Raw genomic sequence first — 1,153,433 nt, forward strand, 5'->3', positions numbered from 1 at the left:
GACTCAGCAGGCAGCAGGCAAAATATGTATTTGTCGTATAAGACGCACCAACTTTCCCCCCCCAGTTTTGGGGAAGAAAAAGTGCGTCTTATACGGCAAAAAATACGGTAAGTACCGTTTTCCTAATCAATATACAGCTATCACATGACTCAGCTCTTTCTCAGCCTGAAGGTAGTGAAACAGTGTCAGGAAGAGCTTCTAGCCCTCTATTGTTGGTCACATGTTCAAAAAACAGCCTTTGGAATACAGAGTAAAAATAAATAATTATTATCAATAAACTGTTTAAAATCATCATACAAATATATACAGTATATATTCTAAATCAAATCTTTATTAATTTTTGGCAACAACGGATTTCTGCCAGTCACAAGCTGTGTTACACCCCTCCAGCCTGTGTCTTAAAATAAGAGGGAGGTGAAGCTACCATTAATCTACTGTAAATGTAATATCCCACCCCCATTGTATTTATCTGATTAGTGGGCATGGAGGAGGAGGAAGGGAGTGGGCTGTCATTTACCACTCTGTATACGCCCACATATGTGACTCTATAGTCATATGGACTGCTCAGATATGATAGGGAGGAAATGCTCACCATAGAAACTCACCGAAATTTTAACATGCACAGTAGCTGCCAACACTGCTCTGCAAAATCCCTAGCTGAATTGGGGACTTAGGCAGAAGGGGGAGATAGAGAGCAGCGGGATCAACCAGGTTTTTTTCAGAATACAGATAACGCCTCAGCTCATCCCTGGAATGGGCTGTCCTGCAGGTGAGTGGGGAGGTGATAAATATTTGAAGGGACCTTGCTAGAGTGTTCTTGCTCTGCTAAGAGGGCTCCAGTTCACTTTGGGCTGCTGCCCCAGGAGGCAGCTAGAGTGTACTGAACAGTTGCAGTTTGGGTCTCAGCAGGTGCTGAGCTGTGGGTCTGGAGAAGATTGTTAAATTACTTTTTGCTGGAGGGTATTGTCCTGAATCTTGGTCTGGAAAAGGATCTTTTGTCTCCCGTACTAAGAAACTACTTGTGCAATCTGGGTGGCAGGCAGTTTAAGGGACATTGTGAGTAAGGCCTGGGTTTGGGACTTTTCATGCGTGCCTGATGTAATAAGGAATTGTTTTAGGAAATCTGTCCTCCTATTGGTTCTCATATAGTTTGGAGTATCCTAAATCTTTCCCTGAGCCCTTCTCCTATTTCAAGAATACACTACAGTCACCATAGCCCTATGTAAAGAATATAATTCATTAATTCCTTTTGCTGCCACCTGACAGTGGGGGTTTTACACGCCACAGATTAAAGGAAAGAAAATTGCTCCTGCAGCGCTATTGTGTTCTGCCAGTGGGGAGCACGGGGAGCCTTCCCCAGTGGCAGACTACAACGATCACTGCTGGTGGCTCTAGCCGCCGGCAGTGATTGGATGAAAAAAATCAAGCTGGTTGTACTAAAGTCAATTGATGGATCGACTTCAGCACAACCAGCCTGCACATAGATGGATCAAAATTTGGTTGGTTCCTGCTCAACCAGCTGAATTTCAATCCATCTATGACCAGCTTAAAAACTCCTGGGACCTGTAGAAAAAAAATTGTGGGGGTTTCATTTCACTTAAGTGTGGTTTTTAAGCATTTTTCAGGCATTCCTATTTTTTTTTTTTTTTTTTATGTAATCAATTTTTATTACATTTTACAAAAGGTACAGATTGTAAACAGTGCAATAACAATCCACAGATACATATCCACAACAAGTAAACAGGAAAGTGACACTTCAGTATCAGTTCCATTACATTCCATGTATGCATTAGGCATTAGCATACCAGGTACAAATTGTAAACTAAAGTTGTCCAAGTTCTCCACCTGTCCCCGCACCATCGTCAACACGGGTGCAAGTGGAAAGAAAGAGAACGTCAAAGCAATATATATAACCAACCGTATAGGTGTACCTGGATACGGCTGAAGAGTACAGTATGCAAACAATATTCAGATGCATCACAAACAGAGAATCCCCAACGTGGGAAGGAAAGGGATAGTAAGGGTAGAAGGAAATCACAGGGGGGAGAAGGCAAGTGGGGAACTGGTACCAACTTCATTTACCTAACACAGGGTATGACTGGGTGGGGGGTATCGTCTAGCAATAACCTCATATCTTAGGCATGGAACGAGGGGCATTTTAACTTGTGAAAATCTCTGAAAAGTAGTAGATCCACCCTGACCATAAATCTTAGAATTCATCTTGTTTGTCTTTGGTGGTATGTATCCACCACTCGGCTTCCTTTCTTGCATCCACCTCTTTTTTCCAATCTAATAATGAGGGGCACAACGTCTGTTTCCAGAATCTAGGGTTCAAGAAATTAGCTGCGTTTATAAGGAGCGGGGTAACGCCAGGGCTTTTTTTCTCAGAGAATAGGTGCAGGAACTCCCCCTTCTAGGTTACTTTGTGTCTCCGCCCTCTACCAACCTCCGAGCACTAACCCTTGGTTCCACCCCTTCCAACCTCCGAACACTGACCCTTGGTTCCACCCCTTCCAACCTCCGAGCACTGACCCTTGGTTTCACCCCTTCCAACCTCCGAGCACTAACACTTGGTTCCACCCCTTCCAACCTCCGAGCACTGACCCTTGGTTTCACCCCTTCCAACCTCTGAGCACTAACCCTTGGTTTCACCCCTTCCAACCTCTGAGCACTAACCTTTGGTTCCACCCCTTCCAACCTCCGAGCACTAACCCTTGGTTCCACTCCTTCCAACCTCCGAGCACTGACCCTTGGTTCCACCCTTCCAACCTCCGAGCAATGACCTATGGTTCCACCCCTTCCAACCTTCGAGCACTGACCCTTGGTTCCACCCCTTCCAACCTTCGAGCACTGACCCTTGGTTCCACCCCCTACCCAGCTTCCAGTACAGCCCCTTTTAGAGAATATAGAGCCAAGTATAATTTTGTATTGGAATGTATAGGATTAGGTTATGATAACAAGAAAAGCAATAAAATGGATCCCCCACAGCCAGCTGTAATAGACCCCTCCCACAGCAGCAATAAACCCCCAGCAGCAGCAAAAGATATCCCAGCAGCCAACATCAATAGACTCTCTAGCAGCCAGCAACAGTGGACCTCTCCCTAAACAGTAGATCCCTTCTAGCAACAATTAACCCTCAGTATCAAAAGATCCTCCACTAGCAACAATAGATTGCCATGCAAAAATAGATCCCTTCCAGCAACAATAGATCTCCCAGCAGCCAGCATCAGTAGACCCTCCAGCACCCATTAGAGGTGCCGGAACTGCGTTCCCCCGTGTTCCCGTTGAAAAAAAGCCCTGGGTAACACATTTTTTATACAATTTAAGAGGGTCCCATGAAAGAGAAAGTGCATTGGGGAGAACTCAATGAGCCAAATGATGTTTTTTTTTTTAATCCACAGAGTGATGTCCCCCCAAAAAGCCTTGATTTTGGGACAGGACCACCACAAGTGAAGAAATATATCTTGTTCGCTGTTAGGCATTCCTATTAAAGTCTATTGGATCGAAACAAACAGTTCTGCTCCACAAAAGCTTGTGTATTTTTTCAAGCTTGACTCGACAGGTGACATCAGACACAGAGCTCAGGTGGGAATAATTGAATTTTTCACCTCCAGTGTTTCAGGAACAAAATACTCAAGTGTGAAGGGTGAGTAAATCCAGATTAGGAGATTAGTGCCTTCACCCTTCACCTCTGATCAAGTGACGCGCCGTATCGCAGTTTTAATCCAGGTGTGACATTCGTATGCTCACTGATCTCCTGGATACCTGAGACCTCCCCAGTGACTGCTATGAGGAGATTGTGCTGCAATACGCAGCTGCCAGAAGTGCTTTGGGAGTTCAAAGCTGCAGAATGTAGGACTGAAGTTATAGAAGTACAGAAGGTATCATTTACATACTACACTAAGCTGATCACTCTTCCTGGAGTGTTTTATACATAAATCCTAATGTATATAACGCCAATGTTTACTTCCACAACCTGGGCTTGTTGCTAGAGACAGTGATCTCCATCCATTGAGGTATAACAATAGCGTCCTTTATCTGTTACCATGACATTATCCATTTCAGTATCATGTTACAGGATCCATGTCTCGGGCTGTCAGACACAAACCAACACTTGATCTGTGAAGTTTGAACTGACAGCTCTCTACTTGTACAAAGAAACTTGATTGCAAAGTTATTTTTTGCTGCTTTTTTTTTTTTTTTTTTATAGTGGAATTTCAAATCAAACCGTAAGGTGTGAGCGAGCGACTGACAAACTACAGTCACCAACTATATTTAGGAAGAACAGCCCTTTGCTATGAAAGGAATTCCTTTTGCACTTAAGCTACCAAATTGGGTTTATCTGGCAGCCCTGAGGCAGCACTGAGTACAACATAGAGACAAAGCTCATCACAACATATGTATCAGCAGCACTGAAAAGATCCCTGGCAGGATAAACACTGAAGGAGAGGACGAAGAAAGGGGCTAATCCTTGTGGAACCTGTCTATAATTATTCTGTGCTGGCATCTCTGGGGGAAAAAATAGTCTAAGGTAAGCAAGGGCTATTATGAGGATAGCAAGAAACTTCTACATAGAAACTTTGTATGAATGTACTAATATATATATATATATATATATATATATATATATATATATATATATATATACTGTATATAATTATCTAAGCACATGTCAATGTTAACTATGTTTTTGCTGTATAAAGTAATATAAGATGGTTGTAATACAAAAAAACTAGATAGGCAAAACTTTTGACATTAAAGCATTGCATGGTTGCACAATGCATCATATGCCCACCATAGTGATGGCACTAAGCTGACCACCATGCCTAACTATTTTATATTTACTATGAACAGTTTATACAATATAATAGGTTATCATTTCTTAATTTCCCCACTCTACTAAAAACTTGACATTTCTTACACATAGATTATTGAAAGCATTGTAAGCATGTTCACTAAAGCCTAACACATGTTACAATCCAATTGTACAATCTCCTTTAGGATGGCCACACATTTAGGTTTAATAGTCATTCAATCAAGCTGAATTCAATCAAAATAATCAAATCTACAAACGATAAAATTGCCCTATGATTCCTCTTGTATTGAATTGTATTGTAACTGTACTGTCTGCCCTCATGTTGTAAAGCACTGCTCAAAATTTTAGCGCTATATTATTGTTATTATTATTTTTATTACTATTATACAGGATTTATATAATGTCAACAGTTTGCGCAGCGCTTTAAAACGTGAGGGCAGACAGAAAAATTACAATACAATTTGATACAAGAGGAATCATATATATGTATATAAATATATATATATATATCCTGTTCAAATAATAATAATAGCAATAATGGTGGCCATACGCACCTCAAATATATATATAATGGTGGCCATACGTGCCTCATATATATATATATATATATATATAAAACTATACAAATATATCCTGTATAATAATAATAGCCAATATATATATCCTGTATAATAATAATAGCAATAATGGTGGCCATACGTGCCTCAATAATATATATATATATATATAAATATATATATAACTATACAAATATATCCTGTATAATAATAATAGCCATAATGGTGGCCTTATGCGCCTCAATAAACAATCAATTTATTTTTCGATCAATCTTTTCCGATAGGAATAATCAATTTATAGTCAACAGCCAAGAGACTGATATGACCCAGGAGAGGAAGTGGGTTTCAAACTAGATATGATATGATTGAATCTGATGGTGGGCATACACAGTTTGATAAATGATTCATTTTTTTTTTCTGGATAAATCCTTACCGATAGAAATAATCAATCTATAGTTGACAACTTATTCAATTGATATGACACACACAGGGGAAAATGGGTTACGATCAAAAGTTAAAATACAAACGGAACTAAAGTTGGCTACATACTATGCTTTTATACAATTTTCTTGTACAACTTTCTTTTAGATTTGCCAAAACCATATAATAATATGAGGTCAGTCCTAAACGCTTTTAAGTTGTATGCTGTCAGGCATGCCCTTGCACTATATAGTTGAAGGTAAATCTAAAGGAAATTGAACAACAAAAGTTGCATAATGTGTATCCAGCTTTATGGTGGCCATACACAGTTCCATAAATGATGAAATTATTTTCCAATTAATATCTACCAATAGGAATAATCAATCTAAAGTGAACAGCTCATTAGATCGATATGACACACACTGGGGGGAATGTGGATTTCGATCAATAGTTAAAATACAATTGTAATTTATTATGGCCTTACACAAGTCAATAATCTATCATTTTCTTTTCTGATCAATCTATACCAATAGGAATAATTGATCTATAGTCTACTTATTTGATTGATCTGACACACAGAGGGAAGAAGATTTTGATAGATAGTTGGAAGATACAATTGTAAGTTAATGATTGAATCCCTGTTCCACCATGCAATCTTATAAATTGAATAATCACAATATGATCTAATTGATGACCAAAGCATTTCAATGCAGGTAATCGATGCAAAATGATTGATCATTTTCCACCCTGGCTGACCGACTCAGAGCAGTCTGATCAACACCAAATCGAAGTCAATCGAAAGGGAAGTTGTGGCTATAAGATTGGTGGATTTGATAGTTTCAATTAAGTGGATTAAAGAATTGAAGTGCATTTGGCCACCATATTGTCCCTTCTGAACTGTTAAGATTGAATTTAGATTTGATCAGGCAGGGCAGAAGTGTATTGATCAATTTACATCGATCGGCAGCACAGAGATACTTGTTTATGAATAGGATTGTGTTTTGATCAATCAGATTATGAGATTACATGGTGAAAACAGAGATGTGATCAATGAAAAAAAGTTACAATTGTATCTCAGCCATTATTTAAAACCCACTTCTCCATGTGTGGCATATTGTTCAATTGGGTCATCGATTATAGATCAATTAATGGAAGAGAGAAATCGGAAAAGAAATCTATAATTTATGGAAGTGTATATGGCCACCAATAGACCTACCAAAAACTTTGTAGTGCAAGGACCTGCTGATTGGATAAAATTGATTGGTTAGATTAGGTTGGTGCTCATATTACATAGTTTTGGTAAATCCAAAGTTGATTGTGCAAAGATTGTATGGTCAAATTGTAACATTTATGCTGAGTGTAAACGTCTAGCAATCTGCAGAGGTGATTGTATGTAGTACCCTGTAATAAAGCATATGCATGGAGCATGTTTGGGGTACTTACAGTATGTGCAGCATTATTTCATGCTGCTCAGGTAGACCTTTCCAGTTGTGTATGTGTACGAGTTTGAAAGGTCAGTAATACAATAGATAAAGAGGTCTCTGTTTACAATGCAGTCTTTGCAGACTGAAGGATTTCAGGCACTGAGCAGGATAACTAGGTCAGTTCTTACTTAGTTTGCATGCTCCAAAGTAGTTCAGCTTCGGAAAAATGAAATTAGGTTAACTGTTTCCTGCACACTTTAAATTAAATGCAACCAAGGTCATTTCAATTCTTAAAGTATATGTTAAGGTAAAATTAAAAAATTGCAGTACACTGCTGCAACACGTACACACTTTTCTGGGTTTTATCCTCTTAAAGTGGTTCTTCAGTCATTTCTTGAAAAATTAAAAGTCAGCAGCTACAAAAACTGTAGCTGCTGACTTTTAGTAAACATTCATCTGTCCAAGGATCTAACCCTGTCCTCACCCGGGCTGGTTCTTCATTGGTCTTCCGTCCCCAGCTCCGGCATGTTGACAGTGGGCAGTTGGCTGTGACTCCTTGCGGCTTCATAGCTGTCTGTTCATTATGGATGTGCGAGTCACGCTGCGCTTTGTGAATGGCCCCGCAGCCTTCTGGGACTAGTGACATTTCCTAGTTAAAACTGGGTACCTGCTCCCCCCCCCCAAAGAAAGAATTAAATACCAAAAATGGCAGATGAGGTGGGAGGAGGAAGAAGAGAACTTCTTTTGAGTGAAAAGATTTCTGTTGATCTGCCACAGAGGCAGGTCTTTTATTAGGCAAATTAGGTGGCCGCCTAAGGCCTTGCACTCACAGGGGACTCGTAGCTGCCTAATTTGTCTGTGATTGGGGGCGTGGTCTCAGCATGGCGGCGTGAGGATGCTTAGTCTCAAGAATTCTAGCCAGTGGCTCCCCTGCGGCCTACCTACTTTAGCTTATCACACATTGGTGGTACAAGCGGCGGCATCTACTCCGGTGATTTCCAAGATGGCCTCGGCCAGCCAAGCAGCTGTGACCTTCTTTTTGGAGGATAGAACAATTCACCATGTGTATATTGTATTGACCCATGGACCAAGGGATATAGAGCTGGGTCATCCAAGTACATTTACCACCTCACGTAGCTCTCAATTAGACATCTAATTGGCTTTGGCCAGCCTTAATGGATAATTGCACATTTACTCTGTGTATCCTTCTCTACCCCCTTTCCCTGCCTTCTGCATTTTTATCATATACTATATATAGATATATATATATATATATATATATATCTATATATACACACACATACTTTCCTACTACCTCAATGCCCCCAGGATCTTTATTTTGCAGACTGCCCACCACCGCACAGCAGTCACTATTTGGGTATTTAAGCAAACACAGGTCCTGCTGAAAGTATTTGACTACAATAGCCATCAGCGCGGATTCCTCCATCCATGTTGTTAAGGCCTGTGGCCTGAACATGAGAAATCTCGCCATACAGGCCGAGCTTTACCTTTCTATCACCAATCTGCCACTTTGCTGGACCACTTGAAATGAACCTGTGACCTACAAGACACTAGAGTCGTAGCTTCCCTGGGATTTTGAACTCCCTGTGTGACAGCGCTAATTGGTTCAGCACTGTCACATGCTCCTCCATATTTAGAGGTTTTCCCTTTGGCTCCCAATACAAAATGGATTTGCTGGGGGGGCGGGGTGTTGAAGGAAAGCTGAGTTTATGCTGGGGTGGGGTTGGAGATTAAACCCTATACTTGCATAAAAAAAGCACAGGTTTTCTTTAAGAAGGCCATAGACCCAAGCGGATAGTTGTAGACAAAGGCACAACCCACTCAGTACTGTTTTTTTTTTCCAGTAGCTTTAGACTTAAACTATAACTGAAAGCAAAACTTTTTTTTTTTTTTTTTCGTTTTGCATAGAGTGCAGAGGGATTAGAACACCTGTCAGTTAGTTTTTATTGCTGTCCGTGCCCCTGTTAAAGATATTGTAAAGCCTCATTTTTCTGTCTATTAAAATAATCAACATGTAATACTTACCTGCCCTGTGCAGTGGTTTTAAACAGAGCAGCCCAGATGCTCCTCCTCATCTGGGGTCCCTAGCCCCTACCTCCTGGCGCCTCCCTCCTGTTGAGTGCCTCCACAGCAAGCAGCTTGCTATGGGGGCACCCGAGCTGCAGCCCCATGTATCTATTTAGACACAGAGCTGTTGTTAGGCTCCACCCCCTCTCTCCTCATCAACTAACTGAGTTTAATTGACAGCAGGAAGAGCCAATGGCGCCGCTGCTGTGTCTCAGCCAATCTGGAGGGAGAGTTCCGGACAGCAGAGGCACTTGTGGATATCACTGGATAGAGATGGACTCAGGTAAGTATTAGGGGGGCTGCTGCATACTGCAAAACCTTCTGCCTTTACAACCACTTTAAGGAGATTCACCCTCTCTATTTGTCCTGTTTATCATTGAAATTGAAAGTTAAAAAAATCTCACATTTTGGGTTGTCCCTAGAAAAGTAATTGTGAGGAAATTATCAAATGGGTACACTAGTTCTGGTGACCTGGGGTTCCCAAGGGATTGCTGCAATTTGCAGGGATTTCTACTTCCTGTTTAGCTATGGGACAGGAAATAAAGGAAAATCTGCAAAATGGGACACAGATGGCAAAAACAAATCTCACAGGGTTCCTAACTCTCCCTTGCTCTATCTAAAGTGGAAAAAAGTTTTGCCTATAGTTTACTTTAAGGTTAAAGTGGGAGTAAAATGCAAAAAAAAAAAAAATCTCACTGCAAATTAATGTCATAATCTGCTAGTACATTATGAAGGACTTACCTAAAAATGAAGCCCTCCAGCAGCGCACTGTCACCGCTCACAGGGCTTCCATCTCCACCTGGTCTCCCTTTGGGTTCGCGGGCAGCTGTCATTTGACTGGCTGAACCCTGGATGATGTCACTCCCACACATACGCAGCACTGGTCTCTCTATGGATGGCATATTGAGAGCACAGTACGCATGTGCCGATGACATCACCAGTGCTGCTAAAGTGCATATATTCTAAATGGTACAGGTTAAAGAGATATTTACTGTACCTACAGGTCAGTCTTATTATAGGCTTACCTGTAGGTATAAATTAAAAGAAAAAAAAAGCGTCTTTACAAACACTTTAAAGGTTCCGTCCACCTAAAACTACTATTTCAGTTTTTGTTAGAAGCTGGCAAGTGAAACCATCTGCCTCTACAATTAACCACTTCAATACAGGACACTTTCACCCCCTGTACCCATATGACATGTTTCATCTTTTTCCCCACAAATAGAGCTTTCTTTTGGTGGTATTCTATCATTCATGGCTTGTTTATTTTTTGTGCTATAAATAAAAAAAAACAATATAAAAAAAAAAATGTCTTTGTTTCTATTATAACATTTTGTAAATAAGTAAGTTTTCTCCTTCACTGATGGGCACTGATGAGGCAGCACTGATGGGCACTTATGAGAAGGCACTAATGGGCACTGATGAGGAGGCACTAATATGCAGCACTGATAGGCGGCACTGATTTTCAGCACTGATGGGCACTGATAGGTGGCACTGATATGCAGCACTGATGGATGGAACTGATGGGCGGCACTAATAGATGGCAATGATAGGCAGCACTGATAAGGAGGCACTGACAGGAATTTCTGATGGGCATTGACTGGCATTACTAATGGGCACTGATTTGCATCCTTTATGGGCACTGATTGGCATAAAATGTGGGTACAGGTGGGCACTGATTGGCATCACATGTGATTACAGGTGGACATCACTGGTGGGGCATTAATGGACATCAGTGGCGGGCATTGGTGGGCATTGCTGATGGGTCTGCACTGATAATCAATGCTCTGATTATCAGTGCAGACCCCCCTGTTAGGAGAGCGACCGATTGGTTCTCCTCTGCACGCTCCTTGTCAGCGCGAATGGAGGAAAGCTGATAAACGGCACTTCCTGGTTACCATGCCATCAGCTATTCACATGATAAAGAGCCTACATCATGGGCTCTTTACCTAGATCATAGATGCGATGTGTCGGATCGCCACGCTGCGTGCCCCCAGGGGCGCGCACGTGCTGCTTATCCTGCTGGATGTCATATGACACACAGTGGAGATAACAGAACCACTCTTCAGCCATCATTCTGCTTACAGCGGGCGGGAAGTGGTTAAGCTCCAAAAAGGGTGAAACACGTCTGAATCTACAGGTGGAGAACAGGAGCTGATGCCATCTTTTGCCTATCTCATTCATATTTATGCAACAGGGAGTTGGTGTTTGTGTACAAACAGTCACTATTGTCTTGACATCTGACAGTATTTTTTTTTATTTGTCTGAAATCTATTGTGTGGAACTCTTCACGAGTTCCTGGATGTGCACAACTACTGTGGCCATAATGAGGAGGATTTGCTCTCTTTTTCAGAACTTCTATTTATTATATATTATGGAGAATTTATAGGTGATGAAACATACTAAGTTGAGTATGAACATCCAAAAGTCTTAAGGTAGACAGGAGTGAGAGTTACGGTAGGAAGATCATGAGTTTAAGGTATCCAAGACATATATGAAGCAAAGGGCTTACTCAGCCAGTCAGGCGTCATCTAGGACCAAAGCAGGCCACAGATGATTTGATTTTCTTTCCCTTCCACCATGACTGGAAGGGAAAGAACATTGCTCAATTACCCCATCAACACAATCAGTGTTAATGGGCATTTGAATGCCTCCCGCAGCGCTATTGCGTTCTGCCAGCACGCTTCTGATGGCAGAGTGGCAGAACACAATGATTACTGCTAGGGGCTATACTCGCCGGCAGTAATCACATGTAAAAAATCTGACAGGCTGATTGTGCCCAAGTTTTCCCATAGGTGGATTGAATTTCAGCTGGTCCCTGCTGAACCCGCCAAATTTCAATCCATGCATGGCCGGATTACCATATCCCTTTTTGGTGGACTGACGTTTTCAAGTTACCTGACTATTCATGTTCATGTCTATTCCCTGAAAAAGTTGTCTTGAACTTTAATCTAATTATAGTCTACTGGTAAACCACGTATATATGAATTCAACATTGTTTTTAGTACATCAACCATGACAGCTACATTATGATTCTATTGCAAGTAGACCTGTATTAGACATTATACATTACAGATTACCCTTAAGTGGTTTTGTTGTTTATTGTTTTCTATTCACCTGCAAGAGTATAATTCTATTAGTCTCTCCCTTCTTATCAGAAGTGGACAAAATTTTCAATTTACTTTCAACCTCAGCCAATATGTTCTTAGCCCATCCCTTAAATAGAATCTGTCAGAAAGTAAAATGATGGTTGCTAATGAGATGCTTTCATCTATAGTAAGAAACAGTGCAGTAATAGCTGCTCAGAAGCTCTGCCCTTTGTGTACACTTATTTAATACCTTTCAGCATTTGTTTCTGCCTACAAAAAGCCAAAGATATATCAAGCATATCCACCTCCACAAATCATTGGATCAGATGAGTTCTCACCCAATGTGCAAATACATGCATGCTGATTCTAGGCAAGCATATAGTCCATCTTCTCATAAAATATATTCTGTGTATGCAAAGAAGAATTCCAGGCATGGTATATTATTACACAGTTATATTGGTCCAGCTTGGACCAATGTAACTATGTACAGTATATACTTTACTTGGCCAAGGCCCCTAGAAACTGGCAATCACTGAAGTAGACACCACTATTGAAGTGACCTTCACTTGCTTCTGCCCTACTGAAGTAGTGGTGTCTATATAAAGCTGTAGTAAACCACAGCAGAGTTTAAAAACAAAAAAAAAAAAAACACCTGTAAGACAATTGCACAACGGGCTGGTATGCACCTAATGTGCTATACCCTAGAATTAAGCCCTCCAGTGGCCAGCTGTCACTGCTGAGAGGGCTGACATCTTCCTCTGGTCTTTCTTCTGGGTTTGCGGGCTCCGGCACTGTGAGTGGTCAGAGCCGCGGCAACGTCACTCCCACGCATGCACATGGGAGCCCTCTGTTCTGGCATGGAACTCTGAAGGCCTGGCACTGTAGGCCAGGCCTTCAAAGCCCATGCGCCTGTGATGTCACCGTCTGCAACCAGGGTAAATATCACGTATACCTTATTATAGGCTTACCTGTAGGTAAAGATCACAAAGTGGGTTTTACTATTGCTTTATATGATTTCCAGCTTACAGAGGTTGTGTATATACCAGGGTCTCCAAACTTTTTAAACAAATGGCCAGTTTATTGTCCTCCAGATTTTAGGGGGGCCGAACTGTGGCCAGTGATTGTGGGAGTTTTCCTGGCATTAGTGGGAATAACATCATCACATTTGGGAATTGGGGGAGGAATAGTGCCCCATCATTGGTAACATTGGGATTAATAGTGCCCCATCATTGGTAACATTTGGAGGAATAGAGCCTCATTGTTGGTAACATTGGGAGGAATAGTGCCCCATCTTTGGTAATTTTGGGAGGAATAGTGCCCCATCATTGGTAACATTAGGAGAAATAGTGCCCCATCGTTGGTAACATTTGGAGGAATAGAGCCTCATTGTTGGTAACATTGGGAGGAATAGTGCCCCATCTTTGGTAATTTTGGGAGGAATAGTGCCCCATCTTTGGTAATTTTGGGAGGAATAGTGCCCCATCATTGGTAACATTAGGAGAAATAGTGCCCCATCGTTGGTAACATTTGGAAGAATAGTGCCACATTGTTGGTGTCAGTGAAAGGAATGATGCCCCAAGGACCAGATAAAGACCGCATCCGGCCTCCAAGGCCGCAGTTTGGAGACCACTGGTATATACAGTACAAAGTTTGATTAGTCCAAGATGGACCAATCTAACCATGTAAAAATATATCATGAATGAATCTTTTACCTTTTCTAAAAGAAACTTTGTTGATGCCTTTCTAAAGATGCCAGTTGCCCAGCTGCTGTGTTGACTCTCTGGCTTCAGGACTTTCTCAATCATTGTTCCAGAGCAAATACTCATATCAGAAAAATCAGAGTAAATACAGATGATGTGATCTACGTAGTTTTTAGGCTAGGTGACTCAATGTATTAAAGCTAGAGGGTCAGTATAAGATCAAGGCAAAGGACATCAACAATAGCAGCTGCTATGTTTCCATTAGAAGTGTTTCCTTTGTATATCATTGCAAGTGTGGCCCACTTTTCACTTGGATAGCTTGGTCACGGCATAACCATCTAGTAAGTTACTTACCTGAAACAAATGTTCATCCACTGAAGTCTGAAAATCTGGGTTTCTTTTTATTCCAAATCAGGTAGTGAAGTTAGGATCTAGAGGATGGCCCTGAAGCCTCTAGGATAACAATACTTTTGTATATTATCCTAAAGATTTATACTCACCTGTCCGCAATCTTGTTAGGTAGCCCACAGTGAAGCATACAGACAGCGATTCTAGCGCTGCACTGTTTGTTATTTTATATGTATAGTTTATGTGGTGTGAATCACATTGGTGTTAGCTGCTGGAAGAAGGTACGCTCAGTTGTTTATTGAGTTATTTATATATTTACCACTTTAAATAGTCCAGCTGATTACCGGATTCGAGTGCACATGTGCAGAAAAATTGCATTCTTTCCATACGTAGAAGCAGTCTTCCCTTGGGATTCATAATAGACAGCCTCCCTTCGGAATGAGTAGGGTTTTCCCACGCATGCACAGAAGAAACGAGGGTCTAGCGCATTGATGGCGAACCTTGGCACCCCAGATGTTTTTGAACTACATTTCCTATGAAGCTCAAGTACACTGCAGAGTGCATGAGCATCATGGGAAAAGTATTTCCAAAACATCTGGGGGTGCCAAGGTTCACCATCACTGGTCTAGCGGGACCGGTTTCAGTTCCCGGTGGGCTGCATGAGAGTATAAATCTATAGGGGGATGCAGGGGAGAAAAAGACAATGTAATTTTAGGTGATAAAATATATAATATTATGGTTTCATTGTGTTAATTTGATTACTTTTTTTTTCTTAACTAAAACAGGAATATATTTGATATCTAGTAACGCCCCTCAATATATTTGAACGCAGTGCATTTTTGTATATGTTTATTTGACATGTCTTTTCTTTAGAAACAAATTGTCCTGTCAGCATTGTTGGCATAAGTAAACTGAGGTGTGTAGGTTTTCCATAATGATAAGGTCTAAATTAAGTGGGACAGGTGACAGCCATGTTTACTGTCTTAATCAAACAAAAAGCATAAAAAGAACATATAAAAACAAACTGGTAATGGTAATTAGTCATGGCTGCTAAGCAGTGCTTTGTCTCACATTACATTCCTTTCTGCTCGCCTTTAATGACCTTCACAAAAAACAATTTTTAAATTTAGTCAAGACTGGTTTGTTAATACAATTGTGATGGTGTAGAACAGATCGGAGGTTAAAATAAATACAGCAGTAAAAAAAAAAAGAACACTTTGCATGGGCATAGGCAAACATCTCTCTACAGCTGACACTTGAATACGTTTCAAGTTTGTTCAAATGGAACAAACTGTTGCCAACAAATTTCTAAATGTATCAAGTGATGAATACAGTGTACATTATTTGCTGGATCCAGTTTCCTACACGTGGGGCTGCAGGGGCATTTTGTTAAGTCACTGCTATTAAAAGACTGAGGATTAACAGGGATTCTTCAGAGTTCAGACTATCTGCGTAGCTTTATAAACTGGACTGTCCAAGTGAGAGTTTAGAGTTTTGGAATAACACCGAGCTAATAAACACTGGAGTTTTAGGAACACTGTTTAAAGTAGATCTAAACACAAAGCTAAAGCAAAGTGCATCATAAAATACTTTCATCTTGTCCGTGGGGCTTACTGTGCCCATGTGGGGACCCGAAGAGAGCGCACACTAGTGCCCCTCAAATGCAGAAGGAGACTGCTGTTTAACGCAAGACTGGCATTAACGGAGTACTCCAACTTAAAAATGATGCCACTCCATAAGAACACAATGAACTCCTTGTAATCTGTGGCTCAACTTCTGTAGCACCTCACATTGTTCCCTATGGACATCAGTTTCTCATTACACTTCATACCTCATCTCTCGCAACATTTCTGAGCCACTAGCGGACTCCACCAGCCCAGTAACTCGTCACCCCATTCCAAGGGGCATTAAATCATATATTACACTTGAATACTAAGAAACTTGACTCGTGTCCAACACCGTGCTTATTCTTCTCCTGAGGCCTGCAGTATGCAAAAAGTCAGACCCATTATTGGGGTTCTGATCGCATGGGGAAGGCGCATAAGCATACAAGCTTCTTTACTATCAGGGCCTTCTATCACCTTATAAAGTCACACCACTTCCCGACTAGCTGGCTGCTTATGCACTCGACACTAGTACTGTAGTCATTAGCGATGGCAATATAGCCTCCTCAATTTAGCTTCACTACACGTTACTCATTTGTACTGCATCTTCTCTGAGGTGTACGTTTAGTAAACTGAGAAGTTTTCTCTCAGTTCACTTCTCGGCAGTTCTCAGAGAAAAAATATCTCCTCTGGCACCCAGTTTAGAAGGTGGAGAACTTTACTTCAACTTCAGGATGATCAGAGGAGAATTTTTTTCTCTGAGAACTGCCGAGCTCTGTGTATAACTGGGTGGACTGCCTGTAATCTCATGAGATATTGTGAGATTACAGCCGCCCCGAAGTTTAAAAAGTGAAACTAAAGTTTAAAAGAACTCGTAATGACATGTTCTGACACATGAAAACATATCTATACATACACACATGCACAGTATATATACATATATACATACAGTATATATATATATATATATACACACACACATATATATATATATATATATATATATATACATACATACCAGTACATACAGTATATATATATATATATATATATATATATATATATATATATATATATATATATATATATATATATACACCAGTACATACAGTATATATATATATATATACACACACCAGTACATACAGTATATATATATACACACACACACCAGTACATACAGTATATATATATATATATATACACACCAGTACATACAGTATATATATATATATATATATATATATATATATATATACACCAGTACATACAGTATATATATATATATACACACACCAGTACATACAGTATATATATATACACACACCAGTACATACAGTATATATATATATATATATATATATATATATACACACCAGTACATACAGTATATATATATATATATATACACCAGTACATACAGTATATATATATATACACACATACATACACCAGTACATACAGTATATATGTATATATATATATACCAGTGCACACTATATATATATATATATATATATATATATATACACACACACACATACACCTGTATATATAGATATATATATATATACACACACACATACATACATACACCCACAAACACACATACATACATACAATATATACATTCATTTTGAACACACTGGTGCTGATATATAGGAAGAAAGAAGTCTTCTTCCTCTAATCACACAGCTTCTCCCCCTGATACTCCACCTCTGAGCTGGAGAAGCAGGAAGAGGAGATCTTCAAAGAGATCCCAGATCTCGGCTTATCTCAGTTTACTAAACGTACACCTAACTGAACAAGCCCCAACAAGCCCTGTTCCTGTGTTATGCTATGAATGCATGCACCCCGTTAAGGTTGTGCTCAAGTAACTTCCGACCAGGCCAAGTAACAGTAAATGTTCTATTACTGAAGTTGCTTAAAGATAACCGATTAACAGTTCAACATGTCAGTATGAACATGTCAACATGAACAGTTCAACAATGTCTTCAACACATATTCCTGTATATAATCTTCTAAGTGCCTCATAATCAGGCCACTGGTGCCCCTGATTGCTCCTTGAGGTAGTCAATCATACCTTAAACAGTTGAGAACGTCCTTAGAGTCATTTGGTCAAGCATTAGTCCATACCCCTGGAACCCCAACTGGGCTCCCATAAGGGGTTGTTAAGTGTAAAGTAGTGGATCGCATCATTAGCAGCATGCCCTTGGCTTGGGAGACCTAGAACTGAACCTCTGGCTGTCTTACTAACTGCGGCCCCATCAAGAGGTGGTTCCCTCCCTTTTTATGTGTTTTCCCTAGTGGAGGGCAATACTTCCCCAAAAAGCCCAGGAAAACCTGGCCAGCAGAATTAACCCTTACCTCCCGGGGAGTTCCACCTCAGGAAGGCAAACATAACAGTGCAACATTGTTACTCTAATGCTAATTGCATACATCAACTACAAAACAGTTAAAAAATATTAGTGTAGCACCACCCCCGCAGGAGCTGCTGATTATATTATTGGGTCTACACCCTGCCTAACAACCCAATCAAATTGGCTCGATCCCTCCTCAGGCACAACTGACCCAGAATAGGACTGGACTATCAAATAGATACACAGGTTGGAATACAATACTTCACTATGCAACAATACCTTGTTACCTTCTTGAATAGTAGTCCTTCTGGGTGACACAATGGAACAACGCACAAGATTGTAATTAACCAAACTTAGTTTACTATATATCAAATTGAATAGGGGAGATACAATACAATACAATACAATACAAGTCCATAAAAGGTTATTTAAAACAGCTTTAAAAAGGTAAAAGAATACCCCCACACTCCTCCTGCATTAAGGCTAGACACAGTACCAGGTAGGTGGGCCTATCTGAGTCCCTCCCCCAGAGTTCTCTTCTTTCTTGTTGATCTTCGCTAGCAAGGTTATTGAATAGAGCTCATTTGTAATCCAGATTAGGAATAAAGATCAAGAGAGAGAAAACAACGAGCTGTTAGTTGTCACCGCAGGGTGTCTGCGTAACTGAGCAATAACTTCTGCGAGAGAGATAAGCCTCTGGCGACTCCTTTACAGACCTTATTGTTTGTCTATGAGTCTCCTGAGAGAGTATGGTGATAAACCCCGGGGTTTTATCACCTCCTGCTGCGCTACCGCTATCTGTAGATAAAACTGTCTCTTCAGCAGATAAAGTCAGTTATTGGGCATGTGCCCTCTCACCAACAGAAGTTTCTCCTTCGCGCGCTTCCACTGCGGTCTCAGTCCTTTGGCTATATGCCAGCCGCGCGGGGTCCTTCTGGCGGATGACTTCCGGTCTCGGCAAACAGCAGTATGACCTCCAGGAATGTGCCTCGTGCTTGAGATGGGACGGTTCCACGTCGTCCCTCCAGGCTAAAAGGCTCTGGCCCAATATCCAGTGTCAGTCCTTCACTCTCGCTCGCTGGTTCCTCAGAGTCCAGCGCAGAAAGGCCCCCCCCCCCTCGCGCGCTTCTCTCTTCCTTTAAATAACCTCCCCCATAGTGCCGTGCGGTGCAGCCGTGCACCCTGGATCTTGCAAAGCAGCCTGGGAGATGTAGTTTCTTCATCTTGTGAAAAGGAAGTCACAGCCCGGGAAATTCCATGCAGCTACCACTAGAGGGAGCCTAGTTCCTGGATCTTGCAAAGCAGCCTGGGAGATGTAGTTTCTTCATCTTGTGAAAAGGAAGTCACAGCCCGGGAAATTCCATGCAGCTACCACTAGAGGGAGCCTAGTTCCTTCCCACATATCAAACAGTGTCTTTAGGCATGTTTAACCCCGCTACACACTCCCCCCACTTGAGAAACTTTGGTCCCCAAAGAGGTCAACAGTATGTACCCTAGTGCATAGGTTGGCATTATACAACAAAAACATTAACATTTTGCTGAAATAAGTCAATCTGAATACATCCAATTTTGTATTCTAATAGCAGTGCAACAGTAAAACGATAAAGTGCAATTAATAAACAAATAAGTGATTTCTACAGTGTTAATATAGTGCTGATTTCTAGTGCTTTTATATAGTGCTCCTTTAAAAAGCACATGTGCCTTTGCAATTTCTTAAACACTTACATCTTAAAGTTTGTGTTGAAAAAAAAACATCAAAAGGTGAGAAAGAGAAAAAACATATAGTGAGGTCAGAGCAACAAAATGTGCGCAAACATTAACTCACAAAGTAAACCAAATTGTGAACATCAAAAACTGTGCTTATTATAATGGCCAAACCCAATATCCTTATGTACAAACTTAAATGCAAACGTTTTCTACTTCAATACTTTGTTCTCATGATCTCTCACAGACCCCCCAAAACTTGGGTGGCTTGTACAGTTGTGCCTGGGGGTGAGCTAGGGTTGTCCCCCACCAAATCTACAGTGGAGGAACTAGGCTGGTCAGGAGATCTTTTGGAGGTAAAAACAGCTTCTTCCGAACATTCACCCAATTGATCATAGGTCAGTCTCTTAGGTGGGTGAATGACTCTCCTTTCCCTCTGTTCCCGTGGAGGCATGCTCTCAGAGGTGCTAGGATCAGGCACTTCTGAGGATTCTTCAATGTCCCCCTCCTCATGTTCCAACACAGAGGAACCTGATGGTTCAAGAGAGGTCAGTTCTTCTTCAGAGAAGGGTGCAACCTCCTCCTCAGGATCTTCATCCTCAGCTGCTTCTTCTGGAAGCATATGAAAGGGTATGAATTCAGGGGCTTCTGCCCGAAGGGCTCCTCTATCAGCCAAGTCAGATGAAGACAGGGAGGCAGGTGTGGGTTCTGGCAACTGAGATGACCACAACCAGTCGGGTACCTCCTCTTCATCTTCCAAATCTTCAGATGGAGAACTTCCCTCTCCCTCATCTGGGAGCGTCGTCTGAGATCTGGTAACTGGTCTGGACCGGCGAGAAGTCGAAGGGGCCTCTGACAAGTCTTCCACAGGGGGCATACGAACCGCTTCAGAGAGAGGCAGCAAATGGTTCCGATGCCAAGCCTTCAATGGACCCACACTTCCTTCAGGCCGAATTTGGTACACAGGAAGGTTTGGCAGTTGCTTGCAGATAACATAAGGTTGGGACTTCCAGCGGTCTGCCAACTTGTGTTTTCCCGGGACACCCAAGTTTCTCAACAAAACCCTGTCCCCTGGTTGCAGGTCATGGATCCGAACTTTTAGGTCGAAATTTTTTTTATTCCGCAGTCCACGTTGATCAGATGTGGCCTGAGCCTTGTCATAGGCCGCTTTCAGACTCTTCCGCAGTCGGTCCACATATCCTCTATGCGATGCTGAAGAGGTATGATCAGGCGAAATGCCAAAGGCCAAATCCACTGGCAACCGAGCCTCCCTTCCAAACATCAGCCGATAAGGGGAATATCCAGTAGCATCACTGACAGTGCTGTTGTAGGCATGCACAATGGCAGCTACGTGCTTGCCCCAATGCTGTTTCTTCTCTGAGCTCAAAGTCCCCAACATATCCAAAAGAGTCCTGTTAAATCGTTCAGGCTGGGCATCCCCCTGTGGATGGTAGGGAGTGGTTCTAGTCTTTTGAATGCCTAACATATCTAACAGTCTCTTGATCAGTCTGCTTTCAAAGTCCCTTCCCTGATCAGAATGGAGGCGTTGTGGTAACCCATAATGTACAAAGAACTTCTCTACAAGAACTTTGGCTACCGTTGAGGCCTTCTGATCCCTTGTTGGGAATGCTTGAGCATATCTGGTAAAATGGTCTGTTACCACAAGGACATTCCCCTGGCCACTCAGATCAGGCTCTAAGCAAAGGAAATCAATGCACACCAGCTCCATGGGTCCCTGACTTTGTAGATGGCCCATTGGGGCTGCTTGACGTGGCAGAGTCTTCCTCTGTATACACCGGACACAAGAATGACAGTATCCTTCAACTTCGGCCCTCATACAAGGCCAGTAGAACCTGTCCCTGACAAGCTGAAAGGTTCTTTCGGGCCCCAGATGGCCATGATTATCATGAAGAGCGGCCAGAACTCCCTCTCTGTATTTAGCTGGTAAGAACAGTTGCCACTTCTCCTCCAGATCTTCAGATGGACCTCTCCGGTAGGCCACTCCTTCTCTGATCTGTAACCGGGTCCACTCTCTATGCAACAGACGGGCCCCCTGAGGGGAGTCAGTTAGAAGCAACTCAGGGCTCTGGATCTCCAGGGCTTCCAAGAGAAGTTTTCCCAAAGGGTCTTCCAACTGCTCCTTCCGCAAGTCCCTTTTGGACAGCCGGGGCAAACCCTCCCCTTCAACTTGGGTCACCTGGCAGTAGCATTTGGGTACTCCAATAGCCGAAACCCCAATCTCTTCTGCTCTTGACCCTCCTCGGGATCGAAATTCAGTTCCCTGATATAGGGCACGCACCCCTTCTGGAGCCAAATGAGTCCATTCTTCCGCAGGTTCCTGTGGAACATGCAACCTTCTGGATAGGGCATCTGCATCCCTATTTCCGATTCCTGGCCGATACTTCAGGCTAAAATTGAAGCTAGAGAGGGCAGCCAACCATCGATGTCCTGTTGCATCCAGCTTGGCCGTAGTCAACAGATAGGTGAGGGGATTATTATCTGTCTTGACAATGAATTCAGCTCCGTACAGGTAGTCTTTCAATTTGTCAACCACTGCCCACTTCAAGGCCAAGAATTCAAGTTTGTGAGTAGGATAATTCCTTTCAGCAGGCAGTAGGCTTCTGCTCACATAGGCAACAGGTCGCAGATGACCCTCATGCTCCTGATAAAGTACCCCCCCCAGCCCATCTCGGCTGGCATCAACATGCAGTTCATATGGTTTTGTGGGGTCCGCATAGGCCAACACAGGGGCAGTGGTTAGGGTTTCCTTCAGCTGGACAAAGGCCCCTTCGCATTCCGGGGTCCACTGATCCTGGATGGATTCCTTAGCCTTCCGGGGGCCTATGGTGGACTTCGCCGGCTTTACCAACTCAGGGACATCATCTTCTTCATTCTTCAGGAGCTCATTTAGGGGTCGGGCAATCTGGGCGAACCCCTCCACAAACCTCCTGTAATAGGAGCAAAAGCCCAAGAATGACCGGAGTTCGGTCACATTTGTGGGTCTCGGCCAGGAAGCAACAGCATCCAGCTTGTCCGGGTCAGTGGCCACCCCTTCTTCAGACACGATATGGCCCAGGTAATGGACCGAGGACTGATAGAATTGGCACTTCTCAGGAGAAAGTTTCAGACCTTCTTCATGTAGCCTCTTCAAGACCTTTTCCAACCTCTCCTCATGTTCTTCTAAAGTTCTGCCAAACACGATAACATCATCCAAGTATACCAGTACCTCTATCAAATTCATATCTCCAACGGTCCTCTCCATCAGCCTTTGGAAGGTAGCAGGGGCCCCGGACAACCCCTGAGGCATGCGATTGAACTCAAAGAACCCCACAGGGGTGATGAAGGCTGTTTTCTCCCGATCTTCAGGGTGCATGGGGATCTGATAATACCCACTCTTTAAGTCCATCACACTGAACCACTTCGCCCCTGACAGACTCTGTAGGGCATCTTCGATTCGAGGAGTGGTATACTGGTCTGGGATGGTTCTTCTGTTCAGCGTTCGGTAGTCGATACAAAGCCTCAAAGATCCATTTTTCTTCCGGACTACCACTATCGGGGAAGCATACGGGCTCCTGGATTCTCGGATAATCCCGATCTTTTTGAGCTCTGCCAGCTGTTGACGTAGATCTTCTAAGTCACCTAAGGGGACTCGCCGGACTCTCTCCCTGAAAGGCTTGTCCTCACTCAGGCGGATCTTATGAGTGGCGCTCCTGGCACATCCCACGTCAAACTCGTCCTTAGAGAATATTTCCCTACATCGAGCAAGTTGTGCCTTGGCCCTCTTCACCCATTCCGGCGGGAGGGCAGCGTTTCCAGAGCAAAGCTCCTCTATAACCGCTTCACCCTGTTCCTTTTCTTTGAAATCAATGGGGGCAACTGGGGTAGCCGGGTTGACTTGGCCCAGGAGCACTCTAGCCGGTACCTTCACTGGTGTAATAGAGGTGTTTCTGACACTCACTAAAACCCTTCCACGGTTTTCCTGTAACACCTTCAAAGGGATCACCTCAGGGATCACTTCTATCCCTCTCTGTCTCTCCTTTTGACCTGATTCAAAGATAATGAAGGGACCCGGCTGTTGCCATGTGAGTTTAACAGAAGCCTTAAAACAGGCCACCTCTCCTGGCTGTAAGACCTTTTCTGCTCTATCCAGCTTCCAGAGTCGTCCAACTCCTTCTGCGGGGGTCTCTTGCTCCAACACTAATCGTTGGTAGGCCTGCCGTAGCATGGGATGGATCCTTGGCGCCTGAGCATCTTGTCCCTGGACCAGTTGTATCAGAAGGCGCCTTACCAGGTCAGTGTTTGTTCCTACGATGAGAGAGCTTTTGTTGGCCCCTGGTGGACGAGGACAGACCACCGCTAAGGTGTCGAAGGTTTCCGCTTCACCAGCCACTGATGGATCAAAGGTCAACTTGATTGGCAGATACCCGTCATAGGGAAAACTTTGGGTCCCAATACCCCATATCTCCAGATCTTCCAACTTCTGCAAAGGTAGATGGGTAAGATATTTATCATAGAAGTCTCTATACAAAAGAGTCACCTGGGCCCCTGTGTCAAGGAGGGCTCTTGTGTAAATTCCTTCCACCTGAACCGAGACCACTGGGGAGGGCCCGACCAAGTTAGTTGGGAATTCTCTTGATGTAGCCTGGTTGTCTGATTCAGTTCTCTGTACCCTGGCCCTCTTCTCCTTTTTCTTCCTTGATCTGGGCCCCCGCTGAACCCGGTGTGCATTGACTTTCCTTCCCTCAGTAACCCGGAGTCTAGAACTGGGGGTATTATATTTGGGTCTGACCCCCTGACTCAGTTTCCCTGATCCTGCACCACTTCTGGAGTCCCTTAAGACTGGCGGACACCCGGTTGACTCCTTCACCGGTGTCCTCTGAAGTTTCCCGCTGGCTCGCGAGGTTTCGCGGCAGCATTTCCTGAGCTGGGACATACCCTTCTAACATGCCCAACTCCCCCGCAGTTGAAACAAGTTAACAATCTTGCAGGCCGTGGCTCTGGATCTGTGCTGAGACTAACAGGTTCATCTGGCCTCTCCGATATACTCCCCTTGGGTAGAGTGGATACCTGACCAGTCAGGATGGACACCATTTCTATCAACTGAGACACTTGGGTCTTTAGGAGTTCAACTTGAGAGTCACCCTCTTCCACACTTATCACTCCAACCCGGGCAGTTGAGTCAAACTGCCGACTTTTCTTCTTGTTGTCCAACATAACCTCTTCCTCTCTGACCGTTCGAATCAGATCGGGGTATTCTAGAATGCCGCCATCTCGACGAGTTCGTAACAGTATGGCAATGGGATCTAAAGGTTGAGCCCCTTTCAGAACCTGTCGTGCACGAGTCTCATCTATTTTCCGGTGGTCTATTCCTTTCTTTAACAGAATCTGGTGGATAATCCTATCCAGACGTTTAATGAATTCGGACAACTTCTCCCCCTCTTCTTGATAACAGTGGTCCAACTGGTAGAGAAGTTCAGCCGCGTTCTCCGTCCGACCAAACACATCTTGCAGAATGTCCAAATAATCCTGTGCAGTGCAGTTCTTCTTGCTAAGCTTTAGATTACGTACAGCCTCTAATGCAGGTCCCCTTAAACTCTCTGTGATTCTCTGCTTCTTGTGCTGTTCTGGTACCTCCCATTCCTCCAAAGCCTGAGTGGCGGTATCTAACCACTCTTCGAACCCATCTTCTGCTGAAGGCACAGGCTGTTTCCCAGAGAATGTCCGGAGCTTCCTATATCCAGTCATCAAATAGCTCGAGGAGTCCCTACTACATTTTGCCACAATCTCCCCAAGAACAGCACACAGTTCTGAGCTAAAAGTCGACAAAGGTGATGACTCAGGATGCCCTTCTTGGACACCTTTTTCTTGGCTGGATACCCCAGGGGTGGTGGATGAGGGACCCGCAATAGGAACTCCTGGATGTATCAGGAAAAGTTCTGTTTGGTCAATAGTTTTTACACTGTTTCCGTTGAAATAATCAGGGACCCCCTTCCTCCACTCACACAGTGCATACGTGTGTGGGACAGTGGTGTCAGTTTTCATGTCAATCACCCAAAATTTCCTGTCTGTGGATAGTGCCCTCAAAACAGGGAGGAGCTTTTCTTCAGTCCAGGCTTCTCCCTTGATTTCAACCACCAGGCCATTTTCCACTATGACATTCTCTTCCTTGCACCACTCAGCAGCAGCGACAGGATCCATTTCTGCGTGGGAGGGGATTCTATGGCTGAGAGGGTTGTATTGCAGGACTGTAGAAATCCCGGACGAGGCCCCACGTGTAGCACCACCCCCGCAGGAGCTGCTGATTATATTATTGGGTCTACACCCTGCCTAACAACCCAATCAAATTGGCTCGATCCCTCCTCAGGCACAACTGACCCAGAATAGGACTGGACTATCAAATAGATACACAGGTTGGAATACAATACTTCACTATGCAACAATACCTTGTTACCTTCTTGAATAGTAGTCCTTCTGGGTGACACAATGGAACAACGCACAAGATTGTAATTAACCAAACTTAGTTTACTATATATCAAATTGAATAGGGGAGATACAATACAATACAATACAATACAAGTCCATAAAAGGTTATTTAAAACAGCTTTAAAAAGGTAAAAGAATACCCCCACACTCCTCCTGCATTAAGGCTAGACACAGTACCAGGTAGGTGGGCCTATCTGAGTCCCTCCCCCAGAGTTCTCTTCTTTCTTGTTGATCTTCGCTAGCAAGGTTATTGAATAGAGCTCATTTGTAATCCAGATTAGGAATAAAGATCAAGAGAGAGAAAACAACGAGCTGTTAGTTGTCACCGCAGGGTGTCTGCGTAACTGAGCAATAACTTCTGCGAGAGAGATAAGCCTCTGGCGACTCCTTTACAGACCTTATTGTTTGTCTATGAGTCTCCTGAGAGAGTATGGTGATAAACCCCGGGGTTTTATCACCTCCTGCTGCGCTACCGCTATCTGTAGATAAAACTGTCTCTTCAGCAGATAAAGTCAGTTATTGGGCATGTGCCCTCTCACCAACAGAAGTTTCTCCTTCGCGCGCTTCCACTGCGGTCTCAGTCCTTTGGCTATATGCCAGCCGCGCGGGGTCCTTCTGGCGGATGACTTCCGGTCTCGGCAAACAGCAGTATGACCTCCAGGAATGTGCCTCGTGCTTGAGATGGGACGGTTCCACGTCGTCCCTCCAGGCTAAAAGGCTCTGGCCCAATATCCAGTGTCAGTCCTTCACTCTCGCTCGCTGGTTCCTCAGAGTCCAGCGCAGAAAGGCCCCCCCCCCCTCGCGCGCTTCTCTCTTCCTTTAAATAACCTCCCCCATAGTGCCGTGCGGTGCAGCCGTGCACCCTGGATCTTGCAAAGCAGCCTGGGAGATGTAGTTTCTTCATCTTGTGAAAAGGAAGTCACAGCCCGGGAAATTCCATGCAGCTACCACTAGAGGGAGCCTAGTTCCTGGATCTTGCAAAGCAGCCTGGGAGATGTAGTTTCTTCATCTTGTGAAAAGGAAGTCACAGCCCGGGAAATTCCATGCAGCTACCACTAGAGGGAGCCTAGTTCCTTCCCACATATCAAACAGTGTCTTTAGGCATGTTTAACCCCGCTACATTAGTAAAATAAAACATTTAACATGCACCTGCTTACATCATTTGTTATTCTTTTTTTTTTTTTTTTTTTTTTGCATCTCAAGGATGTTTCTTTCTCCATTTCTGCCCTTTCCTTTCTACATGATCTCATTCTAGCATGATTACTGCCCTGATCCGGCATTCTGTTTGGAACAATGGTGGACCATACTTGCACAGTGTATGTTACTGTGGCCTATTGTAGTCTCCACCAAGGGGCCATGTTGCAGGGAGACATTACAGAGGCACAGTAAAGGAGTCAATTGTCACCCTGTAACAAGAAGTGTCTAAACAAGGACCATCATGGCACAATTGATTTCTGTGATTCAGCTTCTATTGACTTCATTAGGTTTGCAATCGGCATCTGAGCTTCAGTAAAGTTTGGTAAATCTGTCCCACACCAAACTGAGCTACATTTGGATCATCAGTAACTAACATATTAAAGCTGATATAAGATAAATTGGGTTCAGACTTTAAAGTGTAACCTTTGTTTTAGTTTTGGAAAGTGTGGGTGAGGATTAGAACCATTATCTAGTTTTTACTGTTATTTGGGGACTTTCCCCTCATTTACTGTCCTAATGTAAATCATTTCACCAGACATTACCTTTTTCCCCATTTATTTTCTCTACAAACCACATGCTTCCTGTCCCTTCATGCTACACTCATTTATCCACTACATCTATGGAGGAAAACCATGGTTGTCACACAGGCTGGTTTCCAGACATGTCTGCCTTTGTTTATCTCCGTTTCATGGTAGACTGATGGACTGGTAGTTTACACAATAGAGAAGAGGATGTTTCTGCTTTCTTGTTTAGTTCACAAGAGGTGGCAAAAACACTGTATTTCTGGTAAGATCAACAGGTATTTTTGGTGTTAATACCGCTTTAAAGGGAGAATGCTGCAATATATTACATTTTATTTTTGAGTTTAGACACACATTAAGTCCCGGTTCACACTAGGGCGACCTGTGAGGCGACCTGGTCGCCTCACAGGTCGCCGCAGGTCGCCTCCCATAGGGAAGCTGCGGACCCGTTCTAATAGGAGCGACACAAGTCGCTCCGACTTAGAAAAAGGGTCCGGAGCTTCTTTGGGGCGACCAGGAGGCGACCGCCATAGACTTCAATGTTATGAAGTCCGTGGCGGCCCCTCCGAGGTCGCGCCGCGCTGCTCGCACCGCGACCTCGGAGGTCACGGTGCGAAGTAGCGTCGCCCGTATGTGAACGGGGCCTTAGGCTCCATGAACACTAACGTTTTTCATAAGCTCAAGAAAAGTGTTACAGAGAGAGAGATAAAAATGGCTTTGCTGGTAAAGTATGGGAAGGCTTAAACCCCTGTCTGATTTTTATTCGCTGTGTGTCCTTGTTGCAGATTTCCTTTAGGCCCCTTTCACACACAGAGTCTGTTCAGATCCGCCTGTCAGTTTTTTTGGCGGATCTGAACGGACGCCCCATGCATCTCTATGAGACATGTCCGCTGACATCCGCTCTGTCAAATCCGGACGAATGGAAACCCTATTTTTCATCCGTCTGGCGGATCAGATGAGAACGGACAGACGGTCCGTTCCCATCCGATTCCCCAGTAGAGAAGAATGGGGACCTGACAGCTCTGTCTCTGCACACAGCGCAGAGACACAGCTGTCATCCGCTTGCTCAGCGGGGGATCGGCGGATCGATCCCCCGCTGGGAAAAACAAAGTCTGCCTGACAGACTCCGTGTGTGAAAAGGGCCTTAGGCTTCATGCGCACTAGCATTTTTCTAAGCTCCTAGAAGCTGTTATTAGCATTTTTTTCTGCTCCTGGAAAGCTAAATCATGTTATCCTATGTACACACTACTTTAGGCTATTAGCATTTTTTGAGCTTCAGGAGCAGAAAAAATGCTGATAATACAATTTTTGTGCCAGCCTCTAGTAGCATTTTAGTAGCTTTTAGGAGCATTAGCATTTTATTAGCGTTTTTGCAGTACATGAAAAACAAAAAAAAAAGCTTAAAAAAAGCTGTTAATAGCGTTTTAGTAGCATTTAGAAGCAGTTAGGAGCATTTAGAATCAGTTAGAAGCATTCAGCTTTTTTCTGCTGGAGAAACACTCCAAGACAAATGCTAATAGCCTAAAGTAATGTGCATGGACACATAGGATAACACTATTTAGCTTCTAGGAGCAGAAAAAAATGCTAATACCAGCTTCTAGGAGGTTAAAAAATGCTAGTGTACATGGAGCCTAAAGGAAATCTGAATCAAGGGCACACAGTGAAAGAAAAACTGACAGGGGTTCAAACCTTCCCCTACTTTACCAGCAAAGCCATTTTTATCTCTGTCTGTACCACCACCATTGAAGATGTTCCCCACTTCTTGTCTGGCGAATCCATTGTCACCATGACAGAAAGTGAGGGGAAACTTCTCCAATAGAGCCCCAGATAGCCGTAAAATCTCAATAGGAGTTCTAACCCTTCCCTACTCTTCCCTACTCTTTCCAACTTTTTTTTAAATAAAGTTTTGTCTGAACTTACCAGCTATTTCTTACAGGGCTGACAAAATTGATAGTTAACCATAAATTTTACACAATTATCAGATATGTGGTCTCAATCCAAAATTTTATTTTATTTTCTTAACACAAGAATACCAATAACATGCAGAATGTCACCTTAGTGGTTATAATAAATCTTATCTAAACTCAAAAACAAAAATGTAAAGTATTGCAGCTTACCAGTCCTTAGTTATGGTGTTTTCATTTTTAGTTTTCTGTTTTCAGGCTAAGATGGTTTTCAGAAAGTACAAAAAGCAAACATTTATTATATTGTAGCTTAACAATTCTTAGATATGGTGGCTGTATTCATTTTTATTTTTTAGGCTTTCTTTCTTCTATTTTCATCTGGTGATCTGGCAAGCAAGTCTGTTGTTTTTTAAAAGAACAAACCATCTTACAGATTGTATCCAAAGTTTAGGTTTATTGCTATCACAAGGAGGCTAACAAGCCCACTATGTGATAACACAAGCAGGTGACAGGCCCTCTTTATGGAGATATCAGCAGTCTATTAGGCCCCAGTATCTCCACTGTCATCCACTGCAGCTAATTAAGTGACAGCTCTGAACCCGGAAATTATGTAATGCATGTCACTTCCTGGTTATATAGTTACATAGTTAGTCAGGTTACAAAAAAGTCCATCTAGTTCAACCAATAAAAGGGAAAAAAAGAAGAAAAATCCCATGTACACAATCCTATACCCACAGTTGCTCCAGGTGAAGGCAAAAAAACCCCCAGCAAAGCACGATCTCCTCTTCTCAAGAGAGAATAAATTCAGTTCCTCTAATCTTTTCTCATAGCTGAGCTCCTCCATGCCTCTTATCTGTTTGGTTGCCCTTCTCTGCACTTTCACCAGTTCCCCCGATATCCTTTTTGTGAACTGGTCCCCAAAACTGAACTGCATATTGCAGATGAGATCTTACTAATGATTTGTATAAGGGCAAAATGATATCTCTCTCTCTGGAGTCCATGCCTCTCTTAATACAAGAAAGGACTTTGCTCGCTTTGGAAACTGCTGCATGGCATTGCATGCTATTAATAAAGGGAAACCCCAGTCAAAAATGACATTTTTTCCTATTTCATTTTTGTTAAATATCTTTATCTTTGATATTATTCATTTTCTGGCTAGCTGCTTGTGTAGCTTAGAAAATCTTATCTACTGTAAACTAGACAAACCACTTCTTCCTGTTATTCACCGACAACGCTATCTCCCTTTATCTGAATTTGCTCAGCTCTCTTTCACTTCCTAAAAAGGTTGTCGTCTTTCTTAGACAGGCATGCCTAGACCTTCCCAGCCCCACCTCCATCCCTCCTATCCTTCACCATGATCTCCTCCTGTCTGCATAGCCTTGTTGAGGCTAGCAGCTTCTCCTGAAAGAGGGGGGGGTCACATGACCGGTGCAATATGTGAAAGGAATAAGGTACAACAGAACATTTTTGAAAGTTTAGAAGGCTACAGATCCATTTCTATTGCTCATTACATGTGAGTAATGAGTTTTAGGCTCCGTTTCCACTAGTGTGACTTCTCATGCAACTTTGGACAAACAGAGTCACATGACAAGTCACAGCCCATTGATTTTAATGGCACCCATTCCTATCTATGCCACTTTGAAAATCAGCGACTTTGAAAAGGTGCCTGCACTGCTTTGATGCGACTTTGATCCAGATAGTGAAAAGTTGGATCAAAGCTGCACTTAAAGTCACACTCTAAATCGCACAACTTAAGAGTCACGCTAGTGGAAATGTAGCCACTAGGCTAGAGTGCGACGTTGAGTGCAGCTTTGATCCAATTTTACAGTCTGGATCAAAGTCGCATCAAAAGTTGCATCAAAGTAGTGCAGGTACCTTTTCAAAGTCGCAAAGATGGGAACGGGAACCATTGAAATCAACGTGTGTCCAAAGTCACATGACAAGTCACACTAGTGGTAACTGAGCTTTAGTCTACATTTCCACTATTGCGATTTAGAGTGTGACTTTGATTCAACTTTACACTCCCTGGATCAAAGCTGTATCAAAGTAGATTTATCATGGTTGCCTGTACTATGATCATTGTAGACTGTGAGCTGAGATCTCAGAGCACTTCCAGCTACACCCACCCCCCCGTGTCCTGTGTCATTTTTTAATGAATTAAGATGTACAATGGATCCTTACTAATTAGAGAACACTGGGTGGGAACCTATGATCAGCTCCTCCCATTCTGTATATGCCCACTGGCTACACAGGAACAGTGCCCCTCCCTGGAAGTGATGTCACTAGCTTTCAGTAACCACACCCACTTGCTGCTCTCGGACTCAGCAGGAAGAGGAATTGAAGTCATGGGACAGCACTGAAAACTGCAAAATAAAGGGAGAAAATATTGGATTTTTTTTCATTTTGACACATAAGGCTGAACGCAGCTCAGGATAATAATTGCAGCGGAGAATTTAAGGTTTTAGGCTGTACTTCGGCTTTAGGCTTATGATTTACCAAAACAGATCCTTCTCCACCAATGATTTCTCCAGTTCTACTCCCCCTATTACCTATGATGCATGCATATTCTTAGCCCCCAAGTGCATAACTTAACATTTATCAACATTAAACCTCATCTGCCACATAGTTGCCCAATTAAACAGTACATTGAGGTCAGCTTGTAAATTGGAGATATCCTGTATGGACTTTATTCCACTGCATAGCTTGGTGTCATCTGCAAAGACTGAAATATTACCTTTAATCTCAGACCCTATATCATTTATAAATATAATAATAAAAAAAAGGGTCCCATCACTGAACCTTGTAGTACACCACTGATAACTATAGACCATTCAGAGTAAGAATCATCAACCATGATTCATTAACCATGGTTCATTAGTTGTAGAGTAGATTGAGGATTGATGTTCCCCGAGCTCCTCCTGTTCTTCACTCTGTAGCATGTTACCATGATCTACCATCTTTATAATTTCCAGGGAATGTCCATCTCTATTTGCCACAGACTCACCGGTGATATGGTGCTTATTCTGGGCTGAATGATGCCCCACTTGGTTCAATTAATTTCCTGTGAGCCCAGACATCAAGTGTCTGTCCCCCACCATAGACTTATGTCATCATGTCATTACAAGGCACCGCTCTCTTCAGGATTTGGGCTCTTGCCATTGCCAGAGGTGGCGGTGAAGAAGGTAAAGAGGACCTGTGACGTCTTTGGACTGGACCAAACATCACTTAAAAAAAAAGGACTTTTTTTATATAACGGATTGGCTTCAAGAGGGGTAGGAAGCAAACTGTGAAAGGGTGACCCAAGTTCTGAGTTGGTCTTTACCATGATCATCCTTAGCTAGTACAGGTACATATGTACATATATATATATATATATATATATATATATATATATATATATATATATATATATATATATGTATATATATATATGTATATATAGTGCAGACCAAAAGTTTGGACACACCTTCTCATTCAAAGAGTTTTCTTTATTTTCATGAGTCACACTTCAAAAGGTAGTCCCCTGAAATGGTCTTCCAACAGTCTTGAAGGAGTTCCCAGAGATGCTTAGCACTTGTTGGCCCTTTTGCCTTCACTCTGCGGTCCAGCTCACCCCAAACCATCTCGATTGGGTTCAGGTCCGGTGACTGTGGAGGCCAGGTCATCTGGCGCAGCACCCCATCACTCTCCTTCTTGGTCAAATAGCCCTTACACAGCCTGGAGGTGTGTTTGGGGTCATTGTCCTGTTGAAAAATAAATGATGGTCCAACTAAACGCAAACCGGATGGAATAGCATGCCGCTACAAGATGCTGTGGTAGCCATGCTGGTTCAGTATGCCTTCAATTTTGAATAAATCCCCAACAGTGTCACCAGCAAAGCACCCCCACACCATCACACCTCCTCCTCCATGCTTCACGGTGGGAACCAGGCATGTAGAGTCCATCCGTTCACCTTTTCTGCGTCGCACAAAGACACGGTGGTTGGAACCAAAGATCTCAAATTTGGACTCATCAGACCAAAGCACAGATTTCCACTGGTCTAATGTCCATTCCTTGTGTTCCTTAGCCCAAACAAGTCTCTTCTGCTTGTTGCCTTTCTTTAGCAGTGGTTTCCTAGCAGATATTCTACCATGAAGGCCTGATTTACACATTCTCCTCTTTACAGTTGTTCTAGAGATGTGTCTGCTGCTAGAACTCCGTGCGCCATTGACCTGGTCTCTAATCTGAGCTGCTGTTAACCTGCGATTTCTGAGGCTGGTGACTCGGATGAACTTATCCTCCGCAGCAGAGACGACTCGTGGTCTTCCTTTCCTGGGGCAGTCCGTATGTGAGCCAGTTTCTTTGTAGCGCTTGATGGTTTTTGTGACTGCACTTGGGGACACTTTCAAAGTTTTCCCAATTTTTCGGACTGACTGACCTTCATTTCTTAAAGTAATGATGGCCACTCATTTTCCTGTACTTAGCTGCTTTTTTCTTGCCATAATACAAATTCTAACAGTCTATTCAGTAGGACTATCAGCTGTGTATCCACCTGACTTCTGCGCAACACAACTGATGGTCCCAACCCCATTTATAAGGCAAGAAATCACACTTATTAACCGGTTGCCGACCGCTGCAAGTACATATACTGCGGCGGTCAGCCCCAGCCAGGCAAAGTGACGTATGGGTACGTCACTAGCCTGTCATTAGCTTGTGAGCCAATAGCGGACGAGCACGCGCCCGCGGAGGCGCGCGCCCGCCCCGGCTCGTTCCCTAACAAGTCAGTGCGTGTGACCGGCGGACCCGATGTCCGCTGGTCACTCGCAATCGTTCGCCATGAAGGGAGAAAGGCAGGCGGCTAATGTAAATAAAGCCATCTGTCATTCTCCCCTGTGTAAAAATGGAGATCACACGGTTCTACTATAAAGGACCGTTGATCTCTGTTCTTACACCAGTAGCCATGTCCAATCACAGTTAGAAACACGCCCCTAGGGACATACTTAACCCCTCCTTCCCCAATAAAGTTAACCCCTTCCCTGCCAGTGTCATTTTTACAGTAACAGTGCTCGCCGCCATTACTCGTTAAAAAAAAAAACAACAAAAATGACAAAAATCTTTCCCTTAGTTAGTAAACGCAATAACTTTTGCGCAAACCAATCAAAATACGCTTATTGTGATTTTTTTTACCAAGCATATGTAGCAGAAAACAAATTGGCCAAAAATGTTAAAAAATTTTGATTTTTACATTTTTTTGGGGGAATTTCATATACAAAAATGTGAAAAATATTGTTATTTTTGCAAAATAGATTTTTTTGATTATAGTGCATGATCAAAAAATCGCACAGGTGATCGAATACCACCAAAAGAAAGCTCTATTTGTGGGAAAGGAAGGACGTCAAATTCGTTTAGGTACAGCGCCGCACGACCGCGCAATTGTCCGTTAAAATCACGCAGTGCCGAATTGCAAAAAAAACCCTGGTCAGGAAGGGGGTAAAATCTTCCGGGGCTTAAGTGGTTAAACCTGACAGGGCACACCTGTGAAGTGAAAACCATTTCAGGTGATTACCTCTTGAAGTGTGACTACAATTTTCATAGTCATGAAAATAAAGAAAACTCTTTGAATGAGAAGGTGTGTCCAAACTTTTGGTCTGTATTGTATATATATATATATATATATATATATATATATATATATGAGAGAGAGAAAGGGAGAGAGATTTACTGTAATACTAATCTATGAATGAATGGTTAAAATATACAGTAATCGATAGTAATATCAATGTCCCAAGCTATCCAGGTGTGTTATTGAAACACATGTATTGTGAAGTGTTGTGTTCTTATTCTAGTGGGGAGAAAATGCCAATCTTTTTACTGATCCTTTTAGAAGACAGTCGTGTGCTGAAGGAATTCTCCAAACTGGAGCATCTTTTCATCTGAGCTAAACAGGAAACTAGATCACACGGCTTCACATCCTGCTGAACACAACAAAGACATCATTTTTAGACTGTATGACCCTTTCATAACTTTATTTAAAGATGAAGCAAACATTTAGAGAAAAATTTTCAGCAAGTTATTGCAAACTTCATATCATGTCAGAAATGCAGCTAACCTGAAGTTGATAATTTCTTTAATTAAGGGGTCATATACATCAGCCTGCACATGTTTTGCTCCGTATAATGTGACCCCACTGGCATACATTGTGAAGGGCAATTGGGTCCCACACCGCCATATTTTTGTGTGACATCATAGGGAGGCTGCCGTTGTTTTCATTCATCTGATGATGTGCCGCTATTCACGCCCTCTCATCCTTTTCTGAAGACTTTGCCTCCTGGGATATGTGACAGGCATATCCCAGGAGGCACAAGGAGCACAGTGCACATCATTTGTCTAGGTGAGTGATGTGTGTCCTGTTTACTATTATCATTCAAAGTGAAGTAAAAGGGTTGTCCTGAAACAGGAATAGAGAAGACATCTTCCAATGGGAACACTAGTTCTGGTGACCCTGGGACAATCCTTCACTTTAAAAGGATTTCTTCTCACTTCCTGTTTTGCTTATGGGACAGGAAGTTAAAGTGATTGTAAATGCTTTAGTTTTGTTTTTAATAACAAACATGGAAATGCACAGAGACACCTTGAACCTCCTCTTCTTGTGTCTCCCACTGACGCTCCTAGCTTCTCCCCTTCGCTGAATGCCCCCATGGCAAGCCGCTCTCTATGGGGGGGGGGGGGGGCACTCATGTGAACTCGCTCCTGAGCTGCCCTGTCTGTATTTATTGACACAGACAGCGGGACTCATCACTGACTTTGATTGACAGCAGCAGGAGCCAATGGCACCCCCTGCCTCAGCAAAGCCTGTAAAACCAGGATGTGAGGAGAGAAAAGAGCTGCAGGCATACACAGCACTGGATCAAATGATGGCTCAGATAAGTAAAAAGGGGGGGGGGGACACTGATGTCTAAATTTTTTTACCTTGAGGCTGGGTTCACACTAGCTGTGGCCGTGGCTCACAGCAGCAGGTCCGCTGCGTGTCTGTTCACCGTTTAACATGAAACATTTGCAGGGGAGCTTGTTCTGTTGAAAAACAGACTTCATTTTTATTAGCAGATGAAAATGAAGGAAAGAAAGCCTAAAAAAGAAAACTAATGCAGCCATCACGTCTACAAATTGGTAAGCTGCACTATAATATACTGTTTGTTTTCTTTTGGGTTTAATACCATTTTAGGCCCGCGTTGATCAAAGCAGATTGACACAGCTTAACACAGCTGGTGTGAACATCCCCTAAAAGGAGAAGTTAATTGCTCATAGAGTTATGTTTTAACCCTAAAAACCTATGGAATCCCATTGAATAAAGGTTTGGTGTACCGTCTAGCAGCTTATAATGCTTTCTATATATAGTATGCTATAGGAAGACAATAATATAGAATAGAAACGTCCTGTGTATAGCACCTGTAACCAGTAACTAATGAAGTGCAGAATAAAATGTCAATAGCCACTACACACTACTAACCACTGAGCAATGCAGGTAATGGAGGCTCTATAACATATTGTCATAGCTGAACTTCAGGAATTATTAGTATTGCAAACTTTCCTTGGTTTAACCTGGAACTGCTTAAAAAAGGATATCAGGGAACTGGAGAAAGTGCAGAGAAGAGCAACCAAAGTGATAAGAGGCATGGAAGAGCTCAGCTATGAGGAAAGATTAGAGGAACTGGATTTATTCTCTTGAGAAGAGGAGATTAAGGGGGATATGATCAACATGTATAAATACATAAGGGGTCCATATAGTGAACTTGGTGTTAAGTTATTCAATTTAAGGTCAACACAGAGGACAAAGGGGTCACTCTTTATGTTTAGAGGAAAACAGATTTCGTCTCCAAAGACGGAAAGGTTTCTTCACCGTAAGAGCTGTGAAAATGTGGAATAGGCTCCCTTCAGAGGTGGTTCTGGCCAGCTCAATAGATTGCTTTAAAAAAAAGCCTGGATTCTTTCCTGGGTGTACATAATATAACTGGGTACTAATATTTATAGGTAAAGTACATCCAGGGTATATCCGATTGCCTCTCAGGGAATAAGGAAGGAATTTTTTTCCCCTGCTGTAGCAAATTGGATTATGCTATGCTGGGGGTTTTGGCCTTCCTCTGGATCAACTGCGAGTATAGGATTGTATGGTTGGGTTTTCTTTACTTTTTTTATTTTTTATTGGTTGAGCCAGATGGACTTGTGTCTTTTTTCAACCTGACTAATTATGTAGCTTGAAAAAATGTAAGTAGGCATTACTCATATCTGATGGACTGCTGGGGAAGCTAGAAATCCCAGTATTAGTTGGCACTACTACAGTGATAACCATGACCATTCAGGTCCTGCCCAAGTTCTATGTGAGCAGCTGTCCCATTGCACATTGACCCCAAGGGGTCACTTTCTCAGCACTGCCGCCATTCATAGAATGCGTTGCATTTCCTAAAAAATATAAGGCTGTCTCTGATTGGTTGATATTCAGTTTTTGGTGTCACCACCCCCTCCTCTCCACCTTGTCCAATCAAAGAAAACCATGTATTCATTGAAAAAATTTAAAAGCATTCTATGAATGAAAGAGGCCATTCAACCAGGACCTGGAAGATTGTGGCTTTCACTGTAGTAGCACTGACGACTACAGTGATTTCCAGAATTCCCAACAGTCCATCTGTTTTGAGTAATGCCTACTTACATTTTGCCAAGCTAGACCAATGTAATTATGCAATGCAAATAATTCCTGGAGTTTAGCTATAATAAGGGAATAGAATGCCAATAGTCTGGTTGGAATTGCTATCATTATTGAAGCACTAGACATAAAATATAATTGCCACTTAACCCCCCCCCCCCTCTGCTTTTTATGCTTCTATCTACAGCATAGTTCATTGGTTCTCAAATGTTTTCGCTCATTTTCCATAGTCATAACAGTGTGCAGCCATCACCTGTTCTAATAAATGTTACCACTCACATTCTGTGCATTACAAAAAAGCGCAACAAAATCCCAATTGTGATGCATTTGCGATCCGTTTTGCAATCATTTCAAAAGGATTGGGGGGGGGGGGGTGTTTTTGGCGAGCTTTTTAAAGGAGTTGTAAAGTCAGAATGTTTTTTATCTTAATGCATTCTTTGCATTAGGATGAAAAAGCTTCTGGGTGTAGCAGCCCCCCCAGCACCCCTAATACTTACCTGAGCCTAATCCCTGTTCAGGAGTCCCTCGGCTGTCCGGGACTCCCCCTCCTGATTGGCTGAGACACAGCCGCGGGGCCATTGGCTCCCGCAGCTGTCAATCAAAGTCAGTTAGCCAATCAAGAGGGAGAGGGGACGAGTGGCAGCTCCGTGTCTGAATGGACACAAAGAGCTGCAGCTCAGCTCTGGTGGCCCCATAGCAAGCTGCTTGCCGTGGGGGCACTCGGCAGGAGGGAGGGGCCCGGAGCAGCAACGAGGGACCCGAGAAGAGGAGGATCCTGGCTGCCCTGTGCAAAACCATTTCATACAGCAGGTAAGTATAATATGTTTGTTATTTAAAAAAAAAAACAAGACTTTACTATCACTTTACTTCCCTACCGGACCAATTCTGACATTTTTCTCTTCTACATGATTTTTTTGCTAGAAAATTACTTAGGACCTTGAAACAGAAAATTGTATACTTACCTGACAATAATTTTCCTTTCCTGATGCATAGCCATGACAGAATATACGTATGGGTAGAGGCTCCACCCCTCGCCCAATCCGGACTGGTTATACTATATAAATGAGTCACCTTCCTCAAGGCAGCATTCTCGTAACTAGACTCAAATGCGAAGCCCCCCAAGAGAAGGACCTGTATGCTGTCTAGCCTATGCATCAGGAAAGGAAAATTACCATCAGGTAAGTATAACATTTTCAGTTTTCCTGACAGCATACACGTATGGGATGGAGCACGCCCCAAAAAAAAACCCACAAGGGAGGGTATTCTAAAGTTTTTTTTTCATTGTTAACTCTGGCCAGTACAGAACGACCATACTCTACAGTAGTTAAGGCTGCCGGATCTAATTTATAGTGAGTCAAAAATGTGCTATATGTAGACCATTTTGCGGCTCTACATATTATTTCTGGGGATACAACCTTTAATTCTGCTCATGATGCCACTAGGCTTCTCGTCGAGTGGACTCTCACATTGATTGGAGGTTCTAAACTTCTTGCCTCATAGCACCTTTTGATGGTCTTGGCCAGCCACGACACCAGTGTTCTGGTAGATGCTGCTAGCCCTTTTCTTGTCCTACCTGGGATGATGGACAGGTTTTCTGTTCTTCTGAAAGAGGCTGTTCTCTGTATGTATACTTCCAAGATAGACCCGACATCTAACTCGTGCATCTGATTAGATGTGTCTCTCTGCGTTGTTGGAAAAACAATGTCTTTTTTTCCGATGGAATGGTTTGTTTACCTTCGGCAGATGTTGTGGCAGAGTTTTTTATTACTCTATCCAGTAAGTGGCAACAATAAGGAGGTTTGTATCCTAAGGCCGGAATATCCGATGTTCTTCCTCCTGATGTAATGGCAGTGAGGAAAACTGCTTTCATCGTTATATTCCACAACGAAGTTGCTTGGTCACCTGAAAAAGGAGGTTGGGACAACATCTTTAATAGCACCTGTAAGTCCCAAGGTGGAAAAAACTACCTTCTTTGAGGTTGAACTCTACTGCAAGCTTTCAGGAATTGGCGTACTAACTGCTGGATAGCCCATCTTACCCCTGACAGGCCCGAAAGGACTGAGACTTAGACTCTAAGTGTGTTTGCCTGTAGGCCTATTTCAAGGCCTGTTTAAAGGGATTCTAGCACCTGTGATCCCAATGGTACTACTGGGTCAAATCCTCTGGACTCGGCAAAGGTGGCAAACTTTTCCTTTATCCTCGAGTAGGTACTGTTGGTCATTGCCGCTCTTGCTTTCTGAAAGGTTTCGATAACTTAGGCCGAGCAACCTGCCACCCCTAGCCTTCTCCTCTCAATCTCTATGCCTCAAGATAAAGCCTGGTAGGATTTGCGAGACACAACTGACCTTGCTGGAGGAGATCTGGTATCCCCGGTAGTAGGATTAGGGCTTCCAAATGCCAAAGCCTGTAGCAGTGGGAACAACTGCAGGGCCAACAAGAAATGATTGCTATCACCACCCCTGGGTGTATTCTGTAGAGTAACTTGGGAATTACAGATATTGGTGGGAATACGTATGTTAGGATACAGATCCTGTCAAGGTCTGGATGACCCCACTGACTGCAAATCCACTGGAAGACTGACTGGTTCAGTGCCCATTCATTGTTGTCCAACATTTTTCGTCTCAGTGCATCCGCCAAGTAATTCTGTTGAGCTGGGATGTAAGTGGCTGATAGACTTGACGCATTCTGTTGAGCTCAGTTCATAATGGGCGCGACCTATGCTAGGAGTGCTTGACTCCTCTTTCCTCCTTGGCGGCTTACATAGGCGATTGCCTATTGACTGTTGTCCATCTGGAGTATTACACTCTGACTTGGTTTTGAAATGCCTTTAGAGCTTGGAAGGCAGCCTTCAGTCCTAATACATTGGAGACTTCCTTCCGTCTGCTTCTCCATCGACCCTGGGCTAGATGCCCGTTGCAATGTGCTCCCCAGCCTACCGCTGATGCATCCAATGTGATCACTACTGGTGGCAGTGGGTTGAGTTGGTAGCAATTTTACAAATTGTTTGGTTTCTGCCACCAATCAAGGGAACACTTCATCGCTGGTGACAGTCTGATCCGTTGACACGTGGAGTGGCTCTTCAATTGTTTCAGGAATTCCACCTGGAAGGTCCTCATTCGCCAGTGGGCCCACTTTGCCATGGGTATCATAGCCGCTAGCGATCCTAACAGCCTGAGACATTGGGAGGCCGTGAGCTATGAGAGTGTCGATATCTTTTCTAGTTGAGAGATAAGCGCCCTTGCTACTTGTTCTACTGTGTTCCTGCAGGTATCTAGGATTTCCCCCAGAAACATCATTATCTGCGTGGGCACTGGTTGACTCTTTTGCCAGTTGATTATTTATCCTAGGCTCAGTAGGGTTTGGACCAGAATCTACGGATGTTCTGTCAGGATTTGCAGGTTTCAGGCTACAAGGAGGTCATTGTCCAAATAGTGAAACACTTGTAGACCTCCTCTGCACAACATGGCTATGACCGGGATTAGCACCTTGGAGAATATCCTTGGTGACGTTGACAGGCCAAATGGTAGGCAGATAAATTGAAAATGGTATTCCATTATCGCAAAGAGTAAATATTTGTGACATTGTTGATGAACTGGGACATGTAAGTAGGCATCTGTCAAATCTAAATATAACATCCACCCCCCCTGTCTGATGGTTTGTATGACTGACTGCAGCGACTCCTTTTGAAAGCTTTGCACTTGGATGTACTTGTTCAACTTCCAAAGGACTAATACTGGTCTTAGATCACCTGTTTTTTTCTTTATTAAGAAAAGAGGAGAATAGAATCCTTGATGTCTTTCTCGCTAAGGGACTGGTTCTATGTCTCTTTTTTGTAGGAGCGATTGGTCATATTAGAAGATTATCTGTATCTTCTGTTGACACTGAGGAAGCTTTGTGCGGGTAAAGTGGGGAACCTCCAGGGGAGCCACAAACTCCCAGTGATGACCTTTCCAGATTATCTTTATGGCTCCAGGGTCCTTGATTTGCCCAGACCAGCACAAATTGGCATAGCTGTGTACCAACTGGACCAGTCTGGACGGAGGGACCTTCAAAAGGATTTCTGCATAATGCTCTGTCTTGATTTGTTCAACTGAGCCACCAATGTCTGGGGGTTCTGGGGGTTTCACCCTCTTTTTGTATCTTTGTGTGTTCTAAAGGATCTTGTGTCCCTTATATTTCTCATAAATTGTCTCCTTTCTGGCTGGCGCTGGCATCTGGGTCTCAAATTTTGGGGAATCAACCCTTGCTGCCAAACAAGGCTGCTCCATCAAAGGGGATACGGCACCAGTTGGATTTTGACAATCCGTCTGCCGTCCATGGCTTGAGCCATAGTTCTCTTCTCGTCATCACTGATGATAGCATTACCCTGGCTGAACACCACAGTGAGTCCATCGCAACTTCACCTACACATATAAAGTTGATTGTTTGTTTGCAGTGACTTGCACTCTTCCCACTGTATAGCTGAGTAGAAAAATATAAAACCAGTGTACTACTGAGTTTAGCTTGAGGACCCATTCACACTTAAGCATTGTGGCAACCTGCATATATTTAATCCGTTGTAATATGCTGGCACCACATTCATAATAAAAAGGGCTGCCTTAATGCAATGCACATCAGTAGTTGCTATAACCTGCAATAATGCACCCCATTAAAGTGCTGAAGTGTAAATGGGCCCTGATAAAATCAGGTCAAGAAAAATACACTACTATTTTTAAAATAATGATGGACAACATCCGGGTTGCCCAACTCCTAAAGAATCTAGCAATGCAAAATGAGTACAGAATGTTTGCCGTCTTTGATATAAAATGTAAACCTAATAAGTCCCATGTTTCTCAAAAGGAAAACAATGCACTTTACTTTATGAATTAATGTTTTATTGTGACATTGCAGTGCTGAATATTTATTCTAAATCTGCCTGTCTGTGCTAGTTTGGAGTTCAAACCTTTTGCCCAGTTGAAAAATGTAGAGCACTTGTTTCTGAACAAGGCAGATTAAACTTCTAAACACAACTGTCTACTCCTAGTTAAGGGTAACCTCTGCTGTTTGTGGTCAATAAGGGCTTGTGTAGAATTTTAGGTACAAACCTTTTTCACACTTGTTAAAAGGACAAAATAACCTTCAGGCTTGACATTAAAGGTTGTAGGTGAAACCATAGCTGTTAATTTTTAAACATAGTAGGTGCTTATTGTAGCGATTTTCAGGCTTTTGTTTGTGTTTATTTCTTTCCAACAAGTTTTGTTCTCCGATATCGCGTCATGTTCTTCAAAATCCTACGCATCACACCTGGTTTAGTGAAGCCACGGTTTACTAGGCAGTGACAAGTGAATAGGACAATATCTTATTTCACTCCATTCCGTTGATGAAGACTAGTTTCTGTACATGACCTGAAACCCTTCCAATGCCAGAAGGAAGACTGAAAAAAAAGCAGTGTGAAAGGCCTTTTTGGTACTGTCCTCATTTGTGACAAATCTGTTAACAGCAGATTCTTGTAACTAGGGAATTTTTGGAACTGAAGTAAATACGCAGAGTAGAATAAAGGCAGTTTGGGACTTTAAATGAGGCACAAGCCGGGTAACAAACGGTCCTTAGTAAATATACTCACCGACCAGTCTGCTTACAAACCGAATTGGCCTGTCTAACAATGTACGTTAAAAACAGGGGTTTAGTTAACACACATTTGCAAACGCATGTGTGAGCTGCAAGGCCCCTTCACGGCACCCTGTATTGCTTGCAGTCCTAACACTACTAATTTATAAGTGTCTCCACATTGGGAGCACATGCAAGCTAATGGATAGATGAGGGACAGGTGGCCTGGAGGTAGCCCAAACCTCCCCTTAGTGGCCCTTGCCCCAATCTATAACTGGCCTTCAATGTATATTGCAACATCACCTGTAATTACAATCTAATAGCTATGTAATAGTCAAAACTAAAATGACCGGTTGAGGAGCACGCACCTCCATCCCTAATTATATGTAGAATAAAGGCAGTTTGGGACTTTAAATTAGGCACAAGCAAGGTAAGGCTCAGTGTCTCCATCCCTATATATGAAAAATTAGGAAAAAGTTTTAGGACTTTAAATGAGGTGCGTGAGAACAACCGGCCCTTAGTAAATATACTCATCGACCTGTCCCTCATCTATCCATTAGCTTGCATGTGCTCCCACTGTGGAGACACTTATAAATCAGTAGTGTTAGGACTGCAAGCAATACAGGGTGCCGTAAAGGGACCTTGCAGCTTACACATGCATTTGCAAATGTGTGTAAACTAAACCCCTGTTTTTAATGTACATTGTTAGACCGGTCAATTCGGCTTGTAAGCAGACTGGTTGGTGAGTATATTTACTAAGGGCTGCTTGTTCTCATGTACCTCATTTAAAGTCCCAAACCTTCTTCCTAATTTTCCAAATATGCTGAGTAGATATACCAAATGTCCCCAGTGAATCTTTAGGGCAAAAACAACATGCAGATACAACTTCTTTTTTTTTATATCAGTTTTGCTACCCACATTTTCATGTATATGTATCTTTTACAAAAAGAGTACTTTTTAATAGCTAGGTGTAATTTAGGGTTAGCATATGTATGTGGCGAAACATAAAAATATATATATATATATTGGCTCCTACGGTAGTTAGAAAGCACAACCAGGTGGCTGACTGTACATATAGCAGCCTAGAACTCCCAACATTTGGGATGCTATATGCTGCGGGTAAATGGGCAATCTTCCTGATTGGTGGTGCTAGCCTTATGCCTTCCTGACTAATAAGCTTTGGGCTCTTTCACACCAGCATAGTGTGATAATGCACTGTACGCAGTTTTGAGGTGTTGCAGTGCCATTCATTTTTAATAGCATCCCAACACACCTCCAGCTCATCTGCAGTGCACCACAGTACATTACAATGCAAAATGTGTTGCACACAAGGTGTCTACAGTTGTACTATTAGCACTTTTACTGACCAAACGTAAGGCAGTATCTGGAGGAAAGGATCGGGCTTTAATCCCAGGTTAGGAGGCTTGGCCAGTTGCTTGTTGTACAGTATACCCTGACTTTTGGATAGAGTGGATATAATGCAGCACGTAAGTGTTAACTGGTAATAACTGCCATATTATATAATGTTTTTTTTTTTGTTTTCTTCCCCCACAAGTCCAGTAGAATCATATTTTCATCATATTTCCATATACACCTATTCTCTGATGTAACCTGATATAATGAGGATGTTTTTTTTTTTCCCTACAAAGCATTTAAATGACTGCTCAGTAAAACTGCATATGTAGTTTTAACCCTAAAGTTCCCCCGATGTAGCATATGTACAGTATGGGAAATGCTATGTGTTAACCTCAGAGATGGGCAATGTGTACTTTGAGAAATGACAATGGTGAATAGCATACTACCCATCAGTAGATAAGCTGCTCGGTGATAGGTCTGCACATTTTGGAGGGCTAAAATAATGCAGCAACATAAACAGAAAGTGCCTCTGCTAATTAAGCAATGTACCATTCAGTAAATGTATTCAAAATAAAATAAAAAAGAAAATTGGGGGGGGGGGAGGGGGAGAGGGGGGCCTCCCCCCTCCAGGTGTCCCCCAATTGCTGCCTGAGGGTCTCCCAGAGCTTCCCGGCCGCCAACGGCAGCATTTCCGCCGGTAGTCACTGGACGCCATCTTTGAAATGGGCAGCCGCCCTGCTGGTCGTTTCTCTGCTGTCTGCCTGGTATTTCACCCCCACACAGCACATCCACAGTGCATCCATGACCCCAGCAGCCCGGAAGAAGGAGAGAGAAACCCATGTCCCTGGAGGAGTTACTTTCCTGTCCCAGAGACCAGTATCCTACCCCCAGTGCCTGGACCTTGGGGAGGCTTCCCTCGTATAGGCGGTTTACACCTGAACAGAGGGAACTTTGACATAGGAGAGGCTGAACCTGTGCGGCTGGCCAGATGAACCTGGCAAGGTGAGGGCAAAAAAAAAAAAAAATTCTTTCCATAGTAATAACCGGTTGAGCATTTGAGGAACAACAAGAGAAAGCCGCTTTAGGGGAGGTGACTTATTTATATAGTATAACCAGTCCTGATTTGGCGAGGGGCAGAGACTATACCCATACCTGTATGCTGTCATGCTTGTGTCAGCAAAACATTATTTTTGATGTCACATGGTATTAATGCAGTGGTCTTTCAAAAGCAACATTTTGGAAGAAATACAATTTAATGAATTTTACCCAGTAACCCAAAGATAATACCAATTTTTGGTAAAATATAAAATATTATTTTACGCTGAGTAAATAGATACCTAACATGTGTACACCTGGAGAATGATGCCAAACTACGGTACCTAAAAATCTCCATACATGCCGATTAAAAAACTTTACAGGATACCAGTTGATAGTTACATGGGAGGTCTGGTGTTAGGATTATTGCTCTCGCTATAACATTCACGGCAATAGCAAACATGTGTGCAAACACCGTTTACATATGCCTGCACCACACACATATGTGTTCGCTTTGCTCGTGAGCACAGAGGGACAGGAACACTTAAAAAAATTATTATTTATTTTATTAAAGTTTTTTTGATCACTTTTATTGTTATCACAAGGAATGCAAGCATCCCTTGTGATAGCAATATTGCGCAGGGACAGGTAACTGAGAGATCTCCTTCTCTTCTTCCCTTAAAAGCATCTGATCACACCAAGATCAGTGAAATCAGATTCTTTCCCAAGCCATAAATGTCTTTGTTTAGATCTGGTGAAACCGGAAGTGACAAAATACATGTCGCTATCGGTTTCTTATAGCATAGAGATGATGGGGAATGGCCTGGTACCTGTTCAGCTCTGTGGTAAGCCAGCGAAAGCACTGGAAAGCAGCAGAAGGGGGGGGCACCCCTCCTGCCACTTGTAAAAGCAATCCAATGGCTATTTAGCCGCTAGGATTGCTTTTATATTACAGAGCATCACCAGCAGAAAAAAAGATACAAGGATGACGCCTGTAGCTGCAGTGATTATCTTGGTATCTCCACCAAAAATACAGCATGCAGAACTTTTAAAAATGCCCCGCTCCCTCTGGGCATTGGTTTGAAGAGTTTCATTTGATTTAACCTATTCGCCAGAGCCATTTTTGTGTTTTTTTTGCACACGTTTAAAAAAAATTTTTAGCCATAAAGATAATGTAAAAGCCCCAAACATTATACATTTTCTTAAAACAGATACCCTAGAGAATAAAATATTGGTAGTTCAAATTTTTTATGTTACACGATATTACCGCAAAGGTCTAGGAAACACAAAATTTAAAAAAAAAAAAAAAAACACACTAAAGTGAATTTTAGGGCAAACAAAATCAATAAATTACCAATATTTTTGGTAAAATATAAAAGACAAGATTGCACTGAGTAAATACTGTAGATATCCAACATGTCAAACCTTAATATTTGCACGTGAAATGACGAAAAACTTCAGTACCCTATATTTCCTATAGGCGACGATTCAAAAAGCCCCTATAGGTATCAGTTTAGTGTTACGGAGGAGGTCTGGTGTTAGAATTATTGCTCTCACCCACATCCCCCTGAGGAAGACATGTAGTCCCTGTGTTGTCTCGCGCAGGGGAGGGGCCAAGTCCACGTCGGTGAAACGGGCTATGCGGCAGTGAGAGGAATGCTGAGACAGACAGTGAGCAGCTGACCGGGATCATCTGTCATTGTATCGATTATATGACACCTCGCCTGGATAGTCTGGCGCGCTGCAAGCACCTAACATGTGTGAGTGAAACTGATTTTAATAAATTCTTGCTTTTATTTAAACAATACTTGTACTATGGACGTATGTTTTCTTCCTATTTATGAGAGCTGTTGAGCCTAATACAGACACGCTGGGAGCCAGCATATTGGAGGAGAGAACCCATCCACCATCTACAGGGATCTCTTGAGGCTTTATTTGACCAAGCTTAGTTGCGAGGTCACACTCCTTAACCACTTACTACCCGCCCACCGTCAAATGACGGCGGAGCGGTGTAGGTATTATCCTGGGACGCCGTCATTTGACGGCACACCAGAACAGCCTGCCTCTCTCGCGGCGATCGTGACCTCTTGACATGACATGACTCTTTACCCATGTGATCGGCTGTGTCCAATCACAGCCGGTCACATGTAAATGAGGAAGTGCCATTATTTGGCTCTCTTCGCCTCACACTGTCAGTGTGTGAGGCGAGGAGAGCCGATCAGCGGCTCTTCCTCACAGGGGAGACAAATACAAGCAATCAGGGCACTGATCATCAGTGCCCTGATTACACAAAATGTAAATAAAGTGTCAATTACTGCCCAGCATCAGTGCCCACAGTGCCCACCATCAGTTCCCACAATCAGTGCCCATAGTGCTGCCAGTCAGTGCCCATCAGTGCCTGCTCATCTAGGCACTGATGGGCACTGACTGGCAGCACTATGGGCACTGATTGTGGGCACTGATGGTAGTGTCCATCAGTGCCGCCCATCAGTGCTCATCAGTGCCACCCGTTAGTGCCCACCAGTGCCACCCATCAGTGTCCATCTGTGCCGCCTGTCAGTGCCCATTAGTGCCGCCTCTAATTGCCCATTAGTGCCACCTCTCAGTGCCCATCAGTGCCACCTATCAGTGCTCATCAGTGCCACCTATCAGTGCTCATCAGTGCCGCCTATCAGTGCCCATCAGTGCACCATATTAGTACCTCCTCATCAGTGCTACCTCGACATGCCCATAAATGCCACCTCATCAGTGCCCATAAGTGCCACCTCATCAGTGCCCATCAGTGCAGCCTACCAGTGCCCATCAGTGCCACCTCATCAGCGCACATCAGTGAAGGAGAAAAATGTATTTATTTTCAAAATGTACTCACAGAAAATAAGAAAAACTTTTTTTTTTTCATAATTTTCTGTCTTTTTTCTTTTTTTTTTGTAAGAAATAAAAAACCCAGAGGTGCTTAAATACCACCAAAAGAAAGCTCTATTTGTGTGAAAAAAAATTATAAAAATTTCATATGTGTACAGTGTAGCATGACCACGCAATTGTCATTCAAAATGTGAGAGCGCTGAAAGCTGAAAATTGGCCTGGGCAGGAAGGGGGTGAAAGTGCACTGTAGGCAAGTGGTTAAGGTGAGAACCCACCCAGTGGGGGTCACAAGAGTGGAGGTGATAATATGAGCACTGGTTATTGGGATTTACTTTTTAATATATGATCACAAATATTTAATTCAATATGGGGGCATGCCCGTGGCAGGGCACTGGTACTGGGGGGAGGGGGTGTGAGCAATCGGGTGGGTGAGCCACAAGAATGCTTTCACGTGAGAGGCAGGAGGCTGCCTGTCAGTTTCATGCAGACACCGGATTGTGTGTGATGGCCCCAGCTGTCAGGTCCGTACGACCTACAGACCTGGCAGCGAAAGGGTTCAAGGGATACATTTTTCATGCTTTTGTGTTCTTTTTTTTTTTTAAACAGCAAATGCACATGAAAAACTGATCAGTGTGGAAGGGCCCTGAATGTTGAATACCATGTAAAGCAAAGTTTGGTGCTCAGAGTTCTAAGTATATTTAGACTTGGACTCTAGGCTCACTATACTGAGATGGATACGGAGCTGTTAATTCTGCGTGGGCACAGTTAGCGTGCAGTACCTGGCTTTCTCTTGTACATATCCTCTTTCAAACAGTCATGCCTGTGTTTTATTCCTGATCATGTTAAACTTGTTGACCACTATACTTTCTTAGAAATATTCTGCTAATGAGTAGATCTTGTAGTTACTATAAATTATTATAGGGCTTGTTTAAAAAAGGGGTAACATTTTGCAGTTCATCTGATCATTCTATTGATTCTGTCCCTATTGATTTCTTTATAAAGTCACAGATGTTTGATTTCTTGGGTGTTTGCACTGACTTTAATACCAAAAAACAAAAAAATAATTCAGAATCCTTTTTTTTTATTTTTATTTCAACTCATTTATAACTAGAAAAAAAAGATCCTTCGTCTCCTGTGGCTACAACGCTTTAAATGAGCTGAACTTTCAGTTTAAAGCGGAGTTCCACCCAAAAGTGGAACTTCCGCTTTAGGGAGTCCTGACCCCCCGACATGCCACATTTGGCATGTCATTTTTTGGGGGGGGGGGGAGCGGGTACCTAGTTTTGACAGGTACCCGCTCCCACTTCCGCTCGGAGCGCCGCGGCGCCCTGAGCGGAAGTTCTCCTCTCCCCCTCCCTCCCTGCAATCTTCTGGGACACGTCAGAGGTCCCAGAAGATTGCCGGCCAATCACGGCGCGCAGCGCGACTCGCGCATGCGCAGTGGGCACCCGGCTGTGAAGCCGCAAACTGTAACAGCCGGGTGCCCACAGCAGTGATGCCGGCGCCGTGGGAGAGGATCGAGGCTTCCGGCGGCCGCATCGCTGGACCGTTGGACAGGTGAGTAAATGGCTGGAACTCCGCTTTAAGTGGCAGTTCACACATATGCAATGACAGACATCGCATGTGATTCGCAGCACACTGCTCTACAAATCACATGCAATTTCTGTGCGTTGCAAATTCAGCCACACAGATTGTATCTCTGAATTCCCATCGCATTCTTACCAAACTCGCATAGGACCCTTTTTTTGGTCCGCACCAGAATCGGATTGCATGGGTGTTCACACCTATGCGATCCGATTCATGTCCAAACTGACAGTTCGCACTACGATATGCGAACTGATCTAGGGTAGTCGTTAACTTTGTATTGACACCCCCAGCGATTTGCATATGGCAGTGTGAAATTGCCTGCAAGTTGAGTGCGATGCAGGAACCCGCAGTGGATTCACAGGGTTCCCGCATCACATATGTGTAAACCGGGACTAAATCAGCTAAATATGTTCCAGGTGCACTAAAATAGTTAGAGTTTACTTTATTTATAAAGCACACAACTTGAGTAGAAAAACCTGTCCACTACCAACATTCTGCAGAGAAGGACCCTTGCTCTCTGTGTGGAAGCACTCGTCTCTCTGCAGATGTCCAACATGTGTACTGTTGCTCTGCAGTCAGTAAAGCTCATTCTCCCTGCTGGTTGGAGAGCTCTGGCTTAGCAGGTGGAGTGCAGACAGTACATGTGGTGTGAAACATGGGAATGCTATAGCAGAAGGTGAGAAGGAACTGGAGAAAGAGGAATAAGCAGCGGGGGATCAGCAGAGCTGGAGAACTGGAGCAGGAGAAACTAGCAGATGTCACATGTGGTGCGCAGCATGGGAACAATATAGTGGGAGGTAAACGTGGGGGGGACCAGAGAGAAAGGAGGATCATTAAACTAGAGGACCAGCAGAGCTGGAGGTTACTACTGAGGGGGGATCAGCAGAGCTGTGGGTTCCTACTGAATGGGGGATCAGCAGAGCTAGGGCTACTACTGAGCAGGGGATCTGCTGAAAATGGCGCTAATAAGCTAGGGATCTGCTGAATGAGGGTACTTACAAGCTGGGGATCTGCTGAACAAAGGTACTAATAAGCTGGGGATCAGCTGAACGAAGGTACTAATGAGCTGGGATCTTCTGAATGGGGGTGCAATTGAGCTGGAGGCTCTACTGGACCCCTTTAAAACAAATAGAAAACAAACACACAGGGCATTTGCCAAGCTTCTTTAAAGCTTCAAAAAAAAAGTATCAACAAAGCATCAAAAAAACATCAAAAAAGGATGTTGAAACGGTAGGTGCTTTAGTTTGGATTCACACTTACCTTCAAAGCTTCACCGTGGCTTTATCATCGTGGTAGAGGGCAGAATGCAGAGCAGGGCTTCTTTTTTTGAATCCCTGACATGGACGGGCCAGCTACAGGCACCATAGCAAAGAATGGCACAGTGCATCCTGGTCCGCACCCCCACCCCATGGAAACAAATGATGGGGTGCAACAGATATGGGCAAGGCCCTATGCATCCATGCCAAATTGACATCGCCAGGACTGTAAACTTCCCCCCAGCCCCTTCACTTCCTGATACCACTGATGTCACTGGCCCTGGTGGGGGGGGGGGTCACTCCTGAAATCTTACCTCAGTACCACTAGAGATCCAGCCTTGATGCCCTCCCTGCTCATATTTGCTAACCATTGTATCAGTTAAGCTGCCCATACATTAGTCAGTATTATTTGTTCAAGCAGCGAGCTGAACAAAAAAAGTGACCCAATTCCACCTTCCACGCATTCCAGGTGGATGGGGGAATCCTACCCACTATGTCTTTTTTATTCTGACGCTGGCAAGGCTTCCCCTGCCATCAGGATACACAGATTAATACTACTGTCTACCTGCAGCCCTGATCGAGTTGCTAAAATCTGACAGGGAGGTTGAAAATAAGCCAATTTGTAGATCAAATTCTGTTCAACCACAGTGGCCATATATGGATGAACTGGCTAAAATGCAATCCATGTATGGCCAGCCTAAATATCTGAATAGGGGAATTAAGTCAATTTTTTCCCTTTTAACCCTCTGACTGAAAAAAAAAACCAAAAAACTGACTAATGTATGGGCATTTTAAAGTGGTAGTAAACCACCAATGAAACAAAAAATATCTGGGCTCCCTGCAGGGTTAAGTCATAATGTACTTGTATGCACCACATACTAGCAGATTATGACAGACGATTATGACAGACTTACCTGTAAAGCGGATCCCTCCCGCGCATCGCTGTCACGGATCTCCGTCGCTGCCATCTTCACCCGACCTTCCTTCTGGATTTGCGGGCTCCATTTGTATGAATGGCTGGAGTCATGGTGATATCACTTCATGCGGGTGGGAGCCCACGGCTTGGCACAGACCTCTAAAGGTACTGCACGGGTATGCCGTCCCCTCAGAGCACATGCGCCAGTGACGTATCTCCTAAACTTTGCTTATGTAGCGCGGTCCCCGTAGGGCTTCCTGTCTGATGACTTGTTGGGCCTCCTCTGATTACCTGCAGACAGTCACTTGGGGTATAGTTCACACATTCATCCTTACACCCAATGGCTCATTACTCAATAAACAGTCCAGGGGTTTTGGTTTTTGGTATTTATTGTGAACTTGAATGGGAGAAGGGAATAGTGGGATACTGGAATTGGAACTATTTATAGTTGATAAGCACAACTCTCACTTGGCCTCACCAGGTTACTTGTGGAAGCAGACACACACTGCTTTAAACATGCTGCCACGTGTATGGAAAGGTTTACGTCTCCTTGCTCTCTCTCCAGCAACAGACTTGATGAACTACATTATCTTTAGGATACTCTCTAGCATCCCCTTTACTGACACTCGTCCACTGACTCTTCTAGCTGAATGGATGGCCCCCTCAGGTTAGGCCCCTTGCCACAGATCCATACTCACTGTATGCAGAATCAGATCCTTCCAGTATCTCCCTTCCAGTCAACTGTGCAGTTCTTCTCTAGCTCTTTGGGTCCCCAGGTCGACCACCTGAGGCCGCATGGCAACTACTACAGAGGAGGAGGCAGCCGCCCCCTTTTCCGGGACTTCGCTCTCCAGCTGAAAGACCATGACTGTTCTTGACATTTATACAGTATCCCAGTGTGCACCAAGGCACTTTGCTCTGCCAATCACCAGGAATGTACTAAACGCCTGTGCACTCACTTGTCAGGTTTCCTCCCACTGTCAAATATGCCTCCCTATTTGACCAGTATAAAACACTTCAGACAAACTAAGCTGCACCTGAGCACAATGAGCAGACCTCACTAGCAGATCCTGCTCTAGAGAACAATATAGATTTACCTGGCAAACTTTCTGGTAAGCAGAAAGGATCCAAAACAATACTCTCTCTCTAGCACCTACCTAGGAGGGTGCTACACCTATTATAGGCTTACCTGTAGGTACAAGTTCAAAAGTGGAGTTTACCTTCACTTTAAGTCCATATAGGCTGCATCTGTGTTAAAAGATTACCATTGTCAAGACAAAAACTATACTAACTGAGTAAATGAACACACTAAATACAATGGGGTTGATTTACTAAAACTGGAGAGTGCAAAATCTGGTGCAGATGTGCATGGTAGCCAATCAGCTACTAACTTCAGCTTGTTCAATTAGGCTTTGACAATAAAATCTGGAAGTTGATTGGCTTCTATGCAGAGCTCCACCAGTATTTACACTCTCCAATTGTAATAAATCAGCCCCAATGTATGTTATAGTTTGAAATGCAGGCTTGGCTTACTGGAACATGTAGATATTGGATGTACTTGTTGGCTGTCTAAGCTGAAAGACTATCATGTGTTGGTAAAAGAGCCTGTAGTGGCGTGAACTGTTATGATAGGGAGCAAGGCTTTTTTTCTTGTCTATGTTTTGTCACTTTGTTGGGCAAGTTTGCCCTGCACATTCTAATACATTTGATTTTTTAGTAATGTAGCCTATGATTTACGCAATTATGAATAAAAATCAGAATACTAATCTACATCCATTTCTGGTTACTTATAATGCAGGGATATCCATTCTGAAGCCAGTAGTAGAAGAAATGAAGCTAAAAAGTTGGGGTTTATTATCCCCCTTTTTAATGAACCCTAAGTCAAAAACAGATTTATTAAAAGGAAAATTAGTGCAATATTGATGCCCATAACAATTAATCAGAATATTTATTTTATGTTTTTATTAATTAAAGTCTGATTAGTCGTTACTGGCAACAACTCAAATTTTGTTCTAATTTTTGTTTTCATTATCGTAATTCAATCCCAAATTGGTGAACAATATGAAAATAGAATGAATGTTGCTTTTTTAATATGGAATCTTAGCTAGCACTTATGCTTGACTGAGCCACATAATTTCATGGGTTGGTCTGAGTTACACCCTCCTTACCCTCTAATAGTAAAGCCCAGAATACTAGTAGTAACAATAAGCATGAAGAATTTCTGCTTTCGTGAACATGTAAATGTAAGTGGTATAATTTCTCACTGTTAATTATTGAACACCAGGGCTCAGGTGTTCCTACGCCACTATATAATTGGTGGGAGTATCCAAGCAACTGTGAAAGTGAGACGGCTTATGTATCGTTGGCCATGAAGCGAATGAGCATTAAATGGATATATATAATTTGATTGTTTTAACTTTGTTTGCAGGAAGGAGAGCTCAGCTTTTAAAATGTCTAAACAGCCGGCATCAAATGTCAGATCTCTACAGGTACGTTTTCATTAAATGGAATGAAACAATATAACATACGATTTTCACTGCAATGCTTCAGCACTGTTCACATACTGTATTTATATACTGTATGTACAGTATATATACTGTGTTTATAATATATATATATTGCTGTGCATAAATGAGTACACCCCAACAGATTTGTCAGAAAACCTTTACTTTCCTTTCAGAATAAACGTTTTCTATGTGACACTATACTACAAAATACTCCCACAAATGTGGGCCATTGATTGCAACAAAGATTTATTATATTGCACTCACAAACAAGTATTTTTCCTAACAAACTCATTCAAGACCATGTTTCAAAAATGAATACACTCAATGAAAGTTTTAGGAGCCAAGCTAAATTCTAGGCAACAAAATCTAAATAACAAAAATTTAACTACAGGTGAGTCTCATTATTCAGTAAACAGACGTCCAGCAGACAGTTGATTATAAAAGGGCATTACTTAACAAAGAAAAACCCTTCCCATTTCATGCGGTCAGCAATGGCACTACATGGAAGAGAAATGTCACAAGACCTGAGAAAGAAAATCATGTCTTTACACAAGAAAGGTGAAGGCTATAGGAAGATCAACAATGCTTTACATATCATTCAGAATACTGTGGCAACAGTGATACAAAAATTTAACAAAGATGGAACTGCAACCATCTCACAGAGATGTCTAGGCAGTCCACAGAAGTTAACAACTCGACAGAAGCATCTTCTGATGAGAAGGGTTGAAGAAAATCACCATTCAAGTTCACTGCAGTTAGCTAAAGAAGCAGAAAGCCAAAGTTGGCTGCTTGTTTCCCGTGTGACACAATATGGTGTACACTGCAGAGGAATGGCATGCATGGGTGTTGTTAATGAAGGAAGCCTCTCCTAAAGCTCATGTACAAAAAAGCCCACCTAGAATTTGCCAGGGCCCATGCTGAAAAAGATGACTACTGGGACTCTGTACTCTGGAGGAGTGATGAGACCAAGATAAATGTTTTTAGAACTCATGACTTCAAAACTGTATGGCGTCACAAAGGTGAGGAGTACAAAGAAAAATGGGTGCCTACAGTAAAACATGGTAGTGGCAGTGTCCTCTTGTGGGGCTGCTTGAGTACTGCTGGTTGCGGGGAGCTGCATTTCATTGATGGTTGTAATGATATCCCATACTGGACACACAAAAGTTATCTAAGCTCAGAGACATCAGAAACCAGCGCTTAGGCCTGTGCAGAGCTGTAAACAGTAAATTGAGTCCAGGCAGGATGTCTGTTTCTGCTGTCCGGGCCTATTGTAAAACTATGACCATGCCCTAAAGGATACCCAGAACTAATGTGGATCGTAAAAGGCAATCACAGAGCTCTGCCCAATTCAAAAAGTAACAAATCAACACATGATTCATAAACTCAGACAGGAATGTGACACATAATAAGAAGTATATATTTGAATGAGAAATGTTGTACTGAACAAAATAAGGTCATACATGACCACACTAGCACATATAGAAGGAAAGATAGTTGTCAGATATTCCCTGGGTAACAAGTTTATCTGAGCTACCCTGTGTTTAGTATCCCTGGACGTGAAATTCAATGCTGAACAATAATCTATCAGTTTCAAGAATGCAACCGGTACATATTGGAAGATATGAATAGTGGTATAAATCTGTCTGTAGAGGAGGGACCTGATATTGTCGTAAACTCAGGACAGCCCATGGATACTCTGTTTTATTAGTCAGGGGCATCTGCCAACACCCCTTTGATCCCAGAGAAAAAGGAAGATGCCTAACCAGTAGGGAGTACTCTTTTTACCATCAAAACAGGAACATCTGTAAAGCTTGAGAACCGATAACACCTGGCTCATCGACTGAACTCTGATAACACCCCGGACATTGATTGCAAGTTTCGCTTCCTCCTAAATTCTACCTTATTTCTCTATTGCTGAATTATGTCTCTATTTCTTCGAATCACCTTTTTTCTGTAAATATCTTATTTGCACCAACTTTGACCTTTTTATTATTAAAACCTTAGTTTGAAAAGTGTTAACCTTGTCCCTAAGCCCTTAATGAAAGCTAACAAAGAACCTGTCTCTTGAAGAGTGCTACTATATAGGATAAATTCTATGAACCTACCTGTCTGTGGAGACAGTGTCTACAGACAGTGGTTACAGACAATTATTCTAAAATCATAATTAGTTTTATTAGAATTACGAGCTTCCTTGTGCTTGGGCCAAACAGGGGTGGTGGTATTTAAAAGGTTAATTGCTTAATTAACCCAGTGATAATCACTCTCTCCCTGCTGGCACCTAGATTGTGGTCCCGTGGGCTGGAAAATATTTGTGCAGGGTGCAGCTGAGAGTGGCATAGTTAGGAAAGTGATAGCTGATTGTTAGATTGGTCGTTCCTTTGTCACGAGTTAGTGAGAAGGGCAGGGTTCTGATACCTGTGTCTGTCACAGTGGTATCATGAATTCACAGATGTACTGCTCTACATTGAAAGAGCAGATGCTACCATCACTCTGTGCCCTTGGTTGTCGTGCACTTTTCCAACATGACAATGATCCAAAACACACATCTAAGGGCCACTGTTTGCATTTCTGAAGAACAGGGCGACAGTGAAAGTGATTCAGTGGCTAAGTATGTCTCCTGATCTGAACCCAATCAAACACCTATGGGGAATTCTGAAGAGACAAGTTGAGCATCACTCTTCACCCAGACTCTAAAAGAGGTCGTTCTTGAAGAATGGAAAAAGATAGATGTTGCACTATGTCCCCAAATTGTTCATTTCATGCCTAGAAGACTTGGTGGTGACCTTAGAAATCACGAAGGTCATACAAAATACTAGATGGAGTAGTTTTGGTTGAGTGGTGTATTCATTTTTGCATCAACTAATTTGAGTAAAACTGAAGATTTTGTAATCTAAGTTATATTATCAACCTTACTTTCATGTAATTGAGCTAAACAAATGTTCTATAAAACTCAGTTTTGTCAAGATTTTTGGAGATTGTTATTGTGTTCATTAGGATATTGATTAAAGTCCTACGTTTTAAAGGAGGTGTACTTTATGCTGAGCACTGTATATACAGTATGTATATAGTATGTATTTCTTTTGAAAAAAATATTGTGAATGTTTATGTGCAAGTAAGATCTATATCACAGACTGCACGTGGGCAGGTAAAATTAGCCATCAATAAAAACAATCACAGTATGTGCTTTGCTGTGTTTTATATATTTTAGACCTTTGCATGTGATTAGAGTGTAGCACTGCCCCCGTAGGGGTCGCTGAGTATAGATTTCCCTGGGTCTCCCTCTGATTATCCTGCAGCCAGTTGCTTGGGTACTTTCACTCGTCAAGATACACACTCATCCATTGTTATCCATTGACCAGTCTAGGGGATGTGTTTTTTTTTTTTTATTTATTGGTTGAACTTTGACAGGAGAAGTGATTAGTGGGATACTTCAACTTTAACTATGCACAGAGGAGGACAACTCTCACTTGGCCTCACTTGATTGAACTGAGTAGCACACCCTGAGCACAATTAGTGAACACTGATTCTTCAGGACACTAACCAGTATCCTCTTTAGCTGGCACCGTCCACTGACTTCACTAGCTTGAAGGGATGGCCCTCACAGAACAGACCCCTAGACATAGATCTGTACTCACAGTAACCAGGAACAGGTCCTTCCAGGTATATCCTCTCCTCAGTCAGCTCTGCAGGACATCTGGGTTGCAGCTTCTGTAAATCTTGTCCTCAGGTCGACCACCTGAGGCCGCATGGCAGCCTGCACAGAGGAGGGGCAGCGACCCCCTTCCTCTGGGATCCAGCTCTCCAGCCGAAGACCTCGTGCACACAGGTCTCGTGGTACAAATACAATCACCCAGCATGCCTTGAGGCACTTTCCTCTACCAATGGCCAGGGCTGTATCTGCACCCATGCTCCCATTTGTCAGGTTTCCTCCCACTGTCCAATATACCCCGTCCTATTGGACCAGTGTGAAACAGGCAGACAACATGAGCAGCAACTGAACACACTGAACAGACCCCATCAGTGGATCACTGCTCCCTGTTAGGCAGAGAGTAATTCAATTTGCCTGACAGTTCCCCGGTTAAGAATGGAAACCCAAAAACGATGCACTCTCTAGCACCTACCTAGGAGGGTGTTGCATCTTAACACATTAGAATTAAATAATATTAGAAGTACTTTTATGCCTAAACAGTTTTTTTTTGTTTTTTTTTTATATTTTTTTGAATAACTGATTTTCTTTTAATGGTGACCTTTGTTAAAAGAGCTTCAGTAAGTCAAAAAAAGAAGTCATGTGGAGGAATCTTTAGCAACTCATCAGATAACATCTGTCACTAAGCTTAAATTGATTCTGATTGGCCGCTATAAGTTGCTGCACTCTGATCATTGTGGTTTGCTCTTTTTGAAAGTGTATGTCCACCCAGAATTTTTTTAAAAATTTTAGATGAGAAAAGATTAGAACCTCTATCTGTTTTTACTGCTGTATATAGGGATCTGCTAGATGATTTTTCCATTAATACCCCCTGTGCTACCGGCAATGTTTTACCAGACAGGGAGCAAAAGGGAATTCTACGACAGCAACAGAAATACATTTTTTGTTTTTTAGTAGAAAATATAACTCTAGAACCCCTGTCAGGTATTAATATTTGTCAGTGCTCCTGTCTTGTTAAACTGTTGTCTCCATGTTAGGAATCTCTCTATGGATCCCCAGGTAGCAGTAGGAACCAGGTTCTAATCCTTCCCCAATCCAAGGCCTCATTCACATGGGGGTACATAAGTGTATGCTCATGCAAGGGCCATGTTTGCACACACGGGGATGCACAGGTATTCCAAACATCCCCATGCAGGCAGTTCCGTTCATGTCAGTTGGGCGAGCAGCTGCCGAGTCCTCAAATATAAATGACGTTTATTGTAACTAGAGCCTGTCCCTATTATTACAACTCTTTACCTGAGCCTAAAATCTCAATATAAATTTAAATATGATTCAGATGCATTTTTAATATGCAGCTGGATTGTCATAGTAGAGCCCAACTGTTTTTTTTTTTTTTTTTTTACATTGCAGCTAAAAAGAAAACTAATCTATCTGTTACGGTAATAAATAAGCATTCAACTTATCCCTGTCCTTGGAAGCTTCCTAGATAATAAGCTAAGAAGTGATAACATATCCTAAAATAGCCCCCTTTCCTAATAGTTTTCCATATTTGCTGCTTCTATTTTGTATTTGAATTGGGACCCACAGCGCTCATAACAGAAAGATTATTCTTGCTAATTGAAGCACAGTTGCCAGTCATTTTTATTTCCCTCAGGAAAACAGCGGACAAGATGAAAATAATAAAAAAAAAAAAAAAGTTATCTTAAGCCAGTCTTAATTTTCTCTATTTCTGTGTGGCATTTTATAATAGATTTAAAGTGCATCTGCCTGCTATAGATAAAGAGGGCCTCAGACTCACAATTTTTCCTATAATATTTAAGTAACCCTTCCAAACCCAGATCTGCAGGGGGTAAAACTAGAAAGCAAAGAGTCAAATAGTAAAATATTGATGGGGTTCAAAGCAAAAGTAAAAAGTACAACAGTCTATGTACCCGCTCCTGGATACTACTTTTAGATTTAGCAGGTTAAGAGTGAATTCTGTAGGATAAGGCAGGACATGGCATGTTAAGATATCCAAATGGCAGAGCATAAGATTGGACGATCTCCCCTGGCACCACCTAATCAAGCCAATATTGCAGCGGCAGGGCACTGCCAGATACCCTACTGGTCCCAGACATAACAGGCAGATACTACAGGGGCAAAGGATGGAATTAAAGGATATAAAAGATAGCATAGGGTATGTTTGGAAGCTTTCAAGTGCATCTGACCTATCTGGCAGTAACCTAATCATGAATGGCAGATCCCTCAGTAGTAGAGGGCAGCAGTGGTCCACGATAAAACTACACGGCCCCGTGGACACTTGTTGGACCCGAAGATTTTGGTAGAGCTGCACTGATTCACTCTCTTCAATGCTGTTTGCACATCTGTCCGTTAAAGGTAGAAAAAGTACATACACTGATAGGTATTATAAGCACCAAATCCCCAAAAGATAAATAAATAAAAAAAAATAAAAAATTAGTAAAGTATGGCACTATTAAATTGCTAATGTTTTCAGAAATGAGCAACTACAACATTAAAATTTAATCACTTTTATTAAGTCAAAAATGTTAAAAACACATTAAAAGTCTATGTATAGTATGTCAAATGTTTCTCCAGACACCTTTTACCATCCTCCTATATACTAATATACATACTAAGTAACAGTACAAAATATCAGAGGAAGCTGTATCTCGTGAATTGTGATTCATCAGGATATCCTTTGGTGAACTACAGTAGTATGTATGAGACAGTTGACACTGCTAGACCATGGAGGAATGGACAAGGGGAGGGCAAGCACACCACCACCCCAGGTACACAGCACCTCCCTGGGATGGATACACCTAATGGGAGCTGGGTCTGATTGGGCAAACATCAAATGTCTGTCACAGAAACAAAAAATTATTGCATTAAAGTTATGTTTCATACAGGAGCAGATGGACTCAGTTGTGGTGCTGTCCTCACTGTGTCGGCATACATTGCACCCCCTGACCACAGTATCATGTGCATATCATGTGCTGCACATTTAAAATTCCTGGTAAACAGCTGCAATACATTTGTATTAACTACTTTGCCTAAAAAAGGATTTCCAAATTTTGTTCCTCCAGTCTCAATTACTATTATTCTTGACCAACATTTTTAACCCTTTTCTTTTGCTTATTTTTATTTTTTTAATACATTTTCAGATATTCCCTTGTGATTGGTATTTTCTGGTGATAAGTTGGGTTTTTGTAGTCAAAACTAGGTTTTTAACTCTTTTTTGATACATTTGTAAAACAATACCACACTGACCTCTGCATATGGAGACACTGTTGAGCAATTTATTCTCAATATTTACAGTAGTAAACATTCAAGTGTTTCTTCTAGCTGCTCAGATTTCTCTGCTTCTTCCTCCTCCCAGAGCCCCTAGTCTGTATAGAGATTAGAAAGGCTTCCAACTCAGTGTTGGAAAAGGGAGCATGGTGAGCTGGGCTGCTCAAATACAAACTTGAATCACATCAGTGCTTCTAATGTGAAATTTGAGAATAAATCATTCCATAGCAACTGTAGTCACACATGTCACTGACAATACTTATTGCTTGTTAGGAATATATATTACTTCAATGTCCATATCTTGGCATAAATTCACTTTAAGGTTGTCCCAATGCCATACAAATCATTTGAGGGCCAGTAGATGTCCCACTTCATATTTTTTCAGTAGATGTCCCACTTCCTAATTTTTCAGGGCGTGTCTATCTTTGACTGCCCTACCAAGAATAAGGTCTGGAAACACAATTCTTAATAGAAATTTGACTCTTTGCTGGCCTTCTTCATCCCTTAACAAGGAAGATCAGAAGACACAGCACTTCTGGCATGGGAACAATTTGCTATTGTAACAAGGGCACACGTTTTCCCTGTGAGAACCATTATTAGCCACTTAGGGAATACAAAGGACAATTCCTGATCTTCCCCTTTCAACCTGAGGCTGTAAACTGCAACCAGGTCCTGGATAATCTATGAGAATAACATTTAAAAAAGAAGCAAACAGTTCTTTTGTTCATATTTATTCTAGAGTAGAACTGAATATGTAGCTCCTAAACTGTTTTGGAAGCACTGACAGATCACTTTGTTCATCAGGCTAATCTAAATATCCCTATGGGAGCATTCCGACCTGGTGCTGGACAGCCCCCTAAAAGAAGAGAATTTACACCAGAAGCAGAACAGGTAAGACTGTGAAGCAGCTAAACATGTTTGCTGGCTTGAAACTGTATCTCTACTTTTGTTAAAATGTGATGCTACTTTATTCATTGTCATACAAGTTATTCTAAATTTTATTGCTAGATTTTGTAGATTGCTTTGTTTTGTAGATGTCAAAAATATCATTTTCTCTTTGACCCAAAGACCTGTAAACCATTTCATTTCCAATCTCACAGAACTTGTAGCTTGCTGTATGAAATCTTGCATCTCTTTGAGTTGAGGCATTTTAAAGTAGAACTATAGGCAAAACTTTTATTTATTTTTTTTTTTCATTTTGTATAGCGCAAGAGAGGATTATAACCCCCATCAGTTTTTTTTTTTTTTTTGCCATGTGTGTCTCATTTCGGGGATTTCCCTTCACTTCCTGTCCTATAGCCATACAGGGAGTGAGAGAAAAACCTGAAAATTAAGGGAATCTCTTGGGGACCCCCAGGCCATCAGAACTAGTGTCTTCATTGGAAGATTTCCCCTCTATTACTTTTCTGGGGACAACTCAAAATGTAGGGTTTTCTTTACTTTCATTTTTGATGATAATGGTAAACAGGACAAATAGAGAGGGCAAAACTCATTTCATGGGGGTCCAGAGAGCAATACAATTGCCAAGGGTTTTAATCCCTCTCCACTCTATCCAAAACAAAAAAAAGTTTTGCCTTTAGTTATACTTTAAAGTACACAAGTAAGGGTATGTATAGCCAATTAGCCTTTTTTTTTAAATAGAATAGGGTCGAATTTTAGTGTTACTGAAGCCAGGAGCCTGCAGTGTCCAGCCAAGCAATGATTAAAGCTTGTACCAGTTTTTCTGACTGGCCTATGAGACTGCAAGACCCCTGACCCTCTGTCTGGACAGTGCTGATTGGCCCTGTGCTGATCACATGCATCCTCCCAAGAAAAAAAATAAAACCTCTCTAGCAATACACAACAAACTGAGCATGTGCAGAGTGACTCCAAAGGCTCTGTCTTATCAGAAGATTATTAGGAGTCAATGAAAGAAGGGGAGGATCAGAGAAGCTAGGATCAAGCAGCCTTTTTACACAATGCACAGGATTAACCCCTTAGGTTCCACAGTGAGCAGAACAAGCATGCTTTACTGCATATACACACTGATTTTACTGTTGTGGGTTCTGTAACACTTTAAATCCATCAGTGTATTTTTTGCTGCCTGTAGCGAGATTTCCCTTCACTTACTGTCCTGGGAAACAACAGGAAGTGAGAGGAAATTTCAGAAAAAGTGAGGGGGATTCCTATCTTTCTAAAATGGGGGTACTGTGGCGATCCCCACCACCTCCCTTGTGCCCTTGGACTCGTCCAGTTCATCTGTGTTAGCAGATATACCTGGGACTTCACTGAGAGGGACACTATTTAAAAAGATAAACGCGAGTTACACGAGTAACTGTGTTCTGAACTGTTCTACTGAAGTATTCATTCTCAGCTAGACTCTTTTGATATAGAGTCTTTTAGAGACCGTGCTATGCAGCCACAGATTACCCTGATTGAGTCACAGAGACACTGTTGTAAAGAATCCATGTTTGTGCAGCTTTATTATCTGTTTTGTATTATTCTGCAGTATATGCATTGTTCTTGCCATTCTGGCCCTGTTTTGCATTATTGATTCTAACTTTGCACCTGTTTAGTAAACTGAATATTACAGTTACTCTCTGTCTGATCATTCAGACAATTACGCATTGTTTTACAAGATCACTGACACAATTTACTTTCCATTAACAGAGTGGCAGCAGGTGCCACTGATAAACGGTTCAGCTTTTTTGGATTTATTGATTGGAAAGCCAAGTTTTGCTTCACTCTGGTGTTCATGAAACCACATTTGAATTGGTTTAGCAATATGTTTGGGCCAGTGATTTTCAAACTGTGTGAGAGAGATTTGCAGGTGTGCTGTGGGCAGGGGCGGACTAACCATTAGGGCACAGGAGAGAGCCACATGAGGGTTCCTCAGTTCCAGGGAATCTGTGCTTATCCCGGAGCCCAGAGCCAGAACAAGTTCCAGCACTGAGCTCCGGCAACTGGCCTGACAGGGGCGTGCTAGTGTTGGGCACTCAGGACGTCTTCCTCGCATCTCCTGCGGGGTGCTCGGGCTCCCTCAGCGATCGCCCTCTGTGGCAATCAACACTGGCATTTCTCCCCCCCATGAGCCTGCACACTATACAGAGCTCACTGAGGATCCTCCACCTCGGTTCTGATGTACACAGACAGTAGGAGGAGGAGCGGGTAGGAGGGACATTAACTGCAAGAGCTGCGCTGATTATCTGAGGTCTATGCATAGTTTATCGATAGAGGAGGGGGACACAGTAATCGAGAAAGGGGGGCAGGTAACAAGGATACATACATGGAGAAGTGATGGGAGAGGGAAGGCAAGAGGATATGTGCTGGGGGGGGGGGTGCTTTTGGAAGGGAGAGGACATGTGCTGGTGTGGGGGGGTTAGTGTGGGGGGGATTTCAAATCTGCCCCCCCTACTAGCACAAGCCCTCTTCCCTCCAAAAGCTCCCCCCCAGCACATATCCTCTTGCCCCCTCCTCCCCTACATCAAAGAGATGTCACCTGCCACTCTCTGTGCTCATTTCAGGCCCCCCTCTCTGCGTTCATCCCAAGCTCCCCTCTCTTCTCTCTTCTCTCATCCCAAACCCCCTCTCTGCTCTCATCCCTAGCCCCCCTCTCTGCTCTCATCCCAGGGCCCCTCTTTGCTTTCATCCCAGGGCCCCCTCTCTGCTTTCATCCTAGGGCCCCCTCTCTGCTCTCATCCCAGGGCCGCCTCTCTGCTCTCATCCCAGGGCCCCTCTCTGATTTCATCCCAGGGCCCCCTCTCTGCTTTCATCCCAGGGCCCCCTCTCTGCTCTCACCCCAGGGCCGCCTCTCTGCTCTCATCCCAGGGCCCGCTTTCTGCTCTCATTGCTCTCTCCCAGGGCCCCCTCTCTGCTCTCATACCAGGGCCCCCTCTCTGCTCTCATCCCAAGCCCCCCTCTTTGCTCTCATCCCAAGCGCTCCTCTCTGCTCTCATCCCAGGGCCCCGTCTCTGCTCTGATCCCAAGCCTCCCACTTTGCACTCATCCTAAGCCCCCCTCTCTGCTCTCATCCCAAGCCCCCCTCTCTGCTCTCATCCCAGGGCCTCCTCTCTGCTCTCATCCCAGAGAGAGATTTCCTAAAATCGACGATGAAATGCGCTTTTCAGGTGTGCCGTGAAAAGTTTTAGATCTTTTTGGTGCGCCACAATACAACAAAGTTTGAGAAACACAGGTTTGGGGTCATTATCTGAAATACAGTAATATCATGAGAGAACAGTAATTGCGTCATGCTCTGCACCTTTTCCTATAAAATCACTTTATATTTATTGGTTATAATTTTATGAACATGCAGAGCATTTATCAAGCCTAATGACTCCTACATAGTAGCGGCCTATAGCTTTATGGATCACTCACCATGTTTAAAGCTGATTTTCAAGGCAGCCATAGCAGCCCAAGCAGTTGCTTTATGACCCAGAGTATACCTTGGGATCCTTACCCATGTCTGAATGAATTTTGCAAAAACTGTTCAACGTTGCACTGTACTCACAGCGGGGGTGGTAAGCAGTCTACAAGCACAAATACATAGCATAGGAGAAGAGCAATGCTTGGGCAAAGTTGCTCAATATGTGTTGGTGTGGGATCAAACATTCAGGGAAAATCAGGCCATCACAGAGGTATATAGATATAGAGGTGACATGGGACAAATATTTATTGAACTTTATACCATATTCAGCAGATCTGTGAAATGGCCAAATGGTAATGACAGGTAAACCTTTGAAAAAAATAAATAAAAGACCCTGCACATAGTACTTAAATCAAAAATGACTGCATCACCAGATCTTTGACATTGTACACTTTACATTTTGGAAGGTAAGTTTCAGACAGAAAATAGAAACATTTTATTATTGCATGATAGGTGTGGTTATATAGCTCACTTTTGACAGGTCCATCAAACCTTCACATATCAATAGATATGGACGGCTGCTGTGATTAACCTTGAGTGCTGGAAGCTGTGTTTTGGATAAGACCTGCTTTTTTACTGCAAACATCAATTCATTCGTACATTTGGCAGGCTTTCCATAAGCTAAGGGCAGGAGTTCTCCAATTATCGCCTGCAATGTGGATATAAGTTACTCAGCTGGACAGCTGGATTCTAGATCACACATTAAAAATAAATTGATAATGGAAAGTGTTTATAAGGATCATTACTGCGAATTATAACTCCATAGTGATCAGCACTTCATAAAGTGTCAGGGAAATTACTTTTATTGAATATCCTCTCTTTGATGTTTTACTGTCTCATGGTTATGCTTTATATCCTAACTATTCTGAATGAGTTTTGTGGATTTTTAAAATGATAATTATGTAGCACCCTCCTAGATAGGTGGTAGAATGCACAGCCGTGGCCAAAAATGTTGAGAATGACACAAATAATCATTTTCACAAAGTTTGCTGCTTCTGTGTTTTTAGATCTTTCAGTTAGATGTTACAATATATATTAACTAATTATACTGCAGTATAATTACAAGCATTTCATAAGTATCAATTTATTGACAATTACATTAGGTTTATGCAAAGAGTCAATATTTGCACTGTTGACCCTTCTTTTTCAAGACCTCTGCAATTCCCCCTGGCATGCTGTCAATCACCTTCTGCGCCACATCCTGTCTGATGGCAGCCCATTCTTACGCAATCAATGCTTGGAGTTAGTCAGAATTTATGGGGGTTTTTTTTTTTTTGTTCATCCGTCTCTTGAGGATTGACCACACGTGCCCAATGGGATTAAGGTCTGGAGTGTTTCCTGGTCATGGAACCAAAATTTTAATATTTTGTTCCCCAAGCCAATTAGTTATAACCTTTGCCTTATGGTAAGGTGCTCCATCATGCTTTAAAAGGCATTGTTTGTTACCAAACTGTTCTTGGATGGTTGGGAGAAGCTGCTCTCGGAGGATGTTTTTGTACCATTCTTTATTCATGGCGGTGTTCTTAGGTAAAATTGTGAGTGAGCCCACTCTCTTGGCTGAGAAGCAATCTCACACATGAATGGTCTCAGGATGCTTTACTGGTGGCATGACACAGGACTGATAGTAAAGCTCACCTTTTCTTCTCCGGACAAGGTTTTTTCCGGATGCCCCAAACAATCAGAAAGGGGATTCATCAGAGAAAATGACATTACCCCAGTCCTCGGCAGTCCAATCCCTGTACCTTTTGCAGAATATCAGTCTGTCCCTGATGTTTTTCCTGGAGTGGCTTTTTTGCTGCCCTTCTTGACACCAGGCCGTCCTCTGAAAGTCTTCACCTCACTGTACGTGCAGATGCACTCACACCTCCCTGCTTTAATTTCTAAGTAAGCTCTGCACTGGTGGTGCCCTGATCCCGCAGCTGAATCAGCTGTAGGAGACGGTCCTGGTGCTTGCTGGACTTTCTTGGATGCCCCTGAAGCCTTCTTCACAAATGCAGTGGAAATTTTTTTATGGGATTAAAGTAATTGTAAAGTCTTGTTTTTTTTTCCTATAAAAATAACAAACATGTTATACTTACCTGCTCTGTTGCAGTGGTTTTGCACAGAGCAGCCTGGATTCACCTTATCTTGGGTTCCTCTTCTATTATCTTGACCCTTCCCTCCTGTTAAGTGCCCCCACAGCAAGCAGCTTGTTATGGGGGCACCTGAGCCTCGTCACAGCTCCCTGGGTCCATTCAGACGCAGAGCCCCGGCCTGGCCCCGCCCCCTCTCTCCCCTTATTGTCTAGCTGACTTTGATTGACAGCATCCACAGCCAATGGTGCCGCAGCTGTGTCACAGCCAATCAGGAGGGAGAATCTTGGATGACTGAGACACTTGTGGACATCGCTGGACAGGGAGGGACCTCAGGTAAGTGTTTGGGGGGCTGAAGGGGGCTTTTTATCTTAATGTATAGAATACATTAAGATAAAAAAAAAAAACCTTCTGCCTTTACAACTCCTTTATGTGAATTTTCATGGCAAAGAAGGACTTTGCAATTATTTGCAATTCATCTGAGCACCCTTCATAACATTCTGCAGTATATGCAAATTGCCATCATAAAAACTAAGGCAGCAGACTTTGTGAAAATTGATATTGTGTCATTCTCAAAACTTTTGGCCACGGCTGTAGATAGTTCAGTATAGTGTGGTCTCCTGCTTAACAGGAGGCTGGCAGGAAAAACATATTAGCTTGCCTGCTTAATAGAAAGCTTCAATTGCTTAGTGAAGGCATCCTGTGTGACTCCCAGTGCTGCGATTGGCACCTCTGTATGCAGGCAACCTTGGAAGGCTCTGATTAAACAGGAGTGACTCATGCCAATCAGCAGCATAATCATGAATGCCCTCTTAGCCAATTACAGTGAGTATTTATATTTAGTGAGTGCATGGTATCTGGGTCTTTTTCCAGAGAAGAGGTCCAGGGGGAGAGGAGGCTGTTGCCTCTCCCCAACCCAGGCTGCCATGCTGCCTCGGGTGGGCGACCTGAGGGCCTGAACACTAATTGCTGAAACCAAGGGTTTTCCTGAGAGCTGACTGAGGGAGGATGTCCATGGATTCTGTGTGGTATCATGAAGGAAGGTGAACTGTGTCCAGGGCCTTGTGAGTACAGACCCCCTTAAGGGATCCTAGAGACTGGTGTTGCTGAGTCCCCTTTGGGTGCTAGAAGTCAGCTTCTTGGTGTAGGCTAAACAGGACACCGACTTGTGTCTTGAAGAAGCAGGGTCCACTCAACTCCCTCTAGTTAAAGGGAACTCTGCTCCATTCTGTACAGTCTGCTACACGGTTCTATTAAAGAAACTGTCCTCAAGTTGTGTGTATACATGTATAGACCAGCCCTGGTTATTGTAAAGCATTAAGGTTGTAAATCCTTTTTTTTTTAGTTTAAATCGGTTGTACCCCCCCCCCCCCAAATAAAAATGATGCGCTTGTTCCTTTAATGTGCAAGCTGTAGCATAGTGTTTTTCTTTTTTAAATTACCCCTTTGTATCTCCTACAATACCTGTTTGATCCTGCCTGGTCCTGACTTCCCCATTTATTCATTAAAACATAAAAAAAAAATTACTGCCACCCCCTCTCTTGTATTCAGCTATAACACACAGTGTAAGTGTATGTGGGAAACAAATCTTCTAAATGCCATTTTTGCAGATATCTTTAGGCTGGTCACATGACTCCCAGCTGCTCTCCACCCCCATCTAAGGGCTACAGTGGGAGGAGCCAAGCGGCCAGCACAGTGGTCATGTGACCTCCTGGCTGACGTCAGCAGGAGATCTCACCTCCACCTGCTGTAGCCCTGGACTTACACAGTGTGTTATAGCTGAATACAACAGAGGGTCTGGCAGCATATCGCAATCCAAGGTTATAAATACTTTAAAATAATAAACATGTTTTACTCACCTGCTCTGTGCAATTGTAATGCACAGAGCAACCCCAACCCCACTCTACTGGAGTCTCCCACTGGTGATCTTGTGTCCTCTACTATTCCGTGTGCGTAGTCACTCCCAAGCAATGTGTGTCTATGGAGCCGTGCTCCATAGACACGCACAACAGGGCTTGCCCTTCTTCCCTGCTAAATATGTATGCCTGATGCTGTGTGCCCCGACTTCCCTCTCCTGCAAACGTCACGTCGCAGGGGGGTGGAACCGGTGTAAAATTCAAATAGTAAAACACACAAGCACACTGATATATTGTAATCCTATTGGATTACATTACTAAATAATAAAATTGACATTAGTTTGCCCCCCCAGTACCCTTTCCTGCAGTTTTACTGTACTTTATATATATATATATATATATATATATATATATATATATATATATACACAAATGTGTATATATATATATATACACAAATGTGTATATATATATATATATATATATATATAAAATATAAGTATATATATATATATATATATACTTTAACTTATTTATAGTTATTTATTATATTATAATTTATGATTTTGTGTTTCAAACCTTATCATACCCGAGATGGTATAAAGAAGAACGCACAGTAAAAAAAAAAATCATATGTAAATAGTTGTTTTGGGCTGCTCGTCCTTAAGAATTACATGCAAAATAATGGTACCGCTTTCAGCACCTAAAATCGGAAACAATCATACCGCCAGGGAGGTTAAAGTAGTGGTGGCTGGTGCATGATAATTTAAGGGGGGTGGGGGCGGCAAAACCCACACCCCCCATGGGATGGCCGGCTGGCAGGCAAATACACCCCCAACCCCCCCCCCCCACGGGATGGACGGACGGATGGACAGCCAGCATTCTTAACTCCTCCTTCCCGAGTTGCTGTGATTCTCCCCTGGCTGCGCGTCTCCCCCCTCTTCCTGGCCAACGGCCAGTAAAATCGCTTTTCTTTTCTTCAGCCAATCGGGAAAGGGGTCTCACAAACCACTACCTGATTGGCTGGGAGTAGAATCAGTGTGATAGTAGCAAATATTTATTCGCTATCTTCATACACCTGAGTGGGCTCAGGGAGCAGTGCTCTGTGCCCCGAGTCCACCCTTTTTTGAAGCCTATTAGAGCCTCTGGCTCTAATCACGTGCTTCAAAAAAAAAAAGTCCCATTGGAATCCATGCATCCGGCGCCCTGCATGTAGATTAGGGGGCCAGATGCATGGATGGGGGGGGGGCAGCACCCCTGCGCCCCCCAATGGACGGGCCGCCACTGCATTAAAGTAAAAAATGTTTTGCCTTTAGAGCCACTTTAAAGCTGAATTCCAGGCAGAAAGCTAAAGACACAGATGAAATACATACATGGAAGCTGTTTTAGCTGCCAGAAGATTTGCATTTCTGTCCATCAAGTCCTAAGGTTTACACAGATTTGGTACACAAGACAGCCCTGTTTAAGAGGTCACAAGACCCAATTTTTCTCTATAGTAAAAATGAGGGGGGTGCAAATGACATAGATCAACCACATCCACTGGTAAGTAAGCTAATAGTGGCTTCAGCTACAGTCCCTGCATCATGGCCACACTCCTCTGACACATTTCAGAGCATGGTGAAAATGTGGGGACTGTAGCTGAAGCCCCCTGTAACAGAACCGCGACCCACACTGCGTTTGTGTGCTACCATCAGAATACCGCTTCCTCCAGTCTGAACATAGGTATCAGATTGTAAGGTTCTGGCACTCTCAGTGCCTCCTATCACATCATTTCCGGGTGCTTTCCATCTACCTAGATAGATGAAGCACATATAGGTGTGTTTCCCTTTAAGAGTGCTGACATCATCATGAGGCGCCGGATTGAACAGCTATTTAAATCACCAGCTTTCACTCACATGTGTTCGTTCAACCTGCTGTGTGCCTAGATGTGCCTTGATGCTAACCTGTCTTGAAGCTCTCATGCTTGCAAGCATACCTCGCTGTCGGAACCACGCTGCGCTGATCCCTGTATCCCGCTACCGGATCATCCGCTCTTGTCGAACCTCTTCTCTGCTACATTGCTACTAGTGATAAGTACCCCACAGGGGAAACCTCAATAACCTTCATACTAAAGCTTGCACTGTCTAGCTCTGCATACTAAGGACTGTTACTACATCTGCACTATCTAGATTGCTAGCTCTTGAGCCTACTATCATCTGCTCTTGCACTGGGTTAGTCTCTCCTGTATGTCATCTGCTATCCTATCATCTACTACCATACATGATTGCTAACCTATCTGCATCCCACCTGTTACTATCTCATTCTCAAGAACATTCCTCTCAAGTGTCTGTCACCTATCGTCTCTACTCAACCTGTCTCTTCAGCCTATCACCTCTATACTACTATATACATAGATCACTCCAGGAACTTCTTATTGAGTGTGTATATTTGTATGCTGAATTGAGATCATCCACACATGATGAGTCTTGGGAGTTGGGATTGGTGTCTCAGCGTTTCTCTACATGACTACTGAAGTGGAATATTTCTGCAGCTGTAAATCCACATCATACATAAAACGCAGGAGCGTTACACAGATATTACCTTACCCCCATCCAAAACTAGCCTGAACTTAGCTTGTATAGATCTGGAATCAACAACCTTTATTGAACAAGAAACAGACTTTTTATATACTTGAGAAGTATGTCAGTCACTACATGAACAATGACCCAAATATTTACCCAAAACATCACACAATGGTTAGATAATAAGGTACAGCGGACTCGTGGCTAATCCCATCTAGACAATTTTTCATAACATGCTAATTAACTTAGCCCACTTAAACCAGCCTGGATGACCAGACTGCCAGCAACAGTCCAGTAAAACAAAATACAATACACATTATTATAAGTGTAAACCAGAACCCTCAGTAAACAATAGGTGAATAAATCAGCATAATTAACAATGTGTGGAAGACAGGTGGTTGAGCTGATGATATTTGATGAGTCCCAAAGTCTTTATATATTCCTTGAGATATATTGTTGGCAAATACTACTTCCCATTTGAGTAATCCAAACCATATTCTCAGTGTCCATTAAGTCCATCATTTTCTTGGCCACCCTGTGCCCCTAATAGACACAGGGTGACTTACACATAAGAGGGGCCTAGGGAGTTGAGAGAGGGATTTCTCAACCTCTCGAAGGTAAGCTGGGTTCCATGGGCCCCTCAACCAAAGTGACTTCCGTCACACCTCTGTTAGCTTACCAGTGGATGTGGTTGATATTTGTGGTATGAGCCTCTAATTTTGCTATTGTGATTGTTCCATTGAGTGCAATGTGCTCTTAGATGGGCTGGCACCCACTATGGAAGGAGAATGAATGGAAGGACGAACAAAAGGATTTGAGCAGTGCTATTTTTTACATGTGGTCACCAAATTTTTCACTGTTGCAATCTAGTAACACTTTCAGGTCTTGTACCTCCCCAGCCTGTGACTGAACAGCGAAAGGAGAAGCAGCGCACTGATGAGCTCATCTCTCTGTCATTCTGCTCTCTCCCCCTTATCCACATACTCCTTGCACTGCAACTGATTGGCCCCTTTGTGCTTCTTTTTCCTACCCAAGTTTGAATGCTGGTGTACAGGGACTGCAATAAGCTGATATAAGGTTGAATTCTGGTGTTTACACTGCTTTCATTTAAAAAATAAAATACATATAATGATGTGTTAATGATTACAGTGCTGCAGTAGTTGGTCTATTTTATGCCTATCTACTGTATACAAACTTAAAACCCAGCTTCATCAAAGATATCTAGAGTTCATCTTTGAGGCTGGATTTTAGGTTTGTATAGATCTTGTGATACAATTTTCATCAATGTGATTTTGGGTCACCTAATCTAAAGCAGGCTCTTATTATTTTTTGTGGGAAGGTGTATAATAAAAATATTAGTGGTCATCTTGTGGATGTTTAAATAATTGAATTACAATACAGATTTAAAGCGGAGTTCCACCCTGGAATACTTTTTTTTAATAAAAATACCCCCGGGACAGTCAGGGCTAGTACATTCCACAATGGTTAGCCTCTGATCTGTCCCGGGTTGCACTTACCTTTTAAGACAAATACTTACCTTGAAAAAGTATTGTCCAGCATTGCCATCTCAGGTGTGGGCAGCTTGAAGCCAGTGCGATCCTCTTCTGCGTCCTCTTCCGTCTTCTTCGGTCCCACGATGCACTGCACCGGCCCCAACATCACTTCCGGTGCGCGCGCGTCATCCCTCCACAGCTTCTGGGCATGCCCAGAAGCTCCTGGGAACTGACGTCGGGGCCGGTGCAGGCGCAATGATTCCTGGGAGCGATGACGTTCAGCTCCCAGGAATCATTGCAAAGCCAGGTAGTGACGGCGGGAGGAAGGAGGAAGTAAGGTAAGTATATTTTCTTCTCTACGAGGTAAGTAAAAAAAAAAAAAATGCGATTATCCATTTGTTTTTCAGGTGACCCGGAGCGAGAAGATGGAGGTAAGTATCATTTTAGGGTGGAACTCCACTTTAAATATATGGCAAACCACAGTCATAGTCATAGTCTACAACTAAGTCCATAAGTGGGTGAAATGTGTTAGAGATGTGTGGCTAGGGATGGGAAAGATCAAGTCAATTGGATACTATATAGACCGGTTGTTTGCCGGCGTACCTTCTGCCTCTTTTGGATTTTTTAAAATCTTTTTAGCTTAAGATGGACCATTTTTATTTTGAAGTAAATACAACAGAAGTTACAAGAAATGGGCAATTTGGGACTTTATATGAGAACTGGCGAGCACTGCACAGTGTCTCCATCCCTGTCAATTGAAAAACAAGATGGGATAAATGAGGGTGTGTGAAAAACAGCCGATCCCTACAGTGGCGTACCTAGAGCATTTGGCACCCGGGGCGGATCCTATATCTGGCACCCCCCCCCCCCAACTTTAAAATGTAAAAACACCCACAGAAATTTGTAATGTTTTCAAGAATATTTATTGCACAAATTTCACGGCCCCCCATCACAGTGCCCCTTGCCGTCTGACCCCCCCCCCCGTCTCTCTAATCACAGTTCCTCCTTTTGCACTCTCTGCCTCCCCTGCACAGTCCTACCTTCAGCATAAATAGATAGAGACTGCAGACATGGTACAGGAGATGGTCAGAGACTACAGACTTGATACAGGAGATGGTCAGAGACTACAGTTGATACAGGAGATGCTCAGAGACTACAGACATGATACAGGAGATGGTCAGAGACTGCAGACATGATACAGTAGATGGTCAGAGACTGAGGACATGATACAGGAGATGGCCAGAGACTGAGGACATGATACAGGAGATGGTCAGAGACTACAGACATGATACAAGAGATGGTCAGAGATTGCAGACATGATACAGGAGATGGTCAGAGACTGCAGTCATGATACAGGAAATGGTCAGAGACTGCAGTCATGATACAGGAGATGGCCAGAGACTGCAGACATGATACAGGAGATGGTCAGAGACTACAGTTGATACAGGAGATGCTCAGAGACTACAGTTGATACAGGAGATGCTCAGAGACTACAGACATGATACAGTAGATGGTCAGAGACTGAGGACATGATACAGGAGATGGCCAGAGACTGAGGACATGATACAGGAGATGGTCAGAGACTACAGACATGATACAAGAGATGGTCAGAGATTGCAGACATGATACAGGAGATGGTCAGAGACTGCAGTCATGATACAGGAAATGGTCAGAGACTGCAGTCATGATACAGGAGATGGTCAGAGACTGCAGACATGATACAGGAGATGGTCAGAGACTGAGGACATGATACAGGAGATGGTCAGAGACTGAGGACATTATACAGGAGATGGTCAGAGACTGCAGACATGATACAGGAGTTGGTCAGAGACTGCAGACATGATACAGGAGTTGGTCAGAGACTGAGGATATGATAGAAGATAGAAGAGCACTAGGGGGGCCAGAGAGCACAGGCGAAGCAGAGAGCACTGGAGGAGCTGAAGGGCACGGTGGGGGGGGGCTGGAGAGAATTAAGAGGGGGTTTGGAAAGCATTGCAGGGTTGGTTGGAAGGCGCAGGGGGTGGAGAGCACGGGGGGGGGGACAGGGAGCACTTGGGGGCGGGCAGGGAAAACCAGGGAGGTGGAGAGCACTGGGGGGACAGGGAGCACTTGGGTGGTGGGCAGGGAAGACCAGGGGGGTGGAGAGCACTGGGGGGGGAAGGTAGCACTTGAGGGGTGGGCAGGGAAAACCAGGCAGGTGGAGAGCACTGGGGGGACAGGGAGCACTTGGGGGATGGGCAGGGAAGACCAGGGGGGTGGAGAGCACTGGGGGGGACAGGTAGCACTTGGGGGGCGGGCAGGGAAAACCAGGGGGGTGGAGAGCACTGGGGGGGGACAGGTAGCACTTGGGAGGTGGGCAGGGAAAACCAGGGGGTGGAGAGCACTGGGGGGGACAGGTAGCACTTGGGGAGCGGGCAGGGAAAACCAGGGGGGTGGAGAGCACTGGGGGGGGGACAGGTAGCACTTGGGGGGTGGGCAGGGAAAACCAGGGGGTGGAGAGCACTGGGGGGGGGACAGGTAGCACTGGGGGGTGGGCAGGGAAAACCAGGCAGGTGGAGAGCACTGGGGGGGGGGACAGGTGGCACTTGAGGGGTGGGCAGGGAAAACCAGGCAGGTGGAGAGCACTTGGGGGGGGGGGACAGGTAGCACTGGGGGGTGGGCAGGGAAAACCAGGCAGGTGGAGAGCACTGGGGGGGGGCAGGTGGCACTTGAGGGGTGGGCAGGGAAAACCAGGCAGGTGAAGAGCACTGGGGGGGGGGACAGGTAGCACTTGGGGGGTGGGCAGGGAAAACCAGGCAGGTGGAGAGCATTGGGGGGGGGGACAGGGAGCACTTGAGGGGTGGGCAGGGAAAACCAGCCAGGTGGAGAGCACTGGGGGGGGGACAGGGAGCACTTGAGGGGTGGGCAGGGAAAACCAGGCAGGTGGAGAGCACTGGAGGGGGGACAGGTGGCACTTGGGGGGTGGGAAGGGAAAACCAGGGGGGTGGAGAGCACTGGGGGGGGGGACAGGTAGTACTTGGGGGGTGGGCAGGGAAAACCAGGCAGGTGGAGAGCACTTGGGGGGGGACAGGGAGCACTTGAGGGGTGGGCAGGGAAAACCAGGCAGGTGGAGAGCACTGGGGGGGGGACAGGGAGCACTTGAGGGGTGGGCAGGGAAAACCAGGCAGGTGGAGAGCACTGGGGGGGGACAGGTAGCACTTGGGGGGTGGGCAGGGAAAACCAGGCAGGTGGAGAGCACTGGGGGGGGGGGACAGGGAGCACTTGAGGGGTGGGCAGGGAAAACCAGGCAGGTGGAGAGCACTGGGGGGGGGGACAGGTGGCACTTGGGGGGTGGGAAGGGAAAACCAGGGGGGTGGAGAGCACTGGGGGGGGACAGGTAGCACTTGGGGGGTGGGCAGGGAAAACCAGGCAGGTGGAGAGCACTGGGGGGGGGGACAGGGAGCACTTGAGGGGTGGACAGGGAAAACCAGGCAGGTGGAGAGCACTGGGGGGGGACAGGTAGCACTTGGGGGGTGGGCAGGGAAAACCAGGCAGGTGGAGAGCACTGGGGGGGGGGACAGGGAGCACTTGAGGGGTGGACAGGGAAAACCAGGCAGGTGGAGAGCACTGGGGGGGGACAGGTAGCACTTGGGGGGTGGGCAGGGAAAACCAGGCAGGTGGAGAGCACTGGGGGGGGGGGACAGGGAGCACTTGAGGGGTGGGCAGGGAAAACCAGGCAGGTGGAGAGCATTGGGGGGGGACAGGGAGCACTTGAGGGGTGGGCAGGGAAAACCAGCCAGGTGGAGAGCACGGGGGGGGGGGGACAGGGAGCACTTGAGGGGTGGGCAGGGAAAACCAGGCAGGTGGAGAGCACTGGGGGGGGGACAGGTGGCACTTGGGGGGTGGGAAGGGAAAACCAGGGGGGTGGAGAGCACTGGGGGGGGGACAGGTAGTACTTGGGGGGTGGGCAGGGAAAACCAGGCAGGTGGAGAGCACTTGGGGGGGGACAGGGAGCACTTGAGGGGTGGGCAGGGAAAACCAGGCAGGTGGAGAGCACTGGGGGGGGGGGACAGGTGGCACTTGGGGGGTGGGAAGGGAAAACCAGGGGGGTGGAGAGCACTGGGGGGGGGCAGGTAGTACTTGGGGGGTGGGCAGGGAAAACCAGGCAGGTGGAGAGCACTTGGGGGGGGACAGGGAGCACTTGAGGGGTGGGCAGGGAAAACCAGGCAGGTGGAGAGCACTGGGGGGGGGGACAGGGAGCACTTGAGGGGTGGGCAGGGAAAACCAGGCAGGTGGAGAGCACTGGGGGGGGACAGGTAGCACTTGGGGGGTGGGCAGGGAAAACCAGGCAGGTGGAGAGCACTGGGGGGGGGGACAGGGAGCACTTGAGGGGTGGGCAGGGAAAACCAGGCAGGTGGAGAGCACTGGGGGGGGGGACAGGTGGCACTTGGGGGGTGGGCAGGGAAAACCAGGGGGGTGGAGAGCACTGGGGGGGGGACAGGGAGCACTTGAGGGGTGGACAGGGAAAACCAGGCAGGTGGAGAGCACTGGGGGGGGACAGGTAGCACTTGGGGGGTGGGCAGGGAAAACCAGGCAGGTGGAGAGCACTGGGGGGGGGACAGGGAGCACTTGAGGGGTGGACAGGGAAAACCAGGCAGGTGGAGAGCACTGGGGGGGGACAGGTAGCACTTGGGGGGTGGGCAGGGAAAACCAGGCAGGTGGAGAGCACTGGGGGGGGGGGGGACAGGGAGCACTTGAGGGGTGGGCAGGGAAAACCAGGCAGGTGGAGAGCATTGGGGGGGGGGACAGGGAGCACTTGAGGGGTGGGCAGGGAAAACCAGCCAGGTGGAGAGCACTGGGGGGGGGGGGGACAGGGAGCACTTGAGGGGTGGGCAGGGAAAACCAGGCAGGTGGAGAGCACTGGGGGGGGGGGGGACAGGTGGCACTTGGGGGGTGGGAAGGGAAAACCAGGGGGGTGGAGAGCACTGGGGGGGGGACAGGTAGTACTTGGGGGGTGGGCAGGGAAAACCAGGCAGGTGGAGAGCACTTGGGGGGGGACAGGGAGCACTTGAGGGGTGGGCAGGGAAAACCAGGCAGGTGGAGAGCACTGGGGGGGGGACAGGTAGCACTTGGGGGGTGGGCAGGGAAAACCAGGCAGGTGGAGAGCACTGGGGGGGGGGGGACAGGGAGCACTTGAGGGGTGGGCAGGGAAAACCAGGCAGGTGGAGAGCACTGGGGGGGGGGACAGGTGGCACTTGGGGGGTGGGAAGGGAAAACCAGGGGGGTGGAGAGCACTGGGGGGGGACAGGTAGCACTTGGGGGGTGGGCAGGGAAAACCAGGCAGGTGGAGAGCACTGGGGGGGGGACAGGGAGCACTTGAGGGGTGGACAGGGAAAACCAGGCAGGTGGAGAGCACTGGGGGGGGGACAGGTAGCACTTGGGGGGTGGGCAGGGAAAACCAGGCAGGTGGAGAGCACTGGGGGGGGGACAGGGAGCACTTGAGGGGTGGACAGGGAAAACCAGGCAGGTGGAGAGCACTGGGGGGGGACAGGTAGCACTTGGGGGGTGGGCAGGGAAAACCAGGCAGGTGGAGAGCACTGGGGGGGGGACAGGGAGCACTTGAGGGGTGGGCAGGGAAAACCAGGCAGGTGGAGAGCACTGGGGGGGGGACAGGTGGCACTTGGGGGGTGGGAAGGGAAAACCAGGGGGGTGGAGAGCACTGAAGGGGACAGGGAGCTAGGGAAAGATGAATTCCTCATATGCAGCTGCCCCATCCCCCTCCTATCGAGCACACACACTTCGGAACTCACCTTCTTCCTGCCGAGGCTGAGGCTCCGCCCCTTCTTCCCGCCGAGGCCCCGCCCCATTCTCCCGCCGCGGCTCCGCCCCTTATTCCCGCCGCCGTTCCGCCCCCCCCGCAGCGCTGACTGAAGGAGCTGCCTTCACAGCGATACGGAACACGCCGGGCAGGGCACAACACCGGCTGACACCCCCCAGTGCGTGGCACCCGGGGCGGGCCGCCCCCCCGCCCCCCCTCTTGGTACGCCACTGGATCCCTAGTTTGAAATACTTACCCACCAGTCTGCTAACAAACCAAAATAAACCTGTCTAACAAGTAAGTTAAAAGCAGGAGTTTAGTTAACACATATTTGCAAATGCATGCGGAAGCTGCAAGGCCAGCGACAAGGCATCCTGCGTTCTTGCAGAACCTAACACTAAATAACACTGCTCAACCTGAGTGTATAAGTGTCTTCACAAAGGGAAGTACATGCTTGCTAATAGGTGGATTGGAAACAGATGGTATTGGAGAACGCCCAATCCTCCCCCACCTGCTCCAATCCATGACTGGCAACGAAAAACGCATGGCTGCACAAAAAAGCCATGGGGTGCAAACTAAATGTGATCAGCTGGGAGACACACACCCCCATCCCTTTAGTAAAGATGCCACAGGCAAATGGGGACTTTGAGTGAGACACCCGCCTGTAAAGCAAGCGTCTCCATCCCTAGTAAGATACAAGAAATGGGCAATTTGGGACTTTATATGAGAACTGGCGAGCACTGCACAGTGTCTCCATCCCTGTCAATTGAAAAACAAGATGGGATAAATGAGGGTGTGTGAAAAACAGCCGATCCCTAGTTTGAAATACTTACCCACCAGTCTGCTAACAAACCAAAATAAACCTGTCTAACAAGTAAGTTAAAAGCAGGAGTTTAGTTAACACAAGTATTTCAAACTAGGGATCGGCTGTTTTTCACACACCCTCATTTATCCCATCTTGTTTTTCAATACAACAGAAGTATCATTCTCCATTTTTATATGTTTTATATTAGTGCCTAAAGTTGGGTACACACTAGTAGAAAATCTGCCGAAAATTCCTGTCCGAGGTAAAATCGTACGATTTTTGGCTAGTGTGTACACAACTTTCAGCAGTCGATGCCGACATTTTCAACGAAAAAAACGAAGGGACAAACACCAAAATTTTTTTCATCCGTCCCCAGACGACCAATTTTCGTTTAATGTATATGCAGTACGTCCGCGAAAAATCGGATACGAAAGACCGTGCATGATCTGAAGTTGCTGACGACCAGGAAATCTAGGAACAAATGTCCCAAAAAAAAAAGATCGGATGAGAAATTTCATGAACATTATGCACTGTCAACTAAAAACGGTTATGAACGCTGAGTAAGAGAGAGAAAATTCGGAGGATATTTTGTCCGATTTCCGTGTACGGGCCTTAAGGCATTTCAAAGTCCTTGAAGCTTTGATATGTGATAATCTTAAAATCTTGACACTTCCATCCACCATATAACCTGCAGTTAGCATTCCTTTGTTAACCCAAATGTAGCCTCATTATCATGTTGTCCTATATATGACTTTGCCTTCTATTCTAGTCACGTCATCACATTTTCCTTCTGAAGTTGACATGTCCTCTTGTCTGGAATTCCATTCCATATGTAATTTGGCCCTCTCCAACTAAGTAAACCTTCAAGTTGCATTCCAATTGCCATTTGGCACTCTTCAACTAATTTACTATATACTTCAAAACTTTAATTGTTACTAATAAAAACCCACCTCTAATTCCTGATTTGCCACTTTTTTTTCTTTTTTACTATTTGATTGACTGTACTCATCATGTCTTGTATTTTTATCTATTTGAACTGCTTTTCTGAGTCTTTATATTAATGGTTACTTTCTACTACACCATGAAAGATGATAATGCTTTTCAAATTGTTACAGCTGCTGCTGCTACTACTACTACCACTAATACTCATACCATTAGATACTGTATTAGCTCTAAGATAATTCCTTGAGTTACTTATCTGCCACTGTATTTTCCACCCACTATTTGATAAGGCCTATGCTGTTATATATAACTTACTTCTTGCCTTATCGCCTTCTTCTGCTCCCATATCCCTGTAGATAGTAAACTAACAAGAGCAGGATTTAAACTCCCGCTGTATCTTGTTCTTGCAGTTTATATGTTGCTATGCAATTATCTGTTCTTGCCATTCCAAATGTTTTATGCATTTGTTTGCTGATCCTTTTTTGGAACATTTATTTTCTAAAAACACTATGGAAAAAGATGGTGCTTTTCGAATCATTACTACTGCTTCTAGTACTACAAAAATAATTGGGGCTCATTCACATCTGCGATTAGAGCAGGACAGTAGACTCCTGCAGCAAGAATCATTAGATTTGTGCTGCTGGATTCACAGGTAATGCTGCAGTAATAATAATAATAATAATAATAATATTAATAAGAATGACATTTAAAGTGACCTTGCCGCTGTATTAAACCTTTGGGTATGTCAATCTCCTTGGTTCTCCGAAGCTCTGTTGTCAGAATACCCGAATGCTGCTAGCATATGATTGGATGCAGCGGCTGTGTGGCTGACAATTTTCCACCTAGCTCGTTCAAATTTTCAAACAACGTAAATGAAGGATGTCAGGCAGGAGATGGCCTGGCAGGGCCACCCATGGCCTAAAGGCTGGCTATAGATGGTGTGACGGAACAGGACACCCCGACTGGGTATCTCCGCCAAGAAGACTGCTTCCTTAGAAATCTGGAACCCGGGATCCGTGAATCTGGCTATAGTTACCCCAAGAACTAGACAGTACAAGTTTTGGGGTCAAACCAGAATGAACTGTTTAATCAAACACAAAGCACATGGAGATGAACACTTCAGGGACAACCCCTCCCCCTTAGTCAATCCACTCAACATACCCATCCCATAATAACAATATAACAATGGAATGCAGGTATTCAACAACAACAAACCCCCACCGCCACTAGCAAGAGTCTGATTAGTGCAGAGCTGGCCTGACTGGGGTTTTTGGTCACCCTGTGCCCCTTATAGAAACAGGGTGATTTACACATAAGAGGGACTGGGGATGCTGGACAAGGGGTCTCCCAACCTCCCTAAAGCTATTGGGGTTCCACAAGCCCCCCCAACCAAAGTGTCTCACGTCACAGATGGATCTTCTTTTTTTTTTTTTTTAATAAGTCAGCAAGCTGATCTGATCAAAAAATAGAACAGAGTCCCCCATCCACACAAGCAAGTTGGATGGAGGAAACCTCCCTGCTGTACTACTTTATTTTGACAGCAGGACTCCTCTGCTGTCACAATACACTGATCAGTGCTGCAGCTGATTGGCTGCATGTGCTAATCAAATAAAACATTTCCATCATTCCCGATTTAGGGAGGTCACATATTAGAGTGACTTCTCCCAAGCTGGGATGGCAATAGAAGGATCAACATTTTTCTGGTTGTTGCTGAACCAACTTTTTGATCCAACTGTGGACAACTAAATTGCAGCCTGTTCATTAAGAACTGACCAAAATTTGCATAGTGTATGACCAGCTTACTGCTGATCATCATGTCAATACTGTATCCTATAGTGAGATGAAGGTCAGTGGGAGGAACCAGTGAGAACTGTAGAAGAAGACTAAGGAGATCGACATTTTGGAAGAGCTATTTTCCCTGCACACGTCCATGGATGTTTTTTAGGAACACAGCGGTTTTAGGTGGAGCAGCAGCAGGAGAGGTAAAAATATACTGTCTTCTTTTAGAGGTATATTTTGCATTATGGGGTTGATTTGCTAAAACTGAAGAATGAAACATCTGATGCAGCTCTGCATAGAAACCAATTAGCTTCTAGGTTTTATTGTCAAAGCTTTTGTTGAACAAGCAGAAGTTAGAAGCTGATTGGCTACCGTGTACCATGCACCATGCACTAGATTTTGCACTCACCAGTTTTAGTATTGTGACTCCAACTGTTGTAATAGTGACTTATCCCTTGCTGAGACCTCTATGCCTGGCCTGTATGAGCAGATATAATCACAGCGGACAGGTGCTATCAGATAGCTGAACTCACCAAAACACTTTTTCCATCCACAAGATATTTATTGACTACAGCAGGTACAGCAGACAACAAGATGTGGTAGATGATTGAAAGACAGTATTTTGCAGGTCAAAACATGGTAATGTGGTCCTGGGTGCGAGCAGATTGCAGATTGCATAAGGCCTAGACAGAAGCAGCCATCTTCACCCCCACAAGCATATTGTGAAAAAGGAAGAGGAAGTACATCACAGGTGGGAGGAAACACAGACACAGGGAAGGGAAAGACAAAAAGGGCAGGTGCAACAACCAAAACAACCACAAGATGGCAGTATAATTAAACAGTATTATAAACATTACCAAGACTATACATAGCATTACAAGTGTAAAAGAACATTTAGTAAATCAACCCCTAAGTATAACAATGAGGTTAGATATAGCAAAAAATAGACCACGCTGTTTACCACTGTGGCCTATTTATGATAGCTACAGTTGCTATCTATCATATATTGAATGTCCTTGTACTAGCTGTTTAATGCTAACACTGTGGGGGAGATTTACTAACACTGGTGCACTCAGAATCTGATGCAGCTAAGCATGGTAGCCAATCAGCTTATAACTTCAGCTTGTTCAATTAAGTTTTGGCAATAACAACTAAAAGCTGATTGGTTTCTATGCACAGCTACACCAGATTTTGCACACTTGAGTTTTAGTAAATAACCCCCCTCAGATTGATGATGGTTCCATTTCTGATTCACTTAAACATCATTTTAATATTAGTCACTTTCAGTCATAGAGCGTATATATGGCCACAGAGTGTCAGTAGTGTTCCACAGAGAGCAGACACCTCATCATTAAACACTATACACTGTAACATCACAGCTTTCTTTTCTTAGAAACTAGAGTTGGATCAGGTTTCCTTGACAACCACAATAAATGTTACTCCGTTTTATGGTTAGCATATCCTGATGATATGGGAGCCATGAGTCTGCTGTCAGTTTGTACAAATCATTGATTTCTATTTGATATGTTACATAGCTATTTTATCTATCTATCTATCTATCTATCTATCTATCTATCTATCTATCTATCTATCTATCTATCTATCTATCTATCTATCTATCTATCTATCTATCTATCTATCTATCTATCTATCTATCTATCTATCTATCTATCTATCTATCTATCTATCTATCTATCTATCTATCTATTTATCTATCCATCCATCCATCCATCTATCCATCCATCCATTCTATCTATCTATCTATCTATCTATCTATCTATCTATCTATCTATCTATCTATCTATCTATCTATCTATCTATCTATCTATCTATCTATCTATCTATCTATCTATCTATCTATCTATCTATGCATTTTTACTACAAAAACATAATTTTTAATTGTAGATGATGTGTTACATTCCTTAAAAAGAATGATCCACTTAAAAGTAGACCCCCTTCTAGAATACCCCTCTATGTAGAAACCCAAAGGATAGAAAATGAGCTTTTTGTGGATGAGATTAGGGCAGAATTGCCTATTTTATAACAAATCTCTAAACTTGTTGCCAGACCAAACTCTTATATAAATCCCTTCCTAAAACTACAGTTAGTAAAACTGGTTTCCATGATAGTTTGGGTCAGTTTAAGGCATTGTTCTCAGAGAGAAAACTGGGGTATGAGCCCTCAAAAAGTAAACATTTTAGGCTATACCCCGTTTTTACCAATTTGCATCCACAATTTTTTTTTTCAAGTCAATGTACAGTGAGCTATAGAATAATATTTTTTACCAGAGGTTCCTGAGACATGAAAAATATTGCAAGGGCTCCTCCAGGGTAAAAGCATTGAGAAAAGGTTGCTCTTGGCTTTTGGCAAATCGTGTCTGCTAAATGGAATGATCAGCTAATCTGAACTCTAATCTTCCCCAGACATTTGGTTATTTGAACAGTACAAGAGCTAGCCTAAAGCAGCAGGTCCTCCTCTAAAGCTAAGCATATCTGCTCTTCTGGTACTCTTTATCCCTTGAAATAAGATTAACCACTTTCCGACTGCCTCACGTAGGAAATGGCGGCAGAGTGGCTCTCCTGCGCTGGATCACGTAACTAGTACATGATCCAGCACTTCCAGGTAGGGGGCGCATTCGCACACGGCTGTGCTGTGATTAGTTACAGCATAAGCCGATCAGTGGGTGCTGGCCCATGATTGACCATTGACACCTGCTGATCAATGAAGAGGATGACATAACAGAGCTCTGTGAATGTAAACAATACAGAGCTCTGTTCTGTCCGTGGGGATGTGCCAGTTTTTGTGCTGTGCATCCAGAAAGCCATTCTAGGTGGAGAGGGTACTTTACTTTAATTAGGGGTGGGGTGTAAAATCGGTATGGTTCACACATTGCTGATGCAACTTTATGTAATTAAAAAAAAAAAAAGCTCTAATATGGGCATAAACGTCCAAAAGTTTGTAATTTACCCCATGCTGCAAACAGAAACACAAATGGATTAAAAACAAATGGCAGATCTTGTTTTTTCAGCATCAAAGACAATGAGATTTAGATTTTTTGGAAAGGTGGCCATGCAAGATACAGTCTGAGTCTACAATAACCATTAGATTTGCCAACTGTTATGTAGTAGGAATGAACACAAATATATTGGTTCTATTTCTTAGGTATACTGTATATATTTGGGTAGAGCTGCTACCTATTTTTGGTAGATCTAAATAAGGTTTTATAGAAATGGTTGGCTCAGATTGTGACATGTAACATTTCAGAATATGTTTGTTGGTGCATCATAAATAGCCCTGTGTGCTTGAAGATTTCTGCTGTCAATGTTGCACGTTTATGACTTTAAAAAACCTTGTGTTCACTAATTTGGCATCCAAGCATCACTCACATCTTCAACTGTATCAGGGCAGTAGATAATATTTTTTCCTGGGGGGGTTCAGTCTTGCGTACCCACGAAATAATAATTGCACAACGCTCCTGCCACATTGTGACGCATTGTGGGTCAACAGTGGGAGGGGCTTTAAACTTGACTCTACTCATTGGGGTTGATTTAAAGGGGTTGAAAAGTCAGAACGTTTTTTTTTTTTTTTTTATCTTATTGCATTCTATGCATTAATATAAAAAGCCTTCAGTGTGCAGGACCCGCCTTCAGCCCCCCTAATACTTATCTGTGGTTCCTTTCTGTCAAGCAAAGCCCACAAGTGTCTCAGCCGTCCGAGATTCTACCTCCTGGTTGACTGAGACACAGCAGCGCCTCCATTGGCTACCCCTGCTGTCAATCAAAGTCAGCTAGCCACTGAGGAGAGAGAGGGAATAGGTCCAGGTTCGGGCTCTGTGTCTGAATGGACACAGGGAGCTGTGACTCAGTTCAGGTGCCCCCATAGCAAGCTGCTTGCTGTAGGGGGCACTCAACAGGAAGGAGGGGCCAGGATCACAGAAGAGAGACCCGAAAAGAGGAGGATCTTGGCTGCTCTGTGCAAAACCAACTGCAGAGAGGAAGTAATATAACATGTTTGTTATATTTTTAGGAAAAAAAATAAGACTTTACAATCACTTCAACCACTTGAGCTCCGGAAGGTTTTACCCACTTAATGACCAGGCCATTTTTTGAGATACAATACTGCGGTGCTTTAACTGACAGTTGCGCGGTCGTGCGATGCTGTACCCAAATACAATTGATGTATTTTTTCCCCCCCACAAATAGAGCTTTCTTTTGGTGGTATTTGATCACCTCTGTGGTTTTTATTTTTTGCGCTATAAACAAAACCGGTTGAACTGGATGGTCTTTTTTCAGCCTGACTAACCATGTAAAACAAGACTAAGGGCTCTTTCACACGGTCCGTAGGCGGATCCGTAGGCGTGTTGCTCAGCGGGGATCGATCCGCGATCCCCGCTGAACCGGCGGGTGACAGCTCCGTCTCCGCTTGCAGAGCGGAGAGGGAGGTGTCTCAGCTCCCGCTGCCCTCTATGGGGGATCGGATGAGAGCGGACCGCTTGTCCGCTCTAATCAGATCCGATCCGCTCCGATTACTGAACGGATGGAAAAATAGGGTTTCCATCCGTCCAGATTTCAAGCACAGGATCGGATGCGGATGGCAGCGGGTGTCAGCGGAGGTGTCTCCGCTGACACCCGCTGCCCCATAGAGCTGCATGGAGGATCCGATCAGATCCGCCTAAAAAACTGACAGGCGGATCTGATCGGATCGCCCGTGTGAAAGAGCCCTAACAATTAAAAAAAAAGAACAATATTTTTTTTACTTTCTGCTATAAAACATTCCCAATACTATGCTACATGCATAGTGTGGTGGATACCACTGTTCATTCTCTTGGACTCTTTCCCAGTTCATTACACACACAGTGCCCATCTATTGCCTCACTGCTCTCCTGCTCCGGCATGTGTGGCTGGAAGTGCTGAGGGCAATTGAAAGATCACACCTCAAACTCACAGCCATGTTCTCCATGGGCATCCGCAGGTAGGGGCAAGGGGGGGGGCAAATGCCCCCCCCCCCTGAAATCTCAACTTTCCCCTTTCAAGTGATTGTTAAGCAACTTTATACTATCCTGTCTGGTCTGTTTAATAATCCTGTGTGCCTGTGTGTCTGTATATGTGTTTAAAAAAAAAAAGCCTTTCTTTACCAGTTCCAGAGGGCTCACGTGACCCGTCGGCTCTCTCCTCTCCCCATCTGACAGCTGCCTGCAGCAGGCGGGGCCGAGGATTCCACACTGATGTCAGTCGGGAGGGGAGGAGGAGGGGAGGGGGAGAGGAGGAAAGAGGCAGCAGGTTACGTGAGCGGGGATTGGCGCCCTGTAAACTTGTAAAGAATGGATTATTTTTATAAAACACAGACACAAGAGCACACAGGATTATTAAACAGAGAGTAGACAGGATAGGAAACTTTAAAACTACAGCAGCAGGAGGGGAGGGGTTGGCACTTAAACAGGAGAAGACATACAGGGAGGGAGGGGGGAGAGAGGACAGAGGAGGACAGGAGGGCTGCAGATGATGGAGGCACTTAAACTGACCACAGTGTCAGGACTCAGCCGCCATGGTATACCGTGGTCAGTTTACAGAGGGGAGGACATAGCAAGGCAGGATCAGCCAGGTATTTTAGGTGATAGAAGGGGCCAAATTTTACAGCAAAGCACTGTGTTGTATAACATGCTTTAAGGGAACAAGATAATTTTTTTTATTTTTTAGGTTAACAAATGCTTAAAAATAAATGCCGCTGTTTGCTCTTTAAAAATAAATACTCAAAATAAGAATAATGACTAAGCCCCTCCCCTTCGTGACATTGCTGAAAAGGGCGTGGAGCATGGTTGACCTTAAAATGTTGCCCCCTCCTGAAAAAAGTTCTGCGGACACCCATGATGTTCTCCCTCCCAGCCTATGATGGTAGGAGAGGGGTTTAACTCTTGGCAAGCTGTTGTGCTCTGGGAGCCACATGCACACACAGACTGTGCACAGCGAGCTTTATGCTGTGATCTAAGGCAATGCTGGGACAAGATCATCCAGTGCCCAGGGCAAAGATACCAAATTGCACCCCCCCACACACCCCCTCCCAACTCTCTTCTCCTCTTCTTGCTGGATCCAGCGCTGGCCTGACAGAAGTAGTGATGCCGCGGTCACTACTCCTTTTAGCCTTATAGCAGAAGGAACTTGCGGCGCCTCCACCCCTACAATACAAATTGCGCCCAGGGCAGCCATCTCTTCTGCCCACCCCTTGTCTTGGCCCCGATCTAAGGGCACAGCTCAGGCTACAACCGTCATGGGAAACTGACCAAAAAGTGGGGCTTGCCAAAATTTGGTAAGTATGCATTGCACAACACTAAATCACATAAGAAAAATATGTAGTCAGTGATAATGTAGTGTGGTGCACTGGCTAGCAGGATTGTGGAGAGTGCATATGTGTCACCAAGGGTTCTTACCTACACATGGGGAAGGGCCACCTACACATGGGGAAGGGCCACAGGGTTTGTGTCTGCTACAGAGGAAACTAATATCTTTTTTCTCAGAGTTCTGGACTGGGTCCTGGAGCCCTGATGCCCTGTAGAGCTTTGAGTGGGATAAAGCCTCTAGTTCTAGGACTATGTTTTACCTGTTAGCAAGCCCTCACTAATTAATTTCAGCTGAGCACAGGCTGTTTTTTTATATCTGAGAAGACCCCCCCCCCCCCACTGCCTTCTGGGAGACACACAGGTCCCAGAAGGCAGTGGGACCATTTATAAAGCGCAGCACAACTTGCGCATGCGTAGTAGGAAACAGGCTGTGAAGCTGCAAGGTTTTACTTCCTGTTTCCCTTAGTGAAGATGCCGGTGCCTGCACCCAGAGCCGATGGATGGATGGGTGTCGACACTGCAAGATCTCTGAACTGGTAAATGTCCATATATTCAAAGTCCGCAGCTACAGTATTTGTAGCTGCTGACATTTTTTTTTTTTTTTTTTTTTTACAGGCTGGAACTCTTTCTAACCGACTGACTTTCAGGAGTTGCTCTTTAATATTTCTTAAATTCAATCTTCTTTATAAAGAACATATGTATCCCCTCTTAAGATCATAAAGATGCAGTTTTTAAATGTTCTCTGATGTACTTCTAGGACAACTTCAGTACGCATCTGACAGCTACATCTTACTTGCTGTCAGTTATACCCTCTAGGAGCACAAACCCTTTAGATGGAATATAACTCTGTCAAATATATCTTTAAGGTTGTCAAATTTATCTTCAGCTGGGAATGCACTGTAACTTAACAAACACTCGGTGCATGTCTTGAAAGGAGGTGATATTTAGCAAGAACAGAGACACAATTCTAAGACAACTTTACTTATCTTGTTTATTCATACGGTGTCAACACAATTCAGCAACACTCTGTAAAGTAAGTACATCATTCGCATTAAATGATGTGTAAACTGATGTACAAGAACACTATCCGCAAAGGCTGGGCACATTCTCTAAGGGCAAGTTCACACCACAAAACGTCCTCCAGATCCATTCCAGGTGAGTTTCTGCATGCAGGTTTTTAATGCATTACAGTGCATTTTTGATGCGTTTCTGGATGCATTCCAGATGCTTTTATTCTTTTTTTCCTGTTTTTTTTTTTTTTAATGTACTGGGGTCCAGTGCGTTTTTTATGCATTTTATCGCATTCCAGTACAGTTCTGTGCAGGAAAAATGCAGCATGTTCTGCTTATTTTTTTCTGGAACTGGAACACCCTGGAACCACAAGCACTGGTGTAAACTATGGCATAGAAAACCATGAAACCTATTTTCTATGCATTTTGGATACAGGAAAAAAGTCTGCAGCTACAGTACACTTCTGTGCAGGAAAAATGCAGCATGTTCTCCTTTTTTTTTTTTCTTGGAACTGGAACGCCCTGGAACTGCAAGCACTGGTGTAAACTATGCTATAGAAAACCATGAAACCTTTTTTTCTATGCATTTTGGATGCAGGAAAAAAAGCACTGGAACAAATGTAGTGTGAACTAAAACGAATGCTCCATTCACACCAATGCATTTTTTAATGCTTTTTGCAGAAATGCAGGACATTTTCTTTTTACATGGGTTTCTATGGAACATGTTCACATCAATGCATTTTTGTGCCTCTGCATTTTTGGAAAGGGTCAGGGACTTTTTTTAAACGCAAAACTGTGCTTTTTTTGTGCAATAAACTTCAGTGGAGAAGCAGCGGAAAATCATGTAGTGCATTGTTATTGTGATTTTGCAGCGATTTGCATTTTTAAATCTTATTATTAAAGGGAAAAGGGAGGAAAACATGGGGGGGAAAAAGGGAAGGGAAGAAGGGAAGGGGGGAGGGAAGGGACAAATGAAGGACAAAGGAAAGGTATAAGAGGATTGGTGGGACTTTAAATGAGACTCCTGCCTTGGGTCTCCATCCCTATGTCTACTTTTACATGTAGAGCACATAGTGCTCAAAAAATGTTTGGGACTTTGTATGAGATGTGGCCACTGGGCACATGGTGTTATATATGATATTGCATATACCTGGGCTGGTGAGCACAAAACAAGTATAGAATCAATTAACATCATGTGTTTTTAATATTGTATAAATGGCAGTTGACAATGATATATAAATACAGTACAATGAGGGTAAAAGGGGTATGTATATATAAGGTTTGGTAAAAAACTGTAACAACATAAATAAACATTCAAGGAGGTACTACAAGACATTCATGTATGCCAGGTGAAACTTGTGGGTATATTGTTTGCCTCATAGGCTCGACGCGTTTCATGAATTACATTTTTCACTTCCTCAGGAGCAGGCATGGTAATGGCATCTAAAAATATATACACATATAAATGTGATATTACATTAAATAGAGGAATGTTTTGTAAAATTAGCGCAAGAAACTGAAGCTTACACATGAGTATGGAATGTCAGTCAGGTCATGGAATCGCCCGGAATTGAGTCCCCAATGGGAACTGAGAAAGCGGCCTCCACAAACACAGCCAAGGCGCAAGATCTATGGTGTGGTAAAGAAATCAGGAAGAGGTATTGAAGGGCTCGATTTGGTAATAGCATGACACTGTACAAAGAGATATAAATATGCATATATGCATAAATCAAGCCAGTGATCCATACATAAAATTCATAAGCATAGAATGGTAAAGAAAGATGAGCCCAAACCATATGAAAAAAGAAGAATCCAAGTCAGAATGCCAAAGTGTTGAGGTAGAAGTATGTGACTGTATGGACATACCAAAGCAGAGAGAGAAAAAGGGTGAGACATGCATGAAAAGTGTTTGAACTATAAAGACCAGTGACATCCCTAAAACATCAAAGAAAACAGTGCTAAAAAATGAAAAGTAGAGTGAGAATCACAATTGTTAGGGAAGGAGAGTCCCAAGGGTGAAAATGCTAAAAAATGTGCCTACGCTGGGACCGGGCGGGAGGCAGCTCTCAGCGTCACAAAGCAGTTCAGTACGGAGGGAGTCCATCGGGCAAGCCGGTGTTGCCCAAGACGGTCTCCCTCAAATGAACGCTGATGGAGTCACGTGCAGGGACGCCAACAAGCGTGTGACGTAATGCCCTGCACGGAGAGATGTGACGCCGATGCGTCGCGGCCACGGCCGAAGATCCCGCCCCCACCACGGCATCTGGCCGGAGGGGGGGAGAGAAGGACGGACGCGGACGGGGCGCATCGCAGTTCCCAAAAGGGACCACACGGGAGACACACAACCCAATGACATGGGTGAAAAAAGTAAAACAATGAGAACCAGTATTAAACATACAAAATCAATATACAATACCCAATGCATATGTAATTCGTATATATGGTGCCAATTTGGGATAATACATAATTATATTACAATGATAAAACCACTGGTTTCACATCTCCATCCCTGGATCAATATTATTAAAGGGAAAAGGGAGGAAAACATGGGGGGGAAAAAGGGAAGGGAAGAAGGGAAGGGGGGAGGGAAGGGACAAATGAAGGACAAAGGAAAGGTATAAGCATTTTTAAATCTGTTCCCATCAACAAATCCCCCCCACCCAAAAAAAGCAAAAAAAATGCAATAGCAAATCGCGGTAAAAAAAAAAAACAGTGGAAAACACAGCAAAAAGCACTACAAAAAAACTCAAAAGTAACATGCATAGGTGTGAATCGACCCTGAGGCTGACCATACATGTTCAATTACCTTGTACAATTTTCCTTTAGATTTACCAAAAACAATATAATAGGCAAAAACGAAAAAACTTTCAACTGTATCCAATTAAGCAGGCCCTTGCATTTCAAATTTTAAGGTAAATCTAAAAGAAAATTGTACAAGAAAATTAAACATATATGGCCAGCCTTAGGGAGGAATTTAAAATTGTGACTGGTCCCGTCAACACCTGCGCACACACTATATCCAGTAATGTTTAAACCTTTCATATCACTTAGAAATTTTGATTATAAGATATTAAACAAACAAATAAAGAAACTAGTAAAGCAGCGTGTCATAAAGCAAAAGCTTATTGGTATAAAAGGGAATGAAAAGGCGGCGCTCTAATATGAACTCAAACCAAAAAAATATATAAATGAAACACTGTGCTCAAAAAAGTCCCAATATTAGTGAAAATGAACCAGAAGAGTGTTCAAACTCCCCTACGACCATGCACAAGCTGCTCACCAGAAATATTTGACCATGGCAAAGTTCCATGAACCTCTGGTTACGTCCCGTTTTCTTAATCCAGATCCTCAGGATGTATTATGAGTAGAGAAGAGAGGTAGGCTTTTCATAGTGTAGCAAATCAGACTATTTATTAAAAATGTTTAAAATATACTTACAAAAGACGAATGTTTGCGAGCAAATAGAAGAAACCAGGGAACACCATTCAGAATTCCACCTGCGTTCCAGGAAGCGGAAGTGGCGTGTCATGTCTTAGAATGCAGGTGGGACGCGGAACGGCGTCCCCTGGTTTCCTCTATTTGCTTGGAAACATTCGTCTTTTGTAAGTATATTTTAAAAGTTTTTAATAAATAAATTCCTTTTCGGGAGGAATTTCACTACGTTTTTGAAACCTATGGCGGAACATTTCATGCTCTCACTGTTGCCCGAGGAAGAGTTCCAAAGTGACCTCAAAACATCACTTTCTTTTGGTGGCAATAAAAGTGTCCTGTTGTTTGTTTGAACATGGCTTGCTGGTAATATCTTGGGTTAGTGTATATTTAGTAGCCTACACACAGTGACACTAAACAATATTCTTATACTCAAAAAATAATCCATACACATCCACTACTTAAAAGCCCTAAAATCTATGATCCATTAACCCCTAGCTGCCTAGGGCAATTTTGAAATTTTTCACATGCATGTTAAAATCAGCATTTTGTTGCTAGAAAATGACTTAAAACCCCAAACATTATAGAATTTCTGAAAGTGGGGGCCCTAGAGAATAAAATGGTTGCATTAAATTTACGCAGCCATTTATCAATCAAATATACTCTCAAATGAATTTTAGTGGACACAAACACAGTATAACATTCATTTTGTGATAACTTATCAAAGATAATGTTGTACCAAGTAAATAGATACCGAAGAACATGTCAAGATTTAAAATTGCGTACTTATTCTGTTATTCTACACCCAAAAGGCGATCACTGTGTGCTGGAAGCAGACCTCGCCTCCCACGATACCCTTATGGATGCGTTTGGTAAACTCTAACCCGCCCATGTATCACGCTACCAATAGGGGGTGTCCTCGTAAATTCCGGAAAATTTAGTCATACTGGTAAGACGATAACTCTACTGCTGTAACAGTGACAGATCATACAGTGTAGAGGTATAGCTAAATTGTTGTCTATGTTATTTATTGGTTAAAATGGTCCCATATCTGCTCTCAAATATCAAACCTTGCATTCCAAAAGCATCTCCCCCCCTCCCTCTTGGGATTTTGGTTGGTAGTGTATTAGTTTTCTTTTTGTTTTTATTTTCCTAATGTGGACCACTAGGTCCTACCCCTGCATAGATAACAATTGCACTGGATTTGTGATTTTCACGAAAAATAAAAAATAAAAACAGATTTAAAAAAATAAAATAAAATTGTGCACGTCTGTGAAATGGTGACAAACCATGATACCTTAAATTGTCCATAGGTGGCACTTTAACCACTTGCCGACCGCCGCACGACTATCTACGTCGGCGGTCAGCCCCTCACAGGCAAAGTGACGTAGGGCTACGTCACTAGCTTGTGAGGGTCTAGGGAGCGAGCGCGCGCCCCCGGAGGCGCGCTCCCGCTCCCGAGTGGTCACGGACCCCCCCGCGCGTGTGACCGGCGGACCCGATGTCCGCCGGCCACTCTGCGATCGGCGGGGGAGAGGGAGAAAGTCAGGCAGCTTGTGTAAACAAGCTGCCTGTCATTCTCCTCGCTGTATGAGAGCTGATCACATGGATCTACTATGTAGATCCGTTGATCACTCTGCATACAGCTGAAGCCCCAGCCAATCACAGTTAGAATCACGCCCCTAGGGACACACACAGCCCCTCCCTCTCAAATAAAGTTAACCCCTTCACTACCAGTGTATTTTTACAGTAACAGTGCATATGTATAGCACTGATTACTGTAGAAATGTCACTGGTAACCCCAAAAGTGTCAAAAATGTCAGTCAAGGGTCCGATCTGTCCGCCGCAATGTCGCAGTACCGCAAAAAAAATCGCAGATCGCCGCCATTACGCGTTAAAAAAAAAAACAACAAAAATGACAAAAATCTTTCCCTTAGTTAGTAAACGCAATAACTTTTGCGCAAACCAATCAAAATACGCTTTTTGCGATTTTTTTTACCAAACATAGGTAGCATAAAACAAATTGGCCGAAAATTTTAAAAAATTTTGATTTTTACATTTTTTTTGGGGGAATTTCATATAAAAAAAAGGGAAAAATATTGCTATTTTTGCAAAATGGACGCTCTTTTTTTGTTTATAGCGCGTGATCAAAAAATCGCACAGGTGATCAAATACCGCCAAAAGAAAGCTCTGTTTGTGGGAAAAAAAGGACGCCAAATTCGTTTAGGTACAGCGTCGCACGACCGCGCAATTCTCCGTTAAAGTCACGCAGTGCCGAATCGCAAAATACCCCCTGGTCGGAATGGGGGTAAAATCTTCCGGGGCTTAAGTGGTTAAAAGCCTTTGCAGCAGGGCGGGCCCAAGACATTGTGCTTCCTGGGTCCAATAATAAAATGCTGCCCCCCCCCCAAAAAAAACAACCCCAACAAAAGGCCTTGCACATCCATTATTTTACATAAATATAACATTTTGATAATATTATATATACTGTTATCTTCTTCCATAACTCACCACTGGACCGGTCCACCAAACACCCACTGTCTGTCCTCAGTCCTTCTATCACTACTGTGTCTGCCACCACCCTAGAAGATCCAGCCTGCCCTGCGTGAGACTGAGTGTGCTGAAGTCTGATGTCATTGTACACACCACGAGCACGTGAGGGATGTTCCCCAGAGGAGACGCTCAGCCTCCTCATACTCATCAGGTTGCACTACGGGTGGCAGCAAGAGATGGGGAAATGCCGCCCGTAACGCAAACTGATGACACACAAAACTGCTGGAAAACAAATCTTGGGAGCCAATTTGCTGCCCCTCTCCAAGTTCTGCCTGAGTCCAATGGACCTAGCGGGACCAATTATAGGGCCGGCCCTGCTTTGCAGGTTATCAGTGTAGATTTAATATGCCCCTAGAATTAGGCCTATGCACACTGGACGTTATAAAAATGCCAGTATCATTAGCTTTAGAATGGCGCATTAAAAACTTGAGTTTTGCAGCATTTTTGCATTAGTGTTTTGCAGCATTTGTGTTTTTTAGCAAAACTGTACTACCACAGAAGCTTGAGACTCAAAAACACTCCAACACCAGATAGCCGTGTTTTACAGCACTTTTAAGCATAAGAGCATTTTTTAGCTGAAAAACTCTTCTTCAAACGCCGTAGATCTGTTTTTTTTTCCAGCCTGAAAATGCCCCTGTGCATGAGACCTTAGTGCTCTTGCTTTGGCGTTTACGGCTATACCTCACATAAGTGGTGCAATAACTGTTTGCTGGACCTATGCGTGCATTTGCATGTTGTGACAGGTACTCTTTATAGAGACAACAGGGTCTAATAAACTCCTAATGCCTCCCCTGCCCTTCAAAGCTGTTGTTTAAACACAGATTATGGTTGATCAGCTGCATTGTTGGCTGTAACATCCAAGAAATGATAGCTCTGAGACTGGAAGGGACAAAATCCTTGTCGCTTCTATGATTATTCATCACAGAGGAGATAGGGGAATGGATGTTTCTCCATCTCCTCTGTGGGTCCAGAAATGACTGTGGGGAGGGGGGTTCTTCCTCTTCCCAGCAGTATAAAAGGTATTGTTTGGATGTACATACATACAAACAAATCCTGGCGCTGTAGGACAGATGTTCAGGGGTCCCAAAGTGAAATGGGGTGGACGGATTGTAGCCAAAATGCCAAGAGTCATGTCAGGGTTGCAGCCTACCCAAAGCCCAGATCCTGACTGAGAAGCAAACCATACAACAAATAGATGGGTATACTGGCGCTCCCAAAAACGATGACAATGGGCACTTGGAAATCACTTGTCTTGAGTGATCATAATGTCAAGTTTATTAAAATCACTAAAAATCACTTGAAAAACTTTAAAATGATGAAATCCACTGTGGATAGCAGAAAGTCTCCAACAATGAGGCAATACCTTGAGGGAGGACCCGGAGATTGGGTGAAGAAGCCTGTCCAGGTGAAGAGCCTTGAAGATGGAAACACTCAGGGGCAGGAAGAGAGGAGGAGGAGAGGAAGGGGGGGGGGGGAGGGGAGAGAACCTCAACTCCCGCAATACAATCCAGTAGCGAGGATGTTCGGCAGCACCACGGTGTCCACTCCTACCATCAAGCGGCTGAGGCGGCGCTGGAGAATGACGTCACAGGTCGCCAGCAGCTGACTCATGGGGATACATTCAACGGACCGTGCTTGGCCTCGTTCCCGTGGGGACTGATGCAAAAGGCAGCCTCACTGAACCGGGCGCAGCACACAACAGTGTGAGCTGCCTGACAGTGGGGGGAACGTTAGTAGCCACAAAAAAAGGAGGATGACATGTTTCGGGCCATGTCCTTCTTCAGATCCATTGTTTGGATGTACAGCTGCCTGGTTCACTTTTACCTGACATCTAATCACTGGCTGAAAAAAGCAACACCAGGATCATGGTTGCAGCTGCATCCTGTTTTATCCACTTGCTGTCCAGGATGTTTATAAATGTACACTGGCCTGCAAGAGGTTAAATAGTTTCTTACTGTGATTTTCTGCCTCCTTGTATGTAAAAGATTATATAGTGTCACCCAATCATACAAAGGGGTTTATTGAATCTAAAAAGTTCCACTTTGCAATAAGGAAAGACAGAAGACAAAAAGGGGGATTGGTATTGCGTGATAACAAACAGTCATTTTGACCTGGTGGAACATGGGGTTTTAGTGTTTAGATCCACTCACTTTCTAGTCCCTACAACCCTTATTGTGATCATCACCTCCTCCTCTACTTATATAATTTAGATCTAGAACCTAAAAGAATAGTTGTCCAATATGACCTCAGTATTAAAAAAAAAAATGTCAGGATATTGATGAACATAAGCTATATCAGAGGCATCAGAGATCCTAGTCCTAAAGGGACTTTGTTTTAACCAACATAATGGCCATCACAGCCACAGAAGAGCAAATAAATAACTCCCTTTGTGTTGCAATTGTGTGGAATTGTGTGGAAATAAGTTCCTCATTATTATATAAGTGGACCATAATGCCCACTTTGATATATCTGCACAGAACTTCACCAAATGTATTAAACAAGCACCTGCTGATTTACCCATTGACCTTCACATATTGATTTCTGGAAGGTAACTAGGTCTACAAAAGTTAGGTTCTTTTTGTCCCCCCATCATTGCAAAGTGAAAATGATCCTCCTGGTAGGAAGATTTTGTTAAGCGAATGTCATCTATGTACCTGTACCATGACAAACTGTGGCAAAGATACATTGACAAGTCATCTGTACTGAAAATATCCTGCTTCTAGCCCCCTGAACTACTACTACTACTAATATTACAGTAGTTCAGAAACATCTTAGCATGTTAATTGACTCAACTAAGAAGAATATTTATCTATAATTTCATATCCAGAGACAGAAGCCATATCATCTTCAACATATAGAACATATAGATCTTGTAACATTTGAAGCAATTGGGGTGTATCGCGAACATATGAGAGTAGAGTAATCTGTTGTTTGGTGAAATAATCCACATATTGACTGACCTTTTAGTTAGTGTTCCACGTCCCAAAATAATTGAAGTGATCAGTAAGGGTCCTATGCACCTTAGGCAAGGCATAGAATGTCGGTAGAGCCAGAGTAGTAACTCAAAAATAAGAAGCTATCTTACATTATGCAGTTTCTAATGTACACTATGAGAAGCAATTTCAGTACAGAATAGGAGAGCCTGTACAACTGTCCAAGACTGAAGGTAAGGCTGGAATTCAACGTTAAGTTTATATGTATGGGGAACATTGGGGCACTGAATTGTGCAGGATAGAAAATCAATAAAAGTTTGCAGAAAGAGAAAGCTATTTGATGAACAGATTTTAGCCTCTGTATGTTACTTTAGGAGTCTGCAACCATGTCAAATACCCATCCATCACAAAATACTGTTTACTGTAAGCATACTCACATTACATTTAAACAAAAAAAAAATATTTCAAAGAGTTAACAAATAACAAAAATTACAGAAACTATATTTATACTTACCTGAGCCCAATGACAATCCAGCGCTGTGCATGAGCCTGGCTTTGTCTCTCCTCCCTGGGCAGATTGATAGCAGAGGAAGCCATTGGCTCCCTCTCCTGTCAATCAACTCCAGTGACAAGGAAGCAGGCAGCAGGGCTGAGTCCTGCTGTCTGTGTCAATGGAAGCAGTAGTGGGTCTCAGGAGAGGGCCCCTGCGAGTGCCCCCATGGGAATAGGCTTCCTATTTGGAGGCACCAACAAGAGGGGAGCAGCCAGGAGCACTGGCGGTGGACCGGAGAAGAGGAGGACCGGGGTCTACAGGTAAGTATAGACATATTGGTTATTTTTTTTTAAAGAAAAATTCCTTTACAGCTACTTTAAAGAGAATCAATCACTACTGGACTTTGCATTAATTTTAAGAGGCACTTTTAATTCATCATAGTTGTGCAGGCTTTCTTTTTTTATGAATTTTAGGATAATGAGCTCCCCAGAAACATGGTTTTATTACCCATTGATCTTGCCAGTGGATCCCATTTGGGTTAAACATTGTTTCCTTTGATTTCTTTTTATTTGCCTCTAACTTAAAGTTTATGTTAATCCAAATATTTTTTGTTTTTCAATTTTGGATAGAGTGAGGAAGGATTAAAACTGGTCAGGTTTTTTTGCTATCCAAAGCACCATTAGGGATATTTCTCTTCACTTCCTGTCCTGTTGGACGTTTCATCAACCAAGGAGTAAGAGAAGATCTGCAACACAGACACAGACAGAATTATAAATCTGTTAGGGGTTGTTAACATTATACTATGCCACTAAAGAAAAGCATTTTTATTTCTATCTGTGTTGCTGCTGCAGATTTACCCTAATTTCCTGTCTAGCAAAACATTATCAGCAGGAGAAGAAGTGAGTGTAAATCTCTGAAAACCTGAAAGGGGATCTAGCCCTTCCCCACCAAAACTAAGAAAATGCATTTTGGTTGGACACACACTAAAGTCCACTGAAATCTACATGTCTATCTAAGAATACTCTGTCCAGAAGAAGACTGCTGTGCAATTTCATTGTGGAACGAAGCAGATTGTCACCCTGTTAAGCAAAGTAATAAAGTGATTAATCTAGTGTTATTGGGGATTCATTCTGTGTCTTTGAGCTCCAGAGTGTGAATACCTCTATCAAATAATAGAACCCTGTATTTAGGAAAAAGTTAACAGGGCGTTTTTTTAACTCACTAGCTGAGATAGTGTGTTTTATCATCATGGGATAGAGCAGTTCACAGGGCAGCAAATGTCAGACCTCAAAGAGCCTCTTAGCTCACACAAAAATGTAAATGACATTTTTTAGATTAAAATAAGAAACTAGCTAGAATAAATATTAAAAGACATAAAAATCTAGCAGTTACTTGAGTCCAATGAGTTTTAGGAAAGATATAGCTAGCTTGAAGAAACAAATACAACACAGCCTTGACAACAGACTGGTGAGAAGTAAAATTTACATATCAGACAGAAAAAAAATTGAGCTAAATAATGCATAAAATATTTGTGTAATGTAGTGCTGCTCAGTAAACGCTCATTTGAGAGACACAGCTAACAAGAAATGATTCAATTTTAATAGCCCTTGAACTTGCATTTTAAACTAATTCACTTCTGTTTTTTTAGCTGTAAAATATTTACTCAAGCCTAAAGACCAGCAATATACATATTAGTGGAAAAAGGATTGTTACTGTGATGGCTCTGGAGGTGTATTATGAATGGGCCTGGTGCAAGTAACAAGCCCTGTACTCCTCCACACCCTTAAAGCAGAGTTCCGGCCTCAAAATCAAAAAAATAGATTTTGGGCCATCCGCTTGCTGAGGGCAACCTGAAAGAGAAATGGATAGTGCCGATTTTTTTTTGGGTCACTTACCTTATTATAAAAGAAAATATACTCACCTTTCTTCCACTTCCTCCCTCTGCGGCCGCGGCCTGCGCCGTCACTTCCAGTTTGCGATGATTCCCGGGAGCTGAACGTCATCGCTCCCAGGAATCAATGCGCCTGCACCGGCCCTGCTTGTTACTTTCGGTGCAGGCGCGGCATTCACTGCTAAACAGCTTCTGGGCATGCCCAGAAGCTGTTCAGGGATGCCGCACAGACGTGACTCAGACGTCACGGAAGAGGACACGAAGAGGGATCCAGCAGTCCCCTAGGGGGCAGTTCTACACATGTTTAACAGTAAACCCCCCTATTGCTGCAGGAGAAAATCTACAGCCATTGACTGCCCACTATAATGCAGCAAGGGGGAGACATAATCCTATAGCCAGGTGGAATGGCAGGTAGCAGCAAAATTTTAGTTGCCCTCCCATCCTCAAATAAGAAGCATAAAAAAAAAAGAAAAAAAATGACAGGCAAGCCCTAAAAGAGGTGTAGAGGTGTTGCTGCATGAAGGGAATAGGTGGCAAGCATTAGTGATGTGACCTCCTCCTCCTATCCCTCTTCCACCTTCAACTCCACCTCCTCTTCCCCCTAATTCTAATACTCCTCTTGGTCCTGCTTCTATGAGTTTATGGTAATAAGGTAACAAAGGGCTGTTTTTATTTTCACCCCACCCGTAGCCTATCATCCAGGAGGCCTGCTGTTTTATTTTTTACCCCTTTGCAGAGGTGACCAAAAAGGTGAGCTGAAATGAGGCAGAGATTAAAGTAGAAGTTCAGCCTAAAACTGAATTCTGTATATCTGCTTGCATCCACCATCTAAGACTAACCTAGCAAGCCCTGTAAAGATAAAATCGCTACACATACCTTTTCTGAAAATGTTCCAGTCCGGGCCTACGCTGAGCTGTCAGTGGTGGCTTCTGTGTAGGTGGGTGCAGAGGGCATAGCCGACAACTAAAGTCCCATAGTAACTCTATGGTTGACATCACTCCCCAATAATTCCACAGCTGTTGTCGGCTGTATCCTTCACAGAGCTTCTGCCGCTGGAGACCGGATCAGCTTCAGAAAAGGTATATATAGCGATTTCTTCATTACAAGGCTAGAAAGCTTAGCCTTATATTGTGGATACCAGTACATTTACAGATTTTAGTTTTAGGGTGAACTCCTACTTTAATGATACAATTCATTAATGATAACATTCACTACAACTCCTCTCATATTTAGCACAAAGTACCTGGCCTGGGGATTCCAACATTAACATATTCCCACCCCATCTTGTTTTACATTATTAACACATTTATAAAAGTTTTTTTTTTTTTAATTTTAGTTTTATGTTTTTCCATGTGTTGTCACTCTGCCTTAAGCAAGAGTGCCTATTAAATTTAGTGCTGCCTGACATTACCCAGCTAGCGCATATTTGATACAGTAGATGGCACTGTTGTCCTTGGTTTACCTTATTCCAGCCTGATGGCCTACTCCTGCCTACTTGCAGTGCATACTAGAACATTTTGGCATAAAGCTGTGGGGCTCCATATAAGAAAGAAAAACATTAACACAATTAAAACCCTTTTAAGACTAAAGGGAATATATTTATCAAGCCTACACTTTCCATAAAGAAACAATGTCCGTATTAGCGGTGCTCTTATAGAAGCAATATACCTCCTGTGCCTTTAAGAGTCCTTTGCAACTCCTTATGGGTGTCAGTGATGATAAACATTTAAAAAGTCCAAAATAAAATCCACTGGACCCGTCACCACACCAAGACCTCTCCCTTAGGTAATGAACACTCACCAGAGCTAAGATATACCAAGCCTTTGATTAATCATCCATAGGATTGTGAAGACACCTCTCCGCCAACACGCCTCTCCTTACTACATTGGTTCCCATATGAAAATAAATGGACTTATAGCTTGATCCAGTAACCATTTATTAGCAAAAAAACCCAAAGCCCCCCCAGGTTAAATTCACTTACATAAACTATTAAAAGATATGGCATGTCATAAAAGGATAACAGATAGCAGCAGTGAGATCGACGTGCACTAGCAGCACACTGCTCACGGTGATCCCAGGTGACACAAACGATCGGTTATCAAGGTAGCCACGTGATCACGGAACATAGTTACATAATTCAAAGATCTTGTCTTAATTCCATTTGCTTCATCTCTTCTTTATGTGAAAATTATGTGAAAATTGATCAAAAGGTAATACATAGTGTAGTACGCTCCAATACTTATACCACAAACTGACTTAAAGGATAATTTCCCCCTTAGTAACATGCTACACCCATATTTAGGGTGTAATATGTTCCTAAACTAGCAGCTCCTGCAACCGCCTGATCCCCCGTTGTGGAAAATGTAGCCATGCTGGGCTCTGCTCACAGGTCATTCATTCACAGAGTTCTGTGAATGGGAGAACTACAACTACCGTCAGCCATTGTGGCTGACAGTTTGTAGTTCTCAATGAACTAACAGGGTGCTGATGAGAGCTCTAGGTAGTTCATTGGATCTTCCTGTCATTCAGTAATGCCTGCCCATACTAGGTACTGGCAGGCAGCTACACTGACAGTTTGCAGGAGCCTGAGATTGCACCTGTGATCTGATCATGAGTGCAATGCTTTTTAGGCTTCTGATAAATTAAGATTTTTTTTTTACCTACAAAAAGATGTGCATTTATTATTATTATTTTTTTTTTTAAAAGGTGAACCTATCCTTTAAACTGTGCTCACATTTAAGTGAATAACATGTGCCACATACCCAGTGCTCCTCTTTGCAAACCACTTTCCTCTTGTTCATCTACTCTTACCCCAAAAAGATTTAAATCTTGCTCAAAACAAATCTCTCCAAATTCTTCAGAACAATGTACTCATTCATTCATGAGTCATGACCAAACTGAAAAAAATTATAAAATCATTATAATAGTGTGATATCTTTTTAAACAATATTCACATTCCAAAAAAATATGCTTACATTTGAACATATGTTATAATGCCGAGCAAAATCACCCAAAGTGATATGCATGTATCCACCATGTGTGTACCATAACACCCCCTTAAGACAATGCACCTTACCATACTGTCAAGTTCACCAAACTAAGTGCCGGTTCACACTTATGCGCTTGTACTGCGAATGCGATGCGTTCTAAATAGTCTCCAATCGCATGCATTTACAAAATACATTGAATTCGTGACGGTCGTTCACATCTATGCGTTGCGATCCAGATGCAAATGTGATGCGATGATAAAAAGGGTCTTGTGCGAGTTTACAGCGTTGCGTTGCGAATTTAGTCTCCATAGACATCAATGTAAATCGGTCTGGACTCGCATTATCAGTTCAGATATGTGCGAATTCTTTTGTGCGAATTCTTATTTTTTGTTTGATTTTCCCCTCAGCTCCACCCCTCCTGAGCTTAATTAACATAATCAATGCAATCAAATTTTCATTACAATCGCGCTGGTACTATTGAAAAACATAAGGTAAACTCGCACTGCAAATTCGCATTGCAAGCGCAAGCGCATAAGTGTGAACCGGCACTAAAGGGCTCTATACAGTATATACGCATTCAGTTCAATCCAATTACCACTTTCTGTTCCCCCTTCAATGTCATCTACAAATTAGTAAGGCAGAAACCTTGTAAAATAGTTAAAGGAGGGCCATAGTGTGGTCATTTCAAGCATTAAATCATTTATTACTCCTCTATATGCTTACAACCAGATATAGCATGTAAGCTATATGCATGTACTCTATATGCATGTATGCATATAGATGAGCTAATAAATGGAATTAATGCTTGGAATTACTACACTACGTCCCTTCTTTAAAGCGGAGTTCCACCATCAAAATGAACTTTTCCCCGTCCGCTTGCTCTAAATTACCTGAAAAACAATTGGATAATTAAAATTTGTTTTTTAATTCACTTACCTTGTTTTTTAAAGAAAATATACTTACCCTCCTTCCTCTTCCTCCCTCTGCGGACATGGCCGCTGATGTCACTTCCTCCTTGAATTGACTCCTGGGAGATGAACGTCATCGATCCCAGGAATCAATGCGCCTGCGTCGGCCCTGATCGTCACTTCTGGTTCAGGCGCATCATTCCCTGCTGAACAGCAGGAGGGGGAGTCTCCACAGTTAGGACACGTACGTGTCTAACCCTTCTGTACTCTATTCAAAACGAACAGAAAAAAAAAATGTAAATATTCTTTCAGCATTCTTTCTGCAGCAGACAGCATTTCATTATACCCAAACTGTCCATTGAGAGTTGATTTGTGAATCAGAAATAAATATATCCTAATAAATAATTGCAAGTTGATTTTTTTTTCTAACATCTAGTTAAAAAGTCAGGACAAAATAAAATGCTTAATTGCTCAGAATTGTATTAACAAAATACAAAAGTAATGTCCTTTATATAATAATATTAACTTTATTACATATTTTTCTTTGTCTAGAGCAATCCACAAGATTTACCACATGAAGAGAAAAAGCAGCTACCGGGGGCCGTGAAACTTCCCGGACCTGCAGTCAATCTATCAGAAATTCAGAACGTTAGAAGTGAACTTAAATTTGTACCAAGAGCAGAGGAGCAGTAGTGTTCAATGCAAAGGTGAGATTAATAGTATATTTAAAATTCATGTATTTATGGAGTATAAAAAGGACATTTGAGGTTTGGAGGGGGTTCAGAGGCAAGCAACTAAATAATAAAAAGGATGACAAATTTTACTTACAGTGAGAGATTAGAAACTTTGGATATCTACATTTCATAAAAATACAAGAGATTTTGGAGCCAACTTAAAGTTAAACTCTACTCTTGTAGTGGGACTCCTCCTGCGACTGATGAAGCTCCAAAGAGAAGCTGCTTTGGAGGACCAGGTGCACAGAGTGGAGGGAGGTAAAACTGCATGTTGCCACTTATGGACTGGAAGGTTTTACCCCCTTAATGACCAAGCCATTTTTTTTGCGATATGGCACTGTGTTATTTTAACTGACAATTGCGCAGTGAGGTGACGCTGTACCCTAATAAAATTGATGCCTTTTTCCCCCAAATAGAGCTTTCTTTTGGTGGTATTTGATCACCTCTGCGGGTTTTATTTTTTGCGCTATAAACAAAAAAGGGTGACAATTTTGAAAAAATAAAAAACAATATTTTTTTGTACTTTCTGCTATTGACCATTTAAGCCCCAGAGGATTTTCCTGGTCAAAGACCAGGGCCTATTTTGCGATTCGGCACTGATTTTAATGGACAATTGCGGCGGAGGACGGACACCGCACAGTATTGAGGAAGTGAGTGTTCCTGGAAGCAGGGGAGGAGGAGCAGCGGCGACTGGTGAGTATCTCTGCAGCTGTGTGACGGTGCTTTGGGACCTGTGACTGACTGACTGACTGACAGACCTGTGACTGACTGACCACATAGGGATCTGTGACTGACTGACCACATAGGGATCTGTGACTGACTGACCACATAGGGATCTGTGACTGACTGACCACATAAGGATCTGTGACTGACTGACCTTGCTTGCGACCGTCAGCGACTGACAGACTGCTCTGCGACTGACAGACTGCTCTGCGACTGACCGACGGTGCTTTGCGACTGACCGATGGTGCTCTGTGACTGACCGACCGTGAGTATTTTAGAGACTGGGGAGTATCTTAGCGTCTGGGAGTATCTTAGCGACTGGTGAGCATCTTGCGACTGGTTAGCATCTTGCGAGGGTTAGCATCTTGAGACTGGTGAGTATATTTGCAACTGGTGATTATCTGGTGAGTATCTGCGACTGGTGAGTATCTGCGACTGGTGAGTATCTTGCGACTGGTGAGTATCTTGCGACTGGTGAGTATCTTGCGATCTTGCGACTGGTGAGTATCTTGCGACTGGAGAGATTTTTGCGATTGGTGAGTATCTTGCGACTGGGGAGATTCTTTGCGACTGGTAAGTATCTTGCGACTGGTGATCTTTGCGACTGGTGAGTATCTTTGCGACTGGTGAGTATCTTGCAACTGGTGAGTATCTTGCGACTGGTGAGTATCTTGCGACTGGTGAGTATCTTTGCGTCTGTTGCTATCTTTGCGACTGGTAAGTATCTTAGTGACTGGTTAGTATATTACCGACTGGTGAGTACCCCAGGTTTAGTACCAGGGGAGATAGAGGTAGTGTAGGTAAGGAAGAGCAGGTCGTTAACATTATCCCCATAGAGTAGTGGGTAATAATGTCTGACAGGATTGGGGATGCCACTCAGTGCACTTCTTGCGCCATGTATGAGTTTCTTGATGAACCAATCGAGGACGAATACTGCTGTGCAAGATGTGAGCAACTTGTTGCTCTGGAAGCCCACATCGTGGATCTAGAGAACACAGTGGCAAGACTGCGTCGCATCTACAACCTGGAAAGGAGCTTGGACATTACCCATCAGGCGCTGGCAGGGGCCAGCATAGAGGAGGGAGGAATAGAGGAGACGCAAGCAGCAGAGGTACGCAGCTGGGTGACTGTTAGGAATGTTAGTGGGAGGAGTGTCAGGGAGGCCAGTCCTGAGTTGGTACACCCTAACATATTTGCCGAGTTGCAGGTTGAGGGGGATATCAACTCAGGGGTGGCAGTGCTGGAGCATGCACCCTCCCCCAGCTGCCAGGGGAGGGACAGCTCCAGGAAGAAGGGGGGCCGTAAATCAGGTATGGTTAGAAAGGTTGTGGTAGTTGGGGACTCAATTATCAAGAGGACAGAGAGGGCAATCTGTAAAAAAGATCTCGTTAACCGAACAGTTTGTTGTTTACCGGGCGCCCGCGTTCGGCATATCGCAGATCTGGCAGACAGATTGTTGTGCGGGGCTGGGGATAACTTTGACAAAGTTAAAGGTAAGTGGAGGATCCTAAAGAACGATTTCAGGGACTTAGGTAATAGATTGAGGAAAAGGACCTCCAAGGTGGTTTTCTCTGAAATACTGCCTGTACCTCGAGCCACACAGGAGAGGCAGAAGGAGATTAGGGAACTTAACAAGTGGCTGAGGAATTGGTGTAGGAAGGAGGGGTTTGGGTTCCTGGAGAACTGGGCTGACTTCTCAGTCGGCTACCGGCTCTTTAGTAAGGATGGGCTGCACCTTAATGGGGGCGGTACAGCTCTTTTGGGGAGAAAGATGGCCACCAAGTTGGAGGAGCTTTTAAGCTAGGAGACGGGGGGGGAGGGCTCAGAAGTAGAGTCAGTTAGGAGGGAACAAAGGACTGAAGACAGTTGTGGGGTCAGCAGCGACAGTAGGTCCACAACGTCAATCGGTAGGTCTGTGTGGGAGAACCGCAGACCAAACAGGAATAAACATAACCACCAATCACGTTTAACTTCCGTAAAAGTAAGAGGGGTATATGCTAATGCCAGGAGCCTAGCTAATAAAATGGATGAGTTGGAAATGTTAGAACATGAGGAGGACATAGACCTAGTGGGAATAACAGAGACTTGGTTCGACCCCTCACATGACTGGCTGGCAAATATCCAAGGGTATTCAGTGTACCGGAAGGACAGGGTAGGAAAAAGAGGGGGAGGGGTATGTCTCTACGTCAAGAATAATGTAAAGGTGATTGAGAGGAGTGACATTACGGAAGGGATGAGTATGGAGTTAGAATCCGTATGGGTAGAATTCCATAGGGAAGGAGAAAAGGGAAAAGTAATTGTGGGGGTTTGCTATAGGCCACCTAAACAAGGGGAGGAGGTAGAGCAGGAATTTTTAGCACTTTTGGGTAAAGTGGCAAAGCTAGGATCAGTCATCATATTGGGGGACTTCAATTATCCCGACATTGACTGGGGAGAGGGGACTACACACTCACATAAGGGCCGTCTATTCACGGAAACCTTACAGGATAATTACATGTCACAGTTGGTGGATTCTCCTACTAGAGAAAACGCAATCCTGGATCTATTGATCACTAATAACCCAGACCTAATCTCGGAGGTAGGGGTCCAGGACAACCCGGGCTCTAGCGATCACAGGATGATCACATTTAGCGTAAATAACAATATAGCAAGGCAAGTGGGGAACATAAGAACCCTTAACGTCAGAAGGGCAGACTTTCCAAAATTGTACTTGTTGATGGAATGGGTAAACTGGGACCGAACCCTGGGATCCCTGACCACAGAGGAAAAATGGGAATGCTTTAGGAACATATTAAGCAAAGGCATCTTGCAGTGCATTCCTATGGGAAATAAATTTAGAAGAGACAAAGCCAAACCTGGCTGGCTAAACCGTAGCGTTAAAAAACGTATTAGGGGAAAAAAATTGGCCTTCAGGAAATATAATTCAGAAGGCACAGTATTGGCTTTCGACCAATACAAGGAGGCAAATAGGAAGTGTAAACACGAAATCAAGATGGCTAAAATAGACTTTGAGAGACAAATAGCGGAGGATAGTAAAAAAAACCCAAAGAAATTCTTTAAGTATATCAACAGCAAAAAAACTAGGGCAGAGCATATTGCACACATAATTAACGATGATGGGAGGATGGTTACAGAGGACACTGAAAAAGCAACCGTGCTGAATGCTTTTTTCTCGTCAGTCTTTACACAGGAAGCGGAGGGGTACACTGACCATGACTGTATGGTTAGTAGTAATACACAGGACTTGCCACTATGGCTAACAGAGGGTGAAATCAGGGAAAGGCTGGATACACTTAACACAAACAAATCACCAGGCCCGAATGGCGTACATCCGAGAGTACTCAAGGAACTCAGTAAGGTTATATCCAGACCACTGTTCCTGAGCTTTGCGGACAGTATTAGGACAGGAGATGTACCAGGGGAGTGGAGGAAAGCAAACGTGATTCCGATATTCAAAAAGGGTCAGAGGCATATACCGGGAAATTATAGGCCTGTCAGTCTGACATCAGTAGTATGTAAACTTCTGGAGGAGATGATAAGGGACTATATCGTAGAGTTTGCTAAGGACAACAGCATCATCAGTAGTAACCAGCACGGGTTTACAAATGGGCGTTCTTGTCAAACCAATCTCTTAACATTCTACGAGGAGGTGAGCTGTGAGCTAGATAGGGGCAGACCAGTGGATGTGGTGTACCTAGATTTTGCTAAGGCGTTTGATACAGTTCCCCATAAGCGCTTAATTTATAAAATAAGGTCTGCAGGTATCGACAGCAGGGTTTGCTCTTGGATACAGAACTGGCTAAAAGGGCGTGTCCAAAGGGTGGTAATAAACAGCGCATACTCAGACTGGTCTGAGGTAGTAAGCGGGGTCCCCCAAGGCTCAGTCCTAGGACCAACCTTGTTCAATTTATTCATAAACAGCATTGAGGACGGGATCAGTAGTTCAATATCAGTTTTTGCAGATGACACAAAATTAGGCAGGGCAATAACAGCACAGCATGAAGCAGATATCCTACAGAATGACCTGGACAAAATAACGGAGTGGGCAACGACTTGGCAAATGAGGTTTAACGTGGAGAAGTGTAAGGTCTTGCACTTGGGGACTAGAAACATAAAAGCACAATACACGTTATGAGGGGAACCCCTGGGAGAATCAAAAATGGAGAAGGATCTGGGAGTCTTGGTTGATGATAGACTAGGCAACAGCATGCAATGTCAAGCGGCAGCTGCCAAGGCTAGCAGAATATTAGCATGCATAAAGAAAGGGATGTATTCCAGAGATAAGACTATAATCCTTCCACTTTATAAAACTCTGGTCCGACCGCATCTGGAGTATTCTGTCCAGTTCTGGTCACCAGTCCTCAGAAGGGATGTGTTGGAGCTGGAGAGGGTCCAGAGAGGGGCAACTAAACTAATTAGGGGATTGGAGGACCTTGATTATGAGGAGCGTCTGCAATCGCTTGATTTATTCTCCCTGGAGAAGAGACGCCTGAGGGGGGACATGATAGCAATTTTTAAATATCTCAATGGGGATCTAGGCTTAGAAAAAAAGCTGTTCAGTCGAAGGGATTTCATGAGGACTCGGGGGCATACAATGCGATTAGAGGAGAAGCGTTTTAACCTCAGGCAACGTGGGGGGTTCTTTACTGTTAGGGCTACAAGATTGTGGAATTCTCTACCACAAGAGGTGGTTTCTGCAGGTAGTATGGTGGCTTTCAAAAGACTACTAGATGTACATCTCAAGGATCAGAACATTCAGGGGTATGCGAGATGATTACAGCCACACACACCTACACAGGTTGAACTGGATGGACTATTGTCTTTATTCAACCTCACCTACTATGTAACTATGTAATTGCGCAGTCGTGTGATGCTGTACCTAAACGAAATTGACGTCCTTTTTTTCCCACAAACAGAGCTTTCTTTTGGTGGTATTAGATCACCTGTGTGATTTTTATTTTTACAAACAAAAAAATAGCGACAATTTTGAAAAAATAACAATATTTTTCAAATTTTTTTATATGAAATTCTTAACAAAAAAAAAGGTAAAAATCAAATTTTTTTAATATTTTAGGCCAATTTGTTTTCTGCTAAATATTTTTGGTAAAATAAATCGCAATAAGCATATTTTGATTGGTTTGCTCAAAAGTTATTGCGTTTAATAACTACGGGAAACATTTATGTAATTTTTATTGTTTTTTTTTTTACGAGTAATGGCGGCGATCTGCAATTTTTTTTGCGGGACTGCGACATTGTGGCGGACAGATCGGACCCCTGACTGACATTTTTGACACTTTTGGGAGTACCAGTGACATTACTACAGTAATCAGTGCTATACATATGCACTGTTACTGTAAAAATGACACTGGCAGGGAAGGGGTTAACTTTATTAGGGATCCAGGGGTTAAGTGTGTCCCTAGGAGCGTGCTTCTAACTGTCAAGGGGCGTGGCTTTTGATGTAACCACAGAGACATACGATCCTACATAGCAGGATCGTATGATCTCTGCTGTTACACCAGGGAGAATGACAGGCGGCTTTGTTTACATTAGCCGCCTACCTTTCTCCCTCTCCAGTGGGAGATCGCGAGTGGCCGGCGGACAACGGAGCAGCTGGTCACACGCGCGGGGATGCCTGTAAACGAGCGGGGGTGGGAGCACGCCTCCAGCGGGGCGCGCTTGCCCCCTGCAGGCTCCTGGGTGAGCGACGTAGTACTACGTCACTTTGCCCAGGAGGGGCTGACTGCCGCAGTAAATTTACCTGCGGTGGTCGGCAAGTGGTTAAACATACCCAATAAAAAAAATTAAAAAAACTAATTTTTTTCATCAATTTGAAGCGGTTGTATCCCCTGTGTAAAAAAATTAAAATAAACCCTGCAGGACAATGGCATAATGTGCTAGTATGCATTGCATGCAATACTTACCTTAGAACAAAGCCCCAATACGGTCGCCCGGACACCACTGAGGGAGCTGTCATGTTCCCTCGGTGTCTCTTCCAGGTTCGGCGGCTCCGGCACTGTCAGTGGCCGGAGCCGCGATGATGTCACCCCTGCGCATGCACCCGGGAGTTCACTTTCCGGCAAGGAGCCGGCAAGGAGCTCTGAAGGTCCAGCAAGATACGCCGGACCTTCAGAGCGCATGCGCCTCTGGTGTCAGCAGCTAGGTTTAGGAGAAATTAATTTTACCTATAGGGAAGCCTTATTATAGGCTTACCTGTAGGTAAAAATTAAAAAACGGAGTATACTACCGCTTTAAACGAATATGTATTGTGCTACATATTTTTGGTAAAAAAATCCCAATAAGCGTATATTGATTGGTTTGTGCAAAAGTTGTAATGTCTCAAAAAAAGATGCAATATTTTTAAGTAAATTTTATTTATTTATTTTTTATTGTATTGGCGGCGATCAGCGATTTTTAGCGGGACTGCGACATTGTGGCAGACAAATTGGACATCTGACACTTTTGACACTTTTTAGGGACCAGTTACACTAATGCAATGATCAGTGCTAAAAAAATGCACTGTCACTTCACTAATGACACTGGCAGTGAAGAGGCGATCATAGTGTTAAGTAGGTCCCTAGAGCACACTTTTGGGACCACATTCCAGATGTTTTGGAACTACATTTCCCATGATGCTGATGCACACTGCAGTGTAATTGAGCAACAAGGGAAATGTAGTTCTAAAACATATGGGGTGCCAAGGTTCGCCATCACTGCCCTGAGGGGTGCTTACTAACTGTAGGGGGGTTGCACTGATTGGTGGAAGATAGAGATCTTGTGTTCCTGCTATGCAATTTTCCATTTTTTTTTTTTTTTGTCAAGGCTTAAATAAACAAGCTAAAGTTAGAAGCTGATTGGCTACCACGTACAGCTCCACCAGACTTTGCACTCTTCAGTTTTAGTAAATCAACCTCAGTATGTGTTGAGTACTATTTTAGTCAACTTTCTCGCTTGTCTGGTCAGCTCATTCTGTAAATATGGGGAAATCTCTCTAACAGAGCCCAGGATAACAGTACAATCAAACAGTGGTTCCAACCTTTCCCTATTTTATCATAAATTAAAAAAAAAAAAGGAAAAAAAAATGTTTTGGGCATAGATACACTTCCTTCATTACTTACTATTCAAGCTACACGTGTGCGGTTCGTTTCATTCCGAATTGAAATTCGAACAAATTTTTCATTATTGGAAAAGTCGAATGTATCCGAATTCCTGAATTACAATAGTAACCAATTTGAACAAATCTGAAATAACAAAACAACATTTCGGATGAAATTTGGATTCTAATAGTTGTCAAATTGAATTTGAATCATTTTTAATTAAATTTGAATTTTCAGAAAGGAATAAACTAGAATAGAAAATAAAGGAATAGAAAATAAAAGAATAGCATATAACAGAGTCAAACAGAACAGAATAGAAAATAAAAGAATAGAAAAAAAAATAGAATAGGAAGAAATAGAATAGAAAAAAATGGGATAGAATAGAAAATAAAAGAATAGAGTAAATCATAACAAAATAGAATAGAACATAAAAGAACAAAATAAAATATAATAGAAAATAAAGGAATAGAATAGAATAACAAATAGAACAGAGTTAAATAAAATAGCTAGCATATAACCATCTTCTGAAATTTGAATTTCAAATTGAATCAATTTAAATTTGAATAGAAAATAATAAAATAGAAAGAAAATAATAAAATAGAATTAAAAAAAAAAACAATAGAATAGAATAGAAAGAATATAACCATTTCCCAAAATTCAAATAGAATAAATTTGAATTTGAATATACAGTAATAGAAAAGAATAGATTAGAATAGAATAGAAAATAAAATAATAGAATTAACTAGAATAGAGAAGAAAAGAATAGAATAGAAAAAAAAAACAATAGAATTTAATAGAAGTTATATAACCATCTTCCAAATTCAAATTTTAAATAGAATAAATTCAGTTTTCAATGGAATTCAAATCGATTCGAATTTTCCAAATTTGAATTTAGAAAGTTCTGATCGATTCAAATTTGAATAAACAAAACAAATTTCCGAAAATGAATTAAATGAATTTAACTAAACTCATTTATGTAAATAATGAATCAAAACAATTTGTTGTTCTGCACATCTGTCTAATTCAAGCTCTCACACCTGTAATTGGCTGGTAGCAGGGGATTGGAGCAGACTGCTAGGCAGTGGGTATAGGAATAGCTGAGTCAGAGACTGGTAATCGGATCAGGAACAAGTACATAGACAAGAGCATAGTCAGGATGCAGGCTGAAGTCGGTATTGGATCAGCAGTACAATGGCAACAGGAGCAGGCAGAAGCAAAGGCCAGGACTCAGGAAGCAAGCCAAAATCAGTGCAGGCAGAGTTAAAAGAATGTGGCAAGGGAAGACAAGCTGGGTCGGTAACTGGTATGAGATGCAGGTAATGGGTCACAGATTACACAGAACATGCTGTAGACGGGACAGCACTGAACCTGAGCAAGCATAGCCTGCTTGGCACCATCATTAGTGACAGATGTGCGTGTACTAGCAAGCAACTGAACGCGCTGATGAGCGTGAGCACGCAAGTGCATGTGTGCATGAGCATGTGTAAGATTGTACGATGGCCTGTGACTGCACACAGAAGTCCAGCTAGAGGAGCCATTGTGCCTGCTGCCATTTCCTTTCTGACCTATATTTTAAATGAATGCCACAGGGATAACCTGGAATACTTTGAGGAGACCATCTGTCCTTCTTTCTCGTCTACTTGTGCCACTTTCTACAAAGTCATGTGTATTAGCTTGTTTGTGTGCATTCCAGCATAGAAAGCTGTTAATCCATTTTTGAGAAATAATCCAATAATTACATTTTTAAGGACATAAACAGGTGTACACCTAGCATGATGGTGACAATAAGACAGCCCTGTTATCTAAGTGATAGTACTCAACTGGCAGACACTCCTCTCTTCAGTGCCAGACATGAAGCTTGATAACTGGTGCCAGGTGGCCGACAGAGACTCACCACATGTCGACACCGCATCTGTGATATGATCCCTGCCTTCTTGCAGAGAGTTTAATTCTTACATCACTCTAGAGCCACCGAAGATTCCAACAAATGAAACAAAACATTAAGATGTTATTGTACATGGCAAAAACATGTTGTTTATACTGTGTATATCCAAAAAACAAATTGGTAGAATAGAAGGTATACAGTGTACATCTAAAATCAGAATAAACATCAGTTTGGTGTCTGAAAAGAACCTTTTTTTTTTGTTCTGCCCTCCATGACAACAGATCTTTATGTTACATTTTACAGTGGGTACGGAAAGTATTCAGACCCCCTTCAATTTTTCACTCTTTGTTATATTGCAGCCATTTGCTAAAATCATTTAGGTTCATTCTTCTTCCTCGTGAATGTACACATAGCACCCCATACTGACAGAAAAACACAGAATTGTTGACATTGTTGCAGATTTATTTATTGAAAAAGAAAAACTGAAATATCACATGGTCCTAAGTATTCAGACCCTTTGCTCAGTATTTAGTAGAAGCCCCCTTTTGATCTAATACAGCCAGGAGTCTTTTTGGGAAAGATGCAACAAGTCTTTCACACCTGGATTTGGGGATCCTCTGCCATTTCTCCTTGCAGATCCTCTCCAGTTCTGTCAGGTTGGATGGTAAACGTTGGTGGACAGCCATTTTTAGGTCTCTCCAGAGATGCTCAATTGGGTTTAAGTCAGGGCTCTGGCTGGGCCATTCAAGAACAGTCACTGAGTTGTTGTGAAGCCACTCCTTCGTTATTTTAGCTGTGTGCTTAGGGTCATTGTCTTGTTGGAAGGTAAACCTTCGGCCCAGTCTGAGGTCCAGAGCACTCTGGAGAAGGTTTTTGTCCAGGATATCCCTGTACTTGGCCGCATTCATCTTTCCCTCGATTGCAACCAGTCGTCCTGTCCCTGCAGCTGAAAAACACCCCCACAGCATGATGCTGCCACCACCATGCTTCACTGTTGGGACTGTATTGGACAGGTGATGAGCAGTGCCTGGTTTTCTCCCCACATACCGCTTAGAATTAAGGCCAAAAAGTTCTATTTTGGTCTCATCAGACCAGAGAATCTTATTTCTCACCATCTTGGAGTCCTTCAGGTGTTTTTTAGCAAACTCCATGCAGGCTTTCATGTGTCTTACACTGAGGAGAGGCTTCTGTCGGGCCACTCTGCCATAAAGCCCCAACTGGTGGAGGGCTGCAGTGATGGTTGACTTTCTACAACTTTCTCCCATCTCCTGACTGCATCTCTGGAGCTCAGCCACAGTGATCTTTGGGTTCTTCTTTACCTCTCTCACCAAGGCTCTTCTCCCCCGATAGCTCAGTTTGGCCGGACGGCCAGCTCTAGGAAGGGTTCTGGTTGTCCCAAACGTCTTCCATTTGAGGATTATGGAGGCCACTGTGCTCTTAGGAACCTTAAGTGCAGCAGAAATCTTTTTGTAACCTTGGCCAGATCTGTGCCTTGCCACAATTCTGTCTCTGAGCTCTTCAGGCAGTTCCTTTGACCTCATGATTCTCATTTGCTCTGACATGCATTGTGATCTGGAAGGTCTTATATAGACAGGTGTGTGGCTTTCCTAATCAAGTCCAATCAGAATAATCAAACACAGCTGGACTCAAATGAAGGTGTAGAACCATCTCAAGGATGATCAGAAGAAATGGAAAGCACCTGAGTTAAATATGAGTGTCACAGCAAAGGGTCTGAATACTTAGGACCATGTGATATTTCAGTTTTTCTTTTTTAATAAATCTGCAACAATGTCAACAATTCTGTGTTTTTCTGTCAGTATGGGGTGCTATGTGTACATTCATGAGGAAGAAGAAGGAACTTAAATGATTTTAGCAAATGGCTGCAATATAACAAATAGTGAAAAATTTAAGGGGGTCTGAATACTTTCCGTACCCACTGTATATACCTGACAGACTCCATGGCAGCATACGTATGGGTTCACCCCGCCCCCATTCCTCCCCTGTTGGACCCCACTCTCATAAATCTTTGCTCTGAGTTTCCTTTTTTGTCCTCCTCCTAAGGACAAGAATGGTTGAAGTCTTACCCTGGATAAAGTGTTCACTATCGAGGCCTGATTGTTCCGCAAGCTGTGCTCTGGAAGACGTGTGGAGTCTCCAGCAGACCCCAGCTATTAGCAGGGTGGAGAAGGGCGATGGATTTGGTGCCTTGTGGAGTCTCTAACAATCCCCAGCTATTAGGGGGTGGAGAAGGGTGATGGATTCGGTGCCATATGGAGTCTCCAGCAATCCCCAGCTATTGGCGGGGTGGAGAAGGGCAATGGATTTGGTGCCATGAAGAGCTTAAGCTTGGCCATTGGCAGGCAAAACGGCAGTATGGCCTAAGAGCCTAGCTATTATCAGGTGGTCATAAACACCCTGGGCCCATGCAGCAGCATCTTCTGAATACAGGCATGGTCATAGGTGATGCCGTGTGCAGTGATTTATACTTTTATATTGTATATTCCATGGCAGCAGTTGTGTGTGTTTGGTTGTTTTCTTCCCTTGCATACCTTCCTTGGTGTCTTCCAGCCTATGGCGGCTGGAGCGCATTTGCATTCCAGGCCGCCGCTCTTTCCTGGCCTGGGGTCCTTGGGTTACTCATGCCCAGGGACTCAGTGCATATGAGCGGTGGGCGGTGGTTGAATCCCTGATGAGGTGCCTGGTGCAAATATCCCTTAAAGAGTTGATACAAGCCACATGCAAAGTCCAACAGCTGTTACAGCATGTTCTCCCACTAAGGATGGCCGGTTTTGAAACGATGCGAGCACCACACCAGCTTGTACAAACTTTTAAAAGTTTTTTATTTTGGAACAGCCAACACGTTTCGGGGGCTCAGCACTCCCCCCTTCATCAGGACTAAAAACTAGACAATAAAGAATATACAAAGAATCCTTAAAATGTGTTAAAAGCCATGCAAATATACAAGTATAAAAGTACAAATGTCTTAATGCAGTAATTATCAGAGCCAAAAGGACATACATTACTCGACTGAGAAGTAAAAAAAAAACAAGAACGAAAAAAAAGAAAACATTAGGGTTACAGAGCTGAGGGCAACACAAAGATAAAAGCAAAGTAAAGTAAGGAAGAAAGACTGAATGTGTTTTCATTCTTGTTAAAGCAACAGTAAGAAAATGTATGCACAGATTAATTATAAACATACACACACACACACACACACACACACATGCATATACACGCATACACTGCTCAAAAATTTTAATGAACACTTTTTAATCAGAGTATAGCATCAAGTCAGTTAAACTCCTGGGATATTGATCTAGTCAGTTAAGTAGCAGAGAGGGTTGTTAATCAGTTTCAGCGGCTTTGGTGTTAATGAAAATAGCAACAGGTGCGTTAGATGGGCAACAATGAGACGACCTCCAAAACAGGAATGGTTTTATAGGTGAAGGCAACTGACATTTTTTTCCCTACTCATCTTTTTGACTGTTTTTCACTAGTTTTGCATTTGGATAGGCTCAGTGTCACTACTGGTAGCATGAGGTGATACCTGGACCCTATAGAGGTTGCACAGGCAGTCCAACTCCTCCAGGATGGCACATCATTACGTGCCATTGCCAGAAGGTCTCAAGAACATGGAGGAGATTTGAGGAGACAGGCAGTTACTCTAGGAGAGCTGGACAGGGCTGTAGAAGGTCCTTAACCCATTAGCAGGACCGGTATCTGCTCCTATGTGCAAGGAGGAACAGGATGAGCACTGCCAGAGCCCTACAAAATGACCTTCAGCAGGCCAGTGGTGTGAATGTCTCTGACCAAACAATCAGAAATAGACTTTATGAGAGTGGCCTCTAGTGGGACCTGTGCTCACTGCCCAGCATTGTGGAGCACGATTGGCATTTGCCATTGAACATCAGAATTGGCAGGTCAACCCACTGGCACCCTGTGCTTTTCACAGATGAGAGCAGGTTCATCCTAAACATGTGACAAATGTGAAAGGGTCTGGAGAAACCATGGAGAATGGTATGCTGCCTGTAACATCATTCAGCATGACCGATTTGGTGGTGGGTCAGTGATGGTCTGGGAAGGCATATCCATTGGGGGACACACAGACCTCTACAGGCTAGACAATGGCACCCTTAATGCCATTAGGTATCGGGATGAAATCCTTGGACCCATTATCAAACCCTATGCTGGTGCAGTGGGTCCTGGGTTCCTCCTGGTGCACGACAATGCCCGGCCTCAAGTGGCAAGAATATGCAGCCAGTTCCTGGAGGATGAAGGAATTGATACCATTAAATGATCCCCACGCTCCCCTGCCTAAATCCAATAGAACATGTCTGGGACATTATGTTTTGGTTCATCTGCCGCCGCCAGGTGACACCTCAGTCTGTTCGGGAGCTCAGATCTGGGAGGAAATACCCAAGGACACCCTTCGACATCTCATCAGGAGCATGCCCGGATGTTGTCAGGCATGCATACAAGCACGTGAGGGCCATACAATGAAATTTCAGCAAAATTGACTAGCCTGCTGCATCATTTTTTCACATTAATTTTTGGGGTGTCTTTAAATTTAGCCCTCTGTAAGTTGATAGTTTCCATTTCCATCAAACAATGTGGCATCTTTTCCTGTCCAACAATTCTTCAAGGGAGAACCTAGGCTCAGATCTTTGAATAAGCGGAGGTTTTCCAAATGTAGTCTCCCTCTTATTCCTAACTCCCTCTCAGGAATTGGAGCAGAGCGTTCTAGGGCTGTCTCCATTACAGGCCTCTCTGTCATGTTCACCTTTTTCCTGGCTATCGTGTCAGCATAAAAAGCCTCAGAGATTGATTGACCAGTCATGGAGAACTTTTCTTAACCTTCTTCCAGTTTGAGCGGTGCTGTTACCTACGCTTGACTCAATTGCCAAGGGTACATCAGTCTTTCATGGGAACCAAGATATTGTTCTGCCAACCTTTGGAGTACTAACTTGCGTCCTTTAAACATGGAAGAGGTCTCACTGTGGCTTAGTTGGTTAAAGCGCATGTCTACTAAATGGGGAATCATGAGTTTGACTCTCAGCAGTGCCTTCCTTTGTTTCTAGGAATCTCTCAAAAGTTGTGAAGTTGTATCTACAAGCTACAGCTTCCTTCAGGCTCCAGAACGCATGTTCATTCTTTTTGGCAGAAAGGACAAAGGGAAATGTGCCTTATCTAGGACGATTGTAGCATTGATTGTCTGGGCCATCCGACAGGCTCACAAAGCCGAGGGCTTGGCTCCTTTGCGGATGGTGACTGCTCACTCGACCATAAGTGTGTCTATATCCTGGGTGGCTTTGCAGCATGGGGTTCCCAATGTAATTGGTAGAGCGGCCTTGTGGTCCCTGATCAATACATTTATGGCTCAATATTGTTTAGAGCCAGCTTCTTTATTTTCAGTTAATTTTGGTTTACAAATCCTGTCGGTTGACGGTGTCAATGAAACCCTTTTCTTTTGTTCTGCAATTGCCCACCCAGGTGTGTCTGGCTAGTTATTTCCCATACGTATGCTGCCAAGGAGTCTGTCAGGAAAACAGAAAATTTCCTATCAAATACTTACCAAAATTTTCTTTTCCTGATGGACTCCATGGCAGCAGGAGTTCCCTCCCAGAGTCATAATTAGGCTAGTTATGGAACGCGGCCTCTGGCTCAGAGCAAAGATTTATGGGAGTGGGGTCCTATAGCGGAGGAGTGGAGGCAGGGTTAACCCATACGTATGCTGCCATGGCGTCCATCAGGAAAGGAAAATTACGATAAGTATTTGATAGGAATTCCAATATTAATTTCTCCGAAATATAATGAAAGTATGTAAAAAAAAAAAAAAAAAGAAACAGTTGGGGTGGGAATATTCTGCCACCCCAGGTTTCAGTTTATCTTGCCTTTCAATAAATTTTATCTGAGCAGACACAAATGAGAGCATGTAAAAGGGATGAAAGGTTAATGCTCTGGACTCCTGCCCAACCATAATTTTACCAGGGCAAGTTAGGAAATGAACACCTAAATCTAAATATCTGTTACTACCAAAATCCCCACATTCCTTTTTTCCAGTTTTTCAGATCATCATCAATGAGCTAGCCATTTGTGAAACCCTAGATCTTCTAGTGCCAACAGAGGTTCTGGATTTGACAGTTGGCTTCGCACTAGGCATTTCAAGCCTTAATCTGAACTTGGGCAGAAGTGCACCCTGCACTGAGGATCTTAGGGGCGCCAAACAGATCAGATTGTAAATGAACACAAGCTCTTGGTACCTATTCTTTAGTTATGGTGATACCTTCGAAACATCTACACATTCAAGGTTTAAAACTATGGAATCATTTTCTTGTACAATTTGATCTGTATTCTTCAATGTTTAATCTTAATAATGTTGTAATTGTACAATTTGATTTGTATTTTTTAATGTTTTATTTCTGCCTAACCCTTCCCCTGTAACATTTGTTCAGGCACTTTTTTAACCTGTCAGCTTTATTATTGTTCCACTTCGCCTTACCCTAACTCTTCCTAACTCAGTTTAACTACTTCTCCAGTCATCCCATAATCCTCTATCACAGCAGATCTTCGTACATTTAGGTGAAAAATGTCTATCTTATATGTTGTAACCCTATTTAAAAGTCAATCCAGTTCTGTCTAGAAACATAAATCTTTGTATCCAACATTCAAATTTAAGACATTCTTAAATGCCTACTGTAATTTTCTGTTCTGCCCATGCCACTGGCAGTATTTCAAAGAATATATTTTAGAGGTTTAGAAAAAGACTGAACACAAGAGAGTTATATGAGAAGAGAAGAGGTGTTGGAAAGAAATTACATGTATAAAAAACCAAGATTTTACTCATGTACTGTTTTGCATTAGTGTTGTTGGGGATACTTACATTTTCATTTACCTGGTATGATGCTAAACAGAAAAGTATCTCAAGGTTACAAATACTGTCGAAAGGTCTAGGTAGGTCTCCATGCTCCTGAAAATAACCATTCGTTTTCCTGCCTAAAGGTAATACATTTCAAGATAATTGTGATTCAACAAATAACAAATGACAGATGGTTGGTATGTTTCTTATTATATAAGCTACATTGAAACTATAACTGCATATTTCTCATACATAAAAAAAAAAAAAAACAACAAGCCTATAATTGGCATCTTACTTTGTTATTCAAATGGTGTTGCTTGTCTATTTTCTTTTTATTATGAAAGTGAGGAATTCGGATTTTCGTCTCATTTATTAACTAAGAAAATATAGTTCATTTGTATGGGCTAACTGGCTGTTTTTTTTAACTCCTTGCTGCTGTCTGTACATATACTGTATATGCACCCTCATGGGAGGGGGGGGGGGCATAGGCGTGCGCACAGGGTGTGCACACCCTAATCACCCCATGCACATTAGCATTATTGCTCTGTGTGCCAATAGGAAGATGGGAAAGATCTCCCGCTTATCAACTTTGCCGTAAGTGAAGTGTTTACATACTTCTCTTTCACTGTGTAGGCATGGAGATCTATGTGCCGAGGTCATATATATATGTAGACACACACTCACGTGTGTTTGAGCTTTAGGGTGAACACCCTAATGCAATAGGCTGCGCACACCTATGGGGGGGGGGGTAGGTTTATCTGTGTGGCCACAACTTATGTGTAGCTGTGTTTGTTCTGGGAGTGTGCTGTACACTGGGACCCCAGAAATGAGTTCAGGCCCTCACCAAGAGCCCCGGGACTCGTTCTAATGATCGGGAACCTGGAGTCCCAGGAACCGATGACCTAATTGCTGTCATAGCTTCTGATTGGCTGTCCTTTTTTTCCTCTTAAATGCAAAATCTGGTGCAGCTCTGCATAGAAACCAATCAGCTTCCATGTTTTATTGTCAATGCCTAAAGTGGAAGTAAATTTCCATTGATTGTTTGTACCTATAGGTAAGCCTATAATAGGTCTTACCTATAGGTACTGTAAATATCTCCCTAACGTGTACCGTTTAGGAGATATTTACTGCATATGCTGCCAATGACATCATCGGCACATGCGGTCTGAAGGAACGGCCACCCGTGCCGTTTCTTCAGAGCCCCGTGCCGTGACCGGCGGCTCCCACACGTCACGCAGCTCTGGCCAGTCACACAGCCGGAGTCTGCGGACCCGAAAGGAAACGGGCGAAGATCTATGTCCAGCGATGACAACAAGGGCGACACATACTAGCACAATATGCCTTTACTTTGCAGGTCAGGGAAAAAAAAACAAAAAAAGCCAGCACTTTATTTCCTCTTTAATTAAAAAATGCTAAAGTTAGAAAATGACTGGCCACCATGCACAGCTGCACCAGATTCAGAGTGCTCCAGGTTTAGTAAATATCCCACACTGTATCTTTTTCTCCTGCTAGAGGGGAAAATGTACACAAAAACAAATTTGTGTTAAAAAAAAATAATAATAATAATAATAAAAAAATAAAGATAAAACAGGTAGATCAGGGTTTAATCTAGGTCAGTGTTATGGTCAAGATTAGGGTCACTGTCAAGGTCAAAGGTTTGGATTAAAATTCAGGGTCAGTGTCAGTAAATATCAGTGTGTTTTAGGTAAAATAAAAAAAAGCAAATAGCTTATTATTGTACAAAGTTTCAAAACGGTGTTCAGGCATTAGGATTTTTTTTACCCTCCCTAATGAAGGGGTTAACATCTGTTAAAATGTTGCATTGCTTCAGCCTCATTAGTGATCTGATTCTAAGACTGAAGGACACCTGTAATGTATTACTTATCAATGGAAAACCTGAACCTGAAATAATGCACATAGCCATCTCTGATCTAGGGTAACCTGGAGGATAACCTCATGCTTGCAACACCTTGAGGGAACCCAAAGGCTTGCAGCACCCTGGTTCAGAAACACTGCCCTAAACAACTTAACCACTTAAGGACTGACCACCGCAGTAGGCAGGCTGGCCCTCCTGCGCGAACCGACGTAGGTATACCTCCGTCACGCGCCTGTAGCTAGGGGGCGAGCGAGCGCCGACGGTGGTGCGCTCCAGCCCCCACTTGGCAGCCGGGACTTGGATGCATGGGGCAGGCAGCTCTGATTGCCGCCTGACACCTGCGATCGTTCCCCGCTGAGAGAGAAGGACTGGCAGTTGTTGTAAACACAGCCAACTGTTCTTCTCTCTGAAATGATCACAGAGCACTTGTAATCCTTCTATATAGGAACACAGGTCTCTGTGATCATTTCACAAGCCACACCCCCCACAGTTAGAATCACACCCCTAGGCTCACATTTAACCCCTTAATCACCCACAGTATTAACCTGCCAGTGTAATTATTACAGTAACAGTGCATATTTTTAGCCCTGATTACTGTAGTAATGTCACTGGTCCCCCCAAAAGTGTCAAAAATGTCAGTTAGGGGTCCGATCTGTCCGTTGCAAAGTTGCAGTCCTGCTAAAAATCGCAGATTGCCGCCATTACTAGTAAAAAAAACAAACAAACAATGAAAATGACATAAATCTTTCTCGTGGTTATTAGACGCGATAACTTTTGTGAAAACCAATCAAAATACGCTTATTGCAATTTTTTTTTTACCAAAAATATGTAGCAGAAAACAAATTGGCCTAAAATGTTAAAAAATTTAGATTTAAATTTTTTTTTTTGGGAATGTTATATAGCAGAAAAAGAAAAATATTGTTTTTCTTTTCAGAATTGTCACTCTTTTTTTGTTTATAGCACAAAAAATAAAAATCACACAGGTGATCAAATACCACCAAAGGAAGCCCTATATATGGGAAAAAAGGACATCAATTTTATTTGGGTACAGCGTCGCACGACTGCGCAATTGTCCGTTAAAGTAACGCAGTGCTGAATCGCAAAAAATGGCCTGATCGTTAAGGGGGCAAATCCTCCCGGTCCAGAAGTGGTTAATTGAAGCTCATAGTGAGCCCTACTCTTCTTTCCCCCTGTAGCATCCCTTGTAACATTTCCTGACAATCTCCAGCTGTCAAAAATATAGCTGGGAGATGCTGTGTATATACAGCATCTACTCCTCTTGAGAAAGTGACCTTCTGACACAGTGTTTGTAAACACCATTCAGGTATGAGATAGAGAGATGCTAACATTTTATTTTGTATTTACTCTGTTTCATTCATCTACAGATCAAAGGATTAAGCTTCAATCTTCATATACCTTGGTTTGCAAGTAACCTGGTTTACAAGCGTTTTGAAAGAGGAGCAACATTTTTTTTTTTAAATCTGTCTTGATATGCAAGCGCCGTCTTGATATACGAGCAGTTTAGTACAGTATAAGCATGCCATCCGCTCTGTTACATAACATTATGTATCTCTGTGCCTGTACTGCATATAAAGATGCTGACTTCTACTGTTCCAGAGCGTCTCCCGGGGCTTATGTGACTCCTCGTCTCTCTGCTCTCTCTGGCGGGTGGGGGCCGGTCACTCCCACTGATGTCCTCTGGGGAGGAGAGAAGCAGAGAGCAACGGGAGACGCTCTTATACAGTAGAAATCAGCATCTTTATATACAGTACAGACACAGGGACACATAATGATATTTAATAGAGGGGATGGCATGCTTATACTGTACAGTAATGTACTTTATAAATTATAGCACCATATATTTATTTATACCAATAAATGGTTGTGGAATGAATCATCTGAGTTTCCATTATTTCTTATGGGAAAATTTGCTTTGATATACCAGTGCTTTAGATTACAAGCATGCTGCTGGAACAAATTATGCTTGCAAACCAAGGTATTACTGTAATGTCAGTTAAGGCAAATTGAAAAATGTATTCCCAAATTAACCCTTTGTTTACTCCTAATCATTGCTAAATAACCTCCTTTTCCCTTCTCCCCTTAGCTATTTTTTTCCTGCTGATTTGTTTGCCAATTTCTATTTTTGTAACCATTATTATTTACACTTTTTTGTATTTATTTATTTATTATTATTATTAGTAAAATAGTTTCTTTTTTGTTTTTTCAACACCGGAATACAAAAAGCACAACATTTGTAAAAAAAAGTATTTATTTATTTTTTTAAATTTGTAAATACCATTAAATGCTTTGTACTAGAATCGGAATTTTTTGTCATCCTAATAAGGACAAATTATAGAATGCATTTGTCCTTTTTCAAAATGAGAGAATAAGGAAAGAGCTTCCATATATAATGTCAGTTAAAGCAATCTGACAAGTTTTTAATAAAACTGGTTCCTATTTAACCGCCTGCTGTCCGCCCACTGCAGATCTACTGCGGCAGGCTGGCTCAGCGGCGTGAACCGATGTATAGGTACGTCGGTTCCCAGGAGCGCTCCTGGGGGCGCGCGTACACCCCCATTAGGCAGTGGGGAAGCCGATCCACGGGGCCAGTGGCCGCGATTGCCGCCGTAAACACAGCAGACCATTGTTCTCTCTGGAATGAACACAGAGCGCCTGTGATCCTCTTATTTAGGAACACAGGTGTCTGTGTTGATTCCACAAGATCATCCCCCTCACAGTTAGAAAACACCCCCTAGGCTCACACTTAACCCTTTGATCCCCCCTGGCTTAACCCCTTCCCTGCCAGTGTCATTATTACAGTAACAGTGCATATTTTTAGCACTGATTACTGTAGTAATGTCTTTAGTCCCCCCAAAAGTATCAAAAATGTCAGTTAGGGGTCTGATCTGTCTGCTGCAATGTCGCAGTCCCGCCTACTAGTAAAAAAAATAAAAAACATAAAAATGACATAAATCTTTCCCCTAGTTTGTAGACATGATAACTTTTGCACAAATCAATCAAAATACACTTATTGGGATTTTTTTTTTTATCAAAAATATGTAGCAGAATACAAATTGGCCTAAAAATTATGAAAAAAATAGATTTTTTTTACATTTTTTTATTGGGAATATTATATATCAGATTGTGAAATATATTGTTTTTTTTTTCAGAATTGTCGCTTTTTTTTTGCGTATAGCACAGAAAATCAAAAACACACAGGTGATCAAATACCCCCAAAGAAAACTCTATTTGTGAGGAAAAAAAGGACATACATTGTATTTGCGTACAGCACGACCGTGCAATTGTCCATTAAAGTAACGCAGTCCCAATTTGCAAAAAATGGCCTGGTTATTAAGGGGGTGTCACGTTAAAAATAGGCAAAAATCTAAAAACAAAGCCTTTACCTCATGTGTAACTTTAAAATTTTAAACAGGACAAACTAAAGAATGAAACATACTTTTTATCTGCAGCAACACTATTTTTTTTAAAACAAACACATTACGATTTAAAAAAAAGTCCTACTTTTTTTTTTTTACTTTTGTTACTTTTTTGTCTATAGATTGCATTAAAATAAAATATTTTTTGCAAGACAATATCACCAAAAGTAAATGCTGAAAAAACAGGCCTATAGCAGATATGTAAAACTTGCTCTGGTCAATACAGTGTGTACAGGTGTAAGTGCCAAAGAGGTTGAAGAGATCCTGTTGCCAGACCATTTCAATGAGATTACTTGTGCATTACCGCCCATTAGGCATATTGTTTATTTGTCAAAGCTTCCCTTGTATAGACATCCAAAAGCCTTGAAATGTCTGCTGAGCATGACCATCTTGGATATAATATCAGCAGCCCCAGCAGACTCAGAACTGTCACTCAAGTTATTAATACGTTATAAGTTACTTTGTATCAGGGGTCAGCAATCTAAGGTACATGTACCATGGTGGGTATGCAAAATCATTTCAGTGTCACATCGATGGTCGCATGTCTTCAACATTATTTGATATTGCTCATTAAAACATAATTGTAGCAAATTTGTTAAACTAAAAAGGCAAACCAAAATCTAACTAAGCTTAAATTGACTCCCACTGCCATTCTAAGCCTATTCTATCTACACTTTAAACAGAAAGATGCTTATACAGGCATATCCCACTTTTAAGTACACAATGGGATCAGAGCATGTATGTAAAACGAAAATATACTTAAAGTGAAGCAATACCTTTTTTCACTTCTCAATGCAGGTAAATACACTAGTTCTATGGGAAATCTTGGTCAAATTGACATGGCACTGCTCCCGAACCATAAGTGATAGGAACACCAAACTTGGGGAGCATGTTAAGGGGACCCAGGACTAAAAACCTTGTGGCATCGACCACAAGGTTTGCTTTTGGATACAAAACTGGTTAAAGGGGCATGTCCAAAGGGTGGTAATAAATAAAGCATACTCAGCATGGTCTGGGGTGGTAAGTGAGGTCCCCCAAGGCTCAGTCCTGGGACCAATTGTGTTCAATTTATTCATAAATAGCATTGAGGATGGGATCAGTAGCTCGATATCAGTTTTTGCAGATGACACAAAATTAAGTAGGGCAATAACTTCAAATAGTGAGGTAGAAATCTTACAGAATGACCTGAACAAAATAACAGAGTGGGCAACGACATGGCAAATGAGGTTTAATGTGGAGAGATGTAAGGTATTAAACTTGGGGACTAAAAACAGAAATGCCCAATACACTTTGGGGGGGGACCCCTGGGGGAATCAAAAATGGAGAAAGATCTGGGAGTCTTAGTGGAAGATAGACTAAGTAATAGCATGCAATTTCAAGTTGCAGCTGCCAAAGCTGTCAGAATGTTAGCTTGCATAAGGAAGGGGATGTATTCAAGAGATAAATCTATAATCCTACCACTTTATAAATCACTGGTCCGACCACATCTGGAGTATTCTGTCCAGTTCTGGTCGCCGGTACTCAGAAGAGATGTGTTGGAGCTGGAGAGAGTCCAGAGGAGAGCAACTAAACTGATTAGGGGATTGGAGGATCTTAATTATGAAGAGCGCTTACAAGCGCTTGATCTATTCTCCCTGGAAAGGAGACGCCTGAGAGGGGACATGATAGAGATATATACAAGTACCTCAACGGTGATCTCATTTTCGAAAAAAAAAAAAATGTTCAATCACAATGAATGCATGAGCACACATGGCCATACAATGCGATTAGAGGAGAAGAGATTTAACCTTAGGCTGCACAGGGGTTTTTTTACAGTAAGGGCTAAAAGATTGTGGAATTCTCTACCACAAGTGGTAGTAACTGCAGGGAGTATGGCTATTTTTGAAAGATTTTTGGACGTACATCTCAAGGATCATAACTAGGGTTGAGCGGACACCTAGATGTCCGTGTTCGACGGGTTCGGCCGAACTTTAAAAAAAAGTCCGGGTCCGTGTCCCGGACTTTTACCGAACTTTTCCCGGACACCGAACCCCATTGAAGTCAATGGGGACCCGAACTTTAAGGCACTAAAATGGCTCTAAAACACCAAAGGAAAGGGCTAGAGTGCTGCAAATGGCAGCAAAACGTAATTAAGAGCATGGCAAGTGCTCTGCAAACAAATGTGGATAGGGAAATAACTTAAAACAACAAAAAAAAACAGAAAAATAAAACAATGTTCTTCTTCATCTCTGAAGGACGAGGCCCATATGGAGTAGGAGGGAGGTTGAGGTGGTGGTGGATGTGGCGGTGACATAGGCGTGCGCACAGGGTGTGCTGGGTGTGCCTGGGCACACCCTAATCACCTAGGGCACATAGCATTGCCAGTGAGGAGATGGGAAAGATCTCCCTGGGACCTGCTCTGCTCTATTTCTCCTTGCCTACAGGTACATGGCCCCGATACATTACTCTCCCTGCTGGCAAACACATGCATGTGTATTTCAACTTTGGGGTGCACACCTTAATGCAATAGGCTGCGCACACCTATGGGCGGTGTAGGTGGAAGCGGCGGTGGAGGAGGACCAGGGCCGGATTAACAGCATCATGGGCTTGGTGCTGAGGATTTTGAAGGGCCTTAGGGCCGTGCCTTGCCATGCACCCAGAGGAGGAAGGGTGCAGCCATGCATGCCTAATTCAACATGGGATGCTGTCTCTGAAGCCCATAAACACATCCATGCATCGCCAACTGTCCCTCCTTGTCCGGCCTTCACGCTGTGTGGGGAGGTTCTGAGGGTGCTGCCTGGGGAAGCGAGCATAGAAGCCAGACTTCTGTGTTTACAAGTGACAGAAGAGCGGTAACAGTGAATATGGCCAACCCGGGGCCTATATAAAAGGTAGGGGCCTGGAGCTGCAGCTCCAATAGCCCCTACATTAATCTGGCCCTGAGGAGGAGGACGAGGTAGCCAACACTGCTTCTTTTCACAAATTTTAAATGAGGGTACACCCCAAAAGAGTGAGAAAGAGCAAAAATGGAACAATGGGTGGGTAAGGTCGGTATCCATTGCTATTCTGCACAAGGTACGGAAAAGTCCCGTGGGATCCATGCCTGGTTCATTTTAATGAACGTGAGCTTGTCCACATTGTCTCTGGACAGGCGGCTGCGCTTGTCTGTTATAACGCCCCCAGCCGTGCTAAATACCCGTTCAGATAATACACTGGCTGCAGGGCACGCCAGCACCTCCAAGGCGTAAAGGGCAAGCTCAGGCCATGTGCCCAATTTGGAGACCCAGAAGTTGAAGGGGGCAGACCCGTCATTCACTACATGTAGGCGTGTGCACACATACTGCTCCACCATGTTGGTAAAATGCTGCCTCCTGCTAAGACGTTCCATCTGAGCTGCTGGTGCTGCTGTTTGTTGTGGCGTGCTGACAAAGCTTTTCCACATTTCGGCCATGCTAACCCTGCCTTCTGAGGTGCTGGCGGTGCCCTGGTTGCGTTGGCGACCTCCTCCTCCTCCTCCTCTGCCTTGTGCTTCCACTGTGGCCCCGCTGTCAGATGGGAATGCCAGCAGCATGGCGTCTACCAGCGTGCGCTTGTACTCGCGCATCTTGCGATCGCGCTCCAGTGAGTGAATTAAGGACGGTACGTTGTCCTTGTAACGGGGATCCAGCAGCGTGGCCACCCAGTAATCAGCACAAGTTAGAATGTGGGCAACTCGGCGGTCGTTGTGGAGACACTGCAGCATGTAATCGCTCATGTGTGCCAGGCTGCCCAGAGGCAACGAAAGGCTGTCCTCTGTGGGAGGTGTATGGTCCGTGTCCTCTGTATCCCCCCAGCCACGCACCAGTGATGGCCATGAGCTGGCCTGGGTGCCACCCTGCTGTGAACATGGTTCCATCTCCTCCTCCAGCTCCTCCTCCTCCTCCTCATCCTCCTCATCCTCCAGAACTGTGCCCCTGCTGGACAATTGCGTCCCTGGCGTTTGCGTGTGCAGGAACCCACCCTCGGAGCCCCTTGCGAATGACTGCCCTGAAAGCCTTGGAAATGTTACCTCTTCATCCTCCTCCTCCTCCTCATCCTGTGCCACATCCTCTTCCATCATCGCCCGAATTGTTTTTTCAAGGAGGCATAGAAGTGGGATAGTTAAGCTGAGAACGGCGTCATTGCCACTGGCCATGTTGGTGGAGTACTCAAAACAGCGCAACAAGGCACACAGGTCTCGCATGGAGGCCCAGTTATTGGTGGTGAAGTGGTGCTGTTCCGCAGAGCGACTCACGCGTGCGTGCTGCAGCTGAAACTCCACTATGGCCTGCTGCTGCTCGCACAGTCTTTCCAGCATGTGCAAGGTGGAGTTCCACCTTGTGGGCACGTCACATATGAGGCGGTGAGCGGGAAGGCCGAAGTTACGCTGCAGCGCTGCCAGGCGAGCAGCAGCAGGGTGAGAACGCCGAAAGTGCGCACAAACGGCCCGCACTTTCTGCAGCAGCTCTGACATATCGGGGTAGTTTTTAAGGAACCTCTGCACCACCAAATTCAGCACATGCGCCAGGCAAGGGATGTGCGTCAAACCGGCTAGGCCCAGAGCTGCTATGAGATTTCGCCCGTTATCGCACACCACCAGGCCGGGCTTGAGGCTCGCTGGCAGCAACCACTCATTTGTCTGCTGTTCCATGCTCCTCCACAACTCCTGCGCGGTGTGTGGTTTGTCCCCCAAACAGGCAAGTTGTAAAACTGCCTGCTGTCGTTTACCCCTGGCCGTGCTGAAGTTGGTGGTGAAGGTGTTACGCTGTCCGGATGAGGAGGCGGTAGAGGATGAGGAAGCGGAGTAGGAGGAGTTAGGAACAGGAGGCAAACTGAAGCGCCCTGCAATCCTCGGTGGTGGAAGGACATGCGCCAAATTGCTATCCGCCTCAGGCCCATCCGCCACTGCATTTACCCAGTGTGCCGTTAGGGAGATATAACGCCCCTGACCGTGCTTACTGGTCCACGTATCCGTAGTTAGGTGGACCTTGGCACAGATGGCGTTGCGCAGTGCACACCTGATTTTTTCCCCCACTTGGTTGTGCAGGGAAGGGATGGCTTGCCTGGAAAAGTAGTGGCGGCTGGGCACGACGTACTGTGGGACAGCCACCGACATAAGGTTTTTAAAACTGTGCGTCTCCACCAGACGGAATGACAGCATTTCAAAGGCCAATAATTTTGAAATGCTGGCATTCAGGGCCAGGGATCGCGGGTGGGTAGGGGGGTACTTCCTCTTCCTCTCAAGTGTTTGGGAGATGGAAAGCTGAACGCTTCCACGGGACATTGTGGAGATGGTTGTTGGTGACCCAGGTGGTGGTGTTGCTGACAGATCGTCTGTTTGCGGGGTGGCAGGTGCCGGTATCACTACAGATGTGGCTGGAGCGGCCGAGACTGCAGCAGAAGAGGAAGCAGGATGAGCCAGAGACGTTTCTTGGTTTTGAAGGTGTGTACTCCACTGCAGCTCGTGCTTTGCACTTAGATGCCTGATCATGCAGGTTGTGCTCAGGTTGAGAAGGTTCATGCCTCGCTTCAAGCTCTGATTGCACAGGGTGCAAACCACTCGTGTCCTGTCATCAGCACATTTTCTAAAGAACTTCCACGCTAGAGAACTCCTTTGAGCTGACTTTGGTGCGCTCGTTCCCTTGCTGCGTTGGGCAGTAGCGGGCGTAGTGTCTAGGGCACGGCCGCTCCGCTTCTGCACCCTGCTCCCTCTTCTGCTGTGCTGGTGGCTCTGTGCGACCACCGCCTCTTCCTCCAAACTACTCAGTTCACCTGCATGACGTTCATTCCATGTGGGGTCGAGGACCTCATCGTCCTCCACATCATCTTCCACCCAGTCTTCACCCCTGCCCTCCTTGTCGGTCTCCACAATGCTGAACGCCGCAGCAGTTGGCACCTGCGTTTCGTCATCATCGGAGACGTGCTGCGATGATCCTTGCATGTACTCATCTTGAGAAATAAGTGGTTGGGCATCGCTGCACTCAATCTCTTCCACTTCTGGGGCAGGGCTAGGTGGATGGCCCTGGGAAACCCTGCTGACAGAGTCCTCAAAAAGAATAAGAGACTGCTGTATGGCTTGGGGCTCAGACTGCTGGCCTGATTTGCAAGGGGGTGAGGTGAAAGACGGTTGGACATTGGCTGCAGGTGCCAACTCTGACCTTTCTGCAGTAGACTGGGTGGGAGACAATGTGAAGGAACTGGAGGCACTGTCAGCAGCAAACCAATCTACTATCGCCTCAACTTGTTCTGGCCTCATCACTTCTAGGGGCGTTTGATGCCCTACCAAATACTGATGCAGGTTCTGTCGCCTACTCACACTTGAGGAAGGTGTTTCACTTGTGCGTGTAGCTGGCACAGATCGACCATGTCCTCTCCTTGCAACAGGAGCTCTACCAGCAGCACCACGACCCAGGCCACGGCCCTTATTTGACGGTCTCCTCATATTTCTGTAATTTAAGATCTTGCCCTAGAAAGGTTTTTATTGAATAGCGGAATAGAAAATATGATCCAAAAAAAGTGTATGTATATCACACGTACACAACCACACTAGGCCCCAATTACTATTGTTTGTACCCCTAAAAGGCTAGATGAGGAGTAGGGGGAGTATGGAACAGGCAGCACCCTCAAACCTTCAGAAGTATGAGATGAACCCCAACAACTTGGAAAGGTGGATCTCTCTCACACGTACCGACACAGACTATCCCGCAATTCAATTGATCCTCAAAGGTTTTTATTGAATAGCGGAATAGGAAATATGATCAAAAAAAGTGTATGTATCTCGCACGTACACAACCACACTAGGCCCCAATTACTATTGTTTGTACCCCTAAAAGGCTAGATGAGGAGTAGGGGGGGTATGGAACAGGCAGCACCCTCAAACCTTCAGAAGTATGAGATGAACCCCAACAACTTGGAAAGGTGGATCTCTCTCACACGTACCGACACAGACTATCCCGCAATTCAATTGATCCTCAAAGGTTTTTATTGAATAGCGGAATAGGAAATATGATCAAAAAAAGTGTATGTATCTCGCACGTACACAACCACACTAGGCCCCAATTACTATTGTTTGTACCCCTAAAAGGCTAGATGAGGAGTAGGGGGGGTATGGAACAGGCAGCACCCTCAAACCTTCAGAAGTATGAGATGAACCCCAACAACTTGGAAAGGTGGATCTCTCTCACACGTACCGACACAGACTATCCCGCAATTCAATTGATCCTCAAAGGTTTTTATTGAATAGCGGAATAGGAAATATGATCAAAAAAAGTGTATGTATCTCGCACGTACACAACCACACTAGGCCCCAATTACTATTGTTTGTACCCCTAAAAGGCTAGATGAGGAGTAGGGGGGGTATGGAACAGGCAGCACCCTCAAACCTTCAGAAGTATGAGATGAACCCCAACAACTTGGAAAGGTGGATCTCTCTCACACGTACCGACACAGACTATCCCGCAATTCAATTGATCCTCAAAGGTTTTTATTGAATAGCGGAATAGGAAATATGATCAAAAAAAGTGTATGTATCTCGCACGTACACAACCACACTAGGCCCCAATTACTATTGTTTGTACCCCTAAAAGGCTAGATGAGGAGTAGGGGGGGTATGGAACAGGCAGCACCCTCAAACCTTCAGAAGTATGAGATGAACCCCAACAACTTGGAAAGGTGGATCTCTCTCACACGTACCGACACAGACTATCCCGCAATTCAATTGATCCTCAAAGGTTTTTATTGAATAGCGGAATAGGAAATATGATCAAAAAAAGTGTATGTATCTCGCACGTACACAACCACACTAGGCCCCAATTACTATTGTTTGTACCCCTAAAAGGCTAGATGAGGAGTAGGGGGGGTATGGAACAGGCAGCACCCTCAAACCTTCAGAAGTATGAGATGAACCCCAACAACTTGGAAAGGTGGATCTCTCTCACACGTACCAACACAGACTATCCCCCAATTTAACTGATCCCCAAAGGTTTTTGATTAAATAGCGGAATAGAAAATATGATCCCAAAAAAGTGTATGTATATCACACGTACACAACCACACTAGGCCCCAATTACTATTGTTTGTACCCCTAAAAGGCTAGGAGTAGGGGGAGTATGGAACAGGCAGCACCCTCAAACCTTCAGAAGTATGAGATGAACCCCAACAACTTGGAAAGGTGGATCTCTCTCACACGTACCAACACAGACTATCCCCCAATTTAACTGATCCCCAAAGGTTTTTGATTAAATAGCGGAATAGAAAATATGATCCCAAAAAAGTGTATGTATATCACACGTACACAACCACACTAGGCCCCAATTACTATTGTTTGTACCCCTAAAAGGCTAGGAGTAGGGGGAGTATGGAACAGGCAGCACCCTCAAACCTTCAGAAGTATGAGATGAACCCCAACAACTTGGAAAGGTGGATCTCTCTCACACGTACCAACACAGACTATCCCCCAATTTAACTGATCCCCAAAGGTTTTTGATTAAATAGCGGAATAGAAAATATGATCCCAAAAAAGTGTATGTATATCACACGTACACAACCACATTAGGCCCCAATTACTATTGTTTGTACCCCTAAAAGGCTAGGAGTAGGGGGAGTATGGAACAGGCAGCACCCTCAAACCTTCAGAAGTATGAGATGAACCCCAACAACTTGGAAAGGTGGATCTCTCTCACACGTACCAACACAGACTATCCCCCAATTTAACTGATCCCCAAAGGTTTTTGATTAAATAGCGGAATAGAAAATATGATCCCAAAAAAGTGTATGTATATCACACGTACACAACCACACTAGGCCCCAATTACTATTGTTTGTACCCCTAAAAGGCTAGGAGTAGGGGGAGTATGGAACAGGCAGCACCCTCAAACCTTCAGAAGTATGAGATGAACCCCAACAACTTGGAAAGGTGGATCTCTCTCACACGTACCAACACAGACTATCCCCCAATTTAACTGATCCCCAAAGGTTTTTGATTAAATAGCGGAATAGAAAATATGATCCCAAAAAAGTGTATGTATATCACACGTACACAACCACACTAGGCCCCAATTACTATTGTTTGTACCCCTAAAAGGCTAGGAGTAGGGGGAGTATGGAACAGGCAGCACCCTCAAACCTTCAGAAGTATGAGATGAACCCCAACAACTTGGAAAGGTGGATCTCTCTCACACGTACCAACACAGACTATCCCCCAATTTAACTGATCCCCAAAGGTTTTTGATTAAATAGCGGAATAGAAAATATGATCCCAAAAAAGTGTATGTATATCACACGTACACAACCACACTAGGCCCCAATTACTATTGTTTGTACCCCTAAAAGGCTAGGAGTAGGGGGAGTATGGAACAGGCAGCACCCTCAAACCTTCAGAAGTATGAGATGAACCCCAACAACTTGGAAAGGTGGATCTCTCTCACACGTACCAACACAGACTATCCCCCAATTTAACTGATCCCCAAAGGTTTTTGATTAAATAGCGGAATAGAAAATATGATCCCAAAAAAGTGTATGTATATCACACGTACACAACCACACTAGGCCCCAATTACTATTGTTTGTACCCCTAAAAGGCTAGGAGTAGGGGGAGTATGGAACAGGCAGCACCCTCAAACCTTCAGAAGTATGAGATGAACCCCAACAACTTGGAAAGGTGGATCTCTCTCACACGTACCAACACAGACTATCCCCCAATTTAACTGATCCCCAAAGGTTTTTGATTAAATAGCGGAATAGAAAATATGATCCCAAAAAAGTGTATGTATATCACACGTACACAACCACACTAGGCCCCAATTACTATTGTTTGTACCCCTAAAAGGCTAGGAGTAGGGGGAGTATGGAACAGGCAGCACCCTCAAACCTTCAGAAGTATGAGATGAACCCCAACAACTTGGAAAGGTGGATCTCTCTCACACGTACCAACACAGACTATCCCCCAATTTAACTGATCCCCAAAGGTTTTTGATTAAATAGCGGAATAGAAAATATGATCCCAAAAAAGTGTATGTATATCACACGTACACAACCACACTAGGCCCCAATTACTATTGTTTGTACCCCTAAAAGGCTAGGAGTAGGGGGAGTATGGAACAGGCAGCACCCTCAAACCTTCAGAAGTATGAGATGAACCCCAACAACTTGGAAAGGTGGATCTCTCTCACACGTACCAACACAGACTATCCCCCAATTTAACTGATCCCCAAAGGTTTTTGATTAAATAGCGGAATAGAAAATATGATCCCAAAAAAGTGTATGTATATCACACGTACACAACCACACTAGGCCCCAATTACTATTGTTTGTACCCCTAAAAGGCTAGGAGTAGGGGGAGTATGGAACAGGCAGCACCCTCAAACCTTCAGAAGTATGAGATGAACCCCAACAACTTGGAAAGGTGGATCTCTCTCACACGTACCAACACAGACTATCCCCCAATTTAACTGATCCCCAAAGGTTTTTGATTAAATAGCGGAATAGAAAATATGATCCCAAAAAAGTGTATGTATATCACACGTACACAACCACACTAGGCCCCAATTACTATTGTTTGTACCCCTAAAAGGCTAGGAGTAGGGGGAGTATGGAACAGGCAGCACCCTCAAACCTTCAGAAGTATGAGATGAACCCCAACAACTTGGAAAGGTGGATCTCTCTCACACGTACCAACACAGACTATCCCCCAATTTAACTGATCCCCAAAGGTTTTTGATTAAATAGCGGAATAGAAAATATGATCCCAAAAAAGTGTATGTATATCACACGTACACAACCACACTAGGCCCCAATTACTATTGTTTGTACCCCTAAAAGGCTAGGAGTAGGGGGAGTATGGAACAGGCAGCACCCTCAAACCTTCAGAAGTATGAGATGAACCCCAACAACTTGGAAAGGTGGATCTCTCTCACACGTACCAACACAGACTATCCCCCAATTTAACTGATCCCCAAAGGTTTTTGATTAAATAGCGGAATAGAAAATATGATCCCAAAAAAGTGTATGTATATCACACGTACACAACCACACTAGGCCCCAATTACTATTGTTTGTACCCCTAAAAGGCTAGATGAGGAGTAGGGGGAGTATGGAACAGGCAGCACCCTCAAACCTTCAGTATGAGATTGTGTTCACTGTACCCCACAAAGATTGAGTTCACTGCACCCCACAATGATTGTGTTCACTGCACCCCACAAAGATTGTGTTCACTGCACCTCACAAAGATTGTGTTCACTGTACCCCCCAAAGATTGTGTTCACTGCACCCCACAAAGATTCTGTTCACTGTACCCCACAAAGATTGTGTTCACTGCACCCCAAAAAGATTGTGTTCACTGCACCCCAAAAGGATGTTGTTCACTGCACCCCAAAAAGGATGTTGTTCACTCCACCCCAAAAAGATTGTGTTCACTGCACCCCACAAAGATTGTGTTCACTGCACCCCAAAAAGATTGTGTTCACTGCACCCCAAAAATGATTTTGTTCACTGCACCCCAAAAAGGATTTTGTTCACTGCACCCCAAAAAGGATGTTGTTCACTCCACCCCAAAAAGATTGTGTTCACTGCACCCCAAAAAGATTGTGTTCACTGCACCCCACAAAGGATTTTGTTCACTGCACCCCAAAAAGATTGTGTTCACTGCACCCCAAAAAGGATGTTGTTCACTGCACCCCAAAAAGGATTTTGTTCACTGCACCCCAAAAAGATTGTGTTCACTGCACCCCACAAAGGATTTTGTTCACTGCACCCCACAAAGATTGTGTTCACTGCACACCAAAAAGGATTATGTTCACTGCACCCCAAAAAGATTTTGTTCACTGCACCCCAAAAAGATTGTGTTCACTGCAGCCCAAAAAGATTGTGTTCACTGCAGCCCAAAAAGATTGTGTTCACTGCAGCCCAAAAAGATTGTGTTCACTGCAGCTCACACACAGAAAAATGGATGTGGATCACTGACACCTGCCTATCTCCAATCCCACACCACACAGCAATATCGATTGTAGTTTGTAGAACACAGTTTCCCTAAAATTCAGCAGACTCTGTCCCTAACAGGATTGAGAAGAGATCGTAGATCAGGATTGAGTGCAGACCCCACCCCCCACACAGCAATATCGATTGTAGTTTGTAGAAGACACTGACCCTATATAATTCAGCAGACTCTATCCCTAAAATGCCTACAACTCGCCCTGCCTAAACACTCCGACCTGTCCCTCAATTCTATCCGGACACAAATGGTTTTTTCCTGCCTATCTTTCCCTAATCAGCAGCCAGCACGTTGATGTGTGCTCTGTCCCTGAATCTAAGCAGCATAATGACGCCGCTGCGGCTGCCTCGAACTTATAAAGACTTGGTCACATGCTTCAGACGGCCAATCACAGCTACTGAGACATTTGCAGGCATGGCTGGGATGGCTTAAGGCACACCAGTTAAACGATTGTTGATTGGCTGTTGAAAGCCCGCCATGAAAAGAGCGCCAAAGCATGCAAAACCCGGAAATAAAACGACCGAACACGGATTTTTACCCGAACATACAGTAAAGTGTCCGTGTCCGTGTTCGGGTACAAAAAATCCAATTATTCGGTACGAACACGAATAATACAGTCCGTGTTCGCTCAACACTAATCATAACATTCAGGGGTATGTGAGATTATTGCGTCCACACACACCTACACAGGTTGAACTGGATGGACTATAGTCTTTATTCAACCTCAACTACTATGTAATTATGTAACTATGTAACATGGTGGATTACCTAGGCAAGCTGACTGACCCCAAAATCAGATATTTTGTAGTCCAGGGTCCCCCCTCGGTGCTCCCCAAGTTTGGTGTCCCTGTCACTTATGGTTCAGGAGCAGTGCCATGTCAAGCTGACCAAGATTTCCCATAGACGCCAATGTTAAAAACTGGGAGCAGTGCCATGTCAAGCTGACCAAGATTTCCTATAGACACCAATGTGTCTGTACTTGCGAGTGTACATAAAGTGGGATATGCTTATACATACCTATTCTGAAGTCGCTCCGGTCCAGTCTCGTGATCTGATCCTATCGCCAGTTTCTGTGTAGAAGAGGGACAGATGACAACAGCTGTCCCATAGTAAGCCTATGGGTGATGTCTTCACACAGGCCCTGCAACCATTGTCGGTGATCTCTCGTCTACACTGAAGCCAGAGCTGGAGAGATCAAGTGAAGGTATACAGATTTTTTCTTTTACAGGGTAGATAAAATAGGCAAAGAATGGGGGTGGGAGTAGATTTAGGCATTTTAGGTTTTGACTTGCCTTCCACTTTAAATATTATGTAATATATAATATAGTGAGTTTTCCAGACAAATAATGTTTGAAAAATAGTTTTCTCTGTATTTGGGTCCACATATTGTATAATTGTAATATTCTTTTTTTCTTTACACATGATGGCAGTGTTATGTCCATGTTTTGCAACAGATAATTCAGAAGTATGTGCAGCTGAAACAGACGTTCTACAGACTAGATATAGCACAAATAAGCGGAGAGAGGAATAGGGATCCCATTTACTGTTCAGTACATGTCAATAGTAATTATAAACATGTTTATAGGTAAACCAGTTAATATAATTATAATTAATGAGTTTACCTTGCCAATAGACACAGGAAAGCTGACATCTTATTTTTAAATGATGACAAATTTTGTCAAGCTTTAGAAAAATACCTCTTAGGCCAAGTTTTAAAGGAGTCACAAAGGGAGCAAAATATTTTAGAAGTCAGCAAACGTAGTATGAAGTGTAATGCCAAGAAAACCACTTAACGATTTTATAATTAGGTATCTAGAAGCAAGTTGCTGGTGGCAAACACCTTTCAGCAGTCTGATCATTTCCAACCGCTGCATCTTAGTCCCAGAGCCTTTCCCTCCTTACTTTCCATAACAGCAAAACTTTTTCTCATTTTCTCAGTTTTGCACTTTATGACTGTTTGCCGGCATAGTCTATTCCAATTAGTTTTTTGAACAGAAGGGGCTTTAGTTTGATACCATATTTGGATACATGTACTTTAATATAAAGGTTTTAATTAGGAGGGAAGAGAAACATTTTTGAGAAAAAACAATGTGTACTAATTTTCTCCAACTCCAGTTAAAAGTTTTGCAGGATGCACACAAGTAAACAGGAACTTGGCATAAATCTATATAACTAAAGGAAGGATAAGATAAGGTTGAGTGGAGTTTGTGCAGAAAGGAAAAAGATGGCATCTTTACAGGTTTTTGATTGCAAAGATTCTGAATTACAATGCACAAGCTTACATCAGTGTTTGGCCCGACTCTATAACTAAAAGTGTTATCCAGAGAGACCCACATGCTCATTGGAACTGGGGAGTTTATAGGGCATATTTTTGAAAATGGAGCAAGCCTACACACATCCTGCAATAATAATAAAATATTGACTTTTTATTTTTCATTTAAAAACGAAATATATGTTACTAATTTTCATACAGTTAACTTAGAATCTATATATTCCAGATGTTAATAAGCTTTCTGCCTACAAAACACCTTTTTTTTAATATAATGACCTTGGTTAATCAGGTCAATAAATTGTACTTGTATTCTCCTTACTTTTTTACATTTCTGATATGGGTCTATTTAAGCAAAAATGTACTATATCAATACTCAAAAGTATCTAAATCCCCAACTCTTTTTCATATTACATAGTGTTTTTGGCCATCTGTGTTCTATTGGAAAGATTTCCCTTCACTTTCTGTCTTGTAGGCACAACAGGAAGTAATAGAATCCAAAACGTGGCAAGCTGCCACTATAGCATGTACCCTCGTTGGAAGATTTTCCCTTTATTCTCTTTTTGGTGACAACTCAATTTCCTCCCTTCCAATACTAGTAACAGTTGTCACCAGGACAAATATAGAGAGCAAATCTCCATAAGGAGACACAAACAGCAGTAAGAACTTGACGGGATTTCTATCATTTGGGATAGGCTGTTATCCCAAAATACACCAAAATAATTAAACATAAAAGTAATAGTTCACCAGTTCATGTGCTGATCAGATGCACACTCCAAGGCTTGCTGGTGGTCTTTTTTGAATGCACACTTTTCCAATGTGAGGTCGTCGCAGCTCTCCTTGTTTTCACTGCGTGGTAGGCAATGAGACTGTGTAAGAATTACAAAAGGAGACAAGAGGGCACAGCCGCCCTCGCATAATAAAGTTTTAATTGGACATTGGACAACATTTCTAACAAATACACTCACATGTCTCAAGAAAATAACAGGCACATACAATGATAGGTTCCCTTTCTTCCTCTCTCCCCTGCGGCCAATTCTTTTTCTTCCAACCACTTGTGTCTTATGTTGGTGGCAGCGGGGCTTTTATACACATTTCTGCAGCTGCGGGGAGAGTGTGTAAGTCTGACAAGCCAACTGTTGCTTTCACACAACCAGGTAATGGCTGACCCTGCCCCTGCGAGCTCCCCCATCATGTTTCCGAGGCTCTGTGTACCCATCAGATTTTAGGCTTTTAGAGACGCTATTAAAGCATGGCCTATGGAAAATATAGGGTACCAAAGTTTGTCACTGTTTCACGGGTGCGCTCAGTTTTAAGGCTTAACATGTTGGGTATCAATTTACTCGGTGCAACCTCATCTTTTTTTTTCTTTTTTTTCAAAATCATTGGATTATATATATATATATATATATATATATATATATATATATATATATATATATATATATATATATATATATATATATAATTTATGTGTCAGATCCTGACCACCTTCATCAACTTGTGACAAGTAGCTAGGCAAACTCACACCATGCTGTCACTGGTACGCGACAATGATACTCACAGCTTCCCCCTGCCCAAAGATTTTCCAGCTCGCATGACCACAATTAATTGCCAGCAGACTGAGAGCTATCATTATTGGGTTTGGTTAACTAAGCAACTAACCCTTTATATCCCAAATCAGCCACTGCCATGAGATACTATTATAGTAAACTATCAACCACTCACACTAACAATTAGGACTTATATTAAATGTCTGTAATACCCACTGTCACTGCAGACAGGAATGTCCTGTGATTTACCATATAATAGTGCTCTTCAAAGCCACAGGGTTACTTTAAGTTCTTTAGGTTTAAGTTAGTGCATTAAAGACAATATTAACACTTTTCAAAATGTTGTTTAATAATAGTAAGGTAACACGGTGCAAGTAAAATACTTTCATAAAAAGAGAATTACAAAGGAAAAAGAGACAATAAGGCAACAGAAAAACAAAATGCTTTAGGAGTGAAAATACTTAACAAAGTCTGGTTTGGTGAATTTAGTCCAGTCAATAAGCAATACTGATCAATGTTCCATGTTTGATAGTAAAAAAGCTCTAGGCTACTGATCAGTCTCCCTTTTCTGATTCCTGAGGAGGGTTTTGACAGAAATCATTTGACTAATAAGAAAGTCTGAGGAGTGGCCAAGGGATGTTACAGCCTTTATGATCATTCAGCTGCCATGCCCTTAGGTACAATGTTTTGATTAAACCCCATGTCATGATCTGGTAATCTTCAGATTATTGTCCCACAGGCACTTTCCATGGTACATGGTATCCCTCAGATAAGGAAGTCACCCATGAAGATGTCCATTCTGCTTCCTGTGTATGGTAGCCTAGTCATGTGTGATTGTGATCCATTCTATATTTCTTCCACATTCAAATATATAATCAATAGTAATGTAGCTTTATCGTGTCAGATTTTATGAGTTACGTGTAGATTTTGAAAATCTGATTTGGAGAAGGGGTTTTTACTGGTCAAATGGGATAGCCAGCAGAGATCAGGACCATATGTCTTTTATGATATCAATTAGTCCTGGATAAGACATTTTATTGCACGCCATGTACTCCATTCTGCAGACCATAGTGAAAGTTTAAACTAAAATATTTTACAGTTTTACAATGGGCTATTTTTAATTTCCTCAGTGGGAAGTGCTGATAACCTCTGTCGATGCTTACTGTTAACAGTCATTAAGATTATATGCAAACTCTGACATACTGCAGTATTTTGTCCAGATCTCCTGCTAAAGCAGTCAAGTTTTTTATAACTTTAGAAAATCCCTGTTTATTATTTATCTGCTAAGAAATGGTATAGCAGAAGGGTTAATAGCTATTCCTGAGTTGAGATAGCAGGTCCCTTGAAATTCCAGACCCTTGTGGAAATATGACTTAAGTTAAAAGGTTATGGAGATGCACTCCTAGGATTATGGAAATTGAATCACTGCTGTTATGTGTCCCTGTTCTACAAAAATGTAATGACTGACTTAGGAATTCTGATCAACATGACTACCCTGGCCCTCTCACACATCTTTGTGGGGTGCTCAGTCTGCATTATTATCACAAATCTCTCTAACCAAGTCCCAGATAGCAGTAAAATTGGGACAAGGGTTCCATCCCTTTCCTGCGGTATCCTAAACAGTTTGGGCTGGGCATACATTTAAATAGAAACACATTTTATTTGATTTATTTTACTGCTAACACCATGTGCAATCAATCTTCATTATTATTAAGGGGTCTTACAGGAGTTACAAACTGAGGGACCTATGAGTGTGTTGGAAAGAGAAACTACCCTTGGTGCCCCATGGCAACAAGTCACCCTCTCTTTTACATGCTCTAAATTTTACTACTGTAAATATTGCAACTCATTTTTTCCAAACACATTGATAAACAAAGCCATGAAAATGGCATTAATACTGATTGACATGCCCTCTACTTGCAGCTGCTGACTTATACAGCAGGAATGTTATTCATGAAGCTAATCAGTATTCCAAGAGCCATGTGTTTCTTTGTTATTGGTGACTGTTACTAAAGACCTATTCCCTTGCTTATTTAAATGCCATTGCATTGCTATTATTGGAATTAACAAAGTCAAATGCTACAAAAACACTGCATTGAGTTTTTAAAACATTATAAAGTGGTCATTTCGTTTGATGTAGTCCAATTCCTTGCAGCTTATGTTAAAGAAAAGAAATAGAAAAAATATTTTACTCTCAGGGACCCGGTCATGATTTTTACAGGTACTAAGAATATATACAATCAATTGCAAGTTGCAAAATCAAAATGAGAAAGAAAGGTTCTGTTCTTTTAGTTAAATTGGATCTCCATTAAAATGAAAATATTTGCTCAATGAAATCCTACTGGTTCAGAAGAGATTACATGGCCAAAAAGCCTGGATCAGTAAATATTCCCTTACAGTGGAAATCACATGATTACATTCATAGGCCTTTGGTTATGTATAAGAACTGGAGGGTACAAGAAAATGCATTTTCTCCAAGAAAGCTACATATTTCAGTGCTTCTAATACTCTTTATTCCAACGTCTCTATAAATTCAACTCTACGTTGACACTGGTGTATAGGACTGCTTTAAGTATCTTACAGTGTTTATTACATTGCATTAAGTATTAAAGTAAGCATATGAGAAAACTTAAAGTGGAACTTTACTCATAACAGTTTGATAAAAATAAATGTTCTTTAGGAAAAGCACATACATTCCACATTAATAATAATTCTTTCAATATTAGCGTATGCTGTAAATTGCCTCCAACATTGCTACTGTTTCTTCTTGCTAGAGGCTGCCATTTTGTTGAAGCCCAGAGCAGTCACTTTTTTATTAAAATCTCCTTTCCTCTCCTTAAGCAGCCCAAAGATTACTTACAAAGTATGTAGAAAGCCTAGAGGTAGTGGGTTACCATAATCCCAAACTAGTTTTGTAAAGAAACCCCCTTAGCTTGGTGGGACTTTAGAGGTAACAATAAAGTATTTTGAAGAAAATATATATCTAAAAATGATTTGATTTATTTTGATTCAAATATAAGAATTCTTGACACATGATAATGTCGACAAGTATTTCATAAAGTGTTTGAGCATATAACTACAGGTGAAAGGAAGGAAAGGAAGGAAAATCACAGGTGAAAGGAAGGAAAATCACTTTACCAGGTCAGTGAATATAGGGCAATGCTATTGTGGTCTGCTGGTGGTGGGGGGTGCAGGAAGCCTTCCCCGCAAGTGGAACAGAATGATTACTGCTAGCAGTTTTAGCCGTTGGCAGTAAACACATGAAGAAGAAAGCCAACCGGATGGTTATCTGCCCATATATGGATTGAATCTCGATCCGTGTATGGCCAGCTTTAGTCTCAAAAACTATGTGCCACTTTCTGTATTTAAAATATGTACATTTCCAGCCTTGATTATATGTCTTGACTAGAGAGGAAGGCTGACAGAAGCTTTACAGTGCTGAAGTTCACAAGCTGCCAATGATGTAGAAAGGAAAGAATATCATATTTATTATATAAATAATATCTCTTATCATAAGATAAGAGACTATTCTTGTAAGTTTAACTCTTTTGTGTCTCCTTGGCAGCAGAGTTTGTCCTGTCACCTCTCTTGCTTTTCTTTTCTTCCCCCCTAATCTGTGTACCCTCGGCACAGTCTGCGTTATTCCTGTTGCCCTTTTCCCTCTTCAGCAACAGTAAATCTTAAAGTTGTCAGCTGATTGGTCTCTAGTGGCTCTCATTTTAGGCACAATGCTGAGAATAGAGAGGAACTGAGCATGCAAACAAGAGAGGGAGACAGATCTTTAATGGATTTTCAACAGTGTATTTTTAATTTTTTATGTTTTTATTTTTTTTAACATTTTTAAACTATGTTTTACATAGCTATACCTGAAAAAGGGAACAGCCTAAAGTGATTTATCAGAACTTAACTTTCTGACTAACATTCTGCTTTAACATAATATCTTTTTATATTTACAGATACATGATTGATCTCTGGCGAAGGAACATGCATAGAGAAAAGTGAACCAATGGATTTTTTTGTATTTGTACAAAGACTGAAAAATTCCTATATGCCGTGTTCTTCAATATTGCAGCAAATAACTTATTTGTACTTTTGTTTTAATTATTCTTAATTAAAAAAATATTGACAATATATTTAAAATTTGGGATGTATCCAGTTTTTAAAAATGACTGTAAAGAACTATAAGCTTAAATTAAAATATATAATTTAAAAAAATGTTTAAGGAGTTCTAATGAAAATAAATCCACTTTGTTACATTGTTGACTTCTTAAGGAGACACAATATTCATTATTATTCATGAATAACATTTTTTGTATAATATTTCTATAAATGCATTTGTACCTATGCAAAAAAAAAAAAAAAAGGCAGTCAATGCCCCAATTTTTGGTGTATTTTAGAGAATCCCATTTTGAAAAAAAAAATTTTTTACAATACCTTTTTTCTTTTTTTTTTTTGCATTTTCACTTTATTTTTATATTAGTTGTTATCCATGAAACTTAACTCTGGTCAGCATATAACAAAAAAACATCCTAATTTAATGACTTCAATACCAGAAACTTTCACGCTTTCAATTGACAATTACCATTCAATGACAAATACTCAGTCATCCAACACTGTACCCAAATTAAAATTTTATCATTATTTTCACAGAAATAGAGTTTTCCTTTGGTGGTATTTTAATCACCACTGTTTTTTTTTTTGTTTGCTAAATAACCCGAAAAAGTATGAACATTTTGATTAAAAAAAGCGTTTTTTCTTCGTTTCTGTTAAACAATTTTGGAAATAAATAAATTTTCTTTAAAAATGTAGGCAAAATGTATCATGCTACATTTCTTTTAAAAAACTCAAATTTTATATTATTTAGTTTTGTGTGAAAGTTATACAGACAAGGTCTACAAACTATGGTATAAATATTTGAAAATCAATCAGTCCTGATGTAATGACTGCATATCTAATTTCTTTAGCTCCAAAAATGCCAAGATAGTACAAATCCTCCCTAAATGACTCCTTTTTGAAAAATAGTCCAAGGTATTTATCTAAAAGGGATGGTGAGTTTTTGAAGCTGTAATTTCTTGTCATAGTTTTTTGGAAAACTTAATAATTAAACTTTTTTTACATGCCATTATTAGTACAGTGCCGTGTCATCATATAACTCGTGTGGCGGTCAGGGACACTGAGTAGAGACAATTTTTTAAACATTTTGTTTTTATTTTTTTAATAACAATTTTTTTCTTTTTAAATTTTTTACATACTCTGACCAGAGCAATAGAGTGTTACCACTCTTTACACACTTGTTTATAACAGTAAATATCACTGTTATAAGCAACCATTTTTTTTTTTTTAATGACACCCAATTATCCAGTGTGTACTATTGTAAAGCTGTGATTGTCCACAGATATTATATAGAACATATGCACTGTGACTGTCTGTACCATGTGATCAATGTGACCAATCACAGAGATCAACACAGTGGTACACAATGAATAGCCATTCATTGTGTACAATTGCCATATGATCTGCTGTAATTGGTCACAGCAATTACATGGTACTCGCAGCAGCCCGGTACACTGATTTGTCATTACTTGTGTCCAGTGGGCAGTAGGGCACATGCTAGGTGCGATCCTAGGAGGATGTCATTTGACATGCAACTAGGATAGAAGCGCTCCGGCTCGGCTGTTATATTACTATAGGCTGGGCGGCAAGTGGTTAAGGCTTCTCCCATAGAGCAGGACTGTAGTGCTTGCTTGTCTAGGGGAATTAACAGAGAAGATCACTCTCCTCCAACCCTGCTTCAGTTCTGGAATATGAACAGGCCCTCACATGTTTTACACACAATGCAGGACAACTTTTGACTTTGAATAGGGGAGTGGACTATTAACTGGAAAAGAGGAAAAGCTTCATGGAACGGTCATAAGGTAAATAAATCTGCCCCCCCCCCCCCTCAAGCTAAATGTGCACTAATACAAAACTATATAAGCATAATAATTTTTCTTTGATCGTCAAAAGTAAATTTAGTACAACAGAGCAGTTAGCTGATCCCAAACAGACAATTTAAAATCAGAGCAGTAGATCAGGCAAGCTTCATATAATCCCACTTGACAGATCATAATAGGAAAAGATCCCTTACAGTAAATGGAGTTATTGAATAGGTTGCTGGAATGCTTATCTGCCAATATCTATAAATGTGACAAAGTCAATTCCAAAAAATATAATGATAAGAAACTGCATTCTAATTGTCATAGGTTATCTATATAACAACAAGGCTCAAAAGAGACCACAGATAACTAGAGGGCCTAAAATAACTCCATCTTAAAAGGCAAGTCTATATGCAGTAGTAGTGGACCCACTGACATACCTGAAAATAGATTTCTATTTCAGTCATTTTCAACACTTTTATAACAATGAGTTTTGTTTGGCTCCACCAAATGCTGAATCTATAAAGATACTGTTTACAGTCCATGAAAACATGCACTAGTAGGTTTGTAAGAGTCCTCAGTCCTCTGCATTTCAATATTGTCACTGTAATCATAAAGGTGGTCTCTCAAGCCAAATAGTGGTAGTATACTACAGCAATAAGCCAAGATGAAAAATGGACTTGCTCAAATATAATAGCTTTCCCTGTGTCAGAAGTTCCCACAGCTTCGCCCCCAATCAAACTTCACATTGTTCACAGTCCAGGCCAATCGAAACAATGCAGTCCCACATGCATAATGCAATATGCCAGACCTAAGCAATGCGTTTCAATAAATAGAGTCCAAAAAGACTGACAGAATGGCTGCATGCCACAGGAATTGAATTGAATTTTGCTGCTCCAATCGCTCTCAGTTAAACATAATTGTGGTCCCTCCGTAAATCTGCCCTTTCCAAGAATTCGCTAGATTTTCAAATAGAGGGTGAAACTTTATAGCAGGGACAAAGACAGCATAATGAAGTTTGAGTTGCAGTTCAGTGAGTAAAATAAGTATTTGATCCTCAAGCAAAACATGACTTAGTACTTGATGGAGAAACCCTTGTTGGCAAGCACAGAGGTAAGACGTTTCTTGTAGTTAGTGTTGTTAGGGTCATATTCAGCATTTTTCTTCCTCAAAACACAGGGAGTCCCCCTCCTCAAGAAGGCACATGTACAGTCACGCCAATGAACACCTAAATGTTTCAGAGAAGGATTGGGAGAAAGTGCTGTGGTCAGATGAGACCAAAATTGAGCTCTTTTGCATTAACTCGACTCACTATGTTTGAAGGAAGAAAAATGCTGACGAGGACCCTCAGAACACCATCCCTACAATCAAGCACAGATGCGAAAACATAATGCTTTGGGGCTGTTCCTCTGCTAAAGGTACAGGCCGACTTGAGGGGCCAATGGACGGGGGCCATGTATTTTAAAATCTTTGGATGAGAACCTTCTTCCCTCAGTCGGAACACTGAAGATGGGTCGTGGATGGGTCTTCCAGCATGACAATTACCCAAAACATTCCGCCAAGGCAAAAAATGTGTGGATCAAGAAGAAGCACATTAAGGTCATTGAGTGGTCTAGCCAGTCTTCAGACCTTAATCCTTTATTTATGGAGGGCGCAGAAACTTAGAGTTGCCAAGAAACAGGCAAGAATCCTTAAGGATTTGGAGAAGATCTGTAAAGAAGAGTGGACCAAAATCCTTCCTGAGATGTGTGAAAACTTGGTCACCAACAACAAGAAACGTCTTACTTCTGTGCTTGCCAACAAGGGTTTCTCCACAAAGTACTAAGTGATGTTTTGTTTGGGGATCAAATACTTATTTTATTCACTGAATGTCAACTTAATTTATAGCATTTATTTTATGTGTTTTTTCTGGATTTGTGGTTGATTTTCTGTCTCTATCATTTAAAATACACCTTTAATACCCATTAATTTATTTGTAAGTGGGCCAACTTACTAGTTATTGTGACCTGGGGGTCCTCAAGGAATTATCTTAATTTACAGGGATTTCCTCTCACTTCCTGTTTAGCTTGTGGGATAGGAATTGAAGGGAAATCTTAACAATGGGACACAGATGGTGAAAAAAACCTCACAGGGGTTAAAACCCTCCCTTGCTCTATCCAAAATGTAAAAAAAAAAAAGTTTTGCCTATAGTGCTCCTTTAAGTGTGCCAGTTACCTTGACTATATATATATATATATATATATATATATATATATATATATATATATATATGACTAATTTGCCTACCTAAATCACTTTTATATATTTTTAAGGACAGTTTAGGTATTTATTAGAAAGTCTTTGTGCAGGGAACTTTAATCAAAAGATTGAGGACATTTTCCTTTATTATTGATGCATACTTTAAAAAGAAATAATGCACAGAGAAATGTTAGAAATAAAGGACTTCCCTTCACACATGATTGGAATCATGAAAGAGCTGTATTGAGCTATAGCAAGTCATCTCTTTTGAAAAAAGGGTGACACTTTCATTTTCTCTCTATATCAATATTTTCCTCTGCCTATTGTATACAAATGTTATCACCAGTGAATATTTTCTTTCACATTTAGTGATGATTTGACAGTTATGTTAGAGACCTATAATTAAAACCATTATTGACTCAATAATTTACAGTATCCGACAGCTGAAAAGTCAAAGGTTATCACAACATTCTTTTATGTCTGCAAAGAGAAAAATATCAGTTATAATAAACAAAGCAGAGTATAATAAAAAAAGGTGAAAATTGCATATTTCCAATTAAAGTGGAACTCCAACCAGAACCTTGTTTGCAAAACCACAGCTTCACCACACTCCCTCCAGAACCTACCTATTTTTCCAGCAATGGCATCTATCACATTAATAAAGGACTGAGGCTGCTTGGGAATCATGGGTATGTTTGGAGGAGGCCATCATTTTCACATGCAGTTTTCACTAATGGTGAGCTGAGAATTTTTTAAACTTTTTTTTAATAAATACTCTCAGTTTAAAAAGTTTGTGGCAGATTTATTTTAGACAGTTCTGCAATGTTAAGATTCCAGTGTAAATAAATTAAGATTATTTTACTGCAATGAGAAAATAAGCTTGCTTATGTAACTTTCTGTGATATACAATATATTTTCAAGAATTTTCTTCAAGTTGACAACAATTTCTCTTGTGAAGAGAAAATAATCAATTATAACACTTTAGAAAATAAGACTTTCCTTGAACTCAGAGAACTTTTGTAGACTGTTGAAATGCAGCTAATTAACTGTCATATTAATGCAGGTTAAAGATCATTTTCTTGTTATTGACCATACAAGCACCATAGAGGTTACTAGCATCAGCAAGGTATAGGAGAAAGACCACAATCATACAGATGTTAAAGGATAGGTTCAACTTCCATAACATGTTACATGTTACACCCATGTTCAGCGTGTAACATGTAACATGTTATGAAAGCACTGGTCTCCGCTCCCCCCACTCTGACAGATAGCGGTTGATCTTATCATCTATACTAGCTGTCAAAGTAAAAAAAAAAACATGCCTGGACGCATCACTCATTTACAGTGTTCTGCGAATTAAAAACTATAAGTCTCGACAGCCTTAGCGACTGCCAGCTTGTAGTTCTCAATGAACTGCGGCAATGTGGAGCGCCATGGTAATTTATGGTAATTTATTCATACTTCCTGTCAGAATGTATCAGTTTCCTCGTAGGAGGTGCGAGGAAGCAGATAAACTGCTAGGTCTGCAGGAGACCTGCATGGCACCAGCGATCAGCAAAGTTTTTACCTTAAAAAAAATGTGCATTTATTATTTTTGGGCAAAAGATGAACTTTAAGTTAACCCTATATGGTTAGGTGAGCTTAGTCTACTTATTATTAAACCTATTTTTAGTCTCAGTCTGTTGGGACTGGATGCAAATAAACTTTTAGGGGCTGATTTATCATGAGTGGATTGGCTTAACTATACAACACAATGAGGTTGATTTACTAAAACTGTAGAGCGCAAAATCTGGTGCAACTGTGCAAAGAAACCAATCAACTTCCAGTTTTTTTTTTTTTTTTAGGCAAAGCTTATTTCAACAAGCTGAAGTTGGAAGCTGATTGTCTACCATGCTCAGATGCACCAGATTTTGTACTCTCCAGGTTTAGTAAATCAACCCCAGTGTTACTCGACACCTTGACCTGCAACGATCCATTCATAAAATACAGACTATGGTTTAGAACCTGTGGTATGCCATGGAGTTTTCTCTGCTAAACACTGACACTTTTGCATAGTTACAGTGGTTCAGCTTGGACCTATGTATGTTTGTACAGTATATGCCATACCTGTGGGGCTGTTGTGAAAGCAAAGAATCACTGTACTAGTACTGCTGTCTTTCAGGCCTCATGCTGAGCAGGTGCCCTGCTGCATAGTGACCACAGAGGTTGCTCACTTGGAACACTTTGTATTTTTCTAAGTGAATGCATATCGGTCTCTTATTACAAGAGATGGAGATCATGATTTCACCATCCCGTCTCAGCACCTCATCTAATCAGATGAGACATTGCATTTATTGAGAAAAATTCAAGGGTTTCTATGAATAATGTCTTTGCCAAGTGAGCAACCCCCTATAGTTAATATGCAGCAGGTCAGTGGCTTGACATGGGATCCAGAAGACAGCAGCAATCAATGGAGTAGCAGTGACTACCACAGTGATTATCTGCTTCCACAGCGGTCCTACAAGTTTGTCATACACATGTGACAAATGTAACTGTGGGGTTTATTTACTAAAGGCAAACCCACTGTGCACTACAAGTGCACTGCAAATGCAGTCACTGTAGATCTGAGGGGGACATGCAAGAAAAATAAAAAACAGCATTTTTGCTTGCATATGATTGGATGATAGGAATCAACAGAGCTTCTCCTAATTTCACATCTTATCCTCAGATCTACAGAGGCTGCACTTCCAAGTGCACTTGTAGTGCACAGTGATTTGACCGTAGTAAATCAAACCCCTATGCATTAAAATCCATTGTAGCACCCTCATAGGTAGGTGCTAGAAGAGTGAGCATAGTTTTTGGGTCTTTCTGCTTACCAGAGAGATAGCCAGGTAAATGTATATTGCTCTCTGCCTACCAGAGAGCAGGATCTATTTGTGAGATCTGCTCATGGTGCTCAGGTGCAGCTCAGTTTGTTTGAAGTGTTTCACACTGGTCCAATAGGGAGGCATATTGGAAAGTGGGAGGAAACCTGACAAATGAGTGCATTGGCATTTAGTACAGCCCTAGTGATTAGCAGAGGAAAGTGCTTCAGTAAATACTGGGAGACTGTATAAATACCAAGGGCACATGTGCTTGGGGTCTTTAAGATGGAGGGCGGAGTCCCGAAGGGAGGGGGTGGCTGCCCCTCCTCTGTAGAAGCTGCCATGCTGCCTCAGGTGGTCGACCTGAGGGCGTGAGTCAGATAGAAGCTGAACCCAGAGGTCTTGCAGAGCTGGCTGGAAGGGAGACACCAGAACAGATCTCATTCTGTCTACAGTGAGTACAGATCTGTGTCGTGGGGCCTCTCTGGTGAGGGCCACCGCTTCAGTGGAAGAGTCAGTAGACGGGTGTCAGTAAAGGGGATGCTAGAGAGTGCGACCAAGTGAGAGTTGCCCCTATCTACTGTGAATAGTTTAAGTTGGAGTATCCCACTATTCTCTTCTCCCATCCAAGTTCCACAATAAATATAAAACCAAATCCACTGGACTGTTTATTGAGTAACGAGCAACTGGGAGTAAGGGGGGTGAGTAAACTGTCCCATAGTGACTGTCTGTAGGTAATCAGAGGAGGCCCAAGAAGTCATCACACAGCAAGCCCTATGGGAACAGTGCTACACCATAACAGGAGATTATCCTTAACAGTTGTTTTAAGAGCACTCTGCTAAAAGCAAGTGAAGCCCCATGTAGCCTTGTAAAACAAATCACTGTGCTATATAAATAGGATTTCATTTTTTTAAGCAAGGGTATAGGCATAGTAAGACCATAAAACTGCTTTATAGATAGAGCAGTGTCTAATAGGATCTACCATTATGCTTGAGCTGATTGTAGCCAGTGACAGAGAGTGTGTGCCCAGTGAGAAGGAGTTTCACTTTAAACACCTGTGATTTTCCTCAATACAATGGGAATGAGGAATGCACTTGGATAGGTCCAACAAAACCATGACTTTCTAAGGTGGACAGTTTTCCCCCAAACTTCCCCAAATGTCCAAATAAGCCAGGAAGTGATCCAAGTCCCCAATGTTGTCTAAAACCAAATGACCAAGCTTCTAAAGAAGTGCTGGAGGCTTTAAAGGAGAAATCCTGGATATCCTTATACTTCAATGATCCGTGTCTGAGCAACATGCTGATTCAGATGTTTATGCTGCTGTAGTGGAAGCCACTCATTTTGGTGAGTTTGCATTTCGTATATGGGTGATGGAAAATCACTGAAACACTTTTGAGAAGATTTGTGTCACCAACATTGCTGTTATTATTTTGCACTTACTCTCATTTTGGACTATTTATTGGAATTTAATCTTGTTACTTTGGACTTTAATGCATTTTTTATACATGTGGTTTTTGCATTATACGTTTTTGAGGCGCTGCACTTTTACTTTGCACATTTTCACTGAAGCACTGATATACTGATTTTTAGTGCCAGCAGCCTGCACAGTTACTATTTCTTCACAGCGCGGATTTTACCTTTCTTTATTAGCCATGTTATTGCACTTGCAATATAACATGTACTGTCCGTGATCATTTTTTTTTATTTGCAATAAATTTTCAGTACAAGCCTATATTGAAGCAGTACTGATATACACAGTTTTCAAAATTTTTAGTAGGGCAATCTGACAAAAAAACAAAATAACGCACACAGACACGCACAACCCCATATACACATATATACACACATGATAATTAAACTGGGATAGTGGTTAAGAGAAGGAAAGGAGTGGACTATGGAATGGAGGTCACAAAAATTGTTGCCTAGTCATTCACATAGGTCCACATTTAGTCTATTATCTCTTGTGTCCAATAGAATGGAGTTCAAAAGTTTTCTATGCCAGAATATTTTTAAGTTCTATTTAAAAACCTAAACATTCATGTCTTCCATAGAATGGTCTGCTTGTGAGAAACAATGTTTCACAGGTGTACAGTAATCATCTTCCATATGTTCTTTAACCACCTCAATATTGGGCACTTAAACCCCCTTCCTTCCCAGACCAATTTTCAGCTTTTAGCGCTGTTGCAATTTGAATGACAATTGCGCGGTCATGCAATACTGTACCTAAACCAAATTCGTGTCATTTTTCCCCACAAATAGAGCTTTCTTTTGGTGGTATTTGATCACCGTCAGGTTTTTTCTTTTTTGGTGCACAAATAAAAAAAGACTGAAAAATTTGAAAAAAAAAAAAAAAAAAAACAAGTTTCTTGTTTAGGTTATAAAATTTTGTAAATAGATATGTTTTTTCCTGCACTGATGAGCACTGATGATGCCGCACTGACAGGCACTGATGAGGAGACACTGATGGGGTGGCACTGATGGGGTGGCACTGATGGGGTGGCACTGATATGCAGCACTGATGGGCACTGATAGGTAGCACTGATATGCAGCACTGATGGGCACTGATATGTGGCACTGATAGATAGCACTGATATGCAGCATTGGTGGGCACTGATAGGCAGCGCTGATGGGCACTGATAGGCAGCACTGATGGGCACTGATTGGCGGCACTGATGGGCACTGATGGGCACTGATAGTGGCACTGTTGGGCGGCAATGATCGGCACTGATCGGCACTGATGGGTGGCACTGATCGGCACTGATGGGGGGCACTGATGGGCACTGATAGGCAGCACTGGTGGGCAATAATGGGCACTGGTGGGCGGCACTGATAGATGGCAATAATGGCACTGGTGGGCAGCACTGATAGATGCCATTGATGGGCAACACTGATAGGGAGGGCACTGGGGGGCTCTCTGAGCCCTGCTTGCCATCCCTGGTGGCCATAGTGGGCATCCCTGGTGGTCATGGGTGGGCATCCCTGGTGGCTTAGTGGCACCCCTCCCCCCCCAGGGCTGCACTGGTAATGAATGTTATGATTACCAGCACAGACCCCCCTGTGATCAGTGAGTAATTAGAAATACTCACTGATCACCCCCGCAGCAGCACCGATCCTCTGATCTTCTCCTCACTGACAGGATCTGTCAGGAGGAGAAGAGATCGAAGCCGTTACAACGGCTCTATTTACATTACATGACAGCTGTGATTGGACACAGCCGTCATGTGATCAGGAGGGCCAATCACAGGGCCCTCCTGCTGAATGTTGTTGCCGTGTGTCCGAGGGACACAGGCACATCGAGATCGCGCCGCTGCGCGTGCCCGCGGCGGCGCGATCTCTCTCCTTCTGAAGGACGTTCCGGAACGTCCATTCAGAAGGACGAGACTCCCGCCCGGCCGTATATGTACTATGGCCCGGGTGGGAGGTAGTTAAAGGAATGTCTGTACAAGTCCATTCTTTGAGAATTTGTAATGCTGGGATACTGATACGCAACACCCCAACAATAATACATAATACAGCACTCTACTTTCCAGCCAAATCTTTGCTCTTTCATTGGCATATAAACTAATCAGCTAGTATCTACCTATAAAATGAGTGGACAAAACATCTCAGTACTTGCTTTTGTTGTTCTTGCTGTTTGTTCACCCTTTGGTAGGTTCTTAGAGTCACTGATTACTGAATATTTCTCTGTGTTTTGGATTTCCCCATTGCAGGTTTTTAATATTTAGAATATAAAAATAGATAAAAGACCAATTTCTGTTTCTGTCATTGTACACTTACCGGCCACTTTATTAGGTACAACTGTTCAATTGCTTGGTAACACAAATTGCTAATCAGCCAATCACATGGCAGCAACTCAATGCATTTAGGCATCTAGACATGGTGAAGATGGCTTGCTGAAGTTCAAACATTAGAATGGGGAAGAAATGGGATTTAAAGCGATAAAAAAGGAATTTTGTTTTTTTTTTTTTGGTTTAAAAATAACAAACATGTCTCAGCCAATGAGGAGGGAGAATCCCCAGACAGCCAAGGCTCTCGTGCAACATTGCTGATATGAGATGGGGGCTCAGGAAAGTATTAGGGGTTGGAGGATGGCTGCAGCAGACATACGTTTTTTATCCTAAAGTGTTACTAAACCCAGGACCCTGCATTCACTATATCTGGTCTCTCACAGTATACAGAACATGGAAATGAAAATATTTTAGTAAATATAAACTGCTAAATACCTTTTCTCTTCAGCAGTATATAGCAGTCTAATGACTTCTATCAGTTCCTGATTAAGCTTGCAGGAAGAGTTTCATACTGCACTGAGCTGTCCTATCAGGATTCAGGACCCCTGACCCTCTGTCTGGACAGCACTGATTTGCTCTGTGCTGATCACATGCACTCTCCCAAGAAAAAAAAACCTCTCTAGCAATACACACATAACTGAGCTTGTGCAGCCTGACTCCAAAGGCTCTGTGTTATATTGACATGTGTTCATGGAAGAAGAGGATGCATAGAAGAGGAAGCAGCCTTTTTACACAATGCAGGGGAATGAACCCTTAAGTTCCACAGTGAGTATAACAACCATGCTTTACTGCACAGACTTATTTTGCTATTGTGGGTTTAGTAACACTTTAATGAATAAAATGCATTCAAATCAAAAACCTTCTGCCTTTAGAACCACTTTAAGTGTCTTTGAACGTGGCATGGTTCTTGGTGCCAGGTGGGATAGAAGTATTTCAAAAACTGCTGATCTACTGGGATCACTCACAACCATCTCTAGGGGGTGTACAGACAATGGTCCGAAAAAGAGTAAATATCCAGTGAGCGGCAGTTGTGTGGATGAAAATGCCTTGTTGATGTCAGAGGTCAGATATGAATGGGCAGACTGGTTCAAGATGATAGAAAGGCGACAGTAACTCAATTAATCACTCATTACAACCAAGGTATGCAGAATAGCATCTCTGAATGCACAACACATGGAACCTTGAAGCAGATGGGTTAGAGCAGCAGAAGACCACACCGAGTGCCACTCCTCTCAGCTAAGAACAGGAAACTGAGGCTACAATTCACACAGACTCACCAAAATTGGACAATAGAAGATTGGAAAAATGTTGCCTGATCTGATGAGTCTCGATTTTGGTTCTGCAACATTCAGATGGTAGGGTCAGAATGTCGTGTAAACAACATGAAAGCATGGATCTCTCCTGCCTTATATTAACAATTCAGGCTGGTGGTGGTGTAATGGTGTGGGGGATATTTTCATGGCACACTTTGAACCCCTTAGTACCATTTGAGCATTGTTTAAGTGCCATGGCCTACCTAAGTATTGTTGCTGACATGTCCATTCCTTTATGACTACAGTGTACCCATCTTCTGATGACTACTTCTAGCAGGATAATGCACCATGTCACAAAGCTCAAATCATCTCAAACTGGTTTCTTGAACATGACAATGAGTTCACTGTACTCCAATGGCCTCCACAGTCACCAGATCTAAATTCAATAGAGGACCTTTGTGATGTGATGGAACAGGAGATTGACATCATGGATGTGCAGCTGACATATCTAGCAACTGTGTGATGCTATCATGTCAATATGGACCAAAATCCCTTGGGAACGTTTCCAACACCTTGTTGAATATATGCCACCAAGAGTTAAAGGAGAAGTACAGCCAAAGCTTGTTTGGCTGTACTTCTCCTATGGATCACAGGAGTGCAGTTTGTTTTGCACCCCTGTGACCCATTTTTAGCAGAGAGCAGGGTGAAGTCTGCTCTCTGCTGATGTCACAGAAGTCAGTCCAGGCTCCATGTCATCATTGACCACAGAGTTGGAATCTGCCAGGTGCCTGGACCAACACCCGGCTCAGCGTCTGAGCAGGCTGCTCCTCCCCCTCCACAGCCTTGCGCTCCAGTGAGTGAGGAGGGGGCAAAGCAGAGAGCTGCTGAATGACATTCAGCAGCTCTCTGCTCACGGAGCCCTGAGAACTGAGCGATCGGCGGTGTTCGATCACTTGGCTCTCAGTATAGAGGCGCCGGGGGACAGATGCAGCATTGGACCGATGCTGCATACACCTAGGTAAGTATAAATCAACAAAAAAGCAGAAACCCCATACGTCTCTTTTAAGACAGTTGCGAAAAGCAAAAGGGGGTCTAACCAAATACTAGCAAGGTCTACCAAATAAAGTGGCCGGTGAGTGTATGTACTCCAGTTTCCACCAAGTCTCAACATTTAGGGCAGAATTACACTTTTACACTGTTTTGCAATAACACACACCTTACCACAATGAACATTTATAGCACAAGTAAGCATTGTTTTGCCAGTGCACTAAGACAATGTAGTTCTGATACACATGCATACCATAAGGCATTGTAACGCAAAAAAAAATGCTGCATGTCTATTATTGGTCCATTCTTGTGTGTTGGCAACCCATTGAAAATAATTTCAAGCAACACACAAGAACAGTAAAGAGCATATGGTCCTTACCATAAATTTTTCAATATTAATTTCCTTATTTTGACCACATCTGAATTTTTGTAGCCAAATTCACCAAGACAATTTAGGGGGTGTTTAGAGAAGTTAGAAGACTCTTTATAGTCCAAGAAATATGAAACCATCTGTTGGTCTGTACAGACTTCTTCTTATAACAATGAATTATAGCTTTCACGTTTACTGAATAATTACAAGGGTGTGCAGAAAGGCGATATTATTTGGGGGCAGTATGGTTTCTAAATATGGCCTGCCATCAGCAAACACATGCAAACAAAAAAACAAATATTTATATATCTTATTTTACATGGAAATCATTTTGAAAGATGCAAAGGTTGAATTGATTCATGTACAGCAGCACCATATATTTGTTAAACCTTTTCAGGAATGTTCCATGTGACATTTTGCTTTAAATCAATCAACAATGTAAATATATATAGCTCACAATGCATGCTTTATCTAAGCAGCGTATACATATAACACAATAGAGTGTAAGGTTTCAGCAGACAGCATGCAAGACAATGTAGATAATAAAACCTACTGTAAATGACTGGCAATATCGATGCACACATTTTCGATGAATATGAAACTGTACAGTACATTATATTGAATTGTAAAAATGATAACTATTTTTCAATCAAAAAAAGTCTAAAATCACAGATTGTAAGATAATACAGACTATTACATCAACTTTTCTCTATGTACATTTGTAGGCATTCGGTTTCTTGTCTGTCTACAAAGCTAACAATGTATAAATACAATTTTCAAGGGCACTTTATTCTTGTACAAAGGCATGTTCATGTAGAACAGAAAACATATGCAAAGAGTATAAGAAAAGTATAAAAACTAAGAAAATGCATTTCTCTGAATAATGAAGCTGTGTTCCAGGGTGGAAAAAACATATTTTTGCTTGTTGTCAATCAATAACTTAAAGTATAACTAAAAGCACATTTTTTGTTTATAGTGAAGATGGATTAGAACACCTGCCAGTTTTTATTGCAGTCTGTACCCTCAATGGAGAGATTCACCCTCTGTATTTGTCCAGTTAATCATTATAATTGAAAGTGAAAGTAAAAGAAAATCCCAAATATTGGGTTGTCCCCAGAAAAGTAATAGAGTGGAAATATTCCAATGGGGACTCAAGTTCTTGAGGCCTGGGGGTCCTCAAGGGATTCCCTCAACCACTTAAGGACCGGAGGATTTGGCTCCTCAATGACCAGGCCCTATTTTGCGATTCGGCACTGCGTTACTTTAATGGACAATTGCGAGGTCATGCAACGCTGTACCCAAACGAAATTGACGTCTTTTTTCCCACAAATAGAGCTTTCTTTTGGGGGTATTCGATTACCTGTGTGATTTTTTTTTTTTTTTGCCCTATAAACAAAAAAAGAGCCACAATTTTGAAAAAATGACAATATTTTTCACATTCTTTTATATGAAATTCTCCAAAAAAAAAATGTAAAAATCAAAATTTTTTAACATTTGAGGCCAATTTGTTTTCTTTAATTTGATTGGTTTGCGCAAAAGTTATTGCATTTACTAACTACGGGAAAGATTTATGTAATTTTTATTGTTTTTTTTTTTTTTTTACTAGTAATTGCGGTGAGCTGCATTTTTTTCGGGACTGCGACATTGCGGCGGACAGATCGGACCCCTAACTGACATTTTTGACACTTTTGTGGGTACCAGTGACATTACTACAGTAATCAGTGCTATAAATATGCACTGTTGCTGTAAAAATGACACTGGCAGGGAAGGGGTTAACATTACTGGTGATCAGTGGGTTAAATGTGTACCTAGGGGCGTGATTCTTACTGTCAGGGGGTGTGGCTTGTGAAGTAATCACAGAGACATGCGATCCTATATAGCAGGATCACATAGCCTCTGTGATCACTTCAGGGAGAATGACAGATGGCTGTGTTTACATCAGCTGTCTGTCCTTCTCTCTCTGCTGCGGGAGATCGCGAGTGGCCGGCGGCCATCGGAGCCGCCGGTCACATGCACTGGCTCCCCAGCTAACGCCCCCTAGAGCCTCCTGAGCGAGCGACGTAACATAACGTCGCTTTGCCTAGGAGGGTCTGCCTGCCGCAGTAAAACTTCGGCGGGCGGTCGTTATGTGATTAAGTTGCAGGGATTTCCTCTAACTTTCTGTTAGGCCAAGGGATAGGAAGTGACTGGAAATCTCTGCAATGGGACACATATAGCGAGAAAACATTAGACAGGGGTTATAACACTCCCTTACTCTAAAATGAAAAAAAAATGTTTTGCCTATACTGTAGTTCTACTTTAAGTAAGACTTTTAGATATGAGTTTAAATGCTTAACCCAAGAGGTCATTGATGCCTTAATGTCTGTACCAAACTTAGCAGCACCATTGTACATTGGTTACTTTGAAGATAATTATTTTTTGGTAAGCAAAAAAATGACTACCCCTCCCCCCCTTTTCTTTTTCACCAATATTTATTAATATGTATGTATTAATTGGTTACCTGCTGTACTATTTTCACCACAGATGGTAGTAAATAATTCCTTCTGAAGAAGCGGTTGTTACTGCAAAACATGTAGAAGAATTGCTGTACATCAAGAATTAATGACATCCTATGTCCTTAGGATTCATATGAGGATACCTTATTACCAGCAATACCATTGCAACAACACAAATGTTATTGCAAGCATAGTTTATTATATATCTTTGGATATGTGTCCTCTTTTAATCAATTTTTGTATAATTAAAATGAAAAAACTTATTTGTTACATAAATTGTGCTACTTCTTGGATGCCAAGATAGTCCATTTTCCTGATGCTGGGGGTTTGGTGGGGGTAACTCCTGGCCATATCAAATTTGACAATAATTCCATGACAAATCTAAATATGTTTTAAGCGTTTTTTTTAAGGACCCATAAAGCTTTTATTTTGTACAGTGTTTTCATAAATCCCACATTCAGATTTATTACTATGGGCTGACAAAAGCATGAGAAAATGTGATTTTCTTTTAACTTATATTTCTGCATATATTTAGCATATATCTGTTCTGTCTTCTTAAAAAAAAAAATAATTATGTCGGGGGTCGGCAACCCATCGATTGTGGACTACCTGTCGATGACAGGTAGCCCCTTGATCTGACATGCCTGCCAGCTCTCGACGTAGCTGCCAGCTGCTGACAGCTTCTGGCTAGTGTTGAGCGAACACGGACTGTATTATTCGTGTTCGTACCGAATAATTGGATTTTTTGTACCCGAACACGGACACGGACACTTTACTGTATGTTCGGGTAAAAATCCGTGTTCGGTCGTTTTATTTCCGGGTTTTGCATGCTTTGGCGCTCTTTTTATGGCGGGCTTTCAACAGCCAATCAACAATCGTTTAACTGGTGTGCCTTAAGCCATCCCAGCCATGCCTGCAAATGTCTCAGTAGCTGTGATTGGCCGTCTGAAGCATGTGACCAAGTCTTTATAAGTTCGAGGCAGCCGCAGCGGCGTCATTATGCTGCTTAGATTCAGGGACAGAGCACACATCAACGTGCTGGCTGCTGATTAGGGAAAGATAGGCAGGAAAAAACCATTTGTGTCCGGATAGAATTGAGGGACAGGTCGGAGTGTTTAGGCAGGGCGAGTTGTAGGCATTTTAGGGATAGAGTCTGCTGAATTATATAGGGTCAGTGTCTTCTACAAACTACAATCGATATTGCTGTGTGGGGGGTGGGGTCTGCACTCAATCCTGATCTACGATCTCTTCTCAATCCTGTTAGGGACAGAGTCTGCTGAATTTTAGGGAAACTGTGTTCTACAAACTACAATCGATATTGCTGTGTGGTGTGGGATTGGAGATAGGCAGGTGTCAGTGATCCACATCCATTTTTCTGTGTGTGAGCTGCAGTGAACACAATCTTTTTGGGCTGCAGTGAACACAATCTTTTTGGGCTGCAGTGAACACAATCTTTTTGGGCTGCAGTGAACACAATCTTTTTGGGCTGCAGTGAACACAATCTTTTTGGGCTGCAGTGAACACAATCTTTTTGGGGTGCAGTGAACAAAATCTTTTTGGGGTGCAGTGAACACAATCCTTTTTGGTGTGCAGTGAACACAATCTTTGTGGGGTGCAGTGAACAAAATCCTTTGTGGGGTGCAGTGAACACAATCTTTTTGGGGTGCAGTGAACAAAATCCTTTTTGGGGTGCAGTGAACAACATCCTTTTTGGGGTGCAGTGAACACAATCTTTTTGGGGTGCAGTGAACAAAATCCTTTGTGGGGTGCAGTGAACACAATCTTTTTGGGGTGCAGTGAACACAATCTTTTTGGGGTGGAGTGAACAACATCCTTTTTGGGGTGCAGTGAACAAAATCCTTTTTGGGGTGCAGTGAACAAAATCATTTTTGGGGTGCAGTGAACACAATCTTTTTGGGGTGCAGTGAACACAATCTTTGTGGGGTGCAGTGAACACAATCTTTTTGGGGTGGAGTGAACAACATCCTTTTTGGGGTGCAGTGAACAACATCCTTTTTGGGGTGCAGTGAACACAATCTTTTTGGGGTGCAGTGAACACAATCTTTGTGGGGTACAGTGAACAGAATCTTTGTGGGGTGCAGTGAACACAATCTTTGGGGGGTACAGTGAACACAATCTTTGTGAGGTGCAGTGAACACAATCTTTGTGGGGTGCAGTGAACACAATCATTGTGGGGTGCAGTGAACTCAATCTTTGTGGGGTACAGTGAACACAATCTCATACTGAAGGTTTGAGGGTGCTGCCTGTTCCATACTCCCCCTACTCCTCATCTAGCCTTTTAGGGGTACAAACAATAGTAATTGGGGCCTAGTGTGGTTGTGTACGTGTGATATACATACACTTTTTTGGGATCATATTTTCTATTCCGCTATTTAATCAAAAACCTTTGGGGATCAGTTAAATTGGGGGATAGTCTGTGTTGGTACGTGTGAGAGAGATCCACCTTTCCAAGTTGTTGGGGTTCATCTCATACTTCTGAAGGTTTGAGGGTGCTGCCTGTTCCATACTCCCCCTACTCCTAGCCTTTTAGGGGTACAAACAATAGTAATTGGGGCCTAGTGTGGTTGTGTACGTGTGATATACATACACTTTTTTGGGATCATATTTTCTATTCCGCTATTTAATCAAAAACCTTTGGGGATCAGTTAAATTGGGGGATAGTCTGTGTTGGTACGTGTGAGAGAGATCCACCTTTCCAAGTTGTTGGGGTTCATCTCATACTTCTGAAGGTTTGAGGGTGCTGCCTGTTCCATACTCCCCCTACTCCTAGCCTTTTAGGGGTACAAACAATAGTAATTGGGGCCTAGTGTGGTTGTGTACGTGTGATATACATACACTTTTTTGGGATCATATTTTCTATTCCGCTATTTAATCAAAAACCTTTGGGGATCAGTTAAATTGGGGGATAGTCTGTGTTGGTACGTGTGAGAGAGATCCACCTTTCCAAGTTGTTGGGGTTCATCTCATACTTCTGAAGGTTTGAGGGTGCTGCCTGTTCCATACTCCCCCTACTCCTAGCCTTTTAGGGGTACAAACAATAGTAATTGGGGCCTAGTGTGGTTGTGTACGTGTGATATACATACACTTTTTTGGGATCATATTTTCTATTCCGCTATTTAATCAAAAACCTTTGGGGATCAGTTAAATTGGGGGATAGTCTGTGTTGGTACGTGTGAGAGAGATCCACCTTTCCAAGTTGTTGGGGTTCATCTCATACTTCTGAAGGTTTGAGGGTGCTGCCTGTTCCATACTCCCCCTACTCCTAGCCTTTTAGGGGTACAAACAATAGTAATTGGGGCCTAGTGTGGTTGTGTACGTGTGATATACATACACTTTTTTGGGATCATATTTTCTATTCCGCTATTTAATCAAAAACCTTTGGGGATCAGTTAAATTGGGGGATAGTCTGTGTTGGTACGTGTGAGAGAGATCCACCTTTCCAAGTTGTTGGGGTTCATCTCATACTTCTGAAGGTTTGAGGGTGCTGCCTGTTCCATACTCCCCCTACTCCTAGCCTTTTAGGGGTACAAACAATAGTAATTGGGGCCTAGTGTGGTTGTGTACGTGTGATATACATACACTTTTTTGGGATCATATTTTCTATTCCGCTATTTAATCAAAAACCTTTGGGGATCAGTTAAATTGGGGGATAGTCTGTGTTGGTACGTGTGAGAGAGATCCACCTTTCCAAGTTGTTGGGGTTCATCTCATACTTCTGAAGGTTTGAGGGTGCTGCCTGTTCCATACTCCCCCTACTCCTAGCCTTTTAGGGGTACAAACAATAGTAATTGGGGCCTAGTGTGGTTGTGTACGTGTGATATACATACACTTTTTTGGGATCATATTTTCTATTCCGCTATTTAATCAAAAACCTTTGGGGATCAGTTAAATTGGGGGATAGTCTGTGTTGGTACGTGTGAGAGAGATCCACCTTTCCAAGTTGTTGGGGTTCATCTCATACTTCTGAAGGTTTGAGGGTGCTGCCTGTTCCATACTCCCCCTACTCCTAGCCTTTTAGGGGTACAAACAATAGTAATTGGGGCCTAGTGTGGTTGTGTACGTGTGATATACATACACTTTTTTGGGATCATATTTTCTATTCCGCTATTTAATCAAAAACCTTTGGGGATCAGTTAAATTGGGGGATAGTCTGTGTTGGTACGTGTGAGAGAGATCCACCTTTCCAAGTTGTTGGGGTTCATCTCATACTTCTGAAGGTTTGAGGGTGCTGCCTGTTCCATACTCCCCCTACTCCTAGCCTTTTAGGGGTACAAACAATAGTAATTGGGGCCTAGTGTGGTTGTGTACGTGTGATATACATACACTTTTTTGGGATCATATTTTCTATTCCGCTATTTAATCAAAAACCTTTGGGGATCAGTTAAATTGGGGGATAGTCTGTGTTGGTACGTGTGAGAGAGATCCACCTTTCCAAGTTGTTGGGGTTCATCTCATACTTCTGAAGGTTTGAGGGTGCTGCCTGTTCCATACCCCCCCTACTCCTCATCTAGCCTTTTAGGGGTACAAACAATAGTAATTGGGGCCTAGTGTGGTTGTGTACGTGCGAGATACATACACTTTTTTTGATCATATTTCCTATTCCGCTATTCAATAAAAACCTTTGAGGATCAATTGAATTGCGGGATAGTCTGTGTCGGTACGTGTGAGAGAGATCCACCTTTCCAAGTTGTTGGGGTTCATCTCATACTTCTGAAGGTTTGAGGGTGCTGCCTGTTCCATACCCCCCCTACTCCTCATCTAGCCTTTTAGGGGTACAAACAATAGTAATTGGGGCCTAGTGTGGTTGTGTACGTGCGAGATACATACACTTTTTTTGATCATATTTCCTATTCCGCTATTCAATAAAAACCTTTGAGGATCAATTGAATTGCGGGATAGTCTGTGTCGGTACGTGTGAGAGAGATCCACCTTTCCAAGTTGTTGGGGTTCATCTCATACTTCTGAAGGTTTGAGGGTGCTGCCTGTTCCATACCCCCCCTACTCCTCATCTAGCCTTTTAGGGGTACAAACAATAGTAATTGGGGCCTAGTGTGGTTGTGTACGTGCGAGATACATACACTTTTTTTGATCATATTTCCTATTCCGCTATTCAATAAAAACCTTTGAGGATCAATTGAATTGCGGGATAGTCTGTGTCGGTACGTGTGAGAGAGATCCACCTTTCCAAGTTGTTGGGGTTCATCTCATACTTCTGAAGGTTTGAGGGTGCTGCCTGTTCCATACCCCCCCTACTCCTCATCTAGCCTTTTAGGGGTACAAACAATAGTAATTGGGGCCTAGTGTGGTTGTGTACGTGCGAGATACATACACTTTTTTTGATCATATTTCCTATTCCGCTATTCAATAAAAACCTTTGAGGATCAATTGAATTGCGGGATAGTCTGTGTCGGTACGTGTGAGAGAGATCCACCTTTCCAAGTTGTTGGGGTTCATCTCATACTTCTGAAGGTTTGAGGGTGCTGCCTGTTCCATACCCCCCCTACTCCTCATCTAGCCTTTTAGGGGTACAAACAATAGTAATTGGGGCCTAGTGTGGTTGTGTACGTGCGAGATACATACACTTTTTTTGATCATATTTCCTATTCCGCTATTCAATAAAAACCTTTGAGGATCAATTGAATTGCGGGATAGTCTGTGTCGGTACGTGTGAGAGAGATCCACCTTTCCAAGTTGTTGGGGTTCATCTCATACTTCTGAAGGTTTGAGGGTGCTGCCTGTTCCATACCCCCCCTACTCCTCATCTAGCCTTTTAGGGGTACAAACAATAGTAATTGGGGCCTAGTGTGGTTGTGTACGTGCGAGATACATACACTTTTTTTGATCATATTTCCTATTCCGCTATTCAATAAAAACCTTTGAGGATCAATTGAATTGCGGGATAGTCTGTGTCGGTACGTGTGAGAGAGATCCACCTTTCCAAGTTGTTGGGGTTCATCTCATACTTCTGAAGGTTTGAGGGTGCTGCCTGTTCCATACCCCCCCTACTCCTCATCTAGCCTTTTAGGGGTACAAACAATAGTAATTGGGGCCTAGTGTGGTTGTGTACGTGCGAGATACATACACTTTTTTTGATCATATTTCCTATTCCGCTATTCAATAAAAACCTTTGAGGATCAATTGAATTGCGGGATAGTCTGTGTCGGTACGTGTGAGAGAGATCCACCTTTCCAAGTTGTTGGGGTTCATCTCATACTTCTGAAGGTTTGAGGGTGCTGCCTGTTCCATACTCCCCCTACTCCTCATCTAGCCTTTTAGGGGTACAAACAATAGTAATTGGGGCCTAGTGTGGTTGTGTACGTGTGATATACATACACTTTTTTTGGATCATATTTTCTATTCCGCTATTCAATAAAAACCTTTCTAGGGCAAGATCTTAAATTACAGAAATATGAGGAGACCGTCAAATAAGGGCCGTGGCCTGGGTCGTGGTGCTGCTGGTAGAGCTCCTGTTGCAAGGAGAGGACATGGTCGATCTGTGCCAGCTACACGCACAAGTGAAACACCTTCCTCAAGTGTGAGTAGGCGACAGAACCTGCATCAGTATTTGGTAGGGCATCAAACGCCCCTAGAAGTGATGAGGCCAGAACAAGTTGAGGCGATAGTAGATTGGTTTGCTGCTGACAGTGCCTCCAGTTCCTTCACATTGTCTCCCACCCAGTCTACTGCAGAAAGGTCAGAGTTGGCACCTGCAGCCAATGTCCAACCGTCTTTCACCTCACCCCCTTGCAAATCAGGCCAGCAGTCTGAGCCCCAAGCCATACAGCAGTCTCTTATTCTTTTTGAGGACTCTGTCAGCAGGGTTTCCCAGGGCCATCCACCTAGCCCTGCCCCAGAAGTGGAAGAGATTGAGTGCAGCGATGCCCAACCACTTATTTCTCAAGATGAGTACATGCAAGGATCATCGCAGCACGTCTCCGATGATGACGAAACGCAGGTGCCAACTGCTGCGGCGTTTAGCATTGTGGAGACCAACAAGGAGGGCAGGGGTGAAGACTGGGTGGAAGATGATGTGGAGGACGATGAGGTCCTCGACCCCACATGGAATGAACGTCATGCAGGTGAACTGAGTAGTTTGGAGGAAGAGGCGGTGGTCGCACAGAGCCACCAGCACAGCAGAAGAGGGAGCAGGGTGCAGAAGCGGAGCGGCCGTGCCCTAGACACTACGCCCGCTACTGCCCAACGCAGCAAGGGAACGAGCGCACCAAAGTCAGCTCAAAGGAGTTCTCTAGCGTGGAAGTTCTTTAGAAAATGTGCTGATGACAGGACACGAGTGGTTTGCACCCTGTGCAATCAGAGCTTGAAGCGAGGCATGAACCTTCTCAACCTGAGCACAACCTGCATGATCAGGCATCTAAGTGCAAAGCACGAGCTGCAGTGGAGTACACACCTTCAAAACCAAGAAACGTCTCTGGCTCATCCTGCTTCCTCTTCTGCTGCAGTCTCGGCCGCTCCAGCCACATCTGTAGTGATACCGGCACCTGCCACCCCGCAAACAGACGATCTGTCAGCAACACCACCACCTGGGTCACCAACAACCATCTCCACAATGTCCCGTGGAAGCGTTCAGCTTTCCATCTCCCAAACACTTGAGAGGAAGAGGAAGTACCCCCCTACCCACCCGCGATCCCTGGCCCTGAATGCCAGCATTTCAAAATTATTGGCCTTTGAAATGCTGTCATTCCGTCTGGTGGAGACGCACAGTTTTAAAAACCTTATGTCGGTGGCTGTCCCACAGTACGTCGTGCCCAGCCGCCACTACTTTTCCAGGCAAGCCATCCCTTCCCTGCACAACCAAGTGGGGGAAAAAATCAGGTGTGCACTGCGCAACGCCATCTGTGCCAAGGTCCACCTAACTACGGATACGTGGACCAGTAAGCACGGTCAGGGGCGTTATATCTCCCTAACGGCACACTGGGTAAATGCAGTGGCGGATGGGCCTGAGGCGGATAGCAATTTGGCGCATGTCCTTCCACCACCGAGGATTGCAGGGCGCTTCAGTTTGCCTCCTGTTCCTAACTCCTCCTACTCCGCTTCCTCATCCTCTACCGCCTCCTCATCCGGACAGCGTAACACCTTCACCACCAACTTCAGCACGGCCAGGGGTAAACGACAGCAGGCAGTTTTACAACTTGCCTGTTTGGGGGACAAACCACACACCGCGCAGGAGTTGTGGAGGAGCATGGAACAGCAGACAAATGAGTGGTTGCTGCCAGCGAGCCTCAAGCCCGGCCTGGTGGTGTGCGATAACGGGCGAAATCTCATAGCAGCTCTGGGCCTAGCCGGTTTGACGCACATCCCTTGCCTGGCGCATGTGCTGAATTTGGTGGTGCAGAGGTTCCTTAAAAACTACCCCGATATGTCAGAGCTGCTGCAGAAAGTGCGGGCCGTTTGTGCGCACTTTCGGCGTTCTCACCCTGCTGCTGCTCGCCTGGCAGCGCTGCAGCGTAACTTCGGCCTTCCCGCTCACCGCCTCATATGTGACGTGCCCACAAGGTGGAACTCCACCTTGCACATGCTGGAAAGACTGTGCGAGCAGCAGCAGGCCATAGTGGAGTTTCAGCTGCAGCACGCACGCGTGAGTCGCTCTGCGGAACAGCACCACTTCACCACCAATAACTGGGCCTCCATGCGAGACCTGTGTGCCTTGTTGCGCTGTTTTGAGTACTCCACCAACATGGCCAGTGGCAATGACGCCGTTCTCAGCTTAACTATCCCACTTCTATGCCTCCTTGAAAAAACAATTCGGGCGATGATGGAAGAGGATGTGGCACAGGATGAGGAGGAGGAGGAGGATGAAGAGGTAACATTTCCAAGGCTTTCAGGGCAGTCATTCGCAAGGGGCTCCGAGGGTGGGTTCCTGCACACGCAAACGCCAGGGACGCAATTGTCCAGCAGGGGCACAGTTCTGGAGGATGAGGAGGATGAGGAGGAGGAGGAGCTGGAGGAGGAGATGGAACCATGTTCACAGCAGGGTGGCACCCAGGCCAGCTCATGGCCATCACTGGTGCGTGGCTGGGGGGATACAGAGGACACGGACCATACACCTCCCACAGAGGACAGCCTTTCGTTGCCTCTGGGCAGCCTGGCACACATGAGCGATTACATGCTGCAGTGTCTCCACAACGACCGCCGAGTTGCCCACATTCTAACTTGTGCTGATTACTGGGTGGCCACGCTGCTGGATCCCCGTTACAAGGACAACGTACCGTCCTTAATTCACTCACTGGAGCGCGATCGCAAGATGCGCGAGTACAAGCGCACGCTGGTAGACGCCATGCTGCTGGCATTCCCATCTGACAGCGGGGCCACAGTGGAAGCACAAGGCAGAGGAGGAGGAGGAGGAGGTCGCCAACGCAACCAGGGCACCGCCAGCACCTCAGAAGGCAGGGTTAGCATGGCCGAAATGTGGAAAAGCTTTGTCAGCACGCCACAACAAACAGCAGCACCAGCAGCTCAGATGGAACGTCTTAGCAGGAGGCAGCATTTTACCAACATGGTGGAGCAGTATGTGTGCACACGCCTACATGTAGTGAATGACGGGTCTGCCCCCTTCAACTTCTGGGTCTCCAAATTGGGCACATGGCCTGAGCTTGCCCTTTACGCCTTGGAGGTGCTGGCGTGCCCTGCAGCCAGTGTATTATCTGAACGGGTATTTAGCACGGCTGGGGGCGTTATAACAGACAAGCGCAGCCGCCTGTCCAGAGACAATGTGGACAAGCTCACGTTCATTAAAATGAACCAGGCATGGATCCCACGGGACTTTTCCGTACCTTGTGCAGAATAGCAATGGATACCGACCTTACCCACCCATTGTTCCATTTTTGCTCTTTCTCACTCTTTTGGGGTGTACCCTCATTTAAAATTTGTGAAAAGAAGCAGTGTTGGCTACCTCGTCCTCCTCCTCAGGGCCAGATTAATGTAGGGGCTATTGGAGCTGCAGCTCCAGGCCCCTACCTTTTATATAGGCCCCGGGTTGGCCATATTCACTGTTACCGCTCTTCTGTCACTTGTAAACACAGAAGTCTGGCTTCTATGCTCGCTTCCCCAGGCAGCACCCTCAGAACCTCCCCACACAGCGTGAAGGCCGGACAAGGAGGGACAGTTGGCGATGCATGGATGTGTTTATGGGCTTCAGAGACAGCATCCCATGTTGAATTAGGCATGCATGGCTGCACCCTTCCTCCTCTGGGTGCATGGCAAGGCACGGCCCTAAGGCCCTTCAAAATCCTCAGCACCAAGCCCATGATGCTGTTAATCCGGCCCTGGTCCTCCTCCACCGCCGCTTCCACCTACACCGCCCATAGGTGTGCGCAGCCTATTGCATTAAGGTGTGCACCCCAAAGTTGAAATACACATGCATGTGTTTGCCAGCAGGGAGAGTAATGTATCGGGGCCATGTACCTGTAGGCAAGGAGAAATAGAGCAGAGCAGGTCCCAGGGAGATCTTTCCCATCTCCTCACTGGCAATGCTATGTGCCCTAGGTGATTAGGGTGTGCCCAGGCACACCCAGCACACCCTGTGCGCACGCCTATGTCACCGCCACATCCACCACCACCTCAACCTCCCTCCTACTCCATATGGGCCTCGTCCTTCAGAGATGAAGAAGAACATTGTTTTATTTTTCTGTTTTTTTTTGTTGTTTTAAGTTATTTCCCTATCCACATTTGTTTGCAGAGCACTTGCCATGCTCTTAATTACGTTTTGCTGCCATTTGCAGCACTCTAGCCCTTTCCTTTGGTGTTTTAGAGCCATTTTAGTGCCTTAAAGTTCGGGTCCCCATTGACTTCAATGGGGTTCGGTGTCCGGGAAAAGTTCGGTAAAAGTCCGGGACACGGACCCGGACTTTTTTTTAAAGTTCGGCCGAACCCGTCGAACACGGACATCTAGGTGTCCGCTCAACCCTACTCCTGGCCCCTGTGCGATGTTCATGTGAAGCTAAGCCACATTTGAAGCAGAGCTGCAGTGAGTGCGCTCCTGCACCCGGAACCAGTCTAGAAAGCATACATACCCAGAAGATTTCTAGTCCTGGCCTCTACCATTCTGTTATTCAGAGGCCAAGAAGCAGGAGAGGAACAGAGAGTGGTGCCGGCACCACAAGGGCGCATGAAATGAATGCAAGTAATGACAAAGACAGCAGGCACTGGCTTGCAGATTTACTTTTGACATTGTAATGTTGTGTTACAGTGGCAGTGGAGGGTGGTTGTGAAGGGAGGGTGGTTGTGAAGGGGGGGGGGGGCATTGAAGGGAGTTTATTAAAAATTATATTATTATGTGCAGCATGAAGGTGTTGATGTGCTGCCACTGGTCACTGATGCATTAGTGACCAGTGGCAGTTAAATAACCTTTTTGTGCTGCACTAGTGGCATCAGTGGCATTGTTAATTGACCCTTTTTGCTGCAGCATGAAAGGGTTAATTAAAGAGGAGCTATATGCGACTTTATAAAAAAATAAAAGTCAGCAGCTACAAATAATGTAGCTGCTGACTTTTAATATAGAGACATTTACTATCCAGGGATCCAGAGATGTTCTCACCTGAACTGACTCTTCAATCGGCTTCTGCCGCCGCCAGCATCTCTAGTAAGGGAAACAGGAAGTGAAGCCTTGCTGCTTCACAGCCTGTTTCCTACTGGGCATGCACGCACTGTGTCTTATAAAGGGTCCCCTAGTCTTATGGGACCTGTGATGTGTCCCAGAAGACTGCAGGGGATGAAGGGGGGGGGGCTGCAGCGATCTTACCTAGAAGTGGGAGTGTGAACATGTCAAAACCATGTATCCTCTCAAACAAGCGGAGCTTCCCCTTTTGGGTGGAGCTCTGCTTTAACACTGCCACACGCTACCAATAGAGGGGGTAGTTTGAAAGTAGAATTTCAGCTTGCACTAGTCTTAAAAACTGCCTACTGCCCCTCTACTCCTAACACCTATGCGGATTACCTATTTTTAGGCTGCTCCAACTTGGTCACGTTACCTCACCTGTGTGATCCAGCAGGGTATGCAGTGGAGAGGAGGGAGCGCCAACAACGGTTATGACATGGGAACCTATGGGTGGTATTACCACTTCAGGCTTTATCAGCCATCGCCAAGTGCTTTCTCCCCTGCAGCTGCTGTTGGCTAACACAGGTAAGATCACATGACAGGCTGAAAATAGGTAAGTATATACACCTTTCTTACAGTGACATTTGCTTTACTATATTTGTATGAGTTTTATTTATTTTTTTGGGGGCCTTGCTAATTCATTAAAAAAAATAAAAATAAAAAAGTCTGATCATCGATCTTTTCCATGTTGCTCAGGTTGCTCCACCTCTCAAAGGTTGCCTACCCCGGAATTATGTGCACAGCAAAGAGAAATACACTAGATGCCGACACTGTCAGCTGTTTGCAAAGAAACAAGCTGACATTTTGATCACATTTTTGGGAATTACACTGGTTAGTAGGGACCGAAGTCTACAATAACAGCCCAGTCTGACAACTAGCAATTGCTCACAGCATTGACTGCTAAGGGTAAATGTATCATTTTGTGCATTTTTGGAGCGCTGTGCCATACAGGAAATACTGCATCATGTGTTTTCAGTCTAAAGAATTTTATTATAAAAGTACCTGAAGAAAGTCCATATTACAGATTTTTGTGCATTTTTCAGGCACTCTATTTTGAAGTGTATGGGACCAAAAATGTCCAAATTTCCCTGAAAAGAAGCTCTTGTAATATTTTGAACAATAGGTGTCTAGTGACAGGTGCATGAATACTCAAGTGTGAATAGGCACCATTTAAAATATGGGAATGGGATTTTTGTAGCTTCGAGCTACTAAAGGCTTCGTTGGTAATGAGGTCTTAATGCATAGCTCAATGAGTAGAGTGCTGCTGGTCAAAATTTTTCCCAAAGAGCTGAACAGGGTTGCTACTGGGGGCCAACATAAAATACAGTGATGCTTCCACGTGCATCCCTTGGGTTTGGCCATGTGGTCTGTGATGCCATTTAGTCAACGGTAGGGTATTCCTAGGGAATTGAACTCTGTGTAGCCCTCAGTGCCTTCCCTGCATAGATCAGCAGTTAACACTATGATCACTGCTTCTCCGTGTTCGTCCACAGCATTTGATCATTAAGCAGGTATGAATCAGGTGAGAAAAAAAAGCCTGGCACCACCTAACTGTACTTCATTTGTCAGTTCATGGTGGGGGAGGGGGGGGACAGATGCAGTATGGTTCCATTTTAATTTGTTGAAACAAGTAAATTGAGAAAACATTTACAAAATCTATTTTTTTATTGTGGAACTAACAGAATAAACGCACAAAACAGTTTATTTTAATAACCAGAATAAGAGCTGAGTTTACCCCTAGGCACAATTGGTTCATGTCATTCTGAATCAGTTCATCCTGACTCTGTGAAAGTGGGGTGGTTAACCTAATGTCTGAAGCGCTCTCTGTTGTGCCAAGACAGTTTTGCTCATTTAAAGGGTTTTTTTGACAGTTTGATCTCTGAAATATAATAGACATTGCACACTTTTTTGTAATTATTATTCATTTAAGGCTTCCCTTTCTAAATAAAGCATTGTAACATAATACTACATCCACTCTTATTGTATAGAAAATAGGGAAATATTCAGACAGGTACAGAATATGTATTAATCCGAATTTACTGGAACGAAAGAGGCTTAGCCCAGGACTTTGAAATGGTTAGATCTTGCAATATATGAATACAGGGTCAAGCAGCTTTTAGAACCTTTCGGCTTTGGTGTACTCTGCAATGCTCACCCTGCTATGGACTGAATAATTGCCATATTAGTCTTAAGAGCCCAGGATGGCCTATATTTTGTGTGGAGCACTTTGGAGGCATGCATGAAGCTTAGTGTTCATACCTCTAGCCTGTAGATGTCACTATTTATAGTAGTTACACATATTTTACTTTCAATTCCCTGTACAACTTAGTTTCAGTTCCTGTTCCTGGTATATTATACTCATGGGTGCCTGAACTCCCAGAATACGGGATACAACAGGATTGGTGGTAAGGATGCTATCAAAACAGCAGCCTGTACCTTTTCTTTCACACCATAGTGAGCCTGCAATGCTTTTTACTGCTTGGATTTGTATATTTTAGAACTACATACTTGCTGCTAATCAGGAGGACTTACGTAATTTAAAGCATGTTTTTTTTTTTCACTACCTGAGAGCTGAGGACAGTGTATGTTGTTTACTTTCAGAGCAATAGATGACATTTATAATATGGCACTAACTACATTTAGGAATGAATTTGTGCTTAAGGTAAACCTAGTTGCAGAACAACACTTACAGACCTACAGTATAAAAATACAGTGAGCTAGGAGCAAGTGCAGTGCCCATTGCAACCAATTGGAATCCATTTCTTTGTCTTCAGTAAATTTATTTCTAAATGGTGGCTATGAGTCACTGCTTTTTGCACCAGGCTCTGTTAAAGTGATTGTAGTCCTACACCTTGTAAAACAAAACATTCAGTTTAAAATAGAAATGAAAGGCAAAACATCTGTGTATAAATTTAAAAAAATGTATAAATACCTTTTATAAGTGATCAAAATCTCTCTTCTCAGCTGCATAAGCGCTGGGGGGAAGAAAAACAGCAGCACACTGAGCTTTCCACTGAATGGTTGTGCAGATGGGGGGGCATGTCAGGACAAGTCTTATCATTGGGAAGAGCCGGCTGTGTTCCAGGCACAGCTAGAAAACCGACCACGCTGTGTCCCCCTGTTGTTCCTCTGGTAAGTTTTTAATAGAAAAGCAGAGGGACAAGAAGGAATACCAGATATTTTACAAAGAAAGCAATACAAAGATAACAGGATACTTTTTCATACAGGTATATGGTACAGCAGGCACATATCAGGAATAAGAAATGTTGGGTTTACCTATTCTTTAAGTAAATGAGAATGTTAGAGTCATTGTTAATGGGTTTTTTCTCACATTAGAACTTAGAATTGGCCTTGCTGTAAAAAAAATTACATTTGTTGCCCCTATCAAACAGTTGCGGAAAAATTGGTCTTTGGGTGTTGTTGGTGCCCTCATCCCATAACCTTCTAGAGGTAGTCTTGATGAAAGCAAGAATTGGCCTTGCTGCAAAAAAATTTAATTTGATGCTCCTGTCAAACAGTTGTGGAAAAATTGGTCTTTGGGTGTTGTTGGTGCCCTCACCCCATAAATGTCTAGAGGTAGTCTTGATGAAAGCAAGAATTGGCCTTGCTGTAAAAAAATTAAATTTGATGCCCCTGTCAACCGTTATGGAAAAATTGGTCTTTGTGTGTTGTTAGTGATATCACCCTGCAACCTTCTCGAGGTAGTCTTGATGAAAGCAAGAATTGGCCTTGCCGTAGAAAATTAAAATTTGATGCACCTGTCAAACTGTTGTGGAAAAATTGGTCTTTGTGTGTTGTAAGTGCCATCACCCTGTAATCTTCTCGAGGTAGTCTTGATGTAAGCAAGAATTGGCCTTGCTGTAGAAAATTTAAATTTGATGCACCTGTCAAACAGGTGCGGAAAAAATGGTCCTTGGGTGTTAATTGTGCCCATGAAACCTATACTACAAAATGACTTCAAGATAAAATTAACACCCACAAAGCTAAGCAACCTAGCCAGTCTTCCAGAGATTACAGATCCCAATAACACTTAATCAGCTACATTGTTATCAGGGGCTTGATAGCTGCTGCTAATCCAGGACTGATACAGTTTTATAAATGTCAGCCGGTCAATGGAGTCTGTGGACAGATGTGCTCTTTTAACTGTCACAAAACTTCCGGCAGCACTGAATGCCTGTTCAGAAAGCACTCTGGATGCTGGGTAGCCCAGCAGCACAGTTGCATACTGGGCAGGTTCTGGCCAGTGGTCTATTCTCGTGACCCAGAAACCCAGGGGATCATTTACTGGAAAGCTCTCCATGTCTGTTTTTGCCCCTTAATATTCTTCCACCATTTGATACAGACACTGCCGATGGGATGTGGAAGCTGACAGCCCTGGGTGCTAGGACTAAAAAGATTCTGAAATGCATCTAGTCTGGAAAAGCATTACATAAACTCCTCTTTAAGGTGCCCTTAAGATATTTCATCCTCTGCTCCCTCTTTGGGGACAGGATGAGTTCAGATACTTTCCCCTTGTAACGGTGGTCAAGAAGGGTTGCCAAAAAATAATGATCCTTATCCTTGATGCCATTAATTCTCGGGTCCTTTTGCAGGCTTTGAAGAATAAGGAAGCCCACGCACCGTAAATTTGTTGAGGCATGAGAAGCAGAACCTACGGGGTCACTGAGGATTACAGTATCTGGAATGGACTCCTCCCAGCTATGTACTACTCCCAAGGTTTCTGGGGACTGAAAACCATCTCTTAAGGTTTGATGTCTGTCTTCCTCTGCTTCAATGCCTCCAAAACTGCCAAAATCCTCCTCCTCCTCCCTCTCCTCTTATGTGTTCTGTGGCATCACAAGAATGGTGTATGCATGAAGCCGGCTTTGAGAGGAAAGGAAGTCCTCTTCCTCCAGCTGCTCTGCCTTGAGTGCCCTGTCCATAATACCACGCAGAGTCTGCTCCAGCAGGAACACAACAAGGATTGTATCACTAACGCATGCATTGTCACGGCTCACAATCCTTGTTGCCTCCTTTAAATAGTGACAGTACAGTGCATGCATCCTTTATCAGCAGAAATTAGCATGGGAAAAAAAAGCTGAGCCGGCCTGAGCCTGTTGTTGTGCTATACTCACACAGGTACTCGTTGATGGCCTTCTGCTGCATGTGCATTGCCAAAGTTAAGTTCCAGCTGGTGGGCATGTCTCAAATTAGGCGGTTTACGGGCAGGTGGAATTCCCACTGAATTTCAGCCAACCGAATGCTGGCGGTGCATGACTGCCTAAAATGGCTACAGACTCTTCTGGTCTGCTTTAGAAGATCTTGCAAACCTGGGTACCTGTTTATGAAATGCTGCAACATAAATTTCAGGACATGTGCCAGGCATGACACATGTGTCAACTTTCCCTGTTGAAAGGCAGACAGAATGTTAGTATTATTATCGCATGCTGCCATTCCTGGCTCAAGCTTCCGTGGCATGAACCACCTCTGGGCCTGCCCCTGCAGAGCTGCAAGAATCTCTGCTCTGTTGTGTTTCCTGTCCCCTAGAAAGACTAGCTGAAGCACTGCATGGCATCTTTTAGCCTGACTCATTGAAGGGCCCCTTGAATGCTTAAGGGTACTGGTGGTTCATAGGACAATCCAGCAGAGGAGGGCCTGGAGGAGGAGGGGTGGAGCTGACATATCTTGCATCATCACCACCAGCTGTATGGAGACATGGTGGTAAAACAAGCTCCAGCACTAAGCCCTGTTCTGCATCCTTCTTATTGCAAGCAGATTTACCCAGTGTGCTGTGAACTAAATATATAATCTTGACCATGCTTGCTAGACTATGAGTCAGTAGTAAGGTTGACTGCCATGCCCAACGATGCCACAACATTGCCTTCCATGTGATGGTACAGAGCTGGAACGGCCTTATGTAAAAATAAATAGCTGCTGGAAACTTGCAAGTGTGATACAGCGCATTCTGCAAATTCACAGAAGGGGCAGAATCCACCAGACAGAAAGGCAGGAGTTGTAAAACCAGCAATTTGGGCAAGTTGGAGTTTAGATCCTGGGCATGTGGGCGGCAGGGAGTGTATTTTTTTTCACTTCAGCAGCTGGGGCAGAGATATTTGCCTGAAACTGGTGGTGTGCTGCAGGCAGACGTGTTGCAAGGACCTGTGACACCCTTTGCTATTCCATCATCCTTGTCATCCTCCCTGTCAGTGGAGGCTGCTGAGGTGTCATGAGTAATAGCGGGGTTAGACATGAGAGGTGAGGAGTGAGAAGGAGAAGAATTGTGTCCCTTGTGTGTAGTTTTTAAGTGCTCCTGCCAACAGTCTGAGAGATGGGTGTTAAATACCTTGTCAAGCATGTAGTACCTAAATGGCTGTTTTTTTTGCCATGCTTGATCTGCTTGTTGCAGAGAATGCAAATTGCAACAATGCGATCGGCTGCACATATACTAAAAAAAGCCAGGAAGTAACAGCACCACAATCGGATGCCATAGGCTGGCTGCTCTCTACTCTTCCATGATGCCTGCGTCTGGAGGACATCCTGCCTTATTGTTGTGGTTTCTCCCCCTCACTTTCCTCCTTTGCTCTATCCAGCACCCAAGGCACATAAGTGACCTTATCATCAGAACCCCCTCCATCCTCATCATCACTGGAGACAACTTGGCAATACGCTGCGGCTGGGGGAACGTGACTGTCAATTTGTTGTTTATTAGTGTTCTCCCCTCTCTCTTGGCTCATGTTAGTCCCTTCCTCAACCTCATAACCAACATCAGAATCAAGTAATGCATGTGCATCCTCAAGAAGCAAGTGTCTGATGCTGTGTTCAAATAATTCAGCTGACTCCTCCATGCGTGATGCTGGGGATACTGTAGAAGTAGCTGTGGACAAGAAGGCAGAATAAGCCACTCTGGCAGCTGCAAAGGACTAGGCACTAGTGCCAGCTTGGGTCATGCCAGCTTGGGTCATAAAGGATGAGCAAGGATGAGGATAGCTTAGTAGGCCAGTCCACCACCTCCTCTACATGCTGTGGCTGGACAGAGGAAAAGGTGCCCTGTCTGAGGATGGACCATGTCCACCTTTGCCTGTGGACACAGACACTACTGGCCCCCTCATAGTGGCATGGGAACATCTGCCTCTTCTCGTTGGCCTCCCAGACATGATGGGGGGGGGGGCTTATTACCTAAATTTTATAGATACTGGGAAATGTGTAATTTGATGCACTTTATTCAATGAAAAGTGGTGTTTGGTGCACTTTAAATTGTGGACTGATGATGACAGAAATGAAAAACTAAAAAAAATGGAGGGGGGGCACACCACATCACAGTCAGAAAAATTGTGGCTGATGTGACAGTTAAAAAAAAAAAAAAGGGGGCAGGCAGGGAACAAAAAACAAAAAAACAAAAAGACACAACCCCCCCACCCCCAAAAAAAGGACTAAATGTTATGAAATGCTATGTTAAGCACAGCAATACACTAACACACTATATATTCTCACACACTATACTAACACTAAACTAACACACTCTACACCCTAAAGTCACAATAAGTGAACACACTAACTGCTAGTACCAAAACGAGCCCTGCTCTATCTATCTCCACTCAAACACTGAGCTGGCTATGGAAAATTAGCTTTTATAGTGTGGGGTGGGACTATGAGTACTGAGCCCTGATTGGAGAAAGTAATGTCACTTTGTCCAATCAGGGCTCTGACAGTGCTAATTGGCAAAGCGGTCAGGTGCAATGCTTCATCCAATTAGGCCCCTAGCATGCTCTGTCAAGCATGCAGTGTATGGTGGGACGCTTGGCGAGCCGGCCAAGCTACCCGCAAATTCGGATGTTCGCCAAATGGTGGAACAGGCAAAGTTCAGGCTGAACTTATGCTTGGCTCAAACTGTTCACCCATCTCTACTTTTTATTCATTCTTAAAATACAAAACTCCCTGCATTCAGCTCAAATTGACCTTGTTCTGCCAGCTGAGACTACATACGGTTATACAACGCTCACAGCCTTCAATCTGTTAGCGAAGTAAATAATTCATTTAGACCAGCTTGGTCCAAACTAATTATTTAAAGTTTGCTAAAACCTGGAGATCAGCTGATGACATAAGCACACTGTGGAGAAAAAGCTGCACACCGATGATGTATTATTATCAAAGCTTTTTCCAGGACAGACCATAGGTATGTTCCCTGGCTAAGGGCTAAGATCCTCAGGTGGGGACTAAGGCTATGGTTTAATCTGCAACAAAGCCTTAGGAACTGATAAGTCATTGGTGTGTGGCTACTTTGCTTTTTCTTCGGGGTGTGCTTGAAGCGAGGATGGCTCCCTTCCAGCCAGCAACGAGCTCCGAGAGACAACACGAGTTTGTGCCTGTAAGCGGAGGATGTTCGCTTGCCACTTCAAACTGTGATCTCAAAAGCACACAGTGTTTGGCCATCAAAGTCTATTGACACAGACCCTACAAGCATTAATGTTCACCTCCACAGGCTAATCTGTTGATCTTGCAATGAAAACAAGCAAATAGAACAGAAGCATCCGGGACTAAAGTAGACATTATGCATGACTTTTGTACATTACACAAAAATGTTCATAAGGGGTAGAAGTAAGGACACCATCTAGCTCTCCAATCTCATTCTTCATTTTATTTTTTGTATTACTAGTTAAAGTATGCATTGATTTTATAATTTACCTGTACAATTTTAATCTTCACTCTTGAAGGTTAGGAAACCTCTACTTCCTTTTCCAAAAGCTCAGGAGCAGAAACTCATTACAATAACTCAGCGGCGAAATTAGACATTCTTTCACCTCAGTTGGCAACCCCCCCCCCCCCCCGAGAGAGTTATTTATTTGTATTATTTAATTTTTAATTATGTTTTACAATTGTAGTATTTTTTTTTACAATATTATTATATTGCATCAGTGCCCCCCTTACATCAATGCCCTCCTTACATCAGTGTCCCTCTTACATCAATCCCCCTCTTACATCAATGTCCCCCCTTACATTAGTGTCTTCCTTGCGTCAAAGTCCCTCATTACTTTAGAAACCCCCCCTAACATTAGGGTTACTCCGGTCATCAGAATCCCCTTTTACATCAGAGTCACATCTTATATCATTGCCCCCCCCACTTCAAAATCCCCCCTTACATCATTGTCCCCTCTTACATCAGCATGCCCCTTTTCATCAGAGTCTTCCTTACATCAGTGTCCCCTCTTACATCAGCGTACCCCTTTTCACCAGAGTCTTCCTTACATCAGTGTGACTCCTTATATCCGAATCCATCCTCACGGTACATCAATTAACCCCTTTATATAAATGTCCCCTCTTACATCAATGCCGCCTTACAATAGTGCCTTCCATGCATCAGAGTCCCTCCTTTTATCAGTGTCCCCTCTTACATAAGAGTACAGCTTACATCAGTATCCCACCCAACTTCAGAGCCCCCCTTACATCGCTTTCCCCCTTCACATCAGAGCCCTTCCTTAATTCAGCCTGACCCCTTACTTCAGTGTCCCCTCTTACTTCAAATGCCCCCTTACATAAGTATCTCTTCTTACAGCAGTGTCCCTCCTTACATCAGTTTCCCCTGTTACATCAGAGTCTCTCCCTACATCAGTGTCCCACCTTACATCAGAGTCCCCCATTACTTTAGAATCCTCCCTAACATCAGGGTCACTCTTATCATCAGAATGCCCTTTTACATCAGAGTCCCATCTTACATCAGTGCCCCCCTCCCCACTTCAAAGTCCCCTCTTACATCAGCGTGCCCCTTTTCATCAGAGTCTTCCTTGCATCATTGTCCCCTCTTACATCAGCGTACCCCTTTTCATCAGAGTCTTCCTTGCATCAGTGTCCCCTCTTACATCAGCATGCCCCTTTTCATCAGAGTCTTCCTTACATCAGTGTGACCACTTACATAAGAGTCCATCCTTATGGTACATCAATGTCTTTATATAAATGTCCCCTCTTACATCAATGCCTCCTTACAATAGTGCTTTCCATGCATCAGAGTCCCTCCTTACATCAGTGTCCCCTCTTACATCAGAGTCCTACCTTACATCAGTATCCCACCCAACTTCAGAGCCCCCCTTAACATCAATTTCCCCCTTTACATCAGAGCCCTTTGTTAAATCAGCCCTCTCTTTTCATCGGAGTCCCTCCTTATATCAGTGTCCCCTCTTACATTGACCTGCCCCTTTTCATCAGAGTCAGCCCTTACATCAGTGTCCCCTCTTACATCAGAGGCTCTCCCTATATCAGTGTCCCTCCTTACATTAGTGTCCCACCTTACTATAGAGCCCTCCTTATATCAGTGTCCCCTCTTACATTGACCTGCCCCTTTTCATCAGAGTCTTCCTTACACCAGGAGCTGTTGATGGGCGCACATATGTTTTCCTGCTTATTCAGTACATGCCTCACTCTCCTACCGCTCCACTCCCTCTCTGAGCACCTGATGACATGCAGGGTTCCTGCACCCTCTCCTGTCTCTCTCCTCCTCCCTCCTAGTGCTGATCTGACAGGAGTAGTGATGTTGCGATCAATACTCCTGTCAGCCGTGGTGCCTTTCTCAATGTGGCGCTCGGGGCACATGCAAAAACTAACTATACTCTTATCTCATACAAGTGTTTTTATAGCTAGCGATTTACCAAAGAAGTACTTTTCACAACCAAATGAACCTGTTTTCACTTTGAACACTCAATCATGCGCAGAGGAAAAAAAATAATAGTAACTTCCTTTGCAAATTACTTAATCCTTGAAATGAATACAGCTTTTATGAACTAACTGACAATTTACTAAATTAGTAAATCATCTGCAGACACTCATTCTGAGGGATAGTGGCTACAGATAATAATTGGTGGGTCACAGGTATGTAGTTCTTCTAATAGCATCTTACAGTTTTTCTCAACAAAACATACAAAACAAATTTGTAATCTAAGTATTCCTGCGTTCCACTAAAATAGCATTATGTTAGGTTGGAAATTCCCATTAAGGCTGGATCATATGTTTATGTAGCAAAGAGGGCAGAAGAAGACCACAAATATTCTAACAACTGCCAACAAACAACATTTTCATAACATGTTCCATCAGGTTTATTCAACAAATTGCGCAAAGGTCTAAGCGTGAAGTCAAGTAACCCAAAGCAGCCATGAGTTCTGATTGGTTGCTATGGGAACTGTAGTTTGCCCTTAGTGCTTTTCTGTTTGCACTGTTTTAACCAATTAGGACTTTGTGTTAAAATAAGTCATTTTGGAGGTAAAAAAAATACAATTTCAACTTAAGTAAGAAATAATGTTACCTATTTAGAAACAAAATGAGCAACTATATTAGGAAACAGAACATTGACCTTTTACAGTAAAAGAAGTACAAATAATAATCATGCTTCAAAATAATGACCAGTTGAAGTGTTGCTGCTTCCAGGAATAAAAATATCTTTAAAAAACTGAGTAATGAAAATGTTAACATAGATGACTTTGAAATTCAGATTTAAGCTGATGGTTCGAATCTTGAGCAGGGACCAGCCAAGATTCGAACCATGTATGGCCAGGCTGATTGTGCCCAAGTGGATCCCTCACTCAGATTTTTATGCGATTATTGCCAGTGGCTATAGCCGCTAGCAATAATCACTGTGTTCTGCCAGCAGGGACTGCTCCCAGCACTCCCCTGCTTGGAGAATACAATAGCTCCTTAGGAGGGATTTCTCCTTTAAAGCTGACTGTGTTGATAAGGGAATTCAGCAATTTTCTTTCCTCCAACCGCAACGTATTATCTTTGGCTGGGTTTATACCACAACTAGTCATAATAATATTCAGCTTGAACTCCAAAAAAGTTGTGAAAAAACACAGAGATGAAATATACGTATATAGGTAAACTGCTTTACACTGCCAAGGATTTTCAATATTGTTTAATCAGTTGTACAATCCTGGCACCTCTGAAAGACGAGATGCCTGACCTTCAGTGCAGATTAACAGAACAGCTTTTACAAAGACATACACAACCTATGGGTGAAGGAATGGTGGCACACTGATGAGGTCATCCTTGTTCTATCCCACTCTTTTCTAGTAGTGCTACCCATATATGAAAGTTAGGAAAGTCCACAGATACAGAGTCCATGTATGTGTCCCATTTAAGGAGTAGGCTGTAAAAAGAACGATTTACAGTACATAGTACATAGGTCCACACAATACTGCTCCCACACTGGGCTGCATCATGAGGTCAGCTTCTCTTGTAGAGATGAGCCAAACACCCCCCAGTTTGGTTTGCGTCAGAACTTTTGAACATTGCGAAAGTTCGGAACCGAATAACAAACCCCGTTTAAGTCTATGGGACCCAAACTGGAAAAATCAAAAGTGTCCATTTTGAAGGCTTATATGCAAGAAATTGGGCATACAATGGTTATGGGGGTTCAGGTACTTCCCTGAGGGACATGTATCAATGAAAAAAAAGTTTGTAAAAAACATCATTTTTAAATGAGCAGTGATTTACTGATGCTTACAGTGAAACAATAAAAATGAAAAATTCCTTTAAATATAGTGCCTTAGTTTGCCTGTAAAGTGGCACATCTGTACCAGGTATAGAACCTGCTGCAGCAAAAATAACATTTATAAAAGCAAAAAAATTACATTCTCCCTGCAAGCTTTCTTTATTTTATAAACAATGGCTTGACAAGCCAGTCTGTATGATGAGGCCACAATTTAATGAACTCAGATTGAACTAGAGATTTTTTGGATACATTCTGGTGTCTCTTTCGCAGACTTTGGATAGAAGTAATAGGTGCAGAAAAATTGGGCTTTGGGTGTTGTTGGTGCCTTCACACCGTAACCCTACAGAGGTACTCTTGACGAAAGCAAGAATTGGCCTTGCTGTCAAAAATGTAAATGATATGCCCTGGCCAAACAGTGGTAGAAAAATTATTCTTTGTGTGTTGGGGATTCGGAAGCCTTCACACTATAAACCCGTGGAGGTACTCTTGATGAAAGCAAGAACTAGCTTTGCTGTCAAAAATTGAAATGATATGCACCTGTCAGACAGGTGCGGAAAAATTGGTCCTTGGGTGTTAATTGTGCCCATAAAACGTACACTAAAACATTTCTTCCAGATGAAATCAACACCCCCAAAGCTAGGCAGCCTGAACAGTCTTTCAGAGATTCCAGATCCAGAAAACACTTAAATCAGTAGTGATGAGCCGAACAAACCCCCCCCCCCCCCCCGGTTTGATTCACACCAGAACACAGCAAAAAGAGGAAAAGTACCCCATTGAAGTCTATGGGACTCGAACCTCGAAAATCAAACGGCCTCATTTTGAAGGCTTAAATGCAAATTATTGCCCCAAAAATGTATTGGGGCCCGGGTACTGACTTGGGGAACATGTAGCAATAAAAAAAGTTTTTTTTTATGTTTTTAAAGGAGCACTGATTTACTGATTTTAATGAGGCTTAAAGTAAAACTATAAAAATGAAAAATTCCTTAAAATATCGTGCCTGGGGGGTCCCCTGAATGTGTCTGTAAAGTAGTGCATCTCTACGATGTATGTAGCCTGCTGCAGCAATACTGACATTTCTAAAGCAAAAAATGTCATATGCAAATATCCATACAAATTTCAAATCACATGTACTTGTTATACGGGTGCAGAAAGATTGGGCCTTGTTTGTTGGTGGTGCCTGAACACTGTAACCCCTCGCGGTTACTCTTGCTGGGTGCAGGAACGGGCCTTTCTGCTAAAAAATCCATACAAATTTGAAATTGCATGTACTTGCCATACAGGTGCCAAAAATTGGGCCTTTGCTGTTGGTGGTGCCTGAACACCATAACCAAGGCCTTGCAGTTACTCTTGCTGGGTGCAGGAACAGGACCTGCTGGTAAGAATTCCATAAAAATTTGAAATTGCATGTGCTATACAGGTGCCAAACGTTGGGCCTTTGCTGTTGGTGGTGCCTGAACACCGTAACCAAGCCCTCGCAGTTACTCTTGCTGGGAGCAGGAACAGGACCTGCTGGTAAGAATCCCATACAAATTTGAAATTGCATGTGCTATACAAGTGCCAAAAATTGGGCCTTTGCTGTTGGTGGTGCCTGAACACCGTAACCAAGGCCTTGCAGTTACTCTTGCTGGGTGCAGGAATGGGACCTGCTGGTAAGAATTAAATGCAAATTTGAAATTGCATGTACTACACTGGTGTTAAAAATTGGGCCTTTGGTGTCGGTGGTGCTTGAGCACTGTAACCCCTCACAGTTAGCAGGGCACAGGGACAGGGTCTGCTGTTAAAAATTACATACAACATTTCAATTTTATGCACCTGTCATACAAGTGCATAAAAATTAGGCCTTGGGGGATGGTAGTGACCTAAACCAAAAACATTGTTGGGAGCTAGTAGAACAAAGGTAGAGGAATAGGATAGGCAGCATATGCAGTCTTCAAGGGATGGCAGACCCCTAGCAAATTCAATCAGTTACATCAGCATCAGGGGCCTGATAGCTCTTGTTGATCCAGGACTGGTTCATATTGATAAAAGTCAGCTGGTCAACAGAATCTGTGGACAGACGCACACTTTTGTCTGTCACAAAACCTCCAGCAGCACTGAACGTCCGTTTGGAAAGCACGCTGGAAGCAGGACAGGCCAGTAGCTCCATTGCATATTGAGCAAGTTCTGGCCAGTGATCCATCCTCAAGACCCAGTAAGCCAGTGGATGCTCAGCTGGAAAGGTCTCCAAGTCTGCTCTTGCGCCTAGATAATCATGCACCATATGATGGAGATGCTGCTGATAGTTGCTTAACCCTAACAGCCCTGGCTTCTGCTGAGGACAAAATAACTGTTCGGTCAGCCGGCCGCCTTCTCCACCACTCCTCCTTTGGCTGAACCATGCCTCAGAAACACATCCGGAGAATGTTGACCTCCCAGTGTCTGGAAAGGCGGTACACACACTTTTTTTCAAGGCCTCTTCAAGATGTTTCATCCTCTGCTCCCTCTGTGAAGGCAGGATGAGCCCTGCAACTTTACCCTTGTAACGTTGATCAAGAAGGGTTGCCAACCAGTAATTATCCCTCTCCTTGATAGCACGAACCCTTGGTTCCTTTTGCAGGCTTTGCAGAATCAGGGAGCCCATGCAACGTAAGTTTTAGGAGGCATGAGCTTCTGAGACCTCTGGGTCACGAAGGATGACATTGTCAGCAGGAGCAACCTCTCCCCAACCACGTACAACTCCTGTTGTTTCTGGGGAATCAAAACCATCCCTTGAAGACTGCTGTATGCTACCCTCTTACTCTACATCCATGCTGCAGAAATCCTCATCCTCCTCCTCCTCCTCTTCCTATTCCTCCTGTGAGTTTTGTGGCCGTGCAGGAATGATATCTGCATAAAGGGGGCCTTGTGAGGAAAAGAAGTCCTCCTCTTCCTTCCGCTGTTCTGCCTCAAGTGCCCTGTCCATGATTCCATGTAGCGTGTGCTCCAGCAGGTAGACTAATGGGATAGTGTCACTGATGCATGCATTGTCCCGGCTCACCATCCTTGTGGCCTCCTCAAATGGTGACAGGATGATTCATGCATCCTTAATCAAAAGCCACTGGCGTGGCGAAAAAAAGCCAAGGTCCCCTGACCCTGTCTTTGTGCCATACTCACACAGGTACTGATTGATAGCCCTCTGCTGCATGTGCAGCCACTGCAGCATTGCCAACATTGAGTTCTACCTTGTGGGCATGTCACAAATAAGGCGGTTGGTGGGCAGGATGAATTCCCGTTGAATGTCAGATAAGTGAGCACTGGCATTGAACGAACGGTGGAAATGGCCACAGACTTTCCTGGCCCGCCTCAGGAGATCTTGGAAGCCCAGGTATCTGCTCAAGAAACGCTGCACCACCAGATTCAGAATATGTGCCCAAGCATGGAACATGTGTCAAGTGTCCCTGTCGGACATGTGTCAAGTGTCCCTATGCTTGATCTCCTGTGTATAACCCTGGTTCGGCTACGATTATGATTTTGCATTCCCTACTTGCTATATATACTACGTTTAGGCAGTTGTTCATTGTGTGTCACTATTTGTTTGGATACATGCTTTCCTTTACACAGTTTGGAGGTGCATTTACATCTATGTTATTCACTTGTCTTTTAAATAAATAATATTTTTTTACACTGTATTTGTGCCTGGAATTCTCTGGGGCAGTCCACACATTTCTAGTCACACCTGATCCTGACACAGACACTGCCGATGGGATGTGAAAGCTGGCAGCCCTGTGTGCTGAGGACTAAAGAAATTTTGAGATGCGTCACTTAGGTGGCCCCCTTCTCCACCGCTCCTGTCTTGATCAACAAAAGCCTCAAAATTTGGTTTTGCACGAGACTGTAACCTACCAGAGTCTGGAATGGCATTACATAAACTGCTCTTTAAGGTGTCCTCATAATATTTTATCCTCTACTCCCTCTGTGGGGAAGAGTTGATTTCCAAAACTTTCCCCTTGTAACAGTGGTCAAGGAGGATTTCCAGCCAATAATGATCCTTCTCCTTAATGCCAGGTCTTTTTACTGTCCTTTCAAAGGTTTGAAGAATGAGGGAGCCCATGCACCGCAAGTTTGCGGAGGCATGAGAAGCGGGCTCCTTTGGGTCACTGAGGGTTACAGTATCTGGAACTGCCTCCTCCCAGCCACGTACTACTTTCAATGTTTCTATGGACTGAAAACAATCTCTTAAGGGTTGACTTATGTCTTCCTCTGCCTCAATGCCTCCAAAACTTCCAGAATTCTCCTCCCTCTCCTCTTGTGTGTTCTGTGGCATCGCACGAATGTTGTCTGCAAAAAGCGAGCTCTGAGAGGAAAGAAAGTCCTCCTCATGCTGCTCTGGCAAGTGCCCTGTCCGTAATGCCACACAGAGTCTTCACCAGCAGGAACACAACAGGTATTGTGTCACTGATACATACATTGGCACGTCTCACCATCCTTGTTGCCTCCTCAAATTGTGACAGTACAGTGCATGCATCCTTTATCAGCAGCCATTGGGAAAAAAAGCCGAGCCGGCCTGAGCCTGTCGTTGTGCCATACTGACACAGGTACTTAATGACAGCCCTCTTCTGCGTGTGCAGCCGCTGCAGCATTGCCAAAGTCAAATTCCAACTAGTGAGCATTTCACAAATCAGGCGGTTTACAGGCAGGAGGAATGCCCGCTGAATTTCAGCCAACCGAGCACTGGCTGTGTATGATCACCTGAAATAGCTACAGACTCTACTGGCCTGCTTTAACAGATCTTCCAACCCTGGTACCTATTTAAGAAACAATGCACCACCAAATTGAGGACATGTGCCTGGCAGCCTCGGTGAACTGACTACTAGTCTCTGCTTGGGTGATGGAGGATGACGAGGATGGTTTAGTAAGCCAGTCCACACCCTCCTCTGCATGCAGGGGCAGGATAGCACAGAAACATTACAAAACAGAGGAAATGATGCCCTGCCTGAGGACAGACCGCGTCTACCTTTGCCTTTGCTGCTAGCCCCTTTACAGTTCCATGGGAATGTCTGCCTCTCCTTTTTGGCCTCCCAGACATGATGGGGTGTTTATTAACAAAATATAGGAAGATGGGGAAATGTGTATGTGGATGCACCGTAATCAATGGAAAGTGGTGTTTGGTGCACTTTAACTTTAACAGTACTCACTACACAGACACACTCAAATGACATGCTACAATATATTGCAGTAAAACTGCACTAACACACTTCAATATCCTGCAGTAAAGGTGCCCTGATGCACTTCAATATACTGCAGTAAACTTGCACTAATGCACTGCAATATACTGAGGTAAATGTGCACTAACGCACTACAATATACTGCGGGAAATGTACACTAATGCACTTCAAAATACTGCCATAAATGTGCGCTAAAGCACTGCAATATAATGTGATAATAGTGCACTAATGCACTAAAATATACTGCAGTAAATATGTACTAACACATTGCAGTAAACGCGCACTTACACACTGCAATATACTGGGGTAAACGTGCACTAATGCACTGCAATATACCGCCGTAAAAGTTGCACTAATGCACTGCAATATCCCGCAGTAAACATGCACCAACACACTGCAATATACCGCCGTAAACCTGCACCAACACACTGCAATATACCGTCATAAATGTGCACCAGCACAATGTACCACAATAAATGTGCACTAATGCACTGCAATATAATGCTGTAAATGGGCACTTACGCACTGCAATATACTGCAGTAAACGTGCACATATGCACTGCAATATACTGCAGTAAACGTGCACTAACGCACTGCGATATACCGCCATAAAAGTTGCACTGACACACTGCAATATACCACAGTAAATGTGCACTAAAGCACTGAAATATACCATCATAAACGGGCACTAACGCACTGCAATGTACCACAATAAACGTACACTAATGCACTGCAATATACCGCTGTAAACGTGCACTAATGAAATGCAATGTACCGCAGTAAACATGCACTGACACACTGCAATATACTGCGGTAAATGTGCACTAATGCACTTCACTTTACAGCAGTAATTGTGCACCAACGCACTGCAATTTACTGCAGTATACCTGCACTAACACACTGCAATATACCGTTGTAGACATGCACTAACGCACTTAACTATAATATAGTAAATGTGCACTAACACACTGCAATTTACTGCAGTAAAAGAACCCTGACTCACTACAATATAATGCAGTATCACTGCTCCGACACTCTATACTGACCCACTTCAATATACTGCAATAAACCTGCCCAGACAAAATAAACTGACACGGTAACTGAAACTGGTACAAAATGAATGGTCGCATTACACACACACTGCTCTTTCACTATATTCACACTAAACTGACTGTCACATACCTGATCCAAGGCCAAGGTACTGAGAGGGCTCCTCTTGCAGCTTAGTGTGGTACACCCCTGAAGGTGGTACAGGAGGTGTAGCGCCCAAAGAAGCACAGGCTGCCAACAGGGTACTGAAGAGCTGGGCCAATGATGTGGATACTGGTGATGACAGGATACACAGCAAGACAGATGTCTCTCAGTAAACTCCAGATGTACTTGGAAAACTTGTGCACACAGCAAACAGTAATAGAAACCAGGCTGAGGATCAAACAGGGGTAATCAGTCCAGGGACAAAGGCAGGTAGCAGAAACAGGAACTTGGCCGAGGTCACAGCAGGAAGGCAGGCAGGTAGTAATAGCAAAGTCTGTAAAGCAAGCCGGGGTCATACACAGGTGATCAAACAGTAGCAAGGTTGGTAGAACAAGTCAGAAGGTCAACGCCAGGAGAAGAAATCAAACAGGTCAGGAACAAGCCGGGTCACAATGGGAAATCTAAGGAAAGTACACAAAGGCTCAGGAAGACTGACAACAATCCAGAAATTTGGTGGAATCTGTAGCAGTCTTTTATAAGCCAGCAAGTGGCCACATCTGTCACGTTATGCGCGCACCATTGCGTACGCACGTTTGCCGATCGTGAACACACCTGCATACGCTAATTCGCCATTCTTCTGCTCATGCAGTATTGCCAGTTTTTTTACGGCCATTTCCCTGACATTTTCCTGACACTGACACTAAAGGAAAAATAAATGGCCACACTACACTCACGCTGCATTGTCACTGTATTCACACTAAACTGACACTAAAGTAAAAATGAATGGTCCCACTACACTCATGCTGCACTATCACTATATTCACACTAAACTGATACTTTACACTCACCATAGAGTCACAATAGCACACTATAACACACTAACTCGCTAGTAGCAATGAACAGAGCTCTGTTCTATCTCTCTCCATGCTGTGGCCATTGCACAGCAATCTTTCTGGGCCCTTGTTGAGCTAACTGAAGACACTGAACATCTATCTACTTCCCAATGACTCCTTCACTCTTCTCCCTCCACTTATAGAACTCTGTGCACAACACCTGCACACTTTAAGGGCAACTCCACTCAGAGATTAAGGCTGGCCATGCACTATACAATTTTCTTATTCAATTTCCTTTAGATTTACCTTTAACTATGTAGTGCAAGGGCCTGCCTGATTGCATACAAATTGAAAGTGTTTAGGTTTGACCCTATATTACATGGTTTTGGTAAATCTAAAGGAAAGTTGAACAAGAAAATTGTATAGTGTATGGCCAGCCTAAGTATTCAATTTCTTGTAACTTCTTGTTTTATAATTGTACCACAAAGTTTGTTGGGCCTGTGACATCAGGATTTGAGTGGAGCAGTCTGACATAAAAGGCAATTCTCTTCTCTTTTATACCTAGGGTCATAGGTTCTTTTAGGAATTACTGACTACTACTATTAGACTTATTGTGATTTTCTTTGCATTGCATACCCTTTACTGGAATCAAGCTACAGTATTTTATTTCTTTCAGCCAGTGGTTTAAGAGTTCATTCACACTAGTAGTTGAGCTATGCTTTTATCACCCCCTAATGGCTAACCGCTTTAGAGGCAGCGACTTGGGGGTGTACACATGTCATGGCTGCAGTGCTTTTACCTCCTGTCACTTTTGGTGAGCATAGTGCCTGCTGAGCTCGACCCATTCAAATGAACAGGGCAGTTCTGAATGCACTTGACAACCATGTGCAATGTGGCATGCTAGAGCGAGGTTCAAGGGGTTAAAGCAGGCAGTGAGAAGGTAAAACAATGCCTCCTCACCACTTGTCAAGTGCTCTATGAAGAACGATCCGAGTTTGGATTAAGGCATGTGTATAGGAGCCCTAAAGTTATGACATACTCTCTTGAGTTAGACACCTCCATGTTAAACACTATGTTGTAGTGTAACTTTGTAGTATTTTTTTTTCTTCATCTTAGTTATAGTATATTGGAATATTTTTTTTTTTCTCATCAAACTTGTGGAAGATGTGTGAAAGATAGAAACATTTCATATCCATGTGTAAAATGTCAATAGGCTTGATTTACAGCTTTGATGTTTGTGGAAAAACAAGAAGGTAACTTAGTAATGATCCACTAACACAGACTTTAGCGGGTGACTCACTGCTGTATAATTTTGGACCACTGACCGTCTGCAGTATGTCGAGGTCAAATGAATATTGAGATACATTTGGTATTCAGAAGACATGGCCAAGTAACTGCACAGGTCAGAGCAGTTTTTTTTATTTTATTTATTTCAAGAACAAACCTTACAAACTTTTTTACAAGAACCGTTTTAGTCTGTAAGACCGAACTTGTGCAAGTCAGATAGTCATACATCATTGTCATACAATCATTTTATCATGACATGATCTTATGCAATAGGTTAACATTGCCTCTTTCATTACATTGTCTAGAAAGAGTGCATTATGAGTAATGGTTAAACAACATTTTCCTAAACACTTGTTGAGGACAATAGTTAATGTAAATACAAACTGTTTGGGATTAAAGGGAAACTTTGCTTTTGTTATAATTAACATAATGGGAAATAGTGAAACAATAATTAAATATAATTTGATCTGCAGCCAGCTAAAGTTTTCTAAAAAAGTAAAACATGATCATATATCCTCCTTGTAACCATTGTACCAGATTGCTGGAGATTTTCTGCATGAAGTCTGTAATGAGAAATATCAGATACTGATCATGTGATTGGTTCAAATATTCAGATAAAATATCAAGTGTCTGTACTTTCCTGCAGTGCACTTCATTATTATTATTATAATACAGGATTTATATAGCACCACCAGGTTACAGGGCAGGGGGGAATATTATCAGCTTGGTTTTAGAGAGATTTAATTTAAAGAAGTGGTGCGACATCCATGCTGATATGTCAGTTAGTAAGTTAGTAATGCTTGAGGAGACAGAAGGTGTGAGGTGAGGAGTGAAGGAGGGAGGTGAGGAGTAGAGATAGATTTCAAAGTCATCAGCATAGAGATTGGTATTGGAAGCCACAGGAGGTTATAAAATCACCAATGGAGGAGGTGTAGATAGAGAGGAGAAAGAGTCCAAGAACAGGGTCCTTCATCAATATTTTTTTTTTTGTGTAATATATTTTTATTTCAAAAAGAAACAGTACACATACAAAGACAGTATCATAATAGACATCATTGTGAACATATAAAGATGCAAAAGACAACATATTAATCAGAATGTGATTACTGAGTACCGAACACAGTTGGTAATATTGAAACACAAATATCAAATAACAAAATGCAAGGTCCCAGTAAGTCACCCAGTAACACACTTAAATAATAAAAGTGCAATGTTGACATATAGGAAAGTGATAAGATATAGAAGGACAAATTAAGAAAAAGGATAAAAGAAAAAAAAAAAGAAGAAGAAAGTTGCTGGCAGTAGGTAGTATAATGGTCTATAAATGGCCAATGTAACAAGGTATACAAAATAACACAAATGATGGACAAAGTGGTAAGGGTATCGTTCCAATTGGAGCCCCTCATATAACACAATTTGGTTAAGCTATCAAGATAGCCTTATAAGTAGAATGAGTTTAAAAATGAAACCAGCCAGCCCAAAAGACAGACTGTTTAGTAGTTTCTCCTCTAGATATGTAAGTGAGGTCTTCCAAGTGTCAAATGTCATCCACTCGTTGTAACCACTGTTTCATTGTTGAAATGTCAGGTCTACTCCACATAACTGGAATCAAAGCTTTTGCAGCATTCATAAGATGTGGGGTAACAGACTTCTTATAGGTATAGGATGATTCAGTGGTACAATGAAATAAAACTATCCAGGGCTCCTGCTGAATAGAAGGATTATTTATCTGATTTATACAGTTAATAACCTGAGACCAAAATGGTTGGATCAGAGGGCACTCCCACCAAATATGAGCATGGGAGGCATTGTTCCCACAGTTCCCCCAACATAACGGGACCTGGAAGGGAACATCTTATGCAACTTAATAGGGGAGTAGTGCCCTCTGATCATGAGATTATAATTAACTTCAGACATTTTTGATACAAGTGAAGAGGTACATGATAATGATAGAATCTTATCTTTCTGAGCATCCGTCACTGGGAGGTGGAGGTCCAATTGCCATTTGTCTAGAAAATCCGGATACGATGGAAAACAAAGGTTTATAAGAGCTTTGTAAAACTGAGATACACAATGAGTTGGAGGGGATTTGTGTTGCAGTATCACTTAAATCGGGTTTAGGTCCATCAAATCCCTCAATGGTTGAGGTAGAGCTCGGAAAAATCTAAGAAGTTGATTATATCTCCATATATCCAAACAGGTAGGTGTCTGGGTTCCCAGGAGCATCACGAAAGGCTTAAGAGTACGTGCGTTAAGCACATGATGAAGTAACAGAGGTCCCTCCGGGGACCAGCAAAGAAATCTTTTGTCTAAGAGACCAGGAAGGAAAAAATTATGATTAAGTAAAGGCATCAGTGGCGAGTTATACGACCAGCAGAATCTTTTATGTAACATGTCCTAAATGGCTAACATGGAACTAGTTAAAGGTGAAGAAGAGGGGGCTAGGCTTCTAGAAGCTCTAGGTAGCCAAGGGATAACCGAGAGATAAGCTTTACACATACAAGACTCTATGTGTACCTATAATTTTGTATTCTGTGCATATTTACAATCTGCTATCCGGCTCAAGACAATAGCGTGATAATAAATTTTAATGTTGGGAAGAGAGGGACCCCCAGAATGGCTTGGTCGGGATAGAGTTGACCTCGAAATTCTTGGGTGTCTCTCTCCCCAAACATAACAGGAGATTATGGTCTCTAACTTTGAAAAAAAGCCATTAGGTACCCCTGAAGGGATCATTTGAAGAAAAAACAAAAAACGTGGTAGTATATTCATTTTTATTACATAAATTTTTCCCAACCATGAGTGAAAGAGGGAAGATTTTAATAACATTTAATAAGGGAAGAAAGTTATGTTGGAAAAGAGATGAAAGACAGGGAGTTAAATAAATATCTAAATACTTAAGCTTGGTGGATTGCCATGCAAAGGGGAACAGGGGCTTCAAAGAATTATCTTCCGCAGTTGGAACATTAATATTCAAAATTTCAGATTTCGTTAAGTTTATTTAAAAAGACAAACTTTGAAACAACCAAAAGGTCTCCAGTAAGTTAGGTAAATATATGCGTGGGCATTGAATAAATAACAAAATGTCATCTGCGTATGCAGCATATTTATGGGTAACCGCACCTATCGTTGCCCCCTTTATGTCACAATTATTCCTCACTGTAGCCAAAAATGGTTCTAAGGCCATTGCAAACAATAAGGGGGATAATGGACAGCCCTGCCTTGTTCCATTATGCAGAGAAAAGGAATCACTCAAAATGCCGTTAATTCGCATTTTAGCTGTGGGCTGAAAATAGAGATATGATATTCGATTGTGCATTTTTGGGACCCACTCCAAATTGACAGAGTGTAGTCAGAAGGTAGTCCCAGAAGGTAGCTTTTTCAGCATCAGTTGACAAAAAAAGGGTGGGCTGGGAGAACCTTCGAACAAAATGCACAATAGAAAGAGAGCGTAGAGAATTATCTCTGGCTTCCCTACCGGAGATAAAACCAGTTTGATCCGCTGAGACCAACTTCGCAAGGAGACCTAATAGCCTAGTAGCTAAAACATTTGAATATAATTTAACATCGAGATTTAATCAATATTTTTATGGTGTTTTAAGGTTTTTCCTTTATTACATCATTGAAACTAATGATGGGATTATACAGTGCCTTGCGTAAGTATTCGGCCCCCTTGAACTTTGTGAACTTTTGCCACATTTCAGGCTTCAAACATAAAGATATAAAACTGTAATTTTTTTGTGAAGAATCCACAACAAGTGGGACACAATCATGAAGTGGAACAAAATTTATTGGATATTTCAAACTTTTTTAACAAATAAAAAACTGAAAAATTGGGGCGTGCAAAATTATTCAGCCCCCTTAAGTTAATACTTTGTAGCGCCACCTTTTGCTGCGATTACAGCTGTAAGTCACTTGGGGTATGTCTCTATCAGTTTTGCACATTCCTCCTTGCAAAACAGCTCGAGCTCAGTGAGGTTGGATGGAGAGCGTTTGTGAACAGCAGTTTTCAGTTCTTTCCACAGATTCTCGATTGGATTCAGGTCTGGACTTTGACTTGGCCATTCTAACACCTGGATATGTTTATTTGTGAACCATTCCATTGTAGATTTTGCTTTATGTTTTGGATCATTGTCTTGTTGGAAGACAAATCTCCGTCCCAGTCTCAGGTCTTTTGCAGACTCCATCAGGTTTTCTTCCAGAATGGTCCTGTATTTGGCTCCATCCATCTTCCCATTAATTTTAACCATCTTCCCTGTCCCTGCTGAAGAAAAGCAGGCCCAAACCATGATGCTGCCACCACCATGTTTGACAGTGGGGATTGTGTGTTCAGGGTGATGAGCTGTGTTGCTTTTACGCCAAACATAACGTTTTGCATTGTTACCAAAAAGTTCAATTTTGGTTTCATCTGACCAGAGCACCTTCTTCCACATGTTTGGTGTGTCTCCCAGGTGGCTTGTGGCAAACTTTAAACAACACTTTTTATGGATATCTTTAAGAAATGGCTTTCTTCTTGCCACTCTTCCATAAAGGCCAGATTTGTGCAGGATACGACTGATTGTTGTCCTATGGACAGAGTCTCCCACCTCAGCTGTAGATCTCTGCAGTTCATCCAGAGTGATCATGGGCCTCTTGGCTGCATCTCTGATCAGTCTTCTCCTTGTATGAGCTGAAAGTTTAGAGGGACGGCCAGGTCTTCGTAGATTTGCAGTGGTCTGATAATCCTTCCATTTCAATATTATCGCTTGCACAGTGCTCTTTGGGATGTTTAAAGCTTGGGAAATCTTTTTGTATCCAAATCCGGCTTTAAACTTCTTCACAACAGTATCTCGGACCTGCCTGGTGTGTTCCTTGTTCTTCATGATGCTCTCTGCGCTTTAAACGGATCTCTGAGACTATCACAGTGCAGGTGCATTTATACGGAGACTTGATTACACACATGTGTATTCTATTTATCATCATTTGATCATTTAGGTCAACATTGGATCATTCAGAGATCCTCACTGAACTTCTGGAGAGAGTTTGCTGCACTGAAAGTAAAGAGGCTGAATAATTTTGCACGCCCAATTTTTCTGTTTTTTTATTTGTTAACAAAGTTTGAAATATCCAATAAATTTCGTTCCACTTCATGATTGTGTCCCACTTGTTGTTGATTCTTCACAAAAAATTACAGTTTTATATCTTTATGTTTAAAGGCTGAAATATGGCAAAAGGTCACAAAGTTCAAGGGGCCGAATACTTTCGCAAGGCACTGTAGCTGGCAGATCCTCATGCTTAGCAGGTAGTCTTTTTACTGGAGTGGCTTGTCTCAGTACTTGCAGAACAGGAGCACATGCAGTTTCCGCTATTGACAGCCCATGCAGAGCAGCAGGGGGATGTGTGTGACCATTGTGTGCTGCAGCCCCTATAAGTTAGAACAGTGCAGTCACCGACGCAACACCCTTTTTATCCACAGTGGCATTACATTTACAGAACATATATTCAGAGTCACTATGAAGAATGGCCTGTATGTTCTCCTGAAGCCTTGCCCTAGACCAGTGCTTACATTACCCCACAGTCTGACAGAAGCCATCTTTTGAACAGAACTGAAGATGATAAACTATTAGGTTTTAACATGAGGTTGACATTATAAAAAAAACAAAAACACTAGTCTAGTCTTATGATATCCTAAAGTGATTGTAAACCTCAGACATGAAAAATGACTAAAGCACATCCCACTATAGTGTGTACTAACCTGAATCCAATGACCTCTCTTCTTTCTGCTATCTGCATGACTCTCTCCTAAAAGATTAAGCCAGCACCTTAGCCTCCCAGGAGACAGTACGACCCCCGCCCCCCCCCCCAGCACAAAACAGATGACTCATACCCTCAGCTCTGTGTTTCTCTGAGCCTATGAAAAGGAGGTGTGTCACATTCCATCAATCAACTATCAGATTAAACTCAGTTCTGTGCTTTAGCTCTGCAGCATGTGTGACGTCAGATCCCCACTCCCTGTTTTCTGTTTCAGAGAAAAACCTTTTTAATCTGCGTATTGAAAAAGGCTGTACAGGGCAGATGGCTGCAAATAAACAGGTACAACTTATATAGGAGGATTTATTTCATCCCTTTGTATCATCTGAGGCTAGTCACTTCACTGGGTATATGTATGGGTTTACAGCTGCTTTGAAGCTACAGTGTAGTATAAAAACTTAAGTATGCTATTTCAGCACTAATATTATTTTAAATACTAAATATATTTTTAAATTATAGTAAATCCCGTAAACCTGAACATCTATAAATTCTCTTTTTGTTACATATGTTGATGTTTTTAATTTAGACAAACTAGCAAAAGTGTGCCCATTTTTTGAATAGGATGAATTTGGAAGTGCACATTGGTGCAGTGACAGCAAGGGCAGGGCCTCTGTATAGTAGGGGTGAGTGTAGGATTGCATGTCAGTGCAATGATAGAGAGTCCAGAACTGCACCATGGTGCAGTGGCAGATAATAGGGTCTCAATTGAAGAGTGTAGGGTGTGTGTTGGTGCAGTGGTGGTGAAAATGAAAGAAAATCACAAATTTTAAGCAGCCACCAAAACAGGAATAGAAGGGAAATCTACCAATTGGGATACAAGCTCTGGTGACCCAGGTGACTACCAGATATTGTCCTTTACTTCCTGTTGTGGCCAAGGGACTGGAAAATGGAAATCTCTCCAATGGGTCATAGCTTGTGAAAAACACACAGGTTTTTATCCCTCTTTTAGATTGTAAGCTCAACAAGCAGGGCCCCCCTGTCCCTTCTGTATTAAACTGTATTGTGATTGTACTGCCCTCCTCTACATTGTAAATCACTGCGCAAACTATTGGCGCTATATAAATCCTGCATTTTAATAATAAAATAATAATATCCAAAATAAAAAAAAATAGGGTTTGCCCCCAGTTCTACTTTAACTGCAGGAGATTAAAATAAGGTCTTCTGTCCTGCCAGACTTGGCTGTGCTGTGTGGCAGAACTGTATAAATCCTAGGACTCGATGGATGAAAATACAATTCCTTTGGCAGGTAAAACAGCCCCTGTATTTGTATTTCATCTGTGTGCTTAGCTGTTTGCCTGGAGCTTGGCTTCAATGATTTTAGTGCTGCATTTTGACATGGTAAAGTTAGCTAGATAACTAGGAACACTTTTAATGACATTAATCTGTTAAATAAACCGTAACTTCAATTTTGCAGTCATATTTATTAGGTAATTGAAAATCCTCAAGCAGGTAGTTGCAGTGTATACTTTCTCGATACAACCTCATGGTATGCATTTTGAAGTGTCACCTTGCTATTAACTACGGTGTAAATTACCAGTCTGCCATCTGCTTGCTTAGTTTCCTTAATAGTTCATACAAGCATATTTAGATCTTTTGGCAGTTAATTATGATCCCATTAAGAGTACTGTTACAGTGGTGTATGGGGTTCTGGGGCATAACTCTTGTCAGTGGTAAGAAGCAGCCATTTGCACAATTTATGGTTCTGTCCCTGTGCATGTCAAGGTCACATATTCAGAGCAATCCCACTTAATCTCATTTAATCCAAATGGCCAGAGGATAGGAGTACAGAATGATGTCGGCAAACACTGTCTGCATTGATCAGTCATGTGTGGCATTTTGAACCCAGACTAACCCTTATTTCCTTTGCCAGTGTCTGCTAATAAAGAGCGTGCAGACATTTGTCTATTGATGGATCTACAGTTATCCTAAGCAGATTACTCAGAGTATCTCTGACAATTTTCTCTGGAAGTACTCATTAAGTTCAAATCCTGGATGCTAATTAGATTAAAATAAAATGGCAAATGCTGCATTACAGGTGCGTGTGTGTGTGTGTATATATATATATATACAGTGGGTACGGAAAGTATTCAGACCCCCTTATTCAGAATTGTTGACATTGTTGCAGATTTATTAAAAAAGAAAAACTGAAATATCACATGGTTCTAAGTATTCAGACCCTTTGCTCAATATTTAGTAGAAGCCCCCTTTTGATCTAATACAGCCAGGAGTCTTTTTGGGAAAGATGCAACAAGTCTTTCACACCTGGATTTGGGGATCCTCTGCCATTCCTCCTTGCAGATCCTCTCCAGTTCTGTCAGGTTGGATGGTAAACATTGGTGGACAGCCATTTTTAGGTCTCTCCAGAGATGCTCAATTGGGTTTAAGTCAGGGCTCTGGCTGGGCCATTCAAGAACAGTCACGGAGTTGTTGTGAAGCCACTCCTTCGTTATTTTAGCTGTGTGCTTAGGGTCATTGTCTTGTTTGAAGGTAAACCTTCGGCCCAGTCTGAGGTACAGAGCACTCTGGAGAAGGTTTTTGTCCAGGATATCCCTGTACTTGGCCGCATTCATCTTTCCCTCGATTGCAACCAGTCGTCCTGTCCCTGCAGCTGAAAAACACCCCCACAGCATGATGCTGCCACCACCATGCTTCACTGTTGGGACTGTATTGGACAGGTGATGAGCAGTGCCTGGTTTTCTCCACACATACCGCTTAGAATTAAGGCCAAAAAGTTCTATTTTGCTCTCATCAGACCAGAGAATCTTATGTCTCACCATCTTGGAGTCCTTCAGGTGTTTTTTTAGCAAACTCCATGCGGGCTTTCATGTGTCTCACACTGAGGAGAGGCTTCCGTCAGGCCACTCTGTCATAAAGCCCCGACTGGTGGAGAGCTGCAGTGATGGTTGACTTTCTACAACTTTCTCCCATCTCCTGACTGCATCTCTGGAGCTCAGCCACAGTGATCTTTGGGTTCTTCTTTACCTCTCTCACCAAGGCTCTTCTCCCCCGATAGCTCAGTTTGGCCGGACGGCCAGCTCTAGGAAGGGTTCTAGTCATCCCAAACGTCTTCCATTTGAGGATTATGGAGGCCACTGTGCTCTTAGGAACCTTAAGTGCAGCAGAAATCTTTTTGTAACCTTGGCCAGATCTGTGCCTTGCCACAATTCTGTCTCTGAGCTCTTCAGGCAGTTCCTTTGACCTCATGATTCTCATTTGCTTTGATATGCATTGTGATCTGGAAGGTCTTATATAGACAGGTGTGTGGCTTTCCTAATCAAGTCCAATCAGTATAATCAAACACAGCTGGACTCAAATGAAGGTGTAGAACCATCTCAAGGATGATCAGAAGAAATGGAAAGCACCTGAGTTAAATATATGAGTGTCACAGCAAAGGGTCTAAATACTTAGGACCATGTGATATTTTAGTTTTTCTTTTTTAATAAATCTGCAACAATGTCAAAAATTCTGTGTTTTTCTGTCAGTATGGGGTGCTATGTGTACATTCATGAGGAAGAAGAATGAACCTAAATGATTTTAGCAAATGGCTGCAATATAACAAAGAGTGAAAAATTTAAGGGGGTCTGAATACTTTCCGTACCCACTGTATATATATATATATATATATATATATATATATATATATATATATATATATATATATATATATATACACATATTGTGAGGGGTTAGCTCGGTAGCGAGAGAGGGTGACCCCTTGGGGGGGGTTCGTTACACAGAGAGATAGCCGAGGAGTAGTTGAAAACAACAGTCTATGGTTTATTCTTGCAATTTTCTTCACACAAGTGCAAGCATCAAAAACAGCATAATTCAAAACAAACATAAAATAAAATAAACCCTGGCCACTGTGGGCGTCTACCTTCACACACAGGAACCTACCTAGGGAGTCTGTCCCAACCTACTGCTGGGCAGACATTGCTGGTCATACAGCAGATAATCAATAGTCCATTTGTTTTCCTTTCACACAGAAAAAGTCCATGACTTCACCTTGAGAAGTCTTCAGCTGACTGCTCTCCTCAGCGCACATCGCTTCAGGAGGCAGCAATCAGTAATCATCCTCTGGATAACTTATAGAGGCCTTAATTGCCTCATCCTGAACAGCTGAAGCCTTTTCAACGTCCTTACACCTTTCTGGCTACCTCTGCAGCTGACACCCTATAGCAGTGATGGCGAACCTCGGCACCCCAGATGTTTTGGAACTAAATTTCCCATGATGCTCATGCACTCTGCAGTGTAGCTGAGCATCATGGGGAATGTAGTTCCAAAACATCTGGAGTGCCAAGGTTTGCCATCACTGCCCTATAGTAATTGGTGAATTTTCTAAACCAGGTGGAAATGTATCTCCTGTCTGTGACAACACCCACATATTTACCTGACTTCCTGTCACAATATATATATATATATATATATATATATATATATATATAAATTACATTGTCAAAAGTATTGGGACACCTGCCTTTACACACACATGATCTTTAATGGCATTCCAGTCTTAGTCCGTAGGGTTCAATATTAAGTTGGCCCACCCTTTGCAACTATAACAGCTTCAACTCTTAGATCCACAAGGTTTAGGAGTGTGTCTATGGGAATGTTTGTCCATTCTTCCAGAAGCGCATTTGTGAGGTCAGTCACAGATGTTGGACAAGAGGGCCTGGCTCGCAGTCCCCACTCTAATTCATCCCAACAGGGTGTTCTATTGGGTTGAGGTCAAGACTCTAAGGGCAAGTCAAGTTCCTCCACCCCAAGCTTCCTCATCCATGTCTTTATGGACCTAGCTTTGTGCACTGGTCTAAATCATTTGGTGGAGGGGGAAAAAACTTTGTTCCAGTGAAGGGAACTCTTGAGGTGTTATCATACCAAGACATTTTGGACAATTTCATGCTTCCAAATTTGTGGGAACAGTTTGGGAATGGTCCCTTTCTGTTCCAACATGACTGCGCACCAGTGCAAAAAGCAAGGTCCATAAAGACATGGATGGGCGAGTTTGGGATAGAGGAACTTGACTGGCTTGCACAGTGAATCTTGACCTCAACCCAATAGAACAACTTTAGGATGAATTAGAGTGGAGACTGCGAGCCAGGCCTTCTCATTCACATCAGTGCCGGACCTCACAAATTTGCTTCTGGAAGAATGGTGAAACATTCCCATAGACACACTCCTAGATTTAATAAGTAGACAGCCTTCCCAGAAGAGTTTAAGCTGTTATAGCTACAAAGGGTGGGCCAACTCAATATTAAGCTCCATGGACTTAGACTGGGATACCATTAAATGTATATATATATATATATATATATATATATATATATATAAAATATCACATATGCATTATGTACAGTATATAAAGGGGTTTTCCATTGGCACATGGAGTAGACCTTAGTTCCCCTTTATCTGGCAGCAGGAAATAATCTAATTTCTCATTTTCTCCTCACCCACAATATTGATTTTCACTTGTGTCTAACAAATGCATGGCGGGATTTTGTTCTGAACAGGAGCCAATGAACCTGTCTTTTGCAGTTATAAATAAATCAATACAGACATGCATTTAATAAAAATATTTAAATATGTTTTTATTGCACCAACTGTAAGTACCCAAAAGTGTTTTGATTTTAGCTTTCTTTTGAGTGGTATTAACCACTTGACCTCCGGAAGATATACCCCTCCTCATGATCAGACCATTTTTTGCGATACAGTCCTGCGTTACTTTAATTGACAATTGCGCGGTCATGCGACACTGTACCCAAATAAAAATGTATGTAATTTTTCCCATAAATAGAGCTTTCTTTTGGTGGTATTTGATCACTTCTGTGTTTTTTATTTTGTGCACTATAAACAAAAAAAGACCAACAATTTTGAAAAAAAAAAAAACAATATTTTTTACATTCTGCTATAAAACACATCTAATACAAATGTAAAAAATCTAATTTCTTCATACATTTAGGCCAATATGTATTCTGCTACATGTTTTTGGTAAAAATAAAATCCCAATAAGCATATATTGATCGGTTTACACAAGTGTTATAGTGTCTACAGACTATGGGAAATATTTATGGACTTTTTATTTATATTAGTAATGGCGGCAATCAGCGACTTATAGCGGGACTGCGATATTGCGATGGACAATTGGACACTAACTAACACTTTGGACACTTTGTGGGAACCAGTGACACTAATACAGTGATCAGTGCTAAAAAATATGCACTGTCACTGTACTAAATACACTGGCTGGAAAGGGGTTAAACATTTAGGCCATTCAAAGGGTTAACCGTTTGCCTAGCCAGTGTTTTTGTGTACTGTGTTAGGTGCTTTTACTAGCGGAAGTGATAGTTTTTTGTCCCTGTTTTGCAGGAACGCAAAACCCATCCATTCCCGTCTGTCAGAACAGAGATTTGCCTTGTTTATATAGGCAGATTTCAATTCTGTGTGTTTTACCAACCATCAGCGGGTGCCAGAGGACATCCAGTGTCCGCCACCAGCAGATCGGCTTCTGGTGTGATTAATTACAGCAGAAGCAGTCTGCTGGCGGTGCGTGCAGGCCCCCTGCATGTGGAAGTGCACAATGACATATATATATATATATATATGTGTATATATATATATATATATATATATATATATATATATATATATATATATATATATATATATGTGTGTATATATATATATATATATATATATATATACACATGTATATATATATATATATATATACACATGTATATATATATATATATGTGATCCTGCACAGGAGAGCCACCCTGTAGCAGTAAATCTGCTATGGGGTAGATGACAAGTGGTTGAACTCAAATCCAAAAATATGTAAAGCGCTGCGTAAATTGACAGCGCTATATAAGAACCTGAAATAAATAAATATTATACTGCAGCTTAACAGTCATTAGATTTGATGGCTACATTGGTTTTCTTTTCTTTGCTCCCACCCCCCCCCCCCCCCTGTTTTTACCTGGAGATTTGGCCTGTAACACACCTCCTGTATTAGTGACACACAATTTGGAAGGAATGAGCACAGGAGGCATAGCGGGCAGCAGCATTGTCAATCTGGGGGCAGCGGGGGTAATGTTAAATGTATTAGCAGATTTAGATACCCTAACATCTTTTAATCTTGGGATAAAAGGTTTTACATGAATAAATAAAAGCTGATCATTCTAATCATCCTTGTCAGTGTTAAGTAGTTTGTCTCATCCAACTTATACATTCTGCTGAGGAGCTTGAGCTTTTGAAAACAACAGACTTGCTGGCTGGATCACCAGTTAAAAATAAAAGAAAGAAAGAATAAAAAAGAAAACAAATGCATCCATAACATTTAAGAAACAGTAAGCTGCAATATATAAATATTTTTTTGGGGTTTAATACTGCCGTAGTCCTCAGTACAGGCTAGGGGAGGAAGAGGCAGCACTTGGAGCAAACCAATCTCTTGCAGTGTAAATGTGTGGACAGGAAGAAATAGCGATGACCTGTGCTGCTGCTCCTTCATTGTACAATCATCAGGCTGGAGGCTTGTTCTGGATCGATTGAGCTGTTACTGCTTGTGATGTGTGACATGGGTGTCTGGAGCACAGGATTTGCTGAGCTGAATAAAAAATATTTAACCTTTTCACAATTTTCTATATTATTTAATATATTTGCCACTAAAAGTTTTCAGGTATTCAATCAAAATCTAATCTTATCTAATAGAAGGCACCTAAGTCAACAACATTTTAAAATGTGTCAATTTATGAATTATTTATGTTAAATAACATCTAATGTCACTGTAGTAATTCTCCCCAGTTACGTCAATCAAATGTAATTTGTGTTAATATTTGTCAGTATGGAGCTACAAAGCTATTGCTAATCTCTTGGGACATTTTACCACAATAAAATGTTAATTTTCGACTGGAAAATATTTGGAGCAGCGGGAAATCTAAACAGTGGCTGGCCTTGTATAGTTTCTCCAGGATCACAGCTTAGAGTTATTCATGATGTCACAAAGAACCCCACCAGTGCACCTTTCCAATCATACCAACATGGTGGAAGTAATGTGATGGCATCAGGAGTGTTTACTGCCTCAATGCACAGAAACACAGTTCACCGTAATCGAAGAGTAATATACCTTGCAGCCTATGTCTCCTTTCTGGTTTGTGAATGGTTCCAGGAGCATTGGATGCCCGTGTCTCCTGAACCTTGTGTCAATAAAGTCAGGGGTGGAGAGTTAGTAAAGTTTGGAGGATGCAGAAAGGAGGAGTACTGACCTGATTGGTGAAGTTGACAAGATGGGTGGGGTCCGAAGGGGGTTGTAGGCAGGACGGTCCCAGGAAAGTTTTAGTAGGAAGACAGCAGACATCTTTGAACCTGAGGTCCTGGAAGTTAGGCAGTAGTAAAGGTCAATAGGTTGGGATCCGTCTTCGGTACGACTTCCATTAATTTACAATAGTACCTTAATGGCAGTAATTGAGTACCTGACTCTATCTCCGAGTTGGTCGAGTTTGGCTAGAGGACTACTTTATGGGTCATAGGTATAACTTGTTGCCTACAAGGGGCTTGAGACTCCACTATACATTCAGTTTGTTGCTGGTTATTGGTTATGTATATTTGCTATTATATTGGTTATTTAGAAGTATAATTGTTTTAAATAATGTAACTACTGTGGCTATTAAATTCAAGTTGGTGTCAGAGTGTCTTATTTGGTGGCAGGGTTGGGTAGTGGAGTGGTCAATCATCTTGGGAATGCCTGAACTTCATCTTTTATACCCTAGTCATGTGTCTTGTAGTAACACAGAGGACTTAGTATTGAAGAGACACAATCCCCAAACCTCATAGCAGAGCTGCATTTACTATAATGGCACATGTGGGCCAATACCTGGGCCAAGTCTCACCATTTACACATTTTGATATTTTTTATTTTTGGATTTGCTTCTTCAGGCCATGTTTGGACATTTGAGGCAAAATCAATGAGAAACCATGGGGGGGGGGGGGGGTTGGGGGGTATAAAGGGGATGTTATGAGAAATTGGAAGGCACTTTACAGTTTAGGAAACATAAATCCATTTCTCCTTCCCCTTTTACTTGTATTGTAGTCCATACAACTGAATGATAGCTCTTTATGAAAATGGAGCTAGAGATGGCATTTATTTGTAATGGTAATATATTTTCAAGCAGTTCTAATTGGTGCTGTAAAATTTTGTTCATTCATAGGGGAAAAAAAAATGTTTTATTCAAGTGCCATTCAGTTAATACCTAATAATAGTAACCTGGAGAAGCAGAAAAATATTATATCTCTTTTAAACGAAACTGATCTCAAAAATACAACAGAGATTTCAGTTTGGGTTCAAACCAATTATATTACACAACATGTGCAGCAGTAACAATGAAACAGTGACCAATTAATCAGTCTGTAAGATAAATGTCTGTGTCTACACTGTTTTATCCTCTGTGGTAAGATCTAATTAAATGTTTCACTCTAAAGAAAGAGAGCTGTGCTATATAAGGCTAAAACACTCCAGCCGAGGCCACCCAGGATCACAAATATTTTTTCTTTAGTTAATTTAGGTTAGAAACTTTTGGCCTGGAAGAACTTTTTCTTTGCTCCTGAAATGGTTTACTCTAAAGTTATAAAACTACGCTAAAATTTTATTTTTACTCCAAATATTCCACAAAAAGTTATCATACTGCCAATTATATCATTATAAGTTGTAGTACCCTCAAAGACAGCATACAGCAGAACTTGTTATGTAATTTTGTTATGTACAATTTTGTTTTATCATCTATTTTCTGATATACTTAACTGCTATTTTCTTTACGGAAGTTAAAGAACAAGTTGTCTATCTTTAACCCTGATATTTTTATGGCCAGGGTGCAATAGGAAAATGCTGCACTCAATCCCTTGTATACAAGAAAATACACATAATATTTAAGATAAAAACAGGGCGCAAACTCCTATATTACTATTAAGGATGGGCTTTATGTTCGAGTCAAACGTACGTTCGACTCGAACATCGGGTAATCGTGTGTTCGCTGAACACACGAACACCCGGGACACTTGGCGGGAAGTTTGCCCGCCGACCAGCGCCCCATAATGCATAATGATCGCTGTGCATTAAGGGCTTGTGATTGGCCAAAGCATGCACTTGACCTGTATGCTTTTGCCAAACACAACACATTGTCTTGTCAGAGCTATGATTGGCCAAAGGCAGGGTGTCTTTAGCCAATCATGACTCAGGGGCTAAGTCTATGCCCCTATGCCCCTTAAATAGTGTTTCTTTAAGGTTTCTGCTTACACGGCAGCCCTGTATAGTGTGTGATAATAGAGATTAGGCAGGTAGTTAGAGCATACTGAGTTCAGTCATTTTAGTACAGTCAGTGTAGTGTACAGGCATACTCCACTTTTAAAGTGTATAGATATGTTGTAGTACTGAGTCCCCTCTCGGTGCTACCCAAGTTTGGTGTCCCTGTCACCTTTGGTTCGTGAGCAGTCCCATGTTAAGCTGACCAATATTTCCCATAGATGCCAATGTTAAAGACAGGGAGCAGTGTCTTGCCAAGCTGAGCAATATTTCCCATAGAAGCCAATGAGCACTGAAAGCTGAAAATGGGTCTAAACAGGAAGGAGGTGAAAGTGCCCTGTATTTAAATGGTTAAGGGGGAACCCTATGACAGAATTAGAAAAAAAAACAGCGTGGGCCCCCCCCCCCCCCCAAAACCATACCAGGCCCTCTGGTTCTGGAACAGATTTTAAGGGGAACTTCACACCAAGATTTAAAAAAAATGGCGTGGGGTCCCCCCCAAAATCTATACCAGACCCTTATCTGAGCATGCAGGAAGGGGGGGAGGAGAGCGAGTACCCTTCCCCTGAACCATACCCTGCCACTTGCCCTCAACATGGGAAAGGTGCTTTGGGGCTCCTTCCCAACATCCCTGGGCTGTGGTTGCTGGGGACTGTGAGTGGGGGGCTTATCGGAATCTTGAAGCCCCCTTTAACAAGGGGGCCCCCAGATCCTGGCCCCCTCTCTATGTGAATGGGTACATCGTATCCATACCCATTCACCAAAAAAGTGTAAAAAATAAAAATCACAGAACACAGTTTTTGACAAGTCCTTTATTTATTAAAAAGAAAAAATATAGTGTCCCTCGATGTAAATCTATCGTCACTCACGATACCTGCCAAACCCGAAGAATAGGAAAAACCCGCTGTAACGACACCCCGGGTATGAAAGGGGTTACAGTTGTTTAGGACATTTCATTCCAGAACACAAAGGCAGCTACCGGACACTCCACTCAGCTGAATAAGAAACCCATACGAATAATCCCCCCCCCCCCCCCGTACGAGACAAGGCTCTGTATTGAGGGTCAAGCAGGAATCAGGCTGTTTATTGAAAAGGAATACACGCTTTATATACACGTTAGAAGTAATGCAGTGACTGACTACATGAACAATGACCCAGATCCAGCCCCCAACATCACACAATGGTTACATAACGAGCCCCCAATACACATTACTCTGAGTGTCAATACATCCCTTAGCAGACAACAGGTGAGTTCATTAGCACACTTAACAATAGGTGAACGGAAAGCCACCTCAGACAAGAATTTTACAATTTACTTATTCAGACAAAAGCAACGTCGTTAGACAGTCGGTCTCCACATTAAACTTCCTGGAATGCCCATATTAGGAGTTGTACTTCCTGGTCAGAGACCTCACAATGTACAGGGAATAAAATCTTCACATTTCAAGAGAGACATCATTCCTGAATATCACTGTCCCATTTGGAGCAATCCAAACCATATCCCCAGTGCCCCCCAGTTTCTTGGTCACCCTGCGCCCAAAGTGACTCCCTTCACACCTGCTGAATGCCCGATCTTCGGCTTTGACAGTTCTTTTATAAGCAAGGGGTGGGACCACCCTGTTAAGTCACCTGGTGGCACCACCCCATTCTGATGCCACTGCAATACATTACAGCCACGAGCAATGACATTTTTTCCTTTAGAAATGTCAGTATTGCTGCAGCAGGCTCCATACATAGTACAGATGCGCCACTTTAACTCTCCATAGGGCCAGATGGGTAAAGAATATAACAGGATTATTGTTAGAGGTCCTTCCTTTTATGTGGAAAATGGGTCATGATTATGGAAATACTATGGAAATACTTTTATCAGTACTTCTTATGTCAAATTATATATGTAATGGGGCAGTCATATTTATCATTACATAGTCAGGCTCTTCCCCCTGTTATGATACACAAATAATTTTGCTTTACTGCCACTCCTCAGAATGCAAGTCTTTAAGTTCCCGTTCACACCAGACTGCAGTGTGGTAAACCCGCATTCAATGCACATTTCCCGCACTGCATTCTAAAGTGTTTAACTGTGCACTAGTTTGTTACCCTCCTTTCACTTTAACACAGACATTCTGCATCCTCCAAAACCCCGAACCCTACGCATTTCATCGCTGATCACACGACTTCATCAGGGCGATCCCAAATCATAGATGAAAGCACACAAGAAAACACACAAGGCATATTTATTTAAGAGACATTTATTGCTGGAAAGCACTAAATCGGTAGGACGTTTCACAATTGTTTTGTTGTATATTTTAGAGCTGCGCCACATATTTGATATAAAGCAATGCTAATGTAATGCTACCCCCCGCAGGAGCCACTTGAATAATTGTTCCTGGGTCTCCCACTGATTAATCCACAGCCAGTCACAGGGTATTTTCACTCAACCAGGTGCACACACTCTTCCGCTTGTTGTCTCCAATGACCAATCTAGGGGATGTGTTTTTTTGTATTTTATTTGGAGAACTTGTCAAGGAGAGGGATTTAGTAGGATACTCCAAATTGTGTATCAGAAATAAGTGCGCAGTCAAAAAAATGAAGAGAAAGTCTTCACCTGTGAGAACAAAAACCAAGTGGCTACATAACCCAAAACATTCAAAAACAAGTAACATAAGATAATGTGCCAATATATTCTCTTCAGGTAGATATATATATATATATATATATATATATATATATATATATATATATATATATATATATATATATATAAAATGAACTCCTCAAGCAATGATTGAAAGTTGAAAAAACAAAATGACACCTATTAAAAAAACAATGTATATGGTTATGTTCTCTAATGTTGTAGGGGTAATAAAGATGTTCATAAAAAAATAATCTGAAAACTAATGGTGAATGAAAAATAATAAAAATTGTCCCTCAAGTTGGTAAATAACCCAAAGTCTGATTGTGAATCCAAGGGAAAAAATTTCCTCCTTTCCAAACAAATCCAACTTATAAGTAACACCCGCTATAGCAAATCACTGAGGAGCTTCATGACAATCCCATCCAGCAAGAAGAATGTAAATTAGCCACTTACCAGATAGTAACAGTGGGATAGCTTGTAACAATCCACGCTGGTCTCACACGATCTTCCAACTAAAGACAGCTCAACACCTGATGATTGCTCCTTTGTGTCTCCTTCCTCCATGATACCAGACAGGATCCGTGGACATTCTCCCTCAGTCAGCTTGCAAGAGAGCCATGGGTTTGCAGCTTTAGTGTTTCAGGCCCTCAGGTCTCCCACCTGAGGCTGCATGGCAGCCTGTGCTGGGGAGAGGCAGCAACCCCCTCCCCACCTGGATCTCTCTCCAGAGGAAGACTGGCCCGGAGCCCATGTACTCTTCAGATATATATATAGTCCCCTAGCATGCCTTGGGGCACATCCCCTTCTAATTGGCCAGGGCTCTATAAACATCCCATAGTCTCATCTATCAGGTTTCTACCCACTATCCAGTATACTCCATTGCTACTGGATCAGTGTAAAACACCAAGACAGCATGAGCAGCACCAGAGCACACTGAGCAGCCTCTGCTAAACAATCACAGCTCCCTGTTAAGCAGACAGCATATACATTTGACTAGCTGTCTCCCTGTTAGGCAGAGAAACCAAAAACTATATACACTCACTCTAGCACCTACCTAGGAGGGTGCTTCACTAACAACACCCCCAAAGTAGGTCACAAAGGCAAGTGTTTGCCTGCACTGGATCACATGGTACAGCCCATTTATTTATGTCAGCCTATTATGTCAACCCTCTGTCTTCAGTAATTTCTGAGGAACTACCTGGGAAAAAATACATAAATCAGACAAGTCAGATAAAACTTAAGTCATTGTCTGGATATTTCTTCTGGAGCATGTGAACTGGTGTAACAACAAGGCATCCAGCCTTTCCTTAGTGAGAGGTCAGCAATGGCAGCTTCAATGTTTGTCTCAGAAAAGTTTCCCACAAACTGCATTGAAGTCAAACCTTTGGGGCATGGTATATAGGTCCAAATCCTGTAAAGCTTCCAATGAGGGCAATAATTCAGGACATCCTAAAATGCACAAAATACAATCTATTAATAAAAGTATTACAAAGAGGTAGTCAGTTTTTCAACTGTTTGCAAGATTTTATGCAATTGGACCCAGTGTGGACACAGTGGGGATATTACTGAGCCAAGAAGGGAGTCAGAGGTCTCCAAAAGTCTGACAGATGTCCTATCAACTAACTGCTTCTTCTCCCATCTTTTGACTATTCATCGTGTGAGGTCAAAATCACTAAATGGGAGCAATTATCAGACTCCAGGTGACTTCTAGCCCTCTGACAATCCTTTTAAATCTCCTAATCAGAAGATGGTGCTATCAATAAAATCTACATGCGCTTTGTGGTATTGTGCAAAAATCATGCTATTTGTTCACTAAATTCAAGTCAGTTCTGTATATTTTTTGTAAATGTTTCTGGAAGCCTCCACTGATCACAGCTAAGTCTCAATATATAGTGAGGAAGATGGGATCTTGGTGACCAGTTGAAGTATATTACTGGAATCAGCATCTCAGGAACACATGGAGAAAATGGATGCTTCCAGGGCATCAGCATATGACTTGAATGCTGAAAGGATAATTTACCAATCCAAGAATTGTGTTACCATGTTTGAAAAAGCCAACATTTACATTTTGTCCAGTTTCAGAAAATTGACTTTAAGGAACCAATATTGTTTGACCAGAGGGAATCCTTATATACCTTGTTTTTTATTATCTCACAGTCAATAATCTGATAAAACCTGCATGAGACAAATGAAAAGTGGCAAATGACAGATAGAGAATGAATGCAACAACCCAAATGGTGCTGATTTATCAACTCAAAATAATTTTCCCTCAACATGATAAACGATGACAGAGAATTAGTGGATCTGATTTAATTGTTATGGTGGCCATAACGATTAAATTGAATATGCACCTCTTATTTTTCATTGCTGAAGTCCAGAGTGCTCACAAAGTCTTAAAGCATTTGTAACCCTTAAAAAAAAAAAAAAAAAGATTCTGTTCCTTTAAAGCATGTTAAACAGCACAGTGCTCGTGCTGTGTATTTGTCCCATTGTATTATGTAAAATACCTGGTTGATCCTGTCTGTTCCTGTGTCCCCCTGTGGGTACTGACCATGGTAATTATGGCTGCTGATTTATGATGCCGTGGTCAGTTTACATGCCTCCGTCAATCCACTGTCTGCTCTCTGCTCTGAGACCCCCACTCCATCTCTCCCTCTCCCTCCCTGCCTTTCAGATCATGCCGCTCTTCCCCATGTCTTGAAAAATCCGTTTATAAATAACTGCATTCCTCTATGTTTTATCAAGATATAAAGTACTGTGTGTTCATTTTTTTTACAGTTCTAATCCTAAATACCTTCTCTAACATCACCGTCATGTGACCTTCCTCTGCTGGTCGGCTGACGTTAGAGGGTTATCTCAGCACATCCCTCCGTATTCCTTAGATTGGGGAAGAAGAGCAGAGAAAGGTCACGTGGCCTCACACCGGTTTTGTGAGAAAAGGTATTTAGGATTAGAATTGTAAAAAAAAAGGCACATACAGTACTTTAGATCTTGATAAAGCAGAGGGGATGCAAGTTATTATTCTGACTTTACAATCACTTTAATGTTGGTTGGTGCTGTGGGGATACCCCTTAGGGGCTATATTCACAACACCTTGCACTGACAGTATGTCCTCAGTCTTCTGGGTAAAGGACAATGTGCATCATTCAAAATGGAAGACCAAGGACATCTTGTGGCAGAGAACAGGTACTGCAGGGGAAAGAGCTGAAAGAGATGTGAGTATTGCTGCTTTTTTGTTTTTTTTTTAGGTTCTGGGGGACTTTCTTTTCAATAAAAATAGCCCAGAGTTGGGCGTTAAAGTTTTTAGGTGTTAAACATCTAAATGTTAAATGTTTGTTAAAGGGTTAGCTCACATTTACCTAAAAACTGCTAATGCAGATAAGGCATGTCTTTAGATAAAAACAAACTGTGCAGCTCTGATTAAGTTGTATAATACCCTTGCAATAGATCATAGGAGGTCACTAAATGGTGGACCGCGGTCTGGATCCGGACCAAGTGACAGTCCTGTCCAGACCACAGCCATGCTACTGCCACAGCTGGGTGTCCTCTGCCGCCTGACCACCGATGTCATCCTCACAGCGAGCGGGGACTCCTTCCACTCCTGCCTGCAGTGGGGATTACATTGGTGGCCAGGATGGCGGCTCAGTAGAGGACACCCCAGGATGATTAGTGGCTCTTTCCTGCTAAAGTCACCATAGGACTGTGCATGGGAGGCTTGCATTAAAAGGAACACTGTATTGTGCTAAGAGGCACTGTAATGTGTAATAAAGGGGCACAGTGATGTAAAGGTGAACTGAGAACACTGGGGGACTGTGATGTTAAAGCGCATTGCGATGTAAAGGGCACTGCAATGTAAAGGGGGGCAGTGATGTGAAGGGGGACTGAGGACACTGTGGGACTGTTTTAAAGAGGGGGCTGTGATGTAAAGGGGACTACAATGTAAAAGGAACACTGAGGGTGATGATATACTGGGGGATCATGATATGTTATAGCACTAATGAGATTAGGACCTCTGCCGGAAGGAAATGTTGCTTACCGGACCTCCATAAATTTTAATTCAAGACACTGGCTATAGATGGAGGTGCAAGAGAAGTAGTGGAACCGCACTCAGGTAAATCAAAGCAATGAAATCTCTTTATTCTTCAAATCATAGGCAGACAGACAGTGCAGGGAACAGGTAATCCAAGGTTAACGCGTTTCACGGCACACACGGCCGCTTACTCATAACCAATAGTGATGGATAACGGAAATCGGTTGGTATTAATAGACAAACGAACCCAGGTTGATTGATGTGATTGCTCGCAGGTTCGTTTCATTAGTTTCATTTTCCTCAATGATGAGCCGATTAGTCCGTGATCTAACACCTGGGACTTTTAGAAGTACATGTGAAGCTGCTTCATATGCACAAAGCACAATACAAAAACACAACAATATAGACTTAAGTGACAGTACACTGATAGAAATACAAAGTAAAAATGAATATTGAATGTTAAAATCATGTTGGCGCAAGAAGAATCCAAATCGGCAAAATGCAAAAGAGGACAATACATAAAATTGGAACAATATGTGTATATATATGTATTAATCCTTTGTGTTCCCCTGCATATATATTGAGCTTCAGAGTATATTGAATATAAAGTAAAGACCTTCATCATTCCCCAAAAAAAACCATGAAGAAAAAAAATATATATATAAGAGAAAAAAATGTATATGTGTATGTATATGGGAGGCAGGAAAACACATGTATATACATACATATGCATAAATTATTCTGAAACCACAGAAAACGTGCATATGTTATATAATAGGAAATATGCATGTTGCTGAAAGACTGTATTGTTTATCCTAGCCTGAATATGCAGTTATAATATATATATAATGGTGAAAATACATGTGTAAAAAAACAAATGCAACAAATGTGAAAAAAATAAGCGAAAAATTGTGAATGAATAATGACAAGTGATCCTTTATGATCACTTGTCATTATTCATTCACAATTTTTCGCTTATTTTTTACTTTTACTTTTAGAAGCAGCTTCACATGTACTTCTAAAAGTCACAGGTGTTAGATCACGGACTAATCGGCTCCTCATTGAGGAAAATGAAACTAATGAAACGAACCTGCGAGCAATCGCATCAATCAACCTGGGTTCGTTTGTCTATTAATACCAACCGATTTCCGTTATCCATCACTATTGGTTATGAGTAAGCGGCCGTGTGTGCCGTGAAACGCGTTAACCTTGGATTACCTGTTCCCTGCACTGTCTGTCTGCCTATGATTTAAAGAATAAAGAGATTTCATTGCTTTGATTTACCTGAGTGCGGTTCCACTACTTCTCTTGCATCAATCCGGATGACGGGTCTTACCAGCACCAGGTTGGACTGACACACCTGAGCGGCTTTTCTTTTCTCAAATTATCTATAGATGGAGGTGAACACTAACAACTAGGCCTCACTTAGTAATATCGTAGCAATGTCCTGGGAGTATTCCACTCAGGCTTTGGGAAGTATGTAAATGGACTACACCAGCTGCATGGTTTGTTGTTATCTACAAACACCCCTTATCTGCATAGGTAGTTTTTGTCTTTGTAAAGGTGAACTAACCCTCAAAAGAGACTTCAGAATATAATTCAGAATGAATGTTGTTATTTGGTTGGCATGATAGAATAGCAGGCTCTAATATTAATGAACTAATATTTATGAACAATGTCAATAGCAGGTTGTCTTGGCCTCCTACTTGAAAACATTTGTGTTTTGCTATGATCTAATATTCACACTCAGCATCTCATTGCGGAAGACTCACCCCTGTTGTCCATCTCTGGAAAAAACTAAAGGATACAACTGTGACATAACATATGTCTTCACTGCAAGGTTTATGCATGAGATTCCCCTCTGTGGAATTTTTGGAAATGCAATTTCAAAGAAATATTTTCTTCTTTGATTCATTTGTAATGAGATAAAAGTAGTTCAGGATGTTTATAAAATTGAAGGGTAAAATGTTGTTTGAAAATTAAAAGGGTCAATATCCATGACAATACAAAAGCTGCATCATAGAAAATCTATGTCTGTATGTACAGAGAATGAAAGAGATAAAAAGCTTTCCTTTTTTTTGTAACTTATTACTAGATGAATTAATGGCATAAAGAAATATGCTTTCAGCATTGCTATATGACTAATTAGTAAATGGCATATGGGAGAACAAAATAATAACCTGCTCAAAGCCAGAGGACAGATAGTAAAAAAGCCAGCTTACCTAACCAAAGGATCCAGCAACATTCAAAGTTCATGATTTGTGTTCTCTAACCACATTCTCAGAAGTTGATGAAGATTTCAGCACTTTGTATTCTATTTAAAGATCAGTGCCCCCTTTGCAGGCTCCGGGCAGTATGACTCATATTTGGAGTACTTGTTCAAAAATTATCCCATTTTGGGATAAAATCTTATGCTTATATGATAAACTGGTGGGAGATAAATTGCCGAATGAACCCCAGCATAGGTGTGCACAGCCTATTGCATTAGGGTGTACACCCCAAAGCTCAAACACACGCATGTGTGTGTGTCTACATATATATGACCCCGGCACATTGATCTCCCTGCCAGCGCAGTAAAAGAGAAGTGTGTAACAGTATGAGCCCCGGTTCACACTAGTGCGTGTGCGGGGTTCGCATGTAATGTCGGAGCGCACTGCTCCGACATTACATGCGATCGGCTGTGCGGTGCGAGCATCAGGATCGGATCGCACAGCAGTTCACACTTGTGCGATCCGATCCTGTGCGAACTGCACGATCGCACTGCGATATGCGATCAAACTGGGGGTGTCGTTAAGATTACATTGACACCCCCAGCGGATCGCATATGGCAGTGTGAACTGCCGGGGGTGCGTGTGCGATGCGGGAACAGGCTGCGAGTTCGCAGCCTTCCCGCATCGCATCAGTGTGAACCGGACCTTAGGGTTCTAAAGAGGCATTGAATACCAGGAGTGCATGAAGTACATAGTACAGAGGAGTTTGGGGGGGTTGTTTACAAACAGAGTGCAGCGTTCAGGGGTGCGTTAAGTACATGGTGCAGTGTTTGGGGAGGGGGTGTTTACAAACAGAGTGCAGAGTTCAGAGGTGTGTTACGTACATAGTGTAGAGTTCTGGGGGTGTTTTCAAACAGAGTGCAGAGTTCAGGGATGTGCTGCATACAGAGTGCAGTGTTCAGGGATGCGCTGCATACAGGGTGAGGGGTCCGGGAAGCACTGCATACAGAGTGCAAAGTTTAGCCTTCTTCCACAGCTGCTTACTTGTGCATCCCCCATCCACATCTCACCTTCACCCCCCTTCAGCTCTGACCTCTGCATGCAACCCCACTCCACTGCCCCCGTCTTCTCCCCACCTCCTTAAAAGCTCCACCATCTTCCACATGTCTTACTTTTGTTGCTGTATCAAGCACAAGCACCTAGCTTGCTCTAGTACCTCCCCGCTCACTGTAGTTAACTCCGGCTCTCTTACTTGTGGGGAGATCATCCAGTGGGGGTGTCGGCATCTGCACTGCATCCTGGGGCTCCTGCATCTCCCTTGTTACCATACTGTACTCAGTAGGAGCCACTCAGGAGATCAGATCGGTGGGAGCCACTGGGAGACAAACTGTCACTTGTAAGCACAGAAGCAAGACTTCTGTGTTTACAAGTGATAGTGGTGAGCAGGAAGCAGAGGGCCTGAGCCAGAGGTAGTGGAACTGAGTTCCACCAAGTTCCAGCTTAAAAAAAGCCCTGATGCCAGGTACCTATAAACAGAATAAAAAGAGCCTAATCAGGCATTTTCTTACAGTGGCCAGCTCTGTAATCGCTACACATTGGCAGTGGGCTGAGTCACCCTATTTGGCCAGGGCTTGTAAAATGTTTGGATTGACAGTGTGGAACGTATGATTGCATGCGATGATGATAAGTCTAAATCATATACTCGAATGTGGACGATATGCTCGCATTTTGGGTTTGACGCTTTTGTTGCTGGTAAGGTCTGAGATTTCAGATGTTTCTGGGAGCCTCCTTTGGGTAATACTTGGCCTTTCTGCCCCCAAATCTTTTTTTTTTTTTCTTTCTCCTCACTTTCTTGTTCCCAATACCCTTTCCTATTCATTGTCTGTGAAAGTTGTTTGCATTACCTACCCAATCCGATAATACCGCCAACATTTCCTGAAATGCCTTAGAGGTGTTTACTGAGGTAATCTGTCTACCGTGTACACAGAGTTTTCCAATGGTTGCTTTCTTGTACTTGATTGGCTGATATCACACATTTTACTGATTTATGTGATAATCTTGACAGCTATGTCGTTTAGATGGAGATTATTTTTACCTATGATTACATTTATACTCGTGTTGTGCCTATGTGCCCTTTTTGATTTGATATATTATCAGAACTAGAGACATTTATTTTTTTTTTCTACCTGATCTGTACGGTTTGAAAATTCTTAACCTCCCTGACGGTATGATTATGTCAGGAATTATGTACCAAAAGCGGTACAATTTTTTGCATTGAAATTTGGTGTTATGTATTGTAGGCCTACAATTCTTAGTAAATACTTACTTAAATCTGACCAAAACAAGACTCTAGTAGACATCCCAGATGTGATAAATTTGAAACACAAACCCATGAATTATAATCGAATCAATAGTAAAATTTTATTCAATAATGCAATGAAAAATAATGAAATTTGGCAAACAAAGAAATTCAATACACATCCTGAGTGTGAAACAGTTTGAAGCATGGAACTAGACAAAGCCCGACGTTGCAATCAGGACAATAGTACCTTGTTTCTTTTCTGACTTTTTTCCATTGCCATCTCTCTTGGAACAGCAAATGACGCACATCCTGGTAGGCGCTAACTTTCTTGCGGTTGGCAGTACGAAGTCTACAAAATGACGGCCTGTCAGGCGTTCTGGATTGCCAACGTCAGCAGCACGTCGTCCAGGTCTGTTAGCAGATAGCATCAGGTGGTTGACAAAAATCTGCTCAGCCTCCTTCCAGATAAAGTCAGAATGAACAAGAGGTATGTTAGTGTTTGCTTTATAAAGGATATAGGCGTTCCAAAGGCATTGTTCAAGGAGATGCCTGAAAATCTTTTTGTAATACTTGTTCTGTTGCTTCCCCATCGCCGGGTAAAATGTCATTGCCTGATCGGCTCTGTCGACACCTCCTATTGTGTGATTATAGTCGATCAAGACTTGCGGCTTCAGCACATCTGTTCCGTGTTTTGTGCGGACCATGGCAGTGGAGGTGCTGTGCACGGTGCTCATGAGACACAAGTCCTTTTTGTCTCACCATTGCATTGCCATCATTTTACCCTTTTGAAAGGCAACCATCTCTCCTTTTTTAATTTTTTTCCTGCCAAACATTGATGGCATGTCACGCCGGTTTGGCCTAACGGTACCATACCCGTCAGTTTTGTTTAGGAGCAAAACCTCATAAAGTTCCGGAGATGTGTAAAAATTGTCCGTTGTCACGCAATATCCCTGATTCAGCAATGGTTCCAGCAGTGAAAGAACAGATGATGTGGCCATCCCATAGCCGCTGTACCTAGGATTGTACTTGGTACCTTTACCGGTGTAAATGACCGCATTCCAGATATATCCAGAGGATGATTCACAAAGCATATAAAATTTGATGCCAAACCGCGCTCTTTTGGATGCAATAAACTGTATCCAGCTCAGGCGTCCCTTGTAGGCCATCAGACTTTCGTCCACACTGACATCCCTTTCTGGCACGTAGGTCCGCTGGAAGTTGGTGACAATCATTTGGCACACCTCTCAGATTTTTTTGAGTTTGGGCGCAGGATGCGTGACCTCATCAAACTCTTCGTTGTTGGCGAACTGTAAATTCTTCATGATGAGTGAAAAACGGTATTCGGACATCACGGTGCCAAAAAATGGAGTGGCCAGCATCTTATTGGTGGTCCAATACCATTTCTGGAGCGGATTCCCCACCACCCCCTGAAGGATGATGAGTCCCAGAAACTGCCAGATGTCCTCTTTAGTGACCGGTTCCCATTTTCTGGATCTGGAAAATCTGTCACGCAGCTGTTAGCGGTTGGTTTCTGTGACGATTTTTAAAATTACCTTCTCAGTAAGAAATAATTTCAGGTACGCCAGAGGGTTGTCACTCTCCACATCAACCTTCATCCCAGGAGATACAGTGAATCGGAATCTCGGGGGCGCTGCCTGGTCCGCATCGCTGTTTAGAGGGCTCCAAGTGCGCACATCGCTTAGGTCAGGTGCGAGATCATCGGCGTTGTCACTTTCTGGATCAGTGTCGGTGTCAGAGTCAGATGACAAATCTCCCCACGACTCACTGTCGCTCTGTTCTGCGAGCACCTCCGTGTCGCTGTCGCTGTCGCAGTCGCTCAGCTAATCCAAAAGCGCATTTGTAGGACAGCGCTTTTTTAATGCCATTTTCAAAGGGTTTTATTTGTCACAAATAACAATGGCAAGGGGCACTGAAAGGGCACTGTGTCTGATACTAAGGTGATACAGTGTAATCCTCTCAGATTACACTGTATCACCTCCTTTTTATGTGTTTGTGTTTTGTGCAACATTTGAACTTCCCTCCCAGTTCCGCTCCCATGCACCATTGCTGCTGCAGGGAACGGAACCAGGAAGTCATCAGAGCGACGGACGGCGTGGCGGGGATCTCGGCGGCGATCACAGCAATGGGAAATTATCGCTGGATCGCCAGGAGAAGGTAAGGAACCCCGCTGCAGGCTCTGCACATCTACCCCGAGCGTGACTCGGGGATACCGATCCTAGCATGAAAAAACCACCCGAGTCACGCTCGGGGGTTACCACTAAGGGGGTTAATAAAGAATGATTCCACTGTAGCACCCTCCTAGGTAGGTGCTAGGAAAAGTATAGTTTGCTCTGCCGGCTTCACAGGGGAGCCTGATCAGTAGTTAGGCCTGTTGCATGTGTCCATGTGTGATTCATCTGGTCTGAAGGAGTGTCCCCACTGTATCCAATAGGGGAGCCTGTTGGAGAGTGGAGGAAACACAGCCAGTGACACACAGGCTTTTATGACTATCCCAGTGGTTAGGCACAACAGTGTTGCAACCTGGGATATGTTATAAAAGCCACGGGCACATGTGAAAAGGGGTCTTTGGGCAAGAAGCCAGGTCACAGGAGGAGGGTGACGGCTGTCTCTCCTCCTGCTGCTCAAGACGGGTGGTTGGCCTTGTGGACCAGAAGTGTGGTGCTGAGCCAGGAGGTCCAGTGGATACTGACAGTGGAGCAAGTGGGAGAGCAACCTGAGGGAAAACAGTGTCTGTGAGTACCAGAGAGCTTGCTAGGGGTCTGTCCAGGAAGGGGACCACTCCACTGAGAGTCAGTGGATAGGAAGCTAGTGAGAAAATGGGGTGCCAAGTTAGGACCCTGAAGGTTTAACACAACAGGATCACATTTACTATCTTCACTTCAGTGGCAGAGTGAAGCAGCGGCCTTGCCGCATTCTTCAGATAGATGCCCTACATTGTGCGTAGTTCTAAGTTGGAGTATGCCACTCATCCCTTCTCCCATCCAAGTTCCAATAAAAACACAAAAAAACAAATCCCCTGGACTGTTCATTGTCCGAGCCAAGTGTTAAAGTGACAAGTTTCTACTGTTGCTACAAGTAACCCAGGGGAATCTAATCTCAGCAGCCCTCTAGGAGGTAGTGCTACACAACATAAAAAAAGGGCCAGAACCTGGAAATGGGATTTAAAACCTCTTGATTTGTATTATTGATGTCACCAGCAACACATTTCAACCTGCAAAACTGTGTAATCTCTCCCACCATGTGATTGTAGCCTGCTCTGATCCCTAGGACTGGTAGCTAGAGGTATCATAGTATTCCATCCACTGAAAGCTACACAGCTAGGCCCTACTCGGTTTGTCAGTCAATTCCACTATTTATTTAACTGTGTTCAGGCATCATCCATTGCTTGAGATATAGGTTAGATTCCTATACCAGGGGTATTGAATTAAAATTCCCAGAGGTTCAACCACTGAATTTTCTTCCAGCAGAGGTCGAAATCGCATGTTTGATTCTTAATGGCACCTTGAAGCATTGGCAAATGCCGCATGTTTTTGTGAGCCCCAAACCAACTTGGTGCAGTGGCGTTTAAAAAAATGGTCAGGGACTTATTTTTCTGTTTCTGCATGTAAGACAGTCCATTGAAATGAATAGGTTGCCTACACGCAGAACACAGGTAGCAATAATATAAACCTAGCCTCAGGTTCTTCACATCATAATCCCATCATTACAACAGTGTTCTCAGCCCCTTCTGCACATCACGATCCCCCTACATCACAGCCCCTCTACACATCACAGTCCCCTCCTTTACAGCTGTGTGTTCGACCCCCTTGATATCACTCCCCCCTTTTAATATCACCTCCCAACCACATTCCTGTTCTCTGCCCCCTTTATATTAGCCCCCTCCTCCTTCACATTACTGTCCTCAGCCCCCCTTCATATCACCCCCCCCCCCACATTCCTGTCATCATCCCTCCTTTTGTATCGCCCCTCCTCCTCCTTCACATTCCTGTCCTCACCCCCCTTTAGTGCCGGTTCACACTATATCGTGTGCGGTGATCGCATGTAATATCGGAGCGCACTGCTCCTTCATTACATGCGATCAGATGTGCAGTGCGAATTTAGCCATACACTTTGTATGGCTAAATTCACACTGCACCCGCACAAAAGTCGCACATGACCCTTTTTTTCAGCCGCATCAGGATCGGATCGCACAGTGGTTCACACTTGTACGATCCGATCTTGTGCGAACTGTCAGATCACACTGCGATATGCGATCAAACTGGGGGTGTCGTTAACATTTAATTGACGCCCCCTGCGTATCGCATATGGCAGTGCGAACTGCCAGATGTGCGTTTGCGATGCAGGAACAGGCTGCGAATTTGCAGCCTTCCCGCATCGCACAAGTGTGACCCGGCACTTACATTCCTGTCCTTACTCCCCACCCCTTTACATTCATGTCCTCAGCCCCCTTCATACTCCTGTCCTCACACCCCACCCCTTTGCATTCCTGTTCTCACCTCCCTCCTCTCACATTCCTGTCTCTCCAACACATTCCTGTCTTCCCCCCCCCCCACCCCTTTACATTCCTGTTCTCACCTCCCTCCTCTCACATTCCTGTCTCTCCATCACATTCCTGTCCTCACCCACCCCACCCCTTTACATTGCTGTCCTCACCCCACCCCCCCTTATATTCCTGTCCTTAGCCTCTCCCCCCCCTTTTATATCACCTCTCTCCTCCTGATTCCTGCCTTAGCCCCCCTTCACATCATCCTTGGCTTCCCCCACATTCTTCAGTCCAGCAGTGACATAGCTCTCTCTAATATCCTACCTTCACAAGGCAGAAGGCAGGAGGTACATCACTCTATAGCTGACATTGGGGGCAGGACAGCTCCACATGGACTGGACGGTGGGAGGCTGACATCGGCAGCAGGATAGCTCCGCATGGACGGGGAGAGGCAGGAGGCTGACATCGGCCACAGCACATCATGGGTGGCAGGAGGCGGGAGGATGACATTGGAGGCAGGACAGCTTCGGAAGGAGGGTGGGAGGGAGCTGCACAACTTTTCCTGGTAACCAGTTTGTCATTGGTTTATAGCTACCTATCCCCTGCTAGTTAACATGAAAATTTAACGTGGCAGCCCCCACCCTCCATCCAGAGATGTACTGCCTCTGATGTCAGCTGTAGATTGATGCGCCTCCCATCCTCCATATGGAGCTGACCTACTGTTGGCTCAATGAGGATGACAGCAGTAAGGGCAGCTGACTGGGCTCCTACAGTGGGGAAAATAATTATGTGATCCCCTGCAGATTTATTTATTTTTTTCAATTTTTTTCAATTTATCTCTTGTCAATCCATATTTATTTTGCCTCTGCCTTCTTGGGGGCTAATCTCTTGAATGAGGATTTTATTGTCTTGAAGTGTTCAGATTATCTTAGCTCTGAGGAAGGGGGTGCGCCCCCAAATCGCACCAGCTGTATACCCTGCGATGTGAATGCGGCACATGTGTGTCAACACTGTTAAGGCATGTGTGTGTTTTTATGCCCTGCTATTAGTTGCCATTCTGTGAGTACTCATTTTTTTATTGACCCTACTATTCATGAAATGTCTTTTTGGTAATGTACTAGGTGCGAGCACCTTCCATTCTATTTTGTTTTTGTAGCAACCAATAAGCTGCTGGTTAACTTAAAAATTAAATTTGGCAGCTCCCACCCTCCATTCAGATCTGTACTGCCTCCTATGTCAGCTCTAGATTGATGTGCCTCCCGCCATCCATATGGAGCTGTCCTACTGTTGGCTCGATAAGGATGACAGCAGTGAGGACAGCAGTGAGGACAGCTGACCGGACTCCTACAGTGGGGAAAATAATTATTTGATCCCCTGCAGATTTTGTAATTTTGCCTACTTACAAAGAAATGAAGAGTCTATCATTTTTATCATAGGTGTATTTTAAATGATAGAGACAGAATATCAACCAAAATCCAGAAAAAAAACACATTAAAAAAATGCTATAAATTAAGTTGCAGTTCAGTGAGTAAAATAGGTATTTAATCCCCAAGCAAAACACGACTTAGTACTTGGTGGAGAAACCCTTGTTGGCAAGCACAAAGGTAAGATGTTTCTTGTAGATGGTTACCAGGTTTGAACACATCTCAGGCAGTGTTAATTTTGGCAGCAAATTTTGATTTAGTTTTAGTCATAGTCTTTTGGCTAAAATACCATTTTAGTTTAAGTCATATTTTAGTCTTTGACTAAAATGCTATTTTAGTTTTAGTTGTATTTTAGTCATCTGATTTGTTTAAGTTTTAGTCACATTTTAGTGGACTAAAATCTCCAGTACATTTTAGTCAACTACAAATCGAATGGGTTTAGGTTTGTTGCTGTTTTAGTCGACCAAAGAAGTTGAGTACATGTGCTCAGCATCATATCCAGAGGTTGTCTTTGGGAACTAGACTTATAAGTTCTGCAAGCATTGCTGCAGTAGTTGAAGGGGTGGGGTAGGGGGGTAGCCTGTCAGTGCTCAGACCATACAACGCACACTGCATCAAATTAGTCTGCATGCCTGTCATCCCAGAAGGAATCCTCTTCTAAAGATGCTGCACAAGAAAGCCTGCAAACAGTTTGCTGAGGATAAGCAGCAAACTTTATGAGACCAAGATAAACTTATTTGGTTCAGATGGTGTCAAAATTGTGTGGTGGCAACCAGGTGAGGAGTACTAAGACAAGTGTGTCTTGCCTACAGACAAGCATGGTGGTGGGAGTGTCATGGTCTGGGGCTGCATGAGTGCTGCCAGCACTGGGGGACCTACAGTTCATTGAGAGAACCATGAATTCCAACATGTACTGTGACATACTGAAGCAGAGCATGATCCCCTCCCCTTGGAGACTGGGCCGCAGGGCAGTTTCCAACATGATAATGACCCCAAACACACCTCCAAGACGATCACTGTCTTGCTTAAGAAGCTGAGGATAAAGGTGATGGACTGGCCAAGCAAGTCTCCAGACCTAAACTCTATTGAGCATCTGTAAGGGCATCCTCAATTGGATGGTGGAGGAGCGCAAGGTTTCTAACATCCACCAGCTCAGTGATGTCGTCATGGAGGAGTGGAAGAGGACTCCTGTGAAGCTCTGGTGAACTCCATGCCCAAGAAGGTTAAGGTAGTGCTGGAAAATGATGGTGGGCACACAAAATATTGATACTTTGGGCCCAATTTGGACATTTTCACTTAGGGGTGTACTCATTTTTGTTGCCAGCGGTTTAGACATTAATGGCTGCGTGTTGAGTTATTTTGAGGGAACAGCAAATTTACACTGTTATACAAGCTGTAAACTCACTACTTTACATTGTAGCAAAGTGTAATTTCTTCAGTGTTGTCACATGGGAAGATATAATAAAATATTTACATAAATGTGAGGGTTGTACTAACTTTTGTGAGATACTGTAAGTATCTGAATTTGAATTGGTCTCAACCTCTTGCAATCACTGTACAGCAGAGCTCACATTGGGAGAGGTAGAAGCAGCAGATAGTCATAGAGATAAACCCATTGATTTCCTGCTTCTTCTTGCATTGTCCATCCACAGGCATGGGGAGGGACAAGACCTGTAAATGTTACTTAGCTGCATCAGAGAAAAAACAGTCATTTTTTAAAACAATTACATCTTTCTTGTATGGCTCGCATAAGAATAGTCTGCTCCAAAAAATCCAAACAAATTTAAGGAGTGAATTGAAATCAAAAGCAAACCAAAAATACCTGAGTTACTAGTCCTAAATTTAGGTTAGTGTTATGCCAGAGGCGTAGCTTGAAGCTTGTGGGCCAGATGCTAAAGTTGACCTTGGGCCCCCCCTACCTTTCACCCTGTATGGTGGCTGTCTCTTCTCTCTCTCCTACTGCTGGCTGCACATGCACACAATGTGGGAGCAGGCAGGCCACACTCTGAGCTGCCAGGTGAAAGTGGCGGGCTTGTATGTAAAAGAGGAAACTCAGCGGGCCCTCTGTCTTCCAGAATCACATACAAGCCCACCGCATTCACCTGGCAGCTCAGAGTGTGGCCTGTCTCCCCCCCCCCATGTGTGCATGTGCAGGGCTGTGCAGCGGCGGGAGGGGGTACTGTACTGGGCTGGGCAGGGGGCTGATGAGAGAGTGTGTCACTGGGGATAACACTTTTTTCTTTCTTTTATACAATATGAAACTGCATCCAGTTACCTTCTATTACCAGGCTGCAGGGATTTGGAGGTGCAAGATATTGGGGAAAGGTGACATCCCTCCTTTTTAGTAATGACATATGCCCCTCTGTCTCCACTTGGTAGACGGCCCCTTCCTTCAGGAGCCTCCTACTTCAGATAATCACAGATGGCCCACTCCTCTTGTAAAGACACATGCCCCCCACCAGGTATTGACAAATGACCCCCCACCAGGTAATGGCAGATGATCCCCCCCCACCAGGTAATGACAGATGACCCCCCCACCAGGTAATGACAGATGACCCCCCCAGCTGTAACAAATCAAATACCTCCCCCCACCAAGGTAATAACAGAGGTTCCCCCTCCTAGTAAAGTCACATGTCCTCCCCCCTCCAGGTAATGATAGGTGCCCTCTTCGTAATGACACATCCCCCATCCTGGTAATGACACACCCCCATGCTAATAATGAGAGATGCCGCCCCCCCCCCCGGAACCCGCAGCCCCTCGGGGGCCCCTCAGGAGGTGTTAGGGGATTTTTTTGGAGTATTTGTTTTAGAGTGTCAGCAGGTGGTGGGAAGCGGTGTTTGTCTGTGTGTGTCTGTTCTATGCAAGGATACCACCAGTGATTTACCTCAGCACAGTGGTCCAGACTCCAGTATAGTGCTCTCCTCCTCCTGCCCCTTGCTCAGCCCTATGACAGCTCAGTGTAGGTCCTCGCCTAGTTGTCAGCACTGACAATTTTCTGCCCAGGGCTGGCCTCACCCCATCCTCCCTCCACTACTCTCTGGTTCTCCGCTCCACTCAGGGCTTGAAAATGCCACCATCAACTTCTTTTTCAAATTATTTGTGGAGGATCTCCTGGCTGCTGACATCGCACTCGGACCCAGATTTTGCTTGCCCCATCACAGTGACAGGGCAACCGCACAGGCCCCCTGGAGCATGGCCGAGATTATACAATCGACCTCTATGACCTCTGATGCTATGCCTATGTGTTATTCTATATACACTGTGAATCACCTGCCCGTGGTATACCAATGGCATATACAGGTTTAATCTGCTGCAATGAAATGCATTGAAAGTGTTTTCAAATGTGCTGCTACCAACATCTGTACCGAGGAAGAAAACTGGAATGTGTAGGTAGCAAGATGTTGATATATTTACTTGCAATGGAAGAACATTGATATTATAATGAGAATATTATACTGTGGTAATATATGAATATTGATTGTGGCATGTAGGAGTTATTCCTCTAATAGCTTTTCCCTACATTTCTTTTCTTCTATTTTAAGTTTTCTTCTTTTGGCAAAGCAATGCATTAAATGACAGCACACTGACACAAGTTGGAAGTATAAAGGATTACTGCAGAGGAAATGCATAAAGCATAGGTTGCGAATCTCCAAGTACTGAGATTCACGTTCTAACTAAAGAAGTACGCCAAATGATTAACTATTTTTTTTTTTTTTTTCAGATGAAGCTACCTAGTATTAGTGACTGTAAGTCTTTAAGTCTTCTGCTAATTCTTTAGTTTTCATAATGACAGTATATTGGTGGGTTAGGCTCAAATCAGAACAACATCAAAAATGAAAAAAAGAAAAAAATAACAAAAATGTGGAACGATGATTTAGAGGTTTCATTTGAATTCAGATAAATACATTTCAAGTGCTTCAAAGAAAAAAATGTACAAAGTCCTACAATTCCTTGTGTCAGTCTGGGAAGAAAAGCATGTCCCCTGCCAGCATGCTGCAGAGAAGAACCCTTTTCAGGAAGCAGTGGTCTCTCTAAAGAAGTCCAAAAGCTAAAGCCCTCCAATCAGCAGGGGGTAAGGGTTTTACTGATTGCAGTGCTATGAGCCTGATTCTGTAGGGGGTAAGACAGACCTCTGTAGAGAGACCACTGCTTTCACATGGATAGCCAACTTAATTAAAGTTGAATTAGGCTTTAAATTAACAATAATATATAGCACAGTATTGTTTTTACAAAGCACTACGCTAGCATGTTAAAACAATCAATTCATTTATTTTGATCATGGAATTGTATAGTTTTTTTAGGCAGGCATGCACTGTTACTAAAAATCAATAAAGAATTCATCATTCAAATTAGCTGCTGGCTTCATTGCAGAAACAAGTCTGTCGCCTTTCAGCTCCAGCTCTGATCTTGGAAAACTATGTAACACGGTCTTGTGTTTGTATTCTATTTCTGTATCTGTGAGCTATGATGATATCATTCACACAAGACCTGAGATACGCTTGTCATACTATAGCAGCGACTAAACAGGATATTTACTATAGTCTTCCAAATTTGGTAAGTCGAGCTCTAATCCGCGGCTGTTGATTTGATCTTTAAACAAATGCTTTCAATGGAAGTGACAAAGGGTCGCCTGCAAAGGTTTTTACAAACAGAAGCTGCTTTGATTTCATACGATGGTGCAAACGTGAAGTCGTTGTCAGACCATGATGCCTGTGTTACAAGACCTCTGCCTTAAGGGAGAAAAGGAAAGTTGCTTTATGGATAATGAAGGGCTGTACACTGCAGGTGGAGCCCAGAGGATATCTGAAAAAGGAGACTTTATAGCAGATCAAGAATAAAAAATACTTGATATACTTCACTGGAAAAATGACAGAAGTTGAGAAACTTTTTAAACTGCCTTGGGACTTTCCAGTACTGTCTACGTACAGTAAGTAACTGTTGCTCATATTTTTAGTTTATCTGTAATCATTATGCATCATGAGTTATTTCTTGGCTTTTTGCAAGTCTCATCGGGGCTTGGTGTTTACTCAGTATCAGGTGCTCAGAGCTCACGGACACTTGTGCGATGTTTCACTAGTGGTAGATGGCAATGTGTTCCCTGCACATAAGTCATTGCTGGCTTGCTCTAGTGACTACTTCAGAGCAATGTTTAAAGATTACACAAAAGAGTCCAAAGCCTCTGTTATTCACCTAAAAGTTATCACAGCAGAAGGTCTACAAAGCATTCTGGATTTTATATACACATCGTTTCTGTCTCTTTCCTTGAGCACTTTGGAAGATACTTTGGAAGCTGCAAATTACTTGCAAGTGGTGGATGCAATACCGTTGTGTAGTAAGTTCCTAATCAATAGCTGTGACTTGGAAAACTGTTGCTTTGTTGCCAATATTGCTTTGAAATATTACCTTGTAGATGCCTTAGAAGAAGCAGAAAAGTTTATCAAAAATAATTTATGGAAACTGTTACAAGAAGATATAGAAGGGACAGAGCTGGTGGAATTAAATGTAAAGTCAATGATAAATTTAATTAAATCGGATAATATCCCTAAAGTCAATGAACAATGTTTGTTAAGTTTAGTTCTTAAGTGGTTACAATATGACAGACCCAGACTTTTACATGCTAAAGTGTTTTTTGAAAATGTCAGATTTGGTCTGTTGTCAATGGATACCCTCAGGAAACTTTACAAACAGTCAGAGGTTCCTTTAACACCCTCTATCAGAAATCAAATCATAAAAGCAATAAACTATCATTCCTTTCCCTCAAAGCAACCTCTTTTACAGGATAAATACAGCACTCTGCGGAACCAAAAAGGATGGATACTTCTTGTTGGAGGAACAGCCAATGGGGAATTAGTTGAGAATGTTCTAGGATTTGATGTCTACTCTCATCAGTGGAGAATGGTAACAAATCTAAAAGTGAAAGTTCAGCATCATTGCACTTGTGTGATTGGTAACTTCCTCTATGTGATTGGAGGAGAAACTACTGAGAGTACAAAGAGCAGCTCAAGCAGCACTTGTTTGTTGGCTACAAATACCGTCTACCGCTTTGACCCAAGGTTCAATCAGTGGATCCAAGTCAGCTCCATGTTGGAACAAAGAGCACAGTTTTCCTGTTGTGTTGTAGACAATCAGATTTTTGTTATTGGTGGCAGGGGCAATCAACAAGTCGCATATTCATCAGTAGAAGTCTATGACATAAACAGAGATGCTTGGACAAGATCTAAAGACTTGCCTTGCAAAATACATGGTCAAGCCAATGCAGTGCATAATAATATAATTTATATCTCAGGAGGCAAACTTGATGGCCGAGTCAACAGCTCTAAGGATGTGTATTCTTTTAATAAAATGGAAGGACAGTGGAAAAAACAAGCACCTATGACAATTGCAAGGTTTGGTCACCAGATGGCCACTGTAAAGGATGCAATATTCACATTCTTGGGAATTTATGAGCCATTTTCTGATATAGAAAGATATGATCCAATGTACAATCAATGGACTCGTTTGAGACCAATGACCTTCGACCGGTTTTGCTATGGTTTAGTGGTGGTGGAGCAAACTGTGCTTTTTCTAGGTGGCAAAAAATGGCAGGACTCCCGGGAGGTTGCAACACATAACGTTGTTGGGTATGATGCAGAAAATGATTGCTGGGAAGAGATTTGCAGTCTGGCATTTCCATTTTGTGGTCTAAAATGCGAAATTCTTCAGATGTCAGATGTAAATGAAGCCAATGACATAAATGCCAAAGTGCAGCCACAGATGAAGTGAGGGGAAAATGATTTTACTTTTGCAGGTTCAGAGTAGCATACAGACAATGACTCATAAATGGTAATGTATGTGCACTTAAAAAGACATTTCCAAATATGGTGGTGGAAAAATTATATTTAGTAGCTGATATACTGTATATTTATTTATTAAACATGGTGGTCCAATTGCCGATTGACCATTTGCACCAGAAAAGCACAACTTCAGTCTGTACAAGAGGTTTATTATTATTCACTGTTATAATTTCTCTAATCAGCAGACAGCCGTGAATTTAGCAAGATGTAACTGACTAAGCAACACCATTGTGTTGCAACATCCCTTGAGGACTGGAATTGTGCACCCTGGTATTCTTAGTTCAAGAGATGTAAACTTAACTGGTTTAGATATAGCCCCTGTAAAAAATTAAGAGTAAGTTTACATATCATTGTATATACAGTGCCTTGCGAAAGTATTTTTTAACAAAGTTTGAAATATCCAATAAATTTTGTTCCACTTCATGATTGTTTCCCACTTGTTGTTGATTATTCACAAAAAAATACAGTTTTATATCTTTATGTTTGAAGCCTGAAATGTGGCAAAAGGTCGCAAAGTTCAAGGGGGCCGAATACTTTCGCAAGGCACTGTATGCTATATCTAATACTTTTCTGGCACATTTAGCATTAAGGGACATAACCTTTATGATTCCATAGTGACATTCTTTTGTTTCACATTATTGTTATATTAAAGATTTAGATAATTATGGTTACTGATATCAATAACAAATGCATATACTCTATAGCAAAAAGTTGGTGGACACCTGATCATCTCACCTACAGCATATGAGCTTGTTGGACATCCTATTACATGGGTATTAACTGTTTCAGAAAGGCTTTGCAGACGATTTTGGAATGCGTCTTGTGGGAATAGACATTGCAAGATAAGTCCTAGCTCACAATCTACAGAGAAGTTTTATTGTGTCACACTCCTTAGAGTCTTGCCCACAGTTCATGTAGAGTGCTGTAGTGAATTAGTGGATGGTACCACCACACAATCATCGTAAAATAGGAATCTTCACCAGCACACTTTGGTATAGTGCTAATCTTATCCTTTATGCACATAAAGTAACAGCTATCACGGGCTGACGTTTCAGGTCCTTGCAGTATCCCCTTTTCAAAGAAGAGTCATCTTACTCACAATCTGCCTTCCAACCTATCCCAAAAGTGTTAATATCACTAAATACAAAATTTAAACCCGCGCTTGGAACAAAAATATGTGAAAATGAATTGAATATATATTTGCAGCTGCTGCTCACTAAGTGAAAACTCAGAAAATAGATGTACGTAAAGACAATGCTTGCAAAAATGTGAATTCCATAAAATAAAAATATTAATAATATATGCAATAATGACCATAAAGTGCTATGGTGCTACATACAAACTATAATAGTTGATCATATAGGTGCATAAAGTGCAATCATGCTACATCCAAACCATAATATTTGGTCTCAAAAGTGCAATAATAGTAATCAATAAGAACAGTGTAATCAATGTAAAGTGCAATAGTGCTAAGTGCAACAATGATAAAAGCAAAAAATAAATGTCCACTGATATGACAATCCAATAGGTTGCCCAAATGATATATGATATAATATGTCCAATATCAGGTGCAAAGTGCTAAAAAGTGCTCCTGCAAAAGATGCAATAGGTGCTCCACACTGTGCAAAGGTGCCATGAATCCCTTTAGGGAATCCACTCACCACAGCTGATGGACCTTAAAAAGGTCAAAAGAGCCTTATGAAAAGGTGGACCGTAAACCTCCAAGTAGAAACACAGTAGATCCCCTTCTTCAGTGTCACCCAAAAAAAGGGATGGATCAACATAGTGAAGCCTGCATATATAACTTTATTTATTGTAAGGTAAGAAATACTCACAAGGATAAAACAGATAATCCCATATAAAAGATACAGATGTCCGCATGCAAAGAACGATCACATAATCCTTCCGGTAACGCAGCCTGCGTGCGTTCCACGGACTCCAGGAAGTGACGTTGTGTGGTTTGCCGTTTACCGGAAGTGCGTCAATGCGTTTCGCCCGCCAACAAGGGGCGTTTTTCAAAGGTCTTTTTGAATTGAGCCTTTTGTATGCTATTGCATTATTAGTACCCTTTACTAAAAATGCCTAATCTCAATGTGTAGATGTGTCCACACAAACTTTTGGCCATATAGGTAAGTGTTATGGCCAGGTGTCCTCTGTGAGTTAAAGGGTAACTCCACTTTCATGAGGAAAAAAATAGCAAACAAAGAAAAAATAATATATAAAAATGTCCTTTCCTTTTCAATCTGCAGCTGTTGTAATTTTCTGAAAATGCAATTCAATATAGCTACCTGGAGTTGTTCTGTACACAAAATGTGTACTGAACACACACCAGAAACATAATTTCATGCTTGTGTGATTGGCTTACCGATTTTTCCAGAAGTCTGCCTAAGATACAAGTCAGATTTCTGGCATCCGCTGCAACAAAAATTTCATTTTTGGTAAGATATGCCCAATAGGAACACGTCTAAAGGAATGCAGGCCCAACAGATTCCCCCATTAGTGCTCTGCAGCTGCACAGCTGATTGATAATTATGAAACCACTCCCTTTAGACCACACTCACCACAGAAGCACAGAGGAACAAACAATGATTTCTTCAGAATAACAAAAGGTAGGAATCTGCAACAAAGTTTGTTTTATCCCTTGCAATGTACAGAGATCACCCAGAGGGGGATGTTTTTTTCTCAACAAAAGCGGGGTCACCTTTATTCAAGCTGGGGTTATTGTATTCGCCTGTAGAATGGTTGTGATGAGACATCATTGATGTCTACCCTTGTTACAGCATTGTTTGCAGTGCATTAACAGAAAACCTTGCAATAATTCATTGATTATTTAAGATGTGTTTGGCATGCAGAACCCTAGTCAATGTATGCAGCCAGCTAAAATAATCTGAATATCATGGAGGTCCCATTAAAAAGCAGCCTGTGGATGACATGTATGTAGTGCAGCCCAATTAACCACCAGAGTCAAATGTGCTTAATGTGCTCATGTGTATATGGGGTCTAACTATATTTTGGCGTGTTTACTGCTGTGATAAGTATAGATAGTATCTTGTAATGCTCACTAAGTATACTAATAGACTTACAGTCAATGGAGTATGTAGAGTCAAGCTGAGACAGAAATGTCATCCATTTGTACAGATAATGTGATACTATTTCACTCATGCCTGCTTATGAAACTAGACGGCCGGACTCAGTCTGTAGTATGCAAATTATTTTTGTAACAACAACTAACCCCCTCCCCCTTCCCCTAACAAGCACACTCTTACACTAATGTATATAAAAAGTAAGAATTTACTTAAAGCGGAAGTAAATCCATCCACTTAACAGTTTCAAAAAATAGTAGCATTTCCGGCACGTGCCTGGAATGTAACTGTCTCATTGGTTGTGCTCTCACCCAAACTGTCAAATCATCCAATGGCTGGTGTCATAAGTGATCACATGTGCAGCATCATGGCAGTTGAAGATGAAACAGAGGCCAAGATGGCGGCTTCCTTGGCTGAAAACGATAGGAGGGTTTACTGCCACTTGAAAGCACCAGTCCACCCAGAAGTGATTTTTCAATTATAGGTAGAAAATTGAGAGCTGACTCTCTAATTGGCTTCTTAATCCTTGTACACACGATCAGATAATCGGACGATCTTTTGTCCGTTTTCTGTTGCATGCTAGTCTCATATGGAAAGTGAAGAGGTTACTTTCATACAAAAATTCTCGTACGACAGAATTCAACTCCAGAAGTAGTCATGTGTTAAATTGTTTTTTAGTGTTCTTTCGTTTCTGAGCATGCCTAGTCTTGCTCTTTTGATTTTTTTCGGATGAAAACTGTACTAATTAAATGAAAATCGGACGTTGTGTTCAAGTACGATAAAAATTTTATAGCCTGCACATCCAGTTCTTGTTGTCCGAAAATTCGTAACCGGCTGTCGAAAAAGCACAATACTAACAATAAAATAATTCATTTTGGAGTCTCACCTCTACTACAACAGGGATGTTTCTATAAAGACCCATTCCTTCAGTAGCATCCTTCATATTATAAAATAAAAATCAAGGGACTTAAAGTAAACTAGAGGAAATGAGACCAATTTTAATTCTTGTGGAAAATGTTCAGATCTAAGAACGAATAAAACTCAAGTATCCATGATTTACTTCCGCTGCCTTCACCAAATGAAATATCAATTATGAGCGGACTAGTCTTTTAGGTGTACAGTAATCCCCCGCTCCATCGTGGTTCAGTTTTTGCGGTCCCGGTATATTGCGTTTTTTTTTTGTAATGTGATTTTACTATATAAATCATTAAAAATGAAATATTTTTGTGTTTTCCATAGCTCTTGCTATGTCTCTCAGTATCTTTTATGTGTTTAAATGAGTTTCTATTGTTTTAAAAGTGTGTTTAAAGACCTTAAAATGCTTTTACACGTACAGTGACAGTAAAAAAACATGCCTACAATGCATTTTAATAGGGTTTTTCTATTTCGCGGATTTTCAATTTTCGCGGCTGGGTCCAGAACGAAACCCCCGCAATGGAGGGGGGTTTACTGTATTGTACAATGTACATCAGGTTTGTTTATTTAGGGAAAGAAGTATGCAATATGTACTGGTAACTCTTAGCAACCATTAGTATTTATCTTTCACTGGTATCACTATTGTCAATATAATTGAAATGCTATTCACTGATGCACAGAATAATTACTGTTTGTGATGCCAAGATTTGCTTTAATGTTCAAAACCAGATTATATTAATGACAACTTTGCACAATTTAGAAGATAACATTGTATACTATTGCATTTATTATCAAAGTCTGCATCAAGTAATGTACTTATTTGACACAACTAGTATGTGCTGCAATTGTATCAGAATATAGATAGTACCTACGTCCCAATCGATTATTTAAAGAATAGGCTAAATTAGCAGTGGAGGCAAAGGGGGACTTTCACGGTACTGCATGTCGGGTATATTGGTACACATCACCAGGTACATCATATGGTGATTCCATTGAACTGTTTGAGGAGTAGCCTGTCACCAGCGCTTTTTTATGTATTCAAACGTGTAATCTGATATATATATATAAGAACTGCTATCTATGACAACCCTAACTATGGTTCTTATGTTTTTTTGTTGTTTTATGTAGCCTACATTCGCTCATGTGTACTAGGGAGTTTTGCATTTTTAATATGTAATCAATAAAACTTATTTGGTTTTATATATATTTCCTATGAGCCTTTTATACTTCTTTGTTCAGTTCTTACATTTCCTACCCTGCTACCATCTTGGCCAGTTGTAGCTTCCATTTTCCCTACTGGGCAATGTCCATTTTATTTTTCTCATTCCTAATAAATAGTCTCCCATTGGTCGAGTACTGCACAGGTGGGTCTAATGCAGGAGTTGGTCTCCCACAGGTACAGAGGAACTCCAGGTATCATGCAGGTACAGAGAAACTCCAGGTATCATGCAGGTACAGAGAAATTCCAGGTATCATGCAGGTACAGAGGAACTCCAGGTATCATGCAGGTACAGAGAAACTCCAGGTATCATGCAGGTACAGAGGAACTCCAGGTATCATGCTGGTATAGAGGAACTCCAGGTATCATGTAAAGAGTATGAAAAGGCCTGCATCCTATCTACTGAAATTGCACAAAAAGATACGTATACCACTCAAGGTGGGTAACTCATCTTGGGCTCGGGGTGCTGGTTGGACCCGTTGCACTCCAGCAAATCAGTCAGATAAGGATATGAATCAATGCAATCTGAGCTGCAACAGCTGTTTTCATTTGTTGAATAGTAGCAGGGGTCACCTCTGAAATATTTTGTGCTGCAAAAGTGATTTTTCAACATGTCAGAGGTCACCCCCTGATACTATTCAATTAATAAGAACAGTTCCTGCAGCCTGGAGTACAGTGATTCATTTCCTTTAGAGCCGGTTCACACTGCCACGACTTGTCAGGCGACTTGGTCAAGTAGCGTTCCATTCTGTGCAATGGAACTGTTCTAATCAGAGCGACTCAAGTCGCTCCGACTTAGAAAAAGGTTCCTGCACTAGTTGGGGGCAACTTCAAAGCGGCTTGCATTGACTTCTATTAGAGAAGTCGTTTGAAAGCCGCAATGAAGTCGTGCTGCACGGGGCGGCTTCAAAGTCGGGGCGACTTTGAGTCGCCCCAGTGTGAACCGGCTCTTTCTGACAGATGTGATTGTACTTTCTCTTCTAGCTGCCCTCCTGGGGAAGGCAGTGCACAGTTAGTGTGCACACACGACACCATAAATTAGGGGCAGAAAGTAAAAATAAAAATGAAAAAAAAAAAAGACTAAGGACTTAATCACACTCGTATTTTGCTTCATGAAAATGCATTTCAAGTAAAAAATAAATCCTATTCTTTCCTATGTGGCTAGTTGTAACGCTCCTGCGTTTTATGTATGATGTGGATTTACAGCTGCAGAAATATTCCACTTCAGTAGTCATGTAGAGAAACGCTGAGACACCAATCCCAACTCCCCAGACTCATCATGTGTGGATGATCTCAATTCAGCATACAAATATACACACTCAATAAGAAGTTCCTGGAGTGATCTATGTATATAGTAGTATAGAGGTGATAGGCTGAAGAGACAGGTTGAGTAGAAACGATAGGTGACAGACACTTGAGAGGAATGTTCTTGAGAATGAGATAGTAACAGGTGGGATGCAGATAGGTTAGCAATCATGTATGGTAGCAGATGATAGGATAGCAGATGACATACAGGAGAGACTAACCCAGTGCAAGAGCAGATGATAGTAGGCTCAAGAGCTAGCAATCTAGATAGTGCAGATGTAGTAACAATCCTTAGTATGCAGAGCTAGACAATGTAAGCTTTAGTATGAAGGTTATTGAGGTTTCCCCTGTGGGGTACTTATCACTAGTAGCAATGTAGCAGAGGAGAGGTTCGACAAGAGCGGATGATCCGGTAGCGGGATACAGGGATCAGCGCAGCGTGGTTCCGACAGCGAGGTATGCTTGCAAGCATGAGAGCTTCAAGACAGGTTAGCATCAAGGCACAAAGCAGGTTGAACGAACACATGTGAGTGAAAGCTGCTGATTTAAATAGCTGTTCAGTCCGGCGCCTCATGATGATGTCAGCACTCTTAAAGGGAAACACACCTATATGTGCTTCATCTATCTAGGTAGATGGAAAGCACCCGGAAATGATGTGATAGGAGGCACTGAGAGTGCCAGAACCTTACAGTACCCCCCCGTAAGGCCGGCTCCGGAAGGCCTCTAAGGCTGGCTGTTGATATAAGAATCGGAAAAAGCTGGTTGCCGATGTGAGAATCGGAAAAGACTGGTTGCCGATATGAGAATCGGATAACACTGGTTGCCGATACGAGAATCGGATAATACTGGTTGCCGATACGAGAATCGGATAAGACTGGTTGCCGATACGAGAATCGGATAAGACTGGTTGCCGATACGAGAATCGGATAATACTGGTTGCCGATACGAGAATCGGATAAGACTGGTTGCCGATACGAGAATCGGATAATACTGGTTGCCGATGCGAGAATCGGATGAGACTGGTTGCCGATACGAGAATCGGATAATACTGGTTGCCGATGTGAAAATCAGAAAAAAAAAAAAATGGTTGCCGATATGAGAATCGGATCAGGTTGGTAACCGATCTGAGAATCGGATCAGGTTGGTAACCGATGTGAGAATTGGATCACTTGTTGCCGATATGAGAATCGGATCAGGTTGGTAACCGATCTGAGAATCGGATCACTTGTTGCCGATATGAAAATCGGATCAGGTTGGTAACCGATGTGAGAATCGGATCACTTGTTGCCGATATGAAAATCGGATCAGGTTGGTAACCGATGTGAGAATCGGATCACTTGTTGCCGATATGAGAATCGGATCAGGTTGGTAACCGATGTGAGAATCGGATCACTTGTTGCCGATATGAGAATCGGATCAGGTTGGTAACCGATCTGAGAATCGGATCACTTGTTGCCGATATGAAAATCGGATCAGGTTGGTAACCGATGTGAGAATCGGATCAGGTTGGTAACCGATGTGAGAATCGGATCAGGTTGGTAACCGATGCGAGAATCGGATCACTTGTTGCCGATACGAGAATCGGATCAGGTTGGTAACCGATGTGAGAATCGGATCACTTGTTGCCGATATGAGAATCAGATCAGGTTGGTAACCGATGTGAGAATCGGATCACTTGTTGCCGATATGAGAATCGGATCAGGTTGGTAACCGATCTGAGAATCGGATCACTTGTTGCCGATATGAGAATCGGATCAGGTTGGTAACCGATCTGAGAATCGGATCACTTGTTGCCGATATGAGAATCGGATCAGGTTGGTAACCGATGTGAGAATCGGATAACTTGTTGTTAGGGTATCTGCTACATGAACCTCTCACTAAAATCGGACGCATAAACATCCGAAGTAGTCATAGCAACCAATGCTTCTTCAAACATCCTCAGATCCCCCCTACGTACTACTGTGCCATTAGAAGCGCGTACGCAGTCAGGTGCAAGAATCTCAATGTTTTCATTGGGAGCTATAAGTGTGCTTGCCAAAATAGGAGTATCATCAGGAGGTGGTACAGGAGGTTTTTTAGAACGTGGTATCGAGTTCACTGGAGTTGAAGGAATATCTATTCCAATATTTGTCAATTTCTGGGTGTCCTTTTCTGATATAGAACGGGGACAGGGCTGGCAACAGCCTTGGTAATTTCCAGGCTGTTTTTCAGGGAAGACAGTTCGGATTCGCCTGGCCTCCATTGGGAGAGCCTTAGGCCTATGGGGTCTGGTTGGGCAGGATGTAATGAAATGTCCCCCTTCTCCACAATAAAAACAAAGGCCACAGATTCTCCTGTGATCTTTTTTTTTTTTGTAAGGACTAGGGTTGAGCGGACACCTAGATGTCCGTGTTCGACGGGTTCGGCCGAACTTTAAAAAAAAGTCCGGGTCCGTGTCCCGGACTTTTACCGAACTTTTCCCGGACACCGAACCCCATTGAAGTCAATGGGGACCCGAACTTTAAGGCACTAAAATGGCTCTAAAACACCAAAGGAAAGGGCTAGAGTGCTGCAAATGGCAGCAAAACGTAATTAAGAGCATGGCAAGTGCTCTGCAAACAAATGTGGATAGGGAAATAACTTAAAACAACAAAAAAAAACAGAAAAATAAAACAATGTTCTTCTTCATCTCTGAAGGACGAGGCCCATATGGAGTAGGAGGGAGGTTGAGGTGGTGGTGGATGTGGCGGTGACATAGGCGTGCGCACAGGGTGTGCTGGGTGTGCCTGGGCACACCCTAATCACCTAGGGCACATAGCATTGCCAGTGAGGAGATGGGAAAGATCTCCCTGGGACCTGCTCTGCTCTATTTCTCCTTGCCTACAGGTACATGGCCCCGATACATTACTCTCCCTGCTGGCAAACACATGCATGTGTATTTCAACTTTGGGGTGCACACCTTAATGCAATAGGCTGCGCACACCTATGGGCGGTGTAGGTGGAAGCGGCGGTGGAGGAGGACCAGGGCCGGATTAACAGCATCATGGGCTTGGTGCTGAGGATTTTGAAGGGCCTTAAGGGCCGTGCCTTGCCATGCACCCAGAGGAGGAAGGGTGCAGCCATGCATGCCTAATTCAACATGGGATGCTGTCTCTGAAGCCCATAAACACATCCATGCATCGCCAACTGTCCCTCCTTGTCCGGCCTTCACGCTGTGTGGGGAGGTTCTGAGGGTGCTGCCTGGGGAAGCGAGCATAGAAGCCAGACTTCTGTGTTTACAAGTGACAGAAGAGCGGTAACAGTGAATATGGCCAACCCGGGGCCTATATAAAAGGTAGGGGCCTGGAGCTGCAGCTCCAATAGCCCCTACATTAATCTGGCCCTGAGGAGGAGGACGAGGTAGCCAACACTGCTTCTTTTCAAAAATTTTAAATGAGGGTACACCCCAAAAGAGTGAGAAAGAGCAAAAATGGAACAATGGGTGGGTAAGGTCGGTATCCATTGCTATTCTGCATAAGGTACGGAAAAGTCCCGTGGGATCCATGCCTGGTTCATTTTAATGAACGTGAGCTTGTCCACATTGTCTCTGGACAGGCGGCTGCGCTTGTCTGTTATAACGCCCCCAGCCGTGCTAAATACCCGTTCAGATAATACACTGGCTGCAGGGCACGCCAGCACCTCCAAGGCGTAAAGGGCAAGCTCAGGCCATGTGCCCAATTTGGAGACCCAGAAGTTGAAGGGGGCAGACCCGTCATTCACTACATGTAGGCGTGTGCACACATACTGCTCCACCATGTTGGTAAAATGCTGCCTCCTGCTAAGACGTTCCATCTGAGCTGCTGGTGCTGCTGTTTGTTGTGGCGTGCTGACAAAGCTTTTCCACATTTCGGCCATGCTAACCCTGCCTTCTGAGGTGCTGGCGGTGCCCTGGTTGCGTTGGCGACCTCCTCCTCCTCCTCCTCTGCCTTGTGCTTCCACTGTGGCCCCGCTGTCAGATGGGAATGCCAGCAGCATGGCGTCTACCAGCGTGCGCTTGTACTCGCGCATCTTGCGATCGCGCTCCAGTGAGTGAATTAAGGACGGTACGTTGTCCTTGTAACGGGGATCCAGCAGCGTGGCCACCCAGTAATCAGCACAAGTTAGAATGTGGGCAACTCGGCGGTCGTTGTGGAGACACTGCAGCATGTAATCGCTCATGTGTGCCAGGCTGCCCAGAGGCAACGAAAGGCTGTCCTCTGTGGGAGGTGTATCGTCCGTGTCCTCTGTATCCCCCCAGCCACGCACCAGTGATGGCCATGAGCTGGCCTGGGTGCCACCCTGCTGTGAACATGGTTCCATCTCCTCCTCCTCATCATCCTCCTCATCCTCCAGAACTGTGCCCCTGCTGGACAATTGCGTCCCTGGCGTTTGCGTGTGCAGGAACCCACCCTCGGAGCCCCTTGCGAATGACTGCCCTGAAAGCCTTGGAAATGTTACCTCTTCATCCTCCTCCTCCTCCTCATCCTGTGCCACATCCTCTTCCATCATCGCCCGAATTGTTTTTTCAAGGAGGCATAGAAGTGGGATAGTTAAGCTGAGAACGGCGTCATTGCCACTGGCCATGTTGGTGGAGTACTCAAAACAGCGCAACAAGGCACACAGGTCTCGCATGGAGGCCCAGTTATTGGTGGTGAAGTGGTGCTGTTCCGCAGAGCGACTCACGCGTGCGTGCTGCAGCTGAAACTCCACTATGGCCTGCTGCTGCTCGCACAGTCTTTCCAGCATGTGCAAGGTGGAGTTCCACCTTGTGGGCACGTCACATATGAGGCGGTGAGCGGGAAGGCCGAAGTTACGCTGCAGCGCTGCCAGGCGAGCAGCAGCAGGGTGAGAACGCCGAAAGTGCGCACAAACGGCCCGCACTTTCTGCAGCAGCTCTGACATATCGGGGTAGTTTTTAAGGAACCTCTGCACCACCAAATTCAGCACATGCGCCAGGCAAGGGATGTGCGTCAAACCGGCTAGGCCCAGAGCTGCTATGAGATTTCGCCCGTTATCGCACACCACCAGGCCGGGCTTGAGGCTCGCTGGCAGCAACCACTCATTTGTCTGCTGTTCCATGCTCCTCCACAACTCCTGCGCGGTGTGTGGTTTGTCCCCCAAACAGGCAAGTTGTAAAACTGCCTGCTGTCGTTTACCCCTGGCCGTGCTGAAGTTGGTGGTGAAGGTGTTACGCTGTCCGGATGAGGAGGCGGTAGAGGATGAGGAAGCGGAGTAGGAGGAGTTAGGAACAGGAGGCAAACTGAAGCGCCCTGCAATCCTCGGTGGTGGAAGGACATGCGCCAAATTGCTATCCGCCTCAGGCCCATCCGCCACTGCATTTACCCAGTGTGCCGTTAGGGAGATATAACGCCCCTGACCGTGCTTACTGGTCCACGTATCCGTAGTTAGGTGGACCTTGGCACAGATGGCGTTGCGCAGTGCACACCTGATATTTTCCCCCACTTGGTTGTGCAGGGAAGGGATGGCTTGCCTGGAAAAGTAGTGGCGGCTGGGCACGACGTACTGTGGGACAGCCACCGACATAAGGTTTTTAAAACTGTGCGTCTCCACCAGACGGAATGACAGCATTTCAAAGGCCAATAATTTTGAAATGCTGGCATTCAGGGCCAGGGATCGCGGGTGGGTAGGGGGGTACTTCCTCTTCCTCTCAAGTGTTTGGGAGATGGAAAGCTGAACGCTTCCACGGGACATTGTGGAGATGGTTGTTGGTGACCCAGGTGGTGGTGTTGCTGACAGATCGTCTGTTTGCGGGGTGGCAGGTGCCGGTATCACTACAGATGTGGCTGGAGCGGCCGAGACTGCAGCAGAAGAGGAAGCAGGATGAGCCAGAGACGTTTCTTGGTTTTGAAGGTGTGTACTCCACTGCAGCTCGTGCTTTGCACTTAGATGCCTGATCATGCAGGTTGTGCTCAGGTTGAGAAGGTTTATGCCTCGCTTCAAGCTCTGATTGCACAGGGTGCAAACCACTCGTGTCCTGTCATCAGCACATTTTCTAAAGAACTTCCACGCTAGAGAACTCCTTTGAGCTGACTTTGGTGCGCTCGTTCCCTTGCTGCGTTGGGCAGTAGCGGGCGTAGTGTCTAGGGCACGGCCGCTCCGCTTCTGCACCCTGCTCCCTCTTCTGCTGTGCTGGTGGCTCTGTGCGACCACCGCCTCTTCCTCCAAACTACTCAGGTCACCTGCATGACGTTCATTCCATGTGGGGTCGAGGACCTCATCGTCCTCCACATCATCTTCCACCCAGTCTTCACCCCTGCCCTTCTTGTCGGTCTCCACAATGCTGAACGCCGCAGCAGTTGGCACCTGCGTTTCGTCATCATCGGAGACGTGCTGCGATGATCCTTGCATGTACTCATCTTGAGAAATAAGTGGTTGGGCATCGCTGCATTCAATCTCTTCCACTTCTGGGGCAGGGCTAGGTGGATGGCCCTGGGAAACCCTGCTGACAGAGTCCTCAAAAAGAATAAGAGACTGCTGTATGGCTTGGGGCTCAGACTGCTGGCCTGATTTGCAAGGGGGTGAGGTGAAAGACGGTTGGACATTGGCTGCAGGTGCCAACTCTGACCTTTCTGCAGTAGACTGGGTGGGAGACAATGTGAAGGAACTGGAGGCACTGTCAGCAGCAAACCAATCTACTATCGCCTCAACTTGTTCTGGCCTCATCACTTCTAGGGGCGTTTGATGCCCTACCAAATACTGATGCAGGTTCTGTCGCCTACTCACACTTGAGGAAGGTGTTTCACTTGTGCGTGTAGCTGGCACAGATCGACCACGTCCTCTCCTTGCAACAGGAGCTCTACCAGCAGCACCACGACCCAGGCCACGGCCCTTATTTGACGGTCTCCTCATATTTCTGTAATTTAAGATCTTGCCCTAGAAAGGTTTTTATTGAATAGCGGAATAGGAAATATGATCCAAAAAAGTGTATGTATCTCGCACGTACAAAACCACACTAGGCCCCAATTACTATTGTTTCTACCCCTAAAAGGATGGATGAGGAGTAGGAGGAGTATGGAACAGACAGCACCCTCAAATCTTCAGAAGTATGAGATGAACCCCAAAAACTTGGAAAGGTGGATCTCACACGTACCGACACAGACTATCCCGCAATTCAATTGATCCTCAAAGGTTTTTATTGAATAGCGGAATAGGAAATATGATCAAAAAAAGTGTATGTATCTCGCACGTACACAACCACACTAGGCCCCAATTACTATTGTTTGTACCCCTAAAAGGATGGATGAGGAGTAGGAGGAGGAGTATGGAACAGGCAGCACCCTCAAATCTTCAGAAGTATGAGATGAACCCCAAAAACTTGGAAAGGTGGATCTCACACGTACCGACACAGACTATCCCGCAATTCAATTGATCCTCAAAGGTTTTTATTGAATAGCGGAATAGGAAATATGATTAAAAAAAGTGTATGTATCTCGCACGTACACAACCACACTAGGCCCCAATTACTATTGTTTGTACCCCTAAAAGGATGGTTGAGCAGTAGGAGCAGGAGTATGGAACAGGCAGCACCCTCAAATCTTCAGAAGTATGAGATGAACCCCAACAACTTGGAAAGGTGGATCTCACACGTACCGACACAGACTATCTCGCAATTGAATTGATCCCCAAAGGTTTTAATTGAATAGCGGAATAGAAAATATGATCAAAAAGAAAGTGTATGTATCTCGCACGTACACCACCACACTAGGCCCCAACTACTATTGTTTGTACCCCTAAAAGGATGGTTGAGCAGTAGGAGGAGGAGTATGGAACAGGCAGCACCCTCAAATCTTCAGAAGTATGAGATGAACCCCAAAAACTTGGAAAGGTGGATCTCTCTCACACGTACCAACACAGACTATCCCCCAATTTAACTGATCCCCAAAGGTTTTTGATTAAATAGCGGAATAGAAAATATGATCCAAAAAAAGTGTATGTATATCACACGTACACAACCACACTAGGCCCCAATTACTATTGTTTGTACCCCTAAAAGGCTAGATGAGGAGTAGGGGGAGTATGGAACAGGCAGCACCCTCAAACCTTCAGAAGTATGAGATGAACCCCAACAACTTGGAAAGGTGGATCTCTCTCACACGTACCAACACAGACTATCCCCCAATTTAACTGATCCCCAAAGGTTTTTGATTAAATAGCGGAATAGAAAATATGATCCAAAAAAAGTGTATGTATATCACACGTACACAACCACACTGGGCCCCAATTACTATTGTTTGTACCCCTAAAAGGCTAGATGAGGAGTAGGGGGAGTATGGAACAGGCAGCACCCTCAAACCTTCAGAAGTATGAGATGAACCCCAACAACTTGGAAAGGTGGATCTCTCTCACACGTACCAACACAGACTATCCCCCAATTTAACTGATCCCCAAAGGTTTTTGATTAAATAGCGGAATAGAAAATATGATCCAAAAAAAGTGTATGTATATCACACGTACACAACCACACTAGGCCCCAATTACTATTGTTTGTACCCCTAAAAGGCTAGATGAGGAGTAGGGGGGGTATGGAACAGGCAGCACCCTCAAACCTTCAGAAGTATGAGATGAACCCCAACAACTTGGAAAGGTGGATCTCTCTCACACGTACCAACACAGACTATCCCCCAATTTAACTGATCCCCAAAGGTTTTTGATTAAATAGCGGAATAGAAAATATGATCCAAAAAAAGTGTATGTATATCACACGTACACAACCACACTAGGCCCCAATTACTATTGTTTGTACCCCTAAAAGGCTAGGAGTAGGGGGAGTATGGAACAGGCAGCACCCTCAAACCTTCAGAAGTATGAGATGAACCCCAACAACTTGGAAAGGTGGATCTCTCTCACACGTACCAACACAGACTATCCCCCAATTTAACTGATCCCCAAAGGTTTTTGATTAAATAGCGGAATAGAAAATATGATCCAAAAAAAGTGTATGTATATCACACGTACACAACCACACTAGGCCCCAATTACTATTGTTTGTACCCCTAAAAGGCTAGATGAGGAGTAGGGGGAGTATGGAACAGGCAGCACCCTCAAACCTTCAGAAGTATGAGATGAACCCCAACAACTTGGAAAGGTGGATCTCTCTCACACGTACCAACACAGACTATCCCCCAATTTAACTGATCCCCAAAGGTTTTTGATTAAATAGCGGAATAGAAAATATGATCCAAAAAAAGTGTATGTATATCACACGTACACAACCACACTAGGCCCCAATTACTATTGTTTGTACCCCTAAAAGGCTAGATGAGGAGTAGGGGGGGTATGGAACAGGCAGCACCCTCAAACCTTCAGAAGTATGAGATGAACCCCAAAAACTTGGAAAGGTGGATCTCTCTCACACGTACCAACACAGACTATCCCCCAATTTAACTGATCCCCAAAGGTTTTTGATTAAATAGCGGAATAGAAAATATGATCCAAAAAAAGTGTATGTATATCACACGTACACAACCACACTAGGCCCCAATTACTATTGTTTGTACCCCTAAAAGGCTAGGAGTAGGGGGAGTATGGAACAGGCAGCACCCTCAAACCTTCAGAAGTATGAGATGAACCCCAACAACTTGGAAAGGTGGATCTCTCTCACACGTACCAACACAGACTATCCCCCAATTTAACTGATCCCCAAAGGTTTTTGATTAAATAGCGGAATAGAAAATATGATCCAAAAAAAGTGTATGTATATCACACGTACACAACCACACTGGGCCCCAATTACTATTGTTTGTACCCCTAAAAGGCTAGATGAGGAGTAGGGGGAGTATGGAACAGGCAGCACCCTCAAACCTTCAGAAGTATGAGATGAACCCCAACAACTTGGAAAGGTGGATCTCTCTCACACGTACCAACACAGACTATCCCCCAATTTAACTGATCCCCAAAGGTTTTTGATTAAATAGCGGAATAGAAAATATGATCCAAAAAAAGTGTATGTATATCACACGTACACAACCACACTAGGCCCCAATTACTATTGTTTGTACCCCTAAAAGGCTAGATGAGGAGTAGGGGGGGTATGGAACAGGCAGCACCCTCAAACCTTCAGAAGTATGAGATGAACCCCAACAACTTGGAAAGGTGGATCTCTCTCACACGTACCAACACAGACTATCCCCCAATTTAACTGATCCCCAAAGGTTTTTGATTAAATAGCGGAATAGAAAATATGATCCAAAAAAAGTGTATGTATATCACACGTACACAACCACACTAGGCCCCAATTACTATTGTTTGTACCCCTAAAAGGCTAGGAGTAGGGGGAGTATGGAACAGGCAGCACCCTCAAACCTTCAGAAGTATGAGATGAACCCCAACAACTTGGAAAGGTGGATCTCTCTCACACGTACCAACACAGACTATCCCCCAATTTAACTGATCCCCAAAGGTTTTTGATTAAATAGCGGAATAGAAAATATGATCCAAAAAAAGTGTATGTATATCACACGTACACAACCACACTAGGCCCCAATTACTATTGTTTGTACCCCTAAAAGGCTAGATGAGGAGTAGGGGGAGTATGGAACAGGCAGCACCCTCAAACCTTCAGAAGTATGAGATGAACCCCAACAACTTGGAAAGGTGGATCTCTCTCACACGTACCAACACAGACTATCCCCCAATTTAACTGATCCCCAAAGGTTTTTGATTAAATAGCGGAATAGAAAATATGATCCAAAAAAAGTGTATGTATATCACACGTACACAACCACACTAGGCCCCAATTACTATTGTTTGTACCCCTAAAAGGCTAGATGAGGAGTAGGGGGGGGTATGGAACAGGCAGCACCCTCAAACCTTCAGAAGTATGAGATGAACCCCAACAACTTGGAAAGGTGGATCTCTCTCACACGTACCAACACAGACTATCCCCCAATTTAACTGATCCCCAAAGGTTTTTGATTAAATAGCGGAATAGAAAATATGATCCAAAAAAAGTGTATGTATATCACACGTACACAACCACACTAGGCCCCAATTACTATTGTTTGTACCCCTAAAAGGCTAGATGAGGAGTAGGGGGGGTATGGAACAGGCAGCACCCTCAAATCTTCAGAAGTATGAGGTGAACCCCAAAAACTTGGAAAGGTGGATCTCTCTCACACGTACCAACACAGACTATCCCCCAATTTAACTGATCCCCAAAGGTTTTTGATTAAATAGCGGAATAGAAAATATGATCCAAAAAAAGTGTATGTATATCACACGTACACAACCACACTAGGCCCCAATTACTATTGTTTGTACCCCTAAAAGGCTAGATGAGGAGTAGGGGGGGTATGGAACAGGCAGCACCCTCAAACCTTCAGAAGTATGAGATGAACCCCAACAACTTGGAAAGGTGGATCTCTCTCACACATACCAACACAGACTATCCCCCAATTTAACTGATCCCCAAAGGTTTTTGATTAAATAGCGGAATAGAAAATATGATCCAAAAAAAGTGTATGTATATCACACGTACACAACCACACTAGGCCCCAATTACTATTGTTTGTACCCCTAAAAGGCTAGATGAGGAGTAGGGGGGGTATGGAACAGGCAGCACCCTCAAACCTTCAGAAGTATGAGATGAACCCCAACAACTTGGAAAGGTGGATCTCTCTCACACGTACCAACACAGACTATCCCCCAATTTAACTGATCCCCAAAGGTTTTTGATTAAATAGCGGAATAGAAAATATGATCCAAAAAAAGTGTATGTATATCACACGTACACAACCACACTGGGCCCCAATTACTATTGTTTGTACCCCTAAAAGGCTAGATGAGGAGTAGGGGGAGTATGGAACAGGCAGCACCCTCAAACCTTCAGAAGTATGAGATGAACCCCAACAACTTGGAAAGGTGGATCTCTCTCACACGTACCAACACAGACTATCCCCCAATTTAACTGATCCCCAAAGGTTTTTGATTAAATAGCGGAATAGAAAATATGATCCAAAAAAAGTGTATGTATATCACACGTACACAACCACACTGGGCCCCAATTACTATTGTTTGTACCCCTAAAAGGCTAGATGAGGAGTAGGGGGAGTATGGAACAGGCAGCACCCTCAAACCTTCAGAAGTATGAGATGAACCCCAACAACTTGGAAAGGTGGATCTCTCTCACACGTACCAACACAGACTATCCCCCAATTTAACTGATCCCCAAAGGTTTTTGATTAAATAGCGGAATAGAAAATATGATCCAAAAAAAGTGTATGTATATCACACGTACACAACCACACTAGGCCCCAATTACTATTGTTTGTACCCCTAAAAGGCTAGATGAGGAGTAGGGGGGGTATGGAACAGGCAGCACCCTCAAACCTTCAGAAGTATGAGATGAACCCCAACAACTTGGAAAGGTGGATCTCTCTCACACGTACCAACACAGACTATCCCCCAATTTAACTGATCCCCAAAGGTTTTTGATTAAATAGCGGAATAGAAAATATGATCCAAAAAAAGTGTATGTATATCACACGTACACAACCACACTAGGCCCCAATTACTATTGTTTGTACCCCTAAAAGGCTAGGAGTAGGGGGAGTATGGAACAGGCAGCACCCTCAAACCTTCAGAAGTATGAGATGAACCCCAACAACTTGGAAAGGTGGATCTCTCTCACACGTACCAACACAGACTATCCCCCAATTTAACTGATCCCCAAAAATTTTGATTAAATAGCGGAATAGAAAATATGATCCAAAAAAAGTGTATGTATATCACACGTACACAACCACACTAGGCCCCAATTACTATTGTTTGTACCCCTAAAAGGCTAGATGAGGAGTAGGGGGAGTATGGAACAGGCAGCACCCTCAAATCTTCAGAAGTATGAGATTGTGTTCACTGTACCCCACAAAGATTGAGTTCACTGCACCCCACAATGATTGTGTTCACTGCACCCCACAAAGATTGTGTTCACTGCACCTCACAAAGATTGTGTTCACTGTACCCCCCAAAGATTGTGTTCACTGCACCCCACAAAGATTCTGTTCACTGTACCCCACAAAGATTGTGTTCACTGCACCCTAAAAGGATGTTGTTCACTGCACCCCACAAAGATTGTGTTCACTGCACCCTAAAAGGATGTTGTTCACTGCACCCCAAAAAGATTGTGTTCACTGTACCCCCCCAAAGATTGTGTTCACTGCACCCCACAAAGATTGTGTTCACTGCACCCCAAAAAGATTGTGTTCACTGTACCCCCCAAAGATTGTGTTCACTGCACCCCAAAAAGATTGTGTTCACTGTACCCCCCAAAGATTGTGTTCACTGCACCCCACAAAGATTCTGTTCACTGTACCACACAAAGATTGTGTTCACTGCACCCCAAAAAGATTGTGTTCACTGTACCCCCCCAAAGATTGTGTTCACTGCACCCCACAAAGATTCTGTTCACTGCACCCCACAAAGGATTTTGTTCACTGCACCCCAAAAAGATTGTGTTCACTGCACCCCAAAAAGGATTTTGATCACTGCACCCCAAAAAGGATGTTGTTCACTGCACCCCAAAAATGATTTTGTTCACTCCACCCCAAAAAGATTGTGTTCACTGCACCCCACAAAGATTGTGTTCACTGCACCCCAAAAAGATTGTGTTCACTGTACCCCCCAAAGATTGTGTTCACTGCACCCCACAAAGATTCTGTTCACTGTACCCCACAAAGATTGTGTTCACTGCACCCCAAAAAGATTGTGTTCACTGCACCCCAAAAAGGATGTTGTTCACTGCACCCCAAAAAGGATGTTGTTCACTCCACCCCAAAAAGATTGTGTTCACTGCACCCCACAAAGATTGTGTTCACTGCACCCCAAAAAGATTGTGTTCACTGCACCCCAAAAATGATTTTGTTCACTGCACCCCAAAAAGGATTTTGTTCACTGCACCCCAAAAAGGATGTTGTTCACTCCACCCCAAAAAGATTGTGTTCACTGCACCCCAAAAAGATTGTGTTCACTGCACCCCACAAAGGATTTTGTTCACTGCACCCCAAAAAGATTGTGTTCACTGCACCCCAAAAAGGATGTTGTTCACTGCACCCCAAAAAGGATTTTGTTCACTGCACCCCAAAAAGATTGTGTTCACTGCACCCCACAAAGGATTTTGTTCACTGCACCCCACAAAGATTGTGTTCACTGCACACCAAAAAGGATTGTGTTCACTGCACCCCAAAAAGATTTTGTTCACTGCACCCCAAAAAGATTGTGTTCACTGCAGCCCAAAAAGATTGTGTTCACTGCAGCCCAAAAAGATTGTGTTCACTGCAGCCCAAAAAGATTGTGTTCACTGCAGCCCAAAAAGATTGTGTTCACTGCAGCTCACACACAGAAAAATGGATGTGGATCACTGACACCTGCCTATCTCCAATCCCACACCACACAGCAATATCGATTGTAGTTTGTAGAACACAGTTTCCCTAAAATTCAGCAGACTCTGTCCCTAACAGGATTGAGAAGAGATCGTAGATCAGGATTGAGTGCAGATTCACCCCACCCCCCACACAGCAATATCGATTGTAGTTTGTAGAAGACACTGACCCTATAATTCAGCAGACTCTATCCCTAAAATGCCTACAACTCGCCCTGCCTAAACACTCCGACCTGTCCCTCAATTCTATCCGGACACAAATGGTTTTTTCCTGCCTATCTTTCCCTAATCAGCAGCCAGCACATTGACATTGATGTGTGCTCTGTCCCTTAGCTAAGCAGCAGAATGACGCTGCTGCGGCGGCTGCCTCGAACTTATAAAGACTTGGTCACATGCTTCAGACGGCCAATCACAGCTACTAAGACATTTGCAGGCATGGCTGGGATGGCTTAAGGCACACCAGTTAAACGATTGTTGATTGGCTGTTGAAAGCCCGCCATGAAAAGAGCGCCAAAGCATGCAAAACCCGGAAATAAAACGACCGAACACGGATTTTTACCCGAACATACAGTAAAGTGTCCGTGTCCGTGTTCGGGTAAAAAAAATCCAATTATTCGGTACGAACACGAATAATACAGTCCGTGTTCGCTCAACACTAGTAAGGACAACTTAGCATGTACGGCACCAATCTCCATAGGCTCCTCATCCATCCCTGTAGGATCAGGGTTCAAATGAGATGTGTCAGAGTGACAAGGCTGACTGTTTAAGGCAGGCTTGGACCATGACCAGGCAGGATCACCATATTCATTTGGTTTCCTTTTTTCCCTAGGTAGCCGGGGTCTGCGGTTACCTGGAGCAGGTTTAGGAGTAGATTTTTGGGAGGGGAGACACTGGGAGTGCATCGCAATTGCAAATGATTCCCAATTGTCTAGGATCGGACTTTTTCCTTGCAGTTTCTCGTATGCCCACGTTTTCATTTTGCCAGAAAGCAAATTAATGGCAGCATGCACTTTAATAAAGTCATTATGATAGGTCCTAGGCTTAAGGATAAATAGGAGCTCACAATCCATACGAAAAAAAAAGAAAAGAGGAACGGGAACCATCAAACCTGTCTGGTAGAAGGACAAGAGGTTCTGGGGGTTGAGCAGCAGTAGGCTGTGTCAGTCTGGCCACCTGCTGCGTCAGAGCCTGATTGTCTTCTTTTAATACAGTAAGTGCGTGTATTAACGCAGTTACTTGTTGTGTTAACTGTGTCACCTGAGTGGTCATTTCTGCTGAATCCATTTTATCTGGTTCGTTCAATCTGTAACGCTCCTGCGTTTTATGTATGATGTGGATTTACAGCTGCAGAAATATTCCACTTCAGTAGTCATGTAGAGAAACGCTGAGACACCAATCCCAACTCCCCAGACTCATCATGTGTGGATGATCTCAATTCAGCATACAAATATACACACTCAATAAGAAGTTCCTGGAGTGATCTATGTATATAGTAGTATAGAGGTGATAGGCTGAAGAGAAAGGTTGAGTAGAAACGATAGGTGACAGACACTTGAGAGGAATGTTCTTGAGAATAAGATAGTAACAGGTGGGATGCAGATAGGTTAGCAATCATGTATGGTAGCAGATGATAGGATAGCAGATGACATACAGGAGAGACTAACCCAGTGCAAGAGCAGATGATAGTAGGCTCAAGAGCTAGCAATCTAGATAGTGCAGATGTAGTAACAGTCCTTAGTATGCAGAGCTAGACAGTGTAAGCTTTAGTATGAAGGTTATTGAGGTTTCCCCTGTGGGGTACTTATCACTAGTAGCAATGTAGCAGAGGAGAGGTTCGACAAGAGCGGATGATCCGGTAGCGGGATACAGGGATCAGCGCAGCGTGGTTCCGACAGCGAGGTATGCTTGCAAGCATGAGAGCTTCAAGACAGGTTAGCATCAAGGCACAAAGCAGGTTGAACGAACACATGTGAGTGAAAGCTGCTGATTTAAATAGCTGTTCAGTCCGGCGCCTCATGATGATGTCAGCACTCTTAAAGGGAAACACACCTATATGTGCTTCATCTATCTAGGTAGATGGAAAGCACCCGGAAATGATGTGATAGGAGGCACTGAGAGTGCCAGAACCTTACACTGGTTCACATCTATGCATTGCAGTATAGTGTGAAATGTAAAGGGAAATTATATGGGCCCATTTTCATCTATGCATTTGTATTACAACACACATGGTGCAGTATCAATCCAGACAGCCATTACAGAACAGAAACTGCAGAAACGCAAAGGGTTTAACAGAGCTATTTGTCCTGTGAAATTACATGTGCGCTTGTTCTGTGCGAATAAGTGCAAAAAAGAATGTTATTAGGGTATTTTCTCTCCAGGTCAAATTTTTTCCTTCATAAAGAGTAGCGTGAATCAGGAGATACTACATTATGACCACTTGATGGAGCTGAAGATCATAGGAAATAAATGCTTATTTGCTATGATCATTAGTTCTATCTAGTTGCCATAATGTAGTATTTTCCCGATTCCCTTTATTTTGTATATACAAAAAAGCATTCAAATTACTCAGAAAATAGCTTAATATTAGTTTTTGCCCCCATTCACACAGAATGAAAGGGAGGGCATAAACATTTGAGCCTGACAGCATGGGCATGCGATTGCCCTCCCTCTAAAAAAAAAAAAAAAATACAATTTTTCGTCAGAAAATGAAGGTACTATACCTTTAAATATTTTAAACAGGGCCTAGGCGGGAAACACAAGGTTTAGGCGGATAGGAAAAGTATCACGTGACCTTGGAATATTCGGGAAGGTCATGTGATACTAAGGAAAGTTCTGCAAAAGTGGGAGCTCACTATGAGGTAGCTGCCAGTGGGTCTGTGACGGTACGGCGAGCTCCCCACGCCCCCCCCCTTCCCTTGTCGCAAGGCATGATATGTGGTTTGTCACCCTTTTTATTCAAAGGGGGGACTGGTGGTTATGATTCATGATATTGCTGCTCGAGTCCTTTATGACTGAGCACATTTGGATTTGCAGTTATTAAAAGTTTTGGGTCTAATTATTCAATAAATTATCATCAGTATGATGTTAGAATTTATTAATATTCATTTACACCAAAAATTTTGCCATCAGTTGTGTCTGTATTTTATTTATTTAGGCCCTTTTTACACAGGAGATCCGATCCGCCTGTCAGTTTTTCAGTGCTCCATGCATATCTATGGGGCAGCGGGTGTCAGCGGAGACATCTCCGCTGACACCCGCTGCTAATCGATCCGATCCTGTCTGTGAGATCCGGACGGAGGAGGAGGATCGGTTTGGATGGGATCGGATGAGAATAGACAGGCGGTCCGTTCTCATCCGATCTCCCCATAGAGGACAGCGGGGATCTGACAGCTCTGTCTCTGCACACAGAGCGGAGACGGAGATGTCATCCGCCTGCTCAGCGGAGATCGGCGGATCGATCCCCCCGCTGAGCAGAACAGACTCCGTCGGGCGATGCGCCCATGTGAAAGGGACCGTAGGAGTTAAGCTAGTATTCGGGAGAGGGAATAGGTGTGGCCTGCATTACCATGAATATACATGCAGTTTCACAGAATGTAAAGCTCTACAAATGTTTAATAAATACACACCAAAGAGTTAATGCTACTGCTTTAGTGTCAGTCCAGCATGAGCTGAAGAGCTTAGTATTTTGGAGAATAATTTAAATTTGAAAAGATCAGTGGGTGCTTTTCATATTCAGACTTCTAGTTAAAATAAATATACTATTATTCCCAATGCTGTTCTTAAAATGGACTCTAAAAATTTACTATTGAAGAACACACCTAGCAGTTGTTACTCTTGGTTTGGCTATACAATAAATGTGGCAGTATTTCATTAGGTAAATAAAACTGGTCACCGTACTTAGGATGCTAATTCTGAACAGCAGTGGTAGCACGCCATACTATAAATGCCACAGTAAACATCTACATCTGCAAATATAAGCAGACATCTCTTAGACTACTATGTCCCCTCTATGAACATAACTATAATGTCTGCCACTTCACAGAATATGCAAACGTTCGATAAGCAGAACTAATGATAAAAATATAAAAGCAATAGAAAAAAGAGTACGTAATAGAAAGGGGCAGGTCAGAAGATTCCCCACCGTATAGTCGTGTCAGACACATAGAACAATCTGATTACATAATATTACTATCCAAAGTAGCAGACATCATTGCAACTTCTTATCTCCAGTTTGCAGTCATATCCAGGCTTCTTTGTTTTTCCATAAGGCAAGAATATTTTAGTATTATCCTTGTGGAACCGTCTGAAAAAATTAGCACATGTGCAAGTTGCAAATGTATATATTCAGTCGAATATATTCCTCGCGCCTAGGAGTGCCTGATCAGATAGGCAATGTGGCTACTATATAAAATAAAATAAATGTATTGGATGAGCAGCTGCTATAAAGTGCAAAGTGAATGTATAGGAAATCCCAAACTAGATGAGATAATATAGCGCTTGCTGGTGTGTGCAGTTTGCTGTAGGAGTGGGTATGCAATATAATATATTCTAAAAAAACTCTAAAACTCTAAAAAGGGCTGTACCCCTAAAACATAGATATCATAAAAGTAAATAAGATCAAATAATTAATGTGCCAAAATCAAGTCCAACAATTCACAGTAAAAGTAAAGTGCTGAGTGAAATACAAAATTGCTCATAGGTGACTCAGTGATGGGTATTCCAAAAAAGTGCCAAAAAGGAAAAAAGTGCAGGTGCTTGGTGCTGGATCCTCCAATGGGCCAGGATATCCAATCATGCAGGTGTTAAAGGGTAAGATGTAAACTCACCAGATAAGGTGGGTCTCAACTGCCTTACGGCAAAGAGACCAGTGATGCTTTAGTGACCCTCCAGGTCAGAATGATGGGAACTGCTGGGCTCCTATCCCTCTCGGCCAGAATCCCCCAGGTGGGGTAAGCGGGTTCCTCACGGTTTCTCCAGATGCAATTCTGTGTGCTCCTCATCTATACCTGTACATCAATGTTTCTCAACTCCGTAAGGCAGTTGAGACCCACCTTATCTGGTGAGTTTACATCTTACCCTTTAACACCTGCATGATTGGATATCCTGGTCCATTGGAGGATCCAGCACCAAGCACCTGCACTTTTTTCCTTTTTGGCACTTTTTTGGAATACCCATCACTGAGTCACCTATGAACTATTTTGTATTTCACTCAGCACTTTACTTTTACTGTGAATTGTTGGACTTGATTTTGGCACATTAATTATTTGATCTTATTTACTTTTATGATATCTATGTTTTAGGGGTACAGCCCTTTTTAGAGTTTTAGAATATATTATATTGCATACCCACTCCTACAGCTCCCTGCACACACCAGCAAGCGCTATATTATCTCATCTAGTTTGGGATTTCCTATACATGTGCAAGTTATATGGCTGGGAAAACAGGACCTCATACTTCCAGATTAAATACCTCACTGCTGGGATGCTGGCTTCATTTTCCTCCAACAATACAGTCTAACATTAGAATTTATACTGTATATTCTTTTTGCAATTATTCCTAAGGCTGCTCTGACTAGGCACCCAGATTGAAAAACACACTGGCACCTAAAAACAGACTGGGATGCCAATTGCTTTCCACGCTACTGTCTGTGTGTGTGTGTGGAGCAGATACAGATACAATGCATGGAGTGCTCTAGTTTACTCCTAAAACTCAAAAATATACTGGTAGGTTATGCATGACTAAGTTCCGGGTGGTAGAGCGAGATGCGTTGGGGGCGTGGCCTGGTGGGAACCCAGGCTGAGGTTGTCTCATTCACACCATCGTAGGATTTCGCGGATGTGCGGCACCGGGGATCTTTCCTCTCTTCCATACTGGTAGGTTAGTTGGCTTCAACTCTGACTGACCCTAATGTATGTGACTTGTAGGAACATTAAAGGCTAAGTTTATATTTAGGACCATGTTAGCACGCTTAGTATACTTAGGTATACTTATACTTAGGTTGAGACATGTAACAGGGCGCAAAGCACCCCTTCCTGTCCCAAAACAGTAGTTTTGGAGGTGAGCTTGGCCTGCACAGCCACATCATTTATTCATAGAGATGTCCACCTTGCCAGAAGGACTTGTGGTTTTCATTAGAACACAGCCCAATTTTTTTGTATATTGTGAAAGATGATGTCAGGCCATGTAAATAGATACCTAACATGTTCCGGTTTAAAATTGTGCACACTCATGGAATGGCGACAAACTACGGTACTTAGAAATCTACATAGGCGACACTTTCAAAATTTTTAATGGTTACCAGTTTAGAGTTACAGAGGAGGTCTTTTGCTAGAATTACTGCTATTGCTCCAAAGATCGTGGCGATACCTCACATGCGTGATTTGAACACTGTTTACATTTGCGTGCGCGACTTACGTATGCGTTTTCAGGGGGTGCTTTAAAATATTTTATTTTTTTCCGATTTATTTCTTTTTTTATCTTTTTCACTGTTCCTTTAAAAAAATAAATAAATCTGATCACTTTTATTGCTGTCACAAGGAATGTAAACATCCCGTGCGACAGTAATAATAGGTAAGTAATAGTAAGTAACAGGTACTCTTTATGGAGGGATATGGGGTCTAAAAGACCCCAAACCCCTCCACTGCACTTAAAAGTATTCAAAATGCCAAAACCTGCATTTTTTAATGCTGTCAATTTCTTAACCTCCCTGGCGGTATGATTCTGTCAGGAATTCTGTACCAAAAGCGGTACAATTTTTTTCATGGAAATTTGGCGTTATGTATTATAGGCCTACAATTCTTAGTAATTACTGACTTAAACCTGACCAAAACAAGACTCTAGTAGACATCCCAGATGTGATAAATTTGAAACACAAACGCTGGAATTATAATCAAATCTATAATATAATTTTATTATATAATATATAATATATATAATAAAATTATATTATTGATTAGATTATAATTCATGCGTTATATATTATATATATATGTGTGTGTGTGTATATATATAACGCATGAATTATAATCGTATATATATATATATATATACACATATATACATATATATATATATATATATATATATATATATATATGCATATATATATATATTATAAAATGTGTTATGTGTTTTGTGCAACGTTTTTTTTTTTTTTTTTTTTTAATTTCCCTCCCTAGTTCCGCTCCCATGCAGCATTGCTGCTGCAGGGAACGGAACTAGGAAGTCCTCCTACCGACAGACGAGAGGCGGAGATCTCGGCTGGCGGTCACAGCAATGAGAGCTCATCGCTGGATCGCCAGGATAAGGTAAGACACTCCGCTGCGCTGTCTGCATAGCTCTGCCCATTTACCCCGAGCGTGACTCGGGGATACCGATAATAGCAGGAAATTCCTACCCCGAGTCACGCTCGGGTTTACCGCTAGCTTGGTTAAAATCGGGGCCATTGGCAGCCGAGCAAACTGGAAGTGACGTGACATCGCTTCCGGGTAACTTCATCAGAGACCCGATAGAAGCTGAATCCGGCTTTGTTCAGGGACTCTGATCAGCTGGTGGATGTGCCAGCTGGTCGCTTGGTTCTCCCAGTGGGATGGGAGACTCGGGCAGAGCGGTGGAAGGAGGCAGAAAGGGGGGGGGGATGTCCCCTCCAGCTCCCTGTGATAATGGCTGAGCAGCTGCTGAGCCGCATCGGTTGTTATCATTAGAATGCCGACTGCCGGCTCTAAAAAAACGGTACTGGGGTGATGCCTCTAGCTGTAGGCATCAACCCGTTACAACCACTTCTTCAAGCCGATGTACAGGTGCATGGGTTTTGTGGGAAGTGGTTAACTATAATCCCAATCTATGCCACATTCTAAGACTAATCTATCTAGCCATGTAGAGCACCTTGTGAAGTACCATGTCTTGTGAATCACTTTTCACTTTCAAGAGCACTTCTTATTGAACATTTTTTGGCTTTTTTTCACTTTATTTGTTTTTATCACATTTATGACTCTTTTTTTATATAGAACTATATGAGCTTATGGTAGATTTGATTATATTTTGAATATGTTTTGCGATTTATATATTTTGTGTCATATAATTCTTAGGTTGGGCACTTATCAAATTTTAATATATGCTATAAGCTGAGTATTTGGGCTTTATTAGCGGCAGTACCTTCAATTATATATAATTTTTGTTTTTTAGGGTAGGTGCAAATTATATTTTTTATATATTTTTCATATAGTCTAAGGCTGGCCATACACTATACAATTTTCTTGTTCAACTTTCCTTTAGATTTACCAAAACCATATAATATAGGGTCAAACCTAAACACTTTCAATTTGTATGCAATCAGGCAGGCCCTTGCACTACATAGTTTAAGGTAAATCTAAAGGAAATTGAATAAGAAAATTGTATAGTGTATGGCCAGCCTTAGAATGTGGCAGAACCTGAAAATATTTTTGCAGCTTTTATCTTTTTTTTTCTTCTTTTTTTTTTTTTGTCCTGTTATTATAATTTACAAATAACTGCTGTTACAGTATATCCCTTGTTATCGAGACTCAAGACCCTGAACAAGATCTTCTATTAAACAATTTGTTCCTTCATACCTTGTTAATAGAAGATGATTTGCAACTCCATAAATGCTCATACATGCTCCTAAATCTTTTCAAACTTATTGATACTCCATAAAAGACAGGTAGGTACAACAGAAAAAAGCAAAAAAAATCTTGTGGGCATAGTAAAGTCAAAAAATAATGTTTGAAAATGACTTCGGCCTCTTGCACATGATACTCTTGTTTGAGCATCTACTTTTTTGGAAATTTTTTTGTATGCATTTGTGCGTATTTTTGCACATATGCATTCACACAATTTTGCGTGCACGCGTGCATTTTTGCGCTAATGCCCGGAAACTTTTTCTCACGCTCTTGTTCTGCACAATATGTAAATTGGCATTTATGCACATTTGTGTGCAATCACGTGTATTTGCATGCATGACGCATAAATTACTGACAATTACTGAAGAATGTGAGGAAAAGGGGATATAGGTTTCAAGGCCCCCCTTTTTCTTATGGGATCACTGCAACTAAGGGGTTTCAAGTCTCCCCCTCAGGTGAGGGCATGGTCACTGGGGGAGCCTTGTACCTGATAGGTAGGGAACCTTAGAAAGGGCTAGAAGTTTTTGGAAATCCCTGGGGTGCTTATAAAAGGGGGTTCTGACAGGATTTGGTGTCAGACGTCGTGGGAAAAGACACGCTGCGGAGCTCACCCAACCCCCCATCCCCTTGTCGTGGCCTTGTTAATGTGGTGGGTCACCTTTTCCTTTGCAAAGGGGGACAGTGTAATGAATATTGAGATGTGGTAATTCAGCTCGAGCTGTAATAGCGGAGTTGAAAAATGGTATTGAAGTTAAATTTATAATTGATATCGTTGTTCGTATGAAGTTGAAGTTTTTAATGAAAGTGTACATTGAAATCAATTAATAAAGTTTTGCCAATAAAAGGTTCCGATGTGGTGTTTTTTTGCATGTCTGGAGATTGTTAGAGGGCGAATGCTGTGTGTGATCCCATGAACGCCCCTTGTTTATGCACCTGTGTGCATAGGCACATTACAATTAATGGGCTGTATTTTAGCTCAGTTAAAAAAAAAAAAAAATGTACTGAGCTTTTTTAAGCTGCACTGTGCAAGAGGCCTTAACCGCTTGCCAACCGCCGCAAGTACATATTGTGCGGCGGTCAGCTCCGTGCAGGCAAAGTGACGAATGGGTACGTCACTCGCCTGCGAGCCAATAGGGGGCGAGCGCGCGCCACCAGAGGCGCGCTCCCGCCCCTGCTCGTTCACTGTTATCCCCGCGCGTGTGACCGGCGGACCCGATGTCTGTTGGTCAGACGTGATCGTCCGTTACAGAGGGAGAAAGGCAGGCGGCTAATGTAAACAAAGCCGCCTGTCATTCTCCCTTGTGTAAGTGCAGAGATCATACGGTCCTGCTATGTAGGATCATATGTCTCTGAAGTTACACAACAAGCCACATCCCTTTACAGTTAGAAGCACGCCCCTAGGGACACACTTAACCCCTCCTTCTCCAATAAAGTTAACCCCTTCCCTGCCAGTGTCATTTTTACAGTAACAGTGCATATGTATAGCACTGATTACTGTAGTAATGTCACTGGTACCCCCAAAAGTGTCAAAAATGTCAGTCAAGGGTCCGATCTGTCCGCCGCAATGTCGCAGTCCCGCAAAAAAAATTGCCGCCATTACTCGTTAAAAAAAAAACAATAAAAATAACAAAAATCTTTCCCTTAGTTAGTAAACGCAATAACTTTTGCGCAAACCAATCAAAATACGCTTATTGCGATTTTCTTTACCAAACATATGTAGCAGAAAACAAATTGGTCTAAAATGTTAAACAATTTTGATTTTTACATTTTTTTAGGAATTTCATGTAAAAAATATTGTTATTTGTGCAAAATTGTCGCTCTTTTTTTGTTTAAAGCGCATGATCAAAAAATCACACAGGTGATAAAATACCACCAAAAGAAAGCTCTGTTTGTGGGAAAAAAAGGACATCAAATTTGTTTAGGTACAGCGTTGCACGACCGCGCAATTGTCCGTTAAAGTCACGCAGTGCTGAATCACAAAATAGGGCCTGGTCAGGAAGGAGGTAAAATCTTCTGGGGCTTAAGTGGTTAATGTGCAGTTTTGTTATTTAATGAGTGCTCATTCAATTCATTACTAAGAGATCATTTAGTGGGAGGAACCATTAAATATAAACCAACTACAAATGTTTCTCCAGTAAACATTCCAACTTTCTAGGAAAGAGGGGCATGATTTGGTACCAATTTTTTTAGGTCCTTGTCACCATCAGTTGTACTGTCATTTAAGATAAAAAAAAAAAAAAAAGATGATTTTACAACACCAAACACAACAGCCAACATCAACAAATCTAAGGTGTTTTGATGCTCCTAGGCTTCATTTAGACATGTGATTGGGGGATAGCAAAAATGTGTGGTTGAGCCACATTTTCTTCACCCATCAACCACCCCTTTTAAGCTGTAATAGGCAGTGCAAAGAGGTGTTTACATGTCGTGGCTGTTATGCTTCACTTCATGCCAAAGTTTACCCGACATGTAGTGAATCCTACACACTCAAGCAAAGGGTGAAGTGCGGAGCACGCCCCCCAACCACATGCAATGTGTTTTTTTTTTTGCAAAAACAAGCGGTGAAGAGGTGTCACATGACTTCCTCACCGCCCGTCAGTAGTCTCTGTAGCACAATCCAAAAACTGATCGGGCTTTGGAGAAAAGGAAGATTTAGACACACATCTAAATCTCTCCTCAACAATTAAATTGTTGGTTCTATATTTTGTAGTTAAGGTGCTTCTATCACTAGAATAACCTTAAAAAAATGCCTCCCTGTAGAAAAAAAAGGCTTGATACCAACCTATCTCACTGTTCATAATGTTGATATTTGCCCTTTTGCAGAGGTACAATGTTGTGTTGGATGTCCTCTACTGAGTGCTGTGGCTCTAACTACTGACCCCTACATCACTAATCTGTTCTGCTGGTGTTTAGTTGAACCACAAAGTGCAGTGGGGTCCAGGCATCCAACACTTCTGAAAACATTTGATCCTGCAGATTTTTTTTTTTCATAGAGCAAAGATCAGTGGTGCAGGCAGCTGGACAGGAGCGCATCAATTCTCGGACTTCCTAATTTTATGCTTGTTGAACTTTACATCAATGTAAGTGCAATACTACCTATCTTTGAATACATCTTGCTTTATTGAGTTACGCTATGTAGCTTGTTTTTAATATTTCTGCATATGTATAGGACTCCTGGGGCAGTGGAAATAAAGAAAAGGAGTGGGTCCTGGATATCCATATACAGCCAGGTGGTGCTGGAAATGCTGGTTACCCCCACGAGTGGAGAGATTTCTGGTGAGTGGAGCAAAAAGAGGGGGTCCCTATTGGCGCTCCTGGACCCTCCCTCTTGTCGAGTGCCCCCACAGCAAGTGGCTTGCTATGGTAGCACCCATGCTAAGCCACAGCTACCTGTGTACGTGGCCTGGCCCTGATCCCTCTCTCTCCTGATTGGCTAATTGACTTTGACTGACAGCAGCGGGAGCCAATGGCGCCGGTGCTGTGTCTCAGCCAATCAGGCGAGAGAGTCCTGGACGGCCGAGGTAGTCATGCTCATCACTGGATAGAGATGGAGCTCTGGAAAGTAAAAGGGGGCTGAGAGGGGCTAGTGCATAGAATGCATTTAGATACATTACAATAAATTTAAGGCATGGTTTGTCTACTATACTAGCTGCAAGCATTGCATCTATATACCTGATAACCTCTTTTGCATTGGTTTAAAAACACTTTATATTATTTTTTTGCAAAATCACTTATGACGAATACATTGTCATAGGCAACACTACACCCACATTATAACACTCTATCCAGGTGGACAGGTGAGTATTAAAGTGTATTTTCACCTTAGCAGTCAAATCGAAGAATGTTGTCCAAAATGTCTTGGTATGCGGATGCCCCAAGAGTTCCCTTCACTGGAACTAATGGGCCAAGCCCAACCCCTAAAAAAACATTCCCACACCATAATCCCCCCTTCATCAAATGATTTAGACCAGTGCACAAAGCAAGGTCCATAAAGACATGGATGGGCGAGTTTGGGGTGGAGGAACTTGTTTGGCCTGCAGAGAGTCCTGACCTCAACCTGATAGAACACCTTTGGGATGAATTATAGTGGAGACTGCAAGCCAGGCCTTCTTGTCCAACATCAGTGCCTGACCTCACAAATGCGCTTATGGAAGAATGGTCAAACATTCCCATAGATACACTCCTAAGCCTTGTGGACAGCCTTCTCAGAACAGATGAAGCTGTTATAGCTGCAAAGGGTGGGCCAACTAAATATTTAACCCTACGAACTAAGACTGGGAAGCCATTCATGTGCGTGTAAAGGCAGGTGTCCCAATACTTTTGAAAATATAGTCTATGGGGTTGATTCACTAAAGGCAAATCCACTCTGCACTACAAGTGCACTTGGAAGTGCAGTCGCTGTGTATCTAAGGGGAAGATTTGAAATGAAGGGAAGCTCTGCTGATTTCTATAATCATGTGCAAGCTAAAATGCTGTTTTTATTTTCCTTGCATGTCCCCCTCAGATCTACAGCGACTGAACTTCCAAGTGGTAGTAGTAGTGGATTTGCATCTAGTAAATAAACCTCTATGTCTTATCTTTTTAGTTGTTTCTTTAGAGCAGGAGATATAGGACAGACTGGAAAGGCAAGGGATTATGCTGTTAATATCTTGAGAACTTTATCCCTTTGTTGGGACAAAAAGTTCTGTAGGTTTAGTTAGGCTGGCCATAGATGCATCAAATTTCTTTCCTGCAACCACAGGTTCCCCCATCAACACAGACAGTGTTGACAGGGGAATTCCTCCCGCCATGCGATTATGTTCTCCTGGCAGGGGAAGCTGTCCCCGCCGGAAGAAGACAGTTAAACATTACTAATGGCTATAACAGCTGCTTGCAATAATCACATGTAAAATCCAGCATATTGGTTGTACCCAAGGTCCAACCAGCTTGGGTACATTCAGCCTGCCCATACATGGTTCAAATCTCAGTCAGTTCCTGGCTTTAAAAACTGATTGCTAAATCTTTCAGCTCAGTACATATAGGGTTAATTATGGCAAGCACAGCTCCCCTGCCCCTTCATAAAGATTACATAGCAGGGGAGAACTACAGCTGGCCATAGATGGATCCAATCTCGGACGGTTAAGCAGGAACTGGCAGAGATATGATTAATCTATGGGCAGGCTGGTTGTACCCACGTCTATCAACTGATTTACTTGGGTGCAACCAGACGTTCAGATTTTTTTTTAATGTGATTATTGTCAGTGGCTTTAGCGGCTAGCAGTAATCGATGTGCTCTGGTGGTTGGTAAGGACACAATAGTGCTGTGGGAGAGATTCCACCAATAACACTGTGTTGAAAAATTGTTTGATTTCCCTTTCTTTTCTTTTAATTCATCTATGGCTTGCCTAAGTAGGATTGTTTTAATCCTGGAGTTTTCAGAACAAAAGCAGCAAGGTAAGCAGTCAATTTTAAAGATTTTGGGGGGCTTATTCTATGTGAATGAGAGCAAGTAACACATTGAAATTAGGTGTTATCCCCAAAAAAATTGCAAAAGAGGAAATATATTTGAAATCTTTTCATTATAGGAAGGTATTAAAAAAAAAAAAAAAGCAACAGAATACCTTTTACATTATATATATATATATATATATATATATATATATATATATATATATATATATAAGAGAGAGACAGAGACAGAGAGAGAGAGAGAGACACAGAGACAGAGACAGAGACAGAGAGACAGAGACAGAGACAGAGACAGAGACAGAGAGACAGACAGAGACAGACAGACAGAGAGAGAGAGAGAGAGAGAGAAAGCAGCAGATTCATTGTAGTCCCATGCTGACTTTTTATTTGCTTCTATACCAAAAGCAGGAGAATCCAACTGGGAAAAGGCGAGTATGTGTTGCTGGGGAGGGCAGCATTTCCCTGCATGGACAAGGGACAGGATTGCTTTCAGAAAATAAATAATCCACAAGAGCAATTTCTTTCAACAGCATAATTTAGTGTGTTTACATTTTTAGTGATCAGAAGGTTAACCTGAAAGTAAATTTTGATATTGCTAATATTTTAACTTTGTGTTGTTTATCATTTTCAAGACTTTCTCCCCCTCTCCTTGTAAAGAAAAGCAGCGTTCAACAGGTACACAGCTAGTTCTGGGATTTTGGGATTTCTTTTTTTAGCATGAACTGCAATCACTAAAGCACCCTGTAATGTTTATTGGTAATGTAAGAACTTTATAAAAATATAAATCATGACTTACAATATTATTGTATAAACTTGTGAACTTAAAACAAATTGAATAAAATTGCTCTCAACCCATAATAATTGCCCTTTATTAAACATCCAAATTGCAGTAAAAAGGATAATCCATGAGCTCCCTAGGGACAATTAGCTTTGAGTAAAAGCAGGCACACACACACACACACAGTAGGGTGCAAAAGTTTTATGTGGGGATATAATTAAGCATTTTTCCAATAACTTCTTAAAATGTGTGTAGCACAATTCCCAGCCGTTTTGCTGGATATGGTCCCCCTGGGTTACCACTTGCAACAACAGCACATTTAACCATGTTCTCCAAGTGTGAGCACTGAGAATGACCAGTCCAGTATCTTTGGGTTTTTTGAATTTATTTGGTAACTTGGATGGGAGAAGGGATGAGTGGGATACTCCTGGAACTAAACTAGGCACATTTGGCGGAGACACTTGAATATCTGTTTGGCGCTGACTTGACGCTGGCTGAATGCCTATTAACGCTAACTTGACGCTGGTTAACGCTGGCCAGATGCCTGTTAACGCTGAACTGACTTGGGACTGCTTTCTGACTAAAGAAGTCCTCTTCTAGCTCCCCTAAGCACTCCTGCTGAGGTAGCCACTTGAATACACTGCTGAACACTTAAGGGCCCACACCGGCACCCCCTTTTCTCTCTCTAATCTTCAGGGCTTAGATACTGGCACCCCCTTTTCTAAGCCACCACTACTGGTTAGCTGGCTCAGGAATCCCTCTGACCTTCTGGAGTGGTCCCCTCTCTCAGGCAGACCCCTGGGCAGTTTTGAGTGCTCACAACACTCTTTTTCCAGGAAACTTCTGCCCAGCAGCTCCACTCGGTCCACAGCACTCTGGATCCTTCCTGCAGCCCAGCTCAGCCTCAGGTCCTCTAGGCCGACTGCCCAGGAGTTGGACACTCTCACTTGCTCTGACAGGCAGAGAGACAGCCATCAGCCTCCTCCTGGGACTCTGCTTCCCACCAAGGACCCTCTGTCACATGCTCCCTTCAGGCCTATATCTGATCTCAGGGTGCATTGCGGCAAACTCCGCCCACTGAGACAGCTATAAGCCCTGGTGCGCTATTGGCCAGGTTTCCTCCACTGCCCAATAAGAGCCCTCATTGGATTAAGTGGGAAGACTCCCCAGACTCAACAGACCACACCTGGAAACACATGACAGCCTCACTAACTGAATCAGGCCCCCCTGATAAGCAGACAGGGCCACTTTATACTTTCCCTAGCACCTACCTAGGAGGGCGCTACATGCGCATATACAGAAAAAAAAAATCAAACCAGTGCTTGGTGTCTCCACCCTTTGCTATAAAAAAAAGCATATTTTTCTGGATAGGGGGAATTCAATAAAGCTGCTGAGCCTTTTTTCTGGCGTTAATCAAGGTTGTTAATGTATTGCGTCAAATTCATAAAGCATATGCGCCAAGTTCATGAAGCATTTGCACCATTTTTGGTTCTGACAGCAACTCTTGTGCCAGATTCAGGTAGTTCAACAATGCGCCACTTTTACATCGTGGCACAATGAATGAGCCAAATTCAAAACAAAGTACTTCTAGTTTATATCTTACAAAAGTGGAGCTAATTAAGACCAACTCTTTTTTGGCATACGGAGAGAAAAACTGGTGCAGACAAATTTAGAAAAATTGTCTCGCAAGCATTTTAAAAGTGACACAGCATGCACTAAATTGGAGTACAAATTTGAGACAGGTACAGTAATTTGGCATATGCTGCACCACTTTTAGAACATGAGACACTTTCGAAAAATCTGTCTGCATCAGTCTTTTTCAATTTCAGGGCCAGTTATTTAAAGGACTCAGCAGGTAGGTTGTTCCACAAATCTAAATATAACTAGTTAACTTAGCCTCAGTTGCCTCTGTCTCTTCATGTAATCTCAGACAGCCTCAATTGGGTTGATTCTCTAAAGGCAGACTGTTCACCTTCCAAGGGAATATGACTCAGATTTACTGAATGAGGTAAATCTCTGTCTCTGCTTACTTTCATGATCTAATAATGTGCAAGAAAGTGCCTTTTTTTAAAAAAAATTCCTTGCAGGTGACTGGGTATTCTTTGAAAAGTGAAATTTCAGCACATGCAAAGAGAAAAATATCATCCGGTGAACTCTTTTTTTTTTTTAGGTACCAAATTTCCCAATTAAAAGGTTGTCACAAATCTATTTGTCTATAGTGTATCAAAAGCATAAAAATAATTCCTTTAAAACATTGTATACAATACAAATGCTGTTCCAATACAGTATTTTCCGTAGATCTATACATCATATATCCTCTTGTATTTAATTCCCAAACATCAACAGAAGAATCTTTATAAATTGTAGTCCTACCCTATAATACAATAGGATTTTTTTTATTAGTTTTATGGCTTTTTACCCACAAGTCTTTCATGAAGACCACTTCTGACTAGACTTTAGTGAGCTGTAGCGGAGTGCAACAGGGTCCCATTGGTTTTTGCCAAGTCCACGCTGATGGTGCAACTGGACATCCTCCGACTGTAAGCTTGAAGGTTTCTTGGTTGTCCATGGTATTTTTGGTCATAGTTAATCAGGTTGAAAAAAGACACATCTGGCTCAACCAATAAAATAACAGTAAAGAAAACCAAACCATATAATCCCATATACACAATCCTATACCCGCAGTTTATCCAGAGGAAGGCGAAAAAACCCCAGCAAAACATTATCCAATTTGCTACTAGGGATGATCGAACGGTTCGGGTCCACCATCGGTTCGGCCCGAACATTGGGTGTTCGAGGTTCGGCCGAATTTAGAACTTTTTGACCAAAAAGTTCGGAATTCGGCAACCAGAACTGAACAAAATGCAATGCTTCAGGAAATGGGCTTTAAAAGCCCGTGATTGTACCAGAACCATTAGCAAAAGCCAATTGAGGGGGCAGGAGAATGCTAGGAATGTGATTGGAGTGACTAGGGGGTCCCTAGACCAATCATTAGTGAATACGCCCCCCAGTATATAAGATCGCCCCCGCCATATTCCTAGCATTGTTATACTGGACATGGAAGAGAGTGGAAGCAGTTCTGTTAATTTTACTTTAAAAGTGTCATTTAGCTATTTTTAGTGTGAGGTAAGGGATATCTAGTGTAGTTAGAGTGCTCCTTTACACTTAAGTTAGCTTCAAAAATGTAGTTTCTGTAGGGAAAGTGTTAAGTGTAAAGGGACCGTAGTGTAGTGTAGGGTTAACTGACAGTGACTGCTATGGAAGGGTGACAAAACCCTTCCATAGCAGGGTGACCGCTATAGAGAAATTATCATTTCTCTGAATTGCTTCGGGACAGGCATATGGCTTCTCACCAGCCAAGCATTTTTCATGCTGCAGGGGTTGCCACTGCCAGTGCTTTTTTGAGGACATGTTTGATGTCAGACATGACATCTGAACATGTGTATAGGGGGTATATATACACATATATGTCTGTATATATTCCCCTAGACATATATAGGTGTGATAGTAGCAGAAATATATTCTTGCGCTAATGAAATTATTTACAGTAATATATTTCTGCTACTATCACACCTATATATGGCTAGGTGTCTATATATATATATATATAATTATGTGTGTATATTTACCACTATACACAAGTTCAGATGTTTTGCCTGCCTCAAAAGAACCCAAAAAAAAAAATGCCCAGGTGTGTTTTTGCTGGCATTTTATGGGGGGTTTTGGAGGCAGGCAAAACATCTGAACTTGTGTATAGTGGTGTATATACACACATACATATATTTATATACACACCTAGACATATATAGGTGTGATAGTAGCAGAAATATATGCTTGCGCTAATGAAATCATTTACAGTAATATATTTCCGCTACTATCACACCTATATATGGCTAGGTGTCTATATACATATAATTATGTGTGTATATATACCACTATACACAAGTTCAGATGTTTTGCCTGCCTCAAAAGAACCCAAAAAAACGCTAGCGTAAAAAAAAAAAAATGCCCAGGTGTGTTTTTGCTGGCATTTTTTGGGGGGTTTTGGAGGCAGGCAAAACATCTGAACTTGTGTATAGTGGTGTATATACACACATACATATATTTATATACACACCTAGACATATATAGGTGTGATAGTAGCAGAAATATATGCTTGCGCTAATGAAATCATTTACAGTAATATATTTCTGCTACTATCACACCTATATATGGCTAGGGGTCTATATACATATAATTATGTGTGTATATATACCACTATACACAAGTTCAGATGTTTTGCCTGCCTCAAAAGAACCCCAAAAAATGCCAAAAAAACGCTAGCGTCAAAAAAAAAAAAAAATGCCCAGGTGTGTTTTTGCTGGCATTTTTTGGGAGTTTTTGGAGGCAGGCAAAACATCAGAACTTGTGCACAGTACCACTATACACAAGTTCAGATGTTTTTCCTGACTGCAAAGAACCCAAAAAAATGCCTGCTTTGAAACCGGCAAGGTGTGAAAACCGAGGAGAGAAGCTAACCCCCTGAGCTGAAAGTTTTCTAATACAAACAATCCTTTTTTTTATGGTTCTGGACATGCTACAGAGCTGAAACTTCCCAGGTACACCTTTTAGACCCCCCAGACACAAAATCACACAAAAAAAGTTCTTAAAAATTGTCATTTTTGATAAAAAAAGCCAATTATTGAAAAAATTAAAAAAAAAAAAGATTTTTTGATTTTTACTTTGGATTTCAGATCTGGGGGTCTAAAAAGTGTACATGTGAAGTTTCAGCTCTGTAGCATGTCCAGAACCATTAAAAAAAGGATCGTTTGTATTAGAAAACTTTCAGCACAGGAGTATGGCTTCGCTGCTGTAACACCTTGCCGGTTTAATAGAAGGCATTTTTTTGGGTTCTTTGCAGTCAGGAAAAACATCTGAACTTGTGTATAGTGGTACTGTGCACAAGTTCTGATGTTTTGCCTGCCTCCAAAAAAACCCAAAAAATGCCAGCAAAAACACACCTGGGCATTTTTTTTTGACGCTAGCATTTTTTTTGGCATTTTTTGGGGTTCTTTTGAGGCAGGCAAAACATCTGAACTTGTGTATAGTGGTGTATATACACACATACATATATTTATATACACACCTAGACATATATAGGTGTGATAGTAGCAGAAATATATTACTGTAAATGATTTCATTAGCGCAAGCATATATTTCTTCTACTATCACACCTATATATGTCTAGGTGTGTATATAAATATATGTATGTGTGTATATACACCACTATACACAAGTTCAGATGTTTTGCCTGCCTCAAAAGAACCCCAAAAACACCCATATTCTTAGCCCCCAAGTGCATAACTTCACATGTATTAACATTAAATCTAATTTGGCACATAGTTGCCCAATAAAACAGTGCATTGAAGTCAGCTTGTAAGTTGGAGACATCCTGTAAGGAAGTTATTCCACTGCAAAGCTGTGTCATCTGCAAAGACTGAAATGGTACTTTTAATCCCAGACCCTATATCATTTATAAAGGTATTAAAAAGTAAGGGTCCCAACACTGAACCTTGGGGTACACCACTGATAACCTTAGACCATTTAGAGTAAGAATCCATAACCACTACTCCCTGAATTCTATCTTTTAGCTTTAATTTCTATCCCTTTACAAACTGATCTTTCCAAGCCTGCAGTCTTCACCTTACACATTAGCCGTGTGTGGGGAACTGTGTCAAACGCTTTTGCAAAATCCAAGTATACTGCGTCCACAGCCACCCCTCTTTCCAAGGTTTTACTTACCTCCTCATAAAAAGAAATCAGGTTTGTTTAACAACTTCGATCTTTCATGAATCCATGCTGTGTTTTTCTTAAAATATTTTTTTCCAGCAAGAACTCATCTATGTGCTCTTTTATTAAACTCTCCAGTATCTTCCCGACTATAGAAGTTAAACTAACAGGTCTATAGTTACTTGGCAAAGACTGTGATCCCATTTTAAATATAGGCACCACATTGGCCCTATCCCAATCCAGTGGTACTATTCCAATCATTAATGAGTCCCTAAAATTAGAAACAAAGGCTTTGAAATGACAGCACTCAATTCTTTTAGGTTGTGTGGGTGGATGCCATCTGGTCAAGAGGCCTTATCCATCCTTATTCTGTCTAAATATTTCTGGACCATATCACTTTTGAGCCATTGTGGATCATTTGGGGCTGTGTCAATACCATCCTCATTATGGTCATTAGCTCCCCCATGCTCCTTTGTATACATAGAGCTGAAGAAAGTTATTGCCCATGGGAATATACTTTGCAGTGAGTTTGCATACAGTATGTTTGAAAAATTCCCATTTCTGTTCTGTGCTCATCAATGCCAATATTCCCTCCAAGTCTAAATCCTGGAGAGCAGCCCTCATCCTTGGAACATTTTCTCTCTTAAAGATAAGTGTTTTTATATTTCCTGTATGCATTTTTTTGCTTACAGCGAACATTAAATGAAATCATATTATGGTCATCTACATTGCCAGTTTCTTTGCGCTTCTGCTGAAGGGCTTGAACGACATATCTGGAAAAACTGGTCTTTCTTGACATTTCTGCCTGTGATAGATCGTGTTGATGCAATAAGTGTACCCTGTGTCTTGTTGTTGTGCTTGATCTTTCCATTGTGAAAGGTTTTTTTTACATTAAACTATCTTCAGCAACCTTGTTAGCAGAACGTGGCTTTTCCTCAACCAATTTCATGCCACCTACACAGCCAATTCCCTTGGATTTAATGACTGTATTTTTACCTATATGTTATTTTGCTGATCACTAGCAGCGGTTTGGTATAATTATATATTAAAGAATGCACTAGACCATATGCTTGCAAAATCGTTAAAGGATAAGTTCACCTTCTGTAACATGTCACATGTTACACCCATATTCAGAGTGTAACATGTTACAAATGTACCAGCTTCCCCTCCCATTGTTTTTGACAGGGTGAGCAGGATTTTCTCGGTTACAATTTAAAAAAAAGTGTTCTGTGAATGGGAAAACTACAAGTACTGACAACCTTTGTGGCCATCGGCTTGAAGTTCTCAAAGAACTACAAGGGCACTGTTGATTGCTCCAGGTAGTTCACTGAGCTTCCTGTCAGAGAGTAACTGCTTGCCTGTATCAGAGGTACAGGCAGATAGCTACTCAGACTCAGTCTTCAGAACTGTGGCATTACACACACGATCTGCTCATCATGAGTGCAATGCTTTACAGGTTCCTAACCAAAAAAAGAAAAATAAATACATGGATTTTTTTACGTAAAATAAATGTGCATTAATTATTTTTTTGTAAAGGTGAACTTAAATGCGTGCAAGTGTACCTATGATAAGGGGCACTGTTTTTTTTTTTTTTTTTTTTTTTTAAGCAAAGGGTGGACACACCATACATCTTTAATCATTTGTTTGCGTTTTTTTGCTTATGCACTTTTTACATGGGTAATTGATAAAAAAAAAAGGATTAATTATATTTTAAGGCATCCTCACTTTACAGCATTTATTTTTACAAATGCCGAAAAAGTTATGCCCAGTACTATATATATTACACACCCAAACACACACATACACACTCGATAGCAAGCGGTTTTAGGGAATTTCAAAAGAAGGAAGTATTGTTTTAAAAATTAAGAATCAAGAGACAGACAAATATAGCCATACAATAAAACATTTGCACATAATTATGTTTTGCTTATCAGCTTATTTTATATTGTTTTGTTTTTATCCAATAAAACAATAGATGTTAATGCATTTTACATGAGCACAAACAATTTCAATAAACTTTTTTTTTTTTTCCTGGGTAAATACAAAACAGATACTAGTATATTTTTCAAGTCTGTATTCATGCAGAAAGGAAATGCCTGTTTTATACAAACTGTTCTTTAAATTTACAAACAGTACCCTGGAACATGTTTCCCATGGAAATTGCACATCTAGGATTCATTTTGTGTAGACACTTCAGAAAGGCCACTTGTTTCCTGTGCAAGTATGCAATGTTTATAAAACATCAATAATCATGAATCATTAACATAAAATTAACAGTAAATAATCATTGCATTTCCTAAAATTCTACAACGCATAATTAGTGATAAATTCTGAGATTAAGTACATTCAGTAAGCTGCACAGGCAAGTGTATAAAGATGATTAACACCTTTATTAAACTATAGATGAAATATAATGTTTAATTATATAGACAGTGAGTTACATGGCTCTAGTCTAGAGATTATGGAGTTTCCTTGTGCAAAGAACTAAGACTGTACATTAGGAAAAGCATATACAAGCAGAAAACCTCACACTAAAGGCTTTGCCTACCCAAGGCTTAAACGGCAACTCTAAGCAACAGGTAAAATTGCTAATGCAATCCAGAAAACACTGCAGCTGTGTTTAAGTCTGGAAGGCCACTCTATAAAAGAATCTTGAAAACCACCACTAGGCAAAAAATAGAATTAATCAGTAAACTGCCAATGTTAGGTTTTGTAACTAAGATAAAATCAGAAGGTCCCTAATCCTAACTTGAGCTTTATTTACTCCAGTGCAGCTAGAATATAGGAAGAAATCACATGTTTCTATGTGGATCTGTTGCTTTGGGTCATAGGATTGTGCTTGTAACTTCCTTTCTATCTGGGTCTATGGAGCTTTCTGTGGTCTGGATAGAAAATATCTGGTCTGCAAATTAATCTTGTTCAACAACTGATGTTCCCAGAATACCAGAGGATCCAGAAGATGTTTAAAAAATAAATAATAATATCAGCTTGGGCTGCAATATTCACCTTCAACCTTATGCTATCCACCACGGTACCATTCTTTTACGGCCACACAATGTCAGTCTTTTAGGTGGAATGACACTGAGCACCAGAATATTCACAGTATGTTGATGCAGAAAGCAGCACTGATGGCACCACTTTCTGCATCATTTAGGACCACCCACTGCTGGGAAGGAAGAGGACCCAGCCATGGCCGGGACAAGGGGTGGGCCGAAGGAGCAGCTGCCATGGGCACAATGATATATTGAAGGGATGGGGGTGCCCTGACCCTAATCCTAAGGGACTGGGGAGGGTGAAATTTGCCATTTTTGCCCTGGGCGCTGGATGACCCAGCACATCAGCTGACTGGCCAGATTTCATCAGAAAAATGTAAGTAAAAATAATAAAATGTATAGAGAAAAAAAACACTGGGGAGTACATAAAGGTGCCCTTTAGAGAGGGGGAGCCTGGAGTTGGGCTTCAAGCAGTAAGTGCTTGGTTTACCAAAGCTCTACCTACATGAAAAGCAGAATTGCTGGTCATTTTAGGATGTGTGCTACATATCCATGTTTTCACTAGAGTATACCTTGAAATAGAATTTTGGTAATCATTTGACATTGCTTCTTGAGATTTCTCAACATTTGGTGCTGAGCAAAGCTGCTGCTTTTGCAGCATGATTTAGAGCAGGGGTCTTCAAACTGTGGCCCTCCAGTTGTTCGGGAACTTCAAACCCCATCATGCCTAGTCATGTCTGTGAATGTCAGTTTTACAATGCCTCATGGGATGTGTGGTTCCGCAACAGCTGGAGGGCCATAGTTCGAGGATCCCTGATTTAGAGCATTGCCCATTTCCTGTGTGTCTCTGTGTGTCTCCGAGTGGAAGGTATCAAGGAGCTTACAATGGGTAATTTTAAAATACGTAGACTGTATATTTAGAGAGGTCATCAATATGTGTTCCCAGAATGCCAGATTACTAGCTTGCAATGAGGTTTTACATGGTGGCCTTGTGTATTATTATTATTAGTGAAACGATGTTAGAATGAAAAGAAAAGTGTAGAAGTTTAAAGAGGTAGCCTTTATCTTCAGCATGCATTGTATGAAATCGCTTCTCGGCCTTTTGGCTAAGATCAAGTGTAGTATCTGTTCTTATCAGTTGGTATGGACCCTGAGGGTTAGTATCGGCAGGGGCTGAAATGAACCGGGGCGCTCCAGACGTCACTGGGGGACCGGGAAGTAGGCACTGTCAGAGAAAGCCGGATGGGTCCGTTGCCTTCTGATTTGAATGGGTCCGCCCCTACCAGTTTGAAGGGAGCGAGAAAACTGGATCTGCGGCCAGTTAGTACTGCTCCTGGATGTGATTGGTAAGGAACGGCGGTGGCGGTGGGGGAGCCTTTCCTCCTGGGTTGAATCTGGCCTTGCAAAAGGCTTGTCCCCAGTCGAAGGCAGGTTCTCCCTAAGCTGTCCAAAGTTCTGATGCCTCCTGGTAGGATAGGGCTACGCTTGGTCTGGCCTTTGGGCCGAGGTAGAAAAAGCCCGTAGTGTATGTGCCCCTGGGGTGGCAGCCCAGGGGTGCCTTAATTCTCACTGGTGAGGGGCAGCTCGCCTTGAGTTTTTCGGCACCATGGTCACTGCACCTACGCACACTTTTTTAAGCACCTGCCTCTTGGGCAAGGCCTTTTGGCTTCGACCAGAGGAATTTTTATTCCGGCCGGAAGGCCTGCCTTTGTATTTTCACAAGGGCACTAATTCACCTCTCCACTTCCCCTCCCCCACCTTTTTGTTTGTGTGTGCCTTTTCTTTGTGGTTTGTCACCTTTCTATCACCTTTTTTCACTTTGCACGACTTGTAGGGTGTGGGTCCTCGGGCCCTACCTTGAGTCTTGGGAGGGGGTGGATATGGCCTTTTGGCTTGGTCCGCCCTCTCTCATGGGGTCTCCCTTCGGGGGAGCCCCACTTAGTACTCGGTGGGGGCTGTTTCGGCAGTCCCCCTGAAGAACGGGGTCAGTCTGGTTCCGGCCAGACAGACCATGAGTACCTCAAATCCCCGTCAGGAGTCTTGCGCCCCGGGGGATCGAGGTTCGGGTCCTACCTCTTCGGAGGGAAGACCACTTTGTTCGCACACCCTGTGCACTTTTTGTGTTCCTCACGTTTGTGTGTGTGCACTTTTTTATGCACCGGGTGAAGTCTTTTGAGTGTGTTTCACACGCTACGGGCTTTAAAAAAAAAAAAAAAAAAAAAAAAAAAAATGCATTGTATGAATTTATCTTCAATTTTAATTACATTGCCCCTCAAACTGTTATTAGTAGGTCATTTAAAGGACCTTTCTTACCTAGTCTAGATTTCTGCCTCTGTCTACTGTATTTGCTGTAGCCATTCTAAAGGGTCAGACTCCTCAAGCTTGTTTCCCTTATTTCCTTGTTTTCAGTTTTTTTACATTGCATGGAATGCTCGAAGAAGAATTGGAGCTTCTTGCTTAGCCTATGGCCAGCACGGGAACCCCAAAAAATGAAACCAAACCATGGAATTCTTAATAGAAATACTAATCATATTGGTTATTTAACCTACCAGCTTCCAACAAACACTGACATGTACAGTAAGCCATTGGCCTTCTTTCTCCAAGTAAATAAAATTGTCTATCATGTACTCTCACATAATTTACCAGAGGTTCTTTAGAATATAAAGTAATGGTTTGCAAATAAACTGCTTAATATAAGTAAGTTCATCTGAATCCAAATGTTTAGTCAGAATTTGAAGTAGTAGTTCACCTTCCCAGCTACTCCCAGATTTGTGCAGTCTGGGTAGATTATTTTACCACAGGGATGACAAATCAACCTTTGCTTACCCTGATGTTTAGTATTGATTCTTTCAGACAAACATTTATGTGTGGCTAAATAATACTCCTTTCTGTGCATTTATATTGCAATTTTTTACAATGCCATGTTAGAGTCTGGCTGGTTGGCAACCATGAACGCTATTTAATTTCCATTATACAGCATGCATAGTTGTACATAAACCATTATAAAAACTCTTATACAAGCAATATGGTAGGTGGGCAGTGCTGATTTTTGGACAATTTATCCGGAAAAAAGTAGAGCAGATTTACATATTCAAGCCTTGTTAAAGCAACCGAATAACTGGAGAAAAAAACCAAGGCTAGCAATGTCATAAAAGGGTTAAATGGCACTAAACACTTGACATTCAAGAGTTGTGGCTCATATCTATAAGCTAAGATTAAGAGTGTCTGGGGTGAATTTAATCATTTGACCACTTATAGGGTCTCCATTTTGATTGAGATTTATGATTTTAGAATATACCTAAATTAATTTTACCTTAAACAGAACCTGTGCCCAGATCATGCACACTAAAGTAATTACATTTTCCAAACACTAAAAGAACTTTAAAACAAGCCGTCATTCATCTTTGTATCTATAAGCATTGTATAGTAATTGATTTCCAAATTTTCACAACACATTCTTTTTTAGGAGAACATAATCTTGGAAGCTTGCCAGACCTCTACTCTAAACAACCAGTAGGTGTTTGTAAACTTTTTTTTATAACTTATGGAACCCTGACTGGTTGTTAAGCCTTTGTTGTAATTTTGGAGAATCTTACAGAAAAAAAAAACATTACATTAAAAGCAAAAAGGAATAGCTTATTTTAAAGTGCTTTGCTGCTTGTTAAGAATATGTAGTTTAAAGTCTATTGTCTGGGCACAGATGCACTGTAGAACATTGTTCAACTTTTCCAAAACAGTATTTGGGCAATCCCACAAGTATATACCTTGAGTGGAATCAACAAAGGAAAATACATCAGTTTCATGGTATATATAGAATTGTGCATTTTCCATGCAGCAAATTAACAATGGTTCAAGACAATTTCTGCATTGTGTTGCACAAGCTGCACCCAATCACATTAAAAGAGCTATGAGTTTATATAAATGTCCGATCACTTACACAAAAATAATGAAACATTACACCATTACCAGAGAGGTGCAAATACTGTTGCAAACAGAACTTCAGTTTTGCACCAAAACCTTGGTGCACACAGTAAGCATGCTCAAATGTCATAGTGGCCACTACCATGCAACAAATTAATGAATTGGCTTGTGCTACTTTTATTCATTTGTCGCAGGTAGTGCAAGTTAAGCAGGCATATAGAAAGTGTCTCGTTTTACAGCATGTGCCAGTCATTGTTAATCGCCACCATTGTACTCTAGCTTCCTTTACATTTTACATACCACAATGTATGAATATTACTAATTAGAATTACTAATACTGAAATGAGCAAATATTAGAAATAAACTGACCATTGTGTTTTACTTTAAAGCTTGTTAACAATGTGTCATTTCGTAATTAGTCTATATAGATTTAAAGGGTCAGCTTACCGTAAATAAATTATTACTTAACCACTTAAGCCCCGGAAGATTTTACCCCCTTCCTGTCCAGGGGGTATTTTGCGATTCGGCACTGCGTGACTTTAACGGACCATTGCACGGTCGTGCGACGCTGTACCTAAACGAATTTGACGTCCTTTTTTTCCCACAAACAGAGCTTTCTTTTGGTGGTATTTGATCACCTGTGCAATTTTTTGATCATGCGCTATAAACAAAAAAAGAGCGACAATTTTGCAAAAATAACAATATTTTTCACATTTTTTTTATACGAAATTCCCCCCCAAAAAAATGTAAAAATCAATATTTTTTTAAAATTGTCTGCCAATTTGTTTTATGCTACATATGTTTGGTAAAAAAAAAAAAAAAATCGCAAAAAGCGTATTTTGATTGGTTTGCGCAAAAGTTATCGCATTTACTAACAAAGGGAAAGATTTCTGTCATTTTTGTTGTTTTTTTTTTTTAACGCGTAATGGCGGCGATCTGCGATTTTTTTTTTGCGGTACTGTGACATTGCGGCGGACGGATCGGACCCTTGACTGACATTTTTGACACTTTTGGGGTTACCAGTGACATTTCTACAGTAATCAGTGCTATACATATGCACTGTTACTGTAAAAATACACTGGTAGTGAAGGGGTTAACTTTATTTGAGAGGGAGGGGTTGTGTGTGTCCCTAGGGGCGTGGTTCTAACTGTGATTGGCTGTGGCTTGAGGTGTAGGAACATGGGCCATGCTTTATTTTTGATTTGTATGTCAACCTAAAATATTTAATGAACACATTTTTTAGTAGGGCTTTGTACTCATGAGCTTCAGTATATAAAAGAGAAATATATAAAGCAATCTTCTACGAAGCGTTACTAAAGCGTTCAGCAAGCTTCAATCAGTGGGTTAGTGGTCCTGTATTTCTGGAGCGGACAGATCGGACCCTTGACTGACATTTTTGACACTTTTGGGGTTACCAGTGACATTTCTACAGTAATCAGTGCTATACATATGCACTGTTACTGTAAAAATACACTGGTAGTGAAGGGGTTAACTTTATTTGAGAGGGAGGGGTTGTGTGTGTCCCTAGGGGCGTGATTCTAACTGTGATTGGCTGTGGCTTGAGGTGTAGGAACAATGATCAACGGTCCTACATAGTAGAACCGTGTGATCATTGTTTCTACATCGGGGAGAATGACAGGCGGCTTGTTTACACTAGCAGCCTGACTTTCTCCCTCTCCCCCGACGATCGCTGAGTGACCGGCGGACATCGGTTCCGCCGGTCACACGCGCGGGGGTGGTCCGTGACCGAGCGGGAGCGCGCCTCCGGTGGCGCGCGCTCGCTCCCCAGAGCCTCACAGGCTAGCGACGTAAACCTACGTCGCTCTGCCTGTGAGGGGCTGACTGCCGCAGTAAATATACTGTGAGCAGTCGGCAAGTGGTTAATAGCCTGCTAATACAGGCTAGATAGATCATGTAAAATTGCTCACATGCTAGAAGTGGAAAAAGAAAAACATAGTATAAAACAGTTTCCCATAGCGTGACATTTAGGTAATGTGCTAAAATATATCTCTCTTTCTAGGATAAAATATTCTCTGCTTAACATTTATTTGGTCCAAATGGGCTATGCTTTATTTTTGATTTGTATGCCAACCTAAAATATTTAATGAACACATTTTTTAGTAGGGCTTTGTACTCATGAGCTTCAGTATATAAAAGAGAAATATATAAAGCAATCTTCTACGAAGCGTTACTAAAGCGTTCAGCAAGCTTCAATCAGTGGGTTGGTGGTCCTGTATTTCTGGAGCGCCATTTAAAATTGGCACCCTCTTTGCAACTTTGGCATGTGAATCAGCTCATGAAACAAGAAGCATATGTAGCCAACATTCACACAGGAGTTTGTATGCAGCCAATGGTAAGAATAAGGAGATTCTTGCTGGCGGTTGTGAATGCTGTGGCACACATGGCGTGTGAACAGCTGCAGGTGTCACCATTGACTAAAATTTTTATTCTGTGCAAATCAATGGCAGGCACCACTGCTGTTTGTATGTAATTGCTCATCCAAGCAGTTACAGTAAATGCGAAAACCAACACTGGACACAGCCAGTGTGCATCCATGGTCAGGGGTTCTGTTGTGTTTTGACCACACAAAAATTGGCCGCAGTTAATCAGCCAGCTTGTATGTGGTCATAGAAGAGACTGTTGCTGCATCCAGAGGTTGCGTTAAGCAAAGTATCTGCACACAAACTCCCATTTGAATGTTGCCTTTTGGGAAGAGAAAGCAGAGTGAGCCCTCGTTCACAATCAACACCGCTTTGAAATCATGCGACTGCACCTAAACTTATGCAATTTCAAATTCACATTTCAGTCAGACTTCAGGGGCGATTTGAGAGACATCTTTGCAGGTTCTTTTGAAGTTGCCCCCAAACTCTTTTGAAGTTGCCTCTTGAAGTCTTTTGAAGTCTCCAAAATCGCCAAAAGTAGTGCAGGAACTTTTTTGGGGAAATCGGTGCAGCGTCGCAAAGTCGGCATCGCACCGATTGGGATGCTCCCGTTGCCAGCAATAGGCTGTGATTTGACATGGGATTTTACCTGTCAAATCCCACCGATGTGAACAGAGTCTGAGAGATAGATGAACTCATCAATGTGCTATTTCTCCTTTCACTGTCCAGTCATATGCTGGGTTGAGTCTAGTATGACTTGGGCTAAGATGAAATGTGGTTACTCTCGTTCACATGGCAGGGCCCTCTGTTTTTCTAATATGTCTTATACGGATACTGTATTGTCATTTTATTAATGTATGCACTTCAGCAACTACTGTCATCCATTTCTGTCTCAAATAAAACATATAAAACATCTTGACTGAAGCTGCTTGATGCTTGCTGAAATCTCGGCATATATTCTGTAAAAAATTTCTTTGCACACAGTTTTTATAAAAGCTGAGGCCCATAAGTACAAGGCCTTGAGGTCTTTTAATAATATGAAGAATTTAGGGAAGTTTTTTTGAAAGACAATACATACACGTTCAACCTGTACCTAGAATCCCCTTCAAGTCACAAAAGGTGACCTCCAAAAAATACTATCAAATAACACTAAATGGCACAGGCACTTTCCAAAAAAAAAAAAAAAATGTGTCTTACACAAATTTTCAAATGGTGACATATAAGGCAGCTTCCACACTGGAGACACAAGACTTTGACATGACAAGGGTTACAAAAGGCACTGACCTCCTAGTTTTATAGGAATTTATGGCAATCATTATAGCTCTGTTTATTTATAGCAGGCTGGTTAATTGATCATTGCAATTGGCATGCACGGAGCTTGGTAAGGCTGCAAATTCAAAACTTAACAGTGGTTGCACAATAAGTCTTTCTTTGTAGGTGATGCAGCTAATGTATGTAGTGCTTCGTTTAGTACCTTCCTTTCAATTTCATAAAGCACCCAGTAGTTCTAAAATATCTATTGTAAACCAATTAGAGTTACAGGTTGATAGCCTGGGTGAAAAAATGCTACATATTTTTCTTTTCTATGAGTACAGAAAAACAGTGCATGAGTACCTTGATATGACATCATAGTATATGGTACCATATCACTTCAATGAAACAAAGTAGCAAAATATGTGTCTTGGATTTAGCATGTTCAACCACAGTAAGAAAATTCCAATAGGGTACATTGGAATGTAATGTTTCATAGAAACAGACTGCCCATTTGTAAAATCTTTGAACATTTGTTTTTAGAAATCCTTTAAAAAATTAAACTGGTATAATAGTTAATAGAATACACAAGTAATCTTTGCTGCAAATAATAATTCATATTTCATTTAATATAACTCCATCACTTAATAATAGCTTTTTATAAAGTTGGGATATCGATAGGGAGGTAGATTTCTGGCCATTTAAAAATTCTGGCACTGTCATAGTATATATGTATGTATACGTGATATGGCTAATAATATATTAACAGGTCCATTTCCCAGAGTACATTCACATTAAAAGATCTCTTTATTAAACAGTAAGTAATTGGATTATTAAAAGTCTCATTAATTTTATTTCCTAATTTACAGTTAATACGCATGTCGTTTTTGAAAACCTCCAAAACACATCTGCAGCATTTAATACATCTTAGAGGCATGAGCACAATAGAACTATGATTATAAAAATGTTGCTCTGTTTTTTTTTTGCCAAATAGTATATGGTTACCCAGAGATAATTTCTGTATAAATAGAAAATAAATCTATTTCAAATATAAATCCCTAACCTTGACCGACATATTAAATACATATTTTATTCATTTTTGTAACCACAAATATAACACAAAGCAGAACACTAATAGCATAAAAATAGGCAGATTGCAAAAATAAGACAAAGGCATTGTAGCCATACAATGCTTACTCCACATAGATCAGCAACATTAAAATAGATTTTACCAGACTTTCCATTGATTCATAATATTTTCTTTTAAAAAATTCTTCAGGGCATAGGTCTGACAGTACAACAATTATACATGCGTTTCAATATAAGAATGTGTATGAGATAGAGACTGAATGAGGGCATCTACTTCAGAAGAAGCACTTTCACAGTCCTTTGTTTCACTTTTCTGACAGATGTCCAAAAAAAGATCAAGGTATAACTGCTTCCATTCTTGAAAGTCTCTAGATGTCAAACTGGGATTTTCCAGAAGTTTATCAATAATAGCTACTTCTCCTTCTTTGGCCTGGAAATAAATAAAATCAATGTCTTAGAATTTAAGCATACGAGAATACTAAAAACAGCAAATAAAAAAAAAAATGTTTTAAACGTGTTTTCTATTGCTTCATATTTTTTTCAACAAAACATCGCTTCATATAGAAAAAGATCTCAGAGGTGTAGCTTTTTGCATGGATTAGTTATTTAACCACCACAAGTCTATTTCACATCAATAACCTTTTTTTTAATCTGATGCATAGGGATGAGAAAAATTACAATTTCATTTCCCTAAACCGTTAGGAAAAAAAAAAATCAGGAGATTTGGTGAAAAGCACTTGAGGCAATAGGAAAGACCAATTTAAGGTGTTTTTTGGTGTTTTTTTTCCCCAGAGGAAAAAAAAAAAAACAACCAAAAAAAAGTATGGATTAAAAAAACCATCAAACTGTGCAAAAATAATAATTAAATACAGACTAAATAAAAGAAAACTCAAATACTTTTTTTTTCAGGCAAATTCCATTTATGCAGCTCAATAAGTGAAACTTTCTACTTCAGCGAGTTTTCAGAAATCAATTTCTCCAAAATCCTTCCATTCATCCCTAGGCGTAAATCATTTATCACCACCTGGAGTGGCTCCTATTTGTGATCTTTAAACAGGCACTTCAAAAACCTCACAGCTAATGCTAACTATAAGGTGGTAAGGAAGTCTAGGTGTTAAACTTTCTACAGCATGATTTCATAATGATGATATGCATACATATAATAATAATTTTTTTTTTTTTTTTTACAGCATGTATACCCAAGACCTCTGAGGGCTGTCTTTCTTATCTAGAGAGCACATTTTCAATTTAAAGGGTTTTGTAATAACTTTTTTTTTTTTAAATACATTTTAAACTAAAATATACATTATATTTCTTTTTTAGTCAGGTAAATACATATCAAATTCAAAACTTGTAGCAAGCAGATGTTCCAAATTGACAAAGGCATTCTAATTGAGAGCAATGAGACTGCCTGCCCAGGCATACAAGGAACACCTGTGCATCCCTGTGTGGGTACACATGACCCTCCATGGGGGTGCACTCATGTACGGCCCGTGTAAACGAGGCCTTATGGCTATGCTGTTTTTAGTCCATATAGCCTATGTTGTGAAGAGGTCAGATTACTAAAAAACATGCATAGAGAATTAGAAGGAGACCACACCTCTTTCTCTGATTTTCTAGGATGAATGACATATCGGATACAAACCTAGATTGTTTTTCTATTAGACACAAGTAGGCAAAAAAGGAAAATGAGCACACAGTATTGGACTTTCTTATAAATCCTAGCTTATTTTGCTAAGGTAATTGTATTTTGTTTTTTCTTTGTAAAATAAAAAGATTAACAAATATTGAACAAATATATGAGATCAGTTTAGAAACTTGCTGACACAACCAGTAGTGTTGGATACAAGCATTACTCATAGCCCTGCAAGAATAACTTGCTAGACAGATAAGTATTCTTCTTTTAAAAGGCAGACTCTTGTTCAGTTTTATTTAAAGCAGGAATTGAGTCATTTTAAACATATTTAAATATTTGCAACAATTTCCAATGATTTAAGTTGTTTAAGGGTTTGAGAATATATTTTTCTTAAGTGAAATATTCCTTTAGTAAATCAACAACCTTGCAATCTAATACCCCCATCACAGACATGCAAACACACAAGGTTAATTTTAGGCTGAAACGCGTTAACCTCCCAATATGTTTTTAGATTGTGAGTCAAACTCAGGACACCCCCTTAAAGGAATTACATCCAGATCTCCAAGGCCAACAAGCAGACCACTAACCTGGTCAATACAGGGTCAAGCAAAAGCCACATAATGACCAAGGGCTATTTCTTCGTACATATTTTACATTCATTCTTACTGCTGTTTAGGAGAGCTAAGAATAGCATGTCCCCTTATTGAAACAGAGCGCTCATACAAGTTCACTTTTTGTAAAATTTAAAAAACAGAGCAAGTTGCAAGAATAAGAAAATCTCAAATGTTGAAATAGTTTTTATTTTCGGTAGTGCAGATTATGTTTTGCAATGTTCACATAATGATCTAGTACCTGAAAAACTGAGCAAACAAGACCCTGAAACACTACAAGATCCAGACCGGATACAGAACCACTTACTAATTTATAAACAACAGCTGATGGTTCATTTAGAATTAGAATTTTATTTAGCAGGATTGTAAACCTATAGAATGTATTGTTTTCTACAGAAGAAAAAAATAAAAAATATAGAGCAACAACAAAATTAAGTGGGCCATTGTTACCCAACCCTGCTACCTTAAAGTGTACTGGTGGCAACGGAAAATATATTTAAAAAAATGCTACATACAGTGGATGTATAGAAACCCCCCTTAAAAATAATTACATTTTGTTGATTTGCAGGCTCAAATGACACAGTTTTTGTTTTATCTAGCTATATTTACTCAGTGCAACTTATAACATCCAAGTAAAAGACAGAACACATAACATGTCAGAAAGGTTTTTTTTTCCAAAAGGTGTTAAACCACCTTTTGTTTTAATTACAGCCTTTAGTCTGTTGGCATACGTCTCTAACTTTGCACATCTAGACTTTGCAATATTTGCCCACTTATTTTTGCACAACTGTGCAAGTTCAGGTAAATTTTATGGTAACTGTTTGTGGACTGCAGTCTTCAAGTCATTCCACAGATTTTCAATGGAGTTTAAGTCTGGGCTCTTACTAGGCCATGCAAGGACATTCACCTTTTTCTCCTTCAACCAACGTGTGGTAATTTTTGCTGTGTGCTTTGGGTCACTGTCATGTTAGAAAGTAAACCTTCTTCCCATTGACAACTTTCTGGCAGGGCAGCAGATTTTCCTCAAGAATTTGACAGTATTTTGCCCCATTAATTTTTCCTTCTATCCTGACAAGTGTTCCAGTCCCTGCTGCAGAGAAACACCCACATAACAGGAATACCACCACCTCCTTCACCACCTCCACTATCTCCTACCTTGTCTACTTTTAGATGATCCCTGAAAACTCATCTCTTCAGAGAAGCCTATCTGGCCCCCACCTAACAACTGTACATTTATTTCTCCATCATCACATCCCCCACAGTTTTTACCTCTTGTATCTCGACCCTCCCTCTTAGATTGTAAGCTCTAATGAGCAGAGCCCTCTGATTCCTACTGTAATAAAGTGTATTGTATTTTTACTGTAAATTTAACTCAAATTGTAAAGTGATGCGTAAACAGCCCGGGCTATATAAATCCTGTATAATAATAATAATAATAAAAATCCATGCTATACTGTAGGAAAGGTGGTATTTGGATGGTGAGCTGTATTATATTTCTGCCAGACATATCGTTTGGTGTTGAGGCCAAATAATTACATTTTAGTCCCATCTACCAGAACACCCTTTTCCACGTGGTCTCAGAATCTTCAAGGTGTGTTTTGGCAAAGCTCAGTCGTGACTGAATGTGGCCTTTAAGGAGTGGCTTTTTTTTTTTTTTGCAACTCTCACAAACAAGCCATATTTGTGTTAGAATTTGTGATACTGTTGTCACATGCACACAATGAATACTTTTTGTCATAAATGCCTGCAACTGCTTCAAAGTTGCTATAGGCCTCTTGGTAGCCTCTCTGACCCGGGTCTTTCATCCAGTTTGGAGCGATGTCCTAAACCAGGGAGGGTCTGTGTTGTACCAAATAACTTCCACTTCTTAAAAATAAACTTCAATGTGTTATTAGGCATTGATAAAGCCTTTGACATTTTTTTTATCCATTTTTTGACTTGTGCCCATCCACAATTTTATCTTGGAGATCTTATGATGGTGCCTTGCCAACCATAGTTGATTGTTTAGTCCACTATCAGGGACTGAAATGCTCCAGGAAAGCTCGTTTCAAGCTAAGATAATCAAAATGACCACAGCTGATCACAGATGAAAGTGAAATGGCTTTGTGTTCCATTACGAAGGTGATAAGCTACTACACCTGATTAAGTTTACAAGTCATTTTTACGAGGGGAGTGATCCTTTTTCCAACTCAGTGATTCGGTTTTTGAATTTTTATTTCCAGACATGTTATTTGTTATATCTTTCACTTGGATGTAATACGTTGCAGTAAGTAAATACGGCTGGATAAAAATCAATAACTGTATTGGTCTTCATTTCAGGCTGCAAAGCAACAAAATGTGATTATTTTAAAGGGGGAGGGGGCTTTTATATACCCACTGTATGTTATTAGTGCAGGTACATTCAGCGGAGTGTGGAGCTCTGAAAACCAAGAGAATCTAGTTAAGAATTGATACCTACATCTCCAGCCCCTGATTCTCACTATTAGCCAATCACTTGGATGAGAAGCCTCATTAGCCAATAGTAAAGTACTGAAGGTGGGAGGGGTGGTTAGACCCTAAACTAGGAAGTATCTCAGAGCATCCTGATTTTCAGGTTCCTGACCAGACCGACAAGCACTATGCCTGCTCTACAAGGTTAATAGCAATTTCTTTATGTTTTCTATTGCTTTATCACTTAGCAGGCATAAACCAGCCTAAATTCATGAAAATATCCATCAAAATCCTTTGACTTAACATTTCTAAAAAGAATACATGGGATTATAAGACAAAAGAAAATGAGAAAGTAGTTAAACTTCTGGTTAATAGCAACCAATCAGGTCACAGTAATTCCTTAGTCTTACTCCATCATAAAAAAAAAAACTTCCCAGGAAAGAAAGGAACAAAACAAAACAAAAAAAAACTGATAATCCCTTACTTGATAGGGTCACCTTATGTTCATTATGTTTAGCCACTCACATTAACAGAGTTTTGGTTCAGATCAAGTCATTTCTAATTTTTATTTGTAAATGAAACCCCAGAACCAGTGTTCCTTCCAAATGAAGGATTCTTAAACAAGCAGTGAATTTCTATTTTTTTTCTGGAATTTTTTTTTAAAACAACTTTTTTGCTAAAAAAATCATATTTTAAAGCAAGTCATACCTGTAAATAAAGTCTGTTTACCTTTCTTACTAAGATAGGAAACAGTGTGTTGGGGAAGGTTTAAAGTGCAGCAAATACCTACCAGTTTTGGGCAGGAAGAGGCTTTTATTTCTGTGGGTCTTTTTGTGGAATATGCCATCACTTTCTGTTCTGGTGACCAATGACCCCAAGGCAGTAAGACAAGAGAAATTAAAATATTATATAAGGGGGGGGGGGGATATCTTAATATCTTAATGGGACATATGCTCCAGTAAAAGCAGTTAGAAATAGGCTTTTTTTCTCATTTGGGAAGATTTTCTTTAACTCGCTGTTGAGTCTCTGGGACAGGAGGGGAGGGGAAAATCTCAAAAATAGGGGCACAGATTTCAATAAAAAAAAAAAAAGAGAATGTTTGGGCTGCAGTTCTGCTTTAAATACACTGACTATATGTCTGTGTCTGTAGTTAAACATGCATTACACATCTTTATTATCATAACATTTTACTATAGTTTGCCACTGACTGGTAAGTAAAGGTTCGAAAGTAAAGAAAGCCATGACACAAGGTTTTTGATATGTGCTGTAATGCCCTTGTTCCTGAAGTAAAGTAGATCTAGAAATTTTCTTTTCAATTTTGTATAGAGGGAAAGGTTATGACCCTTGACTATTTTTTTTTTTTTTTTTTTGCCATTTGTACCCCTTTGGGGAGTTTCCCTTCACTTTGTAGCAGGATGTGAGCAGGATGTGAGCAGGATGTGAGCAGAAATTCATGCATAAGTGAGGGAAAACTTGGTTACAACTAGGGTCACCAGAACTGGTGTGCCTTTTGTAAGATTTTTTGCCTCTATTCCTCTTCTGGCAAGAACCCAAAATTTGGGATTTCCCTTCATTTTCACTCTCAGCGATAACAGTAAATAGAACCAACATAAGATGATGAAATTCCCCAATGGAGACAAAGACAGCAATTAACCTTTATTCCCGAGTGTGACTCGGGGTAAGATTTTAGAGCCAAAAGCGGTAACCCTGAGTCACACTCGGGGTAGCGCTAGGAAGATCGCTGGATGCTGGAAGAGGTTTTACTTACCTTTTCTCCGGGATCCAGCGAAGAATGCAGGCGGTGTGCGGCGGCAGAGCTTCCTCCCGATCGTCTGCGAGCCCCGGCTTCCGTCTCCGGCGACGTGACGTCCACCGGGGGGTGGAACCGGTGGCAAATTCGAATGTAAAACACACCAAACACACTGATACCGTTCAAAATAAAAAAAAACCACATTACATTGCCCCCCAGTGCCCTTACCTGCAGTTTTGCTGTACTTTTTATGTAAATATATATATATATATATATATATATATATATATATATATAAACACACACACATATATATATATATATATATATATATATATATATATATATATATACACATAATTCTTGTGAATGAGCAGCCCAAACCAACTGTATACATATTATATATATATATATATACACATAATATATGTATACATACATACATACATATACATATATATATATATATATATATATATATATATATATATATATATATATATATATATATATATTATATGTATATAATAAATGTATACAGTTGGTTTGGGCTGCTCATTCACAAGAATTACATACAAAATAATGGTACCGCTTTCAGCACCTAAAATCCAAAAGAATCATACCGCCAGGGAGGTTAAAACCCAACAGGTGCTCTAATCCCTCTCCACTCTGTCCAAAATAGAAAAAAAAGAAATTTTGCCTTTAGTTATATCACAATGCCCATTTGTATAGTTTGAAAATTCATTGAAGTTAAACCAAAAACCATAACTCATTTAATTATACTGCTCATTAGCCATAAAGAACATAACGCCAAATTGTGCACCAAATGCTTTTGCAGACTCAAACATTACTTTGTACAATTAGTGGTCACTGGTCACATCACTACTGTGCTTTACATACTTTAGCCAGTGCAAGAATAAAAACTGAAGGTGGGACTCGGCAGGTCCTTCCACTACAAGCTGCCTGCAGAAAGGATTGGGGTTGACACAAGTCCAATCACCATGCACAAGGACAATAGACAAAAAAACTCTAGCACAGAAGCAATGTACAGATGTGGTTCTATGTTTAGATCTGGAATAAACACGCCAAGGACACCAGGATTCAAGGAATACTATACATGGCCCTTGTATTAAATAATAGCTGCTCAGCACTGATTTTAGCTTTAAACACAAATATGGCAGTGCACCAGTTCTTGGGTATTGGTCATCAAATCTCATAGCTGTATCAGTTTGAGCAATGCTTATAATTCCTTTTATCACATTAACTTAAAGAAAAATAGAGAGTGATATAAGCATCTCTAATAAGTCAAGATGAAGTATTGTAAGAAATAAATAATGGGATCGGCACACTAAATTGTGTCTATTTCTTACAGTTGATCCAGTTAATAATTAACCCTTATTAAAATGCATATAGAGTTCAGCTACCTTCAACGTAATCATTTTGTGGAGTGAGACAACAATCTTGCCTCAAAGGAGAACTTCAATCAAGACAAAATTCTTCTATGAATTTACATATTCTTAGATTAAATCCACCTGGTATTTGATTTAAATGTAAACTCCAGGCGTTTTTTTAGAGTTTTAAAATCTCAGCACCGCCTGTACTATACCAACTGTCATGGGCAAAAAATGTGTGGCTTTTTTTTTTTGGCTGAGATTACACATTCTGCAAAGGTTACTATGGTTCTAGATGTACTCTGAAACCTTAAAATGGATCTGTGTTTTTTCTATGCAAGGGGCCTGTCTTAACTGCCATATACAAAGTGTGATGCCCGGTACTCCCAAATCTGACAGAGTAGCCAATATCCAGGTACGGTCAGTGACATGTGGGGGCAAGGGAAGGTTCTTAGCTTTGTGTAAGCTCTAACCAGAGAAACTTTGAGCTTACACAAGTCTGTGTAAGACAGTAAATATTAAAAGGGGGGTTGACAAATACAAAGCACAGGTTCCCTGGTGACAAACAGGTCCTTGGAGAGTCAATATGGCATGTGACTCATCTAGTTTTCTTTCCAAAAAATTTGTTTTCTATCAAATACTTTAATTAAGAACAATATACACGCACATAAGCTGCTTTTTTGTGGCTTAATACTGAATTTCATGTTTTACCTGTAATTCTCCTTGGACTTATTTAAGGATTAACTTTTTGCCTTCGGAATGAAATCCACATTAACAGTATATTTTTATTGTATATAGAGGGGGATTAACCGCGCTTAAAGAAAATAATATTGAACAGCAGCAACTTCAAGTGTGACCACACCCTGTAGAATATTTGTAAATTAAGTTGCGCTAAGTGTGATAAATGGAGATGTAAAGTCCATAAAGTCCCAATAGTAAATGATGATGACAAAATCCTAGATGTAATCCTGGACCAGACTCCCTTAAGGGTATAGGCTTACCAGATTCAGGTAAGAGAAAAGCAGATGCTCAATGAATCTTGTCACCTTGATAGAAGATCCAGGCCCACGTGAGCGGTAGACTCAATGGTCATTGGATCATGAAAAAAATGTAAATACGCAATAGCGTAAAACCCAACAAATAGGTAAATATCACCAATGTGACTTGAGAATAACGTGTGTAAAAATTAGACCACCACCAAAGATTCTTATTATCAGTGGGCAAGTGTATATTAAAGAAAATGGTGTGTGTTAAATACCCCTTACCAAAATATAAATATGAAAACGTCATCTGTGACGAAACGTCGTCAGGGCACGGCGTACTGACGTCATCCGATCGCGACCAGAGAGTGCGGGCGAGCGAAGCCGTTCGGCCGGCGGCTGTATACAATTGCTCATTCCATCCTGGTTTCTGTGAGTGTTCTTGCTTTTATTTTTGGAATAAATTTTACTGTTTTACGCTATGGGAGCCTCTCTCTCTCTTTTTGAATGGTGAACATTGGGAACATCTGAGGATCAGTTGCTCGAGTCTGTTGCCGGACCCCCAACCAATTAATATCATACAAGCGTGGTTGATCTAAAGATCTGGTAAGAGGTGACCCCTACTGGTTCCTTTTCGGTACTGAATCTTGGTGTCTTATTGGAATCTGATTTTACACATTTTGATTTCGTTCACATGGTAAGAGGCTCATCTAGCTGGTGATGGTTCTACACCTATCTTTCATCATTGTTTTTTTCACTTTGGCACATCCATTATAGTCGTCTGGTAAGAGGCAACTTCAGCTGGAATTATTTATTGGTTTATATACACCTACCCTTATTTATATTTGGTAAGGGGTATTTAACACACACCATTTTCTTTAATATACACTTGCCCACTGATAATAAGAATCTTTGGTGGTGGTCTAATTTTTACACACGTTATTCTCAAGTCACATTGGTGATATTTACCTATTTGTTGGGTTTTACGCTATTGCGTATTTACATTTTTTTCATGATCCAATGACCATTGAGTCTACCGCTCACGTGGGCCTGGATCTTCTATCAAGGTGACAAGATTCATTGAGCATCTGCTTTTCTCTTACCTGAATCTGGTAAGCCTATACCCTTAAGGGAGTCTGGTCCAGGATTACATCTAGGATTTTGTCATCATCATTTACTATTGGGACTTTATGGACTTTACATCTCCATTTATCACACTTAGCGCAACTTAATTTACAAGTATATTTTTATTACAGACTTAAAATTGTAAAATCTTAGTACTTTAATGCCCCAAGGTCCAGTTAGAACTTCTTTCTAATGTCCTACCTTTAAAGTGCTTTTCAAAATGCGCAGTCTGTGTAGTTTTTCATTGACTACGGGATCACTACATCTTTTAATAAAAGACTTCTTGTACTCCATTTTGGTTGAAAGCCGCTGTTCTCCAAGTGGGGATAAACTGGCTTTTTCCAGGGCCCTGTAGAGATCTTGTAATGAGTCTGCTGGCTTCTCGTTACCAGTTTCTGTCATCATGGAAACAGAAGGAATGGAGCAACATTAACTGGACAATAACTGTAAGCCAGAATTTTTTCGTCCCTACTTTTTAGATTAAGCAGCTCCATCATTGCTTATCACATTTTAAGTTTATATAAGACACTTAGACAACCATAACATTTTGTTCTCTAAAAAGTTATCAATTTCTAGTAAGTTTCTGGTTGCAGGTAAATGAAGGGAGGGTATAGAGCTAAGTCCAGATCAACAAATAAACCTGTGATGTACTGTGAACCAATTTGGATTTTAACTCAATTAAATCTATAAGGCAACAGACATTTTTTTTAGCATTAAAAGACAACATTCTTTCAATGCTTTTGTGGAAATATTTAAAGGCTGTCCACTATGCAAGGAAAGTTGCACAGTGCAAGCAAATTTTCCACAGGACTTAGTGAATAGGGTGAAACTCTGCTACAGCCCATCTTCCAATCATGAACAAATAAATCTACTGTTTTTTTTTCTTTCACCACATTCACTAAGCTTGTACTGTGCAACTTCCTGTGCAAAGTGAGCAGTGAGGATGATGTGAATGAAGTAGTACAATTTCATTAAGGTCCTGTGGAAAATCATGGGGTCCGTTTTTCATCCATCCGTTGACAGATGAAAAACAGACATCAATGCATCTCTATTGGAAAAACGGTTCTAAATGGATAATCATCCATTTACATCAGTTTACATCCGCCATCATCCGTTTTCTTAAACTGATCAAAGCTTTATTTTTCTTCCATTAAAAGAACGGATCAGATGAAAAACAGATGTAAACTGACAAAGGGTGCGTGTTTCATCCGTTATTGAATTGGTAGTGGATGTAAAAAAAAAAAAAAATGATAAACTGATGATCCCTGATGAAAAATGGATGAAAAACTGATGATCGCCGATGGTCACTGATGACAAACGAATGAAAAACTGATGATCACTGATGAAAAACTGATGAATACTTTATCCATTTTGACGTGACTGAACTGATGAAATGAACAGTCTGCATGTGTGAAAGGGGCCTAAGGGTATGCCTATGTTATGAAAGCTTCAGGACTTTTTCTAACCTCTAGTTTATTTTACTCAAAAGTGTAATCTCAGGCATAAACAGGCTGCTCTATAAAGTTTGCATGGACAGTGGTACCTCGGAGTCCTGGAGCGGATTCTGTTACAATGACTATGTCATTGCGATATCTCTGAGAGATACCTGAAGGGATTTTACTACACATGTATATCTTAAAGACTTGCTGGCCATTCCCTATCCACCATAGCACTTTCAGAAAGGAGCCCTGAAATAGCCCCAAAGTGCAGCCTACTTATGTTTGGGAGGTCAGTACAATGATGTTGGATGGGAAGCCCTGGCTCGCAGTCTCAGCTCTAATTCACCCCAAAGGTGTTCTATCGGGTTGAGGTCAGGAATCTGTGCAGGCCAGTCAAGTTTCCCCCCCCCCCCCCCAAACTTGCTCATCTAGGTCTTTATGGACCTTGCTTGGCGCACTGGTCCAAATCTTTTGGTGAAGGAGGGATTATGTGGGTTTTTCAGGACTTGGGCTTGGTCCCTTAGTTCCAGTGAAGGGAACGCTTAAGACGTCAGCATACCAATGCATTTTGGACAATTTTATGCTCCCAACTTTGTGGGAACAGTTTGGGGATGGTCCTTCCTTTTCCAACATAACTGCACCCCAGTGCACAAAGTAAAGACCCTAAAGATATGGATGAGCAAGTCCTGACCTCAACCTGATAGAACACCTTTGGGATAAATTAGAGCAAACCCTGTGAGCCAGGCATTCTCACTCAACATCAGTGCCTGACCTCACAAATATGCTTCTAGAAGAATGGTTAAACATTTCCGTAGACACATTCCTAAACCTTGTGGACAGCCTTCTCAGAAAAGTTGAAGCTGTTATAGCTGCAAAGGGTGGGCCAACTCAATTTTGAACCCTACAGACTAAGACTGGCATGCCATTAAAGTTTATGTGCATGTAAAGGCAGGTGTCCTAATACTTTTGACAATATATTGTAGTTTGCTATCAGCAGTACACCCCTTTGATTTAAAAAAATAAATAAAAATAATTGTAACTAGTTATATCACCATCACTGTAGATGAATAATAGTCCATACTAAATGAAGAATAAAATAAATAAAACTTTTTTTGTAGCAGGGGCCCTTTAATATTTAAAGTTGCACTTTTACCATCTGGAAAAGCCTATATAATGCATCTAGACTCTCTTTCTTTAACTAATACCTATACAGAATATTCAAATATGGTTTTCAATTTCTTGACTTGGCCCATGTCAAGCTGGGTGCAGAGTAGTAATAGGCACTGGTCTGCGGGAGAGATTCTGGGACACATAATTTACCCAGTTACACGCACTATATGCCCTGCAAATGTAATTAGAAATGGGGGTGCGATGGTGGTTGCACTGGTCTCTCTCACAGGAGTGGTTGTACACAGTGGCCACAGACATTTCCATGCTGCTCTGAATAGGCTCTCAACAGTTCTAGTTCATTTTCCAATTAAATTCTCATCTTTTTTTTCCCTGTTAGATTTGTTAAACAAAGCACTAAAACAGGTCCACGTCATTTAACTGGATGGTTTCCCAGCAAATCAGTGTATCAGCTTTCTGACTCCTGCATAGGTAACTACATACTGTGAATACTGAGAAAAGCATGTTGGGATGTGCACCAGAAAAAAACCCAACTATATAAAATGCAATAGAGTTTCTTTAGAAAGAATCATAGAATATATTAATATTAAAATGGACTTCCTATTATAAAGGTAAGTGTTTATTGAAGATTCTATGGTGCAACATGTGTATGAATTAGAGGTGCAGGATTAGTGTTTTGTATGATGAGCTCCAAATTTCTAAATCTTTCAGCTAAACAGCTTCTGGAGGATGCAATCATCTCTACATTAATTGTTCGCATAGTGCAAATGAACATCTTCTTGCTGTTTTACTAAAGGATCTCTCCACTGCCAGACAACCGAGACAATCAATGGCAAAATAGCATAGAGCTTTCTTTTGCACCAAGATGGCTTTCCAAAGAGGACAAGTACTAATGAAAACATTGCTGAAAAACAAGATGCATTTTCATCCAAGTGCAGATAACCTTTACATTGTAAAAGTTTTAATTTAAGTGTGAATTAAATGTTTAATAGTAGTATTTTAAAAAAAATACATACAGCTGTGGTAAATGATCTGAGAAATAGCCCCAGTATCCATGAAAATTATATAGATTTTAGTTCTATCTTTCTTTACAGTCGGCTAAGGAACACAAAAGTGGTTAGATCTGTGAACCCCAAAGTTCATACAGGGTTCAGCATAATTCAAAGCCTAAAAAAAGTTTGAAGTTAGAGCTACTTCTTAATTACTTACCATTCCTTAAAACTAGATTATTTTAAGTCATAATGTAATGTGGCACGGATACTCTAGGATGTTTTAATGAAATGCATTCTATGTGCTGGCAGTGTTGACGAATAAGCAGGAAAAAATGCTGGGAGTCCGCCAGCAGTAGATTCTGCTGTCAACTCCTAACAGCCTGTATTTTTTCTTTTTTGTATTGTTTACTTTTTTGAACCGCTAATTAGTTTACGCTTTAAATCTTATTAGTTATAATGCATTACTTCTCCTAAACTATAAATTTGGTCTGGCATCGCTGTGCTGATCATCAAAAATGTTTACGGTTATATTTTATCTATGAAAAGTATATGACATGTCATGTTGGTTTAAAAGTAGTATCAGGAGAAGTCTTTAAGTAAAAGGAGAACATGGGGACTGCCAGTGCTGACATTTTTCGAAAATACTAATTACATGGTCTCGGTAACTCTCTGACTTCAATAACAAATCACTGACCTAGATTAAAGTGTTACTAAACCCAGGACCCTGAATTCACTATATCTGACCTTCCACAGTACATAGAAATAAAATTATTTTAGTAAATATAAATGGCTAAATATCTTTTCTCATCAGCAGTATATAGCAGTCTTGTGACTTGTATCAGTTACCAGTAAAGCTTGTAGGAGGAGTTTTCATTCTCCCCTGATCCTGTGTCTGGACATGTCTGAACAATGCCGATTTGCCCTGTGTTGATCACATGCACTCTCCCAAGAAAAACTCTCCAGCAATACACACCACACTGAGCATGTGCAGCCTGACTCCTAATGCTCTGTTTTTTCATGAGATGGGTAGGAGTCAGTTAAAAAAGAGGAGCATCAGATAGACAGGATCACACAGCCTTTATACACAATGCAGAGGATTAACCCCTTAGGTTCCACAGTGAGTATAAAAAGCATGCTTTACTGCATATACACACTGATTTTACTGTTGTGGGTTTAGTAACACTTTAAGTATATAGACATGGAAGTCACTGTCTCAATTCACTGGGTAAATGATTTAGACAGTACTGAAAAAAAGAGGCTCAGCATCACACCCTGAAAACAAGATTTTTTCCAAAGATTAGCATTGGCATCCCCCATATTTCTCTCATGACAGGTTAGTGTTAAAGTGAAATGACACATATGATGCAGTCTATCACTAGTTTTACATTTTCACTGTCATTCAAAGTTCTGAATCAAACCTGTTGACCCTGCCATTTTCCACTCCCTACAATCAGGTGACAATGATTTGCATTTGCCATTTTCCACTTCCTATAATTAGGTGAAAATGCTTTGGATTGTCACTCTGAGGACATGGAAGTCTAAGATGGACATGTTAAAAGTAGAGCAAAAAGCAAACATTTTTTTCCCATTTTGGATGGAGTAGGGTTGTGGCCCCTGTCAGATCTGTTTTTTTTTTTTTTTTTTTGCATTAATGTCTCATTGGGGACTTCCTGTCCCATAGTCAACACAGAAAGCAAGAGAGGAAGAGAAAATTCCTTCAACAAGAGGGAATTCCTGGTAGTCACTTGGACTACTAGAACTAATGTCCTCATCGGAAGATATTTACTCTTTTCTTCCTCTGATGGCTGCCTAAAGTTTGGAGTTTTCTTTCACTTTCACACTTTGTAATAATGGTAAAAAGGACAAAAAGAATGGGAATGCACCTAAAGGGGACACAGACAGCAATACAAACCAGAAAGGTGTTCCAATCCCTTTCCACTCTATTCAATACAAAAAAAAATAAGGTTGTGGTCTTTTTGTATACTTTAAATTTTCTTTACAAAGACAGACAAATTACATTCTAAATTTAGCTAACACTATAAGCAGTTACAGCAGGTTATTTTTTGTCCTTTAGAAAACCGGTTTAAGGGGCATAAATATTTTAGGCACCCCTACCCATATAGTAAGGTTTTCCCAACCTGTCTAACCTGCACTTTTGCTGGACAGCTTGCTCTGTTACAGGAAATGGAAAAAAATATATCTACCAGCAGGATCAACAGGTATTAACGGGTAAAAAAAACAAACTAGGTTATGGACTGTTTTGGTATTTTCAGTGACAGTCTGCATCATTTATGTCATTTTTGATTTGCCCATAATTACCATTTATCAGGATGCTTAGTTCAGGTACTTTAACCACTTAAGCCCCGGAAGATTTTACCCCCATTCCGACCAGGGGGTATTTTGCGATTCGGCACTGCGTGACTTTAACGGACAATTGCGCGGTCGTGCGACGCTGTACCTAAACGAATTTGGCGTCCTTTTTTTCCCACAAACAGAGCTTTCTTTTGGTGGTATTTGATCACCTGTGCGATTTTTTGATCACGCGCTATAAACAAAAAAAGAGCGTCAATTTTGCAAAAATAGCAATATTTTTCACATTTTTTTATATGAAATTCCCCAAAAAAAAACTTTAAAAATCAAAATTTTTTTACTTTTTCGGCCAATTTGTTTTATGCTACCTATGTTTGGTAAAAAAAAAATCGCAAAAAGCGTATTTTGATTGGTTTGCGCAAAAGTTATCGCGTTTACTAACAAAGGGAAAGATTTCTGTCATTTTTGTTGTTTTTTTTTTTAACGTGTAATGGCGGCGATCTGCGATTTTTTTTGCGGTACTGCGACATTGGGGCGGACAGATCGGACCCTTGACTGACATTTTTGACACTTTTGGGGTTACCAGTGACATTTCTACAGTAATCAGTGCTATATATATGCACTGTTACTGTAAAAATACACTGGTAGTGAAGGGGTTAACTTTATTTGGGAGGGAGGGGCTGTGTGTATCCCTAGGGGCGTGCTTTCTACTGTGATTGGCTGGGGCTTGAGCTGTATGGACACTGATCAACGGATCTACATACTAGATCCGAGTGATCAGTATCCTAACAGCAAGGAGAATGACAGGCAGCTTGTTTACACAAGCTGCCTGACATTCTCCCTCTCCCCCGCCGATCGCCGAGTGACCGGCGGACATCGGGTCCGCCGGTCACACGCGCGGGGGGGTCCGTGACCACGCGGGGGCGCGCGCTCGCTCCCTAGACCCTCACAAGCTAGTGACGTAGCCCTACGTCACTTTGCCTGTGAGGGGCTGACTGCCGACGTAGATCGGCCTTAGGCAGTCGGCAAGTGGTTAAGGTAAACTATGAGACATGATAAGCAGGAAGAATACAATATATACACAATGATTTATATGAAATATACACTAATGAGGGCAATACAATGGGATTATTCAGTCTAAATTGTACAGCTTTCTTCCTTTTTGACAGATCAACAGACCTACTGTGGAGGCGCTTTTATGTTATGAATCTTGGTTGAGCTTGCTATTGTACTGTGGGATCTTTTTGTAATAAATATTGCTTTGTAATAATAAATGCATCTATTATCTTAGAAAACATCCTGATGACAGATGACCAGCTCTCTACCAGTAGGACCTTCTTTTTTTTTTTTTCCCTCAGTAGGACCTTCTGTATTGGGTTTTATTTCAAAAACACAAAGGGGTTGATTTACTAAAATTAGAGGGTGAAAAATCTGGTGCAGCTCTGCATAGAAACCAATCAGGTTCCAGGTTTTATTGTCAAAGCTTAATTAAACATGCTGACATTAGACGCGGATTGGCGACCATGCACAGCTACATCAGATTTTGCACTCTCCAGTTTTAGTAAACCAACCACAAAGTGATTGCATATATAACCAGGAGGTTTGAGCAACACAAAACAAGAACCAAAATTCTTAGACAGAATATATGATATATTAAAGACAAAAAGCTATGATAACAATTTTGTACACACAAGATAAATGATGAAATTGCACAATGAAATCTTGACAGTAGCAACAACAGTTTTGCATGCCCAAGGATACCCAGCCAAACAAAATGCCACTTCTATGGCTATTCCACAGCAGAACCTGAATTGTATAGCTGGTCAAAAAAAAAAATTAAACAACGAAAAACCCCCAAAAATTAGTGCTTTTTCCAAACTGCAATGGAAACCAATTTAAGATTCCAAAGGACAGGGCCCAAAGGCTGGCTAATAAAACGCCATTAAATATATTGCCCTTAATTACATCATTTTGAGTATGATTCAAGATATATTCCATAGCTAACATTAGGATCACCTATTTTATCTGGCTACAGCCATTTAACTTGCTCTTTATAGGCAATGACAAGGAAGCAAGCTGACTGCACTTACATAGAATTAAAAAAAGAAACCATTCACCATTATATAGTGTACAAAATACAACCAGAGTGGAGTTTTGTAGTAAAGGATAAACCTAGCTCTTTTGCTTCCTGAGTCAAACAGCAAAATGTCCCTATCATCTCCTGTATTTAAAATAGTAATTGAGAGGAGAAATCCAGAACCCACATGTCAGTTGGAAGAAAAATGCTCCAGAATCAGTGGTCAATAAAATGAAAATAAATAAATAAATAAAACTTCAATGTTGGTGGTCAGTAAGAGGAAAAAAATGCCACAGCATTGGTGGTCAGAAAGGGAAAAAAAGAATCCAGGGTCAGTGGTGAAAGGAATGATGCCCTTGTTTCTGTGGTCAGTGGAAGAAAGAATACCCTGCAGGCTGGTGGCCAACTGAAGGAAGAACACTCTGGAATTAATAAATGTAGAGGAGAAAATACCTTAAATTTGGGACAAAAATATAGGGGCTATGAGGTGCATTAAGGGCTCGGGATAGGGGGTGCAGGGGGAGGAACTATGAGCTCTCTGAACAGCTGGATGACTCTGCAACAGGATAGGTGGCACTGTAGGTAGGTAGGGGTTCTGAAGAGAACTATGGAATTCTGTAGCAGGATAGGTAGCACTATTGGGGGTGGGGGGTTCTGGAGGGGCTGGTAGGCACTTTGGGGATATGAGCTCTGGAGGGGGGCTGGGAGACTGTAGCAGGAAGGGGGGCACAGTGGAAGATTAGCAGATCTTCAGAGTTTAGGGTTATTACAAGGGGCTAGTGGGCACACTAAGTGAGCTAAGGTCCTGAAGCAGGCTGGCAGTGGCACTTTCAAGGTGCTGATCGCACTAGACATTTCACCTCACCTTCTGCAACTTATTTTTCAGACTTGCTAAAATAATGAACATCTGTCCTTTTCCCAGTCATGTGATGGGTCACATAAAAGAGGAATAATGGGACTTCCCCATCAGTTGAGCACCCATACTTATTTATTGCCTCTCCATTATGCCCACAGGAGCATTGCCTGGTGTTGGTACAGGACACCTAATGCCACTCTGCAAAGTGTCCAGGATCCTGCAAGGATTCAGCCCAAACCTCATTGCACTGACAGGGTGCCAACTAGATATGCCTTGTCTGTAGTGCAGCAGCATAGAACTCATGAAGGGCTAATACTACTCCTTAGGTAATGCAGCAGAAACAACATTGTCAGCTCACTACAGAAAGTAAAGAGCTCAAACCAATTCTGGCATGATCTACAGATGGTTTTTTTTTTGTTTTTTTTTTTCTGACAAAACATGTGGAAATGTGTCCAGCCATAGATTTTGAATGTAAAAACATTACTTCTGCAACACAACAAGTGGGCTCCTGTCCATTCAATCCATTTACAATAAAGAACATCTAATATTTTATGTATGCCTTTAATAAGATATGTATGCTATGGTTTGAAAAGAAAGAAAATACGTATTACATATTAATCACCTGTCAAAAGCAAGTATGCAGATTACAAAACAAAAGTATTCTTAAAACTTTTGTTTTCATTTTTGAATAAAGTAAGGAATGGTAGAAACCATTTTTTTTTTTTATTGTATTTCATTGGGGACATTCCCCATCACGTCTAGGTTAAAAAACACAACAAGAAGTGAGACAACACTCTTACAAAGCAAGCAAAAAAACCTATCTTAGAAAGCGGTCACCTAAACAGTTCCCCTTAAAACAAAACATTTCCTCTCACCTCCCCACCTCAGGGACAACCATGAAATGTCAGATTCTCATGACTTTTTGTCACGGTGACAATGGTCACCAGAACAAAGAAAGAGGAAGATTCTCCCCAGTGAGGAGACAGCAATACAAATCTTACAGAAGTTCGGACTCCTCCCAATCTATCTAAATCTAAAAAAAGGTTTTAGTTATGGATACACTTCCTCGGCCCCGTGAGTCCTGTAGTAAGTTTGGAAAAGTGTTGAATGTTGACTTTTCAAGGTTACATCTTTGGGATGGAGGAGAGGTAAAAGATATGGGTCTGCAGAGGCAAGTATTGGGTATCTTTCTTTTGAATTTTATTAGAAATGATAGGAAAAATGGACACTTACATAGTGAAAGAGGATTAAGCGATAATAGAAAAAGATTCAAAAGGATTTTCTCTCCACAAATATTAAACATTAAGCAATGATGCAGAAATAAAGGATAACCAAGCCAAGCAACATTAAATTTTTAGGTGATCAAATAGCAGAGCCATGCCTGAAACTGAAACACACTTCATGTTAAAAAAGGGGCCCTTCAGCTAGGGACCCTAGAACTAAAAAAAACAAGATAGTTATCTATGAGACCAAAAAGAGGTACCATTCTAGCTTGTGGGCAAAAAGCCAGTTCCAAGGCAAAGAGAATCAGAAAAAAAAAAATGAAAGACAAGAGAGGAAAAAAAGAAGGGGAGAGAAAGAAGGGGGGATAAAAAAAGAAGGGAGGGGAAGGCGGCCATCCCTGTCCCTGAGGCTCGCTGTAAAAAAATAACACGCCGTAATAGGTTACAGTTCCAGGAAGCGCGTAGGTGGTTGTGTTGATGGGAAATAATCTAGCCAGGAACGCAGAAATTTATCACATGTGTTAGTTAGAATCGCTGTCAATTTCTCATTTACTAGGGTACCATGCGCCCCACCTTTCACTTTGCCGAAGTTGAGAATAAGCATCTTCCATGCTTTTGTAATCATCCGTTTAGTGGACGAGAATATATATATTACTTGAGGGCACTCTCATTTGGTAGCGCATTCAATCAGTTTGTGTAGGAGCGTCCCCCAGGGTCTTTTCATATGTTTATGTGTATCACCGAATTGACCATTGTTGTAGACCCTTATCCACAGTTTTTTTTACCTTAGGGCATGGCCACCATTTATGCTTCATATCACCTAGGTCTGAGCATCCCCTAAAGCTTGTAGAAGGGTAGCTAGGGAGACATTTATAAATTCTAGATGGGGTAAAGTACCACCAGGACAAGACTTTGAAAGAGTTTTCTAAAGTTGTTACGTTATGGGAGGAACGAAATATTGCCCCCCAGATTTAATTCCAGGTATTGGGGGTTTGTATGGCAATAAAGTCCCTTTCCCAATTGGAGCAGTAAGATGGGGTACACGAGTAAAAATGATTTAGACTAGAGGAGTATAAATAGAGAAAGAAGACCTTGGGTTGTAGGGAATGTCCAACTTCTGGTTTCTAATGCCATCGCTGTCGTTGACCAATCATGTTTTTTTGTCAGGGTTTCCAATAGGTGGCAAATTTGGAGGTAATGAAAATTCTCAGAATCTGGAATATTATATGTCTGAGTTATCGGAAGGGGACAATAGTATGTTCTATAGCAGGGAATTGCTGCATTTATACATTTAGCGACCTTACAGGGTCTTTTTAAGCTAAACTTATGTAGTTTGTTTTAGGTCTTTTAAACTGCCAAAATATGAATCAGATTTATATTAGTTATCTTTGTTTTAGCAGTACAATGCTGACCCAACGTTTCTGAAAATGTAGGCCTCATGCACACTGGATGTTTTTATAGCTTGTTTTCGGCTTCAGGTGTTTTTTTTTCTGCAGCCAGTAAACTCCCCAGCATGTTATCCTATGGGGTTGAGTTACTAAAGGCAAATCCACTGTGCACTACAAATGCACTGCAAGTGAACTTGGAAGTGCAGTCGTTGTACATCTGAGGGGAAGATGTGAAATTAGAGTGTCCAAAGGGTGGTAATAAATAGCGCATACTCAGACTGGTCTGGGGTGGTAAATGGGGTCCCCCAAGGCTCAGTCCTGGGACCAACCTTGTTCAATTTATTCATAAACCGCATTGAGGACGGGATCAGTAGCTCTATATCAGTTTTTGCAGATGACACAAAATTGGGCAGGGCAATAACTGCACAGCATGAGGCAGATATCCTACAGAATGAACAAAATAACAGAGTGGGCAAAGACATAGCAAATGAGGTTTAATGTGGAGAAGTGTAAGGTTTTGCACTTGGGGACTAAAAACAAAAAAGCACAATACACTTTAGGGGGGGGGGGGACATTTGGGGAATCAAAAATGGAGAAAGATCTGGGAGTCTTGGTAGAGGATAGACTAAGCAATAGCATGCAATGTCAAGCAGCAGCTGCCAAAGCCAGCAGAAAATTAGCATGCATAAAGAAAGGGATGTATTCCAGAGATAAAACTATAATCCTTGCACTTTATAAAACTCTGGTCCGACCGCATCTGGAGTATGCTGTCCAGTTCTGGTCGCCAGTCCTCAGGAGGGATGTGTTGGAGCTGGAGAGAGTCCAGAGAAGGGCAACTAAACTAATTAGGGGATTGGAGGATCTTAATAAGGAAGAACGTCTACAATCGCTTAATTTATTCCCCCTGGAGAAGAGACGTCAGAGGGGACATGATAGCAATTTATAAATACCTCAATGGTGATCTCAGCTTAGAAAAAAAGCTATTCAGTCGCAAGGATTGCATGAGGACTCGAGGGCATACAATGCAATTAGAGGAGAAGCGTTTTAACCTCAGGCAACGCAGGGGGTTCTTTACTGTTAGGGCTACAAGATTGTAGCATTCTCTACCACAAGAGGTAGTTTCTGCGGGAAGTATGGCTACTTTCAAAAGGACTCTTGGACGTACATCTCAAGGATCAGAACATTAAGGGGTATGAGAGATGATTACGGCCACGCGTGCCTACACGGGTTGAACTGGATGGACTATTGTCTTTATTTAACCTCAACTACTATGTAACTATGTAACTATGAGGGGAAGCTCTGCTGATTTCTATCACCCAATCATGTGCAAGCAAAAATGCTTTTTTTATTTTCCTTGCGTGTCCCCCTCAGATCTACAAATACTGCAATTCCAAGTGCATTTTTAGTGCACAGTGGATTTGTCTTTAGTAAATAAACCCCAATGTGTCCATGCACACATAGGCTTTTATCAGCATTTTTTGGCATGGGTGTTTTCTGGCTGGAAAAAAAGCCCAGAACTAGTGGGTTTGAAAAAGAGTTTTTCAGCTGGAAGAACGCACCATCTCTGAAAAACGCAAAGAAAAAATGCTGAAAAAAGTGTCTATTGGGCGTTTTTGAGCCATAAGCCTCTGTAGGAGTATGAGTATAGTTTTGCTAAAAAAAGCAAAAAAAATGCAAACGTTAAAAACTCACGTTTTTAACGCAGCATTCTACAGCTAAAGCTACTGGCGTTTTTAGAAGGTCCAGTGTGCATGTCAACATTCCATTGCTCCCTGCGTGTTTTTTTTTTTAGGCTAAAAAAATGCTGGAGAAAATGCTGGATAAAAAACACTGGTAATAGAGCTTTTTTTAGTAGCGTTTTAGGAGCATTTAGCAGCGTTTGCATTTTATTAGCATTTTTTTGCCGTTACATTAAAAAAAAAAAGTATAAAAATGCGATTAGTAGCATTTAGAAGTGTTTCTGCTGGAAAAACGTTCCAAGAAACTCTACAAAAACTATTTTTTTTCTGCTCCTAGATGCTGAAGCTCAAACAACAAGCCTGTGCATGGGCCCATGGGATAACACGGTTTAGCTTCTAGAAGCAGAAAGAAAATGCTAACAACAGCTTCTAGGACTACATTTTTTAGGCTCTCTTACTATAAAAAAACACAATAAAGCTTAACTTACCTTCCTCATCCTTCACAAAAAAAAGCAGCTTGTTTTAATTATTTTTTTTTTTTTTTTTTAGGGATCTAAATCCAGTTCTATTCTTTTCTATTGGCCCATGCACACAGTGTGTAAAGATCAGTAAACTTGCACGGGATTCTGATCTTTCATCAAAATAAAAAAATCTTAACTTTTTCAAATTTTTTAATTTACTCATATGTGCATATAAACACACGTAAACATGCATATAAACGGGTGTACATGCACGAACAAGTGTACATTTAATGGAGTGGAAATAGACTTTTATGCAGCTAAGCACTGTACAGATGTTTACGCCCTTGTAGGTGTATAAAAACAAAAACTTTTTGGACCATTTCATCCATTTTTTTAAGCAGAATCTTTTTGTCAGTCTCTGCCAGCAAAATCTCATTACAACCGTGTGCATATACCCCATTTCAGATTGCAGTCCACGGTGCTAAAGGCCCATAGAAAATTCTAATGTTTACACAATTTCATGCTCGATATTTCTGTTTGTTTTCCATTGCATAGTTTTGGCCTTTTTTTTTGTAAGCGTGCATTCGTCTTTTTACTTTTAACATGTTACATTTTGTGATCGCTACAATTACAATATTTTAATGCACGTGAATGAAAAGCACAATTAGATAAGCAACATCGTTGTAAGAAACGTTTAAGCATCTATAGCTATTAAGAACATATAATACACATTTTAGAAAAGTCACCCTACTTTTCTAGTGTTTCATTGCTTTCTTTTTTTTTTTCTTTTTACATACAGCACGTTATCTGATTGATATACCATAAGTAACCCATCAATATAAGAGACTCAATGGGCAACATGGCAGATTCTCTTGTACTGTAAGTAAAACCCCCGACCACTGATATATGCCCTTCCTAAGCTCCCTCTCTGCCTGGTTCCTCTGTCAGAGTCAAACTCTGTGTGAGCTCCATGCTGGATGGTGTTGGAGCTTACCATAGAGCTAACTTCCTCCTCATGTGACAACGTTCAATACTGGCGATTGCCCACTGAAGCCTGAGCACTGCATCCATAGAGGAAGTTTGCTGCTCCATACCTGAAGGTCAGAGTATTTACAGGGAGCTCCGAGGAATAGAGTGGTGGGGGAGCATGGTGAAGGAATCAACAGGTTGGGAGTGTTCTTACAAGAGTACCTGTCACATTTTTCCCTGAATCATCAAACTGACAGATTTTCTATAAACCTTGCTTCCAGTTATAACATGTAATATATATCTATACATGGGACAGCCATAATTGCTTACTACATATACAGTCTCTGCCTTTTGCTAAATAATGCTGTACAGTGATTGTACTCAACAGCTCCTTTTTTCAATACAGATCTCACAACAGACAAATTGGGGTTTATGTACTAAAAGCAAATAGGCAATGCACTTTACAAGGAAAGTTTTACTTTACAAGTGATTTTTTTCCAAAACTTACTGACTGTGGTGAGCATTCACTTTGGAAAGAATGCCCAATCATTAGCAAGGAAACTAAAAGGACAAAGAAATTTTACTTGCACATGATTGAATGAAGGAAGCTAGCAGAACTTTACCTTATTCACTAAGCTCTGGAGAAAATGTCCCTCTCTTGCAAAATGATGAATAGTCATTTAGCCTTTATTTATTCAGCCCCATTATAGAATTGCCCATTATCCCATCAGACATTTACCAGGAAGAATTATTACATTCTCTATACACAGATAGCTAAAAGTATTCTATATTTTCCATGTAAATACTAGTTCCATGGTGGTTACATTGCCATCAGTACTTTCACCACATTAGAACAAGTACACAGATCAGAAGTTCAGACTTTACTCTAATTTTCCTAATAAACATACTTGTAAAAGCACAGTGTTCCAGAAACACTGGGGCTATAGACAGGCAGGCAATTAGCATATTCAAAATAGCCATTGCGGCCCTCTTGTTTCTCTCAGTAGAGTCCATTTAATTTTTAGTTGAAATCAGCTAACTACATTCCAGTTGTATAAAAACAAAAATGGTGTGTAGAGTCTGATTGTTTTCTGTAGAAAGTAGCAACAGACTAAGTAGAAAAGCCTATCCCATGCTAGCAAACTGTAGAGAAAAACCCTTGCTCTTTATGTGGAAGTAATGTCCTCTCTGCAGAGGTCCCCCTGGTGCATCAGAGCAAGAGCTTTCCGATAACCAGGGAGGGTGAGCCTTGTGGATTGGAAAGCTATAGGTCTGACTCAGTAGGGGTGTCATCATAGCTCTGGAAAGAGATCACAATGTCTCTACAGTGTCCTTCTCTACAGTAGGAAGGAAGGGGACAGGCTTTTCTAATCGGACTGTGGCTGCTTTTTTAAAGAAAGCAAAAATAAAAATACTTTGCATATTTACCGTACCTAAATTCAAACAAAATGTTTACTTGGGATTTTAAGGCCCCATTCTCACCTGCACATTTGGGAAATGCACGCAAAAATGCACATTTTTGCTTGCCTTCCTGAAAATATGGCAAAACACGCATCATGCTTGCGGTGCCATTATTCCTTAACCACTTGCCGATACTAGTAAAAGTAATGAATAAATAAAAATGACATAAATCGCTCCCCTAGTTTGTAGGCGCAATAACTTTAGCGCAAACCAATTAAAATACGCTTATTGGGATTTTTTTTTACCAAAAATATGTAGCAGAATACAAATTGGCCTAAAATGATGAAAAAATTTGGTTTCTAAATTTTTTTTATTGGGAATGTTATATAGCAGAAAGTGAAAAAACTGAATTTTTGTAAAATCTTACCTGTAAAATTCCTTTCTCTGAGTCCTCCGACAGTCGCCGCCTCTTCATATTCGTCACATATGGGGGTATTAGACTTTGCTCTGAAGGAGTAGCTAGGCAACAGAATATGTTAACATTAAAGCTTTTAACATATCCCACCCTCAAGGGGTGGTCCCCTCAGTCAATACCCTCCTACTTCCTGCAACCATATCTCAGTTTCAGTGGAATAGCAGTAGAGTATACAACCAAACCCCAAAAGAGGGGCGGGGGCGGCGACTGTCGGAGGACTCAGAGAAAGGAATTTTACAGGTAAGATTTTACAAAAATTCCGTTTTCTCTTACGTCCTCCGACAGTCGCCGCCTCTTCATATTCGTCACATATGGGGACGTCCCAAAGCAGTGCAAACATGAGGGGTGGGAAACACATCCGCGCCGAAAGGCAACGCAGTCTCCGCATCAAAGAAAGGAACCTTACCAAAGGAAGGAAACCAGCTGGGCTACAGGAAAAATAATTGCTCAACAGGAGCAACAACCCAGGAAAAGACAAATAACCAGGGGATAAAAAAACTTATCCCAACAGCCGGAGGTCCCCAACAAGGGACCCTAGGGAATTGCCGCACTAAGAACCTTGCGGCCAAAGGAAGCATCCGCCGATGCCTGAACATCTACTTTGTAGAATTTCGTGAAAGTGTGCACGGTCGACCAAGTCGCCGCCTTACACACCTGGGCTACAGAAGCCCCATGACGACAGGCCCAAGACGTACTCAAAGATCTAGTAGAGTGCGCCTTCACAGGCACAGGGGGAACCTTCCCCTGCAAGGCATAGGCTTGTTCAATGGTCTGCCTGATCCATTTGGCGATGGTAGAGGCCGACGCCGCCATGCCCTTCCGAGGACCCTCTGGAAGAACAAACAAGGAGTCCGTCTTTCGAAAAGACACAGTCGATTTAAGGTAAACCCTTATCGCCCGAACAACATCCAAAGAATGTAATCTCACCTCCTTTGGATGTTTAGGCTTCGCGCACAGCGAAGGCAAGACAATATCCTCATTAAGATGGAATTCCGAAACTCGCTTCGGAAGAAAAGAAGGATTAGGTCGCAAGACCACCTTATCCAAATGAACAACCAGATACGGAGACTCACAGGACAAAGCCGCCAGCTCCGACACTCTGCGAGCCGAAGTGATCGCAACCAAAAAGGCGACCTTTTTGGACAACATAGACAACGAGATCTCCCTGATCTGTTCAAAAGGAGCACGTTGTAACACAGATAGAACGAGATTCAAGTCCCAAGGGGGCAGAGGATCCCTCCTAGGAGGAACCAGATGCCGCACTCCCTGAACAAAAGTGCCAACCAAGGAGTTGGAAGCCGCGGGACGTTGAAACAGAACGGCCAGCGCAGACACCTGACCCTTCATCGTAGCCAGCGCCAAGCGCTGATCGACACCCGTTTGAAGGAAGGACAGCACTCGGGAAACCGAGTACGTGCGGGGTGAAAACCCCCTGGACTCACACCAGGCAAAATAGGCCTTCCAAGTACGGTAATAAACCTTCCCCGAGGAAGACTTCCTCGCGTTGATCAAAGTATGAATGACCTCCGGGGAGAGACCCTTCTCCTTCAGGACCTCGATCTCAACAGCCAGGCCGTCAAAGCCAGCGACTGTAAAGCAGGATGGTATATCGGTCCTTGAGACAGGAGATCGTCTCGAAGAGGCAGACGCCACGGGGCGTCGACCGCCAGATTCACGAGGTCTGCGAGGCCAGTCCGGTGCCACAAGAATCACCGTGCTGCGTTCCGAGTGTAACCTGCGAAGGAACCTGGACAGCAACTGAATCGGTGGAAACGCGTACATCAGCTTGTACTGATGCCACGGGGCCACTAACGTGTCCGACGCGTCTGCCCGAGGGTCGCGCGTCCTTGCCACGAACCTTCTCACCTTGTTGTTGAGACGAGACGCGAACAGGTCCACATCTGGAAGACCCCACTTCGCGCACAACAACTGGAAGACAGCCGGGTGGAGAGACCATTCCCCCTGATCCAGGGTCTGGCGACTCAGATAGTCCGCCTGCCAGTTCTCCGCCCCCGGAATGTGAACCGCCGTTATCGCCGGGACATGAGTCTCGGCCCAAGACAGAATGTCGGCCACTTCTCGAGCCGCTCGGGCACTCCTGGTGCCCCCTTGGTGGTTGATGTAGGCCACCGCCGTGGCATTGTCCGTCTGCACCCGAACCGGGCAGCCCTGCAGCCGGTCCGTCCAGCGATGAAGACAGAGATTTATCGCACGCAATTCCAGAATGTTGATCGGAAGGGAAGACTCCCCCTCCGACCAAGTTCCCTGGGCGGACAGAACACCCAGAACACCACCCCAGCCCGACAGGCTGGCATCCATGGTGATCACCGTCCACGAGATAGGACGAAACGACTTGCCCCCGGACACCATCGGGGACTGGAGCCACCACAGAAGGTCTCTTCTGGTGCGATGACTCAACGAGATTTGAAGATCCAGAGATTGAGGTCGCCCGTCCCACATGGACAGGATCTCCGCTTGGAGACCCCACGTGTGAAACTGGGCGAAGGGAATCGCCTCGAAGGCCGAGACCATCAATCCCAGACATCTCATGCACGTCCGCAGAGACGAGTGCGGAACGTCCCTGAGGGACCTGACTTCCTCCTGAAGAGTTCTGAGTTTGTCTTCCGGCAGGAAGACCTTCGCCTGCACCGAGTCCAGAATCATTCCCAGGTAGGGAAGACGAACCGACGGACTCAGTGTCGACTTTGGAAAATTTATCGTCCAACCAAACTCCTGCAGAGTTTGCATCGTGACAGACAGGTCCTTCTCCAGACCCTGGCTGGTCGCAGACCGAACCAGAATGTCGTCCAGATACCCCAGGACAGAAATGCCCTGGGCCCTCAATAATGCCAGAACCGGTGCAAGCACCTTGGTGAAGACCCGCGGAGCCGAGACCAAAGGGTAACGCCACGAACTGGAAGTGATCCTCCGCAATGGCAAATCGAAGGTACCTCTGGTGACCCTCGAAAATGGGGATGTGAAGATACGCATCCTTCAAATCGATGGAGGCCATGAATTCCCCCGGAACCAGGGCAGCCACCACCGACCGCAGGGATTCCATGCGGAACTTGCGAACCCACACAGAGCGGTTCAGAGCCTTCAAATCCAGAATTGGACGAACCTTGCCCTTCTTTCTGGGCACGGTGAACAGATTGGAATAAAACCCCCGAAATCTGTCCTGATGAGGCATCGGAACTACCACTCCCTGAGCCCGCAGGTCCCGCACCGCCAGGTGCAGGTCCCGTAAACGCTCTGGAGACAGTTGAAGATTTGAGGGAAAAAATCTGCTCTCCGGCCGAGAGAGAAACTCGATCTTGTAACCAGATTGAACGATCTCCTGAACCCATCTGTCCCGCACGCGGGCCAACCAGGGTTGAAGAAAACCGAGCAAGCGTCCCCCCACCCCAAAACTGGGTGAGGGCGCCCCTTCAGGCCGCACTGTTATGGGCTGCGGATCCGGAGTGACCGGACTTCTGTTTACCAGACCAGGGCTTCTTCTGAGAGCCTTGACCTTTGAACGGTTTGCCCTTGTAGTGCGACCGAAAGGCACGAAAGGACCCCTGAGGGGGCCGAAAATTAGCATGCTTCTTCCCAGAAGCCCCCTTAGCCTTGGGGAAATGGGGTAAGAGAGTGCTCTTACCTCCGGTGATCCCCTTAATCAACACATCCAAGGACTCCCCAAAAAGGCGAGACCCATCATAAGGCAGATTGGCTAAGGTCTTACGTGAAGACTGGTCCACCGACCAACATTTCAACCAAACCAGACGGCGAGACAACACCGCCACGCTGTGCACACGTGCAGCCAACGGGACTAGGTCCAAGTCCGCATCACACAGATACATGACACCCTGGTGGATTTGATCCACCATATCCAGGGTCGCCGGCGAGGCCGAATCGGCCACTAGGACGCGCCTAAGCATCTGCGTCCAACTTGCGACCGCCTGGGCCGCCATGAGAGAGGCAAACAGAGCCTTAAGCATAGAACCCGTAACAGAATAAGTATGACGGGCAAGAGACTCCAATCTCCTATCCGTGGCATCACGGAACACAGGGGAATCCTCTGCAGGAATCGCAGTGGATTTGTTTAAAACCGCAATTGCGTGATCCACTGGGGGTGGTACACACCACCTTTCATCAGTGGAAGGCGAGAAAGGATAACGCAGCTTGAACCTACTTGGTACAGCAAAAGGTTTGCGCAGATTGCGCCATTGTTCCTTAACAGCGCGCTGAAAATCATCATTGCAGGGAAAAACCTGCGGCGTCCTGCGTTTTCTCTGCGTCCCATAAGCCGCCAAGGCAGCGGGGGGACACACTTCATCCTGCAAACGCAGCGTTTGTTTTATGGAAGCAATCAATTCATCCATGATTGCGAGCTCTTCAGGCGAGCCAGGGGGAGAATTATCAACCCCTTCAACTTCAGCCTCCACCTCGGACCCCACTAGATCCAGGGAGGAGCGGGACCCCGATAAGGAGGCCCCCGCCATAACAGCCCCATCACCTTCACCCTCAGAATCAGAGGAAAGAGAAACTCTGGGTCTTTTAGTAGATTGAGCAGCCACCAGCATCTGCACCTGAGCAGCAAGGCCAGCCACAATAGTGGCTAAATCCCCCCCTGGGGGGGAAACAGCGGTCCCCCGGCTTTCCACCAAGGTGGTAGGAAATTTGCCCTCCTGAGAATCCATTGCCCCTATTACAAATGCCGGATAATAAAGGGTTAACTGCCCCTTTAACAAGCGCGGCGAGCGCAGCCCACCGCACCACACACAAGCACAATGAGACCCCCACAGGGACAATAAAACTGACACAGGCAATGGATAGGAAGGATATAACCTGGGGAGACCCTCGCCGCTGCTGCTGCCTCGATCGGTGTTCCTGGAGAAGAGGAAGTGATGCTGCCAGGGCGCTCTATGAAAGCCTATGGGAGGCTACAAGAAAATGGCCGCCATGCATGTAGAACATGCGGCCGGAGCGAGTGTAGGCAAAATGGAGCAGTTTGGCGCCGAAACCGCCACTCCACAGTACAGTAATGCACACGTCATTATAAAAAAACATGTCAGATCGCCGCAGCGATCGCTGTATAGTGCCCAAACATGCCCAAAAACATGCCCCACAGCACACAGCTTCTCACACTGACAAGGCTGACACACACAGTGTCACACAGCTCCCCCCCCCCCCTTGCAGCCCACAGCATGCAGCCGAGTGATAGGGAGACAAACAGTGTGAACAGAGGCAGGTTACACAGTCCCAGACTGACACCCCCCCAGACAGACAGGTCCCCACATAGATACACTTACCTCACAATGGCGTGGGGGACCCGCACAGGCGAACAAGCCGCTGCACATGAGGCAGGGAGAGTCGCATACAAGACGCACAGAATGGGGGTTAAGAAACCCCACAGCGTCCAGTGAGGTAGCCACCTCACCAATCATCCCTGCACCGAACAGGGATGGGTCGTTCACTGTGCCAGGAGCGTTACCTGGCTGAACGCTCGATGGCAGGCTGGGAAGCCACTGACCCACGACCTGCGACCAGGGGGATCAGCCCGAGACCCAGCCCGCATGATCCTCTTCATCCGAAGAACTAACTAACGCTGACAAAAAGAACAGCTAAGTAAAGGTAGAGAGAAAACTCAAACAAAAAATCAAAAAAGAAGAAAGAGTCTGGGGCACAAAGCCCCAGCACAGAGAGAGCCAGCCACTCCTGACAAGCTAGACATTGAAACTGAGATATGGTTGCAGGAAGTAGGAGGGTATTGACTGAGGGGACCACCCCTTGAGGGTGGGATATGTTAAAAGCTTTAATGTTAACATATTCTGTTGCCTAGCTACTCCTTCGGAGCAAAGTCTAATACCCCCATATGTGACGAATATGAAGAGGCGGCGACTGTCGGAGGACGTAAGAGAAATATAGTTTTTTTTTTTTTAAATTGTCGCTCTTTTTTATTTGTTTATAACCGGTCCAGAAGTGGTTAATGACAGCCGAAATATGGCTAGCAGACAAGGGAAAAACGCATCAAAACGCACCAAAATATGCAGTACAAAAATACTCAAGTCTCACTGCTCAAAAAAATGTCAGGAGCTTTTTTGCTGCATTTGTAGCATGTAGGCCAGCTCATTCCAATGAAAGAGCTGCCCTATGCTGTTAAGTGACAAATGTGAAAAAACACATAAGGGCTCTTTCACACGGGCGATCCGATCAGATCCGCCTGTCAGTTTTTTAGGCGGATCTGATCGGATCCTCCATGCAGCTCTATGGGGCAGCGGATGTCAGCGGAGACATGTCCGCTGACACCCGCTGCCATCCGTATCCGATCCTGTCCGTGAAATCCGGACGGATGGAAACCCTATTTTTCCATCCATTCAGTAGTCGGATCGGATCAGATCTGATGAGAGCGGACAGGCGATCCGCTCTCATCCGATCCCCCATAGAGAGCAGCGGGGGCTGAGACACCTCCCTCTCTGCTCTGCAACCGGAGACGGAGCGGTCATCCGCCGGCTCAGCGGGGATCGGCGGATCGATCCCTGCTGAGCAGCACGGATCCGCCTAAGGAGGCCGGCCGTGTGAAAGAGCCCTAAGTGTGTTGCTCAGGTGTGAATGGTGCCTAAGGAGCTCTGGTAGAAGAAGTCTGTTTGTATTCAGTACAAGCCCATCTATTTTAGTTATCTCTTATCCTGATAGGGGAAATCTTACTCTTCCTGAATAAATTCTGTGACTTGGTATGCAGTTAGGCTGACAACTCTAGTAAAAAGACACATTTGGCTACTGGCGTAATGGATTGGTTTCGCCTAAAGCACTGGCTGAGAGCTGTAAATCTGTGAATACATTTCTGCCAGATCAAACAACAGCTTCTTACAAACTCTGTTCCTTGTTTTATTTTAAATGAAGCTACAAGCCATACCGCAAATGTTTATTGGGCTTGCACAGACACAGCTAATATATGAAAACATAATTTTAATGTAAGGTTGGCATATATATGCTGCAGGTATGTATGTGTATTACTTTTACAACAAGTGCTGCTATGGAAAACCCTTATTAAGAGGAACTAAGGATGATCACAAGTACAGGGTGAAACATATTTGCTACCGTATGCCAATCAAGTTCAACTATCAGATTTGCTTCTTTAAATGCCCCAATGTGATCAGTTGCCTGCATCTCAATCTCATGAGTTTTCCTCATAGATGTAAATTTCACCTTCGGCTCGGCTGAACAGACAAAATCAGGTTCTTTATAGTATTAGAACATATTGGCATTTTATATGTCTATGCAAGCTCTATGGCCAGCAGACCTACACCTTTCCTTTCCAAGTAGATACTTTCTACAAATAATTTTTAGTAAAAGCATTAAAGCACAGATGAATGCCAATATGATAGTGTTAAGACAGTATCATACTGTGGGACTAGGAGTTATCTCTGGTGCCTATCACCGGTAAGGGCCTGTAAACTTTGCATGGCACTGTGGAAACAATGGATGCACAAGTGTATGTTTGCTCTGGTACTACATGCTGCCTGCCTTGATATGCAAAATTTGTTTCTGCATGATCAGTCAAGCTACAGATCTGCTTTAAGAGCTGGACTCCTAGCTGAGACAAACTATAACGTAAATAAGACAACCACTTCCTCAAATATATTATATATATATATACATACATACATACATACATACATATACATACACACAGTGCATCCGGAAAGTATTCACAGCGCTTCTCAAAATTCTACAAACAATACCCCATAATGACAACGTTAAAGAAGTTTGTTCGAAATCTTTGCAAACTTATTAAAAATAAAAAAGGAAAAAAAAATCCCATGTACATAAGTATCACAGCTTTTGCCATAACACTTAAAATTTAGCTCAGGTGCATCCTGTTTCCACTGATCATCCTTGAGATCTTTCTACAACTTGATTGGAGGCCACCTGTGGTAAATACAGTTGATTGGACATGATTTAGAAAGGCACACACCTGTCTATATGAGGTCCCACAGTTAACAGTGCATGTCAGAGCACAAACCAAGCCATGAAGTCCAAACAATTGTCTGTAGACCTCCGAGACAGGATTGTATAGAGGCACAGATCTGGGGAAGGGTACAGAAAAATTCCTGCAGCATTGAAGGTCCCACCAGGAGTTTGGAACCACCTGGACTCTTCCTAGAGTGGGCCATCCAGCCAAACAGAGATGGGGGAAAGGGCCTTAGTAAGGTAGGTGACCAAGAACCCGATGGTTACTCTGACAGAACTCCAGCATTTCTCTGCAGAGAGAGGAGAACCTTCCAGAAGAACAACCATCTCTGCAGCACTCCACCAATCAGGCCTGTATGGAAGAGTGGCCAGACGGAAGCCATCCCTCAGTAAACGGCACGACAGCCCACCTGGAGTTTGCCAAAAGGCACCTGAAGGACTCTCAGACCATGAGAAACAAAATTCTCTGGTCTGATGAACCAAATATTGAACTCTTTGGCCTGAATGGCAAGTGTCATGTCTGGAGGAAACTAGGTGCCGCTCATCACCTGGCCAATACCCTCCCTACAGTAAAACATAGTGGTGGAAGGTCTGTGAAAATTTGGGGTGCCATGTCATCTGCTGGTGTTGGTCCACTGTGTTTCATCTAGTCCAAAGTCAGCGCAGCCCTCGACCAGAGAATTCTAGGCCACCTCATGCTTTCCTCTGTTGCCCAGCTTTATGAGATACTGATTTCATTTTCTAGCAGGACTTGGCACCTGCCCACACTGCCAAAAGTATCAATACCTGGTTTAATGATTATAGTATCACTGTGCTTGATTGGCCAGCAAACTCCCCTGACCTAAACCCCATCTGTGGGGTATTGTCAAGAAGAAGATGAGACACACCAGACCCATAAAACGCAGATGAGCTGAAAGTGAATAAAAAAAGTCCCTTATCCTTAATCAGTGCGTGGGATCAATGACGATAAAAGAAATCCACTAAATAAATGGCTGCAACTCTTCATCAATGAGGATATTGGATGCCTCTATAGACTGTAAAAAAAAAAAAAAAAAAAAAAAAAAAAGAAGGCGAACACAGGAGAGCTAAAGAAAAAGAAGGTAAAGAGAAAATAAGAATAAAAAAATACAGTGTTCTCAAACACTTTAGAGAAGTACACGGAAAATCCACCGAGGGTCTACAGATATGGATTGTTGTACAAATTCCCAGTACCCTTCAAATAGCAGAAAGGTATAAAAAAAACCTACTGGATTTTCTCTTTAAATACTTTAACTCCTATAGAGCTTAATGAGGTAATACAACACTATCCCTTTTCATATAATTTTTATCTTTGTTGAGTTGCTCCTAACCTTTTTTCTCTATATAATGTTCTTTAAACAATGTTTTTGATATTATTCATGAAAGAATTGTAGTCTGGAGTTCCACCTTGATTTTTACTTTACCTGTTAGTCACGTCCTATAGCCCCTCCTCTTTTATGTATATTTAAGTCACTCCCCCTTGTTTCCCACACTCCATAAATGTAAGTCTAAAACATCCTTTTAGCCCTTCTTCCGGTTTGATGAAGGAGCCGAAGTGCTCGGAAGCATGTTGCGCCCATTGTGTGACATCACTATGACCTGACGTCCTTTCATCCACAGATCCAGTGCCGGCTTGCATTCCAGCCTGGCTACGGCTTCAAGCCACGGTCTTCTTTTGCATGCCAGCCCGCCCTGACATGATTCCTTGGACTCCTACATACTCCTGCTCCTTTAAGCAGACATCCTGCTGCCTGCGGGCTTGCCAAGTTAAGTCCACATAGTGACTTTGATCCATGTCCTTGCTCATCCTAGTGGTGATATAAGACCGTTCCATCTCCTCTACCAGGACCCCCTACCAGCGGATACCAGCTGTCATAAGGATTTTTTGTTCTGCCAGTACCATTTTACCTCTGTGAGTGCAATCTTTTTATATTTTGTGTGTTTTTACTTATTAAATTGATACACTTAGGTGATCATGCCTTCTTTTTCTTTTTTATTTACAGATTAGCTGAAAGCCGCTATCAAAGCAATCTGGGCCTCCATAACACCTCAGCATTTCCACAGGATGATCGCCTCCATGCCACTCCATATTGATTCAGTAATTCATACAAAAGGAGCACAACCAAGTATTGAGTGCATACTATACTGTACATGGACATACTTTTAAGTAAGCCAACATTTCTGTATTAAAAATCCTTTTTTATTAGTCTTATGTAAAATTCTACTAGCTGTAAGCCTTAATCATCAAAATAAAAAGAAAGAAATACTTGAAATATATCACTCTGTTTGTAATGAATCTATATAATTTATGAGTTTCACTTTTTGAATTGAATTACTGAAATAAAATTAACTTTTTGATGATATTCAAATTTTAGAGTATTTTAGTAATTTTAGATATACCTGTAGACAGAAGGGATACAGACACTGCAACTTTGTGGATGACAGCACTGAGACTGCAGGAGGTGGTTAATGAAGGATTACTCATACAATCAGATAAGAATCTGCAAAAATGTTGATCTAAAATCATTGCAATGTACATAGTCGACATAGAGGTAATGCTTACCAGTTAAAATATTTAATTGTTATCTGCTCTCTGGGTCTCATGCTTGAAAAATTGGTAAACCTAAAGTACCAATGTGCTTGTTGACAAAGCTTTGAACACAACACCAACTTCTGTATACTTGTATTAATGGTTTCTTCATAAATGTTTAATGTATGCGTCAGTAGGGCTCCATAATACTTAATTGTGTTAAATATACTATTTAAGTCATTTTAAAGAGAATACAATAAAACCATATGTCACTTACAATAGATGGTGTGATGAACTCGACTGTTTGTTTTTCTATTGTTCTTTGGCCTTGTTTGAGAGTAATGTGGCAGAAAGCAGCAGATCTGACATATGATACAAAACCTAATGGATAGGAGCGGGGTGACCTTTTCATGGCTCAAGCCAGCTGGTCTGAGAACATTGGTTATTACTGCATTATATCATGGACATCGTAGCTAAGACATGCCACTGTGTTAAATGTCAAATGGTGTCTGGAGCCAAGCATAGCTGTATTACTCACCAACTCTCTTACTCCCACAGAGCACTAGTTCACTTTGTTCAGATTGTTAGGTACCCTTCTTACCCAATTGCATTGCATACTGCACACCTGTCTTTGGCATGTTACAAATAGCTTGAAGTAGCCAAAGCACATAGTGTAAACCAGTTTGAGAGATGGAAAGTCACTGGTCCTGGGTACTGAAAGCAAGCCCATACAGACAGAAATATGGAGGCTACCACTGTTCATTACAGTATGAAAATTCCCAATGTTTGGGTGTCATGCTGATCCAGTGGTTTCCATACATCAAGTAAATTATTTTGAACAAGCTACTGGTTTAAGCTCCCAATCTACATTTATATAACAGATATACTACAAACAATATATTACCAAATGTATTGGGATGCCTGCCTTTACATGCACATGAACTTTAATGGCATCCCAGCCTTAATCCGTAGGGTTCAATATGGAGTTGGCCCACCCATTGCAGCTATAACCACTTCAACTCTTCAACCCACAGGGTTTAGGAGTGTGTCTATCAGAATGTTTAACTAATTTATCCAGAAGCGAATTTGTGAGGTTAGGCACTGATGTTGGGCAAGAAGGCCTGGCTCGCTTTGTGCACTGGTGCGCAGTCATGTTGGAACAGGAAGGGGCCATCCCCAAACTGTTCCCACAAAGTTGGGAGCATGAAATTGTCGAAAATGTCTTGGTATGCTGACGTCTTAAGAGTTCACATCACTGGAACTAAGGGGCTAAGCCCATCCGCTGAAAAACAACCCCACACCACAATCTCCCCTCCGCCAAATGACTTGAACCAGCGCACAAAGCAAAGTCCATAAAGACATGGACGAGCAAGTTTGGATGGACGTACTTGACTGGCCTGCACAGAGTCCTAACCTCAACCTGCTAGAACTTATTTGGGATGAATTAGCGCAGAGACTGCGAGCCAGGCCTTCTTGTCCACATCAGTACCTGACCTCACAAATGTGCTTCTGGAAGAATGGTCAAAAATTCCCATAGACACACTCCTAAACCTTGTAGACAGCCTTCCAAGAAGAGCTAAGCTGTTATAGCTGCAAAGAGTAGGCCAACCCAGTATATTGAACCCTACGGACTAAGACTGGGATGCCATTAAAGTTCAGGTGGGTGTAAAGGCAGGCGTCCCAATACTTTTGACAATAAAATGTACTTTCAAATTGTGAAACCTAGAAGCTACCACTGGTGACCTCTTTTGAAGAATGTGATTTGCATGGCTTATTGACCCCTGGTCTCAATGCTTTTTCAGTCACTGCTTTATGCTGCTCTACATAAAAATGGCCTAGGCTATAGGAGCAATTGTATCTATCTGGAAAGTCAGAGTAAAGTCAAAGCAATGCTACCTTCATACATTTCCATGGTATATATATTTTTAGTATTTATTGTTCTGGACACACACTAAAGTTATAAGCATGACACTGTGGGCATCTAGTATTTTTTAAAGAGAAGGTTAATCTCCATTCTTCCTCAGTATAGGTTTTCTTGAAAAAAAAAAAGTTGTGCAGTACAAAGGGTAGGATGCTTAAAGCCCATCTCCAGTGAAATATTAAACATACTTCCCTATGCTCCCTATCAACCTGCCACATCCTTTAACTGATCACTGCCATTACAAAAAAAAAATCTAAATGTAATTTTTACTTACATACAGCCATTTATTGTTTCAGTCCTGAGCCTTCTCCTATTTTCTGTTTAAATGATGCAGGGTTTGTATTTGGGCATCCATGTCACTGCCTGTTGGCTATCCAGTGGGAGGCTCTGGGGGCTGTGAGGCACCAACCAGCTTGGGCACATATACAGCGGTCCTCCACACCCATCAGCAGAGAAGGACCTGGATAGTGGACTTAGTTGAGCATATATAGCTTCACAAGATAAGAAAAAAAAAAGAAGAGGGTTTTTGAGAGAAGGGGAGTGGTTGACTGGGGCTTCAAGTTTTACACCATGATGAGATTTTAACAGGCAGCAGGAAAAGATTGCTGTAGGGAGATAAAAATGACCTTGACATTTGGTAGGAGCCAACCAGAACCCTCTTAAAACTTATTTTACAAATAGGACATCTCTGTTTGCTACTCTTCTTTAAGACAATTGTCATGGAAAAAAAGTCCTGTTTTGGTGGCCAATTTTAGACTTATCCTCAGGATCATTTCTAATGATGATGATTATCCGTGCAATTAGAAAGGGTGAAACTCTCTATTAGGGACATATACAACAATATCAAATGGACAATGGTGTCAATCAAATCTCAAAAAAAAGTTTTGTACTTTATGGTACTGATTGCAGGTCTGTATGAAGGGGGAGGCGCAACTTCCGGGAGCTAAAGGCTCTCTTCCAATGTGTCACATCCCCCAAAATGCTGTCAGAGACGTAGAGGGGGGCAGTAAAGCAGCTTTCTGGTCATATAGCAGTTTTATGTCTCTAGTAATGTCATATCACAGGGAACTTAGTAACTTGAGCTGTGGTAAAATCTTGGGAAAATAACAAAATTGGCCCTAATCCAACTTTTATAACATGACAGGCAAAAATATAAATGATTTATAAGACTTGATTTCCTAACCAAAATGTCTGCTGCCTGAGACGTCCTCTCATAACCATTAAAAATTTGGTTTATGCACCAAAGAATTAAGTGGCTCGTATAAATCTGTCCATTTAACTATATATTAAGGAAACCATAGAAAATCATTATAGGCTCCCTGTCTTTTTTACCATTTTAAAGCAATCCACTATAACTACTGGGAGTTGCACCATTGTAAAAGGTAAACACTACAACATAATACATTCCCACTACCTGTACAAAGCACTAAATAGCCAAATTTTTCAGTGTTCCTGGACCCCTTTAAGGTCATGCAGCCTACTGCTTAACTGGCTATAGGTACAAGCTGGGTCAGAATTACACATTCATACATTCACAGAATTACAATATCATACAACAAGATAACTCAAGTAGCAATGAAGGTAGAGGTTTTAATTATGGGTGACTTTACCAGGCTGGACATTTACAGGCATTTTCAATCTGTGCTTACAAGCAGAAACAGAGCTATGTTGGAGGAATTGAAAGGGTTGTTCTAAAATAGTAAAACTTACAACCAGGGAAGATAATTTTTTAGACCTAGTATTGACAAATGGGGATTGACTTTCTGAAGCGAAGGTGGGAGAAGATTTGGGTCATAGTGATCACCAATGTCTTTAATAGGAAAAATATATGCAAAAACAAAAGATTTAGATTTTAACCACTTCGGACAAACGTCAATCTGGGGGGATGTACCCGTACATCCTCCAAGATATGTGCCTCGTGCACGATCATGTGACTGCTGTGTCCACCGGACACAGCATATCACCAATTTGAGTACCCAGCAGAGGACCACTACCCTGGGACCATGTGATAGCTGTGACCAATCACAGTGATTACATGTCCTGTAATAAAAATGGCTACCATTCATATACCCATTCAGAACAGAAATTGTGAACTCTGATTCGTCACAGTGATCACATGGTATAGGGCCAAGCAGTGCCTCCCTGTACCATGTGATAGCTGTAGCTAATCACAGTTTATCACAGTGTTCTCACTGGCTGCAGGAATGCAACAAAGAATTGTGAGGAATGATTGCTTTTACATACATCATGGCTGTATAAGCAATCATAGTGCAAAAAAAAAAAAATCACTTCCCTAGAGTAAATGCACTGTGATATATACACATACACACACATATTTATCACTATGGTGACATTGTACTGCTGTGGCGGTGATCATGTACAATGGCTGGCTGCTCTAATATCACTTTATTTCAGTGCCACCAGCCATTATTTCTGATCACTGCCACAGCATTACAATGTCACCAGACCAGTGCTGCCAGCCAGTGTGCTTGTATTTCAGTGTCACCAGACATTATTTCTGATCACTGCCACAGCAATACAATGTCACCAGACCAGTGCTGCCAGTCTGTGTTCCCAATCACTTCCTTCGATTGACAGTGATCACTGCCACACCAGTCATATTGTTGCTAATCACTACCAGACTAGTCATTTTGTCCTTGATCACTACCACACCAGTCCTAGTATCCCTGATCACCACCACTCCAGTCATTTTGTCTCCAATCACTGCCACAACAGGCCAGTGTTGCCGCTGTCTGCCACCTATACTAACCCTAGCCGGTTTATTGACCTAATTTTTGACGGTTGCCTGGACTGATCCTTTGCCTATTTGCTCACCTTGTCTCTGCCTGTGGCCTGAAGTAACCCATCTGCATGTCTGACTCTGTTCCTGTAAGACAGTCCCAGCCATCCCCTGCAGACAACTGCCAAACTGGAACCACAGGGATTCGCTTTTTCCTCCTTTCTTCAGCCTCCTGTACTTTCTGGTCAGTGAACATGACATTCCTGGGGGTAGCCATGTATTAGTCGGCTAGGCTTGCTTGGCTTATAGGAACTAAGATTGCTATAGGTGACACTACACCAAGCTATATTCCCTGATCACTCGTATAGAGGCGACCATAACAGTAAATTGGTTTTGATACAATTGGGAAAAGTGAAAAAGTCTCACACATGTGGTATTGTCATACTCAAAAGGAGTAGCAAAATGTGTTTTGGGGTGTAGTTCTAAGTATGCCTATGCTGTGTGAGAAATATATTATTAGATTGACAACTTTGTGAAAAAAAATGCAATTATTTTTTTTTTTTTGCATTTTCCGGAAACTTGTGGCAAAAATGAAGAAGTCTTCAAAAGACTCACAATGCGGCTTTAAAAATACCTTGGGGTAATTGCTTTCCCAAATGTGGTAATTTTGTGGGTTTTTCCACTGTTCTGGTGCCCCAGAGCATCCAAAAATGTGGTAGTCAGGAAATTAGATGTGTAATTTATCACCCTAGAATGCCTGAAGGTGCTCCTTGGATCTTGGGTCCTTCTATGTGGCTAATGTGTGAAAAAGTCTCACATGTGGTATTGTCACACACGGGAGGAGTAGCAGAATGTGTTTTCGGGTATACCTATGCTCTGTATTAGAAATAACTTATCTCCGCGGGCACTGGGTCTCTCGGCAAACTCTCTTTTCTGATAGCTCCTTTGCCACACTGTCATTTTGGCAAAAGATACAGCTGGCTCACTTCCTGCAATCCCTGCCACCGGCAACCTTGTTTACTAGACGCCTTACTCCTTTTGAGGATCTCTGTACATCGGACTCTCCGTTGCGCCACACCACATCTCTGCTCTATCGCCTTTTATCAGACTCTGATCCGTCCTTCCGACCCTTGTACCTGGCTCGGTGGGAAAGGGATCTGGGGCTTTCTCTGTCTGACCACAAGGTGGAGCGTATTTTCCTTTTCACCTATAAGACTTCCCCGTGCTCCAAGTATCAAGAGGCTGGCTATAAGTTTTTGACCAGGTGGTATTACACCCCGGCTAGACTGCATCAGATGTTCCCCTCATGTTCAAATCTCTGTTGGCGATGTGGGGAGGAGGTGGGATTCCTCCTCCACGTTTTCTGGTCTTGCAGCCGTCTACAACCCTTTTGGAATGAGGTTCTGCGGATTTCGCAGAAGTTCACAGATCATACCCTCCCTTTGAGTCCTGCCCTCTTCCTCCTCCACCACAATAGCTTTCCACGGTCTTCCTATCGAAAATCGATCTTGCCGCTCCTATTTACAGCGGCTAAAAGCTGTATCCTTCTACTCTGGAAATAGGCACACCCTCCCACGGTAGCAATGTGGCTGCGAAAAGTGGCACATATCAATGAAATGGAAGACCTCATAGCGACTGACAGGGGCACTAGGGAGCAGTTCCTCAAAAGATGGTTCTACTGGCATCAGTTCAGCTTCTCCGATGAATACAAAACTTTGATCGCCTAGCTTGCGGTCGGCGGGCCAGGTGGCCACCCCCCTCTCCGCCTTACCTTCTACCCCTCTCTTTTGCGCTTTCTGCCTCCTTTCTCCACACCCTCTCCCCTCCTCCGCACTGTACTCTCCCCTCCCTTTTCCTGTTCTAATGCTTCCTCTCTTTTGAGACTCTCCTTCCCCTAGGGCATACGTATCCTACTTACCTCTCGGAATTTACGAGCGGGACGGGCCACCGGATCGGTTCCTATCTTTCTCCTTCGACCGGCCATTTGATAGATGCCGGCAGGGGTTGGGGTGGCGGCCTTTCCGGAGGGCCAATGCCCTGAAGTCAGCTCTTTGATCTTGCCTTTCGTGTTTATCACTGTGGGATTACTTGTCCTAAGATATGTTTTTTTTATGACCTCACACGTTGTTTTCTGTTCGCCTACTGTTTTTGGACATGTACCACTGCTCTTGAATATGTTGTATGCCTATTCCTCTTTTAATAAACATTGATTTTATAAAAAAAATAAATAAATAAATAACTTATCATCAATTGACAACTTTGTGTAAATAAATACATTTTTATTTTTTTCCTGAATTTTCCAAAAGCTTTTGGCAAAAAATGGCTCACTATGCCTTTCAGAAAATACTTTGGAGTGTTTGCTTTCCAAAGTGGGGTCATTTTGTTGGTGTTTCTACTGTCCTGGTGCTCCAGGGCCTCCAAAAATGTGTTCGGTAGTCAGAAAGACGACAGGCTGATCACAAAACGCGTATAGATCAAATTAAAACAGTGCTGCCTCATTAAATAAATTGTTATATAAATATGAGTGGTAATCAACTTCTATTTAGATAAAGTGCAAAGTGTCCAAAATTATTGGGAGTTTGCTTCAGACCAGTGTTCTAGTGCCACATCCCTTTGATAGACAAAAAAATGGGGGGAACTCCCCTAGTTGGGACTTTTTAGGCACAAAAATTGTAACAATGCTGAATGTTCAAGTGAAGTTTATTAAATACAAAAAATTAATTAGAATGGTGATTAAAATCAGCAAGCCACAATAAATAACAAGAATTGTAACCATGCATGTTCTAGAACCTGAAACCCAACATGTTTCGAAGATACAATTTTCTACTTCTTCAGGGGTGGTTCTTTAACAGTGCTCTGTCAACAAAGAAACATGATCATAAAATCATGTAGACAAAACGTATCATATAAACATTCATATATTCATATGTCAATGGAAGATAATCGAGTCTTCATATACATAGTTTCACAGAGGTAACATTTGTTGAGGCACTTACAGGGTTAAATCTTGTATAGGATTTTTGATGCTTGCAATGCTCATTAAAAACAGCAGGTTGACTGTGACGAAACTGGCAGTATTTGTTTCCCTTATGAGGATCAAAGAAGATATCTCCCTTAATATACTAGATGTAGATAGGGGATAAAGCCACACAAGTGTCCTTCAAAGCAGGCAACCGAAGTCCAGAGAACAAAGAAAAAAAAAAATAATTTTATTTTTCTTTCAAAAAACCATTTTCCCCTATATAGCTTCAGGATATTTTTGCCTCCACAGTGTCCCCATTGCAGACATCCCAGCACGGGTAGACACGCCACGATCCCAGCGGCGTATCTGATTGGTTCAGTGTATCATCTTCCTGCTTCCTAAGTGGAGAGCAGGTCTGACCTATAGGGGCAGGCGGTATGTCACTTCCGGTTCCTCTTCCCGTGCCGGTGGAACGCAGACGCCGGCTCCGCTCACACCACGTCATGCCGCTCTGACATGCGCGGACGTCTCTGGGGGCGGACCCGGCACCGGCGATTCAGGAAGCCCTCCCTGAACGCCGGCTGATCGCCATCTAACAATTAAGGTATCATTATTTAAACCGACTCACGGCTGTCCACAGCAACATCTTGCTGGTTGGAAGCCGTGGGAACGTTGGTTATGTGTAGTGTGTGACAATACAAGGTAAGACTGCTCCCACAAAACGGTCCATTATATAGTGTGCTGAAATTACGGCACCTATTTATAAATGAATAATCTCTCTTTCTAATAATAGCCATGGAAGCTTTGCCCTGCATATACCCACTGTTTTCTGTTTTCTTTCCTTTTACACACTAATTAGTACCTGTGAGTCTCAGCGTCAGCCTTGGCGTCCTTCTCTGGACTTCGGTTGCCTGCTTTGAAGGACACTTGTGTGGCTTTATCCCCTATCTACATCTAGTATATTAAGGGAGATATCTTCTTTCATCCTCATAAGGGAAACAAATACTGCCAGTTTCGTCACGGTCAACCTGCTGTTTTTAATGAGCATTGCAAGCATCAAAAATCCTATACAAGATTTAACCCTGTAAGTGCCTCAACAAATGTTACCTCTGTGAAACTATGTATATGAAGACTTGATTATCTTCCATTGACATATGAATATATGAATGTTTATATGATATGTTTGGTCTACATGATTTTATGATCATGTTTCTTTGTTGACAGAGCACTGTTAAAGAACCACCCCTGAAGAAGAAGAAAATTGTATCTTCGAAACATGTTGGGTTTCAGGTTCTAGAACATGCATGGTTACAATTCTTGTTATTTATTGTCGCTTGCTGATTTTAATCACCATTCTAATTAATTTTTTGTATTTAATAAACTTCACTTGAACATTCAACATTGTTACAATTTTTGTGCCTAAAAAGTGCCAACTAGGGGAGTTCCCCCAATTTTTTATTTAGTGTCCAAAATTATGTGCAAATTTGATGCAGCTGCTGTGCATCCAAGTGAATCTTGGAGAAAATGTGTAAAATAAAGTTAAAACAGCGCTAGCATCACATGAAAGAGTGACTGGTGAATATAATAAAGTTCTAAAAGTGCAAGGTGATCAATATAAATAATATATAAAAAAATATATAAATATAGATGTGAACCAGCAATAAATCACAATAAAAATATATAAATACGGACCAGTAATGAATCACTATAGATCACAATAAATATTCCTAAAAAGTCCTTAAATCTTGGTGTAATAAAAATAAGGTGCTCAGGTGCAGAAACCGTCCGATCAAGCAGTGCTCAAGTGAGTGGCCCGTCCCTCCAGGTCCCCTACTCACCACAGATATGTATCACACACGCTTGATAGGATCATATATAAATAGACCAACAGTGCCCAGAAATGAGGTCTTTGAAAACGCCCACTTTACGGGTGAAACGCGTTGACGTAATTTCCGGCACACGGGTACGCATCGTCACATCCGGTTTTACTTCCTGGAGTCAGTGGAATGCACGCCGTCAGCGGCGCTCCTTACCTCTTGTATACATTCAATGCAAGCTTTGTTCGTTTATCTTGCAAGTATAATACATGTTTTGGGGGAATACATTTTAAAGAACGTATTACACTATTGGCCCCCTTCCTTTTTTTTTCATCTGGGAACAACGGAGACCTTTTGGAGCGATCTTAATTAAGGCATTCCTTTTTCCCTGGGAATATCCATATTGAAGCCTGGTCACCTAAGCCATATATGATCCTATCAAGCGTGTGTGATACATATCTGTGGTAGTAGGGGACCTGGAGGGACGGGTCACTCACTTGAGCATTGCTTGATCGGACGGTTTCTGCACCTGAGCACCTTATTTTTTGTTCCTTTGCCGAGCGTGGAGCAACATCTATCCTGCTATTGCATTCATTCTGCCAAGATTGGATTTGAAAAGGATTGCCTCTTTTGGGATTTCAGCTGTCCCCACCCAGACTCACACAGTTGTCTGGTAGCAAGCAACCTTGATTTAACTTCAATTCTACAAATCAAAAAATTCTTCTTCTGTATGAAGCCAACTCCATCGAATTTAACCGGCTTACCATAGACCCACGCTGGCATTGTCGATGTTCTGTTTTTAGCCTTGCAGGCAGGCACTCTTTCTTTAACCATTACAGTGAACCATACCACCCTCCCAAGGCACCCCTGAAGAAGGAGTGTTTCTCCGAAACGCGTCGGGTGTATACATGGGGGTCTTATGGTGGATGTTCAACCCTGTAATGTGATGTATAATTTTGCTTGCCTCTGCTTTTATCTTTTATATATTTTGTATAAACAATTTCAATAAAGCTACATTTTTGTATTCTTACCTATGTGTAATTTCTGAAATATCAGTGCCTTTAAAGTCCCACCCACAGGGGAACCCTTCTGTTTTTGATTCTTTACCCGGGATGTGGCACGCTAGGGACCACTCCACATGAACTACATATGTACGAGCATTGCTTGATCGGACGGTTTCTGCACCTGAGCACCTTATTTTTATTACACCAAGATTTAAGGACTTTTTAGGAATATTTATTGTGATCTATGGTGATTCATTACTGGTCCATATTTATATATTTTTATTGTGATTTATTGCTGGTTCACATCTATATTTATATATATATATATATATATTTTTATATATTATTTATATTGATCACCTTGCACTTTTAGAACATATCACAAAACGCGTCAAGCTGGCACGCATGTTGTGACGCCTCTGTCGGTAGTTGTAACGCATGCCGATACTTGGTGGTTCAGCTCATATCCCTTCCACAGCACAGTGCAGGAAACAGCACGGGAGCCTTTTTAACGGTTTTTAACTTTTTTCTTATTACTGGCCTTAATAAGGGGTTTATAATAAAGATTTGTGTACATTTTATGCTATGAGGAGCCAGTTTTCTGCTTTTTGTTTCCTCTCCCTGGGATCGGACTGGGAACTCTTCATCCTCTAGAAGGTGATCTGGAGGACCGTCTGAAGCCTGCATCTTGGTCATGGAGACCACTAAAGCTTTATTTGATTCCCTTGCCATTCGGTAAGAAAAATCAACACCGTCTGGTGAGTGGGAATTTTTTCAACATCTTTCACGGAGGGTGCCACTATCTTTATTATTAGGATACAGGCTCACAACGCATTTGGCCTTGGTGGCAGGAAGATTGTGCCGTTTCTGGTGGGAATCCACAAAGATTCTATCAATATTGGGACTTTTGGCACTGGACTGTATTCTTAGTTCTGAGTGCAGTAGGTCTTTTAGTGGTCACTTAATTATTTTCTTTTTTTTTTCTCTGCACTAGTACTTTATGTTAATTATAACTTTTCACATTTTGGATATTTTCTGTATATTGCAAACTTGTGTGTTTCCTTGGGGATACTTGTTGATTATTTTTGGAAAGATAGCACTGTTTACCACACAGAGTAATCACTCTTGCAGGTTTTTCCACTCACAGTCAGAAAATAAGATGCATCATTTATGCTCCTTAAAAGCCCAAAGGTGCTTCTTGGATTTTGGTCAACTCTATGCATCTAGGCTGTGAAAAAGTCTGTGGTATTTCTATACTCAGGAGACATAGCAGAATGTGTTTTGGGGTGTAAATAGAAGTATGCTTATGCTGTGTGAGAGAAAAAATAGCCCCGGAGGATTTGCTGCTTAATGACCAGGCCCTATTTTGTGATTCCGAACTGTGTTAATTTAACGAACAATTGCGCGGTCGTGCGACACTGTACCCAAACAAAATTGACATCCTTTTTTTCTCACAAGTAAAGCTTTCTTTTGGTGGTTTTTGATCACCTGTGCGATTTTTATTTTTTGCACTTTAAACAAAAAAAGAGCGACAATTTTGAAAAAAAAAAAAAAAAACAATATTTTTCACATTCTGCTATATAAAACATTCCCCCCCCCAAAAAAAAATGTAAAAAAAAAATTTCCAATTTGTTTTCTGCTAAATATTTTTGGTAAAAAAAAAAAATCACAATAAGCGTATTTTGATTGGTTTGCGCAAAAGTTATTGCGTCTACTAACTACGGAAAAGATTTATGTCATTTTTATTGTTTTTTTTTTTTTTTTTACTAGCAATGGCGGCTATCTGTGATTTTTTGTGGGACCGCGACATTGTGGCGGACAGATCAGACCCCTAACTGACATTTTTGACACTTTTGGGGGTACCAGTGACATAACTACAGTAATCAGTGCCAAAAATATGCACTGTTACTGTAATAATGCCATTGGCAGGGAAGGGGTTAATACTATTAGTGATCAAGGGGTTAAATGTAAGCCTAGGGGAGTGATTCTAACTGTGGGGGGGTTTGGCTTGTGAGATCATCACAGAGACATGTGGTCCTATATAGCAGGATCACATAGCCTCTGTGATCACTTCAGGGAGAATGACAGACGGCTGTGTTTACATTAGCCGTCTGTCCTTCTCTGTCAGCAGGGGGAGATCGCGAGTGGCCGGCAGCCATCGGAGCTGCCTGTCACACGCACTGGCTCCCCGGTTGACGAGCGGGGGTGGGAGCGCTCCGCTGGCAGCGTTCGCTCACCCCCTAGAGTCTCCTGAGCGAGCGATGTAGTACTACGTCGGTTTGCCCAGGAGAGGTCGCCTTTATTTTTAAATTTCTTAATTTTTCAAATAATTGTGACAAAAATTACAACTTAAAAAAACTCACCATGCCTGTTACTAGATACCTTGGACTATCTACTTTCTAAAAAGGGGTCACTTGGGGGAGCATTTGTAATGTCCTGGCATTTTAGGGTCTCACAAAATGGGATGGGCAGTCAGTACATCAGTACTGATCAATTTTCAAATACATAAACAGTATATATACAGTACCATTGTTTGTAGACTCTATAACTTTCACACAGACTAACAAACATACACTGATTTGCAGAATACATTTTGACCTAAATTTTATGAAGAAAGCTTTATTTGCAAAAAGGTATAATGGAAACTAACAAAAACATGTTTTTTTTCAGAATTTTTGTCATTTTTTTGCTTATATAGCAAAAATGTAAAAACTCAGTGGTGATTAAATACCAGCAAAAGTAAGCTCTTTCTCACAAGAAAAACAAATTACAATTTAATTTGGGGCCAATATTTCATGACTGGGTGATTGTCATTCAAAGTGTGAGAGCACTGAAAGAGGAAAATTGGCTTGGACAGGAAGGGGATGAATATGTCCAGTATTGAAGTGGTAAATGTACGAAAAAAAAAAAAAAAAGAAAAGATAAATAAAAATTGACGTAAAATGACATTAGTCAGTGGGCACTAAAAGTCTATAATCACGGAGGGCACTAAGGTATATGTTGGCAAATTAGTAAGAGTAAACAGAGGGTAAATAAGGCAGAGGTGCACATCCCTAGTCTCAACATAAACCAATTGGAAATCACTGATATAAAGGTTATACATTATATAGAAATATAGTTAGAGATCTACTTTCTGATATTCTCTACTTGTGTGCTTTTTCTGGCATAGATATTAGGTCACCTTTACAAATAAAATATGTTCTATTTATATTTGACATTGCTTTTGACACGTTCATTATTTCTGGTGTCTTTTGTTCTCAAGGGAAATAATAAAAGGATATTGCAGGAGATAAAGGTATTGCACATGCTTTAGAGATGCAGCCGCGTTCATTACATTTCTCAGTAAGGTAACATAACATTTCTTTTTTAGATGTTTACTGTAGGTTTAAATAAAATAACTGAATCTCATGGGTTTTGCATCACCTTAATAAACCTATGCCGTTCAGCACTAATTGTGAAACAATGGTCATGATTCAAAAAGCATTTTCAGAACTTTTCTGGTGGCATTTGTGCATTAGAAAGTCCAGTGCCTAATTTATGAAAGCCTTCGACAGGTTTCCAATAACAGTTCTGATACATGCAGCAGATTCAGGTAGTTCCTATTTGCGCCACTTTCACAATGGGTTTGATACATTCAAAAAGAATTACCACCAGTTCTTATAGGTAAGAAAACTGGAGATTATTACATCCAACTTGGCATGCAGAGACAGACCAGAGTGGGTACTCTGTGTAGTAAATAAACAGCAGGGCACGTTTGCCTTTCCTTACTTAAAATGTGCCAGGAGGGTTTTTTTTTTTTTTTTTTTTTTTATTTGTTGGACTGTGGTAGGGTCCAATCCTCCTTAGGTTTCTGTTACTACTGCTGCTGTTCCTGTTAGGGAGACCAACTCCCCTTCCAGGAAATGGCTGAGATACTTAGCTCAATGTACCAGATGAGATGCCTTTGTCACAACCTAAATTACTTATATTCATTCTTTTGTGGGGCATCGTCTGGAAGGTGCATGACTTTAAAGGAGTTCTAGATTTAGGAAGGTTTTTTATCGTAATGCATTCTATGCATTACATAGAACCTTCTGGGTGTAGCAGCCTCCCCAGGACCCCCTCATACCTACCTGAGGTCCCTCTCTTTCCAGCAATATCTAGGAGTCCCTCGGCCATCCCGGCATCCTCCCTCCTCCTGTGCCATTGGCTCTTGCAGCTGCCAATCAAAGTCAGTTAGCCAATCAGGAGAGAGAGGGGCGAGGGCACTCAACAGGAGGGAGGGGCCAGGAGCAGCAATGAGGGACCCAAGAAGAGGAGAATCTAGGCTGCTCTGTGCAAAACCAGTGCACAGAGAAGGTAAGTATAACATGTTTGTTATGTATTTATTTTAAAAATGAGACTTTACAATCACTTTAAATTCTGTAGCATATACACTTCTTGTGGATTCTGCTTACAACTTTACAGAGATCTCACTGCCCAGTGACAACAGCAAGGCTAAAGGTTTGACCGGTCATAGCCAAATTATGGTCCCTGACAACAGTAAACATCGATAGGATCTCATGCTGTCACTCCACCCAAAAATGCAGAAATCTTTTTTGCGTATGGTTGCTCATTAAATGTCATCTTTAACCACTTTACCCCCAGCCCTATTTCGGACACTTTTTGTTCACAAGTTAAAACCAGTATTTTTTCCTAGAAAACTACTTAGAACCCCCAAACATTATATATATTTTTTTAGCAAAGACTCTGGAGAATAAAATGTCGGTCATTGCAAAATTTTTTGTCACGCGGTATTTGCGCAGCGGTCTTTAAAACGCCATTTTTTTGGAAAAAATTTGAAAAATCACATTTCACTAATTTAAAAAAATACTAAACAGTAAAGTTAGCCCATTTTTTTTGTATATTGTGAAAGAACATGTCACGCCGAGTAAATAGATACCAAACATGTTACGGTTTAAAATTGCGCCCCCCCGTGGGATGGCGACAAACTACGGTCAATAGAGATCTCAATCTGCGACGCTTTAAATTTATTTAACGGTTACCAGTTTTGAGTTAGAGTGTAGCTCTTTTTTTTAAATTATTGCCCACGCTCTGGCGATCGCGGCGATACCTCACATGTGTGGTTTGAACAGCGATTTCATTTGCGGCTCGACTTGCGTATACGTTTTTTTTTGTGCGCGAGCTAACGGTGACGGCTACATTTTTTTTTTTTTTCCTATTTATTTTTTATTTTTTTTTAACTTTATTACAGGTTTTTAAAAAAAAAAAAAAATCTGATCACTTTTATTGCTGTCACAAGCAATGTAAACATCCCTTGTGACAGCAATATGTGTGACAGGTACACTTTATGGAGGGATCGAGGGTCTAAAAGACCCTAGACCCCTCCACTACACTTCCCTGTATGCAAAAGGCCAAAAACGGCATTTTTGCATACAGCCGTTTTTTAAATCTGCCGCCTTTTGCGGCACGGTAACCCGGAAGTGACGTCATGGACGCCGCCTCCGGGTTACGTCATCGGAGACCCGATCGATGCCGTTTCCGGCATTCATCGGGACTCCATCCAGCCGGCGGACGTGCCGGCTGGGTGCTCGGGGCTCCCGGTGGGACGGGAGCCCCGAGCAAAGCCGCGGAAGGCGGCGGGAGGGGGGGGGGGACGTCCCCTCCCGCCCCCCGGGTAACGATCGAGCGGCTCCCGAGCCGCATCGATCGTTACCGACGGAAAGCCGACCGCCGGCTTCAAACAACGGTACCGGGATGATGCCTCTAGCTAGAGACATCATCCCGGTATAACCACTCAAAGTCAGCCGACGTAGATCTACGTGGCTGGTCGTTAAGTGGTTAACTACTCCCATACCAGGCCAATTATTTCACTCAGCTCCTACATATAACAAACATTATATAGTTTTTTTTTTTTAGCAGAGATCTTAGCGACTAAAATGGTGGTCATTGCAACTTTTTATGTCACACGGTATTTGCGCAGCTATTTTTTTAAACTCATTTTTTTAAAATTCATTATTTAAAAAAAAAAAACACTAAAAGATAGCCCAATTTTTTTGTATAATGTGAAAGATGATGTTACGCTGAGTAAATAGATACCGAACATGTCACGCTTTAAAATTGTGCACACTAGTGGAATGGCGCCAAACTTCGGTACCTTGAAATCTCCATAGGCAACGTTTTAAAAATGTTTGCAGGTTACCCATTTAGAGTTACAGAGGAGGTCTTGGGATAGAATTGTTGCTCTCGCTCTAATGCTCATGGCAATACCTTACATGTGTGGATTGAATGCTGTTTACATATGTCGGCGCAACGTACGTATGTGGCGACATGGGCACTTTAATTTTTTTTTATTATTATATTATTTTAATTTTTTTACTTTTACACTTTCCCTTAACCACTTGCCTTCTGTGCACTTAAACGCCCTTCCCATCCAGGCCAATTTTCAGCTTTCAGCGCTCTCACACTTTGAATGACAATTGCGCGGTCATGCTACACTGTACCCATATGAAATTTTTATCATTTTTTTCACACAAATAGAGCTTTCTTTTGGTGGTATTTAATCATCTCTGGGTTTTTTATTTTTTACAAAAAAAAAGAAAAAAAGACAGAAAATTTTGAAAAAAAAAAAAAAGTTTATTTTCTGCGAGTAAATTTTGAAAATAAATTTTTCTCCTTCACTGATGTGCGCTGATGAGGCGGCACTGATGGGCACTGATAGGCTGCACTGATGGGCACTGATGAGGTGGCACTTATGGGCACTGATGAGGAGGTACTAATATGCCGCACTGATGAGCACTGATAGGCGGCATTGATAGGCGGCACTGATGAGCACTGATAGGCGGCACTGATGAGCACTGATAGGCGGCACTGCTGGGCACTGAGAGGTGGCACTGCTGGGCACTGAGAGGCGGCACTGAGAGGCGGCACTGACGGGCACTGATAGGCGGCACTGATGGGCACTGGCGGATGGCACTGGACACTGACGGGTGGCACTGATGAGTGGCACTGATGGGCAGCACCATCAGTGCCCACACTCAGTGCCCATAGTGCTGCCAGTCAGTGCTCATCAGTGCTTAGATGAGCAGGCACTGATGGGCACTGACTAGCAGCACTATGGGCACTGATTGTGGGCATTGATGGGGGGCACTGATGGCGGGCACTGTGGGCACTGATGGGGGGCACTGTGTGTGTGTTTTTACCTCTAGTAATCAGGGCACTGGTGATCAGTGCCCTGATTACATTCTCCTGTGTCCCCGGCGCTGTGAGGCTCCCCCTCCTTCCTCACACTGCAGGCTCCGTGTGAGGAAGGAGCGCCGGCGATGAGAGATGATCTCATATGTTTACATATGAGATCATCGCTCATTGGACGGCCCGATCACGTGGTGAATGGCCGCTGTGATTGGCCATTCACCACGATCTGTGATCGGCCGTGTCCAAGGGACACGGCCGACACAGATTTCCCCCGCAGCGCGCTCGCGGGAGCGCGCGGGGGGCGTGTCACTGGGAGGCCGTTTAAAAACGGCCTCCCGAAAATTCGAGTCCGCACTGCAGCCGTATATAGGCTGTAGCGCGGATGGGGGAAGGTTAAATTTTTTTTTTGATCACTATCTATTACAAGGAATGTAAACATCTCTTAATAGGAATAGTGCATGACAGGTCCTCTTTATAAAGAAATCTGGGGTCAATAAGACCTCAGACCTCTCTTTCAGGCTGGAAAGCCTGAGATCAAAAAGAAAAAACGATCTCGGCTATTCAGCCAAGATCACCGCAGTATTTACAACTGCCAGGCCGGGTGTGACGTCATACCATTGCGCCCGGGCCTCCGAGAGTCAGAGACTGCCAGGGACCATCTGGTCCACGGTATTCTCTATGGTGTACTACCGCTGCCGGTGGATTCCTTCTCTGGGTGAGCCAGAGGAAGCCCCGGAGGGCGGCAGGAGGGGGGACGTCAGGGGGGATGTTCCCCCGTGGCCTGTAAGAGCAATCAAGCGGCTGAACAGCCGCCATCCTTGTACTTATAGGGAAGAGAATTGTGAGCTAAATAAAATGATATCTGGATGATGCTTGCAGCTGCAGCTCCTCACTGAAAGCCCAGGACATCATACGATGTCTAGAGGTATGTAAATGGTTAACAGTAATGAGAATAAATCTGAACTCTGAGTAGCCTGTAGCCCCAAAAAACTCTGACCAGTGCTGGGTTCTGATAAAAAGACCATCTTTACAGGCAATACTGATACCTTCTTCTATTTATACTGTAGGTTTCTGATATAGTGCAGTATGCGCTTTTTTAATATATGCTGACAATAAAGAAAATCAGCTGATTTTCTGCAAAATTCAAACACATTTCCTTTCATGCTTCACTGGTGTCGCAGCTCAGTTTGCTCATTTTTCAGTAGCACATTAGAGATGACATTACTGTCCTTACGGGTTATTTGATGCCATTATTATTATTATTTCTTTTCTCTTTTTTTTTTTCCTTGCATGTGTTAGACTTCAAATACAGACTATTAATCTTGCACTTCTTTAACTAATGACATGTAAATTTGCATTATATTTTTATGTCACTCCCAGACAGTCACCATGGTAACATGCCATGTATCTTTCTAAAAGCCGACCAGCCGCAGGCTTTACATTTCATTTCAGCCGATGCATTTCACTTTTGCTCGTGTAGAATTCCTGCACTGAAGTATGTGGTGTTTTCCTTCTTCGGCAGTGATTTCCCTATCTCCTAGGAAACATGTTCCAGCTCTTCACTTCTTATCACAGACTAATATTTGAGTGCTGTACACAGTGCCTATTATAGGGAGGTGTTCTTGCTCCTGTACCAAAGGCTAAAAAAAAAAAAAGTATGCTAACAAGTGGCATTGAGCAACCTTTTTAAAGGGAACATGTCACTACAATATAAGAAGTATGCCAGCTGAAGAAAAAAAGATGTAACCAGGGAACCCACTGGCTCATAATCCTTGGTGCCCAAAGCAATACCTCTCTCCTAGGGTCAACGCTAAACATTTTCTTGTTTGACTGGTAATATCCTAGCTTTGAATAGAAACACGGAAGTGTGAAAGCAGAAAAATACCAAATGGTCCACTAAGCATCTAATTTTTTATTTTGTTTTCTGATGTTTTTAGTCCAAGTATACAGGAGGTCTAGGTTTGTCTCAAACATACAGTATCTTATAAAAGTGAGCACATCCCTCACATTTTTGTAAATATATTATATCTTTTCATTTGACAACACTGAAGAAATTACGCTATGCTACAATGTAAAGTAGTATGTGTACAGCTTGTATAAAACAGTGTACATTTGCTGTCTCCTCAAATTAACTCGACACACAGCCATTAATGTCTAAACCACTGGCAACAAAAGTAAATACACCCCTACGTGAAAATGTCCAAATAAGCCCCAATTAGCAATTTTCCCTCCCCGATGTCATGTGACTCGTTAGTGTTATAATGTCTCAGGTGTGAATGGGGAGCAGGTGTGCTAAATTTGGTGTTGTCGCTCTCGCTCTCTCATACTGGTCACTGGAAGCTCAACATGGCACCTCATGGCAAAGAACTCTCTGAGGATCTGAAAAAAATAATTTTTGCTCTACATAAAGATGGCCTAGGCTACAAGAAGATTGCCAAGACCCTGAAACTGAGCTGCAGCATGGTGGCCAATACCATACAGTGGTTTAACAGGACAGGTTCCACTCAGAACAGGCCTCCCCATGGTCGACCAAAGAAGTTGAGTGCTCGTGCTTAGCGTCATATCCAGAGGTTGTCTTTGGGAATTAGATGTATGAGTGCTGCCAGCATTGCTGCAGAGGTTGAAGGAGTGAGGTTTTAGCCTGTCAGTGCTTAGACCATACGCCACCCACTGCATCAATTTGGTCTGCATGGCTGTCGTCCCAGAAGGAAGCCTCTTCTAAAAATGATGCACAAGAAAGCCTGCAAACAGTTTGCCAAAGACAAGCAGACTAAGGGCATGGATTACTGAAACCATGTCCTGTTGTCTGATGAGACCAAGATAAAGTTATTTGGTTCAGATGGTGTCAAGCGTGTGTGGCGGCAACCAGGTGAGGAGTTCAAAGACAAGTGTGTCTTGCCTACCGTCAAGCATGGTGGTGAGAGTGTCATGGTCTGGGGCTGCATGAGTGCTGATTGCACTGGGGAGCTACAGTTCATTGAGGGAACCATGAATGCCAACATGTACTGTAACATACTGAAGCAGAGCATGTTCCCTTCCCTTCCCTTCAGAGACTGGGCTGCAGGGCAGTTTTCCAACATGACAACAACCCCAAACACCCCTTCAAGGTGGGGCATCCTCAAATGGAAGGTGGCGGAGTGCAAGGTCTCTAAGATCCACCAGCTTTGTGATGTCACCCTGGAGGAGTGGAAAAACTCCAGTGGCAACCTGTGAAGCTCTGGTGAACTGCATACCCAAGGGGGTTAAGACAGTGCTGGAAAATAATGGTGGCCACACAAAGAATTGACACTTTGGGCCCAATTTTGACATTTTCACTTAGGGGTGTACTCACTTTTTTTGAGGGGACAGCAAATTTAAACTGTTATACAAGCTGTACACTCACTCAAGATATAATAAAATATTTACAAACATGTGAGGGGTGTACTCACTTTTGTGAAATACTGTATATACCTTGTTAGCTGATCTGTATACTGCAGTCACGCGATACTCTGCAGGGTCTGCCCGAGTCCAAAGTGTTCATGTAGGAGGAGATTTCACTGCCTCTTGAAATCCACTACAGCCTGTGTCCTCAGGCTTTTATGGGAGGCGGATCATCCATTAATCAAGATGTGACATCCCACCTACTGTGCTCTTTTTTAGTTACTGGGCATGGAGGAGAAGGGAGGGACTGGGCTGTCATTTACAATCTGTATACACGTCCACATGTGTGATGTTCATACCATGTGACCTGAATAGCTCAGCTAAAACCAGGGAGCTTTCTCTCCAGCAATAGAGACCAAGCTGAGCATGTGCAGCTGAACAACACTTACTCTGCTTGAAAAAAAATTGCAAGAGTGGTACACTCTATACGATAAACATCCCCAAAATCACAACAGTAAAAAATTGGTATTCAAAGTGGAAAAGTGAAATTAAAAAATATTATATAAAGTATATATAGAATTTTGGAAATACATAAATAACACAAGTACTAGTGCAAACAGCAAAGAAAAAAGAAAGCAAGGGGAAAAAAAAGGTTTAATGACCCCCTGAAAACCCAGTGCACTCAAAACCTAAAATAGAGTCAAGTGACAACAGTCCCAATAATAATCCTTCGTGAATTCCCAAAGGAGACAACGTAATCTTCCTGCCACTATGGCCAGGTGCGTCCTGCACGCGAGTCCTGCTGACAAGAATAGTGGCACTCTCAGTGAAAAATGGTAAAAAAAATTCCCTTTCATCTCTATATTGATCCTTCTTACCATAAGGCAAGGGGATCAGATAGGGCTTTGGTGGTCTCCGTGACCAGGATGCAGGCTCCAAATTAGTCCTCCAAATCACCTTCCTCCAAATAATAAAAGGTCTCCCAGTTGGATCCAAGGGAAGGTCCAGATGAAGCTACGCAACTTTCCAGTGAAACGCGTTGACGTCACCAACGGTGGTGTCTCGTGTATCATTCCCTAAGGATGGCTAACTAAAAGAGAAATCCTGGCAACTCTTACAAACAAACTGAGACTTTTTGCGGATTGACTCTGTAGAAGGTGACTGCGAGGCTATATGAACACCGCACTGAACTAAGGAATCTACAACCTGCACTGGGAAAAAGGATATATGGGTGAAGAAACAGCATTGATGGCAATAAGGTAAAAGAGCTTTGATTTATACGCATGAATTTAATATGTCTATAATCAGGAATTGCAATTGACACTCTCATGAAGCTCTTTAAACCACAATAAGTCCCCACAGCACACCTTTTTCCTCTGATTACTACGTACAGTGACATTATATCAGCAACGGATACAATATCCCTTGCACAGGATATTTCCAATACAGAGCGGATATCGACATTATTTACAACAGCCTTACCAGTCCACATACTGAGAAACCTATCAAATCTCCTAATAATATAAAACATTTTGGCTTCAGATAAATGCAACTTACAGGAGCACCAGTATCCCATTATCTCACAGCTGCTCTCTACAACTTGAAATCTTTCTATAAAGCAACAAGTTGCAACAATAATGCAGCATTAAGTGAGATCATTCAAAATACTGTCATAGCTCAAGAAAACATCAGATGAATTCATCCCTGGGATAGGATTTCTATTTTTGTGTTACAACAATATGTTTATTGCATAAGCCAATATTGTTACATTGTCTTCAAAAGCCATCATACTCTAATAGAAGTACCAGGACTTTCAATCCTTTGAAATTCGAGCTTCCGAAGGGACACTGTCAGGGAAGTGTCTTCCCATTATAGAGTTGATTTAGCACAAGCTGAGGAATTCCTTTGCCCCTGACAAACGATCAATAAACACACTGGCCGATTCCAGTTAAAATGTTACATGTTTGTCAGTCTTGTCTTCTGTGTTTCATGTCGCTATTTTGTTAACCTTATTTAATACCTGCATGTCAGAGTAATTTTACATGTTATAACTATACTATTACTAGAACTATAACTATCAAAATTGTCTCTCTGCCTATATCGCAAACCAACCATTTACCCCTTTTTCTCCACACTCTATGTGAAACATTTTTTGTATGCCAAGTTTGGTTAGATTGGTAACTGCACAAAATATATGTGAAGGCTTAGCAGAGCATTATCTTCTACGGAAAAAAATTTCCTTATTTTCCCCTACTCTATACATTTTTTCAACGAAATCTTCCTGCCGCTACGGCCAGGTGCATCCTGCTGACAAGAATTGTGACACCCTCAGTGAAAAATGGTAAAAAATTTCCCACTCATCAGAGGATATTGATCCTTCTTACCATAAGGCAAGGGGATCAGATAGGGCTTTGGTGGGCTCCGTGACCAGGATGCAGGCTCCAAATTAGTCCTCCAAATTACCTTCCTCCAAATAATAAAAGGGCTCCCAGTTGGATCCAAGGGAAAGGAAACAAAAGCGAGGAGCAAACTCCTTATAGCAAAATTTGATAAAAAAATGATGTAAAAACCCCCTAAGTAGAGCTTATTTTGTTAAAAAAGACTCCCATGTGGTTTCCCGCACTGTACAATGGGAGGGATACAAGCTGACCCACCAGGTGTCGGCGTGCATTCCAATTACAGTCAGAGGGGTTGCAACGTGCAACGCAGCTTGACGCGTTTCGTCATCAACGTGACGTCTTCGGAAGCTCTTTTTTTTATCAAATTGATCTATGAGGAGTTTGCTCTTCACTTGTTTCCTTTACCCTGGATCCAACAGGGAGCCCTTTATTATTTGGAAGAAGGGGATTTGGAGGACTAATTTGGAACCTGCATCCTGGTCACAGAGAACGCCAAAGCCCTATCTGATCCCCTTGCCATATGGTAAGAAGGATCAATATCATCTGATGAGTGTCACTGGACTCTATTTTATGTTTTGAGTGCACTGGGTTTTCAGGGGTCACTAAAACCTTTTTTTCCCCTCGTTTTCTTTTTTCTTTGCTGTTTGCACTAGTACTTGTGTTATTTATTTACGATATTCTACATATATTTTATAAAGTATTTTTTAATTTCTCTTTTCCACTTTGGATACCAATTTATTAATTATTAATTATTCACATCACATTATAATTCAGTTTTATTTGTTTATCAGCGCAAGTGGTTTATAGTAATCACACTAACTGTGCTTATCTGGACTTGTCCAGAGAGAACGTGCAGGAGGGGGAGGATCTGTGCATACAGGATCGCAAAGCCTTTTTACACAATGCAGAGGATTAATCACTTAAAGCGGAGTTCCGGGCACAAAAACTATTTTTTTTTTGTGCCCCTCCGCTAGGTAGACCTGACCTGAAAAGGAATTGGATAGTTATTTTTATTTTTTTTGTTTACTCACCTTTTTATTGAAGATCGTAAATACTCACCTCTGACTGCTTCCTCCCTCGGAGCCGCGGCTTACCCCGTCACTTCCTGCGCTGCGATGATTCCTGGGAGCTAAACGTCATCGCTCCCAGGAATCAATGCGCCGCACCGGCCCCGCTCGTCACTTCCGGGCGACGCCGCATGCCCAGAAGCTGTTTAGGAATGCGGCGCCGCGCCGGAAGTGACGAGAGGGGCCGGTGCGGCGCATTCTGGGAGAAGAAGACATGGAAGAAGACGCAGAAGAGGACCGCGCCAGCTTCAGCTGCCCACAAGAGAGATGGAAACGCTGTGGAAGAAATTTTCTAAGTAAGTATTTCTTCTAAAAGGTAAGTGCGAACCGGGACAGATCAGAGGCTAGCCATTGTGGAATGTGCTAGCCCTGACTGTCCCGGGGGTATGTTCATCAAAAAATGACATCTGTGCCCGGAACTCCGCTTTAAGTTGCACAGTGAATATAACAGGCCTGCTATTCTGCAGCCAGACAGATTTTACTGTTGTGGTTTTAGTAACACTTTAAGTGCATTATTTTGCATATAGAAATATTGAACTGCAACTTTCACTGCTTTGTCCAATCTTCCATCAATGTCAAACTATGTTCCATGTTAAAAACATTTCCAGAAATTTCAATCTTATTGTACATCTTTGGGTTATCAGAAAAATAAATACTTTACCTACCAAAACCTTCCGTTATATCACTTTAAACATAAATAATAGAACAAAATACAGAGTCCTGTGGTATTCCACTGGTGGCTGGTATCTGTTCTGAATAAACCCCCATTTACAACCACACTTTATCCTCTAGCCAACTACGTATCTTGGAATCTTACAAGGGTCCAGTAATAGCTTGTACAACTTTTTAATGAGATCTTTATGTAAAACTGTATCAAATGTTTTGCTGAAAATTGAGAAAAGATATGTCTACAGCACCTCTCACATTCCAAAGCATTTGTTATATAGTTAAAAACATGAGATTAGTTTACCATTATCTGCCCTCAGTAAAGCCATGCTACTTTGGGTCCAGCATGTTATGTGTTTTTAAATGATCATTGATTCTTCTTGTTAGGAGTTTTCCTATTCATTTTACTACTACTGATGTTACTTTCCTGTCATTGCCAGCGTCTTCCCTACTACAATTTTTTTGTAGATCGGTACTATTTTAACTGTCCACCAGCCATAGGAATTTCTCCTGTTAGAAGTGATTGTTTAAAATTATTAGATAATGGTTCAACAATCATACCTCTCTAAGAAATCTTGGATGAATACCATCAAGACCCATTGCTTTATTAACCCTTTGGCTCCGGCTCACGCTGGCCCTTTAAGGGTTTGTGAATTCTGGGAGGCAGGGCAGGGCTTGTGACCATGTGACTGCTGTGATTGGCTGCCATGGCAGTCACATGATTGGAAAACTCTTGATCGCAAAAGCAGAGATCGGGAGCTTCTCTTGAGCCGCCAGTCACCGTCTTGGCAGCACGCAGGGTGCACCCTTTTGGCGCTAATGTAAGAAAATATGGACCAGCCACCGAGAGGCTGCATATTTGCGTACGCTCGGCGCCTAGTGGTTACGTTTTAAGTGAATCAGTTCATTTGGTACCTCTGCCTCTTGAAATCTTAAAAATGAACCTTCACCATTAGAACCAACATGGACCTCCAAAATGTGTTTGTTGGTGTATTTTACTTAGAAGAATAAATTAACTGTTTAAATGGTTTGACTCATCTAGGTCTCCCTCAACATAAAATATTGTACCTAGTTTTTAGTTTTGGGATCCCCTATCTTTTTTTTTCCTGTCACAAATCTACCTAAAATGTTTGTCCTCCTTACTTAGTAGATTCAGCTATTTCCTCCTCTTTCTGTGCTTTTGCAGCACAGATAATTTCTTTGGCCTCTGTTTCATATAATTCTCCACGCTATTATCTTCACTTTGTTTCCTTTTTTCTCTTTTACTTTCCTATTTACAGCTTTAGTAAACCATAATGAGTTTGGTTTCTTGGGATGGGGGGGGGGGGTCATCTAATCCAATGTGAAAAGTCAGCAAAACCATAACTTAGGATAGAACCCCAATAAAGTGAGAGAGATTAATCTTGTTCGTAAGTTCTGCCTATTTTGGGGCTTAACCACTGCTAAAAATAAGGCATGGAAAGCTGGGAATTGCCATGAGGGACATGTACCATTGCAAAAAACAAATCTTAAAATTATACTGTACAGTGGAGGGAAGGGGATTTCATGTACTGCAAATGTGCTGCCTTCAATTTCTTGCCCATCCAGGCTGTATGCTTAGTTAAGGGTCTGGTTGGAATGTTCCCACCTTTCTGCCTGGCCTATAGCAGAATGACAGCCAGAAGGGGGCTCCATTGTCCAGACTGGATGTCCTATGACATCCTCCAGGACCAGCCGCTGATGATCGGTGGTATGGTGTGTTGCTCCGACACACTGCATCTCCGATCTCGGTAAAGAGCCTGAAAGACCCTTAGTCTTCCTTCATCTCTGTTACTTATTAACACCTTTATATTACTATACAATACTGACCTTATATGCCGGCACTTCTCCATTCCCCACACCCAGACTAACACAGCTGTGGGACCAATGTACACACAAAGTATGATACCCCACTCAGCTTTATTTACTAATTTGGTATCTTATATTCAATATACATTACAGGATATGACCAAGACTGTCCAACCATGGCATATCACCATAGAAGGGCAAGATCACTTCAAAGGGGTGTGTTCTATGCACCTCTAAATACATTCTCCAATAAAGGACATGTACTTGCCAATATTTGTCAACTTGTTTATAGCGTGTTAATACAGAAAAACATCTTTTAGAGTAAAAGGCATATTGCAAATTTATGTTCCAGTCAACATTGTGGTTAGACTGTACAAAGCTTATAGCGACTTACTATTTCATACAGAAGCCTAATGCTAACTGCAGAATATCATCTGAAAGTTAAAGAAGTCTTCTAGACTAACTTTCAATAGAACACAAAGCAATGTAAATATTTAAGAGTGTCTTTACAAGATCCTTACAATTCTCCACTTTGATCCTCCTAATAGGATCACTAATATACGTCTAACTCATAGTTCCTATAATCATCTTTAACCCATTCTACCCATCTGGATTTCATCTTGAAAATCATACACATAACAAAATTGTAAAGTATACAAAAGAAAGAAAAGAAGTCCCATAAAAATAAGTATACCTCCTTCTTTGAGCCAGGAAAAATGGAAGCAAAAAAAACCCCAAAAAGTTCCCACTCCTCTTAACATGTATGTGGATACCTCCCTTTTTGTCACAGAGTGACAAATATAAGTAAATGTTTTCAACATGCAATATTATAATTACGTAGGCTCTTTACCACGGGATCAGCTGTATCTACTCACAGCTGATCACAGTGTACCTAGGAAGTGGCAGTTATCAGCATTTCTCTATTCACTACTGACAGGGCGTGAGTAGAGGAGAGCTGATAACTGTCTCTCTTGACGGGAGGGGGGGGGGTCTGCGCTGATAATCAGTGCATTGTTCACCAGTGCCCCAGTACAATAAACAATGCATCGTAATAACGATGCCTGCAAGTACCCCGCAGTGATGCCTACTTTTACTCACCAGTGATGCCCATCAGTGCTGCCTATCAGTGCCATTAAGGCTGCCATCAGTGCCGCCTATCAGTGCTGCATATCAGTGTCGTCTATAGTGCTCATCAGTGCTGTATATCAGTGCAGACTATCAGTATCCATCAGTGCTGCATATCAGTGCCACCTCATCAGTGCCCATCAATGCAGCCTCATCACTGCACATCAGTAAATGAGAAAAAATACCTATGTACAAAATTTTGTAACAAACCAAGAAAATCTTTTTTTTCAAAATCTTCAGGCTTTTTTCATTTGATTAGCAAAAATTAAAAAACTCTGTGGTGATGAAATGCCACCAAAAAAAATCCTCTGTCTCAAAGAAAGGATAAATATTTTGTCTGGGTACAGCATTGCATGATCGCGCGATTGTCATTCAAAGTGTGACAACGCTGTAAGCTGAAAATTGGCCTGGACAGGAAGGGGGTGAAAGTGCCCTGTATTGAAGTGAAAGAAAAGCACACACTTTTTTTATATAAATCTGTACTGCCATTTCAATTTCTACATAATTTGACTGACTCTGGGATCAACTTAATACATTTTTACATGATTATTACATCACTAGAATGGTACAGATACATATGAAAAATGTCACTGCGATGGGAACTGCTACAATTGAACGTGTTTCAAAAAACTATTTTGCATCAACACATGCTTTTTTATCAAGTGGCAATAGGTCCACTTTGACCAGCAGATTTGGCCAGTAGTTAGATGAGGCTGTTCTTGTTCTTGCTGATGCTAAATTTTCCTTCCACTAGCCATTTTCCATCAAACTTTTATTCAGAATTGAGACTCCACAGAAAACTGTCCAGCAACAGGACAGGTAGAATTAACAAAAATGTACTAGAGACAAAGAATAAAGGCAGGAGTTTTAGTACAGGAATTAAGAGACCACAGATGCAACAGCAGTGTAAAATTGACCAGCAGCAGGCCAATTTTTAATAAAGCAAGGCCCACAAAAAAAGCACAGGCCAGGGTTTTACTACAAGATTAGGATATTGCGGAGGATACAGATGCAAAAAACTGGCCTGCAGCTGGACCGTTTTATTCAGGGATAACAGGCCTAACCAGGGTAAGCCTAAATATAATTTTTACTATTGGGATTGTAAGCTTCTTCGAGTGTAGGCACTAATGTCAATGATTGAATGTTCTCTATTAAAGCAACCCTGTCACCAATCTTCAATGACAAACAATCCTGTTACGATTTCTGCTGCCAGTGATGGTCCATTGAAAAAATGCTGTCTGAAGTATGCTGGAAAACAGCCATGTGTCTTTATAGTCCTCATTATGCTTATCCATATGACACCACCATGTCCTGTAAGATGTAGAGTTTGGGGGGAGGAACCACAGAGCTTTGGATGGACACAGTAGATCAACAAAACCATGTCCATTTTCCAGCAGACTTCACACCCTGCTAAATAAACCAGAGCAGTAGCTTACCCCCACTCTGCCTGCTCTGTACATACGCCATCCATTCATGCATCTGTTCCACATAAAGTTTTCATTAGAGAGAGCCTGAAAACAAAACATTTCTGTTGTTTTCTCTTTAGAAATCAACAATGCTTTCAGTGTCATGGGTGCACCACCCTGTGTAAAATGAAGATGTTCATCTGGTAATTTTATAATTAAATCAACTTCCAAATTTAATTAAAAAAATGTAATTAGAAATCTATAAAAAAAAAAAAAAAAAAAGGCTGTGATTGGATGCTCTGGATTTTAAATCAACAGTGGCTGACAAGAATCACAAGCAGGAAAATGGGTAATTTATTGGGAAGCTTGAAAATAATAGCAGGGTGCAGAAACATTTGAATCACAAAATATTATTTATTTTTTTTATGCAGAGTTATGCAGTGGAATGAATATGATCACATCTGATAAAAACACTGGTATTTTATGATTTGCTAGTGTTAACCCTGCAAATATGGCCCTCAACTGACTTTGTGATTACAAGGCCTGCTCTACAAGACAAACTTACCAAAGAAATGTTTTTCACTGCTTCTAATGCCCCATACACACGTGCAGATTATCTGCAGACTTACCAAAACCATATAATATGAGGTCAAACCTAAACACTTTCAATTTGTATGCAATCCGGCAGGCCCTTGCACTACGTAGAAAAGGTAAGTCTGCAGACAAAAGTCTGCAGATAATCTGCACGTGTGTATGGGGCATAATGCTCACTGTGGCTTATTAAAGCCCTGTTTTACCGCAGAAAGTTTAGGATTTTCCCCAAATTAATATGAATAAAAATACAAAAATAATGCTTGTATTTCAAATGAATACCTGAAGAAGCAGATAAGGTGTCTATAACCCCAATATCACTGTAATGTCAAATGTATACAAAGATATAGATGGCTGCTATAAGCAACATTCAAAACCTATAGGCTCAAATGAACAATTATTTTAACAGAACATGTCCAAAGCACTTAACCAGCAGTGTTAAATTAAATGGGAATACAAAATATTTCCAGGAAAACACTAGTAGTACATCTTGTGACTGAGAAACAACTTCCGACGTCACAATAGGTGTCCAAAAATAAAACAATCAGAAAAGTGTTCTTTTCCTAATGTGACAGCTGACCTGCCATGTCTAATTACCTCAGTCTACTGGTGCACAGCAAGGCAATCATACATCAATGAGCTTCAACAGTTCCAACTCAGGAAAGCATGCTAGGCGAAACTAATCTTCAAACTACTGTGGCCGGGAAGACATTCAAGAAACTAATTTGGGGATGAGTGTATATGGATGAACAGTAGAAAATATTTTCTGTGCTGAATTTAGGTGCATAAACCAGTCTGAAACTTTGTAAAACATCAGCATTAGAAACACAGTAATCGTAAAGGTTTGAAAAAAAATTTGAATTTTACAAAAAATTAAGAAAAATTTAAAATAATTTCAAATAAATATATACAAGGTCATCTTGCTGTAATTATTATCATCAATGGTTAAAAATATTTGTATATGTAAACATATGTATAGTTAGTAAATACTATGCATTTGGGGTAGGCCTATTTTCTAATCACATATGCAGGCACTGCTTCCTACTGTGCAGTGTTAAAGAGTAGTGCTTTACTTCATTACTGTTGCAATACAGGTCTATGAGTCAGTGGACTCGCTGTACACAATCTTAAAATAAGATAGAAGCCACATTAGTGGTGAGCTGACTGACCTATAGCCTGGCATTTTGAGAAGAATTAATAATGCACAACTACGGTGTTGCACTATAAAGCAGAAAGTGTGAAAGAATGTAAAATGGCTTTTTCTTTTTTTTTTAATAAATGTTACATAGAAACAGAGAAGATATTTAAAATAACTAGTTCCAGCCAGTTTTTGCCTTCCTCTGGGTCAACTGAGTATTGGATTCTGTATAATTCTGATACAATTTTTTTTTTTTTTTTTTTATTGGGTGAAGTAGATAGACTTTAGACATTAATAATGATTGATTCATTGCATTTACATATTAGAATAAAAAAAAAAAAAAGACTAAACATTTCATTAATCCCGACAAAGGCATTGGAAGGACCAGCCTAATGTAATAGAATCCCTGCTTTTATTAGCAAAAAAAGATACCAACAAGAATTACCGTACTTGTACGGTTAATGGCGGATTTTAAAACGCACAGTTTGAGACTTGCACGTTTACATAAAAAAACGGAAAATTTATATCAAATACATACCGTAATGTTCCTTTCCTGATGGACTCCATGGCAGCATAGATTTGGGTAGCCCCGCCTCCACTCCTACCCCATAGGACCCCACTCCCATAAATCCTTGCTCCCTTTCAGCATCCGTGTTCTGTAACTAGCCTACTCAGGAACTGGGAGGGGACTCCTGCTGCCATGGAGTCCATCAGGAAAGGAAAATTATGGTAAGTATTTGATATAAATTTTCTGTTTTCCTGACAGACTCCATGGCAGCATACGTTTGGGAAATAACTTGCCAAAACACAATTGGGTGGGCAGATGCTGACAAAATTTAATTAACACCTGCAACTGATAACACTTGAGTACCAAAACCAAAGGAAAGAGCCGCCGGCTCAACACAATAATGTGACATAAATGTGTGAATGGACGACCAAGACGCTGCTCTGCAGATCACATCTAGAGCGATATGTCTTGAAGCTGCCCATGAAGTAGCGACACCACGAGTAGAATGTGCAGTCACCGCTTTAGGAGGAACCAAGCCCTTCTCTATATAAGCCCATTGAATGGCCTCTACTATCCAGGAGGCAATTGATCTCGAAGAGGCACGCATACCCATGTTCTTCCCAGACAACAAGACAAGGAGATAATCCATCTTCCGGAAAGGAGCTGTAGCTTCCAGATACTGTTTGAGCGTATTGCCCACATCCAGTGGATGGACTTCCGGAGGTTCGGCCGATGAGTTGAAAGTAGGGAGAACAATTTCCTGATTCTCATGAAAGACTGAAGTGACTTTAGGCCTTGATCCAATCATCGGAATAAGGACAACTCTGTCTGGGAAAAAGGTCAGGAAAGGTTCCTTACTTCCCAGACTTTGAATCTCTGACACCCTTTTTGCAGAGGTAACAGCCACTAGAAAGACTATCTCGAGGGTGAGATGTTTCACCGATATAGGTTCTTCAGGTTCTTTGTGCCAACTGAGGAAAGGAAATCAAGAACCAAAGGCATGTCCCACTTGGGGAACCTCAGTTTCTTCTGTGGATTTAGCCTTACTACCCCTTTGAAAAATTGCCCGATCAGAGGATGTGCAGCCCAGGAAACGCCTGTGAAAGCGGATATGGCTGAAACTTGCACTCGCAGGGCGCTTACTGAAAGGGGCAATTCCAATCCTGACTGAAGGAAAGACAGAATATCTTGCACGGAAAGGGATGACCAGGACTCTCCCTCAGACTCTAGGAAGGAAGTAAACCTAGACCAAATTCTTTTATAGGTTTTATTCGTACTTTGTCTCCTAGCACTCAAAAGAGTTGGTATGGCTACTTCAGGACATCCTAACGCTTCCAGCCTTCCCCTCTCAAAAACCAGACCCGAAGGTGCAGACGGGCTGGGCATGGGTGAAGAATGGAGCCCTGGGACAGCAGATCCGCTCTGAGAGGGAGAGGGATTGGGTCGCGGTAGCTCAGCTGAAAAAGCAGGGGAAACCACGGTCTGTTGGGCCAGAAAGGGATCACTGCAACCACCTTCACTGATTCCATCTTGATTCTCCGCAGGAATTGGAAGATGACTGGCACTGGGGGAAAGGCATAAGCCTTGTTAAACTTCCAGAAATCTGTCAGGGCATCTACCCCGAATGCCCTGGGATCTCTGTTCCTCGAATAGACTCCAACTTCCTGTTGTGGAAGGAGGCAAATAGATCTACCTCTGGGATGAATCCCAAGGACAGGATCCAGTTGAACACAACCTCGTGGAGAGACCACTCGTTGTTGAGTTGTGTTCTCGAGAGGAAATCCGCTTGTGTGTTCTGAGCCCCTGGTATGTATACTGCTGACAGATTGACCAGGTTTCTCTGAGCCCAGCTCAATATAGGCTCTACTTCCTGAAGCAGGGATGCACTGCGAGTTCCGCCTTGTCTCCTCACATAGGATACTGCAGTCGTGTTGTCTAGCCTCAGCATGACTGAGGTGCCCCGAATAAGGTGGCCGAAGGCTAGCAGTACTTGAAAGGCTGCCCGAAGTTCCAGGATGTTGGACACGATCTGGCGAGATCCCATCTCCCTTGTGCCATCTCTGTTCCGCAATGACCGCCCCAACCGGTGCTGCTGGCGTCTGATGTCACTATCACCCAAGATAAGGGGGCTATGGAGTGACAATTGCGCAAATTCTTCAGCTGTAACCACCAAGGAAGCCAGCTCTTCATGGCTGCGGTCATAACTATTCGCTGAGAATTGCCGATTCCCTTCCATTGCTGAAGAAAACCCCTCTGAAAAAGGTCTCATTTTCCAGAGAGCCCACTTCACCATGGGGTCTGTTGACACCATCGTGCCAATTATCCTCAGGCATTGTTTGGCCGTGAGATGGGAAGCGGACAAGGCTAGAGACACCCTGTCTCTGATTACCGGAATCTTTTCTTCTGGCAGAGAGATGGTACTGTTCTTGGTGTTGAACAGAGCGCCCAAAAAGACCAGGGACTGGGTAGGAATTAGGTGACTCTTTTCCCTGTTCAGGATCAATCCAAATTTCTCCAAAGACGAGATGACCAGAGTTAGATGTTCCAGGATGACAGACTTGTCTTGAGCCAGTAGAAGGAGGTCGTCCAGATAATGATAAAGACGGACCTCTCTCAGTCTTATCAAGGCTACCACCGCTAACAAGACCTTCAAAAAGGTATGAGGCGATGTGGAAAGCCTGAAGGGGAGACACACAAACTGCAGATGAAGCTGGCCGACCGAGAATCTTAGGTATTGCTGAAACTCTGTTGCCACTGGCACATGGAAGTATGCATCCTTCAGGTCTACTGAGACCATCCAATCTCCCGGTTGAACAGCTTGCTGAATGAAGAACAAGGTCTCCATCTTGAATTTTTCTCCTTTGATGAAGCGATTCAAGTGCGTCAGATCTATCACTGGTCTCCAGGCACCGCTCTTCTTGCGCACCATGAAAAGAGGAGAGTACACTCCGAGCCTTCTTTCGGATTCTGGCACCTTGAGTGACTAGCGAGTCGACGTAGGATAAGAGAATCTCTCTTTTGTCGCCTGACCGAGGAAGGGAGGTAGGAACAAATCTGTCTCCGGTAATACTGGTGAAGGTCCAAGAATGTCCTGCAGAGACCGTGTTGACGACCCAAGCATCCCGGATTGAGGCCGCCCAGACCTACTGAAAGTGGAAGAGATGACCCCCCACCTGACTGGCCTGAGCGGGCCCAATCTCAAAAGGACTTTGTCGTATCTCTATCCCCAGACGGATTGCTCTTGGGGCCTTTCCGGAAAGAAGACTGCCTGGACTTCCAGTTTCTTCCAAACTCCCTTCCTGGCCTATAGCTACGTGCCTCCCTGGCACGGTCAGTATTTTGCTTTCTAGGAGGTAGTCTCTTCTGACCAAGAAGACGCCTGTCCTGGGGGAGAAAGCCTGACTTACCACCAGTAGCCTTAGAGATGGCGCTTTCTAACTTATTCCCAAAGAGAGATGAACCCTCAAAGGGAATGCGGCTCCATACCTGCTTAGAAGCAGGATCAGCCAACCAAGGGCATAACCAAAGTGCACGCTTTGCTGTAACAGAAGATAGCATCCCCCCGTGCTAACAGGTGGATAATATCAATAGACGCCTCCCCCAGGAAGGCTGAGGCCAGTTTCAACTCCTGAATAGGAGATTTCTTGGCTGCATCCTCAGAAAAAACTTCTGAGGGAATCATCGACATTGTCCACCCAAACTTCCATGGCTTTGGACAGTGATGCCAGGGCTAGAGCCGGCTTGCAAGCAGCTCCTACTGATAGATAGACACGCTTCAGATCCGTGTCTATTCTTCTGTCAAGAGGCTCCTTAAAGGAAACCGTATCCTCAAGAGGCAAAGTTACGTGTTTCACTAGCCTCATAACACTAGAGGAGGAGATTCCAGGTGTTTGACTTCCTCTTCCTTGAATGGATAGAGTTTAGCCAATTTTGAAACCATGGAGTTCTTTCTCTCCACCTTGCTCCATTCTTCTGTAATGATTTCTCCTAATTCAGGAATGAATGGAAAATTCAGCCGCTCTTTGCTCAGCTGCTTAAAATATTTACTCTGCTTGGGGGTGGAGACCACTGGATCTTCCCAGTTTAAGGTTGTTCTGACAGCCTTTACTAACGGTGGAACCGGATTGAAAGAAAATCCCAAACTAGGTTCATCTTGATCTGAATCGCTCTCAGACTCGAATACGGAGGGATGGCTAGGCTCAACACGACTCCAGGACCCGTCCGCCAGTGGACTCTCTAACAGGAGAAGCAAATGGATCTGGCGTTGGAGACTGCCGCTTATTAAGATCAGCCAGGGAATCCTTGACTATGCGTTTAACCATAGACTCAATATGCTGGTCAGAACTTCCTCTTTCACCCGCTGCCCGGGAATAACAGGAGTCGCATAGCGATTTTCCGTCCAGCAATCGGATACCACAGCCCCAGCACTTTGTCCCGCTGGATTGGCATGAAGACCTAGGAGGTGACTGGTCTTTACTACGGTATCTGGACTTGGATGACGAGCCGTGTCTGGAGGAAGAGCGATGATGCTGCTTTTTAGCATGGCGATCTTCCCGCGTGCCCTGAGGTTGTGCAGACCTAGAGGAGGAGCTGCAAAGGGAGACATATAGAGGAATACAGAAATAAGACTGACCAAATGTCCTGCTCCCCCCCCATTCCAGCCCTATGCTTACCTAAGAGAGGGCTGGTCGCAGGGGAGCTGTGATGTATCCATATGTAAAGCACCAGGTACACTGGAAGAGACCGATGCAGAGATACACTAAAAACTGGCAAGGTACTGGTGATAATCACACATAGCAAGCCCCCCCCTCATGCAGACCCACATACCTGGAAACCGCAGTGAAAAGATATGGGAACGCCGCAATCTACAGTCAGTCCCACCGATTGTGGGACTGACAGCTCTTTAAATCTGGCGCTGTTCGTGACGTCACGGCCGCTTCAACTGTGCATGCGTGAATAGCGGCAATCACCGATACTGCGCATGCGCAAACCAAGCCTCGTTCTCGTCCGGCCGTCGCGCATGCGCAAAACGGCCGAGAACTCCAAAGATGGAACGCAGAGCGTTCCACAGTATCCATAGAGCCTCCCAGACCACCAGGAAGCATACCGAGAGGTAAGGAGCCGCACACTTTACCACCAGGGAAGTCAACAACCGACCACTAAGCCTCCAGGCAATAAGGGGAATAATATAAGGGAAGGCACTTACCCATCCAGGACGCTTACCACTAGACACCAGGGAAAACATCAGTCAGCAGCAAGGACACACACTCCATCGTTGGGGCAATACAATAAGGCCACCCGCAGCAGCTGGGCTAATTGGCCATGCCATACGGCCTGCTTAGTCAGGCATCTTGGGCTCCTCTTCAGCTTGCCCACCCCATACCCCGCAGCAGCAAGGGCTTATCGGGGACTCAAATCCTGCCGACTCCATTGACCCTGCGTCTTTTTCAAACGATCAATAAAATGTAGGAATTCAGCACCAAACAGGTTCAGGAGGAGGACAAAAAAAGAACACGGATGCTGAAAGGGAGCAAGGATTTATGGGAGTGGGGTCCTATGGGGTAGGAGTGGAGGCGGGGCTACCCAAACGTATGCTGCCATGGAGTCTGTCAGGAAAGGTATATTTTACTGTGTACGTAGTCTAGTATGTGAACATAGTGGTAGGGGTTGCACTGTATAGAATGTCTTTTGGGGTGCCTTTAACAATGCAGAATATGCAACATATATATCCCTATCTCTCATTTTGGACATCTTAGGTCTTTCTTCTGACCACCATATGATTTCCTTGCACCCTCCTTGGGTGGGTTATGCCTGGGTCTCCCCTATGCCTGCCCCCAGACTGGTTTTGTGAATGCCACTGATTGCTGCAGCTCTGATGGAATATGTGCAGTCTTTTTATACATTTTTGTAATAATGATGTAATATAGTTATGAATCGAATTTTTGTTTTTTTTGTTTGATGACAATAGCACTGCTTCCCTGAAATTATACAGTCTTGAAGAATCACAATTCAAACAAAGCACATTGACTGTTTAAATAACTGGACAAGATCATTTGGATTATACAGATTATTGCAATATCATCTTCTGTTTGTGGTCACTAATGTCCTGTATTATTAGTCTTTTAATATATCAGTTTTTAATATAAGTTTACAATAAAATATACCTTTTTTTATAGAAGTGTGTGCGTCTCATACTGTGCCTTTAAAATCCACCATTATCCGTACAAGTAATTCTTGTCAGCATCTTTTTTGCTATTGTTTTTTGGATGTGGCATTTTTGATGTCCAAAGGACAGTGCTAAAGCTACTTCAACATAACAGTAAATGTAGTATTCCTTGAGGTTAGATAGGTCCCCAGCTGCATGCACATGGTGCTCATCAAGGTGATCAGAAGTTACACAAAAGATGGAAAGTGTGTTGAGCTATTTAGTATGCATTTTCTCACACATCATCACGTTTGAAACATTTTAATACAGCTACTGGACCCCATTGGCCATGTGAGTACTGCAGGATATCAAAAATTCCTCTGGGTCAAAAGCAAAAATGCGACGTCCCACAACATTTTCTGATTGATATACAGTAACTTCTAGCAACAGTGCTGATTACTTTCAGTTTGCAAGGCTGAGTAGTTGTTGTACAAAAGCAGTCTCCAAGTTCGAAATTAGACAGATGTGTTACTGTGTTTTACTGCAAAGCAGATAGTCGGAACAAGCAAGAACAAAGGAAATAAGGTCGTCCTATTGTCTTCTGCCTGATCACAGTTCTGATAAAAGACCCTAACAAAGGAACCCTCATTATTACATAAAAAAAAAACTAAAATCTATGTTAATTGATAGGTTTACTCTCTTTCAGTAACACCCACTGTTTCCTTTTATCTCCCAAGAACTCCAGCAGTTAGATGTCTGCACCCAAGTTCTGAGGTCAAATCCCCTGCCATGACCAATACAAAAGTTCTTCCATTCACTGTTAAATGTCTCCGTTTTGTATGTTATGATTAATACAGAGGCTTGAATGTGCATCCTTTTGTTCAGTGTGAAGTCAGAAAACACTTCATGAAGGAGGATAAACAGAATCTGGGAAGCTGAAATCACTAATATAAAAATCATTAAAGTCAAACATAAGTATAAAATACATGGGAACTAGTTGGTAAAATAATTTTTAAGCTGTAAAATCTAACTATTGCCATACTCTTTGATTTTTTTTTTTTTTTTTAACATAAATAGAAAAATAATTTGTCAGGACATTTTTTCTTGCCATCGTTAAATAACTAGTTTTGTTCAAAAACTCTTAAAGGATAAATTCAACTATGAAACATGTTACACTTGTTTTTAGCGTGATTTTTTAAACATTTTTCCAAAAGTGACTCTGGCAGTGAAAGGGTTAAAAAAAAACCCCCACAAACCGGTTTGAATCATGTGTGCGTATTTTATATGTTCATACCAGATGTACTCAGATTGTTTGGTTATTTTGATAGGTTAAGCTCAAAGGACCTTTGTATTACTACATCAGACTACAGTGTAGAACCCCCTTGTGTACATAGTGTGAATGGGTTAGGTAAATTTAGTTAAGCTTCCCTGTAGTCAGTAGAGCCAGGATTAATTGGGGTTGTGAACAGTTCAGCTGTTACATCAAAAATATACCTAGCACCAGGAACAATGAATGATTTCCACATCAAGCCTCTGGCTATCAATTCTCTCCATAATACTGATATTTATAGACAGTTTGGTGTGGCACTGCAAATCGAATGACAACACACCTGGGCGTTTTTGTTGCAGGCGTTTTTTTGGGCATTTTATGGGCGTCTTTGGAGGCAGGCATAACATCTGAACTTCTGTATAGGGGTATATATACACACACACATATATGTATATATACACATACACACATATAGGTGTGATAGGAGCGGAGCCACATCCCTGCAATTAATTTCATTAGCGCAGGCATAGGGTTCCGCTACTTTCACACCTATATGTGTGTATGTGTGTATATACATATATGTGTGTGTGTATATATACCCCTACACAGAAGTTCAGATGTCATGCCTGCCTCCAAAGACGTCCACAAAAAAGCCCAATAAACGCCTGCAACAAAAACGGCCAGGTGTGAAACTAGCGGAGCCCTATCCCCGCTCTACTGCAATTCTAAAACAAACAATCTTTTTTTTTCTGGTTCTGGACATGCTACAGAGCTGATACTTCACAGGTACACTTTTTAGACCCCCAAGACACTAAATCCAAAGAAATCTCATTTTTTTTTTTCAATAATTTTTTCAATAATTGGCTCTCTATCAAAAACGACAATTGGCATGACCCAAAACCCTAGGCACTTTTTAGGGGCATTTATTGGGTTTTAGGGCGTTTTTTGATTACCGAAGTTCAGGTCCCATTGATTTCAATGGGGTTCTGGAATCCGGACCCGAACTTTCGGGAAGTTCGGGTGTTCTGGTTGAACCGAACTTTTCAAAGTTCGATCATCCCTATTCCTAAGCCCTGATAAAAGGGCTCTGTAAACTTCTCTGCAAAGATCGGACAAGCTCCAAGGGACCGTTAAACTCCTGAAAAGTGCTGGGTATTTAAACAAAAATAAATTTGCTCTTAGGACTACATTAGTGCTCCAGTCCTCATTTCCTTCTTCACATTCTTGTTGTTGTCTGTGACCATGTTGTACCTACTGCTTACACATCCTGTATATTTCAAATTACTTTAGTATTTACTTAACAAAACCTACAGTACCTGGCAACACAAAATCCAGAAGCCTTAATCTCTTTACTTTTTCATGGTACTCCCCCACGGAATAGACATTGCCTCACATGAGATACAGGTAAACATCTTCATTACACAAGAGAGTAAAGCATAGCACAGCTCTCCACAGCTCAACTTGTTCAAGCTTGTGCAACCAATCTGCTCTGCAGAGTCTTGAGAACCTTGATTTTAATCATTGCCCTGTTCATTCTCCAACAACCGTCTTACATATGCCTTGTTCATAGGCGCAATTAAAGTCAATACAAAATTTTTTTCAGCTCACCATTCAACTACTGCCCATCACTGTGTGCAGATACTGTAGATACCGATGAACAGTACCATGAGCTCTACAACTGGAGTTAAGTGAGCACACCAAAAAACAAAATAGTGGATGATTTTTGCACGTCTCAGTGTCATAGGTCAGTGTCAGAGGATTGAAGATGATGCTTGATTCCACTTGCATATTACAAAACATCAAACGTAAAATATTAGGACATAATGAAGAATATCTCCTTTTAGAATTCAGCTATACATAAGAAGAGGTCCCAGCCCCCAAATCACATTTTTTTAAATAAATGGGACTTTAAAATTCCAGTAAATCCTTGAGTAGTCGCACAGTCTGATAGAATGCTACGTGTCTGCCCATATCCTGGTTGATCAGAAAGACTTTCTGTCAGCAACAGTTTACTTTCACAGCCTTGTCACAGTGGCTGGTTTGGGAATTCCATCCACACCAGTTCCCAGGAGACCACTACCCTAAGGAATATTCTCTCACAAGCTACATAATGCTAGAAAAGTTTCTTCTGCAGATGAACAAAAATTCTTGTGACTCAATTACATTACATGCACATTCCTCCAGCCAACTGTGGCCTGACACATTGAAACTATATACATAAAATACAAATCAGTTCATCCTCTGAATAAACAAAAAGCAGGTAGAATCACTCATGTAATAAAATGAAATCAAATGAAATCAAACTGGAAGTTAAAAAACAGAAGAGCCCTGAAATACAGGGAGGAAGGTAATGCCGACACATGAAAAAATAAACTATACACCAATTTTAAATACATACAATGCCAGTCATCTTTCAGTCCACAGAAAATTTTACAATGTATTTTGAAGGTGTCTATTTGAAATGCATACTCTATATATAGAAATTACGCACGCAGGTTATACTCTGCATCAGATTCAATCAGATTCCAAACAAATGCTTTCATAATTACAGAAAATAGAATCAAAGAGTTCTACCTATTGCTACATCACACGCTACTGTGTTAAACATCTTCAAACAGCTGTCCATGAGGAATAGCCATCTGTACATTGTATCACATGGAATGAATACATTGATCCACAAAAAAGAACAGAACAATGTAAGCAGTTTTTAGTTGTTGCATGCACAGGTAATGCACAAAAAACATCAAACAAGAGTTAACATCTGCAGACTGTAGTGTGATGTGTTCAGACACAGCAAGTTCACACATGACAGGAAATTCATGTTTGTGTGTTGCATATGGCGGGAATAGAAAATAAATGCTATAATTGGATATAATCAATGTTACTTAACCAGATGACAAAAGAAAATTTTTAGATAACAGCATCTGAAATCCTTTTATATTTTCACATTTTCATGGAAGCCAAGCTGTGCGAAAAAAGGACAATGGCAAGTGTTTGAGACAAACTATACTATTGTCAAGGGTGCTTTTATCAGTTACTTTTTATACACATAGTTTTGAATGGAGTAAGGAATGGTTAAAGCCTAAGGCTGTCCATATTGGGGATCGACCGATTATCGGCAACACTGATATATAGGGGGCCGATATGCAGTTTCCTCAGAAATATCGAAATCGGCCCCTGAGGTTACCAATATTGCCGATATTTAGGGAAAGTGCTTATACAGGAGTGATGCCTGCAGCTAGAGGCATCACCCCGGTACCGGTGTCCATAACCGACAGTCGGTCGACTTGTAATGACAACCAATGCGGCCGAGAAGCCGCTCGGCTGTCATTACAAGGAGCGGGAGGGGACGTCCCCCCCCACCGCCTTCCGCGGCTCGCCCAGGTCTCCCGTCCCACCAGGAGACCTGGGCATCCTACCTCCACCGCCGCCGAAGAGATGACCTGGGTCTCCATGTAAAAAACACGGAAGTGATGTCATGACATCACTTCTGGGTATTCGGCGCCAAGTTAAAAAAACTGACAGCATTCAAAACAGCCAAACCTGGCGTTTTGAATGCTTTTCAGTGCCGAGGAGGGGTTTGGGGTCTTTTAGACCCCAAAATTCCTCCACAAGGAGTACCTTTAGAAAAAAAAAATGTTTTACATGTCCGAAAATATCGGCCGATACTGATATCCGATGACCAAAATATCGGTATTGGCATTAACAAAACGATATCGGTCAATCACTAGTCCATATGTTATACAATTTTCTTTTAGGTTTACCAAAACCATATAATAGGAGGTCAAACCTATTCAATATCAATTTGTATGCAACCAGGCATGCCCTTGCACTAGTTGAAGGTAAATTTTAGATTTACCTTCAACTATGAAGTGTAAGGGAATGCCTGATTGCATACAAATTGATAGTGTTTAGGTTTGACCTCATATTATATGGTTTTGGTAAATCTAAAAGAAAACTATATAATGCATGGCCTGCTTAAGTTTAGTAAAAAAAAAAAAAACAATCACAAGGGACACGACATACCACCAGTGCAAAGTGTCCCACTTGCTGTTGGCTCCTGCTTTAGTTGAAATCTGTCTACCACCCATGCCGCCGTAAAGCTTTCAGTGTTTTGGAGGTTAATAGAGCTGAAGGACCTGTCATTTGCACTCATCAAGAGTGCCGACTATGCCTGCCCTTTCTGCCCCTCCATTATTCATAGAAGCTCTAGTATAGTCTCTATGAACAAAACATGATAAATAAATGGAGGATGGGCAGATGGATGAAAAATCTGCCTCCTCCATTCATAAAAATGTTTTCATTTATAGAAATTAGTAGGTAAAATCTTTTATGAAAGTGGAAGGAAAGAGTGGGCATAGTCAGCATTTTTGGTGAGTGCATATAACAGGTCCTTCAACTCGATTAACTCTTGTTACTCCAGAAGAATACAGTGGTAGGGTTGGGGGCATCAGAGGACAGTAGATTTCAACTAAAGCAGGAGCCAGTAGCACAAGGAACACAATCACATTGACAGCAAGTAGTGGCCATTGTGCCGATTACTTTTTTTTTTTTTACTTAGCTTTGGATTTAAGACCCTTGTTTTTTTATTTATTAAACTTTGCTTGCTTTTACCACAACACAAAGATTTTGGATTTCTGCTCTCATTCAGTTCCAGTGACATTGGTCTCTAGGACAAATAGAAATCCCTATTTGGGAGGCAGACAGAAATAAAAACTGACAGAGGTTTTAAACATTCCTCAAAAAAGGTATGGTTTACATACACTTAAAAAAGATGAAAATGGCAAAGTGAAATACTTGCTTTAAATCCCACTCCCCAACTAAATAATACTCACTTTGCCAGGCAGGTGCAGGGAAGTATATGACCTCTCCCTGTCATTCAGTGCATGGGCAAAGTGACCAATCACCATACCTGAACACTGTCAGGTGAGGAGAATGCTGAATGATGTGTCACAAACCCTGTGTAAGCTCCAATACAATCTCACACTGCACTTACATAGGGTTAGGTCTGTGGATTAAAAGAGTGGTTGGGGGTGTCTTTTCCTGATTGAATAGAGTCTCTTTAGGAAAAAAAATTTCTATGATAGCTCAATGACCTCCTGACCAACTTATAGTTTGTCCTTACCCCTGCCCCTTTGGTTAGATAGCTTGGCCTATATGTAAATGTTGGTAAAATATAAAGAATATAGGTAAAAATGAGTGTATTTATGTACTATCTGTGATAATGAGAATTTAATGAAACCCTGTACTAAAATAAATATATACTGGCTGTGATTCTAAATGCCAGGCTGTCATGGTAATCCAATGGGTTCAAAGTCACTGACATGGGACAAATGTGCAGCTCACTCAGACTAACATGCTTGTTATGGATCAATTTGTTAGAAAGTATTCAATTTTGAGATGGTCAGGATTCAGGAGCAGGCCAGCCTCTGTATTTCTTTGAGTATATGTTTCCTTTATAAACAGTTTTTGTGCACTTTCTGTCCTACCGTGGGTTTTTCCATTCCTTTGTATGAATAGATCAATTAGGTTTCTTACAAAGGGGAACGATTACTCAAGTAAAACATAATGTAAATGTAAATACTGTATAGAAAGGCTACTATTATTACCTAGAGCCTGCTATATATGTGAACTAAATTAGAAATATGGATTGTATTATTCCTGAGGTATTGAATAAATGTAAGCTAGGATTTGAATAGATTAACTATTTAATATATTTTATGTTCTGTTCTCAATTTTTGATACAATAGTGAACTCTCTATATTAGGAAATTAATAACTCAAGAAGCAGTGTGAGGTCTGCGAGCAATTAGGTAGTAAATTAATAGTTGTTAGCTTTTTATATCGGGTCTCTTCATATGGGTGCATGATAGTTGTGAAAAAACATACCTGTGTGGGAAAAGTTAGAAAAAAATACTTACCTTACAGATACCTTAAGCACTACAGAAGTATAAAGTTACAATTCTTCTTATGAGATACTGAGAACACAGAGTACCTAAAACATGCTCAAGCATAATCTTCTCAGGAGAGATTTGTGATCCTCGGCATTCCCAGGATCTCACAGGAAGGACTGACATCATACTCCACTAGCTAGGTGTAAGGCAAGTCTATTTTCTAACATTTTTCCTGCAGGTGTGTGCTTTTACAACTATCAATCAGCAAGTTAAGATGAGGAAGTGATGTAATAAGCAGACTTTTTATTTAAGTGCAAAAAAGCTTCACCCAGCCCTAACAGGCACATTTTCTCTGTATGTGTGTTTTAGGATTTATAAATACATTTATCTGTAAACTACATCCATTGTATTGAGCTAAAGTGAATACTTACTTGCTTCATCTGGTTTTTCTGGGTCTTCGGAAGGGTCTTCCTTATGTACCTCTTGTTTATGTGGTGACTCTGTTGGTTCCAATATACTGACCGGTGAAAGTGGAGGACAATGGCTTAAGCCAGCATCTCTGGGAAGTGTAAAACTGCGAGGCTTTGCCCCACTGCCACTAAGTACTTGTAATCTGTTGCCTTCAACTAACGGAAATGGACCATAGCGGTCTTGTTGGTGGCATTTTGGAGCCGGAAGTGTAGACTGCCTCCTGTGATCAGGTGAGGCTACTCCTGGATCAGTGAACACAGAGTCCTCCAGAGGAAGAGTCTGAAGGTAATGAAGTCCTGAGCTGGTTAATGGTGTCTCAATTAAATCCTGCCAAGATCTCCTCTGGCTAGCAGTTTTTCGCACTGGAGAATCCGTGGTGCTTCCTGGAGCTTCCTGGCGGTAGTCCTCATGGGATGATTGGGATTGTGAGGTTTCAGTGGAAGATAACCTGTGTTTGGGCTCCACGAATGGACTGGCACATGTCATCTGCAGGAAAAAAATGTTCAAAAGTTGAAGTAAATCCCAAAATTAATGCCATCTACTAAAGCATTGTATATCAAACAAATCAGCCTTTATTTTCCAAAATAAACTCTTGTTTTGATCTTTTTTTGCATAAATTTGTTACATCATAATGCTTCCAAATATCTGCAGCCTCTATACTGCCCCTTCCTGTCTATGTGCACTCTCTCAGTGAGTTTAATGATGGTGTTAACACACAGTGGGACATGCCTTTGTAAAGTGCCTTAAACAGCAGCTTGCAGTCGCCACCAAAACCCACGTTACAAAGAAACCATGTAGAATCACAATTTGGAGACAGGGACAGATTATTGTCACCCTTTAACCGGAAGTGCCCGAGGATGGACTTTCGTGGTAGGAACACCAAATATTATTTTAAGGAAAGCTGCAAATTATATAATGTTGAACATCGCTGTGCCCGAGGATGGAATTTTATTGTAGGAACACCAGGTCTTATTTTAAAAAAAGCTGCAAATTAAATAATTTGAACATCACTGTTGAAATTACAATAAGATATTAGTTTTGATTTTAGAGATCAGGTTTACATATACTTTAAGCTAATATTTTACACAATATAGAAGGGCAATATGCAGCAGATTGAAAACAAATTACACATTTTAAGACATATGTCTTATGAACTATGAACTATCTTAGCACCACTAGAAATGAATTATCGTGTCCACTAAAGACTGTATAGAAAGTGAAATTGCTGTATACCAACTTTACAGCCCCCTAACCATCAAGCAGTGGTTACATTAATGTTTCCCTAAGATGATGAAACATAAGAGTTAACATTAATACAAAAGGTAAATGTACAAAGCATTTGCAATAAGGATTGAAACAAAGCTGATAATATCATTATATAATTTAATACAAATAATTGGTCATCTCCTCAGTATCAGACTGGAATACGTGACCCCAAAAGAGGAATAAAAAAGCAGAGTGGCCTACAGTAAGTAAGTATGGGTAAACAAGCAGAATTAACTGGCAGGTTTGGGTAATAAACATTGCAAAAAAGAAATCGATTGGGGGGTAACATTTTTTTCAATGTCAATAATTAATATTCAGTTTTTCAGTAGCAGACCTACAGTACTTACAAACAGACTGTTTTCAACAGACTATTCTAAACATTACCTTGTTCCAAGCAAAAATGTTTTCTTTAAATTCATTATAAACCTTCCTACCTAAAACCTGTGTTTTTCACCTGCATAAAATGTTCATTGATCGTGTACTTTCATAGTGTCATTTGTTGGCCTGCACGCACAGTCTATAGTGGAGTAAATCATCACATTCTTGTGTCAGCAATTTTGGTTTGTGTTCAAACATGAGGCATGCAGCATAGCGCTGCACAAGTTATTGCATGACCTCTGTCTATAGTGTGAGACCTGACACTTCCTGTAAAGAAACTACGTGTCCCAGAATTCCTGGGTCTCTCAGTCTAGTACTCCTGCAGGCAAGAGCTACATGTTTCATCTCATTAGCACTTTCACATTTAAGATGCAACCAAGAAGAACTAATGAGGCATGCACTAGAGGCTGTGTGATGCAGAACAGGAAGTTGCCTGGTCCTTCGGCAAACAGGGACAAGCAAGCTGAATCAATACATGAACAAACAGGAAACAGGAACTGGTTATCAATGACACTACAAACTGAAGCCACAACAGGTGAATGCCACATTACTAGGTAAGGCCAACAAACGACAAAGGGAATATAACTACACTAATAGTTAGTTAAAACAAGAAAAACATTTGAAAGTGTACAATGCCTTAAATGTGTCTGGCAAATGTGCAGGAAATGTAACAGTCATCCTTTTTAAATAGAGTGAATATCAGAGTAAGCACTGTTCCCCATTGCACGTTTCAAAAGGCTGTCAAAACCTGCCCAAGATGTTACAAATGACTGTTACAAACCATCCACATGTCAATGCATATCACTGTTTTTCAATTTATACAGAAAAAATGATTCGTACTCCACCCTGGTCCATTACTTATAGCTTATAAGACATTAATACAGTAATTGCTATCTATTCTTTTGTGAAAATATACACAAAGCTAATGCTACTAGGTAAAACAAACAATGTCAATGTTGCTTTCAGGTATTTTCCCTAGAGCTGGGGCACATTGTTCAGCAAAGAGCAGCCCGACCTGTATTCTCCATGCTCAGATATACTCTCCTCTGACTCATGGAGCTTACTGTTTGGGGAGGGGGTTTGACATAGACTAACAAAAAAGTGTAAAACAGGGAGTAGGGTGCGCTAGCCTTAACTTGTATGCTATACCCAGCTTTTTAAGTTTCTAAGGTTTACTAGGTGAGAATAATGCCATTGGTTAGGCATCTGGACCTATCCTTTAATATAAAGTAGCTGTCAGTTTAGAATGTTTTATTCAGCAATGCTGTATTTCTTATTTCTTGATAGGAAAGCTTAGATGGCTCACACATACAGTTTGAGAAAGCAATACTGTTTTTATGCATGATATGCCTAAGGATTGAAACACCTACTGACTTCAGAGTCAATCGGTAAGTCCCTGAAATTTTAAGAAGGGAATACTTGATATTAAAAACATATAAACACCATTTATATGAAAACACAGTCCTTTGATTGCTAGCACATGAAGGCATTTATGCGAAACAGGGCAACATTTATCCTTAAGCTAAAAAAGAAAAAAAACAGAAAAAAAAAAAAAAAACATTAAATAAAAGGAATTCATGTCTATGAAATAAATGTATGATGAAAAACCAATTGTAAGGATTCATCTTTTTTTCTTGCCATTTTCATGCTACTCATGTCACCACTGTGAAACTTCTGTAGATTGGCAAAATTAAAAACGAATCTACCTATACATTTTATGAAGACATTGTGTTATATTGAGCTGTCACTTTAAAGCAGAATAAAAGTGTTGTTTTAAAAAATTGCTGGTGGGTTGTTTTTTCCCAAAAGAGATTCTGCTTGTCTATACTAGTAATTCTCTTCTGGGTGTACACTGAACTCCACATGTGCAGCCGAGTGTACATTCTTGACATGCTTTGGGTACAGGAAGAAAGTTAATCCTGTGCGCATATGCAGGAATGAAGTCACCCTGGGCCAGCCAGCCAAAATCACTAAATCCAAATGAGGATTAAGCAAAGATGTTAGAGGCAAGAACAGAGTGAGATTGCAGATGTCACTTTGCTCTGGAGAGGGGATGCTTTGGGATATAAAGATGCCTAATGCTTTAAAGTGACCCATGGCAGCTTTCCATCATTGGTTTCTATAGGCACGCAACCTTTGCAAGTCTCAAACAACACCCCACTGCCAAAATCACCCCCTTTTTATCAAACATTTCCTTGTTTCACCTGTCCTAACCCAGCCTAAAATATTGTGGAAAGGTAAATAGACTTAGAAAAGAAGACTGGTCTATAACTTTGTACTAATGCAATTTGGAAGGAATTTGAAGCTGTGCTGGCATCTTTAGTAGCTTTTTTCTAAACCCAGATGACAGTTTGCCTCATTTACGGTAAACACAGATTTACTTTAAACTGTGAACCCACCAGTAGGTTCATGATTTATTGGCTATTGATACGCCTTGTCAATAAATTCTAACATTATTCACAAGATGAATTAAAGTTAACTGTATATTGTCAAGTGGCAGAAACGATAGTGATAATTGACTGGAAAATGGACAGAAAAACACTAGATTAAATATTTTTAGTTTCTAAATGACATGTTTGATGTAATGAAAGCAAAAATATACTTGTCCTCAATTAATGAGACTGAACAGTATAGCAGGCACCAGCATTTGACTTCACATAACCTCAAACTTCTGTATGAATTCTCTGAGAGCCCAAGTTACTTTTTGAAGCAGTTGGGATTTCCATAATAGAGCTCATTAGGTTTTAGAAATCCCAGGGCGCTCTAGTGGCAATGATACATGCAGCACTTGTCGGTATTATATTTGTTAGTTGAAGTTCAAGACAGATAAAGGTAAACAATAGAAAAAGGTAATGTATAGAGAAGCACATACTCAAGATATTTACAAACCCTGACTTGAAGACAAGTAGTATATTTCCTCTATATATAAATCATACAATAGTTTACAATGTATTCATATAATATATTTGAAATGAATCAGATTAGGTCAATAACCTTGTCCACTAAATTCTTTATAGCTCCACCTTTGCTAGGTTGAAAAATCAATGACCATTCAGCAATGAACTTCAATAGTTGTAGAACATTTTTAACACATGTAGTGACTGGGTATCAGTTTAAAACTATGTTTAGTAAATAAATATGAAATCCAGCATTGCATCAATGAAGTTTATGGAAAATCAAGGTACTTACTGGAGCTGGTCTTGGATATGTGTCATACGGCGGGGGTGGACTATCTTGTTTCGGAGTTGAAGGAGTTTCTGCCTCTTCTTGATCACTCTCACTCCAGTAGTCTACAAAAATAGTACACATTTAACCTTTATTAATCACTATGGTCTGTTTAAATTAACAAAGAAAAAATAATTTTTCTACTGGCCACACCGAGTAAAGATACCATTAGACAGATCACTGGTTATAAAAACTAATTTTTACTGTCTGAAACTTGTAGGAAAACAACATAACCAATGTTTTAAAGATGACAACATTCTTAAAAAACATCATTTGAGCCTAGTATTTTTGTAACCAAAATGAGACTATCTTTAGTTAAATATTTTAAAGGCGTACAACTGACCCTAGAGTTCCATTATAGGACCACTTATTTTTACCATTTCTACAGAACGATCTTTGTTTCATACAGTACAGATCACCCACATTCTATACCACTTTAGTAAGTAAAAACTACCATATAATGACTGGCATCAACTTTGAAAAATTGAATTAGATTTGTAACACAAGCTAGATCAATATAATTTTTAATTAAAAACTTTATGACCACCTTACGGATACACCTCCATATTGTAATTCATGTATAAATTACATCTTTATGCAGCTGCATATTCAGAAAAGCTAAACATATCTGAAACTTAAAGTTTTTCAGTCCTTTGTTTTTGCATCATAAAAAAATTGCCATCATTTGGCCCATACCACGTGTTTATGACCGTACAAATGATTTCTCTAGTAAGGGTGTAATTTTCAAGGCAAACCTTACTGAGAAAGGGTATGCTTTGATCAGCTGGCTTGTAGATAGATTCAGAAACTTATTTTTACCCTAATACAATAAGATAAAGAATTGTCTGTCAAAACTCAAAACTGATAATTGGCTATGGATGGGTGATGTTACTTTATATTTTTTGGGGATCAGCACGAAGCATCCAATTTTTAAAGCTCTGCACACTTTAATAATATGTTACACATGCAGTAACTACAGTAACTAGATAACTTGCATTAAAAAAAAAAAAAAAAAAAACCATGCTTTGAGTGATGTATCCAACCACCCTAATAAAGTCTAATGTAAAGTAAATATAGCAAGCCCACCAAAAACAAAGACAATGGATATGCAAATGTACTTGTACTAAAGGAAAAAATAACTAAATACAAGGTAGCATATAGGGAGACATAGCACAAGTTGAGCATTATTACATAGAAGCATCTTTTTTAAATGCATAGACTATATGGGAAATGTCAATCATTAGAACACAACCGTACAACAAAATGACCCGTGCATAATACGTGCCCTCATACATCCTGTTAGCTCTTATCTAGCTAGTCCAAAGGAGCCATTATGTGGAACCTTGGTGCATAACAATGAAGGGGAAATAGTACACAATGATTCAGGGGCAGATATACACCCTTTCACGAATCATTCTCTCCACATGTAAAGAAATATTGTTCAGCCAGTGTTGTTTCTACCTACATGTTTTCCTTTATGTATTTATCAAACTTCTCTATTATACAAGTACATTTGCATATTCCCTGTGCTTTTGTGTGCATACTCGATTTATTTTATAGTACCACATAGTGGTTCCCCCCACTAGTTTACAATAACTGACTTTGGGGTCTCAGAAACATGTTGTAATGCCTGTACACTGGATGGTTGAATCCTATGCATGGCTTTATATCTCTTCTATCTCTCCAAAAGGGAAATCTCTCCATTTGAATTGCCACCTCTTCCCCAATGCCATGACTTGTTCCCCTTCTGCAGTAGATCACATTTTCATTATCCTGCTTTGTTATCCATAATGTAATAAAAAACAAACTACCAAGCACAAGCAAAGACCCTTTTATAAATGATGTAGCAGGTGAGAGGATACTTTATTTAGGGTACAGAGATCTTTCTGGAGGTATCTCAGAGACATGCAAGATGTGCATCAAACCCTTACATCAAAATTGAAAAATCATTTTTAAATAAATTGTGGCCTTTTTAGCAATATAAAACAAAAATAGAGAATGAGATCTTGCAATGGCTGAAAGTGGGCTTTCCTTTAAAAAAAATTGGGTAGATTGATTCATTAAAATTTTCATAGTTATTAATTTTACCAAAAATAAAAAAGCTATTATTGCAATGTATAATTAAACATGCTTTTCATTTCAGTACAGCTAATGCACATCTGCTGCAAAGCAATACAAAAAGAAATGAATTGATGTTTTGATGTCTTTAATGGGCCCTCTAAAATATTTTTGGCTACCTTGATCTTGTTTAATCCGCTCTCTCTCTGCATAACCAGAAGCCGCTGAGTTAATTCTACTAATCCACCTGTAAAAGAATAACAAATAAAAAAGAACAAATGCAGATATAAAGCTATATAAATGTAAAAAAATTAAATAAAATAAAAATAAGACAGAATGTTCCACATTTGCAAAATGTTGGCTTAGACAATGTATTGCTCATTTTCTTTACTTCTCTTCAAAAGTTATTTTTGTGTCTGATGTTTAACCCGTAAAATATATATATATATATATATATATAAAAAACTTGGTTTGTAACATCCTGAAGTAAATCATAAAAAAGAAGACAAACATCCTGAAATACACTTGATGATCTAATATATATCATTCTGTTCTGGTACTTAAAGTGATGATCACGAAGGATAAGGAAACAACCCACTAAAAAGTATAAAGTGTAGGTACCTGGATAGCAGTCTACAGTCCCCGCCACCATGATTGGGCAAAACTCCAGCACATCATGATGGCGTTGAACCTTGCATGCTCGATCCTGCCTTTTGCACCTTATAAGCATAGCTATTGCTTAGCGAGGTAGCCTATTCATAATGGTTGGCTGAAAAAAGAAGGAAATCTTCAGCACTAACAGAAAGTGCTTCACTTTTTATCCTTGTGATGTGCGTAAGAAACAAGAGGGGCATACATGCACATACCAGCAGCATTCACCAAAACCTTGCTGTTATGGTTAAAGGTCATTCTGAGAGGCCAAGCTACCACACCTAATAATGAAACAAAAGCTGTTTTTGTACCATCATCTCTTTTGTGTGGATTAGGCATTTTATTTTATTATTTTATTTATCAGTAAGATGGGCAGCTTCACTCATGTATATAAATGTGAAGGAGGTATAAAGGGGTGGGAGATCTCTGCCACTATCAGGCAGCACTGGTCAGAATGGATCAGCATTCAGCCATGCCAGCAAGGTTTTGGTGGCTGTCATGGATTTGTACAAGCACCTTAAAATACTGGCACATTACACCTTCAGCAGCTTTGTTTAATCTCCTTTTTACCAAGTCTCTAACCAGAGGAACTGACAACATTATTATTTCTTTATTTTCATTTTTGAGGGTAATAAGAAAACTGCTACCAAAGAAAACCGAGAGCACCTAGTGACAACGATTGCAAAGGAGGGTTCCTTGTAAAGGGTTGGGGGGCATTAGTAAGTGTGTTAATGTTATAGGTTTCCTTTAAAAATACAGAGCTTAGTGCAATGTCATCATTATTAAATTTTTTTAAATGTAAGCAGTGAGTGTGTGGATTTGACCAAGTATCAACCTCTTGCAGTCCCTATACTGCAGGGCTGGAACATGAAGTAGCAGCACAAGGCTTGAACGAATTTATATGGACAAAAAAAATCATTCGGATAGCTAGAGAAAGCAGAGTAACAGAGAGATAAGCTCATCACTGTGATGCTTCTGCTTTCACTGCCCATTTATAGACTGGGGCCCAGAAAAAAGGAGTTGAACAATGCTTACCATCAAACAGAGCACCTAGTGGAAGAAAAATGTACTTCAGAAGAAATTTCTCTATTGAAGAAGAATATTGCAGCAAGATTTAGTTTTGTTATTTTATCTTTGAATTGACTATTTAATACAGCCTATGTTGGCTAGAGTTCTGCTTTAAGTAAAAAAAGAAAAAGAAAAAAAAAAACAAACATTGAGCAGGATGCATTGTTAAAGTTTTGTTAAATGTTGTCCTTTAATATCTGACCCTTTTTATGTTCAAGCGTGCATTATAGCTGTAGCACCCTCCTAGGTAGGTGCTAGAAGAGAGTATAGTTTTTTGGTCTTTCTGCTTACCAGGAATATTTCCAGGTAAAAGGATAGTGCTCTCTGCCTACCAGGGAGCAGGATCCATTGGGAAGGTCTGCTCATGGTGCTCAGGCGCAGCTCAGCTTGTCTGAATGTTTCACACTGGTCCAATAGGGAGGCATATTGGAAAGTGGGAGGAATCCTGACAAGTAAGGGCACAGGCATTGTTACAGCCCTGGTTATTGGCTGTATAAATGCCAAGGGCACATGTGTGTGGGGTCTTCAGATGGAGAGCAGGGTCCCAGAGGGAGGAGGCGGCTACCCCTCCTCTGTAGAAGCTACCATGAGGCCTCAGATAGTCGACCTGAGAGCCTGAAAGTCAGATAGGAGCTGAATTCAGATGTCCTGCAGAGCTGACTTGAAAGGAGACACTGGAAAGGATCTGATTTTGCCTACAGTAAGTATAGATCTGTGTCATGGGGTCTGTCTTGTGAGGGCCATCCCTTCAGTGGAAAAGTCAGTGGACAGGTGTCAGTCAAGGGGATGCTAGAGTGTCCTGAAGATAAAGGTTAAATAGAGCAAGAAGGCTTAATTCATCCATACTAGTGGCAGTATGGTTAAAGCAGTGTGTCTGCTTCCACAAATATTCCGGTGAGGCCAAGTGAGAGTTGTCCTTATCTACTGTGAATAGTTCAATTGGAGTATCCCACTATTCCCTTCTCCCATCCAAGTTGCAAAATAAATACAAAACCAAATACCTTGGACTATTTATTGAGTAACGAGCAAATAGGAGTGGGGGGGGGGGTATGGGTAAAAAAAAAACCCAGCAATTGTCTGCAGGTAATCAAAGGAAGGCCTAAGAAGTCAACAGACAGCAAGCCCTATGGGGACAGTGCTACATTTGGGGGCGTCGTCCATCCTCTTAGTTACGGCAGTGGTTGCCACTGCCAACAACCGGGTAGATACCCAAGAAACACTATATCTGCTTATGTAAAGTGCTTGAGTGTCAGTGAAGAAAGGATGTGTTGTACAGTGGAAGAAAGTAATGTCTGCTTTACAGTCACTAGTGCAAGTGGGCTTTCAAGTTATGGTCAAGAAATCAGTAACTTGGGATGCGGGGATTGGCGCATCAGGAGTTGCGCCAGTACATGTGCTGTAGAAGAAAATGTCTGCCGTGTAGTAGGTTATAGCCAGGAGAGTTTCCAGCAGCAGTGGGGGAGTTTGGTTGCCATGTGAATGAAAGGGTGTAACCAGAGCTCAAAAGGATGCCCAAAGGAAGTCTGGCATTGTGCAGCAGAGGGGATACGGAGCATCTTGGACTGGTATGTGGCATATATTTGAATGTATCCGTGGGGCCAGTGTGGGCATTGCAGTGACATGTTGCTGAAATTGGAGCAGAGCGATTGCCAGCCCAAAAGGCTATATGTGACCTGGGAGGTAGGGGCCACCTCTGAACTGCTAACACCAGTAGTGGCTGTTCTCTTTGAAAGAGGACAAGGAGTGTCAAAAACACTGCTGGGGTCGGGACCAGTAGTGAATACCCGCACAACCATCTGTCAAACCAGAGAGACCAACATTTCAGAGGTGCAATGCACACAAGTTGTGAGAGCTGGGCAGCGGTCACAGGGTGCATTGGTTGTGGTCACAGCAACAGGAGGTCCAGCTCTTAAAGAGACAGAGGGGCATCAATGGTTCCAGAACCTGCAGTCCCCCAGTGAGGAGGAGGCATGGATCATTGATGTGGGGTCACCCAGCTTTGAGTGCCGATACGGATTCCTAGAAGAAGGAATCGCTGAGTGGGGATCAGATGTGGAGACTGAGTGGGACTGGGGAACTGAAGGAAGAAGTAGTCCTCCAAGTTCACTTAGCGAAGGTGTGCAAGGAATCTCGGGTTCTGTGAGGCCTATGCCACAAGGGTCCCCAGACTTATCCCCACCCTGCACCTATTCTCGGGCCAAAACAGAGAATGATGCTGTACAAAGTTGATCTCTAAAGTAGAGACCCCGTATGCCCCGCCTGGGGGAGGAGATAGGAAGAAACTTCCCAGATTCTCTCGTTTCCAAAGGCCCATTCAGAGGAAGGTGGCTTTCCATTGTCTTGGAAATGAATCTACACCAAGCGCAATCAATCCCATTGTGCTAAAAAGCACAGTTCCCAGCTCTTTGATTCTACTAAGAATTCCTCACCTGGTCTTTCTCCCTCAATCACCACCTGTAACATCTGAAGCCTCTCCTTCCCACTATTCTGCTAACTATGAGCTCTTTTCAATGTGTAAGAAAGTCCCACGCTATGGAGATTAGGGGAAGGGGGAGAAAAGGCTGCAGCCTCCCAAAAATATAGCCGAAGGCTATATCAAATATGTGAATGGATGGGGTAGGGAATATAGCGCTGCCCTATGAGTGTTGGGTAACAAAGCAAATAACTTCTAGTGCATCACAAGGATAATAATTCTGAGCTTATAAGTAAATATAGCTAAATAAAAAAGTTTTATACCACAAAAATAAAATAGAAAATATACATCCAGAAGATCACTAGTAAAGCATAAATGATTTGTGCAATAGTAGCATTTGTAAAGTGCTTAGTGACATTACCTAGTATAGTAGCTCCCAGTAAGGTGATTATTGTGGCATAAGGTGCAAACAATTATAAAAGTGACCTATGTGGTTTAGGGGAGGTAAAGTAAAAAAACTGTAATTTTAAATAAGAAATACTAATATTAAATATGAAAAATCTTAAAAATTGTAGTGTAAACCAAAGAGTGGAGACACAAATGAATATATAAATCCAGTGGTAAATAATATAAAGTGATTAGTGCAATAGTGTAATATATATATATATATATATATATATATATATATATATATATATATATATATATATATATATATATATATATATATATATAAAAAATATATATAAGGTGCCAGGTGGACTGTATTACATATACAAGTGCACAACAGGGTAATAAGGTGCAAGTAAACTAATGCACAGTGGAAATTATAAAATGCTCAGTGTTTCAATCATAAATAATGGTCCATAAGTGGTGGTGCTCAATCTTTGTGTGGCGATCCCAAAACTCTTTTTAGAAAAGAGGGTGCCCAGGGTGGTTATAAAATAGATGGCACTCACCAGAGTGCCCAACCTCACACAGGGGTGTTAGGCAGGGGTATATTACAAGCTGTATACCAAAGCGTGGAGATGGCTGGTCCTGTGGGTCCTAAGTTCTGCTCCTACGTCTGTACGTCTTGGTACCAAGGAGGGTAGGTATAAATCCTTCAGCACTCAGTATGCTTCCGAATAGGTACTCCTCTCGTGATGACATGCATGGCTCCGGTAGGAGTGAGTAGGTCGGTCCCCGGTAGGTAGGTGGGTGGGTAAGGGGATCGGTAGGTCGCTCTCCAGTAGGTGGGTGGGTGAGGGGATCGGTAGGTCGCTCCCCGGTAGGTAGGTGGGTGGGTTAGGGGGATCGGTAGGTCAGTGTCTCCGCTCTCACAGAGGTCGGAGAGAGAGGAAACACCGACCTACCGATCCCCTCACCCACCCACCTACCTACCGGGGTCCGACCTACCGATCCCCTCACCCACCCACCTACCTACCTACTGGGGAGCGACCTACCGATCCCCTCACCCACCCACTTTATCTCCCCTAAACCACATAGGTCACTTTTATAATTGTTTGCACCTTATGCCACAATAATCACCTTACTGGGAGCTACTATACTAGGTAATGTCACTAAGCACTTTACAAATGCTACTATTGCACAAATCATTTATGCTTTACTAGTGATCTTCTGGATGTATATTTTCTATTTTATTTTTGTGGTATAAAACTTTTTTATTTAGCTATATTTACTTATCAGCTCAGAATTATTATCCTTGTGATACACTAGAAGTTATTTGCTTTGTTACCCAACACCCATAGGGCAGCGCCATATTCCCTACCCCTATCCATTCACATATGAGCTCTTTTCAACCAGGTATTTTTAAAACATCTTGCAAGTCAAGGGGGATTGTGACTAGAAACAAAAACGGTATGGATTGCATTAGGGCACTAAGGGATTTTTATTCTGCTGCCCCTACACAATATCCTTCTCTGGGGGATCTTGTGTCAGAAACAGCTGTGGGTGAGACTGTTCATGTTAGTTCAATCCGCGGGGGTTCGCAAGAATTTTCAGTCAGAACCAAATTTAGTTATGGCATGAGCGGAATGGATTGTGCCCAGATCCTGAGAGCCAAGATAAGAGATAAAATGGCGGATGTTATGTCTCATTGGAATATCACCACTCATGAACGAACAACATCTGGGGGGGGGGGGAGGAATTTTGTAAGGCCCTCCTGGGAAAGATTCCAGACTTGTATGGTGTAACCTCCACCACAGATGTAATGAAACTGAGCCAGAACCCTGAGGAGGAATGCGCTTGTTTCTGGCGTCGCCTGAAACAAGCTGCATTAGACGCAGACCTGGAAGTTGTGTTCCGATTTACCATCCCCGAAGGTGGGAGGCCCACTGGTATTCATCTCACGCTAAGAGCTACGTTTTTAGAAGGGATCCATATGAAAATTCGAGACTGGTTATTATTAGCCAGGCCCGAATTCAATGAAATGTCTATGCCCGCCATCCTATCCACTCTTTCCACTATAGAGAGAGAGGCGGATCAGAAGAAGCAAGCCCCTCACCCAGAGTGAATCCCAGAGCGAACGAGTTGAGGGTTTAGAGAGAACACCTAACGCAGGAAATCACAGGTTTGCTATGGATGTGGAAAGACAGGCCATACGAGACCCAATTGCCCGGACGAACGAGCTGATCCACAGGGTATTTGTGGCTATTTATACTGGATGATCCAGAAACTCAACTCCGGTTGTAGGAATGACTAGCGACGGCTATGATTCATACTAGGACGATGGTAATCCAGTGTCAGCCCATATCAACTTGTTTATCGAGGAACTAAAATATCCCCTCCCTTGCCTCATTGACACCAGGGCAGCCAAAACCATTATGAGATCTAAAGATCTTAGAGGCAAGGTTCCCTTCTCAGGAGAAATAACACCAACCGTAGGTCTCACGGGTCAGACAGTGACTTTGCAAACAATTGAACCTCTCCATTGTAGGCTAGGGCAGCACACAGAAGCCGCTAGGTCTGTACTGGTATTGGATGATGTTCCCATTAATTTGTTAGGAGCTGATATTTTATCAGAAATACAGGCGTTCGAGTACACTCCAGCAAGTATTGTGGTTAGCAATGCACTGTCGGAGGAACACTTTTGTACGATAGTAGCACTGCTGTATCTAATAGAACCTGGGTTTTTCTTGAGTTGGATGTGCTGGTGAAGGTGGATCTGAATGTCTAAGCGATTGAGAAGTATGGATGTGGGTCTTCTGCCAGTTCTGCCAACAACGATTAACATCAAGCCAGGGAGCGTTTTGGCCCAATTACCACCATACCCCTTGAGTGTGGATAGTCTCAAGATCCAAATAGACCGATATCTACAGGTAAAGGTCCTCATACTAACCAAATCGCCCTAGAACACTCTGTTTTTTCCAGTGGCTAAAAAGACAGCTAAAAACCAGGAATCAACATACTGATTGGTACATGATTTAAGGGCTCTGAATAAGATCATTATTAGTGATGCTCCTCTGGTGCCCAACCCGTACACTATGCTAGCCTCCATACCACCAAATTCATGGTTTTTCCATGTCTTTTATTGAACTAATGCATTTTTCTAGGTACCACTGGACCCCCAGTGCCAGTACCTTTTTGCTTTTTCATTCCAGGGTCAACAACTAACTTGGACACATCTTCCTCAGGGGTCAGAGACTAGTCCCTTGAAATACAGTTGCAAGCTTAAAATCGTGTTAAATCAGTGGACCCCAGTGGATCCAGGAAAATGCTCCCCAGCTTGATGTTAACGGTTGTTGGCAGAACTGGCAGAAGAGACCTTTAAAGACATCCAGAGACCACAGAACACCCGGCAATTGGGCGCTATTCTCTGAATTGTCAATTACTGCAGAGACTGGGTCCTTAACACAGTGTTTCTCAACTCCGGTCCAAGTAGAAATGTGAAGCCGCACTCAGATGATTGAAATCAAATGAAATGTCTTTATTCTTCAAAAGTATCCAGGACAAACAGACAGTGTGAGTAACAGAATATGTCCAAGGTAGACGCGTTTCACGGCTCGAATGGCCGCTTACTCATTACCACCTGAGTGCGGCTTCACATTTCTACTTTTATCTTCCTGGACGGCGGATCCAGCCAGCACCTGTTTGGACACACACCTGAGCGGCATTCCCCATTCCCTTCCCCCATACATGGATGATCTCAACTCCGGTCCTCAGGGCACACTAACAGGCCAGGTTTGCAAGAAAACTGAAATACATCACAGGTGATATCATTTGCTGCTCAGTGATTGCAGTATTCTAGTCTGCATTTTCCCAAGGTAATACATAAAATCTGGCCTGTTAGTGTGCCCTGAGGACCGGAGTTGAGAAACACTGCCTTAACATATCATCCAAACTGTGACCTCTTTATGAATTAACATCACAAACCCCTTTTCAATTGTCTGATGACAACTGGTCAATCCTACTGGATTTGACCCAGGAACTCTCCAAAGCATATTTTTTTGCCATTATAACAGGGGCCATGCAATAGGAATATTGACCCAACTACACGGGTCCAGGTACCGACCCATCATGTACCTGTCAACTGCCCTACGTCCAATCATTTGATGCTCACAGGGATATGTACGAGCTGTGGCCGCCTGCGCTGTATTGTTACAGAAAGTAGGTGACATATCGTTTTGGACTCCCCATTGACCCTCTATACTCCCCATTTAGCCCAGACAAAACACCTTTCTGCTGCCAGATTGACTAAGTACGAAGTGGCTCTCCTAACACCTACTAACCTGACTCTAAGACGATGCACCATTTTGAACCCAGCATCTCTTCTTCCTGTTATCGAGGAGGAAGAGAGGGGGGGGGAGATAATGGTGTGAAAAATTACAATTTTAAAAACTTTCAAACTAACAATACTAATCTCGACCTCTAACCAATTTTCCAACCTAGCAGGACAACACGTTGAGGAACAACATGACAGCCGCTGATTCCCATTCCTTTAAGGAAAGGCAGTCAGTCCGGTGAAGGAGACTCCAATCCCAGATCCTAAGAACCTTTTTGGTCGATGGTTCCAGGTATTAAATCCTGGATGGTAAGTCACACACAGGTTATGCAGTGACTACAACCAGTGAAGTTGTGGAGAAGGGTTCATTGAGTTCCCATATGTCTACACAAGAAGCTGATCTGTGGGCAAGGGCCTGTGAGACCCATAAAGATCAGAGGATCAACATCTATGCAGACTCGAGCTATGCTTTTGGTCCTAATTGGAAGGCAAGAGGGTTCTTGACTAGTTTGGGGAAGCCGGTGAAACATGCAGAGTTGATTGATAGACTGTTCAGGGCCTTCTGCCTGCCACACAAGATAGCCATTCTGAAAGTGAAGGCCCATACTACTGATAATACTATGGAGGCCAATGGGAACGCCTTGGCAGATAGAACTGCTAAGATAGGTGCTGTGAGCCCTGTGGTGAAGACCCTGATGCTGGCCATCCCCTCTGATGTGTCTCAAGAAGAGTTTAAGAAACTGCAGTCACAGGCGGAAATGCAGGAAAAGAGGAAATGGGAGGGCTTTGGGGGCTACTCAGGGTCCAGATGACATCTGGGGTCTTGGTGATAAATGGTGTTTACCAAGATCACTTTTTCCAATGATAGCCCATTCGGCTCATTCTCCAGGTCATCAGTCAAAAATGGATGTGTGTGCACAGGTGGAGGAACATTGAATTGCCCCTGGATTCACTACTGCAATGGCCAACTCTACCGCTACCTGCTCAGTTTGTGCACTGCACAACTCAGGTAAGACCGTGGCAGTACTGAAACGGCATTCGCCCAGACCGGAGTATCCCTTCCAGCGCATACAGATATATTAAATTACATTGCAAAAGAGTGGGCCGCAAGAGCATGCTTTAGCCTGTGTGGATATGTTTTCCGGTTGGCCGGGGGCATGGTCTGTTAGCAAAGCCAATGCCACCAACACCGCAAAAATTATCCTGTCTGAGATAGTGTGTCACTGGGGTCTACCTGAAATTATTGAGTCGGATTGCGGCTACCACTTCACTGGTCAGATCTTTGCAGAGGTATGTAAGGCTCTTCACATCAACCAGGGATTACATACCCCTTCTCATCCCCAAAGTAGCGCTAAAGTTGAACGGCTAAATTAGATCATTAAGAACAGAATCTCAAAATGATGGCTGATAATGGAAAACCATGGCCTGAATGTCTCCCCATAGCTCTCTACTCCATCAGGAATGCCCCTAGACAGCCCCATGGGTTATCACCCTATGAAGTTTTGTTTAGAAGTCAACCAAAGACTGGAATGTACTTTCCTCAGCAGCTGTCATCTTTACATTCTCAGCTGGCGTGGTATGTACAGTCCCTGCAAAAGGAGCTCCAAAAGGTCCATCATAGGGTTCAAGAGTCTCTCTCGGGCCCTGACACGATAACTGGTGTACATTCTATTCAACTAGATGACTGGGTCATTGTGAGGAAACATCAACGGACGGGGCTAGAACCAAGATACACAAGGCCATTCCAGGTTCAACTGACAACACCGACTTTCTTAAAGCTTGAGGGACGCGACAAGTGGGTGCCCGCCAGCCACTGCAAGAAGCTGCTCAATTACATCGAAGAATGAGGGGTATCAGTTTTATTTATATTCTTAGCTTAGTGTATAGTGGTGATTGAAAGTTTGGGCACCCCAGGTAAAAATTTGTATTAATGTGCATAAAGAAGCCAAGGAAAGATGAAAAAATCTCCAAAAGGCATCATATTACAGATTAGACATTATTATAATATGTCAACAAAAGTTAGATTTTATTTCCATCATTTACACTTTCAAAATAACATAAAACAAAAAAATGGGTGTCTGCAAAAGTTTGGGCACCCTGCAGAGTTAATATCTTGTACTGCCCTCTTTGGCAAGTATCACAGCTTGTAAACGCTTTTTGTAGCCAGCCAAGAGTCTTTCAATTCTTGTTTGAGGTATCTTTGCCCATTCTTCTTTTAAGGTCTATCCATAGATTTTCAATTATGTTGAGGTCAGGAGATTGTAAAGGCCATGGCAAAACCTTCAGTTTACGCCTCTTGATGTAATCCCCCATGGATTTTGAGGTGTGTTTAGGATCATTATCCATTTGTAGAAGCCATCCTCTCTTTAACGTCAGCTTTTTCACAGATGGCATCAAATTACCATCCAAAATTTGCTGAAATTTTATTGAATCCATTTTTCCTTCTACTCGGGAGATGTTTCCTGTGCCACTGGCTGCAATACAACCACAAAGCATGATTTACCCACCCCCATGCTTAACAGTTGGACAGAGGTTCTTTTCATTAAATTCTGTGCCCCTTCTTCTCCAAACGTACCTTTGCTCATTCAGGCCAAAAAGTTAAATTTTAACCTCATCGGTCCACAGAACTTGTTTCCAAAATGCATCAGGCTTGTCTATATGTTAATTTGCAAAGTTCAAATGCTGATTTTTGTGGTGAGGAGTGGACGTAGAAGAGGCTTTCTTCTGATGACTCTTCCATGAAGACCATATTTGTGCAAGTATCTCTTTATAGTGGAATAGTTTACCACAACTCCAGTGTCTGCCAGATCTTTCTGGAGGGATCGTGCAGTCAAACGTGCTGTTCTGTCTGATATTTTTCTTGGTCTTCCAGATCTTGCTTTAACTTCCACTGTTCCTGATGACTGCCATTTCTTAATTACTTTCTGAACAGAGGATATTGACATCTGAAAACGCTTTGCTATCTTCTTATAGCCTTCTCCAGCTTTGTGAGTGTCAATTATTTTCAGTTTCAGTTTTCTAGACAACTGTTTAGAAGATCCCATGGTGCTGATTGTTGGGGCAAGGTCAGATGAGTCTGGGCATTTAAAACCTTTGAGATTAACATCAACTGGTCTTCCCAGACGATGACTGAGAACAATCCATGACACTGGCAGGTCTCAGCCTTGCAAAGGGGGCAGTGCATGCTATAAATTCTGCAGGGTGCCCAAACTTTTGCAGACACCATTTTTTTGTATTCTGTAATTTTGAAAGTGTCAATGATGGAAATAAAATCTAACTTTTGTTGACATATTATAAGAATGTCTAATCTGTAATTTGATGCCTTTTGGAGATTTTTCCATCTTTCCTTGGCTTCTTTATGCACATTAATACAAATTTTTACCTGGGGTGCCCAAACTTTCAATCACCACTGTATTTTAGCGAGGGCAACGATGAAAAGCATCCAAACCTATTGTTTAAAATGCATCTCCAACTAGCTAAGATGGCAAACAGGACAAATTGCTGGGTTTGCTTTAAATCCCCACTGAGCCATTACACTCAGCAATGGCAGCAGTTCATGCTATATACAATGTTCGTATTGGTATGAAGAAATATGAGAAACTTGCAAAGACGACCAGGAGACACTTGTCTATAGAACGTAATGACACATTCCTAGAGGGTAACATCAGTTATAATTTTAATGTTAGCTCTGGCTCCTGTTCTTTGGTTTCTAATCCAGTATGGGTATCAAGACAACTAGGTAGTCCACAGATGTGCTTCAACCTTTGTTTTGGCAAAGGGAATCGATTTGTAGGATCTACCGCTTGTGAGAAAAGTATAACACTCAATCTTACCAATGAAACCCCTGGTCTCTTTAATGACACCAATTGACCAGATTATATCTTCTGGAAGGAAGGGTGTGATGTTCAGACTGAGGGAGCAATCCCCCAGTCTATTATGTTATTGCTTTGTGCCTGTGACCGTCAGAGAAATTCTTACTGTACGGTTCTGACCGGTCCTTATTATTTCTTATGTGGTTCTGCCGCTTATAAGCCAATTCCCCCTAATGTGAGAGGTTCATGTGCTTTAGTGAAGCTTGTATCGGCATCCTACATTGCAGCCGATCGTGAGGATCTGCTGGTGCGAAGGAAGGCAAGGACGTCAAGGAGAGCTAGCAGGGAACGGTTCTCCAACCACGGCTAAGCCTGTGCATGGTTCCCAGCTTGGACTGGGTAGGGAATTTAACTTATGAAGCGATTGAACAATTTCTCATCCATTGAGATGTTCAATGACGCCATTAAAGCAGTAAGGGAGATTACTCAGGAAAGACAAATGAAGACTCTTGTACTGCAGGAAAAGATGGCACATGATTGCAAGGCAGAACCAGAATTATAGCTAGTGAAGGGTGGAATCATTTTAAGGCTTTAGGAAGTTTTGGGGATTTCTTGTTCTCCATTGGATCTTGGTTGAAGGAAACAGGAGTATATATACTTATGTTGTTTTTGTTTCTATTCCGTCTATACACCATGGTGAGATTTTCCTGTTGCCTGATTGATCGAGTCACCAAAGCACGAGCAGAAAACCACACCCTTATTGCTGAGACACGACTCCCTGAAATCCAACCCATGCACCAGACGCAGAGGATTCCAAACCTCCCGAAGAATGGAACCTACGTGTCAACATTCATTTTCTTTTGAGTCTACATGTCAACACTGATTCTGTTATCTTTCTTTTTAACTTTTAATTTATTTTTTTTTTATGTATGAGAAGAGCTGTTCTGTTTATTTGTAAGATGATGATCAAGATTCATTGAGGGACACATGGGAGCATATGACAAAGAGGAGGGGCTGTTGTGGAAATTTTATTAGGACTAGTGTGGACATTTTTCAGGATGCGTTTTATTTAGATTGTCAATATGGCTCCTGTTGTCGGTTTGCTTGCAATACACTCATCAGAGCGTGTACAGGCGAACCGGCCTTAAGGAAAGACTACTGGTAGTGAAAACCTTCCCTTAGATGTGTAGACGCGTTCGCTCTACATAGACATCTCCACCGGCAAACACTCCATGCGCTATGTGCAGATTTGTTTGCCGGTATAGATCTAGGTATATTGCGGTGCAGAGTCAATATCATTTTGATAAGCATTTGCCTTCATGAAGGGATACAAGCTCATGTCTTTCTACTGTGCTTGATCACCATATTCACATGGCTCTTTCCCTGCAGATAACCTCATGGCTATGGGAACAGTAGTATAATCCTATTAGGCATTGTTCTCTGAAGCTTTGCTAAATTGGATTCAAGCGAGTAGTAGAGGCGGGAATGCATGCGCGAGTTTGATCAGAACAGAAGCCATGCACTCTGCTCATTCACAATCATGTACTCCCCCTTTCTATTGTATACAAGTGTGTCATTGGCTGATTCTATGTGAATAACTTGTGTTATGGGACTATACATTTGGAACTGATTGGCTGATGTAGTGTTGCCATCACTTCCTGCTTTTTTCCCTTTTATTGTCGTGAAAAATAAACAAAGCTCCCTGCCTTGAACAGGACATTCTTGTGAGCATTCAAGGTGATAGCAGCCTTTGTCTGTATTCCTGGTTACTGCTGAGTTCGCTCAATTACCTTATACAAAAGAGTTGAGAACTGTGCTTTTTAGCACAATGGGATTGATTGCGCTTGGCGTATATTAATATCCAAAAGTGCACTTGTTAGTGCAACAGTTATTTGTGCATCAAACATATATTAATGTACAAGACACCATGGAATATGGATATGATTATCCATATGCTCCACGGGAGATAATGGAGGAAATCAAAAGCAAGGGGAGGCTTGATGTAAAGAAGCTGTCTGGGACTTTCTATAGGTCTCCAAGCCGCATCAGAATCTGCCCAAACCTCATCTGTGGAAAATGTCCTATCTATCAAAGAAAATTAGAATCTGGGGCGATCAATATACATTGATCAAGTGGAAATCAACCATCTAGACAAGAAAGGCCAAGCTTGGGCCTTTACCATCTTGATTTCTGAAGGAAATATGGTTTGAGTACCTCATACTGATAATTACAAATAAGGTATGCCAAGTTTTAGATCTAATTAGAAGAGTTGTATGTTACAAAGGGACTGTTGAGCCTGAAGAACCACCACTGTTTCTTCGAGCTGGAGGCCCTTTTCCTAAATCCCCCCTCATTGAAACTGTCATTGCTTTATCACCTTGGAGAAAAGAAATTCTGCCACAGAGAACTTCTCCTGGTAAAGTCAGGGGCTTCTACCTGGAGTGAGTAAACCCTTAATTCACAGAGACACTTTGTGAAGATCCTTTAGGCCATGGGCCATTACCATTGCTGAGGCAATTATTCTTTAAGGACACTTGACGCTTCACTTAAAGGACACTTTGCAAAGATTCCTTTGGGCCAAAGGGCCAGTGTTTAGGGGGAAGGAAAATGTGCGAGTTGATGTCTGAGGAAAAAAAAAGGGGGAGGTAGTGGCTCATTGTCTCTTCAGAGAAAGGGGTGCCAGAGAGAAAGGGCCCATGAAGAGTTCTTACAGACACTCACAAGTTGGCCAGCTATTGCTAAGGCTCCAGCAATGAGAGCATGCCGCCAGGAGAAGATGTGTTGCCTCAGTGTTGCAGAGGGAAGGACACTGTTAACACCAGCCGGATAGACTCTGCATCTCTTCATCCTAACTTGTGGGTCTGACTAGAGTAGGAAAGAGTCAGTACAATGGTAATTGGGAGGGACTTTTCCTATTGTTAATCATATGGTTCCCAAATGGAACAAGTACAGAGTATGCTTAGTTAGTCAGAATAGTAGGTTGTTCAGTTTGTCTATTACAGGAACACAACAGGATGAAGAGTCAAGAGTTGCCCTTAGGGGGCTGGTAGCACCAGCTGTCTCTACATGATAGAGATTCTTCAGGTGAGAAGGTCGCCTCTGTGGAGAGGACAGTCTCACTATGAATAAATGGAAAGAAAATTTGCTACATGCTTGTGTCCTCTTTGCGGGTTTGCAAGGGGCTTCCCCACCTCTGGGGGAGGTTGTCCATGGCCCATTTCTAGGTATATGTGTACAAAGGTTATTTGTAGTATAGTTAGTTAGTCAGGGTATTTAATCATTTTCCTGTCAAGCAGTTTTTGTTTGGAGGGGGCCATTAATATAATGCACTTGGTGGATACTTCTGTGTAAATTTGTAAATTCTTTTTCAGCAGATGTCTATATTTTTTCACATAATTTATTGTGCTTACTGGCCACATATGGGGTATGCCCCCTGGCCCTGTACATATGTTATTTCCTCCCCCCCCCCCCCCCCCATTTTCCAAGTTTGTTGGATACTCCTTGTAGATTTTTGTACAGGTATTTTTGTAGGGGCGGAGGCCCAGGACCAATGAGGATATGGCTCAGTTGGGGGGGCGGGACTGGATGTAGCACCCTCCTAGGTAGGTGCTAGAAGAGAGTATAGTTTTTTGGTCTTTCTGCTTACCAGGAATATTTCCAGGTAAAAGGATAGTGTTCTCTGCCTACCAGGGAGCAGGATCCATTGGGAAGGTCTGCTCGTGGTGCTCGGGTGCAGCTCAGCTTGTCTGAATGTTTCGCACTGGTCCAATAGGGAGGCATTTTGGACAGTGGGAGGAAACCTGACAAGTGAGGGCACAGGCATTGTTAAGAGTCCTGGGGATCAGCAGAGGAAAGTGCCTCAGTGCATGCTGGGTGACTGTAAAAATGCCAAGGGCACATGTGCTTGGGTCTACGGCTGGAAAGCAGAGTTCCGGAGGGGGCAGCTGCCCCTCCTCTGTAGAAGCTGCCATGCGGCCTCGGATATTTGACCTGAGGGCCTGAAAGTCAGATAGGAGCTGAACCCAAATGTCCTGCAGAGCTGATTGGAAGGGAGACACTGGAAAAGATCTGAGCCATGGGGCCTGTCATGTGAGGGCCATAACTTCAATGAGGGCAGTGGGCGGGTGTCAGTCGAGGGGATGCTAGCATGTCCTAAAGATAAAGTAGCTGCATCAAGTCTGCTGCTAAAAAGAGAAAGACTTAGTTCATCCATACAAGTGGCAGTGCTTCCACAAATAATCTGGTGAGGCCAAGTGAGAGTTGTTCTCATCTACTGTGAATAGTTCAGTTGGAGTATCCCACTATTCCCTTCACCCATCCAAGTTCCACAATAAATACAAAAACAAATACCCTGGACTGTTTATTAAGTAATGAGCAAACGGGAGAAAGGGGGGTATTTATGTGAAAAAAAAAACAGCAATTGTCTGCAGGTAATCAGAGGAAAGCCTAAGAAATCAACACACAGCAAGCCCTACGGGGACTGTACTACATAGCTATTATGTAGCTGCTTGGAATTGACAAGACAATGATTTTGGAATTCTTTGGGAACCCCATGAACACGGAGATTTTTTTTTTTTTACCCCTGACAGATGTACAAATTGTGCTACGTAAGGGAGAAAAACAAAAATGGACGAGCTATGTGTTAAGTTAAGCAAAATAATGTGTAGCAGGGAAAATATGACTTCCAAAATTAGAATTGTTGGCTCAGACATGGAACAGGTTTCACTTGTATACAGCAATGTACTCAGTGGTGATCGGTTTGTTCCATGGGCTCAGCTGACAGGAATGAGCAATCTCCTATGAATTTGCAAGTCATTCTCAGACTATTTGAAGGAGCAGAGATATCAGCCGGTCAGATATTTTGGCTTGCCTAACCTCCTGTCATAAGACAACTTTGGCAGTTGCAACAAACAGCTAGCAGGATCCTATTACAGGTCACATCCAGGTGATAAACCCTATGTACAGATCTGTGCATAGGAAACAAAGCAAGGTCATCCAAAGTGCATGTCAATGCCAAGCCTGTCTGCAATACTACAGAAGAAAGGCGAGCAAGGAAACAATATAACTCACTTTAATGCAAGAATGCAGCATCCAACATTTATACGAATAAAAAAAAAAAAAAAAAAAAAAAAAAAAGAGTATTGATGAAGAGAAACTAGACCTGTTATTTGATAAAGTGTCTGTCATTTTTTTTTAGGAAGGCTGGGTTCATACTGTTGCCCTTTGATAATGTGCAATTTGTGCCTTGGTGTGCTATAGTGCCAATTATTTTTCAATGGCACTCAAAAGCACTTTGCCAACAGCATTACACTACTGTGCATTTTGGTGCAATGCCTTACCAAAAATAGTACATCTGGTGCATTAGACAGCCTTTTCCAGTGATTGGGCTGCCTTAGTACATCACGTGTTACTGTTCTGAAGATTAGTGAACTCAGTCTAAATGTGAAGGTGAATAAAGCCCCGTACACACGCACAGATCGTCGTCATACAAACGTCGGCGGACGAAAGATCTGCCGATTGTACGTGTGTTAGTATGGTGCCTCCGACAGCTGTCTGCACACAATCCGCGGACAAGAGTCTTTCTTGCAAACATGAAAATTTTTGTCTGCGGACACCAGAACGGATGATTGTTTGCCTGTCAGTACAGAAATCAGCCGACAGACCGCAGATTTGCAAGACTGGGCATGCTCAGAAAATAAAAAACACAGGGAAAGTTAACCATTACATGACATCACTTCTGCAGTCAGCTGAAGTCTGCGGACAAAATTCTTGTGCTGTCCTTGTGCTGTCTTTGCACTTTTCAACAGACACCGACATCCCGGGGAGAAAAGACGAACATTTGTATGACGACGATCTGTGCGTGTGTACGGGGCTTTAGAGAAGGGTAAGGAAAATGGTCCTGCCACTAGTATAACACATAAAAATGTATGCCTTTTTCAGTGGGTGATCTCTGAGAACTAGACCAACTCATGTGGCCAGATTTTAAGAAATTTCACTGATGCTCTCATAACATAAATGACACTTGAGCATATTCCACCCTTTCTATTTAGCAATCTTGCTACCTTTGCCAAGGAAACAATCACAATGCATTTAAGTGATTGTAAAGTCTTGTTTTTTTCCCTATAAAAATAACAAACATGTTATACTACCTGCTCTGTTGCAGTGGATTTGCATGGAGCAGCCCAGATCTCCCTCTTCTGTGATCCTGGCCCCTCCCTCCCAGTGACTGCCCCCCACAGGAAGTAGCTTGCTATGGGGGCAACTGAGCCGAGTCACAGCTTCCTGTGTCCATTCAGACATGGAGCCCAGCCCCTCTCTCTTCTGATTGGCTAGCTGACTTTGATTGACAGCAGCAGCCAATGACCCCACTGCTGTGTCTTAGCCAATCAGAAGAGAGAAACTCGGACGGCTGAGACACTAGTGGACATCCCTGGATAGGGATGGACCGCAGTTGAGTATTAGAGGGGCTGCTGCACACAGAAGGCTTTTCATCTTAATGCATAGAACGCATTAAGAAAAAAAAACTTCTGACTTTACAACCCCTTTAAGTCCGACAGAACTGAAGTAGCCTTAAGTGTATGTTACCCCCAACATTTCATATTCCTGATGTGACTGTGTTACCATTTACTTGCATTAAAAGGATCCAGTTCTCTCCTTGCCAATTCTTCTAAATCATTCATCCATTTTGCCCCTGGTCAGACCATCACACTGTCTTTCCATGCCTCCTGTGTTGGTCTGTGTTCCGGCGCCTAAATTACGCTCTCATCACAAATGTGGATATTCCTAAACAACTTTCAGAACGCCTTGTGGAATATTTTCGTACTAACGACAGATGATATTTCCCCCTCTACACTTTGAGCTGCCCACTAACCTGGTTGGAGAATCTCTCTCTCCCACATTTGTTTGATGCACAGGTTCACTCCCTGAAAAGAGATCTCGAACATAATGGCATTATTAAAAACCTCTAAAGCCCCTGGCTCAAATGGTTTTTCTGTTCTGTATTACAAAAAATTTTCAGGTCAACTAGCTGCTCATCTTTCTACCGATATATTAAATGGCCATCAATTTCTCGATAATATGCTTTTGGCTAATATGTCTCTTGCTAAAACCGAATATGGATCGTACTCTTCCTTAGAATCTACATCAATTTTGGGTAATTTATAATTAATAATGATTTGAAGCAGTTTGCATATTGTTAGTGAACCAATTAGCCAAAGTCATCAATTCTAATATTTCTCCAGATCAGAAAGGCCTCATTCCCTCTAGACAGATAACATCTGAATGGCTTGTAACATTATTTAGGATGCCAACCTTTATTCCCTTTACATCAAGATGCTGAGTCTACAGTATACACAAGGCTTTTGACAATGTAGTCTGGTCCTATATGGAACATTTTCTACATTTGGCTTTAGGGGTGATTTTGTGCTTGGCTTTCGGGTCCTATATACACACCCCAACACCAGAGTAAAGCTATTGCATTGTAATTCGGAGTACTTTGCAATTGGATGCGGAACAAGACAAGGCTGCCCCCCCCCCCTCTCCATTGTTTTTTGCCTTGGCGATTGAGCCATCAGCATGTTCTCTCACATTGAATCCTGATATTAGCGGCTACGTAAAAGGTAATCAAAATTTTAAGGGAAGCATGTATGCAGATGACGTTCTGTTATTTTTGACTATTTCTTGGTATCTTTGCCTAACTTGGTTTCCACGCTTAACAACTTTAGTTCCGGAAGGTTTTACCCCCTTAATGACCAGGCCATTTTTCGCGATTCGGCACTGCATTACTTTAACAATTGCGCGGTCGTGCGACACTGTACCCAAATACAATTGGTGTCCTTTTTTCCCACAAATAGAGCTTTCTTTTGGTGGTATTTGATCACCTCTGCGGTTTTTAGATTTTGGGCTATACAAAAAAAAAAAAAAAGAGTAACAATTTTGAAAAAAAAAAAACAACACAATATTTTTTACTTTCTTCTATAAAACATTCCCAATTAAAATAAATTTTTTAATTACATTTTTTTATCAGTTTAGGCCAAATTGTATTCCACTACATATTTCAAAAAAAAAATCACAAAAAGCGTGTATTAATTGGTTTGCGTAAAAGTTAAAGTGTTTACAAACTACGGGATAGATTTTTGGACTTTTTTTTTTGTTTGTTTGTTTGTTTTTATTAGTAATGGCGGCGATCAGCGATTTTTAGCGGGACTGCAACATTGCTGCGGACAGATCGGACCCCTAACTGCCATTTTTGACACTTTTTGTGGACCAATGACATTAATACAGTAATCAGTGCTAAATAATATGCACTGTTACTGTATAAATGACACTGGCAGGGAAGGGGTTAGTTACTGGGGTGATCAAGGGGTTTAATGTATGCCTAAAGTGGTGTCTAACTGTAGGGAGGCTCTGTGAAAGGCACACAGAGATCGGTATTTCAGCTTAGCTGAAATACACAATCTCAGATCTCAGTATGCCTGTCTGAAAGAAGAACCACCTGCTTTGTTTACATAGGCAGACGGCTCTTCTGTCAGTTACCTCGAAGATTGCGGGAGGCCAGCAGCGACCGTGCCCGCTTCTCCCGCGGTCTGGCTCCCGCTGTGTCTAATCACAGTGGGAGCACAGTTCCGGTGGCGCGCACGCGCAGCTAAGACCACGTGCATATAATCATGTAAATCTACGTGATTATGCGCAGCCGAGCCGCCCTGCCGCAGTAAATATGCATGGGGCCGTCGGCAAGTGGTTAAAACCTTTTATGATTTATTGGGTTTAGAAGTGAACCTCTCTAAATGCACTGCTATGTCTATATGCCTCCCTCGTTGACTACAAGACAATTTTCATTTTACTCGGTATGAAGGCTCGATGTCAACCCTAATTAGTTTGGCCCCTTCAGTACTCCAGATGTACCAAACAAATTAGCCTACTGTGTGTCTATGCATTAAACAGTGGTTGCGGATCTGGTCTTCCTACCATATCTCATTCCTCGGTAGAATTCAAGCAGTGAAAACGTCAATCTGTCCTAAGCTTCTTTTTTATTTTTGAGCTCTCCCACTTATATCTCCTGGAGGCAATACAACTGGAGGTTAACAGATTAACAGATTTAACTGGAAGGATAAAAGGCCTCGCCCTGGGTAAATTATTTATGTATAGAACTCAATCACAGAGGAGCTTTGGCTTACCCAACTTGTGGAAATACTATTTGACTGCTAGATTGGTCCAGTTGGCCCAGTGGCATGCACCATCCGCTCAGACACCGTGGCTTAGGTATCTCCATAGAGCCCTAGCACCTCCCGGGCCTTTTGTGGTCTAGATCTATTTCCTCAAAGATCTTACCTCATGGAATGTGGTAGTGAGGCAATAATACCATCTTTGGTCATTGTATAAAGATACATTTGGCCTGTTTTCCTCTCCTCCCCTATTGGCTACCTATCTAGGAGACCCCCCCTGCATTTACCACACAAGGTACTTTTTCTAGATGGATTGAACAAGGTGTAGTGACTCTAGAATCCTTTACATGAATCCTCCTTCAGCTAATTTTCCACCCAACAACATTATTACCTCCACCATTCAGAATTCTTTAAATATCTTCAACTTAGATACTTTTTCTAAGAACTACTGTCTGAGATCTGAGATATTGGCAACGATATTTGAGCGGATATGCAATGCTACCTCTAGGGATTGAGGCACCATCTCATTGATATACAAACAGATCAATGGATATGGTCATCTTTCAAAATCCACAGCTACCTACAATGGAAGGCAGAAACGGGTCAAGACTATTCAGCTGAGTGGTTGGATAGGTTGTCTAACATGCACAAGAGTACTAAGTCAATCGCATTGAAGGAAGCTGTAGTCAAGCTTCATACTAGATGGGACTACACCCCTGTCATTTTACATAGAATGTACCCATTAGTACCAGACACCTGCTTTAGAGGCTGCTTGAACAGGTGGACACACCGCCACGTATTGTAGAGCTGTAAGGCTCTCAAACCCTTATGACAACAAGCCTCTTCCACTGTTACCCGTAATACTGAGTCACTTATTACTCTTACAAAATCCTATGTGTCTATATTTTGCAGATTTACCCAAGGTTCCACCCCCTTTCCATCGCTTCGCTCATACTTTGTTCAGTGCAATTCATTGGGCTATTGCTCTAAATTGGAGATCCTCCTCAGTTCCTTAGTCTTAAACAATGCAACGTATGTAGGGGATCAAAATAGAATTGAAAAGATACACCATACAGTTATGGATAGCATGCATATATTCCATCGCAAATTATTGATATGGTCTGCTTATTAATGGTCTCTCAATTCATTAGTAAATGTACTAGTCAATAGAGCCCTTGATTTTGCTGCGCCTGCACCTTGGGGATTGTATAGCTGAGCTAACAAAAATTTAGATTTTTCTAAAATATAAGGCTAATGTTTTATATATATTTTATATTTTTTTTCTCTAGTCTTCTTTACAGACCTAAGAGGCATTTCATGCTGCCTGTGAGATTATTGATATTTAGCATGTACATGTACTTGTATTGACTGATTTTCACTAAACCTTAAAAAAAGCTTTTGTAATAAAAAGAGAAAAAAAAAAAAAAAAGTATCCTGTTCGTTCTTTTTGAATTGCTTCCTTTGTGTAAAATATTGGTGATCCTGCCAGTCCCCCTATTTTTCTGGTTCAAAATAAACTTGCAAGGCATGGAAGCACATCCATCCCAGCATTATCACTTTTCTAGCTGTGCTGGGAACACAGTCTACCTGTACTACATTGGTCAGATTGGCGCTGACACACCTCTTTGCACAGCTCTTCATATGGAAGATCAGTGTACTGCGGTTTCTCTGCCACCTGCTGACACACACCCCTGTATTATCCACCCCTACTTTTCTAAGCCCCATATTCAGCTCAGAACAAAGGTTGTACAATTACAAAAAGATATAGATTATATATATATATATATATATATATACATACACACACACACACATATATATATATACACACACACATTATATATATATATATATATATATATATATATATATATATATATATATATATATATATATAGCCCTGCGCAGCCTAAATATGGGTTTAACATGTAAGATGTTTAAGATGAACTTAGCCTTTAAGCAATATCACTTGTAGATGTGTTCACATGCTTTTGTAAACGGTTATTGTTATTTTACAGAAAAAGGTAATGCAGCAACTTCACAATCAGGTCTAGTAAAAAGAAAAGCAATCTACAAAACGGGAAAATCAGCAAATTGTAATTTTCTTTTTTATTCATCCAACTGTGTGCATTTAGATTTGTCCAGTCTGTAGGAAATCATACAGTTTCTGAATCAGTTGTCTGGAATACTCAGTTGGATTTTTATGTGAATATTAACCACTTCCAGCCCTTAGGACGTAACTGTACATCCTCAGGAGTAAGTGGTTATATCAGGATCCAGCTGCAGGTAAAAGCGATCTGAGTGGCTTCAGAGCTGCCGATAACTTTTATTATGTGAGGAAGTGGGGTCCCCTTCTGCCACCCACCGCTGCCACCGCAAGCAGTCAGGCCAGCTGAGGTGAAGGTAGAACATTCATTCCTCTCCCTCCTCTGTGGCAAATGAACCATGGAAAGTGACAAGAATTTTGCTACTTCTGGTTTCGGTTCTTTCTTTACTGTCTGTTTACTGTCCAGTGAATCAGCCGATCAAACTGATCTGTGTTTGACCAGCCGTCTTGGAGGGCAGAGCAGGGACCATGGGGTCTATTAGAACCCAGATCTATCAATAAAGAGAACATTTCACTTCCTAAGCTATTACAAGGGATGTTGTTCATTCCTTGTAAAAGGATTAACATTAAAAAACAAGTATAAAAAAAATAAAATAAATTAAAGCTCTCCCATCCCTCATACTCATACACAAATGCAAACGTGCACATAGATCCCACACGCATATGTAAATGTGATTGCACCACACATGTGAGGTATTGGCATGAGCAAGATCTCTTGTTTACCTTACCTTGTAAAGGCTATTAAAGTGTCGCCTATAGAGATTTTTAGGTAAGGTAGGTTGTCACTATTTAACAGGAGTGCAAAATTTCTTGACATGTTTGATAATTTATTTACTTAGCGCAATATAGTCTTTTATATTTTACCAAAAAAATTGGTATCATATTGGGTTTGTGTGCATTAAATGCATTTAATTTATTTTTTCTTTTTGCATTTGATAAACAGCTGAGCAATTATCATGAAAGTGTATGTAAACCCTAAACATAAACTTCTTCCATCTTCTATTTGGTCCCTCTTGATCTGTTAAGCATACTATTGAAAGGATTTTCTTTCATAAGTTGAAAAAAATACAGATTTTCTTGCCAGAAATATTGAGCGCTGTCAACTTCCTGTGCTGACAGTTATCAATTATTGTTATCAGCTATCTCTAGGGACTACAGACCCACACTCCTATATGTTTTTGAGAATAGGAGAGGGGCAGGGATCCAAAGTCTTATCTTGTTTCTTTTGTCTGGATACAGGAGGGTGAATGAGTGTTCTTCTAAAATGTGTGAATTGATCTCTTGGTTAGATCATCACTACATCTCATACATATCCATAAGGAATCATATAAAAATCATACCAGGTGTTGCCTATGACTAACCAAATACTGACTTTAATAAAGTTTGTATTTCTGAGGAAGGGTGGTCGTGATGATCAGTAAAAGCAGACAGAAAACTGTTATAATAGGGCTTAGAAATGTACCAATTTTAATGGACCAAGTAGTATAAAGGTATCCTATCAGGCACCCTGATGGTTTTATAATGGTGCCTATTTGAACAGTTACATTTTCTTGCCTATAGTTTAAACACAGAGTCGCTTTCCAAAAATTCATGAAAGTAACTGGAGTGTAGTGTTGTTAAAATTGGTGAAAGTAACTGGAGTGTAGTGTTGTCAGTCATTGTAGATTATGGTTTACCATCGCTTCCATTTTTATTTCCTCCTGGTATTTAAAACAAAATACAATTAGACAGAAATATGGTATTGTCAAAAGAGATTGAATGACCTCCAGGGAAAGGTTGGTGAAGATCAGTTCTTCTCCTCCACTCTTGTGGGAAAGAATATGAGGTTGACTAAAGTGCACAGAGGTCTACCGTAAGAAAAACAGAGAACAAACAAGACTGGTGTTTACTGGAGATTACCAAGAATAAAACGACTGCTTTGCCAAAAAAAAGCTTCTTATTTCAAGCTTACCCATGATGTTCTGATGTTTCATAGCATTATAGGAGTACTGTGTGCTTTTAATGGAACATATAAGGGAAATGTTTGGTAAAAAAATCTATGCACAGATATGTTTTGACTGTGAAGAATGATGAAGGGAGTAGAATGGTGGGCTGCTTTGCTGTCCCGAGGCCAGAAGAACTTGCAGTCATTAAGAGAATAAATTCAATGTCACATTAGGAAATTCCAAAGCAAGCAAGACCTTTGTCTGCTCTAAAACTCACTGGGGGTTATTTACTAAAACTGAAGAGTGCAAAATGTAGTGCAACTCTGCAGAGAAAGGAATTAGCTTCCAGGGTATAACATGTTATGAATGGACCGGACCCACACCTGCCCAATCTGACAGCTCGGGGAGGTGCTAGTGGGGAAGGGGGGATTGGGGAGATCTTCTCCCCCTGCTAGCTGTCGTAAAATAAAAAAAAAAAATGGCCAAGCTGTTGAGCGCCGTGGTTGTTCATTCTCTCTTCCTGTCAGATTTTATCTGCTTGCCCGTACACAATGTACGGGCACACAAACAAACCTGTTTTATAGGCAGCAAAAAATGTGCATTAATAATTTTTTCTAAAATGTGAACCTTTCCTTTAAATGAACAAGCAGTGCTGTATCTTGGCCTAGGCCGACAAGGCCCAGGCCTAGGGTGGCACTTTGCAGGGGGCAGCAAAAAAGCTGCAACCCGCATGAAAAAAAACGCCGACCACACCTAATACAACTGGACCGATGGCTGCCACCTACCCTCCTCCGCCCCAGGTATGGCAGGTATCATGTCAATAATATAAAATGTAGTTTCTTTAAACATCCTTGTCCTTAAACGAGCATATTGAATTGCATTGTATACAATTAAGACTTTTAATTGTATATGATGGCAATAATATTTTGGACCTGCTCACCTCCATATGTGCTATCGCAATATGTCACTGGATTAGTAAGATTATTCCTTTCTTTTAGGATATTTGGACTTGTGTTTGCTGCCACTGATTATTTCACTTATTTATATAATGACTATGGACTTCCTAGTCATTATACAAATAAGCAAAATAATCCTATGATTACAATCAGTGACAGCAAACACAAGTCCAAATTTCTTAAAAGAAAGGAGTAATCTTACTAATCCTGTGACATGAGGCTGTACTAATGGGCACTCATAAGGCTGTACTGATGGCCACTGATGAGGTGGCACTAATAAGCTGCACTGATGGGGCAGCACTGATATGCTGCACTGATGGGCACTGATATGCTGCAATGACGTGCGTTAATAGGCTACACTGATGGGCACTAATATGCTGCTCAGATGGCCACTGATGAGGCGGCAGTGGTGCGTACTGATAAACTGCACTGATGGGCACTAATGAGGCAGCACCGATATGCTGCACTGATGGGCACGAGGCATCACTGATAAGCTTCACTGATGGGGCTGCACTGATAAGCTGCCCTGATGGGCAGTGATATGTTTCACTGATGGGCACACTGATGACCACTGATGAGGCTGCGTTGATGGCCTCTGATGAGATGGCACTGATAAGGTGCACTGATAAGGCAGCACTGAAGGGCACTGATATGATGTACTGGTGGCCACTGATGGGGCTGTACTGATGGCCTCTGATGAGGCTGCACTGATGGCCTCTGATGAGGCTGCACTGATGAGGCTGCACTGATGGGCAATAATGAGGCTGCCCTAAAGGGCGCTAATGAGGCTGAACTTATGGGCACTGAGTGTGGTTGTGGTCTATGGGTCATAAACAGGAAGGGGTGTTGCCTTTACAGGAAGGGGTGGGTCATATTTAAATAAGGGGTGCCCAAGTTTAGTCAGGCCTAGGGCAGCACAAAACCTAAATACACCACTGTGAACAAGCTGGAGTTAGCAGTTGATTGGCTACCATAAACAGCTGCAACCAAAAACTGAGTGCACCAGTTTTAGCAAATTCCATTGGATCTAGAAAAAGGTCAAGGATCCAAACTACATTAGTAACTCAGCAAGATGGATTGCAACAGCAGAAGACAGGTACTGCCTCTGTAATCAAAGAACAAGAAATGAGGCTACAATGGGCACAAGATTACCAAAATTGGGGGAAAATCGATGCATGTGGAGTGACATGCAGATGGCAGAGTGAGAATTTGCTGAACACAGATTCATCTTACTTTGTATTAGACTGGTAGTGGTGTAATGGTGCAGATATTATTTTTCATGCATTTTTATTAATACCAGATAAGCATCATTTAAATGTCAAAGAGTAATAATCAAAGGGTAATTTTTGCTAACCATGCACCAGAGCATCTCATTAAAATGACTGCAACACAGATAGTTCTTCTAAAAACAAATACATCATTCTGTACCGCCATACAGAAAGGGGAGGGTCCCTGTGAGATTTATATATACTATTAGAACAGGCTTCTTTACCCTTCGTTATTTTCCATTTTGTTCAAAAACTTACAAGTTGGTTTATGAGAGCAATAAATACAGTGCGTGAAATCTGGCATTGCAAAACTCATAGGGAACATACAGTGGTATTGATTTTGATACATGAAATTTAATTAATCCCCGCTAGCGTCTCTCAGTGTTTGAACAAATGTCTGTTTTCTGACAAATGCTTTCACTTGGTTAAGTCACGTACCCAGAATCCAGTCTAGCAGATGTCATTTTATACCCATAAGCAGTTACTTTTATTTATATTGTTATACTGTTCTCTGTGTACATAAAATCTGCTACACAATATTGTTTCTTTGCATGAACAGAGATTATAAATAAAGGAAAATGAGGAAAATAGAAGATGTAGACCACCAGCAAGTAGTTTCGTATGATACATGATAGGTCTTATTTAAATAGAATGTATCTGTACGTCCCACATCCCTCAGCAATGCAAATAATTTAGAATAGTAAATATTGCCATTCCCTTTGTCCTCTGAGCCAACTGTTCATCCAGCATAGATACAGGCATTATTTCCAAACTGAATGCAGTGGTTTCAGGCTTCTTGTCAGTTATCTGTGCCCTATGTAATAACAACCATGGGCTCTATAAAGCAAGAATTTGGAAACAATTCATCAGTAAAACTAGACATGTTATCATGGAGTTGAACAATATAAAAAAAAGTTTCTGGATGTACTGTACAGTTGACCTAAGGAAAGAAAAAATATATTTCCATGGCTTCACCCAATATTTTAATATGAGCATTAAACACTTTATTTTTTTGAATTTGTGTTGGATATAATGGACTACTGGAAGAATTAAGGATGTTTATATAGATGAATATGAGTAGGTGGGACTGTGAGTCTCTTTAGCATGGTATTGGTGAATGCATGCACTGGCCTTAAATATGTTCAACCATTAGCTGCCTGATCTCCCCAAGTCAACTGCGTCATCACGGCTTTATTGGAGGCTGTTACTTTGCTATTGCTAGTGGTCATTGTTAATGCCCTCAAGTGGGTTTCTGGGGTAGTCAAATGCCTGTCCAGCCCTTATAAAATTACAAGCATTCAGGCAAGATTTCTGGGTATTGTTAAAACCCAACTTCAGAAATTATAAAATATCTATCCTTGCATTGGGCCCCCAGTGCTGCCATCTTTTCCCCAATGCTCTGGTCTGTTGGTGGTCACTCTGGGCCTAATTCATTGTACCGCTATTTGGCTAATGTCAGGATTTTTGCGAACTGAACGTATGAAATTGGTATTCAACGTACCGCCGGCGGCCAACAACGTATAGTGTTAGATTCATTAAGGTACTACAACGTCAGGGTGCGACTTAAAAACAGGTCAGCTAAAAGCTGGACTAATGTTTTGCCAAATTTTTTTGAGTACCCCCAAAAATCCCACATCACTGTGGAAGGTGTGGGAGATCATTTGGAGATGAATGGCTTTTAAACTGTGTCAAAAACTGACCTAGAAAGAGAGATTTCTGCAAAAGTGTAGAAAGTAAAAATAGCTCCTCAAGTCCCGAGCTGCAAGAGAGTTCATGTGCGCATGCGCAACGCCAACTAGGCTCAAAAAGTTACGATTTTCACAAACTTGAGCATGTGGTATGTTGAATGCTAAAATGTTGAATGAATGTTAAAATCCGCTGTATCGCCCATGTAAAATGGAATGAACTGGCGGATTTGAAAAAAATGCACATAGTTCATACTTCTAGCAAGTGATTCCTTAGTAAACACCATCACATTACAACGTTCTAGACACCTTTCCTGCTCAATCATATTTCACTAGAACAATCTTATATATAGTTTTTAGATAGAACCTCAACATTATCTAGGGTATCCCACAAAATATTTTATCAGGAAAGATGTATGGCCAAGCTTTTGCATTTTATAACACATTTTACTGCAGGTACATCCCCCTACTTGGCTAATGAACAAAATATGGTAAACAAACAAATATAGCTCTATCTCTCAATATTGCTAGATATTGACTTTATGTGGCATCTTTTTTATTTAGGTAATGTCTTTATATTAAGAGTTTGGTGATACACATGCCTATGTCAAACAATAGCAAAAGTATTGATGCTAACATTTGGAGGGTTGGAGACCTCCAATTGTTGCCCATAAAAAAGGCTCATTCTGGATTCGAACTCACAAACCTAGAGCAGGAAGGCAGACTCCCTAATCATTGTGCTATTTCTCAGTCCTTACAACTCCAAACTTATTAGGCTACGTTCAAATGTAGGCGTTTTGTGCAGTTTTGGGGGCTATAGTTCTGCTCTAGGATCAGCTCTCAAAACGCCCAACAAGACAAATCCTATTCATTTCAATGGCCCCTGTTCACATCTGAGCATTTTGACGCCATGAGCAAGACGCCCAATGCTCAAAAAAGTACATGAGCTTCTTTTTGGGCAGATTACAGGTGTTTTCCATTGGCCTCTAGTCAATCTAAAAACACCTACACAAAAAAGTGATGAGCATGATTATTGGCTTAGCTATATGTTCAACGTTCATTGAAACAACAACCTGAACTCCAAAAGAAATGCCCCCCCCCAAAATAATTTCAAAGCCCATTTTATATATATCATGTATTTGTATAGATATATGTATGTATACCTCTATATAAACATTAGAAATAGTGTTTAGTAAACCCTAAAAAACATTTGTAATTTCACACCTATACACATACATACATACATATATATATATTTTTTTTATGTCTCTCTCTCTCTATTTCTATTTCCCTTTTTTTTTTTCAACTGGGCATGCTCGAACACTTAGACGATTTAGTGTGTGTTTGGATAAACCACGCATGCTCCAAAGCTTGGCAAATCCTCCCTCTTACATCCTCCTCGAAATAGAATTTGCACTTATGTTGTTTTGCTTCCAGGACACACACAGTTAAATTTTCTCCGGGGCGTTACCATTACTGGGTGTGGGGTTTCTAGTATCTTATAAAAAACACTCAGACATGAGAGAAGATTTGGCCTGGCAACTGGTCCAATATATTGTGCGTGGGACATGCTTTATGTTAAAAATTTGGGGGCCTTTGTTATTTTTAGGTGGGAGATGGGATTTGGCCGTGTTGTCTGTTATGTCTAAAGACACATAGCCCAGGCCTGTATTTGTGGGAATGAATACTTGACTCTCTGTAAGTATTTGTTTGTTTTAACATAATTGTGTATTGGTTAGTCAATCTGCACATGTATCTGAATTTTCTGGCATCTTTGTTGATGTATATGGTGTAAATTTTGTAAGACGTTATTATAAAATATCTAAAATTTGTGTGGCTTCAGGCTTTGATACTGGGCAAAAAAAATGTCCTGTGAAATGTTTGAGCTGTGTATTCTGTTTTTAATAAACATTGATGGTGGTGGGCGGGCATGTTTCAAATGTCTTCTCAAAACATTGATTAGGTGTATAAATAAAAATGTATTTTAGTCTCCACAAATGTTTGTTATATTATTATTTGCAATGTTTGTTAGACATGCTGATTGTGTATAGGCAATGTTTACTGTTGTTTGCGAATTCGCTAACATTTTAAAATGTGCTCACATTTCCAAAATCAACCGGAAATTCCTCTCGCAGTTGTGGTGTTTATCTGCAAGGTAAGACGTGTGGTGTTGCATACCAACACCAGACTTATTTTGCAATTTATTTTTGTACAGGCATACTCTTTCACACTCCTGATGAGTGGGCATATATGACCCACGAAACACGTCGAGTCTACACTCCAGTTATGAGTTTATGCATGTCATTCATTACATTTTTAGATCGATGCTACTATGCTAGTACAGAGTTTTTACTCCAGTTATGAGCTATGTATGTAATCCAGTATGTTTTTATTTGATATTACTATGTCATTTCATGTACTGATATCTGCTGTATTATGCATGTTTTATTATGTATTATACGTTTTGTATCCATTAAACTTGCTATTGCATACTTATCCTTCATATATATTTCTGTGCATCCACCTCATTCAAAGTCCCACGGGGCGCTCTCTTTTGTTGTTTTTTGCAAAATTTGGGATGGAGGTGTTTGCATATTGACAATGTTGAGACCATCTCCTTTTATAGCCGCTCCACTGGAGGTACCCTGCTGTATAAGGTATCACTCCTTATTCCTACACCTCTGAACATAACAAGCATTTAACCTTTGCAGTGTTTTTTTTTTTCTAATTTCTGAGGTTGGGCTTTAGGGTGCTCACAGTAAACCTGTGACTGGCATAGCTTGCTAAGGGCAATAGCTATAATTGTAGTAAATTGTATATCCTTCATAAGGTTGTAGCCTTGCCTTTTGCTAACATGAGCTTACTTTTGTAACATTATCAAGCAAATTACTGTTATTATAGAGGCTTTATACATACTGTATGCTTCTTTTTTATAGCCCATCTCATCATAGTTTGTCTGGTTAAGCTGGTGATTCCATAGGGACACACAAGAAGCCTTTTTAGTGATCCAGCCACTGGTGATTTGTCGCTAGCAGCAGAATCACACGTTATCAGTCTAACACTACCGCATACTGTAAATTTCCATGGCCATTTAAGTTATAATCATAAACTAAATTAATATGGTTACTCAATATATACATGCTAAGAGGAATAAAAGTGGATCTATGGATTATAGTAACCAATTCGATTAGTCATTTCAATTTCCAAAAGAATAAAAAAGAAGGAAAAAAGAAGAAGAGACCTTTTTTTCGACTTTCTTATTTCTAGTATTTAAAAGGAAAGCCCCTGGGACTTAAAATCTACATCCTTTTTTATTTGCTCATTTCTTCTGCTCTAATGACCCCTTCAAAGCTAGCACATGCTTTAATTATTACTAAGTTTTTCTGACAGCAGTTTAATATTAAAGTTCATAGCAGCCATATATATTGTACTCTTATTAGATATTAATTTGAGCTAAAACTTTGAGGACCTTTTTTTGGGCTACTGTAATAAATGCAAAAAGACTAACTTTGGCCAAAAATGATTGTTTTTTTGTGTTTGTTAGGCGTTTACAAAATGGAACATATTTATACACAAAAAAACCCCCAAAAAACAACAGAGATATAATTGTTAGCCTTCTGGCAAATACATTACGTCAGCTAATAGCTATATATCTTTTTAGAAATCTTAGGATACACAGTGATCAGCACTTACATTTATTGTGTTAGTTACTTAATACTGCATTGTGCCTGGTAAATAAACTGTAAATATTTAAATATATAAAAATGTTCAGTCTAGAAAAAATTGTATCACTTCAATACCAAACTTTTTGATTAGGACTAAGGGTCCTTTTACACGAGCGGCGCGCCCGGTGCACTCAGTTTTTTTAAGCGGGGATTGATCCGCTGATCCCCGTTGAGCAGGTGGATGACAGCTCCGTCTCCAGGTACTTCGCAGAGACAGACCTGTCAGAGCCCTGCTGTCCTCTATGGGAGATCAGATGAAAATGGACCACTTGTCCGTTTTCATCCAGTCCTATCCGATCCTCCAGGCGGATGGAAAATAGGGTTTCCATCTGTCTGGATTTCACGGACAGGATCGGATCGGATAGCAGCGGGTGTCAGCGGACATGTCTCCGCTGACATTCGCTGCTCCATAGAGGTACATGGAGCATCCGATTTGGTCCGCCTGAAGAAACTGACAGGTAGACCTGATCAGAAAAAAGCGAGTGTGAAAGGGGCCAAAGTAGTTTTCAGACATTATTAGACATAAATACAAAAGTGCATCAGGAAAAAATAAGGAATTAAAAAAAAATAAAAAAATAGAATCTATCATTAGTCTTGGATCACAGAAGAACTCAAGTGTATTATACATTTGTATGACCATGCTATAAAAATGTTTGGAACCTGCAGTGATATGGCCATATCCTGAAAATGCAAAATTCTTCCCTCTGGCAAATCTGGCCCAATAATTGTTGATATATACTGTAACTGACCTCACTTATTTCTTATACTTATTAGGTAATTTTAGGACTCCCCAGCATCTCTGTTAAAATGTTTTTTTTCCTAGTCTTGCAGACCATGTACTTGCTAGATGTACAGCACCATTTAAAGACTTGGCGGAGAATTGGTGTATGTTATATTTATCTGGCATAACGCAAAGTAACAAATATATTACACTCCTTTTGATGTGACATTTGCTTTTGTTCCCCAAGTTGACAACAAGATTGGCATTTCAATAAGATCTGCCAACAGCTATCACATTAGCAGTAGCTTCATATCTTTACTAGAGGATCCTAGCTGTCAAGGTCACAGGTTTTGTTTTGGTTGCTGCGTAACACAGGTGGTGCACTTTTTTCTTGTGTGTATATAGAGCAAATTGACATGTTCATCCATTTAAATGTATATGACATAAATGTTATTGTTTTTACTTTTGTTGTGTGCAAGCTATATGTATCTTCAGGAGTCAATGCGCTTGTGTTATGCACACCATAGGCATCGTCAGGAGTCAATGCTCATGCGTCATGAGAAGTGTTGCAGGTAGTTTAGAAATCACTTGTTTAAATAAACACATCCACACACTTCAGAACATGTACGCGGCTACAAGCTGATATTCTATTAGAAACAATAACTCAAATATACACTATATTATCAAAAGTATTGGGACAACTGCCTTTACACACACATGAATTTAAAGGCATCCCAGTCTTGGTCCGTAGAGTTCAATATTGAGTTGGTCCACCCTTTGCAGCCATAACAGCTTCAACTCTTCTGGGAAGGCTGTCCATAAGTAGGTCTATGGGAATGTTTTATCATTCTTCCAGAAGTGCATTTGTGAGGTCATGCACTGATGTTGGATGAGAAAGCCTGGCTTGCAGTCTCTGCTCTAATTCATCCCAAAGGTGTTCTATCAGGTTGAGGTCAGGACTCTGTGCAGGTCCACCCAAAACTCGCTCACCCGTGTCTTTATGGACCTTGCTTTGTGCACTGGTACATATAATTTGGTGGAGGGGGACTTATGCAGTTGAGTTATTTTTTAGGAGTTGGGCTTGGCCCCTTTGTTCCAGTGAAGGGAACTCTTAAGGCGTCAGCATACCAAGATAATTTGGACAATTTAATGCTCCCAACTTTGTGGAAACAGTTTGGGGATGGCCCCTACCTGTTCCAACATGACTTGCCACCAGTGCACAAAAACAAGGTACATGAAGACATGGATGAGTGAGTTTGGGGTGGAGGAACTTGACTAGCCTGCACAGAGTTCTGACCTCAACCCGATAGAACACCTTTGGGATGAATTAGAGTGGAGAATGTAAACCAAGCCTTCTCGTCCCATATCAGTGCCTGACCTCACAAATGTGCTTCTGGAAGAATGGTCAAACATTCCCACAGACAAACTCCTAAACCTTGTTGACAGCCTTCTCAAAAGAGTTATAGCTGTTATAGCTGTAGAGGGTGGGCCAACTCAATATTGCACACTATGGACTAAGACTGGGATGCCATTAAAGTTCATATGTATGTAAATGTTGGCGCCCCAATACTTTTGACAATATAGTGTATGTTAGAAAGCAAGATTCTCCTTTACTCAATGGACCACGTCATTCTTCCATAAGAAGAACTACCCCAAGTATTCTACAGTGATACGAACGCAAAACACATGACGTTAATGTTCTTTTTTCAAAAGTGTAAATTAGTTATTTTCTTCATTCTATTCTTCTGTATTGCATATGACATATACATCAACCCTGCTCAGCTCTATTCACATTGATGCCATACTTAAATGTGCCTCAATTCTGTCGTTTGTAGATTTTAGGAAAACTATTCCAAACCACTGGCCAGCATTCCTGCTTCCTCAACCTAAAGGGTGCGGTAGGTAAGTTTAATATGTGCCTCATCTTGCATTCCAGAAGTCATCTAAGCTATTGGGGACATTTACAAGAATTCTTGGTGACCATTTCCTATACTGGTGCATTACATGTGGACGTTTTATTGGAAGCCATTGCTGGGTGTAAGAGGGGGAGGCATTACAGTGTTAAAGATTTGTACCACTTATCATCAGACCTTACGGGTCATATTATAGTCTCAAAGAACACAGTGGATACACACAGTGACTGCAACCTATTGGGGGGGGGGGGGGGGTGCAGAGAAGGAAACAACATTGAATAGTTTTTTTTTTAAAGTAAGTACTGACACTTTGCTTGTATTAACAGACAAACGTAGAATGATATGAGAATTGGACTCATGCTTTACCAACTTTCGTTCATCTCTACTGATGGCTTTACAAAGGGACCTCCATTTATATCTCTACCCAAGCACACTAATTTCACAGCTGGTGAAGGCCCTTAAAATTCCATATACCAATGGATGCAAAAGCTTGACCTGTTTATAGCTAAATCTAAAAGACCTACAGTAAATACTCAGTTCCAAGGTCTAACCTTGGGACTGCATGGAAGTTGCAAAAAGCAACTATGACCACATGTATGGACAGTTATGGTTATACATCTCAATTTTCCTTTTTACCCACCCAGTATTGAGTAACAAACTACCTTCCCGTTTTAGATTACCCACAGTTCAATTATAGCCTATTTTCTTATGATAAGTACTGCTAGGCATGTGCATCATAAGCCATAGTATGTTGTTGGCCAAAAAGACAAATATTTTGTCTTTTCTTACATGGTCAATTAGACTCCATAATTTAAAAGGTTAAAGTCTACCCAGTGCATTAACCAAATAACTATATTAAGAAACAGCTGGAAAATAACAATCATCTGATAAAAAAACAACTGTCAGTTCCAAGAATAGACCAGCTCCTAAAATATAACACACAGCATGTTTTCCTTACCTGTTCATATCATCCAAATTGTCAGCAGCAAAGTAGAAGCTTTTGATCTTCGGGTGGCAAGCTTTAAATGCACTACAACGAGAAAGAATAATAAAATAACACTCAGAAAGAAGCATTGCATATTACACCATGTATAGGAAAGTGTGAATACAACAGGAAACTTAACACTTTATAATAACCACCAGATGATATGACGACTCCAAATTTCAGTTTGCAATGGAACAAGGGATATCATTTCATATCATCTTTAAAAAACATATTTAGTATATCTCTTCAATACATCCACATTTCCTTGTGGTTTATTTTACCGCAGTACAGAAAAATATCTGCAGCTTTGACACAGGTGTCCAAATCCAGTGTGCTTCTAACTTCTAGTTTAACCTAATAACCCAGTGCTTTTACTGAACTGAAATCCCAAGCAGTGCTGTCAGCTCTGCTGGACTACAGATCTCAATCCATCCCTCTCTATCGCTTTCAAATGCATACAGTAATATCTTTCCATGCAAAATAATGCTGCTGCCTATATCTGAACAGACTGCTTATCAGGTTACACATGCATTGCCTGCTTGTTTGCCTTTAATCTAAGGGATGTAGTTAGTCCCATCCTTTCTTATGCTTTAGCCTTCATTTATCACATGTATTGTATCCTGCTGGAGCTAGACAATATGTGATTTTGACCTATCTGATGTTCATCTGTTATGATATGCACAAGTATTTGGAATTAAAGCTTTCTAGGACCTAAAATATGTTATTTGGATTGAGTAACTGTAAGTTAATGCCATCTTACCACATCTGGATCAGTTCTAGAGATCACACTTTCAGTGCATAGATAGAAGGCAGAACACGGTCAACAAACTGGATGTAGTAAAATGGTTGGAAAATGTAGTTCTGGGTGGGCCCAGGTCAAAACAAAATAAGCTCCCAGCAGCTGCCCGTGCTTACATCACCCAAATGTATCCCCAAACAAACCTTTTTCCCTCTAAAGCCTGTCCTAGCATTACTTTTTTTTCATCTCTTTCTTAAGCCTAGAACACACAAGTCAATTGTCGGGTGACATACGCTGGTTCAATAAAAACTGGTCGACACTCGGCCCATGTGTATGGCACTTTTTCAACCGGCTTCTGTCAGACGTGCATGCTGGAAAACAAGCGGCCAACCAGCTCCTTAACAGCGCAGTCACTGGAGCGTTCTGGTGGGGGGGCCATCCCGTGTCAGAACACAATAGGATTGTTAGTACAGGTGTGTACTAGGCTTTACACGTGCCCTTGAGATTCAAACCAGCCTTGTTTTGCTGGGAAAAAAATTGATCTATGCATGTAGAGATGGACAGAGCAGGATTGGCAGCTTTTTGAAGTCTGGTAGGAGAAAATTGCTACCAATACTACTTGGGTGTTTTTAGTGTGTCAAAGACAGATTTGATAGCAAATAACATCAACTTAAGGGCTTTCGGTTTTGTTTTTTTTTGGTAAAATCACTAGTTTTTCTGTAATTGCTGCTTTTTTTAGAGGGATAAATCATGGGAAATTGTGCATGTATTGCAGACATGTACTGCATGTTTTTTAATTTATTTTCTTACTTTTCACAGATATGTGTACTCACTATCACAATATTTAAATCACTATCATTTACATATCCTTTTATCCTTAAATTGTACTAAACTCTAAGCTAATTTCCATCTTCCCACTTCTAGATTTGCAACAATTACCTTACTGCGGGTCTCTACATTCTCTTCAGTTGGCAAGTAAAGCAAACCATTCAGGTTTAGTTTGCACAATGAACCAACCTGTTAACAGCACACGTCTACCTGCCACAATTATGCTGCAAACACAGGAGCTGAAGACAGGCCAAAAGATGCTTTGACAAGTTTACATATTCAAATATTAATAATGCAGATGGAGCTCTAGCTGCACATGACCAAACAATGTTATTCGGTCTAGAGAGCACCACTGAATTGGTGGCACTCATCCTAAACCCACACCGAACCTTATGCCCAGAAGATTACTCCCAACATCCACCCCTAGTCATATTTTGATTTTTAGCCAGTGTGCAACAACTCAGGTCTAGCTGAGCTGAACACAAAGTTTAATAACTTTTGAAGAAACTAAAAGGGTGCTTTCATATGTGCCTGGTGGAGTCTTTGAATAGCTGTTGGCCAACGTGAATCTTTTACGGTGAGAAAGCAGCTTGTCAAAAGCCCATTCTCCCTGAGTTTAATATTGCAAGTAACTGCTCTCTTAGAACTTTTATCAAACTTGATGATGACATTTACTATCCTTATACTGGGACCTTAGGTGCTAAATGTCAACAGTATGAACAAATGAATGCAGCTTACAGAGCTACACTTAACACAGTCTGGCAAAACCCAAAGCTTGGATGGCACTGCAGGAAAATATGAACTTAAAGCAGCAGCTATCCAATTTTTGTAAATGTAGCACAATATATGTCCATGTCAAGCAGCAACCCTGTTTCTATTTTTCACTATCACCTAAAGAAGAGCAATTTACTGCAAAATGTCATAAAATAAAACTATGGAACAAAAATCCAGACTACAAAGAGCGTTAAATGAAACATTAACATAAAATAAAAATAAAAACTCATCACAAAGGTGTGATTCATTTTTCATAAAGAATCACTTTAGAATATGAATACTGTCTAACTACAAATAGTGATTAGTATTGTAGGAGGAAAATTTATTTTTTAAATAAACATACAGAAAATACAAAAATAAAGCTAATGAAACTCCTCTTTCCAATGGTACACATTCAGAGGAGTTGCATTTTAGTTGCCCTTTAAACCTAAACAAATTAAACATTTCCCCCTATTCAGTGAAACTGTTTGTTCTAAAATATTTATTCTTAAGTAGTCTCACTTATTTTAAAGTCAGACTAGTCCAAAACAATTTCTGATTGACTGCTATGGGTTGCGGTACCTAAAGGTTATGTCAGGATAAAAGTTTTTTTTTTAATTATAACCGGTACATCTATGCAATACATGCACATTTCCCATTTTTAGATCTTTAAAGACCCTGCAAGTACAGAACATACTTGTTAAGCTGGCAGAGATGTCAAAAGCCCATTCTCCCTGCCAGTTAAGCTGATTTTTGACAAGATTAAGAGGTATTGTTTTGCATTTACTGAAAAGAGATAATAAAACTTTCAATTATTTATCAGAGCAAACAGAAATAAAGAGAAATGCAATGTTAGGGTTTGCATATACTTTAAAGACCATTTCCAGCCTATTTAATCCCCACCCTAGGCTCAGCCTCCCAAAACAAGTCTCTGAATGCATACCTCTTTTCCACAGGTCATTGGTCTACTCATGCAATGTCACTGGTCTTATTCCACTTTTGGCAGTGTGTGTGGTCCTTAAATAGTTACATAGTTACATAGTTAGTGAGGTTGAAAAAAGACATCAGTCCATCCAGTTCAACCTATGATGTGTGTGTGTATTTGCTGTTAACCATAAATTGTATACCCCTGTATGTTGTGGTCTTTAAGGTGCCCATCTAATAGTTTTTTGAAACTATCAATGCTCCCTGCTGATACGACTGCTTGTGGAAGAGAATTCCACATCCCCACTGCTCTGACAGTAAAGAACCCCTTACGTATTTTTAGCTTAAAACGTTTTTCCTCAAGTTTTAGTGAGTGGCCATGTGTCTTATTGTATTCCCTTTCTCTGAAAAGTTTGTTCCTTATGCTAGGGTCGCCAGTACAGTATTTGTACATCATATATATCATATCCCCCCTCAATCGTCTCTTCTCCAGAGAGAATAAGTTCAGTGCTTGTAGTCTTTCCTCATAGCTGATGTCCTCCATTCCCCTAATTATTTGTGTTGCCCTTCTCTGGACTCTCTCCAGTTCCAGCACATCCTTCCTGAGGACCGGTGCCCAGAACTGGACAGCATACTCCAGATGTGGCCGGACCAGAGTCTTGTAGAGAGGGAGAATAATCTCTTTATTTCTGGAGTGAATCCCCTTTTTTATACATCCCAGTATTCTGTTCGCTTTGCTTGCAGCGGCTTGGCATTGCATGCCACTGCCAAGCCTGTTGTCTACCAGTACCCCCAGGTCCTTTTCCATCCTAGACTCACCCAGAGGTTTCCCCCCCCCACAGAGAGTAGCTTGCTTTCGCATTACTGATGCCCAGGTGTATTATTTTACATTTTTCAACATTAAACCTCATCTGCCATGTAGTTGCCCACCCCATTATTTTGTTCAGATCCTGTTGTAAGGTTTCCACATCCTGCATAGAAGATATTGGCATGCTTAGTTTAGTATCGTTCGCAAATACTGAGATTGTGCTGGATATCCCCTCCTCTAGATCATTTATGAATAAGTTAAACAGGATTGGCCCCAGGACAGAACCTTGGGGGACCCCACTTTCCACATCCGACCAATCCGAGTACTCCCCATTTATCACCACCCTCTGAACTCCCCCCTGGAGCCAGTTCTCTATCCAGGTACTCACCTTATGGTCCATACCTACCTTCCTTAGTTTGAACAGTAAGCGTTTGTGGGGAACGGTGTCAAAGGCCTTTGCAAAGTCTAGATACACCACATCCACAGGCTTACCTTTATCTAGATGGCAACTCACTTCATCATAGAAGGTTAATAGATTGGTTTGGCAAGAACAAATTTTCATGAATCCATGCTGATTACTACTAATAATACCATTTTCATTACTAAAGTCTTGTATGTCGTCCCTTAACATCCCCTCCAAAATCCTGAATGCTGTAGTAAAATTGCTCAGCAGTGACATGAGCATAGTTCCCTACAACATTCTGCTAGGAGCCCAGGGGAGCTTTATGAAGCACCCCAAGGCATGTCATTGATGCCCTGGGCTCACAGTAAGCTGGTTGGATGACACCAAGCAGTGAGTCTCTGGGGGACAGTATTGCAATGAAAGTGTATTTCTTTATTCAAAAGCTGGACAATGTATTTTGAAATTGGGATTTAAAAATTGACACTTAAAACAGACATGCAGGCACATATAAAATATCACTGTGTTATTGTAAGCAATAGATTATATGCATTTTAAAAAGTATGTCAACTTTCTGTAGTCCCCTTTAGTGTAGGCATCAGACTATGAGAGGAGAGGAAAGAGCTGCATTGTAAGCCAATCAGGCCATACTACATTGCATAGTGCACAGCATCTTGCCAAATAGGAGGGGAGTGCAAAGCATTGGCCCCTTCAATACGTTGCAGGTTCTTCTCCATCTAGTCCAGGACTGAGGTGAACCTTAACTAAAGTAATGTTTTTTTAGTAGAGAAAAGTGGGAGCCATGCAGTGCTTTGTGACAAGAATACCTGGATTTAAAAATTGTCTGGAGAGAATTAAAAATTTTGGGCAGGTAACACAGTGATCTCTTAAAACAAATTACAGTTTACCTATAATTATTTATGAATAAACAACTAATTTTTCCTTTATAGTCGAACTTTATTAGTAGGCCAGCGTTCGAGAACCTGAACATCTCGGCTATTAAAAATTACAGGACAGTTTTAAGTCTAAAGGTTCCCTTTTTCCTGCTCATCCTTTCTCACCAATGGACACATTCGCCATTACATGAGATATTCATGTGTCTAAACGTACACAATCTATTTTCATATTTAACCAAGTAACAGTCACATTGTATAAAACTATGTTTACTTACAACTTCTTACGGCACTCACTGGCTCGATCCATTTTAAATTCTGGTAGACTAATAAATCCTTCAGCTTTTTCCTCCTAAAACGTAAAAATGTATATTATTTAGATAGTGCAAGCCAAAATAGCTAATATAGCTAGGGAAAAAAAATATAGCTGATTTTGTAGAACTATAGAAATAAATTATTACCTCATCTGGTTAAAATGTTACAGATCTCAACAAAACCTCTGGTCCTCAGATCTTGGAGACCAAACAAGTGCCCATGTTGGATTTTCTAGCGGACAGATTATTGTTCTTCAAACACTAGGCAAGTGTGAAGCTGGTAGTGTCTGATGAGTGCATAGAACTGCACACTCTTGCAATCTAAATTTGCATGTCTATAGTCTAAATATGGCAAATTAAATCCCACCGCAAATGATAAAACTGTGGATTCAGATTGGACTTCCACCCAATTTAAATGTCCAGCTTTACACTGTACCACACTTAATATCAAACTACTACCTTGTCAAAATGTTCAGGATAAAAGGCTAATTCATAGGCATGCGACTTCATTCCCATGAAATTTTATTTTAAGGCTCAGCTGCAGTCAAACCTTTTTTAGTTTTAGATTGGAGGAGGGTTAACATTCTCAAATAAGATTTTTCTTTTTGTCTGAAAGCAATTACAACAGGATAAGGTTTTAAACCTTCTTAACCTCAATAATGGACAAGCTTTTACTGTATTTATTGGTGATATCTCCCTGCATTTCCTGTCCAAGTAACACCTGACCGGTAGAACAGAAAAAGAGATAATATGGGAGTAATAGTGGCAAAATAGTGAGCAATAAAAACTTGACAAAGGCTTCAAACCTCCCCAACTCTATTCAAAACACAAAGTTTTGGCCATGCTAACGTCAACATCAAATACAAGTGTATCATTATTGATTTATTCAAAACAAGGACCTTTGAAGAAAAAGTATTATACAATGGTAAAGTGGCCTAATAGAAGCCGAGAATATTTTTTCCTTTTTCTTTTCCAAAGTACACTAAGAAAATGAAAAGGAATCTGATTAATTGCTATGGACTACCAGAGACTGTTTTTTCTTTATGCACGTAAATTAAACCCTTTTGACGCTACAGCCATCCATACTCCTTATATGAAGCTCATTTATTCATTCATGTGTAATGGTAGTAAAATAACACATTTTTAATTTTAGGTTAACATTTCGATAGAAATAAGGCTAGTTAGTGATATTTTAGTTCCTCCTAAATCATTGTCATGGTGGGCCCAAACCTGGTCTTGCCAGGTGTAGCCTGATCATACATTTAGGGTTGGCAAGCAAATTCCAGGTAGTCTTTGACTAAAGAGAGCTCCATATGTCTATGACTAAAGAAAACAGTGTGGTCTTTCTCATATTAAATGCCTAAAAATTACACCTTAGTTTCTCCTCTTTTTAAAGAAAACATTTCATGAGATAAATATCTGTGTAGCCCTTCCTGTGCTCCTTCTTGAATGGTGATTGTCTGGCTCTCATGTAAACCCTCTGGCTTCACTATCAAGAGTTGCTGATCCAAAACAAGTATGAGCCAATTTAGACTGAACACCTGACCTGCCTACTTGTCCAGTAAATAAATGAGTGGCATGATAACCAGGATTTTCAGATGTGGGTTGAAAATCGCAATACATAAAGTATACCACTAGCCAGAAGAATAGGTAGTCAAAAGTTTAACACCAGCTAGAAGAGCAGGTAGCTGGAAAGTATAATGCTAGCCAGAAGAACCGGTAGCCAGAAAATATAAATAGGTAACCAAGGTTTAGCCTCATTCTTTAAATATAATAGAGCAGAGCTGGCAAATTGAACTGTTGAAAGATATAATGGCTACAATATTGAGAGAACTAAAATTCCATGCAATGCCCGTGAGGAAAACAGGTGTCACACACTCTCTGGTAAAAAGACAGGTGCGCTTGTGCGCTCGCGACCACTACCATACGAAATGGCCTCTCATCTTAAACCAACTTGTCAAAGGCATGTAACAAACGAGCAATCATGGAACGGTCATCCCCAAGTAAATGGAACAGATCCACTTCACAGCAACAAAGACAGACAGTATCCCTGGATAGGCTCTGGACAGCAGCTCCACTCAGGACCATGCAAAAGGGGACATAAGACCGAACAAGCCCATAGTGTGATACTGACATAAACTTTAATGGTAAAGTGCATAAAAGCAAGGTTTAGCCTCATTCTTTGTCCTGGGGGCCACTTTCACTGGGAGGGTAATAGAAGGGGAATCCAACATTTTATAATTGTCTGAGACAATTGTCTGGATGGAGAGGTTCTTTAAAAAACAATGTTGGGACAGCTAGAAAAAGCAACATCAAGCTATCTACAGACATCTGAAAAAAGCTGGGAGCCAATCATACAAGCAGGAAATAAGATTAGAGCATATGTTCTGTTCATTGAAATAAATGCTTCCAGTGTTGCCATGGTTGCGAGAAGTGACATTTTAATTTTTGGCCTGCTTTGAACCATCCTAATGGGCTGCAAAATAAAATGTAATTTTTTTTACATTATAAAACAGTTTTTGCTGGAATTCTAGATCTTCTATACCATTTTAATGAAAGACAAAATGTCTTCAAATTAGGAAATGTCATAAAAATATATTGCAATAAACACATAAGGGCATTGAATTGCAAGAAAAAGAGTGGCTGCCTTCATACAGATACTGAACACCATACTGCTGCAAGTTAACAAAAGATAAATGGATAATCACCATGTATCTGTAAATATACGGTATATATTTGTGTTTTTGTTCGTGTGTGTGTGTGTGTGTTTTCAAGACAATAGTCATTCCAGCTTGAGGCTACATGGAGTAGTCTCACACTTATATACTGTAAATAATGGATTTCTACAAAGCCTTACCACTTAACCACTTAAGCCCCGGAAGATTTTACCCCCTTCCTGTCCAGGGCCTATTTTGCGATTCGGCACTGTGTGACTTTAAGGGACAATTGCGCGGTCGTGCGACGCTGTACCTAAACTAATTTGCCGTCCTTTTTTTTCCCACAAAAAGAGCTTTCTTTTGGTGGTATTTGATCACCTGTGCAATTTTTTGATCATGCGCTATAAACAAAAAAAGAGCGTAAATTTTGAAAAAATAACAATATTTTTCACATTTTTTATATGAAATTCCCCAAAAAAAAATGTAAAAATCAAAATTTTTTAACATTTTAGGCCAATTTGTTTTCTGCTACATATTTCTGTTCAATCAAAATATGCTTTTTGCGATTTTTTTTTGTTTGCGCAAAAGTTATTGCGTTTACTAACTAAGGGAAAGATTTTGTCATTTTTGTTGTTTTTTTTTAACGCTTAATGGCGGCAATCTGCGATTTTTTTGCGGGACTGTGACATTGGGGCGGACAGATCGGACCCTTGACTGACATTTTTGACACTTTTGGGGGTACCAGTGACATTACTACAGTAATCAGTGCTATACATATGCACTGTTACTGTAAAACGACACTGGTAGTGAAGGGGTTAACTTTTTTTGAGAGGGAGGGGTGGTGTGTGTCCCTAGGGGCGTGATTCTAACTGTGATTGGCTGTGGCTTGAGCTGTAAGAACAGTGATCAATGGTCCTACATAGTAGAACCGTATAATCACCATTCTTACACAAGGGAGAATGACAGGTGGCTTGTTTACATTATTAGAAGGTAAAAACTCCGCGCAAACGGCTCTATTTGGATGTGCAAAAAATGTGCAAAGGTAAGGTGACAATGTGGGAATATAAATATATAAAACGTGGATGGTAATATATTATAAATAAAAAGGTGTAAATGTAGGCTGCAGCCCCCCTGGATATTAGTCCGGAGACTAAATGTAAAATGAATAAAAAGGTAGGGTATTGGCGCTGCCTATAGTGAAAATTAGAAATCTGAATAAAATATAATATAAATTACAATATGTCAGGTGAAAAACTTGATAAAAGTGACAGGTGCAAATATTAAATATCACAACATAAATGGTGCATACTTAGAGGCGAATAACAAATAAAGTGCTTATCAGATAAAGTGCTGTTTAGATAAAGTGCTATCGTGCACGTGAAGAATTCACAACTATATCATACACTATGATATAGGTGCTATAAGGTGCTGATTATATGGAAAATCAAAATAAATTAACTCCAATATGCAGCGGATATATATATATATATATATATATATATATATATATATATATATATATATATATATATATATATATATATATATATATATATATATATATATATATATATATATGTATGTATATATATATATATATAAACACAGTCCAGATTGGCACTGGTGTACAGCAGATATATAAACAGTCCAATATGGTGAAGTCTCTTAAGTCCAGTGACTGAGTATAGTGTGAAAGATATCCAAAAACAAATGGGTGGATGATGAGGTGACAACACTCTACCAATAACTTAAAGGAGTGACCCCGTGCTGGGCGGTGAGGTGCTTGGTGATCCTTTCTGGTAAAAAAACTCACTCACCAGAAGCACCCACCCCACACAGGGGTATAAGGCGGGTGTATAAAGATCAAAGATCTCAGTGTCTCCCCTCCTCCTGGATCGATAGGTCCTAGAAGTAGTCTTGGAGGTCCTAAATGGAGGTATCCCTGGGATAGTGGCGGGTCCTAATACACTCCTATAGGCCGGGGATGGTCCGAGGTGTCCACCGGGAATAGCTCATAACCGTATACCAAGGGATGATAGATAGACAAGGCACATAGCGAAATAACGTCTCAAAAAGATGATTACGCCGAGTACATAGATACCCACTATATTACGCTTTAAAATTGCACGCACTTGTGGAATGGAGACAAACTAAGGTACTTAAAAATCTCCATAAGCGACGCTTTAAAAAACATTACCAATTTAGAGATACAGAGGAGGTCTTTTGCTAGAATTATTTCTCTCACTCTGACGATCGCAGTGATATCTCACATGTGCGATTTGAACTGTTTACATTTGTGGGCGTGACTTTCGTATGTAGTTTCTTTGGCGCGCGAGCATGCGGGTACTGGGGCGCTTTAAACATTTTTTTTTACACTGTCCCTTTAAAAAAAAAAAAATCTGATAACATCCCTTGTGATAATAATAGGCAGTGATAGGTACTAAAAGACCCCAAACCCCTCCTCTGCACTTCAAAGAATTTAAAACGCCAAATTTGGGGTCTTTTAATATTTCAAAATTTTTAAATCCACGCCGTTGGCTGCCAAGTAAACCGGAAGTGATGTTGTGACGTCGCTTCCGGGTTACTACATTTTTTTTTGGGAAGTGGTTAATAAGCAGGAAAGCATTTAAAGGAAACAATTGCATTCCAAAGGAAACTGATCCAATAAAAATTATTACAAGACAGGACTGGTGCAAGGATAGCAAAGACAAATCAAGGAATGAATGTGTTTAAGCGACAAAATATGTTTTCATAGAATAGGCATGAGAGATCCAGTTGGTCTTTTAGGAATGCGAGAGATTTATCCGAGAGGAAGAAAAAAAAAAAAAAAAACTTGACAGAGGAAATTAAAGTTACTTTTTTATTTGTGTTTTACAGTAACCATATTTTTCATCAGTTGTTTATGCATCTGTGCCTGTCTACCATATAGTATTTTATTATATTTATTTGTGTTATTCAAAGTTGTGTATCTCTATTTTGCACACAACTACCTTAAAAACCTTCGGAGCATTTTAATGTTGGTCAACATTTATATTTTTATGTCCATAATAATAAATACTAATGTTCTTGCACTGGATTTATCTTTTTTCATCTTGTTTAATTGCTGTGGACAACACAGAGGGATATAGTTATAAAATGTGCATAGCAATTTACCCAGCGAAAGTGCATGTACATTTGTTCTGTGCAAATGGGGGGTAAAACTATTAATATTAGGTTATTTTCTGTGCTGGTCAAATGCTTTTTATTGATCTAAAGTAGAACTATAGGCATTTCATTTTTGATAGAGTCAGGGAGGGTTATAACGCCTGCAAGATTTATTTTTACCATGCTTGTCCCATTGGTCATATTTCCCTTAACTTCCTGTCCCATAGCCAAACAGGAAGTGGGAGGAAATCCCAGTAATTTAGGGGAATCTCTTGGAGACCCCCAGGTCACAAGGACTAGTGTCCCCTTGGGAATATTTCCCCTCTATTACTTTTCCGAGGAGAACTCAAAATTTGGGATTCTTTTAGGTTTAATAATGATAAACAGGAGAAATAGAGGGGGTGAATCTCTCAAACAGAGACATAGACAGGGGTTCTAATTCATCTCAGCTCTGTCCAAAACTAAAAAAAAAGTTTTTCCCTTTAGATATACTTTGAGAAGGAAAATACCATATTTGGCAACTAAATGGTAAGTATCATAAGTATTTTCTATAATATTTATTGCTACCTATGGATAAATGTGGTATTTTGTTTTATATATATATAAAAAAAAAAAAACAATTTATGTAAATTTTTAAACACACCCCTGAGACCTCATCTTTCCACACTTTAAATTCTGCCTGTTTGGGCATAATTATTACATACATGCCAAAAAACTACTGTAATAATATACTCATTTTATATTGGTGTTGTTTTAAATTTTAGTCTATTCTACACATTTGAATTCTATACATTAATTGGCATTCTTTCTTTCATTACAATTTTGCTTTTCAGATACATTTTAAGTTATAATGATTTCACTGCTTATGTGTGTATATTATAATGCTCAGCCAGTCATTCTACTTTAGCTGTCATTGCACACATTCATACAGTGCAGCCAACCTGTCAAAACTGGGTAACATTATTGAAAACTGTACTGTAGTGCCGCAGTGCCTTATAGATTGCAATCAATACCAGATAATAGTAAGCATCTACAGGGAGAAGGAGGGGAACATATGAATCACAAGAAATGCGTAGGCAGAGAAGAGAGCAAGTAAAACAGATTAAGGAGGAAGGATTTGGCTAGGAGCAAAGGAAGCTGGCGTTTTACACAACGTTAGGATTATATTATTTTGGTTGTATCTGTACACAAATTCAAGGATAAAAAAAATCCAATATATAAAAAAGGATTTGTATGTCAGCACACATCACACAGAAATTCAAAAGACACATATACAAAACGATGTAGAAAAATAAATTCTTATATGAAAAAAAAAAAAAAAAAAAGAGAAAAACGCCCAGTATCCATCCTTTTTTTGTCCAGTCCAGTCGTGTGAGTTAGTTCACACTTCTGGTGGTTGTGGTTTTGTGTGCTTTGCTGTATACAGTACTGTATCTATATTTCAACATTTTTTTCCATGCATTATTTGTGTGAAATTTGCTATAAACATATTACAGTAAAATAATGGGCCAATTATGTTAGTTAGGTATCTAGGCTAACTTTGTTGGACTTAAAAACAAAGTAGACTTACGAACGTGCTCTCAAGATGGAACTCGTTCATATAAAAGGGGACTTACTGTATTGCAATTTTGGTGGTGATGTTTAATGGAGAGGTTAGCACTGTCACAAGATTGATGGGGTTTTCCACCACAAACTAGATAAAATTCAGGGATAAATGTTATGACAACACCACTACTGGCCTGTAGGTCCTATGGGTCTTCTTTGGCTAGACTAATGTTTCAATAACACATGGAGGTACTGTGCAGTAAAGCATGTGCAAGTTGAGATAATCCATTCATTTTTAGTAAGCGGTCTGTGGACTTCAATGCACAGAAAAAGAGATCCACTATTTTCCTAACACAATACACCACAGCTAACAGCTTGGTTAAAATGTACATAAAGCCGAAAATTTTTGGATAGCGTAGGGAATGGTTAAGATCCCTGTTAGGTTTTTTTTGTCAGAAAGATATTTTCTTCTCACCTGTGGGCTGAGGGCAGCCATGGTGGGTGTTTCTGAGTAGCACAATCTGTACCATATTGGCTTTAGTGTGGTGTAGTGAATCTAATAGACCACCGATGTCTCATTAAAGAGAGCCTGTCACTGTAAATATGCTCTCACATTGGGGGCTAACAATAAATACAGGGGTGACAATATAGTTAAGTCATAAAAAAATAAAAAAAATGAAAGTAGCTAATAAAAAAGGAAAGCTGCCCAGCCCCAAGAACAAATCACATGTAAAAACATGTGGCAGGTGCAGCTACAAGTAAAAAGGATTATGCTACACATTACATATTGTTGTGAATGCGTGCGAACAATAATTCTAGGACCATGATTCACAGTTATCTTTGAACGGATTACCTCTTAATGGTTTAGGGTTTTGCCTATGGACAACTTTGAGTACCAAAATGAGTCGCCATTTCATGAGCATGCACAATTTTAAAGGATAAGTTCACCTTCTAAACATATTACCCCTGTATGTAGGGTGTAACATGTTCAGCATCCTCCCTGCCCCCGCGGCAGACAACTTGTAGGGCCCTGATCAGCATCCTCATATTGCACCGACAGTTCTGGTCTGCCTGTACAGAGATACAGGCAGAGAGCACTCAGCAGTGTCTGCAGGACCCTGACATTGCACCTACAATCCACTGATCGTGGGTGCAATGCTCTGCAGGCTGTAGTGTAAAAGAATAATAAATGAACATTTTTTTTTTTTTTTTACCTGCAAAATCATGTACATTTATTATTTTTTAGAAAAGGTGAACTTTGCCTTAAAGCTTAACATGTTGGGCATCTATTTACTTGACATAACCTCATATTTTATATTTTGCAATAAAAACAATTGGTTTTGCTGCGTTTGTGTGCGCTAAAACTATAGTTTATAGTTTACTGAAAATATGCATTTGATAAACCATTCTGCTAATATTGTTTGACCTACAAATTGTAACTATCATCATTCTATTCTCTAGGTTTCCTGCTTTCAGAAAATACAGTATATCAAGCTAATCTTCTGGCCCTAAAATGTTCATTTTAAAATGGGCAAAAATGGCCAAAAGCTTTAAATCCTATGTTGATTCACAAAAGAAAAAACAAAAGATCAGCACAAGGGACATTACTTTTAAAGCCAGTAGAATGTGTCCCTTGTGCTACTGGGCTCCTGCATTAACTCAGATCTTGCTCCTCCAAAACCTCCCCCAATAGCTGTAATCTTCCTTAGCTTCCTGACTATGTCCGCTGTTTCCGTTCCTCCTCCACTCATAGAAACTGCACTACAGCTTCTCTGAATGAAAGGGCTATCAAAGATTATGGCAACAGGGGTAGAGGGGAATCAGAGACAAAATATTTCAGCTAATACAGAGCCCAGCAGCAAAAGGGACACATCGTATTGATTGTAATTATTTCCCTTGTGCAGATTTTTGTTTTCTCCTTTCTGACTAAACTTCACCAAAGCTGTGTGTGTGTATATATATATATATATATATATATATATATATTCACATTGTTCTAATACTACAAGCCCATGTGTACAAGTCCTTAGAAGAGCAATAAGCTCTCTTCAGGTCAGATCTCCTAAGCTCTGCAGCCAGCTTTAACATCCTCATCACCTGATTGCTCTAAATTTGTCAGGTTTAGATTGCAGAAATGATGGTGCCGGTAGCTGTGAATTAAAAAATACAGAAACATTCACGTTTTCAAAACTGAACATAAATGTGTTTACCTCCTCGTTGGAATACCAATAAAGGGATGCGTCCTTTAAGACAAACCAGTATTTTTTCCACTTCTGTGAGAAATAGCTCTTTGCATCTTTCTTTTTCCATAGCCACCCCTCACAATCACCACGACCCAAGTCTTTACATGATATGCGTCTTTTACTTTTTCCAGGAACAGGACCTTGAAGACAAACACATTGCATGTAGATGAACCATGACTATGCAACAATACACAAATTAAAGTGACACTAAATTATATCTGTATCCTCCAAGAATAATCCATACACATTCAATACTTAATGGCCCTGTAATCTATTGTACATTAAATTTTTGTTTTTTTTTTGGTCCCTTGTAACATCCTCCATGAGCTCCTTACCTCCCCCCTACACCACTTCCATTTGTTTGAAATAAGCAGTACACATTAGTTATGGTCATATGCACTGCTCTATGCACACTGCAGAACCCATAGCCCATAGTCAATAGTCAATAGTCCAGCTCAGGAGCGAGTAAGAGAGGTTGGCTATGTTCCTACTTACACTGGGATCAGAGAGAGAGAAATGTAGCCAGCCTCTAAAAGGAAGTTGGATCCCAGCAACATCAAAAAAAAAAAAAAAAAATTAGAGGAGGCTGAGAGCAAAAGAAAATACTTTTCTGAAGCACTTCATTTGAGTTCTTAAAAAAATGTCCCTTTAATTTTGGCCAAGCTGGCCCAAAAGTAACTATTTACAGGTATGCTTGCTGGGCACATTGTATAAACTGTATGTAGCCTTAGCTACATACAGTATACAGTGCTGTGTCCAGCAGAAAGACCAGAACTTCCTGTCCCACACCCAGACCAAAATAGAGTCAGACTGAGCTCTGCTCAGCCATTCACAGGGAGCTTTGTGTTCTTTAAATGAATACAAAGCTTCCTTTCATAAGCTGAGGCGGAAAGGTGGGAGGAGGAAGTCGCAAACTCTGTTACAGTCAGAGGAAGCTTTGTATTCATTCATAGAAAACAAAGCTCCCTGTGTAAGGCTGAGAAGCACTCAGCCCAAATATCATTTTGTTCTGGGAGTGGGGAAGGAAGTTCTTGTCCCACTGCATGAACAGTGCACTGTACATTGTATGTAGCTGAGACCACATACAGTTAAAAGCTAAGCTCACCTTTAAACAAAAAATTAAAAGCACGATTTTGCAGGTGAAAAATATGTTCATTTATTAATATTATTTTTTTATTTTACAGAAGCCTGAAATGTCAGGTTCCTACACAGTTTTCCTCTAGCTTAGTGACCGTATCCCCATACAGGCTTTCTGATACAAAACTAGAGGCAAAATGAATGATCACTACACTCACAGTCACACTCAAACTGCACGTATATCTGCCGTGGTGGCATATAGGAGTTGTAGTTCATACATTCAAAGGAATCTGTGATAAATGATGTGGCTATGTGGGCAGAGTTTTCAAAATGTGACAGCTGATGTGAGGAGAGGACCCCCCGCCCCACCCACTGTCAAGGGGGGGTGCTTAACAGTTATACCCTAAATAGTAATATGTTACCAAAGGTAAACTTATCCTTAATACAGTTCGCCAAGCAAGTATACCTGTTAAAGCAGTAAATAGTTAAATTGGGGCCTGCTTGGCTAACTAAAGGGCCAACTATTTAAAGGGACATTAAAAGTGGAGTTAGACTTTGGGCATTCAATAGTACTGCTAATGCGGTGCCTGTGAGGACAAACCTAAGTAAAACAATCTGGAAATTAAAAAAAAAAAAATTCCCTGACAAGGTACTGCCTGCACGGTAGAAGTCGTTATGCAGCAGATTGTGTACTGAGGGTATCAGGATGTGCGGATAACTACACTCCAGTACATATACTGCAAGAAACAAATTTAAACTGGCACAAACAAACAGCCTGCTGCGGAGAAAATAAACATATACACGACACTGAGATTACGGTAAATAAACCACACACTGAATGGCGCTGTATGTTTGCTTTGTAAGAACGACATTATGTATTTATGAAGAAGATGGAAGATCAAAAGCAGGCCTGCTTTTCTATCTTTAACTGCAGTTGCCGGTGACTTAGGATACTGTACAACAAAATGTCCCCAAGCTGTTTCTGTCTTAAGAGGCTGCGGTTTACTGGGTGGAATCTAGAGATCTGTAGGAAAGCTATAGTTACATAATGTGGTATCTGATATCCTATTGGTGACCTGTGCTGCTGAAGGGGATTATTTTACAATGTCCTAATTCATATAAACCTACTGGAAATATTTTTATGCCCATGCTTCCAGAGAAAAGTAGGGTGCATACTATAAACACTCTGCAAAATTTATATTTCAACTGCGAACCTTATGGTATTAGAGTAATTTACAAAACTGTGTGCTTGGAGTGACCTAACACGAGACAGCTTTTAAAGGTGTATGTCCAGCCAAAACATTTTAACTAATTTGGGATAGATTGGAGAGTAGCATGTAAATTAATCTCATATTCACTTTTGGCAGACAATTTTGGCAGAAAAAACAGAGAAGAAGGGTTATGCATGCTCTACTGGACAAAGTTACTAGACATCCAAATTACATAAAAGGAGCCATCTCGTGTGTACAGTCCAATTGGAGCTCTGTATAACACGCAGTAACGTGTAGCTTCCAAAGTGCAATTTAATGTTAATTTTCATGCTAGAATTCAGTCTGGTTCTCTATAAAAAAGAACAACACTTCTATTACATTATTGTTTTTAATATTTATTAGTAATATTTTGTGCCATTCTAATGCATCTATCTTCCTTGACCCAGTTCGGTAGCTTCCGTGTTCCACAGTGATCAGTGCTGCCATCACCGGCGCTCCTCTGTCCATTCATAGGCGCACCAGCTGTAGGAGCATCATACATCCAAGGACCTAGCACAGTGATGGCAAACCTTGGCATCCCAGATGTTCTGGAACTACATTTACCATGATGCTTAACTACACTGCAGAGTGCATGAGCATAATTGGAAATGTAGTTCCAAAACATCTGGGGTGCCAAGGTTCACCATCACTAAACTAGCAGATGACTTTGGGATAGCAAGCTACAAAGGCCACCTAATGCCTGTTTACTTCTTTTGAAGGTAAGTTGCCAATTTGCTTTTAATAAAGTACATCCATTACTTCATAATGATACACACTCTGGTGCACCCTTGTGTTCCTTTTTTTTCTGCTCATGCTCATGGAAGCGGGAAATCACTTAAGTAGACACCACTACTACCGTGATCTCAACTGGCTTCCAACTCCCATACTTCCAGGGACATTGACAATTTACAACCTGAAGATAAAAAACAACCCCATAGTCCAATCAGGGGGGATCTCTGAACAATGGTAGAGATGTCAAATTTCAAACACACTTTGAAATTCAAATTTATGACAGTAAATATAACCTTCGACATGAAATACAATATTTAAAATCATAACTCATTTGGAGTCTCTGAATCATCGTATCCAGCTGCCATTCCAAATGTCATTAGTTTCACAAGAACTTTCTCCAACACTTTAGATTCATTTATATTACCTTTATTTCTCTTCTTGGATTTATGTTGTAGAGAGGATTGCTGGAATGTCTGCAAATAAAAATACTGGCATGAGAACATGACAAATAGTTTTACTTTGTGATACACAAATATCTCCTTCTCTGTGCCGGATAAAACACAATTAAAAATCATTTAGTCTGTTGCCATGGTATTACAGATTTACAAAGAACAAAAGTTTACCCTTGTAGTGGGTCTCCCATCTTCACTGCAAGGGTTAATTGCTTGTTTTGCAAAGAGGATGATGATAAAGGTGATATACTTACCTTATCCACTTCCTGACCTCCCCATAGCACATTCACTGCTACAGGGCGGTTGTTCTGTGTAGAATCACGTATATATTTGTGATTCTGCACTTCTGGGTACGGGGCGCACTGCTTTTGCTGTGATTCGTCACAGCAGAAATCGATCAGTGGGTGACGGTAAATGGATATCTGCTGGCACCCACTGATCGTTGAGGAGAGAGGCTGGACGGACTTCTGCACATGTAAACAATGTAGAGCTCTGTTCCTGAGAGGGGGAAGAGATGGGTTTTCTTTCCTTGCAAAGCAGGGAAAAAAATCCATGACATCCCTTAGTAAAAAACACACACATAGTACACACAAACACTGGTTAGGCACACATTTAACCCTTTGATCGCTCTAGATGTTCAACCCCTTCCCAGCCAGTGTTATTAGTACAGTGACAGTGCACATTTTTAGCACTGGTTCCTGCAAAATGTCAGGTGTCAGTCAGTGTCAGGCTGTCCACTGCAATATCGCAGTCCAGCTATAAGTCGCTGATCACTGCCATTACTAATAAGAAAATAAATAAATACAAATTCAAGTATATATCCCATAATTTGTAGACGCTTTAACTTTTGTGCAAACTAATCAATGTACAGTGCCTTGCGAAAGTATTCGGCACCCTTGAAATTTGCGACCTTTTGCCACATTTCAGGCTTCAAACATAAAGATATAAAACTGTAATTTTTGTGAAGAAACAACAAGTGGGACACAATCATGAAGTGGAACGAAATTTATTGGATATTTCAAACTTTGTTAACAAATAAAAAACTGAAAAATTGGGCGTGCAAAATTATTCAGACCCTTTACTTTCAGTGCAGCAAACTCTCTCCAGAAGTTCAGTGAGGATCTCTGAATGATCCAATGTTGACCTAAATGACTAATGATGATAAATAGAATCCACCTGTGTGTAATCAAGTCTCCGTATAAATGCACCTGCACTGTGAGGTCCGTTTAAAGCGCAGAGAGCATCATGAAGAACAAGGAACACACCAGGCAGGTCTGAGATACTGTTGTGGAGAAGTTTAAAGCCGGATTTGGATACAAAAAGATTTCCCAAGCTTTAAATATCCCAAGGAGAACTGTGCAAGTGATAATATTGAAATGGAAGGAGTATCAGACCACTGCAAATCTACGAAGACCTGGCCGTCCCTCTAAACCAGGGGTAATGAATTAAAATTCAAAGAGGTCCGGTTGCTAAAATTTTCTTTGGGCCGAGGTCCGAATCTGAAGTCTTTGCTATGACTCAGAAAGATGGGCAAAACAAAACGTGTCCATCAGCGTTGCTCTTAACATAAAATATGCCCATCCGAGTGCCCCCTAACATAAAATATGCCCATCAGAGTGCCCCCTAACATAAAATGTGCCCATCAGAGTACCCCTTAACATAAAATATGCCCTTAGCATAAAATTTGCTCATCAGCGTGACCCTTAACATAAAATAAGGGGCACTCTGATGGGCATATTTTATGTTAGGGGGCACTCAGATGGACACATTTTATGTTAGGGGGCACTCAGATGGGCACATTTTATGTTAGGGGGCACTCTGATGGGCACATTTTATGTTAGGGGGCACTCTGAAGGGCACATTTTATGTTAGGGGGCACTCTGATGGGCAAAACAAAACGTGTAAATCAGCGTTGCGCTTAACATAAAATATGCCCATTAGAGTGCCCCTTAACATTAAATCTGCCCATTAGAGTGCCCCTTAACATTAAATCTGCCCATTAGAGTGCCCCTTAACATTAAATATGCCCATTAGAGTGCCCCTTAACATAAAATAAGGGGCATGCTGATTGGCACATTTTATGTTAGGGGGCACTCTGATGGGCACATTTTTTTTATGGGGCACTCTAATGAGCACTACAAAATATGCCCATCAATCTGCACACTTTAAAAACCTCCCATCCGCTTTAAGTGCAGCTATGACCACAATGCTTTCTCCCCTTGTGCTCCACATACCTGGAGCCAGGAGCCAAGCTGAGCCAGAAGCCACGAGCAGGGGGTGTGGGGCGCGCACATAATGTCATGCCCCAACTCGCTGCCTGGCTGAATGGGAGTCACAGTCAGGAGCGGGGGGGGGGGGGGGGCGGGGCGCGCGCGCGTGACGTCACGCCCCTACTCGCGGCCCGACAGGACACCGGCCGGGAGCCGCAGCGCACACACAGTACGTCACTGGTTGCTGGGACACCCGCGGGTCCCAGCAAACCATTGAATGAATACAGAAGGCGGCCTCGCGGTCCGGGTGAAAGCATCGTGCGGGCCGCCAATGGACCGCAGGCCGCCATTTAGTGATGGCCGCTCTAAACTTTCAGCTCATACAAGGAGAAGACTGATCAAAGATGCAGCCAAGAGGCCCATGATAACTCTGGATGAACTGCAGAGATCTACAGCTGAGGTGGGAGACTCTGTCCATAGGATAACAGTTGTATACTGCACAAATCTTTATGGAAGAGTGGCAAGAAGAAAGCCATTTCTTAAAGATATCCATAAAAAGTGTCGTTTAAAGTTTGCAACAAAAACCTGGGAGACACACCAAACATGTGGAAGAAGGTGCTCTGGTCAGATGAAACCAAAATCAAACTTTTTGGCAACAATGCAAAACGTTATGTTTGGCGTAAAAGCAACACAGCTCATCACCCTTGATCACACCATCCCCACTGTCAAACATGGTGGTGGCAGCATCATGGTTTGGGCCTGCTTTTCTTCAGCAGGGACAGGGAAGATGGATGGAGCCAAATACAGGACCATTATGGAAGAAAACCTGATGGAGTCTACAAAAGACCTGAGACTGGGACGGAGATTTGTCTTCCAACAAGACAATGATCCAAAACATAAAGCAAAATCTACAATGGAATGGTTCACAAATAAACATATCCAGGTGTTAGAATGGCCAACTCAAAGTCCAGACCTGAATCCAATCGAGAACCTGTGGAAAGAACTGAAAACTGCGGTTCACAAACGCTCTCCATCCAACCTCACTGAGCTCGAGCTGTTTTGCAAGGAGGAATGGGCAAAAATTTCAGTCTCTCGATGTGCAAAACGGATAGAGACATACCCAAAGCGACTTACAGCAGCAAAAGGTGGCGCTACAAAGTATTATCTTATGGGGGCTGAATAATTTTGCACGCCCAAAAAAAGTTTGAAATATTCAATAAATTTCGTTCCACTTCATGATTGTGTCCCACTTCTTGTTGATTCTTCACAAAAAAATTACAGTTTTATATCTTTATGTTTGAAGCCTGAAATGTGGCAAAAGGTCGCAAAGTTCAAGGGGGCAGAATACTTTCGCAAGGCTCTGTACACTTATTTTTATTTACCAAAAATATGCAGCAGAATACATATTGGCCTAAACTTATGAAGAAATTTGTTTTTTTACAGTGCTTTATTGGATATGTTTTATAGCAGAAAGTAAAAAATATTGTTTTTTTTTCCCCCCAACATTTTTGGTCTTTTTTCTTTATAGCCCCAAAAAAAAAAACCTAGGAGGCAAATACCACAAAAAGAAAGCCTTGAACGAGGGAAAAAAATGACAAATATAATTCGGGTACAGCGTTGCATGACCGAGTAATTGCCAGTTAAAATAATGCAGTGCTGTGTCACATAAAATGGCCTGGTCATGGGGGGGGGGGGTAAATCTTCTGGAAGGCAAGTGGTTATTCCTCACTCCCACAGGCTACTATATTACAAAGACCTGCATAATACCCGTCCCCTGAAGCTGCTCCACTTTGCTGCCCAAATGGTTACAGCTTTGATATCACCTTGTACAATACAAGACCACCAGTCCTGCATTGTAAGCGAGGTAGTTGAGGACCTGCCTACAACCCATGATGTCAGACAGCGGAGGAGTGTGCCAGTTGCCAAGGGAGAGAAGAATAATCTAAGTATACTGCTTTATGGAGAAAAATGAGCAGTTAATCCCTTGTAGTGTGGAGAGGGACTCAATGCAAGAGGAAAGTTATTTGCTCTCTGGAGTTCTGCTGTATGGTGTCCTTCACACCTGCCTGATGTTTTGAAGTGAGATACCCAGGGAATATCCAATTACCTTCAGGGGAGCAATAAGACATTTTTGTTCTGGAATAAATGGGACCATGTTTTACATTTTTTTTGCCTTCCTCTGGATCGACTGCAGATATAGGGTTCTGTATATAGAGTTTTTTTTATTTATTTCTACTGGTTGAATTAGATAGACTTGTGTCTTTTTTCAACCTATGTAAGGGCTCATGTACACTACAGCTTCTAGAGTTTAGGAACTTTGACATTATTTTTTTGCCAAAGCTCCTAAACTCAACTCCATAAAAGCCTATGTGTCCATGCACATATATGCTTTACAAGAGTTTAGAAGCTGCTGCAGTTAGGGGAGGTTCAACCTTCCCTAACCTCCCTCTCCTGAACAATGAAGAATCATGTTAAGGATAGGAATGTTTTGACCGCCGACAACAAAATGTGGCAAAATCATGTAACATTGTGGCAGGATTTTGCCACATTTTGGGTTTTCCCACGGCCAGCAGTCAACCTCGTCTGTGTGTACATGAAGCCTAACGGTATGTGCATTACCTTGAGTTATTTTGTGCATTCATTTCTGCTGCATTACGGCACTGCATAAAGGCAGCTCATTCATTTTGAATAGCTGGCACTGTACCATAAATGCAGGAGAACAAAGCTTTTTTTCCCCCAATGGTCACAGCACAAGGCAGAGATGTATTAATGTGCATTTTGAAGGGCACTTCAGTGCACATCACCGTCACATTGCAGTAACATACATTGTACCACTCATTACCACAATACAAAGATGTGAAACCAGACTAAAAGAAAAAAAAAAAACACACAAGGGTAATTTACTAAATCTGGAGAGTGCAAAATCTGGTGCAGCTCTGCATAGAAACCAATCAGCTTTCAGGTTTTATTTTTTTAGTCAAAGCTTAATTGAACAAACTGAAGTTATAAGAGGATTGGCTACCATGCACAGCTGCACCAGATTTTGCACTCTACAGTTTTAGTAAATCAACCCCACAGATACTTGAAAATCAGGGCCAACCCTTATAAGATTTAAAGCTGATGTGCATGTTTCATGTCACTTTAAATAGTTTAATAGTTTGTTTGGACCAAGCTTCACTAAGTGCTGCAGTGTCTCTAAACACTGTATGTACTTGCATGTAACTTTAGCTACCTACAGTACACAAAGCAGAGAATGGCCGTTCATAGGCAGCTTTGTATTCTATAAATGAAGACAAAGCTTCCTCTGATTGGCTGAGTAGGAGAGTGTGATGTCATCAGCCAACCCCTCCCACCCAGCCAATCAGAGGAAGCTTTGTATTCATTCACAGGATACAAAGCTGCCTATGAATGGCTGAGCACCGCTTAGCCAGACTCAGTTTTGTTTCAGGTGTGAGCCAGGAAGTTCCTATCTCACAGCCAGAGCCCAGCACTGTGTACTGTAAGTAGCTGAACTTGCTTGCAGTACATACAGTGCTTAGAGACACTGCAACACTTAGTGAATCAAATAGATTGTTTGGACCACCGTGGTCTGCGGTCTTTTTTTCCCCTCAAGATGCCCCCCTCTTCACCTCTGGTGAGAACAGAGGCGGTCCTTACTGCTGCACTGAGAGGCACTCAGACAGCGACATGAGATGGTAGTGCAGTGTAGCAATAATCTGAGCCCAGGCTGCCTGATAATGCTGCCCCAGGGGGGCAAGACCATGACAGCCTTAGAGGATGTTGACTGTCGTTTAACCTAGAAGGCTAAGGACATCTAGAAAATAAGTACTGGAGAAAATATTATGAGTTTAAGGCATTTCAGCAAAAGAGGTCTTTTTATTTTAGTATTTATTGGGCTTTTTATAGCCTATTTTTTATTTTTGAGATGGCGCTCAATTTTAAAGTATGTTAATGTGGAAAACAATAAGTTAGCATATGCGAAATATACACATTTATTGACTTGCATTGATTGGTAGCCTGTAAATGTCTTCTTTGTGTGTGTGTCATCAAGAGGTCATTTTATATTACCTAAATGTACACAATTTGCTGATAAAATTGTCTATTTTCCTCCAAACACTGAAAAAGTCAGAGTAGGATTTGCTTGAGACAGCTATTTTAAAACACTCAAGTTGTCCAATAGCACTGTTTTTTGCTTAGGTAAGACAGAGGTTTTGGATTTAATACTTCCTCTGTTCCTCATTCTATACTGTGCATTATTTATTAATGAGAATGGTGCTGTTTAAGTCCTATAACTGCAAAGCTTATTGCACATCAAACTGACTGAATATGCACAAAACTTATACTTAGATAAAATTGTATTTTAGGCAGAGCACGTTATCTGCAAAAAAATGTCTTTTCTGAAATAGGCAACAAATTATGCTAGTACTCTATCTCCATGGAAACTAACTGTACGCCATCACACATCTTGTAAAAATGAAGATGCAGAGAGCAGAGTATACTAATTACAATGAGACAAACATTGAAATAGATGTTTTAATATAAATTGTGTTGAAATAAAAGAACTTCAAAAAAGCTTCATTTTCTTTCAGAAAATGCAAGAACCATTAAAAAGAATCAAGAAAACGTCATACAGAATATAACATTTTGTTACTTTCAGAAGTCCTTAAAGCAAACCTGTCATGACACAAGTATGGAGGCTGCCACTGCTAATTATCTTTTGAACATGACAATTTTATAGCTTTTATGATCATACAGTACAATACCTGTGATCGTTATTAAACTAGGCCTACTCAACTTAACTTGCTGCGTGATTTTTCTTGGTCAGTAATGATTTAAAAAGGTATTTAATCTAGGCAAACAGGCAACCAACATCAAGAGTATCTAGTCTCTTTGTAATCACAATTCAGGATATAGAGGGAGCACTTACAATGTACAGTAAATTGAACACAAATTACAATACAAAGAAAAAGCAAGAAAATATGCAATTGTGGACATATCTCAAATAAGCAAGGGATCATTTTGATGATCTAAAATCAAAAAAAAAAACAAAAAACCCCAATTATTGCAAACTACAACAAAGGGCAGGCAGAGTGAAAATCTCTGGTCTAGTGATCATTATAAAATGCTTATCCCAATGGATTAAAAAACCCACCCTAGTGTTGCATCTAAGTAACTATCAGAAACTCATACACTGGTTGTAAGTCTACAGCTCAAAGTGACCCTGTAGCCAGGGTATGAATTTTCCACTAATGACACTTGAATGCTATATTTTAAAAAAACTTTAAAAACAAGCCCAATGCAGGCATTGTGGAGTCATTTTATGCAAAACTTCATAGCTAGAGTGACTTAGATACAGGTTACACTTTCATTTTGCTCTGATTTCCCAACCTTTCCTCCCTCCCATCTGTGACACTACAACCTTTTCATCTTGGCTTTATTTATTTTTTTACGGCTCTCTCTGATAACCTGTTTACATCATACAGGCTGTCAGCATTGATAAGCAAAGCTGCTTATTTTCAGGGTTACTAAGATGCAGCAAACAGACCTCTTCCAGAGTAATCCATAGGGTGCCGAGTTTGGGACTGTGCAATGCCTAAAGGTACTTATCTACACTCATTAACACTAGGTATGCGGTTGGTGTTTTATGATCTGGGGATGGACTCTAACCCAACCTATGTATTACTAACTGGCTCAGGAATTGTTTGCTGAATGAGCAATGGACAGTTATGGAATGTAGCCACTGGCACTTATTTTAATGTAGTAGCTAAACACTGAGCAGTATGCGCATAGGAACATAGCAACATGTAGTAAAAATCATTATCAACTCACACGCCTAAAGGTACGAGGAGTGACACAGAAAGGTGAACACATGTCCTGTTTTCATGCTTGATTTCACTCATAGGGGTTGATTTACCAAAAGCTAATAGGCTGTTTTCTTTGCAGGATCATTTTCTACAGAGCATTGAGAATGAGATGAAGCTCTGCTGGCTTCCATCATTCAATCATGCGCATGTGCAAAAATGCTGTTTATTTGGAACCGTTATTGTTTGCAGAGTAAAAATTTTACCACATTCACTAAGCGCTGTCTGGGGCATTTTTGTTTGCAAATTTAACAGCCTTGTCAGGCCTATGCCTCCTGCCAAGAATTCCAGGGTTTGACGTCACAGCTGTCATGCCAGTATATCAATGCCAGCCAGGGAGCTCTGGAAGCCACCAACTTTGCCAAGGCTGAGAGGGATAGTTTTTGTCTTACGGCAGGACCAGATCTGTCTAGTGCAGCAGGTCTGCCTGCTTGACATGCTCTATACAAGTTTTACCTATGTGAGTTGCCAATTATGTGATTAAAGGGGTTTTGCTTTTACGTACTACACTCAGATGGTGCTGCTTGTTTCTCCCTTTTTTGATCTGTCTGCAGAGTTACTTCAAGTTGACCTAACTGGCAGCCCTATATAAAGTAGTTATACTTTTCCTCATATGGACCATTAGTTAGACTTTTAATATACAGTTCTTTCAGTATCATTGTGCAAAAGTTATTACATTGTTTTTACATTGGACTTACTTTTTTCTCCTGGTCTCTCTGCACACCACTGTTTTTTGTTTGTTCCTTATGGAACAGGCCTTTTGAAAAATGGTGATCTTTTAGGTCTGCCAGCCATTCTTTTCCCTATGATGGGCAGCTTAAGGCTGCTTTTACATATGTGCGGCCACAGTTCCCATGGGGTCTGGTGCTTTCCTGTTCACCAGTTCAGGTGCAAATCAGGTCCGAAAATTTGCCTGAATTCACACCTGAATCGGACCCAAACATATAGAGGACCTTTTTGGAATGCGGACTGCAGCAGCCCTGGACATGTGAGAACTGGCTCCATTGGAAGCCGTTCTCACTCGAATGTCATGCAAAATGGATGCGGGGAAACGCTCATCCAATTTGCACATATGTGAACGTGGTCTGACACATTAACTGTGTCATCAGTTAGAAGCTGTTATGGCTGCCTTAGAAAATAAGCATTAGATAGCACCAGGGTTCACCACCATTGTTTTAAAATATATTGTTTCTTGTTTTACTTGTTCCCAAAGCTGTCTGTATAGACATGATTTCTGGATGGCCAGAAGTTTGGCCAGTGGCAAATGCTACTACAAAGGGCACAGTAAAAAAGTGTTATCAGAACTAGTTTTTAAGTATGAAGTCACAAAAACTAGAGTGTGTAACAGAGGGATTCACTTTATCGAGGGGTTCTTATAAGACATTTTGAGGTTTTATTTTACACCCCCTACTGTCCACAATGTAGTGGAAAAAGTAAAAAAAATGTAATGGAATTCTGAAAAAAAAGTAAAGTAGCTAAGGCGATCTCAGCATATATAAAAATATTGCCTAAATGTCTTCTAATATTTTAAAACATTTCAATAGCCCCTAAAGAGAATATTGGATGCTCTCCCAAAATGAAATTTTGGTTGGGAGTTTGTCACACACTTGCTTATATTTTTCTCCGCAGTTAAATGCATCCATCCACATCTCACAGAGAATCTTGCTGATCTCTAAAGGTTTTTGACAAACTTATTTATGTGTTTTCTCAAATCCCCAGATCCTTAGGCCCCTTTCACACAAGGGAGTCCATTGGCGGACTCAGTTTATCTCAGGGGGGGATCGATCCGCTGATCCCCCGCTGAGCAGATCCTGTGGCCATTCTGGCAACAGGATCTGAGTGTACAGCCAATAACTCTGTAAATATTTCCTACCAATTATTTGTCTTCATAGGCATGCGCATGGGGTGTGCTGAGTGTGTCTGGGCACACCCTTCCCCCCTGCAGCTCTGCCAGTGTCCCTCCTCTTTTCCCACAGGCTGCTGCTGTGAACACATGGGTTGATGTTTCAGGATGGAGAGCAGGGAGAGAGGTTCCTGTAAATAGGCCAATCACTATCTCCTTCCTTTTCTGAATTAACTCATTAAGTGCTCGGTACTGAGAACTTACTGTGTCCATACATAACTGAAGCAAAGTAAACTGTCTTTACTATGTTTCAGTTTGTGAATGAACAGGAAGCCTGAGAAACAGAGCACTTTCTGCCTGTTTAGACCTCTGATATGTCACCAAAGCCCCCAGTGGGGCTCCTAAAAAATTGTAAAACAATAAAAAAAATGAAAAAAATAATTTAAAAAATTGTAATTGTAAAATATAAAAAAACTACTGACATCAGTCTCTGCCTTACAGACAAACTCCACTGCTCTACTGACTGAGACCATCCACTGCTCTGCTAGCACTACCCACTGCTCTACTGACACCATCCACTGCTCTACTGATACGGTCTATGTTTTAATACATTTTAAAATGTTTCCTTAGATTTATTTTATAAGAGTGTATATATATATATATATATATATATATATATATATATATATATATATATATATATAGCACCCTCCTAGGTAGGTGCTAGAGAGTGAGTATAGTTTTGGCTCTGTCTGCCTATCAGAGGAGCAGCAGGCAAATTCTTTATTGCTTTCTGCTTAACAGGGCAGGATCTGTGAGTTAGGTCTGCTCATGATGCTCAGTGTGTGATTCATCTGGTCTTGGCAGTGTTCCGCGCTGGTCCAATGGGGAGGCACATTGGACAGTGGAGGAAACCTGACCAATGGATACACAGGCTTTGATACAGCTTCAGTGATTGCCACAGAATAGTGGTCTCGGTGCATTCTGGGGTGTGGTGTAAAAGCCAGGAGCATGTGTGCTGCGGGGTCTTTGGCTGGTGAGCAGAGTCTCGGAGGGAGGGTGACGGCTGTCTCCTCCTCTGCATTGGTGGCATGTGGTCACAGGCAGTCGGCCTGGGGGCCAGTAGGCAAGGAGCTGAACCCAGAGGTCCAGAAGAACTCACTGGAAGGGGTTGAGATACTGGAGACTCTCAAAAAACAGTGTATTGAGTAAAGGGGATCGTGTCTAAGGGCCTGACCTGAGAGGGGGCCACCCCGGTGTAGAATAGTCAAAGGATGGGTGTCAGTCTGTGGAGAGAAAGTGGATACTAGGCAGGTATTCCGAAGATAGTCTTCCTGAACAAGTGATCTTACAGAAATGTAATCCTAATTCATCTAGTGGCAAGGTGGATCTGCAGCCTAGCTGCATCTTCAGACAGGAGTCCTCATCCATTGTGAATAGTTCAATTTGGAGTATCCCACTCTTCCCTTCTCCCATCCCTAAATTAATTAAAAAAAACACAAACAACTACAACCCCTAGACTGTTTATTGACTGAGCCAAGGAGTAAAGAGTTAAATGTTGCTAATGGTAACCCAGGGGGATCCCAAGGTGAATAATCCAGCATCATTCCTCAAGGGGGCAGTGCTATATGTATATATATATATATATATATATATATATATATATATAAACACACACATACATATATAAATACACATATGCATGCACGTTTAAACTTTGGGTTGCACATCCTAATGCTATAGGCTGCGCACACGTAAGTTGTGATCACAATAAAAGATAATTTGTAATCATACAGACGCTCTCAGCCATTCGATTCTTCCCGATAGAGTTTGCCTCCTAGGCTGGAGCTAGTTCCGTCTTAACATAAGGAGGTTCCAAGTTTAAAGGTGATAGCAGGTAATCAGTCACAAAGATAAATATGGTGTTAACGCTAAATAACCCAAGTAATTGCAATACAAATTTGTGCCCTATACTCCGTTAAATATCAATCTAATTTTAGCTTGGCAGAAATGCTACTCTTCTGGGTCCCACCTTGGGCAACTTGAATATTAAGCATGCACTAAATGCAAGCAAAGACTTGGCAGTACTTGCCAGTGGTCACATGCATGCAACTTTGATTATACTAACTGCCGACACTGTAATAAAACAAGATATGTAACCTGAAAATACCTCTATTTTGTGTAACTGCATATACACATCTAATTTAGAGAGGAAAAAAAAAGATATATATTTTACAGAATGCAACACTAACATAAGTTCTTTATTAAGTTCTTTTTTAACTTGGCATAATCTGCTTCCGAACAACAGAACATGACAATATTTTAGATCTATCAATTCGTCATACAGGCAAAATCAAATACACTAAATAACTAGTGCTAAGATCTTAAGATCTAAGACACAGCTTTTGTGTGTTTTGACAGCATATGATTTTATTTAGGCAAAAATGCGGGCTATTGTTGCAGACTTGTAGCCTCAAACCAAATACTTCTCAATGCGCCATCTGAGCAAAACGGAACATTTACCAACACTGAAAGCAGAGTGATTGTTTTTCAGAGACAATTAGGATTAAAATAAAAAATATCAAAGTCTTTAAATGAGCACACAAATGTGTGTGTCCTTTGACTACCTTTTGACCTAGCAATGTAAGCTGTGATTTTGAAGCAGCTTGTCATTTCCTAGCAGTAAATGAAATGTGTGTTGCTGACAGTCAATTATTGTACTGCAAAATGCACACATTGTGGAACATCACTAAGTGATCCTGTAACATGCTACAAAAGATTTATCACCGTTTCACTGTAATGGAACTTGTTTTAACCTGAAGGATAGAGATTTAATTGGATTTACAATGTCCCTTTGGGTTAATGCAAATAATTGAGCATTGAATGAGCCACCCAATGAGATGGCAGCTGGCAAATCTACAGTATATAAGTAGGAAGAGAAAAAGTGATTTCCAGATGTCATTGCACATTGTGCAACTGAGCTCTATAACCATTTGGCCTGACAGACTGTACACGCTGAGATCTTGTCATTAAATAGACCCTTTCTTAGTCCCCCTTGCTGCAACTATGCGGCAATAGGATACTTAACCAGTATGGCTAAATGATAGACCTAGCGCATTCTCATACAGAATGCAGTCATACGATGACAGGCTTCACAGACAAAACACGATGGGGAATTACAAGTTACAGGAGAAAAGCAATCACCTGCTGCATATGAACCTCAATTACCTTGACAAATACGGAACCTTAAATAAGCCACAATTACACTGACAGATACTGAATGTCAACTGATCGGACGGGGTTCAGTCTCATTTTGTAAAGCATTAGAGTAGTCTGATTACATTTATTTAAGCTTCAAAAAAAGGAAAATGGAAAGGAAATGGTCATAAGAAAATTGGAAGTGCATTTAAAACCTTCATTGTTGTTTTGGATAGAGAAAGAAAGTTTTAACATCCTTGTAAAGCCTAGTACACATGGCCTGAATGTCGGCCGTCATCGGCTGGTTTAATAAAAACTGGCCGACATTTGGAACGTGTGTATGGCAGCTGATAACCAAATGGCTGGCTTCTGTCAAAGGCTCATGACCGGAAAAGGTCTGCAGATCGGCTTGGATTAGCATTCTCATTGGCTGAGAGCGCTGACCGGAGTGTCCTGGCATGGGGGCCATCCCCCTGTCAGAACACAATAGAACAGCAGGTAGTAGTGTGTACCAGACTTAGGTTTCTTTCTTTTTAATTTTTTTTGCCTTTGTACCCACTGGGAATATTTGCCCTTTCTATTTGTCACAATGACAACTGTCACCAGGACTGCAACTTAAGGGTAATCCCAAATTTTGCGTGGTCGCTGGAACAGTTGTAGCTGGGAAGTCTTTAAATAGTGTGAACAGGCCCATACAAAGTAAGGCTTTTTTACTTGCTATGCTGTTAGGCAAGGCTACAGCCTGCGTGAACAAGACCTAAGAGTTGAATTCTATCCACTTCCTTTTGTGTGTCGAGGACAGAAAGTAAAAGGGAAATCTCCCAAAAGAACAATGACAAAAAAAAAAATGTGGCCATATTAACATGGGAGATACAGGAAACAAAGCTAACTAACTTTTTCTACTATAGAGGATGTGGAATTTTTAAATAAATAACTTCAATGTTCAATAGGATAAAATACATTCATTCAATTCATTTAAAACATAGGAAAAATGTATTATAAAAGTGAATATTATTGCTATTAATATATTAATAATTATTTAATATATTATTTATAATTAAATGCAATTAAATTTAATGGATAAATTTGAATGGGAAAATCAGATTGTTTAACAAAACACTATGGAACTTCAGCAAGTAAAGCGAATACAATACAGTATGGCAGTACTAAACTGCCAGGGTGGTAAAATGCTCCTTACTTTTACATTAGCCTTGATAATCAGCAGTGCTGAAATTGGCCTAGACCCACCTCCATAGTAGCTTGTCTGCTATTTTCATTAAAAAAAGAAAAAAAAAAGTACTTCAGTTTCCAGGACTTCAGATGTACCCTATATTGTCAAAAGTATTGGAATACATGCCTTTACACGCACATGAACTTTAATGGCATCCCAGTCCTAGTCCGTAGGGTTAAATATTGAGTTGGCCGGCCCTTTACAGCTATAACGGCTTCAACTTTTCTGGGAAGGCTGTCCACAAGGTTTAGGAGTGTGAGTTTAGATTCACACTAACAAGAAGAATTAATGAACTACCAGAGCACTCAGTAGCCCCATGGTAGTTTATTGAATTTACAAGCCAAAGCTGTTGGGACTTGTAGTTTCCCCCTCACAGAGGAATGTGAATGAATGACGTGGTCAGGCTGGCAGAGCCCCGCATGGCCATGTTTTTTTACCAAACAGTGAGGGCAGGCACCCGGAGAAGATTGGGGGGGGGGGGAATGGTCGTAGCTGCTAAACATTTTACAAGTTCCACCCTAAATACGGGTGGAACATGTAACATGTTCCAAAAGGTGAGTAAAATGAAGCAGGACAACACGTGACGTCGGAACGTACAGCGATACAGACCCGCCCCTTGTACTAGGAGACGGAAGGAAACTTAGCCTGCACAGCAGACAGGTACGGGGAGAGCGGATTCATTCAACCGGGGAATACGTAGGAGGGGGGTCAGTGACCAGGACGTCATCCTGATTCATTCCTGTCGGCAGTGGACAACGGTGACGGCTCACAGCCTTGAGGAGGGACATTACGTCATCGGGTCCAAGATAGACATCCCACTTCAGTATCCAGGATCTGTATGGTGTGTTTGCACATGATCTCCAGCGGTATTGGTACAGACTGCTCTTTCCTGCTGCGCTAAGGAGATTACATGGGATCAGCTGAGAAGAGGTGCCAGTCTCTCGAGTGGATCTGTTACAGTGATGTGCCTACATTTTAATGAGCTCTGGTAAGCCTGGTGTGAGCCCTTTGCATGCGGCACGGAATGTGGGTTTAGACACATAGATGTGGTGAAGGATTCCTTTTCTACACCGGACACTCTCTGCTTGCCCATCCATGCTCTGTTGGGACTCTTTTGTTTGATGGACTTACTTGTTTTGATTTACATGATACATATCTGGCTCATTATTGTCTGATGAACTTTAATGATTGTTATATTGAACGAGCTAACATTGGTTCACGGTCTTACACTTACTTGACTTCTTATCAAGCCATATCAGCTAGCGCAGCTCTTTTTATATATGTTCCAAAAGGTGAACCTATACTTTAAATCCACCACCAGTACTTTCTCTTGATTAACTTTTCAACAAAATAAATGAAAAAGAACATTTTAGTGAAATGTATTACTTTAGGTAGTTCAATAGTAAATATTTAAAAAGGTCCACACATCAAACCAAGCTGAGGGACAACTGAGGAGGAAAGAGAAATTTAATTTCAAAAGAAGGACAATCCCTCTAAATGAAAGACAGTTGAGCTATGCCAAACCTATACACCGCACCTCCATCACAATGCAATATGCGTTCAGAGAAAGGATCAGTTACACCAATGGTTGCTTTTTATCCCCTTAAAGAGGAATTAAAGTCCCATGCATAGTTTGTACCTATAGGTAAGCTTATAATAAGGCTTACCTATAAGTTTTGTAAATATCTAATAAATGTGCACTGTTTAGGAGATATTTACTATATATGCAGCCGATGACGTCATCGGCACATGTGCTCTGAAGAACGGCCATCCTTGCTGTCCCTTCAGAGCCCTGTGCCGTAAGAAGTGGCTCCTGTGCGTATGCTCCAGAGTGGTATCATGGCTCTGGCCAGTCACAGAGACAGAGTCCACAAACCTGGAGGCAAGGTGGGTGAAGATGGGAGCCCCTGCATCACAGACATCACGGCGCAGGAAGAGCTTCATTTCAAGGCAAGTTTCACATAATGTGATAGTATGTGATGCATACTAGCACATTATGCCTTTACCTTGAATGTCCAGTAAAAAAAAAAACACCCAGTAGTTTACGACCGCTTTAAGTATCTGTTAGTTATATTGGTGTTTCAAATAAGAAAATATAGTATTGAATGGAATTAATGAATAGTTTAGTGCTATAAAACACTTAGAGTAGATAAATAGAGCATGTGTCTATAGTACTAGACATCAGACCAAATGGAAAGGAAGAAGGAAAACTGACACTTGGTTATAAAATAGTTGAAAACTGGGACAGTTGGGAGCTACACCTTTGTAATCCCAGAGCATCTTACATCTCCAACATGTCAGACACTGCAGCACACTCCAATCCACTTCTTACTGAATGCCTTGTGCATAAAACAGCCTGATGATATAAATTAGGAAAACAATTCTCTGATATAGCAAAAAGGCCATATGCTATATTTGCAGTCCTTGTATACTGGAATATTTAATTCATATTGCTCTTTATTAAGGTGAAAAACAAGCAGACAGCAGAAGGTAAAATGCACAATCGTCCACAAAAATTGCAGTGTTTCAATCCACTAAACAAGGAGTATCTGGTACAATTCCTCAGCGCAAACAACTTTTTGCTGGATTGCAACTTACATACACTATTACCAAAAGTATTGGGACGCCTGCCTTTACACACATTAATTATATTGGCATCCCAGTCTTAGTCCATAGGGTTCAATATTGAGTTGGCCCACTCTTTGCACCTATAACAACTTCAACTCTTCTGGAAAGGCTGTCCACAAGGTTTAGGAGTGTGTCTATCAGAATGTTTGACCATTCTTCCAGAAGCGCATTTGTGAGGTTATGCATTGATGTGGGAGATAAGTTCTGGCTCGCAGTCTGTGCTCTAATTCTTTCCAAAGGTGTTCTATCGGGTTGACGTCAGGACTCAGGCCAGTAAAGTTCCTCCACCCCAAACTCCCTCATTCATGTCTTTATGGACATTTGTTTTGGATTGAGTAGAGAAGGGTAAAACCTCTGCTTGGTTATTTTCTGCCATCTTTTTGCCCCTTGAACAGGTGTTCCCACAGGACAATATCCCCCTACATCTTGGTCTAAAATTTTTGGAATAGAGGGGTGAATCTCCTCATTGAGGACACCAATAAAAACTCAGCAGATGGCCTAAGTCATTCCCCAATATTATATAAAACAAAAAAACAGCCTACTTCATTACTACTTCCAGGTTTTGTATAATAATGGAAGTAGATCGACAGATCTATCAAAGAATATGCAAGATCTGCATCTATACTTTGCAGACATAGATAGTAGGTGCTTCTGACATTCAAAAGCTTTGTGCTTCTAACTAGTTCCTTGGTTGCACATCTTTGCTATCTTTTGCATTTAGATATAATCTACTATTCTAGATTGAGGGCAGCGCTCCTACAAAATTAAAAATTCAAATAAACCTTATGTCAGTGAATTAACCGTTTTATCCATGTGGAAAAAGTGCTCTGTGCTAATAAAAGTTTATACAAATGACAACAGTTGCACTCTCTTCTCCGTGCCTTACACTCACCAGATGTTATTGACTTCTTAGCACTCAGAAGTCAAATAACGATTTTGTGCTGGTGTCTGTGTCCTACATTTGGCGATTGGTGGTCCTCAATCCAATGATTTAGCCTCTCAGTGGTTTCCATTTAAGATCCTTGGAAATGCCTCTATCCCTTTAAAGTGATTGTAAACCCACTATAATAACTTTTACCTATAGATAAGCCTATATTAAGGCTTACCTATAGGTGCTGTAAATATCTCCTAAACTTGCACTGTTTAGGAGATATTTACAGTGCATACAGCCGATGACGTCATCGGCGCATGCGCTCTGAAGAAACAGCCGCTTGTGCCATTTCTTCAGATCCCTGTGCCATGACTGGCGGCTCCCGTGCACATGCACAGGAGTGACGTCACGCGACTCCGGCCAGTAATACAGCCGGAGTCCGCAGACCCGGAAGGAAGACGGGTGATGGATACGGCTGGCAGCAGGGACAACGCGGGCTTCATTGCAGGTAGGTGTCACATAATGCGCTAGTATGCAATGCATACTAGCACATTATGCATTTACTTTGCAGGGGGGAAAAAAAAGAAAAAAAAAAGTTAAGAGTTTACTTCCGCTTTAAAATACTTGATCATGCCCAGCATTACCAGTAGTGGAAGAGAATTGGGGAAGCCTCCATAGTGTAGGTTTTTAATTAAAAAACTTTAAAATTAGTATTGCATTTACATCAATGATTAACAATTCAGGCTAAAGAAACTGAAACTAGGAACGCGGATTTGAGGTACAGCATGAATTTCAGTTGGTGGATATGAGGTTACTGGATGCCCTGTCCAGCGCGTTTCATCTTCAACATGCAACATCATCTCTTGCATTTATTGGGTGATTTATAATCAAAGATTTCAGAAGTATGCCGCACAAAGGTGCCACTTTAATAGAGCCAGCTGTTCGACTATAGGGTACACATGAGGCACATAATAATATTAAGTGCTCATTCATAAATGCAGATAATTCACATTAACCATCTTGTTTCAACCTGACTTTAACAAAGTGAATTCTGGTTGGCTGCCATGGATTACAGTATGGCACTTAGGAAGCATATACAAACTATGGCTCCAAGTAAATGCTGGAGAGATCAGGCCTGCAAATACAATGTGTATACAAAATATGTGGCATATACCAACACAAAAATCTTTGAACCTACTAATGGGCCGATATAGTATTCCCATATCACTTCTGAAGGCCTTAGTACTGTGCGTGTGCTTTAACTGCTGTTCTCTATTGCTATATTTATTAAAGAAATCCCTATAGCCAGTCAAAAACATTATCTAAAAATGAATTCTGCTTTATGCACAGATAAAGTATTACCCATTTGAAAATCTAGTATACAAGAATTTTTTATAACACAAAACACTTGCTATTTTGCTCTAAAAAGACAGGTGTCATCACCCGGCAGTTCCTCCTCCAGTAATTGTGTTACATACTGGTAAACAAAACTAATGAGGATGGAGATGCTAAGGGCAGTGTGGGCAAGGCAGAGATCATTTCTTCTGTTTTATGTAACATTTTCAGCACAGTGCTCCATATTGTAAAATCTTCCTGATATGAAATCCACACAAACAAGCTATTAAATAAAATACAAGTTTCACACAGAATAAAACAATAAAAACCATATTAAAAACATAATAAAAACATATTTAGTGCAAAACAGTGTTAAGACTGCAATACTTCTCCACAAAGCTATGAATACAGTGAAAGGGATAACATTTCTTTCAGGTTTTTTTTTTTGCCTATGAACTAACAGGGGAGATTTTTTCCTCCTTTCCTGTCATTGTGACACAATACATGAATTGGGGGAGCAATTGTTTCCAGGGACAGGATGGTACAGATACAGGCAATAAAATATTGTCAGAAGTTCAAACATAGTCACATAGTTAGTGCTTGTTCACATATATGCAATGCAGGAACCCTTCAAATCCACTGCGGGTTCTGGCGTCGCATTCAACTCGCAGGCAGATCACACTGCCATATGCGAATCGCTGGGGGGTGTTAATACAAATTTAACGTCACCCCCAGATCAGTTTGCATATGCAGTGTGAACTGTCAGTTCGGACATGAATCGGATCGCATAGGTGTGAACTGAGTCCTGTGCGAGTTGTGTCCGAACGTGATGCAAATTCAGCCATACAATCTGTATGGCTGAATTTGCATCGCACAAACATCACATGTGATTTTCAGAGCAGTGCGCTCCGAATCACATGAGATGTCTGACATCGCACATATGTGAACCGGGACTTCTGTCTGGTTTAAAAAAAAAAAAAAAGACACAAGTCCATATAGTTTAACCAATAAAAAAGAGGAACAAAAATAAATAAAAAAATGTTTTACAATTCTATACACACAATTCCACACCCAAAATTGATCCAGAGGAAGCAAAAAAGAAAAAGAAAACCTCCCAGGAAAGTGTAGCACCCTCCTAGATAGGTGCTAGGAAAAAGCATTATTATGCTCCATCTGCTTATCAGGGGAGCCTGATCGGTTAGTCATGCCTGTTGCATGTGTCCAGGTATTAGTCACTTGGTCTGAGGGAGTGTCCCCACCGTATCCAATAGGGGAGCCTGTTGGACAGTGGAGGAAACCTGGCCAGTGGCAAACAGGCTTTTGTGGCAGTTCCAGTTGGAGGGCACTACTGCAGTGCATCCTGGGATTGACCATAAAAGCCAAGGGCACATGTGACAGGGCATCTTTGGCGGGAAGCAGATTCCCAGGAGGAGAGTGCTGGCTGTCTCTCCTTCTGCTGTCTTAGGAAGGTGGTCACAGGCAGTCGGCCTAGTGAGCCAGGTGTGGAGCTGAGCCTGAAGGTTCCTGGAAGGGGTCCGTCCTGGAAGGGGGACCACTCCAGAGAAGTCAGAGGATAGAAGATCAGCTCACACAGTATACAAGAGTAAAGGGGGTGCCAAGTAGAACCCTAAAAAGTAGGGGTAAAGGGGGTGCCAAGCGGGGGCCTGAAGAGTAATTTACTATACAGTTCGCTTATCAAATACTTCACTACAGTTGCAAGGTGAACCAGCGGCCTTGCCGCATTCAACATAGTTAGAAGTCCTGAAATGGTGCATAGTTCAATCAGTTGGAGTATCCCACTCATCCCTTCTCCTATCCAAGTTCTAAAATAAAACCAACAAAAAAAAAAAAAAAAAAAATCCCCTGGACTGTTTTCTGACTGAGCCAAACACTTTCCCTCACATTAGAAGTACTGTATATCCTCCCACCTCCTGGTAAGTCCATAGGAAAGGAAGTGAAGGGAAATCTAGCTAATAATCCAGAAATGGCAAAAAAAAAAAAAAAAACAACAGATAGCAGTTTTAACCACTTTCCGACTGCCCACCGCAGATATACTCCCTGGGGGCCCGCCCCCACTAGGCAGCGGGGATGCCGATCCACGGGGCCGGCAGCCGCGATTGCCACCGGGCACCTGCGATTGCTCCTCAATGAAAGAGAACGACGGTCTGATGTTGTAAGGACAGCTGACCGTTGTTCTCTCTGAAATGAACACCGAGCGCCTGTGATCCTTCTATATAGGATCACAGGTGTCTGTTTTCATTTCAAAAGTCCCTCCCCCATAGAGGTTAGAAAACACTCTCCTAGGCTCACACTTAACCCTTTGATCACCCCTGGGTTAAACCCTTCCCTGCCAGTATCATTTTTACAGTAACCGTGCATATTTTTAGCGCTGATTACTGTAGTAAAGTCACTGGTCCCCCCAAAAGTGTTAAAAATGTCAGGTATCCGATCTGTCCACTGCAATGTTGCAGTCCCACTAAAAATCACAGATTGCCGGCCGCCATTACTAGAAAAAAAATAAAAAATAAAAATGACAAATCTTTCCCATAGTTTGTAGACGCAATAACTTTTGTGCAAACCAATCAAAATACGCTTATTGGATTTTTTTTTTACCAAAAATATAGGCTAAAGGATGAAAAAATTAGATTTAAAAATTTGGGGGGGGGGGGGGAATATTATATAGCCGAATGTGAAAAAATATTGCTTTTTTGTCCAGAATTGTTTTTTTTTTTTTTTTTGTTTATAGCGCAATAAATGAAAAGAAAAAAAAAAAAAAAAAAAATCGCACAGGTGATCAGATACCACCAAAAGAAAGCTCTATTTGTGGGGGAAAAAAAAAGGGCATCAATTTTTTTTGGGTACATGTGATGGTACTAACCGTCACTATGAGTGAAAGACAGATAATTAATGGTTTGGATTGCTTCAAGTGGGACAGTAATATTTGTCAACCATATCTTCATATAGAAATGTGAAGATTTAATACCACCCTACACAGTGTATTCCATGTGCTTGTCTGTGAGAGAGACACACAGACTCTCATTGGCAGACTTCCCTATTGTTTGTGTATTGGGAGGGAATATTGGGAGGGAATGTGGATTGTGCCTGTCTCATTATTAAATGTTAATGACCTCACATTGTTCTGTCTGCCTTAAGATAAGCTTATTATGGGATGTATATGTGTATGTGGATTGGCTGCTAAGGGGTAGGAGGGATTGTCCCACAGTGTATATCATTGTGTACACTGTATAGGAGTGTAAAACTCTGTTTTCATTGGATTGTGAATGTCAGGGCCTGTTTTCAACAAGGTCCACCTGGGCGGTAAGCTTTTGGGGGAAAACTGTATAAAAGTATGTTTCTTGTTCAATAAAGTTGAGTTATACTTCACCCTCATTCTAGAGTCCTGTCTCTCATTGGGGGAATATGCTACAAGGGATTGGTATGTCCTTCATACTCCCTTGGATAATCACTAAGCTTGTGTAAGCTTGTTCCTGTTCCTGCTGCACTCTCTGGGGAAAGAGGTTCACCCACGGGACCTGGAGCCTTGTTGTAGGCCCAGGGCGGGTAGGAGACGGCGAGACCCTAACCAAGCTGTGGCGGTTCGTGGGGTCTGACGTGGTTATGGTGTCTGGTGGAGTGCTTGGTGCCCTTGGGAAGCACTAGCAGCATCCATCAACGGAGGTACCTGGTCGGGGTGACGGTTGATCCGTTACAGTACAGCTTTGCATGACCGCACAATTGTCCGTTAAAGTAATGCAGTGCTGAAAAATGGCCTGGTCATTGAGGGGGCAAATCCTTCTGGCCCAGAAGTGGTTAATCTTCCTAGTTCAATTGAAAAAAAAAAAAATCTGGGCTTTAGATCTACATTAACCACTTTACGTCTGCTCGCGGTAATACTACTGCGGCAGAGTGGTTCGTTATCGTCTGACGACGTAGTATTAACGTCGTCAGACACTCCCCCTTCTGGGCGGCGCTTGCGCGCCGCCGGAGGCTCGCTCCCGCTGTTTTCATTCACAGCGGGAGTCGGGCCAGGGGAGGAGCAGCGGCGATCGCCGCTGCTCTGCCCCGATCGCCGGGGATCTAGTGTGGAGATCCGCCCGCCTGTGTAAACACAAGCGGACGGATCTCCATAGTGACGGAGTGACAGATCGGACTGTTCAGCATAGCTGGACATCCGATCTGTCCATGTCTCACTCAGTCACCTCCCCTCTACACGTCAGTAAGCACCAGGCATACATTAACTCCTCCCTCTCCAATAAAATTAACCCCTTCCCTGCCAGTGTCATTTTTACAGTAACAGTGCATATGTATAGCACTGATTACTGCAGTAATGTCATTGGTACCCCCAAAAGTGTCAAAAATGTCAGTCAAGGGTCCGATCTGTCCGCCGCAATGTCGCAGTCCCACAAAAAAAAAAATCGCAGATCGCCGCCATTACGCGTTAAAAAAAAAAAAACACCAAAAATGACAGAAATCTTTCCCTTTGTTAGTAAACGCAATAACTTTTGCGCAAACCAATCAAAATACGCTTATTGCGATTTTTTTTACCAAACATAGGTAGCAGAAAACAAATTGGCCAAAAATTTTTAAAAAAATTGGTTTTTACATCTTTTTTGGGGGGAATTTCATATAAAAAAATGTTAAAAATAGTTATTTTTTCAAAATAAACGCTTTTGTTTATAGCGCAAAAAGTAAAAATCGCACAGGTGATCAAATACCACCAAAAGAAAGCTCTGTTTGTGGGAAAAAAAGGACGTAAATTTCGTTCGGGTACGGCGTCGCACGACCGCGCAATTGTCAGTTGAAGTCGCACAGCGCCGAATCGCAAAAAGTGGCCTGGACGGAAGACAGCAAAATCCTCCGGTGGTAAAGTGGTTAAAAAATATGTTTTAATGGTAGTCTATATATCAGACCATTAATGTAAGCAACCAAGGAGGAACAAGGGATTTAACTCCAAAGAAGATCCAATCACTTCAAATGAGGGACAGCTGGGAGTGGGGTCAATAAAATATAAAACCAGTAGGAATTAAAAACAGCAAAAACACTGTACTGCAATTATACATGAACCTAACATATGCACAGAAATTCATGATAACCAATCTTCCTCTTGCATCAGGTAAATGAAACCGGTTTGATTGCTATGAATCATGGGACTTTATACCTGATCACCACTTTCTGTACTAACTAAATAACACTGTGAGTGCTATAACTAGTAAACGGAAACCTAACTCGGTGTGTACTGTCAGTTTAACGTGGAAATATGGTTTAACTAGACTAACAGGTGTTAAGAGCAAATGGAAGCGTTACACCCATAATTGTAAAATGTTAATTTCCTTTATAGAACAGCTTGACTATGAAACCACAAGAGTACAATATACAAGGAAACTTAGAAGGTCACTATGTAATTAGGGTAGAGACCCTGCCCAGACAAGTTTCCAACTACGGACTTATTATTTTACCGCAGACCTCAGCATTATCCTAACCAAAAGATTTACAGCATGATACTAAAATATAGGAATACTTGTATTGTCATAACTCCAGTTACTGCCTGCAAAAAAAGCTTCTAATCAGAATGTTGCTGCCATAGTCATCAAGAACTATATAGTAGTACATTTCCCTACTATATAGCTGGGTTAATTTGGAACATAGAAACCAACCAACTCAACTGGCTCAAAAATAGAGTGAATTTATTTTAAGATCTAAAGTCTAGTGGAACTCGGCCTATATGACAATACTGCTCCTGGGACCAAATATACAAAACTTTTCAGTAACTGAAAGACACAAGGGAGCTGCTGTCACTTTGTAATCCTGAAGAGTGTTGATGGTAACAACATGCCTTTGTTTCGTCCATGAATGAAAATGGATTTTAATCTGAAACCTGAGATACCAGTATGAAGAGAACCGTTTTTACAAAAAACATGTCAAGTTGTCTCACAAATGCCAACCACTGCTGGAAAAGACTCAAGGCTATTTACATTTCCAACCAATGACATTTCCATACAAATCTGAAAGCATAAAATATTGGACTATTTAATTTGACAAATCAATGTCTTCATTCTAGTGAATGGATTTTATGCCGGTCATAACATTTCATATGTATCACACTTAAAATAATTAGTTTTACTTTTCAATCTTTTACACTGGTCCTTAGAAGTACAGTATATTGTACTGCTGTTTTTTTTTTTTAATTATTTTTATGTTTATAAGCTTTTAAACAGACGTTTTATATTTATTTTTCTATACAATTTTAAAACATTTTTATTACAATTGAATATCTTAGACCCCCGTTCACACTGGGTCGCCAGCCATAGAGTAGCACAGGACCCGTTCTAATAGGAGCGACACAAGTCGCTCCGACTTAGAAAAAAGGGTCCTGTACTATTTTGGGGCGACCTGGAGCGACCTGCATTGACGTCAATGATATGAAGCTGTGCACCGCGACTTCACAGGTTGCCCCGGGAAGTCGGGTCGCCTGTATGTGAACCGGCTCTAACACTTGGCAAACGATTTTCAGAGCACCATGGGTGAGCTAAAAACCTAGCATAGCAGAAGCTCACTGCCTTAAAGGAACTCATCCAAGAAAAGATGCTCAAATTATTTTACTCTACAAAGGAGATAGAGGAAAATGTGAAAGGGTTTCAGGCTTTATACTAGGGATAACCTAAAGCATGTTCAAATCCTAGTCTAAATCTACCCAGCAATCTATCCAGCCTAGCATAAAACGGTCATTGTACTGGGCCAATCATGTACTGTGCCAATCATCTGATGGGCATGTATATGTATGGCTGTGGGGCAAAGAATGTAGAAGGAGGAGAGATTGCCGGCACCTCCAGGAAACACTTCTTTATTTCAAATCCATAAAAGCAGTGATATGACAGACACGGTACACACTGGTCAGCAAACGCGTTTCACACCCCTGTGCTTTATCAGTATACAATGATTACCACTTCCAGACCGCCTGCCACATATATACTGTAGGAGGGCGGCCTGGCTGCAAAAAATCATGTACATGTAAGATTTTGATTTTGTGCAGGGGATGTTGGGGTGCCGGGATCCGGCAATCGTTCAGCTGAATGACAGAATGGCGGTCTGCCTATGTAAACAAGGCAGACCACAATTCTGTCACAGAGGAAGAGAGAGACCTTGTGTTTCAGCTAAGCTAAAACACAGATCTCTTTTCCTCTAGTGCATCCATTCCCCCTACAGATAGAAAGCACTCCCTAGGAGCACACCTTGATCACCCCCCTGGTGTTAACACCGTCCCTGCCAGTGTCATTTATACAGTAACAGTGCATTTTGTTTTTTAGCACTGATCACTGTATTGGGGTCACTGGTCCCTAAAAAGTGTCACTGTGTGTCAGATTTGTCTGCCGCAATGTCGCAGTCCCGCTAAAAATCACTGATCACCATTACTAGTAAAAACAGTTTAAAAAAATAAAAAGTCCATAAATCTATCCCATAATTTGTAGACTCTTTACCTTTTGTGTAAACCAATCAAAATAAACTTATTAGGATTTTTTTTTTTTTTTTAACAAAAAAAATGTAGCAAAATGCATATTTGCCTAAATTGGTGAAAAAAATTAGATTTGTTACATTTTTTTATTTAGTATGTTTTATAGCAGAAAGAAGAAAATATTATTTTTTTAAAACCTTTTTTGTTTATAGCGCAAAAAAAAAAAAAAAAAAACACAGCAGAGGTAATCAAATACCACCAAAAGAAAGCTCTATCTATTTGTGGGGAAAAAAGGACATTGAGATTATTTGGGTACAGCTTTGCACGACCGCGCAATTGTCAGTTAAAGCAACGCAGTGCCGTATTGCAAAAAATGGCCTGGTCAATAAGGGGGTAAAACCTTCCGGGGCTGAAGTGGTTAAGCACAGGAGTGTGAAACGCATTTGATGACCAGTGTGTACCATGTGTGTCATATCGCTGCTTTTTTTCATTTGAAATAAAGAAGGATTTTCTCAGTTCTCCTGGCCGTAGACCAGGCAGGTACCCGGGTCTATACAGCTGCCAGGTATCTCATCAAACGTTGCCTTGGAGTGGTACCACTCCACACTGCTTTGTGTATGGCAGAGAATGCCTTGGCAGTTTACTATTGGCCCAGTACACTGTCAGCTTCCTGAAGGGCTCACTCAGGTGAGTTAAGCCTAGGATCCAAACACATCTTAGCTCATTCCTACATTTGACTGTTACGATTTGAAGCAAACCTGTACCTTGCCTAGACTAGGCAAATTATCAGGTTCCCTTGATTTCAGGTTTCACTAGAAGGACTTTATACTTGCCTTACAGTTACTGCCCTGCTGTCCCAAACCTAGTAATTCAGGGTAAGAGGGAACACAAGCTACTCAACCTGCTTCCCACAATTGAATAGGTTGGTGACTGAATGGCACCAAACATGCCATATACATTGCCAGCCTTGTAAGCTGAAGCATATTAACATTTTTGCAGGCTGCAACAGTACATGTGGCAAGTTCAGGGAAGAGAAGTATGAAAGCACTCATCCCCAACACCTCAAAGCACTCACCCCCAACACCTCAAATTCCTGATATGTGCCTGCTGTATGATGCACTTGTATGAGAAAGTATCCTGTTCACTTTGTATTACTTCCTTTATGTGAAATCCCTGGCATTGCTGCCAGTACCTCTGATTTCCTTTTAAAAACTGCCCACACTAAGCAGGAGTGCACACTGTGGTCAGTTTTATAGCTATGCTGGGAACTCTGCGTGTTCTTCTCCAATGATGGGACTTGTCCTGACTGTGTCCAGCAATTCACTTGCGGTTATCCACCACCCACCAACTCTTATGTAGCTGAGAACAAAGGGAATGTGATTACTTACAAATGAAAGGCAAAACATTTTTGTATAGCTATAAAAAAAAATGATAAATACATTAGTGTAAATACATTTTTATATTTTAAAATGAATGGGTTGTTTTACAAGATGATCATTTACAATCACTTTTACTCCTGGTGATGGCTGCTCTTAAGAAAACCACTTGCTTTGCAGTCAAGACAAAGAAACCGAAGAGGACAGGCGCCACTCAGTAACCAAGTTTATTGCACAAAAGACATAGCACACTTACATAAAAGTTAGGTTCGGGCTTCTCCTGATAGCTTCTCTACCCCTGTATGGCATGGCGCTTCTTCCTGTCAGCCGGACCAGCAGCCGGGAGATGACTGAGGTCTGAGGAAGGAGCGCTGTACGCATGCTCCGAAACGCGTTACGTCATCACAAGCCGACGAGCGGCTCACCGATGTCTGTGGTCTGATCCTGCTCCCCCATTGAACTCTATTCTAGCAGCGTCATCTCCCGGCTGCTGGTCTGACTGACAGGAAGAAGCGCCATGCCATACAGGGGTAGAGGAGCTATCAGGAGAAGCCTGAACCTAACAATAAATTTTGTTTGTTACTGAGTGGCGCCTGTCCTCTTCTGTTTCATATGTGCCAGCGGGATTTCGGCTTTTGCCTGCCTACCGTGCTGCCCTCAGAATTAACATCGGAACTTTGCAACATTTGGAGTTTATGTACCTCTCTCCATCTTATCCACATCCCAGTACGGGTCCTACCTGTCAGCACAAGCGCCCAACACATCTCTTTCTTTGCAGTCAAGACAAGGTTCACATTTGCTTTTTCCATACAGGGCAAAGCAACAGATTCACTTAACTTTTCCTCAAACCAGTTGCACATATAGTGGATAATCATGGTCCTCCCATGTAATAATACTTTGGTGAAATATGAAAAAGGCCTAAAGTGAAAAACATTAGCTAAAAAGCTTACCTTACCCTGAGCTTCCATCTGTGGTACCTAGGTGCGGATAATGCCACTTTCCTTCTGGCAAGATTCATGAAACATTGAGTATCCAAAATCTCATGAGGAGATGCTGCTGTATTGTGCTGGTGCATCTTCTAGTAAGATTTCAGATACAATACGCCGTAATCTTGCTTAAAAGAAGGTAATGTCGCCCCCCTGTACTATGGAAGCCAGGGTAAGGCAAGGTAATTAGTAACCTTTTTCCCTGCAGGCATTCTTTTTCTTTAAATATACCACAACATTGCTGCGCTGTAATAAATAAATTATAATAATAAAATCTCAAAAAAAGGCAAAAAGCAGCCAACACAAATCCTGAAATGACGGATCAAAGGCTATATATATATATATATATATATATATATATATATATATATATATATATATCTATATATATAAATAAATGTAAATGTGGCGCTAATCTGAAGAATGTTTGCAAAAAATGTTCATATAAATCCAGGAGAGAAACAACAGTTCCTAGGTGACCGGTATAAGTATATGTGGAGATCCTTATGCGAATAGAAGTGAAGATCCACAGTGGGAGAGAGCCACCACCAGACACCCATACACACTGACTCTTACCGGATATATATGACCCTCATCACAAAGGTCATATAGCGTATGTACCAAAGGCAAATAGGATCCTCCACTCCTTATTCCCAGCACATAGCAACCGATCGTCACATCATCATCATAGAGCCCAAAAAAGAAACAGAACACCTCCTCATAGTGTAACCTGTCTTGATAGATTAGTTGGCCCAAAGACAATGTAAATGACTTACAAGATCACCGCTAGTGATCACAACGCCTACTACTAGCGGTGATCTTGTAAGTCATTTTCTTTAGGTTTCACTAAAAGTATTTTAGCATGGAGGTGGCGTGGAAAAAAAAGTGAGCCTCCCTTTGTAGTGCAAGGTCTGTTTTTAACTTTGCTTTGCTCCTCTACTGCTCCATTCAACCATCTGAAGCAAGGCAGTGAATACCTCCAGGCAGAGAGAATATTTCACTCAACTTCCCATTTTGTAATACCTCTAAAACAAAATCTACCTTAACCACTTCTGGACCGGGCCTATTTCTGACACTTGTTGTTTACAAGTTAAAATCATTTTTTTCTTTTTTTTGCTAGAAAATACCTAGAACCCCCAAACATTATTATATATATATATATATATATATATATATATATATATATATATATATATATATATATATTTTATTTTTTTTTATAGTAGAGACCCTAGAGAATAAAATGGAGATCGTTGCAATATTATTTATCAAACATTATTTGCGCAGTGGCCTTACAAACACAATTTTTTGGGAAAAAACACACTTTTTTAAAATTTAAAAATAAGAAGAAACAGTAAAGTTAGCCCAATTTTTTCTAGAATGTGAAAAATAATGTTTTGCCGAGTAAATAGATACCCAACATGTCATGCTTCAAAATTGCACACTTTTGTGGAATGGCGGCAAACATTGGTACTGTAAAATCCCCATAGGCGACATTTTAGACATTTCTACAGGTTACCAGTATAGAGTTACAGAGGTGGTTTAAGGCTCAAATTATTTCTCTCGCTCTTACCATCAAGGCAATACCTCACGTGTGGTTTTACCACCGTTTACATATCTGGGCGCGACTTGCGTATGCGTTCGCTTCTGCACACGTGCTAATGGGGATGGGGTGCTTACATTTTTTTTTCCTATTTTACCTTTTATTTTTATACTGTCCTTTAAAAAAATGACAGGACCTATTTAATGTGAGATCTGGGGTCAAAAAAGCTCATCTACACTAAAAAGCAAAAAAAAAAAAAAAAAAGTTAAAAAGGCCATTGGAGGGAAGCTCATCCAAGGCCATAGAGTCGAGTGGGGGCCTTCTTGCCCTCACTTGACTTCCTTACAATAGTCAGTTTTTATTCATGTAAAACCTTTAACCCAAAAGAAAAAATAAAACGGTTTGCTGCAACTGCTTATAAAGTATTAGCTGGAGTTCAGATTTTAAGGGGTTGTAAAGACTGAAGGTTTATTATCCTAATGCATTCTATTCATTAGGATAAAAAGCCTTCTGTGTGCAGCAGCCCCCCCCCCTCAGCCCCCCCAATGCTTACCTGAGCCTATCTCCATCCAGCAATGTTGCAGGAGTGTCTTGGCTGCCCGAGACTCCCCTCCTCATTGGCTGAAATAGAGCGGCACCATTGGATCCCACTGCTATCAAAGTTAGTCAGTCAATGAGGAGAGAAAGGGGTGGTTCGGGGGCCCCATAGCAAGTGGCTTGCTGTGGGGGCACTCAACTGGAAACCAGAGACTTTAGTATCACTTTAAAGTGGTTGTGAACGATCCCCTTGTAAAACAACCCATTTAGTTGGAAATAGAAATGAAAGGCAAAACATTTGTGTATAGATTTAAAAAAAAAAAAAAAACACATTCTAAATACCTTCCCGCCTTTTTTTTTTTTTTTTTTTTTTTTAATAGTGACCACCTTCCCTGTTTTCCCTCTGTTCTCAGCTGCATAAGAGCTGGGGGAGAAGAAGCAGCAGTACACTGAGCTTCACAGTAAATGGCTGTGCAGTGGGGGAGTGCCAGGACAGGTCTGATCATTGGAGTAGAGGCTGAGTTACCAGCATAGCTAGAGAACTAACCATTACGTGCCTTCCTGCTTAGTGTGGTCAGTTTTTAATAGGAAAGCAGAGAGATTGGCAGGAACACCAAGGATTTCACATAAAGGAAGAATACAAAGAGAACAGAAGACTTTCTTATACAAGTACATGGTACAGCAGGCACACATCAAGAATATAAAATGTTGGGGTAATAAACACTTTTGTTCATTAAATCTATTTAAATCTGCTAGTGTAACACCCCCACCAGACTGAAAATGCTGCTGTCTCCATCATTGCTCCTCCATCCAGAGTGGAGGCACCCTAAGGCTCCTTTCACACGCTGAGCTGCATGCTGAGGTCCGTTCTCTGCTCAGCGGGGATCGATACACTGATCCCCACTGAGCAGGCAGGTGACCGCACACGGAGAGCAGGCAGGTGACAGTGCGGAGAGGGAGGTATCAGAGCCCTGCTGCTCTCTATGGGGAATCGGATAAGAGTGGACCGCCTAACCGCTCTCATCCGATCCCATCGGATCCGATCCCCTGGATGGAAAATAGGGTTTCCATCCGTCTGGATTTCATGGACAGGATCGGATGCGGCTGTCAGCGGGTGTCAGCGGACATGTCTCCGCTGAGATCTGCTGCCCCATAGGGATGAATGGAGGATCCGATCAGATCTGCCTAAAAAACTGACAGGCGGATCTGATCGGATCGTTCGTGTGAAAGAGCCTAAGACAGAAAGTGTGTTACTGGTTGGATCTTTAGGTAAAAAAGAAAAGATAAAAAAATAAATAAATGAATGCATTTAACATGCTTTCGCGCATTGGTAAGCTGCAATATATTACAGGTTTCTTTTTGGATTTATTACTGCTTCACATTTAATACATGTAGCTTTATAATTTTAGAAAAATATTTTCTCTAGAAGTACGATATCACTATTCTTCAAGCAGGGCCGGCCTTTGGGGTGTGCGAGCTGTGCGGCCGCACAGGGCGCCATGGGCAACAGGGGCGCTGTGCTGACATCACAGCTCGCAGATGATCAGGCCGCACAGCGGGAGGTAAGCGGCGACCGCAGCCTGGAGGTTCAGTGTGGGGGTCTCTGATGTAAGGGGGGCTCTGTGTGTGGGGGGGTCTCTGATGTAAGGGGGGCTCTGTGTGGGGAGGTCTCTGATGTAAGGGGATGCTCTGTGGGGGTCTCTAATGTAAGGGGGGTCTTTGATGTAAGGGGGGGCTCTGTGGGGATCTCTAATGTAAAGGGGTATTTGATGTAAGGGGGGCTCTGTGAGGAGTCTCTAATGTAAGGGGGCTAAGTTATTAGTGATCATAAAAAAGAAAAGTCAAATAAAGTGCAAAAAAGTGCAAGAAAATGTGCGGGGGGGGGGGGTGTCACGCGTGCGGTGTGGGGGCGCCACAGGATTAGCTCGCACAGGGCGCCTGAACACCTAAGGCCGGCCCTGTCTTCAAGTATAAGTGCAGGTTCACATTTGTGCGATGCGAGAACACTGCGAATATGCAGCGTGATCCCGCATCGCATCCACACCCCTGGCAGTTCACACTGCAATATGCGATATGCAGGGGTGTCAATTAAAAGTTAACGACACCCCCAGTTGTGATCGCATATTGCAGTGTGATCTGAAAGTTCACACAGAATCGGATCGCACTAGTGTGAACCACCATGCGATCCGATTCTGCTGCGGATAAAAAAAAAGCCTCATGTGCGAGTTTAGTGCGGATGCGGTGCGAATGCAGCCATACAAACCGTATGGCTGAAATTTGCACCGCACATGAGATCGCATGTAATTTAGGAGCAGTGTGCTCCGAATTACATGCGATCTCCGTAAACGTACTAACGTGAACCGGGGCTTAAGGTGTACTTTTTTTTTTTTTTTTACATACAGTATATACATGTGATTTGTAAACAGTATATACTAAAATCATAGGCAAACTGACAATTAAAAATACATGTTGGGGGGACAGATTTGTAAACAGAAGCAGACTTTCAGTGGGTGACTAAACCAGTGATGTCACACGCACAAAGCGTTAGAAAAGCTGCAGATGGTGTTCCTATTATGAAACTTTAAAGACATTAAATAATTAGAGTGGGTACATGTTTGAATTTTAACAGGTAGAACAAACTGAAAATATTCATTTTGGCACAATAAAAGCCATTTTGCATACATTGCTCTGTGCTCACATCCAGGTATGCAGGAAATGTAAAAAGAACGTGGAGCTATTTATACAGCCCAGCTGATATTTTCTCCACTTCTGTCAGTAAAAACAGAATCCGGCTTTTTTTTTTTTTTTGCTGCAGAAAAAAAAAAAATACTGTGAGAACCCAGAGGGAGGCGTGGGAGGGAAGCATTCTTCAAACCAAAGGAAATAACAGTGTGGGAGGACACTACTCATAATTCTGAATCCATAAAAAAGCACATGTAGATGCTCTTCTTTTTCCAGAACATGTACTTTATATATATATATTTGCCAATTTTAGATTTATGGAACAGCAACTGGGCTCTGTTGTGGCTTAGGGATCAGACAGTCAGTTCTTAATACGCTCTGCTCTTGTGTTTTGGAAACTCAGGTGAAAGAAATAGAAATCTTCATATTTGTTTAGCATTTCAAAGATATTTTCAATTATCCTATATAATACCGAGTAAATATATTTAGTTCAAAACACAGATAAAGGGGTTGAACTCCCCCAATACACTTATCTAGACTATAAAAATATACATAAGCATAAAACTTTTTTTTTTTTAATAATGTTTTGCAGGGACAGAAGCAACCAACATTGTTTTTATTTAGAATTTACATTTTTCCAACCGGTCTGTTGCTTCCTGAATGTTCCGACAGTCCAGTGTAGAATTTGGGGTGTTTTACTGCCCCTCAATCCCTCACATAATGGCTTATGCCATTTTATTTTTAAAGGCTTACTCCAGCCAAAAGATTATATTATTATTATTATACAGGATTTATATACTTAAAGAGTAACTCCATTTTCGTGGGAAAAAAACAGCAAATAAAGAAAAGATAATATAGCGTATACAATTGCGACACAAATCATATTGTAATTGAATGTTATTAAAAATCACCTTTCCTGTTCAATCTACAGCTGTTTCCTGAAAATGCAATGCAATATGGCTAGCTAGAACTGTTCTGTACACAGAATGTATACTGACCACACCCCAGAAACATCATTTCCTGCTTGTGTGATTGGCTCACCAATTTTCCCAGAAGTCTGCCTAAGATACAAGTCAGATTTCTGGCATCCCCTGCAATAAAAATGTCATTTTTGGCGAGATACTCCTAATAGGAACACGGTGAGGATTTCCTCATTAGAGCCCTGCAGCTGCTACAGCTGATAGATAGTTATGAAACTACTCTCAGAGTGGTTTCATAACCATTAGGTTCCTCTGTGCCTCTGTCCCCACTCATCACAGAGGCACAGAGGAACAAACAGGGATTTCTTTAGAATAACGAAAGGTAGGAATCTGCAACAAAGTTTGTAAAAATCCTTGTAACGTACATAGATCAGCCAGAGGGGAATGTTTTTTTCTTAACAAAAGTGGAGTTAAGCTTTAATATTAGAGACAGCAGGGAAGGATTACAACCTCTAGACAGGAAGCAATGAGAAATCTCTCAATTTGGGATACAATAAAAACCAAAAACACCTTTTTGGCAGACTGAAGGCTTAGATCTTTTGATATTTTTACTGTTGTCTTGCCCCTTCCAGCTCCGGTGACAACAACAGGTTCTGCTAATTATTGTGCACTCATCAAAGGGACAAAGTATGATGAGAAAATACAATGATATCTCCCTACTAGTGCCACAGGCAGAAAAAAATATGAATCACTAAATAAAATAAAATATTACCTTCTGCCTACCCTAGTCTAAAATGTTTTGCTGTATTAAGGCTTCAGTGCTTTGTGGGGACAAAAACCAACAAACACTTCTCATCCAAAATGGCCTTCAACATAAAAACTGAGAAGCAGGTAAGTCCATGTTTAAGTTATACCAAATATGAGTCCACTATAAAAGATTAAGTTACGGTTTCATAAGAACAGAACAGTGACACTCGACTGCATATGAACACTACGCACACACTAAGTCTTAATTCACACTAGGTCGCTCCGACTTCGGCGCGACTTGCACGGACTTCATATAATGAATGTCTATGCAAGTTGCTCCGAGGTTGCCCCGAAGTAGTACAGGATCCTTTTTCTAAGTCGGAGCGACTTGTGTCGCTCCTATTAGAACGGGTCCTGTAGCACTGCATGGACCGCGACTTATCAGAATGACAATTCACGGTAGTGTGAATGGACACTTATTCCAACCCATCCAACTACTGAACACAAGGGGAGTTTTACTTTGGTAGTTTACTAAATGCAACTGTAAAAATCAATAAACTGTAACAATAAAAAAATCAAATAAAAAATCTAAAATGAGCAGCTCACATGTGATAAATCTAAATCATTACCTTCATTATCTGGTTTTTCATTTTAAAATTAAAATACAGGGCAATGCAAATTAAGGATGCAATTCTATATCATGACATAGTTTCATGGTGTTGCGACAGTTGGCTTTTAACCTTTTGGCAAATACTTTGGAGATGATTTTTGGTGTGGTGAGCAAAGGAGAAACAGCCTTGCTTTTGATGCCAAGTTGGATTACTAAGTGCTGTTTTCACAGATATGTCACACAGTACTGTGTACGCCTAAAGGAAGTGTCAGCATTTTTACCTCTCCGAGTACTGGAAAGCAACCTGACAGAACAAGGATGCGTATTAAGGGCCTTGTAGCAAAGCTCTAGTTGTGTTCACAATCCTTAGATGAGGTTTGACTATCCAACCAAGGATTAAAGAATAAACACTTATTAAAACAGACACATTTCTATATTTAAATCCATTTGCAAGTAAAAAATAAAAATGCAATCATAGACTGTCAATGTGACGTCTAGTTAGGAATGATTATGGTGAAGACTTCTAAAAAGACAACAAAGGGTTGGATATGTTAAAAAGTGTTGCTGTGTAAAATAGGACCATTTGAATAATGCTGTTCAATAATATTAATACCATAAAATAATTTGAAATTTAATTTAATAACCTGGTGTAAAGCTAAATTAATGTAAACAGGTTATTTTTTTTTTAACAGATATAAAATACATATGGTGGACGCAGGTATACAGTATTATAAAAGACGACTTTAATCTAGTTTTAAGAAATCATAAAAAATGTATGTAAATGCAGCTGGCTTGAATATCTGAAATGGTCTTTATATCAGTTTTCTGCAATTTCAGGCACAGTATAACTAACAGAATAAAGGTCAGCGCTGTTTTGGTGTCAGCCCAACACTGACATTTTTACCTACAGCCACTCATCAGATGATAGGGAGCCATTACCATGATTTTAGTGGCCAAAAGGGTTTTGAACTGTGTACATTAAGGACGCTTGAATCAGAGTAACATAGGGTATCCATTACATATGGGGCATTTAACTGAGATGTTCTGATTTTTGCCTTGAGCTCTGTAGTTGGTATTAACATTGTGATGGAAACATATCAGGCATTAACCATTTTAAGAACGGAAGGATTTGCCCCCTTCCTGAACAGGCCCTATTTTGCCATTCGGCACTGCGTTATTTTAACGGACAAATGCATGGTCGTGCGACGCTGTACCCAAATAAAATGTATGTCCTTTTTTTCCCCACAAATAGAGCTTTCTTTTGGTGGTATTTGATCACCTGTGTTTTTATTTTTTTGCACTATAAACAAAAAAAGAGCGACAATTTTGAAAAAAAAAATAAAAAACAATATTTTCCACATTCTGCTATAGAACATTCTCAAAAAAAAAAGTAAAAAAATCGAAATTTTTATTATTTTAGGCCAATTTGTTTTCTGCTACATATTTTTGGTATAAAAAAAAAAAAAAAAAAAAAAAAAAATCGCAATAAGAGTATTTTGATTGGTTTGCGCAAAAGTTATCGCGTCTACTAACTACGGAAAGATTTATGTCATTTTTATTGTTTTTTTTTTTTTTTACTAGTAATCGCGGCAATCAGATTTTTTTGCGGGGCTGAGACATTGCGGCGGACAGATCAGACCCCTAACTGACATTTTTTACACTTTTGGGGGGACCAGTGACATTACTACAGTAATCAGTGCTAAAAATATGCACTGTTAATGTAATAATGACATTGGCAGGGAAGGGGTTAACATTATGGGTGATCAAGGGGTTAAATGTGAGCATAGGGGAGTGATTCTAACTGTGGGGGTGGGGGCTTCTGAAATGTCCATAGAGACATGTGATCGGAGCCACCTGCCCACTGTATTGGCTTCCCTGCTGAAAAGCGGGGGCGCGCTCGCCCCCTAGCCTCCCGAGAGCGAGCGCTGTACATGTACGGCGATTTGCCTGGTAGCGGCTGCCTGCCACAGTACATCTGCGGCGGGTGGTCGTAAACTGGTTAATGAACATACCTTATTTTTTTTTTTTTTAACCCATAGTGTGGTGCGCAAAAACAAAACACCACAAGTAAACCAAAAAAGTGTATGTGTCATATTGTCCCTTACCAAAAATGAAGGACCCTTGCCTGACCCACCAGGGTGCAAGACTCCTGACAAGGAGGCAACGCATACTTCGGTCCCACCTAGCCAAAAGGCCCAGTGGACCCCACTGCTCAGGGTCAGCCGAAGCTAACCAATGAGTACTAGGTGAGGGGCTCTCCTAAAAAGAGACCCACCCAAACCACGATAAGAAGGAACATAAGGGCCCCACATTATCCCCCCTAGACTTCTGGGTAGGCCCTGAAGACCCACATCCTACAATCCAAGTAAAAAAATACATACATAAGTGGAGGTTACAGGCTGGTTTAATTCTGGGTTCGAGACTTCCGCCCTGCTTTGTATTGCTGAACACATCATGCGGTGAGCGCCCGCTGGTCCAGCTTGGCTCCCGTTTACTACGGCTTTTACACAGCTTCCACCAAGCCCTGGATTGTTTCCATCTCAGCCCACCTAAGAGATTGGATCCCCTCACCCAGTGGACCTGCAGGTAATTACCAATGCCAACCACCACCTGTACGATCGGTCTGGCACAGCACTGGTTTAATTTCCTTTAATTGACTGTGTTTTAAACATTTGCCTATCCAAATAAATGTGTTCTATATCCATGGGCTACTTTTACAGTACTTTTATAATGCCAACATCTGGATAGCGCTGCCTCCTTCTCCTTTGGCAACCTTTAGGCTGGTCACAGCTATTTACTGGTAACAGCACCGATGGTTGGTTTGGGATCTCCCACAGTTTGTTTGCCACAGTGGTAGCGCTGGAACTTTTTTTGTTACCTCCAGCCCACTGCCTTCCTTAACCACTTCTGGACCGGAAGGTGTTACCTCCTTAATGACCAGACCATTTTTTGCAATTTGGCACTGCGTGAATTTAACTGGTAATTGCGCAGACATGCAATGTACTCAAATGAAATGTATGTAATTTTTCCCCCCACAAATAGAGCTTTCTTTTGGTGGTATTTGATCACCTCTGCGTTTTTTTTTTGTTTTTTTTTGCGATATAAAATTTTGAGAAAAAAAAGCCGTTTTCTACTTTTTCTTATAAAAAATATCCAATAAACCCAATTTTTGTCATACATTTAGGCCAAATGGATTTAGCTACATGTCTTTGATAAAAAAAAATCTCAATAAGTGTATATTTATTGGTTTGCGCAAAAGTTATAGCGTCTACAAAACTATGGTGTATATACTGGAATTTACGCAGCTTTTACTTTGACTGCCCATCTCATTTCTTGAAGTGCCAAAATGGCAGAGAAGTACAAAACCCCCCAAAGTACCCCTTTTCAGAAATGTAGACACCCCAAGAAATTTCCTGAGAGGCATGTTGAATATATAATTTTTGTTACAGGTATTTGAAAAATAACATTAAAAAAAATCATCAATTAAGTGACAACTTTGTGTAAAAAAAACAAACATATTCGTAATTTTCCTAAAACTTGTGGCAAAATATAAAATATTCCATGGACTCAACATGCCCCTCAGCAAATAGCAAATAGGGTGTCTACTTTCTGAAAAGGGATCATTTGGTGGGGTTTTGTGCCATCTTTTATGGCCTCCGAAACTGTGATAGGTAATGAGGAGTGAAATCAACAATTTACGCCCTTAGAAAGCCTTAAGGCAGTGATTGGTTTTCGGGGTGCTGTACGTGGCTAGACTGTCAAAAAGTCTCACACATGGGGTATCCTTATACTCAAGCGAAACAGCAGAATTTATTTTGTGGTTTAATTCCACATATACGCATGGCATGCATGAGCAATATATCGTTTCCATAAACACTGTAAAAAAAAAAAAGAAAATTCTATTGCTCACACATGCCATGACTAGGTGTGAAATGACACCACAAAATACATTCTGCTGCCTCTCCTGAGTACGGTAACACCACATGTGAGACTTTTTGGTGGGGGGGGGTTGTGCTATCTTGGCATTTTATGGCCTCCGTAATTGTGATAGGTAGTGAGGAGTGACATCAACAATTTACGCCCTTAGAAGGCCAGAAGTGCTTGGTTTTTGCAGTCCTGTACACGGTTAGACTGCCCTACAGAACAAAATGGTGGGTATTTAAATTTTTTTTTGTCACACGGTATTTGCGCAGAAATTTTCCAAACACAATTTTTCGGGAAAAAAAAAACACTTTTTTTAAAAATGTATTGCACAAATACACTATATATATTGCCCAATTGTTTGGTAAAATATAAAAGATGATCTAATGCCGAGTACATAGATACCAAACGTGACATGCTTTAAAATTGTGCATGCCCGTGCAGTGGCAACAAACTACGTACATTTTTAAAAAGCCTTGAAAGGTTACCACTTTAGATTTACAGAGGTCTGCTGCATGAATTACTGGCCTCAATCTGAAGTTCGCAGTGATACCTTACATGCATGCTGCAACTGCTGTTTACATAAGACACCAGACCGATGCTTACGTTCGCCTTTGCATGCAAACATGGGGGGACAGGGGTGCTTGAATGTTTTTTTTTTTTTAATTATTTATTTTGTTTTATTTTGACACCTTCCCTTTCTTTTTTTTTTTTTTTTTTTTTTTTAGCATTTATAATGTTATCACAGGGAATTTAAATATCCCCTATAAATAGCAATAAGTAGTGACAGGTACTCTTTTTTAAAAAGAATTGGGGTCTATTAGACTCTAGATCTCTCCTCTGCCTTTAAAGCATCTGACCACACCAAGATTGGTGTAATAAGATGCTTTCCCAATTTCTCAATGGTACTGTTTATATCTGGCGGAACCAAAGTCACAAAATGCTCATAGCTTCTGGATTCTCAGGCCATAGAGGTGATTGGAGCCATTCTGGTCTCTAATCAACTCTATGGTCAGCTGAAGGAACCACTGGCTGCAGTTCTGGCACGCTGAAATAAAAAAGGGCTTCAGGAGAGAAGATTGCATCATTTCCTGTGCCTGTGTTTACATTACACAGGCACAGGACACTCTGCAATTGGTCAGAACCAATCACCAGGTCCAGGCCAGTAATCATTGGCCTGGACCTGATGACTGATCCGTTCTGAACCAAATCAGAACATCGCAGGGACAGTGGGCGTGTGCATGCCCCCTAGCCCCACGCATGACCAACGTACAGTTACATCGGTTTACGCAGCTGAGCCACCTTGCCGCAGTAAAACTGCAGCTAGTGGTCGGCCACTGGTTAATATACACACTACTAAACCTAAACTTTATGCAAATATAAAAAGCATTAATGGGGAGCAAAGACATCAAAGCACAACAGCTGCTCCCTTAGACATGAGCTGCTTGCATAGACTCAGTTATACCTGCTGGTTGAAATGAGTTTTGCACAGTGGGGCAAATTGGCAATCTGCAGTGGAAATCCGTTTGCATGGATATACCTGATTTTCAATAAATACATGTTTAGGTGAACCAGTTCCTGCTTAGTACTCTTCACATCTGGAGTCTGAGTTTGCTTCCTCAATTAATTTTGTGTAGGTCTCTGCAAAGAAAATTTATATCTGACAGGTACTACCCACTTGAAAAATGTTAAGTATATGGGAAACATCCAGCTGCCTACAGTGGGTTGTAGGGAAACATAATCTGCCAGTTTATGCCATCTGTGCCCCATTTGAGAGATTTCCCTTCAATTTCTGTCCTGCATGCACAACAGGACAATGGTCAGAACTTCAAAATTAAAACTTCCCTTCTTTTTGTTTTAGGGGCAACTCTAAATGTTCGATTTTCCTTCCCATTTCCCTGTTATATTGGTCACCAGGACAAAGAGAAAGAGTAAGAATCATCCTTGTGGGGTCACAAACAGCAATATAACGTTTAGTAAAAATATAATTTTCTTCCTATAGCTTCAGTCACATAACATACCTGTGATGAAGTATGTCCCACATTTGACAGGGTCCTGTGGAAATTATCAGCAGTGATGATCGGTCCTATTTTTTCTGCTAAACTTCCAGTACTAAGGAAGCTTCTTCATCTTTTAATCCTTGCTTATGTTCCTTGTACCCTTGGTTTGCTATTTCAGGGTGGTTCCTTTCTTTTGCAGCATATTATGGAGTCACCCTTTCATGCAGGGACTAGAGTTGTGTCTACCTACACTGTGTGCATCAATGGAGAAACACAACCTCGTAGCCTAGGAAGGCAAGACACGCCCCTGTTCCTGTCTCTACCTTCTCTCTCCTTTGTTAAAGTGCTACTAAACTCACAACGGTAAAAACAGTGTGTACATGCAGTAAAGCATGCTTGTTATACTCACTGTGGAGCCTAAGGGGTTAATCCTCTGCATTGTGTGAAAAGGCTGTGTAGCAGAGCGACCCAGAGGGAGCTAGAAATAGTCCTGTTTGGCTTTTATACATCTCCCAGGCTCCTCTCTTACACATTTAGGAATTTATGACCCACAATCTAGTTCAAGTCTGGGTCCTCTTCCCGAGACAAGCTTAGGCTCACCTGGTACAGACAGCCATTGCTCTCAGCCAGGGAAATCAGATACCTTCTGTCTGTGAGAGCGAAAGGTTGGTGAAAACATACTAGTTGTATATGTGGAAGCTGACAAGCTGTAGGCTTGCTCAGCCTGGTAGTTAGGACCTGTATATATTGTATAGTTTGTGCCGACACACGGCTAGGTTTTTTGTTTTGCTGTTTTTGTTTTGGTTTGTTTTTTCTGAGACACTGTACAGCACCTGTATAAAGACTTGTAAAGATCACAAATAAATACTGCACTGTTTGTCACTACCTTCTTGGATTTGATATCTGTGCTTTAGAGACTGCTTATCCCAGGCGGCTTTGAACCTGCTACCTGTTCCCCAGCTTACATATGGTGGAGGACTGCGAGCAGCTGTAGTAAGTTACTACTTAAAGGGCCAGTACCTGGAGTGACTAAACAGAGGAAATCCTCAAACAGTTGGAGTTGTCTAACGCTGCACAGCAGCAAGCAAATGTTATCGCACAGGAGCAAACAAAGGCGCTGTGCTAACAGATTGGTGCTGTACAGGAGCAAACACAGAGGCTGTTTGAACAACTAGCCACTGCTGCAAAAGTAGATAGGAAAATCCCGACTGAGGTTGTGGAGACACTGACGCAGTGGTCACCTGCTAAAATTGAAGGTGTTGGAGACAAGCCCTCAGCCATCCATGCAGGTCGCTTCCTCTCTACAATGACGACAGATAATGATCCAGTGGCCTTCCTACTGACGTTTAAAAGGACGGCTAAGAGGAAAGGTTGGCCTAAAACCCAGTGGACCGGACTGGTTGCCCCCTTACCTACTGGAGAATTCCAGAATCTATGATCTGAAGGCGGCAGAAACAAGGGAGTATGAGATGGTCAAGCAAGGAATCCTAGCACGAATCTGTGTCACCTTGGCTGTTTGAGCACAGTGTACAGCTGGTCCTTCCGAGACCCCCAAGATCTCAAATGTTTGACCTAACCCACCTGTGGCGAAAATGGCTACAGCCGGAGTCCCTGTCTGGGCCCCAAATAGTGAAGAGTGTGGTCATGGACCAATTCCTGGGGTCACTACCAATTCCCCTGCAGAAGAGGTTGAGTCAAGGGGACCCCAAGTCAGCAGACAACCTGGTGGAGCTTGTTGAAAGATACTTTGCTGCAGACAGCCTGGTCAACACACCTACACAGACTTCCCACCCAAAGTATCCCCAGGCAACTAGTAAGACTGTTCCAGGGGAAGTGGGTGATAAGCATGGCAAGGAGACGGGGGGGGGGACTGGCTTGGTCTGAAGATTGGCATTCCAAACAAGGGAAGCCAGGGCCTGTCAGCAAATCTAACTGGATAAATGTTATGTGTTTCCGTTGTCAGGAACTGGGACATATTGCAGCAAACTGTCCATTGACAGGGGAACCTATGCAATGTAATGGCAGACAGCAGTCTATGTTTGCTGCTGTTTCATGCACTGCAGCGCTAAGTCGATGTACACATGTGTCAAATGACTGTCATTATTAAGCCTATTATGGCCTTGCTGGACTCAGGAAGTTTGATTACTTTGGTTAACGCCGATATGGTTAAGCCTGTAAATTCTCATGCTAAAAAAAGTTTCTGTGATTTGTGTACATGGGGATATCTGGGAGTATTCTATAGCTACAGTAAAGTTTCAGTCTGACATAGGTATTATCACTCATCTGATCAGAGTTGTACCCCACTTAGTGCATGAGGCCATAATTGGCCTGGGATTGCCCCAGGTTTTGGGAACTGTGGGATCGTCCAGACTTGGTCACAGTAGCTGAATCAGAGGCAGAGCCAAAATCCCTGGCCAGCACAGAAATTATGGGTCCAGGTGACTCCTCTACAGAATCCTCAGGTCTTCCTTTCTCTGTTATGACAGGAGAACTGGAGGAAACTGAGGAAGCCCCCACAGCTAGTGAAAATGGACAGCCTTCTGCTGACACTGATGCTACATTAGAACTAACTGATCTTAATGTGCACCAGGAAAACATTGGTTCTGAGCAGAGAAAAAATCCTACCCTTGCCAGGGCCTGGAAAAATGTTGTAATGGTTAATGGTGTACCTGTCGAACCAGGGGACAGGCTCTGTTTTCTGTATTTCAGTAGCAATGAGAATTTACTGTAACGAGTGCATAAAAAGAATGATGAAATTGTTGAACAGTTGGTGGTCCCTAAACAGTACAGAAGGGTGGTACTAGAACTTGCCCATGGACACTTGCTGAGAGATCATTTGGGTGTTGGGAAAACAACTGAAAGAGTGTTATGCAGGTGTTACAAGCCTGGGGTTCAGAAAGACATTGAGAAGTATTGTCATTCCTCCCCTGTATGTCAAATGTCAGCACCCCTGCCTCACTTTCAAAGTCCTTTAATGTCATTGCCCATTATTGAAGTCTCCTTTGAGAGGATTGCTTGTTGGTCCACTGCCAAAGTCTGCCCGGGGGCCATCAGCACATTCTTGTGATTATGGACTATGCTACCCATTACCCTTAGGTAGTCCCTTTACACAACACATCTGCTAAAAACATTGCAAAGGGGTAGGTTTATGATGTTCGGTCATGTTGGGGTCCCTAAGGAGATTCTTACATTCAGGCACCCCATTCATGTCACGAGAAACTAAAGAGTTGTTCAAATTGTTTAAGGTGACACAGTGGAGAACCTCTGTGTACCACCCTCAAACTGATGGCTTGGTGGAACGCTTTAATAAAATGTTAACGAGTATGTTGAAAAAGGTTGTTGACAAGAAGGAAAAAAACTGGGACTTCTTGCTTCCACACTTAATGTTTGCCATCAGGGAGGTTCCCCAGTCCTCTTTAGGGTAATCTCCAATTAAGTTGCTCTATGGGAGACACCCTTGGGGACTCTTCGACATAGCAAGGAAACCTGGGAGGGGGAGCAGATACCCCACAAAAGTGTAATTGAGCATATTGCTCAGATGCAGGATAGAATTGCATGGATAGTGCCCATTGTAAAGGAACACTTATTTTAGGCCCAACAAGCCCAACAAAAAATATTCAACAGGGTGTTTCGACCCTTTGTTTTCTCACCTGGTGACAGGTTCCTGGTCTTAGTTCCCACTGTTGAAAGCAAGTTCTTGGCTAAGCGGCAGGGTCCCTTTAAAGTAGTTTAAAGAGTTGAGGAGGTGAATTACAAGGTATATCAACTGGGTAAAAGAGAGCCTGAGGACTATACCATGTGAACCTGTTAAGCCCTGGAAGGATATACTGGCATTAGCTGCAAACTTTGCGCCTGTAACTCCTGGGAGTACTGAGTCCCCTCTGGTCCCTGAAGTTACAATTCCAGACACACTGTCTCATTCTCAAAAGCAGGAAGCTACAGAGTTCCTGATAAGGAACAGAGAAACATTTTCAGAGTTAAGCCCCGTACACACGTACCGATTGTCGGCCGTAAATATGATGCTGCGGACAGCGCATTTTCGGACGAACAGAATCTGTCGTGCAGACTTTAAAATATTTGTTGGCCGTCACCAGAACGGCCGATTGTTCGCCAGTCAGTACAGAGTTCGGCCGACAGACAGCAGATTAGCAAGACTGGGCATGCTCAGAAAAGAAAAAAGACAAGGAAAGTTAACCATCACATGACATGACTTCTGCAGTCGGCTGTTGTTGGCCGACAAAATTTGTGTGCAGTCTTTTGCAGTTTTCAACAGACACGACAGCCCTGGACAAAAGACAGCCGATCGTTCGGGGCTTTACCAGACAAAATTTCAGTGTTTCAGCATGATATTGTTACTGAACCTGGAGTATGTGTCAAACTCAAGCCATACCTAATTCCTGAAGCTAGGAGAAAGGACATCAGTGACTGAAAAAGGATGCTGGAGCTAGATGTCATTGAGGAGTCCAATAGTGACTGGTCTAGTCCTATTGCGTTAGTCCCAAAACCGGATGGTATTTGGAGGTTTTGTAAATGACTTCAGGAGAAACTTAATTCAATGACAAATTTGACATGTACCCAATTCCCAGAGTAGATGAACTTATAGACTGACTTATAGACTGACTTGACTGACTATAGACTGAACTTATAGACTGGACTTGACCAAAGGAAATTGGCAAATCCTCCTGGCTGATCGCGCCAAAGAAAAGACTGCGTTTTCGTGACACCTGAGGGTTCCTTTCAGTACAAAAAAAGATGCCTTTTGGGTTGCAAAATGCCCCTGCAACATTTCAGAGGGCAATGTACAGGACCCTTTGACCTCACCACCTGTATGCCGCAGCCTATCTGAACGACATAGTGATAACAAAGCACTGATTGGGAGTCTTACTTGCCCCAGGTCCAGGTAGTCTTGGATTCCTTTTTCAAGTATGGTTTATGGCCAATCCCAAAAAGTGTGCAATCGGTTTAGAAGAAGCCAGGTATTTGGGCTACACTATTGGTCGAGGAGTCATAAAATCCCAATTAAACAAAGTCCCAATTAAACAAAGTAGAAGCCATCCAAGAGTGGTAATGTCCAGTAACCAAGAAGCAGGTCAGAGCATTTCTGGGTATCATAGGACACTATAGAAGGTTCGTCCCGAATTTTGCCACTTTAGCAGCTCCAGTGACGAATCTTACAAAAGGGAAAGACTCCGTAATGGTAAAATGGTCCCCAGAAGCAGAAGCGTCTTTCCAAATCTTGAAGAAGGCCCTTTGGGCACAACCAGTGTTGTATTCCCCCATTTTTTCCAAGGAATTTTTGGTTCAGATGGATGCGCCTGATGTTGGCATCAGGGCAGTATGGTCACAGGTGCACAATGGGGAAGAACACCCTGTGGTGTAACTGAGCAGAAAGCTTAATGAGCATAAGAGAAAGTGTGCTATTATAGAAAAGGAATGTTTAGCAATAAAAGGTGGCTCTAGTCACACTAAGGTATTATCTATTAGGGTGCAAGTTTGAGTTAATAATTGACCATGCTCCCCTTAAGTGGATGGCTCAAAAGAAGGAGACAAATAGATGGGTGAACGGGTGGTTTCTGGCCCTTCAGGACTATGCCTTTACCATAAAGCACAGGCCAGGGCTTAAGATGGTGATTATGGATGCCCCGTCCAGGGTTCACTCCTATTGGTCCACTGGTGTTCCAACCCTGGGGTTGAAAGGGGGGGGGGTATTTGTAGCAGAGCGTCCCAGAGAGAGCTGGGAAAAGTCCTGCTTAGGGTTTATACATCTCCCAGGCTCCTCTCCTACACATTTAGGGATCTCTGATCCACAATCCAGTTCAGGTCTCAGTCCTCTCCCCCAAACCAATTTAGGTTCACCTGGGACAGACAGCCAGCACTCTCTGGGAAATCAGACATCTTTTGTCTGTGAGAACAAGAGGTTGGTAAAAACTTTCAAGCTGTATATGTGGAAGCTGACAAGTTGTAGGCTTGCTCAGCCTGGTAGTTAGGACCTGTATATACTGTATAGTTAGTGCCGAGACACGGCTCGGTTTTCATTTTGCTATTTTTGTTCCCATCTGTTTTTTTCTGACACACTGTACAGCACTTGTATATAGACTTGCAAATATCACAAATAAACACTGCACTGTTTGTCACTACCTTCTTGGATTTGGTATCCGTGCCTTAGAGACTGCTCATCCCAGGGAGCTTTGTACCTGCTACCTGTTCCCTGGCTTACAGCTGTTTGATCCTGTATGCACAGATCCTCCTCTTCTTCCACTACCGGTCCAAAACCGGTTTGGATAGTACAGAGCCTTTGGAGTCACTCTGCATATGCTCAGTTTGTTGTTCATGGTAAGTTTTTTTATTTTTCTTGGGAGAGTTCATGTGATCAGAAAAGGGCCAATCAGCACTGTCCAGACGGTCAGGGTTTTTGGATCCTGATAGGACAGCTCTGTGCAGTATGAAAACTCCTCCTACAAGCTTTAAGCAGAGACTAATAGAAGTCACAAGATTGCTATATACTGCTGATGAGAAAATAGCAGTTTATATTTACTAAAACATTTGCATTTTCACATTCGGTATATTGTGGGGGACCAAATATAGTGAATGCAGGGTCCTGGGTTTAGCAACACTTTAATAGATTACCGGTAACTCCAGACTACATTGTCCACTGATTTTTCTGTGAAGGCTGGAAGTTCAGGGAAGCAGCATTGAGAGGGCAGGGGTCAGCAGTATGGAAAGTTGTAAACTGCAAGTGCTAAGGCAAGAAGTTTAAGTCTTCGTTTACTGGGAACATTTTATTTTATTGTGCACAATGTGTTTAACCACTTGCCGACCACCTGCCACAGTTTTACTAGGGGTACATCGGTTGCAGAAAGTGGTACTGAGGGGCGAGTGCGCGCCGGCAGTGGCGCGCTCCCGCCCCCACTAGGCAGCGGGGATGCTGATCCATGGGACCGGCGGCCGAAATTGCCGCCGGCACCCGCGAGTGCTCCCCGCTGAGAGAGAAAGACGGTCAGCTGTTGTAAACACAGCTGACTGTTCTCTCTGAAATTATCACAGAGTGCCTGTGATCCTTCTATATAGGATTACAGGTCTCTGTTCATTTCACAAGCCCATCCCCCATACAGTTAGAAAACACTCCCCTAGGCTCACACTTAACCCTTTGATCACCACTGTGTTAACTCCTTTCCTGCCAATGTCATTATTACAGTAACAGTGAATATTTTTAGCACTGATTACTGTAGTAATGTCACTGGTCCCCCAAAAAGTGTAAAAAATGTCAGTTAGGGGTCCGATCTGTCCGCCGTAATGTTGCAGTCCCACTAGAAATTGCAGATCGCTGCCATTACTAGTAAAAATAAATAAATAAAAAATAAAAATGTCAAATCTAGACGCGATACTTTTTGGGCAAACCATTCAAAATACGCTTATTGCGATTTTGTTTACCAAAAAAATGTAGTAGTATACAAATTGGCCTAAAAGGATGAAACATTTTGATTTTTAAATTTTTTTTATTGGGAATGTTATATAGCAGAACATGAAATATATTGTTTTTTTTCAGAATTGTCGCTCTTTTTTTATTTATAGCGCAAAAAATAAAAATCACAGAGGTGATCAAATACCACCAAAAGAAAGCACTATTTGTGGGAAAAAAAAGTACATCAATTTTATTTTGGTACAGTGTGGCACGACCACGCAATTTTTTGTTAAAGTAACGCAGTGCCGAATCGCAAAAAAATGGCCTGGTCATTAAGGGGGCAAATCCTTCCGCTCCAGAACTGATTAAACAAAACACGGAGGGTTTAATACTACTTTTTTAGCTCCAATTCTTCTATGGGTTGCAGTCAAAAGAGCTCCTGAAAGCAGCCTACCTCCACCTTCACTCTTCCGCCATTGAGAAAGCCCATAGTGGAAGGGCCACCGTCAAATCTTTTTGGCTGCAGCTCACAGAAGACTGGGCACTAATAAAGCCCTGAGCGCCTAAGTTCAGAAGCAGGAAGAACACCTTATCAATGCACAGAAGATTTCTACAGAATCCAGCTGCCTGGCAGATGTTGGCTATAGCTCATTATAGGTAAGTGATATGACTGCAACTATATGAGAAAAACACTACCACAAATGTGACTTAACTTCAGCTTTAACACGGCACAATACAATGCTACTGCAGAAAAAGAAGTAGGAAAACACTGCCCACTGTTACACAGCTGGTGTTTTACTGCCTGTTAGACTGTCATTATTTCTCCTACACTGTCTGGTAGGAAGAGACGTTCTGTAACTATGTTCTAAAAACAATTTCACATGGTTACTTTTACTCCTGAGTTCAGAGTGGGCAGAGACACCATTATCTTGCTTGCGGTCATTATACTGTTATGCTTTAATATTGCAAGGCAATTTATTTTGAATTTGACATTATCCAGTTCAGTATTTGCTAGCAATCTTGGGGCTGCTAGGATTTAACAGTATAGCATTTGGTGTTTTAGAAGGTATTGCTTTAACTAGAAAGGTATTCACAGGTCTCATTCCAACACATATCCCAAAAATAAAAGGATCATTTCTCATTTCAAGACAGTGGGCAAAGCCATGCAAATCATTGCTTTACCAATCCCTGCCCAATGCACAGAGCTGTTGGTGTATGGTGCAAATATAGCCTATTAATATACTGCATACCAGTTTTTTCCCCCTTTTTTTCCCGTGGTACAGTGGCCAAAAGCAAAAAAAAACGCACACAAACACACAAAAAAGTGCACTAGGGTGTATCTTTCATCCCCTTCCGAAGAGAAAGGACCCCCCCCCCCCCCCCCCCCAGTGTGCAAAACTTAGTTTGGTCCACCCAGTCAGTGTCAGCTGCCCAACAAGTACTGGGTGGGAGCTCTCCTATAGGAAGACCCCCCCCCCTCAAGACCAGAGAGGAGGGAGGCAAATGGGCAAAAAAGACCTTCCTCTTGACTTCAGGGTAGGCTCACACCCTACGATCTCTGTCTGTGCAGTTTCACATAGTAGAGTCCAAAAGCCATAATGCCAATCCTATGGGACGTTCGATACTGTGGACCCTCTACCTTCCCAGCCCTTAGCCAAATACACAGTTCAAAATCAGAAGACGCTGGGCCCCTCAGAATTCTCCACACTGGAGAAATACTCAAGATCCCACAATTTACCCAGTGGGTGCCTAATTCAGTTTCTTTTCCACAGGGAAGATCCCTTTAGGACACAGGTGTCAAACTAGCAGCCCTCCAGCTGTTGCCAAACTACAAGTCCCATGAGGCATTGCAAGGCTGACAGTTACAAGCATGACTCCCAAAGGCAGAAGCATGATGGGACTTTTAGTTCTCCAACAGCTGGAGGCCCGCAGTTTGACACCCCTGCTTTAGGACTATCATCCCAACAGGGATACTATACAGCCAGCCATCCCAGCCAAAGGCTAGCATGATGGTGAAGTACCCCTGCTGGACACAAATGAGAACAGATATTACACTTGATCTTAGCCAAAAGATAAGGCTATTTCTTGATCATCAGTGCAGTGTATGGAAACCATGGCTTTTATGAAGTAGGGGTTGACTCCCAATTGGACAGTATAACAATACAGATTATAGTGTAATAGTATGCTATATTTGCACTATACACCAACAGTTCTGGATGTGCATCTGGCCAACGATGTAAAGCAATATTTTGCATGACTCTACCCAATGTCCTTAAATGAGGAACAATTTTCCTTTTGACCACTTACCGACTGCCTAACATACATTTATTTAGGTAGGTTGGCTCTATTGAGTGAAATCATGTACCTGTATGTCATTTTGCGCAATAGCCACTAGGTGGCGAGCACGCTGCCGGAGGTGCAAACCTGCACTGATTGGACGGGGGGGGGGGGGGGGGGGAGTAAATCAGCAGGTCCGGTGGACCTGATGTCTGCCGGCTACCCGTGATCTTTCCCGAGAGAGGCAGAACAGCGGTCTGCCTATGTAAGCAAGGCAGATCGCTATTCAGACAGGGGAGAAGATAGAGATCTTATGTTCCTTCCCTGCCAACTACACCCATTACTACAGTAACATTGCATATTTTTAGCACAGATTACTGTAATAATGTCACTGGTCCCCAAAAAAATGTCAAAAGTATCAGGTGTCTGATTTGTCTGCCGCAATGTCGCAGTCCTGCTAAAAATCACTAAACGCCGCCATTGCTAGTAAAAAAAATAAAGTAAAAATGCCAAAAAAATATCCCGCTTGTAGACACGACAACGTTTGCGCAAACCAAATAATATATGCTTATTGGGATTTTTTTTTTTTACCAAGCAGAATTTTATGTAGCAGAATACATATTGGTCTAAATTTATGAAGAAATTACATTTTTTTTATTAAAGGTGTTTTATAGCAGAAAGTAAAAAATATTGTTTTTGTTTTTTTTCAAAACTGTCGGTCTTTATTGGTTTATAGTGCAAAAAATAAAAACCACAGAGGTGATCAAATACCACCACAAAAGAAAGTTCTAATTGTGGGAAAAAAAGAAAATATATAAATTTTATTTGGGTACAGAGTCGCATGACCGCGCAATTGTCAGTTAAAATAACACAGTGCCCTATCACAAAAAATGGCCTGGTCATTAAGGGGATAAAACACCCCCGGGGCTGAAGTGGTTCATTTTGGGATATGTTATAGATTGAGACCATCGGTTTTAAGAAGGCTTTACTGTGCTGATTAGAATTAGGGCTTTTTGATCCTTTTTGATCGCTTTATTACCTCATCATAATCTGTAAGCTTATACTGTCTTGTTGGGTCCCAAACCCTACTCCATAGAAGCCATGATTCCCATACCCTGCATTGATGATGGCCAAAAAGCCAGAAGCCTGGAATAAAAGTTTCTAATATTAATATATGTTTGCACTATACACCAGTGGTTCTGGATGTGCATCTTGCCACAAGATGTGAAGTGCAAGAATTTAAGGCAATCATTTAAAAGGCTCTGATAAGTGTCCTTGAATTGGGAAATAATCTTCTTAATTACAGGATAGGTGATGGAATGAGACATGTGAATACCTTCTGTTTGAAGGTCATACTGTGCTACACACTGATTAGAGTGAGGGTTTATTTTTATTTTTATTTTCTTATCACCATAACCTATAAGGTTATAGGTCTTCTCTACATTCATATAAATTGTAAAAATCGAGTACTGTCCGTGATGCTTTTTTTATTTGCACTAACATACAATTTTTCAGGACAAGCTTTCGGAGTATGTATCTTCATCAAGGTCCAAGCAGTACTCAATCACCTTAAGTATAAATAGTACAAAACAACAGACTGAATCAAGCACCCATCATGAATATAGCTGGGGAATCGCCATAGTTGTGGGAGTATTTGCATCCCCTGTGCCTGCTATTGCAGAAACCCAACCACAGCAGATATGCATATGATACAGCACAATGTTCTATAATGGCATGGCAATACTTGTAACCAGCAGAGGGCAGCATGTATCAGTTTGAAGTGGAACTCTGGGCAAAATGCTAAATATTGTAGGTGGGAAAAAATATATATTTTAAGTATTTGACATGCAAAAAGACAGCTAGATTGTGATGTCAAAAGCCTGCCCCTCTAGCTCAGCCAATTAGAGAAAGCGTTGCATTTATTTATACATTCCTGGCCAAATGTTTTGGGAATGACACAAATATTCATTTTCACAAAGTCTGCTGCCTCGGTTTTTATGATGGCAGTTTGCACATACTCCAGAATGGTATGAAGCATGATCAGATGAATTGTAATTAATTGCAAAGTCCCTCTTTGCCATGAAAATGAACCTAATCCCCCCAAAAAATGTCCACTGCATTTCAGCTTTGCCAAAAAAGGACCAGCTGACAAAATGTGAGCAATTCTCTCATTATCACAGGTGTCAGTGTTGATGAGGACAAGTCTGGAAATCACTCTGTTATGCTAAATGAGTTAGAATAACTGACTGGAAGCTTTAAAGGGAGGGTGGTGTTTGAAATCACTGTTCTTCCTTTGTTAACCATGGTTACCTGCAAGGAAACATGTGCAGTCATCATTGCTTTGCACAAAAAGTGATTCACAGGCAATGATATTGCTGCTACTAAGATTGCCACCTAAATCAACCATTTATCAGATTATCAAGAACTTCAAGAAGAGAGGCTCAATTGTTGTGAAGAAGGCTTCAGGGCGCCCAAGAATGTCCAGCAAGTGACAGGACCGTCTCTTACAGTTTATTCAGCTGTGGGATCGGGGCACCGCCAGTGCAGAGCTTGCTCAGAAATGGCAGCAGGCAGGTGTGAGTGCATCTGCACGCACAGTGAGGTGAAGACTTTAGGAGGATGAACTGGTGTCAAGAAGGGCAGCAAAGAAGCCACTTCTTTCCAGGAAAAACTTCAGGGACAGACCAATAATCTGCAAAAGGTACAGGGATTAGATTGCTGAGGACAGGGATAAAGTAATTTTCTCTGATGAATCCCCTTTCGCATTGTTTGGGGCATCCAGAAAAAACCTTGCCTGGAGAAAAAAAGGTGAGCGCTACCATTAGTCCTGTGTCATGCCAACAGTTAAGCATCCTGAGCCCATTCATGTGTGAGGTTGTTTCTCAGTAGTGATGAGCTTCGTGTTCGAGTCGAACTTACATTGCCTGTTCACCCGTTTGCCCAGTGGTGAACAAATGGGCTTCTTCACGGGAACTTCGAGTCCCCGCATCCATAGGTTTTATTTAATATCCATAATTAATATTAATCACCCGCTGGCCAGGGAATCAAACTCACAGCCTCTCATTTACAAGCTTGTTATTCTAGCACCTATGCCACCGAGCCAGCTGTTTAACCTAAAAATCTCTCTGCCTAACTAACTTCTATCTGAGTTTGACAGCTCTTTTATTGGGCTCGGACGTCACCAGCACCCCATAATCCACTGCTCAGGTACAGTGAATAAATTACTGATGTCACGTCAGAAGGGGCGGGGACAATTAATACGTTTTAATTAAAATTCATAATTAATATTGATCACCCACTGGCCAGGGTATTTGAACCCCCAGCCTCTCATTTGCCATCTCATTATTCTACCAACTATGCCACCGAGCCAGCCGATTAACCTAAGACTCTCTCTGCCTAACTTCAATCTGAGTTTGACAACTCTTTTATAGGGCTCTGATGTCACCAGCACCCTATAATCCATTGCTCAGGTGCAGTGAATAAATTACTGATGTCAGTAATGTATTCACTGCACCTGAGCAGGTGTTTTGGGGGTTTAGGGCAAAGCTTTGAGAATCAGATCTATTCAGTTTGGCAAACCCTGTATTTATGGAGGATTATAGACCCCACCATATGGTGACATAAGCTATCTTCGCACGTGCTCCTTGCTTACAAACGCTAACTAGCAATTCTGCCTTATTGTAATTCTCACTCAATGCAAGTTTATCAACCTGTTCATACAAACAAAAAAATAGCCTCACTTTATGCCTTATTTTTAGACTCAGGACCTGCTTAGCAAGGTTGCAAATTACATTTCTACATTGCATAAGAGGAATTTATAAAAACTTCTTTCCAGGAAAACTGTGTAATATAGTTGTGCTACAAAAAAAAGAGAACTTAAGCAAACATTTAGTATATTGCAGTTTACCAATTGTTAAATGTAGTGGCTACATTAGTGTTTCTGCTAGTAAGTTGTTTTTTTAGAACAACACACTGTCCTGCAGATAAGGGCTAAGACAAACCATTTACCACAGAAAGGGGTGCTTACAATGATCTGCTTCAATTTATGTAAAAGTTTTATCCCAAAAAGAGACAAACCATTTGTTGTACTGAATTGAAAAGTGTGGGCTGGAGATTGGCTTTAGTTTGTTAGTGTATCTAAATCTGCTAGCGCATCCATCCTCCCCCCTCCCCCCAGATTAACAATGTTCTGTCTAAAGGTGTCCCTGTTGCTCCTTCATCCAGAGTGGGGGCATTTTAATACAGGTGGTGTGTTACTGGCCAGATCACCAGGTGAAAACAGAGGGAGGAAAAACAAAAACCTAAAAAATAAAAATAATGAAGCCACCACATCTAAGAATTCAGTTGTTGGTTTTGGATTTAATATCACTTAAAAGCAAAAACATTTTTAAATATATATAGATTATTTATTTTTGCCAAAGTGGGGCTATGTTAGAACTTTTGTTCGGTTTTATTGCTAAAAAGACACAAAATTGGTTTTATTTGTAAAAATATATTCAACAACAATTCAGTGGATTCAAAGGGCGTAAAACATAAAAATAATTAGAGAGAGCTAGGAAACGTCCCCACATTTTTACATGCTTTTCTGGGGACACATCACCTATGACAATTTTCACAGTGAGAGAAAGTAATTGGGATTTCCCCAACAGAGGCACACACATAGAAATGCAACCCCTACAGAATTTGTACCTCTCCTGAGCTTTAACCTAAAAAAAAAAAAAAAAAAAAAAGGATTGCAGTTTTAACTTGACTTCTGTCACTTGAGTATACACCATTTATCTGTATTTCCAAGGCTATAAATATCCTTACATAAAATGTTAGATACAATTTATCTAAAAATAAATGTCTTCCTTTATTGAGCTGAATTTGTAGCGATTCCTGGAATACACTCTATAGTGAAATGTGTTTATTTTTCATCTGGGCAGCATCAGTATTGATCCCTGCCAAGCAAAGCCTAGCACTCAAGACAGTCCAAAAGTTAAATTTAACATGACAATAGTCAGCAAGTTAATGTATAAAAGCATGCAATGGCTTAAGAAGGTAAGGAGAACATATAATAAGCAGCATAATAGACTTTCCGACTAGCTTTCTCCATTTACAAATGTATGTAGATCATCTTTTGGCAACATAACGCACTTGACTACATGTAAAGGTAGTATTTGAGAATCAACTCTTACAACTGATGAGAATATCACAGAGGGGCATACACTTACATAAGCTATAATATTAAACATTAAAGACTAAATTACTATCAAAACATATGTGAAAACACATAAAATAAACTTCAATGTATGTACAAGCCCATTTAAAGCGGTAGTATACCGCTTTTTTTTACTTTTAACTACAGGTAAGCCTATAATAAGGCTTACCTGTAGGTACAATTAAGATCTCCTAAACCTGTATGGTTTAGGAGATATTACCACTGCATGACGAGTGCGGCGCATGCACTCTGAAGGTCCTTGCCGAGAAAATGCGCGCAGGAGTGACGTCATCGCGGCTCCGGCCACTCACAGCGCCGGAGCCGCGGAACCCGGAAGAGACACCGTGGGATCATGTCCGCTCCCACAGCGGTGTCCGGGGGTCCGTGTCGGGGGTTTGTTCTAAGGTAAGTAATTCATAATGAGCTAGTATGCGATGCATACTAGCTCATTATGCCTTTGTCTTGCAGGGGTTTTTTTTTTTTTTTCATTAGAGTATACTACCGCTTTAAAAATGACACTAAAAGTGCCTTTTAAGTTGAAGCATGGAAATTACAAAATGACAAAGAAGAGAAAAATATAATGCATTGCAGTCTTTAGATATAGTGGCGGCTGCATTAGTTTAGCTTTATTACACTTATTTCCCCTAATTTTCACATAGTAAAGCTGTCCAAGGGTTTCAATGCTCATTCACTGTGCTATATTATTATTATTACCATAGAACAGAATAGGGGGAATTTAATAAAGCTGATGCACCATTTTCTAGCTGTAATCTCTCTTGTTAATGTTTAGAACCTAACTCATGAAGTATCTGTGACACTTTTGATTCCGACAGGGACTCGTGTGCCAATTTCCACATTGTGGCACATTGAACGAGCCACTTCTACACTGTGGCACACTGAATGCACCGAATTCAAATAAAATACCAACAGTTCTGATCTTACAGTGACCCGCGTATTGGTTAGTGTGCCACTTAGACTCATGGGGGGTGATATGAAGGGTTCAGTGTCTACTGCAGGATTGCCGGGAAGGGGGTTAGAGCTTGTTCCAGCTCCTATAGTTACTGAGGGAAAGAAAGAGAAGGTCCCTTACGCCGCACATCCATGGGGTAGAGTGAGGTGAGGAGAGAGACAACTTCAGCCTGAGATCTCGCCAGGCCACGCCTCCAATGCATTTTGGTCCGTTCCCCAAGGGTTTAGTCATCAGTTTCATAAGTTCTTATCTTACGAGAGGGGAGCTAATTAAGACCAACTCTCTATTGGCATATAGAGAGAAACTGAGCAGACAGATTTTGCAAAAAATAGTGAAGCAGCATGGGTCAAATTCAAGTACAAGTTCTAGACAGGTCCATAAAGTTGCCGCATGCTGCACCACTTTTAGAACACATGAAAGACACTTTTGCACAATCTGTCTGCCCCAGTGTTCATGAATTCCAGGGGATGTGTGGTACAGAACACCTTTCCTAACACACTTCCTGGTAACATTGTTTAAAGTAAGATCTATAGTCCTATAGTCGGGAAGATATTGGAGAGTTTAATAAAAGACCACATAGATGAGTTCTTGCTGAAAAAAAATATTTTAAGCAACAGACAGCATGATTCATGAAAGACAGAAGTTGTCAAAGAAACCTGATTTCTTTTTATGAGGAGGTAAGTAAAACCTTAGACAGAGGGGTGGCTGTGGACGTAGTATACTTGGATTTTGCAAAAGCATTTGACACCGTTCTCCACACACGTCTAATGTGTAAGGTAAAGTCTACAGGCTTGGAAAGATCAGTTTGGATAGAAAATTGGCTAAAAGATCGAATTCAGAGAGTAGTGACTAATGATGCTTACGCTGAATGGTCTAAGGTTATCAGTGGTGTACCCCAAGGTTCAGTGTTGGGACCCTTACTTTTTAATATCTTTATAAATGATATAGGGTCTGGGATTAAAAGTACCATTCGGTCTTTGCAGATAACACCAAGCTTTGCAGTGGAATAACTTCCTTACAGGATGTCTCCAACTTACAAGCCAACCTCAATGCACTGTTTCATTGGGCAACTATGTGGCAAATGAGGTTTAAAATTGATAAATGTAAAGTTATGCACTTGGGTGATAAGAATATGCATGCATCATACATACTAGGGGGAGTAGAACTATGGAAATCCATAGAGGAGAAGGATCTGGGTGTCCTCAAAAAGGATATTGGGGAACTGGAAAAAGTGTAGAGAAGGGCTACCAAACTGATAAGAATCATGGAGGAGCTCAGCTATGAGGAAAGGCTAGAGGAACTGAATGTATTGTCTCTTGAGAAGAGGAGATTAAGGGGGGATATGATCAACATGTATTAATACATAAGGGGTCCATATAGTGAACTTGGTGTTGAGTTATTCAAATTAAGGTCATCACAAAGGACAAGGGGACAATCTTTACATCTAGAGGAAAAGAGATTTCACCACCAATTACGGAAATGTTTCTTCACAGTAAGAGATGTGGAATAGACTCTCTCCAGAGGCGGTTCTAGCCAGCTCACTAGATTGCTTTAAAAAAAGCCTGGATTCTTTCCTAGGTGTAAATAATATAACTGGGTATTAATATTTATAGGTAAAGTTGATCCAGGGAATATCTGATTGCCTCTCAGGGGGATCAGGAAGGAATTTTTCCCCTGCTGTAGCAAATTGGATCAGTCTTTGCTGGGGTTTTTCGCCTTCCTTTTGATCAACTGCGGGTATAGGATTGTGTATATGGGATTGTGTTTTCCATCGGTTGAGCCAAATGGACTTGTGTCTTTTTTCAACCTAACTATGGAACCTTTATGCACAGGACAGTACTAGATTTCTGGCAAGATCAAGCATCGGATGTGTACAAAAGTAAACTGTGTGAACAAAAAGCCTCCCTCGCACATCCTGATATATTGTTCCATTATGGATCATCCAAACGGTAAAAACAGGACCCTCAGGTCACACAGTTGGATAGCTATGCTTTTAAAGTAAGTAAGTGAGAGTATACTCATCCATCTGATAAGTTCATAGAAAGTTCATAGAGACATTGAAGCCATTATTCTCATGCAGGTGAATACATCTCCCAAATGTCCATAGTCCATAGGTCTATTACCAAAGAGGCAGGCAGGAGGGGTGGACGGTGTGTACGCCTGACCGGTTTCGCCAGACACAGGCCAGCTGCTTCAGAGCCTAGTGGATAACTTAATGGAACAATATACCTGGATCTGCGAGGGAGGCTTCTTGTTCACACAGTTTACTTTGAAACTACGCATCAGATGCTTTGGTCTACCCTGTGACATTGCTTTTTGGTATATCTCCTCTGGACCACATATAGCCAATTTCTTCACAACAGATGTGGTATACTTACTAACATGAGCTAACCAGGGACATATGCTCACTTTTCTATATCAGAAGTATTAATGCCAATGAGACTTTCCATCACTATTTACTGAACAGCTATATAGCTGGTCTTTCATCAACACTGAACTTCTCTCTTTTATAGTTCTATTTCCCATATATGGGTACACCATCACCAATCTAAGAATTTTTTGTTCATTCATTCCTTGACTGTTTCACATACCAATGAACATGGGCTCAAATGGATATATGGAGGAGTGTTAGGAGTGGTTGAGTGTATGTTTTAGGTGTGTGTAATGTGAGCTCTGGTACCATTTTAATGTTTGCATTTTTGAACAGACTCTTTGTTTTGTGATATTTTTGAATCATTAAAGATAGAAATTTACTGTAGCCCAGTGAATATTTTTTTATATATCCTCCATACAATATATTTGTTGTGTTGGGTGTTTGAGTATAAATTATTTTTTTTTTTTATCTTAGTGTTTTCAGTTGTCTATGTTTAAAAAAAAAAAGAACATTGTCCATTTTGCTCTTGATTTTCACGTGGTATATGATCGGATTCTGGTGACAGAAAGTGTCAAGTATTCTGTAGTATAGCGAAAAAAATCCCGCAGGCAATGGCCTGTGGACGGCTGCACAACATACTATATATATTGCTATAAATTAGGCCTGTCAGATGCCTAAGTTTTGTTTGTTTTGTTACTTCAATGTCCTGGAGCTACAGATTAAAGAAAATGCAAGAATTACAGTAGGTCAGCAATCTTGATTTTTGTGATTACTAAGGATGTCAGGCTTTCATTATTAAAAAAAAAAAAAAAACAACAGGCTCTATTTGTTATATGGTACTCATGATGAGCAAAAAGATTGCATATAGCATACATTGTACATAATGTAAATTTATGCTCCTGCGCTTGAGGGGTTAATGTGCGGCTTGATCTTTTAGAAAAGCGACTCTGCTAATTTAGCCACCATTTTGGCTGTGTTGCCACTCCCAACAGGTCAGGGGAACCTGTAAAACAAAAAATAGGAGGAAATATACCAAAATACTATTAGTTTAAGTGGCTTACTTTGATACAGGCATGTGTGCATGTGTATGTATCGGTGGTATTGTGGTAAGAACAAGTTCACACCAGGCAAGATTTCTCAATGTAGTGCTTTAGAAATTGTTGGCACTGCAAATTATTAATCCATATTTTGGATTTGCATCCAGCAAGTTTTTATTTTTTAGCCTTTTACATTATGTTCTATAAAAAGAAAAGACTCCAAAATATGGATTAATAATTTGCAGTGCCAACAAGTTATATAGCACTGCATTGAGAAACCTTGCTTGGTGTGAACTTGTTCTTACCACTACAATCACACCAATACATACACATGCACACTCCTGTATCAACGTAAGCCACTTAACCTAATAGTATTTTGGTATATTTTCTCCTATTTTTTGTTTTACAAAGACACAAAGTACTTAGGTGGAATTTCCATAGGCAGAATTGCAATACTGACTGCTTGTATTTTTTAAAGCTTAAAGTGATTGTAAAGTCTCTCTCTTTTTTTTTTTAATAACAAACATGTTATACTTACCTGCCCTGTGTAATGGTTTTTGCACAAAGCAGCTCGGATCCTCCTATTCTTGGGTCCCTTTTCGCTGCTTCTGGCCATTTCCTGCTGTCGAGTGCCCCCACAGCAAGCAGCTTGCTATGGGGGTCCCCAAGCCGAGGCTGCAGCTCCATGTGTCCATTCAGACACTAAGCTGCTGTCTGGCCCATCCCCCATTTCTCTCATTTGGCTAACTTTGATTGACAGTCATGGGAGCCAATGACGCCGCAGCTGTGTCTCAGCCAAACAAGAGGGAGAGTCCGGGACAGCCAAGGGACTCGTAGACATCTATGGCTAGAGAAAGGGCTCAGGTATGTTTTAGGGGGTGCTGGGGAGGCAGCGTCACACAAAGTTTTTTATTCTAATGCAAAGAAGAATAAGAATAGGAATGCATGGAATAATAATGCATTAAGATAAAAAAAAAAACCTTTTGTCTTTACAACTCCTTTAACTGTAGCTATCTAGAAAAAGTCATGTGATGCAGCCAAACTAGCATTTTTTTCTGATCATGTCATCTCTATGTTTAGGCTTTTACTATTTTAATGGTTTTGTATTGCTGTTTAATATAAGCTCGTGGCAAGCTGTCTTGCTGCAAAATGGTAATATAGATACTGGCCAGGGAGTGGTTTCAGGAAAACACACTGGCCTTGTGCTACCCACTCAGCTTCACCCACTGTGCAGTCAATGTTGTGGTAAATGAAGTTGAGTGGAGTGATGTAGTGGCTACACTGATCTTTTTTATGGGGTTTCTGCTTACAGTGGGGTTGAATCACCAAAGGTAAATAGGCAGTCGACTTTGCAAGGAAATTCTCTCTAGTGCTTAGTGAATAAGGTGAAGCTCTGCCTACTTCCTCATCCAATCTTGCACAAACAAAAAAGTGGTTTCTTTTTATTTTCCTAAATGTGTTGGGTATCCTTTGCTAAGTGAAAATTTGCTGAGCTCTCAGGATAATTGTAAGACCCCTTGTAAGTTCAACTTAATTTGCAAAAAAAGCAGCCTATTTGCCTTAATTAAATCTGTGGCTGGCATAGTCTGCCAACAGTGGAAGCTCAAGTGAATGTATATACAAATGATAAAAAGCATTCAACAACATAATTAAACATAATTAGAATTTGAATAGGGTGTCTTCATATCAGCTTTAACCTGTCAACCAAAAGTATATCTAAACCCAAGAACAAACATGTCATTTATTGCAGTTTAGCAGTCTTGATGCCTTTATTAGTTTTCTTTTTTGGGCTAGTTTTTCCAATTTTTACTTTGTGATCCTACCAGTAATACAGTTCCTGTTCTGGGGTGACCCTGCTTACTTACTACACTCTATGTCTATGCAGGAGCAGTATAGTAACCCTGTTCTGTTTGGACTCTGTTTGGACTACAGAACACTCCCTCCTCCCCAGATCTCCATATTATCTCTCCATGACAAAGCCGTAAAGTGGTTAGAAACCCCATTCATGAAATTTGAGTTAAGCACATATATCTGTAGTGTTTAATTATCTCTCCCCAAAGCTCTGAGTGTCATTTCTCTCTGGTGCTTCTTTCCTCTGTTATCAGCATGAGTCACATGAGATAACAAGAGCTAAAATTTTGAGTCAGGGAGGGAGCTTAGAGGGATATAAGCAGAGAGCTTGTCTATTCAGTAGATTCATTCTATTCAGCTCTGCATGTTCCTTCGTTACTCTGCCTATTTGGCCTAAGTGGCCTTCCTCTGCATATGTGGAGGGAGGGTGTGTCACTTTCCTCCAATCAGCTCTCACACAGTGTACAGTATATCCAGTCTACCCACCCAATCCTATGTACTACTGAAAAATAAGGAAAGATTGTTAACACAATCTGCACTTTTCAAAGGGTGTAGAAAGGGAAAGACAGCAGATATACATGTAAAACCTATGTAGGGAGATTTGTTTAATCTCTGGGTATCATCTGAGGCTATTCACTTCACTGGGTATATGTGAGGGTTTACAACCAGTTTAAGGGCCTTATTTACACAGGCGAGTGAGGAAGAGTAAAAATTGTAGGTTGTGATTTGTTTTTTTCTGCCCCTGGACCAACCAGTTGCATACTAACATGGTCAGGGGCCATGTTCGTTCCCATTGTTATACGTGGTAGGAAGTATGTATGCATGTCTGTTAGGACTACAGAACATTCCCCCTCTCCTTATCTTTATATCATAGTAGAACGGTGTTCTTTTTAAGATAATGCTGCACAGTCTGCAGGAAGTTAATCATATTGGCTTTCTGTCAGAAACAAGAATAAATACATTTTCTATTACATTGTAACAGAGACTTGTGCGCTGATTAACGTGAAGAAAATTGTATTATTTTTTTTTTTTTTTTTAATAAACAATTTATTGAGAAGAATAAAAAACGCACATTAACAAGTGATGGCAATATAGTACAGTCAGCAGACACAAGTACAAATAACAGTGTACATCCAAAATAACCATAAACTGTATCAAGGCGCAGAGAGATGCCATCTGCGGAAGATACTATAGGTATAAACAAAGCAAAAGTGACCCAGCCTCGTACAATACATGGCCAAAAATTCAGTATATTATTGCAAATACAGAGGGCCACTGCGGCGTAGATTTACATCCCAGCCGCATGGGCCGAAACCAATGCGTTACGGGGTTCAGTGCAATCATATGGGGTATTGGGAATCAGGGGGTAGGGGAGTACTGATGAAGGGAGAGAATTCCGACCCCTCAAACATGAGAAGTGAGGATGAGGGCAGCCAGGAGGCAGGAAAATGAATGTCCTGGATGGGGCACCTCCGAATCGGACACCCCCAAGGGGAACACACTGTGTCCAGGGCCGGGGGCGCACCACCCATACATGTAGATAGACCGCCCAACGCTGCACATGGGTACGGTAGGCGACAGGAGGTAGGGGAGAAGGGAGTCTCAGGGAGAGCAGGTGGGGGTGGAGGACGCCGAGAGCGTCATGAGACAGTGAGGGAAGAGAGCAATAGCGTAAGAAGAGGGGATAGAGGGATAGAGAGGGCACACTAGGTAGGGAGAGTAGAAGGGAGATAGAGAATGGAGAAAGGAGGAGAAGAGGAGTGCGGGCGCACTCCCCCGGAAGACGACCGGGAAGCAAGTGGGGTGTGGCGAGCTAACGACAGACTATGTATTCATCAGGCGACGGTGGTCATCCGATGCAGCAAAGTCGATCCACGGGGCCCAAATGTCATAAAATTTGGAGGGAGTGTCAAGAGCTTGAAACGTGAGATCTTCCATACGGGCGATCCTTCCAACCCTCCGCAGCCAATCAGCTACAGTGGAAATTGTATTATTTTATCCAATAGTACTTATGTAGTCCAAACTGCACATCTTACAGAAATAGTAAAAGGTAAACCTCTTCCTTGTAGTAGCAGCAAAACGGATAAAGCTGTATCAATCTAAACACCTAACCTCCAGAACCACAGAGGCATCTTCAATCCAGTACTTTTATTGCATGAAATGAAGCCAGCAGTTTTGGAACATGCCGTGTTCCTTGATCAAGCATGGCTTACCTTGAAAATAGATCCTCTTCAGTCCCAGAACATTGGCTTTATTACATGCCATTAAAGCACTGGGTTAAATATCCCGTGGTCCTGGGCACTTCGTAGATGTTTTGCCTTTTCCTAGTAAGGAAACTGGTCTATTCTCAGATTTCTGATAATCTTCTTCGTGATCGTTAATCGTGAGGTCTAGAGAACATACATCTGCTTCATTAGTCATCGATTTAAAAAAAAAAAAAAAAAAAACTATTCCGAGCCAGAAATGCCCACTAAAAGACCATGATCCATCAGCACATGGTAATAGGACCTGTATTCTTGGACCAGGATGGGGTTTCCTTTTTGGCAAACCCTGTAGTGTCTGGAAATATGTATACATACTAAAAATGTGCTATTTTAACATGCCTGCCATTAAAATGGATCTGAAATGGCTCCAAACTCTTTATGTGTAGACCCCATGACTCAAAACTTGACACCTATCCCTGCAGAAGAATAAGGGTTCAGCGACCAAATGCCTTCAGGTAGCATGGATCAACATTTTTTTTCCCCAAGGAGTGTTGGTATTTTAGCCTTTCATTTAAAGAGGTACTTAAAAAGTGATATTAAACCTTTTTTTTTAACTAAAATAACTAACATGTCATACTTACCTGCTCTGTGCAGTGGTTTCTGTTCCTTGTGCACAGAGTAGCCCCTATCCTCTTTTTCTGGGGTCTTGGGTCGGCACTCCAGGCCCCCTTCTTTTCGGCCACTTTCCCTGGGGTCACCTGTGCATGCTCGCTCCCGAGCTGCCCAGTCTGCACCTATTGACACAGCCTGGGTGACTCGATCCCCCCCCCCCCCCGTTCCCTCATCACAGCATTTAATTGACAGCAGCGGAGGCCAATGGCTGCCACTGCTATTAGTCTGCCCAATGAGTGAGGAGGGAGACAGCTTCAAGAGCCGCTGCTCTCATTCACTTCGCTGGTTTGGATCGGGCTCAGGTAAGAATAAGGAGGGGGTGCTGGGGGGCTCCTGAAGCACAGAAGGTTTTTACATTAATGCATAAAATGCATTAAGGTAGAAAATCCTAATGCTTTTGAACCACTATAGGGTAAAGTAAAAAAAAAAATGACATATGATGCGGTCAGTAAAAATGTTAGCTGATGTTGGGCTTTAATTTGATATTCAGTTATGTAAAGTTCATCTAAAATCTACTACTCCATCCAACACTACCATCTCCAGACAATGTTGTCCTAAGATGTCTTCCTTGCTCCTAAGCGTAAAGCAGTGCCACCCTAAGACGAGAAGTGTGTTACTGGCCAGATCACCATGTGAGAATAAAGTAAATAAAATATAATGCAGAAGACTAATGCAACCATGACATCTAAGGAATGGTAAGCTGCAATATATTATATGTTTCTTTTAGGATTTAGAGATGCTTTAACTATTTTGACAAGGCTGTATTCTATTTTAGCATTTTAGTACAGGTCCCCTTTAATGAGTCAGATTTGAATGAGAACACTTTTATTCAAAACCACTGCAATTTGCTTGGCTTCAGTAATGAAGTCCCTTTGTTTCTTTAGAATAAAAACACAACTCAGCTGTTTTTCTGTTAAATAGGCAGTTTTTATTTCAGCCCCAGGTGTACAAAAAAATCCATGATAATGGCTTCTGTTCTGGTATTTCTAGGAAACACCGCATAGATTGTATTCTATTTATGTAGCTTTTAAACTTTGAGCCTTTATTTTTTTATTCTTTCCTTGGGTTTCATAAATCATTTTGCCTGGCCAGTCTGCTCTTATTGATCCAAAGTTTCTCGATAACCTTAGGTATATACTCTTTACCTAAAAGTCCTGTTCCAGTCTCAGCGAAAATCTTTTTTTTTTTCGTTTTTAAATGTAGCTTTATAGCTCTCGGATGAAAGATTAATTGCAACGTTTAAGATTTGTTTACACATGATAGGATCAGCCCTAGTGCAATATATTAAGTGCTTTCACAACAGTGCGGTAAACCAAATTTTACTAACGACCATAAATATATACAAGGTAAAAGTCAACAAAAACACTACTTGCGTACTTTAGTCCTACAGTGGAAATGCATACGGTGGATAAATACATGTATATCCCACAGCATATTCACTGCTCAAAAAAATTCAAGGAACACTTTTTAATCAGAGTTTAGCATCAAGTTCATTCAACTCCTGGAATATTGATATGGTCAGTTAAGTAGCAGTGGGGGTTGTTAATCAGTTTCAGTTGATTTGGTGTTAATGAAATTAACAGGTGCACTAGATGGGCAACAATGAGGCAACCTCCAAAATAGGAATGGCTTTACAGGTGGAGGCAACTGAGAATTTTTTCCCTACTCCTCTTTTCTGACTTTTTCACTAGTTTTGCATTTTGACTAGGGTCAGTGTCACTACTGGTAGCATGAGGCGATATCTGGACCGTATAGAGGTTGCACAGTCAGATTAGTCATCCAGGATGGCACATCAATACACGCCATTGACAGAAGGTTTGCTGTGTCTCCCAGCGCAGACTCAAGAGCATGCAGGAGATTATAGGCGACAGGCAGTTACTCTAGGAGAGCTGGACAGGGCCAAAGAAGGTCCTTAACCCATCAGCAGGATCTGCAGGTTATCTGCTCATTTGTGCAAGAAGGAATACAATAAGCACTGTCAGAACCCTATAAAATTACCTCCTGCAATCCACTGGTGTGATTGTCTCTGATCAAACAATCAGAATCAGACTTCATGAGGGTGGCCTGAGGGCCCAACATCCTCTATTAGGCTCTGTGCTCACTCCCTGGCACCGTGGAGCTCGATTGGCATTTGAACACCAGAATTGGCAGGTCCACCACTGGCGCCCGATTCCTATTACAGATGAGAGCAGGTTCACCCAGAGCACATGTGACAGAAGTGAAAGGGTCTGGAGAAGCCATGGAAAATGTTATGCTGCCTGTAACATCATTTAATATGACTGGATTGGTGGTGGGTCAGTGATGGTCTGGGGAGGCATATGCAGGGAGGGACGCACAGACCCCTACAGGCCAGACAATGGCACCCTGACTGCCATTAGGTTTTAGGATGAAATCCTGGGACCCATTGTCAGACCCTATGCTGGTGCAGTGGGTCCTGGGTTTCTCCTGAAGCATAACAATGCCAGGCCTCATTGATTGAGAGTATGCAGCCAATTCCTGGAGGATGAAGAAATTGATACCATTAAACGGCCTGACCGGAATCCAATAGAACACCTCTAGGACATTATGTTTCGGTCCATCCAACAACATCACAGAGAACAAACTATTTTAAACCAAAAGTTAAACAATAAAGTGATTGTAAACCTTTTTTTTTTTTTTTTTAAATACCAAACTTACCTGCTATACTTGCCTTCCGGTTATACTTGCCTGCTTTGTGCTGTAGAATTGCACAGAGCTGAAACAAACCTCCTCTTCTCGGATCCCCTGCCGGAGCTCCTGGCTCCTCCTCTTCTCTATGTGCCACCATAAAAAGCCACTTTTTGTGGCACAACTAGGGGCTCGATCCTGAGCCACGCTGCCTACATTTATAGATTCAGACAGCGTGGTCTTGGCACTGTCTCCATCTCCCTTGTCACAGAACTTAACGGACAGGAGGGGGAGCTCCCGGTACTAACAATCTGCCCTGTGAGAAGATAGAAAAGAGAGCCGCTGCTGTTGGGCACAGCTCTGGATCGAGATAAAGCTCAGGTAAGTATAAGGGGGAGCTGCGGGGTACCCTGCAGCACAGAAGGGTTTTTTACCTTATTGCAGACAATGCATTAAGGTAAAAATCCTTAAACCTTTTAAACCACTTTAAAGCCCAACTCTGCCTATACACAAACTAATCACACAGGTACAATTTAAATTACAAGCTGCAAAACTGAAAAAAAAAAAAAAAGATAGATTATGTAATGTTTGATGTCATAATGTAACATTTTTTTCAGCTTTTTAATCCTATAAGGGGAAGAAACTGTGCATTCACACAACCTCAGTTTCAACTATTTCTGGGACTTTCACGTATCATGATTCTTTTCATTTATTAATTTTGTGTTTAAGCTACTCAACAGGTTAAACATATCTAAATATCATTGATCTGAACAGTCAGTACTGTGGTGTAACTGTTACTTCTCCTGTTCAGTATACAGATGGTCAGGGATTTAAAGCTACCCATTGCTATTTTGAAAGTTTTTAAAAGTTGAGCTTTACGTCTTGAAAAACCAACCAGTATACTTAAAAGAGAAACATAGGAAATATCTGGTGGTATAGACTGTCAATACAATATGCCCAATCCTTCAATGACTATAGCAAGGTATTTGTAAGCAAGACTGAGGAAAAAAGTAATTTATGCACAATGTATTACTACCATGTGATTTTTGCCCAGAGTTTGGTCTACTAAAAAAATAGATCCTAGACATATTAACTAAAGGGCTGGATGTTCTTAAACAAGTTCTATCAGGCAATACAACCAGTTGAAAACTACTGTTCACTTTTCTCCATGAAAAACTAATCAGACAATTTATGTCTATACCTCATCATAATGCTGGTCAAATTGTTCATGTCAGACTAGGACTGACAAAGTCTTTAAATCTTTACAACAATGGTCAAATCTCCTACCTTCCCTTATTCTTTACAAATAATCTGCTTGTTAATGGACAGTCCTAAAGGAAACTTTATTGTGATTGCAAATTTCTCCTTCTGAAAAAGATTAAGTTGCTTGGTTGTTATGCTATCCCATCTGGCATTATTGCCTTTTAAGTCATTGATCCAAAAAAGTATGCATATTGGGAGTTTTGACATCAATCTGAATTTACTTGCCATGTAAAAGATTATTGAAGCCAGAGTGTCAGCAAGAACTCACATTTCCAGAAGGAGAGGTCAGCAGTGGCTTCCCACTATGTCTCCTGTAAAAGGTTTCCATATCTGCAAACTACATTAAACCTGAATATTTTGAAGACCTTACGAATTCCACACTCTTTACCTCAATAACTGAAAAAGATGCCCACAAGGACTAACAACTCACAAGTGAAATTTGTCAAATTAAAAGGCAAACAAAAAATACTACTCACGTGATATGTCGCCGAGTCTGCTACAGAGGGACTGAGACCTTCCTGTCGTAGGGAATCCATCTGTGCTCCAGGAAGCAGGGCATAATGACTTGGACTTGTGTTTTTCTCACCTTTCTTCTTCGATTTCTTCCCGGTATCTTTTTTGGTGTTTCTCTGCATCATAAATTCTTCCTGAAGGATTTTATCATTGCTCATATACCGGAGGAGAGAACTTTCTGATCAGAATAAAAAGGAATGGTCAAATTATTCTGGTAAAACCAATAAAATAAACTAGGGTAATGTTTTCCTCTATTTTCTACAATGATGTAGAAAATTTGCATTGATATGCAACTACAGATATACTGCAAAGGCTATTTTAATCTTTGGGGTGCAATATAAAAGAAAAAGCATTTGAGATTTTTACCTATCTTCTTTTACTTTCCTTAGTAGACAGAAAGTTGTAGTTAGCTACAGAAGATTACACCATTTAAAATCATATGTAAAAAATTGTCAAGCCCTGAAGACAATTTGCAGTACCAAGTTAATAAATGTAATTGGAAATTAGCTAAGCTTTTAAACTCTAGTATTCTAGTATAGGAATCTATAGAATGTATGCACATCCACATCACCAGATTGAAGTAATTCAAATAATTAAAATTCAAGCATATCATTAAAAACTTGCACTAGCAGGTTACATTCAGTAAAAACCACATGCCAAAATGGTCATTAGATCGAGAAACATAATCTGCTAAAATCTTAGTTGGCCTTAAAGCCTAGCTAAAGTCACAGAAATAACTACAGTATGTGGTTAGATCAGCTTTTTCAACAATGGTGCCTTGAAGCTTCTTCAGGGGTGCCTTGGCAAAATGCCATAAATTTATGAAAAATTGTAAACAAGAAGGTGTATGAAGCCTGCCTTTTAGTTACACAAAGCCACGGGTTTTCATTATGCCCCATTACGACTTTCTAGATACTGGCATTCTAACAGCCAATGATGTCATCATTTGATAAGGATGATGTCTGTCGCCTCCACAGCATCCTTGTTTGACCCTCCTCTGCCACTCTCCCTCAGCACTGGAGTCACATTAGCTGACTGATGGAGAGAGACTGAAGGAGAAGAGAAAAACTGGAATACTAGTCAGTACCAGTGTGCAAAAGTGTATTTGGAAGAAAAAATCACCTCTAACGTTGGGTGTTCTACGTTTGTGGATGTTGCTGCATTATGTAAAACTATTAAAATAGTTTTTTACATTTTAGAATGGGGTGCCTTGAGACTGTTCATAATTTTAAAGGGTGCCTTGACTGAAAAAAAGGTTGAGAAATACTGCGTTAAATAATATCAAAAACAACCACTTTTACTCTTACCTCCACCTCCTGTTTATAGCAGTTGTTCATGGTGTATAAATAGGACTGGACAATTTACGGCCTTATTCACACTTGTGAATGGAACCATTAGATGTGGGAGACACAGTGGAATTTTGTCGAAGATTAGCTGTAGATTGAAGCCCCACTAAAGGCAATGGGAGGACAAAAATGCCCTCAGCTAGTCACAGCTGCTCACATGTAGTCCCTCAAGCAGTGATTACTTGCAAATGACTATCCAAGGATGCAGACAGTCTGTGTATAAGACAAATCATTCACAGGTATTTGCTGCTTGAGCAATTACATATGAGTGGCCATAAATAGCTGTGGGTGTTGTGATTCTTTCATTGCTTTCAATGGGTTACCAGCAGCAGCTAATCCGGCAGATGTGGATCTCCCACATCTAATTACTATTGGCCCCATTTACAAGTGCGCGTCAAACTGGCATCAAGAGAAGGCCTGAACATCCACCTGGCAGAACGTGTATACAGAAGCTTAAGTTGCAGCCTTGAAATTCTAGAAAACAAATGTCTGATGCTGTAATACCCATGAAGCACTAACTGATCTGGTAGAGGAACCTATTAACTTGAATAATTTGTCTGAGCATTGGTGGAGCAAGAAGCAGAGAGACCCCAGCAGGAACTCTCAGGAGGTGCAAAAAAAGAACCCCATTGCTTAAAATAGCCAGTAGCTGAGAGGTAAATTCTCACAGTGCATACCACATCAAGTCAAAAGGAAAGAAAAAAGTTTCCAAGCAGGACACAAGGATGAAAGGACAATGTTCTGGTTGAGGTGGAAAGAAGAGAACACCTTCAGAAGGAAGGCGGCTTACAGGATGAGGCTACTAAATCAATAACCCTTCACACAGACTTGATAGCAACATGAAATCCTACCTTGCAAAAGGGTCAGACAAAGGCACATCCCTAATAGATTAAAAGGCAGCTTCTTAAGTGATTAAGGTCCTAAGAAGACACAGGATAATGTACAGGGTATAGATATGTGCAACGCTCTGAACAAAGGCCTTAACTACGAAAGTGAACAAAGGCCTTAACTACGAAGTGAAAGGCCAAGGGAATTTGAAATAGAAAGGTCAAGGCCAAGATATGTCCTTTGACGATACTCAAAGCCAGATGCTGACCCAGACCAGGATGAAGGAAGGACAGGGTATGTCCAATGGGGTAATTTCTAAGATGAAAAGTTCCACCTGAATGTCACCTTCTCCAGTGTGATAAGAATGCCACCCCCACCCCCCCCCCCATCTCAATCCTGCGGAACAGATGATCGAGAATTTGGACTGACAGAAAGATGTTGATCAGGCTGAACTGATCCAAAGGGGACCATCAAACATGCACTGTGAGGGCCACAAACCTGTCCAGCTAGAAGATGTACATCTAGCATTCTCCACTTTTGACAAAGTTGAAAAACCTTTTAGATAGAGAGCCGATTCCCCCAATCCAAATGTTGATAGCTGAGAAAATCCACCTGCCAGTTTTCCATACTTGGGATGTAGGCAGTGGACAGGGTTGGAATGTAAAGTTCTGCCCAAGCGAGGATCAAATCCACCTACCTTTGAGTGATGTGAATTATGAAAGCTGATTGATGTAGGCTACAACGGTGACATTGTAAGACAGGACCTGTGCTAGAGCATCTAGTATTGAAGTGACAATTGAATAACTTTGAGCTCCAGAATGATAATGGGAGGCAGGCTTCTTCTGATGACTGACTAGGTTCCCTGCAGGAAGCGGGAATCCAGGACTGCTACCCCACCAGGCTGACTTGTAGTGAGAACCTTCCACGTCTTTGGAAGGAAGGGCATCCCTGATTCCTGCACTTGGTTGAAATTCCATCACACTAGGGAGAGTCTGGCCTTGGGGGGTCAGATGTATTATGCAGCCCAAGGAATAAGTATGTTTGCCCTAGGATGACAAAATGTTGATTTACAACAGTCCTAAATTAAACTGGGTGTACAGTTTGGTTGCCCTGGTTGACTTGAAGGAGGCAAACATTGGATCCATGACCCTTATGAGGGCATGAAATAAGGGCTTCCCCTGGGCCCTAAGGGCCCAGGCATGATTGAGGGTCTTGTTAGGACAAAAAAAGCACAAAAAATAGCAGATCTACAGCATGAACTGGCCACTTTTGTAGGAACTTTTCCTTAATGGGATACTACTAAGTGAAGTGTTTGAGAGGACTAAAAATATTTTCTGGGTGGGGCCAGTCCCTATACACAACAGGCTCTACCAGAAAGTTAAAGCTGTTTTAGGCATTTAAAGGGACTCTATGGTGGATACCTTATCACTGAAGGACATTAGCAAAAAGCGAAGACTGAAGACAGCTGCATATAACCCATTGATACCGATTAAAGTGTCCTATACTGTATGACTAAGAAAAGGACATTTAAAGTGTTTCTAAACAAAAATCAGTCCTCAATAATAACATGTGAGAGCACAGGAGTATAAAGAGACAAAAAAGGTGTGAAACGCCAGTTAAGCATTATTGACCAATAGGGATGTTCATGAAGTGGAGCAGACGGCATAAATCTTTACAGAAAATGTCAAGCTTTGCATATAAATTTAGCTGTCTAGATGTCTAAATCGACTAATTGTACTGAAAAGCAATACTGACTGACTTTAAAAGCGGCTTGTGCTTTTTCGGCTCGCATGTTCACATTAAAAGTGTGTTATGGATACAGCACCTCTTAATCAGGCTATGTGTAGTTGTGAAAGAGAAGATGTGACCCAATTGTAGGAGCAGGGGTGATAATTCTTGGAAGGCCTGACAAAAAAAATGCATTAATTTGGTATTATTCCAGGAAAAGACATTTGAATTGGGTTTCCCTATTGCAGAAAACATACAAATTTGCATGTTAAACTTGCTTGAGGTGATTGTAGCTGTATTAGTTCACTTGTGACAGAAACAATTGAGTACGGTCTGTGATACTTTTTTTTTAGTTTCACTGACACAATTTTTCAGGGAAAGCTTTCGGGTTATGTCTCCTTCTTCAAAATCTGAGCAGTACTAACTCACAAACGTTTTAGCAGAATGTTGAAAAAAAAAAAAAAAAATAATCTCTGAGGGGGGAAAAAAAACAAAAACAAACGTACGCGACAATGGTAATATAACTAGCATTGTTAGTGAGATAAGCGAGAGAAAGCTATAGAAAATCCCCAATACTGGCATTCAGACAACCACCCAACCTCAGACAAACTAATATGTAGGAAACTTCATTCTGATTATGAAGTCAAAAATAATGAAAGCAAGTCCTGCAATAAAAAAAAAAAAAAAACGCTGCAAACTGTGCAACCAAATCAATCCATCTAAAAGTGTAACACACACAAATAGGACCTTCAGTATCCCAGGATCATACAACTGCACCTCCAGTAAGTTGCCAAGGAGGATACATTTGCACTGACACACCATCAAGGAACATAAAGAACATGAGCTCTGCACATCTGTGGGAGATTATTTCTCGCAACCAGATCACACTATGGAAGACCTAAATGTCTTCGTTTTTAAAAGGGAATTTCAAAACTATTCAGGAAAGGAAAACTTTTGAACTAAGAATAATAGTTCTTTTTCACACAAAAGAGAACAACCTAGATTTAGACATGGGTTTTCTTACTTAGCCAACAGTTTAATGACCCCCCCTCTGTGACTGTCACCACCCCTTCCCTATTCTATAGCTCTCCCTCTGTCTTATTTTACTAACTATGCTAGTTTTATTACCATTGCGGTGTAAATTTGTTTGATTTTTTTTCCCTTTGCCTAAAGAGATTGTTTTTTTTTTTTTTTTCACATTCTGCTAAACCTTTAGTGAGTTAGTACTGCTGGGACTTTGATGAAGGGGACATAACCAGAAAGCCTGTCCTGAAAAATTGCATGTTAGTGCAAATAAAAAAAGGATCACAGACAGTATTCATTTGCTCATGTTAAACTTGTAATTTTAATAACTCCAATATGCATAAAATAGCAGTATACATTATATCAGTATTTTAACCACTTCCCTACCAGCGCATTTTAAAATGACGCTGACAGGAATGATTTCTCCCTTCCGGGCGGATGTCATATGACGTCTGCCCATTCTTGCCGCTATCCCGTGCCCCCAGGGGCATGCATGCGGTGGTCGGGGATTAGGCGTGTCCCTTGGGACACAGCCCATCCCTGATCAGTGTAAAGAGCCAATAAAAATGGTTCTTTACCATGTAACCGGCTGTGTCCAATCACAGATAGCCACATGCACTGTCCTTGTGCGTGCCCCCAGAGTGGCGATCAGTGATGGAGATTGTCACTCTGACACAGCCCAACCCCGATCAAGGGGTTCCAATCACAGCCGGTCACAGAATGTAAACAAGCCGCGGTAATTAGTTGTTACCGGTCTCTGCTCCTCACACACCAATCCTGCGTGAGGAAGAGATTGCAGTAACAGCTAGTTACCGCTACAGCACAAAGTAAATCACACTGATTGCCCACTAATAAAGAGGACCTGTCACCAGCCCTTCAAAGTAACTGCCACCTGCCTATCAGAGTACCTGCCACAACCCCTCAGAGTATTTGAATACCTGTCACCAGCCCATCAGAGTACCCGAGTATATGTCATCAGAGTACCCAAGAAGCTGTCACCAGCCCATCAGAGTACCCGAGTACCTGTCATCAGAGTATCCGAGTACCCGTCACCAGTCCATCAGAGTACTCGAGTACCTGTCACCAGCCCATCAGTGTAGCCAAACACCTGTCATCAGAGTACCTGAGTACCTGTCTCCAGCTCATCAGGGTACCCGAGTACCTATCTGCAGTCCAATAGAGTACTTGAGTACCTGTCTCCAGCCCATCAGAGTACCCGAGTTCCTGTCTCCAGACCATCAGAGTACCCGAATACCTCTCTGCAGCCCATCAGAGTACCCCAGTACCTATCTGCAGACCATCAGAGTACCTGAGTACCTGTCTCCAGCCCAGAGTACCCAAGTACCTGTCTCCAGCCCAGAGTGCCCAAGTACCTAATTGCAGCGCATCAGAGTACCTGAGCACCTATCTGCAGCCCATCAGAGTACCTAAGTACCTCTCTGCAGCCTGGAGTACCTATCTGCAGCTCATCCAAGTACCTATCTGCAGCCCATGCCTCATAGATTATACATTGGGGTGTTTGCTTTCCAAAATGGGATAATTTTGTGGGCGTTTCCAATGTCTTGGTGCTCCAAGGCCTTCAAAAGTGTGATAGGTTGTAATCGAATTATATGTGTAATTTATGCTCCTAGAACACCTGCAGGTGCTACTTGGATGTTGGGTCTCTGTATGTGGCCAGGCTGTGGAAAAGTCTCACACATGTGGCATCACCATACTCAGGAGGAGTAGCAGAATGTGTTTTGGGGTGTAATTTTTGTTATGTACATGCTATGTGTTAGAAATATATTATAATCTGACAACTTTGTGTAAAAAAAAAAATGTTTTAATTTTTTCACCTTTTCCAAAAACTTGTGGAAAAAAATTACATGTTCAAAAGACTCCTTATGCCTCATAATTTACGTTGGGGTGTTTGCTTTCCAAAATGGGGTAATTTTGTGGATAATTCCACTGTCCTGGTGCTCCAGGGCCTTCAAAATTGTAATAGGTCGTTAGGAAATTATAGGTGTAATTTATGCTCCTAGAACACCTGATGGTGCTCGTTGCCTGTTGGTCATCTGTGTTTGGCCAGGCTGTACAAAAAGTCTCACACATGTGGTATCGCCATACTCAGGAGGAGTAGAAGAATGTATTTTAGGGTGTAGTTGCAAGTATGCATATGCAGTGTGTGAGAAATAACTTGTTATTATGTTAATTTTGTGTTAAAAAAATAAATGTATTTCTTCATTTTTCCAAGAATTGTGGGAAAAAAGTACAACTTCAGAAAACTCACCATGCCTCTTACTAAACACCCTGGAATGTCTACTTTGCAAAAAAGGGGTAATTTGGGGGGTATTTGTACTGTCCTGGCATTTCAGGGCCTCAAGAAATTAGATGGGCTGTCGGTACTTCAGGTGACTAACTGTGATCAATTTTCAATGATTAGCACCATAGCTTGTAGACTCTATAACTTTCACACAGACTAAATAGCCACTAATTTGGGTTATATTTACCAAAAATATGTAGCAGTATAAATTTTGGCCCAAATTTTTGAAAAAAATTACTTATTTGGAAAATTTTATAATAGAAACTAAAAAAAGTGTGTTTTTTTTTCAAAATTTTCGCTCTTTTTTCACTTCTTTAGCAAAAAAAATAAAAACCAAATGGTGATTAAATGCCACAAAAGAAAGCTCTATTTGTGTGAAAAAAAATTATAAAAATGTGATTGGGTACAGCGTTGCATAACTGAGTAGTAGTCGTTCAAAGTGTGACAGCGCTGAAAGCTAAAAATTGGTCTGGGCAGGAAGGGGGTGAAAGGGCCCTGTATTGAAGTGGTTAAAGAAAACTATGTATGCAGTTTCTACTACATACATATTTTTCTTTAACCACTTCCATACCGCGTCATGTAAAATGACGTCGGCAAAGTGGTTGTGAGGATCCGGGCCGCCGTCATATGACGTCGTCCGGATCTCCCCTCTACTGCGCGCCCCCGGGGGCGCGCAGCGCGGCGATCGGGGGTGAGGCTCGTCCCTCGGACATAGCCCATCCCTGATCAAGGTAAACAGCCAATAGAAATTGGCTGTTTACCATGTGATCGGCTGTGTCAATCACAGCCGATCACATGAGCGGCTCCAGCACGAGCCGCTCGTTCTCTCTGCAATGCGCGCCCCCGGGGGCGCGCAGAGCAGCGATCGGGGACGAGGCTCGTCCCTCGGACAGAGTCGATCCCCGATCTAGGTAAAGAGCCAATGAAATTGGCTCTTTACCACGTGACCGGCTGTGTCCAATCACAGCCGGTCACAAATGTCAACAGAGAACACGGTAACAAGCTGTCACCGTGTTCTCCTCCTCACACACTGATCCTGTGTGAGGAAGAGTGTGGTAACAGCTAGTTACCAATCATAGTGCACCCCAAACACACTGATTGCCCCCCCCCCCCCCAATAAAGAGCACCTGTCACTAGCCCATCAAAGTACCCGAGTACCTGTCACCAGCCCATCAGGTACTCAGATGACAGGTACTCGGGTACTCTGATGGGCTGGTGACAGGTATTCAGGTACTCTGATGACGGGTACTCGGGTACTCTGATGACGGGTACTCTGATGACGGGTACTCGGGTACTCTGATGACGGGTACTCGGGTACTCTGATGACGGGTACGCAGGTACTCTGATGACGGGTACTCGGGTACTCTGATGACGGGTACTCGGGTACTCTGATGACAGGTACTCGGGTACTCTGATGACAGGTACTCGGGTACTCTGATGACAGGTACTCGGGTACTCTGATGACGGGTACTCGGGTACTCTGATGACGGGTACTCGGGTACTCTGATGACGGGTACTCGGGTACTCTGATGACGGGTACTCGGGTACTCTGATGACGGGTACTCGGGTACTCTGATGACGGGTACTCGGGTACTTTGAGTACCTGTCAACGGAGTACCTGTCATCAGAGTACCTGAGTACCTGTCACCTACCCATCAGAGTACCCGAGTACCTTCCACTTGCTCATCAGAGTACCTGACGCCTGAAGTACCCGAGTACTTGCCGCCTGCTCATCAGTACCCATCACTACTCATCAGTACTCATCACGTATCAGTACTGATCATCAGTACCCATCAGTACAGTATCACCTATCAGTACTACTCATCAGTACTTATCACCTGCCTGTCACCTGCCCATCAGAGTATCCGAGTACCTGTTACCTGCCTATCGGAGTACTCGAGTACCTGCCACTTGCTCATCAGTACCAGAGTACCTGTCACCTGCCCAACAAAGTACCCGAGTACCTATCACCCTTCATACAGCCACCATGTCCAAGTCCAAAAAGGTTTATATACGTCCTCCGTTTAAACCTAAATACCGGTGTTATGGCAGCAGATAGCTGCCATAACCCTGGTATTTTTTTAAACGGTGGACGGTTGGCTTTCCGATAAGGGTGGTCCCAGCGGCGGATTCGCCGTGGGATCACCCTTCCGGGATGGCGGAAGAGGCGCCCCCCCCCCTCCCGCCACGTTCCGATCCTTTTCCCCGCTTACCGGACCCGCCGGCAGCGGGGAAAACGATCCGGTCCCAGATCCTCACAGACAGGATGTCGAGTGAGGGCAAGCTTGCCCTCACTTGACTCTATGGTCTTGGAGGACCGGAGCTACGGAAAATGTTGTTGCCTAGCAACCGGTTTAAAGGTCCTTTTTTTTTTTTTCATTTTATATAATAATTTTTTTTTTTTTTCTATCTTTTAGTGTACTTGTGAGATCTGAGGACTTTTTGACCCCAGATCTCACAAAAAAAGAGGTCCTGTCGTGCCTATTTCTATTACGAGGAATGTTTACATTCCTTTTAATAGAAATAAAAATGATCAATTTTTTTTTTTAAACGGTGTAAAAATAAAAAATAAATAAATAAAATAAATAGTAAAAAAAAAAAAAAAAAATTAAAGCGCCCTGTCCCCGTGAGCTCGCACGCAGAAGCGAACGCATACAGAAACCCCGCCCACATATGTAAACGGTGTTCAAACCACACATGTGAGGTATCACCGCGATCGTTAGAGCAAGGGGAATAATTTGAGCCCTAGACCTCCTCTGTAACTCAAAGATGGCAACCTGTAGAAATTTTTAAATTGTCGCCTATGGGGATTTTTAAGTACCAAAGTTTGTCGCCATTCCGTGAGCGTGCGCAATTTTGAAACATGACATGTTGGGTATCTATTTACTCGGCGTAACATTATCTTTCACATTATGGAAAAAAATTGGGCTAACTTTACTGGTTTCTTATTTTTTAATTAAAAAAAGTGAATTTTTTCCAAAACAATTGCGTTTGGAAGACCGCTGCGCAAATACGGTGTGATAAAAAATATTGCAATAATCTCCATTTTATTCTCTAGGGTCTCTGCTAAAAAAAAAATATATAATGTTTGGGGGTTCTAAGCAGTTTTCTAGCAAAACAACTGATTTTAGCTTGTAAACACCAAATGTCAAAAATAGGCCTAGGCAAGTGGCTAGGATGCATGATGGTGCGCCTTGGATGATGGGCCCCTCTATATGGCTAGGCTGTGAAAAAGTCTCACACATGTGGTATTGCCATACTCAGGAGGAGTGGCAGAATGTATTTTGGGGTGTAATTTTTGCTGTGTACATGCTATGTGTTAGGAATATCCTATAAATTGACAACTTTGTGTAAAAAAAAAAAGTTTTCATTTTTTTCCCACATTTTCCAAAAACCTGTGGAAAAAAATGATATGTTCAAACGACCCATAATGCCTCATAGAATATACGTTGGAGTGTTTGCTTTCCAAAATGGGGTCATTTTGTGGACTTTTCCATTGTATTGGTGCTCTAGGGCCTTGAAAAGTGTGATAGGTAGTAAGAAAGTTTTATGTGTATTTATGCTCCTAGAGCGCCTGAAGGTGCTTCTTGGACGTGGAGTCTCTTTTTGTGGCCAGGCTGTGTAAAAGTCTCACACATGTGGTCTCGCCATACTCGGAAGGAGTAGCAGAATGTATTTTTGGGTGTAATTTTTGCTGTGTACATGCTATGTGTTAGAAATAGCTTATAAATTGACAACTTTGTGGGAAAAAAAAAGAAAAAAAATTTTTCTTCATTTTCCCAAGAATTGTGGGAAAAAATTACAACTTCAAAAAACCCACCATGCCTCTTACTAAATACCTTGGACTGTCTACTTTACAAAAAGGGGTCATTTGGGCGGTATTTGTACTGTCCTGACATTTCAGGGCCTCAAGAAAGGAGATAGGCCGTCAGTACATCTGGTGTGATCAATTTTCAGTAATTGGTACCATAGCTTCTAGACTCAATAACTTTCACAAAGACTAAATAATATACACTAATTTGGGTTAATTTTACCAGAGACATGTAGCAGTATACATTTTGGCCCAAATGTATGAAGAAAAATTAATTTTTTGCAAAATTTTATAATTGAAACTAACAAAAAGTGTTTTTTTTTTCAAAATTTTTGCTCTTTTTTTGCATATATCACGAAAAAAAAAACCCCCAGTTGTGATCAAATACCACCAAAAGAAAGCTCTATTTGTGTGAAAAAAATGATAAAAATTTTGTTTGGTTACAGTGTAGCATGACTGAGCAATTGTCATTCAAAGTGTGAGAGTGCTGAAAGCTGAAAATTGGTCTGGGCAGGAAGGGTGTCTAACTGCTCTGTATGGAAGTGGTTAAAACACTTCTAGAGTGATCATTGTTTGGGCTTGTCTATACTGTCTATGTACAGATGTAATCTCACTTGTTATAAGGATCCTTTCTGTAATCCCTATATCTCATTGGTAAAATAAGTGGTTATATTCCAATATTTTGTGCTGTCTGGTTTACTTGACACCATGTTGCTTATGGCTGCACTTAATGACCTAGGATATTCAATTTATGCATTGCACGTAAAAGTGTTATGTTGTACTAAACAACACCAAACCAACATTTCTGTTCACTGGTTAATGCACAGTTAACAAACAGACAAGCAAAAAGAATCAAACTTTTCCTTTTAAATGTAATAATGATTTAAAATGAACCTATGAGTTGACCTTACCTGGCAGAGTGGCCCCAGGTCCTTACTCCCTCGAGATGCTTGCAGATTTTTGCAAATTTCTTAGAGAACTTCTTTGGATTTCCAAAGCCCAGAGTGCTTTCATATGCAAATGGAAACCAAAACTGGCATCATTAAATCTCAGGCCTGCCTCCTCCCAGCTCCTATTGGTGTTTGAAGCTGCCTACTGCATTTGATGGCCAATAGGGACGTTCTGGGTGATGAAAGGAGGTAGGCAAGGGTGGGATTTTGACAACTGTAGATGCTTTTTGCATATTACAAGCCTTTGATTTTGAGGAATCCAAGGACCTGGAGCTACTTTGTCAGGTAATATGAATCCACAAGCTTGCCTTAAGACTGTGAAACACTCACCTCTTCTACTGTCTCTTTTTATCTTGGTAGGATCTTCATAATCACCAACCCAGTTATATTCTACAGGCATAGATATAGGTCTTAATTTTCCTAAAAGGAGAAGGCAAAGGGATGCTGATAATATACTTCTTTTCACACCAATACCACTAACTAGAAGTGTTGCTCGTTTTAAAACACAGAGTAGAAAAAATGGTTGTGCAGTAAACTGAAGAAAGCTGATGGCTGATGAAGTCATCTTAATATCCATAGGACAGAAGCAAGTAGGAATTTGCAATAAAGTTGTTAGAATTCTTGCTACGATATTAATGACCTGGAAATAATTGATTTTCTCTGGCATTTTATCCAGCAGTTTAGGCACACAATCAACATTTGTACAGTGACTTTATGCACTATGCTATGTGGACACAACAGGTGTTTTTTTTTCTTTTTAGAGGAGACCGAAATGCACCTTTGACATTGACATTACAAAGTGGCAATTCTGACACCTATTGATTGAAGGCACATAATATATAAGCCAGAATCCCCTTAAATTGTGTATTTACTGTGATCAGGCAACTGTTTTAACAATTTTATGTCTAAGGAACGCTTTGCCAGGACATGTAGATGATGCTCTGTTCTAGAATTGAGGTGTTAATTAACCTTCCTGGAAAAAAAGAAAAAATGAGAACAAGCATGTGGAAGTCAAAACAGACCCTTTAAATAATGAAAGGCTGTATAAATACCATCTGTGAAAGCACCAGTGCTGTAAGAGGGCTGTAAGGAGATATGTTGAATGTTATGTGGTAGGAGGGAGGAACACATTTTCATGTTTTTCTATATATGTTTTACATAGGATGAATTTTTAATGATGTCTTTTTGTGTTGCATAATAATTACGACCAGAACGTATATAGTGTGGGAAAGCATTACTGATTCTGGTTTAAACTTTACAACTCTTGACGAATTTACTACAACATGGGGATTGTAGTTATTTAGACTGAAGTGTAACGACTGTGGGTGTAGTAGGAATAGAGGTGTGCAAGTGCTGAAGTTTCGCTAAAAAAAAAAAAAAAATGATTTGCAGCTTTAGTGGCATTGCTTACCAGTAATAAAATATAACCCATGTAGTGCAGGTAGCTGGATCCCCTAGAAATCATCTGTTCAGGGATGCTGGTCCTCTTCCGGTCCAGAACTGCAATGGGTAATAGTTTCGAGCCTTTGGACAGAACTGCAGTAAAGAACTACCAACAATGACCACCTCATCTTCTCTTGAGAAAAGTTTTTTAAATGTTTCCACTGCATGTAGCACAGTGTCTGAATGAGAGAGAGGCTAATGCCATTCATCTGAATTTCCCTCATTCTGAAATTGTTACATGCAGTAGAAAAAATAAAGGAAGAGGAGAAGCGGTTCACCATTGGACCATTTCTGTTCTGCCGGAAAACTTGAAGCTATTAACCTTCACAGTGCTGAAGTTCAGCGACAGGACCAGCAATCATGCATGGAAGATTTCTACAGGATCCGGTTGCCTGCAAGCCATGGGACATGCTTTATTAATGGTAAGTAATGTCACTAAAAATATAGAAAAATAAAAAAAAAAAAATTTTTTTATTTGCTTAGCTGGAGGAGAGCCCTGGTCTGGTCACTAACCTGCACATGACTAGGGATGATCGAACGGTTCGGGTCCACCATCGGTTCGGCCCGAACATTGGGTGTTCGAGGTTCGGCCGAATTTAGAACTTTTTGTCCAAAAAGTTCGGAATTCGGCAACCAGAACCGCCAAAAATGCAATGCTTCAAGAAATGGGCTTTAAAAGCCCGTGATTGGACCAGAATCATTAGCAAAAGCCAATTGAGAGGGCAGGAGAATGCTAGGAATGTGATTGGAGTGACTAGGGGGTCCCTAGACCAATCATTAGTGAATACGCCCCCCAGTATATAAGATCGCCCCCGCCATATTCCCAGCATTGTTATACTGGACATGGAAGAGAGTGGAAGCAGTTCTGTTAATTTTACTTTAAAAGTGTCATTTAGCTATTTTTAGTTTGAGGAAAGGGATATCTAGTGTAGTTAGAGTGCTCCTTTACACTTAAGTTAGCTTCAAAAATTTAGTTTCTGTAGGGAAAGTGTTAAGTGTCAGGGGACCGTAGTGTAGTGTAGGGTTAACTGGCAGTGACTGCTATGGCAGGGTGACAAAACCCTTCCATAGCAGGGTGACCGCTATAGAGAAATGATCATTTCTCTGAGTTGCTTCGGGACAGGATTATGGCTTCTCACCAGCAAGCATTTTTTATGCTGCAGGGGCTGCCACTGCCAGTGCTTTTTTGAGGACATGTTTGATGTCAGACATGACATCTGAACATGTGTATAGGGGGTATATATAGACATATATGTCTGAATATATACCCCTAGACATATATAGGTGTGATAGTAGCAGAAATAAATGCTTGCGCTAATGAAATCATTTACAGTAATATATTTCTGCTACTATCACACCTATATATGTCTAGGGGTATATATTCAGACATATATGCCTATATATACCCCCTATACACATGTTCAGATGTTTTGCCTGCCTCAAAAGAACCCCATAAAATGCCAAAAAAACGCTAGCGTCAAAAAAAAAAAAAACTGCCCAGGTGTGTTTTTGCTGGCATTTTTTGGGGGGTTTTGGAGGCAGGCAAAACATCTGAACTTGTGCACAGTACCACTATACACAAGTTCAGATGTTTTTTCTGACTGCAAAGAACCCAAAACAATGCCTGCTTTGAAACCGGCAAGGTGTTACAGCAGCGAAGCCATATTCCTGTGCTCAAAGTTTTCTAATACAAACAATCCTTTTTTTTTTCTGGTTCTGGACATGCTACAGAGCTGAAACTTCACAGGTACACCTTTTAGACCCCCCAGACACAAAATCACACAAAAAAGTTCTTAAAAATTGTCATTTTTGATAAAAAAGCCAATTATTGAAAAATTAAAAAAAAAAAAAAATAAATAAAAAAAGAGATTTTTTGATTTTTACTTTGAATTTCAGATCTGGGGGGTCTAAAAAAGTGTACATGTGAAGTTTCAGCTCTGTAGCATGTCCAGAACCAGAAAAAAAAAGATTGTTTGTATTAGAAAACTTTAAGCACAGGAATATGGCTTCTCTGCTGTAACACCTTGCCGGTTTAATGGAAGGCATTTTTTTGGGTTCTTTGCAGTCAGGAAAAACATCTGAACTTGTGTATAGTGGTACTGTGCACAAGTTCTGATGTTTTGCCTGCCTCCAAAACCCCCCAAAAAATGCCAGCAAAAACACACCTGGGCATTTTTTTTTTGACGCTAGCGTTTTTTTTTTTTTTGGCATTTTTTGGGGTTCTTTTGAGGCAGGCAAAACATCCAAAGTAAAAATCAAAAAATCTCTTTTTTTTTTTAATTTTTCAATAATTGGCTTTTTTTTATCAAAAATGACAATTTTTAAGAACTTTTTTTGTGCGATTTTGTGTCTGGGGCGGTCTAAAAAGGTGTACCTGTGAAGTTTCAGCTCTGTAGCATGTCCAGAACCAGAAAAAAAGATCATATAGGTGTTAAAGTTAAAGGAGGCTCCCGAACCACATCCCTGTTCTACTGAAAAATTATCTTTTTTTTTCATGGTTCTGGACATGCTACAGAGCTGAAACTTCACATGCACACCTTTTAGACCCCCCCAGATACTAAATCCAAAGTAAAAATTCAAAAATCTCTTTTTTTTTTTTTAATTTTTCAATAATTGGCTTTTTTATCAAAAATGACAATTTTTAAGAACTTTTTTTTGTGTGATTAATAGTTAATGGGGCATGACCCAGAACCCTAGGCACTTTTTTAGGGGCATTTATTGGGTTTTGGGGCTTCAAAATGGTGTTTTTTGATTACCGAAGTTCGGGTCCCATTGATTTCAATGGGGTTCTGAAATCCGGGCCGAACTTTCAGGAAGTTCGGATGTTCTGGCCGAACCGAACTTTTCAAAAGTTCGATCATCCTTACACATGACAAGGGAAATGGAAGTATGTTAGTGCCTAAATTCAAATATCCTACCTATATACAACACACGGGGTGCTAAAGGGGTACACATATTATCATTGAGAATTACCAAGTAACCTTCTAAACACTGCTTCACACCCTTACTGGTTTTTATCAAAAATAAGAATATTGTATTGCAATACATGCGGACCAAGAATCCCTGTTGTTATGCAAACATTTGCTAGAAACATGTAAGGGTTTATAGCAGTGTGCAGAGGGTTAATTCAGACTGTTCTGTGTTAACATGCAGTCATAGTCTTTTTAGCACCCGTTACTGTATGTATAAGTAAGCCATTTAGATTTGTGCACTGACATACCTCCATTTCTGTAGCATAGTGCAGGTCAGTGACCGCACCTAGGTCTGTAGCCCTTCTCCAGTTATGTCTTTCTGCCCCATAGAGGGGTATATGTCCATTAAAGTATGCTGTAAGCAAGTAACTACTTGGCATTTTGCATAGTAGACTAGGGACTGGTCAGAGAGGGATCACTTTGATGCATTTGGTTAGCTCAAACATATATTGCAATTTGGCCAGCTCAATAAAGTATTGCACAAAGAAACGCTGTGTTTATGCAAACATTTGCATAAAGAAATATGTAAGCATGTATATTAGAGTGCAGAGGGTTAATTAGAAATGTATTGCCTTTACAGAACATTTAAGAATGTTTGACACTCCAAGTTTTGTAGATCGGCTCTGGTCAGATAATCCAAACCAAAACAGGAGGTTGTCTGAATACAGGGAAAAATAAAAAGTGTGTTTTTCAAACTGTGATTGGTCAGATTGTTTCTAGCCTTGATTTATAGCAGCAAAAAAAGGAGATAAAAAGCTTTGATTTGCTTGTATTTTATTAATTCTTTTGAAAAAAAATGTTTTCAAAAGTTTTATACATCTTCAATATGGATATTAGTTCTAGTAAGAACTGTAAAAGGTGGAATTTCACATCACTTTAGAGATATTTCTACTCACTTCCCATTACATCTCTTGGACAGAAATTCTCATAAAAGACATGTTAGAATGTGCAAAATTTCACTGGTGATCTTCAAACCATTAGACCCAGGGAAGGACTGGCCCAGGGAGCAGGGAGGCAATCGCCCCCTGGGCTGATCTTATGCCCTGTAAAAAGGCTGCACCGCTTCTGCCACAGACTTGCCTAAAGGATTCCTGGTGGAGAAGTAAAAAGTCCCCATCGCTGACCTACTGAGTGCGGGATGAACACAAGGAAAAAGTGCAGTCCCCCCCAGTTCCATGCCCCACTGGAAACTCTCCTCCCCAAGCCAGCCCTGACTGAGCTGCCCCCCCCCCCCCGCTGGCCAGGTGGGGAACCTGGATTCAATCAGTAGAGAGTACCTGGAGTAGAGCTTCAGCCTGGAATGAAGATCAGGAGGAGGCCAGGATGAGGGAGAGTGGAAGGGGGGCTGAGTCGCTGAACCATGGGTCTCTGGTTTGTACTTGCCCCTGGGCCAAAAGTTGCCAGTCAGCCCCTGGTTAGATCATCATGTTATAAAATGATATAGAATAGCATTTACCATATGTGGGTGTGCTTTCTCTTCGACCTTGCATGCCAGTTCTTCCCTTATCATACTCGTAGCAATATAACACAGCATCTTCCTCCACAACATTAAATCGCTTCCTATACTCCTGATCCAGAAAAGAGTTTGGGGACTCAGATCCTTTTGATACTGGCCTTCCAACAGAATGTCGACTCACATCCTCACAGGGTAAGTTTCCCTTTTCATCCCTATTAAACAGACGGCAAATACAATTATATGCATATTCTTTGCATAGTAACTACTAGAACTAATCACAAATTTCAGAAGACAATTCATGTGTGGTGGATAGGTATGTCCACTGTGAAGTTACATATGAATGAAGTGCTGAAAGACATTTCATCTGTCTGTGGCTGCAGCACCTCTCAATACTGAAGGTCCAGATAAAAAATAAAAAAAAAAACTGTCACTTTTATATATGAGGATGCATTTATCAGTGACAAATTACAACTGTTCATTTAAAATCCCTCCCTCCAATGTGGAGAAACAAAAAATGAAAATGTTACTGTATTTTTTAAGTGACAGTGCAGCTATCTGCATAAGCTACAACACTGCTAGGATAAAGGGTGGAGCAAGACTGTAACTAAAGGTAGCAATAGCATTTGGTAAATGTGTGTATATATAGTTTAGGAACCTTATTAGAATCGTAGTTTAAATAATAGTTCTGTATCACTAGAGGAATTGAGATGGAGAGATAAGAGAAATAGGAGGGTCCCACCACACATAGTTACAACTCTGTGTTGAAGCTGAGCAAAAGTCATTAAGCTTTTAGCAGAATCAATACTCCAGCACTTGTATGACATATTTGGGGGGGGGGGCATTTAGTACAGACTTGGGTGTCAACAGCAGACCCAGTGGTGCACCCATGATAAAAGCATTGTAGAACATTTCATTGCGTGATCAGCCTGGAGATGTAAAGATCCAGCCTGGAATGAATCACCCAATGACCCCCCCCCCATATTTCTCAGAAATTACTTTAGTAGCCCCTTTTCACTGGTAAAGAGAAATAAAAACACAGCTGCTTTTGAATCCACACAAGGATACTGATCAAAGGCTGGAGTGCCAGCTCAACTCGCAATTATGATGATATGAAAATGACTTGGACAGCTGCACATCCTGAAAACCACCTTTATTATCCTTAATCAATGAAACAGCAAACAGGTACAGCAAAAGGGGCTGGAGAGGGGCTAACCTGTTTCATGCATCAGAAGCACCTAAATCATAGCCACAAAAGCATTGTAGAACATGTCATTTATGTTTTAGTGCGTGCAGCAGCTTGGAGATGAAAAAGCCCAACCGATAATGAATTGTTAGGATGAATCATCTGCTGACCCCTCGTATTTCTCAATAACTCCTTCACTAGCCCTTTCTCTCTATCATATTAATTAACACAAAGGGCATCATAAGAGCTCTCCCAGAAACCAAGTCATGTTAAAAGGAGTACCATTATGTTTTCCTGTAATGGCAATGTTAACCTTAAAGCGGAAGTTTTGCAAAAAAAAAAAAAAAGAAGAAAATTCCATACAGCTTTAGTCACATTACTTACCTATAAAAAAAGAATGGTTAACGTTGTGTAGGCAGCTGGATCCTGAAGAAATCTTTTTTGGAAGGATGCTGGTCCTCTTACTGTTTCTGAACGTCCAGCAATGAACTGATTACCAGCTCTAGGTCTTCAAGCAGAGAGAGCAGATGGTCCATTGGGGACACGCTCCTTCTTCCTTTTCCTCCTCCAAGAAAAGTTATTTTTATTGATTAAACTGCATGTAAATCGATCTATGGATGAGTAAGGGGTTTGATCGGTTTAAAAGAATCTCTCCCCTATTTACAGATCGTGTTACAAGCAGGAAAACCAATGAAATAATTTTTCTCAATGCAGGAAGAGAAAGGAGGGAGTATGTACCTGAGGAACCATCTGTTCTACTGTTCGGCCTGAAGCTGTGAACCATTTCAGCAATCAAAAAGTTCAGAGACAAGAAGAGGACAGTCCACAAAAGATTTCTCTATGATCTAACTGTCTGATAACACATCCTTCATTAAAGGTATATGATTTAACTAAAAGTATATGGATTTAATCATTTTTTTGCTATAGCTTCAGCTTTAACAAACTACTCATACATTACCAAAATGATTGCACATTGTTTAATAAAGGCTTACATTTCATTTCAAGCAATATACAGTGTATTAGTTATGTAGCTTTAAATTTGTTTTCATTGTATAATGAGTTTCTAGACATTGTGACATGCATACATGCATACACATTGAACAATCTAGACATAAAAAGAACATTTTAACAAGACAATGTGAAGCATGTGAAGGGCACTAATCAACATCAACCAATCAGAATATATCAAATCATGATCTCACTTTAGTAAACTTACATTTGAGTATTATGGTTAACTGAACTTTGCATATCATCAATGAGTAATACTGAAGACGCACGACAGAGTCTCTCCAATGACTTTCTTCTAAATTAATCATAGTTGGAGAATATAATTACTGGCCAAAATAATTTCATCAATTCCAAAGCATAAAACTAAATTAAAAAAGGTACACAGCTAAACCTACGGTTTAAAACAGAATGAGCTTACTATTTTAACCAGCCCCGTAAAAGTTGCAGAAAATAATAAATACTGTAAAAAACTGTAGTAATAATAATAATAATAGTACAGCAGCTATCCAAATGATTAACAAAGTAACATAAAATCATCGTCATTTATCTCAATGGTTTACAAAATACTATAAAAATCCTCTATTGTTTCAATAAATTGAAAATGACCTTTTCATTGGTAAACATTACTGGTCCCTTGGTGTTGATGTACTGTCTGTGTACTATCAGTACACAGAATACAAATTACTTTGCATTCTGAGATAGAAAATGTAAACATTTATTTATTTTTTTGCTTTCAGGATAGTTTTTTAACGATCATAATTACCAGACTGTTTTAACATAGGTTGAAGTTTGGAAATTAGAGAATGTTTTTGACTGTTCTAGTATTTTCAGTCAGATTTTACTGTAAATATTATGTATAAATATTTTTTCTCAAAATACAAATTTTATTTCTGCTAAGTCCTTGAAAAAAAATCACTATCACTATTATTTTGCTGCTATTGTAAATTAGTTTTATTGTTTTGTAAAATGATTTATTGTGGTTCAAAAAATAGTATATTATGACATACAGCAAACCACAGTCACCCAATGTGGAAAGGTGACCATAACCCACACACACGCACTAAGGAGTCTATCTATAAATGTTATCGCTCAACATTTCCACAAGTTTGGCCATGCTTTCATACAGTTTCCAAATTTAATTTGAAAAATGTGTATATATTGAGTAAAAACATTTATAAATAGACCACTAATGGCACTTTTCCACTGCAAGTACCGGCTCGGCTCTACTCAGCCCTGCTTGGCCCGGTTTGCTTTTCCACTGCTGGTACCGCATGGTATAGTGTCGGAACGGTTCGGCACGGTACGGTATAGGTTTGCTTTTCCACTAAAGTAGTACTAAAGTTAAGTGGGTGGGATAACAACGTGGTGGGTGGGATTCTCTGACCAATCAGTGGCTAGTAGTGACTGCATGCAAAGGATTGTGGGATATGGTACCAGTTTGGTACCTGTTGGAACCACAATCGAGTAGGTACTGTTTTTTCAGAGCCGTACCGTACCGTACCGTTCGGTTCCATGCAGTGGAAAAGCAAACCTATACCGTACCGTACCAAACCGTTCCCACACTATACCATGCGGTACCAGCAGTGGAAAAGCACAAAAGCGTGCCAAGCCGTTACGGTTCCATGCAGTGGAAAAGCGCCATAAGTCTGAAATAAAGTTTTTGAAACATGGCCAAAATTTGGCATATAATTATGTAATGAGTTTCTGTTACATACCTTGGTGTATAGGGCTCTGATGGAGGTGGGGGGATAAAGAGGTCTTGAAGGGCAGAACTGTCCCTTTTAGTAGGTGTGCTGATTGTACTGGATGGGGTGGCAGCTCCACTTGTGGGACTCCTTGGGATTAGTGGCTAGAATTGAAACAAAATTATCATATACTAAAACAATTATGTTTTATTTACATCCCCCAAAATACTATCCAGTGTAGTGCTCTGGATCATTCCTTGTTGGATCTCCTAAACCAAACACCCAGAATAACTATTTTTCTTAAATACAGTGTATACGTTTTACAATTTATTTTAAGGTTATTTCATTTCTGTTTAATCAGATAAATAGGAACACATGGACAAGTATATTTCTTATTTACAACTTTCAAGTCAGCAGGGGCAGCGTACAGGCAAGAACACAATCTTTCTGTAGGATACCAGCTAATGGTATGAAACAGACCTAAACAGCAAGGAGATGAAATCCCACACCCCAAAGAATGATTCATAGAAGGAAGGACGCATAGTTAGCGCAGCAAGATACATCCAACTGACTCTGACATGTACCGGGTTCTATCAAACAATTTGTGTTGAGGATTGTTGAAATCATTGATGTGCACTATATGGTAATAAGAACAACTAAGGCTATAGATAATACATAAAAGTTAGTCAAGGCTATGTCCTTCATTAGGCTCTTAAAATACATTAGTATTGCATGGTACCAGCAAAAAAGAGAGTGTATAATACTTAAGCCATGAATGTCTCAGGGATGCAAGAACAACAGCTCCACTAAAAGGACTTAATGATGTACGGTGTGTGCAATACACCAGAAGCATGCATTAAACTGTGTTGTTGCTTTGGCTTTTACACAGTGCAGCAAGATCACTTTTACATGGAGGACCATTCAGAACTGTAAAAAAATATCTGTGGGGTTATCTGACCTGTAAGAATGAGCATAAATCATCCATAACCCCGAGTACATAGACCATTTAGAACATTCTATAATTGTGGACACAGCATGACATCATCACACAGTTCCTGCTCTGCAGCATAAAAAGGAGAATCCTGAAAGACCAATTTCGAAATGTCATGTGTATTGGTGAGTGACATTTTAAATGTCCTTAGTGCTCATGGGATAACAAATTGTTTTAGCTATACATTTGCTCACTGAAAGTAAATTCTGTAACACAACACAATTTAATATTTTATTTAGAGAAAGGGTATTACTTTACAGAGGGATGGGGTATGCCTGAAGAAATGGCAGAATTGTAGCAGATGGTAAATGTGAAGATCTGTGAAACGATGAAACGATGTTTCAGTCACATACCATTGTACTTTTTTTATCTTTTAGCTACAGAAATATCAGATGACATCTCTTTTGTGAACCTGATCTGAGATTAAAAAATATATACAGTATAACTTTCAGGCCTGCTAATAAAAGCAAGGCTGATATCAAGATTGGCAATTCTGAAGCTAGAGACAAATCACCGGTGGCAGGATTGCTAAAGAGGCTGCCTGTTTGCCCTTATGGAATCGATCTCCCTGTAGCCAGATGCAGAGAGATGGGAAATACATCTTATTGCCCCAGCTACAGAGGGGGCAATTACGTAAGGATACACAGGCAGCCTTTTAGCAATCCTGTTGCTGGCAAGTTCAACAAATGACCAGTGGCAGGATAGCCGCTAACGGCAGGAATGCTAGCGGCAGAATCGCCCATCTGATATTAGTCTAATAGTGGATGACACGGGTTTGTTTTAAGAGAGGCAAAAGAGCAACTATAGACTGCCAAATGATGAAACCTGGACTCTGAGATGGTAATACACTCAAGTCTTAGCCCACTGATGTCCTAGGAGGCCAAAAAGAAGACCCTCCTTCAGACAAAAGTTTATACAGCACAATGTTAAATGTTAATTTGTCCAGTGTTACTTGTGAATCATTTACAAACCAAAAAAAAAAGAAGAAAACAAAATTATATTATCTTTATCTATTGAATATTATTATGAAATATATAGCTCACAAGGTACATTTTGTTTAGTATACATTGATTTAAACAGATGGTTATACTGTATACTCTGACAAGGCACAAATTGTTTAGTATAAATTGATTTATAAGATCTAGAAATCAAATCTCATAAGTTTTTAATTTTTAAGTCTTGAATCATATCAATTGGCCCTGAGACAATTATGTTGCTTCCTTTGCATGGGCAAAGTACAGATTTGTTTTAAAGTGCTGACCCTGCTTCTAAAACTGGATTTAATGTGTTTTGTTTGCGTTTTAGGTCTTCCTAAAGTTCAGCTGTAATCCTAAGCAATGATGGTAGGCTCCATTCCCTTTCTGATCCTTATTCCTTTTTTACTCTTCAGACATATTGTAACTAGAAAACATGAACCCAAAACATAGTAAAGACATACACATTGCATTAACAAAAAATTACAAAAAAATTGAAACTTTAACGTGCTGCATCTTTAAAACAGGAAAGAAATTGTAATATTAACATTCATGGGGTATATAGTTTTTTTTTCTCAGTTTAGAAATAAAAGATGTGTGAAACATATGAAAATACCAGAAGCACAAGAAAAGATGCCTTGGTGTACAGAACAAAGTTTTCAAAGAACAGAGCAAAAACTGCATATAGAACAGCTCATTTTAACATTAACCCCATCAACACCAATCAGCTTTGAGGCTTAACTGAACAAGCTGAGGTTTGAAACCAATTGGCTACCATGCACAGCTACACCAGATTTTTCACTCTAGTTTTAATAAATCAACCCCAGAATCTGCAACTGAAATACAACACTTTTCAACATTGTATTAAAAAAAGTCCTACCACAATTGAAGTTGTGAATATGATATGAATACGCTGACTCAAGATGTGAATTTTTAACAGAATACAAAAAGATTTCTGCTTAGCCAGATAAGGTACATGTTTCTGATTGGTTAATGAAAATTACACACTGTCACTGCCCTTTCTAATACCTTTTTCAATATTATTCCTTGATAAAGAGCGCGGGTTTAAATTAATATTTTTATACCTTTTTCAATAGGTCTGAATATTTCAGAGATTACAATGCCAACACGGTATGGCAATGATAATTTAAAAAACATAGTTAGGTTTAGAGTAAATAATTTAAATGTAGATCATAAATATTAGTTTTTTGTGAATTCTACAACCTCTAAAAACATTTGTGAAAACGAATCAAAAAGCAGTGCGTAATTAAGTCCATTATTCTATAATTACTCTGCCTACTAAGGGGTCCTATAAGCAAGTGCTGGACTGCAGTTTGTCTGCTGACCTGAAAGTGGTAACGTGTGGCTTCTTCAGGTTGTCAGGAAGCCATTGGGGTCTAATTTGTCCCCTATTACATACAAGTCTAGATATAAACAAGATGGCCATCTTGGGGAGGCTGGCATCGCCTACTGGACGCTAAAATCCTGCAAAATCGAGTGGACTTTTTGATACAGAAATGCTTAAAGTTTCTGCATCACATGGAGCAACTGCAGTGTGGGAGTAGTTTAGAGATAGTGCTCGCATATTAGGGAGAGTGCACAAGCAGCGTTAGGAAGAGGTAACCAACAAGGAGGGAAAGACTAGGTTTCCACTTACTCTTCTGCCAGCTTCTTGGAACTGTCTTCCGCCAGCAGCCAGATAAACTGCAAGGACTTTGGGGATTTCAGGGCAACCCAGTAATGTGGACACCTCCACTAAGGAAGTGCTCCTCAAGCATTCTGTGGTCTATAAGCTCACATTGTAATGATATTGAAATGAGTGTGCTACATTAACAGACAATACTTTTCTGCTGAAGTGCGTAGCCCTCAACATATTTAGTACAATTTCTGTAAAATACCTTATTCATGTGATCATCTAATATCTACAATATAAAGCAACATTTAGGTATGTGTGTTGATTCCTCCCAATTGTGGAGTTTGCTGGTTGAGCCCCGCCCACATAGAGATGGTGTATCTCTTAGCAGGGCACACAGGAATTAATTTATCCTGTACTAGAATATAACCAGACACCTCTACACTGGCAATTTGGGCTTAGGTCTCTGAATGCCAAAATCCAGGTACAATATACCAGACCTGAGAATGGAGAGAGAGAGAGTGTATACTTACGGTTTTTCCTGTGTCAGACAAAGAGAAACTTATGACTGTAGAGTCTCATTTTAGAGAGACTATAAGGAAATTAGAACCACTGGGACATATAGTTCTGTGATTGGGACTGCTGCAACTTGTATTTCGTAGCTGTGAGCTGCTATCTGGATACCAAGAGTTCCCTTTTTCTCTCTGTTGACCCCTTTTGCTGTGTGCAACCAGTGCGGACTCAAAGTTGCAGCCAAGATGCATTCCTTCACTTTGGACCCAGAAAACCATTTTTCTGTTCCTCTTCTGCTTTTTTCCCTTCTGGCCTGTGTTGCAGGACCCTGCTGATAGAGCTAGCTCTCCCTGGACTAACAGGAGCATTCTATGCGAGTAGTAGCCCCTTTGCTGTGTCTTTTGTTATCCCTATGATTTTGCTGGACCGTCCCTGCTGCACCATATTATGCCATTGTGACTCTGCTGAACTGTCCCTGTTGCACCATATTATGCCATTGTGACTCTGCTGAACTGTCCCTGTTGCACCATATTGCTGCGATTCCGATTTTGCGGAATTGTACCAGTTGCATTATTTTGCCACCCCTCTGGACTTTGCTGTACCATATTACTGCCCAATGATCCTACTAAATTATCCCTAACTGTACCCAGAATCGCTACCACTGGACTCACACCTTTTGCTGTACTATATTCCAACTATGTGATCCTGCTAATTGTCCCTGCCTTTACCATACTGCTGTCCTACATCTCCCTGGACCTAACTACATCTCCACTGCATTGACTCTGCATTTCTTGTGCACTTAACCTTTACCTACAGTAGTAGTAAATCATCTGTTCACTGAACCTTTTAAAAAAAAAAACCCTGGCAAAGGGTGCTTAACCACTTTCAGTCTCTATGTGTGTTTGGTTCTGCCTACACGTCCATCACAAATATTTTCCTTGCAAGATTCCAAGATTTATGGGTCTGTGCAGAATGCTGTAATGGGGAACAATGGCCATTATGCATGATCTACAAGACCATTGACTTCAAATCTGATTACAGTTGTTAGATGAAAAGAAAAGGCAGCAGCATATGACATGTTAGTGAACAGTCACTGGTGCAGAAGGGTGTACCACCATTCCTAGACATAACAATTCAGTATGATTTACAATCTCAGTCCCACTGCTACATGATAAATTGTTCACTGCTCCATCCTTTCCAGTTCATTTCATGTTAAGATAGGGCTATTTTACTCTGAAATGCTTTTTTAGATCAGCAATATATTTTAAAGTATACATCAAGTGGTGAGGCTAATTGCCATAGTGGGAAGCCACGGATTATACAGAGTACTGGCACTACAACAGCTTTATTCCTTCTCATACAGTATGCCCAGATGTAGGATTATTTTACATGGAAATAGTGAGACAAGAATTAAAAACGACATTTATTGAGAACTAGCTATATTTGCTACCATGTGGTGTTCTTAGATGCATAGTATTTATATCCTATTCCCAAATGCTGCAACATTATTGTTGTGTCCCATAGTTTAAGACCTGGTTCTCTTACTAAAGTTACCATCAGGGAGCCTATAGGCACACCTTTCTGTGCCTATAGTAATACCCAATGCGAGGATCATCCTTTTACCCAGCAATTTTTCTTGTTTTAGTGATCCTAACCTGGTTTAAAATATTGCGATAATACATAAATAAGGGAATTTGAAATGACGGGGTTTCTACGGATGATGGGAAGTGTGTCCGGAGAAAAGCACTCTTTGCCATAACAGATGTGCCTTTTGCAGAATCCAAACCTGCCCCTCTGGCTGATTATACTCATCTTCTTGGCTGCTGTTTGCTTCTGGTGAGGCCCTTTGAAATACCTGGTATTTTCAGATATGGGGAGCATGCAATGTTCTCCCCTTCCTCCCAGTATTTATTACTTAGACTTGAAAACCAATTGTCAAGCTTGAACACAGCCACACAGGGGAGGGGAGGTCAATAACTCTGTGTAAGCTTCAAAACGGGCTAATATTGAGCTTACTCAGGGATTACACTCAGTGTTCAGAACTCAGGCTCAGAGTATCAATAACCGTGTGTATGGGAAGGAGGGTTGGCTATAAAGAGACCCGGCCACCTTTTTCCAGATGGATGAAAAATTCTTGTTAACTTTTCCAAATCACATTTTGACAAAATGAGCAAGTATGCTGTATATAGCCAAGCAGACAGAGAATAGACATTTTTATTAAAGATTGTGCAATAAAGCATTTTTTTGGGCAGTTTGTTTTTAAGTCTTTAAGTGAATCTATTAACATAGTTATAAAACGTATCTCTTATGGCATTTTTTTTGTATGTCCAAACCCCAGGCCTTTCACCCTGAGGGCTTATGTAAATGGAAATTGGTTTAAGATGCTTCTGAGATCCATCACATGTGCTTCTGACCTGCACTTGACATCCTTCTAATCTGCATTGAAGAAGTAGTTTCATCACATTTGAAAAATCTTACTTAAATCCCCCTTGGTCACTTGTGAATTAAAATTACATTTTTTATTTCTTTCTGTGATGTAGTTCGACTCCAGGCTGTAACCCAGTTTATGGGATTTCCTATGAAGGAGCTACAGCACAGCATCCACCACTACAGTAGTTGTTTTCCAGCCTGTTTTCCCAGACACAGCACTAATGGCGCTTTTCCACTGCATGGAACCGAACAGTTTGGCTCGCTTTTGTGCTTTTCCACTGCTGGTACCGCATGGTATGGTGTAGGAACGGTTTGGTACGGTACGGTGGCACTTTTCCACTGCATGGAACCGAATGGTACGGCTCTCTAAAACAGTACCACCTCGATTGTGGTTCCAAGAGGTACCATACCGGTACCATATCCCACAATCCTTTGCATGCAGTCACTGCTAGCCACTGATTGGTCAGAGAATCGTTGTTATCCCACCCACTTAACTTTAGTACTACTTTAGTGGAAAAGCAAACCATACCAAACCCTACCGAACCGTTCCAACACCAAACCATGCGGTACCAGAGCAGTGGAAAAGCAAACGGGGCCAAGCAGGGCTGAGTAGAGCCGAGCTGGTACTTGCAGTGGAAAAGTGCCATAAGTGTGTCTAAAAAATTTGTAGAACTTCCTCCATTATCTAATTGCAAACTAATCAGGCACAGTCGGCACTGGCAGGGCTGTGTCATCAGACAGCGGCTAGTAAACATTTGCTGACGGTGGCAGAACATCTTTGAGGCAACCAAATTTTAACTAGCAGCCAGCTGATTTTTTATTGGCGCCAACCCCTCCCATTGCTGTGCTGAATGATGGCACTTACCTCAGGCCTGCACCTGCTGCTCGAGACAAGTGCTGTCAATCAACCCTAATTAAATATTGATCTCCTTGCTAGCAGTGTGGTCAGTCAGCGATAGGGTGAGGTGGGGGCACAGTGTTCACAATGCTAGCTCCGCAGTGGGATAACAGGTCAGAATGGGGCAAGGTGCTACATGCATTTAATGCCTTGGAAGATTTGACTATTTTTTTATATGATGATACTTTCTGTTTAAGCTGCTATTTTTTAAAACTTGTATGGAAGGAAAAGCAATTTTGATGCAAAAAAAGCCCAAGCATACAACCCCTTACTTAATTATTTAGAGAGTCATTGACCTATTAGTCAAAGAAATGTTGGGACACCCCACCCATATGCTTATTTCAGGAACATTAACCCATTTTCAGTAATATAAAAACTACTTTTCCTGTCTTCTCATAAAAAAATGTTAGATTGTCACAAGAAATTGTACAGATTAAAAATTCCCTTTGACTTTACCTGATCCATGTTTGTGTTGGTACATTGAAAATACCAAAAGATAGAGACAGACAGGCAACCAGTATGTTCCGAAGTACTTTGAGTAATGACAGCCTAAATATTTCTGTCAGTTCAGGTTTCTTTTAGGTACAGAAGAAGCAGCCCCAAAGCTTACTACTTTATCAATCAGTCCGCAAAAACAGTTTTATACTTTATCCTGACAAACTCTTACTACTAAAGAATACTTACTATTACACAGCTGTAATCCTGTATACAAACTTACAATGAAGTCGAATGTGCAATTGCTGGACAAATGTTTTCAAAGTAAGCTTAAAAAGGTATAGACAGAACTAAATAAGATATCCGCCACTCTTATGAAACCACAGCATACACTGCCTGCCCTTTTCAGTCTTACGTTGATTAATTGATGAAACCTTCTGCCATGTGACTGAACTACATTATTGTGTGATCGATTACAAAAATGGAAGAATGAAGCTCAAGGTCAAGAGAAGAGAAACCTGGATTTCCTCATTCAAGGGATGCAAATAGTAAAATAAAGTCAGCGCTCTTTCAGTGAAATTTAAATAGCCATGTGCAATAAGTGTAGATATAATATAGATTGTAAACTCTAAAGAGCAGGGCCTTCTGATTCCTCTTGTACCAAGTGTATTGTAACTGTACGGTCTGTAATCATTTTGTTAAGTGCTGCGTAAACTGTTGGTGCTATATAAATCCTGTATAATAATAATAATAATTACCTAGTACACCAATAGCCAAATTATAACAAAAATATTGCGCTAAAAAATATAAAAGTGTCCACAAAAATGTGACCATAAATTTAAGTTTCTCAGAACAACAAAAATAAACTGTTCGTATTGTTATGAGTGTAAAACATAAAAGTGCTCCACTTCAGCCTTCACCCAATGCTTGGAAACACCCATAGTGCCAATCCTTCACTAATGGTAGAAATACTCAAATGAAGACAGCTGAAGACAGTTCCTGATGATGCGCATTTGTGTGAAACGCAGTGACAGCTGGTGCTCTATTATTTTTGGGGTGGGGGGGGGGGCGGCAAACAAATCCCCTCCACCCCTCCAGGTTTGCACTTGCCCCATCCAGATCCCGAGCAGCTTCCCCAACTTCTCCTCCTAGCCAATATGATCTTAAGACCCACTTCTTGTCCTGATTGGCCAGGAGGAGAAGCAGGAAGACAATAGTGAAGGCTGATTCGCTAATGTCACAACTGAGTGGGCTCAGGGGGACAGTGCTTTGCGCCCCAAGCCCATCCTTTTTGAAGCCAATTAGAGCTTCAGGCTCTAATCATGTGCTTAAAAAAATAAAAATAAAAGCTCATAGAAATCTTTTTTTTTTTGTATATTTGGGAATCTTAAAAAACTTCACTATCAACAGAAACACTGTTTTTTGGTTGGTGACTCCATGCTGATAACTGGTACTATCCCTTGGTATAGTGGAATAGAGCAATCTGGTCCTGTCATCTGTGGAGCGAGAGTGTTAATGCTGGATGCTATTTACACAAAGCGCTTATTGCTGTTCTAGTAATAGACAGCATATCCCTCTGGTAAGTGTGTGTTTCTACCATTGAAGGATTGGCGCTATGGGTGTTTCCAAGCATTGGCTGAAGCCTGAAGTGGAGCACTTTTATAGGTTTTACACCCATAACAATATGAACAGTTTATTTTGTTGTTCTGACAAACTTCAGTTTATAGTTACATTTTTGTGGACACTTTTATTACTTTAGCACTGCATTTTTGTTATAATTCAAGGGATGCAGCTTTGCTTTACTTGTATAAGACATTCAGAGTCAATGTGATTTTAAAATATCATGGCGAACTACATTTTGGATCACAGTGGTCAACTAAAATTCAATATTTCTTGTTTGCATTGTACACACTGCATTTGTAAAAACATGGGATAGTGAAAAGAAGCCAGATACTATCCTTCATGTGTGTTATGGGTAAATAATAATGCTCTACATAGCCATATGGGCCTGAAACAACAATCATAGGCAATTCCCAAAAAAGGCACTACTTTATCTCTAAACCTTAAAGATAAACGCCATATTAAAAAGAAGTCGTAAGCCAAATGCATGAATGCCATGCAACAGTTCTCTTGCTATTTCCAACGTATGCAAAAAATTTAGATAGTTCATATGTGCAAAACTGACATTTGGGGTACTATATCTGCTACAGATTCACAAAATACCTTACCATTAGTTACATAAATCTGTTGCAAGTTGTGCCATTTGTTGCATGGATGGGAGACTGATTAGTAATGAGTGGAACTATACTCTTAATGAATTCCAGGGGTAGTATTTGGATATAATATAGTACCCAATATGGCACAACATGGCAGCAAAATATGAAACGATACTCACAGGGCTCTTTCTTTGAATCAAGGATTAGGTGCAAGAACTAAACCACACCCTGCACCTTCTCCCAGGGAGGAATTGTGCACACTGCAGCAAATGGATGTGGGAGGGTCTTAAAGGGGCTAGGTGCAGGGTTCAGGAGGGTGCTACATACAGAGTGCAGGGTTCAGGAGGGTGCTACGTACAGAGTGCAGATTTCCTCCCCATAAATTCTCATTTTTGATTGTCTTTCCCCTTCTAGAGCAAGTTCCCCTATCACCCCTCCTCACAATGTAACACAGTGCCCTAACATGAAAACTTCCACTAACAATCTCTGGTGGTCTAACAGATAAAAAAAAAATCCACTTACCTGTTCTTGGGTTTTTGTCTTCACCATAGTGACAGTGCGCACTTGACAGTCACATGTAGCTCTGCTGCTTTATTGTCGATGATAAAGAAAAATTTTACTTGGTTGTCTCTTCAGCCCCTCTGAACCCAAGACCCAGAAATAAAAGCATATAATGTCTGTGTTGGGGTTTTCAGAGACACCAGAGCTACAAATGAGAGATCTCACTGTATGGCCAGCGGAAGAGGAGCAGCGATGTATGTTGTTCCGATGTATGTTGTTCATTTCAGTGTCATTTTAAAATGCCACTTGGACTCAGTGGTTCTCTAGGATCCAGGGGGTTGTACCATCACAGACAGTTGGGATCCAGCGTAAAGAATAGAAGCTGAAATGATCAGCACCAGGGCTTTGGATTTTGCTACACTACTCTCCATAGTTGCTCCAGTTGCAGATCACTGTAAAGAAAATACTTCCATGTTGTATTTACACTGGAAGTGATGTTACAGCACTTCTTCTGAGTATAGAGTCTAGGACACAGCTGCCCTGCTCCTGGCCAATACCTATCAAGCTCTCGTTGGTAATTAAGACACCACAGATGATACAGCAGTGTAAAATTGGCCAGCAACAGGACATTTTTATGAGATATAATTGGCTGAAATGTACTAGAGAAAAAGATTACATGCAAATGTTTTACCACAAATATCAGAAAACAGATGATCCAACATTATAAAATTGGCCAGCAGCTGGACATTTTTTTATGGAGAATTGGCTAAAATCTGCTGGAGAAAGAGTACAAGCAGATGTTTTATTACAAAAAATATAAGACCTCAAGTGACACAGCAGTGTCAAATTAGCCAGCTGCAGACCAAGTGATAATAGGTTAAAATGTACAAGAGACAAAAAGCACAGGCAGGTGTTTTACTACAAGAATTAGGAGACCCCAGATGAAATTGTGCTGTAAAACTTGGCAGCAGCAGGAGAATTTTAAATTAAAAGCTACGCCCAAATTTACTTGTGACAATGAGCACAGGCTGCAGTTTTGCTACAAGAAATAAAATATGGCAGGGGATACAGCAGTGTAGAATTTGCCAGCAGCAGGGCAGTTTTAATAAGGGATATTAAGCCTAACTAGTCCTTCATAAACATTTTATTTTATTTATGGTTATGGGGGGAGCAATTAATGTGAATAATATAATGTCAGGTGGTTTAGATATGTTCTTGCAAATAGTTTTTTTGTTGAGGCAGCATGTTGAACTGCTGGGGGTGTCAATGAAATGTTAACGACACCCCCAGTTTGATCGCATATCGCAGTGCAATCAGACAGTTTGCACAGAATCGGATCGCACAAGTGTGAACTACTGTGCGATCCGATCCTGATGCGGCTGAAAAAATGCCTCATGTGCGACATTTGTGCGGGTGCAGTGCGAATTTAGCCATACAAAGTGTATCCTCCTTCATTACATCCGATCGCATGTAATGAAGGAGCAGTGCGCTCCAATATTACACGCGATCGCCGCACACGGGGAAGTGTGAACCGGCACTCTACAACATAAAAATTTAAAAAGGAAGTATTGCAGAAAAAAAATAAAAATAAAAAGAGTATAACATTAAATAAAAGTCCTTTTAACATAAAATAAAAACAAAAAAATCTATCTACATATACTGTATATCTATCCATATATATATATATATGAAAACCTCCAAATACTACCTCTTTATACAAAAACCTTGCTGCAAAGAAAAAAGAAAAAAAGTTTGCTATGGACAGGACAGCAGGCAAAGGTGAAAGCTGACCTGTTTCCTAATTCCAAATCTCTCTTTTCACCATGCTTTCCCTACAACAGCTTCTAATCCCCTGACACTATGGTTGCTTTGTGCCACCCCCCTTTTATAAGAGGGAGCTTGCCTACTCAAAAGCTTTCTAAAGAAAAGCCATACATTATACATTTTGTTTTGTACAATTTTCCCTTTAAGCCCCTTTCACACTTGTAATACCTAAAAGTCACGCAATTTTGCAGAGATTTTGACTGGACTTGAAGCAATGCCTGTGTTATCTTGAGGTCTTTAGACATCCAAACGCATCAAAGTTGGACCAAAGCGACTACTTTGAAGTCATTGTGACCTGAAGTCACACAGATATGAATGGTACTTTTGGAAATCGTGGCGTACGACTTACAATGCAACTTTGCAGTCCCAAGTCACAGGACAAGTCGCACAATTGTAAAAGGGGCCTCAGACTTACCAAAACCAGTCAGGCAGACCCTTGCACTGCATAGTTAATGGGAAATCTAAAGGAAATGGAGTTAAAAAGTTGTAAAATATATGTACAGCCTTTGAGACTTGTCTAAGCCTGCTGGGTATAGTTCAATGACCATACATTGTATTCTAGTTTTAAAAAAATTCTCCTAGGTGAATCTACACAAAAAATCACCATGACTGCAAATCTCAAACTTATGATAGTGATGAACCCAAATCTCATACCTACTGCTAAACTGTCTATACTACTCCAGAGTACACAATCAAATTAAGATGAAATAATGACAGAAACATTACATGACATGTCCTAAAGTTAAGTCCTGTCCAAAACTATCTAAGCTTAAACCTGCTCCCACCCCTATTCTAGGCCCTATACTAACCACCCTGTAAAGGAAAGCTAAGGGTGCTCCAGGTCACATTATCTGCTCCCAGCGCCAGATTCAGAGGAGATGTGGGACAGCCGACAACAGATGCCCTATAGCAGAGATATTCAAACTGTGGCCCTCCAGCTGTTGCAAAACTACAAGTCCCATCATGCCTCTGACTCTGGGTGTCATGCTTGTGGCTGTCAGAGTCTTGCTATGCTTCATGGGACTTGTAGTTCTGCAACAACTGGAGGGCCACAGTTTGCATATCCCTGCCCTATAGTAAGTCTATGAGTGTCTCACCAACCAGACTCTGCAGCTGTTGTCTACGCTCTCTCCTCCTTCCCTGAAGGTGAAGATTGTATGACAGGACCGGAGTGCCCTTAAAGTAGGTAAGTATACACATTTTTATTTTGCAGGCTAGTAAGTATAAGGCTTAGAATGGGGGTCCGAGCAGGTCTAAGCTTAGATATGTTTAGACCAGACTTCTACTTTATTCTGGTTGCTTATTTTTTTGAGCATTAAAAAAATAACACAGCATTATTTTCCAAATGAGGCTAACCTGTTTGCGGGGCTACTATTATACACAGGTGAGTCAGGCTTATAGCCAACACTACAGGCACCCCCTGGTAGCAGTGAAGGTACAGAGGATTCCTTTGCAGCAACACAAGCAGAGATGTACCTGACCCAGAATTGGCCCCATCCCAGTGAGTTGGGCAATGGCAGCTTCCAGTGTCGGAGAGGAACTAACTGCTAACAAAATAGGTTCTCTTTAATGAAGCTAAAAATTAACATTATGTCTTGTAAATGATTACAGACTGCCAATGTAGGATACATTTAGAACATCTAAGAGTCTAGGTCAGCAGCAATCAGCAAGACAATAAATGAAACAAGCAGAGCCAAGAACATAAATTGCATAAGAAGTCCAGTGAGTGCTGAGCCAGTCATTTTTTGTACCCAACAGTGGTCCCCTATATAAATAGCTAAGACAAAAATGCCAAGGTACAGCAAATGTAAAAGTTAAGTAATATTTGAAATGCCATAACCTCATTAAACATCAGTTAAATATAATTTTAGCAGTGATAGGAGCATGTAAACATGGCTATCCTGCATGCATTGCTTCAAAGAGCAAAACAAGGTTCATTTCCATAGCTTCTTATCTTGCAAATAATTAAAAAAAAAAAAAAAAACATGAGTAGGGATAATAGTGCATAGTGATGGTAATGTCAAGGACATCTTTGTTAAAGCTTTACTACCTTAACTCAAGGACAAACTACATGAATTACTATTTTTTTCTGATTACATTCAAGTTTTCCATTTTTCTGTACTTCACTAGGAACCATTAGGTAGGCCATTACTACAAATTAGTAACTTTCAGAAATTGTTCTGCCATGTCATCTTTTTGAACAGATTTTTGCACCCAGAATTGAGTATATCTGTAGATAATTAAAGGTTTAATGATATATTGGGCAGACATAATAGTTTTAAACTGTGTCAAGAAAACAAAGAAAATGTTGCAGCTCCCATAAAGTGAAACACAAAACAGCATTGGGTACACTAAGGCAGCGTTCACACTGCTTTGCTGAAAAATGTGGTATGAGTTTTCAGTGGGCTTAATATCTTTTTGGTGCATTTTCTGGTTTCCTGGCTCCCAGCATGCACCTCTAAAACATGGACATTTGATTCAGAAAAAAAATGTAGTTCCATCCACTCACTATTACAGTCGTCTTTCTAATGACTAGACAAATGATAATAAATGAGCATAATACATCAATTAGCAAGAAAGAAGAGGAAAATACACCTTTGGAGAAGAAACTGATAAGCCAAAAACATTTGGTCAGTTTATTGTAATATTCTCAGCCAGATTGGGTGAAGACCTTATACTTATGGTTGCATTAAGAAATGAAAACCCTCTAAGACAGTGATGGGAAACCTTGGCACTCCAGATGTTTTTGAAGTACATTTCCAATGATGCTCATGCACTCTGCAGTGTAGTTGAGCATCATGGGAAATGTAGTTCCAAAACATCTGGGGTGCCAAGGTTCCCCATCACTGCTCTAAGATCAGAGATGCTGAGAACTGTCTGCCTACTTTTCTTCTTTCTACCCTTCAGCTTAATATGTACACTTGGCAAGCCAAAAGTGCACGATTAGTGGACAGCTAAAAGACCGGCCTCTGGATATGAATAGTACCTCAACTACATATTCCCTGACACAGCAGGTGAGTGAGATAAAAAAATGTGATCCACAGATCAAGCGCAAACATATAATAGAATGAGATTTAGATTGATCACTTTGCTCCCTTGCTAACACCATTAAAAATAAATATCGCCAGTATAATACCTTCCTGATTTGTAAACCAGGTTCATAGTACAAAGCACACTGTGACTGCTCTCTGTTGATATAAATGGGCATACACTGCATCCTGCAGCCTGCATGACAAGTATAATGAAGATATGAGCAAGAGGCAGCACTGTAAAAGGAAATAAAAGCAAGAAAAATCACTGATTGTATCAGTCAGCTAACTGTAAGCTTCACACTGCAGCTGATGCAAAGAAACACAGCCACTTTACACCCGTTTTATATATGCTATATAATTTGCATTGTTGTAGCAAATAAACATACAAGTAATTCTAAAGAATTCGAAGAGCTTAATTTATTTTATATCTAGGGTTGATTGTTTTAACAGTTATCTTAAGAGCGAGTCAAGAGACATGCAATGACAATGATCCATAGTCTGAGGGATAAACATATAAAAAAAGGAACATGAAACCTTAAAAGTGATTGCAAAGGAATAAAAAATATTTTTTTAGAAAAGTAAAAAACGTGTTATACCTATCTACTCTGTGCAATGGTACCACATAGAGCAGCCCCTATCCTCCTCTTCTCAGGTCCCCCACGGGCACTCCGAGCTCCTTCTCTTCTCCCATCGCCTGATGGTGCTCCTGGCTCCCCCCCCCCTGCACACCAAGTGCCCCTATAGCAAGCAGCTTGCTATGGGGGCACTCATACAGGCTTGCTCCGGAGCCATGCTCGGTGTGTCCATTAACACAGTGTGGCTCAGCCCCGCTCCATCCTCACTAGCTGTGATTGACAGCAGCAGGAGCCAATGGATCCCCCTACAGCCTCTAAGCCAGTGAGGGTAGAGAGAGAACAGGCTCTCCTAAGTACAAGGTGGGGCTGGACACAGAAGGTTTTTTACCTTAATGTATAGAATGCATTAAAGTAAAAAAAAAAAAAAAAAAAAACGTTTGCCTTAAGGCCAGGTTCACATATGTGTGGCTGTGGTTTTTAGTCCGGAGTCCAGTGCGTTTCTGTTTACTGATTTAGGTGTGATTCAAAGGCAAAATTTTTGCCTAAAGCCACACTTGAACTGGACCCATAAACGCACAGGACTCTTTTTGAAACCTCATTGCGAACGTCCCAGAGATGTGTGAACCAGCTTCATTGAGAGGCGGTCACATTCACGTCATGCGAATTGGATGTGGTGTAAAACGCATCCAATTCGCAAATATGTGAACGCAGCCTTAGGACCACTTTAAAGTGGTTTTGAACCCTTACACATACCCACTGAAGTGACCAGCCTCAGGTGATACACAGAGATAAAACAAATACTCCTACATAAGCTGTACCTGTTTATTTGCAGCCCACTCCCCTCAACAGCTGTTCAAAGTGCACAGTTAACAAGGCATTTCTTAACTTCAGGGGGCAGGAATCGGATGTTACACATTGTACAGCACAGAGAGGAGAGCTGAGTGTAATCTGAGACCTGAGTGGAGAGAATGGACACCAACCACTGTACACAGTCCCATAGGGAAATGTACACAGCTGCGGCTGTCAGTCACCTGCGGTGTGCTAGAGTGGAGGTGGGGGCATCCTCTTGGATTGCTTGGTTGCAGCATAAACTGTCACAAGTGACTTATGCAGACTACAGAGTAAGGCGAGAGCAGCCAGGATTCACTAGGTACTATTGATTGAGATAGTACACACTACAGAAGTTGTTCATTTTTCATTTCAGAGGTGTACCACCACTTTAAATACATTAAGGAGTGTAAATACGGTGGACCACTATGACTTCTTTTTTTTTTTTTTTTTTACCGGTCAGTCTTTTGGGTTTCCATCTCCTCACAAAGACAATACAAACATTTCAAGTGCATGCAAATAGTTTTGTTTCTTTGGGCTGATTTTTCCTCACCAATGTCGGTAGGCACGCAGTCTTTGGTGCCCAACATACAAATAAAATAAAAAAATTGTGTCTGCGCAGCATAAAATACCAATCTTTATCTGTGCAATCCTTAAAATCTCCTATATACAATAAAGTGCAGTACGTGCAGATCAAAACAATTATGTGCAATCCTTGCATGTGCAGATCTCATGTATTCAATAAAGTGCACTGTGCGCAATATCAAAATGAAAAAAAACCCCACACAATTCTTTTTATTTCCTGAACAAAAAAGTATTCATATATTTGAATGGATTAACAACACATTTGTTTTGATATTGTACACAGTGCACTTCATAGAATACATGAGATCTGCACATGCAAGGATTGCATATAATTGTTTTGATCTGCACGTGTTGCACTTTATTGTATATATGAGATCTGCACATTTTAAGGATTGCACAGATGAACATTGGTAATTTATGTTGCACAGGCACGTTTTTTTTTTTTATTATTTTTACTTCATGTGAACATTGTTTTGTGCCAGCAGCAATATTTGGTGTATGGGATAGTCATGTATTTTTACTGGATATGGACCCACTTACGCTGGAGTATTTCTTATAATATCATCCCTCTACTACAATCACTGCTTTTAAACAAAACATGTCCTTGTGTTCTGACCTGAGGACCGGCTCACACTAGGAATTGCACAGCAACGCATGACCCCATATAATTCATATGCAGTATGGTTTGATTTGAGCCTATTTATTTTGAATGAGCTGAATCGCATTGGAATGCACCAAAAGTAGTGCATGCACTACTTTAAATAACACACAACAACCAGACTGCATGGTACTTCTGTACCATGCAATCTGGTGCGGGCACATGCTTTGGGTTTGCAACTGGGATTTATGGTGTCATTAACTTAAATGCACATGGAAACCACATTCTGGTGTGAACGGCCATTTAAACTTATACAAGAAGAGTATAGGTCTTCTGATAATGGAGAAGTTGTATGGCCAGTAACTATATAAGAACATACAGGCACAAGCCTGCTGCGACTAAAGCCAAAATCCAGTCCTGCCTGCTAGTTTGAAATGAAGACACAAGTTAATCTACTTTAAGCAAAGGTTTTCTGAAGAAATATATACTCTGATCGGCAGACCATTTGGTGGCTTCTCTCTGCTATATGGTTTGTGTGACACTTACGTCTTTGTGCTTGAACCGAACGTTACAATGAGGATCTGAAATGATGGCTTTGGGCTATAATCAATACACAGTTTGATTTTACAGTGGTTTGCTTTTTGCATCTCTCTCCGAATGTTCAGAATTCATTGACAGATGCATTTGACCATCAGTCGACCTCATTCTGACATGTTTCAGGCTGCCTTTGCATTACTAAAGACTTCTAGAGAGAGAAGCAGCTCTGACATGAACAAAAACCCATTAACATAGGCCCTTAATGTGATCTTGAAAAAACAGTTCTATCAAAGTCCTTGAAATGCAATGATGCTTTCAAATAAATGTGTGTCAGAAGATATGCACTCTAAAAATGTGCATAATTAGTAAATATTAAAGGTGACAAAAATGTGACTATATTAAGCCTGGCCATAGATTTTTTTTTCGAATGGATTTTCCCATCCACATATGCCAGGTGGATGGAGGAATCCTCCCCGCTGTTCCATTGTATTTAGAATACATTGATCAGCAGCTGCTGCTGATCAATCAGAATACAGAATACATTGATCAGTAGCTGCTGCCGCTGATCAACAAAGGTTTTCCAACAGTCCTGTTCAACAGAAGTTGATCATTAGATTGACTTCTGTGGAGCGGGAATGGCCATAGCAGGATCAGAATACATTGATCAGCAGCTGCTGCCGCTGATCAGCAAAGGTTTTCCAACAGTCCTGTTCAACAGAAGTTGATCATTAGATTGACTTCTGTGGAGCGGAAATGGCCATAGTAGGATCAGAATACATTGATCGGTAGCTGCTGCCGCTGATCAACAAAGGTTTTCCAACAGTCCTGTTCAACAGAAGTTGATCATTAGATTGATTTCTGTGGAGCGGGAATGGCCATAGTAGGATCAGAATACATTGATCGGTAGCTGCTGTCGCTGATCAACAAAGGTTTTCCAACAGTCCTGTTCAACAGAAGTTGATCATTAGATTGACTTCTGTGGAGCGGGAATGGCCATAGCAGGATCAGAATACATTGATCAGCAGCTGCTGCCGCTGATCAGCAAAGGTTTTCCAACAGTCCTGTTCAACAGAAGTTGATCATTAGATTGACTTCTGTGGAGCGGAAATGGCCATAGTAGGATCAGAATACATTGATCGGTAGCTGCTGCCGCTGATCAACAAAGGTTTTCCAACAGTCCTGTTCAACAGAAGTTGATCATTAGATTGATTTCTGTGGAGCGGGAATGGCCATAGTAGGATCAGAATACATTGATCGGTAGCTGCTGTCGCTGATCAACAAAGGTTTTCCAACAGTCCTGTTCAACAGAAGTTGATCATTAGATTGATTTCTGTGGAGCGGGAATGGCCATAGCAGGATCAGAATACATTGATCAGCAGTTGCTGCCGCTGATCAACAAAGGTTTTCCAACAGTCCTGTTCAACAGAAGTTGATCATTAGATTGATTTCTGTGGAGCGGGAATGGCCATAGTAGGATCAGAATACATTGATCAGTAGCTGCTGTCGCTGATCAACAAAGGTTTTCCAACAGTCCTGTTCAACAGAAGTTGATCATTAGATTGATTTCTGTAGAGCGGGAATGGCCATAGCAGGATCAGAATACATTGATCAGCAGCTGCTGCCGCTGATCAACAAAGGTTTTCCAACAGTCCTGTTCAACAGAAGTTGATCATTAGATTGACTTCTGTGGAGCGGGAATGGCCATAGTAGGATCAGAATACATTGATCAGCAGCTGCTGCCGCTGATCAACAAAGGTTTTCCAACAGACCTGTTCAACAGAAGTTGATCATTCGATTGGCTTCTGTGGAGCGGGAAGGGCAATATTAGGATCTAAATTTGGCTGGTTCCTGCTGAACTGGCCACATTTCAATCCATCTATAGACAGCTTAAGGTGTGCTAATAAGCTCTATTTAGATAAACATTAACAGTTTTGCCCTACAAACTAATCTACAGCATTACAACTAGCAACCCACATAAAATGGTTTATTCTCCTCCATAATTTCTGAGCTGCTAGCAGTTGATACTTGTTTTATGTTACTAATAATTACTAAATTACCTGATTGGATTGATGCCCAAGACTGATTATAAAAATAGCCCCAACCCCCCTTTTGGAGAAAAAAAAAGAAATCTAAAAATCTAGTAACTTAAAATTGCTTACTGATATACGTGTCCAGGAATAAGTTTTCATTTCATCATCATACCACTAAAAAAATAAGATGACACTTATTATCATTCAATTTTAATGTCAATAAAAATATGCAGCAGAAGATTTAGCCATTACATTAAACTAACAAGAAGTGAGAAGGTGGATTTATTACGGAATGGTAGCGGTTTTTAATGAGGGCCTTTAAATCAGCAGCGCTCGCACTATTGGCTGGGCATGCCATAAATTACCCAAACAGGCACTATATCATTTATAACAGACTGCTCTACAACAGTGCTGTACAATTCTGTGTCAGGACCCCATCTAAACCATATGACAAGGCTCATCACACTCCATCCCCTTTTCTGGCCTACAATTGTACAGCAATGGCTTTTTCTGATGCAGGCACACAAACATGCTCATTTCCTATTCAATCTGCAATCATTACTTTTTTTTCAGAAACAGTTACAATTTGCAAGCTGATTAAAGCAGAATGAATCCAAAAGAGGCCAAGCAATGAACAATTGCACATTTACTTCACAACAAAAGGCAAGCCTTGGACCCAATGTAAGGTGTTTGAATGATGTACATTAAAGGATACCGACATACACTAAATTAAGAGGGGAACATTTCATTCAAATAGGTCTTTTATAGGCTGATATATGCATAGTTAGGATTCATGCATCTACTTGAACTAGTAGGCTTCCATTTTGAGTTAACCCTTATCGTATGGTTTTCAAAATCTATATGAAAAATCAGGTATAGCTTAAAAGGACCAGTAAAACAAAAATGCATCTAAAATAGTTATTTCAATGCTATAACAAAATCCTCACAGCTGTATTAGAAACTTTCAAAGTAGATCTTGTTTTTAATAAAGTTGGCAATGGTTGACACATTTTTTATTTTGAAGTCTGTGCTACAATGCTGATATTTTTCCATTCTTTAGACACACAAGGAAGTGAGAGGAGATCTGTCCAAAGTAAGGGAATTCCCCTCTTAGACAGTTGTTCCCCAGTGACAATTTTAGGTTTCTGCTCCGTTTCAGTCCTGGTGACAATGATTACTAGGAGGAATAGAGATGCTGAATCTCCCCAATGGGAAATCAAGGGAATAGCAAGCTGATGGGGTTCAAACCTTTCTGTATCCAAAACCAATAAAGCATACCAATTGACTTTAGATAATTTTTAATGTGAATGACGATCTGTGATCTTCACACCTGCTCTCAGCGGCACAAGCCCACACATCAAAGGACTAAAAATACATACAGCTGCATTCTTAGTCTGCCGATGTGTGGGCCTGTAACAGTATTGTATATGCCCCGTAGCAATCTCGGTTCATCACAGAGATAAATGGAGGTGCTCCAACAGCTGCTGCCAGCTGTCAAAATCAGTGTAGCTCAGCAGGTGTGAAGATCACAGATTCTCACATCGGCGTAAGGGCAAACATGGAGACAGCTGGCAAGTTATTTTATTCATTCTACCAAAGTCATTTTAGGCTAAATTAGCTTTACCAGAGTCTGCTGATAAAGCCCAATAGCAAGTTGGCCAGGTGTAAGGAAATATCTATGCAAAACAATGGTCATTTTGGATTACTGGTCTTTAATATTAAGGTGGCTTTTCATAGCTTCCGTGCCACAGAGAACAAGTAACAGGACATTATAGTGGGTAATATCAGCCTCTGTTCAATGCAGTGCTGCTGACCAGTATTTCCTAGTTGTCTCTAGACTCCGCCAAGATTTAAGAGCCAAGAGAACCACACGATACCATCACTTGGTTAAAGTAAAATGGAAGTACAAAGCTAAAAAGACTGTAATCTTCTTCTGATATACTAAATTAGACATCATTTCAGCATGCTACAGCCAAGTAATTTTCAATCCCCACTTATATTTAGAGTATAGTTTCCCTTTAAAGCATTATAGTAATTTCCATCTATGGCTAAAAATGATGGCGAATGACTTATGATTAAGCTTAATTACCTGCAGAGCAAGGGGCTTCCATCTCATATTTTTCAGTAAAGCTGGTGCTGAGGTAAGCATGCTCTGAGGTCGCTTTTTCAAAGTTAAGATAACACCACTCGGGTCCTCTCGTAGTGCATTCACCAAATTTTTCAACTGCCACCCCACCTGGTAACCAGCAAAATTATTACAATATAATTGAGGTACAAAAGTCAGAACGTAATGATCCCCAATTACATAACAGGGCAACATGGATAAACTTGGCAACTCTAACCAGTAGAACAAATCAAATACATACAATTATTCTGAGTAAGGCCCCATTCACACCTGAGCATTTTGTAGCTTGAAGCTCAAAGCTACATAACGCTGGAGGAGAAAAAAAAAAATCAATGATTCTCTATGGAGATGGTTCACATCTCCACTCCAAGTCGCCTAAGCCAAATGTCTGAAACTCAAAAAAGTTCTGGAGCTTTTCTTCTAGCTTGAATCTGCAGATTTGAGCAGTTTTGGCACATTTTTATTCCCATAGAAGTACATAGAAACGCGCAATTTGCGTGTTTTATGTGCTTTTGCACGTCTTGCCGCATTTTTCCGACCCAGGAAGTGGATGAATAACATAGCAACAAATGATGAAACAGATGATCTTTTAGCTATTGGCTAATAGCAAAAAAAAGCCCAAGAGCAAAAACGCTGCATAAAACGCGCATGAAATCGTGCCAAAGTAGCTCAAAAATGCACCAAAATCATTTCTAAAAATGCGCAAATACGCTATGCTCAGGTGTGAATGCAGCCTTAAAAGTTTTCCAAAACTTTTTGCAACAACAAGCTAACAATTACCAATGTTTTACCAGTTGACTGCTAACTATTACCTGTCATAAGTGTCCAGAATTTTCTCTAAGTACCAACTTGTCTTACTAACACTGCAGGAATCCTGCATCCTCTTCTGTGTAAGCTTCCGGTTTTTAAAGATATTTACATAGAACAAACATATTTCACAGCAATATTAGGCTTTCGTAGACCATTCATATCAGTTCTTGCCCAAAAAAGAGCTTACAGTCTTAGGTTCCCAACAATCAAGCAATATTTCTACCAGTATGTTTTTTGGATTGGAGGTAAAAGAACAATTCATTAGTGGAGACCAAAACAAACATGGGGAGAAGATAAAAAGGGAGTTCACTTGGTGTCCTAGGTGCAAGCTCAACACTGAGACCATAGTTCTAACTACTGTGACATCAGGCTGCCCTACATTAATTTATCAGTTGGTATTTCATAAAACATTGTCATATTATGTGCACTGGGGGAGGGGCGAGCGCTTGGTGAAATTGCAATACAGACAAGTGTCAAGAAAATAAATCCTTTGTAGCAAAAGGAAAGAGGGGGAGGGGGATTTAGTTCGGAAGGGGATTTGTGGATGACAGTGGTGATAGTAATGATATTAATCCAAACACAAAAGTCCATAAATCCTAGGTAGAGATATCGTGCACCTAAAATTTGCCTTTCGCGAACGGCGAACGCGAACCTCCGCAAATGTTTGCGAACGGGCGAACCGCCATAGACTTCAATAGGCAGGCAAATTTTAAAACCCACAGGGACTCTTTCTGGCCACAATAGTGATGGAAAAGTTGTTTCAAGGGGACTAACACCTGGACTGTGGCATGCCAGAGGGGGATCCATGGCAAAACACCCATGGAAAATTACGTAGTTGACACAGAGTTGGGTTTTAACCCATAAAGGGCATAAATCACCTAACATTCCTAAATTTTGTTTGGAATAACGTGCTTTAAAACATCCAGTGTGTGTATACGATCAGGTATGATGTTGTATCAATCAGGTAGTGTAAGGGTTACACCCGCTTCACAGTGACAGACCAAACTCCCTGTTTAACGCACCGCAAACAACCGCAAATAGTCCATTTGCAGTGGGTACAGTACAGTCTGTGGACCTGACACTCACTGGCAGGCAACTATAAAAAATATATATTTTAATTTGCAAGGTGCTGTGCCACGGAGCGGCGGACGCGAACAAGCGATGTTCGCCAGGAACTGTTCGCCGGCGAATAGTTCGGGACATCTCTAATCCTGGGTGGTAGAACTCTATGGCACTTGGTAGATAGGCAGTCAGCCATTGGAGTAAGGAGTGGCTCTGTAAATGAAGGGATGGAAGAGAAGCAGCGCCAATCTAAGTGCATTATTAGAACAAACAGAGCTTGAGGAAGTAGCATGCATGCTCCGAACGCGTGCTGTGATCACGCCCATAGCAGTCTCTCCGTCTTCCTGGTGATGCTCGGCTGTTCTGCGGTCCACTGCCCCTGGAGCACTGGAAATCACTGGCCCGGCTGGCAACGTGGGACGACGCGGACCTCAGCTCTGCACCCAGATGGGCTTCACTGCTTGGTCCCATTATACATGCCGTTTGGCTGCTTTTATCTTGTATACCAAATAAATGCTCTGTTTGTTCCAATACTGCACTTAGATTGATGCGGTTTCTCTTCCAGCCCATATTATGTGTACTGGATACACAAAGCCCTACGTGATACGATTCTCCTATTAAAAACATTCTTTCCAGTATGAAAATGCTTACTTTTACAGCTGTTTATGGCTTCTATACATTATGAATTCAAAATTGAGTAGATATTTTTGTCCACACAAACTCAAAAAATAAATGAATTTAAAAAAGTAGACATTAGGAAGCTGTAGGCTGCTTTACTATACAAAAAAACTTTTTTTCCCTCCAACTTAAGTGCCGCATCCCATGGGCTACACAATGGGGCTGATTTACTAAAGGCAAATAGACTGTGCACTTTGCAAGCGCAGTTGCACTAATTTTCTCCAGAGCTTAGTAAATGTGGTAAAAAAAAAAAAACAGAAAACATTTTTGTTTACACATAATTGGATGAAGGAACATAGCTTCACCACATTCTCTAAGCTCTGAGGAAAATGAATGCAACTGCACTTACAAATTTCTTTTAGCCTTTATTAAATCAATCCTCGTAGGTTTATGATCATTGATAGTGATTTTGGCTCATGTCTTGGGGATGCACAAAAAAAAAAAAAACACTTACTTTACCACTTAAGGGCCATACACACTATAAGATTTTCTGAAGACTTTTTCCTTTAGATTTACCAAAACCATATAATATGAGGTCAAACCTAAACACTTTCAATTTGTATGCAATCTGGCAGGCCCTTGCACTACATAGAAAAGGTAAATCTGAAGGAAATCTAACCACAAAAGTTGGATAGTGCGTATCCAGCTTTACACCTACTTACAATAACTAGATTCAGCAATACAGACAGCTGAAGTTTAATGCAAAAATCTTAGTAATCAAAAATACCATTAGTTACATTATTTGCCAGTTAGTTTAGTTAGAGAACCAGAAAGAAATGAAAGATTACACATCCAAGGCCACATTTTAAAGGAAGATTTTTATACAATTTTAGCTTTCTATCTGTAGATTGTTTTTTTGGTCACTTTTACTGAAGATATCTTCGGATTATAACTTTTGTTCAGTTTGCTTTAGAGAAGTTTATAATGGGGATACTACGGACATACAGCAAGCTCATACAAAATGACATTGCTGGGCATCTGTCTTAGAGAAGTACTCGGTTTTAAACCAAAGAGACTCAGTCACACCAAATAATTTAACTCAGCACTAATATTTATTATTATTAATAAAAGGAGAAACTAAGTACTTACCTTTCCTGCTAGCCGTGCTGCTAAACACTACTCCAATTACTTTGAATATTACCTTAAATTGCATTATTAAAAAGGGACACATCCAGGAGTGCCGATCACTTCGATCCCCTGCAGATCTCAATTGTTCCTCCTGCTGACTTCACGTTACTGCTTTCTCCTACAGGAATAGTACGTCAGCAGGAGGAACCAACAAGAACTGTTGGGAACCCTATTTGTATCAGTTGTACACCAATGCTTAGGATTAGCTTTCTGACCGATGTGTGTCACAATGTGTGTGGCATAGCTACATGAAGTCTCCACTGAGGCTGGGTTCACACTATTGCTAATTGGATGGGGGTTTCTCTGCATCCGATTTGCATGACAGGAGACTGTGACTGGCTCTGAAAGGAGCCGGGTTCATACATCTCCGTGGCAGCTGCAGAGCAGATTGCACAGAGGTCCTGTGCCTCTTTAGCTCCATTTCAGGTCCAAATTCAGGCAAAGATTTGAGCCTGATTCGCCCCTGAAACAGAGAACAGGCTCCTCACTGCCTGTTAAACACTCTCTGAAAGATGATACACTTAATGAAAACAGCAGATGTGAAAAGATAGTTAAGAACTTAAGCTCTAGTTCACATTGAAGCGTTTTGTCATGCGATTTGACAGGTCAAATTGCATGACAAGTGGCAGCCTATTGCCAGCAATGGTTCAGTTCCAATAAATAAAAAACACAGATGTTGCGGGATCTCCCCGATTTGCAAAAGTAGTTCCTGCACTACTTTTGCCGATTTTGGGTGCAACTTCAATAGACATCTGTGCATGAAGTCGCACAAATGTCTTTTAACCACTTAAGCCCCGGAGGATTTTCCTGCTAAACGACCAGGGGGTATTTTGCGATTCGGCACTGCGTGACTTTAATGGACAATTGCGCGGTCGTGCAAAGCTGTACCTAAACGAATTTGACGTCCTTTTTTTCCCACAAACAGAGCTTTCTTTTGGTGGTATTTGATCACCTGTGCGCTTTTTACTTTTTGGGCTATAAACAAAAGAAGAGCGTACATTTTGCAAAAATAACAATATTTTTCACATTTTTTTATATGAAATTCCCCCAAAAAAAAATGTAAAAATCAAAAATTTTTAACATTTTCGGCCAATTTGTTTTATGCTACATATGTTTGGTAAAAAAAAATCGCAAAAAGCGTATTTTTATTGGTTTGCGCAAAAGTTATCGCGTTTACGAACAAAGGGAAAGATTTTTGTCATTTTTGTTGTTTTTTTTTTAACGCGCAATGGCGGCGATCTGCGATTTTTTTTGCGGTACTGCGACATTGGGGCGGACAGATCAGACCCTTGACTAACATTTTTGACACTTTTGGGGTTACCAGTGACATTTCTACAGTAATCAGTGCTATACATATGCACTGTTACTGTAAAAATACACTGGTAGTGAAGGGGTTAACTTTATTTGGGAGGGAGGGGCTGTGTGTGTCCCTAGGGGCGTGCTTTCTACTGTGATTGGCTGTGGCTTCAGCTGTAAGGACACTGATCAACGGATCTACATAGTAGATCCGTGTGATCAGTGTCTTTACACCGAGGAGAATGACAGGCAGCTTGTTTACACAAGCCGCCTGACTTTCTCCCTCTCCCCCGACGATCGCCGAGTGACCGGCGGACATCGGGTCCGCCAGTCACACGCGCGGGGGGGTCCGTGACCGCGCGGGAGCGCGCTCGCTCCCCAGAGCCTCACAGGCTAGCGACGTAGACCTACGTCACTCTGCCTGTGAGGGGCTGACTGCCGCAGTAAATATACTGTAAACAGTCGGCAAGCGGTTAAGACACAGCTTTTAAATCATGCAATTTCGGATGAAGTTGCACGATTTCAAAGCAGTGTTCAGTGTGAACGAGGGCTTAAGGATAAGTTCACATCTGTAACATGTTACTTCTTACACCCATATTCAGTGTAACAAGTACAGATGTACCAGTTCCCGCACCCCCCCCCCCCCAAAGAAATCTCCCGTTTTGACTGCGAGCAGGGAATCCCCCCCCACTTGCTGTCACAATCTAAAGAAACGTGGCCATGCGGGGCTTTGCCTGCCAAGACACGTCATTCATTCATTCACAGTGTTCTGTTAATTAATGAACTACAACTACCAACAGTCTTTGCAGCTGTTGGCTTATAGTTCTCAATGAACTACCAGGGCACTGTTGAGTACTCTAGTAGTTCATTAAGTGTCATTGTGTAACTGCCTGCACATATCAGAGGTACAGGCAGACAGCTACACAGTCTGCAGGACCGTGGCATTACACCCATGATCTGCTGATTGTGGGTGCAATGCTTTGAAGTGTCCTAACAAAAAAAATATGCATGTATTCTTTTTTTTTTTTAGGAAAGGTGAACTTTTCCTTTAAAAGTAAAAGTAATATGTAAAAGCTTCTATGAAAATTTAGTAATTGGGTGTTAAAACTACTTTAAAATGGTGTCACACTCAAATACATTTCCTAAGCATAAGTCTACTCTTTTCATCAAAAAATAAAATATGTGAACCACGGTACTGTAATTAAGACACAGATATGAAGCAACAATATACAGCACATATGTTTCAAAACCCTTGCAGTGTTTTAAATGCAATGGGTAGCATTTGGTACAATGTACATTTACACAGGGTTAACACATAGGATAAATTTCAAAACACACCACACTAAGGCTCCATTCACTGATTGGCGTCCCTACATCGTGGGCAGAATCAGTGCGATTCTGCCCGCCATCCCGAATCATTGCAAATTGCGGAACGCCCATACGATTCCCGTCACTTGCAATGGCACCCCAAATGTGGCGAGATTTTGCTGCGACTGTCGCCCGACGAATTGAGGTAAAATCGCACAGACAAAATCGCGGGATGCCTGTCGCCCAAAAGAACTTCTTGTACTTCTTTTGGGTGACAGCCGTCCCTCGATTCGTTTTGTGCGATTGTGAACAGAGCCTAAACACATTCAATAATGCATGCCAAAATCCATTGTCCCAGCACGTTTTTTTATATCCGCCATTGCAGTGAGCTACTCATTAGGTCTCACCCTCTACTTTTTTGGCAAAAATCTCATAAATATATGGAAATCTCACTTTTGTTTTTCTAATACAACTCATTCAACAAAGACTGTGCTTGGCTGCTAAGAGAGAGACGATGAGAATGCCAAGAACTCAGCCAGTACCTGAATGAGTTTAATGTATGTACTGCTTGCCTATCTCTTCGAGAAATGAATCCTGCAGAGAATACAAATTTCCTCTTTCTGTCAGGGAGTTATGCACTGCAGAATTAGTGTTGCTAACAAATGAACAATTGTACATGACAGTGAGAGCATTAGCACCTGCATCTTGATAACTCATGCTGAGCTAAAATACATGGATTTTTTCAATCAGTCAAACAATTAATAATGATCATCTCCAGTGGATTTTTAGCAGATGTTCGCCTCAAAAATATCACTACATGGATTACAAAAAAGAAAATAGGAATACTTAGGCTGCCCATGCAAATAGGATTGTGTGGCACAGACCACTATGCCCATAAACAAGCAGGCTTTATTGCAGATTAGGTCTAAATCTATGTATACGCTGCTGAAATGGGCCTGGGTAAAACACTTGGCACTGAATCACATGCCTGTGTTTTCTTGGATGCCAATCATTTTTGGCAGTAGTCAATCTCACCTATGACTTCTGGCCTGTGTACACAAATGGCTACAAAGTAATAAAACAATTTTAGGTCATCATTTGTCATGGGTTAGATCAAAGCAGAAAGGCGCTTCTAAGCGCAGTATTACACTGTCGTTTATTGCATAAAATGGTTAAAAACACTTACAAGTTCCATAGTATAAAACAGCATATCGAGTGGTGTCACAGTCAGCCTGGTAATCCTGCTTGTCCTGGTGCTTCTAGAGGGAGGAAGAGCTGACCTGCAGCTATTCAGGAGGAGGTGATGGAGTAGCAAGATGGCCAATGGCTTCCGGGGACCATGTTGCAAAGCAGGAGGATGGAAGTGAGGTTAGGGAGTGGTAACATGTTTTGGGCATGCATGGTTAGCTCCTCCATCATATGAAAGAGCTAACCGCTCATGCTCCGAAACGCGTTATAACCCCATGATGTCACTTCCGGCCTCCTGCATTCCAACATGGTCCCGGAAGCCGTTGGGCATCTTGCACTCCACCACCTCCTCCTGAATAGCTGCAGGTCAGCTCTCCCTCCCTCTAGAAGCACCAGGACAAGCAGGATTACCAGGCTGACTGTGACACCACTCGATATGCTGTTTTATACTATGGAACTTGTAAGTGTTTTTTTTTTTTTAACAAGATTTTATTGAGGCTTTGTCATTTTACACAGCAAACAAAAGTGCAGTAGTCAAAGCATACAACGTAACAAATAAACGCATAAAATGAGCACACAACCAATAAGTCTAGGAAGGCGACAAGCCTCAAGTTTCTTTTTTTTTGTTATGTAAGAGACTATAAGTATCATTGGGACGTCCCCGAAGGGACCTACTGGCCATATAGTGAATGAGGACGGGGGGGGGGGGGGGGAAGGAGGCACGGGAAGACAAGGGTGAGGTGGGGGGTGGGGGGGGGGGGTGACAGGAACATAAATGCATACATCAACTTAACCAACGGCATATAGTACTGCGGTGTGTCGTATGGAGTCAAAGAGTAAAGAGATTAATACTGTTAAGCGAAACATCAAACGGTATCTTATAACTAGTAGTAGTAGGTAACCAGTCAGGAGTCATCATCATTTAGGCGGAATGGTATCGGGCAGTTCAGTGACAAACATGAGATCGGGTGGTCAACTCAGGTCCCCTGAAGCAGGGGGGAGTCCAAAGATAGAGAGGGGGCCTATCCATTTTTTCCTGAATCTGGATGAATGTCGGTGGGGGTGATTGGCAAGGTCCATATGTTCTAGTTTCCATAATGCCATGACATCAGCCCTGATTCCAGAGATAGTGGGAGGAAATGTGTCCATCCAGTGCTTGAGTATAGCCCTCAGGGGAGTTCTCATTCGAGGAGGTACTGAGTCCAGTTGTGTATCCAGGAAGCCGAACACCAAAGCATAGAAATCCTTGGGTAATGGATAGCCCACCAGGCGAGAGATGAAATTGAGTATTTTATCCCAGAAGGCAGAGATCATTGGACACTCCCAAAATTTGTGGAGTAGGGTGGGATGCAGAGAGTGGCAAAGTGTACAGTAATGATGGCAAAGGTCTTTGGATAAACGAAGATGCGGGAGGTAGGCCCTGTGCAGAATTTTAAATTGTTGCTCCCTCCAAAATTCATCGTGTACATTTTTGCACGTGTAACGATAACCTTGTAAGGCGTACGTATGCGCATGGGGAGAATTCAAGACTTTATTCCATGGAAGGGCAATTTGCTGAGCAACATTTGTAAGACTGTCCGAGTTGAGGGGTTGATAGATATGCAAAATTTTATGTTTTTGCGAGTGGATCCAGGAGTCTATTTGTGAGGTTTGGAATCGGAGAGCTTTGGAGGGGCATACTGCATTTGTGAAGCTGAGACATTGCTGGAGGAACAGGTGTTGGTTGGAGGTGACCCCATATAGCTCAGAGAGGTCCGCCAATGACAGGGGTGTCCCCAGTGCATCATTATAAAGTTGAGAGAACGTTGTCAGACCCCTTGCTGCCCAGGAGGAACAGATGCGATGATGTTGGGCCTGTGGGAACATGGGGTGGCCCCGTATAGGAAGGAACTTGGAGATGGTCGCAGGGACCTGCAGTTGTTTCCTGACCGCCCTCCATGTGGCGACAGTGTCTCTGACCAAAAGATTGGATTTGAGGTGTGCGGGCAGATCTCTATGTGAACAGTGTAATAAAGAGGACAGGTCGTAAGGTGCCACCATATTCGTTTCCAGCTCGTAATTGGTGTATCTGGACTCCCGTCGTATCCAGTCTAGGCAGCCCCTCATCAGGCAAGAAAGATTGTAGACCCTGGTGTTGGGCAGGCCGATCCCTCCCTCCCTTTTGGCGAGGAACAGCTTGGGAAGTGCTATACGAGGCCGGCGTCCCTTCCATAGAAAGGAGGCGAGGGCCTTTTGGAGTCTTTGTATATCTGCATGTTTCAATAGGAGAGGGATTGTCTGCATCGGGTACAGGAGTTTGGGGAAACCGGCCATCCGGAAGAGATGGCAACGGCCAAAAAAGGAAATGGGGAGAGAGTTCCAATGTTGGAGATCTGCCACCAATTTGTCTATGACAGGGGTGAAGTTTAAACGGTACATAGACGAGGGGTGGGGACCAATTTTAATTCCCAGGTAAGTGATGTGGGTCTTGGCCAGAGGTAACGGGGACGAGGAGGCCCAATGGGGCGTCCGCAGGACATTGAGAGGGAGAACCTCACTTTTGGAAAAATTGATGCGCATGCCCGAGCAGAGGCGAAATGACTCAAATATTGATTGGATGATCGGGAGGTCGTGAGGGGGGTCCGAGGTGAAGACCAGAACATCGTCCGCAAAAAGTGCGGATCGGAGTTCCGCGTCTCCCACCCGTATCCCCCGCAACTGGGGATGAGAAGTGAGTGTCCTGGAAAGGGGTTCGACAGCCAAATTAAAAAGGAGAGGGGATAGTGGGCAGCCCTGTCTAGTACCCTTGAACAGACGAAAGGGTCGCGAGGAATGACCCGCCGCCAGGACCTGTGCTGAAGGGGAGGCATACATGGCCTGGATCAAATGAAGAAAGGGGCCAGAAAAGCCAAATCTCTTCAGGACCATGTCTAACCATGTGAAGCTGACATTATCGAATGCCTTTTCAGCATCGAGGGTAATTATGGCACAGTTCTTGGCGGGATCATTCCGGGCAGCTTCCAGCGCCACGAGTACCTTCCGAATGTTTGAGGTGGCCGACCGCCCCTGGGTGAAGCCCGCTTGGGCTGGGTGGATGATGGTGGGGAGGAAGGATGCCAGTCGATTGGCCATGATCTTGGAAAGCAGTTTGGAGTCCAGGTTGAGAAGGGAAATGGGACGAAACGAGCCAGGATCTAAAGGGTCTTTGCCCTTCTTCGGGATAAGCTTAATGTGAGCCTGGAAACCCGTGGGGAGATAGGGGTGGCCCTGGAGTATATAATTAAAGACTCCACAGAGGGTAGGTGCTATGTCAGGGGCCATAAGTTTGTAAAAATCGGAGGTGTAACCATCCGGGCCAGGGGCTTTATTAGGGGGGAGTTGTTTAATGGTGGAAAGGATTTCATCAACTGTGATGGGTGCATTTAGAAAAGCGAGATGTTCCTCTGCTACTGAAGGTAGATGTGCTGTGTCTATTAGTTCCACTGCCTTAGCCTCATCAATAGGGTCCGGGCCATAGAGCGAGCTATAGTAACGCTCAAGGACCTCCACTATTTCAGAGGGGGATTCCACCACAGAGCCCTGCTTGTTTCTGAGTGCAGTGATATTAGTTGGAGTGAAGGGGGGCTTGCATAGGGAGGCCAAAAGTTTTCCAGGTTTGTTCCCAAATCTATAGAATTGCCAATTTCGAAAAGAGGTGTGCAGACTCTCCTGTGCCTCCGTCCACTGGTCAAAGCGCAATTTTGCCAATTTCCAATCCTCCCTGTGTTGAGGGGTATTGGAGCGGTTAAGTGTTGCTTGAGCCTCCCGAAGGCTCTTGCTAGCAGTCTGGTACTCCGCATTCACTCGTTTTTTGTAGGCCGAGGCATAGGACAGGACGCGTCCTCGTAAAACAGCTTTGCCTGTCTCCCAGAGGAGGGTCGGGGAGCAGTCAGGGGAAGAGTTGTGCGCCAGGAAGTCCTTCCACGTGTTGTGGAGGATAGGGCCGATGTTTTTGTCTTTAGAAAGATAAGAGGGGAACCTCCACGTTTTCTCCCCCGGGGAGCGGGGATTGAAGGAAACGTCTACTGCCACAGGGGCGTGGTCCGAGATCGCGATGTCATGAATGGAAGTGAGTGAAGTAAAGGGGAGCATGGGGTCATTAGCAAATATATAATCTATGCGGGAAAGGGAGTTGTGGGGATGCGAAAAGAATGTAAATTCTCTGTCGATTGGATGGGTCAGTCTCCACATGTCCGTGAGTAGCAGACTGGAGGCGAAAGAGGCTAGGCAGGTAGAATGGGGAGTTGAACGTGACTGGGCTGAGATGAGTGGCCCTGCCCTATCTTCCGCGGGGGACATGCATTGATTGTAGTCCCCCACCACCATCAAAGGTAGATGGAGGTAGGGTGCTAGCAGGGGTGTGAGGGAGTGGAAAAAGGATTTAGGGGGAGGAGTGGGAGCATAGATCCCCACAAGGGTCCATTTTTTGCTGCCCGGTTTGGAGGTGCAAAAGCGCTACCCGGCCTTGGTCGTCAAAGTGTGAGGAGAGGAGGGCACTGGAGAACCGTTTATGTAGCAGTACCACCACTCCACCTTTGCCCTTGATGGCAGGGGAACCATGCACCTGACCCACCCATAACTTCTTCATGCGATGGAAGTCATCGGCATGGAGATGAGATTCCTGTAAGATCGCCACGTCTGCCTTCAGACGTCTGAGATGCCGAAGCACAGCCATGCGCTTGTGGGGGGACCTGAGGCCCTTCACATTCCAGGTTACCACTGTCATCTGAGCAGCCGAGACTGGATAGGACTAAGGAGCTGATTCAGATACCTGTAAGAAAACCTGTCAACATTTGAATGACTCCATACACCAGAAAACATACAACATGGTAAATAATGAAGGGGTAGGTTATGAGGGGGTAGGCTAGGAGAGAGGGTGAGGGTGGCCCTAACTAGGCCAGAGAACAAAAGTCCCAAGGGACGCATAGTGGGAAGCCTGTACTTCTCTTTTTTCCGCATGTAACAGATATCATAGGAAGAAACAGCGTTACCGGGGACGTTGCTCTGTGCCCTAAAAAGGCTGGGATAAGTGCTATCTCTCAATCCTCGGTAGGGAGGAGAGGAGGGAGGAGGGGACTTGGTTCCCACAGATCAGCGCCCGGCAAAGCCGCTATCACATAGGATAATGGCCGGTGAGACCCACGGGCCGCACTCCAAGAGAGCACCCATGGGTATCCCCGGCCCTCACTCATTGAACAATTAACGCAGAACAGGAGAGAATAAATGAAACACATCAACAATGTTACCCAACCAAGTATGTAGAGGAGAAACTCCGAAGTCCGTGAACAAAGGTTTCCGCTCTGGCTCACTGACCATTACTGGAAAGAACAATTTAACTTTCAAAGTTCCAAAACCAAGCAGATCTCAGCGGGTACGTGATCTGGATCTATGGCCCACCAGCCGTTGTTTCTTAGCCGATCCCCTCCTGGGGCTTCTCTGGTCCCGAGATCCTGAAGAGTGATGGGGGGGGGCGATCCGCGGGGGAATCCAGAGTGATATGAAAGGCAGACTGTAGGTAATGGCTGGCTTCCTCTGGGTGAGTGAAAGATCTGACATCCCCTGAGGCGTCCGTTATGCGAAGCGTGGCCGGGTACGCAAGCGTGAACTTGATTGATTTGTTGTAAAGCACTTGGCATATTGGCTGGAACGTCTTCCTGCGCTTGGAAACTTCCTGAGAATAATCAGCAAATATCAGGAGTTTGTGACCATCCAATTGCAGTCCTTTAGAGTTTCTGAAAGACCTAAGTATATTTTGCCTGTCAGCATAGTTGAGATATCTGACTATTATAGGACGAGGGGATTTCCTTTCATTTGAGGGGGGGCCGATCCTGTGTGCCCTTTCAACTGAGCACGGGGAATGTATGCCCAGGGCTGCAGGGACGCGGGACATGCAAATGTCAGTCAGCAGATCTAGTTGATATGTTTCTGGCAAACCAATTATGCGAAGGTTATTTCGCCGAGAGCGGTTCTCGAGATCATCCAGTTTCTCCAGTATATAGCGCTGGGTCTGCCTAGCATGTTGATCGTGTGTGAAGGAGTTTTGTACTTCTTCCTCAATGTCAGAGACACGGTGCTCAAGCTCTTGCAGCCTATGGGTGTGTTCTCCCAGTTCCCGCCGGAGCTGTGCCATCCCGGAGGCAATCGCTTTGTCCACCGCCGCTGTAATAGTCGGGGACAGCAGGGCGGCTACCGCTTGGGCTAGGGAAGCCACCTGTGCGTCAGGGAGAGGGGACACTGCAGTCTGTGACACAGAAAGTGCTGGTGGCGAGGCCGCATCAGCAACCTCCATGGCGCCTGAGGCCTGCTCCGGAGCGGGACCCCTGTTCGGGGGGGCAGACGAGTGGGGGCCGTGGAGGACAAATTTATCCATCCCTACCGGTTCCGTAGTGTGCTGGGAGTCCGTCCCGAGGATCGTTAGGCTCGGATGGGCAAAAGAATCCTGATTATGAGCGGGTGAGTCCGGAGCCGCTGTTCCGCGCTGCCTGTTACATGGGCGCCGGAACCGGAAGTTTTTCTTGTAAGTGTTTTTAACCATTTTATGCAATAAACGACAGTGTAATACTGCGCTTAGAAGCGCCTTTCTGCTTTGATCTAACCCATGACAAATGATGACCTAAAATTGTTTTATTACTTTGTAGCCATTTGTGATAGAAGATTCCACCTACTCCAGTATCTTTATTCACCACTGTTCGATATCAGAAGAGAGTGCCACATAAGTGCCCTGTTTTCTAATCTAATTCGTCATGGGTTGGCTGAAGAGTAGAAGATGCTCACAGGCAAAAGTTGCCTATTTGATCATTACTATTTTTACAGGTTTGACCCAGGCAGTTTACAATTTAGGAACAACAGCCATGCAACCCACCAACGTCACTCAAAAGGTTGAAAATATAAAAAACAGTAAAGGAACGGTTGAAAATAACAGTAAGAAACATGATGAAGAGAAAAACTGGACAAACATGAAACTCTACCCTTACATTGAAAGTACAGCCTAAAACACACAACACATATTAGAATACATATTAATTTCAATAGTTTCTATTAAATTTCACATAGATAATTATATAGGAGGAACAACAAAAGAAATTAGTGTCACATTGCATGTGTAATTACCTAACGCAGATCTGCAAGGGTAATGAATAGAGAGAAAATATGAGACATTAAAGCACAGAATGATACAATAGTTCACACCATGATAAAGTGCCAAGGAACTTTAGAGTGGAATCAAAGGTTCCAGGTATAATGGGCATGCCCCCACTAGCTACGTAGCATTGAACAGAAGTAGTTGAGAAGAAGCATGCCGAGTAGAAACCGTGACAGACCGGTATTATCACAGGGTTTTTTTTTTTAGACTTTTTCCTCCGTTCTTTATCTGGTAATTTGGCCAGCAACAAACCTCTTGTATTTAAATGCCTGGGTGAAGGAGCACAGGGGGACCTTTAAAACAGAAGCACTGTGAGTCTGGGGGGGATTGTTAAACATACTAGGAAATTTTTCATTTTGGAATAAAAAGTAAGTAAATAAATAAAATCTGACCATTGTAAAAACCCAGAGCAGTAGGAAATGGTTTGGCTCAACCCTGCAACTGTTACAACTGCACAACAGCTTGTTCTGTTGAAAAACAACAGACTTCGAAACTAGGCTACATAAAATTAAAATTAATGGTAAGCTGCAGTATAATAAAGATTTGCTTTTGGCCTTAATACTATCTAAATTACACTGGTCATCATTCAACCTGAACGATTAGGGACAGAAAACAAAGTACTGTGGTGCACAGAGGGCGAGTATTGAAGCAATAGTGTCTTTTTATAGAATATCTTTAGGTTTGTCTGCAGTTCTGCTTTAAAATGTATCAAGCAGTTTGTTTGAAGTTCCACTTTAATTAGAATAAGTAAAAGCTTTTTTGATTCATCTCCATTTTGATTCACAATCATATTTAAAGACCTTATAATGGATTGTATGGAGCTAGAAAAAAAAAAAAGAAAAACCCATAAAACACTTTGCATCTACTGAAATATAATAAATGTGCGCACAATGTCTCTTTGACAAATGCCACCCCCCCCCCCCCTTCCCGTATTAGCCACCACTCTAATAATAGTTTTTTTCATGTGAATGAAGCAATCATGCCAGTAATGAGCTCACAAGTTAAAATGTATAAAGGACTATTGTCAGATTAGAGTGAAATAGAAACCGCTTCCAAATCTATAGTGACAGAGTATGCCAGAGACAAAAGAATACATTTTACAATGGAGGAGCATTACCAACCACAAATCGCTTATCTAAGGCATGGTTACAGCGCCTACAGCTATGAAAAATCTCTGATCACAAACCAATTTGTGAATAAAGTTAAACAGCATAGATAGAATGAGCAAAGTACTTTACAAATGTTAGGCAGCGTGCATAAGTAAATCAATTGTAATCTTAGTGACAACCCAGCACCCACTGTAGTTGACAGCTCTGGCCGTCTTATCTTGCTACCATAGTGAAATTTACAGATGAAAAAGCTGCCAGTTAGTATTACCATTAAGAGACCCCCCCCCCCCCCCTTAGCCCAACACTCTTTCTGTGGTGTCACATAGAAAACATATAGACTGCAATTTTCAAGTGCACTTAGACTCATTTTCCTTAGTGGTAAAGCTTCACTTTGTAAAGAATACCTAATCAGATACAAGGAAAATAACAAAACCATATTTTTGCTTTACGTGATTGGATGATGGAAATCAGCAGAGTTTTATGGGAAAAGGAGTGTAACTGCACTTACAAGGTGCACAGGGAGCTGCAAAAGGGTGGGCCAACCCAATATTGAACCCTATGGACTAAGACTGGGATGCCATTAAAGTTCATGTGTGTGTAAAGGGGGGGGGGGGATAACTTTTGATAATATAGTGTATGTATGGGTTTACAACCACTTTAACCGCTTGCCGACTGCGCACAGTATATTTACTGCGGCAGTCGGCCCCGGCCAGGCAGAGTGACGTAGGTCTACGTCGCTCGCCTGTCACTCCTTCCAGAGCCAATAGCGGGCGGGCGCGCGCCCGCCGAGGCGCGCGCCCGCCTCGGCTCGTTCACGGAGGAGTGCGGGAGTGTGACTGGCGGACCCGATGTCCGCCGGTCACACTACGATCGCCGCTACAGCGGGAGAAAGACAGAGCGGCTTGTGTAAACAAGCCACCTGTCAGTTCTCCCTGTGTAAAAGTGAAGATCAAACAGTTCTACTATGTAGAACTGTTGATCTTTGTTTTTACACTAGTAGACCTGTCCCTACACAGTTAGAATCACGCCCCTAGGACACACTTAACCCCTCCCTGTCCAATACTGTTAACCCCTTCCCTGCCAGTGTCATTTTTGCAGTAACAGTGCATATGTATAGCACTGATTACTGCAGTAATGTCACTGGTACCCCCAAAAGTGTCAAAAATGTCAGTCAAGGGTCCGATCTGTCCGCCGCAATGTCGCAGTACCGCAAAAAAAATCGCAGATCGCCGCCATTACTCGTTAAAAAAAAAAACACCAAAAATGACAAAAATCTTTCCCTTTGTTAGTAAACGCGATAACTTTTGCGCAAACCAATCAAAATACGCTTTTTGCGATTTTTTTTACCAAACATAGGTAGCGTAAAACAAATTGGCCGAAAATTTTAAAAAATTTTGATTTTTACATTTTTTTTTGGGGGAATTTCATATAAAAAAAAGTGAAAAATATTGTTGTTTTTGCAAAAATTACGCTCTTTTTTTGTTTATAGCGCGTGATCAAAAAATCGCACAGGTGATCAAATACCACCAAAAGAAAGCTCTGTTTGTGGGAAAAAAAGGACGTGAAATTCGTTTAGGTACAGCGTCGCACGACCGCGCGATTGTCCGTTAAAGTCACGCAGTAAAAAATCGCAAAATAACCCCTGGTCTTTTAGCAGGAAAATCCTCCGGTGGTAAAGTGGTTAAGTTTGTAATGCTAGAGCTATCTCAGTGAAGAAATTAGGCTTTATTTACTGATCTGTCTTAGGATGGGAATACACAAATCCTATTTCAGACATGGCACATGTACAAAAAATAAAGGAACAGAGCGCACACCGCCCTAGTGTAACACCATTTATTTGAAGTTAATAGAAGCCATAAAAACAGGTACTCACAAACAGATAGGAAGTCATGCATGGAAATAAATATCCCCCGATGATGTTTACAGGGCTGTCTCCTCCTAGCCTCGGCGGCTCAGCTGTTCGTCCTGCACTAGTCAGTGAGTATCGTACGGCTAAGCCAACCGCCTCGGATTACTCAAGGAGACTCGATGTGGTGAGCCTGCGCACGGTCCAGCCGCCGCCGCACACCCTCCAAGAGCCGGATGCTATAGCCGCTCAGAGAAACTGACAATGCGGTTAAGCAGAGGGAGACTCCACGATCGGGACCCAGAGCATGACTTGCATGGGGTTGCTAAGGACAACGTTTCGGAGGCGTAGCCTCCTTCTTCAGATCTCAACCTTTGGTTGAACGTTGTCCTTAGCAACCCCATGCAAGTCATGCTCTGGGTCCCGATCGTGGAGTCTCCCTCTGCTTAACCGCATTGTCAGTTTCTCTGAGCGGCTATAGCATCCGGCTCTTGGAGGGTGTGCGGCGGCGGCTGGACCGTGCGCAGGCTCACCACATCGAGTCTCCTTGAGTAATCCGAGGCGGTTGGCTTAGCCGTACGATACTCACTGACTAGTGCAGGACGAACAGCTGAGCCGCCGAGGCTAGGAGGAGACAGCCCTGTAAACATCATCGGGGGATATTTATTTCCATGCATGACTTCCTATCTGTTTGTGAGTACCTGTTTTTATGGCTTCTATTAACTTCAAATAAATGGTGTTACACTAGGGCGGTGTGCGCTCTGTTCCTTCATTTTTTGTACAGCTGCTTTGCCTCATATCCCATGGAGAGTTAGGAGAGCTGCCACGCTTCATTCATGTGTCTCACCACAGGCCATATTACAAGATTCCCCAGCTTGAGAATCAATCTCCAGGATCTGCGCAGGGACTGGTAATGTGTGTTTTCTCCAGACATGGCACATAAAGCGGATATTGGGTGGATTTACTAAAGGCAAATAGACTGCGCACCTTGCAAGTCCAGATAAACTCATTTTCCCCAGAGCTTAGTAAATGTGCTAAAGCTCTCTCAAAGGTGCAAAGGGTTGGCTAACTCAATATTGAGCCCTACGGACAAAGACTGGGATGCCATTAAACTTCTTGTGCATGTAAAGACAGGTGTCCCAATACTATTGGTTATATAGTGTATATCCAGTGAAGTGACTGGCTTCAGGTGATACACCTTATAAAGAAAGATTTTCTAAATCCCTGTGTATCGGTTTATCGGCAGTCTTCATTTGTTTAAAGTTCAGAATTCATAAAACTTGTCTGAGTGGTCAGAAAAAGTGGGCGGAAAGCTGAAGTCAAATTCTGCAAAACTCAGTGAGGAGAGCTCCGATTGCTGATTGGAGGGAAGAGACACACCCCTTTCATGCAGCACACAGGAACAGAACGGAGGTTGTCTGTAGGTCCTCCACCCTGTCACCATTTTTTTCTTGGAGTTAGAAAAACTTGTCAGCAGTGATTCATGCTGATATCAGAGGAGCAAAGCAGCAGACAGAAATTACACATAGTGCTCTTAATTGGGTCATGCACACACTATAGAGGGATAGGCTTTGTTCACATTTCATGTCTGAGGTTTACAACCACTAAGTAGCTGCTGTACCACTACCTGGATCATATTATTTTAATTGCATGCTACTTGGGAAATGTTAAGTGGTGTGGTTTATAATTGTTTTATTCACTTCTTACAATTAAAAACAAAGTGTTGGTTTTCCCTTAGCATTTTTAAACCTCGTTCAGTGCAAATTGATTTGAGAAGTCACTGGCAACATATTCCTGGACTATAAATCAAATCCAGCAATGGCCACCACTCTTCATCATGCCAAAGATTCTATCACTGAACTATTTTGGTTCTTAAGTCATCCCGGTAGACAATCTAAAATAAATACAATATACTGGATAAAAAGTCAAGAAAGAAAGCTTTTCCTTTATGGTAACTGATTAACACTGTTAATAACTCCCTTTTCCCTCTATCCAATTATGGTGGCATAATTAAAGAGTGAGTTGCCATTTTTACATTACCTTGTGTCTCTATTAAAAACTCTTCCTTTGCTTTGGCCAATAGTGAGGCACTGGTGGGCAGGCCTGTGGGGCTGACAAGATTTTGATTACAGGATGCCCCAGGTTTGGAGGCCCAGGGGAGCTCTGGAATGATGGGAGGAAACTTCAATGGTGCATACATATATCTTTAGGTATCTAATTCTTTCTTTAAGATTATATAGATAAAAGTGATCCTTACCCTTGCTTAGTAACGGCAAAAAAAAGGCAATTACCCCCACCCCTTTCTGAGCAGCATATACTCACCTTTCCTTGCTAATATGCGGCTCCATTGAGCCACCAGTTCCAAAACAAAGGAAGCCATGGGTAGTTCTGTCATATAAGAGAGCAGGAGTGAGTCACATGTTTACCCATATCCAGTAGTTTCAGGTATTTCACTTTGCTCCTGTCAACTTGATGGATTGACAATGGCATGAAGGACTGGTGAGCATGCTGATGAGAAGGGGGAGAGTAAGTGACCATTTTACTTTTAATTACATAGACACAGGAAAGGGTCAATTTAAAAAAGTACACATTTTCTTTAGATAAAAGGAGGCTTTGCCAATATTCATTCAGTCACAACAGTGACCACACTGCTTTCGTATTTTTGGTAATCAGTGGGAAGCATGCCCCTGCCATTGACAGCCATGACAGTATGACAAGGAGAAGTGGTCACACACAGTTCTTCTTTTTCTTACATTTCTTCACATAGGAAGAAACCTTTAGAGTTTTGGGGACTCATAACCAGTATGTCTTATAAGCTTTTTTTTTTTTCTGTCTAAAAAATGCAAAATCTGGATTATAGTTAGTTTAGATTACAAAAAAAAAAAAATCTTAGTGAAGGTACTTAGACAGTAAATATTCACCACTGATGTATTTGAAACAGCTAACATCAAATGATTGACATTTCCTAATCCAGAAAATCACGGTCCTCATATACAACCATCATTATCGTAACCACCAAGACCTGCCCTGAGCACAAATTAATTATGGATGATTATGTTGCTAAGCTAGGAATGTGAACATTTGTGCTGCGATATTTGCAGAGGGATTTCCCCTCTCACAGACACCACTATATTGCACAGTTAACCCAACATTAACTAAACACATACTGCTCAGATTCTAACCAGCAGTGGATATGGGGCTCTGTCCACTAGGTTAAAGATCTGCTGCGCTAAGTGTTAATTTGAAAATAATTGTATAGTAAAACCAAATCGGTCTTTTAATTCAAGAGTTTTTTCTATATTTATTTTTATTAAAGAAAGATTGTAATCATTACAATACAGTCAGCACAATAGACCAGACACATGGGAGGGCATTACCATACCAAGGAGAATATGTAATTCAGATACCTGCTATGCCACTATTAGTTGGCATGCCTTTCTTGAAAGGGAAAGAGAAAATTCCTCCCACAACACCATCATTTTCCCTTGATAGGCAATAGCAGCTTTATTGACAGGTCCCTAGATAGGTTCAGCATTAGGGCATAGATAAGGGGGGTGGGGGGAGGGGGGTCAGGAGGGTTCAAACCCCTCCCCCCAGAGCATCCTGCCAGAAATAAAATTCAGGTTGTCCCTGCTCTGTTGGAGGCTGCACATGGCACCAGCAACAAGCAGCACAGCAGAGGAGTCAGTTGCAGAGTGTAGTAGTGTAATAATGCAGCTGCAGCAAGCAAGGGCTGTCAGGCTAAGGCTGACATTGTCACAGGAGATCTCTATTACCACCAGGCAGCACACTGACTGAGAACAGTGGGAGCGGCTGGTACATTTATGTATTGCCTTTGGCTTGCAGGAGGAGCATTGCCTGGGCCCTGGAGAGCTGAAGGCTGTGTAGTTTCCGACCTGCCAAGTAGATGAACTGCTGCTGTCCGACTCCAGCTACTGCTCCAGGGACACTAATGTAAAGTGGGGTGGACTCAGGGGATCCTAAATAAGGAAGGGGGCTTTGGAGACACTGATGTAAGGAGGAGCAGCTCCGAGGACCATAGTTACATAGTTACATAGTAGGTGAGGTTGAATAAAGACAATAGTCCATCCAGTTCAACCTGTGTAGGTGTGTGGGGCTGTAATCATCTCGCATACCCCTGAATGTTCTGATCCTTGAGATGTACGTCCAAGAGTCTTTTGAAAGCCACCATACTTCCCGCAGAAACCACCTCTTGTGGTAGAGAATTCCACAATCTTGTAGCCCTAACAGTAAAGAACCATGATGTAAAGAAGAGGTCTTTGGGGATTCCGATGTAAAGGAGGTGTCACTAGGGACCCCAATGTAAAGAGGGTATCTCTAGGGACCCCAATGTAAGGAGAGATGGGTTCTGGGGACCCAGATGTACAGGGAGTGTCTGAGGACCCTGATGTAAGGAGGGGGCTCTGGAGACCCTGGAGTAAAGTGAGGGTTGACCCTGGGGATCCTGATATAAAGAAGGGGGCTCTAGAGACCTTGATTTATGAGTATCTCTGGGGACCCTGATGTAATGAGGGGAGCTCTCGGGACCCTGATTTAAGAAGGAAGGGGGCTCTGGGGACCCTAGTGTAAAGTGAGGGTGACTCTTGGGAGCCTAATAAAAATAAAGGGGATCTGGGGACCCTGATGTAAAGTGGGGGTGACTCTGGGGATCCTGCTATAAGAAAGGAGGCTCTGGGGACTCTAATGTAAGGTGTCTCTGGGAACCCTGATGTAACGAGGGGTAGCTCTGGGGCTCATGTAAGGGGAGGGGGGTGAGAATGGGGACCTTGACAAAGAGTGTGAATCTGAGAAATCTGACGTAAGGTAAGGGGAACACTGATGGGGACTCATGATGTAAAGGGGGAATCCGATGTGAACAGGTGTGCTCGTCTTGGCTGCTGCACTCCATCTGTTGTTTTGTATCTTGGCACCTGCACTCTATACATTATGTTGTATGCTACATAGTCCTGACCAAAGTGCTAATTTTTGTCAACAGTTCTTCTTTAAGGTAGGCTCAGACAGATAAAGGGATCCCTTTCTGTGTGCAGAAAAGCATATATGTGATAAAAATGTCAATTTTTTTTTTTTTTCAAAATAATCCTTCATTCTAAGATTTATGTGAATCCCTGAGATTGGTGACATAGTAAGTAGGTGCAATTTGGGGGGTCAAGGTCTCTGGTTTATGTTTGCAAAGTATACAGCGACTAGGCACAGATTAGGTTTAACAGTTCTCCTTTAAGCCCCTCCAACGGTTAGGCAAAATCGGTTCTCTGCCTCACTACTGACCCCTTAACTCGGTTTCTGTGTCTTTAAACCTTAGTCAATATTCAGCTTAAGTGTGAGAACCACACCCAAATTTGCCAGAGCACACCACACTTTCCACTTTCATTGCAGAATACCTATGATCTTGCACACCGGCCCACTGTTTCAGAAAACACCTCTATAGTCAACTTAACTGAGCAGGCGCAAGAAGTCCTTGTGCCAATCTTGTGTCAACAACCCCCCCCCCCTCCAGGAAAAAAATGATCTACGGCCCTGCAAGACAAAGCACCTGTTTCACTTATGTTCTTATCAGGTTTCCCCTCCCCCACAGCTCCATTCAGCTGCTAACAACAGACTAAAAGTGAATTAAACCCTAATTTTTTCCAATTAAAATAACAAACATGCCTATACTTACCTGCTCTGTGCAATGCTTTTGCACAGAGCAGCCCCAATTCTCTTCTTTTGGGGCCCCCCGCGGGTGCTCCAGGTCCCTCCTCTTTGGCGAGTGCCCCCATGGAAAGCCGCTTTCCATGGGACCACCCATGCATGCTTGCTCCCGAGTCCCACTGCTGCGTCCATAACACAGACAGCTGGACTTGGCCCTGCCCCCCACCACCCATGCCACAGCTTTTGATTGACAAGAGTGGGAGCCAATGGCTCCTTCCACTATCAATCAGTCCAATAAGGAGGGAGACATCGGCGGGAGCTGCTGCACTTGTGCGCATCACTGGATCAGATCGAGCTCAGGTAAGAAAAAGGCGGGTGCTGGGGGGGGGGGGCTTCAGCACAGGTGTTTTTTCGTCTTAATGCATTCCCCCCCCCCCCCAAACCTTGAGGCTTTACAACCACTTTATGCAGTCTGGTGTAAGCTAAGAGTTTCTCAAACCATACCTTACACAGGGCTATGTAAGCTGACAGCATTGGTGGTACTATCACATGCAGAAAGTCACATTCTTCTCCAGTGTCAGAAGCACTGGGTATTACTTTTTGCTCCCTATATCCGACAGTAGTTATTGCTGGAAATGAAGAACCTAAATCAAACATTTTGTTTTGTCCTACATGGGCAAAGCATGGATTTGATTTAATGACACATTTAATTAAACCAACTGGCGAAGTTCTAATAGACAGCTAAAAAAAACAGCAGACTGTCAGCTCTTGAGAAAGTAACACCGTGAGTGACCGGCTAAGTAAGTGTGAGGTCTAAAGTAACAGCCAATCCCGATGCGTTTCGTCATCGGTGACGTCTTCCCAGAGGTGGGCGAAACATCCGATACGGGCCAGGTATCTGATGTTTGGCCTGCCCCTGCGAAGAGGTCACGGATGACAAAACGCGTTGGGCTTGGCTGTTACTGAAGACATCACGCTTGTTTAGCCTTCACTCACAGTGAGGGGTTTATTTCTCAAGAGCTGACAGTCTGCTGGTTTTTTACTAGTTTGTGCCTGTATACAACTCATTGAAGGTACTTTTTATATATTTAATAAATAAATAAATAAAAAGGACCTAAATGTTAGCAGGCTTCACTATGCTTGTTCATTTTTTTTTTCTCAATCCATTTGAAGCTGCTGCTGAGCAGCCACTGCCTATCTCAGATGCTGTTTTTTTTTTTTTTGACCATTATAATTTATGGCCTATGCATCTGGTAAGAAGCATATGCTAAGTGTTGGTGCTTGGTGGTGGATTTCATCAATCAACATTACTTATACACTTTTTTGCACATTACTGACACTTTTGTTTAACCACTTTACCACCGGAGGATTTTGCTGTCTTATGTCCAGGCCACTTTTTGCGATTCGGCACTGTGCGAATTTAACTGACAATTGCACGGTCATGCAACGCCATACCCAAACAAAATTTACGTCTTTTTTTTCCCCACAAACAGAGCTTTCTTTTGGTGGTATTTGATAACCTGTGCAATTTTTACTTATTGTGCTATAAACAAAAAAAGAGCGACAATTTTGAAAAAATAACAATATTTTTCACATTTTTTTATATGAAATTCCCCCCAAAAAATGAAAAAATCTAATTTTTTTTATTATTTTTGGCCAATTTGTTTTCTGCTACATATTTTTGGTAAAAAAATCGCAAGCAGCGTATTTTGATTGGTTTGCGCAAAAGTTATTGCGTTTACTGAGGGAAAGATTTCTGTCATTTTTGGTGTTTTTTTTTTTTTTTTTTTTTTTAACGAGTAATGGCGGCGATCTGCAATTTTTTTTTGCGGGACTGCGACATTGCGGCAGACAGATCGGACCCCTGACTGACATTTTTGACACTTTTGGGGGTACCAGTGACATTACTACAGTAATCAGTGCTACAAATATGCACTGTTACTGTAAAAATGACACTGGCAGGGAAGGGGTTAATTTTATTGGAGAGGGAGGGGTTAATGTATGCATGGTGCTTACCGTCTGTCACTTAGGAGATCTGCCCGCTTTGTTTACAGAAGCGGGCGGATCTCCACACTCCATTCCCCGACGATCGGGGAAGAGCAGCGGTGATCGCCGCTGCTCCTCCCCTGGCCCAACTCCCGCTGTGACTGAACACAGCGGGAGCGAGCCTCCGGAGGCGCGCGTGCGCCGCCCACAAGGGGAGGAGTCCAGTGACGTAGGTCTACGTCGCTGGACGATAACGAGCCACATTGCCGCAGTAGCAGCAATGTGAGCGGTCGTTATGTGGTTAATATTGAAAAGGTCTTTTTTCATTGAAAGGACTTTATGTTCACCTTACACTGGATTTTGCATCAATTTCATTATATCACTTTCATATGATTGATTTTTTTCAATAATATATTTTGTTCATATTTTATTCACTGCATTTTTAGTTGTTTTCATGCCAAATTATTTACCACATGATTATTCATGTTTGCACTATTAGGATTTAGCGCCTCTTCTTATTTATTTGATCATTTCTAGCTGGTATCATAGTTGGTTAAGTGGCTGCTTACCTTTTTGTTCTTTTTGCTTGACCTAGTGGAGATTTTTTTCCTGTTTTTTACACTGCTAGAGGGACCCTGCTGGAGTGTGGCGTTAGGTATTTCCCTTTTTTATAGCACCCCTAGATATAATGACAATTTAACCCTTGCAGTGCAGAGGTCCCACTGCAAGGGTAGTTTTTCAAATTTTTCTGGAAGTGCCAATGATTGTATTTTAACTTATCAAGTGCCTAGAAACTAATAAAGTTATCAATAAAATAATATACCAAGAAAGTATTGCAATGTTTGTAGTTATATGCTGAAATTGTACATAGTAAAATGGTTCATTTTATAAAATAAAGCATTCAGTGGAACTAAAGAAATTGAAGGAGTTACTTATGACCCAGCTTTTGGCCTGCTTTTATATTATCTGAAAATCTTAATTCGCATTTACAAAGTAGACAGCCAGAAAACTCTGTAACCTGGGTGGGGAGCTTAATGGAAAGAACATGTAATACGTTGGATGAGACCAAAAGCTCTGTAGCTTTTCACAGATGTTTGGGAGTTAACCAGGAGTAAAAGAATGATTTTCCATATAGAATTGTGTCAGTTACAGAGCATTGTCAGTGTTAATCGATGGGAAAATATATAAATTTGCACTATTGGCCTTTATATACCTGTATATCCTCGATAGCAGTTTATCAGAAACTGTCCAAACAGAAACTGAAGATTGCATGCTTCAGGGCTGTCTTATGTTTATTTTACATAGTAAAATAATGGGACACCTTTTATACTTACATATGTTCAGAGAGTCACCAAAAGAAAAACAAAGTAAAGAACCAGATCCAGATTCCAGATTCTGTAATGACTGTTTTATATATACTATATTTAAAGCCTATTTACCGAAGGTCTATTGTACATAAGTATTGTAGAAGCTTTAAGCTGAACTCTAGACAGATATAAAAGATACAAGTCATTGCAGCCCTGTGATTATTTATATAAATTGTATTAATTTTCAAGTTCTACTGATTACGTATTATATGCCATAATTCAAAATTCTAATTTCAAACATAATACAGAATAAAGGAAAAGAATACAAAAACCCCAATATAAAAACATCTATTGTTTACAAGTATAACAAAATATCCTCCCACTCCCAACCCTCCCATTTGTACTTTTCCCTCTATTCCGTCTTAAATTCTACTCCTTCCGCTTTTCGCTTTCCTTCTTCCCTTCTTTTTCTCTTTTTTTTTTTTTTTTTTTTAACACTCCTCCAACTTCCTCATACCTCTCTTTACTTTTAAACTCTTTCCAGATTATACAAAATTTTTCTAGTTTATTTTCGCCTCTGTAATACAGCTCTTCCAAAACTTTGGAATTAGATATTTCGGAGTGTTTATTAAATGAGGAATCAATTATTTTATATTGTTTTATTGTAATTGTATTGTTTATTTGGTATTATGAACTAAGAAAGTTTCAGGGGTTTTAGGCATTTTACTTACCGTTATTTCTTGGATGAGCTGTATTGTTACCTCCCAGAATTTATATTTATATATATATATATATATATATATATATATATATATATATTTATTTGGACTCTCCCACCATATGTGTAACATATTTCCCCTCATCCCAAATCCCCTCAAACATAGTGGTGATTTTTCAGGTTGAAATTTATTTGCTTTGCTAGGTGTGATATACTGTACCATCTTGATAAACACTTATAAGTTCTTTCCTTCAGGTTGGGTTTGTACCAGGGAGAGAAGGGAGAGACAATGGGCTAAGATCTTTGTTACTTATTCAAAATGCAAAAAAGAAGAAGCCCCATCTGCTCTTCTCAGTAGATGTGGAAGAAGCCTTTGACAGAGTGGATTGGAGTTTTAGGTTGGCAACCTAGGAAGATATAGGTATTGGACCTAGAATGATTTAGTGGATTAAAATGTTATATAGAAGACCAAGGGCAGCAGTTGAGATAAATGGCACTCTCTCAGGGGCTTCTGAGCTGAGAAATTGCAGAAGACAGGGGTGTCCCCTATCTCCCTTATTGTTCATTTTGACATTAGAGCCCTTATTGGTAACTATAAGGAATTGTATAGACATAAGGGGTCTGAGAATAGGAGATGTTGAACACAAACTGGCTGCATATGCTGATGATATACTGTTTTAGGTTTCTATCCCTAGAATAACTTGCCTAATATAAACAAAATTCTGAAATACAATCGAGACCTATCTAATTTTAAAATAAATCCTCAAAAATCAGAAATTGTAAACATAAATATAGATAGGAAAGAATGAAAAAGATTACAGGAAGAACTGCCATAAAAGTGGCAAGAAAATCTAAAATATTAAGGGGTAAAACTAACAGCAAAGTGGAAAGAGTTATATCACAAATTATATACCACTAATAAATGAAATAAAAACAGATTTAAGGAAAAACTCAAACCATTATCCTAGTTGGGTCATATCAATATGGTAAAAATGGGGATCTTAACAAAAATACTTTATACATTTTATATGCTTTCAATTCATATTCCACAGAGTTATTTTAATATACTAAGGATATATTTGGAAGTATAGAAAACCTAGAATGAAATATTAAGTAAAGATAAAAAACAAGGAGGATTAGCAGTGTCAGATTTTAAAAGATATTATAAAGCTGTTTTATTAACAAGAATTATACTACAATTCACCATTAAGCTAAGGGATATTATGACAGCATGGGAACTATGCACAATAGATGATATGAGACATAAACAAAAAATAATATATTTGTTAATAAATGTTTGGAGATATCATCAATTAAAACACCCAATAGGATCAGGAGAAGATCTAAAGCCTCTTGAAAAAATATTAAGTTCAATAACTATCCCCCCAAAAAAAAAAATATGTACATCCCAGATATACAAGATCCTTACCAGAATGCCAGACCCAGTAAGCCCACCATTCTTGGGAAAATGGGAAGTAGAACTTAAGGTAAAATGGATGGAGGAAGAAAAGGAGAAAATAATGAGCTTAGCTCAAGGGACAGCAATAGATATAATTACAGCCCTGTGATTGAATGTATTTTTTAAAGGCAAGCAGTTAAGGTACCTGGATTTGACTTGGTTTTAGCATATTCAGTCCATGTACAGGGAGGAAGAAACCGTACAAGGAGCCAACCAGTTCATGTGCTGACAAGAAGCATGCTAATTGGAAGAAAAAGCAGGAGTGACAGAGTAATTACCGTATTTATCCGCGTATAACACGCACTATTTTCTTCTAAAAATGGAGGAAAAATCAACAGTGTGTGTTATACGCCGATATAAAAAAAAAAAAGGCCAGAAAACAGCGCCAAGAGGTAGAAGGGGGTGGGCCGGGCCGGGTCGGGCCGAGCAGAAGGAAGGACGAGCTGTCATCGGAAGTCCCCTATGCCGAGACGTGTGGCGTCTATCATAGGCACCGGGACTTCTGATGATAGCGATAGCTCGTCCTCCCTTCTCCTTGGCCCGGCCCGCTCCCTTCTACCTCTCAGCGCTGCTTTCTGGCCTTTTTTAAAATTGATTCAGATAGTGTCACTGGCACGGCTGCATTTAAGGACGCTGCACTGGCGAGGCTGCATTTAAGGACGCTGCACTGGCGAGGCTGCATTTAAGGACGCTGCACTGGCGAGGCTGCATTTAAGGGCCCTGCGCTGGCGAGGCTGCATTTAAAGGATACTGCATTCGTGGGCACTGCGCTGATGAGGCTGCATTCGAGGGCACTGGTGAGACTGCATTTGATTAAAAAAAATAATGTTCAAAGCGGTTTATTTTAAATTTCAGCTTTTTTCCTGAAATTTCTCTCCTAAAATTTAGGTGCCTTTTATACACCGATAAATACGGTAACTATCTCTCCTTTCATGGTCCACGAACAGGCTGGGGCAGGACCAGGATGACCTTGGCTCAGTTCAATGATGCTGGCCATCAGAGTGTGGACATCTAGTTTCAGTGCAATTTCACTTTTATTTATTGGTGAGGACATCTAGTGACTAAAAAAATTCCCTGGAGAAAATCTCTGGATTGAACCTGAATATAGCAACAAAACAGTTACCTTGTTAGATTGCTTTTGGTGTCGTTCAAAGAAGAGGTGAAAGCAAATTCTGTGTCCCAGAGCATGGGGTGCAAGCTTATCCTAATACCAATCTGGGGGTTAATAAATATGAGGAAAGAATCGTCACTTCTCTCGACCCAACCAGCCTAGGTGAATAAACGATAAAGAGCAGCCTCAGCATATATGTCTCCACCAAGCCCAACAACCTGTTGCATTTCACCCTGCATCTGGGCTTAGACATAGGGGGGGAATGCATCAGTGTGTATGGCTTGGTGGGGACATGTAGGCTGAGGTCACTTTTTTTCGTTTAGTCACCTGGGTTGGCCGGGAGTAGGGACGATTCTTTCCTCTTTAAATATTTTAATTTTGCTGCTATGTAATCTTTTAATGGGCAGTTCATTTTATCAGCATTATCTTATAGGCTGGAGTTCTACTTTAAATATATATTTCTACCTGGGTATGCTTTCTAGGTTTTGTACAGTTTTCTTCCATTAAGTACTTCATATTTTTTTTTAAATGATAGGTTCTGTAGGTAATTCATGGAATAGAGTATGTGCAATGATAGTCGAATCATTTTAGCAGATCAGTCACAGGTCGCTTTCCCTCACTGATGCGTTATCTGTCAAACACTATTAGGGGGAGAAAATATCTAAAGACTAAGTTTTGCTAACAGACATATTACAATGCAGTTTTAGACACTTTAGTAAAAAACACTATTTACCTGGCAGAGAAATTGGCTTATGGCAGCAAAATTACAGTTTGCTTCCCAAAAGGTAGAATAATATAAATTGCTTGTTCTGAATCGCTTCCTCATACATTATATATATTTATTTAGCATTAGTGGGACTGAAGCATCAGAAAAAAGGTAGCTTCTTTGCAGAATATATACACTGCCCATAGTGACAAATGTTTTCAGGATCAGAACGATGTTCAGCCACCAGAGTTTCCATTGTCATTATGTCATTAAGTATCTGGGCCCATTCCAAAAAGGTGAGGAGGAGAAGCAGCTTTCCAGTAGCAGAAAGTGACAACCCAGGCCACTAGCAAACAAGTGTCTCAGAATGCCTTTTTGACCTTTGCAATGGACCTTGAAATCATCGACAAGAGGGCAACTGCAGTTGAAGCCTTGATATCAGAGATACACAAGGAAATGCATGAGGTAAAAATATCTGTGGCCAAAATACTGAGATCAGACCGTAACCCCACCATATATGTAGGTAGTAATAAAAAGTGGTTGCTAATCAGTAGTAGACAAACACTCACCCAGCGCCAAATAAAAGGTTAAGATTTAGGCATAAAAAAATACATATATTAATAATATGCAATCTATGTGCACCAAAGCAGCTGCTGTAATCACATCATCTAGTACCAAAGTGTAATTCCTCTCTCATGGCCCAGCGGGAACCTGGATAATCACACTCAGCAGAGCTATTGTGTATGCTAACACATTGAAACAGCCCCCAAGTGAGGTCTGTGATGCAATAAGGGCTGATGTACAATATGTACCGTATTTTTCGCCGTATAAGACGCACTTTTTCTTCCCCAAAACTGGGGGGGAAAAGTTGGTGCGTCTTTACGGCAAATATACATTTGCCTGCCAGTTCCGGAGCCAGAAGTTCAGTGGAGTCCTTGCCACGCCCCCCCGCTCGCGCCTCACGCTCTGCCCTGCAGCGACTACTGGTAGTTATCCGAGTCAGACCGACTGTCTGAGCCGAGCGACCCGCACGATCGTACTGTCCGCCCCAATCCCCCCCCCCCCCCGTGCGGCTGTGTCAGAAGGAGCCGATGGCTCCGTTCTGACACTGTGAATCTCCTAAAAGTGTGGAGCCCGCCCATTTGTGTGACAGTAGCGAATGAAAATTCGCTACTGTCTCACGGATCCTCCTCCTCCTCGGCCAATGCCATTGGCCGAGGAGGAGGCGGGACTCGGAGGACTCGAAGAGACGCGGGGACTGAAGAGGAAGCCGCTGCTAAAACAGGTAAGTCACTGTGGCTTGGTACGCTGTTCACTCTGCATTCTGGGCACTCCGCATTGAAAGGGGGCACTCCACATTGAAAGGGGGCAGACTGTGGGCACTCCGCATTGAAAGGGGGCACTCCGCATTGAAAGGGGGCAGACTGTGGGCACTCGGCATTGAAAGGGGGCAGACTGTGGGCACTCCGCATTGAAAGGGGGCAGACTGTGGGCACTCCGCATTGAAAGGGGGCACTCCGCATTGAAAGGGGGCAGACTGTGGGCACTCCGCATTGAAAGGGGGCAGACTGTGGGCACCCCGCATTGAAAGGGGGCACTCCGCATTGAAAGGGGGCAGGCTGTGGGCACCCCGCATTGAAAGGGGGCACTCCGCATTGAAAGGGGGCAGACTGTGGGCACTCCGCATTGAAAGGGGGCAGGCTGTGGGCACTCCGCATTGAAAGGGGGCACGCTGCGGGCACTCCGCATTGAAAGGGAGCACGCTGTGGGCACTCCGCATTGAAAGGGAGCACGCTGTGGGCACTCTGCATTGAAAGGGGGCAGGCTGTGGGCACTCCGCATTGAAAGGGGGCACTCCGCATTGAAAGGGGGCAGGCTGTGGGCACTCCGCATTAAAGGGGGGCATTGAAAGGGGGGCACGCTGTGGGCACTCCGCATTGAAAGGGGGCACGCTGTGGGCACTCCGCATTGAAAGAGGGCACGCTGTGGTCTGCATTGAAAGGGGGCACGCTATACCTTGATTACTGAAGGCTCCTTTCAAAATTGTTCTTAAACTGTTGTTAACTTTATACAGTTTATATAAAATATTTTACTACAGTATTTGGTTCAAAATCTTTTTTTTCTAGATTTTCCTCCTTTAAAATTGGGTGCGTCTTATACGCCGGTGCGTCTTATACGGCGAAAAATACGGTATATAATATCCCACAAAGTAATGACACTGAGTAAATGGTGCAATATATCAAGTCTCTTAATATATCAAGTATCTTAATACATCATGCTGATATTATTCAAGTCCTTATTAAAGATATTAAGTTCATTAATCCCCCCATGTTTGAAGGTAATACTGTAAAAGGTAATACTCTAAAGGGTTAATTCCTCCACCACACCTCCTGTGCACCACCCATAGGCAATGGGCACTCACCAGAAAACATGGGATAATACGCCTTGTACACCAATATATATCTCCTTTCCCTTTCCAAGATTCTCCTTCACATCTATCCACGGAAGCTCCTAGTAAAGTAGTTGCTCCTAGATCTGTAAAATTGCCTCGCCCCTCACTCAGGCAATTCCCAAACATGTGTGACAAGCGTATTGAAAAAAGAGAAAAGATAGGCAAGGAGGACCCATAGCGTGATACCGTTTTCAAAATTTTAATAAACAGCACACATGAAAGTCCCGCTCCCCCCTCAGCAATCTCCTTACATTTTAAATGTATTTAACAGCAGGCAATATAAAAAAGGCACCGAGATCACTATACCGCTTTCACCCCGTCTCCTCTCCGCTCCCCGCGGCTACTGTCTGAGTTCCGGGTGATACGGCGTAGCAGCCAGGTTACCATGTAGACGATCATGCTCACGATCTGACGCGTTTCGTCATCATGACTTCGAACTATATATGTAGGTAGGTAGGTGCCTTTAACCTTCCTTGCATCTCCAGCATGAACTAGGGTATGAAGGGTAAATACAATGCAGATCAGCTGGGATCTTATACCATAGGGACACTATCTTCTAGCTCCTTTCCTGAAAATATGAGGCCATTGAGAGTTTATCTGTAAAAATAAACATTTTGCCCAGCCATTTATGGAGATTGAAGCGCAGAGGTATTTTTCCACTTTGGAATAAATGGAAGTTGCGCTTTGTAAGTCCCCTCTCTCAACATGCCATGCAACTAAGAAACTATGATCTGGATTTGTATCTTGAGAGAAAAACTTTTCCAAGGGAGTAGAGTCTGGAGCCAACTAGGCATCTGCTCTAAATCTATGAAGAAAGCCTACTAGTCAAGGCTGAGTAAGTCAATGCCTGCAAGGCGATATAGTCACGTTGAAAATGCTGCAATTCCAGCCTAGCTTTCCAGGATAAGAGCACTATTGGGGTGGACTGTACTCCATGTCCGAAAAAGGGATCATCAAAGATAGGTGCCAGGGGGCCTGGTCGATAAAACAAAGCATGTGGTATGATGAATCAGTCTCAAAGAGAAAGGAGGGTTTGAGATAGCAAGGGAAAAGGAGGTGGGAACTGGTCAGTGAAAAGGGGTATCCAAGGGTAAGGCCCAAAGATCCAGTGAGGAAAGAGCATGTTCAAGTTGCACCACCCGCTTATCTGATCTATGGTAAAACCAATCAGACAATCTGGTCAATAAAGCTGCATTATAATAAAGAGATTGAAGTCAAAGGCTTAGCTACCCCCCTCCTCCACTGATTTTGGTTTGGTAAGTAAAACCATTCTCAAACAAGCGGTTAAGTCCCAAGGTGAATTCAAGAATCTGCGTTCAGAGTTGAGAAAAAAAATCTTTTAGGTAGGATGACAGGAATCACATTAAATATATAAAGAAAATGGAAGAAAACACCCATTTTCTATGTATTAATGCATCCAAACCAAAAAATATGTTTAAACTTCCAATGCTCCAGATTTGTGGATATTTCTGTCAATATTTTAAGGTACTTAACCTGGTAGAGGGCAGAAAGGTCAGCAGGAATATGCCTTCAAAGGAAAGAGATGTAACCACTGTTGATCCTAATGGAACATACTTGCTGAAGTTGGGCCCTAAACGATGGAGGGAGGGAAATATTCAATATTTCAGATTTCAAAGTATTAACTTTTAACTTACTTTTAAGATTGCAGACATGCTCAAAGTATAACATGACATTTGGCAAACTTATGCCCTGTACACACTATCAGATTATCTGAAGACTTTTGTCTGCAGACTTACCAAAACCATATAATATGAGGTCAAACCTAAACACTTTCAATTTGTAAGCAACCAGGCAGGCCCTTGCACTACATAGAAAAGGTAAATCTGAAGACAAAAGTCTTCAGATAATCTGATAGTGTGTACAGGGCATAATAGAGGGTTGGGAGAGAAACAGAAGAAGATCATTGGCAAAAAGCTAGCTTGTGTGATTTATCCCCCACCTGAATCCCCTTAATGAAATCATTGACTGAGGGCCACTGCTTAATATTCTATGAAGAGAACATGTAACAGAGGGAAGAAGGATATTTTTTATAATACCCTGGTATATTTTGTGAAAATACCCTGGTTTAACCCTATTACTACATTTTTTCTTAAAAATATACACAAAAACAATAACTACTCCCTGAAAGCAGAGTATCTGTAAGATAAAAAGATAGTATGTGGAAAAGTTGTTTAGTCAGATATTTGTTTGTGCAAAGGTTTATCAAATCTATTATTGCAGGTAAAATACATTAAAATTAATTTGAGCGCATATGAATGCAACATACTCTTTACAAATAAGTCGAGCCTCAAGATTCCATGCACCTGAAAAAAAAACAAAAAACGATTGTAGCACCCTCCTAGGTAGGTGCTAGGGGGGGGGGGGCTGGTTCTGTTAGCTGTTCTTTCACATGCCTTCAGGTGTGGCCTGTTGAGTCTGGGGAGTCCCCCCACTGTGTCCAATGGGGGATATTGTTGGACAGTGGAGGAAACCTAGCCAATAGCACAACAGAGTTTATGACTGTCCCAGTGGGTGGGGTTTGCCGCAGTGCACCATGGGATTGGAAATAAATCTGTGGGGAGCATGTGACAGAGTGTCTTTTTGGCAGAAGCATCAGTCCCAGGAGGAGGTGACGGCTATCTCTCTTCCTGTAAAAGTGAGAAGGTGGTCCAGGCAATTGGCCTAGGGACTAGAGGTTGAGCTGGGCTGCATGGGATCCAGAGTTGCTGACCGAGTGGAGGTGCTGGGCAGAGATCTTCAGGAAAAACAGTGTAGTGAGTACTCAAGAGCTGCCCCGGGGGTCTGCCTAGAAGAGGGGACCACTGCAGAGAGGTCAAAGGGGATCCAGAAGCCAGCTACCCAGGAGTGTACAGTAAAGGGGGTGCCAAGTAGTAAAGCCCTGAAGTTTGGGGAGTAAAGGGGGCACCAGGAAGTGTTCAGCAGTACAGTTTGCATTAAAGTCAGCTACCCCAGGGAGGAATACTTTGGGGAGCTTAAAGGGACTTTCCCACAGTCAGAGGTGAAGTTCTAGTAACTGGCATAGCTGAGGCCAGCATCAGTCAGCGTTAACCAGCGTCAGTGAAGCGTTAATCAGCGTCAAGCAGCATTCTTTCAGTGTCCCTACCATATTGTGCATAGTTCAGTTGTTGGAGTATCCCACTTCTCCATTCTCCCATAAACCCTAAAAACCAAAGAAACTGGACTGGTTCTTGTCTGAGGTGCTCACAGTTGAAAAACATGCTTAAAGGTACTGTTATTGCTAGTGGTAACCCAGGGGGACCCACACTCCGCAGATCCCTTGGGAGTAGTGCTATACTATAATAACCCAAAATGTTACATGGGCAACACATTCAAATCTAAAATGTGGCCCTAGAATTCTTTCTCCCACTCTGGTGTGCAGGGGATTCCCTTTTTTTTTTAAACCAAACTTTGTGATTAAATTTGGACTGACCCCATGTGATAGCAAATTGCAGGTTATAGGTACTCTCTGTATTAGACCCCAGATGCTTTTCAGCACAGTGCCCAAACACACTGGGCACAAAGAGTCCCCAATTTACTGTTTACCAAGCCACAGCCTGCCAGGCTTAGAGTATTTTCAGATTTCACTGAACACAGAGAAAATACAAAAAAAAAAAAACGTATTTTCAAGAAGTAATATTTAATTACGGTAATCTCCTCTGGAAGGTGGGGCCTGTAGGATGCTTCAGCAACCACACAATTCAAGTTTTTAGATAAATTCAAAGCAACCCTGGCATTAAAGAAACTCTGTGGAAAGAACCAGTTAGCACTCTTGAAAGTGTCCTGGTGAAACTCGGTAGATGGTTTCTTGTGGTAGAAATTGTATTCTGGTAGAAAGGTCACTGAGAAAGGTAAGTACTTCTATTCTTCTCATGCTTGTGTACCAGTTTGAATTTTTTTTTTTTTTTAAGATAAGAGTCTCTTTAAAAGCACATGTGCATAGCAGCATTATACACGTAAATGTACATGCATATCAACCTGCAGAAAAGTCAGCACATTACTGATGATGAAAAGGAGAATCCTCCAAGAAACGCTTCCCTCCCTTTCGGCAATCCCGGCTGATGATGCAATGATGTAATTCTGGTGGGCGTGCCAGTATCTTGAAAGCGGCCGGTCTCTCTTCCTCTCTGTATGGAGCCAGTGTTCTTGTGAGCTGCAGCACGGTCATACTTCTAGCCTTGCCAGGCTTCTCCCTGGAGTCTCTGTGCACTAGTGCAGACATAGCTGTCCTGTTGCTTCTGCATTTATGGATTACTTGCCTTCCTTTTTTACTGTGTTTGTGAGTGCACTGATTAATTTTAATTAATAAGCCACATTGTTTTTTCAATACTTCACTGCGCCACGCGCCCGGAGACTAGGCTGGAACGCACGCAGGCCCGGCAAAGATGGAAGTACATCCCTCCCAAGGCTTTTCCCAGGGGTAATCACCCTTATCTTCCTCTTATCCTGGGCATACAATACCTAATACGTTAGCACTGTACCATTGGATATGATGGTCTATGCACTGACCAGCTTAGGCCATCACATGGACCGCCTGTTGTGCTATTTGTATCTTTATATGAATTGTTTGTTGTGATGCTTGCACCATTATACAAACCGCCTGTTGTGCTGCCTGCACCTAATGTGCAATACAATACTCTTAACAACTCTTTAACATGTCAGTGCTTGATCATTATAATGGTCCATGTGCTCACTGGGCAATGTCCATGATCTTTGGCTTGTAATGATAAAAATGATGAGACTCCTTAGGCTCCAATTTATGTGCTTCAAAATAATTGATCATTAAGACTCCCTTATTCAGAGCTATTAGCCTTTATTGGTATTGTAACTGACCCTAGATTCATTGGACATACAGTGCCTTGAGAAAGTATTCGGCCCCCTTGAACTTTGCGACCTTTTGCCACATTTCAGGCTTCAAACAAAGATATAAAACTGTAATTTTTTGTGAAGAATCAACAAGTGGGACACAATCATGAAGTGGAATGAAATTTTTTGGATATTTCAAAAACTTTGTTAAATAAAAAAACTGAAAAATTGGGCGTGCAAAATTATTCAGCCCCTTTACTTTCAGTGCAGCAAACTCTCCCCAGAAGTTCAGTGAGGATCTCTGAATGATCCAATGTTGACCTAAATGACTAATGATGATAAATAGAATCCCTCTGTGTGTAATCAAGTCTCCGTATAAATGCACCTGCACTGTGATAGTTTAAAGTTTAAAGCCGGATTTGGATACAAAAAGATTTCCCAAGCTTTAAACATCCCAAGGAGCACTGTGCAAGCGATAATATTGAAATGGAAGGAGTATCAGACCACTGCAAATCTACGAAGACCTGGCCGTCCCTCTAAACTTTCAGCTCATACAAGGAGAACACTGATCAGAGATTCAGCCAAGAGGCCCATGATCACTCTGGATGAACTGCAGAGATCTACAGCTGAGGTGGTAGACTCTGTCCATAGGACAACAATCAGTCGTATACTGCACAAATCTGGCCTTTATGGAACGGTGGCAAGAAGAAAGCCATTTCTTAAAGATATCAATAAAAAGTGTTGTTTAAAGTTTGACACAAGCCACCAGGGAGACACACCAAACATGTGGAAGAAGGTGCTCTGGTCAGATGAAACCAAAATCAAACTTTATGGCAACAATGCAAAACGTTATTTTTGGCGTAAAAACAACACAGCTCATCACCCTGAACACACCATCCCCACTGTCAAACATGGTGGTGGCAGCATCATGTTTTGGGCCTGCTTTTCTTCAGCAGGGACAGGGAAGATGGTTAAAATTGATGGGAAGATGGATGGAGCCAAATACAGGACCATTCTGGAAGAAAACCTGATGGAGTCTGCAAAAGACCGGAGACTGGGACGGAGATTTGTCTTCCAACAAGACAATGATCCAAAACATAAAGCAAAATCTACAATAGAATGGTTCACAAATAAACATATCCAGGTGTTAGAATGGCCAAGTCAAAATCCAGACCTGAATCCAATCGATAATCTGTGGAAAGAACTGAAAACTGCTGTTCACAAACGCTCTCCATCCAACCTCACTGAGCTCGAGCTGTTTTGCAAGGAGGAATGGGCAAAAATTTCAGTCTCTCAATGTGCAAAATTGATAGAGACATACCCCAAGCGATTTACAGCTGTAATCCCAGCAAAAGGTGGCGCTACAAAGTATTAACTTAAGGGGGCTGAATAATTTTGCACGCCCAATTTTTCCGTTTTTTTATTTGTTAAAAAAGTTTGAAATATCCAATAAATTTCGTTCCACTTCATGGATTGTGTCCCACTTGTTTATTCTTCACAAAAAATTACAGTTTTATATCTTTATGTTTGAAGCCTGAAATGTGGCAAAAGGTTGCAAAGTTCAAGGGGGCCGAATACTTTCGCAAGGCACTGTATATGGTACCGCTAAGCCTTAAACAACTATATAGGCAGTATATATCTCTTTTAGGCCATCTTAAAACCCTTTTATATTCAAAACTGTCTATGTTTGTCAATTCTTTGTTCCATTAGATTTTTTTTCTGCCCGCACACGTATTCCTTTTCTTGCTTTGCCATCCGCCAGGTCTTGCTGGACTTCACAGGAGGCACGATTGAAATATTGAGGCACACTCATCTCTGGCCATTGGATATCACTATCTGCTTTTAACAAATTTGTGGCTATTCTATGTAAACTTTTCCCAACATTCAAGTTAAATGCTAGATGAAACCGAATAATAATACAAACTATTTATATGACTATGTTTTTTTTTTTTTCTCATACATTGTATGTTTCTTGATTTGTATAAGTGATTTGTTATCACAGCAATATACGCCCCTGAGGAAAGAATGAACCTACTGAAACGCATCGGATGTTCTTTAGTGTTTGTCATGGTTTATCCATTGTGGTTGCCATAGTGTTTTATACAGATCTAGATTATATATTACATACATATATATATATATATATATATATATATATATATATATATATATATATATATATATATATATATATATATATATATATATATACACACACACACAGTATCTCACAAAAGTTAGCCATTTTCCCTCCCCGGTGTCATGTGACTCCTTAGTGTTACAAGGTCTCAGGTGTTAATGGGGAGAAGGTGTGTTAAATTTGGTATTGTCACTCTCACTCTCTCATACTGGTCACTGGAAGTTCAACATGGCACCTCATGGCAAAGAATTCTCAGACGATCTGAAAAAAGAATTGTTGCTCTACATAAAGATGGCCTAGGCTATAAGAAGATTGCCAAGACTCTGAAACTGAGCTGCAGGATGGTGGCCATGACCATACAGTGATTTAACAAGACAGGTTCCACACAGAACACGCCATGGTTGTGTGCATGTGCTCAGCATCATATCCAGAGGTTGTCTTTGAGAAGTAGATGCTGGAGTAATGCCAGCATTGCTGAAGAGGTTTGAAGGGGTGGGGTGTCAGCCTGTCATTGCTCAGATCATACGCTGCACACTGCATCAAGTTGGTCTCCATGGCTGTCATCCCAGAAGGAAGCCTCTTCTAAAGTTGATGCACAAGAAAGTCTGCAAACAGTTTACTGAAGACAAACAGACTAAGGAAATGGATTACTGGAACCATGTTCTGTGGTCTGATGAGACCAAGATAAACGTATTTGGTTCATATGGTGTCCAGTGTGTGGTAGCAACCAGGTGAGAATTACAAAGACAAGTGTCTTGCCTACAGTCAAGCATAGTGGTGGGAGTGTCATGGTCTATAGCTGCATGAGTGCTGCCAGTAATAGGGAGCTACAGTTCATTGAGGGAACCAAAAATGTCAAAATGTACTGTGACATACTGAAGCAGAGCATGATCCCCTCTCTTCCAAGGGCAGTATTCCAACATGATAACGACCCCAAACACACCTCCAAGACTACCACTGCCTTGCTGAAGAAGCTGAGGGTAAAGGTGATGGACTAGCCAAGAATGTCCCCAGACCTAAACCCTATTGAGCATCTCTGGGACATCCTCAAACAGAAGGTGGAGGAGGGTAAGGTCTCTAACATCCACCAGTTCAGTGATGTCATCATGGAGTGGAAGAGGACTCCAGTGGCAACCTGTGAAGCTCTGATGAACTCCATGCCCTAGAACAGTGATGGCAAACCTTGGCACCCCAGATGTTCTGGAACTACATTTCCCATGATGCTCATGCACTCTGCAGTGTAGTTTAGCATCATGGGAAATGTAGTTCCAAAACATCTGGGGTGCCAAGGTTCACCATCACTGCCCTAGAAGGTTAAGGCAGTGCTGGAAAATAATGGTGGCCACACAAAATATTGACATTTTGGGCCAAATTTGGACATTTTAACTTAGGGGTGTACTCACTTTCGTTGTCAGCGGTTTAGACATTAATGGCTGTGTGTTGAGTTATTTTGAGGGGACAGAAAATTTACACGGTTATACAAGCTATACTCTCACTACTTTACATTGTAGAAAAGGGTAATTTCATCAGTGTTGTCACATGAAAAGATATAATAAAATATTTACAAAAATGTGAGGGGTGTACTCACGTTTGTAAGGTACTGTGTATATATATATATATATATATATATATATATATATATATCTCGCTCTATCAGTCTTTACTGTGTTGGAAGTTTCTCTGGAGCTTTACATATTAGCCATGATCTATGCACAATTTATGTTCTCTTATTGACCTATTGTCAAAAAAAAAAAAAATTACATGATTTTTTTAAATACTGATCATACTTTTTTCGTTGGATGCTACAACAGACAGTCCAGTAAAGTCCCATCTAGGGGGTTTCTTTTCCAAAAAAACCCTCTTAAACAGCAGCATGCAAAACTTTGCAGCCAAAAGAAGCATCCACAGATGCCAAAGTATCTACCTTATAAACATTTTTTAAAGGTATGCACCGACAACCAAGTGGCTGCCTTGCAAGCTTGCGATACTGATGCCTGATGACGGAAGGCACCCAGCACCCGAATAGAATGAGCCTTGACAGGGAAAGGTGGATCCTGACCTTTAATGGAATAGGCCTGAGTCACCGTCTGCCTGATCCATTTGGAGATGGTAGCCGAAGGGTAACTTTTTTTCTGAGAGGAAGCCCCCAAGGGAGGTTTATGGCCACCAGGATGATTGGAATATCCTCGCTCTTGATTTCTTGCAGGAATTTCAGAGGAAGCCTGAGCCGAGGATGATGCTGGCTTAACCGTGGCCCTTGGGCTCCAAAAGGAAAGGAAGACCTTGCAGCACAAAAATGATCTTTTGGCACCACTAAAGGATCCCCTCAAGGTTTAGGGTACCTATCAGCAGAGAGAGATAACAGGGACCCTCAAGGACTTACCCTACTGACCGGAGGAGCACTGAGAATTCGAACCCAGCATCATCATGGACACCATCCCTGTTCATATGTCCCAGGCACAGGAAGAGGAAACTGAGGAGGAAGGAGGAGGAGGAGCTTCGGCATCCCACGAGGCTTCAGTAGTCTCCAGCTTCTTCTGAACTAAGGGAAAGAGGTCCCCATGACATCATCGGGCTACACAAACATGGCTGCCAACCAGAGAACAGCTAGACTAAGGGAAAATGGCTTGTGACATCAGTTGGCGGCCATGTTTGTGTAGCCTGGAGACCAGCCAGACTAAGGAAAAATGGCCCCCATGACATCATCGGGCTACACAAACATGGCCGCCAACTAGAGACCAGCCAGACTAAAGGAAATGGCCGCCATCAGCTACAGCATGCTGCCAGGATCTTCCATGTGCCCTCTGCAGCGCTGCACCCTCTGCAAGGGGACCCTCTCCTGAAGGTAGGACACATGTTAGGGGAGACTCCACTGCGCACTCTGCCCCAGGTTCTGCAGTGGGACCCCCCTGCACTATACCCACACTGCAAACAGTGGGGCATGCACCTAGGGGTCTTCTACACTAGGACTCCTCCAGACTACCAGGGCAGGGCACACTATTCAAGAAACCTTACAGAGTGGGGATAGTGGGGGAGACCCCAGGGGTCTCTGCTGCATCCTCTGCCCTGGGACCCCCACCACACTCACGGCCCAGACAGGAGAGAAAGGGAGTGGGGGAACCCTGGCACACTGAGGGATTTAAAGGATGGGAGGAGGGAACCTGCAGGCATCCCAAGAGGTTACCCGCGTCCACCCCAAAAATACTGCCAAAAGAGGAGAGGGGGGACTGTACTTACCTTTTTATGGTGTGGGTAACGCTCCAGACAGAATCCTCACCAACGAAGTTCGGGAGTGGTCATCCAAGGGACCGCTGTGACTTAGACCCAAGCCCAGTCATATGCGACCCTGAGAGATGTTTAACTCACTTTGGCCGATCTAGCGTGTAGCTGCGCTCTGCACGTGCTCGCTGGCTGGGCTGGGGGGGACCACTGGATCTAGATTATTATTCAACCCAGCAGTTGTTTGTAGATCTCCCGAGAGAAAAAAAAACAAAAAAACATGTAAGGCAGGAGAAAAAATTGCTATGATCAGAGATCCCACCCGGGAGTCTAGGTCCCAACTCTTGACTAGACAGATTAAAACTGATTATACCAAGCTGAGGATGGCCCATGAGTATAGCCAGGTGTTTTTTGTTCTGCCTAGTTCTACTCCTGAAGGAGGCAATATAAGCAAGTAGTTATAAATTATGGATTGCTGTGTCCGTCGATGAACGAAAGAGAAAGGACAATGATTATAGAAAAACAGAAATGGCGTTTCCTAAAGAGATCCTGATTTTTTATTTTTTTTAAACAAAAGAGCTACATCCTTGCATCAAATGTTTTTAAGTTACCTTCTTTCAACAGTACTTATTAGTATCCTCTGACCAGTATCTCTCTTTCCCCAAGTCATAAAGACTGCAGCTTTAAAGTGGTTAAATGATATTAAAAATGATTATCTTAAGATCGAATATCTGGTATCAATGTCTTTAATACAAAGGAGCTCCTCTAGAGATAAATTCACCTTCACTAGAAAACTATTAAAAGGATCAAATAATAAAATATTTTATGAGTATAAAACCACTTGAACCATCAATTTGCTATACTACAGTTAAATTTCAAAGTAACAAATTTAACCATGAAATGCTGTATATAAAAAAGTACTACACAACATAAAAACAGCATTTTTCCTAGTGGAAAGTTTATTGATCCAAAAAAAATAACCATATAGGATATAATTTGCTGTTTAGGTTAGGTTATTATCTGGCCTATTGCCAAAATAATCACTGATGATTTATTTATAGAGAAGACAGTTTTATTTCTGTTTCTATGTTCAAACAGGTTCAGTGAAGTGAAAGCCTTCTATTGACATATTAATGAAAATGTGCGAACATTCTGCAACTGTAATGTTAATCAAGTGGCCAGGGAAAGCAGTGTAAAACTGCGTTAGAGTGTGTATATAAATCTGACACTTGTTAACACATTATCCTAAGTATTACTACTAGGAATGATGTGAACATACTTTTAATGGTCAATGGCTGTTTGGCAAACATATCACATTTGTGTGGCCACCAAATCCAAACCCCATTGAATTCAGTGGAAGACAAATCTTTAAAATCAAGTATTCCCATTTTAAAGGTTAATATGCAGGGTATTGGGAAAAAAGGGCATGGGTACTGTGTACAACCTCCAGGGACATGTACCAATGCAATATTTAAAAAAAAAAAAAAAAAAAAAAAAACATGGTATCACCCATAAAATAAATACCAAGCCATTTGGATCTGTTAAAGATTTTTAAAAAAAGAGGACCTTGCACCTAAATCAAGAAAAAAAAATGGTATGGGATCCCACCAAAATCCATTCCAGAACTTTTTGATCTGGGACAAATTTTAAGGAGGAACCTTGTGCCAAAAACAAAGAATGAAAACGGTATGGAATCCCCCTCAAAATGCATTTTAGCCCAGTAATCCAATTATGCAGCCTGCCCAGCCAGAAAGAAAGGGTGAATGTATGTCCCCCTTTACATGCCCTGAATAATGGTTGGGGGGAAACCCGGCAAAGTTCCTTGTTCCCTTGTCGTTGAGAACAAGGGTCTCTCTTTCCACAACACTTTCCTGGTGGTTGTGAGGATCAGCAGGCTGGGAGCTTATTGGAAGCTGGAAGTCGACTTTAAAAAGAGAGAAGGATCCCAATACTGGCCCTCTCCTTGCATTAATGAGTAAAAGGGAATGGGGTATACTTATTCATTCACAAAAAAAAACAAATGTAAAGAGTAAATAAACATACAGTCACACTTTGAAAAGTGCAGTCATTTTAAAAAAAAGAAGACCCACAATGTAATTTTATTGTCTGCAACATCATCCAATGTGGCGATTTGTACTCAGTCCCACCAAAACCACAAAGATAAAAAAAAAGAAAAACTTTTAGAGTTCTAGCATTGCTATCTAAGCAACTGACATCAAGACAAAGTTAGGCCTAGTGAAGAAAGATAAGCGTTAACAAAGGGGCAGGGTTTAAAAAAAGTTGGAGGAGAGGTCCTTGTCTTCATCCCCACTGAACAGGTACCCTACATGGTGAGGGCATGTGGCCTGGTAAGGTTCAGAAGGGGGGCACACACGGTTAGGCCGTTCGCTCTGATTAAAGGTCTGGTATGGATTTTAGGGGGCTCTACACTTTTTTTAGTATATGTGGGGTCCCTCCCTAAAATATGCACCAGTTATGAATTTTAGAAGGAAGCTTTGCCATTTTTATTTCAGATTTTTGTGTGGGATTCACTCTTAAAATGCAGCAGACTCGAAGGGTCAGCTATTGATTTTTAGGGGTACTAGTGCCATTTGGCTTATTGAGAAAAACTAAAACTATCAAATATTAACAAAAACCTGAGAAACATCCCAAGGGAGAACCTGGAGAAAACAGTGATGCAGCAACAGAATCTGCCACTGACACACAAAAATAGTAGTCCTAAAAAGGACTGTTGCATCTGTTTAAAGTGATTGTAAAGTCTTGTGTTTTTTTCTTTTTTTTCCTAATGACAAACATGTCATACTTACCTCCCCTATGCAGTGGTTTTTCACAGGGCAGGCCCGATCCTCCTCTTCTCGGGTCCCTCTTCGCTGCTCCTGGTCCCTTCCTCCTGTCGAGTGTCCCCACAGCAAGTAGTTTGCTATGGGGGCAACCGAGCCGAGCTGAAGCTCTGTGTGTCCACTTAGACATGGAGCTGCCATTCGGCCATACCCCTTCTCTCTCCTGATTAGCAAACTTTGATGAACAGTCAATGGCACCTCTGCTGTGTCTCAGCCAATCAGGAGGGAGAGTCCCAGACGGCTAAGGGGCCCCTGGAGATCGCTGGATAGAGATGGCCCTCAGGTAAGTATTAGGGAGTGCAGGGGCAGGTGCTGCACACAAAGGCTTTTTATCTTAATGCATAGAATGCAATAAAATAAAAAACCTTCTGCCTTTACAACTTCTTTAAATTGCAATGAATGAAGACAACTTAAACGTCACTCTCCCTAGCCACACAAACTATAATTCACTGCAAAGTATCAAATAAACAGTACACACTATTAGTACTAGTACTATATATAGCACAACATTTAAAGCACAATACACTATCCTATCTTTCCTTTAATCCAGTGGCCCCCAAACTTCAGCCCTTTGCTTGATCTGGCCCTTGGGACACTTTTCTTCCCACTGATACAAAACCCTATTCTTTCCACTACCACCAACAATGGGGCATAATTCCTGCTACTGACATCAACAGGGTACTATTTCTCCCACTGACACCAATGATGAGGATTTATTCAGCCCACTGACACCAACAATGGGGCAATTTTCTATCCACGGACACCAATGATAGGTCACTATTCCTCCCACTGATACCAGTGACAGGAAACTATTCCCCCCACTGATGCCAATTATGGAACACTATTCCTCCCACTGATACCAGTGATGGGGGAAAAAATCCTCCCACTGATACCAATGATGGGACACTATTCCTTCCACTAATATCAAGGATGGGGCACTATTTCTCCCATTGACACCGAAGACGGGGCACTATTCTTCCTCCTAATACCAAAGATTCATTGTTTACTCTCACTGATACCAGGACAATTTCTACTCCAACTGGCCACAGTCTAGCCTCTCTAAAGTCAGAAGAACAGTAAACTGGACCTTTGTTTAGAAAGTTTGGAGACCCTAAACCAATGTCAGCTGCGCCTCACTCCCACTAAATCTACCAACACACGGACCAAAGGCAACTGGGAAAAAGTTTGGGCTGCAACTTGACCATGGCCAATGATGGCTCAAGCATTGTGGGACCTTCAGTGGAGGAATTCCCACTGAACGACCTTAAAGTGGAACTTCACTCTCTCAACATTGACTATTTTTAATGCTTATTCTGCTGGCACTAGTAAATAGATAGGAAAGTATATCCTACTTACTTTTTTTTAAACTTTTTTTTTTTTTTTTTACATTTCTTCAGTTACTTCCTGGTTTCCAGACCAAGGCAAATGTCATACATCCCAGGAGAGGAGGAGAGGTTTTCTCAGCTAAGCACACCCTCCTGCATGCATGCTTGATCCAAGGGAAGATGGATTCCAGGAAGTAAATGCTACATGAATCACTTATCCTTACTCAATGACCAGAAATGCTAGGGGGGTTTTTCAAAGTGATTTCTCAGGAAAATAAAGCATTGAGACATGGATGGAGGAGTTTGTTTTAAATATTAAAAATTTATTAAATTGCGATTTTGGTTTCTGGGTGCCTTGTAGTTCCGCTTTAAAGTTTGGATCTTTTTGAACAGTGAATGTTTAGTTTGAACAGTGAACATTCATCCCATCCTTAATTATTACCAGTAAACTAATTACACTGTGCTAATATCTTTTGCAGGGATACATGGAGAAGAATGTACAATTCCATCATCTCTGTCCCAGCAAAAATTAAACAGTGCTCAGTACACAATAGCAACAGCAAATCATACACCTTTTGACCCTTTTAGACAGATGCTAGTGATGCTAGTGAGACCACCACTTGTCTTTTGACTAGGGAGGTAAGAAAGCGGCTAGGGAATGTAGCAGGTACTGCTGCCCAGGGGCACATGGTATTATACTGAAATTATAAAATGACTTTAATTTACAAATGTATTGAGATCTGTGTTGATGTTGAAAGTAAAATTGAATCATTCAACGAAAATCATATTAGAATTAACAATAGTATGGTAAATACAGCATACAGAAAACAGTGTTTAAATATGAAAAATGTTACTATGAAAATATTATGTAACATACACTATATTACCAAAAGTATTGGGACATCTGCCTTTTCAGGAATATGAACTTTAATAGCATCCCAGTCCTAATCCGTAGGTTTCAATATTGAGTTGCCCTCCCTTTGCAGCTGTAACAGCTTCAACTTTTCTTGGAAGGCTGTCCACAAGGTTTAAGAGTGTGTCTATGGGAATGTTGGACCATTCTTCCAGAAGTGTATTTGTAAGGTCAGGTAATGATGTGGAGGAGAAGGCTTGGCTCACAGTCTTCACTCTAATGCATCCCAAAGGTGTTCTATCGGGTTGAGGCCAGGACTCTGTGCAGGCCAGTCAAGTTCCTCGACCCCAAACTTGCTGATCCATGTCTTTATGGACCTTGCTTTGTGCACTGGTCTAAATCATTTGTCCGAGAGGGGACTATGGTGTGGGATTGTTTTTCAGGTGTTGGGCTTGACCCCTTAGTTCCAGTGAAGGGAACTCTTTAGGCGTCAGCATACCAAGACGTATTGGACAATTTATTGCTCCCAACTTTGTGTGAACAGTTTAGGGAATGGCCCCTTCCTGTTCCACTATGACTGTGCACAAAGCAAGGTTCATAAAAGACATGGATGAGCGAGTTTGGGGTGGAGGAACTTGACTGGCCTGCACAGAGTGCTGACCCCAACTCGATAGAACACCTTTGGGATGAATTTGTACAGAGGCTTGTCCACATCAGTGCCTGACTACAAATACGCTTCTGGAAGAATGGTCAGACATTCCCATAGACACACTCCTAAACCTTGTGGACAGCCTTCCCAGAAGAATTGAAGCTGTTAAAACTGCAAAGGGTGGATCAACTCACTATTGAACCCTACGGACTAAGATTGGGATCTCATAAAATTTCATGTGCATGAAAAGGCAGGCATCCAAAATATTTTTGGTAATATGGCGTAGATATTAAATTGGAGAATGGGTTTTTGAAAATATCTGCTATTGGCACCTAAATCTCTGTTCAGGACACTATGGGAGCCACAATCCCAGATTACAGCATCTAGAGAAAAAGTAGTACAATCACAAACTAGATATTGGCTTGTAAAGTTTATATAACTGTGGAAAGTGTAAGAACATACGAGTCCAGAGCATGCTCAGAAAAGGAAAGAGAAATTGTTGGATTGGGTGCCCAAGCAGACAATGATAGAAAAGCTACATGTATATAAATTAATATCCTTTGGACTATTGGGAGGGAGAGGACACTTCATGAATGGCCTCTAATATTGAAATGTGAGCTACCCATGTACGCAGAATGTTTTTACAATTCTAACAGTACACCATAGAGTTTCTAAAGGTGTCTAGTAGTCATATTAAACTGGACTTGTTATGTAAAGTTGAAGACATTGTATACCTTATCCAAGCAACTGCTTCATTTCTAATGGGTGTCAGAAAAATATCCCAACATCCAAACAGGTAGCACAACACGTTTACCTGCTTATAATAAGGCCTGGTATGCAGTAAAAAATAAATAGGGTACCAACTTCCAGGATGAATATCAGAATAAATAACGGGGAAGGGAAATAAGTAGGACCTCAGACAAAGAAAAAAAACGTTAGAATGAAAGATATGTTTATTAAATATACATTAAAATACGCATATGCACAAAGCATCACAACAAATATTTAACAATCGAGTCGACAATTGCGGTGCCAACTTAAGTTGATACAATTCCCAAATATGGAAGGGACCAGAAAAATCTCAGCATATTCCTCTACATGTTTCGCAGACTGAGCCACTTCCTCAGGAGGATTTAATGGGTTAAATTTAATATCCGAGAAGAATAAGAAAAAACAAATGTAAAGAACCTTACCTGTTTGTACAAAAATTACAATATATATGGGGAGAGAATAAAACCTCACCTGTGGTCACGGATGAACACGAGGGCTCAAGGAAGGATCAGGACCATCTAAAAATCTCTTACCGGTGGGCATTGGAGACCTTAGATGGTAGTACACACTAGTATGAAATTAAATAAATCAAAAATTCAAAAAATATCATGTGTCATAACAAGGAAAAGTGAGAGGGGAAGGAGGGAGGGGAGGAGGAGAAAGGGGGAGGAAGGAAGGAAAAAAAAAAAAGAGAAAAAAGGAGGGAAAGGAGGGGAAGGGGAGGGAAAAAGGGGGGGGGGAAGAAAGAGGAGGGAGAGAGAGGGAGAAAGGGAGGAAAGGTAGGAAAAATAGAAAAAAGGGGGAAGAGGGGGGAGGGAAAGAAGGGGTAAGAGGAGAGGGGGTGGAGGAGAAAAAGGAAAGGAGAAAAAGAGGGGGGCGTGTAAAGAAAGGGAAAATGAAAAGAGGGGGGGAAGGGGGAAGGAGAGGAATAGGGATAAACGGGAGGGGGTGGGAGAGAGAAAGGGAAAAACATGACCATAATGAACATGATGATAATAATAGCAGATAGATAAAATATATATATATATATATATATATATATATATATATATATATATATATATATATATATAAAACATACCAGATAGATGTGTCTAAAACAAATATTCCACACAGAGAGGGTCAAAAAACGGCATGAGGGATTACCCCCTTATCCATCAATTTTTGTAGCCAGTTATGCTCCTTTCAGGGGAGCTCAGCAAGCAAGTCTTTTGTTTGTTATTTTCTTTTTCAAGATATTTTGGCTGATTGAGCTGCATATCTACAAGTAATCCCTCATGCCGTTTTTTGACCCTCTCTGTGTGGAATATTTGTTATAGACACATCTATCTGGTATGTTTATATTATATATATATATATATATATTTTTTTTTTTTTTTTATCCATCTACTATTATTACCATCATGGTCATGTTTTTCCTTTCTCCCCCCCCCCCCAGTTTATTCCCATTCCTCTCCTTCCCCCCCCCCCTTTTTGCATTTCCCTTTCTTCACACCCCCCCCCCTCTTTTTCTCCTTTCCTTTTTCTCCTCCATCCCCTCTCCTTTCCCTCTCCTCTTACTCCTTCTTTCCCTCCTTCCCCCCCTCCCTCTTTCCCCTTTTTCTACCTTTCCTCCCTCTCTCTCCCTCCTCTCTTTCTTCTCCCCCCCTTTTTTCCCTCCCCTCCCCCTTCCCCTCCTTTTTCTTTTTTCTCTTTTTTTGCTTCCTTCCTCCCCCTTTCCCTTTCTTCTCCTCCCCTCCCTCCTTCCCCTTTCACTATTCCTTGTTATAACACAATATTTTTTGAATTTTTGATTTATTTAATTCCATACCAGTGTGTACTACCATTTAAGGTCCCATGCCCACCGGTTAAGAGATTTTTTGATGGTCCTGATCCTTCCTTGAGCCCTCGTGTTCATCCGTGACCACAGGTGAGGTTTTATTCACATCCCCATATATATTGTAATTTTTGTACAAACAGGTAATTGTCTTTACATTGGTTTATTCTTATTCTTCTCAGATATTAAATTTAACCCATTAAATCCTCCTGAGGAAGCGGCTCAGTCCGCGAAACATGTAGAGGAATATGCTGAGATTTTTCCGGACTCTTCCATATTTGGGAATTGTATCAACTTAAGTTGCACCACAATTGTCGATTCGATTGTTAAATATTTGTTGTGATGCTTTGTGCATATGCATATTTTAATGTATATTTAATAAAAGATATTTCATTTTAACTTTTTTCTTTTTTTCTCGCTTTCCATGATCTATTGGTACCCAAAAATCCAGATCCACTTCCACTTTTTCCAATTCCCCTTTTCCCTTGTGTGGACCTACTTGTGCTGGGGAGTCTGAGGTCCTACTTATTTCCCTTCCCCGTTATTTATTACGTTTACATGCTTACCATGGAAAAGCAGATGTTCTTGTACAAGGCCAGGATTAGAGGTAAAAAAAAAACTGTGATGCCACCCTGTTCTAGTTACATATTCCCATCCTTGGTGTAAATTAATCCTCAATTTACATAGCTGAAGGTGTGAATAATTGTCAAAACAGCATTATATGTGGAAGGCAGAGGGTGTCCACGGCAAACTGGGGATAACAGATTTAGCCATAGGATGTGTGTGGGGTTTGACTGCCTTCTACTTTCAGCTGCTAGTATCACACTGTATTGTAAAATTAGGTATGTCTTCATGAGGTTTTTGGGTAAATGTCCTTGAAGGAGAAAGTGGAGAGAGAAAAGGTCTCAGCCACATGTCCTATCCATGCTACTAATACCAGATCAGAAGAGACAAGTATTTCCAGATAACTAGGAATGTGTTCAAGGCTGGTAGGGTAGCAGCTGGAGGGTCTAGTCTTCAGGTGACACAAAGACAGATGTTGCATCATCCTCTGGGGCCCCTGCAATGGGACTTTGTTGCAACATTCGTCTGGGAGATAGCTCTATAAATAACTATATATGCATTGGATGTATGTGTTCCAATTAAATATTATATAAAGCTTTTATTATTTCCATGCTGGTGTGCATTTCTATGCTTATAGTTAATGGTATATGCTGGTTGCAGTAGTTCTGCCTCCAATTACTTTGATTAGATTACTGGTTAATTTCCCAGGAAGGGAACTCCATCTGTTCACAGAGGCCCTGTCCTGGGTGGAGGTACTGCCAACATTATCAAACCCACTCCACCACTTAGCAAATGTTCTCCTCATCTTATTTACCCACAGGTTTAGCGCAATACCCTGTTTGAGGAGGGCCATTTCTCTTAAACCCCCTCCCCCCCAAAAGAGGGCTACCTGTGCAAAGTCCAAAGCAGCAAAAGCTGTTGTGCAAATTTTACAATGACCACATGCATGGACATATGCTGTATTTATGTAGCTCTTTTTCTTTCCCACCTCAAGGTCTGAGGAAATAATGACCGGTCAGAAAAGTAATGAACTTCCTATACAGGTGCTAATTACCTGAATATTAGGTCTGGCCAGAGCTGGATCATTCCCAAGGCAGCATAAAAAAGGAGCAGTGGATGTCCAAGGTGCCCAGCTGAATCCCACTTACTCCTTTAGTAAACCAAGGGGATAGCACAGTCGATCAAAGCGGTCACTTTACAAGAGAGCTTGTAAGCAATATGTGTCGAGTGGGGTCATGCCAGGACAGTGCATGTGGGTCAGCTTTTCCCTATTTCAGGTTGATCAATAATTTAGGGGGGGCGCAGAGCTGCTACCTTGTTCAAGGTCCTATTTTCCCTTATTGGGCCTGAGTCATTTTTTTTGCCCAACAAATTGTTTGTGTGAATGAATACTTGTAGATGAACTATGCCACCAGAGCTCAGTAAAGCTCACTGTCATCACTGAAATTAACCCAAGCAGAAAATAAGCAGTGTACTTTTTTGTGATAAGCTTTGTAGCATGACTGGCATGCTAATGCTAACGGCTACAAGAGGTTTATGTGTTAATCTGCTGAGACTGACGGGGGTTGCACATAAACCACAAGCTTACTGTGTCTGTAAATCAAAAACCACACTTGGCACAAACTATGCCTTATCTTTCCGCTTGTATGTGTGTGTTATTTCCCCACAGACTGAAGGTGTTGGATGATGAATAATTCACGAGGATAATTCAAAATTACCTCCTGGAGTTGGTACTCTACCTTCACAATATTCAGCCAGCATTTTATATCTGTTTAATTGGGAAGAATTTTGTTGCACAACAAGCTGTCAAGACAGACTTCAGTACATTAAAGCTCACTTCTCTCTAAACTCCTAGGAAGATTTTGAATTAAAATTTAAAGTTTCTAAAACTTGGAGCTTTGGCCATCACTTTGTTTTGCTTATATAAATGTACAAGAAAATTAATTAAGTCAATTTTATGCTTTTTTGCATGGTGTACAGGTGGTTGGCAGGGTAAACCCACATTAGAATCAAACTATTTATGTGATTAGAACCAAACTAAAATCTTATGTAAACAAAAAAAGTTTGCAACCTAAAAGGGTTAAAAAAAATTGCTAAGTGTTACAAGAAATGATCAAATCCGTACATATGTATACACCACAATGAAAAGTCTAATCATAGTGCTCTTATGAAGGTGAAAAGTAATTCACAACACCACAAGTGCTTCACAAAGTGCTTGTTCCAACACAGATCACTGCAGGCCTCTTACCAGAAAAGATGGATCTCAAATTCTAGGGATCTAATGCACCTGTGTGTAAATAGACCAGCTGGATTATTCCACTCATGGATCAGTGAAAGGCAATCCTTCCTGGTAAAGGTGCCCGCTTCAATCAAATATTGCTCAAATTTCCCTGACTCCTTGGATCGTCATTGCAAGCAAATTGGAAGATGGCACAGAGCGTGGGTCATGTAAACATAATCCAGGTGGTGGAAGGGGAACTGCTCACCAAGTTCTCTTAGGTATATTAAACCCATCAGCTATACATTCCACTCCTACTCCACACTGCACAGTTGCACTTAGATTATATACAGCTGGTTCCATGGGTACAGGTTGGTTATTAAGTAATTACTGAACTCAGTAATTACTAATTAACCTGTACCACTGGAACCAGCTGTATATAATCTAAGTCCAACTGTACGGTGTGGAGTAGGAGTGGAATGTATAACGGATGGTTTTATTATACCTAAGATAACTTGGTTCTGCTTTTTTCTGTTGTTGTGTAACATATGCAAAACGATCTGCCCCAAAATGATACCATGCTAACAAGCAACGTATATGAGGTGTTATTGCCATAAAAAAAGGACTGTAAATGTGACAGAACTCCCCTTATACTGATATAAATCCATACACCATTTAGTGCCCAGCTGGTGATTAAAGAAGAATTCCAGGTATGAATATTTTATACAGTTACACTTGTCCAGCTTACACCAGAGGTAACTATGCATACATTATACTAGGTTGATGTCCCTGGAAGCTGGAAATTACTGAAAAAGACATCACGACTCCAGTGATTACCACTTGCTTCTGGGTCCTACGCTGGGTGGCTGCCCTGCTTCTTTCTGACCACACAAAGTCAGCCACTCTGCATTGGTGCCAATTGGAGAATACTTTGCATAAAATCACCAACCCGCCTCCACCTTGTACAATTAGTGAGTGCTTTGTATTCATTACGAAAATGCTAAGCATTCTCTGGATGGCACTTGCGCAGGTGGGGGTAACTCGGTATGGGACCATGAAGCAAGTGCTGACCTTTTGTTTTACAGGCCTGTGGGCCATTGGCTTGCTTCTATCTTACATGCTTGCTAGCAAATTTCTCTCTTCAGCTTTTGCCATTTTTCAAAGCAAGAGAACATAGGAGAGGGTTATGGCTCTGAAACTAAAGTGAGTGAGCTGCTATGGGAAGGGGGGGGGGGTGGTTAGTGGATATCATCTTAGGGGATTAGAGGGGTAGTTTACTAAAAAATTATTAAAGGATATAGCTAACCTCAAAGTGCTAAGATCTCACTCCCAAAGTACCCAATAGACATCAGAAATAGAGAGCGGTTATAAATTTCAGTGTATGAAATACATTGATATCAATTTTGGCTGAAATGACCCTTAAACATGACACAAAATATAAACATAAACCTTCCATGTGCCCACAATATGGCCACTCTACATAAAGTAAGAGATCATTCCATAGAAGGACATGAAAGCTATACCGTTTAATTTTTACACTTCACAATGTTCATAACTAAATTGATTTGTAATTTACTGGAAACAAACTTAAAATGAGGAGGTCTTATGATAAAATTAACTTATACCGTATGTCAAATGTAGCCAAAGACATGAGACAACAGACGTTCAATCCAGCAATTTTCTGGCAAATTGTGAGACTCCTACCAGAAAAAACACATATGGGATGAGGTCGATCATGTTGCCTTGGGTTTGACTGACCAGGTTTGTCAGCTCCTCAAAAGGACGCATGAGCCTACAGTCATTGTGCATGAGCGTTCAGTAACGCGGCCAAAAAAAATACCCAGCTCCGCAGAGGCTGTCCACTTTTTTTTAATTAAAAAAATCTGTTCTTACCAGTTTAATCTCTGTTTTGTCCCCTATCAGGGGCTGATGTATGGAATAGATTTTAGGAACCCGGAGATGGAAAAAGATGGTTGGTTGGTCCTTTTCCAACTTGGGGCGCCATGCAATGTACTGTGCCACCCTATATGAGTGGTGTGCACACAGTACAGTCTGTACAGGCAACTGCAATATATATATATATATATATATATATATATATATATATTTAAAGCAGACTGATGTACCAGCCCTAAAAAGGGCTTTTTGGGGTGCTGTCAGGACGCTGTCCTTACAGCAGATGAGTCTTTGAGGACTGGAGTGGACACAGAACACTGGCCTAGCTATTAATTCAGCAGCAGCAGCACTCTCCCTGCTCTAACACTGCAGCTTCAGAATGAATCTAAGATGGATGCTGTCCTTGCTTTTTTATAGGAGGTGGGAGGGTCTGGGAGGGAGGGTATGCTGAGGGAGGGTATGCTGATTGGCTGGAATGTGTCTGCTGACTGTGAGGTACAGGGTCAAAGTTTGCTCAATAATGACGTATAGGGGGCGGACCGAACATCGTATATGTTCGCCCGCTGCGGCAAACGCGAACAAGCGATGTTCGCCGGTGAATAGTTCGGGACATCTCTATTGAACAGTCATCACATGTCCTCATTCGATTTTCCGCCACATCCTGTTCTAGGGACAACTTTCTGATTTTGTGTTTCGTTACTTTTTTCCTGGGAAAAGTGGTGACCAGGACAAATACAGATAGACCGCAAAAAAAAAAAAAAAAAAAGGTATTCTCACTTTCTCTAATGCGATCCAAAACCAAAAAATTAAGAGCTTTGACTATACATACACTTCAAGTAGTTCTATTATAGTGGGTTAAATCTGTTATCAAGTGGTAGATTAAAGAGGTCCTTATGGGTGGCCGCCATGGGATATGACCACCAATATTCAGAATCGATGGTCTCAAAATGGCCTTCAAAAATGCTATCCAATTCTAGACTGGAAACATCAATGAATATAGGTGTTTCAATGAATGAACAAGCAATGCAATAGATGGAGCAAAGTGAACAAGGTCTGATAACTGCAGATAACGCATCACTGCAAAATTTAATTGCTCTTACCATTTATACATTAGGAAACATTGTATAAACACCAACAGTGATTTTTTTTCTCCTCATGAATTTATCAATGCCAGAGTGCCAAAGCAGATACACGTTTAACCTAAATAAAATATCAATTTCTGCTTGAAAATCCAAGTGAACAAAAGACTATAGTGGCAAGCTAACTTAAAGGAACTGCATTCTCGTTCACCCCAGGGGAAAATAAACTAAATGAGACCAATCTGCTGATGCAAATTATTTGTATAAGTTCAGCAAATGCTCACAGCTTGTAAAATGTTCTGTCAATGCAAGGAAATGAAGAATGCAAAGATTAAGAGACACAAGGATAGAAAGAGCCTAAATGCAGAGTAATAACTATCCAACCAAGCCAAGTAAAAACTAATTGATGGTCATCCTATCTTACAGTACATAGCTGCCCAAAAAATGCCAGATACTGTATTGGTCAGTCAGCATTTAGTATAACCAAGTATGTACAATAAAACAACCACAAAATATATAACAAATAGAGAATATATGCACATTTATCATCACTATAAAATTATAACTATTTACTTAATCTATTTTGGGTGTCTTGGACCAGATTCTTATTGTGCCAAGCCAGTTTCTAAAAAAAAAAAAACTTTGTATATAATATTAAAATATATTTTGTTATTAAAAGATAATGCTTTAGAGCTCATTTATAACAAAATGTGGATATCACTAGTTCACTACTCTACACTGTGGTCTGCCTTTTGCAGCCCATTCATAGAATGCAGGCCACAGTAGGGAACCCGTGGGATCCTAATGAGAACCCGTGGGATCTCCCAGCAGAGAGAATTTTGTGGCTGGAGATTAGCTGGTCATGTAACTTTCACAGGTCCCATGTCAGGGCTCTCATGTCAGCTTTTTTTTTCCCTCTTGCATGCAATTAATTTTAATAGCACCTTACCTGCTTCAGAGTCCTGACCTTGACATAGTGATAAGCACATTACTCTACATTATACATGAGTGTTTTTGTTTGTTGAGCAACATTACGCCCATACGGCTGCTTTTTGAGCTGGTCCCTAAGACTTATATTCCATGCATTTTTATATATAATGTATAAACCAAATGTATTCATATATCTGTGCCATGGTACGGCTTCAACAGATGCAGGCCCCTAAATTCTTAAAGAAGTGAAAAAAATCAGATGAACTCTTGAAAAAGCAGTTCCCATTTTGATGCGATATGCCTTCACAATCCTGTGCTCACAGTACAGTTTGACATTACCACATCTAAAAAGCATAGCATTTCTTATTTTAGTACTGAGATTTCAAATCATTGCATTCAAGTTTTAGCAAACCCAGAAGACTCATTTTATTTGTATATAAGTGTTATGTAGGCAACATAAAAGGCTACTGTAAAATGCAGAGAACATATAATCTCCTTTATAAGAGACATTCCAAAGTCTAAATGTAAATTTAATGTGCTGTAAAGTACAGTTGGTTTGAAACGATTTATAGTATATACACTTAACTACAATTCTATTACATATTGGATTGTAATCTTAATTTTATAAAGTACTTCGGTTAAAAAGGTCAGAGTTTAACAAGGATAAACTTATGAACAAATCCAAAAAAATTCACATCTGAAAATGTTGGAAAGGAGATTCAAATGTAAATACAAGCTCAGATGAAGTATTACGTAAAATATTAGTAAAATTAACAGCCTGTAATATTTATATTACATATACATATATATACATATATATACATACAGTGCCTTGCAAAAGTATTCGGCTCCCTTGAACTTTGCGACCTTTTGCCACATTTCAGGCTTCAAACAAATATATAAAACTGGCATTTTTTGTGAAGAATCAACAAGTGGGACACAATCATGAAGTGGAACAAAATTTATTGGATATTTCAAACTTTGTTAACAAATAAAAAACTGAAAAATTGGGTGTGCAAAATTATTCAGCCCCCTTAAGTTAATACTTTGCAGCGCCACCTTTTGCTGCGATTACAGCTGTAAGTCGTTTGGGGTATGTCTCTATCAATTTTACACATCGAGAGACTGAAATTTTTGCCCATTGCTCCTTGCAAAACCGCACGAGCTCAGTGAGGTTGGATGGAGAGCGTTTGTGAACAGCAGTTTTCAGTTCTTTGCACAAATTCTCGATTGGATTCAGGTCTGGACTTTGACTTGGCCATTCTAACACCTCAATATGTTTATTTGTGAACCATTCAATTGTAGATTTTGCTTTATGTTTTGGATCATTGTCTTGTTGGAAGACTTATCTCCGTCCCAGTCTCAGGTCTTTTGCAGACTCCATCAGGTTTTCTTCCAGAATGGTCCTGTATTTGGCTCCATCCATCTTCCCATCAATTTTAACCTTCTTACCTGTCCCTGCTGAAGAAAAGCAGGCCCAAACCATGATGCTGCCACCACCATGTTTGACAGTGGGGATGGTGTGTTCAGGGTAATGAGCTGTGTTGCATTGTTGCCAAAAAGTTCGATTTTGTTTCATCTGACCAGAACACCTTCTTCCACATGTTTGGTGTGTCTCCCAGGTGGCTTGTGGCAAACTTTAAAACAACACTTTTTATGGATATCTTTAAGAAATGGCTTTCTTCTTGCCACTCTTCCATAAAGACCAGATTTGTGCAGTATACGACTGATTGTTGTCCTATGGACAGAGTCTCCCACCTCAGCTGTAGATCTCTGCAGTTCATCCAGAGTGATCATGGGCCTCTTGGCTGCATCTCTGATCAGTCTTCTTGTATGAGCTGAAAGTTTAGAGGGACGGCCAGGTCTTCGTAGATTTGCAGTGGTCTGATACTCCTTCCATTTCAATATTATCGCTCGCACAGTGCTCCTTTGGATGTTTAAAGCTTGGGAAATCTTTTTGTATCCAAATCCGGCTTTAAACTTCTCCACAACAGTATCTCGGACCTGCCTGGTTGTGTTCCCTGTTCTTCATGATGCTCTCTGTGCTTTAAACGGACCTCTGAGGCTATCACAGTGCAGGTGCATTTATACTGAGACTTGATTACACACAGGTGGATTCTATTTATCATCATTAGTCATTTAGGTCAACATTGGATCATTCAGAGATCCTCACTGAACTTCTGGAGAGAGTTTGCTGCAATGAAAGCAAAGGGGCTGAATAATTTTGCACGCCCAATTTTTCAGTTTTTTGTTAACAAAGTTTGAAATATCCAATAAATTTCGTTCCACTTCATGATTGTGTCCCACTTGTTGATTCTTCACAAAAAATTACAGTTTTATATCTTTATGTTTGAAGCCTGAAATGTGGCAAAAGGTCGCAAAGTTCAAGGGGCCAAATACTTTCGCAAGGCACTGTATATGTATGTATATATATATATATATATATATATATATATATATATATATATATATATATATATATATATATTTATTCCTTGAGCTTTCATATTATCGACAGCCATTTAAAAGCAGCTGCCAAAGGCTACTGCTTTTCACATTGTGCAGTTATACAGTGCAGTATGGCTAATAAGATTCATCACATCAAAGACCCACAGAATCCAAAGTTACAGTATTTTAAGCTCTGCTGTGCAAGAGAGCGGGGCTATTCACGCTCCAGAAATCACCTGAAAGGCATCATTTTTTTTCACACCCAATACTTAAAATATACCTAAAACCCAACAATGAACTCTTTTTTTTTTTTTTTTTTTTTTTATTTGCTTCCATTTGATCTCCTAAATGTACAATTGAAAGGGTTTCCTCATGTCAATTCGATTTCTATGCACTTTGCATTTGTTAAAGGTTATCAGTTAGCATTGTTCCTAGTTCTCTCTGTGGACTAAAGTACTGATAAAGAGATGGAGAGCAGAAGGTGTTCTGTAGTCCCAATACACTTGCTGTCCTAGTGTGACAACTGACCACTGTATAAGGATAATGTGATCTTTATTGATTCCTACATCATAGTGCATGACAATAACACATTATACATACAATTATAGTTCAACCTATACAAGTATCAATATTAGTATTGATATTATAACACACACACACACACACACACACACACACACACACACACACACATATATATATTTTTTTTTTTCATAATCATCAGGAAGCTAAAAGGGTGCTTATAAGTCTGTTACAAAGATGTTATCATACTAGTGCCAATACCAATGCCAATACTAATGCCAATGCCTCGTACCAATGTATCATTCTGTAAGTGTGTGTTGTGTGATAAGAAATCCTATAAAAAGGGGAATTTGAAATGTATCAGACCAGAGCATGCTGGAAGGCTTTATAGGGGCATGCTCGCACGTAGCTACGCTTTCTGTTTTTGATAAACCTTTTTAATTTGGAACTTTCTCAGTCTAGAGGTTTTCTTGCAGGTTCAATTGAAATAAGCTTTTCCTATGCACAACACTCGTACTCCATAAATACAGTATGGCAAATGAACATGGTAACTCTAGAACAAGTGTCTTACTGGCAGGATCACCAGGTGAAAATAAAGGGATAAGAGCCAGAAAAGAAGAAACTAATTCAGCCACCACATCGAACGAAATGTAGACTACAATTTTGTACTTCGGTTTAGATATGCTTAACCACTTCCCACCCTTAGGGATGTACCCGTACATCCTCGGGTTTCAGTGATTTTACTGAGGTCATGGCTACAGCTGCGGTCAGAACCCCAGTATCTTTTATTCCCACCAGCAATGCTAAATATTGCCAGAGCCATCTGAGAGGCTATAGCACCTAAACCCCCACCCCTGCCACTTTCTGCTGCCTTTTCAGGCTTTCCAAGGACTGAGGCCTGACCATAGGGATGAAAGAGGAACAAAAGTTCCCCGATCATCTCTATGGTCTATAAAATCAGATGCAACAAGGATGTTGTTACTTCCGGTTTCTCTTTGTGGTAAGCAAGCTGTTAATGGCTTGCAACAGCATATAATCAAACCAGTCTCAGTTTGATCAGATGCTTTTAAGGGCAGAGGAGAGATCTGGTGTCTAATAGACCCCAGATGTCTCAGAAAAGAGTACCTGTAACTGCCAATGCTATCACAAGGGATGTTGTTCATCTCTTGTGATAGCAATAAAATTGTTAAAACATTTAATAAAAATTTGTTAAAACATTTAAAAAAGGACAATGTAAAAAAGACAAACCAACAAACAAAAAAAAAACATTTTAAAATAAAATAAGTAATAGAACATAAATAAACATATACTTGACATATACTTTAAAGTTACTTACCCAGTCGCCCTAAGCCCTCCATCTAATCACATCATATTTTTTGCCTAGAGATGGGTTTTAAAGTGAACTTGCATCTAAGTGATGCACAATAAACTATTTGTATATTCTAAACAATCAGCAACAGCACTTTAAAACAAGCCCTTATTCATATCTGTAGCTATAAGCATTGTGGGGAAATTAATTTAAAAATATAACAAATGCACAAAAGTGTTCTGTGCTGTATCCTCAGACAAGGACAGGGCAGTCATTGTTAATGCTGCTGCCTCCCACACAGTCATCATTAAGCAGAGGGGAGGACCAGCTATGAGGGGAGGAGTACGACAAAGGAGGACAGAGGACATTTTGCTAGGGCAGTGATGCAGCCACAGTTAGCCAAAAGAAACTCCACCCACCACATGGGACAGTTGAAGACACTGATTAGCTGCTGGGCATCCTGGAAAAAAACAGACTGCTAGGAGCCTCCTAAACTATGGGAAATGTAGTCTCCAAGGGACAGTTTTCTTTTAAGCCAAGGACTAGATAGGACTACAAATCCTAGGAGAACAGAAGGTGGCAGCAGCAGGAAAAGGAAACAGAAGCCCGATCTTACTGGGGATGTCAGAGGTGGCCAAAGACTGAGCTGCCGAGTTAGAGAGTTGCCTGTTGTGAGTGTTTGCAGTGGTGTCAGAAAGACTGGGCTGCCATATGTGCATGGAGGGCACAGAGAAACCTAGTGAACTAGAAGAAAGGGGCATCACTAGTTCTGTGAGAGATTGTTACTACTGGGTCCTGATTTGCTATCAATGCCACTTGTTGCTGACACCAGAGAGTGGCAGTAGGACCTGGTTACAGAATTCAAAGTAGAGAGAGACTGTGGGCCACAACTCCATTAAAGATTATAAAGGGTGTGTAGTCAACTACAGGGAGATGTGTTACCATAATCCCTAGACAAATGTTCCAAAAAGGAACCCCCATAGTGTGGTGTGGGACTTTAAGGGTAACAATAAATTATATAATTAAAGTTGTTATTTCTAAAAGTATTTATTTTGTTTTAAAGACTGAAACATATTTGTATGTCTTATAGCACTGATACCTCAATATCACAAAGTACAAAATGGCCATATAACAAAAAATGTCTCATACATGAAATTGAAACGATACACGATACAATATATGATGCATTGTATTGTATCATGTATCATTTCAATTTCATGTATGAGCCATTTTTTGTTATATGGCCATTTTGTTTACACCATTTTGTACTTTGTGATATTGAGGTATCAGTGCTATAAGACATACAAATATGTTTCAGTCTTAAAACAAAATAAAAACTTTTAGAAATAACAACTTTAATTATATAATTTATTGTTACCCTTAAAGTCCCACACCACACTATGGGGGTTCCTTTTTGCAACTCCATTAAAGATTTCACAGACTGCATAGTGGTGAGAGGCTGTGGATCAAAACTTCCTTAACCCCTTTTTAAGGGGATATTGTCACTTTATCTTTGGATACAAGTTGGGTATATACACCCAGTACTGTGGGATCCATATAAACCTGAGTGCTTCAACACAGGAACTTTGTGCCCTGACATTTATTACTACACTGGTCAGTGTGACCTTTTAACTTCCAGGACAGTTCCTTTAGTTAGGACCTCACTAGATTCAGATTTCAGGTACACAAAGACTTAGGCTGTCCTATCGTTGTTTGCAGTTTTGTACAAAATTGTTATCCATCATTGCTCATGGCTATTGCTATGCTACATGTTTCTTTGAAGGGAGTGTTTCCCAAAATAAAACTTCTTTAAGCCTGGGTGTGTCAGAGGATGTGGCATTGCCAGAAGGGTCAAGCCATTCGGAATTAAAGGCCCCATCAGTGGCTCCTTCAAAGGTAAGCACTACATGTTTGCAAACAGCCCATTTTTACCTTAAAATCACAGGGTATCTGATAACCACATGCTTGTTTCAGGTCAGTGTCTTAGTAGTAAAGGGAGAATATGGATGTCATTGCAAAATTAACATCGAAAAATTACCGTTGAAAAACAAGTCAGCAATGGCAGTTTACATACCTCCTTCCTGAATCAAATTCATACAGTATATGCATTCATGGTGGCCAAAGTTTCTGTGCTAAAATTGAACTCGCTGTTCATTCCCAGCACACTGCCCGAGTTGTCACAGACAGCTCTCGATCTCTGACTGGGAGTCAGCAGGACAGGCTCCAATCAAGTTTCTACTGTGACAGCCAATAATAATGATTGCGAAGTCACCCTTGCTTCCCAGTAAAAGACTGCTGGGAGGGGATGAAAGTTTATTAAAATAAAAATTAGTCATCTCAATTTTAAAGTTCCAGTGCTTTTCAGGACATACCTTTCATTAAATGTTTATATCGGGGATGCGATTGCTCCCTTTTTTAAATTATAAAAAATAAAATATATGAGGCAAGACAGAATTACACAAGGAGCACATTTTTACACAAATGTATAAAGAAAACAAAGAGACAGAAATACAATCCCACCATGCCTACTGTAACTTTTTTTTTATCATTTTAAACTAATGGGGTGCCCAATAAAGCATAAGCCAACTTTTAGAAGTTTCAGTGCTTCGCACCTCTTCAATGATCAGTTGAATAAAAATGACAAAAACATGCAGTTCAGATTCAGAAAGATTACCCATCCTCCAATTATTATAAAGATTGTGGACAGAAAAATATCCTGAAAATATATCAAGCAAAAGGCTTCACAATCAAGCATGTGCATGCTTTTAGATCTGGGACTTCCTAATTGTTATTGCTTGAGCCACCTCTGCCAGGGTTGTTAAAAAAAGGTTCCATCTCTCTACTCAGTTTTCCCAACTAGATAAACTGTAGGTCTCTTTGTTCTCTTGCAGTCATCTCTTGGCTATATTAAATGTTACTCTATGCTTTTAAAATTTGACAGCATAATCCACATAGTTATCTTATCCCCATTAAAGTGTAAATCCTAGGCTTTGTGGGCTTCCAAGCAGGTAACTCCACAGTCTTTGTATTTATGCAGGCAATTAGGGTCTAAGAGATTTCCTCAGCAGCAGAAACTAGTTTACATTTATTTTGCTTCTTCCACACTCCACAGCTACAAACATTGTGAGTGATTATGAGTTAAGTGTGTGTGTCTTCCTTTCATTGTCCATCAGGACCCAAAATTCTGTCTTTATGACAGGTTAAACTTGAAAGTGTTTATTGGGATAAATCCTTTAACATGATTAAGCCCTGATAATTCATCCTCTAAATATTTTCTGTATCTCACAAAATTGAGTACACCCCTCACATTTTTGTAAATATTTTATTATATCTTTTTATGTGAAAACACTGAAGAAATTACACTTTGCTATGCTGTAAAGTAGTGAGTGTACAGCTTGTATAACAGTGTAAAACTTTCTGTCCCCTCAAAATAACTCAACACACAGCCATTAATGTCTAAACCGCTAGCAGGAAAGTGAGTACACCCCTAAGTGAAAATGTCAAAATTGGGCCCAATTAGCCATTTTCTCTCCACAGTGTCATGTGACTCCTTAGTGTTACAAGGTCTCAGGTGTAAATGGGGAGGAGATGCGTTAAATTTGGTGTCATCCCTCTCTCATATTGGTCCATGGAAGTTCAACATGGCACCTCATGGCAAAAATACTCTGAGGATCTGGAAAAAAAAATAAAAATGTTGCTCTACATAAAGATGGCTTAGGCTATAAGAAGATTGCCAAGACCTTGAACTGATCAGCAGCACGGTGGCCAAGATCATACAGCGGTTTAAGAGGACAGGTTACACTCAGAACAGGCGTCGCCATGGTCGACCAAAGAAGTTGAGTGCACGTGCTCAGCGTCCCATCCAGAGGTTGTCATTGGAAAAATAGATGTATGGCAGCATTGTGTGAGAGGTTGAAGGGGTGGGGGGTCAGCCTGTCAGTGCTCAGACCCTACGTCGCACACTGCATCAAATTGGTCTGCATGGCTGTCATCCCAGAAGAAAGCCACTTCTAAAGAGGATGCACAAGAAAGCCTGCAAACAGTTTGTTGAAGACAAGCAGACTAAGGACATGGATTACTGGAACCATGTCCTGTGGTCTGATGAGACCAAGATAAACTTATTTGGTTCAGATGGTGTCAAGCGTGCATGGCTGCAACCAGGTGAGGATTACAAAGAAAAGTGTGTCTTGCCTACAGTCAAGTATGGTGGTGGGAGTGCAATGGTCTGGGGCTGCACAGGGGCTGCCGACACGGGAGCTACAGTTCATTGAGGGAACCATGAATGCCAACATACTGAAGCAGAGCATGATCCCCTCCCTTTGCAGACTGGGCCGCAGGGCAATATTCCAACATGATAATGGCCCCAAACATACCTCCAAGATGACCACTGCCTTGCTAAAGAAGTGGAGGGTAAAGGTGATGGACTGGCCAAGCATGTCTCCAGACCTAAACCATATTGAGCATCTGTGGGGCACCCTCAAAACGGAAGGTGGAGGAGCACAAGGTCTCTAACATCCACCAGCTCCATGATGTCATCATGGAGGAGCGGAAGAGGACTCCAGTGGCAACCTTTGAAGCTCTAGTGAACTCCATGCCCAAGAGAGTTAAGGCAGCGCTGGAAAATAATGGTGGCCACACAAAATATTGACACTTTGGGCCCAAATTGGAAATTTTCACTTAGGGGTGTACTCACTTTTGTTGCTAGCAGTTTAGACATTAATGGCTGTGTGTTGAGTTATTTTGAGGGGACAGCAAATTTACACAGTTATACAAGCTGTACACTCACTACTTTACAGCATAGCAAAGTGTAATTTCTTCAGTGTTGTCACATGAAAAGATATAATAAAATATTTACAAAAATGTGAGGGGTGTACTTACTTTTGTGAGATACTGTATGTTTATTTTTGCTCCACTAAGGCACTCCAATAAAGTAATTGTATAAGGTTTAATAAACAGAGTGCATACTACATTTGTTTCCGGAGTTTGGAGATATCCAAGCATCCTACCATCCCAACATAGCTCTCATAATCCATGTGTAAGCTCTATGGCAGTGATGGCGAACCTTGGCACCCCAGATGTTTTGGAACTACAATACCCATGATGCTCATGCACTCTGCAGTGTAGTTAGGCATCACAGGAAATGTAGTTCCAAAACATCTGGAGTGCCAAGGTTCGCCATCACTGCTTTATGGCATCTTGCTTTCTGAATCCTCTTTTCAGAAGTCTTTTCTTTCCTCCAGAGCAGTTTGAGAATACAAACTTTCTTTCTGTTCATTACATTTGATGCTGACATATAGTGTATGTTCAAGAACCCTGTGGAGATGTTTTGATAACAATGCTATCACCCCCCCCCCCCCTTAAAAAAAAAATTCACCTTTGATGCCTACTGGGAATTTCATTATATTTGAACTGCTATTAGCCAACTGTACCATGTTGTCAATGGATTGACCACCTTCTCCAAGTCTCAGTGCAGTATCTACTGCATTCCTCATAGCTCTGGCTGTAGAAGATAGTATTACTGGAATAAGGGTAACTCTGCTTTCAGCAGAGATCATAGCAAGCAGTAAGCTCATAAGATTGCCAGACCCTCTTGTTCAAGCTTATGTTGTCACTGTGGTTTTGGTAGTGCTGGTTTAAATTTGCAAGTGAAAAGATTATTGAGTTGTTTCATATCTGAACACTCCAGTTAACTGTTCAAAACACATACTAAAAAATTGAAATGTGGACATTGACAAAGCAGGTGGTAACATTTTGCTTTAACTGAGAAGTAGATTGCTCCATGCCCTAGCACTCTTTTTCATGGGGACAGGCTTTCTTTAATCTTTGGATTTCAGCTTTTCCCAGGGCTGTTCTACTTCGAATTAGAGAATGAGGCATAGAATGCATACATTTTAAAACCAGATGTTTTAGTTGACTTTAGACACAAAACTTAAAAATTATGAAAACAAATTATATCCTAATACAGCATATTCAGCTGGTTGTGCTAAGCCTATAAACAAGTGTAAGAGAGCAATCCAAAACACTTAGTTGCCAACAGTTTAAGGGCAAAGTAAAAAAAAACCCATCAAAAACAAAAATTCAGCAGAAATGTCAAGGATGCTTTAAATCCTAGAAGTACATATTTAATTTAAATCATAACAAATTTATGCAAAATGACAATGGACACAAATGTTGCTGAATAACTCCACATTCCATTTTTTGCACTTTTCATAAAAATCATTATGCTTAAAGCAGTAATAAACCCAAAAACAAACATTTTATATATTGTAGCTTGCTAATTCTTAGATGTGGTGGCTGCATGAGTTTCCTTTCTCAAGCTATTTTCCTCTATTCTCACCTGGTGACCCAGCCAGTACGTTTCTTTTTTTTTTATTTTTTTTTATTTTTTACTTTTTTTGACAGACCAAGCTGTCCAGCAAAAGTGGCAGTTGGAGACATGAGACAAATCATTTAACACTGACGGGACTGCTTACAATAGTTAGCTTTTATTCTTATTTATAAAATCTTTATCCCAAAATAAAAAAAAAATGTATGCTGTAAATTAGGAGTGTTACCAGAGTTTAGCCTTTAAGAGGTTGTAACCCTAAAAAAAAAAAAAAAAAAAGATCCTGTTCCTTCAAAGCAGGGCTAATCTGTCCCTTTCTATGCTGTAAAAAACCTGGTTGAGCCTGCCTGTTCCTGTGTCCCCCTAGGTGAACTGACCACGGTAATCATTGCTGCCGATCCATGATACTGTGGTCGGCTTACATGCCTCTGTCACCCCGAAGCCTCTCCCTCCCCCCTCCCTGTCAGCTTCTGTATGTGAGTGATCTCCTATTAGTAGCTGGCAGTAAAGAGAGAGTAGGATTACTACACAGTGTAAATGTTTATTTAAAAAGATGCCGCTAAATACCTTTTTTCAGATCGCCTCTGTGCGGTCATGTGACCTCCTGCTGCTCTCCTCTGTCGATCTAAGAGCTACAGTGGGGGGTGAGTACACAACACAGCAGTCATGTGACCTTCCAGCTAATGTCAGAGGGGGATCTCAGCCCCTCCTGCTGTAGCCCTTAGGAAGAATGCTGTGTGAGGTCATGTGACCGCACAGAGGAGATCTGAAATAAGGTAATTATCGGCATAATTTTAAACAAACATTTACACTATGTAGAAAACCTTGGCATAACAGAGGGGCAGGCAGTAATCCTACTCTGACTTGGCAGCCACTTTACAGTAATGGGTTAGTCTCAGCCATCCATATTTACAAATCCCTCTCCCCTGAGTGACAATGCTGCGGACCAAAAGGTGTCTTTTGCTCCTACAGTGGAGTGGAGGCACCCTATTCACACTTGACATTTTTCTGGTCATTTCCCTACATCGGACCATGCTTAACATGCAGACTCCCATTCTTTTTCATTGGAAGAGGGCGTGTTTCTGACCGAATCGCCGGATAAAAATAAAGGGGGAAAAAAAAACAAAATTAATGTAGCCACCTCCATATAAGGATTGGTGAGCTGCAATATATTAGATGTTTAGTTTTTGGATGGTATACTACTTTAAATATAACATATGAACGATACAATTCTTTTGGCTCTAGATGTTAATAATTTAGTATTTAAATAAATCATTACAGAATTAAGTTTCATATAACCACTGCAGGAACATCATCTCTATTACTCTCCCTAAGACTAACGATGACCACCAAGCTAAACAATGTGAAGGAAAACTATATATAGTGCAGTATTAGTAGCAGATTATGCTCAGTTATCAATAGGTTGATTACGAAAAGTCACTATACACACCACTGTTTGATGGTTGACTTGAATCACTTCATCACCAGCATGGATCTTCTTGCATCGGTCAGCAGGCGACTAGAGAATAAACCGAAGCTTTTGTAAATCGGAGGTAACAATTACTTACCAAATACAATAAATCATCTTAGTTATGGCTCTGAAAAATGCTATCCTGCTCTACCAATGTTACAAAGAGTACTAAAGCATGTAAATACTAAGCCTGTCTCATACAGTTTATGCATTTGGGATCACACCCTCTGCTTTATACATAGGAACAAAGACCAACAGCAGTTAAAGGCCAACTGCTCCATCAAGGCTGCCTTTTTGTTTTCTCATTTTTTTTTTTTTTTTTTCTGTACTATGGCAGAAAATTGACTATTTTAGCCTTTTCTAGCTATAGTTTTTTTTTTGCAGTATTTCTACAATTGAGTAACAGTTTCTTTTTTTTTTTTTTTAATAACTTTTTTAGAGTTTAGGTGCTGTAATATTGAAACACAAAAGGTAAAAAGGAGGTTCCAGTGAGAGCTGTAGGGGACCATGGAGATCAACACTGCCGAAAGTGTTGGTTTACCAGTGGACTTCAAAGGACCAGGTTTCTGTACAGGAGCAGTGCTGAGCAGCATGGGAGAAGGAAAGGTAACTATTCATACTGATTTTTCAGTTACAGGCTTCCCAGAAATACTTTTTTTGAGTGACAGGGTCACTTCATATGTGATCAGCTTTAGTAGCTCTCCTAATTTATTTGGTACTGGTTCACTTGTATTCAATATGTCTGCTCTAAGGGATAACCCACGGCTTAGCTGTATGCAAGCAAATAATCACTCTCATTATATGAATAAAATTACTTCTACATTATTACATTTTGCTAACAATTCTATATAAACAACAGTTTATTAGATTTTATGGCTCTGCTGCTTTAGTTGATTTTAATATCTACATAAAGAAAATGCTGTATTTATAATTTTCCATCACTTATTTTATAGGTTGGAACTGGATGGTGTTTGCTTCCCTGCTGCTTGAATTAAAATTATAACATCATCTTTATGAGGGTGCTAAAAATGCTTGATTACAAAATAATACAGCTTCAAATAAGTGCACTCTAGGCCATAATTTTCAATTTACCATTTGAAATTGTGGCATTTAGAATTGGATGACTGACATGGTCCTTAATGTGTCCCTGTGTTCAAGCTAGAGACATTCAAGTATGTAAATATCCCTATGTATAAGATAGAGGTAGGGAAGGAAGGAGAAAGAAAAGGACTTAAGTGCTCCTGCTGTGAATTGTTAGGATGAATTGCACCACAATGCTTTCTTTAAAGTTAATTTATAGTGAGTTATGATAATGGCCTGGCCACAGATTCACTTAAAGTGTAAGATTGCCAAGTGCAGGAAGCCTATGGATATAGGAAAACTAGTGAATATGAAAGTCACAAACAAATAAATGCAGGGACACCATTGGTTTAACAAAATTGTAGAGTGCAAAATCTGGTGCAGCTGTGCATGGTAGCCAATCAGCGTCTAACTTCAGCTTATTCAGTTAAGTTTTGACAAAAAAAACTGGAAGCAGATTGGTGCAGCTCTGCATAGAAACCAGATTATGCACTCTCCAGTTTTAGTAAATCAACCCCATAATGCTTTTAAGTGAAACGTCATTTGTTAAATACAAAATTTGGTAGCAGGCAGGCTTTCAATTCAGAAAATCCTCTGTAGGTCACTTATCTAATAAATGCTTTCTATCTGCCTGCTAGGAAACTTTTTTAGATTGTACACCTAGCTGTGCATATCTTGGTGCTGGGATAAATTTACTACCATGCCCATGTGTTGCAGTTAGGTCATCTTTGGCCAGCTTAAGATGACTGAAGATGACATGCCCAGAAGATCGGTCAAAGATGTCAGCGCAGATGAGGTAGCTTGCAAACGCCACATCGCTGGAAGGAAGGTAGGTGTCCTTACTATATGTTTCTTTTTTTGATCATAGTAAATCACAACAGAAAAGTATAAGAGTCTTTAGTACAGGCTGCAGGATTGCAAAGTCGTTACCAGCTCCCTCTAGTTATAAAATGCAGGTAGGCGTGCCTAAAATCACTGGCACTCACCTTTAACCACCTGCCCACCGTACATTAACTGCGGCACTCTGCTGCTGCTTGGCAAAGCAACGTAGCCCTACGTCACTCGCTCAGGAGACTTTAGGGGGCGAGCGTGCGCCGCCGGCGGCATGCTCCCGCCCCGCTCATTACCTGGGAAGCCAGCGCGTGTGACCGGTGGCTCCAATGGCCGCTGGCCACTCGTGGTCTCCCACAGCAGAGAGAGAAGATGAAACACAGCCATCTGTCATTCTCCCTGAAGTGATCACAGAGGCTATGTGATTACTTCACAAGCCACGCCCCTCCACAGTTAGAATCACGCCCCTAGGGACACATTTAACCCCTTGATCACCAGTTCATTTAACCCCTTCCCTGTCAGTGTCATTTTTACAGTAACAGTGCATATTTTTAGCACTGATTACTGTAGTAATGTCACTGGTACCCCCAAAAGTGTCTAAAATGTCAGTTAGGGGTCTGATCTGTTCGCCGGAATGTCGCAGTCCCGCAAAAAAAAAAAAAAAAAAAATCACAGATCGGCCGCCATTACTAGTAAAAAAAAAAAAAAAAAACACAATAAAAATGACATAAATCTTTCCCGTAGTTAGTAAATGCAATAACTTTTGTGCAAACCAATCAAAATACGCTTATTGCGATTTTTTTTACCAAAAATATGTAGCAGAAAACAAATTGGCTTAAAATGTTAAAACATTTTGATTTTTATATTTTTTTGAGAATTTCATATTAAAAAAATTTGAAAAATAGTTATTTTTTCAAAATTGTCGCTCTTTTTTTTTTGTTTATAGCGCAAAAAAAAAAAAAAAAATCACACAGGTGATCAAATACCACCAAAAGAAAGCTCTGTTTTGGGAAAAAAAGGAATTTTGTTTGGGTACAGCATCGCACGACCACGCAATTGTCCCTTAAAATCACGCAGTGCAGAATCGCAAAATAGGGCCTGGTCATTGAGCAGTCAAATCCTCTGGGCTAAAGTGGTTAAATAAAATATCAGTTTTAGATCGACTGATCCTTTTTTATGTAATACAATGCATTTTACACCTGCAATACTTTAAAAGTGTTAACACAGATACATGTTGAAGCATACAGACTTCAGCTGTAGTCAATAAGGCATAAAGCAATGAACAGTAATCTATAATAACCAATCATTGTGCATATTTCATTAAACCATGCAAACCAGGTTGTAAAATTTAGGATATGCTATATGTGTGTTGTACAACTTGATATATGGAAAAAACTGATCAAGCTGAATGGTTGATAAGTGGTGTCTTATCAGATAAAATCTATGAAACGTCTTTAGTCTGAGTACTTGCTTTCACATGATTATCAGAATTTAAATGTATATAGAGCATTTTTTAAGACTAACAAACTTAAAAAGAAAGGGATGGTAATGAATTTGACATGTATTCATCAAATTCTACTCACATTTTCAGTTGTTCCAGTTATTACATGAAGTCCATCATACGTAGATTTAATGTACATTCCCTGCAATAAAACAAATACTACAATATGAAAAAAAAAAAAAAAACTATGTATGGTATTTTAGGCAAGGAATAAACACAGACACGAGGCTGTAGTGTATAATGATCTATTGAGAACTGCCTGAAACACAACAAGGCAGCAAAAAGAACTAATCAATCAGGTATAAAAGCAAGACCGTCTAAAATTACAGTGACACAAAATGAAAACGCATAAAAAAGTAGTAAACCTAATTTATGATCAATATGCATTATCTACCATTACTCCCATCACGGTTTGTCTATCGGATTTAATGGATCATTATCACTGTCATACTAAAGTGTTGTGCTCTACCATTATTAGGATATATTGCAGAGCTTTAGGATATTCGGTTTACACCCAGATCGTGTCCCATTGGATTATCACATCTTAATGAACATAACAGAGAGATGTACTTTGAACTAGAAATAGGCTTATGAAAAGATATGCGCTGGTTATGGCGTTAATGCTCAATCCCACAAGAGGTTTCACTCACACCCTTTCCTTTTTCTTTTCATGCACTCTAATGAATGGAATGAAAAAAAGTCTGATATTCCTGTAAATGACCTCCCAACAGATATTTTTTATAGATTTTAGAAATGCTGTTTAGACTAAGTTGTGTTTTCGGTTAAAAAAAAAAATTGGATTTTTTACTTACCCTAAAAAAACATTTCTCTGATGTTCATTGATGGAAACAGCTCCTGATTCTTCTTAACCATTAGGTTATACTGCCCCCTACAGTAGTAGGCAAGAAAAAGGTTGACTACGTAGGCCTATGGGCAGTCCCAGGGGGTATACACCCACTCTCAGCTATAGGCACTCAGTTTTGTTGCAAGCAGTGTCAGAAGAAAGCCAACTCCACAGAGGGGTGGGTGCCGTGTCTGTCAATGAACATCAGAAAAATTGATTTTACAGTAAGTCAAAAATACTATTTTCATTTTCTCTTTCGTTCATTATTGGACACAGCTCCTGATTCTTCATAACCATTGGGATGTCCCAAAGCAGTATTAAATATGAGGGGTGGGAAAAACATCCGAAAAAAGTTCCCAAGGCTAACCATAGCCAATCAGGTAACAGAGCTCCACCATAAACAACCGGAGCTCACCTGAAAAACAAAAACACCCTCAAAGCAGCCTGCAAAACCTTGCAGCCAAAAGAAGCATCCACAGATGCCAACACATACACTTTATAAAAAGTTTGTAGAAGTGTGCACTGATGACCAGGTGGCCGCCTTGCAAACCTGCATCACGGACGCATGATGACAGAAAGCCCAGGAGGCACTAGGCGCCCTAACAGAATGCACCTTAACAGGGAATGGAGCAACCTGAACCTTGATAGAATAGGCCTGAACCACCGTCTGTCTGATCCATTTGGAAATGGTTGCAGAGGAAGCAGACAACCCTTTGTGAGGTCCATCTGTGAGCACAATAGAGAGTCTGACTTCCTAAAAGGCTCCATAGATGCCAGGTACACCTTTATTGCCCGAACCACATCCAAGGCAATTTCCTTCAAAATGTTTAGGCCTGGGACACAGGGAAGGCAACACAATGTCTTCAGTCAAATGAAAGTCAGAGACCACCTTAGGAAGGAATGACGGACAGGGGCGAAGCACCACCTTATCCCTGTGAATAATCATAAGGTGAACGACAGGATAACGCCACCAGTTCCGACACCCTGCACGCAGAGGTGAAAGCCACCAAAAAAGGCCACCTTCTGGGACAGCAAAAGCAGGAAAAGCTCCCGAATATTTTCAAAGGGAGACTTCTGTTGAGCTGAAAGCACCAAATTAGGATCCCAGGGTGGCAACGGAGCCCGCACTGAAGGAACCAAATGTCAGACACCCTGAAGAAAAGGTATGCACCAGGGAGTGTGTGGCCTAAGGACGTTGTGAAAAAAAACGGTCAAAGCCGATACCTGGCCCTTGATGGTACTTAAGGCCAATTGCTGTTCAACCACCCCCCCCCCCCCCCCCGAAGGAAGTTTAAGATCTGATCCACCGAGAAGGAGTGAGGATGAACCCCAAGAGACACCACGCAATGCATGTCTTCCACGTACAATGGGAGATCTTCCTAGAAGTGATTTCCTAGCTTTCAAAAGCGTAGGAATCACTGACTCAGGCAAGCCTCTATCCTTCAGCACCTGGCGTTCTATAGCCAAGGCGCCAAAGCCAGCAACTGTAAAGCAGGATGGGAGATTGGTCCTTGAGACAGCAAATCCCCCCTGAGAGGAAGTCCCCAAGGAGCATCGGTGACCCCCTGTACCAGATCAGCGTACCAAGATTGACAAGGCCAGTCTGGAGCCACTAGAATGACCAAAATACTTTCTTAATCCTGCACAGGAGTCATAGCAGGAGTTCGAGAGGACTGGAAGGAATCGACAGCCCATCTTAGAATGCCGGCTACTTAGCGAGCCGCCAGGACACTTCTGTGGCCTTGTCCGAATGAATTTGTACCGAACACCCCTGAAGACGAATTGTCCAATGAGCCAGACAAGTCTGAGTCCAGACTGCCGCTTAACCACTTAAGCCCCGGAGGATTTGGCTGCTAAAGGACCAGGGGTTTTTTTGCGATTTTTTACTGCGTGACTTTAACGGACAATTGCGCGGTCGTGCGACGCTGTACCTAAACGAATTTGACGTCCTTTTTTTCCCACAAACAGAGCTTTCTTTTGGTGGTATTTGATCACCTGTGCGATTTTTTGATCACGCGCTATAAACAAAAAAAGAGCGTAAATTTTGCAAAAATAACAATATTTTTCACATTTTTTTATATGAAATTCCCCAAAAAAAAAAGTAAAAATCAAAATTTTTTAACATTTTTCGGCCAATTTGTTTTATGCTACCTATGTTTGGTAAAAAAAAATCGCAAAAAGCGTATTTTGATTGGTTTGCGCAAAAGTTATCGCGTTTACTAACAAAGAGAAAGATTTTTGTCATTTTTGGTGTTTTTTTTTTTAACGCGTAATGGCGGCGATCTGCGATTTTTTTTTCGGTACTGCGACATTGCGGCGGACAGATCGGACCCTTGACAGACATTTTTGACACTTTTGGGGTTACCAGTGACATTACTGCAGTAATCAGTGCTATACATATGCACTGTTACTGCAAAAATGACACTGGCAGGGAAGGGGTTAACTTTATTGGGAAGGGAGGGGTTAAGTGTGTCCTAGGGGCGTGCTTTCTACTGTGTAGGGACATGGCTATTGGTGTAAAAGCAAAGATCAACCGTTCTACATAGTAGAACGGTCAGATCTTTACTTTTACACAGGGAGAACTGACAGGCAGCTTGTTTACACAAGCTGCTCTGTCTTTCTCCCTTCACAGGAGCGATCGTAGTGTGGCCGGCGGACATCGAGTCCGCCGGTCACACGCACTGACTTGCCTGTGAACGAGCCGCGGCGGGCGCGCGCCTCGGCGGGCGCGCGCCCGCTCGCTATAGGCTCGCAAGTCAGTGACAGGCGAGTGACGTACCGATACGTCACTCTGCCTGGCCGGGGCTGACCGCCGCAGTATATAGTCGTGCGGCGGTCGGCAACCGGTTAATGTACTGGAAAATCGAGCAGAGTCCAGGCCCCCTGAGCACATCTGTGCTGAGGATGCCTCCCCACCCAGAGAGGCTGGCATCCATGGCGACAACCATCCAGTACAGGGGGAGAAGGATTTTCCCTGTTGAAGCACTGGAGAATGAAGCCACCTCTAGAGACCATGGATCCTTGTCCCATTTCACTAGAATCTCTTTTGCAGAGATCTTGTGTGTGTAGCGCTATTTTAATCACTCTTGGCGGCTACTGGGGTATGATGACGCCACCTGTGTAGTATTTAGGAGCAGAGTATATAATCTGTGTGATCAGGACAGGATTTATAGTAAGTGCCAGTGCCTCCACTCAATCAGGGCTTGTGATTAGCAAGTGAAATCCCAATTGAGAAAACATATCCATATAGACAGTAATCCACACAGCAGAGTGTTTAAATGTCCATGTATTGAAGAAATAACATTCAGTGAACCATACAGCATAAGATACTTTCCTCAGGAACATGAAATCATCAGCAGTGTCTCTGTGTGTCTCAGTGAGGGGATGTTACAGCACTTACAAGTCTGTTCTCCAGCAGGAACATGTCTGTCTCCTCATGTCTCTTTTCTTCACAGTCTTACCCATCATTCCTTGCTCTGCCCTTTTTGATGACCTCATCCTTCTTGCAGAGAGATAAAGAGCACACCGTTGCCATATTGAAAAAGGGCAAAACAAACACTGCATAACAGGAACACACACTTGAAAGATGGGCAAAGAAATTATCACATCACTACATTCTCCTCCTGCTGAAAATCCTTCCGACCCGGCAAGGATATACACATAAAATAACAACAAAAATTAACATCGTTGTCGCCTTCTGCAGACCACTTCTCCAGAAGCAATCTATTACAGAGCTAGCTGCAAAGAAAGTATGGTTAAAAACAAATAGGCATCATGCTAACCAGTCTAGAATGAGCTGCAATCATGTCCGTCAGAACATGAGGTTGTACATAGTTCTGCACAGCATAGCAGGGTCTTCCCAAAGTGTCATAAGTAAACACCGGTGGAGGACGTCGAACACGATCTCCTCTCCTCAACCCCTCAGGCATAAATCCAGAAAACTCTGGGACAGCATTAGTGGGAAAACTTGGTGCTCCAACTATGCCTGGAACTGTAGGCATAAAATTTTGGGCTGTTGGTTCAAAAGCCGGAGTAGCTGGGTTCAAACCTCCCCTCTGAGGAAGGCCCCCATCAATGCTAGGTGAAGGAACCTGTGCAGGAGACTCTGGTGGAGGTGTAAACCAGTCACTGTCATCACTCTGGTCTCCGCTGTTGCCACAAGGCACATCATTAGAATCTGTAGCAATGTCAGATTGTGGCTCCTCATCAACAGTTGCACTTTGTGGTACCGGAAGCAAATGATTCCTATGCCAGGCTTTGATCCGACCCTCAGGTCCTCGAATCCTGTATACTGGAATCCTAGGCAGTTTTTCCACAACTTCAAACAACTCATTTCTCCAGCGATCAGCTAACTTATGTTTGGCTGAGGGTCCCAAATTGCGGAGAAACACTTTATCACCAGGTTGTAAGTCTTTGTAACGAACTTTGGAATCAAAACGCCTTTTATTGGCAGCATTTAATTTCGCAGCATTTTCCTCAGCCATCTGATAGGCCTCTTTCAAACTCTGTTTAAGTCGTGCCACATACTGATAGTGATTTCTCTGTTCCACTCCATCAGTAGACACGCCCAACTGAATGTCAATAGGGAGACGGGCTTCTCTCCCAAACATAAGAAAATAAGGAGAAAAGCCAGTGGATTCATGTCTGGTGCAATTGTAGGCATGTACCATAGCTCCAACATGTCGGCTCCAGGTCTGCTTAGCACCATTAGGGAGAGTACCCAACATGTTCAACAAGGTACGATTGAAACGTTCAGGGAGAGCATCACCCTCTGGATGATAAGGGGTGGTGCGGCTCTTGTTGATGTTAAGCAATGTTAACAGCTCTTTAATTAGGCGACTTTCAAAGTCCCGCCCCTGGTCAGAGTGAAGTCGATTTGGCAATCCATAGTGAACAAAAAACTTCTCCCACAGCACTTTGGCTACAGTTACTGCTTTCTGATCTTTGGTGGGATAGGCTTGAGCATAGCGAGTATAGTGATCAGTCACAATCAAAATATTTCCCACACCACTGCTGTCATTGTCAATACACAAAAAGTCCATGCACACTAAATCCATGGGACCAGAACTTTTCAAGTGTTCCATAGGAGCAGCTCGAGTAGGCAGAGTTTTCCGTTGCAGACATCTCACACAACGGCGGCAATAGTCCACAACAGCTTCCCTCATTCGTGGCCAAAAGAATCGGTCTTGGATTAATCCATAGGTTTTTTCAACTCCTAGATGCCCATGTTGATCATGCAAACTTCTCATAACAGAGTTTCTATAGACTTGAGGCAGCACTAGCTGTCTCCTTCCAGGATGATCATGAAACAAATGTACCCTGTATAAAAGTCCATCAATTATTTTGAGCTTCTCCCATTCCTTAAAATAGTAGGTACTCTGCTCAGGTAGGTATTTTCTCATGTAGTTAGGATCTTTGCGGAAAACAGACTCTCTGACATGTCTGATTATTGGATCTCTTTTTTGTAGAAGGATCATGTCTTTCTTTTGCAGCTGGATGTTTTCTGGCACCCCTAAAGCAGTGGGGCAGCAATACATGTTTGGAATACACTCTTCACCAGCTCCCAGGGAATCAATAGCTCGTAGGTCAGAGAAAACAATATTGTCTCCTTGTACAGCAGCTGTAGCACAATAGGCAGCCACAATAGGCCCAGGTACTTCCTCCCAGTCACTTTCTTCCAAGTTCATGGGTAATCCAGGGCGCCTAGAAAGAGCATCAGCCCCAATATTCTTGGGACCAGGCTTGTACTTGAGAGTGAACTGATAATTAGACAAGGCAGCAAGCCACCTATGACCAGTGGCATCTAGCTTTGCTGTAGTCAAAACATAAGTCAGGGGGTTGTTGTCGGTTCTCACCTCAAACTGAGTTCCATACAAGTAATCATGCAGCTTTTCAACAATAGCCCACTTCAGGGCAAGAAATTCCAGTTTATGAACAGGATAATTCTTTTCTACTGGGCTTAGACTGCGACTTATATAAGCAACAGGCCTAAGTCCTCCTGGGTACTCTTGATGTAAGACTCCTCCCAATCCATCATAGCTGGCATCCACATGCAGAATGTATGGCTTTTGTGGGTCTGCATAAGCCAACACTGGTGCTTCTGTAAGACTTTTCTTAAGCTGTAGAAAAGCTTCCTCACAAGCAGAAGTCCATCTCTCACTGAAATGAGTTTTGCGGTTTGTGTCCATGCCAGGGGTTTCTTTGAGCAAGTCATTAAGAGGCCGAGCAGTCTTGGAATAGCCTCTAATGAATCGACGATAATAGCCACAAAATCCCAAGAAGGACCTCAGTTCTGTCAGATTTGTGGGACGGGGCCAGGTTACCACAGCCTCCACCTTAGCAGGATCAGTTGCTACCCCTTCTGCAGATACGATGTGACCCACAAAGTTTACTGAAGAACGAGCAAACTTACATTTGTCCAGTGAAAGTTTCAGACCTTCCTTCCTCAAACGATCTAGCACTTTAAACAGTCTTTGGTCATGCTCCTCCAGAGTGGAGCCAAAGACAATTATGTCATCAAGGTAGACGATACATTGAGTGGGACAAAGGTCTCCCAGGGTCCGATCCATTAGACGTTGAAAGGTTGCAGGTGCACCACTAATGCCCTGAGGCATGCGAACAAACTGGAAAAATCCCAGGGGGCAAATAAAAGCCGTCTTTTCTTGATCTTCCTCACTCATTGGTACCTGGTAATAACCAGATCTTAAGTCCATTACTGTGAACCATTTACTGCCTTGCAGGGCATCAAGAGCTTCCTCAATGCGAGGTAGCGTGTATTGATCTGGGACTGTTCGCCGATTTAGAGTCCTGTAGTCAACACATATTCGCACTCCACCATTTTTCTTTCTGACTACCACTATTGGGGATGCATACGGGCTTTTAGACTCAGCAATGATGTTTTCATCTTTCATTTTGTGCAAGCACTCTCGAACATCATCCAGATCTTTAAGAGGTATGCGCCTGGATCTTTCTCTAAATGGGGTGCTATCTGTTAGGCGAATACTGTGCTGAATACTCTTTGCACACCCAACATCCATGTCATCGGTAGAGAAAACATCATTGTATTCCATTAGCTGCTCTCCTAGTGCTTGTTGGTGCTCTGCAGGACTATCAGCATCATTCAAGTGAAAGTCTAATTTGGTTTCTTTCTCCTTGACTTTAGCAGTGTAGGAGCTAATGGTTTCCACTGGGTAACAATAGGCTACCTCTTTCCAGGCTGGTATTATAACTGGGTGTGTGGTAATGTTCCGAACAGTAACAACATCCATTCTTGGACATTTTACACGATAGTCTTTCCTTTCTGGTACTATCTCCCAGCCATTCTTTGCAGCCTCTTTTGTATCAGTCTCTAGCAAAAAGAAACTACCATTTGCACTTGGTGAGATTTCCACATAAACCCGCAACACTCTCACTCCCCCTGCTGGAAGCTCTATGGGACGCCATGGATTTCCCACACACCCTCCAGGAAGATCAGGAGCAAAAGTTTGGCAGATATTTTGAAGTTCTGGAGCAACAGGCAGTGAAGGTAGGGGAGTTCCCTGTTGAGGCTGAAGAAACCGTATGAAAGCAGCCTCAACAGCTTCAACATTGGAACCCACAATCATAGGAGCATACTCATTACCCCCAGGTGGAGGGCTCACATAAGCAATAACTTTAAGTGGGGGATCCTCCTCAGCTATCACGCCAGGAATGCGAAGCTCGACTTCTAGGCAACCATCCATAAAAACAGGATTTTCTCCCACACCATAAACAGGCAAAGTGTCCACAGGTTGCAAAGGGAGGTGGTTTAAGTGTTGCTGATAGAAGGGCCTGTATATGATTGTCAGCTGAGAACCAGTATCAAACAGAGCAGTAGTGGGTATATCATTAACAAACAAATTGAAAGTACATCTGCGGCCTACCCCAGGTAGCTTGGTAAACGTTTGTTTTCTTGATCTTCCATGTTTTCTTTGGTACATATGTCCAGCTTTACTGTGAATTTCAGAACTGTCAGTAAGCAGTGGACACTGACGAACTGTATGGCCTGCTTGTCCACAGCGGAAACATTTAATGTGGAAGAGAGGCTTATCACTGGAGGTTTTATCAGCAGATAGAGCTCTAGGCTGTGGGAGTCTACCCACTTCTTTGTTCTTAGCAACAGTCTCATTTGTGGGCTCCACCCCAGAATTCTGTTTAACTTTGCTCTTGGAAGGGGTACTAAAAATAATATAAGACTCCTGTCTCTTTACTTCAGTCATAATTTCAGTGAAAGTAAAGTTCCTCTCCCTCAAAACCACTCTTAGAACTGGTGATATTGGGTGATGCGGCAGTAGCCCCTTTATTATTTGAGCAGTCCTTAATCTGTCAACATCTGTAGGAGAGATGACCTTGTCAGTGAGCAACCTCCCCAGTAGTACTTCTAGTCTCCTCACAAACACAGAAACATCCTCTCCCTCTTTATGCTTTGTCTGTTTAAAATCAGCAAGCATCTGATCAGGGTCACGGTGCAGTCCATAAGCATCTGTCAAAATATCAATATATTCTTGAGCACTGGTACTCACATGAGTCTCCTTGTAAGCTCTGATGATAATGGATGCTGGTGGTCTTAAACTTTCCATGATGCGCTGTTTTTTCTTTTCCTCTGAGCAGGTCCATTCCTCTATCACTTGCTGTGCAAAATCTCTCCACACCTCAAAGCTTTCTTCTCCAACAGGGACAGGTAGCACTCCTGAAAAAGCCTTTAATTTGCGATAAGAATCAGCATGTAAATTCTGGGCAATGACTTCAGTGACTTTTAGCAACAGATGCTCAATATTTGTTTCCTGCTTAACAGCCGCAGCAGTCAGCTTTACAGTTTCTCCTGATGCAGCAGTTGTATTCAATGGTTCACACTTATCAGGCAGGGCTGGTAACTTCCGCCTTACTGGAGGTGAACTTACTGGAAATACTACAGCACAACCAATTTCTTCAGCCCCTTTCGGATATATACAAAAGGGCCCTTTAACTGGATTTAAATCCACCTCACTGAGACAGAGATAATGGGTATACAGTTCATAACTCTCATCTTCCTCTCTTTTATCCACAGGAGCGGCATACCGCAAGGTTTCATTTGCTTTTAGCGCCTCCTGCAGTTTGTGGATGCTCACACGGATAGGTACATATGAAATAGCAAATGTCCTTTTAGGTGGCAGTCCCTCTTCCAGGGCCCACTGCCTCACAGCTTCTGTAGATAACAATGACATGGTCGTTCCTTAATGTCCTGATCCAAGATTTGTATCTCAGCAGTGCCTCCAAATGTAGCGCTATTTTAATCACTCTTGGCGGCTACTGGGGTATGATGACGCCACCTGTGTAGTATTTAGGAGCAGAGTATATAATCTGTGTGATCAGGACAGGATTTATAGTAAGTGCCAGTGCCTCCACTCAATCAGGGCTTGTGATTAGCAAGTGAAATCCCAATTGAGAAAACATATCCATATAGACAGTAATCCACACAGCAGAGTGTTTAAATGTCCATGTATTGAAGAAATAACATTCAGTGAACCATACAGCATAAGATACTTTCCTCAGGAACATGAAATCATCAGCAGTGTCTCTGTGTGTCTCAGTGAGGGGATGTTACAGCACTTACAAGTCTGTTCTCCAGCAGGAACATGTCTGTCTCCTCATGTCTCTTTTCTTCACAGTCTTACCCATCATTCCTTGCTCTGCCCTTTTTGATGACCTCATCCTTCTTGCAGAGAGATAAAGAGCACACCGTTGCCATATTGAAAAAGGGCAAAACAAACACTGCATAACAGGAACACACACTTGAAAGATGGGCAAAGAAATTATCACATCACTACATGTGGAACTGTGCAAACAGACCACCTCAAAAAAGGTGGAAACCATCAGGTCCAGCACCTGCATGCAAGCGTGGAGAGTTGACCGTCAGCTGAACAACAGAAGCTGAATTGTATCCTGCAATGTCTGGAGTTCTTCCAGAGGAAGAAACACTCTGGCTGAGGCAGAGTCCAGAGTCAGACCCAGATAGTCCAGTTTTTGAGGACTCAACCAAAGCAGACTTCTGAAGGTTCAGAATCCAACCAAACTCAGAATCTGCAGAGTAATCTCCAGATGTCGATCAGAGCAGTTGGAGACTCCGCTTGCAGATGATCGCCCAGTACCGCGATCTTCTCTTGACTCAAACAATGCCAGCACTGGGACCAACACTTTTGTGAAGACCCGAGTATCAGAGGAGAGACCAAAGGTCAACACCACAAACTGATACTGCTCCTTGCCCAGGGCAAAACGGAGGAAGCGCTGGTGACCAGCACATATTAGAATGTGCGGGTAGGCGTCCTTGATGTCGACAGGAGCGAGGCGAAAACCCCCTGACGTAGGGACACCATTACCGTGCAAATGGACTTCATGCAGAACTTCTGTACCCGCACAAAGCATTTTAGCACCATGAGGTCCAGAATTGGATGCACCTTGCCTTCCTTCCTGGGAACTGTAAAGAGGTTTGAGTAAAAACCCCGGAAAAAGTTCAGAAGTCAGGATCGGAACAATCACCCCTTAAAAGGAACAAGTCTTGCACTGCCCCAAAGAGACCCTGTAAGCGATCTGGGGACAAGTGCAGGTTGGAGGGGAAGAACCTTTTTGGTGGATGAGACTGAACTCGATCTTGTAGCCTGACTGAATAACTTTGTGAACCCACTCGTCCTGTACCAGGGAGGTCCATGGATCTGGAAACCAGCGAAGACGTTCCCCCACCCCGGATACAGGGGAGGGCATCCCTTCATGCAGAGGAAGCCTTGTCCGCAGGTCTGGAAAAGCCCGCTCGTGGTTTGCCAGACCAGGTCCTCCGGTGGAGGCCCTGATTTTTGATCCCTTGTCTAGAGACCTTAAGGGACGAAAAAAAACCTCTCGTGAGCCAAGGAGAATGGCCCACGTCTATGATGTGGCTCCTTGCCCTTGGTAGCAGCAGAAGAATACAGACAGCCTAGAAATCAAAATGAACCGCATTCAAAGAAGCATCACAGATAAACTGTAGCCCCTGAGTCAACTGATCCGCCAGCTCCGCAAGACAGGGGGAAGCCGTTTCCCCTCCAGGTCCAGGTGTAAAAGTTTAGCCCACTCGGTCAAAGCTTGCGACACCAGGGCAATAGTAAATACCGGCCTAAGTGCCGAACCAGCCACAGTGAACATATGGCAGGCCTAAGCTTCCGCCCTCCTATCATCCGGATCTTTAAGAGCCGGGGACTCCTCAACCAGAATTAAGGTAGCTTTATTCAACCTGGAAAATGACAAGTCCGCTACAGGTGGGACCATCCACCTTTTAACCACTTAAGCCCCGGAAGATTTTACCCCCTTCCTGACCAGGGGGTTTTTTGCGATTTTTTACTGCGTGATTTTAACGGACAATTGCGCGGTCGTGCGACGCTATACCTAAACAAATTTGACGTCCTTTTTTTCCCCACAAACAGAGCTTTCTTTTGGTGGTATTTGATCACCTGTGCAATTTTTTGATCATGCGCTATAAACAAAAAAAGAGCGTCAATTTTGCAAAAATAACAATATTTTTCACATTTTTTTTATATGAAATTCCCAAAAAAAATTTAAAAATCAAAATTTGAACATTTTCAGCCAATTTGTTTTATGCTACATATGTTTGGTTTAAAAAAAAAAAAAATCGCAAAAAGCGTATTTTGATTGGTTTGCGCAAAAGTTATCGCGTTAACTAACAAAGGGAAAGATTTTTGTCATTTTTTTTTTTTTAACAAGTAATGGCGGCGATCTCTGATTTTTTTTTTTTCGGACTCTTGACTGACATTTTTGACACTTTTGGGGGTACCAGTGACATTACTACAGTAATCAGTGCTATAAATATGCACTGTTACTGTAAAAATGACACTGGCAGGGAAGGGGTTAACCGTATTGGAGAGGGTGGGGTCAAGTGTGTCCTAGGGGCGTGTTTCTAACTGTTTTTACACTAGTAGCCATGTCCCATCACAGAGATAAATGGTCCTACATAGTAGAACCGTCTGATCTCCATTTTTACACAGGGGAGAATGACAGGCGGCTTGTTTACATTAGCTGCCTGCCTTTCTCCCTTCCCGGCGAACGATCGCGAGTGACTGGCGGACATCGGGTCCGCCGGTCACACGCACTGACTTTAGGGAACGAGCCGGGCGGGCGCTCGCCCGCTATTGGCTCACAAGCCGGTGAAAGGCTAGTGACGTATATATACGTCACTTTGCCTGGCCGGGGCTGGACGCCGCAGTATATGTACTTGCGGCGGTCGGCAAGTGGTTAAGCAGCTAATCCTCATAAGGATACTGCAAGGCAAAAACGCTTAGGAACCACTGCGTTTTGGACAACCCCACTGTTTTGTGACAATGTTGTCAAAGTGAGTGGAAAGGGGAACACCCTTGCTGCTTTGGAGGGCCTGTGGATGCTGAAAGGGACTGGTGCCTCCGACGTAGCATTGGCCGCAACCTCCCATTTTTAAAATTTCACGCACTGACACAAACAGTGTATCCACCAGCGCCTTTTCATGTGAGGCTAGAGGAGTAGGGGAATCATCCTCGCTATCTGAGCACTCAGGGTGCGTGGACACAGACCCAGCAGATGATTCACATCCGCAGTAGCCGAAACTATTTTAGGATCTGATGTTACAATCAGGGAAGGGCTGCCGACTACGATCCTGCAAAGGTGACGCTGACCAAGGGCCCACCAATTGACCACATACTGGACCCCGAAAAAAGGCAACAAGGGAGTCACCCTGTGAGCCCCTCCATAGGAGGCCCGCATAATAGGAAATAGCCCCCTTAAATGGAGGCCGCCCACTGTGACGCGGGCCCGCAGGCAGGGTACCCTGATGGTCTTGCAGTGCAAAAAAGGGGCAGGTGTCCCACACAATAATGGCGGCAATGTGGTCATCAAAAAATGAACCGCCCCCCACAACGCCACCCCTTCCAAGGGACATGCCAAGCTGGCCGCAACCGAAATTTTTGTGGAGGCCCAGCTGCAAGTGCATGGATCCCAGTTTGGCAGATGCCCAGAGGAAGAGTGGGGGCCTGAGACAAACTCACTGGGGCCGCCCCCCCCCCAACGGAGGCGCCCAACTCGGCCGTATGGCCTAGTAGGCAGCAAGCGGCAGCCCAAAGTTTTGTGGCTGGATTTGTGTGATCCTGCCGCGTGAGGCACGTACCCCCGGATGCTAAACCAGAGAACATCCCTGGCCTAGGCACCAGCCTCCAGGGTGGCAGGAAACCCTGCTCAAGCCCCTGTTGTGCACCAGGAAAACCCAATCAGCAGCAACTCCAACAGGCCTCCCTTTAGAGCATGTGGCAAAAGCCAGCTCATAACCTCACCCAGGGATGGGGGGGGGGGGGGACAAAAGACCCACAGTGACCACCAAAAGTTTAGAGGGGCTGGGGAAAGGAGGGGAAACCAGGAGGGGCCCACGTCAAACCCAAAACCCTCCAGGTGTAGAGGTGGAACAGCTACTTACTATACCAGGAACAGAGTGGGCACTGCTCTGGACAGATCACCGCTCCATCAGGATGTGGGTGGCTGTCGGCCAGGAGGACCGCTGTGACTCAGGCCAAGGCCAGGTCATATGCACCCTCGTGTGATGTCCAGTGGGGCTATGTCGCCGGCTGACCTAGAGCCGAGCTGAGGTCTGCGCGCGCTCACTGGCCAGACTGTGGGGGACCCTCTGGATCTAGGTTATCTACTCCATCGCCAAGTCCGGCAGTTGATTGTAGATTCTCACAGGAACAAAATAAAGATAGGAAAAAATTCCATTTAAAAAGAAAAAATTGCCAGGGCTAGAGATCCCAGCAAGGAACTAGGTCCTTACTCCTGACTAGGCAGAAAAAAAACGAGTGCCTATAGCTGAGAGTGGGTGTATACCCCCTGGGACTGCCCATGGGCTTAGTCAAGCTTTCTCCTGCCTAGTTTCCTACTCATATAAGGGGCAGAATAACCAATGGTTAAAAAGAATCAGGAGCTGTGTCCGTCAAACGAAAGAGAAAGGATTTTTTTTTTTTTTTTTTTTTTAGTGGAATCCAACTCTGCACAAGACTGGATATTAAAAAGAAATTAAAAACATATGTAGTCATGTATAGACATTGTACTAACAACCTTTAATTTCATAGTCTTCCCTCCCAATTTTAATTTACAGAAGTTGTGCAGGGTGTACAAGTACAAAAGGCACCAGATTAGACCAAGTGATATTACTGAGCAGCTCCCAGTAACAGAACTGTTCAGAGATCCCCCCTCTGCCATACAGTTTGGGAGGACATGTGTTAGGGATGTGGTCATTCCCCAGCATGAAGGAAAATCAGCACTTTCACAAAGAAAATTATATAGTAAAGAAAATATGCCTTTATAAATCAAAGTAATGTGAAGTCCTTTTTGCAAGGAAAGGTAATAATACTTACTCCATCTGTTGTTCACACCTCTGTCCACAAACTCGGTTGTCTTCAGAGATAAGTGTGCTGAAAAATCTACAACCCACACTTCCGGCAGCATTTGACAGATGCTTCCTCCTGCTGGCCGCTATATCACTACAGTGGTGACCTAGGAGCCAGTGGAAGGAACCGCAAAGGTCACTGGGGGACCAGGCATCTGACACGCCTCAAGATTTTCCTGTACACTTATCCCTTTAAGACAGTGGAGTTTAATAGTGGGAGTAAATATGAATGCTTTTCTTTGAGGGAAGGGTTTCTTTTATATTCTTTTTAAAAAAAGTGATGGTCTCTCTCTAACATTTTCGAAGAAAAATCACTCACAAAATTAGAACATGTGAAGATATGGGACTATGAAGAGATAAACAAGGTGACAGAATTACAACGTACAATAAAAACCAACTGAAGTTATACTTTTACTTAAGTGGAACTATCATTAAAGCAGTGGTGGCCCATCCATTGGGGGCGCCACCCCCATCCATGTGTACGGCCCCCTAATCTACATGCAGGGTGCCGGACACATGGATTCCAATGTTTTTTTTAGCACGTGATTAGAGCCAGAGGCTCTAATAGGCTTCAAAAAAGGTTGGGTTTTGGGGGGGGGGGGCGAGGGTTGGAACAGCATTGCACCCCGAGCCCACCCAGCTGTGTGACAATAGCGAATAAATATTCGCTATTGTCCCACGGATCCTCCTCCTGGCCAATCAGGAAGTGGGTCCTGAGACCCATTTCGCAATTGGCTGAAAGGAGAAGCCATGCCATTGGCCAAGGTGGAGGAGGAGGGAGGAGATGCAGGAGACTGAGGGGGAAGCCACCGCCGCAGCCCGACAGCCCTCCACATGTCCAGGGTGAGTGAGCCGGCGACTGAGGGGCTGGTTTGGTCCCGGGGGGGGGGGGGGTTCCGGTGTGGCCAGTCTAACGACACCCACCACCCCCAGCCCATGGAGCACCAGCCGCCACTGCATTAAAGTATCAGATGATACATCTAAAGGACATATTGGTACTACCTATATATAGCCAAGCATGCATAGATTGTTGGCATTGTAGTTGAAGCTGAAAAATGTATCACCAGTAACCAAAGCTCAGAACACAGAACCTACAAGTTCCCTTCTGTGTTTGACCATGAGTACAGGTAAAATAGTTTTAAAGAAAGAGAAAATTGGAGGAATTTTATACATGACACATACATTACGCTACTAAGTAATGCTATACGAAAACCGTTCAAAATAAACATTCCAAAAAGGTGTGGCAAAGCATCTATATGAAGTCTACTATCCACCTCTAAAAAGTTTCCTTTCTAAGCCATGTTCCATTTCCTTTAGTGCATTTTTGTGCGATTGTGTGCTTTATTCTGAGTCCGATGCACTGAGTAATGACTTATCAGTCAATTAGAGTCTTAGATATATGAAACACAGCACATCAAGACTGCATTCACATTGAGATTTTGTCATACAGAATAGACAGAAATGGTGTAGAACATAATAACATAAGGACACTGCTGGCTGTTCAAAGGGGAATTATTATAATGCTCTAAGTAATCTCGATAAACTCTGAAGACACATCTTATTCCTATGTCACTAATGTACTGCATCTGTGAAAGAGATACCACATTAAGAGGGGTCAAAATGGCACCTCACACTGCTATCAATGCTTTCACGCTTTTATCCTTCACCGCAGGTAAAATAGGTTATAATAGCTCATAAATTATAATTCCCAGGCAGTTATCAGAGGTTGCTGGGAACCTTATAGAAGATTTTATACCAAATCAAAGTGGCAAATAATCCCTTTATTATGCATGAAATAATACATCAAGCTCACAAACCACATGCCTCTAACATTACAGAAGAATTAGTTCAAAAACTGGCTGAAAATATTTCTGAAAAAGCACAAGTGACACATGCAATTATGGTAATCATGGCTGTGACTACTTCACTACATTCTATTGCTACATAGTTAGACCATACTGTCGCTGGGATACAGAGATGCTTACTTCAGTGTTGATCACAGAAAATCACAAAATTCATCATATTCATTGGACAAAAGTAAAAGGTTCACGAAGAAGCTTTACAAAAAAAAAAAAAAAATGATTTTGGTTTCCATGTATGGTAGATTATTCTTTGGATTGGCTCCGGTCTTACTTATGACAGAAATCCTTGCTGCCTAGGATGTGAAGCAATGACTTTACGACTGACTTTATGACTTTAGCCATAATAAACCAGGTTCATATGTTTCTTAGGATACCAGCATTGTGATCCCTGCAGACAGATTTCAGAGTTACTACTGTCTGTCATAACTATTATGAGGAGCTTTCACTCTAATTCCCCAGATTTTAATTTACATTACAGGAAAATTTGAAATTTAGAAGAAACACTGCATATACTGGCTCTCTGATTTTCACAACTGGGGTTGCCCCTGTATTTATTCTCAAAACTGAGCAAAGAAGGCAAGAGGGACAATATTAACTTGAGATTTAAAACGCCCCTAGAATGTCCCTCAAATACTGAACTAGTTTTTGGAGGTTACCCACTCACATGAGCATGGATATTCTATATTTCCATATAGCTATTTATAGATGAAAAAAAAATACTTAGGATGCAAAACTGTTTTTTGAACAAGGTTCACGTGTGTAACTTGGATTGGTCCTTCAAGCCATGCCAACCCCAAAGGAAGCTTAAAGCCACTTTTGAATTATCTTAACTTAAACTGTTCTGCAGCACAGCTCTCTGTAGGCTTCTTAATGCTGATCCTGCCTTTGCCAAAGCACCCCTTTCCTCCCACCATCAATTCATGTGTCAATCTATAATTTAAATTTGCTTACCGGTAGGTAAGCACCCTCATTGCCAGGAGGTAAAGAGGTGCTGTTCACCCTCATTGTCTTGAGGAAATTAAACACCACTGGGGAGAGGAATGAAAGACATGTTCCATACTTCCACAGCTTGTATAATTTGCAAATGTAATGGCTAGCCCCTTCTTAGAAAAAGTCTGGTTAATAGGTAGGAAGTTCAGCGAAAGTAACCACACCTATGGATCTCCAACATGCACTTTTTCCAGTTCTTTCAGATCATTTAATATAAATACAGTATATATTTTATATAGAATGTGACTTGCTTGGTAGTGTAAAAGGACAATGCAATCTGGCAAGTAAATTCAATGCTTTATTGCCAATAGACGTTGTAATACAGGAGCCATTCCACATCTATAAAATTGCCCACTGTTTCAGCAGATCAAAAAAGCATGCTGCCTGGATCAGACATCTGATGTGTGCCCTGGATCTCCCAGTATTTAGCTTGCACACATATCAAAAATAGCTTCCTTAAGGACCAATTGGGAAAACGCAGATGCCTCTAGTCTTCTTTGTCATCTCCAGATTCACTTTGTTGATGTCAGGAGAGTGTTCTAACTATTCTAATTAGCTCCTACAAAGAAACAAGCTAAAAACTAAAACTTGGCAAGCCCCACCAACTCATTAGCCTGTAATATTCAAAATTTACATTCAAATTGCCAGAAATTGTTTTTTTTTTTTTTTTTTAGAAAAAAACTAACAATCATTCGTTGGATATCATTCCATATTAACCACTTGCCGACCGCCGCACGACTATCTACGGCGGCGGTCAGCCCCTCACAGGCAAAGTAACGTAGGGCTACGTCACTAGCTTGTGAGGGTCTAGGGAGCGAGCGCGCGCCGCCGGAGGCGCGCTCCGGCTCCCGCGTGGTCACGGACCCCCCCGCGCGTGTGACCGGCGGACCCGATGTCCATACAGCTGAAGCCACAGCCAATCACAGTTAGAATCACGCCCCTAGGGACACACACAGCCCCTCCCTCTCAAATAAAGTTAACCCCTTCACTACCAGTGTATTTTTACAGTAACAGTGCATATGTATAGCACTGATTACTGTAGAAATGTCACTGGTAACCCCAAAAGTGTCAAAAATGTCAGTCAAGGGTCCGATCTGTCCGCCGCAATGTCGCAGTACCGAAAAAAAAAAAAAAAAAAATCGCAGATCGCCGCCATTACGCGTTAAAAAAAAAAACAACAAAAATGACAAAAATCTTTCCCTTAGTTAGTAAACACAATAACTTTTGCGCAAACCAATCAAAATACGCTTTTTGCGATTTTTTTTACCAAACATAGGTAGCATAAAACAAATTGGCCGAAAATGTTAAAAAAATTTGATTTTTACTTTTTTTTTTTTGCGGGAATTTCATATAAAAAAAAGGGAAAAATATTGCTATTTTTGCAAAATTTACGCTCTTTTTTTTGTTTATAGCGCGTGATCAAAAAATCGCACAGGTGATCAAATACCGCCAAAAGAAAGCTCTGTTTGTGGGGAAAAAAGGACGCCAAATTAGTTTAGGTACAGCGTCGCATGACCGCGCAATTGTCCGTTAAAGTCACGCAGTGCCGAATCGCAAAATACCCTCTGGTCAGGAAGGGGGTAAAATCTTCCGGGGCTTAAGTGGTTAAGCTATAGCTGGCATAAGCAGTGACCTCTTCTTCACTGTTTAAAACCTACAAATGGCTCCAAATCCTTTGTTTCTGCTGTTGGTATACAGCTGAGAGGGCAAGAAAAAAAATACCTGCACAAGCAAGTCCTAGTCCAATCGGTAGTTTAAGGTGCTCCTCTTTGCTTATCTGGAAGTTGCATTTTCTAACTTGTAATCAGCTACAGCATGCTATATAATTTTCTGGATGATTTAGATCTTAGCAACTGTATTATTCTTACCAGTCCTTCACTTGGCTTAATGTTGGATAGCTGTACAACTTCCAGGTGGGCAGATTGAGAAACCAATGGATCAGAAGATAGAGATATGATGTGGTCACAAACACCAGACAAGGTTTTGCACTAAAGAAGAGGAGAATATTAAAATGGTCATAAACGGTTAATGCAGAATACCTTCTTTCTTCTTATGGGCAAGACAGAAATCATATTGTAGAGGACTTCTAATGCAGGAAGATAGAGAAATGTACAGGCTAATCAAGATAAAAAGCTGATTAAAGCCTTAGCTAGTGGATGTTACATATCATGCTCTGATATAATTGGATATAATGAACTATTAATAGGGATCTATTTTATCTCTAGCTCACTGTAATCCTGAAATCTACTTAAATGAAAGTTCCTTGAGCCTAATCAGGAAGCAATTTAAACCTAAAATTGATATTTAGCACTAGCTGATTCACTATTACTACAGAAACATTAGGCAAAGAAAGTGTAGCCGTAAAAACATTACAAACATGTACAGAATGCAATAGAAAAAAAGAACGGTCATGTGAAAATTTCAGACAGACACACCTCATTAAAGGGCCCATGTCAAAAGTCTTTGGGCTTGTGTCAACATTATCAGTCTGACATCAGTGTTTGATGCTTCTGAGAACATTTAGAATTGATTGATCTACATTTGACCTGCTTTAAGCAGGTTTTCCATTTTAATAGACTTGTTTAGAATGCAAAACCTGCTTGAATTTAACAAAAGCCTTTCAACACAGGACCTGAAAATTCATGGAGGGTTTCTATTGCTGTGCTTTCATTTTGAAATTGCTAATTTCCTGGTTCTTAGCCAGATTTGCTTACTTCAAGAGAACAAGTATGCAGAGAAGGACTTCTGACTTGTTTCAGACTTTCTTGCATACCTGTTTTAGGCCAGTGTCTCAAAATATAGGGGAGCCAAAGGATCAGCATAGGAGCCAGGAACCTAACATTTCTAGAGGGGGCTCAGCAATGGAAGCCATAATATTTATTTCAGGAAGGGGTTTATTTTATTCTAAGTGACATTCTCTTTTAGATAATGACAAGGGAATATCTTATTTTCGAATGTTAGCTGTTTTATTTAGTTTTCCAGTCAATTATGTTGATTATAATATTGTACTGTTTTCAAGGGTTTCTGCAACTTGTGGATGTCATAAGGTCTTCGATCCTCCCAATATGCAGTGGTATCTGTACTATTTCTCTGATGGCTGGGGTGTTCAGCCATGTTGTCAGATTGGCAACTGCTAAAGGTAGAGGTTGTCATTAGGAACAAAGAGTAGCAGAGGTCTCTATAGGCTTTATGATTGAGAGGCTGTGACAATCTCAGAGGGGCATCAAACAAACACATTAAAGTGGACTTGTGGCCAGGCTATGGACGTAAATGTATTTACATATTAATAAGCAGTATATGAGTTTACAAGCTCTCACTGACCCCAGTAACTGCATGAACTACTCTACAAGGCCTGCAGCTACAGAGGTAAGTGAGGACATGTTTAAGAGCCTATTCATGTATGAAAAAGGTACATGTTTAAATGTTTGTAGCCTGGCCACAGGTTCAGTTAAAGAATTATGGAGGCCTTGGGTTATTGCCCAGGTTGTGCCATTCTCCAGATTAGAACCCTAAGAAAGAAACAAATATTTCAAAGATGTGTAGGCTTTGTATTTTTCTAAACATTCTCTCTATGGAGCCATAATTTAGTAGGCATCCTCAATGACCGAAAGTCAGGTGGAGGGCGGTCAGAAACTTAACATTCTAGACTGAAGAAGAAGTCAACACTTGCATAACAGAACACCATGGGTTATGGGGTACCTAGGGCACTCAAATAGCTATCTAATGATAGGCGGAGACCTGTAAGGATCTGTGTTAGTTCTGGCCAAGAGTTTACTAAATGTAGGGTGCTTTAGTTTAAGAGCATTATGGCACAAGTTAGCACCAGGCTGGAAAAAAAGCAACCATTGCATTAATAGCTCAACAAAGCATATCTTTGGTCATGACTACTCTTCTGCAGTCAATATTCCATCTGCATTAAAACAAGTCACCCATCAGAGGTTACACTGGTCCACAGATTATATAGATGATTGAGAAACATAAAAAGTCAACCCTGCATTACAAAGGAAATAAGATGTATATTCCACATATAACTAAAATACCCAAATACCAAAATAACCAAATACCAGAGTTGTAGGTGGCATTGTTTTTTTCACAAATCGCTGTTAACCACTACTTAACCATACACTGGGCAGGATCAACTAAAAGCAAGTGTTGTTTTAGCTGTATAAACTTGTTGTAGAAATACTGAATTCTGGCAATTATGAACCCCCTGGGCTTAAAGTGGGCACACTTTTGCCAAGTAGGGATTAAAGATTGGATGAATATACACATTAGACAGACTCACCACATGCAGAATCTTGTTTTCAGTTTCATACACCGTACATTCCTGAAGAGACAAAAATGCATTACAAATTATTATTTCATAAATAAATGTTTCTATCTCCTATAACAAATATGCACCCTGAGCAAACTAAGATCTCATACATACACAAATACAAATTTAAAACTTTGTATAAACTGTTGCGTAGTTGTTTATGACAGCTCAGTATCTGCTTGAGGCCTTTGATTGTGAGGCCTGTATTTGAGTATGGCAAACATAAGAATTGCTAAAGTGAAACTGAACTAAACTTGTTACTTTTGATCCATTATATATGAATATGTTAATCAGACAATCACACAATGTTATGCAATGCCAGGAAACGTAGTAAAACACACAGAGTTTACAAGTGAACTCTATTAGCCCTGTGCTTCCTCTGGGGACTTTATGTCTTTGAAAAGCAGAATCAATTTATATCCTGGCTTAAAAATCATAGCCCCAGCTTAATTCCTTTTTTTTTTTTAATCTTTCTTTTATATATAAACTTGCTGATGTGTTTTAGAGTTTCATATCAGTCTTAGGCACGTCTGCTAATGAAACTACAAAATCTGATAAAAAAAAAAAAAAAAAAGGCTTTACATCATGAAACATGTTGGCTAAAAGTACCCCAAATGCTTAAACTTTGATTTTTCTTGTTTTGCGCATCATAGAGAGATAAAATGTCTTTACTATGGTTAGAAATATGAACTTCTTTTAAAGGCTAGAAAGCACCAAGCTCTAATAAGACCCCTCCGAATCTCAAAGTTATTAAAAGGTTATGTTTTTAATTAATATCTTTGTGGAATAAAATATGGTTTAAGTGGTATGAAAGTAAATCCCACTTACATTTCAGTCTCCAAATCTTAGGACGACAAAATGTCTGTGCCAGATCTTTCATTTAAACAGCTTGTAGTTAATTTTCAAGAAACCCATGCTGATTTTAATCAATACTAGTTATGTGCTGATCAAGGCAAAAGCACTTACTATTACTGTAGGAAACTTTTTTTAAAACAAAATTGTGTTACTTTTTTAGCAGTATTATATCTTGAATGTTGCAAATATCACATGGTTCGAATATTTCATGAGGAGTGGTTATGTTAATTGATGGACACATTGAAAAATGTTGAGGCTATCATAATTATTGGTTAATACACTCTATAACATTTACATTCTCCTTGATCAATAAAGTCGTGATTAATGTATTATGTGGTTAAATATAGCACAATACTACATCTCAGTTGTGCAAGTGATAAACAGCGAATTTGAAAAGTTTTTAGCAAACAGTGAAGAGGGCAATTTAACACTTATGATGTATTGGTATTTTTACCCATTTTTATATGCTTCTGTCCACATACTGTATGCTAGGTGTTTATTTCTGTGGAAATTAAAATAAATATAAGGTTGTGGGTGCACCTGTAGGCAGGTTGCCTACAGTATGTTAGTTAAGTGCTGGTTGACCCAGGCTGGGGAAGTGGTTAATATTGTGCATTGCTGTTTACAGGCTTTTTGGACCCAGCCTACCTACCCTGCGATATAAATAGGAGGAGATGACCAGGTTCATAGAGAATGCCATGACTACTGCAGTGGAGGTCTGCTTTGCCTTGCAGTTCGTCAGAGGCATCGGGAGCCCAGAGATCTACCAGTTCTTAGAGAACACTCATCATGGACTTACTACCTTGTTGAGGCTGGGCAGCCTCAACAAGGGAGACCGATAGAGATAGCTAGGGGATAATCGATTATATTTGTTCATGTTGGACTGTATTGCCAAAGCCTTTAAGTAAAAGTTGCATCAACTGTTCATAATGGTTCCTGGCGTATCTAATGTAGCACTGCCTCCTTAAGGACAGCTGGATTTTCACACTTTCGGGTCCCCCTGGGTTACTGTTAGCAAATTTGGCATTCAAGTCTATCTCTTTACTTCTTGGCACATTCAAGTCTATCACTTTACTTCTTGGCTCAGTCAATAATTAGTCCAGGGGTATGTAGTTGTTTTGTGTTTTATTGAGAAGTTAGGGATGGGAGAAGGAAATAGTGGGATACTCCAGATTAATTATGCACAAGACGTTGGAGGACATCTATCTCTTGATACAGCCAGGCTGTTGATCCATCTCGCCACTTAGGTTGATTTAGGGTTAAGTCTCTTTCTAGAGGACTTGATGAACTAAAGTTATATTCAGGACACTCTCCTAGTATCCTCTTTCTTTTCCACTGACACCCATCCACTGACTATCCTACTCCTGGGGTGCCCCCCCCCCCTCAGGTCAGACCCCCTTGACACGATCACCTGTACTCACGATACCGTTTTTCTAGGGTCTCCAGTTTCTCCCCCTCAGTCAGCTTTCCTGGACCTCTGGGTTCAGCTCCATTCCTCTGGCCCTCAGGATGACCTCCTGATGCCACGTGCCACTGCTACAGAGGAGGAGGTAGCCGCCACCCTCCCTCCGGGACTCTGGTCACTAGCTTTTATACATAATCAGTATGCACCAAGACAGCCGGTCTCTGCCAATCCCCAGGACTGTATCAAAGCCTATGTATCCATTGGTCAGGTTTCCTCCCAGTGTCCAACATGCCTCCCTATTGGACCAGTGTGAAACACTCTCTAGACTCAATGATACACATAGTGAGCACACTGAGCGGACCTCACTAACAGATCCTGTTCTCTGCTAGACAGAAAGCAATATAGATATGCCTGCTGCTCCTCCGATAGGCAGACAGAGCAAAAAACTTTACTCTCACTAGCACCTACCTAGGAGGGTGCTACACTAAGAACATGAGTTTGTAAAGTACAGATGGGTTATGAATTAACGCCACAGCTACAAGTTTTATTCAGCAAGACAAGGAAGAGGAATGCAGTTGCTATGGGTAACAGTGAAAAATACATTGCAGCCAGTCTAGGTGATGGGTCCTTCAAGCAACCACGACTGAAACCCCCTTACAGAGACCCATAGTCTGGCTGCATTTTACAGGGAGTGAAGGAGTTAACAAGGGCACGCATGAGGTCCTTGTTAGGTGCACAGCGGGACCCCACTCTGTTACTGGGAGTGAAGGGGCAGATGAATGCTGGGGACTGGTTTAGCAGTGTCCCTCCTAAATGCAACATACATCAGGCAACAGCATGAAGTGACCCAGGACAGCACTTTTCAGAGGAACTCCGTAGTTTTATTACTGCACAAAGTGACAGGGCTCATCTCTAATTCATGGAAATGCCCTAATGTTCGATTCTTACATAACTGTCTGCCTGGTCCAGGGCATTGATGGGTGCCTACATGGTGAACTGTACCCCCACGTTCAGGTCGAGTAGCCCCACCCATACACAGGGGCAGATCCCAGGGGGGGGGCAACGGGGAAATTGCCCCCCCCCCCCAATAAAATATTACTGACTCTGAAACATAGCCACCCTTCTAAACTAGATTGCCGTAACTGGTTACTAGGGCCACCCCAACTGGTGTCTAGAAACCAGTAACGTTGCAGTCTCACTCAGAGTGCAGCCGAGCAGAGAGGCCTGGGCCTAGTGCTTCACTGCACAGCCGTTTCCATCCACCTCCTTCTCTGGTGCGCAGTAGGGAGGGACTGATCGTGTGTGTTTGATCTTCCTCATACCAGTGTTTCCACCGCTCTGCTCCATCTTTGGCGCCCGCAGCCCACCACCCCCCGCCACCCAGTGGCATTTCATGCAGAGAGTGTCTTGTAGCAACCGGCCTGAGTTGTATCTGTGTGCTGCTGCTGAAGTGCTGGCTGGGCTGGCTCAGATCCACGGCTGCCCTAGTTCTACTCCTTCAGCCTGCGGCCTGGCCAAGCGACTGTGCGAGGGACCAGAGTGGACCACTCACAAGAGGCCACCACCCCCAGAGAGGGAATAAGATAAGGATTGGATGGAATAGTAGTATACAGTAATGAAGGAGAAGGTGAGTGACACAAGTGGGGGAGGGGGACAGTAATGAAGGAGAAGGTGACAACTGGGGGACAGCAATAAAGAAGGTGACACAAGAAGGGGAAGGGGGACAGTAATGAAGGTGGTGACAAGCGGGGGACAGGGACAGAAATGATAAAGAAGGTGACGCAAGTGGGGGAGGGAGACAGAAATGAATAAGAAGGGGACACAAGTAGGGGATGGTAATGAAGAGGACGGTGCCACAAGCGGGGGGACAGTAATAGAGAAGAAGGTGGGGACACAAGCCGGGGACAGTAATGAAGAAAGTGACAAGCGGGAGACAGTAATGAAGGAGAAGGTGACAAGTGGGAGACAGTAATGAACAAGGTGACAAGTGGGGGACAGTAATGAAGAAGGTGGTGACACAAGCAGGGGACAGTAATGAAGAAGGTGCCACAAGCAGGGGAAAGGAATAAAGGAGAAGGGGACACAAACTGGAGACAGCAACAAATGGGGGACAGTAATAAAGAAGAATAAGTTGACACAAATGGGGGACAGTAATGAAGGTGGTGACACAAATGGGGGACAGTAATGAAGGAGGTGGTGACACAAGTGGGGGACAGTAATGAAGAAGAAGGTGAAGGTGACACAAGTGGGGGACAGTAATGAAGAAGAAGTTGACACAAATGGGGGACAGTAATGAAGGTGGTGACACAAATGGGGGACAGTAATGAAGGAGGTGGTGACACAAGTGGGGGACAGTAATGAAGTAGGTGACACAAATGGGGCGACAGTAATGAAGTAGGTGACACAAATGGGGGACAGTAATAATGACGGTGACACAAATGGGGCACAGTAATGAAGAAGAAGGTGACAAAAGTGGGGGACAGTAATGAAGGTGACACAAACAGGGGACAGTAATGAAGAAGGCGATACAAATGGGGGACATAAAATTGAGTCTCTACTATCTGTCACATCCAAGTACAATAAATACACAAAAGGTGGTTCCAGAGCAACAGGACATGCACGGATGATGGCCCTTCCGGGAACATAGAGCACTCTGTTAAGGGAAACATACTTCTATGGTTGCACTTACCTGTCGCTGGGGGATCCATGCTAATATGTTCCCTGTTTGGTGCTCATACATGAGCGTATAAAATCTTGGTCCACAAAAGATGGGCATTGGGCCCTTTTTTGGTTCCCTATTTATTAGTTTCTCTTGAATATCAAGATGAGGATTGTTTGTGCTGCACACACAAGATAGGGATGTATGTGACGGATGCATGCCCAGATTAGTTACATAGTAGGTGAGGTTGAATAAAGACAATAGTCCATCCAGTTCAACCTGTGTGGTTGTGTGTGGCTGTAATCATCTCACATAGCCCTTAATGTCCTGATCCTTGAGATGTAAGTCTAAGAGTCTTTTGAAAGCCACCATACTACCCGCAGAAACCACCTCTTGTGGTAGAGAATTCCACAATCTTGTAGCCCTAACAGTAAAGAACCCCCCTCGTTGCCTGAGGTTAAAACGCTTCTCCTCTAATCTCATTGTATGCCCTCTTGTCCTCATGCAATCCCTTCGAATGAACAGCTTTTTTCTAAGCGGAGATCCCCATTGAGATATTTATAAATTGCTATCATGTCCCCCCTCAGGCGTCTCTTCTCCAGGGAGAATAAATCGAGCGATTGCAGCCGCTCTTCATAGTTAAGGTCCTCCAATCCCCTAATCAGTTTAGTTGCCCTTCTCTGGACTCTCTCCACCTCCAACACATCCCTCCTGAGGACTGGCGACCAGAACTGGACAGAATACTCTGAATGCGGTCGGACCAGTGTTTTATAAAGTGGAAGGATTATAGTCCTATCTCTGGAATACATCCCTTTCTTTATGCATGCTAATATTCTGCTGGCTTTGGCAGCTGCCGCTTGACATTGCATGCTGTTGCCTAATCTATCAGTTAAAGTGATCCAGGTGGCTCTACAGCTGCCCGGTTAATTTTTATGGTTAGGAGAAGGGTGGCCCTGGTCCCCCTGCCACCACCTGCGGTGGTTCCCAGGCTGTCCCATTACTTTAGGGCGTATGGGACTTCGATAAACTGCCAGAATAGTTAAATACAGAGGAGACTGAGGAAAATCTGTTCCCCAATCGCCTCTGTAACTAATGAATTGTCACTTCTAGTTTCAGAGCTGTCATTCCACAGCCACTGTAGCTGGGGAAGCAGGTAATCAAGCATGATCTATGCTAAATTACTTGAACCAGAGGGCAGGAGAGACACTGGAGGTCTAACAGATCCCTGAGGTCTCCATAAAGAGTAACTACCACTCGTCCATGCTATCACATAGGGGCTAGTTTGCCCCTCATGATAGCAAAGTTAAATAAAAAATATAAATATAGAAAAAGTGAAAAAAAAAAAAAATATATATATATATATATATATATATATATATATATATATATATATATATATATATATATATATATACACATACACACACATATATATATATATATATATATATATATATATATATATATATATATATATATACATACATACATACATACACAGTATATATAGACACATACATACACTGCACTTACACACAAATGCAAACATGCACATAGGCCCTGCATGTGTATGTGAACAGTGATTACGCCACACATGTGAGGTATGGTCATGAATAGGGATGATCGAACTTTCCAAAAGTTCGGTTCGACCAGAACACCCGAACTTCCCGAAAGTTCGGCCCGATTTCAGAACCCCATTGAAATCAATGGGACCCGAACTTCGGTAATCCAAAAACACCATTTTGAAGCCCTAAAACCCAATAAATGCCCCTAAAAAGTGCCTAGGGTTCTGGGTCATGCCACAGGGACTATTAATCACACAAAATAAAGTTCTTAATAACTGTCATTTTGATAGAGAGACAATTATTGAAAAAAAAAAAAATGAGATTTCTTTGGATTTAGTGTCTGGGGGGTCTAAAAAGTGTACCTGTGAAGTTTCAGCTCTGTAGCATGTCCAGAACTAGAAAGAAAAATTTTATTAGAATTGCAATAGAACAGGATAGTGGCTCCGCTATTTTCACACCTTGCCGGTTTTGAAGCAAGCGTTTTTTGGGCATTTTTTGGGGGTCTTTGGAGGCAGGCATAACATCAGAACTTCTGTGTAGGGGTATATATATATATATATATATATATATATATATATATACACACACACACACACACACACACACACACACACACACACACACACACGTATGTATATATACACATATATAGGTGTGAAAGTAGCAGAACACTATGCTTGCGCTAATGAAATAATTAACACCCATATGGCTTCTCTCCTTTCACACCTATATGCGTGTATGTGTATAAATACATATAAGTGTGTGTGTATATATACCCCTATACAGAATTTCAGATGTTTTGCCTGCCTCCAAAGACCCCCAAAAAATGCCCCAAAAAAAACGCCTGCTGCAAAAACACACCTTGGCGTTTTTGTAGCTGGCGTTTTTTTGGGCATTTTTTGGGCGTCTTTGGAGGCAGGCATAACATCTGTACTTCTGTGTAGGGGTATATATACACACACACACGTATGTATATATATATATACACACATATATAGGTGTGAAAGTAGCAGAAACCTGTGCTTGCGCTAATGAAATGAAATAATTAACACCCATATGGCTTCTCTGCTATAACACCTATATATGTGTATAAATACATACAAGTGTATGTGTGTGTATATACCCCTATACAGAATTATAGATGTTTTGCCTGCCTTCAAAGACCCCAAAAAAATGCCCAAAAAACGCCTGCGCCAAAAAAAAAAAAAAAAAAACGCCCAGGTGTGTTGTTGCAGGCGTTTTTTTTGGGTATTTTTGGGGGGTCTTTGGAGGCAGGCATAACATCTGAACTTCTGTATAGGGGTATATATACACACACACACTTATATGTATTTATACACATACACATATATAGGTGTTATAGCAGAGAAGCCATATGGGTGTTAATTATTTCATTAGCGCAAGCATAGGTTTCTGCTACTTTCACACCAATATATGTGTATATATACATACATGTGTGTGTGTATATATACCCCTACACAGAAGTACAGGTGTCATGCCTGACTCCAAACATGTCCTCAAAAAAGCCCTATAAACACCTGCAACAAAAAGCAGGGTGACAGGGGCGAAGCCACTATCCGGTTCTATAAATGTTCTAAGAGAAACAATCTTTTCTCTATAGCAGTCACCCTGACATGGAAGGGTTTTGTCACCCTGCCATAGCAGTCAGAGTCAGTTAACCCTACACTACACTACGGTCCCCTTAAACTTAACACTTTCCCTACAGAAACTAGATTATTAAATCTAACTATAGTGGAAAATAGTACCCTAACTACACTAGATATCTCTTTCCTCACACTAATATTTGCTAAATGACACTTTGAGAGCAGAAGTAACAGAACTGTTTCCACTCTCTTCCACAGCCCTGTATTAAAATGGTAGAGGTTTGGCGGGGCTATCTTATATACTGGGGGCATATTCACTAATGATTGGCCTCTGGACCCCCTAGTCACTTCAATCACATTCCTAGCATTCTCCTGCCCCCTCAATTGGCTTTTACTGATGGTTCTGGTCCAATCACAGGCTTTTAAAGCCCAGTTCCTGTCCCATTGCATTTTGGTCGCTTCTGGTTGCCGAATTCCGAACTTTTTCAGCAAAAAGTTCGGAATTCGGCCGAACCTCGAACAGTCAATGTTCGGGTCGAACCGATGGTCGACCCGAACCGTTCGATCATCCCTAGTCACGAATGCTGGATTGAAAGCAATAATTCTAGTGCCATAAACTATAGTAACATAGTAACTGATAACCTATAAAGATGTTTAATTTATCTTCTTTAGGTACCATAGTCTCCATTTCACAGGCACTCGCAACTTGAGGAGTCATGACATGTTTGGCACCTAGTAACTCCATGCAACTGCATCTTTTATACCTTACAAAATTGTGTATGTGCGCACTAAAATTAATATACTTTTAAAAAGACAAACAGCTGCCACATAAAAATGCAATGTCCACCATTTTATTCTCTAGGGCCTCTGCTTTCAGAAAATATATAAAATTCTATATCATCAAAAATAATATATTCGTTATAGGTGGTGGATAGCAGGCTAAGCCATCCCCAGTTTCTTGGATCTTCCCATCAACATATTTGTATTCCCAGCGTGGTTATTGTTCACCTAGGGGCTTAGGTTTCCACTTCTACCATATGTTCCAGCACCTTCAGAATAGTAAATGAATAAAAATGTATCTATTGTCTCAACTTTTCAGCACAAACTAAAATCTAAAATATCAGCTTTCTGTGGACTAACCCTTTAAACTGTATATTATAGGAAGTAAATCTAAACAATGTTCTCTCTTCAAAGTTCCTTCATCACTAACTGTCAAACGCTACAAAACTCTTGTCAACCTCATTTTATATCACAGGTTATGGTAATCTAGCCACATTTTGTCAGCCTAGTGAATATTTTGCTGTGAATGATTGTGTTCAACTAGAAAAACTAATCTGCAATACAAAAAAGCCTAAACAAAAAAAGAAATGAAATAAGCTTATGCTTATATTAGGATATATTTATTCTGGATAGAAACAAGTGGCCCAATATTTAATTCTAGAAAATAAAATAAAAGGTAAAGAGAGAAAAAAAAAATAAACAACTTACTGTGAATTTCACAATGATTATCAAAGCTCTTAACTACAATCTGCCTCTGTCTGACAGATGACCAAGGACCCATGATGAATTACAGGCCTCAGTTACAAAATATCTATTTTCTCCTAACATACCCTTCTCTGTCTCACATAGTTTATTGTTGAGCAGGGCAGTGTAACATAGAATTATACATCATCCACAGCTGTGCACCTGTATTGTTCATCCTTGTGACACATTACGTTTGGTTACTCAGCCTTTCAAAAGTGACTATATGTTTCCAGTTTTAACAAAGAATACCCTAGACACAAATAAAAAAAAAAAAAAAAAAAAGAAAACTTGTACACCTTGGTCACATGTATTTTGGTAATGTGTATGACACATGCAAGATAACTAAAAATGTTGCAAAAAAAAAATTAAATTAAGCAAAAAAAATTGCAAGCCATTATCATTAAATTAGTATTGATTGAAATTAGAACAGATTCATTTGATTTGCTTGAATATTTCCATGTTACATATTATTGCAAAAGTATTTATATTACAGTGTTCCAACTTATTATTAAGAAAATACATTTCTATAAGAATTTTTACAATTTGATTAAATTAGCATAATACAAGTGCATATTTGAGATAATAGAGGTCTAGCTCTATTAGGTTGGATAAGGACCATTGGTAAACCACAATCCTAAAATCCTCATTTGGATTGATTTCTGAGCTTGGGAAGTCTAAAATCCTATACACACACTATACCATTTTCTTTAGATTTTTTCCTTTAGATTTACCAAAACCATATAATATGAGGTCAGACCTAAACACTTTCAATTTGTTTGCTATCAGACGGGCTCTTGCACAACATAGTTGAAGGTAAATCTAAAGGAAATCTACCAACAAAAGTTGTATAGTGTGTATCCAGCTTTAGGCATTAGGGTATTTAAGCACTTCAGTATAGCTTTGGAAGTGTGCTTGAAATCTGCTGAAGGTGTACCTCTGCACCGCTCACAGGTATTCCATTGGGCTTGTTTTTTCACTCCAATTTTGTCCTCAAAATCAGACTAATTTTTCAGTTCCTGCATATCCAAACATAAGGCTTCCACAAAAATGCTCTCTGTGGGAATGACGTTCTCAGGGTGATAGGCAGTGTTGGACATATTGTTTTATATTAAGATATAAAAAAAAATTAAATTTGTTCTTCTTAAACCGGAGCTCCACCCAAAATGTGAAGTCCCGCTTGTTCTCACCTTCCCTTCAATTGCCCCATTTGGCACTTGTTTGGGGGGGGGGGGGGCAGGTACCTGTTTTTGACAGGTACCCACTCCCACTTCCAGGTAAGATCGCCGCATGGCGATCTATGACATATACGGCCCCTCCTCCTTCCCCCTCCTGCCTCCTGGAACCTGTGTGTCCCCCAGAAGATGGCAGGACCATTTAGAAAGTGCAGCATTATTCGCGCATGCGCAGTAGGACATTGGCTGTGAAGCCTGAAGGCTTCACTGCCTGTTTCACTTACATGCAATGCCTGTGCCTGCACCCAAAGCCATTGCAGGTTTCCCTGGACAGGTAAGTGTCCTTATATTAAAAGTCAGCAGCTACAACATTTGTAGCTGCAGACTTTTCATTTTTTTTTTTTTTTCTTCAGCCGAAGCTTTGCTTTAAATGTTTTTAAATAAACTTGCCAAGTCTCACATATACCTTTTGGCTAACAGAATTTTGTATGAGGGTTTGTAAGCAATGGCTTTCTTTTCATTGCTGTTCCCTAAAGACAAGTTTTGGGGGCTTCTAGGCAATTGTTTTCCCATGGATCGCTTCTACCATCTAAACTAGCAGTCTGTGCAGTTCCTTTTTAGTTTTTAGCCTCTTTGTTGCTTCTCTGAACAATGCATTTCCTGTTTTAGCGAATGACCTTCTCTGGGCTGTCACTTTCATAGCCTATTAAAATTATTTAAAAATAGACCTAATCATTCAATACTTCAAGGGATGTTCAGGGTTTGAGACACTTTTCTCAACACAATCCTAGTTGAACTTTTTTCTAGACATTTTAATTTTAAAACTTCATTATGTTTTTTGTTTTAATACTGCAAGGAAACCTGCTTCAGATACAGGTATATTGGGCACTCTAACCATGGTTGGTACGTGGCAAAAAAAGCAATCAGACTATGGGCAAAGACCGATCAAAACATTCTTAAACATGTCGGCTCCCCGGAGTTCATCTTTCTACAGAGACCATGTCTCACATGGCTGGGCATGGAAAGGAGCAGGGGGAGATAAGAAACTGCAGGGCATACAGGGGGGTTTTTGGACATGTGTAAGACACCGAAGGTAGGCAACATGTTAACCACTTGCCAACCACTTACCACATATTTACTGCGGCAGTGTGGCTCTCCCAGGCAAACTGACGTAGGTATACGTTGGTCGCCAGTGGCAGCCAGGTGGGCAAGCGCGCTCTCCTGCTCGCGATCGTCAGCGGGGAAGCTGATGCAGTGGGCAGGCGGCTCCGATTGCCGCCTGACACCCGCACTCATTCCCCGCTGAGAGAAGAACGGTCAGCTGATATGATATGATTATAGAACCCATGTGACCCTGCTATATAGGATCACATGTCTCCATGTTCATTTCAGAAGCCACGCCCCCTCACAGTTAGAATCACTCCCCTAGGCTCACATTTAACCCCTTGATCACCCACAGGGTTAACCCCTTCCCTGCCAATAGCATTATTACAGTAACAGTGCATATTTTTAGCACTGATTACTATAGTAATGTCACTGGTACCCCCAAAAGTGTCAAAAATGTCAGTTAGGGTTCCGATCTGTCCGCCGCAATGTCGCAGTCCCGCAAAAAAAAAAAAAAATGCAGATCGCTGCCATTACTAGTAAAAAAAAAGAAGAAAAAAGAAAAAAAAAAAAAACAAACAATAAAAATGACAAATCTTTCTCTTTGCCATAGTTAGTAGACACGATAACTTTTGCACAAACCAATCAAAATACGCTTATAGTGATTTTTTCTTTTTTGCCAAAAATATGGAGCAGAAAACAAATTGACCTAAAATGTAAAAAAAAATTTTTGGGGAATGTCATATAGCAGAATGTGAAAAATATTGTTTTTTTTTTCAAAATTGTTGTTCTTTTTTAGTTTACAGTGCAAAAATAAAAAAAAAATAAAAATAAAAAAAAAAAAAAAAATCACACAGGTGATCAAATACCACCAAAAGAAAGCTCTATTTGTGGGAAAAAAGGACGTACATTTAGTTTGGGTACAGTGTCGCACACCGCGCAATTGTCCGTTAACGCAGTGGCGCATCGCAAAATAGGGCCTGGTCAGGCAGGGGGCAAATCCTTCTGGTCTTAGGCCTCTTTCACACAGCCGCTCCGATTTTTTCTTCCGCTGCGGCACTTTTTTTTTCATTCACGGACACGGATGACATTTGTGTCATCCGCTCCGTACGTCCACATATCATCCCATCCGTTTGCGGATGATATACGGACATAATGTATGTCTATGGAGATTGGGGATGTCAGTGGATGACACCGCTGACATCTGATTTTGCATCCGTTTCGTTTTTTAAAACGGAAGAAAAATAGGGTTCTGTTCCGTTCCAAAAAAACGGAACAGAGCTGAAAGGACACAAATCGGATGTCAGCAGATGGTCATCCGCTGACATCCGCAATCCCATTGACATGCATTATGTCCGTATATCACCCGCAAATGGATGGGGTGATATGCAGACATACGGAGCGGCCGTGTGAAAGAGGCCTTAAAGTGGTTAAGTAGCTCTGGATATACATGCAAAAGGCAGTATTTGACGACCAAATTTACAAACACAAGCCCTTTTTCTTTTGTATATAGGAGCAAAAAATAAAAATAAAATTAAATGCACTGCATCAGGTTTTTTTTCGCTGCTAGAGTGACCTTTTTTTTTGGGGGGGGGGGGATATCCCTTCAGCTTCTTAATACCATGTACTGCATATGGAGGAAAAATGCCAACTATACATTCCTTCTACAGTTCAACTGTGAATTTGCAACATTTTAAATGGCCCAACTACTTGTTACTTTGGAATGGTTAGCATGGCATCTGAAAAAGTTGCTTCACTAAAGAAGTATTTAGACAATTTTGTCTAAAAGAAACCTACAGTTCCAGAATTTATTGCTAAATCAAGAATCGTGAAAAATGCATAGCCTTGTAATACTGCCATTCCTAGCTTCTCTTTATAATAGCAAAGGCATGACAAGATTTTGATATGAAAGAAATGGGTGAAAAGAAAATTAAATCACACTATGACTTTGTTTTACTTATCTTGACCTTCAAGCACAGGACGAAAGAAAGCAAATAGCTACAGCATTTCTGCCATATTTTACAGCAAATGTCTGTTAGGTTCAAACAGATCATACTTAATTTTAAATGCAGATGTAAAATATGCCCTTTGAAACAATGCGAAGAATGGAGGACACCACAAATCCTGTTACTATAGAATAGTGAATGTGACTCTCTCTGCCTTTAACCAGCAGCTGGCACAGTGCAGTCTTGGGGCAGCAGTGGTTTGAATGATGTAGCTCTTGTTAACATTCTTGAAGTGATTTTCCAGCAAATGTCAGCCTCTAAGATCAATATGTGATTTGCATTGGTCTAAATGATAAAGTTGCTGTATTCAAATACTTACTAGCACATAGCTATACAAATACATGTGCACACTTGGTATTGGCTTCAGTTTGCTTTGAACACGTTTGTATAGAAATTAACTGTCACAAACATGCTAAAATGCAAGCATATCTAAAACGAAAACTTGAATTTGTTTTGTACACTGTAAAACACAGCCCTAGAATAAGTATCTATCATAATGCCTGCAATCGCAGAGTGACTAAGTGACTATGCTGACCAACGAGGAGTTCTTCTTTCTTCCAGGACACCTTACCAGAAGATGACTTAGATCTGCATCTCACTGTTCAACATGATCACGTGGTTGTCCTGACCAATGAGCAGCTGCCATTGCCAGAACTATGATGGATACCCAGTCCAGGCTGTGTATTGAGTTGTAGGGTGTACGGACCGCAACACCAGCAGCATAGGGCATCAGGGTCGTCATGAGAAGCAGGGTCCAGAGGGGAGGCCTGGAAATCTAGAGTTTGTCCAGTGAACCTCTGGGCCAGTATAACAGCCAGGAAGCTAGCATTTATAAAGAGAATTCAACAGCAGCCAGCCAACAGAACATTCTCAGTTCAAGATTTCTATATAGGAGAAGTTCACCTTATTATATATCTATATCTATCTATCTATACACACACACACATACATCTTTTTGAAGTAAATAAATCTGCATTTATTATTTCCTTGGGAGCCTGGAAAGCATTGCACCCACGTTCAGCAGATTGTGGTTGCAATGCAGGGCTCTTGCAGACTCTGCATAAGCTGTCTGGCCTTACATCAGATAGCCAAGCAATATCACACCAACAGGAAGGATCAATGAACTACCACAGCGTTTAACAGCACCATGGTAGTTTATTGAGAAGTACAAGCCAACAGCTGCAAAGGCTGCCGGGCTTTATAGTTTTCCATTCACAGAACTTTGTGAATGAATGAGGCAGCCGGAGCCCCGCACAGCCATGTTCTTTGCAGTCTATGAGAGAGCAGGGGGAGGGTGAGGGACCGGTGGCTTTGCAACACGGTATATGTTACACCCTGATTATGGGTGTATCATATAACATGTTACAAAAGGTAAACTTGTCCTTTAAAAGAAATCCCAATAAAAAGGAAAGTTTTTTTTTTTATCCTAATGCATTCTATAGGAAAAAAAATCCTTATGTGTGTAGCAGCCACCCCAGCACCCCCTAATACTTACCTAAGCCCCCACTCATGTTCAACAATGTCCACGCATCCCTCGGCCGTCTGGGCCTCTCCCTCTAGAGACAGCTCCCGCAGCTGTCAAAGTCAGTGAGCCAATCAGGAGAGAGAGGGGGCAGGGCCAGGCAGCAGCTTCATGTCTGAATGAACCCACGAGCTGCAGCTCGGCTCGGGTACCCCCATAGCAAGCTGCTTGCTGTGGGGGCACTTGATAGGAGGGAGGGGTCAGCAGCAGCGAGGGACCCCCAGAAGAGGATCCGGGCTACTCTATGCAAAACCAACTGCACAGAGAAGGTAAGTATAACATGTTTCTTTCTTTCTTTTTTCAAAAATTAGACTTTGCAATCACTTTACCCCTTTACACCAACAGTATGCAAATATGCGGCCCCATTGGACTTGGCTTTTTTTTTGGTGGGGCAGCATATTTGCATACCTTCCTTTGCATACCTCACAGAGAGACCCGGGCCCCGTTCTAAAGAACGGGACCCAGAACAGCTGGTTCCGAGTCACCTGATTGCGGTTATAGCCTCTGATTTGCTATCACAGTGATCAGTCACCGTGAAGCCCGTTCCTGTGTTTTCTGTCTCTGTGAATGGATGGGAGAGATACATTGTAGCACTCTGTCCTTGCAGAGATATAAAAAAAAAAAAAAGAAAAAAATAAAGTTTTGAAAAAAATAAAAGTAAATAAGAATTAAAAAAATACCTAGATCAAGGTTTGATCTAGGTCAGTGCCAGGGTTAGTGTTCGGGTCAAGGCAAGGGTCAAAGGTCAGGGTCAGTATTTTTGACAGGATTTTTTTTTTTTAAATTAATATCCGTGTCAATTAGTGTCAGTGTGTTTAAGGTAGGATTTAAAAAAGCAAAATGCACCATATTGATTCTGCGCTGTACTAGGTGTACTATGTGTACAAACAACAACATTATACAGTAGGAATCAGAGGGCCCTACACATTAGAGCTTACAATCTAAGATGGAGGGTCAAGAGATACAAGAGGTAATAACTGTGGTGGATGGGTTGATGGAGAAAACAAAAGCACAGTTGCTAGGTGGATGCCAGATAGGTTTCTCTGAAGAGATGTGTTTCAAGGGATCGTCTGAAAGTAGACAAAGTAGGAGAAAATCAGACAGATTGGGGTAGAGCATTCCAGAGGATGGGGGAGGCTCGGGAGAAGTCCTGGAGGCGAGCATGGGAAAAAGGTTACAAGGGAGCTCGAGAACAGGAGGTCCTGGGAGGAATGAAGAGAACGAGTCGGTTGGCATTTTGAGACCAGATTAGTGATGTAGCTTTGTAGATGGCTTTGTAAGTTATGGTTAGTAACTTGAATTTCATTTGTTGGTTGAGTGGCAGCCAATGGAGGGATTGGAAAAGAGGGGTAGCAGACAGAGCGGTTTGCAAGGTGGATGAGCCTGGCAGCAGGGTTCATGATGGACTGAAGGGGGGGGGGGGATAGCCTTTTTAAAGGTAAGAAGGTGAGAAGGAAGTTGCAGTAATCGAGACTAGAGATAACCAGGGAGTAGATTAGAAGCTTTGTGGTATCATCGGTTAGGAAGGGAGATGTTGCGGAGGTTGAGGCAGCAAGCTTTGGACAGTGACTGAATGTGTGGCTGAAAGGATAGTTCAGAGTAACAACATACACATATGCGGTATTACTGCGATCGGACAGAGCAGGGGAATATTGTTTGGGTTGTTCTTTGGTGGTAGGTTATGGTAGTAGCAAGAAATATACAAGTACATTTAAAAAAAAAAATGAATGACGATTTGGGCCAGTTTTCTTTTGATAATGAAAAAAAAAATAAGGGGGGATATCCGTTACCATTTACTACCAAATTAAAGCCAAATTGGTCCAAAAAAAAAAAACAAAACAAGGTATAATCCACCTGGATGCACAAAGTAGTTATGATAATATGTATGGTTTTAGTAACATGTCAAATTGACAAAATTGGGCTTAGGCATTTCGATTTGTTTTACCCTTAGATATGAAGGGGTTAAGAAAATCCAACTAAGCAATAGCTATATATATATTGGCAACAAAATATTATCTTATCATTTGAATCCCAATGCTTTCTGTGAAAACAAAACTTGTTTCGTAGTGTCAGTGAGGCATATACTGTACATCTGTAAAAGTTTACATTTTTGGATGGCATAGGTAACAAAGTCAGTCAAAGAAGCTAAATGCTGAACTGAGATACCTATTCCTTGTGTATCTATGAAAGCATGTCCCGTAACAGCCATTCTGTGTAATCATATGAGCTTTACTGTTCAGTTATTTTGTTGGTCATGTTTACAGTATGGCCATCATTAAATCTAGTATATTTATGGAAATCTATGGTCACAGCACACACTTTCCAAAGGACTACATATCCTATGGTACCTTGCTGCCTGCAAGAGGTGATTCCTGTACTGACTCCGCCTCCTGAAACCCCTACTCTCAGCACCGCTGTACTTTAGAAGGAAGGTTCAGTGAACTGTGTGACACAGCAATACCTACTCACATAATTCAGGGAAGTAAATGCGGGGGAATCTTCAGAAAATAAGTTTACAAAATTCAAGTTTGGTCAGATTAATAGAAGTAGGCTAGAAATCAGTGAGATATAATGTGGAAAAATATGATTTTAAATTTTGACTGTAGATACATTTTAAGTGCTGGTCAATCAAAATATCACCAATCAAAAACCATGTCAATCAGTTGTCATGTACAAACCTGTTGGACAATTGTGGTCAATTCCAAGCACAGTTGGATAACATTGTTTCTTGTAACTGAATAATCCGTAACAGCAGCAAATGGTGATCTACAAAGAAAGCAAAAAATTAACACGAGGCTCAATGTAATGTTCCAACTGCATTCAATATAAAAATAAAACTGCTAGTTCAGCTAATTTCTAAAATACTTATTGATACCTCCCAACAGTACCCCATCATGCACAAAATAAATCCATGTTTTTATATATATACATACACATATACACACACACACATACATACATACATACACATATATATTTTAGACAGCCCATTCAGTGTTAGATCTGATACACAGAACTGCTGGGAGATATGCAAACTTTCAAAGTCATTTGGAAATTTCTCTAGCACTCAGCTATCCTTTACTTCATTTTAATGCCCTGTTTAACACATGTCCTAAAAGCTTTTTAAAATGTATTTTACACTCTATTTTCAAATGTATTGGGACGTCTGCCTTTACACACACATGAACTTTAATTGCATGCCAGTCTTAGTCCGTAGGATTCAATATTGAGTTGGCCTGACCTTTTCAGCTATAACAGCTTGAACTCTTCTGGGAAGGCTGTCTACAAGGTTTAGGAATGCCTCACCATTCTTCCAGAAACGCATTTGTGAGGTCAGGCACTGATGTTGGATGAGAAGGCCTGGATCAGTAGTCTCTGCATCAAAGGGGATCTATCGGGTTAAGGTCAGGACTCTGTGCAGCCCTCCACCCCAAACTCGTTCATCCAGGTCTTTATGGACCTTGCTTTATGCACTATTGTATATTGCATTGTATATTGTTGTATTGCATATTGGAACAGGAAGGGGCCATCCCGAAACTGTTCCCACAAAGCTAGGAGTATGAAATTGTCCAAAATGTCTTGGCATGCCGACGCCTTCCCCTTCAATGGAACCATTGGAAAGGGGCCAAGCCCAACCCCTGAAAAACAACCCTACATCGCAATCCCCCCTCAACCAAATGATTTGGACCAGTACACAAAGCAAGGTCCATAAAGACACAGATAAGCCATGTCAATAGTTTCAATAAAAATAAAAATAAAATCTGACCTGACCTTTCAACCCCAAACTTAAAATTTTAATAATGTTATAAATATTGTAGATATAATAAATGTAACTAAAAACCTGCAGATAAAATGTGTCCAGTAGGGCAAATGTAAAAGATTTGGCAAGATCGTTTTCACATTTTCATTCATATTAATTTAGCCTTCAAGTCTGATCTATAATAAAGCAGCATTCATGCTTAAACAATTTGCTACAGGCAGGCTGGTTTTGAACATCAGTGATTTTTTTCATGTTATGATGTCCGATACTTGATTAGGGCATTTTGGCTATATTGCACCTTATTTATTTTTTAAAGCAAAATATAATTTGGTATTCAATGTTCCATGAAATGGGGAAGGCATTATAACCTTGTATTTAATATTTTTTAAGACAAATTCATGAAAAATGTAACTATAGAAGCCCAGATCAGCATTTTTAAATCCTATGCTATAAGGTGAGCACATTTAAAAATTAACTTGTTACACCCCCGTATGCATGACCTGCTCTGTTACTAGATACTCTTTACATTATTACCAGGTACTTTTATTACTAGATACTTTTAAATTACTCATTTTACAAAGATTATTAAATTGAGCAACTTCATTAGATGGAGGAGGAGCAAGAGTAGCCCAGGAATAGGTCTGTCCAGTATGCATTAAACTAGTATTCCCCAAACTGGCCTTCAACTGCCACTAACAATGCAAGTTTTTCAGTTCTTTTCAGAGATGAAAAAACGCAGACCTGGTTAGTGGTTCAAAACAAATAAAAACAGTGTTTACACTAAAATATGTTAAAAGTCCATATGTAACATCCAACTTCTATCTAGTGCTCCATATTCTCCCACATGCATGACAAACTGATGAGGAAATTTATCACTTCATCAAGTGTCAACATGTATGACAAAACTCGTTGGTCATGACTTCTAGTTACGTAATTTCCGCCTTGGTGGAACGCACGCTGGATTACCAGTGGTGCTTCCTGGTACTCCTGTATGAATGTCTATACATCTATATACATTATAAGTGTGATTTTAACTTTAACCTTAAAGTGTTACTAAACCCACAACAGTAAAATCAGTGTGTATATGCAGAAAAGCATGCTGGTTGTAGTCACTGTGGAACCTAAGGGGGTTAATCAGCTGCATTGTGTAAAAAGGCTGTGTAATCCTGTCTCTCTGATCCTCCTCTTGTTCTACTGACTCCAGACATTTTCTTGATAGATAAGAGCATTCAGGGACAGGCTGCACATGCTCAGTTTAGTGTGAATTGCTAGAGAGTTTTTTTTTCCTTCTTGGAAGAGTGCATGTGATCAGCAAAGGGCCAATCAGCACTGTCCAGAGAGAGGGTCAGGGGAAAATGAAAAGCAGACAGTAATACAAGTCACAAGACTGCTCTAACTTCTGAAGAGAAAAGGTATTTATCAGCTTATATTTACTAAAACTATTGTATTTCCATGCTGTGTGTGCTGGGGGAGACCTGATATAGTAAATGCAGGGTTCTAGGTTTAGTAACACTTTGATAAACAATACTTAGCTATGAGAGGCTTCCCTCCTTTTAAATGTTCTCTTTTGCCAAACACTGGGTGATCCTTGGAGGATTGTAAAGATAAGCAGAGGCTACTGATCTGACTGAGCTTATGGTTCCTGCAGAGGAGTGGTACTGTCTGTACTTCTGGAGGTGCATATCACATAAAAAAAAGGCTCAGTTTGACTTTCTTGTGCTAACAAGGAGTTAATTGTCTGACTGAGTCCGGAGTGTGGTCAATATTGACATGTGGTGAAGTGGAGCACTTTTTATCATCGTTTTGTTACTCATGTGAGGGAATATGGAGCATTATATATCATTTGGAGGTTACATATGGACTTTAGGATAATGGTTTAATTTTTTGCAATCACAAAGAAATCAATTTTGCTAAAGCCCAACTCCAGGAAGCTTACCAAGTATGGGGGTGCAGCCCCATTGTAAGGGTTGATTGCTTGTTTAAGTCTAGGTGACATAGAAAGAATATTTATTTAGCTGATCCTCCACACTGCTAAACCATCCACTGCAGCGTCTTCCGCCCCATACTGAAGTCATTAAGACCAAGATCTAAGCCCTGCATTGGATGTGTTGACACCAAGAGACAGTTCACTATCAGATCATGGGGAAGCGCCGTCTACCAGGGGAGTTGAGAATCAGGTAAGTAAAAGTGCTTCTCCTCTTCCCTAGACTAAATGAGTAGTCAACCTTTGCAGTATGGGCGCAACTCCACTGCAATGGAGGATTTTTACATTTCCCAAAGTTGGGCTTTAAAGGTTTGCTAACCTTCTGTTACCAGTAACTTAATAAATTCCAAGGACAAAAATGTGTAATATTGCAAATGTAATAATCCCATTATATTTATGTTATAGAGTGGGAATTGTGAATGTCAACAGCTGTCTATGCACAGAAAATGAACAAACCTGGAGTCTGTAAAACATTAAAAACCTAAAACGATAGTTGAGCCTTTGGTTTTAATATCTAAATATATTGTTGTCAGTCAACTGTTGTAAAAGGTCTATCAGTCAGTTATGCAATTGGGTCCTACAGGAACATATTTGTAGAGACTCGCTTAGAACTTTTAAGGGCTATAGGATAATAATTTAACACCTACATCCTTTCATTTTAGACAGGAGGTGGCTCAGGAGTGCACCTATGATAACTGCTACCAGCTCAAGAAGCTGGTACAGAGGCAGGAGCGGTTGATCCTTCCAGTAACAACCTTACTGCTCCCTCCCAACTATTTTTCCTACACTGTGGGAAAAATGGTGATAAAACTAAAGAAGGCATGCAAATATTGTTTTGGGCAACAACGTTTTCTTTTTGGTATGTAGATCTGCTAATCAAGGTAATAACACAGATATCGGTTCCAACCGAAAACCCCAGGAGAAGATCAGGTGAAAGCACAAATTAAATATTAGAGATTTAAACAAAGTTTAACAATTTATTCTTCTGAACTTTAAAAAAAAAAAAAAAAAGCAAGACTTTGATACTTGCAAGAGAAAACCACTAAAGTAGCACGTGCAAAATCTTGCCAGACAAAGATAGGGGTTCATAAACAAAAATAAGAAAATTATTTTGTGTGATTGATCCAAGAAAAATGAGCCAAAGGAACTGGAGTTACTTCAATATATCTTATTTATTATTATTATGCTCAGTTTGCAGTGCTAATGGTGGGCATAAGAGTGTTCCAACTTAACGTAAGATTTTGCATACTAATGGATCCCCATACAAGTTGCTGCTAAACCCCAACCATGTATCATGGCCACTAAGCTGCAAAAGTCTTCTCTAGGGGACCTTGACTTAGTTGGGAAACATGAGAGAAGAATGTGATGCAAAGTAATGTGTGTGTGGGTACAGATTCATAATTTTCAGGTTTAAAAGGTCAACACTGATTTCCCTCAACAGGGCAGGGCAATAAAATATAAAAATCAACCCAAGGTGAGAACAAACCCCTGAAAACCGGTCAAATATTTAGCATTTGCACAATCTGGAGATGGAAGTTTTCCTTTCAATCAATGCAGATAATGGCCAACTAACCAGGGTCCAATCTCCAGTAAAGTATTTCTCATTTGTCATAAATGTTGTGTTTAAGCCTACAGAATGCACAAGAGCAAAGCCTGACAGCAGCTGCATAGTTAGAAAGGACTAAACTTGATCCTAGGGCTGAAGAACCCACTTACAGAAAGAAGCATGGCGGACTATGCCACTAGAATACAGAATGGTTTAAAAAAATATTTGTCTAATCAACAAAGACCAGTACTGATTCCATGGACCATTTATTATTAGTGGCTATTTTTGGTAAGGAAAGAGATTATTCATTACTAATTATTATCAATTACAATTAGTGGATATCTCACGATAATATCCAGACATTTATTTTTCCACCATTTAAAAGTTGACCTCTCAGGATATCACTGTATTTCTGCTTCCTATCCCAGTAAGGAATTAATTAAAGCCTGAATAAGAGGAACAAGTCCTGTTCTAGTGCTTAGGGGATGACTGTTTAGCTTTTGAACAAAATGCTTGTTCAAGCAACAAGGTTGTACTTATGACTATTGGTGTTGATGCTCTCTTTTTTTAAAACTCTGTTCATTGTATCAGGCATTTATTTAAGTAATAATTTATAGGACTTTTGCCTATAGTTTATTTCTAAAATTTAGCTTGACATGTGCGTAGGCTGAGAGAAGAGAGAAATTAAATAAGAAAAATATTTCAGGTTGTACATTTTGAGGCTTGGTTCCATTATCCTGCTGTCCTAGATACTCACCTGTGAACATTATGAAAATCAACATGGTAAATTGAACTTGACATTTATGACACAATTTTAAAGGACAGATATGCAATTGTGCAATGCAATATTGGCATTTTTCTCACAATTTGTTGTGTCAACTGGATGAGATTCTTATCTGTAATAACCTGGATGGGACAGACAATCTCATCTGTATTAATCTGTGACAGATAGGATTGTGTAAGGCACTGGCTGGCAGGAAAATATATAGCTTATATGTGTAAATTAGGTCTCGCCTACACATGGTGAGGGGCTCCAGTATTTGTACTTCTTATGGAGAAAACAATCTTTTTGCTTTCTCTGATCTTACGAAGTTCTGCACTGGGTCCTGGAGTCAGGAGGTTTTGAAGAATTTTGAACGGAAAACAGTTTCCAGTCCTAGGTACTTGTTTTACCTGTTATACTTACCTGCTCTGTGGTCTAGTCCTCGGTCCAATTTTACATGCTAATGAAAAACCTTACTAATTATTTAGTTGTGGACAGGCCTTTATAGATGTTAGCTGAAGTTTAGTGTCTCTATGCTATGTGGGAGTCTGCAGCTGTGTGAAAAGGCTGACTGCTAACAGAACACAGGAGGTACATGTGCTGCCTGTTTGGCAAGCCCATGAGGAGGCGCCCTGTTAGAAAAGGATGTACATTTAGCTACTGACTTAGACGAGAAGATTTTTTTCTTAGTTTTAGGTTATGAACCTACTGTTCAAAGCATTAATGCATTGAACTGTGTTGGTTTACCCCCTGGATGAATTAAATGTTCAGGACAAACCTCCTCAGGACAAACCCCCTTTCTGGAACATGGTTTACTGCTGCCACTACCAGTTGAACCTGTCTCCCTCACAACTGATATAAAAAAAAAAAATCTTAGGCCACACAAAGCATTTATTATTTTGCCCTTAAGCTGAGCAATGTTATCACATTCTCTGCTAAAATCTGTTTATTTCACTGGCCAAACTATTACTAATAACAAGACACCATTGTTAAACATAAAGCGGTGAGAGATTATGGTTAAAACAGTGGTTGGGCAAAGCAAAGATTTTCAGAGGGAAGTCCTTCCTTATGAATCATGAGAAAATAACAGGTTGGCAGTGGGCTGATTCTACTAGCATTCACCCAAACTTGAGACTTCTGCATCAACAAGCCACTAAGCTACACTTAGTAGGCAAATCAATGACAACTAAGAGTTCATTAAAAGTTATCAACATTTTACCATCAGATCTAGAGATGAGCTTGTGTGCCATCTGAACTCCTCTATCCAAAAACATCTAAAATCACATTTTTTTACTCCAGTCAGTTGTGGGGCAGGGAGTGACCCAGCCCAAAGTGGATTTGAGTGAAAAAAAATCTCAGTTTAAATGTTCAAATAGAAAGGAGTTAAAAGGACACTCAAGCTCTTATCATAACCTTACATAGACATGCATTTAAAAAAGAAGGTTTAGCAAGAAAAAAAAATGAACTAGGAGTTGCTTCACAACAACCAATCAGATTCAGATCTGCACTGGAGGTAAATATTTGGAGATTTCAAGTTTTAATCTCATTGGTTGCTCTGGGGCAATACCGTTAGTATTTTCGACATTTCCATGAAAATAACTTATTCTGGATAATCGTTTGCTTATTCTTACCAGGAAATGATGCTTTATCAGGTAACTGTACCTTTGTATCAAATAAGTTAGTAGCAATATCTAAAGGAAACATTAAATGATTAAATAATGTGTGTTTCACTTACTTATCCAGTTTATGCCCTATCCATCTTTTTTTAAGGTTATCAATGTCATCCTGATCAGCGTGGCAATACCTATGGCAAGAGAAGGACTTCAACATACAGGAAGGATTGTGGGTAACAAAAAGTCATTGAATTATACATATTGTTCTGAACTGCAATGCAGTATGTTTACATGAAATCACAAATTACTGCATAAAAATAGAACACTGACTCATTTGCAACATAAGGAATACATGTGCTCATCCTGAAACGATACCACACAGTGTAAGATCACACACACACACACACCACAATATCGAAAACAGCATTTTCTTATAAAAGTCTTACATACTCTTTAATAAACCAAAGAGCAACATGCCAAGTACAACAATTCTTAATAATTAATACAGTTTAATTATGCCTATTGAAATGTGAAATCCAGCCATCTGTTGTGGGTTACTAGGTTTTGTGCCCCACAAGTGCTCTCTGCACCACATTTTTCAATAAATCCATCTGGGCAGTTTTCATATCACAGTAAAACTACTTGAGCAAGTTGTGCAATTTTAATCCTGCGACTTATCCTCTAGCTTTTATAAAATGTGTAATTACGGTAACAGAAGACTAGTAACTATCTAGCAATGTGATAGGCTTCATTTTTTAAATTCATATCAAATCAGTAAATCTGGTTGCTGCAAACGACCAGCTCCCAAATTAACAATCTATGGTGTGAGTTAATCCACTGTAACAAATTAAAATCTAGCAGATCTTTTGATAAATTAAACAAAATGTTTACAACCTGTGTAAATGGGTAATGCACACAACTTTTGCCTAAAAAGGAGCAAACAAGTCTATTGTCTGAGAATATACTTTTCTTAGGAATTAAAACATTGCACATCTCAAGTGGCAGTTGAAAGATTAAATTTCCTCTTGGTATAACTTCAAAGCAGCTGTCCAGTCTTACTCCAGTTGGTGCTACTCAGCATTCAATAAGAATAGGCTCTGACCAGAATTGGCTTCAGTTTCATTCAGCTCAAAGCTTGTAAACCAAAAATCCCAAACTATGTCTAGAAGTGTAATTCTGTTGTGCAAACATTTTGTGCATAGGACGGATTTTTAAATTACCCTTTTTAAAAGTTAGATGATTAAAAAAAAAAAATACTGAATAATCACAGGATAAAGCAACTGCTGTGAATTTCACCAAGTTACTGTAAGCAAGAAGTGCTTTTACATCTTTAGACTTCTAAATGAATGAAAGGAAGAAACCTGATGGGATTTGGATGCAACACATTTTATAATTTGTTTCATCACAGCCAAACTATTCTTGAGTCTAGGGTGCTTGCTAAGTTTTATTTGCACACTGCTTTATTATTGGGAGGCATTGGTTTGGTTCTTGTGGAGGTAACAGGTGATACCATGTTGGGCAGGAAGAAGAACGTCCATGTGAAAAAAGCATGCAAGTGAAGTTTTCAGGCTTCCCACACTACACTTAATGAGCACCTTATTAGGCGCCTCTGCTTGTTAACACAAAATGCCAAACAGTGAATCATGTGGCTGTGATATATGAAGGATCCAGGTATGAACAAGTGGTTCAGTTGTTTGAAAAATCAGACAGACAATGCCTCATCTAAGCAACACTGGCCATAAGCAATTGCTGGATTCCAGATGTGATTATTGCAGCATCCTAGAAAGTCACAACTGCTCTGATAACCAGCTTACAAGATTGCTGTGTAGAAGGGCAGCTAAACACACACAACTTGAATTGGTTACATTAGTAGAAGAGCATACTGTAAGCTCCTGTGCATAGAGTTATATGAAGTGTCAAGTTAAACAAAGTTTAAAAAAAGCAAGCACTGTGGTGTATTGTACAATGTCTCACAGAGCATGTGCATGACGCACACCAGTGTACATTATAGACACTAACACTCAACCGCTGTTGGGAATTACCCTTTAGGATCAGAAGTTGACATACATATATGAATCTATAGATCTATCTTGTTTTGTGACAGAGTTACAGGCTGGTATTGGGGGTAATAATGTGAGGACTTATAATAAGCCCATTAAATTCCAAATAAGCATAATTGTTCCTGAGATTGTTTCAGACCAGATCAGAAGGTGAAAGTATTACTGAGCTGGATGGGGGTAAGGGGGGTATAAGGAATGTACTACTGAGCAGTGGGGGGGGGGGTGTACTACTGAGAGGAAAGAAGGGGGGGTTGGGAATGTACCACTAAACAGAGATTTGGGGGTTGGTAATGCACTACTGGGCAGAGGGAGCGGTTGGGTGGTATGGGGAATGTACTTCTGAGCAGGTAGGGTACTACAGAGTGTGTGGGGGGGGGGGGGGGGAGTGTACTACTGAGCTGGTGGGGTACTACTGGTGGGGGACTACTGGGTACTACTGACAGCACTTCAACCGCCCCACAACTGCACACAATGTGTCCAGTAATGGCAGTTAAAATAGCAAGTGACAAGTCATTATAAAACAAATGGCAAGCACCCCAACCTATAACTGGTCTATGCATCAAGAAGCACAACCATTTTATTTGGCGAGAGATGCTTTAATTGGCCTCCAGAGTGCTTTAAAAAAGCATGCCAAATGCCACATTTTGTAAACAATTTTGTAAAAAAGTGTAAACGATGCCTAAAAGAACATTTGTTTGTCCTTTAAAAGATCCTTGACATCTTTGATCATGGAGTGTGACCTTAGAGCTAATTTCAAAGGTCTGCATGGAAACAGATTTATTCTTCATGAGCTCCCTCTCAAGTAGCAGATACCCTATGGGTTCTAGCAACCTAAAATATATATTTAATACCAAACATCATGTTATCTCATTTAATTTCACTTAAACCTTATTTAATTTCACTTAAACCTAAATCAAACTTTCAAAATATTGTAACATGAGGGTTTTTACATCCCTTTTTTTGGAGAAATCATAAAGCAAGCAGGAGGCACAGAGCACATTAAGTTATCAGCTCACACGATTTCTGGCAGGATCAACAGACATTGTACTTCTCCAACAGATATAAGAAAATGCTTTTAATGGCACATTTAGCAGACTAAAAAGGGAGTAAACTAGAGAAGTTCATTGGTAAGGTTTAAACGTGGATGCTGCCATCGCGGACCTCCTTCTGACTTTAGCAAGAGGTTCTGATGCAAGCAGCTCAGTAAAAGGGGGAGCAGTATTTTAGGGTAACATTAGCAATTTGGAAGCCTCTGAAATGTAATGAAAAATGGTCTCTAATTTCATCATGCACTGAAAACAGGGACCCTGCGAGACCCTATTACTATAAAACTGGGCATTGTTGATAAACTGATATGACTTTGATCATCAACAAAGACATGTGATCATCATGTCAGTGCCATTGCAATCACCATTGTTTTGTTGAAAATAAGTAATGTGGCAGCACTAAAATAACAACCACATGACTTTAACAATAAAAAGGTTAGGTTATCTCTAAAGCTGCCATTGGTGTTAGCACTAGGGTTAGTGCTATGGATAGCTCTAAAGCTAGAGCTAGCATTTTTGATTCACTTTAGCTGGCCACTTTAACGTCAATGCATTTTGCCAGAATGGTGAGATTTTAGCAAAATGTCCTGAATTTGTCAACATTTCAGCAAAGCAAAATCTCCTAGTTTTAGCTCTTGTAAGCTTGACAACCCGAAAACTAGCCATTTCTCAAAACAATATGTTCACTTTTTATAGTAGATGGGTATTAGATGTTTGAAGGGTGCTTTAGTGAAAGATGCAAGTTCCCAGTATTTGGTGAGCTGCAGATATTTCATTTTGAAGGCAAGGAGTCTCACTCTGAAAACAAGTGTATCAACTATACCAAAATGAGGGAGAGGATACGATAATTTTGATAAAGGACTGAAAACATGAAATAATTGAAGAATATGCTAACATTTTAACACTGAAAAAATAGAAACGTTGCTAACCATTTATATTACACAGAATATGTTTTCTTGATAAGAATTCTTTTACTTTCTGCATGCTTCAAAAGATTGCAAATTAAATGACAGTGCAATATCCTGTTCATTGATGTAAACTGATATAAGAACATGAAATGTAATCTGGTAATACATAAATAATCTCATTAGCTAATTAAATACATTTTCAAAATAGGAGTATGTAAATGAATGTAGACTAATGAACTTCCTGTATGCTGCATTTAAAATCCTTCATTCTGTTTTTCTAATATGCTTTACTAATCAAACTAAAGAAACCAGTCTTATTTATTAGGAGACATAAATAGCAGTGATGTGCATAAGCTTACAGCAACCAGATTTGAGCTTTCATCAAATGAGTGCAGTCAAAAAGGGGATGACTGTGTAGAAAAAGGAACCAGGTTTATAGATCACAGCAGTACACATTTGCACATGTGACAACTTCCACTGGCTACACATTGGCCTCTAAAAGCAAGTCCTGCCACCATTTTAGCATTGCTTGCAACAGATGACCAATGTATAAAGCTTGGTAAGAATTGTTTCCAATAGGTCTTAGGACTGCTATCATGCAAAGATCAAATCAGCCAATTGATTATTAGAAAAAAGGGAAGGGAGCTTCCTCCAAGTGCGTATGTGGTTCAAGCAGTTACAGAATTAAAAAAAGCCATTATTCTCACTAAGAATTCTTTGCAGTCATCCCCAAGCCTGGCTTACCATTTTTAAAGACCCAATGTCTAAAAAGGAATACAATTAGAACCTCTGTGTGGTATGTGGTCACTGTCAAGTATAACAATGGTGGGTATGAATATAGACACATCTTGGCTCTCAAAATATTCTGGACAATGGTTTAGCATATTTCCATTAAACGACAGCAGACTAATGCCCTACTTTTAGGGCTAAACACTACTGGTCAGTGTTAGAGCTTGGCACTTGTGCCCCCACACACTTCTGTTGGTCCATCAATATGATGGGCTACTTCACTGGGCAACAGGAATGTGTCGGAGGTGGAAAGGGGCAGGCAAGCTTATGCTGCTCACAGTGGTTCAGTAGTCCTTCAGTTTGAAGTCTGAAAAGTCTAATCTCTAACTGCATCCTTGTTTCAGGTCAATTGCTTACTCAATAGGGAAGTCGGGGTCTAACCCCTTAAAAGCCAAGAGGCCAATTTATCATGCAGCAGCACAACACTTAAAAAATGCTTTTTAAGCTTCACCTGCTTCAGTTTACCATTTTTACCATTAACTCCTATAACCCATCCATGCCCAGCTCCACCATCTGTGATGGCTTCATATAGGTTCTGGAGGCTGCAGTATACAGCTTTGGTTGACACTAGGAAGGGTTTTTATCTGAGGTGAAGCAAACATTGCACAGGACTCTACTACAGAGCTAAGTAAGAAACTGTGGTATTAGCATTGGGTTTTATGCACCTTAATTTTTTTTTTTTTTTTTGGGGGGGGGGGTAAATGGAGTAGAAGATTTGAAGATTTTTTGATTAAAGTATCAGACATCCTCAGACAAATTTGTGATGAAACGCATCAGGGCGGTACTATACGGCAACCGGAAGGGACGTGGTGCGCGAAGACCGGTGAGACTTGGAAGATCATTCCCACACACTGGAGTGGCGGGCTGGTAATGTTGTTTTATACATTGTAATAAGCTTGGTTTCTTTTCACCTTTGTGACTAATTTATTGGGATTTGGAGTTAGGTGTTTTTGATGGAATTACACTATGTGGGCTGTTTTTCCCTTTGAACACGACTGGTTATGTGATCCGCTGCTGGTTAGTGTTGAGCGAACACGGACTGTATTATTCGTGTTCGTACCGAATAATTGGATTTTTTGTACCCGAACACGGACACGGACACTTTACTGTATGTTCGGGTAAAAATCCGTGTTCGGTCGTTTTATTTCCGGGTTTTGCATGCTTTGGCGCTCTTTTCATGGCGGGCTTTCAACAGCCAATCAACAATCGTTTAACTGGTGTGCCTTAAGCCATCCCAGCCATGCCTGCAAATGTCTCAGTAGCTGTGATTGGCCGTCTGAAGCATGTGACCAAGTCTTTATAAGTTCGAGGCAGCCGCAGCGGCGTCATTATGCTGCTTAGATTCAGGGACAGAGCACACATCAACGTGCTGGCTGCTGATTAGGGAAAGATAGGCAGGAAAAAACCATTTGTGTCCGGATAGAATTGAGGGACAGGTCGGAGTGTTTAGGCAGGGCGAGTTGTAGGCATTTTAGGGATAGAGTCTGCTGAATTATATAGGGTCAGTGTCTTCTACAAACTACAATCGATATTGCTGTGTGGGGGGTGGGGTCTGCACTCAATCCTGATCTACGATCTCTTCTCAATCCTGTTAGGGACAGAGTCTGCTGAATTTTAGGGAAACTGTGTTCTACAAACTACAATCGATATTGCTGTGTGGTGTGGGATTGGAGATAGGCAGGTGTCAGTGATCCACATCCATTTTTCTGTGTGTGAGCTGCAGTGAACACAATCTTTTTGGGCTGCAGTGAACACAATCTTTTTGGGCTGCAGTGAACACAATCTTTTTGGGCTGCAGTGAACACAATCTTTTTGGGCTGCAGTGAACACAATCTTTTTGGGCTGCAGTGAACACAATCTTTTTGGGGTGCAGTGAACAAAATCTTTTTGGGGTGCAGTGAACACAATCCTTTTTGGTGTGCAGTGAACACAATCTTTGTGGGGTGCAGTGAACAAAATCCTTTGTGGGGTGCAGTGAACACAATCTTTTTGGGGTGCAGTGAACAAAATCCTTTTTGGGGTGCAGTGAACAACATCCTTTTTGGGGTGCAGTGAACACAATCTTTTTGGGGTGCAGTGAACAAAATCCTTTGTGGGGTGCAGTGAACACAATCTTTTTGGGGTGCAGTGAACACAATCTTTTTGGGGTGGAGTGAACAACATCCTTTTTGGGGTGCAGTGAACAAAATCCTTTTTGGGGTGCAGTGAACAAAATCATTTTTGGGGTGCAGTGAACACAATCTTTTTGGGGTGCAGTGAACACAATCTTTGTGGGGTGCAGTGAACACAATCTTTTTGGGGTGGAGTGAACAACATCCTTTTTGGGGTGCAGTGAACAACATCCTTTTTGGGGTGCAGTGAACACAATCTTTTTGGGGTGCAGTGAACACAATCTTTGTGGGGTACAGTGAACAGAATCTTTGTGGGGTGCAGTGAACACAATCTTTGGGGGGTACAGTGAACACAATCTTTGTGAGGTGCAGTGAACACAATCTTTGTGGGGTGCAGTGAACACAATCATTGTGGGGTGCAGTGAACTCAATCTTTGTGGGGTACAGTGAACACAATCTCATACTGAAGGTTTGAGGGTGCTGCCTGTTCCATACTCCCCCTACTCCTCATCTAGCCTTTTAGGGGTACAAACAATAGTAATTGGGGCCTAGTGTGGTTGTGTACGTGTGATATACATACACTTTTTTGGGATCATATTTTCTATTCCGCTATTTAATCAAAAACCTTTGGGGATCAGTTAAATTGGGGGATAGTCTGTGTTGGTACGTGTGAGAGAGATCCACCTTTCCAAGTTGTTGGGGTTCATCTCATACTTCTGAAGGTTTGAGGGTGCTGCCTGTTCCATACTCCCCCTACTCCTAGCCTTTTAGGGGTACAAACAATAGTAATTGGGGCCTAGTGTGGTTGTGTACGTGTGATATACATACACTTTTTTGGGATCATATTTTCTATTCCGCTATTTAATCAAAAACCTTTGGGGATCAGTTAAATTGGGGGATAGTCTGTGTTGGTACGTGTGAGAGAGATCCACCTTTCCAAGTTGTTGGGGTTCATCTCATACTTCTGAAGGTTTGAGGGTGCTGCCTGTTCCATACTCCCCCTACTCCTAGCCTTTTAGGGGTACAAACAATAGTAATTGGGGCCTAGTGTGGTTGTGTACGTGTGATATACATACACTTTTTTGGGATCATATTTTCTATTCCGCTATTTAATCAAAAACCTTTGGGGATCAGTTAAATTGGGGGATAGTCTGTGTTGGTACGTGTGAGAGAGATCCACCTTTCCAAGTTGTTGAGGTTCATCTCATACTTCTGAAGGTTTGAGGGTGCTGCCTGTTCCATACTCCCCCTACTCCTAGCCTTTTAGGGGTACAAACAATAGTAATTGGGGCCTAGTGTGGTTGTGTACGTGTGATATACATACACTTTTTTGGGATCATATTTTCTATTCCGCTATTTAATCAAAAACCTTTGGGGATCAGTTAAATTGGGGGATAGTCTGTGTTGGTACGTGTGAGAGAGATCCACCTTTCCAAGTTGTTGGGGTTCATCTCATACTTCTGAAGGTTTGAGGGTGCTGCCTGTTCCATACTCCCCCTACTCCTAGCCTTTTAGGGGTACAAACAATAGTAATTGGGGCCTAGTGTGGTTGTGTACGTGTGATATACATACACTTTTTTTGGATCATATTTTCTATTCCGCTATTTAATCAAAAACCTTTGGGGATCAGTTAAATTGGGGGATAGTCTGTGTTGGTACGTGTGAGAGAGATCCACCTTTCCAAGTTGTTGGGGTTCATCTCATACTTCTGAAGGTTTGAGGGTGCTGCCTGTTCCATACTCCCCCTACTCCTAGCCTTTTAGGGGTACAAACAATAGTAATTGGGGCCTAGTGTGGTTGTGTACGTGTGATATACATACACTTTTTTGGGATCATATTTTCTATTCCGCTATTTAATCAAAAACCTTTGGGGATCAGTTAAATTGGGGGATAGTCTGTGTTGGTACGTGTGAGAGAGATCCACCTTTCCAAGTTGTTGGGGTTCATCTCATACTTCTGAAGGTTTGAGGGTGCTGCCTGTTCCATACCCCCCCTACTCCTCATCTAGCCTTTTAGGGGTACAAACAATAGTAATTGGGGCCTAGTGTGGTTGTGTACGTGTGATATACATACACTTTTTTTGGATCATATTTTCTATTCCGCTATTTAATCAAAAACCTTTGGGGATCAGTTAAATTGGGGGATAGTCTGTGTCGGTACGTGTGAGAGAGATCCACCTTTCCAAGTTGTTGGGGTTCATCTCATACTTCTGAAGGTTTGAGGGTGCTGCCTGTTCCATACTCCCCCTACTCCTCATCTAGCCTTTTAGGGGTACAAACAATAGTAATTGGGGCCTAGTGTGGTTGTGTACGTGTGATATACATACACTTTTTTTGGATCATATTTTCTATTCCGCTATTTAATCAAAAACCTTTGGGGATCAGTTAAATTGGGGGATAGTCTGTGTTGGTACGTGTGAGAGAGATCCACCTTTCCAAGTTGTTGGGGTTCATCTCATACTTCTGAAGGTTTGAGGGTGCTGCCTGTTCCATACTCCCCCTACTCCTAGCCTTTTAGGGGTACAAACAATAGTAATTGGGGCCTAGTGTGGTTGTGTACGTGTGATATACATACACTTTTTTGGGATCATATTTTCTATTCCGCTATTTAATCAAAAACCTTTGGGGATCAGTTAAATTGGGGGATAGTCTGTGTTGGTACGTGTGAGAGAGATCCACCTTTCCAAGTTGTTGGGGTTCATCTCATACTTCTGAAGGTTTGAGGGTGCTGCCTGTTCCATACTCCCCCTACTCCTAGCCTTTTAGGGGTACAAACAATAGTAATTGGGGCCTAGTGTGGTTGTGTACGTGTGATATACATACACTTTTTTTGGATCATATTTTCTATTCCGCTATTTAATCAAAAACCTTTGGGGATCAGTTAAATTGGGGGATAGTCTGTGTTGGTACGTGTGAGAGAGATCCACCTTTCCAAGTTGTTGGGGTTCATCTCATACTTCTGAAGGTTTGAGGGTGCTGCCTGTTCCATACTCCCCCTACTCCTAGCCTTTTAGGGGTACAAACAATAGTAATTGGGGCCTAGTGTGGTTGTGTACGTGTGATATACATACACTTTTTTGGGATCATATTTTCTATTCCGCTATTTAATCAAAAACCTTTGGGGATCAGTTAAATTGGGGGATAGTCTGTGTTGGTACGTGTGAGAGAGATCCACCTTTCCAAGTTGTTGGGGTTCATCTCATACTTCTGAAGGTTTGAGGGTGCTGCCTGTTCCATACCCCCCCTACTCCTCATCTAGCCTTTTAGGGGTACAAACTATAGTAATTGGGGCCTAGTGTGGTTGTGTACGTGTGATATACATACACTTTTTTTGGATCATATTTTCTATTCCGCTATTTAATCAAAAACCTTTGGGGATCAGTTAAATTGGGGGATAGTCTGTGTCGGTACGTGTGAGAGAGATCCACCTTTCCAAGTTGTTGGGGTTCATCTCATACTTCTGAAGGTTTGAGGGTGCTGCCTGTTCCATACTCCCCCTACTCCTCATCTAGCCTTTTAGGGGTACAAACAATAGTAATTGGGGCCTAGTGTGGTTGTGTACGTGTGATATACATACACTTTTTTTGGATCATATTTTCTATTCCGCTATTTAATCAAAAACCTTTGGGGATCAGTTAAATTGGGGGATAGTCTGTGTTGGTACGTGTGAGAGAGATCCACCTTTCCAAGTTGTTGGGGTTCATCTCATACTTCTGAAGGTTTGAGGGTGCTGCCTGTTCCATACTCCCCCTACTCCTCATCTAGCCTTTTAGGGGTACAAACAATAGTAATTGGGGCCCAGTGTGGTTGTGTACGTGTGATATACATACACTTTTTTGGGATCATATTTTCTATTCCGCTATTTAATCAAAAACCTTTGGGGATCAGTTAAATTGGGGGATAGTCTGTGTCGGTACGTGTGAGAGAGATCCACCTTTCCAAGTTGTTGGGGTTCATCTCATACTTCTGAAGGTTTGAGGGTGCTGCCTGTTCCATACCCCCCCTACTCCTCATCTAGCCTTTTAGGGGTACAAACAATAGTAATTGGGGCCTAGTGTGGTTGTGTACGTGCGAGATACATACACTTTTTTTGATCATATTTCCTATTCCGCTATTCAATAAAAACCTTTGAGGATCAATTGAATTGCGGGATAGTCTGTGTCGGTACGTGTGAGAGAGATCCACCTTTCCAAGTTGTTGGGGTTCATCTCATACTTCTGAAGGTTTGAGGGTGCTGCCTGTTCCATACTCCCCCTACTCCTCATCTAGCCTTTTAGGGGTACAAACAATAGTAATTGGGGCCTAGTGTGGTTGTGTACGTGTGATATACATACACTTTTTTTGGATCATATTTTCTATTCCGCTATTTAATCAAAAACCTTTGGGGATCAGTTAAATTGGGGGATAGTCTGTGTTGGTACGTGTGAGAGAGATCCACCTTTCCAAGTTGTTGGGGTTCATCTCATACTTCTGAAGGTTTGAGGGTGCTGCCTGTTCCATACTCCCCCTACTCCTCATCTAGCCTTTTAGGGGTACAAACAATAGTAATTGGGGCCCAGTGTGGTTGTGTACGTGTGATATACATACACTTTTTTGGGATCATATTTTCTATTCCGCTATTTAATCAAAAACCTTTGGGGATCAGTTAAATTGGGGGATAGTCTGTGTCGGTACGTGTGAGAGAGATCCACCTTTCCAAGTTGTTGGGGTTCATCTCATACTTCTGAAGGTTTGAGGGTGCTGCCTGTTCCATACCCCCCCTACTCCTCATCTAGCCTTTTAGGGGTACAAACAATAGTAATTGGGGCCTAGTGTGGTTGTGTACGTGCGAGATACATACACTTTTTTTGATCATATTTCCTATTCCGCTATTCAATAAAAACCTTTGAGGATCAATTGAATTGCGGGATAGTCTGTGTCGGTACGTGTGAGAGAGATCCACCTTTCCAAGTTGTTGGGGTTCATCTCATACTTCTGAAGGTTTGAGGGTGCTGCCTGTTCCATACTCCCCCTACTCCTCATCTAGCCTTTTAGGGGTACAAACAATAGTAATTGGGGCCTAGTGTGGTTGTGTACGTGTGATATACATACACTTTTTTTGGATCATATTTTCTATTCCGCTATTTAATCAAAAACCTTTGGGGATCAGTTAAATTGGGGGATAGTCTGTGTTGGTACGTGTGAGAGAGATCCACCTTTCCAAGTTGTTGGGGTTCATCTCATACTTCTGAAGGTTTGAGGGTGCTGCCTGTTCCATACTCCCCCTACTCCTCATCTAGCCTTTTAGGGGTACAAACAATAGTAATTGGGGCCCAGTGTGGTTGTGTACGTGTGATATACATACACTTTTTTGGGATCATATTTTCTATTCCGCTATTTAATCAAAAACCTTTGGGGATCAGTTAAATTGGGGGATAGTCTGTGTCGGTACGTGTGAGAGAGATCCACCTTTCCAAGTTGTTGGGGTTCATCTCATACTTCTGAAGGTTTGAGGGTGCTGCCAGTTCCATACCCCCCCTACTCCTCATCTAGCCTTTTAGGGGTACAAACAATAGTAATTGGGGCCTAGTGTGGTTGTGTACGTGTGATATACATACACTTTTTTTGGATCATATTTTCTATTCCGCTATTTAATCAAAAACCTTTGGGGATCAGTTAAATTGGGGGATAGTCTGTGTCGGTACGTGTGAGAGAGATCCACCTTTCCAAGTTGTTGGGGTTCATCTCATACTTCTGAAGGTTTGAGGGTGCTGCCTGTTCCATACTCCCCCTACTCCTCATCTAGCCTTTTAGGGGTACAAACAATAGTAATTGGGGCCCAGTGTGGTTGTGTACGTGTGATATACATACACTTTTTTTGGATCATATTTTCTATTCCGCTATTTAATTTAACTGGGCCTCCATGCGAGACCTGTGTGCCTTGTTGCGCTGTTTTGAGTACTCCACCAACATGGCCAGTGGCAATGACGCCGTTCTCAGCTTAACTATCCCACTTCCATGCCTCCTTGAAAAAACAATTCGGGCGATGATGGAAGAGGATGTGGCACAGGATGAGGAGGAGGAGGAGGATGAAGAGGTAACATTTCCAAGGCTTTCAGGGCAGTCATTCGCAAGGGGCTCCGAGGGTGGGTTCCTGCACACGCAAACGCCAGGGACGCAATTGTCCAGCAGGGGCACAGTTCTGGAGGATGAGGAGGATGAGGAGGAGGAGGAGCTGGAGGAGGAGATGGAACCATGTTCACAGCAGGGTGGCACCCAGGCCAGCTCATGGCCATCACTGGTGCGTGGCTGGGGGGATACAGAGGACACGGACGATACACCTCCCACAGAGGACAGCCTTTCGTTGCCTCTGGGCAGCCTGGCACACATGAGCGATTACATGCTGCAGTGTCTCCACAACGACCGCCGAGTTGCCCACATTCTAACTTGTGCTGATTACTGGGTGGCCACGCTGCTGGATCCCCGTTACAAGGACAACGTACCGTCCTTAATTCACTCACTGGAGCGCGATCGCAAGATGCGCGAGTACAAGCGCACGCTGGTAGACGCCATGCTGCTGGCATTCCCATCTGACAGCGGGGCCACAGTGGAAGCACAAGGCAGAGGAGGAGGAGGAGGAGGTCGCCAACGCAACCAGGGCACCGCCAGCACCTCAGAAGGCAGGGTTAGCATGGCCGAAATGTGGAAAAGCTTTGTCAGCACGCCACAACAAACAGCAGCACCAGCAGCTCAGATGGAACGTCTTAGCAGGAGGCAGCATTTTACCAACATGGTGGAGCAGTATGTGTGCACACGCCTACATGTAGTGAATGACGGGTCTGCCCCCTTCAACTTCTGGGTCTCCAAATTGGGCACATGGCTTGAGCTTGCCCTTTACGCCTTGGAGGTGCTGGCGTGCCCTGCAGCCAGTGTATTATCTGAACGGGTATTTAGCACGGCTGGGGGCGTTATAACAGACAAGCGCAGCCGCCTGTCCAGAGACAATGTGGACAAGCTCACGTTCATTAAAATGAACCAGGCATGGATCCCACGGGACTTTTCCGTACCTTATGCAGAATAGCAATGGATACCGACCTTACCCACCCATTGTTCCATTTTTGCTCTTTCTCACTCTTTTGGGGTGTACCCTCATTTAAAATTTTTGAAAAGAAGCAGTGTTGGCTACCTCGTCCTCCTCCTCAGGGCCAGATTAATGTAGGGGCTATTGGAGCTGCAGCTCCAGGCCCCTACCTTTTATATAGGCCCCGGGTTGGCCATATTCACTGTTACCGCTCTTCTGTCACTTGTAAACACAGAAGTCTGGCTTCTATGCTCGCTTCCCCAGGCAGCACCCTCAGAACCTCCCCACACAGCGTGAAGGCCGGACAAGGAGGGACAGTTGGCGATGCATGGATGTGTTTATGGGCTTCAGAGACAGCATCCCATGTTGAATTAGGCATGCATGGCTGCACCCTTCCTCCTCTGGGTGCATGGCAAGGCACGGCCCTTAAGGCCCTTCAAAATCCTCAGCACCAAGCCCATGATGCTGTTAATCCGGCCCTGGTCCTCCTCCACCGCCGCTTCCACCTACACCGCCCATAGGTGTGCGCAGCCTATTGCATTAAGGTGTGCACCCCAAAGTTGAAATACACATGCATGTGTTTGCCAGCAGGGAGAGTAATGTATCGGGGCCATGTACCTGTAGGCAAGGAGAAATAGAGCAGAGCAGGTCCCAGGGAGATCTTTCCCATCTCCTCACTGGCAATGCTATGTGCCCTAGGTGATTAGGGTGTGCCCAGGCACACCCAGCACACCCTGTGCGCACGCCTATGTCACCGCTAGGCTTGTGACGGTATCAGATTTTCATGCTGCGATTAATTGATTAAGGTTTTGCCACGGTATACGGTATTATCACGGTATTCTATTATTAAATTTAAATTATTAAATTTCCACCTCACTTCAATTTCATTGCTGAATTTAGGGGCTTTGGTTCACTTATGCACATTATTATATAGTCAGTCAGTACAGACTCTGTGAACCAGGCCTAAAATAGGTCATCAAGCAGTGTCTGGCCTAACTGGTGATAACTGGTTCTGGCGCTCGGCTCCGATCCGATGGCCTGGTCATTAAGAGGGCAAATCCTTGTGGTCAAGAAGTGGTTAAACCTGAAGGAGGTGTTGTTTATAAATTACTTTACTATTGCTTTAGGCCTGGTTCACATGTATGCGGGTTGGTGGTTCACATTTGCACAGGCATAGCAGCCCATTGATTTGAATGGGCTGCTATGCCCTCATTTTCCGCAGAAAAAAGGTGCATGCAGCATTTTTTTAAAATTCAGTGGCCTTGAAATCCATCCTGCTTTTGCACCATGCGACTAACCTGCAGTTCCTGCTCTGGCAAGCTTTCTGCATTTTTTGTATACGTGGGCACGGCATTTAAAAATAAACAGTTTGCGTGTGCAGCAACGGCAGGTAAGTCGCATGGTGCAAAAGAAGGATGGATTTCATGGCCACTGCATTTTTTTAAATTCTGCATGCACCTTTTTTCAGCTGAAAACGCAGGCATAGCAGCTCAAGCCCATTCACATCAATGGGCTGCTATGCCTGTGCAAATGTGGGCCCCCAACCCGCATACATGTGAACCAGGCCTAAAGCAATAGTAAAGTCATTAATTGGTTAAACCTGCAGGAGGACCGGTGTTTTTATCTATTAATGACTTTACTATTGCTTTAGGCCTGGTTCACATGTATGCGGGTTGGGGGCCCACATTTGCACAGGCATAGCAGCCCATTGATGTGAATGGGCTTGAGCTGCTATGCCTGCGTTTTCAGCTGAAAAAAGGTGCATGCAGAATTTAAAAAAATGCAGTGGCCATGAAATCCATCCTTCTTTTGCACCATGCGACTTACCTGCCGTTGCTGCACACGCAAACTGTTTATTTTTAAATGCCGTGCCCACGTATACAAAAAATGCAGAAAGCTTGCCAGAGCAGGAACTGCAGGTTAGTCGCATGGTGCAAAAGCAGGATGGATTTCAAGGCCACTGAATTTAAAAAAAATGCTGCATGCACCTTTTTTCTGCGGAAAATGAGGGCATAGCAGCCCGTTCAAATCAATGGGCTGCTATGCCTGTGCAAATGTGGGCCGCCAACCCGCATACATGTGAACCGCCAACCCGCATACATGTGAACCACCAACCCGCATACATGTGAACCAGGCCTAAAGCAATAGTAAAGTCATTAATAGATAAAAACACCGGTCCTCCTGCAGGTTTAACCACTTCTGGATCGCAAGGATTTGCCCCTTTAAAGACCAGGCCATCGGATCAGAGCGCCAGGACCAGTCATCACCAGGTAGGCCAGACACTGCTTGATGGCTATATAATAATGTAATGTGGGCTGCTAGGCGTGTGTGTGTGTATATATATATTTATTAGAGCTGCACGATTCTGGCCAAAATGAGAATCACGATTTTTTAGCTTGGAATAAAGATCACGATTCTCTCACGATTCTCTGTGTAACAAAAAAAAAAAAAATTGGGATAACTTTACTGTTACGTTTTTTTTTTTTTTTTTATTCATTAAAGTCTAATCATTGCGTTTGAAAGACTGCTGCGCAAATACAGTGTGACATAAAATATTACAACAATCGCCATTTTATTCTGTAGGGTCTCTGCTAAAAAAATATATAAAATGTTTGGGGGTTCTAAGTACTTTTCTAGCAAAAAAAAAACTGATTTTAACTTGCAAGCAGCAAGTGTCAGAAAAAGATCCAGTCTTTAAGAGGTTAAACTTCCTTTCTCCCTGGCAGAGGGAAGGAAAAGATACAAATGTAATCATTTTTGTTTATAGTTAGGAGACTTAATGCTGAAAGGTGTTAGCTGAGTGAGTGAATGAGTCATCCAGCTCACTGAAATGTATCAATTCACAAGTCAGGCAGACTTGACAGAGAAACTCGGTATTTTAAAAATGCCACAATAACAATACCGTGGCTATGCAATACCGCGATATATCGAATTACCGAAAACCGGCATATGTCTAGTCACCGCCACATCCACCACCACCTCAACCTCCCTCCTACTCCATATGGGCCTCGTCCTTCAGAGATGAAGAAGAACATTGTTTTATTTTTCTGTTTTTTTTTGTTGTTTTAAGTTATTTCCCTATCCACATTTGTTTGCAGAGCACTTGCCATGCTCTTAATTACGTTTTGCTGCCATTTGCAGCACTCTAGCCCTTTCCTTTGGTGTTTTAGAGCCATTTTAGTGCCTTAAAGTTCGGGTCCCCATTGACTTCAATGGGGTTCGGTGTCCGGGAAAAGTTCGGTAAAAGTCCGGGACACGGACCCGGACTTTTTTTTAAAGTTCGGCCGAACCCGTCGAACACGGACATCTAGGTGTTCGCTCAACCCTACTGCTGGTATTTGCATCTATATGAGGAGCGTTGATCTTGGAGTGATTACCCTGAGCCTATTTTGCCAATCAGTAAAATGAGAGGCAAATGAAGCAGGTGGGTGCTGAGCCATAAAGGGAGTGGATGTCAGTGTGCACGATGTGGTGAAACAGCTTTGGAGATTAAGAAGCACTGGGTGAGTGGAATTTATTAACAAAGTCATGTTGCTTAAAAGAGACATTTTGTTTGGACTTCTTTGAACTTTGAGTATTCACAGTAAGGGTGGATTGTTAATGTCACTTTTTGACTGGTTGTTTTATAATATTGAATATTGTATGTTAAAAACAGCCTGGAGAAAATTTCATATTTTCTCAAAATTGATTTTTTATGCTTAAAATAGGTTTATCCTTTAAAATTATTTTGTCATTAAAAAAAAAAAAAAAAAATAGTTGAATCTTTGGCATATACTGGTGTACTTTGTTATAATTTTTCATTTTGTCTTCCTATATTACAGTAACAATGCTTTCTAACATCAAGCTTTAAACATTTTTATCATTTATGTCCTTTAGTGGCATGCATTGCTTTGTGTACAGCTAACCGCAGACTAGTCTAGTAGAACCAGGTTAAATCCCAAGATGGCATGCTTGTACAGTTCATATCATTAATGCTTTACAGAACTTGTTCCTTAAGTTTTGTTCTGTAGGATTGTCCAGGATTCATGCAAAAGCATACACCATTTAAAACTTCAACCCCGAATTGCATTGACATGAATTTACTCTGAATTGGAGAACATGTTTTAGGCCTCTTGCACACGATACTCCTGTTTGAGCATCTCGCAGCTTGAAAAAGCTCAGTACAGCTTTTTTTTTTTTTTCTGAGCTAAAATACAGCCCATTAATTGTAATGTGCCTGTGCACACAGGCGCGTAAACAAGCTCTGTGCATTCTTCAGTAAGAACAAAATAGAAAAATCTGCATTTTTGGTCAGTAATTTAAGCCTCAATGCATGCAAATACGCACGAATATGCGCAAATACTCGCAAATACATAAAAAAAAAAACATCTGGAAAAAGGAGATGCTCAAACAGGAGTATTGTGTGCAAGAGGCCTTAATATTTTGAGGTTGGGAAAAAAAAAAAGTATTGCCATTATACCTGTGCATTGTTCAGTGTACCAAAACACCCACTGAAGTATTTATGTGCATGCGGGATGCTAGGACATGTTTTTGTTGTTATTTTAATATTTGTATTTTTGGTTTTAAAGTTAGGCCCTTTCATATGGGCTGTGTCCGTTCCACTCACCAGGGATCCATGAACAGATCCCCTACTGAATCAGAGTGGAACGGTATAAATATCACTTTTGTGACATCCTTGCCTTTTCAGTTTTTCCACCCAGACATGTTGGGCAGTCAAATAAAAAGGGACATACATCCATTTACGCCTGGTCCATTATGTTTAGGTCTAAAAAATAGAAAAAAAGATTCAGAATTTTTTTTTTTTTTTTTTTACAAACCTGGACAGACTGGTGTTAATCATCTGTTTACATCCACTGACCTTTAGAAGTACATAGATCCACCTGGAAAATTGACAGGTGATCTGAACTGAACAGTCATGTGAAAAGGACCTTATAGCTGGGTACACATGGCCCAAAAGTTGCCCAGTTCAGCAGGTATTGGCCGACATTCAGTGTGTACAGCAGTCTGTCTGACAGAAGTTGGTCTAACAACTGGCATCTGTCAAAGAGACATGCTGGAAAACCAGCATCTGATCAGCACTTACAGGCATTAGCTATAAGGCTCCATGTACACGGGTTGCTGGAAATGGCCGTTTAGGAGCAGTTGGGTGTTTTTTTCAGAAGCCCCTGAACCCACCTACATTTTATCTTATCTGTCCATGTACACCAGGTCGTTTACAGTCATTTGCAGGCAGTTGCGTTCAGGGACTGTTTTTAGAACGCAATTATTTGCGTTTGAACGTGTGTTTCCCGGCGTTTCAATCGCACAAACGCGTCCGAACGCGTCTGAACGCGCCTGAACGTGATGACCCGCGTTTAGCGTTCGCGTTTTTCCATTTTAAAGGGGAATAATTTTTTTGACCTCTAGGAACGCTTCTAAACGCAAACGCTGCTAAACGCCCGCTAAACGCGGGTACAAACGCGACCGAACGGACGTTTCAAACGTCCTAAAAATTCCAGCATTCAAAGGGACTTTTAACAACGTCCCGTGTACATGGAGCCTAAGACTGAAAAAGGGTATTCTGTTGTGGAAGGGGGTGGGGGCGGGCCTTTACACCTACATTGCTAGTGTTGGAACAGCAATCCGGTGGGGGGGGTTGTTTAAAAACAAGAAAAAAAAAAAAACTAGCAGTGTATATCGGGCTTTAGGCAGTTCAGAGGACAATGAGAAGTAGTAATGTATAGAAATATACAGCAACCAGATTTCAATCTACTATAGTCAGACCTGTAAAAAAGAAAATTTCTGGTTCGTTGCTCTTTGCTTTATTAAATACGTTTGTTGTAAAAAAAATCCTCATACCACATCTGTTTCCATACATTTGTAGAGCTAGTCTACCTGTGTTCAGTGACATTCTTTCTCAGTAATCATTCCTGAATGCGTACTTAAGGTAACGCTTGAGAAACAAAATATAGGCATATTAAGGAAGGCAAAGAACAACAATCAAGCAACCTTGAAATTACTTTGCCCATCATGGTTCTTTGCACTGCCATAATAAATAAGCCCAAATTTATTTACAATGAATTAGCTAAGAAAATTGTTCATTATAAAATAAATGCACTTTAACACCTTTGCTCCTTTAAAACATGCCAAATCCAGTACAATCGAAAATCTGCAAAAATTTTACTTTTGATGTCCTTTAATACCTGTACCAATATCATCAAAGGTACTATCAGCACAAGGTAACGTTTACTGTATATAGGCATGCCTTGCCTTTAATAACAAAAAAAAGCATTTTGGCTCTTTTTTCAGTAATTTGAGCACATGACTTGCGTACATGCCATCAGAGTCTTTTTAAAGATGTTCTTTATAGAAAAAAAACTTGTTGGCACTGAATTAACCATATACTGTAGAAGGGGCAATACATTATTTTCTATTTTTATCAAAAAAGGTGCACTTACTTTACAGTTTATCTAAAAAATGTGTGAAAAGTACTTATTTCAAAAAGACATGCCTATAAAAACTTTAGCTGAAATAAATCTTACCTATCTAACCAGGCAAGTAGACTCTTTGCTGATCCAATTAAATCTACCACAGACGTTAAGAAATCATTTGGCAATTTTCTGCTGCTCTTTCCATCATAATGCCCACTTCTTCTCCTTCCAGTGATAAAATTTTGCAGATTTTTGGCAGAGGCATTTAATTTGTGGGAGAGAGTTTTTAGATTTTCGGTTTCTAAACCATAATTCTGTTGGGGATGCAAAAAACAGATTAAAACCAGAGAATCATTAAAGAAAGGCATGTAAAATGAAAATTAACTAATTACTGTGAATCCCACTAGAGGACAGTTCCTGGTTAAAATAACCTTTTTATTTTATTAACAGTTAGGAATATAAAATTACTGAAAATAGTATTCCGATAAAAATTATTTTGCTATAAATACAAAACTATGGTATTAAGCACAAAACTGCTGTACATTTAATGAAGCAGTATCATCCATGTTTACTTTTGTGTTATAATGATAAACCATGGCAAATTATAGGGATATATGGACTGCTATTCTATGCTGGCATCAACCACAAGTGGTGCTAATGTATAAATTTGTATTGTACAAAAGCATCATGGAACTTGCAAAATTATAATGTTCCCAGATCCACCATAAAATCAATTAAAATATTGTAAAAACACATCCGTGTCTGCTAAGGCTGACCAACATAAACCCTCCTAAATTATTATAAATTCAAGATGAACATACAGTATCTCACAAAAGTAAGTACACCCCTCACCTTTTTGTAAATATTTTATTATATCTTTTCATGTGACAACATTGAAGAAATTACACTTTGCTACAATGTAAAGTAGTTAATGTACAGCTTGTATAACAGTGTAAATTTGCTGTCACCTAAAAATAACTCAACACACAGCTATTATTGTATAAAATCCGCTGGCAACAAAAGTAAGTACACCCCCTAAGTGGTAATGTCCAAATTGGGCCCAAAGTGTCAATATTTTGTGTGGCCACCATTATTTTCAAGCACTGCCTTAACCCTCTTGGGCATGAAGTTCACCAGAGCTTCACAGGTTGCCACTGGAGTCCTCTTCCACTCCTCCATGACGACATCATGGAGCTGATGGATGTTCGAGACCTTGCGCTCCTCCACCTTCCGTTTGAAGATGCCCCACAGATGCTCAATAGGGTTTAGGTATGGAGACATGCTTGGACAGTCCATCACCTGTACCCTCAGCTTCTTTAGCAAGGCAGTGGCCATCTTGGAGGTGTGTTTGGGGTCATTATCATGTTGGAATACTGCCATGTGGCCCAGTCTCCGAAGGAAGGGGATCAGACTCTGCTTCAGTATGTCACAGTACATGTTGGCATTCATGGTTCCCTCAATGAACTGTAGCTCTGTTGAGAGGGACTCACTTTTGTGAGATACTGTATTTGACTCTTATGTTTATCATAACATACCACCATAACTAAATCTGAAAAAAAAAACATTCCATTCTATATATTGTTCATAAAAATGCCTATATGAGGCACCTTGTCTAAGAGCAAAAATAAACAGATGGTATTGAGAACAAAGTCACAAATGACCATTGTTCGGAGCTTTCTCCTAATATGCAGATATTAGAACTCCATAACACTTCAAAATTAAAGAATTAGAACTTTTCTTGCATCAGTGATGACCATCATAATAATAGGGAACACATGGACACCATTCAAATTGGCTTACAGTGCAGTATCAGAACTAAAGGCAATTCAAAAACAGATAGATGCCAGGGGGTGTGTAAATAAGGTAGCTAGACTTATTTTACGGTCCTCTTCCTGACCTCCAGGTCCCAAGTTAACATGGACAACATGAGCGGCATAGCAAAATGTATGTGACAAGGCACATTTGGCAGGCAGTACAATCACCAAGCGCAACCCATTCAAGTATATTGAGTTGTGCTGGCTGCAACCCAAGTGCTTCGCTCACAGTTTGGGCTGTCCATTCAACACATCCTATGTTTTTGTTTTTTCTTTTATCTAAAGTGATTGTAAAGTCTTGTGGGTTTTAAAAAACATAAAAAATAAACATATTATACTTATCTCCTTTGTGCAGTTGGTTTTGCACAGGGCAGCCTGGATCCTCCTCTTCTTGGGTCCCTCTTCGGCTCTCCTGACCCCTCCCACCTGTCAAGTGCCCCCACAGCAAGCAGCTTGCTATGGGGGCACCCGAGACAAGCTGCAGCTCTGTGTGTCCATTCAAATACAAACCTGCTGTTCGACCCCACCCTTTCTCTTTGTATTGGCTAACTGACTTTGACAGCAGCAGGAGCCACAGTGTGTTGTGCACACTTGCTATATTTTTACACAGCACAAACCTCCACACATGTGCTGTGTGAACAGAGTACATAGAAAACAATTCTTTTTTACATTCTGTGAACAAGCCCTAAGGCATACAATAAGTCAGTTGTACACACAAGAAATAAACACTGCATTCACACAAACAGAGCAAAACCGTATGCTATCAGATGCAGAGGGGTTTCCAGATCCCAGAATACATTGAAGACCCCAATGAGGGAGGCTGCATCCAGAAAACCCTTTCATTCAGAAGAAACAACATGCTGTTACATGTGTTTGCATTCTGGATCATGCTGCACAGACACAACCCCGAGCAACTTACCCATTACCATCCCAGGATTGAGCAGGCAGGGGCTGGGCTCTGCAGTTTTCTTTTTCCAGTTCAGATGAAATTGGCTGTGTGGAAGTTATGTGTACCACAGAGGACTTTATAGCACAACTATCACCCACTGTAGCCAATGGAGCATGTAAAAAAAAGTGGGTATTGAGAGAGGCTGGGTGTCTACAGACTGGAAGTGTGCATGCTGCAACGCCCTTCAAAAAAATTCAGAGGCACATAGTGGGGAGGAGAAGGGAGGGAAATAAAAGAGCAGCAGTTGTTCACCTGAGGCAAAAGTTGATGGGACAGTAAACGTGTGGGTGGAGTACTGCTGTAAGACTAAACATAATTTACTAACCACATCCCACAGTGCAAAAGTTAAAATTCTACCAGAATCAATGATGTGAAAGGTTTAAAAAAAAAAAAAAAAAAAAACTAAAGCTTACCAGTGCACATAGTAAGTCTACAGCTTCAAGAATGAGCTCCTGGTGTCCAATGCGTGTGACTCCCAGTTCCTCCAGTTCCTGGTGAGTAATGCGTAATAGCTGATCCCCTGCAATCTTTTCCCTCTCAAAATTTTTGATATACTGCTGCAGGCAATCATCCAGACCTAATGGAGAAAAAAAAAAATTAAAAATGTAAATCTGTACATTTATTTCTAATTTAATACAATGCTGCTTTTAGATACGCTAATATCACATTCTATACAAACTCTTGAAGTGTATTTTGGTAAAATATTGCTTAAACAGATTACTATTAAAGTGTGTGGAAACTGAAGCAATTTTCAAATGTGTTATGTTCCCCTGGTTTTGAATCACATTCATGCTGCATGACCTAATATCTTTTGTTTAAGACCCGGTTCACACTCATGCGAGTGCCGGGTTCGCATGTAATGTCGGAGCGCACTGCTCCGACATTACATGCGATCAGCTGTGCGGTGCGAGTTTAGCCATACAGTTTGTATGGCTAAATTCGCATCGCACCCGGTGCAAACACGCACAGGAGGCATTTTTGCAGCCGCATCAGGATCGGATCGCACAGCGGTTCACACTTGTGCGATCCCATCCTGTGCGAACTGCACGATCGCACTGCGATATGCGATCAAACTGGGGGTGTCGTTAAGATTACATTGACACCCCCAGCGTATCGCATATGGCAGTGTGAACTGCCGGGGGTGCGTGTGCGATGCGGGAAAAGGCTGCGAATTCGCAGCCTTCCCGCATCGCAATAGTGTGACCCGAGCCTTAGATTGAAGACAAATGCCCTGACACACGCCTGCATATTTTCTACACATTAAATACCTCAACTTATAATCATTGATCTCTCAGTGATTTCATTCTAAACAAGCCAAGATGCAGCAAATCAGAACAATGCCATACTTCAGTCCTGAAGATTTGGTGTTGGCACGCAGACTTTGTTTTCTTCAGACATATAATGCATATATTTTAAAAAGTTCCACTTCAGACCCATCAGCCTTGTTACAGTAGGACTGACGTGTGCTCTGGTGGGGTTTCATATACTTGAGACAAGCAACACATTTGGAGATCAGTTATTTCCTTCCATTTCTGTAAGATCTCACCATTCTAGTCATTGTTTTGCATGTCCTTATCCATCAGTATAGAATTTTTTTTTTATGCCCCCATTAGAAGGTAGGCAATTCTGCATGTACAAACTACCTGCCTGACCGAAATAGACCAAAGTCCCTAGGTATGGTTTGTTAACCTTTTTCTGTCTTAAGAGTTTTAGGCTATATTCAAATGGCCATAAAAAAAACTTTACTGATACAAAATGTCCTGCTCTAAATTATGGTGGTTTTAGATCCATTTTTGATACATGGAAAAATGCCCGTTTTTTTTTTATACCAGAATACATCTGCATGTCCTAAAACGGATTTTTGGATTCTGCGTTACTGATCTCAACAAAGACTAGATTTCCACACCTGTGTGAATGTCTCCATTAAAAACAATGCAGCTGCGTTCAGATCCATAAATTAAAAAATGCTTGCAAACGCATTTTTTTTTTTTTTTGGTTACAGCCGTGTGAATGTATGACTATTTTGACTAGATCACTTCATCAGTTTACAGTATGTGCACCTTTTCTTTTGCTAAATTAATAAGAGCAGCTACCATATTTGATTTGTTGCAGACATACACTTGGGCCCAGTTCACACTTCTGTGGCTTTGTGAATGGGCTTTCGTGCCTCCTAAAAATGCAGGGAATAGGTCCCTGCTCCATTTTTGAAATTGCAGCCCACACAGAAACCTCAAGTGCAGTGCGGTTCCCAGTCCAGGAAGTAGCTGCTGCGATTTACAGTGCATGCAGGTGCCATTAGGAATAATGGCACCCACACGCATTTTTTGGGTTTTCTATGCAGGTAATTGCGGCTGCTGGAACAGGTGTGGACCCGAAGCAGGAAACACCTGCGCAAGGGTGAACCAGGCCTGAAGGTCTTCAGCTGCCTTGAGTGATGTTGGGCTTCTGTTATGTTGTAACTTTATGGAGGATGGGAATACCACAGAGGAATATGTATATATCACAGGCTGAACGCTTTAATAATTTAGAGTTCAATTCCAGTTTGCAAAGGTGATGCAGCAGTGTGGTTCTACAGTTTAAAATAGGTTTTTGTGTTAACTAGAGTGTTCTAGGGATTCTTTGTATTATCTTCCAACATCCTAGTGATTGAAAAAAGACAGTTATAGGAACTTCAAATACAAAAGAGGAGATATGGATATCAAGTATAATCTGAACCTTAGAAAAGAACTTATGCAAAACAATCTTTTCTATTATATAGGGGAATCAGATCCACATATTGTTTGTCGGACCATGATAATGTCAGATTGCCTAGAAAGGCATTACTGCAATTTAGAAAAACATACTCCAGTAGGATGCAATCACTATTACAATATTCCATCACCAGTTTTAAAATGTTGAAATACTTTTATCCGTTTTTGGTTGTTCAGAAGGATAAAACAATTACAGTGTTCTACTTTTGCTTGCACACATCCAATAACAAAATCAGAATCATTTTACTTCTACATGTTAACTGGATGAACAGTAGCTATAAAAGAAAAAAAAAAAAAAAACGAAGACCACGGTTTATTTAAGCTAGCAGTCTTTTTGGTTAAATGCCTGTGATAAGCAATATTCATGGTACACCTGCCAAAAAATGTCAACTATAGAACTGATGTGCAAAAGAAACACTTTTCTGGACAGACGTTATTAGAAAAATGACACAAATTATAGGTTGTTGAGTGAAAATCTGTTGATATATTTCAAAGGTTTTGATTTAACGAATCTGAAAAAAAGTAATGTAGTCTATAAAAAGTGCCTCTGCCTCTAAAGGATAAACCAAAGACAAGTATGGATTGACAGATATAACCATGTGTAATCTTTTTCTGTGAATTAATAAACCTACTGTACCTATTTACATCCATTTCATTCCAAAGTAACATAACACCCTTACTTGACAGAGAAGAAGGCGGCAACAGTGTTTAAAGCTGTGACCCCATGGGGCTGCCAGACCTCCCTCCTCTTCCTTTATATTAGCTTTCAAAACCAACTCCAGGAAACCTACAAGTTTTCCTTTGTAGTAGAGCTGTACCTGTACTGCAAGGGTAAACTGTACATTTAGGTCTAGGGGACGTTGAAGAGATTACTTACCTGACCCCTCTGCTAGACTGGTCCCTGCAGTGTTTTTTGCTACATGCTCCAGCAGTAGAAGGTCTTGATGTCATCAAGACTGAGTGGATATAGGCCCTGCACATTGGATGTGATGGTGCCATGGGACAGTCCACGACTGGAGTATAGGGGAGTGCCGTCTTCCAGGGGAGCAGAGCACTGGGTTAGTAAAAATTATTTTACCCTCCCCAGAAAAAATTAACAGTTAATCCTTGCAATGCAGACACTGCCCCATTTGTAAGGGAGAGTTTTCATATTTCTTGAAGTTGAGCTTTAACGTTTGTTCCCATTTTTGGATTTTTAAGGTACTTGGCTGTGTATGGGTTCTGATGTCCTTTTTTTAGATTTGCATTTGCAGCACTTGTTGCTGAGAAGAATCTACAAACGAATAAGCTTTTTGTAAGGAAAGTCCTCCATACTCTTCCGACCTGTCATTCACTCCAGCATTTTACTTGGGAAACTACTTAAATGAATAAACTTTTAAAAGCATTTATTTTTTCCTGCCACCAGTATGCTATGATCAGGATTGGTGAACAAGCATAGCTAAGCTTGTGGTTTGTTCTTCTGTTTTTTCCTGGTTTGAAAATGGTTTAAATAAGTTAAAAGTTGGTTATTGGAAAGAAATGTCTTATTAAAAACACAACAGCTATTAAATGACATTTTGGAGTATGTATGTATCATTTATTCAAAATAATTGTTGCTTTTATGTTTTGTTGGAGGGAGATGGTGAGCCGTGCTGTCTCAAGTCCTGTGTAATAAGATTCAGCCTCAGCAAAACCCTTTCTTCGTGTTTTTTTTTTTTTTGTAATGGTGCGGTGTCCCTTTTACACATAAACTTCTTTTACCACCCGCCCAAATAACTATGGGGGGCCAGAGAAAAGAAATCTCCACAATAGACAGCGGAAACAATAACACTACTTTTTTATTTTAGCAGAATCAGGATGAGAACGTTTATCTGGTTTTTATTGCAACCAGTGTCTCTGTCCCAGTGACACTTGTTTTTGTAAAAAATTAAAAAGTGTAGCGCTTAATATGAAGCATAATCAATATGTAAACCAATATGCGTGTATATATAGTATATCACACAATAAAGCGCAATGTGCAATAAATAGAAGATGTGCTCAATACAGATGTAAATGGCAAAAATAACCTGTGGCCATAGAAAGTGCAATATGCAAATAAATGAATAGGTGAAAAACAAAAATTCCAGTAGTGTAAAAGTCTACACTTAAAAATGTGAGTATAAGGCTGCCACTGTGTATCAGGACAGTACAGATGTAAACAGTTGGGAATATAATCCACTTCAGTTGGAATATCCAATATATGGATATTCCATATATGCAAAATCCAGTTTTAGGTGAAAATAAAGTCCTTTCAATGAAAAAGTCATTTTAAACATTAAACAAAAGTGTACATAAAGTGCAAAAAAGTGTATAAGTAACATTGATTGATTAAATCCACCACCAAGCACCAACACTTAGCATACACTTCTTACCAGATAGCATAGACCATAAATTATAATGGTCATAGAAGTACAAAAAAACCTGGCACCTGAGATAGGTGGTGGCGGCTCAGCAGCAGCTCCAAATAAATCAGGAATAAAAAAAAAAAAAAAATGAACAAGCACAGTGAAGCCTGCTAATATATTTAAATCCTTTTATTTAAAATATATAAAAAGTACCTTTGAGGAGTTGTAAACAGGTACAAACAAGTAAAAAACCAGCAGATTGTAAGTTCTTGAGAAAGGAACACCATGAGCTATGCAAGCACGATGTCTTCAGTAACAGCCAATCCGACGCGTTTCCTCATTGGTGAAGTCTTCCCAGGGGCAGGCCGAATGTCAGATACAAATGACACTGGATTTTGCATCGATTTCATAATATCACTTTCATATGATTGATTTTTTTTTCCAAGGATATATTTTGCTCATAATTTATTCACTGCATGTTTAGCGGTTTTCATGCCACATTATTTACCATATGATTATTCACGATTGCACTATAAGGATTTAACACCACTTCTTATTTTTATTGATCATTTACAGCTGGTATCATAATTGGTTAAGTGGCTGCTTACCTTTTCATTCTTTTTGCTTGACATAGCACGGATTTTTTCCTTTTTAATAATTCAAAGGAATAATCGTCGAGTATGTGATCACATATGGAATCCAACAGGTGCAATGACATGGAGCAGGCTCAATCCAACCCGACACGTTTCATCCACATGGACATCATCTGGGGTATGAGTCAACATCCAGCCATTGCGCATATATATAGAAAAAAATTTGAGTCCTTAATCACCGCCTCAATATATATATGTGCAATGGCTGGATGTTGACCTATACCCCAGATGATGTCTATGTGGATAAAACGCATCGGGTTGGATTGAGCCTGCTCCATGTCATTGCGCCTGTTGGATTCCATATGTATTGAGCACATATGTTTATTGCACTTTATTGTGTGATATATTTTGTATACATATCGATTATGCTTCATATTGTGCGCAGCACTTTTTAAATTCTTTCGATTGCTAAACAATATTTTGTTGGATTGTAGTGCTAGCAGCTGTTTCTTAGGACATTAGTGCAATAATTTTACATAGTTTTCATGGACACTTGTTTTTGGCACAGGGGCAGAATGTGGGGAGAAACGCACACAGAGCAATAAAAACCTAAGAAATCCTAACCATTCCCCAGTCAATCTAAGGAAAAAAAAAAAAAAAAAAGTTTTGGCAGGGCAAAAGTTGGGGTTTAGTTTCTCGAACAAGCCAGTCAAACCTAGTTCGCCTTTTTCATGCTGTAGGTATAGAAAACAAAAAACAAGCAAAGTAGTTGAGATAGCTCAGAATGCAGATATCGCTAAGTCTTAAACGAGCATAAATATCTTAAATTAGAATTTTTCTATTCCTGTAGATAATCAGGCAAAGCTTCGTTATGAATAAGTTCATAGGTTCAAAATTATACATTATTCATATACTAAAAAAATACACAGTATTGTTGAACCTATTGTTAAAATTCACATCTCAAATTAATTAATAGGGTATATTCAACGTTGACAAATCACATTGTTATTTTAAGTAAAAAAGCACCTCATGCATCCCATGAACAAAAACTGCTGCCTTCACAGCCTGAATCCCATAGTCTCTGTAGCTTCTAAGGCCTCATGTACACTGTTGCTGATAAACGGACGTTTCGGAGCAGTTGGGCGGCACGCGCTCGCCCCCTACAGGCTCCTGGGCGAGTGGCGTAGATCTACGTCGGTTTGCCCAGGAGCGGCTAACTGCCGCAGTAAAAATCCTGACGGTTGGTCGGCAAGTGGTTAAATTCCAGCGTTCAAAGGAGTTTTGCAAACGTCCCGTGTACATTTAGCCTAAAGAAATAAAAAGAACAGCGGTGCTTCAGAAAGCCAGATAAATTATAATTTGTTACAACAAAGCTAAATGTATACATTTCCCAGTGTAAAAACAAGGGAGGGCTGATGACCTCACACCAGACCTCCGGCTTTTCACTGTAAAAGTTTAAACTAATACTCATCTGAATCCAACAAATGCACTATTGGTATTCGTGCCCGTTGTACAGTCACAGCACTCATATTTAATTTAGTGCAGCTGAATTTGCATATTTCTGTTGTAGATCTTCTTTTCTATATGTTGTACTAGAAGATGTTTCTAGTCCATACTGGATCCACAATAGCACTGGAAAGTTGTGTCATGTGGGAACTGTTTCTCTGAAAATCTGCACACTCACCCAAAGGAGAAGCAATGTAACTCAACTGGCAGCTGTAGTCTGATGGGTTGCCTACAAGTCACACACAGTGAATGCAGAAGTTTAAATTGACTTGGTTCATTCTTCGGTATCTGGTGAGTTACCCTTTTGCTGCCACTGATGCATGTTATACGTTGGCAGCAGTGGAAATTTTGCCCACGGCAGCCAGGGTCCATGTAAATCTGACAAGTTGACTGTTGGCTGCGAGGTGGACCCCAGGTAGTGCAATCTCCCTCTCCAAGTTTCCTGAACTCAGCTGCCCCACCAGTAGGCCTGGGTCCCCTATGGTAGGGGCTGCCAGGTAGAGGAGAGGGAGACCAGCAAACATACACCTGTGCACACACTGAAGTGAGAGCAATAATTCTAGGGCCTTTATTTATGGTTAACTCTCAACTGAGAACATTAATAGCTTTTAAAAGCATTGCCTATGGAAAAGTTTTGGTACTGAAGTTTGACTCCATTTCACAATCCCATTCATTTTAAGGCTTAAAGTGTTACTAAACCCATAACAGTAAAATCATTCTGTATATGCAGTAATGCATGCTTGTTATACTCTGGAACCTAAGGGGTTAATCATCTGCATTGTGTTAAAAGGCTGTTTGATCCTGTCTTCTCTGATCCTCTCCTTCCATAGTCCCCAAACTATCTACTGATAGAACAGAGCCTTGGGGGCACTCTGCACATGCTCAGTTTGGTGCATAATGCGAGAGAGTTTTTTTTTCTTTTCTTAGGAGTGCGCATGTGATCAGCACAGGGCCAATCAGCACTGTCCAGACAGAAGTTCAGCAGTCATGAAGCCTCATAGAACAATCAGGGAAAAATGAAAAAACTCCTCCTACAAGCTTTAACCAGTGCTCGGCTAGGCACTGATGGAAGAAGTCACAAGACTGCTCTAACTGCCACTCGGGTGGTAGTGTGGAGTATTGTATAGCATGCGATTCCTCAGTGCCGTGTCCCAATTACAAAGTCATGATGTAGAAGTTTTGAAAACATGGACTTAAGCACTACAACCATCCTGTAAAAACAAGAAATTTTAACAATGCACAATCTTAAAATGATTTAAAAGTCAACCATGAATGTCATAAGCAGGGCACCCCATTAAGTTAGAAGAGACCATCATCATGGGTGGCCCATAAAATAGATCTTCATAGTAGAGATAGATAACCATCCCACAATAATTGTGAGTGGGATGCCACCATCCCTTCATTCTCAGCTTGACATGTTTCACGCCAAACCACTTCTGCAGGAGCTCTTGAGTGCAAAAGACCAGCCTTACACTCTGAGGTACATTTTGGGATCCTGGCACATACCTTTGGATTAGCATACTGTGGGGATCATGGTGCATTCCTCTTTTTCTAAAGGGCTTAATGGGCAATGCTAGTATACAACATGAGGTATAATCATTGAAAGATGTTTAAGTCCACTTAAAGTTACCATACACTACAGCTTAGGTCCCCATCCTTTAAAGTAGTCGCTAAGTGTCCCTCAGCTAGCAGGTTTCCCAGATGTATTTGTGGATTTAAAATGAAATACTTTACCCATTTGGCATATCTTTGTATTGTTACAAGTTCATTATTATCTTTCAGGTTTGCCCATACTCTGTGAGGGATGTGCCTGCTGGTCTCCCCTTTTTGAGTTCCCACACCTGCCCAGAGACCAAATGTGCCACGGTGCCTGTATATACCTCTTTTGCTTATGTTGTATTACTATTCTTTAAAAAATGTTTTCGGCACCCAAGAGTTCTTGTCAAACCAAGAATAAAGTGATGGTGGCACCCCCACTACTAATTAGTGTGTTAAAGTTTTCAATCTATACTGGGAAAATCTATATCATGGGGGTGGTCCTTTAAGTAAATGGGGTGCCTTAAAAATTTTTTCCAAAAATTCTGCATATAATATTTGGGGGATTTCACTAATCTTCCAGCCTAAAATTATTTTTTAAAAGGAAGAGGAGGGAGGAAGGAGGGAGGAGGAAGGAGGAAAGAGGGAGGAGGAAAGAGGGAGGAGGAAAGAGGGAGGAGGGAGGAGGGAGGAGGGAGGAGGGAGGAGGAAGGAGGGAGGAGGAAGGAGGAAGGAGGGAGGAGGGAGAAGAATTTTTTTTCTTGCACATGCAATAGATTTATTACCCTTCCAATGGCTTATTGTCAGGAAGGTCCTGCCAGGAGACAAGCTGGAAACCGCAGGCAAGATCCTGCTCCTTGAATTTCCCAAAGCTAATTGGCAAATTGGCAAATGTGAAAGCCCCAGCATGTGAATTGAGTGTGCTGCGCACCTGATGACAGTTAAGCATCAAGAGGCCTATTTAAGCTAGATCTGCTCCCAGGATCAGTGCTGTCTCGTCTACAGCGTTCCGTGCCAGTCCTGCTTCCTGTTACCTGTGTTGTTCCTGAGATCTTGACCTGGCTTGCCTTTGACTACTCCAGTTCTCTGCCTGCACCAACCCCAGCTTGTTCTTTGACCATTCTCCAGTCTCTCCACTTGTACCTGATCTGATCTCTGTGTATGACCCGGCTTGTCTGACTCTGCTTACCTTCCAGTATTCCTCGAGGCTCCCTAGTTGCTGCATTGATCCAACTACTCCCAGGATAGCTGCCTCCATCTGGAACTCTACGCTACCAGCAGTCCTGCAGCCTGCACGTCCACCGGCACTCGTGCGACTCTGCACTTCCTGTTTACTCTATCAGGGGCTCTGAGTCAGAGGTGTAAGAGAGGCCTTCCTCCGCACATTCAGGCTCTACCTACCAGGTACGTGACACTTATACTCTTTCCTTTTACTCCCCCACTGCTCCATTCGGCAAAGAGTGTAAGGTCTCCACAAGCTAATACTTGCAACCTAAAGCTCACACAGGACTAAGGACTCTCTCCCAATCTCCATGTGACAACACTAAGCCAAATGCCAAGCACCAGTTTGGTCATCTAGGAGGAAGGAGGTTAAATCATATAGCCAGATCAGATGTGAGGTTTAATTTTTTTTCCTCTTTGAGCAATTAACTATTTTGGATAGTGGGGAGAGAAGTGAAGGCAAGTCTGGGCTCCTGGTGAAGTTGGTAGTTAAGTGGACCTGATGCTTTGCCTTGCATGACAAAGCACAGGTTCACTTTAAAGAGAAAATTTATCAAGAGCGAAATGCAAATCCTGCAAATGCTGATATTCTTTAAACATTCTAGCTGTCTGACAGTAATGTTGACTCTCTTGATTCAATCATTTCTGAGTCCTTGAACAAGTTTGTAGTTCATGGTGGGCTAGCTTTTGTGTTTAGTTGCTGCATGCATGTTCTACGTCTGACTCAGAAAGGCCAAAGACTAACAGGCAATCACGTATTTGCAGTTCCAATCCCTTCTCTTTTTTATTGAGTCTGATATCATGTAGATACGTTTTTCCTTTTTCTTTTTCTTTTTTTTTTGGGTTGGTGGGGCAGGGGGGTGGTGCAATGTATTCATTATTGGAGAGGAGGTGACCCCCCCCATCAGACTCCTCAATCAAAAAGGGAGTGGATTGTTAGATAAGGTACACTTCACCAAGGTTGAATGATGATTTTAATAATTGCTACTAATATCAAGCATTCATTTAATTGTGTAATTCACAGATTATTTTGTGAATAGATTATATACTTGGCTTTCCCCCATTTTCTGTGTTACTTAGAATGATGCCATTACTTTTCTAGAGAGCCTTTTGAGGAATGAGGAGCATACCAAATATTGCAAGAAGACATACAGTCAAGATCAAGAACATCTTCTGGGATGCTGTGTCACATCACTTTCGCCTATTTGGCACTAGGGATGATCGAACGGTTCGGGTCGACCATCGGTTCAACCCGAACATTGACTGTTCGAAATTCGGCCGAATTCCGAACTTTTTGCTGAAAAAGTTCGGAATTCGGCAACCAGAACCGACCAAAATGCAATGGGACAGGAACTGGGCTTTAAAAGCCCGTGATTGGACCAGAACCATCAGTAAAAGCCAATTGAGGGGGCAGGAGAATGCTAGGAATGTGATTGGAGTGACTAGGGGGTCCAGAGGCCAATCATTAGTGAATACGCCCCTCAGTATATAAGATAGCCCCGCCAAATCTCTAGCATTTTAATACAGTAATACAGAGATGTGGAAGAGGGTGGAAGCAGTTCTGTTACTTCTGCTCTCAAAGTGTCATTTAGCAATTATTAGTGTGAGAAAAGGGATATCTAGTGTAGTTAGGGTACTATTTTCCACCATAGTTAGATTTAATAATCTAGTTTCTGTAGGGAAAGTGTTAAGTGTAAGGGTGACCGTAGTGTAGTGTAGGGTTAACTGACTCTGACTGCTATGGCAGGGTGACAAAACCCTTCCATGTCAGGGTGACCACTATAGAGAAAAGATCGTTTCTCTTAGAACTGTTATAGATCATGATGGTGGCTTCGCCCCTGTCACAGCCAGCTTTTTGTTGCAGGCGTTTTATTGGGCTTTTTTGAGGACATGTTTGGAGTCAGGCATGACATCTGAACTTCTGTGTAGGGGTATATATACACACACACACACACACACACACACACACACGTATGTATATATACACATACACATATATAGGTGTGAAAGTAGCAGAAACCTATGCTTGCGCTAATGAAATAATTAACAGGCATATGGCTTCTCTGCTATAGCAGCATAGGTTTCTGCTACTTTCACACTTATATATGTGTATGTGTATATATACATACATACATACATACATACATGTGTGTGTGTGTATATATACCCCTACACAGAAGTTCAGATATCATGCTTGCCTCCAAACACGTCCACAAAAAAGCCCTATCAACGCCTGCAACAAAAAGCCGGGTGTAAAAGTAGCGAAGCCACTAACCTGTTCTTTATTAATTCTATATACAAACAAACTTTTTTTTTCTGGTTCTGGACATGCTACAGAGCTGAAACTTCACAGGTACACTTTTTTAGACTCCCCAGACACTAAATCCAAAGAAATCTCTTTTTTTTTTCAATAATTTTTTCAATAAATTGGCTCTCTATCAAAATTGAAAATTTTTAAGAACTTTTGTTTGTGTGATTAATAGTCCCTGGGGAATGACCCAGAACCCTAGGCACTTTTTAGGGGCATTTATTGGGTTTTAGGGCTTCAAAATGGTGTTTTTTGATTACCGAAGTTTGGGTCCCATTGATTTCAATGGGGTTCTGAAATCGGGGCCGAACTTTTGGGAAGTTCGGGTGTTCTGGTCAAACCGAACTTTTGAAAAGTTCGATCATCCCTATTTAGCACAGGCAGAAGATAGGAGTAGATATATATACAAATTTATTGCCTACAGGTACACATGTAATGTACTAATGCATAAGGATGATCGAACGGTTCGGGTCGACCATCGGCTCGACCCGAACATTGGATGTTCGATATTCGGCCGAATACCGAACTTTTTGCGGCAAAAGTTCGGTATTCGGCCACCAGAACCGCCCAAAATGCACTGGGACAGGAACTGGGCTTTAAAAGCCCGTGATTGGCCCAGAAACGTCTGCAAAAGCCAATGAGGGGGCAGGAGTCTCCTAGGAACGTGATTGGAGTGACTACGGGGACCAGAGGCCAATCAGGAGTGAATACGCCCCACACTATATGAGATGGCCCCGCCTAACCCCTAGCACAGTTATCCAGATCCTGTTGAAGAGAGTTGAAGCAGTTCTGTCTGACTCCTGCTTGCTACACTACATTTCCTATATATCGAGTGGTTCTAAAGCTCCATATAGCAGAATTGTATTTAGCTTACAGCCAGTGTAGATAGATACAGCGATTGTGCTGGTTCTTAGAGTTACAAAAAAAAAAACTTAAGGGACAGTGTCAGTCTTCTGCTGTATGGAGCTTTCTATTTAGTGGAAAGGGATATCTAGTGTAGTTAGGGAACTTTGTACTACATTAGTTAGATTTGAAAATTGAGTTTCTGTAGGGAAAGTGTGAGGGTTCTGTTTTGTGAGCACGTGGCACAGTGCTGCTCTATCACAGCAGGTGTACGAGCTTGCTAGGCAGCAAAATACAGTGACAACTTAACGCCTGTTGTTCAAAGCGTTCGGTGCACTGTGCAAAAGCCTTTGCAACTGTGCGTGACACATCTGCTGTGCTGTATCCAGCGACAACTGTGGGTCGCATAGCAGTGTGCGTTTTTCACCGCACACAGTTGCCAACGCATCAGTGACAACCTAACGCCTGTTGAGATACACCCAAAATTATTAAAAGAGCTTAGTGGTGAGCTGGCAAAACCATTAACAGATTTATTTAACCAATCATTAGTAACAGGAGTCGTCCCGGAAGATTGGAAATTGGCAAATGTCGTGCCCATTCACAAGAAAGGTAGTAGGGAGGAATCGAGCAACTATAGACCAGTGAGTCTGACATCAATAGTAGGCAAATTAATGGAAACCCTATTAAAGGATAGGATTGTGGAACATCTTAAATCCCATGGATTGCAAGATGAAAAACAACATGGGTTTACTTCAGGGAGATCATGTCAAACAAATCTTATAGATTTTTTTGACTGGGTGACTAAAATAATAGACGGTGGAGGTGCAGTAGACATTGCATATCTAGATTTTAGTAAGGCTTTTGACACTGTCCCACATAGAAGACTTATCAATAAACTGCAGTCATTGAGCATGGACTCCCATATTGTTGAGTGGATTAGGCAGTGGCTGAGTGACAGACAACAAAGGGTTGTAGTCAATGGAGAACATTCAGAACAAGGTCATGTTACCAGTGGGGTACCTCAGGGATCTGTACTGGGACCAATTTTGTTTAATATCTTCATAAGTGATATTGCAAAAGGCCTCGATGGTAAGGTTTGTCTTTTTGCTGATGACACAAAGATATGTAACAGGGTTGATGTTCTTGGAGGGAAACGCCAAATGGAAAAGGATTTAAGAAAACTAGAAGAATGGTCAGAACTCTGGCAACTGAAATTTAATGTGGATAAGTGCAAGATAATGCACCTGGGGCGTAAAAACCCAAGGGCAGAATATAGAATATTTGGCACAGTCCTGACCTCAGTATCTGAGGAAAGGGATTTAGGAGTAATTATTTCAGAAGACTTAAAGGTGGGAAGACAATGTAATAGAGCAGCACGAAATGCCAGCAGAATGCTTGGATGTATAGGGAGAGGTATAAGCAGTAGAAAGAGAGAAGTGCTTATGCCGCTATACAGAACACTGGTGAGACCTCACTTGGAGTATTGTGCGCAGTACTGGAGGCCATATCTCCAGAAGGATATAGATACTCTAGAGAGAGTCCAGAGAAGAGCTACTAAACTAGTACATGGATTGCAGGAAGAAAAAAAAAAAACTTACCAGGAAAGGTTAAAGGACCTTAACATGTATAGCTTGGAAGAAAGAAGAGACAGAGGAGATATGATAGAAACTTTTAAATACATAAAGGGAATCAACTCGGTAAAGGAGGAGAGCATATTTAAAAGAAGAAAAACTACCACAAGAGGACACCGTTTTAAATTAGAGGGGCAAAGGTTTAAAAGTAATATGAGCAAGTATTACTTTACTGAGAGAGTAGTGGATGCATGGAATAACCTTCCTGCAGAAGTGGTAGCTGCAAATACAGTGAAGGAGTTTAAGCATGCATTGGATAGGCATAAGGCTATCCTTCATACAAGATAGGGCCAGGGACTATTCATAGGATTCAGATATATTGGGCAGACTAGATGGGCCAAATGGTTCTTATCTGCCGACACATTCTATGTTTCTATGTTTCTATGTTAAAGCGTTAGGTCCACTGTGCAAAAGCCTTTGCAACTGTGCGTGACACGCATCTGCTGTGCTGTATCCAGCGACAACTGTGGGTCGCATAGCAGTGTGCATTTTTCACCGCACACAGTTGCCAACGCATCAGTGACAACCTAACGCCTGTTGTTCAAAGCGTTAGGTCCACTGTGCAAAAGGCTTTGCTACTGTGCGTGACACATCTGCTGTGCTGTATCCAGCGACAACTGTGGGTCGCATAGCAGTGTGCGTTTTTCACCGCACACAGTTGCCAACGCATCAGTGACAACCTAACGCCTGTTGTTCAAAGCGTTAGGTCCACTGTGCAAAAGGCTTTGCTACTGTGCGTGACACATTTGCTGTGCTGTATCCAGCGACAACTGTGGGTCGCATAGCAGTGTGCGTTTTTCACCGCACACAGTTGCCAATGCATCAGTGAGAAATATGCCTGGTAGACCAAGAAAAGGCATACGTGGCCCTGCTGCGGAAAGGGGCACAGCTTCTAGGGTGTCTAGAGGCCGGGGTGGACGTGGTGGTCAGTCCTCAGCCAGGCCACCATTTGGATTGTTCTCCGGCAGTGGCCAAGCTATACGTCCACAGTATGTACAGGAGGTGGTGGACTATATGACCAAACCCTCATCATCGGCATCATCTGCAACTACAGTGACCCAGGCAGAGAAAAGTGGTCAGTCTTCTGCAGTTGTCAGAACAAATACAGAAGAGTCCATGTCCACCTCATGTCCTCCCTTAGACCCAACTTCAGACATGGCAGAGGAGTCAGCTGAGATGTTTGACCACAGTGTCGGCCATCTACTCCAGCCTGATGCTCAGTCCTTTATGGAGTCTGATGTTGGGTCTGAGTTTGAGGAGGAGGCAGAGCAAATAAGAGGGGAGAGCAGACGGCCCGCTCCATCTAAGGCCGCACCTGTTGTCTCCCAGGCCAGGCCTGATGCTCAGTCTTTGATGGAATCAGATGTTGGGTCTGAGGTTGAGGAGGAGGCAGAGCAAACAAGAGGGGAGAGCAGACGGCCTACTCCATCTAAGGCCGCACCTGTTGTCTCCCGGGCCACTATACACACCTCATCTTGCTGGGCCTTTTTTGAGACATCCCATGCAGACAAAACAGTTGCGATCTGCAAGATTTGTAAGAAGGGTATAAAACGTGGCAAAAATGTCAACCACCTGGGTACAAGCTGCCTAAACAGGCATTTGACAATCCACCACTCGGCCCGTTGGCAGGAGCATTTAAAGAACCCACAAAAGGGCCAAAGATCGGTCAGTCGGCCTCCTAGTTCTCCTCGCGCTCCTCCTCATGCTCCATCTGCTCCACCTGCACATCAGTCTGTTCCTGGCCCTGCTATAGTCACTCGTCACCTGTTGGCAGCCTCCACTGGCAGGGATGATGATATAGCAGGCAGTGTCGCATCTACCTCCAGCACACCACCAGCTGTAACATCTAGACGCCAAATTTCGATTCCACACATGCTGGAACGAAAAAAAATGTATACTCCCCGCCACCCACATGCCCAGCGTCTAAACAGTAGTTTGGCTAAACTACTGGCTCTGCAACTATTACCATTTAACCTGGTAGAGTCTGCTCCCTTCCGTGACTTCGCAAAATGTGCAGTTCCACAATGGCAGGTGCCAAGTCGGCATTACTTTTCCCGTAAGGCCCTGCCATCCCTATACCAACATGTGGAAGGCAATGTAGTGTCGTCCCTGGCCAAGTCAGTCAGCCGTAAGATACACTTGACGGCTGACACTTGGTCAAGCAAACATGGGCAGGGACGGTACATTTCTGTCACTGCTCACTGGGTGACACTGCTTGCCAGCGGAAGGGATTGTAGCCAGGGCTCGGTGCTGCAGCCAGTGTTGCCCCCACGTCTGCAAACAGCTGGTGGTGTCGCTGATCCGGGTAGATCGATCACTTCTACCCCCTCCTGCTCCTCCTCCTCTACCTCCTCCATGCCCTCCTCTGCAGAATGGTCCTTTGAATATGATGAGATACCACGTAAACGTTCAAAGGGCTATTCTATGTCTCAGGCCAAAAGGTGTCACGCAGTGCTGCAGCTTGTGTGTCTAGGGGACAGGCAGCACACTGCCCCTCAGATTCTTGGGACTCTGCAGGCACAGGCCCAGAGGTGGTTGACACCACGCCAGCTGCAGCCAGGGATGGTGGTTACTGATAATGGGTCAAACCTCCTGGCCGCCCTTCGTCAGGGAAAGTTAACCCATGTGCCATGCCTGGCGCATGTCCTGAATCTCGTGGTACAGCGGTTTTTGAACTCGTACCCGGGAATGCAGGATGTGCTAAGGATGGCAAGAAGGGTGTGCAGTCACTTCAGGCGGTCGTACAGTGCCACTGCACGTTTGGCCGAAGTGCAGCGCGAGTTTCACCTGCCGGTACACCGCCTCATCTGTGACATGCCCACCCGCTGGAACTCCACCTTGGCTATGCTGCAGCGCCTGTACACGCAGCAGAGGGCCCTCAATGAATACCTATGCGAGTACGGCACCAGCACTGGCTCTGCGCGCCTGGGCTTCTTTTCACCACGGCAGTGGCTTTTGATTAAGGATGCATGCGCTGTCCTCTCGCCATTTGAGGAGGCCACAAGGATGGTCAGCCGGGACAGCGCATGCATCAGTGACACCCTACCGGTACTGTTTTTGTTGGAGCACACTCTGCGTGGCATTATGGACAGGGCACTGGAGGCAGAGCAGCAGGAGGAAGAGGAGGACTTCCTTGCCTCTCAAGGCCCCCTTTATCCTGAGAATCCTGACCCCATTATGCCTAGCTTCCAGAGGCCCGAGCAGGATCCAGGGGTGGAAGAGGAGGAGGAGGACGATTCTGCGGGAACTTTTGCAGAGTTTGAGGAGGAGGAGGAAGACATGCGGCAATCTGCAAGGCCTAGTTTGACTCCCTCGGGACACTTTGGAGTAGTACGTGGCTGGGAGGAGGAGGAGCCCGTTGAAGATAATGTCGTTATGAGTGACCCCGAGGAGTCAGCTTCTCAGGCCTTCGCTAATTTGCGACGCATGGGAAACATCATGCTTCAGAGCCTGCGAAAGGACCCCAGAATCAAGGCCATTAAAACAGACTGACCACTATTGGTTGGCCACCCTACTTGACCCCCGGTACAAGTGTAAAGTCTCTGAGCTTTTCCCATCCACCCAGAGAGTCCACAGGATCAAATCCCTTGAGGACAGTCTCAAGAGGATTCTGGTGAACACGTTCCCCGACTCCCGTAGGGTGCAGGGGCGGGGACAACCTACCATGGATTCTACTGGTGGTCACGAGAGGAGCGTTGGAGAAGGCGTGCGGTTGACAGATGCCTTTCGGCCTTTTTTTAGTCCTCACCGCCCAGGCCTCTCAGCTGTCGCATCGACAGCGTCTGCATCACATGGTGGACGATTACGTGAGGGCACAAAGTGACACAGAGGGCTTTTCATGTGACGAATCCGATCCACTGGCATACTGGGTCTTAAGATTAGACCACTGGCCAGAACTGGCCCAGTATGCCATGGAGTTGTTGGCCTGCCCTGCTTCCAGTGTCCTATCGGAACGGGCATTCAGCGCAGCAGGAGGATTCGTCACAGACCATCGAACGAGACTCTCCACCGACTCAGTCGACCGTTTGATATTCATTAAGATGAATCAGTCGTGGATATCAAGCTTTGATGCACCTGATGCAGACCTTGTAGACTAGGCTATTGTTGGGATGTGGCAGTTGAGCCTTAGTTTAAGCCTGGACCATAGTGCCACCCTCAAACCCTCCTCTCATTCTCTTTACATTCACAGAACCTCATTTTGGTTATAACAAAAACTACAATGTTTGCGCACCTGTTCCACAGGTGCACACCTTTACAATTTTTGGGCCTCCTTCAACACCAGCTCTTTGGGGTTAAGGTGGGGAGGCTATGCTAAAACAAAAACTACAATGTTTGCGCACCTGTTCCACAGGTGCACACCTTTACAATTTTTGGGCCTCCTTCAACACCAGCTCTTTGGGGTTAAGGTGGGGAGGCTATGCTAAAACAAAAACTACAATGTTTGCGCACCTGTTCCACAGGTGCACACCTTTACAATTTTTGGGCCTCCTTCAACACCAGCTCTTTGGGGTTAAGGTGGGGAGGCTATGCTAAAACAAAAACTACAATGCTTGCGCACCTGTTCCACAGGTGCACACCTTTACAATTTTTGGGCCTCCTTCAACACCAGCTCTTTGGGGTTAAGGTGGGGAGGCTATGCTAAAACAAAAACTACAATGTTTGCGCACCTGTTCCACAGGATCACACCTTTACAATTTTTGGGCCTCCTTCAACACCAGCTCTTTGGGGTTAAGGTGGGGAGGCTATGCTAAAACAAAAACTACAATGTTTGCGCACCTGTTCCACAGGTGCACACCTTTACAATTTTTGGGCCTCCTTCAACACCAGCTCTTTGGGGTTAAGGTGGGGAGGCTATGCTAAAACAAAAACTACAATGTTTGCGCACCTGTTCCACAGGTGCACACCTTTACAATTTTTGGGCCTCCTTCAACACCAGCTCTTTGGTGTTATGGTGGGGAGGCTCCGCCAACACCAAAACTACCATGTTTGCGCACCTGTTCCACATGTGCACACCTTCATAATTTTTACGCCTTCTTCAACACCAGCTCTTTGGGCTTACAGTGGTATGGCTCCACCAACACCCAAACAACAATTTTTGCGCACCTGTCACACAGATGCATATCATTGTAATTTTTTTCCTTACAAAGGCAATTATTGCCTTCATTACCAGCACTTTCATAGGGATATGGTGTCAAGGCATCGTCCGCACCACCAAATGCCCAATTTTTAAGCATCCTTCACTTCTATTCAAAGTCAAGAGACAACAGTATTCATCCAAAACATCTCTAATCTTGTTCACTGTGCACTACATTGTGGCCCCTACCCCTAACCCTAACCCTCAATGTATCCGTGCATATATGTCTGTTTCTTGTGAGAATTCAAGTTAAAGTGCACCAAACACCATTTTACATGAAATAAAGTGCAATTACATACATCTTTGGACTTCTTGAAACATTTGGTAATAATAGCCCCATTGTGGAAATACACCCGTTAATTATATGCACATTTAAAGAGACAGCACCTTTTTCCAAAAAAACTCTAATCTTGTTCCCAGTGCACTGCATTATGTCCCCATCATACACATTGGCTGAGCCGTTGATTAGGAGCAAAAGAAAGGTGCGGTTAAGCAAAAAAGTCATTTTTGAAGGTTTGGTATGCTGTAATTCTGGTTCTGGACATGCTACAGAGCTGAAACTTCACAGGTACACATTTTAGACCCCACAGACACTAAATCCAAAGAAATCTTTCTTTTTTTTTTTTTTTTTAATTTTTTCAATAATTGGCTCTCTATCAAAAACGACAATTTTTAAGAACTTTTTTTTGTGTGATTAATAGTCCCTGGGGCATGACCCAGAACCCTAGGCACTTTTTAGGGGCATTTATTGGGTTTTAGGGCTTCAAAATGGTGTTTTTTGATTCCAGAAGTTTGGGTCCCATTGATTTCAATGGGGTTCTGAAATCCGAACCGAACTTTCGGGAAGTTCGGGTGTTCTGGTCGAACCGAACTTTTCAAAAGTTCGATCATCCCTACTAATGCACTGAAGAGGTGCATTGACTATATAGGCAGACCATGTATTTTACTGCAGGGTCTGCTTTTATGGTGCAGAATTCTTACGTAGTATTATTTAGACATGCAGAATGTCAGCTGCCCATGTCATTGGTATGTAAAGTATGAAGAATGTCAGCTGCCCAGGTCATTAGCATATAGTAATCAAACAGGCAAAGAACACTACCTTGTGAATTTTTTTTTACACCTGTCCTATGTGATCTATCAACAGTCCGCACACTTCAACAAACTCCTGGTATTTAAAACATTTTATTTATTCATGTACCTCTGCATTCAGCATCTGGTCATGAATGACAGGTCAGAAATCCTGCAAGTCATTTGGTTTATAAAGATAAATGGTAAATGGCAACGGATGTCTAATAACCAAAACATTACATGGTAGACCATTTACAGCCTGCAGGGAAAATCTGAATTATTAAATTTCCACATCCACAGTGCCAGACAGTTTGAATCAACTTAATGCCAGAACTATTACATAGATAATGAAGTAAAACATTTTTTCTGGATTTTCAAATTTAAAAAAGGAGAACACCAACATGCACCATTCGATTGTAAAACAAACCTAAAATAACCTAAAATAATTGAATTTATAGCACGGTCCCCGTAGGGCTTGCTGTGTGTTGACTTCTTGGGCCTCCCTCTTATTACCTGCAGACAGTTGGTGGAGTTTTTTTTACATATCTCTCCTTGCTCCTGTTTGCTCAATACTCAATAAAGAGTCTAGGGTATTTGTTTTTTGTTAATATTTATTGTGGAACTTGGATGGGAGAAGAGAATAGTGGGATATTCCAACTGAACTATTCACAGTAGATAAGGACAACTCTCACTTGGCCTCACCCGATTACTTGTGGAAGCAGACACACTGCTTTGACCATACTGCCAGTTGTATGGAAGGGTTAAGTCTTCTTGCTCTCTCTAGCAACAGACTTGATGGAAATACTTTATGTTCAGGATACTCTCTAGCATCCTCTTGACTGACACACATCCACTGACTCTTCTACTTGAAGGGGTGGCCCTCACAGGACAGGCCCCATGACACAGATCTGTACCCACTTTAGGTAGATTCAGATCCTTTCCAGTGTCTCTCTTCCAGTCAGCTCTGCAGGACATCTGGGTTCACCTCTTATGTGACTTTTAGGCCCTCAGGTCGACCACCCAAAGCCACATGGCAGCTTCTAAAGAGGAGGGGCAGCCTTCCCCTGCCTCCAGGACCCCGCTCTCTAGCCAAGGACACCAAGCACATGTGCCCTTGGCATTTATACAGTCACCCAGCATGCATTGAGGCACTTTCCTCTGCCAATCGCCAGGGCTGCAACAATGCCTGTGCCCTCACTGGTCAGGCTTCTTCCCACTGCTCAATATGCCTCCCTATCGCACCAGCGTGAAGCATTTCAGACAATCTGAGCTGCACCTGAGCACCATGAGCAGACCCTATCAATAGATACTGCTCCCTGGTAGACATTTACCTGGCAACCTTCCTGGTAAGCAGAAAGACCCAAAAACTATACTCTCTTCTAATACCTACCTAGGAGGGTGCTACACATTTATATAGAATTTTGAAAAAAAAAATATATATATATATATATTTATTTATTTCTGCATAAAGCGTAAACTTTTTTATACAAAGCAAATAGTAAAACAATGCACATTGCCATTTCTCTTAGCAATAGGTCAGTTCAGCAAATACCCAAGCAAATACCCAAGCATCTATGGTGAATTAAATCCCAAACAAATTTGAAGAGATTGGTACATTACAAAAAAACCTATCCTTTATGGCAGCCATTAAGAGAAGCTTGGTTCTAATAAGGTGTACATTGATGCTTAAAAATTGTGAACTTCCATACACCTGTTATATACCTTGAGTAACTGGCTTTAACATATTGAATGTGCTTATTTTGGCTTTAGTCGGAAAGTCTTAGGATGCTGTAATCAATTTAGGGATTTTAGTCAGTGGTAGACGGATTTTTTTTTTAGCCAGTCCAAATTGTGGTTCAGGGCTTACCAGTCCACCTTTATTTAAAACAAATACTAAAAGTCCACGAAGCGGTTGCCCACACCGGAATTTTCACCAGTCAAACAAGTAATGAAAAATACCAAGCCACCTTACTTGGTCTTCAGCAGCACCGCTGCTCGTCACTGGTCCCTCTCACCCAGTTCTCTTGGCTTTCTGGGCTCTCTTGGCTCACTCAACCTATAGTTACAGCTCCCTGCTGTATGGGCCCACACCTGGCCTCTTAATAGAGGACCTCCAAGATCTCTGGGCTCACTCACTGAGACTTACAGATTCCCTCAGTTCTTTGGACTCACTCAGTCTCCCAACCTTGCTTAGCTTCCTCAACTATCCCAGTCCTGTGGACACAATCTCTCCTACATCATGGGATGGTCTCTTGAGTAGAGCACACCTGCCTCTAAACGGGAGCCCTGCACTATGATCAGGTCCTTGCCTATAATTAATGTTCACACCAGCACACTCACACAGCCTACAGGTCCCCAATTGGATTGGACACAGGATTGTCACCCCACTCAAGACTTTCAAGCCTTAAGACACCCGATCCTGATTTGGGATTACAAAACCCTAGTCTTCTCCGCTTAGGCACAATACTCCGGAGGTAGGCACTCTGCATAAGGGCAAACCCTCCGTCGCTTTTCCTTACATACACACACTGTATAATAGATCTTATGGGCTTGCTGAGGATATACGGTTTACAACACATAAAAACAAAATTCAATTTGAAGCACACCTATTGGTGTAAGACTGGTAGTTCAAATATCAGTGATATCATATAGATCACTAATCATTTGTAAGCCTATAGATCACTAATCATTTGTAAGCCTCTAATTGAATTCTGTTTTTAGGCAAGTGCTAAATCTAATCAAATGCAGTTTTGGAGGATTTGTATGTTTAGTACTCATTAGAGGGATCATTTTAATTTCAGAGACATTAACATCATGAATGAGAGAGCTTCAGAATGAACCATGAGCACAGCATATCCCTCACACTTAATGTGACTCTGTCATGAGAAAAAATATGAGGCCTACCACTGCTCATCAAAAGATTAGAGGTTTGGTTTAGAAACTAGCATTCTGTAGCAGAACCTAACATGCTGTAAATGAGTCAGACAAGTGCCAGGTTTCCTTATCGTTATATCTGCTCTGTGTTAGGAAATCAGAAAGTATTAAAAACGAAAAGATCAGAATGTCTGCCAGGAAACTACCTTCTCAAAAGTAGAGTTCAGCAATGAGAGCCTCCATTATTCAGATTCCCTTTAAAGAAGCTCTTGTAGAAGGTGTGGAAGCTGCTAAATCATGCAGTCTACTTCCCAAATCAAGGGGAAACAAATAAAATCAGAGGTTGTCTTATACGTTTATAAAATTCATATCGGCAAAGCAGGGAGACTTGTTTAGTGAGTGATGACATCACAAATGCTTGGATTAGGTAATACCAGGAAAGTTGCTGACACAAAAGGGTCGATCTACTAAAGGAGTAGAGTGTTTACTTTGCAAAGTAATCATTCTCTTACCTTTTTGAATGAGGTTAAACCAAGTGAAATTCCACTTTGTAAAAAGATACCCAATAAAATCGATTTTTACTTACACATGAATGGATGATTGAGGTAAGCAAATTTTTCAGACTAACAAGGCGAGGGGAAAATTCACTTTGTAAAGCAAACTTCACTTTGAAAAGTAGACATGATCTACTCCTTTGGTAATTATACCCACTACAGTGCAGTTGCTTTAAATAAAAATAAATAAATAAAAAAAAAAAAAAAAAAAAAAAAAAAAAAAAAAAAAAAAAAATCGAGCTGCTTGTTTAGTGGCCAGCCAGACAGCAATGACACCCAAGAGATTTTCAGCACATGCAACAATGCTACTTATCTTCCAGTTAAGGAGATCCACAGTTTCCTTCCTCATAATCCTGTCTGGCTGGCCGCTAGAAAAGCAGAGCCATTTTTAAAAAAGCCTGTTTTTCATTTTACTTCCAACCGCTGCATCAAGCCTGGGGAAACCTGCTGCAAAACAAAAAAACACATCGCTCTGAGAATTCCTGCCATTATCTAAGGCAGGGGTGGGGAGCCTGCGGCCCACAAAATCATTTGGTCTTGCCCCCCATGCCACTGAGACTGTCTCCCAGCTGAGTTGTCAGAACGGGGCCGATGTTTCCTATATAGTTCCGGCTCCGTCCTGACAGTCTGAATGAGTCACAGGCAGAGTGATATCAAATGCACTCCGCCAGTGACCAATAGAGGCACGGCGCCACTCCTAGCCAGCGTTTCCCTCCAGCAATACCCACAGCAGTACCAGCCAGAGCCAGCAGTACCCATCAGCAGTACCAGCCAGCAGTACCAGCCAGAGCAAGCAGTACTCACAGCAGTACCAGCTTGAGGCAGCAGTACCCACAGCACAGTACCAGGCAGCAGTACCAGTCAGCACTGCCAGCCAGCATTTCCCACTAGCAGTACCAGCCAGCAGTACCAGCCAGCTGTACCCACCAGCAGTACCAGACAGATGTACCCACCAGCAGTACCCACAGCAGCACAAGCCGGAGCCAGCAATACCAGCCAGCAGTACCCACAGGAGAACCAGCCAGCAGTACCTACAGCACAGTACCAGCTAGCAGTACCAGCCTGAGCCAGTAGTACCTACAGCAGTACAAGCCTGAGCCAGCAGTACCCACAGCATTACCAGCCAGGAGTACCAGCCAGCAGTAATAGCTAGCAGTATCAGCCAGCATTTCCCACCAGCTGTACCAGCCAGCAGTACCTGCAGCACAGTACCAGCCTGAGCCAGAAGTACCCACAGCAGTACCTACAGTACCAGTCAGCAGTACCAGCCTGAGTCAGCAGTACCAGCCAGCAGTACCCACAGCAGTACCAGCCAGCAGTACCAACAGCACAGTAGCAGCCAGCAGTACCAGCCTGAGCCAGCAGTACCAACAGCAGTACCAGCCAGCAGGGACCGCCAGCAGTTCCAGCCATCACATTAGGTGTGAGTTAATTAAATGTTTGACCAAATATAACAGTCACATTTTTAAGTTGATAATTTTGTACGGCCCCCCGAATGATGTTATAAATATCCAAATGGCCCTTGGCAGAAAAAAGGTTCCCCACCCCTGCTCTAAGGTAACCAGCTCAAATTCCTACTCTATGAGAAGTTGTGTCCTATGCTTCTTCACCCCTAAGCAGGTTGTTAGTTTGTAACTAGAAACAGACACAGTTCCAGTTATTGGTGCCATCTGGGACAAAGAATTTTAAAAAAGCTGCTTGACAGTAACAAAGTTAAAGGGTACTATAAAACCTCCTACCTGCACCTTGTGTTTTTACCTGCATAGGATGTGCATTGATCATTTATTTTCATGGATTAATTTGCTACCTAGTACACACAGCCCATAGTAGAGTAAATATTCACATTCCTGGGTCAGCAATTTCAGTTTGTGTTCAAACAGGCGTGTGTCATGGCACTGCACAGGTTAACCACATTACCTCTAGAAGGTTTTACCTCCATGACCAGGTAATTTTTTGCTATTCAGCACTGTGCTACTTTAACTGGCAATCGTGTGGCCATGCAACACTGTACGTAAAATGAAATTGATATTTTTTTTCACACAAATAGAGCTTCCTTTTGGGGGCATTTGATCACAACTAGGTTTATTTTTTTATTCTCTACCAATATTTTCTATTTTCTGTTATAAAACATATCCATATAATTTCTTCATAAATTTAGACCTAAATGTATTCTGCTACATGCTTTTTGTAAAAAAAAAAAAAAAATCCCAATAAGTGTACAGTATATTAATTGGTTTTTGTTAAAGTTATAGCACCTGCAAACCATGGCATATCGATTTAAAAATCAATCCTGATGTACTGATGGCCTATCATTTCTTGAGGTCCTTAAAATGCCAGGATAGTACAAATAACGCTCAAATGACCCCCACACTTTGATTGCGGTTACAGAGAGGATCACTGTAACAGCAAGGTTTTGAACTGTCACAAATGGTTTACATTTATAACAGCTGTTAATTACTATTGTGCGCTAGAATTGTCCCACAGTTATCACATGGTTAAGGGTGCAGTGATTGACCCAGGTACGATATGATAGCTGTGGGCCAAATACAGCATCACTATAGGAAGCACAGCTATTGAAATTCATTCATACCAGTTTTTTGACATTGTGATCACATGATTCCTGTACCAGGAGCTGCTACCAGCTGCATGCCGCTAACCTGGAAGAGGCAGGATTATGTTCTTTCCTGTCTTCCCATGCCGCCCTGCCACAGCAAATGTATTGTGGGTGGGCAGCAAGTGGTTAATGTATGAACTCTGTCTGTAGTGTGAGAGCTTACACTTCCTGTGAAGAAACCATATATCCCACAATCTGTGGATCTTTCGGTCTAGTGGGCTGCAGGTGGGAGCTACACAGCAATGGGACCTGACAACCACAAGCAGATAGAGCATTCACAGAGCAGTCACAGATGCAGCTGGAAGATTGTTTTATTACATTAACATCTCCACATTTGTGATGCAACACAGAACAGGGGACAACGCATGCAATGGGAGTTGGGGGATCTGAAAAAGGAGCTTGTCTTTCCCATTTGGCAAATCGGGACAATCTAAGTGAATGAATACATGGAGATAGGGAAATCAATCACATATGACACTAGTAAATGCAGCCACAACATGTGAGCTCATCATTACAAGGTAAGGCAAACAAACCCCACATGGAATATATTCACACAAATTCCTAGTTAAAACATTGAAAACATTTGAAAAGCTTTGCCTTCCCCTCCTCCTACCTATGTTGCATACAGTTTATAAAAGAGCAATGTATATACCTTTTTCTTTAATCCACTTTGGTGAAATCCCATGATAAAGAAGCAGTGGCTGGCGCAGGGGAAGGGAGCGATCGCTAAAAAAACAGAGGGGCCCCAGAAGACAGCGGGTGATGTCACAGCTTCGAGAATTCATTGCTGTTGAATGCTCCCCAACACAGGAGAACGGCTGCTTCTAGATCACGTGACTGCATCAAAGTGGTATTTACACTGCTCTGTATTATAAATGATATGCAGCCTATGTAGGAGGAGGGTGGGGGGCAATGTTTTTAAAAAGTCTTCTATTTAGCCTATACATTCACTTTAACAGAGGCTCTAATCCTTCCCCATTCTACACAAAAACAAAACAAAAATTAAGCTTAATTTTTGTCCTGTAGGATAAAAAAAATCTAGCAAAGGCACAAGTTATTTTGTACTTGTTAAACCTACAAGGCCTGTGTTGGAGGAGGTATTCAAACTATCACATCTGATAATTATTAAACCAAGAGGGTTAAGTACTTACTATGGCCCAGCCGGCATAATGTTCGTATGTGTCCATAAAATAAGCAGCATTGCATTTTCCCATACAGTCTGAAAATGCAGCTTATCAAACATTGTAGGCCAAGGCCCACCTAAAAGCAGGCTTATTAAACGGAACTGTGTGTAGTGATAACCAGCTCTTTCCAGGGGACTCCTGAGTTTTCTTAATTGGGCAAAGTCTTTGAGTTTAGTGGTCCTCTCCCAGCAGTCTTACCCATTCAACAGATGGAGAAATCTAGGCTGTGAGCATGCCATAACATGTACGCTTACAAAGACCACCATTTAGAAAGACTGGTAAAAGAAAACTGGTCTAGCACTTGCAATTGTGTACATCTCCATCCCTAAAATTTTGTAAAGACAAGAGAACGGTCGCCCAGGCGGGACTTTATATGAGGTTGCCACAATAGTCATGAAGAGTCAAAGAGTAAAATTTATTAGTAGAGTAAAAGCATACAATCGATATAAATGTATAGCCATAAGTATAGTTACAAAACATGTACAGCATGTAGAAAACAATTGACAAAATAGCAGCAAATTGCGCATGATGACAGCATTGCAGCATCCGTGTAGCATAGTATTGGGTATATCTTGTATTGTAAACTCTACGCGTTTCGTGGGTCTAATATGCCCACTCATCAGGAGTATATAAGTAGGTCTGTCTAAAAGTAAATAATAAAAAATAAAATATCAATATTTGCTGTGCGTTTATATTGGCCAAACACTGTGAAGTTTCAACAAATGTATGACCCAAGTGGGGAAACAACACTTACATTGGGCCAAATCAGATTGAGAAATGCTGCCATGAGGTGGGGTGCCAACGTCTGATCCGGGAGCTGAAGAGACAAGAGTACCCACAAGAAAATGGGGAGCCGGGCAAGGAAGCATGAGTGATGGAAAATGTGATATGACACTGGCTGAAAAATGCAAGAAATAGTATATCAAAGTATTAGAGTATGGGCTGTATCACATAGTGAAACATAAAAGTATTCAATGTACAAGGTATGTTCCAGCAGAAACAGTGTCAACATTAGAGAAGGAGAAAAAAAAAAAAACAAAAAAAAAAAAAAAAACAAAAAAAAAAAAAAACGAAAGAAAGCACCGAAGAAAAATGCAGATCCCCAGAAAAAGTGCTGATCACAGTGTAACCAATGACCAGGAATAGTGATGAGAAAGCTGTGATGAATAAAATAAAGTGAGGAAGATGAGCTCATATGGTTTCATAACACTGGTTGAGTGAGCATAGTATCTCAGGATATTGAAAGTACAAAAAAGTATCAATATAATAAAGATGATACAAATAAAAATATATAGTAAAATTGAGACAGGTGTAGAAACCATAGAGTAATGAGCTCGCAGGGTGGTGCCTGTTCTAAGGACAGCAATGCTGGGAGTAGTGAGAGACTGAAAGAGTGAAGTGTCTAAAAGAATGGGAGGTGGAGATGGTGAAGGAAGTGGTGGGAATTAGACAAGGTGTGTAATTATGTCCACATAGTGAACCCATTGGAGAGAGAAAATATAGGATATCAGTGCATGAGAGGACAGAAGTGCATAAAAGTTGAGTTCCTCACCCGAATATCCACATAGGTTGCACGTAGATCTTGTCCCTAGCGCCATGTGTATGGTAGGACAAACCGAACTTGTTCGTCAACATGGAAAAAGCCAGCACAAGCTGGCAACCATGACCATAGATGTTACAACCATAACTAGCACATGTAGACGCTGCAATTGCAGCGGTGCATGTGACCAGCAGGAACATGACGCCGATATATAGGTGGCTCCACCCTAGAGGGGAGGAGACAGCAGGGGAGGAAAACCTCCCCATAATATATCGCAGCTCCCGGAGCAGATCTGCACCTACCACCAGGGGGAAGCGCATAAGCCATTAAAATGCAGGTGCCGAAGTGTACCTGCAAAAACGCATGGTAAAATGAATAATTAATGCAATGTGTACAATGCTTACATGAATTGATGCTGTAATGTTACATCGGTTAGACTAAAGCAATGCGAGACCAAAGGCGGGCAATGGGTGTCTTCCACCCGGGAAATACTGGTAAAAGAAAACTGGTCTAGCACTTGCAATTGTGTACATCTCCATCCCTAAAATTTTGTAAAGACAAGAGAACGGTCGCCCAGGCGGGACTTTATATGAGGTTGCCACAATAGTCATGAAGAGTCAAAGAGTAAAATTTATTAGTAGAGTAAAAGCATACAATCGATATAAATGTATAGCCATAAGTATAGTTACAAAACATGTACAGCATGTAGAAAACAATTGACAAAATAGCAGCAAATTGCGCATGATGACAGCATTGCAGCATCCGTGTAGCATAGTATTGGGTATATCTTGTATTGTAAACTCTACGCGTTTCGTGGGTCTAATATGCCCACTCATCAGGAGTATATAAGTAGGTCTGTCTAAAAGTAAATAATAAAAAATAAAATATCAATATTTGCTGTGCGTTTATATTGGCCAAACACTGTGAAGTTTCAACAAATGTATGACCCAAGTGGGGAAACAACACTTACATTGGGCCAAATCAGATTGAGAAATGCTGCCATGAGGTGGGGTGCCAACGTCTGATCCGGGAGCTGAAGAGACAAGAGTACCCACAAGAAAATGGGGAGCCGGGCAAGGAAGCATGAGTGATGGAAAATGTGATATGACACTGGCTGAAAAATGCAAGAAATAGTATATCAAAGTATTAGAGTATGGGCTGTATCACATAGTGAAACATAAAAGTATTCAATGTACAAGGTATGTTCCAGCAGAAACAGTGTCAACATTAGAGAAGGAGAAAAAAAAAAAAAACAAAAAAAAAAAAAAACGAAAGAAAGCACCGAAGAAAAATGCAGATCCCCAGAAAAAGTGCTGATCACAGTGTAACCAATGACCAGGAATAGTGATGAGAAAGCTGTGATGAATAAAATAAAGTGAGGAAGATGAGCTCATATGGTTTCATAACACTGGTTGAGTGAGCATAGTATCTCAGGATATTGAAAGTACAAAAAAGTATCAATATAATAAAGATGATACAAATAAAAATATATAGTAAAATTGAGACAGGTGTAGAAACCATAGAGTAATGAGCTCGCAGGGTGGTGCCTGTTCTAAGGACAGCAATGCTGGGAGTAGTGAGAGACTGAAAGAGTGAAGTGTCTAAAAGAATGGGAGGTGGAGATGGTGAAGGAAGTGGTGGGAATTAGACAAGGTGTGTAATTATGTCCACATAGTGAACCCATTGGAGAGAGAAAATATAGGATATCAGTGCATGAGAGGACAGAAGTGCATAAAAGTTGAGTTCCTCACCCGAATATCCACATAGGTTTTGTCAATTGTTTTCTACATGCTGTACATGTTTTGTAACTATACTTATGGCTATACATTTATATCGATTGTATGCTTTTACTCTACTAATAAATTTTACTCTTTGACTCTTCATGACTATTGTGGCAACCTCATATAAAGTCCCGCCTGGGCGACCGTTCTCTTGTCTTTACAAAATTTTAGGGATGGAGATGTACACAATTGCAAGTGCTAGACCAGTTTTCTTTTACCAGTATTTCCCGGGTGGAAGACACCCATTGCCCGCCTTTGGTCTCGCATTGCTTTAGTCTAACCGATGTAACATTACAGCATCAATTCATGTAAGCATTGTACACATTGCATTAATTATTCATTTTACCATGCGTTTTTGCAGGTACACTTCGGCACCTGCATTTTAATGGCTTATGCGCTTCCCCCTGGTGGTAGGTGCAGATCTGCTCCGGGAGCTGCGATATATTATGGGGAGGTTTTCCTCCCCTGCTGTCTCCTCCCCTCTAGGGTGGAGCCACCTATATATCGGCGTCATGTTCCTGCTGGTCACATGCACCGCTGCAATTGCAGCGTCTACATGTGCTAGTTATGGTTGTAACATCTATGGTCATGGTTGCCAGCTTGTGCTGGCTTTTTCCATGTTGACGAACAAGTTCGGTTTGTCCTACCATACACATGGCGCTAGGGACAAGATCTACGTGCAACCTATGTGGATATTCGGGTGAGGAACTCAACTTTTATGCACTTCTGTCCTCTCATGCACTGATATCCTATATTTTCTCTCTCCAATGGGTTCACTATGTGGACATAATTACACACCTTGTCTAATTCCCACCACTTCCTTCACCATCTCCACCTCCCATTCTTTTAGACACTTCACTCTTTCAGTCTCTCACTACTCCCAGCATTGCTGTCCTTAGAACAGGCACCACCCTGCGAGCTCATTACTCTATGGTTTCTACACCTGTCTCAATTTTACTATATATTTTTATTTGTATCATCTTTATTATATTGATACTTTTTTGTACTTTCAATATCCTGAGATACTATGCTCACTCAACCAGTGTTATGAAACCATATGAGCTCATCTTCCTCACTTTATTTTATTCATCACAGCTTTCTCATCACTATTCCTGGTCATTGGTTACACTGTGATCAGCACTTTTTCTGGGGATCTGCATTTTTCTTTGGTGCTTTCTTTCGTTTTTTTTTTTTTGTTTTTTTTTTTTTTTCTCCTTCTCTAATGTTGACACTGTTTCTGCTGGAACATACCTTGTACATTGAATACTTTTATGTTTCACTATGTGATACAGCCCATACTCTAATACTTTGATATACTATTTCTTGCATTTTTCAGCCAGTGTCATATCACATTTTCCATCACTCATGCTTCCTTGCCCGGCTCCCCATTTTCTTGTGGGTACTCTTGTCTCTTCAGCTCCCGGATCAGACGTTGGCACCCCACCTCATGGCAGCATTTCTCAATCTGATTTGGCCCAATGTAAGTGTTGTTTCCCCACTTGGGTCATACATTTGTTGAAACTTCACAGTGTTTGGCCAATATAAACGCACAGCAAATATTGATATTTTATTTTTTATTATTTACTTTTAGACAGACCTACTTATATACTCCTGATGAGTGGGCATATTAGACCCACGAAACGCGTAGAGTTTACAATACAAGATATACCCAATACTATGCTACACGGATGCTGCAATGCTGTCATCATGCGCAATTTGCTGCTATTTTGTCAATTGTTTTCTACATGCTGTACATGTTTTGTAACTATACTTATGGCTATACATTTATATCGATTGTATGCTTTTACTCTACTAATAAATTTTACTCTTTGACTCTTCATGACTATTGTGGCAACCTCATATAAAGTCCCGCCTGGGCGACCGTTCTCTTGTCTTTACAAAATTTTAGGGATGGAGATGTACACAATTGCAAGTGCTAGACCAGTTTTCTTTTACCAGTATTTCCCGGGTGGAAGACACCCATTGCCCGCCTTTGGTCTCGCATTGCTTTAGTCTAACCGATGTAACATTACAGCATCAATTCATGTAAGCATTGTACACATTGCATTAATTATTCATTTTACCATGCGTTTTTGCAGGTACACTTCGGCACCTGCATTTTAATGGCTTATGCGCTTCCCCCTGGTGGTAGGTGCAGATCTGCTCCGGGAGCTGCGATATATTATGGGGAGGTTTTCCTCCCCTGCTGTCTCCTCCCCTCTAGGGTGGAGCCACCTATATATCGGCGTCATGTTCCTGCTGGTCACATGCACCGCTGCAATTGCAGCGTCTACATGTGCTAGTTATGGTTGTAACATCTATGGTCATGGTTGCCAGCTTGTGCTGGCTTTTTCCATGTTGACGAACAAGTTCGGTTTGTCCTACCATACACATGGCGCTAGGGACAAGATCTACGTGCAACCTATGTGGATATTCGGGTGAGGAACTCAACTTTTATGCACTTCTGTCCTCTCATGCACTGATATCCTATATTTTCTCTCTCCAATGGGTTCACTATGTGGACATAATTACACACCTTGTCTAATTCCCACCACTTCCTTCACCATCTCCACCTCCCATTCTTTTAGACACTTCACTCTTTCAGTCTCTCACTACTCCCAGCATTGCTGTCCTTAGAACAGGCACCACCCTGCGAGCTCATTACTCTATGGTTTCTACACCTGTCTCAATTTTACTATATATTTTTATTTGTATCATCTTTATTATATTGATACTTTTTTGTACTTTCAATATCCTGAGATACTATGCTCACTCAACCAGTGTTATGAAACCATATGAGCTCATCTTCCTCACTTTATTTTATTCATCACAGCTTTCTCATCACTATTCCTGGTCATTGGTTACACTGTGATCAGCACTTTTTCTGGGGATCTGCATTTTTCTTCGGTGCTTTCTTTCGTTTTTTTTTTTTTTTTGTTTTTTTTTTTTTTTTTTTCTCCTTCTCTAATGTTGACACTGTTTCTGCTGGAACATACCTTGTACATTGAATACTTTTATGTTTCACTATGTGATACAGCCCATACTCTAATACTTTGATATACTATTTCTTGCATTTTTCAGCCAGTGTCATATCACATTTTCCATCACTCATGCTTCCTTGCCCGGCTCCCCATTTTCTTGTGGGTACTCTTGTCTCTTCAGCTCCCGGATCAGACGTTGGCACCCCACCTCATGGCAGCATTTCTCAATCTGATTTGGCCCAATGTAAGTGTTGTTTCCCCACTTGGGTCATACATTTGTTGAAACTTCACAGTGTTTGGCCAATATAAACGCACAGCAAATATTGATATTTTATTTTTTATTATTTACTTTTAGACAGACCTACTTATATACTCCTGATGAGTGGGCATATTAGACCCACGAAACGCGTAGAGTTTACAATACAAGATATACCCAATACTATGCTACACGGATGCTGCAATGCTGTCATCATGCGCAATTTGCTGCTATTTTGTCAATTGTTTTCTACATGCTGTACATGTTTTGTAACTATACTTATGGCTATACATTTATATCGATTGTATGCTTTTACTCTACTAATAAATTTTACTCTTTGACTCTTCATGACTATTGTGGCAACCTCATATAAAGTCCCGCCTGGGCGACCGTTCTCTTGTCTTTACAAAATTTTAGGGATGGAGATGTACACAATTGCAAGTGCTAGACCAGTTTTCTTTTACCAGTATTTCCCGGGTGGAAGACACCCATTGCCCGCCTTTGGTCTCGCATTGCTTTAGTCTAACCGATGTAACATTACAGCATCAATTCATGTAAGCATTGTACACATTGCATTAATTATTCATTTTACCATGCGTTTTTGCAGGTACACTTCGGCACCTGCATTTTAATGGCTTATGCGCTTCCCCCTGGTGGTAGGTGCAGATCTGCTCCGGGAGCTGCGATATATTATGGGGAGGTTTTCCTCCCCTGCTGTCTCCTCCCCTCTAGGGTGGAGCCACCTATATATCGGCGTCATGTTCCTGCTGGTCACATGCACCGCTGCAATTGCAGCGTCTACATGTGCTAGTTATGGTTGTAACATCTATGGTCATGGTTGCCAGCTTGTGCTGGCTTTTTCCATGTTGACGAACAAGTTCGGTTTGTCCTACCATACACATGGCGCTAGGGACAAGATCTACGTGCAACCTATGTGGATATTCGGGTGAGGAACTCAACTTTTATGCACTTCTGTCCTCTCATGCACTGATATCCTATATTTTCTCTCTCCAATGGGTTCACTATGTGGACATAATTACACACCTTGTCTAATTCCCACCACTTCCTTCACCATCTCCACCTCCCATTCTTTTAGACACTTCACTCTTTCAGTCTCTCACTACTCCCAGCATTGCTGTCCTTAGAACAGGCACCACCCTGCGAGCTCATTACTCTATGGTTTCTACACCTGTCTCAATTTTACTATATATTTTTATTTGTATCATCTTTATTATATTGATACTTTTTTGTACTTTCAATATCCTGAGATACTATGCTCACTCAACCAGTGTTATGAAACCATATGAGCTCATCTTCCTCACTTTATTTTATTCATCACAGCTTTCTCATCACTATTCCTGGTCATTGGTTACACTGTGATCAGCACTTTTTCTGGGGATCTGCATTTTTCTTCGGTGCTTTCTTTCGTTTTTTTTTTTTTTTTGTTTTTTTTTTTTTTTTTTTGTTTTTTTTTTTTTTCTCCTTCTCTAATGTTGACACTGTTTCTGCTGGAACATACCTTGTACATTGAATACTTTTATGTTTCACTATGTGATACAGCCCATACTCTAATACTTTGATATACTATTTCTTGCATTTTTCAGCCAGTGTCATATCACATTTTCCATCACTCATGCTTCCTTGCCCGGCTCCCCATTTTCTTGTGGGTACTCTTGTCTCTTCAGCTCCCGGATCAGACGTTGGCACCCCACCTCATGGCAGCATTTCTCAATCTGATTTGGCCCAATGTAAGTGTTGTTTCCCCACTTGGGTCATACATTTGTTGAAACTTCACAGTGTTTGGCCAATATAAACGCACAGCAAATATTGATATTTTATTTTTTATTATTTACTTTTAGACAGACCTACTTATATACTCCTGATGAGTGGGCATATTAGACCCACGAAACGCGTAGAGTTTACAATACAAGATATACCCAATACTATGCTACACGGATGCTGCAATGCTGTCATCATGCGCAATTTGCTGCTATTTTGTCAATTGTTTTCTACATGCTGTACATGTTTTGTAACTATACTTATGGCTATACATTTATATCGATTGTATGCTTTTACTCTACTAATAAATTTTACTCTTTGACTCTTCATGACTATTGTGGCAACCTCATATAAAGTCCCGCCTGGGCGACCGTTCTCTTGTCTTTACACCATTTAGAAAGACTGCTTTTACTTACTATTGCATATAGCCTTACCAGCATTGTAGCCCTACCCATTCTAAAGTCTCCAAAATAAATGGGGATGAATTAGCTGTATCATACAGACTTCCAAAAGGCATAGCCTAGTGAGAAAGGGCATACAATAAAGTCATAAACAGCTCACACTTCGTGTGATGATGTGGCCTAGCATTCTGCCTAACTCAGTTCACATTTAAGTCTTCAGTCATACCAAATCTGACTTTGAAACTGTGCGACTTCACTTGAAAATCACAGGATTTCAAAGCCACATGTTAGTGTGGTTTGATTGACATCTGTGCGATTTCATGTACAGATGTCTATGCAAGGCGCACCCTAAATCTGCAAAGTTAGTGTAGGTACTTCGGTTTTAAAATTGGTGTGGCACCGCAAAATAAGCGTTGCACCAATTTGAACAGTTCTATTGCTGACAATAGGGTAAGTCTTGTCATGCGATTTGGACCTGTCAAAGTTGCATTGGTGGGACCGGGGGCTTAAGGATAAGTCTACCTTTAAGGCCATGCTGCATACTTAAAGTGTAACATGGTGCAAAGAGGACCCACTCCCCTCAAAATGGCCCTCTGACAGCATGCACTTCTCTCCCACAGCAGCTGTCAGATTTGAAATTCGCACATCTGTACAGGTTTCCTATTGACAAGAATACCCAAGTTGATTGGTTAATATGCACAGCTGCGCCAGATTCTGCGTGCACCAGTTTTAATAAATCTCCCTATTTACTGTATGTTCACTCTATTCTCCACTAGAAAGTTTCCCGTTAGTGCTGCATGCTCTCCCACTCCTGGGCTCTGGCCTGATGCATGCAAGGTGTTGTGTAGGCCTGAGTCCTATGGGGCCTAGCACAGAATTCTTCAAGCTGCCCTGCCTGGTTAAGGAGAGTATGCTTCTCAAGGTGGATGAGCCTGATTGTTGTCTGCTGGAGGGGGATTGGTGTCCACCCTCAGAGCATCCTGACACTCCCTTCAGCTAATGGAGTCTGGAAACCCTGTTGCTATTGAAAACCTAACCCTAACCCTCTCTCTCTCTGTGAGTCAAAGCAGTAAAATCAAAAGTGACTGGTGCCTTTCGCTGTCATGTGGCACTCGCCACTGCAACCATGGATCCACCCTAGGGTAAATGCTAGCCTTCTCTCTGCTAGATGTAAAATTCCCTCCTCTACCCCATGCAGAAGGGGTGCTACAAATAGGAAAAAAATGAGAGAAGAGAAAAACATATGCCAAAACTTAAAGCGGAGTTCTGGCCCCAAAATCGACCTAGTCTATTTTGGGCCATCCGCTTGCTTCTAGGTCACCTGAAAAGGAAATGGATAATTACGATTTTTTTTTTACTTACCTTGTAATTGCAGAAAAATATATGGCTTGCGCCGTCACTTCCGCTTTGCAATGATTCATGGGAGCTGAACGTCATCGCTCCCAGGAATCAATGCGCCTGCACCGGCCCCGACGTCAGTTCCGGTGCAGGCGCGTCATACCTTGCTAAACAGCTTCTGGGCATTCCCAGTAGCTGTGCAGGGATGACGCTGCAGCCCCCGTAAGTGGCGGCGGGGCCGGCGCAGTGCATCATGGGACCGAAGAGTACGGAAGAGGACGCAGAAGAGGATCGCGCCGGCTTCAGCTGCCCACACCTAAGATGGCAGCGCTGGAGAAGAAATTTTCAAGGTAAGTATTTCTTCTAAAAGGTAAGTGCGAACCGGGACAGATCAGAGGCTATCCATTCTGGAATGTACTAGCCCTGACTGTCCCGGGGGTATTTTCATTGAAATTTTTTTGGGTGGCGGAACTCCGCTTTGAAGACAGGAATTCAGGAATACCAGAGAGCGGGATCTGCTAGGGAGGTCTGCTCATTGTGCTCAGGTGCAGCTCTGTTGGTCTGAATTGTTTCACACTGGTCCAATAGGGAGGCACATTGGACAGTGGGAGGAAACCTGACAAATGAGTGCATAGTCATTAAGCACAGCCCTGGTGATTGGCAGAGGAAAGTACCTCGGAGTATGATGGGATACTGTATAAATGCCACGAGCACGTGTTCAGGATCTTTCCGGCTGGATAGCGGAGTCCCGGAGGAAGGGGGTGGCTGCCTCTTCCTCTGTAGAAGTTGCCATGTAGCCTCAGGTGGTCGACCTAAGGGCCTAAAGAGATAGAGAGGAACTGAACCCGGACATCCTGCAAAGCTGACTGGAAGGGAGACACTGGAAAGAATCTGATTCTGCATACAGTGAGTACGGATCTGTGTCAAGGGGCCTGACCTAAGGGGAGCCATCCATTCAGCTAGAAGAGTCAGTGGAAGGGTGTCAGTAAATGGATGCTAGAGATTGTCTTGAAGATAATGTAGTTCACCAAGTCTGTTGCTGGAGGGAGAGCAAGAAGTCTTAACCCTTTCCATACACGTGGCAGTATGGATAAAGCAGCGTGACTGCGTCCTCAAGTATCCTGGTGAGGCCAAGTGAGAGTTGTCCTTATCAACTCTACATAGTTCAAGTTGGAGTGTCCCACTATTCCCTTCTCCCATTCAAGTTCGACAATAAATACAAAGAAAACAAAACCCATGGACTGTTTGTTGAGTAATGAGCCATTGGGAGTAAGGATGGATAAGTGAACTGTCCCTGAGGGGACTGTAGGTAATCAGAGGAGTCCCAACAAGTCATCACACAGCAAGCCCTATGAGGACAGTGCTACATAAATTAAAACCAGAAGACTTTAGTCAAACATTACTGCAACGTACATTAACACTCATTCTGAATAGCACCCCAATGCGCATATACATTGTGGTTTGCGGCATTGTAAAAAAAAAAAAAAAAACGTGAGGTAAAAGTTAATTAGGCTTTAGTTGCCTAATATCAAAAATGGCAGCAGTAGAGAAACAGGCCATAAACTGCTAAGAGATAAAAACACAACATCCCAAGCCCCTTCTCAAGAAGAATTTAAAGGTTGTATCAGACTATAAATTAGACTAATCAGGGACATTAAAAAAGTCTGCATACATTCTCCCCATGTCACAATATGTAGCAAGAGTGTTTCTGAAAAAGGATGTTAAAATTATAAAACAGACATTGAGCTCCAAGAATGTCTGGGCCACGAAAAAAAAAAAAAAAAAATTGAGACGTGGCCCCATGGGATTGTTACCCCAACACCCATTTGTTTATAGAGGGCTATGATGATTGTTAAGTACATGACTTCCTATGGCTGCTTTGCTGGATGTTTTGTGCTTCAGGTGACAAGCCACCAGCTGTTGCTAGGAAGATTTACCTCAGCTGCACTGGATTGGTGACACATCTTTTGGAGGGAAACATCTAGCCAACGTGTGACAGCATTTACCTCAGGTCTGTCAGCTGGACTCACCTCTGGATTCTCCTCAGCCTTCTTTCTGGATCTTTTGACCTGCTCTCCGTCCCTTTTGTTATTAACCCTCATTGCAGTTCACCTTTATGTGGGTAATGTCACCCACTTTGTGGGTGGACAGTGGTTGGTACGCTGTTATTGGTATAAGATATTGCTGCTTGAGTCTTCGTAACTAAGCATGTTGGTCTATTATTTGTTAACACCAGTTCGGTTTGATATTGAAGGTCCATCTTTTTGGATAATGTCGCCCATTTTGTGGGTGGACAGAGGTTGGTAAAATGTTATTTGGTTGGTACAAGATATTGACTAAGCATGGTTGGCCTGTTAATGGTTAACAGCGGTTCTGCTTGATATCAAAGGTCATTTCATAATTAAAACAATGTTTTAAACCCAATGAAGGGGACCGCGGCCTAAATTTTTCCACAATCTTTGTTGTGTGTTTATTTTATATTTTATGTATGTTCTTTTGGTAGGATGGGTGTTAGGGCCCTTTCACACGGGCATTCCGCATGTCTGTATATCATCCTATTTTTTTGGGGATGATTTGCGGACATAATGTATGTCAATGGCATTGCAGATGTCAGCGGATGACCATCCGCTGACATCCGATTTTCATCCTTTCAGTTCTGTTCCGTTTTTTGGAACAGAACCTATTAAAAAACGGAACGGATGCAAAATCGGATGTCAGCGGTGTCATCCGCTGACATCCGCAATGCCCATAGACATACACAACGGATGGGATGATATGCGGACATACGGAGCAGATGACACAAATGTCATCCGCTCCGTTAAAAAAAAAAAAAGTGCCGGAGCGGATGGCAATGCGGTCCGCTCCATGTGAGAGAGCCCTAAATGGGGTATAAAATCCCACATTTCTTCATAGGCTGAAATAATATCAGTCTGCAGCAGGCAGAAGGAAACATTTCTTCAGTGGCCTCTCCCCCAGTGAGCAGACTATTTTTTTTTCTAAATCACAAGGGGATTTATATAAAATGTCTCATCTCTGGGCAAGCATCGCTGTTCAAGAAGTAGATGTTGACATTGAATGATGTCTGTACAAAGATGGTGCAGCCTTTGTACAGGTAAGCGCAGATATGAGCATTTTCAGAGAGAGTTTAATTTACAAATGTAACTTTGTTGCTCCAGAAAATGAGAACTAATTTAAATCAGAGTGTGAAAGGTACTGTGGCAAAGCCCTTAAGATGGCATACAAAATGTAGTTAATATTATGGACATTAGACTAACATTATGCATGGAAAATATTCAAGGAAAATAAGTGTAGCTTCCTACAGATCTGCTACAGACCAAATTTTCTGAGTGAATAATGTGAACATTTTGAATATACGATTGATTAAAATAGTTTAATTGACTCCACAAAAGCCTATAAAATAATACAATTAAATATTTTATGCAAGCATTTTGTGAGTTATTAGGGCTCTCCTCTATAGTGAAACACATGGCAAAAAAGGCAAGCAATGGGCAAATAATTAATTACAAATATTGCCCCCTGTTTTTTCCTATCACGGATTTACAATGCCTTGTTCCACACTGCGTGCAAGCAGCTTTCTTGGTAGAGGGATGGGTCTTTGGTTTCTCATGTCAGAACTGCCCCTCTGATGCCTGATGGAGGTAATGATTAACCACTTGCCGACCGCTCACATTGAGCGTACTGCGGCAAAGTGGCTCGTTCCCGTCCAGCGACGTAGACCTGGACTCCTCCCTTTGTGGGCGGGGCGCGCGTGCCGCCGGAGGCTCGCTCCCGCTGTATTCAGTCACAGCGGGAGTCGGGCCAGGGGAGGAGCGGCGGTGATCACCGCCGCTCTTCCCCAATCGTCGGCGAATCGAGTGTGGGGATCCGCCCGCTTGTGTAAACAAAGCGGGCGGATCTCCTAAGTGACAGACAGGGTCAGATTGCAGGGTTCAGCATAGCTAAACCTGCGATCTGTCCCTGTGTCACACAGTCACCTCCCCCCACACACGTTAGTAAGCATCAGGCATACATTAACCCCTTGATCACAAATAAAAATTAACCCCTTCCCTGCCAGTGTCATTTTTACAGTAACAGTGCATATGTATAGCACTGATTACTGTAGTAATGTCACTGGTACCCCCAAAAGTGTCAAAAATGTCAGTCAAGGGTCCGATCTGTCCGCCGCAATGTCGCAGTCCCACAAAAAAAATAAAAAAAAAAATAAATAAATTGCAGATCGCCGCCATTACTCGTTAAAAAAAAAAACAGAAAATTACAGAAATCTTTCCCTTAGTAAACGCAATAACTTTTGCGCAAACCAATCAAAATACGCTTATTGCGATTTATTTTCACCAAAAATATGTAGCAGAAAACAAATTGGCCTAAAATGATAAAAAATTTTGATTTTTACATTTTTTTTTTTGGGGGGGGGGGGGGGGGGGATTTCATATAAACAAAGTGAAAAATATTATTTTTTCTAAATTTATGCTTTTTTTGTTTATAGCGCAAAAAGTAAAAAAATCACACAGGTGATCAAATACTACCAAAAGAAAGCTCTGTTTGTGGGGAAAAAAGGACGTAAATTTCGTTTGGGTACGGCGTTGCATGACCGCCTAATTGTCAGTTAAAATTGCACAGTGCCGAATCCCAAAAAGTGGCCTGGATGTAAGACAGAAAAATCCTCCGGTGGTAAAGTGGTTAAGAAGCAGCAAGTGAGGTGGAGGAAGCCCAGATTCACATGATGATTTAACCAAAAGCAGAAAGATCCTTGCACTGTAGAGTACTTGGGTGCATTTTCCTCACCAGCAAGGGAAACAATGAGCAGCATAGTGACGACATACCAAATCTCACTTCAAATTTGCTGAGCGTAGCACTCAGAGGCTGTGATGTGTTAGATTATCTTGTGCTGTATATGTACAGCTATAACGCTAGAGAACAGAAGTGTCTGGGCTGCTAATATTCGGGAAGAATAATTAGCAAAGTACACTTTTTAGGGTACTGCTTGCTAACATAAGATTACTCAATGATATTATTATGTCAGGTCTACTTTACATATTGTGTAACCCAGGTTTCTAATATGATCAGCATTTTTGAAAGTTTGCTTCTCCTTATTTATAGTTTTCTGTTAGCCAATCAAATAACTTAACACTTGTTAAGTGCATGGTTTTTAAGGTCAGTAGACCTAAAATATATGTAGGGATCTGCTGCCCTCTACTGTCGGCATTTGTAAATAACAAACTGTGCTGCTTATTATCATGGAGTTATGCATCAGCACTTCCTGTCCCAGGGTGGCTGGGTTGGAAACCCCAGAGGGAGGAAGAGTTTGGAACCTGAAGCCGTGGCGGCACGGGAAAGGACATCATTCCCCCACACTGGCAAGAGACAGGGAGGAAGAGCCTACAACTCCTACAGTGGAAGAGTCAACGGTCCCGTCACAATGACTCTTTCCGGCGCGGTGGAGTGACATCATCTCCTGCGCCGCCACCGCTTCAGCTGTCCAGCGCAAGTGTTTCCTGTATCTGCCTGTGTACCGTTGGTCCACCCGGAGCTCTGTCACATCAAGCATCCATCCATCCTTGTGACGGCACGGACGCCTGCTGGCGCCGTTGACTGGCCAAAAACCCAGCTAACAGTACACCGGAGGTGGGGACAAGTACATGGGCTCAGCCCGACATCTGACCAGTGTGTTTTTAACTTCTATTGATTTTATGCAATAAACTGTGTGTTTTTGGACCTTTCCCTGGAGTGGAGCCTTTTCTAATTTTTTTCCACCACTATGCCGTTTACCATCAGGTGTTTGTGACTGATTTAATTAATACAATTATTACCAGAAGCGCTCCCTAACTTCCAGCCTTTTCACTCAATATTTGGAATATCGGCCAGTTCCGGGGCCGATACAGATATATCGTCCAAAGTCAATATCGGCCTTGCCCATAATCGGTCGATCCCTACTATGGAGTACATACAGTGTGTGTATTTATACTGTATATAGCAAAGTTAGAGGAATACGCACAAGGGTAATACAAGGACACTGAATTTCAAAAGAACCAACTTCCCTAAATTGTGCTTCTTGCTAGAGGATATTAAATGGGGTAAAATCCTAGAAACAAAGAACATGAAGGAAAAATGGGATTGCTTTAAGCGTAAACTAAAGAAAAAAGGTATTGGCCAGTGCATTCCAATGGGAAATAAGTTTAAAAGAGCCAAAATAAATCCTGGGTGGCTAAACTCTAAAGTAAAAATGCATAAAAAAGCAAAAGAAAAGGCCTTTAAAAAATACAAGACTGAGGGGTCATTGGCAGCGTTCCAATACAAAGAAACGTAAGCGTGCAATCAGGGCAGCTAAAAATTGACCACAAAAGGCACATAGTGGAGGAAAAAAAAAACACCTCAAGAAAATCTTTAAATATATAAACCGTAGAAAAGTGAGGCCAGAACATATTGGTCCCATAAAGAATGATAAAGGGAAATTGGTTATAAAAGACAAAAGCAGGCAAAAGTTTTAAATGCACTCTTCTCAGTTTTCACAAAGGAAATGGGGGAATATGGTAACCAAGACTGTAATACTCTTAATATGTCACAGAATGTACCCTCAAGGCTAACAGAAGACCATATCAGAAATATACTTAAAAAATGTAACAAATAATTCACTGGGACCACACTCCCGGTGGTAGCTAGACCATTGTTCCAAATTTTTATGGACAGTTTACTGAATGGGATGGTACCAGCTAACTGGAGAAAAGCCAACATGGTACCACTATTTAAAAAAAGAGCCTGTATACTGTTTATCCCTGGGAACTACTGGCCAGTTAGCCTAACATCCATAGCCTGCAAACTATTGGAGGGAATGATAAGGGACTATATACAAGAATTTAGTAATGAAAACAGTATCATTAGTGATAATCAGCACGGATTCATGAAGGATTGTTCTTGCTAGACTAATCAATTACCATTCTATGAAGAATTGAGCTGCCTACTATATAAATTAAAGGCCTGTGGATGTGGTGTATCTGGATTTTGCAAAGTTTTTATAGAGTTCCCCACAAACATTTACAATATGGCGAGTACCTGCATTGAAAACTGGCTACAGGTGGCAGGTCCAAAGGGTAGTGATAAATAGCGAGTACTCAGAATGGCCCTGTGTGGCAAGTAGGGTACCTTACCTTAAAGCGTAACTCCACTTTTGTTGAGAAAAAAAAAAACATTCCCCTCTGGGTGATCTCTGTACATGGCAGGGATTTTAACAAACTTTGTAGCAGATTCCTACCTTTTGTTATTCAGAAGAAATCATTGTTTGTTCCTCTGTGCTGAGTGGATCAAATGGGAGTGGTTTCATAATTGTTTATCAGCTGTGGTAGCTGCAGGGCTCTAATGAGGAAATCCTCTGGGCCTGCACCCCTTTAGATGTGTTCTTATTGGGGATATCTCACCAAAATGACATTTTGTTGCAGGTGATGCCAGAAATCTGACTTGTATCTTAGGCAGACTTCTAGGAAAATTGGTGAGCCAATCACACAAGCAGGAAATTATGTTTCTGGGGTGTGGTCAGTACATATTCTGTGTACAGAACACCTCCAGGTAGCCATATTGCATTTTCAGAAAATTGCAACAGCTGCAGATTGAAAAGGAAAGGTAATTTTTAATAACATTCACTTACAATATGATTTGTGGCGCTAAAGTATACACTATATTGTTTTTTCTTTATTTGATATTTTTTTCCCCACTAAAGTGGAGTTACCTTTTAAGGATCTGCCCTGGGACCAATTATGTTTAATTTATTAAATTAACGATATAGAGAATGGGATAACCAGCTCAATCTCAGTGTTTGTGGATGATACAAAGTTGAGCAGGGCAATAACTTTTACGCAGGATGTGGAAACCTTACAGGAAGAGCCAAATAAAAATAATGGGCTGGGCAACTACATGACAAATGAGGTTTAAAGTTCAGAAATGTAAAGTAATGCATTTGGGTGCAAAAGATACAAGCAAAAGTTACTCGCTAGGGGGAGAACCCCTAGGGAAATCTAGGGTTGAAAAGGACCTGGGGGGTCATAGTAGATGACAGGCTCAGCAATAGCATACAATACCTAGCTGTTGCAACCAAAGCCAACAGAATATTGGCATGTATTAAAAAGCATTCACTCCAGAGATAAAACGATAATTCTCCCACTCTAAAAGACTCTGGTCCTGCCGCATCTTGAGTATGCCGTCCAGTTCTGGGCACCAGTCCTCAGGAAGGATGTGCTGGAACTGGAGTCCAGAGAAGGGCAACAAAGCTAATAAAGTGCTCAGAGGATCTCAGCTATTGGAAAGCAATACAAGCATTGAACTTATTCTATCTTATTCTCTCTGGAGAAGAGACACTTGAGAGGAGACATGATAGCAATGTACAAATACCATACTGGTGGTGACCTTAGCGTAGGGAAAAAAACTTTTCAGTGAAAGAATTTAAAAAGACACACGGCCATTCACTGAAGTTGGAAGAGAAGCAGTTTAAACTTAAACTGCGTAGAGGATTCTTTACTGTCAGAGCAGTAAGGATGTGGAATTCTCTTCCACAAGCAGTAGTGTCAGCAGGGAGCGTCGATAGTTTAAAAAAAAAAAAATAGATAGGCACCTTAACAATCAACATCTAGGCATATAAAATGTACTACTGACAAACAAGCACACTCACAAACTGGGTAGACTGGTGTCTTTTTTCAGCCTTACCAACTATTTTATTATATATTATACACATACATACATACATACATACATACTTTAAAAAAAAAGGAAGGAACACTTTCAAAACACATTAGATTTCAATGCGGCTAAATATCATTCTGGATATCTATACTGATATGGACTGGGTAATATGTTAGGAACAAAAGGATGCCACATTGTTTGATGGAAATGAAAAATGATCAACCTACGGAGGGCTGAATTCAAAGACACCTTGAAAAGCAAAGTGAAAAAATAATGCAGCAGGCTAGTCCATTTTGCTGAACTTTCTTATCAGCAACTCAAAATGGTACTCGATAGTTTGTATGGCCCCCACGTGCTTGTATGCATGCCTGACAATGTTGGGGCATGCTCCTAATGAGACAAAGGATGGTGTCCTAGGGTATTTCCTCCAAGATCATGACCAGGGCATCACTGAGCTCCCTTAACAGACTGAGGTGCAACGTGGCAGCATCGGATGGACCGAAACATAATGTCCCAGAGGTGTTCTATTGGATTTAGGTCAGGAGAGCATGGGGGCCATTCAATGGTATCAATTCCTTCATCTTCTAAGAACTGACTGCATACTCTCTCCCCATGAGGCCGGGCATTGTCGTGCACCAGGAGGAACCCAGGACCCACTGCACTAACATAGGGTCTGACAATGGGTCCAAGGATTTCATTCTGATACCCAATGGCAGTCAGGGTGCCATTGTCTAGCCTGTAGGGGTCTGTGTATCCCTCCATGTATATGCCTCCCCAGACCATCACTGACCCACCACCAAACCGGTCATGCTGAACGATGTTATAGACAGCATAACATTCTCAAAAGCTTTTCCAGACCCTTTTTTCCACATGTGCTCAGGGTGAACCTGCTCTCATCTGTAATAGGCACAGAGTGCCAGTGGACCTGCCAAATGTGGTGTTCAATGGCAAATGGCAATTGAGCCCCAGAGTGCCAGGCAGTGAGCACAGGACCTAGTAGAGGACGTCGGGCCCACCTCATGAAGTCCGTTTCTGATTGTTTGGTCAGAGAAATTCACACCAGTGGCCTGCTGGCGGTCATTTTGTAAGGCTCTTGCAGTCCTCATCCTGTTTCTCTTTGCTCAAAGGGCAGACCTTCTACAGCCCTGTCCAGCTCTCCTAGAGTAAAAGCCTGTCTCCTGGAATCTCCTCCATGCTTTTGAGACTGTGCTGGGAGACACAGCAAACCTTCTGGAAATGGCACATATTGATGTGCCATCCTGGAGGAGTTGCACTGCCTGTGCAACCGCTATAGGGTCCAGGTATCGCCTCATGCTACCAGTAGTGACACTGACCCTAGCCGAATGCAAAACTAGTGAAAAACAGTCAGAAATGTTGAGTAAACAGTGTCAGTGGCCTCCACCTGAAAACCATTACTGTTTTGCAAGTTGTCCCATTGTTGCCCATCTACTGTACCTGTTAATTTAATGAACACCAAAGCAGCTGAAACTTATTAACAACCCCCTCTGCTACTTAACTGACCAGATCAATATCCCAGGTGTTTAATTGACTTGATGCTATACTCCGGAAAATAAAAAAAAAAGTGTTCCTTTAATTTTCTTCAGCAGTATATTATATATATATATACACACATATACATATACATACACACACACACAATCGCTGATTCGGTCTTCAGGTTTTCCCTACTGTATAATGATCATCCTCAGGGGCTTCTGCAACTGAACTTTTCTGCAACCTTCATCTGGAGGTATCTTTATTAATAAACTATATATATATATATATATATATATATATATATATATATATATATATATATATATATACATATATATATATATATACCTGAGTATATCTGCACAAATCCACCAGGACACCCATCGACCCCTTTGCTGATATTACCCATTTGTACATTGGATGTATGCACTATGAAATCCTATTATATAAAATATTATTTTCATACTGGTGTGCATCTGTTTACTTATAGTTAATGCTATATGCTGGCTGCATTAGTACTTCTCACAATTACTTCTAGAACTTACTAGATTACTGGTCAATTTCCAAGGGAGAGAATTCTCTATGTCCACAGAGGCCTTGTCCTGTGTTAACTACCAACTTTATTATCAATCCCACTCTTATTTAGCAAACATTCTGGTTCTTTTATTTACCCGAAGGTTTAACCCAATATCTTGCTTTGGGGGGGCCATTTCTCATAGTTCCATCCCCCAGAAAAAAAAAAAGAAGAAGGAGGAGGGCTACACATACATACCTTACTCTCTGTAAGACCGTCCACAATGCCAATGAGGGCGACATCTTCCACATGGCAAGATCCTGGGGTATGCTGACTATCCCAAATCTCGTAAGACACTCCTCTTCACTACATTGCTCTGGTATATAAATTCCTTATACTAACAGTTAAAAAATAAATGCAGGATAAATGTTTACTGTAATATAAAACATTTGGGAAAAAGTTTGACGTCTAGTCTTCATCAGTTTAAATGAGAGATGACTAAATATAATCACATGGTCTGCTATTGGTATACTAACTGGTCAAAGTGAAAAATGCAGCCTGCAGTCTAAAGAGCAAGACCCAATGGAAAAAAGAAGCTTTTTGGAAAACCAAAGCCAAAAGCAAACAAAACACACATACACCATAAATTCACTTCAAGCTGGTTTCTGAGTGGTTTCTATCAATGCAGCTATTTTTAATTGTGAGTTGGAATGATAACGACCTTGTGTGGGTGCGCAGATGGCAGGTTTTTTTCCCCTCTTGTAGGAGTAATCGTGATACTAGAGCTAAACACATGCTATAAGTACTTGTAGTTCTCGTCTGTGACTAAAATGTTATGACTAAACTTCTCACTTATGTCACAGATTGTGGGGATAAAAAAAGGCTGCTTAAAATACATGGTTCACATATTTATTATGCCATTACAGATTTTTATTTTGCATTTATTTATGCAGCCCTAAAAATAATTAACTTGCTACAGTAGGTGTTTAATGTATGTCTGCCTAATCTTAATCTTGAGGCAATAATCTTCGATTTAATTTAATTTTTTTTGCAAAACACTTATTTTTACATTACCCTTTTCTATCAGGACAACCATAGTACATATAACTATGCTCCTCTGTCTCTGCTCTTAAAGTAGCTTCCATCTAATATCTCTACTATAGACATTCAAACACCAATGATAATTTAGATTCAGTTGTCTGAATCATTTTATGCAATTAAATAAAACCACTTTTAAGAGAAAAAGAAGCCCCATCAAGGCCCAAAGCTATTCATAAGAAAGCAAGCATTTGCCATAATCATTTTTGATTTTATTTCCAGCGATCAATTCGGGCAGGAGCAGTGATTTATTTTTTTTTTTTTTAATGCCCACATTAAAAAAAAAAACGTAAAAAATGCCCAATTTTTTTTTTTCCTAAAACATGACTGGGTGAGGGGGTATCCTAAACTTCCCTGTAAAGAGGAGTATCTCTGTGATGAAAATAAATAAAGTACTGCAGCAGCATGGACATATACAAAAGCAAATGGTTTTACATTTCCAGCATATGACATTTCCCTGCTGGCTATTAAAAAAAACAAAAAAAAACAAAAAAAAAAAAACAAAAAAACACACACACACAAATAAGCCACGCAGACCCTTTCAAAGGACCCCCTAAACAAATAGCAGACGTAAGGTCTGCTATGTATTTTTGGGGACCTTTGCACAGGTCTAATTGCTGTGGTTTTTTTTTTGTTTGTTTTTTTAAGCCAGCAATGAAATGTCATGTCATTTGTTAGCAATTTTAAGCGGAGTTCCGCCTCCCCCTTCACCCCCTCCAAAAATTAAGAGTCAGCAGCTACACATACTGTAGCTGTTGACTTTTAATATTAGGACACTTACCTGTCCAGGAGTTCAGCGATGTCGGCACCACAGCCGATGTTTCTATCGGCTGTTGGATGCTGCCGCCGCCATTGCCGGTAAGGGAACCCGGCAGTGAAGCCTTGTGGCTTCACGGGCGGGTCCCTATTGTGCAAGCGCGAAGTGCGCTGCGCATTCCTATTGGCTCTGCAGCTGAGGAAGGAGGAGGGGGGCCGAACTTCCAAGGGACGGCGCCGCATCCTGGAAGTAGGGAAGGGTACATCGCAAAAACAGGTACCTGTTCCCCCCGAAGGGTATCAAATGTGGCCCTGGAGGAGAAGAGGAAACAAAAGAGTGAAAGTTCCACTTTTGGGTGGAACTCCGCTTTAAACTACTGGCTGTAATATCTTCTTCCACTGGAACTGTTTCACCCCATGGTGCTATCATAGGGGATAAAGGATCACACAAACCTCCTTACCAGGAGAGGGTGCTCTTTGTTCTAGTTTCTTTCATGTCCTGTTGCATGTTGTTTTTAAACTGTTATTTCTGATGTATGGCTATGTACACTTGCTCTGGATATTACTTTATGTCCCAATGATTATAGACTATTCTTGTTTTTAAAAAATTATGTGAATAAAGGCTACAATTTCTTACAATTTTGGTCTGAATACATTGGCAGTAAAGTCTGCCTAGACAGGCTGAACCGGGGTTCAGCAAAAAATTTTGTGTATCTATATTAGAGATTGACCGATTATCGGCAACACCGATATATCGGGAGCCGATATGCATTTTCCCCGATATATCGGAATCGGCCTCTGAAGTTACTGATATTGCCGATATGTTCGTGACGTCACTGCACATGTTGCGCTGTACACGTTCTGCCTTCCAAGACCACCTCCCACGCCTCGGACAGCCTCGTGTGCACTATGCAGCCAGCTGAAGTTCGGTCACGATGCCAGCAATCCACTCACAGGCCCTGGCCTCAGCCACCCTCCACTGGGTGCCAGCCATCTGACCCACAACAACAGGGTACCAGGCCAGCATCTAGCCACATACCCCACAACAGGGTGCCAGCAACCAGCCACCCCATAACAGGGTTCCAGTGAGCAAACCAGCCACCCAGATGACACCAAGCCAGCCACCGCACAGTGTTTCAGCAAGTAAGCCAGCCACCCACAACAGGCCAGGGTGAGTGACACCAAGCCAGCCTCCCACACAACAGGATGATCCCAAGCCAGCCACCCATCACAGAGTTACAGCAAGCCAGCCACCCACACAACAGGGTGACCCAAGCCAGCCAGCCACCCACCACAGTGTTCTAGCAAGACATCCACCCACCACAGTGTTCCAGAAACCCAGCCACCCACCACAGGGTGACACCAAGCAAGCCACCCACCATAGTGTTCCAGCAAGCCAGCCACCTACAACAGGGTGACACCAAGCCAGCCACCCACCACAGTGTTCCAGCAAGCCAGCCACCCACAAAAAGGGTGACACCAAGCCAGCCACCCACCACAATATTCCAGCAAGCCAGCCACCCACAACAGGGTGACACCAAGCCAGCCACTCACAACAGGATGACACCAAGCCAGCCACCCACAACAGGTGAAACCAAGCCAGCCACCAAACACAGTGTTCCAGCAAGCCAGCCACCAACAACAGGGTGACACCAAGCCAGCCACCCACAACAGTGTTCCAGCAAGTCAGCCACCCACAACAGGGTGACACCAAGCCAGCCACACTGCCAGGCGTCAGCCTCAACCCACAACAGGGTGCCAGCCAGCCACCCACACTGCCAGGCGTCAGCCACCAACCCACAACTGGGTGACAGCAGCCAGCCACCCCACAACAGGGTGCCAGCAAGCAAGCCGCCCACACTGCCAGGTGTCCGCCACCGACCCACAATAGAGTGACAGCAGCCAGCCACCCCACAACAGGGTGGCAGCAAGCAAGCCACCCACACTGCCAGGCATCAGCCACCTACCCACAACAGGGTGACAGCAGCCAGCCACCCCACAACAGGGTGTCAGCAAGCAAGCCACCCACACTGCCAGGCATCAGCCAACGACCCACAACAGAGTGACAAAAGCCAGCCACCCCACAACAGGGTGCCAGCAAGCAAGCCACCCACACTGCCAGGCGTCAGCCACCAACCCACAACAGGGTGCCAGCAAGCCACCCACACTGCCAGGCATGAGCCACCAACCCACACCGCCAGGCATCAGCCACCAACCCACAAGGGTGCCAGCAAACCACCCACACTGCCAGGCGTCAGCCACCGACTGACCCACAACAGGGTGCCAGCAAGCCATTTTTTTTACTTTTTTGTGTCTTTCAAATTGCAATGGAGATGGATGAGGAAAGAAAAAGTGAAAGTGTAGTCTGGGACTATTTCTCGTCTCAACCTTCTCCAGGAAAAGCAGCAGTGTGCAACACATGCACAAACAATATAAGCATGGGATCGGTAACTGCAAAAAACAAAAATACGTCAAATCTTTGGGCCCACCCAAGAGTTAATCATATTGAATTATATCATGCAGCACAGAAAAAAAATTAATATCAATGCGATTTGGAAATACCTCCTCCACTATCCCAGGCAACAACAACAGATATGATTCTGAAAAAAAACAGGTGTCACTTTCTAGATTCAGAATCAGATGGAAGATCCCAACTGCTGGACAGAGTAATCACAGAGATGATGGTCACTGATAACCAGCCATTTACAACGGTGTCTGACTCAGGATTTAAGCGGTTGATGTCCATACTTGAGCCAAGCTACACACTGAAGAGTGAGAAGTATTATCGAACAGAAATTTTGGGAAAGATTCACCAAAAGGTCGTTGACAAAGTAAAGGCTATGCTGCAACCAGAGAATGCTGGCAACTCACTCATTCATGACTGACTGCTGGTCAGGACAAACAAAGTCAGAGTCTCTAATGATTCTTACATGCCACTTCATTGACAGTGGATGGACAAAAAGGCAATTTGTGATGAATACAAAAGTGATGCAAGGATCCAACACTGAGTACAGTAGAGAAATGTTTCTAGGCATGCTTGAAGACTGGGGAATCAACAAAGACAGAGTGATGCTTGTGCTACTTCGAGACAGCGGAGCAAACATGCAGAAAGGAATGAGGCTTGATGATATGTCAGACCGCAGTGTCATGACACACAACACCCTCAAAAACTTTTAAATGATGGTCTGTCAAGCCAAAGAGCTTTGATTGATATTGGTTTTGAGAAACATGAACAGATTAAAAATGCTGTGCTTGCAAGTCTTTTGAATCCTCGATACAAGAACCATGCTTTCTCTTCTGATGATGTATTGGCAAAGGCAAAACAATGGCTGACAGAAGATATTCAACAGGAGGTGAAGGCGGTTCCTGCCGAAAAGTCCAGCATCAGATCACTTTTTTTATAATATGAAAGAGCAGCATGCTGCAAAAACAGGAAAATGTCCAAAAATACATCAAAGAACAGAAGAGAATCTTCTACATTGTGGTCGAATTGATCAGTACATTTTTAGTGTTTTATTGGGGCCTCATGTGGAGGATTCAATTTTTTCTGAATCTGCAATAATGAGCCTGGATGATGAACTTCATCTCCATTTGCTTGTTTAGTGTTGCCTAGCTTTTTTTCTAGCAGTTTTGCACTGACTGCACTGCAGTAGTTGCAGTGAGTGCCCTACTGCAGAGGTAGTCCACTGACTCCAATACAATCCTTTGTCTTGCTGTTGTCTAGCTTTTTTTCTAGCAGTTTTGCACTGCAGTAGTTGCAGTAGGTGCCCTACTGCAGAGGTAGTCCACTGACTCCAATCCAATGTTTTGCTGTTGTCTAGCTTTTTTTTCTGGCAGTTTTGCACTGACTGCATTGCAGTAGTGATTTAAAATTATTGCAGTGATTGAATGCACTACTGCAGCAGATTATGGATTAATACACAATCAGAATGAATGATGTGAGACGAAATGTCCCTACAATTTAAGTTTTCCTATCAGTTCTCATGCAGTTAGGGTTTGAAGAACGAGCCCTTAAATGTTAATAAAGTTTTTTTAAATGTACAAAAATATCGGCTAATATCGGTTGATATGCAATGGCCAAAATATTGGTAGCAGCAACGAAAAAATGATATTGGTCGATCACAAGTATTATACTTGGATGTGGCAGATAGTAGAGATTCAATCTTGCATCTTTTTTAATTCTCTATACTTCTTACACAAGATGGAGTTACCCTTTCAAGTTTAACTAAAAAGGTAATACTTTTTTTCTTTTTTTTTAGATTTGGATAAAGTGGTTAGAACCATTGTTTAGTTTTTATTATTGTCTGTGCCCTGCTAGGAAGATTAACTTTCTGTTATTCTTCTGATCAGCAATGTCACCAGCAAAGAAAGTAAAAGGTAAATTTAACATTTTAAGCTTCCACTAGAAAAGGAATAGAGGGGACATTTTTCAACTGACACTTCTTGCTGTGACAACTGGCTAAGAGGGGGTATCCCCCACACTGAAAATATATTCTCTCACTTCCTGCTGTGCTTATAGTAAGGTCAAGAAGTGAGGGGAAATCACCAAGATCAAGAACACAGGGACAAGACCTCAAACTAACTGGAGGAAAGTTCAAAACTAATCTTAGAAAGTATTATTTTACTGAAAGGGCAGTTGATGCTTGGATTAAACTACCGGCAGAAGTAGTGAGACAGTCAACACTAAATGGCTTCAAACACACTTGAGACAAACATAGATCAATACTCAGACAATAAAGTTATTGAAAAAAAAAAAAAAAAAAAGGCAGACCCGATGGACTACTCGGTTTTTTTCTGTCGTCACTTTTCTAGGTTTCTATGAAATCTTGCTGATGAGAAAAAAAAAAAAAAAAAAAACACGACTGCAGTTTTAAACTCCTGCTTTATCCAAAATGAAAAAAAAAAAGTTTTGGCTTTTGATATACTTTTAATATTTTATGAGGCACTAACTTGGAGCAGTTATGCAGATTATGAGTTCTGATTTCCCACTGAACGTTTTGGTAGATTTATGACAGGTTGGGTACACGTACAAAAGTAAAATTTCAATCAAGACAGATCTGGATCTGTGCAAGGTCTATTTTCTATGAGTAAAAAGTTAATAGATTAGGAAGACGGTTTACAAAAGTACAAAAGCTAGTGAATTAAAGTAATTGTAAAATCTATTTTTTTTTTAAATAACAGGTTAAACTCCCCCCCCCCCCCCCGTGCAGTTGGTTTTGCACAGAGCAGCCCGGATCCTCCTCTTCTTGGGTTTCTTGTTGCAGCTACCTCCCTCCTATTGAGTGCCCCCACAGCAAGCAGCTTGCTATGGGGTCACCCGAGCCAAACTGCAGCTCCGTGTGTCCATTTAGACAAAGGCACAGCGTCTGTTTCAGCCAATCAGGAGGGAGAGTCCCAGGATGGCCGAGGAACTCGTGGACAACGCTGGACAGAGAGGGGGCACAGGTAATTATTAGGGGTGCTGGGGGCTGCTACACACATAAGGTTTTTAACCTAATGCAAAGAATGAATTAAGATAAAAAACCTTCCTGACTTTACAACTCCTTTAAAAAACACATCTGTATTTTAGAGACCAGAAACATTGAAGTTGATTGACTAAAGGCAAATATACTGTGCACTGCAAGTGCAGTTGCTCTAGATTTAAGGGAAAGCTAAAAAAACAAGGGAAAGCTAAAAAAACGAGGGGAAGCTAAAAAACGAGGGGAAGCTAAAAAAACGAGGGGAAGCTAAAAAAACGAGGGGAAGCTAAAAAAAAAAAAAAAATGAGGGAAGCTCTGCTAGTTTCGATCATCCAATTATGTGTTTATTTTTTTCCTTGGGTGTAATTGAGTATTTTTTGCAACATGAAGATTTACCTCATTTACTAAGCTCTGGAACAATTAAGTGCACAGTTTTTGCCTTTAGTTAATCAACCCCATTATAATCCTATCAATGGTCTTGACATCAAAGTCAGCATTATAGAGTTATAGTTTACCGCTTTTTATAAATATTTAGTCAAAAGATCTCTAAAATACCTGAATGTTAAAACATAAAAGGGGGATATTCCTGCAGTCTTTGTGGTGTACTTCCACTAAACGTACCCCAATTCCCACGCCTTAAAAAAAAAATAACATGCAACCACAACTCAGAATACAAAAGTACCAATGGTGGGCAAGTATATTGACCCAGGCACATCATAGAAGGATCACTCTAGTTCTGCTTTCTTGTTACTTCGTTTGTTCCAAAGAGCTTGGGAATGATACAAGATATAAGATATAAGATCAGTGTGATCACTCATTGAAATAAAAACAGTTTTATCATTTGTTGAACCGTATTAACGAAGAAGTACAGCCAAAGATAGTTTGGCTGTACTTCTCCTGTGGGTCACAGGAATGCAGTTCATTCTGTAATCCTGTGACCTGTTTTCAGCAGACAGCGGGCTGAAACCCACTGACTGATCCAAACTATGCAAGAACTATTTAGGGAAGCAGTCAGCTGGTATTCTGTCCGTAATGGAGTGGTCAGCACAGTCGCCGGATCTCAACCCTATTGAGCTTTTGTGGGAGCAGCTTGACCGTGTGGTTGGTAAGAAGTTCCCATCAAGCCAATCCAACGTATGGGAGGTGCTTCAGGAAGCATGGGGTGACGTTTCTCCAGATTTCCTCAACAAATTGACAGCTAGAATGCCAAAGGTCTGCAAGGCTGTAATTGCTGCAAATGGAGAATTCTTTGATGAAAGCAAAATTTGAAGGACTAAATTATTATTTCAAATAATCATTATTTCTAACCTCGTCAATGTCTTGACTATATTTTCTATTCATTTTGCAACTCATTTGATGAATAAAAGTGAGTTTTCATGAAAAAACGTGAAATTGTCTGGGTGACCCCAAACTTTTGAACAGTGGTGTTTTTTTTTTTTTTAACCACTTGCCGACCGCCGCAAGTACATATACTGCGGCGGTCAGCCCCTCACAGGCAGAGTGACGTATCGGTACGTCACTAGCGTGGGAGGGTCTGCGGAGCGAGCGCGCGCCGCCGGCGGCGGCGCGCTCACGCACCCCCCCGCGCGTGTGACCGGCGGACCCGATGTCCGCCGGTCACTCTGCGATCGTCGGGGGAGAGGGAGAAAGGCAGGCAGCTTGTGTAAACAAGCTGCCTGTCAGTTCTCCCTGAGTAGAGACACTGATCATACAGTTCAACTATGTAGAACCGTTGATCAGTGTAACTACACCTCAAGCCACAGCCAATCACAGTTAGAATCACGCCCCTAGGGACACACACAGCCCCTCCCTCTCAAATAAAGTTAACCCCTTCACTGCCAGTGTAATTTTACAGTAACAGTGCATATGTATAGCACTGATTACTGTAGAAATGTCACTGGTAACCCCAAAAGTGTCAAAAATGTCAGTCAAGGGTCCGATCTGTCCGCCGCAATGTCGCAGTACCGCAAAAAAAAAAAAAAAAAAAAAAAAAAAAAAAAATCGCAGATCGCCGCCATTACGCGTTAAAAAAAACCCAACAAAAATGACAAAAATATTTCCCTTTGTTAGTAAACGCGATAACTTTTGCGCAAACCAATCAAAATACGCTTTTTGCGATTTTTTTTACCAAACATATGTAGCATAAAACAAATTGGCCGAAAATGTTAAATTTTGATTTTTACTTTTTTTTTTGGGAATTTCAAATAAAAAAATTTGAAATATATTGTTATTTTTGCAAAATTGACGCTCTTTTTTTGTTTATAGCGCGTGATCAAAAAAAAAAAAAAAAAAAAAAAATCGCACAGGTGATCAAATACCACCAAAAGAAAGCTCTGTTTGTGGGAAAAAAAAGGACGTCAAATTTGTTTAGGTACAGCGTCGCACGACTGCGCAATTGTCCGTTAAAGTCACGCAGTGCCGAATCGCAAAATACCCCCTGGTCTTTTAGCAGCCAAATCCTCCGGGGCTTAGGTGGTTAAACTATAGAGGAAGTATAATGATGATGTTGTATACATGCATTAATACAATGGCAGATATATTGGCGAGAACTGCCTAAAGTAATCTAAAGTTTTGACTTTAACAAATGGCTGTAATTAAGCGTATCAATAATTTGTAATGATTCTGTAGTAAAAACTGATTAAAACTTAATTTGTTTAGCACACACACACAGTAGTGGCTGACAGAATCCTTTATGTACAAGTAATGTACAACCCATTAACAGTTACTGTGCATAAAACTAATATTCTACATCACCATGAACAAACCACACAGCAAACGACAGTACACATCTACCATCGAATGCCATGAGTACTATAGCTGACTAGAGAGTTTTAAAACAGAACTGAAAAAACAAAATCAAAATTGAATCTAATTAAAATGGAAAACACTTCTTTTTCATTATGACCTAAATTGTATGCATCCATGAACAGTCCCAATTTTTGCACCATTTATACAACTCTCCACGTTCACCAACTTCTAGTTTAACCACTTCAGCTCCGGAAGATTTATCCCCTTCATGACCAGTTTTTGTGATACAGCACTGCATTATTTTAACTGACAATTGCATGGTCAAGCGACAAAAGTGATGTCCTTTTTGTCCCCACAAATAGGGGGTCTTTTTGGTGGTATTTGATCATCTCTGCGTTTTTTGTACTATAAAACAAAAAAAGACCAACGATAAAAAAATAAAACAAATTAAAAACTACAACTAATTTTTTTACTTTCTGCTAAAAAACACATCCAGGTAAAAAAAAAAAATCAAAATTTCTCCATCAGTTTAGGCCAATATGTATTCTGCTACATATTTTTGGTAAAAAATCCCAAGAAGCATAAATTGACTGGTTTGTGCAAAAAAGTTATAGCGTCTACAAACTACGGGATATATTTATGGAATTTCTATTTATTTTTTACTAGTTATAGCGGGACTGCAATGCTGCTGTGGAAAAAAAAAAAAAAGAAAAATCAGGCACTAAGCCCCCGTTCACACCGGTGTGACTTTTCGTACGATTTGACAGTTCCAAATCGTGGAACAAGTTGCAGCCCATTGCCGGCAATGGAAAAAGATTCCTGCACTACTTTTTACAGATTTAATTGCAACTTGCTTAGACTTTCGGTTAAATGAAGTTGCAAGCCACAATTAAATCGGCAGTGCAAATCACACTGATGTGCAGCTTTAAAATTTCACTAAGTAGCACGATTTTAAAGCCACACCGATGTGAATGGGGGCTAAATTGATTTGCTTGTATAGCAGTATATTATTGCTTATCTGGTATATATGCATTAATTTTCACTTGACTGATTAAATTTTCATTTGGCGCAGCAATATCATTTATGTATTTGTTTCACATGGCACGGGCCGTTTTTTTTCCGCTCAGGCACCTTTTTTTTTTAACCAACACAGATGACACTTTTATAGGGTCCGTTCCATATGTCCATTTTTCATCCATCCGTTTGCAGATGAAAACGGACATAATGTATGTCTATGGGATTGGGGACGTTAGTGGATGACATCCGGTGACATCCGTTTTTGCATCTGTTCCATTTTTTAAATGGAAGAAAACTAGGGTTCTCTTCCGTCTCAAAAAACAGAACTAAACTGAATGGATGCAAAACAGATGTAAGCTGATAGTCATCCGCTAATGTCCGCAATCCCATAGACATACATTATGTCAGTTTTTCATCCACAAACGGATGGGAGGAAAAACAGACATACGGAACGCCCATGTGAAAGGACCCTAACAGTGTAAATTTGCTGTCCCCTCAAAATAACTCAACACACAGCCATTATTGTCTAAACCACTGGCAATATTAGTGAGTACACCCCTAAGTGAAAAAGTCAAAATTGGGCCCAATTCGCCATTTTCCCTCCCCGATGTCATGTGACTAGTTAGTGTTACAAGGTGTGAATGGGGAGCAGGCGTGTTAAATTTGGTGTTATCGCTCTCACTCTCTCATACTGGTCACTGGAAGTTCAACATGGCGCCTCATGGCAAAGAACTCTTTGAGGATCTGAAAAAAAGAATTGTTGATCTACATAAAGATAGCCTAGGCTATAATAAGACCCTGAAACTGAGCTGCAGCACGGTGGCCAAGACCATATAGTGGTTTAACAGGACAGGTTCCACTCGGAACAGGCCTCGCCATGGTTCGATCTCCTTTTCCCCTCCTTTTAGAAGTGATCACATTTCATATGTTCTCAGCCGCATAAAGGCTGGGGGAGGGGAAGCAGTAGCACATTGAGCTTCCCATTGAAAGGCTATGCATGGGTAGTTTCAGGAAAAGTCTGATCATTGGAGGAGATGAGACTGAGTTCCCAGCATAGCTAGAGAATTGACCATGGTGGGTTCCCCCTACTTAGTGTGGTCAGTTTTTAATAGGAAATCAGAGGGACTGGCAGGAACACCAGGCATTTCACACAAAGGAAGCAATACAAAAAGACCAGGATACATTTTCACACAAGTACATGGTACAGCAGGCACACATCAGGAATATGAAATGCTGGGTTTACTCTTTACAATGGAAATATAATGTAGATGACAGATGATGTTGAAGGTCCCCACTCTTGTTTAGGGATGGCTGTTACATTTTGAAAAATGATGGTCTCTTTCTTTTCATGCCTCCTGTGAACCAGTGGCCTCCTCTGTTCAAAATGTGCATCTTACGGTCCTTGAAGTAATGTCCATTTTCTTTAGGTGTAGGAAGATTGTTTACTTTTGACCTGCAGAGTTTGTCATCCTAGGTTGTTCCATTTGTTTGTTCAGAGGTTGCTTTATCCTCAACCTATAGTGGCAGCAGTAAACCCTGCACGAGAAGGGATACCCAGGAACAGCACATTCTGTCTTGCACTTTCAGTAAGGCAGCAATCGTTTTCAATGCAAGATGACCTTTTACATCCAAGGCATAGCAGAATCAAACAAAACATTTGACCATCTGAGTCACCAACTAACCTCAGGTCAGTTCTTTATGGAATTGCCCCTAAAGAGTTCCCCAATACAAACAGACAGCACATTTTTTTAGTGTTCTGTCAGCACTCCCCTTTTTCACCCATCAGCAGAGTCCCACCACAGAGTGCCTGAGCATCATTCAGCTCACATATAGGAGGGACAGTCGAGACTAATAAAAAATAAAAAAAGGAGGTCTGGCTACCCTTGGTGCAGTACTTCCCCAGAAATTTCATTTTCTGCTTGTGTAATGCTCACTGATTTTCCCACAAGTCTGCACTAAGATACAAGTCAGATTTTAGGCATCCTCTGCAACAAAAATGTTTGTCTCGTTTGCGAGATGCTCCTAAAGGGTTAATAGCTTCTAAAGGGCTGCCAACCCTGCAGCTTTCTATATTAGAACACTGCAAGTGCATCTGTTGATTAGTAAATTAAAAAAAACTCACTCCTATTTACAATCAGTATTCAAAAGACCTAGAAGAACAAACCCCTTTTTCTTTAGAGCAGAAACAGGTAGGAATTTGCAACAAAGTTGGTTAAAAACCCCTGCAATGTACATGGCTCACCAAGAGTGATTTGTTCGGGTTGTTTTTTTTTCCTTAAAAAAAAAAAAAAAAAAACTAAGGGCAGTTACTCTTTAATCTCACCCAAAGCTCCCCACTATGTATATGTGAGGAACCTAGGTGACACATATTCAGAATCCTGCCAGCCAGTACATCACAATATAGAGAGCTGCGTTCACAATTATATTGCAAGGAGCAAAAAAAAAAAAGACTAGGCAGACAAAAACAAATCAAACAAGAAATAAATGAAACCACTGAGGAGAAATTATATTGTGAGGCTCTTTATTTTGTGGTGTAATAGATTTTTGCTTTGTGATACATTAGCATTATTCTAGAAAACACAATAAACAAACATTTAACTAAACTGATGGTTGAAAATTCAAACAGTGCCACCATATGCTTCTAGCTATCAAGTGCATAAAAACACGCAAAGCCCAAACCTTTTCCGGTACTGTACAGAACGGCAAAGGATTAGAACCTCAGTCAGACTTTTATTGTGGTCTCTGGCCCTGCTGGGGGGATTTACCCTCATTTCCTGTACTGGTGACATGTGTCACTAGGACAGAAAGTAACAAGATATCTCTGTGGATGAGGACAACAACAAAAGCATATGTAGCACTCTCTGTGTGTGTACAGTAGGTACATTTAGTTGGGCTCCTGCTGTAGCCAGAGGAGCCAGGTTGGCAGAGCTCAGAGGGCCTCATCCCCCTGGCTTCTACAAGCTCCTAGAGAGTTTTAGAGCTTAGAGGGCAGTGAGGTATAGCTGAGGCCTTAATATTTATGGCGTCTCCTCTAATCCCTGGGTGAGGACAGCCCAGAAGGTGGAGAAATAGCCCATAAGTATTCTGAAGCCTGGCCATGTGGGAGCAGATACCAAGGTCCTGGCTCCTGGAGAGGACTTCTATCTTGGGGGGCTCTGGAATGCAAAACACATTGAGAGAAGGAGAAGGAGTGCGCGAGAGAGAAAGCCTCACCCCTTTCAGCCTCAGCTAGGCTTAGCCGAGTCACCCTGGGAGCCACTGGGATCTGTCCAGCGGGAGACCTGTTCAGCAGTAACCGCATGAGCTACAGGATCCTTACAAGGGGCTGAGTAGCTTCAAAATTCTACATTCCAGAGCTTATAAAAAGGAGAAGCAGCCAGGTGCAATACCCAGCTAGCCATCTACAAGGACAGCTTAGAGCCATCAAAGCCCATACAGCTACCCTGCACCTCTTGCTTAGTCCTAAAGAGCAGCCAGGTGCCTTAGCATTATTCTGCAGAGATAGAGTGCCTGCCGACAGAATTTGGAGTGGTGCTTTACCAGTTGTGCTGATCGGTTGTCCTATGGGAGAACAGCCCTGTGATCTTTTACAGCAGCCAGAGACAGTTTTTTAGTCCTCCTATTCCATTTAACCACAGTTCTGGGCATCACATAGCTTCACACCCACATCCAAGTTTATTCCTCAATAAACTAAGAACAAAACAGAACACCCTGGACTGGTTGACTACTAAGTGAATGTCTGAAAATTTCTGTTACCTGGCTGTGCTCACACAGAGGGACACAAAAATCCAGCGGCTCCTAAGGGGTAGCGCTACACAAATTTTTGTTTAGTGTAGCGCGTTTGTGTGGGGGTGGGGTTAGAACCTCTGTCAGGTATTTATTTTCTACCTTTCCCATTGACTCCTTGATATTTTTTTCTGGTGTATAATTGCATTGTATAGAAAAAGTACACGGGTTCAGCTTATTCACTTTGCACAGTGATCATTGAGTTTGCAAACTACTTTATACTTTATATTGTCTCTACTTCTGTAAACCAACCCCGCAATCTGTGAGGGTTATGGATACAGAATTTGTATAAATATATATATATATATATATATATATATATATATATATATATATATATATATATTCGGTAATCACACTCTGCAGAGCAAATGGTTTAGGCTGTAACGGAAGGCAAACAAAATGAGCTATTTGAGGAGTCTGTCGTGCTAACATGGCAGTTTTGTTTCCCCTCCCCCCCCCCCCCCCCCCCAAGTCTCCTCTAACAGTTATATTGCCTGTTGATCCTGCCAGCAGATCCAATATTTTTCGCACTCATTCGCCTCATTCGCACAGGCGTACTTAAGCGCACATCCACGTGAGGGTCATGTTTTTCCATACGGGATGCTCAGATGTTTCATGCATCCGTGTGCGTGAAGTCCCAATCATGTCAGTTGGGATGCAGCGGCTGCAAGGACAGCTGCTGCTCCCAATTGACAGCCCTGAGGGTGCATGTCCTCAAAACGCAGACAGTGTGAGTGGAACATGCATGCATGCCAATGTCAAATTGGGGGTAGCTGCTGTGTCTGCCACTGCATCCCAGTTCACATGAATAGGACTGCCTACATGGGATGCATGGAACACCTGTACATCCTGTGTGGACTAAACATGGCCCTCACATGGGTGTAATCATAAAGTATAACTTAAAGGCAAAACTTTTTTTTTAGTTTTTGGATACAGTGGAGAGGGAGTAGAACCCCGGTCAGTTGTTATCGTTGTCTGTGCCCCCGTTAAGAAGATTCACCCTATTGATCCTTTTTACCATTATCATGGTAAGTGAAAAAAATTCCCCAAATTTTGGGTTGTCCCAGAAAAGGAATACAGGGGAAATTTTCCAATGGGGACACCAGTTCTGGTGAGCTGGGGGTCCCCAAAAAAATTCCCTTGATTTGCATGGATTTCCTCTCACTTCCCAATTGGCTATGGGACAAAAAGTGAAGGGAAATCTCTGCAATGAGACACAGATGACGAAGAAAAATCAAACGGGTTATAATCCTCCCTTGATCTATCCAATATTATAAAAAAAAAAAAAAAAAAGTTTTGCCTATAGTTCTACTTTGAAAGGGCAACTCCACTTTTGTGGGGAAAAAAATAAAAAAATAAATAAAAAAAATAGCGTTCACAATTGCGACACAAGTCATAATGTAATTGAAGGTTATTAAAAAATTACCTTTCCTTTTCAATCTGCAGCCAAAAATGCAATACAACATGGAGCGGTTCTGTACACAGATTGTTCACTGACCACACCCCAAAAACATAATTTCCTGCTTGTGTGATTGGCTCACCAATTTTCCCAGAAGTCTACCTAAAATACAAGTCAGATGTCTGGCATCCCCTGCAACAAAAATGTCATTTTTGGTGAGATACTCCTAATAGGAACACGTCTAAAAGGGATGCAGGCCCAGCAGCTTTTCTCATTAGTGCTCTGAGTCTGTAGCTGCCACAGCTGAAACCACTCCCATTATACCCACTCAGCATAGGGGGACAGAGGAACAAACGGGGATTTCTTCAAGATAGCAAAAATGTAGAAATCTGCAACAAAGTTTGTTAAAATCCTTGTAATTTACAGAGATCATCCAGAGGTACCCTTCCCCATTTCCGGGAGAAAGCGCCGTCCCTCGGAAGTTCCGTCCAGTTTTTCCTTCGGGAGCCAATCAGAATGCACAGCGCGCTTCGCGCATGCGCAGTAGGGAGCTAGCTGTGAAGCCGAAAAGGCTTCATTGCCGGTTTCCCTAACAGTTATTGGCAGAGACAGCCGATCTGAAAATCGTCCAGGGCGCGGACATCACGGGCTTCCTGGACAGGCAAGTGTCTATATGCGATGACACACATCGTATGTGATTCAGAGTGCACTGCTCTGCAAATCCCATGCGATGTCTGTGCGATGCAAATTCAGCTATACAGATTGTATGGCTGAATTTGCATCACATTGTGGACACAACTTGCACAGGACCTTTTTTTAGGTCCGCACCAGAATCAGATTGCATAGGTGTTCACACCTATGCGATCCGATTCCTGTCTAAACTGACAGTTCGCACTGCGATATGCAAACTGATCTGGGGTGGTCGTTAACTTTGTATTGACACCCCCAGTGATTCGCATATGGCAGTGTGAACTGCTTGCAAGTTGAATGAGATGCAGTAACCCGCAGTTGATTCGCAGGGTTCCCGCATCGCATGTGTGTACTGGGACTAAAGCAAAATGTATTTGTTTTTGTAAAATATTTTTTTACTGTGAAAAATATCCTTATGTTGTCTCTTCGTCTGTGTTGATGCAGCCACTCGTTTGTACCACTTCTGGTTCTTCAGAACGAGCAGCAGCATAGCTGATAAATCATTTTCCTGCGCATGACCAAAATATATGTTTTGTGTCAACTTGAAGCTTATGTTATACAAGTGGGCATTCCTACCACCTACATCACTTGTAGAGAGATAATTTAACAATGGAGAATACACGGGCATAGATTCTCTGCTTTCAAAGCATTTGAATGGGTAGATACTAAGATATTCAGAAGGGAGGCTACAATGTAGCCACCGATATAAAGGAAATCAGTACAGATGCAGTTATCTGGCATAATGAAAAGATATTTATAGGCACTAAATAAGGGGTCGGGAACCTTTTTGGTTGAGAGAGCCATGAAAACCACATATTTTCAAATGTAATTCCGTGAGAGCCATACACTATGTTTCAGGGGTCGGGAACCTTTATTTAATATTCATATTCATGGGCTGCAGCTATACAGTGAGTAGATTGAGCTGTGTGAAAGTGCCTGGAGTCCGGTCGGGAAGAGACCAGAGCAGGCAGGTATACAATGAGGCCGGAGTGGTGAAGCACCTGCAGGCCTGCGAGTGATGGAGGTGAGTATAGGCCCTGAGAAAATGGCGGCTGGCAGCTGAAGGCCTCATAAGTGGATGTGAGAGGCACCTCCCCGGGTGTCAGAGGGGAAGGAGATTGTGTCTGTCGGGGCACAGGGAGCAGATGGCAGGTCTCCTTAGCGGGCGGTGATTGCCAAGGCCCTCAGATGCACAGCACACAAGTCGGTTGGCGGTACCGTGAGTAGGCCGCGGGGTCCGTAGTGCGGCAATTCGGTCACCCAGAGACAAACTGAGGGTAGCGGTGGGTAGCCCACAAAGTGTACTGTCAATGGGTGCAGAAATCTCCTTGGCACCGGGCACAGCTACACAGATGGCACTGGATTGAGTGGTAGATGCGGCGGAGCTCTGGAACTACGCGTCCAGCGTGGCTCACATCCGGACACGCCCCCCTTTATATTAAAGATTTGTCTGTGAGCCAGATGCAGCCATCAAAAGAGCCACGTCTGGCTCGCGACCCATAGGTTCCCTACCCCTGCACTAAATGGACATTGAATTTTGAAGGAATAGGAGGGAACAAAAAAAAAAAAAAATGTAATTTGGCAGAATACATGTAATTTTTATTTTCAACTTTTGTTAAAAAACAAAAAAAAAACAAAACGAACTTTGCTAGTGACAGACTATCATTTCATTTTTTTTTTTTTTTTTTTTTACTAGAATTATCCTTTAATGCAGAACTTATGCAAAGAATCAGAATCTCTGTTAGAGGTTTGTTGCGATTTGTCCACCTATTGAGGTGTCACTTACCTCCTGTGCAGACCACCGCACAAAGTAAATATTAAAGTCTTAAAAAACATTCTAACCTTTCCTCAATGGGCTAAAATTAGGTTTCAGTACGGTTTCCAAAAAACTGGCAAGATGTGTCCTTACCTTCGGTTTCATCGACCCCACAGGAAGCGAGGGACAAAAAAATAATAAAAAAAAACAGACATTTTTTAAGTTTGCCCCACAGAAAATGTTTTATCTGTAGCACTGCCTCCTTGGGAGTTGCTTGTAATTGCATGTTCTTCTGTACCGCTTTGACCCTGTGAACCGTCCAGCTCTCCCGACACTCTAGGTTCAGACATGTAGTGTATACCTTTAACCACTTGCCGACCGCCGCACGACTATCTACGTCGGCGGTCAGCCCCTCACAGGCAAACTAACGTAGGGCTACGTTGTTTGCTTGTGAGGGTCTAGGGAGCGAGCGCGCGCCCCCCGGCGCGTGTGACCAGCGGACCCGATGTCCGCCGGTCACTCGGCGATCGTCGGGGGAGAGGGAGAATGTCAGGCAGCCTGTGTAAACAAACTGCCTGTCATTCTCCTCGCTGCAAAGACACTGATAAAACGGATCTGGTATGTAGATCCGTTGATCAGTGTCCTTACAGCTAGAGCCACAGCCAATCACAGTAGAAACCACGCCCCTAGGGACACACACAGCCCCTCCCTTCCAAATAAAGTTAACCCCTTCACTACCAGTGTATTTTTACAGTAACAGTGCATATGTATAGCACTGATTACTGTAGAAATGTCACTGGTAACCCCAAAAGTGTCAAAAATGTCAGTCAAGGGTCCGATCTGTCCGCCGCAATGTCGCAGTACCGCAAAAAAAAAATCGCAGATCGCCGCCATTACGCGTTAAAAAAAAAAACAACAAAAATGACAAAAATCTTTCCCTTTGTTAGCAAACATAGGTAGCATAAAATAAATTGGCCGAAAATTTTTAAAAATTTTGATTCTTACATTTTTTTTGGGGGGAATTTCATATAAAAAAATGTGAAAAATATTGCTATTTTTGCAAAATTGACGCTCTTTTTTTGTTTATAGCGCGTGATCAAAAAATCGCACAGGTGATCAAATACCACCAAAAGAAAGCTCTGTTTGTGGGAAAAAAAGGACGTCAAATTCGTTTAGGTACAGCGTCGCACGACCGCGCAATTGTGCGTTAAATTCACGCAGTGCCGAATCGCAAAATACCCCCTGGTCGGAATGGGGGTAAAATCTTCCGGGGCTTAAGTGGTTAAATGACACACTGACACAATGTAAATAGGTTTTTAACTCTTTAGCTTGGCTTTACTCAAGAAGGCAGCTTGAAAAGAGCATTAATCAACTAGGACCTGGATAGACCGCCAGGGCTCAGTTGAAATAACACTAAAGAACAGTTAATAACTAGTTAAAGTAACAAGTAAATACACCAAATATGCACAGTACCTTACAGTAGGTCAATGAATCTCTCAGAAAGCTATAAATTGCTATGAAAAACACTTACAAAAAGGGGAACACCGGGCCGACCTATAGTACCTGTATCCTAATGAGAGATGAGGTAATCTAGATACCAGTAACGTGTTCCCTTTAAGAGTAATGATATAGCAATGTTCAGTATTGTTCAGTATGCAAGGCCTTGCTAAGATCTTTACCGGCAGTTGGAGCGCAAAGAACAAATGATTCCCCAGCGTAGCACAGTGTGAAACAGGCAATGCAGGATAGCTGGTTCTGATTAATAAGGATCCACTAACTGATCCAGGTGTAGAATGTCTTTGTTTAGTGTTTAAGAGAAACTGTAGCAACTGGTAACTGGACTCTGAGCAGGTGCTCTCTCCCCAATTCTGATGTCCCTCTCATGAGTTCTGGAAGAACAGGCAATAGCAACTCTCCACGCTGTGAGACACTGAGATGGCTGCACTCTGCTGCTTTAGTGAGTCCCGCCGACTCCACTCGATCCGCGATGCTGCAGGGATGTCCACAATGTAGCGATTGTCATCCGCCCCACCTGGGCTGAGTCTGCAGACAGCTGGGTGGTGTGCAGTAGGCCGCAGTCCTCTGTCTCTCTGTGACAGACCGATGCACACACGATGGATCCCGGGAAGCAAGAGAGCGTGGGCCTATTCAGCAGATCCATTTATAATCTCTCCCACAATTCTCTCCTGGAGTGAATGGCCTGCTGGGAGGTGTAGTTCTTAAACAGTTCAGCAGGGCAGTGATATCCTTTTAGAAGGCTACAGTTCCCACAATGCTTTTCTTCCAGTCTCAGGAGCATGATGCATGAAATCAGAGACCAACACTAGGGGAGCATAGAGACAGTCAGAGAGCAGAGAATAAGTCTGCAGTGTCAGATAATGGTAGTCCGCTCCCGGCTACATCTGCATGATACTTTAATGTACTGCAACAGCGATCTGGAATTTCTAAATCATTTATATTTAGACTAAACTATGCATTTCAAACACAAAAGGTAAACTCAGTTAAAAGGTTCCAAGAGGTCTTACTGAAATTTGTGTTGCGCTCGCATTCCACCTTCAAGATGTATTCAGTGCACATATGACATGTTAGGACTCAAATCTATCTTTCAGAAAGCAATGAACTATGAATAATATTCTCATAGCCATTAGGACCCTACTGAACTAGAGAAAGGAGTAAAGTGATTTGTAATCTAAGATGGCACTGAAGTGGCTTGCATTGATCTCAGAACTGCTCAGTGGAGTGGAAGGTAGAAAACCTCATTTCCAGCCAGTAAAGAACTAATTCACTTTTTTTTTCCCTGTTTCCAGCTGGAAGCTCATTTGTTATGGATATTGAAGCTGGATGATTATGACTTGCTTCAGAACAGGTGCCCTGTGCTTTCTCACTCATATCATAACTAGAACATTAAGAAAATTCCCCAAGAAAGAAAATAGACATTTATTTAAATAAAGCTTCAACAATGGGCTAATATTGTAGCACATGTGCCAATCCTGAAACCACATTCATCAATTTAACTATTAATCAAGGAAGGTATGCAAGCATAAAGATGTCTGCCTACAAATCAAGTAGACTGGTCTGGTATTTGTTTTTTTTTTTTAACCACTTGCCTACAGTGCACTTTCACCCCCATCCTGTCCAGGCCAATTTTCAGCTTTCAGCGCTCTCACATTTTGAATGACAATTGTGCGATCATGCTACACTGTATACATATGAAATTTGTATAATTTTTTTCACACAAATAGAGCTTTCTTTTGGTGCTTTTTTATTACCACTGGGCTTTTTATTTCTTACAAAGAAAAAAAGTTTCTTATTTTCTGTGAGTAAATTTTGAAAATATTTTTTTTTCTCCTTCACTGATGTGCGCTGATGAGGCGGCACTGATGGGCACTGATAGGCTGCACTGATGAGGTCGTACTTATGGGCACTGATGAGGTCGCACTTATGGGGTACTAATATACCGCACTGATAGGTGGCACTAATGAGCACTGAGAGGCAGCACTGACGGGCACTGATGGGTGGCACTGACTGGCAGCACTATGGGCACTGATTGGCACTTTATTTTGATTTTCTGTAATCAGGGCACTGATGATTAGTGCCCTGATTACATATCGTTGTCTCCCCTGCGAGGAGGAGCCACTGATCGGCTCTCCTCGCCTCACACTGTCAGAGTGTGAGGCGAGGAGAGCCGAAAAACGGCACTTCCTTATTTACATGTGACCGGCTGTGATTGGACACAGACGATCATATGGGTAAAGAGTCGTTTCATTAACTTTACCGAGATTGGGGTCGCGCCGTGTCCTAGCAACACGATCACCGCTCTGCACGCCCCCCGGGTGCGAGAGAGGCTGTTCTGGTGCGTCGTCCTATGACGGCGTCCCAGAACAATGGATACACCGCTCCACCGTCATTTGACGGCGGGCGGGTAAGAAGTGGTTAAATACCTGCCTATGGTTAAAAGGGTAACTCCACTTTCTTGGGAAGAAAAATAGCAAATAAAGAAAAAAATATATATAGCGTATACACAATTGTGACACAAATCATATTGTAATTGATTAAAAAATTACCTTTCCAATCTGCAGCTGTTGTAATTTTCTGAAAATACAATATGGCTACCTGTAGCTGTTCTGTACACAGAATATGTACTAACCACACCCCTGAAACATAATTTCCTGCTTGTGTGATTGGCTCCCCAATTTTCTCAGAACTCTGCCTAAGATACAAGTCAGATTTCTGGCATCCCCCGCAACAAAATGTAATTTTTGGTGAGATTCTCCAAATAGGAACACATCTAAAGAGATGCAGGCCCAGCAGCTTTCCTTATTAGAGCCCTGCAGCTGCACAGCTGACAGATAATTATGAAACCACTCCAATTAGACTCACTCAGCACAGAGGAACAAACAATGATTTCTTCACAATAACAAAAAGGTAGGAATCTCCAACAAAGTTTGTTAAAATCCTTGTAATGTACATGGATCACAAGGGGGTAAATGTTTTTTTCCTCAACAAAAGTGGAGTTACGCTTTAAGCACAAAGACAACTGCACCAAACAACAGAGATGACTCCCAAATATGACAAACTTAGCTACGTAAATATTTAGCTATGCCAGTATAAGTACAAGATATAAGCAGGACCAAAATTAAAAAAAAAGTGTACCTAAATCCCAAAACAAACATTACATTGCAGCAATGGTGACTGCATTGGTTTTATTTTTTAGGCTCAAACAATTTCCAGAAAGTACAAAAATGCAATGCTATTATTCTAACCCAAAGCCTCACAGTTAGCAGCAGACCTGACAAGGCAGCCTAACTGTGAAAGAAAATGCAGCTGTTCATTGGGAGTCAGTGGCTTTGCATTATAAGCCTGTAATAGAAGGGCAGCATTTCAGATTAGAAACTTTCAGATTCACAAAAAATTACTGGTTCAAGAAAACTGTATACAACAAGGCACGATGCTAAACACATAAAAAAAATCTGGGGTTTAGATATACTTTGTAGGCAACCTTTCAGAGGTGGAAATCTGGTCTACCAGGACAGTTATTTAGCAAGACCCCCAATATAAAGATGGCACAAAGAAAAAAAAAAACTTTGATTAAAACATGTCACTATAAAAAAATAAAATCTAAGCGTACCTTAAAATGTTAGCTCAATCAATAAACTTGTCATTCATTTTCATTCACAATATTTCTCATGTCTGAGTAAGAACTGGTCATTCCTACAAGACTGGTACAGGTGTCCAGTACTGGGTGGGGTCAGGAGGGCATGGTACTAGGAAGGAATCAAGAGAACTAGGGGGTCTGGAGGGCATGGTACAGAGAGGTAAGGTCAGGATATATGGAGGTCAGGAGGAGTGCAGGGTACAGGGGGGGTGAGGAGGACACTCTGCAGGGGAGGGTCAGGAGCCCACACTGAAGGGGGGGGGGGTCAGGAGCCCACACTGAAGGGTTGGGTCAGGAGCCCACACTGAAGGGGGGGGTCAAGAGGACACACTGCAGGGGGGGGCGTCAAGAGGACACACTGCAGGGGGGGGGCATCAAGAGGACACACTGCAGGGGGGGGCGTCAAGAGGACACACTGCAGGGGGGGGCGTCAAGAGGACACACTGCAGGGGGGGGCGTCAAGAGGACACACTGCAGGGGGGGGCGTCAAGAGGACACACTGCAGGGGGGGGCGTCAAGAGGACACACTGCAGGGGGGGGCATCAAGAGGACACACTGCAGGGGGGGGGGCGTCAAGAGGACACACTGCAGGGGGGGGTCAGGACGACACACTACCGGGGGGGGGTCAGGACGACACACTACTGGGGGGGGGTCAGGAGGACACACTACCGGGGGGGTCAGGAGGACAACCTACCGGGGGGGGTCAGGAGGACAACCTACCGGGGGGGTCAGGAGGACAACCTACCGGGGGGGTCAGGAGGACAACCTACCGGGGGGGGTCAGGAGGACAACCTACCGGGGGGGGTCAGGAGGACAACCTACTGGGGGGGGGTCAGGAGGACAACCTACCGGGGGGGGGTCAGGAGGACAACCTACCGGGGGGGGGGGTCAGGAGGACACACCACACCTGTTACTGGGGGTCAGGAGAGAAAATTACAGTGTGTTAGGGGATCACAGAGGAGGTTTCCTGATACAATGTGGTGCAGGGACGCTGCTGTGGCAGATCTATTTGTTGTAGTGCGCTGAATCCCCGCTGTCGCTCTGCTGTTATCCATCCCACATGATGGGACACACATCATAGCCACACAGGATGTATTGTGGGACACGAAATGCCTCTGCTGCCTAGGATTGGCTTTGACTGCTTTCTAGCTAAAAAGCTTAGGCAAGGAACACACCTGAGCTCATCACTTCCCAGCACTACTCTGCAGCTAGCACCTGAGGCACAGAAAGCAGGGACGCAATCGTGATCTGCCCATCATCTGCCTGAGGTCGATGGCTCGATCACAATCAATGGTTTGCCAACCCTCACTTTAATGGGTCATTTAGAAAGCAGATTAGTACCATCCTCAATGCAGAGCCATTGGCAGATGCGTGTTCATTCACCCTGGAAGTGGATGCTCATGCAGCACCGCCACACAATTGCAAGTCAAAGTTTGACATGTGCGCAGGAGTGGGTGCATGGATTTTGTCTGAATGAGCCCTAATCTATACTGGGAGTTCATAGGGATGACTTCATCAATGGACTCTTTCATTGTCCAATCAACATGTTGGGGGCAGGGAAATAAACTAAGGAGAAGGGTGTTCAACTATACACATGGAGAATGAATGAGTGAAAAATTGCTAATATTTATTATTATTATTATTATTAGTATAACTGCTTTAACCACTTAAGCCCCAGAGGATTTGGCTGCTCAAAGACCAGGGCCTATTTCGCGATTCGGCACTGCGTGACTTTAACGGACAATAACGCAGTCGTGCTATGCTGTACCCAAATGAAATTGACGTCCTTTTTTCCACAAACAGAGCTTTCTTTTGGTGGTATTTGATCACCTGTGCGATTTTGAATTTTTGCGCTATAAACAAAAAAGAGCGCCAATTTTGAAAAAACAACAATATTTTTCACATTTTTAAAGAGAAATTCCCCAAAAAAATGTAAAAATCAAATTTTTTTAACATTTTAGGCCAATTTGTTTTCTGCTACATATGTTTGGTAAAAAAAAAAAAAAAAAAAAAATCGCAATAAGCGTATTTTGGATTGGTTTGCCCAAAAGGTATTACGTCTCCTAACTGCGGGAAAGATTTATGTCATTTTTATTGTTTTTTTTTTTTTTAGTAATGGTGGCGATCTGCGATTTTTTTTTTGCGGGACTGCGACATTGCGGCGGACTTATCGGACCCTTGACTGACATTTGACACTTTTGGGGGTTCCAGTGACATTACTACAGTAATCAGTGCTATAAATATGCACCGTTACTGTAAAAATGACACTGGCAGGGAAGGGGTTAACTTTATTGGTGATCAGTGGGTTAACGGTGTCCCTAGGGGCGTGATTCTAACTGTGGGGGGGCGTGGCTTCTGATGTAACCACAGAGACATACGATCCTACATAGCAGGATCGCATGATCTCTGCGCTCGCCCCCTAGAGGCTCGTGGGCGAGCGACGTAGCCCTACGTCGCTTTGACCGTACGGGGCTGACTGCAGCACGAAATAGTCGTGCGGCGGTCGGCAAGCGGTTAAATAATTATCCTACAGAGCCATATTTATGAATGTTGGTCAATACTACACAATCCGAAAGAGGAACAACAAATGAAAGCATAACATCCACTAACAAACTGTACTAGGTGAATATCTGCCCCTACCAGAGTTTACTTTTACGTGCAATAATGGAAGACAAAAAAAAAACAACAGCTTTGTGTAGAATGCAATGAAATTACTAGGAAAATTAAACGGATCTGAAAAAACACCTGTGTGCCGTGACATGTACCAATTACTGCACACAATGCAGTTTGACCCACTAAAAAATGCTGCTAATTAAAATTGCACTCACTACAAATTGCTTAGTAATCTTCAGTGTATCTACAATTGAAACTTATAAGAAAAAAATACTATTTTATGACATGAAATTCTGTAAATTTAAAGCAGATCTACTTGCAACGGGAATGATATGATTTCTTCTAAAACAGCCTGTCAAATACATAAGAACTAAAACTACAGTGCAAAGCAAAAAACGATAGGCATGGTGCAGCTTGTCAATATTGAAAACCATGGACCGATTTTCAAAAGCTGCATTTGTTCATGGAAATTATTGACAGTTGAGAAGCAAGTTGCAGATCTATAGAACATGTAAAAAACTGAACAGTAAAAATAGCAGTAATATAAACACCAGCTAATCAGATTCCACATCTTCACACATGACATGCCTGAAATATTCTACAGTACAAATACTAAATTCAAGAACATCAACGTATACGAAGAGACAGTGGGGTTGAATTACTAAAAAGGTAAACAGGCTATTTATAATAATAATAATAATAATAATAATAATAATAATTGCAAATTTATATTTCCCAAAAAAACAGTAAATATGGTGAAATTTCACTTTGCAAAGAATACCGCAAAGGAAAAAAAAAAACAGCATTTTTTGCTTGCACATTATTGGATGATGGAAGTCAGCATAGCATCGCCTTTGCATGGAGAAAATTACCTTGCAAAGTGCAACTTCCATTGCAAAGTGAACAGTTTTTTTCCATTTAGTAACCTAACCCTGAGTATCTGTAGCCTTAAAAGCCCAACAATGATTTGTTTCTTTACAGAAACCTTCTCTTCCGTTCACAGAATGTATTGCATTATGTGAAAACAACGTAAGGATTTTTGTCAGTGGAGGAGGGTAGAATGGTCAGGTGCCAGGTAGGACCCTCTTCAATGCACTGAGCTGAGGCAATTAATCCTTGCTGTGTTCAGTGCTGGGAAGAGGAGGCAGCTTTACTGATGATTTCTAGCAGCAAAAGGCAAATGGAATACACTTCATTTCAGGTAAGTAACCTGACTGAACTGTAGCCAAAAAAAACAAAAAAAACACAAACACTAGACTTTATAGATGCATCCCCGGCACAAAAACTCATTTAAATCTATTCCTCAATAACCACAAATGGTATAAATCTTCTTAATACGCATCAAATTCCTTTGAAATCACGGCCATTACCTTGTAACGTGGTAGTGACATTATCACTGTGATGTATACAGCCTGTGTAGAGAGCAGAGTTGTGGGAGGGGCCCAGCAGGCTCCACCCACTAAAGAGTGTCGGCAGAAAACTACAGGGGGTGGAAAAAACACGTCATCTTGCAGAAGCAGAGAGAGCAGCAGTGGCTGGACTTTATTACAAGATAGCTCCTGCATAAATGCAAAGAATCATGCTGAAATACTGAAGAGATCTGGAAGAAATACACAGAGCATAGCAAGATTCAATTTAAAGAGGAAGTAAACCCGCTAAAAAAAAAAAAAAAAAAAAAAAAAGTTAAAAAATAAAAACCTGTACAGACAAAAAGGCATAATGAGCTAGTATGCATCACATACTAGCCAATTATGAAGTACTTCCCTAAAAACAAAGCCCCTGCTGTGCCGACAGGACGGCCGACATGTTCGGCCATCCTGCTTCCTGGATCACGTCCTCCGGGTATCTGATTGGACGTAGGCGCGATTACATCAACAGGTGGCTGTTCCTTCAGAGCGCATGCGCCGATTACGTCATTGGCTGCATGCACTGTAAATATCTCATAAACGGTGCATGTTTAGGAGTTATTTATAGCGCCCATCGGTAAGCCTTAATATAGGCTTACCTATAGGTAAAAGACTTTAAAGAGGGTTTACAACAACTTTAAATATACGACTGTTGCATTTTTGCATTAAGACCATTTTCTGTACAGTTTAAATAAATAAAAATAAAAAAAAAGTATATATATGGTTGTTCAGAGTTTCAGGTCAGTTTGTGGTCAGGATCAGGTCAGGTTTGCATTTGTGTTAGGTCAGGTTTACATCAGGATCAGGTCAGAATTGTAGAATGTTCACAACTGAATGACATATGGGATACAGAAGCGTTCCCATAGAAGTCAATGGACCTGAATTCGCACCCGAGCTGGACTGCACTGCTCAGAAAACTGACAGGACTCTTTTTCAATTTGCCTAGGATCCACACTCAGGCTGCACCCGACATATGAACAGGCACAATAGAAAGCAATGTTCTTTCACATGTCAAGCATCCAAATTGCATGTGTGAACCTAGCCTTAGGGCCGGTTTGCACTGGATGCGGTGCGAATTCTCAGCAAATTTGCTGTGGATTCTGCACCACATCAGAATCGCAGGCAGTTCACATTGGGTTCTGGGAACTGCTGCAGTGCGAACGGTGAAATCGGACAGGAATTGGATCGCATGGATGTGAACAGCCATGCAATCAGATTCTGGTGCGGTCAAAAAAAAAAAAAACGGGTCCTGCACAAGTTTGATCTGAATGCGATGCAAATTCAGCCTTGCAGTTTGTATGGCTGAATTTGCATCCCAAAGACATCGCATGTGATCTGCACATTGCAAATCACATGCAATGTCTGGCATCGCACCAGTGTGAACTAGCCTTATCGGAGTATTTTTTTAGCTTTTAAAACTTCAACAAGGAAAGGCTGAAAATGTTAAGGTTTCTTTTTTGGGAGAGTCACACAATTCGTTTTTAATTTCAAAGATTTTTCAAAAGTGAAATAGCATGGTGCTTGAAGAGGCCTAATTATCCTCATGTCAGTAGGGGTGCTCTTGTAATTTTATTGCATTTCTCTTGTATTTGTAAATGTATTTTCGTTTTTATCAAGCCCGATAAGTGTTCATTCACACTGGTACGACTTGTCAGACGACTTGGTCAGCCTGACAAGTCGTGCACCATCGCTTCCATAGTGTAGTACAGGACCGGTTCTAATAGGAGCGACACAAGTCGCTCCGACTTAGAAAAAGGGTCCTGTACTACTATAGGGCGACCTGGAGGAGACTTGCATAGACATTCATTTTATGAAGTCCGTGCAAGTTGCGCCGAAGTCGCGCTGCACGTGACTTCACAGGTCGCCCCCTAAGTCGGAGCGACCTAGTGTGAACCGGCACTTAGGGTCCTCAAGAAAATACAAATTTCAACGTTTTGAATACACAGTTTGGAGAGTTCAACAAAGTGCTCGACTATCATAAAAATGCAATCTAATTACATACAACGGTTTCTGCCCTTGAAATGAGTTGAAATTAAAATATTTTTAAACATTTGAAACTCAAATGTAACATGTTTTCTATTCTCATTAGACAGGAAAAAAGCACAACCTTTTGAATGAATATTTCTGCAATATAGGAATACCGTGGACATAAGGTAGTACAATGCCACAATGATTGTTCATAACTATGAAAACGAGAAGACTCAACCAAAAGAACGACATTTATTGCTATTTTTTTTAAATGCCTATTAATGTACATTTTGTATAAATCTAAGAGATTGTGGGGGAAAAAATAGAATTTGTTAATTATTAAAGTCTACAAATATAAATGGAAGATTTTTCAAAAGAAGCAGGGGCTGGCGTTTTGAGGTCAGCTTTGCTTAGGCAAGAAGTTTAAACTATATTCAAAATCTTATATCTAGAAGAAGTGCAATGAGATACAGGAAAAGAGCTGCACAATGAGAGCTCAAGAAATGAAGGAGTTCATTATTGATTAGAATGATAAGATGCCATGAAGCAGAAAGACCACAGTAACTAAAATTGAAGGTGCTGAAAAGGAATGAATTTTTTGGTAATCCTGTTGCTTAGAAAGGATTACCAATTCTCTGTAAACTCTGCTATTGCTGGTTACTTATTTGTAAAAGTGCAAATAAAATGCACCAACATCACTAACACAACCTAAATAAAAGAAAAAACACAGCAAGAAAAAAAAAAAAAGGCATTATAACTTATTCCTAACTGTTGGTTGCTAAAAACGTATTATTATTATTATTATTATTGTTGAACCCAGACAAGAAAAATTTCATATAAAAAAAAATAGCAATACAAAATTTGGAGTATAACAACAAATTGCTGACTTTAGGGTCAATTTACTAAAGTTTAACATATGTAAGACTTTTATTACATTGCAACATTTGCCAATTATAATCAAATTACAAGGAATTCAATTCAGTAAAAGTTTTATGATACATATATTAGTTGAATTTACTGCATGCGCTTTTTTTTTTTTTTTTTTTTTTTTTTTTTTTAACATGGTGTATGTAAATTCAAATTCCCAAAAAATATTTTTTAGGTGTTCTCTTGCCTTACGCAAGCTTGCTTGTGAATGGCATTAATTGTAAGGTTATACAGGGTGTCTTAGGCCATAACAATGTAGCGATCTCCACTCTGGCGGTTCCCCCCCCCTTCTCTCTCCCCCCCCCCTTTCCCCTTTCCTTGCTTCTCTGTTCTTTTTAGCATTTTTAGTAACATGTATATTTGGTAGACATATACATGTAATTTTTTAAAGTATATATGTTTTACACACACACACATACATACATACATATTTTATCATGCTATTCATAATGTTGACATTGTACCATTTAATTAAATTTTATTGCTCTCATGTAGACTTGATAATCCCATTTGGTGTATTTCATGATGTTTACACTCAGATTTTGTTCATAGTCCCCTAGCCCTCCTTGAATCCAAGTCCACATAGTACTTTCCTCTCATAGTAGCACTCTAGTAATACTGAATACTATGAATTCATCCCTGTCACTTCCCTTGTAGTGTTACATAAGCTCTCTAAGTGGAGGGGCGGGCCAGCCTGACAAAGGAGGTTGACCCTCTGAAACTACGTTGCGGCCCGCCCTCTGCAGGAGGAACCGGCAGTGTCTTATGACGCTGCATCCGGCTTGCGGCTAAGCGCCGCTGATATCCCCAGGAAGAAGAAGAGGAGGCCCACGGGATCTTCGGACCATACACCCCTCATTCTCCACCCCAGGACCTGTGGCTAGAGGGTGCAGCGATCCCGAGCCACCTGAACCCTTGGGATTACACCTTTGGGGAATCATGTCTTCCACCTGAGTGCTGATTTTTACATGTAAGTGCATTGCAATAAATTTGTCGTCATTTTAACCAACTCTGACCTGGCGCCCTTGTTTCCTTTACTCTGAGTACTGTCCATGATACTTTTTAACATACAATTTTTCAGGATATGTCCCCTTCTTCAAAGTGCCAGCAGTACGAATTTATTAATTCACTGTTTTTGCAGAATAATAAAATAAATAAATAAAAAAAAAAAAAAAAGGGCAATCTCTTGAGGAAAAGGGAAAAAACAAAAACAAAAAAAAAAAAAAAGGACAAATGTACTTGGCAATATTAATAAAACTAGCATAGTTAGTGAGAAAAGACAGAAGGAGAGCTAAAGATTGGAGATGGGGGGGGGGGGGGGAGGGGTGACAGTCACAGAGGGGTAACAACTACTTTGCTTTCAACAATGACATCTATCTTCAGTGTATGGCTACTGCTATGGGAAGTGAATTGGCACCCCAAGATGCAAACTTATTTATGGCTGACCTGGAAGACAAATTCCTGAACAGCATACAACAAAAGCTATGCAGATGTTATCGCTATACCGATGATATTTACATCAAATGGACAGAAGGGGAAGAAAAACTAAAACAGTTTTAGTCATTGATCAACGCTTTTCACCCATCAAACTAAAAATGGATTATTCAAATACACATGTCAACTTCCTAGACACCACAGTGTACATCAGGGATGACAAGCTTCTATTGCTGAGGACCCTATAATTGGAGGATAAGAAAGGAGCTATATCAATTCCTATCATACTAGAATACCCATTTGCTTATTTGATTCATACGGTTGGTGAGTGGGGAATATAGGTGGGGAGCACAGAGTGGCACCTCGGATATTCACTGGAAGAATTTATTAACACTTAAGCACCATAAGAATACACGTTTTTTTGCACTGGCACTTTATACACAGATTATATTTATTTTTTTTGATGTATATATATTTTTTCTTTTGAAGACAAGTGTGTCTTCCCTACAGTCAAGCATGGTGGAGGGAGTGCCATGGTCTGGGTCTGCATGAGTGCTGCCGGCACTGGGGAGCTACAGTTCATTGAGGGAACCATGAATGCCAACATGTACTGTGACATACTGAAGCAGAGCATGATCCCCTCCCTTCGGAGACTGGACGCAGGGTAGTATTCCAAAAGGATAATGACCTCCAAGACAACCACTGCCTTGCTAAAGAAGCTGAGGGTAAAAGGTGATTGATTGGCCAAGCATGTCTCCAGACCTAAACCCTATTGAGCATCTGTGGGCCATCCTCAAATGGAAGGTGGAGGAGTGCAAGGTCTCCCAATATCCATCAGCTCTGTGATGTCGTCATGAAGGAGTAGAATAGGGCTCCAGTGGCAACCCGTGAAGCTCTCGTGAACTCCCACTCTGCATGCTAAAATGAAGTCATCTTACTTTGATTAGATAAATGCCAAAGTCACTTTCTTATAAAACATGAAAAAGGCAAACTAACCCTGAACATTCTGCCACACCCTCTGGATACATCTGTGAGGACATGGCTTACCAGTGATTCAGTCAACAAGGAATTGGAAAAAAAATAAAAATAAATGTTTAAGTAAAGAGCAAGTTCACCTTTTCACTTAGCTGGCCCCATGCCACTCTCCTTCCTCCACCAGTTGCTATAATGCTCTGCACACTCAATCTTCACTACACAGCCACCAGGCAGGCAATAAAGAGCAGTGATTGATCATGTGGCCACATGACCACACTGCCCAATGAGAACTGAGAATAAGCCTTCTTCTGAAACATGATTCCTAAGCAAAGAAGTGCAGTCACATTGACCAATTACAACTCACCATTGCCTGTACTTTGGGGCTACAAGGCTGCATAGTGAGGATTTTGAGAGTGTAGTTATAGTGACTTGCTGGGGTGGCTGAAGAAGGACATTAGAAAATGCTTACTGCAGCGGGGATCAGGGGTGGGGGTAAGAAGAATTTTTTAAATCACTTCACCATTTGTTTTATGCTTTTTATTTACAACTACGGTTTTCCACTTCCTTGTTAAGTGGGGCACTGGTGATGTAGCCCTTGCCAAACAATGCAGAGCTTATTACTAATGTTCATATAAAAGAACATCTGGGTAGCAGTGACCATAATATGATTTCATTTAATGTTAGCTATAAGCAACAAACACATACAGGAAATATAAAAAACACTTCACTTTAAGAGAGCAAATTTTCCAAGGATGAGGGCTGCTCTCCAAGACCTAGACTGGGAGGGAATATTGGCACTGATGAAGACAAAACAGAAATGGGAATTATTTAAAAAGACTGAATGCGAACTCACTGCAAAGTATATTCCCATGGGCAGGAAGTTTAAAAGGCTAAAAATAAAACCTATGTGGCTCACGGCCAAAGTAAAAAAAAAAAAAAAAAAAAAGCTATAAGAAAAGGCTTTTAAAAATATATAAAAATTAAGGAACACTATAATTGTTACAAAGAATATAACAGTATAAAAAAAGGAAATCAAGGACGCAAAAATTAAAAATGACCGACAGATTGCAAAAGATAGTAGGACAAACCCCCAAAAATTCAACTATATTAATTGTAAAAAGGTCAGGTCTGAGCATGTAGGCCCATTAAAAAATAATCTGTAGTGAGTGACTTTGGACAAAGAGAAGGCAAATTTATTAAAATACTTTCTTCAGCTCTGTGTATACAAAGAAGCATGGCTCATGACCATAATGAGGACGGTATTGACACAACCCCAAATGATCCACAATGGCTCAAATGTGATATGGTCCAGAAATATTTTAAGCAACAGACAGCATGGATTCATGAAAGACAGAAGTTGGTCAAACAAACCAGATTTCTTTTTATGAGGATCTTTTTATGAGGAGGTAAGTAAAACCTTGGACAGAGGGGTGGCTGTGGATGTAGTATCCTTGGATTTTGCAAAATGGTTGGACACAGTTCCCCATACACAGCTAATGTGTAAGGTAAAGTCTACTGGCTTGAAAAGATCAGTTTGTAAATGGATAGAAAATTGGCTAAAAGATAGAATTTAGAGAGTAGTAGTTAATGATTCTTACTCTGAATGGTCTAAGGTTATCAGTGGTGTACCCCAAGGTTCAGTGTTGGGACCCTTTGAAAAGGTTTGGTGCCTCAGGCCAAGAAAGGTGGGACTTTATGGGCTAATTAGAACAATATATTTGTAAAAATACATTTACAATGTATTAAATGAATGAAAATAAATAAAACATAGTGACACTCTGTCTTGTGTCTGGGTTATAGACCCATTGGTGATGGTGAAGTAAGTTGAGAAAGGTGACACAGTGATTTGGGTGTTGGGACCCTTACTTTACTTTCCAATACCTTGAATACCTTCAATACAAACTGTATGGCTGAATTTTCACCGCACAGAGATCGCATGTAATTTTAGGAGCAGTACGCTCCGAATTACATGCGATCTCTGTCATCGCAGAAATGTGAACTGTCACTAAGAGATGTGAAAATGTGGAAAAGACTCCTTCCAGAGGTGGTTCTGACCAGCTCACTAGATTGCTTTAAAAAAAGCCTGGATTCCTTCCTAGGTGTAAATAAAATAACTGGGTACTAATATTTATAGGTAAAGTTGATTCAGGGAATATCCGATCGCCTCTCAGGAGAATCAGGAAGGAAATTTTCCCCTGCTGTAGCAAATTGGATAATACTGTGCTGGGGTTTTTCGCCTTTCTCTGGATCAACTGTGGGATTGTATGGTTGTGTTTTCTTTACTGTTTTTTGGTTTTTTATTGTTTTTTTTTTTTTTATTTGTTGAGCCAGATGAACTGGTGTCATTTTGCAACCTAACTACATAACAGCTGCATGCTAGGAAGCCTATATCACCAGTGCCCTCCTTGGAAATCCTGTAAACTGCAAACTCTTGTTAGATCTTAGAAGATTGTTAGATCTCAGAGGATAGCCATTTTTTCCCCTTCAGATGATGCGCTCTGTTACATGTTCTAGGAGGCAGACCTAACGTTTTAGGCAGAGTTCCAGGAAGTAAAAGGGATATGGATTTGGTAAAAATGGCCATCAAGAGAAGAAAGGGTAGGGAAAAAAAAAACAAAAAAACAACACCTGCAATTATCTATAAATATCTGTTTGTAGATTGCCATTACTAAATCTTCTAAAGATGCCTTTGTTATAACTTTTCAGATAAGGGTTAAGTTCTTCTTTAAATGTATGGTACACCTTAAGAACATTGGCATTTGCCCAATAAAGGAAATAAACACCCTTAATGTTACATCAGGAGCTCAAAGACCAGCCTGGAAACCCATTCATGAAAACATATTGTAAGAGCAGATTTAAATGAACAGATGTGGTTATATTAAATCTCTATGCAGCGGTGCTAAAACTGATTTTTTTTTTTTTTTTTTACATCAAAACACACAAACAAACGCAATTTAATTTGTTTGTGTGTTTTGATGTAAAAAAAAAAAAAAAATCAAAGCTTTCATGGCTCTGCTAATGTAACTCATTGACACAGTCATCCACCTTCAATTTTCTACCATTAGCAGGGATGGATTGCATCATTCTATTATAGAGTATCTGATTATTTTATGAGAAGACACTTCAAATCGAAAGTCAAATGCACAGCTATCTTCTCTAAATTTATCTACACAATTCTCTATTCATCTAGGACACTAAAAACATATTTGAAGATTACATTTCACTTTTTAGAAATCAGTTATTACTGCAGCACCAACCATAAAATACAAACATAACTGTTAAATACAGCCCAAAGCAATGATTGCATGTTGTTAGAAACCAACAAACCCAACTTTAGGGACTCTTGTAAGATCTTGGAGGAATAATTCTACTACATTCTGCCTGCAGCCTCAGTGATCATCGAGGGCTTGTTTTAAAGCTCCTTTACTGCTTGTTAAGAATATCAAAAAATATTTTAAAGGTCCATAGTCTAGGCAGAGGTTAGGTTGGCTATTTATCAAAAATGCATGTAAGCAGGGGCATCCCAATACCAACTTATGGCTTCACAGGCAAATGGTACCTTATAACCAAAGTTATAAGTTCTGACCTTGGAAAAAACAAACACTCTCCATTCAAAGCCAGGGCTAGTTATGACACAGAGAAAAATCATACATGGCTGTTTATTTTACATACCCATCTGTTCACAAAATTCCCATGTTGCAAAGATGTAGGTGAGGGATAATTAGTCAAGGAGACAACACCACAAGCCTGACTTTTACAGGCACATAGACAAAAATAAAAACGGTGTTCTTTACCATTACTCTTCAGGATGGATGCATAATAAAAAAAAAAAAAAAATCACAAAAAAAAAATATAATAATAAATTATATATATATATATATATATATATATATATATATATATATATATATATATATATATATATATATATATATATATATATATATATATATATATATATATATATATATATATCCCCACCCTGCACGGTAGACACAGTAAAATAAAAAAAAAAAACAAAAAAAAAAAAAACACATGGCAAGGTAATTTATTGCAGCTAACAAGTCCTTAGATAAGGATACCTGCATTTACTTTCTTTTTTAGGGCAAAGAACCCCCCCCCCCCCCCCCATTCATTTTCAATTTGTGATTCTTCCAGTAACACATTTTTTTGTCCAAGTGCTCGCTCATGATACGGTGTCTAAATAAAAAACCAGCATTGTCACCCTAGGACACGACTACAGAAACCTTGCCCTCTTCTCCAAAATGGATGGGAGGGGTTCTGTGTTCCAAGATCATAGATAATTGGGAACAATGTAAGTGATAAGGGTGCGCCAAAGGCAGAGAGCATAGATCGAGATTGGCTGTAGACCATAAGAGTCTTGTGAATTTAAAAAGGGAGACCCTCCTCTGATGGAGTCCAATGATGGTGCCGTCTGATAGACAATATTTAGCCAATACCAAAATAAAAGCACCTATCTGTGTATGCCATCATTTAAGTAAGGTCTTCTAGTCCCAAAATATTAAAGGAACTGCTGTAGTGCTTAATTTAAGAAAAAAACAAAAAAAAAACCAAAACACAGTATAAAAATTAAGGCATAAAAAAAAAAAAAAGAAGAAGAAAGAAAAAGGAAGAAGAAGTATTGATCTATGTTTATCCCAAGCATGTTTGAAGCTACCTACTGTTGATTGACTCATTACCTCTGCTCCTCTGCTGGAAGACTATTCCAAACAGCAAATATCCTTTTGTTAAAATAAAAACTAATCTTAGAAAGTATTAACGTTCCTCCTGTTAGTTTGAGGTCATGTCCCTGTGTTCTTGATCTTGGCTTCATATTGAAAATCCTGCCCTCTTGAACCTTATTCACAACCTTGATGAATTTAAAAGGTTTTAAGCATGTCACCCCTTTCTCTTCTTTCCTCCAGACTGTACGTATTAAGTTCCATTAGTCTCTTCAGACCCGTCACTATTTTTGTTATACATTTCTGGAATCATTCTATCTTATCAATATCTTTTTGTAAGTAAGGTCTCAAGAACTTGACACAGTATTGTAAATGAGGTCTCACTACAGAGCTATTCAGTGGAATCAGGACCTGCACCTCATGCTGGTGACCCTTCCAGTGATGCATCCTAGAATGCCATTCGCTTTTTGTACTACCGGTCACACCATTTTTTAATTTTGCAATCATCTGAAGTAAGTACCCCTAAAAAACTATTCTCTCTGTAATGGATTTAACTTGAATAATTCATGTAAAAGTCATCAATAGTAAACTTGAATTGAAAAAAAGATCTTAGAAATGGTACATATGGATCTATACCATACATTCTCCAAACAAGATTGTAAGTTAAGCTTTGATTATATATTGTGTGTGTGTGTGTGTGTGTGTATGTATGTGTGTATGTATGTTTTTTATGTACTTACAAAATGTTTAACCACTGCTGCCACTCAAAGCTTCCATTAGCCGAACACTCGTTTATATAGTAAAAGTATTTGACTGTTACAGCACAAGGTCATTTGGCATCTCTGCCATGCCTATGGCTGTATTTTTTAAGGGTTGGTTGTAAAATAGTAGTCGGCATCCACTGCAGAAGATTTAACTGAGAGACACATAGGATAATGAAAAAAAAAAAAAAATCACAGTTCTTGTAGGTCAGCTTTAGCAAATCTAGGATGGAGCACATTTAAAAAAATACCATGCAGTCTTTCAAAGAGCTGAAGGTAGTATTCTCCTGACACCTATTCAGAAATGTAATACAGAGTTTCCTTTTTTAATGCTTGCTTTCTCTTTCACTCACTATTGATTAGGGCACATCTTCAAATCATACCTGAAAAACTTGGAAAATAGAAGGATTTGATTCTTTTGGGTTTTATTCGCTCCCTTAGGTTATTTATTTTAATGACAGAAGCTTCCCTAATGCCTCGTACACACGTACCGTTCGTCGGCTGACCGATCGCCCGTCTTTTGTCCAGGGCTGTCCTGTCCACTGAAAAGTGCAAAAGACTGCACAAGAATTTTGTCCGCCGACTGCAGAAGTGATGTCATGTGATGGTTAACTTTCCCTGTGTTTTTTCTTCTTTGAGCATGCCCAGTCTTGCAAATCTGCTGATTGTCGGCCGAATTCTGTACTGACTGGCGAACAAATCGGCCGTTCTGGTGTTGGCCAACAAAAATTTTAATGCCTGCACGACAGATTCTTTTCGGCCGAAAGTGCGCTGTCGGCTGTCGGAAGCATCATACTAACAAGCCTACAATCGGCCGAGCGGTCTTCGGCCGAATCTTTACGGCCGACAATCGGTACCTGTGTACGGGGCTTAACTGCTTAAAGTAGATTTGGAATTTTGTCCGTAATAGGCAGTGGTTGGGAGGGATTTGCAATAAAAATGGAAAGGGCCTTCTTAATTGAGCCCTAAAACTGGGGTTTCCATCTTGCTGTTGCTTATATTATTTGGCAAATGTCCTCTGAAGAACAGTGGTTTCTGAGGATACCCATTGTGTTTTCTGGTTATAGTGCAATATCTGGTGTTAGTTTACCACTACATACTAATCAAACATTTTTCAAATGGAAAAAGAAATCCCAGACAAGGATGTGTATACTATTGTTTGAACGATCGGACCATTGGCCTTGTTTTACAAGGCCATCAGTAGTAAGAAATGTGCATTAACCAGTTGTCCTAATAAATATAAACCGATGAAAAATGTATAAGTTGCCATTTCTAACTGTGCTTTGCTCTTGCACTGCCATATTAAAAAGGTTGCCACTATCTGGAATCCTATACCATATCTTTAAAATATCCTAGTGATCGAAGACCATATTGCCTTTTTGCCTCTACAGTGAATTAATGCAAGTCATTTTGGAGGCTCACGCTGTACATGAACCAGTTTTCCTACCCATTTACAGTAGGGGGGCTCACACTGTACATGAACCAGTTTTCCTACCCATTTACAGCAGGGGGGCCGTTCCTGCCCTTGCTCCATATGGAGGATGCTGTGGAACTTGGCTTGGAGTGCTTTTGGATCCAGCTTTCTCGTACATGACATACATTTTTTTTTTTTTTACAGTACATCAAGGTATCAAGAGACCCGCTGGGAACATTTCTACCTATTTCCATATATCACTACATCACCTTGAGTGGCTTACAAACTGTTTCTATGAAATGATGCAGTAGTCCGTGGAATGTTTTTGTCTTCTACAAGGTAGAACAAAGTATTGTGTGTAGGCAGCCTAGAAAAGGAGTTCTGTGCTTACCTTGAAATGAAAGCAGGAAAGGAGAACACCAGCTTGTAAATACAAAGCAGTTCTTATGTATGCTGTAATAACCCATGAAATAAACTACGTTTTAATGTCAATGCAGAAAGTTATGGAAAACAGTATATATCGCTTCATCTGTTTCTTGCTACAGCTACAAGGGCAATTCTACCTCCCCACTGTGACACATGGTCACCTTCACCAAGACTAATGATTTGTATTATTTTGCTCTAATAGCCCACTTCTGCCAAGCTGAGAAATATATTGTAATGATTAGCACATAACACATTCAAGGTTCGTATCAATTGTGTGAATGTTAGGAATGAACACTTAAAGGTTTACATCTCTTATGTACTGAATTCTTACATTTTTTGTGCTGCATTAAAACTATGTCAGGCCAAAAAAAAAAAAAAAAACATGCATTACTTATCAGATATCCATGCACTTTTACCCTTGCTTAATCCTTTAAAGACCCGGAAAATCTAGAGATACACCTGTTGACCTTCCAGAAATGCACCCAGTTGAGGGCTGAGAACAGACAGCATTTTTGTGGACTGAGTGGTGTCAGCCCTTCCAAATTGTTTTTTGCTAAAACTATACAAATCCAACACTTATCCTATTCTCTAAAACATAAAGACTATGTTGTCCCAAGATAACAACTGGGAATGTAAGCCAATTTCCTTGAGGTAACATAGAATTATATACACAACAAGATGGCTTCTTTATTACTACCATTTTTTTTGCACTTATTAAACCGATAAATATACAGTTGAAAGAATTTTATTATAACAGACTAAAATGGAGCAAAATAGAAGTTCAATGTTAGGGTTTACCTACACGCAAGATTTGCTGAAGATTATTTTTACTGCTTGCCTGGTCTAACGGGAACTTATTTTCTAACGCAATACAAAAAGAAATGATGTGTGACCAGATTTTACCTTTCTTCAGTTTAGGGAAGTTAAAATACAGAAAATATGGTTTGTGGTTTGCTATGGGTGAGTAGATATTGCCATTAGGTTCATGGCTAAGAAAAAAATCCCATTTAAGTCATTGGAAAAAATGAACATGACTATTTGGTCGTTCTATGAATTGTTCATATGTAGTGACTAAATTGTGAGTATTGGCTTCTTTGTTACATTTCTGGGTTATTACTCCATTATACAGAGAGAAATGTGATTAACCTAAAGTGTCCATTTTGTACTCTTTTTCAATACATGCACATCTTTTACACCTTTAAAAACTTTGCAAGTACAGAAAAATGGCTGGTGATCAGCCAGAAAAAAAATGCTGCTGCGCTGAAATCCTAAGCAATACTATCAGCCAAAGTTCTTCACTGCTGGACTACAGAATATCTCATAATATGGAAATGAGATGTGGGAGATAAGGAGTTGTTCTTTATTTTAACAGAGAATAGTTTTGGGCTGACAACACTGCATGGGACTTTATTGCAGAAGAGGTAATGTTGTCAGCTCACTACAGTAAGTTAGGCACTCACTGGAAAACAAGAGGGAATGTTAATTTAGGCACATTCACCGTTTGCATTTGTCAGCAACACTTGCGATCTACATCATTCACCATGATCCCCTACTGAATATGCCTTTTTGCCAGCAGTGAAAGCAGGGGATCTTGGGAGTAATTTCCCCAGAGTTCCTAGGTTCACACTGAGGAGGGTTTGAAATTGTGCGAATTCAGCTGAACTCACGTGATTTTAAACCAGTATTTTCAGTTCAACTTCGGGTGGGGGCGATTTCACAGACAACTGTGCGGGTTCCTGCACAGATGTCTATTGAAATCACCCCCCCCCCCCCACACTAAGTCACCAAAAGTAGTGCAGAAACTACTTTTGGGAATTGGTGTGGCGCCGCAAAGTCGGTGCCATTGCCAGCAATTGGTTCCGATTTGACATGTCAAATCATATGTCAAATCAGACCAATGTGAATGTGGGCTGATGGGAACTTGCAGTATATAGAGGCTGCAACTGTTGAACTAGTTCTAAAGCTGACCATACACATCCTTTTTTTGCACTATATACAGCAGAGATGGACAAATCTCCCACTGCAGCAAATGTGATTTAGCACAGCTCCACCAGCTGTCAAAATACCCCAACACTGGCTGCATCTGCTTGGATGCAGGTGCTGGTCAAACCGGCAATTTCTTCGATTTTTTTAATTGAAAGATGAGTGAAATTTCGGCCGGTACAGGAATCTGAAATGTGAGCAGTGTATGGCCAGCTTAAAGAAGAAGAATTCCAGGAATGGATATTTTAACATAGTTACATATTTTTCAATGAATGTAAAAAATATCCATTGGACGAGGTGGGGAAGTGACATCACGCTCTCCAGCTTGTCCAATCAGGGACGACTTTGCATTAATTTGCAAAATGCAAAGCACTCTATATTTGGCACCCGTGCTGAGTGGGCAACCTCCTGTGTCCACAATGCAGCTTCTCAGCACAGGTCCCAGAAGCTAGCAAAGATCACTGTACTTCGGAAGATCAGATGTACTACCTGTAAAATTACAGAACAGAACGGCAAACAGTAGAATATACTATGAATACTTTTAAACTGCTAAAAAAATTAAATTATGGGATAGAATGCCCCGCTGTCTTGAAAGGTTCCTAGGAAGTGAGTTACCAGTTAACTAACCATTTACCTTAACCACTTGCTGACCAGGTCTTTTTCTGACATTTGCAGATCAGTATTATTCACTGGACAATTCCTTAGAACCCCAAAACACACACACACACACACACATACATACACATACATACACACACAGTCAGGTCCATAAATATTGGGACATCGACAATTCTAATCTTTTTGACTCTATACACCACCACCACAATGGATTTGAAATGAAACAAACAAGATGTGCTTTAACTGCAGACTTTCAGCTTTAAATTGAGGGTATTTACATCCAAATCAGGTGAAATTAGTAATTGGGTTACCAAAAACCCCTATTGGGGATTGGTGAATGTGGGCTATATGGGGACTTTCATAGGATAGGGCTAATTCAGGGGAAAATGATGGCACACCCTATCTATAGGGGATAATAACATGTATATGATGAACTTCTTTACAGATCAAAGCTAGTAGGATTGGGATATTTTATGTACTCATCTTGTTTGGAGGATCTGCTTTATTACAATACAGCAGTCTTGATCCCCTGGGGAAAGCCAAAACCTAATGCGATTGATAAACATATGGATACAGGTCGGCCATGACTCCAATATGAGCACTTGGGAGGTAAGAAGAAAATAATATAAACCCAGACTACATAGGAGTACCCCTCCGTACCACCCCAACATTTTATTTATATGGATGGAGAGAATATTGACCCAATTTGTCTGGGTAAATAGAATACAAATGTATAAATATGTACAGTGTATCCTTTCTCCTTTACTAACTAATCATCTTAGTTTGGTCAGCCCCCTCCTCTATACTACCATATTTGTGACATCAAGTGACAATTCTGGGTAGGTGCTAAAGATATACATTTTTTTTTTTTTTTTTTTTTATTAATAAAACCTTTTTATATCGTGCAAATAAATTATATTATGTAAAAAGTCACCATTATCTGTCTCTTGCACAGCCTTTGAGGGTTGGGGGATTGTTCCCCTCCTTTTCTTTCTATATATTATAAGTAATTCTAGCAAGATATCACTTACAGCATTTTGTAGGGGTCACCTTTCTTTGCCCCTGCACTCGCCGGGGAGACATTTGCATGCCATGCACCACCTTGTATGTTCACCTGGCCGGATAGTGGTTTTGCATGGAGAGCACTGCACTGATCATGGGGATAATCCACTTGGAAATTTGCTAAGAGAACTGAACATGCTTTAACTTTGAAAAAGTATAATGACTAACATCATTTTGTTAATGTTTTAGAGACAACAACCGAACCCTTATATCGTCAATTCGCCCCTGAAGAAGCTTTTTAGCAAAACATGTTGGGCAAGGATATGGGTGGCAGCACTAGTGGCCCCACCTAATCAAATACAAGAGGGTTCACACATTGTCGAATTGTTGTCAATTTTCATAAATTGTCCAAATATATGTATTTTTTATATTTTTCTTTGCTATATAAAGTGTTTTTAATCTGTAATCTGAAATAAAATGTATATTTTTTTATCAACTATTTGTTGGTGTACATCATGAGTATGATACCAAGAAAGTCCCCATATAGCCCACATTCACCATTTTTTGATAACCCAATTAAATTTGGGATGTAGGTATCAGATATATACAATTTTTTGCTATATAGCACAATCTTTCAATTCACATCAGGTGAAAGGTGTAGGAATTACAACAGTTTGTATATGTGCCTCCCACTATTTAAGAGACCAAAAGTAATGGGACAATTGGCGGCTCAGCTGTTCCATGGCCAGGTGTTTGTTATTCCCTCATTATCCCATTTACAATGAGCACATAAAAGGCCCAGAGTTCACTTCAAGTGTGCTATTTGTATTTGGAATCTGTTGCTGTCAACTCTCAATATGAGATCCAAAGAGCTGTCACTATCAGTGAAGCAAGCCATCATTAGGCTGAAAAAACAAAGCAAAACCATCAGAGAGATAGCAAAAACATTTGGTGTGGCCAAATCAACTGTTTGAAACATCCTTAAAAAGCAAGAATGCACCGATGAGCTCACCAACACCAAAAGACCCGGAAGACCACGGAAAACAATTGTGGTGGATGACCAAAGAATTCTTTCCCTGGTGAAGAAAACACCCTTCACAACAGTTGGCCAGATCAAGAACACTCTCCAGGAGGTAGGTGTATGCGTGTCAAATTCAACAATCAAGAGAAGACTTCACCAGAGTGAATGCAGAGGGTTCACCACAAGATGTAAACCATTGGTGAGCCTCAAAAACAGGAAGGCCAGATTAGAGTTTGCCAAACAACATCTAAAAAAAGCCTTCACAGTTCTGGAACAACATCCTATGGACAGATGAGACCAAGATCAACTTATACCAGAGTGATGGAACTGGTTCTCTTGTATTTATTGACGATGTGACTGCTGACAAAAGCAGCAGGACAAATTCTGAAGTGTTTTGGGCAATTTTATATGCTAATATTCAGCCAAATGCTGCAGAACTCATTGGACGGCGCTTCACAGTGCAGATGGACAATGACCCGAAGCATACTGCGAAAGCAACCAAAGATTTTTTTTAAAGGGAAAGAAGTGGAATGTTATGCAATGGCAAAGTCAATCACCTGACCTGAATCCGATTGAGCATGCATTTCACTTGCAGAAGACAAAATGGAAGGGAAAATGCCCCAAGAACAAGCAGGAACTGAAAGACAGTTGCAGTAGAGGCCTGGCAGAGCATCACCAGGGATGAAACCCAGCGTCTGGTGATGTCTATGCGTTCCAGACTTCAGGCTGTAAATTGACTGCAAAGGATTTGCAACCAAGTATTAAAAAGGGAAAGTTGGCTATATGATTGTTAATCTGTCCCATTACTTTTGGTCCCTTAAAAAGTGGGAGTCACATATACAAACTGTATTTTTTACTGTAATTCCTACACCCTTCACCTGATTTGGATGTAAATACCCTCAATTTAAAGGTGAAAGTCTTCAGTTAAAGAACATCTTGCTTGTTTCATTTCAAATCCATTGTGGTGGTATATAGAGCCAAAAAGATTAGAATCGTGTTGATGTCCCAATATTTATGGACCTGACTGTATATATAAATTTTTTTTTTTTTTTAGCAGACCCTAGGGAATAAATTGGTGGTCGTTGAAATCCTTTATGTCACATGGTTTTTGCGCAGCGGTTTTTAAAATGCAATTTAAAAAAAAAAATACACTTTAACCACTTCCCACCCACCTTCAAATGACGGCAGAGCAAAGCAGTGCAGCTGTCATTCTGGAACAACGGCCACGGCACCCGAGAACTCTCGCACGATGGTGCGGCTCTTTACCCATGTGATCGGCTGTGTCCAATCACAGCCAGTCACATGTAAATGCAGAAGTGCCGTTTATCGGCTCTCCTTGCCTCACACTTAGAGTGTGTGGGTAGAAGAGCCGATCAGCAGCATCTCCTCGAAAGGAACAACAAGTACAGGTAATCAGGGCACTGATCATTAGTGCTCTGATTACAGTAAAGCCCCAGCAGTGCCCATCAGTGACATCAATCAGTGCCCAGTGATGCCAGCCAATGCCGCCCATCAGTGGCCACCAGTGCGGAATGTTAGTGCCTCGTAAGTGCCACCTAATTAGTGCCCTTCAGTGCCAATCAGTGCCACCTCATCAGCGCACATCAGTGAAGGAGAAAAAAAAATACTTATTTTACAAAATTTACTGCCAGAAACTAAAAAAAACATTTCCAAAATATTTGGTCTCTATTTTTTTTTTTTCTTTTGGAAAAAAAAAAATAAAATACAGCAGTGATTAAATATCACCAAAAGAAAGCTCTATTTGTGTGAAAAAAAAAATTATAAAATTGTCAAAAATGACTTTTTTTTTTTTTTTTAAAAAAGGTAAAAATCAGTATTTTATTTTATTTTTTTAAATATAATTTTATTGAAATTTTTTTCCAAGTACATAAACCAAAGAACATCCTTGCAAAATTAGTGCAAGAAGAGTAACAGTGTGAAAAACAAGATTTGTCATCAGCAGATATTCAAAAACGTGAGTCACATAGTGTCTTGTGGAGATCGTTTGTAGGGAAAGAAAAGAAACCGAGAAAGGTTAGGAGTAAAGACCACTGGACATTACTAAAGGAACAGTGAGCAGGATGTAGGGAAGTAATTGGGGAGGGGAGGGGGGGGGGGGGTAGTTCTCATGGTGGGAGAGGTAGGAGGGAGGGGAGGAAACCAAAAGGTAAGGAAAAAAGAAAATATAAGGAGAGGGTGATGGAATAACTAGTGTCAATTCAAGGAATGATAAAGAGTATTGGTAGGTGCATTTATGAAGTAAGTCATTGCTGAGTAATCTGGAGCAGAACTAATTTAAAGTGCGGAAGTCTAAACGAAATAAAGGCCTTAGGTGACAGGTCCGGGGGGCCAATGGGAATGCCCCCAGGGTGGTGTGTAGTTAGTAGTGAGGCTCCCATCTCAGGTTATCCTTTCATACTGGGGAGTAAGGTAGGTAATCACGAGAAGTCATATAGGGTTGAAGCATTAGAGGTATCGTCAAGGGTTGGAGTAGAGGGGTCCTTCGTGGAGGCTCGGGCTAGATGTAAACGAGGTCGAGAGATGGGCAAACATGAATCGGGAGAAGTCAGTATTGGTGGTATAACCGGAGAGGTCAGCATCCCCGACGGTAGAGGGGAGGAGGTGTGGTCCATAGACAAATATTTGCCCCATTTGGAAGAGAACCGCTGGGTCAGTCCTGTAAAGAATGTGACATCCAAAAGATCTTTGCTTAGTAGTGATCTTAGTTCCGTTTGTACATCTTGAAGAGTAGGGGGAGAGTGCAAGATCCATTTTTTCAGAATAGCTCTCCTGGCCAGCATGTAGAGAGTTGATAGACAGGCCTTATGAGATGCAAGTATGGATATTTGTTCTTTGCCCAGGCCCAAGGAGGTGCAAAAATGTCACATGATCGCGCAATCGTCACTCAAAGTGTGACAGCGCTAAAAGCTGAAAATTTGCCTAGGCAGGAAGGAGGTGAAAGTGCCCAGTAGGTAAGTGGTTGATAAATTTAAAAAAAAAAAAAAAAAAGACTGCAAATTTTTGGGATAATATTAAAGATGATGTTGTTACACAGAGTAAATAGATTTGATACTTAAAAAGGTGACACTTTAAAAATTTCTACAGGTTACCAGTTAAAAGTTAAAGAGGAGGTCTAGTGCTAGAATTCTTGCTCAGATGTTCACAGCGATACCACACGTGTGGTGCAAACATTGTTTTCATATGTGGGCGTGACCTACGTATGCGTTCACTACTGCATGCTAACACGTGGTGACAGGAGCGCTTTAAAAAAAATAAAATAAAAAAAATAATAATTTTTACATTTAATATTTTTTCTTCATTTTACTGTACCTTTTTTTTTTTTAATCACTTTTATTGCTATAGCAACAAAAGTGAACATCCCTTGTGATAACAATAGGTCCTCTAAGACAGTGGTCCTCAACTCCGGTCCTCGGGGCCCACTAACAGGCCAGGTTTGCAAGATAACTAAATTACATCACAGGTGATCTCATTTACTGCTCAGTGATTGCAGTATTCTAGTCTGCATCTCCCCAAGGTAATACCTAAAATCTGGCCTGTTAGTGGGCCCGAGGACCGGAGTTGAGGACCACTGCTCTAAGAGACCCCCAAATCTCTCCTCTACCCTTAAGGCTGGGTTCACATATGTGCAGCCGTGGTTACCAGCATGGGGTTCAGTGCGTTCCTGTTCACCGGTTCAGGTGCAAATCAGATCCAAATTTTAGCCAAAATTTGCTCCTGAACCAGACCTAACACACGCACAGAGGACCCTTTTGGAATGTGGACAGCGGCTGTCCTGGACCTGTGTGAACCGGCTGGTCACACTCCCATGTCATGTGAATTGGATGAGGGGAAACCGGCAACCAATTTACACATATGTGAACCTAACCTAGAAGAAAAAGGTGGAAAAAAAATTATTATAACTGCTACTACTACCATACATCATTTTTAAATTCTTCTTTGCTTTAAGAAAAATAATAAATAAATATTTATATTGCCGGAGAACCACCAGAAGTGACATTGACGTCGCTCCAGTCCCCCAATGGCATAGAGATGAGCAGTGACCATATAGCCACCACTTATCTCTATAGAAAAACCCTGCAGATACCGGATGGTTCCCGGGGGAAAACAGAGGGAAAAAAAGCCAAAAAAGGGAAAACAGAGGGAAAAAAAGCCAAAAGGAAAGAAATATGATGCAGCCCCCACATCTAACGATTGGCAAGCTGAAATATTTAACATTTTTGGTTTTTGGTTTATTACCACTTTAATAGACACTTTCCTGCCCATGGAGACAAGTACTGTCTTCTTTGGAGCCAATTCTTCACCTGGCTTCAGCTCTCGGATGTGGGCATTTTGGATATGGAAGGTGGCTGAGACTTCCTGAAATCTCACAGCCAGTTGCCCATTGTGCAGCACTGTGGGTCTGGTCCTGCATCCTCCCGGGACATGTCTAAAGGTTGTTGTATCGGTTGGGTCCAAGCTAAGATGATGCAATTCTCCCGTGAGTGACATGAGCAGGTATTTGTCACACAAAAGTACCCAAAAAAAAATGTAAAGGGAGGAGGGAATGAGGATAAGCAGTACTTTTAGAGAAGGTTTACTTTAAACTATACAGGTAGCTGTGTATTAGAATTCAAAAATTGAGAAATAATAAAATGTTTCCTGCTCATTATCTGTAACTAAACAACCTTTACAATATTTACAAAACCCATATTCAACTATAAATGTGTACTTTTTCCCCCAAAAACGTAATCTCTACCAACAGAAACACAGGGACCATCACCTCCACGATTGGCACCCATCTCGCTCACCTTCTGCCTTTACAACTTTGAATCTCTGACCCAGAACAAGTATTTGACAGGTGGAGGAGGAACTCCTGGTCTGCAACAATGTTTCAGCACTTTGAAAATATTGAGATCATGCATTTTTCAGCATTACAGCCAGTGTTGTGTCCCACATAAGACAAGTTTCTTTTATATACCAAGGTGCCATGAGCATAGCAGGACCCAGTTTGCCCTGGAACAGCACAATGAGTTGCCATGGTATGAACAGGCCTGATACTCTAGGGCCAGGATTTATACAAGATCATTCATTGCTATGTTGATGAAGGCCTGCGTGCCTTTACCATAGCAATGCATGACTCTGATGAAGGGCAGCCTGTATAAAACGGCCATCCCCAGCTTTCAGGAGAAGATGGAAATCCACCTCCTCCAAACAATCTCCACCTCAAGCCCTCTGCTGCATTGCTGGAGCGAAAAAATATTGCTTTGGTTGGAAGAGGGGGACTGTGTGATTGGGGGGGCTTTGAAAGGAAGTCAGTGGAATGGGGGGGGGGACACTGCAGTAATGATTGGCTCTCATGTATAGGGGGGCCTCTGATGTGAGGGTGTGAACCTGATGTAGGGGGACTGTGACATGATAGGGGTGGGGGGGGGGGGGGTCTCTGATGTGATGGGAAGCTTCTGATGGGAAGTGAATTTCATTAAAATAGTTGTGTGCGTTGTCTCACGTTCTGGTTTTTCACTGGTAAATATCCCACTGATGAGTAAAAATGATAGTTTTTAATTATATAGTGGGGACCTCAAGATTTTGCATACTTTTAAAAGCACGATAAGAGGATACAATAGCATTATCACAACCACTTCTATGGAAAAAAAAAAAAAAAAAACTATAAAAACAATGAACTTAAAAGTTGGTAAATGTATTCTGCAACCTTGAAAACTATTTAAATTTACCATCGAGAACCATTAACATTTCATTCTGCCACATTGAAAGAGCATAAAATGATAATTTGTTTTCAATCCTGTATACCAGGTTTCAACATTAATAATTAAATGGTTTGTACTGTTGGTGCATTTTCTATGCAGTAGAGGGCAAATTACCCAAGGTACCCGAGTCGGCAGCCTACCACTTATATAAGAGCCTACACAGATACTTTGCAGTTAACAGATTCCCTTAAAGCTTTCATGTCAAGTCATAACTTTTTTGCTATCATGCCTTTCTCTGGAGATGTCTGAGGGCCTACTAAAATGTTAAATAAAAAAAAAAAAAAAAAATCAGCAACTTCTCAGCATTACTATTTGTATATCCAACCACTACTTGTACACCCCAGGTTCTTCAGGCTCCAGTTAACTGCATTGGGGTATGGTGGCAAAGTGCATGATTTTGCATCACTACCAGAAATTACAAAGATTTTAGGGCTCCATATTGGCAGTACTGGAGGTACATACAGTATATGGGCAATGTTCAAGCTGAAAGCCTGTGCTGCTACTTATTAAATGCAGCTCTGAGATGTGCTTTAAAGGTCCGGTGGACCTTAAAGTGTTAGGTTATTGCAAGATGAGTACTGTAGAGGTCTGAAGCATTATTCAACTGCTTTTTGTGTTGTTTTTAGGTTCTTTAACCACTTCAGCTCCAGAAGGTTCCATCATTCTCTCGGGAACGATTGCCGGGAAGCCGCTGATTAGCTCCTGCTGTGTCCAATTACAGCAGGAGTGGGTCCTTGGCGGCATGTGCCCCAGACCCAGTAAGCAGAATGACGTACATGTACATGATTCTGTGCACGGGAGTTGTCGCCCCGCAGTACATGTATGTGGGGTAGTTGCCAAGTCATTAAATTTAATTTAGCAACCTGGGGATCTTACTAGTACTTAGCCAACTAAGATAGCAATAGACAAGTCAAGGATGAAATATGTCCTGGAGATGTTCTGGTGGGCAGAACTAAACATGGAGTGGGGGGTGGATCCCCCTCCCCCTGCAGCATCGTGTAGGCAAATTACAAGCAGGAGCCACCACATGATGGCCATTGAAGAACTGGAGCCGCTAGTGACCTCTGTTACACAGCACCTGTCACTTCCTGCACACGAAAGGAGAAGAAGCCTGGATGCCTACACTGACAGATATGTCAGACCTATCGACATGGTTCAGTGAGTACGATTGACCCTACTGTGTTCCCAGTACTGGTTAGATCAGCTGTGCATGCAGTGATGCCCACATAGTATAGGCCAACTATCTAGCACAGGCCAGGACATTACATATACAGCATCTATCAGATGTTTTTTTCTGTACTGTTTTGACATCCCATTCTACAACCTCCTATGAGGCCACCATCTAGCGGTAAATATGCCCTCACTGTATCACTGACTGTTGCCTGATATTACATGAATATTTTACTTGGACCTGGAAGGAGCATATGACTCCTCTATTTTGTGTTAAATAAATTTACTACCTTCACTCCTATTAATAGGATATAAAAACATGTTTGAAATTTTATGCTAGTGCTTAATTGATCAGTTGCAGCTGTACACTCTTTAGTGATTCCACCACACTAAAATATAACATAAAAAATAATCAATATAGTGCAGCCCTACTGAACAGTATTAACTTCTTTATATTGCTTAGTAGGCTAATAATTACAAAGTCCTTTAAATCAAAAATTCTAATAATACAATAATAAAACAAAGTCCAGGTGTATAAATGTTAATCCACCACTGTGCTCTTCAATCAATAGTCCTCTTGCGAAATTAGAGTACCGGCCAACACCAGGTGAAAAACCTGTTCACTTCACAGAGGAATATTACAGGCTTCTCTTTACAACTCCTGCGATTCCCCCTGGGTTGGTCACCTTTCTTCCTTCCTGGGATTAGGGACTCTTTTGTAGTCCTCTCAGAGGAACCACATGTAACAAAAAAGGCAGCCACATAGTGCTCTCCATTTCAACAGTTTTTTTTTTAAAAGCCCCTAATAAAATTCACTTACAAACAAGTACAAGTTTAAGCACTCCTATACAACTAGTCAGCTGGCTCACCACTCCACTCTGATCGCAGTGTCAGCATGATGTCATGGGCTCGGCTCCTCCCTCCTAGACGTGTGCTGCCCTCTCATTGGGCTTCCTCAGTAGGTATCTATAGTCCTACTCCCACTCTCCCACTATCTACTACTCCCATTGGCTGCTCTGCTTACCACATACATCATCTGCATGCAGCTGCTCATCCATCCACTCACTCAAGCCTGAAACTAACAAGGCACTCATGGCCTCATGTCCATATGGATTACATTAGACAATATTTTTGCAGCGACCAATAATACTTGCAGCGGTTTGGCTGTATGATATATAGACATGTTGGGATCTATGTTACTTATCAGGTTCAGCCTGCTGTGACGGACTACTTTGGTTCAGTTGGGCTAGTTATGTGCACTCCATTCACCTATTGTGGTTTTAAGGTGAAGTGCCATCTAGACCACGGCCCCTATAGGTCATTCATCTGGTCCCTTTTGGCGTGCAGGTGCCTTGCGGCAACGGTATTGGGGAACTTTTAGGAGTAGCATATGCCCCATGTCCTGTTGGGAGGACCATAGTCTAGGTTCATAGGGAGGGGGTTTGAGGTTACTGGGGTGGGGGGGGGGGGCGGCACTTGGGTTTAGGACTATGATGCCGTTTATATTTGATATATTACGTACAGAAATAAATCCATTGAGGAAGTACCCCTTGGGTGTTTATACTTTTAATTTTTTTTTGGTTTTGGCATTTTGTTATTACACCCACCCCATATAATAGGGCAGCACCACCTCAATATAAATACTATTTTAGGGGTTCCTCACACCAACAATTCTTTGGAGTGCAAGGATGATATAGTACACAACAATCCAGCTCTGTGCTGAGAATTTGCTTTGGCTGGATTGTTTCTCTGCAAGGAGTAAAAATTCTAGTAGATCTGAACCCAGTCATTAGAAGCCACCTCTAAGACCCAGAATAGAATGATCAAAGACTGCTTCTGGCTCAGTTTTTGGTCTTTATTGAAAAGCCAGGCTGTGGAGGGGGTGAGAGCGGCTGGTCCAGGCTGAACCAGCTGCCGGTCAGGCATCTGGGTGAATCCCGACATTAAAGTCGGGATCTCTACAGAGTCTGGAGTGGCATCAGCTGACAGCAGACTTTAGTCCGCTGTCGGCTGAATACTGGTCACAGGAGCACAGAGCGAAGTGCACTCATGTGATCCCCAGAAGAAGTAGGACCAAAAGAGCTTAAAAGTTTTTAGGTCCTTTAAAGTCACATAAAAGCTATGTTTTCGGTTTTCTCAAATCTGTAGCTTTCATTAGAATAGTGCCTGGTGTCTGGTCTGGGGTCAAAACTTCCATTAAAGATTTGATAGGCTGGTCTCTTCCGAATAAGCCAGCCGCTTACTTTTTGCACGACACGCAAATATCATTCAAAACGTCATAAAAATTCACTTCTCAAAACACCTCCTGAATGCAGCAAAGGCTTGGAAACCTGTTCTCTGGAAAAAAAAAAAAAAAAAAAACACACACACACATCAACCTTAGCACATTGGCATGCAAGTGTTTCTGAAATTCAACTAATGGAACAATTTACAGCATTTAAGAACAAGTCTAACAAGCATTTAAAACTTGGACACCATGGTTACTACACAAGAACTCACTCTAAAAATGACAATTTTGATAAGGAATTACTGCAGAGTGAAGATTATTTTTTCCCCTCCCCCACACAATTTTTTTTTTTTTTTTTTTTTTTTTTTGTGGTTTTGTTTTTCATTCCTTTTCAGTCCTACTTGTAGTTACTGCTTATTATGCGGGACTAGCCTAAAATACAGATCTGAAACGTATTGAACTATTTTAATTTTTTAATTTACTTGACCTTTGCCTACTATTTTTGAAATAGTGATTCTGCTCTAAATACTATCATATTTCCTTGTATAAAAATGTATTTTTTACCCAACAAGGACAATTTGACCAAGTACTCCACGATCCATTTCACTGACCAAACCCTCTTCTACTCAGTATTATACCTTCCTTTCTTAAAACACCATGTGCTCTCCAGCAAGTCTGCACTTTCTTATAATTTTTGATTTATGATAGAAAACGGAATTCAAGTTGATTTATGGTCCTCGTAACGTTCCCATTTAGTGTTTGGACACTTTTTTTTTTAGAATACTCTACTTTACGCTGTATGGTTAAACTTCATTGTAAAAACTCAATGAAAATCTTGGAAAAGGGAAGAAAAAAAAAAAAAAAGTATTGTTTAAGCTTATGAATAAGTATTTAATGCACTTAAAACTTGTATTTACTTGATGTCAATTTGACATGTTTTTGTCCCTATACAGATTTTTGAAAAATAAAGAATTAAAGTGGTTGTAAACTTCTATCTTTTACTTGTACCTTTAGGTAAGCCTTTACTTCCTTATACTGTATATAGATATTTACTATATATGCAGCCAATGACATCATAGGTACATGCGCTCTGAAATAATGGCCACCAGGGCTGTTCCTTCAGAATCCTGTGGCGTAAATGGCGGCTCCCCCACGCATGCTCGGGAGCAGGGCTTGAGTCCTGCAGGAATGCATGGGAATGGCGTTCCTGTACTTTCCACAGCTGGAACGCCACTCCAGTTAGCAGCCGCGTCCTGGTGCCCCCCCAACAGAATCCCGACACCGCCTTCTGCTCTGGGATGACGGGTCGGTAAGCCCAGATACCAACCCGCCATCCCAGAGCAACACTGTGAGGGAACTGAAGAAAATGAGCCGGCATTAGAGGAAGTGGAGCCAATGCTTCCTGTATAGCGCCAACTCCTGTCACAGGCGGAGTGATACCAAATGTGCTCCGCCACCGCCTATGACAGGAGGGATACAAGAAGCAGCAGCTCTGCTTTCTACTGCAGATGCATGCTTCCTCCAGCGGGGCTCCTGTCACGCTGATGGTCATGGACCAGCCAGCAGTACCTGCCAGCAATACCAGTCAGGAGTACCCGGCAGTAATACAAGCCTGCAGGACCTGCCAGCAATACAAGCCAGCAGTACCCACCAGTAGTACCAGCCAGCAGTACCCACCAACAGTACCCACCAGTAGTACCCACCAACAGTACCCGCCAGCAGCACCAGCCATACCTGCCAGAAGTTCCAGCCAGAAATACCAGCCCTGGAAGGACAGCCAGCAGCAGCCACCAGCCATACCCACCTGGGAGGAGAGCAGCAGCCAGCGATACCTGCAGTAATCCTGAGGAAGAATTGAAGATTGAGGTCAGTTGAGGTGCAGTTAAACTGCAGTGCATCCGTGTAAAAGCAGCCTTAGACCCCTTTTACACGATCAGTTTGATCGGGTCCACCTGCCTGTTTTTCAGGTGGACCCATTCGGACCCTCAGTTCACCTCTATAGAGTGGCAGATAAATGCACTTGTGTCTGTTTACAACCGCCCATCTCCAATCCAATCCACTTGAAAAAACAGAAGGGGATCCAAGGGCCCATAGAGTAGAGCTCATATGCTGAGTGGACACGGACCTGTCATCTGTCTGCTCTGCTCATTGTGGCCCATGACTGGGTACCAGGTCACTAAAGTGGCCCTCGCTCCTCAAAAAAGGTATTATATATATATATATCTCTATACATACACACATACATACATACACACACACATACACATACATACATACATACACTTTGTTTTTTTTGGGATGTGGGGCTCTTGGGTGAGTTCCCACACTTTTTATCCTAGGACTTGGCCCCTGCTAGGGAATGACGCCATCCTCCTCCCAGTCACACAGCCAGAGTCCGTGGACCCAGAAGGAAGACCCGGTGAAGATGGAAGCGGCCTCCAGCAATGACATTGCTTCGCTGGAATGCTTTGTTTTCAGGTTAGTTTCACATATTGTGCTAGTATGCGATGCATACTAGCAACTATTGGCTTTACCCTGCAGGTCTGAAAAAAAAAAAAAAATGAAATAGAATAGTACCTGGAGATTATGGCATGATAGTCCTTATTCAGACCCTTTCTGTTACGAGATGAAAATGTCTTCCAATTGTGCTCTTGCATTGTCACCCTGTTACAAATGTCCCTGGTTAGGGCTACAAGAGGCCATTCCAAAACACATTGCGCAGGCATGGTACAACATTGTCACTATCAGAAAGCCAATGCAGAGGAACAGTGTTTAGCTAATGCTGGGGAGAGTGCATGTAGACAGGAAATGGCTGAAAGAGGCTAGAGGAGATTAGCAGTGTTGAGAGACAAAAAGGATAAATTTCATAAAAGATGTCCACTTTTTTTTTTTTTTTAAATAAAAACCAAGGTATGATACACCGTGCTTTAAAAAACATACTAAAGAGTGAAAAAAAAAATTACAATATATTTATTAGCTTTGTCCTTTTTAGAAAACATGTGCCATCTGCCGTGCTTCAAAGTAGAGGTTAGGTAGGCATTTTTAAGCACTGAGCTTGTAATAATGCCAAGCGTAGATATATTATGGTGTTGGCAGGCCACTGATTTCAGTGGGATACCTTAATGCAATGCATGCTAAATGTACGACATAGTGAGCGTTAATTCACAGCAACAGTGTAAATGGGCACTTCAAGTTGGTACTGTTGGAGCTCCTAGGAAATCCAATCCCATGCAGATGATTTTGCTGAACAAAGCACTTATTGTTTTAAATATTGTAATGTTTATCTTCTCCTATATTATGTTGTGTATGCTTGTGAGTTATGTTTTGCCAGCAGTATTGTAATTGAGCTATGAAGCATTTAATTGTAGGTGTCTAGTTATCATAGGCGGACAATAAATATAGAAATTATTTTCGATAGACTGTACATAATTAGCATTCACTTCCATTTTCTTCTGAGTAGAATGTTATCCACAGTTCAACAGATATATTTTTCATAAATTGCAGGTCACGTGCAGTGCATCATAGTCTCAACAACTACAAGTCAAACAGCTTTTAGTGGAGTTCTCCTTTTGCTTTTTTTCAGACATACAATACAAAAGAAAAAAGGTTTTTTTCTCCAAAGTGGTAAAATGTGTGAGTCTAACATCTCATGTGAAAAACAAGCCTCAATTAAGAGAATGGGACTGCCAAAGTCCTAAAGAGAACCTTTAGAAAGAAAGGAATACCCATCACAGCATTATATAAAAAGGGGTCAAAAAAATCCAAAGTTATTTTTTTTATTTTAGATGTAGACTTAAGGCCCGTACACACGATAAAAAAATCTGTAGGGAAAATTTGTCCGACGACCGATCTGTCGATTTTCGGATTGTTAGTATGGTGCTTTCGACAGCCAACTCTGACTTTTCGGCTGACAAAATCCTGATGTGCAGGCTATATCATTTTTGTCATCCATCAAAACATTGCCCAATTTTCGTCTCATTAGTACAGATTTTGACGGAAAAAAATCTTAAGAGCCAGACTAGGCATGTTCAGAGACGAAAGAACACATACAAAGCAATCCAACACATGACATCACTTCTGAAGTAGAATTCTGTCGTACAGGAAAATTCGTATGAAAATAATCTCTTCACTTTCCACATCAGACTAGCATGCCACAAAAAAACGGACGACAGATCGTTCGATAATCTGATCGTGTGTACGGGGCTTCAGGCTTATATTCATAAATTGGAATCCAACATTCCCCCCAACATATACTTTAGGAGATTTGCCAGTTTAAAATTTTAAAATGACAGGGACTGATTCACCACCAGTGAATATTTGGTGAAATTAACATTCAAGGAGAAGTATGGCCAAAGCATTTTTGGCCATACTTCTCTTCTGGGTCACAGGAGCGTACGTACTAAATGGTAATTGGTAATGACTAAGCGATCAAAAAATTGTGAAACGCGTCTACCTGTCCTGTGTCTATGTGAAGCACTGTTTGTATTACATCCTATGGGGGATTAAAACACTTCATTCTTCAAATTTCCTCTGAGTGCGGTCACCTTTTCTTTGAATTATTGGACCTTTGGATGACGGATCAGACCTGCACCTGAGCACCTTTCCTCACCTGAGCGGCTCTCCTCCTCCTATCTACAGCGTACGTACTTAGGCAGGCCATACACAGAGCAAATTTCTTTCCTGCGACCGTGGGTGATTGACACAATTCTAACAGAAGGAATCCCTACTGCCGAGCCATTGCATTCTCCTGGTGGGGGAGGTCGTCTCCACCTAGGGAAGACAGTGATTACTAGCGGCTATACCAGCCGCTAGCGATAATTATGTAAAAGGCTTTTTCTTTTTTAATTTCTCTTTGGGCTTAATAAAGTATTCTGAAATCTGGCAGGATGGTTGTACCCAAGTTGATCAATCAACTTAGGTACATTTATCCTGCCTATACATGGTTCAAAACTCCAAGGGGCCAAGTCCTGCTGAACCAGCTGAGATTCAAACCGTCTATGGCCGGCCTTATGCTCTCTTGTGACCCAGAATTAGACGTGGGCAAAAGCCCATTGTCAGCCATGTCACAGAACCACCTCAGACTCTTGAAGGATCCAGACAATAAGCCCCAATTGGTAACTGGCTCAGCTTCCCAGCGTGACACAGAGCTGCTCCTGCTTCCACCCCCTCCACAGTCAGGTACTCCAGTGAGCCCTGGAGCAGCAGAGGCAACTGACAAAAAAAAAAAAAAATGTTTTTCAAAGAAACATTTTCATATTCAAATATATATATATATATAAATAAATAAACTTAGACACCCACTGTCAAGTCCAAATATCTTTGCGCTTTAGGAGGAGTCAGTCACTTGACTGCTATAATGTGGAAACACTGCTGCTACTTAAACAAATACTGGATAATATTTGGAAATACAGAAATGGAAAAGTAGCACATGAAATCACTGTTGGATGACTTAAAGTGTAAAAAGCATGCTTGTCAAAGATACTGCTTAATAAACACTCAAAAAAATATAAAGAAAAGCAATGTCCTTCAAGTCCATAAAATCCAGGAGTGCGTGAAGTATATAAATGGATCACCATCCACCACCAGGTGTCACACCGATAGATAGCAGAAATGGCAACTCACCAGAAAACGATGCTCAAGTGTTCTCACACCAGAGCAAACTGAGCAGGGATACCATACAGATGTAGGGAGCACACGCATGGAAGACCAGAGTCTCTTCACCACTGCCGCATAGAAGTACCCTTCACACACTTTCCTCAATGTAATGGTATTATGGAGAGAAAGAAGGGCTCCAAATAGTGAAGTACCATCAAAACACTTGCTTTATTAAAATATATAAATTTTGCACTCACATGTAAAAGCATATGGATAGGCATTGAATCCCATATCTCCAGTCAAAGAGGAAGCCTAACTCGTCCAGTGTCCCGGGCTAACTCCACGGCAGCCCAGTCCCTTCTGGGTAGCTCCTCTGCCGTGTCACGTGATGTCGGATGTGTCGTCTGGTCACGCCCCGACCGGTTTCGTCATGTCCGACTTCAACTGGAGGCGTGACCTAAACGACAACATCCGGCATCTAAATAGCCCTGCTGGAACGCTCTGCGTCCAATCGGCAATGAGGTAAGTAAACCAGCTCACCGCATTGCGGAACTTCCGACATCAATAACAACAATAAGGAAACCTGCCATATAATATAGATTCACTTTAGCACTGAAAAATGACAATCCAAATCACATAATATGGGAAAAAGATAACATTATTATTCCTTGGAGTACTACCCCGTGCCGATGTGGATCTGCAGAGCATTACCAGTAACATTCTGCATATAAAACAGGTCATCTTGATATAAAGTAAAAATGCAACACACAATCTATATTGCAATAATCAGTACCCCAAACTAAAAGGTACCAATATGATATCTATTAAAAATACCTAAAACATGATAAAAAGCATATTAAAAAAGCGCACCAATGGTACAAAAAATATATCAATTAAGCCTAATCAATAATACTCCAGTAACCATTTTGAGAGTGATGGGAAAAGGAAAGATCAAGAATCGCTAATATAGCAATTCAAGTCTAACTCTATATTTAACCCCGTCGGTGCGAGGGCCTGGGTGAGGAAAATCCACTTGGATAATTCCCTCACCCAATTTGACCCCCGCCACGACGGGGTAACTCGCTCAATCCCCCAGAAGTGGAGGCTCCTAGGATCCCTCTGGTGGAACTGGCGGAAATGTGCGGACACGTTGTGATCGCGATTTCCTTTCAAAATGTTGGTGATATGCTCACCTACTCTAACTTTTAAGGCCCGCTTAGTACGGCCAATATAAACTAAATTACAGGGACACATCAGTCCATAGACCACATGTGTGGTGTCACAGGTAATTAAGCTTTTGATTTTGAAGGATTTGTTGATAGCTCGAACCATGAAGGAGTCCCTTCTCCTGAAATTGGTCGGTGTAAATGAACAGGCTCTACATCTTCCACAGGTGAAAGACCCCTTCATGTCCGGGAAGAAGGAGACATTGGGAGGGTCTAATACTTTCTTTACGATTTGATCACCAAAATTTGGGGCCCGCCTATATATAAAAGATGGCTTGGCTGGTAAGGCTGAACATAATGTTCTATCCATTTGTAATATAGGCCAATGGTGTCTAAAGATTTCCTCTACCTTCTTGTAATCGTTGGAAAAATCTGACAAGAAGCTCCATTGTTTAGGATCATCGTCCATCCTAGCAGGTTTAGCTGGAGGTCTTAATGGTCTGGGGGCATTCCCAATCTTGGTGATTTCTTTATTTAAGTTGGTCTCATCATAGCCTTTGGCCACAAACCTATCCCTCAAAACTGCTGCTTGTTCCATGTAGTCATCTACAGAAGTGCAGTTCCGCCTGACTCGGATGAACTGGCCCCTAGGAATATTCCTAAGCCAGTTAGGGTGGTGTCCACTTTGGATGGCCAAATAACTGTTCCTGTCTGTCATTTTGAAGTACACTTTCGTGGTTAATCTGTTACCTTCTCTTTTAATAGTGACATCCAAGAAATTGATTTCATCAGGAATATGATGAAAATCCAACTTAATATTGTTGTGGTTGGTATTTAGGTGTTCCATGAAGCCCACCAAATCCTCCTCTGCCCCTTGCCAGATGAAAATGAGGTCATCAATAAAGCGCTTGTACAGCCTGAGTTCATGTCGTACCTGGTTAAAGACAAACTTGTCCTCCCACTCCGACATGAACAAGTTTGCCAGGCTGGGGGCAAATTTGGCGCCCATGGCAACACCTGTTTTTTGACTGTAGAACCTACTTTGATGCCAAAAATAGTTATGGCTCAGACAGAAGTCTAAAACCCTACCAATGAATACTCTCTGTTCTCGAGGTAGATCCTCCCTCTGACTAAGTGCCCAATTTAAGGATAACAAGGCATCATCATGCTGGATGATGATGTACAGGGACGACACGTCGGCCGTCACAAGGAAGACCGGCGAGTCGTCCCCAAGTACCACACCATCCAGCATGAGAAGAAGATCCGTAGTATCCTTCAGAAAGGCTTTGGTTTGAACCACACTTTTCTGTAAAAACTGGTCCAAATATTGGCCCAGTCTGGCACTCACTGATACAATCCCGTTCACAATTGGGCGAGGAGGAGGGTTAGTTGCGTCCTTATGGACTTTAGGCAACGTGTATAGAATCGGGATCCGGCACGCACTAGGTGTTAAATAGTTGCGTTCCTTCTTTGTTAGGACGCCGTCCCTGAAACCCGATTCTACCAACCGTTTCAAATCATTCACAAAGTCACCAGTCGGATCTTTTGATAATCTGGTGTAAGTTGTAGTATCACTTAACATAGCTATGATTTGATCGTGATAAAATTGCTTGTCCATCACCACCACTCCCCCGCCCTTGTCAGCTGGGCGGATGATAATCTCTTTACGAGATTCTAGCGAATCTAGGCCTTCCTGTATGTGTTTATACTTCTTGGTTATTTCAAACTCTGGTTCCAAGGCCTGCAGGTCCCGTAGGACTAGATTTTTAAATACTTCCACACAGTGGTTGTTACTCACTGGTGGGTTAAAAGTGGATTTATTACGTAAACCACTATTTATCATCCTTCCATTGTTCCTATTGCTGATTGATGTGATGGGGTTATTTAGAAAGTGTTTTTTCAAATTCACTTTTCTAATATACTTGTGTACATCAATATAGGTATTAAATTTATTAATGGGCTTTTTTGGAGCGCATTTTAGCCCTTGGTCCAAAATATGGAGTTCACCTTTATTTAAAGTCACACTACTGATATTAAATATCCCCTAATTTACCAGTCTCTCCTTTTTTTGGAGCTGTATCCTCCTTCCGGCCCGTACTCCTCTTCGGGGCCTGTGCTCTCTCGATACAGTTGTCTCTCCGGTTGTGAGTATTGGGTGTTGTATGGACAACTCCGACCCCTGCCCCGCCCCAAAAAAGGCTGTCTAGGTGGGTTCAGTGGAGTTTTGGGTCCAGTATCATCCGTCACCCCATTGGATCTGTTGGCCAAGGCCTGATACTGGTTGTGGGTTGGAATCCCCGTTCCCTGGGAACCACCTCTCATGGTACCCCTTTTATTTTTATTACCTCTGTTCACACCCTTAATTGGAGGTCCTGTCCACTCCAACATGGGTCTGACAGGTATGTGTGACACACCCATTTTGGGGCGTACAACTGGGGTCTGGACTGGGGTAACCGGTGTTTGAGCACCTCCCAGTTCGTTCCCTGTGGCCTCCATAGGTTCTACTATACTTGGGGCCTCCACGGGGATAGGCCCTGGTAACGTTGCTTGCCAACAAAAAAACCTGACAATTTTTAAAATCCTGTCGGTCCCTCGTAAATTTCTTTACTTTTTTGAGATGTGTCTCTTTATCAATTTTGTCTAATTTAACCTTGGTGCTCGTACTAAATTCCCTTACCTCAGGGGAATCATTTTTGGTTTCTATTTTAGTTTGTAGGTCATGGATCTTTTTGTTCAAAAGATCCATTTTCCTTTTCTTCCTTTTTAGAACCAAAGCCTGTAGGTCCAGCCCCACTTGATGGAACGTCATGAACTCAGGCTGTACAAGCGCTTTATTGATGACATCATTTTCATTTGGCAAGGGGCAGAGCAGGATTTGGTGGGCTTCATGGAACACCTAAATACCAACCACAACAATATTAAGTTGGATTTTCATCATAGTCCTGATGAAATCAATTTCTTGGATGTCACTATTAAAAGAGAAGGTAACAGATTAACCACGAAAGTGTACTTCAAAATGACAGACAGGAACAGTTATTTGGCCATCCAAAGTGGACACCACCCTAACTGGCTTAGGAATATTCCTAGGGGCCAGTTCATCCGAGTCAGGCGGAACTGCACTTCTGTAGATGACTACATGGAACAAGCAGCAGTTTTGAGGGATAGGTTTGTGGCCAAAGGCTATGATGAGACCAACTTAAATAAAGAAATCACCAAGATTGGGAATTCCCCCAGACCATTAAGACCTCCAGCTAAACCTGCTAGGATGGACGATGATCCTAAACAATGGAGCTTCTTGTCAGATTTTTCCAACGATTACAAGAAGGTAGAGGAAATCTTTAGACACCATTGGCCTATATTACAAATGGATAGAACATTATGTTCAGCCTTACCAGCCAAGCCATCGTTTATATATAGGCGGGCCCCAAATTTTGGTGATCAAATCGTAAAGAAAGTATTAGACCCTCCCAATGTCTCCTTCTTCCCGGACATGAAGGGGTCTTTCACCTGTGGAAGATGTAGAGCCTGTTCATTTACACCGACCAATTTCAGGAGAAGGGACTCCTTCATGGTTTGAGCTATCAACAAATCCTTCAAAATCAAAAGCTTAATTACCTGTGACACGACACATGTGGTCTATGGACTGATGTGTCCCTGTAATTTAGTCTATATTGGCCGTACTAAGCGGGCCTTAAAAGTTAGAGTAGGTGAGCATATCACCAACATTTTGAAAGGAAATCGCGATCACAACGTGTCTGCACATTTCCGCCAGTTCCACCAGAGGGATCCTAGGAGCCTCCACTTCTGGGGGATTGGGCGAGTTACCCCGTCGTGGCGGGGGTCAAATTGGGTGAGGGAATTATCCATATGTGAGACCAAGTGGATTTTCCTCACCCAGGCCCTAGCACCGACGGGGTTAAATATAGAGTTAGACTTGGATTGCTATATTAGCGATTCTTGATCTTTCCTTTTCCCATCACTCTCAAAATGGTTACTGGAGTATTATTGATTAGGCTTAATTGATATATTTTTTGTACCATTGGTGCGCTTTTTTAATATGCTTTTTATCATGTTTTAGGTATTTTTAATAGATATCATATTGGTACCTTTAGTTTGGGGTACTGATTATTGCAATATAGATTGTGTGTTGCATTTTTACTTTATATCAAGATGACCTGTTTTATATGCAGAATGTTACTGTTAATGCTCTGCAGATCCACATCGGCACGGGGTAGTACTCCAAGGAATAATAATGTTATCTTTTTCCCATATTATGTGATTTGGATTGTCATTTTTCAGTGCTAAAGTGAATCTATATTATATGGCAGGTTTCCTTATTGTTGTTATGGATGTCGGAAGTTCCGCAGTGCGGTGAGCTGGTTAACTTCCGGTTTACTTACCTCATTGCCGATTGGACGCAGAGCGTTCCAGCAGGGCTATTTAGATGCCGGATGTTGTCGTTTAGGTCACGCCTCCAGTTGAAGTCGGACATGACGAAACCGGTCGGGGCGTGACCAGACGACACATCCGACATCACGTGACACGGCAGAGGAGCTACCCAGAAGGGACTGGGCTGGCGTGGAGTTAGCCTGGGACACTGGATGAGTTAGGCTTCCTCTTTGACCGGAGATATGGGATTCAATGCCTATCCATATGCTTTTACATGGGAGTGCAAAATTTATATATTTTAATAAAGCAAGTGTGTCAGGAAGGGCATTCCCATAGACAGAATGGCTCTTCTAAACAGCTTGCTGTGCATAGGCTACGCCCATTGCACAAGTGCGTGCACCTGTTGCTTGTATGGTCATCAAGGGGGCTATTTAAACTGAGCCTGTGCTTTGCTTCAGTGCTGTCTTGTCTACAGCGTTTGTGTAAACCTGCTACCTGTAAACCCGCATCTGATTACTGTTATCGACCCGGCTTGCCTTGCCTTCTCCTGAACTCTGCCTGCATTGACCCCAGCTTGTCTTTGACTACGCTTCTGCCTGTACATCTGCACCTGATCCGTCTGCCAGTGTATGACCCGGTTTGCCTGACCCTGTTCCTGTCTACTATCCTGCTGGACTGCCTGCTGCTAGTCTCTGCCTACTTTTCACTGGTGTCCATCCGGCATTCCTGCTCCACTGCAGCCCGCTGACGGACTTGGCCTTCTCCTGTCTCCTGCTCGGTGGTGTCCATCCGGCATTCCTGCTCTGCTGCAACCTACTGACAGACCCAGCCTGCTCCTGTCTCCTGTTCAGTGGTGTCCATACGGCACTCCTGCTCCGCTGCGGTCCACCGACACTCTTCCCCTGCTTGATCCTGACAGTTCGTCCGGCTAAGCTACTATCAAGACCAATAGGCACTCGTGCCACTCTGCACTCCTGTGCTACCTGTCTGCTCTATCAGGGGCCCTGAGTCAGAGGTGTAAGAGAGGCTTTCCTCACCGTATCAGGCTCTTCTACCAGGTACGTGACAAAGTGTTTTGATGGTACTTCACTATTTGGAGCCCTTCTTTCTCTCCATAATACCATTACATTGAGGAAAGTGTGTGAAGGGTACTTCTATGCGGCAGTGGTGAAGAGACTCTGGTCTTTCATGTGTGTGCTCCCTACATCTGTATGGTATCCCTGCTCAGTTTGCTCTGGTGTGAGAACACTTGAGCATCGTTTTCTGGTGAGTTGCCATTTCTGCTATCTATCGGTGTGACACCCGGTGGTGAATGGTGATCCATTTATATACTTCACGCACTCCTGGATTTTATGGACTTGAAGGACATTGCTTTTCTTTATATTTTTTTGAGTGTTTATCAAGCAGTATCTTTGACAAGCATGCTTTTTACACTTTAAGTCATCTAACAGTGATTTCATTCGCTACTTCTTTTCCATTTCTAAACATTTTCATATGTTATGATTTCACATATAATTTCACTTATAAAGTATTTGATATTTTATAAAATATCAAAAAACGGCACCTTTAGAAATATCCAGTAATGGCAAACAAATTCCTATAGATAATTACAGGGTTTTGTTTGCATACTTTTTCTTTTCTTCCGTGGTCTTCTCACAGTGGCCATTTTTACTAAGAGCAGATTAATCCATCTCCCTTTATTTCCTAGAACTCAGCCTATAACTCTGGATCTTCCTTCAGGAATTTGTAACAGGAGCTTGCCAAGATGCATCTGTGAGGCCCTGATTACACCACCAGTGCCTCGCTCAACCGGGAAGTGGAAAAGCAGTAATTGTAAGAGCAAAAAAAAAAAAAAAAAAATAAAAACATTTTCTTTAACTTATGCTCAGAAGATGATTTCATATCAGCATGCTGAGCTATATGCCTATGTGTTTTTTTTTTAAGTAAAAAAGTGGAGATCTCCTTAAAGTCTTATTTTTTTTAAAAAACTCTAGACAGGCTTTGTGAACAAATCAAAAACCACAAGTGATATTAAATGAAATCACAAATATTAGTTTTTTTTTTTTGTTTTACACCAGCATTATAAAAAAAACAAAAAAAACAAACACAGTTCATGTGTCTGCATGTACGTATGTATGTAAAACTAATTGAGATCACTCAATCACAGAGACCTTAGTGATAATATTACCATGACTGTCCTCCGCGCCTCGGTTGATTCTCATGCGACTTGCTTCTATTTTAACTAGAAATGTTATCCTAGATTTACTAGAACATAAATATACTTGCGTTTAACGCCCATAAATACTTAGGGTACTTAGGATTTTTGGAACTCCTGATGATAATTGACTCCTAACGCCTGTAATAACATACACAAAACATTCCCCGTTACATATGTAACATGATTATTATATCTTTTATATGTTCAGATCAGATACATGTTTAATCATCATTAAATTATCTGACGTATACAGGTTTATGCATATTGGTTTAACTATTTTAAGTAATTCCTTTTGTCATTTCTGCTTCTTTTTGATCTAATTATTTCTACAAATATGCTACATGTATGATTAAATTAGTCATTTTGCATCCCTGCTCTCTACAACTGGTGGCCTAGCATTCTCCCGTTTTTTTTTTTTCCCTCCTTCATAAGATTTCATAGAACCTCACTATTCACTATTTACATTTATGATTACTTCATATTTCCTAATTTATATGTGGAAATTTACACTTCCCTTATTTATATGGTGTTTGATCAATTATTTTGAGAAATGTTTAGTTACTCGTGCTTTTCTATATGTTTACTACAGGGTACAATGAACCAAAAACATTTATGTACCTTCATATATGCCACACCTTTTTCTTTTCAGAATATTTTTTTACTTTTCTTTAACCCAGGGATCCTCAAACTATGGCCCCCCAGCTGTTGCGGAACTACATAACCCATGAGGCATTGTAAAACTCTGACATTAACAGACATGAGTAGGCATGATGGGAATGGTCATTCCTGAACAACTGGAGAGCCAAAGTTTGAAGACCCCTGCTTTAGCCTTTTCTACATCTCTTGGTTCTAAGCCCAAAGGATGATACTTGCCGTCCCCCGTTTGAGTACTGGCTATCGCCTGAACTCTACATTTGATGAGACTTTGGTCTCTTCACATTTATCCTTTTACTTTTTTCCTCCTGTATTTTTCTTTTTTTTTACTCTTGATAATGTTGCTTTTCTTATTTCTCTTCTTTTGTGGCTCTTCCATTACACTAGATGTGATCAATCTCTATTTGGGTCCTTAAGAAATCATTATGAACCTCCTATCCAAAACATATTCATGGCTCTCAAACTTTTGACCCTAAATGTACAAGGCCTTAACTCTCCAAGAGGAGAATGGCCTTGAATTATCTTAATCCTAAAAAAAAAAAAAAAAAAAATAAAAAAAAAAAATGGATATAGAATGGCTTCAAGAAATGCATTTCCCTGCCAGCGCTACACCAACCTACTTCCATCCACCTTTCCCTTTGGTTTACATGTTTTCAGCCTCTACTAAACACAGAGGTGTCTTAACGTTTCATAAAAATCTCAGTTTTACCTGTTATAAAATGCATTTCAGATCCCCAAGGTCTGTATCTTCTTTTACAAAGTTCTCTCCAAGGCATTGACCTAACCATTCTTAGCTACTATGCTCCCAATACTAAAGGACTTCCCCCTTCTTTCTCACATACTCAATATACTGAATTCTCATGCCAAAGGCATCATCTTTTTCTGTGGAGACTCAAACTTAAAAGGAGTTGTAAAGTCAGAAGGTTTTTTTTATCTTAATGTATTCTATGCATTAAGAAAAAAAAAAAAAAAAAAACACCACACACAACCTTTTGTGTGTAGACTATACTTGATATTCCTCTTCTCACAACGTCTATACTAGAAATGATCACATGTGGATACACTGCACTTTCCTTACAGAACTCAACAAGGCTTCCATTCTGACTATTTCCTGGTTCGATCATGATCCAGTGTTAATTTCTTGTCCTTCTTTACTAAATAAACTAAAAATTATCTTCCTGGATCTTGAACGATTCTTTACTCTCTAATCCCACAATTTTATAACAAATTACAATTCTACTACTATAAAATACTTTCAATTTAAAACAAACTCAACTTTCATTTTCAACTATTATTTAGGAAACATACAAAAAACATACCTATGTGGAAAACAAAAAAGTTGCTCCCCCAAAAAAAAAAGTAGACCGAGAAGAAAGAAGGAAAGAAGGAAGGAAAGGAAAGGAAGAAGAAAGAACAATATGTTAGAGCTTATGAATCTCACAAACTTAAACCATCGAATACTACAAAAACTCATCTTGATAAAAACTAGACCAGAACTACATTTGTGTCTAACTAACTCTTCCGAAAGACAGTTATGCTGGTCTAACCAAAAATTTTACCTAAAGTAATAAACCAGGGACCATGTTGGTAAACTGACTACGCCATTTTCCATCCAATAAAACTCCCATTTTTCTCTACACACGAAAACAAAATACTCACCAGTAACCCGATTCAAATCTTAGAAGAATTTCAATTTCATCTTTCTCAATTATATTCCTCTCCTGGTAAATTTCCAAATCACCAAGCTGATGCCCGTTTGCATAATTTATAACTCCCAACAATTCCTGCTAACGCCCATTCGATCGCATGTGCAGACATTACAGCTGAAGAAGTCAAACTTGCAATCAAAAGCCTTAAAATTCACAAACACCCAAGCCCAGATGGTTATACTGCTTTTTTTTTTTATATAAAAACAAAAACTTCCTGACCTTATTGTTCAACATATACAGAATCCTTTCAACCACCTCAGATTAGGAAATCCATTTTCTCCTGACTCCTTAAGAGCCAATAGAGTTATGCTTCCTAAATCTGATACATACCCTCATTCTTGGTCCAATTACAGACCTACATGTCTCTTAAATATTGATGTAAAGTTATTAGCCAAAATATTAGCGACTAGACTCCATTCATTCATTCATAGGTAGGCTAATACATAAAGATCAAGTAGGTTTCGTCCCCTTACAGGGGAGCAGGAGACCGCATCTGCAGGGCAATGCAGGCCCTACTAAAGGCTGTCCTCTTTCTCCCATTTTATTTATTTTAGCACTTTAGCCCTTAGCAATAGCTATTCCTAAGCATAAACAAATGAGGTTTGCTGATGACATCACAGGGCTCGACAAACCCCAGGTCGCATTGGTGACTAGAATTAGTGGCCTGGTGTCTGGTGGCAGGTGCCTTGTCCCAGAAATCCCAAGTCTCCCGCAAGGTGCGGGAGTCTCCCCCATGCGGACTGCGACTCTCTGACACCTGGTAGTGCTGAGCGGTCTGTGTCAGCTGTCAGAACAGAGCCCGATGCTTTCTGTATATTTCCGGCTCTATCCTATCACAGGTGGACTGAAATCAAATGCACTCCACCTGTGAGGAGACAGAAATACAGGAAACCTCGGCCCTGCATTTTTCCTCCAGCACCACTCCTCACACTCTCCACCAGCATTTCCAGCCAGCAGTAACCGCCATCAGTAAGTCACATGTGCTAGGGGTGCAACTAGCCAGCACATACCTGTAAATATCCCAGCATGTGCAGGGTTTCTGATTCCTACCACCATGACCAATTCAAGTCACTGAAGTGGTCATGGTAGTTAGAGTGTTCCTTAAATATCTCTCAGAAGTAAACCTCTGTATACCGATTGCGTTTCATCTGATCATCCTCTAGTTGTGTTAAATTGGTGGGGGTGGGAAGTGCCACCTCCATGAAATTAGTTTTTGCAGGTTGGGATGTCTGTTGTCCCCCTGCGGCCCCCTGCCCGCGAGTGCACAAACTAATATGCTGCAGGTTTGTGGTCTGCTGTAGGGAGATGCTTACTTTGGGGAACTGATGCCCTCTTGTAGTGGCCAGGGCTGCTACAAGCAGTCACTGGTGGCACTGAGGGTTTCTCCTGCCCGTTCTAACTGCTCGGAGAAGAGGTTGAATATGTTGAGGGCTTGACCTGGTGACCTTTCCTTACCGGTAAGTGGGCAGCCTCAGTTACATTTAAAACCCCACAAAGATGGAAACAGTTTTTTTTTTCCCCCCATTAAAATTCATTTTGTATTCTCTCCCTGTCATGCCACACAGCTGATGGCCCCTTTCACACTGGCTGTCTGATCAGGTCTGTCTGATCCCCATAATCTCGGGGAACGGGAATATTACGGAAAAGGCAAGTCAAGTCATAGACAACTACTTAAGACCGCATGTGACCCAACTGACATCATACACAAAGGATACGGTACACCTGCTACAGATCCTGGAAGGCCTCACAGTTCCAAAAGACGCATTACTGGTTACCATAGATGTAGAGGCTTTATATAATAATATTCCTCACTCACACGGCTTAAAAACCGTAGAAAAAACTCTTAACCAACAGAGCAACCGCGACAGGAAGTTTAACCAATTTATCTTGAACATGCTAAAGTTTATATTGAACCACAACACATTCTCTTTCGGTGGAAACTATTACCTTCAGGTCTGCGGAGTTGCCATGGGCACAAGCTGTGCACCTGCCTATGCCAACATATACCTCGGTGACTGGGAAAACGAATTTTTGACAACAGAAGAAAACTCAGAATACACAGAAAACATCCTCTTGTGGCAAAGATACCTGGATGACATCCTAGTAATCTGGAATGGACCTGAAGATCTCTTGAAAAAATGCCTTGAAAAAATGAACAAAAACAACCATAACATGTTTTTTACCATGTCTTTTCATAAAACCAAAATTCCATTTTTAGACACATACATCTATAAGGACAACCAAGGGAACGTAACACTTTATAGAAAAGAAACGGCAGGAAACACAATATTACATGCCACCAGTTTTCATCCGGAATCTCTAAAAAAATCAATCCCCTATAGTCAGTTCCTGAGACTAAAAAGGAACTGCACAAAAGAAATGGACTACAAAAAGGAAGCATATGACTTAAATTTGAGACTACAGGAACGAGGATATACTAAAACGTGCCTCAGAAAGGCATTTAACAAAGTCCAGGAAAAAAACAGACAGGACATCCTCTTCAAGAAACATGCCCCTAAAGGCCAAAACGGAACAACCAACAAGGTTGATTTTACGATTTTCCAATGAACATAAACAATTAAAGAAAATACTACAAAAAAATTGGTCTATATTGACCGAAGACCCCAATATAAAAGAATTGGTAACAGAAAAACCACTTGTTACCTACCGGAAAACAACCTCACTACAAGAAACACTGGTCCACAGCGAGTTTAAAACCAAAAAGGATCCTTGCCAGACTAAAGGCACTTTCCCATGCGGATCATGCGCACAATGTTCAGTTATCAAAAAATCCACATATAAGACACTACCAAACGGAGACCAGTTCACCCCAAAACATTTTGCAAACTGCAAGACCAAAGGGGTGGTCTACCTTATGGAATGCGAATGTGGCAGCTTCTACGTAGGGAAAACGCGACAGGAGTTCGGCATAAGAGTTAACCAGCACTTACAAAGTATGTCCATAAGCAACTTTTATTTACCATTAGGCCGCCATGTGGCCAATCATCACAAAAACCATATGCCCAAAGTCCAATTCTCCATACTGGACAGGATTCATATCCCCCCCAGAGGGGGGGATTGGAATAAAGTGCTCCTCCAGATGGAACTTCGCTGGATAAAGAAACTAAATGCAGCCCACCCACCGGGCCTGAATGAAAATGTCAGCTACCGCCCCTTTTTGGAGGGCTTTGTATCTGGGAAAACAGATTGAGGCACAGTAACAAAAGACCTAACGTCAGATATTTATTTTCCAAAAAAAACCCCCTCCACACATGGAGGACAACCTACCTTGAAAAACACTATCCCTTCTCGGAACTTTCCGATATTACATCTAAAAACACCCTGCTGGGATCGAACATTCACTGACCAAAATCAAGAACTTCATGTTTCATCCATATCACACATGAACAGCTCTATACTAATTGCTGCTCAAAATAAATAAAATAAATAACCTATATTTTATATTTTAATTTTTTTTTTTTTTTATTTTTATTTATATTTATTTTTATTATATATAACCTAAATAGCGTTCCCCCGTTTGGATGTTTTCAAAAAAGCCTAAAACTGGCTTCCAAATGGCACGTTATTCAGAATAAATCAATTCACTAATTGTTATACATCGCCTGAAAATTTAAAAGCCTGCTTGTTCTTTCCCCCAAATAAACCTCATCCGGCACAGGTAACCCCGGTGATCAAGACCGGGGAACAAGGAGTTAAGCAGACCTTCTATCATCCTCTGCCAATAGGACCCTGAATTGGGACCCACACTCCGCCTCCTGTGTCGGCGGCCGCATGAAATGTACCGTTCAGATTGAAGACAGGATGCGCGCGCACCCGCGACGCGTCATCCGGCAAGGATCTTCTGTTACACAAGCATGCGCCTATTGCGTATGCGCGAACGATATAAAAGGCCGGGAATCTCAAACAGGGCGTCACTTCCCTCGAGCTGAGGGACGGTGAGGACGCTCGGACCACGCTACTCGGACCTTCCACCCTTCTTCCCCCTTAACCAAAGGACAAAACTGTAAGTATACCATAGTGCAAAAGATGCACTGATGGTATCTTTATACTGGAATACACTTTTGACAATACTTTTCCTGTTCACTATATTTAGAACAGGAACAGTTGGACCAGCACCCCACAGTGGAGACCACTGGAACTGTATAGCATTACAAGACCAGTTGGGACAACACGCCACCTAGTGGACACATGCTGGAACCAATATTGCGTATATAATTCTATGTCACAAAGTAAGTACTAAAACAATATGGAACATATAAAAGTAAATATTGTTCTTAAATATTTAACCAAATACTCCCTCCCATATACAGACCTGACCTAATACGGGTTGATCCAATATCTTCTTCCCTCAACTGGTCTAGAGAATATACTTAACCAGTAAGTACATAACCAATACCACTGGCACATGTACTATAAATATACAAACGTATACTAATACCGCCACCTTATATATCCAAGTAGCTATATCCTGTTGATTCATATGAGGACCGGAGGACCACAAGCAGGCCCAGGCATTTCTTTATCTAAGTATGTATCACATGACCTACCATGAAACAAATGTCTCAGGATGGTCAAAAAACTAAATACCCTTACTACCATTTCACATATCTTGCAGAGATGGTTGATATTTTTCCTTGACAAAGGCCCCCCGCCGAAACGCGTAGGAATTTAAATACTCTCTCAAACAAAGATCCAACGCCAACCATAGACGTTTGGACCACAAGAGAGAGACTAATGTCACATTTCCACTATGTCACTTTTTTCATACTATTCTCCTTCACTCTCACCTATGGGTTCTTAGCCCATACATCACATGTAACATATGTTCTGCCAAACCAGAAATGTATGATAATTTCTTTTATGTTATTTTGAAATAAATATTATATTTATACTTAGAATACCTTTGTGTATATTAGCCCCTTTAAAGTCCCACAAACCTTGACTTGAGGCACCAAACCTCTTTCTTCAAAGATATTTAGGGATTATGGCTAAAACTGAACTATAAACCCCTTAAGGAATCGCATACCCAAAAAAACAGGTCTGTCTGTACGTTTTTCAAGTGGACCTGATCGGACCCTCCAGTCTCTATCGAGTGGCAGATGTCTGCTGACAACCAGCGCCATCCGATACTATTGGCCAAAAACAGACGGATGGTGGTCCTACTTTCCATCCATCCGATGGATTGAATCAGGTGGCATCCATTTCAATCCAACTGCCCCGTAGAGGAGACAGTGACTGTGTCTATGTTTGCTCTGTATAGCGGAGCAGACAAGACCTGTGATCAACCTGTTCAGCGGGGATTAGCGGAGAAATCCCCGCTGAGCAAGCGGATTCCGCTTAGGGGAGGTGCGTGTGTGAAACAGGCCTAAGGTGGCATGAGTTATTGGTTCTCCTATCGCCTCCAACTTGCTGAACTGTCCTTAGTGAGCCACTGCCCATAACACTATCAAGTCAAGTACACATGGGTAGAATGCCAGGCAACATCAGCTGGTTCAATAAAAACTTGCCGCCATTCAGGCCGTGTGTACAGCAGCCAGTTCGACAGAAGCCAGCTGCTCAGCATGCACAAAAAAAAAACAAAAACTGGCTCTTAACTTTTTTAGCTGGCTCCTAAACTTCAAGCAAATTTGTCAAGCCCTGGGACATCCTATTATGCATTTCACCCCCTCATACTTCACTTCCTAATCTCTTACTTTACTAAAATACTTTAGTAGTATCTCTAATCTACAAGTTAATGAAACTAAATCTAAAGCTCTTAACATTACCTTATCTGCCACTCATCTTCAAACAATTAAAAATTATTATTTTGGCTAGTCTGAATCTTTATCATATATAGCTTGCTACAATTCATGCCATTAAAATGCTCTATCTACCCAAAATACTGTACAATTTCAGAGTTCTACCTATCCCTAGTCAACATTTACATTCACTGCAACAAAAGATATTCTGATTCATTTGGAGTCACCACAAACACATACTCCCGGCTTCCACACTATCATAATCGTCTCAACGGAGGCTTAGCAGTACTCTCCCTTAAACGTTATTATCTAGCAGCACAGATATCACAACTTGGCTCTTCACTCTGCTTCTTAGGAATGCCCTATTTGGGCATGGCTAGTAAATTTGGCCTGGTCCCCCTCCCCGTTCCTTCCCCATCTATAAACCTAAAATGGATACCTTTATTCTTAGGACCCAAAATTTCTGATCATTCCCTAAGACACCTTCCCCCAACAGTGGATACTCCAGAAATGTTATTTCTCCATCTACCACTATCTAGAATACATGACACTCCTTCCTTTCCCCCAGCTTATGAAAATACTTTTGCATTCTGCTGGTGGAATCTCAAAAAGCATTAAATATGCATGGGATTTTTTTTCTTTTCAATGGTATTAAATCCTTTATTTTCTTTAAGAACACTGGAATCTGCCAGAAAAGGAACACTTTCACTATACTCAAATTCATCATTGCCTCTCTACCCTAGTCACTCATTGCACTTCTACGCCAAAACATTTGACCCCTTTTGAGAACTGGTGTAAATTAAACCCAAACTCTAAAGTCCTAGTGTCTACTCTCTATGCATCCTTTAACAAACTCATGGAGGTCCACATAAACTTGCTTACATGGAAAAATTGGAACATGAACTTGGATCCAATTTGGATATACAGGAATAGGAATCTATATAGCTAGCTAGCTCTAGATGTTCACTTAATATACTTGCTCAAGAAAATAATTATAAATTATTGTCCCGATGGTACCAAATGTATTCCTGATACTTCGCCACAATGCAATGCATTAACCTTCTAAGTTCAATCCTTCACATCACTCTCACTAAAAACCATGAAAAGCTCTCCTTCAAAAGCCTATTCCTCATCTAGATAACTGTAAACTAAAGCTGGTAGGATTTGTCTTGTTGGCGGCCTGACAAACATTAGCCAAAGCCTGGAAACCGATGTCGATACCCTTCTCTGGAGGGGGGTCCACTGTCAAACAACTGCTTTTGGGCATCGATTCATGAAAAATTTACTTCTTACCCTAACAATAACCACACCAAATACCTTAAAATATTGAAACCATGGCTTAATTTTATCAAAAAATTAAATATTGATCACTCGCTTTAACAAATTACCATCATCACCGATATTGAATCCACATAGCATTACCTCCTTATCCCAAACGTACTAATCCCTTTCCCCCTCCCCCTTTCCTTTAGGCTACTTTCCTTCAATTATTCACTTGACCTAATTGACTTGGATCTTATCCGATCCTTTTTACATTTTTATTTTTTTGCTATGTTTGCATTGTTCTTATTCACGAAAAAATGTACAATTTATTTAATATTGTATAACTCATTGACAGATTTTATGCCCTGTCATTCTCATTATTCCAAAAATTGTACTTTATTTTTATAAAAACAATAAAAACAGTTCCGTGCCATATTGTCTTGTTTTTCATTCAGTATTTGCTCCTGCCCCATCATACTACAGGATTACACAAAGTAGCTTGAGAATTTCAAAGGCTTGGTATCCACAGGCATTTTTTTAGCTAGATATGGCTTGCAAACACTGGTCTGAATAGCATAACTTTCAGTAAGCATTTACAAACCAATGAAAAAATGTTTTGTTAATGTTCCTGGGAGTGTTGAATCTTAGTGGGCTTAATGCTAGGCATACACTAGAAGATTTTCCAAACAAATACGGTATTTGTACAAAAATTCTCAGTGCGTTGACTTTACAAATGTCATGTCATTCGGAAGTACTTCAACCATTTTTATCATGTCATTCGGCAGTACTTCAACATTTTTATCATGTCATTCGGAAATACTTCAACATTTTGTTTGCTTTTACCATTCTATCTTGGAGCAAATCGACTTTCCCAAATGAAAACTACATACACTGTTAGAAATTCATGCAAGAAAAAAAAAAAATTTCCATTCAGCTTCCTCAAATTCTTGTCCCTGTGGTCAGAAGCGATTGCTGATTTGACTCCACTAATGAAGAAGAAGAAAAAAAACCTGTATTGAACACCCCCGACTGCAACTAAAGTATACCCTAAGGCACAGGTGTCAAACTGCGGGCTCTCCAGCTGTTGCCAAACTACAAGTCCCATAAGGCATTGCAAGGCTGACAGTTACAAAACTCCCAAAGGCAGAGGCATGATGGGACTTTTAGTTCTGCAACAGCTGGAGGGCCAGTTTGACACCCCTGCCCTAAGTGTTTCACGAAAACTGCTCAATGCTTTTTAAAGGAAGAATCATCCATTTAGGCTCTTTTCAATTAGGGTGGATTCCATGTGTAATCCATTCTGATCAGCAGGGGATTGGCCGCCTGTCCATAGGGAAGCATGGACCATCAGATCAGGTCGGCCTGAAAAACTAAAAGTCAGACCTGATCAGATCACTGTGTGAAAGGGGTCCATGGCAGGCCATACATGGGTCGAATTCCGGACAACTTTTCTTTCGAAAGTCAGAAAGTTTGCGCGTTTTGTGATCCGATGGTGCCACCATGGATTTTGAAATTCGACCAACCAAGCCTTCAACGTTGCTACAGAAAATTATTTTCTTGGCTGGGAATCTTTTTTTTCCCGGGAATTTTCTTTTCTTGCACTCATGCCCATTTTTTTTTTTTTATTATATTTCTCTAACTATTCTCCCATCATTAATTAGAAAATAGTTAATTTTTCAAAAAAATTCCAACATGCCCGAAAACTCAAATTTGATGGCAGCACGAAAATCGTTCATTTCTTGCGGCCCACTAAGGGTGTGAAATTTATAAGAAAATTCTTAGATGCGATATTTGAAAGAAAATGCTTTCGGAAATTCTCCCCCTATATGGCCGGCCTTACTTCTCCTAAATTTCCGATCAGGTACTTTTTTTTTTTTAATATTATATCGAACACACACACACACACACACACACACACACACACATACATACAGTGCCTTGCGAAAATATTCGGCCCCCTTGAACTTTGCGACCTTTTGCCACATTTCAGGCTTCAAAACATAAAGATATAAAACTGTAATTTTTTGTGAAGAACCAAACAACAAGTGGGACACAATCATGAAGTGTAACAAAAATTTAGTGGACATTTCAAACTTTTTTAACAAATAAAAAACTGAAAAAGTGGGCGTGCAAAATTATTCAGCCCCCTTAAGTTAATACTTTGTAGCGCCACCTTTTGCTGCGATAACAGCTGTAAGTCGCTTGGGGTATGTCTCTATCAGTTTTGCACATAGAGAAACTGAAATTTTCACCCATTCCTCCTTGCAAAACAGCTCAAGCTCAGTGAGGTTGGATGGAGAGCGTTTGTGAACAGCAGTTTTCAGTTCTCTCCACAGATTCTCGATTGGATTCAGGTCTGGACTTTGACTTGGCCATTCTAACACCTGGATATGTTTATTTGTGAACCATTCCATTGTAGATTTTGCTTTATGTTTTGGATCATTGTCTTGTTAGAAGACAAATCTCCGTCCCAATCCCAGGTCTTTTGCAGACTCCATCAGGTTTTCTTCCAGAATGGTCCTGTATTTGGCTCCATCCATCTTCCCATCAATTTTAACCATCTTCCCTGTCCCTGCTGAAGAAAAGTAGGCCCAAACCATGATGCTACCACCACCATGTTTCACAGTGGGGATGGTGTGTGTTCAGGGTGATGAGCTGTGTTGCTTTTACGCCAAACAAAGTTTTGCATTGTTGCCAAAAAGTTAGATTTTGGTTTCATCTGACCAGAGCACCTTCTTCCACATGTTTGGTGCGTCTCCCAGGTGGCTTGTGGCAAACTTTAAACGACACTTTATATGGATATCTTTAAGAAATGGCTTTCTTCTTGCCACTCTTCCATAAAGGCCAGATTTGTGCAGTATACGACTGATTGTTATCCTATGGACAGAGTCTTCCACCTCAGCTGTAGATCTCTGCAGTTCATCCAGAGTGATCATGGGCCTCTTGGCTGCATCTCTGATCAGTCTTCTCCTTGTATGAGCTGAAAGTTTAGAGGGACAGCCAGGTCTTCGTAGATTTGCAGTGGTCTGATACTCCTTCCATTTCAATATTATCGCTTGCACAGTGCTCCTTGGGATGTTTAAAGCTTGGGAATTCGTTTTGTATCCAAATCCGGCTTTAAACTTCTCCACAACAGTATCTCGGACCTGCTTGGTGTGTTCCTTGTTCTTCATGATGCTCTCTGCGCTTTAAACGGACCTCTGAGACTATCACAGTGCAGGTGCATTTATACGGAGACTTGATTACACACACAGGTGGATTCTATTTATCATCATTAGTCATTTAGGTCAACATTGGATCATTCAGAGATCCTCACTGAACTTCTGGAGAGAGTTTTCTGCACTGAAAGTAAAGGGGCTGAATAATTTTGCACGCCCAATTTTTCAGTTTCTTATTTATTAACAAAGTTTGAAATATCCAATAAATTTCACTCCACTTCATGATTGTGTCCCACGTGTTGTTCATTCTTCAAAAAAAAATAAAGTTTTATATCTTTAAAGTCTGAAATGTGGCAAAAGGTCAAAGTTCAAGGGGGCCGAATTATTTCGCAAGGCACTGTGTGTGTATATATATATATATATATATATATATATATATATATATATATATATATATATATATATATACAGTGGGTACGGAAAGTATTCAGACCCCCTTAAATTTTTCACTCTTTGTTATATTGCAGCCATTTGCTAAAATCATTTAAGTTCATTCTTCTTCCTCATGAATGTACACATAGCACCCCATACTGACAGAAAAACACAGAATTGTTGACATTGTTGCAGATTTATTAAAAAAGAAAAACTGAAATATCACATGGTCCTAAGTATTCAGACCTTTTGCTCAGTATTTAGTAGAAGCCCCCTTTTGATCTAATACAGCCAGGAGTCTTTTTGGGAAAGATGCAACATGTCTTTCACACCTGGATTTGGGGATCCTCTGCCATTCCACCTTGCAGATCCTCTCCAGTTCTGTCAGGTTGGATGGTAAACGTTGGTGGACAGTCATTTTTAGGTCTCTCCAGAGATGCTCAATTGGGTTTAAGTCAGGGCTCTGGCTGGGCCATTCAAGAACAGTCCCGGAGTTGTTGTGAAGCCACTCCTTCGTTATTTTAGCTGTGTGCTTAGGGTCATTGTCTTGTTGGAAGGTAAACCTTCAGCCCAGTCTGAGGTCCAGAGCACTCTGGAGAAGGTTTTTGTCCAGGATATCCCTGTACTTGGCCGCATTCATCTTTCCCCTCGATTGCAACCAGTCGTCCTGTCCCTGCAGCTGAAAAACACCCCCACAGCATGATGCTGCCACCACCATGCTTCACTGTTGGGACTGTATTGGACAGGTGATGAGCAGTGCCTGGTTTTCTCCACACATACCGCTTAGAATTAAGGCCAAAAAGTTCTATTTTGGTCTCATCAGACCAGAGAATCTTATTTCTCACCATCTTGGAGTCCTTCAGGTGTTGTTTAGCAAATTCCTTGCGGGCTTTCATGTGTCTTACACTGAGGAGAGGCTTCCGTCGGGCCACTCTGCCATAAAGCCCCGACTGGTGGAGGGCTGCAGTGATGGTTGACTTTCTACAACTTTCTCCCATCTCCTGACTGCATCTCTGGAGCTCAGCCACAGTGATCTTTGGGTTCTTCTTTACCTCTCTCACCAAGGCTCTTCTCCCCCGATAGCTCAGTTTGGCCGGACGGCCAGCTCTAGGAAGGGTTCTGGTCGTCCCAAACGTCTTCCATTTGAAGATTATGGAGGCCACTGTGCTCTTAGGAACCTTAAGTGCAGCAGAAATCTTTTTGTAACCTTGGCCAGATCTGTGCCTTGCCACAATTCTTTCTCTGAGCTCTTCAGGCAGTTCCTTTGACCTCATGATTCTCATTTGCTCTGACATGCATTGTGATCTGGAAGGTCTTATATAGACAGGTGTGTGGCTTTCCTAATCAAGTCCAATCAGTATAATCAAACACAGCTGGACTCAAATGAAGGTGTAGAACCATCTCAAGGATGATCAGAAGAAATGGAAAGCACCTGAGTTAAATATATGAGTGTCACAGCAAAGGGTCTGAATACTTAGGACCATGTGATATTTCAGTTTTTCTTTTTTAATAAATCTGCAACAATGTCAACAATTCTGTGTTTTTCTGTCAGTATGGGGTGCTATGTGTACATTCATGAGGAAGAAGAATGAACTTAAATGATTTTAGCAAATGGCTGCAATATAACAAAGAGTGAAAAATTTAAGGGGGTCTGAATACTTTCCGTACCCACTGTATATATATATATATATATATATATATATATATATATATATATATATATATAGCTGCTTCCCCCCCCCCCCCCGTTTAGACAGATCTGAACAGATGTAATCCATTAAGGTTGTACTTTTGTCACCTTTGATTAGTTTCCTCAACAACTGAAAAAAAAATTATAATAATGAATGAAAAAACAGATGTAAAACTGAACAGAAGTGAACAGGAATGCGTAAACTGATGTAAAAATGAATGAATACTCATCAGTTTTTTTCTTAGTAAAACAAACATGACTGAACTGAGGATGCCTGTTGAAAAAGGGCCCTAAAAGCTCATTCAACGCCAGCAATTTAGGGGTGGTAAAACCAACCGATTCCCCTTTAGGTACAGAGGCAGCGGCCAGGATTGTACACATGTCGGCAGGAGTTATACCCCATCACTTCAAGTAAAGCAGGGCCACGTAACCCCTTAAACACTACAACGAGGTTTGAGAGGTTAAAGTGGAGTTCCACCCTATTTTTATACTTACCTCCATCTTCTCGCTCCGGGTCACCTGAAAAAGAAATGGATAATCGCATATTTTTTTTTTTTTTACTTACCTCGTAGCGAAGAAAATATACTTACCTTACTTCCTTCTTCCTCCTTCCTCGGCCGCGGCCCGTCGTCACTTCCTGGCTCTGCAATGATTCCTGGGAGCTGGACGTCATAGCTTCCAGGAATCATTGCGCCTGCACCGGCCCCGACGTCAGTTCCGGGTCGCGCGCGTCATCCCCTTCTAAACAGCTTCTGGGCATGCCCAGAAGCTGTGGAGGGATGACGCGCACGACCCGGAAGTGACGTCGGGGCCGGCGCAGAGCATCGTGGGACCAAAGAAGGCGGAAGAAGACGCCGAAGAGGACGCGCTGGCTTCAAGCTGCCCACATCTGAGATGGCAGCGCTGGACAAGACGTTTGCAAGGTAAGTATTTGTCCTAACAGGTAAGTGCAACCCGGGACAGATCAGAGGCTAGCCATTGTGGAATGCACTAGCCCTGACTGTCCCGGGGGTATTAAAAAAAAAAAAAAAAAAAATCCAGGGTGGAACTCCGCTTTAAAGCAGGGAATGAGTAAGCAATGCAACATCTCCTCACTGACTGCCATAATGCTCTCTGAAGAGCAATCTGAAAGTGGATCGCGCTTTAGAGACCAAAGCAAGTGTGAACAAGCCCGAAGGCGAAGTTAAAGCATGAGCCAAGAACGGCTGTACATCTGTGTTTTTAAAGACCAATGACTGTCAATGCTGTTTCAATTATGTCCATTGCAGATGATGGTGTAGTTCACAGGGTCATGTTCGTGGTGCTTTGCATTGCATCTCACCAAAATGTACCCAGCATGTGGCGTCAGACTGGCATTACTGCTCCTTAAATTACTTCATTCATTTTAATGTAAATGCACTGCAAATACTTCAGAAACCTGCATATGGCTTTTACAGTGGACGTGTTTAGATCGCGTTAAAAAGTCGAGATAGTTTTCTATTGTATCATTTTTTTTTGGACGAACACAGAGGAGATGCCTGGCAAACGTTAACGTGACACAAAACGCATCAATAAAGCATCTTAACACAATAGATGCGTTAATGGAAGTTCATGATATCTAAAAATGTCAAAGCAGATGTAAATAAGCCTTTACCCAGTTCTGGACTAGAAGGAAGGATTTGCCCCCTTAATGATCAGGCCATTTTTTGAGATTCGTGCTGCATTATTTTAAGGGGAAATTGCACCGTCATGAGACACTGTACCCAAAAAAAAAAAAAAAATGTATGTCCTTTTCTTTTCCTACAAATAGAGCTTTCTTTTGGTGGTATTTGATCACCTGTGCGGTTTTTATTTTTTTGCGCTATAAACAAAAAAAGAGCGACAATTCTGAGAAAAAAAAAAAAAAAAAAAAAACACACAATATTTTTCACATTATGCTTTATAACATTCCCAATAAAAAAAATCTAATTTTTTTCATCCTCTTAGGCCAATTTGTATTCTGCTACATATTATTGTTAAAAAAAAAAAAACAACAACAATAAGCTTATTTTGATTGGTTTGTGCAAAAGTTATCGTGTCTATAAACTAGGGGAAAGATTTATGTCATTTTTATTAATTTCATTTACTAGTAATGGCGGCTTTCTGCAGTTTTTAGCAGGACTGCGACATTGCTGCTGACAGATCGGACCCCTAACTGACATTTGACACTTTGGGGGGGGGGGGGGGGGGACCAGTGACATTACTACAGTAATCAGTGCTAAAAATATGCACTGTAATAATGATACTGGCAGGGAAAGGGTTAACCTAGGGGTGATCAAAGGGTTAAGTGTGAGCCCAGGGGAGTTTTTTTTAACTGTGGGGGGAGGGATTGTGAAATGATCATAGAGACCTGTGATCCTATATAGAAGGATGACAGGCACTCTGATCATTTCAGAGAGAAGAACGGTCAGCAGTGTTTACAACAACTGCCAGTCCTTCTCTCTCAGCGGGGAGCGATCGCGGGTGCCTGGCGCAATCGCGGCCTCTGGTCCCGCGGATCGGCATCCCCACTGCGCACTCCCCCCCAGCTCCACTCCCGTGACCGACGTTGTCTTGCGCAGCCGAGCCAGCCTGCCGCAGTAAATATGCGGCGGGCGGTCGGCAAGTGGTTAAACAAGTATAGGGACCCTTCACATGGATATGTTTTTCTTGCAAGAAAAAAAAAAAAAACAAACACACACACACACACACACACACACACCACAAGAAAAATGTTTCCCCTTAACAGCCCATTTAGACTGGCGCGATCCGACTTTGTGGGGCGACTTTGATGCGACTTGCACGGACTTCATATAATTGAAGTCAATGCAAGTCGCCTCCGGGTCGCCCCAAAGTAGTACAGGACCCTTTTCCTATGTCGGAGCGACTCGTGTCGCTCCTATTAGAATGGGTCCTGTGCTAATCAATGGCGAGCGACCGAGCGCGACTTGTCAGGCTGACAAGTCGCACTAGTCTGAATGGACCCTTAATCCCATTTAAAAAAAACTTTTCACACCACTGCATTCCACGTGCAGTGCATTTTGAAAAGTCCTCCATGCTGCATGTTTGTGGTTTTGTAACCCGCACCAAAAACCCAGCTTCCCATTGAAATGAATGGAAATCGCAGAAAAATATTGGTAGAAACGCACTGCGATTGTGCATTTTTGGTTCATTTTTGAGTCATATCCCGTTTTTCACACTGCAGGCAACCCAAAACTGCACCAGAAACACACAGAAAAAGCATCTGAAACACAGCAAAACCGCGGTAAAAAGACATATGCTTTTTTTACCACAAATTTGCTACAGAGCACTGTGAAAGTACCCGTAGTCTCTATTAATCGGTTGCTGTAGGGCATGCTGGGACAATTAACTTTTCAGTAGCTGAAGGGTCACAGGTTAGGCTTTGACTACAGTGTATGTCTGGAATTGAAGCAACAGGTACAAATTGATACACTTCTTGATAACAACACAGATATGTTTCTATCTTTTACAAACTTGGTTATAAAACGGGCACAATAACGTTTTTAAACAAAGAAAAATATTCAAATAGAAATACACAGAATATGTAAAGAAGGTCTTCTTGAAGGCCCCTTTCACAATGACGCACCAATTGAGTGCGCCTGGCAGTTTTTTAGGCAGACCAACTTGGACCATCCATTGCCCTCTATGGAGCAGTCCTATGGAGCAGTCCAGAAGTCAAAGAAAACCTGCCAACATCTGATCCGATCCCATCCACTAAAAACAGACAGATAGGGATCCGTTCCCCATGGATGGAAATGGACAGATGGTCAATTTCCATCCAAGACGAAAGCTGTATCCGTGTTCACTCTGCATATTCTGCCTGCCCAGCGGAGAGATCCCCTGGCAGACTCCGCCAGTGGCAAAGGACCCTTCATGGGGCTAATATAGGAGACCAACATACAGCTGTATACATGTTTAACATTCTTGATTTACAAGTGAACAGAATTAAAGGCAATACTTTGCCCCCCCCCCCCCATTTGGGTATAGTAAGGAAGGGTTATATTTCAGCTCCCCCCCATCTGTGTCCCAATAGGGAGATTTTCCTTCAACTTAAACCTTGACCTATAAGCAGTGGTGTATTTAGGTTTTGTGCTGCCCTAGGCCTGACTAAACTTGTGCACCCCCTAATTTACATATGACCCACCCCGTCCTGTAAAGGCCACGCCCTTTACTGTTTACAACCCGCCCTGTCATCTGTGAACCACAGACCACAAGTCTATCAGTGCCTATCAGCATAGCCTCATCAGTTCCCATACGTTCAGCCTCATCAGTGCCCATCTGTGCAGCCTCATCACTGACTGCTTTATGGGGTTGCCAGACTGATTTGCCAACTGGACTCTGCCCTCTGGCCCAATTCACCCCATAAGACTGGCACTATATTAAAAGTGTAGCGCAAGCTGACAGACCCTTTTCGTGCGGGACCCGGGAGGAGGCTGTTTTTTTTTTTGTGCAGGGTGCAGCTTTTTTGCTGCCCCCCTGCAAAGTGCCGCCATAGGCCTGGGCCTTGTTGCCCTAGGCCAAGATACAGCACTGCCTATAAGCAAAACAGGAAGTGATAGGAAATCCCTCCAAAAAGGGAAATCCCTGGTTGTCAACACAACTAGTGTCCCCGTTTGAAATTTTCCCTCTTATTCTCTTCTGGTGACAACCCAAAATCTGGGATTTTCTTCTTCTTTTGTTATTCGCGATAATGGTAAACAGGAAAAACAGAGAGGGTGAATCTCTCTAAAGGACACAAAATACTTGATAGGAGTTTCAATCGCTCTACAATCTAAAAAATTCAGGATGTTGCAGCTCACCAATTCTTAAATGTGGTGGATGCATTTTTTTACCCTTTATTTTTACTTGCTGATCCTGCCAGTACCGGTTATTGTTATTTTTCAACTTCCTTTAACAGACCAAGAGGTCCAGCAAAAGTGGCAATTAGAGGGTTCAGACAAACCCATTTACCACTGCCTGAAGTGTTTACAATGGTCAGCTTTTATTTGAGTTAAACCTTTATGCCAAACGCTCCTCTAAGGCAAGGGTCTTCAAACTATGGCCCTCCAGCTGTTGCGGAACTACACATCCCATGAGGCATTGTAAAACTCTGACATTCACAGACATGACGGGAATTGTAGTTCCTGAACAACTGGAGGACCATAGTATGAAGACCCCTGCTCTAAGGCCTCATTAACACAGGAGAACCATAGTGTACGCCCATGTCTATTCATGTAATTTTTGGACACAGCCGCTGCTTCCACTTTAACAGCCACGGAGCTGCGGTGCATAGCCCCAGAGATGTATAGTAACTAAGTAGAACTACTTCACTACTGTACTTGTAACGAAAGGCGGTATCTGTACTTTCCTAGAGTAGAATTTTTTTTCTCCTACTTCCACTTTTACTTCACTACATTTTTTCAATGATTTCAATACTTCTACTCCGATATTTTTTTTTTTTGTGCTGCATAGTTACTCGTTACAATTATAAAAAATACCACTGCCAGAACAGTAGATGGCAGGTTTCATGAAGCTCAAAACATGTGTATTATCAGCGCATACGACAATAAATGCTACTGTATGTATAAATAAAAACTGCATTTGAAATAATAAAAAACAAAATGATGTTCAAACTTTTAAATTCTTTCTTTAATAACTACATAACACAGTACTTGTACTTTTACTTTCAGTACTTGAGTAGCAAATTTTTTTTAAAAAACTACTTGCAATACTTAAGTACAAAAAATGTTGAATACTTTAGTACTTCTACTCAAGTCACTTTTTGATCGAGCACTTCCACTTCTACTCAAGTCACTTTTTGATCGAGCACTTGTACTTTTATTCAAGTATGGGTTTCAAGTACTTTATACAACTCTGCATAGCCCTGAATGCACAACGTCTGTGCAACTGCAGCGGTCAAATCAGGAGCACTGGCTGTGCCTGTGCAGCCACTGTGTCCCAATTGAACAACTGTGCATCACTGTGCGGGAAAATACACCCCTTGTATGAGCATACACTACAGTATGCCCATGTGAGCAAGGCCTAATTCTTCTATTGCATCGTAACACCACTCTCTCCCCAGACTGACAATGCTTATGTCCAAATGTGTCCCTGTTGCTCCTCCAGTGGAATGGAGCCACACTAAGACAGAAAAGGGAGAAATTTGCTAATACTGGAGCAGCTGGGCAAAGTAACCAATCAGCTTCCAAGTTTTAGCCCTCGTTCACACTGAGTAGCTAAACTTGCACGATTTAGAACCCGCATTTTTAGTGCGAGTTCGGAGGCGATTTGAATGACATCTGTGCGGGTTCATGCACAGATGTCTATTGAAACCACCCCCCAAGTCACCAAAAGTAGTACAGGAACTACTTTTGGAAATCAGTGTGGCACCGCATAGTCGGCATCGCACCAATTGGGACAGCGCCGTTGCTGGCAATAGGCTGCGATTTAGCGTGCAATTTAACATGTCGCCAATATAAACGGGGGCTAATTGTCAAAGCTTAATTTAACAAGCTGAAGTTAGAAGCTGATTGGTTACTATGCACAGCTGCACCAGGTTCTGTGTGCACCAGTTTTAGGGCCCTTTCACACGCGCTCTCCGTATGTCCGCAAATCATTTTTTTTTTTGCGGATGATTTGCGGACATAATGTAAGTCAATGGCATTGCGGATGTCAGCGGAATACCATCCGCTGACATCCGATTTTCATCCTTTCAGTTCTGTTCCATTTTTTGAAACGGAACAGAACCCTATTTTTCCTCCGTTCAAAAAACGGAAAGGAAGGAAAATCGGATGTCAGCGGTGTCATCCGCTGACATCCGCAATGCCCATAGACTTACATTATGTCCGCATTTCATCCGCAAACGGATGGGATGACACAAATGTCATCCGCTCCGTGAAAAAAAAAAAAGTCCCGCAGCGGACAAAAACAGCGGGGCGGCCGTGTGAAAGAGGCCTAAATAAATCTCTTTAAGTGCCTTACAGGCTAGATCACTGGAAAAAAAAAAAAAAGAGAGGAAAGCAGCCTCCACATTAAAGAACTGGTAAACTGCAATATAAAAGCAGAAATGTTATAGGTTTAAAGAGGAGTCCCGCCCCCTTCCTAAAAATTAAAAGTCAGCAGCTACAAACACTGTAGCTGCTGACTTTTACTATTAGGGCACTTAAGTTTCAAGGCATCCAGGGATGTCCTCACCCAAGCGGATTCTTGAATTGGCTCTCAGGATGCTGGCACCACCATCCTGGCTAAGGAAAACTGACAGTGAAGCCTTGTGGATTTACAGCCGGTTTCCTAATGCGCATGCACTTAATTGCGCTGCGCTCTGTGAATGGGCCGGCAGGGGGGGGGGGTTAGAGAGTGGGTACCTGCTCCCCCCAAAAAGGTGCCAAAATGTGGCAGCGAAGGATAGGGGAGGAGGCAAACAAGCGGAGCTTCCCCTTTTGGGTGGACCTCCACTTTAAATAACACTTTACATTTTCATACTCAGTCTCAATATAACCATTTTAGGCAAAATTCTGGAGACCCAAAATAATTGTGACTGCAATACAAATATTCAAAACATAATTAAACTAGAATAGAGGACCATCTAAAAGAATGCCTTTCAAGGTGCACTCTTGCTGCACCAAGATATCCAACTCCAAATAAAAATGAACATAGTGCACCGTAATCTGCCCAACGTATGTACATGAGCTACACTAATAACCCGGTTTGCATTCCATAATCAATCTTCCCATCAGGATTCCTACAGCTCTTGGTAACTATGGTACAGAAATAGAGGCCAGCACACATGCACCCATTTTAGAGGAACCTGCACAAAAAAAGACTACATTACGAAGGGTTAAATCTCCACACCCACGCAAAAAAAAGAAAAAGAAATTAAAGGGTCATTAATCAATGTCTCTTGGCAGCACAACCCTGCATTAAACCTATCCATTCAGAAGATCCCCTTGGTTCCTAAAGACGGAGGATTTCTAGAATAGATCTGGCACCATTTCACTGCCCCAATTTTTGTATTTTGCACTGAAAAGTCTTTGATGAATCCCAAGAGTATTAACAGCACACGCAAACATTAAAAGAGGACAAGTGGATCTGGGAAGCAATCTGTATTTCACATCAGTCTTAATTAGGCAATTAGTTTTCTTAACCCATGTAGTCCATATAGGAAAAAAAAAAAAAAAAAAAAAAAAACACAACTGCGGTTAATTGCTGGTTGTGACCTACATTATAGGCAAAAATGCATTTCATGTACATGCATTTATTTTAAAAAGGTAAATGGGATTTCCTAGGAAATGGTAAAAGAAGAAAAAAAAACAAAAAAGGGGTGAGAATAATAGCAGATAGAAAAAGGTAGGTATGAGTTCACAGCATTGGCAGGTAAAGTACTACGGTCCCCTGTTCAGCACCAACACAAGCGTAGGGACTAGGGATGAGTAGAGTGACTTCATAGGTGGTGTCATTTTGCCAAATTGAAAACTGCCAATTTCATATAATGAGCTGCTTAGGTGCAATTTGCTAGGGGAGGAAAATGTATGTAGAAGGTGTGAGTTTGGAGGGGATTATTTAAGGTAATTTACTTTCTCAGGGTATATTTAGTGTAGTTTAGCTTATTTCCTTTGGTGTGGTTTTTATTTGATCATTATTTTGGTACTGTTGCTTTATATTTTTTTTTTTTTTTTTTTTACTAATTTTTTCCCCTGGCTGTGAAAAGGTAAACTAATGAATTCAGGGCTTGTGTTTTTTTTCCCTCCTAAAAGATATATATTTATATATATAAATAAATAAATAAATAAATAAAAGGTAGTTAAGCGTATGTCCTTATGGCGCTGTTTTTATTTGATGTTTGCTTTATATTTAGTATTTTACAGTTTTTTTTTTGTTGTTTTTCCCCCCCCCCCCCCTCGCTGTGAAAATGTAAACTAATGAAGTTAGGGTTGTGTTTTTTTTTTTTTTTCTCCTAAAAAAGGTATATATATATATATATATATATATATATATATATATATATATATATATATATATATATATATATATTTATATATTTTTTTTTTTCTCCTAAAGGTATATTTAAGGTAGTTTAGCGTATGTCCTTTGGTACTGTTTTTATTTGATGATTTGTTTTATATTTAGTATTTTACAGTTTTTATTTTTGTTTTTTTCCCCCCCTTGCTGTGAAAATGTAAACTAATGAAGTTAGGGTTGGGTTTTTTTTTTTTCTCCTAAAAAAGGTATATATATATATTTTTTTTTTTTCTCCTAAAGGTATATTTAAGGTAGTTTAGCGTATGTCCTTTGGTACGGTTTTTATTTGATGATTTGTTTTATATTTAGTATTTTACAGTTTTTTTTTTTTCACCCCTTGCTGTAAAAATGTAAACTAATAAAGTTAGCGCTTGTTTTTTTTCTCCTAAATGTATATTATAAGGTAGTTTAAAGCGTATGTCCTTTGGTACTGTTTTTATTTGATAATTTGTTTTATATTTAGTATTTTACTGTTTTGTGTTTTTCTTCCCCCCTTGCTGTGAAAATGTAAACTAATGAAGTTAGGGTTGTGTTTTTTTTTCTCCTAAATGTATATTTAAGGTAGTTTAAAGCGTATGTCCTTTGGTATTGTTTTTATCTGATGATTTGTTTTATATTTAGTATTTTACAGTTTTTTTTTTTTCACCCCTTGCTGTAAAAATGTAAACTAATGATGAAAAGGGTTCTTGTTCCCCTCCTAGGTCTAGGATAGATGAAAGGGGCTTCCGTAACCCTCCAGACCCATTTAAAGCCCATGGCACCCTAAAAATTGAAAAAAATTACAATAAAAAATAAATAAAAACCACACTCCTCCAAAGAACTCTCCCGAAATCTAAAATGAAAAACTCTCAATCTCTAATTGGGTACCACAGATCTACGACGAGGTATGCCCTCCCTACTAGGATCTCCATAACGTACGCAACTGGGGAAGTTCCCACGTTTCCTCGCTCAGGTCTGCGCCTTGATGCGCACAGGTCATGGCAAGAACCTGTAGTAACACAATCCACAGCAGGGAATCATAACCAACCGTCAGCTAACGGGACATCAGAACACATTTACGACAGACGTTCACCAGGACGTCAAAAAAAAGGGGGGCAAGCAAGAAGACATGCACAGTACCTTTCATCCAGTCCACCACTTGGCTCGGGGACCATTTACTCACAGGTTCCATAATCAATGCCATATTAAACTTTGCCAGGGTTTGATTAGCCACAGATACCAAAGAGATGTTCTGTACAGCCCCAAGCCTTGTCAGCTTCCCAGGCTCTTGGAATTGGCAGCAGCACAAGAGCGAGCTTTGTCTTTTAGCAGACACTTCTCAGCCTGGGTGGAAGGCAGCAGCAGCAGCTGTGGATGTCAGCAATGCTGGGATGTCGCTGTCCAGTGGTGCTCAGTACATGCTTCCATTAGCAGCATCAGTTCTCATACTGCTGGACAGAGCACTCCTCTCCACACTGTGCACAATGCTGCTTCACACCAGTCACTCCAAGCAAAAGCAGCCCTTTCTCTCTTCACTCTTTTCTCCCACCTTTCCCTCCCCTCCCTACATGACATCATCCCTCCACCCCCATCCACAAAGATTCCACCATCAACTCTTCTGTTTCTTTCCTTTTCACACTAGCTCTTCTGTAGGAATGCTCCATAGTCAGTCCTTGTTCTTCGCACTGACGGAGCAAAGCTGCACAATAAAAACACATTTTTTTTTTTTGCGCACATTTCTGATTTTAAATAGGTGTTCTAAAACAAACAGCGGCGTGCCGTAACCAACGGCAACCTGTTGATTATCATCTCTGACTGAAGGTGAAATCTTTAGGCGTTGTACATTATGATTGCATTTTTTGATAGATAAAGGCTGTAAGGGCTCATTCACACTACATGAAAATGAAATATTTAAGCGCTTCCTTGCGTTGTACATTATTATTGGATTCTGCGATTTGCTGATAGTTAAATGCTGTAAGGGCTCATTCGCACTACATGAAGGTGAAATCTTTAAGCGTTTTGCTTGCGTTGTACATTATTATTGGATTCTGCGATTTGCTGATAGATAAAGGCTTTAAGGGCTCATTCGCACTACATGAAGGTGAAATATTTAAGCTCTTCCCTGCGTTGTACATTATGATTGCATTCTGCGATTTGCTGATAGATAAATGCTGTAAGCAGGGCTCATTCACACTACATGAAGGTGAAATCTTTAAGCATTTTCTTGCGTTGTACATTATGATTGCATTCTGCGATTTGCTGATAGATGAAGGCTGTAAGGGCTCATTCACACTACATGAAGGGGAAATCCTTTAAGCGTTTCCTCGCATTGTACAATTATTATTGCATTCTGCGATTTGCTGATAGATAAGGCTGTAAGGGCTCATTCACACTACATGAAGGTGAAATCTTTAAGCGTTTCCTTGCGTTGTACATTATTATTGAATTCTGTGACTTTCTGACAGATAAAGGCTGTAAGGGCTCATTCACACTACATGAATGTAAAATCTTTATGCGTTTCCTTGCGTTGTACATTTATTGCATTCTGCGACTTTCTGATAGATAAAGGCTGTAAGGGCTCATTCACACTACATGAAGGTGAAATCTTTAAATGTTTCCTTGCGTTGTACATTATTATTGCATTCTGCGAGTTTCTGATAGATAAAGGCTGTAAGGGCTCATTCACACTACATAAAGTCACCTGAGTTTTTTTCACATGGAAAAACACAGATGATGGCAATGACACATAGAAAACAATAGTCTTCCACGCGTCATGTTCACCCCAGAACGATTGTTGTCTGTGTTCCATAGTAGTGGGATTTTTTTATTTTATTTATTTATTTATTTATTTATTTATTTATTTATTTTCCCTGCAATGTGTTTGCATAATATTGCACTGCAATGCAGAAATGTGCATAAACTTATCAAAATGCACCACAATGCAACGCACCTCTCACCCACAGCAAAAGGTAAGTGGAAACCTGCCTTTGAAAACAAAAATGCAGAAAAACACATTAAAAGCACAAAAAATGCATGTGTGTGTGTACAAAAAACACAGCAACGTGCATGGAAATGTGCAGAGATGCACCAAAGCGCAATGCCCTGCAGATGCGTTTTTTGTGCGTCATAATGTAAATGAGCCCTAAATCTTAAGGTCTGCATTTTTCAAAGTCATAAGTTCCCACTGAAGGGAGAAACAAGTGTGTTAAAGGAGGAGTATGGACAAGCCATTTTTGGCTACACTTTTAGGCTGGGTTCACACTTGATTCGCATCCAGCTTACAGCAGGGGTCCGGTGCGTCCTTGTTCTCTGTTCCAGGGACAAATCAAGCCTGAATTTGGACCTGAAACGGAGCCAAAGTCACATAGGACCCTTGCTCAATTTGCTCCGCAGCCGCCCCGGAGATGTGAGAATCGACTCATTGAGCCGGTCACCATCTCCTGTCGTGCAACTTGGATGCGGGGAAACTCTCATCCAATTTGCAAAAGTGTGAAGCCAGCCTTGAGTCACAGGAATACACTGACTATCACCCTCTGAAAAGCGATTATTCAGGAGTCACAATTGCATCTTGAATGCCTGCCAGCCACTGCTATAGCGTCTTCTAAAGGTTGATCCAACACAGATTGCTATTTAGAGGGCGGTATAGCAGCAGTTGTCACAGGTGTCTACAGGTATAGACACACATGTGAATCAGTCCTACCTAGTGTCTCATTCCCATGGGTGTCTACATAGCATTACATAGCATTGTAGACACCCGTCTGAATGAGCCCTTACGCCTCGTACACACGCAACGATTATCGGCCGACCGATTGGCCGACTTTTGTCCAGTGTTGTTGTGTTGGTTGAAATGTGCTCTAGACTGCACACAAATTTTCTCGGCCAACAAAAACCAACTTCAGAAGTGATGTCATGTGCTGGTTTACTTTCCGTGTGGTTTTTCTTCTCTGAGCATGCCCAGTCTTGCTCATCACATTTTTGTCTGCCGAAATCTGTACTGACTGACGGAAAATCGGCCGTTCTGTTGACGGCCAACAAAAATGTTATAGCCTGCACACCAGATTTTGTTCGGCCGAAAAGTCGGAGTCGGTTGTCGAAAGCATCATACTAACAAGCCGAAAATCAGCCGATCGGACGTTGGCCGAAAATTCACGGCCAACAATCGTTGAGTGTGTACGAGGCTTTAGGGTCCATTTACACCAATGCATTTTCTCCTGCTTTTTGCATTTATTTTTAACATGGGTTCCCACGGAACTTCTTCACATCAATGCATTTTTGTACCTGTGCGCTTTTGGAAAGGGTTTGGGACTTTTTATAAATGCAAAATTGTGCTTTTTTTGGTTTATTAGACTTCAATGGAGAAGTTTCAGAAAAGCATGTAGTGCATTTTTTACTGCCTTCTTGTCGCGATTTGCATTTTGCAGTTTTTAATCTGCCCAGCAACAAGCTTGCCCAAAAAAAAGCGTAAAAAAGGCAAAACGCAGATCGCAGCAAAAACACTGAGAAATCACTGTAAAAAATGCAAAAAGCACTGCAGAAACGCTTAAAAGCAAACTGCATAGGTGTGAATGGAGCCTAAGATAGATCCTCATTCCGCATAGCTTTGTTAAATCTAAGGGCCCTTTCACACACGGAGTCCATCAGGCGGACGCCGTTTTTTTCAGCGGGGGATCGATCCGCCGATCCCCCGCTGAGCAGGAGGATGACAGCTGTGTCTCCCTGCTGTGTGCGGACACACAGCTGTCAGGTCCCCATGCATCTCTATGGGGGAATCGGATGGGAACGGACCGTCTGTCCGTTCTCATCCAATCTGATCCGCTGGACGGATGGAAAATAGGGTTTCCATCCTTACGGATTTGACGGATCGGATCAGATGTCAGCGGACATGTCTCCGCTGACATTCAATGCCCCATAGGAATGCATGGGATGACCGTTCAGATCCGCAAAAAAAATTGAAAGAGGCCTTAGGTTGATTGTACAAAGATTGTATGGTCACGGTCTAATGTTTGTGGTCACTCTTGGATTTTCCAAAACTAGTGAACCTAAGCAATCTGTTCAATTAGTATTACATCAGCAGGGACATGCTTGACATAGCTGATGGTAGATCTAAGGCTCCATTCACAATAATGCGTTTTTTCATCCTTTTTGCAGGAAAGTATTTCATTTTTTTAACATTGGTTCCTATGGAACATGTTCACATCAATGCATTTTTGTGCCTCTGCATTTTTGGAAAGGGTCGGGGACTTTTTTTCCTAACAAAATGCAGCGTTTTGCATGTAATAGACTTCAATGGACCTGGATCCAAAACGCAAGCATTGCGTTTTTACCACGTTTTTACAGTGATTTTGCTGCAATTTGCGTTTTGTGTATTTAAATCTGCCCAACAACAAATGTTCCCCAAAAAAAGCATAAAAAACACAAAACGCAAAAAAAAAAAAAAAAAACACAGTGGAAAGCACAGCAAAAAGCACTATAGAAATGCTCAAAGCCAACATGCATAGGTGTGACTTGAGCCTTAAGGAAAGTGAACAATCAGGTTGTACAGCGTACGGTCACACTTATGTCGCTTTTCCACTGCATGGAACTGAACGGTTCGGCTCGCTTTTGTGCTTTTCCACCACATGGTACGGTGTTGGAACGGTACGGTACGGTGCGGTACGGCGGCGCTTTTCCACTAAATGGAACCGAACGGTACGGCTCGCTTAAACAGTACCACCTCAGTTGTGGTTTCAAGAGGGCCGTACCGGTACCATATCCCACAATCCTTTGCATGCAGCCTTGACTGTTTGTCACTACTAGCCACTGATTGCTCAGAGAATCGTTGTTATCCCACCCACTTTACTTTAGTGGAAAAGCAAACCGTAACGTACCGTACCAACACCGTACCATGCAGTACCATGCAGTGGAAAACCAAACAGGGCCAAGCAGGGCCGAGTGGAGCCGAGCCGGTACTTGCAGTGGAAAAGTGCCATAAGCCCCATTTACACTGGAGCGACTTTTCATGTGATTTGAAAAGCCACACCCTATTGTCAGCAATGGCCTTGTTCAAATTGACTTTGCGGTGCCCCATCGCTTTGAAAAAGTAGTTCCTACACTACTTTTGCCAATTTCGGGTGCGGCTTGCATAGACGTCTGTGCATTAAGCAGCACAGACGTCTTCCAAGTCGCACCTGAAGTGGCATTGACATGCGGCTTTGAAATTGTGCAATTTCAAATGAAGTCGGCGATTTCAAAGATGCATTTAATGTGAACAGGGCGTGAGGCTTGGCTTACACTTGTGCGGCTCTGCGAGTCATGTTTTGCACGGGCACAGCAGCCCATTCATTTTTTCTGTTGTGCCTCTGAAAATTCAGGAAAAAAGTCCCTGCACCTTTTCTAAAAAAAATGCACATGGAAACCGCAAATGCAGTGAGGTCCCCAGTGCGGGGAAACCGCGCTACTTTTTCCAATGCGTGAGGGTGCCATTAGGAATAATGGCACCCCCAAGTATCTCCTAAACTGTAGTGCGTTTTTACCTGTAGGTGGTTGCAGGTGCAGGAATAGGTGTGATCCCACAGAGGAAACCACCTGCACAAGTGTGAACCTAGCCTCAGGGCTGACATGGGGAATTATTCTCATAATTCTCCTTTCATTCTTCCAACTGTTTGGGCTCATTCACACCAGGTCCATTGGGCTGCGTTAACCAGTTGTTGACCAATGCAGTTTCAACACACAGACAAGATTTTAATATCGTAAGAAAAAAACGTAAACAGCGTGATGTGTTGTAACAATGCATTGCACCACCCCTAGAAAATGCACACCAGTGGCCATGCGTTTTACATGCTGGTGTGAATGGGCCCTTTGATTCACCGGAGGCTCGCTCCCGCTGTATTCAGTCACAGCGGGAGTCGGGCCAGGGGAGGAGAGGCGGCGATCGCCTCTGCTCTTCCCCGATCGTCGGGGATCTAGTGTGGAGATCCGCCTGCTTGTGTAAACACAAGCGGGCGGATCTCCCAAGTGACAGGCAGGGTCAGATTGCAGGGTTCAGCATAGCTGAACCCTGGATCTGTCCTTGTGTCACACAGTCCCCCCCCCCCCCCAGACGTCAGTAAGCACTAGGCATACATTAACCCCTCCCTCTCCAATAAAATTAACCCCTTCCCTGCCAGTGTCATTTTTACAGTAACAGTGCATATACAGTATATAGCACTGATTACTGCAGTAATGTCACTGGTACCCCCAAAAGTGTCAAAAATGTCAGTCAAGGGTCCGATCTGTCCGCCGCAATGTCGCAGTCCCGCAAAAAAAATCGCAGATCGCCGCCATTACTCGTTAAAAAAAAACCCACCAAAAATGACAGAAATCTTTCCCTTTGTTAGTAAACGCAATAACTTTTGCGCAAACCAATCAAAATATGCTTATTGTGATTTTTTTTTTACCAAACAAAGGTAGCAGAAAACAAATTGGCCAAAAATTTTAAAAAAATTTGATTTTTACATTTTTTTGGGGGGAATTTCATATAAAAAAATGTGAAAAATATTGTTGTTTTTTCAAAATTTCCTTTTTTTTTTGTTTATAGCGCAAAAAGTAAAAATCGCACAGGTGATCAAATACCACCAAAAGAAAGCTCTGTTTGTGGGAAAAAAAGGACGTAAATTTCGTTTGGGTATGGCATTGCACGACCGCGCAATTGTCAGTTAAAGTCGCACAGCGCCGAATCACAAAAAGTGGCCCAGACGTAAGACAGCAAAATCCTCTAGTGGTAAAGTGGTTGTAAACCTAAGACATGAAATATGGACAAAGCAGAGGAACGAAGCAGCAGACAGAAATTACACTTATGCTATGTGCATGAGGCTGGGCTCACATATGTGCAAATTTGATGCAGTTTTCATATGTGCGTGACTGGCTCTCAATGGAGCTGATTCACACATGTCCAAGACGGCCACAGTGCACATTTCAAAAGGGTCCTGTGCATCTTTGGGTCCAGTTCAGGTGCGAATTCAGGCAAAATTGTAGGCCTGAACCTGTGAACAAGAACGCACTGGAATCCAGACTGGAAACCGTGGCCGCACATATGTGAACCTGTCCTGAGTGGCTTCTGATGAGTTTTTCTGAGACCAAGAGAAAAATGGTGACAGGAGAGGGACCTCCAGCTGATTGACAGCCTCAGCTCTGTTCCTGTGTGAAGGGGGAGGGTGTCCCTTCCCTCCAATCAGCTCTCAGAACTAACTTTCCTTACTAAGCTCTGCACAGTGTTTTTTTTCCGTAGACCTACGTCGTCAGACACTCCCCCTTGTGGGCGGCGCTCGCTTGCCGCCGGAGGCTCGCTCCCGCTGTATTCAGTCACATCGGGAGTCGGGCCAGGGGAGGAGCAGCGGCGATTGCCACTGCTCTGCCCCGATCGTCGGGGATCTAGTGTGGAGATCCGCCCGCCTGTGTAAACACAAGCGGGCGGATCTCCCAAGTGACAGGGAGTGACAGATCGGAGTGTTCAGCATAGCTGGACATCCGATCTGTCCCTGGCTCACACAGTCATCTCCCCCCCCACACGTCAGTAAGCACCAGGCATACATTAACCCCTCCCTCTCCAATAAAATTAACCCCTTCCCTGCCAGTGTCATTTTTACAGTAACAGTGCATATATATAGCACTGATTACTGCAGTAATGTCACTGGTACCCCCAAAAGTGTCAAAAATGTCAGTCAAGGGTCCGATCTGTCTGCCGCAATGTCGCAGTCCCGCAAAAAAAATCGCAGATCGCCACCATTACGCGTTAAAAAAAAAACACCAAAAATGACAGAAATCTTTCCCTTTGTTGGTAAACGCAATAACTTTTGCGCAAACCAATCAAAATACGCTTATTGTGAATTTTTTTACCAAACATATGTAGCAGAAAACAAATTGGCCAAAAATGTAAAAAAAATTTTTGGGGGGGAATTTCATATAAAAAATGTGAAAAATATTGTTGTTTTTTTCAAAATTTTTTCAAAATTTACGCTCTTTTTTTTGTTTATAGCGCAAAAAGTAAAAATCGCACAGGTGATCAAATACCACCAAAAGAAAGCTCTGTTTGTGGGAAAAAAAGGACGTAAATTTAGTTTGGGTATGGCGTCGCACGACCGCGCAATTGTCAGTTAAAGTCTCACAGCGCCGAATCGCAAAAAGTGGCTCAGACGTAAGACAGCAAAATACTCTAGTGGTAAAGTGGTTAATTTAACTTTTGACCCCCTTACCTTATTTTCTGGGTTAGGCTTATTTAGCCTAGGCTAAATAATCCACCCATGCTGTAATTTCAATGATGACCCCGCCCACATACAGGTCACAGTGAGCTGGAGGAGCAGAGTGAGAGGACATGAGATGCTTTTGACATGCTTGCATTTGCTGGATAACAACCCATCCTCTGTCCAGGATACAGAGGACAGTGTGATTGGCTTCAGTTCAGTCTCTGGACAGCCACAGCCCCCTTGCCTGAGGATTGCTAGGATGAGCAATGACCTGTGGGGAAGGTAGTCCCCAGACAGAATGGACTCAGCCTTGTAGATCTGTGTTGGACTAAAAGACCCAGAAGCTAAGTCCTGGAGGGAGAAGGAAAAAGAAGCAGAAGCTAAGGGTTCAGGAACAGTCTCATGAAGTCTCATGATGGGAGTGAGAGGTGACCATCAGATTAGACTGCTGGGTTGGAGATCTGCCTGTCATGAGTGTTCGCCACAGTGTTTGAGAGAAACTGGGCTACCATATCTGCACAAAGTTAACAGCTGTCAAAAAAGCAAAGTATGCTGGAAGAAAGGAGTGCCACCGGTTCTGTGTGGGATTCCAGGATGCTCGGCTGTCACCAACACCACAGATTCCTGACATCAGAGAGTGGGAGGAAAGTTTAATTACAGACTGCAAAGTGATGAGAGGCCATGAGCCACAACCTTGTTTATCCAGTTCTCAACAGTTCTCAACAGACTGCATGGTGGTGATAGGCTGCTGGCCACAACTTTCTTACCAATTTCCCGGGCTTTTTTTCAGTAGGAACGCGGGGGAACGCAGTTCCAGCACCTCTAATACTGAATGTACTGTATGTAATGACAAGGGGTGCTGGGTGTGCTGGAGGAGCTACTGTTGCTGCAGGGGATCTTTTATGCATGTTGATCTATTGTTGCTGAGGATGTCTGTTGTTTCTGTTTGCTGGGGGGGTGCTTATGTTGCTGGGGGGAGGGTCAATTGTTGCTTGTCTTCTGCTGTTGAGGGAGGGTTCTATTGATGCTTGCTGCTGGGAAATCTGTTGCATGGTGCCCAAGGTCTATTGCTGGGCCTGGGGTTGTATTTTTTTGCAGGGGTCCATTGTTGCTGGGGGACATCTATTGTTGCTGGGGGGGGGGGTCTATTGTTGCCATACAAATTACTTAGCACCCCGAAATGGTACTTGGCTCTGTATTCTCTAAAAAGGGACAGTACTAAGAGGTGGGTGGGGGGTGGAAACAAGAAACAATGCTTGGAGGTGGGTAGGGGGCGGAGACAGAATTGCCTAAGAAAGGGGGAGTTCCGGCACCTATTCTCTGAGAAAAAAAGCCCTGCCCATTTCATAAAAGGATGATGTCACCTTACCTTGGGATGCAATTTAGTTATTTATGTCCTGCTCCAAGTACTCTAACACAGGAACTTTGGGTGCACTTTCCATTGCAAGGGGTTTCAAGTGACTGAAGGACCTCTCAGCTTCCAGTGTTGCTGCTTTAGTTAGGACCTCCCTAGATTAGGGATTAGGTACAAAGACACTTTAAGAGGTCCTCTTGTTGTTTGTGGTGTTGGAGAGAATTGTTATCTGTCATTGTTTATTGCCATTCTGTATGGTGCTTTGTGGGAGCATTTCCCAAAATAAAGCCTTGGTGTGTCAAAGGATGTCGCCTTGCCTGAAGGGTCCTTTCCATTTGGAATCAGGGGATCCATCCTTTAACAGCTCCTTTGGCAATGAGCACTGTGCTCAAAAAACATACAACGTGCGCCTGCTGTGATCTACCGCTACACCACCGAATGCCAAGTCCCACACTGCCATCTTCTTTCTTTATGTTATCAGAAGTCAGCTGTCTCTTTCAGGTTCTTGCAGCTGGCTCCCTGATGTCATCATTTGAATGGGCTGCAAAACGCACTGGACCACACAAGGAGTGTTTGCACTTCTTTTTAAAAAGCCCTCCACCAAACTGCAGCATCATACGATTTGGTTCTCACAAATGCAACACGTTTGCAATCTTTTAGGAGTGTGTCTATGGGAATGTTTGACCATTCTTCCAGAAGTGCATTTGTGAGGTCAGGCATTGATGTTGGACGAGAAGGCCTGCCTCACACTCTCCGCTCTAATTCATTCCAAAGATGTTCTATTGGGTTGAGGTCAGGACTCTTTGCAGGTCAGGCAAGTTCCTCCACTCCAAACTAGCTCATCCGTGTCTTTATGGACCTTGTTTTGTGCACTGGTCCAAATCATGTGATGGAGGGCGGATTATGGCATGGGGTTGTTTTTCAGGGCTTGGGCTTGGCCCCTTAGTTCCAGTGAAGGGAACTCCTTAAGGTGTCAGCATACCAAGACATTTTGGACAACTTCATGCTCCCAACTTTGTGGGAACAGTTTGGGGATTGCCCCTTTCTGTTCCAACATGACTGTGCACCAGTGCACAAAGCAAGGTCCAGAAGATTTGAAGCTGTTGTAGATGCAAAGGGTGGGCCAACTCAATACTGAACCCTACGGATTAAGACTGGGATTCCATTAGAATTCATGCATCGCGTCCCAATACCTTTGACAATAAAGTGTACATGTATGTGAACAGGAAGGGCCACTGAGTAGCAACATGAGAGGAAAACAAGTATTTTATTAGGAAATGCTGTATTATTCATATTCTTTATAATGCACGGTGGTTCACCACCAACATGATCCCTAAACTGTGCTGAGAAATGCCTACTTGTCTTCATGAGTCACTCCTTCAATGGCTGGATGAGTGAAGTGTTGTTTCTAGTGTTCCATTGTGCAGTGTGCAGCATTTTCATCCTTGGCGGAACAACCAGGAAACCGGTGAGTATTTTCTCTACTTTTCTTATGATGTGTCATCAAAATGTCACTTGGTTAAGGTTTTTTTATCTATTGTACACTGTTCGAGTTTTTTCAAATGCTTTGTAAATACTAGATGAAGTTGTTGCTGCATACACTAGCATCTACAAGCGCAGATTAGAAAATGCCTGGTTGTTGAAGGCCATAAACTTGAAGGTAATACAATATTAATAGTACAAATGATCCAAAGGCTGTATCATACAGATGTTTAGCAAAAAACAGCAATAATAAGAAACAGCTGGGGAGAGAGCCCTGCTTAGATTAGTTTATAATCTACAGTGGCTTAGTGGTTAGGGTGTCTGCCTTGCAGTACTGTGGTCCTTGGTCCAAATCACGGGCAAGAAATCATCCGCATGTAGTTTGCAAGTTCTCTCTGTGCTTGTGTAAGTTTCCTCCCACACTCCAAAGACACGTTGGTAAGTTATTTGGCTCCTGCCTAAATTGGCCCTAGAATGTATGCATACATGTGAGGTTTTGACCTTAGACTGTAAGCTTTGAATGCAGGGACTTAAAGTATAATATGTAAATCACTGTACAAATTGTAGGTGCTATACTGTATAATTGAATGTAATAAATATATAAATATTGAAATAAAGAGTAGGAATTGGCAGCATGTGATTGAAGAGAATAACATAGGCTGACGTTGTCAAGGGGTGTCAGCCTATGACGAAATGCGTCGGGAGGAGCCTACGGCGGCGCTCGCTACCACGAGGAGACGCGGCGGCCATCTTGTTGGTGGTTTACACAGATGCGGACCGCAATACACAGGGGATTTCCACTCTGCCTTGAAAACTCTACTCCCATGTAAGCAGTATGATATTGTGTGTGCAATAAACATGTGTGTACTTAATACGCTATAAGGATACCTCTTTTTTGTTTCACCTGAGTAGAGTTGAGCGGACACCTGGATGTCCGTGTTCGGCGGGTTCGGCCGAACTTGAAAAAAAAGTCCGGGTCCGTGTCCCGGACTTTTTCCGAACTTTACCCGGACACCGAACCCCATTGAAGTCAATGGGGACCCGAACTTTCAAGCACTAAAATGGCTCTAAAACACCAATGGAAAGGGCTAGAGTGCTGCAAATGGCAGCAAAACGTAGTTAAGAGCATGGCAAGTGCTCTGCAAACAAATGTGGATAGGGAAATAACTTAAAACAACAAAAAAAACAGAAAAATAAAAAAAATGTCTTCATCTGTGAAGGATGAGGCCCATATGGAGTAGGAGGGAGGTTGAGGTGGTGGTGGATGTGGCGGTGTAGGTGGAAGCGGCGGTGGAGGAGGACGAGGTAGCCAACACTGCTTTTTTTTCAGTCATTTTAAATGAGGGTACACCCCAAAAGAGTGAGAAAGATCAAAAATATAACAATGGCTGGGTAAGGTCGGTATCCATCTCTATTCTGCACAAGGTACGGAAAAGTCCTGTGGGATCCATGCCTGGTTCATTTTAATGAACGTGAGCTTATCCACATTGTCTCTGGACTGCGCTTGTCTGTGATAACACCCCCAGCCGTGCTAAATACACGTTCAGATAATACACTGGCTGCAGGGCACGCCAGCACCTCCAAGGCGTAAAGGGCAAGCTCAGGCCATGTGCCCAATTTGGAGACCCAGAAGTTGAAGGGGGCAGACCCATCATTCACTACATGTAGGCGTGTGCACACATACTGCTCCACCATGTTGGTGAAATGCTGCCTCCTGCTAAGACGTTCCATATGAGCTGCTGGTGCTGCTGTTTGTTGTGGCGTGCTGACAAAGCTTTTCCACATTTCGGCCATGCTAACCCTGCCTTCTGAGGTGCTGGCGGTGCCCTGGTTGCGTTGGCAACCTCTTCCTCCACCTCCTCTGCCTTGGCCTTGTGCTTCCACTGTGGCCCCGCTGTCAGGTGGGAATGCCAGCAGCATCGCGTCTACCAGCGTGCGCTTGTACTCGCGCATCTTGCGATCGTGCTCCAGTGAGTGAATTAAGGACGGTACGTTGTCCTTGTAACGGGGATCCAGCAGCGTGGCCACCCAGTAATCAGCACAAGTTTGAATGTGGGCAACTCGGCGGTCGCTGTGGAGACACTGCAGCATGTAATCGCTCATGTGTGCCAGGCTGCCCAGAGGGAACGAAAGGCTGTCCTCTGTGGGAGGTGTATCGTCTGTGTCCTCTGTATCCCCCCAGCCACGCACCAGTGATGGCCATGAGCTGGCCTGGGTGCCACCCTGCTTTAAACATGGTTCCATCTCCTCCTCCATCTCCTCCTCCATCTCCTCCTCCATCTCCTCCTCCTCATCCTCCAGAACTGTGCCCCTGCTGGACAATTGTGTCCCTGGCGTTTGTGGGTGCAGGAACCCACCCTCGGAGCCACTTGCGAATGACTGCCCTGAAAGCCTTGGAAATGTTACCTCTTCATCCTCCTCCTCCTCATCCTGTGCCACATCCTCTTCCATCATCGCCCGAATCGTTTTTTGAAGGAGGCATAGAAGTGGGATAGTTAAGCTGACAATGGCGTCATCGGCACTGGCCATATTGGTGGAGTATTCAAAACAGCGCAACAAGGCACACAGGTCTCGCATGGAGGCCCAGTTATTGGTGGTGAAGTGGTGCTGTTCCGCAGAGCGACTCACGCGTGCGTGCTGCAGCTGAAACTCCACTATGGCCTGCTGCTGCTCGCACAGTCTTTCCAGCATGTGCAAGGTGGAGTTCCACCTGGTGGGCACATCACATATGAGGCGGTGAGCGGGAAGGCCGAAGTTACGCTGCAGCGCTGACAGGCGAGCAGCAGCAGGATGAGAACGCCGAAAGTGCGCACAGACGGCCCGCACTTTCTGCAGCAGCTCTGACATATCGGGGTAATTTTTAAGGAACCTCTGCACCACCAAATTCAGCACATGCGCCAGGCAAGGGATGTGCGTCAAACCGGCTAGGCCCAGAGCTGCTATGAGATTTCGCCCATTATCGCACACCACCAGGCCGGGCTTGAGGCTCGCTGGCAGCAACCACTCATTTGTCTGCTGTTCCATGCTCCTCCACAACTCCTGCGCGGTGTGTGGTTTTTTCCCCCAAACAGGCAAGTTTTAAAACCGCCTGCTGTCGTTTACCCCTGGCTGTGCTGAAGTTGGTGGTGAAGGTGTTACGCTGACCGGATGAGGAGGCGGTAGAGGATGAGGAAGCGGAGTAGGAGGAGTTAGGAACAGGAGGCAAACTGAAGCGCCCTGCAATCCTCGGTGGTGGAAGGACATGCGCCAAATTGCTATCCACCTCAGGCCTATCCGCCACTGCATTTACCCAGTGAGCCGTTAGGGAGATATAACGCCCCTGACCGTGCTTACTGGTCCACGTATCAGGAGTTAGGTGGACCTTGGCACAGATGGCGTTGCGCAGTGCACACCGGATTTTTTCCCCCACTTGGTTGTGCAGGGAAGGGATGGCTTGCCTGGAAATGTAGTGGCGGCTGGGCACGACGTACTGTGGGACAGCCACCGACATAAGGCTTTTAAAACTGTGCGTCTCCACCAGACGGAATGACAGCATTTCAAAGGCCAAGAATTTTGAAATGCTGGCATTCAGGGCCAGGGATCGCGGGTGGGTAGGGGGGTACTTCCTCTTCCTCTGAAGTGTTTGGGAGATGGAAAGCTGAACGCTTCCACGGGACATTGTGGAGATGGTTGGTGACCCAGGTGGTGGTGTTGCTGACAGATCGTCTGTTTGCGGGGTGGCAGGTGCCGGTATCACTACAGAGGTGGATGGAGAGGCCGAGACTGCAGCAGAAGAGGAAGCAGGAGGAGCCAGAGACCTTTCTTGGTTTTGAAGGTGTCTACTCCACTGCAGCTCGTGCTTTGCACTTAGATGCCTGATCATGCAGGTTGTGCTCAGGTTGAGAAGGTTTATGCCTCGCTTCAGGCTCTGATTGCACAGGGTGCAAACCACTCGTGTCCTGTCATCAGCACATTTTCTGAAGAACTTCCACGCTAGAGAACGCCTTTGAGCTGGCTTTGGTGCGCTCTGTCCCTTGCTGCGTTGGGCAGTAGCAGGCGTAGTGTCTAGGGCACGGCCGCTCCGCTTCTGCACCCTGCTTCCTCTTCTGCTGTGCTGGTGGCTCTGTGCGACCACCGCCACTTCCTCCAAACTACTCAGGTCACCTGCATGACCTTCATTCCATGTGAGGTCGAGGACCTCATCGTCCTCCACATCATCTTCCACCCAGTCTTCACCCCTGCCCTCCTTGTCGATCTCCACAATTCTGAGTGCCGCAGCAGTTGGCACCTGCATTTCGTCATCATCGGAGAAGTGCTACGATGGTCCTTCCATGTACTCATCTTGAGAAATAAGTGGTTGGGCATCGCTGCACTCAATCTCTTCCACTTCTGGGGCAGGGCTAGGTGGATGGCCCTGGGAAACCCTGCTGACAGAGTCATCAAAAAGAAGAAGAGACTGCTGCATGACTTGGGGCACAGACTGCTTGCCTGATTTGCAAGGGGGTGAGGTGAAAGACGGTTGGACATTGGCTGCAGGTGCCAACTCTGACCTTTCTGCAGTAGACTGGGTGGGAGACAATGTGAAGGAACTGAAGGCACTGTCAGCAACCCAATCTACTATCGCCTGTACTTCTTCTGGCCTCATCACTTCTAGAGGCGCATGATGCCCTACCAAATACTGCTGCAGGTTCTGTCGCCTACTCACACTTGAGGAAGGTGTTTCACTTGTGCGTGTAGCTGGCACAGATCGACCACGTCCTCTCCTTGCAACAGGAGCTCTACCAGCAACACCACGACCCAGGCCACGGCCCCTATTTGACGGTCTCCTCATATTTCTGTAATTTATGATCTTGCCCTAGAAAGGTGTTTATTGAATAGCGGAACAAAACAACAACAGTATCGCACGGGTGTATCTGACAGTCAAATATGCAAACTATGCCGCAATTTAATGTTTTTTACCCCAAAAGGGTGTATATTGAATAGCGGAATAGGAAAAAGGATAAAAAACGGTGTATCTCACACGTACAAACACAGACTAGGCCCCGATTAAAAATTTTTTTTACCCTAAAGGGAGGATGAGGAAGAGGAGTAGGAGGAGTTCGGAACAGGAGGCAAACTGAAGCGCCCTGCAATCCTCAGCGGTGGAAGGAGATGCGCCAAACAAATTTAAAAAGGTGTATCTCACATGTACCGATACAGACTATGCCGTAATTTAATTTTTTACACTCAAAAAGGGTGTAGATTGAATAGCGGAATAGAAAAAATTTTATAAAACGGTGTATCTCACACGTACAAACACAGACTAGGCCCCGATTACATTTTTTTGTACCCTAAAGGGAGGATGAGGATGATGAGTAGGAGGAGTTCGGAACAGGAGGCAAACTGAAGCGCCCTGCAATCCTCAGCGGTGGAAGGAGATGCGCCAAACAAATTTAAGAAGGTGTATCTCACATGTACCAATACAGACTATGCCGTAATTTAATTTTTTACACTCAAAAAGGGTGTAGATTGAATAGCAGAATAGAAAAAATTTTATAAAACGGTGTATCTGACACGTACAAACACAGACTAGGCCCCGATTGCAATTTTTTGTACCCTAAAGGGAGGATGAGGATGATGAGTAGGAGGAGTTCGGAACAGGAGGCAAACTGAAGCGCCCTGCAATCCTCAGCGGTGGAAGGAGATGCGCCAAACAAATTTAAGAAGGTGTATCTCACATGTACCGATACAGACTATGCCGTAATTTAATTTTTTACACTCAAAAAGGGTGTAGATTGAATAGCGGAATAGAAAAAATTTTATAAAACGGTGTATCTCACACGTTCAAACACAGACTAGGCCCCGATTTACAATTTTTTGTACCCTAAAGGCAGGATGAGGATGAGGATTAGGAGGAGTTCGGAACAGGAGGCAAACTGAAGCACCCTGCAATCCTCGGCGGTGGAAGATGCGCCCCAAAAGATTGGAAGGTGTATCTCACACGTACCGATACAGACTATGCCGCAATTTTATTCTTTTTACCCCAAAGGGTGTAAATTGAATAGCGGAATAGAAAAAAAATTATAAAATGGTGTATCTCACACGTACAAACACAGACTAGGCCCCGATTACAATTTTTTGTACCCTAAAGGCAGGATGAGGAGTAGGAGGAGTTCGGAACAGGAGGCAAACTGAAGCACCCTGCAATCCTTGGCGGTGGAAGATGCGCCCCAAAAGATTGGAAGGTGTATCTCACACGTACCGATACAGACTATGCCGCAATTTTATTCTTTTTACCCCAAAGGGTGTAAATTGAATAGCGGAATAGAAAAAAAATTATAAAATGGTGTATCTCACACGTACAAACACAGACTAGGCCCGATTACAATTTTTTGTACCCTAAAGGCAGGATGAGGAGTAGGAGGAGTTCGGAACAGGAGGCAAACTGAAGCACCCTGCAATCCTCGGCGGTGGAAGATGCGCCACAAAAGATTGGAAGGTGTATCTCACACGTACTGATACAGACTATGCCGCAATTTAATTCTTTTTACCCCAAAGGGTGTAGATTGAATAGCGGAATAGAAAATATGATATCAAAAGGTGTATCTATCTCACACGTACAGACCCAGACTAGGCCCTGATTACTATTTTTTGTACCCCAAAGGCCGGATGAGGAGTAAGATGCGCCCCAAAAATTGGAAAGGTGTATCTCACACGTACCGATACAGACTATGCCGCAATTTAATTCTTTTTACCCCAAGGGTGTAGATTGAATAGTGGAATAGAAAAAAGTGTATAAAATTGAAAATCACTCAATAGCACATGTGAACACAGCAGTGTCTTATGTCAGTCAGCTCTGCTGCAGGCTATGAAGGGGAAAAAAAAGAAAATTCCCCTTTAAGTTTGTAATTTTTGAATAGATTAGTACATACTATGCCACAATTTAATTTTTTTTAACCCAGAAGGGTGTATATTGAATAGTGGAATAGAAAAAAGTGTATAAAATTGAAAATCACTCAATAGCACATGTGAACACAGCAGTGTCTTATGTCAGTCAGCACTGAAGCAAAAACGCTGCACACAACTGACTGATAAAAATAGATTTTTTTCTCCCTCCTCAGCGGGCTTAACTGAGGGCAAAAAGATTGTATTCACTGCACCACCCCCCACACAGCAAAATCGATATAGAACACTGACCCTGCCTATTCTCCAGCCTGTCCCTAATATACTTGATAAGATCGTTCACTGGCACTGCACAACCCCCCACACAGCAAAATCGATGTAGAACACTGACCCTGCCTATTCTCCAGCCTCGCCCTAAAATGCTCTAATAACTCTCCCTGCCTACACTCCGACCTGACCCTGCATTCTTTTCGGACAAAATTTTTCACAGAATCACTGTCTTTCCCTAATCAGCAGCCAGCACGTATGATGTGTGCTCTGTCCCTAAACTACAGCAGAATGACGCAGCGCGCTGGGGCTCTCGAACTTATAAAAACATGGTCACATGCTTCAGATGGCCAATCACAGCTACTAATACATTAGTAGGCATGGCTGGGATGGCTTAAGGCGCACCAGTTAAACGCTTGTTGATTGGCTGTTGAAAGCCCGCCATTAAAAGCGCGCCATTACATACAAAACAGGAAATAAAATGACCGAACACGGATTTTAAACCCGAACATATAGTAAAGTTTTCGGGTCCGTGTTCGGGTAACAAAAATCCAATTATTCGGTACGAACACGAATAATACAGTCCGTGTTCACTCAACACTACACCTGAGCGCTTGTACTTATGGAGGGGATCGTGCCTGATATCCTAGGAGGAGTGCCGCTGTGACTACATATTTGAATGCTGGACATGACCTTTGTAATGAGGGTCTATGTCTTTTGGTAAGAGGCAGTGTGTCTTCTGGCTTGGTGGTGGTTCTCTGGACCTTTAACCCTTGCACATCTGCGTGTGGAGTGGACACTTTTTATTTTGTGGACTTTCCTATATATGTGGACTTGCATTTTTTTGCTTTTTCACTAAATAAGATTAGCGCTACACCTTTATCCTACATGTACTATTGATCTATACCTAAAATCAAGATCTGTGTTAGCTGCTTTTTGCCTGGTTTATGATATTTATTATGATTGTTTAAGTGCAGCAATACCCTTTATATAAATAAAATTATAATAATACCATTAAATTAACATTTTGGTAAAAATCTGATATTTTCAAATAATTTGTCACAATCGGTGTGCATAATCCTTGAGCTTTTGGTGAAAACGAATATTAAATAAGTGACACTGGAGATATTAATGTGAGATTTATGAATAATAATAATATTGATAAAAATTCATAAGATATTTATAAAACATATGCAATAAAATGTGTATCCACAAAATTATTGTGCAACAAGTGAGAAATAGTCCGTGAACATAAATAGTTCTTCAAGGTGATTTTGTGCTCCAATGTGCTCTTGATAAAATAAGCAATTTCTGCCTCTTACCAGATGGCTTTAGGTCGCTAGGACCTAAATCGCCTTTGATCCCTTTACAGGATGGATCAGTCCTGCACTGAATTCCTCCACTCCTCTTTCTGGATCTCACTCAGGTATATATAGGAAAAATTGTGGGGAAGCCAAATATAGTATAATACCATTTTTATTTTTAAAATAAATGTCAAAGGTAAGAGATGGCTGCTTACAAGAGGTAGTGCCTTTCCTGGCACTAGGTGAACCGCTGTTTGTATGTTAAAGGGTCTGTTTCTGGTGCTCTGGATCTATCTGTTTCCGGGTATTATGAGGTCCCTTGTAACTCATATCCTTCCTGCTTGGAGCATATGCCACCGCTGCCACACTACCAGGGCTGGAGAGGAGACTCTAAACAACAAATAGAGCACCAGAAACAGACCCTTTAACATACAAATAGCGGTTTCACCTAGTGCCAGGAAAGGCACTACCTCTTGTAAGCAGCCATCTCTTACTTTTTACATTTATTTAAAAAAAAAAACGGTATTATACTATATTTGGCTTCCCCACTATTTTTCCTATATATACCTGAGTGAGATCCAGAAAGAGAAGTGGAGGAGTTCGGTGCAGGACTGATCCATCCTGTAAAGGGATCAAAGGCGATTTAGGTCCTAGCGACCTAAAGCCATCTGGTAAGAGGCAGAAATTGCTTATTTTATCAAGAGCACATTGGAGCACAAAATCACCTTGAATAACTCATTTATGTTCACGGACTATTTCTCACTTGTTGCACAATAATTTTCTGGATACACATTTTATTGCATATGTTTTATAAATATCTTATGAATTTTTATCAATATTATTATTATTTATAAATCTCACCTTAATATCACCAGTGTCACTAATTTAAAATTCGTTTTCACCAAAAGTCACGGATTATGCACACCGATTGTGACAAATTATTTGAAAATATCAGATTTTTACCAAAATTTTCATTTAATGGTATTATCATAATTTTATTTATATTTATTCACTGGTTGCACTTTAAATTGGATAAATAACACTAGCACAACTACCAAAATTCATAAAAAAACTAGAGAGAACCATTTAGATTTCTAAATACATATACAGTCATATTAAATAATTCTATAAACCCATACCATTGCTAGCGCCCATTTTTTCATTGATATAAATTCTTCAAGACAAGTTAGATTAAAGTCCGTGCTTGTAGCAAACAGTAGACTTCAGCTTTTAGGTAGTAGTAGTTTTAACTGTAAATCTCTTTCTTAGAGCCCCAAGAGCAGGGTCACAAGAGCAGCAGATTAGATGGACAAAGCTATTCAGGACACCAGCTGGTGTCCCCCTTACCTAGACTCACAGCTGACTCTCTAGCACTAGAGGGGTGGCAAAAGCACAAGAGCCCCCAAGATCTCTTAGAAGCTTCTGTACTTACACAAGGACCAAGGATGGGGTTGCCTCCCTTCAGTTTCCAAGTGACACCTTACTCTGTTGTTACCAGACCAGATCTTCAGTGGACAGCCCCCCTCAGTCAGGGTCTCAGCATCCAAGCCCTTAGGTCGTCTACTTGAGGCCTCACAAAAGCATTGCCTGGGAGGGCAGCGTGCCCTCCAGGCTGGTCTAATCCTCTCCAGGAAAAACCAGGAGCTCATTGTGCTCATAGAATATATACAGTCTCCCAGCATGCCATCAGAGCCTGCCTCTCTGGGATAGGCCAAGGCTGTATCAATATTCAAGCTGCCATCTGCATATCTCCACATCTATTATTCAGGAACATCTCAAGCTCTCTGAATGCAGAGGGAGCTCATATCTGGATGTCTGGACATCATACTTGCAGCAGCTGAACACACTGAGCAGACCTGACTAGAAGAATGCAGCTTCACCGAGTGCTGTGAGCAAACTATGCTTTTACCTAACAAATAATCACATCCACACTGACATAGTGTGGCAACTAAATTTACCTTTTAAAACACATACTAACTCTATCTATCTAAACCTAGCACCTATTTAGGAGGGCCCTACTTCGCTACAGAGTCTCAGACCAGAAGAGAAAGGGTTAACTGAAATGCCAGGAGCTACATTAAAGGATAAGTCCACCCTAAAACTAAAATCTCTGCATCTAAAGATCTCCATGATCTAACACTAACCTATCTAGTCCTGTAAAGAAGAAATTAGTATACTTACCTTTTTTTAAGCCATCCGTCCCAATCTCCATCGGCGGAAGCTCTGCAGAGGACACGGCCGATAACATGTGAAATGAATTGGCAGTGACGTCACCCATAGACTTACTATGGGGCTTTTGTTAACGGCTGTGTCCTCTGCACCTGCCTCCACAGCGAAGCTGCAGCTGACAGCTCAGCGTGGGATCGGGTCAGATCGGCTTCAAAAAAAGGTAAGTGTACTGATTTCTTCTTTACAGGGCTAGATAGGTTAGTGTTAGACCGTGGAGGTCTGTAGATGCAGGGATTTTAGTGTTAGGTAGGACTTCTACTTTAAAGCTCCATGCACATTGGCTTAAAAATCACTGCCACTATAGGAGTTTTATAATTTGCCTGTAGAAGCAGCTCAATGTTATCCTATGTGTCTTAACCACTTGCCGACCGCCGCACGACTATCTACGTCGGCAGTCAGCCCCAGCCAGGCAAAGTAACGTAGGTCTACATCGGCACTTCCCGCCGGTCCAGTGCGCGCTTCCGCCCCCCCCCCCCGTCGCTACCGATGGCTTGATTGGGTTCAGAACCGGTCAGTCATCAGGTCCAGGCCAATCATTTTTGGCCTGGACCTGTAGATCGGTTCTGCCCAATCAGATTCTGTGCTGAGCCTGTGTAATGTAAACACAGGCTCAGAAAAGACGTGCCCTCCCCTCCCATGATCCTTTTTGGATCCAGCGTGAGAGGAAAGCACATCTAACTGTGAATAACTGCACCAAGAACACACTTTTTTACACTTTTTTAACCCCCGATCGCCCCCCCCCCAGTTAACCCCTACACCCCCTGTCACAACACACACTGTACACAGCATATAGCATTTTGCTATACACCTGTATAAGTGTGATTTGTGACCAGGTGTAGCACTTGCGACCCCCCCCCTTTTCACTTAAAATACCCGCCACCCCCCAATAAAGATTTAACCCCCTGATCCCCCCTGATCAGCCACAGTTAACCCCTTCCCCCCTGTCACATTGCACACTAATACACACGTAATACTGTTTTACTTTATTTTGTATTAGTGTGATTGTGACTTGAGTTTACGCTAGCGAGTTAGTTTCTATCCCAAAGGAGGTTTAGGGTCCCCGCAACCCCCCCAATAAATATTTAACCCCCTGATCACCCCCAGCTAACCCCTTCCGTGCCCTGTCACAGTGTCACTTTTATAGTGTACAGTTTTTTTTCTGAACACTATTATTAGTGACACAGGTGACATTAGCTAGTGTTAGTGTCAGTCTAAAAAAGCGCAGATCCCCGCTGCATAGTTCGAAATAACCCCTTGATTACCACACACACACACATACACTTCCATTACTAGTATAGTGTTTGAACAGATCAATATCTGATCTGATCAGAACTATACTAGCGTCCCCATAGTTTAGGGTTCCCAAAACGCTGTGTTTGCACGATCAGCACTGATTCTGGCCAGCACCTGCGTTTAACCCCTTGGCCCAGCCCACCCCACCCAGGTAAGTGTAGTAATCAATAGATTACTGTCACTTACAAAAAAACACAACACACAAAACCGCTGTGTTACCAGAGTCAGGCCTGATCCCTGCTAGCATTAGCAGGTTTTTTTGGTAGCACTTGAAATAGTCCTTGACAACCAGGTGCTTTTATTACCTGTGAGTCACACTACTGTACCGGTAAATTTAGTTACCAAAATAACCAAACATTGGTACAGTGGTGAAGAGGCTTATAGTATACTGGCCGTGTCAGATGATAGCGATGGTGAAGCTACACTGGCAGAATCAGGGTCAGCATACGAACCTGATGACGGCAGCGGCTACCTGACAGATAGCTCCGGCGAAAGATGGATCCCTGTTAGACCCAGGCATACCCGACCCCATTCTGGAGTTGTTGAGATGCAGGAATCGCAGGGTGCGTGTATGGAGCAGAGTGTGGTTACTAGTGCCGCTCATGCTTCTGGTGACCTGGCAAGCACCAGCGGCCTAGTACACCCTGGACCTAGTACAACCAGCACTGCAGTAACACTTGGTGACGTGGCGAGTCCCATAAGTGCAGTTGAAGCTGGTGCGGTGGCTAGCACGAGTAGGGGCCCACAGCCACCGCATATTCGAAGACAGGCCCGTAGAGCCCATAGTGCCCTCCCTGATGTGCTGGCATATCCCAATTTGCAACCCACTGATTCTACAGCGCCAGTACTTCCCCCCCATTCACTGCCCAACCTGGAATCCACATGGAGACAGCTGGTTTTACGCCCCTGAACTTTTTTGAGCTGTTCTTCACGGAAGATCTTTTCAGATCTATTGGGGGATCAATCAAATTTATATGCACAACAATTTATCGCCGCCAACCCAAATTCGCCCCTTGCCAGACCATTCGGCTGGAAATCAATAACGGTTTCCAATGTTAAAATCTTTCTGGGCCTTTCCCTCAACATGGGCATAACCAAACCGAGTGAATTGCGGCTATATTGGTCCACTAGCCCACTTCACCATAAGCGCATGTACTCTGCCTCCATGTCCAGGGCGAGATACGAGAAAATTCTGAGATTTTTGCATTTCAGCGACAGTGAAATCTGTCGTCCTCGGGGAGACCCTGCATATGATCGGCTCCACAAAATTCGGCGCCTCATAGACCACTTCAATCAGCGGTTTGCAGCCTTGTTCACCCCCGAACAAGTTGTCTGCATTGACGAGTCCCTGATTGAATTTACTGGCCGCCTTGCTATGAAACAGTACCTCCCCAGCAAGCGTGCCAAGTACGGGGTCAAGCTGTATAAACTGTGTGACAGGGCCACAGGTTATACAGTTAGTTTCTGGGTCTATAAGGGAAAAGATAGCTGTGTGGAGCCCCCCAACTGCCCAGACTACATAGGGAGCAGCGGCAAGATGGTTTGGGACTTGGTGTCACCCTTATCCGGAAAGGGGTACCATTTGTACGTGGACAACTTTTACACAAGCGTGCCACTATTTAGTCACCTGCTCGAATTACAAATTGGCGCATGTGGCACCGTGCGACCTAATCGCAGGGGCTTCCCCCAGCGGCTTGTAGCATCCCGTCTTAGTCGGGAGGAGAGAACCTGCTTGAAAACTGACAAATTGCTTGCGGTGAAGTGGAGGGATACACGGGATGTTTTCGTTCTGTCCTCCCTTCACCCAGACACGATGATCCAAATTCCTACGGCAACTGGCGCTATGGAGAAACCCCTCTGTGTCCATGAATATAAGCTTAATATGGGAGGGATGGACCTTAACGACCAGCTTTTGGCGCCCGTAAAGCCAGACGCTGGTACAAAAAAGTGTCTGTTTATTTATTCCAATTGGCTATGCTGAACGCCTTTGTCCTATACAGGGCATCAGGACGCACCGGATCATTCCGAGAATTCCAGGAAGAGATCATCCTTGCCTACCAGTACCCAGGAGGCATGCCTGCCCAACTTCCCCTTCCAGATGCAGTGAGCCAGCTGCATGAGAGGCATTTTTCACATGTCCTCCCGAGTACCCCTACCCATAGATACCCCCAAAGTAGATGTCGTGTCTGTAGCAGGCGCGGATTTAGGCGTGACACCCGCTATTATTGTCCCAGATGTCCTGACCAACCTGGTCTCTGCATCGGGGAATGTTTCGAACGCTACCATACTCTAGTAGAGTATTAATGTAGGGTACAGCACGACACAGTGTAGGGCACACAAACACAGGGTCTCGAAAGATGCTCGATGGCTATCGACATTTTGAGAGACCCAAGCTGGAAAAATCGCAGTTCAGAGAAAAAAACAGTTAGAAAGAAAATAAAAGAATCCAAAAACAGTTGTTGTGTCAGTCATTTTATATGTTCTTCTACTCTTCCTACTGTACTTTTACTGTTTGTTTTTCATTCTTTGGTGAACCTGTTTCTCTTGCAGGTACTCGTCGGCTGCCACATTGATTTGATATATTCTGACAAAAACAGCGTTTGCGCTCAGCATATATGGATACCTTTGCTGGCAGCAGCTGTGGAGATTTTCTGATTTCAGCACTGCAGTTAAAATACTATTTAGGTATACGTGGAATATTGTCATGTATACCCATCATTAAATTCAGTGGTTGGTTGTTTGGGCGGTTAATGATGAGTAATACTACGCATTATTCCTGTGCTGATTTCTGATAGGTTCTCTTTTTTTTCGTTCAGCCCACAGGCTGCATGAAAAAAAAAAAAAACCTACACTATATGCCAAACAAGGACCGGCAATGTACTGGTATGTTGCTGGACTTTGAGTGGTTATACTAGGATGATGCCTGCAGATTTAGGCATCATCTTGGTATCGTTTTTTAAAGCCAGCGGTCGGCTTACATGTAAAAGCAATCCTAGCGGATAATTGGCCGCTAGACTGCTTTTACATGCAGTGGGAGGGGACTCCCCCCCCCCCCTCACCGCTGCCTTCCGTGGTTTTTCTCGGGCTCTCCTGTCCCACCGGTTAACCCGAGAGTGCAGCCGGTGGTTCAATTATCTAACCATAGAGCTAATTGGAGATGAGAATGGCTCCAATCATCTCTATGGCCTAAGATACCGGAAGCTACGAGCATTTCATGACTTCTATTTCACCAGAAATAAACAGGGCCATTGGGAAATTGGGAAAGTATTTTATCACACCAATTTTGGTGTGGTCAGATGCGTTAAGGTCAGAGGAGAGATCTAGAGTCTAAAAGACCCCAATTTCTTTCAAAAAGAGTACCTGTCACTACAGATTGCTATCCTAGGGGATATTTCAATTCATTGTGATAACAATAAAAATGAAAGTAAAGGTGTCAAAATAACATAAAAAAGCAAAAAAAAACAAGCCCCTCCCTGTCCCCCCCATGCTTGCACGCAATGGCGCACGCAAGCGTTGGTCTAGTGTCATATGTAAACCGCAATTGCAGCATGCATGTGAGGTATCGCCGCAAACGCCATGTCGAGTGCAGTAATTCTTGCAGTAGCCCTCCTCTGTAAGTCTAAAGTGGTAACCTGTAAAGACTTTTAAATTTAAAAAAAATATATTTTTTTTCGCAGAAATTGCGTTTGGAAAATCTGTGCGCAAATACCGTGTGGCAAAAAAATTTGCAAAATCCCCCATTTTATTCTATAGGGCCTCTGCTTTAAAGAAATAAATAATGTTTGGGGGTTCAAAGTAATTTTCTAGTAAAAAAAAAAATATTTTTTCATGTAAACAAAAAGTCACAGAAAAGGCTTGGTTTTCAAGTGCTTAGAAGAGTGGGTGATGTGTGGCTAGGATTGAGCATAAAATGCCTGGACAGTTCAAACACCCCCCAAATGACCCCTTTTTGAAAAGTAGACACCCAAAGCTATTTGCTAAGAGGCATATTGAGTCAATGGAGTATTTTATATTTTGCCCTAAGTTTCGGGAAGATGACAATTTGTTTTTGTTTTTTTTGTTTTTTTTTACAGAAAGTTGTCACTAAATGATATATTGCTCACGCATGCCATAGGAATATGTGAAATGACACCCAAAATACATTCTGTTGCTTCTCCTGAGTAAAGGGATACCACATGTGTGAGACTTTTAGGGAGCCTAGCTGTGTACGCGACCCCGAAAACCAATCACCATCTTCAGGTTTTCTAATGGCGTAAATTGCTGATTTTACCACTGCACTACCTGTCACAGTTTCAGATGCCCTGAAATTTCAAGATCGCACAACCCCCCCCCCCCCAAATTACCCCATTTTGCAAAGTAGACACTCTAAGCTATTTGTTGAGAGGCATGGTGAGTCCATGGAATATTTTATTAGTTTCGGGAAAATTATTATTTTTTTTTTTACACAAAGTTGTCAGTAAATGATATAATGCTCACACATGCCATGGGTATATGTGAAATGACACCCCAAAATATATTCTGCTGCTTCTCCTGAGTACAGGGATATCCCATGTGTGAGACTTTTTGGCAGTCTAGCCGCGTACAGGACCCGGAAAACCAATCCACACCTTCTGGCTTTCTAATGGCGTAAATTGTTGATCTCACTCCTTACTACCTATCACACTTTTGAAGTCCATGAAATGCCAAGATGGCACAAAACACCCCCAAATTACCCCATTTTGCAAAGTAGACACTCCAATCTATTTGCTGAGAGGCATGGTGAGTATTTTGCAGCTCTCATGTTTTTGGAAAATGAAGAAAAAACAGGAAAATGCTTTTTTTTCCTCTTTTTTCAATTTCCAAAACTTTGTTACAAAAAGTGAGATCTGCAAAACACTCAACATGCCTCTCTGCAAATAGCTTAGGGTGTCTGCTTTCTGAAAAGGGGTCATTTGGGGGGGGGGGGTTGTGCTGTCTTGGCATTTCATGGCCTCCGAAACTGTGATAGGTAGTCAGGAGTGAAATCAACAATTTACGCCCTTGGAAAGCCTGAAAGTGGGGATTGGTTTTTGGGGTCCTGTCCTTGGCTAGACTGTAAAAAAGTCTCACACATGGGGTATCTCTGTACTCAGGAGAAGCAGCAAAATGTATTTTGGGGTGTCATTTCACATATACCCATGGCATGTGTGAGCAATATATAATTTACTGACAACTTTGTGTTAAAAAAAAAATGTAATTTTCCTGAAACTTGTGGCAAAATATAAAATAATCCATGGACTCACAATGCCTCTCAGCAAATAGCTTGGGGTGTCTACTTTCTAAAATGGGGTCATTTGGGGGGTTTTGTGCTATCTTGAAATTTCAGGGCCTCCGAAACTGTGATGGGTAGTGAGGAGTAAAATCAAAAATTTACGCCATTAGAAAACCTGAAGATGGTGATTGATTTTCGATGTCCCGTACACAGCTAGGCTCTCAAAAAGTCTCACACATGGGGTATCCCCATACTCAGGAGAAGCGGCAGAATGTATTTTGGGGTGTCATTCCACATATACCCATGTCATGTGTGAGAAATGTATCTTTTAGTGACAACGTTGTGTAAAAAAAAAAAAGTAATTTTCCCAAAACTTGTGGCAAAATATAAAATATTCCATGGACTCACCATACCTCTCAGTAAACAGCTTGGGGTGTCTACTTTCCAAAATGGGGTAATTTTGGGGGGGTTTGTGGTATTTTGACATTTCAGGGCCTCCTAAACCGTTATAGGTAGTGAGAAAATGCAATTAAAAATGTATGCCCTTTGAAATTCTGATGGTGGTGATTTGTTTTCGGGCTCCCGTACACTGCTAGGCTCCCAAAAAGTCTCACATATGTGGTATCCCTGTACTCAGGAGAAGCAGCAGAATATATTTTGGGGTGTAATTACACATATACCCATGGCATGTGTGAGCAATATATCATTTCAATGACAACTTTGTGTAAAAAAAAAAAAAAAAGATTTTTTTTTTTAGTCATTTTTCAAACACCTGTGACAAAAAAAATGAAATATTCAATGGGCTCAACATGCCTCTCAGAACATTTTGTGCTGCCCTGCCATTTTAGCACTTCATGAAATGAGATAGGCAGTCAGAAATTAAAGCTGCGTAAATTTCAGTATTTACACCATAATTTGTAGACGCTATAACTTTTGCGCAAACCAATAAAAATACGCTCATTGAAATTTTTTTTGTAAAGACATGTAGCTAAATACATTTTGGCCAAAAAATATGACATAAATTGAGTATATTGGATATTTTTTAAAAGACAAATTTGAAAATGTAATTTTTTCGCAAAATTTTCACTCTTTTTTTATTAATATCGCAAAAAATAAAAAGCGCAGAGGTGATAAAATACCACCAAAAGAAAGCTCTGTTTGTGGGAAAAAAAGGACGTAAATTTCGTTTGGGTACAACATTCCATGACCGCGCAATTGTCAGTTAAAGTCATGAAGTGCCAAGTTGAAAAAAGGGGTCTGGTTAGGAAGGGGGTAAAATCTTCCGGGGCTTAAGTGGTTAATGTTATCCTATGTGTCTTAATGTTATCCTATGTGTCCATACACATTAGGACAATTACAGGCATATTTTGAGCTCAATGTTTAGAGGCTGGAAAAAAAACCTTCTGGTTTGCGTTTCTGATTGGAGCTTACTGGCAGAAAAAAACACGAAACTCTCCTAAAGTCGTCTAAACTTTGTACAAAAAAAACGCTCTATGTGAGCGTTTTTTTCTACCAAGATAACTGGCATTTTTTTTTATTATTGTCCAGTGTGCATGGAGCCATAAACTCTATTGAAATAAACAGGTACACCTACTAATATACAGTAGTGGAAGGTGAACATCACATTTATACAGTAGCATAGACCTAGTTATTCGGCATTTGGCATGTAGGATAATAGCAAAAAGACTGAGATACGATACACAACGATTTAGCTACACACTCAAGAAGCTACGTATAAGTAACTGCATTTAGATCATTAGAAAAAAGGAATACTTCCATATTAGTCCCTTTCTGACTTGGGTTTAGCATTGGTGCTACCCTAAATCACAACAGTGAAGGCCAGGCTTAGTATTGCAGCCACTGTCATGGACACCAATGAAGTAGGGAAGAGTTATTTTGCTGCTACTGACACCAATAACGTGGGGAAGTGTTGTTATTGCCACCACTGTCCCTGGCACCAATGAAGGGGGGAAGGGTTATTATTTCTGCTATTTCTGTTTTTTTTTTACAGTACATGTGCCTGTCACTGATATAAAAATGCTTCATTAGATGCAGCCCTGCACTCGACTTATGGATGCAAATATGGTCCTTGGGCCACTTGCCACTGCCACTTGTCACTGCCAATGATACCAATAAAAGGGAAGGCTTATTATTGCCGCCATTGTCACTGACACTAATGAAGCGAGGGAATGTTATTTTGCTGCCACTGTCACTGACACCAATGAAGTGGGGAAGTGTTGTTATTGCTGCCATTGTCACTGCACCAATGAAGGGGGGGGGGGGGGATTATTATTTCACCTATTTCTGTTATTTTTACAGTACGTATGCCTGTCACTGATATATAAATGCTTCATTAGATGCGGTCCTGCTCTCGACTTTTGGAAGCAAATATGGCCCTTGGGCCACTTGCCACTGCCAATGATACCAATAAAAGGGAAGGCTTATTATTGCCGCCATTGTCACTGACACTAATGAAGTGAAGGAGTGTTATTTTGCTGCCACTGTCACTGACACCAATGAAGTGGGGAAGTGTTGTTATTGCAGCCACTGTTACTGCACCAATAAAGGGGGGGGAATTATTATTTCTGTTTTTTTTTTTTTTTACAGTACATATGCCTGTCACTGATATAAAAATGCTTCATTAGATGCGGCCCTGCACTCGAATTATGGATGCAAATATGGCCCTTGAGCCCCTTTAAGGTGGACACCAGTTGTCTATATGTAAACATATTTTAGGCTTTTAACAGACATTAGTGACATTATTTATGTATTATTTATAATGTCACTGTATTTTTTATGTAACAGATAATGCTGTGGTGATGGTCATTAGGATAGGCCCTTAGGGTTTCAATACAGGACTCTTATTTAGTATTTGTCCAAACCTGCTACATGCCTCCAGGTGTAAAGCTTGGTAGTCAGCATTTTTGATTCATCATTTCATAACTAGTGATTTCTACTTAGTTTTTACTAAATACCTTTATGTGTTAAAATATAGAAAATTGAGGTTCATGTTGGTGGAGTGAACTTTCCATGTGCCTGAAGCCTAATTCATGCTATTTAGAGCTACAGTTAAACCACCAAATAATTATGGGCTTGGTGCTAGAGGGTAATGCTGCACACTGTGTTCTGGACACAGGAAAAAAACAAAATAGCAAACAAAAATTTACCATAAAAATCCCAATGAAAGCAAACAGAAAAGTGATACAAATAATATCAGCATCAACAAATAAAACCACCAATTAATTGGAAAAATAAAGGCATATTCAATATAAATCAAAACAATAATATAATAGGAATGAAAGGGGGCCAATATAAACAATCTTGTGGGAAAATGAAAGTCCACTCCCGAAAGAATATTTCAGGGCTTCACTCGGGGGCCAGTGTAGAACCTTGTGTGAAAATGAAATGCAACAGTTCCACGTGTTTGAGTCCCAACCTGTGTTCAAGGAGCCCTGAAATATTCTTTCGGGTGTGGACTTTCATTTTCACACAAGATTGTTTGTATTGGCCCCCTAGTGGACCTCTATATATCCCTTTGGGAGTGGACTTTCATTTATATTATATTATTGTTTGACTTATATTGAATATGCCTTTTTTCACTTTATTGGTTGTTTTATTTATTGATGCTGATATTGTTTGTATCACTTTTTTGTTTGCTTTCATTGTGATTTTTATGGTCAGAGGTTTTACACGCTCTTTTTGTTTATTATTATGGAGTCACAGAGCCTAAAGTGGTGTCAGATCAACATATGATCCTATTCTGAAGCAAAATGATGTTGATTTAGCTTGGTAGCAATATGGACACTGGTAGGGAAGGAATATAATACTGATTTTTTTTTTTTTTCATTTTTCAGAAAACTTATATAATGTCAGCATCACTCACATTTATTAAATTGTTTATGATATAATATGATATACATGTTCTGTTTTAAATGCTCCAGACAGCATGGTAACCTGCTGACATAGCACCATCCACAGGCAGCTTAACTCTTCAATAGGACTCAGAAGGTACATTCAAATGCAGTACAGAAGATGGCTTTCCAGTCTTTTTAAGTGTTAAAAGACAATAACTTTCCTAAATCCTGTCCCTGCCAACTAACACTGACTGAGGGACCGTGAAAGAAATAGGGAGGCTCTATCTAGAATTAAATAAACTAGCACTAAACAGTGGGGGAGGATAGAGGGAGAACTCAAATTACATCGTAAATAAGGTTAGGTGGCCCAAAACTGCCACTAGATGTCAGCATTCTAACAAACAATAAAACCCTGATTAAGTTCAATACAACATATAAAAAATACATGAAAGTGAGGCAGAAAAATACCTACAGACTTTTCTCTAGGCAAAACTATTGTTTTTAGTTTTAGATGGGGTATGGAAGAATTTAAAAGTATGTCTAGTTTATATTGCAGTTTGTGTCCACGTTCGCAAGGTTTAATCTTCATTCTTTTATTAGTGAATGGTGTCACCTTGACAGGAATTAAGAAATAAATAGACAGCAGCAAAAGCAAATTTTATTGGTAGAGTGGTGAAGAGCTAGATTCAGTGTCCCACTTGGGAAAATTCTGCTTACTTCCTATGTGGGTGAGTCATGCCGCTGGGACATAGTGATGGAAAATTTCAAACAAGGACATTGCAATAAATTTTTCCATAATTTGTACATTTTTCCACTGTATCTGAAAAAAAAATTGCTGGCTTGTACTTATTAGGGATGGGCCGAATGGCTTCCTGTTCGGTTCACACCAGAACTTTTCGAACATCGCAAAAGTTCGGAACCGGATAACAGACCCCATTTAAGTCTATGGGACCAGAACTGGAAAAATCAAAAGTGCAGATTTTGAAGGCTTATATACAAGTGATTGGGCATACAATGGTTATGGGGGGTCCGGGTACTGCACTGGGGGACATGTATCAATGAAAACAAAGTTTGTAAAAAACATAATTTTTGAATGAACAGTGATTTATTGATGCTTAAGGTGAAAGAATCAAAATGAGAAATAACAATAAAAAAAAATTCCTTTCAATATACTGCCTGGGGGGTCCCCTTAGTCTACCTGTAAAGTGGCACATCTGCACTGTGTATAGATGCTGCTGCAGAAATAATTGCATTTATAAAGCCAAATGACATTTTCACTGCAAGCTTTCTTTATTTTGTAAATAACAGCTTGGTGAGCCAGTCTTTATGATGAGGCCACAATGTAGTGTGAACAAGAATAGAGATTTTTTTGATAAATTCTGGTGTCTCTTCTGCAGACTTTGGATAGAAATAACAGGTGCAGAAAAATTGATCTTTGGGTGTCTGTGGCGCCATCACACCATAACCCTGTAGAGGTAATCTTGATGAAAACAAGAATTGGCCTTGCTTTCAAAAATTTAAATGATATGCACCTGTCAAACAGGTGCGGAAAAATTGGTCTTTGGGTGTCTGTGGTGCCTTTACACCATAACCCTGTAGAGGTAATCTTGATGAAAGCAAGAATTGGCCCTGCTGTCAAAAATTTAAATGATATGCACCTGTTAGACAGGTGTGGAAAAATTGTTTTTTGGGTGTCGAAGGTGCCTTCACACTATAACTCTATAGAGGTACTTTTGATGAAAGCCAGAATTGGCCCTGCTCCCAAAAATTGAAATGATATGCACCTGTCAAACAGGTGTGGAAAAATTGGTCTTCGGGCATTAATTGTGCCCATGAAACCTACACCAACAAAAATTCTTCTTGATGAAATCAACACCCACTACACTAGGTAGCCTAAAAGTCTTGCAGAGATTCCACATCCCAAAACCACTTAATCAGTGACATTGGCATCAGTGGCTTCAGCTGCCGGTAATCCAGGACTGATTCATTTTGATAAATGGAGTCCACTGGGTCTGTGGACAGAAGCATTCTATTATCATTAACAAAACCTCCAGCAGCACTGAATGCCCTTTCTTAAAGTATGCTGGTTGCAGGGCAGCCCAGCAGCTCAATTGCAGTTCTGGCCAGTGGTCTATTCTCATGAACCAGTAACCCAGTGGATCGTCAACTGGAAAGCTCTCCATCTCTGTTTTTGCCGCTAGATAATCACCCACCATATGATGCAGACACTGCTGATGGGATGTGGAAGCTGAGAGCCCTGGGCACAGAGGACTAGAAACATTTTGAAATGCATCATTTAAAAAACCACCTGTTGAGGGTTGACGTATGTCTTCCTCTGATTCAATGCCTCCAAATCTGCCAGAATCCTCCTCTTCCTCCCTCTCCTCTTGTGCCTTTTGTGGTTTAGGAAGAATGGTGTCTGCATTGTCACGGCTCCCCATCTTTGTGGCCTCCTCAAATGGTGACAGCACAGTGCATGCATCCTTTATCAGCAGCCATTGACGTGGTGAAAAAAAGCCAAGCTGGCCTGAGGCTGTCATTGTGCCATACACAAACAGGTACTCGTTGACGGCCCTCTGCTGCATGTGCAGCTGCTGCAACATTGCAAAGGTCGAGTTTCACCTGGTAGGCATGTCAAAAATCAGGCGGTTTATTGGCAAGTGCAATTCCTGCTAAATTTCAGCCAGACTAGCACTGGCTGTGTAGGACCACCTGAAATGGCTACAGACTCTTCTGGCCTGCTTTAGCAAATATTCCAACCCTGGGTACCTATTTAGGAAACACTGCCTATTTAGGAAACACTGCACCACCAAATTGAGGACACGTGACAGGCATGGCACATGTGTCAACTTTCCCTGTCTAAGGTTCAACAAGAGGTTTGTGCCATTATCGTACACCACCATTGCTGGCTCCAGCTGGTGTGGCGTGAACTATCTCGGGGCCTGCCCCTGCAGAGATGCAAGAGTCTCTGCTCCAGTGTGGTTCCTGTCCTCTAGACACACCAACTGAAGCACTGCATGGCACCTTTTAGCCTAACTCATTGAATAGCCCCTTGAACGCTTGTGGTTTGTAGGACTATTCAGCAGAGGAGGGCATATAGGAGGAGGTGGAGCTGACAAATCTTGCATCATCACCACAAACTATATTAAGACATGGTGGCACAACAAGCTGCAGCACTGAGGCCTGTCCTGCATCCTTCCGAATTGCAAGCAGAGTTACCCAGTGTGCTGTGAACTAAATATAGCATCCCAATGCTTGCTGGACCACATGTCAGCAGTAACATTGACTTTATAGCTGACTGCCCGACGATTCTACAACATTGCCTTCCACGTGATGGTACAGAGCTGGAATGGCCTTACTTGAAAAGAAATAGTGATGAGGAACCTGCCATTGTGGTACAGCATATTCTGCCAATTTACAGAAGAGGAGGCTGCTGAGAGGTCAGAGGTATAGTGGGGGTAGGCTGACGTGAGTAAAGAGGAGGAACGGAATTGCGTCCCTTTTGTGTGGCTTTCAGGTGCTGAGTGGTGGGAGGTTAAATGCCAAATAGGTGGTGTTTTTGCCATGCTTGATGTGCTTGAAAAAAAGTTTGTAAATTGCAACAGTGCGATCAGCTGCACATAAGCTAAATTAGGACTAGAAAGCTGAGCTGTGGGAAGATAACAACTCCACAATGTGATGGAACAGGGTGGCGGCTCTCTACTCTTCCATGATGGCTGCCTCGCTGGGGTTGTGCCTTGCCCTCACTTTCCTCCTCTGCTCTATCCAGCACCCAAGGCACTTCGGTGACCTCATCATCATCATCTCCTCCATCCCTATTACCACTTGAGAAAACTTGGCAATACGCTGCAGCTGGGGGAACACGACTGCCAATTTGTGTATGAGTGTCCTGCCCTCTCTGTAGGCTCATGTTCCTACCTTCCTCAACCTCAGAACCAACATCTGAATCAAGTAATGGTTGTGCATCGTCAAGGAGCAAGTGGCGGATGCTGTGTTCAAATAACTTAGCTGACTCCTCCATGCCTGATGCTGGGACTATGGCAGGAACAGCTCTGAACAACGAGACTGATTTGGCCACTCTGGCAGATGTAGTGGTCTGCTCACTAGTCTCTGCTTGGGTGACAGAGGCTGAGGATGATTTAGTAAGCCAGCCCACCACGTCCTCTGCATGTTGTGGCTGGATAGCACTGGCAACATCACTAAACTTAGGAAATTATGCCCTGCCTGAGGACTGACCACGTCCACCTTTGCCTGTGGACAAATACGCTGCTAGCCCCTCACAGTGCCACAGTTTCACAGTGGAATATCTGGCTCTCCTTGTTGGCCTCCCAAACATGATGGGAAGGTGCTTATTGACAAAATGTAATAAACATGTGGAAATATGTACATGGATGCACTTTAATCAATGGAAAGGGGATTTTGGTGCACTTTAACCTGAGTACTCACTACACAGACAAACTCCACTGACACACTACAATACACTGCAGTAAAACTGCACTAATACACAGAAATATACTGCATCAAACTGGCAATAAATAACTCACAGAAATATACTGTGTTAAAGGTGCAGTAACGCACTGAAATATACTGCCTTAAACGTGCACTTATGCACAGAAATATACAGCTTTAAATGGCACCTAATACACTAAAATATACTGTGTTAAATGTACACTGATGCACAGAAATATACTGTGTTAAACATGCCCTGATGCACAGAAATATACTGCATTAAATGTGCAGTAATGCACTGAAATATACTGTGTTAAACGTGCAGTAATGCACAAAATATACTGTGCTAAACGCGCACTAACGCAATGAAATATACTGTGGCAAATAGCATGTAACACACTGAAATATACTGTGTTAAATGTGCAATAACGAATTGAAATATACTGCGTTAAATGTGCAGTAACGCACTGAAATGTATTTCAATAAACGTGCAGCAATGCACTGAAATATACTGTGTTAAACGTGCAGTAACGCACAAAAAAGTACTGTGTTAAACCGGCACTAACACACTGAAATATACTGCGTTAAATGTGCACTAACGCACAGAATTATACTGCGTTAAACATGCATTAACGCGCTGAAATATACTGCAATAAATGTGCAGTATTGCGCAGAAATATAGTGTGTTAAACGTGCAGCAACGCACAGAAATGTACTGTAGTAAATGTCACGTAACGCACTAAAATATACCGCATTAAACGTTCAATAACGCACAGAAATATACTGCGTTAAACGTGCAGAAACACACAGAAAGATACTGCAGTAAATATCACGTAACGCACTGAAATATACTGCATTAAACGTGTAATAACACACAGAAATGTACTGCGTTAAACATGCAGTAACACACTGAATTATACTGCATTAATTGTGCACTATTGCACTGAAATATACTGCGTTAATGGTGCAGTAGCGCACGGAAATATACTGCATTAATGGTGCAGTAGCGCACAGAAATATACTTCATTAAATGTGCACTAACACACTGAAATATAATGCAGTAAACCTGTCCTGACAAAACAAACTGACACTAAAGTAAAAATGAATGTTTACTACACTCACACTGACTGAACTATCACTAGAGTCACACTAAAGTGACACTAAAGTAAAAAATAATTTTAAACTACATTCACACTGACTGAACTATCACTTGATTCACACTAAACTGATATTCTACACTGACAAAAGAATCAGAATAGCACACTATAGCACACTAACTCTCTAGTAACACTGAGCAGAGCCCTGTTCTTTTTCTCTCCATGCAAAAATTACAGTACAAATGGCCGATATTGAAAGATTACTTTTATAGTGTGGGGTTGGACTAAGAGCAATGAGGCTTGAGAGTCATTATTACTTTCTTCAATCATGGCTTTGACAGTGCTCTGTGCCCTGATTGGGCAAAGCTTTCTATGCTTCAGCCAATCAGGGCTTCCAATGCACTGTGTGGCGGCTCAGTGCATTGTGGTTATTTTGCAGGCCAAACAAATGGTCAAACGCCTTGATAATTTGGGTGTTTGTTGAACAGGTGAACAGCCAATGTTCAGCCTGAACTCATGCTCGAACTGTTCACCCATTCCTAGTACTTATAAAACCCTAAGTCTAAAATATTAGTACTTACTGAATGCATGTAAATCCCTTATCCTATAGCTTAGGGATGTAGGCAAAGCATTATGCTTGATTTGTATGTCCATTCCAGGCTAATGGCCTAGAAGGTATGAAGCCAAAGGATTACAAGAACAGTCAGTCAGCTAGCATTTTTAAAAGGATAGCCAAGCAAAGCAGCTTGTTTCAATTAATAGAAAGAAAGAAATAACCGCGCTATAAGTGACAAATAAACAAAAGCTGCGACTTCAAGTGTGACCACACCCTTAAGAATACAAATATAACAAAAATCGGGCTAAATGAGATAGAACTAATTAAAGTCCAAAAAGTGTTCAATAATGTCCAATATTCCACAATATGAATGTTGTGAAATCGAAGAAAAGTGTTGTCAATCCAAATTACCTCTAGGTAATATGCTTACCAGAACATAGAATATCAAAGGCCCAGAATCCAAACCGGCAAACTTGATGACGTAGTAGATATCCTTTGATAAACCTCAGGATTTTGGATATGTGAAATCATAAAAAATAGAAAAACGCCATCGCGTAAAATCCCACAAATAAAAATATTATGTGCTGATAATTGTGAATCACCAGTGGTGTGTTAAACTGAAATAATATTGGTGAAAAGGAAGGGTAGGGTGAATCCGCCACCAAAATTAATACTGCTTACCAGAAGTAAATGTATTAGATATCACATGTAGACAGAAGATAAAACGCTCGTACTAGCTGCCGGCCGGACGGCTCTGCACATCCGCACTCGTCGGACGCTGTAGGAAATGACATCAGCACGCCGTGATGGCCGTCCGGCCGGCGGCTAGTACGAGCGTTTTATCTTCTGTCTACATGTGAGTTTACAACCTTTTATTTATATTAAATACATTACGGTTTTACACTATTTAGTGAATGTAAATAAATGTTTTATTTACTTGGGGCCAACCACCATTGAGCATCTAAGGTAATACTTACCCTCTGAGTCAACCAAGACGGAGTTTGGTCTGTTTCCTATGTTCCTGTGCGGATTCTGAGGTCCATCCACCCAGGATATCCAATACCTATTAACTATCTGCATCTGGTAAGAGGCTTGGAGGTGTTGATATGCCGGATCTTTGGGGTGGAGTTCATCTATTCTCATAAGAGTGTTTTGAACTCAGTCTGGTAAGGGACTGACCTATCAGTGGTGGATAACATCTGGTGGTTTCCTCCTCTCTGGTGAAGAATACCATATTATTCCTGGCTCTTGTTCTTTTCTATCATTTATTGCTACTAATACATTTACTTCTGGTAAGCAGTATTAATGTTGGTGGCGGATTCACTCTACCCTTCCTTTTCACCAATATTATTTCAGTTTAACACACCACTGGTGATTCACAATTATCAGCACATAATATTTTTATTTGTGGGATTTTACGCGATGACGTTTTTCTATTTTTTATGATTTCACATATCCAAAATCCTGAGGTTTATCAAAGGATATTTACTACGTCATCAAGTTTGCCGGTTTGGATTCTGGGCCTTTAATATTCTGTGTTTTGTTAAGCATATTACCTAGAGGGAATTTGGATTGACAACACTTTTCTTCGATTTCACAACATTCATATTGTGGAATATTGGACATTATTGAACACTTTTTGGACTTTAATTAGTTCTATCTCATTTAACTTGTTTCAATTGATGTGCTTCAGCGTAAACTAAGAAGTTTCTATATTGGAGATATCATATACAAGTGGGGCTACCCTTGAAGGGGCCACTGATGTTTTAACAGTTTTTTTCCCAAAACAGTGCAGAAGCCAGGCATACCGCAACGGTCCATACCATCCATACACTCTGGCTCAGTAAACAGTCTATGGGATGTCTTTTTATGTTTTATTTGATTGTAGAACTGGTAACAGGAAGGGGATTGAGATGGTATGGGATACTCCAAAACTTTAGGTATTGCTAGCAGAGGTCAACTCTAACTCAATAACAGCAACACAAATAACGGGTAGACTGAGACAGTCTATAGGTTCACAGCTGGGGACCACGAGGTAGGCTTAAGCACAAGTAAAGGTAGTCTGGAACAGTTTACAGGTTTATGGCTGGGGACCATGAAGTACGTTTGAGTGCAATTGAGGAGGCTCTGCTCACAGGATCCTAGAACAAGATCAACATCTTGTAGAGGTACGGGGAAGCAAACAAACTCCCAGCCTGTGAAGCCCTGACCAGACCAAACCAAATAATCACTGCTCTCCTGGTTACAGAAGAGCCAAAAACTAAATTCCCCTAGCAGCTTAACTAGGTGGGGTGCTACATACATTAGTAGGGTGCTATATTCGGCCAGTCCCTGCTTGACCAGCCAAATTCGATCCATGTATGGCCAGCTTTAGTCCTGCTTTTTACCAGAGTGAATATGCACTAAACTGATAAAGACAATTTCTGATTTGATTTCTTAAGCAAACCTACTTGTCTATTGGGAGCACTGTGTATGCTGAAAATATTCATAGAAAATAAAAAAAAAAGAATTCACTTCATTTTACTGTACTATATCTAAAAATACCCCATGAACGTTTTCTTCCAAAAATAAGAACAGAAAATAATTGCTGTAGACCAGCCTAAAAGTAGGTTAACGTTTAATAAAGGTATAATGTCACTCCGTTGTCCTACTTTTCACAGGTCACAAACCTCAAGACTCCATTTGTAGAGTAAAGTAATAATCTCAGATATAACAACAGTTCTGCAATCTGAGACATTGGGGTCGATTTAATAAAAGAAACAGCATAGTCAAAAAGTGTACAGCACCTGTGTTCAGGTCAATCATCTAGTATGCAAGAAAAATACCTGCTTTTTAAATTCCTCTTCATGTGGTCATATATTTGAAGTATAACCTGGACTGGAGCTTATAACTGCTGCAGAACTTCTTCCTTTGTTACTCCTGTATTACAGTATCATTCTGCATGGTAAACAGGGTTAAACTGAATATTCATTAATGCAGAAGTGCACCAGCCATCTTTAAAGTGGAATTCCAGGCTATAACTATCTACTCTTAAATATGCCCCCCCACCCCCCTAACTCTTATTATAACTACCCTGTAGAAGGAAGATGCTGTACGGTTTGGGAGCAAATTTCAAAGTAGATGGCTACCGTATAGCCTGGAATACCAGTTTAAGGAGACCGCTTTGCAATGAGTGAGCGTCTCCAGCACAGGGGGCAGCCATCTTGGCAGGGTCTGTATTGATCCTTGAGGACAGTGATTGACTGATGCAACAAAGCAAATGAAAGTGTGTGGGCAGGCTGCTGATATGAGAGAAAGTCCTAAAGGGGTCAGAAAAAGAGACCGGGCTGCTGGCTGACATTGCTATAGCTGACTGCAATTGGGTGAGATCTCCGAGAAGCAAAGAGACAGCTCATTGCATTGGACCTTGCCTCAGAGACCTGGAACTTTCTCCCTGGGAGGGTGTGAGGTGTGATTTGTGAAGGGTCTGTCACAGCAGGACTGAAAGATAAACATCACAACAACTCCTATCTCTGTCTGAGGATTTGAATTAAACACATGTCTAGAGATTTAGAAGAGGGCGCCCTCGGCCTGATAAGAGACTAACATTGTGTAGCACTGCCCCTAGAGGGCTGCTGGATATTACACTTTAGGGATTCCCCTGGGTTACCCGTAGCAACTGGTTGCAGAAACTTATCACTTTAAGTTCTTGGCTCAGTCAAAGATCAGTCCAGAGGATGTTGTTTTTGTGGTTTTATTGTAATTGGGATGGGAGAAGGAATGAGTGGGATACTCCAACTGTTAACTATTCACAATGCTGAGGACTCTTAGCTTGAGAATGCGGCAAGGCCGCTGCTTCATCCTGCCAGTTGAATGAAGATGAGATCAGTGCTTCCATTAATATTTCTCTTCAGGGGACTCCCCTAGTACCTCCTTTCTAACTGGGCTAGCTGACACCTGTCCACTGACTCTACACCCCGGAGTGGTCCCCTCCCTGGGCAGACCCCTAGGCAAGTTCATCTGTACTCACGGACACTGTTTTTCCAGATTCTGCTGTGCCCCGACTCCTGTAGTCAGCTTCTCTTGGACCTCTGGGTTCAGTCTCATGCCCCTGGTACACCAGGCCGACTGCCTGTGACCACCGCCAACTGTTGCAGAAGAGGAGGCAGCCGCCACCTTCCTTCTGGGACCTGGCTTCCCACCCAAAGACTTCTACCTCATGTGCCCATGGCTTTTAATACCCTGTCCCATAATGTACCACTGTCTGCGCCAACCCACTGGGACAGTACCAAAAGCCTGTGTACCATTGGTCAGGTTTCCTCCAGCTCCAACGTGCCTCCCCATTTGATCTGCTGGGGACACTCCCTGAGGCCAGATGAGTACACACTGGGCACACTGACCAGACCTAACTACCAATCCTGCTCGCCGATAAGTAGAGTGCACATACGTTTTGCCTGTTGCTCTTCTGATAAGCAGACAGAGCCAAAACGACTCTTTCTACCTAGCACCTGAAGCACCTGACAAAGAGGGTGCTACATCTGCACAAGTCAATCTCTTGTCTGCTGGTTTTTTATCAATCACTGTCCAGTGTTATAAGCAGGAGACTGTTATAAATGCAATTCAGTTCTGTTAATTACTGTTAGGCCCTTTTCACACTTATGCGATCTAAAAGTTGCACGATTTTACCATGATTTTTTATCAATTTATTTGCCGCAATTTTAGTGCAATTTTGATGCGACTTTGATGTGATTTTGACTGGACTTGAAGCAATGCCTATGTCCAAAACGCATTCAAATTGGCCCAAAGTAGTGCAGGGACTACTTTTGAAGTTGTTGCAACTTGAAGTCGTACAGATATGAATGGTACTCATTGGAAATCATGGAGTATGACTTGTCATGCCACTTTGCAGTCCCAAATCGCAGGACAAGTGGCACAAGTGTAAAAGGGACATTAGTCAGAATAGGGCATGTGTTTAACCATGTCTCTCAGAGTAACCTTATTGCTCTAGTGATTGTTTCTATGAGTACACTTGCTAGCCCCTCTTCTTTTAGTATATGCTTGGCCTGATAAATTATTTGAAATATCATAAGGTGTGTCAGTTAGTGCGGGTTGAGCAGGTTGTGTCATCTTCAGGTTAAAAACAATTCAGTGGCTCCTCTGAGAGTAGTGTTACAGGAGTAAATGCAGGTTGACTGGCTGGATGGCTCTAATTAATCCCAGAATAAACTAAACCATGTATTTATTTGAATGTTATGTTATTTAAAATATATGTAAAGGCATTTTTTTCTTTTTTGGTTTTGGATCGATTAGCAAAAGATTTGACCCTTTGTCAGATATTTATTGCCGTCCGCTGCCCTGCTGGAGGCACCTGAGAGGCTGACCTTTACATTGCCATGCCTCTTTAGACAGAACTTTGAGAGACAGAGCGAGCATGTCTCCCTTCTTCATGTTCTGTGACATGTCTGAGGGGGGGGGGGGGGGAAGCACCTGATCTGTAGTGGATGTGGTGTTGGACATGGGCCTTCATTTCAACACCACTGGAGGACTAGTGTACTACCTCAGTAGGGGTAGTGAGGGGCAGAAGGACAGCTTTGGCCCATGGGTCCAGTGTGTGCTCATCCAGCATGCCATGAATGCTGTCTGCTGTTGCAGCCACTGAAGTAGAGACTGAAAAGCACTGAAAGACAACTGCAAGTGGTTGGAAACTCCAAGACCCAGGTGTCAGTTATCCACTCTCCTCTTCCTTCCATGGGAGGGCTGTGGGATGTCTCCCATTTGCAATTGAAGGTTGAGTTCCCCTATAGAGGCTCACTGGCATTGACCATCTACAGTGGGTTCCAGTCCCCATCATCATCTTGGGTGAGAGTGCAGTATCTCTGGATAGGTAGTTAACATTTCCACTGGCAGGAGTGACCCTGTGCCAGGTCATGCCAAAACAGCACCATTATTGACTACCCCTGATGGCTGGATTTCAGGGATTGACCATTTGCCTTTGGGGATCTATCCCTTCGGAAAAAGGGTGGATCAGGGAAGGCAGTATGTAAAGGGAAAAACAGGGTGTCAGCCTGGCCACTTGATGAAGGTTTCAGGAACTTTGTTGTGGGTTCAAGGAGAGAACAGTACAGAGGGAGGAGCTCATGCACCAGAAGGACCAAAGGGTGATGTTCTTCCACCGGACAAAATTGATGTTAATAAGTTGGCCGCTAAAAGATTAGTGGTTGAGAACAAGCCTGGGTCAGAAGGGCCACAGATATTTGCCCTTAGGAAAAAAGGAAAACTGCCTAGTCTGTCCCCCCTCCAGAAATTCCTAAACTGGCATGTAGTGCTGAAGTATGGGTGAGAATTTCCATATGTCACTGAGGAATTGCTTGGTATAAACAGGTCCGTTGTTCCTTGATTTGACCTAATAGCTGTCTGGGAATTAAGAAGAACCTATATTTGGGCTATTTTGATATCTGCTACCGGAAGATCAGTGTGAACCAACATGTAGGCTGGAAAGGATAGTGTTTCACTTTTCCATCTGGAGGGGAATCCAGATGGGAATCTGGAGGGGAATCTGGAGGCATCAAGAGGACTTGTATACTACATATATTGTTACTACTCCTATTCCTCAAAGAGGAATGCTTGACTTTGGGACACTCCTTCTTTAGGAATGGGCCTTGTGTTTTGTAACCGCTCTTTGGACTCTGGTATCTATGATTTGCATTGGTGCATTGTTATTTTTGTATATTGCTATGCACCTGTAAGCCATGCCACTGCCATATAAGACACTGACCTGTACCTTGCATTTAGTAATTTAGTAAACTTTTGAAAAATCTTCTTGCTTGGACTTTTCCTTCCTCTAACATACAGTATTTGGGGTTGCCCATTGGAAACGACCCTATGCATGGGGGTTACAGCAGGGTCCTTTTTTGGCAAAGCCAGTGTTAGGGGACTCCAGAAAATGCTCTAGATACTCCAGAAAGTGCAAGGTGTTCCTTGAATAGCCAAGCTATTCAGGGGGATCCTGAATGTCCTATATCCTATAGTACTCTGTCCGATCATAGGAATCAACCAAAGGCTGAGCAGGAACGAATTACAGAGAATGTGCTCTCCTGCTACCCAACACTGTTATATGCCACAGACCATTCTAGGTTTAGTATTTTGTATATATTGTCTTTATTTCATAATATTTAAGTCTAAAAAAAATAAATACATATAGAAATAGTTTTTAATTTTTGGTAATGTAAATATGGAATATTGGATTTAAATATGTCATTTTTTTTTCATCCAGCCCAAAATTTGAGTTCCAGGCTTCTTACTTGTTAATCAGATTATTCCTGACTGCTTTGTGGTAGTGTACGGTTTACAGAGCTGAATAACTCAACCTCAAATGATACACACAACTAAATATATCAGAGGAGAAGTGCTGGGACAAGGTCATCTAGCGCCCAGGGCAAAGATGCCAAACCTCACTCCAAACACACACACACACGCACACACACACACACACAAAAATGTATGAGCATTATGTAATAGCATAACCCCTCCCCCCCCCAAAAAAAAAAAAAAAAATGTGAGCACTAATCTTCTTCACAATTACCCCCTAAGCATAAGTTCCCCTTGCAAGTCAAAATTCTCCCCAAACGAAAACATATTCCCCACTTCCAGGACAAATCTCCCCTCCCAGCTCAAATCCTCCCTCTCCCTAAATACCCCTTCCTTAACCCCCCCCCCCCAAAAAAAAAAAATACCCCTCTCCCAGGAGTAATTCCTTCTCCTAGCAGTAATCCTCCCACACATTTCCCCTCCTAGTACACATCTCCCCGATCATCCCTACCAGTACAAGCCTCCCCCCAATCCCCCTTCCTAACAGAAATTCACTCTCCTAGTACTAATTCCTTCCTCCAAATCACCTGTTCTCGCACAATCCCTCAAAATTCCCACCTTGCCCAGGGTAGCCATCCCTTCTGCCCACCCCTTGTCTTGGGTCTGCAGAAGAGTATTTTCCTTCTTCCTGCTCTGTACAGTTTCATACAGGCCTTCCTTTAGTTTAAAAGCAGCTAATATTGTGTTTTCTTTGGGAAATTTAGAATGTTGAGAGATACCAGCTTTATGGGTTTACCCAGTAAAAAAATATATATTTGTAAACTAAAGTTTGCATAGGGAAAAAAAGAACATGCAAGATGGTCTGAAAATAAAGAGTTTTCGCTCAGGGATCCTGCCTAGGGAATGACTGCTGAGGCAGCACATAGGAAGGCACACACTGCGGGTATGAAAATAAAAATGAATCGGCGCTATAGTCATAAATCTAAGATTATAATGAGTGTCCAAATTGAGGAAAAGATAACTAAAAAGGTTCCCAGTGACTATATATATATCTCCAAGCAAGGTGATAATCACAATATTAGATAAATAAAGGTGACAAAGTTGTGTACTAATACATAAATAAGTTAAACATCAAAAATGTTATAAGAATCCATAATATAAACAAAAAATAGATCTGAGATATTAAAAAAGTGGTGATGAATATAATGTGCAAATCTGAAATAAAAAAGTGCGATAGTGAAGATGGGTAAACTAAATAGCTGATGAAGCGTGATCAAAAGGTGATATCAACATATAAAAGTGCTGTGGTTAAAAAACAGTCCATTTCAATAATAGTGCAAAAATGCAAAAAATAGCAATTCCGTGAGCGTGGTATGAGTGACACCAGGTACACTCAGCTTCAAGGTGATCGTCAGTGCGATACAATTTCACAGTGGATCCCGGTACTAATAAGAAATGGCCGCTCACCTTACCCAAAATATAAACAGGCGTAGTAGAAAGAGTATGTCTCCTGACAACTCTCAATCTCAGGCACTGAGAGGGATAGGTCTCCCGGTCTCCTGTTTGGACTTGCTTACACAGCAAAAGCATTATGGATTAGCCCCATGAGTATTCACTCAAACTTTTCCAGAGTATTCCATCATACAGACAAATGATAAGAGGGGGCTCATTGCGCAGTATGAAAGATCGTAAGTGGTTTTCTTTTGTTTATTAGGGGGCTAGGCAACTGTGTTTGCCATAAATTACCCTCTCTATACTGTGCAGGCAGATTTTCATTATCAATTGGAACTAGATTCTAACACTGTCTGTCCTAACAAAGGGTTAAAGAGCAAGGCTTCTTGCATTGCATGCTAATGAGGGAAGACTCTTCTCTGGAGCCAATGGTTTCACGCTGCTGTCTCAGCCAATGAGGAGGGGAGTCCCGGGCAACCGAGACACTCCTGCAACATTGCTGGATAGAGATGGGGCCCAGGTAAGTATTAGGGGAGGCTGCTGCACACATAAGGTTTTTTATCCTAATACATAGAATGCATTAAGAAAAGAAAAACCTTCTGCCTTTACAATCACTTAAATCAAAAACATTTGGCATGCTTTGTGAATGTGAACACATAATAAAAAAAACATATAGTGGGAATTTCTCACTGATTGCAAAAGTGGAAATAGGCTTTAAATACAGTATATTTAAAGTGTCTTGCTGATTCTTGTTTTCATTGTTTACATTTTTTTATAAATTTTATGTAAAAGAAGGAAAGATACAAAATTATCCATTACTAGTAAGGAAGAAAAATTGCAAAACATATGCAATACCATTTACATAAACATTATGTGATTGCTGATCGTTTTCAATAATTATTAAAGTATTATCTGTTTAAAGGATTTAGCATACAGCTAAAATTGGTTTCAAATGCTGAGGATGTCTTGATCTTTTAAAGTAGTTGCACGTTACATTGCTTCAGTGTCATTCCTGAAACACATCTGTGTTGTTTGGAGAACATTTTCTGACACAGTGAATTAGAAAGTAAATAGAATAATTAAGAATGCATCAACCTTCTCCAATGTTCATATAGGTCTACTATGGTAGTTCTAAAAAACCCCCAAAAAACGCAAGTGAGGAGGAATCTGCGAGCCTATCCATACTGGGGGGAGAGGGTTCCCAATGAAACCACATAATTGGCAGTTGAATTAATTCCCATGATCAGTTTTTTTCATGTTAAAATGAAGAAGTTTTATTAGAACTTGTGGCAGAAAACTATTTGATTAAAAAAAAAAACCCCTCTTGAATGGTGATATTACAGATGGTGTATACTTTGGTTGACTAGAGTCATTAATGCTTTTTTCACTTTGATTGTGTTGTAGCAACTATGGTTTAAATTAACTAAACTTTAGTCAACTGTCCAGAAATGTTGTAACTGTTCATAAAGATACATCAATAAAATACAGAGTCTATTAAAAAGTGTGAATTTTTTATCTGCTTCTTAACAAAAGCCAAGCACATTCTCACATGTTATTTTGATGGGTTCTAGAATGTTTATCCTTTTTTATTAGTTCCAAATACTAAATAGTTCTTTAGAAATGCAATTTACATAGTCATTAAACCTGTCTGGGCATTGTTCCTGGTACACAATATAATTAAAGGTGTACATCAGGGCAAACAAAAACATATGCAGCACATCTCTACAACACATGCTTTGTATCAATTAATAGTGGAAACATTTTAAATTTGAAGGAGAAATAGGACCAAAGCTCTTTTGGCACTACTTCTCCTGTAGGTCACAGAAGTGCACTTAGTTCTGCACTCCTTTGACCTGTTTGTCACAGAACTAGTCCAGACTCTGTAGAGATCCCAACTTTAATGTCAGGATCCACCCAGATGCTTGGACCAGCAGCTGGCTCAGCCTCTCAACAGCATGCTGAGAGGCTAAGCCAGCCATTGCCGTCCCCTGCATAGCCCAGCACTCCAGTAAGCGCTGGAGGGGCAGAGCAGAGAGCCGGTGTCTCTGCTAACCCAAGTCTGAGAACTGAGAGATCAGAGGCCTTTGATCGGTCAGTTCTCGATGTAGAGGCAAAGGGGGACAGATGGAGCTGGAATTGGTGCAGCAGCCATCTAGTTGAGTATGATTGTTTGATATTTTCGATTCCAACACTTCTCTTTTAAGTTTTCTAAGCACCTTCCTACCTTTCTACTCCCAAACTGTTTATACTGCACACAGTATATAATTGAATCAGGGATAAATGAACTAGCATGTGCATGAATTACCTAATTGAATCTGGCCATTCAAGACAGTCAGTAATCCTGAACCTAAAAAAGCCATAAAGAAGACTAAGCACATTGTTGCACATGCACCAGCCGGGCACAGGGCCAGAGCACTGAAAGGTAAAGGTCTCTACTTCACATGTAGGGTTTTTTTTGCTCTTAGGAAATAGATATAAAAAAATGCTTCCAATGGTAAAACAAACCTTGTGGGAGCAAATAATAAATGTTTATTGTTAGGATTTACATACAGACATAATATCATTACTAATATATTGCTATTCTCTTTTTTGTCAACTAAATAAACATGAAATATACATTTATCAAAGACTTTTCAAAGTTATCATGGCAACGAGTCCAAAAAGATCAGTTGATAATTTGCTGGCTGCTATGCGGGTATAAAATGGTGTGCCAACCATAAGCATAAGCTACCCACAGATGTGAAATGACAATTGCCTAATCTGAAATTTTTCTACCTTCTATGAATCTACTTTGACAACAGCTGAATAATCATGACGGGGAGAAAATCTTAATAGATAACCTACCTGATCATTATTGTTCGTGCTGTGATAAGCACCACTGGCATGCGCTCTATTTTTACCCCTCCCCTATAACATAAATGTGAAGGTTCACCGGAGGTGAAAGATTGTTTATGGAACACTTACAAAGTACAAGTACTAAAGGGTTATCAAATTATATTTGCATGCTCAACTATCATCATGTGTCAGACATATATTACTTGAATGATGTGTTCAAATTCATTTAATATTTTAAAGAGTAAAGAGTGGACTAACAAGTGCCCTTAAAAACCTAAAAAAAAAAAAAAAAAAGACAAGATACAACCATTGCATTCAAAAACCTAAACAATAGAGAAGGCAAATCAACAAAGGGAATGACAATACCAAGAGAACATTGACGCTCTTCTGCAGCTGTCAACTGAAGTCTCCAGTTGTGTTGTACCAATCTCAGCTAGAGGCCATCTTTCAGCATGGTTAAGATGTCCATCATTGGACAAATATTCTGATATGTAAGCATGAATGTACTTCTCTTAGTAAGTGTTTTCCATTGTTTAAAATTTTCACTACAACTAATAATTCTTGTTTTATTAATAAAGTTTTATGTGAACTATTGACTGTTCATTTTATTTATTTTTTGGCCAATTTAGTTACCTTTTTTATTCTTGGGTAATTTCAAAGAGCTGCAAGAATATGATCTTTCTGGATGGTAATTTTTTCAGTGGGAACTTTACAGAGGTGGTCAGAAGTCATGTCACTCTGGTTTACCTTTGAATACTTATATGCTGTTTTGGCTTATGCTTCCCATGTTTTTAGCAGTGATTTAGAGATTCGCTTTGCCATAAGTTTGGGGGAGGAGATTCTTTCATTTTAACCTGTGAGAAACATTATGAATCTGCATGAAGAAACCGGTCATAAGAGAAACATGCAGGCTGCCATAGCAGACTTTTTCTGGACATGCTAATTGCCTGGTTCTCATGTTGACTTGTATCAATATATATATAGGGTAACTCCATGGAAAAAAAAAAAGGAAATATAAAAAAAAAAAATAATAATAATTACATAGCATATATAACTGATAAACAAACCATATTGTAATTGAATGTTATTAAAAATGAGCTTTCCTTTTCAATCTGCATCAAATTTTCTACTCTCACTGGTCACAGTTTGGCACCCCTAAAGTCTAAAGGACTTTATACCAGCCCTTTGTTTAGAAAGTTTGGAGACCCCCAATTTAAGCCACTGACCTTAAAGCGGAGTTCCGGCCTCAAATACCTTTTTTAACTAAAAATACCCCTATAATACTAATCCATCGTCCTTTACAGAACTGCTATTCTCATACTTACAAGGTGTACAGTATTGGATTTTAGTCAAATTCGTACTTTTAAAAACGCTGTCTGGGCGCGGCCATCTTGGATGTGGGCATCTGAAGCCGCAGTGTAATCTGCTGTGTCCTTCTTCCTTATTCCAGCCTCCTGGGAGTGATGACAAACAGCTCCCAGGATGCAATGCAAAGGCAGAAGTGATGTCGGTGGCCATGGCCCCACAGAGGGGGGAGAAGGAGGAAGTACAATCAAAAATGCCCTGAAAATAAGGTAAGGGACCCCCATAAAAAATTGAAAATGCCCAATTGTTGATCAGCATAGCAAGCACTCCAGGAATCACTAAAGTTACAAAATAGGCCGGAACTCCGCTTTAAACAATTTGTTGGTATAGTGTTCCCCATAAACATAAGGTGGAGTAAAAATGGAGGGAGAAGGACCTGAACCTGGCTCTGGGTTTTAAATATACTAAATCAATGACATGGAACAACTGAGTGAGAAGTCCATATCTCATAATTGTCTAAGGTCAATTGCTTAAATTTTTGGAGCATGAGGACCAACCTGAGAGCCAGGCAATTAGGTATGGATTAAAAAGTGTCAACATGACAGCCAGGTAATAAGCATATGCAGAAGAAGTCAGCTATGGCAGCCTGAATGTTTCTCTTATAACAGGTTTCATAAACAAAGCAGTCAACATTCTCAAAGAGGGAGTGGTACCGTGTAATGGCCCCTGCAGCATACCACTTGAGGATGGGGTAGGGGCTGGTGGTGGAATGATGACAGAATGAGTCCTTTGGAAGTAGGTAGTATGATGTTGGGCATTATTCGATCCAAAAGGAGTAGCCCTCTATTGCTGGAAAAGTCAGTCTGTGGGGGAGACTGTTGGAGAATGGGTCAACATAGCAGCTGGAGCTATTCTTTTATTTTTAGCAACACCTGTGAATATTTTTTTTTATTTGGCTCAAACTGGAATTAGGTTTTAAGCCAGAGACAGGCAGGCAACTACGAAATTTAGAATAGTCAGCAAAGACAGCCTGCATGTTTCTCTCATTACAGGTTTTCTTTAAATGCCTTCAGTTATGCTGTTCAAAGAGCAATACTTAAATGTAAAATGCAGTTACCCTTAACAACTGATCAAGCTGTTGGATCCAAATGAGTTAAAAGTGAAAGCAAATGTGTGTATATGGCTAGGCATGCTGGTTTGGAAAATGAGGAAAGAATTCTCGTCTATACAAAGAGCAAAAATAGCACTGCCTAATTCTAAGCTGTTACAAGCTGTCTTCAGATCTACTCAGTGTATTTCTACCCAAGTCTGAAGAGATACATCAGTAATCAGATTAATTAAGATGCCTTTAAAGCGTTTTTTCTTTCATGGCTAATCACGATTTGAACTTGTGTTTGTAGAACCCTGGACTAAAACTCTGATTTGCTGCATGAAAGTGTCACGTATTTCTCTTTTTATCTATTGAAGCTTTTAGTTTCTCATGAATGCCTTTGAATACGAACCACAGGATGTGCCACCTAGGGCAAAGGTGATCCTAGTTTAAGTTTCTCACTAAACCATAATAAAAGGTACTTTGGTGCTTCCAGTTACCCTGCAGATTGGCCATGACAGTGTGCACAAAATAACTTGTGCGTGAAATCAGCCATGTAATGAGTGATTCTCTGAATATACAAATAATGACTCAGTTAAATGTCTTTTGTTTGCAAGGACCAATTATGAGAGAACTCTATAAAAAGAACCCTTTCAATGCTGAAAACTGATGTATTTTCCAGGCTAGCACTAAAATATCAAAGTATAAGGATAGTTGATTATGTTCGATTTGAAAGGGATATACTAGCTCATAATGCGGCATTTAATTTCCTTTTTATGTGCAAACATTTACAATGTGTAAGTTCCTTGTAATGTGACTGATCAAACATTGATTACAATTGCAACACATAAATACAAAAAGAAAAAATATCTAAACTGATGAAATGGGATTGGTTGTTTAAAATGCTCCAAACCACCTAGACTGGCAACTCTAATTTCAAAAGAACAGCCACTTAGCCTGATGTTTTGCCAGAGTAGCAAACTCTTCATTTTGGTCTGGAGTCTTGTAATTCTTTAAAGAAACTGCCATACAACATAGAAGCAGCAGTGCCCTGCAAAGAAAACATATAATACTTACTTGTTCCGCTACCCACACTGCTAAATTCTACTCTGTTGAATAGAAAAGCTTGTGTGTTGTGTGCCCTGAGCTCCTCCTCCCTGTTGCCAGTATCTGCACTCTCTGGCACACTCTGCAGTTGTCTAGCCTGCAACACTTCACCATCAGTACCTTCTGCTGCATATCTATGCTCGGGTACAATCACCTGGGACTGTTTTTGTCTCAGTGGAGACAGACCCTTTTCTGGGTCAGTTTGCTTGGACCGTAAATCCACCTAAATGAATGGCCTCTGTCACTCCAGGTATCGAATCTCTGGCTACATGTCAGGCCTCTTCAGCATAGCTACATCTCATGCCTGGGACCTCTATGCTTCATTTGCCACCTACTCCACGTTTCTCTGGGGACTCCAGGTGCTGATGTAGGTTCCTAATTTAATGTAATATACAATTTGAGCTACAGCAATAAAATGTTCCTACAGACTAGGTAATTTCCCTGTTTCTTGGAGAAGCCATGGCCTGGGCATCCCCACTCAGGAAAAAAAGCAACCTTGTGACTAACAGCATTTCTGCTTTCCTGGTGTTCATCCAAAGAATCTTTAATGAGTCTGCTATAGCCTCCTCTGTGACAAATTCAATCTTGCAATGCTGCCATGAAAATAAACTCCATACTAAAGCTGAGAATTATCTCATTGAACTTCCTCTGGCGCCAGTCCTAGGCTATATACTGTACTATCTAAAGAAGGTCTTTGCATGGACCCTGAGAAACTTGCTGCTGTCTTTAATTTGCCCAGTGGTCTCAAAGCAGTCTCAAAACTACTATTGGCAGTTCATCAACAACATCTGTGTTCTTGTTGTCCCATTATTATACTTACCCAGAATAATGCTGACCTCAAACATTGGACAATTGGAGCCCACTATACCTTTGGTTCTGGTCCTGCTGTAATGCGACCAGACATCTCAGTACGCTCTGTTGCCTCTCTATCCTCAGCTACACTCCTGAAATCACCTGGACTTATTTCAGCATTATATGTGTATGGACTCTCCGAAATCAAATTTATTTTCGAATCCTTTTCCCCCTTGCTATGCTGGCACTTCTTACCATTATGCTACAACATAGTTTTGTATGTAAGCATTCTATTGGCCTAGATGTTCACAGTTATTTTTGGTATATACAGTAGGTGCTTAGTGCTCAGTTTATAAATATTTGTGTTTTAGTTATTTTAGGGGCAATGCTGGTATTTCGATTATGGTACCTTGCATATATTTTGTGCTATATTTATGGAATCCAGTTCTCCACAAATAGATGCTCTTGCTAAACACCTTCTTGGTGCTCTTGCTAAACACGTATTGGGGATACCAAGTACAATTATTTTATACTGTTACTACAGCTAAAATCTTTATTTATTTATTTATAAATGCTTGTTGGTTTTAACACCATTGTTAATTGGTATTTACATTGCAGAGGGTTTTGTGATGAGCTGTATGGTATTTTAAATTGTTTTAGATGTTAGGGTGCTATGTTTTTTTCACATTGCTGTATAAAATAAATGATTCACACAAGCAGTGCAGCTAATTTTATTGAGGAGATTATGGTGGTGATTGTGGTAGTTTCAGACACGTTTTGTGCAAAACAGTAGACATAATTTCAGAAGAACCTCATACCAATTGTAAAGCATGGTGGTGGAAATTATGGTTTGAGGTTTGTCAGGTTATATCTATATAAAATTATAAAGTTGATGAAACATAAATCTGCCACATGTAATTTGACCTACTTCAGGGCTTGAACAGCTTGCAGTCATCAGTCATATTTTCTGCATCATATCAAAGTATACTTGATGAGGCTCTGTGGCCATCTTTCCAGAAGTTTAATTTGAACCAGAAATAGATGTTTCAGTTCTATAACGATTTAAAATGATGAAAGCATATAAACCAAGGAATGGCTCAAAAATGAAGAAACAGGTTGTTATGGACTGGACTAGTTAAAGCTTTGATATTAATCCCATTTAAACAGTATACAGTAAACCCCCCTCCATTGCGGGGGTTACGTTCCGGACCCAGCCGCGAAAAGTGAAAATCCGCGAGATAGAAAAATCGTATTAAAATGCATTGTAGGCATGTTTTTTTTACTGTCACTGTACGTGTAAAAGCTTTTTAAGGTCTTTAAACACACTTTTAAAACAATAGAAACTCATTTAAACACATAAAAGATACTGAGAGACATAGCAAGAGCTATGGAAAACACAAAAATATTTCATTCTTAATGATTTATACAGTAAAATAACATTACAAAAAAAAACGCAATATACCGGGACCGCAAAAACTGAACTGCGATGGAGCGGGGGTTTACTGTATAGGTATTTAAAACAAGCAGTTCATATGATAGGAAGCTGAAAACATCTTGCAACTGAAGAGATTTTGCTAAAGGTTGAGATTTTTGATAAAGGAGTGGTCAAAATCTAATTTCAAAGTCTGAGACTGATAGGCAGTTATAGAAGAGATAATTTCTGTTAAAGGGACTATAACAGCCAAGGGTGTACTTCTTTTTTTTTCATAGTACATCATTCCATATATTGATATTTTTGTTAGATACTTGTTTGAAAAGGACATTTTTTGGTGTATTTTCATTCAGGTACATCACCTATATCTGAAGACACTTTGTATGCCACAAAACAGGCAGGCAGATGATTAGTCAGCAGAATTTCTTGTGGTCTCGCTGCAGCTGATCTTTCCCTGATGAGTCATCAGCTCCCCGCTAACAGCTGAATATGAAAAGAATTGCTGGCAATGCAAAATTAAAAAAAACAGCATGCCCCCCCCCATCCATACCAGGCCCTTCAGCTGATAACTCATCGGTTATTAGGGACACGTTGGATGCCTGCTACTTACCAACCATGTTTTTTACTGGTTATTAGGGATGTCAGCAGCCGTCTGCTCCTTGACAACTAGCTATTTACACTGTTAAGAACACCAGCTGCTGCTGTCAGTAAATTACCGCAGGCTTTCACTATTAAAATACTGCATGACTTCACAAAATAGCACATGTGGCATTTTTGGAGCAATTTTTAGTGAACGGCAAACATTTTTTTTAAACACACTGTGCATTATCTTACCGCATACTCGGGTGCCTTCAACAATTTGTTGAAGGTGTGGGAACATATGTCAATGTTGGCTGCTACTTATTCATTTACATTAATTTTTAGTTCACTTGTGTGGTTGCGTGACAGTTTTCACTTCCATATTGCTTTGGTATTACATTCCAATTTAGCCAATTAATGGGGGTATGTAACATATAAAAAAAGGTTGAGCATCAGGAAATAAATCATAAAGAGCTTTATCATTAGGTCTCAAAAAAAATATAAATTTGTTGGCACAGAGCCCCTAGTGCAAATAATGATGTCCTAACCTAAATTGAACCTGTGCTTTGCCCATGAATGAAAAGGCAGCAGGTTCTTCTAAATGTTACCTCCCGCAGCCTGCATATAATTGCCTTCATTTTGCTCCTTCATTTGCTAGCCCATAGTGAAGAGATATGCCTTTTACATCTGAGTATGGGGGGGCATGTAACTCTGTCTCCTTTCTCACACAGTGTCGCACAGAATGCCTGAATAATCAACTACTTGGCACCAGCTCTGCAACGAAGGGGTGAAGAAAAAGTCTCACATCCTGTGTGATGCTGATCAGATCTACTTGGAGTTTACAAAGGCCTTATCCTTGCTCCCATTAGTGAACAGATTGGCAATGGAGTGAAGGTAAAGGTAAGCAATGTTTATGTCCAGGATTTAAGTAAACATGTTGCTTTGCCCAGCATGGTAAAAGCACAGGTCATGCTCCCTTAAGAGATCTCTCAGGCTAACATTTTTTTGCAATACTAAACCTCACTCTAAACCTCAGTGTAGCCTTTAACACTAACCCTTCCTGTAACTCTAATGCCAACACTCCTTTAAGGGACAACTTCACTTTTACCTCAGCCTTGCTCTAAAGATCTTCATTGTGTGGCTGTGCTTGCACCACAAAGCCTTTGCAGAAAAAACTACCAACCACATCCTGGGCCTATTGCACTGGCAGGCCACTCTGTTGATTTGTGTATTTGGCTGGGCTGTTCTTATGATGGCCCTGAGCCATCCAGATGAGAAAGGTCTGAGCCAAAGGAATGAATTTAGCTTGCAAACATGCTAGACTCAGGACACACAGCTGGGACTTTATTCTAGAAAAGCTGTGTGGTTTTAGGCAAGGTTGCACAGTGAAGATTAGTATTTACGTATGTGGGTTACACTAAGGGAGGGGGGGAGGGAACTTCACTAAAAGCAAAGTGGTCCTTTAAGTAAGCTTAACATAACTTGCCTATCCTGCACACAAACCAAACCATCCTGTCATGAAATATATACCACATAATCTGCCACTTCCTGCATCAACCTAAAATGGAACTCCACTAAAAATATAACTAAGCTTAAAACAGCTCCTACCCCCCTTCTAATGCCTATACTAATTACCCTGTACAAGGAAGATGGGTATACTTTTTCAGGCCACTCTGGTCCAGCAATGTGATCAGCTCCCCGTGGCAGCTTCACGGAAGAGGAGGGACAGCCAGAAATGGATGCCCCATAGTAAGCCTATGGGTGACATCACCTCCCAGGCTTTCCATCCATTATCAGTGATTTCTACTCTCCCCTAAAGCCACCTGCTAGGAAGAACACATGACCAGACTGGAGCGCCCTGAGATTAGTATATGCATCTTTCGTCTACAGAGTAGTTAATATAAGTGTTAGAATATGGGTGGAAACAGTTTTAGACTTCGTTAGTTAGAGCCTGGAATTCCACTTTAATTATATTTTTTCTGACTATTGTAAGATTCGGCTGTGAATTGGCACATTAGTGCAAAGCATTAAAATCTTAAGGTAAGTGCCCAGGCGGGGCATGACAAGTGGTTATTTGACAATATCTTTAAAGGATTTTTTGCCTTTTACCAGTTGGTTACCATGTAAATACTTAATCCAAATTTAATTAATGCAAAGTCATGCTGTTCAGCTACTAATTGAAGTTGATAGCAGCAGTTAAACACTGGGTAACATAATATTTTAGAAACACATTAGCATATATTTAACAGATTATATGATGAGGATGACGCAAGCAACCTTAAACCCATTTCAAAATCAAAAAATAAATTTGCGTGATTGCAGTGGGTGATCATTTTATGCAAATTTCTGTAAAATATATATATTTAGTCTGTTAGATTTTCTGATGTAAAAAACATCTTGACTTGGGCTTCAGGATAAAAAAAAAAGAATAAAATAAAAGTCCTCATTAATTAGATCCTGTTGCCCTGGTGAACTCCTTTGCTCTGTGTTTACATTGCCCCATCTTGTTTGGACATCGAAGAGTTCCCACTGAAACCAGGGAGCCAAACGACTAATCCCCTGGTTGGAGGGGACAGCAGAAAAAGCATATAATGGGGATAACTAGAAGATGTTAATGGCACCAAAACATACTATTTTAGTATATACATTTTTGATGGGCATTCCCTAAAGAAAGAGAACGTTTGTGTGCTGTGATCTGTATGCATAAACATCAGTATTTAAATTAATACTACCTTAAGGTAGTAAATATAGAACTGGTTTTAGAAATACAGTTTTTTAGATTTTAGAACTACCAATCACTGCAGATGAACTTGGGAACCTGCCTGGAATCAGCCAGCCCCCCCCCCCCCCTCCAAAAAAACAAATCACTGCAAATGTTCACTTTAATTAATAGGTTACAGGTTTATGTATTCTGTATCACTTGAGCTGCATTCGGCTGTCCTTAGCATGTATCCCTATTATTATTTACCTGTAGTTTAAATAGCTGACCTCGTTTTTGCACATACCGAAAAATCCCACGTAGTAAACTTAGAGTAACTAAAATATGATAAATCCTAGAAAAGATGAAAATAAAATCCAAGCTGGGGTTAAATACATGCTGCAAGTGAAAAAAGGGGAAACTATTTCATATTTACACAGTAACAAAGATACTTACCTCTAAAAAAAAAACCAAAACATAAAAAAAAAAAAAAAAAAAAAAAAAAAAAGGGATCTTGTAGTACATTTGAAATAAGCACATGTAGGAACAAAAGTTACTAGCTTAGTGGATGCATCTAACTTTATTTTGCTTAGACCAAAATGGTTTATCTTAAAGCGGAGTTCCACCCTAATTTGCATGCACGCCTGCATGTGTTGCTGATCACTCCACCATTCCTTTTTGGATAGTGTAATTTATTTTTTATTTATATATAGTATATATATTTTTTTCTAACCCGGACTTAAACCCAAACCCAGCCGCGGCAAGCATTGTCATGTCCTTTTTCGCATTGGCTCCTGGGATACCAGTGTAATCAATCCCAGGAGTCAATGGGCATCCTCCAAGGCTAGCATTGCATTATTTCTAAACCAGAAATGATGCGATGCTAGGCTCCATTGCTACGTCCGTGATAAATTCCCACAGCACATGTGCAAAATCAGGAGGTGCTTGCTGGGTAACCAGCAGCACCTTATCCCCGAAGAGACTCCTGGTGGGCTTCAGATGAGATGCCCACACTCAGGATGGACGGGAGGCTACAGTGGGTACCAATACCTTTAATGACACAGAACACGTTGCCAGATGTAGCATTTGCCCATTTTTAATACATAATTGGCGACTATCACGGGGGTGATTTGAAAAAAAAAAAGGCTGGAACAGGCCTGAACTCCGCTTTAATAAAATGAATAATACGGTATTATGTACTGTATATGGTTACCTTGTTATGTAGCTAGTTATGTGGGAAAAAGGAATATTTATCTATTTTATTCAATATTTTATGCAAAAAAAAAAAAAAAGCTTTTTTTTATAATGCCCACAAAATATTTGAAGACATTGGGCAAAATGTATGTTGTATGTGAGTCCTCTCTTTGCATTAGGTGGTCAAAGTATTTGAGTTTCAGCTTCAGGATCTGTCCCTCCAGTGAAAATTCAAGGTTGATTTCTTTCAGGATTGACTGGTTTGATCTGCTTGTCGTCTAAGGGACTTTCAAGAGTCTTCTCCAACACCATAATTCAAAAGCATTAAGAGTCTTCTCCAACACCATAGTTCAAAAGCATCAATTCTTTGGAGTTCAGCCTTCCTTATGGTCAAATTTTCACAGCCATAGGTTACTACTGGGAATACCATAGCTTTGACTATACGGCACTTTGTTGGTAGGGTGATGTCTCTGCTTTTTATAATGTCTAGGTTTGCCATTGCTTTCCTCCCAAGAAGCAAGTGTCTCTTAATTTGAAAAAAATGTATGCAGACAGCAATAATAAACTTTCCCTCTATTTGCTCCTTTTGGTCTGTTAAATATTTAATTAAAAGCATTTTGTTATATCTGTTTGATAAGTTCATGAGAATAAAACATTGATCTTGCCAGAAATCTTGTGAGCTGATAACTTTCTATGCTCTCTGCCTGTGCTGACTGTTATTAATAACCCTCAATTGATGTTAGAAGGGAGGTAATAGTGGCTGCTGAAAGCTTTATGGGCCATACACACTATAAGATTTTCTGAAGACTTTTTCCTTTAGACTTACCAAAACCAAATAATATGAGGCCAAACCTAAACACTTTAAATTTGTATGCAATCTGGCAGGCCCTTGCACTACATAGAAAAGGTAAATCTGAAGGAAATATAACCACAAAAGTTGGGTAGTGAGTATCCAGCTTAAGGATGAGCTGAGGTGCATAAAGACTCAGGTGAATTGAAGCTCATGCAGAGCATAGCAGGCAAGCCAGTAGGAGCATTCATGCAGCTTAAGCAATAGGGAGCGAAGGAGCACCAGATCAATAGGCAAATGCAAACTGCAACTTCCAACACTGCCATACAGAGTTCAGTAGGGTGGTGTGTGAATCCGGGAACCACATCCCATGTAAAAATTTCTCCCACGGTATAGCTGAATTCAGGCACTGCTCGTTACTTCCAAGTCCCCAGTGAATGGATTTCCAGATGCCATGTGTCAGTGCGCTAGCTGGATACAGGGCCGCACTGGGTATGAAAACCAGCCCTGGAAAAAAATGACATACCAGCCCCATAGCATTGCGTCATTATACCAGCGCAACCCCTCAGTAAGCCCCCCTCCCTTTACAGACCCCTCAGTAAGCCCCCCTCCCAGTACAGACTTCTCAGTAAGCCCCCCTTCCTGTCTAGATCCCTCAGTAAGCTCCCCTCCGTGTACAGATCCCTCAGTAAGCCCTCCTCTGTGTACAGATCCCTCAGTAAGCTCCCCTAGTACAGACCCCACAGTAATCCCTTTTTAAGTTTTGATGATTCTATAGTCAGTGGTGGGATTCAAAAATTTTAGTAACCAGTTCCCGACTTTCCCAGCAGAATGACCAGTGTGCCCCCTTTTAATGCAGAATGACCAGTGTGCCCCCTTTTAATGCAGAATGACCAGTGTGCCCCCTTTCAATGCAGAATGACCAGTGTGCCCCCTTTCAATGCACAGTGACCAGCGTGCCCCCCTTTCAATGCAGAGAGACCAGCGTGCCCCCTTTCAATGCACAGTGACCAGCGTGCCCCCCTTTCAATGCACAGTGACCAGCATGCCCCCCTTTCAATGCACAGTGACCAGCGTGCCCCCCTTTCAATGCACAGTGACCAGTGTGCCCCCCTTTCAAAGCACAGTGACCAGCGTGCCCCCCTTTCAATGCAGAGAGACCAGCGTGCCCCCTTTCACTGCAGAGAGACCAGCGTGCCACCCTTTCAATGCACAGTGACCAGCGTGCCCCCCTTTCAATGCACAGTGACCAGTGTGCCCCCCTTTCAATGCAGAGAGACCAGCGTGCCCCCTTTCAATGCACAGTGACCAGCGTGCCCCACTTTCAATGCAGAGAGACCAGCGTGCCCCCCTTTCAATGCAGAGAGACCAGCGTGCCCCCATTTCAATGCAGAGAGACCAGTGTGCCCCCCTTTCAATGCACAATGACCAGCATTCCCCACTTTCAATGCACAGTGACCAGCGCTGTGTGCCCCCCTTTCAAGGCACAGTGACCAGCGTGCCCCCTTTCAATGCACAATGACCAGCGTGCCCCCCTTTCAATGCACAGTGACCAGCGTGCCCCCCTTTCAATGCACAGTTACCACAGCATTGCCCCCATTCATTGCAGAGTGCCCACAGCATTGCCCCCAATCATTGCAGAGCGCCACAGCATTGCCCCCATTCATTACAGAGTGCCACAGGCTTGCCCCCAATGATCATTGCAGAGCGCCACAGCATTGCCCCCATTCATTGCAGAGCGCCACAGCATTGCCCCCATTCATTGCAGAGTGCCACAGGCTTGCCCCCAATGATCATTGCAGACAATGCAGAGTGCCACAGGCTTGCCCCCAGTCATTGCAGAGTTCCACAGCATTGCCCCCAATCATTGGCAGCATGATGATACTTACCAGGCACGCATGGGACACTCCACACCACACACACTCGACTGCCAGCATGAAACCGCCAAACCGGACTGCTCACTCACTGACCTCAGGCTGACCTGCGATCACATGCTGCTGGCTTGCGTGACGTCTCGTCGTCTGTGCAGTGTGGGAGACTGGGAGGGGGAGGGATCGTCGGCGCCAGTTGAAATGATGCACCAGCCAAAACAGGCTCCGCTGTCCGCCGCGCAGGCGCAGCCGGCCAGCCGCCCCGCCGTGACGTCATGCCGCTCACAGCGGGAGCGCAGAGGGGGCCGGGGCAGTGCACGCAGCCTGCACAGCGTCAGCGCCAATCAGCGGCGAGCGCAAGCAGCCCCAATCAATGCAATACTTAAAGCAGCACTGCGGGTGGCCGGCAATACTTAAAGCGGCGCTCTGCGGGCGGCCCTATTAAAGCGGCCCCAGGGCCGGCGGCCCACCGGGAAATATCCTGGTATCCCGATAGGCCAGTCCAGCCCTGCGCTGCTATTCAGAAATCGTCCAGTAGGCTATCAGGTCCACTTGGGATGAAAGGGAGTGGGCCGTGTTGGTAAGCTAGAGAGACCGGGTACAAAAAGTGAGTGCGTTGATGCATTTCGCTCACAAGGTTACGTGAACTTCGTCAGGACGCCGTGGGAATCCATCCAGGGGCTTATAACAGTGAGTAAAGCTCCTCCCTTTTCAATCTTAACCCGCTAATACCCACAGTGTTATAAGATCCACATCATGATATAAGGATTATATCAAATACATAAGTAAGTGTACATGTGTTCTGGATGTAGTGCAACAAGATACCTATATTTAAAATCCAATTCATCCAGACAATCAAACCAAAACACCCGCAGCAATTAGAGTGTCATAAAAAAAGTTTAGAGGAGAGACCAAAGGAGAACTCCAATCCTAGGAGTTCATCAGTTAGGGCCGCTTCCCTAATATTTTTTAATGCAGTGCGATCTAAGTATCCAAGAACACTTGCAAACTGACTTCAGTATTGAGCCCCTTGGGAATCATCATTTGTAATTGGAAAATCCACTCTTTTTCCTTCAGCAGGAGGACTGTATCAAAGTCACCCCTGCGGTTGGACAGAGTAAAGGCAAAAAAGCCTTTCACTCTAAGGTCATCAGGAGAAGGGTTGTGAAATATCTCAAAATGTTGGGCAATGGGGCCCCTTTCCGGGTTACTTTTATTCTTGATACTGCCCAAATGCTCAGCGATGTGGATTCGCAACTGGTGCTAGTCTTAACGACACAGACATTTTTTGCAAGGGCACTCAAGAATATAGAGAATCCGTTCAGTGCTACAGTTAATAAATTATTTTATACAATGCACATTTTGCCTATCCACATTGGTGAGTCAGTACAAGCCACAAACCTACAGATGGGGCAATGGCCACAGGGAAACATGCCATTAATTAGGGGCATGTCTGTCAACCAGTTTCTTGATGGAGTAGATACGAAATCAGAGTGTACCAAACTGTCTTTAAGGTTTCTGGCTCTCCTGGACACAAGTAGCGGTCTAGGACCCACAATCTGACACAAGTTAGGGGATCGAGTCAGAATATGCCAGTGTTTGGCCAAAATGCACCTTAGCTCATCCATAAGCTTTCAGCAACCACTATTACCTTACCTCCCTTCTAACATCTATTTAGGGTCTGTACTCCCGTGGACTGGAGGATTGTTTTTGGCTCTATCTCATACTGCATGTTTACAAGCCAAATGTTATTATCTTTGAGCTGCTGAAGTGCCCTCATACCACTTTTTTACATTGCTGCTAGTCTCTTGGTACGAATGGATGAATGTTTGAGAGCCTGGGTTGTTTTTTAATGTTACCTTCTTGACAACGTTGTCGTGAATATTTATATTGATGGTTTAGTGAAGGTTTTGATTTACTTTTTTGATAATTGTAAAAAAAAAAATACTTTTGACTACTATGTGCCGCAGTGAGTTTCTATATGGAGCCCATTTTCTGACATAAGCTCTGTTTCTGAGCTCTGGTCATTTTTCTCTGCATATCCATAGACTTGTCTCTTCTCTGTTGTCCTGTTATAGTATGGTTAGTGAGCACTGTCATCCTGAAACTAAAGGGGTATCACTGGCAGCATGGCCATGAGAAAATAAATAGGATAAAAAAAAAAAAAAAAGGAAAACAAATGCAACCACAACACCTAGGGACTAGTAAGCTATTAAATATATTAAATGTTTGTTTTTGGCTTCAAATACACTTTTATAAGAACAAATCTCAAAATTTTAATGTTTATACATTTTCTATACTTTTACGTTATTCATTCATACAAATAAAGCATTGCTTTTGTTTGCACCTGGGCCATTAAAGAAGCACTGTTCTGACTCCTTAGTTAGTTAGTTAAAAGTTATGTTTAGTAGAATGGCAAGCATTTGCTTTCTGTCTAAAATGACTGTGGGAGACAGGGCAACATGGAAGTCCCTTTTCAGAAAATTCAATTAACGTTGGAATGACTCGAATAACTGGAACAATTCTCCTGTGGAAGTCAGCCTGTTAACTTTGATGTGTTGTTTGCACTGACAATATTCTTACAGGCACATAGTTCTGAGTGGCAGTGTCACAGCTGGGCTCTTTTTCACAATAACGTGGTTTGTCTTCTCTGCCTCTGTTTTTGCCTTTCTAAAAAAAAGTGACGAATTAGCCTTTTTAAAACAAATATCAGCTTTTGTGAAGCCTCTGCAGCAACGTGTATACCATGAAAGGGTGGTTGAACATAGGCTGGAAGGTGCAGCCTTTTAATGCACAGCCACTCTCTTTAACTGATAGATCAGATGCTGTTCAATCTGAAAGGACCTCAGTGTCTTGCAAACTGCTTGCTGTTCATTGTAGACACGCAGTTTAATAAAACATGGCTTGTGAGATGCCACGCAATGAAGGTTCCACTTCCTTTGAATTCTTTTTATTTCATGCCACATCAAACGATCAATGTATCAACAACTGCGATGCCAGGTGTTTGGTGAAATAAAACAAGGAAATCTTTTTGTTTGAAAATCTTAGTTTTATTTCAATTGAGAATATTTTGGATGATTGTTGCTCTTTTGATTGATCAACAATTTTCTGCTTTTTTCTTGAATGGAAATCTCCATTTCGGTAAACAAAGAAAAAAACAAAAACATACTTAAGACTTATGTCAATGGGTAATGTCCTTTTTGTGTTTGGCATTTATAATGCATGTGTAGTCAGCTGGAAGAATGGGCTGTGAATGTGTGCCTGCTCTCAGTGTCTCTACTTTCCTCCGGCTGCTCCATTGAGACAGAGCTCTATATGTAAAATCCTCACTCACATCACCTCCCTCCTGGCAGCAGCTGTGACCCTGTGAGAAGGAGACGTGATGACGCTGCAGGGAGGAGGATCATGGGACATGTAGTCCCTGAGGAGCACAACACAATGCAAATGGATAAGGCTGTGGATTTCACTACCCAGACTGCCATGCGCACAGGCGAGGAGAGCTGTTAGTGCAGCCGCTCATCCTCCCTCCCCCTGGATAACCAAAGAATGGTGCAAAGGGCACTGGGAACTGTAGTCTATGAAAAGTGCTTTGCAGTGCATGGGAATGGGAATGGGCTGCAAACAATAAGGGATTTCTAATACCCAAAGATCCCTTCAATTATAGGGGAAGTGAGTCAGTTTTTGCCGGGCAATTCTCTGGGGATCTAGAGAGAACATTGTGGGGAGCCAGGCAGTGCAGACCTGGGGTGCAGAGACTAGAGAGAGCCACAGATAGCTGGTGAGTGGGATAGAGGCTGAGGACTAATGCCGGTGTAACGTTAAAAAACCCTACCCCGTGAAAATTCCCTACCCTCATCACTTCCTGTGCACGTATGTCATACATCAGCTGAGCCGCTTCCCAGTGCGCATGCTCAGGCAGTAAATGATTGGCTCACACCGGAATGGAGGAGGGTAGGGAATTTTCACGGGGTAGGGTTTTTTTTATCCTTACAACGGCTTCCTGTGAAATAACCCTACCCTCGTTCCCAGTGCTTAAAGCGTTGGGTTAGCAAATGATGTCGGCTTCCCGGGAAAATACCCTACCCTCGTTCCCCGGCGGGTGGAGGAAAATGTAAAAGTATCTCCTAATGGAGGAAAATTTAAAATATATAAATATATATTTTTTTATCATTCCATTTCAATGAATATATATACACTTTCTTCCCTTGGGAGGCACTTTGTAATTTTTCTGGACCCGCCAGGGAACGAGGGTAGGGTATTTTCATGGGAAGCCGCCGCTTTAACCACTTTACCACCGGAGGATTTTGCTGTCTTCCGTCCAGGCCACTTTTTGCGATTCGGCGCTGTGCGACTTTAACTGACAATTGCGCGGTCGTGCGACGCCGTACCCAAACTAAATTTACGTCCTTTTTTTCCCACAAACAGAGCTTTCTTTTGGTGGTATTTGATCACCTGTGCGATTTTTACTTTTTGCGCTATAAACAAAAAAAGAGCGTTTATTTTGAAAAAATAACAATATTTTTCACATTTTTTTATATGAAATTCCCCCCAAAAAAATGTAAAAATCAAATTTTTTTTTAATTTTTGGCCAATTTGTTTTCTGCTACCTATGTTTAGTAAAAAAAAATCGCAATAAGCGTATTTTGATTGGTTTGCGCAAAAGTTATTGCGTTTACTAACAAAGGGAAAGATTTCTGTCATTTTTGGTGTTTTTTTTTTAACGCGTAATGGCGGTGATCTGCGATTTTTTTTGCGAGACTGCGACATTGCGGCGGACAGATCGGACCCTTGACTGACATTTTTGACACTTTTGGGGGTACCAGTGACATTTCTACAGTAATCAGTGCTATATATATGCACTGTTACTGTAAAAATGACACTGGCAGGGAAGGGGTTAATTTTATTGGAGAGGGAGGGGTTAATGTATGCCTGGTGCTTACTGACGTGTGGGGGGGGAGGTGACTGTGTGACAGAAGGACAGATCGGATGTCCAGCTATGCTGAACACTCCGATCGGTCAGTCCCTGTCACTATGGAGATCCGCCGGCTGTGTTTACATACAGCGGGCGGATTTCCAGACTCGATCCCCGACGATCGGGGCAGAGCAGCGGCAATCGCCGCTGCTCCTCCGCTGGCCCGACTCCCGCTGTGAATGAACACAGCGGGAGCGAGCCTCCGGCGGCGCGCGAGCGCCGCCCACAAGGGGCGGAGTCCAGCGATGTAGGTCTACGTCGCTGGACGGGATCGCGGCACTTTGCCGCAGTAGCCTCCATGTAAGCGGAGGTAAAGTGGTTAAGGACTGGGAAGGAGGGTAAGGTTATTTCACGGAAGCCGAGATTATTTACTGTGCGCGCATGCACACTGGGAAGCGGCTCAGCTGATGCCTGACGTACCCTCACCGGAAGTGACGAGGGTAGGGAATTTTCACGTATAGGGTTTTTTCACGGAACACTGGTCATACACATATAGATTTTTTTTTCGGAAATTTTTGTTTTAAGAAAATTCATTTGATTTTCTAATCGTTAGTGGGGTCAAATCAATGTCCATTTTCAACTGCAGTGATGGGAAAATTCAAGGGGGCAGAAGAGAAAACTTTTTTTGATCAACACATTTTTTGGCAGTGTATGTGGTTTTTTGCTCAGAAATTACATTCATTTTAAAATTGAATGTTAAAAGCAAAAGACAATTTTCAAACGACATTTGTCCCTTCCTCGAATGTTCAAAGGAAATGTTTCGCACTAACATTCTCGTCCAAAAATCTGCACGTTTATGGTCAGCATAAGCCTCTGGGAGCCTCTTGTACTGCAGACAGTGGGGTACAGACCTGCTGTTCCTACCTATCTGTGCCCACGTTCAGAGAGACATAAGCCCCGTACACACGTTCAGATAATCGGACGACTTATCGTCCGCATTTTGTTTCATGATATTAACATAGAATTCAACAATGTGTACAAACCGTATGATTTTTGTCGTACGATTCGGGAAAAGCTTCCTGGTTGCTTAGCTACGTATCAGATGGTGCAAAACAAAAACAATGGCAGCCAGGCTTTTTCCGTGCTATTTTAGTGTTTCTGATCATGCGCGGTCTTTGTCGATCGATTTTTTGCGGACGCATAGTGTACTGATGAAACGATTGTCGTTTGCGGGGCTATCGTACGACAGAAGTTTTCCTGTTTGTCCCTTCAGATTTTGTTGGACCAACTGTCATGATCGGCTGTCGAAAGCTGTGTACTAACGATCAGATTATCGTGCGATCAGGTCGAAAGCGAGTTTTATCGTACGATTAACGGAACGTGTGTACAGGGCTTAAGCCTGAGAAAGAGCCTGAGTACTGAGCCACAGAAAAGTCCTCCGCTGAGCTGGGACCAAAGCTAGAGAGACCTGTGGCTTATACCAGTGAAAGACTGAGCCTTGAGAGGACCTGATTGGGAGGACCGGAGACTTCCCAGGCTTATAGGACCAGACCTGTTGCATGCCCGGATTAAATAATACTCTGGACTATATTTAAAATAAGCCTAATTAAAATATTTATTACTTTAAAAATCCTTAAATGTATAGTTAGTACATCAGTCTGTCTTTATATCACTCGCCTGTGGGTTCTTCTATAGACTGGGAGAGTAAAATAAAGGATTGTGAGCCATTTATGCATTACTATATTGCTTAGGGCTCAGAAAGCTGAATTATAAGAAGGGAGGCCTCATCTGTGTGTTGTTGCTCCTTCACTAACTAATCATTGGCTGGCATGGCCCATGACCAATCATAGCAGATCCCAATTGTGCTGTGTGACAGTGATGTTACATAGTTATTTATTTGGTAAGGCTGAATAAAGACACCAGTCCTTCCAGTTGAACCTGTGTGGGTGTGTGTTATGACTCTACCACTTCCCATATCCCTGTATTTTGTGTTCAGTGAGATGCCCATCTAGGAGTTTTCTGAAATTAGTGACATTACCCACTGAAGCCACAGATTGTGGAAGAGAATTCCACATTCTTACCACTCTAACAGTTAAAAAAAAAAACCCTTACATAGTTTAACCTCCCTGGCGGTATGATTCTTTTGGATTTTAGGTGCTGAAAGCGGTACCATTATTTTGCATGTAATTCTTAAGAATGAGCAGCCCAAACCAACTATTTACATATGATTTTTTTTTGTACTGTGCGTTCTTCTTTATAACATCTCGGGTATGATAAAGTTTGAAACACAAAATCATAAATTATAATAATAAAAAACTATAAATAAGTTAAAGTATGTATGTACAGTATGTATACATATATATATATACTGTGTATATATACTGTATATACACATATACAGGTCCCTCTCAAAAAATTTGCATATTGTGATAAAGTTCATTATTTTCTGTAATGTACTGATAAACATTAGACTTTCATATATTTTAGATTCATTACACACAACTGAAGTAGTGCAAGCCTTTTATTGTTTTAATATTGATGATTTTGGCATACAGCTCATGAAAACCCAAAATTCCTATCTCCAAAAATTAGCATATTTCATCCGACCAATAAAAGAAAAGTGTTTTTAATACAAAAAAAGTCAACCTTCAAAAAATTATGTTCAGTTATGCACTCAATACTTGGTCGGGAATCCTTTTGCAGAAATGACTGCTTCAATGCGGCGTGGCATGGAGGCTTCAGCCTGTGGCACTGCTGAGGTGTTATGGAGGCCCAGGATGCTTCAATAGTGGCCTTGAGCTCATCCAGAGTGTTGGGTCTTGCGTCTCTCAACTTTCTCTTCACAACATCCCACAGATTCTCTATGGGGTTCAGGTCAGGAGAGTTGGCAGGCCAATTGAGCACAGTAATACCATGGTCAGTAAACCATTTACCAGTGGTTTTGGCACTGTGAGCAGGTGCCAGGTCGTGCTGAAAAATGAAATCTTCATCTCATTTGAAGCATGAAGTGCTCCAAAATCTCCTGATAGCTAGCTGCATTGACCCTGCCCTTGATAAAACACAGTGGACCAACACCAGCAGCTGACATGGCACCCCAGACCATCACTGACTGTGGGTACTTGACACTGGACTTCATTTTGGCATTTCCCTCTCCCTAGTCTTCCTCAGGGTCCGGTCACCTCTTCTCGTTGTGCAGCGTTTTCTGCCACACTTTTTCCTTCCCACAAACTTCCCACTGAGGTGCCTTGATACAGCACTCTGGGAACAGCCTATTCGTTCAGAAATTTCTTTCTGTGTCTTACCCTCTTGCTTGAGGGTGTCAATGATGGCCTTCTGGACAGCAGTCAGGTCGGCAGTCTTACCCATGATTGCGGTTTTGAGTAATGAACCAGGCTGGGAGTTTTTAAAAGCCTCAGGAATCTTTTGCAGGTGTTTAGAGTTTAGAGTTGAACCTTTTCATGGTATGCTAATTTTTTGAGATAGGAATTTGGGGTTTTCATGAGCTGTATGCCAAAATCATCAATATTAAAACAATAAAAGGCTTGCACTACTTCAGTTGTGTGTAATGAATCTAAAATATATGAAAGTCTAATGTTTATCAGTACATTACAGAAAATAATGAACTTTATCACAATATGCTAATTTTTTGAGAGGGACCTGTATACGTATACATATATATATATATATATATATATATATATATATATATATACAGTATACACGTATGTATGCATATATATTTATATATATATATATATATATATACGTATATATATATATATATATATATATATACACACACACGTGTGTGTGTGTGTATATGTATATATATATATATATATATATATATACTGTATACACATAAAAAGTACAGTAAAACTGCAGGAAAGGGCACTGGGGGGCAAACTAATGTGAATTTATTTTATTTTGCATTGTATCAGTGTGTTTGGTGTGTTTTACATTTGAATTTGCCGCCGGTTCCAACCCCCCGCGAACGTCACATCGCAGGAGACGGAAGCCGGGGCACAAAGAGCATCGGGAGGAAGATCCGCCGCCACACACCGCGGGGCTACATTGCTGGATCCCGGTGACAAGGTAAGTAACCCCTCTACCAGGATCCAGCGATCTTCCTAGTGGTACCCCGAGTGTGGCTCGGGGTTACCGATTTTGGCACTGAAATTTAACCCAGAGCCACACTCGGGAATACCGCTAGGAAGGTTAAGAATGAACCGCTTCTCGTCCAACTTCATTGAGTGGCCACCTGTCATTATGAGTGATCTGAGACTGAATAGTTTCCTCCCTATGCTGGAATCATCATTAAGATATGTGTATATCGCTATCATATCTCCTCTTAAGAATCCCTTCTCCTGGAAGAATATGTGATAATAAAAGCTTTGTTTTGTTTTTTTATAACAAACATGTCATACACACCCCCCGCAGCCCAGGTCCTCCTCTTCTTAGGTCACTAACCAGTGCTCCTGGCCCCTCCCTCCTGCCGAGCACCCCCAGAGCAAGGACTGGTTCCACACACAGGGCCATAGCTCAACCCCGCCCCCACTCTCTCCTCATCAGCTCACTGGTTGTGATTGCTATTGGCTCCTGCTGCTGCTTCAGCCAATGAGCCAATGTTTATAGACACACACAGCCCAGCTTTAGTATGAGACCTCACTAGTCCCCCCATAGCAAGCAGCTTACTAGAGAAAAGAAGGAGCCAAGAGCACCATCGAGGAACCCCCAGAAGAGGAGGTTTGGGGCCCCTCTGTGCAATACCATTGCACAGAGCAGGTAAGTATAACATGTTTGGTATTTTTTAGGATAACTCCACTTTTGTGGGAAAAAAATTACAAAATAAAAAAATAAAATAATAAGGCATATACAATTGCTACACAAGTCATATTGTAATTAAATGTTATTAATTATCAATAATTCTCAATCTGCAGCACTGTAACGTTCTGTAAAATGCAATGCAATATGACAACCTTGAGAAATTCTGATGGTGTACAGAACATCCCCTATAAAAGTATTTTCCCAATTGTGTGATTGGCTTACTGATTTTTCCAGAAGTCTACAGTAAGATAGGAGTCTGATTTTGGGCATCCCCTGCAACAAAAATTTCATTTTTGGGAGACACTCCCAAAGAGAAATAACGGGGATCAAAAGGGACCAAGACCCTACTACTTTCCTCACTAGAACCCTGCAAGAGCAGCATCTGACTGATAATTATAAAAGCATTCCCATTCACATGCTCTTTGCACATGGACACATACAAACAGCTATGTCTTTGGAATAACAAAAAGTAGGAATTTGTAACAAAGTTTGTTAAAATCCCTATAATGTACATATATAGGAGATCTTTTAATATTAAATATTTTTTTTCTCAACAAAAGTGATGTTACCCTTTTTAAAAAAAAAATCTTTACAACCGCTTTAAAGTGGAAGTAAAGACTAGTATAGGTCTGCTTCCTCATACCTTTGCTGCATACCCTTTGTAAAAGAGAACAGTGTAAATGCCTTTTTTTGACTCGGCTTTGGTGCAGTCACATGATCGAGAAGCTGTAGCTCCCTTGTCTTAGGGAGCGCTTCTCAATGGGGCTGAATTCAGAGTTGTGACTTCACGTGATGGCTTCCATTGCCCCCCATTGCCAGCGCTCCCTTCCATCCCCTGCAGCAGCCACTCGCTGACATAGGGTGCCGCAGCTTCTCAATCATGTAACCACACTGAGTGCCGGTTCACACTTCGGAGCGCACTGCTCCTTCAATACATGCGATCTCCTGTGCAGATGCGAGTTCAGCCATACACTTTGTATGGCTGAATTCGCAGCGCATCCGCAGCAAACTCGCACATGAGGCATTTTTTGACTCGCATCAGAATCGAATCGCACAGTGGTTCAAACTTGTGCGAACCGATTCTGTGCGAACTTGCAGATCGCACTGCGATATGCGATCACAACTGGGGGTGTCGTTAACTTTTAATTGACACCCCCTGCATATCACATATGGCAGTGTAAACTGCCAGATGTGCGGATGCGATGCGGGAACACGCTGCATATTCGTAGCGTTCCCGCATCGCACAAGTGTGAGCCTGAAGCTGATTTTTAAAAAAAAGATGTTTACACAGATCTCTTTCCAAACACAAAGCATAGGTAGTATGAGCTCACAGCTGTCAAAAAAAAAAAAAAAAAAAGAGCCTCCGGAAAATGTTTATCAACATTTCTCAGGCTGGAAGATAACTATAAACATGTTTTACAATGTATCATTTGGTTTCTTTTAGATCAAAGGGTTGAACTTCAGTCTGTAAATTAGGTCAGTTTAACCTCTTAAAAACTAAGCCTTTGTCTGACACTTGTTGCTTACAAGTTAAAATCAGTATTTTTTGCTAGAAAGTTACTTAGAGCCCCCAAACTTTATATATATGTATATATATATATATATATATATATTTTTTTTTTTTTTTTAGCAGAGACCCCAGAGAATAAAATGGCGGTCGTTGCAATATTTTATGTCACACTGTATTTGCGCAGCAGTCTTTTAAGAGCAATGTTTTTTGGGGGAAAAAATACACTATAATGAATTTAAAAAAAAAACTGTGAAGCTAGCCCAATTTTTTTGTATAATAAGAAAGATGATGTTATGCCAAGAATTGTCAGAAAATCTTGATCTTTTTCTAAGCAAAAAAATTGTTATTCTCATTTTATGCAGATCAAAGTTTTGCCTATAGTTCTACTTTAAGATCATATGTAGGCAATTATGTCATGGCCTCTCAAGCCATGGCATACACCAATGTAATGTCATCGTGCCTGGCCTTTTACACCATGATGTGCCTCACTTAGATGATGGTGCCACACCTTTTTCGGCAGATTAAATAGACGATCATTACAGTGCCTAGTGGCTAGTTTATTTAAAAAAAAAAAAAACACTAGAAAAGACAGTAATACAAGATGTCAATTTGGACAATAATTCTTCCTGTGGGAAGTAAAATTGCCCAATAGGTAATAATAACAAAATCCACATTTGTTTGCTGCAGGAAATAACCGACTAATAAACAATAGCAATAAGTCCTATACTTTGTTATATAAGGGGATTATGAAGCCAACTTGTAAAGTGCATTTTCCAACCTTCTATTATTTTAAGTAAAAGTAACATTTACAAAAATGAACCTGAAACAGTTACTTAAACCTGGAGAAGTTTATTTTTCTCTGTAATTTCATTCAAATATGGTCCCCTCCATATGGATTAGAGTCCACCTTTTCAACGACCTAACATTTCAACAAATCTCATTTATCATGTTCAAAAATGAAATGCCTGGCTACTAGGGAATTTGTGAATATCATAATAATGAACAAACAGATGTTTTCTAACTGTTCTAATACATTTTTGCACATAAAAGGTTCTGCAAGAATAGGAGAGCACATACAACACCCACAGGTGTTCCAATTAATGTGTCTCCTGCACCTAAGGAGCCTACTCATAGATAATCTTAAGCCCCGTACACACGTACCGATGGTCGGCTTACAAATGTTCCTCTTTTCTCCCCGGGATGTCGGTGTCTGCTGAAAAGTGCAAAGACAGCACAAGGACAGCACAAGAATTTTGTCCGCCGACTGCAGAAGTGATGTCATGTAATGGTTAACTTTCCCTGTGTTTTCTATTTTCTGAGCATGCCCAGTCTTGCAAATCTGCGGTCTGTCGGCCGAATTGTGTACTGACAGGCGAACAATCGTCCGTTCTGGTGTCGGCATACAAATATTTTCATGTTTGCAAGAAAGACTTTTGTCCGCGGATTGTGCGCAGACATCTGTCGGAGGCACCATACTAACACGCGTACAATCGGCAGATCCTTCGTCCACCGACGTTTGTATGCCGACGATCGGTACGTGTGTACGGGCCTTTAAACTGCCTCCCGTGAGAATATCAGGACAGTATTCACACTTTATACCTTTAAACACTCCATTATTCTCTTTTTGTCTGTTTTATATCACAGGAATATTTTTTCAAACTGTCTCCTTCATTCTTTAGGCTTCCCTCTTAAGCCAGTGATAAAAAATGTACCAGTGTGACCATACCAGCAGGTTCACAGTACCAGAGTAGAAGATTTAAAAACTTTAATAAAACTGGTTTTCCAAATCAGGATTATAGTAAAAAAGCCTTAGTAGGGCATATTGTAGAGCAAAGGACAGCATGTTTATTTCTAGTGGAATACAGCACTGAAGGGTGCACCCTTGGAGTGGGTTTAGATTTATGATCTATGGACATTTGTATATACACACTGATACCGCAGTTATCAAGGAATGCACAATAACATATAATACCTATGTAAGGACACAGATTAATGCTTTCATGTCATCCTCACATTTATGTGTCTAGGAAATTCTCTCTTGAACATTCTATTTAAACACAGAATAAGATCTCTTTTTTAGGATGATTTTACGACAAGGGATTGACACGTCTTTACATAATTGTGACAATTCTATTTTGATTACATGGTAATCTATTCATGTACAATACAACTCTTTTCTACCTTTATATAGGGAAGACCGAGAGCATTTCTGCTTTTAATGGGCAAATTTATACCATGGTTTTTTATATATGCTGTCTCCTATGTGTCTCTTATGTGCACAAAATAAATAATGTGATAAATGCAATTTCTAATTTTTTACATAATTTAATATTTATACAGTAGGTTATTCCTATTTTTTACATTAGTTTATTGTAGTCTGGTAGATGTTTTTTTTTCTCTTATTCTAACTGTATATACTTTGGTATACATGAAGACTTCAGATATGGGCACATTTTTGTAGCCATTTTTTTGTTAGTTGATATTTCCCCTTAATGTCACAATATGATGAAAATTGTCAGGTCATCCTCATACTTGTTTGTATTTAACTAAGTCCCTGTGTTGTGATGTATTAAAACACAAAATAATAAATCCCTTTTCCTAAGGTCAATTTGTAATGATCTTGTTTCTGAATTGAATTGATCTATGGCCTTTTGTAAACATGATCTGGGTGACTCTACAGCTGCCTGATCACTTTTGTTTGTGCAGAATGTGTGCCTCCCTGTGTGGAACATATGCACTACTCTAAGTACAACCTTAATATGATTCCATGTTGGCCTGAATAAACTGCACGATGCATGCTCAGGATGTCATCCCAGGCTAGTCAACCAAATGGCCAAAGATGATGAACCCAGAACAATGAAGATGTCAACAATGACAAGGGAGCAGTTTTTTTTTTTTTTAATAATTATTTTACCATTTTATTTTATTGATTTTTTTTACAATTTTATTTTTTATTATTTTTTTTTATTGTTATGTATTATTTTTTAGGACCACCATTGGGGGACTTTGGTAAGATATCAGGGGCTTAAACAGACCCCTGTCTGACTTCATCAGTCCCTTTCTCTGCAGCCTCAGCTGCACAGAATGCATAAACAGGGAAAGCTGTGTACAGAAATTCCCATTCATTCATGAATGGAGGCACAGTAAGCACAGTTTACTATGCCTCAGCTATAAATAAATAAATAAAAACCCAGAATCAATAAACAGTACTGATCCCTGACTCTATTTATTAGGACAAAGAAGGGGCTGGTAAATGATACATTTACCAACTCCTTTCTCATTCTCCATCCTGACAGATCCCCCACAGCAGCTGGAGGGAGGTGAGAGGGGCAAATCCAGCAGCACTGCAGGTGGGGGGAGCGAAGGTGGGCCTGGGAAGCACACAGGAACCTGGGACAGCAGAACAGAGATAGGGAAACAGTGGGAGCGGCATGTGGAGGAACCAATGCTCTCCATTTCCCTCTTGCAGCCACTGAATGTCTAAAAGAGGGAGGAGGAGAAGAGTGTATTCAGCGGCTATATGGAGCGATCAGTTCCTCTACATGCCGCCGCCCCCCCACAACCCCTCTATCCATGCGTACAAGAGGGCCACATGGGCAAACTGAAAGCTACTTCATAATTTCACACTGAGATTCCCCTTATTAACATACAATGCAGGAGGCCAGCTTCTAGGTCTTTAACCCTTTGTTAGGACAAACAATTGTCAATTCTAGTGTATAACCGATAATGAGATCTGCCAGCACAATACAGACTGAATTATTTATTGTAAACCTTAACCTCTTGCCAACCGCCCACCATAGTATTACTGCGGCAGGGCGGCTCGGCTGCGCAAAATCACGTAGTACTACGTGATTTGGTGCACGAGGTTTCGGCGGTGTACGCACGTCACTGGAGCCTCACTCCCACTGTGTTTAGACACAGCGGGAGGCAGGGCAGTGGGAGGAGCGATTGCCCCTGGCCTCCTGCAATCGTCAGATAAATTGACAGAAGACCCGCCTGCTTATCTAAACAAAGCAGACGAGTCTTCTGTCAGACAGGCAGGGAGAGATCAGAAGTTTCAGCTAAGCTGAGACCCCGATCTCCATTCCCCCACACAGTCAGTAAGCATATTTAGGCACACATCAACCCCTTTGATCACCCCCAGTGTTAATCCCTTCCCTGCCAGTGTCATTTATACAGTAACGGTGCATAATATTTAGCATTGATTACTGTATTAATGTCACTGGTCCCCAAAAAGTGTCAAAAATGTCAGTTAGGGGCCCGATCTGTCCGCCGCAATGTCGCAGACCCGCTCAAAAACGCTGATCGCCGCCATTACTAAAAAAAACAAAAATCTATCCCGTAGTTTGCAAACGCTATAACTTTTGTGCAAACCAATTAAAATACGCTTTTTGGGATTTTTTTTTTGGCCTAAACTGATAAAAAAATTTGATTTTTTTATTGGGAATGTTTATTGGGAATGTTTTACAACAGAAAGTAAATAATGTGGCGTTTTTTTTCAAAATTGTCACTCTTTTTTTTTTTTTTGTTTATATTTTTGTTTATATGCACACCTTGAATCAAGATAGTCTGGCTCCCATTTGTCTTTCATTTACTTAATTGATTCAAGGTGTGCGTGATTACACTGCCTTGTTCCCGTTTGTCTGTTCACCTACAAATGCTCGCCGACTTCTGAGATCTCATCGTGTGGTTATGAGTAAGCGACCTACAGCGTCGTGAAACGCGTCAACCAGGCACGTCTGTTTGCACACTGTCTGTCTACTTTATACATGAGGAATAAAGGAACCTTTTTGATTTCATCATATACCTTGAGTGCGGTCTCAAATTTTGGATTTCTTCAATGATAAACAGAATACATTTAGAGAGTTAATCTCCCTAACGGGGGCATAAACAGCAAGAAAAACCTAATAGGTGATATAATCCATGTCAACTCAGTCCAAAACTCAAAATTAAAAAAATGCCTTTAGTTATACTTTAATCCCTGGGCCTAGCCCCTTCAAACGCATTAGAGAAAATGAAGCTAAGAAATATAAATGTTTTCAGTCCTGGAATTTTCAGAAAAGAGCATTTTAAAAGGTAAATAGCAATTTTTTAATGTGAATGGGGACATGTAACATATATTGTGGGTGTTAAAATACACTTTAAATTACATTACCACTCCCGTATTACACCAGGCTGATATAACTACTGTTCAATGTCAAGGGTGTCCCAGGGTGACTCGGTGTTCAATGATGCATGGACAACAAAACAAAAGAGTCCACCTGGAAATCTGACCTTTTCAATTACTGTGTACTACATCAATACTTCAGCTTTAAATGTTCTAAGACTTTCAACAGTTCTCCCAGCAGAATATGCTGTGCTATGTTATTCTGTGTACTTGTTTTATATATATATATATATATATATATATATATATATTTTTTTTTTTTATGTTTCCTGGCTTAAGCTGGCCATAGATGGGTCAGTTTTTTCCCTGAACAAAAAGAACTGATCCGATTTCCCTTATCCACACATTCTTTCTGGATAGGTTAATCCTCCTCAATGTGTCATTGTATTCTGACAATGTGGAGACTTCCCTACAGTCAGAATACAGGGATCAGCACTGCAGTCTACTGCCTACAGCACTGATCGAGCCACTAAAATCAAAGAGGACGGTTAAAGCATTTTAAAGCCAACATTTCATATTCCTTCCTTTCATGAATAAGTATCCTGTTCTCTTTGTATTGCTTCCTTCATGGGAAATCCCTTGTGTTCCTACCAGTCACTCTGCTTTCCTATTAAAACTGACCACACTAAGCAGGAGAACACATCATGGTCAGTTCTCTAGCTCTCCTCCAATGATCAGGCTTGTCCTCATATGCCCCCCCTGCACAGCCTTTTACTGGGAAGATCAGTGTGCTGCAGCTTCTCCCCCTCTCCCACCCCCCCCCCTGGTTTTTCTGCAGCTGAAAACAGAGGAAAGGTCTTATTTAATTATATGTTATATAATCTTATATATATAAAATATTTTTTCAAATCTATACAAAAATGTTTTGCCTTTCATTCCCATTTTAAATTGAATGGGTTGTTTTACAGGGTAAGGGTTTATGATCCCTTTTTTTTTATAATATAAACTTTTATTGAAAATGGTTTTTCAATTCACATAGAACATATAATGTATCATTATTACAAAATGTATATATGTATAACATGAATACACATAAGAAATAAAAAAATTAGTAATTATATGGAACCAATAAAGTGTCATCATAAAATTAAGCTATTTTTTTGTGATATAACTATATCAAGTATTTATATTTTTTATAGCAATTATTTTGATAGAGTAATCAAACAAAAGAAAAATAACACATAAGAAATAAAAAAAAAAAAAAAAAAGAAAGAAAATAAAGATTTAGGGTAGGGTTTACAATCACTTTAAACTGAAGTCAGTAGATCAACTTCTGCTCAACTGCAGTGGCCATACATGGATCAAAATTTGTCTGATGCCTGCTCAAATGGCTGAATTTTAATCAATGAATGGCCAGCTTTAGCTTCTTCTTTTATGTGTGGTTTGTGGTGTCTTTGGTCGCATAGGTCATCAGCCAGCCAAAATAGGGGCAGTGCAATAGAGGGATAATGAGTGTGCCTGCCAGTGGCGGCTGGTGCTCCATGGGCAGAGGGGGGGGGGGGTCGGCAGACGGACCGAACCATACTACCCCTCCCCCCAGACCACATCAGGCCACACACCATACCACCCCTCCGCCGGCTCACTCACCTTGCCTGGATATGTGGAGGGAGGGCAGGCAGCAGCAGCACACGGCGGCGGCCACTTCAGCTTCGGCTTCTTCCCCCTGTCTTCTGCATCTCCTCCCTCCTCCTCCATAGCCAATGGCATGGCTTCTCCTTTCATCCAATTGGGAAATGGGTCTCAGACCCACTTCCTGATTGGCCAGGAGGAGGATCCGTGTGACAATAGCGAATATTCATTTGCTATTGTCACACAACTGGGTGGGCTTGGGGCGCAGTGGTCTGTGCCCTGAGTCCACCCTTTTTTTTAGCCTATTAGAGCCTCTGGCTCTAATCACATGCTAAAAAAAAAAGCCCCATTGAACTCCATTGGTCCGGCGCCCTGCATGTAGATTAGGAGGCAGGACGAATGGATGGGGGGCGGCGCCCCTGCGCCCCCAATGCACCAGCCCCCACTGGAACCTGCATGTTTACCTGGCGTATCTAGACAACTCCTTCTGTAACAACTCCACTCATTTGATTGACACAGTCCTGAGGACCATGCAGTTTCAGCTATGGCACACGCTCTTGTACAGGAATTCAGGTGCCATTGCTGCTAAAATATGCAAAGCTGTCAATAAGAACTGCTAAATAAAAGAAAGTTTAAAATGTACTTTTTAAAAAAATGCAAGCCAGCTTGCTTTTTTTGATCTCTACCAGATGTAGAATTTTGTCTTGAAAGTTTACAAGTTCTACTTTAAATCTTGAAGTGCATGTGTGGTCAAAGGCTTGTGGAGAAGGTAGAGTGGGAAATAATAGTTTTATACATCTTTGACTTTTTTTGTCCAGTAATCTCAGAGAAGAAAATGAACAACCAAGTAAATGCCTTAAGACATAGCAGCTAATACAGAACAATTTTCTGTATAGCAAAATTAAACAAATATCTCAATTTCTGTTTCAGATGTGTGAACTTTACTTAGCTGTCACTGTGATTAATGGGTCTTTCACATGAGCTAAATTTTTTTAGCTTGTTCATTTCAAGATCAGTGGTGCCTTTTCCGCTTAGAGCTTGAAAATCTCTGTGACTGCCAGTGCAGAGTTTTATCAGTTATGAACACTTGTTACTGCTCATTACAGATGAACGGATCCTGTCAATGCTCCTGATGCTTCTTGGTAAGATACTTCTGTGTTTGATTTAGATCCTGCTGCAGCCTAGCCTGGCATTCACATGCTTTGAACTTTAGGGCCCTTTCATACGGGTAATCTGATCAGGTCCACCTGTCAGTTTTTCAGGCAGACCTGATTAGAAGGTCCATGCATTCCTATAGACTGACAGGCCCACTAAAAAAAATGGAGGAGGACTCCTTGTTTGGGCAGAGCTGATCGGAGGCAGCTGGGTGTAAATGAACAGTGGACCATAGAGAAGAGTGGTCTCTGCATAAACCAAGCTCTGCATAAACTGAGCGGACATGTATCTGCCATCTGCCCTGCTCTGCTCTGCTCAGCAGGAGATCACAGATTCCCTGCTAATTGGAACAGAAGGTTTCCGTGTAAAAGGGCCCTAAAAGTTCCATAGATATGTCCCATCTAGTGGTTTTGGGTATTATTATTTGCTGAGAATTTCCCAGTCACACCTGTAGCTAACCTTTTAAAATGAATTACATTGAGTGCTGTATAAGGAAGTGCTCAGCTCAGACAAGTTGCCTGAGTAAAAACCTCCCCTTAAAAGCTTATTCACGCTAGCTATACTCTCTGAAATGTGATCCGTGTTCAGATTACTCTTCAGAGGGCATTTGACAGACGGCAAGGAGGTGTATTGACTCCTCCCCACTTGCTTCAGCGTGATGAAACTGTGGAGGGTTGCAGAGCAGCTCCATTCACATGAATGGGTCACTAGTGGATGCATTTAGACTGATTCTAGATGGAATGGACAGGATAGAATAATATGTGTGAAGACTCCAGCCACCATGTCCCTATTTGGTCCATGGACTGAGCTTCCGCTCTTGCTGTACGCTGTTTATGCTGCTTTGGCGTTCTGCCAGCCCAGGTCTTGTTGGGCTCCACGGTTGGGACATTTGTATGCGCAATCTTGGTTGCTGCTCCTCTCAGGCCATTGGAATGGATATAACAATGCTTTGATTGTATTCAAAATGTTGGCTATTATGTGACTCTTTGCATCATAAGTGTTGTCTTGGACTACATCACTCATATACACCTGAAGAAGGAACAAAATTCAGAAACGCGTCGGGTGTGCAGTTATGGTGCTCTATAAGTAATCTGTTTACATATTTATGTACAAGTGTTTGTATATACGCTGACAACTTATGATGGAGTCTTTATAGGGCTAGCCACCCTTTGTTGTACACTTTTTTATGTTTTGTATTCTGTGTAACAATAAATATGTAACAGTTTGTATACCTTTTCTGTATTACGTTTAGCTATTTGGGGTAAATGCAATCATTAGGATAAAGACCATTAAAGTCCCATCTAGGGGGGGTCCTACCTCTCATTTTTTTTCTGAATAAGGGATGTGGGTCATATCCTGTGCCTTTTCCACTCACTAGCTGTTCCTTCTTCAAACAGAACTAATATGGCTAGTGCATAGGCAACCTCCACATTTTACTTTTAGACACACGTTGCCATGCTTTATGCAAACATCCAAGTTTCTCCCCAGCAGTCCCTTGTCAACCAAGATGCATTCTAAAAAACAAATCAACATGAACAGCCAATGGGCACATTGAACTGGTAAGGAGACTTGTCACTCCTTAATTTCTCAATTGTATTTTTATTTTCATTATAGAAAGCAGCAAGCTAAGAGTGACAACATTTTGACTTTGCTACATGTTATTCTCCTTCTTTTTCTGGAAAGTCCGTAGGACAAGAATAGTTGAACAATTCAGAGTCATTAAAATAATGGGATCAAAGGGTTTTTTTTTATGTTGAAGCTTCTTTGAATGAAGTACCTTTATAAACTTCAAAGACTGAGAAGAGTACATTAAGGAAAAATGTTTTACATCATGGCTGATCAGAACAGAAAGATAAAATATATGACTAAAGCCAAAACATCACCTTTTTGAGCTGTAGCAGCAATACCAGCTGATGTCACCATTGGCCAGCATAATCAGGTAAAATATGTAAACACAAAAAGTAGAGTGGTGCTAAATTACCAAGACCTGCACCCCCTCATAATGGGGGACAGTTGGAACCTGGGGGTCATAGAGCAGCTATGTGGAAATGGTGCACCAGGATGGGTGCTCAAAAAGTAAAGTCACAACAATAATAACCAAATTGTAAGCACTGAATTAACCCAATGAGTAATGGGTGATGACTACAACAGTTATCATAAATGGTGCAACACCCTTTTTGTAGATATGATATAAAAAGGTTTATTAAAGGACAATTCCAAAATAATGTGACTGGGAATAAGACAATAGCAAACCTTATGCAAGGACCCCAAATCTGCAATTTACACCTAAAAGGGTAGGGATGACTCACAGAAAAATTCTCAACCAACTCACAGTTGGAGACATGGGACCAGCTAGGATGGTGCAGAGGTACAGGTGGCCATGCTGTACTTTAAGCTATGGAGGGGGTGATGGAAGGGTGTCCCAGTGAGTTACGGAGAAGAACGGCCAGACTCACATGGTGCCAGACGGAAGAGAGGAAAAAGAAGAGTGTAGCGGTGATGGTGTCACCATGGTTGGTCCTGACAAGCCGGAGGGTTCATCCACAGTGGACGCACATTGGGAGGAGAGCCAGATGTGACGTCAGTACTACCAGGAGTGGCCGACCAAAGCACGGCTTGAGCCGCTGATTGTGGGTGGCTTGAATCGCTGACCGAATGCAGATGAAAAAGGGGGGAAGCAAAAGGGGAATGCAGCTGTCATCTGTTGACCTTTGAGTTTCATGAGTATAATATTTTTTGGTGCATCATCCTGGAAGATGTAGAAGAGTCATTTTTCTTTTAACTGAAATTCACTGCATGAAAATTCCTGACTGATGATCACTGTATCATCAGAATGTGAAAGAGAGTCCTATCAGACATACAGCATTGGAGATCCTTTTTTCAAAAAAAATATCATAAGGTATAATGCATGCCCATGTGTTGCAAGGAACATGCTCAAAGGAGAATAGGATATTGTGAGCAGAGGGATGGGTGCCTGCTTGTCTTTAGTATCCAGTCGCAGGCTAGGAGCTGGAAGCTGCATTGCTTACAGTAAAACAACACTGCATCTGAGCACCACAAACCAAAACCTGTATTTAGATAATTTTTAATGTGGAAAGCAGATCCCCCTCCCCCCCCCCTCCATTCATGTCATAATGCTTTATTTTGCTAAGAAATCACTTCGGAAACCACCCCCTAGCATTTTTGTCCATGGTCATCTTGAATAAGGTCAGATGATTCATGTAGCGTTTACTTCCTGGACTCCATCTGCCCTTAGCTCAGGCATGCAGGCAGGAGGGTGTGCTTAAGTGAGAACACCTCTCCTCCCCTCCTGAAGGCTCCTGGGATTTATGACATAACTTTGGCCTAGGCCTAGAAACCAGGAAGTAATTGAAGAAATGTAAAAAAAGGTTTATACAAGTAAATATGATGTACTTTCCTATCTATGGTATTTACCAATGCTAGCAGAATGAAGATTAAAAATAGTCAATGTTGATTAAAGAGTGAAGTTCCGCTTTAACTGCAGAAGAAAAAGTTAGTTACCAACCTGACTGTGTTGTCTGGAAGGGCTGTGTGTATCTCATAATTTGATGTAAAAAAAAAAAAAAAAAAATTCCTTTGGGAGGTAAAAGAACTTCCATATATAAAATTTTATTGTGTATTAAGCGTAAAATTGAATTTTTTAAGGGTAACACCAAGGGGGAGTTCTGCAGATAGAATGTTGTCTGTTAATATAAATATAGCCTTTCATGGGACAAGATTATGATAGACATTAGTAGGTCAGTGGAGGAATAGTTGGGAGACGATTTACGGATTATTTAAAATTATACTCAATGTCTGGAATGAAGAATGACATGAAGACTAATCATAATTATTGGACTTTTTCGGTCAGTTGTAACATGAAATGTGATTTTTTTTTTTTTATTTTAAATTATTATGAGTCATGCAACATTATCTCTCTGTGTAAGTGTGATTTAAATATACATATGCATTGACATTAAATAGTTTTTTGGAGATGTGCAATCAGAAAGTAAGTCAGAGGAGAGAAATAAACACTTTTTTCCCTGTATATGGTGATATTCTTTCATCAAATCAACTTTATTGGTGGACACTAACAAAAAAAAAAAAAAAAGACGCATGTGAAGATAGAATGTCTTGAAAATGCCCAATTAAGGAATAACTAGATACAATAATATTTTAGGCAAGCACATAATGAGAACCAGTTACAAACTGAAACACAAAAAAAAAAGTCAAGTACATTGCAGGCATATGATGTTTCTATAGCAACAAAATAAAAATAGAGCACCGGTAACATTCTTTTCAAATAAGTGTTTTCATTAAAAAAAGTATAGTAGCAACACAAATATATGTAGTGCCTCTTGAGCTCTGCACATGGATTCCATTGGAAATTTAGTTTGGTATAGTTGAATTAAACAAGCTTTTACCTTTTTTGCTTTCGAAGAATGTGCATTCTTTTCACGGCCAGAATCTGTAAAGTGCCTACTTGATTCCCTGCCAAATAGGTAAATGCAGTAAGTGACGGCAATTTTATACATGAGCTGCAGAGTAGGAATGGGCTACAAGTTCCAATCAAGCATGTGTTTGCATTGAACCCAACTTATTTACAGTTTGTGGACGTGGTAAATTGATGCAGTCTTTCTTAACCTGTTGCCGACCGCCGCAAGTACATATACTGCCAGGCAAAGTGATATGGGTACGTTACTAGCCTGTCACTTGCTTGTGAGCCAATAGCGGGCGAGCGCGCGCCCGCCCCGGCTCGTTCCCTGGGAAGTCTGTGCGTCACTCGGTCACTCGCAATCGTCCGCCGTGAAGGGAGAAAGGCAGGCGGCACTGTATAGCACTGATTACTGTAGTAATGTCACTGGTAACCCCAAAAGTGTCAAAAATGTCAGTCAAGGGTCCGATCTGTCCGCCGCAATGTCGCAGTACCACAAAAAAATCTCAGATCGCCGCCATTACGCGTTAAAAAAAAACACCAGTTAGTAAACGCAATAACTTTTGCGCAAACCAATCAAAATACACTTTTTGCAATTTTTTTTTTACCAAACATGGGTAGCATAAAACAAATTGGCCTAAAATGTTAAAAAAATTTGATTTTTACATTTTTTGGGGGGGGGGGGAATTTCATATAAAAAAATTTGAAAAATATTGTTATTTTTGCAAAATTGACGCTCTTTTTTTGTTTATAGCGCAAAAAGTAAAAATCACACAGGTGATCAAATACCACCAAAAGAAAGCTCTGTTTGTGGGGAAAAAAAGGATGTCAAATTTGTTTAGGTACAGTATCGCACGACCACGCAATTCTCCGTTAAAGTCACGCAGTGCTGAATCGCAAAATAGGCCCTGGTCAGGAAGGGGGTAAAATCTTCCGGGGCTTAAGTGGTTAACCAAAGCAGCCAACTACCAATAAAGCACGTCCTAGTCTCTGAATTTAGGTCAGGTGGCTTAGGATGACCAATAATGGGGTTCTGTCATGTGCCAGCCCCTTGCTATAGAAAGGCAGGGCTTCAGTAGCCATATTGACAATGCGCTTAAAGCCTTACTAAAACCTGGACCCTGCATTCACTTTATCTGGTCTTCACAGTACACAGGACATGGAAATGCAATTATTTTAGTACATATAAACTGTTAAATACCTTTTATCGTCAGCAGTATATAGCAGGCTTGTGTCTGGTTCTGGCTCAGTGTCTTGTTAAAGCTTGTAGGAGAAGTTTTCATTCTCCCCTATGAGAATGCAGGACCCTGACCCTCTGTCTGGACAGTGCTGATTGGTCCTGTGCTGATCACATGCACTCTCCCAAGAAAAAAAAATATCTAGCAATACACACCAAACTTGGCATGTGCAGCTTGACTCCATTTACTCTGTATTATCCGGACATGTTTTGGGGACAATGAAAAAAGAGGAGGATCTGTGCATACATGATCAAACAGCCTTTTTACATAATATAGAGCTTGGTAAACTCACTGTGGAACCCTTAGGTGTGGGTTTAGTAACACTTTAAGGCTCGGTTCACACTACGTCGCTCCGACTTAGGGGGCGACCTGTCAATTCACGTGCCGCGCGACTTCGACACGACTTGCACGGACTTCATAAAATGAATGTCTATGCAAGTCACCTCCAGGTCGCCCCGAAGTAGTACAGGACCCTTTTTCTAAGTCGGAGCGACTTGTGTTGCTCCTATTAGAACGGCTCCTGTGCCGCACAATGGGAGCGTGACGGGACAGCGACTTGTCAGGCTGACAAGTAGCGGTCCAAGTCGGACTAGTGTGAATGCGGTCTAACTGTGATAGCTATGATAAGGACATTTTGCCAGTTTATTTACTGGCTTCTATTTATTTTTTTCACAGCCACATTGACTTCACTAATAACCAGCTACATGTGTTTTTTTTTCACAGGGCATAATTTTTTAAAACAGATTTAATAAACTTTATACATTTGGGCAATTATGTCTGCATCCTTTCTTCTATGGTGATTTGACCAGGGTGTCTGGGAACATTTACTAAGCTGACAGCTCCCTTGGAAGGGTCAAGCTCAGAACAGATAGTTTTCAGCATGCTACATTGGACCACCTTGTATAATAGCAGATAAAAATAAAGAGAGGTAAGTAGCCATTACAAAGGGAGTGATCAAGTGGAGGTCAGGGAGGATTGGTGTTAATGTTATCAATTTACTTTGGTGTTGGATTTTTTTGTCACCCTAACGTTTGGTTGACATTTTCACAGGTGTGGACAATTCCCCCACTCTTTAAAGTTGTTGGTTTTTTTTACACTGTCATTATTTGCACTGTATTGATATAGGTTAATCAATGTATATTTGATGAAGATTTGATTAATTTCATTGCACTTTTTTAAAAATTAACATAGTTAATATTAGTACCATTGCACTTTGTTTTTTTTTATAATTAGTGGTGTCATTAATGTGATGTATGTTTATATGATGATAATTCAACTTGTATGCTTGCACATTTTTTTTTATTTATTGTGCCAGTGTGAAAACATAGGAGAAGTGGACATGGGGTATCAAGAAGATTACACCAGGTTTTGTGATTCCAGGATCAGCTGCTGGAGCTCAGAAACTTCAAAGTGCTTCTCCAACACTGTGTCCAGATTTTACCAGAAACAAGCAGGCTGAGTGTGCAGGTGTTCACACCTATTAAAATCTAGGACCTGACAGTAGTTCAGTGTGTCACCCAACAGACCGTAGGCAGGCCCGTCGCGTCAAGGCAGGCAAAACAAGCAATTGCTTGGGGCCCCGAGCTGGCCTGGTATCATCTAGGGCACATGGTGGGGGAACGGGAGGGGCGATAATATCTAGTAACTTGTTGTATAGGGGTCACTTAAGTTTAATGAAATATACAAAGCTGTATAAGATGATCAGAGATCTTAGTGGATACCAGTCTGCCTTGCCTTCTACTGCCCTCTTACTCATTTTTTATTTATATAAAGTGTGGGTGAACTTAAACTGTATGGCTATGCTGTGGTTCCTGTAGGCTTTGCGTGTTTGCGGGGGTGCCTCCATGTCCATTTTGCTTGGGGCCCCCACATTCCTTCAAACGGCCCTGACAGTAGGCCTGTGCATAGGAGTCAGGATGACTTCAATCCCTCTCCGGGAGTGAAAGATGCTGCATGGGGCAGGCAGGGAACGTATCTGCGGGAGGCAGATTTAGCCTGTGACAGAGCAGCATGGAGCTGATCGTGAGTAAGCTATGAGAGAGCTTGACTTGAAGGAACTTAGTGGGGTCAACTTATGTCTTCTGTGAACTTTTCTGGTCCTTTAAATAAAAATGGGCCACAAATTTAAAATGGGCTTTTTTTTGTAAATAACAAACATGTCATACTTACCAGCTCTGTGTAATGGTTTTGCACAGAGCAACACACCGATCCTCCTCTTCTCTCATCCCTTGCAAGCGCTCCTTGCCCCTCCCTCCTGTCGAGTGCCCTCAAAGCAAGACACTATTCACACACAGAGCTGAAGCTTAGCCCCGCCCCCTGTCTACCCTCATTGGCACACTGGCTTTGATTGACAGCATCAGGAGGCAATGGCTCCCCATGTTGTCTCAATCAATGGAGAGGGAAAGGCTTTTGTGCACATCACTGGATCATGATGGGGCTCAGGTAGGTATTATGGAGGCTGGGGGGGGGGCACGGAGAGACTTTAGAACCACTTTAAATAGAGTTGCTGAACTCACTGTTATGCACTATCATTGTGCTAAGAAATCCCCCCCCCCCCCAGTTCTACAGCATCTCACAAAAGCGAGTACACCCCTTACATTTTTGTAAATATTTTATTTGTCTTTTCATGTGACAACACTGAAGAAAGGACACTTTGCTACAATGTAAAGTATTGAGTGTACAGCTTGTATAACAATGTAAATTTGCTATCCCCTCAAAATAACTCAACACAGAGCCAATAATATTTAAACTGCTGGCAACAAAAGTGAGTACACCCCTAGGTGAAAATGTCCAAATTGGGCCAAACTAGCCATTTTCCCTCCCAAGTGTCATGTGACTCGTTAGTTTTTCAAGGTCTCAGGTGTGAATGGGAAGCAGGTGTGTTAAATTTGGTGTTATTGTTCTCACTCTCTCATACTAGTCACTGGAAGTTCAACATGGCACCTCAAGGCAAAAAACTCTGAGGATCTGAAAAAAGGAATTGTTGCTCTACATAAAGGTGGCCTAGGCTATAAGAAGATTGTCAAGACCCTGAAACTGAGCTGCAGCATGGTGGCCAAGACCATACATTGGTTTAACAGGACCGGTTCCACTTTAGAACAGGTCTCACCATTGTCCACCATAGAAATTGAGTGCACGTGCTCAGCGTTATATCCAGAGGTTGTCTTTGGAAAATAGATGTATGAGTGCTGCCAGCATTGCTGCAGAGCTTGAAGGGGTGGGGGGGGGGTCAGCCTGTCAGTGCTCAGACCATACGCCGCACACTGCATCAAATTGGTCTGCATACAAAAAACAAAAATAGAGGCGCCTCTAAGTGTAGACTGTAGACATATTTATTATACAGAAATTAATGCACTCACATCTGAATACATGCTCATGAGATATAAACCCATGAGCATCGGAATGGGTTTTTATCTCATGAGCATGTATTCAGATGTGAGTGCATTAATTTCTGTATAATAAATATGTCTACAGTCTACACTTAGAGGCGCCTCTATTTTTGTTTTTTGTCTGTAGCCCTGTGGAACCCCTGGCTTTGGTTTCTTGAAGGCTGCCCTAATTAGTGGACTTTCCTCCATCTGCATCCCCACCCAGTGATTGTTTTATCCACACGGACTCTGGCTAATGGTATGACTCATGCGCATATATACATGTTTAAATTAGTCTGCATGGCTATCTTCTCAGATGGATGACTCTTCTAAAGATGATGCACAAGAAAGCCTGCAAACCGTTTAGTTAAGGCAAGCAGACTAAGGACATGGATTACTGGAACCTGGTCTGATGAGACCAAGATAAATGTATTTGGTTCAGATGGTGTCAATCGTGTGTGGCGGCAACCAGGTGAGGAGTACAAAGACAAGTGTGTCTTGCCTACAGTCAAGCATGGTGGTGGAAGTGCCATGGTCTGGGGCTGCATGAGTGCTGCCGGCACTGGGGAACTACAGTTCGTTGGGGGAACCATGAATGCCAACATGTACTGTGACATACTGAAGCAGAGCATGATCCCCTCCCTTCAGGGAGTGAGTATTCAAACATGATAACAACCCCAAACACACCTCCAAGATGACCACTGCCTTGCTAAAGAAGCTAAGGGTAAAGGTGATGGACTGGCCAACCATGTCTACAGACCTAAACCCTGTTGAGCATCTGTGGGGCATCCTCAAACGGAAGGTGGAGGAGCGCAAGGTCTCTAACATCCATCAGCTCTGTGATGTAGTCATGGAGTAATGGAAGAGGACTCCAGTGGCAACCTGTGAAGCTCTGGTGAACTCCAAGCCCAAGAGGGTTAAGGTGTGCTGGAAAATAATGGTGGTCACACATAATATTGACACTTTGGGCCCATTTAGGACATTTTCAATTAGGGGTGTATTTTTTTTTGTTGTCAGCGGTTTAGACATTAATAGCCTTGTGTTGAGTTATTTTGAGGGGACAACAAATTTACACTGTTATACAAGCTGTACACTCACTACTTTACATTGTAGCAAAGTGTCATTTCTTAAGAGTCCATTCACACTGCCGCGACTTGTGAGGCGACTTGTGTGCCCTCAAGTCGCCCCAAGTCGCTTGACATAACAAGAATTTTTCTTATAATTTTTAGTAACACAGGTATAGGGCTCCTCTCCACCTGGGCGTTTTTGTTGCAGGCATTTATCGGGCATTTTTGGAGGCAGGCATGACTTTTTTTGGATTTAGTGTCTGTGGGGTCTAAAAAGAGTACCTGTGAAGTTTCAGTTCTGTAGCATGTCTAGAACCAGAAAAAAAGATAATTTTTCTTAGAATTTTTAGTAGCACAGGCATAGGACTCCTCTCCACCTAGACACTAAATCCAAAGAAAGTCATGCCTGCCTCCAAAGACGCCCAAAAAATGCCCGATAAATGCCTGCAACAAAAACGCCCAGGTGGAGAGGAGCCCTATGCCTGTGCTACTAAAAATTCAAAGAAAAATTATAATTTTTTCTGGTTCTGGACATGCTACAGAGCTGAAACTTCACAGGTACACTTTTTAGACCCCCCAGACACTAAATCCAAAAAAAGTCATGCCTGCCTCCAAAAATGCCTGATAAATGCCTGCAACAAAAACACCCAGGGGGAGAGGAGCCCTATGCCTGTGCTACTAAAAATTCTAAGAACAATGATCTTTTTTTCTGGTTCTGGACATGCTACAGAGCTGAAACTTCACAGGTACACTTTTTAGACACCACAGACACTAAATCCAAAGAAATCTCATTTTTTTTCAATAATATTTTCAATAATTGGTTCTCTATCAAAAACGACAATTTTTAGAACTTTTTTGTGTGAGCATGACCCAGAACCATCATATTCTGATTGGCCAAATACAAAGTCGTCTATCATACAAGTCGCGCTGAAGTCGTGCTGAAGTTGCGCTGAAAGTCGCGCTAACAAGTCGCCCCTTATGAGGCGACTTAGAGGTCGCGGCAGTGTGAACCGGCTCTTAGTGTTGTCACATGAAAAGATATAATAAAATATTTACAAAAATGTGTGGGGTGTACTCATGTTTGTGAGATACTGTATATATATATATATATATATATATATATATATATATATATACTGTAATTCCTGATTGTTATTTGTACAAACAGTGTAGTGTTCCTTGGAAAATGTGCATCAGAACAGAAATATATATTTTTCCTTTGGGAAGACATGGTGATTTGCAGGTAGGAGAATATTGAAGAGAGGAGCAGAATGTTGTCAATCCGTAAAACAAAGTGCCCAAACAAGTGGTCTTATATCAGTTTCACCAGCTATTAGATTTAGATTTTAGTGGTTGAACTTGCATCTGCTTTAACAAACAATGTTTGATTTCTTTTAATTGCAGTATTGAGGTACATTTTCCTATGTGCCCTGACTGTGTGCACAGATCTGTACACCCAAAAATGTTTTCTATCTGCCTTCAGCAACTGATTGATAACTAGCTTGTTAACACCTTGGCCACTTTTTTCCATTAGATTGGATCTTTTTCCGTTTTAACAATTTCAACTTTAAAGGGATTGTAAAGGCAGAAGGTTTTTTTTATCGTAATGCATTCTATGTATTAGGATAAAAAACCTCCTGTGTACAGCAGCCCCCCTCAGCCCCCCCCCCCTTATACTTATCTGAGCCCATCCCTATCCAGCAATGTTGCAGGAATGTTTCAGCTGCCCGGAACTCCCCTCCTCATTAGCTGAGACAGCAGCGTGGTTGGCTCCTGCTGCTGTCAATAAAAGGCAATCAGCCAATCAGGAGGGGGGCAGTCCCAGGTCACGGCTCAGTGTCTGAATGGACGCAGGGAGCTGCAGCTCAGCTTGGGTGCCCCCATAGCAAGCTATTTGCTGTGGGGGCACTCAACAGGAGGGAGGAGCCAGGAGCACAGAAGTAGGACCCGAGAAGAGGAGTATCGGGGCCACTCTGTGAAAAACCAACTGCACAGAGCAGGTAAGCATAACATGTTTGTTATTTTTAAAAAAAACTGTGCAATCACTTAAAGCTTGGATTTTTTAAAGACCAATATGCAGTTATTGCTGTATTATTCTAGAGCTTTTTTGCATCATTTGAAGGAAAAGAAAAAAATCAAGAATAGTGTGCTCCTAAACCACCTCACATTGCATCACATTCACAACACCCCCTATCCTCAAAGATACAATAAAAGTTAGGCATACACCTGTTAGTCCTATTATCTATGCTACTGGCAATTTTTACACTGCTGTAACCTCTGTGGTATCTCTATTCTTTTTTTAATAACTGAAAATAGTCAGTATGATTTAACAGAACAAGATGGTAAATTATACAACTATTTATAAATAGTTCATGGAACAGTATATTATTCAGTAGCTGCCTAAACACATTTAGGTTATACACATTGAGCTGCATAAACAGATAAAACATGTTTTGCTTTCCTATTCCACAACAAAAAATAGGATTTTGTCACAAGCATTCATTTGTTAAAGTGATGTTAAAGTCCCCTTTAAAAAAATAAAAAATATCAAGCATGTCATACTTACCTGCTCTGTGTAATGGTTTTGCACAGAGCAGCCTGGATGGTCCTTTTCTCAGGTCCCACACAGATGCTCCTGGGTCCTCTATCCTGGTGGGTGACCCCAAAATAAACAGCTTGCTCTGGGGACATCCAAGCTCCTGACCCATGGCTCTGTGTGTCTAATCACACATGGAGCCGTGGCTCTGCCCCACCCCCCCCCCCTCTCCTGATTGGCTCACTTTCTGTGATTGACAGCTAGTGAATCCCGCTGCTGCCAAATGCCAATCAAGAGCACAAATTCCCAAGGCTCGCATGGACATCGCTGGGATCATCTGTCAGGACTCCCACTACATCATAGTTGCTGGTTCTAGCATCCTGGTTTTGGCTATAATGCATTTTCCCTGTCTGCTTGTTCACCTGCAAGGTGATTGATGTGGCCAATCTCTGGGTGGGGGCCAAACCTCATTTAAGCCAACCAAGCCTGCAGTCTTATGCTTGTGATAGTGCATGTAATACGTGCTTTACACATGTTTACCAAGCCCCCCCCCCCACTTAGAGTGCCGGTCAGCAGCTGCAGGCGGCTGGAGGGAAAGGAGGGATGCTGTCTGAGCAGGGATAGATCAGGTGTGCGGGGGCAGGTACAGGGGGTGATCGGACTAGCAAGGGGGACATATTTGGATCCCCTCTATGCCCCTGCAGCACCTGAAGCTGGCGGGAGTGGCAGAGGAGGGATGCCGGCTTCTAAAGGTAGCTGCAGGAGATCGGGTTTGCTGGGGGGGGGGGGGTCAGAGCAGGTGTGGGGGGGGGAATCAGTGCTGGGGGGAAGAAGGGAGATGAAGGGGATAGGAAAGGAGAGTGAGGGAAGCAGTTTTAGGAGACAAGGAGCAGCAGGAGGTGGAGAGGCTGGGGACAGGGAAGCAGCAGCATGGGGGGGGCGGTCACATGTGGGTTAAAAACTCTGATCAACAGATTGTAATTTACTAATCAGAGTAATAGAATTGTTCAGCAGAGTTTCCTGAAAAATTATGTTATAAGCTCATGGTCATTGAAGTGACCATGAGCTTAAAGCAGGAGGAGAAATGAGATCCGTACGATCTATGGACCTGGTCAGCCGCAAGCAGTGCTGTAGGTCCGTACGCCGTACGGACCTGGCAGTAAAAGGGTTAAACAAACCCTGCTATCTTTATTTAACTTACACGTGAAAACTGACAGCACCTCCTGTATTGTTAAAGCTTGCAATCGCTGTTTATAAAACTATGCTGCATTGAGGTAACACACACATCAATGCGTGCATTACCAAATGGCACTTGTCTGTTTTTTATAGACATTGTGGTGCATTGCCAACCCATTTTTTTGAATGAGCTGCCTTAATACAACACGTTAAGTCACAAAAAAACTGCCCTAACACAGGTGCATTAATGTATTGCAGTGGAAAATGGTGAGTCCAGCCTCAAACAAAACATAACTCCTACATTAAAAGATATAGTTTTTTTAAGAATCATACTTACCTAGGTGCAGCATCTGTCCCCCACTGGCTCTAACACTGGGAACCAAGTGATCAACATCACTGAGCAGAGAGCTGGTGATTGTCTGCCCACCCCCCAAGCTCACTGGAGCTCTGAGCTGTGTAGGAAGTAGCTGGCTCAGGCTCTCATTGGCTCACAGAGAGGCTGAGCCAGGTACCAGCCCAGGGTTCTGGGTGGATCCCAACCATATGGTCTCAATCTTTCCCTGGCCTATACCAGCTCTGTGACATCAGCCAACAGCGGGCTTGGGACCACTGTCTGCTGAAAATGGGTCACAGGAGTGCAGAACATGATCCACAGGAGAGGTTCAGCCCAATGATTTTTGACTGTACTTCTCCTTTAAGCCACCCCTTTAAAACTGAATCCCTCTTAACTGAACAACTTGCCACCTTTTAGCTCCCCCCGTCCCACCAAACTTTTAATGGATGCCTTAAAGGCCGAGTTCACCTTTTAGAGAAAATAGCTTGTGCATTCAAGGGTTCCCCAGTGGATATTAAACTATGCAGCTTTGAAAAAGTGTTTAGAAATAGTATTGTCATACCTGTAGGACCTCCAGAAGACTATATGAAAAACTTGCCAACCCCCATGTCCTGGCTTGATGCTAAATGTGAAAGCTGTTGGATGCATACTCCCAGCGTTTTAGGAGTGAAAACCAACAGTTTCCGTTTTATAAAAGACAAAACTTTGGAAAGTATTACCAGAGCAGCCTAAATTCATTTTCTGAAAGACAAAAAGTTTACATAAGCAGGAGCAGTTAACAACTTCAGCTACAGAAGGTTTACCCCCCTTCATGACCAGGCCATTTTTTGCGATACAGCACTGTTACTTTAAGTTCCTTAGTGAATGTGGTGAAAATTCACTTTGCAAAGAATGACCAATCACAAGCAAAGAAGAATTTAAAAAATGTGTCTTTTTATGCACATGACTGAAAGACAGAAGTCAGCACAGTTTCACATTACTTACTAAGCTAAGTGAAAATTCCCTTGCTAAGTGAAAATTACTCCTTTGGTAAATCAACAATTAGGTCTCGCTCCACATTTTAGAACATTTCACAAAATGAATGTAAAAGGTTTAAAATGATGTGTAATAGAATTATTGGAAACTGGAAAGGTTTGAATCTTAAAAAAAAAAAAGAAAACATTTTTAATTTAGAATTTAGATGCACTTAGACCTAAAGATTTGAACATTGAGTCATTGTAGCTGCATGCAATTCAACATCTATATATGTGAATAATTTTATATAAAAAAAGTGTGTTTCGTAGTGCCAAAGATATAGTGGGAAAGAAGGAGTTGATATGTGTTAGTTGGGCACCAAATAGTCATTGTGTATGGAGTAAATCACATTGGGTTCCTGACTTCATCAGGATATTCCATACTCCTGATGAAGTCAGAAATACAAAGTACATATAATTGGATTTGCCTCATGTTTCATGATCTCAAGTCTAACAGGGATCACTATTGCAGAGGACAAAGTTATTGTAATTGAGTTATACATTTGAATGGGATTAAAATTAGTGCTTTCTGCAAACTCATCTAATATGAGTTTTATTGCTTTTTAAGATTTTAACTAAAAAAAAAAAAGATTATGCTATGAAGTACTTCTGTTTGAGTTGCACAGGCTTCTTCTAGATAAATGATCATCTGATGACTGAAATATAATTGAACCACGTTGTGTTTGAGGATAAAACAGGTTTGGCGATGGCGATATTTGACCTACAGTACCTTTAGCTATCCAGGCTTCTTCTGAATAAATGATTATCTGGTGAATGGATTACATAGTTGAATGACATTGTATTTGAGGATGGAACAGATTTGGTGATATACCTATAGTTTGGAGGTCAAATTATTTTTTGGTGGAGGGTCATGGTGTTTTTTTGTACACTTTGGTCAAAATCAGATGTTAAAAGAATGAACATTCGGTTTGGACTGTCATATGTTTTGTTTCTTTGTTTTTATTTATCTTTTTTTTTATTTAACCACGTGCCAACCCCCAGCTGTACGTTTACTGCTGGCAGGTGGCTCACCCAGGCACCATGATGTACCTGTATTCCTGATCACTGCCACGCCAGTCATGTGATGACGCTGTACTGCACTGGTATTGTTCTTTATCTGTCCTTTTACAGCATTCCCACTCCAAAACACTTGCATAATTGAGATAAAAAAGTGGGATCCCGTTCTCTCTGAAGATTTACATGAATTTGAATAGGTTAATGGAATATTAAGCCTAAGCAAAACAATTCATCTCACTAATTCTAGCCTATTATCCCATCTGATGACAGTCTTCTTCACAATCTGACTGGAATACAGTAAACGCAGTGCATCACTGTCATTCTGAGGATAGAAATCTGGTCTAGAAAAAGTGATGCTTCCATGTTATCCCATTACAGAACCAGTATCTATAAATAAAATTGGCACTTATAACACGGAGCTGCAGAACATGCTGGATTTATCTGTGGTGACTTGTCAAACAGGGGAGGATTTATTTTCAGGTGTGATGTTTTAGGATTACATCTAGTCCTGCACTATCTATTATGTAATAAACCAATACAATAGTTAATTCAGCCTCCACAGATATCAGTCAGAAAAGAAGGTGTGATTCACACTATGTACAAATTAAAGGGTCTACTTTTAATGCCTTCATCCCTCACTTATGTTTCTCCTACAGTTTAATCACTGATGCTGTGTATCATAATGTCACAATATACGTCACACTGCCATAGTTTTGCCGTTTTGTCTCACTTTTCTATGTTCCCATATAATAAGACCTTCAGTCACACTGATTTGTAATTTGCAGCTGGGAAGATCAGTTGACTCATCCAGAGTAGCATATCTTTCAGTTCTATGTAAAAAAAAGTAATCTCTGTACTGACCAGCATATGTAATACATTTTCTGCATTTTTATGTCATTACATACAAAAAAGATATCGCTATATGATATCAACTTAAACCCCACTTATCCTTCTTTATAGTATCTGCCAATAACATACTATACAGTCTTCATTATGTGGTTATATTTTATCATAATTCCACTAGTGAATGACATCCTCATGTCCAAGCCTCCAGTAAGGGTGCCATGGGAATGATATTCTGTAAGTCGCAGTTTGTGCATCCTGTTTAAAATTATGGGATCACTCGTACACTAATAGAGGTTGTTTGGGACATTTAGAGTAATGAGCCTCTTGGGTTACATTGAAGGGCCCAGAAGCAGGGAGGAGAAAGGACCATCCAGTAAAGAGGCTATGTAATAATCTGTGAGCTGCAGTTTATGCATCCTGTTTAAAATGTTGGGACCACTCATGCACTGCTAGGGTTTATTAGGGACAATCAGAGTAATAAACTTCCAAGTTTACATTGGGTGAGGGATAAAGATGCAGGGAGGAGAAAGAGCCCTCCTGAAATGTACCGCTGAAAAGGGTTGAATTGTACTAAACTTTTTTTTTACAGAACAGCATATAGTACAACCAGTCCGTCTTTTATGGTTGCTCCAATATACAAAAGCATTACCATGTTCAACGATATACCTGTAGAGTATAGTAGAACTGTAAATATAAAATCCATAGCCACAGTATTGTACAATGGACTGTTAAAAATCAACAGTACAGGAAAATAATAATAAAACACTAACGCCTTAAAACAGACCAAGGTACATTACACAGTAAATGAAAGACACAAGGGGGGACGTGGCGAGCGAGCTCCCAGATGGCCGCACTGGCCTGAAGCTCCACTTGTCCACCGGGCTAATCCGCCCACATTGGAGCTATCCTCGTCCCTCCAGTGCAGATAACCACGCTGCCAGATAGCAGGAGACTTGGGGAATGCTGCACCAGCGCAAAACTCCGCCGCAGCTCTGCAAACGTATCCGATTCTTTGACAAGGTAGGCTGCGGGCTTCAGCAAAATGGCGGTGACCGTGAGCCAGGTTCACAGCCGCCCCATCACATCTCCTGGGCACAGCATCAGCCCCTCTAGACCCCAGGGCAGTGGAGACTCATCATCCCCATCCACACCTACCACCCACAGCCCGGTAAAATCGAAACCTTGTAGAGAATCTGCCCAGAGGCCTGCGATGGAATCCAATATATAGGTGGGCACATTGCAACCCCTCCAAGCAGGGGCTTCACATCCACCAGCTGACCCCATCTCCTCCTTTCCCACCCAGGGACAACCAGTATCGGACACTGTCCTTAAGGAAATGCTCCTTTCATTACAGACATCACTGCACACAGATATGTTATCATGTGTCCAGAAATTCAAGGGGGAGCTGCAGGACTTAGGGGACAGGGTGGACAAGATGGAGTCATCCATGTGTGAATATGCCTCTTCATATAACACCATAGTTGATGCTCACACCACACATTTTGAAGAAATCGCATGGCTCAGAGATAAAGTAGCTGATCTTGAGGATAGGCCTAGAAGGAACAATATTAAACTCAAGGGTATCCCTGAGACTGTCCATGACTCCCAGCTGCGACATTTGGCCCAAGATTTATTTTCATCCCTTGGACCCTCCCTTACAAGTATGGATCTGGCTATCGACAGGATACACAGACTGCCGAAACCACTGTCCTTTCCAGACAATATACCACGTGATGTGCTCTTGAGGGTACACTTCTTTCAGGCAAAGGAGATGATCCTATCTGCATTTCGCCAAACATCTAACCTTTCGGAGCGGTTTTCGGGATCCAACTGCTTCCAGACTTATCGCAACACACATTACAAAGACGCAGAAATCTAGCCACAATAACTAAAGCGCTGTGCAACCACAAGATTCTCCATAATTTGAGGTATCCAGCCACTCTTTCCATCACCCACAATGGATCAACTGTAAGAATATCAACCCTGGAAGAGAGCCTCCGAGCCCTACAACAATGGGAAATCCTTTCCGATCCACCCCCTGCAGACCCCCACCACCCCGAAAACATATCCGCTGACTGGCAAGTGGTCAAACAAGAAGAAACCAGCAAATGGCTCCTAAATACATTTAACAAATATAAAACAGTATACCCCAGATGAGGAAACGCCTGATTGCTTCCCTAGAACCCCTCTTTGAAAATAGCAGCAGATTTCTGCTTCTGAAGTCTCTTTGAGAGATACCTTTTAACATGTTCCTAAGTTTTTATTTCCTTTATCATTTTTGTATCTCTTCTTCTAGCAAATCCAGCCAGTTATGCGGTTCCTACTTCCTTCTCCGCTCCAACCAATGCAGAGTAAAGCAGCCAGAGGACCAGGTGTACTAAACAGCATCACCACAGAGAATCCCTTCTGAAGGGTATATAACCACCTACACTGACCATCCACACACATGTTGGTCCCCCTGTGTCCCTCAAATGCCTTTCCCTTAATGTTAAGGGCCTAAACCATCCGGCCAAGAGGTTTTCACTCTGGAGAGAGGCCAAAAGAATCAAAGCGGACATCATTTGCATGCAAGAGACTAATTTCAAAGATACAGCCTCCACACAGTGCTCACTTAAAGACTTTCCGCATATGTTTATGGCTGGTGCTCCAGAGAAGAAAAGAGGGGTATTGTTAGCCATCAACAAACTGGTACCCTTGCAACTTAAACAATCTCACCTTGATCAGAACGGTAGATTCATTATTGTGACAGGTGACTTAAACTTCAAGCCATATACCCTGGTCAATATTTATGCCCCAAACTCACACCAACTTAAGTTCAGGAAGAAGGTGTCCAGGAATATTGCCGAATATAGATATGGACAGCTACTGCTTTGCGGGGACTTCAATATGACAACAGACCCAACCCTGGACTCTAGCTCCCCATCTAAAAAAGGTTCTCCTTCATTGAAGGATCTATTTCACAAAGAGGGGGTGTACGATGTCTGGAGGTGCCAACACGCCAATGAGAGAGACTACACATTCTTTTCCTCCAGTCACTGTACATACCTACGCATAGACATGTTTGTGGTAGATAAGTGGCTACTCTAAAAGATTTCCTCCTCATCTATATTGGACATAACATGGTCGGATCATGCGGCCGCGTTGTTCTCGGTGGAAGAGGGGGAATCTAATCGCAGGTCCTGGATATGGCGATGTAATGTTAAAATCTTACAGGAGGAGGAATCCTCCAAACTTATCCTTCAGCATCTCAAGGAATTTTTTCCCAATAATGCAAACTCTGTCTTCGATCCTTTTGTTGTATGGGAGGCACACAAAGCCTTTATAAGGGGTATTTGCATACAAAAAAAGCTCTAGGGCTAAAAAAAAAAAAAAAAAACAATACCACACTTTCTAAACTCTTAGTTGACATTCATGACCTAGAAGTCCACAACAAAAAAATTCCCATCCCAAGCCACCTCTACATCACTAACTAAAATAAGAGAAACACTCCGCTCCCACATCACACAACAATATGATAAGCATTGTAGACGCCTTAAACTCAATTTCTTCACAAACAGATCCAGCATCTCTCATCTAATTCATCTAATGCTCCATCACAAGATCACAAACCCCCAAGAAATTACAAACTATTACACTAAGCTATATAACCTAAAAGAAGACCCCCAACACTATGCAGCCCACTACCTCTGACAAACAATGATTTTCAGCTAAATTAAATCTCCCTCAGATCTCGGAAGAGGACCTCCAACAACTCAATGCCCCAATAACTGAGAAAGAGGTTGCGAAAATTATTAAGTCTTTACCCAACGGCAAGACCCCAGGCCCTGATGGTCTACTGAACGAGTACTACAAGCTCTTTAGCCAAATCCTGTCCCCATACCTAAGAGACACTTTTTCCCAGGCAACTCAATTATCCTCCTTCCCCCAAAATGCTTAGAGTGAAGGTTATTTGTCTTTTGAAGCATGCAGGAGAAGATAAAGATTTATGTTGTTCATTTTGGCAGGATTTCACTGAGAAGGAACTGTTGGGAATAATTCTGACAGCACATGCATTAGCTGTTGAGGGCAGATTCTCCCTTAGCGAAGTTCAGTCTTTAATTCAGGTCTGTTCTGAGCTAGTATTTCGGTTTATCTCTCAGGGCCATGATGTTTACACTCCTCCATTTACTATGGTCCAGGCTGGATTTTTGGGATGGTTGCTAAGAAATTCTGCACGGTTCTTTCTTCCATCAGTATTCAGCCTATTCACAACAGGTGTTGTTGGATTGCATTGCTGCTGTGCAGTCTTCAATTGAGCAATGGGAGCAAGGGAAAGACAAACTGACTTTAGTTCACCCTCTGCTACAAGCTTGGTCAGAGATCCCATCCCCAGTGCTAGATGAGTCACATAAAGTCATATCTGCTGAAAGAAATCAAGAATCTATTCCTCTGTTACCTTAGCAATGACAGCTGCTACTGAGTGTTCTTTACCTCCTGTAGATCAGTACCCTGCCACCAGTAACCACACTTCCTCCTGTATGTAATACATTGGAGGCTCCCCCTGCAATACTGTTACCCATAGCAATGTCTCAGGCCTCTTCCTGTACTTCTGCTACTCTTCCCTCTATTCTCCCCAGTACTGTTACTACTTTTCCATCAGCAGTACACTCTGGTCAGCACAATGCAAATATTCACAGGACTCAAGCATCTAAGCCCAAAAATAAACAGATCTTTTTTCCTGCTCTTGCAACTCTGCCACTATCCATGTTGTCTGCCGATGGTGTCCATAACTCTTACATGCTGCCACCTGCCAATGGTGTCCAGACCTCCTCCATGCTCATTGGCAGCATTTAAGCACTACAAAGAGTGTAATAAGAAATGTAAAGACTAAATCAGGGCGGCTAAAAAAGAACACGAGAGACATATAGCGGAGGAGAGTAAAAAGAACCCCAAGAAGTTCTTTAAGTATATAAACAGTAAGAAAGCGAGGCCAGAACACATTGGCCCCATAAAAGATGATAAAGGAAAAATGGCCACAGAGGACAGAGAAAAGGCGGAAGTGTTAAATAATTTCTTTTCTTCAGTCTTCACAAAGGAATCGGGGGGCTACACGAACCTTGCTTGTAAGGCCGAACTAAATAATACACCTCAGGAAGTGCCGCCATGGCAAACAGAGGATAGACTTAGAGCTAAACTAGAGAAACTTAACATAAATAAATCCCCGGGACCGGATGGCTTGCACCCGAGGGTTCCTAATGAGCTCAGCCAGGTGATTGCCAGACCATTATTCTTGATCTTTAAGGATAGTTTACAGACGGGTATGGTGCCAGCTGATTGGAAAAAAGCCAACGTGGTACCAATATTTAAAAAGGGGCCGAGATATATCCCGGGTAACTATAGGCCGGTCAGCCTAACATCAGTAGTTTGCAAAATTTTGGAGGGGATGATAAGGGACCACACCGTTCCCCACAAACGCTTACTGTACAAACTAAGGAAGGTAGGTATGGAAGGTAGGTATGGACCATAAATGAAATTGGCTCTTTACCACGTGACCGGCTGTGTCCAATCACAGCCGGTCACAAATGTCAACAAAGATGAGGGTAACTCACTGTTACCAGGCTCTTCTCCTCACACACCGATCCAGTGTGAGGAGATCTGCAAACAGTGAGTTACCAGTGAGAGTACTGTTACAATTACTGTGCCCTGATTGCCTGATTGCCCCCATCAAATAAAGAGGACCTGTCACCAGAGTACTGTCACCTGCCCATCTGAGTACCTGTCACCTGCCCATCTGAGTACCTGTCACCTGCTCATCAGTGTACCCGAGTACCTTTTCCCTGCCCATAAGAGTACCCGAGTACCTGTCACCTACCCATCAGGGTACCGAGTACCTGTCACCTACCCATCAGCATACCCGAGTACCTTCCACCTACCCATCAGAGTACCCGAATACCTTCCAACTGCTCATCAGAGTACCCGAGTACCTTCCACCTACCCATCAGAGTACCCGAGTACCTTCCAACTGCTCATCAGAGTACCTGACGCCTGAAGTACCCGAGTACTTGCCGCCTGCTCATCAGTACCCATCAGTACTCATCAGTACCTATCAGTATCAGTACTGATCATCAGTACCCATCAGTAACACCTATCAGAATCAGTACTACTCATCAGTACCCATCAGTACCTATCACCTGCCTGTCACCTGCCCATCAGAGTACCCGAGTACCTGTCACCTGCCTATTGGAGTACCCGAGTACCTGCCACCTGCTCATCAGTACCTGTCACCTGCCTGTCACCTGCCCAGCAAAGTACCCGATTACCTGTCACCCTTCATACAGCCACCATGTCAAAGTCCAAAAGGGTTTTCACTGCCGAAGAGGCCTGTCAAATAATATCCATGATGAGTGAGAGCAGCGGGGAGCTCTCACCTTCCGACGCTGAAACAATTTCTGAATCCGGTTCAGAATTTGAGCCCTTTGAAGGCTTTACATCCGGCACTGAATCGGAGGAGGAAGAAGTTCGGCCTAAAAGACGCCGCACTGAAAATCAGGCAGACACCAGCAGCGCCAGTGGCCAATCGGCAAACGCCAACGGCGCTGGACCCCAGGAGGAAATGCCCAGTATAAGCACTGGGATTTCACACCAGCCCCAAAGAAGAAGAGCCCAAATGCAGCTTCCGGATGCCTTGGCAAACCCATTGTGGCTGCCTTCTAGCTCTGGGTCAGCTACAATCCCCCCCTTCACAGCACAGCCAGGTTTGCAGGTCAACACCCAAAATTTTGTCCTGATTGATTTTTTTAATTTATTTTTCCCTATGGAGTTCCTTCAAAACATCGTGGACCAAACAAATCTTTTTGCCCAACAGTTTATAGAGAACAACCCCACCTCATATCATTCCCGTCCTTTTGAATGGAGACCCCTAACAGTAGAAGAGTTCAAAGTGTTTTTGGGCCTTACAATCAATATGTGGGTTACAAAAAAAAATGAGCTGCATTCTTATTGGTCCACCAGACCCATCCACCATATGCCACTTTATTCATCAGTCATGCCCAGGTCCCGCTATGATGCTATAATGCGCTTCCTGCATTTTAATGATAATTCCCAGTGCCCTCCCCGAGATGATCCCAATTATGATAAATTCTACAAAATTCGCCCCCTAATTGATTACTTTTCTGGACGGTTCCCCGAAGTCTATGTCCCTGACCAAAAGATCGCTGTGGACGAATCACTGGTCCATTTCACAGGCCGGCTGGGATTTAAGCAGTTCATTCCCAGCAAGAGGGCGAAGTACGGCTTAAAACTTAACAAGCTCTGCGAAAGCCAAACGGGATATGTGTACGCCTTTCGCGTGTACGAAGGCAGAGACTCCGAGCTCCAGCCCCCTGAGTGCCCAACGTACATGGGAATAAGTGGGAAGATTGTCTGGGACCTAGCCTTCCCATTGCTGCAAAAGGGGTACCATATTTATATGGACAACTATTATACCAGTTTGCCCCTTTTCCGCCACCTGTACCTGAAGAAAACCTTGGCCTGCGGTACAGTAAGAAAAAAACGGAAGGGCTTCCCGCAGAGTCTTGTCACCACTCAATTACGAATTGGGGAATCCGCAAGCCTTAGGAACGAGGAGGTAATGGCTTTGAAGTGGAGGGATAGTAAGGACGTTTACATCATGTCCACCATCCACGATGACACCGCAGTGGAAATTCGAAGACGACGCGGTCCCGTTCGAAGTTCCGTTCGAAAGCCTGCTTGTATCCACGAGTACAATAAGTACATGGAGGGGGTGGATTTAAATGATCAAATGCTGCAGCCCTATCTCCCGACACGAAAGACCCTCTTTTGGTACAAAAAAGTTGCAGTGTACTTTTTCCATTTGGCCATGTAAAATGCCTTTGTCACCTATAAAAAGTCCACAACAACACCAATCCCCTTCCTCCAGTTTATTGAGGATATTGCCACTGCCCTGATTTACCAGCAAGGATCCCCCCCAGAAATCATTTGTTCTGATTGTGTCAGCAGACTTCATGAGCGCCATTTCCCTTTCCATATCCCACCATCAGAAACCGGAAGAAGACGCCAAAAAAAGTGTCGGGTGTGTAGCAAAAGAGGAATTAGGAAAGACACCAGTTTCCATTGTACCGATTGTCCCTCCCAACCTGGCCTTTGCATTGGAGAATGCTTCAAAATATATCACACTGCCCTAAAATTTTAGCCCATATTTCACTGCTGAGTATTTTCCTGCTGCTTCAACCAACCATATAACTGCCTTCCTTGTGAACCGACCCTGGCCTGTATATCGACTATGTCTCTGCCTGCCGTCTGCATTGTTTATCCGCCATGTTTCTGCCTTTCAAGTGAACTGACCCTGGACTGTTTTTTCGACGATGCCTCTGCCTGCCGTCTGCATTGTTTATCCGCCATGTTTCTGCCTTTCAAGTGAACTGACCCTGGACTGTTTATCGATTTTGCCTTAGCCTACCGTCTATTTCTGCCTTTTACCTGCACTGACCTCGGCCTGTTACGACCATGTTTTTTGTCTGCCACTTAGACGGATCCTTCGCCCTGCTACTGTAGTAGTGGGATTCAAAATGACACAGGGGTCTCACTTTTGTGAGGGGCTTCAGAATATAGCATTCTGATATGAGAAAACCAGTTTTTGGATTTCTCTTGTAAACTCAGAACAGGGTCTGGAGTCCGGAGGCTTCAAAGCGATTTGGGTGGGAGAAGCCTCTACCCCTGTCCCCATTCTTTCCCGACCGAGGCCCTAAGCTTGATGGTCCTGCCTGCTGCCTGGACCAATACTTTGGCTGTGCTGATCATATCCCTGCCTGCACTGACCCAGGACTTTTTATGGAACATGTGCCTGTTGCCTGGACCAATACTTGGGCTGTACTGACCATATCTCTGCCTGCTGCCTGTACTAATTATGGACAGTATTCCTGCCTGCTGCCTGGACAATCCTTTCACTGTCGCTGTCTACGTTCCTGCCTGCTGCCTGAACCACTGCACTGCTAAAACCACAGGTATTTTTTTGTTTATCCTTTGCTCAGCAGAATGTATTTTGGTATGTATTATGCTATGTGTTAGGGGCCTTCAACAATGTGATAGGTTGTCAGGAATTTATGTGTGTGATTTATGTCCCTAGCCACTTGCCAACCGGCCAATGTATATATACGTTCTCTGTTTAAACCTAAAAACCGGTGTTATGGCAGCAGATAGCTACCATAACCCTGGTATTTTTTTAAACGGTGGACAGTTGGCTTTCCGATAAGGGTGGTCCCAGCGGCGGATTCGCTGCGGGATCACCCTTCCGGGATGGTGGAAGAGGTGACCCCCCCCTCCCGCCGCGTCCCGGTCCTTTTCCCCGCTTACCGGACCCGCCGGCAGCGGGGAAAACGATCCGGTCCCGGATCCTCATGGACAGGATGTTGAGTGAGGGCAAGCTTGCCCTCACTCGACTCTATGGTCTTGGAGGACCGGAGCTACGGCAAACGTTGTTGCCTGGCAACCGGTTTAAAGGTCCCTTTTTTTTTTTCCTTTTTATTTTATTTTATTTTTTTTTCTATCTTTTAGTGTACTTGTGAGATCTGAGGACTTTTTGACCCCAGATCTTACAAAAAAGAGGTCCTGTCGTGCCTATTTCTATTACAAGAAATGTTTACATTCCTTGTAATAGAAATAAAAATGATCAATTTTTTTTTTTTTAAACGGTGTAAAAATAAAAAATAATAAATAAAATAAATAGTAAAAAAAAAAAAAAAAAATTAAAGCACCCTGTCCCCGTTAGCTCGCACGCAGAAGCGGACGCATACGGAAACCCCGCCCACATATGTAAACGGTGTTTAAACCACACTTGTGAGGTATTGCCGCGATCGTTAGAGCAAGAGCAATAATTTGAGCCCTAGACCTCCTCTGTAACTCTAAGATGGCAACCTGTAGAAATTTTTAAAATGTCGCCTATGGGGATTTTTAAGTACCAAAGTTTGTCGCCATTCCGTGAGCGTGCACAATTTTGAAGCATGACATGTTGGGTATCTATTTACTCGGCGTAACATTATCTTTCACATTATGGAAAAAAATTGGGCTAACTTTACTGATTTCTTATTTTTTAATTAAAAAAAGTGAATTTTTTTAAAAAAAATTGCGTTTGGAAGACCGCTGCGCAAATACGGTGTGATAAAAAATATTGCAATAATCTCTATTTTATTCTCTAGGGTCTCTGCTAAAAAAAAAATATATAATGTTTGGGGATTCTAAGTAGTTTTCTAGTAAAAACAGCTGCTTTTAGCTTGTAAACACCAAATGTCAAAAATAGTCCTAGGCAAGTGGCTAGGATGCATGATGGTGCTCCTTGGATGTTGGGTCCCTCTATATGGCTAGGCTGTGAAAAAGTCTCACACATGTGGTATTGCCATACTCAGGAGGAGTGGCAGAATGTATTTTGGGGTGTCATTTTTGCTGTATACATGCTATGTGTTAGGAATATCCAATAAATCGACAATTTTGTGTAAAAAAAAAGGTTTTAATTTTTTTCCCACATTTTCCAAAAACTTGTGGAAAAAAATGACACGTTCAAAAGACCCATAATGCCTCATAGAATATACATTGGAGTGTTTGCTTTCCAAAATGGGGTAATTTTGTTGGCGTTTCCATTGTCTTGGTGCTCTAGGGCCTTCAGAAGTGTGATAGGTAGTCCGAAAATTATGTGTGTAATTTATGCTCCTAGAACGCCTGAAGGTACTACTTGAATGTGGAGTCTCTTTATGTGTACAGGCTGTGTAAAAGTCTCACACATGTGGTATCGCCATACTCAGGAGGAGTAGCAGAATGTATTTTGGGGTGTAATTTTTGCTATTTACATGCTATGTGTTAGAAATATCCTATAAATTGACAACTTTGTGTAAAAAAAAAAAGGTTTTCATTTTTTCCCCACATTTTCCAAAAACTTGTGGAAAAAAATGACACGTTCAAAAGACCCATAATGCCTCATAGAACATATGTTGGAGTGTTTTCTTTCCAAAATGGGGTCATTTTGTGGGCGTTTCCATTGTCTTGGTGCTCTAGGGCCTTCAGAAGTGTGATACGTAGTCCGAAAATGATGTGTGTAATTTATGCTCCTAGAACGCCTGAAGGTGCTTCTTGAATGTGGAGTCTCTTTATGGGGCCAGGCTGTGTAAAAGTCTCACACATGTGGTATCGCCATACTCAGGAGGAGTAGCAGAATGTATTTTGGGGTGTAATTTTTGCTATTTACATGCTATGTGTTAGAAATATCCTATAAATTGACAACTTTGTGTAAAAAAAAAAAGGTTTTCATTTTTTTCCCACATTTTCCAAAAACTTGTGGAAAAAAATGACACGTTCAAAAGACCCATAATGCCTCATAGAATATACGTTGGAGTGTTTGCTTTCCAAAATGGGGTCATTTTGTGGGCGTTTCCATTGTCTTGGTGCTCTAGGGCCTTCAGAAGTGTGATAGGTAGTCCGAAAATGATATGTGTAATTTATGCTCCTAGAACGCCTGAAGGTGCTTCTTGAATGTGGAGTCTCTTTATGGGGCCAGGCTGTGTAAAAGTCTCACACATGTGGTATCGCCATACTCAGGAGGAGTAGCAGAATGTATTTTGGGGTGTAATTTTTGCTATTTACATGCTATGTGTTAGAAATATCCTATAAATTGACAACTTTGTGTAAAAAAAAAAAGGTTTTCATTTTTTTCCCACATTTTCCAAAAACTTGTGGAAAAAAATGACACGTTCAAAAGACCCATAATGCCTCATAGAATATACGTTGGAGTGTTTGCTTTCCAAAATGGGGTCATTTTGTTGGCGTTTCCATTGTCTTGGTGCTCTAGGGCCTTCAGAAGTGTGATAGGTAGTCCGAAAATGATATGTGTAATTTATGCTCCTAGAACGCCTGAAGGTGCTACTTGAATGTGGAGTCTCTTTATGTGACCAGGCTGTGTAAAAGCCTCACACATGTGGTATCGCCATACTCAGGAGGAGTAGCAGAATGTATTTTGGGGTGTAATTTTTGCTATTTACATGCTATGTGTTAGAAATATCCTATAAATTGACAACTTTGTGTAAAAAAAAAAAGGTTTTCATTTTTTTCCCACATTTTCCAAAAACTTGTGGAAAAAAATGACACGTTCAAAAGACCCATAATGCCTCATAGAATATACGTTGGAGTGTTTGCTTTACAAAATGGGGTCATTTTGTGGGCGTTTCCATTGTCTTGGTGCTCTAGGGCCTTCAGAAGTGTGATAGGTAATCCGAAAATGATATGTGTAATTTATGCTCCTAGAACGCCTGAAGGTGCTTCTTGAATGTGGAGTCTCTTTATGGGGCCAGGCTGTGTAAAAGTCTCACACATGTGGTATCGCCATACTCAGAAGGAGTAGCAGAATGTATTTTTGGGTGTCATTTTTGCTGTGTACATGCTATGTGTTAGAAATAGCTAATAAATTGACAACTTTGTGGGAAAAAAAAGAAAAAAAAATTTTTACTTCATTTTCCCAAGAATTGTGGGAAAAAATTACAACTTCAAAAAACCCACCATGCCTCTTACTAAATACCTTGGACTGTCTACTTTACAAAAATGGGTCATTTGGGTGGTATTTGTACTGTCCTGACATTTCAGGGCCTCAAGAAAGGAGATAGGCAGTCAGTACATCTGGTGTGATCAATTTTCAGTAATTGGTACCATAGCTTCTAGACTAACTTTCACACAGACTAAATAATATACACTAATTTGGGTTAATTTTACCAGAGACATGTAGCAGTATACATTTTGGCCTAAATGTATGAAGAAAAATTAATTTTTTGCAAAATTTTATAATTGAAACGAAAAAAAGTGTTTTTTTTTCAAACTTTTTGCTCTTTTTTTGCTTATATCATGAAAAAAAACCCCAGCTGTGATCAAATACCACCAAACGAAAGCTCTATTTGTGTGAAAAAAATGATAAAAATTTTGTTTGGTTACAGTGTAGCATGACTGAGCAATTGTCATTCAAAGTGTGAGAGTGCTGAAAGCTGAAAATTGGTCTGGGCAGGAAGGGGGTCTAACTGCTCTGTATGGAAGCGGTTAAGAAACTTACATCAGGGTTCTCCATCACAGTGCTTCCTTTCATCAAGTGTCCCCATCACAGTGCCACCTTACGTCAGGCATTTCCGTCAGAGTGCCCCCTTACATCAGTTGTCCCCATCAGTGTTACCCTTAACATAAATTGTGCCCATCAGTGTGCCCCTTAAAAAATATGCACATCAGCATGCCCCTTACCATAAAATATGCCCATCAGCATGACCCTTAACATAAAATAAGGGTCACACTGATGGGCACATTTTATGTTAGGGGGCATGCTGATGGGCAAAACAAAACGTGTAAATTAGCGTTGCTCTTAACATAAAATATGCCCATTAGAGAGCTCCTTAACATAAAATATGCCCATCAGCGTGCCCCTTAACATAAAATATGCCCATCAGCGTGTCCCTTAGCATAAAATATGCCCATCATCGTGACCCTTAAAATAAAATAAGGGGCACGCTTATGGGCATATTTTATGTTAGGGGGCACGCTGATGGGCACATTTTATGTTAGGGGGCACGCTGATGGGCACATCTTTTATTAGGGGGCACTCTGATGGGCAAAAAAGAAAACGTGTAAATCAGCGTTGCGCTTAACATAAATATGCCCATTAGAGTGCCCCTTAACATAAAATATGCCCATTAGAGTGCCCCTTAACATAAAATATGCCCATCAGCATGACCCTTAACATAAAATAAGGGGCAAGCTGATGGGCACATTTTATGTTAGGGGCACTCTGATGGGCAGAACAAAATGTCCCCACCAGCGTGACCCTTAATATAAAATATGCCCATCAGAGTGCCCCTTAGCATAACATTTGCCCATCAGCTTGACCCTTAACATAATAAGGGGCACGCTGAAGGGCACGTTTTATGCTAAGGGTCACGCTGATGGGCACATTTTATGTTAGGGGGCACGCTGATGGGCACATTTTATGATGGGGGACAGCTGATGGGCAAAACAAAACGTGTAAATCAGCGTTGCTCTTAACATAAAATATGCTCATTAGAGTGCCCCTTAACATAAAATATGCCCATCTGTGTGCCCCATAGCATAAATATGTCCATCAGAGTGCCCCTTAACATAAAATATGCCTATCAGTGTGTACCGCAGCATAAATATGCACATCAGCATGTCCCTTAACATAAAATATTCCCATCAGCGTGACCCTTAACATAAAATAAGGGGCAAGCTGATGGGCACATTTTATGTTAGGGGCACTCTGAAGGGCAGAACAAAATGTGCCCGCCAGCGTGACCCCTAACATAAAGTATGCCCTAACATAAAGTATGCAAAACAAAACGTGTAAATCAGCGTTGCTCTTAGCATAAAATATGCCCATTAGAGTGCCCCTTAGCATAAAATTTGCCCATCAGCATGCCCCTTGGCATAAAATATGCTTATCAGTGTGACCATTAACATAAAATAAGGGGCACGCTGATGGGCACATTTTATGCTAGGGGGCACGCTGATGGGCACATTTTATATTAGGGGGCACTCTGATGGGCAAAACAAAATGTGTAAATCAGCGTTGCGCTTAACATAAAATATGCCCATTAGAATGCCCACTTTACCACCGGAGGATTTTGCTGTCTTACGTCTGGGCCACTTTTTGCGATTCAGCACTGTGTGAATTTAACTGACAGTACCCAAACGAAATTTACGTCCTTTTTTCCCCACAAATAGAGCTTTCTTTTGGTGGTATTTGACCACCTGTGCAATTTTTACTTTTTGCGCTATAAACAAAAAAACAGTGACAATTTTGAAAAAATAACAATATTTTTCAAATTTTTTTATATGAAATTCCCCCCCCCCCCCAAAAAAATGTAAAAATCAAAATTTTTTATCATTTTAGGCCAATTTGTTTTCTGCTACATATGTTTGGTAAAAAAAATCGCAATGAGCGTATTTTGATTGGTTTGCACAAAAGCTATTGCGTTTACTAACTAAGGGAAGGATTTCTGTAGTTTTTGGTGTTTTTTTTTTTAACGAGTAATGGCGGCGATCTGCGTTTTTTTTTTGCGGGACTGCGACATTGCAGCGGACAGATCGGACCCTTGACTGACATTTTTGACACTTTTGGGGGTACCAGTGACATTACTACAGTAATCAGTGCTATAAATATGCACTGTTACTGTAAAAATGACACTGGCAGGGAAGGGGGTTAATTTTATTGGAGAGGGAGGGGTTAATGTATGCCTGGTGCTTACTGACATGTGTGGGGGGAGGTGACTGAGTGACACAGGGACAGATCGCAGGTTCAGCTATGCTGAACCCTGCAATCTGTCACTGTCTGTCACTTAGGAGATCCGCCCGCTTTGTTTACACAAGCAGGCGGATCTCCAGACTCGATTCCCCGATGATCGGGGGGATCGCCGCTGCTCCTACCCTGGCCCGACTCCCGCTGTGACTGAATACAGCAGGAGCGAGCCTCCGGCGGAATGTCTGGCGATGTCGGTCTACGTCGCCAGACGTTATCGAGCCACTTTGCCGCAGTAGAGCTCTAGTGAGCAGTGCGGAAGTGGTTAACATAAAATATGCCCATTAGAGTGCCCCTTAAAATAAAATATGCCCATCAGCGTGTCCTTTAGCATAAAATAAGGGGCACGCTGATGGGCGCATTTTATGTTAGGGGCACTCTGATGGGCACATTTTTTTTTTTTTATGGGGCACTCTAATGAGCACAACAAAATATGCCCATCAGTCTGCACACTTGTTAAAGCTTATGAGAGTTTTTTTTTTAAAGTGCAGCTATTACATTGGGGACCACATTGCTTGCTCCCCTTAAAAATGTGCTCCACATACCTGGAGCCAGGAGCCGAGCCAGAAGCCGCGAGCAGGGGAGTGGGGCGCGCACATAATGTCACGCCCCAACTTGCTGCCTGGCTGAATGGGAGCCACAGTCAGGAGCAGGGGGCGGGGCACGCGCTTGACGTCACACCCCTACTCGCGGCCCGACAGGACACCGGCTGGGAACCGCGGTAAGGAGGGGGCATGGCGCACACACAGCACATCACTGGTTGCTGGGACATCCGCGGTCCCAGCAAACCAATGACTGAATACAGGTAGCGGCCTCGGGGTCAGGGCGAAAGCATCATGCGGTCCGCCAATGGACAGCGGGCCGCCATTTAGTGACGGCTGGTCTAGAAGGACCACAACCTGGGTGTAGCTTTCGGGGAATGGGACGTGAGCCTGAAGCTGTAGAAAACATGTATTCCAGACTCAGACAGCAAATTCACCCTCCCAAGAGACTAACATATGATACTGTTGGAGAGAGTTCTGATTAATCTTTTTTCTACTGCTCAACATTCCAGCCAAGTGCTCATCAACAGTATCTACTGTAGCAGTCTTGTGACTTCTATCAGTGACCTGTTAAAGCTTGTAAGAGGAGTTTTCATTCTACTCTGACTGTCATATGAGGCTGCATGACCCCTGACCCTTAGTGTTAATTGGCCCTGTGCCGCTCACATGCAACCTCCCAAGGAAAAAAAATAACTCTTTAGCAATACACACCAAACTGAGCTTGTGCAGAGTAACTCCAAAGGCTCGGGCCTATCATGAGATGGATTGGGGACAGCAAAAGAATGGGAGGATCAGAGAAGATAGGATCAAACAGCTTTTTTACGCAATGCAGAGGATTACCCCTTCGGTTCCACAGTGAGTATAACATGCTTTACTGCATTTACAGACTGATTTTTACTGTTGTGGGTTTACCTTCAAAAGATTTTTATTTGTAACATAAAGGAACAGATACATTACAAGCATTATAGACCATGCACAAAAAGCAAATATTTGACATATTGAGCCATACTGAACAGTATACATACAACTCTCGAAAACTTCAACGTTTAAGTAAACAAGCGATCTGCACATGTTATACAATGCAAAGGGCGCAGAGGAAAAGTTATACGCCTTGAAATAGAGATCCGGAGAGACCCGCCCAATCCCGAGGAGACCCCTACTGGGGGCTAAGACTGTCCCCTCAGGGTGGATAGGGCATCCCCGGCTCCCCCAAAACTCAGCTCTGGTAGACCAGGTTGAGGTAAGAATGAATCACCCTCATAAAAGAGTGAAGTAAAGTTATAATTAATTTTAGCTCAAAAAGCTATTGAGTAATATGCAGCCCTAAGAGCCCAGAAGGCTGCCAAAACCGTGAAGGTAGGGAGCAACTAGCGTCTCAAAAACTTTGCATCAAGCATGGCATGCTGAAAAGAAAATGGTGTGGATAAGAGAAAGAAGAGACACAAGGTGGGAAAGGAATCGAAAGGAGAGTTAAAGAGAATATTAAAAGAAAGCACAGGGGAAAGATCAGATCATGATAAAGAGGGTGTGATACTAGCACTGAGGAATGAGATCTTAGAGAGAGAAAGTGAGAGGAAGAAGTGTTCCTGACAGGTCCCTAAGAGCAAGCAAGTGCAAACTAGTGCAGCAAAGCATGTAATGGGGTTTTAGTAAACTCAGCCCATGGTTCCCACACCACCTCGAAGAGATGGTGAGTATCCAGGAGTTTGCTAGCTAACAATTCTTGCGACATGATCCAGGAAATTTTTCTTTTAGCGCGCAATATAGAAACAGAAGGTGGCTTCCAAGCGCCGGCTATGGTCATTTTGGCTCCCAGAAGGATGAAGTGAATGAGACGTTTTTGATGTTTGGATGCGCCCGGGGTAAGCATGTTAAGCAGAGCAATCTGTGGTGATTGCACAATCGATAAACCCGTGACTTTCCTGATGATGCTGAATACTTTATTCCAGAAGCCCCTTATTTTGGGGCAGTCCCACCATATATGAACGACAGAGCCCAGGAGGGAGCAACCCCTGAAGCAGAACGGGAAAGAAGCCGGGTAGAATTTATGAATCCTCTCAGGAACCATATACCATCTGGTGAGGACTTTGACACTTGCCTCAATAAGGGAGACATTCAGTACACCTTTATAAGCTGCAGACATGGCAGAATACCACGACTGTCCCCCCCATTCCTGCGAGAGGTCACCCTCCCATGCTATGGCGTAACTAGGTTTTTGGTTGTTAGAGATGCCACCCCTCTGCTCCATGACATTACCACACCATGCCTCATATGGTGTTACCCTAGGAGGAATGACGTTGGATTTCCAGATGTAAGAAAGGAAATGGGAAATTTGTTGAAAGCGGAAGAGTTCAGTATCTGGCATTTTGAGTTTAGATTTGCAGTACGAAAGGGAGATCGGGCCCGATCCTGTAAAGAAGTGTCCTATTCTGTACAACCCCTTATCCAGCCACCATTTAAACGCGGTAATATTCCGGCCTGGAGGGAAATTGGGGTTTTGGAACAAGAGAGCCAGGGGTCGTATGGGGGAGGTGATTTCAGGTCTACCCCGGAGCCTATCCCAGAGAGAGAACGAATGTGAGAGAGTAGGTGCTTGAATTGCTGGACGATACTTTGCTTGACACCACATCAGGTCGTCTAGCGTATGGAGAGGGACCGCTTGGCGTTCCATATTGACCCAGTCAGGTTTTACCCCACGAGAATATATAACTGATAACTGCGCCAACTGTGCTGCTTGGTAATACCACCTCAGATTAGGAAGTCCTAGCCCTCCCTGTGCTCTAGTTCTGAATAAGATATCCTTAGAAAATCTGTAGCCTTTTGAGCCCCAAACGAACCTGAGAATTTGAGACTGGAACTTACGAAGATGGGTGCCATTGACGGGAACAGGGAGTGATCTAAAGTAATACAGGATACGGGGTAAAAGAGTCATCTTGACCGCATGCACCCTACCTATCCAAGAGATAGGTAAGTGTGACCAGGTGCGGAGGTCTGATTCTAGTTTAGAGTAGAGTGGGGGATAGTTGGCCTTATATAGTTGGTCTGTTTTCTTTGTTAGGGTGATTCCCAAGTAAGGTATAGACTGTTCACTCCATGTGAATGGAAAATGATCTTTCAGGTTAGCTATCACCGAGGGGGGCATGTTTATGTTCAGAGCCATCGATTTGGCCATATTCACTTGTAGTCCGGAAATAGTTCCGAACGATGTTAAAAGCCTACCAACATTGGGGAGGGAAATCAGCGGGGACGTGATAAATAAGAGTAAATCATCTGAGAACAAGGCGCATTTGTGAGTGCCCTGGGCGCAGTGAACTCCATGAATGTTAGTGTCATTTCTGATAGCTACGGCTAGTGTTTCAATTGCAATTGCAAAGAGGAGGGGGGAGAGGGGACAGCCCTGGCGGGTACCTCTTGATATCTGGAAAGAGTCTGAATAACAGCCTTGGAATTTGACTTTAGCGTTGGGGTTGGAGTATAGCGCTTTCAAAATATTAACAAAACGTGTTCCAAAACCCCAAGTGTCCAAGATAGAGAACAAGTACGACCAAGAAATGGAGTCAAAGGCTTTCTGCAGATCCATAGAAAGAGGAATACCCTCCTGGGACGGACCCCCGTCCCATCCTGATTGCAACAATGAGATAACATCAATAGCGCGTCGAAATTGATCGGGTCCTTGCCTGCCCGGGATAAACCCTACCTGGTCTTTATGGATATATTGGGTAATGAAGGAGGAAAGTCTGTTAGCCAGTATCTTTGTCAGTATTTTGAGGTCATTATTTATAAGCGAAATCGGTCTATAATTACTAACCTCGCTAGAATCTTTGCCAGGCTTGGGTATTACCGCAATAAATGCCGCATTGAGGGAGGAATCTAGTTGTGGGTTTGTGCGAAGATCATTGAATAGCCTTGCTAGGTAGGGGGCCAGGATCGGACCGAAGGATTTATAGTACGGGATCGAAAAGCCATCTGGGCCACGTGCGGAGCTACTCTTAAGGTCTTTAATGACTAGTTCAATTTCTTCTGCCGATATAGGGTCATCCAATAGTGCACGATGGTCATCAGTTAGTTTAGGGAGAGGAATAGAGGCTAGAAACGAGTGGAGTTGAGAGTGGGGTGGGTCAGGAGCCTTGCTGTAAAGATCAGTGTAAAAGTCTTTAAAGGCCTTCGTTATATTCTGGGGATTGCGAGTACCAGTACCATTCGGGAGTTTCACTAGAGGGGGAGCTTGCAGCCGCGGTTTTGGCGAGAGGGTGGAAGCCAAACGTGAACCAATTTTATCTCTTTGGAAATAGAAACGTGCTCCCGACCAACGGAGGTGTTTATCAGCTTTGGCCGTCAACGCCAAATTAAGTTGAGTTCTAACCGAGCCCAGCTCCGCTATGGGAACTGAGGTAGGATTGCTTTTATGACGCCGTTTAAGTGCCAGGAATTCTAATTCTAGACGTGTCAGGTCGAGGCGTCTCTCCTTGTGTATCTGAGAGGAAAGGCGGATAATGGCTCCCCAAATGGTGGCCTTGTGGGCCGCCCATAGAATGCCCAGAGATGTGTCCCCCGTGTCATTAATGGAGAAGTATTCCCTGATCTCTTTTTCAATTTGTGATTTTCTGGTTGGGTCTTCAAGGAGGGATTCATTTAGCTTCCAATTATTATGTAATGGACGGGTATGAGGGCTCTGCAGAAGCAATGTGACCAATGCGTGGTCAGACCAAGCGGAGTCCCTAATGAAGGATTTCAAAGCCAAAGGCGTGAGGTGTGCGGGGAGTAAAATAAGATCAATTCTGGAAAAGGAATGATGTGGTGTTGAAAAAAAAGTGTAGTCTTTGTGGGTGGGGTTTAGTTCTCGCCAAATATCGATCAAGCCTTGGTCATGTATGAGCTTGGCCACGAGAGTACTACATTTAGTGGGACGAACCGCTTGGGATCCCAGTGGCCTCTTTTTATCTACTCCAGTGTCAAAAGCGACATTGGAGTCCCCCCCCCCCCAAATCACCGAGCCCTCAAGCATAGGTTGCAATGTGCGGAAAAGCTGCGAGAAAAACAGGCCCTGTGCTTTGTTATGAGCATAGTATGATATGAAGGTGAAGACGTGATCATCAATGGCCCCCTTTACTAGAATAAACCGTCCCTCTGGGTCTCTGTGTTCCATTATGGGGGAAAATTTGCACCTATGGGAGAAGGCGATAGCCACTCCCTTAGTCTTGCCTTCTGCATTGGCCAGAAAAAACAAGGGAAATTTAGAGTGGATAAATTTGGGGTTGTACGAGCTAGGAAAGTGAGTTTCTTGGAGGAGAATTACATCAAGTTTTTGGCTATGATAATATTGAAACGCTTTTCTGCGCTTTACAGGAGAGTTAAAGCCAGGAGAGTCTTTCAACCGGGATGGCTGGAATCTTTGGATCGCTTGGTCTTTGGCTTCTGCCAGAGAGGTGTCAGCGGGCTGGTCGGCATCTGGCGTTTCGCTGCCGTATTGGGTGATTCTGGTGGTGGTGAGGAGGGGGTCCTGGATATGAGTCCCAAGTCTAGAAGCAATCGTTCCCCCTCTGGGAGGGTAGCAAAGGCATAGGTCTTATTCTTGAAGGCGAAATTTCAGTTTAAAAGGAAACAGCCACCAGTATTTGATTTCTTTCTGGGTCAGAACAGAGAGAAGGGGTTTTAAAGCTCTGCGTTTCTGAATCGTATATGATGAGAGGTCTGCAAATATTTGGATTGGTTGTTCCTGGAATGTAAGATTGGATGAGGCTCTGACACGTTTCATTACTTCCTCTTTCACAGAAAAATAATGAGGTTTGACCACTATGTCTCTGGGAAGTCCGTCTGATCTGGGGGGACCGAGGGCCCTGTGAGCTCTATCCAGTTCCAGCTTATGCTGAGGTAATTCTGGAATCAGGTTTTTGATGAGAGTGAATTTTTTGTGGTATCAGTGAATTTTTCAGGGATCCCCCTTATCCGAAAGTTATAGCGCCGTGTCTGTTCTCCAGATCATCAATCTTTGACATTGCAGAGTCCAGCTGATCATGCAGAGTTTGAATAAGATTTAGTATTTTGGGTGGTCCTGGTGACCGTTTGATCAAGTTTGGATTCAATCGCTTCAATCCTAGATTATGTAAATCAGCCTTTATCTCCCCTGTAATTTTTGCAGCAGTGACATAGAGCCCCCTATCCAGCAGCTCGGAGAATTTTACAAATAGAGTGGCTATGTCAAGTTGAGCTGAGGTGACAGGATCCCTGAGGGAGCCATGGGGATTGCAGGCCTCCATAGGGGATAGCAGGAGATCATCCAGTGTGTGCCCTATTAGTGATTCCGTGGATGCTGGGGACGGATGGGGTGAGGAGAAAGTGTCCCCTGGGGGTCCCTGGGCAGTAGGGAACAGCTGTGGGTCCAAGATATGTGGGGGGGAGCCCTGCTGATAATCGGATGGCCGGGGGGGCTGTGGAGCGGCCGCCATCTTGGGCGGGTAGGCCTCAAACTAGAAAGTACTGTCCGGCCAATCCGGGCTGTAATAATGGTACCTGCGGGGTCCGGGAGGTGTCCGGGGATGAGAGAGAGGTGCAGGGATACGTTGCTGCTCAGGATGGCTGCTGATCCCGCTGGATGGTGTGCTAAACACGATGCTGTCGGATCAGGGCGGGTAGGCCTCAAAACTGAAAGAGCTTTCCGGGCCGATCCGGGCGGAAATACTGATGCCTGCGGGGTCCGGGAGTTGTCCGGGGATGAGGGCGAGGTGCCGGTCCACTTTACGGAGCAGGATGGCTGCGGATGCTGCTGGATGGGGCAGGATGCAGCCAAATCAGTGCAGAGCTCCCAGTCTAAGCAGCCATTTCGGCCTGTTGTGGGTTTAGTAACACTTTAAGTTCATTAAGTGTATCTCCAGGTCTAAAAATCTGTATTCTTGAAATACACAACTCAAATTAGTCAGTAAGGCCTGTTCTGGTTTTACCAGATCAAATAATTAATTTTAGTGGAAAAAGTAACTCTTGCTTATCATACTGTAAATTGCCTAGGTAGCCTAGATCCCTGGCTTCCAATAATGATGGAGTCCAAAGTGTGTTGCCCTGTCTTGTTGAGTGAGATATCAGAGTGAGCAAGGTATAATGGAAATAAAGCTGTCCTCACCTATATACTGTATATAACTACAATCTATTCACAGAAACAAGATTTAAAATACATTAACACACTTTGCTAAGATTGTTTATGATAGCTAATCCTTTTTTTCACATGTATAGCTAAAACTAAAACATTCTGCAATTTATGGGGCACATAGGACATTAAAAGTTAAACAACACTATAACAGACAGTAACTATATTGTTAGGATCTTCCTGAATTCATAGCAGTGCTGCCAAGACGTGCTTTGTCCAGAAGTCACTGTAAGCAAGTAACAAGCATTTATGACAGTTAGAACATTAGCAGCACTGTTCCATGTGACATTTCTTATTACCCTATCCAAGAAAATGGTATGATTACACCCACTCATGTTAATATATGCAAATGAAATAGGATATAAATTCCCTTATGTAGAATAAATTATTTCCTTGTGGCTTATTAAGTATCTAACAAAACTTAGTAAGCTTTGAAAAATTATACGAATCTTGTCTGATCTGTAGGAAACATCTGTGAATGACTGAAATTTAAACTTTTGGTAAACATGCTATATGCATGTTTGCTTTTTTTTTTTGTTTAAAACAGCAGGGATTAAAAACAGACATAAAGGGAAGAAAACGAATACAGATTACATTGCAACATAGGGGTGTTGCAATCTGGGTGAAGTTTATTTAGCCACATATCCCAAATAATTATATAATATATGATATTGAATGATAAATAAAATGAAGCATTCGTAAATATAATGTTCCATCAAATACATTTATCCAAGCTTGTTTAGAATGGGATCAGAGGAGACCCAGTTTGAGAGATTTCCTTTCTAGCTATAAACAACAATTTTCTGATAATTTTAAAGTTGTTTTAAAGGCTCAAGTTTCTTTACCTTCTGTGCGCAGCGGCCCCCCCCCCTCCCAGTCCCCCCAATACACACCTGAGCTCCCTCTTGATCCAGCGATGTGCACGAGAGCTAAGCTTCTCCCGGGTCTCTTATTCCTCATTGGCTGAAACAGTAGCAGGAGCCATTGGTTCCTGCTACTGTCAATCACAGCTAGTGAGCCAATGAGGAGAGAGCGGGGGGGGGGCAGGGCGGAGGCGTGGCTGTGTGTGTCTTATGGACACATAGAGCGGGGCTCGGGAATGAGCGGCTTGCTATTGGGGGCACTGGCTAAAGAGGAGGAGTCAGGATCACCGACGGGGAACCTGAAAAGAGAAGGATCAGGGCTGATCTTTGCAAAAGCACTGCACAGAGCAGGTAAGTATGACATGTTTGTTATTTTTATTTTTTTAAATGAACCTTTAATGTCACTTCAAGCTCAGAAGAGGGAAGGGTTAAATCATCTTCAACAAGGGTTCTTAACCCCGAAGCCAGTGTCGGGTCATAAAGCAGGCCATGAATGGTGCACACTGACCACAAACATAAGGGAGCATAGACCCTGAGCACCAGTATAAGTGGTATAGCTACTGACCTCCAATGTAAGGGCAGCACAGACTCTAACTGCCAATGTAAGGGGACAAATACTGACCTCCAATATAAGTAGGGGGAAGATACTGACCAACATGGTAAGGATGGCACAGACACTAAATGCCAATTTAAGGGGCATAAATACTGACCACCAATATGGGTAGGGGAAAAATACTGGTCATCAATGTAAGGGGGACACAGATACTGACCACCAATGTAATGGATGCACAGATACTGACTACTGATGTAATGGGCACATACTCTAACCATCAATGGGAGGCTGACAGAGAATACAATATAAGAAAGCCACGTGGGAGACAGTGGTGAGTTAAAAAACACAAAAAAAAAAAAAGGAGGATGACTGGGGATAGGACAAAAACTGCAAAATCAGAAAAAGAAAAGTTAAAAACAAAACTTTACACGGACACCTGCTGCAGGTCACAGATACAGCATGTTTTGAACGCAGTACAGAAAACGTGCACAGAATGTGAGTACCAGTGTGAACTGACCCCAAGTGGGCACTCTGCACAGACCACGAAGAACTGCAATGCATATTTCAAGAATGTTTTTGGAAATCCCAGAGGAGATTTCAAATGTCAAATAAAGCAATCAGTGCAGGTAAAATATATGAAGAGTTCCAGTGAGTACTGGTGCCAACAGATCTTCTATTAGCTGTGTTTAAAAAGACAGTGTGTGATAAGGTGGTGATAAATGTAGAGTAGGTGAACTGGTGATCTAGCAAACTATGTGGAAATCAGATGTATATGCCCAACCTTTTTACTAAAACTTGAGGATTATCAAAGCAGATAGTATCTCTATTGTATACAACTCAAAGACACATTAGGCTTGAGATAGCATAAGGAGTCTGAAGCCTTCATTTAACACCTTGAAATTTGGATGTCTTTAAATTCATCCGTTCACCTCCAAGCTTCTTGAACGCCGCATCCTCAACTGTATCTTCGCTACCTCAACTGACTACCTAAAAAATGAGTCGCTACTTCACTGACAACAAGCTCCTCGATCCCCTAAAGTCTGGCTTCCGCCCACAACATTCCACTGAAACTGCTCTACTAAAACTCACTAATGAGTTGACCTACTAACTGCTAAAACCAACAGTCATTACTCCATACTCCTACTCCTAGACCTTTCCGCTGTCTTTGACACAGTTGATCACCTGCTCCTTCTCAATAAACGCCACTCCTTTGGCCTCCTTGACTCTGCTTCTTTCCTCTTTCCTCTTACCTATCTCAGTGCACTTTCAGTGTCACATACAACACCATCTCCTCTTCTCCCCTTCTGCTTTCTGTTGGGGTACCCCAAGCAGGGGCGGACTGGGCCGGGAGGCAAGGAGGCAATTGCCCTCCAGGCCGCTCTGATGCTTCCTAAAAAGGCCACTCGCTCCGCACCGATTCCACCCTGCAGACAGGCAGGACACCCGCCGGCCGCCGCTACATTGTGTTATACTTGCGGTCGGAGCTTCACTGCTCTGCTGCAGCTCTGCAAGTATACTGTAATACTATGTAGCGGCGGCCGGCGGGTGTCATGCCTGTCTGCAGGGTGGAATCGGTGCGGAGCGAGTGGCCTTTTTGACTGGTGAGTCCAGTCACTTCCCTGTCAGGCGGAGTGATCTCCACCCGACAGATGCTTTCTAGTCCCGGCAGAGTTTGATATCATCAAGAGGCCAGGAGGGGTGAAGAAAGGACGGAGGAGAGTGCTTCTGCTGAGAACTGCGAGGAAGCTATGTAGATGACCTTAGGTCAACATTCCGTTCCTAAAAGGCAAGGTGAGAGATCGCACCACATTTCAGGTCTTCCCTCTCAAGCCTGCCCTAGTATCTGAAGTCCACGTGGTCCTCTCTCAGCATAGCAGCAATCCCTCTGCAGCCTAGATCCCCTCATGGCACAGCTGCAGCCTCACATCTCTCCACCCCATTGCACTGCTATCCCTGCCTCTCCCTCAGGTTCTCTCCCTATACTCACGAGGATAGTGAAGCCTTGTGCAAGTGAGTTTCAGAGGCTGATAATACACCTTGTGTGAACTGGCTGAAGTGTTTAACTCATTGAGGGGAGGGGTTAATTTACAATGCTGTTTGTAAAATGCAGCATGGAGGGGGTTAATGTACTGCCATTGATGCATTAGTGAGCATTGGCAGTTAATTAACCCCTTTGTGCTGCATTAGTGACAGTGGCACAAGTGTCAGTGTTAATTAACCCCTGTATTGTGCAGCATGAAATGGTTAATAAACACTGACACTGGTACAACTAATGCAGCACAAAGGGGTTAATGACTGCCACTAGTCACTATGCATCAGTGTCCAGTGGTGTATTTTATTTTTGTGCTGCCCTAGGCAAGATTTAAATTGGCACCCCCCATCTAAATGTATACCACCCCAGCCACAGTATACTGTTCACAATGAATGGCTGCGGCTTCCTTATCAGACCCTGGGACATGAGGGCAGAGGATGGGGGTCAGTGGGACATAGGACGGGGTCAGCAGGGCAGAGAATGTGGCGGCAATGGTAAGCACTGATCAGGAGCAATGAGTAAGCTGGATTGATATGCAGCACTAGTAGGTGGCACTGATGGACACTGATAGGTGGCACTGATCAAGCTGCACTGATGAGGCTGAGCTTGAATGCACTGGTGAGGCTGCATTGATGGGCAATGATCAGGCTGCATTGATGAGGTTGCACTGATGGACACTGGTGGTGCTGCGTTGATGGGGACTGATGAGGCTGCATTGATGGAAACTGATGAGGCTGCACTGATGAGGCTGAAAAAGTGAAAAAATGTGGCGCTCAACAGCTTGATAAAACACAAAATAAATTATTCCAATGTGCAAACATTCGTGCAAAAAAACAGTCTCTAGTGTCCAAAAAAAAAAAAAGGGTTAAGCAAACAGCCAATAATGGAAACACAGACTTGATAGGAGTGAATCTCAAAAAAGCCTCCACCTCCACACGATCACCCAGTGAAATGTATAGGTACCGCTTACCAGAACCACTGGACCCCTTAGTTATAGGGGGTCAAACATGCTTATTGATCCACATCAGATCCAACCTTGCACATCCCCCTCTCACACAGGCGAGATAGGAGACGCCGCTCCACGCCTGCGTTCCTTAGACCCTCAGATTGGGAACGTGAGACCGTAAACTTCCGGGTCTAAGGAACGCAGGCGTCGAGCGGCGTCTCCTATCCCCAGCAAACTGAAACTGATCTTAAGGCTTTTCATTGTTCGGATTGTAGTAAGTGCATTTCATATCAATAAATGATCCTTTGATGAGTAATACTGCACCATGAGAGCCTGTTTGTCATTTCTCTCCATCTATGACTCGGTTCTTTAATACTCCATCGATTTGGCTACACACTGTCACCTGTGTGAGAGGGGGATGTGCAAGGTCAGATCTGATGTGGATCAATAAGCATGTTTGACCCCCTATAACTAAGGGGTCCAGTGGTTCTGGTAAGCGGTACCTATACATTTCACTGGGTGAGCGTGTGGAGGTGGAGGCTTTTTTGAGATTCACTCCTATCAAGTCTGTGTTTCCATCATTGGCTGTTTGCTTTACCCATTTTTTTTTTTGGACACTAGAGATTTTTTTGCACGAATGTTTTCACATTGGAATAATTTATTTTGTGTTTTATCAAACTGTTGAGCGCCACATTTTTTTCACTTTTTCATTTGTCACGTTATTCACGTTGATTTTACAGCTCGCAGAGTGGAAGCAATTTCACCCTAAACACATTTATGGATATGAGTAGTGTTTATTTATTTATACATCACATTCATTTTGCGCAGTTTTTGTTGGGTTCACCAATAATCTTCTTTCACTGATGAGGCTGAGCTGATGGACACTGATCAGGTTGCATTGATGGGCACTGGTGAGGCTGCATTGATGGGCACTGATCAGGCTGCATTGATGGGAACTGATAAGGCTGCACTGGTGAGGCTGCATTTATGGGCACTGGAGAGGCTGCATTGATGGACACTGGTGAGGTTGCATTGATGGGCACTGGGGAGGCTGAATTGATGGGCACTGATCAGGCTGCATTGATGGGCACTGGTCAGGTTGCATTGATGGGCAATGATCAGGATGCCTTGATGGGCACAGGTGAGGCTGCATTAATGGGCACTGATGAGGCTGGACTGATGAGCACTGGTGAGGCTGCATTAATGGGCACTGATGAGGCTGGACTGATGGGCACAGGTGAGGCTGCATTAATGGGCACTGATGAGGCTGGACTGATGAGCACTGGTGAGGCTGCATTAATGGGCACTGATGAGGCTGGACTGATGGGCACTGGTGAGGCTGCATTAATGGGCACTGATGAGGCTGGACTGATGGGCACTGGTGAGGCTGCATTGATGCATTATTTTTGTTAAACCTCCTTTGTTGCTATTAACATTAAATTATGTTACCACATTGTATCATATTTGTCTTGCTTTATAACATCAATTATAAACCAGGTGGGCATAGATGGTGAGCTCGGTGGTTCAAAGGGCCACTTGACTGGACTTGCCCCCCAGGCCCAAGGCTGCCAGTCCTCCCCTGACCCCAAGGCTCTCTCCTTGGACCCCTCCTATTCTCTCTCTACACCTCTTCATTGGGCCAGTTGATAACTTATCATGGCTTTCAGGACCACCTCTATGCCGATGACACCCATATCTATATCTTTACTCCCCAGCTCACACCCTCAGTCTGCTCAGGTGTCATACATTTTCTGAGCTACATATCAGTATGGATGTCCCACCACTTCCTCAAACTCCATCTTTTTAAAATTGAGCTTGTCATTTTTCCTCTTCCCCGATCCCCTCCCCATGTTTTTACCATGGAAATCAACAGCACAACCATTGGTTCCTGTGCACATGCCAGGGTGTTAGGTGTAATCCTAGACTCTGATCTCTCCCTCAGCCCCCACATCCAATCACTGGCCAAATCTTGCCACACCAACCTCCACAACATTTACAGAATTTGCTCCTCCCTAACTAACGACACTAGAAAACAATGTACTGTATGCACTCCTTAGTTTGATTCTGCCTTGACTACTGCAACTCCCTTCTCACTGGCCTACCTTTACACAGGCTATCCCCTTCAGTCTATTATGAATGCTGCTGCCAGGCTTATACACCTTACTAACCAATCAGTGACTGCTGCCCCTCTCTGCCAATCTCTTCACTAGCTTCCACTAGTCCAACGTTTAAAATTCAAAATATTTACCACAACCAACAAAGCCATCCAAAACATGACCTCCAGCTATATCACCAACCTCATTTGCAGATTTCGCTCAAATCGTCCTCTCCGCACTTCCCAGGACACCTTGCTCTCTCTTGTTACCTCCTCCCATGCCCGCCTCCAGGACTTTTCCAAAACCTCTCCCTCTCTCTGGAACTCCCTACCCTGCTATGTTCGGTCAGCTCTTACCCTGTCCGACTTTAGGCAATCCTTCAAAACGCATTGCTGCAGGGAAACCTACCCCACCTCCACCTAAAAAGCCATTAATGAGACACCTTCACCAGATCATCCCCTGCAGCTACTACCTTTTTTTATCATCTTCCCCTCCCTTTAGGTTTTAAGCTCCATGAGCAGGGCCCTCCTAATACTTCTGTATTGAACTGTATTGTAATTGTACTGTCCCCCCTTATATTGTAAAGTGCTGTGCAAACTGTTGCCAATATATAAATTCTGTATAATAATAATAATAATCCTGGGAGTAATCAGGGGAAAAAAGGAGACTCTAGAGCAATTCACCATGATATATTTGTCTTCTCTGGGGCTAAGTGCAAAAGTGTATTCCTGCTCCAGTAATTTCAAAGATGAATAAGGAAAGGAAATGAAAATGGAAAGTTGTATACTCAACTCTATGCAAATTTCCTTTCCTGGTGTATCTTCATAGCAGCATACACTGGGCTGTGACTATACCTCTCAACCTGATAGCACTGGTTAACTATAAATCTGATTTTGGAAAAAAATAAACCAATAAATAAATCTGAGGGGGATGTAAAAGTGAGTATATCATTTTCTGTTTTGTTGGTGCATCACGGCAGCATACATTGGGAAATAACTTGACAGACAGGAGGGTGCAGGAAAAACAAATATAACTTTAAAAACAAAAATTCAAAGGATAAGCCCATACGATAGATCTCCCGAAAACTACTGTTGTCAGCTAAGCTGGATCAACCCTATAGTGTGAAATGAAGGTGTTCCGGGACGATCAGGTTGCTGTCTTGCAGATTGTCTCAGAGATACACGACAATATGCTGCCCAATGCCCTCATTAAATGCGCCTTTTGGTCCTCCTGAATGGGAAGGTCTTGAAGGGTAAAAGTATTTTTGATTCTTTTGATGTTCTAAGACGTGATAGTATGCGCTAATGCAGGATGTCCCTTTCTTAGGCCATGAGGTATTACAAATAGATTGTCAGTTTATCTGATTAAAGAGGTGGTGGAGAAGTAAGCCTTCACGGCCAGACCAACATCCAAAGGATGTGGATCTCCCAACTTATTAGGAAAGGCTGGCAAGATGACCTCTTGGATGAAGTGGAAGGAAGATGACACTTTCGAAAAAAAGTGCTTTGAAGGTTTTAACACTACTCTGTCTGAATAGAGCACTAAGTAAGGCTCTTCAAAAACAAGTTCTTGCAGCTCTGACACCCTCTTAGTGGAGGTTATTGCGTTGAGAAATTCAACTTTCAAGGTTAGATTCCAGAGGGTGGACGATTCAGATAGATTGATTGGAGGCCTAAATAGCACTTCAGGAACTGCAGACAGGTTACATTCGGTAAATGCTAGTTTCCCGGGAGGCCTCAGTTTTAAACACATCTTATGGAACTGAATTACCAAGGGATTCATGGCCCATTTAATTCCTGTCAGAGAGGATTGGCTAAAACAGTATGACTGTAATCAATGTCACCAGGAAGTGTTGAAGTAAAGATGTGCCCAAATTGAAATTCCATTGTTAGTGTAAACAGACAACCCCCTCTGCCACTGGATATAGAACTCTTACCAGGAATCTGGCACAGACTGACTAAGGATCCACTAGGACTAAGGGAAAGACAACTGGACCAATACAAGGGAAATTTAAAAAAAAAAAGTCAGTGCTGCCATAACCCAAGCTTATTTAAAGTTTGTATTCAAGGTATGCCCCCCCAGACCACCAGAATGAGGCTCCTTCCATATAGCTCATTTAGTGGCTGCAAAGGAAAGGACTTCCATCCAGGAGAGGCTAAACCTGGTTAGGATGATCATTCAGTAAGGGGAGGAGGGTCAGAGGGGTGGGGTGGGGGGGGGCGGAGACACAACCCAGTTTATGCTGCCATGATATGCCAGGAAAATATAGTGTTATGTTTTAGGTTTAAGTGAAAATTGGCAGGTTCAGGATGCCCCTAATTTTTGTATAATCTTCTGCACTGCCCACCTTGTTATTGTTTACACCTATCATTGCATTTTCTATCACCTCCTCTTGTATCAATCATAATAAAAAATTGGAAAAATCCAACATGGAGAGTGTGATTCCTCTTACAATAGCTACTGTACAGCGGATAGTTAGACTCTTGAACATGAGCTCTGATATCTAACAATTGAAATATTAATGTATGACTAGAGAGTAGACTGGGAAGCAGGACAAAACTGACATACTCCTCAGGCAACTTAGTTTTCAGAAAATGAAGATCTGCATTGAGTGGATACAATGACTTTATTCAGCGCAGGAAGTACAAAATCAATGCAGCAGTGACTGGTCAAATAGGGGTAGCATTACTAAAACTGGAGCACTCAGAATCTGGGGCAGCTGTGCATTGTAGCCAATCAGCTTCTAACTTCAGCTTGTTCAATTAATCTTTGATAATAAAACCTGGAAGATGATTGGTTTCTATGCAGAGCTGCACCGGACTTGGCACACTCCAGTTTTAGTTAATCTCCCCCATAATCTCCATAAAGCTCTTTGACCTCTAGTCAGTGACCCACACAAATATTCCACAGATATTGGTGCAAATGTCTGGAGAACAACCAATCACAACCATTACAGCTGTATAAAGAGGTTACCTTACTTTGTTAATTTTTCATAATTTCGAGGTACTATAAAAATTATGATTTTTTCATGGCAATTCTTTGGGCCACAAAATCCTGATTATTTCAAGGACATAAGTTATTAGCTACATCCATCCACTGACGGCATCCAAAAATGTGGGCAGGTCCCAGGTACCAGAAAGTAATTTCAAGAAAGGCCAATATCATATTCACAGTGATTGGTGATTGGGACTACCATGATAGCTACACTCTGGTTGCAAAAGAAACTCCTGCCCGGACACCAATGCACTAGCAGAATAGTTGGAGGAGTTGGAACTCAGATGGGATAGCATAAAACCCTTAGACTCAGACTGCGGTCTAAAATATGAGTCCAAATTTCACAGCTGCTTTCTCCTTTACAACAGATAATTTGGGTAGAACATTGCAATTCTCAATTAAATGAAATGAACTGTGCTAGTTAATATATTCAAAACAAATCTGGATTCTTTGAAAGATCACAGCTATTATGATCTCAAAGTTATTTATTTATGGAAACAGCCTTGTCATTCTTTATACATCAAAAGTCCACACTTTGACATAGATACTGACGATATCTCTTATTATCCAAGAATCAAAAATAGAGATGTTAATTAACAGAGGAACATGTAAATATGTTACCACAATTCTAATACACGTCTTTGAAATGACTTAATGATAATGATCTTTGAATAATCTTTTTTCCTTTAGCTGTCTTAAAAGTCATTCCCATTTCAGGGAATATAATTACATTTTTACCTTTACTGCTGAAGTACTATAAAGTCACTTCTTATCCCTCTTTAGTTTTTACAGAATCTTCAATCAGTTCCTTTATAACTAAAAGTAATTTATTTCCCTCCATTTCCTTTCTTAATAGCCTATTCATGGCTATTTTACAGCTAACTCAGAAATGGTGATGTGTCATCAATGATGCTGATGACCAGTCATGAATCAATAAAACAGAAATAACAAAAAAATCTTGACATTAACTGAGTCCAGGTACTCAGAACTAAAGAAGCAATTATACGGAATAAAGCACTGTTCAGAACAGGTCTTTGGAAAATATATGTGAATTCAAAGGGGCGTTGAACTTTTAATGCACTGTGCTGAAGTAAGCTTTTTTTTATTGTAAGGCAAAGTGCGGCCTTCGTTTTCTCTTTCTGGGGTATGGGGATAGAAAGGCTACAGAAAAGAGAATACTAAAGCAAATATAAAAGCCAAAAAACACATCAAATAAAACATTTTTTTATTTTGTTTAAAAAAAAAAACTAACATTATCTCGTATTAACATTTCGTTTTCTTAGCCAGATGATTATTCTTTTAAAATAAGGAACTCTAGAGACTAAATTGAGAAAGAAATAAGCAGCAGGAATAAAGACTTAAAGTGGAAGTCGGGACTAATACTATCTAAACCTAAACCTGCTCCCACAACCATTGTAAGCCCTATACCAAGTATCCTGTAAAGAACAGATGTCTATAACTACCTATTCTAAGAGCGCTCATGTCCAGTTATGTGATCTCCCCAGCGGCCAGCTTCATGGGAGAGAAGAGCGCAGACAATGGTTGCAATGACTGGGCAGTGACATCACCCATAGACCTACTATGGGGCATCCGTTGTCCGCTTCCCCTCCCCTGGAGCCAATGCTGGGAACTGATCACATAACTGGACCCAAGTGCCCTCAAAATTTGTAAATATATGCATCTTTCTTTTACAGGATAGTTAGTATAGGTCTTAGAATGGGAATATAAGCATGTTTAAGCTTAGATTGTATTATTCCCGGTCTTCAACTTTAATTGTAACTGTTTATTTTTTATCAATGTATTGGTTGGCAGAAAAAAAAAAAAAGATTCACATCAAATCTATCCCATAGCCTACTTACAATATACATCATTCTTTAGATGTTCAGGACCATGATACTGTACTGTATTCCTGTCCTAGACATGCACTGATGGCATAATCAAAGCAAAAAAGTGGACCCAGCCAAACTGCAAAATAAGTGTTCAAATGTTTAAGCTTGTAAATAGGTGTGGGCTGAGCCATTAATTTTTTGCAGTTGATTTGTCAGTTATTTTTAGGTGTCAAAGTGAGTATTTAATTAAAGTGGAACTGAAATCAAAAAGGGAATATTTGCTATAGGATAGGGCAGCCTTTTTCAACCAGGGTGCCGTGGCACCCCAGTGTGCCTTTTGGTTTCTTCAGGGGTGCCTTGGCAAAATGCCTAAAAATTGCAACAAATAGAAACATGTTTTTACATTGCAGCATTACAATCCTGGGCACCATGCGGGTCAAGCCACTGGCATCCTGACAACCAATGACATCACTGGTTAATAAGGAGAATGACAGGTGCTTGCATAGAATCCTTGTTTACTCCTCCTCTTCCCCTCTCCATCAGAACTGGGGTCACATTAGCAAGAAGAGAAATTAAGGGAGAAAAGAAATCTTAGAATACTAGTCAGTACCAGTTTGCAATAGTGGAGGAATAAATCACTTCTAATGTTGGATGGCCCATATGTATTGATGTTGCTGCTATATGTTAAACTATTAGTTTCGTTTTTTTTTATATTTTAGAATGGGGTGCCTCGAGATTGTGCAGAATTTTAAAGGGTGCCGCCTCTGAAAAAAGGTTGAAAAACACTGGGATAGGGAACATTGAGAAAAGTTTATTGTCCTTAAACACTACTTTACCCTTTGTCTAGACTTCCTCCTGAAAAAAAGTTCAAGTTCTGGCAGGGATAAGCTTGGGTTTGAACTGAACTGGATTCCCACCCAAAGCTTGCTAAAACTAGCAGTCAGAAGCAGGATTACCTGAGATCCCACACCATACAGCTATAAGAGTGTCAGTACAAGAGTGCCTGTGCAATTTCTGGTAGGTGAGGATGCCTAGGCACTCCTGTGTCAGCATTCTCAAAGTTTTATATTTGGTGATTTCGGCATTGTGTTTACTGTTGTTCGTGCTGGAAGCTCTGACATGTGGAACTAAAGACCTGTGCTCCTACTGATATGGCTGCCTCAACAAAGAGAAACAGTGCAGATCAAGGCATGATATGTGGGTAATGAAGAAAGATTAGTTGCAGGGGAACCAGAGGCAATACTGCCAACTTATCAATTGTCTTCTGCCTGTCTTTTTTGGAATACATCTTTCAGAATTTAGTTCCTTTTTAGGTGGGAAACTGAGACAGTTGAGCAGAAATCAGTATATACTGTACTGAAATGCTGACAAGCAAGGTGGAGCCTATTATGGACACACTGCAGCTGCCACTGTGGCTGAAAAAAAGGAAACAAGCCCACTTGTTTGAACATTTTGATTTAAAAATTATGTTTAAAAAAAAAAAGATTTTTAACAGTTTTTTTTTTTCAATTTATCCGCTTATAAACAAAATGCAAGCAGGGTATTTATTATTAGGGATGATCGAACTTTTCAAAAGTTCGGTTCGGCCAGAACATCCGAACTTCCCGAAAGTTCGGCCCGGATTTCAGAACCCCATTGAAATCAATGGGACCCGAACTTCGGTAATCAAAAAACACCATTTTGAAGCCCTAAAACCCAATAAAAAGTGCCTAGGGTTCTGGGTCATACCCCAGGGACTATTAATCACACAAAAAACGTTATTAAAAAGTGTCATTTTTGATAGAGAGCCAATTTTTGAAAAAAATTAAAAAAAAAAAAAAAAATTCTTTGGATTTAGTAGAACTATCTGGGGGTCTAAAAAGTGTACCTGTGAAGTTTCAGCTCTGTAGCATGTCCAGAACCATAAAAAAAAGATAGTTTGTATTTTGTCACTTATAGAACAGGTTAGTGGCTTCTCGCTTTTCACACCTTGCCGGTTTAGTAGCAAGCGTTTTTTTGGGCATTTTCTGGGGTCTTTTCAGGCAGGCAAAACATCTGAACTTGTGTATACGGGTATATATACCACTATACACAAGTTAAGATGTTTTGCCTGCCTCCAAAGAACCCCAAAAAATGCCCAAAAAAACGCTAGCGTCAAAAAAAAACAAAAAAAAAAACGCCCAGGTGTGTTGTTGCAGGCATTTTTTTGGGGTTTTTGGAGGCAGGCAAAACATCTGAACTTGTATTTAGTGGTATATATACACACATACTTATATGTATATTACACTTAGACATATATAGGTGTGATAGGGGCGTAACTATATTGGTGTTAATTATTTCATTAGCGCAAGTAGTTTTTTCTGCTCCTTTCACACCTATATATGTCTAGGTGTATATATACATACATGGGTGTGTATATATACCCTCTATACACATGTTCAGATGTCATGCCTGACTCCAAACATGTGCTCAAAAGATCCCTATGGACGCCTGCAGCCAAAAAGAATGCTGATGGGGGCGAAGCCATATTACTGCAGCGAAAGTGACACAAGAGAAACTAGCTTTTCTCTATAGCGGTCACCCTGATATGGAAGGGTTTTTTTTTTTTTTTTGACGCTAGCGTTTTTTTGGGCATTTTTTGGGGTTCTTTGGAGGCAGGCAAAACATCTGAACTTGTGTATAGTGGTATATATACACACATACTTATATGTATATACACACCTAGACATATATAGGTGTGAAAGGAGCAGAAAAAACGACTTGCGCTAATGAAATAATTAACACCAATATAGTTACGCACCTATCACACCTATATATGTCTAAGTGTAACATACATATAAGTATGTGTGTATATATACCACTATACACAAGTTCAGATGTTTTGCCTGCCTCCAAAAACCCCAAAAAAATGCCTGCAACAACACACCTGGGCGTTTTTTTGGGCATTTTTTGGGGTTCTTTGGAGGCAGGCAAAACATCTGAACCTGTGTATAGTGGTATATATACCACTATACACAAGTTCAGATGTTTTTCCTGCCTCCAAAGAACCCAAAAAATGCCCAAAAAAACGCTTGCTACTAAACCGGCAATGTGTGAAAAGCGAGAAGCCACTAACCTTTTCTATAAGTGACAAAATACAAACAATCTTTTTTTTTTTTTTTTTTATGGTTCTGGACATGCTACAGAGCTGAAACTTCACAGGTACACTTTTTAGACCCCCCAGATACTAAATCCAAAGAAATTATTTTTATTTTTTTTTAATTTTTTCAATAATTGGCTCTCTATCAAAAATGACAATTTTTAAGAACTTTTTTTTGTGTGATTTTGTGTCTGGGGGGTCTAAAAGGTGTACCTGTGAAGTTTCAGCTCTGTAGCATGTCCAGAACCATAAAAAAAAAGATTGTTTGTATTAGGTCAGTTATAGAACAGGTTAGTGGCTTCTCGCTTTTCACACCTTGCCGGTCGACCCGAACCGTTCGATTATCCCTATTTATTATAACAGCACATTTATTAAAGCCTTAAATACAGGGGCATTGCTAGGATTGCAAAAGACCTGGGACACCTTTAGTGTAATGTTCCGGTACCTAATATTCCACCTCCCCCTCCTGAACAAGTTGAAGGTGGAGAAGAATACGAGATAAAAGAGATTCTGGATTCTCGTATCTACAGAAGAAGACTTCAGTACTTGGTTAGATGGAAGAACTATGGGCCCCAAGACGACACCTGGCTAAACACCTCTGACATACATGCCCCTAGATTAATCCGCAATTTTCATGCGAGATACCCAGACAAACCAGCTCCAGAGGCCTTCAGGAGCAGGCCTTAAGGGGGGGGTATTGTAATGTTCCGGTACCTTTGGTACCCTAAATTACACTTTCCACAAGTGTATGCGCCCTACCATTTACTTTTGGAAAGGTGCGCATACACCTTTAAGACTGGAGCTGTCATCACTCAGCGCCGGACTAGATGGCTATTTAAGGCGTCGGTTATCACTCACATGTGTTCGTTCAAACACCCTTATCTGGATGCTAACCTTGCTTGAAGCTTCCATGCTTGCAAGCTTACTTCGCTGACGGAACCTCGCTGCGCTGATCCCTGTATCCCGCTACTGGATCATCCGCCTCTCCTGAACCACCCTTCGGCTGTATCGCTAATAGTGCTAAGTTCCCCGCAGGGGAATTCTCTATAAACTTATACTAAGCTTACACTATCTAGCTCTGCATAGTAGAGACTGTTTATCACATCTGCATAAACTAGATTGCTAGCTCTTGAGACTACTGCTACTTTTCTGCACTGGGTTGATCTCTTTTGTATGTCCACCTGCTATTCTATCATCTGCTATCATACAACATTGCTAAACCTTCCTGCATCCATCTGCTACTGTCTCACCTTCAAGTGTCTATCACTCAACCTATCCCTCAACCTTCATCATTGTGTTACCACATGCATAAAGTCACTCTAAGAACCAGCTTGCTAATTGTGTGTATTTACTGGCTGAAATAAGACCTTCCACACATGATGAGTCATTGAGGTTGGGAATGGTATCTCTGCATATCTCTTACATGACTGCTGACGTGGAACTATTTCTGCAGCTGAAAATCCACACCATATAAAAACGCAGGAGCGTTATAGATTGAACGAACCTAAAAATGGATTCAGCAGAAATAGTTCCAGAAATAACCACTCAGGTGACACAATTAAAACAGCAAGTATCTGCCTTAATACACGCACTTGCTGAATTAAAAGAAGACAATCAGGCTCTGTCGCAGCAGGTAATTAGACTGACACAACTTACCTCTGCTCAGTCCCCTGAACCCAAGATAAATCCCCCTTTGGTATTTACAGGCGATCGCAAAAAATTTCGCGAATTTAAAAACGCATGTGAGTTACTTTTTTTGCTAAAACCTCGTACCTACCTTACTGATCACATTAAGGTTTGTACTATTATTTCTTACCTATCAAGCGATCCTCGAGCCTGGGCAGATTCTCTTTTTGAGAAAAACGACCAGCTTCTCAACTCCTATACCTTGTTCCTGGCAGAGCTCACTAGCCTATATGATGACCCCAATAGGCAGAGTACTGCTGATCTTCAGTTAAGATCCTTGAAACAAGGAAGGAGGCCTGTGGAAGACTTTGTCGCAGAGTTCAAGAGATGGACCCTTGATTCAGAATGGAATGATGCATCTCTGAAAACCCAATTTAGGCTTGGCCTATCAGAAGCCGTTAAGGACGAGCTCGCCCGAGCAGATCTGCCAAAAACCCTGGATGCATTAATACAACTCAGTATTACCATAGATAGAAGACTACGAGAAATAAAGGCTGAAAAGATGGGAATGCCATTATCCGTTTCCTCTCGGAGTCTGGCCGTTCCTATGGAGGTAGGAACCATACGCCCACCGCTATCAACTATGGAAAAAGCCAAAAGACGAAATGAAAATCTCTGCTTGTACTGTGCATCCCCGGATCACAAGATAAACGTCTGTCCCCTAGTCAACAAAAAGAAGGGTGAGTGTTCACATGTCTCTCTAGGAGGATTGACAACTTCATTCACTAACCCCTACATTTCTGTTTTTTTGACATTACAGTGGGACCAGAACAGGATTACTACTAAAGCCATGATTGACACAGGATCTTGTGGAAATTATATGGATATATGTTTTGCTGCTTTAAATAAAATTCCTATTATTTCTAAACTCAAACCTGTCTCAGTAAGTCTTATTACCGGTGTTCCGTTATCCTCTGGTCCGATCACCGATCAGACACAAGCACTTCTAGTCACTATTAACGAGTCTCATAGGGAGACTTCTACCTTCGATTTAATACCATCACCCCACTTTCCCATTGTGTTGGGACTTCCCTGGTTGCACACACACCAACCAACCATAGATTGGAAGAAACGGTCCTTGACCTTCCCTTCTTGTTATTGCGAGGAAACGTGTAACCTCCCGTTTTCCGGGAAGATTCTGTCTGTGGTGACAGATGAGATTGCACCACTATGTTATCAGAATCTTTCTGAGGTTTTTCTTGAGAAAAAGGCTCAAGCATTACCTCCTCATCGAGACTATGATTGTAGCATTGATCTACTCCCAAATAGCAAATTGCCGTTCGGTCATGTTTATCCTCTTTCACAGGATGAACTTGCCCATCTCAAAACCTATTTGGATGAGAACTTGGAAAAAAGTTTTATTAGACCTTCCACTTCTTCCACAGCAGCAGGACTCTTTTTTGTTCGCAATAAAGATTCAAGTCTCAGACCTATCATCGACTACAGGAAATTGAATGCTATCACAATAAAAGATCGCTATCCTCTACCACTTATCCCTGAGCTCATTGAGCAGGTGCGTGGAGCTACCTATTTTTCAAAATTAGACCTGAAAGGAGCATACAATCTCATTCGAATCCGTGATGGACACGAGTGGAAGACTGCGTTCAGAACTAGATACGGATTGTTCGAGTATCTTGTGATGCCATTCGGCCTATGTAATGCCCCTGCAGTTTTCCAACGATTTATAAACGATATTTTTAAAGACTTACTAGATGTCTGTGTTGTGGTATATCTGGACGATATACTTATATATTCACGGACCCTGTCTGAACACATAAGACATGTAAGACTTGTATTATCGAGATTGCTTGCACATAATCTTTATGTGAAGCTGAAGAAATGCTTGTTCCATAAAGATGAGGTACTCTTTCTAGGCTACATCATATCCAAAACAGGAATCGAGATGGACATGAGTAAAATATCCTGCATTCAGGATTGGCCTACACCAACTACACGCAAGGCGCTACAGCGATTCCTGGGATTTTCAAATTTCTACAGGAAGTTCATAAAAAACTTTTCTGCTATTGTGAGACCCCTCACACAGCTCACTAGCATAAAAATACCATTTAAATGGTCAGAAGAAGCAAATAAGGCTTTCCACTTGTTAAAGACAAGGTTTACTTCCGCTCCCATATTACGCCATCCAGACCCATCCCTCCAATACATTCTGGAGGTAGATGCGTCAAACCTGGCAGTAGGAGCAATACTCTCCCAACGACCTACCCCCACTTCACCACTTCATCCAGTCGCCTTTTTTTCTAAATCCCTGAGCAGTCCCGAGATAAATTACCCCGTGGGTGAGAAGGAACTGCTTGCTATAAAATTGGCTCTGGAGAATTGGCGACATTTACTCGAAGGCACCCAATTACCAATAATTATATACACGGACCATAAAAACCTCCAATATCTTCAGACTAGCAAAACTCTCTCGCATCGACAGGTACGATGGTCACTATTCTTTCTAAGGTTTAACTTCCTAGTGACCTACACACCTGCAGATAAGAACAAAAAGGCGGATGCACTATCACGACTAACTGAAGAAAACTACTTTGAAATTCCTTCCGTTCCTATAATAACTCACAAACGCATTATTGGAGTTGTCCGTTCCTTGAAGGAAGAGGTTCTGCATGGTATAAGGTTGGATTCACCCCCACCACAACTAACTACCGATGCAGAAGGCTTCCTCTACTACAACGACAAACTTTATATACCACCTACCCTACGCACCAAGATCTTGGAATTATCGCATGATGTGCCTATGGCAGGACATATGGGTATGACAAAGACTTTCAATTTGATTTCTCGGCAATTCTGGTGGCCTGACATGAAAACATCTATACAAAAATTCGTCTCTTCATGCAATGTCTGTGCCAGGTCCAAAATTGACACTACGAGACCATCCGGTCTACTATGCAGTCTACCAATACCCCAAACTCCATGGGAGGTTCTGTCATTGGACTTCATCGTAGAATTGCCATCCAAAGGATTTAATACCATCTTGGTGTCAGTGGACCATCTGACAAAGATGGCACATTTCATTGCTATTCGCAGAATACCTTCGTCCAAACAAACGGCAGAACTCCTGATGAAACATGTCTTCAGATTACATGGTATCCCAAAAACTCTTTTGTCTGACCGTGGATCCCAATTTATTTCTAAATTCTGGCAAGAACTATGTCACATACTACGGATTGAGCGAAAGCTCACTTCTCCTTACCATCCGCAGACCAACGGACAGACTGAAAGAGTCAACCAATGCATCGAGCAGTATTTACGTTGTTACACTTCTTACCAACAGGATGATTGGTTGGATCTTCTCCCCCTGGCAGAATTTGCCTACAACAACGCAACTCACAGTACAACCAAGCAGAGTCCGTTCTACTTGAACTATGGGTTCCATCCCTCTATTCTCCCTCCACGCATCCTTCCTTCAAATAACCCAGTAGCCTCAGACTATCTTTCCCAAATAAAGGATTCTCTGGGTTTACTAAATACTACCATTGCACACGCTCACAGTCAACAAAAGAAGTACTATGATCTTCGTAGAAGACCTTCTCCACAGTATACTATCGGGGACCTCGTTTGGCTCTCAACAAAAAACTTGAGACTGAAGATCCCTAGCAAAAAGCTTGGACCTCTGTTCTTGGGACCTTTCCCAATCAAGAAACTTATTGGAAAAGCTGCAGTGCAGCTTACATTGCCAATGGACCTAAAAATCCATCCCATTTTCCATGTGTCGCTACTAAAACCCCATGTTCCGGACCAAGGAATAAGGCCTAATATTCCACCTCCCCCTCCTGAACAAGTTGAAGGTGGAGAAGAATACGAGATAAAAGAGATTCTGGATTCTCGTATCTACAGAAGAAGACTTCAGTACTTGGTTAGATGGAAGAACTATGGGCCCCAAGACGACACCTGGCTAAACACCTCTGACATACATGCCCCTAGAATTATCCGCAATTTTCATGCGAGATACCCAGACAAACCAGCTCCAGAGGCCTTCAGGAGCAGGCCTTAAGGGGGGGGGTATTGTAATGTTCCGGTACCTTTGGTACCCTAAATTACACTTTCCACAAGTGTATGCGCCCTACCATTTACTTTTGGAAAGGTGCGCATACACCTTTAAGACTGGAGCTGTCATCACTCAGCGCCGGACTAGATGGCTATTTAAGGCGTCGGTTCTCACTCACATGTGTTCGTTCAAACACCCTTATCTGGATGCTAACCTTGCTTGAAGCTTCCATGCTTGCAAGCTTACTTCGCTGACGGAACCTCGCTGCGCTGATCCCTGTATCCCGCTACTGGATCATCCGCCTCTCCTGAACCACCCTTCGGCTGTATCGCTAATAGTGCTAAGTACCCCGCAGGGGAATTCTCTATAAACTTATACTAAGCTTACACTATCTAGCTCTGCATAGTAGAGACTGTTTATCACATCTGCATAAACTAGATTGCTAGCTCTTGAGACTACTGCTACTTTTCTGCACTGGGTTGATCTCTTTTGTATGTCCACCTGCTATTCTATCATCTGCTATCATACAACATTGCTAAACCTTCCTGCATCCATCTGCTACTGTCTCACCTTCAAGTGTCTATCACTCAACCTATCCCTCAACCTTCATCATTGTGTTACCACATGCATAAAGTCACTCTAAGAACCAGCTTGCTAATTGTGTGTATTTACTGGCTGAAATAAGACCTTCCACACATGATGAGTCATTGAGATTGGGAATGGTATCTCAGCATATCTCTTACATGACTGCTGACGTGGAACTATTTCTGCAGCTGAAAATCCACACCATATAAAAACGCAGGAGCGTTATATTTAGACACTTCAAGGAAAGCAGAAATGTAGTTCACTGTGCACATCGCAGCGAACAGTGGGTGTGGCCAAACTGTTAACAGTGGGAGGGCTTAAGGGGCATGGTTATACAAAACCTGAGCCTCCCTGGAAAATATGCTTTGATTGCTGTGCAACAACTGCAAATCCCACAAACACATATATATGTCAGCACAATCACTAGAAAAAGCTTGCATTACATATGCTTTCATACTCACTGAAAATAGACAGAGAGCTAATACTTTCTTTGAGCCTAGCTTAAAGAAGAAATCCATTAAAATAGTCAGGGAATGCTTAGCATTCAGCATCTGTTGAGACAATAAACACTTTGATGAGAGATCTGAAATGTACAATATAGTGTTTATATTGTAGGAGTCTGGAAGGCAGAGTTCAGGGGTCAGGCATGTGCAATGGATAGAGTGCAAGGGTCAGAAGTACACAAGGCAGGAATACATAAAGTTTAGGGGTCAGGGATATGTAATGCACAGAGTGCTGGGGTCCAGTGTAATGCAATGAGTTCCAGGCTCAGGAATATGTAATGCACAGAGTGCTGCAGTCAGTGGCAGGTTTTAGAGTATATATGTCACAATCAGGGGCCAGGCTCAAAAAACAGTTGCTATAGCAGTAGCAGAACTACCACCGACCAGCAGGATAGGTACACAAGCAGTCACCCTGGTGAATGACACAGGCTCACCTGAGGTGCAAAGTCTAAGTACTAACTAGTGTTCACCAGAGCTCCTGATGGTGTAGATGGATTTTGCTGCATGTTAGTACCAGTTTGCAGTCCTCAAGAATGCCCCACCAGAAGGTGAGCAAGCCAGTAGCGGATAAACAGTTTGGGATCAAACTGATGCATAGTCAGGAAACAAGCCAAAGGATGGTAACGGGTAGATGCAGGTTGGGATCAGGCAGAAGTGCAGTTGAGGAAAAAGCCAAGGGTCGATAACGAGTAATAGCAAAATATGGATGGCGGCAGGGAGGACAGAAGCAAGATACTGGCTAGAGAGAGCACAATAGTCTGGCAACTAGGAAGTGCAGAGACATGGCTTAAATCAGGAAGGTCATGGGAGGAGCAAAGCATTCAGGGTTCAAGACAAACCAGGTGCAAGACAGGATCATTCAAGGAATTATCCAGGGGACTTTCCAGCATTCTAGGTTTCTCAGCAAGAAGAGACATTACCTGACACAGCAGAGGTTCTGGGTTCAAATTCAGGCCCTAACATTAAAACACACAGAGCAGGGGACAGTAATATGTAAACGACAGGAGTATGTAATGCACAACAGGGGTCAGGAGAGTGCACCCCCCCTCTACATGCAATAATCTCCCTTTACCTTTTAAGAGAAAGCCCTGTCCCCAAAAAAAGTTCTAACACTAATCTGCACACCCATCCCTCCCCGCAGAAATATTTGACCCCCAATGTCCCCACATGGCACAAATCCTCTCCCTCCTTCCACAACAAGTCTTTTCCATCCCAAACTCCCTTCCCAGCATAAATCCCTCTCCTCTCCCAAAACAAATCCACCTTCCTCAAATATTCTTCCCCTCCAGATCCCCCCTCCCTTAAAAAAATTCTCTCCCCCAAATCTCCCCTCCTGACACAAGCCCCTCTCCCAGTACAAATAGTCTACCCCTTTTAGCACAAATCCCTCCTCCTCACTTTTCTAGCACAACTTCTTTTTCCCCTCCAAGCACAAATCCTACCCCCCAAATAACCCTTCTAGTACAAATCCTCTTCCCTTCCAAATTCCCAAAATAAAAACCTCCTCTTCCCAATCCACTCATGTAGCACAAACCTCGTCCCTCCCAGTCCCCTCCTTCCAGCACAAATCCTCTCTCCCCAAAGCCTTCTGCTGGTACAAATCCTCCCACAGTTATCTCCCACAATCCCTCCTTCTATCACAAATCTTTTTATTCCCCCAAAGCTCCCTTCCTAACCCAAATCATCCCTCTTCATAGCATAAATCCCCTTCAACCCATTTTTCCAGCCCAAATCCTCTTATCCCCCCCAAACCCCATCTGCAGAACAAATCATCTCGTCCCAATCCCTCCGTCTAGCACAAATCCCCCCCCCCCCCATGCCCCTTACCAACACAAATCCCCCACCCCAAATCCCTATTCATAGCATAAATAAAAAAAAAAAAACCTTAAACGCTTTCTGCTAGCACAGAACCTATTATTTTATCCGATAAGCACAAATCCTCCTTTTCTAGTACAATTGCTCTAGCCCCCAAATTCCCCCCAGCACAAATCCCCTGCAGCTCCTTTATATTCTGACAGTTGGGACTCCGCCCATCAGAGTACCCTAATCAGCGCTGCCATTGGTGGCTGAGGCTGATTGAATGCTGGTTTTCCAGCAGGATCATATTGAGAGACACAACTACTTATCTGTCTTTAAATGAATGTTTTTTTACAAGCATAAAAGGGTTACATATGCAAATTAGTAATGAGCAAATGTATAAAGCAGGGAAAGGAGCATTTACCAAACATTCAAGACAGGTGAATCTTCCTGGTGCATGTGTTTTAGATTAGAGTGATTGATTCATCTGCAGACCAAATTTAGCAGCATGAATATGTATTTGTCAACAATAAATCTAGGGGCATTTTTATAAAGCAGTGAATATGACATTCACCAAACATTCAAATCTTCCTGGTGCATGCATTTTAGATTAGAGCTACTGATTCACCCGTGGTTAATGTTTGGTGAATGTCACATTCACTGCTTTATAAAAATGCCCCTAGATGTATTGTTTTGACCAATGCATATTGATGCTGCTAAATTTGGTATGGGCATCTATACTCCAATGACTTCTTGTAAAGAGGGCTAAAAGATAGAAGAGTCTTTAAACAAAATTCAAGCCAGTATCTCATGGTCTCTGATGATATAATTTCATACCTCAGATCACAATAAAATAAATCTTTGACTGCCTGGCCACCCAGTCCAATACAGCCTTTGCTCCTCCAGCATTACGTTTTCCACATACAAGTTGCTACATATGCCTGTCTGAGGATGGAGAACTGCCATACAGAAGAAAGGCGGTATCTGTTTTCAATTTGGCAAATTCTAAAGACAGACTGCTATTATTACCTATGGTCATTTCCTGTTCTGGTCTGCATAAAGCAATAGCAACACTGAATGAGGAAAGCCCCAGGCAGACTATGCAATTACATTTAGTGATCTGTGGTATAAAATGATATACTTTTTATTGATGCAGAGGTCATGCAGTGAGTATTTTAGGGCTGCCTGGTTTCTTGTTAAAGATCCAGATACCATTTAAAGTTACCATTCCATCCCTCCAGCTCACACTGGCACTTCTAACATTTACATTATCAATATGACATGTTAACTGAATGTACTCTATCCTTGGGATGCATTTTAATTTAGAGCTTTATGACTTTTAATAAATGTGAGCTTTACCATATTGATGAGAAATGAATATGCCCTAATTAATATAGATCCCCTTTAGTCAGTCCAAAGTGTGTACCCCCTCTAGTCAAATGTGTGCATTCACAAGGCTATATAAGGCTCTGTATCTTTATCAATCTTTTTTTTTTTTTATAAAGGAAAGAGCAATATGTATAATACAGTAACCCAAAACAACCAATCAAAATTCATCTGCCACTGATCTGATCTGAATAAACTCAAAGAAAATTGGTCAGCTTATTTCACACTTGGTATTGCCAAAGAGCAACTTTGTGATAGTTTCAACTATTTTCACAAGACTTGGTCACAAGCCACCAATAAAATAAATGCTACTCCTATTTTATTAACGTCAGCATTATGCTGTAATAAACATAATTAAAATTTTACCGGACGCACAAAAAGGGTTCTTTTACATTTCTTTTCATTAAAATACATTTTGTTCTGTGTGGAGTTCTGTTTTTATAAAGTTAAAGTTTATGTAAACCCATTTTATTTTAAGGTTTAGATTTAATATGGATGTTTTTTTTATTATTCCTAGCATTCCCGCTGGAGAGATTAAACCTCACTATTGGTCCTGATGGCCATTGTCTCTGGTACAGAAAGTGATGAAAAATCCAAAAATGTTGAGTTGTCACAGAAATAGGAAAGTAAGCTTCAAAAAGAGACCCCTGTTATCGTGACAGCTTAACCAGTTGCCGAACATCCACCACACATTTACTGCGGCAAGACCTGTACGTCGCTCCCACCCAAAGGCACGTCCGCTGACCCGGCAGTGATCGGATTCATTCCATAACTAATCACTTGTCAGGTCCAGGCCAATGATTTATGGCCTAGACCTGCTGATCGGTTCTGGCGAATCACAGAACATCCTGTGTCTGCGTAATGGAAAACACAGGCATGGGAAATGATGCAATCTCCTCTCCTGGAGCCCTTTTCGGTTCCAGTGAGCAAAGAGAGAGCATCAAACAGTGAGTACACATAGGCATATATTTCACACCCTGATCACCCCCCAGTTAACCCTTTCACTCCCTGTCACAGTATCACTATATACATTGTACAGGTATTTTACTGATCACTGTATTAGTGTCACTGGTGACTTCAGTTAGTGCGAGCAGCAGTTAGTGGTAGTTAGCATCAGTCCCAGATAGGTTTAGGGTACCCGCCATATATTCCCTAATAAAGTTTTTACCCCCTGATCACCCCCAGATAACCCCTTCATTGCCCTGTCACAGTGTCATTATTACAGTGTACAGATCTTTTTTCTGATCACTTTATTTGTGTCACGGGTGACATCAGTTGGTGTTGACATTAGTTAGCATCAATTCAGGATAGTGTTAGATTGCCTGCCCCCTATTCAGTAAAACAATTTAACCCTTTGATTGCCAGTGACACACACACTAAACACCTCCATTACGAGTATAGTGTCTGAACAGATCGATATCTTTGATCAGATTAGAATTATACTAGCATCCTCAATAGCATAATATAGTGTTCCCAAAATGCAGCATTAGCAGGATCAGCCCTGACACCGGCCAGTACCTGCGTTTAGCCCCTCTGCCCAGCCCCCAAGAAGTGCAGTATCAGTAGATCACTGTCACTTCCGATACACAGCACACAAAACTGCATCGTTAACAAAGTCAGGCCTGATCTCTGCTAACGCTTGCAGTTTCATTTTTTGGTAGTGGTTCAAACATTCCTTGACAACCAGGTGCTTTTTTACCTGTGAGTCTTACTAGGTACCTATATATTTATTGGCCAAAATGTCCAAACAGAGGTATTCTAATGAAGAGGCCTACACGATGCTGAGCATGACAGATAAGAGCGATGGGGAAGCCTCACTGTCAGAATCAGGCTCAGTATTCAAACCTGTAGAGAGCAGTGTCACCCTGACAGATAGCTCTGACGACGGAGTAGTGGTCCCTGCTAAGGTCAAGCGTACCCGACCCCATTCCCAATTTGCTGAGGTGAAACAATCGCATGGTTCTCGTATGCAGCAGAGTGTCAATACTAGTGCCGCTCAACCTTCTGGTGAACTGGCAAGCACCAGCAGCCTAGTACATCCTGGTCGTAGACAAACCAGCACTGCAGTAACACTTGGTGACATTGTGAGTCCCATAAGTGCAGTTCAAGCTGGTGCGGTGGCTAGCACGAGTAGTATCCCACAGCAACCAAGAATTCAAAGACAGTTCAAAGAATTCAAAGACCCCCCCCACCCCCTCCTATCTCCGTGGAATCCCAATAGGGAGGAAAAGCGTCAGAGCGAAGGAGGAGTCACTCCGTCAATCACAACAGCCGCGGCTTGCACTGCAGGCAGCCGCCGCTCTCCAGACAGAACTTGTATCTTCGTTTTTTCCTGTAAGTGCAATCTTTACTTTTCTAATAAATGTGATAAAAGGTAATGCACTATTAGTCTCTTCCCTCATTTTCATGGTGCACCTTATATGAGTGTCAGTCGGAGAGAAGAACCAGGAAACACCAGGAGTCCCTCATTTACATATCCAGAGAGAGTCTACACTCATTACATGTTTGGAAACAGTGGGATCTGGTAAGCAGCTCCCCCCCCCCTCCCCTGTCACACACGAGGGTGGATTCCAACATAGCACTCCCTTTGGTTATCTACAGAGGTCCCTTTGGATTCATATTCTGTCTATCTGCCCTAAATCTACTTAAAGCTGGTAAGCGGTGAATTCACCAGGTGATGGGATTTTCACGTCACGTTCGTTGATTTGCAGCAGCACTTGGTTTTCTCACGGCCACCAGTGATTATTTTTGGAATTTACATGAACACTGGACTTTATTTGCACATTCATCTATTTAGCTTTTTTCTGGTGGAGTTGTTCACGGAAAACATATTGATTTGCAAGAGAAACCAGAGACTTTGTTCACTCACATTTTCATTTGTTTTAAATTGTTTCAAATTGTTTGTACACTATTTTGTATGCATGATTGACATTGTTCATTTTATTGCAATTTAGTAGCGCACCAGACTTTTTTACACTAGTTTATATTGGTCCACTTACCCAAATAATCATATGCCCGTGTTTTCTGCTGCCATGGCTAGGACTAGAAAGCTACACAAAACTTGCGGTTCATGCATTTCAATGACAATGAACTCTGTCGTCCTTGGGGTGACCCTGGATATTACCGGGTCCACCAAATTCGGCCCCTCGTAAATCACTTTAACCAAAAATTTGCAGCCTTGGATACGCCCCAACAAGCTATCTGCATTGAGGAGTCCCTGATTAAACTTTCTGGCCGCCTTGTTTTTAAACAGTATCTCCCCAGATAACGTGCCAGATATGGGGTTAAGATGTATAAACTCTGTGACAGGGCAACAGGCTATATATATAGTTTCCAGGTTTACGAGGGAAAAGATAGCAGTGTGGAGCCCCCAGACTACATAGGGAGCAGCGGCAAGATTGGTTGGGACTTGGCGTCACCCTTATTCGGAAAGGTTTACCATTTATACATGGACAATTATTACACAAGCGTGCCACCTTTTAGTCACCTTTTTGATTCTGGAATTGGTGCATGTGGCACTGTGGGACCTAATCGCCGGGTCTTCCCCCAATGGCTTATAGATTCCCTGCTTAGACGGGGGTAGAGAGCCTACTTGAAGTGTAATAAATTGCTTGCAGTGAAGTGGAGGGACACAGGGACTACTTTCATTCTGTCTTCCATTCACGCAGATAGGACCGTCCAAATTACAACTGCGACTGGTGTTGTTGAGAAGCCCCTCTGTGTCCACGACTACAACCTTAACATGGGAGGGATGGACTTCAACGATCAGATGATGGCGCTGTACTTAATTGCCCGTAAGGCCAGACGCTGGTGCAAGCGTCTGTATACTTATTTCAATTGGCTCTGCTGAATGTTTATGTGCTATACAAAGCGTCAGGAAGAAATGGATCCTACCTACAATTCCAGGAATAGATCATCACAGCCCTTCTGAAGGTGTTGTGGCCCAAATTCACAATCCACCTGCATGAGAGGCATTTTCTGGCGGTCCTCCATGGTACCTCTACCCAAAGAACACCCCAAAGAAGATGTCATGTCTGTAGAAAACGTGGATATAGGCTATATAGGAGTGACAATCGCTATTTTTGTCCCCCTTGTCCGGGCCAACCTAGTCTCTGCTTTGGGGACTGTTTCCGTCACTACCACACACTAGTGGAGCTTTAGTATAGGGTACAGCATGGCACAGTCTAGGGCACATTTTCACACAGAGTCTCAAAAAATGTTAGATGGCTATCACATTTTGAGAGACTCTAGCCTGGAATGTTTAAAGTTTTTTACAGTTACAAAAAAGTGTAAAAAAAAGTAAAAAAAAAAACATAAAAAAATTAAGCCAAAAATAGTTGTCGTTTTATTGTGTTAATCTTCTGTTCTTACTATTTTACTGTACTTTATAACATGCTGCAATACTGTAATGTTTTATTGTTACTGTTTTTCATTGTTCAATCATAGTTTGCTTTGCAGTAACCACCATTCTACTGTTTTACTGTATTGTACACTATTATATTGTAATGTTTTATTGTTACTGTTTTTCATTATTCAATCATAGTTTGCTTTGCAGATACCACCATTCTACTGTTTTACTGTACTGTATACTATTATATTGTAATGTTTTATTGTTACTGTGTTTTATTGTTAACCATTGCTTCCTTTGCAGATACACCCATCAGCTGCAACACTGATCTATTTATCCTGACAGCAACAGCGTTTGCTTTCAGCATATACGTAAATCAATGATTGCAGCGCTGTAGGAGGTGATTCCACCACTACAGTTAAAAAAAAAGAGCATAAATGGTGAAGCATAGGGGATGGGGTGGACACAGAGGGCGGATCTCCCTATGCTTTGCCAGATAATGTTTTTTATACTTTTCTTGGCAAAGATTTCTTCATTCACATCGATTGATGTGAATGGAAGAATATTTTATGTTTTATTTTTTTGGGCTGAACAAAAAAAAAAGAACATTGCATGTATGCCCATCATTAGAAGTGGGTGAATGCTGGGAGGTCTAATGGTGAGCATACCACACAATTTAGTAGAAGCAGAGATTTCTTCATCCACATCGATCGATGTTAATGAAGGAATCTGTTAGTTTCTCCTTTTTTGTTCAGCCCACAGGCTGCATAAAAAAAGAACCTTACAATATATGCCCAACAAGGACCAGCAATGTACTGGTACATCACTGGACATTGAGTGGTCAGACCAGGATAATGCCTGCAGGTTTAGGCATCATCTTGGTATTGTTTTTTACAGCTTTGTCGGCTTTCATGTAAAAGCAATTCTAGTGGCTAATTAGCCACTAGACTGTTTCTGCCATTGCCCAGCTTGGTTTGATGGTGGTTTCTTCTGCCTACCTCACTACATCGGGGCCCCTGCCTTCTGGAAACATCATGGAAGCCTGCACCGCACCTTCGCCCTGGATGGTTGAGCCTGGGTGCCAGCGTGCATTGGTTCACTAGCGTGGCCAAGGGAAGTTTTGCATAATTTTACATTGTACTGTCCTTTTATGGATTCATGGTTTTACTTCTAATAAACTTTTTAATGCTCACCATTCATGCTGTAGTCATTCACAATGACTAAATGTTTATTTTGGCAATCATCATCGACACCAGTTGGTTCATACAGCACTTTTTGTGGTATTATTTGTTGTGACTGTTTGCTTTTTAGCACCGCTCCTGGTGCTTCTTTCCACTCAGTAGCTCTATGGCCCCCTGCCCAACTCAGGGCTTCTATATGGAGAGAGTGGCGGTCCTGGTCGTTTGGCGCCAGTCTGTTCTGTTTTGTGCTCAACATCAATTTACTCAGCGTAAAATCATCATTCACATTATACAAAAAAGTTGGGCTAACTTTACTGTTTTCCTCCTTTTTAATTAAAAAAAGTGTTTTTTCCCAAATATTTGAGTTTGTAAGACAGCTGCACAAAAACCGTGTGACAAAAAGTAGTGCAATGATCTCCATTTTATTCTCTAGGATCTCTGTTAAAAAAAAAAAAAACATAAGTAATTTTCTAGCAAAAAAATACTGATAATACCTTATAAACACCAAATGTCAAAAATAGGCCTGGTCCTTAAGCTGTTAAATTTAGAAAAGACATAACAATAATTCAAAACAGTCAACACAAAAGTATACTATTGATTTGTATTGTTGTCCTAAAATAAGTTCAGGAAAAAAACATTGAGGTCCCAAAGGAGTCCATATACCCCATATATTAAGACAAATAGAGTGGGAGGAGGACCCTCCGTAAAACATAGATACCTTTTCTCCTGTAGACTATAATCTAAAGTCCACTTAACCTCTCCATTAGGGATGATCGAACGGTTCGGCCCGAACATTGGGTGTTCGAGGTTCGGCCGAATTTAGAACTTTCTGCCCAAAAAGTTCGGAATTCGGCAACCAGAACCGCCCAAAATGCAATGCTTCAGGAAATGGGCTTTAAAAGCTCGTGATTGGACCAGAACCATTAGCAAAAGCCAATTGAGGGGGCAGGAGAATGCTAGGAATGTGATTGGAGTGACTAGGGGGTCCCTAGACCAATCATTAGTGAATACGCCCCCCAGTATATAAGATCGCCCCCGCCATATTCCTAGCATTGTTATACTGGACATGGAAGAGAGTGGAAGCAGTTCTGTTAATTTTACTTTAAAAGTGTCATTTAGCTATTTTTAGTGTGAGGAAAGGGATATCTAGTGTAGTTAGAGTGCTCCTTTACACTTAAGTTAGCTTCAAAAATGTAGTTTCTGTAGGGAAAGTGTTAAGTGTAAGGGGACCGTAGTGTAGTAACTGTAGTAACTGGCAGTGACTGCTATGGCAGGGTGACAAAACCCTTCCATAGCAGGGTGACCGCTATAGAGAAATGATCATTTCTCTGAATTGCTTCGGCACACCCATATGGCTTCTCACCAGCCAAGCATTTTTTATGCTGCAGGGGCTGCCACTGCCAGTGCTTTTTTGAGGACATGTTTGATGTCAGACATGACATCTGAACATGTGTATAGGGGGTATATATACACATATATGTCTGAATATATACCCCTAGACATATATAGGTGTGATAGTAGCAGAAAGAACCCAAAAAATGCCTGCTTTGAAACCAGCAAGGTGTGGAGAGAAGCTAACCCCCTGATCTGAAAGTTTTCTAATACATACAATCCTTTTTTTTTCTGGTCCTGGACATGCTACAGAGCTGAAACTTCACAGGTACACATTTTAGACCCCCCAGACACAAAATCACACAAAAAGTTCTTAAAAATTTTCATTTTTGATAAAAAAAAGCCAATTATTGAAAACATTTAAAAAAAAAAAGAGATTTTTTGATTTTTACTTTGGATTTAGTATCTGGGGGGTCTAAAAAGTGTACATGTGAAGTTTCAGCTCTGTAGCATGTCCAGAACCATAGAAAAAATTGTTTGTATTAGAAAACTTTCAGCACAGGAGTATGGCTTCGCTGCTATAACACCTTGCCGGTTTAATAGAAGGCATTTTTTTTGGGTTCTTTGCAGTCAGGAAAAACATCTGAACTTGTGTATAGTGGTATATATACACACATACATATATTTATATACACACCTAGACATATATAGGTGTGATAGTAGCAGAAATATATTACTGTAAATGATTTCATTAGCGCAAGCATATATTTCTGCTACTATCACACCTATATATGTCTAGGTGTGTATATAAATATATTGATGTGTGTATATACACCACTATACACAAGTTCAGATGTTTTGCCTGCCTCCAAAACCCCCCAAAAAATGACAGCAAAAACACACCTGGGCATTTTTTTTTTGACGCTAGCGTTTTTTTGGCATTTTTTTGGGTTCTTTTGAGGCAGGCAAAACATCTGAACATGTGTATAGGGGGTATATATACACATATATGTCTGAATATATACCCCTAGACATATATAGGTGTGATAGTAGCCGAAATATATTACTGTAAATGATTTCATTAGCGCAAGCATTTATTTCTGCTACTATCACACCTATATATGTCTAGGGGTATATATTCAGACATATATGTGTATATATACCCCCTATACACATGTTCAGATGTCATGTCTGACATCAAACATGTCCTCAAAAAAGCACTGGCAGTGGCAGCCCCTGCAGCATAAAAAATGCTTGGCTGGTGAGAAGCCATATGGGTGTGCCGAAGCAATTCAGAGAAATGACCATTTCTCTATAGCGGTCACCCTGCTATGGAAGGGTTTTGTCACCCTGCCATAGCAGTCACTGCCAGTTAACCCTACACTACACTACGGTCCCCTTACACTTAACACTTTCCCTACAGAAACTACATTTTTGAAGCTAACTTAAGTGTAAAGGAGCACTCTAACTACACTAGATATCCCTTTCCTCACACTAATAAATAAAAATCAAAAAATCTCTTTTTATTTTTTTTTTTTAATTTTTCAATAATTGGCTTTTTTATCAAAAATTACAATTTTTAGGAACTTTTTTTGTGTGATTTTGTGTCTGGGGGGTCTAAAAAGGTGTACCTGTGAAGTTTCAGCTCTGTAGAATGTCCAGAACCAGAAAAAAAGATCATATAGGTGTTAAAGGAGGGTCCCACATCCCTGTTCTACTGAAAAATTATCTTTTTTTTTTTCATGGTTCTGGACATGCTACAGAGCTGAAAATTCACAGGTACACTTTTTAGACCCCCCCAGATACTAAATCCACAGTCAAAATAAAAAAAATCTCTCTCTTTTTTTTTCAATAATTGGCTTTTTTATCAAAAATGACAATTTTTAAGAACTTTTTTTGTGTGATTAATAGTTAATGGGGCATGACCCAGAACCCTAGGCACTTTTTAGGGGCATTTATTGGGTTTTAGGGCTTAAAAATTTTTTTTTTTGATTACCGAAGTTCGGGTCCCATTGATTTCAATGGGGTTCTGAAATCTGAACCGAACTTTTGGGAAATTCGGGTGTTCTGGTCGAACCGAACTTTTCAAAAGTTCGATCATCCCTACTCTCCATCCATTCCCCACCACCCCGTCCCAAATAATAAAGAGAAAAAACCCAGAAGGGAAAAACCACTTTAGCAAAACAGAAACCAAGAAAATGAGAAAGCTATTTATAATAAATACGAGAGAAGTACCAGGGGGAGCCCTATGTGGCTACCCCCCTGATTCTACCAATCACTTCCCATACCATGCTCTCAAAACCTTTCATCTCTCTTTCCCACCCACCTATTAACCCATTCCAGCCCAAATTGGGCATTCTATTTAACTGAATATATTCCCTATACCCATTACCTCTAAGTGAAAAAAAAGGAGGGGAGAGACTCTGTACATCCCTAAGTCTCCAACCTGTGACCCACAAAAAAAAAATGTAATACAAAAATAGCTTTGTGGTATATTTCAAGCAGTTAAATGTTCAATTTACAAATTTTAAATATAACCATTATTAGTATGGTCTTGTTTGCAATTTTATAGCAATGTTACAGGACAATCAAAGGAAATTACAGAAATCAGAATGCATTATTTTATCTGAAGGCTGATTAATCACCTAGCTAATTTTACAATAGTTGGATTGAATTTAGCAAATTAATTTTTGCAAGCAAAATGTATGTATCTTTATATTCTAAGCAGAAATGCAAACAGTTGGAAGGGTACAGCTTACTATTGTATATTCCTTGAGGTTTCAGAGATGCGGTCAGGACTCAAACAGTTTATGGATATAAAAACTTATATTTATACTTATTGGTATTATAGGAGGTAACTAGGGTGAAAAAGGCACATTGGATCAACATTGTGAACATTTCTTATGCATCTTATGCATCTAATCTAGCAAGTACAGACCTACTTCTCCCATGCTGTCCTTAAACAGTGAATTTCAATGAATTCTGTGCAAGTGTAATTTGCTTAGCGGTGTGGAGGGTTCAATTATACTAAGAATAGTGAAAAAGAAAAAAGAAATAAACAATAAATGCCTAGAATGGAAAGTGCCAAATGTTATTTTTTTAGGTGACAGAGGAGCATAGTTTTGCATGTCTTCTAGGGTGGATCCATCGCTCTAACCCCCCCCCACCTCCCCTGCACGGGAGGGATTTCCCCATCAACACTGACTGTGTTGATGGGGGAATTGAGCAATTTTCTTTACTGAAACCAGTGCAGTCCTTCTTGCCATGTGGGTACAACACAAAGTATATTAAGTAACAGAAGAAGTCCACTACACTCTACATACCAGTGCCCTTCGTGTTTCAGTGCTGTACCTCCTCCCATTACACATGCAGCTGTGAGGGGGGCCTCTCCACTAAAAACTGCTGGTTCCTCAATCCTCCTCCTTACATTACATGTGTGCATCACCAAGCAGACACTCCGGTCATTCAAAGTGCCCACACAGCCACGTCATTCATTCAAAGAGATTTTTAGAATGAATAAACTACAATTCCCGCCTGCTACCGTGGCAGATGGACTTGCAGTAGTTCTCATTGGAACACGGTTGCAGTGATGACCTTTATACGGACATAGGACTAGAGTAGGAGTCTATAAGAGCCTGGCATTGTTCCCATAAACCACTGATTGACTGCAATGTTTTGAAAAAAAAAATAAAAAATGCAATGCAATTTTTTTTCTTAAAATCTACTATATGTGCAATCATCTTTTTATGGTACTAGTAACTGTGTACGATTGTGTTGATCTCTGTGCTACAGAGGGATCTATTGCAAGCATTTATTTCTTTTAATTTTGATAAATATGGCTTACAGCTAGTGAAAACCCAAAATTCAGTATCTCAGAAAATTAGAACAATACATAAGACCAATGATAAAAAGGATTTTTAATACAGAAATGTTGGCTTTATGAAAAGTATGTCCATATACAGTAAATACTTGGTCTGGGCTCCTTTTGCATGAATTACTACACCAATGCAGCGTGGCATAGAGGCGATCAACCTGTGGCACTGCTGAGGTGTTATAGAAACCCAGGTCTGCATTGTTGGGTCTGGTGTCTCTCATCTTCCTCTTGACAATCCACCCAGATTCTCTATGGGGTCAAGGTCAGGTGAGTTTGAGAGGGGTGCGCTGACTTTGGACTTGATAAAACACAGTGGACCAACACCAGCAGATGACATGGCTCCCCAAATCATTACTGACTGTGGAAACTTCACACTGGACCTCATGCAACTTGGATTCTGTGCCTCTCCACTCTTCCTCTAGACTCTGGGAACCTTGATTTCCAAATGAAATGCAACATTGTCCACAGTCTGTGATGATTTGGGAAGCCATGTCATCTGCTAGTGTTGGTCCACTGTGTTTTATCAAGTCCAAAGTCAGCGCAGCCCTCTAGCTGGAAATTCTAGAGCACTTCATGCTTCCCTCTGCTGACAAGCTTTATGGAGATGCTGATTTAATTTTCCAGCAGGACTTGGCACATGCCCACACTGCCAAAAGTACCAATACCTGATTTATTGATCATGGTATCACTGTGCTTGATTGGCCAGCAAACTTGCCAGATCTCAGATCTTGTCAGATGTCAGATAACAGATCATTGCACCTGGCCAGTGCCGGTTCCATGTGATTACTATGACCGCTCTTGCCAGACCAATTTAATAACCTTCTATGAAGAATTAAGCTGCCATCTAGAAGGCCTGTGGATATGATGTATCTCAAAGGCATTTGATACAGTTCCCCACAAACCTTTACTGTACAAATTAAGGTACGTAGGTATGGACCATAGGGTGAGTACCTGGATTAAAAGCTGGCTTCAGTGGCGAGTCCAAAGGATGGTAATAAATAGGGAGTACTCAGAATGGTCTGGTGTGGAAAATGGGGCCCTAAAGGATCTGTCCTGGGACCAATCCTATTTGATTTATTCATAAAAAAACCTAGAGGATGGGATAAACAGCTCAATCTCCGTATTTGCAGGCGATACTAAATTAAGCAGGACAATAACTTCTACACAGAATGTGGAAACCTTACAAGAAGACATTAACAAAATAATGGGGTGGGCATCTACATGGCAAATGAGGTTTAATGTTGGAAAATGTAAGGTAATGCATTTGGGTGCCAGAAATATGAACACAAGTTACTCACTAGGGGGGGAGCCTTTGGGGGAATCTAAGATGGATGCAATGCCAAGCTGCTGCAAGCAAGCAAACAGAATACTGGCATGCATAAAAAAGAAGATTCACTCCAGAGATAAAACCATAAATCTCCCAATCTACAAGACTGGTCCGGCTGCATCTTGAGTATGCCATCCCGTTCTGGGCACCAGTCCTCAGGAAGGAGGTGTGGGAACTGGAGAGAGTCCAGAGAAGGGCAACAAAGCTAATAAAGGGATTGGAGGACTTCAGCTATGAGGAAAGACTACAAGCATTGAACTTATTCTCTCTGGAGAAGAGACGCTTGAGAGGGGATATAAAATCAATGTACGAATACCGTATTGGCGACCCTAGCACAGGGAACAAACTATTCAGTGTAATGAAATATAAAAGGAGTAGCGGCCATTCACTAAAATTAGAAGAGAAGCAGTTTAACCTTAAACTGGGTAAAGGGTTTTTTTGCCGTCAGAGCGGTAAGGATGTGGAATTCTCTTCCACAAGCAGTGGTATCAGCAGGAAGCATTGATAGCTTCAAAAAACTTTTAGATGGGCACCTTAATGACCACAACATACAGGGGTATACGATGTACTATTGACACAAACAATTATACACACACTCATCATAGGTTGAACTGGATGGGCTGGTGTCTTTTTTCAACCTCACTAACTATGTAACTAACTATTATAGGGACACTTACCTGTCCAGGGATCCATTGTCATCCTCACCCAGGCAGAGCTGGGCCAGCTCTTCACCAGTCTTCAGGTCACTGGCCCTGCCATGTTTACTATAGGAAGTCAGCTGTGAGTCTACTTTGTGAACCACACTGTGGGGGTACAGCCATTCGCCCAGGTGTTAGAGGAGGTGGAAACATTTATTTTCCACTTTTGAGTGCAGTTACACTTTAAGCTGGTACACATGCATAGTTTTTTTTTTTTATTCAATCAGCAACAGATTCCTGTATCCACACAAGTGAGGTAGATGCAGAAATACCCCCATGGGAAATAGTATTCTTACACTGGGACTCTCTGCTGTCAGAATTAACTGATCAGCGCTGCAGCCAATTTGGGTACAAGCTGCTGATTGAACAATGTTTTCCAGTAGTCCTATTTGACAGAAGCTGATCTAACAATCGGCTTCTAATGGGGAGGGCTACACAGAGATCGAAATTTAGCCAGTCCCTCCTAAATTGAATTTTGATTTGTGTATACATATCTGCACCTTATTCCTTGCTTCAGCAGGCTCCCTCCAGCACTGTGACTTGTCCCCTGCAGCTGCTTTGTGTGGTCACACTCCAGCCTTCTCATCGTACCATACAGGGGTAATGCTCCTGTATGGATGCAAAGATGCTGAGGTATTGAAGGGAGGAGGAGAGCACTAAAGCTGGTTGGAGCATGGAAACAGGAACGTGAAAGTGTTTTTTGTCCTCCAGCAGTGCAAGGGTGCACCTTTTTACTTTTCTGGAGTTGGGTTGTTATATGGCACCACATCCATTGTTGTTTATGCTCAAATTCTGGAATATGGTGTGCATTATACTGGGGTTTTTCAGGTGCTACATAAATGTATTCCATATTACTGTAAAACCTTGACTTGCGAGCATAATTCCTCCCAGAAATTTACTTGTAATCCAAAACACTTGAATATCAAAGCAAATTTCCCCATAAGAAATAATGAAAGCTCAGATAATTAATTCCACAACCATGTATTCATGAGTCCTTCAGTCTATAGTCCATATAAAAAGATTATAGCAATGTCACTTCAAGGCAACTTCCAGGCAACTTCAGGGAATGCCTGGGTAATCTTCCTGTAATATCAGATCCAATTTGCAAAAATTAAGATGAAGATCTATATAGGGTTCATGCACACTGCAGCTAAAAAAAAAGCTGTTTTTACAGGCATTTGAGCTTTTTTTTTTAGCTTGTACTTTTTGTGCATGTTTTTATTTAGCTTATTTGAGCTTTTTTGAGCTCCTTTGAGCGTAACTGTCTTTTTCACAAACCTTTCTTAAAGTCTATTGGCAAAAATCGGATAGAAGTCGCCTTGTAGTACAGGAACCTTTTCTAAAGTCGGAACGACTTCAGTGGTGCATATTAATACCACTCTGATTGAGTAACATGGGATTTTCTGTTCTCTTTTATACTCAGTTGTGACGTGACACTACTCATTTTGCAAGACCTCGCTCATTTATGAAATTAAAATGTATTAAAAAAAATGTTGCTCATCTTGTAAAACATTTGCAGACCAAGTTACTCGCAATCCAAGGTTTTACTGAACTGGGATTTCTCAGGTGATACATAGATGTATTCCACATTAATTCTTATTAAAATAATGCTTTCTATTAAGGTATAGTGTGTACGTGGAATCCATCTATTTAGCTAACAGAAAAGTGCCAGTATAATGCAAACTTACACTCTTTCTCTTTCAGTAAAACTTGCAGTGCAAGGTGCAGATCAGATTTACAGAACAGAACAGTACTGTACAGTGTGGAAGGCAGAGCAGTCAGGACTCACAGTCTGACATCCGTCCTCTTATATGATCAGTCTGCCTTGGGGCTAGCTCTGGTGTCTGCTGATCGGGGCTGCATTGGGTTGTCTTGCTAGCTCCACCCACCCAAGCTGCTGCTCTTACTATGACAGCTTAGATGCAGCTGGCCAGCCTAGGAACCCAAGCCAGGAGGAGAGCGAGTTTCTCTTCCTCTAAAGGGGCATGGATTGTGCCATAGAAAGGGGACTGCCAATAGGTATGAAGGCATCTTCAGCTTTGTTTTGGGGAAGGTTTTAGGGGTAACAGATGTTGAAACATGGTGGTGGATAGATTCTTCTGCCTGCTCCCAACCAGGCACCCCTCCTACACTACGCCCACGGCAGCTACCCCTCTCGCCCTCCCCTTGCCCCAGCCCTGGTTGGAATATTATTTGCTTCAAAAAAAAGAATTTTTTTTTTCACCCTTAATGCTGAACTGGTAAAGTAACCAAAGGACTCCATTACCTAGTCATTAGCAAATTAAAGTGTATCTAAACCCAAAGAAAATAAATAAATAGTGCACTCTACCAGTCCTTAGATGTAGCGGCTACATGACCTGAATAGGATAAAGCTGATCATTGTAAGCAACCCTGTCAATGTTACAGTAAATGGTTTGTCTCCTATATTCTCATTTTCCATGGCTGCCAGACACTAATTGCCAAATCATCCCGGAAAAGACTTGGGTATTCAGTGCTATATTTTCATTACGAAGATTATATTATTTAGCCCCAATCTGTTACAAGGAGACCTTAACTGCAGAAGCATGGTAGCTATCTTTAAACCCTATTGATTTTTGGTTTCCAAAATATAATTTTCACTTTGCCAGGTTGAACTAAAACATTAGCAATCTAGTTTTTTTAATATAAGATCGAAATAATGCATAGGATTTAGGGGGGAGCCTCCCTTTCTATTTGTAAACCTATCAATAGTATGATTTATAAGAATATTTGCCTGCTACTCTGCTGGAAACAATTCATCATTTGATAATATTGTACACAGTTTCACAGCGTAAACAGCTTTAGGCCAAATGTTTCTAGCTGTTAAAAAATATGCTGAATTTATCAGAAGAGGTGAAAATTTCTAAGCTTGAGAAATCACATTAAAAGAAGCTAAACCCTGAAGCTTTGGAGTGTAGGAAAATGTTAGTGGTAGAAAGGAAAGAAATGATGTTAAATAACACCAAATTACATTGAGCGAGTGCTTGCAGCAAAGTTATAACTTCTCACCCATTAGTTCATAGCAAAGTGCACTGCTAAACCATAGGGAAAAGTTTCAAGTGATTTCACAATGAGAGTAGTAATTGGAATCTCATCAGTGCCAGCTCCGACAACTTTATTGAATCTAGATTGTAAGTGGGGTCAGCGTCCAGGGGCAATCATGGATTGCAGGAAAAACCTGACAGAGGTTCTGTACCTTCCCTAATCTATCCAAAATTAAAAAAAAAAAAAATCTTTGGGCTTGAAATTCACTATAACAAAATTAATGGTGTCACCCCTGTGGTGTCACCTTTTTGGCAGAAATACAGTATATAAATCGGCTATAGGAATGAAAACCAAGGACCAATCCTCCCCAGGAAGGTCCAAGGGGGAAGAGGGAAAGGGGATGCAGGAAAAATTGGGACTTTTTGGGTACCATACAGTATACAGTATATCAAGGAATACTTTTCAAAATTGTATTCAAAGTTTGTTAAAATCACAAAAAAACATACAAAAAATGTACAAAATACAAAGATACAAACAGAGAAAGTACCTATCAGAACTGGTCACCCTAAAGTGGGAATGCAAAGATCCAGGCGTATATCCCTCAACATGTTTCACGGTGTGAACCGCTTCTTCAGGAGGATTAGAATAATACACATGTTCTGATGGTGATAATAGAGTGTAATTGATGTCAGAATACAAATATGAATCTCTCAATATATATATATATACACACATCATAGTTGGGGAGGAGTGATCTCACCTGGAGCCAGTAGTCACCACAGGTCAAGCCCAAAAGGCCAGGTCACCAAAAACCTCTCGCCGGCGAGCATTGGAGACCTATAGACCAAAAAACTGGTATGGAATGGTAATATACGATTAAAAATTATTTTATGTGTACACATATATACTCATGTGTGAACACACACATATATATCTCACACAAAATTGGATAGTCACTGAAGAAAAAAAGAATAGAAAGGATCAAGTAAGGAGGAGAAAAGGGAGAGAAAGAAAAAGGGGGATGGAAGTGAGAGGGAAAAGGAAAAAGGAGAAAAGAGAAAGGGAAAGGAAGAGGGGAAGAAGGGGGAAAAAAGGGAGGGAAGATAAAGGGGAGACAAGGGGGGGGGAAGGTATTGGGAAAAAAAGGGGAGGGGGGAGGGGGAAGGAGGGAAGGGGAAAAGAGGAAGGAAAGAAGGGAGGGGAAATAGGGCAAAGGGAGAGGGGGGAAGAGGGGGGAGGGGAAGGGAGGAGGGGGAAAGGGGAGGAAGAGGAAAAGAGAAGCTAAGTAGTGATATCCAAAAATGTATAAAGAAGCAAAAGTTCACATACCATATAAGTGTGTAAAAAAAAATTGATAATGCTAATCCACCACCAGGGAGTGTGCTAGAATAGCCCATGATATGGACAATATCTGGACCAGTAGAGACTGTAGATGGCTGATATGTAGTCCCCAGACAGGGGTTCCAATTGACCCAGTAACGGTATCTAATATATAGGATATATAGAGGTACACGTTTTTTAGACCTCATAAAGAAGTCACAAGCCAATATATAAAAGGATGTAGAACAAACATCGCAGACATAGAGTCCCAGTGGAATCTCACCTTATCCAGACATTGGTAGTGTGGCCCTGGTGTGGAGATAAATAGCAGACACCACCATTGCTGGGGGCGTCCGCTATTTATATGTCTCCTAGCAGTGGACGCCACACATGCCCGTGATGGGCGTGTGACGTCAGCTGCTCTGATCTCTCCAACCGCGCAAGCACCGAATGGCGCATGCGCAGCACTAACATGGCCTGGCGGACCACTATAGTAAATGACCAAGGCTATGGGGAGGAGTCACCATCAAGAGGAGGATCACATGCCCGCCGAAGGAGGAAAGACCCGGCCAGAGAAGGCAATGGCCCATGCCGGCGTGGCACCAGCAGAGTGCACCTAAATACAGAGAATCACATATAGCAACAAATATATACAACAGATGTCTATTGCCCATAAGAGAGAATACATAACACAGTATTTTTCATATACAGATCCATAGCCTATGTGGTTATTCATGACCAAGCAACATACAAAAGTTACAGTAAATGATAATTAGGGTTGAGCGAACCCGAACTGTAAAGTTCGGGGTCGTACAGGACTTTAGGGTTTTTGGTACCTGGACCCGAACCCGAACATTTTACTGTATGTTCAGAATCGAGTTCGGTGTTCGGAAATTTAATGGTGCATTTTAAAAGACTGCAGGGCAGCCAATCAACAAGCGTTTAACTTGTGTGCCCTTAGAAGCCATCACAGCCATGCCTACTAATGGCATGGCTGTGATTCGCCAGTGCAGCATGTAAGTCAGCCTCTATATAAGCTGGAGTCATATAGCGCTGCACGTCACTCTGCTCTAACTAGTGTAGGGTAAGGCTCCGGCTGCTGCTTTGAGGGAGAGAATAGGAGGACAGAATCTTTACTCAGAAGAACTCAGCGCTCTACATAGATTTTGTTGTGTGGGTGCAGTGCACAATCTTTTTACCCTGCCCTGAGCCCAGTGACAGAGAAAAATAACTTTTATCCGTCTGTTAGTTAGGTGGGCGGCGGCAGCCATTTTATGCAAGCACAGTGCACCAGCACTGCATATGTGCTTTTGTGACATTAAAATCCAAGCTTGAAATACTGCAATAATAATCTGGTTTTAAAAAAACACCCTTTTTTGGCATTATCCTACATCTTTTGCTTTTGTAGCATTAGTTAGTGTTCAATTTAAACTAGAAATACAGGTTTACTATTCTGGGTTTAAAAAAAAAACCCTTTTTGGGCAAAATACACAATTTTACAGCCCTTGCTGCATCTGTATGTGTCAAATTCAAGCGTTATATACTGCTGTCATATTCTGTTAGTAAAAAAACACCCCTTTTGGGCAAAATACACAATTTTACAGCCCTTGCTGCATCTGGGATAAAAACAAGCTTGAAATACTTCAATAATTTTCAGGCTTTTGTCACGTGCCCCCAAGGTGGAACTCCACCTTGCACATGCTGGCCAGACTGTGCGAGCAGCAGCAGGCAATACGCGTGAGTCGCTCTGCGGAACAGCACCACTTCACCACCAATAACTGGGCCTCCATGCGAGAACTGTATGCCTTGTTGCGCTGTTTCGAGTACTCCACCAACATGGCCAGTGCTGATGACGCCGTTCTCAGTGTTACTACCCACTTCTATGCCTCCTTGATAAAACGCTTCGGGCGATGATGGAAGAGGATGTGGCACAGGAGGAGTAGGAAGAGGGATAATTTCCAAGGCTTTTAGGGCAGTCATTCACAAGTGGCTCTGAGGGTGGGTTCCTGCACCCACAAACGCCAGGTACACAATTGTCCAGCAAGGGCACAGTTCCTGAGGATGATGAGGTGGAGGATGAGGAGATGGAGGAGGAGGAACCATGTTCACAGCAGGTTGGCACCCAGACCAGCTCATGGCCAGCACTGATGCGTGGCTGGGGGGATACAGAGGACATAGACGATACACCTCCCACAGGACAGCTTTTCGTTGCCTCTGGGCAGCCTGGCATACATGAGCAATTACATGCTGCAGTGTCTCAGCAACGACCGCCGAGTTGCCCACATTCTAACTTGTGCTGATTACTGGGTGGCTACGCTGCTGGATCCCCGTTACAAGGACAACGTACCATCCTTAATTCCCTCACTGATCGTAAGATGCGCGAGTACAAGCGCACACTGGTAGATGCGCTGCTGGTAGCATTCCCACCTGACAGCGGGGGCACAGTGGAAGCACAAGGCGAAGGCAGCTTTTTTTAAGTTATTTCCCTATCCACCTTTGTTTGCACAGCACTTGCCATGCTGTTAACAACATTTTGCTGCCATTTGCAGCCCTCTAGCCCTTTCCATTACTTTTTTAGAGACATTTTAGTGCTCAAAAGTTCGGGTCCCCATTGACTTCAATCTGGTTCGGGTTCGGGGTCAAGTTCGGGTTAAGTTCGGGTCCCAAACCCGTCGAACCCGAACATCCATGTGTCCGCTCAACCCTAATGACAATATTAAATAACAGAATTAGCAAATAAATAACAGCATAGCAAGTTACATTTGGTTGATATTTTAACAGTGTTCAGTTTGTTATCAAGTCACATTGGAAGGAAGAAGGAAAGGTGGGGAGAAGGGCAGACAAGGAAGAGGGGAGAGGGGGAAACGAGGGGGGGGGAGAAGGAGGGGGGAGGGAAGGAGGGGGGGGAAGAAGGAGGGGGGTAAGAGGAGGGGGGAGTGGAAGAAGGGAAAGGAAAAAAGGGGAGGAGAAGGGGATGGACTGTTAGAAAAATAAATAAATTAGAAAAAACAAACAAAATAAGTATCACAGAAAAGGTTTGTATGAGATGACCTCAGTGAGGCCAGGAGGAATGACTGCATTTAGTCTTTCATTCCACAAAGCTTCCTGTTGCAATCATTTCCTGTCCCAATTTCCACCCCGAGGGTCCTCTGAAACTGAGTCCAAGACAAAAAACTTGGCAACCTCCGAATTGAACCTATGGCATAAGCCAATGTGTATACCGATAGCTGTTAATTTGCCACTGTTGGAATAATAGAGGTGGTGCCCTATACGTTGGCGAAGTTCACGTCTGGCCTTGTAAGATTCTGGTACCTTTGGTACCCTTATTGCCCATTTTCCTTTTCATATTGCGTCCCACCTTTTTAGTTAGGTGGAACGCATATACCTTTAAGCCGTATGACATCATCAATGAGCGCCGCTCTGAGCGGCTATTTCAATCGCCGGCTTTCTCTCTCAGGTAGTTTGTTCAAGCCGCCAGTATACAGCTATGCCTGACGCTACCTGGACTTGTATCTCGCTACCTGTTCTTGTGCTTCACTTTCTGATCTTGTATCTCGCTACCTGATCTACCGCATGCTTACCAGCCTTGTCTTATGCTGCCGGAGCCTCCAGCTATTCTCTTTACCTGGAACAGACCGGAACCTCGATACTGATCCCGTATCTCGCTACCGGATCACTCCCTCACTACCGGACCCCTCTACTTACTAACCTTACTAGTGATAAGTACCCCACAGGGGATTCCTCCATAACAACCTTACACTATCTACTTCTGCACATTAAGGACTGTTACTATCTATGCATTACTAATTCTATCATCTGCACTGTTACATAGATTGCTAGCTCTTGAGTCTACTACCATCTATCCTTGCACTGGGTTAGTCTCTCCTGTATATCATCTGCTGTCCTTACCACCTATTACCATACATGATTACTAACCTATCTGCATCCTACCTATTACCGTCTATTACTCTCCTGAACATTACTATCAAGTGCTTATCATTGCTATCACTGCTCACCCCTGTCCCTTCAGCACATCACCTCTATACTGTCATATACATCCTATCACTCCAGGAACATCTTATTGAGTGTGTGTATATGTCAGGGTTCTAGTCGTACCCGCCAGACGGCTAGGCGTGGCCACCCCACTGGTGCCTTTCAGAGGTATTGAACCTGTGTCCTTCTGGCTTCCCAGTATGCAAACTAGCCTCTGAGCCACTTCAGGACTTTGGAGAACTCCTGTTTATTCCTGTATTGCCTGCAGCACTAGGGGGCTGGATTTCACCAGAGGCTCAGACCTGTCAGTAACTCTCCAGCTGTATTTGATACCTAATTAACAAGGTATAAGACACTGCCCCTCCCTAAGGGTAGTGTCAGTTCATTGATTCTGGTTTCCTGGTTTGGTTCCTGTTGTTGGAGTTCCTGCATTCCTGTTTGTTTCCGGCATCTGACCCCTGGCTTCACCCGACGATTCTCCTGCTCTAGTCCTTGCCTGTATTTGGACCTGGTTATCCTGCACAGCCCCCGTGCACAAACTCACAGGCCAGGTGGCTTCTTACCTGGTCACCCTGGTCTGTGTTTGTTTGCAAGGGTGAGCATAAATCTCTGCCTGAATGACTCCCAACAAAGGTAAGCCCTGACAGAATGAACTGACCAAACATGGAGTCAGCAGAGATGTGCAAGATGCTAACCCTGCAAGTGTCCAGCCTGGCCCAGACTGTTTCAGAGCTGCAGCGTGAAATTCTGTTACTTAAAGGCACAGTACGCCCAGTCTCGGAACCTGCATATTCAGAGCCGTTTGTTGTCATGCCTGAGAGATTCAATGGTAGTCGTGCTTCTTTCCAGTGCTTTAAGGTGGACTGCGAAATTTTATTTGCCTTAAAGCCTCGGACATATGCCAATGACTTTATCAAGGTCCGTGCGGCTATCAATCTGCTGTCTGGATGGATCAAGACATGGGCACACCAGATGTTGCTTGCTCAGAATCCTGTCCTTGACAGCTGGGTGTCCTTCTTGACTGCATTGGACTCGCAGTGTAAGACCTCTAGAAAACCATCTACTCCAAGGTCAGGTTTCAGAGAATCCAAGATACCCAGAGACAGGGAATACCAACACCACACGTCAATGTTGCCATCTTGTGAACCTGTTCATAGAGAAACTCCAGAGGTTTCCCATGTTCCTGCCGACTCTGAAGAACCCATGGAGATAGGTCTCATAAAGATAAAGACCAAATTGACACCTGATGAAAGAGACCGGAGGAGAGGCCGTGGTCTCTGCTTTTACTGTGGAGAAAGAGGGCACTTTATCTCTCTGTGCCCTACGCGCCCTCCTAGACCTCGGGCTCTCCATTTGGGTGCTGTTCAGTTATACCCAGTTAGCAATACACCTCTGTCTGTGAATTGCCAACATTGTTGTCACACAAGTTCATGTTCGTCTATGGCCAAAGGTACTCAGACCACTGTGATTGAAACCACCAATGTCCTTCAGGTACCTGATAACGTGACCTCTGTGACACTTCTGTCTAAAGCCCCAGAAGAGGCAACGCTGTCTCCTAAAGATGCAGTTCTTATTAGCACCAACACTACTTCAAGCCTGCTCGAAGAAGATATACCACCAGACTGTACCTATGCTTCTGATGGTACTGTAGTCTGCAAAAAAGACTTGCGTTTATTTGAGGAGGCATTGCGTGCCAGACGCTCCACTCCTGCTGAGGAAAATGTTCACGCCCAGCGGGCGTCCCTAAAGGGGGGGTACTGTCAGGGTTCTAGTCGTACCCGCCAGACGGCTAGGCGTGGCCACCCCACTGGTGCCTTTCAGAGGTATTGAACCTGTGTCCTTCTGGCTTCCCAGTATGCAAACTAGCCTCTGAGCCACTTCAGGACTTTGGAGAACTCCTGTTTATTCCTGTATTGCCTGCAGCACTAGGGGGCTGGATTTCACCAGAGGCTCAGACCTGTCAGTAACTCTCCAGCTGTATTTGATACCTAATTAACAAGGTATAAGACACTGCCCCTCCCTAAGGGTAGTGTCAGTTCATTGATTCTGGTTTCCTGGTTTGGTTCCTGTTGTTGGAGTTCCTGCATTCCTGTTTGTTTCCGGCATCTGACCCCTGGCTTCACCCGACGATTCTCCTGCTCTAGTCCTTGCCTGTATTTGGACCTGGTTATCCTGCACAGCCCCCGTGCACAAACTCACAGGCCAGGTGGCTTCTTACCTGGTCACCCTGGTCTGTGTTTGTTTGCAAGGGTGAGCATAAATCTCTGCCTGAATGACTCCCAACAAAGGTAAGCCCTGACAGTATATCTGTATGCTGAAGCAGGCGGGTCCACAGTGATGAGTCTGGAGAGTTGGATCTGGTAATTCAACACATCTCTACATGACTACTGAGTGGAGATTCTGCAGCTGCAAATCCAGCTTACTATAAAAACGCAGGAGCGTTACAGATTGAACGAACCAAAAAAAATGGATTCAGCAGAATTACCCACTCAAGTGATACAATTAACACAAAAAGTAAATGCATTAATACTTGCTCTTACTGAAGTAAAAGATGAAAATCAGACTCTGAGACAGCAGATAACCCGTCTCTCACAGCTTACTGCTGCTCAGCCCCCTGAACCTAAAATAAACCCTCCTCTAGTGTTTACAGGTGATCGGAAAAAATTTAGTGAATTCAAAAATGCATGTCAATTGCTTTTTTTGCTAAAACCTCGTACTTACCCTACTGATCAAATTAAAGTCTGTCTGTACCACTATCTCATATTTAACGGGTGATCCACGGGCCTGGGCAGACTCTCTCTTTGAGAAAGATGATCCTCTTCTCAACTCCTATCCCTTATTCCTAGAGGAACTCGCTAGCTTATATGAAGACCCCAATAGGCAGAGTACTGCTGCTATCCAATTGAGGGCTTTAAAACAAGGAAGGAGACCTGTTGACGACTTTGTAGCAGAGTTCAAAAGATGGACCCTTGATTCAGGGTGGAATGATACATCTCTGCAAACTCAGTTCAGGCTCGGGTTGTCAGAAGCCGTTAAAGACGAGCTCGCCCGAGCGGATTTACCTGGCACTTTAGATGCCTTAATACTAGTGTTGAGCGAACACGGACTGTATTATTCGTGTTCGTACCGAATAATTGGATTTTTTTTACCCGAACACGGACACGGACACTTTACTGTATGTTCGGGTAAAAATCCGTGTTCGGTCGTTTTATTTCCGGGTTTTGCATGCTTTGGCGCTCTTTTCATGGCGGGCTTTCAACAGCCAATCAACAATCGTTTAACTGGTGTGCCTTAAGCCATCCCAGCCATGCCTGCAAATGTCTTAGTAGCTGTGATTGGCCGTCTGAAGCATGTGACCAAGTCTTTATAAGTTCGAGGCAGCCGCCGCAGCAGCGTCATTCTGCTGCTTAGCTAAGGGACAGAGCACACATCAATGTGCTGGCTGCTGATTAGGGAAAGATAGGCAGGAAAAAACCATTTGTGTCCGGATAGAATTGAGGGACAGGTCGGAGTGTTTAGGCAGGGCGAGTTGTAGGCATTTTAGGGATAGAGTCTGCTGAATTATAGGGTCAGTGTCTTCTACAAACTACAATCGATATTGCTGTGTGGGGGGTGGGGTGAATCTGCACTCAATCCTGATCTACGATCTCTTCTCAATCCTGTTAGGGACAGAGTCTGCTGAATTTTAGGGAAACTGTGTTCTACAAACTACAATCGATATTGCTGTGTGGTGTGGGATTGGAGATAGGCAGGTGTCAGTGATCCACATCCATTTTTCTGTGTGTGAGCTGCAGTGAACACAATCTTTTTGGGCTGCAGTGAACACAATCTTTTTGGGCTGCAGTGAACACAATCTTTTTGGGCTGCAGTGAACACAATCTTTTTGGGGTGCAGTGAACAAAATCTTTTTGGGGTGCAGTGAACACAATCCTTTTTGGTGTGCAGTGAACACAATCTTTGTGGGGTGCAGTGAACAAAATCCTTTGTGGGGTGCAGTGAACACAATCTTTTTGGGGTGCAGTGAACAAAATCCTTTTTGGGGTGCAGTGAACAACATCCTTTTTGGGGTGCAGTGAACACAATCTTTTTGGGGTGCAGTGAACAAAATCCTTTGTGGGGTGCAGTGAACACAATCTTTTTGGGGTGCAGTGAACACAATCTTTTTGGGGTGGAGTGAACAACATCCTTTTTGGGGTGCAGTGAACAAAATCCTTTTTGGGGTGCAGTGAACAAAATCATTTTTGGGGTGCAGTGAACACAATCTTTTTGGGGTGCAGTGAACACAATCTTTGTGGGGTGCAGTGAACACAATCTTTTTGGGGTGGAGTGAACAACATCCTTTTTGGGGTGCAGTGAACAACATCCTTTTTGGGGTGCAGTGAACACAATCTTTTTGGGGTGCAGTGAACACAATCTTTGTGGGGTACAGTGAACACAATCTTTGTGGGGTGCAGTGAACACAATCTTTGGGGGGTACAGTGAACACAATCTTTTTGGGGTGCAGTGAACACAATCTTTGTGGGGTGCAGTGAACACAATCTTTTTGGGGTGGAGTGAACAAAATCATTTTTGGGGTGCAGTGAACAACATCCTTTTTGGGGTGCAGTGATCAAAATCCTTTTTGGGGTGCAGTGAACACAATCTTTTTGGGGTGCAGTGAACAAAATCCTTTGTGGGGTGCAGTGAACAGAATCTTTGTGGGGTGCAGTGAACACAATCTTTGGGGGGGTACAGTGAACACAATCTTTTTGGGGTGCAGTGAACACAATCTTTGTGGGGTACAGTGAACAGAATCTTTGTGGGGTGCAGTGAACACAATCTTTGGGGGGTACAGTGAACACAATCTTTTTGGGGTGCAGTGAACACAATCTTTGGGGGGTACAGTGAACACAATCTTTTTGGGGTGCAGTGAACACAATCTTTGTGGGGTGCAGTGAACACAATCTTTGGGGGGGTACAGTGAACACAATCTTTTTGGGGTGCAGTGAACAACATCCTTTTAGGGTGCAGTGAACACAATCTTTGTGGGGTGCAGTGAACAACATCCTTTTAGGGTGCAGTGAACACAATCTTTGTGGGGTACAGTGAACAGAATCTTTGTGGGGTGCAGTGAACACAATCTTTGGGGGGTACAGTGAACACAATCTTTGTGAGGTGCAGTGAACACAATCTTTGTGGGGTGCAGTGAACACAATCATTGTGGGGTGCAGTGAACTCAATCTTTGTGGGGTACAGTGAACACAATCTCATACTTCTGAAGATTTGAGGGTGCTGCCTGTTCCATACTCCCCCTACTCCTCATCTAGCCTTTTAGGGGTACAAACAATAGTAATTGGGGCCTAGTGTGGTTGTGTACGTGTGATATACATACACTTTTTTTGGATCATATTTTCTATTCCGCTATTTAATCAAAAACCTTTGGGGATCAGTTAAATTGGGGGATAGTCTGTGTTGGTACGTGTGAGAGAGATCCACCTTTCCAAGTTGTTGGGGTTCATCTCATACTTCTGAAGGTTTGAGGGTGCTGCCTGTTCCATACTCCCCCTACTCCTAGCCTTTTAGGGGTACAAACAATAGTAATTGGGGCCTAGTGTGGTTGTGTACGTGTGATATACATACACTTTTTTTGGATCATATTTTCTATTCCGCTATTTAATCAAAAACCTTTGGGGATCAGTTAAATTGGGGGATAGTCTGTGTTGGTACGTGTGAGAGAGATCCACCTTTCCAAGTTGTTGGGGTTCATCTCATACTTCTGAAGGTTTGAGGGTGCTGCCTGTTCCATACCCCCCCTACTCCTCATCTAGCCTTTTAGGGGTACAAACAATAGTAATTGGGGCCTAGTGTGGTTGTGTACGTGTGATATACATACACTTTTTTTGGATCATATTTTCTATTCCGCTATTTAATCAAAAACCTTTGGGGATCAGTTAAATTGGGGGATAGTCTGTGTTGGTACGTGTGAGAGAGATCCACCTTTCCAAGTTGTTGGGGTTCATCTCATACTTCTGAAGGTTTGAGGGTGCTGCCTGTTCCATACTCCCCCTACTCCTCATCTAGCCTTTTAGGGGTACAAACAATAGTAATTGGGGCCCAGTGTGGTTGTGTACGTGTGATATACATACACTTTTTTTGGATCATATTTTCTATTCCGCTATTTAATCAAAAACCTTTGGGGATCAGTTAAATTGGGGGATAGTCTGTGTTGGTACGTGTGAGAGAGATCCACCTTTCCAAGTTGTTGGGGTTCATCTCATACTTCTGAAGGTTTGAGGGTGCTGCCTGTTCCATACCCCCCCTACTCCTCATCTAGCCTTTTAGGGGTACAAACAATAGTAATTGGGGCCTAGTGTGGTTGTGTACGTGTGATATACATACACTTTTTTTGGATCATATTTTCTATTCCGCTATTTAATCAAAAACCTTTGGGGATCAGTTAAATTGGGGGATAGTCTGTGTTGGTACGTGTGAGAGAGATCCACCTTTCCAAGTTTTTGGGGTTCATCTCATACTTCTGAAGATTTGAGGGTGCTGCCTGTTCCATACCCCCCCTACTCCTCATCTAGCCTTTTAGGGGTACAAACAATAGTAATTGGGGCCTAGTGTGGTTGTGTACGTGTGATATACATACACTTTTTTTGGATCATATTTTCTATTCCGCTATTTAATCAAAAACCTTTGGGGATCAGTTAAATTGGGGGATAGTCTGTGTTGGTACGTGTGAGAGAGATCCACCTTTCCAAGTTGTTGGGGTTCATCTCATACTTCTGAAGGTTTGAGGGTGCTGCCTGTTCCATACCCCCCCTACTCCTCATCTAGCCTTTTAGGGGTACAAACAATAGTAATTGGGGCCTAGTGTGGTTGTGTACGTGTGATATACATACACTTTTTTTGGATCATATTTTCTATTCCGCTATTTAATCAAAAACCTTTGGGGATCAGTTAAATTGGGGGATAGTCTGTGTTGGTACGTGTGAGAGAGATCCACCTTTCCAAGTTGTTGGGGTTCATCTCATACTTCTGAAGGTTTGAGGGTGCTGCCTGTTCCATACTCCCCCTACTCCTCATCTAGCCTTTTAGGGGTACAAACAATAGTAATTGGGGCCTAGTGTGGTTGTGTACGTGTGATATACATACACTTTTTTTGGATCATATTTTCTATTCCGCTATTTAATCAAAAACCTTTGGGGATCAGTTAAATTGGGGGATAGTCTGTGTTGGTACGTGTGAGAGAGATCCACCTTTCCAAGTTGTTGGGGTTCATCTCATACTTCTGAAGGTTTAAGGGGGGCTGCTTGTTCCATACTCCCCCTACTCCTAGCCTTTTAGGGGTACAAACAATAGTAATTGGGGCCTAGTGTGGTTGTGTACGTGTGATATACATACACTTTTTTTGGATCATATTTTCTATTCCGCTATTTAATCAAAAACCTTTGGGGATCAGTTAAATTGGGGGATAGTCTGTGTTGGTACGTGTGAGAGAGATCCACCTTTCCAAGTTGTTGGGGTTCATCTCATACTTCTGAAGGTTTGAGGGTGCTGCCTGTTCCATACCCCCCCTACTCCTCATCTAGCCTTTTAGGGGTACAAACAATAGTAATTGGGGCCTAGTGTGGTTGTGTACGTGTGATATACATACACTTTTTTTGGATCATATTTTCTATTCCGCTATTTAATCAAAAACCTTTGGGGATCAGTTAAATTGGGGGATAGTCTGTGTTGGTACGTGTGAGAGAGATCCACCTTTCCAAGTTGTTGGGGTTCATCTCATACTTCTGAAGGTTTGAGGGTGCTGCCTGTTCCATACTCCCCCTACTCCTAGCCTTTTAGGGGTACAAACAATAGTAATTGGGGCCTAGTGTGGTTGTGTACGTGTGATATACATACACTTTTTTTGGATCATATTTTCTATTCCGCTATTTAATCAAAAACCTTTGGGGATCAGTTAAATTGGGGGATAGTCTGTGTTGGTACGTGTGAGAGAGATCCACCTTTCCAAGTTGTTGGGGTTCATCTCATACTTCTGAAGGTTTGAGGGTGCTGCCTGTTCCATACCCCCCCTACTCCTCATCTAGCCTTTTAGGGGTACAAACAATAGTAATTGGGGCCTAGTGTGGTTGTGTACGTGTGATATACATACACTTTTTTTGGATCATATTTTCTATTCCGCTATTTAATCAAAAACCTTTGGGGATCAGTTAAATTGGGGGATAGTCTGTGTTGGTACGTGTGAGAGAGATCCACCTTTCCAAGTTGTTGGGGTTCATCTCATACTTCTGAAGGTTTGAGGGTGCTGCCTGTTCCATACTCCCCCTACTCCTCATCTAGCCTTTTAGGGGTACAAACAATAGTAATTGGGGCCCAGTGTGGTTGTGTACGTGTGATATACATACACTTTTTTTGGATCATATTTTCTATTCCGCTATTTAATCAAAAACCTTTGGGGATCAGTTAAATTGGGGGATAGTCTGTGTTGGTACGTGTGAGAGAGATCCACCTTTCCAAGTTGTTGGGGTTCATCTCATACTTCTGAAGGTTTGAGGGTGCTGCCTGTTCCATACCCCCCCTACTCCTCATCTAGCCTTTTAGGGGTACAAACAATAGTAATTGGGGCCTAGTGTGGTTGTGTACGTGTGATATACATACACTTTTTTTGGATCATATTTTCTATTCCGCTATTTAATCAAAAACCTTTGGGGATCAGTTAAATTGGGGGATAGTCTGTGTTGGTACGTGTGAGAGAGATCCACCTTTCCAAGTTTTTGGGGTTCATCTCATACTTCTGAAGATTTGAGGGTGCTGCATGTTCCATACTCCTCTTCCTCATCCTCCCTTTAGGGTAGGAAAAAATTTAATCGGGCCTAGTCTGTGTTTGTACGTGTGAGATACACAGTTTTTTATCCTATTCCGCTATTCAATACACACCCTTTTGGTGTAAAAAACATTAAATTGCGGCATAGTTTGCATATTTGACATTTGCATATATTGTGCCTTGTTGCGCTGTTTTGGGTACTCCACCAACATGGCCAGTGGCAATGACGCCATTCTCAGCTTAACTATCCCACTTCTATGCCTCCTTGAAAAAACAATTTGGGCGATGATGGAAGAGGATGTGGCACAGGATGAGGAGGAGGAGGAGGAGGATGAAGAGGTAACATTTCAAAGGCTTTCAGGGCAGTCATTCGCAAGGGGCTCCGAGGGTGGGTTCCTGCACACACAAACGCCAGGGACACAATTGTCCAGCAGGGGCACAGTTCTGGAGGATGAGGAGGATGAGGAGGAGGAGGAGCTGGAGGAGGAGATGGAACCATGTTCACAGCAGGGTGGCACCCAGGCCAGCTCATGGCCATCACTGGTGCGTGGCTGGGGGGATACAGAGGACACGGACGATACACCTCCCACAGAGGACAGCCTTTCGTCGCCTCTGGGCAGCCTGGCACACATGAGCGATTACATGCTGCAGTGTCTCCACAACGACCGCCGAGTTGCCCACATTCTAACTTGTGCTGATTACTGGGTGGCCACGCTGCTGGATCCCCGTTACAAGGACAACGTACCGTCCTTAATTCACTCACTGGAGCGCGATCGCAAGATGCGCGAGTACAAGCGCACGCTGGTAGACGCCATGCTGCTGGCATTCCCATCTGACAGCGGGGCCACAGTGGAAGCACAAGGCAGAGGAGGAGGAGGAGGAGGTCGCCAACGCAACCAGGGCACCGCCAGCACCTCAGAAGGCAGGGTTAGCATGGCCGAAATGTGGAAAAGCTTTGTCAGCACGCCACAACAAACAGCAGCACCAGCAGCTCAGATGGAACGTCTTAGCAGGAGGCAGCATTTTACCAACATGGTGGAGCAGTATGTGTGCACACGCCTACATGTAGTGAATGACGGGTCTGCCCCCTTCAACTTCTGGGTCTCCAAATTGGGCACATGGCCTGAGCTTGCCCTTTACGCCTTGGAGGTGCTGGCGTGCCCTGCAGCCAGTGTATTATCTGAACGGGTATTTAGCACGGCTGGGGGCGTTATAACAGACAAGCGCAGCCGCCTGTCCAGAGACAATGTGGACAAGCTCACGTTCATTAAAATGAACCAGGCATGGATCCCACGGGACTTTTCCGTACCTTATGCAGAATAGCAATGGATACCGACCTTACCCACCCATTGTTCCATTTTTGCTCTTTCTCACTCTTTTGGGGTGTACCCTCATTTAAAATTTTTGAAAAGAAGCAGTGTTGGCTACCTCGTCCTCCTCCTCAGGGCCAGATTAATGTAGGGGCTATTGGAGCTGCAGCTCCAGGCCCCTACCTTTTATATAGGCCCCGGGTTGGCCATATTCACTGTTACCGCTCTTCTGTCACTTGTAAACACAGAAGTCTGGCTTCTATGCTCGCTTCCCCAGGCAGCACCCTCAGAACCTCCCCACACAGCGTGAAGGCCGGACAAGGAGGGACAGTTGGCGATGCATGGATGTGTTTATGGGCTTCAGAGACAGCATCCCATGTTGAATTAGGCATGCATGGCTGCACCCTTCCTCCTCTGGGTGCATGGCAAGGCACGGCCCTTAAGGCCCTTCAAAATCCTCAGCACCAAGCCCATGATGCTGTTAATCCGGCCCTGGTCCTCCTCCACCGCCGCTTCCACCTACACCGCCCATAGGTGTGCGCAGCCTATTGCATTAAGGTGTGCACCCCAAAGTTGAAATACACATGCATGTGTTTGCCAGCAGGGAGAGTAATGTATCGGGGCCATGTACCTGTAGGCAAGGAGAAATAGAGCAGAGCAGGTCCCAGGGAGATCTTTCCCATCTCCTCACTGGCAATGCTATGTGCCCTAGGTGATTAGGGTGTGCCCAGGCACACCCAGCACACCCTGTGCGCACGCCTATGTCACCGCCACATCCACCACCACCTCAACCTCCCTCCTACTCCATATGGGCCTCGTCCTTCAGAGATGAAGAAGAACATTGTTTTATTTTTCTGTTTTTTTTTGTTGTTTTAAGTTATTTCCCTATCCACATTTGTTTGCAGAGCACTTGCCATGCTCTTAATTACGTTTTGCTGCCATTTGCAGCACTCTAGCCCTTTCCTTTGGTGTTTTAGAGCCATTTTAGTGCCTTAAAGTTCGGGTCCCCATTGACTTCAATGGGGTTCGGTGTCCGGGAAAAGTTCGGTAAAAGTCCGGGACACGGACCCGGACTTTTTTTTAAAGTTCGGCCGAACCCGTCGAACACGGACATCTAGGTGTCCGCTCAACCCTACTTAATACAACTTAGTATCAACATTGACAGGCGACTGCGAGAAAGTAAGGCTGAGAAAATGGGAATGCCATTGTCCAGTCCTTCTCGGATTTCGGCCGTTGACCCTACTCCTATGGAGGTAGGAACCATACGCCCACCTTTATCGACCACTGAACGAGCCAGGAGAAGATACAGAAATCTCTGCATGTACTGCGCATCCCCGGATCATTTGATAAGCGTCTGTCCCCTTGTCCGCAAAAAAGAGGGCGAGTGTTCACATGTCTTACTAGGGGGATTAACGACTTCCTTTTCTAATCCCTACCTCTTTGTTCATTTGACATTGCAGTGGGACCAGACTAGGATCACCACCAAGGCTATGATCGACACAGGATATTGTGGGAACTATATCGATACACGTTTTGTTACTTTAAATAAAATACCTATTATTTCAAAACCTAAACCTGTCTCTGTTAGTTTCATTAACGGTATTCCGTTATCTTCTGGTCCAATCACCAATCAGACACAAGCACTCCTTGTCACTGCTAACGAGTCTCATATGGAGACCACCACTTTTGATGTACTACCTTCACCACATTTTCCCATTATTTTGGGACTTCCCTGGTTACACATACATCAACCAACCATAGATTGGAAAACACGAACTCTAACCTTCCCTTCTCACTATTGCGAGATCACGTGTAACCTCCCATCTTATGGAAAGATCCTGTCTGTGGTGTCAGATGAGATTACACCACTATGCTATCAGGATCTGTCCGAAGTCTTCCTTGAGAAAAATGCTCAAGTGTTGCCTCCCCATAGGGACTATGATTGTTCTATCGATCTACTCCCTAATAGCAAATTGCCTTTCGGCCATGTTTATCCTCTTTCACAGGATGAACTTTCTCATCTCAAGGAATACTTGGATGAGAATTTGGCGAAAGGGTTCATCAGACCCTCTACTTCTTCCACAGCTGCAGGACTTTTCTTTGTCCGCAATAAGGATTCAAGTCTTAGGCCTATTATTGACTATAGGCAACTAAATACCATTACGATAAAGGATCGTTATCCTTTACCGCTCATTCCTGAACTCATTGAACAAGTGCGTGGGGCTACTTACTTTTCTAAATTGGACCTAAAAGGGGCATACAACCTAATCCGAATCCATGATGGAGATGAGTGGAAGACAGCATTCAGAACCAGATACGGATTATTCGAATATCTTGTGATGCCTTTCGGGGTGTGTAATGCTCCCGCAGCTTTTCAAAGATTCATAAATTACATCTTCAGAGACTTACTTGATGTCTGTGTTGTGGTATATCTGGTCGATATACTTATCTATTTTCGATCTTTGTCTGAACATATAAAACATGTAAGACTTGTGTTATCCAGATTACTCGCACACAACCTATACGTGAAATTAAAAAAATGCCTATTTCATAAAGAAGAAATACTATTCCTAGGATACATCATATCTAAAACCGGAATCAAGATGGATATGAGCAAGATATCGTGTATTATGGATTGGCCTATACCAACAACTCGTAAGGCATTACAGCGATTCCTCGGATTTTCAAACTTCTATAGGAAGTTCATCAAGAACTTCTCTGCTATTGTGAGACCTCTCACACAACTTACAAGTATAAAGAAACCATTCAAATGGTTAGAAGAAGCAAATGGAGCTTTCCGCTTGTTAAAATCAAGCTTTACTTCTGCTCCCATACTACGCCATCCAGACCCATCCCTCCAATATATTCTGGAGGTAGATGCGTCAAACATGGCAGTAGGAGCAGTTCTCTCCCAACGACCAACAAATACTTCACCACTCTACCCAGTTGCTTTTTTCTCTAAATCACTAAGCAGCCGAGAGGTGAATTACCCAGTGGGTGAAAAAGAGTTGCTTGCCATAAAACTGGCACTAGAGAATTGGCGACATTTACTTGAAGGTACCCGATTACCAATACTCATATATACAGATCATAAAAATCTTCAATACCTTCAGACTAACAAAACTCTTTCCCACCGGCAGGTACGATGGTCATTATTCTTCCTAAGATTCAACTTCCTAGTGACCTACACACCTGCAGACAAAAATAAAAAAGCGGATGCGCTATCACGATTAACCGAAGATAACTGCGCTGAAGTTCCTTCTATTCCTATAATACCCTATGAACGTATTATTGGTGTTGTTCGTTCCCTGAAGGAAGATATTTTGCACAGTATAGGATTGGATTCACCTCCACCACAACTAACTACTGATGCAGAAGGCTTCCTCTACTACAACGACAAACTCTACATACCCCCTACTATGCGCACCAAGATCTTGGAATTGTCACATGATGTGCCTATGGCAGGACATATGGGTATGACTAAAACCCTTAATTTGCTTACAAGGCAGTTTTGGTGGCCTGATAGGAAGACGTCTGTACAAAAATTTGTTTCTTCATGTGACATCTGTGCAAGGTCCAAAATTGACACTACAAAACCATCTGGTCTACTCTTCAGTCTACCAATACCCCAGGTTCCATGGGAAGTTGTGTCCTTAGACTTTATAGTAGAACTACCACCTTCCAAAGGATTTAATACCATTCTAGTGTCAGTGAACCATCTGACTAAGATGGCACATTTCATCTCTATTCGCAGACTACCTTCATCTAAGCAAACAGCGGAATTACTAATGAAACATGTGTTCAAGTTACATGGAATTCCAAAAACTCTTTTATCCGACTGTGGTTCACAGTTCATCTCCAAGTTTTGGCAAGCTCTATGTCACATACTACGGATTGAGCGAAAGCTCACTTCTCCTTACCACCCTCAGACCAACGGACAGACTGAAAGAGTCAACCAGTGCATTGAACAATATCTACGTTGCTACACCTCATACCTACAGGATGATTGGGTGGACCTCCTCCCTCTGGCGGAATTTGCTTATAACAACGCAACCCACAGTACTACTAAGCAAAGTCCGTTCTACTTAAACTATGGGTTTCATCCCACACTTCTTCCACCACGCATCCTACCATCAAGTAACCCAGTAGCCTCGGATTATCTTACCCAAATAAAAGACTCTCTGGGTTTACTTAATACCACCATCTCACACGCTCACAGTCAACAAAAAAGGTACTACGACCTTCGTAGAAGACCTTCTCCTCAATATGCTATTGGGGACCTCGTTTGGCTATCGACGAAAAATTTAAGGTTAAAGATCCCTAGCAAAAAGCTTGGACCTTTATTTCTGGGACCCTTCCCAATTAAGAAACTCATTGGAAAAGCTGCAGTACAACTCACTTTACCGGCAGATCTCAGAATACATCCCATCTTTCATGTGTCGCTACTGAAACCACATGTTCCTAACCAAGGAATAAGGCCTACCATCTTGCCTCCACCTCCAATACAAGTTGAAGGCGGAGAAGAATTTGAGATTAGGGAGATTTTGGATTCTCGTATCCACAGAGGAAGACTCCAATATCTCATAAGATGGAAGAACTATGGACCCCAAGACGACACCTGGTTGGATACTTCTGATGTTCACGCACCTAGGCTTATACGAAGGTTTCACTCTAAATACCCGGAGAAACCAGTGCTATAGGCCTTCCGGAGCCGGCCTTAAGGGGGGGGGGTACTGTAAGATTCTGGTACCTTTGGTACCCTTATTGCCCATTTTCCTTTTCATATTGCGTCCCACCTTTTTAGTTAGGTGGAACGCATATACCTTTAAGCCGTATGACATCATCACTGAGCGCCGCTCAGGTAGTTCGTTCAAGCCGCCAGTATACAGCTATGCCTGACGCTACCTGGACTTGTATCTCGCTACCTGTTCTTGTGCTTCACTTTCTGATCTTGTATCTCGCTACCTGATCTACCGCATGCTTACAAGCCTTGTCTTATGCTGCCGGAGCCTCCAGCTATTCTCTTTACCTGGAACAGACCAGAACCTCGATACTGATCCCGTATCTCGCTACCGGATCACTCCCTCACTACCGGACCCCTCTACTTACTAACCTTACTAGTGATAAGTACCCCACAGGGGATTCCTCCATAACAACCTTACACTATCTACTGCTGCACATTAAGGACTGTTACTATCTATGCATTACTAATTCTATCATCTGCACTGTTACATAGATTGCTAGCTCTTGAGTCTACTACCATCTATCCTTGCACTGGGTTAGTCTCTCCTGTATATCATCTGCTGTCCTTACCACCTATTACCATACATGATTACTAACCTATCTGCATCCTACCTATTACCGTCTATTACTCTCCTGAACATTACTATCAAGTGCTTATCATTGCTATCACTGCTCACCCCTGTCCCTTCAGCACATCACCTCTATGCTGTCATATACATCCTATCACTCCAGGAACATCTTATTGAGTGTGTGTATATCTGTATGCTGAAGCAGGCGGGTCCACAGTGATGAGTCTGGAGAGTTGGATCTGGTAATTCAACACATCTCTACATGACTACTGAGTGGAGATTCTGCAGCTGCAAATCCAGCTTACTATAAAAACGCAGGAGCGTTACAGGCCTTGCCAACATAAAAGGTATTAAAATTGCAGATCATAAGGTGTATTACACCTCTAGTGCCACAGTTGGAATGGGTACGAGGTGAAAAAAGGTCATTATTGGGTAAACGGTAGGTGGTGCCCTCCAGAATCCATGGGCAACGGGGGCACTCCCTACATTTGAAAGTGCCGGTCGATAATCACCACTCTCGTAATGACTGTGGGTGAGTCGATCACGTAGGGAAGTGGCCCTACGGAAAATTAGTTCTGGGGTGTCTCTTACGTATTTTGTGATTATGTGATGATCCGTCAGCAAATGCCAGTGGCGGGATATCACTGAATGTAATTTCTGATGATGGGCCGAAAATGTGGTTATTAGTTTAACTGTATTGGGTTGGGGAGGTTTTTTTTTTGGGGGGGGGGGGTACAATAGAGAATTTCTGTCCCTGGCGTGGGCTTTATTGAAGGCCTTCTTAAGATTAGTACGGGTGTAACCTCTCTGGAGGAGGCGATCACGTAGTAGGTTTGCCTGAGTATAAAAATCATCATCCCGAGAGCAGTTTCTTCACAGGCGCAAATATTGCGCGTATGCAATACTGTAAATAAGGGATTGTGGGTGTGCACTTGTTGCATGGAGTAACGTATTGTCTGCCGACAGTTTGCAATAAATAATCAGTAATAATGGTCCCATTAGGCGATTTCATGATTGTAAGATCCAAGAAAGGAATTTGAGCAGTACTATGGGAATAAGTAAACTGAAAATTCCAATCATTGGTATTTAACATATCCAGGAACTCATGTAGCATGTTTATTGGGTCAGTCCATGTCAGGAACAGATCATCAATGTACCTTACCAAAATGGAATGTATTGTAGGTAAGGTGTATAGCTCTCTTCAGAGAAGACCATTCTCTCCCACCCCCCCCCTCCCCGGTAGACATTAGCGTACGAAGGTACACATGCGGTCCCCATGGCCACGCCCTGCATCTGTAAATAGATCTCATCCATAAATAATTTCTGGTAAGTATAAACCGTAAAAGCTTTAGAATAAATCCATTGAGGGGCCAGGTCGATCGATCCTGTTCCATAAGAAAAGATCTAACCGTCCCAATGCCCTGCTCATGGGGGATGCTGGAGTATAGAGCCTCAACATCAACAGTCAGCAGGGCATCGGGAGGGAGCTGGACATCCTCACTGTGTTTAAGAAGGTCTGTAGTATCCTTAATATAGGAAGGCAGGGCGTGGACATGGGGAGCAAGGTATGTATCAATAAACTGACTAGCATTCTCGGTCAAAGACCCAATGCCTGATACAATAGGTTTACCTGGGGGGGAGGAGAGATCCTTATGAGTCTTCGGGAGAGTGTCCACGCTGTGCATTCATATATTAAGTCATGCGCAGTCATGTTGGAAGAGGAAGGGGTCATCCCCAAACTGTTCCCACAGTGTTGGGAGCATGAAATTGTCTAAAATGTCTTGGTAAGCTGACACCTTAAGAGTTCCCTTCACTGGAACTAAAGGGGCAAGCACAACCCCTGAAAAACAACCCCACACCATAATCCTCCCTCCACCAAATGATTTGGACCAGTGCACAAAGCAAGGTCCAAAGACATGGATGAGCGAGTCCTGACTTCAACCCGATAGAACACCTTTGGGATGAGCCAGGCCTTCTCATTCTGGAAGAATGGTCAAACATTCCCGTAGACACACTCCTAAACCTTGTGGACAGCCTTCCCAGAATAGTTGAAGCTGTTATAGCTGCAAAGGCCAGCTCAATATTGAACCCTACAGACTAAGACTGGGATGCCATTAAAGTTCATGTGCGTGTAAAGGTAGGCGTCCCAATACTGTGTTTTTTTACAAAAGCCCTATGCAAAATGTTTTCAAATGCAGTGTTTTTTAAAATGGCTGAACTCATCAGTACAATTTTCCTTATCTACTAAAAGGCAGCATACCTAAGATGCATAGATTTACAGTACATTTCATGACCTTCCCTATAGAATCTGCATTGAAAATAAGACCAACAGTATGATCCACACTCTTGGAAATACAATTCTAATCAGTACATTCTTTTTTATAGGAATTCAAGTTTACAATAATACATATAGGGTTAAACTTTTTAATACTGTTTAAAACATAAACTGACTCTTTTATTTCACACTAAACTTTATTTTACCTGGTCTGCTCATGTCACAGATCCTCTTCTAGTTTTTTTTTTGTTGATGAAGGTGAGTGCTCATTTCTTCTGGACTAAATGACTGGTGTGAAAGGGGTGCTTAATTCAGGAATACTATGTGTAGCCGGGTGCTGCCCTGCCAGCTGGAAGAGCAGGCTGTGTGCTCCTGTGCCTACTCTCCTACTTTCCCCTACTGCTGTGCCACTGGAGCTGGGCATTTGTTCATCTGTCAGCCATTTAATGTCAGTACAGACTGCCAATTACTTAGTAGCCCAACAGTCATTCACTACATTCAGTTTAAAGAGACGTGCACAGCCATACTAATCAGGCCCCACAGTTAGCTGGCTGAAGATTACTAATTAGGCGCCAGATACTTTATAACTTTCCCCAGGGGTACCCCTCTAAGGAAGGTGTACACCCACTCACTATTATGGGTGCATATACAGTAAAGGAAGCACTCAAGGACACTTTTTTATCGTTTGTGCAGGAAGTGATTGTGAGACCTCTTTTATTTATTTCCTTTTATATTTCTCACTGTTTATACTGGTATCCATCAATTCTGTGTATTCGAGATAAACTTGGTTTAGTATTATTATAGCCTAAGTGAACTGCCATATCGTAGCCTAATACTTACTTCAGTTACTTTACTAAAATTTACCAGATTCTTTACCTATTTATTGTTGTCTGGTGCATTGTTATTTATGTTGCCCTTTTTTATTTACAATATACTTTTATTTTTTCTGAAAGCATACTGAGCCTGGTGGTGGAGAGGTTCTTAGTTAGGTATGTTGGGCATTCAACCCCTTAGGGCACAGATGTCAAACACAAGGCCTGCAGGCAGAATGTGGCCTCCCAGGCCATTTCATGTGGCCCTCACACATCTCCTGCAGCTGTGGCAACCCCCCCCCCCCTGTCTCTGCCCCCACCGTGACTCTGTAGTCGGCAGCAGAAAGGACACAACTCCTTTGCCAGATCCTGTACTCCTCTGTGCAGCTGCAGAAAGCCTCTTCTTTGATCAACCCCCCCCCCCACCTTCTCAGCAGTCCGCAGCAGAGAGGAGGCAGAACTCCTCCTACAGATCCTGCACCTCTCTGTGCAGCCACAACACCACCTTGTCTTTGCCTCCCCTGGTCTCAGCATTCAGCAGACTCTGGAAGCTGACTCCAGCCCTCCTCCTACTGCAAGCCTTTATAGTAGCACTCTACACTTTGGTTCCTAGGGCATTAACCTCTTTATGCCTGTAACCAATGGACACTGTAGACACAACCTCTCTCTCTCTCAAGGGATTATTAGCATTACATGGGGGAATGCAGAACATTCACTTCACCAGTCTCTTGTGTCTCCTCCTGACACCATACCCCTGATTTATTAGTGTTACTCTGTATCTGAAATTCAGTTTGCCCTTTTAGGCACATATCACGGGAAGCAACCATGCTTTTAGTGTTGCAAGGCCTTGCTCTCGTGACTCCTCCAGTCCAGGAGCAAAACTATGTGTTGCTCAAAGTAAGAAATCACATTCTTAATTCTATTTTCTCAGATCCTCTTGAATATTGAGCCTGATTTCAGTTTTGCCTTCTTCCAGTTCTTATGAACATTGCCCAGTTTGGTTGGCTATAGTCCAGCCTAAATCTGAGTACTGGCTGAAGGAAAAAAAACTGACATATCACTGTACTAATACTCGCTGTGTTAGTACAGCGACCTCCCCAGCTGTGCTATTGTGTTCCTCCCCTCAGCCATTGGACTGCCCACAGGGTGGTGCACTGTAATAGCCAATCTTACTGGGAAGGTGCAAAGGGCACCATCTTATGGAATGGAAGCACTCACTGATTCTTTTGTTAACCTGGCATACCAGACAAGAGAAGCGGCACTGTGCATTGTTCATACATACAGAACATACCTCACAACTTCCGAGAATGAGGGACATGACAGGGAAGAAGTAAATTTGCGACGCACAAAAAAGTGGGTGTGGCAAAACATTAGAGTGGGAGGGTCTAAGAGACATGGTTAAAAAAAACCTGGGCTTCCTTGTACCTATAAAATACATTGAGGTCGGGGCCTCCATAATTGCTGTTGTGTTAGCCTGTTAGGCCCTGACTTTTCACATGTAGCAATTTGGGATCTTTATTGGGCAGATGCAAAGGACACCATCTTGTGGAAGGAAGCAGCAAAGCACACACAGGTTTTTTGTTAAACAGGCATACAGGACAAGAGAAGTGGTACTTTGCAGACACCGGAGAGTCCATACATACAGAAAAAGAGAAGATACTTAGAATGCGGTGCACCCGGGAAACACAACAATATCACAACAGTAATGGAAGACTCAGCCAAGCCTTAGTCAATGTCATTAGGGCCAATTCACCTGTAGTGATTTGGAATCACGGGTTGGCAGTATCCCTGTGATTCTGCCTGCAATTTTAAATCACACTGCAATGCTGGCAAAACACAGCACGTGTGTTTGTGTTCCTTTCATTTTTAGTAGCACCAAAACATGGTGTGGTTTTGGATCCTTGTTTGATAAATCACTCAACAATCACAGCAAAACCACACATCACATTTTGGTGTCATTAAAAATGAATAGAACACAAATACACATGCTGCGTTTTGCCAGCATTGCCATGCAATTTGGATTGGAATCTGGGTGTAGCAGCAGGCGGAATCACAGGGATATTCTGCCCACAATCCCAAATTGCTACATATGAACTGTTAGGGCCTAACAGGCTAACACAACAGCAATTAAAGAAAACTTAGCACCCAGCACCTCAGTCAACAAACTTTGCCAGCAGTTCCCACAATCTCAGTTATAGTTATAGTATGAATCAATGACAGGAAGAAATTCTGCACTGCAGTTTTAGCCTGAGGAGCACACAAGGGAAAGAGGCACACACGCGCACACACACACACATATATATATATATATATATATATATATATATATATATATATATAATGTGGGAGATTAGCTCGGTGGTGGGTATGGATGACCCCTTGGGGGGGGGGGGTGCGTTTACACAGGGAGATAGCCGAGAAGTGGTTGCAAACAACAGTTTGGTTTATTCTTGCCATTTACTTCACACAAGTGCAAGCCTCAAAAACATCAAAATAAAATAAAACACAAAATAAATCCTTGCCACTGTGGGCGGCTACCTTCTCACATACAGGAACCTACCTACGGAGTCTGTCTCCAACCTACTGTTGGGCAAACTTTGCTGATCCTACAGCAGACACTCAATAGTCCATTTATTTTCTCTTCTCACAGCACATGTTCATTGGACTTTCCTTTCACATAGAAAACATCCCTTTGTTTGTCTCTTCACACTCTTCACATAGCAACCATTCCTTTGCTTGTCTCTTCACATAGCAAATAGTGCATTTATTTCTTTCCACATAGAAATAGTCCAAGACCTCACCTTGAGTAGTCTTCAGTCTTAATTAATTTCCCCTTCACACAGGAAATGTCCATTGGTTTCTTTTCACATAGAAACGATCCAAGACCTCACCTTGAGTAGTCTTCACACTTGTTACCCTCCTCAGCGCACATCGCTTCAGGAGGTCTTCCCCATGCTCACACAGCTTTCAGGGGGCACACATCTGACTGTCCTCCTCTCCCCATGCCCACACAGCGTCAGGAGGCAGCCATCAATAGGACTTCCTTTGGACAAATTATAGAGGCCTTAACTTCCTCATTCCGAACAGCTGAAGGCCTTTCAACTTCCTTAAGCCGTCCTGACTACCTTTTCAGCCGACAGCCTATAGTAATTGGTGAACTTTCTAAACCAGGTGGAAATGTATCTCCTGTCTGTGACTACATCCACAGATTTACCTGACTTCCTGCCACAATATATATATATATATATATATATATATATATATATAAATTGCAAAATTTGAAACTGCGCTTGGAAAACATCATTATTAAAACCACAACTAATTGGTGATATAAGCAGCGACTCTGCTGTGAGATAATTAACACAGAATATATTCAAATATGTAACAAAACAACAGCGCAAAAATAATAAAAATAATATGATAATAATAATAATAATGTATGCGATCCATACTAGCACATTATGCCATTAACTTTCAGGGAGATTATTTTTTTGTGGTTTACTACCACTGTAAGCTAAAACCAGTAGGCCTAGCACCGCATGGAAAGGGTCAACAACTTCCTCAGCAGGACTACAATGTAGCAGGCTAGCAGCATACATTTAAATAGGGATGATAACCTTCAGGGCAGCATTCAAATGTAGAAGCACAGCACGCCATACAGCTAAGGGTAAATCTCAGAATGTTCCCACTGTTATGTGACTGTGCAGATAGCCCACACATGGGGGGAGAGAGAGAGCCTGTTCATTTGTAGGTCGTCTTCCTTTTTTTCAGAGCCAATCTTTGTCATAAAATAGATAACACAAGAGTAAGGAAAGAAAATCCATCCTGCCCACTTATATGCTTATATTCAGAATGACAGGATTCGCTTTTGTAAGAGATCATCAACCTTACACCTATTTTACACTCTAATGTTGAGACTGAAGTATACATTGCAAACATGAAATAAGAGGAGGATAAGAAGATATATTATGAAAGAGTTTATAAAAACAGAAGAAAAAACTGAACTCCAACTGTTCTAGCAGCCCTGAACTTGATCCATGGTTGAAGTTCAGATCTAGAACACAGCACACAGAGAGAGACACACCTGGTGGTTGTTGGTGACCTGTCCTCCTGGAGTTAAGGTTAAGGTCCAGACTCCAGCACAGCACAGCAGCACTTCAGAGAAAATTGAGATGATCCTTTCACGTGGTACTGGCAAGCAAGCAACACTGTCGTGAGCTAGGCGAGTGAGCTTATCGGTCACGATCCCCCCTGCTGCGCTGAACTTCCTTTCGGACAGGACACTGGATGAGGGGCAAGCCAACTGTTCAATTGCAAATTGTGCAAGCTCTGGCCAGAGGTCAAGCCGGCCCACCCAGTAGTCCAGGGGTTCATCACTTCTCAGAGCGTCCACATTGGCCGTTAACCCCGATGTAGTCATACACCTGTCTGTCTATGCGTTCCCTGATGCTGGAGCCTTTGCAGTCAACAAATAAGTCGCGGTAAGTCCAACACTCACCTAGGGATGATCCGCTGGATGGATGGGGTTTCCATCCGTCCAGATTTGATGGATTGGATCGGATGTCAGCGGACATGTCTAACTCTGAATAAAAGACCCTCAAAAACTGCAGGTGCTCTTAGCAAGAATTGTGATGTACTTCTATGGAGGCTTTGGAGATGCTTTGAAGCACTGACAAAGCAACATGGGGTCGAATTTTTTTTTTTTTTAAGCAAAGCAAATGCAGAAGTGTGAACAGGACTATGAGCTAACCATTTTATTTAGTGAGAGGTGCTTTGGTTGTCATTCAGAGTGTTTTAAAAGGTTTGTTTCACATGATTTTTAGCTTGTATAAGATCAGTGTGAATAGCAAACATTGACAAAGCATTTTCAGAGCTTTCAGAAAGCTTTGTTGAAGCGTTTAAAGTACCATTCAGCTCCAGTTGACACATGTTGTACACAGAGCCTACTAGGAGTGTTGATTGCCACTTTAATGCCTCGTACACACGCAACGATTATCGGCCGACCGATCGGCTGTCTTTTGTCCAGTGTTGTTGTGTTGGTTGAAATGTGCTCTAGATTGCACACGAATTTTCTCGGCCAACAAAAACCAACTTCAGAAGTGATGTCATGTGCTGGTTTACTTTTTTTTTCTTCTCTGAGCATGCCCAGTCTTGCTCATCAGATTTTTGTCTGCCGAAATCTGTACTGACTGACGGAAAATCGGCCGTTCTGTTGACGGCCAACAAAAATTTTATAGCCTGCACACCAGATTTTGTTCAGCCGAAAAGTCGGAGTCGGTTGTCGAAAGCATCATACTAACAAGCCGAAAATCGTCCGATCGGATGTTGGCCGAAAATTCACGGCCAACTATCGATGCATGTGTACGAGGCATTAGAAAAGCGCTAGCTGGCTTTAGCAAGCTTCAAGAACTGCTGAAGCCTGCTTGCAGCTTGCTTAAAGTAGCAGTCAACACTCCAATTAGATCTGTGTTTAACATTTACAAAATTGAGCTATATGATACTTTAAAAGCTGTAACAAAGCTTGCTGAAACTCTGCAAATGCTTTGTCAAATCACATTTTGATGCAAGTGTAAACAAGCTCTAAGTGCTCTGTGCCTACTGGATGTCTAGAGCAGTGTGCTCAAGATGATACAGTTTGATGAGTTAAAGATTTTGCAGATGCTAAGTGCAGAAGGAAAGACATTTTGTTCCAATTAGGTTCCAATTACCTATGTAATGTGTATTCTTACAGTCAATAAAATTGAGAAAAAAAAAATCAGGCAAGTCTCTTCATCAGAACCTAACATATATATATATATATATATATATATTTTTTTTTTTTTTATTGTTTTTTATTTTTTTTTTTAGAACAAATACAGTTTATCATTAATTTCCGTACACTTTTTTTATTTGTCATATATTTTAATTGCTATGTTGAGGTACTTGAAATGCCCCAGGCCCCCAAGGTCTAAATCTGACACTGCTCCAAGCGATATAATCAAGGACAACATGAGGACTTGGTGTCATCTGATAAGGAGCATCATCCATCCAGGAGTTAACACACCCAGGCCATCCATGTTGGCATCTCCGAAGGATTTGACCACGGACAATATTAAGACTTGAGCAAAAACGTTCTATCCATTCATTGGTATAGGAGGGATTTCAAAAGTGTCTACAAAATAATAAGGATATTGGTGAGATACACAGTATACAAAACATACAGTATATCAACATGTGATTGTGACCACCTTTTTAGCAACTGTGAGTGCAAAGAAAGGGTAGTCATACAACAACCAGGTTTGAACGACCAAAAATAGTGGTACTTAAAAGTGAAAGTATGCTACTGTATTTATGTGTAGGAAAAAAAAAATTAAGAATGGAAGAATGAGGAATGCGGGAAGGGAAATGAAGGATCAATATCAGAAATATACTTAAAGCGTAACTCTACTTTTGTGGGGGAAAAAATAGCAAATAAAAAAAAACAATTATATAGCATATACAATTGCGACACAAGTCATATAGTAGTTGAATGTTATCAAAAATAACCTGTTCTTTTCAATCTGCAGCTGCTGTAATTTTCTGTAAAATGCAATATAGCTACCTGGAGGCATTCTTCACACAGAACGCCCCCCAGATTGTCAGGGCTGGGATTTTAGCAGCTCTCTTTTTAGTGTTCTGGCTGTTCAGCTGTCAGATAATTACCAGCCACTCATTGTTTCCACACTGACTCGCCTGGTTACCATTACCTGTCTCATTAGACCTGCCTACAGCCAGCTCTTTTTGGCTATTTAAGCTTCCTGGCTCATTCCTTCGGTGCCTTTGCCTTTGTCAATATATCCTGCGTGTCTCTCTGCTGTGTTCCTGTTTGACTTTGCCTGGCTGACATTTTTTCTGGTTCCTGATCTTTGGCTTCTGACTAAGCTGATTCCTGGCTCGTCTGATTATCCATTTTGGCTTCTTTTTTTGACTACGTTCCTGATTTTTATTATTTTACTATTACACTCCCAGAACATATAAACATGAACCAGAAGTGACTACTGATGATGTCTTTCAGGTTCGCTTGTTGGTTTCCCAGTGCATCCTGGGATTCAAAACCACAACCATGCCAATTGTAGGCCTGGCATTTTACCAGCTACGCCACCGTCAAGTACGCATAGGTTGAACACACTTTCCCTGCCTAATTAACTCTTATCTCCCCCTACACACAGTGGATGGGATAAAAGTTAGGGAGAGTGTGTTCAGCTTAAGCAGGTTTAATGGTGGTGTAGGTAGTAGAATACCAGGCTTGCAATGAGAGAGCTGTGAGTTTGATTTCCCTGGCCAGCCAGTGATTTATTTATTGGAAATCAGAGGTCAGAGTCCATGATGATGCGGGAACTCAAAGTTCCCCCAAAGAAGCCCATTTGTTCGTCATTTGACGAATGAACGAACAGCCAATGTTCGAGTCAAACGTACGTTCGACTCGAACTCGAAGCTCATCCCAACTTGTGGCTATTGTTTCTGAAATAATACACTCTAATGTTTATTTCAAGAAAAAAACTGGCCATGTCTCTCTCTTTTATATTGCAGCCTACCCAAGCTGTTTACATTCTGTCCATCCACTGAACAATAACTGTGGCTATTGCCTCTCGAATATTACACTCTAATTTTTAGCACAAGGTAAACTCTACCTTTTATCTTTTATTTGCTGCCTATTCAAGTGTTAGTGTACTGTCCTAATGCTAGCTAATTTCTACCAAACACATACCTGAAATCTAGTTTTGAAACTTTAAGGGATTATATGGGGATGGGAGGGGGTTTGGGGAATGTGGAGTTGTGAATATTTTAAGTGCTTTTTTTTTTATTTGTTTTGTCATTTTATTAAACTTTTAAGACAAAATAGAGTGGTAATGCAAAAAAAAAAAAAAAAGAAAGAAATGTACACATTATATTTTTAAACTGCTGAGCCATTGGCCGATTTGAAGGAGTTAACTTTGCTATAGCTTTTAGATCTGTTGTGGCTCCTACTTCCATAGTTCAATTCAGGCCTATTACTGCTGGTGCTGGATAAAAATCAGGTATTGCAGCCAAAACTATGTTAAAAAAAGCCTTTCTTTCAAGCTGTAATGAATAGGATTAGCATACTGCTGCTGCTGTATTTAAACAATAATGTAACAGTAAAAATATTAATTACACATGTAAAATATATGATACCTAAATACAGTGTCACTGTCATTAGAATTGTAGTGTTCTGTAACACCAAATAGAGCTTAACAGCATCTCCAAAGCATGTCTTTTAGAGCAATGGTGCAATGGTGTCTTTTCAATGTCACTCCCAAAGTCACAATAAAAGGACTTTCTCCCTGCTGTACAGTATTTCATTGGTGCATGTTCCTTTGCTCTTCATGCCCTTTTTGACAATCTCTTGCATATTATCCCTAAATTGGCCAGAATTGATTTTCAAGATTTGCAAGATTTGGCACTTCTCAATGGGCATGATGAATGCCCATAAACGATAACCCAGATACATTCTCTCATCCCTATTATCTGTATAATTGCTCATATAATTCATGTTTCCTGACCAAACATATTGGCTACTAACTGTCTCCTATTGTGATAAAGGCATTGAGAGAGAATGTATATTGTGTAATGGAATAATTTGTAAAACAGACATTTAAGCACCTAGGTTTATCTATTCCAATTTGCAGTACCATCATAGGGAAATGGGTTACTTTGATTTAGTAGTACTATGGTCTTCAAGTTATTTCATGTACTACACAATGCAGTCATTACATATTTTGAAATTGTATTTAAATTATATTTAAGAATAGTTTCTGCATATTCTGCGGTAGAGAAAATAGCATCTGCATTGATTTGTCCCAGCATGTATAACAATGCATAAATAAAAGTGAATAATAATAGTCATCACGTTTTGTAATATTTCATTATTAATTTACTTTTGTGAACTGCAAAACAGAAATTGCTTGAAGCAAAAAAAGTCTCAGTATGTAATGTAATATAAAGCATTGCCACCAAAGAACTGACAGAAGATGAATGTTTAGACAGTCTTGACATATGTAGCAAAATATAGAAGTCATTTAATATGATTGGGTTAATAAAACTTGCTTCTGCTGTTTATAAAGTAATGTTTTTGAATATTATTGAATCAGTATATGCAATAAGCTTTACTGTATTTTGTCTCTGTGAGTAAGGTTGTTTTATGAGTGCTACAATAAACAATATATAATTTATAGGCTCCCTCCTGGGATTTTTAAGGATTAAATACTTGTTGAGCTTGGAGGGGGTGTAAAGCATAGGATTATTTACTCTATTTAGCTCTAGCTTGCACTCACAGGCTTCCTCTCCCAAGGATGTCATCGATGCAGGAACAGCAGTATGGGTTAAATGACCATGCACTACTGCTTCTGATTTGTCATAACAAAAGGAGAAACAGGCGCTTCTGAGTGCAGTGTTCAGACACTTGAGCTTGAAGAAGGAGCACGCTCTAGCATTGTCCTCCTAGTGTGCATGCTCCGAAATGCGTTGCGAGCATGCCAGTGACATCATTACGGACCACGGTGTGGTCCACCCTGCGTTCCAGCCTGTGGTTCAGCCCTTATTCTTGTCCATCACCATTGCTGCTGCTTCCTGCTGGCCAGTACGGCCGTTCACACAGCTGATTCATCCCCAGGATGGCTCCCAGGACCATTGACGCTCACTCAGGGTCACTGGCTTTACTTATGTGCCTGCTTATCTTCCACATAATGTGAGTTTTATTCTACTGTTTTAATAAAATAAGAATAACGGTCTGCACTCAGAGGCGCCTGCTTCTCCTTTAGTTTTTGCATGTTTGGAGTTCGCTTCTGCTCCCCCTCCAAGCTGGCCATAAGTATTAAGACTGTTCACACTGCATCCAAGAAATGAGCCATTCCCTTCAAATACTTTATTATGGACTTTGTTTAACCCTCAGATGCACACTTGCTTGTGCCAATTCTCATATCTACTTTGTCAAAGCATGTTCAAGTGAAGGAAACCCTTCTGTGCGCTCAGTTCTGGACCAGATTTAGAAAACACAGAGAAACCTAACGACGACTGCATTCTTCCTCCATTTGAATTTACAACACACAAATTGAACCACATTTCCTACATGCACTCACTCTATAATTCGCTGAATATCATTGCTCTAGGCCTGCTACCTATAGTGATAATGGTGGGCATACCTGTACAATGTGTGGCATGGCCCTTATAAACTCCACTGAGGGTTCCACAGGTTGAACTGGATGGACAGGTGTCTTTTTTTTAGCCTTACCAACTATGTAAAACAAAAAAAGGTGCAAGATGGCAATGCAGGAGAACAAATTGAAGACAGCTGTCACCCTGTAACAGGTAGTGCCTGAACAAGGGCCTTATAAATGGATCCCCAGGTATTATTTTAATGAAAGCTTAAGATCTAAACCTCTTGTAATCAACTTTTTCAATTACATTTACAAGATAAAACTTCTATTAGATTTTAATACTGGATTTAGATCTATCAAAAAGTTTTTCATACTTTTACAATGAGCCTTGAACTATGCATGCTGACTAACATTCTCACAATTCTATCAACCTAGTCAAAGTCATTTAAATGGACATAGACAATGTCTTACAGCTAAGATTCTATTGTAAATATGTAATTATACTGTCTGTTTCTTGTCTATCTTGACAATAAATTAAATAATTGCCTTGTATGCAATGCATAAAAGCCAGACAGAATAAAAATCACTGAACAGAATGCTGCATTAGTCATACAAATCGTGTGCCTCCAAATGTGTTATTCTGTCATTTTACAACACTGTCTTCCGAATCCTTACCATTATTTATTACTTTACTTTTATAGTCATGATGTTCACCATGTTTTTCCCTTGTAGCAAAAATTGTTTTTCTTTTGCTTCTGTTATTTGTTCTCCAACCATAGGACAAAGTGTGCTTGCCACCTTACCAAACACGATTCACCTTCCTGACATCAACTTTAAATCATGATCCAATCTGGGATCATGCAAATGCTATTGAAAAGATGCATCATATATGTAATGTTTTATTTTGTACATTTTAAGTTTATGTAGCAGTTATGTGTCCTGTCACGGTGTGAGAAGGGGTAAATGTCACCCAGGATTCTCATCCATACAGACTGAGGGACACCAAGTTGCGGATTTGGTACAGAGGAAACTGCTTGTTCAGTGTCAGCTAAGCTCAGTATATCCTGGAGCTTGGAGGCTTTGTAGAGACTTGGAAGGATTAAGCCTCCAGTCCTGGTTCCACAATTTTCAAGCAACCAGCACTATGATTTGAAAGGTGTGCTAAGCTCTTATGAGTGGGCACTGACAATAGTTCAGGGCTCCACCCAAGGGATACAGGATGGCTCCACCCAAGAGAGTGTGGGAGCCAATTTAGGCAGAGACAATGCATGTGTGCACAGAGATGTTCTTGAGTACTGTCTGGATGAGAAGTAGACAAGGGCCTAAAGGCTGGTACACAGCTTCTGTTGAAGGGCATGCTGGAATACCATCAGCCGACAGGCATCCTATCAGCACTTGCAGCCAATAGTTGCGAGCACTGATCAGTATGTCCTGGCATGGGAGGGGGCAAGTCCCCCTGTGAGAAAACAATAGCACAACGGGGGAGATCACTGTACTAATATCGCTTGTGTTAGTACAGCGATCTGGAAGTTTTTTTTTTCATTCAGCCCGCTGGGCTGACCATAAAAAAAAAAAAAATATTTTGTGTACCTCACATATAGATTGAGGCCAGAGGAATGGTGCATAAGAAAAAACAGGAAGCTGGTATTCACATTGTGAGCTGCTGAGCTAGGAAACAGAGAAGTTTATACTACCTGGGTGCATCCAGGAGCATAGTTGTGGAAAAAGGAGTTAAATGGGGTCTTTATTCCACTATTCCTCACTCTGAAAAGAGGAAAATGTTTAATTAAGAACTGGAAGATTTTACCCTCTTCCTGAGCAGGGCCTATTTTGCTATTCGGCACTGCGTGACTTTAACGGACAATTGCGCGGTCGTGCGACTCTGTACCTAAACGAATTTAATGTCCTTTTTTCCCCACAAACAGAGCTTTCTTTTGGTGGTATTTGATCACCTGTGCGATTTTTACTTTTTGCGCTATAAACAAAAAAACAGCGTAAATTTTGCAAAAATAACAATATTTTTCAAATTTTTTTATATGAAATTCCCCCCCAAAAAAAAGTAAAAATCAAAATTTTTTAACATTTTGGGACAATTTTTTTTTTACCATATGTTTGGTAAAAAAAAAATCGCAAAAAGCGTATTTTGATTGGTTTGCGCAAAAGTTATTGCGTTTACTAACAAAGGGAAAGATTTTTGTCATTTTTGTTGTTTTTTTTTTAATGCGTAATGGCGGCGATCTGCAATTTTTTTTGCGGGACTGCGACATTTCGGCGGACAGATCGTAACCTTGACTGACATTTTTGACACTTTTGGGGTTACCAGTGACATTTCTACAGTAATCAGTGCTATACATATGCACTGTTACTGTAAAATTACACTGGCAGTGAAGGGGTTAACTTTTTTTGAGAGGGAGGGGTTAAGTGTGTCCCTAGGGGCGTGATTCTAACTGTGATTGGCTGTGGCTTGAGGTGTAGGAACAGTGATCAACGGTCCTACATAGTAGAACCGTATGATCACCATTCCTACACAGGGGAGAATGACAGGCGGCTTGTTTACATTAGCCGCCTGCCTTTCTCCCGCTCTAACGAACGATCGCGAGTGACCGGCGGACATCGGGTCCACCGGGCACATGCGCGGGGGGTACGCGGGAGCGCGCCTCCGGCGGCGCTCGCTCGCTCCCTAGACCCTCACAGGCTAGTGACGTAGCCCTACGTAGCTTTGCCTGTGAGGGGCTGACCGCCGACGTAAATAGTCGTGCGGCGGTCGACAAGTGGTTAAAAGTATGTGTGAGCAGGTCCAGAGTTCTGAGGACTGGTGACCAGGGAAGGGGGAGCATTGTTAAGATGTCCACACAAATAAGAATCTCTGGACAATCTCATTCAAATTTATCAAAAGGTTAATACCGCTATCTTTACAATCCTTACAATTTATATTTAACAACTAGACCACCAATTTATGAACTAAAGAAAACAATATTACAGATCTGACACCTTCTATGGCTAATACAAAAATATATTTTAATGCATATATAATTAAAAAATTAATATTGGTTTCAGTACAAAACCCCTGGATAACCACCCCACCCTCTCCCCTAAAATTCCGCTATCCCCCTCCCTCCCAATTCACCCACCTTGCCTACATACTCTCGGAACTGGGGCCCCTGCACAGCTTGCTGAAGTGCATGCCAGTGAGCGGTAGTTGTATTCAGCCGCTACACTGGCATATGGAGTGACTGTACAGCAGCAAGCATTACAGGCTACTACAAGAAGACTGAGTGGAAATGGTGAGATTTCACTATACCCACATGCAGTTCTGTCTCTGTGAAGCTTAAGTCATATCAGCTGCATTGATGGCCACAGCACATTGAGCCGGCCTACTGAGGCAGGCTGGACCAGGAATGTAAAGGTTATTAGGAGGGAAGGAATTAGGAGGGTATATAGGCAGGGTGATTGGTTGGGAGGGATGGGGATACGGTGCATTTTAGGGAAGGGAGTGGGCTGGTTATCCATGTGTTTTTGTACTGGAACCAATATACAGTACATTTTTAATTTATATCTGCAATAAAATATATATTTTGTATTAGTCATAGAAGGTGTCAGATCCGTATTATTGTTTTCTGTGGTTCATAGTTGTTCATTGGAGACACCTCCCCATTATTTGGGGGTTTTTTGCATACATACAAATTCAGCTACTCCCTGGTATTTTTTTGATTGGTATGTGGGCCATCAAAAAATATGTTTATTGACTTTCTAAGCTTGCACCCTAAAGCAAATGGAAGCTTGCCTATGGCTAGTAATGGCCTTGGATCTTTTTTTTTTTTAAACTGTAAAACATACTGGGCTCCATTCACAAAGTGGTATCGAGCGCCTTAAGAAATGCAATAAAATACCGCTCAGCGTTTTTCAAAGTTTTTCTGGCATTCACAAAAAAAATGCTACTAAAATATTTAATGTGGTATATGACTGGGTTTTGCATTATTTTCCACATGAAACAGTGCGGTAATTTACCACATGTGTGCGGCAATTTAACACAGGTGTCATCATATCCAGCGGGCAGTGCTTCTTTTTTGGTGCACACTTCTTAGGGCCCTGGCAGAAGTGAAGGATAGTGGAGGAGAGCTCAGCAGGAGAGAAGCCACACATTCTGGATTTGGTGGAGCACATGGTAGGCCTGTCAACAGCCTTATTTGTCTTAGCAGATGCACTTTCATGTTTGGCTTGTGACATATGTTTAGTCTAAACCTCTTAGAATGCTAAAGTCAAACAAGATGTTAACGCCAATCACTCAATCAACCCAGCGACATACATGGTATATGTACCATATGTCGCATATGTAATTTGGACAGAGAGCACCTTGGTTATGAGCAACAGCAGAGTGAGAGGTTCCACCAAGCACAGCTTGAACATTGTGAAATCCTAGATGGTCATTTAAAGGCCATTGATGACGAAATTAAAGGCATTGTTACAGACCAAATCATGACCGGGTCTTTTGGAGGGGACCGCAGGGTAGCCTCTTGCCTACTGACTATGGGCCCTTGCTTTGGAGGGGTCTTATTCTTTGGGAGGTGTGTGCCCGGGGGACCTTTGGAGTGGTTTTGATTCAGTTTCGGGTCCTTGACTCCCTGAAACACACAGACTCTGGGAACCTAGGACCTGGATACAGATTTGAGGCATCTGTGCCCAAACCAGCAATGACTGCTAACCCCCCCCCCTCTCCTCCAGACTCAGAGACTCTAAGCAGAAGATTATAATCCGCTTAAAACAACCTGATGCTGAGGTCTCCTGCCGCTATGTCTAATCTGTTTATTAAAGAGGTTGTAAACTCATAATTTTCACTTCAGCTTATTCTAATCTGCAGAAACAGAGCAGTCGATAGATGCCTTTAAAAGATTTCTTACTTGTTTATTCTTCCTGTAATCCTTCCTGTAATTTTTGCTGACGTCATCTGCGCATGCCCAGTGTGTTATCCAATCCACGGCACATCTGCGTGCCGTTTCTGAGCTCTCCCTGTATCTGTCAGGGCACAGCTAAGTCTCGCGATTAGCTGTGCCGTTCTTCCCAGCTTCCTGTCATCTCACAGGGGGAGTAAACATGACAGGTTACACAAGGGGAGGGGGGAGGAGAGAGCGAGTGAGTGAAAATTCCAAGCATTCCAAGACAGCGAGAGACTGAGAGCACATCTTACACAGAGAGACTGCATTACAACTACAGTAAGGGTGGAAATGACGGCAGCAGGGGGAGCATAAAACAGGAGTAGACATGGCGCAGCCGAGACCAGGAAAGAGGAAAAAGATAAACTTTAAAATAAAGGTATTTCTAGACGGTTATGATGTGAATATTTAATGTGTAATGTAATTATATTGCATGTACGTTTAATACATTGTAATAGTTTGATTTTCATAGCTGAGTTTACTTCCTCTTTAAGGTGTCTTTCTCTCATTGTATAATTCTCCAATGTATGCCTTCTAGGTGTGAATTCCCATTGTTAATTTAGTCACCTGATGTTTCTTTCTGTCTGCTAGTATTGTGTCCACTTCACCTCATTACCAAACTATTGTGGGATGTTTAGATGTTTATGTTTATGTCAGCTGCTAGATGTACTGTTAGATGTACTGGTGACATTACTGTTGACATTTTGCATTGTTTAGGATACTGTGATCAAGCTCTTACCTGGTTTTGTGTGATACATATTCTATATGAATTTACAATAAAGGCAGTTCCAGTTTGCACCTATGCTAGTGTAGTCTAGTTCTTGGGTGCAATTCTCAGCTATAATACCTGGTTCCTGGTTCCAGAGTGGAGGAAGCTATATCTTGGTGGAGGCAACCAGGCTGGTCACAGGGATGAAGGCATGAATGCAGGAATTTTTTACAAGTACTACGGAGTGTCAACAAAAGAAACTTGACTTACTCAGACAGTGTTTAACAAGTTTTCTGGTGTTAATCCACCGCCTGATTTTGCCTCTCCCTCTGCTGTTGCCTTTTTATAAAGTTAAGCTCTAGCCATCAGTTTTTTTTCCTAACATGTCTTTTATAATTGTGACTTTTGTGTTGCACTGCAAGAAAGTGTAACTGAAGATGACATGTTTTTTTGTAGTAATACAGCAGAGAGGGGTTAGAACAGGGCTCAAAATTTCAAGTCCTGAGCTACTAGCCAGGCCGTAAGAGTCACTCCCCACCAGTTGCCCCACCCAACCACTACCCTGCCCCACCCCAAATTCCGCCCCTAAACACGCCCTCGTAACTTATCTCATAAAAATGACACCGTTAAATGTTTTATGCAGAATTAGGTTATCATTGCCCATCAGTGCAGCATATCAGTACCCATCAGGGCAGCCTCATCAGTGCCCATCAGTGCAGCATATCAGTGCCCATCAGTGCAGCCTCATCAGTGCCCATTAGTGCAGCCTCATCAGTGCCCATTAGTGCAGCCCCATCAATGACCATCAGTGCAGCATATCAGTGCAGCCTCATCAGTGCCCATCAGTGCAGCTTATCAGTGCCAATCAGTGCAGTATATCAGTGCCCATAATTGCCGACTCATCAATGGCCATAAGTGCCACCTCATTAGAGGCCATTAGTCCTGCCTCATTAGTGGCCATCAGTGCCGCTTCATTAGTGGCCATCAGTGCAGCCTCATCAGTGGCCATCAGTGCTGCCTCATCAGTTCAGCCTCATCAGTGCCCATCATTGAAGCTTATCAGTGCCCATCAGTGCAGCTTATCAGTGCCCATCAGTGCAGCCTATTAGCGCCCATAGGAGCAGCCTCATCAGTGCCCATCAATGCAGCCTCATCAATGCAGCAAGGAGCACAGGTTAGGAATTGGGAGGATTGCCAGTTGGATCACACAGAGTGGGGATCTACCGCTGTGACACAGCTTGGATATGAAATGCCAGCTGCTGTCAAACAAAGTCCCACCCTCTGGAGTGGCATTGGACCAGTGTGCTGTCTATCATAGGAGCCGGTCCAGGAGGCAGGACTTTGTCTTACCGCAGTAGGCATTTCATATCCAAGCTGTGTCACAGCGGAAGATCCCCACTCTGTGTGATCTGGCCGGCTCTCCTCTTGACAGTTTCCTAGCTGATCATTTCTGGCAGAAGTGGTGCTGCTTTTTTTATAGGGCATCAGAGCGGATTGGGGAGCAGGAAGGCAATTGTCCCCAGGCCGCTCTGATGCCCTGTAAAAAAAGGCTGCACCATTTCTGCCAGCTGCGATCAGCCAGGAAACTGTCGGCCCAGTCCGCCCCTGCTCCACACCCACCCTCAGCCAATTTCCACTCGTCAAATGTGAGCAGGCGAGTGGAAATTTTGAGGGCTGGGTTAGAACATCTGTCCTTTTTATCTTGCTGTCTGTGCTCTGTTAGTAAGATTCCTTCTCTCTATTTCTACTGTTTACCCTTATTAATTAAAGTGAACGGACTTTAAAACATAACATTTGTTTTGTCATCCAAACAAGAGAGGGTGAATCTCACCAATAGGACCCAAATGGCAAAAACTGACTGACAGGGGGTCTAACACTCCATTATATAACATTATATAACAGATGCTGAACCAGCGCTATTAAACCCACAGTGTGAGGGGAGAATTATAAAAATGAATGTAAACAGATATAAAAACAGATATAGAGAATCAAAAAATAATAAAAAAACACAATAATAATAAATGTTTCAGGTGTATATAGATACAAAGTCCATGGAGTAAAGTCTATGTAGAGATGGATGGCTGGGGGGCCGCCAGCTCTATCAGAGTTAGGAGGGGTGCATGGTAGACAAATAAAGAAGAGAGAACAGAGCTGCACCACCTGAGTGTAGTATTAAAACAATCCTTTATTGGTATAAAAGGCAATGCACTCACATGAGTGATAGAAAAACAGGCTTTACAGCAAGTCATCCGATCCGCTGCAGGGGAGGCAGGAGAGGTGTAGACAGCCATGGGTTCTGGGTGCACCGCCCCGCATCCGCCGGATGTGATGAGGGAGAAGCTGTGACGCCAACAGGACACCAGGAGGTGCCAGAAGCCACTAACCCAGCCAGGGCTGTCTACATCTCTCCTGCCTCCCCTGCAGCGGATCGGATGACTTGCTGTAAAGCCTGCTTTCCTATCACTCATGTGAGTGCATTACCTTTTATGCCAATAAAGGATTGTTTTAATACTACACTCAGGTGGCCCTGCTCTGTTCTCTCTTCTTTATTTGTCTAACACTCCATTACTGTATCCAAAATAAAAACAAAATCAGTTTTGCCCATAGTCCTTTTGGACATTCTTTTTAGCAAAGTTCTTGCTATATCTTTGCATGTGTGTGCTTATTGAATTTGGAAAATAGCCATTGAGTGCTATTTACTAAAACTGGAGCACAGAGAATCAGGTGCAGGTGGTCATACTAACCATTCAGCTTCTACATTCAGTTTGTTCCATAAAGCTTTGACTATACCACCTAGTAGCTGATTGGTTATTAGGCCCAGCTGTACAAGATTGTATGTGTTGCAGTTTTAGTACTTTTCCACCATTGTCATTGCCATTCTAGACAATGTTAAACCTATTAAAAGCCAAAATTAAGCAGCGCTAGCATTGGTGACAATAATCATGTGAAACAAATAATAAATAATCAATTCATCAAAACATCTAAAATACATATGTAAAATTCTATAAGTGATCAAATTAAAGTGCTCAGGTGCTGAGAAGTAATAAAAAGTCCATCAAAAAACACTAAAAAGTGAATAAATAGGAAAAAACAGTCCTTATTTGTGATCCAAAGTAAGGTGCTCAGGTGCTGGAATATATATAAGGTGCTTCAAAGTGATAGGTGCCCCTCTCGGTTCCCCACTCATCAAATCGCCAAAATTTGGAAGCCTTGAAATTATATTGCACATTAGCCCTTTAATGCCAGGATCTTAAAGATATTTCTCCATAAGCCTTTCGATATAGGTAAGTTTAAGGATCCGCTGGGGAAGAGATGCTATAGGTAGCATCTCTTCCCCAGCGGATCCTTAAACTTACCTATATCGAAAGGCTTATGGAGAAATAGAAACATAGAAACATAGAAACATAGAATGTGTCGGCAGATAAGAACCATTTGGCCCATCTAGTCTGCCCAATATATCTGAATCCTATGAATAGTCCCTGGCCCTATCTTGTATGAAGGATAGCCTTATGCCTATCCCATGCATGCTTAAACTCCTTCACTGTATTTGCAGCTACCACTTCTGCAGGAAGGTTATTCCATGCATCCACTACTCTCTCAGTAAAGTAATACTTCCTCATATTACTTTTAAACCTTTGCCCCTCTAATTTAAAACTGTGTCCTCTTGTGGTAGTTTTTCTTCTTTTAAATATGCTCTCCTCCTTTACCGAGTTGATTCCCTTTATGTATTTAAATGTTTCTATCATATCCCCTCTGTCTCTTCTTTCTTCCAAGCTATACATGTTAAGGTCCTTTATCCTTTCCTGGTAAGTTTTTTCCTGCAATCCATGTACTAGTTTAGTAGCTCTTCTTTGAACTCTCTCTAGAGTATCTATATCCTTCTGGAGATATGGCCTCCAGTACTGCGCACAATACTCCAAGTGAGGTCTCACCAGTGTTCTGTACAGCGGCATAAGCACTTCTCTCTTTCTACTGCTTATACCTCTCCCTATACATCCAAGCATTCTGCTGGCATTTCGTGCTGCTCTATTACATTGTCTTCCCAACTTTAAGTCTTCTGAAATAATTACTCCTAAATCCCTTTCCTCAGATACTGAGGTCAGGACTGTGTCAAATATTCTATATTCTGCCCTTGGGTTTTTACGCCCCAGGTGCATTATCTTGCACTTATCCACATTAAATTTCAGTTGCCAGAGTTCTGACCATTCTTCTAGTTTTCCTAAATCCTTTTCCATTTGGCGTTTCCCTCCAGGAACATCAACCCTGTTACATATCTTTGTGTCATCAGCAAAAAGACAAACCTTACCATCGAGGCCTTTTGCAATATCACTTATGAAGATATTAAACAAAATTGGTCCCAGTACAGATCCCTGAGGTACCCCACTGGTAACATGACCTTGTTCTGAATGTTCTCCATTGACTACAACCCTCTGTTGTCTGTCACTCAGCCACTGCCTAATCCACTCAACAATATGGGAGTCCATGCTCAATGACTGCAGTTTATTGATAAGTCTTCTATGTGGGACAGTGTCAAAAGCCTTACTAAAATCTAGATATGCAATGTCTACTGCACCTCCACCGTCTATTATTTTAGTCACCCAGTCAAAAAAATCTATAAGATTTGTTTGACATGATCTCCCTGAAGTAAACCCATGTTGTTTTTCATCTTGCAATCCATGGGATTTAAGATGTTCCACAATCCTATCCTTTAATAGGGTTTCCATTAATTTGCCTACTATTGATGTCAGACTCACTGGTCTATAGTTGCTCGATTCCTCCCTACTACCTTTCTTGTGAATGGGCACGACATTTGCCAATTTCCAGTCTTCCGGGACGACTCCTGTTACTAATGATTGGTTAAATAGATCTGTTAATGGTTTTGCCAGCTCACCACTAAGCTCTTTTAATAATCTTGGGTGTATCCCATCAGGACCCTGTGACTTATTTGTCTTCACTTTAGACAGCAATCTTAGAATGTCTTCCTCTGTAAAGACACATGCATCAAATGATTCATTAGTCATCCTTTCAAGTGGAGGTCCTTCTCCTTCTTTTTCTTCTGTAAAAACTGAACAGAAGTATTCATTAAGGCAGTCAGCTAGCCCTTTATTTTCTTCTACATACCTTCCGTCCTTTGTTTTTAATTTAGTTATTCCTTGTTTTAATTTCCTTTTTTCATTTATATATCTGAAGAATGTCTTATCCCCCTTTTTCATAGACTGAGCTAGTTTTTCTTCTGCCTGCGCTTTAGAAGTTCTTATAACTTGCTTGGCCTCTTTCTGCCTAATCTTGTAGATCTTTAAGATCCTGGCATTAAAGGGCTAATGTGCAATATAATTTCAAGGCTTCCAAATTTTGGCAATTTGGTGAGTGGGGAACCGAGAGGGGCACCTATCACTTTGAAGCACCTTATATATATTCCAGCACCTGAGCAACTTACTTTGGATCATGAATAAGGACTGTTTTTTCCTATTTATCCACTTTTTAGTGTTTTTTGATGGACTTTTTATTGCTTCTCAGCACCTGAGCACTTTAATTTGATCACTTATAGAATTTCACATATGTATTTTAGATGTTTTGATGAATTGATTATTTATTATTTGTTTCACATGATTATTGTCACCAATGCTAGCGCTGCTTAATTTTGGCTTTTAATATCATCCTAAGGTTTACTTAGTGTTGCAGCAGCTGCATACTTTCATACACTTTATATATTATATATAATTATATATTTATCCACTTTATTGATCCATCAGCGCGGGTATTAATTTAGTTTTTTCACAATGTTAAACCTAGTTCTTCAAACCTAAACATCCCCTGATCATTAACATGATCAGATGTTTAGCTGTGTGTTTTAAAGTGGAATAGGACACCTACGTTCCTTTGACATATACCTCATGACTTGGAAATACAGTGGGTTTCAACAGTTCTGGCCTAAGCCCCCGTTCACACAGGGGCGACCTGTGAGGCGACCTGGTCGCCTCACAGGTCGCCGCAGGTCGCCTCCCATAGGGAAGCTGCGGACCCGTTCTGATAGGAGCGACACAAGTCGTTCCGACTCAGAAAAAGGGTCCGGAGCTTCTTTGGGGCGACCAGGAGGCGACCGCCATAGACTTCAATGTTACGAAGTCCGTGGCGGCCACTCCGAGGTCGCGGTGCGAAGTAGCGTCGCCCCAGTGTGAATGGGGGCTAACACTGGTTGTTTGGCCTAATAATAATATTGCTGGCTAACATATTGGTTTTATGTTTTTTTTTAACCTGTTTTAATGAAGGCTTTTGTAAGCAAACATACAAGAATGGTTTTACATAGGGTAAATATTTGCCTAAGATATCTGCAAAGATCGTGGTGTAAAATAAATATATTGTCAGTACCTGTCACTTATGTTTAAGCAAGGGCTCAGAGCTTCCACAGAAGCTGCTGAATCAAGCAGCTTGTGTTGAGGTAGGATGGTTACAAACAGCCTGATATGGGACCACTTCCCGTGTTCCTTTGTAACAACCTCAGCCTATTTACCAAAAACAGAGTACACTACCCGGTAAGATGTACAGAGCAAGAATTGATGCATACCTTGGAAAATAGCTTTGTATGAAGCGCTGATGGACTTGATGGCCACGCTCATCGTGATAGGATTCTGGGATTGGTGGAATAGGGTGATTATCCAGGAGCAATCCTGCACGATGAGCTAAGTTATTAAGGAGGCAGCAGGCCAAAAACATTTCAGGGCTATAGCGCAGAAAACTACCAGATAATGCGATACAGTGAAACCTGCTTTTAAGAACCCCAAGGGCCACTCAATGACACATGTTGTCTTAGTAATTGCTGCATTGTAAAGAGATTCTGCAGATATTGAGCACCTCAAGAGTGGTGTTAGCAGCCAGGGCAAACAAGGATAGCGAGAATCACCTACAACACAGTTTGAAAATGCTATTGTTATAAGAGCTATAGTATATCATGAAGAGTGGGTAATAACAGGAACATTTCTTCCCTACATCTTGTTTTTTATTACTGAACATGATTGTAATGCAAAGGTCTTAGGCCATATGTAAAGTGTCTTTAGTTAGAAATGGTTACACCAGGCCAGGATCTGGTTTAGTCTTTTTTTAGCAATTTGGTGTGCAAGGTATGAGGACTGAACATAGGAGTTTAACATATGAACATAGACTTTAATGTATGATGTATATGGCATGCATTGAGACATATCTGTTAATTAAAAGTGTCTTACCAAGAACCCAGCCTCCCATTATTCTGTTAATGTCAAAACGGTGGTAGAGCTCTGATTGCCTTAATATCTGGGTATCGTGGAAAGATCCTGGGAAGCCAGAGAGCACATTTCTGATGAACATATTTGCATTGCAGACAACCTGTATGTTTAGGGAATGGTACCCTTTCCTTTTAGAGGAGATGTGTTCTTTATCAAAGGGGGTAAAAAAGGCACATGGGTACAGTCTATGACACCTATGACATGTGAAATCCCAGTTAATAGCATAGAAATTGTTCTTAATCTGATCCCACTCCTGACTTGTGTTAGGCAGGTAGATATATCTTGTGGCAATTTGTCGGGATCCCTGCAGGACCTTGCAAACAAAAGTGAGAAAAATGGCTGCGATACCAGCACCACCTCTTCCTTTTCCATCTGATAGGAGGTCATGCCCAGAAAGTGCAGGACAATCAGCAACTTGGTCATGGGTGGTATGGCATGACTACGCACTGGGGGATCTGCAGAAAAGGTCTCAATTCCCCAAAGAGAAGCATAAAGAGCTCCTTAGACTATATTTTGAGAGCACTTTTGCTTCAGGGAAATCATCTAGCAAGGTGTGCTGCTTAAAGTAATGTAGGCACATGACAACCACCCTTCTTCTTCTCCTCGCCCTTCTTAGAATGGCCCGAAACTCCAAACAATTTGCCTCAAGTAGCTCCATTAGGGATGTAAGGGAGAGCAATGCAATGTCCAGCTTGCAAATGAGGTTAGGCTAGCCAAGTATTCATTCGAATGTGAATAGGTGCCTTTTTTTAAACATTTCCACACCCTGCCTATTCAGGTGTGATGACCAAAGTCATCACTTCCATAATTACTGCATGCCTTGACCACTACCAAATTGCTGCATGCATTTCATTGTTTATTAGCCCCAGAATTAGTTTATTAATCAGAATTAAAGCTAATTACCATTAAGCTGTCATAAAAAAGCTACAAAATCCTTCCTTTGAATTTATATAACAGGTGAATGGGCTAATTGCCATGTGCATTTGATTTATTTTTCAAAGATACTAATTTGCATGTTAGAAAAACATTATATTAAAATATATAGTATATATATATGTGCTTTTTAAAATGCAATAAGTATTTTGAGAGTGAGAACCAAATGTGAGTTAAGCTGCTTCTAGATTCTGGTAATTGCAGGTATTTAGAAAAATAATTTAGGTTTTAAAGGCATGTTAACCACTTTACCACTGGAGGATTTTGCTGTCTTACGCCTGGGCCACTTTTTGCGATTCGGCACTGTGCGACTTTAACTGACAATTGCGCGGTCATGCAACGCCGTACCCAAACGAAATTTACGTCCTTTTTTTCCCACAAACAGAGCTTTCTTTTGGGGGTATTTGATCACCTGTGCGATTTTTACTTTTTGCGCTATAAACAAAAAAATAGCGACAATTTTGAAAAAATAACAATATTTTTCACATTTTTTTATAAGAAATTCCCCCCCAAAAAAATGTAAAAATCAAAATTTTTTATCATTTTAGGCCAATTTGTTTTCTGCTACATATTTTTGGTAACAAAAAATCGCAATAAGCGTATTTTGATTGGTTTTCACAAAAGTTATTGCGCTTACTAACTAAGGGAAAGATTTCTGTCGTTTTTGGTGTTTTTTTTTTAACGAGTAATGGCGGCGATCTGCGATTTTTTTTTTGCGGGGCTGCGACATTGCGGCGGACAGATCGGGCCCTTGACTGACAATTTTTACACTTTTGGGGGTACCAGTGACATTACTACAGTAATCAGTGCTATAAATATGCACTGTTACTGTAAAAATGACACTGGCAGGGAAGGGGTTAATTTTTATTGGTGATCAAGGGGTTAATGTATGCCTGGTGCTTACTAACGTGTGTGGGGGGATGGGACTGAGTGACACAGGGACAGATCGCAGGTTCAGCTATGCTGAACCCTACAATCTGACCCTGTCTGTCACTTAGGAGATCCGCCCGCTTTGTTTACACAAGCGGGCGGATCTCCACACTCGATTCCCCAACGATCGGGGAAGAGCGGCGGTGATCCTCCTCTGGCCTGACTCCCGCTGTGACTGAATACAGCGGGAGCGAGCCTCCGGCGGTGCGGGCGCGCCGCTGAGAAAGGGGAGTGTCTGGCGACATAGGTCTACGTCACCAGACGATAACGAACCACTTTGCTGCAGTAGAGCTCTAGTGAGCAGCGATAAAGTGGTTAAATGTAAAATGAAAACAAGAATATAAAGCAATGTTTTAAACAAAGAATTAGATTATTCCTACAGTACCTAATTTTGTTTTTCTGCTGCCAACATGGCAGCCTACTAGTGATAGAGCTCCGCCTCTTGTCCACTCCCTCAGGACCAGTGAATAGAATAAAAAAGTAATAGTTAGTCACCTCCACATTCTTCTTTTTTTCCTCAACGCACCAGTGATGAAGTGAGCAATCCTTTTTCTTTTTTAGCCAAGTATTCATTCGAATGTGAATAGGTGCCTTTTTTTAAACATTTCCACACCCTGCCTATTCAGGTGTGATGACCAAAGTCATCACTTCCATAATTACTGCATGCCTTGACCACTACCAAATTACTGCATGCATTTCATTGTTTATTAATATTATTATTATTATATAGTGAATTGACAGTTCAGGATTGAATGCGATATATAGAGAAAATGTTTCCGGACATGCGGCATGCAATGTTGTTTAGTGAATGAAGCCCACTGTATTTGGATAAAAGAAGTGGGGCTTTATATCAGATGATATTAATATCTGTGTTCCTATTGTAAAGATTTACAAGAGAAGGTTCCCCTGGGTATGAGATTTTTTAGGCACACAAGTAGACTTGACTTTGATATACAGGGTCATGTCCAAAGATAACACGGACAAGCCCACATTTCTGTTTCGGCCAATTTTTGGTTTGATTCTTTCTGTCACACACCCCATTATTTGTGATATATTATATATGCCGTGGATGTAAAAAGTGATACCCAAGCAGAGTGCAGATAAGCCTGCATTTCTGGTTCGGTTTGCTCTGGCTGGATCTCTCTCTTCTCCCCCCACCTATATTTGGCCTAGGTAAGAGGTAGAGGCACCTCGAGTAGCCCATACCTCTCCCCTCCCCCCCTCCCCCCCCTTTTTTTTTTTTGGGTCACAAGTTCAATGTAATGAACAACTGATTTTGATATTGATGTTTGTTTTTATGAGATATTCTTAAAAATAAAACCTAAGAATTTAAAAGGAATACCATCACTACTAATGAAATTTAAATGTGTAAATCTAAATGTGTATATTAAGTAATGTTTCTATGAATAAAATAAAAAAAATGCATAGTAAGAGCAAAAAATTGTTAAATGGCAGATTGCATATTTAATGTATTATATCTCCTAGCTTTTCAGGAATCGCCTGAGGAAGCGACAAAGCGAAACGCGTCGCGATTCCACATCTATTACAAGTGAACCCCATTATTTCATGACCATATTATGTCATATTATGATTCACAATTTATGTATATGTATTGCTCTCAAGCATGAGGCATTAGGGTTCCAGTAATATAGGAGTATGTCCTACTATTCATATGTATGATTATACCATGTTTTATCGAATATATGTTCACTTTTGTATGTTTTTACTCTTTGTGCTAAATAAATGTTATTTTTTATGAAGTGATGGCTATATTTATTTCCATCTAGACCAGCACATGCTAGATGCCCATAAAGTCCCATATATTTGAGAGGTGTAGAGACCCAACTATTATGTGAGGTTCTCTCATCCTCCTCTCCTTTTTTCCTATTTGTGTAGGGATGTGGCATTAGCATGTTTTAGAGTGTGTCTCATTCACTGTTTATCTTGTATTGAATATTAACTTACCAAAAAAAAAAAAAAATGCTATCTATCATTTAGAGCCTGGATAAATGGTTTAGTTAAGTATATCAATTTCTGTTTTTAAAAAATGCAATTTTTTTAGAAGTGTATACATCAGACCAAACAAAACAACAACTGAGCAGGGAAGAGGGACCAAGGAAATTGGCTCCAAAGAGGGGCAGTCCCTTTAAATGAAAAAAAGGTGAGAGTTACAATAAATTTTCGGAAAAGCTTAGCCCCTTGGCTCAGAGAGTATGCAAATATACCGCCCCAGTGGACTGGGCTTTTATTCGTGGGTCACATATTTGGGTATTGGTCTTTGTGCTGGGAGCGCTCCGCATGGCGCACTCTCAGCAATGAGACCAACATCTACCGATATCCCCGGGCCCCATATACTGGACTGCTATGATACCCTCTGATTGGCAATCCAAGTGATCAGTCACTGTGAAGCCCTCCCCCATGTTTTCTCTCTCTGAAAAGAGGAGAGAGATACACCGTATCTCTCTCTCTCCTTGCAGAGAGAAAAAAACATCTGTGTAAAATAATAAATAAATAAATAATAATAAATAATATAAGAAAAATTAAAAATATCTAGATCAAGGTTTGATCTAGGTCAGTGCCAGAGTTAGTGTTTGGGTCAAGGTCAACAAATTAGCATGCATACTTGGTGCCGAGTTGCCTATTTTAACTGGTCAAGAAAAACAAAGAGATTTCCAGGCCTGCAGCTTATGCATGTAATTGCAAATGTGTGCAACTAAACCCCTGTTTTTAACGCATACTGTTAGACAGGTCAATTTGGTTGGTCGCTGGCTGGTTGGTAAGTTGTGACTGGAAATCTCTTCGTTTTTCTTGACCTGCGTCTGCCCTTCCAGTGCTTCTTACCATTAAGACCAGTTATAGGTGGAGGTGGTGACCACTTTTGGTATTATTGCCTATTTTACCTGGCCTGTCACTTTGAGCAGTAGCTGAATGGTCTTCAGCTTGTACCTGTGTTCCTGTGACTTGATCCTTTAAATCGGCTTACCTGTGTATGACCTGGCTTTTTCCTGGACTTTGCATTTGCTCCTGCATAAACCTTGTCCATCTGACCTCTTGGATCTCTGTCTGTTTACTGGGCTCGTCTTTGCCTGCTGATTCTGTACTTCGCTGCCTGGCTGTTACCAACCTTGGCCTGCTTCCTGGATTTGCTCTGCCTGCTGACTCGGTCCCTTGCTACCGTTGGTTGCTGCCTGCATACCGGTTCTGCTACCATCTCCTGCTCTAGTGACAAGCTCCTTCAGTATCCTGTTCTTAGGACTGTGACCCCCAGCTTCATCCACCTAAGAGTGGACTTCACCAGCCAGCTACTCTGGCACTCGTGCCACTTCGTGCCCTCAAACTCTATGTCTCCACCTTCAGGAGTGTTGGGCAGGAGGTGCAAGAGAGGCCTCCACAACATTCCAGTTTTCACCAGGTACGTGATAACATTTCAAAATTGCAAAATTGTGCTTAGGCATTAACATTTGTTTTACCCTTAGGCGCGAAGAGGTTAACAGGACAACTTTACTAAAAGTGACATCCTTTTAGCCCGATCAAATATGGAATGAGGTAGACTCTAAAAAAGAAGGGAAAAAGGCTAAAAGGACTGCCTTATTAAAATTAAAACCTTTTTAGCCTAAATAGATATGGAATGAGGTAGACAAAAACACATTTGAATCATACTGATCTACTGGCTGATGGAAATAACTGAAAAAGCATTTGCTTTTATGGTAATATTAAAAAATATATATTTTATAGTGTATAAAATTCATTTTTCTTCTTATAACCATGTTTTATACAAGCTAATGTGTTCAGCTGCAGTTTTAACACATGAAAAATGAGTACTTGCATAGGCAAAAGGGGAAATATAATTTTTAACCTTCTGAATTAAACAGCCTAAGAGACAGCAATATTTTTCATTACTGTGTTTCTTGTAGTAATACAAACAACAATTCCTTTATTTGCCCTGTGCAGTGTTTCTGCTTTGTTTTTGCAATATTCTAGTGATTAAGTCCCAGTGAGAGGTAGAATACTGATCAACCAATCAGAGCTTATAACTGTAAACCCCCGTTATGTATGCATGTATGTATATATATATATATATATATATATATATATATATATATATATTTTTTTTTTTTTTTTTTTTTTTTTGTACAATAGGGGTTATGAATAAATAAATAATACAATGCAATAAATAAGTTCTCACAACTAAAAAGAATGCAGTGCATCTTTAGCAGGGCCGGTTGCCAAAGTACATTTGTTGACTGCACTGGGCTCCACTGCTGTTTTAATTCACATGAGCATTTCAATAGTAGTTACAATAAAACAATATTTTAAAAAAAAAGCAAATGAACACGCCATGCAAGTGCTTCACAGCTCCATACTAACAAAATACACTATATTACCAAAAGTATTGGGACACCTGCCTCTTGTTCTTAGGTGCAATTCTCAGCTATAATACCTGGTTCCTGGTTCCAGAGTGGAGAAAGCTATATCTTGGCAGAAGCACCCGGGCTGGGTGTCAGTAGGTCCATTACAGGCATTAAGACTAGGGATGATCGAACGGTTCTGGGCGTTTTTGTAGCTGGCGTTTTTTTGGGCATTTTTTTGGGGTCTTTGGAGGCAGGCAGAACATCTGAACTTCTGTATAGGGGTATATATACACACACACTTATATGTATTTATACACATACACACATATAGGTGTGATAGGAGCGGAGACATATGCCTGTTAATTATTTCATTAGCGCAAGCATAGTGTTCTGCTACTTTCACACCTATATATGTGTATGTGTATATATACATACATGTGTGTGTGTATATACCCATACACAGAAATTCTGATGTTATGCCTGCCTCCAAAGACGCCCAAAAAATGCCCAAAAAAACTCCAGCTACAAAAATGCCCAGGTGTGTTTTTGCATCAGGCGTTTTTTTTGGGCATTTTTTGGGGTCTTTGGAGGCAGGCAAAACATCTGAACTTCTGTATAGGGGTATATATACACACACGCTTATATGTATTTATACACATACACACATATAGGTGTTATAGCAGAGAAGCCATATGGGTGTTAATTATTTCATTAGCGCAAGCATAGGGTTCTGCTACTTTCACACCTATATATGTGTATGTGTATGTATACATACATGTGTGTGTGTATATATACCCATACACAGAAGTTCTGATGTTATGCCTGCCTCCAAAGACGCCAAAAAAATGCCCAAAAAAACGCCAGCTACAAAAACGCCCAGGTGTGTTTTTGCAGCAGGCGTTTTTTTGGGCATTTTTTTTGGGTCTTTGGAGGCAGCCAAAACATCTGAACTTCTGTATAGGGGTATATATACACACACGCTTATATGTATATATACACATACACACATATAGGTGTTATAGCAGAGAAGCCATAAGGGTGTTAATTATTTCATTAGCGCAAGATAAGTGTTCTGCTACTTTCACACCTGTGTGTGCGTGTATATATACCCCTACACAGAAGTTCTGATGTTATGCCTGCCTCCAAGGACCCCCAAAAAATGCCCAAAAAAACGCTTGCTACAAAACCGGCAAGGTGTGAAAATAGCGGAGCCATATCCCTGTTCTATATTAATTCTAAGACAAACAATCTTTTTTTTTTTCCTGGTTCTGGACATGCTACAGAGCTGAAACTTCACAGGTACACTTTTTAGACCCCCCAGACACTAAATCCAAAGAAATCTCATTTTTTTTTTCAATATTTTTTTCAATAATTGGCTCTCTATCAAAAATGACAATTTTTAAGAACTTTTTTGTGTGATTAATAGTCCCTGGGGCATGACCCAGAACCCTAGGCACTTTTTAGGGGGACATACTAAAACATTTAATGTGAAAATGGCTTAATGTAGCTTAATGTGTAATAAAGTGCCTAAACCATAACCAATTGCCCTGAAACTTTGCACAGACTAAGCTTTTAACTGTCCTAATATATCCTAGAAGTTTCATGTAGTTTGGTCTTCCAGGAGGCAAACTAGGGACATTAAGCTTGTTTTTCGGGGAGCTTAATGTGGCTTAACGTACAAAAAAGAGCTTAGATGTTAACCAATTTCCCCCAAACTTCACACAATAGAAGACTCTATTGGTGCTAAGATAGTCTGAAAATTTTAGCTCATTTGGTAAATCACACCAAAAGTTATTCACATTAAGCTATTTTTGTACAATACTAAAACGTTTAATGTCCTTAGCTTAATGTGAAAAGAGCTTAATGTACCAAAATGTGCCTAAACCTCAACCAATTGTCCTGAAACTTTGCACAGCCCAAGTTCTGCACTTTCCAAAGCTATCCTGGAGGTTTCATCGATTTTGGTCTCCCACGTGGAAAACTGGGGACATTAAGCTCTTTTTTTGGGGAGCTTAATGTGGCTTAACGTACAAAAAAGAGCTTAGATGTGAACCAATTTCCCCCAAACTTGGCACAATAGAAGAGTCTATCTATTCCAACATATTCTGAAAATTTCAGATCATTTGGTAAATCACACCAAAAGTTATTCACATTAAGCTCTTTTTGTACAATACTAAAACATTTAGGGCCTGATTCATAGTACGGCGAATTGGCGTTTCGGCGTGATTTTGCGAACCGGCGATTATTTAAGTCTGAAATTGGCATTCAAAGAACGGCGGGCGGAAAATAGCGCCTAGTGTGAGATTTATTAAGATGCAATATGGTCAGAGCGCGACTTAAAACCACGCCAGCTAAAAGCTCGACTAAAGTTTAGCCAAATTTTCCCCTGTACCCCCAAAAATCCCAAATCACTGTGGAAGGTGTGGAAGTCAATATGGAGATGACTTGCGTTTAAAAAATCTCAAAAACTGACTTAGAAAGAGAGATATCTGCGAAAGTGTGGAAAGGTTAAACAGCTCCTCCAGCCGCGAGCTGCGAACTCGCGAATGTGCGCATGCGCAACGCCAAATTGGCTCAAAAAATTTCGCCAGCGCGATTTTGGGTCAATTTTTTTTTGAATACCGCTTGCAAATCCGCTGTCTCGCCCATAGAAAATGGCAAAAACCGGCGGAATTGGAAAAACATGCACACTTCCAACAAGGGATCCTTTAGTAAACACCATCACATTCCATACACCTTTCCTGCTAACTCCGAAATCATAGCAGTCAAATCTACAGTGTTTATATAGAACCTCCACATTCTCTGAAAAAACCCACAAAATATTACATTGGGGAATTGGTCGTCAGATAGAAAAAAAATAGATGTAAAACATATTTCAAAGAAAGATTATTAGCATTTCACACATATCAAGGAAATGTCACAATTTTGACAATATTTTATGTGTTTCCAAAGAATGTTTTTAGAAATATATTGCAAATACTACCTTTTCTTCCATATGGGTATGGCCAAGTGTTACCATTTTACTACACATTTAACTGAAGGTATATATATATATATCCCTTATACTTGGCTAATTAGCAAAGTATGCCCAACAAACAAATAGAGCTTTAGCTCACAATATTGCTACATATTGACTTTATGTGGCATCTTTTGTATTTTGTTCATGTCTTTAGATTAAAAGTTTGCTGATACACATGCCTTTTTCAAACATGAACAAAATTAATGATGTCAACATTTGGAGGATTGGAGATATCCAAGTGTTGCCCATACAGAGGGCACCTTCCGGATTCGAACTTACAAACCTACAGCAGGAAGGCAGACTCCCTAATCATTGTGCTATTTCTCAGTGAGCGTTGGGTGTTTTCCTCATGCCGTCAAAATGCTCACATGGGAACAGGGGCCATTGAACTGAATAGGATTGGATTTTTTGCCTGTTTTGGGAGCTGATCCTTGAGCTGGACAAATCCCCCTCAAACGCCCCCAAACGGGCTACGTTCACATGTACGTGTTTGTGGTCTGTTTTTGGGGCTTTTGTAGGTGATTTCATATAACAATGCCTGCCCAAAAAATGCATGTCAAAACGCCTGTGAAAACGCCAGCCAAAATGCACATAAGAACGCCTGATATAATTGCCACGCCAAATTTAGGGATGTTCATGAGTGATGAGTCAGATTGTTGGCTTACATATCTGGTCAATTGTCACAATCTCACTTCCCAAATCCCAAAAGGTGTGTTTCAATTGTTTACCTAAATATATATTTCTCTCTCTCTCACGTAATTGTATATATATGTATGTATTCCTGTATCTAAACATTCTAAATAATGACTAGCAAACTTCAAGAGAGAATTTTTTCAATTCACATATACTATACACACCTACATACATTTCTATTCCTCATTTCTATTTCCCTTGTTTTGGCAACTGAGCATGCTCCAAAACACACAGGACACACACAGTTAATTTTTGGACTGGGCGTTACCATTCTGGGTGTGTTTGCTTGGATTATATATAGCTCACTCAGACATCAGGAAAGATTTGACCTACGAAGAGGTCCAATATATTTGTGTGTCACATGCTTTATGGGTAACATTTTTGGCCCTTTGTTATTTATGGAGGTGAGATTTGGCTGTGTTGTGTGTTGACTCTCTGTAAGTATTTATTGCTGTTAACATAATTCTGTCAATCTGCACATGCATCTGTTGATTATGGGCTCTTTGTCGATGTATATGGTCTAAATGTTGTACAAAGGTTGTTTTGGTTTGAAAAATACAAATGTAATAAACAGCATGTTTCCAATTTTTTTTTAAAATGTCTTCATGTGTCTAAATAAAGTTTTCTGGTGTCCACAAATGTATGTATTTGTATTTCTTTTTCTAAGTTAAATCTGCTTAATGGTTGTGTATGTTCACTATTCGCGAATTCGCGAATATACAAAACCGCGTTCTCACATTTATACATGAAACCGGAAACGAAACTTTTGGTGCGTGCACACGTTTCCGGAAATTGTCCAGGCCCTGTCTTAAGTGTGCATCATGGCACCTGCACTGTTTACAGCCGAAATAGTGGCATTTGTGTGTAAGGTAAGGAGGGGGTGTGAATGTGCAGGGTGCGGGATGGGGGATGGGGGATGGGTGGGTCGCTTATCTAGCGGGTGTGCAAGAAACTTTTGGTCTGCTGATCTGCGCATGCACTTTCTGCCTATTAGACGTGATCTAGAAGCTTCCTGTTATAGAAACTTCCTAGATGTGAACCTGTTCCCTATATATATATATATATATATATATATATATATATATATATATATATATATATATATATATATATATATATATATATGTGTGTGTGTGTATGTGTATATGTATGTATGTATGTATGTGTGTGTATATATATATATATATATATGTATGTGTATATAAAAAATATATATTATACAAAATATATATATTAGACAATATATATACTATGTATATATTATATACAATATATATACATTAGATACATTATAGAATATGTTATATACCATATATTAGTGTATATAATAGGGAACAGGTTCACATCTCTGAACTTTCTATATAGATATAGATAGGCATACCCTGCTTTAAGTACACTCACTTTATATACAATCGTGAGTAAGGACACAGCTTGCTCAGCTTGCCATGACACTGCTCACAAACCATAAGTGACAGGGATAACAAACTTAGGGAGCAACGACAGGGTACCCAGGTACCCAGGACTACACCATATCCATTTTGTGGCTGGCCAGCTTGCCTAGGTAATCTATCATGTCATAGTCCTGGATCCCCTTAACATGCTCCCACATGGTTTGGGAGTAAGGCTATGTCAATGTGGCCAAAATTTACAATGGAGCTGGTGTATTTTCATGCATCGAGAAAAGAAAAAAGGGATTGCTTCACTTTAAGTACATTTTCAGTTTACATACATGCCCTGGTCCCATTGTGTACTTAAAGTGGGCTATGCCTGTATATAGATAGATTTGATTCGTTTCAACTTTTACACAAAATGAAACCCAATTATCTGTGACAGATTGCTCTGACGCTTTGGAATCTGTCTCGATAAAGACAAATGTATTGACCCTTTTCATATATGCAAGATTAGAAACATTATATTCCCTAAATGCATAATGCCAAAAATTATTGCCTTACATACATCCATACACACTGCAAGCTCGGCACCGTTTGTCTTGTCTGACACTCTTACCATCATAAGCTGGATCTGCACACAGCAGCTAATTGGTTCACCTGAGATGGAATCAGTGATCACAAAAATCTGGAATGGTCATGTCTTCAAAGGATTGCCTTGAACAAATCACCTCTAAAAGAAACACATGAGTGTATAATCACTTGTCTCAATGGATCACATTCCCAACACACCCATCTCACACTGCCATATGATAATGAATGGGGGTGTCCATTGCAAGTTAAATACACCCCCAGATCACATTGCTTTGTTAATTTACAGATCTAACTGGAATCTGATGGCACTGCTGTGAACCACTATGCCATCAAATTCTGCTGGGGACCTTTAAAAAGGATTATGTGTGATTGTGTGGATAATTATGCCACCTTAAATTTGCATCTCCCACATACCATGTGCAACTCTTGCAGGAATTGTGAATCAAGGATAATTCAGCACAGCTTAATGAACAGACACATTGAGGAGTGTAGGAACACACCGTCAGATTACCCGATCACACTATGGGGTTTTAACTCCTCCATAATTTTGCCACTTTGGAAACCAAGTGCTTACTTTATGTATACTTTTTAGACGGAACTACAATTTCTAGTAGGGTGATATCATTGCATGAGATTTTCCCTCACTTCCTGTCTTAGTGTCACCAAGACAGGAAGTGAGGGGAATATCACTGTGGGGAAATAGCTTGCAATTGTTGCCTTATAATGTCCATAGTATATATAAAAGGAAAGAATTGCTGGCTATATCCCCACGGGAGATTCCCTCACTTCCTGTCCTGGTGACACCAAGACAGGAAGTGAAGGGAAATCTCCTGCAATGATATAACACTGTTACATGTTCTAGTTATGTAGCAAACTTAAGAATATACAAAGCAAACATCTTTTTTTTTACATTTTGGCAAAATCATGGATTAATTAAAAAACTATCTTTGTTTGTCCCGTGGCTTGCAGGAAAAACATTTTGCCTTGATTCCACCATCAACACAGACAGGGGAAACCCTCCTGCGGAGCCATTGTGTTCTCCTGGTGCTGCCCCTGCCAGGAAAACACAGTGATTATTGCTAGTGGCTACAAGAGATGCTAGCGATAAGTGTGTGTAAAATCTGACAGACTGGTTGTACGTTGTCCTCCAGGTGATCGACCAATCAACTTGGGTACCTTCAGCCTGGCCATACACAGTTTAAATCTGCATCTCAAATGAAGCAATCCCATTTACATATAACACTCCATAAAGGAGAATTGAGGGGCTTATCAGGTCTGCGTCAAAAATTAACAGCCACACCCAATCAGACAGCTCGTGTTAAAAGGGACCTGAAAAGCAATCTGCATGGCTTGCTTTTCCAAGCATTGGCTAGTTTAGTGAGCCTGGACTAATAACAGTCACTGTAATGCTACCCATACTGCTGTCCTTTTAACATGGTGACAAAAGTTGATACCTATGCTACATGTGTGTAAAGTTACTTGCACCCTGCTAAATGGACAGCAATAAGGTTGTAAATACAGTGACTGCCTGTCCCCCCCTGATGGCGGCCCTGGGTGTGTCATGAAAGGCCGATTGAGAAAATGGCTATATCATGTAGAGGAAATCACCAGTGTGGGGCAACCTATGTCATGGAGGTAGATTTGGACATCGATGTATATGTATCACCAGAAATGGAATTCTTTGTTCTACAATATCTCAAAGACGACCTAGCATGTTATTTGAAGACTGTACTATTTTGGACATACTTGGACTCAAACATACACTGCTCTTTCCACAGCTCCTCCTCCTCTGGGGGTATGATAATGTATATACGCATCTTCACCAAAAGCACAAGATGATGTGTCGTCTCCGGATGAGGCTGCAGCGGAGATTTCAGTTCCTGCCTGATATAGTGGATCTGCAGCGGGCCTGGAGTGATGCCAAAAGGCGCTCACCCAAGCTCCTGCTAAAGGCTGTGGAGCAAATCTCCGGTAAGTAAAAATATACATTACATGTGACCAGATAGGTTACAATTTTTTGGGTAGGTGGACATGTGTTTAGCTATGCAACAACACTAATACCAACACCCCCCCCCCCCTCCCTCTCGCTCCTACCTTTCCTACCTCCATCAAGTGTCTCTTCACAACCTTTAATACTACTATGTACATTCGTATTTTTTATGTTTCTTTTTTTTCTTCTGCTTCTAGCCAAAGCGGACGGACGGCACCCTCTTGTGCTTTTGGTGAAGAAGGGGAGGAGGAGGACGGCCACACTACAATACGCAATCAGAGGCAGCGAGCCATTTGAGCAGCTGAAAATTGTGGATCGTAAGTAGAAAATAAAAATGATAGAAATTTCTAATCTCTAATCACATTTTACAGAGCCCCCTTTACATCGGAGTCTCCAGACTTACTACACTGTAAGAGGGAAGTGTGAAGTCTCTGATGTAAGGAGAGTTCTGGGAACCATTATTTGAGGGGGGAAGCTGGGGACTCTGGTGTAAAAGGGAACTCTGTGTTCCCCAAAGCTCCCCCATACATCTGAGCTTACAGAGACCCTCTTACACTTCCCTTCCTCAGTCCACCACAGTCAAGGGCACAACAAGTCCCACTGCAGAAGGCTACCTGCTTGGACTTGTAATCCTCTCTGTAGGGGAATGAGGAAATACTGCCTGCTATGCTAAGACTTGTAGTGCCCTCTGTTAGGGACTAAGGATTCCTCAGTCCTCAACATTCTAGGGCACTATAAGTCTCAGCATAGTGGGCTGTCATACCTCAGTCCCTCACAGCTCGGGTCAAAAACAACACAGTTGAACATCTAAAGGACAACTCCAAACAAAACTACCAATAATGGACAGAGTCCATATGCTCTATAATGTCAAAGACCCGCTACCACTCACCTTCCACCTCTGGTGCTGTCATTGTGTAGGGCAAAGGGCTCCATCTACACCATGTTTGGCTTTCATGTCAGATAGGCAGGACTTGCTCAGCTCCACTCTCTTCCTTGGCAATTGACTCTGGCGTCATTGTGGATCTTTCCTCCTCTAGAAAACCCCCAGGGGCCCTCTCCTTGTCCCCCAGCCACCCAGGGCCTTCTTCTCCTCCTCCTCCACCAACCATTTTCAGACTCTTCCAACTTCCCTGGGGCTACTCAACCACTTTGCATAGTGGACACAACAAATCTATGACCAGCCTGCAAAATATCAAGTCTGGGCCTGGTTACCTGTATGTTCCGGGTCCAGGGCGGAGCTCTCCTCCCAGAGCAACAACTGATGATAGCAGAGTGAGTTGACCGGCCAGTCACTTCCTACTGGTGCAGGTACACACCTACCGATTCCTCCACATCTTAGGATAACATGATCAGACGGCCAATCCCCAGGCAGAGAAGGAGGAGTAAGTGTCAGCGGACAACAGACACCTGGCAGACGCAGTGAAGGGACTGCAGCACACTGCTGCAACTTTTTGATCCGAGGATTGAAAGCAATCTTTTACTTAGGAGATTTCCCTGACTGCGCCCTTCGAAATGTTGGTGCTCTGCCACTGGCCGCAAGGCCCCTGTAGGTGCGAGGCCTTAGGCGCCCGCTTAATTTGCATGGTGCCCTCCTGTTTTAAAACATGGTCAATGCATCTCATTGGTGTAAGTGCACTTCTATGTTCTGAATTGTAGGGGCATTGAGTATGGTGCTAGCATGATGAGAGGTTACTGCCTATTTGTGTCCATAAATAATATATAATGTTTTTCTTTTATTTTAGAAACCAGTGATCAGGATGTGGAGGCTCAGCCTTCTCAGGCCCCCTGTAAGTAATGTGGATGTGCTGGTGTGTTGTGTATTAGGTCGAACTTGGAGGAATGATTGTTTGTTTTGTTTTCTTTTGTGGTTGATGTAACTTCAGCAAGAGAGGAGCCTCAGGCAGGGCCAAGTCGCCTGGATCCGGGCCAGGAACAAACTGTTGGCCAAGAAGAGGCCAATTGGTCCGACTCGGATGAGGACCTGGGCTCTCCTCAAAGGGGAAGTAAGTATTCTACATGTGTTTGTGTGTTCAATGTGTCCTGGTAAATATAAGGGCTGTAATATATATATTTTGACATTGGGGTTTTGTAGCAGCTGACATTGAGGATGTTTGTTGTGGAGGACTGGGGAAGAGGGGCCACTGCTTACCCAGTCCACTGTAACTACTACCTTCAATGTTTCCAGACTACTTTCTGTGTGCCTTTATCAAATAGCTTTTGTTCAAGGATTGTATTTGTGTCTTTGTGTTTCTAGGAGATACAACGCCATCCCCCCATGAAGGGACACCATCCCCCCATGTAGGGTCTCCCCCATCCTCCCCCACTCCAGGCTCCCCTGAACTAGTCTGTAAGTACCTAAAATTAGATTCTCACATGAATCGTGTGTGCTAGGATGATGTGTATCTAGGATAATCTAAGTTGGAGTCAAAGCAAGTGTAGTTTTGCTATATGTGACAGGAAGGTTGGTCATGAAACACTCTTGCTTAACCTTCATGTTTGAAAGGTGGTTTTGGGGAGCATTACAGGACATGTTATCTTTTGTAAGTTATCTCAAGCCACCCTATTCTAAATTGGTGTTAGTTTCTCTACATTGGAAATGGTGTGCTTTGTACTTGTAAATTTTTAGGGGACATTGTAATTTAATCATGTCCTGATTTAGTCAACACTGAAAATGTGTGTTTGTCAATCTTTCATAAATACTCTTCCTCGGTAATGTACCACATTCCAGTTCACAATTTGTGTTCTTTTTGTGCAGTTTCTCCAGAGCCAGCCACGCCATCCACTTCAGGGGCCCCAAAAAAACCTGATGATGGTAAGTTGTGTGCTTTTCCAGTAATGTGTCTACTTAGTAAGTGGAGAAATGCTAACTGTGTATGTCCCCGCTCAGGCTTCAAGTTGTTCTAAAGGCAGCGGGTTCTTTATGTGAATGCATTCTATGCATTAGTATTCCAAGTGATAGGTGTGCATATTCCCCCTAAGACTTACTGGGACCATTTTTTACGGTCCAAATTTTTGCACTAATACTTGTCTGGAACAGACTCCCCCTCCTCCTTAACTGAGGTGACAGCATGCCAATATTGCCTCCTGATGCTGTCACTCCTAATCATTGAGACCATTGGAAGGGAGGGGGGCAAGGCTGGCTCACAGCCTAGTGCCTGAACAGGCACAGGGTGCTTGGCTTCATCTCATGTGCCTCCATAGCAAGCTGCCTGCTGTGGGGTCAAACAACAGGAGGGAGGTGCCTAGAGGTGTGTACAGGGGCCATGTAAAAAGGAGGATTGTTATTTCTCTTGTCCCCAAAAACCTAGAGAGGGTAAGTCTAACCTGATTAGTTTTCCGCAGCCCTCCCAAAATGATATGTTTCCAACACTTAGAACAGGCAGGGCTGAGGCACCAAAAACATCAGAAAAACACAATCAGCACAAAAGCAGGGAGTACGTATCCTTAACGCTACAAGCTTCACCCAGAAGAATGACGCTTGCACTGTACAAATCTGCATCACCACCATATCAATGTCTAAATAAAACTTTCAGGGAAATGTGGAGGGGTAATGAGTGGGTGTTAGAGCGTTTTCATGACTGCGTAACCTACAGTTAGCGTGAGTCCATTTGTTGATAAACTTTTTCTTCTCTCTTAACACAGCTGGGATGGCGGAAAGGAGATCAGGGGAGCAGACACATCTGCTCCGTCCAGAACTGGCCCTCAAAATTCCTAAGGGTGAGTCTCTACTATGTGTCAGGTTCAATCTATAGACAGTAAGAGGGAGAGAGAACGCTCCACAGATTCCAATGGTGATAGAGATAAATGTGTGCACATGTATCGTGTTGACCAATTGAACCCAAAACACCTTACATTCTTCAAAATGATTGCTTGTGTTTACATGCAGAAAAGCATTTTACTTAGCTTTGGTGGAACTGCTACTAACATTCCAAGCCATCTTATGTAACCTTTTGAACAATTTGCTGTGAAAGTTTGAGTTTAAGGTTTACAACAGCAATTTAGCATATTTGCTTCAGAGTGTTGATAAAAGCCAACCAATAGACTCCTAAGCATATTTGTTGAGGCACATTAATTACAATCCTTGTTTGGATCATTTTGCCTAAAACTAATTGTCATGTTTTTTTCTACCCAGGGCACACCCACCTCACCTACGAGGTCCTCCTGGATTATATGAGGTGGTGCGGAGACCGAATTCTCTATTTGGAACACCTTTGTGGCGTGGATCCAGACCCTAAGGAGCCATTCGTTAGGAATGTCACACCTTTAAAAAGATTCTAGTATTTTTTTTTTTGTTTGTTTACTTATGTTGCACGTTGCAACACAAAGAAATGTCACATTTGTAATTGTTGCCCATTATAAACAAAAATCTAACAAAAAAATCAAAAAAAGTTTAAAAAAAAACCCTTTTTTTTTGGGACCCAAAAAAACAAAAAAAAACAAAAAAAGCCTTGTTTTTGGCAACCAAAAAAAATATAAAAATTTAAAAAAAACCCTTTTTTTGGGACCCAAAAAAACAAAAAAAAAACTAAAAAAGCCTTGTTTTTGGCAACCAAAAAAAATATAAAAATTTAAAAAAAACCCTTTTTTTGGGACCCAAAAAAACAAAAAAAAACAAAAAAAGCCTTGTTTTTGGCAACCAAAAAAAATATGAAAATTTAAAAAAAAACCTTTTTTTGGGACCCAAAAAAACAAAAAAAAACAAAAAAAGCCTTGTTTTTGGCAACCAAAAAAATATAAAAATTTAAGAAAAACCCTTTTTTTGGGACCCAAAAAAACAAAAAAAAACAAAAAAAGCCTTGTTTTTGGCAAACAAAAAAAATATAAAAATTTAAAAAAAACCCTTTTTTTGGGACCCAAAAAAACAAAAAAAACAAAAAAAGCCTTGTTTTTGGCAACCAAAAAAAATATAAAAATTTAAAAAAAACCCTTTTTTTGGGACCCAAAAAAACAAAAAAAAAACAAAAAAAGCCTTGTTTTTGGCAACCAAAAAAAATATAAAAATTTAAAAAAAAACCTTTTTTTGGGACCCAAAAAAACAAAAAAAAACAAAAAAAGCCTTGTTTTTGGCAACCCAAAAAAAAAAATGTTTACAAAAAAGCCTTGTTGTTTTTGGCAACGGAAAAAAACAAAAATGTTTACAAAAAAGCCTTGTTGTTTTTGGTAACAAACTAAACCAAAAATGTTTACAAAAAAGCCTTGTTGTTTTTGGTAACAAACTAAACCAAAAATGTTTACAAAAAAGCCTTGTTGTTTTTAGGGCAAACGACAAAACCACAAATGTTTACAAAAAAGCCTTGTTGTTTTTGGTAACAAACTAAACCAAAAATGTTTACAAAAAAGCCTTGTTGTTTTTGGTAACAAACTAAACCAAAAATGTTTACAAAAAAGCCTTGTTGTTTTTAGGGCAAACGACAAAACCACAAATGTTTACAAAAAAGCCTTGTTGTTTTTGGTAACAAACTAAACCAAAAATGTTTACAAAAAAGCCTTGTTGTTTTTGGTAACAAACTAAACCAAAAATGTTTACAAAAAAGCCTTGTTGTTTTTGGTAACAAACTAAACCAAAAATGTTTACAAAAAAGCCTTGTTGTTTTTGGTAACAAACTAAACCAAAAATGTTTACAAAAAAGCCTTGTTGTTTTTGGTAACAAACTAAACCAAAAATGTTTACAAAAAAGCCTTGTTGTTTTTGGTAACAAACTAAACCAAAAATGTTTACAAAAAAGCCTTGTTGTTTTTGGTAACAAACTAAACCAAAAATGTTTACAAAAAAGCCTTGTTGTTTTTAGGGCAAACGACAAAACCACAAATGTTTACAAAAAAGCCTTGTTGTTTTTGGTAACAAACTAAACCAAAAATGTTTACAAAAAAGCCTTGTTGTTTTTGGTAACAAACTAAACCAAAAATTTTACAAAAAAGCCTTGTTGTTTTTGGTAACAAACTAAACCAAAAATGTTTACAAAAAAGCCTTGTTGTTTTTGGTAACAAACTAAACCAAAAATGTTTACAAAAAAGCCTTGTTGTTTTTAGGGCAAACGACAAAACCACAAATGTTTACAAAAAAGCCTTGTTGTTTTTGGTAACAAACTAAACCAAAAATGTTTACAAAAAAGCCTTGTTGTTTTTGGTAACAAACTAAACCAAAAATGTTTACAAAAAAGCCTTGTTTTTGGTAACAAACTAAACCAAAAATGTTTACAAAAAAGCCTTGTTGTTTTTGGTAACAAACTAAACCAAAAATGTTTACAAAAAAGCCTTGTTGTTTTTAGGGCAAACGACAAAACCACAAATGTTTACAAAAAAGCCTTGTTGTTTTTGGTAACAAACTAAACCAAAAATGTTTACAAAAAAGCCTTGTTGTTTTTAGGGCAAACGACAAAACCACAAATGTTTACAAAAAAGCCTTGTTGTTTTTGGTAACAAACTAAACCAAAAATGTTTACAAAAAAGCCTTGTTGTTTTTGGTAACAAACTAAACCAAAAATGTTTACAAAAAAGCCTTGTTGTTTTTGGTAACAAACTAAACCAAAAATGTTTACAAAAAAGCCTTGTTGTTTTTGGTAACAAACTAAACCAAAAATGTTTACAAAAAAGCCTTGTTGTTTTTAGGGCAAACGACAAAACCACAAATGTTTACAAAAAAGCCTTGTTGTTTTTGGTAACAAACTAAACCAAAAATGTTTACAAAAAAGCCTTGTTGTTTTTAGGGCAAACGACAAAACCACAAATGTTTACAAAAAAGCCTTGTTGTTTTTGGCAACGGAAAAAACCAAAAATGTTTACAAAAAAACCTTGTTGTTTTTAGGGCATACGACAAAACCACAAATGTTTACAAAAAAGAATTGTTTTTGTGAAAACCTTCCAAAAAATGATGTCAAAACATAAAAAATGTTTAAAATGTTTATCTAAATTAAATTTAAGTATGTTGCTCTTTGCAACAAAAATGTTACATTGGCAATTTAGTTCATTCTATTATATATTGTAATATATTTTTTGTACGCTACAGTTGGTAGACACCCACATGTGTTATTAAAACATTTATTTTATTACCCAAGTTTTCTTTTTGGTGTACACATCGAATGTCTTTTGTGTTGTATTTGTTTAGTTGAGTGGTGTGGTCTGTAATTGTTAGTATGTTGGCTTTGGTTTATGTTAGCCTTGAGACTTGTTTTGAAGCTACATTTGAAGGGAGACCTTTTCTTGGGTCGTTATGTGAACATTGAGTTATCTAAATTTACATGAAATCATATGTTTGGAGATAGAGAAGCACGTGTGTATAAATGCCTACATTAACCAGGGCCATTACTTGGCCACCAACACTCCTAAAAAACCAAAGAGCAAACACAAACTAATCATTTTGCATAAAATTTTATTTCATCCCCAAAAGAAGCACTATAATAAATCATATTGTGCCACCCTCAAATTAAAAAAAAAAATGGCCCAACAAATTGGCCAATGTAAATCATTAACAAAACTAAACCAAATTAAACAAAAAAACAAAAAATCAAGTTGGTGGTGGTGCCTGAAGCAGTGTGGTGAGCACTGTTAAGTTTCCTGCCATCAAATGGTGGGCCAATAGTTCCATCTGGTCTGGGGTTAACTGTAGAGTTGTGCTCAAGTGGCCCATTAGGATCATATCTTCTGTCTGAGGCTGCTGATGATGCAGGGTGTTGAACGTTGGAAATGTCCCAGACAGAAGATGTTCTGCCAATAGTGTCATCTGCTCTGGGGTCAGCCTAAGCATTTGGGCAACGTGTGCCATTACCATGAGATGGGATCGTTGCTGCTCCAAGGCTATTTGATGCTGCTGGTGGTGCAAGGGTTGTGAAGATGTGTGGGGAGTGGTGGTTGATTGTTTGTTGTGGTCCACTGTGCGGGGGCAAACGACATGTCGCATTGGTGACAAAAAAGAAGAACGGCCTGGGGAGGAGTGAAGTGATAAAGGTGTGGAGGGAATGTAGTCAGGTGGAAGGGGTACTGTGGAACCAGTGCGCATTGAGGTTGTGCAGGAGGATTGCTCATTGAGGGGTGTGGGAGTCCGAACGGAGTGTGAAGTGCTAGGAGTGGCTACAGGAGGAATTGTCCCATCCCCAGCTGCCTGACAAGTGGCCAACACTGGCATTACCCTCCCACTACCACAACCTGCAGTGGCAGGTGAGTGAGATGTTTGGGAGGGCTCTGCCAATGGGGCATCTTCAGATCCAAACAGGCATTGGCGTGTGGCCAGCACCTGAGTGTCAACACTTTGCCGATCCCGTTGATGCTGGTCTGCTAAACTTACCAAGCTGTTACGCATATCCTGTTGAACCTGTAACATATCCTGGTGAACCTGTACCATTGTTGCTACAGATTCCTGTATGAGCCCGAGCAGACGTACTGCCTCAGTAGATTGCTGAGTACGCCTCCTTAACTCATTTTGGACCTGATACTCATCAAGCAGCCTCTCGGCTACATCCAGCATAGATGGACGAAGTTGGGTAGGTGACAATCCCTCTGCATCTAAGGCTACCTGAAAGCAGAAGAAATAGACCAAATCATTATCAAACATCATGCCTAAATATTTCAGATTAGTTTGACAACTTAACACCCCAAGCAGAACGTTGAAAAGTTTGATGTGCTTCTAATGAGTACTTGTTCATTGTAAGATTATCCAAGCTAGCAACACTTCTGATAATGGGTACATATTATATTGGTATGACTAATATGACAAAGGCAAAAAAGATTCAACATGAAGGTGTTCCCAATTAACCCTGGTGTGGTAGGTTGTTTATGCTTTTGGTAAATCTGTTACTACACCAATGACTTTATACATCTACGTATGTTGTCTAAAATCTTGCCATCAATCGGCTACAGGACAACCCAACCAAACGATACCCATGAATTTGGACCTGGAAAATCAAAGACGGGCCGGACTTTAAAGATCCTGGATGTTTTTGGAACATTAGTGGCACACCAAATTATAACATAATTCCCTGATGTTCAAGATAGAACTCTTGTTGTGCTGGTGCATCGTCAGAATGTCATAGCACTAATTTAACACACACAATGTAAGCCACATCTAGTCCAAAATCAATTCTACCATTGAAATGTTACATGTGCACCTTGTTCCCTTATATCACATACCACAGCACTGGATGCAGAATCGTCGCCAGCTCCTGATCCAACTCCAGCTGCAACGTCAAGAGGGGCCTGATGTTCTTTTAAAAACAAAAAAAAAAAAAACATGTTTAGTACATAACCTTAGTCAGTAATGATTATGGCCAGATTGCCCTCCTAGCTTCATGAATGAAGCATTGAGGCCAAACATTCAAAAGTGCTTTCCTGGGCTCATAGGACACTTGCTAAACCCTCCCAAAGGTTAAGAAGGCTTGGTCTGCCTACTAATGACGGCACCCATTAATGCTGTCAACTGTGTTTTGCAGGGTAAACATCTAAAAGGCAACACTCTTTCCTAAGAAAAAACATGTGTGTTAATGGGGTTAATAAGATTCAAAAAAACATTATTTGACTAGACATACCAACACCTTCCTCCAGGCCTAGCTGCACTGGGTGTGTTCCCTGCTGCGGATCTTCTGTAAAGGACATAGCAATATGAGCTATCTTGGAAAAAAAAAAACATCTACATTGTTTGGCACAGTATGATATTGGACCTACCAGGAGGAGGGTCAGCACTGATGTCAACACCTGTGAGTCCGTCTGGTTCGCCAAGCTGCATGGGCTGTGGAGGGGCTGAGATCCGTGCTACAGATGAACAAATTGCAGGTTGGGGAAAACAAAAAAAGGACAATTGGAAGGGCAAGTATCACATTCTCTTAATGTCACACATAGGATAGTAGTTAATCTTTTCCAAACAACTCACACAATTGACATCCAAGATAATATCCTACCTCGGTGCAAAGCATCCGAATCTAAGTCCTCTCTGGGAAAGATGGTATCGGGTCCTATGATGTTCAAGAAAGGTAATTGATAATCCCAGAGAGAACTTCGTGCACGTTCATCCAGCCGACCTTGACGGTCATAAAGACCCTCCGCAGCCCATGCAATTAGCTTCTTCCGAACGGACCCACAGATGTCGTTGACCTTCTTCCGCACACTGTCACGGTGGCGAGGTGCTTCACCCAGTGCATTTACAGCATCCCGGATTTCATCCCACAATCTGTTCTTCTCTGTTACTGAGTAAGACGCGGCCCTGGTCCCATGTATCGCCTGATATCTGGCCATATAGGCGTGGACCAGGGCACAGCACTGATTGTGGGTGAAACGGGGAAGCCGGGGTAATGTGGACAAGCTGACTCTGGTGGACGGACCCGCTCCAGGACTACTGTCAGAAGAGCCAGCTTGTCCACTTGGTGTGTTAACACCTCCCCCGGCTTCCTCCTCCGGGATGGGGATGGTGGACTCCCTCATGGATACAGCTGGAGCCTCCCTCACACCAGAGCCAGACGATCTGCCCACCCTGCCCCCCCTGCCCCCCCTGGCCCCCCTGGCCCCCCTGGCCCCCCTGGCCACCCTGCCCCTTCTCATCCTTCCAGTGGGTGGGGCCATGGGAGCACGAGGTGGGCAGAGAATCTGGCTGTCCAGCAGCAGCAAAGAGCCCCAAACTCCTAAATCTGAAATGACAAAAGAGAAAACAGAAAAAACAGGATTTGCAGATTGCTCTTCATATACAGTATAATTAGTGAACAGTTACAGAACACACTTACCTAATGGCACAAACAGACTTGGTGGTGGTGGTGGTGGTAGTAGTGGGCAAAGAGCAGAAGAGGCTGCAAAGAAAAGGAAAAAAAAAAACACATAAGAAAACGCATATGGGTACAAATCACACGAGGCCCTCCAAACACTTACCTAATGGCACAAACACGGTGGTGGTGGTGGTGGCAAAAAAAGCAGAAGAGGTTGCAAAGAAATGGAAAAAAAAAAACACATAAGAAAACGCATAGGGGTACAAATCACACGAGGCCCTCCAAACACTTACCTAATGGCACAAACACAGTGGTGGTGGTGGTGGTGGTGGTGGTGGCAAAGAGCAGAAGAGGCTGCAAAGAAATGGAAAAAAAAAACACATAAGAAAACGCATAGGGGTACAAATCACACGAGGCCCTCCAAACACTTACCTAATGGCACAAACACAGTGGTGGTGGTGGTGGCAAAAAAAGCAGAAGAGGTTGCAAAGAAATGGAAAAAAAAAACACATAAGAAAACGCATAGGGGTACAAATCACACGAGGCCCTCCAAACACTTACCTAATGGCACAAACACAGTGGTGGTGGTGGTGGTGGTGGTGGTGGTGGCAAAGAGCAGAAGAGGCTGCAAAGAAATGGAAAAAAAAAACACATAAGAAAACGCATAGGGGTACAAATCACACGAGGCCCTCCAAACACTTACCTAATGGCACAAACACAGTGGTGGTGGTGGTGGTGGTGGTGGTGGTGGTGGCAAAGAGCAGAAGAGGCTGCAAAGAAATGGAAAAAAAAAAACACATAAGAAAACGCATATGGGTACAAATCACACGAGGCCCTCCAAACACTTACCTAATGGCACAAACACAGTGGTGGTGGTGGTGGCAAAAAAAGCAGAAGAGGTTGCAAAGAAATGGAAAAAAAAAAACACATAAGAAAACGCATAGGGGTACAAATCACACGAGGCCCTCCAAACACTTACCTAATGGCACAAACACAGTGGTGGTGGTGGTGGTGGTGGTGGTGGCAAAGAGCAGAAGAGGCTGCAAAGAAAAGGAAAAAAAAAAACACATAAGAAAACGCATATGGGTACAAATCACACGAGGCCCTCCAAACACTTACCTAATGGCACAAACACAGTGGTGGTGGTGGTGGCAAAAAAAGCAGAAGAGGTTGCAAAGAAATGGAAAAAAAAAAACACATAAGAAAACGCATAGGGGTACAAATCACACGAGGCCCTCCAAACACTTACCTAATGGCACAAACACAGTGGTGGTGGTGGTGGTGGTGGTGGTGGTGGCAAAGAGCAGAAGAGGCTGCAAAGAAATGGAAAAAAAAAACACATAAGAAAACGCATATGGGTACAAATCACACGAGGCCCTCCAAACACTTACCTAATGGCACAAACACAGTGGTGGTGGTGGTGGTGGTGGTGGTGGTGGCAAAGAGCAGAAGAGGCTGCAAAGAAATGGAAAAAAAAAAACACATAAGAAAACGCATATGGGTACAAATCACACAAGGCCCTCCAAACACTTACCTAATGGCACAAACAGACTTGGTGGAGGGGGGGTGGTGTAATCCTTTATAGGCAAAAGGAGGCTGCAAACATTAAACATACATGAGAAATCGCATGACCTACATACGTGCACATAATAAATTACAGTTATCAGGAAAGCAAAAATGGTGTCTTTGGAAGCTGGGAAGGTAAGGGGGCAGGTTTAGATGCCAAATCTAGACTGCACACCTTTAACAAACATGAGAAAACACATGTCCAAACCACATGCACATGGGGCCAACTGCCAATGATTAAAAGACACTTGAGGGGTTCCCAAGCTATTGTGGGTTGGAGGGGATTCACCATAGACAACTTAAGCACACCCAAGATAAGTACAAATTCTCTCCTTCCTTTTTTTTGGGAGAGAGAGATACAATTGTCTTACCTCCAGATAATGTAGGTTGTGGGTCACAGGGTCTTGCTAGCACATAAGAAACATCAATCTATAACATCCAGCAGCCATATTGGCCATGTGCTCCTTTTATAGCTGGCTCACAGGTGTGATAATTAGCGGCCGTTTCTATATATATCTGCGCATTCGCGAATTTGCGCGTTCAAAATGGAGGACGATATCCCAGACGCATTAGATGGTGCAATGCTGGCATTTATCGGTGCCTTGTTTGAGGAGGCCCTGGCACAGGAGGCAGCAGAAGGTGGGGAAGCTGCAGCAGCAGCAGCAGCACCTCCAGCAGCAGCACCTCCAGTCCGTGTGCCCTTACCTCGCCAGCCACGCATTTTTGCTCCAAGGATCTATTTGGACAAGCTGCGGGATTCTGATGTCAGGAGGAAGTTCCGGCTTGAGCGAGGAACTATTCTACACCTCTACCAGCTCATAGCAGAGAAAATTGACCCGGACACACAGCGCGGCCATGGGGTGCCCGGCATGGCCAGATTGCTGGCCACTTTGTATATTTTAGGGCGTGGCAGCTTCCAAGCCACTTCGGGAAGTATCATGGGCATTAGCCAGCCCACAGTTTCAAGGGTGTTCATGTTGGTCATTAATGCCATAGTGGATATAGTGCCCAATTTTATCCACTGGCCACAGAATGAAAATGAGTGGAATGAAGTCAAGTTGGGTTTCTACCGGCGGGCACACATGCCGCAAATCCTAGGGGCAATCGATGGCACCCACATAGCCATTAGGCCCCCAAGGAGCCACGAAAGTGAATACCGGAACCGCAAGCAGTACCACTCCGTGAACGTCCAATTAGTGTGTGACGCCAAACAGCGCATCATGAGTGTCAACACTGGTCACCCAGGGTCGTGCCATGATTCCAGTATGTTAAGAACAAGTACTCTGTACGAGGTGTTTGAAAGTGGACAAATGCCTGAAGGGTGGCTTATTGGTAAAGTATTTTGTCTTAACAACATAAACTGTAAGATTACATAGACATAGGAATAAGCTACATCGGTGTACACCCTGATTTAAGCAAAGCCTACCTAAAATGGATGTGTTAGGAGTTGTCAGGCTGTTCACACACAACCAGATCAGCAGCTTAGCAGCTCACAAAAGAAAGATTTGCAAAGTTGTCTTTGAGTCCAATGAAGGTGGTTAACCAATGTGTAAATGGTGTCCTCTAGCCACCCAAAGAAAACCTACAAATGATTCCAATGGTATTGCCATATCCCCAAAGTACTTTGCATAAGTGAGTCAATATTGGTTTCCTCACTCTAGTTGCAGATATATTCCAGAAGTAAGACCTAGGCTAATGTAATAGGAACAAAATAGGGGCCAAGTTGGAACTTGCAAGAGAAACCCACCACTTTGTGTGTCCTTTTTCCCATTTGTATTAGTGATTTAGGCAGTTAGACAGAGTTGAGATGTTTCATATGATTTTTTGCAAACAGACGAGCAGGTTGTTTAGTAAAATGCCTAATTGTCTCCCATTTTGAGGAGTCATCTAAAGTCACATGATAGGAAGAACTAATGTATATTTTTCTTATTTTTCAGGGGATGCTGGTTACCCGCAGCTGACGTGGCTGATGGCTCCAATCAGGTACCCCCAGGGCCCAGCAGAGAGGAATTACAACAGGGCCTTGCGGAGAAGCCGGAGTATCATTGAGTTGACCATAGGTCTTCTCAAGTCCCGGTTTCTCTGCTTGGCCCGGCCTGGGGGTGAACTCCTGTACTCTCCTACAAAGGCTTCCAAGATCATCCTGGCGTGCTGCGTGTTGCACAACATGTGCGTTGCCCGGGATGATTCTTGGGAGCTGACGGAGGAGAGGGAGCCAGAGGTCCGTCAGCCGGCGGCCCCCAGGCGGCGGAGCACCGCTGCCGGTATGGCCACCCGGAATACCCTGGTTGCTAGCCACTTTACATGTAAGTACTGTAACCGGTCAAGATAGGGCATGTGTATTAATTAGCTAGTTAGCAGAGGTGCCACTCACAGGGAGACAGAGGGTGATTATCATCTGCCAATGACACTTGCCATTGTAGATAAAGTGTAGTCAACATTGGTAAAATTGTGTTACTTGAGCAAAAACATGCACCTCTAACCATAAACATGTTGGTATTGTGAATAGTGTAAAGGGCTGAGAAGAGCTGGCAGGTGTTTATTTGTGTCTATGCCACCTGTGTAGTTATTGATAACATGAACGGCTGCTTGGTATCTTATGGTGTTGTAATTTTCCAGAACATCAACATCTTGGAATCATGGCACGTACCATGGGAAGCCTGTGGTGATGGGCTGTCTGGCGTCACAGGTGTGTATTCAAATGTTTACATTAATGATTTCTGGTTTGTGTAAGTTGGCATAAAATGTGTTATTTCACTCGTGATGTCGAAATTAAATGAAGTTCAGAATGAAGCAAACAGGCATTAAGATGTGATTTTCATTATGAAATGTCTTATCCTTTGTTTTATTTTTCCAGGAGTGGTACTGCTTGCGGGTGTAGGTGGTAGAAACCCACCTTGATGGACTCCACTCATTTTCTTTTGTGGTCAGTGGATATTTGGTAAGGCACATGGCCAATGACCAACATGAACACCCTGGAACTTCGAAAGTGGCTTGGAAGCTGACCAGCAAACTTGCCATGCCTGTCCCCTATGAGCTGGTAGAGGTGCAGAATGGATTCTGAACTCTGCCGGAAGTTGTGGAAGACATCAGAATCCCGTAGCCATGGAGCAAAGATCGTGGTCTGGCGCTGTAAAGGCACACGGACTGGAGAGTGACAATATTCTTTTGCTGCATCCCTCCTTCTGCTGTCATTCTCAAATAAATAAATACATTAGAATTGAACATGTGTTTTTTTGTTTTGTGTGGGTGCCTACAGACAAAAGGGCCATCCACACTGTAAGATTTAGAGAAGACTTTATCCTTCAGATTGACATTTTCTATGTAGTGCAAGGGCCTGCCTGATTGCATCCAAATTGAAAGTGTTGAGGTTTGAGCTTATATTATATGGTTTGGTTAAGTCTACAGGAAAAAGTCTAGACAAATTGTTAGTGTATGGCCCATTAAGCTGCCAAGGCCGGAGTTTTGCACTTTGCATGCTGCTTGTACTGGTGATGTGAGGGGTTGTAATGTAGAGTAGGGATGTGACAGTGTTGTGTTGAGGTGTGAGGCAAATGTAGTGTTGGACTATGAGGGTCTGTGTTGTTGAAATATGGAGAGAGTCCAATATCAGACACCTATGTTTATTGGTCAAGAAATTGTAAGAACCATGGTAAATATGTAAAGAATTGCATCTCGATAAAACTAGGACCACACTCATAAAATCAAAATTGTGTTGTTTCCATTGATGTGCTTGAAATTTGGGTAGGACACCCCCCTCCCCCCCAAATTCAAGATAGTTTAAAAAAACTGTTAAAAAAAATGAGAGTGAAAAGAGATCCCAAGTGTAGTGATGTGATTTGAACCCATGACGTTGTGAACTGCAGTGAAGTTGCAAAGCACTTAGCTATTGTGCAGAATAAAGCTGTATGGTGGAAAAAAAGGAGTGTGTTAAGGCTAAAAAGCACATATAGCTAAAGAACTAAACATTGTATGGAATGTGGGAAGAAGACCATGGTAAAATTGTGAGGTTTCATCTTGCCCTGAAGTAGGGTAGGGGTTTGGTCACTTGCCTTTGGTACTTTCCTTCATAAGATCGATTCGACACACAGACAAGATCAAAAAAACACTTAAAATGGTGTAAGCTTGCAAGCGCTTCTGAGTGTAACATTATTTAGCAATATATATGATGTAATCCGTTACATTTTAGCAATATAAACAAAAAAAGAAAATAAAAAAAGTAGGTGGAGATGGTAAGCCTCGAACCTACAGCAGAGGGAGATGAATTACAGACATGTGATGTGTGCACTAATCCACTAGCCCACATCGCTATGTGAAACTGCTATAAGCACGAAGACATAAGTTTGCGAATTGGCGAAGCCGCGATCGTAAGTGAATCCCGCTGACGGCGGAATTCATTATTGCTGTTTTACTCGCCAATTCGCCGCAGCGCCAGTTAATTGATTTGAACGCGGCGAAACTGAAACACGTCATAGATGTTTGAAGCTGCAGTTTCTTTAAATCCGGCCCTTAATGTCCTTAGCTTAATGTGAAAAGAGCTTAATGTACCAAAATGTGCCTAAACCTCAACCAATTGTCTTGAAACTTTGCACAGCCCAAGTTCTGCACTTCCCAAAGATATCCTGGAGGTTTCATCGATTTTGGTCTCCCACGTGGAAAACTGGGGACATTAAGCTCTTTTTTTGGGGAGCTTAATGTGGCTTAACGTACAAAAAAGAGCTTAGATGTGAACCAATTTCCCTCAAACTTGGCACAATAGAAGAGTTTATCAATTCCAACATATTCTGAAAATTTCAGATCATTTGGTAAATCACACCAAAAGTTATTCACATTAAGCTCTTTTTAGCAATCATAAAAACGCATGGCTTAATGTGAAAAGAGCTTAACGTACCAAAATGTGCCTAAACCTCAACCAATTGTCTTGAAACTTTGCACAGCCCAAGTTCTGCACTTCCTAAAGATATGCTGGAGGTTTCATCGATTTTGGTCTCCCACACGGAAAACTGGGGACATTAAGCTCTTTTTTTGGGGCGCTTAATGTGGCTTAACGTACAAAAAAGAGCTTAGATGTGAACCAATTTACCCAAACTTGGCACAATAGAAGAGCCTATCAATTCCAACATATTCTGAAAATTTCAGATCATTTGGTAAATCACACCAAAAGTTATTCACATTAAGCTCTTTTTAGCAATCATAAAAACGCATGGCTTAATGTGAAAAGAGCTTAACTTACCAAAATGTGCCTAAACCTCAACCAATTGTCTTGAAACTTTGCACAGCCCAAGTTCTGCACTTCCCAAAGATATCCTGGAGGTTTCATCGATTTTGGTCTCCCATGTGGAAAACTGGGGACATTAAGCTCTTTTTTTGGGGAGCTTAATGTGGCTTAACGTACAAAAAAGAGCTTAGATGTGAACCAATTTCCCCCAAACTTGGCACAATAGAAGAGTTTATCAATTCCAACATATTCTGAAAATTTCAGATGATTTGGTAAATCACACCAAAAGTTATTCACATTAAGCTCTTTTTAGCAATCATAAAAATGCATGGCTTAATGTGAAAAGAGCTTAACGTACCAAAATGTGCCTAAACCTCAACCAATTGTCTTGAAACTTTGCACAGCCCAAGTTCTGCACTTCCCAAAGATATCCTGGAGGTTTCATCGATTTTGGTCTCCCACGTGGAAAACTGGGGACATTAAGCTCTTTTTTTGGGGCACTTAATGTGGCTGAACATACAAAAAAGAGCTTAGATGTGAACCAATTTCCCCCAAACTTGGCACAATAGAAGAGTCTATCAATTCCAACATATTCTGAAAATTTCAGATCATTTGGTAAATCACAGCAAAAGTTATTCACATTAAGCTCTTTTTAGCAATCGTAAAAACGCATGGCTTACTGTGAAAAGAGCTTAACGTACCACAATGTGCCTAAACCTCAACCAATTGTCTTGAAACTTTGCACAGCCCAAGTTCTGCACTTCCCAAAGATATCCTGGAGGTTTCATCGATTTTGGTCTCCCACACGGAAAACTGGGGACATTAAGCTCTTTTTTTGGGGCACTTAATGTGGCTTAATGTACAAAAAAGAGCTTAGATGTGAACCAATTTCCCCCAAAATTGGCACAATAGAAGAGTCTATCAATTCCAACATATTCTGAAAATTTCAGATCATTTGGTAAATCACACCAAAAGTTATTCACATTAAGCTCTTTTTAGCAATCATAAAAACGCATGGCTTAATGTGAAAAGAGCTTAACGTACCAAAATGTGCCTAAACCTCAACCAATTGTCTTGAAACTTTGCACAGCCCAAGTTCTGCACTTCCCAAAGATATCCTGGAGGTTTCATCGATTTTGGTCTCCCACGTGGAAAACTGGGGACATTAAGCTCTTTTTTTGGGGAGCTTAATGTGGCTTAACGTACAAAAAATAGCTTAGATGTGAACCAATTTCCCCCAAACTTGGCACAATAGAAGAGTCTATCAATTCCAACATATTCTGAAAATCTCAGATCATTTGGTAAATCACACCAAAAGTTATTCACATTAAGCTCTTTTTAGCAATCATAAAAACGCATGGCTTAATGTGAAAAGAGCTTAACGTACCAAAATGTGCCTAAATCTCAACCAATTGTCTTGAAACTTTGCACAGCCCAAGTTTTGCACTTCAAGACAATTGGTTGAGGTTTAGGCACATTTTGGTACCTTAAGCTCTTTTCACATTAAGCCATGCGTTTTTATGATTGCTAAAAAGAGCTTAATGTGAATAACTTTTGGTGTGATTTATCAAATGATCTGAAATTTTCAGAATATGTTGGAATTGATAGACTTTTCTATTGTGCCAAGTTTGAGGGAAATTAGTTCACATCTAAGCTCTTTTTTGTACGTTAAGCCACATTAAGCTCCCCAAAAAAAGAGCTTAATGTCCCCAGTTTTCCGTGTGGGAGACCAAAATCGATGAAACCTCCAGGATATCTTTGGGAAGTGCAGAACTTGGGCTGTGCAAAGTTTCAAGACAATTGGTTGAGGTTTAGGCACATTTTGGTACGTTAAGCTCTTTTCACATTAAGCCATGCGTTTTTATGATTGCTAAAAAGAGCTTAATGTGAATAACTTTTGGTGTGATTTACCAAATGATCTGAAATTTTCAGAATATGTTTGAATTGATAGGCTCTTCTATTGTGCCAAGTTTGGGGGAAATTGGTTCACATCTAAGCTCTTTTTTGTACGTTAAGCCACATTAAGCGCCCCAAAAAAAGAGCTTAATGTCCCCAGTTTTCCGTGTGAGAGACCTAAATCGACGAAACCTCCAGGATATCTTTGGGAAGTGCAGAACTTGGGCTGTGCAAAGTTTCAAGACAATTGGTTGAGGTTTAGGCACATTTTGGTACCTTAAGCTCTTTTCACATTAAGCCATGCGTTTTTATGATTGCTAAAAAGAGCTTAATGTGAATAACTTTTGGTGTGATTTATCAAATGATCTGAAATTTTCAGAATATGTTGGAATTGATAGACTTTTCTATTGTGCCAAGTTTGAGGGAAATTAGTTCACATCTAAGCTCTTTTTTGTACGTTAAGCCACATTAAGCTCCCCAAAAAAAGAGCTTAATGTCCCCAGTTTTCCGTGTGGGAGACCAAAATCGATGAAACCTCCAGGATATCTTTGGGAAGTGCAGAACTTGGGCTGTGCAAAGTTTCAAGACAATTGGTTGAGGTTTAGGCACATTTTGGTACGTTAAGCTCTTTTCACATTAAGCCATGCGTTTTTATGATTGCTAAAAAGAGCTTAATGTGAATAACTTTTGGTGTGATTTACCAAATGATCTGAAATTTTCAGAATATGTTTGAATTGATAGGCTCTTCTATTGTGCCAAGTTTGGGGGAAATTGGTTCACATCTAAGCTCTTTTTTGTACGTTAAGCCACATTAAGCGCCCCAAAAAAAGAGCTTAATGTCCCCAGTTTTCCGTGTGAGAGACCTAAATCGACGAAACCTCCAGGATATCTTTGGGAAGTGCAGAACTTGGGCTGTGCAAAGTTTCAAGACAATTGGTTGAGGTTTAGGCACATTTTGGTACGTTAAGCTCTTTTCACATTAAGCCATGCGTTTTTATGATTGCTAAAAAGAGCTTAATGTAAATAACTTTTGGTGTGATTTACCAAATGATCTGAAATTTTCAGAATATGTTGGAATTGATAGACTCTTCTATTGTGCCAAGTTTGGGGGAAATTGGTTCACATCTAAGCTCTTTTTTGTACGTTAAGCCACATTAAGCGCCCCAAAAAAAGAGCTTAATGTCCCCAGTTTTCCGTGTGGGAGACCAAAATCGATGAAACCTCCAGGATATCTTTGGGAAGTGCAGAACTTGGGCTGTGCAAAGTTTCAAGACAATTGGTTGAGGTTTAGGCACATTTTGGTACGTTAAGCTCTTTTCACATTAAGCCATGCGTTTTTATGATTGCTAAAAAGAGCTTAATGTGAATAACTTTTGGTGTGATTTACCAAATGATCTGAAATTTTCAGAATATGTTGGAATTGATAGACTCTTCTATTGTGCCAAGTTTGGGGGAAATTGGTTCACATCTAAGCTCTTTTTTGTACGTTAAGCCACATTAAGCTCCCCAAAAAAAGAGCTTAATGTCCCCAGTTTTCCACGTGGGAGACCAAAATCGATGAAACCTCCAGGATATCTTTGGGAAGTGCAGAACTTGGGCTGTGCAAAGTTTCAAGACAATTGGTTGAGGTTTAGGCACATTTTGGTACGTTAAGCTCTTTTCACATTAAGCCATGCGTTTTTATGATTGCTAAAAAGAGCTTAATGTGAATAACTTTTGGTGTGATTTACCAAATGATCTGAAATTTTCAGAATATGTTGGAATTGATAGACTCTTCTATTGTGCCAAGTTTGGGGGAAATTGGTTCACATCTAAGCTATTTTTTGTACGTTAAGCCACATTAAGCTCCCCAAAAAAAGAGCTTAATGTCCCCAGTTTTCCACGTGGCAGACCAAAATCGATGAAACCTCCAGGATATCTTTGGGAAGTGCAGAACTTGGGCTGTGCAAAGTTTTTAAGACAATTGGTTGAGATTTAGGCACATTTTGGTACGTTAAGCTCTTTTCACATTAAGCCATGCGTTTTTATGATTGCTAAAAAGAGCTTAATGTGAATAACTTTTGGTGTGATTTATCAAATGATCTGAAATTTTCAGAATATGTTTGAATTGATAGGCTCTTCTATTGTGCCAAGTTTGGGGGAAATTGGTTCACATCTAAGCTCTTTTTTGTACGTTAAGCCACATTAAGCGCCCCAAAAAAAGAGCTTAATGTCCCCAGTTTTCCGTGTGGGAGACCAAAATCGATGAAACCTCCAGGATATCTTTGGGAAGTGCAGAACTTGGGCTGTGCAAAGTTTCAAGACAATTGGTTGAGGTTTAGGCACATTTTGGTACGTTAAGCTCTTTTCACATTAAGCCATGCGTTTTTATGATTGCTAAAAAGAGCTTAATGTGAATAACTTTTGGTGTGATTTACCAAATGATCTGAAATTTTCAGAATATGTTGGAATTGATAGACTCTTCTATTGTGCCAAGTTTGGGGGAAATTGGTTCACATCTAAGCTCTTTTTTGTATGTTAAGCCACATTAAGCGCCCCAAAAAAAGAGCTTAATGTCCCCAGTTTTCCGTGTGGGAGACCAAAATCGATGAAACCTCCAGGATAGCTTTGGGAAGTGCAGAACTTGGGCTGTGCAAAGTTTCAAGACAATTGGTTGAGGTTTAGGCACATTTTGGTACGTTAAGCTCTTTTCACATTAAGCCATACGTTTTTATGATTGCTAAAAAGAGCTTAATGTGAATAACTTTTGGTGTGATTTACCAAATGATCTGAAATTTTCAGAATATGTTGGAATTGATAGACTCTTCTATTGTGCCAAGTTTGGGGGAAATTGGTTCACATCTAAGCTCTTTTTTGTACGTTAAGCCACATTAAGCTCCCCAAAAAAAGAGCTTAATGTCCCCAGTTTTCCACGTGGGAGACCAAAATCGATGAAACCTCCAGGATAGCTTTGGGAAGTGCAGAACTTGGGCTGTGCAAAGTTTCAAGACAATTGGTTGAGGTTTAGGCACATTTTGGTACATTAAGCTCTTTTCACATTAAGCTAAGGACATTAAATGTTTTAGTATTGTACAAAAAGAGCTTAATGTGAATAACTTTTGGTGTGATTTACCAAATGATCTGAAATTTTCAGAATATGTTGGAATAGATAGACTCTTCTATTGTGCTAAGTTTGGGGGAAATTGGTTCACATCTAAGCTCTTTTTTGTACGTTAAGCCACATTAAGCTCCCCAAAAAAAGAGCTTAATGTCCCCAGTTTTCCACGTGGGAGACCAAAATCGATGAAACCTCTAGGATAGCTTTGGGAAGTGCAGAACTTGGGCTGTGCAAAGTTTCAGGACAATTGGTTGAGGTTTAGGCACATTTTGGTACATTAAGCTCTTTTCACATTAAGCTAAGGACATTAAACGTTTTAGTATTGTACAAAAATAGCTTAATGTGAATAACTTTTGGTGTGATTTACCAAATGAGCTAAAATTTTCAGACTATCTTAGCACCAATAGAGTCTTCTATTGTGTGAAGTTTGGGGGAAATTGGTTAACATCTAAGCTCTTTTTTGTACGTTAAGCCACATTAAGCTCCCCAAAAAACAAGCTTAATGTCCCTAGTTTGCCTCCTGGAAGACCAAACTACATGAAACTTCTAGGATATATTAGGACAGTTAAAAGCTTAGTCTGTGCAAAGTTTCAGGGCAATTGGTTATGGTTTAGGCACTTTATTACACATTAAGCTACATTAAGCCATTTTCACATTAAATGTTTTAGTATGTCCCCTTTTTAGGGGCATTTATTGGGTTTTAGGGCTTCAAAATTGTGTTTTTTGATTCCAGAAGTTCGGGTCCCATTGATTTCAATGGAGTTCTGGAATCCGAACCGAACTTTCAGGAAATTCGGGTGTTCTGGTCGAACCGAACTTTTCAAAAGTTCGATCATCCCTAATTAAGACATAAATGCAGGAATTCTTTACAAGTACTACAGAGTGTCGACAAAAGAAACATGACTTGAGACAGTGGCTTAACAAATCTTCTGGCGTTAATCAACCACCTGATTTTGCCTCTCCCTCTGCTGTTGCCTTTTTAGAAAGATTAAGCATTTGTTGTTACCCCAAAACTTCATATTCCTGATATGTGCCTATTGTACCATGTACTTGTATGAGAAAGTATCCTGTTCTCTTTGCATTGCTTCCTTTATGTGAAATCCCTGGTGTTTCTGCCAGTCCCTCTGCTTTCCATAAATACCTGACCACACTAAGCACACTGTGGCCAATTCTCTAGCTGTGCTGGGAACTCAGTGTGCTCTCCTCCAATGATCAGACTCGTTCTGACACACCCCTCCTGCACAGCCATTCACTTGGAGGCTATGTGTGCTGCTGCTTCTCCTCCTACAAAAAAGGTATTTATCTTTTTTTTTTTTTAAATCTATACACAAATGTTTTCATTTCCTTTTCAAATTGAATGGGTTGTTTTACAAGGTGATCGTTTACAATCATTTTAAAGGTAAATCATTCCGCTTTACAGACCAAGAACTAACATCCAACCAAGGAATCAAAGAAAGGCTGCTGGTGTCCCTTTTAAAGTAAACCGGTCTCAAACCCAAGCAATTCAGAGTCAGCTTGTGATGAAAAAAAGTCATATGTATATTTTTTTCTAAAATACTTTGTGTTATTTTTTCTTTTTTTTTTAGGAGGGTCTTTACATTTTCTCAAGGGAAAATTGAATGATGCAATTATTGTAATTTTTGTTTCATAAAAATAAGCTTATTCCAGGCTGGAACAGCTGCATCTGTAGTCAATTGCTAATTTTGGTGGTGGACACTGAATTTTCTCCATCCCTGTTTATTGTCTGCTAATCACATAAAATTTCCTAATCATAATCATGAAATCACCTAAGATCCACACAGGTGTCTTCTCTTCAAATGCTTGCAGTAAATGTGTCATAAAATTACAAATTATTTTAATCAGAATTAAAGCTAATTACCATTAAGCTGTCATAAAAAAGCTACAAAATCCTTCCTTGGAATTTATATAACAGGTGAATGGGCTAATTGCCATGTGCATTTGATTTGTTTTTCAAAGATACTAATTTGCATGTTAGAAAAACATTATATTAAAATATATAGTATATATATATATATATGTGCTTTTTAAAATGCAATAAGTATTTTGAGAGCGAGAACCAAATCTGAGTTAAGCTGCTTCTAGATTCTGGTAATTGCAGGTATTTAGAAAAATAATTTAGGTTTTAAAGGCATGTTAAATGTAAAATGAAAACAAGAATATAAAGCAATGTTTTAAACAAAGAATTAGATTATTCCTACAGTACCTAATTTTGTTTTCCTGCTACCAACATGGCAGCATACTAGTGATAGAGCTCCGCCTCTTGTCCACTCCCTCAGGACCAGTGAATAGAATAAAAAAGTAATAGTTAGTCAACTCCACATTCTTCTTTTTTTTCCTCAACGCAACAGCGATGAAGTGAGCAATATATTGTCCCCACATCTGCCTCCTTGCAGCATCCGGCTGTGTTCAGCCTCTCCCAGTACGCAGGATCAAAAATCTGCATGTTTTGCTAAGTGATTGCGGGCAGAGGTGTGGGGTTGGCCAGCTATTGCTTTTTTTTTTGTTTGTTTGTTTTGGCCACTTGTACTATTTAGGGCAGTGGTCCTCAACTCCGGTCCTCGGGGCCCACTAACAGGCCAGATTTTAAGTATTACCTTGGGGAGATGCAGACTAGAATACTGCAATCACTGAGCAGCAAATTAGATCACCTGTGATGTCATTTAGTTATCTTGCAAACCTGGCCTGTTAGTGGGCCCTGAGGACCGGAGTTTAGGACCACTGATTTAGGGTATGCTGTCCTTTTTTTTCTTTTGTGGCCCATTTGTATTACTGTTTGTCTTTACTTTCTTTTCCTTTTCATTTTCCTTTACCTCTCAAGTCCCTGGTGGTGGCTTTGACGTTCGTGCCATCCTGGGGAATAGGGCACTTTTGTTTGGCTGTTCCATCCACCCTAACGGGCGACCGGGCCGCCCTGTGCTCCTTTTCTTACTAGGGAGCCCTGTGAGGACATCATTGGGCCATGTCAGGCATGGCCAGCGGAGGTGCTGTCTGCCATCTTTGTTGTGGGCAAACATGTTGGTGTTTTTTTTGCCAGCAAGTGGGCGTGTGGGTCTGGGGGAAGTCTTTTGCCTTCCAAAGGTCTATTAATAGGCTTAGTCTGCTTTGAATGGTGAAAAGACACCTAGCCTCCTTCTGTCAGGCAAACTTCCCTCCTTGGGTTTTCTCATACAGAAAAGCTTAATTCAAGTGTCCACTGCTGTTTCTCCACAGGTACTACATAACAAAAAAAAAAAAACAACACATATTTTATTCTCTTTCATCCCAAATATTTTCTAAATGCTGTCCTTCTCTTTCTAGCTTTCCTTTTTCAGCTGGCCATCCCACTTAACCACCAGCCATGAGTCAGTCACCCTTTACACAAGACCCTCAACTCTTAAGATAGGGGACCACAATATTGGGTACGTTTGCAGGTTGTCAAAAAAAAAAAGAGCCCCTTCTCATTGCAGATTGCTTTGATTTGTTTCAGCCCCTCATGCTCACATTCTCAGAGGTCTAGAGCTAGAGAAGAAAGAGGCTCCTCAGTAGAGCACAGCCACAGGCACCGCTCCCATTCCAAAAGGAAGTAAAAAAAGAGACAACATGCCTCCTCTTCTCCTGAGCAATACCAGCCCCCTAATAAAAAGCCCTGCTGGGCCTGTGGAGCAGTCTCGATGCCAAACAAATCAGTGTGCAAGGACTGCCTGGAAGAATTTGCAGTGGACAGGGAGCTGAAGACTGCCCAGGTGTCAAACTTACTGAAAAAAGTAGTGTGAGACTCCATCTCGGAGGTCACTTTCGTTATTCCAGTCAGACAGTCATCTCGACTGTGGAGATCGGAGGCCAGCATGAAGTAAATTGGGTGCACACCCCTGCAAGTGATAGTGGGCAACCAGGCATAATACACATACAAGTGAGAGAGGACACTTACCATTTGGAGGATTTGGAGTTGATGGGAAAGCCACTTCACCCTGATATGGGACTGATGGATATATATTTCATTGCACAATAAGGAATCCCAAAACGGTCACTATCTGCAAAGACGTGATATCCACAGACTGCCTTGATCTTCTACATAAAGGAGGACTTGGCTAGGCCTAGTCTTCGAGGAAGGTCTCCACGGTCAAACATTCCCCAAATGCCTCAGCGCTCACTGGGGAGGAACATACATTTAGGTGGTTAATTTTGATACTTTTTTGGTTTCAACAAGCCCTGATAAAGCTATGTTTAGGGAAATGTGTTGGCTGTTGAGGAACCAATACTATAGTACCCTATAAAGTTAACCACGGTGTTCTCCATTTGTTTTGTTTTTAGTAATGGTGTGATGTTGCATATAGAAGATGCGCATTGACATCTGGATTTTTAATGTATTCGATAAAATTGAAATATTTGTTTTTTATTTCAATTTTATCGAATAGGTATTTCCTGTGTACTCCTTTTTGGCCTGCAAAAAGTCAGACGCAATACATCATTTTTGTATGGGAGGGAGAGGATGCTCCCAAGAAGGCAAAATCTTATTTTTCTTTTCTTCAGAAACGCCAATCCTTTTTTCCTTTAATGGACAAAATCAAGGATGTCATTAAACAAGAATGGCAGAACACCAAGAAGAGATTCTCGTTTAATAGGCTGCACAAGTTATATACCCTACAGGAGGCAGACATAGCCTCACTTGACTCCCCTCCTGCTCTGGATGCTGCATCGTTTCGGCTAGCCAAAAATGTTACACTCCCAATGACGGATTCAGCCTCCTTCAAGGATGCAGTGGACCAAAGAATAAATCTGGATCTGAATATTAGAAGACCTGAAGATCTGGATCCAGTGGCTGGAGCAGCCTGTCGTCCAGCTGTAGCCCTCACCTCAGCGGCCAGTGCTTTGAAGGTCTGGACCAAGAGCAGATATTGTTCAGCTCTAGAAGAACTTATGGTGTCTTCAGATTTCATTGGGGAGGCAGCCATAGACACGATCAAGTGTTCAGCCAGGGTAATGTTGCACACAATCATGGCAAAAAGGGCTCTATGGTTAATGACTTGGATTGCAGATGCTTCGTCAAAACAGAATTGGTGCAAGATCCCTTTTGATGAGAAGTCCCTATTTGGCAGTAAGATGGGAACGACCATCTCAAGAGTGTTAGGAGGCAGGTCAGGCCTGCCTCTGTAGTACAGGAAGCAGAGGCGAGCAAAATATTTCCCCAGTAGATTTAATTCCTCCAGGTCCAGGGAGGCCATAAATGTCCCACAAGAGCCTAGCAAGCCATTTTGACGGTGTGCAGCCCCAGACACACGCAGTAGGGTCCAAGTTGGCACATTTTGCGGATGTTTGGGTGGAAAATTGTACAGACCTATGGTTGAAGGTAACAGTTACCCTAGGCCATTTCCAGCAGTTTCACAGCTCCCCTCCTCCAGATCATTTCTCCCCCACCAAGATTCCAGAGGCTCCACAGAAGGTGGTTGTTCTGCTATAATATATACACACATTCCAAACCCAGCAGGATACAGGTTCCAGCGAGGCCCCAGGCCTTTCTTCAGAAAGATATACACTGTATGACAGCAGACAGGTAGAATCGCCTGGTTGCATCCAGGATGGGATATATGTATGTCCTAGGTTTAGACTGTATGTGGAGTTGTTCCACTAGGGGAAAGTACTGAGTTCTCAAGAACTCAATGAGACCAGCTGAGGTGAGTTGACTCATTAGGTTCTTTACAAAAACTCCCAGCATGCCTAGAGAGGAGCTCCACCCTCGAACCAGTTTGTTGCCTGTGGAAACTGGGGAGCTTGAGACCTACCTGTGCGGTGAGACAGCCTGTGTAGCAGACCTCTTAGACAGGGAGATAGGTGCTAGGGGCAGCACAAGGCTGCACCTAGTTGTTAGCTAGGGAAAACATCCAGTATAGTGAGTGGCCAAATTGGCAATGGTTTATTTTCAAGTGTTCTTGTTTTTTTTTTTTTTTTGTTTTGTTGCCATTTATGGTTTTTGTAAATAGTGTAAATAAACCAAACCTTTTTTATTTTTCACCTTTAAAACTGTATGCTGTGCCTCATTTTTGGTGTAGTAAACTCTTCCAGGGGATTACACAAACCCGCTGCCGAGCTGACCCCTTCACAACAGTTTTACTCCACCCTGTTCATGGTCCGCAAAAAGGATGAAGACCTAAAAAGGCTAAATCGCTTCATCCTGCTGGAAAGGTTCAAAATGGATTCCATCCCAACAATCATTCAAGCAGTGCAGCTGGGCGACTGGATGCTTTATTTGGATCTGCAGGATGCCTATCTCCATGTCCCAATCTTGCCCTCTTTTCAGAGGTTTCTGTGGTTTGAGGTCAACTGCACGCACCTGCAATTCCCCAGCCTTCCCTTCTGCCTGTGCACATCCCCGAGAACATTCACAAAGGTCCTAAACAAGGTATTAGCTCCACTCAGGGTACAAGGTCTCCGGGTCTATCACTACCTGGTTGATGTCCTCCTGTTGGCCAGGGACCGGGGGAACTTTTAACACACAGAGAGATCTTCATCCATACCATGCAGAAATTTGGTTGGATCATCAACTTCAAGAAGAGCCAACTTGCCTCAACCCAGCAGTTGATAGTCAGAAAGAAAGTCTTGATGGCAGCAACTTCCACTCATCTGTCAGCATTCCAGTGTGTCAGCCTGTTGAGCACCATATCTTCTTGCACTGCAGTGCTCCCTTGGGCACATTGGCACATGCAGCAGTTCTAGCTAGGTTTTCTCACACAGTGGAGAAAGCAATACCTAGCCCAACTAATAACAATGTCTCTCGGTACAAGGAGAAGCCTGCAGTGGTGACTAAAGAAGGAGACCTTGTAGAACTCTTGCCCATTAGGGCCATTAGACTGAACCATTGTTACAACAGATGTCAGCGAGACAGGTTGGGGGGCACACTGCTAAGGTGTAACGCTCCTGCGTTTCATGTATGGTGTGGATTTTCAGCTGCAGAAATATTCCACTTCAGTAGTCATGTAAGAGAGATGCTTAATTCAGCTAGTAAATACACACACTCAACAAGCTGGTTCCTAGAGTGACTTTATGTATGTAGTAACACAGTGATGAAGATTTAAGAGACAGGTTGAGTGGAGGTGGTAGGTGACAGACACTTGAAGGTAAGACAGTAGCAGATGGATGCAGGTAGGTTTAGCAATCATGTATGGTAGCAGATGACAGAGTAGCAGGTGGACATACAAGAGTGATCAACTCAGTGCAGGAATAAGTAGCAGTAGTCTTAAGAGCTAGCAATCTAGATATGCAGATGTGATAAATAGTCTTTACTATGCAGAGCTAGATAGTGTAAGCTTAGTATAAGTTTATAGAGGGTTCCCCTGCGGGGTACTTAGCACTAATAGCAATACAACCGAAGGTTGGTTCAGGAGGAGCGGATGATCCGGAAGCGGGATGCAGGGATCAGCGCAGCGAGGTTCCGTCAGCGAGGTATGCTTGCAAGCACGAAAGCTTCAAGCCAAGTTAGCATCCAGGTAAGGGTGTTTGAACGAACACATGTGAGTGAGAACCGGCGATTTAAATAGCCATCTAGTCCGGCGCTGAGTGATGACAGCTTCAGTCTTAAAGGTGTATGCGCACCTTTCCAAAAGAGAATGGTGGGGCGCATACACTTGTGAAAAGAGTAATTTAGGGTACCAAAGGTACCGGAACATTACAATACCCCCCCCTTAAGGCCGGCTCCTGAAGGCCTCTGGAGCTGGTTTGTCTGGGTATCTCGCATGAAAATTGCAGATTAATCTAGGGGCATGTATTTCAGAGGTGTTTAGCCAGGTGTCGTCTTGGGGCTCATAGTTCTTCCATCTAACCAAGTACTGAAGTCTTCTTCTGTAGATACGAGAATCCAGAATCTCTTTTATCTCGTATTCTTCTCCACCTTCAACTTGTACAGGAGGCGGAGGTGGAATATTAGGCCTTATTCCTTGGTCCGGAACATGGGGCTTCAGTAGCGACACATGGAAAATGGGATGGATTTTTAGGTCTATTGGCAATGTAAGCTGTACTGCAGCTTTTCCAATAAGTTTTTTGATTGGGAAAGGTCCCAAGAACAGAGGTCCAAGCTTTTGCTAGGGATCTTCAGTCTTAAATTTTTTGTTGAGAGCCAAACGAGGTCCCCGATAGTGTACTGTGGAGAAGGTCTTCTGCGAAGATCATAGTACTTCTTTTGTTGACTGTGAGCATGTGCAATGGTAGTATTTAATAAACCCAGAGAATCCTTTATTTGGGTAAGATAGTCTGAGGCTACTGGGTTGTTTGAAGGAAGGATGCGTGGTGGAAGAATAGAGGGATGAAACCCATAGTTCAAGTAGAACGGACTCTGCTTGGTTGTACTGTGGGTTGCGTTGTTGTAGACAAATTCTGCCAGAGGGAGAAGATCCACCCAATCATCCTGTTGGTAAGAAGTGTAACAACGTAAATACTGCTCGATGCATTGGTTGACTCTTTCAGTCTGTCCGTTGGTCTGCGGATGGTAAGGAGAAGTGAGCTTCCGCTCGATCCGTAGTATGTGACATAGTTCTTGCCAGAACTTAGAAATAAATTGGGATCCACGGTCAGACAGGAGAGTTTTTGGGATACCATGTAATCTAAAGACATGTTTCATCAGGAGTTCTGCCGTTTGTTTGGACGAAGGTAGTCTGCGAATAGCAATGAAATGTGCCATCTTTGTCAGATGGTCCACTGACACCAAGATGGTATTAAATCCTTTGGAAAGAGGCAATTCTACGATGAAGTCCAAGGACAAAACTTCCCATGGAGTTTGGGGTATTGGTAGACTGCATAGTAGACCGGATGGTCTCGTAGTGTCAATTTTGGACCTGGCACAGACATTGCATGAAGAGACGAATTTTTGTATAGATGTTTTCATGTCAGGCCACCAGAATTGCCGGGAAATCAAATTAAGAGTCTTTGTCATACCCATATGTCCTGCCATAGGCACATCATGAGATAATTCCAAGATCTTGGTGCGTAGGGTAGGTGGTATGTAAAGTTTGTCGTTGTAGTAGAGGAAGCCTTCTGCATCAGTATTTAGTTGTGGTGGGGGTGAATCCAAACTTATACCATGCAAAACCTCTTCCTTCAAGGAACGGACAACTCCAATAATGCGTTTGTGAGGTATTATAGGAACGGAAGGGATTTCAAAGTAGTTTTCTTCAGTTAGTCGTGATAGTGCATCCGCCTTTTTGTTCTTATCTGCAGGTGTGTAAGTCACTAGGAAGTTAAACCTTAGAAAGAAAAGTGACCATCGTACCTGTCGGTGCGATAGAGTTTTGCTAGTCTGAAGATATTGGAGGTTTTTATGGTCCGTGTATATTATTATTGGTAATTGGGTGCCTTCGAGTAAATGTCGCCAATTCTCCAGAGCCAATTTTATAGCAAGCAGTTCCTTTTCACCCACGGGGTAATTTATCTCGGGACTGCTTAGGGATTTAGAAAAAAAGGCGACTGGATGAAGTGGTGAAGTGTGGGTTGGTCGTTGGGAGAGTATTGCTCCTACTGCCATGTTTGACGCATCTACCTCCAGAATGTATTGGAGGGATGGGTCTGGATGGCGTAATATGGGAGCGGAAGTAAACCTTGTCTTTAACAAGTGAAAAGCTTTATTGGCTTCTTCTGACCATTTGAATGGGTTTTTTATGCTAGTGAGCTGTGTGAGGGGTCTCACAATAGCAGAAAAGTTTTTAATGAACTTCCTGTAGAAATTTGAAAATCCCAGGAATCGCTGTAGCACCTTGCGTGTGGTTGGTGTAGGCCAATCCTGAATGCAGGATATTTTACTCATGTCCATCTCGATTCCTGTTTTGGATATGATGTAGCCTAGAAAGAGTACCTCGTCTTTATGAAACAAGCATTTCTTCAGTTTCACATAAAGGTTATGTGCAAGCAATCTCGATAGTACAAGTCTTACATGTCTTATGTGTTCAGACAGGGATCGTGAATATATAAGTATATCGTCCAGATATACCACAACACAGACATCTAGTAAGTCTTTAAAAATATCGTTTATAAATCGTTGGAAAACTGCAGGGGCGTTGCATAGCCCGAATGGCATCACAAGATATTCGAACAATCCGTATCTGGTTCTGAATGCAGTCTTCCACTCGTCTCCATCACGGATTCGAATGAGATTGTATGCTCCTTTCAGGTCCAATTTTGAAAAATAGGTAGCTCCACGCACCTGCTCAATGAGCTCAGGGATAAGCGGTAGAGGATAGCGATCTTTTATTGTGATAGCATTCAATTTCCTGTAGTCGATGATAGGTCTGAGACTTGAGTCCTTATTGCGAACAAAAAAGAGTCCTGCTGCTGTGGAAGAAGTGGAAGGTCTAATAAAACCTTTTTCCAAATTCTCATCCAAATAGGTTTTGAGATGGGAAAGTTCATCCTGTGAAAGAGGATAAACATGACCGAACGGCAATTTGCTATTTGGGAGTAGATCAATGCTACAATCATAGTCTCGATGAGGAGGTAATGCTTGAGCATTTTTCTCAAGAAAAACCTCAGAAAGATCCTGATAACATAGTGGTGCAATCTCATCTGTCACCATAGACAGAATCTTCCCGGAAGACGGGAGGTTACAGGTATCCTCGCAATAGCAAGAGAGGAAGGCCAAGGACCGTTCCTTCCAATCTATGGTTGGTTGGTGTGTGTGTAACCAGGGAAGTCCCAACACAATGGGAAAGTGGGGTGAAGATATTAAATCGAAGGTAGTAGTCTCCCTATGAGACTCGTTAATAGTGACTAGAAGTGCTTGTGTCTGATCGGTGATTGGACCAGAGGATAACGGAACACCGGTAATAAGACTTACTGAGACAGGTTTAAGTTTAGAAATAATAGGAATTTTATTTGAAGCAGCAAAACATATATCAATATAATTTCCACAAGATCCTGTGTCAATCATGGCCTTAGTAGTAATCCTGTTCTGGTCCCACTGTACTGTCAAACAAACAAAAATGTAAGGGTTAGTGAATGAAGTTGTCAATCCCCCTAGGAGGACATGTGAACACTCACCCTTCTTTTTGTTGACTAGGGGACAGACATTTATCTTGTGATCCGGGGATGCACAGTACAAGCAGAGATTTTCATATCGTCTTTTGGCTTTTTCCATAGTTGATAGCGGTGGGCGTATGGTTCCTATCTCCATAGGAACGGGGTTAACGGCCGGAATCCGAGAGGAAACGGATAATGGCATTCCCATTTTCTCAGCCTTTCTTTCTCGTAGTCTTCTATCTATGGTAATACTGAGTTGTATTAATGCATCCAGGGTTTTTGGTAGATCCGCTCGGGCGAGTTCGTCCTTAACGGCTTCTGATAGGCCAAGCCTAAATTGAGTTTTCAGAGATGCATCATTCCATTCTGAATCAAGGGTCCATCTCTTGAATTCCACGACAAAGTCTTCTACAGGCCTCCTTCCTTGTTTCAAGGATCTTAATTGAAGATCGGCAGTACTCTGCCTATTGGGGTCATCATATAGGCTAGTGAGTTCTGCTAGGAACAAGGCATAGGAGTTGAGAAGCTGATCGTTTTTCTCAAAAAGAGAGTCTGCCCAGGCTCGAGGATCGCCTGTTAGGTAAGAAATAATAGTACAAACCTTAATGTGATCAGTAAGGTAGGTACGAGGTTTTAGCAAAAAAAGTAACTCACATGCGTTTTTAAATTCGCGAAATTTTTTGCGATCGCCTGTAAATACCAAAGGGGGATTTATCTTGGGTTCAGGGGACTGAGCAGAGGTAAGTTGTGTCAGTCTAATTACCTGCTGCGACAGAGCCTGATTGTCTTCTTTTAATTCAGCAAGTGCGTGTATTAACGCAGTTACTTGCTGTTTTAATTGTGTCACCTGAGTGGTTATTTCTGCTGAATCCATTTGTAGGTTCGTTCAATCTGTAACGCTCCTGCGTTTCATGTATGGTGTGGATTTTCAGCTGCAGAAATATTCCACTTCAGTAGTCATGTAAGAGAGATGCTGAGATACCATTCCCAACCTCAATGACTCATCATGTGTGGAAGGTCTTAATTCAGCTAGTAAATACACACACTCAACAAGCTGGTTCCTAGAGTGACTTTATGTATGTAGTAACACAGTGATGAAGATTTAAGAGACAGGTTGAGTGGAGGTGGTAGGTGACAGACACTTGAAGGTAAGACAGTAGCAGATGGATGCAGGTAGGTTTAGCAATCATGTATGGTAGCAGATGACAGAGTAGCAGGTGGACATACAAGAGTGATCAACCCAGTGCAGGAATAAGTAGCAGTAGTCTTAAGAGCTAGCAATCTAGATATGCAGATGTGATAAATAGTCTTTACTATGCAGAGCTAGATAGTGTAAGCTTAGTATAAGTTTATAGAGGGTTCCCCTGCGGGGTACTTAGCACTAATAGCAATACAGCCGAAGGTTGGTTCAGGAGGAGCGGATGATCCGGAAGCGGGATGCAGGGATCAGCGCAGCGAGGTTCCGTCAGCGAGGTATGCTTGCAAGCACGAAAGCTTCAAGCCAAGTTAGCATCCAGGTAAGGGTGTTTGAACGAACAAATGTGAGTGAGAACCGGCGCTTTAAATAGCCATCTAGTCCAGCGCTGAGTGATGACAGCTTAAGTCTTAAAGGTGTATGCGCACCTTTCCAAAAGAGAATGGTGGGGCGCATACACTTGTGAAAAGAGTAATTTAGGGTACCAAAGGTACCGGAACATTACATAAGGACAGTCAGTCCATGGTAAATGGGGATTCCCGGCCAAAGGCATAGTGTTAAATGTGCTAGAGATTTGAGCAGTATTTCTGGCACTCAAGGCTTTGCAGCACAAGATCCAGTGAAAACTGGTCACTGTGCAGATGGACAAAGGGCACCAGTCACTTATATACAACACCAGGGAGGAACCCGCAGCAGCATCCTACTGAAAGAAGTGAAGTCCATAATGTCCTTATTGGAAAATAACATTCAGACTCTGAGGGCAGTCTATCTCCCTGGGAGGCTAAACATGCAGGCAGACCATCTCTCTTGAACATTTCCAGACCACAACGAGTGGGCTCTACACCCCCGGGTCTTTTCCCAAATGGTGCACCCCGAATTGATCTCTTTGCTTCTCCCAGCAATTGCAAACTCCCAAGATTCCTGTCCAGGTTTCCCCATCCTCAGGCAGAGGTATGGATGCTCTTGTTACACCTTGGAACTGTGCCCTAGCCTGTGCCTTCCCCCCTGTTTTTAATAATGAGATTCCTTTTGAGGCTGTTGAAGGAGAACATAATGGCCATGGCGGTTCTTCTATTATGGCTACGAGGCCCTAGTTTCTGCTGGCAATCCACCTCAGCGTACAGCAACCAATTTCCTGGCTGGTAAGGAGTGGGATCCTTCTGCGTCTCCACTTTCCGCTGTCCTAGACTTTCTCCATTTCAGCAGTAACAAAAATCAATTTGGTGGAAAATCTGTTGGTAGTTCAGTTTTTAAGGGCGGTCATTAAAATTTGACCACCTAAGAAGAAAATCTTTCCCAAATGGGATCTGTCTGTATTGATGGATTTCTTATCTCTTCATCCTTTTGCTGAACTGAACAGTGTTAGATGTGGGACATTATTCATAAAGCTGTCTTTGTGACTGCGATAACTCAGGCAGATGTGTTTCTGAACTTCAGGCCCCGGGGGCTTCAGAGAGACATATTATCTTTTTTCCAGATCGAGTGGAACTATGACCAGTAGACCATTTCATTCCAAAAGTTGCCACTTCACATCTCCAGATGAGCATTTGGGCTTTACCTAACTTCCCAGGAGAGGTCTCAAGCAGATTACATGAGCTAGATATTTCAGGAAAACATTATCGGCCACTGCTCTTCAGTAGGGATGATCGAACGGTTCGGGTCGACCATCGGTTCGACCCGAACATTGGATGTTCGATATTCGGCCGAATACCGAACTTTTTGCGGCAAAAGTTCGGTATTCGGCCACCAGAACCGCCCAAAATGCACTGGGACAGGAACTGGGCTTTAAAAGCCCGTGATTGGCCCAGAAACGTCTGCAAAAGCCAATGAGGGGGCAGGAGTCTCCTAGGAACGTGATTGGAGTGACTACGGGGACCAGAGGCCAATCAGGAGTGAATACGCCCCACACTATATAAGATGGCCCCGCCTAACCCCTAGCACAGTTATCCAGAGCCTGTTGAAGAGAGTTGAAGCAGTTCTGTCTGACTCCTGCTTGCTACACTACATTTCCTACATATCGAGTGGTTCTAAAGCTCCATATAGCAGAATTGTATTTAGCTTACAGCCAGTGTAGTTAGATACAGCGATTGTGCTGGTTCTTAGAGTTAAAAAAAAAAAAAAAAAAAAAAAAAACTTAAGGGACAGTGTCAGTCTTCTGCTGTATGGAGCTTTCTATTTAGTGGAAAGGGATATCTAGTGTAGTTAGGGAACTTTGTACTACATTAGTTAGATTTGAAAATTTAGTTTCTGTAGGGAAAGTGTGAGGGTTCTGTTTAGTGAGCACGTGGCACAGTGCTGCTGTATCACAGCAGGTATACGTGCTTGCTAGGCAGCAAAATACAGTGACAACTTAACGCCTGTTGTTCAAAGCGTTAGGTGCACTGTACAAAAGCCTTTGCAACTGTGCATGACACGCAACTGCTGTGCTGTATCCAGCGACAACTGTGGGTCGCATAGCAGTGTGCGTTTTTCACCGCACACAGTTGCCAACGCATCAGTGACAACCTAACGCCTGTTGTTCAAAGCGTTAGGTCCACTGTGCAAAAGGCTTTGCTACTGTGCGTGAACCGCAACTGCTGTGCTGTATCCAGCGACAACTGTGGGTCGCATAGCAGTGTGCGTTTTTCACCGCACACAGTTGCCAACGCATCAGTGACAACTTAACGCCTGTTGTTCAAAGCGTTAGGTGCACTGTACAAAAGCCTTTGCAACTGTGCGTGACACGCAACTGCTGTGCTGTATCCAGCGACAACTGTGGGTCGCATAGCAGTGTGCGTTTTTCACCGCACACAGTTGCCAACGCATCAGTGACAACCTAACGCCTGTTGTTCAAAGCGTTAGGTCCACTGTGCAAAAGGCTTTGCTACTGTGCGTGAACCGCAACTGCTGTGCTGTATCCAGCGACAACTGTGGGTCGCATAGCAGTGTGCGTTTTTCACCGCACACAGTTGCCAACGCATCATTGAGAAATATGCCTGGTAGACCAAGAAAAGGCATACGTGGCCCTGCTGCGGAAAGGGGCACAGCTTCTAGGGTGTCTAGAGGCAGGGGTGGACGTGGTGGTCAGTCCTCAGCCAGGCCACCATTTGGATTGTTCTCCGGCAGTGGCCAAGCTATACGTCCACAGTATGTACAGGAGGTGGTGGACTATATGAACAAACCCTCATCATCGGCATCATCTGCAACTACAGTGACCCAGGCAGAGAAAAGTGGTCAGTCTTCTGCAGTTGTCAGAACAAATACAGATGAGTCCATGTCCACCTCATGTCCTCCCTTAGACCCAATTTCAGACATGGCAGAGGAGTCAGCTGAGCTGTTTGACCACAGTGTCGGCCATCTACTCCAGCCTGATGCTCAGTCCTTTATGGAGTCTGATGTTGGGTCTGAGTTTAAGGAGGAGGCAGAGCAAACAAGAGGGGAGAGCAGACGGCCCGCTCCATCTAAGGCCGCACCTGTTGTCTCCCAGGCCAGGCCTGATGCTCAGTCTTTGATAGAATCAGATGTTGGGTCTGAGGTTGAGGAGGAGGCAGAGCAAACAAGAGGGGAGAGCAGACGGCCCGCTCCATCTAAGGCCGCACCTGTTGTCTCCCAGGCCAGGCCTGATGCTCAGTCTTTGATGGAGTCAGATGTTGGGTCTGAGGTTGAGGAGGAGGCAGAGCAAGCAAGAGGGGAGAGCAGACGGCCTACTCCATCTAAGGCCGCACCTGTTGTCTCCCGGGCCACTATACACACCTCATCTTGCTGGGCCTTTTTTGAGACATCCCATGCAGATAAAACAGTTGCGATCTGCAAGATTTGTAAGAAGGGTATAAAACGTGGCAAAAATGTCAACCACCTGGGTACAAGCTGCCTAAACAGGCATTTGACAACCCACCACTCGGCCCGTTGGCAGGAGCATTTAAAGAACCCACAAAAGGGCCAAAGATTGGTCAGTCGGCCTCCTAGTTCTCCTCGCGCTCCTCCTCATGCTCCATCTGCTCCACCTGCTCCACCTGCACATCAGTCTGTTCCTGGCCCTGCTATAGTCACTCGTCACCTGTTGGCAGCCTCCACTGGCAGGGATGATGATATAGCAGGCAGTGTCGCATCTACCTCCAGCACACCACCAGCTGTATCATCTAGACGCCAAATTTCGATTCCACACATGCTGGAACGAAAAAAAATGTATACTCCCCGCCACCCACATGCCCAGCGTCTAAACAGTAGTTTGGCTAAACTACTGGCTCTGCAACTATTACCATTTAACCTGGTAGAGTCTGCTCCCTTCCGTGACTTCGCAAAATGTGCAGTTCCACAGTGGCAGGTGCCAAGTCGGCATTACTTTTCCCGTAAGGCCCTGCCATCCCTATACCAACATGTGGAAGGCAATGTAGTGTCATCCCTGGCCAAGTCAGTCAGCCGTAAGATACACTTGACGGCTGACACTTGGTCAAGCAAACATGGGCAGGGACGGTACATTTCTGTCACTGCTCACTGGGTGACACTGCTTGCCAGTGGAAGGGATTGTAGCCAGGGCTCGGTGCTGCAGCCAGTGTTGCCCCCACGTCTGCAAACAGCTGGTGGTGTCGCTGATCCGGGTAGATCGATCACTTCTACCCCCTCCTGCTCCTCCTCCTCTACCTCCTCCATGCCCTCCTCTGCAGAATGGTCCTTTGAATATGATGAGATACCACGTAAACGTTCAAAGGGCTATTCTATGTCTCAGGCCAAAAGGTGTCACGCAGTGCTGCAGCTTGTGTGTCTAGGGGACAGGCAGCACACTGCCCCTCAGATTCTTGGGGCTCTGCAGGCACAGGCCCAGAGGTGGTTGACACCACGCCAGCTGCAGCCAGGGATGGTGGTTACTGATAATGGGTCAAACCTCCTGGCCGCCCTTCGTCAGGGAAAGTTAACCCATGTGCCATGCCTGGCGCATGTCCTGAATCTCGTGGTACAGCGGTTTTTGAACTCGTACCCGGGAATGCAGGATGTGCTAAGGATGGCAAGAAGGGTGTGCAGTCACTTCAGGCGGTCGTACAGTGCCACTGCACGTTTGGCCGAAGTGCAGCGCGAGTTTCACCTGCCGGTACACCGCCTCATCTGTGACATGCCCACCCGCTGGAACTCCACCTTGGCTATGCTGCAGCGCCTGTACACGCAGCAGAGGGCCCTCAATGAATACCTATGCGAGTACGGCACCAGCACTGGCTCTGCGCGCCTGGGCTTATTTTCACCACGGCAGTGGCTTTTGATTAAGGATGCATGCGCTGTCCTCTCGCCATTTGAGGAGGCCACAAGGATGGTCAGCCGGGACAGCGCATGCATCAGTGACACCCTACCGGTACTGTTTTTGTTGGAGCACACTCTGCGTGGCATTATGGACAGGGCACTGGAGGCAGAGCAGCAGGAGGAAGAGGAGGACTTCCTTGCCTCTCAAGGCCCCCTTTATCCTGAGAATCCTGACCCCATTATGCCTAGCTCCCAGAGGCCCGAGCAGGATCCAGGGGTGGAAGAGGAGGAGGAGGACGATTCTGCGGGAACTTTTGCAGGGTTTGAGGAGGAGGAGGAGGAAGACATGCGGCAATCTGCAAGGCCTAGTTTGACTCCCTCGGGACACTTTGGAGTAGTACGTGGCTGGGAGGAGGAGGAGCCCGTTGAAGATAATCTTGTTATGAGTGACCCCGAGGAGTCAGCTTCTCAGGCCTTCGCTAATTTGCGACGCATGGGAAACATCATGCTCCAGAGCCTGCGAAAGGACCCCAGAATCAAGGCCATTAAAGAGACTAACCACTATTGGTTGGCCACCCTACTTGACCCCCGGTACAAGTGTAAAGTCTCGGAGCTTTTCCCATCCACCCATAGAGTCCACAGGATCAAATCCCTTGAGGACAGTCTCAAGAGGAATCTGGTGAACATGTTCCCCGACTCCCGTAGGGTGCAGGGGCGGGGACAACCTACCATGGATTCTACTGGTGGTCACGAGAGGAGCGTTGGAGAAGGCGTGCGGTTGACGGATGCCTTTCGGTCTTTTTTTAGTCCTCACCGCCCAGGCCTCTCAGCTGCCACATCGCATCGACACCGTCTGCATCACATGGTGGACGATTACGTGAGAGCACAAAGTGACACAGAGGGCTTTTCATGTGACGAATCCGATCCACTGGCATACTGGGTCTTAAGATTAGACCACTGGCCAGAACTGGCCCAGTATGCCATGGAGTTGTTGGCCTGCCCTGCTTCCAGTGTCCTATCGGAACGGGCATTCAGCGCAGCAGGAGGATTCGTCACAGACCATCGAACTAGACTCTCCACCGACTCAGTCGACCGTTTGACATTCATTAAGATGAATCAGTCGTGGATATCAAGCTTTGATGCACCTGATGCAGACCTTGTAGACTAGGCTATCGTTGTGATGTGGCAGTTGAGCCTCAGTTTAAGCCTGGACCATGGTGCCACCCTCAAACCCTCCTCTCATTCTCTTTACGTTCACAGAACCTCATTTTGGTTATGACAAAAACGACAATGTTTGCGCACCTGTTCCACAGGTGCACACCTTTACAATTTTTGGGCCTCCTTCAACACCAGCTCTTTGGGGTTAAGGTGGGGAGGCTATACTAAAACAAAAACGACAATGTTTGCGCACCTGTTCCACAGGTGCACACCTTTACAATTTTTGGGCCTCCTTCAACACCAGCTCTTTGGGGTTAAGGTGGGGAGGCTATGCTAAAACAAAAACGACAATGTTTGCGCACCTGTTCCACAGGTGCACACCTTTACAATTTTTGGGCCTCCTTCAACACCAGCTCTTTGGGGTTAAGGTGGGGAGGCTATGCTAAAACAAAAACGACAATGTTTGCGCACCTGTTCCACAGGTGCACACCTTTACAATTTTTGGGCCTCCTTCAACACCAGCTCTTTGGGGTTAAGGTGGGGAGGCTATGCTAAAACAAAAACGACAATGTTTGCGCACCTGTTCCACAGGTGCACACCTTTACAATTTTTGGGCCTCCTTCAACACCAGCTCTTTGGGGTTAAGGTGGGGAGGCTATGCTAAAACAAAAACGACAATGTTTGCGCACCTGTTCCACAGGTGCACACCTTTACAATTTTTGGGCCTCCTTCAACACCAGCTCTTTGGGGTTAAGGTGGGGAGGCTATGCTAAAACAAAAACGACAATGTTTGCGCACCTGTTCCACAGGTGCACACCTTTACAATTTTTGGGCCTCCTTCAACACCAGCTCTTTGGGGTTAAGGTGGGGAGGCTATGCTAAAACAAAAACTACAATGTTTGCGCACCTGTTCCACAGGTGCACACCTTTACAATTTTTGGGCCTCCTTCAACGCCAGCTCTTTGGGGTTAAGGTGGGGAGGCTATGCTAAAACAAAAACGACAATGTTTGCGCACCTGTTCCACAGGTGCACACCTTTACAATTTTTGGGCCTCCTTCAACACCAGCTCTTTGGGGTTAAGGTGGGGAGGCTATGCTAAAACAAAAACGACAATGTTTGCGCACCTGTTCCACAGGTGCACACCTTTACAATTTTTGGGCCTCCTTCAACACCAGCTCTTTGGGGTTAAGGTGGGGAGGCTATGCTAAACAAAAACTACCATGTTTGCGAACCTGTTCCACAGGTGCACACCTTTACAATTTTTGGGCCTCCTTCAAAGCCAGCTCTTTGGGGTTATGGTGGGGAGGCTCCGCCAACACCAAAACTACCATGTTTGCGCACCTGTTCCACAGGTGCACACCTTCATAATTTTTACGCCTTCTTCAACACCAGCTCTTTGGGCTTACAGTGGTATGGCTCCGCCAACACCCAAACAACAATTTTTGCGCACCTGTCACACAGATGCATATCATTGTAATTTTTTTCCTTACAAAGGCAATTATTGCTTTCATTACCAGCACTTTCATAGGGATATGGTGTCAAGGCATCGTCCGCACCACCAAATGCCCAATTTTTAAGCATCCTTTACTTCTATTCAAAGTCAAGAGACAACAGTATTCATCCAAAACATCTCTAATCTTGTTCACTCTGCACTACATTGTGGCCCCTACCCCTAACCCTCAATGTATCCGTGCATATATGTCTGTTTCTTGTGAGATTTCAAGTTAAAGTGCACCAAACACCATTTTACATGAAATAAAGTGCAATTACATACATCTTTGGACTTCTTGAAACATTTGGTAATAAAAGCCCCATTGTGGAAATACACCCGTTAATTATATGCACATTTAAAGAGACAGCACCTTTTTCCAAAAAAAACTCTAATCTTGTTCCCAGTGCACTGCATTATGTCCCCATCATACACATTGGCTGAGCCGTTGATTAGGAGCAAAAGAAAGGTGCGGTTAAGCAAAAAAGTCATTTTTGAAGGTTTGGTATGCTGTAATTCTGGTTCTGGACATGCTACAGAGCTGAAACTTCACAGGTACAACTTTTAGACCCCCCAGACACTAAATCCAAAGAAATCTCTTTTTTTTTTTTTTTTTTTTTTTAATTTTTTCAATAATTGGCTATCTATCAAAAACGACAATTTTTAAGAACTTTTTTTTGTGTGATTAATAGTCCCTGGGGCATGACCCAGAACCCTAGGCACTTTTTAGGGGCATTTATTGGGTTTTAGGGCTTAAAAATGGTGTTTTTTGATTACAGAAGTTCGGGTCCCATTGATTTCAATGGGGTTCTGAAATCCGAACCGAACTTTCGTGAAGTTCGGGTGTTCTGGTCGAACCGAACTTTTCAAAAGTTCGATCATCCCTACTCTTCAGATGCTCAGATAAGCTCTTTATAATCCCAGCAGAGAAACACAAAGGAAAGAAGGCTGCCTCAAGGACCTTGGTGAGCTGGATCGTCAAGCCTATTCGCAGAGAGTTCAGGGCAAAAGTGTGTGTAAGCTTTTTATAACGGTGACTGCACACTCTACCAGGGCGGTAGCAGCTTCGTAGGCAGCTCTTTCGAATATATGGAGACCATCTGCAGAGCAGCATCATGGTCTTCCCAAAATACCTTCCTAAGGCATTTATAGAGTAGACCCGGGGTGCCTTATCATCTGTAGACTTTGGGAAAAGAACAAGACAATATTCTTTTACATTGTAAATAAAACCGATGTTGTTTAAAGCAGTACCTACCCTGTCAGCTAGTTATTCATCACTAGTTTGCTGCCATGTTGGTGTCAGAAAATTGGAAAATTGTATCAAATAATTACCGTAATTTTCTTTTCCTGACACCAAACCACGGCAGCATATGGACCCACCCTGTAAATTTTGGTATGTGGCTTGTTACAAAGAATGGGGAGATGGCTAACTACTCCTACTATTCACTGGTCCTGACAGAGTGGACAAGAGGCGGAGCTCTATTACTAGTATGCTGCCATGGTTTGGCGTCAGGAAAGGAAATTTACAGTAAGTATTTGATAAAATGTTCCATTTTATATCCACATATGATCTGATATTACAGGTAAGGTTGTATGCCCTAGCCCAGGTTAAAGTGTTACTAAACGCACAACAGTAATATCAATCAGTATATGCTGTAAAACATGATTGTTATAATTACTGTGGAACCTAAAGGGGTTAATCCTACACAATATGTAAAAAGGCAGTTTGATTCTGTCTTCTCTGATCCTCCCTTTCTTCAACTGCCCCCAGTCTATCTCCTGATAAGACAGAGACTTTGAGTTCACTTTGCACATTCCCAGTTTGGTGTGTATTGCTGCAGAATTTTTTTCTTTTCATGGGAGGGTGCAGGTCCAGAGCCAATTAGCACTGTTCAGACGGGGCTAGGGGTTCTGCAGCCTCATAGGACAGTCAGAGTAGAATGAAAACTCCTCATAAAATGAGGTTGAAGGATTGTAAGAGGTGCATGAAAGTCAGCCAGCCCCCAGTCTGATGTACTCACCCTCCAGTCTGTCACCAACCAAATAAAACCTGTCTCTTGGTACAAAGAACAGGGGTTTAGTTGACACACATTTGCAAACGCATGTGAAAGCTGCAGAGCCACTTCACGGCACCCTGTTATATCTGCAGTCCTACACTCTTAATTTAGTGTCCTCACACTGGAGGCACATGGCCGCTAATGGTTGGATGGGGGAACAGGTGAGAGGGAGACAGCCCCACCTCCCCCAACCCATCCCCATCCACAACTGGCTGTTGTCTCAAAGACTCAAATAATTAGGTTTATAACCATAACCAAAAATTAAGAGTGTAGGACTGCAGATATAACAGGGTGCCGTGAAGTGGCTCTGCAGCTTTCACATGCGTTTGCAAATGTGTGTCAACTAAACCCCTGTTCTTTGTACCAAGAGACAGGTTTTATTTGGTTGGTGACAGACTGGAGGATGAGTACATCAGACTGGGGGCTGGCTGACTTTCATGCACCTCTTACAATCCATCAACCTCATTTTGTGTTTTGTTATAGGGATGGAGACGCCGGGCAACACCAGCTTGGGTCTCATATAAAGTCCCACCTAGTCCAATATGTTTAAGCAACCAGGGATGGAGACGCCTTGCTTACAGCTTGGTGCCTCATATAAAGTCCCACCGTGCGATTTTCGTGCGTTTTTGGTGGATGCAGTTTTGATTTGACTTTAGTGTTTTCCGTATACAGGGATGGAGACCAATAGCATGACCTGTTTGTCTCACATAAAGTCCCAAAAGGAAATTAGGGATTTCAAAGGCAGTGTGCTTTACAGGCCATGCCCTATACATAAAATCCCTTCCTATCTATATGCTGCATCCACCAAGGGGATGGAGGTGTAATGCTTTTCAGCTGGTCTTTTCCAGTTTGCACCATGGTTATAAACCTAATTATTTGAGTCTTTGAGACAACAGCCAGTTGTGGATGGGGATGGGTTGGGGGAGGTTGGGCTGTCTCCCTCTCACCTGTTCCCCCATCCACCCATTAGCGGCCATGTGCCTCCAGTGTGAGGACACTAAATTAAGAGTGTAGGACTGCAGATATAACAGGGTGCAGTGAAGTGGCTCTGCAGCTTTCACATGCATTTGCAAATGTGTGTCAACTAAACCCCTGTTCTTTGTACCAAGAGACAGGTTTTATTTGGTTGGTGACAGACTGGAGGGTGAGTACATCAGACTGGGGGCTGGCTGACTTTCATGCACCTCTTACAATCCTTCAACCTCATTTTGTGTTTTGTTATAGGGAGATGCCGGGCAACACCAGCTTGGGTCTCATATAAAGTCCCACCTAGTCCAATATGTTTTTGAAAACTCCTCATACAAGCTTTAACCAGACACTGATAGAAGCCACAAGATTGCTTTATACTGTAGATGAGGAAAGGTATTTATCAGTTTATATTTACTAAAATAATTTCATCTCCATGTTCTGTGTACTGTGGGAGACCAGATATGGTGAATGCAGGCTCCTGGGTTTAGTAACACTTTAAGTATCCTGAAAAATGCTTAAAGAAATGTAAAGGCTGATTTGTTTAATGACCTCAAACATATATTTGCAGCCATTGACGTCAGAATTCCAGACCTACATACTGTTCTAGATTAGTGACTCATAAAGTATAAAAGCCGAGTTGTGCATGACAAAAAACTGTTTTGTTTCATTTAGCATTCATTTGTGAAGTTAATAATTTTTTTCATCATATTCGTTATGTTAGAATGATTTGACACGCTCTGTGATGTTCTCCGCTGCTGACTACACCTCCTCCGCTGGAGGTACATGAGACGACGAGGAGAGACGCGAGGGAGTCGGGCACTACACAGAGGAGTCTCCGGGTGGAGGAGTGAACTACTGCGAGTGCGGAGTCCCCATACCGCCGACGGAGGGATAGAAAGCATCCGGGCAATCACTACACCGACCGGGTGTAAATAGCCGCGGCTTGGGAGGCGGTAATAGCTCCCTTTACTACCGGCTCCACCACCTGCCTGAGACACACGAGATGCCGAGGAGAGACGTGAGGGAGCCGGGCACTGAAGGGAGGAAGCTTTAGATGGAGGAGTGAGCCATCTGGAGCGCCGAGCACCCACACCGCCGACGCAGGGACGGGCAAACACTGCACTGGCTAGGTGTAGACAACCAAGGCCTGGAAGGATGCGATAGCCCTCCTCATTACAGTGCGGCGTGCTCAGACAGATAGCCCGCTCCCCCTTACCGGCTCTATCTAGCAGCAGTTGATGCTGAAAAGGCATTGGGATTTGTACAGCGTGGAGGAAAAGAGGAGAGGTGAGAGAAAACCACAGCAGGAACTGTGAGTACCGTGGAGCATATAAAGCTATGATAAGCATGAAGTGATACACCTTACTCATATGTCTTAAATATACTGGTTGAAGAGAGAGTAAGAGACTGCCAAAAATTATAAGAAGAGAAAATGTGTCTTTATGAAGAGAGCTGAGTTGCCAGGAAGGTGTGTAAAAAGCTGGATGGTAGAGAGGAAGCTCTCCACTCCAATAATTCATAGAAGTGAATGGTGGATATAAAGGAACATGTAATCTGGGTATAAAGCAATATAAATATAAAGATAAAGAAGGATAAGGGGCAATAGGTGAAGACTATTACTATAAATTGGGCTAATTGAAAGGAAACAGATTGAGCCCCAACCATTAGAAGAAAAGGGAGTTTAACTCTTTAAAGTATATTTGGAAAGTAAAGGCCTTGATTTCCTAGAGGATAAGAGAGAAGGATGACACTTACTAAAAGACGAAAAGGAAGGAGGAGTACAGGAAAAGCACAGACAAGTAAAACGGAAGGGGAAATTGACCGTTTTTTTACCAATAGTCAGAAATCCTCTAAGGGTGTAAAAATGGCATTTACAAGCCCAGAGTCTAGCGACATACCAAATTCATTGGATACCACCCCCTCTATAGAAGGAGAGGCTAATAGCTTAATGAGTAGCCAAAGAGAGACCCCAATATCTTGCATACTTACACAGACTGCTACACAGAACTCTGAACTTAAAATCATGTTACAGGCACTACCGACAAAAGTGGACATAGAACAAATGATTAGCAGAATAGAGGAAAAACACCAGCAAGAAATACAAGAAGTAAAAAAAGATATACAGAATATTACAACCCGCCTAGTAGAAGAGGAGGCATCTATTAGCTCGATAAAGGAAAGACTGTTAGCCTTAGAGTCAAAACGAGACATCCAGAAAGAAACAGAATACGCAATACAATTACAGTTGGAGGATATAGAAAATAGAAGTCGCCATAGTAATTTCCGACTACGGGGTATGGCTGAAACTATTAGCAATGAAAAACTGGCCGAGGCGGCGAAGGAGATCTTTAAACAGGTCTTAAAAGACAAGTACCCAGGAAACCTAGAAATAGAGAGGATTCACAGAACTATTGGCCCTAGCAGTAAAGAAGAAAGGAGACCAAGGGATGTGATCTGTAGACTACACCATTACACGCATAAAGAAATGATTCTGAGATCATCCTGGGAAGGGGTACCAGTAAAGATATATTCAGATATCTCCAGAGGAACATTAAGGAGAAGAGCGCTCCTAAGACCATTACTGGAACTGGCTAGAAAAGATGGGTGTACGTATAGATGGGTATTCCCCTTCTACATAAAGTTCCGCAGAAATGGTAGATACTTCAACCTTAGAACATACCAGGACAGAGTTGCATTCTTTCGGTTCATAGAGACAGAGCCCATACAGATTACCAATTGGTTGAGTCGTATACCCAGGGAAGGATCTTTTGAGTATCCCCAGCAACAAAAGAAAGGGACAGACACATTGGAAGAAGAAGAGATAAGAGAGAGATGAACAACTTTGGAGGAACTATGGCAGGAATGGGACTCTTCGAACTTTTAGCATGCTTTAGATACACCTTATCGAAGGAAGGGATTTTTCCCTTTTTTTTTTTTTTTGGAGTTTTTTAGCTTTTGCACACTTGGGAGGAATGTATTTTTTTTTTTTTTTTTGTAACCCTCCTTTTTAAATTAAGCACGTGAGACATACTTTTCTTTTTTCTCATACACACCCCACTTCCTCACTATTAGGTAATTACCCTGATAATTTAATGAGAAGATATTTTTCCTCCCCTTCTTAAATATATTCACGAGTGATTTTTTTTTTTTTTTTTGTCTTCTAGCTTTTTCACACTTGGGAGGAATGTACTTTTTTTTTGTAACCCCCCCCCCCTTTAAATTAAGCACGTGAGATATATATATTTTTTTTCATACACATCACCCCACTGCCTCACTATTAGGTAATTACCCTGATAATTTAATGAGAGGATATTTTTCCTCCCCTTCTTAAATATATTCACGAGTGATTTTTTTTTTCTTTTTTTTTCTCTTTTTTCTCTTCCTTTTTATTTTTCATCACCCCCCTACCTCACGATTAGGTAATTAAGTAGGCAATATTAAAGGAGGATATTTTTTCTCTCCTTTTTAAACATATCCATGAGGGAGAATGTTTTCTTGTTTTTTTTTTTTTTGGGAAATAAGGTGATAAGAATATAAAATATGTATTAAGGCATGATATTATGTGAAATTATACAAGAGAATTGTATTATAATAAGTATAATTATTATACAAGATAAGGAAAATATGTGGTGATTATCTACCCCCTGAGCCGCTGCACGTATTTTTGCGGGCTCGGGAAAAGAAGGGAAATGGGATGGAGGGACAAGGGGGAAGAGAGACAATGGAAACAGTTTTTTTTTTTTTTTTTATCTCTGGGTTGTCTCTCTTCCTCTTTTCCTCCATCTCATTCCCCCCTAAAAGGGTGAGGGGGTTTTTGAAGAAGGATTAGAATATTGTACCGTTAGGATTTTTATAAAATAAAGTTGAAAGGGACGGAGGTGTTAGGGAGCAGCGGAGAGTCACGCCGGGGTAGGCCCCTATTTAAGAAATACACACAAGTTGCACTTAGTAGTGCTGTGTGAGATAAGGATAGGATCACTATCCAGATTGACGAGGGGACCGGAATCTCTCTGTTGTCAATTAGTTGGGTTTTTTTTTTTTTTTTTCTGTGAACAGAGATGGAGGATTTAAAAATTACCTCTTATAATGTTAAAGGACTAAACGTGCCAGAAAAAAGACATATACTACTAAAGGAATTGAAACAGCACAAAGTCAGAATAGCATTAATACAAGAGACGCATTTCAGGACAGATAAAATACCTTATCTTAAAAACAGATTTTTCCCATATACATATCATTCTACGAATATGCAAGCAAAATCGCGAGGGGTTTCGATATTGATAGCAAAGGGTGTCCCATGGACTCTCCAGGATAGTAGACAGGACCCAGATGGAAGGTTCCTATTTGTGAAAGGACGGATAGCTGAAATTCAGGTAACACTAGCAACACTGTACGCGCCTAACAATCGACAAGATGTGTTTATATCGAGAACTCTGGCCAGTCTTATGAGCTTCTCAGAAGGTCAGCTGATTTTAGGAGGGGACTTTAACGCGCCACCGATGCCGTCAGTAGATACCTCCTCCGGGACTTCGGCACTCTCCACCGGAATGAGTAGACGAATACTGAAGGCATTATATAAATCCCAGTTGATTGATGTGTGGCGATTACAGCACCCCTCTGAAAAGGAATATACGTTTTACTCGATACCACATAAGAATTGCTCGAAAAATTGATTACTTTGCAATACCTCACGCTCAGCTACAGGCAGTGAAAAAATCAGACATTGATAGTATCACCTGGTCAGACCATGCACCTATAACAATAGTGTATAGCTTAACAGCGAACCCCTTACAGAAAAGGCAGTGCTGGAGGCTGAACGAGAGTTTATTGCAAAGGGAAGAAATATTAAAGGAAGTAACACAAGAGCTGAAAGCCTACTTTGAGACTAATGACCAAGCTGACTGCCATATGGGTACCCTTTGGGAGGCTCATAAGACAGTAATGAGAGGGATCCTTATCAAGCATGGTGCACGTATCAAAAGGGAAAGAAACAAACAAATGGTACAATTACTGGACAGACTTAGATTGCTGGAAACAAAACATAAACAATCGCCATCGGTAAGATTATTGACAGATTTAATGACGACCAGAAAGCAGATCACGGATTTGCTACAATATAAGGCCAAGGCAGATATACAAAGGTGCCGCAAATTAAATTATAAAGCGGGAAATAAATGCGGAAAACTACTTGCTAGGACTGTCCAAGAGCAGAAATTGAGATCATATATACCTCACATTGTAACAGCAGAAGGGATTAAGAAAACCCTACCAACACAAATAACGGAAGTATTTGAGAAATATTATGCCTCATTATACAACCTAAAAGGGGAGACACCTACACAACGGGAAATTGATAGGTATTTAAATCAGTCATATTTACCTAAATTGTCAGAGGAAGAACGGGAATCCTTAGAAGAGGGAATTACTATAGAGGAGGTACAGCAAGCAATAAAATCAATGAAGCCAGGGAAAGCACCAGGACCGGATGGCTTAACAACACAATATTACCAGTTACTGTTTCACACTTTAGGCCCATATCTGGTAAAGTTGTATAACACAACAGAACTAGACGGGACACTAAACAGAGATACACTTATGGCACACATCTCACTAATATTAAAGGAGGGTAAGGACCCAGCTGCCTGTAGCAGCTATAGACCAATATCTTTATTAAATGTGGATTTGAAGATATTCACCAAGGTGTTAGCAGATAGACTGGCAAGAATATTGCCAAAATTAATACATTTAGATCAGGCGGGCTTTATGACATCAAGAGAAGCAAAAGATAACACCACAAGAATACTTAACCTGATACAAATAGTAAATGAAAAGAAGATCCCGTGTGTGGTGTTGAGCGCGGACGCAGAAAAGGCATTTGACCGGGTCGGATGGCCTTTCCTGTTTGCTGTGCTCAAATACATCGGGCTGGGAAACTCGATGCTAGATAAGATAACCAGAGCCTACACAAATCCAATAGCTAGGGTGAAAGCCAATGGGATATTGTCAGACGCATGCCCATTATCACCCCTCCTCTTTGCTTTGATATTTGGAACCCTTCCTCTGCAGAGTCCGTTTGAACCCAGACATTGAAGGAGTGAGAATAAAGGAAAAACAATACAAAATATCCGCTTACGCGGATGATATGCTATTCTCTTTGTCTAATCCAAGTATCTCACTGCAGAATCTGATACAAGAATTTAAAAGATATGGGGCCGTATCGAATTTAAAAATTAATTTTGGGAAGTCAGAGGCAATGGGAGTGGGGATGTCATCGACCCAAATACAAGTACTGAAAAACAGTTTCGGCTTCAAGTGGAATGAAACGGCAGTGAGATACTTGGGGACATATATACCGGCAAAATTAACACGGGTCTATGATGTCAATTTCTTGCCTCTGATAGTAACGACCAAGAGACTCCTAGAACAATGGCATGGAGGGATGCAGTCATGGTTCGGTAAATGTAATTTGTTGAAGATGATCGTATTACCAAAATTTTTATATCTTTTTCGAGCATTGCCAGTTAAGATACCAAATAGATTCTTCAAGGCGATACATTCTTTATTCGTAAGGTATATCTGGTCTCACAAAAAAGCATGTATAGCATGGGGAATCCTGAATCGACCAAAAAAAAGGGGGGCTTAGCATTTCCAGATATACAAGCCTATTATCAAGCTACACATGTAAGTAGAATCTTGGATTGGTGGCACCATTCGGAGTCTAAATTATGGGTAGAACTGGAACAAGCACAAACAGAGGTAAACTTGAAAAGAGCTATATGGTGCTACCGGGATTTACCTAAAAATTTAAAACACCATTTAATAATCGGAAATACACTACGTATTTGTACGAGACCAAACATATACTCTAAATTGACAACAGATAGATCCCCTTTATTTCCAATATTAGGCAATCCCCAGTTCCCCCCGGGACTAGATAATAGACAGTTTACAATATTAAGGGAAAAAGAACAGGAACAGGCTTCATCATTCCTAATACAAAAAAAGTGGCCCTCAGTGACCAAATTGATGGATGGGGAGGGACCATATAATATGCCTTTTTGGCAAGCAATTCAACTACACCATTGCCTAGTTTCCATATCGAAACCAGAGGACTTTGATAGAGTACTAACGAGATTTGAGCAGGTTTGCGTAAAACCAGGGAATCTACTACGTACTCTATCAATCGCATATGGTCTACTGACGAACCCAGAAGACCAACCGGAATTACCTTGGGTGAGAAAGTGGGAGAAAGACTTGAATTGTGTCTTAACAAATAAACAGATCCAGAGGATATTGAGGTTTATCTTTGGGCCATCTAGATGTACCAGAACACAGGAGATGAACTACAAGCTTATAACAAGATGGTACATCACGCCCAAGAAATTACACAGTTGGTACCCAAATGAATCTAATTTATGTTGGAGATGTGGAAAAGAAGTGGGCACACTGTATCATATCTTCTGGACCTGTTCTAAGATAAAAACATACTGGGCAGGAGTGAAATCTATAGTTCAGAAATTTGTGGAATATGAAATAGAGGAGAGCCCGACCTTTTTTTTTGCTAAATATATTGGACATACCAGCAAATACATATGAAAGATCGGTGATTCCCCACCTGATAAATGCGGCTAAGGCATGCATTCCGGGCCTCTGGAAAAAAACACAACCTCCCTCTGTAGCCGATTGGATACACAGGATAGAGGATAATAGGAGATTGGAAGAATTAATTGCCACGGCACAAAATAGGCAAGAAAAATATGGGAAAATTTGGGAATTATGGAATCATTTTATATGCTCTGAAGAAGGGAAACAATATATAGCAAAATAAAATAAGGGAATAACAAGATGAGAAAGAGAGAGGTGACTCCTCCATCTCTGTTCGCAAGATTATATATTTTTTTTTTTTTTTTTGGGGAGAGGTTGGGAAGGGAGGGAAGGAAGGGAAAGAGGAAAAAGAAGGGAATTTAAGGAAATAGCACAAGGAGATGTTATATTATACATTAGGATGGAAAAGTATGCGAGATCAGAAAAGTTATGTATAATTTTATAAATTCCTGAATAAAAAGATAATATTTGAGAATGATTTGTTTTAAAAATTTAGTTTTTGTATATTCTGATTCAAATTCCTTTTGTTTATTGGTTGTTACGACTTGGTCCATATTTTCGGAAGTTATTTCGGAAGATGCAAATTCATTCATTATGTTATTATTTGGCAAAACTGATGTAGCCACCTCTATCCCTAATAAGTAGAAATCATCTTATTTCACTTTTATACCTTACTGCAACTATTTATTGCAATGTTTCCATTTCATATTGTATGTGTTATGTAGTGCATTTTTTATAATTCATGCTACGCTGACTAGAAAAAAAATAAATGGATCCAAATCAATTCGGATTATTCCTTAGTTCGTTATGTTTTTTCAGATGCTGCAAAGATTAACAAAAGGCCCAAACTATCACATCCTGTCAACTAAATAAAACAAATGAATACAAAATAAATTAGTTGTTTTTGGTATAATTTATTTTGGATTACCGTATATACTTGAGTATATGCCGACCCGAATATAAGCCAAGGCATCTAATTTTACCACAAAAAACTGGGAAAATGTATTGACTCAAGTATAAGTCTAGGGTGGGAAATGCAGCAGCTACTGGACCCAACTGGACCACCATGAGACCCAAAACAAGGGCTGCGGGCATGGGGCAGGGGCTACGGACATGGTACAGGAGATGCAGGGCTGTGGGCATAGTACAGGAAATGCAGTGCTGTGTAGGGATGATCGAACGGTTCAGGTCGACCATCGGTTCGACCCGAACATTGACTGTTCGAAATTCGGCCGAATTCCAAACTTTTTGCGGAAAAAGTTCGGAATTCGGCAACCAGAACCGACCAAAATGCAATGGGACAGGAACTGGGCTTTAAAGGCCCGTGATTGGACCAGAACCATCAGTAAAAGCCAATTGAGGAAGCAGGAGAATGCTAGGAATGTGATTGGAGTGACTAGGGGGTCCAGAGGCCAATCATTAGTGAATACCCCCCCCAGTATATAAGATAGCCCCGCCAAATCTCTAGCATTGTAATACAGGGATGTAGAAGAGAGTGGAAGCAGTTCTGTTACTCCTGCTTCAAAAGTGTCATTTAGCAATTATTAGTGTGAGGAAAGGGATATCTAGTGTAGTTAGGGTACTATTTTCCACTATAGTTAGATTTAATAATCTAGTTTCTGTAGGGAAAGTGTTAAGTGTCTGGGGACCGTAGTGTAGTGTAGGGTGAACTGACTCTGACTGCTATGGCAGTGTGACCAAACCCTTCCATGTCAGGGTGACCGCTATAGAAAAAAGATCGTTTCTATTAGAATTGCTATAGAACAGGATAGTGGCTTCGCTACTTTTACACCCGGCTTTTTGTTGCAGGCGTTTATAGGGCTTTTTTGTGGACGTGTTTGGAGGCAGGCATGACATCTAAACTTCTGTGTAGGGGTATAAATACACACACACATGTATGTATATATACACATACACATATAATAGTGTGAAAGTAGCAGAACCCTATGCTTGCGCTAATTAAATAATTAACATGCATATGGCTTCGCTCCTATCACACCTATATGTGTGTATGTGTATAAATACATATAAGTGTGTGTGTATATATACCCCTATACAGAAGTTCAGATGTTATGCCTGCCTCCAAAGACCCCCAAAAAATGCCCAAAAAAAAAAAAAACGCCTGCAACAACACACCTGGGCGTTTTTGTAGCAGGCATTTTTTTGGGCATTTTTTGGGCGTCTTTGGAGGCAGGCATAACATCAGAACTTCTGTGTAGGGGTATATATACACACACACACATGTATGTATATATACACATACACATATATAAGTGTGAAAGTAGCAGAACCCTATTCATGTGCTAATGAAATAATTAACATGCATATGACTTCGCTCCTATCACACCTATATGTGTGTATGTGTATAAATACATATAAGTGTGTGGTGTGTGTGTATATATACCCCTATACAGAAGTTCAGATGTTATGCCTGCCTCCAAAGACCCCCAAAAAATGCCCAAAAAAAACCCGCCTGCAACAACACACCTGGGCGTTTTTGTAGCAGGAGTTTTTTTGGGCATTTTTTGGGCATGACATCTGAACTTCTGTATAGGGGTATATATACACACACACTTATATCTATATATGTGTATGTGTATATTTACATACGTGTGTGTGTGTATATATACCCCTACACAGAAGTCCCTGGGGCATGACCCAGAACCCTAGGCACTTTTTAGGGGCATTTATTGGGTTTTAGGGCTTCAAAATGGTGCTTTTTGATTACCAAAGTTCGGGTCCCATTGATTTCAATGGGGTTCTGAAATCCGGGCCGAACTTTAGGGAAGTTCGGGTGTTCTGGTCGAGCCGAACTTTTGAAAAGTTTGATCATCCCTAGTGCTATGGGCATGGTACAGGAGAATCTCCTGTACCATGCCCGCAGCCCTGCATGTCCTGAGGAGACGCAGGGCTGTGGGCATGGTACAGGAGATGGTACAGACATGGTACAGGAGATGGTACAGGAGATTCTAAAGGCATGGTACAGGAGATTATACAGGCATGATAAAGGAGATGGTACAGGCATGGTACAGGAGATGGTACAGGCATGGTACAGGAGATGGTACCGGCATGGTACAGGAGATGGTACAGGAGAAGCCTGGCTATGGGCATAGTACAGGAGATGCTGTACCATGCCCACAGCACTGCATCTCCTGAGGAGATGCAGGGGCTGCGGAAAAGTCTCACTTACCTTTCGGTGAGGCGCCTTACATTTAAAAATGGCGCCGCCCGGAGCCAATATGTCACCGCGCATGCGCCATCTGCCCGGGAATAAACAAACGTGTATGGGCTCTCCCGAGTGGCGGTGGCACATGTAAAAGCAAAACTCCAACCAAAAAACCTTAGCCAGTTACTGAACAGTGAAAAAAGAAGGCGCACAGTGAAAAACTCACCTTTCTGTCACTCTGTCTGCCTATCAGTGCATGAACCAATTGGGTTCTTGCGCTGTTTATTCCTCTTACACTCCAGACAATTTGTACAAGGACTGTAAGAGGTTGATATCAAGTCAAATTTAGGGTCTCACACTAATTGCATGTAAAAATATACAATTAAAACTGTATTAAGGGTTACCAATCTGCATTTGTTTGTGTCTTTTATATCTGCCTACAGTTCAGCTCTAATTTAGCCTTAGCAGTACCTTATAAAAATGTATCTTTGTCTTGAAATTCTCCAGAGAAATAACTTGATGGGTTACTGTCCTGTTCTGGTTTCTAACAGCTGTATATCTGCAGTGTAAGATCAACTAAGACATTGCTGCCATAAATGACTGCTAGTACCATGGGGCTTTCAGTTAGGTTTGACGATGTCACCAGGGTGCTACTTGCTGTTTACTCTACCGGAGAGGAATCTGTACCTGAGAGCCTGCGATGAAAGGATCTTCCTGCTTCTGTTTCAGTCATTCTGTAGATCTGTGCTTTCTTCAACTCTCTTGCTGCTTCTTGAATATTTTCCCACCAATCATCCGATTACCAGTCATGGGGAGCAGCTCTGACATGAGAAAGCAAAACCCCGCTCCACCACTAAGATTTCTGCCTTCACACAGAGACACAGTGCAGATTGAGGAATGTCACCTATTACAATATATTGTCAAAAGTATTGGGATACCTGCCTTTACACACACATGAACTTTAATGGTATCCCAGTCTTAGTCCTAGTAAGGTTTAATATTGAGTTGGCCCACCCTTTACAACTATAACAGCTTAAACTCTTCTGGGAAGGCTGCCCACAAGGCTTAGGAGTGTGTATATGGGAATGTTTGACCATTCTTCCAGAAGCACATTTGTGAGGTCAGGCACTGATGTTGGACGAAAAGGCCTGGCTCACAGTCTCTGCTCCAATGCATCCCAGAGGTGTTCTGGTTTAGGCCAGGACTTTGTGCACGCCAGTCAATTTCCTCCACCCCAAATTTGCTCATCCATTTCTTTATGGACCTTGCTTTGTGCAGTGGTGCGCAGTCATGTTGGAACAGAATGGTCCATCCCCAAACTGTCCCCACAAAGTTGGGAGCATGAAATTGTCCAAAATGTCTTGGTATGCTGCCACCTTAAGAGTTCCCTTCACTGGAACTAAGAGGCCAAGCCCAACCCCTGAAAAATAACCCCACATCATAATCCCCCTTTGCCAAATGATTTGGACCAGTGCACAAAGCAAGGTCCATAAAGACATGGATGAGCGACTTCGGGGTGGGGGAACTTGACTGGCCTGAACAGAGTCCTGACCTCAACCCAATAGAACACCATTGGGATGAATTAGAGCAGAGACTGCAGTCCAGGCGTTTTTTTCCAACATCAACGTCCATGATGTCACAAATGCGCTTCTGCAAGAATGGTCAAACATTCCCAAAGACACACTTCTAAACCTTTTTGACAGCCTTCCCAGAAGAGTTGAAGCTGTTATATCTGCAAAGGGTGGGCCAACTCAATATTGAACCCTGTATACTGTCACTCATTCACTATTTTATTACACTTGTACACTTGGAAGGTGTTTTTATTTTGTATACTGTCAATGATATTTTAACCACTGTTGGTTCACTACAATTGTATTGTCTGTACACTTTCCACTGGTTCTGCCACAGGCAATAAATAACTATGATATTTTATGCACTTCCTATTTATTGAATTTATTTATATGAGCAGTCACTTATATTATTTATTTAATTTGCACTGTGCACTTTGTTTCTCGGGGGTGCATGTCAATCCACCCCCTGCACCAACTCTTTCAGGACTTCACCTACCATTGCGTTTTTTGTTTTTAGTGCACACACATTTGTGTGGGGGCCACCATCCCCCTTTTCTCTGGAGAAACCGCTCAAACAGGTAGCGCCGTATACAAACTCCCCTTTTCTTACACTCACCCATAGAAGGCTGTTTGGGCCATCACTCAAAGAGTTAGCATTTCCTCACATTCCTTCCCAATATCACTGAAGTTCATAGTAGCAAACATTTCTGGCCAATGGCCCAATCATTGTGTTTTCTATAATGTTTAGAAGCAACTACTAGGGTGTGCAAATTCTCTCAAATGAGCTTATCAAGCTCTGGAGATAGCATGCCACCTACAGTATGAATGTTTTCCACTAGCAGGATACTACCTACACTTCAAAGCAGAACTAAACTCTATCTGAGCATGGCAAATTAAAAAATTCATTTAATTTAATTTTAATATTCAAAACAACTCATTCCCGTCCATTCATGTCTCCATGCTTTATTTTGTCAAGAGTACATTCATGTAGCATTGACTTCCTGAAATCTATCTGCCTTTAGCTCAGACATCCAGGCAACCAGGAAAGAGGGTATGCTTAGCTGGTCTCATGGGATGTTTGGCATCATTTTGACCTAGACCAGAAACCAGAAAGCAACTAATGACATGTAAAAAAAGATATATATATATATATATATATATATATATAAGGATATATAAGGATATATATATATATATATATATATATATATGTGTGTAGCGGGGTTAAATATGCCTAAAGATACTGTTGATATGTGAGAAGGAATTAGGCTCCCTCTAGTGGTAGCTGCATGGAATTTCCCGGGGCTGTGACTTCCTTTTTGGCAAGATGAAGAAACTACATCTCCCAGTGTGCATTGTAAGATCCAGGGTGCACGGCTGCACCGCACAGCTTTATGGGGGAAGTTATTTAAAAGAAGGGAGGAGCCAAGCTCGGCCCTTCTGCGCTGGACTCCGAGGAACCAAGAAGCTAGAGCTGAGGACTGATGCTGGATATTAGGCCAAAGCCTCTAAGCCTGGAGTGAGGACGTTGAACCGTCCTATTTCAAGCACGAGACACATTCCCGGAGCTCATACCGCTGTTCGCAGAGACCGGAGTCATCCGACAGAAAGACCTCGCGCGGCTGACATAGAGCAAAAGGACTGAGACCGCAGTGGAGCGCGCGAAGGAGAAACTCCTGTTGGTGAGAGGGCACCTGCCCGACAACTAACTTTATCTGTCAAAGACTTTGTCTTCCAAAGAAGTAGCTTTACCTACAGATAGCGGTATCGTAACAGAAGGTGATAAACCCCGGGGTAGATTAGCATACTCTCTCAGGAGACTCATAGACAACCAACAATAGCTGTAAAGGAGTCGCCAGAGGCCTATCTCTCTCACAGAAGTTATTGCTCAGTTACACAGACACCCCGCGGTGACAACCAACAGCTCACTGCTCTTTTCTCTCTCTTGATCTTCATTCCTAATGCGGATTACAAATATATCTGCGCAGTTGGTTTGCTAGCGAAGATTAAAGAAGAAGAAAGAAGAGAACTTTGGGGGAGGGACTCAGATAGGCCTACTGGTCTGGTACTGTGTCTAGCATTAATGAAGACAGAGTGTGGGGTATTTCTTTTATCTTTTTAAAGTCGATTTAAGTAACCTTTTAAAATAACCGTATTTCATTGTATCTCACTTGCTTAATTTGATATACAGTAAATTAAGCTTTGGTTAATTACAACCCTGTGTGCTGTTCCATTGTGTTACCCAGAAGGACTACCATTGAAGAAGGTAATAAGTCACTGTTGCATATTGAAGTATTGTATTCCAATCTGTGTATCCATTTGATAGTCCAGTCCTATTCTGGGTCAGTTGTGCCTGAGGAGGGATCGAGCCAGTTCTATAGGGTTGTTAGGCAGGGTGTAGACCCAATAACATAATCAGCAGCTCCTGCGGGGGTGGTGCTACATATATATATATCTTTCTACCTATTTACTAAGGCTAACAGCCTAAGGATTAAAAATAGTTAAATGATGATTGAGAGAGTTTAGTTCCACTTCAAGAAATATTATGCGTGCTCAAAAGCCTGTTAATTGTTACCTGACCCTGAATATAGAATATATCAATATGTTTAGGTATCTACTGAATTAAAAAGTGCAGCAGAGTGAGATAAATATAATGAGTAAATAACTCAAAGCTACCCAACAGGAAAACAACTCTTACTACCTCTTTAATGTATGCAAATTTAAAATCTGTAAAAAAATCACAGTGTTTCTGGCGCAAGGTGATGCTGGATCAGCATGAAAATAACAATAATAACAAGTCCGATCAATAGTTCATGTATAAACCATATGTTAGTCCATCAATATCTGGAAAGGTAGAACAAGATGAGTTGTGGCAGCTATCCTCAGAGAATGGCCAGCTCTGTAAATGACAAAAAGGGAGAGAACAGGGTAGCGCCACCTAAATGTAGAGATTAAAAGTATTTATTGCACACAGGTTTAAAAGCACTTACAGGATGTAAGCATGAAAAAGGCTCATCAGAGTGAGGAGAGGGGAGAAAGCCATTCTGATCTGTCCCAGGAGTATCATGCCTTCCACGGGGTCTGAACATCCCATTAGACGGCGTGATACTCCAGGGACCGATCAGAATGACCTTCTCCCCTCCCCCCACTCCCCACATCCTGTAAGTGCTTTTTAACCTGTGTGCAATGAATACTTTTAATCTCTACACTTGGGTGGCGCTTCCCTGTTCTCTCCTTTTTTGTCAAATCTAAGATCTGTACCTCCCAAGGGTTCCTTGAGGAGTGCAAAACAAAGAAATCTACAGGGAATCATTTAAAGAGCATGTAAACACTAATAACTTATCTTCTTTGCTTCCTTCTTGGTATGTTAATTAAATATACAATTGAAAGTTTTTTTTTAAAATAGGAAAAAAAAAATTGTCAGCTGTGCTCTGTCTATGCTGCATTCCTATCAGTTACATTGTTTCGAGGACTACAGAAACCCACCTTCTGTGTTACAGAAAAGGAGAAGGTCTCATTAGTCTTGTCCTTTTTCCAGTGCTGGGACAAAGTCCCCTAGAGCCCGGGGGAACATGACAAACTGCGACCCCACCCCCCCAAGATGTATGAGCATCATGTGTCAGCAACACCCCCCCCCCCCATAGCATAAGTTCCCCCGACTCCCAGTGCAAATTCGCCCCCTTGCTGAAAATCCCCCCTCTCAGCTAAAATGTTTGCCCCCTCCATCCCCCAAATTGCCCCAGCACAAATGCCGCCCCCCCCCAAAAAAAAATCACCCCTCCTAGCCAAATCCTTCACCCCTCAAATTTCCCCGCTGAGGACACCATTTCAAAATCCATATTCCCCTCCTAGTACAAATATCCCCTAATCCCCCTCCTAGCACAAACATCCCCCACCCCCTAGTCATCACTAATAGCACAAATTCCCCCCAAAAGATACATTCTCCTCCTAGCACAAATCCCATTCCCCCTCTACCATTTCACCTCTTCTAGCTCATAACACCCAAATCAACCCTCCTAGCGCACACCCAAATTACCCCTCCTAGAATACTTCTTACCTCCTGCTGACCCCCAAATTCCTCCTCACAACACAAGTCCCCTTCCCCCTCAATTTCCTCGCAGTCCCCCCCCCCCCCCACTTCAGATGATACTACAGTGCCCAGGGCAGCTACCCCTCCTGCCTACCCCTTGTCCCGGCCCTGCCTGTTTCTGTTGTATCTGCTGATACGGTAGGTTGAGTAACCGTTATTGTCACCATAGGACAGAAGTGTGATGCTGGCAGAATCACCTGGTGGAAAGGGGGAAAGCCTAAAAAAGAAAATAAATGCAGATGCCACATCAAAAAGCTGGTAAAAAAAAAATGGAAAAGATAAAAAATCTGGTAAACTGCAATACATGCATTATTTTTTTGCGTTTGTACACACTTTGGTTCCAAAAGCAGAAGGAAGCTGATCAGACAATCATTACCGACACTACTGTTGACCCCTAAGAATGTTAATTTATCTGAAGGAAACATCTTACCACTGCATATAAAAGGACTAAAGACGCCAGCATTGAAATGGGAAATTACAGTGACAGATTCTCGGGCGAATACAAACCCTAATGGGTTGATTCATGCGATTTCTCATGCAAGATTCACACAACTTTCACTCAAGGTTCACACATCATTATAATCAGATCCAATTTGAAAAATGGTTGAATTCTAGGTAAATGTTGTGTGAATCTTTTGTGAAAACAATTTTAAATAGAGGTTTTCTCTGGCCTTCTTTCTTTCCATGTGCCAAATAGTGATTATAATTAAAATACAATAAAGTCAAATAAAAAAAAATAAAATGAACTGTCTCTCCTGGATGTTTTATTCTCTGTGATGATTCATAGACAAACATATTGGAGTGTGAGTAATCTTTTTCAGCATACTTCCAGACTGTAACTAACACAACATTAAAGACAGTGAAATCAATTCATTTAATAGCTAATTTCAGCAAAAGTCTTCCGTAACCAGTCACAGTTAAAATAATTAATAGGGTACATTAGGGAATAGTTCATTTAGAAGTCATAAAATAATTTTCTTATATAATCGCTACATATTAATTGAAGCATTTGCATGTATGACTTACTTCTAGTTATTTTCTTCCTATTAATATACTGAAAATACAGTTATTATTAGCTCTAAAACTTTCAGCATCTTAGTACTTGTATCGCAGTGAGTAATACAATATGATCTTAGATTTTAGAAAGCAGCAATAAAACTTATGAAAAGTCTGAATAAGACCTATCTTTATTGCCTCAGAAAAAAAAAAAACAATTAGATTCCATCTTTCAATTCCTTACTTTTCAAGTGCAAACTTGAATCATATGGGCTTTCTATGGGGCAATACATACAGATTTAGTCTATAACACTGTTCATATGAGCAAACTGCATCAGAAGATCTTAGATTTCCTTTGGAGATCTCTTGGGTAGATTTCAGAGGAGAGTTTTATATGTAATAATTTTTAATATTATATACCAAGGATAGTCGCACAGCTAGATTTGAGACCCAGGACATTTTTCACAGGTATTCTGCCTGGTGCTCCTGGTTTCCTTTGCAATAATTCATCATCGCAAGTTTGATCTCATAGACATATTTCAACATATTTCAATTTTTGGTTATCCATTCTTGTTTCCGTGCTGCCATTTTTTTTCACACAACCTTTTAAAATCATGTTAGGTAGATAATTAAAGAGGCTGGTATTTTAAATTAACCACTTGGTTTCTGCTATTGCCTATACTTCAAAATGCATATTATTTAAAAAATACCCACTGATTAACAAAGATATACAGTATCTATCTATCTATCTATCTATCTATCTATCTATCTATCTATCTATCTATCTATCTATCTATCTATCTATCTATCTATCTATCTATCTATCTATCTATCTATCTATCTATCTATCTATCTATCTATCTATCTATCTATCTATCTATCTATCTATCTATCTATCTATCTATTTTTTTTTAATATATTTTTTATGGACATTATGCTATTTGAATATTATTAAATGTCTCAAGTTTTTATTTAAAGCATACCTTGCACTAAAATAGCTTCTTTAATTAGGGCCCCATTGCAAAATTCCAGACTAATCTAAAAAACCTGAGGGTGGATAATTAATATACTTATATAAAAAAAAAAAAGAAAAGGTGCGCTGATCCGTGATAAAGCTGCTACCAGAAAATGATAATAAATGTGTGAAAAAGTGTAGGTGCGCTAAATCCAAATAAACATGTTCAAATAAATATAAACAAAACAATGTTAGTCTTAAAGTCCAAAAGTCCAAAGAACTAAAATCCTTCAGTCGACAATATGATAACGTGAAAACAGATGTGAGATTCAGATGATATACAGTGATAGTGATGAAATCCCTCCACCTAGTGAATTTCCTCCTTACCCGGCGGACAATGGATAAGTGCAAAATATAATATTCCAAACAAACTTTTCACGTGACCACACCAAAATAACTGTGCTCTTCACCACTGGTGCAAGAACCAAAATAGCCTCTTACCAGAATGATATCTATAACACTCTCTGTGATATCCCTGGTGCTGTTGATCTGCTTCTCTCCCTTTAAACAGGCACTCCAAGGGTTATCGTGACGGCGCGCGAACACCTCCTATCTCTGTAGAAGTCCTGTTGGAGGGGCGCGTCGGCGGGGAGGCGTGCCGTCGCTCAGGGTTCGTGCTGCAGCCGGGCGCGAGTGTCCTAGGGTCTCCTCACTGCTCCACATAATATTTCCAAGCGTGAATTTACTGCTGTCATGTGGGTGCAACATTTACTTAAATAAAAGCTTTGATAAAAAGGTAATGCACGGGGCGTGGCCTGGCGCAGCATGTGAGAGGACGTGTGTGAGAGGAGCTCCGCCGGACCGATATCCTTCACCGCTAATCCTGCAGCCCTTCGGGCACGATAATCCTTCCTTCACCTCCCCCACACCCGCGGCACCGACCTCCGCATGTCTCCGCCGAAGAAAGGCTCTGAAGCTGCGGCAAAACTGGCTGCATTCCGGAGGCTGGAGAAGGAGGCCCCGATCCAAGATGGCGCCGGCCCGTCGCTCGTGGTGGAGGAGCCTGAGAGCCCTGCTACATCCAAGGTTTTGGAGGCGATTGCTACTTGCCAGACCATGCTGACTACTAAAATCGAGGAGGTGAAGGTAGATATATCTTTGATGCGTCAGGATATGCAGAAGCTGAGGGACAGAGTTGGTGAGGCTGAACACAGAATTAGTGAGGTGGAAGACTCCCTCCCCCCATTGCAAAGCTCCTCAGACAGGCTGCAGCAACAAGTACACCTTATCCTCCAAAAACAAGATGACATGGAGAATAGGCTGCGCCGCTGTAACCTGTGGTTCATCGGCCTCCCGGAGGGCTCTGAAGGTGCTGACCCCTCATCATATTTGGAACAATTGCTCACTCAGACTTATGGCAGAGAATCCTTTCCACCCACTTTTGTTGTGGAACGTGCACATCGCCTCTCAGGGCGCCCCCCCCCTCAGGGTGCACCCCCCCGCACGTTCATCGCTAAATTCCTGAATTATCGGGACCGAGATGCCATATTGCGCCTGGCCAGGGTTAAGGGGAACATTCCATTTGGAAATCACAAAATAGCGATTTTCCCCGACTTCTCTGCTGAGGTCCAGAGGCGCCGCAAGAGCTTTTTGGAGGTCAAACGCAGACTGCGTATCAAGAATATCAAGTACTCCATGTTGTATCCGGCCCGTCTTAGAGTGGAGGGCGAGGACCGAGCCCACTTCTTTGAGGATCCGGAAGCCGCCATCTCCTGGCTAGAAGGACTGGAAGCTAGAGCTTGACCACCTTGCCCTGGCGACTTCATGATACTTTCTCCCTGATGGCCTACACCTTAAGCTGCTGCAAGGGTGGAGGAGGGGTTTTGTAGATCCTGTGGAACTCAAGACTTTGCATCCCCCTCCCCCCCCCCCTCCCCCCTCATTTTCCTGCACTATTGCTCCTGTGTTTGACCGGCGGAGCGTCCTAGCTCCACAGATGGAACTGATTTCTCTGTTCTCTTCCTATGGACTTCCACCTGCCCATAGGCTTTGCTACCCAGCGATACACCTGTTGGTTTTCGCCCCCTACACCCGCTAAGGCGTGTGTTTGTGCCCAACTCCCCTGTTGCCCCCTGCGACTTCTGCTGGACCTGGGCCCCCGGGCCCCCTTGTTTATTCTATTTGTATTTTGCTGTATTTTTGCTGCATACCTTGGGGGTCCCTGGCCTCCTGATCTTGCTCTTTCCCAGTCGCATGTGGGCCTGTTCTGGTTGAGGCACTTGTTTGGGAACATGCCCGCACAAGTTGGGGTTGGTGCAGGGCAGGGAGGGGGGATTGGGGTGTTACCATTGTTTATGGTTTATATTTGGTACAATCTCTATACTGTTCCTGTTTTATGCACATTGACCTCAAGTGATAATTATTTGCTCTTTTGCTGCTGTTTATCGCCGCTGGTGTGTGACCGTGGACTTGTTGGTTCCGCGGCCTTACTGCCTGAGATCCTGGGAGCCTCCGCTCCGCGCTCTGTACTACCCCTGCCATGGCCGCATTGAAATTGTTGACGTGGAATGTCAGGGGTATGCGTGATAAGATTAAACGAACGGCTGTCTTTAATGTCCTACGCCGTGTACGGGCTGATATTATAGTTCTGGTGGAGACACATTTGGAGGGCCGTGTACAACAGTCCCTCAAACGTCCCTGGGTTGGTTGGGTGCAGCACTCTGCTTATAGCTCACACTCCAGGGGTGTGGCGCTACTGGTGGCCAAATCGGTACAATTCCAGCTCCTAGGATCTCAGGTCGACCCAATGGGTAGATATGTTTTTCTCAAAACGTCAGTCTATGGGGAATTGATGCTACTGATGGCTTTCTATGTGCCCCCCCCTTACTCTGCTGTGATTATTATGGAGGGACTGGCGTTTATGGCACAGAGCCCAGGGGCCCCGGTGATCTGGCTGGGTGACTTTAACAATGTGATGGACTCGGGTCTGGATAGGTCCGGTGGCGCCTCCCAGGTGCCGCCGGGGTCGTCCCCGACCAGGTTCTCCCGATTGTTGGAGAGCTTTGGTTTGGCCGACTCTTGGCGCAGCAAATACCCCGCGCAGCGCGCGTACTCCTGTTTTTCGGCTGCACACCACTCTATGTCACGCATTGATCTGATATTGCTGTCTCGAACCCTGCTCCCCAGGTTACTGACGGCAGGCTTCGCCCCATGGACTCTGTCTGATCACTGCCCTTATTGGATACTGTTGTCCTTGCCCTGCAATAGACCTCCCCCGGCCTGGCGCCTGAATCCCGCCTGGCTCCCCTTGGTGTCGGATGGGAACGACATTGAGGGGACCTGGACACAATTCTTTTCTGACAATGAGGGCACTGCCTCCCCGGCTGCGGTGTGGGAGGCGTTTAAACTGTTCGCCAGATCCACTATGATTTCCAAAATCAAGGCTGTTAGAGCGCGGGCTGCCGAGGAGATCTCCAGGGCAACGACAAATCTAATTGAAGCTGAACAGGCCTTTCTGGGGGACCCGACTCCGGCACATGAATCTCAGTATAAATTGACCTCTAAAGTCCTTTCCCAACTTGACTACGAGAGGGCGAAATCTAAGATGTTTTTTCAGAAGCAGAATCTGTTTGCACATGGTGAGCGGGCGGGGAAACTTCTCGCATACTTAGTTCATTGTGAGGATAGGCCCCCGGTAGTTATTACTTTGAAGGATGACCTGGGTAATGAGATCGCTGATCCTGCTGCGGTGACACAGTGTTTCCGCTCATTTTTTAGTACTCTTTACACCTCTAGGGCTCCCGCTGACTGCACTGACATGCATGACTTTTTGGACTCTATTGACTTTCCCACTTTGACACCCGACCAGTTGGCGACCCTCGAGGCACCCATCTCTGTGGAAGAGATTGCAGCAGCCGTGTCCAAGTTCCCTAGGTCTAAGGCCCCCGGCCTGGACGGCCTCCCGATTGAATTTTTCTCCCAATATTCGGAACTCCTTTCTCCTAAATTATTGGCTTTGTTTCAATCTCTATTCAAAGATGCAACCCTACCCCCTTCTATGCGGGAGGCGCTAATTGTGCTCATTCCCAAGCCGGGCAAGGATGTACACGCCCCAGAGTCTTACCGTCCCATCTCTTTGCTCCCAGTAGACACTAAAATCCTTGCGAAAATTTTATCCCTCCGCCTTAACAAGGTGATCCTTTCACTCATACACTCGGACCAGGCCGGGTTCATGCCTGGGAGGAACACCTCATTTAACCTTCGCCGGTTATTTATGAATCTCCAGGCACGGCACGACAGAATGGGTGGCAGGGTGGTGGTCTCATTGGACACGGCTAAAGCATTTGACTCGGTAGAGTGGCCGTTTCTGTGGACCTGTCTGGACCGGTACGGCTTTGGACCTAATTTTATTAAGTGGGTCAAACTTCTATATAGCGCCCCGGTAGCTAGGGTCCTGGCAAATGGCTGGCAGTCGACCGCCTTCCCTTTATCCCGTGGCACTCGACAGGGGTGCCCCCTCTCCCCCCTGCTGTATGCCCTGGCCGCGGAACCTCTGGCGATGGCCATTAGAGCACATCCCGGGATTCGAGGCCTACGTAAGGGACCGTTGGAGGAGAAGATCAGCATGTATGCAGATGACACTTTGTTATATTTGGAAGACTCTCGGGAATCCCTACTCACGGCCCTTTCTTTAATTGAACGGTATGGACGATTCTCCGGTTTTCAGATAAACTGGGATAAGTCACAAATTCTCCCGCTTGACGAGAGCCCACAGGCAATCACCCCCGCAAGCCCAGCCCTACAATGTGTATCCCGCATTAAATACTTAGGGATTCAAGTGACAGCTAACTCAGCAGATTATGTCCCGGATAACGTTCAACCCCTGTTCCCTCTGCTTAAGGCTAAAATTCAAGTATGGTCCAAATTACCTCTGGGAGTGATGGGTAGAGTCAATTTAATTAAAATGATTCTCCTTCCCAAAATACTTTATGTTGTATGGCACTCTCCTATTTACCTGCCACTCAAGCTGTTTAAGCAGATGGAATCACTCCTCAAGACCTTTGTTTGGGGTGCTAACCGGCACAAGATCTCCTGGCGCAAACTCAAGAATCCTACAAACCTAGGGGGATTGGCCCTGCCGGATTTTAATCTGTACTATCTGGCAGCTCAGTTGTCCCAGTTCTTTCACATAGATAAAACGGATAGAGAACGTTTTTTGACCCTGCTCTGCCCTGGGTGGGCTCATCCCCTCGGGGACCCCCTCCTAGTTATCCTTAGGGGTGTCAGGGGCTCACCGGAGCCCTTGTGCCCCAGATCTCTTCTATACCACTATTGTCGGATCTGGGAGGTGGTAGCGTCCAGGCTTCGGTGCCCTCCATTTCACACATTCACCCCTCTGTGGCATAACAGCGCATTACGCGAGTTCCTTTCCATCCCTGACCTGTCGATATGGAGCGGGAGGGGTATTCTTCTCCTTAGCCATATCTCCACGACCACTGGTCTGCGGTCTTACGAGGCCTTGCAGGATCAGTTTGCGATCCAGGGCCCCATGCACTACAGATACTTACAGCTCTCCCATGCCTATAGATCTCAATTCCCTGATGGCCCTCCTGAGCTAGAATCGGTTACCACCCTTGAGATTGTTAAAAGTACAGCACCCAGTCACCTTATTTCCATGTTCTACTCTGAACTTCACACACCTTCCTCGACCACCTTGGCTTTTGCACTTAAGACCCGCTGGGAGCGCAGTGTGGGGGCCATGGAGGATGAGGAATGGGAGGATGCCCTGGAGACGTGCCGCAGAGTGTCGCCAAAACTGTCGGATCGCCTAACTCAGACCTTTATAATACACCAGGCTTATCTCACCCCACTTAGACTGTCCAAATATCACCCTGACTTGGTCCCTTCTTGTCCTATGTGTGGAGACCCTGACGCCTCCTTCTTTCATCTCTTGTGGAGCTGTCCCCAATTACAGACTCTATGGCAACAAGTAGTCACATTCCTCCATGACAAGATGGGGTCTCCTCTGCAACTCTCCCCTAAGGAGTGTCTCCTGGGGGTTTACCCAGATGGAGAGATGCCCAAATCCACTGTCATATTTCTTCAGGAAACTTTGTTTATAGTACGTAAACTGATAGCCAGGAGGTGGATGAGACCTACTCCTCCTACTCTAGGTTTGTGGATTAAGGAGGTTAATAGTGTCATCCCATTTCATAAACTTTTATATAAACATAGGGGGTGCCCTCAGAAGTTCAACAAGATTTGGGACAAATGGGTGCAGTGCCCTGATACGGCTCGGTAATGCAGTGGGTAACTATTCTATGTTGACCGCCCCTGGTAAATCAATATTTTCTGTTCGAGGGTTGGATCGACGGAGAGCCACTGACTACTGTTTTGTTTTTTTACTATGCCTGTTCTGTCTCTCGGTGCTGATCATTTTTTATATTTGTATTTTTGTACCCCAATGTGTTATGAACCTGATTGCAGTTTCAATGCACGGTTTATTTTTGTATTGTACCAAAAATTTCAATAAACCTCACTGTTTTGAAAAAAAAAAAAAGGTAATGCACTATTGGCCATTATTGCTTTGCATGTCTCTGCTGGGGAGGATCCATTTAAGCTTTTGATGAACCTTGGAGAGCCTGCTGTGCCTGTTTAAAGGGAGAGAAGCAGATCAACAGCACCAGGGATATCACAGAGAGTGTTATAGATATCGTTCTGGTAAGAGGCTATTTTGGTTCTTGCAAGCAAGGTGTGAATGATGACTCTAAACGAATATCCTGATCACACTAGCAGCGCTCAAATGAATGCATAAAATTCATAAAATTGTAGTGCATAAAAACATACAATAATAAATATATAAAAGGACACTGTCCTTAGATGTGATGTATAACCCCACATAAAAGAATAAACCGGCCCTCCGTAGAAGTCCATAGTGACGAAACATGTAAGGGCGTGAGCACGCAATCATCTTCAGTCACGTCGGATGTCCACGTCCTGGTACCCGCTGTCTTCTTACTCGTAGCGGTGAGTTATCCACGGGCACTAGACGCCAACGTACTACATGCCACATTTATACATGCTGTGATCAAGTTTCATTTCATGTGAGTGCAACTGCTTGGGGAATGGGAAGTTTAATAAATTTGTTTTGTGGAATTACACTATTGGTCCCCTTTCTTTGCTTTACATGATTTGCACGCCACAACTGCCTTGAATGAGTTGCTGAGGTCCAGGTTTGAGTTTACATTCTCTCTGGGTTCCGGTGGATGCTGATAAGAGCCACATTGACTACCTCTACTGCCCAACAGGAGTAACTGGGTTCCATGACAAGGCCATTCATAGTCTTGGGTCCGGTGAGGGTTCATTACTAGGGGGACACGTGTTTGGTGTGGTGATAGTGGTCCAGCCCTCTTCAAGCTAACACCATGAATGCTACTTGTATCCGGAATCATATGAACTATTATGAACTCTAACCAGCTCTGGTTTATTCTTTTACGTGGGGTTATACATCACATCTAAGGACAGTGTCTTTTTATATATTTATTATTGTATGTTTTTATGCACTACAATTTTATGAATTTATTCTAGTGTGATCAGGATATTTGTTTAGAGTCATCATTCACACCTTGCTTGCTATTGATTTTATTTATAGCAGCTGCCATCATTTATTTACCTTTTCCGATAGCGCTGGGTGAGTGGGTAGTTTTTATTACTTACTCCTTTTTTACTATTTTGGTTCTTGCACCAGTGGTGAAGAGCACAGTTAATTTGGTGTCGTCACATGAAAAGTTCATTTGGAATATTATACAGTGCCTTGCGAAAGTATTCGGCCCCCTTGAACTTTTCGACCTTTTGCCACATTTCAGGCTTCAAACATAAAGATATAAAACTGTAATTTTTTGTGAAGAATCAACAACAAGTGGGACACAATCATGAAGTGGAACAAAATTTATTGGATATTTCAAACTTTTTTAACAAATAAAAAACTGAAAAATTGGGCATGCAAAATGATTCAGCCCCCTTAAGTTAATACTTTGTAGCGCCACATTTTGCTGTGATTACAGCTGTAAGTTGCTTGGGGTATGTCTCTATCAGTTTTGCACATCGAGAGAAATTTTTGCCCATTCCTCCTTGCAAAACAGCTCGAGCTCAGTGAGGTTGGATGGAGAGCGTTTGTGAACAGCAGTTTTCAGTTCTTTCCACAGATTCTCGATTGGATTCAGGTCTGGACTTTGGCTTGGCCATTCTAACACCTGGATATGTTTATTTGTGAACCATTCCATTGTAGATTTTGCTTTATGTTTTGGATCATTGTCTTGTTGGAAGACAAATCTCCGTCCCAGTCTCAGGTCTTTTGCAGACTCCATCAGGTTTTCTTCCAGAATGGTCCTGTATTTGGCTCCATCCATCTTCCCATCAATTTTAACTATCTTCCCTGTCCCTGCTGAAGAAAAACAGTCCCAAACCATGATGCTGCCACCACCATGTTTGACAGTGGGGATGGTGTGTTCAGGGTGATGAGCTGTGTTGCTTTTACGCTAAACATAACGTTTTGCATTGTTGCCAGAAAGTTCGATGTTGGTTTCATCTGACCAGAGCACCTTCTTCCACATGTTTGGTGTGTCTCCCAGGTGGCTTGTGGCAAACTTTAAACCACACTTTTTATGGATATCTTTACGAAATGGCTTTCTTATTGCCACTCTTCCATAAAGGCCAGATTTGTGCAGTATACGACTGATTGTTGTCCTATGGACAGAGTCTCCCACCTCAGCTGTAGATCTCTGCAGTTTATCCAGAGTGATCATGGGCCTCTTGGCTGCATCTCTGATCAGTCTTCTCCTTGTATGAGCTGAAAGTTTAGAGGGACGGCCAGGTCTTCGTAGATTTGCAGTGGTCTGATACTCCTTCAATTTCAATATTATCGCTTGCACAGTGCTCCTTGGGATGTTTAAAGCTTGGGAAATCTTTTTGTATCCAAATCCGGCTTTAAACTTCTCCACAACAGTATCTCGGACCTGCCTGGTGTGTTCCTTGTTCTTCATAATGCTCTCTGCGCTTTAAACGGACCTCTGAGACTATCACAGTGCAGATGCATTTATACGGAGACTTGATTACACACAGGTGGATTCTATTTATCATCATTAGTCATTAAGGTCAACATTGGATCATTCAGTGATCCTCACTGAACTTCTGGAGAGAGTTTGCTGCACTGAAAGTAAAGGGGCTGAATAATTTTGCACGCCCAATTTTTCAGTTTGAAATATCCAATAAATTTTGTTCCACTTCATGATTGTGTCCCACTTGTTGATTCTTCACAAAAAATGACAGTTTTATATCTTTATGTTTGAAGCCTGAAATGTGGAAAAAGGTCACAAAGTTCAAGGGGGCCGAATACTTTTGCAAGGCACTGTATATATATATATATATATATATATAGCTAGGTGGGTGCATCCTCTTTTTTTATTATTTAGTGCTACATACTGTATAAAGAGATACCTGTAGTCCCAGGAGAGCTACAAGCCGTGAGAGGGCTGTAACCATTTACCTGAAGAGTGGAGAGTCTGTTAAAGTGTTACTAAATCCACAACAGTAAAATCAGTTGGTATGAGGAAGGCGTAAAGCCGAAACGCGTCAGTTTGTCATGTTGTCACCGCTATCCATGTTGGAATAAAGAATTTTACTTTTTCGTGTGCCGGCTTTATTCATATAACAGAAAAATCAATCTGTATATGCAGTAAAGCATGCTTGTTATACTCACTATGGAACCTAAGGGGTTAATCCTCTGCATTGTGTAAAAAGGCTGTTTGATCCTGTCTTCTCTGATCCTTCCCTTCTTCTACAGTGTGGAGTTCTTTGTATATAGCAGACACTGTTTTGAGCATGTTTATGGGCATGCATTGGTACTTGGGCACCCCTAGGAAATACACTACCAAATGAACTGTTGAATTTAAGGTGTATCTATCCTCAAAATGTAAAATCATATATGCATTTCCACATTGTATTTCAATTATTTCTAACCTTATACTATTACTTGAATGATCTTGAAGTTTGTAAACTTTCTTTGTGAAGATCCCCACACATGTAATTCCTTAAATTCTGTAAAAAATATATCCACTATGTCCTGTGTATAGCCACTTGCGTTACACATTTCATACAGCCTGCCTTCTGAACTACAGAGGTGCTGAAAGGAAAAGTTCCAGGAGGCAGAATCAGTACCGGAATCACCGCTTGCAGGCAGCAAGGTACCATGGAGTATGTAGTCCTTAGAAATGAATCACAAGCAGCAGAGGAGAAGCTGAAAAACATGTTGGGAATCAAGGAAGTTATTGAATGAGATGGCCAGCAAATGGACAACAGTCACAACACGAAAAGAGATTCCTCTTGTAAGCTTATATTGGATTGTCAACATAAATACATTTTGTATTGATATAGAGGCATAGGCAGGAATTCTTGCCAAAGGCCAATAATAGGGATAACCAGAGCTAAACCTTAAAACCAAAACAAGAGATAAACCAGTAAACACAAAGTTAAGACAGGTGGAGTAGTATTGAAGTAATAACAAGTAAGAGCAAGGGCCCTATTAACACAAATCTTCAGTCTAGACTCATCTGTCAGTTTTTCAGATGGTTCCAGACTTGAGTCACAATGTATGTCAATGGGCGGGCAAGTATAAACAGATGTAAGTCCACTTAAATCCGAATCTATTTATATTTGCAGAAGGTTTGTGTCCTTTTCTCTTTTTAGGACATAAACAGATGTCATCCATTTAGGCACATTTTTAGGCAGCAAGCATTTTTTGATTTATATTTTTGTCCATCTATTCGACCACAAAGTAGTAAGTCCTATGCAAACATCAGTTCTTCTAAACTAAAAGTTGAAACTATTATTAATATAATTTATTATAGTTTTAGATATTTTATCACAAAGAAATGTTATTTTAAAACAAATTCAAAGCATTGTTAATAATAGTTATTAATACCAAAAGTGAGTATTGCGCTCAGCAATCAATTTTCATTTAAAAGGTGCTATAGTGCATAAGTGCAAAAGTGATTGGTCACAATCTTGCAATATGCAAATACATTAAATATACAAATAAATGATTGCATAAATGGTAAACTAAAAAGTCCTTAAAGTGCTATGTGCAAACTGTGCAAACTAAGTCTTCAGCAATCTTGGACTTGATGGGAAACCTCCACCAAAACACCTCCACCCAGTGGTCAGATAATATACTCCTTACCAGAATACAATGACCCCTTAATTACAGGGGGTCAAAACCGGCATTTATCTCCACACTGGCTCAAGATTGTCCTCATCGCTGTCATCACATCAAAGGATTTTTAGCCCCAATGCCTTTACAAAGCTCCGGATCTCCGGGTATCATAGTGCAAAAAAGATAAAGAAAACTCCAATAGTGCATTACCTTCATATAATGGGTTTTAATGAGATAAATTGCACTTACATCATAGCAGTATTCCAACGCTTAGAAGTACAATGCATACAGCTGGTCTGGTGGATGGGACGCCGCTCACGCTCTGCGCTTCACCTCACCGGAACTCTACGGTCTCACGTTCCCGACGCACGTTTCGTCAGCCGCGCTGACGTCATCAGGGGGATCATAGTTATTTGCTAGCAATGCTATTCATATTTATCCTATTCATCATACTTGATTTTGAACTATATTGAATTATATTTCTACAGTGTTTCATCTAATTAGCTGTGATATTAAATTCCAATGATCATCTTCCGCATACGAGCTGAACCTTTAAATGTGGTTGCACTTTCCTTTGTGACATTTATTTAATTTTTGTTTATTACTCATGAACAAACTTAGAATAAAAAAATTCTATGCCTGGCTGGGACCTCGGTGTCTTCCTCAAAGATCCTTCCAGAAAGCTCCCCGGGGGCAGAGCCCCTACATAGTGGTCTCCTCCAGTAGTGCTGGACCAAGGAGCTCTGCTCCTGCTGCTCAAGCTTAAGAATATTTATGAGCTCTCTCTTCACATTCTGGGCACACCTCCCTGGGGATTGGCTGGGATCTCCTAAATATTTAGCCATCCTGTTCTGTCCTTCCTCCAACTATACTTCTAGAATCATCTAGAAGACAGAACATCAGCCTGTGAAACACAGAGCAGCCCTAAGCAATCCACCCTTACCCCACCAAGTACAGAAGAGCTAAACTAATTTTACCTAGTAGCCTTCTCTATACTAGGAGGGTGCTAAACAAGTATGCCTGCCAGGAATGTATAAATGTATATTTCTTCTGGGTCCTTGTTTCATACTTTTGGAACAAGAGGGTCAGCATGACAGTCATATGGCTGCCATGTTCTGAAAAGAAGTTTAAAATGGCATCCTCTGAAATTTTGTTATGACAGGTTTCCTTGAAGATAATGCAAGACAATATGGAGGCAGTTTATCACTTTATTACTGGGACAAGATTGCTTACTATGGCTTTACTGATTTTTAGCACATAGGCTTTAGGTCTACTGAACAAGCATACAGTTTACAAGTGTATTTTTTTAATAATCTGCTAGGCTTAAGAATTCTTCCTTGCTTTAATTATATTCAATGTTTCATTAACATTTATTTTGTGATAAAAGTGTGTATACACTATATATATACTGTGTATGTATATATATATATATATATATATATATATATATATATATATATATTTTTTTTTTATATATCTATATATATATATATATATATATATATATATATATATCTATATATATCTATATATATATATATATATATATATATATATATATATATATATATATATATATACTGTGTATATATATATATATATATATATATATATATATAGAGCTACATTTTTTTTTATTATTATGTCCACTGTTTATACACATATAGACAAAAAATAGATATACACATAGGAAATGGAGAGAATGATTGTAATCTCTGCCTGATATACTGATGTCCACATCCAAAAAGAGGGATTACCCGTTATACGGTTACAGTATGTGCCTTTGAAACAATAAAAAGCACTCCTTTATCATGTTCTGATTTAAAAAAAATAAAAAATTCTAAAGGTTTTTTCCCTTTGCTTTTGAACAGTTTCCTATTGTTAAAGTGTAATTCTCAAACGCACATAAGCAGGCACACTTTGGTATTTGCTTTCCTTTATTATTTATTACGTTTCAGTCTCCTGGAAGAAAAAAAATGTAGGACTGCTATATATTTAGGAACACATTAATGATGCTAGTTTGTGCAGCTTTCAGCCAAGGTCTGACTTTAGGCAAAGTAGGCCTGAGTCTAGAGGCGGCTTTTCTCCATACACTTATCAGTCACACATGTTTCCTATCATCAGTACAATGCAGTCAATACATATGTTTACTTACAAGTTGTCATGAAATCAAAGGGATAGATAACATTGGTTACACAAGACAATGTTCTGTGTAAAACACATGAAAGGTTTTGTGTATATAGGTTTCAATGCCATAGAGCTGCATTCATATTCATGCTGCCCATTTGCCTAGTTCCCACATACTGTATGTTCTGGAAAGCTCTAATTGCTTCCAAAAGGCAGGAAGAGCCCAGGCAAACTCAACAGCACTAGGACATCATAAGTAGTCCTAACTAATACATTTCAGCACTCTATACTAGGAGGGTGCTACATACCATTTACCATCAAATGAAACCCCACATTGTCCTGCAAAAAAAAACAAAAAACAAAAGGTATAATTCAAATTAATATACTAAGTAGTTGCAATGATATGTGCAGTTTTACTGAAAGGTTTAAAATATATCAGCAGCAGTGCCTATATTCTGTATGTCCTGCACTAATTTAAGCACCATGAACCGTTCTGACTGCCAAGTCCATCCATCTCACCACACCTGATAAAAAACAGATATGTGCACATGGACCACTTCATAAATATGACATATTAAACCAAAGAAGGTTGGTAATTGGACTTTATGAATTAACATCTATAAATATATCCAAAATGATTTACGGTATATCAGTGGCGGCTGGTGCTCCATGGACCAGGGGGGGCGTCAGACAGACCGCCCCATACTACCCCTCTCCGCCCGACCACACCAGGCCACAGAGCCCCAGTGCTCTGCGCCGTGAGCCCACACTTTTTTTTTGCCTATTAGAGCCTCTGGCTCTAATCACATGCTAAAAAAAAAAAAAAAATGCCCCATTGAACTCCATGCGTCCGGCGCATGCATGTAGATTAGGGGACCGGACGAATGGATGGGGGGGGGGGCGGCGCCCCTGTGCCCCCAATGCATCAGCCGACACTGTTGTATATATTGTGAATCTATCTATCTGTCTATCTATCTATCGTCAAGCACTGGTACAAGGGCTCCTCTGGTAAAAACAAGGCAAGGATAAACTGTACAGAATTAATATTGTGAGACAACAAGTCCCAGCATGACCAATAGCAATGCTTCTATTGACTTATGTCCCTCTCTGACTGGTCGATATTGGACTAGGAGAAGGAGGGATTGTTAAAAAAAAAGACTAGGGGAGATATAATTCCACTAAGTACAAGTATTACTGTATCACAGGGACAGGGAAACTACAGTTCCCAGAGAGCTATGCAGCCTGGGAGAAGACGTGGAGAAGAATTCAGTGAGCTGCTCAGGGAGGCTCTTGGTGCCAGGCTAGGAAAGGAAGCAGGCATCCAGGCTTGAGTGCTGAGTCCACAGGCACTGGCCTCCCAATGCAGCCTAAGCATTTCCAGACATACAAAGCAGGTTTGCTGGTCTTCTCTTGTATCTCCAGCTATACAGTGTGGGTTCACCAGTCTTCTCCTGTATCTCCAACCATACAGAGCAGGTTCTCCAGTCTTCTTCAGCATCCCCAGTCATACAGAGTGGGTTTGCCTAAGCTCAAGCTATTGATCCATGAGGGGCCCCTCCGTCGTCAGTACTTACAGCTGAAGCAGGATTGGTGAGAAGGTTGCTAACCCATAAAACACTTTGCACCACAAAACCAAGCTAGACTCAACACAGTTTGCCATCTGGGTTCCTTAGACCCTACCGTATTTATGCATCATACCACTGAGTATTGCCACATCACCAGTTCTGGATTACTCTATCAGCTCAGATCTAGTTAATCCCTACCTGTACTTGCTGCTTGTCCTCTTCATTACTGTTAAGCCTTGTTCAAGTTTTCCCTGCCAGAGCTTTTGCTCAAGTCCTCATCTTCTTGAACTGAGAGAATCTGGAAGCCACTCATTATCACCTCCAAAAAAGCTCTGATCATGCCGACAGATACACCTTTTTTTTCTTGCTTTTGGAGATTTTTTTTCTCCTTGTTTCATACTACTTTTATACATGAACACTAAACCTTGCAGGCAGACTTGGACCTAGCAAAGTCACTCCAGGGTCCAAGGCAGTGTAGCTTCTTGGGGTTTATATTATCCATTTCCGGCTGTCCTTATGATACCCTAGGTAAATCTGGTATATTTTAGGCTGATTGGTAAAACCTAGGCCCAGTTACTAGTAATCATCCTGCATTTTAGGTGTAGCACTACCATTTTTATTCATTTCACCTTTTAGTTTTACCCACTTTATTTTATGACAATATATTAAGTTTGTCTTACTTATTGGTCTGGTGCTTGTGTATTTTAAAATAGCATATTAGTTGGGTACTGTCAGTGAATTCTCTGTGAAATTGTGTGTTAGAGTACACAGCCTGGTGTGTCAGAGGGGCTGAGAAGGTTGAGGCAGCGTTACATTTAAAGTGGTTGTAAACCCTTACATTTATCCCTTGATATTTTTAGCCTCGGGTAATACACAGGAATGAAATAAAACCTCCTGCATGTCCTTTCTTATCTACAGTATTTCAAAGTGTAGAAGTTACGGTGGAGGGAATGGACACACCCCACGCCACACAGTCTCATTGAGAAACATGTGTGGTAAAAGTGCTGCGCTAAAGTATCGATGGTCCAATGAAGGGAACCACGCAAATGTGATCACAATAAAAACTTAATTAATATATCCAACATTGATACTAATAAAGGGTACATATACAGTATAATATATAAATCATTATGCTAAGCAGATATCACATGTGTATAACAGAATATATAAAACAAATATGTTAAGAAAAACATCCACGCAAGTGGACATTAAGTGGACATAAAGTGCAACTACATTTAACCCAAATTAAGGTGATAATAGTCCCAAATTAGACAGTGTAAACAGTCCAGTATTAGGTGACACACATGTAAATATATAAATCCTCAAAGTATAAATAATCATGTGATAGTAGACAGTTCCAAATAAGACTTTGGATAAATCCCTAGGGGAGTGATATATACACCACCAAAAAAATATATAAATACGCTTAAAGAGGAAGTAAACCCTCCTCAGGAAGTTGTACCTATAGGTAAGCCTATATTAAGGCTTACCTATAGGTACTGTAAATATCTCCTAAACATGCACCGTTTAGGAGATATTTACCTTTAATGCAGCCAGTGACGTCACTGGCGCATGCGCTCTGAAGGAACGGCAGATCGTGCCGTTCCTTCAGAGCCCTGTGCCGTGACCGGGAGTGACGTCACCGCGGCTCCGGCCAATCAGATGGCCGGATGCCGCGATCCCGGAAGACGGGCGACTATACATGTCGCCCGTCATACAGGTAAGCGGACGGCACGGCGGGGGCTCGTTCTAAGGTAAGTATTTCATAATGAGCTAGTATGCGATGCATACTAGCTCATTATGGGTTTCTCTTTCAGGATGTAAAGAAGAGAAAAATAAATTTTCTCGGTGTACAACCTCTTTAACAAAAAGAGTGGACTCAGAGACCTTATGATGCTGAGTCAGACAAGCCAGCTAGGAGATAAATATACACAGGAGTAGTCCTTTAGGTGGTTTCAAGGGTCTCACACTGCCAGGCTGTTTTTATTTTTTTTTAATTGGTTGAGCTAGATCAAGGTTTGTCTTTTTTCAACCTGACTAACTATGTAACTTTAATGTCCACTTGTGTGGATGTTTTTCTTCACATATTTGTTAAATATATTTTGTCATACACATGTGATATTTGCTTAGCACCATGGATTAAATATTATATATGTAACCAGTATTAGTATCAATGTTGGATGTATTCATTACGTCAGGGGTGGGGAACCTACGTCCCGGGGGCCGTATGCGGCCCTCGAAGTCATTTGGTCCGGCCCCCCATGTAGCTGAGTCTGTCTCTCAGCTGATCTGTCAGAATGGAGCCAATGCTTCTTGTATAGTTCCGGCTCCGTTGTGACAGTCTGAGTGAGTCACAGGCGGAGTGATATCAAATGCACTCCGCCTGTGACCAATACAGGAAACATCGCCTCTTCCTCCAGCCGCTGCTAGCCACCATTTCCCGCCAGCAACATACACAGCAGTACCAGCCAGAACCAGCACTACTCACAGCAGGACCAGCCAGAGCCAGCAGTATTCACAGCAGTATAAGCCAGAGCCAGCAGTACCAGCCAGTACCAGCAGTACCCACAGCAGTACCAGCCAGAGTCAGCAGTACCCACAGCAGAACCAGCAGTATCCACAGCAGTACCAGCCATAGCCAGTAGTACCCACAACAGTACCAGCCAGCAGTACCTACAGCACAGTACCAGCCAGTAGTACCAGCAGTACTAGCCAGTAGTACCAGCCTGAGCCAGCAGTACCCACAGCAAAGTACCAGCCTGAGCCAGCTGTACCCAAGGCAGTACCAGCCAGCAGTACCTACAGCACAGTACCAGCCTGAATCAGCAATACCCACAGCAGTACCAGCCTGAGCCAGCAGTACCCACAGCAGTACCAGCCAGCAGTACCCACAGCACAGTACAAGCCAGCAGTACCAGCCTGAGTCAGCTGTACCAGCCAGCTGTACCCACCAGCAGTACCAGCCAGCTATGCCCACCAGCATTACCCGCCAGCAGTTCTTTTCAAAACTTACCACCTCAAAGTCGACTGCGCTCCAGACTGACCGACGCAAACCTGGAAAACCAGTTGCGAGTAGCAACATCATCAATACCAGCTAACATCACACACCTCACCAAAGAGAAGCAGTTGCAGCCATCACATTAGGGGTGAGTTAATTAATTGTTTGACCAAATATAACAGGCACATTTTTAAGTTGATAATTTTGTACGGCCCCCGAATGATTTTATAAAAACCCAAATGGCCCTTGGCAGAAAAAAGGTTCCCCACCCCTGCATTACGTCTTTATTGTGATCACATTTGCGTGGATCCCATTAGCGCAGCAATTTTATCACACTGATTTCCTTAACCAAATATTTTGTCTATTGTAGTGCTTTGCATCTTTACTAGTTTTAGACTAGTAGTGTAGTAATTTCCATTATTTTTAGACACTTCATTGGGAAACATGCAGAGCTGAGGTTGTCAGCCACAGGCTGTGTGCTGGAGGGGGGATGGAGCTGTCCCCCAGGATTATCTGGTATAGTCATAAACTGTCAGAAGATACAGATAGCAGAAGAATGAAAGAGCAGACATATTTCATACTTGGTGCTTTAGACTGAGACAAGTACACACAATAGAAGGATATGTCAATTTTTTATTGGAGAGGTTTACAACCACTTTTAATGTATCCTTCAATTTGCACATAAAGCCACATTGTGCACATCAAATCCCTTTACAAAACCCAATATTACCTTAAAAAAGTAGCAGTGACACATGACCTGTGCACAGCGCAGAGCTGTGGGAGGGACTCAGCAGGCTCACTCAGTACAGGATGCCTGGAGAAAACTACAGGAGGGGGCAGTTACAAGACCATTTATTCTGCACAACAAGAGAGAGCAGTAGTGACCACTCTTCGTTAATAGATAGCTCCTGCATGGAGGAAAAATGTTATGCTACACATAACACACCAAGATAAAAGTTATGAAACACATGCCTCTTGTATTTAAACAATAGTTACTTATCCTGTTAAGGCCCGTACACATGAGTCGAAATTCGGCCGGGCATTTTCGTCCGACAACCGATCTGCCGATTTTGGGCTTGTTAGTATGATGCTTCCGACAACCGACTCCGACTTTTCGGCCAAAAAAATCCTGGTGTGCAGGCTATAAAATTTTTGTCGACCATCAAAACATGTCTGATTTTCATCTCATTAGTACAGATTTTGATGGGGAAAAATCTTATGAGCAAGACTAGGCATGCCCAGAGATGAAAGAACACATACAAAGCAATCCAACACATGACATCACTTCTGAAGTAAAATTCTGTCGTGCGGGAAAATTCATGTGCAGTCTAGAGCACATTCCAACCAACAGACACGACTCTGGACAAAAGACGGACGACCGGTCAGCGGAAATTTGTTGCGTGTGTACGAGGCTTTAAGCTTCGAAGCATTAATGTCAATGAAAAGATGGCCTTTGGTGGTCCTCAGCTGATCTGTGGACAGCTCTTTGCACTGCAATAAAAAAAAAAAAAAAATACAATGTGCCTGTTTGTAGAGTGTTTAAAGACAGAAAAAATGATCTTTTGTAGCTTTTAAATATATTATGTCATCTCAAGGTGAAGACCAAAGCATTTCTATTGATTATTAATATGAATTTAATGATGTATGAAAATATATTTTGAAGCTTAATATGATAGTCGTTTTTAGATGCAAATGCATTACAAGTTTACAGCTCTTTGTCTGCAGTAGTATTAGTCTGTACTTTGGTAATAGCACCAAGGGGACTTATTTAATGCAAGCTTTGGTGGCTCTAGATAGTTGTAAAGAACAGTAAACAGACGTTTGGTTGAGTGAATTTGAGACAGATTGCAAAATTACAGTAGACATGCCTGGAACAGTGTGCTACATTTCAGCTTTCATCTCATCAACATATAAATTGTGTATTTTTACTGCAATAAATTATTCTACTTTTACTATGTTTAGGAAAAATTGCATCATATAATGCAAAAAAAGAGAGCTGTAGCTCAGAGCTAGAGTGCAATGATTGTAAAGAATTACTGATGCATTTGATGAAGATTCTTATTTGAATTTCTCTTGTAGCCTCATGTGACCTTGGGCAAATTAAACCATGTCCTAGCTGAGTTTAGAGAACTAGGACAATGATGAGAAAAAAGCCATTTCATCCGAGCTAACCAGATGTTAGGACACATAAAAACTTCTCAATTCAGGACAAAAAGTCAATGACCACAAAACTTTAAAACATTTTTGAAGATAAAATATGTAACAAAGTAAACATAAGTTATAGTCACACAGAGAATGAAAGTGTATATCCAGGTGTGACCTAAATCTACCCTTAAAACAAAATATAGGAACCCAATAGGTTCTAACCCCAGGCAAATCAATAACCAAAAAACAAATAAACTACAATAAAGAGCTGCGTGTTGTAAAGTGTAAAAAACACCTATACCGTGTTAGGAAACAAAGACACCATTATTTTATAATGTAAGACAATCTTATATTATAAAATACAAGTATTTATAATGTAAGACAGTCTTACATTATAAAATACATATCATCATAGTAAATAAACAATAGTGAATAGACAAATAAATAAATACATCTTCATTTAAATGATAAAAAGATACATAAAAATTGTGAAGTCCATATATAATCCCACACGTGAATAGCGTCCTCAGTGAGTATTGGAAAGGTTCCTCTCCACCAGCATGCAGATGCACTATACACTCACCAGACTTAATTGACCCCTATTACAGGGAGTCAAATTGCACATATAGGAAAATCCAAGATGTCATACATGAGGTCACAGGAATGACTTCAAACTGCTGCTGTCATCCATTCACTATGTATATAAATAGCGTATTCAAAGCTCCAGTGTTGCCATATAGAGATGGAGAGAAAGAAACACTCTCATGGCGCTGTATTTCAAATCATTTATTTAAAAAAGAAGGTTGTATTGCACCTACATCAAAGAAAACAGGGATCAGCATGCATTGTAAAGGAATCGCTGTTTTGCTGTCCACCTGCTTCCAGCTGACTTAAAATTAAGTATCTAAAACACCACCCAACGCAGTTTCGTCAGTCTATGTCTGACATCCTCAGGGGTTTAAATCTACCCTTAAACTCGGTTAACACTACTGCAATACGACTTTGTTGCGATTTACAGTGTGATTTGGGCACCAGTTCCTAAAAAGGATATCAGGGAACTGAAGAAAGTGCAGAGAAAGGCAACCAAACTGATAAGAGGCATGGAGGAGCTCAGCTATGAGAAAAGATTAGATGAACTGAATTTATTCTCTCTTGAGAAGAGGAGCTTATGGGGATGTGATCAACATTTATAAATACATAAGGGGTCCACATAGTGAACTTGGTGTTGAGTTATTCACTTTAAGATCAACACAGAGGACAAGGGGGCACTCTTTACGTCTAGAGGAAAACAGATTTAGTCTCCAAATACGGAAAGGTTTCTTCACTGTAAGAGCTGTGAAAATGTGGAATAGACTCACTCCAGAGGTGGTTTTGGCCAGCTCAGTAGATTGCTTTAAAAAAGGCCTGGATTCTTTAATGGGTGTACATAATATAAATGGGTACTCATATGTATAGGTAAAGTTAATCCAGGGAATATCCGATTGCTTCTCAGGGGATCAGAAAGGAAATTTTCCCCCTGCTGTAGCAAATTGGATCATGCTTTGCTGGGGTTTTTTTTGCCTTCCTCTGGATCAACTGTGGGTATAGGATTGTGTATATGGGATTGTATGGTTGGGTTTTCTCTACTGTTTTTTGTTTTTTTTTTATTGGTTGAGCCAGATGTGCGTGTGTCTTTTTTCAACCTGACTAACTATGTATCTATGATTATGTGGTGCGACTTTGATGCAACTTTGCATATTTTTTGGGCCCAAGTAACACTGTAAATCACACCAAAGTAGTGCAGGAACCTTTTCCAAAATGTTCATTTGTGCGGTGATTAGAACAGTCACCATTAAAAACAATGAGATTTCCCTTCTCATGCAATCCTGTGCAACTCAAGTCACATCAGAAGTCACACTAGAGTGAACCAGCCCTTAAAGTTTGTTCTCCTCCTCTAAAGCATGTTCTATATTTTTCTTTCACCTTGTTCATGTAGCAAGAAACAGATTTTGTTACTGTTTTTGACAATCACCAGACTTGTATAATTCTTGCAAGGTGCTAAGTTCCTATTGAGTGTGTAGGCTTGCTCTTGGGAGTCAAGGCTGCGGCATTGTTCTGTTAGCGAAAAAAATCAATATATGCATGTAGAGTATGACAGAGTGAGGTAGAGCTAGGTGGAGTTCTATAGTCCAATAGGCAGTGTTGACAATGCAGGTTGGAATTTCAAAGCAGCAGGTGCACTGTTTTGTCAGCTCAAACATGAAGTTAAATTTCAATGGATTTTAGAGAGATCAATAGGTATTTTTATGTACTTAGTAAACATACTGTTGCCCTTTTCAGTAATGTTTCTGCACTTTTGTGGGAGAATATGCATGCATTTTAGAGATTTCATGAATATTACAGGAAGGGGCTAATACAGGAGCACCAAAATATATTGGATCCATTCTCATAATTAGCTATAGTCTGCTGATGACAAATATAACAAACTATTTTCCAGTAGGCAGGTATTTTCAATCCACCCAGCATATAGTGTAATAGTAAAGATATGCAAAGTTAAATAGATTGGTATAGATTAGATTTGGTGGATAATATTTTTTGTTCAACAATTTTTTTATTGAAAATGAGTGATAACAAACATTACACAAGAGTCACAATGATAAAGCATTACAAGCATAAAATGTGCTTGTACATAGTCACAGTACAGATGATAAAGTAGCAAGTTGAATGCAATTGTACATATAAACTGAATGACAACGGTACAACATGAAGAGTAGGAATGAAGGGGGAAAATACCTCTCCAACTTGTGCAGGTGGCACAAATATCCATAACATGGCAACTTAAAAAAGAGAGTGAGGGCAGTGGAGGGAACCCCAAAGGAGTACCACATAGGACCCTGACAACCCTGAGGAAAATTTAAAGATGAAATGATAAAAGTCAAAAGAGAGAAAAAGAAAGGAGAGGAGGGCCTTTGGGCCAGCAGGAGAAGAATTAAAATAAAGAGTTTCACAAGCCTAGGGTTCCAGGAGCATAGAGTCAAAATATAAAGGGAGGAAATAATCCACCCATGGTTGCCAGATTTTCAGATGACGTGGGATCTTATCTAAAATAGTCGCATCGATCTTACTGTGGATCATAGCTTGGGTGACCCTATTTTTAGTCTCTACAGGGCAGAGAGATGGAGATTTCCAAGCCTTCGCTATGGTCTGCTTAGAATCTGTAATAATGTGGATAGTCAGTTTCGATTGCTCTTTTGTGAGGAGAGGTGGGCAACAATTTAATAGGGTGGAAGCTGGGTCAGGGGTGGTCAGGCCTACTCATCAGGGTAGACAGAACTCTGAAGATATCAGCCCAGAATTGCTGCATGATCGGGTGCATCCACCAGATATGCACATGTATGCCCTCTTCTTCACCACAATCTCAGAAGATAGTGGACGGGTAGTTTGGAAGGTATTTAGCGATTCTTGCTAGAATCGGATACCAGCACAGGTGGAAAATATTTTTGTTTTCTAACTATTATTATCTGGTAACAAATTTGTTGATTTATGTAGGCAATACATAAATCAGTGGCTGCAGCCGCTGATCAGTGGAAAATTTTCCAATGTGTTGCTTCGACAGAAATATTTCAAGCAGGGAAGCCCTTATACTGCTAAGAATTCAGCTGGTCTTTGCTAGACCTACAAAATTTAAATCAATCTATGGCCAGCTTTGCTTTTCGTCTGGGTGATTATGGTCACAAATAGAGAGAATGGATCTTTTTAAATGGGGACATAGACAGCAATGAAAACTTGTCAGAGGTTCTAATCCTTCCCTACCCTACAATCAAAACACTTTCTGTGAGCCCATGCTGTCAGTGACACACCTCCAGGGTGGACATTATCATAGATCTTGGGCTCAATGCCTAACATCACTATGTGAGCCCCACTCAGTCCAAGAATAAGAAGTGCCCACTGCAGAGGAAGAATTGAATGAACCAAAGATTTATCCTTACCTCCTGTAACCATCAGGAAGTAAACAAATCTCATAGGTGGCAATCAAACATGACAGATGTTCTAATCCTTCCTCACTCTAGAAATAAAAAAGTGATTCTCCGCAAGTCCTAATTTCATGAAACAGAGAAGGGAGGAAAGTCTTTCTAATGGGGATGTAGACAGTAGGGTTTAACTAACGTGCCCGGTTTTAATTTGTGGGGTGTTAGTTGCATCCTGCATAAAGTTTCAAAAACCTGAATGTGAACCACGAACCACACTAAAATTTTTGGTAGCTAATCTTAAAAAATACATTCTGGACACTTAAAGACTATGGCCTCATGTACACTGCTTCTGATTAACGGACATTAATCAGCAGTTTGGTGTTTTTTTCAGCAGCCCCTGAACTCTCCTCTATGTTATCTTCTCTGTCCATGTACACTATGTTTTTTATAGTCTTTTATAGGCAGTTGCGTTCAGTGCCATTTTTTTTCAAAGCAAAAAAATTAATTTAGGACGGAAGTCTATAGGCATTTGAAATACCAAATGCTTGTAACAGCGTGCAAATGCGTTAAAAACGTTTATAAGCATTTTCGTTTATAGGCATTTCTAATAGGGGAGAGAGAGAGAGAGAGAGAGAGAGGGAGAGAGAGAGATTTTTTCCTACATTGTAGGCATTTGGGATCTGCTATCTGCAAAAACGCTTCCAAATGAAAACATTAAGGAACGCTGGTAAACGTGGCATGTAAAAGTGGTAAAACTGATGTTTTTTTTTTTACTTAATTACTAGCTGTCAACTACCAGCGTTCAGAAGAGTTATTCAAATGTCCAGTATACATGAGGCCCAATAGTCAGAGGATTGTATAAAAAAGGGCATTGCTTTGAGGGACATTTAAAAAGAAAAAATGTAAACAAAACCGTACATCAGGGAGAGGGCCCTCCTGTTAATGGGAAAAAAAATTCCACCGCCTGGACCACTACTTCCTTTATGCAAATCCATAAATACTGCACAAATGGTCTAGTGAATTGACGGTTTCAGGATCGCATGAGATATTTAGGCAAAAATGTGTTCTGGCACCTAAATATCTCATGCAAGTTCATTCTGTGAATGGAGCCCTACCTTTCTCGCTGCATTTCCAGTCTTCGGCCGTAACGTCACCTGGCTTCTCCCACAGGGAAAGAGCCAGGTGACATCACGCCCAAGGACTGGAAGTGCATCACTCCTTAGAAACACAGCTTACGAGCGAGCACGCACTGTGTGCCCCCGTAGTGCGTGACCCCATAGCAAGCGGCTTGCTAAGAGGGCACACAAAGAAGAGGAGGAACCAAGATCGACAGCAGGGTACCCGAGAAGAGGAGGTTTAGGGCCGCTCTGTGCAAAACCAATGCAAAGAGCAGGTAATAATAAGGGCGGAGCGACGTATGCCATACGACACTTCCGGTTTAGCGATTTGGAGCCGTGGAACGCGGAAGCATCCCGGCATCCCCGTTTTTGAAGCTGAAGTGATTGGTCCGATTGTAAGATTACCTATGCTTGCTATTGTACTGTGACTGTATACTACGCCATTGGGGTCCTTGTCTTCTCTGCTTGAGCACCACAGATCTAATATACCGGAGGGAGACAGCTCCCAGTGTGGCTTGCTTTAGCCTGAAGGAACCCCGGACCTACAACCTTCCCCTCTGTGGCTTTCTACCATATATACCTGGCCCAGAAGAGGGAAATAGGGTGAGAGTGTTGCCTATTGGTTTGACTGTTTCAGACACATTACTCACCACTATCTCACCTTTTAAAAATCACTTATTCACGGTTTTAATAGCACTTGTAGGGTGTTTTTTATACTGTGTTTGATTATTGTCAATAAGGAATTTTAAAACACTACTGTTCACCACTGCTGTTGATTTATATGTGTTTTAAAGGCACTGCCATCAGGCATTAAATGTTTTATGATACTTCGTGCACTTCCTTTATTTCTTGATTTATATGAGCAGTCATCTATACTATTTATTTTGCACTGAGCACTTTATCCCTAAGGGGTGTACACCGTTCACCCCTTCCACCAGTCTCTTGCAGCACTCCACTGACCACTGAGACAAGTTTTTCTTGTGCACACACACTCTGTGTGGGGGTTTCTACCCCCTTTGTTTGAAATACTGCTCAAACAGGTAGCGCCTTATACAAACTTTCCTTCTTCCTCCCAATAATAACATGTTTGTTATTTTAAATTAAAAAATACCTTTACTAACCTTTACATTTTGTTGATCATAACAATTTCAGCTAAATTTTGTGTAGCACTACTCCCTTGGGAGCTGCTTGTTATGGGTTGCCCTGGGTTACCATTAGCAACAGCATGACATTTCAACATTTTCCCAAGTGTTTTGGCTCAGTAAGGAAACAGTCCAGTAGCTTTGGTTTTTGTGTTTTTATTGAGAACTTGGGTAGGAGAAGGGAATGAGTGGGATACTCCAACTTATATAACTATGCACAATCTGCTGGGATGACTGAACATTGCTGAATGCGGCAAGGCTGCTGCTTCACCCTGTCAGTAGCGGTGAAGAAGTAGTTAATGAACTATTGAGATAAACTAGACTGTACTGCAGAACACTCTTCAGGGTCCTTCCTGGCACCCCCTTGTCCCTATTCTTCAGGGTTATCTATCCGGCACCCCTTTTCCTGTAATACTCTCTGTGTGAGCTAGCTCTTTGATCCCCTGACTTTACTGGAGTGGTCCCCCCTGCTGGGCAGACCCCTAGGCAAATCTCCAGGTACTCACGGACACTGTTTTTCTCCGGAGACTCTGCCAGCAGCTCCATTTTCAGCACTTTGGATGCTCTGCAGCTTAGCTCCACACCTGGTTCACTAGGCCGACTGCCTAAGACCACCTTCCTCTAACACTGCAGGAGGAAAGACCAGCTGTCAGCCCCCTCCTGGGACTCTGCTTCCTGCCAAAGATGCCCTGTCACATGTCCCCTCAGTATTTATGATCATTCCCAGGATGCATTGACGGAATGCCCTCCCACTAGGACTGTCATAAAACTTGATGTGTCATTGGCTGGGTTTCCTCCACTGTCTCCCTCATTGGATAGAGTGGGGACACTCCCTCAGACCCAGTAAATCACACCTGGAAACATGTGACAGGCAAACTAATAGATCAGGCTTCCCTGATAACCAGCAGGAGCAATGGATGTTTTTCCTAGCACCTACCTAGGAGGCAGTGGCGTACCAACAAGGGGTGCGGGGGGCGGCACACCCCGGGTGCCACGCACTGGGGGGGTGTCAGGCGGTGTCCTGCCCGGTGTTGTCGGGCCGGCCCGCATCTCTGTGTGAAGGCAGCTGCAGTGGCAGCTCCTTCAGTCCATGCTGCTAATGGGGTGGGGGCTGGGGGGGCGGTAGGAAGAAGGTGAGTGCCTTAGCAGCCTCGTGTGTGTGCTGCATAGGAGGGGGATGGGGCTGCTGCAAATAGTGGAATTGATCTTTCCATATTCCTTCTGCTGCTGCTGAATGCCTGATTCTTCTCCTCTCCCTCCTGCAGGCATTCAGCGGCTGCAGAAGTAATATGGAAAGATCAATTCATCTATATGCAGCTGCCCCATCCCCCTCCTATACAACTTCTTTTGCTGGCCCCCCAGTGCTCTCAAGCCCCCCCCCCCAGTGCTCTTTAGCCCCCCACAGTGCTCTTTAGCCCCCCCCCATTGCTCTTAACACCCCCTCAGTGCTCTTAACCCCCCAGTGCTCTTACCCCCCCAGTGCTCTTAACCCCCCCTTAGTGCTCATAACCCTCCCCAGTGCTCTTAAGCCGCCCCCAGTGCTCTTCAGATCCCCACAGTGGTTTTTAACACCCCCCATGCTCTCTGGCTCCCCCAGTGCTCTCCACACCCCTGTGCTCCCTGGCCCCCCCCCCCCCCCAGTGATTTCCAGTTCCGCCCCCCCATGCTCTCCAGTTCCACCCTCCCCCCATGCTCTCCATCCCTTTGGTTTTCCCTGCCAGCCCCCCCCCCCTCAGTGCTCCCTGCCCCCCCCCCTGTGCTCTCCACACCCTGCACCTTCCAACTCCCCTGCAATGCTTTCCAAACCCCCCTTAATTTTCTCCAGTCCCCCCCCCCTGCCCTTCAGCTCCTCCAGTGCTCTCTGCTTCTTCTGTGCTCTCCAACCCTCCTAGTGCTCCTCTATCTTCTATCATGTCTGTAGTCTCTGACCTTCTCTTGTATCATGTTTGCAGACTCTGACCATCTCTTGTATCATGTCCTCAGTCTCTGACCATCTCTTGTATCATGTCCTCAGTCTCTGACCATCTCCTGTATCATGTCTGTAGTCTCTGACCATCTCCTGTATCATATCCGCAGTCTCTGATCATCTCTTGTATCATGTCCTCAGTCTCTGACCATCTCTTGTATCATGTCATCAGTCTCTGACCATCTCTTATATCATGTCCTCGGTCTCTGACCATCCCTTGTATCATGTCCTCAGTCTCTGACCATCTCTTGTATCATGTCCTCAGTCTCTGACCATCTCCTGTATCATGTCCTCAGTCTCTGACCATCTCCTGTATCATGTCCTCAGTCTCTGACCATCTCCTGTATCATGTCTGTAGTCTCTGGCCATCTCCTGTATCTTGTCTGCAGTCTCCGACCATCTCTTGTATCACGTCCGTAGTCTCTGACCATCTCTTGTATCATGTCCTCAGTCTCTGACCAGCTTTTTTATTAGGTCCATAGTCTCTGACCATCTCTTGTATCATGTCCTCAGTCTCTGATCATCTCTTGTATCATGAATGGATAAGGGTAGAGAATATGGCGCTGCCAATTAGATAATGGGTTATATGATATTGAACTATAGTAACCCAGCACCTGCGGAGGATGTCTATGACGAAAAGCATACAGCATAGCTGCGTCACTTCCTGATCCGGGACCTTTATGGAACGCACTGCGTTCCGGAGCTGCAAACATACCTGTACGGTCCCCTCCCTGCTTGGATGTTTTTTATGCAATTTACCCACTACCAAATTGTGAGTACCTAACCTTGTGACTCTTCAATAAACCTTGTATTATGTTATCACACTATGTGTCCCCCTCCTTGTTCATTTCATACACATTACTGCTGGAGTACAAACCAGGAAGCATACTGAGTGCTGTGGAACAACACTTACTCCCCCCAGTGCTGAGACGTACGGACGTAGGAGCAGTATCTAGGACACACAGGACCAGCCATCTCTATGCTGTGGTATGGTATTTTTATTCAAGATTATTATTTCTACTACACCTCCCTCAAGCCACTTAAGTCCCCACTATATATATATATATGTCTGCACCTTGTATCACCTAATCACTTTACTGGGATTTATCAAATCAGACAATCACAAAGCACTTTATATTTAGATTTGTAAAGTTATTAATATGAATAATAATTTATGCTTTTTAGTGATTATCTGGGTGTAATTTCTTAATTTTAGTATTTATTGTTGTGGTGTACACTTATAACTAATCTATATGTGGTAAAATTATATCAGCTACATATTCAATACCACCCTCTTGTGTTACTATAGTTCAATATCATATAACCCATTATCTTATTCCCTACCCTTATCCATTCGTAATATTGATATGGCCTTTGGCTATATTTTAGGGAGGCTGCAGCCTTTCTCCCTTTCCCCTGATTTCCATATCACGAGACCTTCCCATACATTTATCTCTTGTATCATATCTGCAGTCTCTGACTATCTCCTGTACCATATCCGCTTATCCATCTTGTCCATTATACAAATGTAGGAAATTTAGATCTTGTCCATGGATTAATTAGGGATGCTCCTTCACTTTACCCTTGGGGCGTATGAGATACATCAATAGGCATGTTACATGCCAAACTCCAGCGGTAGTTTATATTATGTTCTGCTTATGCAGAACTTTTTATGTGGGAAAAATGATCAGGCTCTTTTGGAAAAGAATTGATGACCATATCTCATACATCACTAACAGTCAAATTAATACCCCCATAGGTGGTCATGTGGGCCTCAAACATAATTTTGATGGATCCTGCATTAGATTTGCAATCCTTGACGTAATCACACAAGATGG

At 41.9% G+C, this 1,153,433-nt stretch overlaps 3 protein-coding genes across 7 annotated transcripts; 2 read left to right on the top strand and 1 right to left on the bottom strand.

The window, feature by feature from the left end:
* Positions 1 to 4,180: 4,180 nt before the first annotated feature.
* SMPX (small muscle protein X-linked) lies at positions 4,181 to 107,883 on the top strand. Its single transcript, XM_082248569.1, has 4 exons — positions 4,181 to 4,531; positions 55,916 to 55,976; positions 63,733 to 63,819; positions 107,729 to 107,883. Exons 2-4 carry the CDS (start codon positions 55,938 to 55,940, stop codon positions 107,867 to 107,869), a joined length of 267 nt encoding a protein of 88 aa, XP_082104695.1. The 5' UTR covers positions 4,181 to 4,531; positions 55,916 to 55,937; the 3' UTR covers positions 107,870 to 107,883.
* A 127,937-nt stretch (positions 107,884 to 235,820) lies between these two features.
* KLHL34 (kelch like family member 34) lies at positions 235,821 to 238,493 on the top strand. Its single transcript, XM_082248387.1, has one exon. It carries the CDS (start codon positions 236,285 to 236,287, stop codon positions 238,067 to 238,069), a length of 1,785 nt encoding a protein of 594 aa, XP_082104513.1. The 5' UTR covers positions 235,821 to 236,284; the 3' UTR covers positions 238,070 to 238,493.
* A 52,106-nt stretch (positions 238,494 to 290,599) lies between these two features.
* On the bottom strand, positions 290,600 to 837,282 carry CNKSR2 (connector enhancer of kinase suppressor of Ras 2). Of its 5 annotated transcripts, XM_082245577.1 has the most exons (25): positions 836,891 to 837,282; positions 695,927 to 696,090; positions 692,862 to 693,064; positions 672,490 to 672,558; positions 665,380 to 665,467; positions 647,256 to 647,297; positions 644,839 to 644,958; positions 624,914 to 624,973; positions 621,399 to 621,467; positions 551,213 to 551,359; positions 549,253 to 549,297; positions 528,554 to 528,687; positions 527,047 to 527,133; positions 524,648 to 524,859; positions 519,107 to 519,196; positions 506,752 to 506,966; positions 436,403 to 436,451; positions 432,887 to 433,059; positions 423,295 to 423,368; positions 417,645 to 417,716; positions 380,735 to 380,802; positions 378,462 to 378,562; positions 373,589 to 374,114; positions 301,445 to 301,638; positions 290,600 to 291,750 (listed from the first exon to the last, which is right to left on the bottom strand). In XM_082245577.1, the coding sequence occupies exons 1-25, from the start codon at positions 836,952 to 836,954 to the stop codon at positions 291,535 to 291,537; spliced, it is 3,282 nt and encodes a 1,093-aa protein (XP_082101703.1). In that variant the 5' UTR covers positions 836,955 to 837,282; the 3' UTR covers positions 290,600 to 291,534. The 5 variants fall into 5 exon arrangements, with proteins under 5 accessions (XP_082101703.1, XP_082101704.1, XP_082101705.1 ...); XM_082245578.1 differs by lacking the exon at positions 527,047 to 527,133; XM_082245581.1 differs by lacking the exon at positions 301,445 to 301,638 and having other exon boundaries at positions 291,582 to 291,750.
* Positions 837,283 to 1,153,433: the final 316,151 nt, after the last annotated feature.

This window comes from Pelophylax lessonae (genome assembly GCF_965119305.1).
Source record: "Pelophylax lessonae genome assembly, chromosome: 2".
In the NCBI taxonomy this organism is placed as follows: Eukaryota; Metazoa; Chordata; class Amphibia; order Anura; family Ranidae; genus Pelophylax; species Pelophylax lessonae.

Coding starts and splice junctions, on each gene's coding strand:
- CNKSR2 (XM_082245577.1), bottom strand. CDS start 836,954: ATGGCATTGATTATGGAACCTGTGAGTAAATGGTCCCCGAGCCAAGTG. Junction 549,298..551,212: donor GGAAGCCCCTTGCTCTGCAG/GTAATTAAGCTT, acceptor TTATTTTTTTAG/TGGTATGATGATGAAATGAA. Junction 417,717..423,294: donor AGTGAGTGCCGTAAGAAGTT/GTAAGTAAACAT, acceptor TTCTCGTTGTAG/TGCATTTAAAGCTTGCCACC.
- KLHL34 (XM_082248387.1), top strand. CDS start 236,285: ATGAGTTATTTCTTGGCTTTTTGCAAGTCTCATCGGGGCTTGGTGTTT.
- SMPX (XM_082248569.1), top strand. CDS start 55,938: ATGTCTAAACAGCCGGCATCAAATGTCAGATCTCTACAG. Junction 55,977..63,732: donor CAAATGTCAGATCTCTACAG/GTACGTTTTCAT, acceptor TTTGTTCATCAG/GCTAATCTAAATATCCCTAT. Junction 63,820..107,728: donor TTACACCAGAAGCAGAACAG/GTAAGACTGTGA, acceptor TTCTTTGTCTAG/AGCAATCCACAAGATTTACC.